Below are 1,147,179 nucleotides of genomic sequence, written 5' to 3'. Positions count from 1 at the left end.
CTGGTGCAGTTGAAGGACCATCATGATACCCTTCAACAGCTTTCCGCCAGCGCCTCTGACACTCCATCAGCCAGGAAATCCTCTAGACTGGGGTTCCGGAAGCCTTTCTACAAGCAGAGGAAATATTATCCTCCTGCCTCCCGAACAAGACCGGCATGCGCGCACCCACTACCACCAGAGCCGGTGCAAGGGGATTAAGTGCCCTAGGCACCTTCTGCTTTGCGCCCGCCCCTCCTCGTCTCACTGTCCCCACTCAGTCGTGCTGCCTCCCCTATTAGGGGGCGCACTAGGCCCAGGCCTAGTTTGCCTAGTGTTTCCACCAGCCCTGACTACCACCCAAATTATTGTACTGCCATTGGACCAGGGAAGAACCGTGATGAAATCCATGGCTATGTGGTACCATGGGCCCTCTGGTCTGGCAATGGGATTTATTTATTTATTTGAGTTTTTCTATACCGGCATTCACGGGGATTCGTATCATGTCGGTTTACATAAAACAGGGGGGTGATCAATACATTATAAACGTGCATAAATATAACATGAGTATACATTTTATACAATTACAAATTATAACAAGTTATAAAAGGGATGGGCTTGAGATGGCTTGGTGGCTGTGCAGTTAGGGCATAATTCAATGTAATGACAGAAGTTTTGCATCACTTGGGGCCACCAGTAGTGACAAAGTAATTCCAAGGTTTTTTGCTGCCTGGGTGGCCAGCTAGGCAGGAGTCATGTGCCCAATGAAGAACTCTAGTTGCTTAGGGACCACCGTCTTCCGGGGAGGTACTGGGATCTGGGACGCTACCAAGATCTGTGAAGTATCAATAATGTGATGGGGTAGTTCTTGTGTGTTTTATGTTTCAAAAGACCAGGAGAGGGCATCCGCACATCTGTTCTTCTTCACCAAGCAATACTTCTCAAAGTCAAAGTGGTTAAAGAACATCTGGCCTGTCAAAGATTTAACCACTGTGCTTGCTTGGATCGGTATATATTGTAACTGGGTGAGAGGCTCCTTCTAGCAGGTGATTCCATTCTTTTAGGACAAGCTTTATGGTTAGAAGCTCCCTGTCACCAAATGTATAGTTCTTCTCCAGTGGTGAGAATTTATTTGAAATAAAAGGAATGAGCGTCCCATTGTCATTGTGCTGTGAGAGGATGGAACCTACTCTGAGTGGACATGTTTACCTCCACAATGAAGGGTTTTCGAGGGTTGGCATGCTTTAACCATGAGGAGGAATAGCCTAGTGGTTAGAGCAGTGGACTATGAACCAGAAGACCAGGGTTCGAGTCCTGCTGTCGCTCCTTGTGACCTAGGGCAAATCACTTTACCCTCCATTGCCTCAGGTACAAAAACTTAGATTGTAAGCCCTCTGGGGATAGGGAAATACCTACAGTACCTGAATGTAAACCGGTGTGATATCTCAATTGAGATAAATAAATAGGTTCCAAGGAAGACCACCTTGACATTGTTAAAGGCTCGAATCACCTGTTCTGGCCAATTCTTTGTATCAGAGTCCTTAGTGAGAGATGTGGGATGTGCTGCTACAGTAATTGTGTATGAACTGCCAGTAGTAATTTGTGAAGCCAAGGAATCTTTGTAGAGCCTTAAGACCCACTGGCTGGGGCCAGACTTGTATAGCTTCTAGCTTTTCCAGGTCCATACGGAGACCATGATGCGAAATGATATATCCCAGAAAGGATAGTTCCAGCTGCTCAAATATACACTGTTCTAGTTTGGCGAATAGGTGTTTTTTTTCGGAGTCTCTGCATTACCATGTTTTTGTGCATCCGATGCTGGGGAAGAGATTGAGAAAAGAAGATAATGTCTAGATAGACAAGCACACAGGTCTGGAGAAAATGTCAAAATCTTGTTGACCAAATCTCTGTTGAAAGACTGGAGCCATCGCACAAGCCAAAAAGGCATCACTAAGTAATTGTAGTGGTCATCTCAAGTATTAAAGGCCATCTTCCACTCGTCGCCATCATGGATACAGATATGATTATAGGCATCTCTGAAGATACAACTTGGTAAATATCTTTGCACCTTACAAGCGGTCAAAGAGCTTTGATATCAGAGGTAAGACCATGGTCAGACCACAAACTCATAGAAACTAAACTACAACTAAACCCCATCTATCACGAACGACACAATCAAGTCAAACGCATCGAATTCAATAAACCCTGCTCCAGTGATGAACTAATGGAAGTCCTACCAAATAATTTAAAATCCTTAAACAAGACCGACACCAACTCCGCCCTGAATTCCTAGCCCACTATCACCTCAGAAATAGCAAAAAAGAAATGCCCAATCATCCAGAAAGTAATTAAACCAACCTCCAAGTACAAAGCCCCATGGTACACCCAAGGTCTCCAAAACATCAAAAACATCCTAAGATTAACAGAAAAAAATGGAGAAAACCCAACAAATCAACTAAAAGATAAATACAAAACCATTCTCTACCTATACAAAATGGACATCGACAAAGCCAAAAAAGATTTCTATGCAAGAAAGATACACAACTACCAATTCAACCCCAGAGAACTTTTCACATACATCAAAGAGCTCACACAACCTGACAACCCCCCCCCCCCCCCCCCCCCCCCCACCACCACCACCTACAGATAACCAAGTGATCACATGTGACAATTTTGCCAACTTCTTCTGGGACAAAATCCTCAACCTTACCACAAAAAACCCAAACACAGATGAAGAGATTGCAACCCCTTCAAGCAAACCTGATACCAGATGGTCACATTTCGAGAACACAGCCTCCACCGAAGTTGAATCCATCATCCAAAAAATGAATCCTGCTTCACATCCAATTGACTACCGCCCAATAAAAACACTAAAACTAGTCGCCGACATAATCTCTCTCTAGATGAGGGCATCTTCCCAGACAAAATCAACTGCGCCGTTATTAAACCAACACTCAAAAAACCTCAACTTGATCAATCCAACATCGCCAACTTTAGACCCATATCCAACCTCCCCTTCACAGCCAAAACACTAGAAAAAAATCGTCAATCAACTCTCAGACCATCTAGAAAACCACAAAATACTTTTCCCAGCACAACACAGATTGAGGACCACCCTCAGCACAGAAACTCTACTACTATCCCTCTCAGACACAATTCTCAAAGGCCTAGACAACGGCCAAAGATATGTCCTCATACATCTTGATATATCTGCAGCCTTTGATACCATCATCCATAACATCTTCCTGAACAGACTAAAAGAAATTGGACTGTGACACTACTATCAGCTGGTTCACATCATACCTATCTAACAGATCATACATAGTCAGAACCAACAACACAGAATCCAGACAAATACCCCTTCCACATTGCGTCCCGCAAGGATCCTCATTATCATCCATCCTCTTAAATATCTACTTCCTACCTCTATGCAAACTCCTATCTGGACTCGGACTATCATACTACATCTATGCTGATGATGTCCAAATTCTCCTCCCAATAAGAGACACCATGGCTAACACCCTAAAACTCTGGGGCACCCACCTCAAAACAATCCAACAATTACTAACACAAATGGCCCTCACCCTCAACCACAACAAAACTGAGATACTCTACATATGCAACAAAACTTCACCTATACTTGACCCCCTACTCAATAACTACATAACAAACAAAGAAATCATCCTCACTGCAAAAGATCTAGGAATCACACTAGACACCGAACTAAACCTCAAGAAGCACATCAACAATACAATAAAGGAAGGATTCTACAAACTCCAAGTCCTTAAGAAGAAGAAGCCTCTCCTACACACCCAGGACTACAGAACAGCATTACAAGCCCTCCTGTTCTCCAAACTAGACTATTGCAACGCAATCCTCCTAGGTCTACCAGCTTCCACCCTTAAACCACTTCACTCTCCAGTAGCAAAAGATCTGACCACATCATCCCAATTCTCAAAGAGCTGCACTGGTTATCGATCCACTACAGAATACAATACAAAACCTTATCCCTCATTCACAAAGTATTATATAGTAACAAAACAGAATGGATGAATGTCGCATTTTACTTCTAAAACCCACAAAGGAATCTACGCTCCACAAACACCGGTCTTCTCAGAATCCCCTCCCCAAAACTAACCCACCACAACTCAACCAGAGAATGTGCTTTTTCCATAGCCTGACTCCCCTATGGAACACCCTTCCCACCAACCTAAGACTTGAACCAAAGTCACAAACTTTCAAAAAGAAACTAAAAACATGGCTCTTCCAACAAGCATTCATGACATCATAAGAACAATCACCACTCAACTAACCTACACCCTCTCCTCCCCTTCCCCCCTTCCTCACCGACTAGCCCCTCCATTCCATTCAACAACCCATCTCCCCCCATAATATGCCCAGTCTCCCACCCTCCCCTTTCAATCCCACACTCTCCTACACTGATCCTATGTAACTCAATTAACACAGAATGCCAATCCTCCACCTACCTAAATGGACATAAGAGAATCCCTCCTCCCAGTGTTATTCTTTATCTGCTTTATTTGCTGGTTAAATTTTCTTTATATACCTTATCTGCCTGTTAAATTTCTCTCCCCCTGTTTTCCCCTCCCAGTTACCACACCCTGTTACAATGTATCCTTCTCAACTCGTTCTATGTAAACCGATGTGATAACATGCGTTGAATGTCTGTATATAAAAACAAATAAATAAATGTGATGGCATTTTGACCTCAATCTAGAAGAAATCTCTCAAGCAAGGAAGAGGGCTGAATGAATCCCCGCTCCAGATTGTCTTTGATGTATGCCAACATAGCTTTGGTTTCTGGAATGGATAGTGGATATACTTGGCCTCTGGGAGAAGCCTTGCCAGGTAGAAGGTTGATGGCTTAGACATATGACCTATGTGGTGATAGTGTCTTTGCCTTTTCTTGCTGAAAACTTCAGCAAAATTGGTGTACTGTGGAGGAAGTCCTGTAAGAGCTGGCATGGATGTTCAGGTGCTATACAGAGGAGGGGAAACCACAGGAAGGCACTGCCGTAGACAGAGGTCCCCAGTGAGAAATTTCAAGTGCCTGCTAGGCAATGGTGGGATTGTGCTTGATTAGCCATGACAGGCTAAGAATAATCAAGTTTACCACCCTCGGAAGAAAAAAAAAAGAAAGAAAGTTGTTCTTTATGCAGAGCTCCAATTTGCAGGGTTAAAGATGATGTCATTGTTAGGTGACCCAGGAGAGGCTCTCCATGTACCGAAGAAACCCTTACTGGGGGCTCCAGCTGGATCATAGGCAGGTTATATTGCCAAACCAAGGACTCATCTGTGAAATTGCCCATGGCTTCTGAATCTAGGAAAGCTTCAGCAATCACTTCTATGGTGTCTAACATGAGGCAAACGGGAACTATCATCTGAGGATAGACTGAAGAATAGCCTAGGAATACCTCTCCATGCAACTCTAGGCTCAGGAGTTTTCCGATTTTTCAGGGCATCGTGTAGCATAGTGCCCTTGGCTGGCACAATATAAGCAAAGCTTAAGCCATCAATGCCTGTTTCTTCTCTTTGGTCAGTCTGGCTCTTCCGAGCTGCATGGGGTCCTCGGGAATGGAAGCAGGCACAGGCTCTTTGACGGAAGCCATCAGTGGACATTGGAACTGGCTGCCAGTTTCAAATAACATCAGTATGCATTCTTCTCTCTGGTCAGCTCCAAAAACCAGACATCTGGTCTGATGGAGAGAGAGCAATGAGATCATCAAGGGTAGGTGGGATGTCCCTTCCAGAAAACTCATCTTTAATCCTGTTCGCTAAACCTTGCCAAAAAATGGTGACCAAACTCTTCATGCCATTGAAGTTCAGAGGCAAAGGTTTGGAACTGGATGGTGTAGTCGCCAACAGTTCTAGAGCTCTGCTTTAGGCGGAATAGTTTCACAGCTGCCGAGGAGGAGCATCCCGGCTCAAAGACACAGTGAAAGTGGAAACTCCTCCAGATTTCCCATGAGATTTGTTTCTCTCCTATAGAGGAGAGGCCAAGTCCAGACTGGCCAATGGGGAGAGGATGAATATTACCTTGTTCTGATCGGAGGGGAAGCTGGCTGCTTGGAGCTCAAAATGCATGAGGCATTGGTTGATTAAAAACCCCTGCAGATTTTAGGGTCTCAGTCATACCTGAGAGGAGAGGAGCCTGCTGCGGCATTGATCCAGGAGTATAAGGTGGTGTGGCACATACCTTTGCTGGAAGTCAAGCCTGCATGGTATCCATTCATAGAGAGAGACCTTGGAGTAGGCCCGCTCTCTGATTCAACTGTTCTTGCTGCTGTTGGACTCGATGGGCCAAACCTGTATGACCTGGGCTAAAGGCAAATCCAAGCTCATGGCCTCAGCAATCTGTCATGGACGGTGAGCCCTTTGGCTGTGGCATGGTTGACGCAGCCCAGCAGGCGAACACGCTATGCCCCCACTGACAGCAGCCAGACATGCTCATGTTGGGATGGGGTCTGAGATTCACCTATACCAACCCCTTCCCCCCACAGATTGAGCCCTTGGGTTCTGGGGCAGCAGGGCTTAGGCAATTGTCCCGACGAGAGCGGTCAAGTGGAGCCTGGAAGCAGACAAAGTTCAGGGCAGGCAGAGGTCAGACAGCGTCTGTATGTAGACCACGATCAAGGCAAATGGAGATCAAGCAAGCAGAAGTCAGGACAGGCAGAAATCAAGCGCCATCAGTATCCAAGCAGAGGTCAGAAACCAAGAGTCCATCAGAGAGAGAGAGAGTGAGTGAACAAGGGAGACTAGGCAAGATACAGTGGGAACACAGGCAAGACAGGGACTGTAACAAGACAAGGAGCAGAATAGAGACCTGGCAAGAAGAGAGTCAGGATTGGAGGCAAGTGTACTGCAGCAGTCACAAAAAGCAAACAGAATGTTAGGAATTATTAGGAAAGGAATGGTGAATAAAAAGGAAAATGTCATAATGCCTTTGTATCGCACCATGGTGAGATCGCACCTTAAGTAATGTGTACAGCTCTGGTTACCACATCTAAAAAAAGATATAGTTTGCCCTGGAGAAAGTACAGAGAAGGGCGACCAAAATGCTAAAGGGGATGGAACAGCTCCCCTATGAGGAAAGGCTGAAGAGGTTAGGACTGTTCAACTTGGAGAAGAGATGTCTGAGATGGGATATGATAGAGGTCTTTAAAATCATTAGAGGTTATTTACTCTTCTGGATATTAGAAGGACTAGGGGGCACTCCATGAAGTTAGCAGGTAGCACATTTAAAACTAATCGGAGAAAACATTTTTTCACTCAGTGCATAATTAAGCTCTGGAATTTGTTGCCAGAGGACGTCATTAGTGCAATTAGTATAACTGGGTTTAAAAAAGGTTTGGATAAGTTCTTGAGGAGACATAGGGTTTAGCCACTGCTATTACTGGCATCAGTAGCATGGGATCTACTTTGTGTTTGGGTACTTGCCAGGTACTTGTAGCCTGGACTGGCCACTGTTGGAAACAGGATGCTGGGCGTGATGGACCCTTGGACTGACCCAGTATGACAAATTTTTATGTTCTTATGAGCTGGGCTTGGAGACCAGACGAGGAGCTGATCTGATGGCAAGGCCTGGAGACCTGTTCTGCAGGCAGTGAAGCATAGCAGGAGGACCCGTTACTGAGGCAGCGTCTGGGAGTGCGGCTGGGGTTTAAATACCCAGCTGCACTGACTTAATGGGGGAGTACTGCTGCTGCTGTTCCTGCCACAGGGCCTTTTTAGTGTGACCAGTTGCGCATGCATCTAGGGGAATGGCCTCCAGTAGCGCTGGTGTCGGCGGGAGGAAATGCTGGCTTCATGCTCTTCGGTCCTGCTTGTGGCATCCCGGGGTGAGTGAGGCTGGTTGTGGGGCTGTCCTGCAATTGCATTTTCCTAGGTTGCGATTGGCCCAGCGTTACACATGGACTTTTCTGAAGTTGGATTGTTAAAACATAAGAACATATGACTTGCTATACTGGGTCAGACCAAAGGTCCATCAAGCCCAGTATCCTGTTTCCTACAGTGGCCAAGCCAGGTCACAAGTACCTGGCAGGATCCCAAGGGTTAGATAGATTCAGCTGCTTATCTCAAGATTAAATAGTGGATTTCTGCAACTCCACCTTAATAATGGTTAAAGGACTTTTCCTCCAGGAGCTTGTCCAAACCTTTTTTTAAACACAGCTACACTAATAGTTTTCACCACATCTTCTGGCACTGAATTCCAGAGCTTAATTATGCATTGAGTAAAAAAAAAAAAAAAAAAGTGTTCTCTTATTCATTTTAAATGTATTATCTAGCAATTTCATTGTGTCCCCTGGTCACTGTACTCTTTGAAAGAGTAAACAACTGATTAATGTTTACTCGTTCCATTCCACTCGTTATTTTATAGAACTCTATCATACCTCCCCTCAGCCGTCTCGACTCCAAGCTGAAAAATCCTAATCTCTTTAGCCTTTCTTTATAGGGGAATTGTTCCATCCCCTTTATCATTTTGGTTGCCCTTCTCTATACCTTTTCTAATTCTGCTATATCTTTTTTGAGATTGATGACCAGAACTGCGCACAATACTCAAGATGAGGTCGCACTGTGGAGTGATACAGAGGTATTATGATATTCTGTTTTATTCTCCATTCCTTTCCTTTTAATTCCTAGCATTCTTTTTGCTTTTTTGTCTGCTGCTGCACACAGAGCAGATTTCAACGTTATTGTGAAACAGCTCAGTTTAATATAGTGTTTTTCTTTTGAATGACCATGGAGAAATCTTTATTTTCTGGGCTCCAGCAAAAGCAGTGTTTGGGATAATGTGAATATATTGTTCTAGGTTCAACAGTTAATTAAACGTTCACGCACAACAGATGTTTGTAGAGAGCCAAGCCCTCTTGAGCTTCAAATTGCTCCCCATTGCCAGTGAGTCTGTCACTTTGACATTACAGGTGTTATTTTATTACAGTACTTGCCTGTAACCTGAGTTACTTGTATTTTTCTTAAATGACTAGACTAAGCAGTGAACATCTCGGCTTTGTTCTTTGGAGAACATTTCTTTGTATGCAGCAATACAAAGGTCATTTATTATTCTTTGGGGGCAGTAGGGTTAAACCCCTATTTACTAGTACCTGGTATATTCCATCTGTTGACACAAATTGAAATCTGTCTAGTATGTTTTTAGGACAGTTTAAAGGCCTTCATTTGCCTGTATTTTGTTCTGTAAATCATTTATCTCTTCTTTAAAAAAAAAAAGAAAAAGTGCCCTACCTTTTCCCTTGAGGCCTTCAGTCTTGCATGTGTTTGGTTCGTTTGGCAGACACCCAAGAATGATTGCTCTGTGACTCATAAGCCAGGGTAAAACATGCTCCTAACTACTCTGTTTATTGAGTAAGGCACTGTGTAGTTACATTTTTCTTTTCTTTGTGCTCTGTATCCTTATTTTTCATCTCTCGGTACACTGCTTAAAGAGAAAGGAGGTAAATAGCTTTCTTTCAGCAGCTCTTCAATATCTCTGTTTTGTGGCAGGTTGATACTGTGGGTCGAGCCATGTCACTTGAGACTCTTTGTTGTTGTTTTCTGTTGGATCAATACATTGAGCCCTTACAGTTGGCAGCTTGTGCAAGACCATCATACACTTCAGATAACTAGACTGAGTTGCGTTCGGCTGGAAGCATTTCTGATTTGGTAAGAATAAGGAGAATCCTCCACAGGCTTTGGTAGAAAATATAACTCATTACACATGTGTAAATAAAGTAAGCTGAGCTCCTCATTAGCACAAAAGCTCATTATAAAAAGCTTGTTATATGTCGTAAAATGGTTTATGAGCACAAACTATGTGTGTATTAATCTCTTACGTGCTGTATATGAGCACAGAGATTATGAACAGCAGATTTAACACTCTGAAAAAGATCTAACACAATGGACAAATGTGTGTTTTGTTTAAATACTATATACATAGTTGGTTAAATTGAAAAAGAACCAGATGGCCATTGAAGCCAACCCTCTTCTGTCTGCCTTAGGGCAATCTGTATGCAATAATCCAGACAAAAGTGATTAGAACAGTGTACATCTGCAGCAACTTCAAATACACCATGAAAACAAGTCCTGCCCTGAACCCAAATATGGCAATCATAGGTCCTTGTATTGACACCTTTCTATGAACTCCTGTTTGTATCATCATATCTGTCCGTCTCCTTTTTCTTTCCTCAAGAATTTGTGCATTTTTAATTTGACGTCATTTAGAGCCTTATTCAATAAAGATTTTTCCCGTAGCACGGTATGGGAGGAGAGTTGTTTTTTCCTAAATAAATTCCTTTGTATTATGGCCAAGATCAGTTCCATCAGCAAAATGATCTGACTGTAGTATCCTGTGAGTGAAGAGCTCCTATTTATGAAGGTGGTAAAATGTTTTCTGCTTAGCTTCAAGTAATACTCTCTTCTTTTCTTTGTTATTCTAAAAGTAAAAAGACCATTTGCAAAATACTACTAACGACATACAACATATTTGCACCATGTAATTAAAGTACTCTCAGTTACTGCTTTTCTCTGAGAAATAACCCCACCCTGTGTAATTTTCTGTTGTGCAAATATTAGGGATGTGAATCGTTTTTTGACGATTTAAAACAATCGTCAGCTATATTTTAAATCATCAAAAATCATTAGAGCCGCGATACAATAGCAATTCCCCCGATTTATCGTCAAAAAATCGTAAATTGGGGGACGGGGGAGGGCGGGAAAACCGGCACACCAAAACAACCCTAAAACCCACCCCGACCCTATAAAACAAATCCCCCACCCTCCCGAACCCCCCCAAAATGTTTTAAATTACCTGGGGTCCAGTGGGGGGGGGGGGGGTCCCGGCGCGATCCCCCGCTCTCAGGCCACGGCTGCGTTAATAGAAATGGCGCCGGTGGCACTTTGCCCTTACCATATGACAGGGCAAAAGTAGCGCCGGCGCCATTTTGAATATTGGCAATACGGCCCGAGTGCAGGAGGTCGCTCCCCGACCCCCGCTGGACTTTTGGCAAGTCTTGTGGGGGTCAGGAGGCCCCCCCAAGCTGGCCAAAAGTCCCTGGGGGTCCAGCGGGGGTCCAGGAGCGATCTCCTGCACTCGTGACGTCGGGTGACAGGAACCAAAATGGCGCCGGCGCTACCTTTGCCCTGTCATATGGTAAGGGCAAAGGGCCACCGGCGCCATTTCTATTAACGCAGCCATGGCCCGAGAGCGGGAGATCGCGCCAGGATCCCCCCACTGGACCCCAGGTAATTTAAAACATTTTGGGGGGGTTCGGGAGGGTGGGGGATTTGTTTTAAAGGGTCGGGGTGGGTTTTAGGGTTGTTTTGGTGTGCCGGTTTTCCCGCCCTCCCCCGATTTACGATTTTTTAACAAAAAAAACCATGACGATCAGATTTCCCTTCCCCCCCCCCCAGCCAAAATCGATCGTTAAGACGATCGATCACACGATTCACATCCCTAGTAAATATCTATTACCATAATTTTGTTAATTTTTCAAACAAGAAAATATGCTGGTCATTATGGGTAGGGAGATGCTGTAAATGCAGCATATGTCTTAGTACGCCAGTAGTATAAAATGATTCTTTATGTATTTCTAGTGAAATAACTACAGCTGTCGGTCTAAAATATTGTAGAATGTAATGCATTAGCTCTAAAAGAAGCTCAGCTATATTTGCTGATTTTTTTTTTTAGCAGTGGTTCTAGCTGAAGAGAGGCTTATGAGATCATACTGATGTCTGTGTCTCTCCCCCTTATTTCTTCGAAATGACTAGAGATGGGATTTCCAAACTTTGGAGAGCTGTGAGCATTTTGAATGGGATCAGTTCTTTGCATTTTCCTAGGTTGCAGAGCGATTAGAGGAGAGAGAGATTTCTAGGCAATAAATCTAGGCATCACCCATTCAGCTCTGCAGCTCAGCAAAACAGAGGGCTATGCAAACATTTCAGAAGGCTAGACAGGGAATACACAACTTTCTGTTCATGACAGAAATCCATCCAAGATAAACCAAGGCTATGTAGAATGTAGCACCTTCTACTGGTTTTGATACTGCCAATTACAATTCTGCAACTGAGGTCATTTGCATCCATAGCACTGTACAAGATTAAGTCCTATGTATGCAAAAACTCTACCTCAACAAACTTGTAATCAAGTATAATCATGGTTGTGAACTGAAGTCCCTTGGTTGCAGCAGAAAGTGGGTGTGGGCTTTGGACACTTTGGGGTCAGTTTTCAAAAGGTTTAATGTCAGGAGTTAACTGGTTAAACCAGTTCTTTTCAGATTTTCCCCCATCAACCAGCTAACCTCTAGATTCATCAAAATGCTGTAAATTTTGCATGAATAACGCCTTCGATTTAAAAAAAAAAAAAAAAAAGGGGGGGGGGGTGGCTTGGTTAGGGTAATTTGAGTTACCACGCTTCACATAGATATTTTTACTGAAATGCGCATTTTAAATTTATCGCGTGTGAGAGAGAGATCCTCTTTATAAGGCTCTCATATTAGTCATCTATTTATACCACTATAGGAGGGTCATCTAATAACTTGAGGTTTTGGTGGTGGTCTAGTGTTCGGGGGTCAGGTTTACATGCACAGTCAGATGTACGAACAGCCCAGTACACATCAGTAAACATTTGATGTGATTTGGAATGAGGAAAGGTACAAAAAGATGAGATTTTTACAATGTACTCTCGCCCTAGCTTTATGCACTCTCTACCTGGGTGCTATCAAGCCAGCAAATGTTCACTGATGTGTACTGTGCTGTTCGTACTTCTGACTGTGCATGTAAACTGGTCCCCGAACCCTAGACCATCACCAAAACCTCACCTCGAGTTACTAGATGACCCTCCTATAGTGGTATAAATAGATGACTGTGTGCCACCGCAGAGGCGCGCACTCTCTCTCTCTCTCTCTCTCATCCACTCCACTCCTCTCCCTGCCCGTAACGGGATTTGTGAAAAATCCCATTTCAGGCACAATTTATAGCTATCTCAGACACAATGCTAGGAAAAAAGGTGTAGTTATTTCCAGCGTTATATCCCACGACGGCATGCATGACACATGCATTGTGCTATCGCACACAGCGTTATCACTTCTCATTTTCATTTACTCTGTCCAAACTCCTCCCAAAATCTGCCCACTTGAATAAATTTTGGGAATTTGCATGTTCAGCGTTCAATGCGATAATAACGCCTGTGTTATGAAGTTATAGCGGGCGTTAGGGCTCTAACGCATTTTGATCAATGACCCTTAAATTTGCTTTTCTAAATTCACAAGCTTGCCAAACTTAACAGACAAAAGAGATGACTCCAGGCTTAAAGCTTATCCAATTAATACTATTTTTAGCACTAATCAGCTAAGTTCAGTTTGGCAACCTCAGCCCCACGAATAGGAGTAATCCTAAATCCAGCCAATCATATTTTTTCTGGTCAGGTTTAGACAGATTTTCAGCCAAAAAGTTAACTGGTTAAGTTTGTCTAAAAATATGGCTAAAAATAACTGGATAAAATTAGCCGGCTGTTTCTGCTACTCGGCAGCTCTTTAAAAACTGACCCCAAGTCCAAACATTTCTTTATGAAGAAGTATCCAAAAACAAACTAATATTAGAGTTGTTTTCACAATTCCTGTTGTAAAGCTAACCCTATAAATTAAAACATTAACCCCTAAATGAAATAAGTAACAGCAGACACAGACAACTCTGTTCCTGGAGTACCACAACCAGGTCTGGTTTTCGGGATATCCACAATAAATAAACATGAAGGGGTCCGATATTCAGCTATCCGGCTAACTAAACTGGTGAATATACCCAGCTCTCAAAGTTAGCCCGATAGGTATATCCGGCTAACGTTAGACCTGCCCTACAGCGCAGCCAAAGTTCATTGGTTAGGTTAACCAGCTAACTCCGCTCCTCCTGGAAATGCTTATTGCCCACCCCAATTATAACGAGCTATATTCTAGCTGGATAATTCATTATCCAGCAAGAATATAGTCCGGAAAGAGTTTTAAAATCTTGGCTTTTGAATATCTACCCCGAAGTTTATTTGCATGCGTTGCCTCCATTGTATGCAACTATATCTCATACGTTTTCATTGTGGATGTCCTGAAAACGAGATCTTTGTATAGCCATGGTCCTGAGCTGACCTTCCATGTTTTATAAAAACGGGCTGTCTTGGTAAAGTGTTCGTTTAATCCAGCCGCCAGGATGAGAAAGTGCAAGGTCCGTGCTGCTTGATGTTCTCTTGCAAATATTCCTGAGCCCAGGCACGAGGAATAACCACCTGAACATTGGCTGCTGCTGAACCTTAAATGGACCAAGACTACATAGGCCATCATTGTCCGCTGTTCTGTTGGGAAAAATGGAGTGTGTACAATAAACCTGTTACATTTAAGATTTGTGATTAGTAATAAAAGCTTGCAGCAGCATTATTATTATTATTATTTATTTCTTTTATATACCGACATTCAATCGAGATATCACATCGGTTTCCAGATAACTAAGAGAATAGGGCGATATCAGCCCTATTTTACATTATAACATGGTAACAAATATAACAATTATAACATATTATAACAGAAATACATGGAACAATAGGTTATAGAATATAACATATGTACATAAATGACTTGTTGATAAAAATAATTTAGGATTAAGGGTAGAAGGGAGGGGTGAGGGGAGGGTTGGGTGGGAGGAAGGTAGTGTCAGGGAGGGATGCATGGGGAATCAAGCATCAAGGAATAGCTGGATAAAAAGGATCTAGCAGAGATTATATACAGATTACCTTCTGCATCTGAATGATTTTACATTTCAAATATTTCATTTTTCCTAGACTGGTTTGATTTAAAAAAAAAAAAAAAAAAAAAAAATTCAGCTTCAGCAAGAGCTATTAAAGCATACTGTTCTCTTCAGCTGCAGCAGCTACCATTCTCTTTTACAGCAAATTTACAGTGATTGTAGAGTCTGCCTAAAATGCCGTATAGATTTTTAAAAAATCTTTAGCTCTAATGCTTTTGGTTTTGTTTTTTTTTTAAAGGGGTACATAGAAATTCTGCATATAAATTTCTAAACCATAGAGCCTCATAACTCAAAAATTAGATCCTTGAAAATGTTCTCTTAATGAAGACTATTTTATAGGTAATATTTTATTAAATGAAACATATTACAGCATGTACAAGTTACCAAAATTTAGAACACTGATTTAAATATTAGTTAATCATTTACAGAGCTAATTTAGAATTTTTATTGAAAAAACCAGAACTTGAAAGTCCAGTATTGCTTGTGTCTGTATGTTTGCCTCACCTATAAAAGTTCTGTGCATATCATTAACAAATTATTTTCTTCTTATGAAAAGTATAAAGTATCTTACCATGAGAGGCTGTAATTGTATAAATAACCTGTTTTAAATCAATCTCTATCACTTTACATATATAGATGTAGAAGAGGAATAGCCTAGTGGTTAGAGCAGTGGACTATGAACCAGGAGACCAGGGTTCGAGTCCTGCTGTCGCTCCTTGTGACCTTGGGCAAGTCACTGTACCCTCCATTGCCTCAGGTACAAAAAACCTTAGATTGTAAGCCCTCTGGGGATAGAGAAATACCTACAGTACCTGAATGTAAACCGGTGTGATATCTCAAATAATATAAATAGTAAAATGACAGTAAATAAAGACCAGTGGGCCTAGCTGAGAATCTTCCTCTCTGGTTTTCTACCACTTCAGGTAGATTAGCATATATCCTTACTTAAATCAAATGTTCCCCCCCCCCCCTTGTCTTTTTCTCAAGCTCTTAACCCTGTGCCTTCAACTGCTCCCTATTTGTCCCAAGCATGTCCAAATTCTGTTACTGTATTGGTCTCTACTACTGTGGTAGGCTATATCAGGCCTTGTCACCTTTCTCTTTGATTCTTACAAGACCAGTACGTAATCCAATACCCAGTCCCTCTTCCATGTTTTACCACCAAGTTTTGTAATCTTACTTGGATGTTTTTGGACAACAATCATTAGTCTTCCCTTGCTTATTTATATTTGTGTTTTAATAATGGCCTCTTCATGCAGCTTATCCTAGCCTACTTGTAAGCCTATTGCAACTGTACCACTGCTGTTTCTGATTATAACCATGATTGATCTGTGCAGATTATCCCAGTCTTGGAAGCCAGATGCAGTCATACTACCAACCTCTGGAAATCTTTTAACAGATTGTGCGTGGCCCATCTTGGTGGTCTGTGTATATTCCCAAGAGTCTGGAGGAAATTCTGAAATAAACTTCTGAGAGGCAGCTATTTGCAGTCACAGCTATATTCCACATATCCACATTCAAAATCTTTCAAATTCTATTCTGAAACATCAGATCATCCAGAATGGTACACAAGTCAAGTTTATGCCAGTCCTACTTTCTAGGGTCATTTAGCAATTATTTCCCAACAGTACCTTAAGCAAAAAACGGTAGGTTTTCCTACTCCTGAGTCCACAAAAGCCCTTTCTCTCTGGATTCCTCATCTGGTTCTCTTTTTTTCTCCTGCTTCTCTAATAATAGTTGGGGCTTAAGATTCAACTGTGTCTCCCCAGTCAGGCCCACCTGGTTGCTGGCTTTAACCTTGACTGCTTCTTTGCACAAGGTCTGCAGACTAAATTTCCCAGCAACCTATTGTTTCCTGTATCTGATTTTAGTATGTGTAAAGCCCCTGCTTTATCACAGAGCCATTCAACAAAAGAAAAGCAAAATGGGTCAAGCAATCTGTACCCGCTGGGAGGCAGATCTCCACAGTGGACTCACCCATAGTCCTGTTCCCATTAGGAGTATCAGAGCCATGTTTGTTTTGTAGATGAGTGAAAGAAGCAATGCCTCCCTCTCTGTTCAGTGGAGTCTGCTTGGGGTGGCCTTCCTGTGTACGGTTCCTTTTCTAGGGAATTCATTTCCTGCTTTCCCCTTGCCAGATGGCCTTGGAATCTGCTGTCTCCCTCTCTTTCAGAATTATTTATCTGCTAAGGGTCTCGTTCCGTTCCCAGGATCCACTTCTGCAGCTTGTAGTTTTTGGCCAAGATGGGTCGGAACTTGACACAGCAGCCATTTTAGCACTGCATGGGCATAGGGTTGCCAGCTGGTTCCAGGTTTTCAGAACAGGTTGATCCAGCCCTCGTTTTACCCCATTGCATGCTGGGTCTTATTCTGATTTCCCTATTGCATTCCCTAAGAAAAGCAAGATTACAAGTATCTGCATGCAGGGGAGTAAAACCAGGACTGGATCAACCTGTCCTGAAAATCTGGAGCCAGTTGGCAACTCTACATGACCATGAGGGAGAGTAGAGCCCTTCTACTCTCAGCACTGAGGTCCAAGTCTGTGAGGGGTGTTTCCTCAGTCGGCTACAGCCTAAGTGGGTCTGCTCCTCCTCCTTTGGCACACGCAGTTGTAGTGGCTCAAGAGGCATGGCATAGGGTGCTCCACTGAGGTATTTTACACTCTGGATACAGGCACAGTTCAGGGGAGAAAGGAAGGTATATCCTCGGAGAGAATAGCTTCCGTGATGTGCTCCTGGTTTTTTGGTAAATAAGTGGCTGAGCTAGTTAGGATAAGTATCATATACCTTGGGTCCTCAATTGGAGCCCCTGTACCCTCCAAATGGGATCCCCTGGCCTTGTCCTTTCGGTACTTCAGTGTTCATCCCATTTGCCCGTGGCAAGCAGTAGAACTCTTGAGTTCTTCGGTGGCAGCTTACAAGGATATCTTGAATCCTTTTTTCCTAGTCATTTTATATGTTTGGATTTTGCGGAGGGTTCATACATCCATTTATGGTCAATATCTGAAATTTTCCTTCCTGCTTCTTGGTCAGTGAAGGAATTCTGGTATAGAGTGAGTGTTCCCAGAAGCAAATTTTAAGGGTGGCTGCTCACTGACCAGGTTGTCCCTTATTTCCTCAGATACAAGATTTTGATTAGGTGCCTTGGTTTTGTTCAGTCGCTAAAAGGGCAACAATCCTGGTAGAGGGAGCAACTGCTCCTAAAGATTCTCAGGAATTCATGCTTGAGTAAGCCTTGTGGCCATTAGCATGATGCTGCTGTTATGACATGGACCCTTGGGCTGGCTAAGAGACGCTGAGGGAAGGCCCACAGCGGAGTCCATAGCGGGAAGCAGACCAAGACCAGGAGACCAACTGGAGCTTCACCACTGGAAGCCCGAGGTCCCCCCAGGTGGAGCCCTTGGGGACCCGGGCTGCTTGGACTTAGGTGCGGTCTCCTGGTGAAGCAAGGAACAAAGAGAGGTCCAGGTCGAGGCAGGTGGAAGTGAAGCTGAACTGGGAGTAGTCCAGTGGTCGTGGCAGGCGGCGGTGGTGCAAGACAAGGGTACGAACCAGCAGTCGGGGCAGGCGGCAGACCAGCAGAAACAGAGGCAAGCCAGGGATCAGGACGGGCAGCAGCCAAGCTGAAGTCAGGAACCAGGAAGACAAGCCAAGGAGGGAGCAGGAGCAGGAAGACTAGGACTGGAGCGGAACAGAAACAGGAACACCAAGGCAGGAACAAGCAGGACCAGGAACACTATGGCAGGAACAAGCAGGATGAGGATCACGAACAGCAACTAGCACACCAAGAGTGAGACCTGTTGCAAAGGCAAAGTGTGAAAGTTAGAGTGGGCCTATTTATAGGCCTGTGCTGGGCACATCATGTTGGGGGATGGGCCGAGGTTTCTTCCATGGCCCCTTTAAATTCCGGTCTTCGCATGCATGCGCCTAGAGGGGCAGAGTCAGAGACAGAGCTTGGCAGCGTCTCCCTCGTGGGCAGAACGCCGTAGGGAGGCCCCGTTGCGGCCCAACACGGGGAAGAGAAGTTGCCGGCGAGCTTCCAGCGTTGCGGGTAAGGGAGGGGGAGCTTGGTCACGGCTGTCTGTGGCCAGGTTTCCCAACAGCTGCTTATTGCCACATGTATCAGTCTGGTGGCAAGATCTGTTTTGCATCCAGCGCAGCATATTCAAGAAAAGGTCCTAGAAGATTTCTTTAGCTGATATTGGTTTGCAGACCCCAGTGAGAATCCACAGGAATGGGATCCTTTCAAAGAACCAAATAAGCATTTAGGGGCCCTATCTCTTTTCAGAGATAGACTGCTGCCTATCACATGCCTTTGGAAATGGGCCCAGATTGCCATAGTTCAGTGAATCTTTGAAGTATTATGATGCACCCTAGTGTCTCCCAATCATTTTTCAGGCTCCTTTTGGTTTTCTGTATCACTTTGTGGAAAGAGAGATGACATAGGAGTATCACTGAGATGGTTTCTCTGATTGGAAGACGTGATAATGATCCTAAAGGAACAAACACTACTTGATTATTATTCCCTTTCCTTGTGGGCCCATGGCAGAAGGATTCTCCTCTGGAAGTTTCTTATTTCAGAATAGAAACCTTCAGTTTTGATGATTGTGAATGCAGTCATTCAATGGCTCAGAAAGGATGCCAGCCTCTGACCAGGCAGAATCCAGTTTGAGGCTGCTCAGTGCACCCTCAATATAGAAGATTTCCTAATTTCCTTAAATCTGTTGGAGGACTGTCTACACATGCCAGTAAAGAAAATTTCTCAGTATATCCTTCAGTTTGTGATGCTGGGGAGGTGTTTCTCCTTTTCAGGCTTAGCCTTTTGGGATTTGGTACAGCCACTAGGATCTTTTTGAAGGATTCAGTGGATCTTACATCGTCTCAGATGCTGGATTGTTTGGGAGCATGGTTCAATACGAGAATAAACCATGTTCGATGATTAGAATTAAGAATTCAGAAGATGGGTCATCACCCATCTAATATCCGTCAAGTATCCAATTGTGTGGTCTTATCTTCAGCTTCTTGGTTCAGAGGTAGTAGTGTTGAACATGGTTTCCTGGGTGAGGATGCATATGGACCTCTTTAGAACATGTTGCTCTCCAGATGGAATCCCCAGTATCGGGGATATTCCATGAGTCTGCCAGTACTGGAATCTGTCAAGATATGCTTGCAGTGGTGGTTAGGTTGCAGTAACCTAGCACTAGGAGTGGTACTGATCTCCTTCATGGCTTATGGGCAGATCACATGCCCTCCAAGGGGGCAGACCCTGGTTTCAGTTTGGTGATGATTGCAAAGGATGCTTGTTTAACAACTTGGGGGGTACACTGTTTGAGTCAGGTGGCTCTGGGACAGTGGAGTTCTGCAGAGACAATACTCTATCAATCTGTTAGGAGCCGTAGCAATTTGGTGGATCATATGAAATTTGTGACTCTATAGTAGCATGTATAATTCAGGAGAACTCCTAAGGTCATTAGGGGTTTTTGGAGGTGATTATGTTTTGTTTGAGCAGAAAACAATTTAAAGGTTTTGCTGATGTCACAGCAGACAGTCGCCTTTTCCAGTGGTTTTTCTCAGCCGCAATACGGGCAGACTAATAGAATGGTCTCTGTCTCAAGTAGCCTTTGTTTTGAAGTATGGCCAGATGGTGAATTCTGATGATGGATCTTATAGCAGCATCAGGAATGCAGTATTGATGCTCTGAACCAGACCTTGCCAACAGGCAGACCTGTATACCTTTTACCCAAGGGCCATGACAGAGAAAGTACTTCAGAGGCACCTGTAGTATCCTAGTCTGGGATTCTGGTATATCTATATTGTCTATGGTGCCCTTGGTATGCAGATCACATACATTTGGGACACAGAAGACCCTTGAGGTTTCCCTCCCACAGGGATTTACTGTTGAAGGGTTCTACAGAAAGATGCAGTTCAATTTTCTCTTAAGCCCTTAAGAGGTCATGATTCATAAAGAAAGGCTATGTTCTCTAGTTGTCAAGGCTATTTTTTGAGTAGCTAGAAACTTTTCCACTTCGTTAGCATATATATGCATTTGGTGAATCTTTGGAGGATTGGTGCACTGGTAAACAAGATTCTCCTAGTTCAGTTTTGGTGCCTTTGATTTGGGATCTTTTCTGGAGGATCTTTCCTACATTTTGAATCTTTTCTTAGAGAATGCAGGTGGCAGCTCTGGTGTGCTACTGAGGATGTATTTTGGATTGTCCCTTGTCTTCTGCTCCAGAGATGTCATCTTATTTTTTGGAAGCAACTGATGTTGGCTCTGCTTTGGATTGCTTTTGGGACTTGAAGCTGGGTTGTCCTGTTACGCGTGCCATCCGCAGCAGACCCGTGGCACAGCCCCCTCACCTCTCTTCAGTATCTCCAGCACCTGGTCCCTCGTCCCTGATGGCGGTAGGCCGCCGGCTCCGTCCTTGGGCCACCCCTGGTGCCTCTGGCTCAGCTACAGACCCTGGTGTCTCCAGTCCAGCTACCACCTCTGCTGCTCCATGCCGGGCCTCTCCGCATGGCCCACAGAGAGATGCTGCTACTCGGCGCTGCGCCCCTCCCTAGGCACGCGCGCATCACTGAACCTTAAGTAGGGCCCGTGGTGGGAATCGAGCCGTGGCCCCGGATGATGACGTCAGCGGAGCACTGGTACTTAAACCCAGGCCCCGCTCCCTAGCTTTGCAACAGGTCTCCTCGCTGGTTGAGAACTCATTGCCTCCTGAGAGATTCGTCTCGTTCCTGTTCCTCGCTGACCCTGGCTCCTGATTCCTTTGCTCCTACTTTCCTGCTCTTCTACCCTTCTTCGGATTGCCTACATGGACTTCGACTCTGCTTTGCCTGACCACATCGTTGACTCTCTCCAAGCCCGGACCTCTGCATTGCCTGACTACGCTGCTGCCTCTCTCCAGGCCCAAACCTCTGCAGTGCCTGACTACTCCATTGCCTCTCGCCAGACCTGGACCTCTGCATTGCCTGACTACTCTGTTGACTCTCTCCAGACCCAGACCTCTGCATTGCCTGACTACGTTTAACTATCTTCGTGATCAGACTTCAGCCTTGTTTACCACTGCTTCCAAATTGCCGCCAGCCCTGACTCAAGCTTGTTCTATGACGCCTCTTCAGCCTACGTCCTGGACTTGGCCTATTCAGGCTTCAGCCTGCTTTTGCTTGGGCGCCCCCTGTCTGACTTTGTTCCTTTGGTGCCCGGGGCTCCGGGACACTACCTCTGGCTCCGGGACACTACCTCGTCCAGTACGAGGCTGTATCATCTCTTTCCAGCTGTCTCTGGGCTGACCTCGATCTCTCCATTGATGACATACGGAGGCCCACCTAAGTCCAGCTGGCCCCGGCACCCAAAGGCTCAACCCGCAGGGAATAGGGCTGGTACTGGTGAAGCGCCAGCTGGCCTCCGTCAACCCCACCTCGGCCCAAGGATCCACCTCCAGCGCAACATGTCCTCTGTGGAGACACTTTTTGTATCAATTAGGGACACTTCTCAAAAGCTGCTTACATTGACAACTGTGGACCCAGTGGCTATTATTTAGGGATTCTTCTTGCAGAGAATCCCTTTCCTTGTTGATTATGATGGACATAGTCAAGTCTCATATGTTTCCTTCATTTCTGTAGAAGGTGGTCACTGTGTTCCGATTGTCTGTTTTTAGCTAACATACAGAGTTGGATGAGTATAGGTTATTTCCTGAGATGTAGGGAAAGTTCTTTGAACTATTTCTAGGTCACCACTGCCGTAGGAAGTCTCGTCTCCTTTTGATATATAGTGGAGTGCGGAAAAGGCCCAAGCTTTTTCTTGGGCAGGACTTAGCCTGGTATCTCCCAGTTTAATTTTGATTGCATTTCCTTTCTAAGCATTTCTGTTTAGATGTCGGTTTCAGAGGGAAGGTCTCATTTATCTCTGAATCGTGGCATGCATTTTTTGGCAGTGTCCTGTCCTACTTAGTAGTTTGGGTATATCCCCTTTGTCTGAGCTGGTCTGACTGAATGAAGATGAAATTAGTTTTTATCATGGTTATTTCAAACTGGTCCAATGTCCTCCTTGTGCTGCCAAACTTGCATATCTCTTCAATTTTACTTTGGAGTGATATTGAAGAACTGCGATCTTCTGCTTCTGTGCAGGTGAATGGTTTTAGGTTGGTTTATACTTGCTATTTCTCCAACTTCCATTTTCTTTCTGGAAGTACACTGGTGATTTGGCAAAATAAAATGTGCTCCCAGGTGGCCATCTTTCAAACCCTGGGGCACAAGGGGGTAACTCTCCCAGGGTGGGGTATACTATCTCTGAGGGTGTAGGTTGGGGGCAGGCTTCCCTGCAGGGTCAAATTAGGCTGAAGGCATCCCACAACAAATGCAATAGCCACATCGCTCTTGTGATCCAAAAGCTAGAAAATGTATTTAAAAAACAGAAAAAAACTCACATGTAGCAATGGCGATAGAAATAAATAAATTACAGTCCACATTTAGTCCATTTCCTTTCCAAAATGTTCATGTTCACAAGTGTTTATGCCTTAGATTTTGTACTTGTACCTTACTAGGCTACTTCCAGAACTTAACAGGCTCCCGGTTCACTTCTGTACTCTCACACTTCCAGGTTACTCCCAGAACGCGGAGGGTAATGGTTCACCTCCCCACAGTCTCAGTATCACAGATTTCCTCAGGGCCCACTTTTGTGTAACACTTTCCCAAACACCTCTTCACACAGTCTCTCTTAAGAGACCCTGGAGGAATCTTGGGTAGAATTTTCCTCTCTGTCACAGAAGTCACACCAACTGCGCACTCACCTCAGAAGCATTCAAAATCCAGGCATTATACTCCAGGAGCTGTTCCAGGGACCTTGCACCTTGTTCTTTTGGGCCAATGTGGTGTCCTGAGCTCTATGCTTAAATAACCAGCTAGGACCTTTTCCCTTAGGTCCAGCCAGCCCCCCCCCCCCCCCCCCCCCAAAAAAAAACAAAACAAAACACAGTTCCTCTATATAAATTTCAAATCCAGACTCTTTTTCTCTTCCTTACACATACACTTCTGCTCAATGTCCTTTGTACCGGGAAAGCTGATAGTTTTCAAAAGCTTTACAATCCACATTTCATCTTTCTCCACAACTATAGTTCACACTGCTCACTCTGGCAGCACTTCTGAATGAAGCACTTGTTTTTCCATTCACACCTTGTTACTCCAAATGTTCACTAGGCGTCACTCTCTGGAGCTGTTTACCTCAAGGGGAGGTATCATGCTTTTCCATTTACTCCTAGGGCATAGCTCCTCCAGAGATCTCTTCCTTGAGCTCCTTCGTCAGCAACCAGCCCCTTGCGTAAGTCAAATATTCCCTTTTATAACCATTCTCACTAGCTGCCACTGCTCAAGCCCCTCAAAACAGTCATACTCCCACCTAGGGCCATCCCTTGAACCCTTCTCTGGAATTTTACCAGTATATCAAATATTATTCCCTTCCTAATTAATATATAGCTAATGGATTTTTATATCCAAAGTGCAGAATTTTACACTTTTTTGCCTTGAAGCTCGTTTTCCAATTCTGTGACCATTCTTCCAGTTTTTTTCAAGTCCCTTTCATTTTTTTTCACTCCTTGTAGCATGCCTTGTCTGTTAGAGATCCTGGTATCCTCTTCAGCAAGCATATATTTCCTTCAAGTTTTTCAGAAGCATCGTTGTAGATATTGTCTAAAAGATTAAAAGTATAATATTTGATATACTGGTAAAATTCCAAAGAAGTGGTGCAAGGGATGGTCCCAGGTGGGAGTATGATGGTTTTGAGTGGCTTGAGTAGTGGTAGCCAGTGCGAATGGTTATAAAAGGGAATATTTGACTTACGCAAGGGGCTGGTTGCTGATGAAGGAGCTCAACGAAGAGATCTCTGGAGGAGCTATGCCCTAGGAGTAAATGGAAAAGCATGATACCTATTACTAAGTACTGGTGAACCCCTTTCATAACTTTGCTTTCTGTTGTGTCCTTCGCTGGCCGAAGTCTCTGCTCCACCCACCTTACCTCGTTGGCGACTCCCTTCGGGGTCGATGGAAGGCTTGCTGTTGCAGTGTCTCCAGGCCGTCCTTGTCTGGCGTTCCAGGACTGGCTCAACGCTGCAAGCCGCCATGTTGACCAGATGCCTAAGGGCGCACGTGCACGGCCCGACTGATGTACCAGTGTTGGCGCGAACCTCAGGGGCGTCCCCCTGAGATGATGTCACCAGCTCCAGATATTTAAGGTCTCAGTTTTCGCTAACAAGACGAGTTAGCAAGGGGTTTGCTTCCTCCTGGTCGCTGCAGATGGGATTCGCTCTCCGCGACCCTAGCTACTCTGCCTCCTCGGACTTCACTAGAGGTATCCGCTCCTCGGGGGCCTCACTCTCTCTTTTTCTTTGCAGGTCGCAGTCTGGAACCGGTACTCGCTCCTCGAGGGCCCACGTCCCAGACTTGCTCCTGGATACAACTTCTGCTAAGAAGTCATCGCTGCTTACAACATTGTGAGTTTCCATCTATCTCTCAGAGTTTTCCCTGGAACCAGATACTCCCTCCTAGAGGGCCTAATGCAGGGGTCAGGAACCTTTTTGGCTGAGAGAGCCATAAACGCCATATATTTTAAAATGTAATTCCATGAGAGCCATACAATATGTTTAAAACTAAATACAAGTAAATGTGTGCATTTTATGTAAGATCACACTTTTAAAGTACAATAAGTCTCTGAAAATATTACACCAGGCCTTAAGACACCAATACATCTCCTATTAGGAAAACTGACCAAGTCAGGCTGCTACAGAGTCCTACACAGAAACTACACGCCAGCAGAAAACCTCACCTGAATCACGTGCTGACCCTCACCTAACATAGAATAAAGAGACTAAAACGCATAACTAGAAGCATGCAGAAAAAACTGAATTGGAAACTGCAACAAGCCAGAGTCTCTGTATGCAGTGTAACAAAGGAAAAAAGAAACATCACCCATCCTTATAAAAAATCAAGAAATATAAAATCATCAGCAGTAAAACTGTACTAACAAAAAGAACATATTTCGAAACAGCTGATGAGTGGAATATCCAATAATTAAAAACTCATATAAAAAATTTCCAGATACCAACAAAATATTTCAAAATAGCAGACACAAAGACCCAGTAATGAAAAATGATACAAAAATTTTTTTGCTCTGCATACCTGGGAACGTTTGATATCCAGGTGTCCTGAGATTGTTCTGAATTAGCAGGAGGAGAGGTGGTTTGCTTGGAACTTTCTCCTCTCTCAGTCACATACCAGCGCTCTCTCTCACACTGGCTCTCAATTACACACCTATACACACATGCTCTCAGTCACTCACACATGCTTTTTCTCTTTCACTTATATAGGCTCTTAATTACACATTTACACACATGCTGTCTATCTCTTCACGCTTACACACACAGGCTTTAAATCACATAAATACATGCTGTCTTTTTCTCTCACACACAGACTCTCATTCACATGCTTATAAACATGTCCTCTCTTTCTCTCATTTACACACAGGCTCTCAATCACATACTCCCTCACCTAAATCAGCTCTCAATCACACACAGACACACATGGTCTCTCTCTCTCATTTAAACACAGGCTCTCAATCACATACTCGCATGCTCCATCACCTAAACCAGCTCTCAATCACTCACAGACACACATGCTCTCTCTTACTTATACACACAGGCTCTTAATCATACATACACATGATTTCTCTCACGCACAAAGGATCTCAATCATACACACATACTCTTTCACACAAACAGGTTTTCAATCACAAACTTACACATACAGGTTCCCAATCGTAAACTTACATTCATGCTCTCTCTCACAGGCAGGCTCTCAATCACAGACATACTCTCTTTCACATATACAGGCTCTCAATCATTCACATACATGCAATCTCTCACACACACACACAGGATCTCAAACACACATGCTTGCTCGCTCATTCACTCTCTCTCTCCCCCACCCCGGGAACTCGCGGCAGCAGCAGCCTCCTCCCAACGCTAAACTCCTTCATTTTCAGCCCTCGCGGAGGAGGAGTCCCATCGGCTGCGGTTGAAGCTCTTCTTTATTTTCCTCCGAGCCGCGCTGCACAGTCTTTTCGTCGGACCGATGCTGACCACACTAACGTGGTCTCTTCTTCCCGCGCACGCACCCGATGCTCACCACTTCCTCTTCCGGGCCGCGGGGGAGGGGGGGGCGGGGGAAGACGAGAGCATGCTGGTGCCGCTGACTCCAGCTATTCTGCCGCGTTCCGCCCGGGCTGACAGCATTTTAAGCCTCGGCGGAGGAGGACCGGGGAGCAGCTGGGTCAGTGGGGGACTGGAAAGTGTGGCGACACACTGATTTAGATTTGTCTGCGAGCCAGATGCAGCCATCAAAAGAGCCATATCTGGCTCGCGAGCCATGGGTTCCCGACCCCTGGCCTAATGCATACCAACTCCTGGGCTGCCTTCAGAGACTATGGTGTGAGTGTTACCATCAAGGACTTGTTCCAGAACTCTGCATATACTGCCTACTCACTGTCTTAGTTTCTCTACAGCTCAGCCACCCTGGAATTGCTGTTCCAATACCTGAGGGACTACAGCCCAGCCGGGTGCTTCCAGCTCACTACTGCCACCTCTGGTGATTTACCATATTGTCTAATAAAAGAACTAGTGTGTGTCTGTCTCCTACACTAAGCCTGACCAGTGGTCCCTCTCGAGATTTCCCCTGAGGGCGTGGTCACCTGCCATTGGTCCAAGGATCTACCCACAACTACTCTAAATAATTACAGATTGCTAAATACCAGCTTTCTCTACAGAGCTTTGACATCAGAGAGCAATCTGATGTGTTCTCCATGCAGAGTTAGCAATCTCCTCACGGAGATCACAGCAGGTTCACGTTACTTTCACCAGTCTGGACTCCATTTGCCACCACTCTCTGTGTCCTGCTTAATCTTTTCCTCACCTAATTTATAATTTTCTGACTCCCATACCATCCAGCCACTTACCAGTTGTGTAAGTGGAAGAGGGTGGTAAGTCTTACTGAAGTCAGATAAGTAAAATCTACCACATCTTCCTAATCCACTACTTTTGTTATTCAAGTTTGTCTGGAAGGAGTTTCCCTTTGTGATTTTATTGTCTGATGTCCTGTACTATTTTTTTTTTCAGTAGTGCTTCCATAGTTTACACATCACTGATGTTAGACTAACAGGTCTTTGTCTGCCTGTTTCCTGCCCTCACTCTTGTATAGAGGGACCACATCCATTCCCTTCTAGGTCCTCTGAACCTCCCACCTTCTTCAAGGACAAGTTGAACAAGGCTCTGAGGGATATTGTTAGCACATCCTTAATCTCATTTAGTATCCTGGCGAGATAGAGAAAAAGTGATGTCTCTGCAGGAATGTCACAATTATGCAGTATCATCAGAGGTCAAGTTTCCTTTATAACAGTGCCACATTATAAAATGTGCAAAAGGATTTTTAAAACAGATAAAGAGCCTTATTCAAAATGGATTTTTTATTATTTGCTGCCTGTGGAAACATTTTTTGAATAAAGCCTGCTGTTTTCAAAATCACACAGTCTCCCTTGATGTGATTAGTGTTCATTTATAGTAATAATCTAAAATATAATATATTCTGCATTCATCCTCTTTTGAAGGTGACTGCAAACTATGCTTACCTTTCTTCTTCCTCCATGCTCTCTAAATTGTTGCAGAGCTTAAAAATACATCTATGGATACTAACAGAGCTTGTATATCTGAATAATAAAGCTGTTAATGCCTTACTTGTCAGAGCCTCCTTGCTTTTGTGTGACAATCTTAATACATACAATTTTATAGCACTACATTATGTTCAATGGTAATAAGTATTCAGGAATAAGTCCTTTTCCCAAAGAGTTTACAATCTAAGTAGATACCTGTAAAGACTCATTGCAAAATTCTCCATTCTGCGGGTGGTGCTGTGAACTGCTTGGACTATCTATCTAGTCCTCCAAGCCGCCCCTTGCTTCCCCTCGGTAGCTATCTTGTTTCCTGAATATCTTCTTAGTGTTTGGATAATTGCCAGGTTCTTGTGGCCTGGTTTGGCCTCTGTTAGAAACAGGATGCTGGGCTTGATGGACCCTTGGTCTGACCCAGCATGGCAATTTCTTAGGTTCTTAATAGACTTGTATTTATACTGAGGCAATCTCATCAGTCAGTTGCCAGAGCTTGGACATACTTTCCAGTCCACATAATCTGGCTCCATGCCTGCATCTGTCTTCAGCATCCCTGCCTGTTTAGCTCCTGGATTCCTGGTGTGCTCCAGTCCATCACTCTGATTCCAAGTTTCATTCTCCTTGCTGGTATCGGGGGCTACTTCCGTTTCTCATGTCTTGCTGGCTACCATTCCCTGAGAGGAAAGTGGTTGGCATAGGCAGAAGACACCCAGAGTTCCTGCTTTCACTCTTATTGGCCTGGATTTGCCTCTCCAGATATTAGGCTTCTCATTCCTGGGGAAACCCACAGCTAACAACCATCACATCAGATGTTGCCAATATTGACACCACTGAGCTGGCCATGTGTTTGGCAGCCCAGGGTAAGCTGGGAGACCTGAACCATTGGCTGGTAAGCCTGCAGAAGCACATTAATACACTTGCTCAAAACACTATCTGGGGCTTATGGATCACAGTCGCAGTAATGGCCGCCTCCTGTTCCTATACCCCTTGCAGCTGTGGAGTATATGTTTAAGGAGCCCCAGTAAGAAACTCCCCAGCACTTTTCCGGAGACCCATAAGCCTGCTGGTGCTTTTCAGTATTCTAGTCTTTACCTTGCAGGCCTCCCATTTTTCCTGTCCATAAGATGAGTGGCATTCATAATATTACTACTGATTGAGAATTTGGCCTGGACCTCCCCACTCTGTGGGAGGAAAAACAGGACCCCTTGATTTCAGATTGTGATGCTTTTATTGCAGTATTTTAAATCCATTTTTTTTATAGCCTAGGCCACTTGATTTGAGCTTCTGTCTCCCTTCTGTGTATGAAACGAGACTTAAGAACATAAGATTTGCCATACTGGGTCAGATCAAAGCTCCATCAAGCCCAGTATTCTGGTTCCAACTGTGGCTAATCCAGGTCACAAGGTCCTGGCAGGATCAATAGCTTCCATACTGCTTATCGCAGGGATAAGTAGTGGATTTCTCAAATTCACTTTAATAATGGTTTATGAACTTTTCTTCCAGGAATGTGTCCAAATCGTTTTTAAATCCAACTATGCTAACAGCTTTTACCACTTTCTCTGGCAATGAATTCCAGAGTTTTGTTTTATTTATTTGAATTATATTCCACTTTTTTCAAGCACTTCAAAAAGTAAAAAAAAAAAAGAACATAAATTGTCATACTGGGTCAGACCAAGGGCATCAAGCCCAGCAAACTGTTTTCAACAGTGGTCAGTCCAGGCTACAAGTACCTGGCAAGTACACAGACACTAAGTAGTTCCCATGCTTCTGATGCCAGTAATAGCAGGGGCTATTCCCTAAGTCAACTTGGTTAATAGCAGTTAATGGACTTTTCCTCCAAGAACTTATCCAAACCTTTTTTAGTGTAGCTTAACTGACAACATTCTCTGGCAATAAATTCCAGAGCTTAATTGTGCGTTGAGTAAAAAATTATTTTCTCTGATTAGTTTTAAATGTACCACTTGTTAACTTCATGGAGTACCCCCTAGTCCTTCTATTATCCAAAAGAGTAAATAACCAATTCACATGTATTATCCACTATGATGCCTAGATCTTTTTCCTGGGTGGTAGCTCCTAATATGGAACCTAACATAATGTAACTACAGCATGGGTTATTTTTACCTATATGCATCACTTTGCACTTGTCCACATTAAATTTCATCTGCCATTTGGATGCCCAATCTTACAGTCTCACAAGGTCCTCCTACAATTTATCAGAATCAGCTTGAGATTTAACTACTCTGAATAATTTTGTATCATCCGCAAATGTGATTACCGCACTTGTCAAATTCAGTTCCAGATAATTTATAAATATTGAAAAGCACCGGTCCAAGTACAGATCCCTGAGGCACTCCACTGTTTACCCTTTTCCACTGAGAAAATTGACCATTTAATCCTACTCTCTGTTTCCTGTCTTTTAACCAGTTTGCAATCCATGAAAGGACATCGCCTCCTATCCCATGACGTTTTAGTTTTCTTAGAAGCCTCTCATTAGGGACTTTGTCAAACACCTTCTGAAAATCCAAATACTTTATCCACGTTTACTAAACCCTTCAAAAAAATGTTTAATGGAACACAGCATGGGTAAATCCATGCTGATTGTGTTCCATTAAACCACGTCTTTCTATATGTTCTGTGATTTTGATCTTTAGAATAGTTTCCACTATTTTTCCTGGCACTGAAGTCAGGCTCACTGGTCTATAGTTTCCCAGATCGCCCCTGGACCCATTTTTAAATATTGGGGTTTCATTGGCCACCCTCTAGTCTTCAGGTACAATGGATGATTTTAATGATAAGTTACAAATTTTAACTAATAGATCTGAGATTTCATTTTGTAGTTCCTTTAGAACCCATATCATCCCGTCCAAGAGATTTGCTACTCTTTAGTTTGTCAATCTGGACTACTACATCTTCCAGGTTCACAGTGATTTGGTTCAGTTTACCTGACTCATCACCCCTGAAAATCATTTCCGGAACTGGTAACTCCCCAACATCCTCATTAGTAAACACAGAAGCAAAGAATTCATTTAGAGCCAATTTTCAAAGTCTTACGTGCGCTGGGCCTAAAGCCCCGGGACGCGTCTAAGTCCCGGGGCTTCGAAAAATGGGTGGAGCAAGAGGCCTCCAGCGCAGCAGCCATTTGCCTCTGTGTTGGAGGATTGTGAGCTGGCAGGCTGACGGCAAGCGAAAGAGGTAAAACAAAGGTCGGGTGGGAGGGTTAGGAGCAGCTTGTGAGGGAACGGGGGAAGGCCGTGGGCATCGGCGCACGCAAGATGCACTAGTGTGCACCCCCTTGTGTGCGCCGACCCCCAATTTTAAAACTCGCGTGCACCTGCGTGCACATGTTATAAAATCAGGCGTCCATGTGCACGCGCCAGGTAGCACGAGCACATGGATGCCCGCGCGTAAGTATTAAAATCTACCCCTTAGTCTTTCTGCAATGGCCGTATCTTCCCTAAGAACCCCTTTAACTCCCCGGTCATCTAACGGTTCAACTGACACCCTCACAGGTTTCTTGCTTCAGATATATTTTAAGACGTTTTTATTATGAGTTTTTGCCTCTATGGCCAATTTCATTTCAAATTCTCACTTAGCCTGCCTTATCAATGTTTTACATTTAACTTGACATTGCTTATACTTTTTCTTGTTTCTTCAGATGGATCCTTCTTTCAATTTTTTAAGGATTTTTTTTTGCCAAAATAGCCTCTTTCACCTCACCTTTTAACTATGCCCGTAATCGTTCTGCCTTCCTTCCATCTTTCTTAACGCATGGAATACAGCTGAACTGTGTTTCTCAGATTGTATTTTTAAAAAATGTCCATGCCTGTTGTACACTTAAACTGAAAGATGCACTGCAAAAGTTTTTTTCTATTTTCCTCATGTTATCAAAGTTTCCCTTTTGAGAATTTTGTGTTAGATCTGTAGATTTGCATATTGTCCCCTTCCAGTCATTAGTTCCAATTTGGAAATGTCATGATCACTATTGCCAAGCAGCCCCACCACTGTTACCTCTGTCACCAAATCCTGCATTCCACTAAGAATTAAATCTAAAATAGGTCCCTTTCTGTTTGGTTCCTGAACCAATTGCTCCATAAGAACATAAGAAAATGCCATACTGGGTCAGACCAAGGGTCCATGAAGCCCAGCATCCTGTTTCCAACAGTGGTCAATCCAGGCCACAAGAACCTGGCAAGTACCCAAAAACTAAGTCTATTCCATGTTACTGTTGCTAGTAATAGCAGTGGCTATTTTCTAAGTCAATTAATAGCAGGTAATGGACTTCTCCTCCAAGAACTTATCCAATCCTTTTTTAAACACAGCTATACCAACTGCACTAACCACATCCTCTGGCAACAAATTCCAGAGTTTAATTGTGCGTTGAGTGAAAAAGAACTTTCTCCGATTAATGTTAAATGTGCCACATGCTAATTTCATGGAGTGCCCCCTAGTCTTTCTATTATCCGAAAGAGTAAATAACCGATTCACATCTACCCGTTCTAGACATCTCATGATTTTAAACACCTCTATCATATACCCCCTCAGCCGTCTCTTCTCCAAGCTGAAAAGTCCTAACCTCTTTAGTCTTTCCTCATAGGGGAGCTGTTCCATTCCGCTTATCATTTGGTAGCCCTTCTCTGTACCTTCTCCATCGCAATTATATCTTTTTTTCAGATGTGGTGACCAGAATTGTACACAGTATTCAAGGTGCGGTCTCACCATGGAGCGATACAGAGGCATTATGACATTTTCCGTTTTATTCACCATTCCCTTTCTAATAATTCCCAACATTCTGTTTGCTTTTTTGACTGCTGCAGCACACTGAACAGACTATTTCAATGTGTTATCCACTATGATGCCTAGATCTCTTTCTTGGGTAGTAGCACCTAATATGGAACCTAACATTGTGTAACTATAGCATGGGTTATTTTTCCCTATATGCATCACCTTGCACTTATCCACATTAAATTTCATCTTCCATTTCGATGCCCAATTTTCCAGTCTCACAAGGTCTTCCTGCAATTTATCACAATCTGCTTGAGATTTAACTACTCTGAACAATTTTGTATCTTCTGCAAATTTGATTACCACACTCATCGTATTTCTTTCCAGATCATTTACAAATATATTGAAAAGTAAGGGTCCCAATACAGATCCCTGAGGCACTCCACTGCCCACTCCCTTCCACTGAGAAAATTGTCCATTTAATCCTACTCTCTGTTTCCTGTCTTTTAGCCAGTTTGTAATCCACGAAAGGACATCGCCATGACTTTTTACTTTTCCTAGAAGCCTCTCATGAGGAACTTTGTCAAATGCCTTCTGAAAATCCAAGTACACTACATCTACCGGTTCACCTTTATGCACATGTTTATTAATTCCTTCAAAAAAGTGAAGCAGATTTGTGAGGCAAGACTTGCCTTGGGTAAAGCCATGCTGACTTTTTGTTCCATTAAACCATGTCTTTCTATATGTTCTGTGGTTTTGATGTTTAGAACACTTTCCACTATTTTTCCTGGCACTGAAGTCAGGTTAACTGGTCTGTAGTTTCCTGGATCGCTCCTGGAGCTCTTTTTAAATATTGGGGTTACAATAGCTATCCTCCAGTCTTCAGGTACAATGGATGATTTTAATGATAGATTACAAATTTTTATTAATAGGTCTGAAATTTCATTTTTTAGTTCCTTCAGAACTCTGGGGTGTATATCATCCGGTCCAGGTGATTTACTACTCTTCAGTTTGTCAATCAGGTCTACCACATGAAAACCTTCTCCAGTTATGGGTACCTTCCCAACATTCTTTTCAGTAAACACCGAAGAAAAGAAATCATTTAATCTTTCCACGATGGCCTTATCTTCTCTAAGTGCCCCTTTAACCCCTCCATCATCTAACGGTCCAACTGACTCCCTCACCTGCTTCGGGTATATTTTTAAAAAGTTTTTACTGTGAGTTTTTGCCTCTACAGCCAACTTCTTTTCAAATTCTCTCTTAGCCTGTCTTATCAATGTCTTACATTTAACTTGCCAACGTTTATGCTTTATCCTATTTTCTTCTGTTGGATCCTTCTTCCAGTTTTTGAATGAAGATCTTTTGGCTAAAATAGCTTCTTTCACCTCCCCTTTTAACCATGCCGGTAATCATTTTGCCTTCTTTCCACCTTTCTTAATGTGTGGAATACATCTGGATTGTGCTTCTAGGGTGGTATTTTTTAACAATGACCACGCCTCTTGCACACTTTTTACTTTTGTAGCTGCTCCTTTCAGTTTTTTTTCTATTTTTCTCATTTTATCAAAGTTTCCCTTTTGAAAGTTTAGCTCGAGAGCCGTGTATTTGCTTACTGCCCCCATTCCAGTAGAGTATTTATTATTTATTTATTTATTTATAGATTTTTCTATACCGGGGTACATAAGTAACATCACCTCGGTTTACATTCAAACACTAGTAGTCCACTAAAGATTAATTCTTTAGTGGCCTTCCTCCAGTTATTGAGTCAAATGTGATCATATAGTGATGCTGTGTGGCCCCAACACAATTAACTCATGTACTAAATCATGCATGCCTGAGGATATCTAAGTCCCCCTCTTGTTAGTTAATCTACCAGCTATTCTGGGCAGCAGTAATTTACTTCATCTATAAACTTTACCTCCCTTAACATGTCCTGAAGTGACATTTACCCCGTCAATACTGGGGTAATTGAAATCACCCATTATTACTGTGTTGCTAATTTGTTAGCTTCCCTACTTTCTGTTAGCATTTGATCATCTGTTTATTCTGGGGTAGTATGCTCTGGTATGGAGTTCTGCACTATTGTGGCAGAGACAGGCTGGAATAATGAGACCCTTATTGTGGCCTTCTGTAATGGATTAGCGAATCAGATCAAGGATAAGTTGACCTGCCGGCAGCTGCCTTTAGAGCTGGATCATTTGATCTTCTTCAGGTCCATATTCAAAAGCATTTAGCTGGCAATTCAGAATTTACAGTCTATATTGTCAACCCTAATACAAATCAATGACCCTATTAACTTTCCAACAACACTTATTTATCTTCTAAAAAGATATGATTCTAAGCTTCATTGTTTTTGCTGCTATTGGGGATTATCCCCATTTCTCATACTGGGCCGGGCACCAGAATCTAAGGGCTCAATCCGAGGGGGAAGTGGTCAGCAGGGCCGCCGTGTCCACTACATGAACTTCGGCGGTCACCTAGGGTGCGCCAAAGAGCAGCCACATGGTGCCGCAAGCGGGGCCTATCCCGCTCTCGGCAAAAAGAAATAGAGACTGTGCTTCTCAGGACCGTGAGCATGGCTGCTCACGGCCCTGAGCAGCACACAGTCGGCACTGAAATAGGTGTGGGGGGTTGGGAGGTGGAGGGGCGGCAGCGCAAGGGTCACCTAGGGTGCCTAATATCCTTGCACCTGCCCTGGTGGCCAGCATAGGTGGAAGATGCCCACAGTTCCTGCTTTCACTGTCATCAGCTTGGCTTTGCCTCTCTAGCTATTAGGCTGCTCATTGCTGGGGTAACCTACAGATGACAACCGTCACAGTACATGAAGCAATGGGAGATAGTGACTTGCTCCAAGGTACCAAGGAGTGTCAGTGAGAGAAGTGGGATTTCAACCCTGTCATTCCTGATTCTCGGTGCATTGCTCTAACCACTAGGCTATGTATCCTTTCTAACCTGAAATAAGAATGCTTTTTTTTTTTATAGTATTTGTGGTGAAATAATCAATAGGTAGAAAAGAACCTATGTTATCTCAAAAGCTTATACAAAATCACCGCTGCAGAATTCAGTGTTGGTCCAATAAAGTACATCCTATCCTGCAGAGCATCGTTGTTGAAAGAAAAATACCACATACTGTTTTTGTAAAGACTTGTGAACTTTTACATTATAATACTTTAGATTTTGAAAACAAGTTCTCTGTAAAAGGCTTACTTAGGGCTTGATTTGTCAGAATTCAGATTTGTACAAAATACGTGCAGGGATATTTAGGATCAACAATAAACATAAAAATTTGCTTTCAGTGAGGAAAAACAGAGCTAAAAGGATGCTGCTGAAGTTGTGAATATTATATAAAGGGTTTAGGCAGCCCTGCTGCTCTTGGTGGTAGAGTATGTTATTTGTCTTATATTGTTGCCTTCTTGACTTATTATTCCTTTCTGGATGAGTGTCCTCCTTGAATAATAATAGTGAGGTCCATAGTCAGCTGCTGCGCAGCTGTGCGAGATAGCCAGATATACTGTATGTATCTGGCTCACTAGCACTTTGTATTCTGTAGTGCATCTGCACCGCTAAATGTACCCAGCTATCTTAAAGTGCATCCACTGGTCTCCAATGTATGCAAATTATCTCTTGCATATTGATTACAAAAATTTTGAAAACCAGACCAGTTAGGTGTGCCTCCAGGATAGGGCTGAGAACTGTTGGATGCTGGAGAAGCCCTGAAGTACATTGTAGGAATTTGGCAGAATGGCTCCAAAATATATTACATCTTATTTACAAAACCTTATTTTTCAAGGTTTTGTAAATAAGGTGTAAACCATTTTAAAGTAATATCAGCAAGACCACTAGAGAGAGAAAGAGATATTACCATTATGTCATCTGATGGCGGACTTGGGGATTAAACACTACACCTATGCTGACGATAATCAATTTCTGATTCCTATTAAAGACTCAATTGAAAACGGTATCTATGTATATCTCCATTATAAAACAACTCCTAACGCATATGAGATTAGTTTTCAATATACAAAAACAGAAATTATTTTATTGAACCGAAGATTAACAATTACCAACCTTCCAACTTTCAAAATCGATAACCTAGAAACAGAAATTTAATTGGTGTCACATGCCATGACTTAGGTTTTATAATTGATAGTGATTTAAATTAAAAAAAACACATTACCATGAAAATAAGAGATTATAAACTCTTACATGTTTAAAACCTCTGTTATGGTTTAGTGGTGTTTGGGTGGATTCCTAGGTACTGTGGCAGATGACCATGCTCACGGGGAGGAGCCTTGTGGGGAGCCACAGTACTGCGCTAGACTCGGGACTCACAAACAGTTAGATCTTTTATTATACAGCTTGTCGTATACCACCAGAGGTGGCAGTAGTGAGGTGATCCAGAGGTAGCAGTCCAGGGACCCTCGGCAGAGGGGCCCTGTCTCACCAACTTGGTATAGGGAGATTCCAGTGTAGGTTTCCCAGCACGGCAAAGCTGTGGGTGAGATAGAATGAGATTACTCACTAGATAGTAGCTGTAAGGTTGGCGATTCCACCAGGCTGAAGTAGATGGTAACAGGCACCGATGCAGGGAGAGCAGGCCCTCGAGTAGCGAGTACCTGATCCCAGTAAGGCACCTGAAAGGAAAGCATAGGGCCCCCGAGGAGCAGGTACCCAGGTTAGAGAATACCCCAAAGGGAAAGGTAGAGCTTCCAGCAGCAGCAGGAAGCAGCAGAGTAGCGTAGACCGGACGAATCCAATCCTTGCTAACTCAACGAGCTAGCAAACAAGCGTAGGCTAAATACCTGGATGGCGTGACGTCACTTGAGGGGAACGCCCCCGAGCTTCGCGCCATAGCTGGAATAAAGACGTGGGTAGCGCATGCGCATGCACCCTAGGAGGCACATGGTGGGAGGCAACGCCATAGCCGTTCCGGGGCCGCCGGAGAGGGCAGCTTGCAGACACAGTGGTAGCCATTTTCTCAAGGTAAACGGGAGGAGCCGAGAACAAGGTGAGGCATACGAGGCGAAGCCGTCTGAGACCGAAGGACGCAACAACCTCTCAACTCAAGAAGATTTGTGGACCGTTCTTCAATCATTGATTTTTTTTTTCCACATATTGACTACTGCAATTCTTTACTACTTGAGCTTCCAAATAACACTTTATGTCCCTCCAAATAATGCAGTATGTGGCTGCGAGAGTCCTAACTGGAACTAGAAAATTTGAACACACATCTATTTTAATTTCCTTACATTGGCTACCAGTTAAATATTGTATAGATTTTAAAGTAATTTGCCTACTACATAAATCCATATATGAAGATGGAAAAGAATGGCTAAATGCAGCAATATGTTTTTACACTCCTCAGCGAAATTTATGCTCATCAAGCAAAGGTCTACTGACTATTCCATCAATTCAAACTGCACATTTGAGCAAGGTGAGAGCAAGAACATTTTCAATTGCAGGGCCCAAACTATGGAATACCATGCCATCTGCATTACGATTACAGGCAACCTTTAATAGCTTCAAGAAGGATTTAAAAACATGGCTATTTACAAAGGCTTATCAGGATACAGGAAAATAACTTTTAGGCAGTGGAGGATTTTTGTTTATTTTATTTCTTTAATTTCCTAATACTTTGAGTGATACTGTATTATTATTATTATGATTTTGTCTCTGATTAGTTTTTTAGTTTCATAATTTAATTTTACTATAATTTGTTTTTCATTTTATAGATTTAAATGTAATTAGGATTTTCTTTCATATTTTATGTCTGTAAACTGTTGAGATGGACTACTGAATGATGATATATAAAACCTGAAAGTAAGTAAATAAATAAATGTGTGGTTTTGATAATCATTCCAACTGTGCAATATGAATATTGTGTGATTAGAAACGGCTTTAGTATAAAAATTTTGCATTAGGTGGTATATAAAAAATGTTTAAATAAGTAAACGGTTATGGAATGGCAAATGATTATTAGGAAAATTCTGCCAAATTTCATGTGATCATGATAAAATCTCCATGTAACTCCAGAAATGTACCCATTTACTTCCAGAACTGTGCCCTCTGGGCTTTATCCACAGATGTTTATGGGGCTGAATGAAAAATTTCAGGACCAATTGGCAACAGTGGGGATGGAAGAGTGGTCACTTAGGAGAGAGTGTGTGGTTTGGTGTGTGGGGGGGGTGTCTTTCTAGATCCTCTCATCTCCTTACACACATCCTCACTTCTCAGTCAGCAAATCAACATTTGCAGAAGCAGCAGCCAGGCAAAAATACCTCATCGTGGGGCCCACGAGCAGATCTGCTTCCTCCTGCATGGGTTTCCCATTACGACACATACCTGTGAGAAGGATGAGCCTGTTGCAGGGCCTTTGTGTGTGTGCCAGCTCATAGGTCCTGCACTGACTTTTTTTTTTTTTTCTTGCTGCAGGTTCAGGTTTAACAACAGGTCAGGATGGTGGTGTGGTGCCTTCTGATTTGTCACCATAGGCAGTTGCCTATTTTACCTATGCCAAAATCCTGGCCTGGATGTTTAGTTGAACAGGATGCCTGTAGGGTTTTGATGCACATAAAATACCCTGTGTGCCTGAACATTTGTGTCTGGATCAGGATTACAGGACTTTACCTCTAGGCACAAAAGGATAGGTAGCCCTAAATGAATAGGGCTTTATGCTGGCAACTTAGTCACCTGAAACAATAAAACCTGCACAGTCTGTGTCTGAATGTTTGTACAAAATATATGGTGAGTCCTCTGGGCCTGGAAAGTTCTCTGCTCCTCTCTACAGTGTAGTCTTGATGGTTTGTCTCTTTTCCAACCGAAAGTTGTCTGGCTTTGAATCTTGCTTGGGGCAAGTGGGTTGGACTAGCCGTACACACAAACCAGAGAAGAGGACAAGCTTTGTCTTGAACACGTAGCTAATACATTTACCAAGTACAAACAGCTTCCATTACTTTGGATTAACTCGTTGGTCTAGAATTACTGCAATCTGCCATTTTATGAAAAAACAGCTCGGGTTAATGCATGGTTTTCATTATCCACTGGAGTGTGTGTGTGTGTGTTTCTCCCATCTGCTTCGAATTCACGGAGAGTGGGCTGGGTGGAGAGAGATACCTGAATCACTGTCTTCTGAGTTATATAGATATGTTGTGGACTGAATCTGAGCAGCATGCCTTGCTGGCAAAGCTCAGACCCATTTTTCTTTTTTTTATTCTCCCAATGAATTATTTGCAGGCACACAGCATTTGCATTTTGGTTTAGATTTTGATGTTCTGAGTAGGTTAAGCTTGGAAAAGCCGGTGCCAACTGATGTCCATGATCTCCGGATAGTATTTAGGCAAGCTGGGAATTGAGGAGGAGCTCTGTGATCTACTCTACAGCTCATAAAAAAAAAAGCCACTGAAGGCCAAGGGGTCAGGATATGAAGTTGAAAGAAGGGAGGCTCAGTGAAAATGGGAGGAAATACCGTACATCTCCACTCAGAAAGTAGTCAGTACCTGGCGATGACCTACCAGCAGAGATGATGGAGTTCAGGTATACTTGGGATAAATGCAGAGGACTGAGGGAGCTCTGGATGACTAGTGATGGAGTAGAGTCTGAAGTGAAACACTAGTCAGGGGCAAATATGTCCAAAAGGTTCTTATCTGCAGTCAACTAGTATGGGGCCAATTTCCAGAGGGTTTAGGTGCCTAACTTGGCTTATTTGAAATGTACTAGGATTGAGCAACTTTTTTCACTAAGCACCTAAAAAATGGGAGGGGACAGGTCAGATGAATCAGGCGCTTAGTACTGATTTTTCCATGTCAGGTGCCTAACATAGATGTCTAAATATAGCACCCCAAACATAGGTAAAATTCCAGTTGAACTTAGGCCCTTAAGTTTTGAGCTGAAAATTTTCCTAACTTTTTAGAGGCCAGGATTTTTTTTTTTTATGAAGCTCGGCCTCAATGTCACTAAATGTTCTTAAAAAATGGCTTTCTGAATGTTCTTTTGGTTTTGTTGAGGTAAATATTTACCAAGGTTTTTTTCCAAAGTTTGTTTTGAAATCTCTTATCCACTACATATCGGGTATACCGGTTGCTTCTGATAACTAGTTATGTTGCTTGGTTTCTTTTTTTCAGTTGTAACAGACACAATGCAGAGCACCACAAGCACCATACCGCCATTCCTATAAGAATGTGGAAGTGGCAGTGTTACGCACTGCCTTGCACAGGGACCTGGGTTTGATTCTGATCTCAGGTCTTTGTTCTCCCGGTTCGGCTGAGGCTGGGGGATGCTGCAAAGGCAACGTTCATAGCCCCTTGGTTGGGGGAGGGAGACCATCATTGTGCAATGGATTTAGGGCCTAAAATTTGCAGGGTTCCAAAAGGAGCCTTGGTGCATGGCCTCTGGCCAAGGACACCTGCTGCAATGACTAGACTAAGTGGGGAAGGAGATATAAAATAGGGAGAAAATCCCTAGCTGGTTGTGAATGAAGTCTCATGGCGTTATCTAAGTTCCAGTTGAGCTAAACTTATAAAGGAGGAAATGGCCAGCTTAAATAAAAATAAAGAATTGGAATGAAATTTTAAGACCTAAAGCAAGCTTATTGGCTATTTATGATACCTGATTGGCACTTTTAGGAAAAAAGTTATTAATTTATGTTATGCAATAGTGTTTTGGGAAAGCTGTTCTCCCTTCTTGGGCTCATCCAAGGTGGAGGGGCCTGCACAAGAAAGAAATCCATTCCTGGCACATGGTGTTAACATTTGTGCAAAACTAACTTAAGAAAATATTTTAGTTCCCTCAAGCATTGTGGTGAAGCTGACACTTGCCAGCTGCGTTTGTCTGCTATTTCCATACCCTGTAATATTTTGAAAGAAAAGTAGCCTTTTGTGGGACAAAGAAGTATAGAAGAATTTTATTGGTAGCATAATCTGTGGCGGTGTTTTCCAAACCTGTCCTACTAACTCCACAGCCTGACAAATGTTCAGGATAAACTTGCATATACTGGTTCTCCAAGGTTTGCAAATATCTCATGTATGTTCATTGTGGATATCCTGAGAACCTGACTGGTTGTGGGGTTACTAGGATAGGGTTGGAAAGTGTGCTTACTATGTCAAATCAAATTTCAGCCCCATTCAGCTCTTTTTTTTATCTGAGGTTTTTTAATAGATTAAAGCCTATTTTAGCTAAAGCAGACTTAATAAATGGTCTCTGCCTTAGTTTTTTGCATTTAGACTATCAGAATAGTTTATATCTAGGCAAGTCAGCTACCTCTTTAGAGAGATTGCAATCACTGTAAAAACACAGCAGCTAAACTGGACTTTGGTAGGTCTAAGTTTAAGCATGTGACCTTGTTACTGAGGGACTATTTAAGGCTATCAATTGGTGTTAGAATCAAGTTTAAGATACTTTGCTTAACTTTTAAATCTTTGTATAGAAGATTACCTTAACACTTAGCAAATCTGGTATTTAACAAACATATTAGAGTCCTCCAGTGGTCTCAAAAAGACCACGAAGAATTCCCTACTCTCTGAACTGTGACTTGAACAGACCAGACATTTTATATTCTGTTATCATGTACCTTCATTATGGAAACACAGTTCCTTAGATGCTAGATTGCAAATGAATTATGAGAAAGTCAGAAAGAGAATTAAAGCATGGCTTTTTAATCAAATGTTTTAGATGGGCTGAAAATCTTTAACAAAGAGTGGCAGAGCAGGCCATTAGACTGATGAGTCCTTGGTTTTGCCTGTGTATTTTCTTGGGATTGAATTTTTTATGTTATGTATATATTGATTTGTTTGTTATAGCACTGCTTATTAACATTTGTTTCTTTGAATTGCAAACCACTGTGGTTTGTCTGGAATGGCAGTATATTAAATCCTTAATAAACATTATACCTCTGTGTGCAAAAACATTGTGTAAATATGGCATTTGCACAAAGCATTTTATTTGTTAACTCTTTTCCTTAAACATTACTGTTAAATACTTCACTGACAAGATGAAGAAAGGCTAACTCTGGAAGGCTTGTCCCAGATACGTTCAGGCCGATATAGTAAAGTGTGCGGGAGAATGGGCACTCAGTGTTGCGTGCCTGCTTTCCTCATGTGTACCCAGCCACCTCTGCTGGGCGCGCAATACCATATTTAAAATGAGGGATTGTGCTAAAAAGGAGGCGCTAGGGACAACAGCATGCCCCTAGCGCCTCCTTACCAGTGGAGGCCCAGGAGAGGTGGCTGTTAGATCGTTTGGAAAAGAGATCCTCAATTTAAGAGCAACTGTTTTCCTAACCTGTGCACAGCCACAGGTTAGGAAAATGGACACTCATGAAACTGAGCATCCGTTTTCCTAACCTGACCCACAGGCTTTTTTTTTTTTTAACTTTTGGTTCCTCTCATAATATTGCCACTATATTTTTTTTTCTGTATCTGTATTTTTTTTTCTGTATCTCGGGCAAATAGCCTCATCAACATGCATTTGCGTGTGATGAGCACTGTTAGTGTCAGGGGGTTGGATGCGCGTTTTGTATCGGCCTGATTGTTAGTTCAATAAAAAAGGTATCACCTACAATTTGTTTGTTGACAAACGTGTTTAAACGTGATGTAACTAAACAAACGTGTTTAAACGTGATGTAACTAAACATACTCTGCTCTTACTTTACTTATCCTATGCAGTCCTATGACAGAAATATTTTAAAAGCAAGCCAAGCAGTTTACTTAACCTACAAACAATTTTTAAACGTGAATTCAATTTTCATACTAAATACGATTATTTAAAATCAATAGCTGCATTAAGGAGAGTGAGCGGATGGCTATGACTTTGAATACTTGCTCTAGCCTCCTTCAAGAGCGGATTGCTGTCTGCCAGCTGCTGGGATTCACCCAGACGTCCTCCTCGGCTTGTAGTAGCCTGCTGAGCATGTGACGTAATCGCTTCTATTATTCTAATTTATGATGATCTCAACGGCTTATTCTGGCCAATGGGGCGGCGCTGCTTTCACCACCTGCTAGGAAGAGAATTCCATCATTCTTCACATTCTTCCTCTGGCAAACAGGCACTTTCCGGGAGGATTTTTTTTTTTACAGCCCTGGGAGCCGGGAGCAGCGTCTGCTCTGCTCCCGCTTCAGCCTGATTGTGTGAAATTCCGGTAAGGCTGAAAACATTATAAACTGGATCTAGGGGAGAAGTTGGTAGGGGAATCTCGCACGCTGAGGAGCAGAAGTTAACGATTACGCCTATTCCGTGCACTCTCCGGAGTAGGAAAGCACCGTGGCATTACACATCGGTAAGTCCGGGTCTGGCGAGAAGTGCTGGCAAAGAGCGCATTGTCCTAGCTGCAAATCAGGTGACAGAAGATGAGACCCGGTCGGCTTTGCAGCTGTGAATTCAGTCACCAGATTACTGGGCAACATGTCGCAGGGAAATTATAATTTAACAATGTGCGTGCAAGTATAAGTGACAAAGAGGACACTAGGAATGATTGTTTGTTTCTGGAGGATAATATTTGCTGTGGGGCAGCTACTTTCACGCTGACGAGCTGCATTCTTGTTTTGTGTTTAATGATATAATAATATACGAGGGAGTTTTGATAGTTGCAGGAAGGCATCGGTCGTATTTATCTTTCTTGGCGTTTTATGGTTGCATGCTGTTTTATGGAAGAGTTCTATGTTTACATGAGAGCACTAACCGCGTTATTCCCCCCCCCGGTTTGGTATCTGTAAACGGGCGCCGGTTCTTCTGGAGTTTGGGATAGTACCGTATGAGAACGCCGACTGAAAATGCACGGGCGGCTTCCCTTTTTACCTTGAGCTTTTGGTAGCGGGGGTGCCGCCGGCCAGGAAAGAGTTACAAGCCGGAATCCGAAGCGAAAGGAGGGGAGGGCAGAACATCCCCCCCCCCTCTGTGTCACGCTGCAACAGAGTTGAGGGGGAGGGGAGGAAAAGGAGGCCCCCCCCCTCCTTCTCTCCCAGCGTAGTTCCCCTGGTGTCGCTCGCGTAAAGCGCGGCTGGAGGCTGTTAGCGCGCGGGGCTTTTGTTGCCTTTCCCGGGTTGGTTTCCCGGCGTCTAGTTTGGGGCTTTGTTTTGTTTACAGCTGCACGCGCGGAGGGGGCGAGAAGAAGTGAAACAAAAGGAAAGTTGCAGCCCTCTGCTGCTGTTCCCACGGCTTGGGGAGGTGGGGAGAGAAAGAGGGAAGGCGTCTCTGCCCCTGGCAGGCCTCGGACTTTGGGGGCGGGGAAAGAAAGGAAGCGGAGCCAGCCCGCCTCGGCGTCATCCTCCTCCCGCACCCACAAAGGCAAAGCAGCACCCCCAGCGCGCGCGCGCGCCGGGCCAGGATAGCGGGGTGGGTTTTTCTTTTCTGTTTGCTTACCCGAAGACCAACTGGACTTTGACAGAGCTGTTCCCGGCTGGTGCGGAGGAGGAGCTGGGGAGACCCTGGTCCGGCCCCCAGGAGTGGAGCAGGTGGGTCCCCTGGCATCCGAAGCCTCGCTAGGAGGAGCCGGGATAGTCGGGAGCTCTGTACATGGTCAGCCCCACCACTAGAAAACCTGAGAAGTTCTACTTCTGCCACATTCTTAGTGTGAAACTGTGCATTGAGGAGTGACATTGTAATTCTTATAGTGGGTCCCCAAACTTTTTTTTTTTCCAGAGCTCTTGAGTAGGACTTATGTCTGTTATAAGTACCAAATAGAAAAATAATGGAAACAGCCGAATAGGATGTATCTGATGCTATAAATTACACTCTTTATTTTACCAAGAAATTGGAAAATGACTTAGGATATCATGCTGATTACAGTAAGTGCTTGCAGAAAAGATGCTTTTTGGAAAGACTAGGACTAAAGAACCTTCTTGAAGGGATATAGCATGTTAAGAATGTTCTGTAGTGTACTGGGTGAAATCCAAACATACTTTTTTCCCCCCCTCTAATGTTTTCATGGTCTCAGAGGCTGTGCTAGTGGAGTTTTGGCGGCTGACTGCATTCTGCTCATAGGCATTCCTGGAATGTAAAATGTGGGATATGGAGTAATAGAGCATTGTAGTAGCACATAGCTGCACTGTGTTTTGTTATTGCAAAATTCGAATCAGGACAGGCGTGTAAGTGCAGGAAATTGCGTACTATGGGGAACATTTTTGGAAAACACGTGCATCATTTTAGTGTGGGAACTTTAAAAAAGCTAACATGTCCAGATCTTTTTCTAAACTTAAGTTTTTGGCAGGGTTCTTCCCACCCCCCAACAAGTTGACTTAAATTACATGTTTGAAATGGAAAGGTCCTATGTATCTCATGTTAATGCTCTTCAATAATGTGCCTTTTCCAAAAATTCTTACTAACTAGAGTCCTAAGGATTTAAATCCAAACTAGAAAACTGAAAGGGGGGGGGACGACAGCCAGTCAAGCTCCTCCCATGTCTCACTGCCAGTTTTTTACTTTACATTTACAGTTAGTCATTCTCTCTTACATACATTCTTTGCATAAATCATAGTATAATTATTAATTTGTTTGTACAGTGCTGCATATGTCTTCAAGAGCTATAGAAGTGTGTAGTAGTAGCAGCAACAGCAGCAGCAATTTCCAGACCAATTAAATGCTTGATACTTGAAAACCAGCCAGTGGTATAAAAAAGAAAGACAAAAACTAATGGAAATGTCAGTACTAAGTGATTATTCTGTACTGTGCATGGAGAAAGAGAAGATAATCAAGTACCAAGAGATGCAATCAAAGACCAAGAAAATCTGGCCTAAAGATACAAAAACAATCCTGTTTGGGCACCACTCACCTGATTTAAAACAACTTTTAAGCTCACCTCAGTATGTTGCCTATATATATATCGCCTTAAGCTTCAGAAAGAAGCTGTTTGGCACAATGCAGGTGTTAACAAGAGCACTAGCAATGCATTTCAGAGATCATACCCAACATACTATAGCCAGCGTTAAGAGAGGGTCATTCTTGTCATTGCAAGACATACCCAATATAAATCCTGTACCTCCAGTTCTCTAAATATATACTTTGTGATTACCAAACCCCCTGCTTCCAACTAGGGATGCACATTTGTTGTTTTATTAAAGCCATTTGTTTCATTCGTTTTGGCAGTTGTGCACATATCTCGCAAATGGCCTGTATGCGCATAGGCGCCTACCCGAATGTGCGAGCACAATCAGTTTTGTGCGCGCACCTTCCGAGCAGGAGATATACGCACATGGCCGATTCGAATGGCCCAACGACAAAACACACACACACACACGTTCCCCTACACCTCACCATACAAAAAAATGCTGATGTCATCTAAATAAGAAACACAATTTTCCTTCACTACCAGGCACATTATGAAATAATACAAAATCCTGGGGAAATAAATACTCTGCATATATGTAAGAAACCTGCCGTACTATAACAGCACTAACTCGCCAGTCTCCGAAAGCAATAACTCTATGACTAGGCAGCACTGTAAATATCACACTAGGCCTTAGAACACCAATACATCTCCTGTTGGGAAAACACAATGACAAGACTGCTACAAATCCATACACAGAAACTACTTGCTAGCAGAATACCTTGGTCACACATGTAAAATGACTCTCAACAAATACAAAATAAGTGATCACAAATTAAAAACAAAAAGCCAGACAAAAATTAGAATGGTAACCTCAAGAAGTCAGGCTCTGCATGCAATGCAACACTGGAGCACTAGAAACAAATACATTTCCTCCTAGACTAAGATGGGCCCCAGTCATTGTTCTTGTGGGGAGTAAGGGTTGTTATGTTACATTACACCCCCCTCACCCTACCCCACCGCACAAGAAAAATGATTGTCTCTGCAGATCCCACTGAATAGGGTATGTTGGGGCTGCTGAGACTCTGTTGTTTCTCTTGTGGGAGCTGGATAGGGGTGGGGTTAGGAGGGAGAGAGAGCAACATGAGGAGTGGGAGCAGGGAGAAGAGAGCAAGAGGAAGGGGTGGGAGCATGGAGGAGAGGAGGGGGTGAGGCAACAGGGATGGAGGTTAAATGTGGGGTGCCGAAGGGAGAAAAAGGGATTGAGGAGAGAGATAGGGAGAGATCAAGATGGAGTGGGGATAGGGTGAAAGGTGGGATGCTGAAAGACGAGAGTGATGGAGGATAAAGGTGTCTTGCTGAAGAGGAGGGCCTTAAAGAGAGGTCTGGGGGCCAGGAAGCAAGGTCTGCTGCAAAGAAATACAATGAAGGTTTGTGGCCTATCAAGCCTTTGTTGTTTTCTTGGGAGGGGGATAGGGATATAGGGGGGGTAGTGACAGGAGGGGGAGAAGGAGCATGAGGATGGGGTGAGAGCAGAGGAAAGGAGAAGGAGAGAGAGAAGGAGCCAAAGTGAGAGGAGGGGTAATCGGGTGGGTCAAGGGTGGAGAGAGATGGGAAGAGGCTGAAGAGAGAAAAGGTGGATGGGGAGAGGAGCGGGCTGGGAGCAGAGGAGAGGCTTGACTCTCAAGAAAAACAGCAAAGGATTGGTGGCACCAATATAATTCCCTCCACCTCCTAATAAAAATGATGACCAGGCCTCTCTTCTCGGCCTTCTCTTTCTTCCTGCCCCCAGCCCCGCTCCCTCTAGTATCCCACCTCTCTTCCCTCCTGCCCCTACCCTCTCCATTTCCATCTGCTTGTTCTCCTCCCCTTCCCCATCCTCTCCGCTCAGCCTTCTTCTCTCTCCAGCCTTGTTCTCTCACCCTCATTCGCTCCCTCCCTCCCATAATCTCCTCTTTACTCTGATCCCCCACTCACTTCCTTCACTTCCATCCTCTCCAATCCTCAACTCTTTTACTCCCAGTTCATTCTCTCTCTCTCTTTCTCTCTCTCCAATTCCCAGTTCAGTCCCTCCCTCTTCTCTGCCCCATCCCCTGTTTGGCCCTTCCTCTTTCCCAGTCACCAGTAGATTCACTCCCTTCCTACACCCCTCTTGCGATCGCCAAGTCACTCAGTTCCCCCCCCCCCTTCCCATAATCACAGAGTAACTCTGTGCTTTTCGGATCTCTTCATTCACCCTCTCATTCAGGATGGCCAGCCTTGCAGCCCCTCCCCTGCTGGGAGCCAAGACTAGCTCTTTTGAATCAAGGGGGGGGGGGTGCGGGGGGGTTAGAGAAGAAGGAAGTGAGGAAGTGCTGGAATGCTGGCTGTCTGCTCCTCCAGTTTATATGAATGAGGGGATCTGGGATGTGCAATTGCACCGTGCACACTGCCACCAATGATCTTCTTCCAGGGCAGATGGGTGGGAGAGGAGTAAAGTACAAAATGCCTTCCCACTGTCACCAATAAATTATTTTTAGAAGGTCCCTGGTCTTCCAAAAGCAGAACCCTTTTCTTTTTTTTTTTTTGGAGAGGGGTCATGGCCCCTGTGGCCCCCCCCCCAGTCTGTTTGACATCTATGGCATTTAACCTTTTATACGGAAAGATAGGCATTCAGGTTTCTGGAAGATATAAATGTTCTAAAAATGTTTTGCATATTAAGGGTCACAATATGAGGCTAGTTGAGATATTCTCTGGAGTAATATGAGGAGGTGTTTCTTCACTGAAAAGGTAGTGGATGTGTTCTGCAGCCTTTCAGACATGGTGGAGGCAAAAATGATATTAACATTCAATTTCAGAAAATAACCTGACAAGCACTGACAACCTTTTTGTTGTAGGAAAGTTTTAAAGTAGTGCTGGAAATATCTAGGTCCTGTGCAGACAGAACGTACTCCTGGGGGGAATTCTGCACAAAATAATAAATTCTGTGCACAGTATTATTTAAAAAATTTGCATACTTTAATGTAAAACAATTCAAATCACTGCATAATTTAAAATGCAAAAGAGAACAGTTACTCAAAAATGCAGAATGTAATGTTTTTTTGCAGAATTACCCACGCGCAAGTTATAAAATCGGGCGTACATGTGTGCGCACCAGGTAGCGCGTGCACATGTACACCGCGCGTGCTCCTTTTATAATCTACCCCTATGAGTGTGTTAACAAAAAACACTAAATGGAAGCAAAAAATGGTTCTCTTTGCTTGGTAAACCAGAACTTACAGGTGAAATGCACATCTTTTTTTATGGTTATGTTATAATCCTAGTGTATTTTATTTTATAGGGTTTTTAGATGTTTGTAATTTTATTTTTGTCATGTTCAAATACACTTTTATTCTCTGTAAGAAGGCAGGAAATACATGCACTTTGGATTTTCTAGCACTTTTCATGGTTTACCTATCAAAATATCCTGGACCTCATCAGATGATTGTTTTCAGTAATCTAACTTATAGGACCATGATGGACTCTCAAACCTCCAGCAACCCCTCTTGCAAACACACACACAAATTTCAAGCCCATTGGAGCAGTTTAGCATGGAAATGATCTTGCCTCTGAATGGACAGAGAGATTGAATCACTGCTGTAACATTTTTGTATCTCATGATTAAAAGCGCTAAAAAAATGGGCTTTATATTGGTTCATAATGTGCCAACCTAAAGCGTTTCATTTGTTCACATTTATCGCTTTTACCTCAGCTCAAAGCAAATTTACATAATCGATAAAGCCCAAACTGGTCAGTACATACAAAATATATGATACAGTAACAAAAAAAACGTATCCTCATCTGCCTTCCACCCTGACAAAAGCTTTCAGTTCATAAATCTATCAGTACTCGTCCACCTACCAGGCGGGCTCAAGAGGTAGGTGCAGAAGTTCCTGTTTTATAAGAAATATTCACATTAACTTATTCATGCAGTTTTACACCTAATTAACTAGCACCATTGATATCAGACTTGCCCACTGTCTGCAATTTTTGGATGGGAGGTCTGGGTGAAGTGCTAAGAGGGTCTAAGTGAACCGGAGATGGACTGGGTGAACTAGCAGAGGTGTTGTCAAACTGATGATTTTAAATACGTATGCAGCAAAATATTTTTATACGCACACACATTATAAAATACTTGGTTACATGCACATGTTCTGTATTTTATGCACCTAAAATATACGTTACTATGTTTTTAAAATAGGAAACCTAAGTGCTTTCATTGCAGTGGAAATATAAGTGCATTCTGAAACTTATGTGCATACTTTTGGAGCATAAGTGCCTGATATTTTATAAATGGTGCAGCTCCCTCTACATAATATATAAAATACTAGGATAAATCTCTGTGCATCCATTTATACGCGCACATGAAGTAGTGGGAATAGGTTTGAAAATTGTCCTCCTTGTATTACAGCTTTAATTATCAGTGTTTACAGTATGTATTCTGATGAAGTAACTTTTGAAAAATGTTCCTTATGGTGTCATGAATACAAATGCACATTTTGAAGCTCAGACAAACAGAATGGCAAAACGGCTACCTCCATAACACATCAGAGACTAAGTATGAGTTAGCAAAGGTCACATGACAAATTTCAGAGAACAGTTCTGTAGAAGGTGATGTTATTAACGTGCCGCGGTATATAAAAAATCACTAAATAAATAACTATGTTTTCACACTTTCAGACTTGGTTGAAAAGCACTAATTGAGGTGATTTCAATCTGTTTGTCTGTCTGGGAGCAAGATAAATTCTATGAAAATTCACCAGTTGGATTCAGACTTGGGAGGTGAAGCATGAGCATGGCACCTACCCTTTTGAAAATTATCTTGATCTAAATAAGGGTGAAATAGTTTTTAATAGGGGTCAAGGATCAAAGTTAAAGTTCTCCAAATCAGCATATAAGCTGTTTTTAATTTCCTCCCTTGTTTTTTTTTGTAATTCAGCATTTCTGTTGTTAAAAATTCAGTTGTAAAACTTGAGAAATTAGCAGGCCTCTGTGTGTGACATGGATGGAAAAAAATCCCATGTGCAAATTTTTTTCCTGGCTCCTGCTCACTGGGTTTGAGGAGAGTCATTGCTGCTGGGCCCAAGCAGAGTCATTCCCACCCCCACTAGACCTGGACCTGATGAAAACAGTCTTCAGGCCTGTGAACAGACGCTGTCTCCTCTGGGCCTGGGGCTGAGGAGACCAGAGGGAAGACACTGGAGGTGAGGAAATGCTGCTAGGGAGGAAGGAAAGAGCAAAGGGTTAAAAATATGGGGATAAAAAGAATCATATTTATTCCCCCCCCCCCCCAAAAAAAAAAAACAAAACCAAAAACCAAACAAAAAAAAACCTGACAAAAGAATGAGCAATATAAAAATAACAAAAATGGACAATAAAAGGAAAAATTGGGAAATTTCCCTCTTTCCTACAAATTCTGGGCTGGTGCCTGTTTGCTTAAATATTTGTCTACTCTTTCTGTGAAGGTGCAGGATGGTTGGGAGGTACAAGACTGATGCATCGAAAAACCAGTTCATGCCAACTGATGCATGCACATTACATCACTGACTGATGTAACCCGGCAACTGAATTAGGAAATGTCGGTGTCTTCAGTTTCCCTTTGTAGGTGGAATGAACGATGAAGTTTTGTTTGCTGAAAAAAAAAGGATGATGCGTCAGTCTTGATAATTTAAGATTATTATTCTACATGCATCCCACCCATTCTGTTTTCTCTGCTGGTTCTTAGAGCTGGAGTTTCTCATAATCTTTTTCTGCTTTATAGTTTTGCCTTGCTATTGTGATCGTCCACTGCTTGCAGAGTGCTCACAGCAACGCTGTTTCTCCCCAACATTCTGTTAGGTAACATATATTAAAGAGAGACTGCATCAGATCCCCTTTAATAAAAAGACAAAAAATTGTGTATAACTTGATTATTGTTGGTTTGTGGTGGAATCACTGTTGGGGAGTTTTCTAGTTAAATTAAGGGCAATTTGATTGCAGCTTTGTTGACTGATCATTACAGGGTGTTGATTATATTTTTTATTATTATTATTATTTTTTTTTTTTTGCCTGTGCTTTTATCTAGTAGTGTATGCCAGGGGTCCTCATTTGGCTTATCTGAGGTGCAACATATTTCTGTTCTGCCTTTCCAGGGTAATGTCAAGGGGGTTACAGCAATTCAGGTACAAGTCCCTTCCCCAAAGATCTTACAATCTGAATGGATACTTTAGGCAACAGGAGATAAAGTGACTTGCCCAACGTCTGTGGAAGAAGTGGAATTTGAATTCAATCTTTAACTACTAGGTCACTCTCTCTTCTCATGACCAGCAGGGGACAATATAGTAGCGGCTGCCATATTTGCATCCCTCCCTCACTGAGACTGAGTGCACCAGCTTCAACTGCTCGCCTTAGGGCAGTATAACCCATTTAGGCAGGAGAGCCAAACCCAGATTCCCTATACTACTATGGATAGTGCTATGGCCTATGCCTGCAGGGCTGACCCACTCTATCTATTTTTTTTTTTTTATAGCTATACAAGTCTTGAGAGAGGCTGCAGGGAAGACTGGTAGAAAAGACAGCAGTAGCTGCAAACAATTTGACAAAAAATATCTTGTGCTAGACTGACTTGATTCTTTAAACCTTTTTTTTTTTTTTCTTTCTCCAGAGCCACAGACTGGGAGAATGCCTTAAATAAAAGGGATACTGATTCATTATTTTTTAAATTTGCCCTAGTAGTTTTCCTCTTGCACCTTCGTGCTTCCATCTCAGTCAGTCAGAATCAGGACTGGGATCCTAATGCCATGAGTCTTCAATCACAACTATCTGGAGATATTTTGTGTTATATTATATCCCCTTCCGACTTTTATGTTTAGTCCAGTCATTGCGGTTTTAGGGCAAGGGGCCATGCACCAGTGCTTCTACCAAAACCCTTTAATCATGAGTCTGGAATCGTCACCCTTAGGCAATGACCATGGCTCTTTCTCTCATCTCCCCCCACCCATCGCCTCCCCAGGTTGACCTGGGAATTGAACCAGGAGCTTTCCACATGGCATACAGCCCTTAGCACCTGAGATATCAGGCTGTTCTGGTATCCCTTTCATTTCAAGATGTGTTTACTAATCATCTGCACTGCTGGTGTAGCAAGCCGCTGCCACTAAGCGATACCCGATGAGAATAATGTGGACGTTTATCTGTTGAACAACAAACAAGAAAATGACTAAGATGATATTCTGCTTCCTTATACTCAAATGAACTGTGCCAGTGAAATCATCTCGGCGAAAGCAGGAATTATGTAACCTCTGCCTGTTTTACAAGTGACACATTAATAACATTTAATTTACCCAAGTAAATTGACCTGACTGAAAATTTCGCACACTGACTGGATAAACGTTTGTGTAAGATTCCATAGCATTCATGCTTCTAGCCAGGTTAAAAAGAATATTCCTGGGGGAGTATGCATTGTAGGTTGGGGAGAGGAAAGTAATGCACATACATTTTTGATTTGCAAATGCATGTGCATACTTTTTTGTGTTAGCTAATTTTTTTTGAAAATTACCTGCAAGGTAGTTTTACAGATCTTACAGATGAGCAGCCTATTCAGATTCCCCCCCTTAAAATCTTTATCTTTATTCAGGTGCTGTCTTTGCTACTACGGTTGACAACTATGGTGCACCAGTTCTCCTTGTGCTCAACTTTCCTTGTGGTGTCTTTTTTTTTTTCTTATGCATGTTTCCAGATCTTGGCATTGCTGAGATGAAGATGGGAATATTTTATACAATTTGGCAGGCATTAGAAACTAGTGATGTGGAACTTTTCTACCTATTTTTTTCCAGTACAGTAGTTGATATGAAAGATCTATTGATTTTTATGGCTTTCCATTGCTCTTCAGAGCATGTTGAATCTGTAACTTGCCAAAATTGATAACTGAACCTTTAACACTTTCCCAACTTCCCCTGCAGTTTCTGCTGAAAGGTGTGACGATCAGGAAGTTCCTGGATTGTTTGTTTATTTATTTAAAAACTTGTATTACCGCAAATCAAAATTCCTAAGCCTTTTCTCTGTTCAGTATATTCAAGTTGAGTTCTAGAGCAAAGTATCGATAATTTTAATTGAAATGACTGAACCTTGTGATTTGAACTGAAAAGCCACGAATATCGTACAAAAAAAAGGCCCAATCCAAGCCTAAGAAGGCTGCTGAATGAAAAAAAGCTCCAAACGCCAGGGCTCTGCTTTAATTTGTAAGTGCCGAGACTTTGGCAACTGACGAGCCCAGTTTGGCATTGTGAATTGAGATTCAGCCCCTGATGCAGAGCTTTCGAAACATGGTGCCATGTTGGGCTGACACAGAAGTATAAGTACTTCACAGAATCGCAAGCACCAAAACGGGAAATAGCTGATTTTTTTTCTTTATTATTTATGAGCATTTGAAATTAAAAAAAAAAAAAATTAAAAAAAATTCACACTGGCACTGAAGATTGTGTGTGACCGATAAAGTGTAAGAAATGTTGCAATGACAAAGTAACTGCTTGATAATATGAAGGTCCCTCTTACAAATTTGTGCTTTGAAAATTAGAATGTTACAATTGTATATTTTTTTTTTTGTGAAAAATGCCATGAATATCTACAGACCATACACCTCCCAATTCTTTTCGCCAGGCAAATCTGTAGTTTTACATAGGCTTCAAGGTATATCTTTGCAAATTATGTACTGTAATTTTGATATTAGATCCTTTTGTGAATCTGTATTTTAAGTCATATGTCCTGTTAACATCTGTCATCTTAAGGAAGAAGGCCATTTGACAGAATGCAAATTAGTCTGAATTATCCAATTCATATTATGTCTGTCATATCTTTCCATAGTTGTCCCAGAGTATGTAAGCCTAATTTTTCCTACTTTAGACCAGTCTTAGATGTTTGACCTGGCAAGAACCAAGTTTTTAATGAGCACAAATTCTGAGGTGGTTCTATTTTTTTTTTTTTTTAATCTGTCCTAAAGTTTCAAAGTGAGATCTACAGTAAATCTGCTTTTATATTTCTTCTAGGGTTGTGGGTGGAATGGAGACACCATTGGATGTTTTGTCGAGAGCGGCATCTTTAGTACATGCTGATGATGAGAAACGTAAGTTTTTTGCAAAAAAAAACAGGGGTGAACTAAAATCAGCCAGCTTGACACAGGCTGTATATGTTGGGGCACTGCGATGAATATCTGTTGGTTGAAATTGGTGGTGCAGAGTTTGTTTTTTTTGGAGCTTCACTGGTCCTGAAAACTACTGTGCTCTTTGCAAATTGATGGATGCAAATTTTATTGGACCATCATAATTGTTCAAAAATGATAATATGCATCTGCTTTTCATGCCTTTTCAGTTATGATCAGTAATAGTTATCTTAGCTGGTAAAGAATGTGGTTAAATTGATTTGTTTTCAAACTGTCTTTCTGTGAAAGGCATGAGATGTGAATTTACTTACATGTAGAATACATAATTTATATTACATATGTATGCATTTTGTTAGACTGGTAATACCTCAGCTTTCTACTGTGGTTTTTTTTTTTTTATGTTTCTGAATATGTTGGCAGTCTTTTCATTATGTCTGTATACGCTGTGCAAATCTTTATTATGGTAAGGCATGTAAACTCTTTTCACTGTTCAGTTTATTTATTAGAATATTGTAATGTCAGTTCTCTTCACAATATAAAATGTCCGTCTCAGAGTCATCCAAAAACAAATGTATGCAGAAGTAGATGCAGTGTTTCAAATTGTGACTCCAAGGAAATTTTGCGATTTATGGTCTGGTAAACCCAAGCACATGCTTATTGATTGTGATTTACAAAGAGAGAGAGAGAGATGGGAGGAACATGTTAAGGTTGTCTTGTGATGGACTAGGGGAGAGGCAAAGCTTTATCTTGCTGCAGATTTAATGTCTGGAATATGCATGATCACTTATAAGCAACTGCAAATATTGATAACAAAGCTTCTATTCTCACTATTTTCTGGACAACATGTCCTGAGGAGGCAGCAACTTTTGGGCAAGCAGTTCTATGCAGCTTTTTCACCCAGTAGCCCTGGTGGGCCAGGTTGCCTTTAACTAATTACTCTGCTCTACAGTCCTCAACATAGGCTTCATTACAGGTTATGGCTAACTTATGCCTACTTGTTGATGGAGAAAGCAAGTTTGCTTACCTGTAAAAGGGTTCTTGTTAGATAACGAGCATAATTTAACCATGCGTAATATCTGCCTGCCTCCCTGGAGAGTAGATTCCCTTCACTAAAAATTAAGATCTGGATGAGAATGAAGGGCCCATGAGGTGATCTGCATGTGGGAGCTCCTGTGTACAGGTCAGTGAAGTCCTTTTTACTGAGCTCTGAGAGCTGGGTCCGTGTTGGCGACATTGGATGATGTCACCCATGTGTTATCGCTAATTCATCCTACTGTCTACCGAGAGCCTTGTTTCTGGGTAAGCAAACTTGCTTTACCTCCCCATAACTAAGAAGCTTTATTGTTTGGTCATATTTTCCTTCCTCCAGTAAGTCTGAGTTGAGAATTTTTTTTTTTTTCCATTTTCAGTACTGAGCTTTTGTGTGTGAGTGTGTGTGTGTGTATATAATGTGTTCAGATGGCACACCCATCTGTTGCAACCATTAGTGCTCCACCTCTCAAATCACAGGGAAGCAAGAGGAGAGAGACCCAGGAGAAAAGCGCAGCTACTGTATCTTGTTTCGTGTGCATAACACAAAGTGAAAACTTGTTAGGGTCTTTATTTCATATAATATAGTGGTTAAGGGGGAAAACCCCCAATATGTTCTGCTGTAAGTATTGGAGCAATAATGCTATTATTTGCCAATTGCTGTTGCCAGTGTAATGTTTATTTAATTTGGTAATAAGCAGTGTAATGCACAAACGTTGCGCAAGGTCTCACTTGCTGGATTAAGCAAAACAACTCTGCTCATGCAGCACTGCAGCTTTTCAAGGTCAATTTTTGTAAGAATTCTGCGTTTCGAGGTCCTTGCACCCTTTAGTGGCCATGCTTGTTACAGAATTCAGAGTGTGAATCTCTTCCTGGGGAACGGTATCTGCATAAATAGGAATGGAAAACTTCCTGCCATCCAAAAATTTGAGACCGCTGCTGGCTCGAGCACAGAAGCTGTTGCCGGTGAAGTGGGCATGGGCTTGGGTCCGAGGAGCTGCTTCGGCCTACAGCTGCTCCCTCTCTGCACAGAAGAATGGTGTGGTGGGGGGAGAGAAGCCAAAGACCCTTAACCCCCCCCCCCCCCGGCGCACCGAGCCTGTTTGCATAGGCTCGGCGACGCGCGCAAGCCCGGGACACGCATATGTCCTGGGGCTTTCGAAAATGGGTGGATTTGGGGGCATGATGGCGGTCCAGGGGCGGGGCCGGGGGTGCGGGGCCGGGGGCGATCCCAAGTCCTCCGGCACAACGGGCAGCCGGCCGGCACGCGCAAGTTACGCCTGCCAGAGGGTTCACTGATCATCAGCCCCTGTCCTTTTGGGTAAATCTTAAAAGGCACGTGCGTGCGCCCATAAATGCACGTATTGCAGTGCGAGCAAAAATACGCCTCATTTTATAAAGTATGTACATAGCATAAAAATACTGTAGCCACGTGCACTTCTACAGCCTTTGTACGCATATCTTGCGCACTCGGGAGGGAGGGAGAGAGAGAGAGACTCTGTATACAGTCAGTCTAATACTCTATATATGTACCAATCTAGAGGGGCACTTTGAATCGGAGTGGGGGGGATGGTGTTACAGACACATTCAGAGGTATTCATAGTAAAATTTACTTCATTAAAGAATTATAGCCCTTATAAGTGACGAAAAGGAGTAGATTTGTACACTGCATTCTTGTTAGAATATAATTCTTTACTGATGTCAATTTTATTATGAATACCTCTGAATGTGTCTGTAACAACGCCCACCCTGATTCAAAATGCCGCTCTAGAGTGGTACATATATATAGAGAGAGTATTGGACTGAGAGTCTCGCTCTCTCTCTCTCGCGCGCTCGCTGTCTCGCGCTCTCTCTCTCTCACCAAGCGTAAAATTTGTGATTATGTGCCTCAGTGTGGGACACACCCATGACCTTGCCCTATTCAGCTTCCTTATTCTGGGCGCACGTACATGCGTGTACACGCGCCTGTCTTGGCTTCTTCAGATTCGTGCGCAGCCCACATACACGTGAGCAACGCTTTTTTTTTTTTTAAATCTACCTCTGTGTCTAGGCAGTGACTAAGACCTCCCCAAAAGAGCAAGGTTTAAACACAGTCCCTTCTCAAAAGTAAATATCTTCTGGCCATCCAACGTTTCATGTTGCAAATGTGGTGCTTGCCACGTTTATGGGGGTGAATGGGCTCACTGGTCTTCAGCCGTGGAACGAGAATCCCATAAGGGTTCCTGCAAAAAGTTTTTCTTACTGCAACAAAGAACAGAGAGAACCTCTGACATGGATTGCACAGAGTAGGTCCTCTTCAAAAAGTAAAAGCCTAATGAGGCAGGGAGGCTTCACCGGGAGGGAGAAACCAGACATCTGTACTGCTGTGTGTCTGACCAGAACTAACCACACTCTGAATCACAAAATGGTTGGGTTGTAAAGGCAAAAGCAACCAATCCCAGCTCTCCATGGTAGGAGGAGGCTGAGGGGGATGGAAGCCTCATGAGAGTTAAAATATCTGACTAGGACCTGGGGACATCTAGAGGCAGACTGGAGGGTCTCTGCACACTGGACAAAATACAAAATAAAAAATCCCAAAATAACCAAAATAAAAGAAAGAAGGTTACAAAGAACTTACTTCTTGGTCTCCTAAATTTTGGCTGATATTCAATGTTTTTTTTTCTAAATATTTTTCTACCCTTTCATGTAGAGGGTAATTTTTCAAATTTTATTTATGCATTTCTGCGAGTAAAAACAGTGCTTTACCTGGAGAAATAGCCTATTACAAAATTTACCTATTTGACATGTGGGTCAACTTGCACGTATAAGTTTCTCTGTAGTGAACAGAGGCATTCCCGGTTGCGGAGTGAGAGAAGGGTTTGCACTTACATGTATGTTTCTGCATTTTCAAAAGTATGTGTCTAAATCTCTTTGGAAAACTTCTGTTCACATATTAGCAGGTGTAAATGTGTACTGGTGGTTTTGTGTATATTTTTCACTTTGAAAATTAGTGTAACTTGCATCCATATTTGATTATAACTTTATGTGGGCTTTTGCAAATTTACCCCGTTAGGGATAATCATTATCATAGTTTTTCCAGTCTAGATTGTGTAGTTCACACAGTGAAGCTCAGTTTAGTTTCTGTAAGCTGCTGATCTTTAAAATTTGGGAGTATATGTAACTTATGGGCAGAACGGATTCTCGAGCTGACACCCAGGGGCACATAGAAGAAAAGAGAATGGACTCTTTCTGCACACAACTCCTCTTTAACCTTTTGGACTCTCACGGATAGCATTTATGTTCTGAGTTCCAGGATAATAGTTTTTATACTCATTTCTTTACAATACAAAGTGAAATTGGAATATCGGGAAGTGGAAATTTGCTGAGAACAACCAACTCAGTTTTATAGATGTTTAGCATCAACTTATTATGTAATAACCAGAGATTTATTGTAAGCATAGAGAAACCATTTTAATGGTCTCAAACCATCCGGATAAGTTTTGAACCAAAAAATGAATGTTGTCATGGTAACTATGATTAACGCTGAGATAAGCAAAACGTTTTTGCAAATAGAAGGTAAGTAAATATTAAACAGAGTTGCTGACAGTGTGGAGCCTTCACATTATATCAGCTAGATCACGCATTTCCAATTCTAACCTATTAAGTCCTATTTGTCAGAAAAGAAACAAACACGTTATAAACACCGGACACACTAAGTGATTTTAACCTGATCAAGGGTGTCAAAGACTGTGGGAAATTCTAAACAAAACTAAAATGTATTCAGTGCTGCCATCAAAGTCCCTGATCATGGTATCCAAACTGGACAAGAGCAAGGTCTCAGTACTATGCATTTTCTTAAATCCAAATTGTAAATGATCCATAATAGCATAATTGCCAGTAAAGTCTATTGATTGTCCATGTACCACATTCTCAATGATCTTGGCTAGATAGGGCAGCATGGAAATGGGACTATAATTCGACATAAGAGGATCAGTAGATTATTATTATTATTATTATTATTTTAATGGCAGTTGCATGATATGTACGTTTTGCTCTCTGTAGCAATCATCCTGCCTTATGTATATCTGCAAATATTTCAGGGCAACTCCCTGAAATAATAAATTGCAGTAATTTATTTATTTATCCAGTCTACTAATCAAAAGTACATGAATAATAGTCTTCAGATCTTTCCTGTTCAAAAGAAACTCCATAGATGCCTAATCTGTCTCAAATAGAAAAAATGAAGTACAAGCCACAGTTGAAATATTGTCATGCATTGACAGTTTAGAGTTCAGTTGGACACCCAAACTAGAGACTACGCCTTTTAGGAGGAGATCCAGTTCACTAATTGCGGGACTCACTGTCAACACCTTATTTGCCCTATTTACCCACAGAATCTCACATTTTCAAGGGTTTAATTTCAATAACCAGTTTACAATAACTTCCAAAAAACTATTCACGTGCATGATCACTATCTTCTGGTCTGCAGGTTTATGCATCACTAGTTGATTATCGTCAACAAACATAATACACTGGAGGCTACTCTGTTGCATTGAATCAGCCAGAGGGGATCAAAAGAAGTGGAGACAAAATGGACTCCTGTGGCATTTCACTGGAGATGTTTCCCTAATGTGACTGGGTGTCACCGCACTGCACTGTACTGTCTGAGAGCAATCAATTAATAATGACACCAGCCATTTCAATGCCATACCACCTATGCCAATGTTGACAGTCTAACAACTGACATTGATTTGTGTGTCAAAGGCTGCCGATTATCAAGTAAAATGATCAATGAATCGCCACTTTTGTTTAGCTGTAAACAAATGCTGTCAGTCAAAGCGAGCTACAAATTTTCAGTACAGTTTCCTTGCCGAAATCCAGACTGGCAGTGATAGAATGCCCCTACTTTTTTCAGATGGAGAAAGTGGTCTTTTATTAATGAACGGTAAAATAGACCTAGGTCAATAAATTTTAAAGATTTATCAGGATCGAGCGTGGGCTTTTTCAGTGTTGGGCAAATCAGAGCTTCTTCTAGACCACATCGCAATATGCCCTAGAACAGCCTAGCATTTACAAGGCAAAGTAGGAAGGGCCAAAACCCCAGATCTTAATTCCATAAATGCTTAGAAGGAACGGGGTCTAAATCACAGTAGGTAGGCCTCAGCTTGTTCAATAACTTGATCCATTCCATTGCATTAAAACTCTGAAATTCCTTTAGACTTTTTTCTTCCCCAGAGGAAGTAGTGGAAGCTTATGCCTAGACTGATGGACAGGTCTAGGAAAAGGATGTATTTCCAAAAATGGAAAAATTGGGTCAGAGACCAGTTTTCTGTGTGACTTCTTGGTAGGGTTCAGCAGTCTGAACTGGCTGTGCTATGGGGATATGAACCAGATCAAAAGTCCTACTGCTTCTAAGCAATACTGAGGAGTACACTGCCAACATACTATGGTGCGATTGTGTGTGTGTCAGGGAGGGGAACTGAATTCCTCAATGGATTAAATATTCTATTTTTTTTTTGGCCAATTTTGATTACTTGTCCCAAAGAACTGGGGGTGAATGGAGAAGTCTTGCATCAGTCGAAACAAATGCAGAAAAGATAATCTGTCTTCTAAGCCTTAACTGCATATCTATATACAATTGGACATCTCTCTGAAAGGTTGCACTGCCAAGTCAGGCTCCAGTAACATATTCAGACTCTGGCTAACTTGTTTCCCACAAAGAAGAGGGCATGCATATTAAGATTTCTATTGGTATATGTATCTTTTGGAAGGTGTATCATGTTAAGTTGTAGCAGGAGGGGGCGAATAGATCTATTCTATGGGCTTTGCTGGATACTTTTGACCCATATTGGCCATTGTCGGATGCTTGTGATCCAGATTGGCGTGTTTTATGTTAAGTAAACTAAACAGATCTAAATGAGGGAAATAGGGAACAGCATAAGCACTGGTAAGTCGGATTTAAACAAGTAATTAAGCAGGCTAAGAAGCTTGAAAAGAAGCTTGCCATGGAGGTAAAATCAAGTAGTAAAAAATGTTTTCAAGTACATTCAGAGGAAAAAGCCTGCAAGGGAGTAAGTCGAGCCAGTAGTTGACTGTGGGGTAAAAGGGGTGGTTAGGGAGGAGAAGGAGTCTGTTGCTGGAGGCCGCAGTCAAGGCAATTTAACATAGTGGGGTTCAAAAGAGGTTTGGACATGTTCCTGAAGGAAAAGTCCATATAGACCTGGGGAAAGCCGGCGCTTATCCCTGGGAGTGAGATAGAGGAAATAGATCTACTATTGGGTTTCTGCCTAGCTGCTTGTGACCCAGACTGGCCAGTGTCAGACAGAATGATGGGCTTGATGGGCCCAGCATGGCACTTCTTAAGCTTTTCAAATTTTTGTAAACTAAAAGGACATGAAAAGTGCAGGATATTGAAAATAAGTACTGTTGGAAGAAAAAAAACATGTGAGAAGAAAGGTATAATCTGTTCAGTTCATCTTATAATTTGTGTTTGCCTTGGATGAAAGATATTATTTGTGCCTTCTCATGTGATGCTGATGCTTTAATGTGGAATTAACTGAATGTAAAATTAAGGCTTTGGTATTTAAGCAATTAGGGAAGGTGGGTATTGTATGCTGTGAAAACTGTGATATGCGCTCGTAGGCTGTGATTGGTGCTTCAAGCATGACCTTCATAATTGTATAAGGATGATAAAAATTAAATGCATCCCCATATGTTTTTCTCTTGTTCTTCACCTACTGCCAGGAAAAGTAGGTAACCTGAGCTTCCCAAACAATCTTGAGCAAATTTCTTTTAATGACATTCCTTTCAGTATGCCTGCAGCAAATAAACACTCCTATGTGTTTGAAAGGTTCTTCTGTATTTTGTTTTGGTTTTAACTAACATTTCTATAAAAGCAGATCCCAGTCCTGTTCTTCAAGTTCTTTTTATTTTGTGTTGAAAGCAGTTGGACTGGTTAGCCAGGGGCATTATGAATTAATACATTGATGTGCAAAAAAAAAAGTGGATGTTAAAGGAAATGTTTAGTATTAGTACCTTAACCTGTCATACGTCTTTGGACAATGTATTTAGTTGGGAAAGCAGTTTATAAATCATTTAAAATTATACTACAAAAAAAAGATAGCCTTTGGACTTTTGTCATATGTAAATCTCATTTCATTTTTAAATTGTTACAACATAACGCTGTCACATAATCAGCAAAAGCACAAATACATTTTGTGCAGTCCTCTACTGATCCATCTAAAGCAGGGGTCAGGAACCTTTTTGGCTGAGAGAGCCATAAACGCCACATATTTTAAAATGTAATTCCATGAGAGCCATACAATATGTTTAAAACTAAATACAAGTAAATGTGTGCATTTTATGTAAGATCACACTTTTAAAGTACAATAAGTCTCTGAAAATATTACACCAGGCCTTAAGACACCAATACATCTCCTATTAGGAAAACTGACCAAGTCAGGCTGCTATAGAGTCCTACACAGAAACTACACGCCAGCAGAAAACCTCACCTGAATCACGTGCTGTCCCTCACCTAACATAGAATAAAGAGACCAAAACGCATAACAAGAAGCATGCAAAAAAAACTGAATTGGAAACTGCAACAAGCCAGAGTCTCTGTATGCAGTGTAACAAAGGAAAAAAGAAACATCACCCATCCTTATAAAACAAATCAAGAAATATAAAATCATCAGCAGTAAAACTGTACTAACAAAAAGAACATATTTCGAAACAGCTGATGAGTGGAATATCCAATAATTAAAAACTCATATAAAACATTTCCAGATACCAACAAAATATTTCAAAATAGCAGACACAAAGACCCAGTAATGAAAAATAAGGATACAAAAATTTTTTTGCTCTGCATACCTGGGAACGTTTGATATCCAGGTGTCCTGAGATTGTTCTGAATTAGCAGGAGGAGGGGTGGTTTGCTTGGAACTTTCTCCTCTCTCAGTCACATACCAGCGCTCTCTCTCACACTGGCTCTCAATGACACACCTATACACACATGCTCTCAGTACTCACATATACCCATGTTTTTTCTCTCTCACTTAGATAGGCTCTTAATTACGCATTTACACACATGCTATCTTTTCACGCTTACACACACACAGGCTTTCAATCACATAAATACATGCTGTCTTTTTCTCTCACACACAGACTCTCATTCACATGCTTACAAACATGTCCTCTCTTTCTCTCATTTATACACAGGCTCTCAATCACATACTCACATGCTCCCTCACCTAAATCAGCTCTCAATCACACACAGACACACATGGTCTCTCTCTCTCATTTAAACACAGGCTCTCAATCACATACTCACATGCTCCATCACCTAAACCAGCTCTGTCACACACAGACACACATGATCTCTCTCTTACTTATACACACAGGCTCTTAATCATACATACACATGATTTCTCTCACACACAAAGGATCTCAATCATACACACATACTCTTTCACACAAACAGGTTTTCAATCACAAACTTACACATACAGGTTCCCAATGGTAAACTTACATTCATGCTCGCTCTCTCTCTCTCTCTCTCACAGGCAGGCTCTCAATCATTCACATACATGCATCTCTCTCATATACACACACACACACACACACACACACACACGGCCCCCCCCCCCCCCCCCCGCGGCCCGGGAGAGGAAGTGGAGAGTATCGGGTGCCTGCGCGGCAAGAAGAGGCCACGCTAGTGCGCTCGGCATTGGCCCGAAGAAAAGAAGACTGCAGCGCTGCTCGGAGGAAAATGAAGAGGTTCAACCGTGGCCGACGGGACTCCGCCTCCGCGAGGGCTGAAAATGAAGAGGTTAGCGTTGGGAGGAGGCTGCTGCTGCCGTGAGTTCCCGGGGTGGGGGTGGGGGAGAGAGAGAGTGAATGAGCGAGCAAGCTGTGTTTGCTCGCTCATTCACTCTCTCCCCCACCCCGGGAACTTGCGGCAACAGCGGCCTCCTCCCAACGCTAACCTCTTCATTTTCAGCCCTCGCGGAGGCGGCGTCCCATCGGCCGCGGTTGAACTTCTTCATTTTCCTCCGAGCCGCGCTGCAGTCTTCTTTTCTTCGGGCCGATGCCGAGCGCACCAGCGTGGCCTCTTCTTGCCGCGCAGGCACCCGATACTCTCCACTTCCTCTTCCGGGCCGCGGGGGGGGGGAAGAAGAGAGCACGCCGGTGCCGCTGACTCCAGCTGTCCTGCCGCGTTCCGCCCGGGCTGACAGCATTTTAAGCCCGGGCGGAGGAGGACCGGGGAGCAGCTGGGTCAGCGGGAAAGTGTGGCGACTGTCTGCGAGCCAGATGCAACCCTGAAAAGAGCCATATCTGGCTCGCGAGCCATGTGTTCCCGACCCCTGATCTAAAGTCATTGTCAGTAGAACAAGATATTATCCTTGGTCTTGAACTAGGGCCTGCTGTTGTCCTTGTATATAGAACCACAGGCTGGCTCAGAGACCTAGTTAGAGGGCAGATAACTTGTATGGCCCTGCCCCTGAGGATCCAGATTGGTTCTCAGGGGATTCAAAAGGAGAGCTGGAACACCTAGAAGGTGTTCTCAGCATTTAGAAGGCTAGGAGGCCATAGGAAGTTTTGGGATCCGTGAGCTATTCGCCTGATGTGTATTACTGTTATACCTTGATGTACTTTGTCTGCAAGTAGAAGTTTGTCTCTACTTGTGTTGGGTGCTGACTCCGAAGAAGATCTACTGTGAAATGATCTGAACTGAATACCTGGATTTGGAAGTAAACCTTATCCAATTGTGAGTTAAGTTACCTGTTAAATTTTACATAAGTCAGGAACTGTTATTTTGTCACTGTTTCTAAATAAAATCATTATTGAGTCACAATATCTGTGTACGTATTCTGCAGGGGCCGTCATCCATATTAGGTTCCATATTAGGAGTTACCAGCTAGGAAAAGGATCTGGGCATCATAGTAGAAAATACTTTGGAATCTTTAGCTCAGTGTGTGGCAGTGGTTGAAAAATCAAACAATGTTTAGGAATTATTAGGAAAGGATTGGAGAATGTCATAATGCCTCTGCATCATAACATAAGGCCACACCTGGAATACTGTGTGCAGTTCTGGCCACTACATTGCAAAAAAGATAAGATCTGCACAATAGTCTCAAAATGTTTTAGTAACTGGGCTATTTCATGGTGAGAATATGGGTCTTGATGTTCTTGGTGAATGCAGGGGGTTTTATGTATTTGTGTTATCTCTTATAATGTAATTTTATTTCATGGATTTGTTTGTTTCTTTTGTACTATTTTATTGGCATATATTTTATTGCTTCATCTGTTCTATTTCTTAGACTATGTGGATATTATTTAATTGTTTTTTGTATTTGGTGTATTTATTATTAAGGATATATACTATGTAACTTGCCTAGTATACTGGATAGGCAGGTTATAAATATTTTAAATAAATTTTAAATGGGGAAGAATTCCAGCACCTAATTAAAATCTACTTGCTGTTCAGTCATCTGTTACATCATCCAGCAGTTCTAGTTGTGTTGAATCTAGAAACAAAACACTTATTCCTAAGGTCTGCTATTAAAGAAAGAAAAAATAGTTCAGTCTAGCTCTACATTGAGCTCTTTGTAGACAATAGTTTGATTTGTAAATCCACTTTTGTTACAGAAATATCTGGTCAGAGTTACTACCTTGAGGAGAGGGAGAAACTTAATGTACTACTATGTACTTTAAATCTTCCAATAAATGTCCCTTAGAAGAGAGAGAAAAGCAGCTGGGGGTTGGGGTGGGGATAGCAGAGCTGTAGCCAGGTAATTTGGCGTCTGTGGCCAAGTGAAATACTGCATCCTAACTCACTAGGAAAACAGTAGAATCCAAGCTGCTATAGACCCCTACATAGTTCTTCCATTAGTGTGTAGTTTCTCATTTCACTCAAATATATGAAACATAGACCCTCAAATACAGAATAAAGAGACTATACAATATAAATAGAAATTTACAGACAAAAACTGAACAGGAAACTGCAACAAGCCAAATTCTGTATGCACTGCAACAATGTAAAAACAAACTTTACCATTTCACATAAAACAAAATTAGTAAAACCATACCAATAAAAAAATAATTCAAAACAATTAATGAATAGAATAACATTAAATAATTAAAAATGCTATAAAAATCTTCCAAACATCAATAAAGTATTTCAAAACAGATACATTAGGATACATTCGTCGATCGATGAACAAAAGCCTCCTTAAAATACCTCATGTAAGATCCACTCATCTGAAGGCAACTCGTGAGAGAGCTATTTCCCTCGCCAGCCCTGCCCTTTGGAATGCATTACCAAGTGAAATAAGAACGCAACTTGATATCAAAACCTTTAAAAAAAAAAAAAGGTTTGAAAACCTGGATGTTCACAAGAGCCTATGCAAATGATCTCATCCATCACACAAGAACTCCACACAAACTTCCACCAAGAAAAGTCCACATCCTCAAAGAAACATAAACACGTCTAAGACAACGCAAGAAAACACTGAGAAAACACAAAGATAAGTCCACTGCCTCAGAGAAACATAAAGCATCAAAGACAACCCAAGAATCTACAAGTCAATACACATAGCCACATCCAGTGGGCTAGCACAACTGCTTAAACTATACAACAACCATGATGCAAACTCTATCGTTAGAGAAACAATGTTAGATCATATTTTTAATACGACTCAACTTTTATCTAATGTAATTCTTATGAACCGTTATGATGGCGAACCAGCTTTTGTTTAACTAATGTAACTATTGTGAACCATTATGATGGCGAAACCGAATGATGATATACAAAACATAATAAATAAATAAATACATCAAATAACCCCCAACAATTTAAATTCCCTGTTATCCATACCTTGGAACTTTTTATTTCCAGATGCCCTGAAATTGCCATGGATTAGCAGGCAGAGAGAGTAACTGGGGTAATTGTACGCACACATGCTCTCTCTCACTCACTTCCTCCTTGAGTTAGCAGGCAGCAGTAGTCTCCTTCAACCCCCGTGGCCAAAGGAATAACTTCCGGCCATGGGGCACTGGACTACTTCCGGTAGGGCACACTCCTTAGTAAATGGAAAAGCAGCACGGCCCCACCAGAATCAGCAGGGGTAGACAGGACTGGCAATAAAGATTTCACCAAATGATCTTTCACATTTTTATCTTTTGCAAGCATACAGTGGGGGCTTGCCTTAATTTTAATAAAATGTGCACTCATTTTTTTACAGAAGAATACATTTTTTTTCTCTTTCTAGAAACTGCAGGAAGTTTTAAATCCAGGAGCGAAAGATGCGCTAATTCAAAACTATACAAGCAAACTGACCTGGCAGCACTTAGTACTTTATTTGTTTTACATTTGCCTTTTGACTTTAATCTGGCTCTTAGTTGTTTATTGGACAAAGCTCCTAACCTTGAAGCATCCCACAAAATAAACAAACTTGTTCCCTTTTTGTTTCTGTGATTGAATTTGAAACACCCGTACATTTACTTGAAATCATTATTCCATTTATATTAGCTGTTATAATGTGATGTCTGGCTTTTATTTAGTATAAATTTTGTTTGCATTTAATTGTGATTATTTTTTATGATTATTTTATTTGATAGATTTTGAACATCGCTTTGGGTGGCTAGTTCCTGGCTGTGGAGGCAATTTATAAGTGTTTTAAGTAAATATGTTTGGATATTTAGATTCCCAGGATTATGATTGTTTTATAAAACAAGTCAGAGTCATATTTTGTTCCACAATCACACTTTACTCAATAGTAGCTCAACTTTTAGAACAACTTGTTTGCTCTACTCATTGTTTGCTGTATAAGTAACATCTCATTCTTTAAACGTAACACACGGGCTGTTGTACTTCTTCAGTAACTCCTGTTTTAAATCTTTTTTGACATGCAAACCATCCCTTGCTGCTATTTATTTTTTTTTTTATTTGCTGAGTAAATCTGGCTGACCTTTCTGCCATGGAAATGATGAATTGATGGAGGAGAGAGCGGAGGCAGGGCATAAGTGGTCTGGGGAGATTATAGTTGCAAACATTACTACAGATACTATGACCATCTTAACTTATTTTGTTTGCTTGAGAAAACAAACACTACCCACTTAGATTTCACTTTTGGAATAAATTGTTAGGTCAGCTAGATAGGTAAACCTGGATTTTCTTATTGTATTTGACTGAAAAGCCTCATGGGTTTTCTATGTAAACATTGCTACTTGCAGTGTTTAGGATCGCTCTCTTGATTGTAGATGCAAAGGTACTAATTATGGTTCCTGTTCATCTTCTGTGCATTATTCCAGTAAAAAGAGAGAAATTGGTGATGGCACATTTGCCATGTAGAAGGCTTGGGTTCAATTCCCAATCTAGGACTTTACTCATTGGGCTGGCTGGAGCTGCTGCAGAAGCACAGACCTTGGTAGAAGGCAGTGCTAACCATCTCTCTCAACAGAGCTACCTTGTGGTCAGATTCAACATGGGCATTGCTGTGTTCCAAAGGGAGCAGCAGTCTGTGGCCCCTGGCCAAGGACTGTCACTGCGATGCGGGATGCAAAATTTTGTGAAAGAAAGTAATGGATAGTTGTGAATGAAGTTTCATGGTGCTGGTAGCCCAAAAATAGGTGGGTTCCAATTTGAACTTGAAGCCCAAAGCAGATGGAAGAAAGGGCTGGGCTAAAAAAAAATATTAACTGTTGGAGCTTCTATGGTTCTGCAGTTTTGCGATTTTATTTTTGATAGGAGGTACAAGGACTCTATTCACAATTCACAGGAAACATGATCCCAAGTATATTTTCTCATTTGCATGCTAAAATGTGCATAGTTGGAAAGCATTTATTTCACACACAAGACCTTTTTGTTGTGCAAGAAATTTCGTCTTTGTCAAGGAATTTGCTAATAGTTTGTGCTAAAGCTATAGCATCATGAAGGGTTATTGCATCACTTTTTGACTTGTCAGATAACTTGTTTCCATCTAACAGCAGAAATGCTTCATCTGTTGAACATCTTTTTGATGTTTTGCAAATTCAGTACAAACTAATCTGGAATATAGCGTTGTGTTTAAACATTCTCTCTCTTCGTAAACATTTGTTCCTGGAAGAAAAAGAAAATAAGAGAACGAATAACCTTGAGTAGTATCCTGGAAAGAATCAAGAGAATCCATTGTAGACCTTACGGAAACATCAGACACGGTGCGTATACAAGTGTGTAGATGGGCTTTACACATTTTTATAGAGCATGAGGTAGGAGAGCAAAATGAAAAGCATCACTGATGAATAGCCTAGAAACCAGTGGTTCTCGACCCTTTTTTTTTTTTTTTTTATCGGGACACACCTGAGAGATGACGCTCACATGCGTGACATGCTGAACACATGACCATCATGGGATTAAATATAAGCATATGCTCTGCATCCACAGGAATTCCCCTGTTTCCTAACAATGGATGCAGAGCAGAACTAAGACATTTCCCTGTTCAACTCACTATACAAAAAAGATATTCTGATTCTGTTGTCATCTTAATAACAGCATCACAAACTCCCTCTACTACCAGGTGTATTGTAAAGTAATACAAACAAACCCCACTCTGTACTTCTATCAAACCTGCCATACCTCAGCAGCACTAACTCCAAGAAACGAAACAATAGCTCTACCCATGAAAAGGCAGCAGTTCACCACCAGTGCACTATAATATTGAGAAAATACAACAAATAAGGCTGATACAAACCTCTAAAGTACCTCATCTCAGTCACATTCACACAGAATGCAGACAGACCTACATTCATCAAATATAGAATAAAAAACCGAAAATTACAAATGTGTAAACAAAATCTGGACTGGGAACCCCAAAACCACTTTCTGCATGCAGTGCAAAACTGGAGACTAGAAACAGAAATATATTTCCTCCTACACTAAGCAAAGTTCAGAGAAAAGAAATGCATATTCTCAAAACTGACATAGTATGGCCCTTGTACTCCATCACTCCCCTCCATGCCCCCATCACCCCTCCCTTCTCCCAACTACTCAGTCATCCTTTCACATGCTCATATCCCTGTCCAACATTCCCGACACCCCCTACCTCACATCCTCTTCCCTGTGCTCCCTCTTTCCCCTGCTCAACTTTCTGCCCTTCCTTCTCCCCTTCCCTACCCAGAATACCTCTGACCACCTCTTTCCACTTCCCTCTCTCTTCCCTGCCCAATAGCCCCAACCCCTCCACCTCACCCTACCCAGTATCACTAACCTCCTTTTCTCCACCCTTCCTAACAAGCAGACTCCTGACTATCTATATTCCCATGATTTCCTGCCCAGTACATTTCTCCCTCCTCCTGGCTTCCAGCAGCAGAAAAGAGTTCAGTCCAATCCAGAGTCTCCTTCCCTCTTTATCAGCAGCAGATGAGAGCAAGAAACATTGAAGAGAGGAAGATGATAAGGCTGCAGCAGCAGATCTATATTTATTTATTTTATTTATTTATTTAATTTTTATATACCAATGTTTCATGAGAACATATCAAATCTAAGCCCGCACATTTCTCCCTTATGCTCCTGCTTTCACATCCAGGCCACGGTGGGATGACGAGAGCATCAGCAACCTCACTGCCAGGCCAGGCAGAGGAAGATAAAGCTGGTGTCCTGCTGGGCCTTTTTGAACAGGAGTTGGGTGATGTTGTGCTCTGATCTGGGTGAAGGAGGAAGGAACAACTTCCCATTGGTCAGGAACAGGAGAAGGAAGCAAGTGCAGCTTCCTGTCATACCCAATAAAAGAGAAGTCAGCCAACTTCTGCCCAGACTGATGAGGAAAGATCAATATTCTGCTGGCTCTGCGACACACCTCCCGGGACTTGGCGACCCATTAGTGTGTCTCGATACACCTGTTGAGAACCACTGCTCCAAACTGATCAATTCATCCTAGGTGTGTCTTATGCAGTCAACAGTGAGTTTTTGTGGTTTTGGTGCTGCTGGCTGATGTATTTCTTCCATGTGTCTGCTCTGCCACTCCCTTTTTTTTTAATGGTAGGAATTTGTTTTCTGCCAAAATGATCGGAATAAAAATAGCTGCTCTATTTTTTTTTCTATGTCCAAGCAGCGAACTTGTAGTTATGGAGCCTGTAGTGGCTGCACATCTTCCCCCATACTTAAGACTGTGGAAGAACATAACATCTGGACTGCATGGTGTGAAGTATGCAAGCTCTATGCTGAGTACCCCTTCTGCCTTCCCCACTCCTCCCCTCAGAAAAGGGCCCTCTTATATTTTATTCTTTTAACAAAGGTTGAAGGGGGCACATAAGAATTGCCATACCGGGTTAGACCCAGGGTCTATCAAGCTCAGCATCCTGTTTCCAACAGTGGCCAATCCAGGCCATAAGAACCTGGCAAGTACCCAAAAACTAAGTCTATTCCATGTTACCATTGCTAATGGCAGTGGCTATTCTCTAAGTGAACTTAATTCCAGGTAATGGACTTCTCCTCCAAGAACTTATCCAATCCTTTTTTAAGCACAGCTACACTAACTGCACTGACCACATCCTCTGGCAACAAATTCCAGAGTTTAATTGTGTGTTGAGTAAAAAAGAACTTTCTCCGATTAGTTTAGTTTTAAATGTGCCCCATGCTAACTTCATGGAGTGCCCCCTAGTCTTTCTATTATCTGAAAGAGTAAATAACCGATTCACATCTACCCGTTCCAGACCTCTCATGATTTTAAACACCTCTATCATATCCCCCCTCAGCCGTCTCTTCTTCAAGCTGAAAAGTCCTAACCTCTTTAATCTTTCCTCATAGGGGAGCTGTTCCATTCCCCTTATCATTTTGGTAGCCCTTCTCTGTACCTTCTCCATCACAATTATATCTTTTTTGAGATGCGGCGACCAGAATTGTACACAATATTCAAGGTGTGGTCTCACCATGGTGCGATAGAGAGGCATTATGACAGGTCACCAAACAATAGATTCTATTCTACTAATGCTAGGGATAAGTAGCAGCTTTCCCCAAGTCTACCTGATTAATAACAGTTTATGGAAAATAAGATATGCTATACTGGGTCAGACCAAGGGTCCATCAAGCCCAGTATCCTGTTTCTAGCAGTGGCCGATCTAAGTCACAAGTACCTGGCAAGTACCCAAACATTAAATAGATCTCATGCTACTATTGCTTTCTGATTAAAATCAGTTTATGGATTTTTCCTCTAGGAACTTATCCAAACTTTTTAAAACCCAGTTACACTAACTGCTGTAACCACATCCTGTGGCAATGAATTTCAGAGCTTAACTATGCGCTGAGTGAGAGAGATTTTTTTTTTTCAATTTTTTTTAAATGAGTTATTTGCTAACTTCATGGAGTACCCCCTCCCTAGTCCTTCTATTATCTGAGAGAGTAAATAACCAATTTACTTTAATCTGTTCAAGTCCTTTCATGATTTTGTAGACCTCTATCATATCTCTCTTTAGTCATCTCTTCTCCAAACTGACTTCTCCTCCAGGAACTAGTTCAAACATTTTTTAAACCCAGCTATGCTAACTGCATTTTATCATATCTTTCAGCAATAAATTCCAGAGCTCAATTTTCCTTTCAGTGAAAAATTAATTTTCTCTGATTTGTTTTTAATGTGCTACTTTCTAACTTCACGGCCTGTTCCCTAGCCTTTGTAATTTTTGAAAGCATAAATAACCAGTTCGCAATTACTCGTTCTGTTCCACTCATGATTTTACAGACCTCTATCATATCCCCGCCCCTCAGCTGTCTCTTCTTCAAGCTGAACAGCATTAACCTCTTTAGCCTTTCTTCCTAGCCGTTCCATGCCTTTTATCATTTTAGTCTACCTTCTCTGTACCTTTTTTAGTTCAACTCTATCTTTTTTAAGATGTGTCGACCAGAATTGCACACTATACTCTACTCTACATGCAGTCTTACCATGGAGCGATACAGAGGTTAATGATAGCCATTCCTTTTCTAATAATTACTAGCATTCAGTCTGCTTTTTTGAGCCCTGCCGCCCACTGAGCTGAGGATTTCAAATCTCTTGTGCTCAGGTCCGCTTTCATGTCAGGCCATCATTGTTTTGAAGACATAATCACTACTACAGCGCTGTGTACAAACATAAATAGTTTCTTAGTTTTGGTGAGCAGGAGGTATAATAATTTCAGAATAGTGAGTTTAAATTCTCGGGGTCACCCAGTGAGTAGAGGGGAGTCCAGCTTGGGGTCTCCATGTTTTTGACTTGCGCTCTGATCACTCCATTTCTTGCCAGCCTGTTTCATCCTGCTGACTGGTTGGAGTGGTTTATACTATGGGAGAGAAAATTAAAACCCAAACAAATTAAAACCGGTTCGGTAGCAGGAAGTTTAATAGCAGATGACACCCAGATTGTAGTTTACAGAAAACCAAATAAGCATTTTCAGTTAGTTTTTGTTCCTGAGCCCTCCTTTTGATGTTGCTGCTTAAGAGATTACTGTCCTTTGATCCGGGTGAATAACTTTAATTCTAGAGTGATCAGACCATGTCCTGAAAATGTAATCTCAGTCCCTGCAGGCTGCACGAAATAGTTACATCTGGTGAACAAGGTTCTGAGAGTGCCGCTGCCACTACTGTTTATCATTTCTGTAGCGCTATCTGATGTACACGGAGCTGTATAGCTACACATAGGACTAAATCCCTCGCACCCACCCTGGCAGCGTTTCTTCTTGTTTTAATGTTGTGAATACAGGGCAGTGGGGCTGTTTGCCACCACTGCTGCAGGAGTACGGTGCAATTTTTATATCCTGACAAAACTTACATGTACCTGTTTGGAGAAACAGTGGGCTTTTTGCTAGAGTTGGTGCTGTGAACTTGCTGTCCTTTCTGGCCCCCCAACCCTGTCCTGGTAAAAACCCAACACTGCAACCCGATCCACATGATCACAACTAGTAAATCCAGTTGTAAACAAATCTTTTAGTGCTCCATGCAGATGTCTCCTGGTGTGTATGTGCTTGGAATCTGAGCTTCTCCAGTTTAGGCTACTTGCCACCTTAATGTCGTCTTGGCAAATAAACCGCTTCTGAGATTTTTAGGTTTTATCAGTCTCGTACATTGGTGCCGATGCAATACAGTGCGTTCAGCTGAGCGCACTGTATAACTCGCAGTCGGACACAGTTTAAGTAGGCGCTAATCCACCCCCTAATGCAATAGGGGGATTAGCGCCCATTTAATGCGTGTCCGATGCGGAGTGAATGCGATAGAGCTCCTCACATGCAAATGCTTGTGAATGAGGCTACTACTCATTCACTCCGCATTAAAAAAAAAAAAAGTGTGCATCTGGAGCAGGCATTAATAGCTGAGCGTATGTAAAAGAAATACAGAAAAGCAGAAAAAACTGCTTTTCTGTAAAGTAGGAAAAAAAAAATCCTCGGCAGAATGCCGAGTTAGGAAGACCAATGCCGGTAAATTCGGCCTCTGTTTTCAAAACCGGCCGTCTGCCAGTAATGAAAACAGCTCTCCGTTTTCATTACTGGCAGACGGCAGATTATGAACAAGGCCGAGTTTACCGGCTTTGGTTTTCGTAACCAGCAGCCGCCACAGGTTCGTGTTAGCAAGGAGGTGCTAGGGGCGTGCAAGCTAAATTTTAGTTTGTGCCTGCAAAAAAAAAAAAAAATCTTCAGTGCTTTCCCATCTGAAATAAAAGAGCTGTTCAATAGGGGGATTTCAGCTTCCTCCCGAAGGTCTGCCTATCCCTCTGCACATCACAGATCCCCTTCCTCTCCAACTCAAATAATCCCCCACCCCAGTCCTTCAGAATGTTGTTTTCTCATTCTGGAGTGTCCCAATCTTCACTGGCAGGAGGCACATGAGAGCCTTCCTGCTGCTACTGCTGCAGACACCCTAATGATGGGGCTTAGTGATGCTTCACTGTTATCATGTGACAGTGGTGAAGCTCTGCTAGGTGGCATCATTTGAAAGGCTGCAAGGGCGCTGGCAGTAGGGCTTTTGGGAAAGCTCTGGTATGGCAAGGTAGTTTCTAGAGAGGGTAAGTTGGGGGCTCTGTCTTCATGGCAGGGGGAGATCAGGGCCTCGGAGGGCATCCTTGCTGTGGGTGGGAGGTTGACCTGGACAAGGGTAGCAGGGGAGGGTGGAGGCAGGGCAATGAAATTCCCCTGTTTTGAACCACTTTTTCAGTTCGTGCTGTTCACCTGGGGCATATGCATATGATAGTGCGCACACAGAAAATATAGCACCTGCTCTAAGTAGGCCTTGCATTTTCATTTTAGGCCTTAGCAAGCACGTGCAAAATATATACTAACATAGTATATGATAGCAGGTAAAGACCAAAAAGGTCCATCTGCTCTGCCCAGTAAGGTGTCTGATATACTACCCTACATGTGCACTATTTTGGCCTGATAGCTTCTCTTTTTATCTTTTTTTTTTTTTTTTTTTTGTTTCCAGCTCAAACACAACCATTTCTGGGAATTTGGTGGCATTGGTTTTCTCCTATTTAGTCCTAAGGCTGGGAGCCATGCAGCAGGGCAGCTTCTGGAATCTTATTAATGACCACAACTCCTCCCATGCCACTGTAAACACCATCTCTGCAGAATCCTTGGCTCTGGCCAACCTGGAGTATAGAAGTCCTGATCTGGGAATTGAAACTAGGAACCTTCCACAAGGAAATGCACAGCACTTGCCACTGAGACACCAAGCTAGCCTGTCCATGTTATTATTTTTGCATATGATCACTGAAACCTGATTTACATAAGACATTTGTTTTAATTTACATGCATGTTTGCTGATTTTAGCACGCAGCTGCTATCACATTAGGTCAGTGGTTTAGTTTGCTTGCTAATTGTGTACGTCAAACCAGTGTTTCTCAAACCAGTCCTCTGGCCACACCTAGCCAGTCAAAGTTTCAGGATATTAAAGAATATGCTTGAGATAAATTTGCATGCATTGCCTTCATTGATGACAGGAAAAAGACTATATGGTCTGTTTAGTATGCTCATCCACACCAACTAATTCAGCTTGGCAAGTTGAAATGCTGCCTGGGGGTTGTGATATACAAAAATATAGTGCTTGCACCTTCAAAGAGAATGCACCTTTTTAAATTAAAATATTTCTTCATAGCTAAGTACTTGGCGCACACTAGTAACTTGGATCTTTCTTCACATCCCCAGGAAACATTTCAACTGAGCAAGACTTCTCAGTCCTGCTTCAAGCCCATTGCCTTCTCAGCCTTAAAGAAGGGATGAACGAGTTTTACAAGAAAATGGATACAGTTTGCATCCTTCTGTCTTAACACAATAATAGTCATATTGGTTCTAGAATCCTCATTCGGAAATCTTTGTCTGTAATACTCTAGCATGATTCTAGTGGGAGGAGTGGCCAAAGATTTTAAAGCCGCATGTTGTCATGCTTGCGTGTTGGACCTCTGCCATGGCCCATTAAACACAATAGCAACTGTAAGCATGCTAGTGCCACACCTGTCTGTACCATAAAACTGACACCTGCATGCCTGAAACAAAGGGTGTCCTCCTAGTAATGGAGCTGCTTGCAAACGGGGGCGGGGGAAACTCTTTTTTTTTTTTTTTTTTATCAGTATAACAATTATAGCTAGCTCCTCTCCCGAGCAAGTTAACAAAAATGATTGTCATGATCTGAATGATTCTATAGAAACTTGGTGATTACCCTTTTACCCTTTTTTTGTGTTGGTAATCTTGAGCCAGTGACCTGTGACTTTTTGGTAGAAGTGGATAATTGAGAGCAAGATCTGAAACTCAAGGATAGATGATGAATTTACAGCTGACCCCTGAAACAGGTCTACACCACACAATACATTGAGGGCAATTTCCAAGTGATTTACGCAGGTGAAAAGCGTGTTGCCCATGTAAATTGGCTGTCTGAAAATTGCCCACTTTTAAGGGCCATTGTAATAAGTTGCACATATGGGGGTAGATTTTAAAAGGCTGCGCGCGTGTCCATTTGTGTGTACTACCCGGCACGTGCACGTGGACGCCCAATTTTATAACAGGTGCGCGCATGTTATAAAATTGGGGGTCAGTGCGTGCAAGGGGGTGAATAATTGTGCATCTTGCGCTTGCCAACGCCCGCGGCCTGGGAGGTAACTTCCCAACCCCCTAACCTTAACCTCCCGTCCCCTAGCCCTATCCTAAACATCCTCCCCGACCTTTATTTTACCTGTTGCGCCTGCCGGCATGCAATCCTCCAACACAACGGTAAATGACCGCTGTGCCAGAGGCCTCTGGCCTCACCCTTTTTTCGAAGCCCCAGGACATACGCGCGTCGCCGGGCCTTTCTAAAACCACTCCAGATGTAACAGTTTTCTGTACACAAAATAATAAGATATGTTTGGTATCTGGCTAACTTAGATAGCCGAATATCTTTGAATGTTGGGCACAGTGGTTTTAGTTGTCAATTTCTATTCCCCTTAAATGCTCTTTGACCAGACATTCAGGCAGATGCAATAAAGCGCATTTAAAAAATGTGTTCAGTCTGGGCGCCCGTTTTGTGTGGTTTTTTTTACCATGTGCACATTCACCTCTATTAGGTGCTCGATGCAATAGGCAAATGAGCCACTGCACTAAAAAGTACGCACTAGGGATAAATTGAGCGTCCCTAGCTCCTCCTCTGCATCGGATGCCCAGGAGAAGTGGCTGTGAGTGGGTTAGGAAAACAAACGCTCAATTTTATGAGCATCCATTTTATTAACCTGTGCACAGCCAAGGGTTAGGGAAATGGATGCTTGTAAATTGAGCGTCTGTTTTCCTAACCTGACTGCTATGAAGACTTTTTTTTTTTTTTTTTTTTAATGTTGCTTTCTGTGGTTCCTCTGACTTAAATCATGACGATATTAAGTCGAACCGCACACGGCTATTTTTTTACATTGGGAGTAATAGCTAATAGCCTTGTCAACATTGGCATTTACATGTAATGAGTGCTATTAGCTTTGCGCTGGTTTGGACACTCATTTCGGATGTGCCGATCCCCTTATTGCATCAGGGATTATGGTCATGTGTCCAAATCACATGTCCAACTGCGTGTTAACCTGTGCACTAGCCTGAGTGCATGACATTGCATTGGCCTGATTATCAGGCCAATGCAGTAAAGAGCGCTCAGGCCGAGTGCACCATTAGCCCCCATTTGGACGTGCCTTTTCAACGCGCTATTTTTACCCCTTTTACAGTAAGGGGTAATAGCGTGTGGAGAACGCGCGTCCAACCCCCCAGAAAATAATAGCGCCCGCAACATGCAAATGCATGTTGATGAGCCTATTAGTTAGTCCCACGCGATACAGAAAGTAAAATGTGCAACCAAGCCGCACATTTTACTTTCAGAAATTAACTCCTGCCGGCACAGGGAAAGTGTACAGAAAAGCAGAAAAAAACTGCTTTTCTATACACCCTTGACTTAAAATCATAGCGATATTAAGTCGGAGGCCCCAAAGATAAAAAAATCAAAAATCAAAAAAAAAAATCTGCCCACGGGTTGGAAAACAGATGCTCAGTTTTGCCGGGGTCTGTTTTCCAAACCCGTGGCTGTCAGCAGGTTCGACAAATGATGCCGTTAAAATTAAGCGTCGGCTGTCAAACCCGCTGACAGCCGCCGCTTCTGTCAAAAAGGAGGCGCTAGGGATGTGCTAGTGTCCCTAGCGCCTAATTTGCATACCTGGGCTTCCTGAATCGCGCGCCCAGGAGAGTGGCCTGGGCGCGCATCAGGAGAACGGGCGCTCGCCGACTCTCCCACGAAGTTTTCTGTATCGGCCCGCATGTGGTTTGGTTTTTATTGAGGAGCTGATAGTATACTGTTTATGACCCCCAAGACTTGGGAGCCACAAAGCACTTAAAAGACTTCAGTGCAGTTCTTGCACCATCTTTGGGTCTGATCCTGTAAGATCTGAGAAGTTTAGCGGAAGGTTAGTCCTGACCGGTGCTTGGATGGTGGGGTGGGAGTGCTGAAAAAACAATTTTTGATCATTTGGTATATGTGCTCTAGGCTAGTAACAGAACCAGTGTCCCAGTATGGTATCAGGGGTACTGAGCTGCTCGGTGTGCACTTTCAGATGAGATGTTCACCCAAGGATGTGGCTCTTCAGTAGACATTAAAATATTTTTCACAAGGGTGTAACTAATTTCCAATATAAGTTTTAAAGTCTAAATCTGGATTGCTGACATTTCTCCTTGTAGAAATAGCTTTATTAACCTTGGAAAGATTGTGCCTTTTGGATATTTGTTTATTACTGGGATTAGATACAATTGCTATACAGATACATTAATAATAATAAAAGTACAGATCAGAATGCCAGTGGTTTTTGTGTTCTTTTTGACAAGGTGCCAAAATAACTTTGTAAATTCTAAGTTGTCATTGCAATGCTGTGCCAGTCCCTGTTGGGACTGAGGATGTTCCCAGCTGCAAAAGCATTCCTGCTCCGGAGGAGTTTCTCCTGTGGCAAAATGAACACCAACCCCAGTGAAAACCCTAGGGATGAAGCAGTCCTGGAGATCTGGCTGCCCAGCATAAATCATACTTCCCACTGACGAGAAGCTGTGGCAGAGCTACATGATCTCCCTCATGCCTGGCATGCCACATCTTCCTATATGGGAAGAGATGATGAATTTGAAAAGAATAAAAGGTCTGAGGGACCCGCCCCTCCCCCAACATCATCGCTCACGGAACTGATCCGTTAAAAGTGCCAAGCCAGCAGGCGCCACGCGCCGAAGGGGCGCGACAAAGGGGCATTCCCCTTTGTGCACCCCTTCGTGCATCCCCTAGTTTTAAATATTCCCCTTGTTATCTTTTATCCCTTGTTAACAATTTCTTCTTTATAATTGTTTTACATTTCTGACAAAGGTAATGTATGCTTTTTAGTATAATTTGTTGATCTATGTAACGCTCACAGGCGAAGTTATGTTTTATTGTAAACCGGTGTGATTTGTATTTTATACAGGAATGTCGGTATATAAAAGTTAAAAAATAAAATATGCAGGAACTGAAAAACTAAAAATGACTAGGCAGACTGTGCTAATCTCATGCATTCTGAGATTACAGCAGACTCAGATTTTGAAAATGATTGTGGTGCTGGCATGCAGGAATGAGCTGGGTAAATCAGGGAAGGCTTTGTGGTATGTATTATCTCTTGCAGACCCCTGGAATAGAACATTAATTTTTATATCATATAGTTTGACTTCTGAAATCAAATCATTCCATTGTCTCTTATGTTATGTATAAACTGGACCTAATAAGTTCTACATTTTTGAATGCAGTGGAAACCCAGTATATGCTAATTTATCTCATGCACAGTCATTGTGAACATCTTGTGTGGGGGTCACACATACTTTCTAGATTTGTTTCTACCTTGATTCATATATTTGAAGGGTTTTTTTTGTTTGTTTTTTACAATCTAGAATTTATTCTTCTTCCAGTACGTTTTGCCAGTAAACTAGGCTTCTGGCTTGGGTTTATTTGATTTAAATTGCTGGTCAGGAAGCTTTGAGTTCATTCATGGCTTTAATTTATATCCTGGTCTTTTCACAGACTCAGAGCAGCTTACATAAAATTACAAAAGCATGTTTAAAAACAAAAATTTAAACTCACTTTCAAATGCAATATTATTTCCCTTGTTCCAAAATTTACCCCAATATCAATGTCCTTATCCTCAGCCCCATTCTCACACAGAGGATACCAAACCAAACAGCCCCATCTCGGAGTTTGGGGCAAAACAGAACTTTCGATCTAGGAATAAAGGCCTCCTCAAACTCCCTCATTCAAGAATCACTCAACTAAACAAACACGGGAGAGAGCCATATCCATCGCCAGCCCCAAACTATGGAACTCTATACCAAGTGGAATAAGAACTCAACCAAGCTTGAAAATGTTCAAAAAAGATCTAAAAACCTGGCTGTTCACAAAAGCCTACTCAAATTCACTCAATCAACCAACATACAAAGCAAACACGCAACCCAACAACATAAAAAATGATACATCCCCAGCTAAGTAAGAAACCTTACACATCTTTGCAGCAGAAATAATTTGATGCGCAAGTGATAACAAATAGATGTAACTAACCTACACCACAAGATAAGTTTATATGATGAGGATGATGTTTCAGTCTGTTGCATGTTTCTGTAAACCGTTCTGATGGTGAAACCGAATGACGGTATACAAAACACATAAAATAAAATAAATAAATAAAACACTTGCATGCCTTCTCAAACAAACAAGACCCACCACAAGTGCCTTCTGATGGAAGGGTTGAGGCACATCCCACCTACATTATCACCAGCAGTCCTGTGTCCCTCTACAGTGTTTCATCTTCATCCCATAAAAGCAAAAGTCTTAAATACATCTGATTGCAACAGCTAATTGGATGCCTTGAGTGACTGCCTAAAGACAGCACCCTTAAGTCACTGCCTGTTGCCAGCTGCATGCAACTTCTGCACACACAGTAATGAGAGCAGAAAAGGACCAAATGGTCCATCCAGTCTGCCCTCAAGCTTCTTGTGGCAGCAGCTGCCGCTCCGAGCAGTTATTCGATGAGCCTTCTTGAAAATTCAGACGGTGCTGACATTGTTTTGCTTATGGACTTGGCCTTAGAAGCAGTCCTGTTTTTGTTTTGGTTTTTTTTTTTTTCACACTTATGTCTGGGTATCTGTACCCCTGACCGTAAAAAGGCGGGGCCCGTGTTTTGGTTGTCATCTGAATCCAATTCCTCTTCCACCCCCACTTCTACCCGAAGGAGAGCGAGAGAAGAGATGCTGCAGGCTTGACCTGATCCGGACGGCATCCTCAAAAGTCTCTGCTGAAAAGAATCCACAGCAACTCCCCTTTCCCAGCCCAGTTATAATCCTGTTCCCTTACGATATCGCTGGGCTTTAATGTATCTTAAATAAAATTTATCAAAATGTAGCTTTACTTTCTTAAAAATTGCATCTTAACTACCGTAAATTATATTTAGAAAAGCTGGATTTTTTTTGTTCTTTTGGCCTTTCTGCTTTTTTTTGCTCAACTGACAGACCTGATAATCGATTTTAAAATAACACCTTTTGTGAGAAGCAGAGCAAAAGTTGAGTTGGAAGTTATTTCAAAAGGTGGAATAAGAAGTACATCTGTGTGCAATAGTTCATTATGTCTGTGAGTTAGTTGTGATATTGATCATAAAGCTGTCTATCTGGGCTGAGCTGTGGCCGTTACCTATCTGCAGCACTGCTGTATTATATCTCTTGACAGACTTCTAGACCGTTGTATATGTATTTATTTTTTTTTTTCTGCTGGAGAGGAACTCTGGCTGTTCCTTCACAATCGGGCACTGCTGTACGTTATAGTACGGTGGTCTGGTTCGTGTCTTTCGCAGCCTTCTGTAAATGCTATCATACTTAAGTTTTTTCTCTCTAAGATGCTCTCCCCGTCTATTTTTCTTGCCTTGCCGGGGAGGATTTTTTTTTTTTTTTTTGCATTGAAAGAGGTTGCTAAAAGCAGCTTAAACTAGGGTAAAGGTTTCAGAATGATAATCCCATTCATAATGCTGGAAGCAGTGGGTATCGTTTCTGATAGTGCACTGTTTGTTACAGTTCTACAATAATTTACCCTTTATGAAGAAAGCCACAAAGGAGGCTTTGTAGAATAGCTAGCAATAACTTGGCTCTCTCCGTTACCTTAGTGAGAAACATGCCTTTTTTTTTTGACAGGGAGGGTCTACCTCTGAAGGAATATGGCACGAGGAGCTCCACCAATCTTTTGTTCATATTAGACCCCAAGCTTTCATTCTTTTTCAGTCGCCACTTATGTGAATCGTACAAACACTGAACAAAAATAGTTAATCTGTATCTTCAGTGAGGAGGGGCAGGGAACAGTGCAGTAGTGAAGGATCCACAGCAAATAACTGCTAATGCTCTTTCCTTCCACACCCTTCCTCAGCGGAGGAGGCAGCGTAGGGTTTGTGTGTGAAGAAACCAGATCTGAGAGAGGTTTTGTGGAGTTTGATTGCACAGTCCTACAGCCATTCTTCATCTTTTTATTCTATTGTGGGGTTTCCCGCCCTTCTTTTCAGGGACTATCATTGTTGAGTTAGGATTATATTACTGGTCCTAGAACATTGCCAGAGCAGGACAAGATTTAGCAACTGTGATTGTATCTTGTTCATGGAGGATTTATGTTTATTTTTAAATCTGCTAGACTGTGGCAGTTGTGGAAAAATAAAACTACATAGGGATAAATCTCAAAGCCTTGACTTTTTTAGATTTTAGTTAATGCATGTAAATCAGCCCTGTGAGGGTAAATCAGCCCCCCTGAAGGAATGAATACTTTCAAAATGCGCGCAGGCTTGGCTGTATGAACGTGAGATGCTCTGTGGGAGGCGTTTGTAAGATGTGGGTTCACGTGTGCACTTTACCTTGAAAAAAAGGTATGTGCATGAATGGAATGCTGTTAATGAGACCAACTTTACACATCTATTTTGCAGTTTGTAAAGGTTCGCAGATTTGTTTATGCGCATAACTTGGGTTGTTTTTTTTTTTTTTCTTTCAAATTTCGATTTAGTCGGCTTGTGTTTTGACAACCGACTTTGTGCGTGGGCTTAAAAGTTCGTATGAAGCTGCAGTTAGGCATGCTATTGAAAATTTACCCCGGTATGGTGAGGTAGAGCAGAGGAAAACGAAGATTCTATTAAACGTCTTAACAGTTAGTACCAAGGGGGTACTCTTTGAGTGTATTGGATCAGCCCAGCACTGTAGGGCTTTTCTCTCATTATGCTTGCTTCCCTTCCCTCTGAGGCATGGTTCTTGACTTCTTTCTGCCAATTTTCTCACTTTTTAAAAATCTTTTTATTTTATAAACACGTGGAACATCAGAATTGCATAATATACAATATACACACACGAGAAGGAGAAAGATTCCCAGGCATAGCAAATAAGGACAAAATAAAAAGATGTGAGCAAACATAAGCGACAATTAACCAGTCCAACCATCTATACCTGCAGTCTTCGTCAAGTTCAGTAGGGGCCCCAAACCTGTCCATATCCCTCCACATGATTGTTAGGAGGTTTTTTTTCAATCATGCTGTTTGTCAGCTCAGCCTTTCAATAATCCATATGCGGCGTTGTTTGCAAAAGAATGCTACAGTGATGCTAGTCATATGTAATAAATAAGAAACCAGCCGCCTGACTCTAACAAGGTGTTGGCATCCCATCGTCCCAAGACACAAGTGAGACAAATTTAAAGATATGACCCTTCAGTGGCTTCTATTTCTGTATCCACATTTGCCCAACACTTGCGCACAATAGGATATTCCTTCCACGTGTAAATAGGATGCATCAGACCCACATCCCAGCCAACAAAGTGGATCTGAATCTTTAAATTTAGAGAAATAGAATGGGTATCTGTAGGTGCTGTATAGAAGCTTGAACATATAATTCTTTGTTTTTATTCCAGATAACTTTTGAATAGAACACCAAAAAGAATACTAATCATCCAGATTTCAGGGAAAGATCACTGTTTCATGAATCTCATCACGTAAATAACAAAAGTTGTGAAATAATTTTGCCTAGAAATCTTTTATAAAGGATCTTTTCAAGGCCATTTCCCCCCTCCCCCCCCCCTCAACGTAAATGTCCCCTGTACTTCGAAATACATCCCCATGTAACTGCAAATGTAAGAAATGAGTGTGAGACAAGATTCCACATTCTTCCACATAGGATTTTAAAATGTTGCCCCTCCATATCTAATTTAGACATTTCAGCCACGTTTCCTCCCACCCCCTCTAAAGTAGTTACCAAGAACTGTGGATTTTTCTAAAGTGGGGTGGGGGGGGGGGATGGGAGAAAAATCTCATTAAGACAGTTCTTAGTAATTTGACCAAATGTTTAAGAGTGAGATAAAATTAGACTCTTCCTATTAATTCTGGTATCACCGATCCTGATGGATAACACAATAACAAAGCCAAACCATGCCCCTGAGTCTGCAATTCCTCCAAAGCCCACAAGAGTATGACAAAGAATCGCTACTTAACCACCCCCTGACCCTCACCAATTTCGTAAAAATATAAATCAAATATGTCAGAAATATCAAGACCGCCAGAGTTTTCCGGCAGCTGTAAAGTAGATAGTTTAATACAAGGAGTCTTGCCCTTCCATGTAAAAGAAATAATAAGAGAAGCAAAAATCCCAAGGGTATGTTACAGGATAGGTATTGAAACAAGTAAAGAAGACATGGCAACATCCATCATCTTCACCAAATACAATATCCCTAAGAATGATAAAGGAAGGGGTGTCTATCTGGTGAAGTCTGATGTCAATTTCTGAATAGTCTCAGCAAAATTTAGTGTATGACTCAGCCAGATTGGCTGAAATGTTTTATATCCAAATATTTAATAAAGGAATTTTTCACCTGAAAACCCCTGTTATGATTGGGAAGCTTAAATTTTGGTCCAATACCCATAGCTATAGATTTGATGTGATTAATTAAATAACTCGGTTATGATTATACATTTTTAGAAGGTGAAGTAAAGCCAGTATAGATTTATCTGTTTTAGTTAAGATAATATCATCTGCATGTAAAGCTATTTTTTCATATGAATTACAAAATGGAACCCTAATATATCAACTGACTCTCTCTCTAATCTTTTGTGTAACGGGTTCCAGTGCAAAATTAAATAGCAAAGTGTCTAGGTCCCCTTTGAATAACAAATGCATCAGAGTGCCAACCATTTACAATAATTCATCTCTGAATTTGAGTAGAAAACTCAAGTGCATGCTGTAAATTTGTTGGGTGAAATCAAAGTGTTTGAATACAGCAAATATAGAGGGTCATTTATCAAATCATGTTGGGGCATTATCGCAGGCATTAGGGCCCTAACGCCATAACACATGTGATTAAATACCGCATCGCAAATTGCATATGCACCTTTTTCATTTGTATTCAAGTGGAAGGAGTTTGGGAGGAGTAAATGGAAATGAGGGTCAGTTAGCATGGTGTGCAATAGAGTAGCGCGCAGCAAAGCAGGTTTTAATGCCGGAAATAACTATACCTTTTTCCTGTGCATTGTGCCTACATTAACTGTGCGTTACAGGCTGAAAACGTTTTTATCGCGAATTGCAGTTTGGGAAGGGGGGGGGGGGGAAGAGAGAGAGAGCCTCTGCAGAAGTTCACTTATATCTGAAATGTTTAATACCACTGTAAAGAGCGGGCATTATGAACTTGGGGGTGATTTGGGTTTTGGGGGGGGCAGTTTTACAAGCATAGTCATAGGTATGAACAGCATAGTTACCATCAGTGCAGATTTCATGTGATTTGGAGTGATGAAAGGTGAAAGAAGAGTAGATTTGTTCCAATACAATATAAACTTGCCATGCTGATTCATAATTTATTTCACATCACCTCCCCAAGGATTAGCAGTATCCTCAAATTATATTTGCTGACTAGAAATCTTCGCTCAGCCTCTCAAGCACTAGTGGAAATCCCATCCCTATGTGCAGCCAGATTGTCCATCACCCATGAGCAAGCCTTTTCCCTCACCGATCCTGTATTCTGGAACTTCCTGCAGCAACATATACGTTCGCAAAAAGATATAAAAATGTTTGAAACAGCTCTTAATACATATCTATTCACTGCCACTTCCCCCAAACCTCCGCAGAAAACTAACTCCAACTAACCCGCCCCTAGCCATCAGTTGCCAAGATAACCCCCTCTCTCCTTCTAGGATACGGCCAAACTCCTTTAGTACACATAATCGCAGCTTTCAGTATTGTGGAAATCTTTGCAGAAATTGTTGATGAATGTTATTGGTATTCATCTAGTATGCTTATTTTCACTTTTTATGTATGTACCATTGTTACCTGCCCCGAACTCTGGAGGGTGCGGGATTAGAAATACATTTTAAGTGTGGCATTGTTTAAAGCAAAATTTTTCAAGAAAGTCGGAGCGAGCGTCCTTCGCAGCCTATTCACACGGTGGCCATCTTGGACTCTCCTTCGGGAGGCGATAGCTACATCTTCATCGCTGATCCCAGAAGCTGGTCAGCCACGGATCGAGAACTTTTTCGCCGCCGAGGTAGCAGGAAAACCGCCGGTAGAAGCAGCCGCTACAAGCCTTGATTTGGGGCGGATGTCGGACTCGTTGGCTGAAGAGGTCACCCTTAGTCCCGGCGCTCCAATAACCCCCCCTCCCCGGTTCCGTCCGAAGCTGTGCTTGCGGGGGTGAGTATGCCTAACTTACAAGTACTGCCTGGAACTTTTGAAATTGGAAAAACTTTGCAAGGTAACTTACCCCAAGCCAGCAAAGACGATGAGGAAAATGCTATCAGGGAGATAGTGAGTGGGGAAACTACAGGAGGGGGAGAAAACGCCCAGAGGCCTCTTTTGGGAACATACACTCCTGCTGAACTGCCAAAGACGATAACTTTGGAGTCGTTGTGGCATGCGATAAAGGGCCTGGAGAAAGCAGTAATTGATTTGACAAATATTACTCTACAGTCTAACAACAAGATTGAAAATGGAGAAAAACCTAGTGGAACATACTAACACTCTGCAAGAAATGGATCAACATATGGGAAAAATGGAAAAGGCACAATTCGAGATCATGAGAGTTGAGAACATAAGTGTGAAGAAATTAGAAAATTCTTATCCAGGTTTATGTTGACCTTTAAATTTATATTATGAAATTTGTAAAATATTGCATAATAAGAAATCTTCAGCTTAATATATGATTGGTCAGTTAAGATATTTTCCCCTATCATTTCTGGGGAAGTGCAAGAGGAGTATGTGTGATGATGATCATGATCTTTTTGTACTTGAGTCCTTATTGTTATCCTAAGACAGCTATAGAAGTGCTCATAGTGGTGAGGACCTTATGAAAGAGCAGTGGCTGAGAATAAATTCCTATAGAAGGAATCCTGTAGCAGTGAGCTTGTTTGTTAATGAGTGGAGAATACCTTTTGGTTCAGTTTATTATTGGAATTCATAAAAAAAGAAATTGTCGTGCAATCTGATTTTCTTTCCGAACGTGAAAAAATCTGATTGACTACTTTGACTGGGTGGCCAAGGAATTAGTGCACAAGAAAGTTGGAATATGGAATCTGTAGTAGTAATTTTGGTTAGAAACTGTTTGTATAATAGGTGAGAGAATGGTAAATGGATTTTACTCAGAGGAGGGTTGAAACCGATTATGGTACCACATGCATCACTCCTTGGGCCAATTCTGTCTACTTTGCATTGCATAGGGAATGAATAGGAAGGTATGACTTTGAGGTTGACACTAATATCTGCACCATGGAGGGAGGGGTGGAAAGTAGTTATTTAGAAAAGTGTATGGCGTGATTGACTGTATTAGCTGAGATTTAATGCAGAAAATATTTTTAGTCATGCATTTCTGGTGCAAAATCTAGAGAAGAGCAGTACATGATGGGGTTTGAGGTACTACCATTCAAACAGGAGAGAGATCTGGCCATGATCTGTTGACCACAAAGTTTCTTAACTATCTGAAATAGCAATAGGAAAAAATAGTGGGACATTGGGGTGTGTAGGGAAAGTATATAGCCAGCAGAAAAATGGTGGCGATGACCCTATGCAAATTATTTGGAGGGTTCATTTAAAGGAAAAAAATCTGAAATCTATTTTTCACATAACATTAAAGAAATTTAAACATAATTAAAAAATACAAACTGGAGTCTCTGTCCTGGCTTTTTTTCACATCATAACATGGAGGCTGCATTTCCGGAGGTAGAGAGAGGGTAAAGGCAGTCCAGGGAAGGACTACAAAGATGTTGCAGATCTGAGTATATCAATATGCATACCCAGAGAGAGAGAGAGAATGTGTGTGTGTGTGGGGATATGTTAGACAGTCACATATTTCAAGGGTGTGAATGTACAAGAGGCAAACATTTTTTTTTCCTCTTGATACAAGGCTGGAAGAGAGCAGATTTAAAAGAAACATGAGATATTTCCTTAGAGTGCGTTGGATATAACGGCATGACCTAAAGGATGGTAGAGGCAAGTGTTCTCAGGAATGAAAAACGTCATTTGACAGGTACAAAGAGCCCTGAGCAACAGAAGGTGACAAAGCAGCAGTTCAAGCAGGGTCTGTGATAATGTAATAGGTAGAGCAAACGGGCAGATCACATGGGCCTTACATTCTTTATCTGCTGTTTGTTGAATGAATTGGAGAACATAGTAAAAAACCAGCTGACTTGGTCATGTGTAGGCAACAAGATACTGTAGTAGTTCACTGGAACAAATTTGTGTTTTCTGGATTTCCAAAAATGCAGCTGTGTAAATATCGGCTCCTGGAGAGCAGGTTTAGTTAATACAGTCTCACAGCAGCATACAGATTATGGATGTTGGCTAGTGTGACAATATTTACTTTTTTTTTTTCTTAATGATATGTATATGCTATACTCTATTTCTAATGTTGTTTGTTACCCCAGAGGAGTTGCTGTCGTCATTAAAAGAATTACAGGAAATATTGAAGTGCAAGGATTTACTTTGAGCTGTATCTGTTTGTTGTTTGATATGCTATATATATAAACATTGGGATGTGTGGTTCAATTATTTTTTTGTTTCTTTAAAAATAGATGCTTTTGGATTTTAAGCCCATGTCTTGAGTATCTTAATGTCCGATATGGTAGGGAGTGCATTTCATCTGCCATCAAGGATCGATAAGAGTGCAGTAGTGTAAATTCTGCTGGTATTTTTGGGTATGCACATAGGTATATGTAATAAAATTTCATTCAGCAATGGCACTAGAAATAAAAAAAAATAAATTAAAAAATACAGTACAGAGAACAGTTTTCAAAGAGATTTAGCCAGGTAATGAAGTATTAGGGATATGCAGCGGGAAAATATTTGTTTGTGTTTTTGGTTCATTTTATTATTTTTTTTTTGTTTCATTTTTGTTTTAGTGTTCCATAAAAAACAAAATTAGTATGCAGTAAAAGCACAAAAAAATCCCTTCTAAACATTTATCCAGCTAAGTTTCCATGAGTGAAATTGTCACCATCACAGTGGGTAAAAAGTATGTTTGTGATCTCAAAGTACAGTAATTTAGCCCAATTAAAAAAGAAGCGCTGCTGGGCGCATAATTAGGTCGGGGGAGAAAACGATGTGTTGAATTTTTCAAATCTTTGTGCTGTGTTTTAAGAACATAAGAAAATGCCATACTGGGTCAGACCAAGGGTCCATCAAGCCCAGCATCCTGTTTCCAACAGTGGCCAATCCAGGCCATAAGAACCTGGCAAGTACCCAAAAACTAAGTCTATTCCATGTTACTGTTGCTAATGGCAGTGGCTATTCTCTAAGTGAACTTAATTCCAGGTAATGGACTTCTCCTCCAAGAACTTATCCAATCCTTTTTTAAACACAGCTACACTAATTGCACTAACCACATCCTCTGGCAACAAATTCCAGAGTTTAATTGTGCGTTGAGTAAAAAAGAACTTTCTCCGATTAGTTTTAAATGTGCCCCATGCTAACTTCATGGAGTGCCCCCTAGTCTTTCTATTATCCAAAAGAGTAAATAACCGATTCACATTTACCCGTTCTAGACCTCTCATGATTTTAAACATCTCTATCATATCCCCCCTCAGTCGTCTCTTCTCCAAGCTGAAAAGTCCTAACCTCTTTAGTCTTTCCTCATAGGGGAGCTGTTCCATTCCCCTTATCATTTTGGTAGACCTTCTCCTCCTCTTCTACAAGCAGAAATAGGCACAGAGTATGCAAGTACATTTTGTACCTGTGCACTGTGTAGGCATTTTGAAAGGGAAGCTACTTTGGTAGTTCCTCCTTAATTTTTTTTAACGACTGGTCTGTGGGTACAGAAGTAACTGCATACTTTGCAGCAAGGTAGGCTACTGACAGCTGTCCCCTTGCATATGACCTTATTCTAAATGTCCATAAAGATTAGTGACCATTGGAGGCTTCAGACTGGTGCCAGATGTTTGACTTCTGCCTCATTGGTCTATAAACATGTAATCTTGTAAACTATAACCAGCCACTTGTAACAGATTAATTTGGAGAAGTACTCAAGTAATTTAGGTGACAGATTTACTATTTAAGCAATTAGGTATGCAATGAATTATGATAAAACAGTATATTCATGTTCCAGCTGTGGATAATGAGCATGTTTCTGGTAAAAGATTTCCTGAACCTTATTGGAACCAGTAACCCTGACCATATTAGGGATGCAATCTTGTAGAAGCCTTGTACATCTCTAGCCTCTCCTGCTGAATGTTCAGATACGGAATATAATCAAGCTTGTAAGCAACTATGACTTCCATGAACAGAAGACTTGCCATACTGGGTTAGACCAAAGGTCTACAAGCCTAGTATCCTGTTTCCAACAGTGGTCAATCCAGGTCACAAGTACCTGGCAGTGTCCCAAGGGTTAGATTCAATGTTGCTTATCTTAGAGATAAGCAGTGGATTTTTGCAACTCTACCTTAGTAATGGTTTATGGACTCATCCACATTTTTTTTTTTTAAACGTAGCTACTCAAATAGCTTGGAGTTGGCACATCTAGAGGCAGAGGATTGACGGATGCCAATAATATTTCCCACCAGCATGTAGAAGGGAGTCAAGAACCAGATAACAAAGAGCACGGATGAGATATGAGCATGGTCTGTGTGGGAGCGCAGGCATAGACAGGAGTAAGGGGCTCTCCATGTCAAGCATTCCAGGTGCAGTCTAGGATGAAAGGTTGAACCCCCATCAGGCTGAATGCCTCCTACAGTGTTCAAAATGGTGGGTGGTTGACGGAGCCAAAGATGTGTGCATCAAAGAGAAATTATTTCTCAATATGAGAGAGATTCTTGTTTAGTCTGCATTTCATTGCTGTGTATAACCTCACTACCTGTATCAGCTATGATTAAATGATGGGAAATGGTGAAGGGCCCTTTAAATTCCTTTGTGGTCATGCACAGGGCTTTCGAGATACTACTGTTTTGTTGGGCCAGTGTCTGCCAGTCGGGCAACAAGTTAAACCGGAGTCCTAGTCTTGGCGCAAGGCATGCTTTTATTTCTACAGCTGTCTCTCTCCCTAGAGTGTCTGAACACAGAGGATGTACTCTGGTAAGTGAACTTTCCTTTTTCAGTGGGTTTTGTTTTTTTTTTTTTAGTTTTAACTGAGTTTTCTAAAATTCCTGCATGTGAGGGGGGGATGGAGGTGGGTGCAAATACGGGACATATCCTCTATGGGTGTTGTATTGTTTTGTGTAGATGTTGGGGTGCCGGGCAAATGCAAGGTAAGCAGAGAGATAGGGGGTAATTTTGTAACACACACACACACACACACACACACACACACATTTATTTACACTTGCTAAGCTGAGCAAATAGTTTTTCTGAGAAGACAATCATGCATACTTTTGTATGGGCAGACTCCTCTCCAGGAATGCACCTTTACACTGTGGGTACAAGTATGTGCACAGACCCTACATATGTACTTCTTTGTGTGTCTATGGCAAACAGTTTTCTAAAAAGCCATTTCCGTGGATAAAGAGCTGTTTTTCCTGTGGAAATGACTTTGAAAATGACCCCCTTCTCCCGGGAGAAAGTTGAAGACTGGCCAGAAAGGTGCAAAATATGTGGGTACTTTTTTTTTTTTTTTACCTAAGGAAAAGCACCTGCAGATATTTTGTACCTGCTGATTTGTGCGAGTACTTAACCTGCAAAAAGTGCATGCATGCTTCTGTAAATTTAAACATATGCGCTTAATTTTACCCACAGTAAGGGAAGGCGTTCCAAGGGGCGGGGTTTGCAACTTAGGGCATAGCGGGCCTATAAGCATTGGATGGATAATTTTGTAAATGGTCATTTTTACAGGTAAAGTACTGTTTTTTACCTGTGGAAATCATTTTTAAAATTGCCCTGTAAACATGTGAGGATAATTTTAAAAAGCCATTTTGGTGTGTAAAATGGTGCTTGACGTGCAGAAATGGACTTTTACAAAATTGCCTGCTTTATACAGGGGTAAATGTTTGTTTGCGTGTAGGGCCTCTATGCGCATACTCTTTACCCACAGTGTGGGAAGATTTTGAATTTGTGTGCATTACTTTTTTTGAATTTTCAAGTATGCATTCCTTTTTTTATTTATTTATTTATTTTTTTTAAACCCTCTACCTGTAAAAAAAAAAAAATAGCAGGGAGTAAATTTGTGCAGGTATTTTTCTTGGGGTAATTTTCCTGGAGTAATTTTCACTTTGAAAATTGATGCAAAATTGGCAGGTGATTGCAGCAATCCGTACAGTTACAAAATTACCCTCTTAATGGTTGTACGCTAACGTTTTGTATTCACTTTTGTGTTTTGGAGATAATTTGGGAGCAACTCAGACCTGATTTTTTGAGGCACCCTCCCTTCTATTTCCCAGGAAGAGGATCACCCCAACATGACCCAAGGGTACTCCAGTACCTGGAGGAGGGCCAAAACAGATAACTTGTTTTATCAGGGCAGTGAGTATTCATTTTTATGCTATTCATATACTTTCATGACTGTGTGTATAGTTCAAAGAATGAATTCATGTATATGTTGGAGTTTACTGCCCTTTTGGTATTGATGTCTATCCTTTCATTCATAACCATTGTTGATTTCAGACTTTTTTTTTTCCTCGTTTTGTGCAGGGAGGAGGAGAAAGAAGAGCAGGGACCTCCTAATTTTTCTCAAAGTTGTGCCCATGGATTCTGAGATGAGCCCCAGCCCATGTCCACCCCATGACCCAGATAGGAGCCAACTGGAAAGTACACATCTTCTTTTTTTTTTTTTTTGTCACCATCCCTCTGCTTTCATCGCTCCAAATGACAGAAAATCTTCAGTGGTGTCAACTTTGCTATTCGTACCTCTGACTGTGTAAAACTGCCCCCTCAAACCTACCCCACCCAGAGTTAAAAGTGCCGCTTCTTACAGTGGTTGTAAATAGAAAAGTTACAAATTTGCAGCTCAATACTGTAAAGTGCGGCCGCAGTTACCCTGCTCCTAACCTGCTTTCTACTCACTTTCCGGTCGCGTTAACCCTTCCTGCGATACACAATCCCCTTTAACCGATTCTTACTGCCTCTTTAAATCCCCGGGTAACCCCTTCCGCACGCGGCATGTATATCAGATGTAAACGAGCGAATTAGCTATTCCCTCCCATACAGTAACGCGCGCCCCGACTATCGCTATTTTACCCTGCATTTTGCCCCGCGTTTAGCCTGCTAACTTACCGCCTACCCCTACCCCTGCGTTAGAGGCAAGGGTTAAGGGTAGACGGCAAACTTTCCCACAAAAGAAAACCTAAAAACCTAAAATGGGTATAAATACCTTGGATGTCACTTTCCGAATCCCCCATCTCCGGGCGGGCGTGCGGTCATCAAGGCGGGAGCCGGCGGGCATGCGTTCATCCAGGCAGAGGGAGCCGGCGGCGAAAGCGGCCTCCAGCAGCCCCCGCCGGCAGTAAATGAATGCACGCCTGTGTACGCCCGTGCAATTTCGGTGCTCAAGGCAGGGCATTAGAGAACGCCGACGTCACATGCCGTGTTGTAAAACGTCGTGACGTCACGCCTTGAGCGCCGAAATTGCACGGGCGTACACAGGCGTGCATTCATTCACTGCCGGCGGGGGCTGCTGGAGGCAGCTTTCGCCGCCGGCTCCCTCTGCCTGGATGAACGTGCGCCCGCCGGCTCCCGCCTCGATGACAGCACGCCCGCCCGCTCCCGCCTCGATGAACTCGCTCCTGCCTCGAATGCGCGCCCGCCGGCTCCCGCCAGTAAGTTTACTTTTTTTTACACTTTATTCCCTTTTGTTTTAATTTTCGCCCTGCGCCTTGCTTCGGGAGGGGGGGAACCATCCACTTCCTGGTACCTGTCATTTCAAATGTCAGTTGAAATGACATTTGAAATGACAGGTACCAGCACACCCAGGATACTGTATAGGCACTATATTAAGCGCCTATACAGTAAAATGGGTTGTGCGGGCTTAACGCTTCGCCTATCGCTTCGCAGACGCGGCTTGCATTTGCAAGCAATTTAAATAGAGTATCGAGCGGTATGTGAGCAGGACTGTGCATGCGGCGAACGAGGGTGCGCCCGGCACTGCCGCACTCTTTCTAACGCGGTCTTACTGTATCGACCTGCAAGTCTCTACAGTGTCTTGGGCTTTTACTCTGTCTCTCGCTCTCTTTGCTCACTCTCCCTCTCTTCCCCCCTCTCCCCCCATCCCCGCCTGTCCGAACAGACAAGCACAACACAACACATGTTGCGCTATTTACTGCTTGCGTGAAATGATAAATGACCCAGTTAGTTTGCAAAGTTTATCCAGCATTTGAAAATAGGGAAAGAATGTTAGCAAATTTTTTAGTGTTATTTAGTAGTGTAAATGAAGCAACGTTATTTTGCTAGTTTTTAAAAAAAAAAAATTTTTACCCAACTAAAATCCTGTTTAAAATGTTAAAATCTTGAAGCTGGATCTCCTGTGGCACTGGGCCATAGGGATGTCCTCTTAATAAAGTTTATACAATGAAGAACTTAACTTAAAAAAATTGTCTGTATTGTAAGTTAGTGGGCACTGTGTGGCATGAAAAAACATGTAAAAAAATCTCTCCTAGTATTTGCTAAACTTATTGTAAACCACAAAAAGTCAACAGACATTAGACTAGGTGGAAATTGAACAAAATGATTTAATTACATTAACATTTTTTTGTTCCCACAGTTAAATGAAATAAAGGAATGATTAACTTTTTAGATGGGAAAGATGTTTTGATTGTGGAATGTTCTGCATTCAAATTACTTTGATGTTTTACTTAAAACATCACACGGCTTAGACAACTGCAGTACATCACAACACACCTGCATCATGGGGTAATGGCAAGATAAAGCGTGCTTGGTACGATCTAATACTTAGCTATCAAATGACTGTCGGACAACTGGCTGCTTCCACAGCCTGTGGGTGTATGTGGGCTCATGGCCCTGCTTCTCCTATTCTATGGAGACCTAAAGTTGGTCTTTCAGCCTTCCAAGGTACCCTAGGTAAAATGGCTGTGGTAATTTGGTGATAATTCTGTGGTACACCACAAAAGCCATCTGGTCAAAAATGCTATGCAAGTACAACAGCTTTAGTATCATTTTTAACTAATGTGGCTGAATACATGCGTTCTTAAATAAGAAAATTGAAAAGTTACTTATTTTTACCTCCAAGGGCTTGAGTCACCAAAATTTTTCTGGCCTATATGCATTTGTCAGGACCTGAAGAAAGATATTTGGAGCATGCAAGAGGAGGAACCACTACAGACGCTCCCTTAATGTCTCAGTTCTGCCTGTAAGTGCTGATTCATCCAAAGGCACACACCTTTTATTTGCCTCCGGCACTCCTCAGACTCCTACTCAAGGCTGGCTTACGTCTAGGCCAGAGAACTGCCGCACCCACCCAAATGCTCAGATTCTTGATCCTCTGGCCCAATGGAGCTGGTGAATCTATGGGATCAGTGTCCACTGCTCCCGGGGATGGTTAGGATCTGTCTCTTGCTTTGCAGCGAAACTTATTTTCTATTATAAGATTGCATTTCTCCTTCGTCCCAAAGAGGTTTTTTTTATCTGTATTTCTCGATAAGAGGACTCTTACTGGGCAGGGGAGGGGGGGGGGGGGACGTATGTATGGCTAATTAGGGGGAAATCCTTGGTGTGTTCTGTAAGAAAGCTCATGGTTCCCGAGAGGGAGATTGCCAGAGGACCATTGTTTCAGTGGCCTGGTAGACGGCACTATTGTCGGAGCAAAACTTCAGATGATCCTAGATGCTTTACATTTAACAGTGGTATAGCTTGAAAACATGATACTGATTTTTCATGAGACTGCATGCAACCTTATCAAAAGGACTCCAGTAGAAAGAGAAATTTGATTTCAGTTTAGAGGGAGGAACTGAAACTTTCTCTCGGCGAGCGCCCACTCTCCCGACGCGTGCACAGGCCAGTGTCCTGGGCGCGCGATTCAGTATCGGCCCGTATGCAAATGAGGGCCCGGAGTAAAAGGAGGCGCTAGGGACACTAGCGCGTCCCTAGCGCCTCCTTTTTGACAGAAGCTGCGGTTGTCAGCGGGTTTGACAGCCGACACTCAATTTTACCGGCGTCTGTTCTCGAACCCGCTGACAGCCAACGGTTTCGGAAAACGGACGCCGGCAAAATTGAGCATCCGTCTTCCAACCCGCGGGCAGATTTTTTCTGCTTTTCTGTACACTTTCCTGGTGCTGGCCGAAATTAACTCCTGCCTTTGGCAGGTGTTAATTTCTGAAAGTAAAATGTGTGGCTTCGCTGCACATTTTACTTTCTGTATCGTGTGGGAGTGACTAATAGGCCCATCAACATGCATTTGCATGTTGCGGGCGCTATTAGTTTCGGGGGGTTGGCCGTGCGTTTTCCACGCGCTATTACCCCTTACTGTATAAGGGGTAAAAATAGCGCATGGAAAACGCGCGTCCAACCGGGGGCTAACGGCGCACTTTACTGCATCGGCCCGCCTGTTAGAATCTCAGCAGTGAGGCATGGATAAACTCTGTGGGTGCTATAAATCTTTACCCCTGTAAAAAGAAAAAAAAAGAAATCAATTTTGAATATTGCTTCCCTACCCACTGCGGACAAAAGAACAGTGTGTGTACTTTACCCACTTGGGGAAAAAAGGAGCAGAAAATTAATGCATTTGAAGATTACATTTGAACTTTGCGTGTACTTTCATGTGCATGTCTTACACCTTCATTTCACATTTTCAAAGTGAAGCGCTGCTGCAGGCTCCCTGCACAGTTTCATTACTGCCCTGCATGGGGGTAATTTTGTAAGTTTGCATAAACTAGATGGCAAATATATGCATAAGTTATACCAATTTTCAAACAGAAAGTACACTGCATACTTCCCCTTTTGAAAATTATCCCTTTCAAACTATGGTGTAAAATTTGAAAGGGCCGCGCCGATTTTATAACATGCACGTGCCCACTGGCACATGCAAGAGGGAGTAATTTCTTTAACAGCGCGTGGCAATGTGATTGGGCCATCCCCTGTTCTCTCCCAGTCCTCTCCAATTAAGGAGCGAACTAGGAGGGAACTTCCCTTACCCATTACCTATCCTTTCTCCCTTTTCATTCTCGTCCCTGACCTCTAAATCCGACCTACCTACCCTGTTTTTTTTTGTTTTTGAAATTACCTGCAACTCCTGAACCAAAGTAAGTTCCACCTGCTTGCTGGCTGCCTGCCGATGTGTACTTCACACCCAAACCCCGCTCCAGGCCTGCCTCTTTAAAAAAAACAAACAAACAAAACCCAAAAAACAGCCCACAGCACTTCCACGCGTACCTGGAGATATACGCGTGGCTGGGCCACTTTGAAAATGCGCTCAGCACGCGCGTGACCCAGCCACATGCATATCTCCCGGGATTTGTGTGCACCAGCGTTTTAAAATTCCTCCGTATGTGCACACCTGCTAAATTGTGGACAGAAATTTTTGGGAAATTTTATATGCATACTTTCGAAAATACAAAATGTTAATGAAAATACAAAAGTATGCCCATAAGTACAAACAGAACCCTTCCTTCGGGAATGCTTTCACTTGGGCCGAGTAAATTTGTATGCAAACATGACACATACACGTAAGTTTACCCACCTGTCAGGCAGGCAATTTTGTCAAAGGGCCATTTCTGTGCGTAAAATGCTGCTTCAGTGCTAGTGTTCTGGAAGTGTGCGTGTGGTTTTTTTTTATTGTTTGTTTGTAATGAGACAGTATGTTACTGTTAATGCAATGTGATGAATACTAAAAGGTGAATTTTAAAAGCTCAACATGCGTATTAATTAGGGGATGCACAAATATGTTGGGCTCTTGCTCGCTGAGCGGATTTTAAAACCCGCCAAGATACGTGTGTATCTCCCGCAAAGTGCACATTTCAAAAGTTTTCAAAAAGGGGTGGTGCGTTGGCAGTTTGGGGCGTGAACCTGAGATGTGTGCGCAAATACACGATCTGTAAAGTTATGCCAAGGTTCCCTGCCCATAACTTTACTTCTGCTGTGGATGATGTGTAAGTTTAAAAAAATAAAAATAGACAGATCTGTGGGGTTTTAAGGGTAGGGGCTAACTGGGGGGAGTGAAGGCACTCCTGATTTGCGCGGTAGAAGTGGCATTTGTGCACCCTTGTGCGCACGCCCTCTTAAAATTTGGTGCATGTGTGTGGGCAGCCAGGCTATTTCATAACATGCGTGCAAAATAACCGTGTCCCTGGATGCGGGCCGATGCATGTGCGCCCGCGCGCCAGTTTGAAAGTTACCGTCTCTGGCATTAGTAAACAGTAGAGTAAAGTGAAAAAGAATTCATAACACCTATGGTATGTGAAAACTCCCTTGCTGCTAGCAAGGCTATGAACACTGCAGTTACGGAAAATAGATTTAGAGTTCTGCCTCCAGGAGGATAATAGTGAAAAGGAATGTTGTATTTATACAGTTTTATAGCTGTCAAGTCTCATAGATAATAGAAGTGAGTTACCATTGCTTAAGCATGGGGTGTCTTTGTATGACTGTATTTGTTATCGTGTACATTTTGCTCATGTTGTCTGAAAGCTGTTTTAACAGGTAGCTGGTTCTCTATTGAGTTGTTCAGTTTACGTTTTATTGGCCAAGGTCAGTTGTAGTACTTTAGTGGCATTCAGGCTCTTTGCTTCAGGTAGACATCAAATTGTAGATTGAGCTAATTTCTATTTTGTGTAGTTTTGGAAATATGTTTTGATTCTTTTGTGGGAATTTATTTTGCTGTTTTATGTCGGTGGTATTTTCTTTAAGTGAATTTATTGTTGCTGTAGAATCTGTAATCTTACATAGTGATGTTTTATAACATTGCTGCTTTATAAACTGTAGTTGGGAATACAATAAGATTCTGTGACAGATGCAACATCAAAATAGTTATTTGAAGGTTTTGGATAAATTAGTGCAGTTCCACACAATTGGCATGAATTTGATTTATATTTAGCTGTTTGACACAGGTGAGCAGAGCTTTGAAAGAAAAGCTGTAAGAATATTCATGTGAAATGTTAAATCAAAACCCCTAGCGTGTTCCATAAAATCTGGAGCCCTGTTATTTAATACATATATAATTTGTCATTTAATATAGGGGATTAAAATTTTAAAGTGGGTTTAATTCATGACTTTGATCATTAGAAATGATCAACTTTAAATAAAAAAAAGAATGATCATGAGAAGAAATAGTTTACAAAATTGTATTTTTTAATATTGTACAAAGTTTAATATGAACTGATAAAAGTCTGAAGAGTTCTCCAGAGTTATCTATTTTGATGTGATTCTTTATAGTTACCCAAACCTATTTTCTTCAGGACCAATATGGTTAGTAGAACACTCATGAAATACATAAAAAAAAAATATATATATATATATATAAGAATGTACAGATTGCTGACAAGACTTGTGCATCTCTGTTACTAGGTCCAGTTACTGAGTCAAGATTTTCTGCAGCCAGATGCAGAGAGAGAAATACGCATGCAGGGCCGGTGGAAGCACTAGGCGAACTAGGCGATCACCTAGGGTGCCTAGCATTAGGGGGCGCCGAGCCGCTGGTGGCCGACAAGAAGGCTCAATCGGCCGCTGAAGATCGGCAGGGCGTGGTGGACCTCATGTCACCACGGCCCGAAAAAAAAGGTCGCGTCCAAGCCTGCAAGTACTCCTCCTCCTCCCTACCCCCGCAGCCCCAGAAGAAAAATGTTGCCGGAGCCGTGTGGTCAGGAAGGAGGAGGAGCATCAGCCGCGTGCCGGAAGGAGGAGGAGCATCAGCCATGTGCAGAAGAGGAGCAGCGCTTACGGCCCGCCGTGAATCCCACATTGCGGGTGGCCCGAGAAGACCAGGGCCGCTGCAGAGCCCATCCTGTGGCGACCCATGAAGAGGAGGCCCAGAGGTGAGAGAGAGGCTGAGGGCCTGTAGAGTGTGTATGTGTGCGTGCATGAGATGAGTTAAGAGATTGTGTGTGGGAGTGAGGACCTGAATGTTTGCAGAGACAGCATGTGAGAGCCTCTGTGTGTGTGAGTCAGACAAGCATGTACCAGTGAGAGCCTGTGTGTATGAATGATTGTATGAGAGAGAGCATGTGACAGTGAGAGCCTGTGCTTGAGCAAGATAGGATGTGGGAGTGAGAGTGAGTCTGGGTGTGTGAGAGTCAGACAGCATGTGCCAGTGAGAGACTGTGTGTATGAATGATTGTATGAGAGAAAGCATGTGAAAATGAGAACCTGACTGTGTGTTTGAGGGAAGAAGACAGATGGAAAGAAAAGAAATAGAAAAAAAGACAATATAAAAGGAATTGGCAAAAAAAATAAGAAAGGAAAGGTGGAAAAAAAAAATCCTGTGACCAACCGATAAGAAAACTAAGATCAGACAGCAAAGTAAAAAAAAAAAAATTACTTTTTACTGATTGGCACATGTAATCTTTGGGAATGTGCAAGAGTAGCACTTTCTCTATGCGGATCTCACAATGTAGGAGATCAGCATGGAGGAAGTGGAAGCCCACGGGGCCTGCACAGAGGAGGCAGCAGAATGGGCTTCAGTGCCAGTAAAAGCAATCAGCGCCTCCCCAATAGCCACGCAGCAGCAGTGACAGTGGCAGCAGAGGAATGAGAGAGGCTCTGAGGTTGCTGGCAAAAGAAAGAGAGGGGGTCTGCCTTTAGTGTGTGCATGTGTATGAATGGGACTCTGCCTGGGGGTGTATGTGTGTGAATGCATGGGTGCCTGCCTGAGGGTGTGTCTGTGTATGAGAATGAATGGGTGTCTTCCTGGGGTTTGAATGTGTGAGAATAGGTGCCTGCCTGTGTGTGGTGCATGTGTGTGTGAAAATGAATGGGAGCCTGCCTGGGGGTCAGTGTGAGAATGGGTGTGTGTGTTTGTGTGTATGTGAGGGAGCCAGAGAGTGAGAGCATGAGAGTGTATGAGACAATCCAGGGGAGTAAGAGTTTGTGTGGGTGGGTGTGTCTGTGTGTGTTGGGGGAGAGAGTGTCTTACACCCTGAGAGTATATCAGTCTCTGAGAGCGAGAGGTTATGGTGGGTATAAGAGCATGAATGTGTATATATGTGACAGTGTATGTGTGAGAGAGAATGGACATGTGAGTATGTGTGAGAGAGAGAGGATAACCTCCTAATCCTCGACAATATCAGGGTGACTGGAAATCAAGAGCTCTCATGGACAGCAGGGGCTTTTTAAAATCCTTATTAGTTTTAATTATTGGGTGTTATTTGCTATATGTGCTGTTTTGAAATATTTTATTGGTGTTTGGGAAATTGTAAAAAATGATATGATTTTAATTAATAGAAATTCTTTTTATCAGTAGTTTTAAAATATTATTTTATTAGTATGGTTTTACTATTATAACTGATGCTTTATGTTTCTTGATTTTATTGTTTTATGAGGAATGTTGGTTCTGTTTTTCCATTATTAATACACAGAGTCTGGCTTCTTGGGGTTTCCATTTCAGTTTTTTCTAATTTGTGCTCCTTTATTTTGTATTCTGTATTTGGTGAGGGTCTGTCTCTGCTCTGTGAGTGTGACCATGATGAGAGATTCTGCTAGCATAGGGATCTATAGCAATCTGGTTTGTTTTGTTTCCTCAGTAGGTGGTGTATCGGTATTCTAGGACCCAGTGTAATATTTACCCTTGCTTATTCACAGGTAGGGTTATTGTTTGAGTCCTTGGTGTCATTACTGTTTTGTTACGATGGGATTGCAGTATAGATTTTGAGTGCCTTTTTTGCGGGGTTTTCTGTTAGTTCACAATGTGCCTGGCAGTGGAAGGTGTTTGTGCTGCTGTTACTGTGAGGTGACACCAGAATTTGAAAATATCTTTTAGTATGATGAGCTGTAAGGGAAACATCCAAGCTCCATTGTTTTGGGGAATTTCAGTGGATGCACAGAGTTACAGAACTGGAGGTGCAGAATTTATATTGACAGTCTGTCCTTTCCTATGTATTCCAGACTTCACGCTCATAGCCACATAGAATTAGTTGAATGAGGCTATCAAATAATTTTATAGTGTGAAATTGGCCAGCTTTTTAAAATTTCACAGAAGACCTTTAGGATTTTTTTATTAACACTTTTTTTTATAACCAATTTTAAAGCAGGATCCATGCTATAGAGGTGGGTGAGATGAAGAAATGTCATTTTGGCTCCCCCCCCCCCCCAAATTCTTCTGTCTAGAGATGCCACAGATTTTCTGTGACCTTGAGCATTAGTACAAGAAGGATTACGGGGAGGGGGGGGATGCTGGAGAGGCACACACATGCATTAGCCCCCGGGCACTGGAGACCCTTGGTGCGCCACTGGGTGCGAGCCATATGGGGCCGCAAGCGATGGCAAAGAGGAGTGGAGATTTGGCGGGCCGCGAGCAGTGCCCAACCTGCTCGTGACCCAGAAAACCACAGAGTCAGCGGGCGTGATCGAGAATGAGGTAGGAATCGGGGCCAAGACCGGGGGTGGGGGCGCAAGGGAGAAGGCTCGCCTAGGGCGCCTAATCCCCTTGCACCGGCCCTGGAAATACTGGTGTCACATTATTCACCCTGTTTTAGTTTAAGCAGAGGAGTACAAAATTGGTGATATGAACCCTAAAAGCTGCTAATGTTGCTAATTCCACGGGGGCAGGCAGGAGCAAAATATAGTTGTCCAGAATCTGATTCTTTATTTGTGGGTATAATCTATCAAGAAATCATAAATGTAATATCAGAGCATCCCGGAACTAGTCACAAACTATTAATTGAATAGGCAATACCAGGTATTTATAAAATTACATACAATTGCAAATCTAAAGGCTTGACTGTAGAGCCCAAAGAGTTCAAATGCTCTCTTTTTTTTTTTTGTATGTCTTTGTTTGCTGAGAAATCTGGCCATATGGGTGGGTTTTTGTGTCCAGGCCTGTGCTCAGCTTACTGAAGTGTGTGGAAAGTTGGTGGAGCACAGCTGTCGCCAGAAAAGAGAAACCGCTCCCCTCCCCCCCTCATCCCCACATGTTTACAGGCCCTTTTCCCCATGGCAGGTCATGAGGTTTGCAGTATCAATATCGGACAGATTTCATAGACAGCTGCTGTCTTTTTTTTTTTTCTTTCTACTTAAGAGAAATTACCAGTAAATAATAGTTCAACAACTGAGGAAGGTTCCTAATATTCAGCTTGTGTGTGTGTTTGGTTTTTTTTTTTTTTAATAAATCTGTATGCTGAGTTCTAGTTGTCATATTTTGGTCTGGAGAAAACTGTAATATCTGTAGGTCGAGATACTTTTTATTGTACTGGCAAAAAGAAGCAACAAAATTAAAAAGATGTTTTGAATGAACTTTTGAGGTCAGGTAGGTTCCCTCTTCAGATGTGCCCAGAATTATGGATTTGTCTCTGGAGTGCCTGGTCTTTGTAAAGCTTTGTAAAAAAGGATGGTAACTTAACACACTCTCCTTCTAAAATTCCCCTTGCATTAGCTTTTTAGCAGTTGTGAGCATAATTGAAAGGTGTGTGTTTTTGGGGTTTTTTTTTTTTTAAACATAAAATCTGGGATGTGCTCTGTACCAAACATATTGCTGGATCTCTAGGGCAGAGTATACTTGTTTTTCACTACCCTGTCGGAGTCTGATGTGCTCAAAGTGGAGCTCGGATAATCTGCAGCAGATGTTTTTATCATTACACCATAAAGAAACTGCGGCCTAGCTCAGTGTAAACCGGGACATATATGTGCGTGGCGGGCTGTGTATGTTTTTAAAGGCCTGCGGCCACGCATGCATCTCCCGGTACACGCCAAAGACTGGCTAGAAGAAAAGGGCAGGCCAGGAGTGGGTCGTGGGCAGGGAAGGACAGCGCCATTAAGGCACTGTCTGCGCACGCCAGGAACACCAGACACGTGCAACTTACTGCTGCTCCTGAGAGCAGGTAAGTTGTAGAACAGAAAAAAATGTTAGGAGGGTTTTAGGGGTCAGGGAGGATAGAGGGAAAAGGCAGGCGCAGGGTAGGTAGAGAGTTTAGGAATTCCCTTCCAGTCCGCTTGTTTATTGGAGTGGACCTGGAGGGAACTGGGGAAAGGCCCTATCGCATCGCCGCGCACATGTAGTAAAATCCCCCCCCCCCCCCGCGCGTGAGCCAATATAAAATCGGGTGCGCATGTGCGTGCGGATAGTGGATTTTATAATATGTGCACATCGATGGCGCGCATTTTATAAAATCAGCGCGTTCGTGTGCACACGCCAGTTTTAAAATCTACCCTTAAATATACAGAAGCCTTCCAGCAGTAGAGAGGGATACTTGAAGGTCTTTATAATTTATGGAAGCTCCTCTAAATTGGTCAACTTTTGTCATCGTGAACCTGAGGAAACTGGAGTACTGGTGTGGTGATCCTCCTCAGCTAGGCTTGTGTTTAACCTTTAAGCGAAATTTTGTTACATACTAAAATTCTGCAAAAAATCTCCGCTAAAAATGATTGTGATAATAAGCATTAGAAGATACTGAATGCCTTAAAATTATTTTCTTTTTCTCTCTACAAATTTTGGTGAAGTAATTTTGTCTTTCCAAAATAAAAATATTTCCATGTTTGGATTCAAGAAATATTTCTTGACTATCAGAACTTACACTATAAGGGATGAATTTTTGAGGCCATTTGTGCACATAAAATGTGTTTTTATGTGCAGAAATGGCTTGTTTAGAAAATTTGTAGGTCTTTGTATATAAAAAAAATTATGCATATAATTCTATATTCTCATGTACTTTTGTGCATGCAAACAAGAGGTTTTCTGGGGATTAGAGCTGAGTCAGTTGGTTTCATTCTGTATACATTTGTTTTTAATTTTAAATAAAATGTGTCTAAATCCACATGTACCAGCTAGGCCATGCCAGGAACAGGTGTAACTTTGTATAAGGGAGCTTTTAAATCTTTTATTTCAAAAATGTTCAAAATGAAAGTATGCGTATACTTTCGCTTTGAAAATTTGTGGAAAGTCTGCTGGTAAAAGGTATCCACAGACTTCCCATCTCTGAAAATTACCCTCCCTGTATACCAGGAGGGGTGGCCAACTCCAGTCCTTGAAAGTCAAAAAGCAGGCCCAATTTTCAGGATATCCACAATGAATATGCCCAAGATAGATTTAGCATGCACTGCCTCCATTTTATGCACATCTATTTCATGCATTTTCATTGTGGGTATCCTGAAAACCAGGCCTGTTTGTGGCTCTCGAGGGCTGGAGTTGGCCATCCCTACTATCTATACACTGCTTGACAGTGCTGGGAAAATGGTACATTTTGAAAAGCTCCTAAAAGACACCTTTTTGTTATTCCATTGTTAAATGTTGCCCCTTAATTTATGCCATGTTTCATTTTGATTTTCTTTTTCTTTTCAGTATTTTTATGAAAATTAAATTCCCCATGGTGGCACCGACCAGGCTGTCTGCGTGCTGTACACATTCCTGAATATGATGGCCAAGTAGCTAGGATGCAGAGATTTTTCTTTGATTCTTAGGCTTTTTTTTCACCCGTTATTCTTTCTAAACCCTTCCTGGATTAGTCAGGGAAATTGCTGCAAGAGGTGTGGAACGCATGCTGTCGTGGTTGTTTGCCAAGCGCTGGCCAGTAATAACTTTGTTCTTCTTTTCTTCTGGGGATGTATAGTGTTCTTTTTTTTTTTGTCCTCTGTGACAATGGGCGGCATTTTAGTCTATTCTTATTCGGATGAAATGCAGTGGCTTTCTCTACTTCCCTTTCCCTACCACTGTAAGAAATCCTGTCTGTTTTTGTAGAAGAAATATTGTAAGTTACTTTTTTTTTTTTTTTTCTTAAAGCAGTATAGACTGGTTTTTCATTACAGCATATGGTACTATCAGAGTAATCTAATCTTTCACTTGCAGACAAAAATTAAACTGTATATAGTGCTTATCCATCTTATTGTAACAAATTCCTTTATAACAAGCACTTCTAAAAAGTTTGAAGCCTTGGATGCCAAAGAAATTCTTTCTGCTTATTGCTACATTTAAATTGTTACAGCTAATTGCTTTTATAGTAAATCATGCTTATTGGTTTCCAGCCTGTTTATTACCAAGAGGAAATGCAGTTTAGTAACCATGTAGAGAGAGCTAATTTAGTGGTAAGGCTGCAGTGTGCCATGCAGAAGTCCTAGTTTCAACTGATGAGGCAGCCTGGCTTCTGCTGTTTTAGGGCAGCTGTGGGCTGGGGATGCTGCGGAAGCCGCGTTCACAGCCACCAGATTGAATGGATGGGGGAGTAGGGAGGGGAGAGTCTCCAGATGTTGCGCGGTGATGACCGTTAGTGAGCAGACTCTTGTGTGCATTCCAGATTTTGGAGGGAGCCGCAATCCGTGACCTTGCTTCTCCTTTCCGTGCTGACTGAGGACTGTTGTTGTGATGCCTGGCGCTGGCCGGGAAGGAGGAGAGTTTTATTTTGTTGAAAACAAAGGGGGTTTGGGGGGGGGGGGGAGGGGGGAAGCTGCAGCTAGTTGCAAATCAAGACTGCTGGTGCTGTTGTCCCAGCAGAGGCCATTTCGGATCGAGATGGTACCCTGAAAGAGCAGGAAGAAATTAGTGTCCCCCCAAAAAATGTCTCATGGAGACTGAGTTACCCTGGTAAGGAATCCTGGCATGAGCAGATACATAGTTTTCCTCCTCCTCCTCCTCGTTTGTATCATTTATTTATTTAACAGTTTTTTATACCGACCTTCATAGTAAATAACCATATCGGATCGGTTTACATTTAACAAAGGAAAAACTGGGGTAACAATTCTGGTAAACAAAAGATAACAAACGAAAGGAATAAGTCAAAGTTACAATCAACAAGGAATGGAAAACTTGGAGGCTTAAACAAGCTGGAAGAAAGATAAAGGCAGAAGAATATAGAGAGATACAACTGAGTAACGGGTTAAGGCTGAGTGCTTTAACCTGGAAATGCCAGTGTCCGTTGTTCAAGAAGCTGAGTGCCAAAAAACCTAGTAGGCGGTGAGGCTCAAACTAGTGGTTGTCTGGTGGGTCAGGGAAGGCTTGGTGAAAGAGCCACGTCTTGAGTCTTTTTCTGAAAGTTAAGAGGCAGGGTTCATGGGGTTCATGGGGGTAGGCAACAATATATCTGTTTCGGCTTGATGAAAGACAGTCCATCTTTTCCTAAGTCTGCCCGGTTCTGGTTCTGCCCCCCCATTAGCTCTTTCAGATTCCATTGTTGTGTCCGTTGTTTAATAACATTTGACTTTCTCGTTCATGGAATATTATATTTAGTTCCTTTCTTACATTTTCAGTGCTAGTCCTATCCCATTTTCTACATCCTTCAATGAATCCTAATTTCATTTCTGCTAACATCTTTATTATGTATAATCTGGGTTTTAGACCCACAGAAAGACTAAAGAGGTTAGGACTTTTCAGCCTGGAGAAGAGGCGGCTGAGGGGGGATATGATAGAGATGTTTAAAATCATGAGAGGTCTAGAACGGGTAGATGTGAATCGGTTATTTACTCTTTCGGATAATAGAAAGACTAGGGGCACTCCATGAAGTTAGCATGGGGCACATTTAAAACTAATCAGAGAAAGTTCTTTTTTTACTCAACGCACAATTAAACGCTGGAATTTGTTGCCAGAGAATGTGGTTCGTGCAGTTAGTATAGCTGTGTTTAAAAAAGGATTGGATAAGTTCTTGGAGGAGAAGTCCATTACCTGCTATTAAGTTCACTTAGAGAATAGCCACTGCCATTAGCAATGGTTACATGGAATAGACTTAGTTTTTTGGATACTTGCCAGGTTCTTATGGCCTGGATTGGCCACTGTTGGAAACAGGATGCTGGGCTTGATGGACCCTTGGTCTGACCCAGTATGGCATTTTCTTATGTTCTTAGAAAAGCCTGTTTTGTCATAACTTCATAAAATTTAAGTTTTTGTTTCTCTTCTAATTCTCTCCTTTCGTGGTCGGTCAGTGGTGTCACAAATAAGCAGCTTTTTGCTAATAAGTAAATATTTATTCTAATCATATTTGATTTCTTGCCTTATAATTCAGGAATCCCAAGGCAGGGTGCAAAGTAAAAATATAGTAAATGCAGTTTGCAAATTGCAGTATCATAGAATTCAAACTAAAAACAACCACACAATGTTGTTTGTAAAAGAATTAAATCAGATTTAAAAAAAAAAATCTTCTAAAATGTTGAAATCTTTGCAAATGGCACTTTCACTAAAACGCCAAATACTGTGCATTATTTGCAATAGTGTACACTATTTGGATGGTTTAGCATGCAAACCTTTATTCTAATAGCTAATGAGCTGTTGCAGTCTGAGCCAGGTTTAGTAACAGGGAATGTAGGTATGTGCCTCGGGTACCCCATTCTGAAGGTGTTCTAAATCTGTGACTCCCCCTGCTGCTCTTTGATTTCTGAGGTGGGGGAGGGGCGGGGACTGTCCTGTCTCGTCCCAGCCCTCTGCCTGTGGGAGCCATAATTTTAAAGCCAATCTTTGCAAACCAGCTTATTACGTAACTATTGGTGCAATTTTTCTACCAGGCTGGTTTGCCTAGTAGGTGGCAGCAGAACAACTTGTGCTGTTCTTCAAATCGGGCACGCGGTTTTTCATGCATTAGCGCATACTCCTTTGTATGTCCATGGAAAAAGTTACCCACACAAAAGAAGATGCAACTGTCAGCAGGTACTTTCTACCTGTGGTAAGTTTCAAAGTGAAAGCAAGCACCATGTTTTTGATTTGAGAACTGGTGCAAAGAGTGGGGATAAAAAAAATATCTGTGGACTTTGTCCCATTGTGGACAGTTTGAAGATTGTCTCCATTGGTAGCTGCCAAAGCATTGGGATAGTTATGTACCTATTTCTTCCTCTCCCGCCACCAAAAGAAAATAATACAAAGTAACAGTAAGCTTTCATTCTCATTTTAGCAAGTCAAGTTGTTGAAATTCCTCTTTATGTGCATATCTCCCTAAAATATGGTGCTGTAAGGCAGTGGTCCCCCAACCCTGTCCTGGGGGCCCACCAGCCAGTTGGGTTTTCAGGATATCCACAATGAATATGCATGAGAGAAAATGTGCATGTTATGGAGGCAGTGCATGCAAATTTTCTCTCATGCATATTCATTGCGGTTATGCTGAAAACCCGACTGGCCTGGTGGGCCCCCAGGACAGGGTTGGGGACCACTGCTGTAAGGAAAATAGTGTTGTTAAATCTTTCTTTTTTTTTTTTTCCCCTTGTGTCCTTGATATGAGACTTTGTATACACCAAGGGAACGCTGGTTTCCCCCTGGCAGAGTATCAGCAGCTGCCTAACTTGTTGGAGCTGTTTGCCTAGGGGGTCCCCTACGGTGTAACTTTACTTCTGCTATATACGGCGTTTAAGTAATAAAATAACAAAAACTAGGCTAGTCAGCGGGGTTTTAAGGGTTGGGGCTAATAGGGTAAAAGGGAGGCAAGTTAGCTAGGGGGTTTAGGAAGTCCTCTCCTTTACTGGGGCGAACTGGGAATGAAATGGGGAAACAGGTAATTGTGTCAGCGTGCGAATCTGCTGAAATCCCACCCACTTATGTGATTGAGGCAGCATTTGCGCGCACAAGCGCATCAATATAAAGTCGTTCACACATGCATGTACATATAGCCGATTTTATAACTAGCACACGTATACGTGCATATACATGCGTATGTGATAAAATTGCCGCGCACATGTCTGCATGCGTGCAGGTCTTAAGATTAATCTCAAATTCTGTACAAGGACATGCATGTGAATGTAGCGTGTAGATTTAATATATTATGACAGTGCCTTTCATACCGGCGCATGTCAGCCTGTGCCCAGGGACGCGGCTATTTTATAACATGCGCTTGTACATGTGTGCATGTTATAAAATAGCCTGGCTGTGCGCAAGTCTGCACCAAATATCATGTGGGCATATACATGGGCACGCAAATCCCACTTCTACTACATAAGTCAGGAGATTTTAAAAGGCACACAAGCAACATTACCAGTTTACCAGTTTGTCCACCAGTTCATCCAGTTAACAGCTAGGTCGTCCAGAGCTCCCTGGATTGATAGCCTGCACTACCCCCAGTTACCCCAGATCCTTTAAACTCTTCCGAAGTGGCTCGATCTCTAATTTATTTTAACTTACATGCCATCCATAGCAGAAGTAAAGTTACATGGTAGGGGACCTCAGTGTGCGCCAGGGCACATAAGTATGTATGTGCGAGCATCTCTTGACCAGGCCCTGCCCAGACAATGCCCCCTCCCTTTTTGAAAAGTTTTGAGATGTGTGTGCTGCGAGAGATACTCGCATATCCAGGCACCTTTTAAAACTTTTCTCGCTGCTTGCAAGCCCAACTTATTCATGCATCCCCTAATTAATGTGCGTGCCAGGCTTTTAAAATTCACCTTTAAGTGAACAATTATCTGATGATCTCCATATTTATCCTGAAAATTGGATTATATATCATGGAAAGTGTTTGCTTCTATTGTTCAGGACTAACCCAGATATTATAAGCTTCAAAAGTGGATTATGTGAGGGATTTCAAAATTTGAAGCCATATTTTTTCTGCTGCTTAAAGGACTTGCAGTAGCCATATTGCGAAATGACAATGGAAAGGTATCCAAGGAACTGGGGGAATCTGACTCGTTTTAATTAAAAACTCCCTAGCCTAAAATTTTATCTCCGTAGCATTCCATAATGTGAATTACAGCCCCAGGTCCATCTTTACAAATGTAACAGCTACCAGAAGTGCAGTTGGTTTGCTATATTTTAAGAAGAGTGTTGAAATCAAAATTAGGGAAGGCAAATACCAGTAGAGATGTACATTTGTTTTAAATGAATTAGAGAATTTCAGCGAAATTGTCAAATTTCTCACGGTTCAGGAATGCTCATAAATGACATTTTTCTGACATTTTGGAAAAATTCATATTTCATATTAGTGCTTGCTAACTTTAAAATGTTAGTGCACACTGGCTATGGTTAGTGCACACTAACACACAATTTGGGAACCACGAAAAAAACCAAACCCCGAATCGTGGAAAAAAACGAAATTACCCGTGGGGGACTTGAACCGAACCATGAAATGAAAAAAACCCGAAACACATCTCTAAACAACAGTAACCAGTTCACATGGAACTACCAGATCTTTTTTCCCAGGATATTTAATATAGGGTCCCTTTTGTTTTGTTAAAGGTTTAAGTGGTTAAACTGGCTTTTAACTACATAAATTGAACCTGTTAAAAATCACACCCCATGCCCACCTCCCCAGTCTGGCTACAATCTCTCCAGATGAAAAAGGGGCTGGGGTGGAATTTTCAAGGCTAGCTGGTTGGCATGATGAGCAGCGCTGACTGGCTAACAGGGTCATTCTTTATTCAGTGATCTGCCGGTATCACGTGCGCTATTATTCTAATTAGGGGAAGGGGAGGAGTGTGGGTGGGGTTCGGGTGGAATTATCTCCCGGCATCGCTGTGGGCGATAATGTTTTTCACAATATCGCCGGCAGCACCGCAGGAAATTACTACACCTTTTCTCGTGGCACTATGGGGGCGATAGTGTGCGGCGTGTGAAACCGCACTGCTGCAATGCGGCCGGCTGCCCACTATCGCACCCCCTGCCCCTTTTTTTCTAGGGGTAAATTTGCTTTATGTGCAGCTGCAGAAATAAGTTTTGTGCGGGTTAGATGTAACTGGATATTCAGCTGCAACTTCAGCCAGTTAGCGCAGTCTGAAAATCCAGACAAAGTTAACTGATTAAAAATAATTGGCTAACTTCATAACTCGGTGGCTCTGTGAAAATCTACCCCAATGTAAACTCTTGAGCTTTATATAAGTATAAAAGCTCTCAATTGAAAAAGTGCATAGTAAATTGCTGAGGGGACTACAAATGTAACATTTCCAGAAATTTTGGAGCCATGGGAGAAAGCTTTTCCTTCCCATCACACTATTCTCTGTGTTTTGTTTTTTAAACAAAATAGTAATTTGTGAAAAATATGCAATTTTTTTTTTTTTTTAAACAGGGAGTAAACAGACTAGTTTACTCCCTGACAAGCTGTAGAATTTATTATGGGTTTAATTTGGTAGAATTAGATTTATCGTAGTCTGTTTTCAACATTGTAGATTATGAAGTTCTAATCTATTGACCAGAGTTGGGCTCAGAAGATGGTTTAGCTCTTTTATGGCTAGGTGATGTTCAGGGAACATACATCATAACACTGGCTTATTATTTGTGGGGTTCCCCATTGATCTATACTATCACCCATCCTATTTAACATCTATTTGGCTCCTTTGAGGAAAATCGTCAAAGTTTGGGTTAACTTTTACATGATATCCAGGTCACAATTCCATTGGGGGAAAAAACCCTTTTGCAGCCACTGAGACTTTATAAAGGTGTCTTAAAGACATCTCAGAATAGGTGAAGTGTACTAACAGAGTAAGTCCTCAAAGACTTGATATGTGGGTAAGAAAACCTTCAATGCTAGGTACTGTTCACTAATAGTTTAAGAATGAGGTTTGGAATTTAGGGTCCAGGATTACTCCTTTCTTGAAAATGGATAAACAAATACTTAGTCTCTAAAATGGCTTTTACAAATTATCCACCTGATTGAGTGCCCGCTCCCTTAATGCACTCTGATCCACCTGTCCGGGGCGCCCACTGCAAAATGCAAATGGGCTGCCGTGGTAAAAAAGGAGGCATTAGGGAAAATTGTGCACCCCTAGCGCCTCCTCAGCAGTGGGCACCCAGGAGAGGTGGCTGTCAGTGGGTTAGGAAAACGGATGCTGAATTTACGAGCACAGGCACAGATTAGGAGAATGGATGCTTGTTAATTGAGCATCCCTTTTCCTAACCTGACTGCTGACACCTTTAATTTTTTCTGTACAATTTTTGGGCTCCTCCAAAATTAACACCTGCTCGGGAAAGGTGTTAATTTTGCCGAGTAAAATGTGTTGTGACCGCTGAAATCCAGAAGTGGATCCTTGGGCCGACCGACGCAGGAGGACGGTCGGGAGGCAGAACACCCACTGGAAGATGCGAACTTCACCTGGAAACCCGCGACCCCCCCAGAGGAGCTGTGGGAGCCCGGGTCGCTAGGACTTAGGAGTCTTCGCCCTGGAAGCCCGAGGTCCCCCCAGGAGGAGCCCGTAGGGACCCGGACCGCTGGGACTTAGGAGAAGGATCTGGAGAACCCCAGAAGTGAAGATACGAACCGGAGTCGAGGCTGGCGGCAGGCAGGCAGAAGTGGAGTCACGGACCGGAGTCGAGGCTGGCGGCAGGCAGGCAGAAGTGGAGTCACGGACCAGGATCGAGGCAGGCGGCAGGCAGAGAACGGAGGTCAGACAGGCAGAAGTCGGAAGTCAAGCAGGCAGGCGGAATCCAATGAACCAAGCAGGCAGGCAGGCAGGAGTCAGAAGTCAAGCAGGCAGGCAGGCAGACAAAATCCAGAAACGAACAGGCAGAAGTCAGGAACCAGGCGAGCAGGAACGGCAACTAGATACTCGGGTGAGTGACCACGTTGCAAGGCAAAGTAGAGAGCGCAGGAGCTTGTTTAAATCCCCCGCCGGCGTCTGACGTCAGTCGGGGGCGGATCAGCACATCCGGGTGCTGACGCCTCAAAAAGTCGGCCCTCACGCGCGCGCGTTCCCCTGCAGAGGGGAGGAGTCTTCGGCAACGTCCCCCTCGTGGAGACGCCGCTACCACGCGGCTCGGGAGGCCCAGGATCCGGCGTTTTCGCGGCGCTGGGGAGCAGGTAAGGGCCCGGTCACTAAGCCAGTGACCGGGATCGTAACAAAAATGTGTGCATTGAGTGCATATTTTTTTTTTTTGGCATCGGGGAGAATAGGTAATAGCCTCATCGACATGCATTTACATGTCCTGAGCGCTATTACCTATGCATGTGATTGGACACGTGTTTTGGAGGCGCTAACCCCCGTTTCGCATCGGGGGTTATGGACACGCGTTGAGCTAAACACTGCAGCCAGCGCATGGTGCTGCGTTGACCTGAAAATGGAAGAAAAGCCTTAAAGGTAAATTTTAAGACCCATGTGCGAGCGTCCATGTGCGCAGGGTTCCTGACATGTATGTTATAAAATCCACTAACCATGCGGACTGGGGGGGAAATTCCTAAACCCCCTACCTAACCTGCCTCTCTTTTCCCTTATTAACCCCCGACCCCATAAACCCTGATGCCTACTTTTGTTTTTTTTTATAATTGTGTGCGCCGCAGATCCGACATTCCTGGCACGCGCTTCAGCGAGACAGTGCCTTAATGATGTTGCCCTATCCAGACCCTGCCTCCGGCCTGCATATTTTTCGGGAGCCCTTTCTTCTTCGTGTACCGGAAGATATGCGTGTGGCTATAGGCGTTTGAAAATCCTTGCATCACACTTGTGGTTTCTCCCAGATTTCACGTGTGCAGGGCTTTTAAAATTAGCCCTATAATGAATTTGGCTTTGTGTTTGGTTAGGCAACTGCGGTTGTATGTTGATGCTAGTGATATAAAGAGAATTTTGCAAGATGTATTCATTTTGCATCTTGGTTACTACAACTCCCTGACAAGCTGTAGAATTTATTATGGGTTTAATTTGTTTTACTGTAAACTGCTTAGATGATATTGTATTGAATAGCAGCTAATCAAATTTAAATTGATTTGAAAAAAATATAAATGGTTCAAAATTGTACAGCAAAAGTATCGTTTGGGCAAAGAGAAGTGATAGCTCCACACCAATATGCAGGGAGTTCCATTGGCTCCTGGCTAGACACTGCTCCCTATTTAAGATTTTAGGATTAGTATTTTGATGATTAAGATATTCTGGTCTGCAGTATTTAACGGAACATCTAGTCTGGTATGTTCCTTTGCAGACACTAACAACGCACAAAGCAATCCTTTTGCTTGCCAGCACAATCTGTCTGCTGTCTGAAGGGCACAAGGAAGTGGGCTTTTTCTTGTTTAGGACCATATCTTTGAAATAATAGCCCCACAGAAGGCCTGCCAGGAGCTGGATTATGACTTTTCAGACAGCTGATAAAAGTGCGACTTCTTATTTTCATGTTTGCTGATTTTTGAATCTTAATTAAGGGACTACTGATGACTTTGGATATTGGTCACCCAGACAGTTTATTGCTTTCATTCCTATATATGACATTTGATTGAGATGTTCATTAGATAACTATTTCATTTTTCGTTTTAGTGAATTTTGACACATTGTAGCTTTCATTTGAGTTTATTGTGTATGTTTGTATTTTATTTTGATTGTTTTGTACCTTCTCTATGCTGCATTGAGCTATTGTAATTGTGACCTATAAATGAAAAAAATAAAATTCTCAAATGTAAATTTTACATTTATGTATAATATAGCATATAAAATAGTAATATTTGGTATTTGTATGGATAAAGTAGTGTAGTTGTCTTTTTAGTCTATTTGAATGCATGGAAATAAAGGTCAGCTAACAAAATAAAATATAAGATAGCTTTTGAGAGTTACTTTCCTTATCAGGTCAAAACAAACTTTGCAGAAGATGGTTGAGTATACAAGTGACTCATAGATTACCTGGCAATAGGAAGAGGGGTTGATGTATTAGCAAAGTGATGAAGTAACAAAGAGGCAAACAGATTATGGGCCCAATGCAGTATGATGGAAGCAATTAAAAAAAAATACAGCTCACATTTTCTTAACTTGCTTGCTAAAAAGTTGGGTTATTTATCAAAACGTGTTATGGCGTGAACACGTGATAATGCATTAACACATGAGTTAATGCACGGCGCAAATGCAAATTTTTTGGAGGGGCGGGGTCAGGGAAGAGTTTGGGTGGGATTTAGTAAAAGGGCAATATCGCACGGTGCGATAGCTTGCATTATGCTATCGCACAGTTTTAACACCGGAAATAACTGCACCTTTTTTCCTGGCGATAGGCTTTGCAATATGCCCGAAATGGCCATAATGCAATTCTTGAAAAAGTTTTGGAATTGCATTTTGGCCATTTCTAGGCTTGGAAAGGGAGAAGGGGAGACTGGAGTGGAGTAGAGAAAAGAGTGAGCGCCTATGGGGACGGCCTCTGTGTGCAACTGTTTTATATCTCTATAGGAGGGCCATCTAATAGGTCGAGGTGAGGTGTTGGTGGTGTTTTAGGGTTTAGAGGCCAGTGAGAAGTACGAACAGCACAGTACACCTTGGTGAATATTTGACATCATTTGGAGTGAGGAAAGTCTCACAAAGATGAAATTTTGTACTATGTTATCTCACCCTAGCATGATGGTACCCTGTTATACAGTCCATCAAGCTAGGGTGAGAGAATGCATTTTAATGAATCTAGAGGTAAATTAGTTAATTTCCTGTTGCAGTAAGTTAAGGGATGAATTTTCAAAACATTATAGGCCTGATTTTAAAAGGGCAGCACATGTAAAAAAGCTGGGGTTTCATGCGTGGCTGAGTCTTGTGTGTGCTGCGTGCATTTTAGAATGGACCCAGTCATGCGCATAACCCTGTTTCGCGCAAAAGGGGCTGGCTGGGGGCATGGTCTGGGAGGGTTGGGGGTAGGCCAGGACAGCGCGTGCCGGCTTAATTGGAGCGGACTGGGAAGGAACTGGGCAAAGGCCTCATCGGATCGCCGCGCGTACTTTTGAAAACTCCCCCCCGCGTGCGCAGATGTTAAAATCTGGTGCACATGTATGTGCGGACATTGCATTTTATAACATGTATGCGTTATAAAATTCATGTCCATGTGCACATGCCAGGAACCGCACGCATGTGGATGCACACGCGCTAGTTTTAAAACCTTCCTTTTTTGCATAAGTTGTATTTACTTGTGTGCCATATTTTATAAAAATAAAAAGTACGCATGTATTTTCACTTTCTCGTGCACATACGCATGTACAGGGGCATTCTGGAGTGGGGCAAACACTTTCATGCGCAAGCTGCTATTTTAAAAGACACATGCATACATTTATCAACTTAGTCGTGTATATTTAAGCGCACAACGTTTAGGGGATAACAGTTGTATGCACAAAACATATCTTGGGAAAAAAAGTTATGCTCTTAAAAGTTTGGTGCAGGAAATGAGTACCAAGCATAAAGTTTGTGCTCATACGTTGTGTGCACAAAGCCTGCATAAATCATATTTTATTTAAATATGTCCTGAGTACAAGGCCCCGGCACCACAAACTCCATGTTCAGGCCCATATACTAAAACTAGCTCCAGAAATATTACTCCGTGACTAGAAGGTAAATTTCCAGGGTTAAGAGAACCTAAATTCAACCTGCACACCTCTCTGCACCGGAGAGTAACAGCTAATGCTGTAACATGTGGTTTGCATGGAAGAGCATTAAGCTGTGCATGCATTTTTGCTCTGGCTCGGTCGTATGGTTTTTAAGCTACATTGGGAGTAAGGTTTTATGCATAAATATATGCACAGAGGCATGTGACGATATGTGTGCATAGTCTATTGTATCTTTATTACACCGAGACCTGTGTCTGGTAGCGAGTTGCAAAGTCCATGTTTCTGTTTTAAGTGCCTTTGAGAATGATAATCAAAGCATTACCCGTGGAAATAGGCTTTTTGATCACCGCTCCCCATGTGTTCAAATAAAAGTGTGTGTGTGTTTCTCAACAATGCCCACTTTTATTTGCTAAAGGCCCACACACGTAAAAAGCAGGGTTATGCGTGCGGCCAGGCCTTGCGCACGCTGCACGGCCTGGCCATACATGTAACCCCTGTTATGTGCAGAAGTGCTGGGCCAACAAAAAGGGGTGGGGGCCAGCCGGGACAGTGGCCATTAGGCCCTGTCCTGGAGAAGCGTGCGCCGGCAGCCAGCCTGCGTGCGGAAGATACTTCTGCTCGGGAGGAGCAGTGAGAATTAAAATTTAAAAAAAAAAAAAAAATAGTGGGGAAAGCTAGGGTAGGTTTAAGGGCTGGGGGGAAGAGGGAGGAAGGTTAGGGTTAGGAAAGTTCCCTCCCAGTCCGCTCCTTAATTGGAGCGGACTGGGAGGGAACTGGGCAAAGGCCTGATTGTGTTACTGCATGTACTTTTGAAATTTCTCTACCCCCCCCCCCCCCCCGCACGCACGAGTCACGGTCCGCTTGACCATGTGTGCGTGGACGTTAAAATCTGTCGGGCATGTGTGCGCAGATATCGCATTTTATAACACGCGCATGCGCTCGTTTTAAAATCTACCTTATACTGTGGAGGGCAGGGATGAAACAATGTGCATGGTTTTTAATTATGTGAAAGTACCTGCAGAGAAAGCAGATGCAAATCTCTGCGGATAATTTTGTAGTTGGGCAATGATCAAATCAAAAACTACTGGTTCAAACCCCACTAGAAAAAATACCTTAGTTTGCACCAGCACAAGGTGCTTTAAATTATTGTCCCTTGTTTATTTAAAATATTGGCATATACCATGCTAGGCAAATCACAATTCTTTAAAACATGATTATATAACATTTTGTTTTAAAATGTCTGCCCATTTCAGTTTTGAATGTCTTATGTTCTTGGTTCTGAATTTCCCTCTTAATATCAGGATATTAAAAGGGAAGTTTAGAAACATCCAAGAACCTAAGACATTCAAAATTAAAATGAACAAAACAAACAAACATACAAGGGTTTAACAGAGACCTGGACTCTCTGACTCCCTGCCAGACATAATTCTGCTGTTTCACTGTCACCTCCCTATCATTCTAACACCTCCTCCCCCTTCACACTACCATAGTAATGTAATCTGTGCTTCACTGAATACTCTGACCTCATTCTCTGCCTTTGCTCATTTTGTTTTGATGTGGAGGAAGGGAGTGTACCTCCTGAGAGCTAGTCAAGAAATATCTTTATATTAGACAAACAATGTATCACCTTTTTTTTTTTTCTTTGACCATTTTTTCCATGGTATACATATGAAATTTTAAAGAACAATACATTAGTCATTTTTTTTTGTTGTTTTTGCAAATAATTACAAATCTTTACAACTAAAGAGGTAAATTTTAAAAGCGTTGCTCGCGCAAAAATGTCCACATATGTATGCGGATGGTGCACGAGCAACGCGGATTTTTAAAAGGTTGCAAATTATGCACATATGTACCCGTGTGTGAAAAAATAAGGAGGCGGAAAAATGGTGGGGCATGGATGTTCCAGGGCAGGGCTAACACATGCACAGCTCCATATTTTAAAATCAAAAATCACAGTGTGCGTAGGCTAGATATCCACATAATTTTTACTGCTGCTCCTGATTAGGAGCAAGTCTGTAATCTCGAGTTTTAGCGTTTTATAGGACAGGGTGATGGGTCCGAGTTAACTGGCCGGCGTGCAGAATGAAGAACCAGAGGGCTTTGAAAGACCTCGATATTAACTGGATAAACTGGTGGACTAATTGGAAAATATAGAATGTTCCTTGCGTGAGCTTGTTTTAAAATCGGTTTACATACGCACGTAAAAACAGACAAAGTCTTATGGAAGCCACACGCGCTAGCTTTGCTCGAGTAACTTCTTAAAATTAGGAGCATATTTGCACGCGACTGTGCGCATAATTTAAAATTACAGTGTATCTTCGCTTGCATGCCAATTCGCACATGTATGTGCTCGCGCTAGTTTTAAAATTACCATCAAAATATTTGTGTTAATTTTCTAATTGCAAAAAAATGAACTACAAGTTGCTGCAACTGAAAATACTTAAATACATCTAATTTTTTTTCAGTTCATGAAGAAGGGAAAAAATGTCAACACTGTAGCAAACCAAAAGGAAGTTTTTTATTATCTAGATAAAAGCTTCCTCCATTTATTTTATTTATTTATTTTTAATTTTTATATACCGAAGTTCATGCGGTCAGAATTCTCCAGAAACAGATTAAATGCGCATTTTTAGAAAAATAGTACAAATGGAAAAAAGACTGGCGAGAAACGCTAGCTTCTCCTAGGACAAGCAGGATGATAGTCCTCACATGTGGGTGACATCATCCAATGGAGCCCTTTGACCAGCACACTGAGCATGTCCAGCATGCCACTTATCCATGTTTCCATGCGAGGTCCCCCTTCAGTCTCTTCTTTTCCGCGGTGCAGTTGCCTCATGGTTTGTGGAGCTCCACTCTTTTCTTGTGTTTTGCTGAAATGTTTAGTATTTTCCTGTTTCCTTTGTCTGGTCTCCCTTCACAGTCAGTGCCTCCTCTGCGTGGTAGGTTAAAGTTAATGTTTTTTGCTTCTTTGTGGTCGATTCCCAACACCTCGCCTCTGTGACCACCGGACATTGACTACATGCCGGGTAACTTTTTATGGCGTCCGGTTTTCGTTGGTGCCCCCAGTGCCCACAGACCATGTCCATCACGGATCCACATGAGGTTTGTATCCTCTGTCTGGGGGCCTTGCACGACGTCTATGGGTGTTGTCTGTGTGATCAGATAACCCCCAAAGGCCATCGTGCACGACTTGATAAGATGGAGAAACTTTTCGGTTCTTCCAAGTCTTCTCCCTCCACACCCGTGTCAGAGTAGTTGACACCAAGAGGTCATGGGGAGCCCCTTGATATGCTCCCTCTCGCTACTCCTCTCTCCACTTATTCAAAGGAGCGTGGAGACAGTGACTGATCCTCCATGATCTCACCGAGGTCTCAAACATCCGAGATCCTCCGCCTCCTCGGCATTGTGGGAAATCCCGCAAGCATTGATACCAATCGCTGTCTACACGGTTCCGGTGCAGTCCTGCAGCCTCCGGTCCTCTCAATGCCAGGGGAACAGTTGATTCCTGTGGTGCCCTCAAGGCTTCAGAAACAATCAGAGCCCAGGGCTGATACATCCCACAGGCCTTGCCTGTGTCACGTGGGTCCTAGTGAGGAGGAAGGGCCTTACGACCCATGGGGGGATGACTCTACGCAGTCTTCCTCCAACTATTAGGACATTTCCCTCTCAGAGCCTTCCCCGCCTGAGGAAAAACATCTGTCTCCCCCCGAGCATCTGTCCTTTGCAGAGTTTGTAAGGGCCATAGCTAAGGCTATCCCCTTCCAACTGCTCACGGAGGAGGATGCACGAAACAAGATGCTGGAAGTACTCCAGTTGACGAAGCGCCTAAGGAGATCGTGGCGGTTCCCATCCATGACATCTTCAAGGACCTCCCCCTTTGGATCTCGAACCACCCAATCTCTATCTCCCCTATCAATAGGAAGGCGGATGCCACCTGTTTGGTGTGCAGCAAGCCGTGGGGTTCTAGAAGTGGCACCTCCCCCATCAAGCAGTAGTTGTAGAGTCTGTCCTCAAGAAAGCCAGGTGCTCCTGTACTCACACCTCTGCCCTTCTGGGGCATGAATATAGGGAGCTTGATGCCTTGGGCTGCAGGGTCTTTCAGGGCGCTATGCTTATCGCCTGGATTGCCACCTACCAGTTGTACATGACTCAGTGTAACCGGAACCTTTGGAATTCAGGTCAGGATCTTGCAGAGACCCCACCGCAGCAGCAGCAGGAGGCACTCTCCACTTGTCCTGCAGGGCTTCGAGGCTGGCAAACGCGAGGTGTGATCCACCTATGACGTTTTTGAAACTGCAGCTCATGTAGCTACTGTGTGCATTGGCGCCCATAGGATGGCTTGGCTCAAGGCTTCTGATCTCCATTCAACTGTGCAGGAGAAACTAGCTGACCTCCCCTGCACAGGTGCCAATCTCTTTGGGGATAAGGTCCAAGATGCGGTGGCCCAGTTGAAGGACCACCACTACACCCTTCAACAGCTCTCCGCTAGCATTTCTGACGCCCCTTCCTCTGCCAGGAAATGTTCCAGGCACAGTTCCAGGAAGCCCTTTTACAGGCAGAGGAAATATTACCCTCCGGCCTCCCTAGCTTGCACGCCACAAATTAGCTCTCGGGGCCACCATTGCAAAAAGCAAACACCCAGACCTCAGCCAGCACTCCTGCAAGCCCGAGCTACAGGGTTTTGACTGACAGTGAGGGAGTACAAATCAGCCACGCATACTCCTGACACCGGATACCCCGGTGGGAGTCAGACTCCTCAGCTTAGCCCATCTCTGGGAGGAGATCACCTTGGACTGATGGGTCCTTACCATACAATCAGCCCGATCCAGTAAAGTCCGTGGGAGAGCGGACTAACGCCCGCTCTCCCGGCGCGCGCACCGGCCCCTCGCCGGTGTGAGCGATCCAGTATTTAAATGAAGCGACGCGGTGCAAACGAGGAAAAGGAGGCGCTAGGGACACTAGCGCGTCCCTAGCGCCTCCTTTTGGCCTGGAGCGGCGGCTGTCAGCGGGTTTGACAGCCGACGCTCAATTTTGCCGGCGTCGGTTCTCGAGCCCGCTGACAGCCACGGGCTCGGAAACCCGGCCGCCGGCAAAATTGAGCGTCCGGTTTTCGGCCCGACAGCCGCGGGCCGAATTCAAAATTTTTTTTTTTTTTTTTTTTTTTACTTTTGGGGACCTCCGACTTAATATCGCTATGATATTAAGTCGGAGGGTGCACAGAAAAGCAGTTTTTACTGCTTTTCTGTGCACTTCCCTGGCGCTGGAAGAAATTAGCGCCGACCTTTGGGCGGCGCTAATTTCTTAGAGTAAAATGTGCGGCTTGGCTGCACATTTTACTTACTGGATCGCTCGGGAATACCTAATAGGGCCATCAACATGCATTTGCATGTTGAGGGCGCTATTAGGTGCCGCGGGTGGGCCGCGTGTTTTCCTCCCCTTACTGAATAAGGGGTAAGGGGTAAGGGAAAACACGCGTCCAGAGCAGGGTGACAGTGCGCTCCGACGGAGCACACTTTACTGGATCGACCTGTTTGTCAGAGGTACCGACTCAACTTCAGCTGGCTCCCAAGGACTTCTCCCCTATGTCTATTGTGGGTTTTGTCTGCCCAGCAGGACATAATTTGGACAGAACTCTCCGCCCTTCTCAGAGCAGGAGCGGTGGAGCCCATTTCATACCCTGAGGTTTCTATTCAAGGTATTTCCTTAAACCCAAGAGGAGCGAGGACTTGTGCCCGATTCTCGATCTCAGGGTGTTGAACAAGTTTCTCGTAAGAGAAAATTTCAAGATTGTCTCACTGGGTACGCCGATACCTCTCCTCAGAGAGGAGACTGGCTCTGCTCCCTCAATCTCAACGAGGCTTACGCTCACAAAACCATCTTTCCTGGCCACAGAAAATACCTGTTTAGTGGTGGGAAAGGCGCAATACCAGTACAACGTGTTGCCTTTCGGGCTGACTTCCGCCCCTCGAGTCTTCACCAAATGTCTAGCAGTAGTGGCTGCGTACCTCAGGAGTCGTGCAGTTCACGACTTCCTGAGCTGGACGACTGGTTGGTCAAGATCGATTCCCACGAGGGGGGCCCTGTGTGCTCTGACCCTAACAGTGCGAATGTTGCAATCCTTGGGGTTCGTGAGCTGGTCGCTCTAGTCACGTGGTCTGCCGAGCGCGGCAGTGACAGAGCCGCGCTCGGAAGACCACATGGTATCTCCTGGGCCGACCTGGACAGCGAATCCCCTGGGCCGGTCATCATCGGGAATCCGCCCCTGCGCCCGCCTCCCCATGGAGTTGGGTTCTCCTACCAATTTGTTGTTGGTTTTTTTGCTCGTATTTTTCTGAGTTACGAGACTGAAGGAGGACCTCGCGTGGACGTGCAGATAGTGGCATGCTGAGTATGCTCAAGTGTGCTGGTCAAAGCTTCTAGAAACTTTGACAAATATTTTCCATGCCGGGCTCCATCAGATGATGTCCCCCACATGTGAGGATTAAAACTAACATCCTGTCCTAGGAGAACACCTGTTACAGGTAATCAACTGTGCTTTCTCAGAGAGTTGAAAGTGGTTTGGTTTGAGGGCTGCCATGTCACAAAATGTGTTACACACAAATTACTTTTGTCCCACTGTGGCAGTTGGTCAAATAGTTATTGAAGGTTTTTAGAACAAAAAAAGTGTAAAAATTGTTTTAGCAAAGGAGAAAGTAGGATGAGTGTAGAGGTACACAAGAACACCTCTTTCAATCTGCTTTCGGCTGTTAAGCTCCAAACCATTTATTTATTTATTTATTTTAAACTGCGCAGTATAGTAAGGACTAGAGGTTCTTAATCTGGATTGTTCTGTTATAACTGTAGCCAAAGTTTGCCACTTAAAACCAATATCATGTCATTTGTGCAATGAAATATATCCTCCAATACAGTGGTTCTCAACAGGTGTGTCACAGAGCCAGCAGAAAATTGATCTTTCCTCATCAGTCTGGGCAGGAGTTGGCTGACTTCTTTTATTGGGTATGACAGGAAGTGGCTCTTGCTTCCTTCTCCTCTTCCTGGCCAGTGGGAGGATGTTCCCTCTTCCTTCACCCAGATCAGAGCTAGATATCACCAATTGCTGTTCATATATGCCTGGCAGGAACCAACTTTATCTTCCTCGGCCTGGCAGTGAGGCTACTGATGCTTTCTTCACCCCATGGGGCCTGGATGTGAAAACAGGAGCACAAGGGAGAAATATGCGTGCTGTATAGATCTGCTGCTGCAGCCTTGTCATCTTCCTCTCCTCAGTGCTTCTTACCCTCATCTGCTGCTGACCAAAGAGCGACGGAGACTCTGGATTGGACTGAAGTCTTTTCTGCTGGCTGGGAGCCAGGAGGAGGGGGAATTATACTGGGCAGGAAGGCCTGGGAAGAGAGGGAGTCGGGAGTCTGTTGAATAGGAAGGGGTGGGGAAAGGAAACTGGGGTTGCTGGGTAGGGAGAGGTGGAGGAGGGAGGGGTTGGGAGCTGCTGGGCAGGGAAGAGAGAGAGAGTGTGGGGTTGCTGGGTTGAGGGAGAGGGGAGCGGGGGGGAGGGTGCTGAGCAGGAAGGGATAGGAAAAAAAGTGGTCAGAGGTATTCTGGGTAGGGAAGGGGAGAAGGAAGGGCGGCAGAGTTGAGCAGGGGGGAGAGGGAGCACGGGGAAGAGGATGTGAGGTAGGGGGTGTCTGGAATGTTGGACAGGGATATGAGCATGTGAAAGGATGACTGAGTAGTTGGGAGAAGTGAGGGGTGATGGGGGCATGGAGGGGAGTGACTGGGTACAAGGGCCATACTATGTCAGTTTTGAGAATACGCATTTCCTCTTTCTTTGAACTTTGCTTAGTAGAGGAGGAAAATCAGGAAATATATTTTTGTTTCCAGTTTTGCACTGCATGCAGAAGAAGGTCTTGCAATTTCTACTCCAGATTTTGTTTCTGCATTTGTGATTTGTGGCCTTTTATTCTATATTTGGTGAAGGCAGGTCTGTCTGCATTCTGTGTGTGACTGAGATGAGGTACTTTACTAACATGTAGGGATTTGTATCAGCTTTATTTGTTGTATTTTCTCAATATTATAATACACTGGTGGTGAACTGCTGCCTTTTCATGGGTAGGACTATTGCTGTTTCATTTCTTGGAGTTAGTGCTGCTGAGGTATGGCAGGTTTGATAGACGTATAGAGTAGGATTTGTTTGTATTATTTTACAGTACACCTGGTAGTAGAGGGAGTTTGTGATGCTGTTATTAAGATGACACCAGAATCAGAATATTTTTTTTGTATGGTGAGTTGTACAGGGAAATGTCTTAGTTCTGCTCTGCACCCATAGTTAGGAAGCAGGGGATTCCTGTGGATGCACAGCATATGCTTATATTTAATCCCATGATGGTCATGTGTTCAGCGTGTCACGCATGTCAGCGTCATCTCTCAGGTGTGTCCTGGTAGAAAGGTTGAGAGCCACTGCTTTCATATACATAGTATCACAGGTTTCTTTATGTAATTGGCCACAGTTTCTGAAATTTATGAATAGTTTTCATTTCTGAACCTTCATTTTTATGTTTGTGGCTTTCTAAATACTGAGGGCCTGATACTCAGCGCCACTTAGCCAGATAAGTTTGGACTTACCCAACTAAGTAGCAGCATTTGAATATTAAACAGAGGTCAACAGCTGCGACTTATCGGATAACAAATTATCCGGCTAAATAATTCTGGGGTAAATTTTTAAAGGGCTGCACGAGCATCCGTGTACACGCGGTTCCTGGCGCATACACATGGACGCATCGATTTTGTATCTGCGCGCGTACAGGGGGGTGGGAATTTTTTAAAGCACTCGCGGTGATGCGATCGGGCCTTTGCCCGGTTCTCTCCCAGTCTGCTCCTTTATTAGAGTGGACTGGGGAGGGAACTTCCCCTACCTAACCTTCCACCCCGACCCATAAACCCACCCTGAGTAACCTTTTATTTATTTATTTTTTTGATTCACAGCTTACCTGCTCCTCCAACGAGAAGTAAGCTGTACGCGCCGGCTGGCTTCTGGCGCGCACTGTCCTGGCCCACTCTTGTTTATTCGAGCCGGTCTTCGGCGTGTACACGGAAATACGCGCATGTCTGGGGCCCTATAAAAAAAAAAAATCCTCACGGTGCCCGCACGGCTTGGCCAAGTGCATATCTTCATGTTTTTATACATGCTGGCGTTTTAAAATCTAGCCGTATCGGTCTAAGGGTTGAGTGGAATGGGGGCATTCTGGGGTGTGGCTACTTAGCTGGATAAGTGGTGATATTTGGACTGTACAATAGGTCTAAATTTTGCCGGATAAACTTATTTGGCAAAGTCCGACTTATTCTAGTGTAGGGACTAGACTATCCTGGCTAACTTTCTTTGCTGGATAAGCTCTGTATCTGGACTTCTGAAGGTTTGCACTTGTGTGTTTGTTTTATTTCTTGATTTGAAGCTGGAGATGCTGCAGAGGGCAGTGCGCGCAGCTCGTGGTTGCGGATGGAGGGAGTCTTGATTCTCATTAAAGGTGACACCGGGTGACTGGATTTGAGGGCCTTGGCCTCAGGACAGTTTCTGTAATGACTGGACTAGGCACGGGGGGGGGGGGGGGGGGTGTGTCTATTGAAATAGGGGTGGGGCAGTGATCATAAATCAGAAAATCCTCTCTCTGTGTGCTGTTTTCCAGCCCCGCCCTAAACATGCCCTTAGGAATGCCTCCCCTCAATCCGACTAAATGTACGAGTTAGTGTAGCTGGGTTCAAAAAAGGTTTGGATAAGTTCTTGGAGGAGAAGTCCATTAACGGCTATTAATCAAGTTTACTTAGGGAATAGCCACTGCTATTAATTGCATCAGTAGCATGGGATCTTCTTAGTGTTATGGGTAATTGCCAGGTTCTTGTGGCCTGGTTTTGGCCTCTGTTGGAAACAGGATGCTGGGCTTGATGGACCTTTGGTCTGACCCAGCATGGCAATTTCTTATGTTCCATGGTGCATTTACATTTTAGCAGGATTGAGTAAGAGAAGTATTCAGATAGCCTGTTTAGCAGAGTAAATTGCTTTAAAAATTGTCCTCTGGTACTAGATCAGTTAACAGCATGTTTGGCTACACCTAATAAAACAATTCATCACTGACATTGTTTATTTGAGCTGGCTGATTCCATAATACTGCCGACTTTTTCAGTAGTAAAGAACCTAGTGATAAGACTAGCTTCATCAGGACTTTACAGGAACAATACCGAACAAACCTGATGAATTTCCTGAGTAAGTGAATGATTAAATAGGTAATTGGTCATGTATTTTCCACTGAAATATGATATTGCAGCCATGTAGACCTACCTAGTATATGCATTATGAACATACTCTGACACTGCAAAAAATTTACATTTTGTTTCTTACCTAATTTTTAGTAGCTTGTGATGCCCTTTATTTGGCGAGCATAATAATCATAAGAACTTGTAGTGCACGTACGTTTTTGAGACCATGCAGGTCCCTCCTTCAGGTGTAACTAAAATGCTGAAGGAAGGGAGTAGGAGTCTATGTGGACAGGCGTGAAAAATTCCTGGGTGAAAAACTGCCGCCTGGCCCAGGCCAGAATGCGAGAGGAGCCAGAAGGAACTGCCGTGGTTATGGGTCTGCTTCCTGCCCTGCTCAGAGAGAATCAAAGCAAGCAAAAAAAAAAAAAAAAGCCAAACAAAAAATGAGGTTTAAAAAAAAAAATGACAAGACTAAAAAGCAAGTCAGTCAAAAATATGAGCAAAATAGAAAATTAAGATTTGAAATACAGATAAACAAGTGTAAAAAGAAAAGAATAAGTTTATACCCTGGCTCATAAAGCACCACCATCCCTGCCCACCCCATCCCCCCCAAAAAAACCCCTTTTCATTGGCACTCAGGTTTTCTAAATGTTTTTCCACCCCTGTGAGCAGTTTCAAAAGCTTGTATGTACCACATCATCTGTTGACTATTCTTATGTAGATTCAATTGAAGGCCTTGTATGCTAGTCACATTCCAGTGTATTTCCAGGGGCAGTATGATTACAAGAGTTAAGTACATCTTTTTCCCAGTATCATACAAATGCAGGTCTGGTTTAGAGTAGGACTGAAGTCCACAATGAAAAACAGTGAAAGTGACACCTGTGAACTGTTGCATTTTGGGATGAGAAATTAGAGGCAGGGAAGGCGAAGTCCTAGCCCTGCTGTAAATAACACGGCTACAAGCCAGGCTTGGCTCCTACAGTGAGGTGGGCTGTGCTTTGTTTGGGGTGGGGTGGGGAAGGTTGAATGAGTAGAGTTTTGCTCTCACCGTTTCCCCTCATAGGAATTCAAACGCTGGTGGGTTAGTTCCCGTGGGATGTTTTCACTCCAGGTGGAGTTTCAGCAATTTTTGCTTAACTTTTTTTTTTTTTTTTTTAGTCTCCTGCCTCTTTCCTTCCTTCTCCCCTCGCTCTGCTGTTGGCTTTGTTATTCCTGCCCTCCCTCCCTTGTTTATCTGTGTAGTTGGTGTTTTGTTGCAATGTCACAGTTGTGGGCAGCCCAAGCCCTGGTTAATTATTTATAAAGTGGTTCAGTTCATATGTCGAGTGATGGAAATTGATGGTGTTGTACTTTTATGTTGGAGAGGGAGTAGGGGGCATTGTCCAAGGCAAGTGTGGGATGTCCTGTTGGGTCGTGGCAGTGAGGTTTCAGTGCAAGGCGGTGATTTGCCACTTCGGCCTGGTTGAGGTGTTGGATGCCCCGAGGTAGGGGGGGAAGGGGTTCAGGAGGTGGTTAGTATACAGAGGACTGGTGGGTAATTTTTAATATTGTGTTCTCAGCTTGGATCATGTGTTTGTTTTTTGCCAGGCAATAAACTGTGGTTTTATTTAAAATCATACCGTGATGGTCTGTTTGGCTTTTGGGGATGGGAGCATGGAGAGGAAGCCAAGGATGTCCCTAAGTGCCATATTAATGAATTATGCTTTTGGGAGTGTGGTATAAAGAGCATACGTTTATTAGGATAATTTTGCATAACAAAATAGTTCTGAAAAACCACTTCCTGGATCATGTTTTTACCCCTTGCTGTTGACCCAGTTTCCTCACCAGTATCCAATGTAGTAATTCCAGTTGACTTTATTTTCTGCCATTCATCCCCTTCAAAGTGGATTACATTCAGGTACTGTAGGTATTTCCTAATACCTGCTTCTAATAAATACACATTAATGTTGAAGGATTCAATTAGAGATGGAATTAAAAAAAAAAAAAATTCTGTCCAGTTGGAAGGCAAGCCTGACTTGCACAATAGAGCACAGCAATGTGCAGAAGTTGTTTCTGTCATGGAAGTTTCTGCTTTATATAGAATGTAATTGTGATCACATTAAAGTGTAACTTCCAGAAGAATAGTTGTGACTATGCCAAGGATCCACAGCCACTGTGACCCAGGAGGGTAGCCAGCTGTCACCAGGTAGCACAGAAGATAAGGGGTAGTGGAAGGAAGGAAAGAATTACAGTGATATGCAGAAGGATGGGAAAGGAAAGAGGCTGAAGGGAAGAGAGCAGGTGAGGAATGGGGAGCAAAAAGCTGGTTGGACAGAGTAACAAAAAAAAAAAAAAAAAGCCAAAAAAAGAAAAAAATGAGCTTGAAAGCAAACAACTTGTAAATTCCAGGTTTTGCAGATTTCGCGTGAATTTATCCAATTTGGTTTGTGACCCTCTTTTTAAAAAGTTCACACATCTGTGCGTAATACTGTACTGACCATACTAGGATACTATTGCTGTTTCAGGTTAGGAGTCCAGTAATTACTGGTGCAGCGGGACTGTGTAGATCAGCAGGTGAAATTTTCTTATGTGTTGAGACTTGACGGCAGTAAAAAGAGCAGGTTTTACAGAACATGGCGTGATCTGTAGATGTATGTCTCTGTGTATATCAGCATTTGCTCTGGCCCTTTAGCACTTCTTACATTTTTCTATTTTGAAGACTGATTTTCATATATGGAAATTAGTATGAAAACTTCCTCTTCTCTGTTGTATTTGTCTAGTCCTGCATATTTTACAGATTTTCGTAAGAATTATGGTTAAATAATTTGGCTATGTGTAGTGCTGTGCAAAGCTGCAGTTAGATGTGGCATTCATTTCCTTAGTTATGCCGAGTAGATGCTGAAAGCATATGGTACTGTTACACAGGTGATGAATTCACTGTTAATGCAGTAAATGATGGCGTGAAAAAAAGACCAAAATGGCTCATCCAGGCTGGCTCAGAAAAGTATTTAGGGTTGTAACTGCTGCGCCATGCAAGTTACCCCATGCCTTTCTTGGAAGCAGTAGCGTGGGCCTGGGTGGGCCGTGGTCCACCCACTTTGGGCTCAGGCCTACCCAATCAGCATTGCCCGTCTGCCCAAAAAGATAGGTCTTATCACAGGGCCACAGTGGAGACGCTGGGTGTGCACATCCAGGGAAGTGACAGCCAAGCGAAGGAGTAAGACCGGGAGGGCCGCTGGTGGACCCCTTTCCCACCGGTGGCCAAGAGGAGGAGGAGGCCCGGTCGCCAGGAATTGGAGCAAGCCCACAAGGCTGCCAAAAGACCCCATCCCACTGGCAGCCAAGAAGAGGAAGAGGCCCATGTGGCCGACGGAGGACTCCATCCCACTGGCAGTCGAGAAGAGGAGCAGGACCAGGAGGCCGGCGGTCATAGAAAAAAAAACCAAAACCCTCACCGGAAGGAGCCCAGTCTCCTGCTCCTCCACGTATGCCGGCCCTGTGGCTTTCAGAACATGTGTGGCTAATAAGTGCTGTATTCTGAGCTCGTGTATCGTGAGATCAGCGTAGAGGTTGTGCTAGCCCCGCGAGTTTTGAATACTGTGGGTAGGCACATAAGGAGCAGCAGCAACAGAACATCAGGAGCAAACGGAGGGCAGGCACCCCTTTTGCTTCCGATGAGGAGCCTGCCAGTGTTTTGTGTGTGTGTATTCATTTATTATATCATGAGAATGGAATCTGAGCTTCAATATGGATTTTTTTCTGGAGCTGATGAATAGTAGCAATAGGGACCTTGCTGCAAAAGAAATGTCCAATCTGAAGAAAAGTTGTAAATATAATCTTGAATGAGTGATGAAAAGAAACTAAGGGACCTGATCTCATCAAAAAAGAGGAAAAATTAACAATTACATATCCATATTACAAAACAGAGGCATGTGATTCATAATTTTTGTTGTCTGTTGATGTGATTAGGTGGTTTGTTTTTTTTTTTGATCAATGACAGATAATGCAAGAGTCATTATCCAACTTTGTCCACTGACTTTCTGATGAATTAACCCTGATCTTTTGCCTTCTCCTGTCTCTCTGCAGTGATTGAGTAAAAAACAAAAAGTAAAAAATGTGATTTTTAAACTGTAAACAATAGTTGTGATCTGGGAGAAACAGAGCAAGAAAACAGGCCACATAAATGTCCATATTACATAGTGACTTTTAGCCTGGGAAGGAGCCTGTTGCTGATGCTGCACAGAGATGCTTATCAGTCACCCCCTGGGATCAAGAATAGCAGCAGCGCTGTTGAAAGCTCCATCTCCACCATGCCATCCCTATGAGAACAGAGGTCATGTACCATCTGTTTATTGCAAGAACACGCAGCTTGAGATCTAACTGTCTTGTATGCAAGCTAAAAGTAACTGTTTTTAAAGACTTTTTTTTTTTTTTAAACACAAACTGGAGTAAAACAAAACTCCAACTTCTCCCCCTAGTTTCATTCAGTAGCCCTTCTGCTCCTTGACTGCTTTTCCACCTGACAACCCTTCTTGCATACATTATGCCTATGAATATTTTAATTGTAGACACACCTTGGTCTCGTCTAGATGGCCCGAGCTCCCTACCCTTGCATTTAATCAACTAGAAGGGATACACCATTCCTTACAGCATGTCCCCCTGAAGTTGGCTGGATGGTATAATCTCATTCCAGAAAGGGGGGTGAGTTTAGGATATAGTTGAGGTAGTATAGAATTGATTTGGATGAAGGAAGATGTGTTTTGTGTGCTCTCCAAAAGGGGCATTCATCAAATTGTTATGACGTTAACGTAGGTGAGTCATACTATCGCATGTTGTGAATGCAAATTTTTGGAAGGGACAGGATTAGAGAGGGGTTTGGGCAGGATTAATGAAAATGAGGGGCAATATCGTACCATGCAATAGCATATCGCATGCTGTTAACGCTGGAAATAACTACACCTTTTTTCCTGGCATTAAGCTGTGTGATATGCCTGAAATGGCCATAACGCAATTTGCGATAAATTTTGCAAACTGCATTTCGGCCATTTCTGGGCTGGGGAGGGAGAGAGGAGTAGAGAGAGAGCAAGCCTCTAAGGAGGCCTTCACAGTATTCAACTATTTATATGACTATAGGAGGGCCAGCTAATAGCTCGAGGTGAGGTGTTGGAGGTGGTTTAGGGTTTAAGGGCCAGTTTTACATGCAGAGTGAGACATACGAACTGCACAGTACAACCACGGTGAAGATTTGACGTCATTTGGAGTGAGTATGTTCTCTTGCCCTAGCTTGATGGACTCCTGGGTATCAACAAGCTAGACCGAGATAATATAGAAGGAAGACACCTGGAGACCCCTAAAATGGAGTTTTCGACCCCAGGATACAGAACCAGGGACAGGCTGGAGATCGGGACATGCACCGTGGACCTAAGGTACTGTGGGAGCCATGGACCGTACTCGCTGCTAGGACACTCCAACCACGTTGGGATACTTATTCTCACCCAATAGAGGATACAAAAATCTCAACTCCCTACACTGAGGGACACTTACACAGAAAAAAAACCTTCTAGAATCCTGTACTCTAAAGCGATCACTAAACCTGATGTAATTGGACCATAAGTTACTAATGCACATTGATTGCCTTACTACAGTTCACAGTAAAATATTTGAACACCCAACCTTGCCTGGTCTATTCAGACACCTGCCTCGAAGACCTATGGTAATGCACACAGAGAAGGTTTCCAGTGCCTGGGCACAGAAAATAAGCTACCCCACAAAGAAAAGAATCCACTCCTTGGAGATAGAGTTGGGGAAAAGGCAGAGGAACTAGCCTAGTTTAACAAAATTATTTTATGGCCCTTTGGAATCAAACCTATCCCCTGAAAAGGGGTTACATAATCATATTGTATAATGTACGAGAATGAGCTGTGAGCATCCATTTTTTTCTGCCTAGCAACTATTTAACACAAAACAGCCAAGTCTTGACATCTTTATTCCATCTCTGACCCAGGTAATACTTAGTAGCTTAGAATTTGCAGGCACATGTGATGACCTTAATGTAGGTTTTAACCCACATTTTAGTTTAGTGTTTTGTTTTGTTTTTTTCAACACAAAAAACCCTGTTAAATACCAGGGTTAAGTTTGCATAGAGAAATATGCATTAAAATGCACACTGAGGTTAGTGTGCCGCCTTACATTGGCCTCTAAAAGCAGCAAATCTGTGTGGCTTGCTTTCTGTAAGCCATAGCACAAAACATGCTGACTTTTTTTTTTTTTTTTTTTTTTTTACAGGAGTCTTTTTACAGCTCAGATTTTCCCTAATTCCATACTCTTGTATAGTTAAATGATTAAATGCAGGAAACTTCTTAAATGAACAATACACTGGGAGAGAAGGATAAACAAATGTGAGCAAAGGTTGCTGCATTTTTATTATTATTTTTTTTTTAATATATAAACGGAGTTCAACATTGGCTGGCTTACAGTTTTAATACAATAGCAGTGGTTCTTAAGCAGGTGAAACTGGTTTTCCCTGGTTCAACAATTTTTTATTTTTGAACAGACTGGATTGGTCGGTAGTATTGGCAAATAAACTGCAGGTTTCATAAGCTTGTTACCTGAAAGGATTCAGAAACTGTATGTTCATGTTGTGGGTGTTATATCTTATGATGGAGCGTGTAAACACTTACGTAACTATAGTTGGTGCATTGGCAAAGACTGCTGTCTAGAGCACAGCAATGTTTGGTTATAATTTATGGTGCATTTAACAAGTTTTAAATGCACCATACTGGGTCATATGTGATGTGATAAGTTTACTGTATGTGTGTGCATACGTATACGTTTCGTTGTGTGGGAGGACTGCTCTGTGTCTGGTGGTGAGGTAAGACACTTCACGCTGTTACTCTCCCTCTTTCATCTGGTGCATGAACTAGCTGGAGAAACTGTCCCCACCCTGCCCTGCAGATTGTTTGTAGGGCTACACGCTATAGCATTTTGCTTTGGCATGGGAACAGAAAGGCCTACGAGTGCGCTGAAGCTGGTACTTGCTCTCTTGTTTCACAGAAAATGTGACTGTGACGTACCTGCCTGGGGAAACATTTGAGCTTGAATGGTTTTTTTCTCATTTGCACATACATTGTTTTCGGTTATCTCTTTCCTACATATCCCAGTCTAAAGGGCAAAATAAAAGGTTTAAAATAGAGCCTAGAAACCAAATGGATTCTCACACAGGAAATGTTAATAGAGGAATAAAAGGCAGCCTCTTCCGTTAGCCCATGTTTATAGTGAATTCCATGAAAAAGGGTGCAGTATGGTTTATAGAACCCGCACCAGAGCGTTGATTTACTGATTAACATACATGCTTTAGCCTTTTTGGTTTTTTTAACAGATGACTGGGGCCACAGAGTCTTGTTTCGCTCCTGTTAGCACCGGCTATCAGGCCGATTCAGTACGGTACGCTCATCTTTTTTTTTGTTTTTCTTGTAATAAACATTGATAAGTTTACTTTAAAAGCCACAAAATAAAAACCAAAATGAAGATTCCTACTAATGCTTAAATCCAAACCATCACCTTGCAGCAACAAGGAGACATCAGTGGTGGCTTTTAAGCATCTAGGACGCCCTTTCTGAGAACGTGTAGTCAAGCATGCCTTTCTTTCCTTGCTATATCACGAGACCTGGATGGATGGCTGTGCCCCACTTTATGCAGTGTGCAGCATTCTTCCCCTCCTCAACTTCCTACTTTGAGTCCTTCCAGCCTCTGTCCTATCCCCAAGCTGAGTACCATAGGGAACATGCACTTGAGCATTGGATGTGACTCACTGAGTGCTGGGAGCCGCAGGAGTGGAGGAGATATGTTAGAGACACGTAAATACCTCCAAGGCTTCCATGCACAAGAGGCAGGCCTCTTTCAATAGAAAGGGGGTTTTCCTTGAAACATGGGACCATATCGGATATTTACCTTTGTAAGCTTCTGTGGATATTAAAACGGATGTTTACCTCTGCAAGTTTCTGTGGACTAATAAAATACCTTTTTTTTTTTTTAAACAAAGAACTTAAAGCAGATAAGTCTTTTTTTTTTCTTTTGCTTTTTTTCATAGATTGGTTTAATGCTTATGAAAATATATAAAAATAAAATTACGTGATTCACAGAAATTAAGCCTATGATTATATAGCAGATTAGGGAACTGAAAGCTTCATATTATGAAGACACTATATTAGTTGGAAGCTTCTTTATAATCATTCTCTGTACTTTGTTACATTTGAAAAAAAATATTTTGGGATGGCTTGTGTTGACCTTGTCTTTTAATATTTTATTAGCGTCATTGCAGTGGAATGGACTTTTCAAACAAGTGGCACATTTTTCAAAACTCTTGAAATCTGGTTAAGAAATAGTTCTACTGGCAATGTCTATCCATACACACTGCTGTTTATAGATATTGTTCATACCAGTGAGTTCAACAAGACAATAAAAGGCCTGTCCCATGGGTTGGCAACCTCTAGCATGCATGGCACGTGAAGACCTTCCTCCTCGCATGCTGTTCCTTCTCAAATGCACCCCATTGATAATTTTCTAAATTAGTACAAGCAGCTCATAAATCTCACAATACATGAGGATAGCACAGCTGGCCTGTGAGTTTTGAAAATGTTTGTGATACTGCCATTTAAGACTGAGCAGTGTGCCAGGTAGGATGGAATGTGGCAGCTAGAGCTTTTTGGAAACATCCCTCTCACCCTACTCACAGCTGGATCTTTTTGATGTTGCTAGTTTTATGGCATTTGGTCAAAAAGGTTTCTGATCTCTGGGCTATATAACAAGAGTACTGTGTAAAATTACTAAACTTCAAAAGAAAAAAATAAAATATATAAAATGTCCAATTAAAAATACAACTATATTAGGACTAGTATTAAAGAATTCAGACAGATGGATGTAAGTTTCCTTAAATTGTATTTATGATTTGAACTGAGTGATTTTTTCAGTAAGGTATATTTTCAGCATACATATTAAGAGCTATGATTCATTGGTGGCAGTTTTTGGAACATCAAGAAGAATGGTCTAACAGAGAACATTCTAAACATTATTTTTTTTCCTTCTAAATATAGCAGACCGATATTTTGCAGATTCATTATTGGAATGTTTGCTATGTCCGCAAAAACTATGGCATCTGATGTGGCGAATTGTAGGAAGCGTTAACTAGAATTGTCTGCAAACTTCTCATCCAAAACCCATCTTTGTGGAATTTTTTTAAGGGAGAATATCTGTTTTGGTTTTTTTTCCCAGCTGGAAAAGTTTATTAAGGAACTGATGGAAAATTAGAAGAAAAAAAAATGTGGTAATGTAGAAGCGTTCAAGATATAGATGTTAAATATCTAGCTTTCAAATTAAAGAAACAAAATACTTGTTCTTTCAGAACCACATCAAGCATACAACAGATTCAACGACGCTTCAAATGTAGAGCAGGAATAATTCTTTCAAGGAAAGCTTGGATATAATACAAGTGACTCCATCAGATTAGCTGGCAATGGAGAGGGAGGCTATAAAGATTTCATCGTATTTCTTTCCCTGATATGGAACACATAGGACATGTGATAATTCTGTCACATACCAAATTACTCTTTCAAGGCTTTTAGAATTGCAGAGGGCAAACAGAAAATAGCTCTGCTCAAGAAAGAAGTCCATCATATGTTAAGCATTCAAACTATCATCTCATTGTCTCAGACAGAAGTTTTAAGGGATTTATTCTGGCTTTTTTTTAATTGTATCTAGTACATCATGAGGATATTGTACAGTTCTTGATCTTAAAAATCTTAAGGAGTCATGCAGTATTATCCTTGAAGGTATTTGATACCCAATTTAGTAAACCCTGTGGTATTTTTCCAGTGGTAAAATGCTGCAGGGAAAAATACCCAAAATAACACGCAATAGTGGCCCCTTCACTTGGGGCCTCCATCATGTTAAGGGACCAGATTGGCCCAAAAGTTGCCCCTCAGCATGTGGAAAGCCATGTCCCAACCACCCACTGCTTCTTGAGGCATCCCAAAAATCTCAAAAATAATAATTAAAAAATCAACATTAAGTGGCAATGAGCCCACGCTCCTTCCCTAATCCCACTTTATGCAAAATTAGATCTAGTCCAGCCTCTAAAGGACTCCTGTGCATCATAAACTAAACCTTCCTTCACCCCACCACCCCAATAGCCATATCAGCCAATCTCTGGTGACTAGTGGGGCTGGCCACCTCCTAGGCTCCAGGTTGTGTGTCATCCAGAAAAAATGGCACCATTTGGCACTTAACCTCTATTGCTTCTGTTACGTGATTCGGGCATAAGTAGTTGAGTGCTGTGTGGCAAAATGCCGTCCATAGTATCCATTTTTCAAAGTTTTATATGTGAAGTAATACCCTTTTAATTGCTTTCTTCAGCTCCAAGATTGTTTTTCAAAGTGCTATGGATCTTAATTGCAGTTTTTTGACAGTGGGATTGTCATGTTGATACCTATTTGCTAAGCACAAAATCCTTTCAAGAGGCTATTGCTGCCTGAAATAGCCATAATTTTCTTAGAGGAATAGAGATGGATTGTTAATTAGAACAAGCATTCCATCACACCTTCTTAAAATATTATTCTAGGAGCAAGATTTTAGACAGAGGTTCATGAATGTTTTCTAAAGGAAAGGTAGTAAATATTTTTATTTTATTTAATTTTAATTGTGATATATATTTTTAACTTTGTATTTTATTATATTGTTTAATTTTTTGTACACCACTTTGAGTGGTCTTTTATGGCCTGTAAAGTGGTATAAATAAAAAGCTTGTAAATAAATGATAGAGATGTTAAACAGCCTTTATTTTTATTTTTTATCAAGTATCCAGCATGCAATTTCTTTTTAATTTTTTGTAAATCTTTTATTGAAATCACAGAGAATCAATGGAATGACTTGACCATAGCTAATAAATACAATGCAATTCTAATAGAGTAATTCTAGACCTCAAACTGCATAACAATATAAAAAGAAAATACTCTTCTCTGTTACTCTTAGTTTATTTTTGAACCTCCTCGCAGGGAGGAATCTGCAACACTGCACCCTCAAATAGAACCCACTCCCACAGTCATATTACAAACACACACACACTCACTCACAGCTGTTTCCTTAAAAAAACAACTATTATACTAAAACAATTTGGTGATTTTTTTTTTTACCCATAAGGTAAAATACCCTTGCATCATGATAAGCTGGTTACTGTGCTGCATAGACTGTCGCCTCAACAACCCCATTTGTGCCATTTGAAATACCATGTCGTTCCATGTTGCCACTCTGGGTAAAACATCACATTTCCAATGAAACAATATTTGCTTTTTGCTAAAACAATGGCCACACATAGAAACCCCCCCCCCCCTCGGGGCAGATGCAGGCCCCTATCCATTACATGCAGGTAGAAGAGTGATCCGGACCGCAGAACTTCACATGCCAAAACTCTGTCCTGGATCTGCCTCCAGTATCTATACAATTTAACAGATCTCGTAAACATATGGCCTGAGAATTTCCACTTGTGCATAAGTCTGAGTCCCAGAGATGCATGGCTATACCCAGGGCTCTGATTATATATACCCCATGGAGGAATTTAAACTGAATTTCTTGCAAAGAGGCTGAGAAAAGGTGCTTATACATCTAAAAAAATGCCAACTTCAAATCATCTTCTTCCACCAAGACCCCCAGATCCTAACTTAATTTCCCAGCTAGATGGGCCAAATGAGGCTCTGGAAATTTATTTTTCAGGTGGTTAACTCAAATTGTTATTTTATTAAATTTCGGAATGGTTTCTTGATTATCCGACAGGGACACTAGACTCTGGTCCCCCTTGCACAGTTGAAGGCAATAATGCTGTCCCTGCAGGTAGACAAAAAAAATTGCTTGTTCAAGATCTCCCAGTCCTCCAAGTGTTGGGAAGAGTAAATGGACAAAGACTCAGCATCCACCCACTGTGATAGATTACGGAATCCTTTGTCAACCCATTCCCTAAAAATCCCACAATCTTGCCCCAGCAGAAAGTCAGTTAGCCACTAGCATCAAGAAAGGAGATATAATACTAATTTTCCACTGCATCCAGGCCTTTCGTGTTGCCTGAAGCTGAAAAGGCAGACGTAGAATTGAGTCCAATTCAGTCCTTGGCATATGCAACAGGTAAAGGGTGATAAGGGGAAAACCAGTCTTTCATTAAGCCCTCTACATTCAATTTATTATGATTAGACACCCAGTCTTGAATATAATAAAGCAAACAAGCAATGTTGTAAACCCGCAAATCTGGTAGAGCTACACCCCTTTTTTGTTTTCCTAGTCTTAATGTATCAAACTTGATACGTGCCAGAATGTGTCCCCTCAGTACAGCCTTAGCCGCGTTCCTATATGTGATATCATCAGTGTCCGGTGTCTTATTAAATTTCGCATTTTCTTCTCCATTTCTTTTTTTTAGGAAAATTACAAAATTTTTGTCCTCATACAATCATGGGGACAAGTTCCATCTTCTTGATTGTCCCATCCCCAAAAGCTGCCTAATGGCATGATCTGAGAAAGGAACATTTTCAATAATACTATAGTCCAATCTAGAAAACAGGGTTTCTGTAATCAAAATGTAGTCCAATCTAGTGTAGACATTATGCACATTTGAATAGTGAATAATCCCTCATCATCATATGGGCTATATGCCAGGAGTTAATCAGTTGTAATTCCTTGAATAAAAACCAGGATACCGATGTTGGCTTGATTTTTCCTCAGGATTTTAATAGGCTTACAATCTATCCTAGGGTTGTCGGTAATGTTGAAATCGCCACCATTAATTAAAACATAATCATCCCACTCCATAAGTCTAGAAACTAGTTAAGAAAAAAAAAGCATGTGGGAGTATTTATTAGGTGCATACACACTCTCAAGCTATACTTTAAGGCCTTGTAATACTCTTTGAACAATAACATAGCGCCCCCTCAGGGTCAGAAACTACTTCCTCCATGGCAAATGATAGCTGTTTGCTAATCAGCACAGCAACACCCCTTTGATTAGTTGTAAAAGAGAAGTAGAAGGAGTCACCCAATCCTTCTTTTTTTCAGCTTTTAGTGCTCCAAATCATTTAAATGTCTCCTGCAAAAGAGCCGCATTCACCTTTTTTCTTTTGAATTCCGATGCCAGTAGAGAGGGAAAAAATGTTGAGCTCAGCCCCGCAATATTGAGGGACCCCACAATAATACTAGACATTGGAATTTTAATGAAGAGCCATTCTTGATACATATAACCACAATTGAAAGAGAGATCCCCCAGCCTAGATCTCCCCCCCCCCCCCTTCAACTCCCCAAACTATCGCATAGATAATCATCACAACCCAATAAGGATAACTAAACCTTGGAATCAGCCACACACTCACACTCACACACAAGGTTCCTATTCCCTTCAGCAAACATTGCATCCCTACAACGCTCAGGCCCAGAGTCCAGACTGGCCCTTTTCTTCAATAGGTAGTCCCCTTCTTGTGTCATATAGTCTGGTTCTAAAACAAGGACCTTGGGGCTCTAAATCACCATGAGAATATGATGAAAATTGAAAACCTGCATATCTTATCAAAATCTTATCAGTCACACATAAATGCATAGGGAAAAAAAGAAAAAAGGCCACTGTGAGAATGAGGCCCACAAAAAAGGTTAAAATGCTGTGAGCCTCTTTTCACAACTCCAGCCTTCAAATTACACAGCAATTAGCCAAGAGCAACAAAAATAAGACTCTTCTTCCCAAAAGAAAGTTCCAGCTAGTAAACTCTGGTAAAGGGAAAAAAAAAATCCATAAGGATCCGAGGAAGCATAGCTTTACCAGAGGAGAACGGTGTCAAACAAATCTGATTAATTTTTTTGATTGGGTGACCAGACAATAAGTCCTAGATGGGATGTATTTTTATTTCAGCAAGGCTTTTAATACTATCTTGCATAAGAAACTCAAAAATTTTGCAATCTGGAGGTGAGGCCCAAGGTGGTGGACTGGATTAGAAACTGGTTGTTTAATCTGGGCCTGTAAGAGAGTGTAGAATTCACCCCCATATCTATCTGGGACCGGAGTCTTGCATAGCGCAGCTTATTGGTTTTTTACCTGCTTTTTTTTTTTTCAGTAAATAATTTTAGAAACTGGTTGAGTGGTGGTGGTAAATGGAGTTTACTTTGAGAAAGAAAGGTAATAATTGGAGAGCTTTAGGGATCAATCCTGGGGCCTATTGCAGAGGGGTTAATAGCAAAACTGTGTGTTTTTGTAGATCATTCTAAGACCTTCAACAAAGTAGACACCCCTGAGAAGGTACAGAGAATGAAAAGCAATCTAAGGAAGCTTGAGGAGTGGTAGAGTGCTTGGCAACTAAGTTTCAGTGTAAAAATAATGCAGGGTCAGTGCTTGATGGGGTTCAGAAATCCAAGTGAGCACTATATGATGGGATGAGATCCTGAAGCCTATCAGGTAGAACAGAGATTTCTGGCAATCATATCTAGTGATTTTCAAGCTGGCAAAACAATGTGACAAAATGGCGGTCAGGGTCAGAGGAATGCTGTGTTGCATAAGAAGAAGTATAACTGGAAAAAAAAAGAATTGATAATGGGAATCCGTGCCAGGCATGTTTGTTTCAGATTCTGTAGGCCATAGTTCAAAAAGATATGGACCAAAAGTTCAGTAAGGAGCTACCAAAATGGTGCAATTCCAAAAGTCCTATGAGAAGAGATTTGGGTATCTAAATATGGATACCCAAAAGGAAAGATTGGTGGGGGATTATGATATTTATACCCTTGTAGTATTTGAATGACTAAGACACAAGAAATAAACCTTTCGTGGTGGAAAGGAAGTTTTAGGACAAGATATGAAGCTTCAAGCAGGTAGACTCAGGAGTAACATCAAAATTTCTTCATAGAAGGAATGGTTGATGCAACCTTCCAGGGAGATGTTGGCGGCAAAGATCAGTAATGAAATTCAAGACAGCAAGAGATAAGCAGAGGATTCCCTACTGGTGAAGTGAAAAGAAAGTCAGAGATAACCTGGGAGTCTGTGGCATGCACCAGAAAATAAAGTGGACAGGTTACATGAGTCTTGTAGTGCTTATCTGACATCACATTTTGTTTGCCTCTCTCACACAAAAAGGGGTTGAATTAGCCCAAGGTTTTTTGTCTATTACCATGTGTCCACTACATGTGCACACGTTTTTCGATGTATCTTTCTTACAAAAAGGCTAATAAACATCCAGCAAATTTTATCATTCAGGGTACCAGACCAGTGTCTGCACTTCTTATAGAGAAGGTGCATGCTTCTGTAAAAGGGGTGTGCAAAATAGCAGTTTACACTTCCATTCATATTTTCACAAAGTATTACTGGGCAGTAATCAAAGCATTGTGCATGGGAAAATGCAGTTTACCCATGCAAAATTGCATTCTGGTTATTACCCATCCCTCCCTCTTCCCCCCCCCCCCCCGGGCCCCCTCTGTGCAGATGCTGTGAATAGCAGGAATATTCCACCCATAGAAAAAAGGGGTGGAGGTGGTTCAGGAAGCAAAGTGCGCATATGGAGATCACATTTAAAAAAATTTTTTATTTTTTTTTTTAACTAGGCACAACTAGGTAGGTAATGCTGTGGGTAACACCCGCTGTTATCACTCTGGAGGCCAGCTGACCATACACCAGGCTCCTCAGAAATATATCCCTCCTGCTGCATTTGAGAAAAGCTGCAGATCTCTGCTTGAGATGGGGGGGTGGCCTTGAGCCAAGCTTTTGTCTCAAGCCCCCAGCAGACAGGGAAGCCCTCCACCGTGAGGAGCTTATTGTCTGCCGGGTTCCCCCCTCCTCCCCCACCCACTTCTCTTGTGCAACTAGATGGCCAGGGGATGGAGGAGGGACGGATGGCAGCAGGAGCAGCGAGAGGCGGTGACTAAGACTGTGCTGGGGAGCAAAGCCACCATGTGGCTGGGGGTGGCTGGAGATCCGGAGGCCTGATCTGGCAGCACACAGAGAGAACGTTGGGAAGAGGGGAGGAGGTGTTGAAGTCAGTAAGGAAATGCACCCAGACTGCTGAGTCTTCCCGCATCGACCTTCTAATCTGAACACGGCAGTGATCACGTAGCATCCCTTGATTGTGAGCATCAGACGTTGTAGGAACATGTGACCCATAGGGTATAACACTTGCCGCAAATGCCAGGCAGCTGATCAGGGACTGCCTTTGCTTCAGTATGATCTTGCTGTACCCCACCAGCAGGGACAGTTGGGTAAATTTCTCTTTCAGTAACCTTGACAGCATATGTTCTGAGTCTAGCTAGATATTTAGAAAGACAGTACTCATGGACAAGGGCTAGGGTCTTATCTTCAGGTAACTGAACCCCAAATTCCCTTTCCAACTGAAAAAGCTCAACACAGATGGGAAGTATTGCCAAGGTGACAAATAGGAAGTCATCTGGGTAATGCACTACACTGTCCACTCCTGCCCTGCTCATAACCACCCAATGAAGGAATGAATGAATTGAACATTTCAGAGAATGTGCACTAGATAGAATAACCCATTGGCATGCATTTGTCATGATAGTATGCCCCTTCAAAGCAGAAGCCGAAGATAGGGAAACTCTGGGAGGTGCTCAGGGAGCAGACTGAAAGCCAAGTCAGTATGCACTTTGGTCATGAGTGTTCGTTGGCTGCACTGCTTTTCCAGGAGCAGAACACCGTTGCGTTATTAGTAATGCACTGAACCTTCTGGTGGAGCCACCCTCCGAGCATGCTAAGCTGTAATATCAACCTGTATTCCCAGGCTCCTACTTTATGACCACAGTCAATTTCCTGGAAGGGATGAGCCTGGAAAAGGTCTAGCTGGAGCTGTTTCACAAAGTTGTTCCTAATGAGGCAGATGGCTGAGCAGGAGTTGGGGAGATCCAGTCTTTTTGGTGGGCCCAGGTGGGATCCTAAAATGGTCCCTAAACCAGCCAGAAACCTTGCAGCTCTCTGCTTACCTGGGTATTCTGAAAGCCAATAAGGTAGGGACTCGAGGGTCAGGCAGACGCCCTCCCACACGGTATAATGACTAAACTTATCTCTAGGACCATGATGCCCATTTTGGTAATAGGAATCATGGCAACAGCTATCGTCGTCCTGATATGTGAGCGGTGAATGCAAGCCACCAGGACTGATTGTGGTATTGCCTGTATCTGTACTGTTTCTTTTGGATGGTATTGATAAGTTCTCTGCTTCCTATAATACAGGGAATCCCAGAGACTCCTCTGATGTATTGGAACTGGTCCCCCTGAGCTTTTTGGCTCTTGTTGGCAAACGCTGAAGAACCTACCCCCTCTGTCCTGAGTCCACACCTTCCCTGCAACTAGGGAGTAGCTTCTGTGTCTTCCGCCTTTGCAGAGCTGCTCCTCTTGCACGTGACCAAGACCTCTGCCCCTTTCCAGCTGGTGACGAGGGGAGGCGGAGGGCTCCAGTGCTGATGGGACAGATGTTGATGCCATAATATCTCTCAGGGAGGTCGTGCCCTCCTCTTCAATATCAGCTTCACAACCACTCACGTTGTCCCTGCTGCTGGGTTTAGGGTCACTGCCTCCCTGCTGCACCATGGGCTTTCTGCTGCTGACTGGGTCACTGTGTTTATCTTTCTGAGGCTGACCCCTCCCCCAGCTGATCCTGTGCCTCAGGAACTCCAGCAGTGGCCTTCTGGACCTGTTCACACTTCTCCCCCTGCCACCAGCTCCCCCCTCTTTGCTCCAAGGGCAAAACCCTAGCTCTTCCTTATTGTCAAAGCATCTGGACCCCCCCTGAAAGCTAGTAGTGCCTACTTGCTCTGCAGGGACCAGGTTGGGACACTCGTATTTTCCCACCATCTTAACAGGACAGCCGAGCATGAATGATGACTGCTGGGGCATTTGCTAGGTTTCGGTTGTGGCGCAGTGGGGTTCAAGTGGTAGTCACATGCCAAGATAGACTGGTGCTGCTGGCTTGTATAGCTGGCTGCCAAGGGAAGAGGAAGGCCTAGAAGGCAACTCAAGAAGCACTGCTTTACTTGTATGATATAGATACATATAACTTTCTTTTGTGCCAAGCGGGAAGATTAAAGAAGGGCAATCTGTTCTGCTACTGGCCCTTTAAATTGGTGCCAGTAATGAGCCGCTCCAGTAGCAAAGCAGAGTGGGACTAGAAGCAAAGCAAAGCAGCTCAATACACTGGAGACAGTGATACAAAAGAGAAGGGGGAAACAGGCTCCCCTCCTCTTTATCCCATGTGCATACACCCTCACCCTTTTTTGGCAAGCAAGCAGTCGTTTTGCTCAGCGGCTGGCTGCCCCATGAGTTCACTGCTATGGGCCACAAAGCATGCAGGACAAAACCCCAGAAGTCTGGCCACACAGCTCTGCTCGCCACACAGCTTGGAGGGGTTGGGAGCTTCCACTGCCACAATTAAGTGGCCTGGCCTTCAGTGACCAATGTCCTGCTTTTCTCCTCTCAGACAACTGGAGGGCACTGGATTGAGGATCTCCCCACCTGCACCAGTGAATTATGATCTTTCTCTGCCCCTGCCTCCCGTCACGTGGGGGTGGGGGGTGGTTAGGTCAGGCTGGCTTGGAAGTGTCTGTGGGGGGGGGGGGGGGAAGAGGAGGAGGGGGTCTGGTTGCCTTGCTAACAGTGGCACCCTGCACACTTTGTGGCAGGGGTGGGATGTCAGGCGTATCAGTGACCCATTAAGTTTTCTATTGGGCTTATTTGCATACGAGTCCTAGTCAAAAACTTATGCACGTGAAATCATAACATTTGCATGAAATCTGGTGCACTTTTGTGTTAGGTGCAAAAATATTCAGTTCTGTAATGTTAATGTCTTCAGTGGGCCTCATCTGTAATCGAGCTCAGTTGCCCAGAAGTCCTTGTAATAGTGATGCACTTTGTGTAACAGTGCAAGATGTTATGGTAAATGCATTATGCTTACAAGGACTTTTGGGCAGTTAAGGTCGGTCACAAAACATGCCATCAAGAAAAGTAACAAGATGGAATATTTTTCACTTAACACTAAGGTGTTCTTAAAGCTTATTTTCATCAATTTTGAAATTAATTATAGAAACAATGATATATAACATTAAAAGGTTTTTTTTTAAAAATGATAAATTTTGCGTTAGTATTCCTGCATGACTATAATTTATTGCCCTGACAAATCAAAATCTTGGTGCTAATCAAGTCACCCTCCCCCCCCCCCCCCGGGTAATTTATGGTAATTCAGTCCTGTAGATTTTAGTGTAAAAAAATGGAGAAAGTCATGCGAAGCATAATGAATGTCTTAGCAATATCTGGAATTTATCATGTTTCTGAGCCTAAACTTAGAAACTGTTGTGCTGCCTACAGTGAAAGAAAGTCGCTGCTGTGGACAGTGTGAAGCCTTGGTCGAGCCTCTGAGCCTTTCCATTATAATAATCCCTGACTTTTAAAATTTTTTTTTTTTGTTAGCCCTAATAATAAAGAGTCGCGGATGCGATGACTTAGTACGCAGTTCGGTCAGCACACATTACCGAAATGTCAGAGGTGTAGGTTTTAATTGCTCATGGGACTTCAAGTACCCTACAGTGGGAACAAAAAAGCTACTGTAAGTATAAAAAGATAATTGTTTTAAAGCAAGAGCATTTGTGGTCCTAGTTGCTGAATTTTCTGCTGGTTACACAGAGAACGCCCTTTTGTGACCTCAAGCACATTTTAGTGCTGTGCCGTAATCAAATAGTCGTCCTTTTGTTTTCATTAATTTCTCCTTTTAAATTTTTTTTTTTTTTTTTTGGGTTAAGAATTTTCATATTTTCACCTTGTCTGGATATGTGCCACTCCTTTCTTCTTTAAATGACATCTTCTGTTTGAAGTGGCATTTCATATCGTGCCAAGCACAATACCACTTTTATTGTATTTTTTTTTTTATTCCATCTTGGTGCTGTTTCTGTATTGTCTGTACCTCTAACCTTTCACACTAAAAGCACAAATTTATTTTTTTGTAAGCTGGTTTTTCCGTGCCAGCTGAGGAGCCGTCGCAGGTATTGGGGCTGCCAGTGCTAACACAAGGAGACGAGATTTGCGCATCGTTTACTTTTCCTCCCTTTCTCACAAAACGACAAAGGGAACACATTATAGCGTTACAAAAGGCCGCAGTTTATTATGTAATGAAACATATAACCCGAGCCCGAACAACAAATTAACATGAAATGCAATCATCAGCGACCCCCGCCCCCCCCCCCCCCCCCCCCCCCCCCCATCCGAATGCCACTACGCCCCAGTGGCATACAGAACTAAACAGTCCACCAGTATTTCTTACCGCACTGCATCCCAGCGAGGATAAGGCTATAGCCTGAGCAGCAACCCCCACTGCTCACCAGCCGGCTTGTGTAGTAGCCCCCCCCCCCCCCCAACTACACAAGTTTCCCTCCCCCCCTCCAGTTGCCTCCCCTTAACATCACAAATATTAACAATTGACAATTTGGGGCTCAGGTTTCCACCTCCAAACTGTGACATAACACCTACACGATATCAATTAATCTCAGAACATACGACAGGGAGGGAGGGAAAAAATTGCTGCCCGCCGCCTGTCCCCACCGCAGAAAGACACTGAAAACCGAGCTCATGCAAAGGAAGAAACCCTGTGCTGCCCTCATGGACCGATTTTAACCATGCAGCATTTCAAAAAATGTTTATAAATGCTGCAACGGTCCCTGAGGCGCAGCACCCCTGCCCCCCTCCCCCATCCCCGCCACGAAAATGCCATGCACGACGCACATCCTGTCCCCATGTTAATGTTGGCGGTGGGGGGGGGGGGGGGGAAACAACGACGACTGGGCCTCCCCTCCCTCCAGCCTTTAACTTATTGCTTTGGAAACAGTAGCGTCTTTGATCCATGGCAAAGCTGGTTTTTGTTTCTGTTTATGTAAGGAAGTAGACATTTTAGTAGTAGAACTGGGTATCTCACAGTTGACATGAAACCATAAAAATGTTTGCTTTGATAAGATAAAACCATTATTTCTTAAGACATTATCTGTATACCACTATTCTAGCTGAGTTTTGCTTGGCAAGAACTCATGTTAAATACACTGTGTATTATCGGAGTTTAATTTATGATGGTATTCTGGTAGGCACAGGGTATATGGTATTCGTTTTCTACTATTTAGTCATCCAATGCAGCCTTTTTGATTAGATAATTTTATTTCAGGTGGTAAATACAATTTTTAACTTATATGTAATGTTAAATCTAAAGGATGCATTTTGTTTACAATGCTTTTTAGTAAGGAAAGCAGTGTACAACTGTATTTTTTTCTCATTGCTTTTGCCTTTACGGAACTGGTATCAGGTTGGGGTAGCGGTAGGGATGAGAAGAGGCACAATGGAATGCTATTATCCATGTTTTATTCAAATGTTAGTTTTTATTTTTGACAATGCAGATCAGTTTTATGATGATTTATCTGAATTTTGTCGATGTTCTGTACAGTTTTTCATTTTCAAAGCTATTCACAGTACATGGTCACAGTCTTAACTGCAAAATTCAGAGGCACACATTGTAGGTATCCTGTGAGTGAAAACATTCATGTTGTATGGTAAAAGCCAGAGTCAGCCGACTTCTGGTGAGCTGGCTAACTGAGAGGTCGCACGTCTGTGGGCTCTGGGTGGATCTCGTCAAATTGGCAACATTTTTATAGTCTCCAGGATCAAACTTGGCTCTCTTGTTCCTGCTTAACTTACCTACTTTATCCCTCTTGAGGCCGATGGGATGTCAATGAAGTCATTGCGTTCCACAAAAGACAAAATCAGATCCGAGGCACCCAAGATAGCAGCTGAAATGGAAATGGCAATATTGGACTTAAAGACAAGCTTATCTGTGAAATCTCAAACAGTGTCAGCCTCGCTTGCAGATGATTTAAGTAAACTTCAAGCGACTGTGGAAGAAATGAGAGAGAGCCTAGCGAAGTACACAACTTGCTTATCTGAAGTAGAGGGCAATGTCCTCACACAGGAAATGGTGAAGGATCAATTCATCCAGCCATCTTGCTGTACTACAAAAGGAAAATATCAATGATCAGGAGAATCGTAGTAGACGCTGCGTCTTATTGGTTTCCAGAATTGGTAAAAACTTCTGATTTATTGCAACTGATTCAAGTGTGGCTTCCGGAGGCTTTTAGGCCTGTCGTTGGAAACCGAACCAGTTACTGTGGCATGAGTACATAGACTGGGGATATTTCATGAATCCAGAAATAAGCCTAGACCAGCGATAGCCCGTTTTATTCAAGTATGTGACAAACAATAAAAATAATGCTCCCTTACAGAAAAATGAAAGTTTTAGAATTTGACGGTGCCAGAATTTTACTCTTCAATGACTCTTCAGTAAAGGTAACGGCTGCCCGAAAGGCCTTAGCCTCAGCTTGCTCGGAGCTTCATGGAAGGGGAATAAACATTTCACTGTTATTTACTGCTTGCCTTTGGGTGATACATGATAGTAAACAACTGGTCTTAAATACCAAAGAGGAAACAGACACCTTTATGAAAACGCTGACTGCTTAACTGAGCCTGGTCTCTGCAATGGCACAATTACTATTTGATGTGAAGTGATGAAGAAAATGTTGTTGTTCTGTGTTCATATCGTAACAAAGCAAGCTAACATGCAGCTGTGAAAGCTAGATTTTTCTGTATCTACAGAGATGTTTGTTCATACTTTACATGCCATGGATGAGGGAGAATTTTTTTTTTCTACTGCTGAGGATAAGTATCTCTGGTGCTTTTTTATTTTCTTTTTTTCACAAGTTATGTGAAGCCACTAAGTTACAGTTAGCTGAGAATTTACAATAAAGTCTGCTATAAATCTAGTCAACCCAACATATATGTTTTCAAGGTTGGCAGGATAACTGAATTTAATTATTCCTTTTTTGATGGGATATTTTGCTTTCTGTAAATTCCCGTGTGACTGAAGGAAACTGACACTTGTTTCAGGATTATTGAGGCTATTGCTCTACGGCATGAAGCGTGAACATTGGGTTTTGGCTCAAACTTAGCAGTGATTGCTAAAGATTTTTTTCTGGCCCGGAGATTTATGTTTTTACTCTTATATATGGTATGAATGTGAATGAAAGAAGAGGAAGGATATGCACTCTTTATTTCAGGAAAATGGGTATTGATCACTACGTTGTTAAAGAGGAATGGCTAGACCTAGTTATTGTTGGGGTGCCTATAATTATATATAACATCCGGGTGCCTAGGCTGGGGGGCAGCTGGGTCCTTATTACATTTTATATCCAACATGGTGTAGTGATGGCTGATATAAAAATGGTTTCATTAGTTGTTGATGGAATACATTCCCCTATTAAGAGAGAGAAATGTATTTCTATGTTTAAACGTGAATGAGCAGGTATTGTATATTTGCAAGAAATGCAAAGAGAGACTGGGTAGGACAATGTCATTATTCTTCTTATACCAGCAGGCGATGTGGAGTGGCTATACTAATCCATAGAGATCTTCCATTTGAAGTGGAAAAGAAAATATTTGACAAAGTAGGTTGTTTTGTAATTTTGGCTGGTAATTTATTTCATAGAAGATATTTACTATCTAATATTTATGCCCTAACATATATAGTCATTGATTTTATTTTTGTAGATTTAGTGACTCAATTTGGCCAATTGAATGGATATCAAATAGTAATGGTTCCATGTGTTGGGCTTCAAAAATTTCTAAGAGTCATATCAAACTTATTTTCATAGCATTATTGCGATATTGTAGCAGGCGCAGAGAGTGGGCCATGTGGCCTTTAACTTCTGTAATATTCCATGTTTACATGAACATGTTTCTAAAATACAATATTTAAAAAAAAATGTGCTGACCAAGAATATCTGCCTTGAGATAATAATATATCTTATTTTCAGCTAGTTTCGGGAAGAGCTAAGGCACAGGACATGCCTCAAGTCAACAGTAGTGGTACAGGGGGGTCATGAACCCACACCCCAGAACTTCTCCTGGTCACCGAACACATTTCCCCATGTATCTGTGTATGCAGGTTTCTTGCATTTAAACTGCTAGACACCACATAATGAGAATCCAGAATTATTATGAACTGTATTGATGATGATGTAAGTTTTCACCAAAGTGCAATAGTATTGTGTGTTTAAAATGATTTTTTTTCACCCAGCCTACCCTCATTGTATGTTGAAGCAGTTTTTTTTAATTTTTTTTTTTTAACAGTGGTTTTCATCCTTTCTCTCTGACCATTCAGAACAGGTGCAGACTGGTAATGGTACTTCAGCTTGTCACTCCATCTTCACTGATGTCCCTTAGAATTCAGCCTTGTCAACCATGTTATATGGCAACTATTTGTAAATTGCTGGCTGCACTCTGTGTGAGATACTGGTTGTAAGCTGATGATATTCAGTTTTTCATTCCAGTCCGTCCCTTGAGGGCCGAGACATCAGAGATGATTTCCATCTGCATTTCTGTAATTAGAAAGTGGCTAATTCGCAACAAGCTGCTACTCAATCTTTCTAAGAGTGAGATAATCATTCTGTAGTGCCCTGGTATTTATTGGTTGAGTTCCCTTCACTTCTACTGTTTGTGTTGAGAATACTGATATTCCCGTTGTCTCCCAGATAAAAAGCCTCGGTGTTACGTTAGATTCTAATTTGACACTCCAAAACGATATTAAATCTATTGTTAAAGCTGGTTTTTTTTGTTTGTTTTTTAAACTTTGCTTGCTTAGAGGCCTAAATCCACTTTTAGATGCCTATGATTTTAGATCTGTGGTTTAGGCAAGGATACTTCCATTACTTGGATTACTGTAAGGCTTTGTATATCGGACAACAAGCATATGCCTTAAAGTTCTGCAGTTATTACAAAATGATGCTGTGCTCGGCTGATCTACAGGAAAAAAAATGAGATCATATAACATCTGTACTGTGATGCTCTTTGGCTGCCAGTAAAGTACCGCGTAAAAATTAAGATTGCACTATTGGTTCATAAGCTACTGGGGATCGATTCACTTCCTTGTATAAATTGCACGTTGATACTCGCACCCTCTCTCTATTCATTACATCATAGTTTGCTGGAAGTTCCTTCAATGTGTCAGGTACGGCTTACAGTGCTCTGGAACTCACTGCCAGAAAACCTTTTTTTATAGATGTACAAAGGCTTTTAAGGCTACGCTGAAGACATTTCTTTTCAGCAAGCATTTGGCTGATGTAGTAAGCTCTGTCTGTGTTTTATGATATTTTTCCCAGATTATTTTTTTTAAGAGAACTGTTTTACTTACTATTTTCAGTGTAATTATTTGTTTCAAGTTTTCTTTTAGGTCTTTTTGATAATTTTTATTTCTATCATTTTTTATTGTATTTATTTGTTTTATGTTTTTATGATTGACTGTTTTGTTCATTGCCTAGGGCTTTGAAATAGGCAATTCTTAAATGCAAATAAACACAAACATATGTGTGTGGCTTTGGATTTTAAATTGTTTACTTTTCCAAACCTGTACTTGTGTGATTTTACAGTTCATGTACAGTATATAGGTTTCTGCTCTAGAGAGAGCTTACAATCTAAGGGCCTGATTCACTAAGGCATTTCTTCCATTCTGTGCCTATGGGAAAATGCCTTGATGAATCAGGCCCTAAGTTGGTACCTGGGCCAATGGAGAGCAAAGTGGTTTTCCCAAGATCACAAGGAGCATCTGTGGAAGGAACTGGGTTTGAACCTTGGCTTCTCTGGTTCTCATCCTGCAGTTCCAACTATTGGGCTGTTTTCTCTACACTGTACTGCAGAGCATGTCTGTTACATTTCTTACTCTGTGTTCTGGTTGGTAATTTGGTTTTTGGGGTTCATGAGAATGTGGGACTGAACTGATAGTACTTGCCTGAGCCAGGCACAAGTGGGGCAGTTACAGAGAGAGATTCCTGAAACAGCTCATCAATCTTGTGCAGTATTGCCAGGGTAAAGGTTTCTTCACTGCACAGGCAGTTGTATCAACTGTTTTATGATAGTTTTACCTACTAGAGGAATGAGTTTTTTGAATAAAGTTGAGAATAGGGCCATACCACTTGAAGAGTGGATCTGAACACAGAATTTCAGAACTGGATCACAATGACAATAATAAAAAAAAAAGTTACTTGATCCTTTTCTGCAAAACTCAGAAACTGTTCCTTAGATATGTGAATTCATTACTTAGAAGGAATGTTTATTCATTTCTGAGTTTGGAGTACCCCACTTGATTTTGCATTTGACTGTGCAGTATTTAAATGGATAATTTATATTTTCCTGATAGCATAAATGGTGCGTATGTATCCTTTCTTAATCTGTCTCTGCCAGAGTACCTTTTCTCCAAGGACAAGGAGTCCTCCACATGGGTGATATCATCTGATGGAGCCTATCACGGACCTTTATCTCAAAGAATCTAGAGCTTTCAGCATGCTCTATTGAGCATGTGCAGCTGTAACCATCTCCCTGTGTTTCAGGCAGAGTCCCTCAGTCCTTTTTTTTTTCCCACAGAGGCATGTGGTAGTGGATTCAGCTTTGCTGTCCTCACAACTAAGCCTGTGACAATTCTGGAGCTGAAATCAGCTGTTTTGTTTTTTTTCAGGCAGAGCTTTGGTGTTTTTACTTTTCCCTTACTTCCCTTGAGTAATTTAGGTCTAATTTATTTTTCTCTCTCTTTCTAGCACCTCTCTATTGGCCACATGGTGGGTCTGGTGCACTATACTGCACCTGTAGCATATTCCTTTGTCCTCTCCTTAACTTGTCTGGTTTTGCCTTTGTCAGGGGCCTGTTCAGACTATCAGTGTGCAGTCTGTGTAGTCCTAGGTCTTGGGGTCTTGCCAGAGTTTCTACCCATGCAGGAGTTCCAAAATATTTTGTATGACTGCTGGGCATCGATGGAGGCTCAGACTATGGAGGAATTCAGGGCCAGATGTTACTGTGGGGAGGAAAGTTCATCCTCCCCACACTCCAGGGAACTAGTCTCCTTGGCTGGTGCCTTGGTGATGTGGCCACTCTTCCTGCATGTCAGATTGATCTGACAATGCATCTCCTTCAGAGAGAGGTTGAGCATGAGACTGGGCGCTAAGCTTCACTGACAGATGTACTATCAGTGCCATGCCCAGAATCGGTTGCCTGCACACGTGTGCCAGAGCAAATGGCCTCAGGAGCACGTCACACGCCAGGGGCACCATTGAGTGCCGTTGACGCCATTGAGCGCTGTGGACACCACAGCGGTGTCATGCACCATGGATGCCAATTTGCATCCTGGATCAAGGGCCATAGATGCCATCGTGCACCATCAATGCCATTGAGTGTCATGGAGGACATCATGCGCCAGGAGTGCCATTGACAGCATTGAGAGTCATGAAGGCCGTCATATGCCGTGAGCGCCATGGGCATATCAGACATCATTGGTGCCATCGACACTTTCGATGCTATCGAGTGTCATGGTGCCATCAATCACCAGGGTATGGCGGTTTTGAGTGCCATCGGGTGCCATGGGCACCATCTGCCAGCGAGCACCACAGACACTATCATGTACCGTGGGCACCACTGAATCCATCAATGTCATTGAGCGGCATTGATGCCGCCAAACATCGTGGCAGGGTGGCCATCAGGCCATTGATGCCATGGGTGCCATCGATGCCTTTGGGTCCAGTACTGTGTGTGTCGTCCAGCGCCGTCAGAGGTGCTGTCAACAGAGGGTGCCATTGAGCATGAAAGATGCCATTGAAGGGCATGGTGTCTTTAGCACCATGGATGCCATGGAATGCAGTGTCCATCAAGCCCCATGAATGCCAGCGAGGACCATGGGGTACTTGACATCAGGCACCAATGCCTGTGGCCATAGTCAGGTGCCATGGATCCCATCCAGCGGCATTGGCATTTTGAATTTTATCAGCTGCCACTGGCACCATCACCTATTGTGTGCATAAAATACCATCTTAGCATTCAGCACCTGGGCTTCATGGGGCGCCATTAAGCTCCTGGGTTGCTGCCATGCACTATGTCCTCTATTAAGCACTATGGTTGCCATTTAGCGCTATGGTTGCCATTGCGTGCCAGTTGCACGATTGATGCCGGGGGCACCTTCCACATTGATTGCCATGGGTGCCCTCTCCGTTGGGTGGGTAGGTATCACGGATGATGTCGACACAATCAAGCATGGGAGGAACCATGGGGCACCACTGATGAAGGGCGATACAGTCTGCGCTTTTGCCTTTGCTTGCTGCCATATTGCACTGACTGTGGGGTTACCCAAAAGCTACCGTCACTTTCAGCACTATAGAGTGCCGAAAGTGCCATGTGTGGTGGCACTATCACATTGCCGCAAGATATCAGTCCTCACAATACCTTCCCGCCTCCCCTGGGAGTTGGATTTTTTTTCCATGTATTTGCTATATCAAGGACAGGGAGGGGTCTACAGCTGCACATGCTCAGTGCTCTCAATTCTTTGAGACCAAAGTTCCCTTCCCATCAGGTGATGTCACCCATGTGTGAGGCCTGACATCCTGCTATCCTTGGAGAACACCTGTTACAGGTAAGCAAATCTGCTTTGCATGCACCATAAATATGAAATAAATACAGCACTTGGAGTTGCATACATATGTGTGTACACACTTGATTCTATGACATCACTGCTGATGTAACAATTCTAGAGATGAAAATGTGTTTGCATGTAGCGTTAAGTATATCGTCCTTACATGAAACTGTGCGGTTCAGCAGATACTGCATATATTAATGCAGGCCTTGGAGCTAGGATCCAGCCCAAAATTTTAAGAGCCTACAACTGTGAGATCCCTCATTCCCACAAAGTTCAAGGTGGAGGAGGGGCAAATTTACCTCTACCATGGTCTGTCGCACCTCCTACTGCACATTGTGCAATCAGTGGCTCTCCCTGACTGCTTCTTTGCCTTATCGATGGCTGTGGCCCTGGTGTCCCATCAGTATCCATCTCTGTCTCCCCTCCCTACCCCGCATCCTGACCCACCTTTCTCATATTCCCCACTCCAGTCCCAATCTTTCCCCATGGAGGAAATCTGAAAGGTTGTGATGTGAAGTTCTCTCCACTCATTCATATCTCGCTGTTGTTTGGACAGGGATGACCAACATGACAGCAAGTGTGGCCAGCCTGACCTCTGGAATTTGTTTGAGGTGTAGTTGTTTTGTTCCAGGCTGATATACACATATAAAAAAGACCTGTTGCCAATAAAAATATTGTTGTGGTTGTGCCCATTGGTACTGTTTGTTGTCCCCCTTTTTTTTGTTGGGGGCCGCCTGTACGAGGACTGCCATCCTGCTTGTTCTCAGAGAAAGCAGAGTTGCTTACCTATAACAGGTGTTCTCTGAGGACAAGCAGGATGTCGGTCCTCACGAGACCCACCCATCTCCCTGTGGAGTTGGGTCTCCACTTCTTGGTTTTGTGTTTTTTTTTTTGCTGTTTTTTTTTGCTGTATTATTACATTGAAGGGACCCAATGAGTCTCAGTCAGTTCTAGAAACTGACATAAGTTTTCTGTTGCCGGACTCCATTGGATGATGTCATCCATGTGCGTGGGCTTACATCCTGCTGTCCTTGGAGAACACCTGTTACATGTAAACAATTCTGCTATCCATACTGCCTGTTAATTACCAAACTCATGTTGTAGCTAGGAAGCAAAGGCATAGATGATTGTTCTCAGAAAGGAGCTCCTACACATTTACTGATTTCTTTTGTTACAGCGCGGTACTGAGATCAGAGCATCAGGCAGTGATGTCTTTTTGGCAGTACACCTAATCAGATTTAAAGGCACACATGTGTGCCACGGCATGTTGATGGGGAAACACTGTAGTAAACTATGCAAAGTTTGGAGTAGCGGAGGCTTTTTTAAAAATTTGCACTGTTGCATTTTAGCTTGAAAACAGTTGAAATTGTGTGGTTTTTTTGGGTTTTTTTTTTTTTTTAAATCAAGCTTAACATTCTTGTCTGTGTCCAAGGGAGATTAACCATATTGGATGTCCAGACTGAAATAGAATTGAAGTTTGTTGCATAAGTAGTAAAGTGTGTTTTGCATTTTTTTGTGCAAAACAAAAATAAAATAATTAAGATAATAGAATAGTAGTCCATCAAATATTTAAACAAAAGTTGACTGAATTTTTGTGTGTCACACATCTACTGGGAACAGCCCCAAATTGTTAAAAACATTAAAGCTATGGGCCATGAAGCCCCATCAATCACATTGAAAACCTAATAAAATCTTCTGGCATAATCCATACTGAAAAATAAATAAGCTTCCACACAAAGTATCAAAACCCAAACAAAACTGTTATAATTGAGCAAACTGCAAAGTGAGTTATGCTTCTCTCCTGAGAGATCAGAAGGGGCAATAAATGAGTGAGGCACTAATTTCCAGTTCATGCTTTAGAAGTCACATGTCCTGCTAGCATAATAGGCTGATGTTTACTACCAAACGTCTTGTCAGAATGTTGAAATAAGTCCTGGTATTGTGTAATCGTTTTATCCAAGAGCTTTTAGAACACACAGCAGCAATTGAATCTGTCTATTCTAAAATGTGTGATAACACAGTGAGATGCATGGACTTGTATTACTTTACTTGATATTTACTGCCACCTAGCAGTATCCTGAGAGAATGCTTCAGTTTCTGAACAGAAGTAGTGTGTTTGCTAGGCTAGTTCACTTTAAAGCCGATGCAGTCACCTGTGCGTTAAAACTGTGCACTGAAATTCAGCGCAGTTTCACAGATTAAAATTGTTTTTAACTCCTTATGCAGCATCATGAGTTTAAAAAAAAAAAAAGTGTGCATACTGGAAAATGTGCACAGTCCGAACGTTACTTTAATGTGCACTGTTACTTTAAGAGCAGGGGGAGGTATGGCAGGAAAAAAACTCTGGCCTGCCTGATGTATGGCTGGGTGGGGAGGAAGCGAGAATTGCAGAAATAACAAACAGGAGATGGTGGAGGTGGGTCCCTGAGAGGGGAGAGAGATTTATTTATATTTATATTCCACTTTTTTTCAGCGCTTCAAAGTTGATTACATTCAGGTACTGTAGGTATTTCCCTCTCCCCAAAGGGTTTACAATCTAAGGGCTGGATTTTCTAACACCGCAGGGATTTGTGAATCCCGCGGTGGCGGGGGGGGGGGGGGCCTGCGAAAGCCGGCAGCCAGCGCACCACCACGGTGTTATCGCTGCCGGCTTTTGCACCCAATAGCGCCACCGTGAAAGGTGCTGCTATTGGGTGTGCTACTGGCAGCGATAACGGGTCCTACCTTTTTCGCTGTCAGCGAAGTCGTCACGGAGTCTGCCCCGACTCCTCCCGTTCCGGTGCGGACTCCGCCCTGATTTAGCTATCGCACATGAAAAGGGACTTTTCGCAAGCGATCCCTTTAGAAAATGACCCCCTAAGTTTGTACCTGATATAAAAAAAAAAATATATATATATTTTGCAACGTGCCAGATACTAGAGGTCTGAGAAGGTTGCTGTGAGGCAGTTTTTATTTGGGGGGGGGGGGGGTGGAAGACAAAAAAATAAAAATCCTAAAAAGTAGCAACAGGAAGTTTGCGTGCTCCCGAGGCCTCTCCCACTCCTCTTTCCACTTCTCCCATACGTGCTAGAAACTTTACTCCACCTCTGACCTGGAGTAAAATGTCCAGTGCTAAAACCTGAGCTAAGCCCTCACACCTCTCTGCATTGGGGGTACTGCTTAATGCCCTCATTTGAATGGGATTTCCCTGCACTTGAATGTGCATTGAAGTGCAGGTGAAACTGTGTGTTCAGTTGAGTGCACTTTATTGCATCAACCGGTCGGGTAGAAATAAAAACAAGTTGTGGGTGATACTTTTTTTTTTATTTTAGTGTCTTGACCTTGAAGAAGGAAAATAGTTCTCAAAAGCAGGCTAAAAAAGTATTAAACCGGAGTGAAGGCAACTCTGCTATACCTCGGTATATAAAAAACGCTAAATAAATAAAAATAAAATAAATAAATATTATTCGTCCAATTAAAAGATGCAGTTTACAGCTTGTTCATTAATTTTTTATGTTAACTGGAGAATTTTATTTTAAATATTTTCAGCGTTTATAGAACACTTACGATGCACATGGCCTTAGAAGAAAGTTTCACGATTGAAACAAAGTGGTAGAAAAAACTATGCATTTGGTTGGTTTAGGCCAACGTGAAAAGATGGGTTTGAGGTTCTTCTATTTCAGAGCAGGAAGGGAAGAAGCACCCTGAATGTCCAAAGGGAGATGGCACCAAAGAAACCCGGAAGGGAGGCAGGTTTGGTAAAGGTCCTTGGTACCTCAGCCTCACTTTTCCTCATCATTAACTGAAGCAAGGAGGATGAAGGCAGCTTCCAGTTGGCCTTGAATTCCAAGAGTAAAAGGCTTAGCCTGACTGAAAAAAAAAAAAAAAAAAAGATCCAAACCTCTAAATCTCGTACCATAATCCAAAACTTAATTTTAATTTAAATGTTTTGCAATTTTGGGGTAGGGCAGGCAGGGAAACAAAGCCTAACCCCACCCCCTTTATGAGTCTATATATTGTGATGAACTTCACCTTTTTCACATAATCATTTTTCTGTTTATGATCAGGTAGAGATTATTTTAGGGGAGTAAGAAGAGGACTGCGCTTGGGGATGGGGAGTGGGGAACCTCTCTTTTCTTCCACTTGCGTAAGTGTGGTAAATCGCCTAGCTCAGTCCTTCAGTCATTCACTTTATTGGTGTTGCCCGATCTTCTTTGTCCTCGGCCCTCACAGTGTAGGTGGGCTTTTACCTTGGATGACCTGCATCCTTAAACAGCATTACTGCACAGGCCTGGCCTTCAGGGCCTATTTTTGCTCTTCCAGCAGAAGTGGCCTGGAAAGATCAGGCATATATACAGATCCTTCACTGTTTCTTGCCCTTGTGCTGGTATTAGGAGGCACTTGTGTAATTTCATTGTTTCTCAGAACAGTGTGAGTTTTGAGGGGTTTTTTTTTTTTTTTTTGGTGGAGCTGATTTATACGAACTAATATTGTATGGGCTGAGAGCTCAGCTCAGCATTTTTTTTTTTTTTTTAATACAAAACGTTGCCTCCAGTCTTCATTTATCCTTTATATGCAGAAGCAAGCATTTTCAGAAGTAAACGTAGCTTTCTCTAGTGGCGAAGTAACATAGTAAATGATGGCAGTAAAAGATCCAAGAGGTCCATCCAGTCTGCCCAGCAAGCTTTATTTATTTATTCTTTTAATTTATTTTTTTTTATTCTTATTCTGTTAATGTAGTAACTGCCGCTCCCTGCCTGTTACCTCAATGCAGTTTCATCCTTACCTTCATTTCTAGTCTTTAGCAACTAGGGATCCTCTGTGTTTATTCCAAGCTCTTTTGAATTCCTTTATAGTTCTCCTGGTCCAAATAGGTAAGATGAGGGCATTCCATGCATCCACTGCTCTTTCTGCGAAGAAATATTTCCCGACATAATTCCTGAGTCCTACCCCCTTGGAGCTTCATATCCCCTAGTTCTGCAGCTTTCTTTCCATTGGAAAAGGCTCGATCCAACTTGAATCATTTATACCCTTCAAGCATTTAAATATCTGTAGTGGTGATCATTTTGGTTGGCATGACAAAGGAAAATGTTTTCGTTGCTGAAATTACCACGCAGCAATGCAGCACATCCTATCTCTTTTTTTTTTTTCCTTGACTTTTTCTCTATTTCTCTGCCTGCACTATTCACTTTCTTTTCTGGTTCCCTCTGGCTGTCTGGTTCAGGCAGCCTGTCTCCTGCTATAATTCAGGCTGTATCTTTCCTCATGCTTCTTACTGCTCCTGCCTCTTTGTCTCACATACTTTTTCTCTACTAAGCTGTGCTCCGTGACTTCAGCGTTTCATGTTTTCACATGCTGGAAATGGTTGCTTTTAGTAATCCTCTTCAGCTGTGTATGGCTGACCGCGAGCAGAGGAAGATGAAGATACCACTTACCAGCATTGTGGGAGAATGGGGACTTAGAGCGTGCACTGTGAGTTGTTGGATTACATGGGTGCTAGCAACATCAGCAAAGTAAAGAGAAAGTTTAAGTGTGCAAGACAGTACTAGTACTCCAAGTGGTTTGCAAGCCAACAAATTATTTACTAGAACCAAGGAAACAGGTCTGTTACAAGGAAGAAACATTGATACTAAAGAGCCTGATGTAATAAACCACGCTGATCCTGCTGCAGGATTTTATTTCTATTTTAGCTCTGGTTATTCAGCACAAACCTATCCCTGGTATATAACGGGTTTTCGTGCTGAAAATACCCATGCTAAAAATCCCATGGTATGACTAGTATGTGTTCATGCAAACCCCGTGTAAGTGAAGACATTAACCATTACCTAGCAGTGCGGGGAGACATTTCAGTGCATGTTTTATAATATAGGAAATTTAACCTGACTTGGCATCTATTTACCACCAATCACACCACAGGTCTGCTTGGGTCACGTTTATCAACCAGTAGGGAACATTGCAGCTTTTTCAAACTTAGCACTGTTTTTACTGCTGTTTTTACTATGGTTTTCTGTATTTCAGATTTAACTCTGGTTTTAGCATGCCTTTTGGACTTACCATGGATTTTTTTTTTTTTACTTTGGGTCAATATGCATGCTATTAGTGTGCTGCATTGCATGGGGCTGCATGCTTTTAATGTGTATGGTAAGTAAAACTAGTGTGAAAATTATACTCCTGTGTTTGGGCGGGTTTTATTACATCAGCCCCAAAGTTTGCTAAAGTCAAAGTAATAGCACTATCCCTGTGTTGCCACTAAAGGGTGCCATTGTTCTAAAAATGCCACATCAACTGGATTTTCATGCTGATTAGCAAAATGTTTTTTTAATTTTAAGGAGGCAAAACTGCATTCTGTAAATTAAATACATTTTGGTGTCGGCAGGTGATTATAAATGGAGAGGACAGAAAATTAATTCCATACATGGGGAAAATGTGAGTTTGTGAAGGTGTTTTTTTTTCTTTTCCATGCACCCTAGAACTTAGTGGATTGTGATGAATTGCAGGAGGACCTTGTGAGTCCGGAAGATTGGGCTTCCAAATGGAAGATAAAATTGGACAAGTGCAAAGTGATGCATAAAGGGAAAAAAATAACCTTTTCTGTAGTTATACAATGTTAGGTTCTTTCTTAGGAGTTACTACCCAGGAAAGAGATGTAGGCATCATAATGGATAGTACATTGAAATCGTCGACTCAGTGTGCTGTGGTGATCAAAAAAGCAAACAATGTTAAGAATTATTAGGAAGGGAATGGCAAATAAAACGGAGGATGTCATAATGCGTCTGTATTGCTCCATGGTGAGACCGCACCTTGAATACTGTGTGCATTTCTGGTCACCGCATCTCAGAAAGGATATAGCCACACTAGAGAGAGTGCAGAGAGGGGTGACCAAAATGATAAGGGGCATGGACCGGCTGCTGTATGAGGAAGGCTAAATAAGTTAGGGCTGTTTAGTTTAGAGAAGAGACGACAGAGGAAGATATGATAAAAGTCTACAAAATCATGAACAAGTTAATGTAAATCAGTGAGCACTCCATGAAGTTAGCAAGTAGTTCATTTAAAACAAATCAAAGAAAATTATTTTTCACTCAGCGTACAGTTAAGCTCTGGAATTCATTGCCAGAGGATGTGGTTACAGCAGTTAGTATAACTGGATTTAAAAAAGGTTTGGATAAGTTCCTAGAGGAAAAATCCATAAACTGCTATTACAGAAATTAATAAGCAGTAGTAGTTGTGATTTATCTAATGTTTAGGTACTTGCCATGTACTTGTGACTTGGATTGGCCATTATTGGAAACAGGATATTGGGCTTGATGGACCCTTGGTCTGACCCAGTATGGCATGTTCTTATGTGCTTATGTTAGTGAAACAGGTTTGCTGCTAGTATTAGCCAAACTGGTTATTTCGCATTGGTTTTAGATTTGGATTTTAGATTTAATTACTTGCCTTTTCCAAATCTGAGCTCAAGGCAAATTACAGTTCGGGTACAGTAGTTACATCCCTGCCCAAGAGGGCTTACAATCTAACAGGCCGATACAGTAAACGGCGCAGGAGAGCGGACGAGCGCCCGCTCTCCCGGTGCGTGCACAGGCCACTCTTCCTGTGCGCACGATTCAGAAAAATAATTTATTCAAATTAGGGCTCGGCCCGCGGTAAAAAGAGGCGCTAGGGACACTAGTGGTCCCTAGCGCCTCTTTTTGGACAGGAGCGGCAACTGTCACCGGGTTTGACAGCCGACGCTCAATTTTGCCGGCGTTGGTTCTCAAACCCGCTGATAGCCACGGGTTTGGAAACCGGATGCCGGCAAAATTGAGCATCCGGTTTTCAAGCCGCGGGCCGATTTTTAAATTATTTTTTTTTTTATTATTTTTAAACTTTTGGGACCTCTGACTTAATATCGCCAGAAAGGCCTATCCTGAAACCAACCAAACCTAGACACTTCTACCCAGTCCTACCCACCCCCACCTTTATAGCCTCCTAGTCTCCCTCCCTACCACCCCGCCCGCCTTTCCCTCCCTAAGGCAATACCTCTCCACCTCCCGCTGCCTGCCCTCCCTTTTTTATCGTTCTGCAATTTTATAAAGTATTTCAATGAAACTGAAGTAATTAATATTATTTTAGATGTAACTATTGTAAATAGATCCTTCTGTAAATAAGTTCCTTCTATTGTTTTCACGGTTGCTCTTTATTCTCTATTTCATGCTACCTATCTTTCCCTCTCTTCTCCTGTCTCCATTACCCCCCTCCTCTTTCTGGCCTGCTCCCATCCCCGGCCCCCTGTTCATTGTAATTCCTCCTTTAATTGAGTTACTTGTAAACCGGCGTGATGTGCCATACGAACGTCGGTATATTAAAAACTGTTAAATAAATAAATAAATAAATATTGTTGGAGGGTATACAGAAAAGCAGTTTTTACTGCTTTTCTGTGCACTTTCCCAGTGCCGAGAGAAATTAACGCCTACCTTTGGGTAGGCGCTAATTTCTGAAAGTAGAATGTGCGGCTTGGCTGCACATGTTACTTTCTGTATCGCGCGGGAATAGCTAAAAGGGCCATCAACATGCATTTGCATGTTGCGGGCGCTATTAGTTTTGGGGGGGTTGGACGCGCGTTTTCGATGCGCTATTACCCCTTACTGAATAAGGGGTAAAGCTAGCGCGTCGAAAACGCACGTCGAAACGCGGGTTAACAGTGCGTCGGAGCGCACTGTACTGTATCGGCCTGTAAGCCATGGTATTTTTCCCCCAAGGATAAATACTGCAGGAGTCTCAAAGACATAGTAAATAACCCTGCTGCTTTGTGACTTCCGTGTTATTTTTTTCCCACGGTAAAATACCTTGAGGAAAGATATCACTGTGGTAAATGTTCTCTTTATAACACATGGTTTAAAAGAGCCAACAGTTCCCCTATGAAAATAACCAAAACCCCCGGGTGTCTGCATAGACTCCCATCTAACTTTCTCCCACCGTCCTTGAAGGCAGCATAGTTCAGAAATTAAAAAAAAGGTTTAAAAATCGGCACTAGGCGCTTTCCCTGCCTCCGCCTACAACTTAACCTTCAATCAAAAAATCCTGCCCCAGGAGGCCAGGACTCCCACGCCTCGAACCCGCCTCCTTACTTACAAATGAATCCCTTGTGGTCTAGAGGGGGGCCTGGATCATCCCCTAGGCTTCTGGCCCGTTGGCTGCCATTTCACATGACAGGATTGAAGGACTAGCTGGTGCCACTTTGAAAAATGGCTGCCGGCCCTGAGTCTAGGGGCATTCCGGGCCCCGACTGGACTAGCAGGGACTCGTTTATGAATAAGGAGTGTCTAGGGGCAGTGTTCTGATCTCTAGGTGATGGGGTTTTTGATTAAAGGGTAGGGGTTGGAGCAGAGCATGGCACCAACTTTTGGACTGCCTCCAAAGGAGAAGTGGGAGTGGGACAAGGGATTTGGGGAGACTCCCTGGGAGTGTGGGCTGCTTTTGGAGGGGTGGGGGGGTTTCTCGGAGCCATCGACCCCTTTGAAGACAGGGCCCCGGGAGCATCAGAACATGCGTTAATGTCCTGATGCTCCTGGTGGAAGTTAGCTACAGCTCTTGCCTAAGGTCAGAAAGAGTATCTGTGGAGGAAGCAGGACTTGGACCCTGTCTTCCCTGGTTCTCAGCCTGCTGCTCTAATCATGTTGGATCACATAACTTGATAAATTGTTCACAGCAATGCAGGGAATTTCTGTTTCCTCAGAAGAGAGTTGGGAGGGAGAAAAGAGTGCTCAGAAATGGTGAATGAACTTTCCAAAATTCAATTTTCCTCATTCTAATGAAGAATCCAAGATGTGGTGGTAATTTTTTTTTTTTTTTTTTTTTTTTTTTAATAAGAATTTGGGGGAGCAGAGGGTCAGTACAATTGAAAGCCTAAACCACTTTCCCACAACTCCTGTCTGGCTCCCATGTGGGCAAGCTCTGCTGTGGTGTTTTAGTGATGTGGACAGGTCTGGAGTCAGGCATGGGCAACATAGGCAATTGCCTAGAGTGCCAAATTTTGATGGTGCTCAATACCCAGGCCAAAGAGGAGTGCATCTGTGCCAAGGGAGGAACCTGCGCTAGCGATCCCCTTCAGAAGGGCTCTTTGGGACTCTGGAATAGAATGGAGATTCAGAGACTGCACCCACTATCTGATCTCCAGGGTCTCCCACCCCCTACGCTCCAATCCTGCCTATGGTCACCCACATCCTAAATCTGGCCCTGGACGTGGGCCTGAAGGTTGGAAGGTTTGCCTGACTTCACCACTGAACCCTTAAGATACGGGCCAGTTTCTCTTCTTCCCCTTCCACCTCCCTTAGCCTTTTTAATACAGAAAGCTGTGCATTTCTGCTCTAATCATGACTTTTTTTTTTTTTACAGTGATGCAGTTTTATACATCCTAACATTTTGTTTCTGTCTGACTTCCTACATGAGACTTTTCGAGCTCGCTCCCTATTCCTTGTTTTTCTCTGGCATTTTCAGAGGCTTGCCCCTTTCTATTTAAAAGTGAAAACAAAAATCATTGACTTATTTACAGATATATTTATGCACTTTTCTTAGTAATACTGCTAGAAATGTAGCAAGGTAGAATAAAAGTGAAAATCATTTATCCTCTTAAATGTATTCCTAGTGTCTAAAACTCTTGACGTGTGTAATAAATCCATGTCAGGGACTGGTTGGGAACTGTAGCCTGGTAGCACTTTTTAAGTGTGTGTAAAATTACAGTAAGCTCCTTTTATATAAGAACACGATTGAGAATAGCTAGATTGTTCTTATGTTCTTAGACTGTGTTAGTGGGTTGTTCTAACCATTCTAGTGTCTAATTGTCTTATCTGTGAGGAACAAACCTGGCCTGCCATTATCCATGTCAAAACAGCTGATTTTGTTTTAGGTTGTCTGCAAGATAAAGGACTTCAAAGCAGTTGCATGAATAAAGAGCTAACTTGGATCCCAGGGAGAGACTTGTATAGCATCAAAGGAATCCCAGTTCCTAAGCTGTGTTCTCCTCCCATTCTCTTTGAGGCTATGATGGACATTTTCTTAATCAAAGAGAGAGAGTTTGTTTGTGAGTGTGGGGGGGAGGGGGGTGCACCCGGGAGGAAGAGAGGGAGGTATTCTAAGTAAATGTTCTTTCTGTGTGGAGAAACGTGTTTTTGTTTCATATTATTAGTTCTTTAAGACCCCTTGCTCTTAAGTCTGAATATTCAGTATAATGCTGAACATATTTTAAAGTCCTTTGTAAGAACAGCTAGTGTTTGCTCTTGTTCTATTTCTTAACTTATTTATTTCAAGTATTTATTACTCGCTCCCCTACAGAAGCACTTGGAGCAGGAGTCAAGTAAGCTGGATGAAGAGTTGAGATCAGGTTTAGTAGTTAGGGTTGCCAACTTTTCCACAGACCAGGACTGGACACACAGGGACCAGGGTGGGGGGGGGGGGGTGCGACCCCTCCCCTCATTTGCATAAATAAAATCAAGAAATATAAATCGTAAGAATGAAACCATACTAATAAAAAGAAAAACCATTTCAACACAGTTGATGAACAGATTATCCAGTTGGTAAATTTTAAAAAGTTTTTAAACAGCAATAACATTTTTCAAAATATCAGACATATCAATTACAACCCAATAATTAAAACTAATGATTAAGAATTCTCCACTCCCCATACCTTTTGAATTCTAGAGACTATCAGGCCGATGCAGTAAAGTGTGCTCAGGACGAGCACACTGTTAGCCCCCATTTGGACGCGCGTTTTCGCACTATTTTTACCCCTTATACAGTAAGGGGTAAATGTGCGTGGAAAACGCGCATCCAACCCCCCCCGAAACTAATAGCGCCCATAATATGCAAATGCATGTTGTTGAACCTATTAGTCCTGCGCGATATAGAAAGTAAAATGTCCAGCCAAGCCGCACATTTTAATTTCGGCCGGCACCGAGAAAGTGTACTGAAAATCAGAAAAAACTGCTTTTCTGTACACCCTCTGACTTAATATCATAGCGATATTAAGTCGGAGGCCCCAAAGATTAAAAAAAAAAAAAAATCTGCCCGTGGGTTGGAAAACGGATGCTCAATTTTGCCGGCGTCCGTTTTCCGAACCCGTGGCTGTCAGCGGGTTCGACAGTCGATGCCGGTAACATTAAGCGTTGGTTGTCAAACCCGCTGACAGCCTCCTTTTTTCCACGGGCCCTAATTTGCATACCTGGGCTCCCTGAATCCCTCGCCCAGGTGAGTGGGCGCTCGCCGGCTCTCCCGCAAAGTTTTCTGTATCGGCCCGTATGTGATTGTGGATAGACAGTGTGCATGGATCTCTCGCTCGATCGCACTCTCTCTCGCTCGCTCATACATGTCAGGGTTTTAGGATCGCCACAATGAATATGCATGAAATCTGCATGCAGTAGACCTCACGCCTGTTCATTGCGGTCATCCTAAAAACCTGACTGGATTGCAGCTCTTGAGGATAAAGTTTGGAGAACTCTGCTGTAACACACATTCGTTCTCATGCACATGATAGGGCCAGATTAAGGAATGGGAATGCTCACACACATACTTACTGAGACTCACACTTGCACACATACATTCTGGCACACATATGTGCATATGCAGGCTGACAGGCTAGGGAGGGTTGACTTGCTCCTGATGGGAAGGGTGAGGGGTAGGTTGTATTCCGAGTAGGGGTTGGAATTGCTCGTGTGTGTGTGCGCACCTATAAATTACAGCCTGGGGAGAGAAGAAGATGGCAGGAAGGGCATCGGTTTCTCAAGGGGTGTGTGTGTGTGCGTGTGTTCCTTGAGATGGGGAATGTTTCTGGAATAACTGGGATGTTGTAGTATTGGCCCTTGGCAAAATGAGGGGGCAAAGTAAATGCTGCTAGTAGGGAGGTGTATGGCAGAAAGGACACCCAGAGGGATGCAGGGAAGGAAGGGGATGGAAAGAGGAGCCAGGATAGACAACCATCCAGAAGGCCAGGCCTGAGGTGGTACCACCAGTGTGCCTCATCTGGGCAAAAGTAAGGTGGTGGTGGAAAAAGGGGGAGAGAGAGGGCTGAAAGGTGGTGGGCAAGAGAGGTGTGAGGGCTGGTAGCAGGGGGAAATGGCTGCTGGCAGGTGAGAAGGGGCTGAGGGAAAAGGACAGGAAGTGGGTTGAGTGCAAGAGGCAGTGGGGCTAGGAGATAGAAGAAGAGGATGGGGAGAGAGGAGGAGGTGGGTGGGGCAAGAAAAGTCCTCCCCCCCCCCCCAACACCTTCTTCCTCCTTTAGCAAAATCCTCTTCTCCACCCCCATTGCGCTTGCCCCATTCTCCTGCTGTCGTCCCCATTCAGTCCCCCATTCTCTTTCTGCCTCTTTCCCCCTCTTCAGCCTCCCTCCTACTTCCCCTATTTTATCTTCACCTCACTCCCTCTCAAGTCCTCGTGCTCTCTCTCTAATGCCCCCAACCTGCCCTACTCGTTGCTCCTGCTTTGCTCCCCAGACACCAGCTGTGTCCTATTCTGCCACTATCTTCCATAACTCTGCTCACTGTCCTGGTGGTTGCGAGTCCAGCTTGGATTGAAGACAGTGGTGCTGAGCTGGACAGCAGGCAGCAAGTCCCGACCTGGCCCCCCCACGTGTCCTGGTGGGTCCTGGCTTGCAGGTCTGGATTGGAGACAGGTGCACCATGCGGTGGTGCTGAGCCGGATAGCGGCAGACCCCCCACCTGTTAATGTCAGCAGGTCCTGCCGAGTCCTACACGTGCAACAGCGGCAAAACTGAAGCAGCAGTTCCCGTGGTGCACAGTGTGCATGCAGGGACGCAGCAAGAATCTGAGAAGACTGAGACTTACCAGCAGCAGCAGCACAGGCAAAAAGGGCAAAAATGTGGGTTTTTTTTTAACATGCAGGGGAAATTGCAGGGGATGTAGCTTCCGTTGCAAGTACTTTGCAGGCAGGGGGAGGATCAAAGCTCGCCTTATCAATCATTCACTTGCAGCGGCTCTCTAATTGGGCCAGGCAAGGCTGTGGCCCCTGTGGACTACCCCTTTCCGATGCACATACCCTATAGGCTGTGAGCCTGAGTGTGTGCAAGAAACCTCTTTTGATTCCTGCATGTGTCCAGCCAGTCGATTGGTACAGCAGCCAGAAGCAAAAGGTAATCTGATTGGTCCCCAGCCTGGCCACCATTTTCTAACTCTGCTGCCTGCCTTCACCGGACACTGTACAACTGAGGGGAAAAGCAGACTGTCCGGTTCAAAACCGGCAGTTGGTCTCCCTAGTATTAGTTAGTGGTGGTTGCTTGCGACTTCTTGAAACAGAGTGAGGCTTTGGGTTTTGATGTAGGTTCATCTTGTGTCAAGGTGTTTGAATCATTTAGGTCTGAATTTAATCTTCTGGAAGTTGTTGACCGTGACATGCAAGGTTTTTACATTCTTCATTTAAGAGTAGCAGTTGGCTATGCTAACCAACACTTTGGAGGAGATAGCTGTAAATTCTATATATTTCCTTTGTACAGTTCTGCTTTGCTGATTAGTAATGAGTAGTAAGTTTTTTTTTCATGCTCTGCGTTAGCATTTCTATCTGTCTGGAGCCAGTTTCTTTTTAGATGCCTTCTTTCTTGCTTTAGGGTAAGGTGTGCAGCTTGCTTGTGAACCAGGTCAGAGACTTGTTTTTGGCACGCAGAGTTTCTTTGGAGCTAGTTTATATAGGAGCCTTGATGTTTGAGTTCTGAGCAAGTTTTGGTTACAGTGACGCATTAGTCATGATGTGGAAGTTCTCTACGAGCAGGTCAAGAGTTACATTATTGATGCTGTGGCTTTTTTTTTTTTTTTTAATAGGTGGAACCTGTCAGTGGTATTTCTATAGGCATCTGAGGGTCAGGGTTACTAGAAAGTGGTCTGACCAGGATGGTGGATTGTGTGTGTTGTCTTTGTTGTGTATGTCCAGGATGAACCCAAGGGCAAGCATTCCTTCAATGAAATCTCTGGCTGGCTCACAAATGGGATCATCAGCATGGTGGTTAAAGTTTCCAAGGACAACTAGAGGGCTATCAATCAGGAGACCAGGGTTCGAGTCCTGCTGTCGCTCCTTGTGACCTTGGGCAAGTCCCTTTACCCTCCATTGCCTTAGGTACATACTTAGATTGTAACCCCTCTGGGGATAGGGAAATACCTACAGTACCTGAATGTAATCCACTTTGAAGCGCTGAAAAAAGTGCAAAAAGCAGAATATAAATCTAAATAAATAAATAAATAACGCTGTTGAGGTTAGTTCTAATAGTTCAGATGGACTGTCATTATTTCTGTTGGTTGACCAGTATATGTAGAAAGACAAACTTCTCACCATCCAATACTGTTAGACAGTATTCACAACTGGGTACTTGGGGGATAATGATCTTAATTGGTAGGTGTCACAGGAAAAAGTACCACTCCATCAATATGCCTTGTGGTCCTTGGAAAAGAATTGAAAAACCAGGAGAACATAATTGGACAGTGGAAGGATAATTAGTGTTTGGGTAATTGCCAGGTTCTGGTGGCCTGGTTTGGCCTCTGTTGGAAACAGGATGCTGGGCTTGATGGACCCTTGGTCTGACCCAGCATGGCAATTTCTTATGTTCTTATGCTGCTTCATCGGTTATGAGTTCTTAAATGGTGGATGTTTTGTTTTTAATTGGTCTGGTGTTGAGTGGAAGCGATTCAGTAGTTGGACTGAGTTCTCTGGGGTGCTAGCATATCTTGGGTGACAGTTCTGGGACTATAGGTTGGAGATCTGGTGTCTGCCTCAAGAGTCAAGGATTCTGAAGGCTACCATCTTCTGTTTTCCTAGCCGAGTTTAGTAGGTTTAGTATCCGCGAAGCATGTTTGTAGTTTGTCAGGTGAAGGATGCTAGAACTGGCAGCCAGGTATAGAGAAAATAGGTGGCAGAGTATTGTTATGGTGGAAATAACCAGATCTAGGTGGGGCGGTTGGGTAGTTATTGGCAGGGGACAGCCTAGCTTGCGGCAGGTAAATGCTTAGTTGTATTTCCTTGTTGTCCTGTGGTTCATTCTGTCTGTATAGTGCGTTCCTCAGTTGCATATGAAGGAGCAGGGCATGCCTCCTTCATCACTCGCTGCCTCTTGCCGTGACTCTTTCTGTGCTGGTGGCTCCGGCTGCCGAGGATATCGTCTATCATAGTCAGCCCTAGGGAAGTGGGGAGGAAACAAGCTGGTCAGACGTCTGCAGGGAGGTGCATGGAGGACTGGGCAGACTATGCTGCTGTCCTCCTGTCTCTTCAACTGCCAGGTAGTCATGTCCATGTTTTCTGGATTAGGAGGTTCAGTAGAATTGTTTTGATAATTTGGGAAAACATATTCTGACATGGCATTCTCAGCTGTAACAAACCCACGAATGCAGGTACTCCTAGATACTGTTCCCACACATCCTGTCCCCAATTCTGATAGCCAGGTAGACCCTAGAGGAAGGAGGGTTTTGCACATCAGGCCTGTAAACCTGGTGACTGACCTGTCCCTATTTTATCTATTGGGTGTTATCTGTACCCCCTTAATCTGTTGGAAATGTTAGCAAAGTAAAGAATTTAAAAAATGTGCCAAAACTGCCTTTACTGGTTAGGCAGTGTAATCTGCTCCCTTGCTTCTTCAGCAGGAAGGTATAAAAAACACAAATGCAAATTAAGTAAAAGGTTCGGATTGCTTTGGGTGGGAAGATGATGCCTTTTGAGGTGGGTTTGACCTTTTTTTCATAGTCCACCTCATTAATTCCTTTTCCCAATTCGGTATTTCTTTAGGCCTCTTCCTGTTTCAGTGATTAATCTTTGTCCTGTATGTTTATGTTGACTAGAATATAAACTCTATGAAGCAAGGATTTGTGTGTACTTGTACTGCACTGCTTATGTCTTTGTAGCACTGTACAAATAAGTAGTAATTGAAAATGAATATCCCTTGTGTGGGTATGTTTGTATTCTGCTTCTCTGAAATATTACCTTGAGAGAGGGCTTGGTTTGCTCAAAACAGTTTGTAAGGAAAACTTTTTTTTTCTCTGGGGAAAAGCAATGTGGTTGCTGTTAATCCACTTAGATGCAGAGAAATAGATTAACTTGTAGAGGTTCGTATTCAAAAGTATTTAGCCAGCTAAATGAATATTTGGGCACACATCTGTCTAAATTCTAGCCTGCTAATAAGTGAGGTGGCTAGAATTTACTCAGACAAGTTAGGGGCATTCCGGAGGCAAAACTGGGAGGAGTTGAGTTAGCTGGCTCTCTCCGCCATTCAGCGCTAGCCGGACAAGTCTGGTCAGGCCAAAGAGCTGTCCTAAAGTTATCCAGCTATATCCGCTGCACAGCTGAATATGCCTCCAGAGTTAGTCGGATAGGTTTATCTGGCTAACTTTGCTATCTGGACTGTGCCTGAATATGGACTCCAAGATGTTTTATTACATACATAGACTATAATCAAGTCTGTTTCATTTCAATTATATAAAAATAAAATGTCAGCACAAGCTAGTTTAAGAGTGCACTTTTGCCAGGTTAATCTCAGTTATAGGACTTTCACTGCAGTGCATGGAATAGATTGGGCAGGGAGAGGAGAAATATTAAAAAAAAAAAAACCAAAACCCAGAGGAAAAACCCCAGGAATTTGCAAATGAAAGTTCATGGCATCATAGTCCCAAGCTGGAGCAGGTTCTGACTGAGCTGGAAGCCCAGAGGAGGAGGAAGTAACTGGACAAGGAAAAAAAAAAAAACCAAATAAAAAATAAACACGGTGAGCTGGGATGTAACAGCTTGTTTACAGGAGCGTTCTTTGATCACATGCCATGTTCACCGCAGGTGAAGGGTCTGTGAGATTAACCTAAAACAAGGCTGTGGCAATGTGCATTTTCCACTGCCACAAAGTACAGTTGGACATGCGTTTCCCAATTCATCTGAGCAACTATGCTGTGTGTCTTCTCTCTCTCTCAGGCTTTACCCTAAATGTATATATATATATAGCAAGCGATCCAGTCAAAGACATCAAGTGTTAACATATATAAAACTGAAATTTCTTCTCTCAGAGACATGTAAATAAAGGTTGACAGAAAAAAAACCCATAAACTGACACCTTTTTATTGAACTTCATTTCTTGAGTACCTTTTGGAATAAACACCCTTTCCTGAGGTTGGAAGAGAATGAGCAAAATAACATTTCGCCAGAAGAATAAGCATCATAAAATACATTATGAAGGTCGTGTGAAGGGTAAAATGTATTAAGTTAGTCCATTACAAAAGGTTATCAACTTATATTATTTTTTGTTCTTTAATTAACCCATCTCCCAATTTTTTTTTTTTAAAAAGCTGATCTCTAGATAGAACACTGGGACATAATAGGTTAATGCAAGTACTACATTTATAGCACAACCCAAAGGTTCCAGGTGATGCAGGATTTAAAAAAAATATATTGACTTCACATCTGACACATTGCTTTGCAGTTGAAGGAATCGCAGATCTGAGGTAAAGATGTTCCTTTTTGCATCTGTATAAACATCTAAAAGATCTATAGGATCCAGAACCGAATTGCAGCAAAGCAAACCACATCCTGGCATATGAGCAACTGCAAAAATATTCCTCAGTTCCTGTCCTCTAGACTGGGCCTTAGACAGGGGCCTTGCCAAGTCAGAAATGTTGCAGGCTGACATGTTTACCTCCAGCTTCCTGCGAGGATCTGGAAGGTTATAAGTGACTGTTACAGTATATATAGTGAGCAGGTGTCTGTATACTGAACTCTTGCTGTAAGGCTCTGTGGCGACACAGCTGATGGGTGTTCCCTTCTTCCTTCCAGCTGCTTCAGTATATAAGGAGGAGCCCTGATTCAGAGAGATTTTCAGTCTCATAGGATACTTTCCACCAGAACCTCAGAATCAGCTGGTACAAGCGTTTCTCTATCATTTGGGCTCCGGGGAATGGGGACACAATAAATGAAACAGATTGGCACTGTGTTGCTCATTTGCCATGCCCTTTGTTTAAGTAGTGCTTGCATCCAAACACAACTCAATTGAGTGGCCTCTAGTCAGGAGAAGCAGGAGAGCTGAGATCAAGTCCTGCTTCTGATACTTGCTGTGCCCTTCTATAAGTTTTTGTATTTGATTTATAATCTGCCTTTTCCAGAAGTTCAAAGTTGGAAAATACAACAAAACACATCCTTTACAGTAACCCTTCCACAAGTACATACCATTTCTCCACGTATAACCCTATGTCCCTATGGCTCATGCTCTTTGGGCAAGGTATTCATTATAATGTGTGGCACCATAAAAATGCTAAAATAAATAAAATAACTGTTTTATGGTCAAACTGCATCACAAGCATACATGCCGTCACCTTCTGAGATTGATAGGTGTGCACAATGCAAGATGATTTCAGATGGGGGAGAAGGAGCAGAATTCTATAATGGACCAATTGGGGTCCTGCGACAGGAGGTAAACTGAGCCAGAGGGAGCTAACTTGGTGCCACACAGGGTCATGCAGGGGGTCATTGGCAAAGCTAGGATTCGGAACATTGACCTCCTGTTTTGGCTTCACTGTATATCGCCAGAAAAGCATGCATAGCATAAATGTTTAATTGCTCTTAAATTATGAACATGAAACAGATGTATTTTTCTGTAATTTAAATCTTACGTAGTGTATGTATAGCAACAAATGAATTCTTCACATGTGAACACTTAAATATTTGTGGTGATTATAAGGGGAGATATGATGGATATTTAAATACCTACAAGGATTCCATGCTGTAGAGGCGGGCCTCTTTCAGTGGAGAGGAGGTTCTAGAACAAGGTATTTTGGGATTCGGGTGAAAGGAGTAATGTAAGGAAGTCTTTCTTTACAAAGAGGGTAGTAGATGTATAGAAAAGCAGCCTCTTTGTGGAGGTGGTAGAGACAAGGACTGTAACAGAATTCAAGAAAGCATGGGATAAACACGGAGGATCTTTGAGGGATTGATAAGGATTGCAAAGCTGAATAAGTTGGTGTGGTTAGGCAAACTAGATAGGCCACATGGTCTTTTTTTTTTTTCTGCCATTATGTTTCTAAATGTAAATGGAGATGTGTAAGTAAAGGTGGGAAAGCTTGTAGTTGAATTATTTCAGAAAAGTAGGAAAAAAATGGAATCATGAAATCTGTTATATATTTATGTATAGATGCATATAGTGTGTGTCTGTGTGTGATAGACTTGACTTTTTAGACTCCTCCCTAGAGTTAGAGACCTCTTTCAAGTCAGCGTGCCTCCAAATAGTAGCAATAGTAAATGACGGCAGATAAAGACCAAAAAGGTTCATCTAGTCTGCTCAGCATGGGTTTGTTTTCCTCACATCATGACAAGAATGAACCTTGCTCCTAAACCAGGACAAATTGGGTACGAGCTCAATCTTTCAGATTTACTGCTAGTGTCCTTGTGTCAGCGAGCTGCCTCCTGGAGACCATAAGACGTCTTATATGCAAGCAACATTTTGAGGTGAGCTTGGAAGTCCTTTTTAATTGGGCTGCTGGCACCCAAAATAATTGGGACGATTTCTGTACCTTTCTGCCACATTTTCCAGGTCTCTGATTTGCATGGCCCTTGATCTTTGTCTCTGTGGGTAGTACAGAATAGTCACTTGGAACTGACGCTTCTATAAGCCTGTGTTTGTGTTTTTTTTCTGTCACAGTGTTTTTTTTTTTTTGTTAAGGCAGTGTTGTTTCCTGCCGGGGGCAGCTCTAACTTGGCACCTTCTATGCAGCCTTCTCTCCGCCCACTGCTGCCTTTTTTTTTTTTTTCTTTCAAACCCTCAATACGTTTGGAGGCTGATCTTGTGCAGAAAATATCTCTGACATTTGAGGACCTCCAGGGATCTACTGAGCATGCCCAGTGCTCTCTGCCTGCTAGAAAGAGGAAGCTACTTTACATAGGAGTCATACCAGGCATAGCCTGCATGTCAGTGCAGTTAACTTGCAGCCGGGCTGTGAGGAGCGCTACCCTACTCTTTGTGCTAAGGTTTTCTTTTGCCCCTCCTGTACAGTCATTTTTGAAAGCTGTTTTTACATTCTAAGAGGGGAGATAAACATTTTTTACTCTGTTCCCAGGTCCGGAGCCCTGAGTGGGCTTTTTTGTCTCTTTAAACTTTTTTTTTTTCTCCACTCTCCCTACATACGTTTGTTTTGGCAGTGGGAAGGCTGGGCCTTCAAGCCTGGGAAGTTTTAGAGAAAGCCGGGAGCTAGTCGGCAGCATTTGCCCGTTTTCCGCTTGCTGTTCCTGGAGAGAAAGCAAAGAAGCTGGTCTTTTTCTGCTAACCTGATAAATGCTATTCATGAAGATGGACCTGTTGAACTACCAGTACTTGGACAAGATGAATAACAATATTGGCATTCTATGCTTCGAAGGTAAACATGGCAAAGCTTTGAAAGTTGGTTACCCTTTTTTTTTTTCTTTTGCTGTTTGTAACATTGATCAAATGCGTACAGATTTGCACCCTTGCTGTATTTTTACTCTCTCTTTCTGTCTTTGGAGATTTAGTATTAATTTTATGTATCTTTAACAAATGGTTAAAACATTTAGCAGTTAATTTTTTATGCAATAACTTTTTTTCTGAATGAATACTTTTACAAAGCGGAATAAAGTTTTCTGAGTATTGCTCAGACTTTTTTTTAATGTTTTGTGTGCTTGGATTACATATATTTTTTGTGTTGATAAAAATGAGAACATTTTTTTATGTTATGTGTATAGAAACAGATTACATATAAAATGTGTTCCTGTATTTTATTCCATATTTTAAAAACAGCACAAAAATAGTTAATCCATATAGATAAACCTATTGAGTTAGATACGTGCTTGGCCAGGGGCATTTCTGTATTGTCAGCTTGTGTGTGTTTTTGTGCAACAAAGAATTGTGTTGCCCAGTTTTGGTGACTGGAAGGGCACCCGACATAAGACAAGAGCGCACAGACTGGTCCTTTGTTTGGCTTCTCATTTCCTCAGCAGCTGTACGAGTCCTGACATTGAGAAATGTCCTCCCATACTTTCGTCCCTTGTGGAAATAATTTCAGTGTCAAAAAGCTAACTTTTTTTTTTTTTTCCTTTTCTTTGCTGAAGTAGCTGGATAGCGCTTCTTCTTTCTTTTTTTTTTTTTTTAATTGGCTAGCTAATGTGGATGTGCATTTCCTCCTGGAAGTTACCTAGTGTGCGTGCACACGGGACAGTAAAGTAGGGGCAAATAGACTATCTCAGCTTTTTATCTACGTGCAGTCTGCAGCCGCCAGAATGGCCTAGTTTGAGTGGAAAGAAAAGCAACCCTGAGCTAATTTAGCTTGGCAGTAGGACTTTTTTTTTTTTTGTAACCGCAAGCAAACAGGGCAGAAATCTCTTCTCCGATTCTGCAGTAACCCCCCCCCCCCCCCTTATTTTGGATATACTTTCAGGAACGAACTTCATTGCAAGAAACTAGCATCAAGGGGCATGGAGGCAGAATAGTGGCGGTAGATTTGTGGTTTTGTCACAAATGCTTAAACGTTTATTTCTGCAGGGAAGCAGGACGCACTTCCAGGCTGTATGACCCTGCTGAGAAACTTGTCTGTGCTGAGCGGGAAAGTGTATAGAGAAAATGGCTTCTCCTTTTCCTGAGAGCCCAGGAACCAGCTTCGCCTTAACTTTGTTGAGCCTGCTGTAGAAAACAACTGTTTGGAGTACAGCACCTTTCTATTATACTGGACTCCTGGTGCCGAAGAATGGCATGCAGGATTGAATCATTTTCTGCTTTCATCCCTCTCTCTTTTTGCCGCAGTTAAAGACTTGTGTAAACTTGTCACGAACACTACAGGCAAGAATGAAGAAGGAATACTTTTTGCTAGGTTGCGATTTATTTTTTGGAACAGTGTTTCACGCTATCTTTTATCATGTCTAATGCTGGTTCCTAATTGTAAACATTACAACAGTTTGGCGTTCTGCTTGCACAGTGCATTTTTATGATTCTTCCCACCAACACAAAGGAAAAAGTTTTCTCAGTGACTTTTTATTGGTTAATTCCGTGGTGTTTATTGCATAATATTTGTGGGAGTCACTGAAGCTGCTCCCTCCCATCCTCCCTCCTACAGTTTTAATTTTGCAGAAGTGACTCATTCCCACACTGTTTTGAAAATAGAAAAGCAGTCTGAATCCCAGTTTAAGGAACAATTATATTATGGCTTTTGTTTAGTTTTAAACATCTGTTGCTGTTTTATTGATTATGGATGTTAACATTTTGTTTTTAACACCAAAATAAACACACAAGAAATGAGGAAGACAAAGCCAGGTTTTAACAGTGTTTACAAGAAGGTGTTTATTCCAGAGTGGTTGTAAATGAATGAGCAAGGATCACATCTGCATCTGGGGCTTTTGGAACAGTGTTTCAAGTTGGGGGTCATATCTTTCACAGGATTACATTTCTTCAAGAGAATTAACACAACTGCGCTACTTTTTTTTTTTTTTTTAGTTGAAAATGCACAGAGACTGAGTTTTTTTCCCATTCTCTCCTCCCCCCACTCCATTTGGAGCCTATCATTTGCGGCAATGTGCAGATTGAAAACAGAGTCGCAGTACTGAGCAGTGGGCTTTACTGAGGAAAGGTACTTGAACTGAAAACATGTGCATGCTTATCCAGCACCATAGCATGGATGTGGTGTAACTTTAGTACAAGAAAGATTGCACCGCCTGCCTCTCAAGCAGAATCCCAGTGTACTTTATATTTATAGTTAACGGCACTTCTGAAACCTGAACCCAGGGTGGACATCCTGCCAGCATATTTCTGGTATGCTGAAAAGGGGGCAGGAATTTTTATACCTCCTTGTTTGTGGCAGGGTGTGCACACTTAACTGAAGTAAGATACACAGATTTAAGGTAACTTGCCAGAATCATAGACCTAGAAACAACAGACTAGCATAAGGCCTGTCCAGACTGCCCATTTTTCTTCCCTGTTTTATACTTGTCCCACTCTTCTTGAACTATGGCTTTACTCTCACTTCCTCACAGCTAAACTTCTTCTCTGCCTATCTCAAACTTTGATACTGGTTTGTGTCTGCCATTTTCACAGGACACTGTTCCATGCATCCACCACCCTTTCTATGAAGAAATATTCCTTATGTTACTCTTCAGGTCCTCAGTCAATCCTCTTTTCAACCTTATCCCAAGATCTCTTGTGTTACGCTTTTTAATGCAAAGAAAATTCTATCTTATGTATGAAGTGGTAAAGCAATGATTCTTGCTAATGCTCCACTTTTTCTTCTACTTGTTCTGTGTGCTAAGCACTGTGCCATCCCTTGCACATCCATTGTAGAAGACATAGTAGTTCTAGGTTTTTTTTTTGTTTGTGTTTTTTTTTAATTGGATGGCTCTGAATCTCACCACCTAATTTAACAGAAATAAAGGTTAAATAAAAACATTTTTTTTTATTGGACTAACTTAATATATTTCTGGGCTAGTTTTTGAGAGCTCATTTGAATTCTGTCTAAAGAAGAGTATTAGTTCTTGAAAGCTAGTCAAGCAGTGTATTAAGTTAGTCCAATAAAAAGGTATCACTTTTTTGTTTTGTTTTAAGTGTTAACTGTTATTTCTGTGCATTTAAGTGGACTAATTCGACAGTCAAACTACTTGATCTGGTTGATTTAATATCAGGATTCCAAAGTCATTGCTTTCCTCCATGTCTCAACTGTAGTATGGAGTTCTAGTAGCTGTTTATAGATTCTGGAGTAAACTGGGTTCTTTACAGTCTAGAAAACCTTTTATTGGAGTAACACAAGAATTACTTGAGATTGAATGAGGTATATATGAGTGTTTGAGACTACATAGATCCTTTTTTTTTTTAGATATTTATGGTCTGCAACTTGATATGGTATGTGTGTGTTTAAATCTAGACTTTTTTTAAATTTTATTTACTTTCAAGTTGCAGTAAAAATCAACAGATAAAGAATATTGCCAGAAGAGCAACTTTTCAGATCATATGCCTGCCTGCTCATTCTGTCAAGCTTCATCCCATTTGTTTGGCGTAGATTCCACTGTTGAATAATCCAGTGGAAAGCAACACATTTGTTTAATTTTCCACATGTCCAACAAGCCAAATGTAAGGCTTCTATTTTGAATTGTAAAGTTAATTTTTCCTATTAATGTGCATGAGTGGTCACCAGATTGAGTTGCTGTCCTATATTCACTTTCTGCATAGACCAGTCATGAACGTGATTTTTAAACATCACAAGCTTTTGATCACTGCAAGTGGTTCTGTTTAACAGCAAGATAATAGTGGTCGGGGCATACCAGAGTAGGTGCATTTAGGACTGTGGTCCAGATGCTTTGTGTGTCTTGTAAATGTGCCACTAATTTATGAAGGTGAGACTGCTAGTGCCAGCAATTGTGTCTTTAATAAAAGATGGAAAGTATCTGGGTTTGCTGTTTCTTTCTTCCTGTAATGTAGTTGAATGATAAAAAGAGTTCTTGGTTCATGAATTTCCTAATGGACGCAGTCGACCAGGCTCAGTGTACAATACAGGCTTTCTTCCATCTGCCTGATAATGGGCATTTGGAAATGGAAATTTGCAGGTTTGTAAACTTAGTGGTTGGACTTGACTTTAAGCTATTGCCTTGATTATGAAGTGAAGTCTGTGAATTTGGCTTGGAGACCTCCTTTATTATTGTTACTATTTTTAGCCACTGTATGGATATTCTAATTCATAACTGCGGAGATGTAAATTGTAATCATTTTCATAAAGAAGATGGAGGTAGGTGGCCCATCCTTGACTCTTGTAGGATAATTCCTCATCACAGGAATAACAGGTAGATTTATTAAAAACAAAACAGGCCACCTTTGTTCTGCTAGTTGGCCTACATTTTATGATTATTATTTTTATTCTTCAATTGCTGTTCTAATCTGTGGTGGAGTACTAACAGAGGGAGTTGTTGACTCAAAATCTTGATACTGGTACTTAATTTGAGCTAAATGAATTATCTCCTTTGTTACATTTCCTTGCTGGTTGATGATAAGCTGACAGTTTAATGGACTGGGACTGCAGCTTTATTGTTTTGTCTCTAATGAGCTCACAGACCTCAGGAAACCCATAAGAGATCCGGGACCTCACCCAGGTGAAAAGGCCATGGTGCAGAACTACTCTGTACCAGCCTACATTTCCTGATGCTCAGTGTCAAATGACAGCTCTTGATCTGGGGGTGTATTCTGAGTTGGAACATCTGCAAGTTGTTTTGCTGTGGAAACTAATTTTTTCTTGGATTCAGGGTCGTGATTTATTTATTTTTTTAAAATCAGAAATGTATTAGGAGGGGCTGAGATGAAGGTATTAAAGAAACAGGTAATGCAGAGTTCTGTGATGGTGCAAGGGTCTTTTTTTTCCAGCTCAGGGCACCTAGAAATGGTAGAGGCTTAACACAAGAAAGAGATGCCATTCCCAAGTGGAAAGTTATTTCACTTTTGCTCTTTATTACAGAAGTCTGCTCATGTGACTTTATGTTGGAAAGCAGATTCCTGTTTCTTCCCCCTCTCGTCTCCTGTTTTTTTTTGTGGCACAGTACTACTGTTCTCGGACTTGGACTTTAAGAGTGGAAAGGTGTACAGAAATGTAATACAACACAAAGAGCAACCTTGGGGCATGTTATGAAACGAGAAGTGTTCAAAATGGCTTCAGTTTTGCTGATTGATTCAGCTTAGAAAGACAATGGGATCCAGATTTATAAAAGAGCATAACGTATTTCCTGTTTTATCTGGTACATCTTCCATTGGACTTGAAGTTAGTTTATTTTAATTAGTTTGCTGGCTTCCTGTAACTGTGGTGCCTACTTGGACAGAATAATCAGCTTTTATGGCTGCTGCGTATTATCTTTTTTTTTCAGCAGTGCAGGACAGAAAGCGGGTTTAGGAGATCTGGCATAAATAAGCAGAGCCAAGATGGAGATTTAACAAAGCATTTGTTCTTCAAACACTGCACTTTGTTATGAACCGAATGAAATGTGGTAAAGGGCAAGGTCTTAATCTGCTTATATTTCAGGCTGCTCTAGCTTTGTTACGTCAGCTTCCATTAACCTTGCAGAAATGATTTTGTCTGTATGCATCCATAGTAACTTTCTGCATGAATTCTCTGTTTGAAGACTTGTTCTTTTGATTTGCTAGGATCTGAAGATCTTGAGGAACTGTTTTTCAGAACAGTAGGAGTATCCCTGCATAGTACCTGTGTTTGAGTCAAGCAAATACAAGCCATTTGGGGTTGACCCGTGCAAGACATCCAGTTATGGTTTTGCAAACTGTGTGCACCTTGAAATTTTGGAGTAGTTGATAGTCTGTGGAGAAAGGGATGCCCAAGATGGATGATAGGTATCTGCATTCTGTTAATGTGTTTAGATGATGCGGTATTTACCTACAGATCCACAAGCATCTCAAGCAAGAATTTGCCCTTCATTGGTAAGATCAAAAAAGATTCTATATTTGCAAGTTTAGTGTGATCCTACAAATGAAAACAAGTTAATTCTAATGGCATGTTAAGCACATATGTGGTTTGAGTCCTCATTGCAGTTCTTTTATATCCTTGATTATGAAGCAATAATGTCACCATACTTGGTGCCAAAATTAAATTTACAACATCAACAACCAACCATCAAGGAAACTCCCTGATTCGTGGTAATGTGCGGTTGCTATATCTGAGGGAACCCTTTGTGATACAGCAAGTGGGATGATGACAGCAAGAGTGGCAATTGTCATTTCCCTTTATGCAATGCTAAAAAGTAAATAAATGATCAGGAAAGTAAAAACCAGAGTTTCAACAGCAGCATTAATTGGACTCAGGAAATGTCTGGTCGGCCTGCCCTGGCATCTCTGGCACCCTCTGAGCCTTTTCCTCAATGGCTGGTCAAGGTGGAGCCATCAGTTGCTTGTGCTTGGTGACTCAGGACACTCTGCTTTTTGTGGAAGCTCTATGAATTCTGTGACTTGTCACCAGGTTTTTCTCTTTCCTGGTATGTGATTTAAAAAAAAAAAAAAAATTCTTGTTAATGGACCAAAGAATTGGCTGTGTCCTCTTTCCTCACCCAACTACTCTCATGTGTATTTACCCCTCGATTTGTCAAAATGTTATAAATATAGCAGAAATAGTGCCCAAGATTAAAACAAATAAAAAAAGGGGGGGGGGGGGCGTGGTTAGGCTTAATTCCCTGCTTCCGCATCGCAGAGGTAATTTCAGGCAAGAGAGAGAGAGCGCGCCTCTGTAGAGAATGGTATGTCACACTACCATTTATACTGTAAGAGGGCCACTTTTTACTCGGAGTGGGCTTTGTGGCGTGGTTTTGCATACACAGTAGGAGGTGTGAACAACAAAGTACCCATCACTTGAAGCTAGGTAGAGAGTGTATTGCACAAATCAACTCCTCTTGTACTTTCATCAATTGAAATGGCAGAAAATCTTTGCTGTTCGCTACTGGGTATGTAACACCCCCCCCCCCCACACACACACACAAAAGCCCACTCCGAGTTAAAAGTGCCGGCTCTCTCCGAATGGCATGTGTGATTTAAAAAAACCAAAAAAACCTGCATTGCTGTGAGTTACTCTATTGCATTTGACGTTAGGAGCTGCTCATTATCATTAACTCTACCCAAACTCCTCCCACTTGCATACCAAATGTTACATTTGCATACTAATGCGAATTGCGTTATTTAATGCTAAATGACCGTTAGTTTGTAGGTGCTACTGTATTTAAGACCATGCAGGAAAGAGTGCAGTTGGCTTTTATGTTTTGCACAGAACAATCTATGCAAGATTTCATAATTACATTGTTTCAGTTACCTAAAATTGTACACTGCAAATACTGGACGCAGAGCATCATATGGGAAGAGGACTGAATTGGCACAAGTTTGGAACTTGTGTGCGGTACCTCCATCCTCAAGACCTCACTTCTTGTGGTTCGTTTCTCACGAATATTGATTTCCCACACCCAGCTCCTGCTTTGTAGCAGTGTTTTATCTAGGTGTGATGGGGAATGTTAAACGGTAAGCACTTTTGTTCCAATTTATGGAATTTGAATAAGATGGTGCATTTTTAGTGAGCAAGAGATGCTGTATTTTGATTCTGAGGAAAACAATAATTTGAGATGGAGAGAATGACAGAAGAATAAAGAGGAAACATTGGAAGAAGTCAAATTTCCACAGATTCTGTCACAATCCTTTGCATCCTTTTGCCTAATTAAAAATCATACCTTATTTTTCAATAGGTGCTTTGTTTTCCAAATTTCTAGTGCATTTTTGTTCTAGGGTTTCAAGTACAAGTATTTAAAATGTTTTATACTGCCATTAAGTTCACCCAAAACAGTGTACATAGTTTTGAAAGCATACATCATACATAGATCATCATACTACAAACATAAGCATATATGAAATAACATAATAAAATATAAAGCATAGATCAATCCCATTCAAAGCAAACTGAAAGAATCCTAGTCAGATCTTAATAAACTCCCAATAAAGTCATAAATAGACCAGCGTCAAACCAGAAACTTTCATATCTAGATCTCAACCAAGATTCAGGTTGGTAAAAATAAATTCTGTTCTAGCCTCATCTCCAAGGGGAAAACTATTCCAGAAAGAAGGAACCACTTGAGAGATATTCAACTGAGGAATAGAACGTTCACTATTCCCGAAGAGAAAGTATAATCAGTAACCTTGACTAGAGCAGAGCTGATGCCTTGGGGTATACCATTGAAACTTTTCTCTGAGATAAAGAGGTCTATTGCCTCTCATCACTTGGAAAATTAAAGATAACAATTTAAACATAATCCAGGAATGGATAAGCAATCAGTGCAAAGATTTTAATATTGGTGTCATTCTGATGCATTCAGGACAGTAACATACTACTGTCAGTACAATATTTTTGACACATAGGCTGTTACAGAAATCAAAATGTATATGGACAACTGTCCGACATGATTTAAGGTCTAAAAATGAGCAGAATCTTTTTACTAACCTTAACTTACAAAAAAAACACTTTTTACCATTTCTGAAACACAAACTTCCCAATTAAAACCATCATCTATCTTCACCCCCAGACTTTTTAACCACTGTTGAAGCCTGCAGTATACTTTATTCTATATTTATATAGAAAGATTACATCTCCGGGTCCCTGTTTCCTATTAGCAATATTTGAGTCTTCTGGTAATTTAATATCAATTTAGTTTTTAACACCAATAAGACACTACTGCTAGGTCCTCTTGCAATTATGTGAGTCTACCCCCTATCTCCACTCCATGGCACTAAGATCTGAATAGCATCCACATAAATATAACCTCTTTCTGGTTTCTAAAAGTTTTGCTTAAAAGTTGCATAAGAATATCGAAAAGAAGTGGACAAAAGCAAACCTAGGGGCAAATTAAAAGTTATAGAAATGTTAACTCCAGCATTAACAACTGATCTTTCTGAAAGAAATGACTCAATCCATAAAAACACCATGCCACCCAGACTAGTAATCTAAATCTGTCTAACAAAATAACTTTTGATTGGTAAATCACTGAAGATAGATCAAGGCATATCAATGGCATTGGCACCCCTTCATTCATCTTTTGTAATATATTATTGCATACCTAACTTGGAGTGAGTGTTATGTCCTGCAAAAAACGTTTGCCTGGAAGGATGAAAAATTGATTCCTCCAGAAAATTGGAAATCTGTTGGGTCTCCACTGTTTCTATTAATTTTGCTAAAATAAAAAAAAAAGGGAATATTTACTATTGGACAGTAATATGAACAGAAAGATTTGTTTAAACTATCACGTTTCCTAATGGTGTAATAGTAGGTTTGTGCACTTCTGTAATAGAAGATGAAATTATTTCCAGACAATATTTTAAATATATCAGCAGGACAGGGATCTAAACCTCAAATTTCTGATAAGATTAATCTTAAAATAAAAAAAGAGGGTAAGGAAAACTCTTCCAAGTTATACTTCATCTTTTTATTCTGATCTTCCATTTCTCCCATATTACCAATATTTTTCTTCAAACTTTTTTTTTTATATTTCACTTATTTGATCTGAAATACAAAGCTAGTTCCTCACAATTGGGAAGTATATCCTTATTTTTAAAACCTACTCTATCAACCCATTAACTGTACAACATACTTTTCTGCTGCCATTGACTCTACAGAAAAGTCTTCTTTCCTCTAGGGGTTTCCATATAATAATGGCTAGCCTAAATCCTCCAGCAAGCTCTACTCTTTCCAGGTATTTTACCTGATATTTCTGCACCAGGAGACTTGGTAGTAAACCAAAAAATGTTATGTGGCAACTTTTGTCTGTGTATTCCATGGAGTAATGTCATCTAAGATATCCACCACTTTCTTGTTCCATTCATTTATTAAAACATCCACACAACCTCTTGGTCCTCTCTCAACAGCATGCCTGAAAACCTTCATCAGTTACTTCCTATTAACTATTTTGTGAGTTTGATGTTCATGCATCTAATTCAGAAGTAAAAGCAAAAAACACTCATTATTTTTTTTTATATACAGACATTCGATCTCAATTGAGATATCACACCGGTTTACATTCAGGTACTGTAGGTATTTCTCTATCCCCAGAGGGCTTACAATCTAAGTTTTGTACCTGAGGCAATGGAGGGTAAAGTGACTTGCCCAAGGTCACAAGGAGCGACAGCAGGACTTGAACCCTGGTCTCCTGGTTCATAGTCCACTGCTCTAACCACTTGGGAACCCCTACAATCTAAACTTTACATCTCTAATCATTGATCGAGAACTAAAAGCTAAATCTAAACTATGTTCCCCTCTGTATGTACGGAAATTTAACTTGCTGAACCAAGTTGTCATCCTGCAATGACAATATAACACTCTTGAGTGACAGGTCAGGTTTCATCATTATTCACAAGTTAAAAACACTAAGCAGAACTAAATGATATATTTTCTATATCATCATATAACTTCTGTACCTCAGGTTTCCTGTTCAAGTATAAAATTACATAGAGAAACTGATTTGTGTAAAAATAAATAAATAAAAATCTCGCAGCTGACTTCTAAAGAACTGTGCAGGGTTAATGACTGTTGGGGCTGAGAATCCAACACTCCAACTCTGGCTTGGCATATCAGAAGATCCGTCTCTTCTGGCTGAGAATAGGAAGAGCAACAATGACACATCAACCAGGGTCAGAGACCTGCATTGCTTATTAGCTGGCATGTAAAATAAATTTAAAAAATGGCCTTTTATGTTTACACTTTTTTAAGACCTACTTCAATATCTTGAGGATAGTTTAACAAAAAAAAAAAAAATTCTTGTGGGTTTAAACTGGAGGTATACATTTTAGGCACAAATACTGCCTTTAAAGCAGTGGTGTCTCCTACATGCATTAGAAATCCAAGTTTGCCATGGTTAGAATATCCGTACTGCAGTAGAACTTACTGGGATGTGTTTTTCTAAAGGGATGCTGAGGAAAATTCCTGTTAAATTAACTAGAAGCAGAGAAACTGGGTAGGAAACCTGTTTTTTCTTTTTTTTTTTTTTCATGCCCTGATCCATGAGTTGGTAGCCTCCTTAGAAGATGGGACTGCTTTGAATCAGGGCCTTTGTTAAGAGCAGGGTGAATCAGCCCTGGTTTTACTCTCATTGCATACAGGGAGATGTAGCCCTCTCTTCTTAGAGAACAGGTTCTATTACGTTCATAATTTTCAGTTGGAGGAAAACCAGGACTGGTTCTGCCCATCCCACTTCTTCTACATCTGTATGGTCAGCCTAATAATATGTTAATGAGCAATTTGCTGTAATGATGCAGTAGTTGGACTTTTTCTTTTTGAATTATTCAGTTGGCAGTTAAATCATTACAATCTCTCCCTTTTCTGTGTTTCATTCTTCTGGTTAAATATCTGAGACACTCATTTTGAGAAGTTTTGGTGCTTCCTACCATTATGAATCAAATTAAATTGAGGCACAGCTGTGCTAATCCCTTTCAGAGCCTCATGCAGGCATCCTACGGATGTAAAATCCGTGAAAATCTGTTTAAAAATTGAGGGGAGGGGTGTGGCCATAAAAGGTGCTCATTTTTTATTCCAAAATTAAAAAGTAGTAAGAAAATGTTGTAAGAAAAACAATAGTAAAGGAAACGTGGGAATAGAGAGAGCTGCAAGGAGATGAATCAACAGAGCCAAGGAAGAGGAAAGGTGGTAATTTGGGCAGGTCAGTTAGCACGTGCCGGCGCATGCACGTTATAAAATCCGATGGCCACGCGCACATGCGCACCGGATTTTAAAATCTGGTGCGCATATGTGGGCAGCCCACGACTTGCGCACGCAGCGGGGGAATGTTCAAATTCTACTCAGCAACACAATCTGCCATTTTTCCAGTTCCCTCTTAGTCCATTCCAATTAAGGAACAGACTTGGAGAGAACTTCCCTAACCCCTGCCTACCTACCCTATTTTTTTTGTTCTGTAACTTACCTGCTCTGATGAGCAGAAGAAAGTTACGCACGCTTCCCTGGGGCAGCGTCAAATGGTATTGTTCCAGCCCGCCCCGTCCTACCCAGACCCCACCTCCCTGGCTGCCCCTCTGGAGAGGCCCGGCACTTCGGCGCATAATGGAGGTTACACGCCAGGCCCTTCCAAAAATGTGTGTGGTGCGCTCAAGGCCAGGCCACGCGCATAACCCCCATTCTTTACGTGCATGTCCCTTTTTAAAATCAGGCTGATAATGAGTAAGAAATGTAAGTTCTTAGCATAAGGTGTTTAAAAAAAAAAAAAGAATTGATACTGTTCTAGGTCATGTGAAACTAAGCAAAGTTTGGGGTTTTTTACACTTAATACAGTTTTCTGTACCTTCAAGGTTCCGTTTATTGTGCAGCACTAATAATTGACTGTCATGTCATTTTACATAGTTTGTTTTTCTGCATTGGTTTTTATTTTATGAGTGTTACTACATTGTACCCTTACCTCTGCGACATTTTATTTTGTTTACTTTCCAGATGAGAAATTAAATGCTGCAGTTTTTAATATTACAGTCTGTTTAAAATATTGTCGCTATGGGTATACAGTGATTTCTCATTTCTTTTTTCACAGATTTTTTTCACTTTAAATCTTCTCGAAAAAATGTCCATATCTGCACTTTATTCTTCAGGATAAGCAAAGATTACCACTTACAACTTTATAAATAAATTGCTGAGTTAACTGTATAAGGTGGAATCTGACAATTGCATGTTCCTCTTGGGGACATGAAAACAGCATCCTGTTCTAGTACCCTGTAAGATCACAAAATAATGTTTTTGTTATGTCTGCACATTATGGGTCTGATTTTCAAAAGCATTTATGCACTTAAAGCTGGGTTTTACATGTGTAAATTCATGTTACCCATGGAAGTGGGCTTTTGAAAATTGCTACAATATATGCCATTGAATTGTTCATAGGATTTACCCATATTAGTGCACTTCACACACAAATGGCTTTTGAAAATTGCTACAAAACTCACCTGTACTTGAGGTATTATATTCCCAGTTAGAAATAGTTCATCTAAACATGATTTCTTTTTTTTTTTTTTTTTTTTTTAAGAAGGGTCATATTTTGTAGTAATATACTCCAAACAGGATTTGTGCTTCAGTTTAAGAGTGCTCTGGATAAATCGTTTGCCAAAGTTATAAAACACAAATGTGAGGGTTTTTTTGTCCAGTCATGTGTGTCCATTTTTTTTAGGGGAGGGTATGGAGTAGGAGTTTTCTCCTGTACCTCTGGGCTTCCACGTCAGTTGGAAATGGATCTGGGATCCAGCACTATATTCACAAATACCTACCAATTTTCTTTTCTTTTATTTTATATTCCCTCTCAGCTCACTCAACCCAGTCATTGCAGTGATAGCTCACGGCTGGTGGGGCCATGCATAGGAGCCCCCAGTGTCACTGTTGCACGACGAATGGAACTTCCTTTTCCCAGGGGCAGTGAGAGCACTGTCTTTACAGCATCCTCAGCCCTGGCCAGCCTGAGGGACCGGAAATCGAGCCAGGTCCTCTGTATGGCGGTGCACAGCACTGTCACTGAGCCACTGGAATTACCATTTCCTGTCTTTTTTTGTTGTTGTTTTTAAAGGTTTTCTTACAAGTCTGCTTGTGGAAAAGCACTGATATCTTGATGGCATTTTAAATTGGTGTCCTTCATTTTATCCACAGAACTGGTATATGACTGGTAGTGTTGTAAGCTGCCCTGTATTGCCTTGCTAGTGTGCTCTGATGCTTTTTTGAGACTTGAAAGGCTTAGCAAGGCTGAGAGGGCAAGCTCTCTGCTTAGATTTCTAGCAAGGTAGCAATGCTAGCTTGTGATTGTGTTTTGTTTTGGTTTATTTTTGTAGTGATGTGGACACTTGTACTTTAGGAACTGGACCAGATCTTTTTGTGTACATCCACAAATGGCTTTCCGTGGTTAGTGACTTTTGATAATAATTCTGTAGCTGCAGAGTATGAATAAAAAGAGGTCAATTTTAAAATGAGCATAATGGCGCACGAGTGAGGATATGCTAGAATCTTTAATTGTGCATGCACATATGCGCATATGTTTTAAAATGCATCAACTGCGCGTAAGTAGCCCTTAATTTTAAGAGGTTACTTGAGCACAGCTAGTGCATGTGTGTCTTCAATAGGACCATTTCGACATTTACACACATATGTCTGTAAATTTTAAAACCTGCTCACACGAGGCATATTCCCGGTTTTCTAATTAGTCCACCAGTTTGTCAAGTTAATACTGAGATCTTTCAGACCCCTCTGGTTCATCATCCTGCATGTTGCTCATTTGACTCAGACCCTCACCCTGTCCTTTGACTCAGACCCTCACCCTGTCACTTCCTCCTCAGGAGCAGCAGTAGTTACGCGGATATCTAGTGTACGTAGGTTGCGGATTTCATTTTTAAAATTCAGAGTTGCGCATGGTAAGTCTTGGCCCTGCCCTGGAATGCCCAGGCCCCGCCCCTCTCCCGCCCCCTCATTCCTCGCACGTGCATGGGTGCACACGCTTGTGTTTTTTGGCTTTTAAAAAATCCGCACTGCTTGTGCGCGGCCCATATATTCTCGCATATGTGACCATTTTTTGTGCGAGCAATACATTTCGAATTGACCTGTGAGGTTATACATTCTGGCTGCCAGTGGGTGTGTGTTTGTTAAAATGAAGCTTTATGCTCTGTTTGGGACTTTCCAGTGTTCCCTGTATTTGAGTTAAATAACTTTTAGTCCCTGATTGGGTTTGGATTGAAAAGCTCTGTTTCATTTCACTTTTCCATTCCCCTGGATAAATAGGGAAATGTCCCTCAGTAGTTGTGAACGAAGGCTGTCATGTTGCCAGGATGCCCCTAGCACTAGTCCCAACTGAACTGGAAGGAAAAAAGATCTACCTGGTCAAAATAAATAAATAAATAAATAAATGGAGCGGTGGTACTAGCTCAGTAGGGTACTTTTTTTTTTTTTTCCTTTATATCAATGCAAGGGTGGCAAAGCAAGCAAGTTTAACTGGGGAGGAAAAAGTGCAGGCTGCTTCTACCTGTGATTAGTTGAGCAGCTGCCAAAGTTTTGGTGAATGCACAGCTTTGCCTGCATTTGAACGCTCAATTTTGTGAGCGTAAACTTTACCGCCAGTGCAGCATGGAGTTTTAAGCTCACAAAATGAGCATTCTAAAACGGGAGTTCTGCTTAGCGCCCTTGTATGAGATTTCCATGCAAATTGGGGGCATTAAGCATTACTCCCTGATGCAGAGAGGAGCTTTGGCCCAGTGCTGGAATCCTAACTCCAGGGTCAGAGATGGTTTAAGTTTCCAGCGCCGCTGTGCTGGCACTTAAAACCTGTAAAATAAATAAAGAAATAAAAAAGTCAAATACACTTAGTGGATAAGTACTGACTTCTCTGGTTATCTGGCAGCAGCAAACCTCGCCAGATAACCGGATAAGTCAGTACATATCCAGCTATGTGGTGGCGGCTGCCACTGCACAATCTCCCTCCCTGAGTTTAAATGTTTAAAGGCAACCAAGTTTGTTTTTTTTTTTAAACTCCCAATGCATTACATTACTATTAGCTTGCTGCATCGGGAGTTTAAAAACAATGTAATCTAAGCGTTAAAACCGGGCACTGAAATCCAGCTGCATTGGTCTGCAAGAGAGTGAGAGCCAGGGCCCAATGCTATCCCAGAAATTTCAAGTGTCATTGCTGCAGGCCAGGATGAGCAGCGGCCGTTGGGAGCCTCAAATCTCTCTCGCCAGTCCAGTGGAGATGGAGAAGAGAAGGGTCTGCTGCAGCCCTCGAGCTGTAAACTACATTGTTGCACATCAGGAGGAAAGCAGGATGATCATAGCAGTGAGAAGCATTTCCCACCACTGCCATATGCTCTGCCACTCCCTGACTAACCAGACAGAACGAACAAGAGAGAAGAGCTACACAAAAAAAAATGGCTGAGAGGAAGAAAGGAGAAAAGAGGACTGGATTAGATAGTATGAGGGAAAAGGAATGAAGGAAGAAAAGGATAAGGCGGGAGGGATGAACCCATGATTAACCTGGTTAGGAGGAGTGGGTATGTATGCTGGCTTACTAGAGGGGGGGAGGGAAGGAAAGGACCCCAGGAATCGTGCTGGATCAGAGGTAGGAAGAGACAACTGCCAGGAATCAAGAGGGGAGGGATAGAGTACCACCATGTTCCAGGAAGGAGGGAGGGACAGATAGTCACCAAGGATCAAGGAGGAGAGAAGAATGAGATGACAGACAAAAGTTATTTAGGGGGCCCACGGACATGGCCATCTCATAAGCTGCCTTCCATTGGATAAACAGGCTAAGAAGGGGTCAGTTTTTTTTCAGGGAAGATAATTTTCAAAGCCTTTTATGTTTCAAACTTTTTATTCATTTTCACAATAACATCTCATTACAATCAGAAGGAGATGTGAGGGGGCGACCTCTCTGTGCATCCACTCCACCAACAAAAGTGACAAACCATAGTAAACCAAGTCAACACCCAACTTTTTAATGCATTTGCATGACTGTTAATCTACTGCCATAAAGAGGGGAAAACAGTGGGTGTGATTATAGCAAATTTGGTCTGTAGAATGGGACCAAAAAAAAAAAAAAAGTACGAGTTTAGGCACTCTTGGAATTTAGAAGAAACTTACAAAATAGAAAGATTTCTTTTCTGGCGTTTGTCTACTGCTCATTCAACTACAATGAAATCGAAGCCACACATTCATCCTGAAAATTAAATTATGAGAGACAAGGTAGAAAAAAAAAAGTTGAATTAGAGAATCAGTTGTTCTGAAAAACAGACATGACAGACATTGAACTGAAGTAAATCCTGTTCATTGAAAACCTTCAGTTCTGTTGACACTTCCATCCTAACAGATTAGAAAAAAAAAAGTTAGGAAAATAAAAAGCCTTTAGGTCTGAGTCAAAAAGCATGATCTACAATTCTGTATCCCTCTGACAAAATCATATGAAAAAACATCGCTAACCTCTGAATATATTATTAAAAGAAAAACTAGCTCAATGGAAACTCTCGATGAACCCCCAATAAAACTGAAATAATTTGGTTAAGCCGCAACCCACAAAAAGCTGTACCCCCAGGTATAGATCTTGGGGTCCAAATTGATGAAAGTTTAACAATGAAAGCCCACATAAGCAAACTCATTAGATCTGGTTTCCACAGGCTGCAGATTTTGAGGCGATTGAAACCTCTACTAAGCACAATCGGATTTCAGAACAGTTTTACCATCTCTTTATTTTCTCAAACCTCGATTACTGTAATTCATTATTTCTAAGTCTTCCATGTAGTCACTTAAAACCCCTGCAACTATTGCAAAACGCAGCTGCCAGACTATTTGTCTGGAGCAAGAAAAATCGACCACATCACCCCCAATTCTGTTAGCTCTACATTGGCTTTCAGTACAATCAAGAATACAGTATAAAGTTTTCTAACTTTAATAATAACATTAACCTGAACAACGACGATCTACTAGGAATAATATTTAAACCTCGCATCTCCTCCCCCCCCCCCCTTCCGTGAACTCTATGATCACAGAACAAAGGCCCTCCTAGAAATCCAAAAGTTAAGACTCTCTTTTAACATTAACTAGAGATAGGGTGATCTCAATTGCTGGCCCTAAACTTTGGAATTCCATGCCTGAAGATCTTTGAACATTAACAGGTAAAAAGAAATTCAAAAGCGAGCCTTCTCCTGACTGAAACATCCAGTTCCCCTATATCATTTCTTTTACAATAACACCCTCCTCCCCCTTGCTAACGCTAACTCTGTTCCTCTGTTGGAAGTAATACAATGGTAGACTTCTGTTTCTATGAATGTCTTATCCACATTGTGACACCCATTTTATTTATGAATGGTTTTTCCTGTAAACCGCTATGAACTAGTGATTCTCACATGGAATGACGGTCTATAAAACATTTAAATAAATGTACAATAAGGAAACCTTTTGCAGCTTGATGAATACAGCGCTGCAGCTGTTGCATTTAATATCTCAAGAGCTCTCATAGTGGCCTACCTAATGCCTTGTGATTGGTGGCACTGTAACACACTTTCCTGCTGCTGATACATGTCCTAACAAATAATCTCCTGCATCAAGGTCCTTTTTAAAATAGCAAAATGACATCTTCATAACAGAGGATGAACAGTCAACACTAAATTAATTGTTTTGGCTCTGGAACAAATATTTATTGTAGATAAAATATCCGAAAAGGATTTTAAAAAAAATGTGATTTACAAGGTCAGATTCCTTTTTTTAGATGCCCTTTTTGGAGTGACATCTGGTATGCATTCATTTCTTTTTAACTGTCAGCCTGCATGTTGTGGCATCTTACTCCTCGTGTGGTTGGTTTGCATTTAGTCACATGGCGCCAGCTGGGAGAATGCTGACGTGAGGTTTCTCCTGCTGAAGGGCTTGGGCTAAAACTGCAGGCAGTTCTGGATACCAGACTTGCATTCTTTAGCGAGAGAACGCCACGCGGGAAGGAAGGGAGAGCCCATCGCTTAAACTAAAGCCAGTTCTGCAGGAGCTTTCCACTCTTCTCTGAGTTCAAAATATCCACTACATGTGTTTGAAGTACTCTCTGCAGACTCTGGATTTCTGTGTGTCTGACCCTGAACTCTGCCCTGAACGTTAACTGTCAATGTGTGTACTGTCCAAAGGAGCCTCATTGCCCAATTGGTTGGTTAATATGAGAATAAACTACTTCAGAAATGTACATGATTACTCTTTGCTGTGAAGGAATAAGAAAAATAATTTTACTAAAAAAAAAAAAAAAAGTTTTGAATTGTCTGGTGGAAAACCAGGCTGGATGAGTGCAGCTTTAATTAGGGTCAGTGCTGTCCATACACATGAATTAGATTTACAGGAATGCTGCATCGACCTAGCCAATGCACATCAAAGATTTTTAAAGCTTAAAATTTTGACCAAATTTGTTTTATCAACTCTTCAGTATTCTTGAAAATTCAGATTTATTGATCATTTTTTCTCATGATGCTACATTTCCAACCGCTGAAACTACTGGATAGCTCTCGCTACAGAAATAGAAGCGAAGGAAAAATTATTTCTTCTATTCCATATCATTTAAAATTCACATAATAGCTAATTGCCAAACTTGCAAACTATCGAACTAAAAAAAGAAATGACCCCCCAATGTGTTTTGCTTTCACTTCTTCCTGGAGTAGAAGGGATGTCAGAACCCTTTACCTTTTTGGTTCCTTGACTTTTAAGGTTTTTGTCAATTACCCAGCATGTGAATTCTAAAAGATTTTGAATAAAATTCTTTAAAAAAAAAAAAAGTTTTACCTCTGCGGAAACTTGTTCCTGAGCAAGTGTCTTTGGTGACTTTTCAGTTGTCTTGTCTTTTTGGAGAGCATCACTATGCCGGTTATGTTGGCTGTTAAGTTTTTACAGAAATAAAGGTCATGTGAGGCAGTGCCCTTAGTGTTCCCCCTATTTACCTGTGCAGGATCAGGCTAGATGCTTGGTCCACCTTAAATCCACTAAGGAGAATATGCTCTATTGGCAGAATCCTGCGGGGCAGGTGGGGCTCAGAGGTGGGGAATAAGAGCTGAGATCCAGGTGGGAAAAAGCAGACCAGGCCTGAGGTCTCTGGGAGTAAGGCAGCTCCAGTATGCAATACTCTCCAAACCTTGAGCTGAGACAAAGCAACACACTGTAAGAGTACCCTGTCTGAGGAGAAGACAAAGTCTATGGTTGTGCATGTGCTAAGTTATAATAAAGTTACTGTTTTAAAAAGGCTGGAGTCAGTCTAGTTTGACTCCAGGTCTGTGGGAATCGTCGCTCGTTCCCACATATGGTGTCATGCGTGGGATATTTCTAAGCTTTGCAAAGAAAAAAACCCAGTCTCTAAGAAAGTGTCTATGTGGAGTGCAGAGAGTTGTGAAGATGTCCTATGGTTCTAAATGCTGTACAGAACCCAGGGGGCTTGTGCTCTAAAACTACAGAGCACAGAGAATGCAGGAGTGCACAGTGGTTTGTGAAAGGGTATGGCGAAGCTGCACTGAAGAAAAAAAACCCCTCAAAGTTAAAAGTTTTTTCAGGTAGAGAAGAAACTGTGGGTGGGCCTGGTTTCAGGGACAGCTAGGAAGTTTTAGGGTTGAACTGGCTAAAGGGAGAAGCCTTGTTGGGAGACCGACAGGGATTTGACAGTGAACAAGTTATCGCTGATCAGGCATGTTTTGGTTTTTTTTTTTAAACTTTTTTGCCTTGAAAAGTGAATCACTCGTGCAGCAGGGCTGTGCTGAGCAGGGCATGGCCCTGGAAAGGCAGCCTAAGTTGACTGAGAGTGCTGTGTGGGTCCCTGTTTCACACCTGGCTGCACACCTGCAATGCTAGGTGTGCACACCTGCTGCACACCTGCAATGCTAGGTGTGCAGCCAGAAAGAAAACCAGGAATGGAATTGCTAGCGTACAGCATCACCAGAATGCAGCAGCCAGAGAGTTTGACGGAGCCCTTGATCCAGATTCCCCAGGAGGGAGATAAAAGTTTACAAGAGCCTGGCAAGGAGTCAGCAGACCTGGCCTGTCATCAACTTCTTTGTGGAGAGGACCTCATAGCCTTGTCAAGAAGTCGTGACAAAGAGGCTCCAGAAGGGGGCACTACAGAATGGCACAGCTGGTCGCTCAACTACAAGAAATTTCAGCAGAGATGATCCAATGGGAGGAGGACTGAAAGCAAGTTACCAGAGAGAATGCTAGGCTAGTGAGTGAGCTGAGAAAAACTACTAGCTTGCCAGAAGCAAGGCTGAAGATTGGTGCTACAGGAGGACATGGTGAAGACCCTATAGGTGCCCAAACACTACCGGGAGTCCAGGAATAGCTCCCATGAGAAGCTCAGAGAATGGGGCTGTGAAGAATCCGGAGAGAGGGGTCATAGATAACCCTGAGGAGAGCAACACAGACTGCGCAGGAGGAGGCAGTAACGAGAAGCTGGATGTCTGCCCTACAGGTGGCCTAGATGAAGACACTCTAGGGTGCCCAAACACTACCAGGAGCTTCAAAACAACTCCTATAAGAAGCCTAGAGAGACTGCATGGATGTGCTAGCTGTGGAAGACCTTGCAAAGGACGTGCCAGTCGTGTAAGCCTTGGCAGTTCTCCTTTGATGTCGACTGCATGGATGCACCGCATCATTCAACTGCACAAGATTTTTTTTAAAAAATGTGTCCTGATGCTTCTGATCAGGGCATGTAACTCCGTATTTTTTTATTTTTTTTTTAAAGTTAAGGTAGGCGGTCCAGAATAAAAACCTTGGTGGACTGATTCGGCCTATGGGGCATAGTTTGGGAAGTAAGGCATTAAAGTAAGATACATATTAAGCCACTTGCAGTACATTTAGGCCCATTCCTTGAAAATTTGTATGTTTGCTAACTGGATCAAGTTGTGCCAATGTCTATTTGATATATATATGGTTTTGTGTTGTGTTTATGCATGTAACTCTATGAACGCTTTTTTGAATATGTGGAATATAAATTCTGGAAAATAAAAATAAACAAATTGTATCTGCTTATTTGAAAATAGTCACCATAGTTGACAAAGGTATGCTCTGGAATGAAACACTTTCTTAAACCTGTGTGCATATATTTATATTTGTTGGTATAAATCCAAAACAGGACAGAAACTGCATGTTCCATTCTGTTCTGAAGGAAGAGAGGGGTACATTCAGCATACTTGAAGAATAAGGAAAAGTACAACTGCAGCTGAAGCTTGTCTTGGTGTCTGCAGCCCTGTTTGCCATGGATTTAGTCATTCAGGTTTCTTACATTAGCGCAAGATAAATAGAAATTCATTCAGAGCGCATAGGGAGGTTATAAGGGGGCGAAAAATTGCGTTTTCCGTATCCTCTTGCTAGACTGCTGGAGACAGAGGGCACATCTTTTTCTCCATTGTGATGTCATGTCTAGGTACAAGGGAGGTGTGGCCACAGGTAGTTGCCATTATTCCTCTGTCGCCAACATATTGCAAAAAGTGAAAACAAATTTCTTCACTGTTCCTAGAGCCTTTGTGTGGCCACAGCATGAATGGCTCCTGGAGTAACTGTCCTTTGGGACTACTCTTCTCCCCCCCACCAGTAGTAGCCGGCTCCCCCACACACACAGAAAAAGCCCATGAAGAAAGTCCTATTGCCTGCCACGTGGTGAGCTCCCTTGGGCTTGATCCCTGTACTCCTAAGGGTTTGGTAGAGCTGCCTTGGTAGGAAGTTCCCATTTCTTTATGGGATTTGGGAGCCAAAAAAGCATCAGTAGGATGGGAAATTGGACACCTCCCCCTTCTTTTAGCTGGCCTAGATCAAAGAAGAGAGATCTGAAGAAAAAAGTGAGAAAGAGGACTGTCATTACTTCAGAGGTATGGCTGGCTGCAGAATTGCCCCTGGAAGTGGTGAGGGATGGTATCAGCCTTGGAGGGAGGGGGAAATGCCAGGCAGCTTTGCAGAGTTCCTCTGAGTGGCAGCATACGGACAGGGAGGTAGAGGCTTGTGGTGAGGGAGGTATTGTGTTGTGCAAAGAGAGCTCCCATGGTGGCTGACTCCCTCTGCCTTGGCAGCAATAGGGATATGGAGCAGCAAGATGAGGTAGCTCAAAGTATGCCTGGGTAAATAGTTGGAAGATCAGCAGCACTCACTGGGTTCACAGCATATGGTCAGAATGATCTTGCACATGACATTCTTTGTTTTGGTCTTTGCTCTGTAGTAACCCCAGTAGGAAAAATGAGGGATTGGAGCTAAACCTGGGGCAGACATAGTCCCTCAGAACTCACAGAGTGTGATCTCTTTTGGACTACCCTCCCCCCCCCCCCCCCCCCCGAAGTCTTCTCACAGTTAGTTGTGTGTCTATTAGGCCTTCTGGGCCATGCAAGGACTATAAGGGAGCCCCTCCTGGTTCTACCTGAACGCTATCATGGTCTAGAGAATGTAGGTCTTTCACAAAGGAAATTACGGTGGCCTCAGGAAATTTGGTATCGCCAGCTTAAACTCTCACTCAGGATTCTAGGGTGATCTTTCAGGTCTAGAGTCAGGCCATTCTGTACCTGCATACTCTCCAGAAGAAGGAGAATGCTCTTCCAGTAAAGAGGAAGGATCCTCAGGGGTCCACCTCTTTTTCATAGAAGAACCCATCAGCCTTATTTGCTAATGTGATGATCACACATTAAGAGATCAGACATCAAAGGGGGAGACCAGAAGAAGAGGGATCTGACCTTATAGGACATCAGGAAGCATCAGAGAGCCTTTCCTTTGCACTCAGCCTAAAAAAGGCATGGTGCTGACAGAATGGCATTTTCCTCAGAGGGGACTAAAGAGGGTAGAAAATTATGGGCAAAATCTACCCCCCTACCCTTAGAGGAAAAAACACTCTATTGAGGATCCCCAAGATAGATGCCTTGTTGTCAGCAGTTAGCTGCAAGACAGCCATGTTGGCCAAAAATGGAATAGTGTTGAATGACCCTCAAAACAGAAATATTGAGGTGGTTTGAAACAAACATTCTGAACAGATGCCAGAGTCCCACAGGCTTCTATTTGCCGGCAAATGGTGGTTGCTGGGTACAACAGCTACCAGAATTGGAGTGTATAGCAGGATATCTCCCTGGCAGATAGGATCTTATCAGGATGGCCTCTTGAGTGATAGTTTTGGGGTTGGTGGCAAGAAGGCTGTTATGGCTTTGTAATCTGGCTACAGATGCTACATCCAAAACCCACTTTGCAAATTGCCCTTTAAAGGGGGATCTACTCTTTGGAGAAGAAATGGAAATTCTACTAAAGAGCTGGGAGAGTCTTAGGCCTCAAATTCCTTGAGGATAAACCATAAGCAGGTGCCTTGAGAGTCAAGGCATGAGTGCCTTATAGGGTGTCCGAATTTCAAAGCAGGCAGGCATGTGCCTCAGAAAACAAGATGAAGTGCCAGACCTTTCAAGGAGCAAAAGATCCAGGAGTAATACCTCCACAGCTGTGAGCTGTAGTCTCCAATCCCAGTTTTGCACAGCGAGTGCTTTCCAGGATGATACCCATAGATGGATGCCTGCAGCAGATCTATGTGAAGTGGGCTTGCATCATGTCAGACCAATGGGTGTGGGACATCAGCTCCAGGGTGTACTCTCTTTGAATGATCACAACAGCCCTATAGGCCTTTAGGACCTCTCCATGTTCATCTCTAAGTAAAGGGAGACGATAAAAGTCATTCTGGCAAAGCTACAAGAGCTCTGAGTCATTGTCACAGTCCCCATTGGCACTTGGGTGTACCCCATCTATTTTGTGGTCCCAAAGGATGGCTTCTCTCGGCCAAGTGTTGGACCTCAAAGACGCTAATAAGTGCCTGAGGATTCCTCCTTTTCTGATAGAGATGCTTCAGTGATCATGTCTGTAATGAAACAGGAGTCCTAACATATCTCAATCTGGCAGAAACATATTGTTACTTTCTAATATAACAATTATAATATAACAATATAATAATTATAACAATAACAATTATAATATAACAATATAATAATATACTCCGGTATATAAAAGCCTTTAAATAAATAAATAAATAAATAAAATGGGATTCCTTCTAAGATCTGTTTCACCTATGTGTTTTAGGCAAGCATTTTCAGTTTCAGGCCCTGTCCTTTTGGTTTTGCAACTGCCCCAAGAACCTTCACCAAGGTAATGGTGGTGGTGGCTGCAGCACTATGCAAACGGGGTATATTGGTCCATCCCTATCTAGATGACTGGATTATCAGGGCCAGGTCCCTCCAAGAGAGCAAACAGGCCTCCGTGGCAGTCCTCCAACTCATGGAACAGCTGGGATGAGTAGTAAGCTAGACAAAACAGCCTTTATCCTATCCAGTCCCTAAAATTTCTAGGGTTGTTCTTCAACACAAGAGAAGGCTGAGTGACCCTTACGTCATAGAGATTAGGAAGCAGATCTCAGAGGTGCAGAGCTCGTAGATCTAAGTGGCACACAAAGTTTGGAATTACCATCATCACCTAGGACTGTTGACAGCCACACTAGGCCTAATTCCAGGGGCCAGAGCCCACAATTGCTCCCTATAATGGGCTCTCCTAACCTTGTATTCCCCAGACTTGAGAAACTGAATTTTACTTCCCCCTAAAGAAGCAGTAAGAAACAGCTAGGCACAATGGACAAATTTTGCCCCCAAGATTACCATAACCGCAGATGCCAGCAGATACGGCTGGGGAGCCCATTGCCAGGGTTAGATGGCTCTGGGGCAGTGGGAAAAGAATGAAGGGATATAGTCAAACAAGTTAGAAATAATAGCCATTGGTCAAGCACTGCTCGAGAGAAAGAAGATCGCTCATAATGTTTGTTTGTATTATTTTAATTTGAGTATTAGCTTGTACATTGCCTAGTGATGCAGATTAGGTGACTGATACATTTTAATAAAGATGTAATCCTTGCAGATAATGCTGCAGAGTAGCATAGGTGAACAAACAAGAAGGTACCCGCAGCCAGACGTATCAACTGAGGCTGCTATGATAAGCAATTGGACAGGGTTTCAAAACCGGGATTTTTAGCAACAGTCCACATTGCGAGGTTAGACAATATCCAGGCCATTGTCTAATCATCCTGATGGCATCTCAGGGGATTTCTGAGATGGACAGTTTCATTAGCTGGTAGAAAGAACCAGGATCAAGTAGGATAGATGCTGTAGCAAGTATCTGGTTGGAGGATATCTTTGTTTCCATCCTGGCCCCCTTATAAGGAGAACACTGAAAAGAACAAAGGATCATTCATCCTTGATAATCTTGGTAGCTTCGTATTGGCCAAGGAAATCATGGTATGTGGTCCTGATAAGGCTGCTAGTGGGGACCCCATTCAATCCTTCAGGGATATGTTGCTGGTTTCAGCAGGGTCCAATCCTGATTGGGGGAGGAGGGGGCCTGGCTCCATTTTGTCTTATGGCCTGGCCCATGAAAGAGCACAGCTATGCAGGAAGAGTTATTCCTCCATAGTCACTACAACCATGCTGAAGTCATGAGAAGTATCTACTTCATTAGCCTATATTCGCATTTGGCATCTATTCAAATTATTCTCCTATTCTCTCACAATCTCTCCTTAGAAGATAGATGTCACATGCATTTTAGATTTCAGCAGGGTCTGGATCAAGGATTAGTCCTTAACTCATTGAAGGTTCAAGTAGCAGCCATATCCTTCTACAGAAGGTTAGTCAGGGGCTCACACCTGCACATCTGGATGTTGTCCATTCTCTTTGAGGGGGACAAAGCGTATTGGACCCTTTTTTAGGCAGTGCTATTGTACTGGGATCTCATTTTGATCATTAAGGTTTTGACAGATCCTCCTTGTGCCAATAAGACAAACTTTCCTGAAGGTTCTTTCCTCAAAGGCGACCTTTATGGTAGCTATCTGGCTAGGTGAATCTCAGAAGCACAAGCCTTATCCTGCAAGGATCTTGACCTGACCTTCACTTTGGACTCAGTCACCTGCTGGCCAGGCCCTTTTGCTTTTTTTGTAATTGAAAATTTGTATTGGATGTCAAAAAGTAAATACACAAGAACATGAGAAAAAAGACATATAATAGCAACATCCCCTCTTTCCAGAAGTCTCGCCCCCCACCAAGTCCCAAAGTACTAGCATACAATACATTCAAAGATAACCAAACAAAATTTCAGAAAAGGAAAATATCAGCGAGTATCTGCAGGCATAGATAAACACAAAGAAAAAATGCAAAAACAAAATATGTCATGCAGCATTCCAGCATCACCATTGTTAACAAAAAATAACAGAAGGTCTAAAGCCTCTAGTGATGTGTAAACCCCACCACATGACATACAGTCCTCATGTCTTTTCAAAAGATGGTAACTGATTATGGCGAACAGCTGGAAGGTATGCCAACTGGTTGTGGCTATGTAGTCTATTTAACACCACCTTAAATAGTGGGTACTTCTGGTCATCTCCGATAAGTTGCAATTTCGCAACACATTGCGAGAAACACCTGAAGGCATAGTTTCTGGCTATATTTATCCATGCCTTCCACAGATATATTACTTAAGGTCTGTTGGGCATCAAACACCTTCCCCACACCTAATAATTTGGAGACCCAATCTGTAATGTGCCCCCAAAGGATAGAAACCTCTATACAGCCCCACCAAATAAGAAAAAGAGTTCCATGTTCCTCACAGGATCTCCAGAAAGTGTCAGCTACAGTAGTATACCTGCAGTGTAAACTGGAGTCAAATACCAATGGAGCAAGAGCTTAAAGCAATTTTCTTGTAGCCTAGGTGAAATAGAGCATTTGCTCGCAAAAGAAGAGGCTAAGTCCCTATCACTCTGGCTTCAGGATTCCTCCAAATTCTTTTCCCAAGCCTGCATATGTGGAGAATGTTCATCATTCAGTCCATTAAGAAGGCTATAAATTTTAGATATCAATCCCTTCATCTTATCAACCTGATCACAATAGTTTTCAAATAGCGATTTACCTGAAGCCAAAGATAAAAGGATTTTTTGAGAGGAAGTGAAATGCCTCAATTGAGCATAGCTCAAAAATTCTCAGGGCCCCAACTCATAAATGTCCATTATATCTTGAAAAGACATTAGGGCCCTTATGATACCAGTTGCTCCAAACGAGCAATGCCTCAGGTCTTCCACACCGCAAAAGTTCCCATTGAGAGGCAAATCGGAAATGTCACATTGTGAAATAAATGTGAAAGAAAAAAGTGATCCCTCTTGCCAACCAGTTTAGTTTTCCACTGGGACCATACACCCATAGTGTTTTGCAGTGTAAAAGGGAAGCACAAAGTAGGACACCAGGATGATCTAGGTTGCCAAGGCAGGGCCGAAAGGGGCAACATTCCCAGCAAAGTCTGCTCAAGAGCCACCCATGTTTTACAGAGGTTATCTGATAAATATCTAACAGAGCTCAGTTGGGAAGCTGCAAAATAGGACAAATTAGGGACCCCCAATCCACCCCTCGTTTTAGGCTGAAACATAACCAAGTGAGAGATCCTCGGTGGCCGGCGTTGCCAAATAAAATAAAATTTCTTCTGCCAGGATCATAACATGGCAGCAGTTACAAAAATCGGTAAAGAAATAAAGAGATACAAAAAGCGAGGAAGAATATTCATTTTAATAATGGCTATCCTTCCTAGCCAAGAAAAACAATCTCTATGCCAAATTTCCAAGTCCTTATCAACTTTCTTAACTAGCGTGATATAATTCAACTCAAACAAATCTTGTACAAATGGATCAGTAGGCACCCCCAGATATTTATTGGTGCTTTTAGCCCATTTAAAGGGGAACCTAAGTTTAAGATTTCTGACACTAGAGTCATCCAAGTTGACATTCAGAATTTCAGACTTATCAAAATTGACCTTAAAGCCTGAGACTCCACTAAATTGATCCAGCTCCTCGATGCCTTCTAGCAAAATGTTGAGGTGAGATAAGGTAAACAAAATATCATCAGCAAATAAGGATAACTTAAAATGCAAATCCCCCCCTCTAACCCCCTCTATCCCAGAACATTGGTGCACCTTAATGGCAAAGGGTTCCAGAAATAAAGCAAAAAGAAGTGGAGAAAGAGGGTAACCTTGTCTCGTTCCTCGCTCTACAGTAAAAGTTTCCCCATACCACCTATTCACTTTAACACAAGCATTCGGGGTCTCATATAACTACCTGACCCAGTGCAAAAAATAGGATCCAAAATGTATTTGCTTCAGCATTTTAAATTAAAAAAAAAAAAAAAAAAAAAGACCAGTGCACCATATCGAACGCTTTTTCAGCGTTGATAGTGAGCAAGACCTATAGAATACGGTCTTTTTGAACTCACCGGAGGAGATCTACAATTTTGTGAACATTGTCTGTGGCTATGCGTCCAGGTATAAAGCCAGCTTGGTTATTATGAACCAGACCCAGCATGACCCAGTTTAACCGTTCTGCTAAAATTCTGGCCAATATTTTAAAGTCCAAATTAATGAGAGATATAGGTAGATATGAGCTGTATAAGGAAGGATCCCTGCCTGACTTAGCAATAACCATTATGCCTGCAACATTGGAATTAGGTGGAAAAGACCTACCATTCCTAATGTGATTAAACATCTCCATCAGAGGGGCTGCTAGAATATGGGAATACATTTTATAGTAACCACTAGATAATCCATCAAGGTCAGGAGATTTGACCATTTTAAGAGATTTAATCACCTGTAGAACCTCCACAGAGCTAATGGGACTATGTAAAATACTGCTGCTGTTTGTAAGAGATGAAAGGGAGAGAAATTGAGGATAAATAGCTGTCCTCATCTGCTATGGTAGTATCCCTACCATAGAGTTGAGAGTAGAACATGAAAAAGCATTTTCTGATATCTGGTGATGTTGTGAATATCTCACCCTGTGGATTTTTTATTTTGGCTACAGACCCTTGAGATTGGAGAGCCTTCAGCTGTCGAGCTAAATAGCGACCAACTGTATTCTCCCCCCTTCAAAATATGCTTGTTTAGTTTTTAGTTTAGTTTATTAGCATTTCTATACAGTCACATCTGCAAGGCCTTCACAATGGTTTACAAATTAAGATGTCAATTCAAGTGGTGAGCTATTGTGTCTGCATCTAAAGTGTGGAGTTCCTCTCATGCATGAGACAGCTTGTGGAATACAGACATAGACTGGGTTTGCTTATGTAGGCGACAAAGCTTATGAATTTTGTCTAAAAGGCCATTCCACGCAATTTCCCATTCTTTCCTATGATAACTAGCAAAGGATATAATAATACCCCTTGCCACAGCTTTAGAGCATTCCCAAATCATCCCTAGGTTGACAGAAGAGGTAATGTGCACCAAAAAATACTCTTGAAGTTGAGCCTCAAGGGATTTACAGAACAAATAATCTGTCAATAAACTTTCATTCAAGCGCCAAAATTGAGCACCAGGATCAACAACATGTAACCGGATTTCAACCCAAACGGTCGCATGGTCAGACCACGTGTTATTGCCGATCCTGGCTCCCACCACACTATTTTGTAATAGCATATCAACCAAAAAATAATCGATTCGGGAATATGACCCATGGGGGGAGGAGTAAAAACTAGGATGAAGGATAGTGCTACCTCTAGATGTCCACTAGATTCCAGTGAGTCATCCGGGACACAAGCATTTTCCACAGGCTCTGGGATGAGTTAGAGATCTGGTGAGAATTGCCAATCTCTAGATTTCTATTGAAAGTAAAATTTCCTCCCAATATCAGGAGCCCCTGTATATGATCCAGTAGTATTTTTTGTAAGGAGTGTAAGAAGCAATGCTGATCAGAGTTAGGCGCATAAAGGTTAATGGTAAAAATGTCTCGACCTACCCATAATTTAATCACTAACTTCCTTGAGGATCAGCACACTGAAATAAAAGGTTGTGGGTTAAATGGCTGGAGATGAAGACTCCCACGCCTGCATATTTTGCCCCTTTATTACTTGCTGCGTAACATCTATGTGGAAAGTCTTTAAAAGCTAAAATATGTTCATGCCTTTTCCTCAAATGGGTCTCTTGGTTTAAGACTATGGAGGTTTTATAATGAGATAATTCCAGATATAACAGTCTGCGTTTTCTATAGGAGTTGATTCCCTTGACATTTAGGGAGAAAATATGAACAGCCATTAAAAAGAAAGGTACACCACACCCCTGCAATAATCACCCGCAAATCCCAAGTGGGAAAGCAAACGCTGAAATAAAAATGTATTACCCCTTCAAATGTATGAAAGCTGTGCTAGGGAAAATCCTCCTCCCACCAAACACGATCTGCATCACCCATTCTGCAGATCTTTCCTCCTCAGAGGGGCCTAAACAACCAATGGAGATGAACCCCAGCCTGAATCCCACTGAAACCACAAACATAGAAACAAAATATTCCATCTTGAAAGCATTCAGTGAAACAGACCCTTAAGTCTGAATGCATGAAAAAGCAATTACAATGTATAAATCCCACATTGTATACTGCTAAACAAAACAGTATAGCTTATGAGAGAGCACTAGTCCTCGGGAGCTATTATATGTCTCAGCCCTGCTCAGAAGCTGCAGAATGTGAATCCTCAGAATGGCAATGCAGTCTCCTGCCTCCTTTTCTGGCCCTGTGTCATCTCGGAAAAGCATCTGATTTTGGCGCGCCCACCGCCATTTTAGGTATCTCAAAAGTTACTGGGATATTTGCCTGCTTAAAGGCCTCCACAGCTTCCGCAGCAGTTTTAATTCTAAATGAGGTACCTTTGATCATAAAGTACAAACCAAAGGGGAAAGTCCAACGATAGCGAATATTTGCAGAATATAGAGTATTGGTCACCTCTTTCAGTTCATAACACTTATGGATAGTCGAGGGAGCAAGATTGTTGAAAATAGTGAGGGTGTTCCCTTCCCATAACTAGTCATTCTTCTTCCTGGCTGACTCATATAGAGAAATGTTTTTAGAGCATAGCTGTGCAGACAAAAGATAATGTCTCTAATGTGATTATCAGTTTTAGGGCCTGCAAATTTAATATCCGACACTGAATAAGCGGCAGCAGGAACTCCACAACTACCCTCAGATAATAACATCTCACATACATTTGTAGCTACAGCCGTACAGTCCGCGTAATCCAGAGTCTCCGGCACTCCATGGAGTCTTAAATTACACCGCCTCGAGTGGTTCTCTGAATCCTCCAGCTTGTCTGCCAGTAGTGCGTTTTCCGTATTTAGGATTTTGTACTACTCTGTTAGAGTTTTGAGAGAGTCCCCATGGTTTTCAACCCTAATGTCTAGATCATCTACTCGGAAGCTGAGGGCAGCCAAATCATCTCTTACATCCGATATTGAAGATGGTAATTCTGTTTAATACTGCTTCATATTGGATCTAAGCTCTATAAACCACCCTCTTAATTCTTCTCTTGAGGGCAAATCAACAGGTCCGCCACTACATGGAGTGCTGTGTGACTCAGGCTCCAACTCAGGACCCTCATGCTCTGTCGAGGCCTGGCTGCCATCTTCTCCCAGTCTCGGGAGCAAATTTACTAAAAAAGAACTGTTTTAAGTCTTTTTCACTCAACGTACAATTAAGCTCTGGAATTTGTTGCCAGAGGATGTGGTTAGTGCAGTTAATGTAGCTGGGATCAAAAAAGGTTTGGATAAGTTCTTGGAGGAGAAACCCATTAACTGCTATTAATCAAGTTTACATGGGGAATAGCCACTGCTATTAATTGCATTAGTAGCATGGGATCTTCTTGATGTTTGGGTACTTGCCAAGTTCTTGTGGTTTGGTTTGGCCTCTGTTGGAAACAAGATGCTGGGCTTGATGGACCCATGGTCTGATCCAGCATGCCAGTTTATGTTTTTGTCTGTTTTCGTCTAATAGCCATCCTGAGGTTACAGCAAGCCCAGACAAGGTTTAGAAAGCCCAAAACGTTCAGATTGCTATATTAATCGATGGAATCAAGATTTGAAGGGTCAGGAGATCGGCATTCAGATGTTCATCTCGGTGGCAACAATGCCACCCAGCCAGACCCTTTCTATCCATCTAAAATGTCTCTATACCACCTAAATTCAGTAGTTCCAATTCTGGCCTTTAGAAGCTGCAAGTCATTGAAGAAGAACCTGGAGCTGCATCTATTAGATATCTGCACCCTGCTAAGATATCTAAAGGTTGCAAACTCCTTCCACAAGATGGATAGGCTGTTTGTATTACATGGAGTGCTGCAGAAGTTAGAAGCCTCTAAGCTTATAATAGTCAGGTAGACCAAAGAAACAATTTTTTTGGCAGACATCCTTAAGGGAAAGCAAATACCAGCACCGACCTGGGCCTCCTTACATTTATTCATCAAATATAAACTGGATGAACTGGCCAAGCTAGACACAGCCTTTGGGGCAGGTGTCCTTGGCACTGCACTCTCTTCTTTCCTCCCAGAAAAGTATTAGCTCTGGTACTTATTTATTTATTTTTAATTTTTTTATATACCGATGTTCCTGTATAATATACATATCACACCGGTTTACAAGGAACTAAAACTGTCGCCCCAGGGGCGGAATACATTGGAACAAATAACAATGAAGAACTTACAGATAAATAAAAGAAATACGACGAGTGAGATAGTCAAATTTGCAGATGACACAAAATTGTTCAGAGTAGTTAAATCACAAGCAGATTGTGATAAATTGCAGGAAGACCTTGTGAGACTGGAAAATTGGGCATCCAAATGGCAGATGAAATTTAATGTGGATAAGTGCAAGGTGATGCATATAGGGAAAAATAACCCATGCTATAATTACACGATGTTGGGTTCCATATTAGGTGCTACAACCCAAGAAAGAGATCTAGGTGTCATAGTGGATAACACATTGAAATCGTCGGTTCAGTGTGCTGCGGCAGTCAAAAAAGCAAACAGAATGTTGGGAATTATTAGAAAAGGAATGATGAATAAAACGGAAAATGTCATAATGCCTCTGTATCGCTCCATGGTGAGACCGCACCTTGAATACTGTGTACAATTCTGGTCGCCGCATCTCAAAAAAGATATAATTGCGATGGAGAAGGTACAGAGAAGGGCTACCAAAATGATAAGGGGAATGGAACAACTCCCCTATGAGGAAAGACTAAAGAAGTTAGGACTTTTCAGCTTGGAGAAGAGACGACTGAGGGGGGATATGATAGAGGTGTTTAAAATCATGAGAGGTCTAGAACGGGTAGATGTGAATCGGTTATTTACTCTTTCGGATAGTAGAAAGACTAGGGGACACTCCATGAAGTTAGCATGGGGCACATTTAAAACTAATCGGAGAAAGTTCTTTTTTACTCAACGCACAATTAAACTCTGGAATTTGTTGCCAGAGAATGTGATTCGTGCAGTTAGTATAGCTGTGTTTAAAAAAGGATTGGATAAGTTCTTGGAGGAGAAGTCCATTATCTGCTATTAAGTTCACTTAGAGAATAGCCACTGCCATTAGCAATGGTTACATGGAATAGACTTAGTTTTTGGGTACTTGCCAGGTTCTTATGGCCTGGATTGGCCACTGTTGGAAACAGGATGCTGGGCTTGATGGACCCTTGGTCTGACCCAGTATGGCATTTTCTTATGTTCTTATGTTCTTAACTGAAATATGGTACTACTCTGAAACATATGTACAGGGAAGTACATATGTACGTCCTATTAATATTATCTGGTCCAGCAGGAGGGTAAGGAAGGTGAAATTTTATCTTACCTGATAATTTTCTTTCCTTGAGTTCTGCAAAAGCAGTCTGGTTCCCACCCAGAAATACGATGCTGCCAAGTCAACTCCACCGCCTGTCCCATGAGGAGGATAGAATATCCAGATTTCATCCCTTCCTTTCAAAAAATAATAAATAAATGGGATGATAAAACAGGATTTAAAAAGAGAGAGCTGACATAAATACAGATTATGCCTTATTAGTTGGCATATAGTTGCTTAGTGAATATACCAGGGGGTATCTCTCAGAGCACACCCTGAGTGTGGTATTTCTTTTCCAACTACAAATTGGTATAGGATAGTTGCCCCTTTCTGGCTCTGGGAGAAGGTTTCTGGCAACTTCCTGTAGCCACATCTGCCTTGTACATAGATGTGACGTCATGAGGGAGAAAAAGAAGGTATCTTCTGTTTCCGGTAGCTGTGGAGGAGGGAAATCCCATATTGACTGGTCTAGCAGGTAAGATAAAATTTCACCTTCCCTTTATTAATTGAGCTCTTGAGAGCTGCTTCAGAAGAAAATCATTGTGTAAAGATGGAATAGGGAGACTGGAATAAGATGTTTTAATTTTTTAGCAAACCAATTTGAAATGCACTTCAGTCACTGCGTAGGAATTCACCATTCGGTTTTATATCGTAATCTCTGTGGATTTTGAAACGTTCAGCATATACAGAGCCTGTATTAGATTTTATGCAATGGCCTTGCAGCCCTCGTGCACCACAGTCCCCTACTAGACATAATCATTGGACAGTTCTTTGTGTATGATGTCCCGTGTTAATTCTAATAGAGTATATAAACATAATAAATTAACAAGAGATGTCCAATTTGTGAAGATACCTATTTTCTCTTTAAATAGGCGAGTTGTGTGGACTGATCTTGTGCTATTTTGGGTGAAAGTATTATATAAAATAAGTCTGATTGGGCTGAAGAATTGATTTGTGCTTTGGAAATCACATTTTATATTTGTTTTGTAGGTCATTAAATGGCATTTTGTGTGCAGTGTAAAGGTCTCTCTTCACTTCAGCCCATGAAAGTCTGCTTTTAGCTTCTGATCTAAGCAGTCCTTACTACTGTAACCTTACCCCCTTCTCTAGCATACTTTTGAAGTGGAAGGGCAGGCCTTTTGCTTTGATCATTACTCTTTAATGACATGCTGTCCTTTTGATCATCTCTGCTTTCTTTCATCTTAGGTTTCACACTGTCATTTACCTTGGTGGTAGAGAAAACCCAGTTAAAAAAAAAATATGATTTTGGCAAGTAACAAGTAATCTAAGCTCCATATCGAATCTCGGCATAATGCCAGATAGTCTGTAAATCATGATAACTTTTTAATTGGTTTATTTTATTTTATTTTTTTTTTTGGATGCTGCAGTTCATAAAGACAGGTCATTGTGACCTTTCTGACGTGCTATGGCATTAAGTTTCTGATCAGCATCCACCTTGCCACAACATGTGATCAAATAAATGCATATTGAAAATATAAAAATCACTCTTTCATTATTTCTTCTTCAGAATGATCTAGGTCCAGTGGTATTTTGTTACACTCTCTATCATACAAAAAAAAAGAGCATAAACAGGGGAGACATTTGTGTTTTACCTTTTCGACAATAGTGTTTTTTTATTTCTCTTAAGAAAGTAGTCATTGAGAAGTTGATATTCAAAGAAAATAAAAGGGCCTGACCTAGGGTGCCATCTCTGAAAATCAGCAAAATTTCAGCCAAAGTTATGAACCTAAGTTTTAGTCAAAAGGCTTTAGCTGTAACTTTAGTGTCTAAAATGGGGGCACCTAATTTTAGGCCTGCTGTTCACTCACCTAAATGTAGGCGCTTTAGTTAGACACCTAGTGCTGGATATCTACACCGAATGCCTGTTTCTTTTCCTGCCCTTTCCCAGCCCACATTTTAGGCACCTAAATTTCATCACTCAGTGCTAGTCAGCTTTCAGAGGGCCAAAGTTAGGTCCCTAAGCCAGGGCTCCCCAAACTGGGGGTCTGGACCCAAAATGGGGTCATAAAACCTTCAACTGATGTCATAAGTGCCTCAAATGGAAATACTGTTAAGGCACCAGTAGCAGCATTTGTAGTGGACATCACTGTTAAGGCCTGTAAACCTCTTTGATTTGTGATATGGAAAGGCAATATATTAAATACAATAAACTAAACTAAGCCTTGCAGTGATACTGCCTTTGCATGAGTTTCTCTGGTAATAGGAATCCCTGCATGAGGAGGGATTGGGGCTAGTGCAACACTTGTGAGATTGCACTAGCTCACAGGCCCCAGGTTGATGTTTCATTACTAATGCCGCTGCTTGCAAATCGCCATCTAGCTTGGGACCAGCCTTGAGGGGAGGGGGAAGGAAGGGCTGAGTGTGCATGGGCTGGTGGAGATTGCCCATGGGGTTGATGTGGAGGAAGAAAGAGAGAGAGGGAAATGATAGAAGATTGACTGGGGGATTTAAGAAAGGCGTTGGAGGTGAAAGGGGATCAGTTGGGAGATGTGAGAGAGAGGGTTGGAGGGAAGACAGAGGATGGGGATGAGAGGCAGGAGGGAGGGGATGACAGAGGATCAGTTGGGAGTTATAAGAAGAGCATGAAGGTGAGAGAGAGAGAGATCAGCTGGGGGCATGAAAAAAGGGCTGGAGGGGTAAGAGAGAGGGGCTGGGGAAGGAAGAGGGCATCAGCTGGAGGTGCAGAGGGAGATGGTTTTTGCTGGAGAGGAGGTTCCTGGAAGGGATGGTGATTGAGAGAGGATAGACAGGAGAGGGTGGAGGTTGAGAGAGGAGGTCAGTTGGACTGCAGGGAAGGTGAGAGTGGAATGAGACTCTGCACCCCTGCTAATTTATTCTGGTCTTCCTCTGGGATGATTGTACATTTTCAGGTGCTAAAATGGGATCACACAGGCTAAACGCTTGGGAAGCCCAGCTCTAAATCCTTTGGAAAGGAGCTTCTTAGAGATACAACTCATGCAGAATTGGCTTTTTTTCCTTTCATTTTTAAAGAAAATCTAATTAATTGCAAAGAAACCTTTTTTCCTTAGGCTGGCTGGTGCTAAGGATGCAGCAGAGGCAGTGTTTACTAAAGTCCCAAGGTTGAGAGTCTCTCCACCAGTGTGCAGTGGCGATACCCAATGATTAGACACTGGCTACTTACTTACTGTCAGAGGAGACTGCAGTCTGTGGCACCTGGCCAAAGGATTGTCATTGCAATAGTTTGGCTAGTTAGGAAGGGAGGAGTGAAAATAGGGGAGAAAAGCCCCAGGTAGTTGAGTGACGGTTTATGGGACTGCCGTCCCAGTAGAAGCTGGTTGCGGTTGAACTACTGGTGGCTCGGAGGTGAGAGCAAGTTGATACGTGTGGACATGCTAAACCGAAGCTGAATTTGAATCTGTCGTTTCCCCTATGAGGAACCACAGAAAACAGGATTTTTTTTTTTTGTTAGCCCTCGAGTGGGACATAATTCTGCTTTCTGTGTTTCCTCCTATTTAGTATCGCTAGGATACTAATAGGAGAAATTTTAGAAAGCAGGGGTTCTTGTTTTTGTGTTTTTTTTGTTTTTTCATCAGCCCTTCAGCGCCGCATGCTTTAACGTCTGCTCCCGGTCAGGCATTAAATTTGCCAAGGCTGCGCGGCAATTTTTTGCATCTGTGGGAAATAGCTAATAGCACTCATCACACACAAATTCATGTTAACGAGGCTATTAGCTATGTGCTGGTTTGAAGTGCGTTTTGGGCACACTAATCACTTTATTGCCTGAGGGGTTTTGGATGTGCGCACTATATTGCATCGGCCTGAAGTGACTGCAAAAGCTAGGCTGCATAGGGAAAGGAATAGTCAGCAGAAAAAGGGAGGCAATATTGCCCCTCTATAGGTTCCTGGTGAGACCTCATTTGGAATACTGTGTGCAGTTCTGGAGAGACCGCACCTTTAAAAGAATATAAACCGGTTGCAGTCAGTCCAGGAGGGGGTAGTAAAATGGTCATTGATCTTCATTCTAAATCTTTTATGGGACAGACTTAAAGGTCTAAAAATGATTACCCTAGAGCAGGGGGTGCTCAAACCTTGGGAACCCCAGCCAGTCGGGTTTTCAGGATATCTCTAATGAATATGCATGAGATTTATTTGGATGCACTACCTCCTGTGTATATAAATACTTGTCATGCATATTCCTAGGGATAACCTGAAAACCCGACTGGCTTTGGGGAGGCCTGAGGGGACCGGTTTGAGCATCCCTACTTTAGAGGAAAAGCAAGATATGGGAGATAATATTTAAATACCTCCAAGGTTTCCGTGCACAGGAGGTGAGTCTCTTTCAAAGGAAAGGAGGCTCTGTAATGAGAGGTCATGCAATTAGGGTGAAAAGGGGTAGACTCTGGAGTAATCCAAGGAAATATATTTTTAGAGAGGGTGTTGGATGTATAGTATAGCCTCCTTGTGGAGGTGGTGGAGCAAAACCAGTATCTGATTTCAAGAAAGCATGGGATAAACATAGGGGATCTCTGAGAGAGTGATAGGAATTATCAGATGAATTAGTTGGTGTGGGTAGGCAGACTAGATAGGCCATACAGTATTTTTCTGCCATCACATTTCTTTGTTTCTATATTTCTAAGTGTGAAAAAAACAGAAGGAAGCAACCAGGCCAAGATCTTATTTTTAAAGTTGCTCTTGGATTCAGTGTCACAAAGCTGTCTTATTTTGGCAAGTTATAAGGTGTCGTAATAAAGACTAAAGTATGTCTAAATGTATTTTGGAAGGGAGTCCACTTTAAAAGATCATTAGGTGCTTTTAATGTAGACTATCAATTGGTAATGCAAAACCAGGTATATTTATCATAACTCGTACTTCAACAAAATACGTCACATCTGTTTCTCAATACAGGATTTGTGGTAGTTCACCATGTATTGTGATTTAGGGACTAACACACTAGTAGCTGGATGGTTAAATGTTGTTGGATTGTGGGAATGCGACCAGTTGCTGGTACTTTGAGATTTTTTTTATACTTTGGGAGGGAGAAGCTAGGTTGTGTTACTTGGAGGAAGGGATTTTACTCTTATTTTTGTTCTTGGGTCTTTCCTTAAGAGATCTTCATTCTTATTTGGGTTGGTATATTTGAGTAGTTTTGTTTGGTGGGAAATATGTGTATGTGTGTGTATACATATATATATATGTATGTGTGTGTATATGTGTATGTATGTATATATATATATATATATATATATATATATATGTATGTATATATGTGTGTATATTGTTTCAGGATACATTTTTTACTGCTATTTTGTATGCTTTTTATAGTGTTGATATGGATGTATATAGGGCCTGTGGGATGTTTGTGTTTTATTCTTTTGTTATCCACTTTGAGGATTTTCTGCTGGAAAAGCAGGTTTTAAATTTTCAATTTAATTACATTTTATATCCCCTCCCAGTTTATTTTATCCAGTCATTGCGCCTGTGGTGCTCATCCTTCTGGAATCCTGCAGTCATGGGCCATACATTCAGCCACTAGGTGTCCTTGCATGATGACTGTGATTCCTCTCCTTCATGGACTGTAAATACTGCCTCTTCAGCATCCTAAGCCTCAGCTAATTTGAGGAGTAGAAGACCTGAAGCAGGAATCAATCCTAGTTCCCTTCCCAAGGCAGTACAGAGCACTGCCACTGAGCCCCTGGCCTGGCAGTGCTTTTGTTCTTATTCTAATGTATGTCTGCGTGATGATCGATGCCTGTATGAAGTTCTGTTAAGAATCTGCAATGCAATACTTCAGATTACTTAGATTAAGAGTGATAGGAAGATTACAGTGTACAGTTACAAAATATTTTACAAAGAATATGATGGTATAAAAACGTTACAAAGGCCAGATTTTTCCTACCTACTGTGATACTCATCGATTTTTGTTACCCACCTTCCCAAATAAAAGTTCAATTCAAGACTACCATTCTTCGAACCCTAGATGACTTTTACCCTGATTGCTTGATTTTCTGCTTGTCTCAACTGATATCTCTTCCAGAGTTAAACTCTGAGCAGAAGGGGAATCTTAATTATTTTGCTTGTTTTAATTTCAGCTTATTCAGCAGGAAGCAATTTTTTTATTTTAATTGCAATAGCACCACTGATGTAAATTGGGCAGAGTTGGGTACATTATGCATCTGGGTCTTCAGCCTCTAGCATTTGTGCCATGTGGTAGTACGGGAATACATTTCACCCAGCATTCTGGGTATGAGCTTTCCTCTAATCCAGCCCAAAATGCCAACATCTCTTAATGAGATGTTGCTGTTTTTTGGCACTCTGCCAAAAAGATCCCTATTCTGTAACTGTCCACCATAATGTAATACTTTGGGGGAAAAGAGGTCAACATTTTCTTTTTAAAGAAAATTAATAAAGAATGTTGGTTTGTTCTGTTTGTCTGGTCCTTCAGATTATTTCTCATCCCAGTTTTTATACGAGCTCAACAGGGTCAAAATGGAGAGCAAAGAGACAAAGGTAAGGCGTAGGTAGGAATCTGTATTCTCTAGGTGTATGCACAGTTGGAGAGCTAGCTTTTATGATTGCTTTCCCGTACTTAGATCCATCACAGCTAAGAAAGCAGCTGTACTAGCAACGGTTCTTTGTTTTTTGTTTTTTTTAAGTTGAGACTGATTTCCTGCCAAAACAGTGGCAAGTTCCTGCATGCATGGGACAAACTCAATGGGACCTTAGTAACTGGGAAAGGAAGGGAGAAGACCACAGAATGGAGCTAGACCTGTAACAGCACTGTAGGCAGGCACAAATGGGCAGACTTGATGGACCCAGTGGTCCCTATCTGCTGACATCCTCTGTGCATCTAGACAAAAGACAAAACAGAAGTGGCAAGTTATGGCAACCACTGCTGTTCCTATATCCGTTTTTTATTTTATTTTTATTTATTTTTAACATTTTTGAAGTGGTCATGAAATTGGGTATCTGTAGTGTCATGCAGTGGGTGTTTAGTGCTCTTCTCTTTTTCCCTCATGGGTGTCCTCTCATGAATAGTATTTTATATCACCATAACATTAAAAGGTAATTTCAGGGCACTTGCAGAAGCTCTTCTGGCATGACTATGCAGCCAGCAGCACAAGTCCTTCTCCTTCATGATGGGGAGTGTACATGAGAGAGAGCGCATCTTGTGATAACCTAGTCCCTGAGCAGCACTGGATTGCCCAGATCTGCATAATGAATTGGCCTGGGAGTCTGAGGCAAATATTATCAAACATATGTTGGCTCAGAGAAATATTTACAGAAGTTGAAAGAGTCAGCAAAACAATATTTGTAAGTCTAGTGCGTTTAAAATTATTTTTTAAAAAGTATTTGCAGTACATTCATGCTGCGAAATCTGGTCATTAACATAATTGTTTTGTATTCAAGTAGAATTTAAAGAGTCGGGTTATGGAGAATTTCCTTCTGACAAGTTAGGGGCTTCTGGCCCATATAAGAACATAAGAAATGTCATACTGGGTGAGACCAAAGGTCCATCAACCCCAGCATCCTCTGACAGCGGCCAATGCAGGTCACAGGCATATGGCAATATCCCAAATAGTTCCAGCCCTTTTTGCTCATAAGCAGGGATAAGCAGTGGCTTTCCTAAGTCTACATGGCTAATAGTGGTTCTTCCAGGAACTTATCTAAACTCTTATTAAATCCAGCTATACTAACTGCTTTCACCACATCCTCTGGCAAAAAAATTCCACAATTTAATCATATACCAAGTTATAAAATATTTTCTCCGATTTGTTTCAAATGTGCTACCTATCAGCTTCATGGAGTATCCCCTAGTCCTGGTGCTATTTTAAAAGGTAAATGATTCACTCTTTGCCTGTTGTACCCCACTCAAGATTTTATAGACCTTTATCATATCTCTTCACCAGGCTAAAGATCCGTAACCTGTATAGCCTTTCCTCACTGGGGAGCCATTCCATCCCCTTTATCATTTTAGTCTTCCTTCTCTGTACCTATTCTAATTCATGTTGTTGTTTTTGAGATTGGACAACCAGAACTCACATAGTACTCAAGGCATAGTCGTATCATGGATTGATACAGAGGCATTATGATATCCTCTGGTTTCATTTCCTAATAATGCTTAATATTTGTTTGACTTTTTAACCATTGCTGTGTACTGGGCTGAGGGTTTCAAAGTATTATTCACAATGATTCCAAGACCCTTTTCCTGGGTGGTGGTGAATAATATGGAACCCAGCATTGTGTGCTTCCTGTTTGGATTATTTTTCACTGTGTCACTTTGCACTTGCCCAGTCTTGCAAAATCCTCTTGCAATTTCTCACCATCTGTTCCTGATCTAATAACTGAATAATTTTGTGTTATCTGCATATTTGGTCACTTTACTCTTCACTTCATTTTCCAGATAATAAATATATTAAAAACACCAGTCTCAGTACAGATCCATGTGGCACATCACTATTTAATCTTTCTCTGTTGAGAGAAATGACCATTCAGTCCTCCATGATTTCCTACCCTTTAGTTAGTTGCCAGTCTACAATTGGACAGTGCCTCCTATTCCATGAATTTTAATTTTTCTGATGAGCTTCTCATCTCTCATGAGGGATTTAGTCAAAAGCCTTTTGGAAATCCAAATACACTATATCAACATTTAGGTTTAGATATTTAAGAAGCACTGAAAAATTTTTTTGGGTCAATGCAATATTGGGCACTGAGCTCAGCGCACCGCTAAATACGCAGTTGTAAGTGCATTTTTGGAAACGCTAGTCATACGCCCAATGTAACATTGGGATTAGCGCATCCATACCAGCGTATAGCTAATAGTGCTTATCACATGCAAATGCCATGTTGATAAGGCTATTAGCTAGTGCCCCTGATTTAAAAAAAAAAAAAATGTGCAGCCGACGTGCACATCTTAACACTCCAAAATTAACGCCGGCCCAGAGCTGGTGTTAAGCTTTGAGGTACCCCAAGCCATGCTCAGAAGAGCAAAAAATAGGTTGGGTTTCTTTTTGTGGTTTCTCCTACTTAATATTGTTGCGATACTAAGGAGAGGGAACCACAGAAAGCTGCAACAACAAAAAAAACCCCAAAAAACTTGACAGCGGTCAGGTTAGGAAAAGGGAAGCTCAATTTACAAGTACTCATTTTCCTAACCTGTGGCTGTGTATGGCTAAGGAAAATAGATGCTCAGAAAATTGAGTGTCTGTTTTCCTTACCTGCAAACACAGCCACTTCTCCTGGGCGCTCGATGGTATGGACGCGCAAATTATCCATTGCACGTCCCTTTTAGTGCGCCAGCTCATTAGAATATGAGATCGAGCGCCAAAGAGAGGGAATGTGCGCACGTTCAAAAAAACGTATATCCAGGTTGGATGCACGTTTTTTGCGCACATGATATTACATCGGCCCCTTTGAATTTTTGCCTCTCCGGCAAGCTAATTTTCAAAATTGTTTTTGCTTGCCTTATTGATGTTTTACATTTAGCTTGCAGTGCTTATGTTTTTTTCATTTTTATTTTTTTTTCATTTGAATCCATCTTCCATTTTATGAAACATGTTCTTTTGGCTTTAATAGTCTTTTTCACCTCACTACTTAACCATGTTGGCAGTTGTTTAGTCTTCTTTCTACCTTTTTTAATGCATGGAATACATTTAATGGGGGCTTCCAAGATGGTGTTTTAAATGGTATCCATGCCACATGCAAACTTTTAACCTTTGCAACCACTTTTTTAGGTTTTTATGTCAAAATTTCTTGATTTTATCATACATAGCCTCCTTGTTTAAAGTTAAATGCTACCACAGTAGTTTTCCTTAATGTCTTCCCTTCAGTGATTATGTTAAACTTGATTGCATTATATCACTATTGCCAGTTGGCTCCGGCACTGTTACCTCTTGCACCAGATCCTGTGTTGGAGCGAGGATTAGTCCTATATGGGAGAGTTGCTGAAAAATAGATTTTGGCAGTTAGTTAACATAACATCTGGTTTACAATGAAGATCTTTTGCTTTTCCTGAAAATTAGAACATTTTTCTTGGTTGCAAATGTCAGTGTAACATAGAAAATGTGTGTGTTGGGGGGGAGGGGTCGGGGTAGATATTTTTTTCTTATATGCTTGTTTGGCCTGGCTGCAGCCGCTATCTCCTTGGCTTCCAGCTGATTTGGAACCAGGCTGTGTTGGACTGTGGGGCCCTGGACCTTCATTTGCAGCTACCTGTGATTGTTTTTCATTTATATCCCCTTACAAATCATTTAGCCCAGTCATTGAAGCTATAGTGCTCAACCAGAAGGCTACGCATCAGGGCTTCATCCAGAACCCTGCCATTGTGGGTGCTAAGTCCAGCCAGGTAAATGTGGATTGTACAGAGCATTAAGTTGGCACTTTTTGAAAATCATAAAATAACATTTTGTGTGAAAGAATGCTATTAGGGACTGGACTAATTATTTACCATTCCTTTGACGCTGTCTGTCTTGTAATGCTAAAGCTACATTTCCTTTGACCTGAATCACTTTGCACAGGTTTGAACTATGTATAATAGCACCCTCTTAAGATCCATTAAGGGCTAAGCTCTGAAGTTCCAAGGTTTTGTTGATCCATTTTGCATTGCATTGATAGCCACAACTGTCCGAATGTGTGAACTCAATGTTGATTAGTTATGCTACTGTGGTTAGGGGTCTGCTGAGTTGTCATGGCTGGCTTTTCCATTTAAATATTCATTTCACAGTTGTATACAAATATGGAGTGCATTAAATAAAATACATGTGTTATATCATTTTAGAGCACAGCATTGTATTTGGCGTGGATATGCTACTCTTCACAGTTGATGATTTTCAGGAGTGGACTGTACTTTGTCCATTCTGATTGAATAAACAATGTACAGTTTGAGTCACAATCTCTCCTCCTATATTACTCTAACTTTTGCTTCTTAATGAAAAGACAGTCACCTTTCTTGATGACATGATAAAATAACTACACAGAACTTTTAAACTGAAAGGCGAACATCCAGTTTGTTTAAAAATTGATTTGGCTAGTATTTTAAGCTGCCTTTCCATCTAATTTTTTATCATTTCAAAAAGGCACACAATTATTTCTATCAACATCTATCAATGCAAAACCATCTTAGTAGTCACAACTGTTTTCTGCAGCAGCTTAGGGGCACATTCTGTAGCATGGGTTAGAAAATTGTGCAGTAAAGTTTCAGGAATTCTGTGGAATATTTACATAAATATGAATCATTTTGCATATTAGACAAAGTACATCACTTTAACACAAAAATGAGTCATTTTCCAACTTTGGTTGTGCATCTGTATAAGCTCTGGAATTCGTTGCTAGAGGATATAGTGAAAGCTTGTTAGTGTAGTTGCATTTAAGAAAGGTTTGGACAAGTTCCTGGAGGAAAGGTCCATTAACCATTATTAAGGTGGAGTTGCAGAAATCCACTTCTTATCCCTGGGATAAGCAGCATGGTATCTTTCTACCCCTTGGGATCCTGCCAGGCACTTATCACCTGGATTGGCCACTTTTGGAAACAGGATACTGGACTTTGATGGTCCTTTGGTCTGACTCCGTATGGCAAGTCTTATAGTCTTATCATATTTCATTTTGTTCTTTTTGGGGCTTTATAGGTGGGAGATCTCAGGTGTTGCTGTGGGAGGTGGAGAAGAACAGGCGGTACTGGGGATAGGGGTTGGTAGGGTGAGTTTTAGGGCTGTGTGCCTGCGGGGACAACATCACAACTTCAGAAAGACAGCTCCTGCCTCCCAGTTTTTCAGATCTCCCTTGGCCGCACAGGGTGCTACTGGGACAAAGGCCCATCCTTAAGGGGGAAGAGAGGGAGAGGCAGTCTTGGGGGATAGCAGGAACAGAGGAAGGGGAGTTCTGGGATTAGAAGGTGGGTGGAGTGGGGGAGAAAATCCAGGATTGGTGGGGAGGGAGGGTGTTCCTCCACTGACTCTGGTCCTTTTTCTCTCTCACATGTTCACACACAAATACATACATGCACACACAATTGATCAGCTCTCCTCTCTTCCTCCGCCCCTTTGCAGTCAATTTCTTTCTCATCCTTCCTGACTGATCCACCTTGCCACTTCCATCCCCTCCTGATCCCTCTTGCCATTAGTTTGAGCTGATTGGGGAGGGGAGAAAGAGGAGGAGATTAGTAGTGCTTTTGGCCATGCCCTATTCTGTCGCCTGGAGAAAGTCGGGCTTTCAGCTGCACGGGATTCCTTAGTGCTGCTGAAGGTTCAAAGAGCAGCTCAGGCCCTGAACCGCAAAGGAAAGGACTGTGATGTGGTATGAGGTCCCATCGCTGTTGTCCTGTCAGCTCCAGTCAGCAACAGTGGGCAGGCACACATGGGAGAGGGAAGGGGGAAGATTGGCATAAAGGAAACAAGGATGAAAGAGGGCAAATGTCACCGGGAACAGGAGGTGGAGAGGTCTCCTGTGATTCCACAAGTACTGGCCAATTCCATTGCATGAGTCAGATTTTGTGGTCCCTGCTGCATTGGCATGGGAACCACAGGCCCAGGTTGCAATAGATGTCCACATTGCAATGTGTTTTACCAGCTAATGACACAAATGGGTTATTTCTGTTCAGGGGATGTAGGCTTCAAGAGGTTTTGCAGGATATATTGTGCCGAGTTCACTACTGCTGTTGTGTGTTTACGGAAACTTAAAGCACACTTTTCCTCTTTACTTTGTAATCATATATTTAGAATATAGTAATGGTATCCTGAATGTATAATTTGCTTTACTAAAAGGAACACTGTTTTTGTGGCCTAATTTGATTTTTTTTTTTTTTTTTTAACACCTGTCATTAGGTTGTTCTCTAATTAGGTCACAGTTGGTCACCTTGATGTTTCTACATTGGGTGTGCATTATACTTATAGTTGTAAACAACTTTGTGATGTTTAGCTAATTAGAACACTTGACTACCCGAATATTGCAAGACTTCTAAGTGGGAAGATTTTCAGACTTCTCTTAGGAGTACCAAAACTACAACCCCCATGCAATGGGGCAAAACCAGGACTGACACTGCCTGTTTGGATCGACTGGATGAGGTGGCAGTCCTATCTTGTTTTATTCAAAATTAGAGATCGTGCAAGATTGAGCCGGTTGAGTGTTCTGGGTAGGTAAAACATCATAAAGGTGTTTGCGAGTATGATTATAAGCCATTTAGTGGAATGGTGTGCTTTTCAGAGTAAATGTTCCGAATCTTGCAAATATTACATGAATAGTCGTGTAAATGAGAACTTTTACAGGATGGCAAGATGGTACCGTGAAGGCTGAGCAGATTTCTACAGCCTCGTATTTTAGTTGTTCTTTTCAATAAGTACTTTAGGAATATCTTATGTGCCTGATGATTTGTCCATCTGTGAAGTTTTTATCTATGCGTGCACAGGAGCTTGCGTGCAAAGGAACTTGCACACTCAACTTTCTTGGCAGTTGAAAGCGGTGGACCAAGGTATTTAAACAAATGAGCAACAACAGGAAGAACAGGGTGAGGAACAACATGGCTGGCAGGGCTTCCCAGACACCATCAGTGGAAGAGGGAGCAGAGCAGTTGGAGAGGTCACCCAGACTGTCCAAGCAGAGTGAGTAATGTGGCAGTCAGAAGTTAGACCATGAGAAGTATAGAGACCCAAGTGATGACTGGAGCAGGTGGAATCTTTGACCCAGATCAGGTTCCCAAAGGGAAAAGAATGCTGGGATGGATGGGGGGAGGGGGAGTGAGTACAGAAACAGAGTGACATGGTTGGGGAGAGAGAACTAGAGACAATGGAGAGGGGTATGGGAAAAAGAGAGGGGGCGGAGAATGGGGAGCCAAAGATATATAACGAGTGTATTTCTTTCCTGGAGATTAAGTGCTGGAGGAAAAGAATGCCTATTGGAGGTTTTGTGTACTCCATGGAGTACACGTTCCCTATCTTGTTAAAATTCTTCCAGTGTTCTCCTAAATATACATTTCTGTTCTTAAGAGATTGGTAAATATTCCAAATCTCAATGCTTTATGGGAGCGGAGGAGGAGGATGCTACTTTTAAAAAGAAATACACAACTAAATAAGGCTGTGAGTGCCCCAGGACATTTTTGTCCACTCCATATAGCAACGTACCCAGACCCGAATTTAGGAACAGGCAACATAGGCAGTTACCTAGGGCGCCAGTATGTGGGTTGAAGAGGAGGGGCCACTCCCATTATCTATTTCAAAAGGATGCTACTATGGTACTCTGGGGGAAGGAGGGCACATCACCAGTGCTCCCTCAACGTTTTGAAAGACTGCGTGCAAAAAATGTTCTTTTTGTACAACTTTTTAGAAGCCAAGTTCATTATTTAGGCACTACAAATCATGACAATGCAAATATCGGCATTTCTTGTGCATGCTATGTTTTACTCTGTGCATGGGGTTCATGACCTGAGTGCACGCACCCAGCTTAGAGACAACAGTGCATATCGCCCTCTTTTCAGCCTCCAGGAAGTTATAATACTCTACTCTCCAACAATGCCTATGGGTGCCAGAATCTTAAATCTGGCCCTGAACATACCATAGCTTATTAGAAGCAGATTTAGGAAATCTTTTATGTTGTTTCCTGCTCTTGAATGGTTCAAACTTGAGAGCATTCCACAAGTATCGCAAGTTGTTTGTAGGGGAGGCTATAACAAGACCAGTTATCTATACCAGTCAGTCTCCTGGCAAGCTTGCTAGCTTTACTTGGAGCAACTCTTCATTGCAATATCTAAAGTGATGGCACAACAGTCTGACAGATTGAGGCAAAATGCTATCTATATAAATTGTTTGGGAGTAGGTAGTCATTGTATGAATAAGTAAAATTCAGATATATGGCCAATGCAGTTTTTCTGTAGGAAAACTGGGCCTTATAAGATCATCTCTGTGTGTCTCTGTCCCCACCCTGCAATAACCTTTGAAGCTGTTCATCAGGTTTCCAGATTTCTGCCACAGATAACAGCATCCAGAGACACCAGCGCCCACACATTGTATGCCCAGAACACTGCAACATTTAGAATGTTTTTTTTCTTTTTCTTTCCTGTAGGGAATCGGATCAATTCATTTTTCTTGAAATCTCAGGGAGGTCGGAGCAAATTTTGATATCATTGAGCATTTAAAAAGCGCTTTCTTTCATGTCTAGTTTCCTATAAGGAAAAACAATCTGTAATATTTAATTATGCAAACGGATGTTTGTCAGTTGTGTGCAGATTTCTTGCATCAAAGAAGGAAACTAGACAGAATGAAAAACCTCCTTGGATTTTTTTTTTAACCATAGCTTATTTTTTTATTTTTTTATCAACTCTATCCTAAAAACACTCATCCTCTGATGTGTTTCAGTTGGAGATAAAAAGGATCACAATTATTAATTCATTCTTGTATAGTAAGTACTATATGTTGTCATCTTTTAGCATTAAGGCCTAGATTCATCAAAATGCAATGAATTTTGCATGAATAATGCCTGCTTTAATAGGGTAAGTTTTCATTTATCACTGAGAAATGCCCAGGCAGGCACTTCCTTGTTTTGGCCTGCTGTGAGAGAGAGAGAAAAAGATTCTTGATAAAGCTCTTATAGAGATCAACTATTTATACCCTCTAGGAAGGTCATCTAGTAACTCGAGGCGAGGTTTTGGTGGTGGACTAGGGTTTTGGGGCCAGTTTTACAGGCACAGTCAGACGTGTAAACAGCACAGTACACATCTGTGAAGATTTGATGTGATTTGGAATGAGGAAAGATACATAAAGATGAGATTTCTACAGTGTTCTCTCATCCTAGTTTGATGCATCTCTACCTGGGTACTATCAAGGTAGGGCAAGAGAACATTGTAGAAATCTCATCTTTATGTATCTTTCCCAATTACAAATCGCAACAAATCTTCACTGATGTGTACTGTGCTCTTCGTATGTCTGTGCATGTAAAACTGGCTCCCAAACCCTAGTCCACCACCAAAACCTTATCTCAAGTTATTAGATGACCTTCCTATAGTGGTATAAATAGTTGACTACTGTGTGCCATCACAGAGGCTGGCTCGCTCTCTCCACTCCACTCCCTCTCCCTGCCCAAAAATGCTCGAAACGGAATTTGCAATAAATATCGCAAATTCCGTTTCGGCCATATCGCACAGGTTAACTCCAGGAAAAAAGGTGTAGTTATTTCTGGTGTTAAAAACATACGATAACGCGCGTTATGCTATTGAACGCAGCGTTGATGCCCTTCGTTTTCATAAACCCTGCCCAAACTCCTCCCCTTTGAATAAATTAAAAAATTTGCATTCGTATCTCACGATGCAATAAATAGCACATGCATTACGGCATTATCGTGGGCGTTAGGGCCCTATGGAGGGTTGGCATTGGGCCACAGGCCCAAAAGGCATTTTTTCTTTGCTTTACAGTGCCAGTTAACCGGATATCTTTTGATATCCATCCACACAAGGCCAGATAATTTTAAAACTTAACCAGTTATATTCAAACATAGCCGATTATTTTATTTAATTTATTTATTTAAGTTTTTTATATACCGGCATTCAAGACAGCAGTCACATCATGCTGGTTCACATAAAAACAGGAGTGCATAATAAACTTCAAACTAGTGTATTTGTTTATTTTTAAAGTTTATATACCACCCGTCAACATTTCTGGGTGGTTTACAGTATTTTTAAATGGCTGCATGTTTTTAAATGTATATTGCTACATGTACTTTGATAACTTTAGTCAAGCATATTCAGTGGGACCTTTATCCTGCTGACTATCCGGGGCAAGTTAACTGGCTGACTTTAGCCAGATACTGTAACTTGCCCATTCTCTGTCTTACTGAATAGGGATCTTAATGTATTTTCTGGCAGCTAGAAATTCTGTCTCTGACTTGGCTCCTGACTTATATCTTTAAATGAGGTGGTATTGCATGTTAGTCTGGAAATTCGTAATCTGCAGGGGGCGGGCGGGGTTAAATTTGATCCTACTTTGTCCCTGATGCCAAAATGAAATAGGTCTGTTAGGCCACATTTGGGAAACTGCGGTTATTGTCACAATTGAAGCCATTTTTTAGCTACCTCTGATCTAGTGGCTGTGATACAGGTTTTGGTGGTTTCAAAACTGGATTATTCTAGCGCACAGAAGTCCATTTATAAACTATAGCATATGCAAAACATGGCTGTGAAGGTTTTAGCAAATGCTAGGTTTCAGGATCATATTTCTCCTGCTTTAGAAAAACTGCATTGGTTACCCATTTCATTTAGGGTACAACTTAAAGGTACTATCACTTGCTTTCCACTGTATCCATGGTCTGGCTCCTCTATACTTAGGAGATTGCTTGCTAAAATCTTCTCAGGAGTCCTTATTATATATTTCACCTTTGTCAGAAGCAAACTTTTTGGGAACTGGAGAAAGGGCTTTCTCTGCCATTCTTCCCCGTCTTTGGAATTCGCTACCAGAAGATCATCTTTGCTGTCAGAATTTGAGCGATTTGTAAGCAAGGTTTGAAAGCATGACTTTTTAAGAAATATTTTGGGCAGTGATTGGAGTCTTTTAGGTCTGGTCTAATGGTATGTCTGGTTCTATTTGAATTGATCACATGGCAATTTTTGTTTTATTTGTTTAGATTTAGCTCATATCTTTTCATTGGTAGCTCAAGATGAGTTATATTAGGTGTAGTATTTCTCCTAGGACAAGCAGGATGCTAGTCCTCACACATGAGTGACATCATCAGATAGAGCCCAGCACAGAAAATTTTTGTCAAAGTTTCTAGAACTTTGACTAGGCACACTGAGCATGCCCAGCATGCCACTATCCATGTGTCCACGCAGGGTCCCTCTTCAGTCTTTTTTTTTTTTTTTCCACGGAGCTTTCGTCTCGTGGATGTGGAGCTCGTGCTGTTTTTGGATTGGAAAACTGCCACAGTCACGTATTTTTTCTTGCTTTGTCACGCCAGGTCCCTCGATCTTCCCTGGCATTAGCTAGTGGGTGTCACGGTAAGTTTATGTGTTCCTTGCAGTCTATTTTTGATGGTGCCGTCCCCCAATGGCTGCTGGCCATTGACCGCGCACCAGTTAATTTTTCTTATGGCATCTTCAGGCTTCCGCCGATGCCCCCAAACTATGTCCTTTACAGACCCCCTGAGGTCTGTATTTTGTGCCTGGGATCGTCGCATGATGTCCGGGGATGTGCATTCTGTGCCCAGATGACTCCCAAGGGTCGCCATCCGTGCCTCAATAAAATGGAGAAGTTGTTGGGCCCCTGGAAGTCTGAGCCCTCGACCTCTGAGTCGGGGGCATCGACACCTTGGGGAACTGCAGTATCTGTGCTCCACCATTTGGGTTCTGGAGACTTTTTGGGTTTCCTGGTCAATTACCTGAAGTCTCAACTTGTGCCGTCCCTGCAGCTGGATTTCTTTGGTGCCAGGTTTGACACAGCTCAGGCACTCGCCTTAGTGTCTCTGGCGACAACGAGCTCTCAAAGTTGCCATGTTTCAATGCGTCATATGCTGCCGTTGTTGGGTCACTTTGTGGTGACTATCCATGCCACCCCTTTCGCTTAGCTGCACATGCGCAGGGCACAGTGGATGCTGCAGTCCCAGTGGCATCAGGCCACCCAGGGTCTTCGGGTGTGCGTCCAGATCACCCCTCCACTCCAGGAGTCCTTATTGTGGTGGGAGACCCTGTCCAACTTGGAGGTTGGGGTCCCTTTTAAGTTCCCCTGCTCAAATTATCCTCACCACGGATGCTTCCCACCTGGGATGGGGAACCCATGTTGCAGGTCTGCACACCCAGGGGTCGGCAGTCCATACAGGAGGAGCTGTGTCAGATAAACTTCCTGGTGCTCAGAGTGATTTGGTACGTTTTGTGGGCATTTCAGGACACCTGGCTAACAAGATGGTCCTGTTCAGACCAACAATCAGGTGGCAATGTTGTACCTATACAAGCAGGAAGGCACAAGTCTTCCTCTCTCAAGAAGCAGTCCAGATTTGTTCGTAGGCTCTGTCCCAGGGCATCCTGCTCTGCGCCATGTACTTGCTGGGGACCGATAATATGGTAGCGGACAGCCTGAGTTGTTCCTTCCGCCCCCACAAATGATCCCTGAAGCAGAAGGTTGCAAATTGGATCTTCATTCTCTGGGGAACCCAGGACATGGATCTTTTTGCTTCCCCCTACAACAAGAAGGTACATGAGTTCTGCTCCCTGCTCAGAGAGAACGGCAAGCTAGCGTCAGATGCCTTTGCCCGCCATTGAGGAAACGGCCTCCTGTATGCATACCCTCCGCTTCCACTGGTGTCAGAGACTCTCCTGAAGCTCCAGCAGGACTGGGGAACCATGATTCTCATCACCCCCTATTGGCCACAGCAGATCTGGTTCCCTCTTCTGCAGGATCCGATCAGTCTGGGGACTTCCCCGGACCTCATCACGCAGGATTGGGGAAGATTGTGTCATCCCAAGCTCCAGGCCTTGACCCTCGTGGCTTGGATGTTGAAAAGATGATTTTACAGGCCCTGGACCTCTCAGCAGATATATCTTGAGTCCTGGTGGAGTCCAGAAAGCCTTCCACTGGGAAGTCCTACTGCATGAAATGGAAGAGGTTCTCTGCTTGGTGTGAGCGCCAAGTTGTAGACCCATTCTGCTCCACCTTGAAGCTTCTGGACTACCTTCTAAACCTTGGAGGCTGGCCTGAAGACCAACTCTGTCAGAGTTCATCTCAGTGCTATTGGGGTCTACTACCATGGGGTGGATGGGTCGCCCATCTCTGTGCAGCCTATTGTGGGGCACTTTATGCGAGACGCTTCAGCTAAAGCCTCCCCACTGACTCCTGGGACCTCAATGTGATCTTCGCCCATCTTATAAGGCTCTGAGCCCCTGCGCTCCTGTGCCCTGAAGTATCTGTTCTGGAAGGTCCTCTTCTTGTTAGAGGTCAACTCTGTGTCAGCGAACTTCAAGCTTTGGTGTCGTACCCACCTTATACAAAGTTCTTTCACAATAGGGTGGTTCTGCGTATGCACTCTAAATTCCTGATGAAGATGGTGAAGGAATTTCATCTGAACCATTCCATCGTCCTGCCCACCTTTTTTCCTAGGCCGCATTCGCACCAGAGCAAACGGGCCCTGCACTGTCCAGATTGCAAGAGAGCCTTAGCCTTGGAGTGGATGACAGGCCACAGGCAGTTTATGCAACTCTTTGTCTCCTTTGACAGAAACAGATTGGGAGTTGCTGTTACTAAGCAGACTCTGTCCAACTGGCGTGTAGATTGCATTTCTTTCTGCTATACGCAGGTGGGATTACAGGTTGGAGGCCATATCAAGGGTCATTCTGTCAGCGCCATGGCAAGTTTGGTGGCCCACTTGCGAGCGATCCCCGTAGTGAGATCTGCAAGGCTGCGACCTAGAGTTCCCTCCACACCTTCGCCTCACACTACTGTTTGGACAAAGATGGCCGACGTGACAGCAATTTCGGTTAGTCTGTCCTCCGCAATCTCTTTCAGATTTGAATCCCAACTCTTCAAGCCTTGGGCCCTTGTTCGGTTTCAGGCTGTCTCCCCCTGTTGCAACAGTACTAGATTTTTGTGCCAGTTGGCACCTGGTTAAGTGTTGTTTGTCCCATATTGTTCGGAGCAACCTGTAGCTAGGGATTCACCCATCTGAGGACTGCCATCCTGCTTGTCCTAGAAGAAAGCAGAGTTGCTTACCTGTAACAGGTTTTCTCTTAGGACAGGAGGATGTTAGTCATCACGAAACCTGCCTGCCACCCTGAGGAGTTGGGTTTTATTTTTCGTGAATTCTATATTATGTGACTGAAGAGGGGACCTTGCATGGTCGCGTGGATAGTGGCATGCTAGGTATGCTCAGTGTGCCTAGTCAAAGTTCTAGAAACTTTGACAAAAGTTTTCCATGCTTGGCTGCATCTGATGATGTCATTCATGTGTGAGGACTAACATCCTGCTTTCCTAGATCACCTGTTACAGGTAAGCAACTCTGCTTTTCCCATTCTCCAGAATGCTTACAATGTAAGGGGCCAATGTACTAAAGGTTTTCTCTAATTCTTTATCTATGAGAAAAATGTTTAGTAAAAGAGCCCTTTTTGTTCCTGAGGCAATGGAGGATGAAGTGACTTTGCCCAAGGTCAGGAAGATTTGAACCCTGGCTTCCTTGGTTCTCAGTTCTAACCACTAGGCTATTCCTCCACTTATTTTTATTGTGTGTTGAATGTTTTTAAATATTGTATATTGCCTTAGGAGCAAATTTTATTGTAATATATATGTGCCAAAATAAATACGAGTGCGAGAGCTCTGATTTTATTTGATGATGTGATATGTATGGATCACATTGGTATACTTACAAGAAAGAACAGATGTTAATGCTGTTTAAAAAAAAGAAAGAAGTGTATTGGGCTTGTAGTACAGTATAGCAGTCCCAAGCATCATGAAACTGATTTTGGTTTCCTGTCCCATAATTATCATTCCATGGTTTGTTTTACTGAACTCACTGATAAATTGCCTGATATTTTTAAGAAAAATCTTTTTATTAGTTTAACAATGCATACATACAACCCAACCAACTATAAAATTTAATTTGGTTATAAAAAGTGACAGTTAAAAGTTAACAGTTCGTATAGCGACGGTCCAGCATATTATTTTTAATTAGTTATATCTTTTTACTGATTTACACCCATTTTCTGCTTTTTCAATAATATTTTACTGGGTATTTAGTTCTAAGACATAGACAAAGTAGTTATGCCATACTGAAGTTGAAGCAATTCTTAAATGTAAAACTCATTCCAGAAACAGGATAGATCATGTCAGATTATTGCGCCATGACTGCCTCACGTAAATAAGGCTTAGTGGTATTTTTAAAGAATATTGTTATATTTCTTTCTCTGCTGCTTCATTACTGTCTTTTTTTTTTTCTTTTTGTATGTGTGTATACTGTACTTGATAAAGTTGTTAGAAATAAAAGGCAGGAGAAACTTGAAAACCAATTAAAGGGAAATAACCCACCATCAAAGCAGACTAGTCTGGAAGCGGCTTGCAGTTCCAGGCCTGGAACTGTTCCTAGCTCCTATTTGTTGTGTGTGCAAGCACATATTGGTTAAAATTTATAATTGTCCTCATTTTAAACAGATCTTGTTTTCGTCCATTTATCCTGATTTCAGTCTGGTTTTTATGTTTGGATGAGAAACTCAGAAAAATTCCCATTTTCCTTTTTAAATAAAAGTTGAAAACAGTGAGCTCCACCTATTTCTTAATGGTTGATCTTGAGCAAATAGGATTGTAAGCATTTTGGGATGTTGCAGCTGTGCGAATTACTTGGTACTGTATAGTAATTCATGAACAATATGTATGAAAACTGTATACAGACAGTGGGGAATCTATGTGTGTATTTTACTCCGAAGTAAAAGTAACAGCACCTGTTTCATTATATAGTGTGTGCAATCAATACACAAAAGCTGCATAGTAGACACTGAATTATTGAACAAAACTTTGTGGTGTTAGCTGTCATGCACAAATATTGCTTTGTTAGCACTTTTCAGCCAGGGTTAAACGCACTATAGCAATCGCTCCTTAAATGAGAACTCTGTCTTTGTTGCACTAGTTTAAAAGTTTTTCACTTTTTTTTTTCAACCAGCAGTTTTCTCTTGCTCCTTTGACTTCTAGTTCATTCAGAACAGGCCTTTCTTTAGCTATAGTGATATGAACCTTCATTCACAACTATCCAGGAGTTCCATCTTCCTACTGCCATCGCAGCAACAGTCCATGGCTAGGGCCCACAAACCATGGCTCCCTTCAGAATCTGGCTAATGTGGACCTTCTGTCTCTCTCACCATTGTGCGCTAGCTGATACTCTCCTTCCCCCACCAGGGGCTGTGAATGCTGCCCTTATAGCAACCCCAGTCCTGGACAGCCTGGGGAGTCAGAAGCTGGGTTCCAAGGAATCCAGGCCGGGTCCTCTGCATGGTAATGCACAGTACTTGTCACTTAAGCCATTGAGCTGGCCTTTAAAAATTGAAATTCTTAATTCCCTGCAGTAAGTGACTGTAACTGTTGGTACGGAAGCATGAATGTAGTCCTGTTTTGCAAGCTGTAGAGCTGTCAGGCTTGTACTTGAATTACTGATACAGTGTGTTGCATTGTTATTTTATTATGTTGTCTAATAGCTTTAATAAAAGTTCACTGGCATGAATAAATGGAACTGTTTGTACCACCAGTACTGTTATTCACTGTAGCTTCTTCGAGAACAAATAAAAGCATTATGTAGAACCTGCAATGAATATGTATTAGCTGTTTATGCTTTTTATATATAGATATAACTATGTATATAATACAAGACATGAGCCTTTTACAGTAATGAATTCTGGTGGTTTGGTATGGGATTGGGAAATTACACAACATGCCGTTGTTCTGTGTCTTTTTATAATTTTTTTTTTTTTGTTCCAAATTGCTGATCTCAGTCTGGTTGCCATAGAGTGTGGTTGGACTCAGCCAGACTCTGAGACAAATCAGTCAGTTAAACAGAGCATTTTATTTGCTAGGCTGAGCTGTGGTTTTTGTTCTCTGATTGAAATTCAAAGAAGAAAAGGCTGGAAACCAGTAAATCATTTTAGTGCAACAGTTGCCAGCCTAGTATGACTTAAAAGGGCACAACATGGATTTAACACTATTGGACATCTCCTATTCTTTATAACATACATTTATCCCAATAAGCTATTACTCATTATTGGCAGTTCTTGTGATGAGCAGTCTTCTTGCTCTATTTATCTTTTGCCCACTGTTATTTTCTGGTTTTTTTTACCATCCATATCATCATAAAAATTGTTTCATTCTTAAATTTGAATTAGTTTTAAATACCGTATTTTCCAGAGTATAAGTAACTTTTTTTTCCTGGCATTCCCGTCACTGCGTCTTATACACCGATGTGACTAATATGTGGGGCTTTCAGTGTCAGCATGTCTCTCGCTCTCTCTCTCTCCCCCCCCCCCCCCCCCCCCCCCCTTACTGACGGAGCCGTGCCACTTGCTCCTCAGTGGCCTCACCAACAGCCGCTCGCATACCACACAGCCTGCAAACATTCGGCACTCTCCTAGAACATCTCCCACTTACATACGGAATGCTCAGCACTCACCTAATACACCTCATTCTCTCTGTCTGTTGCTGTGATCACCTGCATCTTATCTAATGATGCAATTTATCTACTGAATTTTTCATGAAAACGGCTGTTGAGAGAAGGGTGCGACTTACACACCGGAAAATACAGTATATGATTAAGTGCATGTGCGTTAAGTACATCTAGCAGGAACATAATATTTGCATTGGATCAGGAGCAGTCAACATAGATCACTGTGTATTTTTCTGCAAGAATCAGGTGACTCAATAGAAGCATGATAGGAATGCATTATAGTCTGCTGTATAGCTTTCTTTTGAAAAAAAAAAAACAGTACTTGATATGAACGTTAAAAAGTTTGGAAGAGAAGCTAGTAAACTAATTACCATTCATTTCATTGAAGAGAACTGTATTAATGCTAAGATACAATATGTGTTTAAGAGGTAAGAACATAAGAAATTGCCATACTACGTCAGACAAAGGGTCCATCAAGCCCAGTATCCTGTTTCCAACAGTGACCAATCCAGGCTACAAGTTCCTGGCAAGAACCCAAAAACTAAGTATATCCCACACTACTGATGCTAGTAATAGCAGTGGCTATTTTCTAAGTCAATTCAATTAATAGCAGGTAATGGACTCCTCCAAACCTTTTTTTAAAACCAGGTACACTAACTGCACTAACCACATCCCCTGGCAACAAATTCCAGAGTTTAATTGTGCCTTGAATGAAAAAGAATTTTCTCCGATTAGTCTTAAATGTGCTATATGCTAACTTCATGGAGTGCCAACTAGTCCTTTTATTATCCGAAAGAGTAAATAATTGATTCACATTTACCTATTCTAGACCTCTCATGATTTTAAAGACCTCTAATCAAATCCCCCCTCAGCCATCTCTTCTCTAATCTGAACAGCTCTAACCTCTTTAGTCTTTCCTCATAGAGGAGCAGTTCCATCCTCTTTATCATTTTGGTTGCCCTTCTCTGTACATTCTCCATCGCAACTATATCTTTCTTGAGATGCAACGACAGAATTGTTCACAGTATTCAAGATGCAGTCTCACCATGAAGCGATAGAGGCATTATGACATCCTCCATTTTATTCTCCATTCCTTTCTTAATAATTCCTAACATTGTTTGCTTTTTTGAATGCCCCAGCACACTGAGCTGACAATTTCAAAGTATTATCCACTATGACATCTAGATTTGTTTCCTGGGCGGTAGCTCCCAATATAGAACCTAACATTCGGGCTGAATTCAGTATGGTGCGCTCTATTCAAATGAGGGCCCACGGTAATAAGGAGGCGCTAGGGACACTAGCTTGTCTCTAGCACCTCCTTATTGACAGAAGCGGCGGCTGTCAGTGGGTTTGACAGCCGAAGCTTAATTTTACCGTTGTCGGTTGTCTAACCCGTTGACCGGCACGGGTTCGGAAAACGGATGCCGACAAAATTGAGCGTCTGTCTTCCAACCCGCAGGCTGATTTTTTTTTTTAATTTTTTTAAATTTTTTTAAATTTTTGGGGCCTCCGACTTAATTCGCTATGATATTAAGTCGGAGGGTGTAGAGAAAAGCAATTTTTTCTGCTTTTCTGTACATTTGCCTGTTGCCGGCAGGAGTTTATTTATTTATTTAACACTTTTCTATACCGACCTTCATGAAAAATTTCATATCAGATCGGTTTACATGTAACAAAGGGTATAACTTAAACAAGAACAATTCACTAGAAGCGGAAGTTACATATAACAAGGGTAGATAACTTGGGGGCTAGGCTAGTAAGAGGTAAAGGACAGGGTAACTGAAGAGAACTGGAAAAGGCAATGAAACAAACGAAACGGTGGCTTAATTATAATGTCTAAACATGGCGGGGCGTTAGCCGGTAAAGCAGAGTCCTGTCCGGTTGACAATGGCTTAGAAAGTTAGGGGAAGGCCTGGAGGAAGAGCCAGGTCTTATGTTTTTTTCGAAAAGTTCGAGGGCAAATTTATGAGAGTAAAATGTGCGGCTTGGCTGCACATTTTACTTTCTGGATCGTGCAAGACTAATAGGCTCATCAACATGCATTTGCATGTTATGGGCGCTATTAGCTTTGGGGGGGTTGGCTGCGCTGTCAGCAGGTTTGACAACTGATGCTGGTAAAATTAAGCGTCGGCTGTCAAACCCGCTGACAGCCACCACTTCTGTCAATAAGGAGGTGCTAGGGATGCGCTAGTGTCCCTAGCGCCGCCTCATTACCGTGGGCCCTCATTTGAATAGAAAATCACGTGCCCAGGAGAGTGGCCTTGGGCGCGCGTCGGGAGAGCGGGTGCTCGCATCGGAGCCCCAGCTCTCCTGCGCATTTTACTGTATTGGCCCGATTTGAGTAGCTACAGCATGGGTTATTTTTCCTTATATGCTTCACCTTCTACTTATCCACATTAATTTTCATCTGTCATTTGGATGCCCAATTTTCCAGTCTCACAAGGTCCTCCTGTAATTTAACACAATTTGCTTGTGATTTAACTACAGTAAATAATTTTGTATCATATGCAGATTTGATTACCTCACTCATTGTATTTTTCCAGATCATTTATAAATATATTGAAAAGTAAGGGTCCCCATACAGATCCCTGAGGCACTCCATTGTCCACTCCCTTCCACTGAGAAAATTGTCCATTTAATCCTATTCTGTTCCCTGTCTTTTAGCCAATTTGCAATCCATGAAAGGATATCGATCGCCTCCTATCCCATGACTTTTTACTTTTCGTAGAAGCCTCTCATGAGGAACTTTGTCAAACGCCTTCTGAAAATCCAAGTACACTACATCTACTGGTTCACCTTTATCCACATGTTTATTAACTCCTTCAAAAAAGTGAAGCAGATTTGTGAGGCAAGACTTGCCTTGGGTAAAACCATGCTGACTTTGTTCCATTAGACCATGGCTTTCTATATGTTCTGTGATTTTGATGTTTAGAACACTTTCCACTATTTTTCCTGGCTAACTGGTCTGTAGTTTCCCTGTAGTTTCCCTCCAGCTATCCTCCAGTCTTCAGGTACAATGGATGATTTTAATGATAGGTTACAAATTTTAACCAATAGATCTGAAATTTCATTTTGAGTTCCTTCAGAACCCTGGGGTGTATACCATCTGGTCCAGGTGTAAAAATGTTATTTTCTGCATGTTTGCATTTGTTTGTTTTTTCTACTCTACCCTTATTTATGAGGCTTTTGTTTTCCTGTACCTTGGATCAAGAGGTTACAGTTTCCCTTGTTTCTTTAGGCCATGGTGATCTTAGTCCCTCTTGATTCTCTTCTCATCTTTGATTAAAACTTTTGAGTTCTGTCCTGTTTTTCTCTCATCAGACTATGCCCATGTGCTGCTCCTAACTTCCTGTAATATTTTCTTTCTGTTATTTCTAGTTCTTCTGTAATATTTATGCATAACTTTTCTTTCCCTTCTTGTGCTCCTGTCTTTTCATCACAGATTCTCTTCATGGAATTAAGTTCCTAACATTTGATTTTTCTCCTATGTAAGGTTCAACTTTATATTGGATTTATACAGATGTTGAATGATTTTTTGACACATCAGAAGATTCATAAAATAGGCTCCTGACGAAGCACAGCAGCAAAACTTTGGTCATTGTTGAGCCTGCTAAACTATTTGGGCCGCATTTTAAAAGGGTTTCGCGCATAAGGTACACACGTAACCCTTTTTAAACCCCCCTGCGTGCGCCGAGCCGATTTTGCATAGGGGGGGGTGGGGAAGGGAGGGGAAGGTGCGGAGGGGTGGAGGGAACAGGCAGTGCACGCAGGGCTCGGCACGCGTAAGTTGCACAAATGTGACCCCCCCTTGCATGCGCCGACCCCGGATTTGATAAGATACGCGCGGCTACGCGTGTATCTTATCAAATCCGGCGTACTTTTGTTCGCGCGCGCAGAATTATAAAATCTATCCCTTTGTGTCTTGAACTGTTTTTTGCAATATCTTCGCTTTCCATTTTTGAGATCGTTAAACGTTTGATACGATATCATCATTTCCAATTTTGAAAATATTTTTTCACAGTAATGCACCGCAAATGATTGATTAGACCGAGCGATATCATTTTCCATATAGAGATACGCTGTCTGGCTTGCTGATGCGGTCCATTACAAATAATTATTTATAAATATACAAAGTATAAATATAAATAAAAATAAATAAAAATTAACAAAGCCAAAGAAACTAGTAGTTATAAGCATATGGCTAGGCAAACCGTTGAGTAATTCACTCCTATCAGCAGCCCATATTACGGGAGTCAAGAACATTTAAGCTGACTTTCTCAGCAGGAGCAGGCTGGTCCCTGGGGAATGGGAGCTCAGCCGAGAAGCTTTTCCAATGATAGAAAGCTGATGGGGGCAGCTGGCAGTAGACTTCATGGCCTCACTGAAGAATGTCCGGGTAGATTTTTCTGTAGATGGTATAGATGCCCTAATAATATCGTAGCTGAAAGAAACCCTTACTTATTTTTGCCTTGGCCTTTCATAGGAAGAATTCATCTATCCCTAACAATTCTGGTAGCCCAGGACTGGCCAAGAAGGCCTTGGTATGTAGACTTGATAAGGCTGATATCAGGAACTCTGTTAAATCTCCCAGGGGAACATGGATTGCTTTGGCAAGGCCCAGTCTTGATGTAGGACCCATTTCCATTCTGTCTTGTGGCCTGGCCCTTGAGAGGGCATAGCTTTGTAGGAAAGGATACTCCCCTGAAGTCATTTCGATCATGCTGAAGATGTGAAAAGTATCTTTCTTACTAGGCTGCATTCACATATGTTGCATATTTGAAGATTACTGCTATTCACACTCTTTGTCCCTCTGGAAAGTAGACTTTATCCAAATAGATTTAGACTAAGAACTATCCCTTGACTCCTTAAAAGTGTATGTAGTAGCCATATCTTGTCACAGGGGCCAAATTAAGGGCTTGCAAGTAGCCACACTTTCAGACATTGGCTGGTTCCTTAAGGGGGCAAAATGTATCAGACCTCCTTTTAAACTGATTCTTCCACATTGGGATCTTAACCTGGTGCTTCAGGTTAAAACAGGTATCATTAAAGGATCTCTCCTTGAAGGCAGCCCTTTTGGTAGCCATCTGCTCGGCTAGACTGATGTCAGCGTTACAGGTCCTGTCCTGCAGGGACCTGTACCTAACATTTACAGCAGAGTCGGTCACCTTCCAACTGGTCACCTCGTTTTCGCCTAAAGTGATGTCAATCCACATAAATCAGATAGTATCACTTCCGGCCTTTAGGGGAAGTAAGGCGTGAGAGGCCGGAAGCGATGTTCAGCAAATACTGCTAAAGTATCTGAAGGTCATGAATCCCTTTGATGGATCAGCTAATCTTTTTACATGGGGGACCAGGGAACGGAGAAATGGCTTCCATTAGCTAGGTGTGATAAAGAGGCAATCTCAGCAGATATTCTCAAGGGAAAGCAGGTACTGATGGGGCTCTGGGCGCATTCAACCAGAGCACAGGCGATGACATGGGTGGAGATTTCTTCAGCTGCCCCAAAAGACATTTGAAGGGCAGCCACCTAGTCCTCCTTGAATTAATTTACTGAGATACAGGCTGGAGGAATTGGCAAAGTCTGACACAAACTTTGGGGCAGGCGTCCTTAGGACGACACTCTTTCTTCCACCTGAGGGAATAACAGCTCTGGTATTTCCCATAAGTAAGGATTGGTCTGTCAGGAAGGTAAAATGTATTTATTTAAAAATCTTGCATCCTCCAGTTCAGTTTGTTGCGGGTAGCACACAGATATACATAAAATAAACATACAAAATCAGCAGTTATACTAATATAAATAATAAAGCATTTCTAATAAGTCAATTAAATGCTCTTCTGAACAACACAGTTTTTAAACCTTTTCTAAAATCTCTCAGGTTATTCACTTGTCTTAAATCTTGCAGCAGCTCATTCCATATTTGTGGAGCAGCATAAGACAAGGACCTCCTACATATCCATTGCGAGCGATAGTCCCAGGAAGAGGGAATTTTCAATAACCCCACTCCTTACCTGATAATTTCCTTTTCTTGAGTCCTGCTAGACCAGTCCAGATAACCACCCTGGAAGAGGGTGCAACTAGATGTTAATACCGTGGTCAGTCTACATGCTACCTTCCATTGCTGTCTGTTCTATTCATTAAGAAGGACAACATTGCTAGACTCGCTCAAAAGAAAAAAAAAAAAAAAAGATTACAAGGACAATCGACAAAAAAAAAGAATATAAAGGAAAAATTGATACAAAGTGCTCAAATGTTATTTGGAGAAGATTGGGGATGCCTCTCTGTCACAGTCTTTTTTTTTTTTTTTTTTTTAAACACCTCAATTTGTTGTAGGGTAGTTCTTGCTTTGTTGGAAGATTACTGGCAGCTGCCTGAAGCCACTCCCCCCTGTGACATCACAAGGTAGGAAAAAAGTGTGCGCACGCTCTGTCTTCAGCAGCTGTGGAGGAGGGACTTCCCTTAAATAGACAGTCTAGCAGGATTTGATGTAAGGAATAAACTTTCACCTTTTGATACACCATTTCAGAGGGTAAGGGCTGGAGTTGGGGGAGGGGGAGAAGAGGTATTCCTGGGGAACCTTGGCTGAAGCGGATTTGGTGGGTGGGAGTAGGAATTGGATTTTTATTTTCTAATTTGGTGGTTAGTGGCTGGTGGGGAGTGCATACACTCTTGGAGTGCTTAACCAAACACCTTTCAGTCTGCCTGCCTTAAGTGCATTGAGGGTAATTTTCAAACCACACAACTCCATATGCATGCGTATATGGCTGCACAGAGATCGACTACAATGTTTTATAATCTGCATGTATCAGATATGCACAGATTATAAAATACACATAATGTGTATTGCCTAACATATATGTGTGTGTTTCCTTGTATGTGAATATCTGGAATACATTGAAAGCATGTACGTTTGCTACCATTTTAAAAACATATTCATGTATATTTTAGATGCAAAAAAATTGACGTGCTCATATAAAACCCTGCTTTATGCACAGAAGTTGGTATATTTTAAAATGTGCGTGCATAATTGAAATCACCAGTTTGCCAATACCTCCTCCAGTTCACCCAGTCTTTGTTCAGATCATTGAGACCCTCCTAGTACTTAACTCTGAACGCCCCCCAGTTCACCCAGACTTCCCGCCCAAGCAATAGTAGTCAATAGATGAGTCAAATATCAATTACATAGACAATTAAATTGTAAACTTGTGCAAATAAGTTGTCAAATGTATGCACGTAATTCTCTTTCATAAAATAGCAACTTGTGCGTGTACCTCTTGGCCCTGCCTCTGGAATGCCCCTAGACCCCCCTCCCCCCTTTTTTTTTGTGTGCATAGAACCACATTTATACTTTTGATGTTTCTAAATTAGCATGTACACGAGTACAAGCTACTTACGTGCATGTATGCTAATTTACAGATGTAAATATTTTGAAATTTCACCCCATTATATATAATGATATATGCATATGTGTGAATGTGTGTGTGTATATATATATATATCTATATAATGGATAGATATAGATATTTTTCAATGGAAACTTACAATTTATTTTTGTAGCAAAGGATTTTGTAATGAAATCACACTGACATACTGTAGGCCACTATATATTTGCTTGTTATATTTAGCTGACAGCTCTGGCATAGCATTTATTTTAACTGGTAAACATTCAGGAGGCTTTTTAAGGTAGTACTCACTTCCTCTCCCCTCCCCTCCAACAAAACATTTGTCATGCATGTATAAAAAATACTTCTATAAATCACGTACACTCTTGGCGGAATGGAAATCAGTAGTATCCCTAGCAGAAAGAAAATACCTTGCCCTCTCAAGAATCAGATAACTACAGTGAAGTTGAATAGACCCTAAATTTAAACCAGTGATCTATTTACACACATGAGCTTTGCAGCTGGTATGTAGGCACTAAATCCTTAAAGCACTGAATGAAATGGAGCAAAAATGCTTAACATTTTTGTGTAATGGTGGTGTGGTTGTCTGGTGTTATAATTCTGTTGTAGCAGATAGTGATTTTTTTTTTTTTAAGTTGTCATGGTGGTAGCATTATCACATGAATGTTACATCACCGAAAGTCACTACCTTAAACTTATAGCAATAAACTTGTTCCGTCTTAAATCATACCTTCATCACAAACCTCTGAACATATTAAATTACTAAAAACTGTCTCTTCAGTAATAAAACATGCCCTTTTCACAAGTTAGAATAAGTCTATAGTCTGTATTCACTATTGATCCTCAGGTCTTGTACCTAACTGTGTATTATGACGTCTGTTCATGGGAAAAGGGTGATTTATTAAATCGACCTTATCATTTCTGGACTCTGATTTGCACTGCCATATAAAGGATGAAACAGGCCCTAATTGTTTTGTAATGGTTCCTACAAGTTATGCTTTCTTTACAGTTTTAAGGAGAGTGGCTGCTGCGCTGTACTTGAATGCATAGAAATAAAGATCAACAAAAAAAAAAAAGAATATTCTTATTGGACTAATTTAAGACATCTCTTGACTAACTTTTGGGAATTAATACTCTTAATTAGGTCAGTATAAACTGACAAGCTGATACAGTAATCTGTGCATTAAAACTGTGAGCTGAAATCCAGTACACTGAGCGGAGCGGCAGTAGCCACAGAGGCATTCAAACACTGCACGGAGCGGCAGTAGCCACAGAGGCATTCACGGAGCGGGATGCCAGTGGCCAGTAGTTGGTGTTCCACCTTCACGGAGCGGAAGGATGGAGGGCTGCTATTTCCAAAAAAAAAAACCAAAAAAATAAAAACAGGGGTGGGTAAGAGTATGGGGCAAGGGGGTGGCCTGCTTGTTGCAGCGGTCGCTACCCCTAATTGAGCTGGATGTCACTTGGATGCAGATACAGAACTGCTCTCTAAATTGGGCGGAGGGGAATTAGGGCTGGAGGGTACTGGAAGCCAATAGTAACAAGTGGGAGAGAGAAAAAGGGAAAAAAAAATGGATAAAGTGCGTAGCTTGCTGGGCAGACTGGATGGGCCGTTTGGTCTTCTTCTGCCGTCATTTCTATGTTTCTATGTTTCTATATGTTAATGCACAGATTAGAATTTTTTTTAAACTCCTGATGCAGTTAGCTAATGCTATGCTGATGTATCGGGAATAAAAATGTGCGTATGATGAGGGGGAAGGGGGCGTGAGTGAGCACTGCCACCGGAGTCTCCAGTGTAACAGCCCTGTGGTTCCTGCAAGAAACGTTTCCAAACTCTCTCTCACTCCCCCTCTCTCTCTCCCTCCCCCCTCTCTCTCTCTCCCCTTGATGTGCCAGTGCTAGAAACCCGGCTCCATCTCTGACTAGGAGTCAAGTTCCCAGCGCTAAGAGAACCTGGTTTAGGCCCTGCGCACCTCTCTGCATTGGAGAGTACTACTTAATGCCCTCGCTTGCATGGGATTTCCATGCGTGGCTGCTAGGCAGTACTCATATTTTTGAATGTACATCCTGTGAGTGTAAAACTCCTTGCTGCTTCTGTCTGTGAGCAGGTAAAGGCCAAGGACAGTGTGGCCTAAATATATATGTAAGCGACTCAGATTACGTTACTATGATGGTATGAAAGAGGAAGGGGGGGGGGGGAAGGGGTGAAAATGAGCAGAATGGGGTGATAGGGTTATTATATTTGGTAATTGCTGAGGAAAACCTCTCCCGGTTGAGTCTTTTTTTTTTTTTTTTTTTTTTTTTATGTTTCTTTAGAAATGTCTGGTCGTATTAATATTGAATGTCTTATGTTTTTGAATTTCCCTTTTAGTGTCCTGATCATAAGGTTATTCATTTATTGGTCTGGTCCCAAATATTCCCCCCTGTGGAGGCTTGCCTTGCTGTTTGTTTTCTTTGTAGGTTTATTTTTTGTCTTTTAACTTTTGGCCTCCTTTGCAGATATATCTACCCTTATGACTCTTTCTGTGTTGAATAATATATACTAAATAAGATGGAAGAGGAACATGAATACAGTTCCCTTGTGTTGAATGTCTTACCCTTTGGATAACTGAGTCCTGTGATAGCTGCTGGCATAGCTTTCAGCAACACCCCTTAGTGCCTCCCCTCTTCTCGCCCCACTGCTGTAGTGTATTCTGTGAATCACTTGCATATTCTTGTAATAATATTCTCCTTTTGTTTTGACCTAATGTAGAATAGTTTCTGAAACCTATTAAAAAGCCATTTAAAAGGCATTATCTTTTTTTGTTGTTGTTGTTCTTTATTTACAAATTATGAGACATTTTATTTGGCACGTGTATTCTTTATTCTGAAATATAAATAATCTATGTGGCTTTTAGTTCATGGGCTACAAGGAAAAAGATGACAAATCGGGGCCCTTGCAAATGTTATAGTGTATAAAGTAATACTTGCATTGTGCCAAAGAAATCCTCCTCCTGGGGTCCATAGGGTGTAATATGTCCAGGCACTGTATCAAGATGTGAGTCTGCAAGTTCTCTTTCATCAGGCCAGTGGCGCCCAATACACTTGGGGCTATTTTTGTATTTTTCTGTCACATGTTATGATCTCTGACTGCGTTTATTGATTATTCTCTCTCTCCATATGTTCCACAGAATAGCCACTTGGATCATATGACTATTCTGTGGAATATTATGGAAACTTCTATTTGCAGTGCTATTTTTTGGTTTTCTCCTTTAACACTGTCTGGTTTTCTTGCATCAAAGCTTTTTATCAGTTGGAATGGGAATGCCCCAGGTGACCGCATCTTCTTTCTATACTTCTATACTTCTTTCACGGTCATGATCCCAATGTTTTTCCGGTACAGTGATGTTATAGTGTCCACACAATTTCCAGTGGATGAGTGGTGCCACCTTATTGGGCTGTTGTGTATACAGACCTTTTGACACCAGCACATCACACCCAGCAACGAGATGTGTAACTGTTTCAGATGATGCTTTACAAAATCAGCATTTCCCTATTTTACTGTCTGGTTTTTTTTTTCTGTGCAGGTTATGAAGCATCTTATACATAGTTTACTGTCCTCTGCTGCAATTATCAATCCCATCTTTGTTTACCTCTCCTTAACTATTCCTGTGTCAGTATTTGATCTAGGTATAATTGTTGACATAACTAAAACTCTATTTATGCTTTTGCCAGTTGTTGTTCCTTGTTTGCTGTTCTGATTCTTTAAAGGTTTTCTTTTGGGTTTTTTTGCAAATTTTATTGGCTCTTTCCCAGTGAGGGAAGAGACCTATATTTTTGAGTCTTGATTTCCTATAGAGATGATTTAAAAAAATCCCCAGGTAAATCCTAGTGTTGAGGTCACCACAATGGAGGAGTGAATCCAACTAGAATGTTTTGCTAGGTAAAAACTAATGCTCTCCTACTCTTCTAGATTTCCACATCAGTAACTCCAGCAATAACAGTTTTTAGTGAAGGTCATAGCTTCTTTAAGTCCTTGTTTTGTATCGTATGGCTACCGAGATGGACATTGCAAATGCAGGTCATTGTAGCCAATTTGTGGATGTAATTCTTTTTTTTTTTTAGAACAGGAGAATTAAGGTGAGATTTATTTACTTGCAGGTCACACAGAATATTATGGTCCAATAAAGTTTATCCACATCGTAAAAATAGTTGTATCAAAGATACAGGTGGCAAGTGCTGTGGAAGGTCTCTGTTTGATTCCCGGCAGGTCTTCTGCTCCCTGAGTGGCTGGGGATGCTGCAGAGGGGAAGAAATCCATGGTTATTGCTTTAGGGTGACCCCTGTTTACCAGATCCAGGGCCTATGATTGCAGAGTTCTGGAAGAAATCCTGGTGCATGGCCCCTAGCCCAGGACTGCCACTGCAATGACCAGACTAGGAAGGTTGATGGTGAATGGAATATAAAACAGGGGAAAGAATCCCCAGGTAATTGTGAATTAAAGGCTCACGGCACCAGATCCCAGACCTGGTTTCGAATGAGCTGGAACTAAAAAGGAGCAAGAGGAAACTACCAGGCCAAAAATAAAATTATTAGTACAAGGCAGACAGCATAATAGAGTGCAAAACTATTAAAACCCTTCCCCTCTCAAAATCTCTTCACAGAAAATAGTAACTCAAGTGTGTATATTAGATGTGAATAAAATATTATAGCATCAGAACATCTGTTATATTGGCAGGTAAGAAATTAGTCCTGCATGAGGCTGTGCTTTCTGTATTTGGAAAGCACTTTGCATGTGGCTAAACCTATAGGTACAGTAGCAGTTTGTTTGCAAACTATGCTCTGAATGTTTATGCTACATAACCTTTGCTCAATTCTTCTTTGAGTCTCCTTTCTTACCATGTATCTAATTCTGTGGGGTTCCCTAATGACACTCCAGGGCTGCGAATGGGTAGGGTTTTCAGGCTATCCCTAATGAATATGCATCATATTTACATGTGTAATCACTTAATTGTATGCACACGTCTCATGCATGTTCATTAGCCATAGCCTGAAAACCCAGCCCATTTTGTGTTACTCAAGGGCCATCTGTGAACATCACTGGTGGAGTGGACTAAAAAAGTTTATAAAATGTGATTTTTCTTTAATTTGCTTCCCCTCTTTTCTTTGAAAGAAAAGTCAACTGTTTGTATTTAAATGTTGGTTGTCTCTTTAAAAAAAAAAAAAAAGTGAAACACTTGGGAACCAAAATCTGCCATGTGACATTTTTTACAGGTATTGTTGCATAAGGTTTCAATGGAAAAATTTTTCAGAAATAATACTTGATGATTTCTGAGTCCAGAAGAAAGGGGAGCCAATATATAGAAAATTGCCCAACTTGTGCACGATTACCTTACATAGGGGGCCGTAAATGGGTATAAATTACGCAGATAAAATATACACACGTATATTTTTAAAGCTGGACATAAAAACATGCGAGTATAGCAGTTGTACGCTATGTAGCTGGATAAATGCTGATTTATCCGGCTAAGTTGAAAGCAGCACTTAGCTGAACAGGCTGGAACTTATCCAGATAAGTGGTGACATTTATGCAGACAAGTTCCAAATAATACGGCTAAATAGCAGCAAAGCCACTACTTAGCCAGCTAACAGGGTAATTCGTTATTCTGCGATAAGGTCCTACTGGATGTGATACCGGCCGCATCGCGGCGGTATTATTCTAATTAGGGGAATGGGAGGAATGTGGGCAGGGTTTGGGCGGAGTTATCTCCCCGCAGCGCTGCAGGCAATAATGTTTTTTTCATTATCGCCGGCAGCACCATGGGAAATAAGTACACCTTTCCCCATGGTGCTATGGATTTGATAGTGTGCGGCATAGCCGTACCGCCATGATGTGGCTGGCTGCCCAATATCGCTCCACCCACCCTTTTTTTTTCCCGTGCCTCATCATTCTGCTCTAAATATTAATCTAGAGGTAAGTAAAATAACCAGATAGGTCTAAAAAGCTCTGCTTATCCAGCTATCTGATGTAGCAGGATAAGGACAGCTTTAAGATTTCTCCGGTACTGCTACTACTTAGCCAGATAAATTGGCACTTATCTGAATGAGTACCGCTACCTAGCTGAATAGGACGAAACTTATCCGGATAAGTGCAATATGTATTTGTGCAGTTTGGGTTTTTTTTAATATGTACATGCAGGGTGCATTTGCACGTATTTTATAACTTGTGTATATCATATACACGCTGGTTATAAAATACAGGAGTACATTTTCATATGCCCATGTACATGTGCATATGGGTGCGCTAAATTATTCTCCCTGTGATCAGTTAGAGTAACACTGGAAGTACATTTTTAAAGATAGTTGCATTCTGATCTCTTTGCCGCAGATGGCTGCTATGCAGCTTGGCCTATATATAGGATGGTATACATGGAAACTACTTTTAATCGCACATGATGGATGGTTGAATGGATCTACAGTGAGAGCTGCAAGGGAAGGAGTAAGGATTAAATACTTGTAGGGAAAATTAAAGTAGGCAAAAAGTGATTCTGCAGTGCAGCCTTCTAGTGCATTTAACACTTTTTATTTTCTGTGAATTTCATTATACCATCTTTTTACCCATAGGTGAAGCAGCTCTAAGAAGTGAACCTAGAATGCAGTCCCTTCCGGTATCACCTGTCCTAACCAACCATCGGACAGGCCCTCCTCCTATCAGCCCCAGTAAGAGGAAGTTCAGCATGGACCAAGGGGATGATGAACTAGACTGTGAAAATGAGCATGTCTCGAAAATGAGTCGAATGTTCCCACCACATCTGTAAGTTGTTTTTTTTTTTAATGCATTTACTGTTGAACAGAATATTTGTTTGAATTTTTATATTCATTCTTAACAAAATCTATTGCAGCTTGCTTTAACAAATAAGTATTAAAAAAAACCAAGGGGACCAATTCATGCATTTGATACCGGCCACATATTGGGTATTTAACTAGAAAATATTGGATACTGGAACCTGTTCAAGTGAATAAATACCTGAGGCCCAGCCACATGAAGTTCATCTTGGTTAAAATTAGCAGCAGTAGTGTATTAAATATATTTTATAGCCATCTAGGCAGAAATATTTCATATCTGGTCAACTGACAAGTTTTTGAAGATGTGAATGTGAATAGTAGTGTTGCCTCAGGGCTTAAATCCTGTTCATGTCTGTGCGCTCACTTCTCATCAGGTTTCAACTTGTGGAATCCATAGACAGAGAGGATGCAGTTAAGTACAGAAACTATGAAACATAAGCTGCAGAGTGTGGCTAAAGGCCTGGCCTTTCGTGTCTGCAAGTTCCACAGTTGTGAGGATAAAGCCATGAATTATTCTGTTAATTCTTTGTCAGCATATGTTTGTACCCTTTTATAAAAGTTAAGTGAAAATATAGACCTGGGCATCAACCACTATCCTTTCCGTGTCTCCCTGAAAAAAAAAAAAAGAAAAGAGAGAAATATTAGCACGTCACATATTTCCTAGGTCAGGAAACATCAAGCCAGTTGCCCTGAAGTCTGCTCTGACAACTGGCCAGGCTGCAGTTGCTGTTGGACATTATTTATATGACCCTACTTAGACCCTGGAAGCACTTTTATGGCAAGAGGTGGGATGTGAAATTTTCCATAAAGGTATTTAAAAAAACAAAACAAAACCAAATGAAAACACCATCACAAGTTACCAAGATCCCATGCTGCATGAGTTTCCCCTGCCTCGGAATGCTGCTCCAGTTGGCGTAAAGTTGGCCCTAAGAATTCCTATCATTCCTGCCTGGAGGAAGTGATTGGAGAGCTGCTACAGTTAGAGGTAGTTTGATAGCAGCACGCTGTTCCCTGCTGCCTCAGCTATAGCAGCCCTTGGCATTCCACACATTCCTCTCTGCTTTGGACTCTCTTGTGTTCAGTCATAAGACAGGGATTGTGCTATTTATCCTCAAATAAATCACCCTGGTGTTAGTCACAGACTGGGCCTCCAGCACTGGAATTTGTTACAAATCTGGAATCCAGAACAGTAAGTGCTCACAAACTGGCACTGGCATTCATGCACTTTACACAGCTATGGATTTTCTTCTCCCAGCTGCTTATGGCATCGGTAGTCCTAAACAGAATCATGTTTCTGTAGTACAGAGGATACTTTATTTTTAGTATAAAACCATTAACACACTTGAAAAGGTAGCTGAATAGTAAAATTTGAAATTTGTGAATAAATACTCCCTCAAGGAATCATCTCTTGTTACTGTTCCATTTCCTCACTTCTCAATCTTCATACCAAATTCAAAGGTAGTAGTTAAGTCAGGAAGAGCTGCTAGGATTGATAAGGACTCTTGTAACTGGCTTTGTTCTAAGTTGGAGAACTTGAATTACAGCACAGTGTTGCTAAATTATAGGTGACAGAGAGGAGGCTAGTAGAGGAGAATGGCCGAAGCCAAACTAGATGCCCATTATGAGGATAATTTGGTAACAGCCTGCATAAGAAAGTCAGCAAATACATGTTTCCCTGAATTTCAAAGCAAACTTGCGCATTTTAAGTTCAGTTTAAAAATTTCCACTAAACTTACCTGCACACAATTACACCTGCTATTGTATGTGCAGAATGTTTTTGGTAAAATCTACATGCATGTTTTTGAAAATGCAGAAGCATGCTTCTAAGTGTAAATCCCTCCCCAGCTTTGTCACCAGGAACACCTCCAGTCACTCTATTTTTATTTATTTTATTTAGATTTATAATCCTCTTTTCGCACTTTTTTTTTTTTCAGCACTTCATAGGTACTGTAGGTATTTCCCTATCCACAGAGGGCTTACACTCTTTGTACCTGAGGCAGTAAAGTGACTTGCCCAAGGCCACAAGGAGCAACAGTGGGGCTCGAACCGTGGTCTCCTGGTTTGTAACCCACTGCTCTAACCACTAGGCCACTCCTCCACATATTTATTTACCCAGCACAGTAGAGACAGAACGAGGACAGCAAAATCTGCCTTGGATGAGGAGCAATATCCTACAAACAGTCAAGCATCTATAACTGGCAACTAGCATATATCTTTAGAATTGTAGACTGGAATGAGCTGGGCACACTGGATGAGTCAATTGGTCTTTATCTACTATGCATCAATTGGCCATCATTTAATATGTTACACCCTGATAAACGTTTTGTGTTATGACCGAAAAGGTGGCATGTAGATGGATAAATTAATTTTCTTTCCAGTAAAATGCGCTTGATTCTGTTTTGCTGTCCTAGATGACTAGTGGAGTTTTTCAGCTGTAGATCTGTGTACCCCTGGAATAATCTAACAACACTTGAATATGTTGGGGGTAACTTTCAGATGGATGTAAAGTCTGTGAGACTTTATCAACAAAGTTTGCACTAATTTTCATAGGGAAAGTACACATGGGAAAACTATCAGCACAGATTACATCTGCTAATGTATGCAGATTGTTTTTTCAGAGAAATTTTCATGCATGCTTGTTCCTTGAATATTAAGCAGGCAGTTTTATATGAGGCCTTTTATGTGGGGAAAAAAACATTTTTACCTTCATGAATACCTTTGAAAATTACCCTCATCGTGAGCTTTGGTAATATCATATGTATCACTTTATTATTCACAAACCATAAAAGCATGGTACTAGAAGTGCTAAAAATTCATGAGTAGTTTGTGTTCTTCAAAACACTGTGCTGTGGGGAAAACCAAGTGTAGTTTGCATAGTTAAAACAAAAAACAGTTTTTGCCTTTCCCACTCACAGTGACAAATGAAAAATAAAACTGCATTTTGGTCTTGTTACTCTCTCAAAGGAAAAAATAATTGGCAAGCCCTGATCCTATTTTGATATTATATGTTCAGGTATGAACTGTGTTGTATTATGAAAATGAATCCTGTGTCATGCTGTTTAAGTATTATCGAAGGCTCAGTTTACAAAATAAGCTCCGGATTCTACACCAGTCCCACGCTTCTTTTTGAAGTGAATTGACTGTGATAGTTTTATAGAGTAATGTAATTTTCTTATTTAGAGCAAGCTTTGCAAACTCGCAGACATTTCAAATGTTTCTACAGTCCCCAAACATTTTATAATAGTAAAACTTGAAGTTCTTGAATTGTTTTCTTCCCTTTCTTCTAAAGGAATTTGATGCAGCTTTTATTTTCAAGGCAGCTTTTTTTTTTTCCTTTTTTTAAAAATTAGCTCCTCTGATTTTAACATAAGTGAACAATAGAATCTAACTAAGATAATCTGGAGGCAAGGAGTATTAATCAGAAGTATGAATACTGTTTTCTTTGGTGGAGAACCTCGGCAGTATTGTGTGGTAGATTTCCAGGTATCAAAACAAACAACATTTCTTTTTTTTTTTTTTTTTTAAGATGCATTTGGTGCCAATTGTATCTTACCTCGCTTCTGAAAGCTGAGATAGTGTTGAACTCTCCCCGCTCATAGGCAAGAGGCCAGGGAAGAGAACAAAATGCAGCAATGCTGTCGGAGCTGCCTGGAACATCCAGAACTCTGCTCTACTTGCTTATTTTATTTAAAACCTTCATTAATCGCCTCCCTGGCCAGGAGCTGGCTGCTCAAAGCAATGTAACAAATTGTAGTGCATTCAAAATAACAATCTTAAAAAATACAATTAAATACAAACATAAAATTTAGACTACATAAAAAAAAGCCTACACTTGACAACAACTGATATAAATGGAATGATTATTTCAAATGGGTATAGTGCACACTTTTGGCTATGACATTTTTGAAGTGCTGATTTATAGCCTACTTAGTCTATTCTGCTTTTTAGTCTATTAAATCTATCCTGAAAATGCCTCAGATTGGTAATCTGGTAGCTGCAACTTTTTAATTTGATTTTAAATTGTTTTTTGTATGAGCATGAATTATACTGGATTGATATTTTGGGGAAACCAGATGTAACACTTTTTACAAAGGTATATCCTAGAAAATCCACGAGGTGAAACCTGTGGGAGGGAGAGGAGATTGTTTTTTGCATTTTCTTTTCTCAAGACTAAGTAATGATGTGACTGAACTGTACAACTTGAATGCATTAACAGTAACTTTAAATAGGTGCGTGGGCACACGTATGTGCGTTTGCTGGCCCATACTCAGGGACATGACTACTTTGTGACATATATACATGTTATAAAACAGCCTAAACGTGTGCACATGTGCATGCAATTTTAAGTGGACGCGTGCCTGTGCGCACAAATGCCACTTTTATCGTATGAGTGGAGGGATTTTAATAGATGCGTGCCAATGCCATTATCAGTTTTCCCAGTTCGTTCCCAGTTCGCCCAGGTAAGGGATAAGACTTCCAAGCCCCCCTAGTTTAATAGCCTCCCTTCTCCCCTGTTATCACCGACCCTTAAAACCCCACCGATCTATCCGTTTATCTTTATTTTATTACTTACATGCCCTCTATAGCAGAAATAAAGTTATGCAGCAGAGGAACCCGGCACGCGCCTGAAATCCAGGAATGCTCATGCCCCACACTTTTTTTTTTTGGAACTTTTCATTTGTGCACACAGCGGGACGTATGTGTATACTCGGGCAGTTTTTAAAATCCACTTGGTGTGTGCCAGCCCAACATATTCATGTATCTTCCAGTTTTGGCGCATGCCGGCCTTTTAAAATTCACCTGATTGTGTTTGTGCTTAAAGCTACAGAGCATGCCATTAATGTTGTGTTTAACTGAACACAGTCAATAGTTTGGTCTGAGATCAGAGATATAATATATATTAGAATCATCTACCAGTTGTAGGGATTATGGACACACAAAGCTTCTAAGTCTTTTTGTAGTTTCACTAAGGTGATTTGATACAGTGGACTTTCTTGGGAAGCGTTGAACCAGTAATTTTCATTGGGTAATAAGACTTTTATAGCCAGTGTTTATACTACCTTCTGATCCACAAGATCATCAAGGCAGTTTACACCTTTAACATATACAATTCATGGTATAACAAATATAAAACCAAACATAAACCAAGCAGGAGCATCTTCTAATCACAATGGTCAGTTCTTTGGATTTGGAAACCCCGGTTTAGAATAAATCTTATAAATAGAATCTGCAAACTGTCCAATTGTATTTCTGTAGCCTCTTGTCCATCTCCTTATAAGTGGTCTGTCTCTGTGTCTAACAGGGGTGGCCGACTCTGGTCTTCAAGAGCCACAAACAGGTCTGGTTTTCAGAATATCCACAGTGAATATGCTTGAGAAAGATTTGCAGGCAGTCTCCACTGTATGCAAATATATCTCACGCATATAGTCGTCATGGCTATCCTGAAAACCAGACTTGTTTGTGGCTCTTGAGAACCGGAGTTGGCCACCCCTGGTTTATAATATGTCATCTTCACTCCTTGCCAGCTGTAACCAAGATAGGTAGAGACACATTGAGGAATACTACTGAGAGAGATTTGGGTAGTAGAGATTAGAGTAGTTCTTTCTTAGAACATATTTGTGTCAAGAAAATTGACTTGGCTTTTGGCCACTGACATTGATGTATAATGTGACAGTGGTTTTCCATTGTAACTCATCACACCTCCCCTCCCTCTTCCAACATCTGGATCTCCATTGAGTAGGATATCATTAAGCACTAGGGAAAAAAACCCCAAAATGTTTACAGGAAAGAGAGCAAGACACACGGCATGTTAAAGGGAGAGAGAGAGAGACCGCAGTATCTGGCAAGGTGGCATAATTGTTGGAGTCTGGAATTGTAACATTAGGAAATCAAGTACTGTTTAACCATGCTTTGTGTCTGATTAAGAATGTTCCTTAAACTCCTTTGCTCAGACTTGGATAGTAAGCTCTCTAGAACTAAAACCTTTACTTGTGTGATTTATAGATCACTATCGTGTAGTAAACGGAACATGAAGAAGAGAGAAGTGAAGATGCAGAGACTGGACTGAGTGAGATTGGCAATAAGACTTTTGTACCCCAGTCCTCATTGGCAATCCCTACTTACCTTACGTGTACCATTTTAGAAATGCTGCATGCTCAGGACCCTTTGCAAGTTGTTCTGGGTAGTTAGGTGCTATCAGCGATGATCCTTTTTTTTTTTTTTTTTGTCAAAACTGTTTTTATTGCGTATAACAAACCAGAAAAAAAACAAGGGTCACATAGATAACAGTTCATAAACAGCAACACTGAATATAACTTTTCTCAACCCAAACAGCCACCATAGTACTCAATTTTAGTTTTTAGGTAGTAAGAACATACCCCCCCCCCCCCTCGCCACACCACCCTGCCTCCCACTCCCCCCTCCCAGTACTACCACCACCCCCCATTTTTTAATCCTCTTGTTACCCTCTCTCCTATAGCTTATGTAAACGATAGATCATATGAGATATGCCCCGCTGGGGTAAGTAACAAAAGGACCTCTGCACACAGTCCGTGAATCAAAGACTAAAGGCATTTAAAATTAGGCTCCGTGGTCGGTGTGAAAGTGCTTGAATCAAATGTGTAGAAATTTTCGACAATGAAGAGGGGATGCTGGTGCCAACTGCGCCTCCATCTGCATTAGATCATGTAATTGATTGCTCCAGGTCCAATAGGAAGGAGGATCTCCAGAACGCCACTGCATAAGGATCACTTTTTTCCCCACACAAAAAGGCCTTACGTAGGAACATCCGAGCCCCCCACTTACGAACATACAGAGGCGGAAGGAGTCCAAAAAGTACCATTTGGGGTCCCAAAGGTAAAGTAATGTGCAACAAACCAGGCAAATATTGCAATATGCGCCACCACAAGCGCCGTCCATCTTTAGTTGAAATTCAAAGTTAACAAAACAAGTAAGTGGGAGTTAACCCCCCCCCACAGGCTCTGATTGGTGACAGACACAGCTGCGGTTGGGCATCGGTCAGCTTCCTCTTTCCTGTGCTACTGAGGACACCACGGAAGGAAAAGGACAGCATAATGCTGGAAGCTGGGGCTGACCATGGCCGTGCTTGACGGTCAGCTGCTTTCAGATGCAGTGGGTTACAATTTACACTGTACGCAGATTTTCACTGTATGCTGAGAAATGACCTGACTTAAGGGGCACCTCAGCAGATTTATCTTCTCTATAGCACCTTGAATTTGAATTTTTTTTTTCATATTTCATTTTATGAACTCTGAAGCTATCATAATCGTTACCTTTTATTCAAAGTAAATTTTTCTACTTTCAGAGTCTGCACATTTATAGGGTATTTTGGCACCATTTGCTTAGTGTTCAGCAGCTTAACATTTCATTGTTTTCTCAATACTAGATCTTAAAGTATTACTTTCCCATAATGTTTTTTTTCAAAGGTCATGCTACTCATATTGTGTCGCATTATAGAGCAGTGCTTCTCAACTAGTGTGCCTTGGGAGCGTCCTTCCTGTGCTGCAGTGCTGGCAGCCACCACATGACCCCCACCACCCCCGGTTCCTGGCAACTGGCCAGCACTGAGGAAGATAGAATAGGAGGGGCAGGAGCAGGGAGCCTGCAGAGCAGCAGTGAATGGCAGCCACTGCTACCTGCTTAGCCCCTACCCCACCAGCTGCCATTTTACAGGGTTTTCTCTCTCTCTCTTATGTGCTGTTTTTATTTAGTGGACACTACCCCAGGCCCTAGATGTCTGTTCTACAGGAAATTGTGACTCAGCTGACAGCAGAAGGGAGGAGGAAATCATTCAGGGCTCCAGTTAGGCGAGAATGATTTGTGTTGAGGGTAGGGGGATGGTTAAATGCTAATAGGGGGATGAAGGGAGTAGGGGGTGAATGTTAGGTGAGATGAAGAGGGCTATGAATTCTTGGGGAAGGGAGGTCAAAGGATATTGACACAAAGTTGGGCACCATTACTTCTGTCACCCAAAGGTGGGTAGAGGATAGGAAGGAAAAGTCAGACCATATCAGTGGAGGAAGGTGCACCGGCTGGAGCATATCAGTGATCATAGGGGAAATGTGAAAGAGGATTTTAAAGCTAGGCTATGGGGCAGCGATGGAGAGAAGGAAGGGTAGAGAGGGGAGGATTGGGTATGAGGGAAAGGACAAGAAAAGGGGGAAGAGAGGACCAGTGATTGAGAGAGAGAGAGAACCAGTGACTGAGAGAGATGACCTAGTATAGGGGAAGGGAGAAAAGACCCTAGACAAAGGGCAGGATGATAGAGAGGGAAAAAAGTATCCAGGATGGAGACAGAGAGAGGATCAGGTATAGGAAAGAGGGAGGTAGAGAAATGACTCAGGAATAGGGCAAAAGAAGGGACAGGGAATAGAAGAAGAGATCTGGGAATGGAGGTGGAGGCACAGAGAAAGAGAGAGAAGCCCAGGTATCGGAGAGATCGAGAACATTGGATGAGGGAGATAATCAGGTATTGTGTGGATAGAGAGGGAGAAAAGACCTATGAAGGGGGGGGGGGGAGGGGGGAGAGAGAAAGAGGACCTTGGATTGTGGGTGGTGAGGTGGAAGAGGAATCCTGGAAGACAGAAGAGGAGGAAGGGATATGAGAATTAGAAGAGAGAGGAGGAGGAGGAGGAATGGATAAAACAGGCAGAAAGAGGAAGAACTGGAAAAGAGATGCAGATGAAAAGAATTAAAGGAGAGAATCGAGAAAGCAGAAAGATTGAGAGAAGAGACTATTAAAATCACTCTTGAATGAAAGAGACAAGAAAGGAGGACACCAGAGAGGGAAAATAAAACAAACAAAAAAGGAACAGAGAACAGACCAGAGAATGAGAAGAGACACATTGAGTGTGAGAAAAAAAATTGGAAGCTGCTATTGCTTGATAGAGAATATTAACTCACCAATGTAAAAAATCCTGGGACCCAGTTCAGTCCTGGATGAGTCTCCAATATAGGGGTTTGAGATTTTGTAGACTATTTTGACTTTTACTGGTGTAAGTTTATTCTATTGTATGCAAGACATACCCGCCAGCACTGAGGGCCTGATTTTCAAAAGCATTTACGTGAGTGAAATAGGGTTTTATGCTTATAAATGCACTTTACTCATGTAAGTGGGATTTTTAAAATGTCTGCAATACATGCCACTGAATTGTCCATAGGATGTATCCTGCAAGTGCACTTTTTACACATAAATGGCTTTTGAAAATTGCTGCAATAGTGTGTTACAACTCCTCTGCAAGTGACTCCTTTGAAAATTCACCAGTGAGTTTTTAAGTATTGGTCTTAGAAATATTTTGTTGTACCAAAACTTAAAGAATGTGTGTGAGGTATATTTTGATTATACAATTTTACAATTTTCCATGGGGCCAGCCTTCCTCACTCGCTATTAGCACTACAGAGGGAGCAAGTGTCCCAGGGTACAACTTACCTGTGTGTGTGTGTGTGTGTGCTACCTCTTCTGGCTTCAGTCTGAATGCATAGGGCCCTATAATTTTGCAGGTCCTGCCTGTCCGGATGTCAGATCGAAGGTGGCAGAATGAGGCAAACACAGATGATAAAAAAAAAAAAAAAGTTGCTCTCCTCTTGTCAGCGAGAGACACAGAGGGGGTTTAGATTCGTGCAAAATGTAGTTCAGTGTGCCATGGGGATTGAGCAAACTTGAGTGTGCCGCGAATAAAAAAAAAAAAAAAAAAAAGTTGAGAAGCACGGTTATAGAACACCCGTGAGAACCTGCTGGGATGGCTATTAACTTTGTTTAATAAAGGAAAAACAATTTTTTTTTCTCAGGGCGAGCTGGTGTAAGTTATGGCATGTGCTTTTTTTGTGGCACGGTTTGTGGCATGATTTTAAACCATGTCTTGAGTGTTGTGACCGAATAACTCCTAATGAAGTGCGAGTCTGACCTGTGTTGTGTGGGATTCTTGTTTGTCAGGCTGGAGCCATTTTCTCGTTTTCACAGTTCAGCTGAAAACAAAGGGCCTCCTTATCCTTGCAGGGAGCTGAGCTCTTAAGAGCTGACATCAGCCTTTTCCCAGCAGGCAGCATTTCTGCATTAAGAGTCCTCCTGGAGAGAGCAGAGGATCTTTTATACCTTCTCCCTCCCTCTCCTGCATTTGTTTTGCCAGAGGGGGGGGGGGGGGGGGGGAAAGCAGGATGGAAGGGCAGCAAAAATACAGCAGACAAAACTCTTGAATATTTTTCTCTAAATCTTGGGGAAAATGCTAATAAGCAGTTCCATGTTAATATATATATATGTCTGATAGCAGCTATGGATTTCTTCAAGAAACGAGGGAAGGACGTAGGACCCTGCCTTGGGAAGTAATTTGCTGTATGTAGTGTTTAGCAGAAGGACTGTATTACGCACGCAGTAAGATAGAAACCAAGAATATAAGGACCATTTTAGTCTGCCCCAATATCGTTCCGGTTACAATGCCATATGATCTCAGTTCAGTACTAGTTTTCCCTGCCCATCCTGTCTAAGGATCCTTTGTGCTTAGCCCAGACAATACTTGAATTCTGTTACTGTGTTTGCGTCTTCCTCCTCCTCTGGGAGGTTTTCCCCTGTATCTACCACCCAAGATCTATTTTTGTCACTGCTTCAAAAAGCAAAACCCTAGGGCAGGAGGAGGAGGAGGAAGATTTTTTTTTTGAAAGTATAGGGCATATGGATTTCTTTTTCACTTTACCAATAGTTTCTTCTGGACGAGATTTAATACCTTTCCTTCAGCTTCTGGCGCATTTAATTTTCTTTTTGTTTTTCTTCTTCCGTCACAGCTGAATTAACTTAAGTTTGCAGGATTAGCCTCCAGCACTGCTGAGGAACGCTGCAAAACACCCCCAGTGCCTTTGCCTTGTGGCAGCAGTGTGCAGCTGTTCAGCACAAGTCAGAGGATTAGACCTGTGTCTGGTGCGTTCTTTTGTGATTTTACAGTTTATCATAATAAAATACCCAGTGCACAATTTTAAGAATAAAGTAACGGTGCACCGATAAAAAAAAAAAAAAAAAAAATTAAAACGCAGGTTGTGCTATAGCTAAGGATTTTCATTTTTGGGTTTTTTTTGTTTTGTTTTTTTTTTTAATTTTCCTATCAGGGTTTAATATCACAAGAACAAAACCAGGATAAAAGCAGTGAAAAAACATGATTCATTATTTTTCTGGGTAAATATAGGAGTTTATTTTGGTGGACAGGACAATAAAACAATATTGAGTGGATTCTCCTGCTCACTCAGCAGCATCCCTATCTCTACCCCTCATCCCCTGCCTAGCATGTACCTCTCTCTCCCTCCTCCCCCTCCCCCGCCCCCCCCATTGTAACAGCATTCCTCCAGGCTTCTCTCTCCTTCAACAGCATGCTTACCGAGGCTCCTGCACCTCTGGTTTTCTGCAAGGGCAGGAAGTCTGCCAGGAGGTGTTTCTAGTGAGCATGGCCTGCTTCAAATGCTGCATTGGTAGCACCAAGCAGCAGGCACTTTGGCTGCCTGAAGGGAGGGAGAGACAGGACTTGAAACACCACAGCAGTGGCATTAGTTGGGTGAGTGTTTAAACTGAAAACGAAGGACCCTAGCTATAGCATAATATTCCCATGGTCACAACTTGTAGGGGGGGAGGGGAAGGGTAGGTATCATCACCCGTACTTAGAAGGCTGAAATCATCTTTTTTAACCTAATGACAGAATTGGGTGCGTGTTCTGTCCAAGATACCAGCAATAGTGGTTTTGTAGAATTATCATAAGAACATAAGGTAGGTTCATCAAGCCCAGTATCCTGTTTCTAACAGTTGCCAATCCAAGTCACAAGTACCTAGTAAGTACCCAAACATTACATAAATCTCAAGCTACTATTGCTTATTAATTAATAACAGTTTATGGATTTTTCCTCTAGGAACCTTATTCAAACCTTTTTTAAACCCTACACTAACTGCCATAACCACATCGCCTGGCAATGAATTCCAGAGCTTAACTATGTGCTGAATGAAAATAGATTTCTTCAATTTGTTTTAAATGAGCTACCTACTAACTTCATGGAATTCCCCCTAGTCCTTCTATTATCTGAGAGAGTAAATAACCGATTTACATTAACCTGTTCAAGTCCTTTCATGATTTTGTAGACCTCTGTCATATCCTCCTCCGTCATCTCTTCTACAAACTGAACAGCCCTAACCTCTTTAGCCTTTCCTCATAGGGGAAGCATTCCATACCCCTTATTTTGGTCACCCTTCTCTGCACTTCGGTGCAATTAGATATAATTGAGATGTAGCAACCAGAATTGCACACAGTGTTCAAGGTGTGGTGTCACCATGGAGCGATACAGAGGCATCACGGTATCCACTGTTTTATTTGCCATTCCCTTCCTAATAATTCCTAATATTGTTTGCTTTTTTGACTGCCCCAGCACTCTGAGCTGACTATTTCAATGTATTATCCACTATCGCACCTAAATCGCTTTCCTGAGTGGTAACTTCTAAAATAGAATCTAACACTGTGTAACTACAGCAAGGATTATTTTCCCTATATGCATCACCTTGCACTTGCCCACATTAAATTTTATCTGCCATTTGGAAGCCCAATCTTCCAGTCTCACAAGGTCCTCCTACAATTTATCACAATCCACTTCATATTTAACCAATCTGCATAATTTTGTGACATCTGCAAATTTCATCACCTACTTGTCATACCCCTTTCCAGTTCATGTATAAATATATTAAAAAGTCCAAGTCCAAGTATAGATCCCTGAGGCACTCCACTGTTTACCTTTTTCCACTGTACCATTTAATCCTACTCTCTGTTTCCTGTCTTTTAACAAGTTTGCAATCCACAAAAGGACGTCGCCTCCTATCCCATGACTTTTTAGCTTTCCTGGAAGCATCTCATGAGGGACTTTGTCGAGCGCCTTCTGAAAATCCAATTACACCAAATCTACTGGTTCACCTTTGTCCACATGGTTATTCACCCGTGTCCCGTTATTTCATGTCTATCTATATGTTCTGTGATTTTGGTTTCTTTAGAATAGTTTTCACGATTTTTCCCAGCACAGAAGTTAGGCTCACCGGTTTATAGTTTCCAAAATCACCCCTGGAGCCTTTTTTAAATATCTGGGTTAACCTTGACCACCTTCCGGTCTTCAGGTACAATAGACAATTTTAATGATAGGTTACAAATGAATAGTAATAGATTTGAAATTTCATTTTTTGAGTTTTTGGGTGTATACCATCTGATCCAGGTGATTTGCTACTCTTCAGTTTGTCAGTCTGGCCTACTACAACTTCCAAGTTCATCGTGATTTGGTTCAGTTCATTTGAATCGTCACCCTTGAAAACCATGTCTAGAATGGGTATCTCCCCAACATCGTCTTCAGTAAACACTGAAGCAAAGAATTTGTTTAGACTTTCTGCAATGGCCTTATCTTCCCTAAGTGCCCCTTTAACCCCTCAGTCATCTAACGGTCCAGCTGACTCCCTCGCAGGCTTTCTGCTTTGGATATATTTTAAAAAGTCTCTATTATGAGTTTTTGCCTCTATGGCCAACATCTTTTCAGATTCTCTCTTAGCCTGTCTTATCAATGTCTTACATTTAACTTGCTAATGCTTATGCTTTATCCAATTTTCTTCTTCCCCTTTTTGAAAGAAGATCTTTTGGCTAAAATAGTCTCTCTCACCTCACTTTTCAGCCATGCTGGCAATCATTTGACCTTCCTTAATGCTGGAATGTATCTGGACTGCACTTCTAAGATGGTATTTTTTAACAATGTCCACGTCTGTTGCACACTCTTAACCTTTGCAGATGCACCTTTCAGTTATTTTTTTTGTTTTGTTTTTTTTAACTATTTTTCTTATTTTATCAAAGTTTTGTCCAAGATTAACTCTTTGAAATGAAACCATGTAACTCCTAAGCAGTTCATGAAGTTATAGTCAGTATATTACGTCCATGTGTCAAACCAAATTTTTAGTTTCCAGCGACTGTCAGACTTTTCTCCTGGTGTGTTGTGCCACCTTTCCTATTCCTTTATTTGTGTGAAGGCCTTTTTTTTTTTTCACTGAAGTACTTCATTTTATCCTTGTTCTTTGTACCTGGTTAAAATAAGCACAAGAAGAGAATCTGTGCGAATACTAGAAAAATATGCCCAATTGTACACCTCAGGCATGAAATTGAACCTTTTTTTTATTTAATGGTTTCCCCAGATGTTTCCTACAGTTTTATAGATGCAACATTTACTAGAAAGCTGCACTCATGGGAACTGGAATGTTGTGGATACGGTTGCTATCGACAGTGACTATAAGAATCGGGGTTTGGAATAAAAGTTAACTTATAACTTGAGTAAGCATACCCAAAACTGCAGCACTGGACAATTCCTTTCTTTTTCTCATCTAACTTGTCCTCAAAATGTGCATTGAATTTAACTCCTGTCTAAGCAGGAGCCTATTAAAATGTTATATAGCATTCAGTATTGCTGAAAGTTTAAAGTTACAGGGAAAAACTATGTGCACTGATATCCATGTCTGCCTATGAGATAAGCAGGAAAAACATTTTTTTAAATTTTATTTAGCTCATTTATAAACCACCAATACCAATGTACATAACAGCTTACACAATCAAATAAAAACAAACATTCAACATGAAAAAGAATCACAAACAATACTCAGGATGCAGCCACTCAGCCTACAATAATGCTCCTCCACATATCAGAAAAAATGCTTTCCTAAAGAAAATTGTCTAACATACTCTTGAATGTCTTTGTATAAATGAAATGTACACATATACATATGCAATAGCTTTAGAAAGTCTACACCTCCTTCCAGAATGTTCGTGTTTTGTTGCCTTATAGCCTGGAAGTAAAATGTATTAAACCTGTGTTCCAAAAGGGGTTAGAGACAGGTTTGGGTTGGAATAACATGAGCTGGAGAGGGCGGGTTTGGTTTATAAGGCTCGCTTGTAGATGGGTGACTCAGTGTGGAATGGGAGGGGATGGTTATTTGGATTAGCATATTGATGGGGGAGGGAAGGGATTTTTCTAATGGTGCGATTAAAAATGTCAGTGAACGTTAAAGGGTTGAATTCCCCCTTAAGGAGAAACTTTTTGGTGAAGGAATCGAAGAACCTGAAAGCCAATGTGATCTTTTGTCAAGAGACATATTTAAAAGGGCATGGTATGAACGACTGATACAGATGGGAGCCTACCCAATACAATATTTTGCCCCAGCTACAAAAAATAAATATGGGGGGATGGGGATTCTGTTCTCTAAACAGTTAGTGGTAGATGTGAAGGCGGTTATTAGGGATACGAGTGGGAGATTTCTAATCTTAAAAGCTTCAATGTCAATGTATATGCCCCTAATGTTTCCCAGCGGGATGTTTTCTCCTCCTTATCAAAAACACTTACTGATTGGGCTGAAGGACCACCTGATAATTGGGGGAGACATTAATATATTGATACCCTATTAGGAAAGACTAAAGAAATTAGGGTTGTTCAGTTTGGAGGGGGGATAAAATAGAAGTCTACAAAATCATGAAAGGACTTGAATATGTTAATATAAATTGGTTATTTACTCTCTCAGATAATAGAAGGGAAAAGGGGGCACGCCATGAAGTTAGCAAGTAGCTCATTTAAAACAAATAAAAGAAAATTATTTTTCACTCAGCGCATAGTTAAGCTCTGAAATTCCTTGCCAGAGGATGTGACTACAGCAGTTAGTATAACTGGGTTTAAAAAAGGTTTGGATAAGTTCCTAGAGGATAAATCCTTAAACTGCTATGATGGTATTTAATAAACAATAGTAGCTTGTGATCTATCTAATGTTTGGGTACTTGCCAGGTACTTGTGACTTGGATTGGCCACTGTTGGAAACAGGATACTGGGCTTGATGGACCCTTGGTCTGACCCAGTATGGCATATCTTATGTTCCCTTTTTTGAACAATTCTGGTGGTGTGAGTGTGGTATCTAAGGTTCAGAAGGACAAGCTAAAATCTCTACTCACGGATTGGAACCTGATAGATATTTGGAAGTTACAGAATCTGACAGAGAAATATTATTCTTTCTATTACAAGGAGCATTCCTCATACTCGAGGATAGATTTCCTTTTACTAGTGGGTCACACGTTAGGATCTGGGATTGGCAACATAACCTGATCCAATCATGCCCTGATTTGGACAGAGTTACAGCTAGGGAAAGATTGTGCGGGCAAAAAGTACTGGAGACTGAATGAGGATTTATTGTCCTGCAAGTCATTTATAGCAGATATTGAGTCTGATATCAAAGAGTACTTGGCTATTAATAACAATGGAGATGTAACACTGGCTATATTATGGGAATGTATGAAGGCAGTATTGAGGGGAAAATTTATTTGTAGATCAGCATTCTTGAAGAAAGAGAGGCAAACTGCAGGTTGGGTAATTGCCAGGTTCTTGTGGCCTGGTTTTGGCCTCTGTTGGAAACAGGATGCTGGGCTTGATGGACCCTTGGTCTGACCCAGCATGGCAATCTCTTATGTTCTTATGAATTAATGCAAAAAAATAGCTAAGCTGGAGCTCAGTCACAAGAAACTTAAAGATAACTCTACTTTGACTCTGCTCGAATCGGTGAAACAGGAACTGCGAAATCAGTTTAGTGGAGATAACTCTGCAGATGGATAGGGTTAAGCAAAAATATTTCGAATTCGGAAATAAGGCAGGGAAAATCTTGGCTAGAAGTTTGAAAATCTGGACTATGCAAAATCAAATTTTGAAAATAAAATCCAAAAAGAGGAAGTATCTATATGAGTCATCTGATATCCCAAAGATTCGCCCATTTTTTGGGGGATCTATATGTGATTTACACTCATATTGAAGATGCTCATATAAATGCCTTTCTGATCTGGAGAAGTTGGGGATCTTTTGAATAGAAAGATTGAAGCAGAAGAGGTATCTATGGTAATTTCAGATCTTAAGTCTGGTAAAGCTCCGGGTCTTGATGGGCTGTCTTCCAAATTCTACAAGATTTTTAAATCAGTAATTATCGGCACCCTGATTGAGATGTTTATTTTTTTGCAGGAAAAGGGGGAGGTAGCTTTGGGAGCTAATGTGGCTGGTATCACGGTATTACTGAAAGGAAGGTGAAACCCCACACTCTACAGTTCATACAGACCATTTCCCTAATTAACTTGGACCTAAAATTATGGAAAAAGTACTGGCCTTATGCTTAGGCAGTGTGGCACCACTACTAATTCATGGAGATCAATCTAGTTTTGTACCTGGCAGACTAGCCGCTGATAGCATGTGGACGGTTGCAAATTTAATGTGGTGGACTAAGCGCCAAAATATCCCTTTGGTCTTATTAGCAATAGATGCTGAAAAGGCATTTGACAGGGTACAAGGGCCTTTTCTTTTTCAAGTATTCCAGAAAATGGGGTCAGGGTATTATTTTGTGAATTGAGTTCAAGTGCTATGTCATCATCCCCGGGCTAGAATTCAGGTCAATTGTGGGTACTCGGAGCTGTTTACAGTGCAAAATGGGACTGGGCAGGGCTGTCCCTCTCGCCGTTATTGTTCGCGCTCTCTCTGGAACCTTTAGCAGTTAAGATCAGGCAGAATTTGCTTATTAAAGGAGTGTCAATTGGGGCGCAATGTTATAAAATGACCTTGTTCGTTGATGACCTGTTATTTACACTAACAAATCTGGAAATTTCCCTTCATGCTGTATTAGAAGAATTGAAGGGATTTGGTACTGTCTCGAATTTTAAAGTAAATGAAGGTGTCTAAAATCCTGAATATTAATTTGACCTCAGAGAGGGTTTATATTTTATCCACCCAGCTGCCCTTTCAGTGTACTAAAGAAAGTACCTTGGGGTTCGTTTCTGTTCCAACGAAGCACGCATGTTTGATTTAAATTACAAGCCACTAGTATTAGAAATATTTAGAGATATGGACAGGTGGAGGAGGTTGAGCTTGAGGTCGTGGCTGGGTAGGATTCACACAAAATTAATGTTTTGCCCAGATTTTATTTTTTTCAAACCTTGCCATTACAGGTTCCAGAAATAGTTTTACAAGACTGGGAGAGGAGGATTTTTGTATTTATCTGGAGGAAAAGGCCACCAGGAGTGTCTCAAAAAGTTCTTTTTCAGCCCAAAGGTCGGGGTGGATTAGGTGTCCCCAGGCTGGACTATTATCACACTGCTGCTCACTTACGTGCAGTTTTGGAATGGCACTACGTACATATAAAGAATATTCGGATAGATATAGAAACAGAGATAGCTGGGGTTATCGCTTTAGATAGTTTATGGTCTCAAGAGTGTCCGAAAGAGATACTGGGAAGATTATCTCCATACTCCAAAGCAACCTTGGATATTTGGTTTAAATTTTGAAAGCAGTTAGTGAGAGATAAGTAGTACTGGTTTAGGTCTTCTTTTCTCAGTCATAAGGATTTTTCACCTGGTACCTTCCAACATCTTGGTGACAAGATGGGATAATATGGGCTTAACTAGGTTAAGCCCATATTATCCCATCACTCTGTTTGAGGCCTATTGTGATAGAGCTGATGGGATCGCTAAAGCAATATAAAAAATGTACACCCTTTTACTGGGAGTTCTGGTGTTTAAACCGAGCCATTTATCTGCTTGGGAGAAAGATTTAGGTGAAATGTTGTAAGAGGATGCCTGGGACATATGTTTTCATCTGAGGCGGAAGAGTTCAGGTGCCGCAAACATTTTGGAGAATGGATATAAATTTCTTCATATCCATCCAAGTTACATGGGAAATACCTCGCCGTTTCTGATTTATGCTGGCACGACTGTGGAGAGAGGGGTGATTTTATCCACATATGGTGGCGCTGTCCTAAAGTGGCACGATATTGGGATGATGTCCGTATCTTAATTACTGAGATCACAGGGCATGCAGTGAGAAAGGACTCTAAAGTGTTTTTGCTTGCTATGGAGATGGGGGAATTGGAGGAGGCTACGAGGCATTTGCTTCTGAGCATTATAGTGGCAACCAGATGTGAATTAGCTGCCTGGTTGCATAAGAAGGAGGTATCATCCAAAGATCATGTAGGTATTTGTTTGCTGAGAGTGTTCTGGATGGGAAAACTTGCAGCTATATCGATGAGTTACCAAAATTTGAGAGAACCTGGGCACCTATTTGGCATGGAAGTAACTAGGGAAGACGGGAGATATATAGTTTATAGATGTTAAAGAAGTGTGCCAATACTACATAGCCATATTTTTAGCCATACCTGCATGGGTTATATCAGGGGGGAGGATTGGAGTGGGTTGGAGGAATGGGTTAAAGGTAATTAGAGGGGGATTGTAGGGGAAGTCTGTTAGTGACTTATAGGTCTGATAACAATATATGGTTTATATATGTTGGGCTGCGTTTATGTGGTTGATCATGGCTCTTATGTGTCTTGCTATTGGATGTGGCCTTGGTTGTTTGTCTATTACCTACAAATTTCAATAAACATTAAATTTAAAAAAACCAAAATTCTGTTTCATGTGTTCATACATTCTATCCGCAACTGCTAAAAAAGTATATTCCAGAATTCCTTAGAAAATAAGTAGAAATAAAAATATGGAATGGCTTAGTTGGATGTGTCCCCACCCCCTTTGATTACGCTAGAGCTTTAAGTATTTAGGATTGCTACAGAAGTATAATTGCTTTGAAAAGCACACATCAAGAGAATTGACCCCACCTGTGTTAAATTGTGCTAATTCATATAATAGGATAAATTCAGCAGTTTTATTGTTTTTTCTTCTGGGCATCAAGAAGATGTCAACCATGGGCAATAAGAAACTGTCAAAAGAACTTTGGGACAAAGTTGTGGAAAAGCACAGGATGGGTATAAAATTAAAAAAAAAAAGATGAAATCTTGACTATCCCTCAGAGCACGGGCAAGATGATTATTAAAAAGTGGAAGGTTTATGGCACCACTAAGACTGCTTAAATTGGGCCATCCCTTCAAGCTGGATGACTGATCAGGGAGATAGCCATGGCAACTTTGAAAGAGCTATGGGTTTCCATGGCCAAGACTAGTGAAAGTGTACATCTGATACCTATATTCCAAGTGCTTCATAAATCTGGCCTATATGCTAGGGTGGCAAGAAGAAAGCCATTGCTCAAGGAAACCCACCTTGAATCCCTTTTGAAATAACACTCTGGATACTGTAGCCATGTGGCGAAAAGCTTTGTAGTCTGACAAAACTAAAATAGAACTTTTAGACCTGAATGCAAAGTGTTACGTTTGGCACAAACCCAACACAGCACATCACCCAGAAAATACCATTCCAACTGTGAAGATGGTGGCAATAGTATGTTATGGGGATATTTCTCATCAGCAGGGATTGGGGCACTTGTCAGGCTGGAACGGAGAAGTTCCCTGAGGAAAACCTTCTGCCCTCTGCAAGAAAGCAGAATCTGGGATGGAAGTTCAACTTTTAGCATGACAATAACCAGAATCAGAAAATCAGAGTTACACTGAAGTGGCAAAGGAACAAAAAAGTAAATGTTCTTGAGGTGCCCAGTCAGAGACCCAACCTCAGTTCAATTGAAAATCTATGCCATGCCTTGGATTGCTGTCCGTCAATGCTCCCCACAGCTTGTAAAGCAGAATGGTCTAATATTGACAAGTCTAGTGCGCAGAGTTGGGGAAGACCTATCACAATAGATTCATAAGAACATAAGAAAATGCCATACTGGGTCAGACCAAGGGTCCATCAAGCCCAGCATCCTGTTTCCAACAGTGGCCAATCCAGGCCAGGCTTTAATTGCTGCCAAAGCTGCTTCCACCAAATTGACTTGGGGGGGAGGGGGAGGGTGGAGACTTATCCAGCTGAATTTTAATTGTGATTTTTGGAATTGTATATATTTTGTCCTCAATTAGATAATATTTAATAGACACAAAAAGCAACCTGGTTAGATCAGTACAGTCACCGTAAAAAGATTCAAAAAGGAAAAAAGTGATGCACTATATAATTTATCAGTTCCTCTTAAACTGATTTTTTTGTATGAAAATTATTTTATTATATCAAAATCTAAAAACACATTGAAGAGAAAAAGTACCCTATATTAATTAAACACAGGTAGAGACATACATCTAACACAATATAACACAAACATAATACACCTAAACCACCCGACAGTCACATAACCCACAATCTAATAAATCTTCAGGAAATGTCCAGTAGATTCAGTGATTGTCCTTTTTTATTGTAGCTAGGTACAGACTGGGATGATGGTGGTGTATTGTTAAAGAAATCCCCTGAGGACATGGCAGGATTATAACACTATTGTTTTTATATGTTCACTGTTCCTCCTCACCTGTGGATAGTTGTTGCCAGCAGTTGGGTTGATAAATGAATTTGGAGCATGATCTGAAAAGTATTATGAGATAATATATGAATGGATGGTTGGTGAGCATTTCAAGGTTATGGGACAATTCTCTGGACAATCGTGCACATGCTCCTTTACAGCCATGCAGCACTACACTGAGCGCTAGGTGAAGGAAGATTGCTGGGACTGCTGTCCAGAAGATTTTAACAGAGGGCATGGGGGAGTTGACAGAAGAGCACTCAGATAACTTGACATATTTCAGTTAGCCGGCATAGACTATTCCACATTATGCCGAAAAATGGGACTTTGTCATATATTTCAGGAAAATATTTCTTGTGTACTAACTAATAATGACCAGAGGGGCAGCCTTTTCTGGTAAGAAATGTTGGATTCAAGATTAAACTATGGGCCCATAACCCACTGGGCATCAGGCAGGAAATATTTCACTTTCAAGTCTTAGTACTATAGTTTGCTTAAATATAAAGACAAAATCATGTAAGCCGGATGTTTTTCAGAAGAGAAAATGGGTTGTTGTAGGTACCAGATGTTTCTGGACCACTCTGACTGATCAGATGGTGAGGTTTCCCCTCTCCCCACCCCTCCAGTATTCCAGGTTAAATCCAGCAAGATTCATAATTATTGTTTTCAAAGTTTGAAATTATTTCTTTAAAGCCTTGCCCACTGCAAGAGGATAAATGTGTAAAAACAAGCCATTTCTGGTAGTCTTTTCTGTATATTACTGGAAGCAATACAGAGCTTGTGACATGCCTTATCTAGTTAACTTTCCAAAACATAAAAATCCAGTTTTTTTTTTGTTTTGGTTTTTTTTTTTTTTGTAACAATGCCATGAATGGATTTTTTTTAGTTTTGTTTTTTTTCTTCTCAAAAGTCATGTGCATTCCTGGTAGTTTCTTCTTTGGTGTGCCCTGTCTTCCTTCTATGGTTACTGTCTGGGTTTTTTTTTTATTTTTTGGTTTTTAACACAAACTAAAGCTTAGATGTTATCACAGATTGAAAGCCTTGTCTGATGCAATCAATTGATTTTGCTTAAACAGAGAAATAGTTGTTTCCAGTAATGGCACTAAAATATTGTTTGTTCCTTCAAAACATAGTTATGGTGATGCATTTAATGTTTGTGCAGAAACAGGGTTCCACAGAAATGGGTTGCAGTTTCTGAAACTTTTTTTTTTTTCTTCCAAGAATGAGAGGGGACATATCCTTAAACATACTGGTAAACTATATAATGTAGCACTCAAAAAAGGACTTTTATTTTGACGAGGCTTTTGCCTGCCCAGTTTTTTGTGCAGGAGGATTGCTTGCCAAGTTTGTGAGGCCCAGAGCTTTCTTGCTGGGCTGTCTTCATGGTCTTTGGCAATGATTAAATTGAGGTTAGTACAGAAAAAAAAAAATAAACCCTTTCATTTTATTCCCTTATCCTTGCTTTTTCAAACCAGATGGCAACCCCATATTTTCAGCTGCAATTAATTTGAGCTATGAAGCAGTGAGTGCTGTACTGAGGTAGAAGCAATTAGTTCAGAAGGGAGACAGCACTGACTTTGCTCCCAACTGCAATATGTACTGGATTTCAGATTCTAGCTGCAAACTAATATTTCTGTTCTGAGTGACAGAAAGGCTGGGAAAATAAGTGCAGCATATAACTTACTGCTGGGTATTATAGCCAGAATCCTAATGAGTTAATGTGCACTGTGCAGTTGTTTTCTGTAATTTGCATTCTGTTATGCGGAGTCTTAGGTGGTGACCTCTTACAATATTTGTGAGGTAACCAGTAGGCAGAGCTGAAACCTTGGCAATTGGCGTTACAAGTTTCAAACTTCTGCTACTTCAACACCTTTTTCTGTCTGTCATCATGGTGCAATATGTGTGCATGCATTTTTTTAATGCGTAAAGTTCTTATGCTGTCTTGCAGAGGCAGTAGAATATGGTTCAAGTTCTGCATTAGGGCCAAAAGTATGCCTTCCCTTTAAAAATAAATAAATAAACAAAGCTGTTCAGTTCCCAGACTTCATCCGAAGGGAGTATGTTGGTTTACTATTTATCATTAGAGAAAATTACAAGACGAATGAAAGAACGTAGCCACAACTAATGGCTAAATATCCTGACCTCAAGTTGTTTGGGAACTCCCCTTCCTGGGCCTGTTCCCACCCACATGTGAATATTTCACCCTTTTTAATTCTGAGGTTTGGAATAATTTATATGTTCTGACTGCAGTGCAATTTAAAGGCCATGTCCCTGAGTTTTAGAATTCTAACTATTTTATCCTTGAATCTGATTCAAGCATGTACGGAATCTGCATGCCTGTTGCATTCACTTGCTGTGTATGTTGGACGTACCTACGTTTGCTTCACTTTGCACACTGAGGGTCTTGACGTTTTACAGCTGTCGCACAGTATTTCAGAATAGTTTCTTCTGTCTAGATTACAGACCAGAAGTTTAGTTTTCGCTGCCCATGTGACTTAGCTCACTGCAGTGAAGAAAGTGCTGTTGCTATAGTTTACGCCTCCTGTTGTATATTTGCATTCACAGATGGGCAGAATCCTAAGACAGCTGGGTAGGTGTGTGCGCTAGTTGGGATGGCATTGTTGTCCCAGTAAGAGCATTTGCTGTGCTGACTTTACTTCATTTCAGCAGAGGCACTTACTAATTTAAAATGGTAGACCTAGGCCAGTCACCAAGGAGATCAGAAGGGACTTGCTTGATACTGTTGCCTAAATTGGCTTGAAAAAAAAGAATGTGCATGATTATGGCATTTATATAGTATATTGAGATACACAGAACAATGGCTGTTAATATTTATTTTATTTTTATTCTGCTTTTTGGCACTTGAAAGCAGATTACATTCAAGTACTGTAGGTGACAAAGCCTAAACCCAGGAAATCTGTTTTTTAGTTAGCTTGTATAGAATAGTAACGTTTTAAGCTAATAGCTCTGTTATTTGTCATTTTGATGATATTAGTAATCTAAAAATAAATAAAAATAGGAACTATTTAGATATCAATTCAATTACAAACTACCCCATTGGGTTGGCCTAGTGGTTCTGTGCAGCACTGCCATGTATAGGACCTGAGGTCAATGCCTGTGCCAGGCTTCTGCTTCATGGGCTGGTTGGGGTAGCAGATATTTGTATTTTATTTATATTCTGCTTTTCAGGCACTTCAAAGTGGATTACATGCAGCGGAGTTGGCATTCACAACTCTATGCGGAGGGAGTCCATCACACAACAGCATCACTCAGTGGGCCAGAGTTGGGGGGAGGGGGGGCTGTGATCTCAGGACTCTTGGAGGAGCTCTGGTGCATAGCCCCTTGTTCAGGACTGTTGTGACCATGAATGGACTACTTGAGTTGGCAGAGGATTATAAAACTGGGGAAAAATTTCAGATGTCATGAAGGAAGACTCATGGTGCCAGATCTCAGCCCCAGTTTCAGTTGAGCTGGAAGCAGAAAGGAGTAGGGGAAAATAATGGCCATAAAAAAAGAACCAAACAAAGATATCTACAAGTCTTGGTAATAAATTGTTAGCAAATGAGAATCAGTAGAAAATATTGTCTATATATGGTGTGTGGGACCGCCACTAATTCAACCTAATATGTAAAGGCTGAGTTGAATTAGGTCCACTTCTGATTTTTGTACTTTTTTATAAACCTCAAGTAAAATAACTTTTTAGAAAATCAGTTCCGTTTCTTAAGTGTCCAGAAAGCACACGGGAGCTGAAAAATCAATATAGGCTTCCCCTATAAGGTTTCACTTTACAAGATAAGTAAATTGTCGATATACGGATTCTATATTGGTTTGGCATTTTATAGTCTCTGAATTTGTGGTCACAATCCTTGGGCTACTTTTCTGATATCCATAAAAAAAAAAAAATCCATCACACTTATTAAATAAATAGATATGTATATGGCAGTTGATCTGAATTTGATCCATTTAGGGAAAGGACTGTGAATACTAGAGACAAGTCCCTGACCATTATCCACAAAACCTTTCCATCTGTGCCCCTTACCCTCTCCCCCTGGAATTTTCTGCATATTTATAACCTTGTATATCGTACTCAATGATAAAAGAGAAAGTTATTTTTAGTTTTTTGTACAAAGTTTTTACCCCCTTTCATAATTTCTACCCTACCTATCAGTTCTTTTTATGTTGTTATATATAATCATATAATGTTTTATTTTGCTCATATTTTACACCATTTGCTTTAACTATGATATGTTACTCTGTTTCTTTGTATTCTGTTTCATTGTATTTTCCTCCTTTCAGTTCAGTGTAAGCTGGCATGATGTGCCTTACGAATGTCGGCATAGAAAAAGCTTATAAATAAATAGATCACACAAGACGCTGCAAATGCTGCTCAACATAGTAAGAAGAAAATGGGGTTCCCTCTTTATGCTAACTCAGGCCGATGCAATAAAATGTGCGCAAAAACGTGCATCCAGACTGGACACGTGGTTTTTGAACACCTGCACAATCACCTCTCCTGGGCACTCGATGCAATAAGCATACGAGTCGCTGTGCTAAAAAGGATGTGCTAGGGATAAATTGTGCGTCTCTATCGTGTCCATGGCATCGGGCGCTCAGGAGATGTGGCTGTGCACTGGTTAGGAAAAAGGATGCTCAGTGGGCATCCATTTTCCTAACCTGACCACCGGCAAGATTTTTTTTTTCATGCTGCTTCCTCTGGAATCACAGAAAAGCAGTATTTTGGGCTTTTTTTTTTTTTGTAGCTTTATGGAGCGTTTTTCAGAGTGCGAAAAGACTTAACACCAGCCCTGGGGCTAGTGTTAAGTTTTCTGTGTTAAAACATGCTTGTCTGGCATAAAGTGACTTTTTTGCATCGGGGGGGGGGGGGGGGAGGCAATAGCTAATACCTTATCTACATGCATTTACATGTGATGAGCGCTATTAGCTATGCGCAGGTTTGGACATGTATGTTGGTCGTGTTGATCCCCTTTTTGCATCGGGTGTTACCCTAGCACGTCCAAGCACTTGTTAACTGTGCGCTAGGCTCAGTGCACAATTTTGCATCAGCCGGAATGTGAATTAAATGATAGCATGCTAGTGAGTGTAGGAGAGAGAGAGCAAAGCAGGTTAATGCTGACAAAATCAATACCTAGCAACTTAAAAAAGGTCCTACAAGACTGGCATGCATCATAAGTAACAGACCGGCGCACCTTTGTACACCGTTGTTGACTGCATGGAGGGTATTATAGCTGGGTTTATATCCAGATACCGTTTGACTAATAAAGAAGAAACTTAATAAACAGAAAAATGTTGCATTGTGGATCACTTTGGTATGTGAGCAAAAATGGTCTTTGTGACAAATTAATAAAATATGGTTTAGCCCATAATTAAAAACAGATCTGATAATCTAAGTGTATTTTTAAATGAGCATGAGATAATAGAAATGGATATTATTGTTTGAGTTGACTAGAGCTAAGAGGAAAACATTAAAGGTAAAGAGGACGTGAATAGAGAGAGAACCAAATCACTTTTTTGTTTTTTTGCCATCTGAGATAGCACGGGAATAAAACTAGTCTGCCCATTGGTTTGTGTCGTTTTACTGAATTTTATGTACAGAATTTTTCAACAGTTACTTGTAGAGATCTTCAGCCTAGATTCATCATTCCGCTATAAATATAGCGGAATGATTGCCTGCGGGGAAAAAAGGGGGTGGGAGGCAATGGCAGGTGTCCACATCGTGGCAGTGCATTTTCGCCCGCCGTGTTTGAGGCCGCGCTGCACACGATCATCCCCATAATGCCAGTAGTAAAGCTGTAGGTATTTCCAGAGCTACTGCCGGCGATAATGTCTGAAACATTATAGCCCGCAGTACTACCGGCACTTCATTGTTCCAAACCCAGCCCAACCTCCTCCCTTTTTTATTTAAATTTGGAATTTAAATATTCAATACGTGATGCGGTAATTATCATGTGCGTTACCGATAAGGCCCTATCGCGATTTGATGAATGACCCGGTTCAAGAGGTATTCTTTTTTTTTCTGTTTCTTTTTATTATTTATTTATTTATGTTTTTACTATACCGATTTTCAAGACACAGGTTTTATCATACCGGTTCACATCGAACATGGGGAAAACCAGCGAGATATGAGAAAGTTACAATAAACAAGGGTGATGAATTCAGGACAATTAAGATAGTAGAATAGCTTAACATAGGACTGAAACAGTGTTAACAATGAAATAAATCAATAACTTAGAGTGAGTACGGATATTGCAATCAATCAAATCTTAAGCGAGTTATTAAATCGAATAACATGGCGTGGAGAAAGAATTTAAATCCAAACTGAAGGGAATGGTGAAAAAGGGAGGGAGGGGATCGAGACAAGTGGTCAAGGGCGATCGAGGAACAGAGGCAGGTAGTGATCATTATTACAGGATTACAGCATGAAAACCGCAGGAATAATGAAAGGTTCTTGATATCTTAATGGATTACAGCATGAATACCGCAGGAATAAAGAAGGTTCTTGATATATTAATGGATCAGAGTGGTTCTGGCCGGGTTCAGGAATGATGACTGCTTTACGAGACAGTATATGAGGCTAGACATATCAATGGAAGGCTTGTTCGAAAAGCCAGGTTTTAAGTTTCTTTCTAAAGGTAAATGGGCATTGTTCCTGGTGAAGCTCTGGTGGTAGTGAATTCCATTGAGTGGGTCCAGCTGTGGAGAATGCACTTTTCCGTATGGAAAGATGAAGCGTGGATTTAGAAGGTGGGGCGTGAAGGGACCCTTTGTAGGCCGTTCTGATCGGTCTAATGGAGGTTGAGCGGAATTTTGAGTTGGAGTGTGGATTGACAATGGATGGTTTTGATATGTCTAGCCAGTGTAGATTTTTGAGGATGTGCGAGATGTGGTCTCTTCGTCTAGAATTGGTTAGGATCCTCGCAGCGGCGTTCTGGAGCCATCTGTAAAGGTTTAGTAGTGGAAATAGGAAGGCCTAGGAGCAATGAGTTGCAGTAATTGATTTTTGAGAAAAGGATGGCTTGAAGGACTGTGTGGTAGTCCTGGAAGTGGAGGAGGGGTCTAAGCTGTTTCAGAACATGCAGCTTATAGAAGCATTCTTTTGTGGTGGTGTTTATGAATTTTTTGAAATTCATACAGGTATCTAATATGGCACCGAGATCTCTCACATGGGTCACTGATGGTGTATTAAGGGTGCTGGAGGGGAGGTTGCAGTCATTAGGAGAGATGACGAGGAGTTCCGTTTTGGCTGTGTTGAGGACTAGGTTGAGGCTAGAGAGGAGAAGTTTGATGGAGTGAAGGCAGCTGTTCCAGAAATCGAGGGTTTTGGTGATGGGGTTTGATATGGGGATCAAGATCTGCACGTCGTCTGCGTAAATGAAGTGTGTCAAGTTTAGACTTGAGAGGAGCTGGCAGAGGGGTAGCAGATAAATGTTAAATATGTAAATGACTCAAAAAATCTTTAAAAAGTTTTTTTTTTTTTTAAAGTATCTGAAATAAAATTAGAAAAACAGGCTAGCAACATCTAATTTAATGACAAAAAAAATCACAAATAGCTAATTATTTGCTGTTTTTAGCAGCTAAGATTATATTACGTTAGAAGCACAGCAATGGTGTTTATTCATCTAGTTTCCTTCACTCTAAAAATCTGAGTTATTTTTAATCTTCCATGCTTTAAATGATTCTCACCAAAACAGCATTCCACTCCTAGTAGGTAGAACTCATATTATTCAGGAGTTGATTTATTCTCATCTAATTGACTTTGTTCTGTACGTTTCCAGAAATTGAGCCAGGGCTAAGCACTATTTATGATTGTACTTTATTTAATTTGAATTAAAATGACCAAGCATGAATCTACATAGGTAGGTAGTCTGTGTATTTTATCTTGTTTTATTCCATGTTTTAGTTCTCAGAGAACTTGTTCTATGTTTGTCCATCATGTCTACTGACTCTGAAATGTTATTTATAAAAATAAACAAGTGTATTGTGTCTCCAGACTCAACATGACTTCCAAGTTTTTAAGAGTTTCTTGTACAGTAATTGCTTCATCAGATTATCTCTGGGAATGGTTTGCAACAATATAATAGCATCATCTGGAGTTGGCTTTCTTACTGCAGCAATTTCACAAGGCATTGGATCTGTTCTTTGGGATTTACCAGGTACTTCCTGATGAGGCAGATTTGGTCTGACCCAGGCCCAGCATGGCACATCTTATGTACTGCTACAGAAATCACATAAGTAAAAATAATCAGTTATCTTAAACGATGACTCGGCTGGAAACGGCGAAGAAACTATTATGGTATTTATTTAAAAAAAAAAAAAAAAGAAAAAGATGAACGTTTTGCAGGGGAATAAAGTAGATGGTAATGGTTATAAATCAGTGGCCTTGAAACTGTCCCAGGATTTATGCAGATACTTTATACATTTAATTATCCAGGCTGGGATATTTCATTGATGCTAATTACTCCAGTACATCTCTAAAGGCATAGTAATCAAACTGCTGTTTATAATGCTTTTGCTGTGATTGAAATGATTTAAAAAAAAAAAAATATTCAGTTTTAATTAAGCGAATGAAAAAGTCTATATCTGTAAAAAGCTTCAAGCTTAATGCAGTGTAGTCATTGTCATGGCTGAGTTACATGCGGTTTACATAGCAGAAAGACACATGCAAAGTTACCCAGGAGCAAGGTTTTGCAGCCTAAATGTTGCCTGCACTAGTTTGCTTCAAATCACTTACAGCAGTTATGCTTACAGTTCCCTTTTTGATTTGGAAAAATAGTATTTGTTGACAAAAAGAAGTATTTTAGGAATGTTTGTCCTATCTAGTGGTTGCAAAACTTCTTGAGCATCATTTTGAAATCCAGCCATGAACAGGACCTGCTATTTCAAGTAATTGAACCGTTGTAACTGATAAGGATTCTCCTTCCACTCCCCCCTACTTCGCTTAGCATTTAGCTAGTCAGCAAATGGTCATCCCAGAGAGGTGTTCATTGATTATGCTGGCTTGTGTAGACATTAAAATAAAGGTCAATGTAAAAGTTGCAGACCTGACAAAGAAAGCAACGCTAGCCAGAAATGTGTTAGGTTAGTTCACTGAAATAATACTTCCTATAAATTGTTTTCTGACTCTAATAAAATGAAAGGTTAACAGTTTACAATAATGTCAAATAAAAAAGAAAGCACCTAAACAAAGAAAAATGGTATGCTTGTTTAGTCTCAACTATCTGTTGGCCGTTAGCACCAATTAGTAACGGAATTGAGGATGTTCTCTTGAACTTACAAATAAACATTGCACGGGTTTTTTTGTTGTTGTTTTTTTTTTTTTTTAAATCTATGCATGTGAAGGGAGGAGGAGTCTGGGTTTTTGGATGAGAATCTGTATTGACCAATGCTCTGTCCTGGTTGTGCACCATTAATATTTTTTTCATTGCAGAAACTAGCTTTCTTTTTCAAAGCAAGTTAAGCTTTTGTGATTTCCCATCTTCAAAGATGCAGTAAATCTCTTTGAATCCAGTTTTATGAAACGGCATGCTATTAAGGCTGCTTTTTCTTCTTTAACATTTGACAGTCATGTCCGTCTGTAACAGTAAACCTGGTAGCAGGCTAATGAGGTGGACAACACCAAAGGCAATAAAAGAGCATGTTCTTAGCTATGTCAGATCAGCTTAAATCAAAGGGCTTATGCATTGCTTTTAATTAAGGGAAACTTACTTGGAAGCAGTATGAAGCAGACTTTCATCTAAGAGTCAGGATGTGTGTGGTTTTGGTACAGCATCCATCTACACACAGGAGGCTGGGTAAGCACTGGAGCCATGGTTATGATTCACCGGGGAGAAACATGGAAAACAATGTCTGTGCTCAAGCAGTGGCAAAAAGGAAAATGAAGAGAACATTTGAGCAGTGTATTCTGTTACCAAAATAAACATATAGAAACTGTCTTCTCTTTTCCCCATACTGGTTTATTAGCCCTTTCCAACCCTGAAATTGTTACCCCTATTTAGCAGTCTTTACAAAAATGGCATGAAAAATTAGTCTCTTAGTTGCATTTTTGTGTATGTTATGTTAAATACAGAATTTAATCATATTTTTTTTTTTTTTTGATGGTGGGCAGGGTTTAGGAGGGTCAGATCTTTTATATCTACTCCCAGTGACAGTCCTTAGCCGGGACCGTGCAGAACCCCCTGGCATCTGCTAATGTGGACTTTTAAGTCTGGCCATTGGGTTTTGCCATTTTGGGATGGCTGCCCACGGTCCCCTGAAAGCTGACCGTGTTCTAAGTTCTGGCTGTGCTGCCAGCCGCCTCCCTGGTTTAAAATGCATGGGGTGGGAAGGTTCTGTGGGCATCCGGAAAACCAGACCTCGTGGCCCGGCATCGAGAACCCCTGCTTTTGAAGTGCACGACCTGGGTATTAAGTATCAGGTAGTTAGTGTAGGTTGGTTGGTGGGGTAGGCTCCATTCAAATACAGCCCCTCCCCTCTGCGGGGTCTGGAATGGCCATCCCCTTGGCGATGCTTTATAACGGTGCTCTGGCTAGAGCTTGGGAGACGGTCCTTTTTTGGTTTGCACAAGTTAAGGAGGTAGATAGGAGTTTATCCTTTGTTGTTTTACAGGCCCAGTCAGAGGAGCCAAGCAAGCCCTGTTTGGTGGCCCTAACCAGGTTCGAAAGGCTTTTTCTTTCTAGTCCACTCCCTGACTGGTTTGGATTTTTTCCCTCTGGGTACATGTTTTGGAATTTACTATTTTTTAGTGGTAGGAGCCTGTATACCACCTGAGCCCAGGTGACGGGGGAACCCTGTGTCTGGGGGCTGTGCAGGTTCTAGGGAAGACCTATCCCTGAAGGGGGTGGTGACCTGCAGCAAGAATATACTTCCCGTGTTCTCGGTTTTGGAAGATTTGGTTTCAAGATTCAGGAGGAAGTTGTGACTGCCCTTCCTTCCTGACTGAAGCACAGAGACGTGCTTCAGGGGATCCCTCCTATCAGGGGTCACAATCGAACAAAGAGAGAAAAGGGGACTGCATCAGAAACAAAGAAATCGGAAACTCAACTAACTGCGCATAAAGGCAAAGCCTAACATCCTTGAAGACACCCATCCGGTGCTTCTAAATCCCTGGGGGGGGGGGGGGGGAGGAGAGAATTTCTCTGTGTGCAGCTGTATAATTTTGGTCAGATGGAAGGGGGTGTTCTGTCCATTCAAAGCATACCCTGCCCACCTGGGGACTCTACTTTTTCCCAAGCCTGGAGGGTAGAAGTGCCCCTGGTTCTGCCACTAGACATTCCTGCACAGATTGAGGAGGAAATTGTAAACAAGCATTTCGTGTCGTGCTGTGGATTAAATTGCTCTGCCATCCTTCACACCTTTTCAACAGTAAAGATTTTATTTCGACAAGAACACAGTGGTTCCAATGACTTTATTTGGCACATCCAGCACACATGGGGGCCATACTAATACCCCTTCTCCCAGAGACAGGAACAGGGGTTGTCACCCTTAACATTTGGGCCTTGGGAGTAATTTCCCCTCCTCACTTGACAAAGGAAAGGAAGAGTCAGGGTTCAGTTTAGCCTGGGAAGGTTCCAGCCCCAAAGAATAAAAACAAATACTTTATTGGCCCTATCAGGTAGCAATCCGCACCTGGGGATGGGGTTACACAAGTGTGAGAAACAAGGGAATAATTATTACATATTTATAACTCCAGCCATTGCAATGCTGGATCCTTGCATCTATTTTCTGCTAATTTTGCCTCAATTTAGTAAATAAGATTTTTATTTTTCTTTTGTTGGATTGTTTTATGTATTTTGTATATGTTCATTTCTTGAAATGGATTTTGTGTGTTTTATGTTATTTCATTGCTTTCATTATCTGCTTAGGACAATATTCTTTGCTACAAGTGGACTAGAAATTTTAAATAAAAATAGTCATACATAGAAACATTAAAGGTGAATTTTAAAAGCCAGGTGCACGTCAAAATCGGGAGATGGTCGTGTAGCGTATGCATATGTCCACCTGATTTTATAAGCCACCCACATGCACGCACAAGTCCCGATGCACGAATATCTCATATCTAGGAATATGGGTGGGGCACGGGCGTTCTGGGTCAGGGCCAAGAGATGTACGCACAAGTACATACGTCCCTGGGAGTGCGCCCAGGTGTATACGACCATGAAGTTACTTCTGCTATTTCCAGGCATCTCGGAGGTACTTGAGGGGTCTGGCTTAACTGTGGGGATTGCAGACTGAAGAACTGGGGGTGGGGGGTTTGGAAGATCTAGTTGCAGACTGCACAAACTGGTGGACGAGCTGGTGAAACTGGTCATGGCGTGGACGTGCGTCTGTTATAAAATTCCCTCACTTGCTGTTCAAAGCCGACATTAAACGGCTGTGCATGCACACGTGTAAAATTAGGAGCAGATATACGCGCGACAGGGCTGTTTTATAAGCGTGCAGTATGTAAAATTGCTGCGTATCTAGCCACATGCCCATGTACACATGTATAGGTGTGCCCGTTTGAAAGTTTCCTTCTCTATGATGTGTTCTCACGAAGCAAGGGAAGAGAGTAATGGATTAGTAGATAATGTTTTTGCAAACCTATGGTGGAAAATTTGAATGCCTTTCTTTTTCTTTAAAATTCATACTTTGAATGGGATGTTTGTGTAAATGCTGTTGATATCTTTCTTTGTGGCAGCAGAGGACCAAATACTTTCTTGGTTTGGTCTAAGATGTTTTTTTTGTTATCCCACTAAATCCATGTTTAGCCTGAACACTGACCACGCTTATAGCAGTGGAAAATTACAGGTGACAAAAGAAATGTTACTGCAAGTGCTGTTTTGGTTTTGTCTTGTGAAAATCTTTTGCACCTGCACAGATGCGTTACACTAATGTAACATTTCCTCAGGTCCAGGCAGCTGCTTGGCTAAGGCTGACTGAGACGTTTTAAGACTAGCCCTGTATTAACCCTTTTCCTGCTGTTCTATTTCAGACCTCTGTAATCTGTATGTTGTTTTCACAATGCTTGTAAGGAGTGGGTACTCATCTCTACAGTACTTAGCAGTCTAGTTATCAAATAGGGATCTTTGCATTTGAGTTTCCAACTATGGCTGTAAATAGAGGACTATTGCAGAGCCAATAGAGTAGTTCCTCTAATGGTAGATCTCTAGCAGCCTAGTGCAGCGTTTCCCAACTTGCTTATGCCCAAGGCACACCTTGTTGTCAATGGTGTTGGCACACAAACCTCCACAGAGCAGGCAGTGTGGACATGAAGGGGACTCTCATGGCCTAAAGAAGTGCTAGGGAAGCACGGAAAGCCCCGCCAGTTTCTCTTCCTAATTTTAAAACATAGGGGAGGAGCAGGAGCCAAAATACACATGAAGCTGTCACAATGCATCAGTTCCTGCCAGAGAAAGGGGGAAGTCATTAAGGTGTGGGCAGCTGGCTCGGTTACCTTGGCTACCACATGTGGCTGCCAGAGCTGCTCTACTGCTGCTGCCCCCAACATTCGGACCAAGTCACATCCAGTGCTCAGTGCATACCTTCTCCCCATTTTACTCAGCCTGGGGGTTAAGAGAGAGAGAGAGAGGGTTGAAAACCTGGAAGATGAGAAGGTGCTGTGAGCATTTTGTGTGCTGTACAAAGTGGATCCCAGCTGTCCGTGTTCTGCATGTTGTCCATTAATTGCCTCTCTTCAGGGGCTCATGCTGTAGCTGGGAAGAAGAGGCATGCATAACTAGGCATGTTCTCAGAATGGAGTTCCTATCTGATTAGGAGCCACCGCTGGTGTCTTTTTGCTGCCAGGTGCTAAGCGAAGAGGCCCAGGTGCTGGTCTGGATCTGAGCATCATGCAGTGGTCATTTTTCTGTGGCTCACCTAATAAGGGGCCCGATTTACTAAGTCTTTTCTCCCATTCTGTGTCTATGGGCAAAATGCTTAGTAAATGAGGTCCTAGATCTGAAAGCATACCAATGATCCATGGCACGCTTGTTGGAAACACCAGACTAGTTACTTCCTCCCCAATAAATTCATCATCACCCGACCAAAGGCAACCTCATTATAAGGAGCTATCATCACACATGCTCGTCATGTAAATATTGTTTAACCATTTAATATTCTATATTCCTAGTGTAGGCTAAACCTGATGAATGATAAAAATAACACCCATTTACAGTTTCATATCTTACCAGAATTAAGAATAAAAGGATCCAAGGTGCCTTTAGATTTACTATGGGGAAAAATAGGTTCATTCATTAATTTCCATTAATAATTTCACCACTTTAACTGAAAGCAGCTAAGAGCTTAGAGGTCCATATTCAAAAGCGTGTAGCAGGCTAATTTAACCAGCTAAATTCTAGCCAGCTAATAATTAGCTAGGTGGCTAGAATCTAGCCAGATAAGTTAGGGGCATTCTTGGGGCATAACTAGGAGGAGCTGTTAGCTGGCTAAGTTAAACACCTAGCCCTGATATTCTTAGTTAGCTGGATGACTTAGCTGACTGGTTGGGCCAAAGAGCTGTCCTAAAGTTAGCAGGGTATATTCAATAGTGTGGCTAATAAATTGCCCAAAGAATATTAATGTACATAGCTTTACAGCATTACAATGTAGCTTTTAGTTGGACCCCTATTATATTTTAAGGGAATCCAGGGATCCATTGAATTAGGGGGGAGAGGGATGTTTTATGTACATGGTTGTTAATCCAGTCCTCAGGACACACCCAGCCAGTTGAGTCTTCAGGATATCCACAATGAATATATATATGAGATTTGTGTGCACTACCTCCATTCTATGCAAATCTATCTCTATTTATTGTGGATATCCTGAAATCCAGACTGGCTAGGTGTGTCCTGAAGACTGGATTGAGAACCACTGTCTTATGCAATTGAAGTTCACCAGTACCTCACAAGTAAAGGCTTACTAATGGAATAGACCAGTCCAAACGACAGAAGTTTTTTTTTCCTTAACTGTGAGCTTGGTACTTCCATGGTACACAAGCATATTCCACTGAAAATGTTCTCTCAGGAGAGATATGCAGCTAGGTATAAAGCTTGTTAAATAAAATACTTTCCTGAGGAACAACATAATGGAAATGGATGCTTTCAGAAATAAAAACATAATAGCCAGAGTAAAGAATAAGTGAAGTTGCTGATAATACAGAATAATAGGAGGCTATTTAAGACATAATAGTCCAGATATACCAAGCTTTTTGTCCCATGGACCCAAAATTGGGAAAACCCTTTTGTATATATGGCTCAATGTCAGCTAATGGTAGTGAACAGACAATTTTGTATATGAGCGGTTGTTGATTAGTTTGTCATTCCAGAAATAATTATATAGCTCTTAAATATTTCTGCTGTTGCAGTTCTAAAATTTCATCTCCTAGTGCTCCCCTTTTTCTGAATTTCCTGAAATTAGTGTGTGGTAATATGTCTTAGAGTTCAGTTTATTTTGCACAGTGTAATACATTGGTGAAGTTTTCTATCTTTGCTCTTATTGCTTCTTCTCTCGTATTACATCCTATGCCCTTCCCCATGACCTCTTTTCATTGGGTAAGCTGATTTTATCTCTGTCCTTTTCCTCTCTCACCAACTCCTGACTTGGTGCTTTTATAGTGCTACACTCTTCTCCTGAGCTGGTGTGTTTTGCCCCCTTCTTTGGCCATATTTCCTGAGCCATTGCAGAAAACCTCATGGACTAAGGTGTTCAAGAATTTGTTAAAGACCTTTCTATTTCAGGTGACCTCCGATCAACCTGGCACTTAATGCCTGTTGTAATCTTAGTTTGTTAGTTATGTTTAAGCATTTATGTACTACTTGTTTTTGTTGATTTTTATGACTGTTCTTATGTTAAATGCTTTGAACACTGCCTAAGCAGTCTACATATTTTTAAAATAAATATTCAAGTCCCACCTAAAATTCTAATTGCTTGAGATTGCTTTTAAATCTTAAAAGCTGGCTTTTCCTAATCGGCAGCCTTATTCATGTTAACAATGTTTACTTTAATAAATACATTTTCTGAAACTTTTTTCCTCTTGTCTTTGTGTCTTGAACATATAGTCCCTTCTTCATGGAGTTTACAGTCTCTTATGTGTATCTGTACAGTGTTGGGGACATTGTCATCCTACAGAAAATATGATGATGATTAGTAGTAACTATGCTGTTGTACAGTATATCCTGTAGCTAGGAATGAGATTGCTAATTGTTTTTATAAAGCAGAGTATTTGATGTAAATTGATAACTGGCGAGCACCCCATACAATATATACAGAAATGTGAATGGTGTACAGATTTTGATGATCTTATTTTACAAAGATATATCAGTACAGTTGTATATTTTATTTTCCACAGAAATAAAACTGCTAATGGGGATTACCGAAAGGAACTCAGAGACAGAAGCCGCAGTCCAATAGAAAGGGCTGTAGCGCCAACTGTGAGCCTTCACGTCAATCACATCTATTCCTCTATCCCAAGCCGGACCATGGATCAACCTCTAGCACTGACCAAAAACAGCATGGATGCAACCAGAACAGTCGGCATCACACCATTAGCTTCAGTGGAAAGGCAGCAGGTTTGTTGACTTCTCATAACTTAAGAGAAAACAATGAAAAATGTTAAAGAAAATACAGTAAATTTAAAAACTATGTCTTAATTGAATTCTTATTGGCTTAGTATCAAACTTGTGGTTAACTTTCAGCATGGATTTTGTGTCATGTGGGACAAGATATTGGATCAGTAGTATACTGATTCTGACTGTACCTCTACTTTTGTTTTGTACATGGACAAAATGAATTTATCTCCACCAATCTAGCAGCAGCTAGAAAAATCCTCCTGTGTAAACCGTTATTCTCCATAACAGTTTTTGTAAATGCTGATGCAAAATCCAGTATTTTGATATTTTGTGTCCATGTTTCCTTTGTTGTTCAATTGACCAGTTCACTGTTTATTTTTAGCTTTGATTTTAAAATTAGTGTTCTTGTGCCTCATTAATCCAGAAATCACAAGGAAACAGAAATCAGTGTAATTCTGATTACATAGTACGTACAGTGCATTCAAAAGGTATTCAGACCCCTTGACTTTTTCCACATTTTGTTACGTTTACAGCTTTATTCTAAAATGGATAATATGCATTTTTCCCTCCTCAGTCTACACACAATACTCCATAAAAACAAAATCAGGTTTGTAGAAATTTGTGCAAATTAATAAAAAAACCCCCAAAAAAACCCAAAACTGAAATATCACACTTACATAAGTATTCAGACTCTGTGTTATGACATTCAAAGTTGAGCTCAGGTGCATCCTGTTTCCATTGATCATCCTTGAGATGCGTCTCCAACATGATTAGAGTCCACCTGTGACAAATTCAATTGATTGGAGATGAATTGGAAAGGCACACACCTGTCTATATACGTTCTCACAGTTGACAGTGCATGTCAGAGCAAAATCAAAGCCATGAAGTCAAAGGAATTGTCTGTAGACCTCCGGGACAGGATTGTGTCGAGACACAGATCTAGGGAAGGGTACAATAAAATTGCTGTAGCATTGAAGGTCCTGAATGACACAGTCATTTCCATCATTCTTAAATGGAAGAAGTTTGGAACCACCATGACTCTTCCTAGAGCTGGCTGCCAGCCCAAACTGACTAATCGGGGGAGAAGGGCTTGGTCAGGGAAGTGACCAAGAACCCAATGGTCATTCTGACAGAACTCCAGAGTTCCGCTCTGGAGATGGGAGAACCTTCCAGAAGGACAACCATCTCTGCAGCATTCCACCAATCAGACCTTTATGGTAGAGTGGCCAGACAGAAGCCACTCTTTAGTAAAAGGCAAATGACAGCCTGCTTGGAGTTTGCCAAAAGGCACTTAAATGACTCTCAGAGCATGAGAAACAAGATTCTCTGGTTTGATGAAACCAAGATTGATTTCTTTTTGGCCTGAATGCCAAGCGTCATGTCTGGAGAAAACCAGGCACTGTTCATTACCTAACAAAAACCATTCCTGTGGTGGCAGCATATTGCAATGGAGATGTTTTTCAGCTGCAGGACCTGGAAGATTAGTCAGGATCAAGGGAAAGATGATTGGAGCAAAGTACAGAAATGTCCTTGATGAAAACCTGATCCAGAGGGCTCTGGAACTCAGTCTGAAGCTACGATTCACATTCCACTAGAGCAATGATCCTAAGCACACAGCCAAGACAGCACAGGAGTGGCTTTGGGGCAAGTCTGTGAATGTCCTTGAATGGCCCAGCAGAGCCTGGATTTGAACCCGGTTGAACATCTCTGGAGAGACCTGAAAACAGCTGTGCATCCAATGCTCCCCATCCAACCTGATAGAGCTTGAGATGATGTGCAGAGAAGAATGGGAGAAAATACCCAAATTCAGGTGTGCCAAGATTGTAGCATCACACCCAAGAAGACTTGAGGCTGTAATCGCTGCCTCAACAAAGTATTGAGTAAAGGGTCTGAATACTTAGAGTACATAAATGAAATATTTCAGTTTTTTTTATTAATTTCCACAAACTTGATTTTGCTTTGTTAATATGGGGTATTGTGTGTAGATTGAGGAGGGGAAAAATTGCAAATTATCCATTTAGAATAAGGCTATAACATAACAAAATGAAAAAGTGAAGGGGCGGAATGCTTTTTGAATGCACTGTATTTAAAGTGGAAAGGTAGACCATAAAAACTAAATGTAAAGAGGAGTAAATGTCCCTCTAATCCATCTTCTAATTACCTAAAAGTTAAGCTTTCTCTGCATAATAATTCAGAGAAATGTGAAAGAGAAACCCACCCACCAATATATATATATATATATATATATTTATTTATTTTTTTTTTTTTTTGTCAATCTTTATTTATTGGGTTTATAGTGTACAGGAAATATAACACCACACATTTGGCCAATCTTAATGACCATACAAATAAATATAGCTAGAAACAAATATTTTCCCCCTTTTCCCTTTATCCCTCTTCCTCCACCCCTCCCCCACTTCCTACAATGCCGATTAAGCAGCAAGCATCAAAGTGTGGATCCATAACATTGCAAGCACCCTCAAGAAATCCTAATTGCCTGACAAGTTCACCTTTTCATAGTGTATCAGAGATCTCACAAACTATATCCCATTTGGAGAGCAGCCAACAAGAGTAAGAGCATACGTTTTATACATTACAAATATTTCATGTAAAACAAGTATGAAATACATAAATAAAACCTAGACATAAGATATAGAACTACAAAGATCTGTGTTTCCCATTCCAGGTTATAAGCTATAGACGGAATTTCTAATTTCTGATGTCAATGCAGAAATAATGTTGGAAATTTGGCAAGACTAACTTCTATTTTTTTTTCTGTTTGAGTTCTTGCTGTCAAATATTCAAAAGTTAATAGCTTAAACATTTTGGATTTCCATAACCTTATGGGAGGACTGGTGTCCATCAGCCAATGACTCAAAATGGTTTGTTTACCTATTAAACTAACTTTGGGGGTCATTGTCCAAAGGTATCGCACTTTATTACAGTAGCATACAACAATTCACAAACTTCAGAAGTAATGTTTATTTGCAGCTTTCCTGTTAAATTAAAGTACTTACAACTTGTTGGTGAGCTTTCTCCACTACTTCAAATAATTGAGATTTCCTTTCATACCATACCCTGAGCTTCACAGGATATTGTAAGGTAAACTTAATTTGCTGCTGCATGAGAGATGCAGATATCGGATTGAACTCCTGGTGATTTGCTGAGACAAGAAGAGAGTAATCTTGAAATAACTGTATTGAAGTATCCTGATATTTCAATTCTTTTCCTTTTCTAAATGTTTTCATCACCATTTGTTTGTGAGCAAAATTAAGCAGCTTCGCCAGCGTTATTCGTGGCCTGGACTCTCTCTCTCGCCTACTGCCAAGGCATGCGTTCGCTCGATTTTTAGTTCTTGCCGCAACTCCGAGATATTTAGAGCCTCCAGTATCCATTTCTCCAAACTTTTTTCAGCTTGGCTTCAGCTACATCCTCCGGTAGCCAATTATTCTTATGTTATTCCTTCATGATCGTTTTTCTAACTCATCAATTTTCCCTTATTGTAAATGTAATTGTTCCTCAAGCTTACATATTTTATTTTTATGCGATACCAGCTTGTCCTCTACCACTACAATCCTGCCCTCCGTTATCCATTCTAGAGCTGAACTCCGTGATGGTCGTTTTTAAATCAGTTATTTGGTCAGAAATGGAGGACAACTTCTCATTTAGAGATGATACCACCACTTTTGTCAGCTCTATAATAATTTCCTTAGAGGGGCCTGTATTAGCCGAATTTCCTGCTGCAGCAGCAATTTTTCCCTTCTACCCCACCAATTTTTTTTTTCTCTGTCTTTTTTTGCCCCTTTAATGGGTATAATGTTAGGCAATTTTTACATAAATTGGTCTATAGACATGTACATGCTTACCTTTTTGATTATGTTGTGCTTCCAGACCATTTAAGAGCAATGAAGCTGCTGATTTGAAGGGAGGACAGCTTGAGCCTTGAGAAGTGTGTCTTCCCCGGCTCACCACATCACGTGACCTCTGCCATATCAACCATTTCCTATAACACAGTGAAAAAGTCAAGCATGACAATTAGCTTAAGTCCTCAAATCAACACTTCTGTAAAGTCCAACTGCAGCATTATACTTGCTCATTTCTTTTTCCTGCAAAATCTTGTCTAATTTTCTTTTGAAATCATTTAGTATTGTAGCCATGAATTTCTCCACTGGTAAAAATTCCATAATTTGATCCCTCTTTGAGTAGGGAATTCCTTCCCTTGAAATTGATAATACTCCATTTTGTTGTTGTTCTAGATAAAGAATTCACAGTTGATATCCTTGCAAGCTTCATTTATCTATTGGTACAGTGTAATTAAATTCACCTTCCATTATTTTTTCCTTAAGGGAAAATAGCCCCACTTTAGATGCCATTCAACAAATATAAACTCTTATATTCCCTTAATTAGCTTAGCATTTACATTTTTTTCTAACATTTTCATATAATTTTTGAGGATGGATGTTTATACTTGACCTCTATGCTCTAAAGGTGAGTTGACGGAGGCCTTGTATAATAGAAGATAGTTATTTCATTCTTCCATGTTACATTTGATAGACATAAACCTGCTTCAGGCTTTGCCAAGGCTTTGTACCTTCACTCTTAGTGGATCAGTTAATTTACCCAGATTTTTCTCCAGTTAATGTGTTAAATACTGCTTTCAGTCAGAATATGTTGCACCTGCTTATTCTTGTCCCTAAGTGCATTTTCTCTGCACTTGCTTATATTAAACCTCATCTGCCACTTCTCTGCCCATTTGCCCCTAGAATAATTATTTTCTTCTATAAAATGTTTCATAATGTATTTTCAGTGTGATAGCTGGGTGTAGTCTGTAAAACAAAATGGAAGTTTTGCTACTTATTTATTCCTATAGAACACTGATAAAAATTGCACAGCCACAGACCAAGCACTCACCCCTGAAGGGGACCCCCTTTTGAAAGTCCCAGATCTATGCTATCTGGTTCCAGACTTCCTTGTTAAGAACATAAGAAAATGCCATACTGGGTCAGACCAAGGGTCCATCAAGCCCAGCATCCTGTTTCCAACAGTGGCCAATCCAGGCCATAAGAACCTGGCAAGTACCCAAAAACTAAGTCTATTCCATGTTACCATTGCTAATGGCAGTGGCTATTCTCTACGTGAACTTAATAGCAGGTAATGGACTTCTCCTCCAAGAACTTATCCAATCCTTTTTTAAACGCAGCTATACTAACTGCACTAACCACATCCTCTGGCAACAAATTCCAGAGTTTAATTGTGCGTTGAGTAAAAAAGAACTTTCTCCGATTAGTTTTAAATGTGCCCCATGCTAACTTCATGGAGTGCCCCCTAGTCTTTCTACTATCCGAAAGAGTAAATTTATTTATTTATTTATTATTTATTTTAAGTTTTTCTATACCGGCATTCGCGATGAGTATCGCATCATGTCGGTTTACAATTAACAAGTGAAGAGGTAACAAGAGGTCATAAATAACAATAAATAACAAAAATTAAAAAAGGTAGTAGTAAATAACAATATACAAGTGAAAGTTAAGGGTTGCAGTTACAATAAAACAGGGTAGTAATAACTTGGAACAGAGAAAAGAAGCTGGGGTTTTTAACTAGATACATATGATACATATATGCATATCAATGCATTTGAGGTAATAACGAATTGCCCTAATGCTGTGGAGTTAATTTCTATGTTAAGGTAAAGTCAGAGTGATTAGTCAAAGACTGATTAAGGTTCAGTTTAGGTTAGGAAATGCTTTCATAAAAAGCCATGTTTTGAGTCTTTTCCTGAAAGTGGGGAGGCAGGGTTCCTGTCGCAAATCTGGTGGGATGGAGTTCCACAGTGACGGTCCTGCGGTGGAGAAAGCCCTGTCTCTGGCTGTTATGTGTCGCATAGTTTTGGAATGTGGTATTTGTAAGGATTCTTTGTAGGACTCTCTGATTGGTCTATTTGAAGTAAATATTTTGAGAGGAATTTGAAGGTTGAGCTGAGAGTGTTGATGTATGGTTTTGTAAATAATGGTAATGGACTTATAAATAATTCTGTAGTGAATTGGCAGCCAATGTAAGTCTTTGAGAATTGGTGATATGTGATCTCTTCTCCGGGAGTTTGTTAATATTCTTGCAGCCGTGTTTTGAACCATCTGAAGGGGTTTAGTGTGAGAAGAGGGAAGACCTAATAGTAAGGAGTTGCAGTAATCTAGTTTCGCGAATATTATTGATTGAAGAATTGATCTATAGTCTTGAAAGTGAAACAGTGGTCTTATTCTTTTTAAGACTTGGAGTTTATAGAAACAGTCCTTAGTGGTTTGATTTATGAATGATTTAAGGTTTAGCTTATTATCAAAGATAGCTCCTAGGTTTCTTACTTGTGGGGTTTGTAAATTCGGTGGAGGATTTGTGTCTGTATTACTGTTTTCGGTGGAAATTAGGAGGAGTTCGCTTTTTGAAGAGTTTAGTATTAGATTTAGGTTGGAGAGGAGTCCATCAATTTTTTGAAGACAAGATTCCCAGAATTCAAGAGTTTTAGAATAGGATTCTTTGATGGGGATGACTATCTGGACGTCATCTGCATATAGATAGTGTTTAAGGTTTAATTTGTTTAGAAGTTGGCAAAGAGGGAGCAGGTAGATATTAAAGAGCGTTGGTGAGAGGGAGGAGCCCTGCGGAACTCCTGAAGAGGAAGCATAGTGCTGAGATTCTTTGTTGTGTAGTTTAACTTTGTATTTTCTGTTTCCTAAGTACGATTTGAACCATGATAGAGCTGTTCCTGTTATTCCAATATTTGCTAGTTGAATTAGTAAGATGGAGTGGTTAACCGTATCAAAGGCAGCTGAGAGGTCCAGGAAGATTAGCAAGTATGCTTGACCTTTATCCAGGCCCATGATAAGGTAGTCAGTCAGGGAGATTAGTAGTGATTCTGTACTTAAGGATTTCCTGAAACCATATTGGGTCGGGAACAGAATTTTATGTTCTTCGAGGTAGTCTGATAGTCTGGAGTTAACCAATTTTTCCATTACCTTGGCTATGAACGGGAGATTTGATATAGGACGGAAATTGGTGGGATCATTGGAGTTTAAGTTGGGTTTTTTTAAGAGCGGTTTGATGGATGCAATTTTCAGGTCGTCAGGATAGATTCCTTGTGCTAGTGAACAGTTAATGATGTCTGTCAGAGCGGTAGAGATGGTGTCTGGTATTAGCAGGAGAAGTTTGGATGGGATGTAGTCTGATGGGTGTGATGAGGGTTTCATTTTCTTCAATGCAGCGAGTATCTCTGATATTGAGAATAGTTCGAAGGATTATAGAGAAGTGTCTTTGTTGTGATGTAAGTATAGGTTTGATGGATCTGAAGTATTGGGTCTCAGCTGTGTTATCAGGTTGGAGATTTTATTGCTAAAGTAGAGGGCCAGTTCCTCAGCTTTTTCTTGTGCTAGGTTTGCTGGGATGTCAGGAGTAATGGTTTGTGTTAAGTTAGATACATAAGCAAATAGGGCTTTGGAATCGAAATAATGTGGTGGATCTTCTGTGCAAAGAAGTCCCTTTTAGTTTTTAATGTGGCGTTTTTGTATTGGTGTAGAGCGAGTTTGTAAGCGGAGAGGGAGGTTGGTGTTGGTGATTTCCGCCATTTGCTTTCCTTCTGTCTGAGTGTGTGTTTGCGTTTTTGAAGTTCTTCGTTAAACCAAGGTTGTTTTTTGGAAGTGTTCTGTTTGAGTTTTTTTGTTGCCAGTGGACAGAGTTTGTTTGCTGCTGTTTCTGTTATCTTGTTCCAAGAGTGAAGGGCTGCGTTGGCTGAGGTGATGTCTATTAGTGGGAGTTCTGGGACCAGATGATTGTGTAATTCCTCTGATGTGCAGGATTTCCTGTATATAAATTCTGGAGGTGGGACGCATTTTTTGCTTGTTTGTTCCAACGAAAAGGCAGAAGATATTAAAGTATGGTCTGACCAGGGGACTGGTTGGCATGTAGGTGGCGTTGAGTGTGATATGTTTGAGTTAACAAATATAAGGTCCAGGGTGTGGCCTGCTCTATGGGTAGGTTTGTTTATGATTTGTTTGAAGCCTAATGCCGACATGGCGGTTAGGAAAGCTTCGCAATTGGTAGAGCGAATGGGGTCGTCGACATGTAAGTTAAAATCGCCCAGTATTATGGTTGGACGATCCAGATTTAAGTGAGTTGCTATTAATTCTAGTATGGGTGATGCATTGGATTCCAGCAGGCCTGGGGGGGCGTAGATTAGAAGAATTTGCAGATGGTCTGATTTGAATAGTCCTGTTTCAATTTTTGAGGGTGAACTAATTGGGAATTGGGTAATTTTTAGATTTTTTTTGGCTGCTAGGAGGATACCTCCTCCCCTTTTTTTCTTTCTGGGAATGGAGAAAATATCGTAGCTTTGAATTGGAAGTTGGTTTATTAGTGCTGTATCCGTTTGTTTAAGCCATGTTTCCGTGATAGCGCAGAGGTCGGGATTATTGTCCAGGAGAATGTCATTAAGTATTAGTGTTTTCTTGGAGAGAGATTGAGCGTTGAATAGTATCAGAGAGAAAAGAGCTAAGCCTAAAGTTTGGGTAAATGGGGAAATCATGATGGGGATAAGGGATTTGTAAGTGGGTGGGCGTGAGATCAAGGAATGTTTTCCTGTGAGATAGGTCCTGTGATGGAGGATTGGAATTGGGAGGCCCATGTGAATAGTGTTCAGATTGTAGCTGGTGAGGTTAGTTTGTTTTTTTTTTTTGTTTTTTTTTTTTTTTTAATGAAGCGTAATAAGACTTGCTTTCTGGAGAGATGTGTGGGGTTTGATGATGGTTTGAGAGCTATTAGAGTAGTAGAATTGGTTTAATAGTAGAGAGGGATTTGATGAGTGGCTGCTGGATGAGAGGATGCTGGATGAGTGGCTGCTGGAAGAAGAATTGGATGAGTGGCTGCTGGATGAAAGGAAGCTGGAAGAAGAATTGGATGAGTGGCTGCTGGATGAGAGGATGCTGGATGAGTGGCTGCTGGAAGAAGAATTGGATGAGTGGCTGCTGGATGAGTGGCTGCTGGAAGAAGAATTGGATGAGTGGCTGCTGGATGAGTGGCTGCTGGAAGAAGAATTGGATGAGTGGCTGCTGGATGAGTGGCTGCTGGATGAAGAATTGGATGAGTGGTTGCTTGATGAGTGGCTGCTGGATGAGTGGCTGCTGGAAGAAGAATTGGATGAGTGGCTGCTGGATGAGTGGCTGCTGGATGAAGAATTGGATGAGTGGTTGCTTGATGAGTGGCTGCTGGATGAGTGGCTGCTGGAAGAAGAATTGGATGAGTGGCTGCTGGATGAAAGGATGCTGGAAGAAGAATTGGATGAGTGGCTGCTGGATGAGTGGCTGCTGGATGAGAGGATGCTGGATGAGTGGCTGCTGGAAGAAGAATTGGATGAGTGGCTGCTGGATGAGTGGCTGCTGGAAGAAGAATTGGATGAGTGGCTGCTGGATGAGTGGCTGCTGGAAGAAGAATTGGATGAGTGGCTGCTGGATGAGTGGCTGCTGGATGAAGAATTGGATGAGTGGTTGCTTGATGAGTGGTTGCTTGATGAGTGGCTGCTGGATGAGTGGCTGCTGGAAGAAGAATTGGATGAGTGGCTGCTTGATGAGTGGCTGCTGGATGAGTGGCTGCTGGAAGAAGAATTGGATGAGTGGCTGCTTGATGAGTGGCTGCTGGATGAGTGGCTGCTGGAAGAAGAATTGGATGAGTGGTTGCTAGATGCTGAAAGGATGCGTGCGTGCTGGAGGCTGCAGTGCAGATTGCTAGATAAGGAAATCCGAGATAGCTAGGGTTAAGAGTGCAAAATGCTTGGTATTCTAATACGTAGGCTGTAGTGTGTCCGTTGCCTTTGGAGGTGTTTTCTTGACTTTATAGTATTCTAAAGGGATCCAGAGGTGGAGGTGTAAATAGTCCCCGTTTGGAAGGGAAACGGGTAAAGGGTCCTGGCTCTGGGACGCTCCAAGGGGCGCGCTAAGGGGCAGGCCCCTTAGAACGCGCTCCTTCGGACGCGCGACGCCCGACGCGCGACGCCGGAGGTAGTCGCCGCAATTTAAAGTCCTGTTTGCCGCCCTCTGATTGGCCTAGTGCCTCTCAGGGGGCGCGGCTGACTCACCGTGTGCGCGCTGCTCTACAGTCGGAGCGGGTTCCTTTCGGTTTTGTTTTTCTTTTTCTTTTTTTATCTTTGTTGTTGCCTCCTCTCCACGGCTCGCGGTGTAAGCGAGCGGGCTCTAGCCCCGATTGGGCCTGGGGAGCCCCGACAGAGGAGGATGTGCGAGGGGGACAGTGCTGGAGTCCGGCGGAGGTAAGAGGGCCGCCGGAGGGAGTCGCCGCAATTTAAAGTCCTGTTTGCCGCCCTCTGATTGGCCTAGTGCCTCTCAGGGGGCGCGGCTGACTCACCGTGTGCGCGCTGCTCTACAGTCGGAGCGGGTTCCTTTCGGTTTTGTTTTTCTTTTTCTTTTTTTATCTTTGTTGTTGCCTCCTCTGCACGGCTCGCGGTGTAAGCGAGCGGGCTCTAGCTCCGATTGGGCCTGGGGAGCCCCGACAGAGGAGGATGTGCGAGGGGGACAGTGCTGGAGTCCGGCGGAGGTAAGACCTCCGCCGGACTCTGTCGGGGCTCCCCAGGCCCCTCGCACAAAGATGTAAATAACCAATTACATCTACCCATGCTAGACCTCTCATGATTTTAAACATCTCTATCATATCCCCCTTCAGCTGTCTCTTCTCCCAGCTGAAAAGTCCTAACTTCTTTAGTCTTTCCTCAAAGGGGAGCTGTTCCATTCCCCTTATCATTTTGGTAGCCCTTCTCTGTACTTTCTCCATCGCAATTATATCTTTTTTGAGATGCGGCGACCAGAATTGTACACAGTATTCAAGGTGCGGTCTCAACATGGAGCGATACAGAGGCATTATGACATTTTCCGTTTTATTCACCATTCCCTTTCTAATAATTCCCAACATTCTGTTTGCTTTTTTGACTGCTGCAGCACACTGAACTGACGATTTTAATGTGTTATCCACTATGACGTCTAGATCTCTTTCTTGGGTTGTAGCACCTAATATGGAACCCAACATTGTGTAATTATAGCATGGGTTATTTTTCCCTATATGCATCACCTTGCACTTATCCACATTAAATTTCATCTGCCATTTGGATGCCCAATTTTCCAGTCTCACAAGGTCTTCCTGCAATTTATCACAATCTGCTTGTGATTTAACTACTCTGAACAATTTTGTGTCATCTGCAAATTTGATTATTTCACTTGTCATATTTCTTTCCAGATCATTTATAAATATATTGAAAAGTAAGGGTCCCAATACAGATCCCTGAGGCACTCCACTGTCCACTCCCTTCCACTGAGAAAATTGTCCATTTAATCCTACTCTCGGTTTCCTGTCTTTTAGCCAGTTTGCAGTCCACGAAAGGACATCTCCACCTATCCCATGACTTTTTACTTTTCCTAGAAGTCTCTCATGAGGAACTTTGTCAAATGCCTTCTGAAAATCCAAATATACTACTTCTACCGGTTCACCTTTATCCACATGTTTATTTACTCCTTCAAAAAAGTGAAGCAGATTTGTGAGGCAAGACTTGCCTTGGGTAAAGCCATGCTGACTTTGTTCCATTAAACCATGTCTTTCTATATGTTCTGTGATTTTGATGTTTAGAACACTTTCCACTATTTTTCCTGGCACTGAAGTCAGGCTAACCGGTCTGTAGTTTCCCGGATCACCCTTGGAGCCCTTTTTAAATATTGGGGTTAAATTTGCTATCCTCCAGTCTTCAGGTACAATGGATGATTTTAATGATAGGTTACAAATTTTTACTAATAGGTCTGAAATTTCATTTTTTAGTTCCTTCAGAACTCTGGGGTGTATACCATCCGGTCCAGGTGATTTACTACTCTTCAGTTTGTCAATCAGGTCTATCACATCTTCTAGGTTCACCGTGATTTGATTCGGTCCATCTGAATCATTACCCATGAAAACCTTCTCCATTACGGGTACCTCCCCAACATCCTCTTCATTAAACACCAAAGCAAAGAAATCATTTAATCTTTCTGTGATGGCCTTATCTTCTCTAAGTGCCCCTTTAACCCCTCGATCATCTAACGGTCCAACTGACTCCCTCACAGGCTTTCTGCTTCGGATATATTTAAAAAAGTTTTTACTGTGAGTTTTTGCCTCTACAGCCAACTTCTTTTCAAATTCTCTCTTAGCCTGTCTTATCAATGTCTTACATTTAACTTGCCAATGTTTATGCTTTATCCTATTTTCTTCTGTTGGATCCTTCTTCCAATTTTTGAATGAAGATCTTTTGGCTAAAATAGCTTCTTTCACCTCCCATTTAAACCATGCCAGTAATCGCTTTGCCTTCTTTCCACCTTTCTTAATGTGTGGAATACATCTGGACTGTTCTTCTAGAATGGTATTTTTTAACAATGACCACGCCTCTTGGACATTTTTTACTTTTGTAGCTGCTCCTTTCAGTTTTTTTCTAACAATTTTCTCATTTTATCAGTTTCCCTTTTGAAAGTTTAGCACGAGAGCCTTGGATTTGCACACTGTTCCTCTTCCAGTCATTAAATCAAATTTTATCATATTATGATCACTATTGCCAAGCGGCCCCACCACTGTTACCTCTCTCACCAAGTCCTGTGCTCCACTGAGAATTAGATCTAAAATTGCTCCCTCTCTCGTTGGTTTCTGAACCAATTGCTCCATAAAGCTGTCATTTATTCCATCCAGGAACGTTATCTCTCTAGAGTGTCCCAATGATACATTTACCCAGTCTATATTGGGGTAATTGAAGTCTCCCATTATTACTGCACTACCAATTTGGTTAGCTTCCCTAATTTCTCTTAGCATTTCACTGTCCGTCTCACCATCTTGACCAGGTGGACGGTAGTATACTCCTATCACTATAGTCTTCCCCAACACACAAGGGATTTCTACCCATAAAGATTCAATTTTGTATTTAGTCTAATGCCATCCTGGACATAAAGCGCCACACCTCCTCCCGGGTGCTGCTCTCTGTCATTGTGATATAATTTGTACCCCGGTATAGCACTGTCCCATTGGTTATCCTCTTTCCACCATGTCTCTGAGATGCCAATTAAGTCTATGTCATCATTCACTGCTATACATTCTTATTCTCCCATCTTACTACTTAGACTTCTGGCATTAGCATACAAACATTTCAAAGTTTGTTTTTTGTTTGTATTTTCATTCTGCTTTTTAATTGATAGGGATAATTTAGAATTTTTTAGCTCAGGTGAGTTTTTAGTTACAGACACTTGGACTATTTTTCTAATTATTGGAACTTCACTGTCGGGATGCCCTAATTCTAATGCATCATTAGTGTCCTTTGAAGATACCTCTCTCCGAACCATGCACCGCTGAGCGACTGTCAGTTTTCCCCTTTGTTCTAGTTTAAAAGCTGCTCTATCTCCTTTTTAAATGTTAGCGCCAGCAGTCTGGTTCCACCCTGGTTAAGGTGGAACCCATCCCTTCGGAAGAGACTCCCCCTTCCCCAAAAGGTTCCCCGGTTCCTAACAAAACTGAATCCCTCTTCCTTGCACCATCGTCTCATCCACGCATTGAGACTCCGGAGCTCTGCCTGCCTCTTTTAGAGCCAGAGAGGGCCAAGTTTCGACAGAGGGCAGCCTTTAGTGCATGTGTAGTTTATACAGATGTAGAAATCTTGCTTCATTTTCTGGGTAGCACTTAAGCCATTGTGTGAATGAAATGACATATTTATGGAACTACCTTTTTTGCGTTTAGCTAAAATTTCAAATGCAAAATTAATAGGGACTTTGGTTTTCAGTTTTTATTTTATTTTCCCATGGAATTTCAATGTTATAACAAAAAAAAAATTTGTGGAAAAATGATTTAAGTAAAAAATAAGTGGAAAAGTCATTTTTCCACAGATTTGATTGTTATTTTTCATGGGAATTTTAATGCTATAACAAACACTGAAAGTGAAGGTCCCTAAGAATGTAGTAGGATTCCAGTTTTTGTGTCTAATAGCTTCATAAAATGTGATTGCTAGTTGCTTTTAGAACTAGAGAGCAACCTGTACCAGGTTGCTCTCTAGTTCTCCAGGGAATTGCTCCACTGGAGCAGTGGTTTCTTTGTATTTTGGTTTTGTCCATACCGGATTCTGACTTTTCCTTGCAGAACCGTCCATCAGTAATTACTTGTGCCTCTGCAAGCAATCGCAACTGTAACCTCTCTCACTGCCCTGTTGCGCACAGTGGCTGTGTTTCAGCCATGCCAGCCACTTATAGAAGGCCATCTAGCAGTAAGTGTAATTATTCCATTTCTTATTTTAACGCATCATTTCAGCAACCACCAATGGGCAATTAATGCTACAAGTTGGGGGTAGGAGGAATATAACTTTTCTACTAAAACATGAAACTCAAACTATGAAATTTAGAAGCTGTTTTCCTTCATCCATGCCAGGACTTTCTGTGGTCCTGTACCAGGTTGCTCTCTAGTTTTCCAGGGAATTGCTCCAGGTTACTTGGCAGGACTCAGAAAGGGGCTATAGCATTACCTGGGTGGGGAAGAAAGAAGCATGTGATAAATACAGGGGATCTCAGCGGGAGTAATGGGAATTGTAAAGCTAACAAAATTGGACGGATGGACAGACTAGATGGGCCACATGTTTCTATGCTTCATATGCTACTTTGTAAATGCTAAGGAATACTTTCGTAATTCAGTTTATTTTGTGCAAATTTATAGCACACTACGGTCTGAATTTGCTCCATCTCCATTTTTTTTTTTTGGGGGGGGGGGGCAGCTTTTCTTTTTATATCTGTATAATATATTGCCACATGTGCCTGTTGCTAAACTGATTACTCAGAATGCTTTAAGTAAATCATTTTTGTTGGGTAAACAGTTGGCAGATGTCTAAACAGTGTATATTGAGGGATAATGCATTCATTATTTTAATCATTCCTTTCTAAATGAAGGTATTCTGGGAAAAATAAATGACTCTTGATTGCATGGAGTGCAGGTATCATTGTGTCTACTGCTGGGTACAAAGTGAATGAGCCCAGCAACTGAAGAGAAGGAATTCCAGTCCAGTTTACTGGCAAATTGCTCTCTGTAATTCATGTTTCTTGCTTGGGTGCACAGTAGGCTTTGACATTAAGGGGGTAATATTCAAAGCCGTTTCTGTGCTTGAATGGCTTGTTATAAACTTTCCTGGTGTTTGAGTATCTTGATTTCATGAATACTATTATGCACATAAACATGCATTTCAAGTGGTGTTGGAATCTACATATATACTTTTTATTTTTTAAAAAAGGTGCCTAAATTAAACTTACAAATTATGTCCTCCCTGCAAAGAGCAGGTGTAACTTTGTATGGGTCAATTTGTGTGCATTATTTCTGATCAATTTATGTGCATAGGTTTGCTTTGAAAATAAGTTTAACTAGTGAAGATTGTATTAAAATTACCCACCTTAAGAACATAAAGGACACATTTTAAGGAAAACAAAATCACTTTTCTTTTGAAGTTATTTTCCTGTTTCTCTCTTACCATTTAGGTTCCACTGCGTGTGATCCAGTCGTGGAAGAGCATTTTCGCAGAAGTCTTGGCAAGAATTATAAGGAGCCAGAGCCCGTGACAAACTCTGTGTCCATCACTGGATCAGTCGATGACCACTTTGCTAAGGCACTTGGGGATACATGGCTTCAGATCAAAGCAGCAAAGGATGGAGTGTCCAGCAGTCCTGAGTCTGCCTCCAGAAGGGGTCAAACCTCTCCTTCCTCCCACATGGTCAATCATAATCACTCCCCTTCTGTAGTCTCCTAAAAAAAGAAAAGAAAAGTGAGGCTCAGGAAAGCCTCCGTCAGTAAAGAATTGAATTTGCATGGTTTGACTGAGCTTTGAACAGTGCTTAAAAAAAAAATAGTGTTGGAGGGAGAGTAGTTTTTCAGAACAGCACACTTTTTTGGTGTCCTTGCCTGGCACTTGTTAAAGGGTGCCTTTAAACAAGATAGCAGGAACTATTTCTTATTGGTTGTAATGTAGCATCTTAACTTCCTGTTTCAGATACCAAAGAAACCTCTGATGCAAATCTGCCGCCCCCTTGTCAAACAGTAGAAACGCTCACTTAATCACAGAAAGCCATTGCTACAGTTGGTTGACCCAAAATGCTTTTTGCTTTCCTAGCTTCTTGAGACTAGAATTTGTGTGGTTTGCTTCCATTGCTTTTTTTTTTTTTTTTTTTTTTTTTAATCGAGTAATTTTGGATGTATATACTTGAAAAGAACTGTCATGTCTGATTTGCACTATTGGGAGAGAATTAAAGTTGCCTGGCGACTTTATGCAAGATGCTAAATATTCTGAGAGCAAACTGCTGAAAAAAAGGGGGGTTTTAAAGAATGACATTTCTATCAGTTTAAAAAGGTAAAAACAGCTTTGGAAGGGGAAGTCTCATACAGGTTATAGGTCTTTCTCTCTAGATTTCAGGTGCTTGATGCTTGCAATTAGACTGCATAATTTTCAGACCACGGGCATTTTCATTTTTCTACACGCTGCAGTTTGTTAGGATAGAGCAGAGGTTGGAAGGGGGTCAATAGTGCTTAAAGATGCATGTTTTATTGAAAAAAGAAAATAGCTGGTATCTATTAATGTATAGACAATAAGGAACATAATACTTATTAGCTTCTCCTTGGAATTAGTTTATTTTTGTCAATATCAGTCCTAGATATACGTACTGCTGGTACAGTTGTACTCTATTTGTATCTGATATTCACTTTAGTAGCAGCCAGCGACAGAGGGCAGCCTCCGGACAGGCATCAAATGAAGCAGTTTATTACAATAATGCGTGGTGTAGGATGCTATAGCTTTGTGCATGACTGAATAACCATTTACTGTTGCACCACTGCCCTGCTTTAATAGGAATTTGCTTCCTAAAACTCAGTCTCTGTATATCGAGACTAATGAGGTAAAGAAAGTACTACCTGTCAATATCTTGGCTGAACACCAGATTGTTGCAAGTTTATGTACTATGATCTTTTTTTTTTTTTTTTTTATAAACTTACTCATAACCCTGTGCCAAGAGAAGCTTACATTCCTCCACTAAAATACTTTAGACAGGTATGAATGCATATATTATCATTTGCTATATTAATAGCTACTAACTAGAAATTAGATAAGAAGCAGGCATACGAATCAGTTGTGTTTAGTACGAAAGAGCTTCTTGTCCTATACCTTGTCCTTAAAAAATGCATGCGCAACACCCATACATTCCAACACCCCAGTATAAATAGGGTTCTTTCTGCTGGGTTATTTGTAGGAGCCTTTGTTTGTGTTTATATTTTATTTTTCCTGGGAGTTTCAATGTTTTATAACAAAATTCAGTGGAAAAATGACTGCTTTAACCAACTAGAAAAATTGGTGTGAAAGTCATTTTTCCACTGATTTTTTTTTTCTTTCATAACATTGAAATTCCCAGGAAAAATAAAATTGAAAACAAAGGTCCCTCGTTATTTGGCAAGACTGGTTCAAGATAGGAAATCATTATTATTACTAATTGGAAGATGGCAAGACGTGATGTATTGTGGACTGCACTACAGTATTGGGTCCATTGTGGCTTTTGTTCTTATCTCTTTTTGTTTAGCAATTTTAATTTGGAAAAAGGTGCAGGGTAGAAAGAAAAAGATCAGATCAGTGGGTGTTTTGCAGTAGTAGGCAGCTATAATAAAAGCCCCATTATCTGACACCCAACAGAAAACTCAACTAACTGGTATCTAGCAGCAGGGCTATTTTATTTTTAGCTTTTACTGCTGCCAAGGTTTCAGCAGAATGCTACTGTAAACAGCAATAAGGAGTACGGTAGCTTTGCTTTGCTCTGCTCTGTCCACTCCTGCATCTTCCCCTCTCCTCTTGTTCCCTGCAAGGGATAGGAGGGGCAAGGTTGGATTAAAGAGCAGAGTAGCTTTTCTCTGCTCTGCTCAGTCTGCTCCAGCATCACCCCCTCTCCTCCTGCTCCCTGCAGGCTACTGCCGGAAGCAGGGTGTTGTCAGATAACCAGGCATGGACTGTTTCCTATGCATGTAGGATAATGGAGCTTTTGCTGTACTGAACAAAAATTAAATAAGTAACACAATTCTCCCATCCCACCCACCAAGTTTCACACATTTCACTACCTTTTTACTGGGTAGTCAACATGTCTGTGCTTTGGCATGCAGTACCATACTCTCTGTAGGAAAATCATTAAAATAACATTTTTTTATAGAAGTAACTTTAAGACCATCGTTACGCTGTGCGTAAAGAGTGTACAGAGAAATTTGTAGGTATTTTTTTGAGGAACAATTAATTTGTTAATGATGTGTAGCTATTTAATTTTTCCCTTTTCTTTTATTGTAATCATTCTTTTTTTTTTTTTTGAGAAAAAAGTTGATCTTTTTTTTGTTGTAGATTCGTCTGTAATACAGTAAAAGTGCAGGAACACAGTTATTCTATGAGAACACTGCATTAGCATTAATAGCCACTAGTGTGTTATTGCTACAGGCTACTGAGCGTTGTAACAGTAAAATACTAATACTGTAGATGAACTCTGAAGAAATTTGACTCCTGACTACATTTCTGTGTAAACACAAATTCCCGTTTACTTGTCTGAGATGGGTAAATTAAGGCAGTAATATTTTCATGTAGCATTGTGTGATGCTCAACTCTTCTAAAACAGGTGTGTATGTATATGTCTATATCTATACACAAACACACGCACCTCTTCATGTAGTACTGCTTGAAAGCCTAATAGCTCTGTGCTCCTTAAAGAAAAACAAGCAGCCATAGAGGCGTAGAGCTGTCTGGCATACCAGTTTGAGATTGCTCTAAGCTTTTGACTCCTGTAGTTGTGGGTGTTCCTAACTAGCAGGATGGTTCACACAGGAGGAGGCAAAGTGGTGTCCCCGTAATGCCACTGCAGCTGCCTAACCGTGGTCTCATGGTACAGAGCGATAAGGTCTTCAAACAGTCCTGTTTTAAAAAGGTATATAAACTGCTTTTATAGGACTTGGCCATTACCACATGTCCAGTAATACAATTAAAAAAATAAAATGGTTGCCATGAAAGTGCTCAAATGTTTCATGAAAGCCTGGAGTGGGGAGGGAAGGGTAACAAGCATTTCAATGGAAAAGAACAAAAACCCATTTATAAAGAACAGTGAAGTTTCTTCACAGAGTAAAGTGATCTACAGTGCTGTTTTAAATGTTTTCCATGTTTGTAAATCTGTAATATACCATTCTTTTGTGGCCTCGTTTCACCTGGAGAAAAAAAGGTTTGGCAGGCCATCTCTTTTTTTTTTGTACTTAAAAGTAGCCTTAAAGAACAATAAAGTGCTCTTAAACCACAAGATTTTGTCAATTTCTTTGTCCTATGTAAGGAAAAAAACATGATGGAAAAAGATGGTTACTTCTGAACAGCATCCACTTTAACCTGGCCTTGGAGAGCAGTCCGAGAAAGCCTACACTGCTTTAATGGTCTTAAATCTCACTTTGAGCAATATTTTCCAAGTAGTGTCTCCTATGCAGTCACAAAACTAGCCTTTTTTTATTTTCTGAAAGAGAATACAGTATTGAAATATCAATTCCCTGTTTTAAAACACCTGTGTGTGTTTGCAGTAGTGGTTGGGAGCAGGCAAAACAAGCAGTTAGAGACAGTTCAAACTTTCACAGCCAATGTGTGTGTGTCTCTCTAAATCAGGTTGGATAGTTTTGGGTTTTTCTGCCTTCTATTTTGCTTACGCATGGGAGACAAAGGGCCAAGTGAAACTGCAGCAGTTGGTATGTAACTCTAGACACCTCTATAAGTGGGGGATCTTGTATGTTCTACTACCCAGGATGGTGGTGGTCAGCGTGAGAATTCAAAGAAAATCTGCCGTGGAGAAAGAGAGATCTTGCAGTCTGTCGCACTCTGTGAATGGCAGCTGGGAGGTCTCTTTATCAGTTTGGACATAACTGGGCTGACTGGATAGGAGAGATACTGTGATCATCTGTTATATACATGTAGGCACCTATAAACAGTGACATGCATTATTTACCTGATACTCAAAGAGGGCCTTTTCCCATAATGTGCCCATCAAAAAAAAATATATTAATTGAATAAGACCCATGGCTTTATTTGCTGCAAGAACCACATGCTCATGAATATAAGACTTGAGCCATCTGGTGAAAGGATCTGAAAATATCTGATAAGTATTCTTACCTGTTCTTAATTTGTCAATATTCTGCATGTTAGTTTGGAGTATTTCTGTACCTTATCATGATGTTTTGTTTTTTCTTTAGCTTCTTGCTCTTCTTTGCATTTCTATTTACTTGTGCAGTTTCCAGGATTTTCTTTTTTCCACGATTAATAGTGCTAGATTCGGAAATTTTATAAAATGTATTAAAATAAGAGTGTAAGAACAACCCTATCCTCTGCCCATTATTCACACAAAGCTTCACAAGAATTAAGTAGCAGTGCTTTAACAAGTTGATTGGTTCTTTTTCCCACTGTCCTGGTACTGTTTCTTTCCCAATATTTGCATGCCTACATCTGAAATGCAAATAATATATGACCTGTTATATAAGGAATGTCGATGTTAAGACCAAATGTACCGTCATACGATGCTAATAAGAAATTTAGCTATCGTGTCTGTGAGCCAATTGATTTGGACTTCAAAAATCATTAGGTACCTCGGTCTAACATAGCTCTGTGTTACTTAATGTCCACTTCCACTTTGAAAAATCATTTCGTCAAAGCCGGCCAAAATAAAGCCTTTGAAATCACTTATCTTATATTGTGCTAAAGTCGATCTTGTACAGCCGTACAAGATGATTTGCATATATTTTCAATTCATTAATGATTTTGTAATGTTTTGTGAATGGTTTCTCAAAAGAAAAATAGTAATTATGCTTACTGTAAACAGCCGTGGCTGTACAAGATCGACTTTAGCACAATATAAGATAAGTGATTTCAAAGGCTTTATTTTGGCCGGCTTTGACGAAATGATTTTTCAAAGTGGAAGTGGACATTAAGTAACACAGAGCTATGTTAGACCGAGGTACCTAATGATTTTTGAAGTCCAAATCAATTGGCTCACAGACACGATAGCTAAATTTCTTATTAGCATCGTATGACGGTACATTTGGTCTTAACATCGACATTCCTTATATAACAGGTCATATATTATTTGGATTTGGTTACATGTTATATCGTATTGGGTCTTTTCTACAGTACCTCTGAAATGCTACAGCCGACTATTCTTTGAAGTTCTGTTTCTAATTATCTTTATTTTTGGGTGTTAAATTAGTTGTATTGTTTGTTCTTTTGCCAGTGATACTCATTTGAATATATATAGGCTACAAAAGCATATCCTCAGGACCCAGAGAACAATGTAAAGATCATCTTACCTACTATCAACAGACCTCTTTTATATGCAGCACTGTGTTGATTTGATTTGTAAATATTATTTTCTCAGATGTCTAGGGTGATGCATCAACTGGTGTAAGTTACAGTGGGAATGACCGGATAGCTCAAGCTGTTTTTGTCGTGGGGCTGGACCATTTCCATAATATGCAAATGGTTCCTACAATGACTTCCATGTGAAAAAGTTACCAAGCAATTGCTAGCTTTTTTTGCAAAGAAAAACAAGACCCCCGCTAAATTTTATGGGAAATTGCCTATTTGCATGGTTTTCTACAAAAATTTAATATATGCAACATCACTAATGAGCTGATTTGCATATATTTTCAATTCATTAGTGATTTTGTAATGTTTTGTGAATGGTTTCTCAAAAGAAAAATAGTAATTATGCTTACTGTAAACAGTTTTTGCCATAGACCACAGTATGAATTAACTATTAGCCCAAATTCTCTTGTCAGCTATAATAAAACCTATCCTAAAAAAGACCAACCTTGACCCAAATGCACTATCAAATTACCGCCCAATTTCAAACCTTTCCTTCATTGCCAAAATAATAGAAAAAGTAGTTCACTCACAACTTGATGAATACCTTGAATCAAACAATATATTATCTCCAAACTAATATGGTTTTAGAAAAAACCTCAATACCGAGATGCTCCTTCTTTCATTAAATGATACCATATTAAGAGGTTTTGACAATGAAAAACAATACTTACTTGTATTACTTGACCTCTCTGCAGCATTTGACACTATAAATCATCAAATACTTCTAGATCGATTATCAGAAATTGGTCTAGCTGGCAATACTCTACAATGGTTCACATCATTTCTTAACAACAGGAGCTACCAAGTCTCATTCAATAATAACGTATCAAAGAAAATTGACCTCAAAACTAGAGTACCACAAGGATCTGCATTATCTGTCACTCTCTTTAATATTTACCTTTTACCAATCTGCCAACTACTAGATGATCTCAAATAATATGCAGATGATATACAACTTCTTATTCCTATAAAAAAAATCCATTGATGAAACATACAAAGATACTTCCATGATTCTTGATGCACTAAAACAACTCCTTTCAAATTTAAAACTAATAATCAATATTGATACTGAATTAATTATCATGAACAAAAAACCCAACTTAATTCCACACCTCAATTCACCACTAACAATCAAATCAACTTTATTTCCCCTGTCAATCACGCCAGAAATCTTGGAATTATCATGGATAGGAACCTATACTACAATATACACATAACTAAAATCAAAGAAGGATATCGTAAGCTCCTAGTTCTCAGACGTTTAAAACCTTTTTAAAATTCAATGGACTTCAGAACAGTCTTGCAACTTATAATTTTCTCAACAATAGACTATTGTAATTCTCTTCTGATTGGCCTTCCATCAACAAGCATCAAACCTCTGCAGGTTCTTCAGAATTCAGCAACAAGAATTTTAACAGGAACAAAAAAATATGTTCACATCACCCCAATACTAATGTCGCTTCATTGGCTTCCTATTAAATCTCGAATAGATTATAAGATCCTGATCATCACTCACAAATTAATACATGCTGATCATCATAAACATACTGGTTTAAAAATCACTCCACAAATTACCAGAACAAATCTTCGATCTAACAACACGTCTTGTCTAAAAATGTCTCCCATTAAAGATGCTCGACTATCAACTACTAGAAACAGAGGGGTAGATTTTATAAATTTCTGCGCGCACGTACTTTTGTTTGTGCACCAGGCGCGAACAAAAGTACGCTGGATTTTATAAGATACGTGCGTAGCCGCGCAAATCTTATAAAATCCGGGGTCGGCGCGCGCAAGGGGGTGCACATTTGTGCAACCTGCGCGCGCGCCACCTGTTCCCTCCGAGGCCGCTCCGAAATCGGAGCGGCCTCGGAGGGAACTTTCTTTCCACCCCCCCCCACCCCGCACCTTCCCCTACCTAACCCAACCCCCTGGCCCTATCTAAACCCCCCCCCCTACCTTTGGCAGATTTACGCCTGCGGGCGCGTCATCACCCGACCCGGGGGCTGGTCCGGAGGCCTCGACCACGCCCCCGAAATGCCTCATCACTCACGGCACGCCCCTCCATGCAAGCCCCGGGACTTACGCGCATCCCGGGGCTTGCACGCGCTGCCGAGCCTATGCAAAATAGGCTCGGCGCGCGCAGGGGGGTTTGGGGTAGGTTTTCGGGGGGTACGCGCGTACCCCTTTGAAAATCTACCCCAGAGCATTCTCCATTGCTTCCCCCCAAAAATGGAACTCTCTACTGCCTTATTTAAGAACTCAATCTAACATAAAAAAGTTCAAGAAGGACCTAAAAACTTTCCTCTTCGATACAGTCTACATCAATGATCATCCTTAACAATCCATCTACAATCAATTCAACCATTCAAACCCAAACAAGAAAAAAACAGTAACTACAACTAGCAACCCAAGTATTACAATTTCAGAAATTTAATATGAAGCCCTCCTTTAAGATGAATTAATACTATTTTTGTTACTTTCCTTTTTACATCTTTCCCTTCTCCCCCTCTTTCACCCCACCATCCTCCTCTACCTATCATTTCACTATTGTTATTGTTTTCTTCTTTTGCAACTATGTATAATTTATCTGGTTGTTGTTTTGATTCTGTAAACAGTTGTGATGGCTAAACCGAATGACGGTATATAAAAATGAATAAATAAATAAATAAACTATGACATGAGAGCTGTCATCTGATGGCATTGAGAGGACCCTTCTCTCTTAGCTCAAGGGCTTTTGCTCTACTGAGTGCATGAGGGAGTTCCCACATATGCACTGCCTCAGAAGGCCCTTAGTTGATTGCAGAGCTGAGCTTTTTAGCTAGGTAGTCAACTCTCCAGGGAAATGAGTGGATATTAAGCATGGCTATTTCATCGTGCTGTCTTCAGAGAACCCTGTTTACAGTAAGCAAACTTGCTTTCTCCATTGACTAGCAAGACTGAGTTAGCTATGACACATGGGGAGTCCCAAGCTGAGGGTTGCAATGGAGTATTTACTGAAAGCAACTAGGACCCTCTGTGGAGAGTGGACTACTGGGTGAACAGACTGCACAAATTTATTACTTCTTGATAGATTGTCCAGATGTGAAGGTATGAACTCATGACCAAGTTACAGTACTTTCAATAGGCACAACTCACAAATGATCCACTAGGGTAGCCATGGTTCTTACTTGATAAGCCTTGACAAAGGCTCTGAGCTGGAGGCCAGCCAGAGCATACCAATGTGCAGTAGTCTGCTAGCAAGTTGGACAACGTGTGCTTGGCAACTGCTATTCCTAGTCTGTTAGGATAATAAGAGATGAAAAGTTGTGAAGCCTGATGATGTTTGAGCTCTCTACAGATAATATTTCAAGGTCCTTTTGCAGTCCAGTGAATGGGCTTTCTCCCCACTTATGTGCATGAGCTCTTGGAAAGAACTTGTGCAAAACAATGGCTAGATTCAGATGAAACTACCTATGGTAGAAACTTTGGGTGAGTGCAGAGCATCACTCTATGGTAAAACTGCATGTATAGTAAGTAATGAACCAATGCCTGAAGCTCACTGACATTTCTAGCCAATGTAATGGCAATTAGGAGCACTTTTCTAAGTGAGAAACTTTAAGGAAGTAGACTCAAAACAGTTCATAAGGCAGTTTCATTAGTTGTGCTAGTACAACATTGAGATCCCATGGCACCAGTGGCTTGACAACTGCCACAGGCCTTTCAAGAAATTCAACACTAAAAGATTTATGGATATCTGTTAGAGATGTGCAACGTTAAGCCCGATTGGTTCGGGCTTTGTTTCCGGGTCCCCGTGGGAAATTTAATTTTTCCTGCGGTTCTTTTTTTTTTTTTTTTTTTTGTGGGTCCTGATTTTCGTTTTAGTGCACGCTAACCATAGTTAGTGTGCATTAACTTTAAAATGTTAGTGCACGCTAACTCCCAATAGTGCACACTAACACGAAGTACGAATTTTTCTAAAATTTTGGAAAAATTCCGTTCGTTTTTTGGTGCCCATGAACCATTATGAATTAAGACAATTTTGTTGAAATTGTCTAATTCATGAAAAATGAATGCACACCTCTAATATCGGTTTACTATGTACTTGAAAATCGTAAGCCACTGAGATGCACTTTGACTGATGATATACTGAGACCCAAGGAGGAGGGAGAAAGAGTATTGAAACAACTATTTTGGCTCACAAGCAAACAGGGTTTAGGGAGCTTATTTGACATCAAGATGAAAATCAGTTTCATTTTAAACTGTAAGTTCTAGTTGAAGGCTTCCTGGTGGAAATCATAATATCCTCAACTTCCTTGGACAGAGACAGTGATGAGACTAGTAAGTACTCAACAACCATGCTGCTAGGCATTTTGTGAAGACCCTTGGGGTGGCCGGTGAGAGGCCAAGTGGGAAGATCTTGTATTAGTAGTGATAGGAATCCTCTACAAAATGGAGGTATTTCCAATGGGACTGATGGAGGTTATGTGAGCATACATATTTTGTAGATCCAGACTGCATATCCAGTCTCCTGTTTGAATGAAGGGTAGGATGGTATGGAGCTTTAAACTCTAATAAGGGGGAAAGCCAGCAGTCACTTAGCAGTGCATGGTTTGGAGGAATGTATCTTTGAAGGATACTAATGGAACAGAAAGCCCATGTGCCTATAAGTAAAGAATCACCTAAGCTAAAAAATTCCAAATTATCCATATCAACTGAAAAAGGTTGTTAATGCAAATGTCTGTTTGCCAGAAGTCTAAGGTAAGATGGGAGAGTTGGTGTATAGCGGTGATGATGAGAGAGATTTAATTGGCAACTCAGAGACATGGTGGAAGGAGGATAATCAATGGCATAGTGCTATACCAGGGTACAAATTATACCGCAATAATAGGGAGCTTCAACTTGGTGGGGGTGTAGCACTTTACCTCAGAGAGGGTATAGAGTCTGACAGGATAAAGATAATACAAGAGACTAAATGCTCAGTAGAATCTATATGGGTAGATATCCCATATATTTATTTATTTATTTATTTATTTAAAACATTTCTATACCGGCCTTCATGAATGGGATTCATATCAGGCCGGTTTACATGGAACAGGGGAAACCAGAAGTAAAAATAAAACCAAGTAAACATAAATAAGAAAGGTCGAAAAATCAAAGTTACAATAAACAGGGGTATTGAATATGTTGGGTAAGAGTATAGTGATAGGAGTATACTACCATTCACCTAGTCAAAATGGTCAGACAGATGATGAAATGCTAAGAGAGATCAGGAAATATATACGAACCAATTTAGCAGTGCAGTAATAATGGGAGATTTCAATTACCCCAATATTGACTGCTCAATGTAACATCAGGATATGCTAGAGATATAAAATTCATGGATGGAATAAATGACTGCTTCATGGAGCAATTGGTTCAGGAACCAATGGGAGAGGAAGCTATTAGATTTAATTTTTAGTGAAACACAGGATTTGGTGAGAGGTTACGGTGGTGGGGCCACTTGGCAATAGTGATCATAACATGATCAAATTTGAACTAATGACTGGAAGGGGGACAATAGTAAATCTTCAGCTCTAACACTAAACTTTCAAAAGGGGAACTTTGATAAAATAAGGAAAATAGAAAAAAACTGAAAGGTGTAGCTGCAAAGGTTAAAAGTGTACAACAGGCATGGACATTGTTTAAAAGTACAATCTTAGAAGTGCAGTCCAGATGTATTCCATGCATTAAGAAAGGTGGGAGGAAGACAAAAGGATTACCGGCATGGTTAAAAGGTGAGGTGAAAGAGGCTATTTTAGCCAAAAAAAATCCTTCAAAAATTGGAAGAAGAATCCATCTGAAGAAAATAGGAAAAAGCATAAGCATTGTCAAGTTAAGTGTAAAAAATTGAGAAGGCGCAGGCTAAGAGAAAATTTGAAATGAAGTTGGCTGTAGATGCAAAAACTTATAATAAAAACTTTAAAAAATATATACGAAGCAAGAAACCGGTGAGGGAGTTGGTTAAACTATTACATGACCAAGGGGTTAAAGGGGCTTTTAGGGAAAATATGGCTATTGCAGAAAGTCTAAATTAATTCTTTGCTTCTGTGTTTACTAATTAAGATGTTGGAGAGATACTGGTTCTGGAGATGGTTTTCAAGGGTGATGATTCAGATGAACTGAACCAAATCACTGTGAACCTGGAAGATGTAGTAGGCCAGATTGACAAACTAAAGAGTAGCAAATCACCTGGACTGGATGGTATGCTTGCCAGGGTTCTGAAGGAACTAAAAAATATGTAACCTATATTTAAAATCATCCAGTGTATCTGAAGACTAGAGGGTGGACAATGTAACCCCAATATTTAAAAAGGGCTCCAGGGGCAATCCAAGAAACTAGGCCAGTGAGCCTGACTTCAGGGCCAGGAAAAATAGTGAAAACTATTCTAAAGATCAAAATCACATAACATATAGAAAGACATAGTTTAATGGAACACAGCATGGATTTACCCAAGGCAAGTTTTGCCTCACAAATCTGCTTCATGTTTTTGAAGGGGTTAATAAATGTGGATAAAGGTGAGCCAGTAGATGAAATGTATTTGAATTTTCAGAAGCATTTGACAAGTCCCTTATGAGAGGCTTCTATGGAAACTAAAAAGTCATGGGATAGGAGGTGATGTCCTTTCGTGGACTACAAACTGGTTAAAAGACAGGAAACAGACAGTAGGATTAAATAGTCAATTTTCTCAGTGGAAAAGTGTAAACAGTGGACTGCCTCAGGGATTTGTACTTGGACCGGTGCTTTTCAATATATTTATAAATGATCTGGAAAGGAATAATATGAGTGAGGTAATCAAATTTGCATATGATACAAAAGAGTAGCTAAATCACAAGTGGATTGTGATAAATTGCAGGAGGACCTTGTGAGACTGGAAATTTGGACATCCACATGGCAGATGAAACTTAATGTGGACAACTGCAAGGTGATGCATATAGGGAAAAATAATTTATCCTGTAATGACATTATGTTAGGTTCCATATTAGGAGCTACCACCCAGGAAAAAAATCTAGGCATCATCGTAGATAATACATTGAAATTATCAGTTCAGTGTGCTGCAGGAGTCAAAAAAAGCAAACAGAATGTTATGAATTATTAGGAAGGGAATGGTGAATAAAATGGAAAATGTCATAATGCCTCTATATCGCTCCATGGTGAGACCTCACCTTGAGTACTGTGTACAATTCTGGTCACTGCATCACAAAAAGATATAGTTACGATGGAGAAGATACAGAGAAGGGTGATCAAAATGATAAAGGGGATGGAACAGCTCCAATATGAGAATAGGCTAAAGAGGTTAGGGCTGTTCAGCTTGGAGAAGAGACGGCTGAGGGGGGATATGATAGAGGTCTTTAAAATCATGAGAGGTCTAGAACAGGTAAATGTGAATCGGTTATTTACTCTTTCGGATAATAGGAGGACTAGGGGGCACTCCATGAAGTTAGCAAGTAGCACATTTAAAACTAACCGGAGAAAATTATTTTTCACTCAATGCACAATTAAGCTCTGTAATTTCTTGTCAGAGGATGTGGTTAGTGCAGTTAGTGTAGCTGGTTTTAAAAAAGGTTTGGATAAGTTCTTGGAGAAGTCCATTAACTGATATTAATCAAGTTGTCTAAGAGAATAGCTACTGCTATTACTGGCATCAGTAGCATGGGATCTACTTAGAGTTTTGGTACTTGCCAGGTACTTGTAGCCTGGATTGGCTACTGTTGGAAACAGGATGTTGGGCTTGATGGACCCTTGGTCTGACCCAGTATGGCAATTTCTTATTTTAAATGTCTCTAGTAACAGGACATTTGTTTAGTCTTCATAAATCCAGGATGGTCTCAATCCCCTGACTTCTTGGGGATAAGGAAATATAAAAGTAGAACTCCTGCCAAGTTCTTTGGGAGGAACAGGTTTTATCACCTGCTGGCTGAGAAGCACTGTACCTCAAGATAGAGCTGGGTTGAGTATGACGGATCTGGATTGAAGGCTGAAAAATGGTGCAACGCTGGAGGATGGGAGAAGCATAAACCCTAACCAGATCCCCACAATTTTGAGGACACAACAGTCCTTTGTGATTATCCACCACTTTTGCAGGAAAAGATGAATCCTCCCCCCTACTGAAGTGGTTGAGGGTTTAGTCCTGTTAAAATCTAGGTGCAGGCTTAGTCTGAGTTGCTCATGCATCTTTGCTGATGTCCATGAGCCATAAGTTTTTATTGTGGAAGCACAGATTGTGCACAATACTGTTGAAAATGGCGGAAGGGGCCTTTCTGGATGGAAGAGTGTTTAAAAGATAAGTGGGAGCACTGAGAGGAGAGGATCACCTTGCTGGTGGCTGAAAGGAATCAGTAAGTTTTTGCTTGGGACATTGTCTTTTTTAAAAGTATTGGGGCAAAGTTAACTATTTGGGAATATTATTTAGTGTGTTTGTCCTTTTAATAGTCAGTAAGGCAGCGAATAAACAAGTTAGACTGTATTTTTAAATAGTAAGGCAGCTAGTAAGCAGAACTGAGTGTTTGTACTAAAAAAAAAAAAGTAGCCAGAAGTTAGAAATAAGCTAGGAGCAGTGTATACCTAAGTAAAAAGGTTGAAAAGTTCAGTTCAGTTCAGTTAATCACCTTGGAAAGGTGTTGAGGTAGTGTGATTTTGTTTGATTAGGTACCAACATTTGTTAATCAAGAGAGCAGTGAGTCACTCTGGCTGGCTAACTGAAGTTAGATTGTTTGGATTTCCCAACCCTTCTACCCCTCACCCCTAGCTCATCCTTTAATTTATAGGCAGGTGCCACTTTCACAAAAAAAACCCCAAAAACTTTATTGAGAGTTTGATCAGTCCCTTGTAGGCCACTACTATACATATAATGAATTCACTAATACATTTAAAGGACGTTAATTAGATACATTCCTACTCCCATAGCAACCTAAAACTTAACTAGGAACTGAACAAAACTGAGATTAAGGCAGCAGCCCAGCAGCAAGAGGGGGGCTTCCAAGTCTTTTGCATCAAGTGTCACATGTATGATTTTTTACTCGCCGGTGAGAAGTTGTACATGTGCATGCGATGCAAAGAGCTCCTGGCTCTAAGAGAAAGAGTCCAATCTCTGGAGGCTAGAGTGGCAGACCTGGAGCTGCTGAGACAGACAGAGAGGTATATAGATGAGACCTGGGACATAGTAGTCCAGTCCCAACTTCAGACTGGCAGCCCTGGGGCTGCCTTGGAGGAAGAAGATCTCATGATTGGAAAGCATCAACCAGGTGTAGCAGGAAAGGATCCTGTAGCAAGGACCTGCTCTCCAGGTGATGCATTGTCCTTTCGCACCAAGGATATCTCCCCAAGGCCTACTGCCCAGGAGGGAAGGGTTAGGTCGGCCGTCATAGTTGGTGATTCGATTATTAGGAATGTAGATAGCTGGGTGGGTGGTGGGCGTGAGGATCGCCTGGTAACATGCCTACCTCGTGCGAAGGTGGCAGACCTCACGCGTCACCTAGATTGGATTTTAGACAGTGCTGGGGAGGAGCCAGCTGTCGTGGTTCATATGGGCATGAATGACATAGGAAAATGTGGGAGAGAGGTTCTGGAAGCCAAACTTAGGCTCTTAGGTAGAAAGCTTAAATCCAGAACCTCCAGGGTAGCATTCTATGAAATGCTCCCTGTTCCACGTGCAGGTCACCAGAGGCAGGCAGGCAGAGCTCCAGAGTCTCAATGCGTGGATGAGACAATGGTGCAAGGAAGAGGGATTCAGTTTTGTTAGGAACTGGGGAACCTTTTGGGGAAGGGGGAGTCTCTTCCGAAGGGATGGGCTCCAGCTTAACCAGGGTGGAACCAGATTGCTGGTGCTAACCTTTAAAAAGGAGATAGAGCAGCTTTTAAACTAGAACAAAGGGGAAAGCCGACAGTCGCTCAGCAGCGCATAGTTTGGAGAGAGGTATCTTCAAAGGATACTAATGATGCATTAGAATTAGGGCATCCCGACAGTGAGGTTCCAATAATAAGAAAAGTAGTACAAGTGCCTGTAACTAAAAACTCACCTGAGCTAAAAAATTCTAACTTATCCCTATCAATTAAAAAGCAGAATGAAAATACAAACAAAAAACAAACTTTGAAATGTTTGTATGCTAATGCCAGAAGTCTAAGAAGTAAGATGGGAGAATTAGAATGTATAGCAGTGAATGATGACATAGACTTAACTGGCATCTCAGAGACATGGTGGAAAGAGGATAACCAATGGGACAGTGCTATACCAGGGTACAAATTATATCGCAATGACAGAGAGGAGCACCCGGGAGGCGGTGTGGCGCTTTATGTCTGGGATGACAGAGTCCAACAGGATAAACATCCTGCATGAGACTAAATGCACAATTGAATCTTTATGGGTAGAAATCCCATGTATGTCGCGGAAGACTATAGTGATAGGAGTATACTACCGTCCACCTGGCCAAGATGGTGAGACTGACAGTGAAATGCTAAGAGAATTTAGGGAAGCTAACCAAATTGGTAGTGGGGTAATAATGGGAGACTTCAATTGCCCCAATATTGACTGGGTAGATGTTTCATCAGGACATGCTAGAGAGATAAAGTTCCTGGATGGAATAAATGATAGCTTTATGGAGCAATTGGTTCAGGAACCGACGAGAGGGGGAGCAATTTTAGATCTAATTCTCAGTGGAGCACAGGATTTGGTGAGAGAGGTAACAGTGGTGGGGCCTATCTATGAAAAGGCAAAACTGCAAATATTACACCATCCCTAAAACACCACTCCACCTCCTATTAGGAGAACATAACAAGCCAGACTGCTATAGATCCCTATGCCACAACTACATACTGGCAGAACACAGGCCCTCACCAAATATTGAATAAAGAAACCAAAAGTATAAATAGAAACATGCAGACAAAAACTGAACTGGAAACCACAATAAGCCAGACTCTCTATTATGCAGTGCTGCAATAGAAAAACAGAAATGTCATGATGCCTCAAACACCAAACAATAAAATCAAGAAATATAAATTATTCATAACAGTAAAACCATATTTAGTTTTAATTTGATGCTTCCATTTGGATGTTTTAAATGTTATCTTCATTTTATGTAATTTTATTTGTTGTACTCCATTTAGTACAGTGGGTCTTTTATAGGCAGATAGAAAATTATTTTAAATAAATACTAATAAAAAGAATATTTCAAATAGTTGATGAATAGTACATCCAATCACTAAATCATATATATATATTTTTATTTCCCAAACAGCAATAACATTTTTCAAAATAGCAGATATATCAAATAACACCCATTGAAACTAATAAGGATTTAAAAATCATCCATTCTCCTTACCCCGAGATCGTTGTAGATTAGTGGGGAGGTGGTGGTGATGTACAAACTTGCTCTTCTCTTTCTCTCACTCACATACACTTGCTTTCTCACACCTACACACTCACAAGTTCACATATACACACTGACAGATACATTTGCTTGCTCACTGGCACTCACACATATACACAATGGCACTCGTGCACTCACAGGCATACTCACAGAAATACACTTGCTCACATACGTGCTCATTGACACTCACACACACTTGTTCACAGATGCATATGCTCATTCACTCACTGTCTCTCACAGACCCATAGAGATAATAAGTAAACAAGTTTTTACTTACATTGGTAGCTAGGGCAATCCAGGCAGGATCCCCAGGAAAATGGGTAGGTTTCCAGTTAATGCTTCAGGAGGTCTTGCAGACTGCAAGGCCCCCATACGCTTTATTTTTTTAAATTTTTCTGCACCCCCTTGGGTGAACAGGACAGCAGCAGGAGCTTTTGAGGCAGCAGCAGGAAGTATGTCTCCCACCTACAGGCAGATGCAATATCGTCTGCTCAGCCTAGCGCTTCAATTAACTCAGGGTTGGATGCGGGTTTTTGGACGCGCTAGGCTAAACCCAAAGCAAAAAGAAGGGGATTAGTGTGTTCAAAATGCGCTTCACTAATCCCATGCAAATGTCATGTAGATAAGGTTATTAGCTTTTGCCTTGATGCAAAAAAAAAAAAAAAAGTGAGCCTGACGTGTATGTTTTAATATGCAAAAATGAATGCCAGCTCGGAGCTGGTGTTAAGTCTTGCTGCACGTCAAGGGCTCATCAAAAAAACAAATTTATTTATGGTTCCTCCTACACAGGAAGCTGCCAGCCGCTTCTCTTCCTGATGTGGCTTCATCAACACCACTGCCCACCCCCAGTGCCAAGCTAGAGGCCAGGGCCACCCCGCTACTTCCCTGATAGGCAGTCAGGAAAAAGATTGTATTGGCCCGATATCATTCACCAGGATCTTCTGGGGAAACAACCCCCTGTAGGGAATGGGTAAGCCAGATGCCTTCCTGGATTGCCGGGCCGTGGGAGCGATCACAGTACCTAACCACCTGCCCGTGCGATTTAATTTTACCCAGCATGAGTGGCAGTGTGTTGGGAAGTGTTGCATGCTGGCAGCCCTGGTCGTGCCCCACTGTTCCAATCAGCTGTCAAAAAAACGAGCACTCAGTTTGGACGCATGTTTTTTGCGCACGTCTTATTGCATTGGTCTGCTAGAGAGGAACAGTAGATGTAAGGAGAGGCAGCCAGCCTGGTTTTTTTTTTTTTTTTCTATTTTTGATTATTGACATTAATAAACAGTACAATAAGTCAAATTTTTGTACAAGTGTTCCAATTAAGCAACAGACCTTATAATACGTATGCATCTTTCCAGCCGGGTTTTTGCAAGCCGGAAAAGATATCATGGAACAAATCAGGAACAAAACCTAGATCTGAACATTCCCCACCCCACCCCAACCAGGACATCAGATATAAACAATATGGTGTTTTCGAAAACAAGGAAGAATCAGGCTTCAAAATATGTTTACATAATCAGGTTTAGCATATAGACAGATCATTAAGAATTAAACTCCGTGCTGAAGGAGATAAAGAAAAAAGATTTGTCTCCTTTAACAAAAAGCCTTCGAGGGCGATACCATTCCACTTTAGATATGTACTTATCCAACAAACAAGTCTGATGAATAGGATTACGCAATTGTGTCAAGGTGGGGGGATCAGCAGTCAACCACTTCTGCAGTATACATTTCTTGGCTAATAAGAGCACAAGACGGAACCACCAGCGAGTGGTTGGCTTTGTAAAAAATATACCTCGGCTATCATCCCAGAGAAAGACATTAACATGAAAGGCGAATTTAAGGGTACACATCTGCTGAAGATATCTATGCACTTTCCCCCCAAATAATCTAAGAGTAGGACAAGACCAAAATTGATGACCAAGTGTGCTACAGGCGGTCCCACATTTGGGACAGCATCCAGAGCCTCCCCTCCCCAATTTGCTTGCCTGTGCAGAGGCCATGTAAAATCTATGTAAAAATTTAAATTGAAGCTCCAACAAAGGAGTAGGTACCGATAAAGATTGTGCTCTAGAAAACATTTGCCGATAATATGGCGTAGTTAAAGATAGTCCCAGTTCCCTATTCCAGCCAGCTACCACTTTATCCCAATTAGGTAACGCACGGGAGCTATCCAGCAGTTTGAACCAAAAAGAGAGCCTATGGCGAGTAGGGTCAGTCATATCCAAATAATCCGACAAAAATTCCCAAGCGTGGTGATGAGGGTCCGGCAACTGCAAAGTAGCAATGTAATGTTGGACCTGCAGGTATGTGTAAAAATGATTTTTCGGTAGACCATAAAGATCTTGTAATATGGTAAAAGAAAAGACCATATTAGAATCATCCACCATTTGCCAAACAGACTTAATACCCCTCTCATACCAAGTCTCAAAAAGTCGATTGCGCAAGCCCGGGGGAAAATCCAAGTTACCTAGAAGGGGAAGAAAATGAGTAGCTCCACGTGAAAATTGGAAACGTTGACAGGCCCACTTCCAAGCAACATAGACAGGTCTGATTAACACACTAGTGCAGCCAGCCTGTTTTATGCTGGTGCAGTTGGTGTGAGTTGGGGGAGGGATGTTTAAAGGAGAATGTCGAGGGAGCTTGTGCTGCCAAAGAGAAAATTAAGTAGGATCCAGCAGGGAAGCTGTTGAGGGGCTCTAGTGTTGGTTGCGGCGGCTCTGCAGGCATGGCGACATTTTGATCAACAGCAACCTCCTAACTAGCCCCTCAGATTGAGTCTGGGTCTCCTTAAGGGCTGTGGAGTGCTTTGAAGGGGAGGGGGGAAAGAGCAGCATGAAGGTGGGTAGCTTATGCAGGCAGTGATCTTCCCCCTTCTCAGCAGCTGGCACAGGCGAAAGTTGTAAATTTATTTATTTAGCAACTTTTAATATACCGACATTCATAGGACACATCACGCTGGTTTACAAATAACTACAAATAAATAAATTTACAACTTCTGTCCAAGCAGGCTTTTGAGGAGGAGGATTCTAGGTTGCTGGCACTTTAAATGTGATGCAGGAGCCTTGGGACCCACATTTGGATCCCTGGGCTCCTGCCTCACATTTACCGCATTTCCAAAACATGGTGTTTTATAGCGGCTTTTGCAGTTGGCCCTGATAAAATATTTACAGCAAATTGACTATTATTGATCACCTTAGCATGCATTTGCTTTATTAATGCATACAAATTGCATGCACAGGTCATTTAAATAGGGGAGGGTACCAGGGCAAGGACACGCATAATATCGTGCTCTCGCCCTAGCTTGATGGACTCTCTACCGAAGGTACTATCAAGCTAGGGCAAGAGAACATTGAAGTAATCTCATCTTAGTCTGACTTTCCTCACTCCAAATCACGTCAAATCTTCACTGAGGTCTATTGCGCTGTTCATACATCTCACTCTCTATGTAAAACTGGCCCCAAAACCCCAGACCACCACCAAATCCTCACCCCTCTTATAGTGATTTAAATAGTTGACTACTATGAAAGCCTTATAGTCTTTTTCTCTCTCTCCCTCCCCCCCTTCCCCTGTAAGGAAATGCCTGTCTGGGCCCTTTGCGATTGCAGGGTGCAAAAACTTTAATGCACGTTGCAATAAACTACCACTGCCAAGCACTTAGATAGCGTGTGGTGCGGTAACTGTAAAATTAATATAGCCATGCTCCTTTTCCTTATTGCAGGCATTCATGTAGCTTACTAAAATGTTACCTAGATATATTCTGCAGTGCTGCTACACTGCTGAATATCCCGGCTCACTTAGCTGGATATGTTAGTTTGGCTAACTGCCCTAGCTGCCTAGCTTTTGAACATGGACCTTAAGATTAACAGATGGACTCAGACCAAATTTACAGCAAGAACTCCCTTCCTTCCCATCCCCACTATGTTTGTGATTATATATTGAAGTTAAAATGCTACATTTGCATTGCACAGGTACACTATGCTATGGTGAGAAACTTGTCTTCTTTCATTATCATTAATTCCCATTTTGTTTTTGACCTGCCAGTTTGCTCATGCTTCTATGAGCTTCCAGCTGACACAGAATCATGGCTAGGATCTGATGCCATGTGCCTTCATTTACAAGTACTTGGAGATTATACCCCTATGTTATATCCCTTCCCAACGTCCTTAGGCCAGTTATTACAGTGCCAGTCCTTGTCTGGTGGCTACTTTCAGACCCCTGCAATCATGGGCCCTATAGTTGGCTGCTAGGTTTCATCATTATGTGATAACAAGGACTTCCATAGCCCTGGGGAGCTGAAAACGTGAGCTGGGAATCAAACTCAGCTCCCCCCATGGTGGTGAGCAGTGCTACTACTGAGACACCAGACTAGCCCATTAATCACCATTTTCCGTCACAGACTAGACAATGAGGTCATTCATATCATTTCTTGAAATGATTAAGCCAGTAACAGAATAGTCTTTATTGGCAAAGTATGTTTCCAGTCATTGTCTGATGCAATAGGATTACATTACAGCATCTGACTACAACTCAGACTCACCTTAGCATTTGATATTTTTAACAGAATTCCAACACTGGATGTCTGTAAGGCCTGTATCTAAAAGTATGAAGTAATTTTGGATTTGTGGTGCAGGAAAACAGCATTCAAGCCTCAAGTTCATAAAACCTACAGGGAACTGATGCATTCAGGGTGGGAATAGGGCCAGTGCAAAGTTCTTAAGCAACCTAGGTAAACCAATTTTATACTTCCTATCCCTCCCAGAACAATCCTGTAAAAATACAATGGGACATAGAGAAGACCATTTTTCAGAAGTATTTATACAGGCAGATGTCAAATTACCTTGGTAGAAAGGCTTTTTGAAAATTGCCCAACCTATGCATGTTTCATAGGGAAAATATGCGTGTATGTCCAATTATGTGTTTTTATAGGATTATTTTAATAAAGAGTAGGGTCTGCCTGTCATGCTAAAGCAGCACTAACTCCTAGAACCCAAACAACAACAACCCTACCCTATGAAAATAGAGCAGTGAAAATATTACACCAGAACCTAAAACAGCATTATTATTCTTCTCACGAGGGAAAAGGAGTAGCCTATTTATTTATTTATTACTTCTTGATGTTACACAATTACATATGTATCAAAACAAGGAACAATAAATTATAATGCAATTAAGTACATATTATACTGCACTTTTCTCTCTCCTCTCAAACACCTCTAATAACCTCCTATCTCTCATCCTCTTAAGCACAACATAATGTTTAAATCAATAAGATTGAGAAGCAAAGAAACTGGGGTTCAAATCTCTTGGAGATTTGGGAAAGTTGCCTAATTGCCCTATATCTCAGATACCAACTTAGACTGTAAGCTATCAAGGGAAGAGACTTAAAGTACCTGATTTCTAAAAATGCTCTAAGATGCCTTGAGCATTATTTAGAAAGGCAGGCTAAAAATCCAAACGTGTGATTAGTAAACAGAATTCCTATTGGTAAAACAAAAGTTGGACTAAACAGAAACTACATAGACTCATCATACTTCATGTTGGTCAACACACAGAACATAGAAAACCCTCACCAAATACAGAATAAGTGACCACCAATTATAAACAGAACTATGCAGACAAAAATAGAAATCTTGTTCAATTCAGGTTCACCCTTTTCTTACTTGTCCATTCAGGACATGAGGGAAGGGGAAACAGGATGGGAGAGATTGAAGGAGGGAACAGAGTAGTGACTTTGCTCTGCTCTGTTCATTCTAGCATTAGTCTCCTTTCCTCCTGCTCCCTGCATACTGCTTGGAAGAGGAGAAATTGAAGCAGAAAGCAGAGGGCTGCTCTCTACTGCCTAATAACATGCTTATACATAGCAAAGCCTCTAGTGCCGCCTCCAAAATAGTTTCCCTATAAGTGATCACCTAGACTGCCTAATGGAAGAGCTGGTTGTGGACAGGAGGAGAGGGTTGGGCGAAGATGACAGATAGTCACTGCCTGGATGATATTTCTTTTTACGCATGGCACTGAAGAGCAAAAATTTCCTTTGAAGAGAGGAGGCTTCACTTGACCAAAAAGAGGACCTGATATCAATTCAACCAAGGGGAAAAAAAAAATAATTCTAGCTTATGTATATGTGTTACGAATTGTTTCTTTTATATCCCCAAACCACTGTGACTTTGAAGGATTTTAGCAAAAAATGGATATGACGGTATATAAAATCTTTTACATAAATAAACTGTATACCCAACAAGGCAACATGACAAGTACAGTATCATTAAAACAGTTTGGCTGGCATGTTAGTCCACTTAAATTTACAGAACTAAAGGTTAACCAAATATCTATGTAGTGATATCTTTTTATTGGACTAATTTAATATTGGTATAAGGACAGAGCTAGGGTTATAGGTGTTTTCGATCTAGATTCACAGAACCAAGTCCAAAATCTCTAAAAGCATGATTCAGTCATTTTGTCTGTTGGCCAACATAATTATTAACACAGTTGAGTTATATTCATGTAATGGATACACTTTTCATAATAGTGCACAAGAGTGGAACTAGCATGGCAGTGAGACTGTATATTTATCTTTCATCACTGGACATCCCTACTCCTAAGATAGGCCATATCTAGGGACTTTCATTGTCAGTTTTCATTTATTACTGCAAACAGAAATGAGAGAAAATTAGAAATGATGTCTTTTTTTCTCTATTGATTTTCTCCATTTTTTATTCATTCATTTCATTTAGGTATAATAAATTCTGATACATGCCAGGGAAAAGTAAAGTAAAAACTGAAAATGAAGGTCCCTAGCCATATGGTCTTTTTCTGCCATCAGGTTTCTATGGGGGAGACAAGACTTTCTTTTTCCAATATGTTAGTGATAGAAGGCTGATGAGGAAAAAGCAAAATCGCTTAACAGTTATTTCTGTTCAGTGTTCACTGTGGACCAGGAGCAGGCCCATATAAAACAAACACAAATAAGATTGGAACTGAGGTAAACCTTCATAGATTTTCAGAAAAGTGTGTTTGTGAGCAGCTAACTAAACTCAAAGTGCATAAGGCGATAAGGCTGGATGGAATGCATCTGAAGATACTAAGGAAACTTAGAAAAGTTCTGGCAATCTACTGACCAAACCTTTCAAATGCTTCTTTACAGTCCAGAGTAGTTCTGGATGCCTGGAGATGGGTGGATGTGGTTTTTATTTATAAAAGTGGAAGTAAGGAGGAGGCTTAGGTGTACAGGCTGGTTAGTCTGACCTCTGTGGTGAGTAAATGAATTGGAATTACTGCTAAAACAGAAGATTGTGCAATTTCTGGAAACCAATGGATTGCAAGATCTGAAGTAGTATGGTTTTAGCACAGCTAGATTTCGTCACACATATATGATCAATTTCTTTGACTGGATTAGACAGTTGGATCACAGGAGAACATTAGATATAGTGTATTTGGACTTCAGTAAGGTCTGTCACACAGTTCTGCTTAGATGATGTTAAATAAATTGAGTGCCCTTGATATGGGCCCTAGAGTGACTGACTGAGCTAGAAACTAGTAGAGTGGGAGAAGTGGTAAATGGAGGGCACTCTGAGGAAGAGGGTGTTACTAGCAATATGCCTCAGATTGGTTCTTTTCAATATTTTAATCAGTGACATTGCGGAAGGATTGATCAGGAAAGATTTGTCTTTTTGCCAGTGATACAAAAATCTGCAACAGGGTAGTCAGCAAGAAGGCGTGCAAATAGCTTGAGGGATGGTCTAGGATCTGGCAGCTATGATTTAATGCTAAAAATGCAGTTATATATTTAGGATGCAAAAGCTCAAGAGAGGTACAGTATTGGGGTCAAAATCTTCTAAGTAGGATGGAATAGTGGGATTTCAAGGTAATTGTATCTAATTATCTTAAGGTGGCCAAACAGGTGGAGAAAGTGATAGCAAAAGCCAGGAAGGTGCTTGACTGCATAGTTGTCAGAATGGGGTGGGCCATGGCCCCACCAAAATCTGATCCTTCCTACAGAATTACTGCAGAAGATCTGGGGTCAGAGGTTGAGAAGGCAGCAGCTGTTCAGTCACAGAACAAGGAAAGGAATCATGTATGTGCTACATCTGCCACCTCTGCAGTTCTGGGTCTTGACTACATGGGGACTCTACAGCTGTATAGTTCAAAGCAGCAGTCAGACCAGGCAGCAGAAGAGGAGGATGTGGTAGAGGCATCACCAGTCACCTCCTCCTGATGCTGATCCTGGGGGGTGAGGGGAGAGTGAGAGGGCAGGATGGGTGAGAAAAAAGGACTGTGGGGGCAGGGAGAGCAAAAGAGAGACTGATGGAAGTGGGCAGGGGGACAGAGGGAGAGGGTGGAGCTTGGTTGGCATGGCCCTCTCAACCAAAAAGGCATTTTGCAGCCCCTGCTTGGCTGTATAGGGAGAGCAGAAAAAGGTGCTGTACGGGTCCCTAGGGTGACCTAATTTGGAATACTGTGTATGATTCTGGAGACTGCACCTTCAAAAAGATATAAACCGGTTCGAGTCGGTACAGAGCATGGTATTAAAATGGTCTGTGATCTTTGTTCTAAAGCATATGGGGGCAGGCAAGATCTGTAAATTACTTTACCCAAGGAGAAAGGCAAGATAGGGAAGATATTGTGGAGCATTTAAATACCTAAAAAATTTCCAAGCACTGGAGGTGAGTTTTTTTTAAAGAAAAGGAGGTTCTAGAATGAATGAAGGGTTATGGGATGTGGGTGAAAAGGGGTGTAGATTCAGGAGAAATCTTAGAAATATTTATTTACAGAGAGGGTAATGGATGCATGGAACAGTCTCCCAAGTGGAGGAGAAAAAAACAGTATCTGAATTCAAGAAAACTTGAGATTAACACAAGGGATTTCTGAAGGAGTGATTGGAATTGTAAAGCTAAATTAGTTGGGCAGACTAGATAGGCCACACGGTATTTTTCTGCCATTATATTTCTATGTTTCACAGTTTAAAAGATTGTCAGAGTAGGTACCTGACAGTCCTGTTTAGGGGTGCAGGGACCTGCCTGCTACAGGACACTTCCAGCACCTCCCACTTTACTTCGCGATCCTAAGTTCAAGAAAAAGACAATGTGTTCTCCTCAGAAATAGACTTTTATTTATTGATTTGGCAGGATTTAGCATTTAGAAGATTACAATTCCTGTCTCTAACATCCTGGCCACTAAGCACCAATTTACCCTAAGAAAGTTATGTCCCATGGGTGGTTTCAAATATGCCTGCTTAATATATTAATATTTATGGCTAACTTACTTACCCCTGGTCCCAGCTTCAGGCGATCTCCCTGTTTACCTCTGAAGCAGGCTCCAGCTGGAGAGCTGGAGAAGGTGGGCGGGGGAGGAGACTTGCTTCTGGTCTGGCATTGGCAGAGCTGCCGGCTGTCTCCTGGCCACACACCTTAGTCTTCTCCTTCCTCGATAGCAGGGGAACGGGGCTACTTTGGGTCTGCTCTTTCTTTCAGGGTCACTCCCCTCTCCTTATTTGCCCACCCCTGTCGTATACTTTTCAGATGATAAATATGCATAAGCTCATGCATAATCACATGGTGGGTGGAGGGTCTTTGCCACATTGCAGGTCTTTTCCCCCTCCCCATTTCTTCCGGGGGTGGGGGGTGTCCTACCACATCTTGGACCGAGACCATATGCCAAGCTGTTATGCCAGTATCAGTGTTTTCTCTGGCCAGACTGCCCCCCTTTCTTCCAAGGGTGGGGGTCTTCTGACCTCTGGCCTCCCTTGGCAGGTCCATGACTCCTGTTTATAAGCATAATTGTTGCATTGTTCCTCTGCCTTGGTTTTATTTACACAGGAGCATACAAACAGGCAGATCTTGATAGCATCCTTCAGTTTAAAGTTCTCATCTGGGCAAAATATTTTTTTTGTCTTAGCTGTGACAGTGTTTTGACCTGTCAGCACACTGGTCTGCATATTTCTTTGGCTATTATGATTCATATTTGGTGCTTTCAGTGGTAAAACATGGTATATCTCCATACACTGTACTGTTTTGGCACTAGGGGACAAAAATAACTTACTTTACCGAAATGCTGCATTGTGTTACAATGCTCAATTATACTTTTATGAATAAATTTAAGAGGGCTGTCAACAATTCTCACCACTTTAGATGCTCCTTCTAGTAAGTTCAGATATCTTTTTTTAAAAAACACTATCCATTTTCCTGTATATAGGCGGAAGCAAAGAAAACCATAAAAGATATCTTTTACAAAATAAAACCTCACTCTTCTCCTTAGTTTTATTATGTCATGGTTATGCCTTGAAATATGAAGCCTTCCTGTCCAATTGTTACTTCAAATATGAGGGGAAAAATGTGTTAAACATGCATTTGGCACAGTGGTGGATTGGAAATTCCCGGACCAAATGAACCCTTCCGAAATGTAGAATCCCAAGTTACTGCAAATAAATCAGTCAGATTACACTTACCATTAAAGAGTGCATCAATTATTTCTAACCTTTTAAGGAAGCTGCTGCTGCAGTGTGAGATTTATCTAGCAGTTTTATACTGCTCCTGGACCAGCCAACCACCGTCTCAGGAAATGGGAAATAAATAAACCCAATTACTGTGAGACAATAATGAAAAAGTGTAACACTACCTTATCATTAACAATGTTATCTGTGCATAGAGAAAATTCCTTATCTGTCAAAACTGCTGATTCATGATTTATTTATTTATACATTTTTTATATACTGACCTTCCTCAAAGATATCAAGTTGGTTAACAGTGCAACAAATCATCTCAATTAACAATGCAATAAAATGGCATAAAACAATAACATTAATACATAAAACCATTAAATGTTTCATATTTCTCCAATTTAAATACTAAAATGAACAATTATTCCATTCAACATAAGTCCCTTTCTCAAGGTTTAGTTCCTAACCAGTTAAAATTGGCAATACTGAAACCATTACTAAAGAAACCAAATGCTTGCCCATCAGACCCAGCTAATTTTAGACCCATCGCAAACTTACCACTTATCGCCAAAGTGATGGAAAAAATTGTCAACAAGCAACTGTCAGATTATTTGGAAGATCATAACATTCTATCCCCAGCTCAATATGGATTCCGAAAACGCCTAAACACCGAATCGCTCTTACTATCTCTCACTGACACAATCCTTGTTAATCTGGAGAATAAACAATCTTACCTGCTCATTCTTCTGGATCTTTCCGCTGCATTTGATACGGTAAAACACTCTACTCTAATAGACCAACTAGCAAACATAGGGATCAAAGGCACAGCCCTTAGATGGTTCCATTCCTTCTTAAGCAACAGATTTTACAAAGTAAGGATAAACAACAAAGAATCGCATCCAATCCTGACAGAACAAGGAGTCCCACAAGGATCATCACTTTCACCCACTCTCTTCAATATCTACCTCCTCCCTCTCTGCCATCTACTCTCAAACCTTAAGCTTACCCATTACCTCTATGCAGACGACATACAAATACTCCTTCCGATCACAGAATCCCTTCAAAAAACCATCACGTACTGGAACGAATGCCTACAGCCCATCAAAAACCTACTCTCAAGCCTCAACTTAGTATTGAATGCTAATAAAACCGAAATGCTCATTGTCTCCCAGGATCCACACACAATCTCTTCCAGCCTCTCTCTACCAAACACAAACAACTCATTCTCATCTGACGTCAGAGACCTTGGAGCATGGCTTGATAATCATCTAAACCTAAAAAAGTTTGTAAACAATACCACAAAGGACTGCTTTTACAAACTGCAAGTCCTCAAAAAACTTAAACCCCTCCTTCACTTCTCCGACTTCAGGCTAGTACTGCAATCCATCATTCTTTCTAAGCTCGACTACAGCAACTCCCTGCTTCTAGGTATACCCGCCAACACTATCAAACCATTACAGATGGTTCAGAATTCAGCGGCTAGAATTCTAACTAGCACTAATAAAAAAGATCATATCACCCCAATCCTTCGGAACTTACATTGGCTCCCCATTAAACAAAGGATACTCTATAAGGTACTCACTATCATACACAAAGCGACAAACAAACTAGCCCCCATCACATTAAGCTCTGAACTCCAACCGCACACTTCCTCCAGACCAATCAGAAGCGCATACAGAGGAACACTGCATGCTCCGCAATTAAAATCATCATTGAGCAAACGAGCGCTATCCTAAGCAGGCCCACACCAGTGGAACACGCTTCCCCCAGATCTTAGACTAGAACCCAGCCATCAAGAATTCAAAAAAAGACTGAAGACTTTTCTCTTCCAACAAGCTTTCCCAGACTCTTAATCTTACTGTGACTGACAGACTTCCTAATTACTAGGTATCCCTTATTATGGACACTGTATCAAATACTACTATTAAGAATCTGCAACTGGACAATTATCTTGGAGCTCAAAAATTCACTTTATTTCATATATTTGTTTGGCATTGCTTATTTTTATATTTATTGCTACGTTAAATAGTTATACTTCTTATATATAAAATATTATATTTCTTTATTTATTTCCAGTTAAACTATTATCACTTTATTTAGTATTATGTTAAATTGTCAACCAGTTATACTGTTCCATATGTTCTACGGTTCCATGTAAAGCTCCGCTCTCTGTTGAGCAGTTCTTCGTTTTATGTAAACCGGAGTGATTTGTAGTCCCTACAAGAACTTCGGTATATAAAAATTAAAAATAAATAAATAAATAAATAAATAAATAAGTAAGTCCCTCAACCCAGCACTAAGGTAACTTCTTGAGCCTAAAATTCCTAAAACCTCGGTAAATAATTAATTGCTTAAATGTATATATATAATTTCCTATCCCGAGAATATGGTAACTACTAACCTGAAATCCCTAATCTAGGCCACAAAGTGCTATTTCCTATACTCGCTCATATTCTTAAAATTATTAATTCCCACAACTAATCTTAAATCAAAATTATAAGGCAGTCCTCTTCTAAGATTAATCCAACTGATTTTGAAGGGGGTCAGTTGCTGGTACCATTTGTTTCATTAAACGCCTGTTCAAATAACCAGGTCTTTATCAATTTTTGGAATCTCTGTATGCTAGGTTCTGTTCTGATCTCAAGAGGCAAAGAATTCCAGATTTTCAGACCGGCTAGGGATAATGTCCTTTCTCTGACTGTGCTCAAATGTGCTATTTTCGGTGATGGTATCATCAACAACACTTTCTCCAGAGATCTTAAGTTTCGTACTGGCATATGGATACGGAGGGAGGCATTTAGGCATTCAGTGTTTTTGCCATAGACTGTTTTATGAATTAACAGTAGACATTTGTATTGGATTCTCAACTGAATTGGTAACCAATGTAAGTCTCTTGAAACGGGAAATATGATATTTCTTCGTATTGGTCAATGAGAGTGCCACCACATTTTGCAGTAGCTGCAGAGGACGGACAGTTGAATTTGGTACTCCCAATAATAAGGCAATACAATAGTCAAGTTTGGGTGAAATATGTGCCTGCATGATGGTATGAAAGTCCTTTATATGTAAAAAAGGTTTCAATTTTCTTAATATTTGTAGTTTATAAAAGCCATCTTTAGTTATGGCTTTTATTGATGCTTTCATATTCAGCTCTGAGTCGAGAATAGGGCCTAGGTCTCTTACTTCATATTTAATATTATAAGACGGCATAAGTGACTTTATTTCTGATTCTATCTGTTATTTTATTACACACATACAACATTTTTGTTTTTGATGAAGGGAACTGTCAAGCAATACACTGATGTAGTGTATCTTCTTTGTGTTGGTTTAGCAACTAACAGGACCATTTACCCTGCTAAAAAGTAAGAATAAACCACCCTCCCACTCAACAGTCAAGATTTTCTTTTTCTTTTTTTTTTTTTTTTTTCATATTTCAAACCTGAGGGGTGTGTTCTGAAACCCAGCATGGGAAATGGACATCTGACTAACAGAGTGAATTCATAATGCCAGGTATTGTACACAAATACATTTTAGTGGCCTGCATTAACACATGACACCATATTATTTAAGAAGTGCCCAGGAGACCCCCATCCCTGAAACTAAGATGAGCCTAGGAGACCTCCTTTAATTTCCCTGAAAGAAAAAAGATGGCTTCAGGCTCTTCAAGTTGCCACCAAGTTTTCACTGGCAGGAAAGAGCCAGTTTTTCTCCTACCAGTCACAGTGCCACATTGAAAATGCTGCTGTTGACACTGATACATGTACCAAACACCAGCTCCCTCTGCTGGTAAAGATTTCAGGACAATTTAGGAGGCCATGAACGGAGGTCTGCAGGGGTGATGGATGTAAAAACATAGAAATGATGGCAGAAAAAGACCAATCGGCCCATCTAGTCTGCCCAGCAAGCTCCCACACTTATTTTCCCATACTTATCTGTTTCATCAACCACCAAGTTCAGGGTCCTTGTTGGTAACTGTTTGATTCAAAAGAAGCCTTGCCTTCCTCTTTGGATGTGAGAGAAGGAGGTTTGGCCTTCCCCAGGAGAGAGGGGAAGGTTTCTTCATGCTAACTGACCTGTTCACTTTGGACGGGGTTAGCATGGGGAAAACTGATTTGTTGAGTATGGTAGCATTACCATAGCCTGGCTGTCTTTAACATGGCGATATTTAATGCTGCAGCATTTTGCATATCATTTTCACAGATCGGGTGGTAAAAACTGGCAAATAACTCTTGCTGGTTAGTAAACAGACCTTTTAATTTACAATGTCAAAAGTATTAGCGCACTTTCTTGTTCACATCGAGTAGATGGGAAGGGGATGAGGGAGCTGTTGGAGGAATTTATTTTCTGGACATTGGTGGAGCTAGTCAGATATCGCTGATGTTCAATGCTAGCAGGCTAAGTTCAGGTTCCCAGTACGAGTGGCTTAAATCTGGGCTGCCTTATTTTGGCAACCTAGATTTAAGCTCATTTTCAGCTGAAAACCTAGTCACCTGGGTCTGGCTGAAAATTAATTAACCTCATTTAACCACTTAAGATCTGGAAGAGCTGCCAGGTACTCAGTTGTGGGCCGAAAATCAGCCAAAATTGTCTATTGAAAAAAACAGGAAATTCAAATAAAGCTTGACAGAGCTGTCATTCCCTTTCCATATTCTGAGTCACAGATTCTGAAGAATGGGCAACATATTAAGAACCACCACGTAAAGTGGTGTGTGAGAGCACACCAAATAGTTAATAAGTACAAAACCAAATAGGTTAAGAAAAAAATTGCATTTATTTTAAGTATATTTAGTACAGAATTTACCATAAGCATCAGAGTACTTTTTAAAATTCTATTTGTACAACTCTTTATCACAGCAAGCAATTCTTAACATTTTAAACTTCATAAAAAAATAGGTTGTTTAGTAAAAGGAATAAAACAATTCAGAAAAGCTGACTTGCAGAGCAATAAAAAAAATGAACAGATTAAAATGTGATGTTAACCTTGGCCTTTTTACATATGCTGTTGTCTTCCTGTGAACTAAAAGCCCCTTTCCCGTGAATGCATTCACTTTGGAGCCACCTCCTAATCATTGGCATGTTTCCATTGGCTGAGCAATTCCTAATCTGCTCCTCTATATCCATTTCTGCAAGAAAGAACCAATCATCTACTACTGTTTCACTCTGTTATACAAACACCTTCTTTGGATTTCAGCTGAATTTGTTTACCCATCTGTAATTTCTAAAGCATGTTGACATAGTACAAAACTCCATCATAGAATAATATATCAAACTATCACGGGGTGTTCAAAGCACTCGAAATGCTCAAATGGCTGACACATCCCTATCTGGTTTCCCTTTGTTTCCTTTTGCTGCATGCAGTGAAATGGGAAGCAGGGAAGCCATTTTTATGATAAAAAAAACAAAACAAAACCCCAAACATATTATAAAAGAACCAGAAAAAAACTCATTTAGATCAGAGGTTCCCAATCCTGTCCTGGAGGACCCTCAGCCAGTCAGGTTTTCAGGACCACTTATTTATGTATTTCACAAGAAGCTAATAGGTCTCTCACAACTTTCGGGTAGCAGAGCATTTTGCCTGGGCATGCTCAATTTGCAGCCTTCTCACCCAGCCTTGTGCTAGTTAACACTTTTATAATATACAATATAAGGTACCTTCAAGCAAGACATTATTCTGGATATTATCAGGGAAGTTTTAGCATATATCTATGATGTGAATCAGCATAGAAGCATCCTGACTTACACATATAGCAGTGCAAGTTGTCAAGTATGAGTAGTGCTCTCGCCACATGTGCAGAGGCATCGCTTGCTTCCCCTTGTGTTATAATATTCATATAGAACAGATCAAGTAATGAATGACAGTGGTTCATTTAGGCCTGATTTTCAAAAGCATTTACACGTGTAAATACACAAGTAGGCTTTTGAAAATTTCTATAATATATGCCATTGAATTATCCATAGGATTTACCCATATAAGTGCATTTTGGGCCGGATTTTAAAAGGGTTACGTGCATAAGGTACGCGCGTAACCCTTTTAAAATGCCCCTGCACGTGCCGAGCCTATTTTGCATAGGCTTCCGGCGCGCGCAAAGCCCCGGGACGCGTGTAAGTCCTGGGGCTTTCCTGGGGGGGGGCGTGTCACGATCCGCGCGTCATCGGGGGGCGTGTTGGGGAAGTGATGTGGCCAGCGCGTCATCCGGGGGCGGCGCCGCGGGCGTGGTTTAAGCCCGGGGGCATTCTGGGGGCGTGGCCGCGGCCTCCGGACCAGCCCCCGACTGGAACATGGTGCGTGGCAGCCGACCCGGCACACGCAAAGTTACGCCTGCCTCGAGCAGGCGTAACTCTCGCAACAGAGGTGGGGGGGGGGGGGGGTTAGGTAGGGGAAGGGAGTGGAAGGTGGGGGGAGGCGGAAGGAAAGTTCCCTCCGAGGCCGCTCCGATTTTATAAGATACGCGCGTATCTTATAAAATCCAGCGTACTTTTGTTTGCGCCTGGTGCGCGAACAAAAGTACACGCGCGCATAGATTTATAAAATCTACCCCTTTATGCGGTAAATAGCTTTTTAAAATTGCTACGACAGTATGTTACATTTACACACATAACTCCATTTAAAAATTACTCCCCCAAGGGCCTGATTTTAAAAACCATTTACACACTTAAAATTAGGTTTTTACATGTGTAAATGCACTTTACTCATGTAAGTGGACTTTTGAAAATTGCTACACTATATGCCATTGAATTGTCCATAGGATATTCACATGTAAATGTCTTTTTAAAATTACTATGATAGTACGTTATATTTACACGTGTAACTCCTTTTAAAACTATTGCCTATGTTTCTTTCTAACTCATGGGAGTATGATCGTGAACAGAGGGACCTCAATATTTAATAAACTGATGAAATTGCAATTTGTATGACATTTCTACATTGTCCAATGTTCAGGTGGGTTTGCAGTTGTTTTAGTGTTATCGTGTTTTTTATTACCTTTCACAATGATATCTTTGTCTTATCGAGCAATCCTATACCACAATCCTTACGTCATGCTCAAAATCATTCAGAACAATGATTCTTTATTCAGAAGAACATATAATGAAGCATATGAACTAGTGAATCAAAGCATTATCATATAATGAAAATGAATCATGGCATTTATTCACATGGCCGTGGGCAGGGAAAGTCAATCCAAGTGTCCAAAGAACGTTACAGGGGTAATTTTCAGATGGGTGTAAAATCTTCAGCTACATTTTACCTGCAGACTTTGCACTAATTTTCAAAGCGAAAAGGTGTGTGTACTTTTGCTGTGAAAATTACCCCAGGGAAACTACTTTGCACACATTTACATCTGCTAATGTGGGGAAATTTATGTGCATATTTATCGAAATTGTGCATAAATGCTAATCCCACGCAACTCCGCCCTTGGAACGCCTGTGCGTATTTTTACCAACCCCACCCTCGGAATGAACGCCTGTGCGTATTTTTACCAACCCTGCCCTCGGAATGAACGCCTGTGCATATTTTTACCAACTCTGCCCTCAGAACGAACGCCTGTGCGTATTTTTAGCATCCCTGCCCTCTGAATGAACGCATGTGCGTAATTTTACCAACCCCGCTCTCAGAACACCTGTGCGTAGTTTTACCCTCATATTGAATGGGGGTAAAGCACTGTTTTGCCCCTTATAAACACTTTTGAAAAATTACTCTCTGCATGATAAAAAGGAAGGGTAGCAATGACCACATTTCTTGAAAAGTTTCCAAACACAGAGTTGAGATTACCTGCTGCTGATAAAAAGAATTGAGAGTGCAAAATTAAAAAAAAGCTTGGTCTGTTGGGGAAAGCACAGCAACAAAGAACATTTTGGTGGGTTTCCATTTAATGTGGTACAGAAGAGAATTTGTCTTTGATCTTCCTCTAAAAAGTGGAGATGAGACTTGGATGGTATAGCACAAATGGTGTGGTCAACAGAACTCTAATGATGATCAAAACAAAAGAAGCTTAATTAGCCGGTCAGGTGGGAATGAAGATTAACATATAGAGCCCATTATTCAGGCAGGCCAAAATCTTGGGCATTGTTACGAAGGCCACATGTTTGTTTTCCAGTGCAATAACAGTAACTACTAGGTTGTACTACTACTATGTCTTCATTTAAAAACCACACGGAAAATAGCCTCAATTTGTGTCTTACCTATAATTCAATATTGGTTAAAAAGAAATGAACGAATGGGCCAAGGTAAACTTTTGCTGCCAGAAAACACTCCATGCACAGAGGCAATTCAAATCCCAGAAAAGGCTGAATCCACTAATTTGGTGTTTCTCTGGCTCATAAGTCCCTCATATGTGGAAGATACTCAAGAGTAATAAAGATTTGAATAATGTGAACAATTCTGCAGTCGTATGGTATGAGGCCTTGGGGGAAAAGGACATGTCAAAATTTCACATCCACACAAGATTTAAAGCAAATAATTCTACCGCAGAGAGGGGAGGAAAAATGATATTGTGCTAAATTTGCTAAGCTATGCTAACACTCTGCTACTCATACAGTTCAATGTGGAAACTTGGTCTTGGGTTTTCTTTCTGCTTTTACTGGAGCATCTTTGGAATAGCTTATCCTGAAAGCAAGTGCTTTCCATCACTGGAAAACTCTGCTCCTCATTTCTATTCTAGAGGCACATGGTTCTCAGGATACTAGTGTTGTAGGTCATGTTTTGATTTAGATTACAAAGGAGAGATGGTGCAGTAGTTAAAGGGTTAGCCCAGCTACTTATCCAAACTGCAAGAAGGCAGTAAAACAAACCAGGTAATCCAGTAATGTTTACTGCAGAAAAATGTTAATCTATAAGATGAATTTCTTTATTCTGCCAGTCACAAAACAAGCTACGGAAATAGCTGTGGTATATTTTCAGGTAGTCGTTACTATACTCTCAAGCCAAGAGGTACTGCAGTTAGCATACAAACCAGATAACAGCAGACCTGACTTCTGTTTGAGGAATATTAATTCTTATTGCTCCCCTAGATGAAATAACTGAGAACAGCAGTAGGGCAGAAAAGATGATTGATGATTGATTTTTTACACACAGAGTTATTTGACTACATTTTTAGAACTATCTATAACAAAACAAATATATTCTGAAAGAAGCAAAGACAAAGCTTCCAGATTTTCTTGTTATATGTGGTATTTAGAAATTCCAATCAATCACGTTTAATTATCTAATGAAATGTCATTACCTCACTTGTATACATGGAAAGTAATTTGACTTTTACTAGCAGTTCACAGATTTTGCTGCACATACAAAGAGCGGATGGGGATGCATTAAGAAAAATAAGAGAATGCTTCTGAGGAATGGATGCTGGCACCAGGGATGATAAAAAGCTAGGAAATGGTTGGCACAGTAGAAGTAAGGAATTTGTGGAGTGAACAGTGCTTGCTGGTTTGCGTACAAAGATTTGTACAAAGCATGCAAACTTATACCTCTGCTCAATCCCTAGTGCGCCATTCTACAACTGAAGCATAGCAATTGCATTTCTAATGAAATATGTTGCTATAAAAGCACAGGGAAAATATCTAATCACCTCGCATATAAGGGTGTTAATGGTGGGACTGTCGCTTAACATGTGGAAAATACCCAACATTACTTCTCTGTCTTTAGTGACTAAAGTAGTAGTGATAGCAAACCATTAGACAATTTGGTTTGCTGTTAAAACAAACTAAATTATTCAGATCTTCCTCTCTCATTCTGATTCTTAGGAATTTAAGTAAACTAGGTTGCTGTGTTGTTGATCCTTATTAGATCCCAATTAGGCCTCACAAGGACCTGTGCAAAGCATTAATATAGCACGGACAACTGAAAAGTGTCCCTAGGAAGCAGAATTTTAGAAACAGGGGTGTGCTTATAATAAAAAGGGGTGCACATTTTTAAAAAAGTGTGAAAGTATTAAAAGCTGAGTCAGTAAAAAAAAAAAATTAAAAAAAAAAATAAAAATAAAAATATATATATACCCCGAACCAAACCTATAGGGAGCTTAGCTAAAGTCAATAGGTAACATGATTTTTTATGAACCTACCTAGTACTGCTGCTTTAATTGCTGCAAATACAGTCTGTCAATTAGGCCTCAAGATATACAACCTCAAGCAAGGTCTCCCCTGCCCAGAGAAAGTTTCTGTTTTTTCTAGAGCTCGCACCAAGAAAATATGCAGTACCTGAATCTGTTCAGGAGTACTAACTGATGCTTGTGATTTATTTATCTATTTAGCTGTCTCTTTACTTGTTTAGAATATAAATTGAATGATGAAATGATTCAATCCTGAACCACTTTGAATACTGGGTGAATATTGTATTACAAACAGCAGTAACAATATTACATTGAACAATGCGTTTGTTCATCATTCATGTCTTCTGAGTGCCTATAGATACTTGATTGGTATATAATATGTAAAGTACACTTTCTTCTTGATACACTATATACAAACAAGTTTTTTTTTTTAACTATCCAGATGTATAACTATCCTATTCTTAAAAATGTTTTTTTAGGGTACTTTAATTGCCCTCAATAGCTACTGAAGATCTTTATTATCCTTACCGTAACCAATATGCAATTTAAATGGCATTTCCCTTCATTGGCATCAAAGTTTGCCCCCTAGTTCATACTATTGCATTTTATCCCCAAAACATGCTAAATTTCTAGAGACTCCTCTTTGATACAGTACTTCCACAGTATGATTATCTTTCTCTTAAAAGCTCTTTCTTCCTGAATTTTCTTCAAGGAAGAACCTGCTGACTGTTTCTGTAGGATCGGCGTATCTCATTATCTCATTCTCCCTTCCATAGCAAGAGAATTCATAGCAAATTTCTGTTGTATAATACACCAAAGAGGACAAGACATGACATGCTGGTCTGTTGATAGGTAAACTAAATTTTAGCATAAAGCCAAATGCATCATAAAATTGTCCACATAATACAGTTCACCTGTGATTTGTGTAATATTTAACCATCAAAAATTGAGACAAGAATACAGATGAAAGTATTATTGGAATACAATTAAAGAGGTTACAAGAATAGAAACAAAAAAAATTCTTACCTAGAAAGAATCTGATTTCTAAGTATAATGTCATATTCAAAATGCATATATTGATTTTGGCTTTATATACAGAACAGAAAAAAGTGTAAGCAATTGTGAATGAACTGGTTTTCATAAACCAGAGCCATGCAGCTTTGTTCATATTCTCTTCTCTTCAATTTCAGATGGTTTCATCATCACTCATGTCCCAGATCTGAAAAAAAATATATAATTACTTCATCTTTCTCAAATTCTTATCTTACAATAATCCAAATTTATTTTTGAAATGCTATACCTATAAAATATTCATTGAACAAATTAGCGTGACATTTGTTGCAATTGCTTAGTACTAACATGTGGAAGTTGGCTGTATTCCTCAATAGCTAAAACCATCTTGGAGACCTGTACGAATAATTTGATAAGACCTTGGTTATACATCATACATTACTTATGTGCTCTATCGATAGCTGGATCTTAAGTATTAATAAACTGGGCCAATCGTACATTAAGGAACTAACACACTAAAGACATGGACGGATCACAGCTTGAAGACTTGACTGGGTTAAAAGCAGACTGACCCAGTAATCCAGAGGATCGTTTTCAAAGCCGTTCCATGGGTAACAGGCGGATCAGTCGAGCAAACTGCCCTTCCCCCAATCTGTCTAACACTGTGCAAGTTGTTCTGTGGGTCAGTTTTAGCTGCTTTTAGAGGCAGCATTCCTGGGTGTGAGTTTATATCAGGGGATGCACAGTTTGCTTCTTCAGCTCTATGCATGTTAGTCTCGGCAGAAAACGTACCCGAACAAAATGCAAGAGCAAATCTCTGCTGGCACTTGGTACTCATGACAAGTTTCAAAGTAAAAAAAATACCTATGGACTTTGCCTTTGAAAACTGGTGCAAAAATGAACATAAGAACATAAAAATATGCCATACTGGGTCAGACCAAGGGTCCATCAAGCCCAGCATCCTATTTCCAACAATGACCAATCCAGCCCATAAGAACCTGGCAAGTACCCAAAAACTAAGTCTATTCCATGTAACCGTTGCTAATGGCAATGGCTATTCTCTAGGTGAACTTAATAGCAGGTAATGGACTTCTCCTCCAAGAACTTATCCAATCCTTTTTGAAACACCGCTATACTAACTGCACTAACCACATCCTCTGGCAACAAATTCCAGAGTTTAATTGTGCATTGATTAAAAAAACCTTTCTCCGATTAGTTTTAAATGTGCCCCATGCTAACTTCATAGAGTGCCCCCTAGTCTTTCTATTATCCGAAAGAGTAAATAACCTATTCACATCTACCCGTTCTAGACCTCTCATGATTTTAAACACCTCTATCATATCCCAGGGACTTTATACTAAAGTGAACAGTGCAGAATTTGCCCTTCTGAAGACCCAAGACCGAAGTTATGAACAAACTGTGGAAGTAATTAAAATCCCGGATGACCTGCTGACTCTTCAGGCAGGGTCTGTGACTGTGGTTCGGATGCCAATAGGGGTTGGAGGAATAGGCAGGGAGGCAGAAAATGGATACTAGTCGAGCTTTTACTTTTGTTGACAGATAATAGTGCATAAGGTTATAAAAAGAGCTAAGAACAGGGTAAGAAACCCATGCCTAGTAACCCCCACCCCCAGTCTAAAGTTCCCGAGCTTTTAATGATTGCACACTTGCTCTTGAACAAACACTGTGTGTGGCTTCCATTTTCCCCTTATTGCAGTGATGGATGTTACAATTTGCTTTTCTCTTAGCACCTTACTGGGTATCATTCTGCTGCCCTACCTTCATAATTGTAATTACTGATGCAGGTTGGTGGCTATGCAGAATCAAAATTGTAGCTCTTGACATTATTGGCATGTGACTACCTCTTTCATTTTTTAACCACTTTACTGACAGCAATACAGTAAACGTATGAAATGCAGAACACAGAATAGGTCTCTGGTTTAATTTGCCCTCTGTCTGTAGCCATGCAGAGTGCTAGAGACCTCTGTGACTTTCTGGTCATACTTTATGAATGGCTTCTCTCTTGTTTTATTTCTTTGACTTAAACTGCTGCAGGTCTGATTACAGAGGGAATATATTTCATATCCAGGTGTAAAGAAGAAAACCAATGTCTGTGAAAGGCACATTTGTTAAGCATTGGCTGGCCCAATTGCTGCTTTGCAAAGATTGTCTGCTGTATTTGTGCACATGCTTTAAAACTTTGTAAGATACTTTTTTTCATGCTAATTGTAAAACAAAAGACAGATCTAAATTTGAATGGGTTGCTTGCCACTGTTTCACTAGGATTAGAAGAAACTTTGAGGCTGCACTGGCTTAATCTGAAGACCTGAATAAATCATAGAACACCTTCTTGAAGATGTAACTGACCCATAAACCAAGGTTCAAGGATAGTTTCATATCTCATTTTGCATCCAACACAGATTAGTAATTTCAGAATGTTTGCACTTAATGCATTCTTTGAACGATAAGGGATTAATTTGATTGTTTAAATAAAAATGCAAGTGATGGTTATTAATTGATGTATTTCTTATTAATATTTCTCCCATTTATTACTTATTACTATTTAATGTTATGTGTCTTATTGGTTTTTAAGGTTTGATAGATTGCTATTTGTGAGATGCTGATAATATTTCCCCTGGTGCAGCTTGTCTGACATAGCATCCTAGTGGGGTATAAAATAAGTCATCCCTTATATAATGATTTTGGTTTTTAGAATGATAAGCTTTAATTAAACGGGGCCGACTCGCCTCGTGCGGGGAGGGCCCCCCCCTTAACATGGCGTCTGCCGAGGGGGGGACCCCCCCCACCACCCTACCGTGTGTCCGGGGGCGATCTCCGCGGCGGCGCACGATGCCCCGCAGGCGGGGAGCAGCGGACGTCATCGCGTTGGTGACGCGCCGGCGCGGCCGCGCGCGTCATCGACGCGATGACGTCGACACGGGGTCGCTCGGGAGGCCCCGGGGGCCTTTTAAACAGCGGCGAGCGCGGGCCTCGGCCTTTTTTCATTGCCCGCGCTCGCAGGTTCCACCGCTGCATTGTCGGGAGGGCAGCGCGCACGAGGCCCGAACGAGAGAGAGAGCGGAGGACGTCCGGGAGCGCGGACGGAAGAGGCAGGCATTGGGGCGGACGCCTCAGGAGGACAAGAGGGCCGCAACATCAAAAAAAAAAAAAAAAAAAAAAAAAAACAGTTCCATTACTGGAACTGCCCCCCTTTCTGCGGCCCGGCGCCGGGACCGACGGCGATTCGGTGAGGCATCGGAAGAGGCAGGCGGGAGCCAGCAGCAGCCTCCGGGCACCACACAGGGAGCATCGGGGCAGCCGGAGCCCGATTGACCGTGCGGTGAGTCACCAGAAGGGCGGACAAAGAGGCCGGGAGGAGGAGCAGGCACCTGGTGGCAGGCAGTGAGCCAGTAAGCGAGGGGAAGACGAACGGCGGCGAATTCAGAAGAATTCCACCCTCGTGGCAGCTCATCCCAGCGCCAGGAGAAGCACAAAAGCAGCAGAGGCTCAGAGGAGGGCTGCAGCAGCGCTGGGAAGAATTTAAAGACACAGCCTACAGCAGCGCTGGGGAGAAGCTAAAGACACAAGTCTGCAGCAGCGCTGGGAAGAATTTAAAGACACAGCCGACAGCAGCGCTGGGAAGAATTTAAAGACACAGCGACAGGGATAAAGGAGGCAGGCAGGACTCACAGCACAGCCGAGCACGGAAACGCGCTGACTGGAGAGCAGGGCAACGTGAGCTGACTGCAGGAGCAGTAGAGGAAGCCCCAGCGCTCCCCCCCCATCGTTGCTGAAGTGACAAACCGTGAGTAGACAATTGTAAGCTGTTGAATAAAGAAAGAGAACGGTTCTGTGTGTCGATTGTGAGCATGCCGGGGAAAGGACCAGTGAGAACACGGGGGGGAGCAAGGAACACGAGGGGTGAAGAGCCACGGAAGGGACCGGCCGATCCTGCTCCAGGAAAGGGAGAGGGAGGACGTGAGGCCGGGAGGAGGCGAGGACCGATGACTAGAAGCTACAAGGGGGCACGGCCGGCGGAGAAGGCCCATCAGGCGCAGGCAAAGAAGAGCGGAAGGGGGCGACAGCAGACGCAACCAGCCCCAGGTGAACAAGGCAGCCACGGACCGGCGGGCACGCGGCCCGACCCGGGACAAGGAGGCCCACTACAGTGGGGATGGCCCATGTGGCCTACGACAGGAATGGGAATCGTGACACCCTCGGGAGCATCCGGCCCACCACCAGAGGCATCGTTACAAGGTGGATCGGGAGGAAATCAGCAAGGTCCCCAGGCATGGACGACATCAATGGCTAACCCTTACCAGCACATGTACCCACCATGGTGGCAGGTGCCTCCGCCATGGTACAATCAGGCGGCCGGGAGCACGATGGCCTCACAGGACAGGGTAGTGGGAGCCCAAAAGGCTTCGGAGTTCACACAAGTGTGAGAGGGACCGAGCGAATCGGGACAGCAGCGCGAGAAACGAACCGCGGAGAGCGAGACTCGCAGAGGCAAGGTCCCACCACGGACTGAGAGTCGAGACAGCGAGACGAGCTCCGGGGAGGACAACGTGACACAAGTGCGGCGAGGTGCAGCGGACGCGGTGGTCGGAGCGGCGGCACCCAGCGGGCGACACAGTGGAGAACGAGTCAAGGAGGGAGCGGCAAATAGGAAGGGTAATAAGAAAAGGAGGAGGGTCAGCGAATCCTCCACTGACTCGTCAGAGGACGACTCCGAAGGGAGCGAAGGGGAAACAGTGCAAGTAGCGGCGGGCAGGTGCACAGGAGCAGGCATGACAGCTGTGACGGCACTGCCGCCCTTACCGGAATTGTGGGAAAGCGTTCCGAGGGCGCTGCGCAGCAAAATAAGGAAAAGAGAATACATAGATATATTCTCAATATTGGAGGGTAGGAAGGGTGCGGTAGAGAGAAGGAAGAAGGGAAAGAAGGAGGGAAAAAAGGTGGGCGAAGCCAAAGTGGCAAAAAACATAGTTAATTGGGCCAGAGCATTCTTGAGAATGGTTAGCATAACGGGAAGGGCGGATCCGTCGCAGTATGCGCCCATGCTTAGCTATGTGGACGCAATACTTGAAGGTTATAAGGAGTATCAAGGATGGTGCTGGTTGAATTACGACGAGCATTTTAGGGATAAAATGGAGGACAACCAGGGCATGTCATGGGGATCGCAGGACGTAGGCCTATGGTTACGTCAAATGACCAGCAAAGTCCTTGACACGAGTGGTGCACACGGGAGCGGAAAGGCGTCTAACGGGACACCAACGCCGGGGAGTAATTCCTGGGGGGAAAGCGGGAATAGCAAGGACAAAGTGTGTTGGAGATACAACAAGGCAGGCTGCACCTTCCCCGAATGCAAGTTTAGACATATATGCTCCATGTGCTCCGCACCGCACCCGGCCAGCAAGTGCGTTAAAAAAGGGCACTGGACGCCTAGCACTAGCGGAGGTGGAGGAAGACAATAGCGCCCTCGGAAGGGCACCATCACCGATACACCTGGCGAACATGTTGGGATGGCTGGCAGACTACCCTAAACGAGAAGAGGCTGCCAGGCTTAGAGAGGGTTTCAGGCACGGTTTTAGGATACCATTTCAAGGAAAGATTAGGAGCGCGAGATTAGGTAATGCAGTATCTGTAGGGAGACACGAGGATATAGTACAACTGAAGGTCCTCAGAGAAATAGAATTGGGAAGGATGGCGGGTCCATTCGAGGACCCACCTTTCCGGGACATGATGGTCTCACCCTTGGCAGTAGTGCCTAAGAAAGAGCAAGGGGAGTTCAGGCTTATTCAGAATCTGTCGTATCCCCGGGGCGAGTCCGTCAATGATCATTTACCGGACGAGGATTGCAGGGTTCAGTATGCATCTTTCGATGCAGCGATCGCATTGGTAAGGCAATGCGGACAAGGGGCTCTAATGGCTAAGGCCGACATAAAGTCCGCTTTCAGATTGCTCCCCGTGCATCCCGACAGCTTCCCGCTCCTAGGTTTTAAATTCAAAGGTCGATACTACTTCGACAAGTGTATGCCCATGGGGTGTTCGATATCTTGCGCTTGTTTCGAGATGTTTAGCACATTCCTACATTGGGCACTACAAAAAAGGACGGGGAACAGCAACGTGGTCCATTATTTGGACGATTTCTTGTTTGTGGGACCGGCCAATAGGGCCACCTGTGCACAGACGTTAGCCGGATTTCAGGAAATGGCCCGAGAATTTGGTGTCCCTTTGGCACAAGAAAAGACTGAAGGTCCAGCTACCATTTTATCTTTCTTAGGTATAGAGATAGATACGTTGACAATGACGTCGAGACTGCCGTTAGAGAAAGTAGGTAAGCTGCGGGACTTGCTTAGAAAGACAATGACAGCTAGAAAGGTCACTTTAACAGCGATGCAATCCTTGATAGGAAGCCTCAATTTCGCAACTCGGGTAATACCCATGGGGAGGGCTTTCTTAAGACGATTGGCAGTAGCAACGAAAGGGGTGAAGAGACCGTACCATCACATTAGGATATCGAGACCAGTAAGGGCGGAAATTGTAACGTGGTTACAATTTTTGGATAAGTTCAATGGAGTGGCAATGTGGCAGGAGGAGACCATGTCCAACAGGGACTTAGACATTTTCACGGACGCCTCGGGAGGATGGGGATTCGGGGCGTATTGCCAGGGTTCATGGTGTGCGGCACCATGGCCGCAGGCATGGAGGGACGAAGGCTTGGTGAAGAATATTACCTTCCTCGAGCTTTTTCCAATTTTGGTAACAATCACTGTTTGGGCCCATAGGTTGCAGAACAAGCGGATAGTTTTTTGGTGCGACAATATGGCAGTAGTAACAGTGCTGAACAAACAGGCGGCTCACTGTCCGCGGGTGGCGGGACTGTTGAGGGAAGTGGTTCTGCAGAGCCTGCGGTTGAACATGACCATAAGGGCGAAGCACGTGCCGGGCACACGGAATCAGGTGGCGGATGCATTATCACGGGCTAAGTGGGCTCTCTTTCGCCAACAGGTGCCAGAGGCAGAGGCGGAGGGAGTCCCAATGCCGGAGCATCTATGGCAAATTGGAACAAGGTCCAGCAGGGATTGCTAAGGGCGTCGGTTGCCCCGGCAACGTGGAAAGCCTACTGCCGCGGTTATGCTAAGGTGCAGGAGTTCATAGGGGGTCAGGGTAGTGCAACAAGGGCGGTGGAGGCCAACCAGATAGTCCGGTTCATATCATGGGCAAAAGAGACAGGAATGTCCAGAGGAGCAACGATCAACCACCTGGCCGGTTTCGCCTTCTTTGCCAAGGCGCAAGGTCTGGGCGACCCTTTCAGCTTCTTCATAGTCAAGAAGATGCTGGCGGGGTGGGCGAGGGAGGTAGCTTGGGAAGGCGATAAAAGACGACCCATCACGCACGAGTTATTGGTCAGATTGTGGGACGCGGTACAGCAGGTCTGCACTGACCCATTTGAGGTGGGATTGTTCAGGGCAGCCTTTTGCATAGCATTTTTTGCGGCATTAAGGGTGAGCGAGTTGGTGGCATCATCCAAAAACGACAAGGGCCGTAACGGGTTATTGTACGGCAACGTACGGGTGCAGGACCGGCTAATGAGAATTCGGGTACATAAATCAAAGACAGACCAAAAGGCTAAAGGGGTGGAAATCATATTGGCAGCAGGGGGGTTGCTGGTAACTTGCCCGGTGCGGAACTTAGAGAGCTATCTGCGAGTACGACCTGCAGGCGGGGTGCACTTGCTGGTGCATAGAGACGGTGTTCCGCTGACGCGGTACCAGTTTGCAGCGGTGTTGCGCTTGGCTTTAGCGAAGATAGGGTTGGACCCGAAAGAGTACGGAACACATTCCTTCCGGATCGGGGTAGCGACTAGCGTGGCGCAAGCGGGTATGCCAATGGACGTCATACGTAAGATCGGTCGTTGGCAATCAGCAGTGGCTAAGCGCTACGTCAGGCCGGGGTTCGCGCAAATGGGTAACTAATGCATTTAATTTCCCCGCAGATCCACGGAGCTTGAGGAGAATAGCGTGGTTAATAGGACATTCATTCGTGAGATGGGCGGCCAAAAGGGCGCAGGAGAGACCTTACGGTGTACACTTGGGGCTGGCTCCGGAAGGAGTCACCCTGAAATGGATGGGAAGGTCAGGAATGAAATGGGAACACCTGCTGTCGGATCTGCGGCACAAAATATCCACGTCCCGGCAACCAGAGGCTATAGTTATTCATCTCGGGGGCAACGACCTGGGGTCCCAGACGGCCAAACAACTGATAGAGACGATTAAAAGAGACCTAGATGCAATTAAGGAGTTGGCACCGGGAACTGCCATTATCTGGTCAGATATTATACCCAGGATTAAATGGCAGAGTAGCAAGCTGTGGGGCAGGGGCAGGAAGAAGATCAATAGACAGGTCGGGGTATGGGCCCAGCAGAGGGGCATTCATCAAATTAGGCATCAATGGGCAGACGAGCCTTGCGCTGGCCTGTATAGGCCGGACCAGGTTCATTTGTCCGACATTGGTTACGATCTATTTAACAACGCCATACAGGAAACTCTTGAGCGGGTGCTCTGCAAGGTTCGGCCGCAGCATTAAAGGGGGGAGCCTGGGACAAGTGGGGCACTATCCCAGTCTGGTGGCGGGGGTACCCGAGTCGGTAGGTAAAGAGGGACCTCGAGGACTCGGTCAGGAGGGACCGGAAGTCCTCGGGAAAAGAAAGTGCGGGTATTCAGGCGTGGGCGGCCTGGAGGAATGGTCCCCTGGCTTGGTCACGGCGGGGGGCCGGTAAGATGGTGGCGGCCTGGCTTAAACGGCGGACGCTGGTTTTGATGCCCGGAACGCACTGGGGTTGAGAGCACCGACGGCTCGGGTACTGGTAATGTAATTATGTTGATTCATGTTAATTAATGTTAATAAATGCTGCGGCCTTTTGTTTCACCAAAGACGGAGTGCGGTGTGATATGTGGGGCATTAGGGAGAGGAGATTTTGGGGAGGGGGAGTGCGGGGGGCGGCCACGGGAGTGCAGACTGCCAATGTTAAACGGGGCCGACTCGCCTCGTGCGGGGAGGGCCCCCCCCTTAACATGGCGTCTGCCGAGGGGGGGACCCCCCCCACCACCCTACCGTGTGTCCGGGGGCGATCTCCGCGGCGGCGCACGATGCCCCGCAGGCGGGGAGCAGCGGACGTCATCGCGTTGGTGACGCGCCGGCGTGGCCGCGCGCGTCATCGACGCGATGACGTCGACACGGGGTCGCTCGGGAGGCCCCGGGGGCCTTTTAAACAGCGGCGAGCGCGGGCCTCGGCCTTTTTTCATTGCCCGCGCTCGCAGGTTCCCCACCCACCCACCCAGAGGAATAAAAGGATGCTGCAAGGTGGCGGAGTCAGTCGGAGACAAGGGGAGAAATGGACAAGGTACATTTTGACAATAAAGGGAGGACTTGTCGCAGCAAGGCGGGGGTACCCGAGTCGGTAGGTAAAGAGGGACCTCGAGGACTCGGTCAGGAGGGACCGGAAGTCCTCGGGAAAAGAAAGTGCGGGTATTCAGGCGTGGGCGGCCTGGAGGAATGGTCCCCTGGCTTGGTCACGGCGGGGGGCCGGTAAGATGGTGGCGGCCTGGCTTAAACGGCGGACGCTGGTTTTGATGCCCGGAACGCACTGGGGTTGAGAGCACCGACGGCTCGGGTACTGGTAATGTAATTATGTTGATTCATGTTAATTAATGTTAATAAATGCTGCGGCCTTTTGTTTCACCAAAGACGGAGTGCGGTGTGATATGTGGGGCATTAGGGAGAGGAGATTTTGGGGAGGGGGAGTGCGGGGGGCGGCCACGGGAGTGCAGACTGCCAATGTTAATGAATTATTTGTTAAACTGCTCAAGAACTTTTAATGCCACCCTGTTTTCTCTTAGGTTTCAGTGGAGGTATAGATTTTATATGCTTCTCTTTTTTGTTAAAAGGAGGCATATTCCCAGAGCTGTGTTTAGATTGGAGGAGACAAACCATGCAAGTTCATGTAACTTCCAAAAGTATATGAGCTACCTAACTCTACCTTTGCAGCCTGCACAGTGTGTGGTTTCTCTTTGAAAATTTGATGTAAGTATGCACAGAAGATGTTGGAAAACCTCAGTAAAAGTTCATGCATACTTTGTAACTAAGGGAATCATTTTGTAACACTGTTTATAAAAAGTCATCAAATGCACGCATAAATTACACTAATTTTCAAAGTGAACTTATATGTATAAATTTACTTTGCAAATTATTCTATCAAATCTACCTACACAAGTTACACTTCCTAAATTGCATCACAAATCTTTTATGAAAATTTGCAGACACATAGCCTGATTTTCAAAAGCATTTACTTAAAACTGCACTTTACCCGTGCAAGTGGGCTTTAGAAAATTGCTACATGCCATTTAATTGCCAATAGGTTTATCTGCATTAAGCACACAACACGGGTAAATGGGCTTTTGAAAATTGCTGTGATAGTTTGTTGATTTACATGCACAATTCCTATGAAAATTCAGCTGAGTCTTTTTAAAATTCATATGTATGCATGTAAGCCCAAACCCCTACCCAGGAATGCCTCTGCTCAGTTTGGTAAAAACATATGTGTGAATAGGATATAAGTTTACATAAGCATACAAGTTCAAAAGCGTATCAAGCGGGCAATTTGGTAGAAGGCCACATCTATGCATAAAACACTGTTTTGACCACATAAGCCCTTTGAAAATTACATTACAATAAATCTAGGCAAATGAATTGCAGTTTTAGGTTCCTAGAAGTCAATATTCAAAAGCCATTTAGATGGATATCACACAAATTATCCGTCTAAATGACAAATGTGGCATATTCGGCCACTTATCCAGCTAAATTATAGCCAAATAACTACTTAGCAGTCTATATTTTAGCTGGATAAAAAAGGGTATTCTGGGAATGAGTTGAGTTATCCAGCTAATTTAGCTGAATATCGCATGTATCCAGCTCCATTAGCAGGATAACTGTAGACCTATTTCCTTGTGTGGCTGGATAAATTGCTGCTTATCCGGATATCTTTAAAAGGTATCCAGGTAAGTAGAGTCAGGACACAGGGCCCTGTGGCCCGATTTCCTCCCATCTCCCATCATCAAATTACAAAGAGGCCATAGTGGCCTTGCAATCCCCACCCCACATCACCTGCTATATGTATCAAATTTACTTTTTTTTCTGCGGATACCCCCTCCCCCCGCGGATTTGTAAGAATTCTGACAGGCCCTCATCTTCCCACCCCTCTACCATCTTGATAACCCGGCTGCCGCACCCCTATCCCCCATCCCCCCAACCCCGTAAAAACTCCACTGGGAGCAGGGTGCGAACGTATCCGCTCCCCGACGACGTCCAGCACAGCCTCTGTCAAAACTGCACAGGAGGTGTAACCTACACACAGAGTTTACATTTCCAGCACTAGAAGTAAGTACCCTTCTAGCACTGGAAGCGTAAACTGAGTGTAGGTTAGACTTGTAACACAGCTGTGAGAGACGATGTGCTGGACATCACTGGGATTGGGTAAGCTTGGACCCCGCTCCCAGTAGGACTTTTATGGGTTCGGGGGATGGGGGGGAGTGCGGCAGCAAGATTATCAAGATAGTGGGGGGCTGGAGGCCTGCCAGAATTCTTACAAATTTAGGGGTGGAGTTTGGGGTGAAAGTCCGCAGCAGGAAAGGTAAATCTGATATATATAGGAGGAGATTTGGTTTAGGGATTGCAAGACCATTATGGCCTCTTTTTAATTTGATGATTGGGGGTGGGAGGAAATTGTGCTACAGGGCCCTGTACTTCCCTTTTTTTCTTTTTACTATCCTGGTGCTACTTACTCAGATATTTTTTTAAGATATCTGGATAAGCAGCAAGTTATTTGGCCACACAAGGCCGGATAACTTAGAAACCTAACCGGCTATTTTCAAACATTCCGGCTCATTTAGCAAAATGCAATAAGGCCCTAACGCATGAGATAAATATCGCAACATGTGTTAGTATGCAAATTTAACATTTTGTTTGCAAGTGAGAGGAGCTGGGGAGGAATTAATGGAAATGAGCGTCTGCTAGTGCAGAATGCGATAGAGTAACGCACACTAACGCAAGATTTAACGTCAGAAATAACTACACCTTTTTTCTGTGTGTTAGCCTTGCGTTATCAGGGAAAATGTTTTTATCAGACGGGGAGGGGGAGGGAGAGAGAGATTGCTTTGTATTAATCAACTCTTCTTGTTGATGCAAATGATAGAAATTCATCAGTCATATCAAATTTGCAGTTAATGCCTCTGACTGGTATGTTAAATCACTTCCCCCAAACCCTCCCTGAGTTGAAAGTGTACCCTCTTACAGTGGTATATATCTAAAAAAACAAATAATGTGCAATGCAATAATGGGCCATGCGTTGTGATATTTATCTATGCAATATGGTAAATCTACATTTTTCATAACCACGCTCTTTATTTAAATCACGGGCACTATTTCCACTGGGCCAGATTTTCAAAGGGGTACGCGCGTAAGATACGCGCGTATACCCCCCGAAAACCTGGCCTAAACTCCCCCTGCGTACGCCGAGCCTATGTTGAGTAGGCTCGGCAGCACGCGCAAGCCCTGGGACGAGTGTAAGTCCCGGGGCTTTCCTGGGGGGGGGGGCGTGTCACGGCCGGCGCATCATTGGGGGCGTTCCAGGGGCGTGGGCACGGACTCCGGACCATCCCCCAGACTGGACCTTGACGCGCCGGGAGCCGGCAACGCGCGCAAGTTACGCCTGCTTTGAGCAGGCGTAACTTGTACAACAAAGGTAGGGGGGGTTTAGATAGGGCCGGGGGGGGGGGGGTGGGTTAGGTAGGGGAAGGTGGGGGGAGGCTGAAGGAAAGTTCCCTCCGAGGCCGCTCCGATTTCGGAGCGGCCTCGGAGGGAACGGAGGCAGGCTGCGTGGCTTAGCGTGTGCAGGCTGCCAATTTTGGGCAGCGTTGCGCGCGCCGACCCCGGATTTTAATGGATACGCGCGAATCTATTGAAATCCTGTGTACTCTTGTTTGCGCCTGGTGCGCGAACAAAAGTACGCGTGTGAGCAAATTTATAAAATTTACCCCAATATAGCATTTTGATAAATCTAGGGGTCAGCTGGTTAGGTTTTTAAGTTATCTAGCTACATGTAGTCGGACAATTTTAAGTAGGTATTTTCAGCCGGATATTTATCCAACTAAATATACAGAACAAGTTATCTGGCTATCTTTAGCTGGATAACTTCTCAGCTAAACAGTCTGTTGACTATTGGCCTCTGAAATTTTAGATTAATTTTTAGCTAAAAGCTTAGGGCCTGATTTTAAAAAACATTTATTCGAGTAAAACAGAGATTTACTCGAGTAAGAGATTATCAAATGCTATAAACTTAGTTTTTGGTTACTTGCCAGGTTCTTATGGCCTGGATTGGCCACTGTTGGAAACAGGATGCTGGGCTTGATGGATCCTTGGTCTGACCCAGTATGGCATGTTCTTATGTTCTTAAGAGGGCTTTTGAAAATTGCTACAATAGTAGTTACATTAATGTGCGTAACTCCTTTCGAAAATTACCCCCTTAGTCTTCTAAGTTTGGAAAGAGCTATTTTTGAATATCAGCTTCTTTGCTCTTATAATGTACGCAGTGCAATAGTTACTTATAGGGCTGTGTGTAAAACATTACTCTGACGAAGGCCCTATTTAAATTGCTGATCTATCTTTTCCCACAATTTTGTTTGCTATTTAGCCACTATTTGAAATTTATTCTTTAATTTACGTAGGGCCCTAACTATGACCATCATCCCCTCTTATAAGGTCAATGCCTTAAAACTCTTACAAGAGTTTTGATCTTGAACTCTAGATGCTGGGAAAGAAAAACAAACATCTCTCTCTTTCTCTTTTTTTTCTTTATATAAACAGTCTGTCTCTGCACACCAGAAGGCAAGAGTGATCAGAAAGTAAATATCAAATTAGCAGCAACTACTACAAGTCACATTTCAGCATTTATTGAACAAGCTGAGCCCTCCAGCATAATCCAATGGTTTGGCTCTCTTCACAATGGCCCTGATAAATCAATATGTTGGCTTATTCTCATGTCCTTGTCAAGTTCAGTAAATGCTGAAATATGGAACAAGTTGCAGGTTGCTGCTAATTTGATTTTTCCTATCAGGCATTTCAAAACAAATTCTGAGAGAAAACCACAAGCATACAACACCCAAAAATATCAAGGTCACTTGAAATATTTTATGTATTTAAAAATATTTATTTTTATACCGCTGCTCCGTAAACCGTAGCGGTTTACAAATATGCCATACATAATAAAAATATATGGTTTTCATAAATATTACTGGAAATCATAGGAAAAGTAAACTGGTTTCAAATGTCTTTTCTGCCCCAACCATCTCTGCAAAACTGCACTTAAAGGTGCAATCTAGATATCAACATCATCAGGACAATTTTTGCATAAGATATCCTTGGCATAGCTTATTTTTGTTTGGTTTCTCTGTCATAGACCTAAAAAAAGGGAAAAAAAAATCTATCAGGAACAGTGCTCTAAGAAACCAAGCAGCTGAAGGCAAAGGCATTAGAGGCTGCAGAGCCTGTGACGTGCATTTACTCAGCTAGGAAAATGACTCTTTTTGGAGTCCTTTTTGTTTTTATATAAGCACATCTGGGTGAAACAGCTGAGGTGTAAGTCAGTGGTTCCTAACCTTTTTTTGAGCCATGGACCCCTTTGAGAATCTGATGAAAGCTATGCACCCCTCAGCAGTAAAAAGTCCAAGCACTTATCAACAATTTTTTTTGTGTCTGGGTTCACAGATCCCGTGAAGCCCACCCATGGGCCAACAGGTTAGAAACTTCTAGTGTAAGTAAAGATAGAGGAGGTCACAAAATAAGCAAATTATGAATTAAGTGAACATTGTTCCCACATATCTAAAGAGATTGCTTAACTACACATGCAATCAAGAAGTACCTGCTTTATATTTAAGTACAAATTATAGTTCTTAAGTTTCAAATGCAAACTGAATCTATTCAATACACCAGACACATTCAGTCTATTTTTCCCTTTAAGTGGCAAAGTATTTTTTTTCCTGCAGAACAGGAAAGGTTCACAGTAAATTTGTTCACTGTTCATTCACCTCTCAGACACCAGCTCAAAATAAGCTCCTATAAATAGAATATTCAACATACCTATATTAAAAAAGATAAGTGCTTTCATCTCCTTCCTGAGATAGCACCTCCAGAATCTTTCAGAAGTGATATCAGATTATAATTTTGGTAATTTGTAGCCACTGGCAAGTCTGGATTATGTGACTAAAAAGTATAGATAGGGCTTTTTTTGGGATTTTCATTATTATTGAAAGAACATATAGTATTACTATTTTTCTTTATTTTTTCATGCGTTTGAAGGTGAAGAATACCGGCTACAGAAAGTTTACCCCTCTTCCAAAATGTTCACCTTTTTTTTTGCCTTATGGTAAACGAGAAGTTAAATTAAAACAGATTTTTGGCATATACAGTTTTCTTTATGTTGCCCCTTTTTCCTCATTTGTATATATGTTTAGTTGTTTACTTACCTCAGGACTTTTTCACCGCCCTGCCTCCCCCCCCCCCCCACCAGTTTAAAAAACCTCCTCAACAGGGTTGCCCGTCTTTTCTGGAAGACACTTCACCCCTTCTTCAATAGGTGGACATAGCATCTGCTCTGCAGTCCCTGGCTGCCATCCCATGGCCGAAAAGCTCTTGTCAACACCATGTATGCAACCATTCATTCATCTTCAGAAAGCAAGCTTCTCTGCCTTGGCCTTTATCAGCAACTGGGAGAACTGACGAGAAAATTACCTGCATCATTCATACCAATATAGGTGAGCAGCATCAGATAGCAGTCAAAAGGTTGGATGATTCTCGGAAATCTCTCCATGATGCCTCGGATCTTGGCACCTGGCAGACAGCCCACCTCCTAGAACTGCATGTCTGCTCGGCAAATGGATGCCTTTGTGCCCCTCGGAAAAGTGTCACTAACCGTAACTTATCTTTCTCTTCCTACACATAGTGGTTGCTGATAATGCAACTTCGGGGCGCTTATGTTTTGGTTCCTCCTTATCCTGGGACAGAGCTGGGACCAGCTTTTTCTGTGCTTGGGGCAGATATTCAGAATTATGCCTCTCCCCCCAAAACACACTTTTTGAGATCACTTTAGATGTGAACAATGTGGTTTATCATACATGTCACATGACACAGTAAGCCTATAATAGCAATATAAGTAGTATAATGTAACAGTAATGAGTTAATATTCTAAAAAAAATTACAGGGGAAAAGAAGAAAAGCAGTATTGTTTATTTCTTTCAAAAAATGTATATCTACAAAATTCAGTCCAGAGAAAGGCTACCAAAATGGTGTTGGGCCTGCATCTAAAGCCATACGAGATGAGAATAAAGGGCCTAACTGTGCATACCTAGGGAAGTGTTTTCCAACCCTTTCCTGGAGATACACCTACCCAGTCGAGTTTTCAGGATTTCCACAATGAATATGCATGAGAGATTTGCATACACTGGGACTCCAATACATGCACATCCATCTCCTGCATTCTCATTAAGAACATCTTGAAAACCAGACTGGTTAAGTGTGCCCCAGGAGATGGTTGGAAAACACTGCCCTAGATGAAAGGAGAGTCAGAAGGGATATGATAGAGACAATGAAATACCTTAAAGGTATTAATAATATACAAGAAACAAATCTTTTCCAATGGAATGGAAACAGTCATGATCTGAAGCCCCAAGAGGGCAGACTCGGGAATGTCAGGAAAGGGTGGCAGATACCTGGAATGCCCTTCAAGAAGAAATGATGGAGACAAAAAACGGTAACAGAATTTAAAAAGGCATGGGATAAACACAGTGGCAAAAGGATGGTAATGAAGCACTGAGGTAACCTGCATTATGCTTCCAGAAGGCATGGGGATATATGTAATGGAAGTCAAACCCTAAACACTTTACTGGTCAGACTAGATAGGCCATTTCGGTCTTAATCTGCCATCATTTACTATGTTACATCGGCAGGGGTGGCAGCTCCACCCCAGCATCCTCCTCTTTTTCTTACCTCCTGCCTAGTATCTCTCCTCTTACTCTCTTTTCCTGCCTAGTATTTGTTTTGTTAGATTTTTATGTTGCCCCTCTATACACATGCTCCAGACAAATTATAACAGCAAATCATTACATCATGAAAAACATTATAAAATAAAAGCAATTAACAGTTATATTAAAGTGCATTTTATAATACTAAATGTTATTAGAGCAATAAAAGCAATGACAGCCACAAATAAAACTGATCAAGTATCCACCCCTCTCTCTTCCCCTCCTGGCCAGCATCCCTTCTCTCCCTCCCCAATGCCCCTAACTCTCATCCCCCCCCCCCCCCCCCGTGAAGCATACCTCTCCCCTGGAAAGCATTACCTCTCTCTCTCTTCCCCACCCCTTTGCCAGCATCCATCTCCTTCTCTCCATCCACCTCTGCCCCGCATCCATCTCCCTCTCTCTCCCTCCCCCCACCAAAAGAATCCCTCTCTCCCTCCCCCACTCCATAGCCAGTATCCCTTCCTCTTTCCAGATCCTCTTGCCTACTTTCTCTCACCGCCTCCCTCCTGATCAGCATCCATCTCTTTCTTTCTGCCCATTCCATGGCCAGCATTCCCCCTCCCTTTTGTCATGCAGTCCACACCATGTCTGGTACCTGCCACTCTGTCCAGCTTCCCCTCTCACCCCAATCAGTATGGCCTATCCTCCTCAACCTTTCCCTCTTAAGCCCAGCAACATGAGTTCCAGGTCTCTCCCTTCCTATTGGGTGGTATAGATGTCAGGTGACAGGTTGGCTCCCTCTTCCTCCTCCTAGGCAGCATTTGGTCAGATTGTTGGCCTCTGTGCTGTGGCACAGCTGTAAGCTCACTAGGACCCCGGCAGTAAAAACAGCCCAGTATGAATGGCATGCTGTTGTGACCCTGTGCGTACTGCAAGCAACAAATCAGCACAGTGGCATCTCCAGAACTGATTTTTTGGCGGGGCCTGAGATTAATAAGGGTGGGCCTAGGCATATAGAAAGGCCCAGCAAGTTTCTCATAGCAGCATCTTCCGTGCCATGCAGGTTATCCCCATGTTATCAGTCAGGGCTGCTTGACGTGCTTTGCTTGTGAACTTGAGCCGTAGAAGCAGTCCTGTGTTTTTTCCTTAATGTCTCTGCATCAGTACCCCAGACTATAAAAATAGCAATGGCTCATGTTGGTTGTCTCTGAATGCAGTCACATGCATGTTATAAAATCTGGGGTCGGCGCGCGCAAGGGGGTGCACACTTGTGCACCTTGCGCGCGCCGAGCCCTAGGTGAGCTCCGATGGCTGTTCCCTCCGAGGCCGCTCCGATTTTGGAGCGGCCTCTGAGAGAATTTTCCTTCCACCCCCCCCTCCACCTTCCCCTCCCTTCCCCTACCTAGCCTCCCAGCCCTATCTACCTCCCCCTGACCTTTGTTGGCGAAGTTGCGCCTGCCTCCGGGCAGGCGTAGGTTGCGCACGCCGGCATGACCACTGTGCCAGAGGCCTTGGTCCCGCTCCGTCCACTCCCCGGCCATTTTTTCAAGCCCCGGGACATACGCGCTTCTCGGGGCTTGCATGCGTCGCCGGGCCTATGTAAAATAGGCTCGGTGCGTGCAGGAGTGGGTTTTCGGGGTTACACGCGTAACCCTTTGAAAATCTGCCCCATTGTTTTTAACAATGAAATCAAACCAGTACAAAGCAGCAACATTAGAAATTATTTTAACATATTTCAAACAAATTGCCATTCATCTATGGCAGTAGTTCCCAAACCTGTCCTGAATGATCACCAGTGAGTCAAATTTTCAGGATATCTGAAATGAATATTCAATAGAGAGATTTTCATGCACTGCCTCTATTGCATGCACATTTATCTCATACATATTTATTGTGGATATCCTGAAAAGATGACTGGCTGGGGGTGTTCCAGGATAGATTTAGGAACCATTGATCTATAACATACATAAATTACATAACAGCTATTCATTAAAGATAGGGCTTAGTATCACTTTTGAATTGTAAAGGAAGAGGCTGCAAAGATTTTGCAACTTGGGAATTGTAGAAACACCTCTACTTGTATATAATCAATGTAAATAAAACATTTATCTTTCTCTTGGCCTTCAGTGGGCTAGGGAAACTGCAGACGCAGTGTTCACAGCCTGCAGAAGAGGGAAGGAAGAGAAATCCAATCATCTCACCTACTGGCTGGGTAACAGCACGCTTCTGTCAGACTCTGGCAGGAACTTCACGGTTCATGCTTCTAAGTTAGAAGGCTGGCTTTCTGATCCTCTCCTGGAAGCACTCCTCTTCAGGATTGCACAATAAATATGCATGAGATAGATTTGTACACCCTGGGACTCCAATGTATGCAAATCTCATGCATATTCATTATGGATATCCTGAAAACCCAACTGGTTAGTTGTGCCTCAAGGAAAGAGTTGAGAAACAGTGCTCTAGACAGAAGGGGGTAAAAATAAGGGGAAAATACTGGGAAACTACAAAAGAAAGCTCATGGCATTGTAGCCCCACTAGAAGTTGGTTTTAACTGAGCTAGAAACTCAATGGAGCAGATGGAAGTTGTCAGGCCAAAATAAAACAAAACAAAAAAAAAAACAACAATAAAGTAGCCTCACAGTGTTTTTGAAGAAGAGGCCATTGCCTGGCCATGTGTCAAGACCCTGCTAGGAGAAAAGAAAACAAAACAAAAAAGCTAACCAGTGGGTTACCAGGAGGAGTTGGAACGTGGCAAGCTTCTTTGTAGTATACATAGAGAGAGTCGAGATAGCAGTAAGGCCTCCTCGTTCTGCAGAAGTGACCTGAGAAAGCTCACTCACCCTATATCCTGCTGAAATAGGGATAGATGTTGCAGCTGGGCAGAAAGGGAGTTCATCTCCGTGGTGGTCAGCAGAGGGCCGACAGTGATGAATCTGAAAAATGGGGCTAATTGCCTGACTCAAGCAACTCAATAAGGGCTGCTAGAATTAATGGCAAAATATACAGGATTAATGGTTAGAGATCCCAGCTGAAAAACAGGCAAGCTCATGGCTGAATCTGTCTGGCAGGTTATGAGAATAGGGCAACAAGCAACCGCAGCTGACTGGCAGGCTGCAAGTAAGCTAGTGAATAGAAATCCTAGTGGAAATGCAGGCACTCACAGAACTGGAGCTCTTGGTAGGCTATGCATTCCTCACGTTGACCAGATCTGTCTATCATGTAGACCGCAGCTGGATTGGTGATAATTAGCTGCCATGTGAGGAGTTGATAGGGACATGCGAAAAGTGAAATTAAAGAAATGTGCAATTATGACAATGGGACAGTAAAAATTGTTTTACTGAACCTGAAAAGGAGGGCTAATAGGATGCAAAATATGCAGGGGAAGATAGGATCAGGAAGAGATGTTTAGGGACCTTTGGTGCACAGGATCCCCCCTTTTCAGGTGCTTCAAAGCAGATTACGTTCAGGTACGGTTTGTATTTCCCTGTCCGCCGAGAGCTCACAATCTAAGTTTATACCTGAGGCAATAGAGGGAGAAGTGACTTGCCCAAGGTCACAAGGAGTGGCACTGGGATTTGAATCCTGGTTTCCAGCCCACTGCTCTAACCACTAGACTACTCCTAGTGTGTGCGTATATTATGCTACACAACCTCTTGGAAATTAATCACCAATCATATTCAATATTATGTTTAGGCTTATGTTCCTTTGCACTATCATTGCCTACTACTGCAAGAATACTGCAATATCGGGCATGGTAGTGTAAGGTTACAAACATTTGTGGCCATCTGATCAGTGTATGGCAAACAGCATGCTTATACTTATTATCTGGTTTCTAGTTGCATTTCTTATTAACATTAAGAACATAGTATAACCTGAATGAACTTTGCAATTTGCTAGTAATGTATCACCAGTAGAAGTCAATATGTTGTCAATTCTTTAGTTATCATGTTAAACTCATTGGCATTGTCTACAGAATAACTAAATATAATTTGTTATCACTCAATAAGGGAATTTAGAATGACTATTTAGAACAAAGGATGAGATGTAATAGTTATATTCGTAATTAGGCTTAATTATAAATTTCAGGTGAAGACACTGCCAACTCACTGTTAAACACACAATCACAGTGCAACTGATTGCCAAACAAGTCTTGGCTAGTTGTCCTTTTTGCTGATAACATGTTTTCAGCTCATCTGCTGTCAGTTCCCTGACTGTAATGAAATCTTTACTGCAGTTAACATTAAACTGAATCATAAAACAAATGATATAATATATATAATATCCTTGCTAATGCCAGAAGACCACATCCCATTAATTAAGATAAAACAAATACAAGTTTAATGATGATTTCCCACTTATTACTAAGGAGCTGGCACATTCTACAGTTACACCACTGTAATGTATAACTAATCTCTTGCTTAAAACCCAAATTGTTACCAGAGAAATCAGATCCTATGAATTATATGTAGACTGAGTACTTTGGGGGCAAGTTTTTAAGACCCTCTGGAGTTTCCCCTCTAAATTCTGGGAGCCAGCTGATGCAGCAAGAACTTCCTTACTTGTGGAATTAACACCTGTTTTACACTGCTTAGTTACCTGAGTAAAATCAAAGGAAAATTGTTCTCATTTAGGGCTCCCATAGTATTTTTTGTAAATGGTTTTGTTGTCATGCTCAGCCATTGAATTACCATAAAGATAGGTACATATGCTATACACAATGTAGTGGATGTTAGTGATACAATACTTTTGAGAGGATGGACACTAATTCTTAGTACTGATGTACACAGAAATATAGTACCACAGAAGATCAGCGAATTAGCTAGCAACTAGTATCCTATAGCCAGGACTGCAAGGGATTTGGTTGGAAGAGTTGACAGGCCAAGTCAGAACCAACAGGCTTTAAACTCCTCCAGCCAGGAAGCAATGGCTATGCAAAATCCTTACTTTTCTGGGTTAGCAGGACAGCCACTTTATTTATTACTTGGATTTATTAATTGCTTTTTCAAACATGGAATTCACTTAAAGTGGGTTATAGTTTGTTTCCACTGATCTTCTCCAAATTTGAAGGAGGTGATTTATGACGCTTCAATATTTTACTGCAGGAGGGGTAAAATATTGTGGCAGGTTCCTGGTGATAAAACTCCACATTTACATTTACAGTTATTGAGATTTATAAATAGACTAACACTAAAATAGGCCTAGGCAATGTACAAGGGTACAAGCATAAAATAATAAATCATAATAAAATACATAAATAGTTAAAAGAACTATATACAAGGCATACAAAATATAGATAAAACAAACTAAAAACACAAAATAAAATTAAAAACAAAAATAATAAAAACATAAAATTTGAGAGATTTTCAGAAGCTCTTCATCGAGATACATTGGAAAGGAGCTCCAAAGAGTGGGACTGGCTACTGAGAAGGAGCACTCACGAGTCATATGTAGTTGTGCAAATCTCGGAGATGGAATATTCAAAAGCCCATGCTGAGAGGAGTGTAAAGTTCTTGATGGTGCTGCACTTGGGGGTGGACCTTTGGTCCTGGAACAGTGCGGGGACTGCCCCAGGAGGCGGAGCATGGAAGGAGACAGAGGCGGTGTAGAGCTTCACCACTGGAAGCCCGATGTCCCCCCGGGAGGAGCCCGTAGGGACTCGGGCCACTTGGACTTAGGTGAGCCTCGCAGGGTCTCCTGGGAGAATGGAAGTCCGGTGTGCCCACTGAGACTAGGGGAGCGCTATCGGGTTCGAGACTGGAGACAGGTTGAAGCAGAGAGAACCAGTATAGTGATGGTGATGACAAGGCTAGGGACAGAGCCAGAATCAATGGACAAGGTCAGGCAGGCAAAGGTCAGAATCCAGAGGTCAGTCCGAGGAGTGGTCAACGAAGCTAGGGTCAGGAGCCGGAGGTCAGACGAGGTCAAGGAACAGGCTGAGGTCTTTGGCAGTAAGTCAGTCCAGGGGTAAGATCAGGGAGACGGACGTAGGCACAAGCAGGATAGGAAGCAGGAACAAGCAGGAACAGAAGGATCCTGGAACGAGACTAGGGTCAAGCAAGCAAGATACACGAACAAGGGCAATCTCAAGGACAAACCGACCCGATTGCCAAGGCAAGGAAGTTAGGCAGGAACTTCCTTTTAATAGGAACTCAATCAGGGTGCACTGCGGAACTAGGTCCCGAACTGGAGCCTACATCAGAGCGGCTAGACCTCGAGCGTACCTAGGGGCGTGGCCCGGGATGCTGAGGACGCCGAGGCTCGGCGTGAGGCCTGGTGCCCAGCCGTAGGCCCGGCGACTGCCACCGCGGGACGCCGGGGCCTAGCTGGACTAGCGAGGGCTGCGAGGGAGACTGAACTGGGACCCGCTGTGGAACCCTGAAGGTGAGCGATCCCGTGCGCGGGATGGCCACAGGCGGGGCACGTAACAGATGCTTGATAAAATTTTAGAATATCATTTGCCCATGGACAACCTTAGTCATAAATCAGCTTGAAAATTGTCATGCTTAATTTATATTTTATTCTCTTGCCGACCGGGAGCCAGTGCAAATCAATCAATATTAGGGTAATGTGATCAAAATGCCTTAAGCCAGAGTCCAATCAAGCAGAGGAATTCAGTAATAACTGGAATGGTAGAAGTGTGGTAAGAGGCAGGCTGAGATATAGACTACTGCAGTAGTCAATAAAGGCATGGGGCTGCCATCATATTAAAGGGCCTCACAGCCCGAACCTCCTCCCTGAAAGTGTCACAAACCCCCGGAGGGGGAGTGTATCTATCAAGACCCCCGCCCATGCCTGCCACCTGCCGAGACAGCATAAACCCTCAAAATAAAAAATGTTGTGCCCAAAGTTATGCAGCAGCAATGCCCCGCCCTTCTTCACAAATCCCTCCTCTTTGTTATCTTTCCCCTTTGGCCCAACAAATTACCCCCATCTTCAAAACCCCCTCTGCATCTGCTTCCCAAAATATACATAATTCCTGGTGGCTAGTGGGACCCCTCTCCCTCCTTACATATAAAATAGTCTGGTGGTCTAGGGGGACCTTCTGGACCCCTTCTCCCTACCCAACTACACCCCTCTCCCTATCTAAAAGAAGGGTCAATGATGATATAGAGTCAGACTGGAGAGCCCCCTACTCTGGGCTGGTCGGGTCCACCTTCCAAAATGGCGTCAACTGGCCTGGAGTACGGGTATATTAGAATATTAGCTTACAAACAGGTCATTTATAGCTTCATATTACAAATGTACAGACAAATTTGAATAGCAACAAACTCATAAAACAATTCAACAACATAAGGAACCAAAAAATGTGTACTGGGATCAATATTAAATCATACATGCAGCTGCAAGCAGAAGAAAACTGTGAGGTGTGACACATCTTTAAAAGTTCTTTATTAAAGCTGAAATCAAAGGAAATGGAAAATATTCCCCCAATGTGCGTTTTGCAAAAATGCTTCCTCTGAGAATCTAGGAACATCTGCTTTATTATTCTTCCACCTGGAAAAAGAAATGAGTAGGTTCATCATCACCACATGCATCTATTTTTCATTAGGGATGTGCACACATTGAGGATAACTCTCAAATGCTTGTAGTGGAATGTATGCGCGTATATGGTCACGCATAATTTTACCTTATTATTTTATAATCCGCACATATGATATACGCACATATTAAAAAATACGCATATCTTTACCCTGCAACATACACGCATATGTATGCGTACGCATGAATACATGGAGTGCAATGAAACTACGTATATCAAATGCACTGAACGTACGTACTTATCCTTCTTATTTAAAAAATATACGTGCATATATTTTACGTGAAAAAGTAAAGTAGGGCTTATAAGTCCTGATTTATACACACAAGTCGGTATATTTTAAATAATGCGCACGTCAAAGAAATTACCAGTTTTACTAATTAGTCCACCAGTTTGTCCAGTCCTCCTCCAGGTGATCAAGACCCTCCTGGTTCTTCAGCCTGAATGCCACCTAATTCACTCAAATTTCCCTATAAACATGTTTAATATCACCCTCGCTAGATAATTAGCAGGTATAAAAATATGCAAATAAGTTGGCAAATGTTCACGCTTATAAGATCGCACCTTATGCATGTAAGTGCTGGCCCCACCCAAGAACACCCTCTACATCGCTACTTTTTTATGTGCATATATATGCATGTGAAAGTGAAAATATGCATATATTTTCAATTTTTATAAAATACAATAGAGGTTACTTACAAGCATATATGCAAATGTTTACTCATGTAAAGTTTTGAAAATTTAACCCTAATTATTTTAATCTTCATTTTATTTTTAACATTTTTAGGGTTTAGATTTTTTTTTAGTTTTTGGGAAACAGTGCGTACTATTTCCCAAAATGGAAAAAAGTGACAGAATTTGTTTTTAAAAATGTTTTGGTTCATTTGAAATGAAACAAAAATGGACTCATTCATCCCATTTTACACTTTCTTTTCAAATAAAATACACATCCCTATTTATCATAAGCACTCATTTTACACTAATATTACTAAAGCATGGCACAAGAATTCACTTTGCACCGCAGTAATAAATATAAATATGAAATGCTGTTAGAAATGGAACAATAACTTGAACATCTATACCATAAATTCAAGTGTATTGCTTTGTTCTAGACTGAGATCCAAGTGCATGACATACATAGTGTGTGTCGTCAGTAATGGCTAATGTATACATTAGGTAGCATTTGTACATATCTTAAGATGAGGCTATCACACATTGAATATAATTTCTAGGTTAAGAGCCTTTCCAAGGCACTGAAATAGCTCTCAGTGAATGGATAACTAAACAACCTGGGAATGAAATGCTGATTAACTGCTTGGTATGAATAGCATACACCTACCACTTCTGAATATATAAAGCAGAGTGATCCAAAGGCAAGGAGCTGCTTTCGTTTCTTCTTTGCAATGACATATGCTGGAAATAATACTGAATGACTCTTGTGCATTCACTACCAGCTCTTCATTGAATACAATTTCTTTCAATGTTTTTTTAATTTCTTGTTTTATATTTTTTTAACCAATAACTAGCAAGTGTATGTGTGAAGCATGAAAATTCAGTTTTCATGGAATTTATCTATATGGCGATATAATCTCTTAAAAAAACATCTGGCTCATTAGAATGAGAAAAGATATGTTCTGGTAGTCCCGATTGGTATTAAAACTTTCACTGAGGCAAAAATGGCTAGTGAAACTCTGTTTTATATGCTAATGCTGTGCATTTCCAGCTTTCAAATACAAGGATTATCAACACTTTTGCCCGAATTTTCGAAGGGCCGAACGTGCAAATACCAGGGATTATGTGCATGGCTGGGCCCTGCGCGCACTGAGCCCATTTTAGAAAGGGCCTGGCCACATGCATAACCCCCGATATGCGCAGAAGTACCAAGCCAATGAAAAGGAGCAGGCTGGGGGTGGGGGTCTGGGCAGGGCCAACCAGGACAGCAGCCATTAGGCCCTGTCCTGGGGAAGCGCGTGCTGAAGTTACTTCTGCTCTGAAGGAGCAGTAAGTATAAAAACAAAACAAAAAAATAGCCTAGATAAGTAGGGGTTAGGGGTTGGGGAGAGGGAAAAAGGTAGGAAGGTTAGGTAGGGGTATAGGAAAGTTCCCTCTCAGTCCGCTCCTTAACTGGATGCACTGCCTCCATTGTATGCAAATTTATCTCATACATATGCATATTGTGGATATCCTGAAAACCAGGCATGTTTGTGGCTCTTGAGGACTGGAGTTGGCCACTTTTGCTCTAAAACTTTTAATAGTGGGCTTGGGGTTAAAAAGCTCTATTACTCCAAGTTGGAAATGCAGTTTGAGGCGCGGTACCGGGCCAGTGCACAGTCGCCGCTGATAACCTGGCACCGCATCTGGAGTGAAGGAGTAAGGGGGGATCGCAGCCCTCAACTCTTGCGTCGACGCTGTGCGATGACGTTGCTGACATCACTCCCGTGGCGCGGACATGTGTGGCTGCATGCCACGAAGCCGGCTGCAGGAAGGGAGGAACGGCAGAGGATGTCCTGATGACAGGGAGCGCTCCCTGTCATTCTTAAGCATACCAGCTGTCAGTATTTTACTTATGAATTCCTGGTGGCGTGCCCTCCCTATGCAGCCCGAGGCGAAACACGGGACCGTGTCGGGGGACGCCGTTAAGTTATATGCTTCATAAACCAGTGGAGTTGCCCGATTGAACTAATAAAAACATTTTCTGATTTTTGAACACTGTGCGAGTGCCTTGTCAGGATTGAAAGACGCATCTGCACTTTTCGTTTTCTGCGATATAGCTTCAAGTGCAGTTTCTGCTCTCCTTTGTGCTCTTGGTCTTAGATTTCAATTATCCCAATATTGACTGGGTAAATGTAACATCAGGACTTGCTAGAGACATAAAGTTCCTGGATGTAATAAAGAACTGCTTCATGGAGCAATTGGTTCAGGAACCAACAAGAGAGGGAGCTATTTTAGATTTAATTCTTAGTGGAACGCAGGATTTGGTGAGAGAGGTAATGGTGGTGGGGCCACTTGGCAACAGTGATCATAACATGATCAAATTTAAACTAATAACTGGAAGGGGCACAATAAGTAAATCTGCAGCTCAAACACTAAACTTTCAAAAGGGAAACTTTGATAAAATGAGGAAAATAGTTAGAAAAAAACTGAAAGGTGCACCTGCAAAGGTTAAAAGTGTTCAACAGGCTTGGACATTGTTTAAAAATACAATCATAGAGGCGCAGTCCATATGTATTCCACACATTAAGAAAGGTGGAAGGAAGGCAAAACGATTACCATCATGGTTAAAAAGTGAGGTGAAAGAGGCTATTTTAGCTAAAAAAGCATCCTTCAAAAATTGGAAGAAGGATCCATCTGAAGAAAATAGGATAAAACATAAGCATTGTCAAGTTAAGTGTAAAACATTGATAAGACAGGCAAAGAGAGAATTTGAAATGAAGTTGGCCATAGAGGCAAAATCTCATAATAAAAACTTTAAAAAATATATTCGAAGCAAGAAACCGTGGGATTAGATAGAATCCAAAAATTTTTATCACCTGAGTTATCAGTGATTCATAGTTTTCAAGAATTAAAAGATACATATGGGATAGATTCCAAGGATTTTTATGGTTATCTTTAAGCGAGACATTTTATCCACACCATATTGACCATCCGACAGGAGGTCCAACAATTTGGTGCATTACAGAATTTTTTCTCCACTATTGGGCGTAAGCCTAATTCGTGTGATACCTTTGCCAAGGTTCTGGTGGGTATACCTAATAATACTGCTGTGCTTACCATTCAGGCCAAGTGGGAAAAACAGGCGAATACACTGCCAACTCAGGCAGAAGTCATGGAGATATTGAAAGGATGTTACACCATATCGGAAAATGTTAATTTAAAGGAAGTGGGATTTAAAGTGTTGCACTGCATGTATATGTCCCGTTCTTGGATGTTCGCGGCCAAACTTTGTGATTTGGATATGTGCTTAAAATGTTAAAGCGCAAAAGGAACCTTTTACCACTGCCTTTGGGACTGTGTTGTGCTACGCCAATATTGGAGTGACATTTTAATGGAGTTGGGGGGTATGATGGGCACACAAATCCCAAGAGAGCCAAGGGTATGTTTATTTCGTCTGTTCAGCGGTGACTGGAATATACTTAAAGAGACAGAGCAACTTTTTCTCCGCAAAGCCTTACTCATTGGAGTACAAACTATTATGGCGAGCTGGATCTCGAAGGATAAACCGCAGAAGGATCATTGGAGAAAACGATTGTTTGCACTCTTGCAATTTTAATACATGTCGGCAGCCAGTAAACCTCTGAAAGTACAACGCCTCTGTGCAGAGACAGGGCAGAGCTATTGGAACACCCTTCCACAGTCCAAGAAGGATCTACTCCTGCAAAACTCAGATAGCCAATATATCACTTCTTCCCGAACGGCATAATTGGCTTGCTATGGAGATGAACACCTTGCTAGCAAAGCATTAGGAGGGGGACAAAACAATGAAACAACAAAAGAAAAACAAAGAGAAAAAGCAAAAATATTGTACCAGAGATTGTTGTTCATGGTAGAGGAAAAGTTGATTTTTCTCTGTTGAGTTCAAGTGTAAAGTGTGTACTTTCTTGAAAACGTTAATAAAGAAATGATAAAAAGAAAAAAAAAAAGGTTTGGATAAGTTCCTAGAGGGAAAATCCACAAACTGCTATTAATTAATAATCAATAGTAGCTTGAGATTTATTTAATGTTTGGGTATTTGCCAGGTACTTGTGACTTGCATTGGCCAAGGGCTTCATGGACCCTTGGTCTGACCCAGTATGGCATATCTTAGGAAGACAATCACAACAATATCGGCTCTCAAACTACATGCATTCCAAGTACCTCAGTTTGTAAACAATACTTCAAATAATTGGTACACTTGGTATTCTTTAAGACATTTATAATATCGCTACCATATATTTGTAGGACCTTTCCTCACAGAGTCAGAGCATTTTCCAGACTCCCTCTCATGGTAATTGGTCCGTTTTGCTTTGTATTTTTTCAAGTATTTTTTGCACACATTTTTTTAAAAACTCTTTTTTTCATTATTCATTTTTCATTTTTATCTCACACAACTTTCCTACCAACTCAATCCCATGTTTTGAAGATCAGTCACTTTTCAAAGATTCGTGCATTCATGTGCAGATAAGTACTGTTCATGAATGCACGAATATTTGAAAAGTGACTGATCTTCAAAACATGGGATTGAGTTGGTAGGAAAGTTGTGTGAGATAAAAATGAAAAATGAATAATGAAAAAAAGAGTTTTTAAAAAAATGTGTGCAAAAAATACTTGAAAAAATACAAAGCAAAACGGACCAATTACCATGAGAGGGAGTCTGGAAAATGCTCTGACTCTGTGAGGAAAGGTCCTACAAATATATGGTAGCGATATTATAAATGTCTTAAAGAATACCAAGTGTACCAATTATTTGAAGTATTATATCTTAGGAAGACTCCATCTTTGCATTGTTCAGGCCTGCACTTTGGTTCAGTCTGTGTGTAAGACTGCAGGCTCATCTGTGCACATCCTTTTGGGTGACTGGCTTCTTCCCTACAGGCTAAAAGTATGCAGCTGAAGATAAATCTCAGGACAGTCTTTCTCCTGGCCAGTAAAGGCATTTTGTTGCCCAGGTATACCTTCTGGGATAAGGGGCAGGTGTGCAAAGAAAAATAGAAAAGAATGAATAAAAAACAGTTGACGCAAGTAAAATAAATAATATAAAGATGTGTGTGTATTTTTTTGGACAGGGAACATGTGCTTTACTCCCTCTTTGCAGATTAAAGGTGTCTGCTGCCCCCTACTTGGCCCCACATGATAGGGGAATATTCTGCTCTGCTTCCAATATGTGACTCCTACTTCCAGCTGCCTTTGCTCTGCTTCCTGCAACAGACACAAGTGACCATCCCAGCTTATAAAACACCTGTAGTTATTTAAAAATTATGATGAACTAAAGTTAATCAAAAGGACATACTGCTATGATTTTGTATGACTCGGGGATTCTTATTATTCTAAATATTCAGTAACTGCCATATGGGTTTGCTACAAGATGGTCCTCTCTTTGCTATAGAATTCCTTCAACACTGTGCAACTAGGGAAAACCATACAAGATCATACTATAAGAAGGTACTTCTCCAGGTAGTCTGGCCTCCATGTACAGCTTTATTTGTGTACTGACAATACTGGTATACAGATCTTTTGGGTCCTTTCCCACATTTATTTAAGGTATTTATAGCCCACACTAATCTCATGATTCAAGGTGGGGTATAGAATCAAAAACATAAATTTTTCATCAAAAGCAATTATGTAAAATTAGATAAAAACATTCATTTTCTTAGGGCTCTCTCATTCTGTCTTTCTGCTATTTCCAACTGGATGGTATGTCATAACCTACAACTTATTTTATTTTCTCACTTCATCATCTCTTCTGCTTCTCTCCCATCCAATCTGATCATCACCCTGCTCTTTAATGTCTACATTTCTATTTCTATTTGCAAGCACAAAGTTACTTCTTATTCTTCCTTCCTCCCATTAGACTTGAATTAAACAGGGCATCCCACTGTGAACAGGATGTGGTTTTAATATAAATACCAACAAATGAGTAAAATACAATCACATATCTCTGCCAAACCCACATAAACAATGTGTTTAACTAAAGAAAAAAATGCCCCAGATAAAATATTCGTATATTAAGAAACTCATACTGAAACATGGCCTCTTCGGTGCTAATCTTTTCATTTACTGAACATGTTGCAACCTTCTCCTCGAAGGAAAAGCTTCAAAGTTCAATTATTTGTTTAGAAATGGGCAAATTATAGGCAGCGGAGAACTGCAAACCACAGCTAACATGTTTTCTTGTTTAATATAGCATATATAAACAGCAGCAGCTGCTACAACAGTAACAGCTGACAGCCCGATTCGAGAAAAGACAAAAAGTCTTGCGCAGATGTGGTGTGGTGCGATGCGATTTTGTCAGCCTTTCTACAAAAGCTGGAATGTGTGCAGTTCCAACAAGCTAAAATATTATGCAGATGTAACCTGGATTACAGACAAAGGGTTAGGTAACTCCATGCATGACCTTCCTGTGCACAGAAGAACTGATCCCAAGATCAACAGCTGAGGTTTACAGCCACTTAAAAGCCAAAACTATGGGGAAGAGAGAGAAGAGAAAGGCAGCAATTCACTGCAGCAGAATGGAAATCAATGAGCCTGACTATAATGCAGGTGTGATAATGTTGTATTTTTACAATTTTTACGTGATAATTCCTGCAGTGTACAGTACAATAAAGTATGGGATGAATGCAGTTCTTTTATGTCACTGTCATAGACTTTGCAGGCCACTCCCAGGCTGGTAAACACTGGTCATCCCTGCAGTCAAAGGAACTGACATACACATTCCTCTCCTTATTCTATAGTTAGGGACTTTTGTTTTCAGTGTTTCTTTTATCTTTCCTGGGAATTTCAATGTTATAACAAAAAAAAAAAAAATTCAGTGGAAAAATGACTTTTCCATTGATTTTTCTCATGTTTGTTATAACAAAGTCATTTTTCCACTGACTTTTTTGTTATAACAATGACATTCCCAGGGAAAATAAAAACTGAAAACTAAGGTCCCTATCTTCTATCATCATGATGTTACAGCAAAGCCCAATTGAATGCATACCATGAAACCATTCTATTAAAGAATCAGTTCCTTTAACAGGCTTTATTATATCATACAATATATTTACTTTTGTATATTACAATTTTACCTCTTTACAGTTTTCTTTTCAAGGTTTTCTGTTGAGTGCATGCAAGATTTATCCTTCTGAGAGGTATTAAGAGTTCTACTATGCCTAATATATTTGTTTTAATATGCTATAGGGTAGAATTCTAGTAGATGTACTGGTACCTAGGACAAAACTAGAGTCTTTTTGCTTGTGATACTTTTTTAAAAAACTAACAAAAAATATAGTAGACAAACTTTCAAGACCTCACAAGCCCCTTTTTTTAGACAGGACATCTTTTATGCTGTACCAAGTGTTCACTGATTATTAAATAAGAAAATATTATTTGATTCATTACTTTCTCTAGTCATATTTTATTTAATGTATTTTTCCAGTTCAAAAACATACTCTACAAATGTGTCTTGGCTACCATATGTTCTCCTCCCCTTGCTCTACATGTTGGCTTTGATATGAACTTTGCTGAAGCTCCACATAACTTGCAACAGAAAATGAGTCGGGAATGATCTGCTGCAGTTCATAGCACCACACCTGCATCCCATTAACAAAGGAGAGTTGAGTTGTCCAACTTGCTCAGCTGGATTGCAAGAATAGTTGATTCAGCTTTAATCAACAGAGATGACTCAGTAACTATGAAATACTTAATTAAGACTCACTTTTCTCTGGATTTTTTAAATATGGGAATCAATCCAATGGGAACAAAATAATATTTAAGAAGCTTTGTGACCAACTGCCAAAGCGCATACCCTTTTCTTTAAAAGGCAATAAATACTTCCAGCTACAACAAAGTCTGTGTAAAACATATGTTGGCATTATAGTGCAATCTATAGGTTTTAATGTTTTTCAAATAAATGTGCTGATCCTTTTGGGCAGGGAATAGATGAGGTTACATCAGCTTCACCACCTTCTTCAATATCAAGCACAACAGCTACTGCCATTCTTCTAGAAGCCTCTTCCTCCATTTTTGCCTACACACAGAAAGGCCTTTTTTGTTCTTCTACACAAAATCAATGACTGTAATGTCCTCACTGATTTCATACATTAGAAAAGTATATAGATGTATGAAATGTCTATAATAGTATAAAAGCAGAAAATTGTTGCTCAGACACGATTGGCCGAGTAACCAGGATTCACAGTATTATCATCACAACAGCAGGCATAGACAAGTAAAAGGCACTTCCAAATACATTATGTTGCGCTGGTGTTGGACCCTTGGCCCGAGGTAGGTGGAGCTGACTAGGAGACGGAGGCTAACTAGAGCTTTGCCAATACCAGCCCTCATTCCCCACAGATGGAGCCCTTGGGTGCCGGGGCCGACTGGTCTTAGGCGGGCCTCCGTATGACGATTCCCAGTAGTAGAGGTGCAAGGGTTGCCGGGAACCAGCAAGGTATCAAAGGACCGACGTAGGTCCGGACGAGGCAGGGATCCAGAGACCCGGGCACCAACAGGAACAGGGCGGAGACATGGGGCACCCAAGTAATAGAGGCCGAAGCCAAGAGGCCAAGTCCAAGTAGATATCAAAGGGATAGTCAAGGCAAGCTGAGGTCAGGGCAAGCGGCTGAGCAAGACAAGGTACTGAAATGGAGCAAAGCAAGGGTCAAAGCCAGAGTATCAGTCCAGAGTGTAGTCCAACGAAACAAAGGTCAAAACCAGAGAAGCAATCCTGAGCGTGGTCCAACATAGCAAGGGTCAAAACCAAAGAATCAGTCCAGTGAAACAAGGAAGGGACCAAGGTACGAGACAGGAGCAGGAACCAGGAACGAAGTCAGGATCAGGAACCAGGTAACGAGCACACGATCAAACCAAGGCAAGGAACCAGTGGCAGAGCCCTGCTTTATATACCAGGGCCCGATGATGTCATCATCTCGGGCTGCGGCCTAGTTTCCCGCCACGGTCCCTTTAAAGGAATGGGAGATGTGCGCACGTAAGCCAGGGCCCACAGGAGGCCGGATGGCGTCTCCCCGCGGCCCACGCGGGGAGACCTGCTGGGAACCAAGGAGGTCCGCAGAGGACCCGTAGGCAGCTGCCACAGCTGCCCACAGCTGCCCACAGCCGCGAACGAGGATGGTCTGGGTCTGGGAGCAGCGCTGCAAGGGTGAGTAGGCCCGGTCGTGGGCCTACTGCAGACGGGGCACGTAACACAATCACTAATATCCTTGTTCTCACTTGATATTGTTTTAATGTTTGTATATCCTTTTGAACAAATTTACTTCTAATAAAAGGTAAAATGTTTAAAAAGTGAATTAAAAATTAGAATAAAAAAGAATGCTTGATTTTTGTTTAAAATTATATATACAACTATGTCATCTAACAAATATTTTAAAGAAAAATTTAAATACAATGGACCTGAATTTATTCTGCCTATGTCTTTTTTTGAATAGCCCACATTGTTTGCATATGCATGTGAGCCATTTTAGCCTATTTACATTTCAAACACCTTTCAAAGAGAGAACCACCAGTGTGGTTTCCCTTTGAAAATTAACCAGATACAAAGTTCACATGCTATGCACCTATTTGTGCGGGCAGCTGTATAGGACAAAATATTACATGGTGGGGTACATTTTAAGAAACAGCGCGCGCGCGAACAAGAGTACGCTGGATTTTATATTTGTGCGCCCTGCGCGCGCTGCCCGTTCCCTCCGCCTCTCCCCACCTTCCCCTCCCTAATCCACCCCCCCCGGCCCTATCTAACCCCACCTACCTTTATTCTAAAAGTTACGCCTGCCTCCGGCAAGCGTAGCTGGCGCGCCATCTCCTGACCCAGGGGCTGTTCTGGAGGCCTCAGCCGCGCCCCGGAATGCCCCCGGGCCAGCAACACGCCCCCAGGAATGCCCCGATCGTCGTGTCGCCCACCTGACACGCCCCCCTAGCGAAGCCCTGGGAATTACGCGCATCCCAGGGCTTGCGCGTGCCACCGAGTCTATGCAAAATAGGCTTGGCACGCGCAGGGGGATTTTAAAAGGGTTACGCACGTACCTTATGTGAAAATTGAACGTAAGTGTGCTGTTTTATTCCCCAACAAAATTGTACGCCCACAGAAACTCTTCTTTTTAACCTTGCTAAATGTGTGCATTCTTTTAACTGCACAGAGAAGAGCAATTTTCAGACAAGTAAATTCACCTGGATAAATTGCTTTTTATCTGCTAATTGGCTTTGAAAATTTCTCTCTTAGGGGGTCATTTTCAAACAGCCCACATAAGAAAGTTGGCAAAAATGTACAAAAGTTTCATTTGTTTTCAAAGTGGATTTGCTCACATAAGTCCACTTTGAAAATTATCCTACCAAATCTACCCGTAAAAAGATACACCTTCTAAAACATCCACAGAAATTTTCTGTGAAAATTTACATGTATACTATTTAAAATCTCAAAGTATGCACATAATGCAAACCTTTCCTCAATTTTATACCCAGGAATGCCTCTGCTCAATCTGGATCAATTAATGCATGAACATGATACATGCACGAGTTTACCCATATTTAGGGTGGGTAATTTTGTTTTATCCACAAAAGCCCCTTTGAAAATTACCCTCCGAGGAAGTAATTTTTAAAGACTTGCGCAGGGATTGTGTGCATAACATTGGAATTTGTGCACTTATGTAGCTTCTGCGCATGGCAAAGTTTTAGAAGGCTTTAATACGGCTTTTAGAAGGCTTTAATAAGGTACAGAAAACAATGTTTGCTATGGAATGAAAAGTTCAAGTCAAGATGTTATTATATGAAGTTGAAGAGTGAGAGAATGAATAGGAATGGGTGAAAATATCACTGACAAGGTGGAGACCTGGAACAGGCTTACAACAGAGGTTACAGGAGCCAAAACAATAGCATAATTCAAGTTTACATAGGGAGGACACAAAGGGATCTTGGTGATCCCTCCTTCCTTTGGAGTCTGAGAATATCTTCCTCTTGTGCCTACACCCTACTGCCCTAAATAGACAGGATACTAACAGGTGAATTTTAAAAGCCCTATGCACACCAAAGCCAGGAAATTTGTGTGTGTTTTAGCACAGCGCTCTGTGTGGATTTTAGGAGGTGAAATTTCGACGAAATTGTCTAATTTGTCATGATTTGGGAGCGCTCAAAAACAAAAGGAATTTTTCCAAAATTTCAGAAAAATTCATAGTTAACCATAGTTAGCGTGCACTAACTTTAAAATGTTAGTGCGCACTAACATGAAATTTGGGAACCACAAAAGAAAAATCCCGAATTGCAGAAAAAAATGAAATTTCCCAAGGGGGACCCAGAGGGGCAGATTTTCAAAGGGGTACGCGCGTAACCTCCGAAAATCTGCCCCTTCCACCTCCTGCGCGCGCCGAGCCTATGTTGCATAGGTTCGGTGGAACGCGCAAGTCCCGGGACGCGCGTAAGTCCCGGGGATTTCCTGGGGGGAGGGGGCCTGTTGGGGGGCGTGTCGCGGCCGGCACGTCATTGGGGCGCGTGGCCGCGGCCTCCGGACCAGCCCCCGGACCGGAACATGGCGTGCCGGCAGCCAGCCCGCAGGCGTAACTTTTGAAATAAAGGTAGGGGGGAATTAGTTAGGGCCGGGTTAGTTAGGGGAAGGAAAGGGAAGGTGGGGGGCGCCGGAAAGAAAGTTCCCTCCGAGGGCGCTCCGATTTCGGAGCGGCCTCGGAGGAAACGGAGGCAGGCTGCGCGGCTCAGTGCACGCAGGTTGCCGATTTTGCGCAGCCTTGTGCGCGCCGAACACAGATTTTGAAAGATACGCACGGCTACGCACCTATTAAAATCTGGCGTACTCTTGTTTGTGCCGGGTAGGCGAACAAAAGTACGCGCGCACGTACTTTTAAAAAATCTGCCCCATAGTGAACGAACCGAAAAAAAAAAAAAAAGATACACATCTCTAGCACATACTTCGTAATTCACCCCTTGGGTTTCAGGAGGGGAGGCATGGACAGACACGTGGCAACATACAGTATATGTCCTAGAATTTCTGAATGGAGGCAATAACATGTCGAACTGTCAACCTACAAATATTCTCCAGTGGTTTTCAGAGGGGCTGAGCCATCTCTGCAATAGTATGACAATAGATGTGACTATTCATGAATGACAATTGCATATCTTGGTACCAATCTGCATTTTCCTCTTTTAGCTTGCTATTTCAAAAGCAATTTGCAGTGATTATTATGGCTTCCCTGTATCTCCTCTCCTCTCCTCCAGGATATACATATTTAGATCCTTCAACCTCTCCTAGCTCTTCTAAAACAGACCCCAAACCATTTTGGTCACCTTCCACTGGACTGATTCCAGACTGTCTCTATCCTTTTGAGATACAGTCTTTGTAAATCCATTTGAAAATTGTCTCTATTATGAGCTACCAAAAGTTCTGATAAGATATGGGATTTTGTTCTATATGATCAAAACTTAGTAAATACTGGAAACTTACCAGCTTTACTATATTCACAACAAAGTTATAATAAAATACCATGTTGTTTAATAAAGCATTGAAACAAATTACATGTGTCAACTTTTTCATATTTTGGAATATATTATGCTTTTGATAGTTGCTTTCCATTAAGATGTCTGTAATGATAAATTCAAATTTAAAATTCAAATTTAAAATTAGTTCTTAAGGACTCTGGTATTTACAATTAATCACAGGATTACTTGATTAGCTGAATTTTCTATTTAAATTATATTGCTCTGAAAAAATTAATAAATACTCAAACTTATGTCAATAAAACACATGATAAACTCAATTGACTATTTGGATATGTAGCATATTTGGGCCTGCTGCAGCGACAGGAATAGTTCAGGAATACAATAAGATTGGACCAAATCAATCATGGTGCAGGTATTTATTTACAGAAAAAGGATAAAAGAATCAAAATAGTAGCTCAGCTTGCGTCAAGCACAACCAGCAGGTAAATGTCCATTGTCTGATTGTATCATGAGGTCCTACCAGTTCTCTAGGCCTGGGCTCTTTTGGCAGGCTTAAGGGAACCACCCTTCATCAGGAATCCCTTGGGGCCTTCTGCCTTAAGGAGATCTGGGTTAAAAGCCTGAACTGGGTTGCTGAAGGTAGAATGAGGGAGTTGTTGGTATGCTCCGCCACATACCCTCTCCCCCTCAGCTCAGCCATGTCCAGTCGAGCGTCCAGACATGCCCGAGGCACATCCTAGCTCTGTCTCAAGTGCCTCCCCCCTCCAGCTATATTATCCTCAACACCTAAAAGTTGTCTCCATAAGGTTGCAAAATGGGGATAATCTTGACCCAGGACTACTGGATATGGAAGTTCAGAGAGGACAGCCGCTTCTAACACAGCTTGTCCTGCGGCAGTCATCAAAAAGACATGGGAAGTTGAACACTTTTGTTCGTCCCCATTTATACATGTTACTGTCTTTATTTTCTTATTGTTAATATGTCCTTAAAATAGTAAGTCCTGGAGAATGAGCGTTTTGCTACAGCTGGAATCTACCAAAGCCTGGGTAGAGCTCCCTCCAATTCCTCCTGGATTATAAAGTCCTTAAGTCAAGCACATGGGTCATGATGCTCTGCTACCTTGTGTTCGAACTCCAGGACCTCAAACCAAGGATATTCTTCCTTTGAATTAGTTTCTGTTTTACAGAAAGCACCTCCCTATAGGGTTGGGTGGATTTCTGCCCCACCTGCTTCATTTAAAGATTCTTCAGTTTCCAGCTGCCTATATGGACTGTGGTTTTTTTTCATGCCCAATTTCTGCATAGAGGGCCCAAAAGGAGAGGATCTGCAATACCCCATTTCTAGGTTGTTCCCGCCTCTCTGGATTCCCATTTTTTCCCCATGTTGTGTATCATCTCTGCTTCAGAGTGTTATTTTTAAGTATTTGTACTTCTTCCTCGGGCATTGCCTGGCTCACCAGGGTAATGTCCATAGGTTTGCTTCAGCCACACCAATAATCCCTTGCCAAGTGTCCTTTCTGTCAACAGTCAAAATATGTGGATGAGATTGGCATCTGGAACTCGGGTACAGAGACCAAGCTCCCTATCTCGGAGGTTCATTGCTGAGATCCTCTATCTTCTGTACCATGTCAGGGCATTGTTATGTGTTGTCTCTCCAAGCTCCTTATGCCAGCAAGTATTGACTGCCTGCTGGAAGGCTTCTGCTACTTCCAGGATTCTCTCCAGGGTGAGCCTGGTGTGTCAGCAGACCCAATTCCACATGGGCCTGTCTAGACCGTCTTGGAACTGCTCCAGGAGTATTTGATGAGCCATTTTCAGTCCTCTGGCTGGAGTCACTTTCACCCAGCGTCTTTCAAATGATAAAAGAGGTTTCTGGAGCTCTTCCCAGGCTATAGGGCCACCAGTTGGAACTGCTGCTGACAGTATTCTGGGGAGTAACCCGTTCTCTGTAGTATAGTAGACTTCACGTCCTCATAGGAAGCCCTCCCATCTGGATTCACGGCCTGGAATGCCACTTGACGTTTGCCAGTAAGCAAATTAGCCAAGTAAGTTGTCCAGCTGGTCTTGGCCAGGCTGAGAGGGTGGGCAGTCCATTCAAAGTTCTTTAGAAAGACCTCCAGGTCTCTCCTCCCTTCACTTTAAACAGGATATGTGAAGGTGAAGGTATCTGAGGTATTCTGGATATAGCTGACTGCAGGACCTCAGCTAGCTGAGTTAAGACTGCACCTTGTTGCATTAATTGGTCTTGTAGCTGCTGCTTTTGATCTATTTGTGTTTGTGCGTTGTTTTGTAGTTGTTGCTATTCTGTGGCCAAGACCTGTATTACCTGCTCCATTTTACCTTTTTGGGGCCAGTTCACACGAATCAGAAAAAACAAAAAATACCTGCTGGCCTGTCCTGCCCTAACTTACTACTTGCCCCCTGAACGCTCAGGCGGGAATAGCCTCCTTGGCCTGCTGTATTATAAATTGAAGTCAGACGGCCTCAGGAAAAAAAAACTCTGCAAGCATTTTTTTTTCCTTCTTCTTGGAGGCTGTGGGTTTTTACTTGTGCTTCCCGCTTAAGCAAAAAAAAAAAATCCCTGAACTGCCACAACATGTAACATATTTGGGTCTGCTGTGGTCACACAAATAGTTCAGGAATACAATAAGAATGAACCAAATTAATTATGGTGCAGGAATTTATTTACAGTGTTTCAAAGATACATGAATCAAAATAGTAGCTCACCTTGCAACAGGCACAACTAACAGTTAAATGTTCACTGAGTGTATCGTGAGATTGTACCAGCTCCCTGGGGCCTCTTCAAGCTCTCTAGGCCAGGGCTCGGGAACCTCCCTTCACCCAGAATCCCTTGCTGCCTTCTGCCTTAAGGAGACCTGGGTTAAAAGCCTGAACTGGGCTCCTTAAGGTAGAATGAGGGAGTTGTTAGAAACTCTGTCACAGGATACTTATTAACAGCAGGGCAGCCTTTTGTAATATCGAACATCGTAGAACAGATTGGGTTGTAGTCAGACTCAAACCAAAACAAGTGAACTCATTGCAGGGAAAATGTAAAATATCAAAGGACTCTTCCATGAAGTTTGTAGGTGTAAATTTTAATGCAGAAAAGCAAATCTCTTTCAGCCAGAGCTCACCTAAATTACATTTTTAGCAACATAAGAAAAAAATGATCGGGGAAAAGGGAATGAGAAAGGGGGGGGGGGGGGGGGGGGGGGGGTTGTCAAACATTTCCAGATATGTGATTAATGCAGGTGAAGAATTTGGCAGAATTAGGTAGAAAAGTTTATTTCAAAAGGAAAAAGCTTTGCATCTTTTAAGATTTCTTTTGCTATAGAGCCACTTATAAGAATAATAACAAAATAGGAGATTGGGAGGCTGACTTGAAATGTGCCTGGAGGCTACAAACACTTGGCTTTGCTTCAACTCAAGATGGCATAGCTTATAATAAACTACAATTCACATAACGTCATCTGTTGTTTTCATGAAAGATGCCCGACACAATGGAAGCGTTTCCTACTGTGGAACGGTTTACATATAATTGCAAGCTGGAGAGACTATTATAATGAAACAAAACAAACCAAACCTCAGGGAACAGTATAGCATAAAATGAAATGATTCCAACAGTACCTACATCAAGAACAGAGTTTGAGTTTGCAGTATGGCACTTAACTATAATTAACTCTAAATACAGAAAAGTATTTACGCAAATACTGTGGTCTTTATGAAAAGAGGGCCGGGGGCGGACACAATGACTGTTTGAAAACATTTTTTTTTTTAAGTGTAAAAATACAACTTTTATAACAATACACAAAAGCATTTGGGGGTAAGGAGGGTAGCATGAAAAATCTGTTTAAAGCAGCATTTCTCTAAATCTATCACAGCCAAAGGAATAAGAAAGTTAAGTGAGCATTTTAGGAAAATTCTCAATGGTAGCCGTACCATGAGCCAAAGATGATGTTTGAATATTATTCTTAACTCATTTTGTACTACCTGATGGAGAAAATGTAACTTTTGAAATCTGGTCTCAGATCTTTTAAGTTAGTCCAGTTCAAGATGTTACCTATAATACATACATAGAAATAAAGGCCAACACACTTAAGTGGAGTAACATACGGCCTTGTTTACTAAACATTTTTCCCATAGACACAAAATGGGAGAAAAACCTTTAATAAATAAGTCCCATAGTGACCATAGTCTTTATAATTAAAAATACCTTGTTTCACAATAGTTTCAGATACGGCCTTATTCGCCTACATATGAGTAACCTCCACCTCCTGATTCCCCCCCACCCCCAGCTGCTTCTATTGCATTCATAAGAGACAACTCTGTGGCACCAATATTCACAAAGAAGATTTTTATTGAATAGATATGGCCACCGTATAGGTCAATGCATACAACTCAATTGCATACAATTCAACTACTAAACACCATTAATAATTACTAACATTCTCAATTGCCAGGGTGACCACACCCTCGCCTACTATGCCACGCCAAATGCTCTCTATGATCAAGCAAAAGCAATATAATGTTGTTGGAAGAGCAGGGCCATTGAACGCCTCGCTCCAATTTACAAAATGCTCCATAGTATCATGCTACAGCAATGTAGCAACACTGGGTGGAAGCAGGGCTGTCGCAGACTTGCTCCTTAGGTTATCCTACAATTTGATCCTTGATCAGTCACAAACAGGCCGATTCAGTACAGTGTGCTCCACGTTTTTGACGCGCTACCTTTACCCCTTATTCAGTAAGGGGTAATAGCGTGTCGAAAATGCGCGTCCAACCCCCCCCCCCCCGAAACTAATGGCGCCCGCAACATGCAAATGCATGTTGATGGCCCTATTAGTTATTCCCGCGCAATACAGAAAGTAAAATGTGCAGCCAAGCCGCACATTTTACTTTTGGAAATTAGTGCCTACCCAAAGGTAGGCGGTAATTTCTGCCGGCACAGGGAAAGTGCATCCTCCAACTTAAAATTATGGCAATATTAAGTCAGAGGTCCCAAAAGTTAAAAAAAAAAAAATAAAAATAAATTTAAAATCGGCCCGTGGGTTGAAAACCGGACGCTCAATTTTGCCGGCGTCTGGTTTCCGAACCCGTTGCTGTCAGCGGGTTTGAGAACCGACGCCGGCAAAATTGAGCGTCGGCTGTCAAACTCGCTGACAGCCACTGCTCCTGTCCAAAAAAGGCGCTAGGGATGCACTAGTGTCCCTAGCGCCTCTTTTTACTGTGGGCCCTAATTTGAATAATTTAATTTACTGAATCGCGCGCACAGGAGAGTGGCCTGAGCTCTCCCGTGATTTTTACTGAATTGGCCTGAAAGTTCTCTGTGATGCAGCCAGGTCCTGTGACAATTCTATTACTTAAACCAGGGCTTCCCAAACCTGTCCTGGGACCACACAACCAGTTGGGTTGTCAGGATAACATGTCTATAAATGAGATAAATTTGTGCATATGAAGAGTCTCCAATACATGCAGATTTATCCAATACATAGTCATTGTGAGTATCCTGAAAACCTAACTGGTTGTGAGGTCTCCAGGACAAATTTGTGCCACAAATCTCTAACAATATACAATAAGGCCAGTAAGGTAAGACTTCAACTGGACCTGGCATTTCTTTTCTTTGTGGAAAAGTTTGTCTTGCAAGTATTTAACAACTGCAGTGTACAGAATGATTTACCTTATGTTTACTAGAACTTCAGATTGGGGTAGATTTTTAAAGAAGCGTTCCTTCCCTTTTTTGTACCCAGAGACTCAGGTAAGATGGAGGGAGGTTGAGGGTGGGAGGGATGGATGGGAAGCCCTAGTTTTTTTTAAAGACTGAGGTCAGATTTAACTGATGAAAGGAGTGGAGCTGGCTGCTAGCTTTTAGTGCACACTATATGCCAACAGTGTACACTGAAAAGTTTTAGTGTCTTTATTTCCCAAAGCAAGAACAAAAAATGAAAATAAAACAAAAAAGTTAAACAGAAAATGCTTGCCTGCATATCCATAGAAATTATTCACTTCTAATGTTCAAACTCTAGTAACAGCAGCGCAATATAGCCACACGTGTCATGTAACCTGGCCCCTGTGCCTCATAAGACGAACTTCTCAAGTTTTTTAGAAAAAGCTTTGCGCATGCACAGCAGATCTGCATTATGCCAGATCATCTGCCAGCTGGAGTAGCAAACATAGTAGCAAAAGAGAAGAACTCCCAAAAGGGAAGAAGTGTGAGTTTTGTGACAGCACTGGTATGCTAAAAGAGAACAAACATTATAGATTAGTAAATTTACTTTCTCCAACAGCTAGTGGCCTCAGTGGAGGCACACAAGTAGGCCTAGCTAGCTAAGGTTGTCTTCAAATAGGAAAATGGAAAAGAGGACAAAAATAAATGCCTATGGCTAAGAAATAATATACTATTTGTTTGCCAGAAAATCCTCTATATTGTAAATGTTTTTTCAATATCTATGGAACAGAGCACAGGAAAACAATCTTGGAAAGCAATAGATTTGAATTCTAGAAGGTTGAGAGTTGGGCTTTATCCTAGGGAAAAACCTTTGCAGCACCTTGTTCAAAGCCATATTATGTATTGTATGCTATATTGGTACTCCAAGCAGAGCTACCCAGATGGGCGGATAGTAAAATGTATAAATAAAGAAGTCAGCCAAATCTCGAATGCCAGTAAGAGACAGTATCAGATCAATAATTCATGGTGAATATATGGACAACTTTATATTGGAGATTGACCTCATGTTGGCAACCAGCATTGCCATCACCAGAAGAGCAATGATTTTTGAAGGAAAAGTGATTAAGAAAATGTAATAAACTAAACTCAGACATACCCTCTAAGCCAAATTCTGCATGTGAATTACAGTAAGAAATGCAAAGTGCTAGCAAATTGGAGATGGTGCATTTTTCTACAGAATTCCAAGGTTTTTTGGTGCCAGAAGAAACATACAGCTTGATGGATTTTCCATGGGCTTTAATTTGCTCTAAATAGAAGGTTAAAGCTCTCTTGCATTCAAAATTATGAAATGTCACTTCTCTTTTATAAGTGTGAGAAAAAATGTTGCAAGGATAACAAACTGACTGATGTAGCAGTCCACCACTACCTTAGGCAAAAACCTCAAGATATGTGCAAACCATCACTATATTATTACAGACTTCTAGTGCATGGTGGATAAATCACCAAGGCTTGGAGCTCACTGTGTCAGCAGGCTGAAGTAACCACTATTAGAAATATGGACTTCCAGGTCAGGTACTTAAGCTTACATAAAGCTGAGGGCATTTTGCATCCTAAAATCAAAAGGATGAGTTGTAAACAGATAATGCTATGCTTACTGTGATTACAGAACATGCATTCTGCATTGTTATTTTAGGACAGGTCACTAATCTGTAGAGCAGGGGTAGGCAAATCTGGATCTATAGTGCCATAGGAAGGTCTTGTTTTTAGGATATCCACAATAAATAGCAATGAGATATATTTTCATACATTGCCTCCACTGTATGTAAATATATCTCATGCATATTCATTATAGATATCCTGACAACCAGATGTTTGTGGCATTTGAAGACTGGAGGTGTTTACCCTTGCTGTAGAACATGAGGTTTGCAAATGTGAAAGCAATCAACAAAGATAAAAGAGTAATCCGAACGCAAATCTCTTACCTTCCTAAGCTATCAAGAACTAATTGATTTAATAAATAAAAGATAAGTACATTCTTGCTTTACATGTGGTAAAAAGTTAAATACTTTTTTATTTCTGATATTAGCCAATGGCAAGGCAGAGTTCACCGGGAATAGAAGTGCATGCATTCAATTACAGCAGTATCTCCTATAAAAATTATATTGTATATGGTTCCATTGCACTAAAACTGTCCCAGCAAAAATGTGAACAGACAAGCCAAAGACAATTTCTTAAGGTATTTAATGAAAACATTAGACAAACAATCCATATAGAAGGTAAGCTGTTTCATACATAATTCAAAGAAAACATGACTCCTGACACAAGTCATGTTTTGCTAAGTCTTTTAAAAGGGGGTAGTTGCATACATCTGGAAATAAAGGAAATCCAAGTTATAATTAATAGATAGACAAGAGAAAATACATCAAATAAAATTAAACACATTGTATAAAGATCAAAATTCACAGTTAAGCTTATAGTTAAAACTTGTAGATAAAATCACAGCAACACAAGTATAGCCTTTAAGTAAGACAGAGCAACGGAATGGCTATGAGTCAAGCAGCATTTAAGGACAAAGAAACGCAGCTCCAACACCAAATGATAACATTCTTGTCAATGCAAGACTAAAGGATCCTCAAGGCAAGTATGTCGGATACGGCTTCAATGTGCATAAATCCAGGATTTGATGAGTCAGTGTTTCACCAACATAAAGAGAAAGAAGCTGGTTTGAGGAACCAGGTTAGTAAAAAACCAAGCAGGAAAAAGTTAAAGCGCACACATGTCAAAGATCACACAGTCTATGTCCTGGATTAGGAAAGCTCAGTTGAGGAATTGAAGATATGTCTAGAGGCATCTCAAAGGATACCAAAATATCACATAAGTTCTGCCTGCAATGGAATGCAAAGTGAGGAGTCGAGCAAAAAAAACAGAATGAGGAGCCAAGTCTGTCCAATGACATCTGATAATAGCACAAACCTGATGAGCTCGATCTGATTAAGGAAAGACACAAGTAAGCTTATCTGTATTATTGTAGGTAGAACAACGGTAGAAACAACAGAATGCAACTGATAATAGAAAACAAACCCATTTGAGGGCAGTCTTGACCACATGACATGGATAGTTACACTGTAAGAAATTATTTGCAATGCCCTGGGCTTGTGCAATAAAGTCCCTATGAGAAGGGCATAGACACAGCAATCTAAAAAAAATTCCCACTGGAATATTAGTCCTAAATGATCTGGAATGATGGCTATAACAAAGTATTTTTATCAGTCAGTTTATTGAAAATTGAAGTAACACAATTCCCATCTTGGACAGAAACTGATAAATCTAGGAAGGAAACCTGAGAGCCATGTAGAAAATGAGAAAACTTTAAATGGGATCACAGGAATTAGCCAATCAAGAAATATGAAAAATTGCACATCAGTTCCAGAACCTACCAGAAAAAATATTTATTTACTGAACATGATTTCTATTCCACTAATCTACAAGTTTTAGTGGATTACAACAAGATACTCATAATAGTGACAGATAAACAATTTAACAACTAGCACAAACAAACAGAGTCAAGCATCAAAAACATTATCTATCATTGCTTCCATTACTCTACAATCTTCTTGTAAATATTGTATATCTTAGCGGGCCAGAGTTTGGAAGGCAAGGGAGAACAGGTGGGTCTTTAAAAGCATTTTGAACCAGAATACATCAGTTTCTGCTCTTAACCCCTTGGATAGCTCAATGTCATCAATGTAATGTCTCAAGTAATAATGAAAGACCAAAAAGGGGAAGAGTATAAGCAGCAGGACTCAAAAGTTGAAACATATAAAGTGGCAATATTAGGGGCCATGGTGACTCCCTTTGCTGTATCTTGAGCCTGCTGAAAAAATTTGCCTTGAAAAGAAACGAAATTAAGAGCAATATGGGTAATAAAAAATGGTAGGAGACCTGAGTACCTGAAGGACGTGAATCAAGAGTCATTTGAACCTGTGTAATAGCTTTATTTTGAAGGATATTTGAATACAAAGCCTTTAAAGCAGATTTTATTTTTTTTAATTTATTGTTTATTGAGTTATAACATTAACAAAAATGATATAATCTATGAATTCCAGAAATAATTACAATATTCCATTTACAAAATATCTCTAAACTGTTATTTAGCCCACATCTAGGAGGAGATGGAGAGTTCCGGTCTACTTATCCTTTAACAGCCTTTCACCTTTACAATTCTAATTATTTTGAGATTTATCCCTAATAAAACGTTCCAAGTGTGAGGGGTCTAGAAAAACAAACTTATTACTTTGATCCGTTATCTGGCACTTACAGGGAAATTTAAGGAAAAAACTTGCCCCATTTCAAGGGCTTGTTGTTTAAAAGAAAGAAAATGTTTTCTCCGTGCTTGTGTTGCACGAGACACATCTGGAAAAACCTGTATCTTTTGGCCATAAAACGTAAGATCTTTATATTGGAAATATTTTGTAAAGAACAAGTCTTTTTTCCTGTTTCAAGGAAAAAGAAACTAACAAGGTCCCTCTAGTAAATATGTTGTCCATGGAGTCTTCTAAAACAGTAGATACCCCAGGACATTCAAACATATCTATACCCCCCTCTTGTACTTGGAGCGTTGGTTTTTTTTTGGCAGGTAATACATTTTAGAAATGATTGGGATTTTTTCATTTTCAAAAGACAATATTTCAACAACATTTTTTTTTAAAGTTCAATAGATGACATTAATCTTGAAATTGGAAAATTCAATAGTCGTAAGTTAAATGATCTTAATTCATTTTCTAATGATTCTGAGTATGCAAGATCAAATTATCTTTAATAAAAGAAATGTTAGTAGCCTGTAATACATTTACTTGTGGGTTTAGTACTGCAACAGTTTGCTCTACTCTATTAGTCCTACTATCTAAATCCTCAAATTTAGCTCTGGCTTCAGTAGTAAAACTATGTGCTTGAGATACAAGTCTAGACAGCTTTTTGTCAATTTTTGCTGATAGCCTCCATACATTCACTGAAGTTATATTTTCAGGTTTCACATCACCTTCCTCACCTTCATTACTTAAATCAGGTATTATTGATGGACAGGGGACCAAGGCATTGCTCCCTGTTGCCCCTTCTCCCAACATAATTGATCTCGCCTGAATTTTCCCCTCTGTTGCCTTCCCTTTTCCATTAAGGATTGGGGCAGCTAAACAGAAGGATTTACATCTTTAACCAAATCACTCCTATTAACAATTTCTAAATGTGGTTGTTTAGGGGGCTGTGTGGACCTGGGACTTAAGGAAACCCCTAACTGGGAGTTCCCTTCTACCTCGTCCCTAACATTGGACTCACCCATATAAATTATGTGGGAGTCCATGGGTCCTATTCTTCTTGACAATGGGGTAGCTGGAGAGCAGGTCCAGGTTTTAGATTTATGTTTTCTACCCATAATAATTTTTTTACCCAAGGGCGCGCCCCTTTGGCGCACTGCTTCAGCTGCACGCTGCAGGGCCCTTACTTTTATGCTGTCCCGGGCTCCTGCTGATGACGTCACAGGGGGGCCGTCCTTCCAGCCCGGACCTTCCCTCCCTCGGCCAGGAGTCTGTTCTTTTTCCTTTCTCAATGCTCCCGAGGGCAGTTACTGGATTTGAGGGTTCCCAAACATGTAGACTTCACTCTCCTCTCTTCAGTCTATCGTGCCGCAAGACCCTTACTTTTATGCTGTCCCGGGGCTCCTGCTGATGATGTCACAGGGGGGCCGTCCTTCCAGCCCGGACCTTCCCTGCCTCAGCCAGGAGTCTGTTCTTTTTCCTTTCTCAACGCTCCTGAGGGCAGTTACTGGATTTGAGGATTCCCAAACACGTAGACTTCACTCTCCTCTCTTCCTTTAAGGTAGATTTTAAAAGCGCCATGAGCATGCCCATAAACACACATATCTTGCCGCGCAGTGTCTGCGGTGTACAAATCAACTCCTTTTCATCACTTTTAAGGACAAAAAGACACCACCGTAACCCCAACCCACCTCCTCAAAACGCACACCGAAATAAAGTGCCCCCTGGCAATGGTCCATATATAAAGTATCAGGCTGAGTCCTATAAAGAGTCTCTCTCTCTCTTGATGTTCACCAGACTCCTGCACCTAACAAGGAGCAGTAGCAAAGTGGCGCGCGGAACACATGTGTGCCAGCTGAGGAAAATTAGATGCTACGTGCATCAGTACTGGCTCTGCCTCTGGAATGCCCTGCCTTTTTTCCGCCCACTTTTTCTGGGTGTGCATAAATTGATGTACGTGGGCCCTTCCTGGCTATTTAAAATTTATATAGCTCCAGTGCAGCCCACTTACGCGTGTATCTGGCTGTTTTTGCACGTGCAAGGCTTTTTAAATCTGCCTTTTAATATCCAAGGTAGCTAAAAAAAAAATAAAAATTGGCATATCAGGTAAGTTTATAGTATCTAGTAGAGAAATCATATGGCCTGAGTCCTGGGCATAGGATTGTGCTTTACAATTGGTTGGAGAAATCTATCAACAAAGATAGATAATGGTTCTAAGATGGAGAATCAGTTTGCCTCAAGGGTTCGTCAGTGATTAATGTATTTTTGAAATACATAAAAGATCAGAGTTGATTGGAGGGGGTTTCAACTAGAAAATTAGTTTCTCGAGCCACGAGGAAACCAATACAGACCATGCTATACAAAGATAGAAATCAAATTTTTCAAAAAGCAAGTATCTGATAACTGGTGCAAGACCCCTTCAATACTGCAAGTCTTATCTAAGATGACAATAATGCCTCACTTCCAGTGGGGCAATTTTTTAGACTGTGGTGGCTATGCTGTTTCATCAGCACTTTATTTAATAAACCCAAGGCATGGCAACTAACTTCTTGCAGCATGGCTATCTGTGACATGTTGTCAAGACTGCTTATAAACAGGCTCTTTTTATCCATCATGATTTGTTGTTTCTATAACAACACAGAGAGACTTATTTGTGTCCTTCCTTAGTCAGGACATCAGATTTATGCTATCAGCAGAAACCATTGAATAGTCTCCTCATTCCGTTTTTCACTATGCCCTTTGCTTTGCTTTCCACTGCGAGCAGAAATTATGTGATTTTTTGGTATCCTCTGAGATGTCTCTGGACATATCTTCTGTCCCTCAACCAAAGGTTCCTAATCCAAGACATAGATTGTGTGGCCATTGTCGTATGTGCGTTTTGAGTTTTTCCTGCTCAGTTTTTACTCACTCAGTCTTTCAAACCAACTTCCCCATTTGGTTTTTCTTGGATTGCAGTAAGGCAGGAGTATTCTATGTCATTCTATCTCCCTGCCCTTCTCTTTCTGTTGTAAAACATTGCAGCTGATCAAAACCAGGATTATGAACATCGCAGCAGTATCTGACATGACCACCTTAAGAACCCTTTGGTCTCGCATTGGCAGAAATGCTATCATTTGATATTGGAACTGCATTTCTTTGTTATTGAATGCTGCTCGCCTCACAGCCATGGGGGAAATTTTACCCTGCACTTGCTCCTACGCAAACAGCATTACATTTTTTTTTATTTTAAATAGTTTGAATTCTTATGGTCTCAATCATGAGATTGACTGGTCTTTACGTTTTTTATTTTCTGTTACTTCTGTATTTGTTGATTTGCTCCCTTTTGTTATTTTTGTTTATACTTTCTTTCATTTCTTCCTTATTGGCTATAGCACTTACACTTGTTATACGCCACTATGCATTTTTATTGGTCTGCTACCCTGAGAACTCCATTGGATATTATTAGTCATGTGGACTTTTTCACGTTTTTCATGCCACTCCATTGCTCTGTGTTAAAGGCTACACTTATGTTCCTTGAGCTTATCTACAAGTTTAACTATAAGCTTAACTGTGAGTTTTAGCTCTTATACACTCAGGGCTGGTGTTTCCATTAGACAAACTAGGTGGTTACCTAGAGCACCAAAATTTTGGGGGTGGCAAAATCCTTCCAGCACAAGGCCCAGAGAGGTACTGTGCCTGATCCAATACTGCCACAGAAGGGAATGCAGTGCTGGAGTCACAAAAGGAGGGATCATTGTGCATGAGCTACACCAATAGGTAAGTCAGGGGAGAGGTGGCTGCATGACTGAAGGTTTGCCTACACTGACAAATTCTCTTGCACCAGCCCTGTATGCAATGTGTCTTTTTCTATTTTGATATCATATGTTCTCTTTGGCCTTGCCTATCTATTGACTATGATTTTTTTTAAATTATAGATATCTACTGCTATTCCCTTGCAACAGTTTTAGCGAAATACAGTTTGTGTTGTTTTCTTTCAATTTTTTGAGAAGTGATTTGCCTTCCATATGGATTGTTTGACTGTCTAATTTTTTATTAAATACTTTAAGGAATTGTCTACAGCTTGCCCATTCACATTTTTGCTGGGATGGCATTAATTGTTTTTACCTTCTCTCCTTTTGATATATTTACTTGTGGGTTGATTTTTTGGATATCTATACTATTTTTTTGTACATTGTTCTGACATAAACAGAGAACTTATACAACACAATAAAGAGTTTTACTATGTCTATTATACTTTCCTATTCATACTTTACATAAATGTTCATTACAAAAAGAACTGAAATCAGTTTTTTGTTTTACAATGCTCATTAAGAGAATCAAAATCATATCTATCTAAAACAATTTCCTGTCAGTGTTCTTGTTTTGAACTGCTGTTTCCTTTCTTTCATGTGGAATATCCTTTTCTCAACTTCCTTTAGGGAGATCTTTACGTCTGAATGTGTTGCCTTTTGGAAAAATCTGATGTTATGAATATCCATATCCGTCAACTATTCATAAAAAGATATTGTCATAGTTGGACCTATGAGAAAGTGGTTAATTACATGCAAAAGATGCTCTCTGTAGACAGCGGATCAACAGTGACACATGTGGGTGTTGTCATCGTTATTTGGCACAAATTGGATGTTTCCAGAATTTTTCATGAATTCTTGAAACACATGTCTGAACATATGTGGTAGTTCCTGTATTCCTACAATCTCATAGCATGCCTCAGTTCTGCCATTAAGCTAATCAGCTCAACTCCAGAAGGAAGGAAGAGAGAGTATTTTGACTGGCAATCTGTTCTCTTCAAAGAACACCTGGTTACAGGTAAGCAACTTCATTCTCTTTGAAGAAAAGTGGATCACCCATCACATATGTAGGATTCCTTAGCTAAGTGATGTCTTCAAATAAAAAAGGAAACCAACAACTTAACTGCAACAATAGGTGGTAAATTTGCTTTTGGTGGATTAGACCTCCCTTTTTCTTTTTTTTTGAAGACAACATTGAATCAAAACAATGAGCAGTGGGGACGCTGGAATTATAATCTAACCCTAAAAAAAAACCCCCTATGAATAGACTGCCCAAACTTGTTGTAAAGTCAGGAGTGAGTGTGTAGGAGAAATGGGGCATGAATGGGATATTGCAGTCTTCCAAATCTCTTTTATAGAGGCTAACATGAGATGGGCCATCAATGCAGCCATGGCCTTGACATGCTCTTCTAAGATCAAACAGGTTTGAGCATAAGTGAAGATTATGTAATTTGCTATCCAACTGGATAATGTTCATTTTGTCACTTCAATCAGAGGTTTATTGGGACAAATTTCTATGGTCTTTCTAAGGCCTCTCCAGAAAGAAGGCAAGGACTCTCTTGCAATCCAAGGTATCAGGGCTTGTTTCTCTTTATTGGAATGTGGACTTCTGAAAATTGTTGGAAGGAGAATTGTCTGATTAAGGTGGAAACCTATTAAAACCTTAGGCAAAAAATTAGGATATATGCCCTGCACAACCCTGTTGTGATGAAGTTTAATATGAGATGGATATATTTATTTAACTCACACCTTTTCATTGATAGCTTAAGGCAAGTTATATTCAGGCACTGTAAGACTTGGAGTTCACCAATTTTGCAGGCAGAAGTGACTGCCACCTACAAAGTGACTTATTAGGTAAAGTACTTTAGCTCACAGGAGGCCAGAGACTCACAGTTGGCTTTCATCAGCTGTGTTAAAACCATACTGATGTCTCATAATGTTATAGGTGGCTAGATGGGAAGCTTCAAATGAAACAAGCTTTGCATAAATCTTACTACAAACAATTGTGCAAAAAAACAGGTCTACCTTCTAGAAGATGGTAGTTTGTGCCAAATACACTTAAGTGTACCCAGAGGATTGAGTCCAAACTCTGAAATATGCAGAAGGTATTCAAGCAATTGTTGTATGGGACAGGAAAAAAAAGATCTACTGCCTTTCTGTCACATCAGCATTAAGTCTTTTTTATTTTTAATCATATAAACTTATATTTAATTCCTTTCTAGATGAAATAAGTCCTTGAGTTAGTATAATCAGTGAGACAATAGCAGCATATTATGTACCTCTCAACATTTAAGCTGTGTGGACATGAGACTGGGGTGAAATAACATACCTTGGTTTTGTGTATCAGAACTGGAAAAAGGTCCAACTTGATTGGCTCCCTTGGCCAAGAAAGACCAGTTAAAATCATAGTTCCTCAATCTCTTCTCAGTTTTATTTAGGTTTTTCCTCCTAATGTACTGGAAGATACGCATATGGAAGAGTCCCTTTCCACCAATGAAAGGAAAAGGAGCTCAACACTAGTCTGCTTTCTGACCACTTTCTGGAGCAAAATGCTAGCATCTTCCTGTTCTGACCTGTTGCAAACAGATCTAGGAAGTTCCTCACCCCAAAAAGATGCTGTTCATTACACTATGACTCATGGATTACTTGTGAGGGTCCAACTGGTGACTCTGTATGTCTGCTGGAGTGTTTTCCAAACCTACCAAAGTTGTCCCATGTGAGAGGGCTCAATTCCATAGTCTGACAGTTTCTCAAAACATGAGGAGAGAGCAATTTCCTCCCTGCTTATTGATGTAGAACATGGCTACTTGACTGTCAGTCTGAATCAGATCAATGTGATAGAAAAACAGAAACAGCAGCAGAAAAGGACCAAATGGTCCATCTAAGAACATAAGAAAATGCCATACTGGGTCAGACCAAGGGTCCATCAAGCCCAGCATCCTGTTTCCAACTGGGTCAATCCAGGCCATAAGAACCTGGCAAGTACCCAAAAACTAAGTCTATTCCATCTAGTCTGCCTAACAAGTTTATGGTAGTATCTGCTTCACCATGCAGGTTACCCCCATTCATATCAGTTTCCCAGACCATAAACATCAGGGATCTAATTGGTCGCTGTTTGAATCCAATTTCCTGTTACCCTCATGATTATCATTTTCCCAGACCGAAAAAGTCAGGACCCTCGTTGGTTGCTGTTTGAATCCAGTTCCCCCATTAGCCTTTGCCATTGAAGCAGAGAGCAATGTTGGAGTTGCATCAAAGTATCAGGCTTATTGATTAAGGGTAGTAACTGCCGAATCAGCAAATTACCCCATGCTCATTTGTATCCCCAGACTGTAAAAGTCAGGGCCCTCGTTGGTTGCTGTTTGAATACAATTCTCCTTTTCTCCCTGTCATTGAAGCAGAGAGCCATGGTGGAGTTGCATCAACAGTATGAAGGCTTATTGGTTAAAGGTAGTAATCGTTGCACCAGTAAGTTACCCCCATGCATTCTTTTCTTCATTTCCATCCTCTATCTTTTAGGGATCCACAGTGTTTGTCCCATGCTCCTTTGAATTCTTTCACTGTTTTTGTCTTCACCACCTCCTCCAGAAGGGCATTTCAGGCATCCAACACCCTCTCCATTAAGAAATATTTCCTGACATTGGTTTTGAGTTTCATTTTGTGACCCCTAGTTCTACTGATTTCTTTCCAACGGAAAAGGTTTGTCAAATGTGCTTCATTAAAACCTTTCTGGTAGCTGAAGGTATGTACCATATCTCCCCTGCACCTCCTCTCTTCCAGGGTATACAAATTCAGATTCTGTCTCTGTCCTTTTTGAGAGATGGTCTCTAGAACTGAACACAATACTCCAGGTGAGGCCTCACCAAGGACTTGTACAAGGGCATTATCATCTTCTTTTTCTTACTGGTTAGTCCTCTCTCTATGCAGTCCAGCATTCACCTGGCTTTAGCTATCACCTTGTCACATTGCTTTGCCATCTTCAGATCACTAGACACTATCACCCCAAGTTCCCTCTCTTGCTCCATGCACAACAGCCCTTCAGCCCCATCACATACATCTCCTTTGGATTACCACACCCCAGATGCATGACTCTACACTTCTTGGCATTGAATCCCAGATGCCATGTCTTCGACCATCGACCAAGTTTCCTTAATCACATCTCATTCTCTCTACTCCTTCTGGCATGACCACTCTGTTGCAAACCTTAGTATCATCTGCAAATAGACAAACTTTACCTTCTATCCCTTCTGCAATGTTGCTCACAAAGATATTGAACAAAACCGGTCTCAACATCGATCCTTGTGGCACTCCGCTTATCACCATTCTCTCTTCAGAGTAGGTTCTATTTACCATCACATGCTGCCTTCTGTCAACCAGTTTTTAATCCACTCCAACACCTTTGCGCTTACTCCCAAGCTTCTCATTTTATTCATAAGTCTCCTGTGCGGGACAGTATGGAAAGCTTTGCTGAAATCCAATTAGATCACATCGAGTGCTCTTCCTCGATCCAATTCTTTAGTCACCCAATCAAAAAAATCAATCAGATTTGTCTGGTGAAATCATGCTGCCTCGGTTGAGCAACCCACTGGATTGTAGACCGTTCACTATCCTTTTCTTCAGCAGAATCTCCATTAATTTTCCTACCACTGGAGTGAGGCTAACCGGCCTGTGGTTTCCAGCCTCTTCTCTGCTCCCACTCTTGTGAAGCGGGACCACCACTACTTTTCTCCAATATTGCGGCACCACTCCCATTTCCAGAGATCTATTGAACAGGTCTTGCAGCGTACCACTAGCACATCTCTAAGCTCCTTTAGTATCCTGGGATGAATCTTATCAGGCCCCCATGGCTTTGTCCACTTTCAGATATCCTAGCTCTTCCCATAAACTCTCTTCTGTAAATGGAATTTCGTCTATTCCACCATCCTCCAATGTCTTGTTAAGTGATGGTCCCTCTCCAGGGTCTTCTTTAGTGAACACAGAACTGAAGTAATTGTTTAAAATTTCTCTCTTTTCTTATATCTCTCTCCACACATTTATCCGTGTCACCTTTTAATTTCACCTTATCACTTTGGAGCTTTCTCCTTTCTCTGATGTATCTGAAAAATGATTTATCCCCACTCTTTACCTCTTCCGCCTGACTTGTTGCTTTCTTGATTGATTTCGTTTCCCTCAGTTTCACCAGATATTCTTTGTCTTCCTCTTTTTGGGATCCTTTATTTTTCTTGAATGCTGTTCTTTTTACTTTTATTTTATCAGCTACCTCTTTTGAGAACCAGATCGGTTTCTTATTTCTCTTGCTTTGGTTAACTTTTCTAACATATAGATTAGTTGCCTTAGTAATTGCTGCTTCTAGTTTGGACCACTGTTGTTTCACCTCTCTCATTTTCTTCCAGTCTTCAAGTTCTGCCTTCAGATACTTCCCCATTTCCACAAAGTCTGTATTTTTGTGACTTTTTGTATTTTGACTATTGTGTTGTGACTATTTTGTGTATTTTGTGTGACTTCACCAGATCCTATTTGCAATATAAAACCATATTGTTTAATGATCACTGGTGCTGAGGTGGGCACCCACCCAGACATTAGAGACATTATCCCCATTCGTGAGCACTAGGTAAAGTATAACTCCCTCCCTCATGGGTTTACATCACCATTTGTTTGAACAGAGCCCCTTGTCTGGGCAACAAAATTCCAGACCTGTAAGCCCTAATGGTGGAGGTGGACTTGGACATTGTTGCTGTTATGGAGACATGGTTCACAGATTCTCATGATTGGAATATGGCCATACAGACTATAACATGTTAAGGAAGGACAGAAAAGGGGGAGGAGTAGCTCTTTATGTAAAAAAAAATATCCAAGCAACTGAACTGCAAGGAAGATGGGGTAGAGAAGAAACATTATGGGCTGTCCTAAAAAAAGATGATGGTGCATCCATTTTTACTTGAGTGGTTTACAGGCCTCTGACTCAAACAGAAGAACTTGACAGAGATCTGGTTGAAGACATCCAAAAGATGGGAAAGAAGGGAGAAGTGTTGGAGATTTTAATCTGCCCGACATAGACTGGAGTATCTCTTCTGCAAAATCTACCAGAAGACTTGGACGATAGCTCAGCTGACTTTCATAGTCAATTACTAGCAGAATTTGGTCACTTTCGGAAAAGGGGACTAACTATAGCCAGCTAATTTAAAGACTGCTGTTTGGCCCTACTTGACTTAGGGGGTCATTTATCAAAATGCGATAAGGCGTTTTCGCATGCATTAAGGGCTTACCGCATGCGAAAATGTGTTTAACGCATGCGATTGCACCATATCGCATGGTGCGATGCAAATTCAGAAAATAGGAGGAGTTAGGGGCGGAGAGTGGGCTGGGTTAGCCTGTCTGCGAAGAGCTATTGCACAGCTGTAACGCCGATTTTAACTACACCTCTTTGAATTGCGTTAGGCTGTGCGATAGCTGCCGTGACCATGCGGTAAGGTTTCATCGTCCTTTGCGATGTCTCCTGTAAGACCTATTTCAGGTGAATTGAAGGGTCCAGAGCCCTGGGAGAGAGAGAGAGAGAGAGAGAGAGAGAGAGGGAGAGAGGGAGAGAAAGAGAGAGAGACTGACCATAATGACATGGCCCATAGGTAGGTATTTGTATCCCTATGGTAGGCCCACCTAGTAACTCGAGGTGGGGATTAGGTAAGAGTGTAGGGGGTTAGGGGCCACTTTGACATTGTACATGACATCTACAAACAGAACAGTGGTCTCATGAAGATTTGATGACCTTCGGAGTGAGGAAACTCACTCCAAGATGAGATTTGGGCAAGGTTCTCTCAACCTAGATTGATGGACTCTCTACCTGGGTAACATCAAGCTAGGTTGAGAGAACCTTGCCCAAATCTCATCTTGGAGTGAGTTTCCTCACTCCGAAAGCCATCAAACCTTCACAAGAGACCACTGTTCTGTTCGTAGGTGTCACGTAGAATGTCAAAGTGGCCCCTGACCCCCTACACTCTTACCAAATCCCCACCTCGAGTTACTAGGTGGGCCTACCATAGGGATACAAATACCTACCTATGGGCCATGTCATTATGGCCAGGCGCTCTCTCTCTCTCTCGACCATTAACAATGGTCCTCCAGTGGTTGAATGCAGGAAATACAACAGGTCAGCACTTATCGCAGAATCTGAAAAGGGTATCGCAATTTGCGCTAACTTAGCTCTTCGCACAGGTAATTAGCGCAAATTGTGATAAATGCTATATTAGCATAAAACACACCCCTTTTGCTATCGCATGCGGTACTTACTGCATTTTGATAAATCCAGGCCTTAGCCAGCTAAGTCATCTAGCTAACTCCGAATAGTTAGCCAGTTAATGTAGCCAGCTAACTCAACTCCATCCAGTTATGCCCAAGAACATCCCTAACTTATCTGGCTAAATTATAGCCATTTAACTTATTAACCAGCTAGAATTTAGGGAGATATATGCCCAAATATTGTATCTGGCTAAATGCTTTTGAATATGGACCTCCATGTGAAAAAATTCAGAAGGCCAAATCAAAGGAATATATTTTGCTGGAAAAAATCTCCTAGAGTAGATAAAACCTGGCTGAGAGGCCTGAAGGGGTCATGGCATAACAGAAACTACCAAAAAATGATAGAACTTAAAAAAAAGTTTCAAAATATCCTAAGGAACTAGAAGGGATGAAAGAGCAGGAGGCTGATAGCTGAAAAACAGCTGAAAAGGAACAAAATTATTCTATCAAGAAACCAGTTAGCAAGAAAATCACTGCTGAGTAAGCAATGTCTGTTTCACGATGCAGAAAAAAACTGAACTGAGGTATGTTGTGGGACTGTGACGGCTACTGATCATAGGCATGTTTCCAAGAATTTCTGGAAAGATCTGGAAACTTTTGAGTGGCAATGACATCACTTATGTGTAATGCATTTTCCACTTGGCTTCAGACATAGAAAACATTTAGAAAATTTTGGGGACCTGCTGGGTGCTTACGACCTGGACTAGCCACTGTCTGAGAGAGAACGCTGAGCTTGAAATACAAAAGAAAAAAAGCAGCAGATTTACCCAACCTAAAGTCCACATAGTGGGGAGGGAATGAAGAAAATAATAATAATAAGCAAATATTTATCAAATTCAGTGCTGCAATAACCAATTTAAATTGGTTAATTTAAATGCCCCACTACCTAAGTTACTCAGCACTATTGGTTTTATCTAACAAAAAAGTCTCTAAATGGGCAGGATCAATAAAAATAAACTTATTTTCTTGGTAACTCACCAGACATTTACAAAGGTGTTTTAAATAGAAGGTAGCCCCTATATCTATAACTTGCTGCTTTTACTGGAAGAAAAGCTTCCTTCTAAGCTGAGTTTTTCTTGCAACATCAGGGAAGATTCAAATGGATTGACCACAAAACACTAATTTTATACCTAAAGTATTTCCTAAATACTAGATCTCTGTCAGAGTCAGAAGAAAATATAACTAATAGCGTAGCCCTAGACTCAATAGGGTCCTATGAATCTTGTAATTAAGCTGATAGATTAGGGCTAGCATTAGGCTCAAGTATATTAACATTTCCATTCAGATCACTTACTGAAATCTTATCTGGCAAATAATAATATTTAGATAATACAACATCTTTCTGAGGGGCAAAATGGAGAACAAAATGGGGTAGATTTTATAACATGCACGCGTGGCCTATATGTGCGTGCGCTACCCGGCGCACGCATGTTATCAAATCCGGGGTCAGCGCACACAAAGGGGTGCCCAATTGTGCACCTCGCGTGCGCCGAGCCCGCTCTGAGCTGCACTGCCTTCTCCAGTTCCCTCCCAGGCCACTCCAAAATCGGAAAAGACTCGGAGAGAACTTCCCTACCCCCTCACCCCACTTTCCCTTCCCTTCCCCCCTACCTTTGTTGATTTCTTTTTTTTGTTTTAAAACTTACTTCAGCCCTGGGGCTGAAATAAGTTGCGCGCGCTGGCCGACTGCCGGCACGTGATCCTTGGCCCAGCGGCCGTGCGGAGGCCACGCCCGCCACGACCTCCCCGCCCCCTCCCACCCCTGGACTGCCCCATTTGCAGGGATATCAAAGCAAAACTGTAGCCTCCAAAGCCAAAACTTCATGATGCATTACAAGAAACAACATTTTTCTCTCCTTATTAGATTGTACAACATCTGGATATATCCAAATCCTCTTCCCATACAACAGGAACTAGGTTTTATGAAAATAAGGCTTCAAGATCATATTTAAGTCTTGTTGAAACACAAAAGTAACCAGAAGAGTCTCTCTTTCTTCTATCTCTGCAACAGAACTTTCTAGCAGGGTGAAGACACCCAAGGGACTATCCGGAATCACAGGCCCAAGTGAGGGTACAGTAATTCTAATTCTTCGAGATGATAAAAAATAGATTTTACGAATAGGGGGACGATCTTGAGATGCTGAATCCAAATTCTCAATGAAATATTTCTTTGAAGTATCCCTAACAGATATGAGAGGCCTTTTTAGGAAAGACAAAAATCGCAGATTCAGATGCCTTGCATAATTTTTAAGTTGTTCAATTATTTTATGAACCAAATTTTTATCTTTAATCAAGGTAGCAGCAACGTTCTAAATATCTTGCACTTTGTTTTTCCTTAAATTCTTAGAAGTTTTGAGATTGACCCTCATGCAAATCAGAAACAGTTTTGACTAGAAGCCATATATGAGCAGCACATTTCGATATGGCACTGTCTACCTGCACCAGTACTGACCATAGTGAGTCCAAGGAGATTTCTGCAGGTCTGGTCCAGAGGCTTGCTTAGGAGTCCTAAGGTATTGTCTCTAGACTGGCTGGTTTATGGTATACTATCTACTGGCAGTGGAAAACCCAAGGCTGGTGGAAACAAGCCACAACACTCTTCTCCAGCAGCATCCCCTCCCGCGGAAAAACAGTTGAGTCATCGACTTGCAACTGCACCGGCGTCCTGCTGACAGGGATTCCCAGCTGCCTCAGAGGCAGGCATATAGGGGGATTCAAAGAAACATCCAGCAGCTTAGGCGCTCCCTCTGCCATGCCCACAATGGAACTCTCACCCTTCTTTAGACGACCTACTCATGATGAAATCCAATGTGCATTGACCGGGTAAGACCAGGGATTAAGAGAGGAATTGTCTTGGATCTGCATTTACCTGGCATAATCGGGTTAGGAAACCAAGAAATCAGAACTGAAGAAATCCAGGGCAGAGCTCAGAGAGCTTAAGACATTGCTATTTTGGCTCCTCCCCCAAGCAGGCTGAATATATTAATTTATAATTACTGAAATGTATTTGTATTTGATTATATATTTTGTATCATCATCATCCTTTATTTTTTACATGTTTTTCCAATAATAAGGTTCGGAGGCCAACTTATCAACTTACATAGAACAAAGTAGGAGTATATAAGAGCAAAGGGGAAACCAAAACAAAAAATAACAACACAGTCCTATTGGTAAGGAGCCTGTGATCTATGTTCTAGGGCCAAAGGCCTCCAGAAACAGCCAGGTTTTCAATTTTTTCCAGAAAGATAGGAAGTCTGGTGCTAGACTGATGTCCAATGGCAAAAGTTCCAGATGGAAGGGACAGAGCCAGAGAAAGATTTTTCCTTGTGCTAGCAAGCAGTATTTCCTTGTGGGTGGGTACTACCAGGCGGTTGTTGGTTAATGTGTGAAGAAAGTGAGCTGGTGATCCCTTGGTGGACCAGAAAAGCAGTATATAAAAAGCTAGATTAGATTAGAACAGGAACCCTTTCAGATTATAATAGATTTCCTTTCTATGTATCTGATATGAGATGGCACAGGTGTCTTATCCCTCCAGTGATGAAACTAACTAAGAATTACTGCAGAAAGTCATGGATGCCAAGACATTTCATTATCTGATGGAAAAACAGAACTGAAAAGCAGCAAAAAGTCAGCATAATATACAACTAAATGATTCATTGCCATTAAACAATGTCTTCACACGTTGCTACTTCCTGATGCAGTGTTCCCAAGAATTATACAGAGGGAATTTAAATGTGTTTTCTGAATCAAGTCTTTCAGATTGTTATATCGTTTTGGCCTTAAGTCATATATTAGAAATTATATAACTCATTCTTTCCAAAATTAAATGTTAAATCTCTGTGGTTTGATTGCCTGTAGCAACATGTCAAGATGCTCATGGCTACAGAAATAAAAAGAACAGGATCTGCATTTAGTACCAGACAAGTGAGAACAGAAACCTTTCTGTTTAATTAAAGTACATCCTAGTCTCATATTGCCCCGTCTTTCTTTACCTACTCTCTATCAGCAGGATTTAGTAAGTATTGTTTTGGCAGTAATTACAGATCAAGTCCAGCATACTTATTCAAACATCATAATGTGATTTTGTTTTCAGGACAGACATCTAAAAAGCCTTTGTTGTATGATCAGTGCCAGTGTAACCCGAGCACTTCCTTTATAGTATGTGAAAGGAAATCAGCACTATGGGACAATACTGTAAGAAAAGCCCTTCCTTTTACTTTTGCTGAAATATTTGTCATAGGACATTTTTAAAATGATTCGGACGGCAATATAATCACAATTTCATTTATAACTGATTTTCTTTGAAGACTGTATTCTTATGGTGAACACTGATGGGTCACATGACTCAGTTTCACACCACACAGTAGACTGCTTCTAGAACTTTCTTGAACTCAGAATGTATCTGAATGCATCAAGTGTCAGTAGGGCATCAAGTATCAGTAGGTGGTATTGCTCTAATGCAGGGACGGCCAGATTTCATATCAATCATTGTGCCAAAACCCACACTTGTACTGTAAAATCCATTTCAAACACATCCAAAACAGCACTTAAGATACAGCAGTACTCTAAGGCACATAACACATCACAATGTCAAATTATTTAAAAAAATAACATTGCTCAGCCATACATTGTATTGTATTTTCTGACTCGTTTATGAAACTTTGCTCTTTTTGTTTCTTTAATGATCTTTACTTTTTCAGTGTGCCCTCCCCATAGCTATCACTTTTCTGTTTCCTTTTTCCTTTATTCATTTCACCTCTTTGTATTTTAACTACCAAGATTATGACATAAAATCTAAAAAATCTCCACTCTAGGCAATTTAATAATCTCTAAGAAAATTTTATTAGATCCAAAATGAATGATAATTTCAGTATTTATTTTTTATTAAAATTAGATAATATATTATTGATGTTTCTTATGCATCTGTAGGCATTTTCTAAATAATTGTGCACTATATTTTGGTTATATAGCAGTACTTAACATATGATAGTAGATCATAACTGCAATGAGTTCCTTCAGGAGTGAATAGGAGAGGGTTAGGGTGTTTTTTCAGCTAAGGATTTGGGTAGGAATATTATTTGGGTATTAGCACTCCTAATGCCATTTGAGGAGTAATGAGGGGGTAGTTATGGGTTTCTGCTGTGTTTGTCATTGCATTTACATTCAATTGAACTTATTGTATTTTGATGATGATGTGAGCCACACTGAGCCCTTTTAGTAGGGCGATATATATATATATATATATCTTGAAATGAAATGAAGACCCATCTAGTCAATTTTCCTTCCTTGTTACAATACCATAGACAACTTGGTCTCCAGCTGTGACTTCACTTCCTTGCAACCAATGTTCCTCTGTGCTCATCCCAGGCTTTCTTAAATTCTGATACTTTTTGCTACCATCACTTCAGTGAGAGGCTAATTCATGCATCCCCTTCTGTGATGAAACACTTCTTTTCAATACTCTTTACTTCATGGCACACATCATGGCCCATTGTTCTTGAATCCCTTTTCAGTGAAAAAAGCTTGCCTCCAGTGTTTTATTTATAAAGTAGTTTTATAAGTATTTGAACATTTCTATTACATCTGCCTCACCCTCCTCTAGAATATATATCTTTAGATCATTAAGTCTCATGTCATAGGATGTATGCAGACTGTGTACCAATTTGGTAACACTCCTCTAGACCACCTCTATTCTACCAAGCCATGTAACACATAACTCACTGCCTGATCCATAACATGAAAGCGATATCACAGAGATAAAGGAGTATTTCATTCAAATTCATTCCTGATGCCACTGTATGGCTCAACTATCTACATGTAAAACTATAGATACTGTAGCTACATTTAATCATATGAAACAAGACAACTAAATTCTTAAGGGGATGTGATCTATAGAATCAAGTACAGCACTCCAGATGAGCTCTCATCAAAGATCTGCATGCAGCCATTATCACTTCCTTTTTCAGGTCCCAGTGCTAGAATAAAATTAAAATGTTTGCATATTTAAATGTTTTATTATTGGAATACTGGAATATTCTATGTACTAGTTCTGTACTAAAACCAGATTCAATATTACTGCAAAAATGCAGGTAAAGTGGACCTCTCATGCTCAAGGTGGCTTATTTACTAATCAGGTAAAATTATGCCCTTGACTAGACAGGAATTTTTTTTATACCTAAGCAGCCCATGATCTAGCTTGCTTTGAAGAAAGCACCTACTGCTAATAAAGACACATTCATTTTGTACCAGCTGCAGTGGAAACAGTAGAGCAGTCAATGACACTGGAATCAGGCCCATGCCATACAATAGGATGGATTACAATTTTGCTGCACAAAAAGGATGCACCTATAACATGATCCAGTAGAAAATATAAAATATTGTAATTAAACACAGCAATGAGGTTTACAAGTTCTCTGTCTGCTTATCTAGGAGATGCAGTTTCACAGAGAAAAAAGCAACTACAATCTGTAATGTTTGTTTCGCTATCAGTTCCAACCTTGATACTAAGATTTCTTATCCCATTAGATTTTTCAAGTGCTAATCTCTTTGCACTTCTCTAGATAACACTGATTCTTAAGCCACTTAACAGTATGAATCTTAATTTTCCAGAAATGTAAATAATCTCTCTGTGTGAAGAACAGTTCCCAAGCTCTCACAACTTTAAAACAGTTTGGTGCAATGCAGAAATTTTGCAAAATGGAAATTTAAAACTGAAGCTGTACTCAGATGTTGTGCAACACCTCAGGACCAGCAAACTTGCCAGAAAGCTGTAAAACTTTAAACGCATATAAAGTAAATGTGAAAAAATAAAAAAGGGCTGTTTTTCTTTTTCTTTCAGGAGTTGACTTTCTAAGACTGCCACTGAAAGTTCTGCAATGATGATACTTTGGTCCACAGCTACTTTGACTAACAGGATTATTTCATTCACAAACTGCATACCACAGATCCCTTATGAGTCAAAATTACAACCAAATTCTGCACCACAGCCAGGAAGCATAATCTGTTGTGTTTATTCTATGCTTTATCTTTTTTGTTGAGTAAATATTGAGTTTAGGTTAGTTATGCATATTTATCATTTCATTTTTACCTTTTTAAACTCTGCATGCTGCCCTGGAGCAGTTTTTTTTTACTGCTATTATTTAATGGAATTAATTTGTACATTAATTTTTTTAAATGACGGATATCCACTGAGCAACATTTATTTTTTGGTGAAATTAAATGAATCTAATCAAATCAATTCAGTTTGGAAACTAAATTACTTGCCCATCCCTAATTATAATTTTCTCTAGTAGAGTTTCTCTTCTTTTTAAATGAAAATGTAGACTAGTCAAACAGTCCCCAAAGTGTTATCCTTATCTACTTTCCTGTTCAATGGCCTTTATTCACACATAGGTTACACAAAGGGCACAGTACACTTCTTTGTTCAGAATTCTACTTTTATCTTCCTGAGCTGTAAAAGCTTTACTGACTCCCCAGCTGTCTCCTGATAAGTTACTACTGTGCAGTTATGCAGTACTCAAGTCTCAGCTCCTGGGAAGTGACTCAGTTCTACTGGGGCAGACCATTCTACTTGATAAGAAGATTGGTTTCATCTCAGCAGAGCAGAACACTGATAAGGGGTATCCACTCATGGCCTGAAAGCCCTTACAATTCTCTTTTGAATGAAGTTTTGGATTTACTTTTAGGAGGCATCTACTGTATAATCAAAGACTATCCTAAAATGGCTGAGCAACTTTTAAGGGCTTGATAAAACAATGTCACAATTGCCAACCATGTAGACGTATGTATCCCATCACAATGACTTTGAATGCTAAAACTAAAATATATTGTATTTATGCAAAGTGGTGGTCATGTTAGTCTACTTGAATATGTAGAAATAAGGGTCCATAACCTCATACTTAGCTGACCCAGTGTAACTGTGCTGTTTCTCAACTGACATGATGAAGGGACATGGCTCTCAAAAGCTATTCCCACATGTACTGAAAATTGTTACCTACATCTTGTTTGTTGAGCCTTGCTTCTTGTATTTTACTAAAATTTCTAGTAGAAATAACCACTGACAAAACAGGCATATGCCAACACAATCCACAGTTTGACTACAATGTCTCTGAATTCTTGTCTTAATTTATTCCATCTTAAGGGTAATTTTCAGAGCCATTTCCACGGCTAAAACACAGGCAGATGCAATAAGCTGAAATCCAGCTCACAGTTTCTTAAATGCACAGATTAAACTTTTTTTTAACTCCTGATGCAGTAAGCTAATGATATGCTAATGCATCAGGAGTTAAAAAGTGCATTTGATGAGTTAAAAAGTGTGTTCAGCAGGGGGTTAATGCACATTTTAACTCGGGAGGGGAGAGGGGTGAGGGAGCTGCTACTGGAACAGTCAGGCTGATAATAGCTCCACAGCCCAGCACTGTACATGCTATGGGACAGGTAATAGACAAATAAATAAATAAATAAATAAATAAATGTTTTCTGTCAGGTTGGCCAGATAGCTGGATAAGTCCATATTTATCTGGCTAAGTGGCGACTGCTGTTGTCACTTAGCTGGATAAGTATGGTATCTATCTGGCTATCTGGCTGTGGTTAGCAGATACCATTTATACAAATAAGGCTGAACTTATCCAGTTAAGTGGCCGTGCTGCCACTTACCTGGTTAAGTCAGTACATATCCTGGTATATGGGAGCAGCTAACCACGGTCAGACACCTGGATAAGTTCATACGTATCCAGCTATCTAGCCAGTCTCAAGAAAAACTATTTTTTTTGCCTATCCATCGCCATAGAGAACACTGAATACTTTACCTCTGACCCAGGTATAACGTTTCCAGTATTAAAAAAATGTGGGGTAGATTTTATAACATGCACGTGCAGCCTACATGTGTGCACGCTACCTGGGGCGCGCACATACATGCCCAATTTTATAGCATGCACGCGCAGGCGCGTCCATGTTATAACATCCAGGGTCAGCGCGCACAAGGGGGTGCACAATTATGCATCTTGCACGCGCCCAGCCGCGCTGCCTTCCTCCGTTCCCTTCCTCCTAGCCTGACCTTCCCACACCTTCCCCTAACCTCCCCCCCCCCCTTAGCCCTACTCTAACCCCCACCAAAATTTCATTTTTGAGTTCCTTCAGACCCATAGACTTTTCTCCAATATGGGCAGTTATAAAAATTACCCCCTTAATGAATATAACAACACTCTCTAGGATTTGTGTTAAACACTTTAATAAACCATGCTCTAGATGTTTGAATACATTTTTATATCCCTCACTCCTTGCAATATGGCTGCTTTTTCTTATCGGCAAAAGGGGAAGCTTCCTTGTATCCCCTGCATAACAGTGGGCCCATGATGCAGAGTCCCTAATGTAATATTTTAAAAAGAGGCAGATGTAATGTAAGTCAGATTGACAGATCTCATGTCAATGCATTTGACATCAATAAAAAGAGGGGGCCCTCATCTACAAACATTTATTCAGGAACCTGTAAGTGCAATTGATTACATATGGATAAACTAGATATAAAATGTAATATTATTAACTTAATAAACAGAAAAAAGATCTGCTGTTTCTAACTGTGGTATTTGTAGCAATAATGAAATATTATGATGGCAATTATGATTTGTTCACACTGCAACATGATTTCATAAAGTGGGAGGTAGGACTTCCAGGTACGTGATGTCTACGTGAATATTTCTAAGATATGTATAAGGGTTGAAATGACTAGGAATTAAAATATATTTTTATCCTGAATTAGCTGCATTCCATGGCTGTAGTACAGTGTAAATAAAGAGAGGGGTGAACTGAATCTCATACACAACTCTTTAACTGTGGCTGCTTTAAAGTTCTTAAAAAATCTTGTTGCAACATGTCAATGAAGGATTAATGAAAGCCTGAAGTTCCATGTGACTTGCTTAGGACTAAATTGATGACTTGTATAATCATCTGCATAGAATGTTTTTACTGAAGTTTTCTGTGGGTGCATAAGCTTTGCTCTCGCAATGCAATTTTACTGTTGTACACCTCTTTATGATAGATTGTAAAGCAACTGGAGAAATGATTACCATCAGTCACTTCACTGTTTTGAAAGTGTGCTAATCATTTCAGGAAACTCCACTCTTTCTCCTTCCTCCTGGTAACCAACCAATAGCAGATTTTCTTTCTTTGACATATTAAAAATATATATGCACTATAAGCCTTACAAGAAATGGTTGAGCAGAAGCAGAAAAGATTTATTATTCTGATGTAGATGATCTCTGGGCCTGGAAAGAAGTGATAACTAAATTTTAATTTTAATTAAATGGGTAACAACACAACACAGTGTGCCACACTATTTTTCTCTATTGCTAGATAACATACTTTATAATATTGTTTTTCAAGTACATATCATTTACTGTTCTAGCAATAGTTCTATGAACAAAGAAAGCATAATTTTTTTGCACAGACTGTAAAATAAATGCTAGACAATATTGCCAGCATAGAACAGCAAAGCTTTTGCCACAAATTGTAGTACATTCTGGTTTGAATTACTACTAACCCAGTAATTAAATTACTGAAATTTCACAAGATATACTAAAGTCCAAGCAACAATAGTGGGGTGGTGCTTCCTGCAGTTGGGCGAGTCCTACTGCGAGAAGGAACAGCAACATGCACCACCTCATTTTACTGCTAAATCTCACAGCTGAGTCCCCAGAGAGCAACTCGAAGCACAGAAAGGAAACAATGACTAATGTCTTTTTAGGCGTAGCCCATATGATATTAAAGCAACATTTTCCTACACGACACATTTCTCGTCGGAGGCTTACTTAATCACTGTGCATTTTTATTTTGGGAAACCTGAAGATGAACAAAAGTTATACACAAATGCAAAATCTTTGTTTTAACCTGCTTTGGGCTTGAAAATATAAAGGCATGACATCAAGTTTAAGCAAATGTAAAATAAATAAGAAGTGTCACGCTGAGTCAAATCAAAGTACATCGAGCCCAGCATCCTGTCTCTGACAATGGCCAGTCTGGGTCACAAGTACCCAGCAGATTCCAAATAGTTGATCTATTTCATTCTCAGGGATAAACACCAGCTTTCCCAAGACTACCTGGCTAATAACTGTTTATGGCCTTTTCCTTCTGGAACTTGTCCAAACTTCTTTTGATCCCCACTATGTTATTTGCCTTCACCTTTTGGTAACAGATTTCCACAGCCTGATTGTGCAAATAAGTCCAGAGTCAGAACAAAAATCATTTTTGTAGTATAACATACAGTAAATATAAGTAATTATGCACTGTGTCTGCCTCCAGTCTTCTTCCTCCTTTGCCATTACTTCCTTCTGTGTCTGTTCCAAGGAAGTTTGAATTCTATTATGGTTTTCACTGCTACCTCTGCTGGTGGTGATTCTAGGCATCCATAAGTCTCTCAGTAAAGAAGCAATAACCTGCAGGCTATGAACTTTGTACAGATATCTGGGACATATCTTTAGCTAAAGCAATGTAGATGGGAATAACCTGGTAAAATGAGTGGGCAAATTAATTCTTATTTGCCTTCATCTACTCTGTTACTATGAATTTCTTCTCAGCCTTGATCCCTTAAATTTCATGTGGTAGCTCCTTGTCCTTGAGCTCCTTCTATGGAAAATGCTAACTGTACATTTTGGGAGCGTGCCAGCTAGGAAAATTGAATATGGACAAATCCAAGGGACCGAATGAGGTACATTCCAAGAGAGTACAAGAACTCAAGAGATGTCCTGGCAGGTCCACTAAATGATCTGTTCAAAAGATCCCTGGAAACGTGAGTGATGCCGCAAGTCTGGAGAAGAGCGGTTGTGGCCCTGCTTCATAAGAGTGGTAGCAGAGAGGAGGCTAGAAACTACAGGCCGGTTAGCCTCACTTCAGTGGTGGGAAAATTAATGGAGATGCTGCTGAAAGAAAGGATACTGAACTATCTATAATCCGGTAAGTTGCTGGACCCGAAGCAGTATGGATTCACCAAGGGAAGGTCCTGCCAGACAAATCTGATTGATTTTTTTGATTGGGTGACTAGAGAATTGGATCAAGGAAGAGCACTCTATGTCATCTATTTGAATTTCCGCAAAGCTTTTGATACCGTTCCACATAGGAGGCTTGTGAACAAACTGAGAAGTTTCAGAGTGAGCGCCAAGGTGGTGAAGTGGATTACAAATTGGTTGACTGATAGGAGACAGCATGTAATGGTAAATGGAACCTACTCTGAAGAGAGAGCTGTATTAAGTGGAGTGCCACAGGGATTGGATTTGGGACCAGTTCTGTTCAATATTTTTGTGAGCAACATTACAGAAGGGATTGAAGGTAAAGTTTGTCTATTTGCGGATGATACCAAGATCTACAACAGAGTGGACATGCCTGACGGAATAGGGAGAATGAAAAGTGATTTATGAAAGATTGAAGAGTGGTTGAAGATTTAACAGCTAGGATTCAATCTCAAGAAATGCAGAGTCATTTATCTGGGATGCGGTAATCCAAAGAGCAGTATGAGATAAGGGGAAGGCTGATGTGTACTGACCAAGAGTGAGATCTTGGGGTGATAGTTTCTAGTGATCTGAAAATGGTGATGCAATGTGACAAGGCGATTGCTAAAGCCAGAAGAATGCTGACCTGCATAGAGAGAGGAATAACCAGCAAGAAATAGGAGGTGGTGATGCCCTTGTACAGGCCCTTGGTGAGGCCTCACCTGGAGTATTATGTTCAGTTCTGGAGCCTTTATCTCAAAAGGGATAGAGACAGGATGGAGGTGGTCCAGAGAAGGGCTGCCAAAATGGTGTGGGGTCAGTATCAGAAAACCTATGGGTAGAGACCGAAGGATATGAATATGTATACCCTGGAAGAGAGGAGGTGCAGGGGTGATATGATACAGATCTTCTGATACCTAAAAGGTTTTAATGATTTGTAAATGTCAAACCTTTTCCGTTGGAAAGAAATCAGTAGAACTAGGGGTCATGAAATGCAACTCTAAAGAGGACGCCTCAGAACCAGTGTCAGAATGTCAGAGAGGGTAGTGGATGCCTAGAATGCCCTTCTGGAGGAGGTGGTGAAAACCAAAACAGAGAAAGAATTCAAAAGGGCATGGGATAAATACTGTGGATCCCTAAAGGCTAAAGAATGGAAATGAAGAGTGCATGGAGTAACTTGATGGTGTGGCGGTTATTAATCTTAACCAATAAGCCTTGTTACTGTTGATCAATTCCATCATTGCTCTCTGCTTCAATGGCAGGGGGAAAAAGGGAATTGGATTCATTCAGCAACTGAGGGCCCTGACTTTTACGGTCTGGGAAAACAAGTATTGGGGTAACTTGCCGATGTGACGGTTACTACCCCTAACCATTAAGACTAATACTTTGATGCAACTCAAACATTGCTCAGCAGTGCATGGTTCGGAGAAATGTATCCTTGAAGGATACTAATGAAACAGGAGAGTTAGGGCATCAGAACAGAGAGGTTCCATTAAATGCAAACATAGTTCATATACCTATATGTAAAAAATCACCAAAGCAAATGATTTCCGAATTATCCCAAACAACTGAAAAGCAGGTTGTTAAAACAAGCAAAAAACACACTTTGAAATGTCTGTATGCCAATGCCAGAAGTCTAAGTAGTAAGATGGGAGAGTTAGAGTGTATAGCAGCAAATGATGAGATTGACATAATTGGCATCACAGAGACTTGGTGGAAGGAGGATAACCAATGGGACAGTGCTATATCAGGGTACAAATTATATTGCAATGATAGGGAGGATCAACTTGGTGGGGGTGTGGCACTTTATGTCCGGGAGGGTATAGAGTCCAACAGGATAAAGATCATACAAGAGACTAAATGCTCAGTAGAATCTATATGGGTAGAAATCCCATGTGTGTTGGGTAAGAGTATAGTGATAGGAGTATACTACCGTCCACCTGGACAAAATGGTCAGACAGATGATGAAATGCTAAGAGAAATCAGGGAAGCAAACCAATTTGGCAGTGCAATAATAATGGGAGATTTCAATTACCGCAATATTGATTGGGTAAATGTAACATCAGGACTTGCTAGAGACATAAAGTTCCTGGATGTAATAAATGATTGCTTCATGGAGCAATTGGTTCAGGAACCAACAAGAGAGGGAGCTATTTTAGATTTAATTCTTAGTGGAACGCAAGATTTGGTGAGAGAAGTAACGGTGGTGGGGCCACTTGGCAACAGTGATCATAACATGATCAAATTTAAACTAATAACTGGAAGGGGGACAATAAGTAAATCTGCAGCTCTAACACTAAATTTTAAAAAGGGAAACTTTGATAAAATGAGAAAAATAGTTAGAAAAAACTGAAAGGTGCAGCTGCAAAGGTTAAAAGTGTTCAACAGGCATGGACATTGTTTAAAAATACAATCCTAGAGGCGCAGTCCATATGTATTCCGTGCATTAAGAAAGGTGGAAGGAAGGCAAAACGATTACCGTCATGGTTAAAAGGTGAGGTGAAAGAGGCTATTTTAGCCAAAAAAACATCCTTCAAAAATTGGAAGAAGGATCCATCTAAAGAAAATAGGATAAAACATAAGCATTGTCAAGCTAAGTGTAAAACATTGATAAGACAGGCGAAGAGAGAATTTGAAATGAAATTGGCCACAGAGGCAAAAACTCATAATAAAAACTTTTTTAAATATATCCAAAGCAAGAAACCTGTGAGGGAGTCGGATGGACCATTAGATGACAGAGGGGTTAAAGGGGCTCTTAGGGAAGATAAGGCCATTGCAGAAAGACTAAATGAATTCTTTGCCTCCGTGTTTACTAATGAGGATGTTGGGGAGATACCAGTTCCGGAGATGGTTTTCAGGGGTGATGAGTCAGATGAACTGAACGAAATCACTGTGAACCTGGAAGATGTAGTAGGCCAGATTGACAAACTAAAGAGTAGCAAATCACCTGGACCGGATGGTATGCATCCTAGGGTTCCGAAGGAACTCAAAAATGAAATTCCTGATCTATTAGTTAAAATTTGTAACCTATCATTAAAATCATCCATTGTACCTGAAGACTGTAGGGTGGCCAATGTAACCCCAATATTTAAAAAAGGCTCCAGGGGCGATCCGGGTAACTATAGACCAGTGAGTCTGACTTCAGTGCCGGGAAAAATAGTGGAAACTATTCTCAAGAACAAAATTGTAAAGCATATAGAAAGACATGATTTAATGGAACATAGTCAACATGGATTACCCAAGGGAAGTCTTGCCTAACAAATCTGCTTCATTTTTTGAAGGGGTTAATAAACATGTGGATAAAGGTGAACCGGTAGATGTAGTGTATTTGGATTTTCAGAAGGCGTTTGACAAAGTCCCTCATGAGAGGCTTCTACGAAAACTAAAAAGTCATGGGATAGGAGGCGATGTCCTTTCGTGGATTACAAGCTGGTTAAAAGACAGGAAACAGAGAGTAGGATTAAATGGTCAATTTTCTCAGTGGAAAAGGGTAAACAGTGGAGTGCCTCAGGGATCTGTACTTGGACCAGTGCTTTTCAATATATATATAAATGATCCGGAAAGGAATACAACGAGTGAGGTTATCAAATTTGCAGATGATACAAAATTATTCAGAGTAGTTAAATCACAAGCAGACTGTGATACATTGCAGGAGGATCTTGCAAGACTTGAAGATTGGGCATCCAAATGGCAGATGAAATTTAATGTGGACAAGTGCAAGGTGTTGCATATAGTAAAAAATAACCCTTGCTGTAGTTACACGATGTTAGGTTCCATATTAGGAGCTACCACCCAGGAAAAAGATCTAGGCATCATAGTGGATAATTCTTTAAAATTGTCAGCTCAGTGTGCTGCAGCAGTCAAAAAAGCAAATAGAATGTTAGGAATTATTAGGAAAGGAATGGTTAATAGAACGGAAAATGTCATAATGCCTCTGTATCGCTCCATGGTGAGACCGCACCTTGAATACTGTGTACAATTCTGGTCGCCGCATCTCAAAAAAGATATAGTTGCGATGGAGAAGGTACAGAGAAGGGCAACCAAAATGATAAAGGGGATGGAACAGCTTCCCTATGAGGAAAGGCTGAAGAGGTTAGGGCTGTTCAGCTTGGAGAAGAGATGGCTGAGGGGGGATATGATAGAGGTCTTTAAGATCATGAGAGGTCTTGAACGAGTAGATGTGACTCGGTTATTTTCACTTTCGAATAATAGAAGGACTAGGGGGCATTCCATGAAGTTAGCAAGTAGCACATTTAAGACTAATCGGAGAAAATTCTTTTTCACTCAACGCACAATAAAGCTCTGGAATTTGTTGCCAGAGGATGTGGTTAGTGCAATTAGTGTAGCTGGGTTCAAAAAAGGTTTGGATAAGAATAAAGACAGAAAATGAACCATCAATCTTGGTCAATCAGTTGTAAGTTCATTCTGGTTCTCACTGGAACTTATGGCTGAAGTAGCTGTTTAAATTTCCATTAACCAAAGTTTTCCTGGTCTTTGGTTTAGGCCCTTGAACTCAGGTTGCAAGTTACTATCTTACAATAGGGATAGGGATTATATTACTTAAGTGGAATTGTAATCAATGAAAAGTTTAGAATTCATAATTGGACAAACAGAATGCTATCCTCTGACTATTAAAGATACATTATTTGTTATAATTATAGAGGTTCATATTCAAAGGGGTTTATTCAATTAGCTTTTGAGTTAGTTGGATAAACCCTGAGTTTTGAATATCTGGCCCGTTTAGCTGGATACATTTTATTTAGATAAGACATTAACTGGATAAAATTTATCTGGATAAACTGAGATGTTCTGGGGGTGGAGTTGTTAGCCAAATATCTTACTGGTTAAATCTGATATTAAGAATTAGTCAAGTAAATTATTCGGATTAGTCTGGACATGCCACAGAATAGAATTAAAGTTATCCAGGAAAATGTATCTGCATAACTTGAATCTTAATTGGCTGTAGTCAAATGATATGCAAGTTTACGTGCTGAAAACCAAGTTAAAAAAAAAAATCAGTTGAGAGCCTGCAAGCCTGATCCCTCAACCCACCCCCTTCCCCCAATGCTTGAAAGTAATTTTGGGCATTGCACTCAATCTCCTTTTCTCTCCCAAGCCTCCCAAAAGATAGTGATAAAGTTGCAGCCAGGAGCTATCACAAATCCCCCCCCCCCCACACACACACTTTCATAACATATATCTTCTTCTGGGCCCTCTCCTTAACCCCCACCCTCTCCCTTCCCTTTCATTCCGCAAGCCCAATTTGTATCATTCCACCCCCATCCAGCGCGAGGGCTGCTGGTATCATAGCATACATGTACCTTTCCTGGAAAGTTCTAGTGTTGCTTTGATAGCAATGCTAGTAGTGTAAGCTACTGACAAAGCAATGCTGGAAGATGCAGGGAATATACCATGATCCAGGCAGCTTTTGGAGATTTCAGGGGTGCCTGGTGGAGCAGGAGAGTTCAGATTAGAGTTGTGGAGGGAGCCTGGAAAAAGATATATGTTATGACAACAGAAAAAGGTTTGGTTCTTGACTGAAACTTTATCTCTATCTTTTGGGAGACTTGCGGGGAAGGGGGAAATCTGGCATAATGCCTGAAATTACTTGGCATTGGCAAGGAAGAGGTTGAGGGAATCGGGCCTGCAAGCCTGCAACCATTTTTTTAAAATTTGGTTTTCATCATTTCTTTTATTTAAAAGGATTTATAACCTACATGCTCCACAACATTTCAATATAGCTGGTTAAAGATAAACTTATCTGGGTCTACATACCCGGACAGTTTAAACCTAACCAATATAAGGGGTCATGGGATGAGTGAAAGGGGGTAGACTCAGGAATAAGCTAAGGAAATATTTCTATTACAAAGAGTGTAGCAGATGCATGGAACAGCCTCCCTGTGGAGGTGCTGAAGCAAGGACAGTATCTGAATTCAAGAATGCATGGGATAACACAGAGGATCTCTGAGGGAGTGGATGGGATCATAAAGCTGAACAGTTGGTGTGGATTGGCAGACTAGATAGGCCGTAATGGTCTTTTTCTGCCATCATTTTCCTATGTTTCTATATTCAAACATAGCCAGTTAGTTTTCAAAGTTATTTAGGGAACATTACCCAGATAAAGTTATCTGTACATTTCAGTTTATCCCGCTGAATATCTCAGATAACATATCCAGCTAACATTAGCTGGATAAATTGTCGGCTCTCTGCTTTTATGAACATTGGCCTCATCAGGACTACTGATTAAATGGGGACATCAACTATGGTCATAGCTGCTGGCGGTTACACTGAAATTAATATTTCCAGTTGATGCCCAATATTTATATGTAGTCAGCAATGGGAGGACAATTTCTAAAGCTTTTTTACATGGCCAAACAACTATTTACTCATGTAAAAAGCCCCACTGAAAACTGACTCTCCCTACCTCTGTAGGTTAAAGTGCACATGCCAGTTAGCATGGGTTCTTTTACCTGCTGGCAAAAAGGGGTAGAGTAGCCACAGAGAGAGCTGATGTGAGGAAAGGTATATTGCATTCATTCATTTATAAAACTGCCCATCTAAAGAGTGCTCTGGGCTAGAACAATACATACAATATAAGTATAAATACAAATAAAACCAGCAACAAAAAATCAAAATCAATAATCAATAAAAAATAACTGACAAAAATAAAGAACAAAATAAAAAGCTGACAAAATAAAGATAAAATTAATCTACATATTAAATTAAAGCATTACAGACTCCATCTAATCCTACCATATTAAGCAAGTGGGGCTTTCATTTTGAAAACCATGTGCCAATTTTTGGCACATCTATTTGGACTGGCTTCAAAGCAGGTATATATGTATGTGGCAAAATGTGAGTGCCATTCCCACATCTGACTGCATTTTTAAAGAGAAACCCCATGCAGGGATAACATCCCCATGGGTCTGCAAGCCTTCTGGCCAGTCTAAAAATTTTCCTATAAATATAATACATTCAGACTATGAAGTCACACATATGATTCCTATCCTTATCTATTAGTGAGAAAAAAAATAATTTTTACTTTTACTCAGCAGTAATAATTCTCCCAAATTTATTTCCCAAATAGATACTGGCATATCTGATTTTCCTTATTAGTAATACAATCAATTCAATTGCTGTATAAGTGATTTTTTTTTTTTACAATATATATATATATATATATATATATATATATTGTATAGCCTGAACAATGTCAAGAATAAATTCATAAATCACATGAACCTATATAAATTTATTCTCATGTAAACTATGGATTGCTACAGTATACCAGCTGCTCCTTAAATTAAACCAGTGGTTCCTAAACTTGTCCTATTGACCCCCAGATCCAGTTTACAAATAGCCACAAAGAATATCCATGATATATATTTTCATACATTAGGAGCCAGTATATGTAAAGTTATCTCATACATATTCATTGTAGGCATCCTGAAACCTGACTGGCTACAATAAGATAGGTTTGAGAGAACAGAACTAAACTATAGACTCGTCATTCAGCAGCTGAATTTCTGCATTTGAGGCTGTTTGCATTTTGGTTTATTACTGTTTGTTTATTCACCTTGACCCTTCCTAAAACTCAGTTTGCAATATGGTTTTAATAATATGTACTGTTTTTCATCTAGCAGAATGTCTTTTACTGCAATGTTAACAAGATCAAAAACAGCCAAACAAAAGGCATACTGTAGTCAAGGAAGACAATGGACAGGCATCATTATTATGAAGTTCTTTGGGAAGCAAAACTCAATAAAAACACATTTTAATAGCCTGACATGTAATTATAGTCGAAGTATGACATATGAAACCCAAATACTAAACTCACTGATAAAATAATATTAAAAAAACATTTCAAAACCAACTACCATATGGACTTCCTTGTCAAACACCAAGAATCATTCCATTCTTTAAGATGAATTTTAAAAACCAGGCACGTGCGAAAACTGGGAGATACACACACAAGTCGGGCTCATGCGCACTGAGCGGATTTTCAAAAGCCACCTGGATATGTGCAAACTTGTCACTGTGTGCATAAATGAAAAGCAAAACAAGGGGTGGAGCATGGGCATTCCTGGATTCAAACTTCAAGTTTGCACATAAATACTTATGCGCACTGGCACACGCCGGAGTTCCCTGCCACGTAACTTCACTTCTGCTACGGATGATGTATAAGTTGTAAAACAAAAAATTCTAGGCAGATCAGAATAGTTTTAAAGGTCGGGTTCTAACAGGGGAGAAGGGAAGCTATTAAACTAGGAGGGTTTGGAAGTCCTATCCCTTACCTGTATGAACTAGGAATGAACTGGGAAAACTGGTAATGGCGTCAGCTTGCGTGTCTTTTAAAATCCCCACACTTATGCGGTAGAAGCGGCATTTTCATGCATAGGGGTCGATTTTAAAACCCGCGCGTGTGTCCATGTGCGTGCACATGTTATAAAATATGATTCCCGTACGCGTAAGCATGTTGGATTTTAATGTCCGTGCGGGGGGATGGACTCTTCCGCACACAACGGAGGGGGGGGATTTTACAAAACAATGCGTGGCAACAAGAATAGGGTTTTCCTTGTTCCCTCCCAGTCCACTCCAATTAAGGAACAGACTGGGAGGGAACTTCCCTATCCATCTAACTACCTTTCCTACCTTTTTCCCTCTCCTCTCCTCTCCTTCCCAACCCCTAACCCCTACATATTAGAATTTTTTTTGTTTTATAACTTACTCGCTCCTTTGGAGCAGAAGTAAGTTACGTAACCAGGACAGGGCCTGATGGCGGCTGTCCCGGCTGGCTCCCACCCCGCCCAGACCACTGCCCCTTTGAGACAGGCTGGCACCTCTGCGCGTACCAGGGGATATGCATGCTCGGGGCGTGCATGGCCCAGCCATGCGCATATCTCCTGATTTTAGTGTGCGCAGCACTTTGAAAATGTGGGTGATAGGCATGTGCCCGCTAAAAATAGTGTGCATATGTGCACGCAGCCAGGCTATTTTATAATGTGCGCATATATACACACATATATTATAAAATGGCCAGATCTCTGGGTGCAGGCAGCAAACGTGCGCACATGTGTGCCAGTTTAAAAGTTTCTGTCTTTTTTTTTTTTTTTTAGTAAATTACGGTCCTGTGAAGACACTTACGGTAGGTTTGTTGCTATTTAGCATTTTAAAATCAAATCAAGAAGAAGAAATTAATCTTTCCATGGATCAGCACCCATTACCCCAGGAATAGAGATTTTGTGGATAATCATTTATTGTTCTCCCTCTGTTCTAACAATAGGTTTAATATTTCTGCCATACAATAGGTGTCCATCAAAGTACAAGATTTAAGAGTATGAAAGAAAAACCCACAAATAAGACTTTTGAAATTTGATCAAGTATCAGCTGTACAGGTTAGCTGTAAAAACATGGGTTTAAACAAAGAACTTTAGAAGAAAATCACATTTGGAAGAAAAATAATTTTATAAAAAGTGATTAACACACAATGGGACTGATTTACTAAGCTTTTTTCCCCATAGACACAGAATGAGAGAAAAGTCTTTATCAGGTAATACAGCAAAGATGTGCTAGAAATTGCTACCATGGCAACACTCTGCTAAAACAATACTAAGTTCTGGGGTTCACTTGATGGGTCATTGGTGGCATAGCATGCTACTATTCAAGAGATCTGGATTCGATTCTCAACTAATGAGCCCAGCTTGTGCTCTTTAGGTCAACTATGACTAGGGTTGCTGCTGAGGCAGCTTTCATAAGCTTTTTGTTGACAGGGAGCCTTTAGTATTGCATCACAATAACAGGGCCAGACTCAAAATATATATGTGTACTGGCTACCGAGGTTATGTGGCCTGTGGTCCCTAGTTAAGGCAGATTATGCACTAATGGAGGTGGTGGTGGTCATGGGGGGGGGGGGGGGGGGGGCAGGAAGGAGCTGGATGCTGCATGCCAATTGTCAGTATAGAAAAAATATATTAATTTATATGTGGTGGCCCCTAGAACCATTGCAACAGCATGCACCATGACAGTACACATCCCTTCCAGTTTCTCTTCAGTGCAGAGTGGTTGGGCTAGAAATGAGATGTCAAGCAGCCTGAATTTTTGACAGCATGCAGCCATGTGGGGCTGAAGAGTATTGGTGACCCGCTTAGGCCAGTAGATGGAGAGAAGCATGTAGCAGTAAAGTGGGTGAGGGGAGTACAATTTTTCTGGTGGCTGAAGAGGATCAGTAAGTATTGCTTGCTGGATAATATAGGGACTTGGAAATTTGGGGAGAAGTGAAATTGTGGGGTAAATTAATTTTTACTGTGTGGGCCTTGATTAATAGCTCGGAAAAGTTAGGTAATTTCATTCAGTTTGTGGATAAGAGCATAAGAATTGTCATACTGTATCAGACCAAGGGTCCATCAAGCCAAGAATCCTGTTTCCAACAGTGTCCAATCCAAGTTACAATTACCTGGCAAGTGCCACTGTTCAAGATGCGATCTCACCATGGAGTTATACAGAGACATTATGACATCCATCGTTTATTTGCCACAACAACCTGAGCCGACAATTTCAATGTATTATCTACTATGATTCCTAAATCTCTTTCCTAGGTGGTAACTCCTAAGATAGAACCTTACATCGTGTAACTACAGCATGGGTTATTTTTCCCTATATGCATCACTTTGCACTTGTCCATATTCATTTACCATTTGGAAACCCAGTCGTGCAAGGTCATTCTGCAATTTATCAAAATCCGTTTGAGATTTAACTACTCTTTTAGTGGCCTCCCATCTTGTTTCATGTAAACCGGTACGATGTGTAAACGGATATCAGTATATAAAAATGTTAAAATAAATAAATAAATAAACATTAGGACATGCCAGGGGAGTAAAGATTCTAGATTCCTCTGACCCTGTCCTCACTCAATTCCTCAGCAATTTTTCCACTGCAGTCATCCACTCCCATCTGTCACATCCTCAATCTATCACTCTCCACTGCTACTGTTCCTGCTGCCTGCAAACATGCTGTAACCATACCACTCCTTAAAAAACCCTCACTGGATCCTACCTGTCCTGCCAACTATTGTCCTATCTCCCTTTTTCCTCCAAACTACTTGAATGTGCTATTCACTGCTGCTGCCTTGACTTTTTTTTTTACATCTCAATCCATTCTTGATCTACTCCAGTCTGGTTTTCGCCCTCTACATTCAACTGAAACAGCCTTTGCCAACATTTTCAGTAACCTGTTAAAGGCTAAAACCAAAGGTCTTTACTCTGCCCTGATCTTCCTTGACCTATCTGCAGCTTTAGACACTGTTGATCACCACCTACTCCTTGATACTCTGTCCTCATTTGGATTTCGGAATTCTGGCCTACCTTGGTTCTCTTCTTACTCTCCCATTGCACTTCTAGCGTTTACTTTGGTGGTTCACCTCTACTGCTATTCCACTATGAATTAGTGCGCCTCAGGGTTCTGTCCTAGGCACTCTTCTCGTCTTCCTATATACTAATTGCCTTGGTACTCTTCCTTTCATGTCTTTCAATACCATTTTTATGCTGATGACGCCCAGATTTACCTTTCTACATTAGAAAGTTCACCAGAAATCCAGTCCCGGATCTCAGCCTGCTTGTCTGACACTGCTGCCTGGATGTCCCACCACTATCAAACTCAGTATGGCCAAGACAGAACTCCTTATCTTCCCACCAAAGCTCACCTCCCCTCTTCTTCCTTTCTCTATTTTTGTTGATAACTCTGTCATCTTCCTGGTTCCCTCAGCCCAAAATTCATCTTCGACTCCTCTCTTGCCTTCTTTATACATATTCAAAACTCTGCTAAAACATGCCATTTCTTTCTCTATATCACCACCAAAATCTATTCTTTCCTTTCTGAACACACTACCAGAGCCCTTATCTACTCTCTCATCTCCTCCCACTTAGACTATTGCAACCTGCTCCTCACAGGTCTCCCGGCAAACCATTTCTCCACTACAATCTATCCTAAATTCAGCTACATGACTTTTCTTTCACCAAAGTTGCTCACTCACAAAACCCATCTTCTGAAGACACTGCATTGGCTCCCTATCCGCTCCCACAAATAGTTCAAGCTCCACTTTCTCACCTTTAAATGCCTTCACTCTTCAGAACCTCACTATCTCTCCTCTCTTATCTCTCTTTACAACCCTCCTCATGCACTCAACTCATCATACACTCCTGTGTCCTTCTCCTTTACCACCAATTCCCGACTCCAGGCTTTCCACCTGGCTGCACCAGGTCTTCCTGAACTGGTGTGTCATGCTCCCTCTCTCACTATATTTAAATCCCATCTATAGACCCACCTTTTTGAGGCTGCTTTTAAATCTGATAGTTTGCTTTTAGCCTCATTAACTTTCTTTTGTTTTTTTAACCATTGTCTTACTTTAAAGCTTTCCCCAAGTCTCTTGTCCAGTATGTTTGTCTTATTAGATTGAAAGTTCTATTGAGCAGGGACTGTCTTTTTTTGTGTGTTGTTTATACAGCACTGTGTATGTCGTGTGGTGCTATAGAAATGTTAAGTAGTAGAAGTAGTTGATAAAAAATGACTGGAATAGTTGGTCTGGGAACTGATGACATAGGGAGCCATTTTAGACTTACTTCTTAGTGGAATGCAGGATTTGGTGCAAGAGGCACTTGGTGGTGGGGCCGCTCGGCTACGGTGATCATAGTATAGTCACATTAAAAAAAAAGTAGAAGGAAGAAAAAATGATTGCTGGCATGGTTAAAAGATGAGGCAAAAGAGGCTATTTTAGCCAAAAGAACTTCTTTCAAAAATTAGAAAAAAGATCCATCAGAAGCCTTGGGTTAGAGCTGTTGCTGCATTCACTAGGCAAGATGGGAAAGGGAAATGGTTACAACTGGGCAAAACAACTAGGTAGATGCACATGAAGGCTCAATGTACCAAAGCTCCAGTAAAGATGGTTCATTTGAGGTGAAAACTCAAAGGAACAGGAGGAAACCTGTCAGCTTCCTCCTTGCCCTCTCCCGCCTTCTGAAATAAAATATAGTTCTTATATAGTGTCCCAATTCAAAGAATTTTATCAGCAATGGGACAGATTCAACCCATGAAAATGAGAACCAGTATATTATGCAAACCCAAATGTGTGACTGATCCTATAGCTTGGTAGAAGCACTGCAACACAAATACCAAATTGAGGTCAGCAGAATATGGGTGCAACATGGTGGCAATCTGCTCATTCCAAAGTAAAAAACCAAAACCAAAACCAGGCCAACATAATTAATATTCTCACCAGGATAGCACATTTCAAATAAAGCAGTTTCTTATTGTATGTAAACCACTTTGGGTCCCGTATTTTTAAGGAAAGAAGGCATATATAGGCCTAAAATGAATAAAAACAGAAACAGTATATAAAGGAGGGAATTTGCAAAGAATTATGTGGGGGCCATGCATATAAAAACAATATACATGAGCAGAAGTAGCATGTACACTTGCATAGGCAATTTTATAAGTCTTGAGAGCACATGCATACTTGCAGTATTGTGCATAAAATGAACAGGAGGGAAAAAGGGCAGTTTAGGAGCATTCTGGGCTGGGGTGCAGAAGTATACACACAAATTGCCATTGATAATCGGTATATGTGCATATATTACTGAACTTGTCCAAACACTTATTTATTTATTTATTTGAAGATTCTTGTATACCGTCGTTCATAATATACATCACAATGGTTGACATGTTACAAAATCATAAAATCATACTAAAATATCTAAAAAGTACAATAAAATGAGAGAAAATAAAATTGTTAATCAATTATTAATAAAATTAACTGGTTCACGCAATTGAAATCAATTTTGTTTTTGTCTGCAGTTTTTTGATGGGAATTTAGGGTGAAGTGCTAGAGTATCTAGGTGAAATGGTGAAGATCTGGAGGAAGTATTGGCAAACTGGTGATTTCAAGTATGCATGCAAATATTTTCAGAAGCAGCATATGAACATACTTTATAAAAAAAAAAAAAAACAACCTACCACCGCCTTTAATTCTGGGTTACTGTGCGAAAACTGTTCATTATTTAGCAGGAAAAATATACATGCGTAATTTGTAAAATGGTTAGAGAATGTATGCATGTTCCTGCATTACAAATATACATGTGTAAGGACAAATGCGCATACTTTTGGGGCAGAAATATGCAGTATTTTATAAACTGTATGACTCCTGCCACACAGTTTATAAAATTCTGGCATAAATCTCCACGGGCCACTTATGTGCACAAATGGTGCACCACAGACAGTTTTGAACGTTGGGTTGAAAAGATATATCTTTCTATGAACTGTTACTTTATTCTCTCATTTAATAATCACTTATTTTTCCTCGTTGGGTATTACTCTATGGGGTAAATTTTAAAAGCCAGCGTGCGTAAATCCAGATGGATTTACGCGCGCAGGGGACTTGCGCGCCGGCGCGCCTATGTTGCATAGGCCGCCGGCGCGCGCAAAGCCCCGGGACACACGTAAGTCCCAGGGCTTTGCTTGGGGGGCGTTCGGGGGCGGCGTGGCGTTCCGGGGGCAGGGCCGGGGTGTGGTGCCGCTCGGGGGCGTTCCGGGGGCGTGGCCGAGGCATCCGAAGCAGCCTCCGGGCCGGGGAATGGTGCGCTAGCAGCCAGCAGGCGTAACCTTTTCAACAAAGGTAGGGGGGGGGTATTTAGTTAGGGATCGGGAGTGGGCTAGATAGGGAAAGGGAGGGGAAGCCGGGGGGGGGGGGGGGCTGGAAAAAAAGTTCCCTTCAAGGCCGCTCCGATTTCGGAGCGGCCTTGAAGGGAACGGGGAAAGCCATCGGGGCTCCCCTCGGGCTCGGCATGCGCAAGGTGCACATGTGTGCACCCCTTGCGCGCGTCGACCCTGGATTTTATAACATGTGTGCGGCAGCGCGCGCATGTTATAAAATTGGGTGTAGATTTGTTCGCGCTGGGTTGCGCGAACAAATCTATGCCCGCGCGTATGTTTTAAGATCTGCCCCTATGTTTTTTTTTCTTCTAGAGTCAGGCTTTAGTAGTATCAATTTTTTTTTTTTTATGGTATAAAATGGCGCAGGCAGACATACTCATTTAGCTGACTATATAGATTTCCAGCCTTATCATTTTGAAAGGATTTTATTCTCCCATGCAGTAAAACAGCACTGGGTCACTCACTGTTTTGTGTCTAACAAAGAGATGCTTTGTAAGATTTGTTCTTAGTATTTTTTGTTATCTTTTGCTTTGGTATTACAATGTGTATCCATTTACCGTTTAGAAATGAGCAAGAACAATTCACTTGTAGTTCAGAGGGTTTGATATCTTCCAAATTGCTCATTGGAGCATTTTATGTTATGCAACGAGAGCTGTAAAACAAACTACAAAGCCATATTGCCATGCAACAAGCGATACATAAATTATCTACATTATAAAATCACTTGCATCATAAAAGACAACCATGTTTTGTTCAGATAAATCCCAGTGCAGGAGCCATGCAACACAAACTCCGAGTTCAGCCCTATATAACAACACTAGCCCCAGAAACTTTATTTCTTCTCCAACCAGAAGTTAAATTTCCAGCATTAAGAAAACTTGAATTAAGCTTATGCACCTGTCTATACTGGGAAGTAACAACTAATGACTTGATTAAAATGGGATTTGCATGGAGGAGTGCTAATTTGTGTACACATTTTTAATTATGTTTGAGCTTGCATTTTTCTGTGCTAAACTCATTGTTAAATCTGGAGTAAAGTGGTATGCAGAAAAATTATGCACACAACTGAGCATCAACAGTTGCGCACAGCCGAGTGCACCTTATTACAGCACAGCCTAAGTGAACTGGTTTTCTAATGGAAATTGCCCATTACACTTTTTTATTTATAAATCACTTTTCTATAAAAAAAAAAACCCAAACGATATACAGCCATGAAAATACCGAACAGGGGTGGCCAACTCTGGTCCTCAAGAGTCACAAACAGGCCTCGGTTTCAGAATATCCACAATGAAGAAGCATGAGAAAGCTTTGTATACAATGGAGGCAATGCATGAAAATCTTTCACATGCATATTTATTGCGAATACCCTGAAAACCAAATGTTTGAGGCACCTGAGTACTGGAGATGGCCACTTCTGCAGTAGAATCCTTAAAATAATAACACAATAGACATATATTATATAAACATAGTAAAAGAATACAAGCAACACAATCATAACCCGCACAACCATGACTGTCCGTCACCTGGGAGGTAAGAGGTGGGAGGACGCAGTAACACACATTCACATATACAAACTACTTTGTAACCAGAAGTGGGATGAAATTGTTCACAACTTTATTACAATAAACAGTGTTAGCAAGCTTTGTACCGAGCCATAACATAGGTAAGCTATCCGAGGGTTCTCCACTGTGCAGTAGGCATGTCACCTCTGGTCCTGGGTCTGCCGCAACCAAGGAAGACCCTTCACCACCCAGGAGGAAATCACAGGGTCGAGGCAGGCAGCAAACAACAGTATCCAGTATTCAGTCCAAGGGTCGAGGCAGGCAGCAAACAACAGTATCCAGTAACAATTCAAGGTTCAAAGCAGGCAGCAGACAGCAGAATCCGGTAACAAACCAAGGGGTCGAGGCCAGGAGACAATCCAGAAGGAAGGGAGCAGGGCAGAAACGGAGAGGAACAGGAACCAGGACAAGAAGCAAAAACGCAGTCAGCAGCTTCAGGAAACCTGTTGCAGAAGCAAGGTTGGAGAGCAGGGACTAGGATTAAATAGTCCCTGCTGGATGACATGAGGAAGGAATTGCAGGAACTTTTCCCACCGTGTTCCTTTAAGAGCAGACATGGGGTGCGTGCGCCTAGGTCACAGCCAGCCTGGGAGGATTGGAGGCATTGCCGACGGGTCTGGAGAATTGTGGTGGTGTCTCCCCGCCACTGCAAGAGAGGATGGCTCAGCTCCAGGGTCCCGCTGGGTAAGCGAGGCCGGCCACGTGTTGCTGCGTCCAGCAAACGTAACAGTCACCTTCAGGCCGATACAGTACAGTGCGCTCTGACAGAGCGCACTCTTAACCTGTCATTGGACGCGCGTTTTCCCTTACCCCTTATTCAGTAAGGGGTGGAAAACGCGCGTCCAACCCGCCGAACCTAATAGCGCCCTCAACAGGCAAATGCATGTTGATGGCCCTATTAGGTATGCCCGCGTGATTCAGAAAGTAAAATGTGCAGCCAAGCCTTACATTTTACTTTCAGAAATTAGCACCTACCCAAAGTTAGACGCTAATTTCTTCCGGCACCAGGAAAGTGCACAGAAAAGCAGTAAAAACTGCTTTTCTGTGCACCCTCCGACTTAATATCATGGCGATATTAAGTCGGAGGTCCCGAAGGGTAAAAAAAGTAAAAAAAAAAAGAAAAAGACCCGGCGACTCTCGGGTCGAAAACTGGATGGTCAATTTTGCCGGCATCCGGTTTCTGAGCCCGTAGCTGTCAGCAGGCTCGAGAACCGACGCCGGCAAAATTTAGCGTCGGCTGTCAAACCCACTGACAGCCGCCGCTCCGGGCCAAAAGGAGGCGCTAGGGACACGCCCTTTTGCCCGTTTCTACTGCCGGACCTAATTTAAATATTGCATCGCCCGCATAGGCGAGTGGCCTGTGCATGCGCCGGGAGAGCGGGTGTTCGCCCGCTCTCCCGCGGACATTACTGAATCGGCCTGCTTGTGGGCCAGGTGAATGCCTTGGATCAATTCAAACAGTTTCTGTGTTTTGTTGGTTGGGAGCCTGGACATCATTTGAATGGTGTCAAGCTCAATGCCGAGGAAAGAAGCACCTCAGATGGCGGTTCCAGCTCGTCCGCTGCCAGCGGAACGCCAAAATCTTTGGCTGTGCTTTGAAAGCCATCGATTAGATCATGACACGCTTCTGAGCCACAAGGTCCAATGAACAGAAAATCATCCAAGTAGTGGACAATTCCTGTCAAGCCCTTGCGCCGGGACAATTCCCAATGTAGGAAGGTGCTGAATGTCTCGAAGAGCACACATGAAACCGAGAACCCCCATGGGCATGCATTTATCAAAGTAGTAAGCACTTTTGAAGCAAAACCCTAGTAAAGAGAAATTGTCTGGATGCACCGGCAAGAGCTTGAAAGCAGAGTCTATGTCAACCTTTCCCATGAGAGCCCCTTCTCCACAATCCCTGAGGAGGTCAAGTGCACTGTTAAAGGAAGCAAATTGGACCGTGCATGCCTCCCATGGGAAGAAATCATTCACAGCCCGGCCCGCTGGGTAGGAGAGATTGTGTATCAATCTGAATTTACCCTGCTCCTTCTTAGGCACCACCACTAGAGGTGACAGGATCATCTTGACAAACGGCAGGAGGTGGAAGGGGCCTGCTGCCCTGGCTAGACTAATTTCCTCCCTCACCTTCTCTCTCACTACGTCAGTGAACCTGGTTGCAGCGTTCGCATTTGCGTGTCGGCGAGTTTTTAAATCCCTCCTTGAAACCCTGGTGTAATGTAAAGGCTGCATGTCTATTGGGATAGAGGCTAAGACCTGACGCCAATCACTACCAGCTGACTGGGGTCGGGGCTCGTGTGTGTAAGGGCTACTTGCCCTCACCACTTGGGGCTTTCTTGGTACACGTGGTGGCGGGGTGACTAGCTGCGCAGGTGGAGCAGATGTGCTAGTATTTGCAATCCTGCATTGTGCAACCCCCTTTGTTGTACCGCCAGCAGGCTTCAGCCGTGAGGCCAGCTGCCCACCTCCGCCCCTGGGAGCCTCCCTGGGCATGAAAGGAGTGATTGTTCACTTGTGTTTCTGAATTGCATGCTGTCATGTGTGTCAGCCACAACTCAACATCTTGTGCATCCCATGACATGGATGGTATATCAGCCATCCTTTCTCTGAATTGCTCATCACAATTCAACTTAGCAAATCCCTCATAGGTGGACTGGGCACTCACAATAGTGTCTAAATAAGATCACAAAGCTAAGTTCTGCGAAGGATTGGCTCGGCCGACTATTGATGCTAGGCGTGCAAAGGATTACACCCAGTTGTTAATGTTCCTCGCGATCCGCTTGGGGCCCTGAAGGAGCTTCATGCCATTTGCGATCCTTGTGTGACCCTTCTGCCTTCCTATGCACTTCTAAGCAGGCTAAACATATCAACATACTGGGGATGGCATATGCGACGCTGGAGTGAACATGGAATGCCCTGCCGCAATAGTTTTGTTGTGTTTTGCTCCAGAAAGCTAGCGTTAGTGGCAATGGTGCTTCGTGAGCCCTCTGCTACTGATGACCCCCGGGAACTAGCGGAAGATGCTGGTGAGGAACTCCGGCTGCCCAAGGGAGTGGCAGAAGTGCCCCTACTCATCCTCTTATGCCTCCTTTCACTTCTGTCATATTCCAGAGAGAGCTGGGCCTTATTGGCTTCTGCCAGGGGTTGGGGCACCCTTTCCACCCCTGGCGGTTGCTCAGGGTATTCCCCAGCCCCTTGTGCTCCGACCCCACTGGACTCACCTGCGACAGTTGGCGGCGCCTCAGGTTTCACACTGGGGGGGCGTGGTCCAGACTCTCATCTGTGGCACTCTGCAGGTCCAGCCAGTTTGGGGTACTGGAGCACACAAGTGCAGCGTATACCGGAGCAGAGAGTGGGGGGGGGGGGGGGGAACCGACGTCACAGGCTTTTGCAGTTCCGGCACGCTGGTGCCCTTGGGCTGCAGGGCATGTGGCACAGCTGGAGTTCCATTGGCTAGTACCAGGAGGAATACCTGGTTGCCAATGCGGTTAGGCCCCAAGGTAAAAACTTGGAGGCCCTGGATATGGCCAGGCAGGCCATGGCAGAGGGACCGCCTCCATGACTCTTCATCCTGTGCCTGTGTACTGTACAGGAACGCAGTGAAGCTGGGCGGCTGGGCTGCCTTGGCTGCAAACCACACTTTTCCTGGAGGAGTAAAACCACCTGGGTAACTGGCTGCTTGCCCCGCTCCCCAGCACACCGGCTGAAAAGCATGTGGGGGCAGGGGGGTGCAACCCCCAAGCGTCCAGTCCCCTGCGCCACACTGCCATTTGCTGGGTTGCTGGTGTTTGGCACCGGGTCCCTGGAGGGGGGGGGCTGGGTTCTCCATCTGGCTCTTCCCCGGGATGCCCTGCGTTTCTCCGTTCCTGCGCTGCCTCCCGGGGCTTTCCGGCCAGCGGAGCACCTGGAGATTCCTCCCCAGGTAATACTGGGTTCTCCAGGTCCTCCCTGTGGGGCCGGATGGCGAATCAAAGCTCTAGCCCTGCGACCATAACCCCATGCCATGGCAGAGCTAAGGAGCTGTCCGCCTTAAAGCACCCCGGGGAGAGCCGATATGGACCCATCTACCCACTATCCCCCAAGGAACGAATCTCGTCAAGTTCTGGCCGCAGGATAGCTGGATCTCCTCCTCCGTTCCAGTTGAGGCAGATCTGACCCTTGCTCAGTTCTCAGGCTGTTGTACAACCACCAGGTTACCACCCTTATACTGCCTGAGCACTTCCTTTTTTTTTTTAATCCGAATGCCCAAATTGTTTTGGCAGCAGTGGTTTTCTCTAGTGAGGCAGCCACACGGAAGACAGGAAGCAAAGGGGACCAGGGCACTGCACCTCAATCAGATCCCCCCCTTCCTTGAGTGGCTGCCCCCTCCCCATGGGATGGCCCAGGGCCAGAATTGCCCAATGAACCATCCCATAATTGCCCATGCCCCCCCCCCCCGACTGAGCCCCATGCCAGGAACCCCTCCGCCCCCCACCCCCGGTAGCCTGAGGGTTCCGCAGCTGGGACCAGGCATGCTCACATCGGCGGGGGGAAGCTGCCATTGGTGCTCTGGCCACGCTCCACCCCACAGTACGTCGCGTCTTTAATGCACTAACAAAATATATATTAAACAGACATACTAAAAAAGCCAACAAACAAAATAAAAACAAACATTTACACAAAGTGCATAAATTGTGTTTTATGTGCAGAGGAATGATTTGTGCACAGATTGTGTTTTATGTGCATAAAACATGTTCTGTGAACACAACTTATAGGAATACAACTTAGTGCTCCTAAGTCATGTTTTGTGCATGTACCTTTTATGAAATAACTCATGTTTTATACACACAACAACGTACAAGGTGAATTTTAAAAGTCCAATACGTGCATCAAATAGGGGATGCACGAATATGCTGGGTTAGTGTGCACTGAATGGTTTTAAAAAAACGCCGGGATATGCGCATACATACCACTGTGCGCACAAATAAAAAGTTTCCAAAAGGGGGCATTGCATGGGCATGGTCTGGACAGGCCATGGGCATTCCAGGATTGTACCATGAAATATGTGAATACAAACTTATGTGCACCAGCACGTGCAAGGGTCCCCTGCCATGCAACTTTAGTTCTGTTATAAATGAGCTGTAAGTAATAAACAAAAAAAAACAATATAGATCAGCGGGGATTTAAGGGTTATGGCTAACAGGGGAGAAAGGAGGGGGGTTTGGAAGTCCTATCCCTTAACAGGGCAAACTGGGAATGAACTCGGAAAACTATTAATGGTGTTGGTATGCGTCCTTTTGAAAAGTTCCCCACTTACGTGGTAGAAGCGGGATTTGCACGCATATGCACGTATCTACTTAAAATTGAGGGCACATGTATGTGTAGCAAGGCTATTTTATGACGTATGCACGTATACATGTATATGCTATAAAATGGCCGTGTCCCTGGGTGCGAGCTGATGAATGCGCACATATGTGCACTCGCGTGCCACTGTGAAAGTTACCGTCTATGGGTATAACATATTTTATTCCCACTAAGTATATTTTTATGTGAACATTTATGGGTCAGTGTGTTTTTCTAAACTCCTGATGCATCAGCCTACCATTAGGCTGATGCATCAGGAGTTTAGAAAAACCCTTTCTCGCCTATATTCGTCTCCCGCTTTCCCCATCCCCCCCATCCTGCGCCATTACCCCTCTCCCTTCCTCCTGCTTGTCCCTACCCCTCCCTTCACTCCCCCTTCCTCCACCTCAGCCGCCTGTCAATTGCTACGCCCCAATGAATTCTTCTCCACCATTCAAATACACTCCCCCTCATAGACGTTTTACTATCAATTCAATTTATTGTTTTTTCTTACCACACATAGATTTTATTGTCAAGCTCTCCCTCATTCTAAAACCCCACAGTGGTTATACTGCTACATGTAATTCGTGACATTAACCTCTCATTACTATGTTTCAATGGCAGAATGTTATATTCCTATTTTATAAATGTATCTCTTTTATTTTTTACCACAAGTTATAATTGTACCTCCAATGTTAGAAATGTCCTCCAAGTTTTAAATGTATCACTTTTATTTTTATTACAAATTAACTTGTTATAATGCAAAGAATAAGCAGTTCATGCCTTATTTGTTATGTTTGATGCAAACCGATGCGATATTTCGATCGAATGTCGGTATATAAAAGCAAACAAACAAATAAATAAATAAATTAGCTTACTGCTTTAGGAGTCAACGCTTGCAAATGAGTAAAGAAAATGTGCGCTGATGTTCAGCTGTCTTATTACATCAGGGCCATAATTATCTAGAGAAAAGCATGACTTTTTAACCCAGCAGTTTTTCTCATGCTTCTTGGAGTTTGCAGCTCAATTGCAATTGATCTTTAGTTTAGTTGAGTTTATTTATTTAATACTTTTCTGATACCATGTAAGAACAAGACAGGGGTGTTCGATGACTGCATACAAAATTAAATAATATAAAACAAGACAAGACAACATAAAACAACAAAACTGCTTAGACAGATCTTTTAATCTAAAATAGGAATAAGATGAATTTCCATAATTTACAATAGCAGCAATACCTGGTAAAGGCTATGAATCCTTGTTACCTAATGAAAGGATTTTCAGAAGAACCACGTCTTTGTACCTTTCCTAAATTTCTCGTAGTTAGATTAATGACACACACATAGAGGCAAAGCATTCCATATTAAGGGGGCCTGACAAGTGAAACAAGACTTCTAGTTGACTCTAACCTAAGTCACTTCCACAGATCAGCTTGAGAAGAATGGAGAGCTCCGGTTGGTATATATGGTGTTCCAGGGTGTAGTAAAGTTATCTGGCTAACACAGCTAATTTTGAACTGTATGGGGTAGATTTTATAATTTTGAGCGAGCGTGTACTTTTGTTCGCGCACTAGGCGTGAACAAAAGTACGCTGGATTTTATAAGATACGTGCGTAGCCGCACATATCTTATAAAATCAGGGGTCGGCGTGCGCAAGGGGGTGCACATTTGTGCAACTTGCGCGCCTTTACTGTAATGGCACCATTACTTTGGAATAAGTTACTGGTTTTTATTAGAGCAGAGTTGAATTTACAAAAGTTTCAGAAACTGGTAAAGAGTTTTTTACTCCCAGATCTTGATGGTCCAAAAGAAGATTAATTAGGTAAGAGTGATGGGACAGGATTTTGGTTTAGGATTTTTTGAATTAGCAGACTGGGTAGGAGAAATTGCAATGGCAGAAAGCATGGCAAGAGGTGGTTGGTATATATTTTTGTATGCTATGTGTAGATTGTGCTATTTTGTTTAATTGTATTTTACTATTTTACCATTTACTATTATTATTATGATGTTTATTTTTGTAAACCACCCTGGTGGCTTTGGCTGATTTGTGTGGCATAAATTTTTTTTAAGTAAATAAATAAATAAATGTGAGCCAGCTGATACAGTGTATCTGAATTTTCAGAAAGTGTTTGACAAAGTACCTCATGAGAGATTCTTGAGGAAATTAAAAAGTCATGGGATAGGAGGCATCAGCCCTAAAAGCTATGGGATACACCCAAATTTTATCTAGCCCTACCCATCAAGCCGGCCATACCTTAGACCTGATATTCATTAATGACATCATCAACGCCAATCTCCCCGCCTGCTACCCTGTACCCTGGTCAGATCACCACCTGATTCATACCACCCTCACCCTCCAACTAAACGCTTCACCCAAAATCTCCGATGGTAAAACTATACAGGTTCGCAAACCATGCTCTAAAGATGACCTTACCAATGCTCTCAATAAGGAACTGCACAACCTTGACTTATCAGACACTAACACTGCAATCACATCATGGAACTCACTCAGCAATACTATTGCCAACGAAATATGCCCTCTACGCTCAAAGAAAATCAAGCACCCCAACACAACATAAAAACCTTGGTATACTCCGGAACTAAAAATGCTTAAATGCACCCTTAGAAAACTAGAGAAAGACTGGCGTAATGACCCCTCTCCCACACGACACAATACATACACAGCAACCTTAAGCAAATACCTTGAGCTTACCCACAATACAAAAAAGGACTACCATGCAAAAAGAATTCACGATTTGCAGTATAATTCAAATGCGCTCTTTACATATGTAGCTGAATTGACAAAAATCAACACTACATCCAGCCCAAACTAGGCTGGATGTAGTGTACTAGGACCGCAGTTTTTTTTTTAACATATTCATAAATGTTCTAGATAGGGTAATGTTGAGCGAGGTGATCAAATTTGCTGATGATACAAAATTATTCAAAGTTGTTAAATGACTAGAAGATTGTGAGAAATTGCAAGAGGACCTTGCAAGACTGGGAGAGAGGGCATCCAAATGGCAGATGACATTTAAAGGTGAACTTTAAAAGCCATGCATGCGTCAAAATTGGGAGATTTGCATCCATGTAGTGCTTACACATGCCCATCATATTTTAAAAGCTGCCTACGTGTGTGTGCACATCTCACTCAGATTCAAAAAGGGGTGTGGTGTGGGCCGGAGCATGAGTATTCCGGGGCGGGGCTAAGAAATGTGCACACAAATACCTACATATCTGGGCACACACCCATGTCTATTGACTTTACTTCTGCTATGGAGGAGGTGTAAGTTTAAAAAAAAAAAAAAAGCCATAACTGACGGGTGTAAAGGGTCTGGAGTAACTGGGAGGAGTGCAAGCTATTAAACCAGGGGGGTTTGGAGACCTAGCTCTACATTGGGTGAAATGGTGGATGAACTGGAGAAAATGGATATGGCATGGACACGCGCTGGTGATAAAATTCTCCCTTGCATGGCTCATACCCAGATGTGCGTGGCTGTGCTCGTCTAGTTGCAAAACTACACACGCCCAGGCTATTTTTATAATATATACGCATATGTTATAAAATAGCCACGTCACTGGGTGAGGGACGATGCACATGCATCACTGTGTGCCCGCGCAAACCTTTGAAAGTTATCATCACTCTAAATACTATTTTAATTGTATTAAACATTAAGTGGCAGATTTTCAAAGGGATCCGCGCTTAAGATACGTGCGTAACCCCCGAAAAGCTGCCCCTTCTACCCCCTGCGCGCGCCAAGCCTATCTTGCATAGGCACGGCAGCGCATGCAAGCCCCGGGCAGCGGCAGCGCGCGCATGTTATAAAATCGGGAGTAGATTTGTTCACGCCGGGTTTACATACTTAAAACTGGGTTTTATATGTATAAATGTACTTTTTGCATGTAAGTGGACTTTTGAAAATTGCTACAGTATATGCCATTGAATTGTCCATAGGTTTTATACATGTAAGTGTACTTTAAGAGACAGTAACTTTCATACTGGTGCGTGGGCGCACATGTGCGTGTGTTCGTCGGCCTTCGCCCAGGCATGCAGCCATTTTATAACATATGCACATATATGCGCGCATGTTATAAAATAGGCTGAGTGCGTGCACATGTGTAATGAATTTTGTGGACGCGCGCCTGTGCGCACAAATCCTGCTTCTACCACATAAGTAAGGGGATTTTAAAAGGGACATGTGCCAACACCATTGCCACTTTTCCCAGCGTGTTCTTAGTTAGCCCAGTTAAGGAACAGGTTTTCCAAAACCCCCTAGTTTAATAGCCTTTCTTCCCCCCTGTTAGCTCTGACCCTTAAAATCCCGCTGATCTACCTAGATTTTTTCATTTTATCACTTGTATGTTATCCATAGCAGAATTAAAGTTACACAGCTGGAGATGCCGGCATGCATCAGATCGCATAAATATTTAGGTGCAAATTTCAGGTTAAAATCCTGGAAAGCCCATGACCTGCTCCCGCCCCTTTGCGAGTGCAGCAAACAATATCCGCATATCCGGGCGGCATTTAAAATCCGCTTGGCGCGCATCAGTCCAACTTATTTGCACATCACCTAATTGATGTGCGCAATGGGCTTTTAAATTTATCTTTAAGCGCATACATGGGCTTTTGAAAATTGCTATGAAAGTATATTACATTTCCACATGTAAATCCTTTGAAAATTATCTCCCCTGAGGGCAATTTTCAAAGCAATTTACCCTGGCAAATTGGCCTGACTGAAAATTGTACTCCTCAGAATTGCTAAAATTATTTGCAGGCTTCCATTGCAGTAAAAAATTTAGCCAGATTACCAATGAGCTAAAGAGCTATCCCCTTATATGTTTTTTTGTGTTTTTTTTGTAATAAAAATACAGGTTCAGCGTTCTAAAAGAAGGAATTTATTTATTTATTTAAGCTTAATATTCTGTTATATTATTGATGCCACAAAGCTTAAATAAATAAATAAATAAAGCAGCAGTTAATATAGCTGTGTTTAAAAAGGATTGGATAAGTTCTTGGAGGAGAAGTCCATTACCTGCTATTAAGTTCACTTAGAGAATAGCCACTGCCATTAGCAATGGTTACATGGAATAGACTTAGTTTTTGGGTACTTGCCAGGTTCTTATGGGCTGGATTGGCCACTGTTGGAAACAGGATGCTGGGCTTGATGGACCCTTGGTCTGACCCAGTATGGCATTTTCTTATGTTCTTATGTTTCTTATGTTCCTTCTTTTAAGATGCTGGATATTTCTAAATTAATTTGTATTTTCTTGTTGGCAATTTGTTATGCCACCATAACTAGGAAACCTGTATTTTTTATTTAAAAAAAAAACCAAACAACCAAACATATAAGGGGACAGCTCTTTAGCTCATTGGTTTTACCAGTTCATCCCCAGCTCACCCAGTTAAGAAATAGGTCCTCCAATCCCCCCCTAGTTTAATAGCCTTCATTCTCCCTAGTTATCCCCGACCCTTTAAACTCCAGAGATCTATTTTCCTTTCTTTTCTTTTTTACTTATATGGCAGGGGGCCTCAGCGTGCACCCGATCGCATAAGTATTTCAATAGACATCTCAGGTTCACACCCTGCCCCTTTTTGAAAACTTCTGAGATGTGCGTGCTGCAGGAGATATGTGTGTATCTTGGCAGCTTTTAAAATCTGCTCGGCGCGCATCAGCCCAACATATTCTCGCATTCCCTAATTAATGTGCATGACGGGCTTTTAAAATCCACCTTTAAAGAATGTACTGCATGTGAGTGCTTACTGCAGCAAATTTCTGTTGCTATAAATACCGGATTCAGGAAAAGGTTGATTTAAAAAAAAAACAACAAAAAACAAAAAAAAACCCCCCGCAGTCGTCCATGGGCGCGCAATTCCCAGCATACGCTTATGGCTGCGCCGATTTTATAACATGTGTTGGCGCGCATGTTATAAAATATGATGCTTGCACGCACATGCGCACCTGATTTTGTATCGGCGCGTGCATGTGTGCCTGGGTTGCGACTCACGCTCGCGGGGGGGGGGGGGGGGGGGGGTGGGGGGTGAATTTTTAAAAGTACGCATGGCAACGCGATTGGGCCTTTGCCCAGTTCTCTCCCAGTCCACTCCAATTAAGGAGTGGACTGGGAGAGAACCCTACCTAGCCCTCCTTCCTTTTCCCCAACCCCTACCCCCTACCTAGCTAGCTATCTTTTTTTGTTGTTTTGTTTTTAAACTTACCTGCTCCTTCGGAGCAAAGGTAAGTTAAGGCACACCTAATGGCCGCTGTCCTGGCCAGTCCCTGTCCCACCCCTCCCAGACCACGCCTCCTGGCCCATCCCTTTCAGACAAGCTGGCACTTCTGCACGTACTGGGGGATACGCGCGTGGCCAGGTCATTTTGCCTGGTTTTAGCATGTGCAGTGCTTTGAAAATTTACCCTTTAATGCTTTCCAGGTGCCAGAAGCACATACAAATCAATTCTCACAATACTTAATTTTACACAAGAATATATTTCACAGATTTCAGGTAATAATATAAAGTACACAGAATAGACTGAGGAAGCCTACAGCACACGGGGAGGGTAATATTAAAACGAGCATGTATGCACCCATATATACATGTATATGGGTGCGCGGCAACCTATGCTGAAATCTTATATCCTGCGCGCAAGGACACACACACACACACACACGTTATTTATTTAAAACAATTATTTGCTGCTCAATCCAAAGTTCTTGGCAGCTTCCAAAAACAATCATATAATCATTCAGAATAACATAGTGGACAAAATTTCAAAAATAAAATAGACAATGTTATAAAATAGGCCTTGCACATGCACGCGTGCTCCTAATTTTAAACATTGATGTGATTAGCTGGGAATAATTGGCATTTACATGCACAAGTGAGTACATTTTGAAACATGCGTATGTGAAGGAAATGACCAGTTTAACCAGTTTGTCCACTCTATATCTAGGTCATCAAGATTCCCCCTGGTTCTTCAGCCTGCAAACCCCCCCCCCCTTCCCAGTTTAACTAGACCCCCTCAAGCACTTCATATGTGGGCAAAAATAGTTTTATTCATACCTTCAGAGATGAACTGGATGCGTGCCGCATTTGTTGTGCTACATTCGTGCATATCTCTTGGCCCCTGCCGCCATTCCACCCCCCCTTTTTTTTTTTTTAACCTGATGCAAGATATTCGTGCATCGATATTTGTAGCATGTTTAGAAAATCGGATGGCGCGCGCATCTCTTTTAAAATTCACCTTCAAACAGACCAGGCTGCAACATACATGAACATGAAGTGGTAAAAACAATACTACCAGAGGCTCCTCCACTCTTCTTCTAAGGTAAAAACATAAAAATGTATTTACTGAGTTCTTTCCCCCCCCCCCCCCCCCATCATGTACTTGTTTCAGACAGCACAGCAACCCAGGATGACCAGAAATTGTTTCTCAGATATCCCACAGTGCTGAATTTGGCAAGTAATTACTACAAAGATATAGCCTAAGTTAAATCAACCTATAATTTTCCACTAGAAGAGGCAGCCAAACCGATGATTATTTTAATTTAGCTAATAAGGATAGATTTTTAGAAACAGAAGTGGATAACTGTCTTAAGTTCTACAGATGATGTGTCTAAGGAAATTGGAGCACAGATACTGTGAAAGCTCTGCATGGAGGCAAGGCAGCAGGTGAAGCAAATTCAAACTACAAGCGGATACCTGTAGTGCTAGCTCTAGTCTAATTTATCACATCAGATGTTTGTAAGTACCAGATGTTTTATTAAAACTTGCTTTGTGCTCAGCCATGAAATTGACCTATGCTGCAATTAAGTTGAACTTGTTATAGCAGAATATAGCATGGCCTAATGCAGTACTCCCTTTCTGCTTTCAAACATAACATATTAATGTTGATATGGCCATCTTACAATCAGATATGCTTATTGTCTGAAAAAAAAAAAAAATCCAAAAGCTGGTAAGACGTAGAGCACAGTAAGCCAGGTCCAAATGTAGATGTAGGCAACTACCTCTGGCACCAAATTCCTGCAGGCGCCAGAGCGTTGCAGCCACTGACATGTCTAAATCTGAGCCTGGTGCCGCAGAGCCGCATCTCTCCTCCAGCAGCCCTGGCTCCAGGTTGCAACCTAAACTAAAAATTAAGAAAATTCAGTGCACGGCCTTCTGCCATCTTACAATCAGATATGCCTATTGTATACTGGTTTCCATGGTAACAGGAGGCCCGTATGAGAGAAGCGGCAGGGTACCACAGGGTTCATCAGTTTCTGAGGGATACTGAACGCCCTGTGCTGAATATTCAATTGCTGCTATGACCTGGAGCTGGCGCTGCTGAAGAAGAGAAGCGGCATCGCGACTTGGAGGTAAGGAGAAAAGGGGGACAATGCTGAGAGGAGGATGGGGGCAGAAGGGATCGTCCCAGCTCCCCCTACTGACTATGGGTATACGCCACCTTAATCTGGCCCTGAAACAAGCAAGATATTTAATCACAGCACTAACAGCATGCCTCCATAAAACAAAATCATGTTCACATTCAGTTTTTCAAGGACTGTACATTAAATGCTGCATTCTCTCTTGAAATCATTCTAAGGGAAATTTTCAACAATCCATGTAAGTCAGAAAATACATGTTTACGTATGCGCACACAAAGTTACACCTGCATTTTATAAACCATGTGGCAAGAGTTGCAGTTTATAAAACACCATATACAGGGCCAGATTTTAGTACTTACAGCTCCCGCTGCACAATTTCTAAAATACCATATAGTTCTGCTTTGAAAGTATGCAAATCTTTTTCAGTACGTGCAAATATTTCCAATGCAAGAAAGCACCTACTTTCTCTACAGATTTTATAGACTTACATGTATATAATTTAAGAGCAAAAAAAAAAAAAATTAACCTACATGTAATTAACCTTGATTTATGAGGCAGGTATTTTATGAAGTATAAGCATATACCATTTTGAAAATACTTGCATGTGTTCTTGCTGATACCTCCACCAGTTCACCCAATCTGTCTCCAGTTCACCTACACTCTCTAGCGATTCGCCCTGAGACTCCACCTGTTCATCCAGGCCTCCCACCCAAAAATTACAGACAAGAGAAGTCCAATTTCATGCGCGTGAAAAATGTATGAATAAGTTGAATAATTTATACACACACATCTCTTATAAAATAGCAATTATCGTGCGGACTTCTTGACCCTGCCCTGGAATACCCCTAGTTTCCCCCTTTTACGCACCAATAAAACGTGCATGCAATACTATACATATGCGCATACTTTTGATATTTATAAAATAGCATGTACATGAATGATGCTATTTATGTGAGTATATATATTTTTCTGTGCGGAACCCCTTTGAAAACATACTCATAAGTAATTAAATTATGCACATATATACTATATTGGGTGATAGTGGTTGTTTTATAAGAGATGTGTGTGTATAAATTATTAAACTTATTCATACATTTTTCACACGCATGAAACTGGACTTCTCTTAAATTTCCACAAACCCATGTCCCACTGAATTGTGCCATGGATTTCTCCAGGAAAAAGGAAACTGAAGAAAGCATTCCTTTCCATTAGACTTTCAACTCAAAAGCACACAATTCCTCTAGGGGGTCTCCTATCTCACATAGACACAGGAAACAACCATTGAAGCAGCCTCACATTAGGACGTGTCGCATAGATGGGATGTTCCTCTCTCCTCAAGGACTGTAACTTTGAAATGGGCTCATGGGTGCACATATTATGCATGTGTGTCGACGAGCTTCCAGATATGTGGCAATTTTATAACGTGCGCATATCCGCATGCATGTTATAAAATAGCCTCGGTGCATCTATATGTGCACTAATTTTAAGCTGCCCAGCAGCAGAAGTCAGCTTACGGATGCACAAGTGAGGGTGTTTTGTAAGACACGTGTCCAGCTGATGACCAGTTTCACCAGCTCGTACACCAGTTCAGCTAGGTCCTCCAAACCCCCCTGGTTTGTTAGCCTGCACTCCCCCCAGTTAATCAAGAACCCTCAAACACTTCCTAGATGCCTGGAATGTTTTTTTTATTGAGACCTACACCTCCTGTATAGCAAGTAAATTTACGTGGCACTGGACATGGATGCGTCCAGGTGAGAAGTTGCTTGTAAATACATCTCTTAGTCATGCCCTGGAACGTCCATGCCCTGCAAATCCCAGCCCCTTTTTTGTCCAATGGGAGATAACGGTGCCTCAGCACTTGGGTGCAGATTTTGCATTCTTATAAAATTAGGTGGACACGGGGAAATGTTAGATGCGTGCCCATCTCCTGAGATCAGCGCATGTCCGGTTTTGGAAATTCACTTTTACATGCATAGCTTTTCTACAAGTTTACATTCATAGGGATTCAAATGTGGCCGTACATGGACATAAAAAACAACTTCAAAATTGAAGCTTTTGTTTGACAAACAGCACTTTAGTATCTATAAAGGAGCAGCATCTACATGAAAACAAAACAGGGTCACAGGCGGCCGATATAATATTGCAGTTAGTTGTAATATTAAAAGTTTGAGGACATAAATCAAACTTTAGCAATTTCCCAAAGTCCAATCATGAATTGCAGCAGGAAAGACAACAAGTTTGAAACTTAGGGAAACTGGCAATGAAGGCATTCTAGAGAACAAATAGAATGATGAATATAGTGATTATAGGCATTCTTTAAGAATTTGTAACCCCCCCCCCCCAAAAAAAAAGCCCGATAGACTAAGAGACACTATAAAGGAACTATCATCATTCATTTACCATTCTTACTACTGTCCTAGCTGTTGACAAGTTTTATGTTTTTCTTTTTTTTACTGAACTTCTGTGATTTTATTGATATCAATTTATATTCTTATTAGGGTTTGCATTTTGTAAGAATTATTTTGCAAGCATTGGAGTCCAATGGAGGCCTTGAGTTCCAGTAAACTAATGTTGACAACATAGCAGTTCAAATCTTTTTAAAACTGCTAAAAATGCTGTGCTGCTAGCAGCTTGGAGCATCCACCAGCAGGGCCGGATTTAAGGATAGGCGAGAGAAGCTTGAGTCTAGGACAACAAAATTCGGAAGATGGCCAAAAACTGGAACTCCCTCTTCTGCTCTCTCTTTTCCAGGGGGGAAGGAAAGAAGGAATCAGGTCCTCTGCCGATTGGCACCATCATCTTAAATTTGGCCCTGCACAGCAGGGTCCATTGCTTGCAAAATAATAATTCCCCTCAAAAATCATAAGCTTTACAATACATCACTAACAAAAAAACCCCACAACATTTCTGAATTGGTTTCATTGCGGAGGAGTGATGCCAAGGGTGGAGGAAGGCATCATTACAGCATCTCCACACCTCTGTGGTGGCTTTCAGAAGGAGGCCCTTACATAACTGCCTAAAACAAGATTCCATGATGCGATCAACTTTCATTTAAACAGGCCAGCAGGGTGTGGAGGGTGTGGAAAGTTGCAGAGCAACTTACCACACCCACAGGAGGTGAGTAACATCCTTCAGGAAATTAGGTTAGTCCATGAGTGATGTCCAATTAAAGGAGAACATGAACTGGCATTTTCTTTCATTAGTGTTTTACCCTTCTTTATCCCACCCAACAAGATTTCTACGGCATACCTGGTAAAATGGAGACATTTTTCTTCTATTTATGTTACCTTTGCAAAATAAAACAGGTACGTCCATTTTGTAGCTGGCAAGATCATGAACAGCAGCTTTTCATGTAATTTCTATTTATTACATGAATAAACAAGAAAAGGCATAAGGTGATACACAGGCTACAAAATAATTACTTTTATAGAATTAAAATGAAGGCAATTTTAAGATGTTTAATACCCTAGGAAAAAAGAACAACATAAAAAACATTCATACATTGTGAGAATAACTGGCTGAACAACACATCCATAACTACAAAAAAATTAAAATTCTTTAAATTAAGAAAAGATGTTCTAAAGCATTTTGGTTCAGACAATACTACTTCTAGTCTACAGTATTTTTGTTCAGAAAATACTACTTCTAATTCTGAACTTTTAAGATAAAATTAAACACAAGAGCAGAATGCCTAGGAAGGCTAGCTGATTTAGCCAAAATTATATCTTTAGATGGGCTAAAATGCTGGTTAAGAAAGATAGATTCCAAAACATTATTTTTTTATGCATTAGAGAACTAATTCTGAAATCAAAGCACTACAGGAAAATGAAACATGATAAAATGTACATATTTTTATATAGAAATGTACAAATCATATCTAGAAGGTAATGCTGAAAGACGCTTCTACTAGTAAAATAGCATTTTACGTGCAGAAATGGGCTCTTTGACAATTGCTCACCCTCTCTTCATGTAAAATTACGCATGCAGTGCCAGCACATGCATACTTTGTATGCGTAGAGAGAGAGGAGGTGTTTCAGCAGGCCAAGTTAGCACTTATATGCATTGGATAAAAGTACCCACATTAATAGCAGGTGCAGGTCTGATTGTGTAATTTTTCCAAATCAATTTTCAAAGGGTTAAGTTTTCCATTTAAAAACTGACCAAGTCTGCAGGTAAAACGTACCCATCAAGCTGAAAGCCCCTAAACAAGCAGGGACAGCCCAACAGACAGACACACAAAAAAAAGGTAAAACATACAAATAAGCCTTTATTTAAAAAAAAAAAAAAAAAAGTCAGAAAATATAGAAAAATGTAGAAACCCTTCCAAAGTCATTATGCCAGATAACAGAAAGAAAGAATTTCAAATGTGAACTAAAAACTTGGCTCTTTAGAACAGCATTCGATTTAACATAAAATACCAATATACTGGAAACATCAATTTCAATACAAGAGATAATGGTAGTGAAGTGAGCAATAATGAACGATGTAACGTGTATACTTAGATAACTTGCTACAGAATTAGAAGGAACCCTCAACAAATCTCTCTCTCCATTTCTTGGGACTCAAGAATTTATTACAGAAATTATTTCTGGTTTGTTTTATGGTAGGCATGATAATCATGCCATGTCTGGCAAACAAAATAAAAATTAATTTCAAATAGTACAATCAAATTTAATTTAATGACTGGGAGGACATTAAGGGGCTGATTTTCAAAAAAAGCTGAGCTTCTAAATTTAGGATTCTCAGTTAGGGTCCTAAGTTAGGAACCTACTTCCAGCCAAACTTAAGTGCCTAAGTTTTCAGCTGAAAATTCACATACATTTAGGAACCTAAAAGCTAGACTCCTAAATTTAGGCCTGCTATTTAATTGACTAGATTTAGGGTCTTAAATTAGGTGCCTAGTTTTGAAAATCACTGTTAAGCTCCTAACTTTGTTTCCCTACTATAACTTCACACCCGTAGCCACCCACTTTTTAGGCTCCTAAATTTTGGGCCTGAATGAAACTAGGAGCCTAAATTTAGGCACTCAGCCCTAGTAAATTTTCAAGAGGGACAATTTAGTAGCCTAATTCCAAAAGTTAGAAGCCTAAACCATTTGAAATTGACTCCTAAGTAAATCTACAGCTCTAGCATTAAACTTTCAAAAGGGAGACTTTGATAAAAAGAGGAAAATAGAAAAAAACTGAGGCATGGTCATTGTTTAAAAATATCTTAAAAGCCCATTCCAAATATAATCCATACATTAAAAAAGTGGAAGGCAGGCCAAATGACTGCTGGCATGGTTAAAAGGTGAGGTGAAAGAGGCTATTTTAGCCAAAAGAACTTATTTCAAAAATTGGAAAAAGGATCAATCTGAGGAAAATAGGAAAAAACATCAGTATTGGCAAGTTAGATAAAAAACATTAATAATATAAATATAATAATAATTAATAACAGAGAATTTGAAAAGAAGCTGGCTTTAGAGGCAAAAATTCATAATAAAAACTTTTTAAAATATATTCGAAGTAGGAAGCCTGTAAGGGAGTCAGTTGGACCCTTAGAAGATCAAGAGGTTAAAGGGAGCACTTAGGGAAGATAAGGCCATCATGGAAAGACTGAATGAATTCTTTGCTTCAATGTTTACCAAAGAGGATGTTGGGGAGATATCTGTGTAGAAACTGTATTCAATGATGATGATTCAGAAGAACTGATACAAATCATTGTGAACCTGGAAAACGTAATAAGACAGATTGACAAACTAAAGAGTAGCAAATCATCAGGACTAGATGGTATACACCCGAGAGTTCTGAAAGAACTAAAAAATGAAACTGAAAATCTGTTACTAGAAATCTGTAACCTAACGATGGGATTGACAGTTGTGCTTGAAGACTGGAGGGTGGCCAATGTAAACCCGATCTTTTAAAAAGGCTCAAGGGGTGATCCAGGAAACTACAGACCAGTGAGTTCGACTTCAGTGCTCGGACAAATTGTGGAAACTATTCTAAAGAACAAAATCACAAAACATAGAAAGGTATGGCTTAATGGGACACAGCCTGCATGGATTTACACACCAATCTGCTACATATTTTTTGAAGAGGATAATAAACATGTGGATGGGGACCCACGGTGAAAGGGAAGTGAATGCAGGCATTGGATGTGCCTTTCTCCTCCTTTCTTCTGCCGGCGCTGAACCAAAATGTTATCTGAGGGACTGCAGCCTATTTAAACAGCCTAAGGTTGAGAGAACATTGCACAAATCTCATCTTTGTGTGAGTTTCCTACTCCGAAGGACATCAAATCTTCACAAGAGAGCACTGTTCTGTTTGTACATCTCATTTTGAATGTCAAAGTGGCCCCTAACTCCTACACTAATACCTAAACCTCACCTCGTGTTACTAGGTGGGCCTCCTATAGAGAAATAAATACCTACCTAGGATGAGGGCATAATGGCTAGGCGCTCTCGCTCTCTCTCTCCTTCTCTCCCTATGGTTGTAGAAGGGCCCTGACTGCTAGGCTTAGACCTACTAAACATGGTCCCCCCAGTGGTTGTATGTAGGAAATACAACAATTCTGGCACATCGCAATTTGCGGTAACTTAGCGCTTCGCATAGGTATTAGCACAAATTGCGATAAACTGCCTATTACCATAAAACACGCCCCTTTTCCTATTGCATGCGATATTTAGTGCATTTTGATAAATCCAGGCCAAAGTTAGTAAGCAGCATATTCAAAACAAATTGAAGAAAATTCTTTTTCACTCAATACACAATTAATCTCTGGAATTCATTACAGGAGGATGTGGTTAAGGCAGTTAGCACAGCTGGGTTTCAAAAATATTTGGACAAGTTCCTGGAGGAGAAATCAACAAACTGATATTAACCAACTAGACTTAAGAAATAGCCACCTCTTATCACTGTGGGATTGCAGCATGGGATCTATTTACTGTTTGAGATCTTGCCAGGTACTTTTGACCTGGATTGGCCTCTGTTGAAACAGGATACCACACTTGATGGACCCTCGGTTTGACCCAGTATGGCAAATTCTTAAGTTCTTAAACAATAAGAAGGAATATTTTTAGCCTTTTGGTTAATAAAACATATATGCTGATTAATTCTTCAATTTCTCATGCAGTAACAAATAATGGCAGCAGAAAAACACCAACATGCCCAACCAGTCTGCCCGGCAAGGTATATATTTATAGAGTTGCCATGGTTAATTTCTTTTGAAATTATCAACTGTTCAAGTGAGCATCCTAGACAGCTTCCCACCCTCAGTTATGGGCATAACCCAGCAATGCCAGATTTCTTTCTGGTACACTGGCATTATGTCCTTTGTGTGGCTCTGGCGACTCACCTCAAGACAGCTTTGGGTCTGCCTTCTTAGTAAAGCAGGTACAGCTTGGCTACCTTCCTGTTTGGAGTTATTACCCTGGACAGGAACAATAAGACAGCAAGTTTCCCTTTCCTTGTGCCCTGTTTTAAGGAGGGTCAGAGATATTCTGTTCTTTTAAGCTGGTCTGGTAATTTTTGGGACATAGACTCCCTTACATACCTAGAAAGAAAATTTGCATTTTTATTGTCCTTGCCAGGAAGATATTTTATCATGAAGGCATATGGTTGTAAGGCTAAAATCCTCATTATCTAGGTACTAGTTTCTTTATTTTTCCTTAACCATTTAAAAGCAGTGGTCCCCAACATGGTCCTAAAGGAGCCTTTTTCTCTCTCTCTCACCACTCTGGTTTTGTCACCTCCTGCTTGGACTACTTCAACATTCTGTTCACAGCTTTGCTGCTGAACTGTCTTCTCTGCTATATTCTATCCAAAATTCATTTGCTCAACTTATCTTCCTCCTGTGTTGTTATGACCATGTTACCCACTCTTCTCACAGCTCTACCCTGGCTCCCTATTTGCTTCTGCATTTGGTTCAAACTGTATCTTCTTACCTACAACTGCATTCACTTTGGAATTGCATGCTACCTCTCAACTCCCCCTATGTTTCTCCTGGTGACCTCTGTTCATTGGGCAGGCTGCTCCTATTTGTGCCCTTTTCCTCCACTGCTAACTACATGTTTTCTATTCTGCAGCACCATGTGATTGGAACAGTTTGTATTTTTTGCTACATCTCTTGACATTCGTATTCTATTCCTGCTAAAAGGTTCACCTCTGAGATTGCAGACTCTTTACAATCTTAGGGGCGGATTTTCAGCGCCCTGCTCGCCTAAATCCGCCCAAAACCGGGCGGATTTAGGCGAGCAGGGCCCTGCGCGCCGGTAAGCCTATTTTACATAGGCCTACCGGCGCGCGCAGACCCCGGGACTCGCGTACGTCCCGGGGTTTTCGGAGGGGGGCGTGTCGGGGGCGTGTCGGGGGGCGGGCCCGGTCGACGCGGCGTTTCGGGGGCGTGTCGGCCGCGTTTTGGGGGCGGGTACGGGGCGTGGCTACGGCCCGGGGGCGTGGCCGCGCCCTCCGTACCCGCCCCCAGGTCGCGGCCCGGCGCGCAGCAGGCCCGCTGGCGCGCGGGGATTTACGTCTCCCTCCGGGAGGCGTAAATCCCCCGACAACGGTAAGGGGGGGTGTAGACAGGGCCGGGTGGGTGGGTTAGGTAGGGGAAGGGAGGGTAAGGTGAGGGGAGGGCAAAGGAAAGTTCCCTCCGAGGCCGCTCCGATTTCGGAGCGGCCTTGGAGGGAACGGGGGGAGGCAGCGCGGCTCGGCGCACGCAGGCTATACAAAATCGATAGCCTTGCGCGCGCCGATCCAGGATTTTAGTGGATACGCGCGGCTCCGCGCGTATCTACTAAAATCCAGCGTACTTTTGCTTGAGTCTGATGCGCAAGCAAAAGTAGGCTGTTCGCGCGCCTCTTAAAATCTACCCCTTAATGCTGTAATTCTTAAGTGATTACTTAAGTAATAAATGTTACATAGTAGTAGTTTATAGGAATATTCACAATAACAATGCATAAGATAGATCTGCATGCACTGCCTCCATTGTATGCAAATCTATCTTAAGTATATTCATTGTAGATATCTGGTTAGGGGCTCATCTAGGACTGAGTTGGGGCTATTAAATTTAAGGGATTGGTGGTCTGACACTAGGATAAATATTAGGTAATATTTTAGTGACTTTATGAGCCAGTTAAAGGTCAGGGCATATTATTCAATACCTTCGCTCCTGAGGTAACAGTTTCTTCTTCTTACATCAGTATTCCTTCACATTTGGAAGCATCCATCGTGGACCATGAAGAGTTTTCTAAAGTCTGGGTTACACAAGAAGTGTTTGGAGCAGAAGTCTGCCTTAAGATCATGGAAGGCTTGTTATCCTGTGGGGTTCCACTGAATCCTCTGTGATGAGTATTTCTGTAGAAATGTCATTAGGAGTTTGTTTCAGGTTGCACAATTTAACATAAACAGGTAGAAATACCCAATAAGGCCAAGGAATGTCTTGCTCTTGGTCTAACGCATCAGGATATTCATTTCACATAGCATCTTGCATCTTTCATTGGCCAAACACGCATTTCTTTCAGTTTTTGGTGAGGTTATCTTAGTGCAAGGTGCCCAAGAGAACTTGGAGGTGTGGTAAGTAGAATTTTTTTTTTTTTATCTTCAGTTTCTCTCATTACAGTTGCTAGCACTGCATTGTAGATAGTGTTAGTCTGTGTATAAGTGCATATCTGGTATGGTAAACTATTATTTGCTAAAACATTCTCATTCTAGTCCCAGTGCTATAGTTATTTCCATATTTTCTTGTCAGATGTTTTGCAGTACTAATTGTTTTATTACAATCCTTTTAAAACTTCTTGCCTGTATTTGGTTCTTTTTATTACATAGACTATGATAGATAAGGGCTGTAAGACCCATCTGGTCTGGTCCGTTTACCTCCTGTTACAGTACCAGTGATCACAGTTATTTGATGTAGAAGTTTTATGGATAACAAAGATATGCCACTTCTTGCGACCTTGGGCAAGTCATTTTATCCTTCACTGCCTCAGGTACAAGACATATATTGTAAGCCCTCTAGGGGTAAGGAAATACCTACAGTACCTGAATGTAATCTGTTTTGAAGTGCGGAAGCGGAATATAAATCAGTTAAGTAAACAACAGAAAGTGGTTGTTCCAGTTTTTGCTAAAGATAACCACGTTGGCAAGGTAAGAGTATCATGTAACAGCAGTGTTTCAGTAGGACAAGGATAGGGAAGAATGGTCCTGGAGTATTACAAACAGGTCTGGTTTTCAGGATACCCACAATGAATATGCATGAAATATATTTGCATGCAGTCTCTAAATGTATGCATTTATATGCATATTCACCGTGGATGTCCTGAAAACCAGACCTGTTTTTGACATTTCAGGACTGGAGTTGCCTACCCTAGAATGAGACACTAAAACATGGCAAATGCCCCATACAATCCAAAAGGCATGAGAGTGAAATAGAAGAGCTTGTATTTTTTTTTTTTTTAATATTTAGTTTACAAGATATACACATACCCTATTGCCCCGATTTGTTCTTGGAACTCAGATACTGCAATTGATGGGAACCTTTCTAGAAATACATTTCTACTATTAGCCTTCGGCTACACTAATATGTTTTTAACACATTTTTAACATATTAAGCTAGCTTATGGAATAATTTTGAGCCAATGTAAAGTCTATGAGCACTTTTTACCTGCAGATTTTATACTAATTTTCAAAGTGAAAGTACATGCAAAAGCAAAAGTACATTTGCTTTAAAAATTATATCGCGAAAACTACATGCATATAATTACACCTATTTGGTACACATAGTTTTGCAGAGAGAATTTATGTTCATAACTTTTTAAAATTAAAAAGTATGTGCATAAGTCTCAACCCTGTCCAGACTCTACCTACTGGATGCCTCTCTCCTATCAGCATAAAAGTATATGCATACAATTTGTATATATATAATTTTATACACATATTGGGGCGGATTTTGAAACGGTTACGCGCGTAAATCCTCAGGATTTACGCGCGTAACCGCTCCTGCACTCGCCGAGCCTATTTTGCATAGGCCCAGCGACGCATGCATATGTCCCAGGGCTTTGTGAAAGGGGAGGGGTGGGGCGGTGCAGGGGCGGGGCCGTGCCGGGGGATCGAGTGCTGGCAGCCGGCCGGTTCGCGCAAATTACACCTGCCAGAGGCAGGTGTAACTTACAAAATAAAGGTGGGAGGGGTTTAGGTAGGGCTGGGGGGCAGGCTAGATAGGGGAAGCGAGGGGAAGGTGTGTGTGTGTGTGTGGGGGGGGGGGGGGGCCCGAAGGAAAGTTCCCTCTGAAGCCGCTCTGATTTCGAAGCGGCCTTGGAGGGAATGGGGAAAGCCATCGGGGCTTCCCTAGGGCTCGGCGCATGCAAGGTGCACTAGTGTGCACCCCCTTGTGCGCGCCGACCCCGGATTTTATAACATGCGTGCAGCTGCGCGCGCATGTTAGAAAATCGGGCGTACATTTCTACGCGCCGGGTAGCGCGCACAAATGTACCTCGTGCGCGTATGTTTAAAAATCCGGCACATTGGTTGCATAAATTCCTAAAGAGCCATTTCTTCCGGCAAAGCATTCCTTTACCTGAAGAGGTCCGTCTGAAAATTACATTTTTAACTGTTTGGCTATTTTATTTCTCATTTCTTTTACTTCACTACTTTTAATGGTATTATTTTTTAATTAATTAGTATTAGTATTTTATATTTGTTATTTTCTATATTTATTTAGGGAATAATTTTAAAAATTATGCAAACAGATGCAAAGTCTTTGAGTACTTTTACCCAAGGATTTCACACCAGTTCTCAAAGAGAAAATATAAGTATTTTTCCCTTTGAAATCTGTCAAAGAAAAAAGTAGCTGCAGAGATAGGTACCTGCTTTTTCTGCTGGCACTTCTTCTGATCAAAACTATGTGCATTATTGCCTCCCTTAGCCTAACTCTGTCTTGGAAATTAGGGGTGTGCATTCGGTCCCTACGTATTGGCAATCCGCAACGGATGTGGCCATATTCGTTGTATTCGTGTCGTGATTCCCCACGAATCTTCGCTGAATTATTCGGCCGCCTAAAGAAACCAATTTAAACAAAGCCCCCACCCTCCTGACCCCCCCCCCAAGACTTACCAAAACTCCCTGGTGGTCCAGCGGGGGGTCCAGGAGCCATCTCCTGCACTCATACCCTCAGTGCTGGTTTCAAAATGACGCCGATAGCTTTTGACCAACTATATCACAGGGGCTACCAGTGCCATTGGTCAGCCCCTCTCACATGGCCATCGGCGCCATCTTGTGCTCCTACCATGTGACAGGGGCTGACCAATGGCACCGGTAGCTCCTGTGACATAGTATGGGCAAAGGCTATCGGTGCCATTTTGAGTACTGGCATCCGACGGCTGTAGTGCAAGAGGTCGCTCCCAGACCCCTGCTGGACTTTTGTCAAGTCTTGTGGGGGTCAGGAGGGTCCCCCAAGACTTTCCAAAAGTCCCTGGTGGTCCAGCGGGGGTCCGGGAGTGACCTCTTGCCCTCGGACCGTCGGCTGCCAGTAATCAAAATGGCGCCGATAGCCTTTGCCCATACTATGTAACAGGGGCTACCAGTGCCATTGGTCAGCCCCTGTCACATGGTAGGAGCACAAGATGGCACCGATGGCCAAGTGACAGGGGCTGACCAATGGCACCGGTAGCCCCTGTGACATAGTAGGTCAAAGGCTATCGGCGCCATTTTGAAACCAGCACCAAGGGTGTGAGTGCAGGGGATGACTCTTGGACCCCCCCGCTGGACCACCAGGAAGTTTTGGTAAGTCTTGGGGGGGGGGGTCAGGAGGGTGGGGGGTTGTAGTTAATTTAATTTCAGCGGGGGAACGAATCAAAATGGACGTATTAACGAATCGGGGCGCCATACGGCCGAATGCAACGTATCCGCCCCCGACGAATCCGAATCCCGAATGCAACGTATGGCATCCCTCTGCACATCCCTATTGGGAATGCCTCTATGAAAATGCAGATTTTTAGCTACATGTAGGATGATCAAATTTATAATAGGCTTTTAAAATATTTTTTACCTCATTTTACTGAAAGACTTGCTATACAGCTGAAGAATCCACATAGATATAAAAATAAAGAAACACGTTCCATTAGAGCTTAAGATTCATAATAGCTTGTGTAGCCCCAAACACTACATAAACCCCATCCTTCTAATGCTCAATATCCTTAATCTTTTATTAGACATCAAACATATAGCCCTTCCCCTGAGAAGAATGGAAATATAGTTAATAACAGACAAGTCTGTCTACCCAGAAAACTCCCGTACATCTAACATACATACAATGATCATATGGGCCTTTTACCTGGGTAAATAGCTTTTAAAAATAGCCCTCTTAGTATTTACAATTTTTTAGTTCTTATTATTATTTCATTAAATATTTCATCTTATTTTTACATATTGTCAGAAAATTTTCTGCTTCATGTCTGTGTTCTGCCATTCAACTATCATCTTTCAAGAAGATCTAAATTAACTTTAATTTATTAAATATGATATTGCTTTTCATACAATATGTCAAAGCAATGCACAGTTAAAACATGAAACACTGAAATAAGTTGAGGGTTTACTGGTTTGTACAGTATTTTAAAATGGATGAATAGGATATCTGTGAGCAAGTTTGTGATGGGTTTCGATGAGGGTATGCTAGGGTTTTGAGAGGGTAGGACATGGGGTAGGTTTGAGATGGGGTGGGATATGTGAGGTGGTATTGGGATGTTAGTTGTTTTATGTTCAGTTTTTGATTATAATTTGAGAAGGGATGTTTGTTTGTTTAACTGATTTTAGATTATATTGAACCACGCCTTGAAATGCCTTTTAGCAGGAAAGCTTGAAAGAAATAAGTATTATTATTCAAGAACTGCTGCAACAGCAGATTGTAGGATTTTACATGATGCAGATATTATTGAAGTTATATGAGTAGAATTTGCTCATATCACAACAGGAGTACATTAGGATGCCCGTTCTGTAGGCAATCAGCTTCATTTTTAAAGGTGAATTTTAAAACCAGTGCGCAGAAGCACATGTGCGCACATTTGTCGGCCCGTGCCCAGGGATGCACCCATTTTATAACATACGCACATATACGTGTGCATGTTTCGAAATAGCCTGAACGCATTCGCATGTGAGTGCAATTTTAAGTGGATGCGGGCTTCTGCATGCAAATACCACTTCTACGGTGTAAGTGGGGGAAATTTAAAAGACAAGTGCGCCAATGTCATTGCCTGTTTTCCCAGTTCATTCACAGTTAAAGAATAGAACTTCTAAACTCCCCTAGTTTATTAGCCCTCCTTCTTCCATTAGCCCCACGTCTTAAAACCCAGCTGATCTGTTTAGTTTTTTTTTGTTTTATGACTTACACGTCATCTATAGCAGAAGTAAAGTTAGGCGGCAGGAAACCCGGTGCACGCCTGTGCATGTAAGTATTTACGCTCAGATTTCACTGTAAGAATATATAAGAACATGCCATACTGGGTCAGACCAAGGGTCCATCAAGCCCAGCATCCTGTTTCCAACAGTGGCCAATCCAGGCCATAAGAACCTGGCAAGTACCCAAAAACTAAGTCTATTCCATGTAACCATTGCTAATGGCAGTGGCTATTCTCTAAGTGAACTTAATAGCAGGTAATGGACTTCTCCTCCAAGAACTTATCCAATCCTTTTTTAAACACAGCTATACTAACTGCACAAACCACATCCTCTGGCAACAAATTCCAGAGTTTAATTGTGCGTTGAGTGAAAAAGAACTTTCTCCAATTAGTTTTAAATGTGCCACATGCTAACTTCATGGAGTGCCCCCTAGTCTTTCTATTATCCGAAAGAGTAAAAAACCGATTCACATCTACCCGTTCTAGACCTCTCATGATTTTAAACACCTCTATCATATCCCCCCTCAGCCATCTCTTCTCCAAGCTGAAAAGTCCTAACCTCTTTAGTCTTTCCTCATAGGGGAGCTGTTCCATGCCCTTTATCATTTTGGTTGCCCTTCTCTATACCTTCTCCATCGCAATTATATCTTTTTTGAGATGCGGCGATCAGAATTGTACACAGTATTGAAGGTGCAGAGTCACCATGGAGCGATACAGAGGCAGTATGATATTTTCCGTTTTATTCACCATTCCCTTTCTAATAATTCCCAACATTCTGTTTGCTTTTTTGACTGCCGCAGCACACTGAACCGACGATTTCAATGTGTTATCCACTATGACGCCTAGATCTTTCTTGGGTAGTAGCACCTAATATGGAACCTAACATTGTGTAACTATAGCATAGGTTATTTTTCCCTATATGCATCACCTTGCACTTGTCCACATTAAATTTCATCTGCCAATTTGATGCACAATTTTCCAGTCTCACAAGGTCTTCCTGCAATTTATCACAATCTGCTTGTGATTTAACTACTCTGAACAATTTTGTATCATCTGCAAATATGATTACCTCACTCGTGGTATTTCTTTCCACATCGTTTATAAATATATTGAAAAGTAAGGGTCCCAATACAGATCCCTGAAGCACTACACTGCCCACTCCCTAACACTGAGAAAATTGTCCATTTAATCCTACTCTGTTTCTGTCTTTTAGCCAGTTTGTAATCCACGAAAGGACATTGCCACCTATCCCATGACTTTTTATTTTTCCTAGAAGCCTCTCATGAGGAACTTTGTCAAATGCCTTCTGAAAATCCAAGTACACTACATCTACAGATTCACATTTATCCACATGTTTATTAACTCCTTCAAAAAAGTGAAGCAGATTTGTGAGGCAAGACTTGCCTTGGGTAAAGCCATGCTGACTTTGTTCCATTAAACCATGTCTTTCTATATGTTCTGTGATTTTGATGTTTAGAATACTTTCTACTATCTTTCCTGGCTCTGACGTTAGGCTAACCGGTCTGTAGCCGCGCGTATCTGTTAAAATCCGGGATCGGCATGCGCAAGGCTGAGCAAAATCGGCAGCCTGCGCACACCGAGCTGCACAGCTGGCCTCCATTCGCTCCGCCTCCCCCACCTCCCCCCACCTCCCCCCACCTTCCCCTACCTAACCCCCCCCCAGCCCTATCTAACCCCCCCTAATTTTATTCCAGAAGTTATGCCTGCTCGAGGTAGGCGCGCCATGTTCCGGTCCGGGGGCTGGTCTGGAGGCCGCTGCCACACCCTCCAGAATGCCCCTGGGCTGGAACCACGCCCACAGCCCCGCCCCAGATGATGTGCCACCGCGACACGCCCCTGACACCCCTCCCCCCAGGAAAGCCCCGGGACCTACACGCGTCCTGGGGCTTGTGCGCGCCGCCGAGCCTATGCAAGATAGGCTCGGCGTGCGCAGGGGGGGGTTGGGGTAGGTTTTCGGGGGTTACACACGTAACCCTTTGAAAATCTACCCCTATGTATATACAGAGCATCAAATTTCAGGTTTATTTCATAGTTATTGATTATCTAGTCCTGAGACTCAAGGTGATGTAATACAATGGGTAAATGTGAACTGGTTATTATTCTTTCAAATAATATAAAACTTAGGGGACATTCCATGAGGTTAGTAAATAGCAAGTTTAAAATAAATTGGAGAAAATTGTCACTCAATGCACCATTAAGCTCTGGAATTCATTGCCAGAGAGTGTGGTAAAGGCAGCTAGCGTAGCTGGGTTTAAAAAAGGTTTGGACAAGTCTTTAATCTGTTAACAAGATAGATTTATCCCCGGGGATTAGCAGCATACTGGCTTGATGGAACCTCAATCTAACCCCCATATGGCAATTCTTATATTCTTATGTATAGTAAACTATTTAAAATAGATGATATATCACAGAATTACATAGAAACTATAAAATTAATGCAAAACATGGCATTAAAGTACATTTATTTACAACCTCCAGAAACCCAAAAACCAAAAATTGAATATATTAACTGGAAAACAATCTGAAACCTATAAACCAATTTAGATACTAAAGAAAGGTCTTTACTTCCTTTTATCTAAAATAACACAAGAAGGGAAGGAAAGGGGACCCTGAAATCCAAACCAAGTTGGGAAGAGATAACAGTAAAAAGATCACTGCCAAACAATATTTTTATGCACTTCAGTCTCAAGTTAAATAAATCAATAACTGGTCTTGTTCATTGAATAAATTACTTATTTCTTTCCACTTATTTGACTTACAGCATTTCCAAGTCTAATATCAAGCTTCATGATTAAAATTAACTTATTTTTAATTAAAAAAAAATGATAAACAAAATAGGCTTTTGCTACATTTTATCTGCACTTTTTTCCTTTTTTATTATGATCACCAGGTTGGTCTGCTGTTTCTCTAGTTGCTGAGTAACAACTATTACACCCAGCTATTGTCCCCACTAAGGCAGACCATTCAGCTAGCAGAATTCAGATTAAATCAATCTCTTTGCTATTTTTAACTCTGTGATTATAATCACCTGGATATTCCTACTGGTTATCTGGCTGTTAGTGACAATCTTGTTTAACACCCAGAAGCTATATTGCCTGATTAATAGAGACATTTTAGCCAACAGCTCAAAAAGCATAAATTATTATTATTCCAGATTCAATGAAACAGACAGATTCAACTTTGGCAATAGTATACAATTGATTATCCATTTTAATATTATTTCAGGGCACCATTAATATACAGAAACTTCGGTACATATGTAGAAGGGTAGAAAGATATAAGATAAATAAAATGGACAAGATTTACAGGTTGTCAGACAGCAAACAGACACTGATATACAAGATTGTGCAGTTAGTCTAAAGGGCTTAAAATCTGTGGTGGTAATATTCAGCCTAGGTTGACTTGCATAATTGGCTGGAGAAACTTATCTGGCTAACTTTGGGTGGGATAGTCATGGCACAGCCGCACCGTTGAATCCAACTGTCTTAAAGTTATCCAGATAAGTTATCTAGCTAACTCTGAAGATTGGATTTAGATGGATAACGTAGCCGGCTAATTTAACTCCACCCCTGAATGTCCCTATATTAGTCAGCTAAATTGTAGTCATATAACTCACTATTCGGCTCAAATTTAGGGGGTCATTTATCAAAATGTGCTAAGGCTTTTTCACATGCGTTAAGGGCAACCTAGCTTGATGTTACCCAGGTAGAGAGTCCATCAAGCTAGGTTGAGAGAACATTGCCCAAATTTCATCTTGGAGTGAGCTTCCTCACTCCGAGGGTCATCAAATGTTCACAAGAGACCACTGTTCTGTTCGTACATCTAACATTGAATGTCAAATGGGCCCCTAACCCCCTACACTGATAGCTAACCCTCACCTTGAGGTAACTAGGTGGGCCTACCATAGGGATACAAATACCTATCTAGGGAGATGACCTTATGGCCAGGCGCTCTCTCTCTCTCTGAAATATTTAAAAGTTGGCATTCAGCCAGCTAACTCAAGCTAACTGGCTAAATGCCACTGAATATGGACCCTTCCCTTTTCACATTAAAAACAAGACTTTTATAAGACAATAACGTATTTAATCTTCAGGCATTAGTCACTTGCTAATCACCCTTATGGGCAATGATTTTTCACTAGAAGGTTATTGTCAAAATACTTCTTAAAAAAGTGAAGATAAACTTCTTCAAACAGTGAAAGCAAGACCAATAAATAATTAGAATGCCCAAAGGATGAGGACATTATTACCCCATGAATCAATTTTCACCATGAAGTGCCATCATTTTCAGTTATATAATAAATGAAAATATATGCCAGTTCAACACTAAGAGGGTAATTTTATAATAACCTCTGAAATTGTGTGTGGAAACAATCTGGCTCCAGAGTACCTCTCCTAGCTCTTGACCCCAATCATCCCTTTTAGAAAACTCTGTTCCTCACAAATGGCTCTTATCTCCGCCCTCTCTTGACCACTGTAAAACTGTCCAGCACAAGACAGAAAGCCTTTAGCTGCTTCACTCCCAAACTCTGAAATGAAATTCCAAGCCCATTCGCCTTGAATCACGCCTTCACTTAGAGAAGATAAAGCCATCGCAGAAAGATTAAATGATTTCTTTGCTTTGGTGTTTACTGAAGAGGATGTTGGGGAGGTACCCGTAATGGAGAAGGTTTTCATGGGTAATGACTCAGATGGACTGAATCAAATCACGGTGAACCTAGAAGATGTGGTAGGCCTGATTGACAAACTGAAGAGTAGTAAATCACCTGGACCGGTTGGTATACACCCCAGAGTTCTGAAGGAACTAAAAAATGAAATTTCAGACCTATTAGTAAAAATTTGTAACCTATCATTAAAATCATCCATTGTACCTGAAGACTGGAGGATAGCAAATATAACCCCAATATTTAAAAAGGGCTCCAGGAGCGATCCGGGAAACTACAGACCGGTTAGCCTGACTTCAGTGCCAGGAAAAATAGTGGAAAGTGTTCTAAACATCATTCACAGAACATATAGAAAGACATGATTTAATGGAACAAAGTAAGCATGGCTTTACCCAGGGCAACCGGTAGATGTAGTATACTTGGATTTTAAGAAGGCGTTTGACAAAGTTCCTCATGAGAGGCTTCTAGGAAAAGTAAAAAGTCATGGGATAGGTGGTGATGTCCTTTCGTGGATTGCAAACTGGCTAAAAGACAGGAAACAGAGAGTAGGATTAAATGGACAATTTTCTCAGTGGAAGAGTGGACAGTGGAGTGCCTCAGTGATCTGTATTGGGACCCTTACTTTTCAATATATTTATAAATGATCTGGAAAGAAATATGACGAGTGAGATAATCAAATTTGCAGATGACACAAAATTGTTCAGAGTAGTTAAATCACAAGCAGATTGTGATAAATTGCAGGAAGACCTCGTGAGACTGGAAAATTGGGCATCCAAATGGCAGATGAAATTTAATGTGGATAAGTGCAAGGTGATGCATATAGGGAAAAATAACCCATGCTATAATTACACAATGTTGGGTTCCACATTAGGTGCTACAACCCAAAAAAGATCTAGGCGTCATAGTGGATAACACATTGAAATCGTCGGTTCAGTGTGCTGCGGAAGTCAAAAAAGCAAACAGAATGTTGGGAATTATTAGAAAGGGAATGGTGAATAAAACGGAAAATGTCATAATGCCTCTGTATCGCTCCATGGTGAGACCGCACCTTGAATACTGTGTACAATTCTGGTTGCCGCATCTCAAAAAAGATATAATTGCGATGGAGAAGGTACAGAGAAGGGCTACCAAAATGATAAGGGGAATGGAACAGCTCCCCTATGAGGAAAGACTAAAGAGGTTAGGACTTTTCAGCTTGGAGAAGAGACGGCTGAGGGGGGATATGATAGAGATGTTTAAAATTATGAGAGGTCTAGAACGGGTAGATGTGACTCGGTTATTTACACTTTCGAATAATAAAAGGACTAGAGGGCATTCCATGAAGTTAGCAAGTAGCACATTTAAGACTAATTGGAGAAAATTCTTTTTCACTCAACGCACATTAAAGTTCTGGAATTTGTTGCCAAAGGATGTGGTTAGTGCAGTTAGTGTAGCTGGGTTCAAAAAAGGTTTGGATAAGTTCTTGGAGGAGAAGTCCATTAATGGCTATTAATCACTTTTACTTAGGGAATAGCCACTGCTATTAATTGCATCAGTATTTATTTATTTGTTTATTTATTTTTTAACTTTTATATACCAAAGTTCCTGTATAGGCTACATATCGCACCGGTTTACATAGAATCTGAACAGTTGCCATGGGGCGGATACATGGAACAGGAAATGCATGAAATATAATAAATTATAAAAGTAATAGTAATATGAACAAGAACATGAAATACAATAAGATAAAATTTTGAAATAGTAATAAGAACAAAATTGTGAGATAGCAAATGAGAACCTACAGCTATAAATTATTTCAGTTTTCAAATTCACATACACTTTTTGATACGCGCGTAATTGCGGGACAACTGGAATGAGTGATGGAAAATGGGTGGAACAGCCCCTATCTAGGGGGACAGTTAGGAGGAATACATAATAGTACATTAGGCGAGTCTGACTTACTGGTTTGTTAAGAAACGGACTAAGAGACTTCTAAGCTATCAGTAGCATGGGATCTTCTTAGTATTTGGGTAATTGCCAGGTTCTTGTGGCCTTGTTTTGGCCTCTATTGGAAACAGGATGCTGGGCTTGATGGACCCTTGGTCTGACCCAGCATGGCAATTTCTTATGTTCTTATGTACGTCTCTTTAAGTGATTTTATTTTAAAACCAGTAAAGTGATTCATTAATATTAATAAATAAAATATATTTGCATACAATGGAGGCAGTGCATGCAATTTGCATGTTGCAAATCTATGTCATGTATATTCATTGTGGAGATCCTGAAAACCTGACAGACTAGGTGTGTGCTGAGGACTGGATTGAGAACCACTGGTCCATATAGATGACATGTATCAGGCTGTGTGAGATAATCTAGAATACACTGGAGCTCTTTGCCGCTCTCTCTTTTTCATTTTCTAGTAAAACCCTTTCTCCTTCCCCCGTTGCACTTGAGGATCTTTAAGTGAAAGTAGTGTAGGCCAGGTTAAAAAATGTTTACTCATCCATCCCTAAGCTAGAAAATTTAGTTACTGAAAACTGGCACAGATCACTTTTGACTAGACAAGAATGTTTCAAACATCTCTTCCTTGTGCCAGTCTTAATTGATATTTCTCTATTCTAGTCACAATGCATATCATCTTTGAAAAAGTGTTCCAGAAATTAATCTGTAAATTCACCAAAGTATGACTCTTACAGGCTTTCCACGTGTCACAACTAGGGTTTGTCCATCTATCAACAGACAGGATGCTTCATCAAAAGTACCGTATTTCCACGCATATAACCCGCGGGTAATGTGCGTTTTTACCTACCCCGCATGCCCCCCGCGGGGTATAAACGTGGGCGGGTTATCCAGAAAAAATTTTACAGCAGCGGTTAACATCTCTCTCCCCCCGCCCCGGCGCTTCACGCTGTATATCCCTCCGCCCACTCCGCCGCGGGCATTGACTCGGCTACACGTGGACAAACTTTCCGACCAATAAAGTTTCCCGACTCTGAATAGAAGCGAAGGAGGAAACAAAACAAAGCGTCAAGGAGAGCGCGCATCTGATAGGCTGCAGCTGAGAGGAGTCCGTCCTATCCCTGCGCCCGGCCGCTTCCTGATTGGTCAGGAAGGAACGAGGGGACAACGAGAGAGGAGGGTCAAACTCCCTCGGGAAGCAAAGCGCCGGCGATGTGAGAGGGAGCGGCTCGCACCCCGGGGCAGGCCATGAAAATGCTGGGCATGTACGTACCGGAGCGCTTCTCGCTGAAGGCGTCCAGCGTGCAGGACGGCATGGGGCTGTACACGGCGCGCAGAGTGCGCAAGGTCAGTGTGCCGGCGGCCCCGCCCCCTCGGACAAGCGCCCTGTCTGCCCGCGGGTTATATGAGGAGGCGGGGTATATTAAAGGTTTCTTACATAAATTTTGAAAACCTGCGGGTTATGTGTGTGGGCGGGTTATATACGTGGGCGGGTTATTGTCGTGGAAATACGGTAATCTCTGGTGGACATGCCACACCCTCTGTCAACACATCTGCCAGAATTGCTATGTTGCCTGTATTTAGGTTACCAAGGGAAACTGGCACAATCATGAGCTCATGTTGTAATATTGTGTGTGGATCCACCTTCATGCTAGCTTGGCATGTAGCGATTAGGTGTTGAAGTCTATTTCAGTTTTCCTTTTCAATTTCATTAAGAAATTGAAAGAGAGCTTGAGTGACTAAGCACAATGGAGCAGATTTTAAAACCTGCGCGTGGGCGCAGATTTGTTTGCGCAACCCGGCGCGAACAAATCTATGCCTGATTTTATAACATGCGCGCGCAGCCGGGTGCATGTTATAAAATCCAGGGTCAGCACGCGCAAGGGGGTGCACAATTGTGCAACTTGCGCACGCCGAGCCACGCAGCCTGCCTCCATTCCCTCTGAGGCCGCCTTACGCCTTATGCCTCCTTACGCCCCCCCCCCCGCACCTTCCCCTGCCTTACCCACCCCCCAGCCCTACCTAGAACCCCCCTTACCTTTGTTGAAGAAGTTACGCGCGCCGGCCGATGGCCGGCCCGCAATCCCGGACACAACGGCAAATGGCTGTTGTGCCTGGAGGCTCAGGCCACGCCCCACCCCGGACTACCCATACCCCTTTTTGCAAGCCCCGGGACATACGCGTGACCTGGGGCTTGTGCGTCGCCGAGCCTATGCAAGATAGGCTCAGTGCGCGCAGGGGCAGCTTTTCGGGGGTTACGCGCGTAACCCTTTGAAAATCTGCCCCAATGTACTTTTGTTGAAGAGAGGCTGCCACATGTAGAACTCTTTGAACAATTTTATTCAGCATACTCTTATAGGAGGTAAATTTAAAACAAGTTACACATGTAAATAGCAATTTTAAAAAGCATGCAAAGTGCACTTACTCATGAATATCCTATGGACAATTCAGTGGCATATATTGCAGCAATTTTAAAAAGACCACTTATATGGGCATATATCCAATTGTAATATTTTCTGGATCCGCTATCATGTGTTTTTGGTTAAAAGATGTCCAGATTTCTTTTATCTGTTCTTTCTACACTTTTCTTTTCTCTATACGTCTTCATTAATGATCTGATCTCCTCCCCATAGCTTTTAGAATCAGTACAACTTTTATGCTGATGATACCCAGATCTACCTCTCTACACCAGAAATTTCAGCCTGCTTGTGTGATATTGTCACCTGGATGTCCCACCACCACCTTAAAATGACCAGGACATAACGTCTTGTTTTCTCTCCCAAACTCTAAGAACATAAGAACATAAGAAATTGCCAGGCTGGGTCAGACCATGGGTCCATCAAGCCCAGCATCCTATTTCCAACAGTGGTCAAACCAGGCCACAAGAACCTGGCAATTACCCAAACACTAAGAAGATCCCATGCTACTGATGCAATTAATAACAGTGGCTATTCCCTAAGTATTCTCATCCTCCTTGGGATCATCTTTGATGCCGTGCTCTCCTTCTCTATGTACATCAACAGCACTGCTAAAGCATGTTGTTTCTACCTCTATATCATTGCCAAAATCTGTCCCTTCCTTTCTGATCATGCTATCAAAATGCTCATTCACTCTCATCACTTTCCACTTAGACTACTGCAATTTGCTTTTCACAGGCCTCCCATTAAATCATCTGTAACCCCCATCTCTGGGTGATAACTAAACATCAATAGGGCCATAAAATAATTCCTTCCCTCTGCTACCCCCCCCCCCCCCCCCCGCCACAAGTAAAAGAATTTGGTCATCGGGTAAGGGGCTTGTGAGAGAGCTAATGCAAGTGGAGGCAGCCCCACTTGCTAATGAATTTCTCCTTCAAGGCCCTTAGTGGTAGGGGTGATACACTATAGCTCTTCCCTGGAAGAGTGCTGTAGGTGCTAATAACATGCAGGAGACTCTGATGGAGTGTCCAAAATTAAACTTTACTGAAAAGGCTTTTTTTTTGTCAAAGTAATGACACAGATCATAGTGATGGCCTTTACAATTCACAGTCCTTCCTCCATCTGTGAAAGGGTCTCTTTCTACCATGACAAGGGAAACACCCTCCAGGGCTTGGATAAATGAGGCTCCCAAGTGGACAAGGGTATCCTTGTTTGGGCAGAACATCCCCTCCACGCTGGTCAGAAAAAAAAGATAACAGTTTCTGTACAGAGTCCCAGTTTTCTCTTTCCGTAAGGGTGAAGACTCCAAGTGGGGGGTTCCTCACAATTATTTCAGGTTTGAAATAGCAATGTTTGAAATGTGATCTTACTCACATTTCTCCAGATGTAACTCTCATTCACTCTCCAGATCCCTAGATGGAAGAGGTCCACTCAAGAACATACAGCTCTCAGATGTTCTTCCTTTAAGGTGGGAAGGGGGCAGCCTCCTGGATCTTCTAACCAAAAAATCTTTTCCCAAAAACTGGGTCCAAAACTCACCAGAAAGTTCTTGCACTGGATCATCATCATACCTCTGTCCTCCAGGAGAGTACACAGGGGCAGATCTTCCCTATTCTTGGCACCCAGGGAAAAGTTTCCCTATGACCTTTCTCCAGGGAACACCCAGGGGTTTCATAACACGCAGGGGGTTGAAAAATCCCAAATCAACCTGGGATGCAAACCCTACCAGCCAGTGAGTGGATGGGAAGAGCAGCTCCCCAACCTCCTTCAAAGACACCAGGCTGGAGTGCCTGAGCCCCAAAGGTAGACTCAAAAATCCAAAAAAGGTAAAATCTCCATTTCCTCCTCAAACTTCCAAAATCAGGCTGCACTGCCTCAAGCTCTCAGCGAGAGAGCTGCTTTTATAGTACAAGCCCAGCACCCCTGAAAAGAAGGCTCTGTGTTGAATTGTGCCTCTGCTTAACTACTAGCCTGTACTGTTCTAGCTACAAGTGTTAACTAGGGCTTCTTAGTAATAAACCCCAAAGAGTCATTACACATCTTTCTCCACTGTAATCTATTCAAAATTCAGCTGGATGACTTTTCTTCCTTCAGAATCGCTAAGACCATTTAAACCCTCTTCTAAAACTGCTATATCAACTTCCTGTCTACTTCTGCTTACAATTCAAGTTTCTCTTACTTGCCTATATATGCATTTGCTCTGCAACTCATTACCTATTTTCTTTTCGCTCTTCCTACTCCTTTCTTCATAAACTCCGTTCATTGAACAAGTACCTCATCTCCTCCACTGCCAACTACTGACTTTGCACTTTCCTGCACTGTATCCCAGAAATAGACTTCCTGAGTCCATGTTTCATGCTCCCAATCTGTCCATATTCAAATCCAGTTTAAAAACTCATCTTCCAGAGCTGCTTTTGAATCCTAACCACTGCTCTATAATTAGCACACACCACATAGACTAATTTGTCATGCATGTTTGTCTTGACTATAAGCTCCATAAAGCAGGTACTGTCTCTCACGTGTATTTGTACATGGTTGAGTATGTCTAGCAGCATTTCAGAAATGATAAATTGTAGTGATAGTAGCACATTGCTGTGCACATATAGGGGTTACTTCTATAACAGGCCACACAAATTTGTGGGCTATTATGCACCCAAGTTATATCAGTTTTCAAAGCACACAATTATACCTGCTATTTGGTGTGCATAGTTTTGCTGAGAGAATTTACGTGCATATGTTATATAGTAAAAAAGTATGTGCTTATGTCCCAACCCATGCCCAGACTCTAGCCCTTCAAATGCCTCCCTCCATGCGTGTAAAAGTATGCAGTGTGTAAGAACATAATTTTATGCATACATCATAGTACAATTTTCTGAAGGGCTATTTCTGCAGGTAATGCAAAAGTCCCTTTGAAAATTACCTTCATAAAGGCCATGTATGAAGCTGGAGCTTAAAATGCACACATGGGGTAATTCTTTTGTTTCTCAAATCATTCAGCTTTCTGAACTGTGCCTCACAGCTACCTTTATTATTTTATTCCTCTAACTTGATTTCTTACCTTTCTAGCATAGCCTTTTCAAGGTGAGTTACAATGCAAAAAAGAACAAAATACTACAAAAGTCGTTATTCATACAAACATCCAAATAAATAAAAAATCAGATGGAAAAAAATAGACCTACAGTCAAAAACCAGTCTAACCAGTAGCCAACATCCATCAATTCTGACTGATTTATACACAACAGATCAACCCACTCAATGTCCACAATGTTGACAGGGAGGATAGATTGCAGTTCTGGAACATTCAAAATAACAGTGACACAATATTCTTCAGTAGAATCTTCAGTAGCAGTTTGCCATGCTGCGTACTGTGTGGCAGGGAAAGTGATTTCACTATCAAGTACTAATCATTGATAACTATGTTATGTGTGCTAAGAAGTGTACAAATTATCCCTGTACCAGATTAGGTGGGATTACTATACAACTTATATTGTCCATACTCTTCAGTGTTGACTCTGGTTAATTTTCAGAATGTGCCTGTAGCAAACAATATGACCAGCACAAGGAAATATCTCCACAAATCATTTTGATCTCATAGCTTGGTGCAGAATTGATCCAAGGTCAAAAAGTTTTGGAGTCATTTGCTTCCCCCCCATTCATTCTATAGATAATGTCCTATGCAAAACTAAGCACCCTCAAGGTTACGTAACGGGTGTTTTAGTGTGCCCTTAGGCCTCAGTCCGACCCCAGACGGATCCAGGACCGAACTGAGGGTTGACAGCGTGTTCCAGCATGGCGTGAATACAGTCTTACCCTCTGCCGGGCCTGCAAGCTCCCAGCGCCAACAACAAGATGATGTTGGCAGGGGAACTGTCCTCCGACCATTCCGAGCCCTTTCAGACCTGCCGCTTGGGTCGGCATTGAGCAGCAGGCCAACCTGAGGAAGAGGGCAGACGGAGGCCTTGACATGAAGACATGACACCAGGGTTGTTGAAGACATGACACCAGGGCTGTTGAAGACATCACGGACCAGGGTCGATGCGACGGCATCTCGGACCAGAAGCTGGGCAGGAAGACATTGGCACTGTCTCTCAGGGCGCCCTACTCAGCCCATCTTCACGGGCGGACCCAATGGGCTGGTCGCGGACCACCCTGTCCCACTGCGCGCCCTACACAGCCCGAGGAGGCTGGTCACGGACCAGGCGGAGAGCGGGACGAGCGCAGGGAAAAATCCAGCCGAGGCAGAACTTCGATGACGGAGCCATATGTCATCCGGAGCTCCACAAAGGCTGGCAGGACAAGATGGCTAAGGAGCACAGGAACAAATTCCACCTGCAGGCCACTCCAACTCGGGAAAGACGTCACCCGAGGGACCAAGGCCTGACAGGACCAGAAGGCTCAGGAGCACTGAAGACACAGGAGCAAGACACCAAGGAACCTGGGACATCAGGAAGCGGAAGATCAAGACGAGACACCAGGATACCTGGACAGGGACCTCAAGCAATGAAGACATGACATGACATGACGACGAGACGATGAGGAGCTCCACGAAGAAGACCTGACGGAGCTCTGGCAGGCAGGAGCCTCCAGAGTGAAGTAACTCCAATGCAAGGCAAGGAACAATGACAAGACCAGCCCTTTTATAGGGCTGAACAGGAAATCAGTCCATAGGTGGGGCCCAGGGCATATCCGGCCGTGGGCCCTTTAAATATTGAAGAGAGGCGTGGCTGCGCGCCTAGGAGGAAGGAAGCAGGGCTGTGTAGGACCGTGGAAGGACAAAGAAGTCCGCGGCTCCGGCCGCGGTGAAGACCAGGGCTGGATGGGCGGCTTCCGGGCCACGAAGATAACTGAGGCCACGGCTCCAGCCGCGTGGGAGGGCCCGACTTCGGAGGCTCCGAGCCGCATAAGCGAGGTGAGCAGGGGGTTAGCTCTGCGGGCAGGGTTCATAACACTCAATCTTTCAAAACATTTGTCTTCATTTAACTCCTGCTCCTCAGTATCAGTAACAGATGTTAATAAACAATACTGAGATAAACCTGGACTGATGATTATAGCATGGAACCATTACTACCAAAAGTTGTGGTTGGTTCATTTTATGAGGGTACATAAGAAAGACTTTAGTGAGGCATATAAGTCATTTAAGATTTTTTCAATAGAAGGGTTATTTTTTTGTTTGTCCTCAGTATTTGTTGCCAGAGGTATTTAAAAGTTATCAGGAGACAAAAGAAATGTGTTAAGACTAGGCAGGACATACTCTACCGCTGCCTCTTTTATATGATGGATAAGTTAGTAAATCTAATCATAATTTTAATGCGATATGGATAATAAAGAGAAACATCTTTATCTTGTGACAAAGATAAAAATAGGACTGGATAAATCATCAAACATCTGATTGTGCACTGTCCATTGAAAAAATGGAATATTGTTGAATGTTATTAATACAAGGATTGTTTCTTGTTTCCTCTAATTTGATTATGCAGTACCATGAAGTCACAGAATTTTTTGATACAGGATGACAATTATACTTTGACTGTATACAAAAAGGTGGTATAAAAATGTCAATCAATAAATACATAAATGATGATTGCATGGATTTCTCTGTTAGCAAGTTCTTTGCAGTACATCCAAACACTTTCGAGTACAAAAACATGACCTTTTCCTGCAGAGTTCTTCAATTCCTAACCAAGCCAAATCATAGCGAAATAGATGAAAACTTTGGATTTTGCCATTTCTCAAAAAAATTTCTTTATGAACTGTCAGCCTACCCGTTTTTCTCTTTTAAGCATGATCTTCACAAATTAGCTAGGAATCTTGATTACTCCCAACTTAGTCATTTATTTGGAATTTAAAACTGCATCTTATGCTTTAATTGATTCAAGTCACTCTCTATTGTGGAGTGCCTCCCGATGCAGTCTTTACGAAACAAGACCCATGTCAAGGAACCATTGACACCTTTACATGAGTGCCTTGGCTAGATGTTGACACACTAGACATTTAGCTTGTTTATCCTACAATAAACCTTGTCTGAACTTTATGGACACTGTTGAACCTTTATGAACTTCCTTCTTTGCTGATTTACTTCTTGATGGTTAGACTATTTGCCTGTCTTTGTTTGTCTGCTCAACAACAACAAGCAAGAGAGGTTCAAATGCCTCCTAGGGAAGTAACTGCACCAGAGCCAGAGCTGCAAGCCCCACCAGTGGTGTGCGATGGCGCATGTCAGGGCTTGCCATGCAGGAGGGTACACAGGCAGTACAGGGACAGTATTTTTCATCCCTGCATCACATAGCTGGGAATGCCAGAGAACCATGTGGTTATGAGGTCTCACTTAAGCTCTCAGGCTATCATGGAATTATATCAAGAAATCAGAGGGGAGCAGGATCTAGCCACAAAAAGGTCCCACGCTATCCCAGGCCTCACCAAACTATTGTGCACCCTGCATTTTATAGTATCTAGCTCACTCCAAACAACAGTCAGGGTCATTGAGGTAATGTCCCAGACGTCTTTTTCACAATGTCTGAGCCAGGTCATAACAGCTGTATGTAGCCGCATTAATTGTTACATAAGATTCCCTCATGAAAGACTGGACTTGCTGGACTTGAAGAAAGGTTTTTATGCCATAGCAAGCTTTTCAAATATTCTGGGAGTTACTGACAGCAGTCACATAGCCATCATCCCACCTGGTCGCAGGGAGGAGATCTACCACAACAAAAAGCTCTTCCACTCCATCAATGTGCAAGTGATCTCTAATGCTTAACTGCACATCCTTGATGTAGTTGCCAGGTACCTGGGAGCTGCACACGATTCCTTTATACTTAGGCAATGTGGCCTGTTTGAACAATTTGAAGATGGTCGTTACAATGACGGTTGACTCATAGATAAGAGCGGTGCTTCTATCATCCCTCTACAGGTATGTGTTTACAGTAAAAGGCAGTGACAAGGGGGGCTGTCATGGATGTGACTGCATCAGTTATATGACAAGTAGCTTGCATAGATCAACAAGTTGCATAGTTAGATCAACAAGCCAGGCTTCTCTCTCCATGCTGTAGAGGCCTGCTAAACTTATGTATTCATACAAAGCTAATATTATGTAACCATACATAGCACTTTCCACTAAGGTCAGTGTGTGACCCAGAACTACAAACTAAGGGGGTCATTCTCTAACGCTATCGCACGCAAAAAGTCCCTTTTCGCGTGTGATAGCTAGCTTGGGGCGGAGTCGGCTCTGGAAGAGGAGGAGTCAGGGCAGCACTGGGGCCAACGCTGCGGACACATCGCTGGCGGAGAAAGGTAAAATTCCTTACCGCCACCAGTTTTGCGCCGAATAACTACACCTTTTATGTCGTAGTTATTCGGCGCGAAAGCCGGCAGCGATCGCACTGCAGAGGTGCAATCACTGCCAGCTATTGCAGGACTGCCCCCCACTTCACCCCCCATTACCGTCGGATTCTCTAAGGTCTGTGTCCTTAGAGAATCCAGGCCTAACTTGTCATCTTAAAACAATAGCAGTTCTAATCCTCTCTCTTGGAGCTACTGAAATGTCACTTGTCTTCCCAAACCTTTTTGGGTGCACAGTGCAGGGACTCCCAGATCAGGGTTGCCTTGTTAGTGCTCTGTCAGCCCGCAGCTAATGGTGCCCATATCGGTATCCTGTCTGCAGTGCTTCTGCTCTGACAGTCATGATGTTAGCCACAGTTTGTCTTCACCATCACAGGGGTACACGGGTTCAATGCAAGGTGTGGGATGTGTCATTTGGGCCAATCCTATTCAGTGCATCATGTCTGACAAACACATTTCTAGAGGACATATTGCAGAACAACCAGAGACATGAACAATCATACCACAAGGTTGATATGTTTTTGCAATGACATGTGGGAGCTGAGATGTATAGCGTCAGTGTTATTGGAGTACTAGAACCGGGTAGAGACCACTTGCTTGTGAGTGACTTGTACACATTCTTATGCATTCCTGATGCATTTTTCCATTCATGAAGAACTGACGCACCATAAAGTATTATAGCATACATATAGGGTTGCAGTAAAAGATGGCATGGACTTATGGTTTGGAAATAGTTTTTTATGGCTCACGTCAAGCTATAGCTTAGCTTCTAGTGTCTTATAGCATACTGTGATTTGGCAGTGAGATAAAGTCATGGAGGTGTGACTGACACAACCGTTCTCTCTTTGCCGCAGGAGATTCGGGATATGGGTACAGGACCTGACTTCTCAAACCTGTCACTATTTCTTCCAGCAGAGACGAGGTACAATGAGGCCTTATGTTCTACCCGCTGTGTCAGTGAACGCGCCTTCAGAATTCTAAAAAGTAGATTTCTCTATTTAGACAAAATGGGGAGAGGTATAATGTATGCCCCACCCAAAGTAGCAGAGATAGTGCTTGTCTGCTGTGTATTTCATAATCTGGCTATACATTATGCATCCCATTAGACTTTGTTCCAGATTTACCTCAGGAACCCTTATGTCCCCCAGAAGAAGCCGGGGGTAGGGGGGAACCACATGGGCTGGCATCCAGCTTTGGCAAAGTGTTATACAACTCTACTTTGCCCATTCGTCGTCATCTAGTCCTTCCACTTGCATGGAAGACAGCACAGGAAAGTGGTTTTAGCTGGTCACATCTGTATCTTTCTTTTACTTACTGGTCCTCTGTCTGGGTCAGTGTATAACAGAAACCACTTCAGCCTTGTTAGGCAACATCACAATCATAGAGCTATAGGTGCATAAGAACATAAGAAATGCCATACTGATTCAGGCCAAGGGTCCATCAAACCCAGCATCCTGTTTTCAACAGTGGCTAATCCAAGTCTCAAGTACCTGGCAAATACCCAGACATTAAATAGATCTCAAGCTACTATTCCTTAATGATAAATAGCAGTTTATGGATTTTTCCCTCTAGGAACTTATCCAAACCTTTTTTAAACCCAGTCACACTATCTGCCGTAACCACATCCTCTGGCAATGAATTCCAGAGCTTAACTAATCGCTGAGTGAAAAAGAAGTTTCTTCACATACCAATACATTTCCCACTCAGCTGCCAAATTGCCTCATAAGTATGTACATCTCTGCCTGTGTGACACAGTGGTTAAGCTACATTGTGGAAGTTGTCAAGATGTGGCTACATAGTGCCAACTACAAGCAGATATCAACCCAACCAGCAAAGTGACACTGGATATATGAGCTCTTATGCTGCCAATGTTTACAACTCCATCTCGGCGGAATGAATAAACAGTGTCAGGCCAAGGTGGAATGTTAGGTTACAAATGTATGAGGCCATTTTCTCCCTGCCTAAACATTATCATACCTGTAGCATCATTGCTACAGAGTAGAAGCATAGGATTGCTTGTGGCTAAAGACTGTGTGGGAAAATTGGGTACACACAGAGTGAATACTCTGGTATATGCAGTGGTATGATAAGGAAGAAAACTATGAGCCCTACATCGCACCCAGAGACAGATATAGACAGAGGGTAACATAGCACCTCACTCCCCCAGGCACACACAGACCTACACATCTGTTAGGATATTGTTGTTTACAGACTTCCTCCAGCACTTTGCTAATGTACTGAGGCCCATATTTGCTGTTCGAGGCCTGTTCATCAACAATCATCAAGAATGTCTATGTCAAGCTTGACCATACCTGCTAATGAGGTCGTCAAGGTAATTACTACTCACACAACACTGTCTACACCAGGCAGCCTGACATACATCTGTTGGAAGCATATATGCTCCCTGAGTCTTCTTTGTTACAGGCACAGGCAGCTTCAAGCCTCAGGTGCCCTCAGAGGTATCATATGTTTCTACAAAACATATGATACCTCTGGGAGCAGTTTAGCTATACAATTTGCACAGTAGAAGGCTTCAGAAAGAGATTTGTTATTGGCTCATGAGGTCATCAGCTGACAGCACCTTATCTTGCCTTAATGCTATACATAGAGGTGATGATTGAGAGTCTATCAGCACACCTGCCTTGGTCTTCATATCCACAAAGTGTAAAATGGACAAGCATCACAGGAAACACATCCCATAGAACAGCATCTCTGCTATGTTGTCTACAAGTCATGGCGGCATGCAAATAAGCAAGAGCCTCAAACCTGAAAAGACCTAAAAGGTCATGCCTTTGCTTGGAAAATGACCGTTCTGATAGCATGACTCCCCTGGAATCCTCAGCCTATATGCTTTAAGGGTGGCCACATATAGGATAAGGACTGTAACTGCTACCAGCAATAAGAACAAACAAAATAGTCTGCAGATTTTCTGTGTACTTACATAAAGCAGGACAATATGACCAGCCCTGAGCTAGACACATAAAGGGCCTTGATGCACCCTGACATCCCAAAATTTCCAATGTCTACCTGTGACATATCAGGGTAGGTTAATAACTTCTAACATAGCTTTGCCTTGTGTTCAATGAGGTGAACCTTTTGTTCTATCATATATGTGTGCTGTTATTGTCATCACTAAACTATGATCTATACATTTCAGAGGTGACTTTCTATACCATGTGAAGGCATAACACCATCCTATTCCCAATCCAACTTTCAGATAGATAAGCATCCTTTAATAGCCTCCCTGTGCAGTTATCATAACCAACATGACAGACCAAGGTCCAAGGCCCTCACTATCTGTACATGAGAGTTGTCTGTTTGCTTATATAGATGTAGCAGGGCCCAGCTGTGTATGGTCCTGTGAGAAGTTAGGGATAACCACCATATTGGACATGTGCTTCCCAAAAAGTTCTAAGTGAAGGCCTGCTGTGTGAGCACCCTCATGTCAGCACTGCCTCAGAAACTAATTAGGCAGTGCCGACACCTGTCTTTTTTCCTGGCCCATGTGAGGCTATGTATCCAATGTTTATGTGGATATTTTCAGATGCACACGGATGTCAGCTAAGGAATCTTGCTGTAACATGTAGCGTGTGTGATTGATGATTGTAGCTGTCAACTTGTAGCTTCCGGCTGTGCCTTTAAGCAGCTGAGCTACTTGTGATACATTTAACTTATACAGTACTTGGCTCTATGTCATAGGCCCTGCTGGAGTTCCATCATATCTATGCAACTATCTTGCCAATATGTGAGGGCTAAGATAGGGTCAAAGGCATGGCTGAGACTAACAAGAAGGCGCAAGTATGCCAAGCTATATACACTGTTTTGGCAGTCCTGCATGAATGCTATGGCGCTATGTGATTCTTTTTAACTGACAATCAATATGAATTCATCAGGATAGACACATCTCTTTGTTGTTAGGTTTATTTGGTGTCTACTTTGTCTACACAAATGTTAGGTTCTATCTTAGGCGTTATCACCCAGGAAAGAGATCTAGGTGTCATAGTGGATAATACATTGAAATTGTCAGCTCAGGATACTGTGGCGGTCAAAAAAGCAAACAGAATGTTAGGAATTATTAGGAAGGGAATGGAAAATAAAACAGTGGATGTCATAATGCCTCTGATTCGCTACTTGGTGAGACTGTACCTGGAATACTGTGTGCGTTCTGGTCACCACATCTCAAAAAAGATATATACTGGATATATACTGGAGAAAGTGCAGAGATATATACTGGATATATACTGGAGAAAGTGCAGAGATGGGCGACCAAAAGTGCAGAGATGGGCGACCAAAATGATAAGTGGCATGTAATGGCTCCCCTATGAGGAAAGACTAAAGAGGTTAGGACTGTTCAGTTTGGAAAAGAGATGACTGAGGCTGAGTGGAGAAAGACTGTGCCACATACTTACCCCCTATGAGCCTAAGGCCCCAGAGATTTGTACTCCTCCCTGTTGGCCGGACCACAGCTTCCCAGGTTCTAGCTACTGCAGAGAATTTATGAGAAGAGTGAAAAGTCTAGGATAGTAGTGTGCCATGGGTCTGTGTGAACCCTGCATTAGGGGGTTAACTCAAGAGGTGGTTACATAAGTAATAGTAGACAGTCTGGCTGGTGAATTATTCATGGTCAGGGAAATCAAATTCTCACAGCTGATGACAGTGCCTCTGGCTTGGCTATGTTCTAAATGATGAGCTAGAATCAATTGCCTGCAAGTCCTGCTAGGCTGCATGACTACTCCAAGCCCTGCCTGCTTCTCTCCTTTTCTGCCTGCTGCTGCCATTCACACTGCTCATCTGATTAAACTTAAAATGTATGCTTTTTTTCTCTCCACTTGAAATACCATCCCAGTCAGAATGTCTGCATGGGTAACTCAAGATCTCTTCAAGTTGAAGACTGGAAAAGAAGTCTTCCCCCAAAATGTAATCCATCAGTTCTTCTGCTAGAACAGTTTCCTAAATTAGAGGTAACTAAGTTCCCTTTGCCAATGCCCCTCTTCTGCAGCTTGAGCATATTATCTTCATATCATGTCTGAGCTCCATCAGCCCTTTTGGGCAAGATGTTCAAACTGCAGTCTGGCTTCCTCTGTGCTAATTAATTCCACTCAGCTCAAGGTTTGCCTTTTACAAACAAGCAAAACTTGTCACTTCGGCTCCAACTATAACATTTTCCAGTATGCTCTCCTCTAAGCAACATGATTTAGATTATCTGTCCTAACCTATCATACAGTTACATGAAGATATGTTTGATTGCTATTGCCCTCCAAACCAGAAAAAAGATTAGACACATGCAAGTCTTATGTCGATAGAGATGAAAGCCTCATGAAACTCCAAAGGCAAAGCCATGCATAATAAGAACTGCCATACATTATTACTATTACCGAGTAAAGCTACTAATTTCTTTTAATAATAATAAAAAATAAAAACACTGATTGTGAATAACTGTGCAGACAGCTGATATTTGTGTGCTATCAGAATGCCCTGACAACATTTTTGCATTTGATGAGTTCTCTCAAATTGGGTTTCATTCTATTCCTCATGAAATACAACTTTGGTGTTTTTGTCATCTGCCTTTGTAGAATACACTATTATCCCTCAACACAGCATTCTGGAGGAACAAAGTAGTCATCATTTTATTTCCAGTAGACTGTTAACAATGAGATCATTTTTTTAGGCAGTATAGTTTCCAAATGATTGCTGAAGGTGACACAGAGTCTTACGTCTATAGTCACCCTGCACGCCTTTCCTGCCTGTTTACTTCTCAGACAACTGAACATGTGCACATTGTATAATATTGGATTATCTTCTAAATATTACTTGAGTTTAAAAATGTACACTAATAGATTAGCATGAAGTTCCCCACCAAAGTAATATATAATTATTTACATTTATTGCTTATAAGCTAAATAATTTTACAAAGAAGTTGAGGGGGTGGTTAAGGGGGAGGTCGGACTGATTGCTCACTTTAATTAAAAGAATAGGCTTTAAACTGATCAGTCTTCTTAACAAGCACAAATCTTTTCCCTTCAGTGTTTTGTCCACCATGTGCCAAGATGTTACTTCCCATACATGAAAAGAAAATTGGCAGCGGATGTGTATGAAACAAACTGTTGGCACAAGCAATAAAACAGCCGACCATGAAAAAGATTAGATTCACAAGAAATGTATTTTACTTTATCCAAAATCAACAAACTAAAGGGGGACAAAAAAAAATCTGTATATATACAGTATATACACAAACACATACACACATATATTCTCATTTTCATCTATTCTAAACAGAAAGTCAACGATTTAATGTCCAGATAAAAATGAAACATGAAAGCATTTTGGTATAAGTTAAGTAACTGTAATACAGCACTTACCTGAGTCTAAATTCTAATTGAGATAGAGCATTCTAATATTTTATATCTTAGCCTGGATATATACTGATAAGGTAATGCCCAAATTTATCTCGTAATTAGGTACCTGTGCATTATATATATATATATATATATGCTATGTTAAAATTACTAAGTTATACTAAAATGCTTTCATATTTCATTTTTATCTGTACATAATGGGAGCAATTTTCAAAACTGGGGTCTAATATAAGGCAGGAAAAGAGTAAACTCAGGAGTAATGTAAGGAAGCATTTAGTCACAAACAGGGTAGAGGCTGCACAGAGCATTGTTTCAATGGAAGTTATGAGGCAAAAATGAAAGGAGCCGAGAAACTAAGGGCTGCTATCACTTAGCCTCCATGCTATAGAGCCCCCTAACCCCTTACAGTTTAGCATGGGTGAAAGCCCACTTTAAATCAGTCATTTGTGTGCACGCTAAAAATTAGCAATAATAAGCACAGAAAATATGCAAATAGAGTGATAATGAGCTCTTTAGCTAAATTTACTGAGGGTAGCAGGCCCTGGCTAAGGGCTAGATTTTCCTATGTCGCAGGGCTCCCTGAATCGTGTGCCAATGGGGGGGCGGGGGGGTGGGGGAAGAGCGGGGTGGGCCTGCGAAAAACGGCAGCGATCGCACCTCTGCGGTGCGATCACTGCCAGCTTTCGCACCCAATAGCGCCATCATAAAAGGTGGTGCTACTGGGAGCGAAAGAGGCAGCGAAAAGGGTTCTTACCTTTTCGCTGTCCGCGATGTCCTCGTGACATCCGCCCCAGTGCCGTCCCGACTCCTCCTGTTCCGGTCTTGATGCCGCCCCCATTTAGTGATCGCACGCGAAAAGGGACTTTTTGCGAGTGAAAAGTCCCTTTTCGCGTGCGATCGCTTTGGAAAATAACCCCCTAAGTTAGCCAGCTAACTTCAGATCTGCTGCTGAACAGATCTAACGTTATCCAGCCTAGTGTGGCCAGATATCTTGCTACTTATCTGGATATTTTTAAAAGATTATCTGGGTAAGTAACACTGGGAAAGTTAGAAGAAAAATGGAAGTACAGGGCCCTGTGGCTTGATTTCCTCCCACCCTCATCATCAACTTTCACAGAGGCCTTAGCAACCTTGCACCCCTCACCCCACATCACCTCCTATACTGATAAAATTAACCTTTGCCCACTGCAAACCTTCCCTCCATCCCCCCACTTATTCTGCAATGATGCAGTCAGGCACTCCCACCCCCATCATCTTCACCAAATGGCCACAATAACCCCCACTCTCCACGGACCCTCCCCCCTCCTTCAAACCCTTAAAAGCCCTACTGGGCAGGGTCCAAACTTATCTGCTCCCGGCGACATCCAATGCAGCCTCTGTCAAAGCTGCACTGGAAGCATAACTATACTCAGTTAATGCATCCAGCATTAGTTGATGATAGGGGTGGGAGGAAATCGGGCCATAATTTTCAATCTTTTCTCTAACTCTCCCAGCGCTACTTACCCGGATATCTCTGAAAGATATCTGAAATATAGCCAGTTAGGTTTGTAAGTTATCCGGCTACATGTATATGAATATACAGAACAAGTTATCCAGCTATCTTTAACTGGATAACTTCTCAATTATCAGTAAAGGATAAGAGATCCAAGGTCATAAAGAACACTTTGCCAATTGTTAAGCATGGGGATGGATCTGTTGTGCTCTGGCGCTGTGTGACAGCCTGTGGCACAGAAAATATTGTGTGGGTAGAAGAAAGAATGGATTCAACTAAATATCAATATATCCTGCTAATGTCCCACAATCAATGAAGAAACTGAAGAAGAAAAGAGGTTGGATATTTCAGGAAGACAACATCCAAAGCATACTTGAAAAATCAACCATGAAGTACATGCAGGAAAGAAAGATGAAGGTTTTGGAACTGCTTTCATAATCTCTAGACTTGAATATTATTGAAATTCTTGAGGAAGATCTCAAACATATAGTGCATGCAGGGAGATCTTAGAATATTTCTGAGCTAGAAGAGTTCTGCAAGAAAAAGTGGAAAAAAAATTCCAAAAACAAGAATAGAAAAACTCTTAGCTGGCTACAGGAAACATTCGGAAGCTGTTATTTCTGCCAAAGATAAATTTCTAGCTGAAAGGGTGCACAAACTTTTGCATGTATCATATTTACTATTTTCTTATTTTAGATCAGTAAAAAATAAAAATAAATAGTATTTAATGCACTCAAATTTGCAGAAAGATGTTATATTTAACTTTGTGCCTCACAGAGGTCACATCAACTTCTATTCATTTAGAGATTCACTGAAATATACAAATTTGACTCTGGGTGCATAAACATTTGCTTACAACTGTATACGGCACAAGTATGTGCATGTGTGTATAAACACACACACATATACTTCAGCCAGATTGACCACAGCTTTCTCAACACTGAAATAAAAATACTTCTAAAGATCTTGGCAGGTACAAACATGTTTCATTTTAATTACACCATTGAATTGCTGCCATAATTGATTGCTAGTTTCAGGGGATAATTATAATCAAGTGGTCATTGTGAAAAATCATTTAATGGTTGCTATCCTAAAAAGCTGCAATAAAGAAAGCTTTAATGATGGAAACTGGAAAGCTACCAAAATGTTAACGTAGTATGTTTTAAAATAAAGAAAGGCATAATCTGTATTTAAGGTTAAGAAAATCCCTTAAGCTAGACTGTCAAACTAGAACAGAGTACAATAATGTTTTGAACACAATATTAATGCACGAATGAAAGAAAAATAAAAATCTTTGTCCAATTTTTTCCATGAAAACAAGAATGAATTTTAGCAAGATGTTTGTCATCTTTGAGTTTGAGAAAAATGTAAAAAACAAACATTTCGATTGAAATGTATGGTAAAAATGATTTCAGATACAACTGGCTGTGCAATGTAAACATCAATAGTCAACTAATATCCTGTCATACTTATTACATTTAAGCAAATACATTTGGAGTTAAAATTACAAAGTATTGTTTTATTTACCAGAAAAGAAAAATAAATTCTGTTCAATATGAAGCTGCACATGAAACATTCCATGATCTCAGCGTCCATAAACAGTAGTTAGTATAAAAAAAACCCCAAAATAAAACTGCATAAAATGCAGATCAGTTGGCAGCTTCTTCTTCTACTTAGCCAAATAAAATTTGGCAAGCATACTGATACAGTGCTTTGAAGTTCTTAGAATATGCAGCATATTTCTGTGAACTGGTACAAATTGATCCTGGCCAAGTGAATAACTGTAGCACACTAAAATTCAAACTTTCCTTTCTTTAGGGGATCTACTCATCAGGGCCATGTGTCTAATACAATCTGTGCAGTACTAGTTCTTTTCTCAATACAGTGAAACTCATTAAGATATCCATAGCTTTTAGAATTAACATTTGCATAGCCATTTTTGTAGCCAAGCTAATCTAAAAAAAAATGCTTGATTCGCGCTATTTTTTTGGATTTAGTTAAATTTATATTTTACACAGAAGACAAACATAAGTTTTATAAAAGGACTAGAGATACAGGCATGAAATTCTGGCAGTCAACACCTGTTTACTTAATGAAGAAGAATAGATATGAGCGTGCTCATTTCAGCCTGCTAAGTGAAACTATAACAAAGCTTTATTGTCGTTTTATTTCCATTATACCATATTTGCCAGTGGTGACCCATTGTTCAAAGAACAGTTGGAAATACACAGCAAATAAGCTAGCTGGAGGCAAGAAGCCCTTATTAAATTTTGTATTATATATAGCACAGTTAATGCCTGTACATTTGCCATAAATGTATTAACTTATTTATTATTACACCCAATCATTTAAAACTACAATATTTTAATGTCAACTGAATGGCTTATATAGTACTGTGTGGTTTAAAAAAAACCAGCAAAATAACTTTCATTTTTCTCTGCATGCTCCTATTTAAATGCCTCTGGGCTTCTTCTGCCTCTATCATAACCTCTCTATTGAGATATTCTAACTTCCCTGTTATGCCAGTATCCTTTGAAGATACTTCACTTTGAACCATGTGCTCCTGAGTGACTATTAGCTCTTCTTTTACTATATCATTTAATTAATTTTATGTTTAAATGTTTATTGTAAAAGTAAAACGAGTGTAACAAGCAGAAGCCGAGATGTGTGGACTCATGAATTTTTCTTTTTGTTGATAAAACTACTTTATAGATTATAAACTTGCATGTTACCACAAGCTACAGAATAGCAATATAATTTTTTTTTCATATATTTTCTAACCACAACAAATCTACAAAAATTTCTCCTCCCACTGGCATATCATAACTATTACTTTTTTCTTAATGGATATTTTACACATCTGCTAATTCAGTCTATAATCATATTATTGTCTTTTCAATGACTTAACCAGATGATTCAAAACCACCAGTGACAATCTCCCATACATCTACCCAAAGTGGAAGAATTGCAACTGGGCAGACTGCATGAACTACCGTATTTTCCGGCGTATAAGACGAGTTTTTAACCCCTGAAAATCTTCTCAAAAGTCGGGGGTCATCTTATACGCCGGGTATCGTCTTATAGGGCATATACCGTAGTTGTCGCCGGTAATCCAAAGTTACAGCATCTGTTGAATTCCCCGCGCCCTCGCTCCTCGAGTCACTCCCCCGAATGCTGTAAAAGCAAGCCCCTTTTGCCCAGCAACGGCCAATCGGGGAGCAAGGGAGCGCAGAATGAACTTTTTTACTGCATCTGGTGAGGGGAGGGAGTGACTCGAGGAGCGAAGGTGCACTGCCTGATTGGTCGGTGCTGGGCAAAAGGTTGCCCAGCACCGACCAATCAGGCAGTGCACCTTCGCTCATCGAGTCACTCCCTTCCCTCACCGGATGCTGTAAAAATGGTTTGTTTGTTTTTTAAGTGTGAATAGTCAAGCATTTATTTTCAATCATTCCAGTGATTAAAGCTAAAGAAAAGTCTACACTGCAGCAAAGTTCAGAATTTAGCACCTTAGAAGAAAAAATTTGCTTCGGTTTCAGAGCTTTAAGACACAGTAACTTGGCAATACCAGTGGTGTGACAACTAAGGGACAAGAAGGTGAAATGAACAGTTCATCTGGTTCAGGTAATCTGGCTTCACATTTTAAGATTGGTATGAAAAGAAAGATGCTTGCTACTTACATGAGTGTTTAAGATATGTACCGGTAGTTGAAGATATGAAATTGAAAACAATGAGTAAGATGCAATTTCATTTTCTACAAAAACCCCCCCAAAAGTTCATTCTCCGCTCCCTCGCTCCCCGATTGGCCGGTGCTGGGCAAAAGGGGCTTGCTTCGGCAAGCCCCTTTTGCCCAACACCGACCAATCGGGCAGTGCGCCTTCGCTCCTCGAGTCACTCCCTCCCCTCACCGGATGCAGTAAAAAAGTTCATTCTGCACTCCCTCGCTCCCCGATTGGCCAGTGCTGGGCAAAAGGGGCTTGCCGAAGCAAGCCCCTTTTGCCCAGCACTGGCCAATCGGGCAGCGCGCCCTCACTCCTCGAGTCACTCCCTCCTGCTGTAAATGTTGGAATGCGTTGGAAGAGAGGTAGTCTTATACGGCAAGTATATCCCAAACTCTATATTTTAACTGGAAAAGTTGGGGGTCGTCTTATACGCCGGAAAATACGGTAATTAGATCTTTTTCTGCTGTCATTTACTATGTTACTGTGTTCACTTGATACTGCCTACTGCACACTTCAAAGATGTCAACAGTCATTTTATTTCAAACCTTCTATTGAATGAATCTTAGAGATTCAACCAATCAGAAGATGAGCATAGCGCTCATGACAACATGACTGTCAACCACCAGTACACAACAAAACAAGATATTCATTAAAGATCCCATGCAACTGAATCCTAACATTGATAGCCACATAATATTAACTCTCCAAAGAAATGAATGCATTTCAGAGCTAGCAAATACAAGTCTTGATTCAGGGGTGTTGTTAACACTGGGCATACAGGAACCGTGCCCTGAGTGCAAAGAGAAATGCCCCAATTCTCAGCTACACATCTGAGGGTGAGAGCAGCATGAGCAATTGAGTCAATATACTGCTGCGGCAGCAAGCAAATTTAAAACACTCCCACTCCAAAGATTATTTTCTTTTGTTTTACTTCCTAGTTCCGCACCACCTCTGTCGCTGCAAGGCCAATAGAAGGGCTGAGAGCAGCAGGGGCAGGCCATAGGCAGAGGCAGTTCAGGTAGGGGGTAAGTCAGAGGGGGCCGAATAAATTGTCTTTGCCCTGCAGAAAGGCAGAAGGATTTTTAGGCCAATCTGGCCAGAGGAGGAGGGACTGGGCGGTGTCGAAGGAGAGAGTGGTGAATGCCTGGAATGCCCTTCTGGCGGAGGTAGTGAAGATGAAAACAGTGAAGGAATTCAAAGGGTAATGGGATAAACACTGTAGATCCCTAAAGGCTAGAGGATGGAAATGAAGAATAGAGTGCATGGGGTAACTTGCTGGTGTGGCAGTTGCTACCCTTAACAAACAAGGCTTGATACTATTAATGCAACTCCATCATTGTTCTCTGCTTCAACAGCAATGGAAAAAGGGAAATTAGATTCAGACAGGAACCAATAAGGGCCCTGAATGTTAGGGTTTTGGGAGCAAACAACCACGTGGTCATTTGCTGATGTGGCTATTACCACACTTAACCAATAAGTCTGATACTTTTGATGCAACTCTTACATTGCTCTCTGCTTCCACGGCAAGGGTAAAGGGAAACTGGATTCAAACAGCATTCAATGAGTGCCCTGACTTTTACGGACAGGGAAACTGATAAGCATGGGGGTAATCTGTACAGTGTGGCAGATATTAGCATAAGCTTGCTGGGCAGACTGGATGGATCATTTGGTGCTTTTCTGCCAACATTTCTATATTTCTTTTTTTTAATTTGTTTATTGAAATTAAAAAAAAAACCATACACAGAGAATCCACTTTGTTTCAGAAACATGATACATGCAAAACACAAATAAAATTAAAGAAACATTCCAATTACAATAATTCACTGTATCTATTTAGACCACAACCAGTGGGAGAGGTCATCCAAATAAGAAGAAATAAAAGTAATCCTACAGAGGAAAGACTTAGCTTACTAAGGCTCCAAATTATTTATTTGACGTCGCCTAATTTTCATTCCTTCCAAGTGATAACATTTTCTTAGCATCAACAAAGATCTTGAGATCCTCGGGTGAGAAGAAAACAAAGTTATCTCTATTATATTTGACCATACGCTTACACGGGTATCTTAGAAAGAACGTATCCCCTATGGCTAGAGTATCCTGGCGTAATGCTCTTTCTTGCAAGACCTTAGCTAAGTCAGGAAATATCCTTTCAGAATGTCCCATAAAAGGTACAGTGGATTTACTAAAATATTTCTTCATTACTGAACTTCACTATCAGAGAAAAACGATACCAATAGTGTAGCTCATTCTATCACTTCATAACTCGATGATTCAAGATATTCCGTCAAATTCGCCATGTCAACAGCAGGTGGTTGAATTTGAGAACCTGGGCGGGATGGTAGAAAATAAACTTTATCAAAGGGGGAGTTGTATCAGAAGAAAACTCCAAGACTTCAAGAAAATACCTCTCAAGGGTTAACCGTGGTAACTCTCCCAAAATCCTTGGAATGTTCAGCAGCCGAAGATTTAAATGTCTCAGTCTGTTCTCTATAAATTCAATGAGCTACTGTTTTGAATTAAAGTTTATTTATTTATTTGAAGCTTTTTTTTTTTTTTCTGTACTCTGGGAAAAATAGTGGAAACTATTCTCAAGATCAAAATCGTAGAGCATATAGAAAGACATGATTTAATGGGACACAGTCAACATGGATTTACCCAAGGGAAGTCTTTCCTAACAAATCTGCTTCATTTTTTGAAGGTGTTAATAAACAAGTGGATAAAGGTGAACCGGTAGATGTAGTGTATTTGGATTTTCAGAAGGCGTTTGACAAAGTCCCTCATGAGAGGCTTCTACGAAAACTAAAAAGTCATGGGATAGGAGGCGATGTCCTTTCATGGATTACAAACTGAGAGTAGGATTAAATGGTCAATTTTCTCAGTGCAAAAGGGTAAACAGTGGAGAGCCTCAGGGATCTGTATTTGGACCGGTGCTTTTCAATATATATATATAAATGACCTGGAAAGGAATACGACGAGTGAGGTTATCAAATTTGCGGATGATACAAAATTATTCAGAGTACTTAAATCACAAGCAGACTGTGATACATTACAGGAGGACCTTGCAAGACTGGAAGATTGGGCATCCAAATGGCAGATGAAATTTAATGTGGACAAGTACAAGGTGTTGCATATAGGGAAAAATAACCCTTGCTATAGTTACACGATGTTAGGTTCCATATTAGGTCGGGTGGGTTTTTTGTTTATCGGCTAGGGCGCAGCAGATAAACAAAACCGCGATCGGGCCCGATGCAAAAAAACCCACATGTGAATCAGAACGGGAATCCGAACAGATTCTCATTCTGATTCACATCTCTAAAAAATATGGCCCTTGCCTTCCTGGCCACATGGCAACTGAGCAGCACTGCAGAGGGGAAGGACTGGAGCAGGAATCACCACAATAGAACAGAGTGGAGAAGAGCCATTCTGCTCCAGTCTCATCTCCCTTTCCCTCCTGACCTTAAAGTACTGCTGATTACTACAGAAACAGAAGGGAGGAGCTGAGGAAGAGATCAGTGTTTTCTCTGTTTATCCCTGGCCTACTACTCACCCCACGTCTCCACCCCACCGCTCTCTGCAATCAATAACATTGGAGGACAGGAGTGGGTGAAATTAAAGCTGCTCATACCACATTCATTCATATAATACAACACAATATTACCTATTGCACATATCCCTAATACATTAAAATACATACATTTTTACTGTTATTGCATATATATAGCTAATTTCTCTCTAAAATTCTCCACCCAAATACAGTTTCATCAGTTTCAACGGTTGCATCGCCACTTTAACTTATAGTATCTACATGGGGTTCCAAGTCAATACTACTTTTATTTGGCTTTTCCACAGTTCACCTAACTCTCTCCAAATCTCCCCACGGTCCCTTCGATTGAAATAAGATATCACACCAAACCCTCTAATAATTTTAAGACAAATTTCCAAGCCAACTCAACTGCCTCATGTCACCAAAATGCCGCGGTGGCAATGCACCGTTGAAACTGATGAAACTGTATTTGGGTGGAGAATTTTAGAGAGAGAATATTCATTGATCAAAAACCGCATCTGTTAATAGCTAAAAAGGAGGCTATAGGAGATATTTAAAAGTGAAAGAGGATAATGAAGAGTGTTGATTTGCATAAGCAATAGCTGGGAGTTTGGAAGAAGTATCAAGAGAAAATCTTGGGAGTTTTGAGGAGAATAGTATTAAGAGAAAAATTTGTTTTTTGGGAATTGGGAGTTGTAATTAGTTGGAAACTGTTGTATAATGGCTGGACAACAGAATTAGCTATATATATGCAATATATTAATGCAATAACATGCAATGCAAAAACAGCTATATATATGCAATAACAGTAAAAAAGGTGAATATGGCTTTACCCAGGGCAAGTCTTGCCTCAGAAATCTGCTTCACTTTTTGAAGGAGTTAATAAACATGTGGATAAAGGTGAAACCGGTAGATATAGTATACTTGGATTTTCAGAAGGCGTTTGACAAAGTTCCTCATGAGAGGCTTCTAGGAAAGTAAAAAGTCATGGGAAGGTGGCGATTGTCCTTTCGTGGATTGCAAACTGGCTAAAAGACAGAAACAAAGAGTAGGATTAAATGGACAATTTTCTCAGTGGAAGGGAGTGGACAGTGGAGTGCCTCAGGGATCTGTATTGGGACCCTTACTTTTCAATATATTTATAAATGATCTGGAAAGAAATACGACGAGTGAGATAATCAAATTTGCAGATGACACAAAATTGTTCAGAGTAGTTAAATCACAAGCAGATTGTGATAAATTGCAGGAAGACCTTGTGAGACTAGAAAATTGGGCATCCAAATGGCAGATGAAATTTAATGTGGATAAGTGCAAGGTGATGCATATAGGGAAAAATAACCCATGCTATAATTACACAATGTTGGGTTCCGTATTAGGTGCTACAACCTTTCTTTCTTTCTTTCTTGATCTCCCCCTCCCCTTTCACGCCCCATCCTAATCCTAATTCATTCTTTATGCAATTGAATGTCCATTCATCAAGAAACATAATTAACTTAACTGCTATTGCATTAGACCTGTTTACTCCCTTAGATATACTTGACTGTATTCATAAGAGTTGATGTTATAATTTGTTGCATTGTTGTCTGTTTTATCAGTTAATTTGTTGAACTGTAAAGCGATTGCTAAGTTTTTGTTATCTGTAAACCGAGGTGATGTGCTCCATGTGCCCCGGTATATAAAAACTTTTAAATAAATAAATAAATAGTGGATAACACATTGAAATCGTCGGTTCAGTGTGCTGCGGCAGTCAAAAAAGCAAACAGAATGTTGGGAATTATTAGAAAGGGAATGGTGAATAAACGGAAAATGTCATAATGCCTCTGTATCGCTCCATGGTGAGACCGCACCTTGAATACTGTGTACAATTCTGGTCGCCGCATCTCAAAAAAGATATAATTGCGATGGAGAAGGTACAGAGAAGGGCTACCAAAATGATAAGGGGAATGGAACAGCTCCCCTATGAGGAAAGACTGAAGAGGTTAGGACTTTTCAGCTTGGAGAAGAGACGACTGAGGGGGGATCTGATAGAGGTGTTTAAAATCATGAGAGGTCTAGAACGGGTAGATGTGAATCGGTTATTTACTCTTTCGGATAGTAGAAAGAACTAGGGGGCACTCCATGAAGTTAGCATGGGGCACATTTAAAACTAATCGGAGAAAGTTCTTTTTTACTCAACGCACAATTAAACTCTGGAATTTGTTGCCAGAGGATGTGGTTAGTGCAGTTAGTATAGCTGAGTTTAAAAAAGGATTGGATAAGTTCTTGGAGGAGAAGTCCATTACCTGCTATTAAGTTCACTTAAAGAATAGCCACTGCCATTAGCAATGGTAACATGGAATAGACTTAGTTTTTGGGTACTTGCCAGGTTCTTATGGCCTGGATTGGCCACTGTTGGAAACAGGATGCTGGGCTTGATGGACCCTTGGTCTGACCCAGTATGGCATTTTCTTATGTTCTTATGTATGTATTTTAATGTATTAGGGATATGTGCAATAGGTAATATTGTGTTGTGTTATATGAATGAATGTGGTAAGAGTGGATAATGTTATATATCTTTTAAAGCATTATGTGTATGTAATAAAAGTAAATAAATATTGATGAAAATAGATACAGGTATATATTGTATATTTATTCATGCATGAATAATACCTGTAAATTACCCATATGTTGTAATTTATACTTGAAATTAAAGCTGACAAGACAGCTCCCTGTTCCAGCTCTTCCCATCCTGTCCAAACCCCCACACCACCTGCTACCTGGAGTAGAGGGCTCTTCTCTGTCTGCTGTCTGGAGGGGAAGTACTGGCATGTATATAGTCCCAGCCTCAACCGCTCAATCTGTCCACATGACTTAGCATTCAACTGACAGCAGAGAAGAGGAGGGGTCTCCCAAAGCTCCAGTCAGGCCAGAATAATTTGAGGCAAGAGAAGGGGTGAATGCTGAAAGGGGATGAGAGGAGAAGGGAGTGAATGTAGTTGATGAATACTTGGGGGAGTAGTGAATGAAGTGAATGCTTGAAGGAGAATGGTACAAGAGGGGGGGGGGGGGTGAATGTTTCTAAGAGCAGTGACATGAAAATGGGTGAATGTTGCAAGAGTGGGGAGACCAGCACAAGGAGGAGCTTATGCTGTGGAGAAAAAGAGATGAATATTGTTTCCCTCCCTATTTTCCTGGCTAACGATGAAATTGGACCAACACCTTATTCCTCTCTAACCGGCTAATTTTAAAAAGAACGTGTGTGCATCCATAAACACGCATATTGGCATGCGAGTAGAGATACGCTGTAATTTTATATCATGTGTGCAATACGTGTGTATCATTTAAATATCCTCCTTCCACGCGTATGTGCATGTGATCTTAAGAGGTGACTGGAGAAAATGTAATGCATGTATTGCCACCAGGGTTTTTATGTGTGTATGCTCACATACAAGGAAAACCAGTTTTTTCATGTCCTTATAAGGGGAGGGGAGAGAGGGAGAGCGCACTGTAAAAGAGACAATATGATACTCTATATATCACCACTATAAGAGGGGCATTTTCAGCTCAGGGTGGGTTATCTACTCTCTCAGATAATAGAAGGACTAGGGAGCACCCCATGAAGTTAGCAAGTAGCTCATTTAAAAGAAATCAGAGAAAATTATTTTTTCCCTCAACAAATAATTAAGCTCTGGAAATTCATTGCCAGAGGATGTGGTTACAAGCAGTGTAACTAGGTTTAAAAAAGGTTTGGATAAGTCCTTATGATTCAACTCACCCTGATCTGAAAGTGCCCCACCAACAGTGGTAGATATATTGAGTGTCATATTGTCTCTCACCCCCCCCCCCCCCCTTCCCGAGTATATATGGTAGTTCAGCAGCCTTCGACACCACCCTCTGGTTCTTCATACTGTAAACCACCCACTTGACTCTGAACCCTCATGCTGTGCTGAAATCCCTAAAACTTGAGATCTCCAGACTTGTTCCTCATCAGGACTAGTAGTAAAGTTATGTGGATAACACACTGGCATATGCCATGGTCAGCTTTTCTAAAATTCGGAGTTACAACACGCGTAAGCCTTGGCCCCGCCCCAGAAAAGCCCATGCCCCACATCTTTTATACTCCTTGTTCTTGACACGTGCACAAGTATGTATGCTTGTACTTCGCAGCTTCTTAAAATTTGCAATCTTTGGGGCAGATTTTAAATACTTGCGCTCGCGTGTACTTTTGTTCGCGCAGCAGTACGCTGGATTTTATAAGATACGCGCGTATCTTATAAAATCCGGGGTCGGCGCGCATTGCCTGTTCCCTCCGAGGCTGCTCCGATTTCGGAGCGTCCTCGGAGGGAACTTTCCTTCACCCTCCCCCCACCTTCCCCTCCCTTCCCCTACCTAACCCATCCCCCCGGCCCTATCTAAACCCCCCCTTACCTTTGTCGGCAAAGTTACGCCTGCTTTAGGCAGGCGTAACTTTGCGCGCGTCGGCCGGCAGCCCCGCTCTGTCCTCCGGTCCCTGGGGCTGGTCCGGAGGCCTCGACCACGCCCCCGGGCCCGCCCCCGAAACGCCACGGCATGCACCCGAAACGCTGCGGCGTTTCGGGAACGCCCCAGACATGCCCCCTCCCTCCCCTTTTCGAAAGCCCCTGGGACTTACGCGCGCTGGCGGCCTATGCAAAATTGGCGCGCGGGGGCCCTGCGTGCGTAAATCCAGAAGGATTTACGCTCGCGGGCCTTTTAAAATCCGTCCCTTTGTGTGTGGTCCACACACATGTGTATAGGGCTGTTTTTGCGTGAGCAACACTTTTAAAAATCTAGGTCCATGCTGCCAGATATTCTGCAGAACGTGAGGGTCAAGAGTGTGGGTTGAGAAAATAGAGGGAGAGAGAAACAGAGAGAGAGACAGACGGCTGGAATAAGATGTTGTATGACAGCCATGTGAGGGAATTGGAGGTGGTTTGAGAGAGCTAGGGATGGGGATAGAAGGGAGTCATAAAAAAAAGGGAAAGTCAGTGGAAGGGTATGAGAAACCAGGGAGGGAGGTTATGTGTGCAAAAGACAGCAGTGGTGAATGGAGGGAGGGTGAAAAAACAGAAATAGCATCATGATGAGGCAAAGGTGGTGATGAGGAGGATGTATGTGCGAGAGATCCAGAGGGGGTGAAAAAAAGAAAGGAGGGCGAGGATTGGTAACAATATTAGGTACGTGAAGTTAGGAGGGAGAGAGAGAGAGCGAGAGGGAGTGAAGTGGAAGGGGGAGGGGTACAGTCAGAAGAGGTAATGGGACAAAGGGGAAAATGGAAGCTAAATGTGTGACTGAGTTGAGGAATGAGAGAGCTAGGAATGGTGATTGGAGAGGGAAGGATAAGAGACACACATGCAAGGGGAGGGTGAATGCTTCTTCTGGGGAGAATGACATGAAAAGAGGTGAATTTTAGGGAGAGGAGATGGGTGTGAGAACCAGAAGAGGTAATGATGAGGATATATGAGCGAAAGTAACTGGAGTGGGAGGGATCGTAGGGAGAGAGTAAGAGGTGATGGGCAGGGGAGATATTGGTGGTAGACATAGGCAGGCCAATGCCAATATCGGGTACTCAGGTCAGTGCGCTGCTTAACGTGTGTTTTGGATGCGCTAAATTTACAACCCGATGTAATACGGGATTAACGCGTCCACAACGAGTGTCCAAATCGAGTGCGAAGCTAATAGCGCTCATCACATGCAAATTCCATGTAGATGAGGCTATTAGCCTATACCCCTGCAAATGCCAAAAATTGCTGCGCAACCAAGGTGCCCATTTTAATGCGCCAAATTTAACAAGTTGCCCGGGAGCAGGCATTAACACTGCCGTGCTCAAGGGCTCACGAAAAAAAAATGCTTTCTGTTGTTCTTCTAATAGTATCCTCGCGATACAGAAGGAGGAACTAAAAAAGTCGGGCACTAAATATTAATTTATTCACTCCTTCATTTACTGTCACGTCAGTGAAAAGGACCAATCAGGAACACCCCTGCTGGGGGGGGTGGGGGGGGACGGACCTCTGGCCAGGCTGTTGTGGAGGCACAACCACTCCCCTGGGCACCCGATGCAGAGTGCTAGGGAGGCACAAATTATCCATTGCGCGCCCCTTTTATTGCAGCAGATCATTTGCCTATTGCATCGAGCACCCAGAGAGGTGGATATGCGCACATTCAAAAACTGTGCGTCCTTTTTACGTCATGATATTGCATCAGCCTGTGGGTGAGGAGAGATGGATAGAGTAGCACATGGGATGGGGAGGGAGGTGTTAATGCTGGAACCACTGAGTCCCAGTTATTGTTCCTTCTCAAAGCACCTCTGCATTTATCCTAAAAGGGGTCTAATCAGCTTCACCCCTCTAAGAAAATGGACGATGTATGAATGTACTACCACCTGCAGACCCTTGATTGGTTCTCTGGATCAGGATATAGCTGCTACCTGTACTTTCAGGGAACTAAGATATAAAACATTATCCAGACCCTCCTTGGATGAAATTTAGGATGCACGTAATGGGCTAGATTTTAAAAGCCCTGTGTGCTGGCACGCCTATTTTGCATAGGCTGCCGGCGAGCGCAAAGCCACGGGACGCGTGTAAGTCCCGGGGCTTCGTAAAGGAGGCGGGAGGGGGCGTGTCTGGGGGGGCGTGTCGGCAGTCCAGGGGCATGGAGATGGTTCGGGGGCAGACGGGGGGGGGGCGGTCCCGAGTCCCCCGGCACTGCTGCCTGTGCCGGGGGATGCTGATGCGGCGCGGGCAAGTTACGCCTGCTTTAAGCAGGCGTAACTTGCACAACAAAAGGTAGGGGGGGGATTTAGGTAGGGCTGGGGTAGATAGGGGAAGGGAGGGGAAGGTGGGGGGACTCGGAGGGAACGGAGGCAGGCTGCGCAACTCGGCGTGCGCAGGCTGCCGATTTTGCGCAGCCTTGCGCGCACAGACACCAGATTTTATAAGATACACGCAGCTACGCATGTATCTTATAAAATACGGCGTACTTTTGTTGGCGCCGCTTGTGCCAACAAAAGTACGCGCACGCGTACTGTTTTAAGATCTACCTCTTTGTCTACTTTCTAGAGGGAGAGCATGCAAATTCAACAGAAATTCTCAAACAAGCACCAGATGCAGATATAAGCTAGAGAAGTAGAGGTTTTCATGTTTTTAGCATGGTCAAAATAACTATGAGGGAATAGCACTTCCTATGAGGTGTGTCCTATCAAGGTCCATGCCATAAGACAGAATGGAGATGGGCCCACTATTGGGACTGAACTCTGCATTAACAGGCCATGCCCCTTGGGAAGATGTACTGGATTTCCTGCCAGTAGTCTTATCAAGTGCACATTCCATGATCTCCTTGGCCAATCCGGAGGTATCTAGATTATCATGGATGGATGATCTTCTATTCTCTTCAGTGTTCTCCCTATCAGGAGCCAGGGTGGAGACATGTATAGGAGTATGTCTTTTGTCCATGGTCTTATCACAGCATCTATTTTGCTGGTGTCTGGCTCTTTCTGCCAGTTGAAAAACATGTCTTTGCATTCGCTTGGATTGCCATTAAATCCATTGTCTGTTGTCCCCTTTGGCATATTATTAGCTGAAAAGCCTGTCGGTTGAGCTCTCATTCCCCGCCTGTTTCTGCTGAGGATGTTGGCTTCAGCATTCTTGGCTCCCACGATGTGGAATGGCGATAGGAGACACAAATTTAATTCTGCTCACCTGCATGGCCTGGCTTCTTTGGTTACTAATGTCTTACTGCAGGTGCCTCCTTATTTGTTCACATATGCTACCTCTGTGGCATTGTTTGAAAGGATTCTGACCAGCCTCCTTTATCAAGAGCAAAAAGAAGAGTAGTACCCGCCTGATGGCTCACTTCTAATCTGTTTATTGACAATGCTGCTTTCCTCCTTGACTATTGCCTCTGAGCCACTTCTCCCTGGCAATGGGGTCCTCAGCCATGTCTTCTGGTGTCCATGGTTATGGTGATCTAGGGTCTAGGTCCATTGTATTGTATTTTTGTCATTGTTTTGTAATATATATGTTTATGTTTTTAAAATTTCATAAGATAGTTTTATATAAAAGCATTCCAATGAACTGATCAAATAAAACTAGTAAATATATCATCACTGGGATGGTGATTTTAAAACTAGCGCGTGGGCGACCATACACGTGCATATGGTCGCACAAATGGACATGCGCTGGAATTTTAAATCATGCATGCACAGTTGCACATTTATGATTTAAAATATGCCTGCTGTGCATAAATGTGATCCTACTTTTAAGCTGTACTTGAGCAAATGTACTTCACATATCTTCCTTTGGATTTTGTTGGCTTTAACGCGCACAGGTAAGCAGATTTTAAAACATGCTTGCACGAAGGACAGTCCCGGTTATACCAAGTAGTCCACCAGTTTTTGCCCAGTCTATCTCGAGGTCATCCGGCTCCTCTGGTTCTTCAACCTGCACTCCCCCCACTTGACCCAGACATCTCACCCATTCATGTTAGGCCTAAAAAGAGATTTCTGCAGACTTACACCTCATCAGGGGCAGCAGTAAATATGCGCGGCTAACAAGCTGCCATGCATTGTGGCTTCTAGTTTTAAAGTAAGGCCCCACCTTGGAATGCCCATGCCATGCCCCTTTTACACCCCCTTTTAATTTTTAGCTTGCTCATGTGCATATAGGAACATCATTATTGGCTTTTAAAATCTGCATTGCACACACGTGGCCCCACATGCTCGTGTATATGGGCCTTTTAGTATGAGCAACACTTTTAAAATTCAGCCAATAGTTCAGTTACATTTAGAGCAGCCTACTGATGTTCCTGATCAATATTCAGCCCTTGACTCTTCTCTCCTAAAAAATAAGCGTTAATAATCAAGGGAAGGTTTTCTGGTGTTATCAACAAAATTTCAGTAAAATAATTCCTTAACTGCTCTTTGGGGGAAATCAATTTGCATCTAGGAAAATTAACTACTCTTGTTTGGATAACAAATAGAGTTTTCTAAATTCTCCATTTTCCTAGTTAGCATAGTTTCCCCCTTTATTATATTACTTTGTACATTCTTTATTTGATTAATTTCTTCCTCAACCTTCACCAACGTTACTCCATTACTAGTAACCAACGGATTTATGCTCAATAAAGCATTTTGCATTTCTTTATATTTCCATTTAAGTTAACAATATTCTTTTATAAGGATGTCATAGTTTGCCACAACATTTCTAAAGAAATCTGTTTAGGGCCTCAGACTTTGCATTTGGAGTGGATGATAGAGTCATAAATTTTTCTAGTTCTTGTCTAACATTGTTCTCCAAAGGAGAGGAGTAGTCCTTTCTTCCAAGCGAATCAGATCTCCCGTCGGTTTCTCCCGATTTTTTTCCTGCTCTCTGCTCCCCTAGATGTATTGTGGGGTCATATCCTCCGACCACTTTGGGCCTTGCTCCTTCAAGAACCTCCTCAGACGGGCTCAGCTCAAAAATCGCAGTCCGAATATTGGGCGAGCGTGGTTCATTGATAGCCGCATTGCTCTTTGGGGGAGCAGGAATTGTTGGGGCCCCGGGACTGAGACTGACATCGCCCAACAGTGTAGATGCTTGCTCCTTGCCTAAAACTGGAACCGGGCTCTCCGGGGTCAAATTTTCTGTTAAGGGGTAATACCCTGATAACTTTGTTTGTACAGGGGGTAGGCCTTGCAGGGATTGAGGCTTCCTGCCTGACTTTCCCTTTACGTTTTGTGTGAGGCATAATAACAAAAATAATAAGAACCCAAACAGGTAGAGGGCTTACTCACGCTTCTGTAATTAGTCCAGTATAATGTTAAGGAGATCCGTGGTATTCCAATTGAAAGGAGAAAAGGGGGGGGGGGGGGGACTTGCCTTCCCGCCTTCGCCGGCCTAAGCTGGACCAAGCCGGACGCCCCTTACGGAGCGTGTGCTTAGGCAGCATGCGCCGACGGAGGTGGTGCGCTGCCAGCCGCTTGTTTTAAGCCGCTGGTGCTCCCCGCTGACATCACTGGTTCACCGGCAAGCCTCCTTCTGGGTCTCAGAGCCGGGACTCGCAGATATTCCGGGGTTTAGATGTTACAGCCATTTCTTCCAAGTGAGAGCGGGGTTGGGTCTCTCACCTCACTCCTTCAACAGCTCCCAATGTTTTCATCCGCCAGCCGCTTGTTTTAAGCCGCTGGCGCTCTCCGCTGATGTCACTGGTTCACAGGCACGCCTCCTGGGTCTCAGAGCCGGGACCCGCAGATATTCCGGAGTTTAGATGTTACAGCCGTTCCTTCCAATTGAGAGCGGGTTTGGGTCTCTCACCTCACTCCTTCAACTAATAGAAACTTCATACAGTGCTCAGGTAGAGAGTAGAGGTACCCTTTTGGTAAAATTTTCTCTTTCAACAGATAGAGATAAGATTTTAAAACTTTTTATATTACATAGGTCCTCTCTCTATCTAGGTCAAAAGATATGGGTTTACCCAGATGTAGCCAAGGAGACTCAATCTAGGAGAAAGAAGTTCATAATATTGGCAAACCTAGCTAGAACTTATGGTATCCATGTTATTATAAGGTTCCCTTGCAAGTGTATTATGCGAGTGGGGGGAGTAAAGTATATTTATTATGAGCCTGAACATTTAGAAAAATTCTTAGAAGAGCATAGAACCCCCAAATGAAGAGATAGTTGCCCTAAACAAAAAATAATAGTTGGTTAAAAAAATAAATAAAGTCTGTTAAATTTCTGTAATTGAAATGTTTTTTTTCTAATTTTATGTGTACCTTGCTTGTTGAGCTCCCAATATTGGTTTAGTAACTGGTAAACAAGCAAAATGTTATGAATGACTATTATAAAAAAAATCATGTATGAATCTTGTTTTCCTAAAAAAAACCTCTCAATGTTTGTTGTTGAGATTTATATAAATGCTTTGATTTATTCTGTAAATTAAACTTATAAATAAAGAATTAAAAAAAAAATTCAGCCTATAATGAGAGTTCCTGGGTTATCAGATAGATTCAGGTCATCATGGATATCTCACATGGCCCCAGTGCAACCACAGATTTGTTATTCTTAATGATTTCCCTTAACTCAGAACCATGAATCGGTAGCTTTGATAGATCTGTTTAAATTTTAAATGGTTTTGCATTCAAATTAATGTGCATAATTTAATATTGGCCCTTACTGACTTAGTTGTTTTGGTTTCCTAGTGAGAGTACAGAGGGTAGCATAGCTAGATGACAGGATCTTGTTTTATTTCTAATGTATTTTTATTTTCTATTGAATCTCTATAAATTGTATTGTATGTATTTGAATTTGTTTGAATTGTATTTATGAATTATTTATCAACTTTGTAAGCTACCTTCGGTAATCTTTTTTTGTCCAAAAAGGTATAAACATGTAAGAGAAGACATTTATACATTTTGGAAAATTCCCCAACCCTGATTGATAGTGTTGCTGGGCAGTTCAGTAAATTATTGTTGTTCTCACAATAAAGATTATATGTAATCATCTGAATAACTCTAGCTATTGAACATTCTGTTTCAGCAATCCTTACAAATCCTCCACCTAGCACTTCCCACCCCTACTGTACAACAGCATTGTAAATGTACTGCAGCAAAAAGGAAAATCACTGTAACAAAAAAACTGAGTCAAGGGTTACTTTCGGCTAACTAACACTGTAGCAACAGTGATTTCCCTTTTTTATAACAATAATTAAAAACATGAGATAATAAGTCAAACATTTTTCTATGATTACTAAATGCCTCAGGTGATGCTAAAGGTCACATTCCTTTAGTAATTGGAGATATAGACTCTTTTACTTGCATTCACTAGCCTACCTTTCTTATTTATGACACAGCTAAAGATTAATACAGAAGTTTGAGGCTGCAAAATTATAAACAATGCCAATATTTTTGTGTGAAAATGAGACTGGTGCATTAAAAGGACAGTAGCGTCATGAGTATGACATCACTAGCCAGACTGTTCCCTGTCAGTGTTCTACAAATATTACATAATCTCAACAAACATACTAATCATAATAATAATGTGACTCAGTGTTGACTGTGATCAATGCATACAAAATAGGCACTTTATTGTAAAAATACAGCTATATAATTGAAAAATGAGAAAACATGACATTAATATATATATATATATATATATATATATATATATATATATATATATATATATATATATATTATTATCAATAAAGTAAATATCCAATATGGCCATATTTCAGTGAAAAACATGCATCAGGGATATGTTCTCCCAAAACTCTCACAAAGAAAAAACAAAACAAAAACCAAAAGAAATATAATGGAGGAAGAACCCTCATAAAATCAATTAGCTGATAGAAATAAGAAACTTGGTTGTGGTTTGCATTCATCAACATTTGCAACAGTAGATGTCTTTGTTCAAATCCTTTCACATTAACATTTGTGCTTTTGTTTTTAACCATATACTACTTCATTTCATACCATTTGTAGCTGGAATGATTAAAAAAACCAATGAAACTCTGTTTTTGGTTTTTTTTAACTTGTACTATTACAATTCAATCAGTATGCACTAAATGAAAAATTTTAATAAATGTAGAAAACTAACAAAATCAAATTAAAAAAAGGGTAGAAAACCAAAACAAAATGAAAGTTTTATCAATGTATACCCCTACTACTTAATAACGCAACATATGTTTCCAAGCCTCAGCACTGTCAACCAAAGCTATTTTTTAATGTAATATATAATGCGCCTAATTTTAAAAAGCATTTACATGTGTAAAAGTAGGTTTTACGCAAGTAAATGCATTTTACTCAAGTGGGCTTCTGAAAATTGCTACAATATATGCCATTGAATTGTTCATAGGATTTGCTCACATAAGTGCACTTTGCACGTGTAAATGACTTTTGAAAATTTCTATGACAGCAGTTACATTTACATGTGTAAATCCTTTTGAAAATTCACCTGTTTATATATTGTGATGGGTATTGTATTCCCCTGATCAATAAAATGCAGGCTGTAAGAAAAACCTGGGAAGGAGATCCAGTGATAAAAGAGGACAGAATAGGAATCAGACTCCAACTCCCATAAGGCACAGGGGTTCTGGAGGGGGAGGAAGTGCCCAGGCTTTAACCTCATCAGGGGGAGAAGAGACCTTCATGTGTTGGGAGAAAGGTGAAAGCTTGTCAGAAGGTGTGGCGTGGCAGGGCAGGAACAGGACAGAGGTCTATCAGAACCAGGAAAAGAGATAGAGGAGATGGAGGTGGAGGTGGATGAGCAGCTCCCTCAGGACAAGCCTGAGCTGATGGGCCTGGGAAACCAATGGTGGAGAACCCTTCCTGGAGAGGATATACTCGGGAAGTGAACACTGCCGTGGGAGGATGTAGTTGCAGCCATAGGGAAAGAGGAAGTATAAACCCCAGCTGCAGACTATGGTGGGAGCTGGCAGTAGGGCCTGGTTCCCCTAGAACCAGGCCCATAGAACACACATCAGTCTTAGGCTGTGGAGGAAGCAAATGTTGGAAGCCTGTATGAGGAAAGAGTTGTTTTGGAACTGATGTTTTTAAAGTTAGGCAAGAGATACTTTAAACTACCAGGACAACCACAGTCTATGTTTGCTTAATCCAGCTCACCAACTAGGGTGAGAGAACCCGAATCCATAGCTGCAACACTCTGGAAGGAACAGGGTAAAAGTAGGAAATAGAAACTGGAGTGCTGGCCTGGGGAGCCACCAAGGAGCAAACCTGGGGAAGCTGCAAGGAGGAGTTGAGCAGCGGGACCAACTTAACCCCCAGAGACTTAATCAGCATTTCAGTTTCTTATTTAACTAGAGAATCCCAGCCAGATTGTGACTGGGAGAGTGGCCGGTGACATGGACCAGCAACAATAATTATTTGAATGTATGTGTTATGTTTTCTGTTCAACTGTACAGCTGTATTTTTATAATGAAGTGGTGTCTGACTCCTCGCAATTTGAGATTTTGAAATTTGTATTTTGTTTGTTTTGTCATTGTTGTAGTTAGATCTCCTCTTTTTTCTATATCAATGCATAGAAAATCATTAAAACATTTTTAAAGGTATCAGGAAGGCAAATGGACTGTGGACCTCGGATTTACCATTCTCCCATCCTCAAACTAAATCAATTCTTCTCTCCCCTACCCCACAGACCTCAATGCTATAGCACCCGCAGTGCTATTATCTCAAGACATCATGTTCAGAGACTGTGCAAGTCCATCATCCTATGTTCAGAGACATCACAGTGTTCCTGCCCCCCACCCTGGGCTTCCACATGGGAAGTGAGCAAAGGGTCGCAGGCTGACTCAGTCCCATTGCATGCAGCCTTGTTATATCAGGTCTGTCGAATCTCTGAGGTTGAAGGGTGGAGAGAAAGAATCCAAGAATCAGCTGGAGGAAAGGGGTGCAATTCAAATTGGTTTCAAAGTCAGCGGGAGATTATGATTGGTGGTGGTGGTAGTGGTGGGGGGGGGGGGGGGGGGGGGTGCGTCCGGGGAGCAGGAACATTAGCAAGTCCAGAATTTTGCCACCCTAAGCACAGGCCTCATAGGCCTGTGCACAAATCCAGGGCTAACTGAGGTAGGAAGGGAGAAGGGATGGTGAGGTGGGCTGTGAGTGACTGTTATGAGATTTTACCACTGTTACTTGAAATGTGAACATGACTTATAAGTCCTGTCTGAACATGGTGCAATTTCCAAACCCTAGCACTTATCCAGAATCTGACAATTAAGTCAGAGTTTGATGTCAAGTGCTTGGAAAAGGGGAAGTATTGCACTGAGGTAGGGAAAGTATCCACTGCTAATTTCTTTTTTAAAAGTGTTATTTGCTTAACCTGGTTTACTGTAGGCTACACAGTTCAATAAAGAGATGGCTTTAGATTTTGAATTTAATAACTTGCCTTTCCAAATAAGAGCTCAAGGTGAGTTACAAATTTAGGTACAGTAGGTAAGTCCCTGCTACAGAGGTTTTACCATCTAAGGTTCTGATTCACTAAGATTGTAACCTTCAAAGGAAAAGTCACTGGGGATCTTATTAGATCCCAATGTTTCCATGGCAGAATTAAAGGCCCTGCAGCCCAACATGGCTTCCCCCACAAGTATAGAAAAAGTCACTGGGGGTCTTATTAGGCCCTCCTGCCCACTCTGGGGCTGCCAATCGAGGTGGCCCCACAAAACCAAAAAGTTAAATAAAAGATTAAAGGTGCTGACCCTGCACCTTGGCCAACCCTCTCTTCATGCACTCAACCCCCCCGTAGACCCCCTTTTCATATAAATAATAGGCCATTAGTGGACCCCCCCCAACTCTTTAAAAATTATATTGGTGAGTTATTGGCTCCCTTACTCCAGACCCTCAGGCCTTCCCCATACCCCATTACTTTAAAATCATCAGCTCTAGCCGTGCACCTGGTCATCACCATTTTCCACAAAGGCAAGGTCTGGTGGGCACCATTTTGGAAAATAGTGCCGACTGGGCCCAGGGATAGGGGGTGCCCCTGGCCCTCCAAATTAACACCAATGATGATTTTAAGGTAATGGGGGCATGGGAGTCCAAGGGGGGCCACTAGCACACCAACATATGTTTTGAAGATCTGTGGGGAAGAAGGCTACTACTGGCCTATTATTTATTTGGAAAAGGGGGCCGGAGGGTGAGGGGCTCACTCTTTGGGGGCATCTAAGCTCATAAGGAGGGGATAGGGCCTGGAGGGGGTCATTGTAGGGCTGCCTCAATTGGCAGCCCAGGTTGGGCAGGAGGGTCTAAATAAGACCCCCAGTGACTTTTTCTATACTTGTGGAGGAAGCCATGTTGGGCCGCAGGGCCTTTAATTCTACCATGGAAGCACTGGGACCTGCTTTAGGGTCTTGGTGCTCCCATGGTAAAAAATTTTGGGAAAAGAAATTGTTAAAATAATGTGGCTGACAAATTTCTAAGTCAGCCACGTTATTTTATTTACCTAGGATTAAGTATGCATGAGCTACCTGGCATGGATTTGAAACATTCATGAATGCAAATGCCATGCAAAGCAGCTCATTGTGAGAGGGGTATGTTTCTGGCCCTTTTTAACGTGCATTAGAGGCCCTATTGTAGCTTGATAAATCTTCCTCTTAGCTGGATAAGTGCCGATATTCGGACCTACCCGATTAAGCTAACCGGATAAATTAGATCTGCCACTCAGCAGATTTAACTTAGCCAGATATAACTTCCCTGGCTAAGTAGTGCTAAATATGGGGATATTCAATAGCACAGTTTTATTCAGCTAACTTATAGGATCATTTATCAAAATGCGTTATGGCGTTAACACGTTCGATAATGCCATAACGCATGTGAAAAACACTGTAGTGCATGGCGCGAATGCAAATTTTTGAGGGGGCAGGATCGGGGGAGGTGTTTGGGTGGGTTTTAGTTAAATTAGGGGCCATACCAAGCCGTGCGATAGCATAACACATGCTATCGCACGGTTTTAACGCCAGAAATAACTACACCTTTTCCCCTGGTGTTAAGCTGTGCAATATGGCCATAACGCAATTTGCGATACATTTTTGGAATTGCATTTTGGCCATTTCTGGGCTTGGGGAGGGAGGGGAGAGGGGGAGGGGGAAGAGGGTGAAGGAGTGGTGTGTAGAGAGAGAGAGAGAGAGAGAGAGAGCCTCTGGGGAGAGCCTCACAGTGTGCACCTATTTATATCTTATAGGAGGGCTACCTGATAGGTCGAGGTGAGCTGTTAGTGGTGGTTTAGGGTTTAGGGGCCAGTTTCGCATGTAAAGTGAAATATATGAGCAGCACAGTACACCTTGGTGAAGATTTGATGTTATTTGGAAGTCATCAAGCTAGGGTGAGAGAACATAGTAGAAATGTAATCTTTGTGAGACTTTCCTCACTCCAAATGACGTCAAATCTTCACCAAGATGTACTGTGCTGCTTGTACATCTCACTCTACATGCGAAACTGGCCCCTAAACCACCACTAACCCTTCACCTCAACCTATCAGGTGGCCCTCCCATAGAGATATAAATACTTAACTACTATGAGGGCCTTGTAGATAGGTGTGATCCCTCTTCACCCCCTCCCCACTTAGCGCAGGATATGAAAAATAAGGATTATCACAGTCAATGTATTATTAACTTTTTTTGATGAATGATGGGGGTTACTTAGCCATTTTCTTTTCAGTATTGATCTCCAGGTTGTTTCATTTAGTTTGTTACAGATGGGCCTGCCTATTCCTGATCTCCTTCCAGTCTGATAGAGAAATGAAAATGCTGTCCCAATATCAGGTCTATTCTTCTGTCATTTTCTCCGTCTCTTTTTTCTTCCCAACGCTCACTCTCCCCTCTTCTCCAGTCCCCATTGCACTGCCCCAAAATTATTTGTCAAAAGACACAGTTGTTTTGATTAGGAGTACTACCCTTACTGCTGTAGGGAAGAATCAGCACTGATACCATATTTTTTCTAAACTGTTCTTGATGTAGAAAATAAATTAAAATTGATTTTACTCAGAAATGAGAAAATGGACAGTTGTTTCAATCTCTTGTTTCTTCTGCTTCTTTCCATCTCACCAGGCTCCTGGCCATGAATTAGATGTTTTTTCACTGACAACCTATTGATGGTTCAAGGGCACGATGAAAAGGATAAGTGAACAGAGAAGACGACTAACAGCTTTCAGCCAGTGCAGTTAAATCAACTTCAATGCTGTTTATTTCTAAATCAGACTTGCTGTAGTTAAAAAGAAAAAAAAAAACTGTCCTAGTGGATTGCCTGCATTAAAATAGCCTCACTAATCACACAAAATTGTAAATTTTCCTTGTGAAGGAGCAGATCAGCTGTAAAATGATTGCATATATTTGAAAATGCAATTTATTGCAATGCAATTGTCTCTCTCTCAGAGCCTATTTCACAATAATTACTTGAGGAAGGGCCGTGTATGTCCTGTCCACCCAACAACTTTTTTATGTTGCTGAGTCTTTATGACTTGCAGGCTCTTCCTTTCAAGCGAGTTTATCAGGGGGTAATCATTATAGCTAAATAAACTGAATGTAGTAGGACAGGTATACATAAGCAACCACATATATGTAATGCCTATTAAAAGAACTGAAGAGACAATGGTAAATTTCCATTCAGACAGTACTGATCATCCCAACTTTATAGCCATAGCATTTCAGGAAAAAAAAAAAAAAAATATATATATATATATATATAGCTACTAGAGAAAATAGTAAACAATTTTAGTGTTCACAAGACAGATAATGAAGACAAAGACAGAGAAGAAACAAATGAAATGTTGAAATGTCATTTATTATTGAAGTATTTGGATCATCCTGAATTGTGATATTTTTATTTAAGTTTTAGCTTACAGGAAGACTGGTTTATATTTTGTGTTATGATGTTTTATACAAGTTGTAAACCACCAAGAACAGGGTCTAGAAATTGATGGCATATAATTACTGTAAATAAATAAATATTTTCATTAGTGGGTAAAATGAAGCACTGAGTTGTAACATAATTGAGTCAAGAGTCATAGTCACAGCAGAAACAGAAATTTTGACTCTCATCCACAAGTAAAATCCAAAAGACCACTGCAAAATTGAACAGAATTTATGCAGTATAATGTATTATTAATGTGACAGCATCTTCAACCTGTTTAAAATTGAGCTTTCCTTTATTTACACTAAAATAGCTGAGTGGCTACACAGAAAACTGCTCAATATCTTACAGCAACAGCACCCGTTGCAGTCAGTATTACACAGAGTAGCAAAAATCAATAATTCCTGTAAACAGCTAGCAAGGTCTTCATAACCCACAGATCTATCTCCTCATATAAATTACTATTCTGATGCCGCTAAAAATCTGTCTCTGCAATGCCAACAGCCTTGGTACTACAGTGCTCCCTTGCATGTTTGTATTATTACTTAATGGTCCATATTTAAACATGAAATTCAAGTACTCATATCACTCCATCTCTGCCAGACTTGCTCATTACAACACACTTCCATACTAAATATAAATACAGCAGGGCTTTCTGACCTTCTATAGAACATGCAAGAAAGCATACAAATCTATTTCTCTGGTACTTACTTTTCTTTGATTAATCATTTCCTGTTGCAGAAGTTAACCCAATCAGATTGCTCATAATATTGTCTTACAATAAAGTATAGCATTTAAACTTTGTTATGATGGTATAAACACTGATGAACTATGAGTAACAAGGAAGGATTGCTTCTAATGCCCAGGACTATCCTCTCCTATGCAACATAACTACAAAGAAGGAAAAGTTATGCTTTTGTAAGAGAATTTGTTTTTTCTGTTTTTATACTTTTATCCCCAAGCATGTGATATATACTTATTTTAGCTAAAACTTCTGGGCAGAGATTACTATTTATTTATGTTATGTATTTATTTATTTAAAACATTTATATGCCGCATTATCTCAAATTCTAAATGGCTTACATAGGAACATTCATAAAATGTAAAGGACATACTTTAACAATATAATCAAAGGTTCATGTCCAGAAACAGGTAGCATTGCCCACCCACAGTAATGAAAAACAACTTATTAGCTTTCACTGCATCAGACAAAATGCCTTCTTGAATAAAATGATTTAAGTTATCATTAAAAAAAAAAAAAAAAGGAAACAACAAATATCACAAAATGAGATCTTACAGATTCACCTGAAAACAAATTAAGTGGACTGTATATAACGATATCATTCTCATGTCCAAATTTGTGTATCAAGGGCTTTAATCATTAGTTATAAGTAGTCACAAACCACAAGAAAAATAACTCTCAAATCATGGCAAAGGTTCACTTTTTTTTTAAACAATACTTTTCCTGCAGTTTGTGAGTTTCCCTTTAAAAATGGTGCCTTGCCACAACACTCAGGGCTCTGCAGCCACACCATAAGAAGCCTCATGCATGATATGAGGATCTTTACTGATTTCCATAGAAAATATTGCAATGACATGTTTGGATGTATCCTGTAGTGATTTAAGTGAATTATAGTAAATATTTTAAAATGTTACAGAAAGTTGAAATTCAGCTTGATAGATCTGACAAGAACTGCTTGGGACATGCATATGATTGGATATGTCAATAAGTTTCTCAATCACCTCTGAAGAGCTGATTTTTGAAACACTGAGATTTGTATGGACTATTGCATTCAGTTATGAGAAGTTGTTCCAGACAGATAATTTCCTGTGCTTCTTAACAACTGGATTCTTTACAGTTAAGTAATAAAAAAAAACAAACACATGACTAACAAATCTCTAAGAAGATAATTTTATTTGCATTTTTGGAAAAAAATGTTATAAAAGAACATATTGACAATTGCCTATTTATAACCAACAATTAAACCCCTTGATGCAGAAATTTGGACATAAGTCAAAAAAGTGATAAATGCAATCCAATGGTGGGAAAATCATTTGTATTCAAGAATGGTTTCAACTTCCGAAGCATACATAGTTTGTGAAAAGAGCTCCTGACAACTGATTTTATATGAGACTTATAGATTAAAGAGCAGTCAAAGATCACTCCCAGATTATGAACCTCGTTTACAATTAGAGGGCCTGATTCATCAAGGTATTTTTCCATAGGAACAGAACGGGAGAAAAGACGGGGGTAGATTTTCCACTTGTGCGTGCCGCATCCATGTGCGCGAGCTTCCCGGCACGCACACATGGACACACCAGTTTTCTACCATGTACACGCTTGCTCATGCACGGTGAAAAATCCGTGGGCCGCATGCACATGTGCGCTGGATTTTATAATCTGTATGCATATGTGCGGGTGGCATGCGCAAGGAGAGGGAGTTTTTGCAATTTCCGCGCGGCGACACATTCCGGCCTTCCCTAGTTCCCTCCCAATTAAGGAGCGGACTGGGAGGGAACTTCCCTACCTAACCTCCCTTTACCTCTCCTCTCCTCCCCACCCCCTAAACCCTACCTTTTTCTTTTTTACTTCTTTGATTTGCAACTAACTTCAGCTCCCAAGCTGAAGTTGAGCGCACCGGCCGGCTGCTGGCGCGTGAGTCTCCAGGATAGTGAACAATGGTGCTGTCCCGGCCCGCCCCCTGCCCCGCCCAGAACATTCCCCCGGCCTGTCCCTTCCAGGAAGCCTGGCATTTGTGTACGTACCGACCTTTACGTGTGTGGCCAGGCCTCTTGGAAAACTCAAACGGCACGCGCAAGGCCCAGCCAAGCGCATAAAGGCTAGATTTTATGCGCTTGGGCAGTTTAAAATCCACTTTTTAGTGAATAAAGTCCAGAATTTGGGGTTCTTTGAATTGCAACTTTTTGGGAAACCGTGAAGAAGAAAATCTGCTCATCATGATCTTAGTTTTTCCTAGGTTAAAAACCAATTTGTTGTAAAATAGTGAACTATGAATTGCCTTCATATAAATTGTAATTAGTCCCAAGGTTGTTTTCACATCCGATGTTATTGGGAAGAAAAACTGAATATCAGCAACATATATTCTGTAGTACAACCCAGGCTAGCATGACAATGCAGTGAGAAATTGGAGAAATCCCTTGTATTATTTGAGGATTTCTCTACATAACCATGTTACACAACAAATATGGAAAGCATAATAGCTCTCTGTGCTTTCAGCACAACATTGCAAAAAGCAAATTTCAAAATGTTTTCCTTATGAATGTAAATATGTTCCAGATATCAGATGGGCTAGTCTAATACTTAGGTAGTATTTTTCTATATTTTTATTTGATTTGATCAATTGACTTTCTCTTTAACAAATCAAGGTGATGTACAGTTTAAAGACATACCTGTGTCTGTGACTTGGCAGCACTCACATCTCTGGCACTTTGAGGAAGTAAGGGGTAAGTGATGACTTAATGTTGTGCTCAATACAGCAAGATCATTCAGGGGAGCTATGTATAGAATGCAGAGCTAAATAACTCTAGGTTAGAGTTAAGCAGAGGCAGCTGCAAGGGTAGATGAGTGGAGGGTAGAGCTATATGCATGCCAGTGTGTGGGTGAGAGGTTGAGTACTGTAGGCTGTCCTGAAAGGGGCTAAAATCTGGGAGGCCATGGTCCTTAGCATGTATTACAAAAAGACACCCACAGAATATAAATTTAAAATAAACTATTTTTTGTAAGTAGAATTTTAAATATTCAAACTTTAAAACTATTTACAAATTTAAAAAAGGGGGGAATGGGTGGTTAAAAACTAGGGAGCAAACTATTTTCATATAGAAATAAGGACCAATTCCAGATCCTGATTTCTGTTTTTGGGATAGCCAGGGCTGGGGATACTTTTGGGAATGGGAGGCTCAAGTCATCATAGAACAGCAACACCTAGTGACCAGATTCAAGGTGCATGCATACAAGATTCCAGCAGGAGCTACAGTCCTGGCTGAGCTCTGTTGGGCTAGGTGGGAGGATGGGTAATACAAATGTCACTAGGGCTAGTGAAAACCGGTTGCGATTAAGCTGGCAGTTTAAAGGAGCTGGAGGAAACTTCCAGGCCAAAAAATATGCGCCTCAAGCCATAATCCTTATATTAACATTTCTGAAAGCTAGAGAAATGAAAACATAGCAAAATGAAGGACACAATGGGGCCAATATTGAAAAAAAGATGAGCTCCTAAATTTAGGCCCCTAAGTTAGGCCCTATTTTCAGCTGGACTTGGGAGCCTTTCAGCTGAAACGTCCTATAAAACTTAGGATCCTAAATTCAGGCCTGCTATTCATTTACCTAGATTGAGGCCCCTAAATTAGGTGACTAGTTCTGAAAATCATTGTAAAAATTATTTTGTTTCCCCTGTCCTAACTTTTCCCTGTATCTACCCATTTTAGGTTCCTAAATGTAGATGCCAATGCATCTAAATTTACGAGCTCAACCCTAGTAAAATTTAAAAAGAGTCAAAAGTTAGGAACCTAAAATCTTTGAAAATTGGCCCATTGTGCTTGATTTACTAAGATTTTTGTTCTGAATTCACACAAAAAACTGTTTACTAGCTGTTCCATCTAAAGTTAGAGCTGCCATATCTTGCCATGAAAATGAATACATAATCTGTTTATAAAAAAAGCCTGACAAATATCTAAAATTTGTTTCCTTTCTTCCCAACTTCTATTACAGTTCCAAACCTACATCCAATCAAGTATATTTGCAAGAAATGTAAAACAAATAAAAAAGAAGTACTGCCATCAGTCAATGACTAAAAATTTTTTCTAAAGAAATCTAGAGCTATGATTGAATTTAACTGGCAGTCAATTATATAATGATAATTATTTGAACTTCCAATATGGAGCATGTGGTAGAAAATGGACCTCTAGTGTAATTATGCAGTCATAGTATTTCAGAAACATGAATGCTTGGTGCTTAGAAAGCATGTTAATTTGCTGAAACTGGGATGGGAACCCTATCATTTTTTTTACTGTAATCACTACTGACCTAAGAAACAGGAAAGTAAGAGCACATCAGTAGACAAATAAAAAGTCTAACAGTCCTGGATTATGGTCCAATAATATCTGTATCCTTTTCAATAGAAGAAATGATCTTAATTGGTGATGAAAATATAGGGATATGAAAACTAATATTTTGCTGATCAATTTGTATAAAAAATGTTGCGATTTTGGGGCCTTTTTGCCCTACGCAAGATTATTATGCATCAATGAGTTGCAGGGGTGGATTGACCTATCAGAGGATCAGGCATCTGGTGGGCCAGCTATTCTGGACACACGGTTTCTTTTCCTCAATTTCTGCTCACATCACTCAATCACAACAAAAGAAAAGAAGAGGAGCTGCAGTAGCCTGAAGAAATGTTTGATGAGGCATGGCGGTGGCGGAGCCTATCCCATCATGGGCCTAAGATAGGCTGGCAGAGCTGTGGCAGAGCCTATCCTGCTGCAGCCTGAAGAAAAGCCTGTAGGGCTATGTGGAGCTCCTGTACCTGAGGAGTAGCTGGGTCAGAAGAAAAAAGCATCTGCAGTGAGGAGCAGCATGGCTGCAGGACTACCAGAAGCAATGGTCTCCTATCACCTCCACTCCAGCAGTGAGGAGCAGTGCACCCATCCTGCAGCGGCCAAAGACAAGTTCCAGATGAAAAGGGGATGCCTGAGAGCATATGTGAGTGTGTGTACAACAGCATGCATATGTGGTGATGGCCTGCAGGTGTATGAGTGCAAGAGAGAGAGCCTACATGTGTATGAGAGGAAAGAGCCTGCATGTTCATGTGAGAACCTGCGTGTGTATGAGTAACAGAGCTTGCATGTGTGCATTAGAGAGCATGTGCATGTAAGAGCCTACATGTGTATATGAGAGAGCGCGAGCCTGCATGCTCATATGAATCTGCATGTGTATGAGAGATAGAGCGCAAGAGCAAGAGAGCATGCATGTGTGAGAAAGAGAAAGCCCGCATGTGTATGTGAGAGGCTGCATATGTATGAAGGGGAGAGAAAGAGGAGAGAGAGAGGCTAGAGTTTCTGAGGCTCTCCTTTTCCAATCTACAATCATCTGTGTGACTGGAAATCAAAAGATCTGAGGTCTAGAGAACTGGAGAGTTTTTAATTCTATTATTTTAAATTTTGGGGTGTTATTTCAAGTGTCTGCTGTTTGAAATATTTTATTGGTGTTTGTGAAATATTAGAACACATTTATGTGAGTTTTTAAAATTTTGGATTTTATTGGCTGTTTTGACATTTATTCTTTTTATTAGTATGGCTTTAAAATTATGACTGATGTTTTATAACTTTTGATTTTATTGCTTGATGTTTTGTGAGGAACGTTATTGCTTTTTTTTTTCCATTGTTGCATTATAAAATACTGTTGGGCTTGTGATTTCCAGAGCATATGTGTGAGTGACAGCGAGTAAGCCAGTGAGCATGTGTGTGAGCAAAACAGAACAAGTGAGCCAATGAGCATACAGTATGGTGTGAGCAACAGGACTATTTAGGTCGTTGGCATGTGTGTCAGCATAAGAGAGTAAGTGAGCATGTGTGTGAGCAAAAGTGAGTCAGTGAACCTGTGTGTGAGTCAGTGAGCATGTGTATGAGAGAGAGAGTGTGGCACAGTGAGCATGTGTATGAGAGACAAAATAAGGGAGTTTGTGTGAGAATGAACATGTTTGTTAGAAAGTGTGTATATATGAGAAAGAAGAGAAAGTTTGTGCAAACCTCCCACCCCTGTCTAATCCATGACAATCTCAGGGTGACTGGAATCTAAAGTTCTTAAATATGGAGAATGGGGGAAGGGAGAGAGGGAGTTTAGCCTTAGTTTTAATTATTGGGTGTCATGGTTTCCAGTTCAGTTTTTTGTCTGCATTTTTCTATTTATACTTTATTGTGTCTATATTCTGTATTTGGTAAGGGCCTATCTGTGTTCTGCCTGTGTGATTTAATTGAGGTATTCTGCCAGGCATTTATAACAGCTTGGCTGGTTCTGTTTTCCTAATAACAGGTATTGTGGAGTTTTTAGGGCCTGATGCAATATTTGCTGTGTTGCCTTTTCATAGGTAGGGTTGTTACTGTTTGAATGCTGGCAGTTAGTGCTATTTTCGAATGGGAGGTTTACTATATTGTAATTCAGTTTACTCAAAGCTTTCTGAGAGCCCGGCCTATACCCAACATGCTTTACTTTACTTTACAACAGGACTAATATCCTATGCTACAGATGTCTTTTTTTTCAGAGGTTTCTGGTTGGTACCACAACAGTGCATTTAAATAATATACATATTGTGATATTTTTACCTTAGAAGATTGTACTTTGAATGCTCTTTCTCATGTAAAACCTGTCACTATAAATGCATAATTTTAAATTGTGTGTGGGGAGGGCATGGCCTGGGGTGTATGCAAGGCTGTAAGGTTTGCCCATGGGACCTAATACTCTTGCACCAGCCATGGCTGCAGTAACTCCACAAAAGAAAGCAGGATTCCATCTAGAGCTGTGCTGCTTTGGGTAAGTGGCTCTCCCCAGTCTCGGTCAGAGCTTAATTTTCTCTTTTTATAAGCCCCGGGGAACAGTATGGATCACTTCTGGTCCCCTCTCCCCTGAACAGGAAGGTAGAACCATTAAAGCAGCAGACTGTACAGCACACAGTCAATGAGGAATGCACTGGAGTGGTAGAAAGGAGGCAGAGAAGTGGAGGCAAGCTACAGGCTCCAGGGTTGAAAACCGGACGCTCAATTTTGCCGGCATCCGGTTTCCGAATGTCAAAAAAGAGGTGCTAGGGACACTAGCACTTACCGCGGGCCCTAATTTAAATAAATTAACTTACTGAATCGTGCACACAGGAGAGCGGGCACTCGCCCGCTCTTCCACGATTTTTACTGTATTGGCCTGTAGGGGAGTATCCATTCATAGCCCTCCCACTGGTAGAGCTGTAATGGATACCCTTGGTCCTGAGGTTTTATAGGAGAGCTCTGCAAGAGGCTCGGGGTAGGGGTGGGGATGTGGGGGGGCAGTATAATTTGGAAGTCAGAGAGAAAGCAGGTATTTTCCTAATTTGGATTTTGGGCCTACCTGGAGCCTCAGAAACACTCCGAGACCCCTCCAGGATAAACCAAAGGAGCTCTGCTGCTACACTCTCCCCAAAAGTTGCAGAATGGCTGCTCTAGGACTTATTTTTGGGATTTTGAACTTTTATTTAGAAGAGCTCTGCTGGAGGCCTGGGCCTTTCCAAAGCCAGGGATTGGGGAACCCTGAGCTGAAGACGCCCAATGTTTAGGGAAGACCTGCCCAATAAAGCTGGTGACGTTGCAGTGGATTCCTGCAGTTATCTAATTTGGGGAAGAAGTTTTGTTTCCAACGTATGGGAGGAAGTGTTTTCTGCCCTTCTTCCTGCCCCTCAAGGAGACTGGGAAATCCTGCAGTCTGCCAAGGATTCCTACCATGGGAGTCCCTTCAGAAGATTAATCAACTAATTGTGAGTAAAGATGGACTGGCATCTACCAAAGCCCTGAGGGATATAGACATTAAAACTCTGTGCCAAGATAGATTTTTGAGCCATCGGGAGGGGTTTCCCGACCATCCAAGGGGGGCCTAGCACTGCACAATCTAATCCAGAAGTGTAGATAGATTCCTAGCCTAATAAAGACTAATGAGGAGAAAAGGTCTGTAATTCTAAGAGAAACTGCAGAGACTGTGGTGTGTGATTTACCATATTTCATTGTGCCATTCAACAAAACTATATCAGTAAAGCATTATTTTGAACACTGCCTTCGTGGTCTGAGTGTGGGTTTGTTTGGCACACAACACACAGCTAACAGCAGAATGAGGGAGCTCCATCACAGCTCACTACTCACCCCGTACCAGGACCGGAGAGGACTCCTTTCCACCCCTAGTCCACCTTGGGATGGGAGGAGAAGTAAAAGCTAGCCAGAGTCCCTTCCCCGAGTAACTTACAAATAACTTTATGTTCAATCTTTTTTATTAACATTTAAAAAAAAACCAAAAACAATAAAAGCAAAAGGTAACATATGATGCATAATGTGCTCTGTCATATATCACACGTCAATGTACAATCAAATACATCAGAACTTTCAAACCTCCCCGTCCCCACAGATCCCCTACATTTTCCCCTCCCTCCCCCCCTGCTGAGAAGGCAAATATCACTGAATAAAATTAGTACTAATAAGCTAAATCATTAAGAACGTGACTTATCACTTTATGTGGTAAAGTTGCTATGTAAGACATTCAGACAGATAATGTCTTTTTCTTGTTCAATATTGAGGAATGATTGCATGAACAAGTCTCCATATTTAAAAGGCTGAGAATTTTATTGTTCCGATGCTCCTCAGGTTGTTGCCAAACTCGTGTCACTGTTGTGACTGCTAAAGACTTTATTAATCCAAAGTTTGTTTCAGAGTACCCGCAAATGTCTCTGGGAAGATTTCAAATAATGCCATTTGTGGTGAAAATAAAATTTCAAGATCCTGAACAGGAGTGACAAAATGAAAAACCTTTTTCTAAAATGATTGGACTAAGCTGCAGTTCCAAAGAGAATGGCCCAAATGTGCCACCTCTGCCTTGCACTTTAGACACTTGTCAGAATTGCAATCTTCACCATATGCACTGGCATTGAGAAACAAAGCCACTAAAATACCTTCTATCAGAGGAGGAAGGGAGAGAGGAGGCAGACCTGCTTTTCCTGCCCTGGAGCCTTACCGGGGGGGTAGAGGAGGAGTCCTGCCCCGAAGGAGTCTCAGCGCGGTCGCCTGTAGCCTGACGTCATCCAGGAGGGACGTGGGGGCTTAGGGTCGCCCCTCCTGCGCTGTTTCCTTCAAGGAAGAAGGGAGAGAGGAGGCAGACCTGCTTTTCCTGCCATCTGGAGCCTTATTGGGGGATAGGGGAGGAGTCCTGCCCTGACAGAGTCTCAGCGCGGTTGCCTGCAACCTGACATCATCCAGGAGGGACGGTAAGGGCTTAAAACCACCCCTCCTGCGGTGCGCAGCTGACGCTGGTGCGCGGCTTTGGTGAACTTTTAACATCGGAGATCTTCAGATACAAAAATTGGCATGTAAATGAAATTTCCTCTTACTCCCTCTCCCAAGAATCCTCCGTTAATAGGGAGCTGGTTGATATTGATATCTACTAAACAGAACTGTTTAAAGTACCCGGGTGGTCAATCCCTCTGGACTTTTTCATATTTTTCCTGTAACTAATGCCACATACTAAGAGGAAAGGGCGACTGAGAGGTGAGATCCCTTACTCACCTATAATCGACCATGTCAGCTACAGATCCCCGCGTTCTTTACAGGTACTGGAACAATAACTCCGGAGTGCATGGCCGCTGGGGAGTTGGTGGAAGAGCGTAAATCACTCCCCCAGGCCCCAGAAGTCACTTAGCCCCGGATCTCTGAGTAAGCCTTCCAACCCTGGGGAAATCGGAATACCTTCGCCAGTAATGGCAGAAGCTGCAGGAATTTCACAAGTGGCCCGGCTCAGAAGCAACAGTGCCACAGGAGAACAAGAACTAAGAGAATCCAGTGAGGGACAACTACTGGGTGAATTAAGTTTAAGTGGTAGGGAGAGCTCTGCAATGACCTCTACACCAGTATTACAGAAAACTGCAGACTTAATGACATCACAAAGGACAGAGTGGAGGGGGGAAACTGCAGTGGTGGGGGGAGATGAGCAGCTTAAAAGCTCTTACTGTATGTACAATAACTGATAAACCTAGTAATATAACTTTAGATGGTATATGGTCAATTTTAAAACCTATTGAAAGTTCTATCAAGATGCTGTCACAAGTTACACTTGAAACTAAAAACCAAATTATGTCTAATAATCAATTAATTACGGGTTTCAATGTTAAAACAGAGGAATTGGATAAAAGAATTTCTTTGCTTGAGAAAAAACAAGTAAAACTGATTGAGTCTGAGATAATTGCCTCTAAAAGGCTTGAATCTATTGAAAATTCATTAAAAACCCATAATTTAAGGTTACTTAATTTCCCTGTAATAAAAACAGTTTCCCCTTTAAATTTATTTAGGACATACATGCAACAAGTCTTAAAAATCCCTGAAGCGGTAAAAGCTCATTATTTACATCAGGCTAATCAGAGGGAAGAGCAAAATATTTCCTTAAATCTAACAGATATATTAGAGCGATCTGTTGATATAGAAATTGTCCAAAGAAAGCCATTGCTGATTACCTTCGAATTTTATCAGATAAGAATCATGTACTTCGGTTATTTTTTAGAAACAGACAAGCAAGATACTATGGTTTTCCTTTATGGATTTACCCAGATGTAGTAAAAATTACTCAACAATGTCGTAAAGAAGTTTTGTCTATGAGAGTAGATGTAATTAAATTGGGAGCCCGTTTTACACTGAAATATCCTTGTAAGGCTTGTATGAGCTACATGAATAATAATTATATTTTTCAGGAACCTGTACAATTGAGAGAGTTTTAGGCAGCCCCCCCCCCCCCCCCCCCCCCAAGTTACCACATCAGTACCGGAGTAGATAGAGTAAAAGTTCCTAGTACTGTTTAGCACTATCAAGACATGCTTGCTGTAATTGTTTACTATATATGAAACGCTTTAATTATCCTTCTCCTTATTATCTTATATTAATGCTGCCTAATGACATGTAATAGATATTATGGGGCAGATTTTAAAACCTGCGTGCGGGCGCAGATTTGTTCGCGCAACCAGGCACGAACAAATCTACGCCCGATTTTACAACATGTGCGCGCAGCCACATGCATGTTATAAAATCCAGGGTTGGTGCGCGCAAGGGGGTGCACAATTGTACAACTTGCGTGCGCCAAGCCGCGCAGCCTGCCTCCATTCCCTCCGAGGCCGCTCTGAAATCGGAGCGGCCTCGGAGGGAACTTTCCTTCCGCCCCCCCCCCCCCCCCCGCATCTTCCCATCCCTTCCCCTACCTAACCCGCCCCCCAGCCCTACCTAGAACCCCCCTTACCTTTGTTAAAGAAGTTACGCTCGCCGGCCGATGGCCAGTCTGCGATCCTGGGCACAGCGGCAAATGGCCGCTGTGCTTGGAGGCTCAGGCCACGCCCTGCCCCGGACCGCCCACGCCCCGCCCCTTTTTGCAAGCCCCGGGACATACGCACGTCCTGGAGCTTGTGCACGCCTCCGAGCCTATGCAAGATAGGCTTGGCGTGCGCAGGGGCAGGCAGGGGCAACTTTTCGGGGGTTACGCGCGTAACCCTTTGAAAATCTGCCCCTGTGTGTAAATATTATTTCTTTTTTTTTATATTTCTTTGTTAGGCATCAAATTTGCTGTAAAAGAATGTAACTTCTTGGTATAATTTTCAAAAAGTTGGAAAATAAAGAATTAAAAAAAACAAACCCTTATATCGCATTTCCCACATCAGGACAAAAGATACAATAAAAGTCGAGAATGGAAAGGTACTTTGCAGTTCATATTGCCATTTAGACCAAGCCTCATTCAGAGACCAGGATTTATATTTAGTTTCCAAGGACTTAAAGAAAAAAGACACAGAATGAAATTTAGGATCCTCAAAGTTAAACCATTCTGAAAGAAATTGCCAGTTCGGGTCCTGCCAATTCATGACCTTGAGAGACTGGAGATAATGCCAGACCTGATAGTAAAAAAATAAATCTGTAGAAGATATGTTATATTGAGTGCATATTTTTGAGAAAGACAGCAGAGACCCATGAGCATCCAACAAGATATATCAGCCCTTTTAGTTCCCAGTTCTTAAAATGTGACACTCCCACACCCGGAGAGAAATCCCCAGTTCCTCGAATAGGAAGGAAATGAGATAAACAGTGAGACAAAGATGCCCACATTATGAGTCATTTCCAAGTTCTGTGAAGAGGAGAAATGAGTAGCATAGATTTTACACAGTGAGAGATGGAGGAATATCTATTTTTTTATTTATTTAGATTTTTTATATTCCGGTTTTTGCACTTTTTTCAGCACTTCAAAGTGGATTACATTCAGGTACTGTAGGTACTGAAGGTAGCCTGAAGTACAAAACTGTAGGTAGCCTGAAGTACAAAATAAAGTCAGAAGTGAGACCAATTGTGCCTCCAAAGCAATATCAGAGTAGAAAGTAGTATTCTTAAGCCAATCCTCAAATTAATGTACCTCAAATTAATGGTATGATTATAGACCCGCAGATCAGGTAATCCAAACCCTCCCCTTGAAATGGGTTTCATCAATACTCTCAAAGCTAATTTAGGTTTCTTCCCATTCCAAAGAAACTTACCAAGCATCCCTTGAAACCTGGTAAGGGTTGAACTCTGCAAAGATATCAGGAGAACACCCAGTACATATAACCAACGGGGACGAATAGCCATTTAAATTAAATGAACAAGTCCCATGAGAGACGGTGGTAATTGTAATCAAGAGAAACCGAAGACTCAGTCTTCTCTTGTAATTTTGAAATATTCATGATATATAAAGTAGATATATCTTTAGGGAGCTAAATTCCCAAATATTTTATTTGAGTCCCTGCCCATTTCAAAGGAAATTCCTTGCCCCAATCTGCAATACTCCAGGGCCCAATCGCCACAGCCTCCAATTTGTCCAGATTCAGTTTAAAACCAGGCAAAGGCCCATATTTTTCAAGTTCCTTTAAAGCTTTATGTAAAGATTTAACGGGGTTCATAATATGTATTAATAGATCATCGGCAAATGCTGCCACCTTAAATATGGTAACCCAACTTTTATTCCATGTATACCATCAGAGGAGTTCAGGATCTGCAATAAAGGATCCAAAGAAAGAACAAAAAGTAAAGGGGACAAAGGGTATCCTTGTCTAGTTCCCTGTACAATATGAAATCTTTGGAGAATTCCCCATTCACTAATATTGCAGCCTGAGGTTGTGAGTATAGCATTGTATGGAAAGAAATAAACTGACCCTGGAACCCATATGCCTTAACAGCCTCAAACAAAAACATCCAGGGTACTCTATCAAATGCCTTTTCGGCATCAAAGCTAACTAAAAGAGAGTTCAGTTTCCGTTTAAGAGAAAAATCCAAAGAAGCCAGGACACTTCGAACACTTCGAATCGCCTGTCTTCCTCTAACAAATCCCACCCGAACAGACAAAATCAATTTGGGTAAGACAGAGGACAAGCGATCTGCCATGGGTTTAGCCAATAATTTGATACCACAGTTTAAGAGTGATATAGATTGATAAGAGCTTGGGAAAGTAGGATCCCATCCTGGTTTAGGTAGGACTACTACAGTACTTTTGTTAGTGGACCAACTGGAAAATGTGGGGTCCACTAAAGTTTCAAACAGTTGGCCTAGAGGCAAGCAAATCTGGTCAGATAAAATCTTATAGAATTTGTTAGACAGTCCATCTCGGCCAGGCGATTTACAAAGAGCAGAGGCTCTAATTGCCATGACCACTTCAGAAAGCGTGATTGGGGCATTTTACAAATAACTTTATGTCCCCCTCCATACCCGACTTGAACCTTAAGGAGGGGGTTACATTTAGAATTAATAAAATTTTTGGACCTTGCGTGAATGAATATAATTTATGTGCTGAAGCACTATTCTTCCTTATAGTGCAATTTGAGCATATATGTCCTTTCAAGTTGATCCCAGAAGATTTTCTGTGGACAAGAAGCCTCATTCTGGTACCCTAATACTGTTCTGCAAGGATTTTCATTATCAGCTTCCTTATTTAATATTTATTTGAAACCAATTTCAAAATTACTTTCTGGCTTAGAATTACATTACTCCATGATGATATTCGGTTTTTCTTCCGGTTCACTCTGACAAATACTGCTTTGGGGGTTTTTTTTTATCTGTTTATCTGAATGCAGTCAAAAGATGGCTATTCCATAATAAACTGAGCCTTAATATTTCCGAGACTGAGATTATCAGGATGAGCCGTTGTCCATGTCCAGCTTTTCCTTCCGTTTTCCAATTTGAAGGGACTGCTATTCATCAAAGTCAATAAAGTCAAGAACATGGGTGTAATGTTAGATGCTGAACTTTCCTTCAAACTTCAAATCAAAGACACAATGAAAAAAAGCTTAAACTCCGTATATTGAGAAAAATTGTGGGGGTTGGTACAGGCATTCAAAGGTTTAGTACTCGCGTTGTCTTTTAGTTTGTGATTTTAGAACCATCCTTCAGGCACTTGGTCTGGACTAATGCAACTCATTTTATCTAGGTCTCCTCTACTATACCATTAAAGCACTGCAAGTGGTCCAGAATTCTGCTGATCAAATTTCACCCGGAATATCACGATATTGTGGTTTGCTGTTTAGAGGACTTCACCAGTACGGAATCTAATGTACTTAAAAATACTATGTACTATGGTGGGCGGGCTTGGGAGGGGGGTGGGGACAGGGTGGGAGCGGGAAGGGTTAAGGGAAAGGGCCCTCATGGGGAGTAATTGAAATGTGAAGTTGCAGTTATGCTGTTATGTTGTTATGTGCTTTAATAATAATAAAAATTGTTTAACATAAGCATATTTCACTAGTTCTCTATTCTTTACACTGGCTTTCTGTCGCTTGGAGAGTGCAGGTTGTGATGCTAGTGTATAAAGTCTTCAGTAATGAGGTTCCTTTATATGTCAGCTCACTCTTAAAAATATATTGCCTTTCAAGGGCACTTTGATCAGCAGATAAATTACTCTTGGTTATTCCTAACCCTCAGTTAATCAAGATTAATGCATCTTGTCACAGGATGTTGCTATAATGACACCAGCACTGTGGAATAAATTACCGGAGGCTTTGAGGAAGGAAACTTGTGTGAAATCTTTTAGCTCAAAGTATTTCTTTTTACTGAGGCCTTCAGGTTGATGAAAATGTTTTTTCCCTGGCTTAATATATATTACTCAGTGCAGTGTATAATTTATTACTTTTAAGTTGTTATTATCTTTTATATGTTTTTATTGTTTTTACTTTTTTAACCTTTGATATCGTTAGTCTTTGTACTGCATTCAACTTATATCATGGATGTTCCTTTGTAAGCAGCTTAGGATCTTGGATTTAGCAAGGTAGAAATGTTCAAAAATAAATAAATAAAACACTATATTTTTGGTATCCCTTTTAATATTTATAAATGTATACCATTCCCAGACCAACCACTGAAAAGCTTAAATGCAAAAACCAGATATAATGATAAAGGAAAAAACCACAAGAACAACATTGCTCATAGAAGTGATATGCAAAAAGAGACAGAAGGTCTTCAATTACCCAAGAGATGCAATCAGAGACCAAGAAAATGTGATATAAAGATAACAGAAATAATTCTCACTGGCAACACTGGCCTGATTAAAAAGAACTTCTAAATGCATCTCAATATGTTGCCTGTATATACTGTATATTATATCATACAAGTTCCAGAAGGAAGCTCTGTTTGATACAATGCAAGTATTAAGAAGAGCACTAATAATCAATTTGAGAGCCAACATACCCTGGCTTAAAAGTGAGGTTCATTCTTGTCATGGTATATACAAGACAAATCCAATATAATCCCTGCACCACAAGTTTCGCAACTATATACTCTGTATCCACAGAACCCCTTCCCCACAACAATGGTTGCAGAGCAGAGCTAGAATATTTCCCTGTACAAATCACCAAAGAAAAAATTTTAAAATTCTGGTGTCATCTCAGTAACAGCAAAACAAACTCCCACTGCTACCAGGCACATTGTAAAATATTACAAAATCCTAAAACATACCTCAATCAGCACATATGTATTAAATCTACCATACCATACCAACACTAATTCTCAGGACTCAAACAGCAACAACCCTATCTATGAAAAGGCAGCACTGCAAACATATTAATAACCCTAAAACACTCAAATATCCTACTAGGAAAATGCATAAGCAGAACTGCTACAGATGAGTGGAGAAGAAGCCTAGTAAAGGGGTGAGCAAACGTTTTGAGCCACTGCTTACATCTTTCCATCCATGCAATTAGTTGGGTCCTTCCCCCAAGTTGTTACATCAAATAGCAAATGTTGCTTACCTGTAACAGGTGTTCTCACAGGACAGCAGGATGTTAGTCCTCACATATGGGTGACATCATCAGGATGGAGCCCAATCACGGAAAACTTCTGTCAAAGTTTCCAGAACTTTGACTGGCCCCTACTGGGCATGCCCAGCATAGCACTAACCCTGCAGCCAGCAGGATTCCCCCTTCAGTCTTATTTGATAGCTACAGGCAGTGCCGAAAAAATAAAACAACAAAACGTTACGAACCCAACACCGCGGGGCGGCGGGCGGGTTTCGTGAAGACTAACATCCTGCTGACCTGTGAGAACACCTGTTACAGGTAAGCAACATTTGCTTTCTCACAGGACAAGCAGGATGATAGTCCTCACATATGGGTGAGTACCGAGCTGAGGATGTCTGAACCTGCACCAAATGTACCCAACGGCATGCAACAGGCACAACAACTGGGGTGGAATTTGGTAGAGGGCATCCTGAATCTCACCGGGCAGGCGGAAGGGTGTTGGTACGTCACGTTGGAAATAGGTTACGCAGGACAGATTGGCTGAAGATGGAATCTTGTCTTCCGGCTTTGTCTAGGCAATAGTGGGCTGAGAAACTGTGGAGAGAACTCCAGGTGGCAGCCCTGCAAATGTCAGGAAGCGGCACCGATCGTAGGTGTGCTACTGAAGTCGCCATGGCCCTCACAGAGTGCTTTAACACGGTCTTGAAAAGGAATGCCCGCTTGCTGATAGCAAAAGGATATGCAGTCCGCCAACCAGGAGGAGAGAGTCTGCTTACCCACAGATTGTTCTAGTTTGTTGGGATGGAAAGAGACGAATAACTGAGTGCTCTTCCTGTGGGCAACTGTACAGTCTAGGTAGAATGCTAGAGCCCGTTTACAGACAAGGGTATGCAGAGCCTGTTCTCCTGGGTTGGAGTGGGGCCTGGGAAAGAAGATAGGTAGTATGATGGATTGATTAATGTGAAACTCTGAAACTACCTTAGGCAAAAACTTAGGGTGAGTGCGGAGTACCGCCCGGTCCTGCAGGAGTTTAGTGTAAGGTGGATAGGTAACTAGGGCCTATAACTCACTAACCCTGCGAGCTGAAGTGATAGCCAAAAGGAAAATCACTTTCCATGTGAGATATTTTAGGTCACAGGAGTGAAGAGGTTTGAAGGGTGGTTTCATGAGCCGCCCGAGAACCAGATTAAAGGTCCCAAGAAGGGGCTGGAGGATGTAAAGGTGGCTTGATATGGAGCAAGCCTTTAAGAAAACGTGTTACGAAGGGTTGTACCGATATAGGGACATCCCCGACACTTTTATGGAAGGCGGCTACCGCACTGACATGCATTCTGATGGAAGAGGTTTTTAGACCCGATTCCGATAAATGCCAGATAGTCCAAAAACCTTGGGATTGGACAGGAAAAGGGACTGCGAAGAACACCATGATGTGTACCTTTTCCATTTATAGGAATACGATTTTCTTGTGGAAGGCTTTCGTGAAGCAATCAGGACACGAGAAACCGAATCTGAAAGGTTAAGTTTTTGAAGGATTAACCTTTCAACATCCATGCCGTCAGGGACAAGGCCTAAAGATTGGGATGGCGTAGACATCCGTCGTTCTGAGTGATCAGAAGCGGGTGCGTTCCCAAGGAAATGTGCCTGCGGACGGAGAGATCCTGGAGTCTGGGAAATCACACTTGGCGTGGCCAGTGAGGTGCTATCAGGATCATGGTTCCCTTGTCCTGATGGAGCTTCACGAGAGTCTTTGAGAGAAGAGGAAGTGGAGGGAATGCATAAAGCAGACCGTCTGCCCACGAGAGGGAGAATGCATCTCTGGGGTGAGAGCGCTCGCTCCAAATGAGGGAGCAGTAATTGTCCACCTTGTGGTTCTGAGGGGACGCAAAGAGGTCTATTTGGGAATGACCCCATTGCTGAAAGAGAGAGGTCGCTACAGAGGGATTGAGAGACCACTCGTGCGGTTGGAAGACACGACTCAGTTTGTCTGCCAAAACATTGTGCACCCCCGGCAAATAGGTGGCCTTGAGGTACATCAAGTGGGAGAGCGCTTCTGCCCAAATCTGTGCAGCTTCCTGACACAGAAGGAAGGAGCCTGTGCCTCCCTGCTTGTTGATGTACCACATGGCCACCTGGTTGTCCGTCTGAATCAGGATGACGTGATTTGATAGGCAATCCTGAAAAGCTTTGAGAGCATATCGAATTGCTCGAAGCTCCAGGAAATTTATCTGGTGTTTGGCTTCCTCTGGAGACCAAAAACCTTGTGACTGCAGATCGTTTTCATGAGCTCCCCAGCCGAGGTTGGAAGCGTCGGTGGTGAGAATGAGTTGAGGATCTGGCAGGTGAAAAGGTAGTCCCTGGAGGAGATTGTTCTGATCTTTCCACCAGGCGAGAGACAGACGGAGTGCGTCGGTGATGTGGACAATGGTTGATAGAGGCTGAGTCGCTTGAATCCATTGTGACCTCAGAGTCCAATGCATGACTCTCATGGCCAGGTGGGCCATTGGTGTGAGATGGACTGAGGATGCCATGTGTCCGAGAAGGACAAGGAATTGTCGAGCTGTTGCTGTATACTGAGACTGCAACTAATGAGCAAGGGACACGAGGGTTTGCACTCGTTGTTGAGGTAGAAAGGCTTTTGCCTGTAAGGTGTCCAAGTCTGCCCCAATGAACGATAAGGTTTGAGATGGGACTAAATAGGATTTCTCGTAATTGACGAGAAATCCTTGAGAGATTAGAGTGTGTTGGGTCAAATCCAGGGACGACCGAGCGGCTTGCTGGGTTGGGGCCCTGATTAACCAGTCGTCTAAATAGGGGTAGTTGTGAACACCACCTTTCCTGAGAAAAGCTGCGACAACTACGAGACATTTGGTAAAGACTCGTGGAGCCGATGCTAGGCCGAATGGAAGCACCCGGTATTGATAGTGCCTTGGGCCTAATAAAAACCGGAGGTACTTGCGATAAGCTGGAGCTATCCCAATGTGGGTGTATGCGTCCTGGAGGTCCAGAGAGCAGAGCCAGTCTCCTCTTTGTAGAAGAGGTAGAAGCAAGCCCAAGGTTACCATTTTGAACTTTTCCCGCTGGATGTACTTGAGGGCACGTAGGTCCAGAATTGGACAAAGCCCACCGGATTTTTTGGGGATCAAAAAGTACCGGGAATAGAACCGTTGTTGGGAAAGAGGAACGGGTTCTATTGCTCTTAACTGGAGAAGAAGGGAAACCTCCTGCTCCAGAAGGACAGAGTGGTCGGTTACTCTCCACGCTTGTAGAGGTGGGGAGTCCGGTGGAACAGCAAGAAAATTCAGATGGTAACCCTGAGCAATGATTGCCAGCACCCATTGGTCGGTTGTGATTGATTGCCATATTCCATGAAAGTGGCATAATCGGCCTCCCACTGGTATGCTTGGCAGAGGGATCAGGCTGCTGCTCTCCAAGTGAAAGTCAAAAACCTGAAGCAGGCCCCGGCTGGGGAGCTGCTTGTGGCTTTTGCTTCCAGGGCTGGCGAGGCTGAGATTTTTGATAAGGCCTCGTAGCTCGGGACCTTGTTGGTGGGGGATAGTACTTCCTTGGATGGAAGAATGACTTCTTGGAGTCCTTCTTGAAGGGCTGTCTAGAAGGGAAGTCAGAAGGTATCGATGAGAGCTGTTTGAGGGTCTCATGATGGTCCTTTAACTCAGCCACTATTTGCTGAATCTGTTCACCGAATAGATTATTTCCTATACAGGGCAGGTCAGAGAGCCTGTCTTGTACTTCTGGCTGAAGGTCAGAAGACTTGAGCTAGGCCCAGCGTCTTGCCGAAATGGCAGTTGCAGACACTCTAGTGGAGGTGTCGAAGATATCGTAAGCTGTTCGTATCTCATGCTTCCCTGCCTCAAAGCCCTTGTTGACAAGGGTTTGAAGATGTTCTTGAAATTGGTCAGGCAGGGTTTCAGAGAAGTCCTGTATTTGCTTGAAAATGACCCTATTGTATTGGGTCATGTACAGCTGGGTAAGAAGCAATCCTGGAGATGAGCATGGCCCCTTGGAACACTCGTCGACCAATATTGTCTAGGAACTTGTGCTCCTTGACAGGAGGGGTAGAGGAGTGTGGCTTCATCCTTTTCGCTTTCTTTTGAGCTGATTCTACCACAACTGAGTGGTGGTCAAGCTTTATTTATTTATATATTTAAATAAAAAAATACATAAGCTGAGATTTTTTAAAGCCCAGGGCTGACTGTACTAGATAAGTAGTGTCAGCTTTTCTGTGTACTGGAGCAATGGATCCAGGATTTTCCCAGTTCTTTTTGAGGAGGTCAAGGAGAACTTGATGAATGGGAATAGAAGTGATCACTTTAGGGGCATCCAGGAATTGGAGAAGCTCCAACATCTGGTGCCTATCATCTTGCTCCGTCTGAAGCTGAAAAGGGACCAATTCCGACATTTCCTTCACAAAATTAATGAAAGAGAGGTCCTCTGGAGGAGAACGCTTTCTACTTTCAGTAGGAGAAGGAGGTAAAGGTAAATCATCGGTGTCTGTGGAAGTATCATCACCCCAGGTGTCATAAGGATCAGCAGGCTGACCTGAAGGACGAGAAGGGGGTTGGATACCCGAAGGGCTCGGCTGAGGCTCCGAAAAAATCGAAGGAATCGCCGGGGGCACCGCGGACGCCCTGGGGGGCATCGGTGCCGGCATCGATGGCGCCGATGTGCGTATCACTCCCGATGAATGAATCGGTGGCGAGGGATGACATGGCATCGATGGCTGAGGCAATACCCCCGAAGGAGGAATGCGGAACGGAGTTTCTCCTCCCGATGAAGCAGTCATGGGGGAGTGCAGCGGAGCCATCGGAGACCCGGGAATCACAGGTGGAAGGGCAGTCATGAGCGCCTCCATCTGGGATAGCAGCGGTGCCAGCGCTGCTGGAATTGGGTCAATGACCGGTTCCACTCTCGGTGCCAGAGAGACCTGGAGTCGCTGCATCACCTTGTCGATGGTCTCCTGGACCAGCCGGTCCAGTTCTTCCCGGAGACCTGGGGCAATCAGCTCCGGTTCCGTGACGGGCTGAGGCACAGTCGGAGGGACCACCTTTACAGGCGGAATCGCGACTCCCAAACCCCGATCGGGTGAGGGTGGCCTCAATGTCCTGGTCACAGGAGTGGTTGGTGCTGCTCCTGGACGGGGCTTCTTCGATGGTGGCTCGGACGGTGGCGAGGTCGGTGATTTCGCTCCCTCGACAGTCCGAGACTTATGATGCCGATGGCGATGCTTCTCCCTACGATCTCCTCGATTCTGAGGGGGAGAAACGGGAGTCGATGGCCACGAAGACGTCGATGGCGGGCGGTCACCGGACGGTTGTCGATGGTGGTGCGACTTTGACGGTGCCGGTTCCGATGACGTCGATGCGATGGACGGCGTCGGGGTGTGAGCACGGAAAAGGAGTCCCATCTTCTCCATTCTGGCTTTGCGACCTTTTGGTGTCATGAGGGCACATTTGGTGCAAGTCAGGACATCATGCTCACGGCCTAAACACATTACACAGACTCTATGAGGGTCTGTGATAGACATGGTGCGAGTACAGTCCGGGCACCGACGGAAACCCGACGCCATGGCCATAGAAAAATCGAGCCATGGTACGGTTGATGGCCAATAGGCCGCGAGAGCCAAACTAGACGGTAATCGACGAAAAAAACGGTGAAAAACTTACCGGACTACCGCAGCTTGAGAAAGTTAGAGGAGGGACCCCTGTGGGGCGAAGTAATTTTAATTAAGTCCGTGAGGAAAATTCCTGTCAGGAACCTCTTCAGAGCTCCTAAACCGCGAGGCTACTGCTGCGCGGAAAAAAGAAGACTGAAGGGGGTCCCCTGCTGGTTGCAGGGTTAGTGCCATGCTGGGTATGCCCAGTAGGGGCCAGTCAAAGTTCTGGAAACTTTGACAGAAGTTTTCCGTGATTGGGCTCCATCCTGATGATGTCACCCATATGTGAGGACTACCATCCTGCTTGTCCTGTGAGAAATTTATATACACCCACACATATATATATGATACAAACACACACCCACAGACACATGAAGAGTATCTTGGATTCCTGGCCTGGTGTCAGAATCTCTCACAACACATCAGTTGTAGAATTGTTTGCCAAGTAGCAGGCAATCACACTGCCAGCCAGCAGCTCATTGGCCCAGTTTGGATTCTTTGCAAAGTACTGAAAGGAGCAAACCAATAAACACACACACAAATACTCAGATATATCACACCACATGCAGACAAGCATACACAACACTCAGATAGAGACAGACACACATGGACACACCAGGCACAACAAATCAAAAAAGACAAACAAAATGAGAGATAGAGATATCATACCCAGACAGAGGCAAAGAGATAGTCACAGACACCCCATACCTAGAGGCAAACACACAGGCACAGAAAGACCATACCAGGACACAGGGATAGAGAGAGACAGATATACCACACCCATCTACATAGACATCCCACAACCAGATAGACACATGTGCATCACACCCAGACAGACCACAAAAAACAAAACAAAACAGAGAGACACAGGCAAACAGGCCCAAAGAGACACACCACACCACTTTACACTGAGAAATAGACATACTACAACAGATAGACCAACTATAGGTCACATCGGAGACAAAGAAATCACACCCAATCAAAGAAACAGACAGATACAGACAGAGGAAGATACACAACTCTGCATCCAGAGTAACATAGTAACACAGTATTGATGGCAGAAATAGACCAAAGGTCCATCTAGTCTGGCCAGCAAATTTCCTATGGTAGCAACTGCCACTCCATGCAAGTTAACCCCATGTTTCTGTTAAGGATAGTAACTACCACTCTATGCAGTTTATCCCCAAGCCTTACATATTAACAAAGCAACACTTTTACTGGGTGAGGAGGTGTCTTGAAAATTCAGACAATGCTGCTTGACATACTTTGCTTTTGAACTTGGCCATAGAAGCAGTCCTGCTCTTTTTCCCTTATATCTGCATATTAGTACCCCAGACCGTAAAAGTTGGGACCCATTTTGGTTGTCTTCTGAATCCAATTTCCTTTTTCCCCACATGCCGTCAAAGTGGAGAGTGACGTCAAAGCAGAGAACAGTTGTGTCAAAAGCATCAAGGCTTATTTTTTAAGGGTAGGAATCCCCATGTATATTGTTAAGGGTAATAACTGCCACAGAGCAGGTTACTCCCATGCACCCTTTTCTTCATTTCCGTCCTTCAGCCTTTACAGATCCATAGTATTTATCACATTCCCTTTGAATTCTTTGACTGGTTTTGTGTTCACCACCTCCTCCGGAAGGGCATTCCAGGCATCCACCACCCTTTACATGAAGACATTTTTCCTGACATTTGTTCTGAGTCGTCCCTCCTGGAGTTTCATTTCATGACCCCCTATTTCTACGGTTTTCTTTCCAACAGAAAAAGTTTGAAGTTTGTGCATTATTAAAAACTTTCAGGTATCTGAAGGTCTGTATCATATCTCCTCTGCACCTCTTCTCTTCCAGGGTATGCATATGCAGATCATTCAACCTCTCCTCATAAGCCTTCCGGTATAGACCGCATACCATCCTGGTCGTTGTTCTTTGGACCGCCTCTATCCTGTCTCTATCCTTTTTGAGATAAGGGGCTCCAGTACTGAACGCAGTACTCCAGGTGAGGCTTCATCAAGGATATGTACAAAGGCATCACCATTTACTTTTTCTTACTGTTATTCCTCTCTATGCAGCCCAGCATTCTTCTAGCTTTATCTATCACCACCTTTGCCACCTTCAGATTGCCAGACACTATAACCCCAAGGTCCTTCTCCCATGTGCACATTCATATTTCACCGCCCATCACATACAGCTCTTTTGGATTACCTCACCTCAGATGCATAACTCTGTACTTCTTGGTAATGTATGCCAGACACATTGAGAGACAGGTACACTACACCACAATCAGACAAACACAGACACCCTTTAACCAGAGACACACACACCATTTCTAAACACATTGCATTCAGACACAGAGACAGAGAGAGAGACAGGCAAACAGATTACCACACTGCACAGCAGACAAGCATAGAGATAAATATTCCACACCTATACAGAGTCAAAGAGACACACACCGCACCACCATACACATAAATAGATCACTCCACACTACACACATGCACACCATTCACTTTCTCCTTCTGTCCTCTCTTCCTAGAGCAAACAATCACAGCAGCATGTTTTATCTGTTGCTGAGAACTCAGATGAAATACAGGAGAACCAAAATAATAAAAATAAATAAAATAAAAAGACCGGCCAAGCATGCAGGTATGCCTTAAATTTTCCTCATCACCTTCGTATTGGGCATGGCACAACCATTTCCATAAAATGATGCTCATGGACGAAATGGCGTCGCGGACTGCACTTAAACATCAGCGGCGTTTCCGGCAGACGTGGAATCCCTACATTCAGTCGCTTTCAGCGAAATCCAGGAATTTACTCTTAAAGAACTTTAGCTGAGGACAGATACTCTGAGTGATTGTATAAGGACTGCTGTATTGTCTCCTCATAGTTCAGTACTGTGTTCACCCAAGCTTGGGGTGCCAGGGATGGGGGTTGGGGGGAGGGAGTGGGAAAGGCTGTGCGGGGGGGGGGGGGGGGTGTTTGTGAATGTTTCAGGGCATTGAAAGTATTAAAATAACTGCACATCTATTGTTATGGCATATCCGTTCACTGAGGTACATCCATCGAATGTTTCCATGACATAATGGTTTCACTTTTTGTATCTCTATTTGTACTTAATAAAAAAGTTAAATAATAAATAAATAAATAAACAAACAAACAAATATAACACAGCCTTTGTCCTCTGGGAACCAAAAAAAAAAATTCCTCATCTCCACATCCTGCCTTTCAGACTCTCTGGCCCCCTGTAGCGGTGCTTTGAAAGGTTCTTCTTCTATAAGGCAAGACTAGTTAAGTAGAAAACCATTACTGCACTGTGGAATTATACTGATCAGACTTGTAAAAACTATTCAATGTTGTTGACATGCCAGAATATGCTAAAATGCTAGAATGTATGCTAAAAGTATATCACGTTCAGTCTTAAGTAAATTGAGCCTTGGTCTCAATTTACAAGAAATGACATGATTTACAAGAATCTCAGTCCCATTAACATATATGTGATAAAATTATAATACCAACCAAGATAAATGTTATGCAAACTGACAAACTAGCTCATTAGCCTATAAATTGTGGTGATAATTTAATTAATCGAATGTGTCAACAATGATCTCTGAGACTCTTCTGGTAATCTCGCACTCATATGGAATATTCCTTACTTATCTAAAGATCTTTCTTTAAGCTTCCGGTAATAAATGTTCATTTTGTAGTCCACAACTGTTTCTGGCACTCCAGATGGGACATAGAGTGTGTAGAGGAGGCAATAAAGTTCTTGTTTTGTGAGTAAAGACTTGTCCTTTGCCTTGCTTCCTTGGATAGGAAGCCTCTTATTTTGCCCTTCCCCCATGTGTAGGACCCCCATTTGATTTGGGCATAATTTTTCAACATATCAGCAGGTAAGAAACATTGGTTTAGGTTTTGTTTAAGTTGTGCTTATTTTGCTTACATAGCTGATTTCCTTTGGTGCTCAGGGATCCATTGTTATTTTTAAGTAATCAGCAGTACAATCCACCTTGGGGGTACAGGGGCTGGCTCTCTCTGGGTAGTTCAGGAGAGCATTTAACTGGGCGAGTCTAGGTATAATGACATCTTGTTGTGCAAGATCTCAAATTAATTGTACTAGTGGGTTTTCATGTGTAGGGGAATAAGTAACAGTTTTTAATTTAAGGTTTTTTGTATTGCTTTTTTTTTTCTTATGTGGCATTTACTGTGTCTGTTGAGTGCATGACAATGTTCAAAAAGGGAAAAAGCTCTGAAGAAGGTAAAAGGGAGATAAAAAAAAGGAGGCACCAATCTGTTTCTTAATAAGGATTTAAACAGACACAGACACAAGACATCAAGTTTCCACAGCAGGAATTCAGGAAGTCTCAGAAGTGATCCCAAACCAGTTTTATTGTTTCCATTTCCTTCCTTTGTATCACTAACCCTGCCTCTGCAAGTCTGTCTCTCCTCTCTCTTCATTCCCAGACCTGAGAATTATCAGGCACCGACACCATACACAAGAACAAAATTACATTAGCTCCACTACAATTAACATTGCATTCAATACTCGGTGCCCAGGATTCTGAATTATAGATTCTCTGAATTATAGATTAATTTGACTTACCAGTCAAAATGCCTATTTCTAATTACAAAATGTTCAATCCATTCCATGTTTTCTAGTAACACAGTTTCTCTTTCTAGGCTCCAAACTTTTTCTGAAATATTTTGCATTATTTCTTGTATTTCTCTGCAATAATATTACTTTCTTTCTTAATGTGAAAATATTTCTACTTTTGAGATATTGTTATTTGAAGTAAAAAAGCATGTGAAAATGTATTAGAGTACATTTGAGTGGTCAGAAGGTTGTTTATTTGCATGTTTTCTCTAACAGACTAAGAAGCAGAAGAACTGGGAAGTGACTTTTATTCCTGTATTACTTGGTTGAAAGAATGGGGAGTGTTTACACTTATGGTGAGAAATTCCTATATTTCTTTAATTCTGTAACCTTTTCTGTGCTTAGTAGGAAAGAAAGCAAACTTTTTTTTTCATATTATGCCTCTATCTCAAATTTTTTACTAGCTTATGTATCTATAAACAATGAAAAGAAACTTCAAAATTATGCATATAGAAAATAAAGTCCATAAAAAGCTATATATTTTACCTGTCATAGAAACCAAAATCAGATTTGATTTGAAACAGCCTTTAAAATAGATCAGACAAGTGTCATTGCTCTCTCTCTTACAAAATTAGCATTTCTCACATTAAAAAGGTTTGACCTTCAATATTTTCCTATCTGCAACACAATTATTTAGCTTACGAAAATAAAAACATGTGAACAGTCTATTTATACAGAAAGCAGATTTTTTTTTTGAAAAATTTTAAATATCTTGATACGTGTAACCATCTCAGAGGCACAGAAACATTTGTTTGCAAAATTAATTTTGAGATCTAGCATCTTTCAAAATTGCTTTTCTTATAAGGTTCGTCCTTCTTGACCAGGTAATTATTTTCCCTTAAAAAACAGTGTGATGCAGATAAGTGATTCATATGAAAATCTGAGACCATTTTTGACAAAAATAAGGAACAGTATGCAGCTGTATTGCCCCTGGAATCACCCATAAAAATGATTCCTGGCAAGACAAGGCCTGCAGTTCAGATGCTCTATACACAGAACAAATTGCCATAAGAAACACCATTTTCAAGGTGAGTAACCTCAAGGAAAGGCTATGCATCGGTCGAAAAGAGGGGCACGTGAAAAAATCCAAAACTAGATTAAGACTCCACAAAGGCAGAGTAACCACAAGGTAGGACGAAGATGCTTCACTCCTTTTAAAAAACGAGCCACATCTGGATGAGCCGACAAGGGTCCACCATTTACCTGACCTCGGAAACAGGCAAGAGCTGCCACCTGTACCTTTAATGAATTCAGGGCCAATCCTTTACTCGATCCATCCTGCAAATATTCCAAAATGAGCAGGATCTTAACTGAACAAGGAAGAATCCCTCGATCTTCACATCGAGCCTCAAACACTTGCCAAAATCACACATAGGCTAAGGAATTAGAGAACTTTCTCTTTCGTAGCAAGGTGCTAATCACTGCAGTAGAATATCCAACCAGACCCTCTCAAGGGCCATGACAAAATTGATTCAGATCTTTGTGAGGAACAGGCCCTGCTGTAGCTGATCACTGTGAGCTGGAAACTGGAGGGGAGAGTCCACCAGGAATTTTCACAATCTGTATGCCATGGTCTCCTGACCCAATCTAGTGCCACCAGAAGCACCATCCCCATCATTCTGCTCCACATGGGCTATGGAGAAAGGCATACAACCGCTTGCCCTCTGGCCACTCTTGCACGAGGGCATCAATGCCTACGGACTTTTGATCTCTCATGCGAATAAAGAAGCGAGGAGCCTTTGCATTGCGAGAAATCGCCAGCAGGTCCAGAAACGGAAGGCCCCAGCGATCCACTATGAGCTGGAATGCCTCGTTTAACAATTCCCATTCTCCTGGATCCAGACTGTCTGCTGAGAAAGTCAGTTCTTACATTGTCTTTTCCTACAATGTGAGAGGCTGAGATATCCTGAAGATGCACTTCTGCCCATTCCATAAGTTGGGTTATTTCCTGTGATTCTTGCTGGCTCTTGCTTCCTCCCAGTCGATTAATGTAAAACACTGTTGCATTGTACAACATTATCTGGATTGCTTGACCCTGCAATCGGTCGCAGAATCACAAGTATGTCAACTGGACAGCACTGGCTTCCAGTCGATTGATGCTCCAGAGAGACTCTTCTGTACTCTAGCGCCCTTGCATTGTCAGCTCCTGACACATTGTCAGCTCCTGACAGTGAGCCCCCCAACCCTGGAGGCTCACATCTGTCATGAATACTAGCCAGTGCAGTGATATCACAGAAACCCCCTTTCTTAGATAATCTGCTTGTAACCACCACTGCAGGTATATGCAGATCTCCATAAGTAGGTGAAGCCGAATCAAAAAGTCCTGAGACTGTGGGCTCCAACGAGACAGCAGAGTGAGCTGAAGAGCACGCTTATCTGTAGATAAGATCACACCGGACGTATTGTGTTCATCAATAGATGCATCTGAGCCATCAACTTCTGAATACAGCTCTCTGGCAGGAACACCTGCTCTGCTTCATGTCAAACCGAGATACTCTAGTGACTGTGATAGCTGAAGATTGCTCTTGGTCAAGTTCACCAACCAAACTAGCTTCTGCAACAAGATTACCTTGCATGGGACCCAAAGGCTCTTTTTCAGACTTTTGGCCTCAATCAGCCAGTCGCCTAAGTACAGGACCACCAGAATCCAATCCTTTCTCAACTCTGCAACCACAACCATCATAACCTTGGAAAACATTCTGGGCACAGTGGCCAAACCAAAAAGACAGTGTTCAAAACTGATGATGCCCCAAAACCGCGAAACACAGAATTGTTGATGCTGTAGCTGGATGGGAATATGAAGGTATGTCTCAGTCAAGTCCAGAGACATCAGAAACTCCCCCGACTGTACTGCCATTATTACTGAGCACAAGGTTTCCAGGAGAAAATGAGTCACCTGCAAATGACGGTTCACGATCTTGAGATCTAGTATGGGGTGAAAAAAGCCCTCCTTCTTTGGCATCACAAAATAAATGGAATATCAGCCCTTATTTCTTGAGATGTTGGCACTGGAAACACAGCCTGCAGGCTGTCTTGACAACATACAATCCACTGCCTGTCTGTTCTATGGAGAATTGTAGAGACACACCATGAAACGTCCTGAGGAATACTGCAAAACTCCAATGCATAGCCATCTCTTATCACCTCCAGAACCCACTGGTCTGATGTGATCTCAAGCCACCTCCAATAAAAAAAAGAGAGAAGACCCCCTATCTCCTGTTCTCGGGGTAGTTTGACACACCATTATTGGAAGGCTCAGGGGGGCTCCACTACCGAACCTGCACCCCAATTGGGCTGCCTGGGACAAAAGGAATGAGCCCTACCCAAAATTTGAGCCCTCTAAAAGGCTGCTCTTTTGAAGGGTCGAAAATGTTTGAATTCCCTAGTACAACCTCTCATGCTGAAGGAGCATGACACTTGTTTCTTATCCTCTGGCAACCGAGGAACCTGGGATTCACCCTACTTATTGACCATTTTCTCCAGCTTGCTTCCAAACAAGAGCGAGCCTTTAAACGGCAATGTCATAAGATTAGACTTCGAGGTTTATCAGCCAACTAATTTCTCAGGCATAGCTGATACCTGACCATCATTCCGAAACCACCCCTTTGGCCAAAGTGCAGCCCAAATTTCAGTCTGCATCTGCCAAAAAGGTAGCTGCTGGTTCCATCACTGCCCTGGAATTCACACCAGATTCATTGACCTCCTGAGAGAAGTAAACAAGAATGAGCCACCAGGGATCAACAAGAAGCTATCTGGAAATTCATTGCCATTGCTTCAAAAGCCTGTTTAAGGATGGCCTCAATTCACCTATTTTGTGCATCCTTCAAGGCCACTCACCCTTCTATGGAGAGAGTCGCCTGCTTGGTAATGGCACACATAAGCTCATCCACTTACGGAAAGTGCAATTGCTTTCTCGCAGCTGGATCCAGGGGTTACAGTCCTCCCAAGACTCGTTCCCCTTTAAAATTAGCTTCCAGGGCGCCCCATTCAAGATCAATCAACATAATAGGGGAGAAACATGAGCCTTTATGCAAAGAAATCAAAATGGGATCTTTCTTTGGCTCAGACATGGATTCAGCCCCAGTACTCCTAGCATCTTCAATGTCTGGGAAATCAGAGCCAGTAACTCATCTCTATGAAAGAACCGCAACATAGTTCTATACGGTTCCAATCCCAGAGGAATCTCCCCATCCTCCAAGGAATAAGGATTGGCTTCATAATCCGTGCCATCTGGGTCCCTATCGGGGAGACCCGCAGCAAATCTAGGCGTACTACGACACTTACCCACAGCACCAGGCGTCCAGAAATCCACCGCCTGCAATCCTGATCTATTAAGATTGGCTTCGTCTGAAGAAGACTGCAGTCATTGAGAAAATTCTAGCCAAGAAAAGGCAGAGGGATCCATGCCAAAACCAGGGGGCATTTGTCCTGTGCCCACTGAACTACGTTCCCCCGCTGACGAACCAGTTAGGGGAGCTCCAAGATCAGGTGACACCTCTGGCAGCTCTTCTTCCATTCCCACATCAGGCTGGGAAGAGCCAGGCTTAGTAAAATGAGATGAAGGCAATTCTCCCTGAGCCTCCAAAGAGTGCTGACACAAGCTAGAGGGAATGCCAAGCTGGGATACCTGAATATGGCAAGCCGCACAAAGGGTAAGATGCTTAGGCTTCTTTGCTAAAGGCACCATCAAGCTGTCAGTACGCTCTAAGAGGCATCTGATAAGAATGCGCCCAGCTGCATCTGTGCTGCAAAAAGTAGGTGCCCAAAATGTAGGCGCTCAACACTGCCTCGAGAAGCACACAAACCTGAACTCCTACCCAGCCGCATGTACACACTGTCCACTTGTGCATGCATGAGAATGTCCAGATAGGCGCCCCTAGTCGCACAACTAGGACACAAACCAGGCGCACAAGCACGAACCAATGTACCTGAAGAAGGCAGTCTTATGCGTAGGAATAACCCATGAAAAACACTGCCGTGGTGAACAAGACAAGCCTCAGAGCAGGGCCTAGCCAAAAGGCTTCTCATCCCAACAGGCTGCCCATGTCCCCTAAGCTCCCCCCGGAGGCAGGAATGAATATTAGATCAGTGCGCCATGGAGACTGGAGGGGAGAGGAATCCCTACTTAACTCCCCTTCTTTTCTCTCTTTTTTAAAATAAATTACTCTTTACCTGAGCTCAGCCTGTCCTGGCTGAGTACATGGTCGGTCTCCGGTTTCAGGGGCAGAGGGCAAGGACTTTCACCACTGCGCTTGGCGTCCTGCAGCTGCTTGTGTTTCAGGATTTTTTTTTTTTTTTTTACAGCTAAGCCCATGCCGGCTAAAAAAACAGCTTCTGGACTAAGGCACTCATCTGAGGGAGGAATCCAAAGTTATCACCTCAGGAATTCTCAACTGAGGGAGGGACCATAAGGTACCACAGGAGAGCGGGGCGAATAAATCTCCTTTGAAACTTTTTAAGCAATCCCCAGTAGGGAGATGCATGTCCGCTATCTGTTGGAGATGGATGATACTGGTGGGCTGTCAATACAGGGGTATTTATATCATGATGTCAGCTTTGCTCCGTCTCCAACTATTGGTCTGGGTGCATAACCCACTGGTTTTGGATCCATGCTAAGAAACCTGTATCATTTTGAAAAAAAAAACCCCAACATACGAGTCTTTATCTTTGGTAACAAGGCTGAAATTATTATACATACTAGCATTTCATAAAAAATGATTTATAGATATAACATCAACATTCATCAATATGCAAATTATACTATACTGTATATTTATTTTAGATATTTTACAAAGGTTACCACTTGTAATGCAGCAAGATCCTTAATGATTTTTGAGGACTGGCCAGATTTATTAACTCTGGGTTTATGCAGGCCAAGGGTGAGATAAAATGAAGACGTCTTGCAAGGGAAGGGGGGTGGGTTAGGAACTGTTGGAGGCAGGGAGATGATCTTATGAAAAAGGGTACCTGGACAGAGTCTACCAGTGCACTTGGTATGTTCTATGCAATGATGTGGTGTTTGTTATATCTTTTGAAAAATTAATAAAAATGATGTAAATATAAACATAACATTTATCTATTTTTCTAAGATTGAAAATAAACTTAACGAGGTCAATATACAAAAGCCATTTAGATGATAACTGAAAAGTTATCCATCTAAATGGGCAAACGGCAATATTAAATGCCGTATGTGGCTAAACTCTAGCCGCACGAGTTATTGGCTAGAATTTAGCTGCAGAGGGTCGGGGGTGTTCTGGTGGCAAATGGGCGGAGTTTCAGGGAGGAGTGGAGCTAGCTATTTATAAGGCTAACTCTGGTCATGCCGGTGAACTGTCCTAAAGTTAGCCACAGAAATATATATGGCTAACTTTAATAAACCCTGCTATTTAGCCAGATAGGTTTATCCAGCTAACTAGCCAAGCCACTCAGAGGCTGGATATTGGTCCTTACATTACTAATTTATTGCTAAAAGAATACTCATTTTTCTCTTTGGAACTGGCTAAATTCCAGTCAGCTTAAAAACTCTTATTTGACATAAAACTCTTCAAAAGTGACAATATTTAATTTTAATTTGATCATTTATTGAAGCTCTGGACATTTCTATGCAGATTTGCTTTTGCCACTATTTTATTTTACCTACCGTGATCATCCTTTTTCCTATATAAGATCATTTTGAACTGTTTCTTATAATGTATGATTACCTATTGCCACCCCAGAGACTCCTCTTCACCTTCCCCCTCCAACAAGCCAGCCAGCTTGTCTACCTCCCCCTCCCACCAGCAAGCCAGCCAGCCTGCCTGCCTCCCTCCTCCCCCCTAGCAAGCCAGCCAGCCAACTTGCCTATCTCTACCCTTCCCCCAGCAAGCCAGTGAGCCAGCCTGCCTACCTCCACTCTCCCCCTAGGAAGCCAACTAGCCAGCTTGCCTGACTTCACCCTCTTCCCCCGCACAAGCCAGCCAGCCAGCCTGCCTGCCTCCCTCCATCCTTCCCCCCACCAAGCCAATCCCCTCATACCTTGCTCTACTGCCAGCCTTTTAGCCTGGTCCACAGAACAGATTATGCTGTTCTCGCAATCTCAGTCTTGTGTGATCAGCATGATAGTACAGCCAGCCACATGGTGCTGACATCAGCTGTTGTAGAGATAGGAGCTGCAGAAAAGTAGTCAGGCCAAGATTCTTGTGGCCCATCTCATTCTGTGGCCTTTGGTAGTGGTAATCAACATGTGTCCCTGAATGAGCCACTGTGACATTTCTAGTGCCTTTGGAGCTACAGGCTTCCTCTGTAAGTCTGGTGTCCGCTTTCTCTATCCTCATGAAACACTGTTTATATGGCTGCCACTAAGTTCCTTCTATCAGTCTCAAAATTACAGTGTCAGCTTATGAGAATATGACCACCCTTTGCTCTCAGCAATAGTTCCTTAAGTGATGGCAGTACTTGTGCAGTCTTTAAACTCCAAAATCTCGTAGCTGAAATCCAGGTACCAAACTAGCACTGCTGAATTCACTCCAACCCTCCTCCCACAATGGCAGTTTATCTTAGGGCAATGCTTGCAAACTGACAATCTTTAAATTCCACAATCTTGTAGCAGAGATCAAGGTACCAAACTAGCACTGCTGAACTCACTGTACCTCACCTCTAATCTATCTTCATGTTCATGACAATGACTGCCCTCTGAAGTAACCATAGGTACTTTGCTTCCGTCAGTCTTTGCCAGTTCCTCTGCTTTCATAGGCCCCACATTTGACAGATCTACTCTGGCTTCTTCCTTCAGCTCTGAACTTCCACAGTTTATCTCACCTAGGAGCCTGTCATGCTGTGAGTTCCAAGCCTACCCCTCATCCCATGATCCCAGGTGGGTTAGAGGAAACCTGGGAAATGTAGTCCTGGGTAGTCTTTTTCCTAATCTAATCTCCCTAAGCTTTGGCTGGGCTCTTTTGAATACTTTTAGTGTTCTGTCTTGCTGAGTATGGACTGGGAAACTCTTCTGCCCCTCTCCATAATTATACCGGCAAATTAAAAAAAAACACAGGGGATTGTGGTAGCAAAACAAGGCTACCCCTCTGGAAATAAACAAATACTTGTTGCATTTGGCCAGTTGCAGGTCTATCCTGCAACTGGCTGCTCTTACCTCCAGCCCTGGGTCACAGAGGCCTACTGACGCTGAGGCTAGGCCCTGGTTGAAGATGCAGCTGCCTACACACAGGCCAGAAGCGTCACACTAGCAATGACGCTCAGCTGAGCAGGGCATTCCAAGGCATGCATGACTTGGGCACCCTTAAAGGGCCTGAGGCGGGAAATCATTTGCGGCACTGCTGGATGACGTCACAGGCCTGTTCCTATATAAGGCCTGCTCTGCCCTGCCTCGGAAGCCTCGACAATAGATCGAACTCCTCAGAGTAGCTGTTTGCCATGACATTCATGGTTCTTGGTCCTGCTTTTGTTCCAGTGCTTTGTCTTCATGTTTCTGATCCCTTCCTGCTTCTTCGGAGTTCCTGTGTTCTCGGCTGGTGGGCCCTCATCTGTTTTTGTTGTCTTCCTGCTGTTCTGCATTGCCTTCCTTTCCTGGATTGACTCCTTGGCTTGACCTCAGCTTGGACCCCTGGCTTAACTTTGGACCTCTTCTCAACCATGTTTGATTTCTGCCTGCCTTGTGACCTCTGCTTGCTTCTCGTCTTGCTGAACGCTGCCTACCCTTGGCTTGCTTTCATCTCTGCTGTCTGCCTCAACCACTGCTTGGACTGACTTTGTTCTCTTCCCGCTAGCCAACCATCTCTTCTGCAATGGATACATCTCTGCACAAGGGCCCGAGCCTAAGTCCAGCCGGCCCCAGAACCCAAGGGCTCAACCTAAGGGGAACAAAGGCTGGTATTAGTGAAGTTCCTGTTGGGACTCTGCTCCAGCCAGCTCCTGCCAATGGTGAGGATCTGTAGGGCTCCTCCCTGTGGGTAGCGCCAACCTCACCTCGGTCCAAGGGTCCACTTCTGCAAAAATACTGAGTCTCAAGGAACCACAACCCATTGGCACAATCTTTGAACACTAAAATGCAAGTTCTCGTGGCATTCTCTCCTGTTCAGTTTTAAAAATACTTGTGGTAAAAGAACTATAATGAGAGCTCTACATAACTACCATATATATATATATATATATATATATATATATATATATATATATAGCAGTCACTGTATACTATATAATGAGATATGAATGCTCTACTTAATCATGCTTCATCCTGTGGAACCCAAAATAATCTAAACAGCAATTCTAAGATTCAGATTATCATTATTTAACTCCAGCAACATAATTTCTGGGTAACTCATTAAGTATCTTTCCTTATATTGACATAACCAGTATTTAGTCTACAGACGTTAAACAAGTTATTCCAATATCCTGGGTTGGTGGGTACTGCCTAGCTATTTTCTGCTGCAAATTGCTTAAAACTTAAATTATTTTTAAAACATTAGAAGCAGCTACTAACTTTTTAACTTCATTTATATGCCAAGAGGTAATATAACAAGTGATGATTTGAATAATTATTAAAGCACAAGTAGAGACTGCTAAACTTTTCAAAATATTTAGTATCATAACATGTAAGCTGGTTTCAAGAAATAGACACTATTAAATAACTTGTTTTATATACTGTAAATTATTGAAAAATAAAGCAATGGATTCCTCAATTACAGGTCGATACTGTAAGACCGCGGGAGAGCGGACGAACGCCCGCTCTCCCGGCGCGCGCACCGGCCCTTCGCCGGTGCGGGCGATTCAGTATTTAAATGAGGTGACGCGGGAAAAACGGGGAAAAGGAGGCGCTAGGGACACGAGCGCGTCCCTAGCGCCTCCTTTTTGACAGGAGCGGCGGCTGTCAGCGGGTTTGACAGCCGACGCTCAATTTTGCCGGCGTCTGTTCTCGAGCCCGCTGACAGCCACGGGCTCGGAAACCGGACGCCGGCAAAATTGAGCGTCCGGTTTTCGGCCCGACAGCCGCGGGCCGAATTCAAATTTTTTTTTTTTTTTTTACTTTTTTTTTACTTTTGGGGACCTCCGACTTAATATCGCCATGATATTAAGTCGGAGAGTGCACAGAAAAGCAGTTTTTACTGCTTTTCTGTGCACTTTCCTGGCGCCGGAAGAAATTAGCGCCGACCTTTGGGTCGGCGCTAATTTCTTAGAGTAAAATGTGCGGCTTGGCTGCACATTTTACTTACTGGATCCCGCGCGCATACCTAATAGGGCCATCAACATGCATTTGCATGTTGAGGGCGCTATTAGGTGCTGCGGGTGGGCCGCGTGTTTTCCTCCCCTTACTGAATAAGGGATAAGGGAAAACACACGTCCAGAGCAGGCTGACAGTGCACTCCGACGGAGCACACTTTACTGTATCGACCTGTTAATGAGGTAAACATGTAGAAGGGATTATATAAAACAAGATACAGATTTAGATTGGTTATATAGGTAGCCATTCATTTCCAATGGACAGTCATGGCCAAGACTAGCCAACTATGTAAACAACTTCCCTGAAATAGAAAACCATAAAAGGAAAAATAAATATTCCCCTAAATACTGCAACAAATTACAAAAGAAAACAAGAATTAAATCTAGAAAAAACAGATTAAAATCTATAGGAAACTCTGTTGTATGTACTGACTGATATTTCACAAAGTTCATAAAAGAGACATTTCTCACATCCTTTGATGTAGGAAAACGGACTTTTACAAAGGCAAAATTCCCCAAGGCAGTGTTTTTGATCTATAAAAGGTTATGAATCATGGTAAGAAGAAATTATATGCATTACTTAGTGTGCAGAATAATTTTGATTTATCAAACGACAAACCTATAATATGAGGAATAATACTCTTTACAGAAATAGTATATAGCCACTTTCTTCTACAGAAAATGTCACATTTTCTGACATGGGTTGCAGAAAAGAAGGACTATAATAATGACTGCTAGAAATGTAATGGCAAAACTGTGAAACCATGAAAGAGTCCTTCAATAAATGTAGTGGGTTCACAAATAAGAAACAGTAGTTCAAAGGTATTCATGTCCTCATCAGTTGTAAGTTGATCCAAACTGGCAGTCTAGCATAAAACCTCGAGATAGTGATGTTGGACTTAAACAAGATATGAACTATGTTCTGCCAATACCCACCCATAAAATCACAGTGTGTTTTAAGATTTCACAACTGCTGCTTTCAATCAAATTAGGGTTGACAGAGACATGGATCTTTCGGGGCTGCTGACTGATACATTAACACCACTATATAGGGCCAGCTATACTAAGCATTTCTCCCATGGTCACAAAATAGGAGAAACCTCAGGGAACATATAGCTTCAAGAATTTTAAAATAACTTTTCCTAGACCTTCAAAACTGGTTCACCAGCAAAAACACAGCTTAGAAATGCTGTTTTTAACATCAAAGACTGAGGTCACAAAATTAAAATTCTTACAATCTGTTTCTTCTGGGTGTTATATACCACATCCACAATCATATATAAATTTAACAAAGAGAAAGCAAAATTAGAATCTGCATTTGGAATCTATTTCACAGTAATAAAGCTACCTTCATTCAAGCAAATCATTCTTTTTATAAAATATACATATTTAACACAATACTATCAAAAATATATTTTCTGTGTAGTATATTTTTATAATTAAGAACATAAGAACATAAAAACATGCCATACTGGGTCAGACCAAGGGTCCATCAAGCCCATCATCCTGTTTCCAACAGTGGCCAATCCAGGGCATAAGAACCTGGCAAGTACCCAAAAACTAAGTCTATTCCATGTTACCGTTGCTAGTAATAGCGGTGGTTATTATCTAAGACAACTTAACTAATTAATTCTTGCAGCTTTGTCTGGCTGTTACCACACACACTGGGCCGGATTTTAAAAGGGTTACGCACTTAAGTTAAGTGCGTAACCCTTAAAACCCCCCCCTGCGCGTGCCGAGCCTATTTTGTATAGGCTCGGCGGCGCGCGCAAGCCCCTGGGACACGCAGAAGTCCCGGGGCTTTGCTAGGGGGGCGTGTAGGGGGACGTGTCAGGGGGCGGTGCAATGTTCGGGGCGTTGTGCCGGCCCGGGGGCATGACCGAGGCCTCCGGACCAGCCCCCGGGTCAGGTGATGGCGCGGCAGCGGGCCATCGGCGCAGGCGTAACTTGTGCGATAAAGGTAGGGGGGGTTTAGATAGGGCTGGGGGGGGTGGGTTAGGTAGGGGAAGGTGCGGGGGGGGGGGTGGGTGGAAGGAAAGTTCCCTCCGAGGCTGCTCCGATTTCAGAGCGGCCTCGGAGGAAACGGGCAGCGCGCGCAACGTGCGTATCTTATAAAATCCGGCGTACTGTTTTTTAAAATGTACCCCACTGTTTAGTAAGTTTGAAACCCCCCCCCCCCCCCCACAGTTTATAAGGTACAAAGTTACACTCAAAATGGTTATGGACTATAGCAAGATATATTAAACTTGTACAATCCTCATATAACTCTCTGTAATGTGGTTATACATATGCAGGGTTTACTTAAAAATTAAATATGCATTGAGATGGAACTGAAAAAAATGCTTGAAGTACACTAAACTGCAGAAGAGAGATGTATGCCTATATTAAACCAACATCATTAGACGCTCACTCAACAGTTTTCTGGATGCAGAGTTTCTTAAAAATTCACAACACCTTTGGGAAAGGCAACAACAGCAAGTGTTTATAGAAATCTACATCTGGCAATAATTTGTTCTCTAGCAACCTACGTTTTTTCTCTCAGTTTTTATTTTTTCAAATGAGTCAAAGGATCTTCTGGGGCTCATTTACCCAGCAACTGTTCATTTGCACTCAGATATGCACTGTATAATTTTTGTTTTTTGAAAAACCTAGAATTATCAAACAGTTTTGATGCACTAATTTCTTTATCATCACATAATATGACTTAAGCAAGTCACCTCCTTAGACCCTTTCCATTACTGAAATGAAAGTTTATTTGGCTGAACATAGATCATGATCCCAGCAATTCACAATTAAAATCGAATATTAGGTTTTAAAATGGCACAGTGCAGTGAATATCCAAATAATGATTTTGTTATTTTATTTCACCAAACATCCAACAGCTTTCTAACAGGGTCATTCATCAAACCGCGATGTGGCCTTATCGGGCGTGTTAGGGTCTTATCGCTACTGATAATCCCCTACCACACATGATACCAGCCGCAACGCGGTGATACAATTCAAATTAGGAGAAGGGGAGGAGTGTGGGTGGGGGTTTGAGTAGGGTTATGTCCCGGCAGCACGCATTATCATCGGCAGCACTGCAGGAAATAACTTCACCTTTTCATGAGGCGCTATGGGTGTGAAAGTGTGTGGGCCGCCCGCCCGCAACCATAGCAGGCGAAAACACACCATCGCGATGTGGCCAGCTGCACATTTTCACTCCCCTGGCCCCCCCCCCCTTTTTTTTTTTTTTTTACCAAGGGCCATCATTCCGCTGTACTCATCGCGGAGTGATGAATCCAGGGGTAAGTGCAGTAGTAACAGAAATTCAATTTTTCTATAAAAAAAAGAACACATGTATAGACTCTAATTTTAGTTTTCAGCTAATGGCACATATAAGATTTGACAATTCTAAGACCAGTCTACCAACAGAGCACAGCGGAAGAACTTATAATTGTAAGGGGTTGTATTTCTTTGGGAATTTCTGTCACTTCTCTCTGACTTGTGATGTGAATGGTGTGCAGTGTCACATGGGGCACAGCAGACAGGCCGATACAGCAAGTTGGATTTCTTATTTCTTTGACTTCTTGTATTCATTTGAATTAAACCAATAAAAAATGTGTAATTTAAAAATATTGTTTGATTGTATGGGATTATTAGTTCAACAGAAGTTATTTGACAATCTAAGATACTATACTACTTTGGAAAGTCTTAGAGAATGAATAGAAGAATGAGATTTTAATTTGACGTCAGGTTATGACAACATATGAAAAGACCTTTTATACTGTATGCTGCCTGCTTCGCATGTGCTCATCTTGAACCAATACTATTAGTCCTTCACATCCATGAGTGATAAACTTCTTCCAATTAAAAGAAATAGAAAATAGAATTTTCTATTTCTTTGGCGAGGGACCAAACTCGACAGTAATCGACGGAAAATGGTCAAGAACTTACCGGAGTACCGAGGCCTGAGAAAAGTTAGAGGAGGGACCCCTGTGGGGCAAAATAATTTTAAATAAGTCCGTGAGGAAAATTCCTGTCAGGAATCTCTTCAGAGTTCCTAAACTGCTAGGCTACTGCTGCGTGAAAAAAAGAAGTCTGAAGGGGGACCCCTGCTGGCTGCAGGGTTAGTGCCATGCTGGGCATGTCCAGTAGGGGCCAGTCAAGGTTCTGGAAACTTTGACAGAAGTTTTCCGTGATTGGGCTCCATCCTGATGATGTCACCCATATGTGAGGACTACCATCCTGCTTGTCCTGTGAGAACAATATGTTTGCCACACAAAATACAGCCTTGAGACAACGCAGATGCATGGCTTCAAAATGGAAAAACTGAACAACATGCTGATGGCCATGTTTAAACTGGATCCACACAAATATTTAATTTTTTTCCTGCCAATTCCTTAAATCATGAAAATGAAGACTAGGGATTTACTTGGCTTAGGAAGTGTATGCCTCATTTAAACTTGCCCAAAAATGTATTTATTTAAAAATATTCATATGCTGCCTTCATACAAAACATGTTCAAAGCGGATCACAATTAAAACACACATAAATAAATACATTTAACAACTAAAATAAAAATATCACAAAAGAAGACATACTTCTCATACAATTAGTAAGGAGTCTAACTCTGAAAAGTATGTGCAAAAAGTAAGTCTTTAAGGCTTTTTAAAAAATGTTTTGGAACAGGTTAATGTCCAAGGTTGCTCAGGCAAAGAATTTCATGTTTGAGGACCAATGACAGAAAATGTTCTCTTCCTAGAGATATCAAGATGCACTCATTTTGGGGATGGAAACCCCAATGAATTTTTATTTGTAAATACATGGCTAATCAACTTTAAAACCTCTACGGATCCATATTTAGTTGCAAAGTGGCTAATTTAACAAGGATATTCAATGGTGCAGCTATGCTGCTAAATATACCCAGCTATCTTAAACTTAGCCAAATAAGTATATCTGGCTAACTTTCGGACAGTCCTATGGCACTACCAGAGTTAGCCATATAGGTTAAGTAGCTAACTCCGACTATCCCATTATCACTTCATTCTATTTCATTTCATAGTACCACTGAGCAATACATCCTCAAGTGACATTCAGGCAAGATGCTTAATTTGGTGACATATCTCAAAGCAGCATTCATTTTGTCTTTATCAGCATCTTCCTGCAAACTGAAATATTGATCTTAGTGTACAGGGTTAAAACTTTTTCAATAGTACAAACCATATTTTAACTTATGATTTGCACTCAAAGTACAGCTAAAAGCTATGCTAATTGCAAAAAAATAGCCACCAGCAGAAGTGCAGGAGAATTTCAAATACATCCTGAAGAAGACTTTAAACAAGAGTCATCTAATACTAACTTCACGACCACAGACAATAAAAAGCTTGCTTTGCCTTTAGCACATGAGAGCGACATTATTCTCATGTGATATGATTTCATTGGAATAGCAACTCAATGTCAAACAAAGTAAATAACAAAATTAACACATGTTTCTACTGGGTCTTTTGAAATTATACTAAACTTTCTGGCTTCTGCTACTGCCATCTGGTTTTAATTTGGTTACTGTGGAACAATTTTTTTGACATCAGTTAAGATGTTTTATGTATAGTTTCATCAAGAGTCTCTGATGACAAATATGGGTTTGCAAGCCAATGGAAGCTGTGGGAAACTCCCATATCAGCACTTATGTTCTTGTTTCCACTGGAGACAGAACACTCTGGGATATACCGATGCTTGTTTTTGGATCTTATTTTCATTTATGAGGAAAATTTCCTTACATTTGTGCCGTTACTCCGAGCCTAAATTGGCTCAGTTTTCCATGTAAGAATTTTTTTATTTTGGTGTGGGGGAAGATCAAGGGAAATGAGGGAACGAGTCCTCAATATAATTACCAGGGTATTCTCTCTTTACCATACAAATGGGGGAAGGTCAGAAGGACTGCAAGAATATAGCAGAGTTGCTTACTTGTAACAGATGTTCTCCTACGACAGGATGTTACTCCTCAGAGATGGGTGACATCTTCAGATGCAGCCCGGCATAGGAACCTTTGACCGGCACACTGAGCATGCCATTATCCGCATGTCCACACGGGGTCCCTCTTCAGTCTTGTAATAAAGAATTCACGAGTGAAAAAAAACAAACAAAATGCAGGAAAAGCAGGTTTCCTGAGGACTAACATCCTGCTGTCCTAGGAGAACACCAGTTACAGGTAAGCATCTCTGCTTTCTCCTAGGACAAGCAGGAAGATAGTCCTCACAGTTGGGCGAATATCAAGCTACAGGCTGCTCCCAGATGCAATAACGACCAAAAGCCCCTAACTGGGTGTCAACGGGCACAATAATATATGGTGCTGTTGGTAACAGAGGGAGGCAGCCTGAACCTAACTAGGCAAAGAGAGTTGGGTTCAAGGCTGGAAGAGATTGCAAAGGACAGATTGGCTGAAGCTACTGTTGTGCCGACCATCCTTGTCCAAGCAGTAGCGGGCAGCGAATGTGGATAAGGAACTCCACGTCGCAGCCCTGCAGATTTCGGCAATGAAACCACTTGCAAGTGGGCAACTGACGCCAGCATAGCCCTCAAGAATGAGCCTTGACACGGCCTCCAAGCTGAAGGCCCGTTTGCACATAGCAGAAGAAAATACAATCTGCTAGCTAATGAACAGTTTGCTTGCCCACTGCGACTCCCAACCTATTCTTGTCGAAAGATATGAAGAGCCGTGTGGACAGCCAGTGGCCTGCTATGCATTCCAGATAAAAAGGCCCTTTTGCGATCCAAAGTGTGCAGAACCTGTTTGCCCTGGTATGAGTAAGGCCGCAGAAAAAAGGTGGGCAGAATGATTGACTAATTGAGATGAAAATTAGTCGTCACCTTAGGCAGGAACTTGGAATGCGTACGCAAAACCACCCTATCATGAAAGAATGTTGTATAGGGTAGATATATAACCAAAGCCTGAAGCTCAGTAACCCTACAAGCTGAAGTGTCCGCCACCAGGAAAAGAAACTTCCAGGTGAGGAACTTCAGATTGCAGGAACGCTTAGGCTCGAAAGGATCTCACATCAGCTGTGCTATATCACGTTGAGGTCCCAGGACACAACAGGAGGCTGGAGGGAGGGTTTCAGTTGAAGCAGACTCCGCATAAAGCACCCCACTATGGGCTGCACAGCAACACCCTGATGGTAAGCACTGATGGCACTCAGGTGTATCCTGACCGAGGTGGTTTTTAACTCAGCCTCTCAGAGGTGCCACAGATATTCCAGTAACTTTGGAGTGGGACAGGCAAAGGGATTGAAGCCATGCCCCTTGCATTTAGCTCCATTTTAGCTGGTAAGACTTCCTGGTGGAAGGCTTCGTGGAAGCTACCAATACCTGAGACACATCGTCAGAGAGGTCCAGGGGCTGCAGGACTAAGCACTCAACATTCAGGCCATCAATGCTAATGATCGGAGGTTTGGATGATGCAGCCTGTCCTGATCCTATGTGACCACATCGGGTGAGGTCCCCAGATGGATGGGCTCCCTGACTAACAGGTCCCAAAGGAGCAGGAACCAGACCTGTTTGGGTCAGTACAGAGCCACAATAATCACGGTCCCACGGTTCTCTGGAGCTTCAAGAGAATCTTCATGACCGCGGCAGAGAAGGATACACGTACAGGAGACCTGTGCCCCAATGTTGGGCAAAGGCTTCCGAGGATGGAAGTCTGTCGGTCCTGAATAGGGAGCAGAATGTGCTCACCTTGCAGTTGAAGGGGGAAGCAAAGTGATCTACATCCGGAGTTCCCTACTGGTGGAAGTTCCGGGCCACCACTGCTGAATCCAGCGACCACTCATGTGGCCAGAATGCACGACACACACGGTCTACCACCACATTATCTGCTCCAGCTAGGTACATTGCCCTCAGGAGCATGCCCTGCGACAGAGTCATGGACCAAATCTGCACCACCTCTTGACAGAGGAGGAATGAACCATTGCCTTCCTGCTTGTTGATATACCACATTGCTACCTGATTGTCTGTCCTGATCAGGACTGCCTTGTGGGACAAGTGGTCTCAAAATGCCCAAAGGGCATAATTAATCCATGAAGCTCCAGGAAGTTGATCTGACAGAGATTCGTGAGCCATCCACCGACCTTGCACATGGACGTCGTCTACATGTGCCTCCCCAACCGAGGGGGATGCATCAGTGGTAAGCACCATCTAAGATGGGCAGCCTGAAAAAGAATGCCTTGCTCCAGGTTGGATATATTCTCCCACCAGGACAGGGAGACCTGGAGAGGCGGCATGATGTAGACATGCACCTCAAGGTCCTGGGAAGCCTGCTGCTACTGCGACCGCAAGGTCCATTGCACCCTGCGCAAGCACAGGCAGGCCAACAGAGTGACATGGACAGACACAGTCATGTGATCCAAAAGACAAAGCAGCAGACGAGCGATGGCCGTGGACCAAGCTCACCAGTGAGGACAGGACAAATGCCCGATTGCGGGGCAGAAATGCCTTGGGCTGAACTGAGTCCAATCTGGAACCTATGAAGTCCAGGTAGGACGAGGGGCAGAGGTGGGACTTGGGGTAATTAATGACAAACCCCAGAGATTGCAGCATCTGGATGGTCAAATGCAAGGAGCGAAGCACACCCTACTGACAGGCACTTTTGACCAGCCAGTCATCAAAGTAGGAAAGACATGCACCCCATGACACTGGAGGTGTGCCCCCACCACTGCCAGGTACTTGGTAAAGACCCGAGGTGATGACGCAAGGCCGAATGGTAACTCCCTATACTGAAAGTGATCCTTTCCCACCACAAAGAGAAGATACTTCCTGTGACCTGGGAAGATCTCAATGTGAGTTTAGGTATCTTTCAGGTTGTGGGAGCAGAGCCAGTCTCCTCTTCTAAGGAGCGGGATCAGGGTGCCCAAATAGACCATCCTGAACTTCTCTCTTTGAAGGAATTTGTTCAAGGCTCACATATCAAGAATAGGGCATAGGCTCCCAGTTCTCTTTGGTCTTTGGAAATATCGAGAGTAGAACCCTCAGCCCTGTTGGTGAGGGGGAACGGGTTCTATTGCTTCTGCCATTAGAAGGGTGGAGAGCTCTGTCAAAAGTATTTCCAGAGGAGCGCACAAAACCCACGATGGACATGGAGGAAAGTCTGCAAGAACGTCCCTGAAATTCAGCCGGTACCCTCCGCGAATGATTGTGAGGACCCACTGGTCCAAAATAATGAGGGGCCAGTGGTCAGCAAAACAGAGCAGCCTGCCCCCGACCAGAGGGCAGGAAGCCAAGGGTACAGCAAACTGACTCGCTAAGGTCCCTTGGGGGCTAGCGTGGATGGCCCCCTGTCCAAGCTCCTTGGTTTGAACACAGAGGGCATCAATGACCCCAAGGGTAGTGGCGGTACCGATGGCACCGAGATCCATGATGGCCCAGGAACAGGATCGGGAAACTCTGGCCGCAGGACAAGAGGTCCTGAAGGACTGATGAAACAAGAGGGTAGGTTGTCTAAGAACGCCATCAGGGCAACAAAGTGGATAGACACCGTGTAGTCCAAAAAAGAACTTTTAATTGAGTGGAGACAAAATATTCAAACAAACGCGTTTGTTTGAATATTTTGTCTCCACTCAATTAAAAGTTCTTTTTTGGACTACACGGTGTCTATCCACTTTGTTGCCCCCCCAAGAGGTCCTGAAGACACCGATGGCCGCAGCAAGTCCTCCTTCTCGAGGACCCAATAATGGGAATCGTTCCAGAGGAGAGCATCGGTGGCTGTAGGGGACCAGATTGTCTTCTGGGCACTGGCTGTGTCGGAAGGACACCTAACAGGACATCCAGACACTTTAGCAGGGGTGCCAAGTGAGACGGCTCCAGCTCTGGAATCAGCATGGGGGCCAGTGCTTGATGTAGCTCGATACCCCGCAGGGCTCAGAGCACCGCCATCTGAACCCTGCGGTCCAACTCCTTCCGAAGGTCTGGTGAAGTTAGGACAGATGGAGGAGGAGGAAGCGGCGTCACTGGAGCCCTGAGGACGCTTGATGCCCAGCACTGAAATCAGTAGTGAACGCCTAGGACTCTTGGGTCTGATAGAGGACAATGCCTCTTACCCATGTGGTCGCTTCAGTGGCGGCACTGTGGCCGCTGATGCCGCACTGGTTCCAGAGCTGTGTGCTGATGGCGACCGGTGGCGATGTTTACAGGACTTTTCGCGGTGCTCGGCCCAGTTTTTCCCCGGCACCAAGGAGGCTGAAATGCCAGATATCTTAGAGTGCAACTATACCGGTGATGGCCTATCACCAGCTCCTCTCTCTCTAGAAGGGCCCGCTGGGTGCATGGAAAGGGATGGCATATCTAGCAGCTCCCCTCAGCCCCTAGGCGTCGACGACTCTGATGCTGGATTAGATGGAGCAGACCTTTTGAGCCCAAAAGGTTTCTCCATTTTATCCAGCTTGGCACGATGGCCTTTGTGGGTCATCTGATCACACAGATGACACCCGCGGACATCGTGCAATGCCCCCAGGCAGAGGTTACAAACCTCATTCAGATCAATAATTGACATGGTCCACAGGCACTGGGGGCAGCGTCAAAAATCGGATGACGCCATGAAAAACAGCTGGCGAGCAGTCGATAGCCGTCGGCCACCGAGGAGGGCATGCCAGGAATTGACCACAATGAAGGGAAAAGCAAAAAACCTACCATGCCACTGGACAGGGCACAGTCTGAAGAGGGTCCCGGTGCTGACAAGCTGAAAAACCAGGAAAAAGAATTTTGAGAAACTCTAAAGAGCAGAGCTCCACCACCGCGAAGCAATTACTTCATAGAAAAGAAACTGAAGCAGGACCCCTCGTGGACATGCGGATAGTGGCATGATAGGCATGCTCAGTGTGCCAGTCAAAGTTTCTAGAAACTTGGACAAAGGTTTTCTGTGCCGGGCTCCATCTGATGATGTCACCCATCTATGAGGACTACCATCCTGCTTGTCCTAGGAGAAGAAATGGATCTATTTCAAGGTTTGATTCTGGTTAGTTCTGCTCTACATCAACTGAAGCTTTAATTTCAGTGCCAATTCAAGAATCTTCCTAACAGAGGTCTAGAACGGGTAGATGTGAATCGGTTATTTACTCTTTCGGATAATAGAAAGACTAGGGGGCACTCCATGAAGTTAGCATGGGGCACATTTAAAACTAATCGGAGAAAGTTCTTTTTTACTCAACGCACAATTAAACTCTGGAATTTGTTGCCAGAGGATGTGGTTAGTGCAGTTAGTATAGCTGTGTTTAAAAAAGGATTGGATAAGTTCTTGGAGGAGAAGTCCATTACCTGCTATTAAGTTCACTTAGAGAATAGCCACTGCCATTAGCAATGGTAACATGGAATAGACTTAGTTTTTGGGTAATTGCCAGGTTCTTATGGCCTGGATTGGCCACTGTTGGAAACAGGATGCTGGGCTTGATGGACCCTTGGTCTGACCCAGTATGGCATTTTCTTATGTTCTTATTCTATATGGCCCTGATAATAAAAATAAAAGGGATTGTGCATATATTCTGGGGTAGTACCATGACCAAATTCTTTGTTAGAGTTGTAAAGATTTCTAAAAGCATTAACATTAATGGTCCTGGACATTTTTTCACTATTCTTTTTTCATCAAGTGATTACAGAAATACATACTTAAGCTTTCTTTAGTTGGCTAACGATGCCCTTTTTGCTATTGGCACATCCAGTTTTCATCTGTGGACAGGTTTATTGTATATTTTATAATGATGAGCATGAATATACAACATCTAGGGGCTGGCTGGATAGCTCGGTGGCATGGCTATCCACTGACATGCAAAAGACACAGGTTTGATTCCTGAATCCAGCTTCTGTTCCTCATTGGCAAGATGGGATGATCATTACAGCCTGCCTGAAGTGTATCCTTGTGTCAGGTTTTGAAAGGAAATTAGGTTCATGCTTTCCAGCCAGAAGATTGTGGCTGCAATAGTTGGTCTAGACATAGGGAGGGAGATAGAATAAAAACTGGGAAAACCCTACTACTACAAATATACTTAGCATTTCTATAGTGCTATTAAGTGCACACAATGCTGTATGGATACACATAGGAGACCATCCCTAAGTGCACACAATGCTGTATGGATACACATAGGAGACCATCCCTATGGTGCTTACAATCTAGATAAGACAAATAAGAGGCTTCAGGAAATGTAATTATAGTAAACATGGTTACAATCAATAAGACTATGATCAGGGAGAGACAGGATTTAAGATTTAAAAGCAACCTAAAAAAAGTGGGTTGTATAGATTTGAATTTTGGATTTAATTACTCATCTTTCCAAATCCTTGCTCAAGACAAACTGTAATTCAGGAACAGTAGATGGGTCCCTCTCCCAGAAAGCTTCCAATCTAAGCTGGTACATGAGGCAATGAAAGATAAAGTGGCTTGCAAAAAGTCACAAAGAGCATTAGCAGGATTTGAACTCTAGCTTACCTGGTTCTCAGCCTGCTGCTCTAACCATTAGCTCAGTCCTCTACTCCAAGGTGGACTTCAGTATGGCCAGTGAGGAAGTATGATGCACCAACCCAGAAAATCTACTCCAGGCACTCAGTGCACCAAGATAGAAAGTGAGGAGTCAGGCTTGGTGATAGTGGCGAAGGGCATAGATAACAGGCAGCTAGCTTCATGAACAAAGGACATAAGAAAGGTAGTGGGAAAAATAAGAGGTTACATAATGAGGAGCTGCAGAGGCTAGCCACATGTAAGTAAGTAGGAGATGCTTGAATCTGGGGACAATTTTCAGTAGTCCACCTAGGTACAAAATCTGTTGGTAGTTATGTATCTGTTCAATGCTGCTCCCCGAAGGGGAGGAGTAGCAATTGATAATACTCCGTAGGCGGAGTTATCAATCTGTAGTGGGATGGTTCCCCACAAAGAGACAGTATGTTGTGGTGCAGTTCTTGTAGTGGGGGAAGAGCACCCAATGTAAGTTGGTGAATCCCTGGGCCGATGGCAGATGACAGCGCCCCCAGGAGGATACTCTGAGAGGGACCACCGGCTAGGCTGGAGTATGGAGACAAACACAGATAGTTCTTTATTAGACAGGAAGTAGAACCACCAGAGGTGGCAGTAGTGAGTTAATGTTCCCGGCAGGGCTGAAGTCCCTCAGAAACTGGAACTGTGATCTTTGGGTTGATGAGCTGTAGAGAGAGACTATAGATAGTGAGTAGACAGGGTATGCTGGATAAATAACCAGTAGTAGATGATACACTCACAATAGTAGATATCTTATAATGGCTTCAGTGCAACAGAGAGTCTTCAGTATATTCAGGAACAAGAGCCATAGGTGAGTATGGGTTCCTATATGCAGTCTGGAATAAGAACACAATATCGGTGTATGAGATGGCTTCTGTAATAGAAGAGAGTCTTTGAAGGGTTTTAGGAACATAGGCCCTCGTGGAGCGAGTACCGGTTCCTATCTGCAATCTGCAATAATAACTCACGATCTCCGTACCTGCGATAACGTCTTAGACAGAAGGGAGTCTTCAGAGATTAGGAACATAGGCCCTCGTGAAGCGAGTACCGATTCCTATCAGTAATAGAACTCACAGTGTTCACGTCTGCGATCGCTTCCAGGCAGTAAGGATTCTTTTGAGCATTCAGGGACGTAGGCCCTCGAGGAGCGAGTACCGGATCCCGTCTTAGTAGTCTGAAATCAAGAGAGAGAGCAGAGCCTCCGAGGAGCGGGTATCCCTAGGTAGTTCAAGGAGGCAGAGTAACTTGGGCGAATTGTATCCAAGGGAGAATGATTCGAGTCCTTGCTAACTCGATTCATAGTAGCAAACAAAGACCTTTTAAGTTGGAAGTGGATGACGTCACTACGGAGGGATGCCCCTGAGGTTTGCACCCTAGCCGGTACAAACTCTGGAGCGTGCGCCCTTACGTTATCAGGAACATGGCAGATCTGCAGCGTCAGGCCAGCCCGGGGATTCCGGGGAGAGGCGGCAAGGAGACGCCGCGGTAGCAAGCCATCCATCAGGCCCGGAGGGAGTCGCCACAGTGGCACAGAGGGTGGAGCGAGGGTAAGAAACAGGCACGAACGCAACAGTATCTACAGACCCGATAGCAATTTTCAAAGTTAACTTGGCGAATATATTTCTCACATACATGGATACACAGAAGTCTTCACAGACCTTGCACCTCCTTTTCTATGTATGGAGGAAATGGGGAAAAAAGTACATGTTCAGAATGGCATTTTATAATCTGTACAGACCATTTTCCTCCTTTTCTCCACCTGCAGAAAAAGCATGTGCAAAGTTTGCACCACAACAGCAAATTTTTAACAGATAAACTACGTGCATAATTTACTTTCAAAATTGCCAACTGGGTCGAATGGTATAAAACTTGGCTATCTAGATTTAGGCTTGCCTTTTGTGTGTTGCCATCTTCTTCCCTCATTCCCCCATGAAAGTGACAGCTCTTCTGGGGTTGTGCCTTTTTTTGACTACCTGCCTAGTAAGACGATAAATTTTCACTTAAGTAGACCTAGCCATTTAGCTTCTTCAGTTAATGGGCTCACTATATAATTTGAAAACTGACTTCAGAGAAAACAGATAGCACAAATTTCCCCCACAGAAATTAGCTAGTAGCCCCTTCATATTTTGGTATCCTGAGAAATTATCATCCAGACGAGTTCAGACTGAATCCATAAGGATCTCAGAGTTTGGAATGTGTTGTCCCAAAATAGCCTAGACTAAGAAAACTCTCTCACCCATCTTATCTTGACTAACAATATGTTCTTGAAAGCATGTGTAATCAAGAAAGCAATTAAGCTTATAATACTGCTGTAATAATGCTTAAATAAAGTAATGCCCATCTACAATAGGTCTGAGAAATATTGATGTTTGTCCTCAAAATGGATGATTAAACAGCAACAACAAAACACTTGTCTTTGAAGAACTTGGCTTTTATTATTCCTGATATTTTAGAGATTTTCAAGAAGCCTATGAAAATATCTTGGATAGAGTATTACATGGGAAAACAAGAACATATATAATTTATTACCACCAAATTTTCCAAGATCTAGTGAGATAGTAAAACAATGATTCATTACATAAATCCTTCACCATGGGAGAAACTTGGAATGCTTAGTAAACTAAAATACAAAACATAAGGGTATTAATACTGTGGTAGGTAAAACAAAATAACAAAATAAAATCATTTTACAATATATGCTGCTCCTGTGGGAATTCTGCAAAACTGTTCAATGTAGAATTTGGCACTGTGTGCTGGATACAGTGAGGACAGCAGTTAGCAGCCTGCACAAGCTGGAAGAATGTCTGTGGCTGCATCACTGATCCGCACAGGCTGAAAAGAAGTGTCTGTGGTTGTACATTGGCCTGTGTGGGCCACGATGGAGAAGCCATATACATTTGATTCAGTTCTCAGAATTGGTGTCTTCAAGTGAAGGACAGGAGTGGCTTCTCTCACCCTCGTATTGCTAGGTTGGTTGTGGTTGCCTGGTTACTACTTGTCAGTCATTGTTACTGGACTTTAGAAGTAATTTATTTCAAAACAATGCTTTATACTTGCTGAAATATTCAAAGTTATTGTGAATGTACCATCGTGTAAGTAGTAATGTGCATCAGCCCACGTGAGCTGAAAGGAAAAGGCGGTGACGATGGTGACTGCATCAATTCACATGAGCCAGGACTGAGGCTGGTGAACATGAGCTGGAAAAGTGGAGGAGGATCAAGCATGGGGCAGGGAAACAGGAGAGTGGAGGGATCTGGCCTGGGGGTGGGGTGGGGGGAGAGAGAAATCAGAGGCTTTGGGCCTGGAGAAAGGAGAGGGAAAAATGTGTAGAGTGTCAAACCTAGGAAAAGAAGGAGATAGAGAATATACAGGAGTTAAGCATTGAGGAGGGAGTAAAAGAGTAGAAGTGTCAGGCTTGGGCTTGGTGAAGGAGGTAGGGAGAAACAGCAAGGAGGGGTTGGACCTAAGGGATGGAGAGAGGGAGCAAAGTGTTGGGACTGGGGAGGGAATAGAGGGAGGAAGCTCTGGGCCTGTGGGACAGACAGAAAGAACAGAGAGGTTGGTCCTAGGGGAGAGACAGAGGGACAGAGAGAGCAGAGGGGTAGAATCTATGGGAGGGAGGGAGAAAGCAAGCAGAGGGTAAGACCTGGAGGGGAGTGGGGGGGGGAAGATTGGCAAGGACAGTCTTATGATAGATATATATATATATATATATGTTTAAAATTCTGCACCTTTGATTAATAGTTATCTAGCATAATGCATCTTAAATTAAATCACTCAATGTCTGTGATTTATTTTGTGTTATTTTGAGAAACAAAATATGCAGAATTTTAAAATACTGTGTGCAGATTTTTGTTTGGTACAAAATTCCCCCAAGAGTAATATGCAACTTAGTTTTATTCAAGCAGCATGTTTAAACTACATTTAGTACCAAAAGAATGTTTTCAATTTTCATGACTCACATCTTTCTTATCTCTTTTGCTTGTTAGTTTTACAAACTGGAAATAAGTCACAGTAACATTTTTCATACAGTATATACATTATGGAGATACCTTTCAAAGTAGTTGTGTGTGTAAAAGTAACATACTATTGTAGCAATTTTCAGAAGCCTATTTATGTGATAAGGGACTGATTTTAAAAGGCATTTACATGCTTAAAACTAGGTTTTACACGTGTAAATGTACTTTACTAGTGTAAATGGGATTTTTGAAAATTGTTACACTATATGCCATTGAATTGTCTATAGGATATTCATATGTAAGCACATAAATGGCTTTTGAAAATTGCTATGATAGTATGTTACATTTACACGCATAACTCCTTTGAAAATTCATGCGTTAAAGTGTATTTACACGTGTAAAACCTATTAACAATTCAATGGCATATATTGTAGCAAATTTCAAAAGCCCACTTACGCACTTTGGGGCAGATTTTAAAAAAGTACGCGCGCGCGTACTTTTGTACGTGCACCCGGCACAAACAAGAGTACGCCGGATTTTAATAGATATGCACGTAGCCGCGCATATCTTTTAAAATCCGGGGTTGGTGCATGCAAGGCTGCGCAAAATCGGCAGCCTGCGTGTGCCGAGCTGCGCAGCCTGCCTCCGTTCCCTCCGAGGCCGCTCCGAAATCGGATTTGGTATGAGCTTTCTAAAATAGCAGTCTTCCTTTTACAGTAAAGGAGCCAGAGACATGCACTATACTAAACAGGAAATAAAAACATAATCTGAGTATATCCTGAAGTGAGACAACAAATGCTGCTAATGACGCCACTAGCAGTAAAAAGAAAAAAATAGCTGCCTGACATATGTACATTAATGGGGTAATTTTGAAACTGTCCAAATTTGTGTCAAGTCTGCAGTTTACACCATATTTTTTGAACTCTTTATTTATAAAACTGGCAGACAAAAAGTACAGCATGATGAAGAAGTACGTTCCTAATGAAAAATCTAACAGAAAAATAATCTACCTCCCCCAAAAATAGAAAATAAAAAAATTGGCATCGTCAATTAAAAAAATGCACAGTTAGTGATGCTGAATTAATATGAAAATACATAATCATTGTACAAAATATGCATAACAAGATAAGGAATTTGTTTCCTTTCTGCTTAAAAGGCAGTGTGGTATATGAATGTTCCAGGTCTCATGCCCTCAACTATGCATATTTTTTACAATGATTTATGAATTTTCATATTTATTTCAACATCACTAACTGTGTTATTTCTATTTATGTAAATAGTGGTACAGGTACACCTTCAACATATTATATATACATCGAGTGGTTATCATTGTCATAACCGAAAGCCACACATGTCATACATATCATAACAGACGACAACCATGGAAAACCACACAATCAGGTATCCATATAAGCCCAATATTTGCCCCCAGATTTTATCATACATAGCAATGTTCTTCTGCAGGGTAAAAGTCAATTTTTCTATTAGTGCAATATCATGTACCTCCTTATACCAATAAAATATTGGTGGTGCAGACTTCCAATAAGTCGCAATTGTAAATCAATTAAATGGCCACAGTTTGCACTGATAAATGTGAATTGTTGCATCATCCCAGAGCCACAAGAGAAATAATGCCATCAAGAGCCTCATCCGCTATCCCTGGATGTCATTAACTTTAGATGCAATCTTATCCCAAAAAGCTTTCAGAAGGGCATAGGACTACCAAGAATGAATGTATGGAACCCTCTTCCCCACATCCCCTGCAACAAAGTCTAGATAACAGTGGGGAAAACATAGCAAAACAAATAGGGGATACCTATATATCCTTTGCATGTTTACACATAAGCTCCATATTTCGATTACAATGGATACATTATGTACCTTTTTCCAAATTCTCATCCAATTTATTAAATGTAGCCCCAGGTCTTCGTTACTGTGGGCTATTAATGCAGTTAAAGGCTCTTATTCCTCATATGACAAGATAATAGCTCAATAAAGGGGAGATATTATCTTACATTCTTTTTCTGCCAATACCACCACCAGTTCCACTCTAGAAAGCACTCTCCTTACCCAGGATATCCCTTCTGCCTTGGAAAGGTGTGCTCCGATCCTGTTATAAATCTCCCTAGACCCCTTCCTCAAGTCAAACTCTTTCCTTAGAGACTCAAATGAGAGCCAACCTTTTGTCCCACAACTGTCTTTGAAACCTTAGTCCTGCATTTCAACAGTCTTCCACCTCCGGATGAAATTTAGCAATTGATACACTGGGATTGTCTTTCAACAATATAAATGGTGAAAGGGGTTCCACAGGAAAAGCTATCTTGTTACAGAGTGTTATGCCTTGACTGTATGCGTGATAATGGGGCAAGATCACAATACATGAGCCTATGCGGAAGGAGGAGTCAACAACAACAATGGCAGGATGACCCCCTCGGACACTCCAGACTCCAAAGAAAGCCACAGCTGGCCATAGTCCCTACTTAGGGGCAACAAGTTGAAAATTAGAAGCCAAAATGTCCAATTTTTTGGATTCTTTATTATAGAAACAAGTGTCTTTAGATAAGCTTCTAAATTTCAACTTGTTACCTCCACGGCTTGGTTAGATAGCCTTCCTTGTTGCTTTATCAATCCATAGTCCCTACTTAGCCATGCTTTCAAACAAGCTAGTCTGAAGTCCCAATAGCCAAATAAGGATTCAGTTATCAAGCTACAATATTTTATCGTGGGAAGGATGAAATATTATGGGCTGATGTTCCTATGATATCTCACCCCTCCTTGACAAAATATTGTAGCAAATTTGTGGCAATTCTTTTTTTATTGAAATTTCAATTATTTAACAGAACATAATGTTCAGAGAAAACAGATGTATCCAATATTCGTACATAAGGTGATAATATTTCTTTAAACACAGTAATTATATACTTATCTGATAGTTATAAGTAATGGGAAAGTCCAAGATACTATAAGCAGAATTAATAAGAAATATTATACACTAATAATAAACATTCGCCATATAAAGTATATCACATGATTTAACCCTCTAATTACCGAAACCCTGAGGCATCCTCAGGAATGTGAATTTAAGTATACATGTAGTTGTTCAGGTTAAAAAAAAAATGTATCTGGTATCTTGATAAATTACAATACATTTACAAGGAAAACGTAAAATAAATTTTGCCCCCCCTAGACACAACTTCAGACCTAATCTGTAAAAATTTTCGCCTTTTATCTTGAGTAACTTTAGTTACATCTGGATAAACCGAGACTCTATGACCATGAAAACAACGATCTTGATTAAGTAAGAAAAATCTTAATACTGCATCTCTCTCCGTAATAAACACAAATGATACTAAGGTTTCCCTTATATCAATAACTGTCTTTAAAGTCAAGTAAAGCAGAAACTTTCAATGATGATACTTCTTTTTCTCCTTGTTGTTGTTTTGTAGTTCCTTTCTTTCTTTGTATCTAGGTATGTAGTAAATCTTGGAGATAGCAGGTATCCCCTCTTCAGGAAAATTCAAAATGTCCTTTAAATAACTTTTGAACATATCTCTTGGGGATACTGCTTTCATCCTAGGAAAATTTATTATTCTCAAATTTGCTCTTCTATTTTCATTTTCCAATCTCTCCATTCCATTAAAGCAGATTGTCTCCGATTTAATAAGATTGTACTGCACTCTCTCACATTTTTCCACTTTTTGTTGGATCTCTTTAACTGAATTTTCTAGTGCTAGTATCTTGGAATCTATTTTTTTGGTGTTTTGTAAATTGTCTTTCAACATTCCAGTCAGAGCTTTTATAGAAATGTCCATTGATACTAAAACATTCCAAATAATATCTAAAGTTATTGCTTGGGGTTTAAACAATGGTAAAATTACAAATAATGGGTCAGATTTTCAAAGGGATATGCGCGTAACCCCCGAAAAGCTGCCCCTTCCAACCCCTGCACGCCGAGCCTATGTTGCATAGGTTCAGTGGCGCGCACAAGCCCCGGCACGTGCGTAAGTCCCAGGGCTTTCCTGGGGGGCATGTCACGACCGGCGCGTCATTGGGGGCGTTCCAGGGGTGGGGCCATGGGCCAGGTTCCAGCCCAGGGGTGTTCTGGGGGCTTGGACACGGCCTTTGGACCAGCCCCTGGACTGGAACATGGCGCGCTAGCGTGCGCAAGTTACGCCTGCCTCAGGCAGGCGTAACTTTTGAAATAAAGGTGGGGGGAAATTAGTTAGGGCTGGGGGGTGGGTTAGTTAGGGGAAGGAAAGGGAAAGTGAGGGGCACTGGAAAGAAAGTTCCCTCCGAGGTCGCTCTGATTTCGGAGCGGTCTCGGAGGGACGGAGGCAGGCTGCGCGGCTCGGCGCGTGCAGGCTGCTGATTTTGCGCAGCCTTGCGCGCGCTGACCCCGGATTTTAAAAGATACGCGCAGCTCCCATCTTGTCACCAACTTATCACCAACGTTGGCCAGCAGTTTCATTTACCAAAGTTTCCTCAGGACGAAACTCACTGTGCAGACTTATTCAATATTCAAAACGTGAAGCGGTCCTCCTAATATACATGGTTAACATTAACCCAACCCCACTCCCTCCCTTGATACAATGAGAAAGGGGAGCGGGTGAGTAAGCCTTTCTTAGGTTCATCAGGAAAACAGCCTCCAGATCAATTGATCCACCAGTTGCAAGTTAGGCCATGGTCCATTCCAGGAGAAGTAATGACTGATGTTACTGGGCAACCTGCCTTATACAAATGACTGCCAGTCCTCTGGGCCATTGCAAAACAGAACGGGTTAGCCCAACTAACAGGCAGATCCCAGCCATGTCTTGTTAGCTTTGGTCCTCCTTCCAATTAATCCCCTTCCAAACTCATATACCTCTGCTCCTTATGCTGCAACAAAACATACCAAATATATATAAACAAAGAAAACACATAAAACAAATCATACCATTTCAGCTACACAGCCACACACAATGCATATATTGTCACTTCAACCTGACTGAACAGTCACAGATACCTATACTGATCCAATTATATGCAGGTGTCCCAGTCATTGTTACATATGGGAGGATGGGAAGATAAAGCTGTCATGCAGTAGTATGAGAGGCTACTTAAAAGAGTAAAACAGCTATTTGGAATTTAACACCCTGTATGTAGATAAAAGTACATGCCTTGTTCCATAGCACACATACTTTTAGCCACATTCTTATTTCTTATTAATTTATTTAGCATGTTTTATATACCGCAGTATCCAAGGCATGGTCGGTGCTCCTGCGATGGAGTTAGATAGGGGGAGGCAACAACGTGCATAGTTTTGGCTGGCAAAATAATCCACAGAAAAAGCAGAAGCCAACTGCAACGGGTAGTTTTTCCTCAGGCAGTTTTCAAAGGGAAAGTGCATGTGTGCTCTCTCTCTTTGTAAAGTGATGCAAAATCCATGGGCAAAAGTACCCATGAACTTTTAACCTGCCTGCACAGTTTTGAAAATGTACTCTAAAAGCATAAAAATTTCTCAGGCATGAACTTATGTCTGTGAATGAACAAACTGTAAAATAAAGTTCAGTTTTAATAAATGGGTTTCAGGAGAAGCACAATCTACTAACATTTAGTTCACATTACAAAAATATTATATTTTTCTGCTTAACTCCATATTTGAAAACTCATTGTCTTTCAAGAATCTGGATTTGTTTTAAAACATGAATGAACGTCAGAGTATAACTAGGAGGAAGGAAAGTAAGTGGCTCTATTCAATAGCTTCTTTGTTGCAGCCAGAAGGCATATTATTTTGGTTTAATATTTTCTTCCAAATATGTGCCTTGTATGCTTTGGACTGCACTTAAGAGGTCTTGATAGGCTATTGTTTAGATCAATATATTTTTAAGATGCAGCATGAAATACTTTCTAGCTTCATTTCTCAAAGACATTTTGATTTTTAAGAAATTAAACTGCAGCCACAAAAACAGGCAAGATGGCACAACTCCATGAAGTAAACAGCAAAGGCTTGAGGTATTGTACAGCAATGTTATTATGCAATGGAAGAAAAAGGAATCTGAATGCAGGACTGCCGGCACTCAGAATGCAAAGTCACTATAAAAATGTTCTCTTTGACATATGTGGATTTGAGTTTGCATCATAAAACCTTATAAGATTTGTTAAACTGTCAGTATGGCATAGAGAAAAGAAATACTGTTGGCACTGAGGAAAATTAGAATGCATAAATAGACAAAAACCTTTTACTGATACAGACAATCTTTTGTAAGAGGCAAAAGAAACACCTTAGCTGGGACCGCAACAAAGGTTGGCATATAAGAACATCTTTTTCAATTAACAGTACATAGAAATGAGTTTAAAATTGTGAACGTTCTTTCTAAATTAGTATCACTTTTATTGTATCAAGTAAATCAAATTATTGAGTGACTATTGTATAATTTTTGCTGGACTTAAAGCTTAGGGCAACAAGAACATTTCAAATCAACAAGAGGTTTTCAAATTTAGTTTATTTGGCTTCTTAAAAGTCAAATGTTCCTGTGAGATGCAATATGCCCTCTATCTGTAATAACTAGCATCTTCTCCAACACAGGAAGAGAGCCTTCTTTTATAATTAAAACATACAGTATTGCCGAAACTTCCAGAAAGGTGTAACCGCCCACAAACACATGATGCTGTTGTCATGACAATCTATCCTGTATAGGAAATGCTTGTGATGACACCCCCCATTCAATTGTAAAAATCATACTATACTAGTCTTTCCTGAACCATCCTCCCATCATAAAAGTTCCTGTGTCACTCTGGCTTTGATGCAATGTATTCTTCTTGTCTTCTTTTGTTGTGTAAACAAATCGCAGTCTGGGTCTTGAATAGAAGCTAGACTTGAATTCCACTTCTTGGCACCAGGATTCATTCAAAACTGTCACCTCACAGGATCTTCTTTTTCAACTAGTTTCTGTTAGTTGAAATATGCATCTGCAAGACAACAGCTTGCATCTTGGACTCAGTTTCTCTGTATTGTGAAGCAAATGTGCCATTAAATAGGCCTCTCTCCTGTTGTTGCCAGCAAATCTGTCTCAGAGCTTTTCTGCAAGTCATGCTCAGAAAAGCACTCAAAGTTCATTCACCTTTGACAGGCTACAATACAGCAGAGGCATCTGGGAATTCTTGGTTGTCTGCTCGGCCTATTCTTCACTATCTAACCACCATTTAAATCTTTGCTAGTATCACAAACTACATCCAAATTCTGAGTATGCCATAAATCATTGGAGAGAGACATGAAGCAGAATTTTAAGAACGGTTGACATGCCTACTTTTATTCCATAAACACGAAAGAAATAGTTAAGAGCATGTAGGAGAATAAACCAAAGAGCACATACAGTGGGAAGAACAGAGCTAAGAAACATGCAAGTATATTGGAAACTGTGGGAGCTACTGCTGTTTTAAATGCAGTTTTGAAGAACTGGTCCAAGGAGGATAAAATGGCCATGAAGGAGGCTGAAAGATGTCTACTTGACGAATATGGAATTCTCATGCTGCTCCCCTTTTTCATGTATTTTTAACATTTAAGGCTTCACTTGGAAATCACGCATTCCAGTATGCTTATATGTTCTAGTGTCACATAGAATTCACAACAATTAGGAATATTTCATTTCAATGATTATTGAAAAGTTAAAGGTGAATTTCAAGAGCTTTGCACATAAAAATAAGCACTGACATGCATAAAGGGCCTGATTTTGAAAATAACGAACATACTTAAAATAGGGTTTTACACGTGAAAAGGCACTTTATCCGTGCAAGTGGGCTTTTGAAAATTACTACAATATATGCCATTGAATTGTTCATAGGATATTCATATTTAAGTGCACTTTATGCAAATAAATGTCTTTTTTAAATTGCTATGATATTATGTTACATTTACATGTGTAACTCCTTTTTAAATTACCTAATAGCACACATTCACATAAGTGCTATTTTATAAACTTCAAACATACATGTGTAAGTATAATGCGTGAATAAATTTGCTTGTATAAAAAGGGACGGGCTGGGGCATTCCAGGATAGGGCCAACATTTACGCATATAAGGTTCTATTTTAAAATCTGCAAACGCGACACATATACAGCTGTTACCTGCACATATTTAGACCTGCTAATTATCTGGTGTATGTCAGAATAGAATTCTTTATAGCCAAATACTGACTGGGTGAGGGGTCTGGGTAAACTGGGGGGTGGGTGTCAAGCTGAAGAACCAGGAGGGTCCGATAACCTAGAGACAGACAGATGGCTGCCACACCGTGAGCACCGAAACAAGATGGCTGCCACACCGTGAGCACCGAAAGCAACTCGGCTCCGTGGTGAACGTTTAGTAGCCCTTCTAATATTTTCTATTTCCTTGAATAATATTTCTGCATTGATGCCTCACACTAAAAGGAAGGCGCAAATTCGTGAAAATCTTACCTCGACTCCAACTCGCCAACCACGGATCGAAGAAGCTTTTGGAAATATGCTCCAGAGGCCGGAGGGAGGGGCCGCTGGCGTAGATGGTGGAGAGCGGTCGCCAGACGCCATGGCCGAGGAGACATCCCTCAGCCCCGGCGCACCGACAGTACCAGCCTTGCAATACAAGCCCTCTGAAATTGAGGGACCGGAACAACAGCCTTCGCTAATGCCTCCGATATCATCAGCCTTAACGGCATGCGAAACCCCGAGAAGAGACGGAATACAGCTGTCGTCTTCGGTGAGCCTGATGAGTTCAGGCTCCAAGGGTAAGCAAAACGAGGCTCAGCATTTGGTAGCAGGCGAGGCTGGCCCCTTGGAGAAGGGAGGAAAAGAGACTGAGGTACGTGTAATTTTGAATCCGGTGTTGGAAACTCCTGATAAGATCACCCTAGAAGAGGTCTGGAAGGTGCTAAAGAATATGAATAGTGCCATTAATGATTTAACTAATGCTGTAAAACAGAATTTGGAAAACACACATAGGCTGGACAGTAAGATTCAATTGGTGGAAAGTTCAGTGAAAAAGGCAGAGACTGAAATAAATAAAGTAAAGGAGGTTCAAGTTAACTTGATCAAATCTGAGAATATGATGTTGAAAAAGATGGATGCAATAGAAAATTATTTAAGAAGAAACAATTTAAGACTCCTTAATTTCCCCAGAACCAGATGGATGACATCTAAAGATTTGCTCAAGAGTTATTTTACAAATATTCTGGGCCTCTCAGAGATATTATTATCATCGACCTCTAAAATATTCTACTTACCGGGAAGAAGGGAAGAAGGAGGAAAAAATTCACAAAAATTGGATAATCATAATATTTCCCCTAATAATCTCACCGAAATATTGGAAAAATCATTTGAATGTAAAATAGATTCCAGAGCTACATTGATGGTGACTTTTGTACAACAGTCAGATAGAGACAATATTCTAAGGCTCTCCTTTCGTAAGCAGTCTCTGCTATTCTATGGACAACAAATAAGGGTATTCCCAGATATAACTAAGAAAACGCAGGAGAAAAGAAAAAGCTTTCTAACGATGAAGGGTGAAGTTATTTCTCGGGGAGCCAAATTTTATTTAAGGTTCCCCTGTAGATGTATTTTGGTTTTTCATAATGATAGATATATTTTTTCCGAGCCGGAACAATTGTGTGTTTACTTAGACTCACACTCCTGATTATCCCAAGTGGTGTCGTTATTGTAATCTGGAGCATACACGGTGATACAGTTAAATAGACTGATAAGATATTTCCTTTATCCGCTCAATATGTGTTTCCCCCCCCATATTGCCTTTAATATAATTGGATGTTTTTTTCTTTGGGAATGTAATTCTGAAGGGTAAATACCTGTCTTTTTCTTCCTTTTTTCTGTGAGAATGTTTTCAATGTAATTTGAATTGAAATTTCAATAAAAATAAAATTAAAAAAAAAAAAAATTACCCCCTCCCTTTGGATCCTATCAGAAAGTTGTATGCTCTTGTCGTTGCTCCCTGATGGGTTCTACTGAGGCAGACAAGCATATTGTACCAAGAAGAAAATCCCAAAACCAAAGACCAATTACCTTTTAATATGAAATAATTTTGTTCTATTTCAGGTGTATAGTGCTAAAATATAGCACTATATACCTCTGAGGAGCATTTCAGCTTAACTAATTTCTTTTTCAACAAAAATAAATTTGCCTTTTAAGACTTCTACATACAGTACGGCTCATCTTGTCGTCCTGTCAAATTATTTACTTGCTACATCCTTTATTCATTGTCTCTCTGGACTTTGACTTTAAAGGCTGACATTATGTTAAAATTAAAATGGAAACTTGCTAACCTTTGTTCACAACCATTGTGCAAAGCAAAAGAGTTAAGCACATTGAAACAGGATTGATCTATCAAGCAGGAGAGGTATCACTTCAAAACACGATTGATCTACCATGTTTGGTCAATTCCTGTTGAATCTCTGTTGCCTTTTCTTTGCATATTTGATGTTGGACCCTGATTATAAACAAATACACATTCAATATGTTCTATCTTAGTGCTAAAACAAACTTTTTCATTATAAAGGCTAAACACAGTCAAACAGTTAAAAGGAATGCAAGTAATATGGATAATAAGAGTTTCAGAAAATATTAAATTCCTATTTTTCAAAGTGATCTCTTTGAATATTACCCTCATTGTATATTAAACAGGCTACACCGGCTAATGTTTGAGGGTTCTTTCTACCAAGACTTTAGCCAGAATTTTCCAGGCAGATCCAAGAACATAAATCTGCTTAGAAAATTTGTGGGTGTGCGTAAAATTCCAAGCAGCTTACATGCACAGTTACACCTGCTTGAGAGCAGGTATAACTTTGTGCATGTGGATTTAAATGCATACATTCAAAAATGTTATTATTATTTTATTTAAATTCTTTTACTATACCGATACTCAAGACGCGGTCTTATCGTACTGGTTTACAATAGAACAGGGGAAACCAATTAACAACTATATAGAAGGTAAAAGTTACATCAAACAGGGAGCGAAAAAAAATTGAAAGTATGCATGTAAATCCAGATCCCATCTTTCCCCCTCGCCCCCACCTCCAGAATGCCTATTTAGTATGCACATAAAACTATATGTGAAATTGTGTTCTGTGCTGTTACCCATCAGGGCCACTTTCAAACAGCCACTTAATGTGCATGAAACTGGGCTTTTACGTGCTTAAGTACCTTTGAAAATTATCTCCAATATCTTATATTTTCAAGACCAATAAATTCAGCCTTTTATTTCTTCCACCTAAGTTTCCAAAGTGATGATTAGTAAAATGCTGTTTCCAGCTGGATGAACCTTGGACTCATTAGTTGAAAATCCTCAAATAAATCAAACTATAAAATAAAAGATCTATTTCATAACTTTGATTAAAACAGATCAATATCATGTAAGCCTCAAAGAGAGATGCTGAGTAGATTTAAATAACTGCTCAGTCTCCTTAGGAGGTTAATGCTGAGGCATGCCATAACAGAAAGAAAAACAAGCGATGAAATCAGGCCAAACCCAGAGACCAAATATACACGAAGCAAGATGCTTCTTGCAGATACATGTTTTCTATTTCTTTCTCCCTTTCAGCAATTGCATAGTATATAGCTTTAGGTATCTAACAAAGGAAGAGAGATTACTTGGTATTTAGAAAAATGATAATTTAAACAAAACAAATAATAGTGCTTGCAAAGTCATATTTGGTCCTTTGTGGAAAAAAAAACCTAAATGTAGCAAAGTAAAAATGAAAATGCCAACAGAATAATCAAACTAAAAAAATTAGAAAACAATGCAAATTACATTTTTTTGCAGTTTATTATACTTTTAATTGAATCAACATGAGCTTTCTCCAAAACTGATGCTGCGCATAAGTTACTGAACCTAAGTACAACCGTGTTTCATATCTCAATGCAGTCATACAACACTCCCTTCTTATCCTCATTGGAAGCTGATCTTTATCTCCTATCTTTGCTAAACATTAAACCGAGTAGCAATTGATCAAGTGGGTATATTACCATGCATGCCCAAAATCTTGCATAGAAATCTCTGGATTCCCTGACAACACATGGAATCAGGTTATGCAAGTCACAAATGTGCCTCCATTGATGCTTTTGGTCTTCAAAGAACATTGCTTTCTTCTTTAGTAGCACTTCAAACCCACAAAGACCCAAACAGTTAGCTAGCTACTTGATGTCATCAGCTTTTCGGCAGACCAAAAGGGCACAAGGAGAAAGAAGGAAGTCTTGACGTTTTTTAAAATAAGGTATTTTATTGTCTGTGTGTACATAACCCTTTATTTTGTGAAATGCAGTCATAGGTAGCATGCGGGGCATTTAAGCATACATCTTGCTGCACTGTTAATCATGGCCATCATATACTTTGCCTTAGACTGCACACATGTTACGTGATTGATTTCTTCTGTGTGGCTGCAGTTTATAATTATTGGTCTTATATAGTCCAAATAAACAGATTTTTAAAAATAATTTTGAATATGCAAGTAAAAGAATACTTATCTGGAAGAATGTGTACCAATCCAGGAAATGGTAGTATACTATTAGAGTAGCAGAGAGCAATAATTGTGACAATCCCCGACACTGACTCAGCATTTTGAAATCTCTATTTCTGCAGCAGGGATGGGACTGGTTGCTCAAACTGACAAATGTCCTCTATGTTAGAACTGCTTAATAAAAATAAAGAGTCCTTTACTAGAATCGGCTGATCTCACAATTAAATTGGTATAACTTCTAGTTAATAATTAGCTGACTTCATATTCCTGTACAACCTCCCTGCTCGTTAATAAAAAACTTTAAATCAGCAGGAGAGAAGCCTAAGTGCTACTGAGCACTGTGATCTCTTTGTTGTGCCGGCCTTGTTGGATACATTGGATTCACTCATTTTTTACCTTTTGTTTTACACTATGTCATAAGTAGCATTTAATTTTTTTTGAGCTGACTGCATCAAAAATACTTTTTAAATTTGTAATATATATTCTATTTCAATTTAAAATGGCATAGAGATTGTTGCTTATATTGTTAAGTTAAAGAGAGGAACTAATTGCTTTCAGTTAATGGCATCCTTTTTTTCTCTCTCTCAATTTCTCACCATTACTCTATTATTTCATTCCGTCTTTCTCCTTGGCTTGATATTTTCATGTTGACTTTTGTTTGCTAGTTTGCTTTCTTGTTGTGACTTTTTCATTTTTAATTTTGTTCTCTCATTTTGTACAGGAGCTCCAAATATCTTTTTAGAGGCAGGGAAGTAGTCAAAGGTCTAAAGGATGAAACAAAAATAGCACTCAAAGCATTATATATTAAAAAAGTCAGCAGGAGCAGACATCCCAGAGCAACTAATAGAGACAAAAGGAAAACGTTAAGCCAAAGATGCTTAAAATAATTTAATACAAGACACTGAAATATGGAAAACTGCCAAATAGAGATGAGTAACAGTTAACCCTTTGCAAAAGAATTTGCTTTATTGCACATAATTAAAAAAAAAAAAAATTACCGGTTGTATCCAAGAAATTGAGCATCATCAATTGTCTATATCAAAGAAGAGAAATCATGGCAATAGAACAAGAACAGAAAGTTTTAAGTTTTTATTGCTATTTGAAAGAAACTCTCTAATCATAGGAAAAAGGCCACAAGATTTTTCAATCCAAAGCAATTAACAATGTATGACAAAAAAATGTTATGGCAACTTGGGAGTCATAAGACAAAATAGGAGAGAAACTGAAAACATATTTGTTTAAAACTGACTTCAATCATCCTACTTAGATTTTTCGATTAGATATTTTATTCCTTTGTGCCAGCAGTCATGATGATGATATGATAATTTTACCATATGTGATTTGTTTGCTTTACGATATCATGTGACTCATTTTATGTATGTAAATTGTATCCCACTCTGAACTATGGAGGGGTGGGCAAAAAAAACATTAAATAAATAAACCATAATGTTAAAGCCTAATTTCAACTGGTGATTGACTTCATCCGAAATCATAACATTTCAAATTAATTTCACATGAAGATATACATTTTGGATCACAGATTTTAAAGTGATTTACAAATTGTGTTGCATTACGACAAAACATGCAGGTTAACAGAGTTGGCCACAGATAAAGTATATGATCAGGAAGGATGCTACTTTCAAATAAGGACACATTATCAGAAGTTTCAGATAAAATAAATTGTATATCATAATATCAAGAAATGTTAATATCTTTGATGAACTTGTAGCTTGTCAAAAAGCTAGAAAAGGGTCACTTTAAAAAGCACATTAGTAGTATAAGTACATCATCCATCAAATTGACAGGTGAAATAAGCATGACATCAGTCAATCAACATTCACTTCTGATCTAATCCCTGCCAAAGCTGCCCATGACACTGCTACTCCCGTAGAAAAGAATAGGTGTAGCTCCACCCATTCCCTGCTCTAAGCCACATCCCTCCCATTCAAACCACACCCCGAGCCCACTCCAAACTATGCCCATGACTACCCATTATTCTCTCGCTCCCACAGAAGTGGAATAGTTCTTCTCATGCCCACCCCAAAACCATAACCCTCTCCTGCTCCAAACCACACCCCAGTCCACTTCAAACCACAACAGCTATGATGTCATCAAGAATGGCCCTTGGCCATCATGTGATGACACCATCGTAAATTAAACTCAACCCTGCCCCCAAAATATGGCCTCCTACAATGTTATTGGAAATAGCCCTGATGCTTTTGATGACAACAGAATTAATGGATCCTGTCCACTTTTTTATGACATTATCCAAAGTCCAAACAGCTGCTACTGGGCTGGTGACAGAGCTGGAACAGCGTTCCTGACACCAGAATTCAAAATTACTATCTGTGATGCAGCAGGAAGCTCTCTCTTTCATTCTGTGCATAGCGACAAAGATAAATCTCCCTTCCCTCCTCCCCTCAGAAGGCTACAGTGTGATATCACATATTAATAGTGAAATTTGAGATCTTATAGTATACAAAAAGAATTATTAATAGCAGAGGGTGGTAGTGGTGGTGGTGGAAGGGGCACTAGAAACTAAGGCAAGCAAAAAGTGAATAAAACAAGCCTTGAGTTTTTTTAAAATACTGAACATTGTATTTTACAAATATGTGCATAGCACCTACACAGCGTTAAAATAATGTTTAAATTTGAACTAACAACTATGTCAAGTGTGTTTTAAAGATCTATGGAAGGTTTTTACCTTTATCACAGTTAAAAACGAGGAGAGGCCACATTTTGGGAAGATAAAATGTATAGCAAGCGATGCTTATTGGTTTATTGCTCAGGTTGTGTAAAATGGAGGCTGCAACAGCCATTTCATGAAACTAGGGCAGGACTTCCTACAGCCAGTCAGGTTTTCAGGATATCCACAATGAAGATGCATGAGATAAATTTGCTTAGTTCATGAAATGGCTGTTGCATCCTCCATTTTATTCAGCCTGAGCATGGTCACAAATGAGGCTTAATAAACCCATAAGCATCACTTGCTATACATGTTTGTGAGGGTATGCCCTTTGTCTTCCCAAAATTTGGCCTATCCTTGTTTTTAACCGTGATAAAGATAAACACCTACCATAGATCTGTGTCTTCATCGTATGCAAATTTATCTCAAGCATATTCATTGTGGATATCCTGAAAACCCAACTGGTTGTGGGGTCCTCAGGACAGGTTTGGGAAGCCATGAAGTAGGGGAATGAACAGTGTAATGACTTAGGTGTGACAGACATATGGACTCAAAATCTGTGAATGAGTAATCTAATCAGGGAAAAACAATGGATAATATGATGTGTTTGGAGGAAAACAAAGAGTCTGGGAACTAACTTTACCATAAGGACTAATATAGGTACAACTGATATCCATCACATGACAAAATGGGCAGCCAGTTTTGTGATGTAATAAACAACACTTCTGAGGATTGCGGTGGGTTACACCCCTGCAGGGAATAAAGGTACATCCTGTGGCCAGAAAAGGTCACCAGTCTACAGATTTTAAGGTCTGAAGAGGCTGAAACAGGAGTGGATTTTTCAAACAATGAGAGGTAAAGGCAAAGTTTATAAAAAAGATGTCACTTACTAAACAGAGGCAAAGAAAAAAACATACGTTTTAAAACTATTGTAAAAGGAAATGTGTGACCATCTGTGGGGGTTTTTTTTTCGGGTTTTTTTTAAATATTAGACCAAGAAAAAGTTTCTGCATCTAAGCTCAGATACACCATAGGGCACAGACTAGCATCCACCATGTAGCGAGACCTCAAAAGAAAAAACTAATAGGCCATGCAGCTTTTCTTGAGAAGAAATCATGCAAAGGTAAGTAAATATTTTTATAGCTATATGAGCAAACTTCCAAATAATTCTCAGGTATGTAAATGAAAAATATATCATAGGGTGGTTTTTTTTTCACATCAGAACAAGAACCAAATACATCAACAAATTCTGAGCAGCCACCTTACAAGAAACCAAAAGATAAGCAACATAATATTTTTTCTGTTGTAGTTTTAAGGAGATTACGTTCCTCAAACACTGGACTTCTTCATTACCAAAATATAGATTGGTTTAACACTGCATTACAATTTCAAACACCAAAAAGGAGATTATGTTCCTTAAACACTGGACTTCTTCAAGCCCCCTCTCCAAAATCCATAAATCTTAACACGTCAGGGAACACGCCCTCTCTATGGCGAGATCCATATTATGGCACAAACTACCAATCGAGCTAAGAATGGAACCTGTAACACAAACCTTAAAAAAAACAAAAAAAAAACCCCACCTTAAGACATGGCTTTTCCAAAAAGAATTCCTCTAAACCTGACTATCACTGCAACATCCACCATCTCCAATGTTGTAAACCCAGTCTCTAACTTATTCTCTAAATACATAGTTACATAATGATATTAACACTGTTTATACTGTTACTAAGTTATTCTGTATAGTTACATAAGAACGTTTATACGGTTACTAAGTTATTCTGTAAAAAATAAGACGCCTATGCCTTATTTTGTCCCAATCATTTGCTGTAAACTGATGTGATATCTCGGATCGAATGTTGGTATAGAAAAATAAATAAATAAATAGTTTTACAAGGTTGCAAATTAATTTTTAAAACTATCATAAAAGGAAAACTGTATGACCATCTGTGAAATGCTTCTGTACTAGAACCGGAAACCCCAGCAAATACAGACCAGCATCCTCTAGGTAGTGAGACCTCTAAAAAGCTTAAAGGCCATGCGGCTTTTGAGAGTAAATCAACCAAAGTAAACATTTTTAGGAGCAAACTTCTAAATAGTTCTCAAGTATGTCAATGAAAAATATAGTATTATGTGTTTTTTTTCATATCAGACCAAGAACCGAATAAATACATCAACAAAATCTGAACAAAAGCTTTTCAAGTATTTTTTTTTAGTATTTATTTACATTTAATTACCTACGGCCAAAGTTTTAGGTGATACAGAATTTAAAACAGAAACCAAAAGTTACGCAACAAAGTAAGCATTTTTTCTGCTATAGTTTACAAGGATAAAAAGTCTATTTTTTAAAACTAATCTGAAAGAAAATGTGTGACCAAGAATGTTTTTTTTGTTTGTTTTTTAAATATTAGACCAAGAAAATATTAGAGCAATACAACCATCCACAAAGAATTCTTATAAAGGAAAATACAGCAAAAGCTTCAAAGACAGGGAACCTACACACACTGACACAGCAGAGAAAGCTTAGGAAAGCATGTGATGTGATAGTTGTACTGATAACTGTGTTTCAGAGGGGCTGATAAATAACTGAATATTAGAGCTCTCTGAAAATGCACCTTGCAGAATCTGAACTGGTAAATTTGGGCAGTTTGAGAGAATATGAAACTGTGAATTACAGAAATTTAATTATGTGTTTTATTCAGAGGAATATCGTTTTATTAATAAGGAGAGAATAATCTCATTCAGAGATGTACAAGATGCCATGTGACAAGGCGTAAGGAGGAGACACCAAACAGGGAGATCCAGTCCTAAGTAAAAGGTTTGACGTTTTTGTGGATTTGTCACCATTCCCTGAGGAAGGATTTTCATCCAAAACGGGGCCATTTTGGGTTTAGTCATCGCGGTGAGAGATATCTATTTAAAATTCTATGGACATGCAGATCGAACTTTTTAATAAAGGTTAACCACAATGGAAGCATAAAAGTTTGGAGTCTTTTTGAACATTTTTTGTAGGTTAAAAATATTTATATTAGCAAAATAAAATGTGTTTAATGGATTGTCATGACATAAAATATGGTTTTAGGTGGTTGGGTGAACGTGGATAATTATAGTAGTTGTCCACAGTATGCTGGATGTTACTGTAATTGGACCCTTTATGAAACTACCACCTTCCATCACATATTATATTTTGTTTTGATAGCCTGTTTTTTGTCCACACTGTTTAAGTGTTAGGGTGTATTTCTTGTATATTATTATATTGTCACTCTACTATGGAGTTTTTCTAGACAGATGTGACAAGGCAAACAGCAGGACCTGCAGTGAAACTTTGCTGCTTATCTCATCAAGAACTTGCTGTGGGAGAGGCATGGGTAGAATTATGGGCATTGCTTGGAGTGGGCAGGGCTGTGATTTGGGTGGGAAGAGGGATGACTTGGAGACAGGGAACGAATAGGGCTACATCCATTCATTTATATAGGAGTGGGAGGGATATGGACAGAGTTGTGGGTGTGGCTCAGACTGGAAGTGAATGCTGACTGGCTGTCATCCTTACCTCATCTGTCAATTAGTTTGACAGATAGTGTACACATTATACTACTTATGTTATTTTATAGTTAAGAGAATTTATAGTGGGATAATGCATAATTATTTTATATTTATTAAAATATGATTTCTATTCATCAAAGCAGCTTATATAACAAAACAGTCCATCATACCTCGTTAATCAACATAACAAAAACACTGCCTCAATATACATCAATATCAAAACAAAAAAACCTCTACTTCCCTACCTAACAAGACAATCAGGGAAGCTCCACAATAAATAAGAAGAAAAACTGAAATGTCCACCCAGATACAAATAAATAAGCATGGTATAAACACTGGAGAAGACTTGGATGAGCCATGTCATGTTCTTTTTGTGGAAAAGCAGATAATATTTTTTATTCTGCAGCTCAAAAGGAATAGAATTCCACAGCATGGTGCAAAGCAACAGAATGTGCTTTCTCTAGTTAAGTACAAATTGGTAAAAGTCAATTAACAGTTGAAACGAGAGCATAGCAAACCCCTGACTCCATCCCATTACTATGACACATATGAATCAATAACATGAGAACGAAGGCTTGAATTAGGGTTAGATAGTATGACGGCAACTTTCAAACAGGTGAGAGGGTGCACATATGCCCGCGTTCATCGGCCTGCACCCAAGGACGTGGCCATTTTATCATATATATGCGTATATGCATGCATGTTATAAAACAGCATGACCATGCACAATTTTAAGTGGATGTGTGCCTATGCACGAAAATGCCACTTCTAACTTGTAAATGGAAGAATTTGAAAACACACTCATGCCGACACCATTACCTAAATTATAATGTGAGTTCAGCCTTTGCTGAGCACACACTTTAATTTGGCTTTGTGTGCACATTTCTGTTTGTGCACATTTTTAACTTCTAATTTATTAACAAACCATGTGCTTACTGCAGCAGGCGTTAAAAGTTTTTTAGCATTCGCTTTAAGAAACTGCACTGAATATCAGCACACAGTTTTAATTGCCTGCCTATTACATCAGCCCATATGCATTTTATTTTTCGATCCCACTTAAACCACTGCCACAGTAATGCCTCCCCTAAATGTGGCTAAAAGTAATACATATTTTAGCCAACCTGAGGAAGGGCAATTTTCATACAGTCAGTTTACACTTACCCACAAAAATAGCTTTGAAAATTGTTCTCTGTGTAGAGACACCCTGATCTCTACCAGATGACCCTATCTTAGTTAACAGCTAGGAATGACATACCATTCCCCAAGGCACCTCCCCTTGAGGTTTGCCTAGGTGGTAGATTCCTGTTCTGGTAAGGGAGGGTGAGCCTAGGAGTAGTGAGGGCAGTGTGGTTTTGGTTTTAAAGAAAGAGGAAGTGTTTTCTGTGTGCTCTCTGAGTTAGGCCCCAACCTAGCATTGAGAAGGAGAGATACAACCCTGCCAGTGCTTTGTTCTAAAGGCTGGAGGGAAGAAGGACCCAAGAAGAGTTTTTATTTTCTACTTTAGTATACTTTTGGGACTGTACAGACCTGTACTTTCTGGAAGTCAGAAATCCCCTCTCAGGAGTGCAGAAGGAATCTGCTTACCTTTTCCATCCAGCTAGGAGGGGTTTGCAAAGACCACCAAGAGAGTCCTTTTTGATTTAACTTATACCATCTACTGGGAAGGATTTTTTCTGCCCCCTCCCTTTGCTCAGGACTGGAAGTTAAGATCTGCTTCCAGAGTAGGCCTTTCCCCAGAAAGATCCCATGAGATTCACATTTCATAGAAGAAAAGAGGAACCTCGGGAGACCCCCAATCAGAGTCCTCCATCCTGGGATGCAGGATCACAGCCAGGTTGGAATTTGGGACAACCAATGTGGACCTCAGGTACTTTGGGCACCAGGGACCTTACACACAGCTAGGACACCACGGCCACATTAGGATACCCATTCTTCCCAAATGAAGGGAACCAATATCTCAACTCTCCACACTGAGGGACACTTACACAGGCGAAGAACTGTAAACCTCCTGGTACTCTAAAGTTTCTATTTATTTATTTATTTAACACATTTATATACCGTTTTACCAATGCATGATTGAACAAAGCGGTTTACAATAATAATAACAAAAAACCAAAAATTTAAAATAAAGAACTAAAAATAAAACATGACGAATAAATTAAAATAAAAAATAAAGTTAGATTAAGAAATACGTTTAACATAATGATCAATAACAATGAAAATATTCTATGATAGAACAAGGCAAACTTTAACTACTATCTTACAAATAAGAGATAGAAAGAAAAACATGAACAAATAAAAATTAAATACCCTAACTAGTTGTAACAGCAATTAAACCTGGATGAAAAATGGGACTTTAATTTTTCTACACATCTTGATTGCATTATTACAATTTGCAGTAAAATATTATTTGAACACCCTGCATGTGAGTCACGACTGGTCTGTTCAGGTACCTGCACTCAAGAGCTATGGAAACACACACACAGAAGATCACTAATGCCTGGGCCAAGAAGGTTAGCCTTCACCCCCACAGAAAGGATCCACCTCTTGTGATCAGAAAAGCTGAGGAAAAGGCAGAGCAGCTAGCCATATTGTATATATTTTATGTGCCCTGGGAAATAGAATATAGTGAAAAACTAGGCCTAAGTATATAAATAAATTTCAATAGTCCTTAACATATTAATTTAAAATATACTTTTATTCACATCATATACACAATATCATATAAACAGAGTTTAAATACAAATTTCAAGCATATATCATATATACAGTTTCTCAAATATTTTTACACAAATATATTCCAAGCTTTACTTACATTCATAAATCTCACCCATAAAAACATTCATACACATACCTGAAGTACTGCCACATACATCATATAAAAAAATCAAACCATATTTCAGAATATAAAAAATACATTCATGCAATGTATTCTCAAGAAAACAAGCTTCTATAAGTATTTCTCTTAACATAAAAGGACCCAATAATTTGAAATGATCTAAACAATCCCAAATATCAGCTAGAAATTATATCATTTCAAACATCTAAAAAGCATCCAACTTTCAAGAAAAGATATCACTGTTTCAATCCTAGGGGCTTTCAACATCCAACAGAAAATTAGATTTCACTCCCAGTCCCAATGTAAGTGAAGCTTGGAATATACTTATGAGTAAAAATATTTGAGAAGCTGTATATATGATATACACTTGTTAATTTGTATTTAAACTCTGCTTAAATGAGTGTATATATGATGTGTATTATTGAAATTAATTAATATACTTACCCCTAGTTTTTCACTAAATTCTATGTTTTTGGGGAAGTTATTGCTGGTTTATCCAGTGTGTGGTTTCTCTACCTTGGGAAAGACAGATATTCCTGGAAAAAGGGTTACATCTGTCTCCTTTCAGTTCACATACAAATTCATTTTACAAATGTATTTCAGTTAACCATGTCTAATTTTTATGTTTATCAATCACATTCAACGGCTCTTATACATACAATGTACTCCAGGCACCAATATATAAACCATAAAACAAACTGCTGCTGTGTCTGGTTTCTCTCTAAATTCTTTTAGTCCAGCTATCATACCATAAAGGACTATATAAATTTTGTAGGACCACTACTCGTAGGGTCGAGGTATTTTACCAGACTCTCTTACGGTTTTTCAGGTCCATTTTACTTTGTAAATATTTTTGTGAGTTTTTTAGTAATTTCTCTGAAAATGGGGGCCATCGCCCCTGTGGACATTGTGACATGTGTGCTCTTTCTTGGGTGATCAGTGGTGTGTGCCACACATCAACATGACAGTGAGGCTTAGAACCTTGACAACATGTGAATCCGAGGGTGTCATATATGTAATCCAATGCTCGTGTGGGTTGATCTACGTGGGGAGAACGAAGAGACGAATTCGGGTTCGATTAATAGAACATAGAAGTTGTTTGAATACTTCAAAAATGACAGCCCCATTAGTACAACATTGTGTACAGCATGAACATGTTTTTTCCGATTTGCGATGGTTGGTTGTGGAGAAAATTGCCCCGAATTGTAGGGGGGGAGATATCCAACATCGCTTAAATAGAAGAGAATATCATTGGATTTTCACACTGCAATCGATGGACCCGCATGGGTTAAACGAAAAAATAAACTGGTATTCCCTAATTTAAAGGAGTCATGTAAATACACAATTGGGGGTTTTTCAAGTAGTCAGATATCCGGAATTTAAATATTGCATACAATTACAGCGGTCGGTGAAGCCCGATGCGATAGAAGATTATTTCTTGTTTTCAGAATTTAGAAACGACGTGATGGAGGGCTATAACCTGTAGAGGTAGTCAAGAAAATTTGATCTAATCGAAGATAGAGATTCGTTCGGCAGTGAGCGGTGACACTATTCTAAAGAGGACGTGACAGAAGACTAGAGTCCTTGGAGGTATTCACAGAAATACGACCTGTTTGAAGACAAAGGTCGTCTTTTTGACAGCTGACATCATTTCCGGGTGTGCGTTAAAGAACGATTGTCAGGCATCCAATAAGAAGGAAATACGTATGGACCCAACTTGATGGAGAACTTATACTGAGAAGCTTAAGGTAAAGGAAGTTACGAACTAACCCGACCTGATTGAGGACTGGCTACATTTATCGGGATAGATGTTGTAGGTAGGAACTTCCGGTTTTAGCTCTTGAAAAGGCATCTAATGATGGGCTGTGGTTCAAAGAGAAGCGAGTTCAAACAGGACTCGCACCTACATTCCTGGATGAAGACAGCTTTCTGAAAAAATACGTTTGTGATGATTGCCCTGGAAATGTCACGGAACAAATATGGAAATCTTTACCCCTGAAGCAGGACCTTGAGTGCAGGGGTCCGAAACGCGATCGTGTTGGGCTGCGCAGATGAGTATTCACTGCTAAAATTACGTTCATGGGATTGAAAAAGTGACTGTGTTTATTACATTGTTAGTACATTGACTTTCATCTTAGGTGTAATTATTGGGAGCTTTCATCAGTGAAAAATATATTGAAAAATTATTAAGCAAAAATTATCAAGTAAAAAATTACTAAAAAACTCACAAAAATATTTACAAAGTAAAATGGACCTGAAACCGTAAGAGAGTCTGGTAAAATACCTCGACCCTACGAGTAGTGGTCCTACAAAATTTATATAGTCCTTTATGGTATGATAGCTGGACTAAAAGAATTTAGAGAGAAACCAGACACAGCAGCAGTTTGTTATATAATTTTTATGTTTCACAAGAAAAGGAAAACATAGAAATATAGAAATACACAAAAATACTGTAATGTACTCACTATGAAAATGAAGAAAGCCAGTGCCTTTGGTAAATGTTGCCAGTTGCTTTACATGCTTACATTTTCAAGGTTTACCATCTCTGACTTTTATTCTATGTTATTTTTAAAGTTTAAACAGAAGACCAAAAGCTAACTACTCAGCATTTTCCCATCAAAATCATCAAGAGACACTTTACATTAGTATCAAGAGTCAAGCCATTTATACAGGCAATACAATTTTAATAATCACTTTTGCAACTCAATTTCTGAAAAATCATAAAAAGGAGCTGACTATCCCCACATAAGGGTGGGAAGGCCACAACGGGGGTTGGTGTTCTGTCTCCAGATCATAGGGTTGTGTTTCAGGGAGAGAAGGCTGAGGCTTGAGGGATGGACTGGCAATCTCAAATATAAGTGTGGGCTGGCCTGCCCACCAGCCTCCTTTTGGTGTTTTTTCATCCACCCATGGACAGCTTGCAGGCAAGTTTGGGTACAGCGTGGTGGGGTAGAAGGATGCTGAACAGTCGTAGCACAGACCAGAGGGGCTGCCCATGACCAAGGGCACACAGTAAATATTGTGTTTATAATTGATTGGATAAGGAACACCAAGTAATCTGTCTCCCTGTTCCAACATTGCATAGGTGGGTGAAAACTGAGACGGGTTGTTTGTCAAGTCTTCAGCTTTGATGGTTAAGACTGGCCTGTTTGTCACTCAAAAATTTCAGATTCATAAGTAATTCTTGCTCTTTTACAGACAAGGATGTTGTCATACTGCAGAGGAAGTTTTACCCAATAATCAAGGAATGAATTACAGAATAACTTAAGGGGACAAGTCTTTGATGGCCTTGCAAACTAGACAAGTAGAATGTGTAAAGGGGGTTGGCTTTTATGGCCTACCCTCTAGTAGCATGATGCTCTAGTCACTCCCACCATAGCTTCCTGCAGCATGCTACATCCTAGGGCTTGGTTGAAACCACCTACACTTCCTGATGCCCTTTTATAGGCTTTGCAGCCAGCACTTCCTGTGGGCACTGACTGATGATGTCACCTCAGTTCCAGTATATAAGGAAGCTCAATACTACCACCCAGAGCCTCAGCAACAGGTCTCCTGCCGTGCTCCTGCCTGTAGTGCTAGTTGCTTCGTGTCCCTGCATTATTCTTGTCCTGTCATGTTCCAGTACTTCTGCCTTGTTGTGTGTCAGCCTTCCTGGCCAGTCTTGCCTTCCTGTCTCACCTGTACCTCCCTGGTTTTCGTCTCCTTGGTTTTGATTTTCAGTTGCTGACATCAAACCGGACACTCTGTGCCATGTTATGGTGAGGGCATGGTCACCTTATAGGTATTCAAGAAGTTAGAGGGCATATTTGTTATTTCAATGATTTATTTTGTTGTATGCCATTAACCTATGCTGTGGCCATATATATCCAATAAAATCTTCTCTTTATCAAATAGCATGTAAGAAAGATTTTTTTCACAGTTCAGAGGGAAAATTGGGGGACTAGGGTTGGGGGAGAAAGTTGGGTAATAAATAGGCTGGGGGTTGAAGGGCAAGTTGCACCTGTAACAGTTGAGTACTTCTATACCACAACACAGATATCATACTTTTAAAATTACAAATAGCTGAACCATAAATCAGAATACAATTCAAATAATTCAAGGTATCCACCTGGTTCATTTTAACTAAGACAATGGAGGGTTGTATTTCTGTTTTCTTACAACCAATCCAGTAGTAAAACCATGTCTTCATCTCTAAACAATACAGAATTTGAATCACCAAACCTAAACCCAAATAATGGAACAAACTGTTACAGAGCTAATGACATCAGAATAACAGTTTATATTTTTTGTGAGGAAGGGTTAGGGTAATGTCACATACATACTGATATCCGAGGAAAAGATGAGAGGTTTTTCTTACCTCAGCTGCTTGAGTTTCCTGGTGCAACAAAGTAAGCCCAGTCAAGTCTTCCAGAAAGGAATGCGAAGAGTTGAACACTTTTGCCAGAAACTGAAATCCCTCTAGCTCATACTGCTCAAGAACCTACAATATTGAAAAATAAGGTTGCTATTTAAAAGCAATAATATTTGTGATTTTAATAGCATTATTAGTGTACACAGTGCTGTACAAGCTAATTCATATCTTTTCCATAAAGTGCTTACAGTGAAAGTTTGTGCACAGAAAGGATGAGAATTGCTTATAATCAGACTTGGGATAGTGAGAAAAAGATTTAACACTAGGGTCTCCCAATTCACAGCTCTCTCTTCTGCTCATTACACTATACTGTTAGCCTCTGTTATTAATTTCAATATTTTAATATATTGTAAACATTTTGGATTAACAAGCAAATTGTCAAATTATAGCTCAAGATATGAAGTCAGAGTTATAAATAATTATAAGGAAAGGCACACAGTTCGCTTAACCAGGAGGCAGGATCCAGGTCCTGCTTCTGGTATCTGTCAATGAATAACACAGTAGATGACAAATGTCTGCCTGTTTGTCCTTGCCTGCATTACTCTAGCTGAGAATATTTTCCAACTGCTAGCTGTACAAGCTTGACCTTTTTCACTGTTCTAGCTATGACTATTACTCTTAACTTACCTTCACCCCTCACCTGCTGCACTACGGATATTGCACAGCTGACATCACTTCTCTCTAGCTGGAACATGTAGCCAAGTCAGTCTGCAGCTCAAGCTAGGAAATTTGCCATCTCACCCAACTATATCTAAGAATATATCAAAGCCTTGCTTCTGCTTCATATTGGTTGACCTTGACGTCTCTTCTTGGGAGCCTGATACAGATGTGCAAGATGTTTTTTTTGCCACCCCCCACCACACTGTTCCATGTCATTGGCCATATAGGTTTCAATAATTAGTCCAACACCCAGGCTCTCCCACCCTTTTCTTTTACCTATCATTCCTCCACCAGCCCTTTGTATCAGTTCCAAGCCTACTTCAATTCTGTCAGTTGTGGTTATTTCTCTCAGTAAAAATTTTTTTTTCCTCATATTTTCCTGAGCTTTCTTCCTTCATCTTCATATCATGATCTGTTTTCTTTGAAACTTATTTTCTTACAGAAAATAAAGCAGCTCTGATCGAGCCCCACCCCCCACACTGAGAACTGAAGGCAACCATATTTTTTTCTATCAACACTTGGGGAAGGAAGATGATACCTTCTGGTATTTAATGAAATAAAATGCAGGCAGAATGAAATGGTAACATGTCAGAACATCAGTTTGAGATTTATGATCCTAAATGATGATTGAAATCTGTTCTGGACAGGCATTCACTTGAACTACCGGTATTTATCTTTCCCAATGTGAGGGAAAGAATAAAATCCTGTAACTCACTCTATAATATGCTAGTTGTGTGCTAGGTATTATAAGGATACTTTTCAAAAGCATTTAGCCATGTAAATAGGCTTTATGAAAATTACGCTAGGCTTTGTGTGTGTAAAAGTACATGTGGAAGCAATGTTGACTGCACTTTCATGCATTATGCAAAGAGGATTTTTCCAGGGTGGAGTTGAGGTGGGGAAATAATTTACATGTGTACTGTTGATTTTCAAACATATGTACATAAATATTCATATAGACATTTATACCTGTTTTCTAGCAGTGTACATGTGTGTGTATAACAAGTTAAGGTATGTGCACTCCTGATAATTTTTAAAATGTACTTATGTATGCATATCCACTTTGAAAATTAAGGCCCTTATGTAATTACCCTCCCTATATATATAAAAATAAAATACATATGAATATATTAAAAAAAAACTTTAATTGCATATATCATTTTAATTATAATGTAGTCTAGGTAGAAGTATATCTATACCTCAAATCCTACTTTTCCTGTTAATTTTAAACATTGTTTTATTTTGTTTTATTAATTATTTTGTCTGAATTCAGTTTCTGTATTAATTTATTATTGTTTTCTGTTTATTTGTATTTTTGATCTACTACTATGAATGTGATTTTTATTCTGCACTGCTTTAATTGTAGAAAAGCAGTTGAACAAATTAATAAACTAAACTGTACTTAAAAGTAACACAGATGTCCAATTTTAAAATAGTGGAAAAGCATTACTTTAAAAAACAACAGAAAAGTTATATACAAAATATTTCAGATTTTGTAACAGGAGGGTTTGCCAATATTCTGACTGATATGAATCACAATTCAGGGTTGGCACTTGAACATTCATAGAATTTATGACTGGAGCTATTTGCATCATAATTTTTTCTTTTGTACCAAGGATATGGAAGGATAGATTGGCAGTAGAGAAGAGGTGAATGTTTCAAACAAGCTGTTCATTCTTACAAGTAACTCCTTTTAGTACTAGCTGAAAGAACAATTCTACAGAATTCCAATACAGATACATCTTTGCATGCTAGGTTTTTGAAGACCATAATTATGCATTATAGAGAAAGGAATACCTATCTCAACTTCAGATTTCATTGTAGAGTTGAACTGGCAAATGCAAGATTGAATTTGCGTTTCAAAACACGTTTGAGAATTTGCACAACTGAAGTTACGTGGTATTGTATCAAGGATCCTGAGGAAAACAGTGTTATCTTGGATCTTTGTAGGATTTATGTAAGGTTTGTTGGGTTATAATGTTGGAGCTGATATAATGTCTTTGATCACATAGCTACAAGTTCACAATGACAAATTTAAAAGTAAAGGATATGGAATTTATAGATAGTTAAAAAACATATATATTCATAAATTAAACATTTTTCTGAGATATTTTCAGGTTATTGCCAGCAATGATTATGCTAAATGTTTCCTCCTGCAACAGAACTAAATTTTGGACTGAGCTGGCTTTTCTACCTGTCTTGTGAATAGTAGCGGATGTGGCTTTTTTTTTTTTTAACTGATTATAAACATATCAATCCTTCAGTAACAGATTTCACAATAATATTTATCCTATTTTCCAAACCTTTCTGGTACCCTACCTCCCACTTTCCAGGGAATGAATTAAATTATCAAAGATGGAATATTCATTCCCTTTTGGTTGCAATTTTCTTACTATCAATACTCTCCTACAAAAATTTTGGAATCTTTACAGGATGTGAAATTCTTTAGTGGACCAACAGAAAAAATGTTGTACAGAAGCTTTTGAGATCTGAATTTATCCCAAGGCCGATAGAGCTACTAAAGCTCTGCATTACACAAATATTGGAAATCTTGTATTCTCTGGTACTCCATTACTTTCCTCCAGTTGCAAGGTGTTACCTTATCACATTTTCTGCAAGCTTTTCAGTATCTCCAGCAATTAAAATCTGCTCATTTTTTCTTATTCATACTAGTCTAATATCTGAAGGACACCTGCAGATGACTTGTATTGTGAGAATTCCCATCTCACAACATTCTCTAGATATAAAAAGCTCCATTCCTGCAGCCCTACATGAACATTTGAAGAAGGGGGCCTGTATTTCTCAAAAGTTCATGTACTACAATATCTTTTGGTGGTCCTTTCAAAGGAGTCGTAACCTATTGAGACTTTGACTGCTGCAATTAAATGAAGGTTTGTGTTTTTCTTGGCTAGCAGGAGATAATGCTGTGGTCAAAATCTTCCCTGTGAAAAGTGAGCTACAGCACCATAAGCAGTCTCTAAAAAGTAGTTACTATAACTTCAAAATGGCAAAGGATGAAACTCGGTTCTGAAAGTCAGGTATCTGCTTGGCATTACACGCACCTTGTATACCCAGGGTGGCCAACTCTGGTCCTCAAGAGCCTCAAAGAGGTTTGGTTTTCAGCCTATCCACAATGAACATACATGGGTAGATTTGTATAGAATGGAGACAGTGCATATAAATCTATTTCATGCATATTTATTATGGGGTAGATCTTAAAAAAATATGCGATCGCGTACTTTTGTTTGCGCACCAGGCGCGAACAAAAGTACGCTGGATTTTATAAGATACGCGCGTAGCCGCGCGTATCTTATAAAATCCGGGGTCGGCGCGCGCAAGGGGGTGCACATTTGTGCAACCTGCGTGCGCCGAGCCCAGCGCGCGCTGCCTGTTCCCTCCGCCCTCCCCCCACCTTCCCCTCCCTTCCCCTACCTAACCCACCTCCCCGGTCCTATCTAAATCCCCCCCCTACCTTTGTGCGCGCCGGCCGGCAGACCCGCTCCATGTTCCGGTCCCGGGGGCTAGTCCGGAGGCCTCGACCACGCCCCCGGGCTGGTGCCACGCCCTCGGGCCCGCCCCCGAAACGCCGCGGCACCCCCCCCTCCCTGCCCCTTTTCCAAAGCCCCGGGACTTATGCACAGCCCGGGGCTTTACGCGCTCCGGCGGCCTAATGTGGACCAGTGCAAAGTGATGCATGAAGGGAATAGCAACCTAAATTATAGCTACACAAAGCAAAGTTCTACATTGAAGGTCACCACCCAGGATAAGGATCTAGGCGTCATTGTGGATAATATATTGAAATCCTCTGATCGGTGTGCAATAACAGACAAGAAAGCAAATAGAATGCAAGGAATTATTAGGAAAGGAATAGAAAATAAAACAGAAAATATCATAATACATCTATATCGCGCCAAGGTGCAATCACTCGATTATTGTGTGCAGTTCTGGTCATGGCATCTCAAAAATATATAGCAGAATTAGAAAAAAATACGGAGGAGGGTGACCATGATGATAAAGGGGATGGATCGATTCCCCTATGAGGAAAGGCTAAAGAAGTTAGGGTTCTTCAGCTGGAGAAGAGATGGCTAAGGGGAGATATGATAAAGGTCTATAAAGTGATGAGTGGAGTGGAACATATAAATGCAAATCAGATGTTTACACTTTCAAAAAGTACAAAGACTAGGGGACATGCAATGAAATTACTAGGTAACACATTTAAGGCAATCAGGAGAAGATGTTTTTTTACTTAACAAATAATTAAATTCAGGAATTTGTTGCCGGAAGATGTGGTAAAAGCTGGGTTTAAAAAAGGCTTATGCAAGTTCCTGGAAGAAAAGTTCATAAACCATTATTAAGTTGGACTTGGGGAAATCCACTGCTTATCCCTGGGATAAGCAGAATGGAATCTATTGATCTTTTGGGATCCCGCCAGATACTTGTGACCTGGATTGGCCACTGTTGGAAACAGGATACTGGACTTGATGGACCTTTGGTCTGACCCAGTATGGCAAATCTTGTTCTTAAAAATATGGTCTCCCAGAGGAAATGGAACCCATAGAGCAGGTTGGAGGGAACAAGCCAGTATAAAAAACACACTTACATCTGCTGTAGTAGGACTAAAGTTAGTTTAATCACAAGAATCACTTAGAGATAGAGCCATCCACAAACTGACAGTGGAACTTCACATACAGTAACTGACATATGATCACACCATTTTTATCTTATGTAAATTCCTTAAAATATGTAGCCCTATTCCGGTGGTTGAGCCTAGAAGGCAGGGATACACAGGATCCCAGAGCTAACTCTTTTCTCTCTGTCTCACAACCTTGGGGTGCCATATTTTTTCCGACAGAAGGGAGGAATTCTCTTCCAAAGCTTTAAAAAATAGATTACTTGTCACCTGCGGTCCAATCCTATGGCGGCGGTGCCAGCAATTTAAAGATCAAATTCAGTGAGGGGCCTGCAGCGGGCTGCTTCAAGCTCAAATCCCTGCCCCTCCCTCCTCCCACACAGAGTTCCTGTTACTATGGAAACCAAAGTGAGAGGCGGGGCCTTGAGCATGCAACAGCTGGCTATAAGCCCCTGTGCTGAATTTCATCTTTAAGTTGCTGTTACCACTGCTGAGGGATTGGAAGGTTCCACTGTAGGTAAGAGGCTCAGAAGCAGCAGCAACGCTCCAGAGCCTATCAAAATTTGGCACTGGAAGCAGTTGCTTATGTTGCCTATGCTTAGATCCGGGCCTGATTATTGCTAATTCATGCTCACTTGTCAACTAAGAAAATAAAGTATCTTCTCGCATTTGCAGCATTTTTTCACAAGCACTACATTTGCTTGAAAAGAAAATAAACACAAACACTTCACTTTAGGTGGATCCCCCACATTACAGCTATTCATGGTGCAATGTGGGGGGGGGGGGGGGTCCATCTGGATGGTGCTAGCACTAATTTATAACTATACTATTATAACTACAACACCCCAAAATTTATTCTAACCCATAAAGGTAAGAATAAGGGGGTAGCTAAAGTAGAGAAGCATTCAAAAAGTGCAATAACTACCTTCCACAAGAAAACCAAAATGGCCTCAGTTATTTTGTTTAACTTCTTACCAAATTATTTAAAAACAAACTGGAGTTACAACTAGTGTGGTATATACTGTACATTTATGGACAATTAAACATTTTCCAATAGTTTTTCTTAAATTCAAAAAAGAAAACTAAATTAGGAAGCAATAAATGATACATTTCTGAAAACTGCAGCTCTAAACATGCAGTACGACCAAACATGCAATACAACCAAATTAAAATATTAGCAGAACTACAATGTAACCATGGGTAAAGTAAAATGACACAAATACTCTATTCACTTGGGGGCTACTATTCAAAAAGCCACTGAGCAGCTAAGATACAGTATCTGGCTGTCTTTAGGATAGTTTGGTTCTGACTGACATTTTTTCCTAAATAGTTGATTGGTTGCTGAGAAATCAAAATTCAATGGTGCAGTGAGCAGAAAGATGGCCAGTTAAAGTTAACCCAGGTAACTTAACCGCTCAATGGGCTTTTGAATATCGGAAAAAATGCCTAGCATCCCCAGTAGGTGCCAACTTCCCACCCCATCCCCTACTTTAAGAAAAGGTTGGCCAATTCCCCACCTCCCAAACCCTCAAAAGTAGCACACTGGGCTGAATATTAGGTGGCAGGGTGTTTTTTCTAGAGGTACGCATGGTACTTAGCACCAGCACATTTTTTGTTGGCTGTCTGCTGAAATTTCCTTCATTCTTGCCCTCCAATGTAAACCTAAGGTCCCAGTGCCTCTTTCTCCAGTCTGTCATATCTGAGATGACCTAAATGAGTGCAGTGCAGTCCTACCCTTCCGATCCTCCTTTTCATCCCCCACCTGAGCTGGCAGCAGAAGCAGTTTAATCACATATCATCTTCTGTTGCCACAGAGTCAGTCTTGTGGTATGTATATGTGGAGGAAGATTGCCTGGCCACGCCAAATTCAGAATGGTGCCATCTTATCTGACACTGCACAAAGTCACATGTGCATGTCATTTTGAAAATCAGTGCTAAGTGGCTAAGTCTGCACTCCCAACCATGTCTTCTGGCCTGCCTCTTTCTGATTTCTAAATTTAGTCACTCAGCCCCTGCTACCAAAATTAAGAATAAGAACATAAGAATTGCCATATTGAGTCAGACCAAGGATCCATCAAGCCCAGAATTATGTTTCCAACAGTGGCCAATCCAGGATACACGTATCTGGAAGGCTCCCAAATCTGTAGATAGATCCCATGCTTCTAATACACCAGAATAAGCAGTGAATTTCCCCATGTTTATTTGGTTAATAACAGTTTATGGACTTCTCCAAATCTCTCTTAAACCCAGCTATACTATTCGCCTTTACCACATCCTCTGGTAAAGAATTCCAGAGTTTAATTATGCGCTGAGTGAAAAAGAATTTTCTCTGATTTATTTTAAATGTGCTACTTACTAACTTCATGGCATGTCCCCTAGTTTTTCTATTTTTTGAAAGAGTAAATAACCGATTCACATTTACCCATTCTATTCTACTCATGATTGTATAAACCTCTAAAATAACACCCCTTAGCAGTCTTTTCTGCAAACTGAATAGCCCTAACTTCTTTAGCCTTTCTTCATAGGGGAATCATTTCATTTTCTTTATATTTTTCCAGTTCAACTATATCTTTTTTGAGATATGGCAACCAGAACTGCACACAATAGTCTAGGTGCGGTTGCACTATGGAGTGATACAGAGGTATTATGACATTCACAGTTTCATTCTTCAATCCTTTCCAAATTAGTCCTAACATTCTGTTTGCTTTTTTGACTGCCGCCGCACGCTGAGCTGAGGATTTCAAAGTATTGTCCATCATGACACCCAGATCCTTTACCTGAGTATTAACTCCTAATATATATCCTAACATCATGTAAGTAGAATGTGGATTACTTTTCCTCATCTTCATCACTTTATACTTGTCCACAGTTAGACTCTTTAAAACCGACCACACATTATTTTTTAGCTGTTTTGGAGGCTCATAACATCAAGGGGACAATTTTCATACTACCTGCGGGGACAGTAACTTTTAAACAGTCTTGCAGACACATGAATGTGTGTATGCCAGCTTGCGCCAATGGACGTGGCTATTTTATAACATCTGTGCGTGTATGCACACATGATATAAAATAGACTGGAGGCACTTACATGTGCACAATGTTATATGGATGCGCACATGTGTATGCAAATGCCACCTCTACCATGTAAGTGGGGAGATTTTAGTAGACACGCGTGCTGATGCAATTGCCAGTTTCCCCAGTTCGTTCCTAGTTCGCCCAGGTAAAGGATAGGACTTCATAACCCCCTTAGTTAACTAGCCTACCTTTAACCCTGTTAGCCCCAACCCTTAAACTCCGCTAACCTCTTTAGTTTTTTTTTGTTTCAGGACTTATGTGCCATCCATAGCAGAAGTAAAGTTACATGGGAGGGACCCTGGAACGTGCTTGTACTAGTAAATACTTATGCACATATTTCATTGAGAAATCAAGGAATGCCCATGCCTCACCCCTTTTTTGCCCAAAACCTTTGTGCACATACCAGGAGATACAGGCATACTTGCACACTTTTTAAAATCCACGCAGCGCATACTGGCCCAACTTTCTGTGCACATCTTCTGGCTTGGGCACACATAGGATTTTAAAAATTCATCTTATAGCTACTAAGTCTTACCTGTAGTTTTTACATCAGTTTTCAATTTTGAAAGAAAGCATGTGCTTTCACTGTGAAAATCTCCTAAGGAAAAAGTACCTGCAGAGACTTACACCTGTTTTATTCTTTGGTTATTTTTTCCAACTAAAATGTGTAGCTTTCAAAATCCAAAACTATCAGGCCGATACAGTAAAAATCGTGGCGCGCGCACAGGCCACTCTCATGTGCATGCGATTCAGTAAATTAATTTATTTAAATTAGGGCCAGCAGTAAAAATAGGCGCTAGGGACACTAGCGCATCCCTAGTGCCTCTTTTTTGACAGGAGCAGCAGCTGTCAGCAGGTTTGACAGCCGATGCTCAATTTTGCCAGCGTCGTTTCTCAAACCCGCTGACAGCCACGGGTTCAGAAACCGGACGCCGGCAAAATTGAGTGTCCAGTTTTCAACCCGCAAGCCGCGGGCTGATTTCAAATTTATTTATTTTATTTTATTTTTAACTTTTTTTTTTTTTTTTTTTAACTTTCAGGTCCTCCGACTTAAATATCGCCATGATATTAAGTTGGAGGTTGCGCAGAAAAGCAGTTTTTAGTGCTTTTCTGTGCACTTTCCCGGTGCCGAGAGAAATTAACGCCTACCCAAAGGTAGGCGTTAATTACTGAAAGTAAAATGTGCGGCTTGGCTGCATGTTTTACTTTCTGAATCGTGCGGCATAACTAATAGGGCCATCAACATGCATTTGCATGTTGCGGGCGCTATTAGTTTCTGGGGGGTTGGACGCCCGTTTTCGATGCGCTATTACCCCTTACTGAATAAGGGGTAAATCAAGCGCATCAAAAACGCGCGTCCAAATGCAGGTTAACAGTGTGCTCCGCTGGAGCGCACTGTACTGTATCAGTCCGTATAAGCATTATTTTCACTTCACAAGTAAATCTCACCCCAGAATACCTCCACTACAATGCAGGTAGAAGTAGAAGTACACACCTTATGGAACTATGCATGCACTTTTATCCACATACATTGCAGACAGGAGATTTTCAAAGCATGCATTTGTATGGGTAAAATGATATTTTACCCAAAGAAATTACTTTGAAAATTGCCATCTAATTGTATAGGATTGCATACTGCAATTATTACTGATTTCTTCCTAATCATATTTCTATTGAAATAAAGCTATTGCATCTGATCCATATTTACCAGCAATATTCCCATAACAAAGAAAGAGTGAAAAAAACAAACTAAGCATCAGTCTTTGAGAATTAAATTTTATAAAGGAGGAGACAGAATGAAAAATACCTATGAATTTGTACTACTTAACAGTTGCCTATGAATTTTACAAGGTCAGTTTATGTCACTGGGAAAAAATGGATTCTGCTGATAGTACTTCTTGAAAATGCTTTATCTGCAAAAAAACTTTAAAATATTTTAAGTCACAACATATACTGTACTTCTGCTTTAATATTAGAAAAAAAATGTTTTCTTAACTATATGGGGAACAGTGATAATTTTCCTATGATGTGGCCCAAGAGATATCAGAGATGAAATATTTATTGGATCACATTGCAATAGCTAGCATGAGCACCCAGGACTCTAGACCATGATGTAAAATATAAAGAAACTAGGAGACCACATGATATCATAATGGCTGTACATCTGTTATGCATTTAACAACAGGCTCAATCCATCCAGATTTCATTTACCTAATATGTCTCCAAAATTTAGCTCATTTTCAGTTATTAACAAACAGGAATACAGTTGAGACCTAATAAGTTTAGTCTATTTCAAATGTTGCTTTACTGCAATTATATTTTAAATAGAAAGCAACACATTACTAACACTGTTTTCACCTTATACATAAATTGGACCTAAATTCTAATAATTATGGTTAGCATACTCATTTGCTGAATCAGGCCAAAAGCAAAAAGGATTTTTTGGGTAAGTGCAAGAAGCCACTTACCTGGGTAAGTTGGCAGTTGCCTGCTATTATATTGCCGATTGGGACGGGCGGTGCAAAATCATTTTTGCCTGATGGCTGGTTGAGTATTCTGCTGCATTCAAACTTGTACCTAGAGACACTAAGCATGGGACAAAAGAACGCGGCTAACAGCCCTTTAGGTGCAATGGTGACCCCAACTTCAAGGGACTGCCATCTCCATAAAGGGCCAGCTGCTTAAATAGGTGCCGGCAAAAATAAGAAGTTGAGCAGGGGTCAGGGCTGACACTCCCCCCCCCCCCCCCAGCTCAACCTAGGGCCACAACTCAAGACGGCCCCAACCCCCAAAAGTTTAAAAAATAGATTACATGCTATGTGCTGGGACGGGACCTCACTACAACCCTGACTTGGCAAAAATTCAGTCCCGTCCCCCCCCCCACCCTAATAGTGTAAAAAACTCATTGGGAGTAAAGTGCCTCCATCTTCCCACAAAGTCTTAAAAAAATCATTGGGGTTCAGTAGACCGCCTCCCCCACAATTAATAAAAGAAAAATTATTAGAGTTCAGTGGGAACCCCCCACCTCAACCTCCCGCAACCCCAAGTACCTCCTGACCCTTTAAAAGGTGAGGAAGCTCCTGCGATGGGGTCCAGGGATTCTTCCTACCCAGACCAGTTGAGCACCATTTTTCAAAATGGCACCGATCTGACCATGCCCCTTTCAGTCACATGATAGAGGCAAGGTCAGGTCAGTACCATTTTGAAAAAAAAGACTAGGGGGGGTTTCCGGGCCCCATCATGGGAGTCTCTTCATCTTTTGAAGGTTCGGGGATATAAGAGGAAAGTCAAGGGTGGTGGTTCATCATTGAACCCTAATGATTTTCTCTTCTATATGTTGGGGGGAGGGATCCCACAGAACCCCAATGATTTTTTAAAGATCTTTGGGGGGCACTATACCTCCAACAAATGTTTTATACTATTGAAATATGGTGGTGACAGAATTTTTTTCAACAGGTTTGGGGGGGGGGGGGGGGGCTGTCACCACGCATGGCACATAATCTTTTTTTTTTTTAATTTTTAAGGGGGTTAGGGCAGCCTCAAGTGGCAGCCCTAGGTTGAGCCAAGGGTCCGGCTAAACTCATTTTTACCAGCAATTTTATTATTATTTTTTTTTTTAAGAGCATAGGCTCTTTAAATATAACATGGAGCCTCAGAACCCGTGTTAGGGTCCTGGGACTCATGCGTTATATTTACAGATTCCCCAGGAGATGTTATTTTAATGTGGCTGATCACTTTCTCAGTCATCCGAGATAAAATATTTACATCAAATTGCCTATTAATGACCTGCTTTGCTTGCATTTGCATTATTCATGCTTGGTAGGAGAAGAGGGGGAGGGGGCCCTATCACCATTGTAATTGTCTAAGATAGAATCAGGTTTGTCCTGCACCCATTAAAAAATAGAGGGGTGGGGGTTATATTTTCTAGTGGTTGCCTTTCCTACTTCTCACCCAGGCTTCCTGGGCAAAAGGGGCAGCTGGATTATTGATATGAGATTCTGACAGTTCACCCAGTGATTGGATGGGCATATCGATAGGGGAGGGGGGAAGGATTGAATGGATTTGATATCAGTTGCAGGGATATTAGAAGTGGTGATACACTGACACTTTGCACTGTTGGTAGGCTTTGGCTGGTAACTGAGCTGGGGTTTCCTGCTTTCTGGGTCAGCTGTATGTACTGCTGTTCCTGCAAGGGAGAGTGTATTGGTCATCGCAAAGTGCATGGGCACCCCTACATGGAGACCAGTAATAAGTGCATAGAATCTGCGTGGAACAGTTGCAGCCCTTAGCTGAAGGCATGGATGTAACTGAGCAGCAGCTGTAACCTTAATCAAAGAAGTAACCTTCCCAAACCACTTAATGGGCAGATGGCAGGGATCATTTGGTCTCCCTCTGCCATCATTTATTAGGGCACTTTTTTTTTACTATGTTCCTTGGTCCATGGCTCTGGGCCATGGTTTACCCTTGCAAAGAGTGGTTAACTGAGTTGGAAGGCAATATATTTAAAAAAAAGTCATAGGGTTGTTGCATACACTTGATGTGGCTCCTATTTTCAAAGTCCTGGGGGAGAGGGAGAGAACTGTTAGGTCAATTAAATACATAAATAAGTGACTAAGTAATAATTATAGAGCCTTATTCAGTGATTAGGTAGGCAGTATTCCCACTGCAGCAGTAGAGTTGCCCAATACTTGAACATAAGAATATGCCATATTGCGTCAGACCGAAGGTCCATCGAGCCAGCATCTGGTTTCCAACAGTGGCCAACCTAGGATACACGTACCTGCCAAGTACCTAAACATAAAATAGATCCCATGCTACTAATTCCGGTAATAAGTGGTGGCTATTTCCTAAGTCAACTTGCCAAATAGCAGTTTATGGATTCATTTATTTATTTATTTAGTTTTTATACCATCATTCGGTGTAGCCATCATAACGGTTTACAAGATTCAAACAGAATACAGATAATTAAACATAGTTGATCATTGCAAAAATAAACAGTGGGAGGGATGAAGGGAAGGGGGAGAGGACAGTGGGGAAAAGGAAGAAATGGAAAGAAAGGAGGATGGTAACGGTATTGGGATTTATTCATTTTTGATGTGGACTCTTAGTGTTGTTTCTTATAAGTTCATATTGGTATGATTATGGTTGATGCCGGTTGTTTTTGTTTCTTTCTTGCATGGGTTTAGTTGGTGGTATTGATTGTAGTTAGATTGTTGATTTAACTGATCGTTAATGTAGACTTTGTGGAAAAGCAAAGTTTTTAGATCTTTCTTGAATGTTTTGATGTTAGTTTGTGTTCTCAAATAAGGTGGTAGGGAGTTCAATCTTTTTGGGCAGGCGATGGAGAATGCTCTATTTCTTGTGGTTGATAGGTGGGCATCTCTGGTGGGAGGAATTGTTAGACGAGATGTGTTATTTGATCGAAGATTCCTGTGAGTATTTTGTGGAGTGATATTTAAACCTGTTTGTTTCCTCCAGGAATTTGTCCAAGCCTTTTTTAAACCCAGATAAGCTAACAGCCTTAACCACATCCTCTGGCAAAGAATTCCAGAGTTTAATTATGTTGTGACAAGTCCCTCAGTCTACCTTAAGGAGCCTGGCTCAGAGTTTTAATCCAATCCTCTTTAAGGCAGAATGCTGCAAGGGATTCTGTGTGAAGGGAGGTTCCCTTCACCCTACTACAGGAACCCAGCTCTAGAAAGCTTGAGGAGCCCCCAGGGAGCTGGTAGGTCCCCCTGGTATACCCGCACAGAGTATGTTTATCTGACAGTTGTGCCTAATGCAGGGTGAGCTACTATTTTGTTTTCTGTAATTGTGAAGCACTGTAAATAAATACTTGCAGCAGAACTGGACTAGTCAAGTCTTGTTGTGTTCTTGGGCTACTCCCAAGGCCGCAGTAGGCCTGGATATGCTACATGTGTTGAGTGAAAAAGAATTTTCTTTGTTTTAAATGTGCTACTTTCTAACTTCATGGTGTGCTCCATAGACATTGTTTTATCTGAAAAGGTAAACAACCGATTTCCATTAACCTATTTTATTTCTCTCTTGATTTTATAGACCTCCATCATATCCCCCCTCCTCAACTGTCTCTTCTCTAAACTTTAGAGAAGAGCCTTTCTTTAGCCATTCCTTATCGGGGAGCCATTCCATTCATTTCATCATTTTGGTCGCCCTTCTCTGTACATTCTCCAGTGCATCAATATCTTTTTTGAGATGCGATAACCAGAAATGAAACACAGTACTCAAGGTGTGGTCTCACCATGGAATGATACAGAGGCATTATGACATGCTCTGTTTTATGTACCATCAAATCCTGTAACACCTGTGCGCAACAAATGCCCCCAGTCGGTCAACCTTGGGGTTTACTGTAACCACTTCCAGCTCCCGAGGAACCGTGGACCCACCTGTCTAGAGATTTCATTGTGGATTTGCCTCCATCTAAGGGTCATACCGTGATATGGGTAACCATAGGTCGATTTTCAAAAATGGCCCATTTCGTCTCTCTACCGGGCCTACCATCTGCTCCAGACCTGGCACGCCTATTCTTCCATCACATCTTCAGATTACATGGCCTACCCAAGGACATTGTCTCCAATAGAGGTCCACAATTTGTTGCTAGATATTGGTGCGCTCTTTGCCGAAAATTCGGTATCAACATCAGGCTAACAACTGCTTATCTCCCCCAAGCCAACGGACAAGCCGAGCACATGAATCACTCTTTAAAGGCCTTCCTGTGCGCTTACATCAATGACCGCCAAGACAATTGGTCTGAACTTCTCCCTTGGGCAGAGTTTTCTCACATCTCCCACAGCTACAGGCTCTTCACCGTTCTCCATCGTCTATGGAAAGCAACCACAACCACCACTGCCCATACCTTTGTCTGTACCATCCCCTGCGGCACAAGCTACTGTGGATGCCCTCAAAGCTTTATGGGAACAGACGAATTTTCGCATACATCTAGCCGCTTCCCGGGCCAAGAGAACTGCTGACAGTTACCAGTGCTCGGCTCCTGAATTCCTTCCTGGCCATAAAGTCTGGTTAAGTACTCGGTATATCCGACTCAGAATACCTTCTCAAAGGTTCGCTCCAAGGTACATCGGACCTTTTACAGTCACCTGACGCATCGGACCACTTACATACCAGCTTCGGCTGCCTCCTATGCTGGGAATACATAATACGTTTCACGTATTGCTATTAAAACCTGTGGTCTTGTCCTGGCCTTCCCAAAAGGCTCCGGGAACCACCTCCATTGATGGATGAGACTGATACGACCTACAAGGTACATGAAGCCTTCGACGTCCACCGGTGGGAATATCTCCTTTCTTGGGAAAATTCATGGGAACCAGCTCAAAACATCCTGGACAAAACCCTCCTCCTGAACTTTTATTGTGCCCATCTGGGCAAACCCTGACCTCCAAGGGGGGGATACTGTTATGCGTGCCATCCGCAGCAGACCCGCGGCATGGCCCCCTCACCTTTCTACAGTGACTCCAGCTCCTGGTTCCTCCTCACTGGCGGTGGTGGGCCGTCATCTCCGTCCTTGAGCCTCCCCCGGAGCCTCCGGCCCTGCTGTAGTCCCTGGCGTTCCTGGTCCTGCCACCTCTTCTCGTTGGGCCTCTCCGCGTGGCCCGCGGAGAGACGCTGCTACTCATGCCGTGCCCCTCCCTAGGTGTGCGTGCATCATTGATGTTTAAGTAGGGTCCGCGGCTGGAACCTAGCTGCGGCCCCAGATGATGACGTCAACTCAGCTACAGTATTTAAGCTTAGGCTCCACTCCTTAGCGTTGCCTTTTCAACGGGTTTCCTCGCTGGTCGAGTACTCGTTGCCTCCTAGAGTTTCATCTCATCTCTGTGTTCCTGTTCCTCATTGTTCCTGGTTACTGTCTCGTTCCATTCCTCGGATTGCCTACTTGGACTTTGACTTTGCTTTGCATGACCACGCCATTGACTCTCTCCAAGCCCGGTCCTCTGCTTCACCTGAGTACGCCATTGACTCTCTCCAAGCCCGGAACTCTGCTTCACCTGACCACGCCATTGACTCTCTCCAAGCCCAGACCTCTGCTTTGTCTGACTACGCTATTGCCTATCTCCAGACCCAGACCTCTGCTTCGCCTGACTACGCTATTGCCTATCTCCAGACCCAGACTTCTGCTTCGCTTGACTAAGCTTGACTATCTCCGTGATCAGACCTCAGCCTTGCTTGCCACTGCCTTCGGATTTCCACCAGCCCTGACTCAAGCCTGTTCTTTGACGCCTCTCCAGCTTACCCCCTGGAAGTGGTTTATTCAGGCTTCGGCCTACTTTTGCTCGAGCGCCCCTTGTCTGCCTCCGTTCCATTGGCGCCTAGTTTCCAGGACACAACCCTGTCTGGGGTAAGACTGTACAATCTCTCATCTGCTGTCTCTGGGCTGAACCAATCCTTGCTTCGACTACATACAGAGACCCACCTAAGTCCTGCCGGACCCAGCACCCAAAGGTTCAACCCGCGGGGAATGAGGGCTGGTATAGGTGAAGCTCCAGCAGCCTCTGTCTATCAGCCCACGCCGCCTGCCGACGGTGGGGACCCGTAGGTCCCTACCTACGGGTTGCATCAACCCCACCTTGGCCCAAGGGTCCACCTCCGATGCAACATTTTAATTTTCTTATAAGCCTCTCATGGGTGACATTGTCAAGCACCTTCTGAAAATCCAAATACACCACATCTATTGGCTCACCTTTATCCCATTGTTTCTGAACCTCTTCAAAAACATGCAGTAGATTTATGAGGCAAGACTTCCCTTGGGTAAATCCATGTTGACTGTGTTCCATTAAACTATATGTTCTATGATTTTGTTTTTAAAATAGTTCCATAACTTTTTCCCAGTACTGGTCAGGTTCACCTGTCTACAGTTTCCCAGATCACCCCTTGAACCTTTTTTAAACGTTGGGGTTATATTGGCCACCTTCCAGTCTTCAGATACAATGGTCGATTTTAATGATAGGTTACAAATTACTAATAAGAGATCTGAAGTTTCATTTTTTAGTTCTTTCAGAACCCTGGGTGTATACTATCTGGTCCAAGTGATTTGATACTCTTCATTTTGTCAATCTGGCCTACTACATCTTCCAGGTTCACTGTGATTCGGTTCAGTTCAACTGAATCATCACCTTTGAAAACCATCTGCGTAATGGATATCTCCCCAACATCTTTATTAGTAAACACTGAAGCAAAGAATTCATTTAGTCTTTCCATGATGGCCTTATCTTCCCTGTCCCTTTAACCCTTTCATTATCTAATGGTCCAAACAATTTCCTCAAGGCTTCCTGTTTTGAATATATTTTTAAAAAGTTTTTATTATGAGTTTTTGCCTCTATAACCAACATATTTTCAAATTTTCTCTTAGCAGTGTTTTATATTTAACTTGCCAAAGCTTTTGCTTTTTCCTGTTTTCTTCAGATGGACCCTTCCAATTTTTGAAGGAAGTTTTTTTTTTTGGCTAAAATAGCCTCTTTCACTTCACCTTTTAACTAAGCTGGTAGGCGTTTGGCCTTCCTTCCACTTTTCTAAATGTGTGGAATATATTTGGACTGCGCTTCTAAGATGGTATTTTTAAACAATGTCCATGCCTGTTGTACACTCTTAACCTTTGTAGCTGTACCTTTCAGGTTCATGTCAGGAACAAAAGGTTTATTTTCAGGGAATTTCAAAGAAAATAGCAAAACCAAACAGTAGCTCACCTCACTTTTAAAATTCCAAAACAGTTCAGACATATTTGGTATGGCATACTAATGGCTCGAAGCAGCTCCCCAGAGCCTCCCTAACCCTTTTGGGCCATGATCCTTTATACTGTTAGGTAAGTATCCTCCCAGGACTCAGAAGCCTTTGAAGCCCTGTGCTTTATGGAAGATTGGGGCAGATGGTTTGAGGGAGTCATTTGTATACGCCCTCAGCTCACCCCAACTCAGGTAAATGCATGCCTTTGTCAGGGACCCCTCTCTTGACAGAAAATCAGCATTGACGTTCTACTTCCCAGGCTAATGATGAATTTTGTAACTGAAAGGCTGCAAGGCCAGGAACCACCTCATCATCCTGGAGTTGGTCTCTCTGTTCCAGTTTATCCATGTAAGCGGTTGGTGTTCTGTCATCAGGGTTAACTGTTGTCCCAAGAGGTAATATCATAATGATCTAAGGGCCCATTTTACTGCTAAGCCTCTTTCTCCACTGTGGAGTACTTTTTCTCCCACGGCAGGAGCTTCCGACTTACACAGGCCACTGGTTATTCTTGGCCATCCTTCGTTTGGCTGAGGACCACTCCCACTCCTACCTCTGAGGCATCTGTCTGAATGATGGACTTATTAGGACCAGGTTGGAGCAGATCGCTTCTTTCAGCTCCCGGAAGGCTTTCTCTGTCTTGGCCAAACATTGGACTTTTTCCAGTCATTTATTTTAGTAAGAGCCTCGTAAGTGGCTCTGTCTTCTCAGAGTAGTTAGGTATAAACCATCTAGAGTAGCCTGTCAGGCCTAAGAACACCCTTACATTCCATTTGATTTGTGGGACCGATACCTTGGTAATCGCCTCAGTCTTCCTGGACTAAAGGTGGACTTGACTCTTCCCCAAAGTATAGCCCAGATATAGGACTTCTTATCCTCCCAACATCAGCCCAACCTTCCTCAGAGTGGATAGTATAGCTTGAAGTTGGCTCAGGTGTGACCTCCAATCTGGGCTGCAGATCACTATGTCATACAGGTATGTGGCGGCATAACCCTGGTGCAGGAAGAGCATATGGTTGACCAAGCGCTGGAATGATGTGGGGGCACCATTGAGGCCAAATGGGAATAACATAAACCTGAAGAGTCCTGCAGGTGTTGAGAAGGCTGTCTTCTTTGCTTTTGGTGTGAGGGGTACTTGCCAGTAGGAGGATTCAGGGTTGAGATGAACTGAGCTGATCCCAGGTGCTCGATCACCTCATCCACCCTAGGCACTGAGTATGTGTTCAGTTTGGATACTCCGTTGACTTTTTTAAAGTCTATATATCCGGCTTCGGAACTAGGACTATAGGCAAAGACTAGTCGCTAGTAGATTCTTCTATGACTTCGAGCTGGAGCATCTCTTTCACCTCTGTTTCAATGATTCAGCACCTGGCTTCTGGGATTCAGGATGTTTGTTGACATATGTCCACCCCAGGTGGGGTAATGATATCATGCTGAACCAAATGAGTATGGCCTGGTAAGCTTAAGAAGATTTCTCTATTCTGCTCAAGCAGCTGCTTTAAGTCAACTATCTGGGATGTTGATAGCTCTTCTCCAAACGGCACCTGGGTGTGGTCCATCTCAGGTCCAAAGCTCTGGGCCGAATTTCCGTTGTGCCAATCCACACTCTTAAGGAATTCATTTCTTTAAGTAAGTTGATATGGTAAATCTGATTTTTCTTTCTCTTATTTGGTTGGGCTATTTTGTAGTCCACTGGGCCGTTTTTTCCCAAGACCTCATAGGGCTCTTGCCAATGGGCGAGCAACTTCCTGAAGAGGGTAAGAGAACCAGAATCCAGGTCTCTGGGCTGGAAGGTCCTCTGAACTGTGGGATGGTTGTAAGCAGGGTTTGAGTGGTCTGAGCCTTCTCTAAGCACAAGTGGGATGCCACCCTGGTTTTCTTTAGTCACTCGTACCCATATAACATAGTCCATGAGATTTTGTCCAGGGATTTCTTCATCCTCCCATGTCCTTCAAGCCACATCTAATACACCTCTTAGTCTTCTATCATATAACTCAAAAGGTGAGAAACCCGTTGAACTCTGGGGCACTTCGCGGACTGCAAATAGCACACAGGGTAGTAGCAAGTCCCAATTTTTGCCATCTTCATCTACGAACTTCCGCAACATTTGCTTATGTGTTCTATTAAAGCGTTCCATGAGGCCCATAGCCATCCTTTCTAAAGGGCTTCAATTATGGGCATCGGAATGAGAGGTACCACCCGAACACTGGCAGATTTAGTGAGTTGGGAGGTAAGGCAGGACTGGCAATAGCAATGGAACTGTTTATATAGCCCCGGCCAATAGAATTGGGACAAAATTTTCTCTTGTGTATTTTCTTCGCCCAGGTAACCCCCTAGCAGGTGACTATGTGCTAGTTGCATGACTTTCTGATGACAGAGAAACTCCTAGTCCCCAAGTCCTATCAGTTCTCCCTTCACACTCCCTTTTACAACTGAGTATAACAAGTCTCTTTTCACTATGAAACTTGCCAGGTTCTTATGGACTGGATTGGCCACTGTTGGAGACAGAATGCTGGGCTTGTTGGACACTTGGTCTGACCCAGTATGGCATGTTCTTATGATAATCTGACACAGTTGCCAGAGCTCCCGGATCCACCTTACTGTCTACCCTCTGTAGGTGCTCCCTAGCCCACTTAAGACTTGTCCTCTCTCTGGGTCCATTTAAAATCACCTGGTTTAATCTCCTTTTCCAGTTAATGGGGTCGGGCATGAGATTCGAGTTGGCTGGCAATTCTTCCTCTGTCTCTGAGGTAGAGGCCTCTTCTGGTCTCTTGGTCAGCTGCAAAACTATACTTGTCCTATCCCCATTGTCTCTGAGATTTTAGCATTTTTGAGAGTTTAGGGAACAAGTCCATAACCTCTATGGGGAAGAGTTCCGGGAATGGTACCTCCTCCTTGTTGGTGGTGGGTGTCTCCATCATATGCAGGGTCTAAAGATTGAAGTTTGGACAATCTTGCCCAATTAGGACAAGGTAAGGGAGCCATGGCAGAACCCCCTATTTTATCTTGGCTGATAGGTGCCTTTAACTCCATTTGGCAAGTTGGATATTGTCTGTGGTCGTCATGTGTGCAGGTCAATAGTACCACATTTTCATAATTAATTTGGACCCATTTCATCAACTCATGTTGAATGAGGATCTTTACACTTTCTAAATCTAACAGGGTCTGTATAGGAATGCCATCTATTTCTACACAAATTGCAAAAATGCCATTCTCTTGCCGGGGAATGTCCGCAAAATGACAATAATGTGGAGCACAGCATTAATGTCCATAGTATCTTCTTCACAGTGTGCACAGTCCTGGGCAAAATGGCTGCTTTCTCCACAAGCAAAACATGGGGGACTTCCCAAGTTAGGCACCGGAGTTGTGATTCTCATTCAGGTCGGCTCTTCTGATGACTAGAGCCTCTGAATCTTAGGATCTCATTGGTCTCTATGCCTGTCTCATACCTTCTCAGGGAAGTGCAGTGCCTCTCGCATAGAGTGAGCCTGGAGGAAGCCTCAGCCACTTCTAAGGTTTTCTCTAATGTCAGATTCGGTTGTTGGTACCCCCATTACCACATAGCCTGTCCAAGATCATCTAGGAATTGCTCCAAGAGAATTGTCTTGGTGACCTCCTCACCAGTCTTTCCCTGTGGATGTAGCCTCTTCCATGCGACATCACGAAGTCTATGGAAAAGGTTTCTTGGATTCTCCCCAGGCTGCAGGGAGCCGAACCGAAAGCATTGTCGATAGGTCTCTAGGGTAAGTGGCACTTCTCTGAAGAATGGTGCTCTTAAATTCCTGTTTTGCAGCTGTGCCATCTGGGTTCACAGTCTAGAAAGCAGCTTAACAGTTTTCAGTTGGTAAGCTCCCTAGATAGGTGTACCTGCATATTCCCATCCAGCTAAAGCATCTGGTCAATCTAGCAGATGCTTTAGCCGGATGGGAATATGCAGGTACACCTTGGACAAATCCAGAGATATCAGAAACTCTTCCAACTGTACAGCCATTGTCACTGAGCTCAAGGTTTCCATGCAGAAACGAGTCACACGCAAATGACGGTTGACCCCCCTTGAGATCCAGGATGGGGCACCATGAAATAAATGGAATAGCGGCCCATATTTTCTTGAGACATGGGCATTGGAACCACAGCCTGCAGACTGAGGATTCTTAAAGTACACTACATTGCCTGTCTCTTCTGCAGAGAGTTACAGGGAGACATATCCCTGCAAACTCCAGTGCATAGTCTTCTTGTATCACCTCCAGAACCCACTGGTCTGACATGATTTCAACCCACCTCCGATAAAAGATAGAGAGGTGAGCCCCTATCTGCTGTTCCCAGGGGTGGGTTGGCATGCCTTCATGGGAGGCTCGGGGGGGTGCTCCACTACCCGAACCTGTGCCCCGCCTGGGCTGAAAAGGCTGAGATCTACCCAAAGTTCGAGCCCTCTGAAAAGCCTCTCCTTTGTAGGGTCGAAAACGTTTCGATCCCCTAGTATGACCTCTCATGCTGAAAGTGTGTGGTGTCTGTTTCTTATCCTCTAGCAACCAAAGAACCTGGGACTCACCCCACTTATTGGCCATTTTCTCCAGCTTGCTCCCAAACAAGATTGAGCCTTTAAAAAGCAGCTTCGTAAGATTAGACTTGGAGGTTGCATTGGCCGACCAATTTCTCAGCCATAGCTGGCACCTGGCTGCTATTACCGAAGCCACCCCTCTGGCTGAAGTGCGGACCAAATTGCAGCCAAAACTGCAATTGACCTGGCATTCACACCAGATTCATCAACCTCCTGAGAAAGAAGCAAACAAAAGCAAGCCACCACGGAACAACAAGAAGCTATCTGCAATTTCATTGCCATTGCTTCAAAGGCCTGCTTAAGGATGGCCTCAATTCTCCTATCCTGACCATCCTTCAATGCTGCTCCCCCTTCTATGGGAATTGTTGTCTACTTGGTAACAGCACACGCAAGCACATCCACTTTCAGAAAGTGCAATTGCTCTCGAGCAGCAAGGTCCAGGAGTACAGTCCTTCAAAGACTTGTCCTCCTTTGAAATTAGCTTCTGGGGCGCCCCACTCAAGATCAATTAATTATTGAATGGCCTCCATAATAGGGAAGAAACATGAGGCTTTATGCAAAGAAATCAAGATGGGATCTTTCTTTGGCTCAGACATGTATTCAGCCCCAGGTACTTCCAAAATCTTCAATGTCTGGGAAATCAGAGCTGGTAACTCATCTCCATGAAAGAACCACAACATAGTTCTATACGGCTCCAATCCCAGAGGAATTTCCCCATCCTCCAGGGAGTAAGGATTGGCTTCATCATCTGTGCCTTCTGGGTCCCTATCGGGAAAACCAGCAGCCGATCTAGGTGTACCCCGCTGCTTGCCCGCAGCACCAGGCATGCCAGATTTTACTGCCATTATTTACAGCAGAGCTTCTCAATTGCTATGCCCAGTACTCTAGTGTGCCGCCAGAAAGTTCCTCCTGTGCTGCAATAGTCTCCCTTCCTCCCAACTCCCCTTAGGGCCGGCACATAAAGAAAGGAGCATGCTCAGAAGCACCTGCTGCACAAGGCGGGAGACACACGTAAAGAAGAGTGACCTTTCCCAATGGAAATGAAGCTGTAGAACCAGGGGTCATAATCTGAAACTCCTGGCAGGTAGACAGGACAATGTCAGGAAATATTTCTTCAGGGAGAGGGTGGTGAATGCATGGTATGCCGCCTACCCAGAAAAAGTGGTGAAGACAAGAATGGTAACAGAATTCAATAGAACATGAGATAAACACAAAGGATCTCCAATGGCTAGAGCATGGTAATCTTTGTTAACTTTAGATGTAACATATCTAAATGGGGGTAACCTACATGGAGCAGCAGTTACTACTCTTAACAGAAGGCACAAGGCTAACCCGCATAGAGAGGCAGTTACTACCTTAAACAACTTGCTGGACAGACTGGATGGATCATTGGGTCTTTGTCTGCCAAGAAAGACTATGTTACCATACAGTATTTTATTTATAACAAGATATTATTTCTATACCAAGGGATCAATTCCCTCCTGGTCATTTTGGTTTCCAAACAGCAAATATCTATTTTGCTGAATAGCATCTTTTGTAAAAGGATCTTAGCCGGACATCTGTGATGTGGACAAAAAAATATTTGGAACAGCTCAAGCTACCACAAACACTCCATCCATGCCCACTGCCCCACCCATGGACTAACCTACAAGGGATTATTCAGCCACATATCTGGGCCATTTGTATTCACCTCAGAAAAGTCCTCAATGCTGTTTATTCCTGTTCATGACAGGATAACCTGTAGAAGGTTTCTTACTGCTCCCACATCTCCCATTCTAAAAGGTGGGAGCTATTTTGTCACTTTTTTCATTTTTTTTCTCTCATAGTCAATTAGACAACCCTAGGTGAAAAAAGCCATACCATTATAGTGACAACTGTGTTGTGAGGAAGTATGAAAAATATTACCGTATTCTAAGAAAGCACTGTGAAAAATTCACAGACAAAATAAAGATGAAATGTAATTGGATTTGACATTTTAAAGTATTTATATCAGTATTGCAAAGAAGAAGGAAGAGACATATTGTGGAGCTAAATTAAACAGGAGGGCTAGCCAAGTAAATGAATGTTGTATTTCTACTGTAAGAAAATACGTGTACCTAATGAAGCAACCTTTTCAGCACAAATGTAATTCAATATTCTAACCACAGGAAAAGTGATCTCTATGGGAATAGTGCAGCTGCTAAAATCTGAGTTGGTTTGTATTAAATCATCACGTGTGTTTATGTAAAACAGGACTCTTAAAAATGACCACAAAGAGGAAATCAGTTTGTTAACAAAAAAGATTCTGCACTTGGACTTTGTTTTAATGCTTATTACCACTCACATGAGAGGTGAAGTGGTAACCATGCCAATGTATTTAAAGATCTATGGAGTCCCTCAGCAAGGCTTCACAATGTTTGTCCTTGGGTACAGAGATGCACAATCTGGAAATGTTTGGAAACAATCCAGATAAAGCAAAATTGTTTACCTATAACAGGTATTTTCTGAAGACACCAGGATAGTCAGCCACTTACATGGGTGACATCATCCAGTGGTGCTGACACAAAATCATCTCCCATAGAATGCTGAAAAAGTTTGGAATGGCTTTTCCAGGCAAGCACATGATTTCCTGTGCACATGCCACTTCATGGACCCTCTTTCAGCCTAATATAATAGCTAACAATAACAATTTGATAAGGGTAGGAGAGTGGGAACGTGTGACTGATTATCCTGTTGTCCTCAGAGAACACCTGTTATAGATAAGCAACCTGCTTTCTCCCAGGACAAGCTAGATGAATCATTAGCTCAAGTGGGAATCACTAGCTAAGGGTTATCTTAAATAAAAAAAATTTAAAAAAAAAGGAAAAATAACAAGGACCAGACCCACCAACAGGTGCATATTTTGGAAGCAAAATCCTTTTGTGCTTTGTTTATTTTTTTTATGAAAACAGCAAAAAAAATAAAAAAGGAACCTATTGGGAATGAAGTTGGATTCTTCTCCTCAACTACCATTCAGCACAGATTGACCAAACCTGTCATGCCAAGAGTCGGTGCCTAAAGAGTAATGGAAGTAAATGTGTGGCCTGAATGAGATTGCAATCGAAGCCACACTGAGAAAACGCAGAGCTTAATTACTGATGACAAAAAGAAAGAAAACTAACAGGCTAAGGCAACAACTGGGCAGATGCAGAAATAAAAAAAGGAACGACTGAGGAGGCTAAAAGAGATTTTCTCTCACAGAAGAAAAGAAACATTCAATGTTTCTCGCAGACAAAAAAAAGGAGCGAGGGGGCCATTGTGCAGTGGCAGATGAGCAGGAAATCCCACATAAGAACACAAGATTTGCCATACTGGGTCAGACCAAAGGTCCATCAAGCCCAGTATCCTGTTTCCAACAGTGGCGAATCCAAGTCACAAGTTCCTGGCAGTGGATTTCCCCAAGTCTACCTTAATAAAAGATTGAAAACAAAGAGTAGGTCTAAATAGTCAATTTTCTCAGTGGAGAAAGGTAAATAGTGTAGTGCCCAAGGGATCTGTACTGGGACCACTGCTTTTTAACATATTTATAAATGACTTATAGATAGGAACAACGAGGGACCAAATTTTCTGATGTTACAAAATTATTCAAAGTTTTCAAATCACAAGAAGATTGTGAAAAATTGCAAGAGGACCTTGCAAAAGTGGGAGACTGGGCATCCAAATAGAAAATGATATTTAATGTGAACAAGTGTAAAGTGATACATATAGGGAAGCATAACCCAAATTATAGCTATACAATGCAAGGTTCCACATTGGGAGTCACCACCCAGGAAAAGGATCTAGGCATCATCGTGGATAATCTGTTGAAGTCCCCTGTTCAATGTGCAGCAGCATCCAGGAAAGCAAATAGAATGCTAGAATTATTAGAAACAGGAAGGAGAATAAAACAGAGAATATCAAAATGACTTTGTATCGCTCCATGGTGTGACCACACCTTGAGTATTGTGTGTAGTTCTGGTCACTGCATCTCAAAAAAGCTATAGCAGAATTACAAAAGGCACAGAGAAGGATGACCAAAATGATAAAGGGGATGGAACGATTCCCCTGTAAGAAATGGCTAAAGAGATTAGGCCTCTTCAGCTTGGAGAAGAGATGGCTGAGGGAAATATGACAGAAGTTTATAAAATAATGAGTGGAGCAGAATCCGTAAATGTGAATCAGTTGCTTACACTTTCAAAAGTACAAAGACTAGGGGGACACAATAAAGTTACTAGGTAATACATTTAAGAGAAATAGGAGAAAATATTTTTTATACTCAATGCACAACTGGACTCTGGAATTTGGACAACCTCCTAGAAGAACCTCCTAGAAGAAAAGTCCATAAAACCATTAATAAGTTCTCAATCCACAATAGAACATTGCTTCTTATCCCATTACTTTTTGACTTCCTCAAGAGTCTCTCATGAGGTATTTTGTCATATGCTTTCTAAAAATCCATATTCATTATATCAACTGGCTCACTTTTATCCACGTTTATTCATATCTTCAAAAAATATAGCAGATCGGTAAGAAAAAACTTCCCTTCGCTAAATGCAAATTGGCTTTGTCCCATTAACTATGACTACCTATATGTTTAGTAATTCTGTTCTTTAAAGCAGTTTCAACCATATTTATTGGCACTTACATCAGGCACAGTGGTCTGTAGTTTTCTGCAAAATCCCTGGAGCCCTTTTTAAAAACTGGCGTTACAATGGCCATCCTACTATCTTCAGGTACCATACCTGATTTTAATGATAGTTTACAGATTACTAATAGTAGGTTCACAATTTCATTTTTAAGTTCTTTCCACATTCTGAGATGTATACCATCTGGTCCAGGTGATTTGCTACTCTTCAGTTTGTCAATTTGCCCTATTACTGTTACGCATGCTGCCCGCGGCAGACCTGCGGCGCGGCCCTCTCACCTTCTTGTACAGACTCCAGCTCCTGGTTCCTCTTCACTGGTGGCGGTGGGCCGCCAGCTCCGATCTTGGGTCGTCTCTGGTGCCTCCGGCTCTGCCATGGTCCCCAGTGTTGCCAGCCAAGATGTCCCTGTGCTTCAGGCCTCTCTGCGTGGCCCGCGGAGAGATGCTGCCATCGGCGCTGTGCCCCTCCATAGGCACACGCGCGCATCACTGATTCTTTTAAAGGACCCACAGCGGGAACCTGGCCATGGCCCCGGATGCTGACGTCAGACTCCTCAGCGTATATAAGCTCAGGTCTCGTGCCATAGCATTGCCTTTACAACAGGTCTCCTCGTAATCCGAGTACTTGTTGCTGATAGAGAATCGTCTCTATGTTGTGTTCCTGTCTCCTGTGGTTCCCAGTTCCAGTCTTCCTTGATCCTGCCCTGTCTGTGTTAGACTGACTTGCTGGATTTCAACTCAGCCTTGTTTGACTACTCTTCGGCCTATCTCCAACCCCGGATCTTTGCTACGTTTGTCCACTCTTCAGCCTATCTCCAACCCCGGAACTTTGCTACTTTTGTCCACTCTTCAGCCTATCTCCAACCCCGGACCTTTCTACATTTAACTACTCTTCAGCCTATCTCCAACCCCAGACCTTTGCTATGCCACGCCTGCCTTCTCCGTGCCCTGACCATTGCCTTGATCGATTACGCTACAGATTACTCCATGTCCAGAGTTTTTCATTACTTGCCACGACCTTTGCTTGCCACCAGCCCTGATTCCAGCCTGTCAGTGACGCCTCCTCCAGCCTACTTCCTGGACGTGGACGTGGACTTACAAGGCTTCACCTATTCCATTGGTGCCTGAGTTCCTCTACCGAACCCAGTCCAGGGTAGGACTACGCCACCTATCGACTGTTGTCTCTGGGCTGAATCGCTTACTTCATGAACCAACCTCGAGGCCCACCCAAGTCCTGCCGGCCCCAGCACCCAAAGACTCAACCCGCGGTGAACAAGGGCGGGTATAGGTGAAGCTCCAGGGCCCTCTATCTTCAGCCCGCTCCACCTGCTGAAGGTGGGGACCCGTAGGTCCCTACCTAAGAGTTGTGTCAACCCCACCTCAGCCCAAGGGTCCACCTCCGACGCAACAGGTTGCAAAGGCCATGGACTCATTGGAGCTGCATGCCCTCCAGGCTGTAACTGACTTGGTATCCAAGGTACAAGAACAGCAGCAATTCTTGGAGGCACTGGCTGCCTCCATTGGATGCCTTCATACCCGGCTTAACGATCGTCCTAACGAGTCTGTTTCTACCTCGGCTCCTCCTCATGCACAGTCACTTCCTTCGATGCCTCGAGCCTGGTTGGCACTTCCAGTGCCCCCGCACTTCAATGGCGACTCTAGACTCTGCAGAGGGTTTATAAACCAAGTTCTACAGCTTTCAGTGTTCCAGGATGAGTTGACTAAAGTCACCTTTATCATAAGAAATTGCCATGCTGGGTCAGACCAAGGATCCTTCAAGCCCAGCATCCTGTTTCCAACAGAGACCAAACCGGGCCATAAGGTTGGAGGGATTTGTCAGCAATCTTACTGCCAGACAGGAAGCAGATTTGGAAACTCGGTGCACGTTTCCTTTTTGCTTTTTATTGGCTCCACTTTCTGAGAGCATATGTTGCTACCCCATACTTTCCACATGGTCATTCTGTTAGTTGTAAGCCAAGATTCCTCCATGTTCCTCCTGCAATATTTATGTTTCATTTTCCATCGTTCAGATTGCCATCATGTTGGAGCACAATATATAAAATAATCAAAATACGAATTCAGCTTGTATCCTTTCCCGCCTTGAAGGGAAGGCACTGGCCTGGGCTTCTCCCCAGTGGGATCGCTCGAATGCTTTGCTGAAAGAACTGGCTCAATTTGTGGCTGTATTCAGACGAACTTCTGATGATCCTGGGCAACATGCTGTGGCAAGCACCAGCTTACTACACCTTCGACAAGGTCAAAGAAGTCTCTTTGATTATACCATTGAGTTTCGGACTTTGGCTACTGAGCTCGCTTGGCAGGAAGACTGCCTCTGAGCTATCTACCTGGATGGACTCTCCCCTCAGTTGAAAGATGAGCTGGCTGCATGGGAGCTCCCTTCCTCTTTGGAGGACCTTATAGACTTGGCAGGCTGAATTGACCATCATCTTCAAGAGCGTCACCAGGAGAGTCGGATGCCCAAAAAACCTACGTGGGTTCACTTCCGTTCACAACCCATTTCCAACCCTGCTTTCAGCAGTGATACCAGAGTGGTCAGGACGGAAGAGCCTATGCAGTTGGGTCATGGGCGGCAGACACCGGAAGAGCGCCTCCGGCGGAGACAAATCGGTCTGTATCTGTATTGCGGAGCAGCTGGCCACCAGCTACAGACTTGCCCTATCCATCCGGGAAACTCCTTGGCCCGAATTCAGTAGGGGTCCTGAACTTGGGTGCGACTTCTCTGGCCCCTCAGTTATCTGCACCAGTTACTCTGATCTGGGACTCTTGATCCTTCCTGGTTCTTGCTCTGGTAGACTCCGGAGCAGGAGGTCATTTTATTCTCAAGGATCTTGTTCAGCTTTTGGGTATAAAGACCCTTTCACTTGACACATCACTATGCATTGCTTCTATCTATGGAGAGCCGTTACCCGGCCAAATTTCCTTGACTACAGAACCCGTCCAGTTACGCACTTGGGCTTTACATACCGAGAAACTTGAATTACTAGTACTGGAGAAATCCATCCATCCCATAGTGCTTGGACTCCCCTGGCTACAGAAGCATTCGCCCCAATTCAACTGGGGTTCATTGCAACTGGTGGAGTGGGGTCCCACCTGCCATCAGTCCTGTCTTCAGAAAGTAACACCACCTCCTGTGGTCCCTCTGGCTACTACGTCCTCTAGCATACCTGCTCCATATGCAGCCTTTGAGGACATGTTCTCTAAATAAAAGGCCAATCTCCTTCCGCCTCCCTGAAGGTTTGATTGTCCAATCAACCTCCTTCCAGGAACCTCGCCTCCTCGTAGTCACACCTACTCTGTCTCTGCCTGAGCAAACGCAATGACGGAATATATCCAGGAAAATCTTGCGAAGGGATTCATTCGCCCGTCCACGTCTCCCGCTGGGGCGGGATTCTTTTTTGTGACCAAGGATGGGTCACTTAGGCTGTATATTGACTACCGCGGCCTCAACACCATCACTCGTAAGGATAAATATCCCTTGCCATTAATATCTGAATTATTTGACCGCCTCCAGGGTGCCTCCATATTTATGAAGCTGGATCTACATGGGGCGTATAACCTGGTAAGAATTTGTCCCGAATACATCTGGAAAACAGCCTTTAACACCCGGGACGGGCACTACGAATACTTGGTGATGCCCTTTGGCCTCTGTAATGCACCAGCAGTATTCCAACGATGAACGAAGTCTTCAGAGACCTACTTGTACACCAAAGTAGTGGCCTATCTGGACGATATCCTCGTCTTTTCCAAAGACCTTGACACTCGTCGTGCCGACGTATGAATCGTCTTCTAGCGTCTCCATGAAAACCATCTGTTTGCGAAATTGGACAAATGCCTGTTTGAGAAATCCAGTTTACTTTTTCTCGGCTATATAATGTCTCGGCAGGGCTTCTCTATGGATCCAGTCAAACTAAAGGGAGTCAGAGATTGGCCACAACCTGTGGGCCTCAAAGCGCTCCACAGCTTCTTGGGATTCTTCAACTACTATTGTCTCTTCATCCCACACTATTCTACCTTGGCTGCTCCATTTACAGCCTTGACCCGTAAAGGCCAAGACATGCAAAATTGGCCCCCTGAACCCTTTAACACCTTCCATCGTCTGAATGAAGCCTTCCAGAAGGGGTCCTGTCTGCACCATCCTGACTCGAACCGCCCATTTCTAGTTGAAGTTTATGCCTCCGCCATTGAGGCTGGGGCGGTGTTAAGTCAACGCACTGCCTCTGGTACCGTAGTTCCTTGTTCCTTCTATTCCCGAAAATTTTCATCTGCAGAGCAAAATTACAGCATCAGGGATTGTGAGCTGCTCACCATAAAATTGGCTCTTGAAGAGTGGCGCCCGTGGCTAGAGGGCACACAACACAAATTCACTGTGTTCACTGATCATAAGAATCTGGAACATTTAAGTCAAGCACAACGTCTCAATGCCCGTCAGGCTCAATGGGCCTTGTTCTTCTCCAGATTAGACTTCGAACTTTATCGCCCAGCCAATAAAAACCTCCGGGCAGATACCCTATCACGATCTTTTGAGCCTGAAGACACTCCGGAAGAACCAACACACACTTAATCACACACTTAATCATGACCCTGTTAAATAAGTCAATCCACCATTATGTATAGTATACATATGATAGTTAAATTTCTCGCTAAATGTTTACAGTTCTTAATACCTCTCTAAATATTCTATAGTTCACTACTTCTTCCAAACTTTGTAATCCCACAATGCCTCTAATTTGTATGCCACTGTTTTTGATCACAAAGTGTATCTTATTTACGTTCGTTCAGTGCACCTGTTAGCTGTTCTATGTACTATTGGTTCTCTTGTAAACCGTTGTGAAGGCCAGTTCCAAACAACGGTATATAAAAACACCTAAATAAATAAATAAATAAATAAATAAAAATAAATAAATAAATAATTGACCCAACTTGTATTTGCTTATCTGCCTCTCATCCAGTTCCAGCTGGGAAGACTGTCGTGCCCCCATGACTCCAAGAAAGAGTTCTCCAATGGGTGCACAATTCCAAATTCGCTGGTCACCCAGGACGATCACGAACCGTGGCACTGCTCCAGTGGTTCTTCTGGTGGCCTACCATGGTCTTCGACGTGAAAGCATACATCAAATCCTGTAATGTATGTGCACAGCAAAAACCCCTGGTAGGACAACCTTGGGGTCTCTTACAACCACTTCCAGCACCCGAAGAACTTATCTACGGATTTCATCGTGGACCTGCCGCCTTCTAAGGATCACACTGTAATATGGGTCACCATGGACCATTTTTCAAAGATTGCCCATTTTGTACCACTACCAGGCCTACTATCTGCTCCAGAGCTAGCACGATTATTCTTCCACCATATCTTCAGACTGCACAGCTTACCCACAGACACTGTTTCAGAATGAGGTCCTCAATTTGTTGCCAGGTACTGGTGCTCCCTTTACTGGAAGTTCGGCATTAACATCAGCCTCACGACCGCCTAATCATCCCCAAGCCAACGGGCAAGCTGAGCGGATGAATCGCTCCTTGAAGGCCTTTCCGTGCACTTACATCAATGACCAACAAGATAACTGGTAAGACCTCTTATCCTGGGCGGAGTTTTCTCACAACTCCCACATTGCCACTGCTACTGGAACATCTCCATTTTCAGTCTATGGGAAATAGCCACGACCACCACTGCCCATACCTCTATCTGTGCCATCCGCTGCAGTACAGGCTACTACGGATGCCCATAAAACATTATGGGAGCAGACAAATCTCCGCTTGCGTCAGGCCTCTTCCCGGATCAAGAGAACTGCTGACAGTCGACGTCACTCGGCTCCTGAATTTCTCCCTGGCCAGAAAGTCTGGTTAAGTACTCAATATATCTGACTCCGAATTCCATCTCAGAGATTCACTCCTAGATAATCGGTCCCTTTGCTGTTACCCGACGCATCAGACCTGTTACTTATCAGCTGCGGCTGTCTCCTACGCTGGAAATATTTAATACATTCCATGTATCACTCTTGAAACCTGTGATTTTATCTTGGCCTGCCCGGAAAGCACCTGAGCCACCTCCTTTGGTGGCAGAAACCGATTAACGTATAAGGTCCATGAAGACTTAGACGTCCCCCGTAGGGCCCGCCGGTGGGAATACCTCCTTTCCTGGGTGGGATATGGACCTGAAGAGAATTCATGGGAACCAGCTCAAAATATCCTGGACAAGACTCTCCTTTTACCCCCAATCATGCAATGGTCAAAAGTGACTGGCTTGCAAGATTTTTTAGCAAAATGTACCTGAAAAAGATTTATGAGATTTTGCTTCTGAGAGGAAGCTTCTTTTCAAATTCTCTTTGCTTTCCTTATCAAAATTTTAAATCTAACTTGACAGTGCTTATGCTGTTTCCTGTTCCGTCATTCAGATCCATTTTCCACTTTTTGAAAGCTGTTCTTTTGGCTAGAATAGCTTCTCTCACCTCACCTTTTAACGATGCCGACAGTCATTTAGTCTTCCTTCCACATTTCTATTTGTTCTTCTGATGCTAGACTATAAGAATTTGGTAAGTTTCAGAAATTAGAATAGCAATTTCTCATGTAATCTTTGAATTTTGACTCTTACAAATTGTATTAAATGACTTTCTTCATCAATATTCCTGGCCACATAGAATGGATAGGGATACAAAAGACGCACTTTATGGTCCTGGAACTTACTCCTGCTTTGTTGAGCTTATAGATCCAAAGGGCCTGCACAACGTTAGTAAAGGAGTCATGAGTCTTCATTACTAGTTGTCCAAAGGTTTTTTCCCCTCCTTTCTCCCTCCTATTCAGCCACTTTATTTATTTATTTATTTAACATTTTTATATACCGAAATTCATGTAGCAATGTTATATATCATTTCGGTTTACATTATAACGTTAAAAACGCGCATGAAAGAGTGCGATTACATCGAACAGGTAGATGAAACTTGGATCAAGAAACTTGGGAAAAAATAAAATAAAAATAAGATAAAATACTATATCAAAAGTCCTCTGGTTGAGAGCTATAAACCTCTTGACTTGGCATGTGTATAACTCTAGAACCTGCTTGCAGGTGTCATTGTTGCATAATGACAGGGATTCCCTCCCTCCCAGAGGCCGTGAACAATGCCTTTGCAGCCTCTTCAGCTGGCACGAAGAACAAGAACTAGATCCAGGAATCAAACCAGGGTCTTCTGACATAAGACATACAATAGAAAAACAATGTATAACAATTCCTGCAGTGGAAATTTGATTATGCCTAATTATGAATCAAACCTCTAGCTCTCAGTACTGAGACATCCCTATTAAAGATTTGCTCAGGTTTACACTGCATGGCCCCACAAATATTGCCAGGGAGAAATTTCAAAGGTCAAATATGGGAAAACAATTTAAGAACAGGCCTCACACACATTAGTGAACTACACAAGTTTTCTGGCAAGAAACTCAAAGATTCAGCTGTTGCCAATCAGCTGTTGCCAAGAGGTGGCCCAGCAACACTGGCTTCAAAACGAAACAACATATATTTGTAATGCAATCACGGTAAAACAGAAAAAAATAATACAACTATTTTCCATACTGAATTTCAATATATTTAATGTAAATCTTCACTTGCAGTGCATAGGCATAGTCATAGACAGTTTAATATTTGTTAAACCATTCAATGTGGCTCACAGAAAAGCACAAAATAAAGAAGTTATGGAAAAAAAACCCATACATTTTGCCTGAGGCCATTTTCCACAAAAAAACCCACAAGAAGGATACTAACATTTTCCCAAGATATTTTTGAAATACTCCCAAATGTGCCAAATAGATACTTTTTCCAACACTGACAGCAGAAACTGCATTTCATAGGCACACAAAATAAAGTGGAAGACAAAGACCATATAGTCCATCTAGTCAGATTCACATTCTTTTCTCCACCTATGTTCCTTATGTTTTTATAGGAGTTTTCACTCTGAGACATGTTTGTTTTTTTCTGTTTGAAAGTATTCTTTTCTTTCTGTTGTCTAGTGAGCACCTACTTTAGTGCTCATTTTTTTCTGAATGCAGCCACATTCGCCAGCTTAGGGCTGGGCTGGAAAGATAAGTATATAGCAGTAAGCAGTTCCATCCGTGACCTGCACTATTTCTGGATCTCACAGGTTCAAAGCTGGGCGAGCACTGGTTCCTAGCTCAAACTATAGATTCGTGCCCAAGTCTGAATGCATGCACAATCAGTTAATTAGGTCATTTCAATATAAGACTCTAAGCAATTATTTATTTGCAACCATTTTTTCCCCATACTTTCTACCACTGAAGGTAGGATACAGAACTCCATACAGAAGTCATCTACTAGATAAGGGAGCCCTGACCGACGTGCCGCAAATGCGCAGTAGAGAGCAGTCTTATACCTAGCCATTACTGCCCCCTCACCCCCTTCCCATCCCCAGACCTCCCTTTAAACATTGTTTTAACTCTTTTGTAAAACCTCCTCCCCCTGCTTCCAAATCTCTGTTCAATCTCCCCTGTTTTTACTCTTTTGTAATTCCCTACACTCCATGCTCCTTCGCATTTATAAATAGTTCATTTTACTCGCATATATCAAGAGTTCTCTGTAAAGCATTTATAAGCTAAGTTCATGTTTAATGTAAACCGATGTGATACTCACAGTGAATGTCATTATATAAAAACTTTTAAATAAATAAATAAAATAAATAAATAAAGACAGTTTAAAAATGTTTTTTTGATGCCGTGGATTTACAAACATATCTGTTCAGTGCATTACTTAGAGTTTATGGCAGACTATTTCACACAAAGACTATATATACAATATTTTTTCATTTTTTGGTGTGCAGCATACACTGTTTTTTAATTGCTGGAAAAAAGTTTTCAAAAAAATAGTATCTCATTAGAAGGAATGGCAGTTTATGATTATAGAGATAACAGCCCTGATCACCTGGAGAGTATCAATGTACAGCCTGGTATGAAACTACCACCCCTTTTCTATATTAAGATTTTTGCTAAATTTTCAATAATGTAATGAATTGTTTGTATATTGAATTTGGTCCATTTTGTTAATATTTAAAGAGGGTGTTTTTTGGATTTAATTGTTTCCACAGTCCATTAAAGCAGAAAATTCTGATTCAAATTTGCTATCTGGGGACTTGGAAAATTAATACACATAGCTTCAGATTTGACCTTGAAACCATCCCCCCTTCTATATGTTTTCCAGGTTGCACCCCTTGTTTGGAATGCTCTGCCAGTGAGTATTAGCGATGTGGAGGGATGCAGTCTTTTTCACCAGCACCTCAAAATTGGTCCATTCAGCAATTTGAACAATTGCACATTTTGGGGAATATGGCCTCTATTCTTGTTGAACATAGAGGTTGAAAATTGTTTGATATGCTTTAAATTGGAATAGGAGGCATGTAGAATACCTCATGCTGTTTGGTTGTTTGGTACATTAGCACTTTATAGATTACTGTGGTTTTATCAAATAGGGTTATTGTAATTATGCCATTTTTCCAATGGCCATGGCCATTATATGAACTGGCCATTGGGGGTTTTTTGTCTATTATTTCAGTGACCAGATCTATTACTTGCAGGATTAGTCACTATGATTTAGCCATGAATAATTTAGTAATTATATTTATCATATGATATGGTTAGTATATTTATGATGTGCTCGACATTTTTCTGCTTTGTTATAGATTTACAGTTTTAGATATAAGACTTTTATGGCTGCTTTTATTTTGTTATCAATCATGAATTTATTGTCAGCTAAGAGCTCTGTTATGGATTTGTGTACTCTATAATTATTATTTGTGTTTTATTGTGGATTTTATATATGTTATTTTACGATTATGTTAATTCACCTTGAAATATCTATTATGACTATTATGGAACACAAATGCCTGACTTAAATTAAATTAAAGCCATTACCTGAATGAAGAGCAATTTGCCAAAGTAAAAAGGCTTGGCTGAAAATTGCCCTCTTCTGCCAGACTAAAAATGCACGCATACCATTAGGAAGATGAAAGAGCGGCCTTGGAGGGAACGGGGAAAGCCATCGGGGCTCCCCTCATGCTCGGCGCGTGCAAGGTGCACGAGTGCATCCCCTTGTGTGCGCCGACCCTGGATTTTATGTTATAAAATTGGGTGTAGATTTGTTCACGACGGGTTGCGCGAACAAATCTATGCCAGCGCATGTTTTAAAATCTGCCCCTATGAGCGTAAGCCACGTGCTTAACCCCTGAAAAGCTGCCCCTGCGCGCGCCGAGCCTATCTTGCATAGGCTTGGCGGTGTGCACAAACCCCGGGATGTGCGTATGTCTCGGGGCTTTCAGAAATGGGCGGTCCGGGGGCGTGCCGGAGGTTTGCGCACCGGCAGCCCGCAGGCATAACTTTTGAAACAAAGGGAGGCAGGGGGATTTCGTTAGGGCTGGGGGTGGGTTAGATAGGGGAAGGGAGGGGAATGTGGGGGGGTGGGAGCGGTTGAAAAGTTCCCTCCGAGGCCGCTCCGATTTCAGAGTGGCCTCAAAGGGAATGGAGGCAACCTGTGCAGCTCGGCGCGCACAAGTTGCACAATTGTGCACCCCCTTGCGCGCGCCGACCCTGGATTTCATAACATGTGCGCGGCAGCGCGCGCATGCTTTAAAATTGGGCGTAGATTTGTTTGCGCCGGGTTGTGCGAAGAAATCTGTGCCTGCGCGCAGGTTTTAAAATCTGCCCCATTATTTATAGAACCAATAGTTACAGCTGAGCAAAACAAATGAATAAAACAAGGTATAGTTAAAGGTAATGAAGTTGCATTTTAATTAAAGAAACAACAAGCAATTATTTTATTTTATTTAGGATGATTCATAAACTGCTTTCCAGGCTAAAATAAGTTGTCCAAAGCAGTGTACAGCAATAAAATAAATCAATCCCATCAGCAATAATACAATACAGCTCAGTTAACCTTTACAAAATCCTTAATTCTCATCAGTAAGCATTAACCAGGTCTTCAATTTTTCTGAAATTTCAGTAAATCATGTTCCTCTCTAATCTCAAGTGGGAGCCCATTCCACAATTTATTACCATGAAGAAAGCTCTATTCTGGAGCCTGACATGATGAAACACCTTAACAAATTGCAATTATAACTGAGATTGATGCATTTGGAACACTATACTGAGGCACAGATTTCATGTCACCAATTGGATGGAAAATACTCAATACAGATAACTGGAACCTCCAAATAACAAGGAAATTTCCTCTAAATGGTTTCTCTCTAAAGAGGCATCAACCATACTTACAAATAAATTTATAACCTAACATTATGTTCACAGAATTCTTGGGTGAAGCAAACCTTATACAGCTACTCTCAGCATATACTACAAATGGTACATGTCTAGGGATCTTCATTTTCAGTTTTTATTTTTTTTTTAATTTTCTGGGAATGTATCAGAATAAAAAACAGGAGAAAAATCAATGGAAAAATGAGTCCCATTTTTCTCTGTAAATATTGGTGAAACAAATCTAGGACAATAAAGTAAGTATATTCTCCTACTCACCAACTCAACAGCATCCCTATCTCTACCTCCATCTCCTGCCTAGCATGTCCCTTTCTCTCACCAAAACCCCAATGAGAATCTCTCTCTTTCATCCATCCCCCATTGCAACAGCATTCATCCTTAATAGTGGAGGCTGGTGGTTTCTCTTAGCTCCTTTGGCAGTATGCTTGCTGAGGCTCCTGTGCTGTGCAGCACTGTACTTCTTTTTTGCAGGGAAAGGGAGCCTGCCGGGAACTACTTCTGGTGGGTGTGGTATGCTTCAAAAGCTGCATTGGTGGCACAAAGCAGCAAGTACTTTGGCTGTTTAGGGAGAGGGGGAGATGGGACTTGAAACACCATTTCTGCGGCTCTGGAGGGCTAGCATTTTTGCTGGGGGGGGGGGGGGGGAAGGACTTGAAACGCTGCAGGTGCTTTGGCCCGCACTCTTTCAAGCAGTTAATGGGAGGCCTTGAGACGCTGCCTCTGAAGCTCTGGAGCTGCTTTTTAATCAGTTTAAAATTAGGGTGAAAATCAGTTTAAGCCAATAGTTACTTTTGGAAAAATCCAGGAATTTATGGATAAATATTGGTTTAAACTGAAAATGAAAGACCCTATATGTGTCTAATTCAGAATGTTTATTAAGGACATTCCTTTAAGAAAGACAGTTGCTGCTGGTTATGACCATATCATTTGCATGTATTATTTCTTAATATAACTATTAATAGTAACAATACTGAGGATAAAAGTACGCAATTATTTCAAAGCCCCTAATATACAGAATTGCTTCTATAATAAGGCATCAATTAGATTCACCAGCTCGATCAACACAAATCTATGTTGGGTTCATATTTAATCAAATTATTTCATCTGGGAATGAAATATCAGGATTTATGCTTCAATTAAAGACTATGTTTTGAAATGACACATCGAAAACATTTAATTTTCAGCCGTGGAATTATACCTGTGATAAGATGTTTGAGTTTTACATTCTGAAACTCAAAATTCTTATCACAGGTGCATTTATGTTAGCAGCTTTTTAATTTTTTTTAGGAAGATTTGAATAAAGGTTATTTTTATACGATATATGATTCTAAATTATATACATAGATTTAATGAAGAGCAACTCATACATATATATATATGATACCATACTAATTACCGTATTTTTCGCTCCATAAGACACACCTGACCATAAGAGGGGGAAAATAAAAAAAAAAATGGTGTGCTAAACCAGCTACTGGCCCCAACTGGACCATCAGGGGCTTTTGGAAAGTCTTGGGGGGGTCAGGAGGGTGGGGGGGTGTAGTTAATAAATGTATTTTTTTATATTCGTTCCATAAGACGCACAGACATTTTCCCCCCACTTTTGGGGAAAAAAAGTGTGTCTTCTGGAGCAAAAAATACGGTAGTTAGGAATCTGAATGTAATATAGTTTTTGTATTGTATGATGATAACTTTCAAACAGGCGCACATATACATGTGTATATGAGTGTGTGGCCAGATGTGCAGCAATTTTAATCCTGCGAACACATACTCGTGCAGGTTATAAAATAGCCCCGGTTCGCTTAACTGTGCACCTAATTTTAAGCTGGTATACGTACAGCTGTGTAAGTTGGCTTTCGGTTGCGCAAGTGAAGGAATTTTATGACAGATGCACGTCCAGGCCATGTCAGTTTCACCAGTTCATCCACCTGTTTGCCTAGTCTAGAGCTAGGTCCTCCAAATCCTGGGCGTCTGTGCATTTTATGGAGCGTCCATTTCCGGCATTAAAATTAGGGTTGTGCAATGGACGGCCAGCGCCATCTTAAAAAATGGCGTGGGCCATCCATTACTCTACCATGTGACAGAAGCCGACCAATGGCATTGGTAGCCCCTGTCACATGGTAAGGGCAAAGGGCCATCGGCGCCATTTTGATTACTGGCAGCCGAATGCCCAAGGTTTAAGGTTTATTTGTACTTGTATACCGTTGTCTCGGCGTAGCCTTCACAGCGGTTAACATAATAATTAAATACAATAAAAGAAAATTACAAACAATAATAATAATATGAGATAAAATTTAACAAGTGAAAATAAAAGATATCCTAATAAAATAATGTCAGAAGCCATAAATATTAAACCAATAAATACTAAAAGACCTAAAACATGCTTTCAGTATTAAGTTAATAAAAAGTCAAAGCCACGTATGATTGTACAGTTACATGGATACCTATTTTTTATCTTCATTATACGCCGCATGGAATAGCCAAGTTTTAAGTTCTGCTTTAAACTTAGTTTTTTCCTGCTGCATTCTTAGTTGCATTGGTAGTGAGTTCCATAGCTTTGATCCTGCGATGGACAGTGCCCTTTCTCGAATCTGACTAAGGTGTGCTGATTTAATAGAAGGAATTGATAAGAGACCTTTGTTAGCGGATCTGAGGTCTCTTTGTGGTACATGCAATCGCAAAGCGGCATTAAGCCATTCTGTTCTTTCTCCATAAATTATGGTATGTATTATACATGCCGCCTTATATTGTATTCTGAAGTGCACAGGCAACCAGTGTAAAGTCATCAAGGTTGGTGTAATGTGCTCAAACTTCCTTTTTCCTGTTAAGATCCGAGCTGCGGCATTCTGAAAAACCTGCAAAGGCCTAATCATAGACTGAGGCAAACCAAGAATTAATGCATTACAGTACTCAAGATTAGCAAACAGCAAAGCTTGAAGTACTGATTTAAAATCAGAAAATTCCAACAGTGGTTTCAATCTTCTCAACGTTAATAGTTTAAAATAGCCATCTCTTAACTTTATCGCAATATGTTTTCTCATATTTAACTCAGTATCAATTATCACACCGAGATCTCTTGCAAAAGATGCAGGAATCAATTTGGTGTTCTCAAACTGAAATGGTGGAATAACAGCTTGGGAATGTTTTCTTTCTAACAATATAATTTCTGTTTTATCTGTATTGAGGATTAATTTCATTTGTGATAGTAATTTTTTTATGGCATCTAAATAAATAGTTATTAATTTATAAGTAAAATCAAAATCTTGTTCAATAGGTACTAAAAACTGAATATCATCAGCATACACATAAAATTTCAATCCCAGTCCAGTTAAAAGATGACAAAAGGGGGAGATCGCTCCCGGGACCCCAACTGGACCATCAGGGGCTTTTGGAAAGTCTTGGGTGGGGTCAGGAGGGTGGGGTAGTTAATAAATGTATTTTTTTATATTCGCTCCATAAGGTGCACAGACATTTTCCCCCCACTTTTGGGGAAAAAAAGTGTGTCTTCTGGAGCAAAAAATACGGTAGTTAGGAATCTGAATGTAATATAGTTTTTGTATTGTATGATGATAACTTTCAAACAGGCGCACATATACATGTGTATATGGATGTGTGGCCAGATGTGCAGCAATTTTAATCCTGCGAACACATACGCGTGCAGGTTATAAAATAGCCCCGGTTCGCTTAACTGTGCACCTAATTTTAAGCTGGTATACGTACAGCTGTGTAAGTTGGCTTTCGGTCACGCAAGTGAAGGAATTTTATGACAGATGCACGTCCAGGCCATGTCAGTTTCACCCGTTCATCCACCAGTTTGCCCAGTCTAGAGCTAGGTCCTCCAAACCCCCCTGGCTCTTTAGCCTGTATTTCCCCCAGTTAACTCAGATACTTCAAACACTTCATAGATGCCTGGAAATAGTTTTATAAAGACTTGCACCTCCTCCAAAGCAGAAGTAAATTATCACTAAAATATACCTGGGTGCACACCCAGAGGCATAGCTACTTGGGCGCATATCTCTTGGCCCCACCCTGGAAAGACCATGCCCCACTAATATGCTTACCCTTTTTTTCCACTGATACGAGATATTCATGCATCAATAATTGTACATGCATTAATTGTATTAATTGTATTAATTAATACATGCAATAATTGTACATCAGTCTTCCTCAATCATCATCCAGCATTCAACACCGATCTCACGCAACATCTACCACAAGCACTCGTAAGATGGAGAAACCACCTAACCTTCAACTCCACAACTGTCACAAGCACCTAATTAACATCCCACTTATGAAAAATAACAATAACTTACTCTGCCTCACCTTTCTTCTCATTAATGCACAATCATTAACCAAAAAATTCATGCTAATATCTGACATACTACAAGAAAAAAACCCTGACTTCATCGCCATAACAGAATCCTGGTTCAAAAATACCGATCAAGTCATTTTGAACCAACTTGACAACAATGCCTATGACACTTTCTCAATCCCTCACAATTACCGAAGAGGAGGCGGCCTTCTCCTACTTATCAAAAAACATTTCTCAATGAAAATGATCCCACATAACCTCCCAAAACAATTCGAAGTTGCACTCTTCGACTCACCAAATCTACAAATCTGCCTTTTCTATTGCCCACCCAAGCTTCTCGATAGTAACATCTCTCCGCTGCTCGAGTTCCTTATTACCTACATTAATTTGAAAAAACCTGCAATCATTCTTGGTGACTTCAACCTTCATATAGATGTCATCCCAAGATCTCTAAATTGCCAAACCCTCATTGACATGCTTTCAAGCTTAAACTGCTGCCTTCAAGTACATGACCCCACTCACAAAGCAGGTCATACATTAGACCTAATCTTCACTAATAACTACTTCTCCAATACCACAATTCTCCATAGTCCAGTTCCATGGTCTGACCACCATCTTCTACTATGCAAGACTCAAATAAATTTCAACAATCCAACCTACACTAAGGATACACAAAATGTCTTCAAATATCGACCACCATTTCAATCTGATCTTCTCCTACAAGAACTGGGTCACCAGCTTTCTAATCTCGACCTTTCTAACATAAATAACGCCATCCAATCCTGGTTTCATATTACTGAAGAAACTGCTAACAACATTAACCCAGAAAAAATCAAACGTTTAAGGAACAAAAAAGAACACCAAAACCCCTGGTATAACACCACTCTTAAAAATATGAAAATGGCTCTCAGGAAAATCGAAAAAGAGTGGCAAAAAAAAACAAACAGCCATTATTACAGCAGAAATACCGCACTCATCTAGCTGCCTACAAAAAAACCATCCAGAACACAAAACGTGATTACTACAGTAAAAAAATAAATAACGCTACCAACAAAGCTAAATCACTGTTCAACATAGTAAACAACCTCATCGTCGAAAACAACAATCCCACTACCTCTGAAACAATAAATTTAAGCCAAGACTTAGCCATCTTCTTTAAGAACAAAATTTCAAAAATCACGGATGCCTTCAACTCCACATCAATCATAGAAAAGCAATCTTTATCAAACATAAGTCCCTGGCTTGAATTCAATCCTATCTCCAACTTGGAAACAGAGAAAATGTTGAAAAAAATAAACCCTGCGCGCCATGACATGGACACCATTCCAACCCGAGCTTTAAAGGAAATCGCTCATCCCTTAGCCCCAACAATAGCAGCAATCATCAACAAATCTCTTACTGAGGGCGAGCTTCCTATCAAACTAAAAATCGCTACAATCACACCACTTCTGAAGAAAAAAAACCTCAACCCAAAAGATTTAAACAACTACCGCCCAATTTCAAACCTTCCCCTTTTTGCTAAATTGACAGAAAAGGCGGTTCTGAAACAACTAAACGAACACCTGGACGACCATAAAATTCTATTTCCCACACAACACGGTTTTAGAAAAAACCTCAGTACTGAAACCCTACTACTCAATCTTTCGGACACCTTATTAAGAGACTTCGATAACAAACTAGATCACCTTCTGATCCTCCTCGATTTGTCAGCAGCCTTTGACACTGTGGACCACAAAAGGCTTATTCTTAGCCTGGAATCCATCGGGCTCGCTGGAAAAACCCTCAACTGGTTTTCCTCTTTCCTTAAAAACAGATTTTTCAAAGTTTCCTACAACAACTTTTCATCTGAGGCCATCCCTCTAGATACTGGAGTTCCTCAAGGGTCGGCTTTATCACCTATTCTCTTTAATATCTACCTTCTTCCTTTATGCCATCTTTTAACAAGCCTTAACATCATTTTCTACATGTATGCTGATGACATACAACTTCTCATTCCCATTACTTCGTCTTTAGAAGAAACAATGTCAAAAGCAGCCTCACACCTGAAAGCAATACAAAATTTGCTGAACAATTTAGAATTATGCTTAAATATGAGCAAAACAGAATGTATATTAATTACAAGAAAAAACTTTGGTATAACTTCCACTCCACCCTTCCAATTTGACAACATTCAAATTCAACTCAAAGACAACGTTAAAGACCTGGGTTTCTGGCTAGATAATGAGCTAAATCTTAAAAAGCACATCACAACAAAAACAAGAGAAGGCTTTTACAAAATTCAAATACTCAAACACCTAAAACCGCTGCTTCATCCCCAGGATTTCAGAACCGTTCTTCAAGCCCTCATCTTTTCCAGTTTGGACTACTGCAACTCCCTTCTGATAGGCCTCCCTAATTCAACATTAAGACCTCTGCAGTTACTCAAAAACGCAGCTGCCAGAGTCCTGTCTGGTAAAAGAAAATCAGACCATATATCCCCAGTACTTTACAACTTACAATGGCTACCAGTTAAAAAAAGAATAGAGTACAAAGTATTCACAATCCTACACAAATCAATTCACAAAGCTGACTACTCTGCCCTGGACAATATTATACATCTACACAAATCCTCACGTACAACAAGATCTACATATAAAGTTCAGCTGGATGTCCCTTCTTTACCTCAAGCCAAATTATCCTCCACTAGAAATAGAGCCATCTCTATCGTCGGCCCAAAATTATGGAACGCACTACCGCAACACCTCAATTCGCAAGAAAACTTTAAATCTTTTAAAAAAGATCTTAAAGATTGGCTACTCTCACAGTCTTACAATGGCTGCTCACCCAATGACAACTGAACATAATCTTTTTCATATCCACCTTCACGTTCCTTTTTATGCCAGCAATCCCCCTCCTTCTGTCTTTCGTCCTGTCTTGCAGAAACCTTTTCTCTTTAACGGTTTCAACCGTCTACTTCAAGTGCTGCTTACACTCATAACTATTGTTCAATGTATTGTTCAATGTATTTATTGACTTTTTAAGTTAATGTTCTGATTCATTCTCTGTCACACTGTTATGAATTTAAATGTAACTGGTTTGTTATAATGTAAACCGGAGTGAAGGCTATGTCAGCTGTACCTCGGTATATAAACAAATGCTAAATAAATAAATAAATGCATGTGGGCGGCTTATAAAATTGGGTGTACACATGCATGCTCTAGATATGCCCACATCTCCTGATTTTGGCAAACCTCCCCCCCCCCACCACTTTTAAAATGTACTTTTATATGTTTTGGGATCTATTGTGAGTGTAGACTTTTGAATGCTTCCTTTTTTTTTTGATCTCCTGAAAAAAAATTAATTGCATGACAATAAACAAACTATAAAGTAAAACAACTTACTTTGGGAGAGCAGGCAGTGCACTTATCAAATGCCAGACTTACAGGCAGAACATTATCGAACCTTGACAAAAAACCTCGAATCTGCAAAGTATTGGTAAAATCATATAAAATTACATTAGTCAATTTACTTCCAAAATGCATTATCAAAATGCAACACCTAATGCTATAGTATGAATGGATGCCAAATCTGCATATGTAATATAACAACCAAATAATTTCAAAGTTTATTACTGTCTAAAACTTAGAAGCTGTATATTGCTTTCATTTTCCTACAGAAATACAAAAACTATTCAAATGTAACACTGCAAAAATATATAAATGGGTACAGCACCACCTAGAGTGCAATAGCTATACCACATCAAGTTTTTATTAGTCGACTATTCAAATTATAAACAAGAAAATATGCATAGTAGGAACTATCTATATACTATACATATTTTACTAATTTATGTCTTTACACCAATAAAAATCCATATTTAGTAAAGACTTTTCAAATATCATATGATTATTTCATAGTCTATATAAAACATGCACATCTTTAAAAGAAGATTGTACCCACCATATTGGTGAAATACAAACTTTCCTGAAATTCACTTGAACTTATGGGTACTACTTCATTCATCAGCATATCAAAAATTGCATTATACACATTGATTTTGATTGATCTATCATACAACATAACCCAACCAGATGGCTGTCTGCAAAGTTTCAGAGGAACTGCAGGGAAGCTGTTTCAAGAATTTGAAAAGAAACACAATAAAAAGAAATAAAAGAATAGCAACCATAGGTGCTGAAATGTATACTTTACTTCAGTCATCCTAGCCCAAACAGCAGGTTGTAAACAAAGGAAAAGGGGGACCCCACAGCATGATAACCATGATAACCATGCTATAAGAAAGCTAACAATGTATTTGGGTATATATGATACCTTCGTTAGACTGCGGAATATGAATGATGCTAGTTTTAGAGATGACTATAGACTATTCCCTAAGCAGGGTCCTGTGACCAAGCACCAATAGTCCCAAAAACTTGCATCTTAAAACATTGTTAGTCTTACAAGGGTTTTCATTTAACAAATTTTATTTTGGCGTCACATGGTACTCCCTTTTTCTAAATCACCACCAACCAGGTGTTTATCTAAATGTCCACTATAGACGTTCAACACTCGGTTACCACAGGTTTAGAAATAGAGTGATTTTCAAGTAATATTTCTAATAAAAATTGAAAAAAATAGTAACTTGAAAAAAATTGTTGCGGGAAGGGCTGATAGTTTCATACAATTTTTCACACTGTTGTCATCAAGGTAAACAGAGTTATGTGATAATGAACTTCTATAGTGGGCATTTAGATAAACACCTGGCTGGTGGTGATTCTGGTTAACTGGTTTATTACATTTTGGCATCACTCCCTTTCTCTAAGCATTAAGAAAAATTGTCTATTGGAACCAAAGAGAACATTTCTATGAAGATTTTTTTTTTATTTTCCAGAGGTTTGGATATTGTGAATAATAAAAAAAACAAATTCTGAAAGGATTAGATTATACCCATACAAAACACAGAGGGGTAGATTTTTTAAGTTATGCGTGGGCATAGATTTGTTCGCGCAACCCGGCGCAAACAAATCTACGCCCGATTTTATAACATGCGTGCGCTGCCACGCGCATGTTATAAAATCCAGGGTCGGCGCGCACAGGGGGGTGCACAATTGTTAAACCTGCGAGCGCCGAGCCGTGCAGCCTGCCTCCGTTCCCTCTGAGGCCGTTCTGAAATCGGAGCGGCTTTGGAGGGAACTTTTTTCCGCCCCCCCCCCCACCTTCCCCTCCCTTCCCCTACCTAACCCACCCCCCAGCCCTAACTAAATCCCCCCCTACATTTGTTCAGAAAGTTACGCTTGCCTGAGGCAGGCGAGCGCCAGCTGGCTGCCGGCTCGCCATTTCCCGGCCCGGGGGCTGGTTCGGAGTCCTTGGCCACGCCCCCGGAACAACCCAGGGCAGCATCACGCCCATGGCCCCGCCCCCGGAATGCCCCCGAATACCGCGCCGCCCGCAACACACATCCTGGGGCTTTGCGCACGCTGGCGGCCTATGCAACATAGTCCAGAGCTTAACTATGCGCTGAGTAAAAAAATATTTTCTTAACGTATCACCTAGTAGCTTCATTGTGTGTCCCCTAATCTTTGAAAGAGTAAATAGCTAATTAATGTTTAATCATTCCACTCCACTTATTGATTTATAGACCTCTATTTCTCCCCTCCGTTGTCTCTTCTCAAAGCTGAAGAGTCTTAATCTCTTTAGTCTTTCCTTTTAGGGGAATCATTCCATCCCCTTTATCATTTTGGTGGCTCTTCTCTGAACCTTTTCTAATTCTGCTATATCTTTTTTGAGATGTGGTGACCAGAACTACTCACAATATTCAATATGAGGTTGTACTATGGAGTGATACAGAGGTATTATGATATTCTCTGTTTTATTCTCCATTCCTTTCCTAATAATTCCTACCATTCTAATTGGTTTCTTGGCTGCTGCTGCACATTGAGCAGAAGATTTCAATGTGTTGTCAACGATGATGCCTAGAACCTTTTCCTAAATGGTGACTCCTAATGTGGAAACCTTGCATTGTGTAGCTATAATTTGGGTTACTCTTCCCTAAGTGCATCATTTTGCACTTGTCCACATTAAATTTAATTTGCCAATTGCATGCCCAGTCTCCCAGTTTTGCAAGGTCCTCTTGTGATTTAGCTATTATGAATAATTTTGTATCATCGACAAATTTGATCACTTCACTCGTTCCCATTTCCAGGTTGTTTATAAATAAATAAAAAAAGCAGTGCCCCAGAACAGATCCCTGGGGCACTCTACTATTCACTTTTCTCCATTGAGAAAAGTAATCATTTAGCCCTACTCTCTGTTTTCTATCTTTTTTACCAGTTCCCAATCCACATAGGACACTGCCTCATATTCCCCTGTCTTTTTACTTTCCGAAGAAGTCTCTCATGAGGGACTTTGACAAATGCTTTCTGGGAATCCAGAAACACTATATCAACTGGCTCACCTTTATACATGTTTATTTATGCCCTCCAAAAAAAAATGTAGCAAATTGGTTAGGCAAGTCTTCCCTTGGCTATATACATGATGGCTTTGCCCCATTAAAATATGGGGCAAAGCCATCATGGTGCCCTATTTAAAAATTGGCATTACAGTGGCATCTCTCCAGTCTTCAGGTACCATAAACTATTTTAATGATAGTTGACAAATTACTAATAGAAGGTCCACAATTTCATTTTCCAGTTCTTTCAACACGCTGGGATGTCTACCATCTGGTCCAGGTGATTTGCTACTCTTTAGTTTGTCTATTTGCCCTAGTACATCTTCCATGTTCACTGAGATTTGTTTCATTTCTGCTGAATCATCACCTTTGAATATCATTTCTGGCATGGATATCTCTCTTACATCTTCCTCAGTGAAGGCCGAAGCAAATAATTAATTTAGTCTCTCTGCTATGGCTTTATCATCCCTAAGTTCCCCTTTTACCCTTTGTTTATCTAATGGTCCAATTGACACCCTCACAGGCTTTTTTACTTCGAATGTACCTGAAAAAGGTTTTATTATGCGTTATTGTTTCCATGGCAAGCTTCATTTCAAATTCTGTTTTTGCCTTCCTTATGAATGCTTGGTATATAACTTGCCAGTGCTCATGCTGTTTCCTGTTTTCTTCATTTGGATTCCTTTCCCATTTCTTGAAAGATGTTCTTTTAATTATTTATTTGATTTGATTTCTATACCTCTTATCAAAAATCCTAATGGATTACATTTTAATAGCCTCTCTCACTTCACCTTTTAACCATGCTGGTAGTTGTTTAGTTTTCCTTCCACCTTTTCTAATGCATGGAATACATCTGGTCTGGACTTCCAAGATGGTATTTTTAAACAATGTTCATGCCTGATGTAAACGCTTAACCTTTGCAGCAGCTCCTTTCAATTTTTTTCCTTTTTCCTCATTTTATCATGTAGTGATCACCATTGCCAAGTGGCTCCAACACTGTTACCTCTCGAACCAAATCCTGTGTTCCACTAAAGACTAGATCTAAAATAGATTCCCCTCTAGTTTGTTCTTGTACCATCTGCTCCATGAAGCAGACATTTATTTTATCTACAAACTTTATCTCTCTAGCATGTCTTGATGTGACATTCACCCAAACCCTACACTACCCCACCCACTCTGTCAACCAGCCCCCCCTTTAGCCATCACCAAAAGCAGTTTACTCTGTCAGAAACACCATACAAAACAACCAAAATTTAATCATTTTTCTAAACAAAAATAATCCCTTTGACAACAATACTCCCTAGGAATTTTATTCAACAGGGACTTAGCTATCACTGAAAATACTCTTCCCCTAATTCTTTGTAAATGGGTTTCCTTCATCAAAAGCATACACAGTAAATCCTGTGAGGACTGCAATGCCTGAGATGGCATATAACCAGATAATCATGCCTGCAGATATTCAGAACTTAGCCCATCCAACCCACTACCACATCCAATCTCTTATTCAATTTATCTAAATCAGCCCATCAATTCTGTTACAGGTTAAAAGATCTGAATGACATCTGCAAACATATGGAATCTTAACCCCACTGAACAGATAATACCACATAAAACTGTTATATATAAGTTGAACAAGTCTTACTATTTAGTCCATTTATTTATCGGAGGGAGGGAGTCAGGCCATGGAGGACCAGGGTTTCCATCTGGCTAGCTGTGCTGTTCTTGTGGCTGCTATGAACCAGGGAGCAGGCGGGCAGATTATTAAGGGGGAGAAGCGGGGAAGAGATTCAGCAACTGCCTTCCTTCTGAACATTTAAATATTTAGAGGTAGATTTTCAAAATTCATTTAGACAGATAACTCACAAGTTATCCATTTAAATGAGTCATACAGCATATTGATCCTCTTATCTGGCTAAATTGTAACAGGATATAAAAGGGGTATTTTGGGGGAGTTCTGGAGAGGGGTCCCATTATCCGGCTAACTTAGCCAAATACTGGGTATATCCAGCTAAGTTAGCTGCATAACTTGGAAGCAAGTCTAAAGTTATCTGGCCTCGTGTGGCCAGATAACTAGCTACTTACATGCATATCTTAAAAGATATGTGGGTAAGTAGCACACCTAAAAAAAAAAATCAAAGCATCAAGTTGAGGACCTCCCAGCCCGATGTCCATCTCCTCACCACAATTCTGTAAGCCACCCTCCCCCTGCTTACCCAGAAACTTGGCCCCTAACCTAAGTAATGCTGGAAGCAGCCGGGATCGCATAGAACAACGATCCCAGCAGACAAGGGCACTGCTTTTCAAGGTAACGGGTGGATGGGTTTCTTGTGGGCGGGGGGCGGGGAAGTGGATGTTTGTGGGGGGAGCAGAAGAGGTAGTATTAAAATTTCTTTAGTGGGGAGGGAAGGGAGAAACCTGAAGGCCCAGGCCATCATAACTTTAAATGTTATTTTGTACTTAGGGGCCAGGTTTCTGGGTAAGTAGTGGGGAGGGGGGTTTAGAGAAATGTGATAGGGAGGTGGGCATCAGGCCGGGAGGCCCTCAGCTTGATGCTTTGCTCTTGTTTCTAAAGACTGTGTCCTTACCTGCAGATTTCCCTTTCTTGCCAGATCTTCTAAGACAGCCTTGTGCTTCTATTTAGTTGCTCCTGTGGATCCCATGAACACCTCTTGGAGCTTCCAGACTGACCCTGGCTCACTCAGACTATCGTTAATAAATGTTCTAGCCTGGATTGTTACTACAGAGCCTGGACCCTTGAATAAACCTAGACCCATAGATTGCATATTCTGGACCCAGGACTCGGAACCCAAACCTGCAAGCAGGCTATGAAAGGAAACCGACAATAAATGGGCCAAATAGTCTTTATCTACAAACATTCACTATGTTACTATTTGACCCATTTCAGTAAGTTGCTTTTCTGTAAGACAAACTGGAAATAACTCTTAAAGCTCTAACTGGTAATAAATACTAAGTGGCAAAGTTTACATTCTAGAAAAGCTCTGGATAGGCTGAATCATGCACTAGCTGATTTAGGGTTTTTATTTATGTAAATCACAGTGTGTGTAGCCTTCTATTTATTTCAGGACAGGTCTCCTAAGATAACATTTCAGTAGCTCAAAAATGCTTAAATTGCTCATTTGAAAACATTCAAGTTGGTTGAATCTGACACTTATATCAACTTTTTACAGCCAAGCTTCTTTAAATTGCATGCACATAAGCAAACTAGTCATTAAAGAAAACATAATAAGCTACTATGGGTTTTTAAAAGCATCAATAAAAATAAGAATTTAAGTGGTTTGTCTCTTAGGAAACCAAATTGCTCTTTTTTCTGGCAGATAATAAATAGTACACTGCAGTCATCCTCTCTGTTTTTCCTTAAGCATGGCTCCATTATTCTTCAGTATGCCACAAGTCAGTGTTTTATTCATGGATTTACACAAACCTACTATTTACCATTTCTTTCTTTGCCATTGTCACTTCGCTTTCAGCAATTCAGCACTTACATTGTAAGTAAATGGACAAAAATGGCAGAATATGCCGGTGAGATTACTTTTCAATTATGATGCAAGCAAAAACAGACAGTTCCCTAGGATCCTTCATCCTTTTATATAAATGACTGAATGCTAAGAAATACATTATTCGGTGGGTCCATGACACTTTTTGGCTCAAATAATAACTCCCCACCCCCGCACCCTCCATTATCAGGTATATATAGGGCACCCAACCGGCAATGTATGTGTGTACTTTTGAGGTAATTAAAAATCTATTATTGTTGTGTTGACATGTTTGGTAGCCCATTACAATCTATTTCCCCATTCTGGTTAGGTGGATGGTAGTTAATGCCCCTCCCCCCCCCCCCGCCCCCCATCATATATGGAACTTCTAACCATAGAAATTCCTGCAAGATTTGTGCCCTATTTATAATGCCATCCCATCACCAGTTCAATCTGCTCCATTATTTTAATAAATTTTGTACCTTGGGATCATTGATTGTTCTTTTTTCACCAAGTCTCTGAGATGCCCATTATGTTAGTATCTTTATTTAAATACTGTAATTATCTCATCTTATTTTTTTAGACTTCTGGCATTTGCATACTGACACCTAAATGTATCCTTTTTATTCTTTTTCATAACCTATTTAACATCAGTTGATGGAAGTTGGGAATCAGCTTTTTCCACATCTGCACCGACAGGCCACACTGATTTTCCCTTTCTGATAGTATCGTTTATGGATACCCTGCACTAAACTATGCTCTCTTGAGTGAATGCTGGCTTTCCCTCATGATCTAGTTTAAAAGGTACTCTATCCCCTTTTTAATTGTTAGTGCCAGCAGTTGGGTCCATTTTGGTTAACTTGGAGCCCATCCCACTGGAATAGGCTCCCCCATTTCTAAAAAGCTCCCCAATGCCTAATGAATCTGAAGGATTCTTCCCTGTACCATTCCCACATTGAAACTGTAGCTCAGTTTGCCTCTGGGGTCCTGAACATGGCACTGGTAGCACTTCCAAGAATGCTACCCTGGAAACTCTGGATTTTAGTTCCCTACCTAGCACCTTTTTATGTCATCTGTGTCTACAAGAACCGTGACAGATGACTCCTCCCCAGCACTCTGTCCTATCTAGGCAGTATGTGAGGTCTGCTACCCTTGCAGGCAAGGCAAGTTATGGCTGCCATCCATCCAGCTATATGCCTAAAAACCAAATTGCCAATAATAACGACAGTTCTGTCTCTACCATACCATATATAAAGCCCTGAAGAGGCACATCGGTGCCAGAGGATAAAAAAGGTCCCAGCTACAGGATCACTTTTGACCAATGATGCCTTCTTTCTTGGTGATCTTACTCCTCACTAAGGAGGCACAGGAGCAGCCAGAGTAGAGATAAGACCACTCTACTATGTCCCTGAAGGTCTCCTCTATATAGCTCTCTGTGGGGCCGATGCAATATTTTTGTGCAGAAAGCAGGCGCTATACAGTCAGCACCTGCTTTCTTAACGTGCCCCCAGGCACCCCTTCTGGGGGCGTCATGCAATATTTAAATTAGGGGTCACGTTAGCAAGGAGGCACTAGGGACGCTTGCGCGCCCCTAGCGCCTACATGCTAACGAGAGCCTGATTGGCATCGGCTGTCCGCCAGATAGAAAAACCAACGCCGAGTTTATCGTGTCAGTTTTCCTATACGCCGCACAGCCAGGGGTTCAGGAAACAGACGCTTGTCAATTGAGAGTCTGTTTCCTGCACCTGACTGCTGGCGGTTTTTTTTTATTTAAACTTTTTATTTTTAAGTTAATTTTGTTTAGTTTTAATTCCTATTTAATATAGCAACTATTAAGTAGGAGGCAGTACAGAAAAGCAATTTTTCCTACTTTTCTGTACTAGTTTAAGGAGCGCTCAGCAATTAACGCCTGCTCCGGGCAGGCGTTAATTTCTGATTGTAAAAATGTGCGTCCTGGATGCACATTTTTTCTTGCATCTGGAGTGAATAATTAATAGGCTCATTCACATGCATTTGCAGGTGATTAGCTCTATTAGTTTCACTCCGCATTGGATGCACGTTGTAGAGGCGCTAATCCCCTTATTGCATATGAGTATTAGTTAGTGCCTCCACAACCCGCGTCCAACAGTGGGTTATACAGTCTCAGTTCCTGGTGACCATGCTCCTCCAAGGCAGTAAAAGGGCTGCCACTGAGGAGATGGGACCGCTCTATTATGTCTCTATATACCTCTATGTCTGCATCAGCTCCTCCAGGTTGGCCACTCTAGCTTCCAAAGACCATATTTGTTCTCTGAATGCTAGGAGATCTTTGTACAAGGTGCTCACATATAAATTCTCCCCAAGTGGAAGACAGTCATACATGCGGCACTGTGCAAGTAACTGGATAGCCCCCATCCCACTGCTGGACTGCTTCCTTCATATTTATTTTTACTCTCAGAAACTGAAAATTTCTAAGCAATAAAAACAAAGCTGAACTGGAGTTCTGTCTAAACTCGGAATACACAAGAGTTCTAGTAAACTTTCAGAGGGCAAGGGGAATTTATACACAGGTATGAGTATATGCCAAAGAGGATCCTTACAGAAAAGGAAAACCTACCCACACATTATAAAATTTGGGGAAAAAATATATGCTAGGGTGGGTTGGAGTTGGGTGGGTAGGAACAACAATCTGTTTAGAAAAGATAGGGTTGGCAGAAAAGGGGGAGAAGTAACTCTATGTCAAACATAATATCAAAGTGTCAAATGCAGAGCGCTTGGGATAAAGGGGAGGCACTGTGGGCTGTATTGGAGAGAAGTCTGTAGTTTTTTGTAAACCGACATGATGTGTCCTACGAATGCCGGTATAAAAAAGTTTTAAAATAAATAAATAAATAAATAAAATAAGTCTGTAGACCACCCCAACTCAAGGAGAGGGACTAAATAGAGATATGACTGAAATTCATGCAAAAGGTGGGCAAGAAAAGGGAGCTGGTGCTGTTAGGAAATTATCTGTCAAATGTTAATTGGAGTATCCTGTCAGCACATTCATTTAGAAGTAAAGAGATTCTGAATGCCCTTCAAGGGGCTAGCCTCAACCAAATCATAATGGAACCCACGAGGGAAGGGGAAATACTGTTACAAACAGTGACAGTGTTTCTAATGTCTGGATAACTGCACTTTTTAGCATCTGTGACCACCAGCTGGTATGGTTTGATATTACCACTAAAGTGGAAAGGAGTCATGCAAAGTTAAATGTTCTCAATTTTAAAATATTGACTTTTGTACAATGAGGAACAAACCGAGACTCTGACAGGATGGGAGGTGGTAGGAGAAGTGAAAGAACAGTAGGCTAAACTAAAAGAAGCTATACCAAGGGCAACAGATTTTTATGTCAGGAAAGTTAATAAAAGCAAGTGGAAAAGAAAACCAGTAGGGTTTTCCAAAAAGGTAGATGAGAAAGTAAGAGCTAAAAGGTTTGCATTAAAAAAAACAAACAACAAAGTATCCCCAAAAAAAGAACACAGGAAAGAATATCTAGTTAAGCTAAAACGCTGAAAAAGAAGTCATGATGGCCAAAGCATGAATGGAAGAAAAGATAGCAAAAGAAGTAAAAGGAGGTGACAAAACTTTCTTTGGACATATCAGTGAAAGAAGGAAAGCCAGAGGTGGTACTGTAAGACTGAGGAGATGAGAAGCAATGTGTGGAAAGAGATGAAGAAAAAGCAGAAATGATAAATAAATACTTATGTTCAGTTTTCACTGAAGAAGGGGTTGGAGGACTCTTGATAGTTGCCAAGGGCACATGTGAAAGCAGGATAGATACAACCCTATATATGGAGGAGAGTGGGTTGGTTTGGCTGCTGAGGCAGCGAAGCAACAATCTGAAGAGAAAAAAAATGAATGAGAAGAAAAATGTTTTTGAGAGAATGAGAATCCGATCATGCTGTTGCTTGGACAAAAAAGACTGAAGAAGCACCGAGGCAACACCTGTATGGGAACTCCCATACATGCTTAGGAGAGCTGAGTCTGTTTGGTGCCATCAGATGACATTACTCACATATCATGGCAAATTTAGACTATTTTATTTTATTTATTTAAAAGTATTTATATACCGCTTTTTAAAATAAAATTTTATCAAAACGGTTTACAACATGTTAAAATAAAGTAAAAATAAAATATAACTAAAATAAACTTAAAATACATAAATTTAACTAAATAGCTAGATAAATATTAGCTAAAACAAATTATTAAATAACAAAATAATAATAATGGTAACATGCCATGGGTAAAGAGTAGGGAGGGTAAAAGGGATGGAGGGGGGGAGGGGGGTAGCAACTTATCGAATTGTAATGTCCTAGAAAGAACACAGATGGGATGATGGAAAAACATGCATAACTCCTTTGAAAATTCACCTGTTAGACCCCCACCTTCCTCAGCACATCTCTAAGAAGCACAAGATGGAGTAAGGAGTGAAGGTGTGAGAGTATGGGTGAGAAGAGTGGGGAGAGAAGAGAATATGGATCAGTAGATTGGATAGGAAGGGGAAAGACTGCAAAGTAGAGGGAGAGATCCAGAAGTAGAGAGGCTGCATGCGTGGGACCTCTATGACATTCTCATATCCCAAAACACACACTCTTTCCCTCTACCTCCCAACACACTCTTCCTTTGTTGCATTAGTTCACCGATGTCAACTCTCCTCTATGTAAACTCAAACCCTTCAACATCTTCTTTTACCTCTTGAAGAACATGATAAAAGGCCACAAATTGTGCTATGCAGGTTTCATAGCCATTGAACCCCCCTCTAGTTCTCACCCCCCCACCCTCCCTCCCCCCTGTACCCCCCTGTACCCCCCATTGTTCAACCTCTTAGCCTCATCTCCCTACCCCCCCCACAAGTCGCTCCTTGTATAAGTCCTCTGTAAATACTGTAATTCAAGCTTTCATTATTCGATGTAAGCTAAGTTTGTGTGTTCATTTTATTCTTTTGCAGTTACCTGTTATATGACTAGTTCCCTGTAAAGCGCTACTATGCCAAGTTCATGTTCTATGTAAACCGATGTGATACTCTGAGTGTATGTCGGTATATAAATATTTCTTCCTTCAAAAACGTTCTGACTTCTTGGTCCATCAGCTGAATAAGGGAGCTACATTTGGGTGACAAGTAGGTGTAAAAATACTGTATGTCACCAATGTTTTGACAGCCAGATAAGCGGAATAGTTGTTCAGCAGCAGCAGCAGCAGCATCCTGAAATTTTCAGGTCGCCCAACTTGCTGGAATGCTTTCTTTTGGCCATAAAAAGGATACATTTATAATAGTGCATATTCATTACCTGGCAAATAAGTGCTTAAGTTACATCGATTTTCAAAGTGGACTGATGCACATAAGTCCGCTTTGAGAATTAACCCAGTAAAACTACACACACACAATTACAATATTTTTCGCTCTATAAGATGCACCTGACCATAAGACACACCTAGAATTCAGAGGGGGAAAATGAAAAAAAAAAATGGTGTGCTAAACCGGCCCTGTTCCCGGGGGACTGTGCATCTTATGGAGCAAATCAGGGGAGTGCATAAAATTGTTTTTTGTCCCCATTTCATTTTCGGGTCCGGGGAAGGCCATTTCGGTCCACTCCCCAGATCAGAAAACTTTTATCGTTCTCTTTCTGAAAAAAACAAACAAAAAAACCCCCCCATCCCAACCCTTTAAATTTAATTAACTACAACCCCCCACCCTCCTGCCAAAAGTCCCTGGTGGTCCAGCGGGGGTCCGGGAGCAATCTCCTGCACTTGGGCCGTCGGCTGCCAGTAATCAAAATGGCGCCGACGGCCCTTTGCCCTTAGTATGTCACAGGGGCTGACCAATGGCACCGGTAGCCCCTGTGACATAGTAAGGGCAAAGGGCCATCGGCGCCATTTTGATTACTGGCAGCCGACGGCCCACGAGCAGGAGATCGCTCCCGGACGCCCGCTGGACCACCAGGGACTTTTGGCAGGTCTTGGGGGGGGGGGGGGGGGTCAGGAGGCTGGGGGGTTGTAGTTAGTTTTGTTTTTGTTTTTAATATTCGCTCCATAAGATGCACAGACATTTTCCCCCCACTTTTGGGGGAAAAAAAGTGCATCTTATGGAGTGAAAAATACAGTACATCTGCTATTTGGTGCATTTAGGTTTGCTAAGAGAATTTATGTGCATACTTTTAAAAAATTAAAAATAAGAATATGTCCCAATCCCACAATGCACCTTCCTTATGCATGTAAACGTAAATGCAAACAGTGTGTATGGTGTAATTTTATGCATGTATTAGTTGCACAATTCTCTAAAGAGTCATTTCTATGAGTAAAGCATTACTTTACCCACAGAAGTCCCTTTAAAGAATTGCCCTCCCTATGGTTATTAAGCCAAACACTGGTGATTCATGCCCACTTGTAGGACCAGTAAATAACAGGAAATATCTTCACCTTCTCAAAAGCTCGTGGATGGGCACTTTTACCAATAATTAGCACTTGTCTGTGCCAGCTGCATTGCAACACATCTTGACATTCAGCATTTCCTTTACCCCACATGCGGCTATCCCATCGCTGTAAGTAAGGGTGTTGCTTAGCAAACATCTCCAGAACAATCTTGTTCTGGCTGCATTGCAGAGACATTCTGCAATTAAGTTATTAACATGCAGTAGCTGAGCAAAGCCTTTGACATACTTCTGTGCAGCCTCATGATCTGCACACAGTTTTTTTCTCAGTGGTTCAGAGATGACAAATGCCATGGTGACACTTACAGTCACATTCACTTTGAATCTTCATTTGTATATGGAAAAAAACTTGACATTCTCCATTAACTCAGACCCTGATACAGGAACACCTTCACTGCAACAATGGCAGAACCACTCACATAGCAAACCGTGAGGGCCTCGTAATGTTTTCTATTTAACCATTCTCATTACAGAATCATTCTCGGCATAAAAATTTAGAATCTTGTCTTTCTATACTCTTAAATAGTAATTACTGTTCGCTTAACAGTGTATTTTGGCTGGAGATTAGTAATCATTTGGCCCATGATTAAATTTTTTAAGCAGCTCCACTTTCTGCAGAATGGATAGTGCATACATCTTCCTTTTCACACCTGGACTAAAATTTCAAAATTTTGTGCTTAAGGGTTTGCTCCTTTTTCTGCAAGGTTCACCATTGCCACCAATGTTAGAAACAAGAGAGGAGCAAGGATGCTGATCTGCTTTGGCTGCATTTGCATAAGAGCAGCCTGCAATAAATTCAGGTCCTTTGGGCCCTTTTCTGAAAGGCTCTCCACTGCTAGAAACACTGTGAAAAATAAAGAAATGCTGCTAATCTGCTGTGGCTGCCGCAGCTGCAGAGTTGATAATGAGGCTGAGGCACTGGATTATGACATCTGTATAGTGCTCAAATTCCACATAACGTTTTTACGGATAAAAGATCACAGTCTTGGGGCTATGAATTTTTCCAGATAATGAGCTTTTACATTTAATAGATCTTTGGATAAATGGTGCTCTATTGTACCAATCAAGTGTTAAACATTTTGGATTCTGCTTTGAAAATGTTGACTGCAGCCTGCAGGTGAGCCTTTTGTGGTGCTGTAATGTGTTGATTGGTGGAAGAGTTTTCCCACTTTTCAAAAATCCAAGTTAAAAAATAAAAACCCCTACAAAAAACCTCTCTTTGTCATAACAAAAAATACCATCACTGTACTGTTCAATATTTCAAATGTACACAAAGCAAGAAATTATATGAATCCTGCAACAATTAAACCTTTAAGTTCTGCCGCTTTTGAAACTTTTAACAACTACCCTATATTCCTGAACAGTACTATAGATTACCTCACATGGAACACAATCCAGTTGGTTCTTCATTACGCGCTTTGTAACTTTTGCAAAAGGCAGCCGCCCAGTTAATGGAGAAATTACTTACCTGATAATTTAGTTTTCCTTAGTGTAGACAGATGGACTCAGGACCAATGGGTATAGTGTGCTCCTGATAGCAGTTGGAGATGGAGTCAGATTTCAATCTGATGTCAGCACTACATATACTCGTGCAGGAAGCTCTGCTCTTCAGTATTCTTCTCGAAAAGCAATAGTGGATATGTGTGTGTTTGGATAACTTGATTAACTTGGTTAACTTGATTAACTTGAACTAGTTGACGTGAATTGAAGCTGGAGTCTGAGAAACGCTGACATCCGGTAACTATGGGTGTCTTAACTAGGGGTAAGTCTGGCTTACCCGTGCTTATCTTGCTCTCGGGGATTGTCACCTGAGGTTTCCCTACGTTGAGGCAGCCGTGGGCGGGATACTGAGTCCATCTGTCTACACTAAGGAAAACGAAATTATCAGGTAAGTATTTTCTCCATTTCCTAGCGTGTAGCAGATGGACTCAGGACCAATGGGATGTACAAAAGCTACTCCCGAACTGGGTGGGAGACTGCCCGTGGGCCTACTTAGTACTGCCCTTGCAAATGATGTGTCCTCCTGGGCCTGAACATCCAGGCAGTAGAACCTTGAAAAGGTGTGAATGGAGGACCATGTCGCCGACCGACAGATGTTGGTGGGTGACAGCATCTTGGTTTCTGCCCAGGACACTGCCTGGGCCCTTGTGGAATCACCACTGCCTGGGCCCTTGTGGAATGGGCCTTGACTTGTAGAGGTGGAGGCTTGCCTGCCTCTACGTAGGCCGCCTTGATTACTTCTTTGATCCAGCAGGCTATGGTTGCCCATGAGGCTGCTTCCCCTTGTTTCTTCCCGCTGTGAAGGACGAATAGGTGGTCCGTCTTTCGTACGGATTCCGATCTTTCCAGGTAGTAGACTAGGAGTCTGCCGATGTTAAGGTGGCGTAGGCGGCGTGAGTCTTCCAAGTCCTTATGCTCGTCTGGAGATGGCAGCGAGATGGTTTGGTTTAGATGGAAATGAGAAATCACCTTTGGAAGGAAGGAGGGGACAGTGCGTAGCTGTATGGATCCCAGTATGAGTCTGAGGAACGTTCCCGACAGGATAGTGCTTGAAGTTCGGAGATGCGAAGGGCTGAACATATTGCCACTAGGAATGCAGTCTTCAAGGTCAGGAGCCTTAGGGACAGACCGCGTGTAGGTCTGAAGGAAGTTCCCGCTAGGAAGTCTAGTACTAGATTTAGATTCCTTAGGGGTACCGGCCACTTTAGTGGTGGTCGGATTTGCATCAGGAAGCGGGAGATGTCTGGATGGGAAGATAGACTGATGCCATCCACTTTGGCTCTGAAGCAGGCCAGCATGGCCAGTTGAACGTTGATGGAGTTGAGAGACAACCCCGTCTTCAGGCCGTCCTGCAGGAATTCCAGGATCATGGAAATTTTGACTGTCCGCGGAAGGATGTCCCGGTCTTCACATCAGGCTTCAAATATTCTCCTTATTCGTATGTAAGTTAAAGGTGTGGAAAACTTGCGTGCTCGGAGCAAGGTGTCAATTACTGCCCTCGAGTATCCGCTCTTCTTCAGGCGAGTCCTCTCAATGGCCAGACCGTAAGAGAATTGAGTTGGGTCTTCATGGAGGATCGGTCCTTGCTGGAGCAGGTCTCTGTGTGGAGGTAGGCACAGGGGATTCCCCGCCAGAAGTCTTCGCATGTCCACGTACCACGGCCTTCTTGGCCAATCCGGGGCCACTAGGAGTACTAGCCGCCTGTGCTGTTCTATCTTGCGGATGATCCCGCCCAGTAGTGGCCATGGAGGAAAGGCATACAGCAGATCTTCCTGTGGCCAGGTTTGGATGAGAGCATCGATCCCCTGGGATTGAGGGTCTCGTCTGCGACTGAAGAAGTTGGGAACTTGGGCATTGGACCGGATTACCAGAAAATCCATGGCTGGGGTTCCCCAGTGATCTATTATCAACTGGAAGACTGTGGTTGACAGCCTCCATTCTCCTGGGTCTAGACTTTCTCTGCTGAGGTAATCCGCAATGACATTGTCTTTTCCCGCGATGTGGATGGCCGAGATCCCTTGCAGGTTTGCTTCTACCCACGTCAATAGGGGTCTATTTCCAGGGACACCTGTTGGCTTCTGGTTTCTCCCTGGTGGTAGATGTAGGCCATTGTTGTGGCGTTGTCTGACATGACTCTGACAGCTTCTCCTCGGAGTCTGTGACTGAATCGTAGGCAGGCTAGTCTGACTGCCCGGGCTTCCAGTCGGTTGATGTTCCATCCCGACTCTTCCTTGTCCCATTGCATCTGGGCAGTCAGTTCCTGACAGTGAGCTCCCCACCCTTGTAGGCTCGCATCCGTGGTGAGCAAGATCCAGGTCGATGGGGATAGCCTCACTCCCTTGCTCAGATGGTCTTGTAGCCACCATAGAAGCTGTATCCATACCTCCGCCGGCAATTGGAGGCGGACGGTGTAGTCCTGGGACATCGGGTTCCATCGTGACAGTAGGGAATGTTGCATTGGTCGCATGTGGGCCCTTGCCCATGGTACAACTTCTAGGGTTGATGTCATGAATCCGAGGACTTGGAGGTAATCTCATACCGTGGGGCAAACGCCGTTCAACAGTTTTCTCAACTGGTCCATCAATTTCCTTCTCCTTGTAGGGGGAAGAATGACCTTGTCCTGTTGGGTGTCGAACCGGGCTCCCAGGTATTCCCGAGATTGGGAGGGCTGCAGACAGCTATTGGTTGCATTGACGACCCATCCGAGGTTCTCCAGTAGATTCTTGACTCTGGTGGTCGTCTGATGACTTTCCTCTGGAGATTTTGCCCTGATCAGCCAATCGTCCAGATATGGGTGTACATGGATTCCTTCTTTCCTCAGTGTCGCCGCCACTACAACCATGATTTTGGTGAATGTCCACGGGGCTGTAGCTAGCCCAAAGGGTAGCACTCAGAACTGGTAGTGATGGTCCAGGATCGTGAAGCGTAGGAAGTGCTGATGATCGTGATGGACCGGGATGTGCAGACAGGCTTCGGACAGATCCAGGGAGGTTAGAAATTCTCCCAGCTGTACCACCCTTATGACCGAGCATAGGATTTCTATGCAGAAGTGTGGAACCCTCAGGTAGCGGTTGACCGACTTGAGGTCCAGGATGGGCTGGTACGTTCCCCTCTTTCTTGGGGACGATAAAATAGATGGAATAGTGTCCAGTATTTCGTTGGTGCGAGGGCACCGGTGCTATAGCCTTTAAGGCAAGCAATTTGGTCAGTGTGGTTTCCACTGCCGTTCTCTTGGAGGGGGAGTGGCAAGGAGATTTCACAAATTTGTCTGGAGGGATGCTGTGGAAGTCCAGAAAGTATCCCTCTCGAATGATGGTTAGGACCCACTTGTCTGACGTTATCTCAACCCATCTTTGGTAGAATAGGGCAAGCCTGCCTCCTATGGCTTCTTCCTGTGGATAGGTCTGTTGATTCTCATTGTGGGGTGTGGCTGGGGCCTGGACCTGAGCCGACTCCCCTCTTGTTGTGTTTGTTCCGAAAGGACTGGCCCCTGCCTGCGGGGCGAGGTACTTGGTATGTATTCTTATACGGTCTAAAATGCTGTGATCCTCTGCCCTTGGATGTTCAGGGAGAGGGGCGTTGGCTTTTGTTCTTGTCCTCCGGTAACAGAGGTACTGGAGATTTGCCCTATTTGTCGGCTAACTTCTCCAGCTCGCTTCCGAACAGGAGGGTTCCTTTAAATGGCATTCTCATGAGTTTCATCTTGGAAGTCGCGTCGGCTGACCAGCTTCAGAGCCAGAGTTGCCTTCTGGCTGCCACAATGGATGAGACGCCCCTGGCTGAGGTGCGCACCAGGTCGGAAGTTGCATCCGTGAGGAAGGATATTGCTGGTTCTAATGCTTCGACGGGAGTGGTGGTGTTCCTGGCCAGTGACAAGCACGCGCGTGTCACCACGGCAGAGCAGGCAGCGATCTGCAGTGACATAGCTGCTGCATCAAATGACTGTTTAAGGATGGATTCCTGACGTCTGTCTTGGGTATCCTTGAGTGCCGCTCCTCCTTCGACTGGAATGGTGGTGCGCGCTTTGTGACAGCGCAGACCATGGCGTCCACTTTGGGAACCACCAGAAGTTCTTTGGCTGAGGGTTCCAGTGGATATAGGGCTTCTAGGGCCCGTCCTCCCTTGAAACCGGGCTCTGGAGCATTCCATTCCAGGTCAATCAGTTGTTGTTTGGCTTGCAGCAATGGGAAATGGCGTGAGGCCTAACGGAGCCCGACCAGAAGAGTGTTCATCTTTGGCTCTGCTGTGACACTTGTGCCTGGGATGGCCAGCTCCTTCAGGCTCAGGGACACTAGGTATGGTAGCTCATCTTTGGAGAAGAAACGCATCATGGTTTGTATGGTTCCATTCCTGGAGGGATTTCCCCTTCCTCCAGGGACTCCTGATCTTCCTCTGAGGTGTCCATGTCCCCTAAGGTTAGGCTTTTGTCCGAGGGAGGCACATCTCTGGGAGGCCGAGAAGGGCCTGGGAGGTTTGTGTCCTCTGGTGGGGGCTGTGGCTGTGTCACCGGTGGCGCTGATTGCGCCTGGATGAAGGTTTGCAAACCTTTAAAGAATTCCACCCAGGAAAAGGTTCCTGGGTCTATATTGAACCCAGTGGTGTTCCCCGAGGGCCCCGTCTGGAGGGCCAAGCTAGGGATAGAGAGGTCCGGGATACTATCGGTGGATCCGGATTCCTGTACTGGCTGGGGGGAACCTTGCCCTGGTTCTCCCAGAGCTGTCTCGCACTGTAGGCACAGGGCAGTAGCCTCTTCATGCTGCACATCTCTTATGTGGCAGGCCGGGCAGAGGGCTTGTGCTTTGGCTTTCTTGGCCGGTGGTGCCATGGTTTGTGCACGTAGGGGCGTTCAAACCCAGTCTGTGCGTTTATATGCGCATGCCGGGAGGCTTAGATATGTTCTCCGGGTGCACTGAGGGTGTGTGTGCAAGCTGCGAAGGTATGCATGCAGGCCGGTATGTGCGCTTATGGAGATGTGTGCGCAGTCGAACCTGTGCACCCAGCACCCTTGTGCACCTCGCTATGTGCACAGCACCTATGCGCACGTCACTGTGCGCACAAGTATGTTATGCGCCCGGCTCACTGCTGTGCGCACGGCTCAGTTAGGCGGACAGTACGGCGATCAAGGGGGAGAAATGGCGCCGGCGACCACGTGAGCAAGATGGCGACCCCCCCCAAAGGGTCTCCACGTGGGACGACCCTCGAACCGGATTGGGGTCTAGTCCGCCAGGGCTGATCAACCCAATGGGACAGACGTCGGCTGGCGATCTGTACAGTTATCCAAGCCTCGGAGACCGGAGACTTAAGAAAGTTTTCTACCTTACCTTGTCTCGGCGTTTCCCGGTCTGGTGCCGGGCGGTCTCTGGCTGCGGGGGGAGAGAGAATTTACCTTCACCACTGTGCTCGGTCTTGCACCCGATGCCTCTCAGCCACTCCCATTCCTGGGGGCTAAGTCCACACCGGGAACCGGCTACCTGACCGAGGCTTACCTCTGAGGGATCTTGGAAATCACCTCAGGAATTCTCGACTGAGTGAGGGACCCTTAGGTATCACCGCAGGAGAGCGTGGCTCGTCTTTAGAGGTAAGATTATTTCTTGTTTGGAATTTTCTTACGCTGTGCAAGCATGTGTATAGTCCCGAACTGCTAAGGAGACGGAGAAATACTGAACAGCAGAGCTTTCTACACGGGTATAGGGTATATGTAGTGCTGACGTCAGATTGAAATCTGACTCCTTCTCCAACTGCTATCAGGAGCACACTATACCCATTGGTCCTGAGTCCATCTGCTACACACTAGGAAATTTTGGGTTTCCCTATGAGAGATCACATTTCTCTGATTCTGTTTCTTCTGCACTGGCTGCCAATTGAATCACAAGTGATGTATAAAATTGCAATGCTGGTACGCAAACATCTGGTGCTTGATTCAATTCCATGGGTAAAGAGCTTGCTATGGATATACAATCCATCACAGGCTCTATGGTCCTCACAATGAGACCTGCTTGACGTTCCAACTTTTCGGCATGTACCACCTGTCCAAGACATGCAAGTGAGCTTTCTCTGTGACAGCCCCCACTATGTGGAATTTGTTGCTGCAGGAGCTGTGTTTAACAATTTAAATTACAGCAGAACTCCTTCACCTTTTCAAATTGCACCCAAAGGATACAAAAAAATGACAGGAGAAATATTGTGCAGTTTAGATTTAAAGGGTGGCAATTACTTCATTGACTGAAACATACAGAATATTCTACAATCAAATTATTTCTGGATAGCTGTAAGATGCAGAAAAGCACAGTCTTATTACAATTCAGTACTTTCACAGTATATTGTGACATTTGTATTGCACTGTAAACAGGTTCATGATGCCAACATTACCTGTTTTTCCGATAAGAAAAAAAAATCTTTTAAAACTGTGCTGCTGTTGGCATTGACCCCAAATTCATTTTTTAGGTCTCTATTCATATGTAGCCCTCCCCAATTAGTAGAGTATTTGAGGCAGCTTTTGAAAACCTAATCTGCGCTAGGATACTGCACACTCCTTGCTCTGCTTTTTTAAACAGATTGTTCTTGGTCAAAAATTTAATTATTGTTGATTCATCGAAATAATGCAAGTAAAACATGTGCGCTGAGCCAGAATACATTATCTTTACTCACACACTAAAAAAAAAAAATTAACACCTGATGCAGTAAGAAAATGAATCGAAGTTTAAAAAAACATGCTAACCTGAAAATATATGCCCAAAGTCACACTTAGCATGCATAAACATGATTTATTTGCATACACCATCAGCACATCTCCCAGCCCCTATGGATCTCTGGAAGCAATCCATAGTCAGGAGGAAATGAGAGGTGTGGGCTGAGGATTCCTTCCTCCCTATAATAAGCACTTTCCAGATCCCCAAAAGTTCTAATTTCCTGGAGGACCTTTTTAAAGCTGTGTGGTGAGAGCTGCACAGAAAGGTCTGAGCAATTGAAACAATATGCCTGTGGGACAGGTTAGAGAAAGCTTTGCAGCAATGAGGAGCCAGTGAAATTTGAGACTTTACAACCTTTGACCTAAGATATAGCAAAACTCCCTCCACACTTTCACAGCCTCATTGTGTAGAGCTGTCTAGACAACGTCTATAGGGAGGTGCCCCCGGGTAACATGTAGGCTAGTAGTCAATATATTACTTAATAACAAAAGGGACTTTGTTACAGCATAATATGACTTCAATTACAATAGTGCACTTTTTTTTTTTTAGTATTTTGTTCCAATGTGGTGTAAGCAAAATATACAGTATATTAAACAGACATGCTATAATGAGTTGCCGTCTATGGCTCCAATGTTATAAGGTGCACTGGACCTTGTGCATAGTTTTATCCATAAATGTGTGCACATTTTTTCTGTGCAGACTGTACTGTCCATGCAGCAAGAAGTTTCACACAAAAAATATATGCACAAATCAGTGTAAAACTGTGCTCCCAAATTAGTACTTTTCCATCTAAATCCCATGAAAGCTTTAGATTTTACTGTCCGATGAGGAGAGGTGCGTAGGTGTGGCACAGCCCCCGTTAGTTAGCTGGATAGCTATATAAATAGGGGCCAATATTCAGCTCTGCGGCTGAATATTGGCCCCTATTTGTGTGCAGAAATCATGTTTTATGTGCAGAAATCGTATTTCATGCACACCAAAAGATGTCTCCTGTGCACATTTTTGGGTAAGTGCACTTTTTTTTTAAGCTCCTGAAACAGCACCATACCATTAGCTTACTAAATTAGGAGTTAACTCAATTTTTACCATGTGCATAAAGAAAATGAGAACTAAATTTTAAGTCACATATTTTTTACTCATATTTTATACATTAGACCCTGAGATTGTTCTCCAATAATGTACACTTCACCTTAATAGGAAGCAGATAGAGACTAAAAGCATTTACCTGGAGCTCTTTATTATAATTTCCAGGCTATGACAGTTCTGTTTTTTTATAATCCAGATTATTTTCTTTTCTTAATTCATCTAGTTCTGTATACTTTATTATGACTTTCTCCAGCACTGAGTTTATACAAAATGCACAATAGTGTATGGCTAAGGCAAACCACTTGGTGGCAGTAATATGAAATGCCATAAGGAATATAACAGTATTCTTTTCCTCGGTCAGCCAACTATGAAATTTTAAAAATGTTACAGCACCGTGTAACATTTCTGTGCTATCTTCTTTGACTCCATTACAAAATGAAGTACCTGTCTGATGGTCATCTGGTGTCCTTGCTATGGATTTAGAGACTTCAGGTAAAAACTGTTCTTTTCTGAAGCACATTAGTCACTGTTACCTGTTTTTCAGTACTTACCAAGTAGGATTGAATAGCCAGTCTCCCCCTCCTGCTATCATGTCACATGTCATGCATGATTTGTACTACTTTTTGAAATCTGTATAGCACTTTAGCTTAATAGTAAATAATATTGATAGCTAATGTTTAAAATAAATGAATGTCAAATGAAATCTTTTATTAAAAACAAGGCTAGGAGTAAATTTCTTTATCTTGATTTATCATTTCTTGCATACTAAGAAATGCTCAACAACATACTGGTAATCTTTCCACATGGCCAGAAAACACACTTGTATAATGCTCCAAAAGTCTTGGGCAAGCTCTCCCACATGGAAGCATAACACCTTAAACATTGTGGGGTAGATTTTAAAAGAAGCGCGCGCGGCGTACATGAGCACGCGCTATCCGGCGCGCACACATGTACGCCCGGTTTTATAACATGCGCGTGCATGTTATAAAATCGGGAGTCGGCGCACGCAAGTTCTAAAAACAACTCAAACCTCTCCTACACTTCCATGATTTCAGGACAGTCCTCCAAACCATGTTTTTTGCCAAGATAGACTACTATAACGCCCTCCTCCTGGGTCTCCCCATTTCCACCACCAAACCGCTCCAGATGCTCCAGAACGCGGCAGCCAGAATCCTAACACCAACTGCAGAGATCATATCACACCCATCCTCAAGAACCTACATTGGCTTCCAATAAGTTACAGAATCTTACACAAGTCCCTCACCATAATCCACAAAACTATCTACAATCAGCTCCAGCTCGACCTTCAGATCCCATTCAGACTCCACACTTCTACAAGACCCATCAGAGAAGCATACGTCCCCAAAACCAAAGCCACACTTCATACAGCCACTAGAGAATGGGCACTCTCAACAGCGGGACCTGCTATTTGGAATACCTTGCCCCCTGACCTCAGACTGGAACCCTGCCTGTTAACTTTTCGGAAAAAACTCAAGACCTGGCTGTTCCTACAAGCCTTCCCTTAACCATTCCGAACCATGGATATATGCCACACAGCCATATCTCATAGAAACATAGAAACATAGAAATGACGGCAGAAGAAGACCAAATGGCCCATCTAGTCTGCCCAGCAAGCTTCACACATATTTTCTCTCATACTTATCTGTTTCTCTTAGCTCTTGGTTCTATTTCCCTTCCATCCCCACCTTTAATGTAGAGAGCAGTGATGGAGCTGCATCCAAGTGAAATATCTAGCTTGATTAGTTTGGGGGGTAGTAGCCGCCGCAATAAGCAAGCTGCACCCATGCTTATTTGTTTTACCCAGACTATGTTATTAGCCCTTATTGGTTGTTTTTCTTCTCCCCTGCCGTTGAAGCAGGGAGCTATGCTGGATATGCGTGACGTATAAGTCTTCTCCCATGCCGTTGAAGCAGAGAGCCATGCTGGATGTGCATCGAAAGTGAAGTATCAGGCCCATTTGGTTTGGGGTAGTAACCGCCGTAACAAGCCAGCTACTCCCCGCTTTGTGAGTGTGAACCCTCTTTTCTTCTCCCCTGCCGTTGAATCAGAGAACTATGCTGTATATGCATTGAAAATGAAGTATCAGGCTTATTTGATTTGGGGTAGTAACCGCCGTAACAAGCCAGCTACTCCCCTCTTTGTGAGTGTGAATCCTTTTTTCCACATTTCCTCTTGCTGTTGAAGCTTAGAGCGATGTTGGAGTCAAGCCTGTGTATGTTTATTTAATAAGGGTATTGACTCCAGGCAGTAGCCATCATTCTGGCGAGTCACCCACTCTTCATTGGCAGCCTCTTGACTTTATGGATCCACAGTGTTTATCCCACGCCCCTTTGAAGTCCTTCACAGTTCTGGTCTTCACCACATCCTCCGGAAGGGCATTCCAGGCATCCACCACCCTCTCCGTGAAGAAATACTTCCTGACATTGGTTCTGAATCTTCCTCCCTGGAGCTTCAAATCGTGACCCCTGGTTCTGCTGATTTTTTTCCTTAGGAAAAGGTTTGTCGTTGTCTTTTGATCATTAACACCTTTCAAGTATCTGAAAGTCTGTATCATATCACCTCTGCTCCTCCTTTCCTCCAGGGTGTACATATTTAGATTCTTCAATCTCTCCTCGTACGTCATCCGATGAAGATCCTCCACCTTCCTGGTCACCCTTCTCTGTACCGCCTCCATCTTGTCTTTGTCTTTTTGAAGGTACGGTCTCCAGAACTGAACACAGTACTCCAGGTGAGGCCTCACCAAGGACCTGTACAAGGGAATAATCACTTCCCTTTTCTTACTCGATATTCCTCTCTCTATGCAGCCCAGCATTCTTCTGGCTTTAGCTATCGCCTTGTCGCATTGTTTCGCCGACTTCAGATCATTAGACACCATCACCCCAAGGTCCCTCTCCTGCTCCGTGCATATCAGCCTTTCCCCCCCCATTAAATACAGTTCATTTGGATTTCCACTCCCCATATGCATGACTTTGCACTTCTTGGCATTGAATCTCAGCTGCCATATCTTCGACCACTCTTCCAGTTTCCTTAGATCCCGTCTCATTCTCTCCACTCCTTCCGGCGTGTCCACTCTGTTGCAGATCTTAGTGTCATCCGCAAAAAGACAAACCTTACCTTCTATCCCGTCTGCAATGTCGCTCACAAGATATTGAACAGGACCGGTCCCCAACACCGATCCTTGCGGTACACCACTTAAAACCGCTCTCTCTTCAGAGAAGGTTCCATTTACCATCACACATTGTCTTCTGTCCGTCAACCAATTTGCAATCCAGGTCACCACCTCGGCACTCACTCCCAAGCTTCTCGTTTTTATTCACCAGTCTCCTGTGCGGAACCGTATCAAAAGCTTTGCTGAAATCCAAGTATATGATATCGAGCGCTCTTCCTCTATCCAATTCCTTGGTTACCCAGTCAAAAAAGTCAATCAGATTTGTCTGACAGGATCTTCCTCTGGTGAATCCATGCTGCCTCTGGTCCATCAATTCTCCGGACTGTAGATAGTTCACTATTCTCTCTTTCAACAGTGACTCCATTACTTTTCCCACCACTGAAGTGAGGCTAACCGGTCTGTAGTTACCAGCCTCCTCTCTGTTCCCACTCTTGTGAAGCGGGACCACCACCGCTCTTCTCCAATCACTCGGCACCACTCCCGTTTCTAGGGATCTATTGAACAGGTCGCACAGCGGTCCCGCCAGCACATCTCTGAGCTCCCTCAATATCCTTGGATGAATCCCATCAGGCCCCATGGCTTTGTCCACTTTCAGATTCTTTAGCTCTTCCCATACATTATCTACTGTAAATGGATTTTCCTCTGTTCCGCTTCCCTCCAGTTTCTTGTTGTGTAGAGATGGTCCTTCTCCAGGGTCTTCTTTAGTGAACACAGAGCTGAAGTATTCGTTTAATATTTCTGCCATTTCTTCGTCTCCCTCCACACATTGATCATTTCCACCTTTCAATTTCACTATACCACTTTGGACCTTTCTCTTTTCGCTGATGTATCTGAAAAATGTTTTGTCACCATATTTTATCTCCTTGGCAATTCTCTCTTCTGCTTGACTTTTTGCCAACTTGATTAATTTCTTTGTCTCCCTCAGTTGATACAAATATTCTTCTTTGTGCTCCTTCCTTTGGGATCTTTTGTATTTCTTGTATGCAGTTCTTTTAGCTTTAATTTTGTCAGCCACCTCCTTTGAGAACCAGATAGGTTTCATTTTTCTTTTGCTTTTCTTTACATTTCTAACATATAGAGCAGTTGCCTTGGCAATTGCTCCTTTTAGATTGGTCCACTGTTGATCCACATCTCTCATTTTCCCATCCATTTAGTTCTTCCTCTAGGTACTTCCCCATTTCCTCAAAGTCTGTGTTTTTGAACTGTAAAACTCTGGTCTTTGTGCTCCTTTTCCATATTCTTTTAGTGATATTAAACCATACCGTTTGATGATCACTGGTGCTGAGGTGGGCGCCCACCTTGACATCAGAGACGATTTCTCCATTATTGAGCACTAAGTCGAGAATAGTTCCTTCTCTCGTGGGTTCCAATACCATTTGTTTGAACAAAGATACTTGCATGGCATCCAGTATTGCTCTACTGTTTTTAGATTCTGCAGATGGGATTTTCCAGTCTACATCTGGCATATTAAAGTCACCAATGATCACCACTTCCCCTTTCTTACCTATCTTATGGATGTCTTCAACCAGATCTCTGTCCAGCTCTTCCTTTTGGTTTGGAGGCCTGTAAACCACTCCAATATAAATGGATGCTCCATCATCTGTTTTTAGGTCTACCCATAGTGCTTCTTCCTTGCCCCAACTTCCTTGCAGCTCAGATGCTTGGATATTATTTCTGACATAAAGAGCCACACCTCCCCCTTTTCTATCCACTCTGTCCTTCCTTAACAAATTATAGCCTGGTATTGCCGTATCCCAATCATGAGATTCTGTGAACCATGTCTCTGTGATAGCAACGATGTCCAGTTCTGCCTCTGTCATTAGGGCCTGCAGATCTGGGATTTTATTTCCCAAACTATGAGCATTTGTAGTCATAGCTTTCCAGGTACTCTCTTTACGGTTATTGCTTTTCCTGTACTCCTTATGAGACTTTAGTTGAGATTTGTTATTCACTTTACTTGTTCCTTTTGCAGTTGTGCCATTGATGACAGAGTTATCCATCTCAATGTTTTTCTCTAGAATTTCTTCAGTTAATATAGGGAGGGCTTTATGTTCTTGTTGCATTTGATACTGTGTGTGTCTCCTTGTTACAGGTCTAATTCTACCAGAGCCCACTGTGATCCTGTTTTTTAATGATTTACTTGATGAACTGATTGAGTGGGGGGGTGTACTTGTTGGCTTCCCATCTGTCAAGAATGGGTGACTGTGGGACACATGTGTTATCCTACCTGAGTCTACTGTATTTCTTTTTCTTGACTCCTGGTTATTCTTTGGTGTTGGGGAATTATTTTCTGAGTAATGCAATATGGGTGTAATTCTTTTAATTGAAGCTAATTGAGCTTTAACCTCAGTCAGCTCCGTTTTCAAAGAAGAGAGCTGTGCACAGATCGGGCAAGCTCCAAGTCTCCAGATGCTTTCCCTCAGAATAAAGGCTCTACAACAGTTGCATTGGATAGTTCTCATATTGGTTAAGTTTTGGATTGGTATGTCCTTAGCTGTTAACTTACTAATTGATCTTGTTGCTAATGCTAATTTGGACAGTCTATATTAGTAATCTAATCCCAGGGGTGGGTGGGTAGAGGGGTACGGTGGGAGGGAAACAGTTGAACCTGGGACAAGCAGGACACTTTCTGGAACTTTATTAGTCCTTTAGCTATTAAAGGACCCCCTCAGCACTTCTGTGCCAATATTAACCAGATTATTAAAGAACAGCTATACAATAATAGAAAAGCAGGTATACTGGATCTTAAAAATAACAGTTTGCAAGCAACAGTTACAATTATTGTATAATAACAGACCTAGAGAAAGGTATAAAACACAGAAGTTCTACTGCTCAGAGAGCCCAGATTTTAGTGCAGCACAAAGCAATTAGAAGAATAGTGAAAGAAAACAAGCAGGGTTTTTTTTTTGGTTTTTTTCTTTTTTCCCTCAGAAGAGCACCCCAGAAATTTAAGAGTCTTTTATCCCCCAGAAGAAATTTATATATATGTAGCTAGGAATCCCCCATTTACCGTTTGTTAAGTTTTGTTTTGTTTTTTTTTTATCTCTCCTTAGCATTCTGCTTCTTCAGATCCCAAGTTCTCTCACCTTGTTTATTGTAACTTTGCTTATGGTTCAATGGTAATATTAATGTTACAACCCCTGTTCCTTGTAAACCGATATGATATGATTCGTATCATGAATGTCGGTATAGAAAAGAGTTAAATAAATAAATAAAATAAATACATTTCTGCTTGGGGGTAACCTGCATGGAGTGGCAGTTACTATGACCCTAAAAAACTTGCTGAGCAGACTTGATGGATCCTTTTGGTCTTTGCCATCATTTACTATATTACTGTGTTAGATACACAATTGCTGAGTTCCATATTAGAAATCATCACCCATGAAAAATATTTTGGTGTCATTGTGAACAATATGTTGAAATCCTTAGCTCAGGCAGTCAAAAAAGCAAATAGAATGTTAGGAATTATTTGGAATGGAGAACAAAATTGAGAATATCATAATGCTTTTGTATAGATCTATGGTACGACTGTACCTTGTATACTGTTTGCCCCATAACAGAACTAGAAAAGGTACAGAGAAGGGTAACAAAAATGATAAAGGGAATGAAATGTCTCTCTTAAGAAGAAAAGCTAAATAAGTTAGAGCTCTTCAGCTTGGAGAAGAGATGAGTGAGAGGGGATATGATAGAGGTTTATGACATCATGAGTAGGGTAGAACTGATAAATAGTACAGATAGTACAAAGACTAAAGGACATGACTTGAAACTAATGGGTAGCAGACAAAAAAAAAATAGGAGAAAATATTTTTTAACTCAAAGCACAATTAAGTTAAGGAATTTGTTGCTGGGGGATGCTGTCAAGGCATCTAGCATAGTTGAGTTTATAAAGGGTTTGGACATGTTCCTGGAAGAAAAGTCTATAAACAAATTTTAGTCAGATACACTAGGCAAAGCCAGCACGTATCCCTGAGAGTTGGACAACAAGAAATAGATCTACTCTTTAGGATCTGTTGGGTAGTTCCTAAAGATCTGGATTGGCCATTGTTGGAAACAGGATGCTGGGCTTGATGGACTCTTGGTCTGACCCAGCATGGCACTTCTTATGTTCTTATGACTACCAAAAATAAAAATTCAATATTAACAATATAAAAGTACTTACAAGCCAATGCATCACCAGCTCTGCTTGTGTTACTACTTACTTACCTGATGAGGCACAAGTCCTAGAGAGGTGGGAGGCTCATTCATTCTGTCATCACTGCTACTGGCAACTGCATAACCCCTGCAAAATCAAATGTCAGATCACAAACCTTCACTCTGAAACAATGTGTGCTCTTTATTTGATCTCTTAAGAGAAGATTCTAAGGATAAATCTTTACTTATAAGCAATTCATATGGCTTCCAGGAATTGTGAACACAGGGTGAGGGCTATATCACATGAAATAAACAAGAAATCATTGCGGTGAAAGTTGAGCAATGTGGACAGTGAAGGAATCAAAAGCTTTATTCCCCTACAGAAGATGCCATTTATTGCAAAGTCTGAGGCTAAAGCAACATTTCAATAAATCTGATTAAAACTGTAGCTACGTTCAAATGTTCTACCAGAACTATACAGTACTAGTGTCCATACCACAATATACCATAATGGGAAAATGGGTTTTAATTTTCCTTTATAACTTTTCTTCAGTTACACACTAAATTCTTAATTCTACCATCACTAGAAGATTTTTTCTCTTCCTGCTAGCTATATCATAGTCCTAGATTTCTATACAGTACTAGCTCTGTGACATAACATGAAAAATCATAAAAATGAGGAACATTTTACAAAGAAAAACTGTTTATAAAAGATGCCTCTTCCAGTATGTACTATATACAAACTACAAGAAACAGGGCAAAACTGGGTGGAAAATTAGGTTTTACCACTAATTGTTACTAAGCCTTCATCCAGGTACAAAATAAAAAATGTTAATAGTAAAAGTAATCCCAGAACTGATTCCTATATCACCTTTCTGAGTGCCTCCATCCAGTGAATATCTAGGATTTAAGCTATTTCGGAACCAGCAGACTGCTGGGGTGAGAGGTTGGAGCTTTGCCCCTGAGCCAATTGGTGGCTATATGAAAAGGAAGCCAAGCAAGCAGAAAGGACTTGGTTGCTCTCCCACGCCCAAACCTGCAATCCAGCCTCTGAGGATCCAGAATGGTCCTCAGGGATTCAAAAGAGTTGCCAGAATGCCTGGAAGGCATTGCTGGCAGCTTCAGGGCCATGAACGGGGACAAGGATCCTGCAAGTGAAGATCTGTAACCCTGATTGAACCTATGTATTCGAACCTGAGCATCTGTGTAGAAGTAACTTGGAATTATATTTTTTTATTTTATTTTTATAAATGTTAAATATTTAACACAAGTTAAACTTACATGGAAAAAAAGACATCATGTTAAGCATACAATATTTAGAAAATGTAAAAAGAAAAAACAAAACCTAACATATGTCACTTGAGTCCACAAACTTGAGAAATCCACTAAGGTCCCAAGCTAAACAAAAAAGGAAAATAAAATAAACAGAAAGAAGAACGCAAGAAGGAAGGCAGAATATAATTAACAATGCAGCACTACAAATGGCAACACAACCCCAGACACACCGTTAGAGAAAAAGACTGAATGTAAACATATTCTCTAAGGGGTAGATTTTAAAAAGCATTTACTCGAGCAAAACTGGTTTTGCTCGAGTAAATACACTTTACTCAAGTAAGTGGGCTTTTCAAAATTGCTACAATATATGCCATTGAATTGTCCATAGGATTTACACAAGTAAGTGCACTTTACTCGAGTAAATAGCTTTTGAAAATTGCTACGATAGTATGTCACATTTACATGCGTAACTCCTTTGAAAATGACCCCCTAAATCTACTATAGCACAACAAGTTATTTCATGGTGATACTCATATAGTGATGCGAATGATTCATATGATGAAAATATCAGTGGTCACTAAAATTGACTTAACAGTATCTGAGATTATAATCATCAATCACCCAAGATAAACCATTTTTAAAAAAGAAATTGTATTATGCACTTAAAACGTAGCTTTGTATAGTAGGGTGGTATACTGATTTCCTGTCAGCCCAACACTGGTGCAGTGTTTTGAGTGTAAGGCTCTGCTTCAGGAGAATGTTGGAGACAATATGACCACTGAAGCCATCTAATTGCTGGGCCTTACTGGGGGGTACCTGGAACAGACTAGAATATACTGGGGAGTGTGAACGTACCTGGAACATTCTGGTCCATACAGGGGTGGTAACTGGGGCAGACTGGGCCATACTGGGCAGTGTAGAGAGCATATCTGGGACAAACTGGGCTATACTGTATCTGGGCTATACTGGCCCATACGGTAGAGAGGGGGTAACTGGAATAGACTGGGCCATACTGGGGGTTGGGAGTCAGTGGTGGAGAATCTATTTTCAAAATGACTCTTATGGGCTTACAGATACCCATTGCCCAACAGTTGAGGAGGGAGAGATAACAGAGGAGGAGGAGGAGGAGATACTCCTTACAGAGAGTATACAGGACTAGAGCACAGTTTTCGGATCAGAGGAGCAAGTCATGTGTAGGTTCAGATTCAACAAGGAAACCATACTGTACCAATGCCAGCAGTTAGAGCAGCACCTGCACCCTTCCATCCACAGGGGACACCCCTTACCAGTCACTACTGTCCTGGAAGTTTTAGCCACTGGCACTTTCCTGACATTTCTAGGAGTCATGACTGGAATAAGCCAGTCTGCCACCTCCATATGTATTGAGCAGATCCTGGTTGTGTTTCTCAGGAAAACACATCACTGTAATGGTAGTGAACCCTTGTGCTGTGGCGATCCTGCTAGGCTCATACAGACAGCCGGCAGATGCACTCTAGACTGAGACAGAGCTGGACCTTCACCTATACCAGCCCCATTCCCCAGAGGTTGAGCTTTTGGGTTTCAGGGGCCAGCAGGGCTTAGGTGACAGTCCTAAAGGGCGGTCAGGAAGAGGGAGTCCAGAGCCATTCTGATTATCAGGGTAGGCAGCAATCAGACAGTTACCAGGTTAAGGCTGAGGGTCAGGGAAGACAGTGAGCAAGGCATAGTCGAGGTCCAAGGCTGAGGTCAGTGGCAGGCGGCAGGTAGTCCGGGTCCGTAACAGAGGTCAATACTAGGCAGGCAAGAGAAGGACCGGAATGATGTATGGCTGGAGACAGGACAAGGCAAGGCAAACTGGAAGAGGCAAGGCAGAGCTGGCTGGATGAGGGAAGGCAGGCTGGACATGGCAAGACAGGATCAGGAACAAGGTTGGAGAGAGGCAAGAGCAGGAAAAGCAATACGCACTGCTAAAGAAGCAGAAGGACCTGTTGCTGAGGCAAGGAAAAGCTATGAAGCTGGGTTTAAAAAGGCAAATTGTGACATCATCCATTGGTGCCACAGAGCCTTTAAAGTGTGCATGCCTATGAAGGATGCAGCGTGATGAAGCTGATGTCAGTGATCTGGCCACACAGGGGCTCTGGTAAGGAGCTGGGTAAGTGCGGCTTAGTCGCAAGGCTATCCTGAAGTTGGCCAAATGTTACAACCACTATATTTATTTATCTATATATTTTTTTTTTTCATATATGTTTATTAAGATTTTAACATAAACACTCAAACATGGTGGAAATAACCAGAGGTGGTCACAAAACAACAATATAGGCAATGCTTAACCATTACAACAGAGTCTGCCTAGAATAATACAAAGTAGGTCTAGCTGGAAAGCATCCTGACAATGTTGACAACTGGAAGAAGTAAGTGGTTTCTGTAACCAGTACTATATAATATGAAATCCCCCATCCCACCTCCCTCCCTGAACCCCCATTCCCCCAATTCTTCTCCCCCCCCCCCACCTGCCGAGGATAGTAAACTAAAAGATAGCAAGAACCAATAAGTAAATAAATGCAACTTCGCATTCGTCCAGTATTATGGTCTAGCGTGAATGGTAGGGTTTAAGTAGATAAACAAGGGTTCCCAAATATCCGTGATGACCTTGAACTTCTTGAAGGAGGTGTTCTGGGCTGTAGCATATTCAAGGCTGCACAAGTGGATCATTCTGGAAAACCAGGCGTCCACCGAAGGTAGTTTATCGGAGAGCCAGTGTAATAAAATCATTTTTTTCCCCAGTAAGCCTGCTCTGTGTAAGTAGTACATGGAAGGAAGTGGGGGATCCCAATTCAACGCTGCAGGAGAACCGAAAAGCCAAAGGTTGGGATCTACTGGCAATGTTTGGCCCAGGATCTGTGAACATAGATGGGCTAGTTCAGTCCAAAAAACAAGAATGCATGGACATTCCCAAAAGCTATGAACATAAGTGCCTTCGTGTGTCCGACACTTGGGACATAGAGCCGCATCAGTCAAAATGAATCTTATTGGCTTTCGATGGAGAAATAAAAAACTGCCAAAGAAAATTTATAATGCGTTTCTTGTAATAACACATTGTCACTTATATGTCTGGTCATTCCGAAAAGCTGTTGGAAGTCTTCAAATAGTAGAGTGAATGTCGGCCAGTGTGTCCATTTGCAATAGAGTTGTTGGATTGGAGCATCGGTGCCCAGCTGTGTAAGAACTGAGTAATACCATGTAATGTTCATTTTCTGGGTGGGGCACTCTGGGAAGAGCTCTCTAAGTTTACGAAAAGATGGTGTAAACGAAAAGAGATCTCGTCGTCTGCTGATATAATGCTGAATTTGAAGAAAAGCAAAGTAGTTGTCAGCGGACAATCCAAAGGGACTCTGCAGGTCGGGAAAGGAACAGAGTTGTGAGGAGGTATCATCAAAAAGTTGGTAAATAAAACGCAACCCCTGCCGGTACCAACCTTGAAAGTGGGAGGCCTGAACCCCCGGCCCAAATTCTGGGTTGTGAACTATGGTGAGGAAGGCCGTCAGACGAGAAGGCAATTCAAGAAGCTTAAGTAGATGACTCCACACCTTACGACAGGTTTGCATCAGAAGACTCAGCTTGAGATCTTTGGATAAATGGTTGGTATCGAGTTGTAAGTAAGGATTTAGTCCTGTAATGTTGTACCAAGCAGTTAGCATGTGGCAGGGGACGTATGTTGAGGTGGAGAATAACATATCCCTAACCAACCGAAGATTACAAGCCAAGTTGTACCAAAAAAGATTCGGACATCCCAACCCACCCTTCTCAACTGGTCTGTATAAGTTTGTCATTGATATGCGAGGTTTTTTCGCTCTCCAGAGGAAGGTGCGCAGTGCCTTATTGATGCAAGTCATATCTAATTTAGTTATCCAAAGGGGAATCATCTGGAGGACATACAGCCATTTTGGTAAGATTATCATTTTAAAAAGCTGAATCCTGCCTTTGAGGGACAGCGGCAGAGCTTGCCATCTTTCGAGTGTTGCCGAGGTTTGTGCAATGAGGGGTTTTATATTAACGCTGTATAGTTCATCGATGTTGATTGGGATCCGAATCCCCAAATATTTAAGTGCAGCCTCAACCCAACGGAGGGGGAAGGGGCCCGGCCAAGCTGAGCGGACTGTGCCTATTACATCGACGACTTCTGACTTTTCGTGATTGATTTTTAGGCCGGCAAAGGTGCCAAACACTTCCTGTAGCCGCAACACTTCTGGTAAAGATATTTCCGGATTTAGAATAAAGATCAGGATGTCATCCGCAAAGGCCGCGACCTTAAATGGATGTTCAGGTCCTCCATAGCCCATAATCAGAGGGTTCGCCGCTATCTTTCGTAGAAGAGGATCTATGGCCAGTATGTATAGAAGGGGGGAAAGCGGACATCCTTGACGTACTCCTCTACAGATGGGCACGTCTTTTGATACAAAGCCATTAGCTACAACCCTGGAGACCGGAGAGCTATACAAGAGCGCGATGTACTTCAAAAAGGCCCCCTCAAATCCCAACGCACGTAGGGCAAAAAACATGTACTTCCAAGAGACACGGTCAAAGGCCTTTTCAGAATCAAATCCAATGGATCTTCATAGCCGTTATAAGTTTGAGCATATTAGCGTTTCCCGTGCGTCCTTTTACAAAGCCCACTTGGTGATGGGAAATGACGAGAGGTAGCAATATGTTGAGACGGTCCGCTAGAACTTTAGCCAGTAGTTTAAGGTCGCAGTTTAAAAGAGATATTGGACGATAAGATCCCGGTAGCAGAGGATCTTTCCCCGGTTTAGGTAATATGATAATATGGGCAAGATTGAAGTGAGGCGGAAAGAGATCCCTATGCAGGCCATCTCGGTAGAAGGAGGTTAACGTATCTGTTAGTTGCTTACACAGTATTTTATAAAAGTCATAGGAAAGGCCATCTGGCCCGGGAGATTTCCCTGATTGAACGGCTGCTATTGCATTGGAAACTTCAATAGGTTGGATAGGTCGGTTTAGAAATTCTAATTGTGAAGAAGAAAGACGAGGGAGGGAAAGGTCTTGAAAAAACTCCTTTTCCGCCGATCTATTTTCATGTTGCTCAGCAGCATATAATTGAGTATAAAAGTCTCTGAATACGTCACAGACATCAGCCTTTTTTGTAACTAATTTGCCTTTAGCATCTTTCATTTGGGAAATGAACATTTTTGGACGCTCAGTCCGCACTAAATTAGCTAGTAACCGTCCAGCCTTGTTACCAAATTGGAATAGTTTTTGGTCCCCTCTATCCAATTGCTGCTGCGCTCTAGAATGCAATAAAGTATTTAGTTGGTTCAACGTGTTGTAGTACTCCTTCTTCGAATGGCCGGGAGTGGAAATCATGGAAGTTTTGTGAAGACGGAGGTGCTGTTCCAATAATAGTATTTTGGCATTTAATTGTTTACGCAGGGAGTGTGTGTAGGAAATTATTTCCCCGCGAAGCACAGCTTTAGAGGTTTCCCACAAAAGTTGGGGGTTATCAGTGTGTTGTTGGTTATGTAGAAGAAACTCATCCCATTTAGCCTGCAAGAATGTTTGAAATTGAGTGTGGTGTTTCAGATGGGTTGGGAAGCGCCACATCCGAGGCCCATCTTTGCTATGGGCAGTATGTATCTGCATTGTGACTGGGGAGTGGTCGGATATGACCTGCGTTCCTATGGTGGCCGAACCAATGCGGTTAAAACTGCTGTGAGAGACCAGGATATAATCGATACGTGATAGTGAGGCATGTGCCCAGGATACATGTGTATAATCTTTCTCTGTTGGGTGCAGCACCCTCCATATGTCTACCAGACCTAACCGGGAGCAGAGGTATGCAATGCCTTTTAACTTTTTGGGTGGTGTTTTTAATACTGGTGGGCTGCGATCAATGCTAGCATCGTGAACACAATTAAAGTCTCCCATGAGTAATACAGTGCCTTGCATGTGAGTGAGCAACAACCGTTCCAGATGTTCAAAAAAACTATGTCTATACTCATTAGGGGCATAAACGTTACATATGGTAACCAAAGTGTCGTTCCATAGTCCCGTTATCAAAACATAACGGCCCTCTGAGTCAATGATGTGATTATTTACCTTAAAGTTGAGGTTTTTATGGATTAACACCGCTACTCCTCCTTTCTTCCCCTGCGCCGCTGAGAAGATACAGCTCCCCACCCAGTCTCTACGCAATTTTGCACTCTCTAGGGCCGAGAGATGCGTTTCCTGGAGACAAGCTATGTCTGTCTGCAGATGTTTTAAATGATTAAGGATTTTCTTTCGTTTGATGGGCGATCCCTATACCATTCACATTCCATGATAATAGTTTATCCATTGTCCAGAGTGAGTCGGAACATCTGGGACCCAAGTCCCTGGTAGCAATGCCAATCGAAGAGCAGAGAGACTCCCAGCCTAGCCTCTCCACTTCCCTTCTGAAAAAATTTGTTAACTCTGAGTAATAGATTAAGTAAATATAGATTACCTCGGCAGGCCCCCCCCCTCCCCCATACCCCCCTCCCTACCCAACCCCCCTTCCCAACCACAATCATCAACCAAAACCACCGGTACGGTGGTAAGAAGATCACGTGTTGCATGTGACCGGGTGTCCCACTCCCACCATTTTAAATACAGTAATACCATAACTATAACATATGCATCAACACTCTTCAATGAAAAGTTACTGTCTAAGCAGAGAGGAGAGAAGGAGAATCATAGAAAACATAACAGTTAGGAGAGTCTCCATCACAAAGAGGTAAAACTTTCACGCTGACTTTTGAAATAACTACCCTCCATATTGCCTCTACAGTCCTGGAAGCCTGAAACAACGGTCAGGATCTAGAGAGGAAATTAAGTTAATACTCAGATGTAGGATCCATCTGTCAAAGTATTCTGTTCATGGAACCTCCCAAGGCTGGTTTCTGGTACAACAACAGAAAAGTTCCCCATAATAAAGCAAACGATCAGAAGAGTCTGGGCTCTATTACCCTGTCTGAAGTCATCAGAGGATTCAAATGCGTAGTCTTGTGTGTAGGTCATGTTCTTAATTTAAGAAAGCGGCTTAGACCCATCTCTCTGGATTCTCCTCTCTGGGGTATCAATCAGCATTTGATTATGCAAAGAACCGTGGGTTAGAACTGGATTCAATCGACATATAGCCGTGCCAGCAGTCGTCTCTGTAGGCCCTCAGGGCTGCTGGAGGTGCTTCTTAGCCCCCATCCGGGGTGTCAAAAATGTAGGTTTTATCGGCACTCCATATTTTTAATTTCGCCGGGTAAAGTAAGGAGAATCGTACCTGGCGATTGTAGAGCTCCGTGCAAATCATGGAAAATGCTTTCCTCTGTTCAGAAACCCGGAGGGAGTAGTCTTGAAAAACCCTGATTTTTGCTCCGTTGTACGCTACTTCCTTTTTTGCACGGTATGCTTGCCAAATATCTTGCTTGTGGCGGTAGTTTAAGAGCTTAGCTATCACTATGCGTGGGCGAGTAGCAACATCCTTCCGTGGCCCAAGGCGGTGGGCCCGTTCAACCACGAGGCTGTCTTGCAGTGCACAGCTCACTTTCTGCTATACTTTCGGGGAATCCCAAAAACCGCAAATTAGCCCTGCGATCCCTATTCTCAAGGTCGTCCAATTTTTGTTCAAGGGCCTTGATTTTCGCGTCATGCGCCGTGAGGGTCGTAGGGGTCGCTAAGCAATCATCTTCTAATGTCGACAGACGGCCTTCTACCAGCTCCAATCGGGGGGTAAGTTCAGTGAGAGCCGAACACACCTCCGTTAGTCGTTCCTCTATCCCGGCGATTTTTTCTCCAAATTTTTCGTCGAGAGCAGCTTTAACTGTCTCTTTGATATCAGCCAGCGTTATGTTGGTATGTGTGCTGTCCTCTGTCGGCTCGGGCCCCGCCGCCATTTTGGGATCAGCGCTTCGCAGTTTTTCTTTATCTTTTTTAGTGCCCTTTGCAGCCATAGCCGAAGGCGATTTCTGCATATATCAGACGATGGACATATGCTCTCGTCCCTCAAGGAATTTGGTTAAGTCCTGTTGTTATTTAGAGCAGATGATGCGCGATTGTGGGAGCGGACACCCGGAGCTCAGGGAGAAAGCCTCTTCCTGGCTCACCACATCACGTGATCTCTCATCTATATGTTTTCCAAAACTAGAACAGAATGTTTAACAGTCTAAAATCAAACAGTACTTTCCCTTGGAGCAGACAGTAACAGCAACAAATCTGATTTCTACAACATTTCACGCTTACCACTGTCTTGAGCGCTATCAATTGCACTCATGGTTCCTATAAGAGCTCCAGGGAAACTTTGGAAAAATGAGAAAAATTGTTAGAAAAAAACTGAAAGGAGCAGCTACAAAGGAAAAAAGTGTGCAAGAGGAGTGGTCATTGTTAAAAAATACCATCCTAGAAGCACAGTCCAGATGTATTCCACACATTAAAAAAGGTAGAAAGAAGGCAAAACGATTACCGGCATGGTTAAAAGGGGAGGTAAAAGAAGCTATTTTAGCCAAAAGATCTTCATTCAAAAATTGGAAGAAGGATCCAACAGAAGAAAATAGGATAATGCATAAGCATTGGCAAGTTAAATGTAAGACATTGATAAGACAAGCTAAGAGAGAATTTGAAAAGAAGTTGGCCGTAGAGGCAAAAACTCTCAGTAAAAATTGTTTAAAATATATCCGAAGCAGAAATCCTGGAGGGCTCCCCTCCTTCCAGACATAGTGCAAGTAGGAAGATAAGCACCAGGAGAAAAGCTTTTATACCCACACACAGGCGTAAATGGTATGTATTTGCATATCTGAGGAAAGACTAAAGAGGTTAGGACTTTTCAGCTTGGAGAAGAGATGGCTGAGGGGGGATATGATAGAGGTGTTTAAAATCATGAGAGGTCTAGAACGGGTAGATGTGAATCGGTTATTTATGCTTTCGGATAACAGAAAGACTAGGGGGCACTCCATGAAGTTAGCATATGGCAATTTTAAAACTAATCGGAGAAAGTTCTTTTTCACTCAACGCACAATTAAACTCTGGAATTTGTTGCCAGAGGATGTGGCAGGTTCCCAGAGGCAGGCAGAGCTCCAGAGTTTCAATGCGTGGATGAGACGATGGTGCAGGGAAGAAGGATTCAGCTTTATTAGGAACTGGGGAAACGTTTGGGGAAAGGGGAGACTTTTCCGAAAGGATGGGCTCCACCTTAACCAGAGTGGAACCAAGCTGCTGGCACTAACTTTCAAAAAGGAGATAAAGCAGCTTTTAAACTAGAACAAGGGGGAAAGCAGACAGTCACTCAGCAGTGCATGGTTCGGAGAAATGTATCCTTGAAGGATACTAATGAAACAGGAAAGTTAATGCATCCTAACAGAGAGGTTCCTTTAAAAGTTAATACAAACAAAAAAAACACACTTTGAAATGTCTATATGCCAATGCCAGAAGTCTAAGAAATAAGATGGGAGAGTTGGAGTGAATAGCAGCAAATGATGAGATTGACATAACTGGCATCACGGAGACTTGGTAGAAGGAGGATAACCAATGGGACAGTGCTATATCAGGGTACAAATTATATCGCAATGATAGGGAAGATCAACTTGGTGGGAGTGTGGCACTTTATGTCCAGGAGGGTATAGAGTATAGATCATACAAGAGACTAAATGCTCAGTAGAATCTATATGGGTAGAAATCCCATGTGTGTTGGGTAAGAGTATAATGATAGGAGTATACTACCGTCCACCTGGACAAAATGGTCAGACAGATGATGAAATGCTTAGAGAAATCAGGGAAGCTAACCAATTTGGCAGTGCAATAATAATGGGAGATTTCAATTACCGAAAACAGAAGAAGCAGGAGCCTTGCACATCTGCAAGTAATAGAGGACACTGGTGCAAGATAGATTGTATCACCACCAAAAATTCCAAATAACTTTTTATTCCAATTCAAGGTAGAACCGGGTAGGTAAATGTTCAAGCGGCAACTCCATAAATTGTATAACACACAATTTTACAGCGATCCCCCGACACGGATCGTGTTTCGCTCGGCTGCATCGGGGGGGACCAGCACACACATTTCAATCTAGAACATAAACAAATAATATAGTCATAATATGGTGGTGAAAAGATGGCCAAACAAATTCTGGAGATAGTACACATACCTTCTCAAACGTTCAATGGAGCGCGGACGCCTTCAATACTGACAACCATTTAAGGTGAAAAAGGGCGCGAAAGCAGACAGTCTCGCGAGAACTGTCAAAGTGGAACATGACAGTCTCGCGAGAACTGTCAAAGTTAAAATTTAAACATGACAGCAAAGTGCAAGACTCAGTTAAACAGATACCAATCAATATCCTTATTTAATCCTTTGGGGGAAACAGTGTCCAGAATAAAGATCCACTTCTGTTCCCTCCGACCCAGTACCTCGGGATAGTTGCCACCCCTGATGGGACGGCGAATCACCTCGAGGACCGAGAAGGAGAGGTCGGAAATGGAGTGGCCGCGTTCCAGCCAATGTGTCAACAGGGGTTCGTCCGCTCTGCCCAGACGAATGTTCGAAAAGTGCTCGATCATGCGAGTCTTGAGCATGCGGGTAGTCTTGCCGACATACAGCAGGGGGCAGGGACATTTAATTACATAAACTACTCCTTTCGTGACACAGTCAGAGTCAGTCCGAATTTTAAATACACGGCCCGTGGAGGGATGAACAAATTCCGTGGATAGCTCAGTGTGGCAACACATGCTGCAGTGTCCACAAGGTTTGTGTGTAGCATGCATAGAGGATGTAAAATCAACCGTAGCAAAGGTTGTATCTGTGGACAAAGCCGCGTGTACAAGCCTGTCACGTAGATTTTTGCCCCGCCGAAAAGTGAAGCGGAGGGGACTGTGCAGCAGCTCAGAAAGTGAAAGCGCCGTCCAATGACGGCGAATCATGTTAGCAATGGTATTCCCCAAAATGGAGAATGGTAGAATACAATTGTTTGCAGTATCGTCTGGCTTGGTGGAGGGTAGAAATAACCAGTCCCTATGGGTATACAGTGCCCTTTTAAAAGCTCTCTTAATCACCATAGGGGGGTAGCCGCGTTCCAAAAAACGGGTTGTCAAACCCTGTGCCTGTGTCAAAAATTCATACCGGGATGAACAAAGGCGGCGAAGCCGCAAAAACTGTCCGGTGGGAATATTGTTTTTTAAGGGGCGGGGGTGGCAGCTATGATATTGAAGAAGGGTGTTACGGTCGGTATCTTTTCTGAACAGTGTGGTCTGAAAACTGTCCCCTGCCACCGAGATCAAGACATCCAGAAAAGGAATAACTGAAGCATGTAAACAGAAGTTGAATTGAATGTGTGAATGACATGAGTTGAGCCAATCTAGGAACATGTAAAATTGGGGCTCAGTGCCCTTCCAAATCAAGAACACGTCATCTATATAACGTCGCCATTCATGAATAAAGCCAAACCATTCCGAAGAATATAGAAAATCCCGAGGTACTGGGTCGGAGGGAACAGAAGTGGATCTTTATTCTGGACACTGTTTCCTCCAAAGGATTAAATAAGGATATTGATTGGTATCTGTTTAACTGAGTCTTGCACTTTGCTGTCATGTTTAAATTTTAACTTTGACAGTTCTCGCGAGACTGTCATGTTCCACTTTGACAGTTCTCGCGAGACTGTCTGCTTTCGCGCCCTTTTTCACCTTAAATGGTTGTCAGTATTGAAGGCGTCCGCGCTCCATTGAATGTTTGAGAAGGTATGTGTACTATCTCCAGAATTTGTTTGGCCATCTTTTCACCACCATATTATGACTATATTATTTGTTTATGTTCTAGATTGAAATGTGTGTGCTGGTCCCCCCCGATGCAGCCGAGCGAAACACGGTCCGTGTCGGGGGATCGCTGTAAAATTGTGTGTTATACAATTTATGGAGTTGCCGCTTGAACATTTACCTACCCGGTTCTACCTTGAATTGGAATAAAAAGTTATTTGGAATTTTTGGTGGTGATACAATCTATCTTGCACCAGATTTCAATTACCCCAATATTGACTGGGTAAATGAAACATCAGGACTTGCTAGAGACATAAAGTTCCTGGATGTAATAAATGACTGCTTCATGTAGCAATTGGTTCAGGAACCAACAAGAGAGGGAGCTATTTTAGATTTAATTCTTAGTGGAACACAGAATTTGGTGAGAGAGGTAACGGTGGTGGGGCCACTTGGCAACAGTGATCATAACATGATCAAATTTAAACTGATAACTGGAAGGGGGACAATAAGTAAATCTGCAGCTCTAACACTAAACTTTCAAAAGGGAAACTTTGATAAAATGAGGAAAATAGTTAGAAAAAACACTGAAAGGTGCAGCTGCAAAGGTTAAAAATGTTCAACAGGCATGGACATTGTTTAAAAATACCATCCTAGAAGCACAGTCCAGATGTATTCCACACATTAAAAAAGGTGTAAAGAAGGCAAAACAATTACCGGCATGGTTAATAGGGGAGGTAAAAGAAGCTATTTTAGCCAAAAAATCTTCATTCAAAAACTGGAAGAAGGATCCAACAGAAGAAAATAGGATAATGCATAAGCATTGGCAAGTTAAATGTAAGACATTGATAAGACAAGCTAAGAGAGAATTTGAAAAGAAGTTGGCCGTAGAGGCAAAAACTCACAGTAAAAACTTTTTTAAATATATCCGAAGCAGAAATCCTGTGAGGGAGTCAGTTAGACTGTTAGATGATAGAGGAGTTAAAAGGGCACTTAGAGAAGATAAGGCCATCGCGGAAAAATTAAATGATTTCTTGCTTCGGTGTTTACTAAAGAGTATGTTGGGAAGATACCCGTTCCGGAGAAGGTTTTCATGGGTAATGATTCAGATGGACATGAACAAAATCACGGTGAACCTAGAAGATGTGGTAGGCCTGATTGACAAACTGAAGAGTAGAAAATCACCTGGACCAGATGGTATACACCCCAGAGCTCTGAAGGAACTAAAAAATGAAATTTCAGGCCTAATAGTAAAAATGTGTAACCTATAATTAAAATCATCCATTGTACCTGAAGACTGGAGGATAGCTAATGTAACCCCAATATTTAAAAAGGGCTCCAGGGGCGATCCGGGAAACTTCAGACCGGTTAGCCTGAATTCAGTGCCAGGAAAAACAGTGGAAAGTGTTCTAAATATCAAAATCACAGAACATATAGAAAGACATGGTTTAATGGTACAAAGTCAGCATGGCTTTACACAAGGCAAGTCTTGCCTCACAAATCTGCTTCACTTTTTTTTTTGAAGGAGTTAATAAACATGTGGATAAAAGTGAACCGGTAGATGTAGTGTACTTGGATTTTCAGAAGGTGTTTGACAAAGTTCCTCAGGAGAGGCTTCTAGGAAAAGTAAAAAGTCATGGTATAGGTGGCGATGTCCTTTCGTGGATTACCAACTGGCTAAAAGACAGGAATAAGAGAGTAGGATTAAATGGACAGTTTTCTCAGTGGAAGGGAGTGGACAGTGGAGTGCCTCAGGGATCTGTATTGGGACCCTTATTTTGCAATATATTTATAAATGATCTGGAAAGAAATACGACGAGTGAGGTAATCAAATTTGCAGATGATACAAAATTGTTCATAGTTAAATCACAAGCACATTGTGATAAATTGCAGGAAGACTTTGTGAGACTGGAAAACTGGGCATCAAAATGGCAGATGAAATTTAATGTGGATAAGTGCAAGGTGATGCATATAGGGAAAAATAACCCATGCTATAGTTACACAATGTTAGGTTCCAAATTAGGTGCTACCACCCAAGAAAGAGATCTAGGCGTCATAGTGGATATCACATTGAAATTGTCTGTTCAGTGTGCTGCGGATGTCAAAAAAGCAAACAGAATGTTGGGAATTATTAGAAAAGGAATGGTGAATAAAACAGACAATGTCATAATGCCTCTGTATTGCTCCATGGTGAGACCGCACCTTGAATACTGTATACAATTCTGGTCGCCGCATCTCAAAAAAGATATAATTGCGATGGAGAAGGTACAGAAAAGGGCGACAAAAATGGTAAGGGGAATACAACAGCTCCCCTATGAGGAAAGACTAAAGAGGTTAGGACTTTTCAGCTTGGAGAAGAGAAGGCTGAGGGGGGATATGATTGAGGTGTTTAAAATCATGGGAGGTCTAGAAAGGGTAGATGTGAATCGATTATTTACGCTTTCAGATAATAGAAAGACTAGGGGGCACTCCATGAAGTTAGCATGTGGCACATTTAAAACTAATCGGAGAAAGTTCTTTTTCACTCAACGCACAATTAAACTCTGGAATTTGTTGCCAGAGGATGTGGTTAGTGCCAGTTAGTATAGCTGTGTTTAAAAAAAAAAAGACTGGATAAGTTCTTAGAGGAGAAATCTATTACCTGTTATTAATTAAGTTGACTTAGAAAATAGCCACTGCTATTACTATAAACAGTAATATGAAATAGACTTAGTTTTTGGGTACTTGCCAGGTTCTTAAGGCCTGGATTGGCCACTGTTGGAAACAGGATGCTGGGCTTGATGGACCCTTGGTCTGACCCAGTATGGCATGTTCTTATGTTCTTATGACAAGGCCACCTACCACAAACTTAAGGGTTTCCCACTCCCTATATATGCAGCTGGTCTGCAATGCCAAGGCAATTATCATGGATGTCGTGGCCAGGTTTTTTGGATCCAGTAATAATGACTACATCCTCTCACAGTTAGGAATTCATGATCACTTATAGGAAGGGCACATCACGGAGGGCTGGCTTCTAGATAGGAATGCACTTATTACTACCACCACCACCACACAGCAATTTACCTTTTCATTTTGTCTCCCTCATATCTTGGTATACAGTACTGATCCAGGAGAACTGCTCCAACCTTACCCAAGGAACTATCCTGCTGCCCACTACTAAAGGATATCTAATTCTACTTTTCCCTGTGATCTCCCCTAGAGGTGACAGAGGATATCTATTCAAAACCTGGCTCATGATCCCACTAGCTAACTCGCAGACTGCTGCAGATATTTACTACAGGGTGCACTGCCAGATCAGGGCAGTCACTGAAAGAGCATTAGCCTACTGAAAACACAATTCTGCTACCTGAACACATCTGGGGGCTGCCTTCTCTACAAACCCACTAAGGTCTGTAAGACCTTTGTAACCTTCTGCATTCTTCATAATCTTGCCAAAAACCAAAGCCTGCCTCCAACAAAGGGAAAAGAAAATCATCTGGATGAAGAAGAGGAGGAGGAGGCACACAAACAGAGTCAGGAGGAATTGCAGGAGATATATTACCAGAGTCATCAGCAGGCTAAACTGGAATGGAGCACTCTGATACAAAGACATTTCAGAAGATGAAAGCAAATTTATTTATATGAGTGCTTGGTGTAGTAAAAGTTATATACAGTCAACCCTTTCTTGGCCACCCTCTGTTTCTGGAGTGATATTCCAATGCCTTGGGCTGTTCCAATCTCATGCTCCTTGACAGCGGTGTCTGATCACAAATGATGCTGCCCACGAAGGGCCTGAAAACTGGGGGCAATGGCACAGGCTTATAGCTGCTGGAGGGGCCTGGAAGTCTGTGCTGCTCCATGGAGGGAATGTGAGGCTGCAGAGGTAGCCTGGGAGCAGGGGTGTAGCCTCTCCTCTTCAGCCACCGCACTAGCAGAGGACAACACTATCACGAAAGAGGGTGATTATCCCACTTATGCCCTCGGAGTGAGGGTAACCTCTATCTGTGGTGGTGGCAGTATTGCTAGAGGTGTTTCATGTTTAGACATTCATTTTCCAGCTATCTGTAAGTAAAGTATTTTATTTTCTAAAACTGCACAGGTATGCAGAGTTTCTTTCTGGAGAGATTGACTAGTGGGCAGGAAGAGTCTCAGTGAGTAAAAAAACATTATGACCACAAAATACTCTCCTTTTCCCCCACTGTGCAGGAACCCCAAGAGATCATGAGGCCTTACAAGGTCCATAGTCCTCACAGTGTGCCCATATGCCCAAGACCTTAATTGGATGTAGGCCACTTATATAAATACATAGTACTTTACTTTATTACATGCAAACACTTTATATGCCTTTCCTGTATAAACTGCTCATCCTGATGGCCTTCAGGACGTGAGGTGTCCAGATCTTCCACACCTCTCGTAACTGCCTGTGAAATGATGCTGAATGACATCCATTCTGCTGCAGACAAGGTGATCTGACTTGCAGCCCCTTCATCTCTCATCCTGGCCTGCTTCTGCTTCACTTAGCAAACAAGGTCTTGAAACTTGTGACTCAGGTCTTTCACACTTCGGTTACTGTAGACCATCAACTTGAGCCTTTAGACATATCTTCTTCCACATCCTCTCTTTCCTGTATGAGCTCACTCTCCTGAATTCCAGCCCATACAGGATATTCTAGACTTTCATCACCTCATGAACAAAAAGGTCCATCTCCCTTTGCAGGAAGCTGGGTTTCTCCAGGAGGGCTCCCCTCTTTCCAGACATAGTGCAAGTAGGTTGATAAGCACCAGGAGAAAAGCTTTTATACCCACACACAGGCATAAATGGTATGTATTTACATATGAAGTTAGCATGTGGCACATTTAAAACTAATCGGAGAAAGTTCTTTTTCACTCAACGCACAATTAAACTCTGGAATTTGTTGCCAGAGGATGTGGTTAGTGCAGTTAGTATAGCTGTGTTTAAAAAAGGATTGGTTAAGTTCTTGGAGGAGAAGTCCATTACCTGCTATTAACTGACTTAGAAAATAACCACTGCTATTACTAGCAACGGTAACATGGAATAGACTTAGTTTTTGGGTACTTGACAGGTTCTTATGGCCTGGATTGGCCACTGTTGTAAACAGGATGCTGGGCTTGATGGACCCTTGGTCTGACCCAGTATGACATGTTCTTATGTTCTTATATAAAGGGGTGGGATTTAAGCAAGTAATATTTATACATGAAAATGATTAAAATTGATAACAAATGTATGCATGTTTATTATATTTTGCATAAAGTCCATGTCATGTAATGGTGTATATGTACATTTCCCACTAAGATGTGTGCAGAGTTAGTCTATAAATGGCATAGCAGCAGGATCCTTCTCATCATGGACTTTCAATGCAGGTCCAGTGTGTATCACTATAGCTTTTGGTGTGGATAAGACTTAGACTGGCTCTGATGACATGGAGCCTGCTGCTATCCCATCTCCAGAAGGAATATCTTGTGTATTAAGAAAGCAAGACGTATAAATTGTGAAAAATTAACACAAGGGCAAGAGTCTTTATATAGACTTTATGGATACAAATGCTAATCCAATAATTATGAAGTTCAAAAGGTATTTCTTATTCATGTATTATTAAAAATGTATGATATACATAAATTCTTACTTCCTAAACAAGTGAACCGTATGTTTATAGATCACCTGACATTCTCATGATGGCAAAACAGAGCCAGAGATTCCACTTCTAATCATTATATACAAAAACACTTTTGAAGTTTATGTTTCCAGCGCTGCTATGTCAGAGCAGTGCTAGAGGTGCCAGGAGCGAGGCTGGGATGAGAAGGGACAGGGGGGACTGGGGGAAGGGGTAGGTGCTAGAATTCTTCATTGTGGGTGGGTGGGGGTAAGTTGGGGAGGCAGACGTTGGGGTGTTTCACAATCGGGACCAGGGCCCATGCATACAATGTCAGGCACTTTGTTAAGCTTTAAAAAGGTTAAGAGAGAGCGGCATGGGGAAAGGAGACTATGGCCTGACAAGGCTTTAGTATCATGCTTTTGGAGGGGTTGGGAGGGGATTGGTCATCCTATAGTCTGAACTTTATTTTGTTGGGTAATGACAGCACTACTTAGCCAGATATCTGGTCACACAAGGCCAGTAACAAGAACTTAACCAGCTATATTCAAGTACAGCCGGTTAGGTTTTTATTATCCAGCTATATGTACCCAGATAACCTTAGGCTGGTTATATTCATTACATTTATATTTATTTATTTATTTATTTATTTATTTAGGGTTTTTATATACCAACTTTCTTGATACAGATCAAATCAACTCTGTTTACATAGAACAATAGCTCATTAACAATAACAAGTCAAAACCTCAATTAGAGGAGTCAGAGTGGGAGCAGAAAGTAAAAAGTTACATTGTAACAAGGGTGAGCAACTGGGAATTGGAAGTGAAGAGTAAGAAAAACCAAGGTAGGGAGGTATAAACAGAGAGAAGGGGCTTGAAGCCAACCTCTAGAGATTAACTCTAGCATTATAACATGATTATGCGACACTCTGCTAGTTTATGTAGTAACATGAGATAACTGAAAAACAGCTGATCGGATACTATATTGGCAGAAATAGTCTAGGGGCAGGGAAAGGCTCGACCGAACAGCCAAGTTTTGAGTTTCTTTTTAAAAGTTATGAGGCAGGGGCCTGCTGTTAAGTGTTGGCCTATAAGTGTTGGCCTATAAGTGTTAAGCGATTAACACATTTATTAAAATGTGTTAATCGTTTAACACTTATAGGCCAACACAATGTACAACACAACATACATAATTAAAATAATTATCCCGCTGAAAATATGGGACAAGTTATCCAGCTAACTTTAACCAAATAACTTGTCCACTAACCGGCCTACTGAATATGGAGCTCTAGGTTTCTAAAATTATCAGTACAGCAGTATCACATTACATTAGGTCTCATAAATATCAGAGGGACATAGCTTGGGGGCCACTTCAGCACTCAAGAGGAAGGGGAAGAGCCCCATTGGGGCTCATGTTAATCCCAGTGACTAGCGCAAAAACTTTATTACCCTTAAGGACATAAGAACTTGCCATACTGGGTCAGACCACGGGTCCATCAAGGCCAGTATCCTGTTTCCAACAGTGGCTAATCCAGGTCACAAGTACCTGGCAACTCTCAAACAATAAATGAATCCTCTGCTGAGGAATAGTTACATTTTTGTGTTATTGGGTGGGATAATGCAAACCATGTGTGTTTAAAGTGATTTGTAGCAATGCCATGTTATATTAATGAGTTGCTTTGCATGAATTTGCATGTGATACAGTTTAGCAGTATTTTTCCCGTGTCTGGTGATTATTTTTGTGTTAATGGTAATAGAAGTACATATAATGCCAGTAACACTATTTAGTAAATAAACAGAGCCCTATTTAATCCTTTAATTTATGATAACTATTGGCCTCTGTCATGAGAAATAAAAAGTATGAATGCTATCTTTTTGTAAGTAAAAGGAAATACAGATTTTGAATGTGAAGGTGTATACTGTTACCTGCTCTAAAAAGATGATTTACTTCAAAATGTAATCATTATAACCACATCTGTATATTATTTTATTATTTTCAGAGCCCAGACAGATTTCAAATGAAGGCAGCATTAAACGATTCAAAAGCTAAAGAAGCAGCCGTCCATGACATGGGAACAGTAGAAGTCTATAATGCAACAATATGTCATATGGCGAGCCTCTGCCACTATGGCAGCCAAAAAGGAATTTATTTTTTACCTTCTCCTGGCTTACCCTTCAGGATGCTGTAATACTGAAACCATCAGCTCTACTGCAAGGGCTCCGGCGATCATGGCTAACCCTGGTCGGCTCACTGTGCACTGCTGATCCAAAGTACGATCTCTGGTTGACTAAAAAAAAGCAAAAAACTTGAGACATGTACTACATGTCCAATTTTTTTTGTTTGAATGGGGGTTAATTAATGTGAGACATTTAGTTGCTTACTGAACATCATGTTGCCATATTCTGGAGTACTGCTAAATGAGGAATCTCACCAGGAAAAAATACATTCACAGTTTTCTCCAGAATTTAGATTTGCTATCCAAGAATACAGCTCTCTCCCATACTTTTTTTATGACCAGGAACTGTCTCTTATTAGCACCTAGAACGAGAGCAATCTTTCTTTCTTATCCTCATTACCAAAAAATATTGTGGGGATGCCATCATCACAATTTTACTTTGATCTGTATTTTCAGAAAATAGTTGAGACCACATGTGTAACTCTATAAAATCCCTCTCATATACCCCTTTCAACTTTAACTGTATCAGAAGATGCAACATTTAGAACACAAATGTGAAACTGAACTACTATTGTTTCATGAAACCCTGTGCTGCATGAGAAATATACCGTTTCTTCATAATGTTTATCAGAAACATAAGCACAATATATATTAACAGTTGCACAAAATAAAAAAAAAACAAACACAAGCTTTATATCACTTTTATATTATAAATGCACATTAATTTTTCTCCTGTGATAATTATAATATAAAACCGATGAAAAACTTACCTGATAACTTCCTTTCCTTGAGTCCTGCTGGACCAGTCTTTACACTCGGGATTTCTCCACTCCTCAGCTGCTGGGGACAGAGGACACACCTCCTTCATGACCTCATCACTAGTTATAAAGGAAGAATGGCTCTAGGCCCTTGCCAATAGCCTTTTGCAAAAGCAACTGGACCCTTGCCAATAGCCTTGCTATTGCTTTTGCAAAAGGCTATTGGCCCTTGCCAATAGCCTTTTGCAAAAGCAACTGGACAAAGACCCATAGCCCCTCCCCACCAGAAATACTTTGAGTGTATCTGGATCTCTCAAAGCTAGCATCCCCCTAATTGAGGATGTGGAGCGAGGGAGAGAGTCTGGCTTAACTACGTCTGTGATGGCAGCTCGTGCATTCCTGGATGGGTCCTGGACTGGTCTAGCAGGTGTCAAGGAAAGGAAATTATCAGGTAAGATCAAATTTCACTTTCCTTTCACTCCTGCTGCACCAGTTATTACACTCGAGAGTTACCAAAGCTGCAGTTAAGCTGGGTGGGAGGAGGACAGGGCTGCCTTAAGTAGCCCAACTCCACAGGCCACATCTGCTTTCGCTGGCACATCTAATCTGTAATATTTAAAGAAGGAATGCAGGGACAAGTAAGAGGCAGCCTTACAGATTTCACCTGGTGAGACCGAAGAAATTTCTACTCAAGAAGTTGCTTGCTCCCTTATGGAATACATATGAAGTGCCGCCAGAGCTTGCCTACCATTGAGTAAATAGGCTGAAGAAATTGCTTTTTTACTCGACTTAGCTAGTGTGGCCTTGGAGGCTGATTCTCCCTCCCAAGGACCTGCAAACAACATGAACATTCTGTCTGTCTTTCTGAAGAGGTTGGTCACCTTCATGTATCTTAGGAGAATGTGGCATACATCCAAAAGATGCAACCTTTCCTCCTCACCCTGATATTCCCTTTCTACAAAGGCTGGGAGAGATACCACCTAGTTTAAGTGGAAGGGAGACACAATCTTGGAGAGGAAAGATGGTACCAGCTGGAAGATGACAGAGTGTAGAGAAAACACTAACTAGGAGTCTCTACACGAGAAAATCTGCAGGTTTGAGATTCACTAAGCTAATAGCTACCAGAAAGATGGTCTTAATTGAAGGGTCCTTAGTAGATGCATGTTTTATTTGTTCAAAGGTAGTACACACTAGGGCTCTGGGGACCAGACTGAGATCCCACTGAGGGATGACAGACCAAAAGGGGGGCCATGAATGCATCACTCCCTTCAAGAAGCATACTATATTTATTTATTTATTTATTTATTTATTTAACAGCTTTTAATATACCGGTGTTCGTGAGGCACATCACGCCGGTTTACAATAAAACTTGAGAAAGGAGGAAAATTACAAAAAACAGGGAGCGGGTGAGGGAGCAGATGAGAAAGGGGGGCGGGAGTGAGGGGGATAGATAGAGGAGGAAGGGATAGCAGTTGAGAAAGTAGAGGAGAGTAACCATAATTGTGGAGGAGATATTTACAGGAGGAGATATTTACAGCAGGACTGCAGAGGTGTGATAATTTAAAGCAGGTTATACATTATAACTTATTTACAGTAAGATACAATTAACTTATGGCAAGCTAATTCAAGTACGTAAATGAAGATCCTGAGACAATATAATGAGTGAATAAGCTCATAGAGACCTCATATTTGGATGCCAGCAGGCTAAGCTAATATAAGCTTTTAATAGCATTCAATTATATTTTAATCATTGGTCTCAGTGGGCTGGATGTAAGGGGCGCTTTACCAAAAAAGCTGCCCTTTTATGCACATTGAGCCTGGAAGTACTTGTAAAATGGATTGCTCACATGCTTAAATCCGAAGGTGTACTTATCTTGCCTTGTCTGTCAATGAGCCTTGAAATGATGTTGAAAAAGTGGTCAACTCCGACGTTGCCCCTAATAAGCTAATTCAAGTAGCATGCTGGTGAGAGATCCATAGGAGGATACAGGAATTGGGGTGGGTGGGGGGAGGCGGGGGGGGGGGGGTCTAGGGGGTTGGTTTCAGAGGGGGGGGATTGTCTACGGGGGGTTGGTTTCAGGGTAGGCTTGTCTGAAGAGCCAGGTCTTGATGCCTTTTTTGAAATTGGGCAGGGAGGGTTCAAGACGGAGGTGTGTGGGGAGGGAGTTCCAGAGGGCAGGTCCTGCGATGGTGAAAGCTCTTTCCCTGGTGGTGGAGAGGTGTGCTGTCTTGAGGGGGGGTGTGCAGCTATTTGAGAACCCCTGATGCAGCCCCTATAGCAGGTTAAAAGTGCAACCTGTACCTTCAGAGGACTTAAGGCCAAGTACTTGACCAGGCCCTTCTGCAAAGAGTCTAAAATTCATCAAGGGGTAGAATTTCAAAGGGATATGCGCGTGCCCCCCCGAAAACCTACCCCAAACCCCCCCTGTGCGCGCCGAGCCTATTTTGCATAGGCTCGGCGGCGCGCGCAAGCCCCGGGATGCGCGTAAGTCCCGGGGCTTGCAAAAAGGGGTGGTCAGGGGCGTGGCCAGGGGGCGCGGTTTGGTATCGGGGGCGTGTGGGCGGTCCGGGGGCGTGGCCAAGTGCCCTGACACAGCGGCCTGTGTCAGGGCCTCCATGCCGGCGCGCGTAAGTGACTTTTCCGATAAAGGTAGGGGGGGTAGAAAGAAAGTTCCCTCTGAGGCCGCTCCAATTTCGGAGTGGCCTCGGAGGAAACGGGCAGTGTGCGCAAGTTGGCCTCGGAGGGAACGGGCAAGTTGGCCTCGGAAGGAACAGGCAGTGAACGGGCAGTGTGCGCAAGTTGCACAAATGTGCACCCCCTTGCGCGCGCTGACCCCAGACTTTATAAGCTACACGCGTATCTTATAAAATATGGTGTACTTTTGTTCGCGCCGGTGGCGCGAACAAAAGTACACACGTGCGTATGTTTTTAAAATCTACCTCCAAATGTCCGAGGAAATTTTCTGTTCCCAATAGAAGCCTTCCAATAGGCACCACACTTGAATATAGGCTAATGACGTTGAGTTTTTATATGTCCTTAACATGGTCACTACCATAGCAGGTTAGCCACTAACACAGCAGGGTAGCAGCCCCTCCTTCACAGGTGCACCCTTTCAGGATCATGCTATAAGAAAAAATGGAGACAGGTCTTCATTGGTATTGAGCCATGCCACAACAGCCAATGCTCCCTGGGGAGCTACAGAGGAGTTCCTGCGAGGAGCCTTATTAGATCTGCATACCATGACCTTCTTGGTCAATCTGAGACTATCAGAATCACCACTCTGTCCTCTTTAATACCCTGCCTATGAAGAGAAAGGGTAGTTAGACATACAAAGTCTTCCACTTGGCCAAAACTAAATCAGAGCATCTATTCCACTGGGTCCTTCTTCTGTCTGGTAGCTGAAAAACATATTGGCTTTGGAATTCACTCAGGTTGCCATCAGGTCTATTTATGGGGGACCCCATTGTTAAACTATCATATGGAAGGATTCCTGGCTGAGCTCCCACTACCCTGGGTCAAGTCTGTTTCTGCTAAGAAAGTCTATTTGGATATTTTCTCTTCCTGCAACATGAGATGTTGATAAAAGCACCAGGTTTCTCCCTGTCTACCTGAATAGCATGCTTGTTTCCTCTGCAAGTCTTGGACTGCAAGTGCCCCCTTGTTTGTTCACATATGCCACTGCTGTGGCATTGTCAGAGAGGACCCTGACTGCCTTCCTTTTTATTATTGGGAGGAAGGGCTGCAGTGCTAGCCTAATGGCCCTTTCTCTACTCTGTTTAATGACCATGATGCCTCCTCCTTTGTCCAATGCCCCTGCTTCAGAGTATACTCCTCAACTGAGTATGCTGGCATTCATGGTTATCATCATCCAATTGGGAGGTTCTAAATCTACCCTCCCCCCCTCCAGAGGTTGGAGGGGTCCCTCCACAATCCTGAACCCCTTTTCATCACCTGGAATATTTGGAGGTAATGACTGTAGTTCTGGGAGGCAAGGGATCAGTGCTGTAATAGGAAAAAGTATAAACATTATCAAGTTAAATGTAAAACATTGATAAAACAGACTAAGAATTTGAAATGAAGTTGGCCAAAGAGGCAAAAACTCATAATAAAAACTTTTAAAAATATATCGAAAGCAGGAAACCTATAAGGGAGTTGGTTGAACCATTAGATGATTGAGGAGGTTAAAGGGGCTCTCAGGAAAGATATGGCCATCGCAAAAAGACTAAATAAATTCTTTGCTTCCATGTTTACTAATGAAGATGTTGGGAAGCAAACAGGTTCTGGAGATGGTTTTCAAGGGTGATGATTCAGATAAACAATCAAATCACGGTGAACCTGGAAGATATAGTAAGCCAGATTGACCAACTAAAGAATAGTAAATCCCCTGGATCAGATGGTATACACTCCAGTTTTCTGAAAGAATTCAAAAATGAAATTTCATATCTATTAGTAAAAATATGTAACCTATCATTAAAATCATCCATTGTACCTGAAGACTGGAGAGTGGCCAGTGTAACGCCAATATTTATAAAGGGCTCCAGGGGTGATCCAGGAAACAATAGACTGGTGGGCCTGAATTCAGTGCCAGGAAAAATAGTGGAAATGATTTTAAAGAACAAAATCACAGAACATATAGAAAGACATGGTTTAATGGAATACAGCCTGCATGGACTTACCCAAGGGAAGTCTTGCCATACAGATCTGTTACATTTTCTTGAAGGGGGTTAATAAACATGTGGATAAAAGTGAAGCAGTAGTTGTAATGTATCTGGATTTTCAGAAGGCGTTTGACAAAGTCCCTCATGAAATGCTTCTAAGAAAACTAAAAAGTCATGGGATAGGAAATGATGCCCTTTCGTGAACTGCAAACTAGTAAAAAGACAGGAGACAGTAGGATTAAATGGTCAGTTTTCTCATAAGAACGTAACATAAGAAATGCCATACTAGGTCAGAGCAAGAGTCCATCAATCCCAGTATCCTGTTTCCAACAGTGGCTAATCCAAGTCACAGGTACCTTGCAGGTACCCAAACATTAGATAGATCACAAGCTACTATTGCTTATTAATTACCGTAATAGCAGTTTATGGATTTGTTCTATAGGAACTTATCTAAACCCTTTTTAAACCCAGTTACATTAACTGCTGTAACCACATCCTCTGGCAATGAATTCCATAGCTTAACTATGAGCTGAGTGAAATGATTTGTTTTATATGAGCTACTTGCTAACTTCATGGAGTGCCCCTGGTCCTTCTATTATCTGAGAGAGTAAATAACCGATTTACATTAACTTGTTCAAGTCCTTTCATGATTTTGTAGACTAATATCATATCCCTCCTCAGTCATCTCTTCTCCAAATTGAACAGCCCTAAATTCTTTAGCCTTTCTTCTTAGGGCAGCTGTTCCATGCCCCTTATCATTTTGGTCGCCCTTCTCTGCACTTTCTCCAGTGCAGCTATATCCTTTTTGAGATGCAGTGACCAAAAATGCATACAGTATTCAAGGTATTGTCTCACCATAGAGCGATACAGAGGCATCATGACATCCTCCGTTTTATTTTCCATTCCCTTCCTAATAATTCCTAACATTCTCTTTGCTTTTTGATCGCCACAGCACACTAGGCTATTTCAATGTATTATCCACTATGATGCCCAGGTCTCTTTCCTGGGTGGTAACTCCTAAGATAGAACCTAACATTATGTAAAGGAAAAACAAAAGGAGATAGATGCCAAATGTCTTTTGCAAGTATTTATTCTGGTGAAGACGTATTAAAAACTGCCCGACTCAGGCCGAGTTTCGCCACTCCTAAAGTGGCTGCCTCAGGGGCTAAAATCAAATCATGAAAATTAATAAAACAAAACATGAAAATTAATAAAACAAATTAAAAATAATTAGAATAATAAACAACTTCAATCATTTAAACTGAACATACATATACAGACATGTTAAAACATAAACATTAAAATAGTGACATAAAACAGAAACCAAAAAAGAGCAATCATGCAAGTTCAACTTTCATTTATTTGAATTATGGTTAAAATTTCCTATTTCTGTAGTTTAATACCATGGTTCCATACAGTTTATATGCTGAAATTGATTATTCTGTCTTTTTATAAATGTTTTAAGATTTTATTTAAATTGTTTTAAGGTTTTACATTTACCTATACATTTTCATTTAATTTTATTCTGGTAATTAATTTATATTAAAAAAATATATTTTTTTGAAGTTTTTCATAAAATAAGTCGACCCTTCAGCCTCAGTTTGGACCACCATTTCTTTTATTAGTTGATGTACATGAATATCTCCATAAAGCATCCGCAGTGTTAGATTTAATTTTTCAAGTTTTAGATGTAAAGAACACGACCAATCTGGTAGCACACATACACATTTTACACTTTTTGTAACAGATACCATTAATCTATTTTGAATCCCATTACAACATTAAAGATGTACACATCCACAATGTTGAATGGTTTGCTTGCTTCCTAATTACTGAAGTGGTATCCATATGATTATATGTACATCCCTCACAACAATCTTTTCCTTGTCTCCACAATTAAAATCACATGAATTCAGTCATTTTGGTTTTCATTTTCAACCCAAAAAAATTATTTCAGACTCTTAGACATGTTCTACCACTTTTCAAGTTTCAGAGCAAATACACAGAGGCAGTTTCATATATATCTCTGATGAATGCATCACGTTCCCATTGTAAGCACTGCAGCACTGATAGCATTGGCTATTATAGTCAAGTTTAGTTTATTCATTATATTAAAAATGGGCATAGCCGTAATGGCTTGTGAAATAAACTTTTCATACATATCCTAAGCCTCTAGTATAATATGGGGTAGATTTTAAAAAAGTGTGCCTTCGCGTACTTTTGTTGGCGCACCAGGCGCAAACAAAAGTACGCTGGATTTTAGTAGATACGCGCGTAGCCACGCGTATCTGCTAAAATCCAGGATCGGCGCGCGCAAGGCTGCCAATTTTGTGCAGCCGGCGCGCGCTGAGCCGCGCAGCCTGCCTCCGTTCCCTCCAAGGCCGCTCTGAAATCGGAGCAGCCTCGGAGGGAACTCACTTTCGCCCTCCCCTCACCTTCCCCTCCCTTCACCTTCCCCTCCCTTCCTCTATCTAACCCACCCCCCCGGCCCTATCTAAACCCCCCCTACCTTTGTCGGGGGATTTACGCCTCCTGGAGGGAGAAGTAAATCCCCGCGCGCCAGCGGGATGCTAGCACGCCGAGACGCAACCTGGGGGCGGTTCGGGAGGGCACGGCCACGCCCCTGGACCGCCCCGGGCCGAAACCACGCCCCCGGGCCCGCCCCCGAAATGCCACGTTCCGCCCCAAAACGCCGCGCCGATTGGCCCCGCCCCCGACACACCCCCCTCGAAAAACCCCGGGACTTACGCGAGTCCCGGGGCTCTGCGCGCGCCGGCAGGCCTATGGAAAATAGGCGCGCCGGCGCGCAAGGCCCTGCTCACGTAAATCCAGGCGGATTTACGCGAGCAGGGCTCTTAAAATCTGCCCCTATAAGTTTTAAGCTTTATAAATAATTTTATAATTTTATATCTTCACGAGTAGCAACAATTGGAGAACATGTAGTAGCATTGCTTGTCTAGCTTTATTGCATATTAAGTACATTATGGAATTTATAGAGCTACATGGTTGTTTTTATAATCTATTCTCCTTTCCTTAAACAACACATGTACCCCTTTCCTTTTTGAAACAAACGCTCGTTCATATTGACGCGATTTAGATATGCCCCCTCAATGACTGACAGTTCTTTTGACGCCAAAATGTCCCTTTAAATACGATTCAAAAATAGTGTGCATACATTTGCCTGAACGAGTGGAGACTAAACATCTGGTTGTGGAGAGCATGGTAAATTTAATTACATTTTTTGGTGTAACCTTCACTTGCAGTACTTTTAAATGCCTTCAATAATAGTTTTGTCGGCATGGTGCAGAGCAGGCGGTTTAATAGTAGAGATGCAAGCATAGCAAATTTTTAAACATGCCGTTGACAAATTTAATTTTAAGATCTATCGAGTCTAAGGAAGTACCCAACATTTATATTCTTTTCATGCCAGATGCCACTGTGAGAGCATAGGCTACAAATTTAAATCACTTATATCCTATAGATCTGTCTCCCTTAGCGCTTTTGAGACTTGTCGGCACGGCGCAGAGTAGGAGATTTAACAGTAGAGACGTAAGCATAAACATGCCATTGACAACTTTAATCATAATTTGTATCAAGTCTAAGAAAGTTTCCAACATTTTTATTCTTTTTAAGCCAGACACCTTTGTGAGAGCAGAGGCTACATAGTTACCCACTAAGGAAACAAGATTGTGTGATACATTGTACATAACTTAAGGTTTGTGCCTCCAAATACTTATATTCAATATTCTCTTTTCGTCTGAATATATTTTTTCTACATTGTATGGAAGAAAGTACCTACTTCTATTGCAATTACATTAGATTAAACTGAACAATAATCACACACAAAAAATTTGTCACTTTGATGCACCTCTGCCACTCCTCTGAATGAGATTCATTTTTTCATTTTATCATTGTTACACCCTTAGGTATAAAAAGTGTATAATAGATGTCACTATGCCAGCATTTTGCAGATCAGCCCAGTTATTTTTGTTTATTAAATCTATGTCTATTTTGTAATGTACGATAATATTTTCATAGATACATTCCCACTGCGGATGTCTCTCAAATGATATTGCGTCATCCAAGTTCGATAAACCTGTTTATTGTAAGACATTCTCATGTCATAGTTATTGTTGTAATGTAAACCGACTTGATTGGTAACTCTGTTACCGGAATATCGGTATAAAAAAGTGCTAAATAAATAAATAAATAAACGTGCACTTTTTGAATGGTTCTCGGTTCAAATGTGTGTTTGAGGTAACAACTATTAATATTTAAATAAGTATGGGACATTAGAGATTGATGAATCTGAATATTAATACAGTTTTGAATTTTTAAAACTTTTTTAAAGTAATTTCTTTTATGTTTCATTAAATTTCATAGTTTTTATAGTTTTTTTTAATATGGTCGACTTTTTACAGAGAGAGGTAAATTTTAACCTTAATTCAAATAATTGAATGTTGATGTTGCATGATTGCTCTTTTTGGTTTTTGTTTTATGTCACTATTTTAATGTTTATCTTTTAACATTTTCATAGATAACCCCCCCCCCTTCCCCTTCTCCTGGATCGTTCCTGCCACAGTTCGATTTAACATAGCAGGCCATTGTCTAAGCTAGTATCATACATCGATTGTTACTTACTTTTCTCTTGTTAGAATTATGTTATGTTAAACTAATATCTTTCACTCTTAATTCTCCCGTACTGTAAATCCCTGTTCATTGTAACTTTATCTTCTATTTAATTGATTACCCCTGGTTACGCTGTAAACCGGTATGATAAGACCTTAGTCTTGAGCATCAGTATATTAAAATAATTTAATTAAATAAATGAATAAATAACATGCCTGTATATGTATGTTCAGTTTAAATGATTGAAGTTGTTTATTATTCTAATTATTTTTAGATTTGTTTTATTAATTTTCATGTTTTGTGATTTAATTTTAGCCCCTGAGGCAGCCACTTTAGGCGTGGCGAAACTCGGCCTGAGTCGGGCAGTTTTTAACACGTCTCCACCAGAATAAATACTTGCAAAAGACATTTGGCATCTATCTCCTTTTGTTTTTCCTCACGGCTTTTATAGATCGGCTAACATTATGTAAATACAGCAAGAGTTGTTTTACCCTATACGTATCACTTTGCGCTTGTCCACGTTAAATTTCACCTGCCATTTGGAAGCCCAATCTTCCAGTCTCGCACGGTCTTCCTGCAATTCATGACAATCCGCTTGAGATTTAACTACTCTGCATAATTTTGTGTCATCACAAATTTGATCACCTCACTTGTCATACCCCTTTCAAGATCATTAATAAATATATTAAAAAGCATCTATAAAATCATGAGATAACTAGAATGGATGAATGTGATCGGCTATTTACTCTTTCAGAAATTTATTTATTTATTTTTATTTATTTATTTTATAACTTTTCTATACCGATGTTCCTGTAAAATATACATATCACAACGGTTTACAATGAAACGACAACGTTCGCTCAGGGCGATACAGAGAACAGAGGTGGTTATTAACAGTAAAACGAGTCATAACATCACATAAACCTTATTAGACTAGGATTAGAATTAGGACTAGGGGGAGCACTCCATAAAGTTAGCAAGTAGCACATTTAAAACAAATTGGAGAAAATTATTTTTCATTCAACGCACGATTAATCTCTGGTATTTATTTCCAGAGAATGTGGTTAGAGCAGTTAGTGTAGCTGGGTTTAAAAAATGTATGGATAAGTTTCTGAAGAAGTCCATAAACTGCTATTAATCAAGTAGACTTAGGGGCAGATTTTAAAACCTGCGCACGGGCGCAGATTTGTTCGCGCAACCCGATGCGAACAAATCTATGCCCGATTTTATAACATGCGCGTGCAGCCGTGGGCATGGTATAAAATCCAGGGTCGGCGCACGCAAGGGGGTGCACAATTGTGCAACTTGCGCACACACCGAGCCTCGCAGCCTGCCTCCGGAACGGAAACTTTCCTTCCACCCCCGCACCTTCCCCTCCCTTCCCGTACCTAGCCCACCCCCCAGCCCTACCTAGAATCCCCCCTTACCTTTGTTGAAGAAGTTACGTGCGCCGGCCGACGGCCAGCCCGCGATCCCAGGCCCCGCCCCTTTTTGCAAGCCCCGGGACATATGCGCGTCCCGGGGCTTGCGCGCGCCGTCGAGCCTATGCAAGATAGGCTCAGCGCAGCGCAGGGGGAGGCAGGGGTAGGTTTTCGGGGGTTGCGCGCGTATCTTACACGTGCAACCCTTTGGAAATCTACCCTTTAAGGAATAGCCACTGCTATTACTGACATTAATAGCATGGGTACTTGCCAGGTACTTGTAACATGGATTGGCCACTCTTGGAAACAGGATGCCGAGCTTGATGGACCCTCAGTCTGACCCAATATGGCAATTTCTTATGTTCTTAATGAGCACACATCCGCTTTGGCCCATGGGACTAAGTCTCGAGTGGATGCCATCAAACCTACCAGCTGAAGGTAGTCCCAAACCTTGGGTGCCCTTTTGGAGCAGAATGATTGCATGTAATATATCTTCTTGGCGAGCCTCTTGGGGGGAGGGGGAAAGAGTCACCCTCCCATCCATCATATTGAAGAGCGCACCCAAGAACTCCAGGGACTGAAATGACTCTACGTTGCTCTTTGCATAATTTACCACCCAACCTAGTTTTTTCTAGAAGATGAACCACTGTGGCTGATGTTCTCCTGGGCGAATTTGGCCCTGATGAGCCATTTGTCTAAATAAGGGTGAACTATTATCCCCTGTTTGCACAAAGCAGCTGCCACAACCATCTTGACCTTGGTAAAGGTCCTTCAGGTGGTCACAAGCTCAAAAAGTAGCACCTGGAAATGGAAGTGTTTGCCTAAAACACAGAAATACAGACTTTGCTGGGATCTCCAAATAGGTATAAGGAGATAGGCTTATACCAAGTCCAGTAAAGAAAGAAACTCTCCTTTTCTTACCGCCGCCATGACGAAGAGTCTCCATTCTGAAGTGGGGTACTTGCAGACATGTGTTGATTACTTTTTATTCTAGGATGGGAAAAAAAGGTGGTGTCCTTTTTTTGGAACTACAGAATAAATTGAGTATGTATGTCTCTAGTCCCTGTTTCCTGGGACAGAATGGGAATTATGGCGTGTAGGAACGCTTACTGCTTTTCTCATGGCTTGAGCTGTGCAGGGGGAAACCATAAAGGCACTTAGGACTGGAATAAGGCATTTTGGTGCATAACCCCTTTGTATTATATACAGGACCCACTGGCATGTAGTAATCTAGGTTCATTCTGTATAATACTGCAAAAGGCGTCCACCCACCGGTACTATCACCGGAGGAACCTGCTGAATATCACTGTTGTGAGGTTGCCCTTGTATTTTCTGGCCCTTTGAAAGGAATGGGCTTTATTTAAAGAGGAGTGTGGTGTGGATCACCTGGCAGACCTACCCTTATGCTGATCTCGAAGATGCTGTGCCTAAGGCCCCACAACCTGAGAGGACTCTATCCTCCAGGAGCCTTTTCGGCTTGGTTTCCCCTAGATCTTTCATTAGTTTCTCCAGGTCTTCCCCAAACAGCAACAGGGGCCCGATTCTAATACTCTTGGGTACATATCTTCCACAAAGAAGAAAAATTTCTAACACAAATAAAATTGGCTAATTTGATCAAGAAATGTTTTTAAATGCACATTATCTCTCTCTGGGAGATACACACCAATGAGTATGTTTGGATCAAATGCAAAGTGTCTACTGAACAAAAGTTAAGGGGAAAAATATCAGAAAATGTTCATCATTATCAGGAAATGTATTGCAGAAAAATTCAATACCTGTAATAGGTGTTTTCCAGGGACAGCTGGATATGTAGTCCTCACATACAAGCCGATACTGTAAGGTGCCTTCAGCTGAGCGCACTGCTTAACCCACTGATGCACATCCACTACCCCTTATACAGTAAGGGGTAGATTTTAAAAGAAGCGCGATCAGCCTACTTTTGCTTGCGCATCAGACTCAAGCAAAAGTACGCTGGATTTTAGTAGATACGCGCGGAGCCGCGCGTATCCACTAAAATCCTGGATCGGCGCGCGCAAGGCTATCGATTTTGTATAGCCTGCGCGCGCCGAGCCGCGCTGCCTCCCCCCGTTCCCTCCAAGGCCGCTCCGAAATCGGAGCGGCCTCGGAGGGAACTTTCCTTTGCCCTCCCCTCACCTTACCCTCCCTTCCCCCTACCTAACCCACCCACCCGGCCCTGTCTACACCCCCCCCTTACCTTTGTCGGGGGATTACGCCTCCCGGAGGGAGACGTAAATCCCCGCGCGCCAGCGGGCCTGCTGCGCGCCGGGCCGCGACCTGGGGGCAGGTACGGAGGGCGCGGCCACGCCCCCGGGCCGTAGCCACGCCCCGTACCCGCCCCCAAAACGCTGCCGACACGCCCCCGCAACGCCGCGCGCTCCGGCCCCGCCCCCCGACACGCCCCCCTCCGAGAACCCCGGGACGTACGCGAGTCCCGGGGCTCTGCGCGCGCCGGGAGGCCTATGTAAAATAGGCTTCCCGGCGCGCAGGGCCCTGCTCGCGTAAATCCGCCCGGTTTTGGGCGGATTTACGCGAGCAGGGCTCTGAAAATCCGCCCCTAAGGGTTTTAGCGCATTGAAATGCACGATCAAACCACCCAAACTAATAGCACTCATCACATGCAAATGCATGTTGATGAGGCTGTCATTCTCCCGGGATACTAAAAAGAAATGTGCGGCCAAGCACACTCAGAAATTAGTGCCTGCAGCCTGAAAAAGTGTATAGAAAAGTGATATTAAGTTGGAGGAACCAAAAGGTAAAAAAAAAACAACAAAAAAACCCCATTTTTTTTAAATGTGCCGACATTGGTGTAAGAGAATGAATCCTCACAAAAGACCAGAAGAGAAATTGCCCCAACATCTCCATGCTCAGTTCTTCACTCCAACCCCTCGCTACTTGTTCAAATTCTGTTCTCTTTTGCAAGTTATGGAAAGTTTTATACCAATAAGAGACAGAATAGTGGGCAGGGTCTTCTAAATCAAATATTTCTAACATTATCTCTCGTCGCTCTCCTTCCAGGACCTTATGGTTTAATGACTGCAAGTAGTGTCTTAATTGAAAGTATGAAAATCCATGCGACAGAGAGAGGTCAAACTGCCGGCAGATAGAGTAGGATAATATTGTCCCCTCATCTGTCAGAGCATGTTTTATAACAAATAATCCCTTTTTTCACCATTCTTTAAACATTCGGGATTATGAGCCAGGAACAAAATCATTCCCCACTATAGGCAAAAAGTGAGATACATGATAGTTCACCTTTGCCCTCCTATAGCACCACTGCCAGGTTCCTATTACTGGAACTATAAGGACACTCTGTTGAAGATGTTTCGGCAAGGCCAAGCATGACCTATGCAGAATATATCGTAAATCCTTAGGCATCAGCAATCTTCTCTCCATTTCCATTGGAGTGAAAAATGTCCCCATAATCCACATATACAAAGTTTATGTCTCCATTCAAATAAAGCTCATACTGGGACTATCTTTCGGCGTCTACAATACTGTATATGCTATTGAATTGCAATAGGTTTTACATGTTTATAGACTTTCAATGCGAAAATGGGCTTTTGAAAATTGCTACAATAGTACGTTACATTTACACGCGTAACTCCTTTAAATTACCTCCTACGTATTTTAATATAGGCTACCAAACTAATCATCTTCAAATTGTCAGATCATCAGAATTGCTTTGCTCAAATTAATTCCAAATGTGCAAATCATAGAAACGGTTATCAGATATTTTATTCTACCATCTCAACAACAAAAGTGAAAAATATTTTTCAAATGCTAATAAAAGCCAAAGGAAAGAATTTTCTAAGACTGTAATGTTTTCAAAACCCAACAAACAGAGGTGAACAGTAAATGCAACTTACATCCCCTGGTGCCACAACATCATTACAGAAGTAACAGCCAAGTTTATATCCAGGAATATTGGAGAAGAGCGATGAACTCAAGAGATCAGCAGTGCTAGAGACAGTAGAGGCAAATGAATCACTGGACTCCTCCCGTTTCAGCTTAAGTCCATGTCTCATTACTACAAATGTGTCAAATCCCAAGGCAGCATTGATAACCAGCTATATAAAAAAGAAAAAAAAAAAGACATGTAGCTACTTGGAAGCATGACACAAGTATATTTTTCAGTTTGGAGGAGAAAATATGAACAGGTGTTTATTTATCCACTGAAATAAGGCCTGAATCAGAGCTACAGTGGTTCAAACTAATGTCAATTGGTGTTTTTAAATTAGTTCATTTTTCTTTTTCTTGTCCATCTTAACTTAGATTGAGAGTTCTTTACCCAGGGACTTTTAGACCTCTTGTACGTTTTGTACTATTTAGATTTTGTTTTGTATTCACTTGCAACAGTGTATTATAGTTACTACATATGGTAGCTGGAAAAGACATGATGGAGCCGAGGTATTCTTGGGGGCAGAGAAGGGTCAAAGAAGGAACTCACATACACACTTGGGGCTTTTTAAAGTATGCACATAAATATACATGCAGAAAGTGAAACCTGCTTCAAGCAGGGTCTAATTTTCTGCACGTATGTCGGTGCACAAACAGGGACAACCTGAAAATGTTGAAAGCATACGCATATGACATAGTACACCAGAGAAAACCTCAGAATACCTTAAAGGACCAGTTTCAGCTGTCGGATCTCAGTCCACCTTAAGGCAAGGCAATCTGGGTAGTGTGGCTCCCTGAGGACGAATAAAGCTTAGGCTCAGTGGACAGCAGACAGAGGACCTGGGAGAAGAGGAGAAGGCAGCTCCTATAAAGATAACTCACCTATTGTTGTAAGTCTGAGAAGTAGTGCTGAGGTAAGCAGCTTCTGTTACTCATTTGACTGTAACTAATAAAGTTTGTATAAAAAGCAGCGGGAGTCCTCCAGTTGGCCACAGACTGCTTGTTCTTTGCCACTGTGAAGTCCACTTTAAAAATTCATGCTAAACTCTACAGGTACAAACTACCTGCAGACTTTACCATTATGTAGGCAATTTGAAAGTTTTTCTTTTTGTGACTAGCCAAGTATGTGGCTGGGCCACCCACAAAAAAAGACTGTAATGGACAAACATTTAAATGCCAGCAAAGGACGAGACGATGGAAAGTGCAATCTGCCAGACAGACCTAGTTGATAATACTTTTGCAATCTCTTCACTTTTTTGCAACTAGAAATTCTCTATACTTTTCTCATGTGTTGAATAGGGCATGTAATAAACACAGAGAATCTTTAGTTACAAAAACATAACATGACAGCCTTTTTTGTGAGGAGCCCTGCCCCTTTCTCAGGCTAGTCATAAAAGCAGGGGGCCTCCCCCTAGATGTAAGTTACTAGCCAGTGGGCCCATGCTAGTTTTAACCCTCCCAAATATACAAAAAAAAAAAAAAAAAAAAGCTTTCACAGGGCACTGGCAAGACAGGGGAGACAGAAAGAGGAACTGAATGACAGAGAGAGGTGACACAAGAGATACATGGCCATTTTAAAAAATCTCCTACCCACAAGATCCTGCATTCTTGGTAGGATACAATAAAACATACACAGTAACATCAACCATTCATGATTACACAATAAAATACAGGCTTCTGAAATGCGCTTGGGCAATTAAAAAATAAATCCATTTTCATTTATTCAAGTAAATTTATTTCCCAGCAATAGGCTCCCAGAGGACAAATGTTTTTCTTGTCATTGACACTGTTAATGTAATCAAAGACTACTGTAGGCCTTCAGAAACTTGAGGCTGAATAGCAATCCGAGTCTTAAAAGCATTTCAGAGTTGACCAATTGTTTTGCATACAGAGCTCATGTCTGTGAGTTTTGAGGCAGTAGCAGACTATGTGATGCTGCCATTGCAGTGCCAACATGACAGGGGAGTCATGGGGGAGAATGGTCAGAAGGTGGTGCCTGCTGAGTCAGGAAAGCCAGATTCCTCTCCTTGGACCTCCCCCTTGCATGTTCCCTTCTGTCTTCAGCCATATCCTCTGACACTACTCTTTGAAGATCCTTACTAACACAAGACAGAGAGGTCCATATTCAGAGGCATTAGCCAGATATCCAGCTAAATGAATATCTGGGCAGTTATCCAGCTAAATTTTAGCTGAATATCTTATTATCTGGCTAATATTTAGCCAAATAATTTCAGGATATTCTACAACATTTTGGGATGGAGTTAGTTGGATAACGTAACTGGCTAAGTCTGGTCACACCAAAGAGCTGTCCTAAAGTTAGCCAAATAAAGTTATACATTTAACTTTACGATGCTGGCCATATTCAATTGTGTGGCTGCACTATTGACTATATCTCCAAAGTTAGCCAGATAAGTTTATCTGGAATTCAGTAGCTCTGTTATTTCTTCCCTCTGTGCTGATAAACAAGTCCCACATACCAGTGTTAGTTGTATACCCCTTGAAGTCTGCAGGAGAAAGTAAGAGGAAAAAAGAACTGAGCACACTGAGCTTTTATCGTGGTCTCAGTATGTAATATGCTCACACAATTTAACCAATTCATTTAAAGGTATACATGCCTAAGAATAGCATGAGCACGCTATTTCTAACATTTTTTTTTACTGTGAGCTCACTAAATCTTCTCTCATCGCTTTATAAGGGCTTTTTTAACATGTTCATTATATTATTTTGAGAGCCCATGCAAAAATTGGTTTTGCATGTGTTTTATTGCATAGGCCACAACATAAGCATATTTGACAATCCACCTGAAATACACAGAAACATAGAAACACGACAGCAGAAAAAGACCATATGGCCTATGTAGTCAGCCCATCTGCCCAACTAAGTACAAATTTTTACCTGTTAATTTTCTTTTCATAAATCTGCTACACCAGTCCAAGTCAGTCCATACAAGCAGGTTTTGTTCGCTACCAGCAGATGGAGGCAGAGCATACTGAATTCTTCTGCAGCATCACTGCCACTACTTATAGGTAGTGCAGCCCAGAAAAATCCAGTATTCTACTAACAATACACTGCAAAAATGTATTTATTTGATGTATATTCTGCCTTTAAGTCACTTCAAAACAGATTATATTCAGGTAATGTAGACATTCAGAAGCTATTGCAAAAAAACCAGAACAATAAACTTCCAACATTACAGGGGAGAAACCCTAATATAATTGAATCACTGCCCACAAACTGAAGTCAAGTAACCATAAAAAAAACAACACAGGACAGGAAGAGGACTACTCCTGGCTGAATAAGACTCATTCCAATAAAATGTATATATGAGACAGAAAATCAGCGAAACATAAGTCTACTATCTACTACTAAGGCATCCCAACTTCCCGGAAGGGTCCTGGACTGGTGTTACTATGGAAAGGAAATTAACAGATTAAAATGTCTTCTTCCATTTCATCCTGTTACACCAGTCCAGGTTAGTCCATACCAGCAGGAAGTATCAAAGCCCCACTAACTAGGGAGGGAGAAAGTAAGGGCCACCCTGAGAATTCAAGCTCCAAAGGCTATGTCCTCTTTTGTCAGAACATCAAATCTTCGAAAATGCTTCAAAAAGGAATACAAGGATGACCATGCCGCTGCCCTGCGTATGTCAGCTTGAGTGACCACAACTGCCTTCGCTCAAGATGAAGATTGCACTCTAGTAGAAAGTGCCCAAACAAACTCTGGTGCATGCCATCCATTGAGCAAATAAGCTGAATAAATGGCTTCCTTTTCTATCTAGCCAAAGTCGTTCTGGAGGCTGCCTTCCTCTTACGCAACCCCTCCTGAACAACACATTCTATTGTATTTTATTGTATTTTTAACATTATGTCTGCTTTTTATTATGAATGTTAATTTTGTAAGCCACATAGGACTTTGGATATCACAACATATAAATATTTTAAATAAATAAATAAGCACATAAAACGATCTGTTTTCTGAAAGGAATTTGTCTTAAGGTACTTGATGACAGCTTGATGGATGTCCAGGAACCACAAATACCTATTAGTGCCTCTATACTGCTCCTTAGAAAATGCTGGATCATTGAGTGACTGATTAATATGGAAATCTGATGAGACCTTTTATAAAAAGGAAAGTACAAGGCCTAAATCTCCGAAATATGACTAGACAATCTTCAAAGAAACATCCTTAAGCGAAGCTCGAAGAGAAGTGAAACCAGAGACTCAAAGGAAGGTGAAACCAAGGCCATCAGGAGCAAACTGAGATCCCACTCCCTGCAATGGCTGAAAAAATAAGGAACCTTTACATTTTTGTGGATCACCATAAGAAGCACGCCCCACTTGAGAACCACAATGTGAAAGGCTTCCCTGCTTTGTTCCCATTCTTCAGGCTCCAAAAGGTTCCTGTTTAATCAATTTGGACATTGTTTTGCCCCGCAATGTGAGCCACTGACAAAAGCTGTAGATGTTGCTCCATCCAACAAAATAACAGGTCTGTCTGCTCTGACATTCCCATTGCGCCTGGTGCCACCCAGTCTGTTTACATATGCGACCACTGTGGAATTGTTGGATAGCATTCTGACAGCTTTCCCTCAGAGCAAGGGAAGGAACTGACAAAGGACAATACTAATCTGTCTGGTTTCTAGCCTGAAGATAGACTAGATTGCCTCCCCCAATGTCCAAAGCCCCTAGGCAACATGGTCCTGACAATGAGCCTCCCCCCCCCCCTTCCGCCAAACAGACAGACTCACATCCATCATAACCAGGACCCAGGTTGGGATTGCCTGGCTGAACCCTTGCAACAGATTCTAAGGAATGACCACCAGAGAAGAGTGTCCTTTACAGATGAAGAAAGAGAATGATGGGCCTCATAATCCTGAATCTGCGATGACCACAGAGACAAAAGAATGGGGTGAAGGAGCAGCCTAGTAGTTAGAGCAGTGGGCTATGAATCAGGAAAACCACAGTTTAAATCCCATTGCCACCCTTTGTGAACTTGAGCAAGTCACTTTACCCTCCTTAACCTCAGGTACAAACTTTGGGCCGAAATTTTAAAAGCATTGCTCATGCTAAAAGGCCCATATACATGAGAATGTGGGCCATGTGTGAGTGATGCTTATTTTAAAAGCTGTTAATTACATGTACGAGTTTAAAAAAGGAGAAGAAGGGCGGGGCATGGGTATTCTGGGGTGTGGCCAACAGTTACACATGTAAATCCATACTTTAAAACCAGAGGCTGTAGCTGAAAGCAGCTTCTTAGCCGCATATATATACTACTGCTCTTGATGAAGTTTAAGTCTGCAGAAATCACTTTTGAGGCCTAACATGACAGGGTGAGGGTTCCATTTCAACTGGGAGGAACGCAAGCTGAAGAACCAGAGGGGTCTCAATGACCTCAAAATAGACAGGGCAAACTGGTGGACTACTTGGTAAAATTGGAATTGTCCTTTGCACAAGCATGTTTTAAAATCCACTTATCTGCACACGTTAAAGCTGACAAAGTCCCAAGGAATATAGGCAAAGTACATTTGCTCAAGTAACGGTTTAAAATTAGGCGCATACTTATGCGCGACAAGTTTATGTTAAATTATACGCATGCAACTGCATGCATGATTTAAAATTCCAGCGTATGTCCTCTTACACCACCATATGCATATGTATGAGCGAGCATGCACTTTTTTTTAATGTTACTATCCCTGAATGTAAACCGCTTTGAAGTGCAAAAAGCAGAATATAAATAAAATAAATGAACAGGCCTCAGGTGAGTTCTGGCCCATGGGAATAGATCCAGAGATGCCGCCATGGACCAGAGTAGCTACAAGTAATCCCATGCCTTTGGGGCTGCCAGGGCAGAAATCTTCCTGACCTGAGAGATCAGCTTGTTCACTCTTTCTGATGTCAAGCATATTTGACCCTCCTGTGCATTGAAGCACACTCCTAGATATTCCAGGGATTGTGAAGGAACAAACTTGTTCTTTGCATAACTGATCACCCAGCCCAAGCTTCTAAGAACCCTAGACAACTCTGTTGGAAGCCTGAATCCCCTCTTGGTACAATTTGGCCCTGACCAACCAATCATCCAAGTAAGAACATGAGACTTGCCATACTGGGTCAGACCAAAGATCCATCAAGCCCAGTATCCTGTATCCAACAGTAACCAATCAGGTAATAAATACCTGGCAGAATCCCAAGAGGTAGACAGATTCCATGCTGCTTATCCCAGAGTCAAGCAGGGGAGTTTACCAAGTCCACCTTAATAATTGTTTATGGATTTTTCCTCCAGGAACTTGTCCAAACCTTTTTAAATACAGCTATGCTAATAGTTTCACCACATCCTCTGGCAATGGATTCCAAAGCTTAATTATGCATTGAGTTAAAACAATTTTCACATATTAGTTTTAAATGTATCACCTAATAATTCCATTGTGTGTCCCCTAGTCTATGTACTCTTTGAAAGAGTAAATAACCAATTAACGTTTACTCATTCCACTCCACTTATTATTTTACAGATCTATATCATATCTCCTTCAAGCTGAAGAGACCTAATCTCTTTAGTCTTTCTTCATAGGGAATCATTCCATATCCTTTATCATTTTGGGTGCCCTTCTCTGTACATTTTCTAATTCTGCTAAATTTTTTTTTAGGAATGGTGACCAGAACTGCACACAATACTAAAGATGAGACTGCACCATGGAGCGATACTGAGGCATTATGATATTCTCTGTTTTATTCTCCATTCCTTTGCTAATAATTCCTAGTATTCTATTTGCTTTCTTGGCTGCTGCTGCTCACTAATCAGAAGATTTCAAAGTATTATCAACGATGATGCCTAGATCCTTTTCCTAAATGGTGACTCCTAGTGTGGAAACCTTGCATTGTGTAGCTATAATTTGGGTTACTCTTCCCTAAGTGCATCACTTTGCACTTGTCCATATTAAATTTCATTTGCCATTTCCATGTCCAGTCTCCCAGTTTTGTAAGATCCTCTTGTGATGTAACAACTTTGAATAATTGTGTCATTGGCAAATTTGATTGCCTCATTTGATCCCATATTGGGTCATTTATAAATATATTAAAAAGCAATGCTCCCAGAACAGATTCCTAGGGCACTCCACTATTCACCTTTCTCCACTGACAAAATTTACCATTTAGCCCTACTCTCTATTTTCTATCTTTTAACCAGTTCCCAGTCCACAATAAGACACTGCCTCCTATCTCATGACTTTTTAGTTTCCTAAGAAATCTCTCATGAGGGACTTTGTCAAATGCTTTCTGAAAATCTAAATAAACTATATCAACTGGTTCACCTTTATCCACGTTTATTTATGGCCATCCTTTCAGAAACCCCCCCTCCCCCACTTCCCCAATATGATGCCCAGTTTCTAACAAACCTAAAACTGTTTCCCTGCATCATTGTCTCAGCCATGCATTGAGACTCTGGAGCCCTCCACGTGGAACAGGGAGTATTTCTCAGAATGCTACCCTAGAGGTTCTGGATTTCAGATTTCTAATTAAAATCCTAAATTTGGCTTTCAGAACTTCCCTTCTGCACTTTCCTATGTCATTGGTACTCATATGTACCTATAGCTCTTCCCCAGCACTATCTAAAATCCTATCTATGTGATACGTGAGCTTCACCACCTTCGCATCAGGCAGACAAGTTACCAAATGATCCTCAAGTCCACCAGCCACTCAGCTATCTACCTTCCTAATAATCAAATCACCAACTACAACAGCCGTCCTAACCCTTCCCTCCTAGGCACATGCCCCTAGAGACATATCCTCACCTTGAGAGCAGATCCTAGCTACAGGATTGCTTCCTGCCTCACCAAGGTGATGCTCTCCATCCTGGTGACCTTTCTCCTCCAAGGTGGAACAGGAGCTGCCCAAGAGGAAGTAGGACTGCTCTACTATGTCTCTGGAGATCTCCCTTAGCTCCTCCAGGTCTGCCATTTTAACCTCCAGAGACTGGACTCATTCTCTGAGGGCTAGGAACTCTATGCAGCTAGTGCACACATACAACCTCTTGCCAGTTGGGAGATAATCATACATGTGGCACTCAGTGAAAAAATATTGAAAACCTCCCTCTTGCTTCTGGACTACTGTCTGCTTCTTAATTTTGTTGATTTATTATTGTGTTAAAATTTCTTAGGGAGTAGGGATGTAAAGTTAATCTAAAGTACTTTTAGTTTTTTGATTTATTTTGTCTGTCAATGACTCTCAAAACTACAATTATTCTACTTACATCTACCTAGTTACCCATCTTATTGATGCTTGTTTTGAATTACATTCCCTTCTGTAAAAATTCTTTAAGTAAATTTATAGTAAGGAGTTTTGAGTTACATGCGCTTCCAGTCCTCTTCGGTTGCAAGGGGTGCAGGGCCTCTGGAAGCTGGGGCTGTGGAGCCACAAGCCTGGATTCCTTGCGGTGACTTCTGGAGTCCTCTCCCGGGGGCTGCTGAGTAAGGTATGCATCTCAGCCTTCCAGTCCTCTTCTGCTGCTGCTCCCCCTTCCGATCCACCAAAAGTACCAAATGAAGTGTTTCCATCCGAAAGTGGAAACCCAAAATCATTGTTAACTCCCTTAAAGACAAGAATGGGCTTGAAGGACCCATCCCTATTGGGGACCACAAAACCGACTGACTATCAGACAAGTCTTGTTTGGACAGGGATACCAGCACTACAGCCCTCAACAACTGAAGTCTGAGCAGAGTTTTGCATACCGCCTTTTGTTGCATGGCCAAAGCACAAGGAAAAACCATAATGGTATCAGAAAGGGGAACGATGAATTCCAAGGATGATTTCCAATACCCACTGGTCTGAAGTTGTTGTTATTATTTTATTCTTATAATGTCAATCTGGTAGGACAATCTTGGCGGTTCACAATAATTTAAAATACAGGTATATAATAACAAATAAACAGCACACATAATCTACATTAAAAATCATACTTAAAATACAAAATTAAAATAAACTTAGTTATTATAATATTGTCCTACTGTCTTTTCCTATCTATGGAAACATGACGCCGAGTAGCATGGTTAATGTAACTTCACTGTTATGATGTTCTTCTGTTAACCTAACTCTGTCTGTGCAAAAACAGTGCCGGATAGCCATGTTTTTAATGCCTTTTTTAAGATCGTATCCAAGTTTACTCCTGGTAACCCCCCCCCCCCAAAAAAAAAAACAAACAAACCACAGGCAACCACTTACCAGAAAACTCATGGACCTGCCACCCTTCATTGAGAAGACTGCCCGGCTCCTGAAGAGGCAGCTGCATCTGGCTTAGGCTTTTGGAAGCCTCAAAAAGAGTAACCCCTGCCTTTTGCATTCTGTGAACTTTGGAAGGAGTAAAATCCATAAAACTTCCCTAGTTTATATCACCTAAACCAGCCTCTCTCAACCAGGGTTCTGTGGAACCCTGGGGTTACTTAAGAGGTCACCAGGAGTTCCATGAGAAATCATGACTGAAAAAAAAAATATTGTGTTTTTGAACTTTGTGCTCCATCCTGCCATTCACAGAAAAGCAATGAACATTTTGCTGCAGTTTTCAGCTTCTTCTTGTTTAACAAGCATGAAGAGCAAGAACAAAATTCGTCTCATTTCAGTTGAAGATGAAATCCGTGAGAGCTTATCTCACGTTTGACACAGAATTAAGTATTTGTGCAGCAATGAACAAGCACAGTGTCACAGATGTGAGCCCTTGAGCTGTGGCGTGGCTGACGTGACCTACTAGGCCCACGCCAACAGCAGGTGGACTCACTCTTACTAGGACTGGAGCTGGAGCTTCATCTATACCAGCCTTGCTCCCCGCAAGTTGAGCCCTTGGGTTCCAGGGGCTGGCAGGTCTTAGATGAAAGTCCCGTAAGAAGCAGTCTGATGAAGTCTCAGGGCTAGCAGCAAGCAAACAATATCCAGGTCCATGCAAAGGCTGGGGAAGATAGCAAGCAAACAATATCCAGGTCCAGGCCAAGATCAAGGCAGACAGTGAACAAACAGTATCTGGGTCCGGACTAAGGTCAGGGCAGGCAGCAAGCAAGCAGGTCGAGGTCCAAGCTATGGTCAGAGCATGTGGCAGTCAGAAGAGTAGACAGTATCCGTAGCAGAGGTCAGAACCAGGAAATCGAGCGCAGACGGACAGGCAAGACAAGACAAGGCACGGCAAGGCACAGGGGAGCAAGACATAGGCAGGGCAGACAAGGCAAGGTAACAGAAAGGCAGGGCAAAGCAGATAACAATGAGGCAAGGCAGGAAATGTAACAAAGAGGCAGGACAATGCAAAAAGGCACAAAGACAAGGTTGTAACACAGGAGGACCTTTTGCTGAGGCTCTGGGCTGTAGTCTCAGCAATGCTCAAATAGGGATTATTACATCTACAACTTACTGATCATGCTAATGTACTATGAACTGTAGAAATAATAATTTTTATGCAGGGGCTCCTGGAGACCCAAAAATTATTTCAAAGGTTCCTGCATGGTAAAAATATTGAAAATGGATGGCCTAGAATCTTTAGACTGTCCGTGATCCCTACCAGACCTAAAAAAGGATTGGCAGTCAAAAAAGCAAACAGAATGTTGGGAATTATTAGAAAGGGAATGGTGAATAAAACGGAAAATATCATAATGCCTCTGTATCGCTCCATGATGAGACCGCACCTTGAATACTGTGTACAATTCTGGTCGCCGCATCTCAAAAAAGATATAATTGCGATGGAGAAGGTACAGAGAAGGGCAACCAAAATGGTAAGGGGAATGGAACATCTCCCCTATGAGGAAAGACTAAAGAGGTTAGGACTTTTCAGCTTGGAGAAGGGACGGCTGAGGGGGGATATGATAGAGGTGTTTAAAATCATGCGATGTCTAGAACGGGTAGATGTGAATCGGTTATTTACTCTTTCGGATAATAGAAAGACTAGGGGACACTCCATGAAGTTAGCATGTGGCACATATAAAACTAATCGGAGAAAGTTCTTTTTTTACTCAACGCACAATTAAACTCTGGAATTTGTTGCCAGAGGATGTGGTTAGTGCAGTTAGTATAGCTGTGTTTAAAAAAGGACTGGATAAGTTCTTGGAGGAGAAGTCCATTACCTGCTATTAAGTTCACTTACAGAATAGCCACTGCCATTAGCAACAGTAACATGGAATAGACTTAGTTTTTGGGTACTTGCCAGGTTCTTATGGCCTGGATTGGCCACTGTTGGAGACAGGATGCTGGGCTTGATGGACCCTTGGTCTGACCCAGTATGGCATTTTCTTATGTTCTTAAACTCTCTCTGTCCCTATAACGTTGGCCAGTCACAGGGCTGTCCTGCGACAGACAGCACTCAGTGGGCAGCTGATGCGGCAAAGACACCTCCATACCCACCCCAATGGGTTCCCTCTTGGCACGTGTGTGGAATAGCAGCTTATGAAGTCCCCGTGGCGGGAAACCTGGCTGCCAGCACTCAGCAATGATGTCACACAGATGGGTATAAAAGGCTCAGCTATGCTCCATAGGTTTCCCTCAGCAACAGGTCTCCCTGCTCGGATACAATGCGTTTTGCTCCTGCATTGGTTCCTGATCCTGCTTTGGTTTCTGTCTGCCTTGGCCAGTTTGTCTTGCTCAGTCCAGACTGTTCTGTCCCTGTCTTCCCTTCATCCGAGTCCTTGTTCAGTTTATTTGCCACCGACTTCTGCTTTGGACCTGGATCTCTCTCTTCACTATTGTCTGCCCTGACCTCAGCTATAAACTCTGTCTATGCCCCGCTGACCGTCTTCCTTGATATCTCTCTCTCTCTTATATATATATACACATACATATATATATATATACACATACATATATATATATATACACATATATATATATACACACACACACGCCCTGTGGGACCCTTGCGTGTCCTGCCAGCCTCTTGAACTACCTGCAGAGAACAGGGCTGGTATAGGTGAAGCTCCAGTCTAGACCCTGTCCAGGGCACATTCGCCAGCTGCTGGCATGGGCCTAGTAGGTTCATCTACTAAGCTGTGTCAACCATGCCATAGCTCAAGGGTCCACTGTCATTAAAGGTTGCTGAGGCCATGGACTTGGTCGACTCATCCCTAGCTCAGGCCATCTCCAGATTGGCACTACAGGTGAAACAAGACCAGTCCAAATTCCTGTTGGTCGCCTCCAAACATAAGCCCAGCAGTTTAGCCAGGTGACCGGTTCACTTCAGGGCCTTGCTCAATACTTGGACACTATGCAGACCCAGCTACCAACACCAGTGACTGTTCCATGGGTCCTCCTCCAGCCATGCCCGTCACTGTTCTAGAGCTCATGCCATAGCTTTGGTCTCCTACCAAATATCTTGATGACCCAAAGAGTGCAAAGGATTTATAAATCAGTGTAAGATACACTTTGAACTTCAGGTGGCTCATTTTTCCTCGGATTGTGGCTCACATCCTCTCCTTGCTGGGTGGCCCTGTGCTATCATGGGCGGCTCCTCTTTGGAAACATGATGACCCTCCTCGGGAACCTTGATAACTTTCTTCAACAATTCCAACAATTCAACATAATCGATGAACCAGGGAGTGCTTCATCCACAGCCAGAGACCTATTACAAATCCATAAGGGTACTTGCACCATGGATAGTTACACGATACATTTTCACATCCTGGCATCCAAGCTCCACTGGGATGATGATAGCTTAATGGCCATCTTTTGGCAGGGATTGGCAGGACAAATCAAAAACTAGTTGGCAGGTCGAGATTCCACCCATACTGAAGGTGCTATTGCCCTAGCCATCCGAATAGATTTGAGATTTCAGAAACTAGCTCAGGAAAAAGGAGTATCTTGCTAACATGCTCACTTAACCACAGAATTCCAGGACTCCATGCTTTCATCCTTGCACCCAGTGACACCAGTCATCCCCGAAAAACTCGAGCAGTTAGGTCAATCCCAGCTTTTAAACAAAGAGAAGTAAAGATGGAGACAACATAATCTCTGTATTATACAATATAGGGGCATTACACCAGCCACTACCCGAGAAAACAAAAAAGTCCTCCAACCTAAGCTTGGGTTGGAGAGGTTATCTTTGAACAACCCACTGGCCCTCTGCAGCTAGTGGTACACGTTTACCTCACTTTCGGGGAGACCACCTTTCAAACCAAATCTTTACTAGATTCAGGAATAAGTGGCAATTTTATACAGGACCCGTTAGTTATCAACTTAACTGGCCCACCACTATGTTAATGGAAGCCTGCACCATCTCCTCCTCAGTCTATGGTGAGCCGCTGCCCAGCCGCTTGACCATCGTTACCCTGCCCATCACCATGCAGACTATCCTATATCAGGAAATTATCAAATTCTATGTATTTCCCAGAGAAATCCATCCTTTCATTCCTGGGTTGCCCTAATTCTGCCTCCATCAACCTTATATATATATATATATATTGGGGTACATTCCAAATCACCCACTGGGGCCCCCTCATGCTAGGAACATTGCTTCTCTCTTATGCTCTGCCCCAGTCTCATTGGCCCAGACAATCCGGCGTGACCTGTAAGACTTGCCATTCCAGTATGCAGTTATCACCAACAAATGCCGCAAGTATCTGCCCAAGACTGTGCTACCTCAAACTGGATGATCACCCATGTAATCTGATCCCAGAGGAGATGCCTCCTAGGGGCAGGGCTCAACCAATGTTCCCAGAGGAGACAGAAGCCATTCAGATATCTAAGGTTATTCAATCGAAACTTCTGCTAGATTACTGTCTCTTCCATCTGGACTCCTCATCCTTCGCTTTGGAGGCAGAAACCACTCCTTTTGGGGTGAAGGATGTCCTTGCTCAACAGAAGAATCGAGGGTCTCAAGTACCATGCTGTCATCGCTACAAAAGATTGACTTGGGCAGCAGAGAACCAATGGGCTAATTCTCTTCTGCACTCTTCCAAAATCAAAGACTCCTTGGAGTCCCTCTTAAACCAGCGTCCAGTCGCCAACCTTCCCAGAAGTTGAAAATATTCCATCAATGCTTCCCCTAGAATCCAAAGCCAAGAAGCCTGGGAGGGATCTTAAGAGAGGAGGTACTGTAATGTTTGGCTGGTCGTGGGGCTGTCTCACGACCAGCCACACTCACAGGGCTATCAATGCAGGAAAAACGCTTTCATGCCATGCCTCAGCAAGTTTCTACTAGGCATGCGGCGCCTTATGACATCCCCGCAGTGAGAAACCCAGGTGCCGGCATTCAGCGATGAAGTCACGTGGCTAGATAAAAAAAGACCTAGCCAAATTCCACAGGATTGCCTCTGCAACAGGTCTCCCTGTTCACATGCAGTACACGTTGCTCCTGCGTTGGTTCCTGATCCTGTTTTGGTTCATGGCTGCCTTACCCAGCCTGCTCTGTCCCTGGCTTCCCTTCATCCCGGTTCTTCTTCAGTCTATTTCCCACGGACTTCGGCTTTGGCCCTAGAACTCTCTCTGCTTGGCTGCATGCTACTGACGTAGTCTTGGACCTGGATTTCCCTCTTGCCTGCCGCCTACCCTGACCTCAACTACAAACTGTCTACGCCCCATTGGCCGCCTGATTCGACCTCTGGCTAACTCCCTGTTAATTCTATCACCAGAGCCTGTCCAGACATTGGCCTTTCCCTGGACTTTCTCTCTCTTACGCCCTGTGGAACCATTGCCTAAGTCCTGATGGTCACTGGAAACCAAAGACTCAACCCGAAGGAAATGGGGCTAATATAGGTGAAGCTCCAGTCTAGATCCTGTCCAGGGCACATTTGCCAGCTGCCGGCATGGGCCTAGTAGGTTTGCTTAATGGGCTGCGTCAACCACGCCACAGCACAAAGATCCACTATACTTACACTCCCACATGCAAACACGAACACACTCTCTCCCCTCACATACATTCTTACACATGCTTTCTCTCTCCCCCACTTGCAATCACACATATGCTCGCGATCTCTCCCCCATGCAATCACACACACACACTTTCTCTCTCCCCCCATGCAATCACTCACGCTCTCTCTCCCCCATGCAATCACACGTTCTCTCTCTCCCCCATGCAATCACACGCTCTCTCTCTCCCCCATGCAATCACACACACTCTCTCCCCCCCATGCAATCGCACACATGCTTTCTCCCACATGAAATCACAAACATGCTTTCTCTCTCATCCACATGCAATCACACACATGCTCTCTCTCTTACAGGCAATCAAAGCCATCCTCTGACATGTAATCTCACACACACACACATACACATGCTCTCTCTCTCTCCCTCCCCCACATGCATTCACACACACACTCCCAACACACACACACGGTGTCCCAGGCAGACACCTACCCACCCATGCCGGCTCACAACACATAAACATGCTCACACATACACTCTCTGGGCCTGTGCCTGGGATTCTTCTTCAGCCACCAGCAGGATGGGGACTACTGGCAGTCCTCCCTTTCTCTCTTTTCAGCGGATGCGGGATGGGCTCCGTGCTGGCCTGCTGGGCCTCTTCAGCCACCAGCAAGATGAGGCTCTGTCTAGGCCTCCCAGTGGCCTTCCTTGCCTGTGTATTCTTAGCCTTGTCCTTGTTTTGTCTGGTTCTCTCAGTACCTTCTTTGTCTATGTGTTCCTTGTCCTGCCCCTGTCGTGCTGCGGCCTCCCTGGGGCATTTCTTGCCTTTCTGTTCCTTACTTGGTTACTTATCCCATCGAAGCCTCCCAGTGGCCTTCTATGCTTGTGTGTTCTCAGCCTTGTTCTTGCATTGTCTGGGCTTTCCTGTGGTCCTTCCTACTGTAGAGTGATGAAGGAGTAATTGATTCTTGTGTTTGTTTGCTGCATTGAAACTGCAAATACTGAAAATGACTGTTTAATAACAAAAAAGGCTAAAGATACGATTGAAGTTTTTGCATTTGTTTAAATGTAAGACAATGGATTAGTAATCTGCGGATGACTGATGAGAATCTGAACAGCAGGCAATGCACTGACTTAAACTGAAAAGAAATGCAGACAGGTAACTGTAGTAAAAATACTACAGATGGATATTTGTTGCTGCAAAATAGCGATGGCTGTATATGGCCAGCATGGCAGTATATGGCCAGCCTTGCTATTCATATAGGAGATGTTGTATATGAAGTCCTTTTATGAGAAAGAATTTGAACGTACATCCAATCAGAAAGACATTTTTTCAATTGTATTCTCAAGGCATCTAAAAGTTATAAAAAGGCACTGCTGAACTTATATCATTGGAGACAGAGATCGAAGGAAGAAGACATCTCTGCATATTCAGTCTGTCTCTCCACTTATATTCCTAAAGCCCCTCATTTGGCCCATCAGAATGATTCAGTGTCAAAGCAGAGATAGAAGACAGGAATTTAGAATTGCATCACATTACCTCTGTTTTCCTTTAAAAATCCCTAGACAATATTTTGAGAGAAACTGCTTATACAGTATATATTATATAAACTGTAATTAATAATAAGAAGGCTTGTTTACTTCTTGTCATCATCAGATTTGTTTAGCAAGACATTAACTGATATCCAAAACAATGATAATTTTTCTAAATTTTCATAATCAGAATAAAACTAAATTTTTATGTACCAAGTTAGAAGTGGCTTCTTTTATTGTTAATTCCCTGCTATACTACCAGTGTATTTCTTCCTTGCCCCTGTCACGTGCTAGCCCTTTCTATGGCCCCTTGTCTGTGTGGTTCCCTAGTACTGTCTTGGCTGTTCCATGCCTTGTCTAGCCCCTTGTTTGTCTGTGGTCCTATGCTGCCCTATGCTGACCTGTCTGTCTCTGTTTTCAGTGTGTCCAGGGCACCTTGCCTTCTGCTGCCAGCCAATCCTGTGGGTACCCAATCCCTGAACTTGTGCACCATCTGCCATTATACCTGCCAGCCACCAGCACCAGAAAGCCCAACCCGAAGAGAAGACCTCATATCTGACCTGCCTGGGGGTATCATTAAATCTGCCAACCTGACCGTGATACTTTGTTGCCTCCCACTCAACCAGTTTCTAACCTAATAGTCAGTCACTAGGGCCCATAGCAAGGGTACTAAATTTATGTATATTGCCTATGCAGGACAATGTCAAAGGCCTTACTAAAATCCAAATACACTAAATCTGGCGCTCTCCCTTGATCCAATTGTCTGGTCACTCAGTCAAAGAAATTGATCAGATTTGTCTGACAAGATCTACTTCTGGTAAAACAATGCTACCTCAGATCTTGCAATCCATTGGATTCCAGAAACTGCACTACTCTCTGTTTCAGTAGTGATTCAATTAATTTGCTCATCATAGAAGTCAGACTATCTGGTCTGAAGTTCTGTCTTCTCCTTTCTTCCACTTTTATGAATAGGAATCACATCCATCTGTCTCCAGTCCTCCAGAACTACTTCCAACTCAAAAGAAGCATTGAAAAGCTCAGCCAGGAGAGCTGCCAGAACTTCGCTAGGTTCCTTTAGTACCCACAGATTGTATCCCACCTGGCCCCACTGCTCTACCTATATTGTTTAATAAGTGCATAAAAAACACATTTAATATTAATGTGCATGTACCTTCCTCTGGCTGGCCGCAATGACAGCAGGAAGCCATCGACTTTCTCTGGTGTCCATCAACAGGAAAATAACATCATGAGCAGCAATAAGACTTTCCAGTTGTTCCACATCTTTTTGAGCTTGCTCCATGGTAGCTTCAGAAAAATTCACTGGGTGACCCGGCATTGGGATACTCATATTTAATCCATTAGCATTCTAAGGGAGGGAAAAAAGAACATAAAATTAAAATGAAACAAAAGCAATATATAGACGTGCTACATGAAACCCGAGGAATAGCAGCTTTTAGGGTATTTGGAGGTCATTTTAGAAAATTGTATTTTAGAAACTGAAAATAATATAATTAATTGAACCTGAGCATTTTGTCAGTATACCATGAAGGTCTCTGCCCTGCCTGTAAGGAGGTTTGTGTGTTGGTATTAAAGTCCTGCTGCCAACTTAAACTTAAAATGACCAAGATGGAACTTTCTGTTTCCTCCCCTCCCCCTCCCCACTCCCAACTCACTTCCCGTTTCCTTCTTTTCTTGTTTCTATGGATGGCACTCTCACCCTCCCATTTTTCTTGGCCCACAACTTTGATACCTCTCTCTCCTTCTCTATGCACATTCAAAACACTGCTAGAGTGTATTGGTTCTCTCTATATATCACCGCTGATATCCATCTTTTCCCGATTCTAAGCATGCTACCAAAATGCTCATCCATTCACTTATCACTTCCCGCCTCGACTATTACTCTCTGTGCCTCCTGCTGAACAGTCTTTTCTTCTCTGTATTCAATTCAAAATTCAGCTGCCGACTTATCTGTCTTCAGTATAGCTATGACGAAGTAACACCTCTTCTCAAGTCACTAGACTGGCTCCCTGCCCAGTTCCGCATACAGTTCAAGCTTCTCTTACTCATCTATAAATGCATTCACATTACCTAAGTTCTCTTCTTTCTCTCTACACCTTTGGTTATTAACTTCATTCATCCAGCAAGTCGCTCTTATCTGTGCCCTTCCCCTCCACCACCAACTCCCAACTCTGCACTTTCTACCTTCCTGTGCTATATGCCTGAAATAGACATCTTGAGTTCATGCATCATTCTCCCTCTCTAACTGTATTCAAATCCAGTTTAAAAATTCACCTTTTTAAAGCTGTTTTTTAAATCCTAGGTATTTCTTAATAAATACACTTCCCGCAGACTCTTATTTGTCATGTATATCCATACAGCAGGGACTCTCTCATGTGTATCTGTACAATGTTGCATATGTTTAACAATACTTTAGAAATGATAAATAGTTGTATGAAAATATCATCCCTGGTGATAAATGTTCTCATGCAACAGAGAGATCAGTGGCTGATCTCCATCAGAAATTATCTGCTCATAGTAATCCTTTTCTGATATACACACAGGTATAGCACAGTATTAACAGAACATAAAGCTAAGGATGTACTCATTCCGTACTGGATGTCAGATAGTTAGTCAACATCATTAGGCAATAACAGCCTTATTGCCAGACATCATCAATTACAGAGTTAACATATCCCCATTGTCATATGCCTTCATTTGTCTGCACATGAAAATCAAGATATCCCCAACTTTAACATGCCACAATCTCTCTGTGCCTGAGAATTAAAATATCCCCACTTTTACATGCCATGATGATCTCTCTGTGTAAAATAAAATTTGGTCCAGTACATCAAGCAAATTAAACATGGAAAACATAAAGCAGCTTCAAAGTAACAAGAGGGTGTCACTTTTATACTACAATTTATCACTAGAGGGCACTTTTAAAGAACTAGTGTAAATGGCTAGAGAGAAAAGAGATTGAAAGAGCAGCTTGGACAGAACAGCGCTTCAATTGGGGGTAAGATCAGAGCTTCAAAAGATGAAAACGGAGTCTTTTACATTAAAGGAACATTAACACAGACTTTTTTTTTTTTTTAAAGAATATTACTGTGAGTGAATGCTGCAATCACTTTGCTTAGGAGGCTGTGATTTTGGAAACATCTTTTTTGGGAAATCAGTTTTTTTAATATATTTTTGAAAGTGCCAATGTGATAGTGGCATGTTAAATTTAGCACAGCTGTGTATGCTAAACATGTAAATACTGTGGTAATAAGTTCAAGAGCCAGGAGTCATATGATGTGGTGACCTCAGCAGGACATTCTGCCTCTGGAGTGCTGGATGCCATTCCCCAAATAACCTGCAATTTGGCTATTTTGTGGCCTATAGCTGATCAGAATTACTGGCTATTGGTCTGTAAAAGTATATGGACAGGTGTGTTTTCAGGTAATCTGCTGGAATGTACAATAAACTGAAGAGAAAAGATAAGGAGATGCTAAGATGGCTGTCACCGAACTCACTTCCGCTGTGCTATGGCCCTGAACAGTAAGTTTGACTGCATATCCGAAAATATTGCTGATGTTAAAAGCATGCTTACTGATATCAGGACTTGTTTAGATATTGCAGTAGGTCACATTAGTGCTACAAAAGAATATATTAAACTGTTAAAAGAAAAATTTTAATCCTTAGAAAAATTTAATGCAGACAAAGAGAAAATCGACAATCTGGAAAACAGGTCGAGATGCAGTAATCTGCATCTTGATCTGTTATGGATCAGAATCTTTTGAATCTTCTGGAAATGTGGCTGTTAAATGACTTAGGCTTCTTAAACTACCAAAGGAAAGTTATTTTTGAGTGCATTCACCATCTGGGTGGCAGGCTAACAAGGCCGAGGGTAGTAATCACAAAACTACTGAACTATGTCCATAAAGTGTCTAATACTGCAATTTACAAGAAGCGGGATCTCCAGTATCAAAACCAGCAAGTAATGATATTCCAGGACTTTTCCAACAGAGTGATGTTAAACAGAAGGAGTTCATGTCTATCTGCTCAGAAATGGTCAAAAGGCAGATCAAGTTTGTGTTGCAATTTCCTGCCAAACTACTAATCTGGTATAATAATATTGCTCATGTTTATGAACATGAGTAATATTATTGCTCATGTTTAAACATGAAGGCGCCGCTCACGTTGAGGAGTTGATATGCGAAAATAAGAAATTCAAGTGCTTTCTGACTGAGGATCCATTGTACGGAGATAACAAACTTTTTTCGTGGCCCCTGAAGCAGGCAGATTACTGCCGAAACATGGCCAGTGTCGGGCAAGCGGAGTCGGACCCATGAATAGCGGTAGCAATCTAGCAACTAAAAGCTAAGTTAATTCTTTATAAAAGATAATAAGTGAATGGTGGGTCGTACCGCACATCAGGAGAACAGAAGCACACAGTTTTAAAGAAAATTTGCAAAATTGAAAAAGAAAAAAGGAAAAAGAAAATTGTTTATCAAGAATATTAAAGAATAAAACATGGGAGCTATCTCAATGGGCCAGATAAAAAAAGTGGCTGGTCCATTGATAGCAACCGCACACAAACCACACATCAAGGGGTTTCCTTGACTTTTGGAAGTTGCAGACATGTTTATGAAACAGCAGTACCAACCAAATCTTTTCTCAGTAAACTGCAGAATGACATATGTTGACACTTGATTGGGCACATAAGAGTTCTGAATGCAGCATAACCTCACTCAAGGTGAACACAAGTTTAACTTTACTCAGACTTTGAGATGTCTGTTTGAAAACTGCTTGGAACAAGTCCTTTGCCTGGCTAGTTTGGCAAGTCTTTAGATTTGATTTGGCCAGCACAGTTTGCTGCTAATCTCACAGTTCCTGATTTCCATTGGCTTTCTTGGTTGATATTACAGTTTGGTCGCACAGATGAAATTTAATGAACATTTTCTCTTATTTATATACCTTTGACACAGCAGAAGTTTTACTTGATTTCCATTGTCAGTGCACTCTAATATTCACATCAGCAAATGTGGGCACTGGAAGGGGCATATTAAAAGACTTTCATTTCTGGCTGTAGCTTGCAAAAAATTGTAAGATCTGCTGTTTGTACGTTTGGTTCCAGTTTATTCCCATTGAGTTGGGGGTAGAGAGTACTTGATTATGGTCTGGCTGGGGTCAAGTACTAGCATTTGATTATACTTTGAGTTTCAACTTTGAGGGATGACACCCGAACATATTTACTGGCTCCTGTTCTCCATTTGATTGGAGGTTGCTATGATTTCATTATTGGGATTTTTGGTGGTGGTTTTGTTCAGTTGGGAAGGATTGGTTGGGCTAGGGATTTTGGAGAGAAAATGAATATCGGGTGATTGATGTATTGAATGAGGAAACATCAAAAAACTAGAAGCAAATTAATGTATGGCTATGGTGTTTGTTGTCCATATGGTCCGCTACTTGAAGTGGGATACCGTGCTCACGGAGAAATTACTGCTTACCTGATAATTTCCTTTCCTCTAATGCAGCGGTTCTCAACCGGTGTGTCGCGACACACTAGTGTGTTGCGTGCTCCCGGTCTCTCCCGCTGCTCTTTCTTCCCTGCTGCCGTTGCCGCCGGGCTATCAACACGTTCAAGCCCAGTGGGAACGGCAGCAGTGCTAAAAAAAAGCTGTGGCACTTGTGGCTGGGGCCTTTTCTTCTTCCCGTGCCTGCATCCCCCCCCCCCGGACCCGGAACAGGAAGTGATACGCGGTGCGCGGGAAGGAGAAAGAGCAGTGCCGCGTGACAAAGTAGCAGCACCGGCTGCAGCAGCGGCCCCCGAGCAATCGAAGCAGACGGTAATCGGGAAAGGAGAGAGCAGCATGAGCCTCCTGTGGCCGATGGGATTCTTTCTTGGCTTGCGGGGGCAGGAGCAGGAGGCTGCTGCAACTACCATTTGTGCTCGGGGAGGGGAGGGGCGGGGAAGAGGAAGTGAGTGAGAGAAAGAAGCAGCCAGCCTGCGTGTGATTGAGAGCATGTGTGTGAGTGAGAGAAACTGGTCAGAGAGCTGATGTGTGTGTATATGTGAGAGACAATGAAAGTGACTGCTCAAGGAGATGACTGATGTGTATGTGAGAGTGTGAGACATTAGTCAGGGAGGTGAATGATGTGTGAGTGTGAGAGAGAGAAAAAGCATTGAAGTGAGAAATCTGGGTATGTGAGAAAGCATGGGCGTAAGAAGCCTGCTGTTGGGGGGGGGGGGGGTGGATGTGTGAGAGAGAGAGCATGGGAGTGGGAAGCCTGTGTGTGTGTGCATGCATGAGAGCGAGAGACTGGTTGGTAAGGTGACGGTGTGTATGAATATGAGAGAAAGAATGTGATTCAGGGAATGAGAAGCCTGTGCAGTGGAGAGCGAGCATGGAAATGAGAGAGAGACTGGTGTGTGTATGTATGTGTGTGTAACAGAGAGAAAGTGATTATAGGAATGAGAAGCCTGTGCATGTGAAGAGAGTGAGCATGGGAGTGAGAAACCTGGGTGTGTGTGAGACACAGCATTTGAGGGAGAAGCCTGTATATGTAAGACAGAACATGGAAGTGGAAAGCCTGTGTGTGTATGCATGAGAGAGATCAGGTGACTGGTGTGTGTGTGTGTGTGTGTGTGAGAAAGAAAGTGATTATGGGAATGAGAAACCTGTGCATGTGAAGAGTGAGCATGGGAGTGAGAAACCTGGGTGTGTGTGAGACACAGCATGGGAGTGAGAAGCCTATATATCTGAAAAAACATGGGAGTGGGAAGCCTATGTGTGTGTATGCATGAGAGAGATCAGGTAACTGGTGTGTGTGTGTGTGTGCGAGAGAGAGAGAAAGAAAGTGATTATGGGAATGAGAAGCCTGTGCATGTGGAGAGAACAAGCATGGGAGTGAGAGACTGGTGAGTGTGTGTGAGACAAAGCATGGGAGTGAGAAACCTGGGTGTGTGTGAGACAAAGCATGGGAGTGAGAAGCCTATATATCTGAAAGAGAACATGGGAGTGGGAAGCCTGTGTGTGTGTATGCATGAGAGAGATCAGGTGACTGGTGTGTGTGTTTGTGTATGTGTGTGAGAGAAAGAAAGTGATTATGGGAATGAGAAGCCTGTGCATGTGGAGAGAACAAGCATGGGAGTGAGAGACTGGTGAGTGTGTGTGAGACAGAGAAAGTGATTATGAGAGTGAAAAGCCCGTATATGTAAGTAGAACACAGGAGTGGGAAGCCTGTGTGTGTGCATGGCATGAGAGAAACTGTTCAGGAAGGTGACTGGTGTGTGTGTCAAAGACTGTTTGGGAGATGATTGGTGTGTGAGAGACAGAAACTGGTCATGGGGGCATGACTGGTATGGTGTGTGTGTGTGAGAGACATGGGCATTAAGGAAGAGGACCATGAGTATAGAGCTTAGCTTCTACTGCTGCTTCTGCTGTGTGCTACGGCCTGCATGGAAAAGGAGTAGGAGAGCTGCTGGAGGGGGTAAGTAAAGGTGGCTTTTTAAGTTTATTTTTCTTGATTGCCTGCCATTTTAATTATTTAATATTATGTGATGTGTCTGCTTTTTTTGAAATATTTTATTGGTGTTTGGAGAATTTTTAATAGTTTTTATGAGTTTTTAATTGTTGGATGTCATTCTGTTCATAGCTGTTTAGAAACATTTATTCTGCTTATTAGTATAGTTTTACAATTATTTCTGTGTGGGGATCTATAGCTGCTTGCTAGTTCCTAATAAGAGGTGTATTGGTTTTTAGGGCCTGATTTAATATTTGTAGTGTTGCCTTTTCATAGATAGGGTTGCTCCTGTTTGAGTGTATTCCATAATACAGGTGAAACTGTGTGCGGATTAGTTTATGTGCATTACTACAGATCCTGAGAGTATGTTAGGTCAGTTCTGTGTCTCTTACCGAGATGAGATATTTTACTAGCATGTAAGAGTTTTATCAGTCTTATTTGTTGTGTTTTCTCAAGAGGACATGCATTGGTGGTAAACTGCTGTCTTTTCATAAGTAGGGCTATTGAGCCTGGAAGTAGAAGGCGTTTGAGTTGCTGTTACTGAGATGACACCAGAACCAGAATATCTTTTTTGTAGGGTGAGTTGTATGGGGAATGTCATAATTCTGCTTTACATCCATTATTGTGGGTCAGGGGGGTTCACGTGGATGCAAACTGTACTTTTACATCTAGCCCCGTGACGATCATGGGTCAGTGTGTCACGCATGTGAGAACCATCTGTCAGGTGTGTCCCGACAGAAAAAAGGTTGAGAACCACTGCTCTAATGAGGGCAGGCCAATCCTCACCAGTGGGTTATGCACCTCTACCAGCAGATGGAAATGGAGTAAAAGCTGGTTTCATAGATATACAGCCCTGCCTAGACATCATCCCGCTAGTATTCTCTGAAAAAGCAAAACTGTGAACAAACGGATTATATTTGACAATGATTATTAACATTCAATCACTGATGCTTTCAATCAATAGAGGACACTCAGTGCAGACAAAGGAATAAACTCATTCACTAAACTGAGGGCCTGGTTAAGTCACTTACCAGTCTTCCAACGAATAGCAGAAACACTTTGCAATGTTTGCAACAAAAAGCAAATCAAAGGTTAAAAATCTGCAACTGGGTCAGATATTGGCCTGCCCTCATTAGAGGAAAGGAAAATTATCAGGTAAGTAGTAATTTCTCCTTCCTCGGCATTCAAGCAGGCCAATCCCCACCAGTGAGGATGTACCAAAGCTATTCCTGAACTAGGTGGGAAGCTGCCCGCGGTCCAGACAATACCGTCCACGCGAACGTGACATTCTACCATCCCGACCAACTAAGCGGTAATGCTCGGACAAAGAGAGGACAGATGACCACTTCACCGCTCAGCAAGTCTCAATAGGAGACAACAATCAATTGCTGCCCATGATACTGCCTGAGCCCTTGTGGAACGTGGTCTAGTCTGATTTGACAAGGGAATCTCGGCATCCACATAGATGGCCAAGATGACTTCCTCAATCCAATGAGCTATAGTTGCCCTTACCACTGGCTCAACCTGGTTACTGAATTTTACACAATATACCCGTATTTCCACATTAAATGTATTTAAATACTTTATTACAATATTCATTAAAAAACATACATAACATACCCTAAATTACCATTCACCCTCTCATTCATTCATCTAAGCAACATGTAATAAATACACCCTAAAACCTCTCCTTAACATCATATATGTTTCAACCTGGTTACTGCCACCATGGAGCATAAACACGCGAATACACTTCCAGGCAGACTTAGTAACCTCTAAATATCTCAACCAATGATACTTGACTCCAAAACCAGTTTCAACCAATGAAAGCACAGTCTGAAACTGTGCTGCCCCGGAAGTCTGCATAGAAAAAGCTCACAGCTAGAAGAAGAAACTTACAGCTCAGAAACCCAATGTGCTGAACTGATTGCCACTAGGAAAAAGACTGTCTACAAGGAAAGCAATCACAAGGAGAGGCCACACAACAGACAAAAAGGTAGACCTGCAAAAAATGCAGGCCCAGATTAAGGTCCCCTCGAGGAATCAAAAAACACAAGGGAGGAGTAAAGCGTAGCCATTCACCACACAAAAGGGTTCTACATCACAGTTGTGAGCCTTGTGCTGTGGTGCTGTTGGTGCAGCCTAGTAAATGAACCCACTAGGCCCACGCTGACAGCTGGCAGACATGCCCTAGGCTGGGAGCGAGCTGGACCTTCACATCTATATCAGCCCTGATCCCCGCAGGTTGAGCCCTTGCATTCCAGGGGCCAGCAGGACTTAGGCGACTGTCCCTTAGGACGAACAGAGTCTGGCTAGGGACAAGGTCAGGGCCAGCAGCAATCAAGATATAGTCGAGGTCTGTAGCAGAGATCAATACCAGGAGATCAGGCAGATAAGGCACTGGGACGAGGCAAGGCAGGCTGGAGAAGGCAGGGCAGGATGGATGGCCAGAGCAGGCTGGATGAGGCAAAACTGGATGGAAAAGGCAAAACTGAATGGACAGGCTGGATGAGGCAAAGCAGGCAGGAACAAGAACAAGGCTGGAACAGGAACAGGAGCAGGATTCGGAACAGCACACACACTGTAAGGCTGCGGAGAACTGTTGCTGAGGCATTGATTAATTGCGTAGCTAGGGTTTAAAAACCCAGCTGCGTGACATTATCACTGAGGGTCAGATTCTGGGTTTCATGCTGTAAGGCCTAAATAAGGCATGTACACACGCACCTAAAGAGAGCAGTGATGGTGGCAGCAGCGCTCCAATGGCAGCATGGAAGCCATGAAGTGTCATGTTAGTGTCCTGCGGGTAAGTACAGCCAGTCAAACATTACAGTAACCCCCCTTCTAAGCCTCCTCCCCAGGCCTCTAGGATTAGGCCTCTGGGAGAAGAGTCAGTAGGATTCTTCAACCATCTGAGGGACTTGAAGGCTTGATGCAGGTTTAAGAGGAGGTTAAGAGAAGTCTTTGGTTTTGGAAAACGGTGAAAGGGCATCAGCTCATTGGTCCTTTTCTGCAAACCTTTTGAGAAACGTGAAGGCTTGGCACATGAACCCCTTGGCTGTTTTGAGTGAGGACAGCCCCTACCTCAATGCAGTGGCTACTACCTACAAGATGAGGGGCTTTGAAAAATCTGGGCGGTAAGGATAAGAATCACATGAGAGTTCTGGTTTGAGAGATTTAGATGACTACATGGCTTCGGTCTCTGATGTCGACAATAACTGGGCCCTGCCCCAAAGGGGTATCTTCCTTGGGAGTGAATCACAAGGACAGTAACCAGAGTTGTGAGACAGCAGGGTCTTAGGCTATTGTTTGCTGCATACGTTGGTAACAGCTGTGTACTGAAATGGCCGAGCTTGCAGGTCAGGCTTGTCTGGGTCACAGTGACCAATGGCAGGATCCAGGAGGAACACTGCTTCCTGGAAGGAAGGGCCCCAAATAGGCTATTTAAAATGTACCCCAATTTACAACAGGATGATGAAGCCAGATCCAGGGCAACCTGAGAAAGACAGCATTAATTGCTCTGGGTAACATATAGAAAACTACACTTTTATGATGGAGATTGGATTGCATAGTGAGAGGCAAGGTGACCATAGTCACGGAGTCAGGCACAGGCTCACCACAGACTGAAGAAATGGTGAGGGTATGGCCAGCATAGTCAAGGACAGGTTATACTGACAGACCAATGATTCTTCGATAAAGTTACCACCCACTCCAGAGTCTAGCAACATCTCAGTTTAAATGATGGTCTCCCCAAAGGTAAGACAAATGGGAATTACCAGCTGCAGAGAGGAGACAGGGTGACCCAGGATCGCCTTCCCGATTAAACTTTAGTTTGGAGGTTTTCCTGACTTCATAGGGCAGTAGCTAGGAAATGCCACTGTGCTGCATAGTAGAGACAGAAGTTATGCTGCCTTTATCTTGGCTTTCCTTCATTCGAGAGCCGAGATTGACCCAACTGCATGGGTTTTTCAGGGATGACTACCATCACGGGATCCGAGGAGGACAGCAGAGAGTGCTGGAAATCTGAAGACAAGTGGCCAGGTCATTAGGATACTTTTTTCCTCCTGAGCCAGTTCCTGGAACCTCAAATCCACTAGGATGGCCAGGGAAATTATCCCTTCCAGTATGGATGGGATTTCTTGTCCTGCAAGTTCATTTTTTAGTCAGCCTAACAATCCTTGCCAGAAAATGGCTATCTGACTATCCTCTCCCCAGTGGAGTTCGGAAGTCAGGGTGCAAAAGTGTATCACATACTCATCAATGGTGCGAGTACCCTGCTGAATTGACAATAATTCCATAGCAATGGATGAGACATGGCCCAGCTCGTCAAACAACAAATGAAACAGCTGTAAAAAGCTGTCCACGTTCTGCAAGAGTGGGTCATCTCATTCCCACAATGGAGAAGCCCAGGCAAGGGCTGGACCATCCAGCAAGGACAGCACATAAGTCACCTTCGTGCGGGCCAATGGGAAGTGGGCCGGCTGAAGTTCAAAATGCATATTGCATAAATTGAAAAGGCCCCTGCATTCCTTAGGGTTAGCGCTATACCTGGGAGGAGGAAGATACTGTAGAGGTCCAGAGACATAGACATGCATGGTGGTAGAGGATGCCACAGAGGCTGGTGCTGGTAGTTGGATTTCTAAAGCATCTAAGTTACATGGGTCAGAAGTTCCTGTTGCTGCCAAACTCACCGGGCCAATCCAGGTATGGCCTGAATGGAGGATGGAAGTTGAGACATGGCAGCGGCGGGTTGAACCGAAGCAGGTATCCATCACCTTGCCTTCTACCACTCAGCTAGATAACTCTGATCCCCACAAAAGATCCTTCTATCTCGACTTCCGCCAAACTGAACTACACAGCCTTCAGCTGTTATGCTCCCAAGATCTGAAATAAGGTTCCTTTACCCATCTGCCAGGAACTAAACTATCTTGCTTTCTAAAAAAAATGTCAAGACAAGGCTATACAACAGGACTTTTTCCACATTTGGTCCTTATGCCATACAATGGCATTTAGTGTTAACTTCATTAGCCATATACCTGTCTAAATCTTAATTTCTGTAATCCACTTTGAGACCAAACCTGGCATATCAGTGCTAAAGTCTGCATTTGTCATGACACTAAAAATTACTTGCAATATGCTTCTGCGTGAAACTCGATATAAAATCATATATAGAATGTACATTTCTCAACATCAAGCATACAGAGCGGGTTTTTCTAATTCTGACATATGTATGAAATGTAGGGGAGAGTCAGCGCACTTGGGTCACTCCCTTTGGAGTTGTCCGATAATTCAAATTTTTTGGAAAAAGGTTTATCGTTCTGCTAACATGGTTGTGGGATTTAAAATACCTTTTTCATCGTTGGTGGCACTTTTTGGAATCTTTCCTAACTCTTTTAAAAGGAATAAGAGCTCGATTCTCTGGATTACAAAAGTCTTTTTGTTGGCTTGTAAAGCTATATTAACAACCTGGATGAAATCGGAGGGACCTTCTATATTATACTGGCGTTCTTCTATAATAAATCTATTAACCTTGGAAACTCTGACTAATACTAATCTGCCAATCAAGACTAGAAGAGCAATAAATGCAATTTGGCTACCCTTCATACTAACATTACCACATGACTCGAAAAGTCTTTTTCTTAATCGAATAGATATCTGACATATAATCCTTAACGTACTTTACTAAGCTTTTTTTTTGTTTGGAATTAGATAAATTTAAGATCCCCATTGGTGCGGGGGGGGGGGGATGGGGGAGGAAGGGAGGGGTGGGATGGAGGGAAGGTTTGGGGAGGAGGGATAAGAGTTAAATGGACTAGGGGTAGAAAGAGTGAACATAAGAGTTTTACAAAAAACTTGTTGTATGTAGTCAGTTATACAATTTGTGATGTTCATGGTTATATGGTTTTGGTTTTTTTTTGTTTTTTGTTTTTTTTTTTTAATAAAAACAGATTTACCATAAAATGTTTACAAATAAATTCTTGTATTTGTTAATTAATAAAGTTTGATTTGTGCGTCCCTAGCACTCTGCATTGGGCATCAAGGAGAGTGGCTGTGCAGCCTGGCCAGAGCTCCCTCCCTCCACCTCCCCCGGCAGAACTGTTCCTGATTGGTCCTTTTCACTGAGAGTGTCAGTGAAAGGACCAATTCCCTTTCAGGACAGCCTGCTTTCTGTGGTTTCACCTAGTGGTTTGCAATCATGCCCTTGCGCGCGGCATGATTCTGCTGTCTGTAATTCCTCCTATTCAGTATTACGACAATACTAATCAGAGGCACCACAGGAAGCAAGATTTTCTGGGGGGGGGGGGGGGTTTATAAGTCCTTCGGCGCAACAGGCGTTAAATTTGCTGTGCTAAAATAGGTGCTTTGGCCGTGCAGCAATTTTTGGTATTGCATGGTAATAGCTAATAGCCTCATCTACACGGAATTTTCATGTGAAGAGCGCTATTAGCTTCGCACTCGACTGGACATGCCTTTTGGACGTGCTAATCCCCATACTGCATCAGGTGTAAGTCCACCGCATGTTAAGCGGCACGTTGACCCGAGTGCCGATATTGATTTGGCCTGGTTTGTGTCTAAATGAGCTTTCAGAACTTCATTCCCAGTGTTTAGCCTGTAACGGAGGGAAATGGAGTAGAAGGAGTGAGGCTTGAATAAACAGAGTAGAGGCGAGGTTGTTTGCTCCATAGACAGGGAGCAGGAGGAAAGTGGGTGAGGCTGGAATGGACTGCAAAGCAAAGAATTTCATTTTTTGTTTGCCAATTTCTACTTCTAATATGTAATCCCTTAGTTCAGTGTTTTCCAACATTCTCCTGAAGGTACACCTAGCCGGTCAGGTTTATATGATTGCCAAAATAAATTTACATGAGATAGATTTGCATAGACTGGGTCTCCATTGTATGAAAATCTATCTCGTGCATATTCACTATAGATATCCTCAAAACCAGAATGGTTAGGCATGCCTCCAGGAGAGGACTGGGAAACACTGCCTTATATTATTTTTTTTGCTCATAAGGATTCCTCATTTTTTTTATATTTAACAGCATGACTGAAGGGAAGTAGTTTGCTAACATGTAGTTTCTGTGTAGGGATCTGTAGTAGCCCAATTTGTTCTGTTTTTGCAATAGGTTGTGTACTGCACTGTATTTTTTGCAGGGTGTTTTTTGTTACATCATAGAGTACCCAGAAATAAGATAAGATGGTCCTCGTCTTCAATTAAACTGCACCTATCCCACCTTTGAGACAATGTTTTCCCTCTTTCTCCCCATATGTTATTTGTCTTGGTTGCCTTGACAAGACTGTAAGGCTCCTTGGAGCAGGGACTGTCTCTTATATGTATTTGTGCTATATACACATTGTAGTGCTATATAAATATTAAAAAGTAGTATTAGTAGTGTTGGTGTTCTAGGGCCTGATGTAATATTTACAGTATTGCTTTTGCATAAGTAGGGTTATTGCTGAGTTTCGGGAATTAGTGCTCTTTTGGTGTGGCAGGTTCTCTATAGAAGTTCTTGGCAACTTTTTTTTTACACAGTCTTGTATTACTTCACAAAATGTCTGGAAGGAGTTTGTGTCACTGTTATTGAAGTGACGACAGACTATGATTTTTTTGTATAAGAGGAAACAGAGTTCGACTGAGACAGCCATTTTACAGCCTGGTCTGATGGTCACTATCTACTGTCATTTTCTGCTTCCAAAATACATGATTATATATGCTGGCTAGTTATTTACATTTAATCAGTTCACTGAGTTTGGATCATGGAAAAACATAACTGCACAAAGATACCACCCGCTGAATTAAATCCAATTTTTCACAGCACCACACGGAATTTCTAACAAGCTTTCACTTTGCATGTCAAGGAAAAATGAACAAGTCTGAGCCCTTGTTTAGGGAGCTGTTATAAACAGGAAATCGTAAAATTATATTTGACAACACTGGTCTACCTCATCTCAGCTTAATCCACTTAATGTGATGGTTTATTTTGATAATCACCTGGCAATTAAATATAGGCAGGCTTGTGCCACTACATATTTCCATACTTGATGTTATAAACATTGATATTAATCGTTACTGACAAAACTCTACCAGTATGCTTCAATTTTCATTATTTATATAGTAGAAATGCGTGCTATAATTTCAAACTTCTTCTTAAACTATCCCCCAATCCTCCCCTGTCATTAATCCAGAAAAGAGAAAGAATCCCCCTGCCTGCTAAATATCAATCCCACTTTTCAACCAAAAACAAGATGTGCTCCAATAAAACATTTGGGTATGATAACATCTTATTGGTATGAAATAATTATTGTCAACACTAGCATGTCACTAGAAATTTCTAAAGTTTGTTAAAATAGATTTGTCAAACAAGTCAGCTTGGTGATGAGACATGGGGGTAGGGACTGGCTGTTGGATTAATTGTTGGAACTTGTATGCTTACCTAACCAGCATGGTAGAGAACCCATGAGGAAGAAATCATAGCGCCTGATTTACTAAGGCTTTCCCCCATTCTGCTTCTATGGTAATATATATCAGTAAATTTCCTTAAATTGACTTGGATGAGGAGTAATATGACAGAAGCAGTCAAATCTCTATGACTGGCAACTGGGATATACCTTTAACAAAGTGGGTCGGGATAACTGGGCAAATGGACCACTAATTTATTTATTTGTTAAAAAATTATGCATTGCTTATCGACATTTCTAAACAATTTACAATAAAACATTCACAATTCAATATAGACATGTGGACATGATCTTTATATCTGCCATCGTCTACTATGTTATGACAGGGCAAAAGGATATCAGAATTCATGAAAGGATGAAATCAGCGGGGCTTTTTTTTCCTGGCGGTATGCATCAGTACTGCACCTTTTTAGCCAGCTGTCTGATTAAATCTCCTCCCATCCTCAGCCCCCTCATTGTAAACCTGCTGCTCCTCCTGCCATCCTTGGGAGGGGAGAGGTTTGAGAAGGATGATTGGAAGGGTTAAGTAGCAGAGTGCAATTGCTGGTGTCTGGACACATGGCTGGCTTCAGTTGTTGTGCAGTTCATGGTCAGAATCAGGCTGGAGTGAAACAAGCGAAAGATATGATAATGTTGGGGGGGATGGGCAAGGGGGAGCCCCTACTCTCTGGTTATGAAAGGTGCACTGGGGTGAAGGACAGCGAGTGCCAGGTCTAACCCCCCTTCGCCCTCATGAATGATGAGTGGGGTAGACAAAGTACATTTTTTTTCCTGTGGTAAGATTCAGATTCCCAGGGAACCAAGATGTGTGTACTGCGGGTAGGGAGCGGAGCCAAGCAGAGCTGCCAGAATCCTGCCTAAAAGCAGCTCTATTTCCCTCCAAAACCTAGTTAATTCCATAGCTATAAAGATCATCAGCTGTCCTCCCTCACCCAGACGACATTGCTAATAATGTTTTTAGAGAATGGAATATGTCAGTGTTGAGAATGTGCATCTTTTCAAATTTTTTAGTTGGACAGTACACAAAGAAGTTCATTTCTATTTCTCTTTCTCCAGTATTACACTGTTCACAGAGCCTGGCTTCTTGGTTTCCACTTTAGATTTTGTCTGTTTCTAATATATGGTCCCTTATTCTGTACTTAACAACAGTCGATCCATGTTCTGAATTTGTGTAGGTTTTGTGTAGGGATTCAAAGCAGTCCAGATTATTTTTCCAGTAGGAGGTATTTTGGCGTTATAAGGACCAGTGTAATAATTTCAATGCTGCCTTTTCACAGGCTTTGTGGCTTGTTGCATGGATGAGGCTTATGTTAGGACAGGATCCTGGGTGGTTGCCCTTACTGCATCCACCCCAATCTCAAGGATGCTTCTACATCTGAGTACCAGCATATTTTTTTCTTGGAAAAAAAGCATTAGGAATAAGAACACAGCAGTCTTACTGATGATGAAGCAAGGATAAAAATGGCAGTCAAGTAGAGTCTGCAGTATAGAAGTAGGAAGGGAAAATGGGGACTCTAGAATGAGAATAACCTTTGTCTCCACCCCCCCCCCCCCCCCAGCACTCCACTGCATTATCTCACTAATATAATTTTTGTACCATTTTGAGGGCCATTCAATTTGGAATTTAACAGTACTTACATTTTACTTACATATTAGTGACAAGGAACATTATTGCCAAATAGTCAGAAACCCTACTTTCATTGGTCTTTTTGTCATGTTCACAGTGAAGAAAATTTTCTGGGCAATCAAAGAATGTGGGGAATCGTGGGATGGTGCCTATTTTTGGAATATGATTTTAGCTGAAAATGTTATCCTATTTTTGAGTGATCCGGAAAATGTTTTGTTAGTAGGCAAAGCAACTTTCGTCTATGATAAGGCACCATGCATGCAAGCCAACGTTACGCAACAGCTGCTTAAAGAAAATGGCATTTTAAGCTGCTGGTGCGTTCGGAGGTGGAAAGGGGTTTTCCTTGTGCGGGGGTGCCTTATAAAGGGCTACGGTCTCCAATGGGCATCTGTTCCCTAATCCTTGCAGCTTCCCTCCCCCTTTTCCAGCTCCCCCCTCTTGCTTCACGTCACCTACCGGTCCCTGCTTTTGCTCTCTCCCCTTCTCTTTCCCCTTCTAGGCTAGTACCTGACTAATCCCTATTGTTTTGCACTAGCCTCTAGTCGGCTGCCCCGCACATGCTGTGCCCTGCCCAGGACAAGGGTCCCTTTAGCAGGGAACTTTATTAAGGCTGAGACGGTGAGTTTAATGTTGAAGGAAAGTGGTCAGGGACATTATTCCACCGAAACTTTGTGTTGAAATTTGGAACTGGTCTTATTAAATTTGGAAAATGATACTTATTAAAAAATGTGTTGTGTTCATACTCTGCTCATTTTAAAGCCATTCTGCAAGCTAACGGTGGGCACACCAACTATTAATTATATGTTGTTTAATTCCATTTTGAATGATGGTGCTGATGGTTTCCACACTCTGCAGACAGAATAAAAAAAAAAAAGACTCAGTGGGGGTGAGAAGAGAGGCAAGGCAAAATAAAAGAACAGAAGTGCATGAAATAAAAGGGAAGGGGAAGAGTGAGTATGTAAGATGGTAGGGATGGATGAGTACGTAAGATGGGTGGCAAGGGAAGGGTCTGAGTGAGAAAGGGGGCAGGGAAGGGAATATGTGTGAGGAAGTGAGTGAGAAGAAAGGGGAGGGAAGTGGGAGTGTGTGAGAAAGGAGGGGAGGGAAGTGGGGGTGAGAGAGAGGAGGTGGAGGGGAGAGAAGAGGTGCAAGTGAGAGGGGAGGAAAGGAAAGATGAGGGAAGGGAAGAATGGAAGAGTGAATAGAGAGAAAGGGAGATAAGAAGGAAGAGGTGTGGAGAAGGGTGAGAGGAGAAGGAAGGGAAGGGAGCTAACTGAGAAAGTAGGGAAGATAAGAGGGAGAGTAAGTGAGAGCAGAGAAAAGGAAAAGGGTGTGAGTAAGATGGAAAAGGGGAGTAGGAGGAAAAGAAGGGAAAGGGTGGGATGTAGAAAGGGAGCAAGAAAGTATGTGAGGTATGAGTGGGAGAGTGTACAGTGCCACCTAGGGCACCACAGTTTGGGGGTAGCACAGCCATGGCAGGACTGTAACGATTGTGCCTCCTTGTTCTTCTTGCAATTCCCTAAGGAGTATAAGTGAGTCCTCTTGGAAGGGGTCCCAGAAATAACATGCCTCGAGGAGAACTAGAACTTAGAACTTCTGTTGGACTCATATAAAATAAACTGTAAGGACACTAAGCAAAGAGCATAGTGGGTATTGATTAAAATTGGGGACTTTTAAGGGTATCCCTAGCGAGAAGGGAAAGTGGAGATCCTGTAGCCCTTACCCTGAGATTACTGGGTGAAAGGTCTAGAGAATTCCATAGAAAACATATAAAGCTGAAGGTAATGTCAGATGCCAAAGGGCTTGCTTGGTTTTGGCCCCATAATGGGAGAGATAATTCACCTCCCTCAAAAGCTATCCTGGTTGGGTACAAAGCCTTGACCCGACAGGTCCAAGCTGAGGGAGAGGATATATGAAGGAGCATCCCTAAAAACCCTCCTTAACCACTACAGGACCAGACATCTAGTATGGTCCACCTTAAAAGCCAGAGAGAAAAGTAGCTCTGTGGGCAGGTCCCCTAAGAGCAGGAATAAGGGCTTAGTCCCAGAGGGGAACAGACAGGTCCTGTGTCTCCAGAAGGCAGCTCCTGACACATCTCTGTTCTGAAGGTAAATGCTGAATTTGAATGTTGCTGAAAGTAAGTTGTTTGTGTTGAACCATTTGCTTGTGAAGAATAAAGTTTTATGTAAGAAGACCAGTCCAGAGAGTCTCTATCCTCTGGGACGTTATAGACCACTTATACTATCCCACACACCTTAAGATTATCCCCCAGATCCAAAAGCATGACCTTTCCTTTTTTAGGACATTATAAATAAATAATTTGGGCCGGATTTTTAAACCTGCGCACACAAATGTATGCCCGATTTTATAACATGCGCGTGCAGCCGCGCGCATGTTATAAAATCTGGGGTCGGCGCGCGCAAGGGGGTGCACACTAGTGCACCTTGCGCATGCCAAGCCTTAAGGGAGCCCCGATGGCTTTCCCCGTTCCCTCCGAGGCCGCTCCGAAATCGGAGCGGCCTTGGAGGAAACTTTCCTTCGCCCCCCCACACCTTCCCCTATCTAACCTGCCCCCAGCCCTACCTAAATCCCCCCCTACCTTTACTTTGTAAATTACGCCTGCCTCTGGCAGGAGTAACTTGCGCATGCCGGCCAGCTGCCGGCGCGCGATCCCCTGGCATGGCCGCTGTGCCGGAGGCCTCGATCTCACCCCCGCCCCACCCCTTTCACAAAGCCCCAGGACATACGTGCGTCCTGGGGCTTTGCGTGCGTCGCCGGGCCTATGCAAAATAGGCCCGACGCGTGTAACCATTTTAAAATCCGCCCCTTTTGTTTTCATTACATTTTAGCTGCCAGATTCTAGACCATTCATAAGCTTCATAAGATTCCTCCTCATGTTTTCCACCTTCCAGGGTTTCTACCCTGCTGCAGATTTTGGTATCATCTGCAAAAAGACAAACCTTTCTAGATAGCCCTTCCACAATTTCTGGGACACCAGGGTTCGAGTCCCAATGTCGATCCTTATGACCTTGGGCAAGTCACTTTAGCCTCCACTGTCTCATTTACAAACTTACAGGCTGATACAGTACAGTGCGCTCTGACGGAGCGCACTGTTAACCCACGATTGGACGCGCGTTTTCGACACGCTAGCTTTACTAAGGGGTAATAGCATCGAAAGCGCGCGTCCAACCCCCCCAAACCTAATAGCGTCCGCAACATGCAAATGCATGTTAATGGCCCTATTAGGTATTCCCGCGCGATACAGTAAGTAAAATGTGCAGCCAAGCCACACATTTTATTTTAAGAAATTAGCGCCTACCCAAAGGTAGGCGTTAATTTCTGCCGGCGCCGCTTTTCTGTGCACTCTCCGACTTAATATCATGGCAATTTTGCCGGCCACCAAATTCTGGTGGCCGGCAAAATTGAGCGTCGGCTGTCAAACTCGCTGACAGCCGCCGCTCCTGTCCAAAAAGAGGCCCTAGTGTCCCTAGCGCCTCTTTTTGCCACGGACCCTAATTTAAATAAATTAATTTACTGTATCGCGCGTACAGGAGAGTGTCCTGTGCGCACGCCGAGAGAACAGGCACTCGCCCGCTCTCCCTCGATTTTTACTGTATCGGCCCGTTAGATTGTAAGCCCTCTGGGGATGGGGAAATACCTACACTACCTGAATGTAATCTGCTTTGAAGCGCTGAATAAAGTGCAAAAAGCGGAATATAAAAAAAAAAACAAATTTCACTTATGAAAATTTTGAACTGAACTGGACCAAGGAAAAATCCCTGCGGCACACCACTGATAACCCCCACCCTTTCCTCATAGTGAACTCCATTTACTACTACCTTCTGTCACCTCCCAATCAATCAGTTTCTGGATGGTTAGATAGATAAACCTTGGAGGAGAAATTAAAAAAAAAAAAAATCAATCACTGAATCATTCTTCAGGGCAAAAAGTGTCTCACCGAACTCCTCCTTCATATGATTCCCCAAATTCTGGTGGTCTCAATAATTAAAAAATTGAGTCCAATAACATGTGATCTCAGCTTTTTGTGAATAATCATTAGTATGGAGATGGTGATTAGACTGCTTATGGTTTCTGAATGCCCCACCTTGTTTTTGATTTGTTATTGATGGGTTGTTTTAACTGGTAGCTTTTGCCTTTATCTTATAAAACACCATCTATATTACCATTCATTTAGGAGTTTTTTTGTAGGCATGACACTAAACAGTTCTAGCTATATCATTTGGTGGGTATTTTTTTGGTTTTGGTTTTTTTTTTAAATATCACTAATATTGAATACCTTTTTAATGCCCACTTTTGTTTCATATCAGAATTGCCCTGATTCAGCTTTATAGTAAAGCTGACCATGTCAGCAATTGACAACTGAGTATTTTACTAACAGCATCTGCTTTTCTGAAATAATACATTGATTTCTAGAATGCTCGCAGATCAACTGATTTATAGACACGTTTTCGGTATGACACTATTTAAGTTAAAAAGTTTATGTATTCTTTACATTGGGCTCTATTCTAAGGTCTTCTCCTCCTTTGAGATACCTTCCTTGAGACATATTTTTCATAACTACCTGGACATTTATCATATACACATGTTAGGAGTATATTTATGTCACTGTATTTTTATTTTTAAGAAGTTTTTCAAGTGAGGTTGTTTAGAATTTCCTATCAGGTTTTGCGCATGTCCCCTATAATTTTTTTTATTAAATGATAGATTTTGATCCCTGCCATCCTTTGTGCACAGGTGTTCTTGCTATCCATTGCAGGATTAGATGAGATGCCCATAAATGATCTACAACTGTGTTTTTGGCTGTTTGGAAAATTCCTGCACAAAGACAGGCAATCTTTAGTCTCTGGAATGATTCAGAATAATTGTTCCTTTTGTATAGTAGGTATGGTTATTCACTTTAGGCCGGATTTTAAAAGGCCCACACGTGCAAAAATCGGGCTTTACGCGCATGGCAGGGCTTGGCATAAACTGCGTGCATTTTCAAAAGAGCCCAACCAGGCGCTTAAGTCTCGATATGCGCACAAATGCCGGGTCCTGAAAAAGGGGCAGGCCGGGGGCGTGGTCTGGGCAGAGAGGAGCAGTAAGTAATAAAACAAAAAAAACAAAAACCTGTTGATAGGAAGGGTTTAGGTGGTGGGGAGGAGAGGGGAAGAGGGAGGGAGCTTCCCTACCCCCCTATCTAAACTCCCTCCCTCTTCCCCTCTCCTCCCCACCACCTAAACCCTTCCTATCAACAGGTTTTTGTTGTTTTGTGTTATTACTTACTGCTCCCCTGGAGCTGGGAGGGAACTGGGGGAGGCTCGATTGCGTCGCCGCGCGTAGTTAGTAAAAATTCATCGCCCTGCGTGTGCAGCCTTCCAATTTTATATCAATCACATGCTGGCGCACATGTTATAAAATCGGTGCGCCCATGTGTGAGTGCCGGGAACTGCACGCACATGGATGTGCACGCGCTTCTTTTAAAATCTACCCCTTAATTTCACTTAAAAGTTGGCTTCCAAAATTAGCACAGAGAGAAATGAAATTATACATCAGACATACTAATTCACATCTCCATATATTATTCCACAGATCTACACATATCGAGTAGTTAAGACAGTCTCACAGCTTTGCTTGTATTTGTGTTACTTGTTTAGAGTTTGTTTATAGGTCTAACAAAAACGCAATCACATAGCATACAAAGGAGACTTAGTTCTGCTTGAGATTTATCATTTTGTACAATCAGTCCTTAGTAATTGAGAATTGATTCCCCTGTTGCCACAAAATTGCTCTTAGAATTATGCCTGCAATTTTTAATCGATTAGCTGGATTTCACTCATCATACTGAATCAGCTCATTTGGGATTGTTCCAGGATCTCCTCAGTATCAATCTGTTATGAACTTCAGCTTGATGTCTCAGTACTAGTGTGCTTTATCTGCAAATCTCTCATCTATGTTTGGCAGTTTTCTGCTTCAGTGTCTGTTCTCTTTGCAGTTTCTAATAGTGAGAAAGTAGTAGGAAATCACAGAATAAACTGAAGAGCACTTTTGCTTTTATTTTGCATGAAAGTTTATGATGGAAACTCACATTCAACTTTCTCCCACATTTACAGCATCCACAGTAGCTATGATCACTCTGGGGCTGGCTTTGCTGAATCCTTTAAAGATAATGTGGTTGCAATTATTAGCGCAAGCCTTCTTGTCAACCTTGTTAAAGTAATAAATGTCTAGTCTTTGAGAGTGTGCTCAAAGAACGCACACCATCAATATTTACTGAAATACAGGTCTTAATTTAACTCATCTTTCCAGTATTAGGCTTCTCACATTTCCATAGAAACATAGAACATGATGCCAGATAAAGAACATATGACCCATAAAGCCTGCTCATTTACCTCCCCTGCTGAGCTTTAAAGTGACTTTCTCTCCGTTAGAGATTCCCTGGGCTTGTCCATGTTTTCTTGAATACTGAAATCTGTTCTCTCCTCCACCACATCCACAGGGAGTCTGTTCCATGTGTCACCAATTTTTTGTAAAGAAATATTTCCTTAGATTACTACTCAATCTATCCTTATTCAACCTCATTGCATGACCCCTGATCCTATAGTGTCTTTTCTGTTGAAAGAGGCCTGCTTCCTATACATTTATTCCTTGGAGGTATTTAAATGTCTTTGTCATATCTCCCCTTTCCCTACTTTCTTCCAGGGTACACATGATTAGATCCTTGCTTTACGATGATGAAGACCATTGACTATTTTAGTAGCTACCTTCCACATAGACTAAGGGCCTCATTTTCTAAAGTATCGCAGGCCTGCGATACTTTAGAAAATTGTGCTAATGGGGGGCGGGGTGGGGGTCGACCCAGGGGGGCAGTCCTGTGCTAGCCGGCAGCGATTGCACCGCCGCGGTGCGATCGCTGCTGGTTTCGCACCCAATAGCGCCACCATAGAAGGTGTAGTTATTGGGCGCGAAATAGGACGCTAAAAGGCCCTTACCTTTTCGCTGGCGGCGCTGTCTTCGCGGAGTCGGCCCCGGTGACGCCCCGACTCCTCCTCTTCCAGGGCCGACTCCGCCCCGATTTAGGTAGCGCAGGCGTGCACTACCTTCGCAAGCTATCGCAGGCTTGCACTGTTAGCGCAAGCCTGCGATAGCCTTAGAAAATAAGGCCCTTAGTTTGGAACACGCACTATCATGGTCCTCTTTTACTTTTGGTTTATGCACAGAGATTCTCCACTTGGACATGTTATTTTTTTTATAATCACAGATATGGCACTTTTGAACAATTAAAAATGTGAACTCTTATGGTTTCCTGTACACAAGTATAACATTTCCATGAGCATTACTGGCCAATCAGGAAGTGTGGCTTAAAAATTAAAAAAATATCTTGTCTCTCTGGCTACCATTACCTCTTCTGCAAGCCTCCTCTATCTCCCAGCATCTGTCTTGTACACTTTCAGTTTGCACATAAATATTATTGTATGAGTGGTTTACCACAAAGTCACAGGACTGGCACCTTTAGATTATGGTTAATGGGCACCTTTTCTTTTTATAATGACTGATTTGATAGTTCCCGCCTAAAAGAACATTTTCTGTTTCTTGGATCACTAATGCAGGTATGCGCTGCTATTCATGGTTCCCCACATTATACTGTCTCACTTGTTTATCATTCTGGTGCGATTTTCATCATCTGCCCCAAGCTATCCCATTTGTGTTTCATCCAGCAGGACACCCATTCTTGCTGGTGCCTCTGAACTCGTCTGGTGTTCTTTTCCCACCATTTGATCTGGCACCTGCACTAATTTTCATGCTAATATTTCTTCACCAGGAATATCATAGGGACTGTCGAAATAAATCTACTAAACATCTCTGGATGTTAAGTATCTTTTTAATTTTATTTTCTGTAAATTTTCATTCCTATAACTTGTGATATATTTTAGAGAAGAGGGAGCCTCAGATTTATGCTTCTATTTTAGGTTTGTAGCTCTCTAGAAAACTCCCCCCCCCCCCATCTTTTATTTTAATTCTTAGAGATGGAATTTGATTTTGTGTCTTTACATTACATTTTTTATGTATATGCCAACCTCCTTCACAATGGATCCAGTGCATTTTACAGAATAGCACAATCAAACAATATATAAAAATACAATAACATATTCAAACCTCAGCAAAATATAAAAAGCAAAAAACTATACTCTCACCCCATCACCCTCTCATAAGCAGCAGGAACAACTAAACCTAACCATTTCTAAAATCAACCTCAAAAAACAATTCTATCCCACTAAGTCACCTCATCATTAAAATTGTGCACATTGTTTTCCATTGCTTTCTCATGTGGTTTTTGGTCTGTGTAAATTTTGGAAATTAATACAAATATAAGTGAAAAAGATAAAAAAAATAGAAAAGAAAAAAAAATCTGGACATTTGTGATTCACTGGAAGCATATACTAATCAAAACACTAAAAAGTCTATTAAAATGCTGAGTTTTCTTAATGTTCTTATAAAGCACCAAAATCATTGTTTTCAAGTGCTAATAAACAAGTCAAAATATATTTGAATATTAAAGAGCAAAATCATTAACTATTTCAAGAATAACACAAATGTCTGTCTCTATGTTTACATAATTAAAAAAGCAACCATAAATTAGAAAAGTGAAAACTGCCTCCAGCCAATCAAAGGTAGGGATTATTCTGGAGTGGGAAAGAAAGCAGGAAAAGAAAATATGTATGCCTTCTGGCACTGTTAATGTACCATACTCCAAATGAAAGATATTTCTGTGGTAGGCCTTATCCATAATCTGAACATAACTAGTGTCACAGTCAGATAGTTACCAACCAGTAACTGACAGAAAAAAAAAATAGTTACACCGTACTACTCGCACAAGAAACATCAAAAGCAAACTTTTGAATGTGAACACATAATATGCTAGCTGCATTTGAAGGATAACTGTATTCTAGATCAAAAGTTAAAACCAAATAGAGAGATTTGGCATTAAAAAAAGAATATATACATATACATATTTTTATATATATATATATATATATAATATATATATATATATATATATATATATATATACACACACATTTTTTTTTTAACTTAACCTTGACCTCCTTAGAGTCCAAGTTATATGTACCCATTATTAAATTAAATACTGTGAATACTTATTCAAGTCTCCCTTACAATCAGGAAACGAGAGTCTGATCAAGCTTTATTTAACCCTAGGTACAACTCTGTTTTCATACCAAACACTATCTAGTAGTTGCTATAGTGCAATTGTATATTTCGGAAGGAATAATTAGCAGCCACAGAAGTGCAAGGTCCACAGGTACTTTTGTACAGTGGACTGTATAAGTTAATTTTCAAAAGGGGAAAGAAACTGCCTGGGCACATGTATTCAAAGTATCTGCATACTTTGCAGCTCCTGTTTCAACAGGTGGGAGATCAGAGGCAGTACAAAGCGTGTACATTTGAAAATCAAATGTAAATGATTCATTTTATACCCCAAACTAAATACACTGCTGGGCATGCTTCTTTTTACTATCACTAAAAATATGTATTTTGTGAAAGACTGCATGCTCTAATGGGTCAATTTTCACCTAGGACAATCTGCCTGAGTAAATCACTCTGAAAATTGTCCTCATCGAGTCCAAGCACAAAAATCAGGCTTCTCAATTTTGTTCATTTTACAAATACTCTACATTATTAGCAACTATAAAATTATTGCTCCATGACCCCTTTTTCAAATGAATGATTGGGTTGTGTCTGAAATGAAAACAGATAGAAGACTATCTATCTTGCCTTCAGCACTCCATGTATTTCATTTTAAAGTTTGAGTCCTCACTGAAGCAGAAGTAGCCCATGTCTAACATGTGCCTTTACAATCTTCCATCAAATCACACACTGTGTACTTATGTTCAGCACCAATATTCTACAACATCTCTGCAATACGATGACTATTTCTGAAGATGGAAAGCTTGGAAATTACAGCAATTTTCACCAGACTGATGCACAGACTAGTCTGCTTCAGATAAAGTAATGATAGCACTATAGCAGTCTTAATAATTTAAAATTACAACATATCATGCCAAAAATCAGTCTCTCTTTCTTCTTATAGCAATTATTATTTTTATATACTGCACACAAATTATTCTAATTGGCAAATCAACAATCCTGACAGATTTGATAGGGCTGGCATAATATATGTAAGATATGAATAAAATTTAAAATGGGGTTTCTCAACTCTAGTTCTGTAGGGCCACCAATAGGTCTCTTTATCAGGATATCCACAATGAATCTTCATCAGATATATATGTACATATTTAGTCTAAGAACAAGAATATCGCAGTAGATAGGTTGTGTTAGAAGCTGAATTAGCTCAGATGAACATAGAAAAAAAGCACCCAGATGTGAATAACTCTAAACTGCCAGTACTATTTCTTAACAAGCAAGTTCTGAATACAAAGAGAAATGAAAATACAAATGAAAAAACATACTTTAAAATAACTGTAAGCAAATTCTGGTAGTCTGAAAAGTAAGACTGGTGAGGTAGAATGTATGACATTTCAGAGAAGGAGGATAACCAATGGGACTCTATGATACCAGTGTATAAATTATATCGATGTATAGGGCAGATCAAATTGATGGCAGGGTGCCACTATATGTAAAACATTTTGTAGAGTCAAACATGATAAAAATCCTGCAGGAAATAAAATTTTTATGCTCAATAAGACCTGTCAACTTAATTGTTTAAGTCTTTTTCTTTTCTTTCCTTTATCTTTTGGTCATCAATGTTACAACGTTATTGTTAAATTTTGAACTTATGTACCCTGTTCCAAGTTTCATAACCTTGTTCTATGTAATGCCTTTTGGCAATTTTCATGTTCTGTTTCAATGTAAACCGATGTGATCTTTATTTCATATAGGAACACCGGTATATAAAAATCTAAAAATAAATAAATAAATAAATAAATAAAATGCAATCTGTAATCCTTATGAATAGAAATTCAATTTGTGACAAGTAAGAGTATAGTAATGGGTGTACACTACCAGCCACCTGGCCAAAATGAAGAAAAAGATTGTGAAATGCTAGCTGAAATGAAAGCAAATAAATCTGGGAACACAATAATAATGGGAGATTTCAATTACTCAAGTACTGCCTGGAACAATGTATCATTGGGACATGCTAGAGAGGTTAAGGGGTAGATTTTAAAAACATAAGCGTGTGCGTCCATGTGCGTGCTACCCGGTGTGAGCACATGGACACGTGATTTTATAACTTGCGTGTGCCAGTGTGCGCGCATGTTATAAAATCCAGGGTGGCACGCACAAGGGGGGGGGGGGGGGTAGAAATTTGCAAGTTTCATGCGGCGATGCATCACGGTCTTCCCCAGTTCCCTCCCACCTACCCTAACCTCCTTCCCCACCTCCTAAATGGTACGTACCTTCGGGGGGGGGGGGGGTGTTTTTTTAAGTTGCTGCTCCTCTGGAGCAGAAACAACTTGCGCGTGCTGGCTGACTGCCCACGCGCTTCCCTGGCACAGCGGTAAATGGCCGCTGTACCAGCGTCTCCAGCCCTGCCCCCTGGACCGTCCCTTTACTTCGGCCCAACTCTTGTGCGTGTAGCGAGAGTTACACGTGCAGCTAGGCCCCTTTTAAAATGCGCGCAAGGCTCGACCATGCACATAACCATTTTTTTAAGCATGCCGGCCATTTAAAAATCGGGCCATAAGTTTGTATATGCCATAAATGACTGCTTCATGGACCAGCTGATCCTAGAACTGACGAGAGAGGCAGCTACTAGATCTAGACCTCAATGGAATACACGACCTGGTGCAAGGGATTACTGTGGTGAGGCTTCTAAACAATAGCGATCATAATGTAATCAAATTTGACATAATCACTGGAGGGACGAAATTAAGTAAAACTACTATAGTAGCATATAATTTAAAAAAAGGGAGACTATGCTAAAATAAGGAAATTAGTTTAAAAAAATTAAATAAAAGCAGCAGTTGCAAGGGTTAAAAGTTTGCATGAGATGTGGACACTGTTTAAAAATAGCATCTTGGACACCCAAATAAAATGCATTCATATATTAAAAAAAGGTTAAAGGAAGAACAAATGAATGTCAGTGTGGTTTAATGGTGAAGTAAAGGAGACAGTGAAAGCTAAAAGGGAATCATTCAAAAAATGGAAAACAAACCTACATGATGAAAATAGGCAAAAGCTGGATGTAAAACAGTAGTTAGACAGGCCAAGAAAGAATTTGAGAAAAAGCTTGCCAGTGAGGCAAAAACTAATAATACATCTTTTTCATGTACGTCTGAAGCAAAAGCTTGTGAGGGAGTCGAATAGGTCACTAAATAATAGAGGGGTAAAAGGAGTGCTCAGGGGGGTAAGGAAATAACAGGAAAAAATGGATTAATTCTTTACCTCGGTCTTTACTGAGAAGGATGTTGGGAACATAACCACACCTTAAATATTCTTTAATGGTGGGCATTCTGAGCAACTAAAACAAATATCTGTGACAATGGAGGATATAATAGATCAGATTGACAAATCACCAGGACTGAGTGGCATCTACCCCAGAGTTCTAGAAGAACTAAAACATGAAATTCCTAACCTGTTACTAGCAACCTGTAACATTTCATTTAAAACAGCCATGATTCCTAAATACTGCGAAGTGGTCAATGTGACACAGATTTAAAAAACAAAAAAAAAAAGAAAAGTATTCCAGGGGTGATACAGGAAACTATAGATCGGTAAACCTGACATTGGTGCCAGGCAAAATGATAGAAGCCATTCTTAAAAACAAAATCACTGGGGGAAGGGGGGGCTCAGAAGAGCTCGCGCAGGATTGAGAAGAACACGGGAGCCAAGAATATATGAAGGTTTACAAGTTACAACATTGAAGAATGGATGGTGTTCTCGGATGACGTTTGCAGATACTGAAGGAAGGAAATCCCCTGAGGCAGGACTCTGTCCGAAACGCGATCGTGTCGGGATGTTAACCAAGATTGGATGAGTATTATTTTCCTCTCGTATCTCATGACATTGTGCCAGAGGCAGGAATGAATAAGGCAATGCCTTATTGAGACCATAGAGATAAGAATTTTAATATATGAACAAAAACTAAACAAAAAAGGAGTTGTAATAAAATTAAGGTGACCCTGTACCATAAAAGAGTCTGCGTTGAAACACAGACCCTTAGAGTAAGGGGCCCACATAAATACTAGGCTAAAGTATTAAACTATATTAGATTAAGATTTACCAGTTGAACCACTAATTTTTGAGTTGTTATATTCATTGCCATGGATTTTATAATTATTAAGATATGTTTACCACTTTTTATGTATGTATTTTTGAAATCCGCCGAGAGTTGTAGTTTGGCAGAATATAAATTTTATAAATAAATAAATAACTTTTCACTCGGTGCACTATCAAGCTGTTTGAAATCTGTTGCCAGAGGACATGATCAAGGCAACTAGCACAGTGGGGTTTAAAAGAGATTTGGACAAGTTCCTGGAGGAAAAGTCCATAACACATTATTAGCCAGATAGATTAAAGAGAGCTATTGCTAACCCTGGAATTGACTAACAGGAATTAGTCCTACTTTATGGGATCTGCCAGGTACTTGCGACCTGCATCGGTGTCAGGGTCATGGGATTTGAACCTGTGATCCTGGGATTTCTAGGCCTTGCTGCTGCAGACTTGTGGAGGCTGCTGATTCCCAAGAGTTCTAGTATATTTGTCTTATTTCCTGGGAGAGTCAGACATGCTCCTGCAGCTGTCTGACTAGACCAGCATTAAAGTGTGCCTCTTATTTACAGCAGTATATAAGGCATGCTCAGAGGACAGACAGTGCTGGTTCAGCAGCCATCTTGGCATCTGCCCCGCAGAAGTGCTACTGGTTTGTTTCCTGATATCTACACCTTGCCTTGTCTATGTATCCAAGCCTTGTTGCACTGAAGTATTGTGTTCAAATATTTCTGCACTTGTATTTATGTACTGCCCCTCCTGCACATAAAGCTTCCTGCTTTACAGTTCAGTCTCCAGTGTCCTGCTTGTGTTTAGATCCAGAGTTCCTGTTCCAGGTGTTTCTCCTGGTGATTTTCCAGTTCCTGACCTTGCAACCATGTCTCCACTATGCCTCTCCAATTAAGCACCTTCCCTTCGGGGCAGCCTTGATCGCCAAGCTCAGACACCCGTGACAACTGGCTAGTGTCAGAGACAAGATGCTGGGCTTGATGGACCTTGGTCTTACCCTCATAACAATTCTTACTTACCCTGAAAACCATACTTATTTGTGAGCACCAAGAACTGGAGATGGGAACCTCTTCTTTAAACAGCTGAAAAGTGATATCATGCAGGACATAATACTAAAAATTGCCTACCTTTCATCCCAAAAAATAGTATACAGTATTTTTGTACAAAGTAGAATCCCCCACCCTCTATGATCAACAGAGAAACCAGGATAACCTATAAATCACAATTATATAGTCTGAGAACCACAGATAGTACACAGATTTAAGCCGAGTTATTTGCTTTTAGCTATGGATTAAATACAAAAAACTATAAGCTCTCTAGTACAAGATTTATATACTTCATAGCAAAGGTATACTACACCCTAATTTTGTCATGGAAGGATTAAAAGACAAGTTTTAACACACCTGATCTTTCAATATCTTTTTAAACAAACATGTATCTTGACTTGTAAAATAGGAGGTCACCAGAGGAAAAATGTGCATACTTGTATTTGTCCCTATCAGTAAGTCTTGAGAAAATACCATTTTATTCAAAAGATCATCATGCTCTATAACAGTGGTTCTCAACCTTTTTTCTGTTGGGACACACCTGACAGATGGTTCTCACATGCGTGATACACTGAACACATGACCATCATAGGGCTAAATGTAAAAATACAATTTGCACCCACAATTATGGATGTAAATTGCACCCACAATTATGGATGTAAAGCAGAATTATGACATTCCCTGTACAACTCACTGTACAAAAATGATATTCTGGTTCTAGTGTTATCTCAGTAACAGAAACACAAACTCCTACTACCAGGCTCAATAGCCCTACTTATGAAAATATAGCAGTTTTTCACAAATGCATGTCCTCTTGAGAAAATACAACAAATAAGACTGATACAAATGCTAACATACTAGTAAAATACCTCACCTCGGTCACATACACAGAACCGACCTAACATACTCCCAGGATCTGCAGTAATGCACATAAACTAATCTGCACACAGTTACACCTGTATTATGGGATGCACTCAAAACAGTAACAACTCTACCTATGAAAAGGCAACATTACAAATATTAAATCAGGCCCTAAACACTAATACACCTCCTATTAGGAAAACAGAACTAGCCAAGCTGCTATGGATCACAATACAGAAATAATTGTATAACTATACTAATAAGCAGAATAAATGTTTCACAACAACTATGAACAGGAAAATATCCAACAATTAAAAACTCATAAAAATTATTTAAAATTCTCCAAACATCAATAAAATATTTCAAAACAGCAGACATATCACATAATATTCAGTAATTAAAATGGCAGTCAATCAAGAAAAATAAAGTTAAAAAACCACCTTTACTAACCCCCTCCAGCAGCTCTCCTACTCCTCTTCCATGCAGGCAAGTAGCAAACACCAGATGCAGTAGTGCCTGAAGCTCTGTACTCATGGTCCTCTTCCTTAGGGCCCACGACTAGTCTCTCTCACACACACATACCAGTCACACCCCCATGACCAGTTTCTGTCTTTCACACACCAATCATCTCCCAACCAGTCTTTCACTTACACACACACACACCAGTCAAGTTCCTGAACAGTCTCTCTCTCTCATGCACATACACACACACACACACACACACACAGGCTTCCCACTTCCATGTTCTATCTTACATATACAGGCTTCTCACTCCCATGCTGTGTCTCACACACACCCAGGTTTCTCACTCCTATGCTAGCTCTCTCCACATGCACAGGCTTCTCATTCCCATAATCACTTTCTCTCTCTCTCTCTCTCACACACACACACTCCAGTCATCTCCCTGACCAGTCACTTTCATTGTCTCTCCTATATACACACACACATCACCTCTCTGACCAGTTTCTCTCAATCACACACATTCTCTCTCTCACACACTTACATAGAAGATCTCAATCAAATGCTCTCACTTACACACAGGCTCTCAATCACAGTTACACATACACACTCTCAATCACACATACATTCTCTCACTTACAGACAGGCTGGCTGTCTCTCTCTCACTTCCTGCCCCCCCCCCAGCACAAATGGTAGCTGCAACAGCCTCCTCTTCTAGCCCCCGCAGGCCAAGAAAGAATCATCCCATCGGCCATGGGAGGCTAATTCTGCTGTCTCCTGTGCCGATTTCTGGCTGCTTCTGATTTTGCTCCGGGCCCACGCTACTGCTCGGGGCTGATGCTGCTGCCGCTACATTTTCATGCAGCATGGCTCTTTCTTCTTCCTGCGCACCCCACTGCACATCACTTCCTATTCCGGGTTAGGGGGCAGGTCCGGGAAGAAGAAAAGGCCCAGCCACAGTTGCCCCCGGCTGGGCCTTTTCTTCACTAACACTGCTGCCGTTCCCATCTGGGCTTGAACATGCTGATAGCCCAGGTGGCAACAGCAGCAGTGGAAAACTGTCCCTCTCTTGCTCGGTGAAGGAAAAGGAGGGAAGAGCAGCGGGAGACCGGTAGCACGCGACACTCCTGCCGCTGCTTGGCGATACACTGGTGTGTCGCGACACACTGGTTGAGAATCGCTGCTCTATAATAATCTGCAAGAAGGAATAGATCAAGACTAGCCACTGAATGCCCATTCAGGCAAAACATGCAGGCCACATATGGCATGTTTCACAGAAGTTGAAGATTTTATTGCCTGAACACTAAAAGGTAGAGTTTAAAAGCCTTGCACGTACAAAAACGGCCATTTATACGTGCAAGTGGCCCAAGCGGGAGCTGCGTGAATTTTAGATAGCCAGAAAGAGCATGCATATTTTGCTAATGCTCCTTGTTAGGCACAGGAGAACACTGAGAGAGACATACTATAAGGCTCAGTCTGATACTCTATATATGGACCATAGTAAGTGGGTACTTTGATTCGGTATGAGTTTTTGGGAGGTAGGTTGTGGTTGGGGGGAGGGGGGGGTGTTGAGGTATCCACTGTAAAATTGATCTCATTAAAGAATTTCTGGCCTTATAAGTAATGAAAAGGAGTTGATTTGTACATAGAGTATCAGATTGAACCCTATAAAGAAGTGTTCTCTCTCTCCCTCCCCTCCCCGTGATGCTCTCCTGATTCCTGCGCCTAATAAGGCGCAGCAAGATAGGAGCATTTATGGGCGTGCACGTGGCCCTTTAAAAAACTACCTTTAAGGTCTTAGTCAGGATTACGCTTTGTATGTGTTCCAGGCTAGCTTTTATTTCATAATTCTATGCTACTGCATCACTTCTCAAGCCAGGAGTTATTATTGCAGACTGTAATAATTCAGATTTAGTAAGAGAGACTGTACAAGTTACAATAATTTATCTGTACACAGCAATGAGTCAGGAACTCTAGATTTAACTGGTACAGCATTAACCATATCACTAATATAGTTTGAGTTTAACTGATTATTTACTCCTTGGATTTAAAGTGTGAAAATTACCAGTATGGCTCTTTTACCACATACTGAACACAACACATGGAGAAATTAATAATGACCTGATAATTTAATTTTCCCTAGTGTAGACAGATGGACTCAGGACCACTGGGTAATGCTCCTCTGCCAGTATTTATTTATTTATAGATTTTTCTATACCGGCATTCGAGATTAGGAACCCCATCATGCCGGTTTACAAATAACAAGAGGGTGTGCACAAAAACAGAACATAAACAAGTGCAAAGAAATAAAAGTTACATTACAACAGGGTCATAAAACTGGGGAGAGAATTAGAGTAAGATAGTTGAGTAGTAAAGATGAATTATTTACATTAATAATTTACATAATATTGTGTAGTGTCTTATAAGATAAGTGTCTTATAAGTAGATGGAGACAGAGCAAGCTGACATCACAGTGACCTCAGCCAGCCAGTATTTTCTTCAAAAGCAACTGTGGACAGAATAGCAAAAAACATAATTAGAAATAGTCAACCATTACTGTACTCAACCAACAAGAAACTCTGAACTCAAGCAATGAATGCATATACCCCATTTAAGGGACTGAATAAACACTTACCAGTAATCCTCTGAAACACATAGCCCCATAGGAGGACATTGATACAAACATTCGGCAGTCGAGGGCGGGAAGCTGAGTCCATCTGTCTACACTAAGGAAAACAAAATGATCAGGTAAGTAGCAATTTCTCTTTTCCTAGCGTGTAGACAGATGGACTCAGGACCAGTGGGATGTACCAAAGCTACTCCCGAATAGGGTGGGAAGCTGCCTGTAGTCCAGTCAACACAGTACATGCAAAGGCTGTGTTCTCCTGGGCCAGCACATCTAGACGATAAAACCTGCAAAAAGTGTGTAAGGAGGACCACGTTGCAGCTCAGCAAATGTCGACAGGAGACAACAATCTAACTTCCACTCATAATACTGCCTAAACAATAATAGAATGTGCCCTAACCTGAGTAGGCAATGGCTTATCAGCATCCACATACGCGGCCATGACTACCTCCTTAATCAAGCGAGCTATTGTAGCCTGTAAAGTGGAATCGCCCTGCTTCCTGCCACCATGAAGGTGATCCATCTTTCAGAAAGGTTTAGAAACCGCCAGATACCGCATGACATGTTTCTTGACATCCAAGGGATGCAACAGGCAATATTCCTCTGCATCTCTCTCCTTATCCAAGAACGGCAAGGAAATGGACTGATATAAGTGAAAATCCGAGACCACCTTAGGCAAGAAGGAGTACAGAGTTGTATCCCTCCTGGAGTCACCCGAAGGAACAACTCCTGGCAAGACAAGGCCTGCAGCTCAGAAATTCAATATGCAGACATACCATCACCAGGAACACAGTTTTCAAGGTCAACAACTGCAAGGAAAGGCTATGCAGTGGTCAAAATGTAGGGCCTGCGAAGGTTAAGACTTCACAAAGGAACCGGTAACTGCAAGAGAGGCCAAAGATGCTTCACCCGCTTCAAAAAATGGGCTACATCAGGATGAGATAAGGATTCAGTATTCACCTGGCCCCTGAAACAGGCAAGAGCCGCAGCCTGTACCTTCAGGGAATTAAGGGCCAAGCCTTTATTTAACCCATACTGCAAAAATTCCAAAATAAGTGGGATTTTAACTGAACGAGGAAGAACACCTAGATCCTCACACCAGGCCTCAAACAATCTCCAAACCTGCACATAGGCTAAGGAGGTGGAGAACTTTCGAGCACGGAGCAAGGTGGCAATCACCGCAGAAGAATATCCACGATTCAACAGGCAAGCCCTCTCAAGGGCCAAACCATAAGACAAAACAGAGAGTCAGATCTTCGTGAAGTACAGGTCCCTGCTATAACAAATTCTTGTGCGGCGGAAGACGAAGGGGGGTCTCCACAGATCTGCATACCATGGTTATATGGATCAATCCGGTGCCACTAGGAGCACCATCCCCCTGTGGCCCTCGATCTTGCAGACTTTTCTGCCCAACATGGGCCATGGAGGAAAGACATATAGCAGCTTGTCTTCTGGCCAAACCTGCACAAGAGCATCGATGCCCAGGGACCACGGATCTCTCCTGCGACTGAAGAATCGAGGAACTTTCGCATTGCGAGATATTGCCAGCAGGTCTAAGAACGGAAGGCCCCAATGATCACTATCAGCTGAAACGCCTCGTCCAACAACACTCATTCTCCTGGGTCCAGACTCTCCCTACTGAGAAAGTCTGCTCTTACGTTGTCTTTTCCTGCAATGTGAGAAGCCGAGATCACCTGAAGATGTCCTTCCGCCCATCCCATAAGTTGGTCTATTTCCTGTGACCTTGCTGGCTCTTGGTTCCTCCCTGCATTGTCCTACATCACCCAGACCCACTTGACCTTGCAGTCTGTCACTGAACTGCAAGCATGCTAACCGGATCACCCGGGCTTCCAGGCAATTGATGCTCCAGAGGGACTCTTCAGCATTCCAGTGTCCTTGTGCCGTTAGCACCAGACTGTGCGCGCCCCACCCCTGGAGACTCGCATCTGTCATGAGTACCAACCAGGTCAGGAAGGTCAAGGAAATACCCTTTCTCAGATGATACTCCTGCAACCATCACTGGAGGTGAGAGCAGATTTTCATTGGCAAGTGAAGCGGAACCGAATAGTCCTGTGAGTTCCAACAAAACAGCAGGGAGCGCTAAAGAGGACATATATGTGCCCTCGCCCACGGAACCACTTTCAAGGTTGCTGCCATCAAACTGAGTACCTGTGGATAGGACCACACTGTTGGGCGTATACTGTTCACCAAAAGACGCACTTGTGACATCAACTTCTGAATCTGAGCTTCTGTAAGAAAACTTTGGCCTGCCTCGTGTTGAACAGAACACTCAAGATACTCCAACAAATGAGAAGACTGAAGACTGCTCTTGGCCAGGTTCACCACCCAACCAAGCTCCTGCAACCAGGAGATCATCTTGCAGGTCACCAGATGGCTCTCTTCCAGAGGCTTGGCTCGAACCAGCCAGTTGTCCAAATACGTGTACTAGGATTCCATCATTCCTTAACTCTGGCGCTACTACCACCATAACCTTGGAAAAGGTTCTGGAAGAGGTGGCTAGACTAAAAGGCAACACCCAAAACTGATAATGGCACCCCAGCACCGCAAAACACAGAAAATGTTGGTGCTCCAATCAGATGGGAATATGAAGATGGGCCTTGGACAGATCCAGGGTGGTCAGAAATTCCAATTGCACAGCCGTTATCATTGAGTGCAAGGTTTCCATATGAAAATGAGTCACCCGCAAATGATGGTTGACTCCCTTGAGATCTGGGATGGGAAGAAAGGAGTCCTCCTTCTTGGGCACAACAAAATAAATGGAACATCTCCCCATAATTTCTTGAGATGTAGGTGCTGGAACCACAGCTCTCAGCCTGAGGAACCTTAATAGTGTAGATTCCACTGCCTGCTTCTTCTATGGGGAGTGGCAAGAAGACACCATAAAATGTTCTGAAGAATACTGTGAAACTCCAGTACATATCCTTCTCATATCACCTCCAGGACCCACTGATCCAATGTGAACTCAACCCACCTCAGATAAAAGAGAGAGAGGTGGCCCCCTGTACCTCTAAAACACAGAAAATCAGTAACCCCTGAACCATTCTGCAACTCTGAACTAACCAGTCCTGCACTGCAGTTTCTGCTGACATGCAGCTTCCTAGTATAATTTTTTTCTATATTCTTAAAAAGAATACTTTTTTTTTCTCCTTCCTTCGAAACACCTGCAGTTATTAGAACTGGGAAAACAGCCAGCACTTTGTTAATTTAAGAAACAGAGAATGACCTTCGTGATTGATGTATTCTAGCATGGCAAAGTTCCCAGAGTTTGTGTCTTAATTAACATCAAACTCTAGATAAATGATGTCTTTTGACTTTCTGTAATTAGTATAGACATATGCTTATTCCAAAAAGTATTTCACATATTTAATCATTAGGAGTTTTAGATGCTCAATGCCTATGGTACTTTGACATTTCTTTATCTGTACTCAGGTGTTCTTCTGTCAATTAGATAGATAGATGATACCAGATCAAGGCACACAGGTGTCTCAATGAAGCACATCTGATGTAAAGATCAAAGACTTTTTATAGCTAAATTTTACTGGGCATATAATCGGACTTATATATGTAATTGCATAAGTAATTAGAACACATGAGGCCAGATATCTCTGAGATACTTTAACTTAATTTGTATTGAAATAAATTAGTATAAGCCATAAAAGTTCAGTAAGAGAAAGGGTTTATATACCTGTGACATCCAGACACTTGAGGCTGCTATCCTATCTAGAGTATGGCATGCCCAAGACCCTGGCTGATTTAACTTGTATTTGGTAAGAAACCATCTTACATCTTTTATTTTCCTGTATCTATGATAAGATTTGATCAATTAAATACTTTCCTCATGTAAAATAAAAATCATTCTTTCTTGAGAAAATATCTCTGACTGAATTATTGAGTGTCTCTGATCTCATAAATAATTAACTGAGCACAAACGCATCAACTCTTAGAAGCACTTTTTGGTTAACTTTATGTGACATGCAGGTCGATACAGTTATGACGCATATCCAGCATAGCTCCCTGCTTCAACGGCAGGGGAGAAGAAAAACAACCAATAAGGGCTGAATGGCATGGTCTGGGTGGGGCAGGTGAGCATGGGTGTGGCTTGCTTGTTGCGGCAGTTACTACCCCTAATTAATCAGGCTTGATGTTTCGCCCGGATGCAGCTCCATCGCTGCTCCCTGCATTGGTGGCGGGGGTGGAAGGGAAATAGAACCAAAGAGCTAAGAGAAATAGATAAGTATGAGAAGGAGGTGTGTGGGGCTTGCTGGGCAGACTGGATGGGCCGTTTGGTCTTCTTCTGCCGTCATTTCTATGTTTCTATGTTAGAAAGAGTGCGGCAGTGCAGGGCGCACCCTCGTTCCCCGCACGCACAGTTCTCTTCACATATCGCTCGATACTCTATTCAAATTGCTTGCAAATGCAAGCCGCGTCTGCGAAGTGTTAGGCGAAGCGTTAGGCCCGCATAACCCATTTTACTGTATAGGCGCTTAATACAGCGCCTATACAGTATCCTGGGTGCGCTGGTACCTGTCATTTCAAATGACATTTGAAATGACAGGTACCAGGAAGTGGATGGTTTCCCCCCTCCCGAAGCAAGGCGGGAGGGGGGAAACCATCAAAACTAAAACAACCAAAACTAAAACAAAAGTTGTTTATATATATATATATATATATATATATACATATATTATACCTAGATGTCACTTTCCGAATCCCCCATCTCCACGCGCGTTTATCCAGGCGGCGGCGGGAGGCGGCAGGCGGGTGGGCGCCTGTTCATCCAGGCGGAGAGAGCAGGCGGCGAAAGCGGCCTCCAGCAGCCCCCGCCGGCAGTGAATGAATGCACGCCTGTTTACGCCCGTGCAATTTCGGCGCTCAAGGCGTGACGTCATAACGCTTGTCGTCACGGCATGTGACTGCCTTGAGCGCCGAAATTGCATGGGCGTAAACAGGCGTGCATTCATTCACTGCCGGCGGGGGCTGCTGGAGGCCGCTTTCGCCGCCGGCTCCCTCCGCCTGGATGAACGCACGCCCACCCGCCCACCGCCTCCCACCGCTGCCTGAATGAACGGGCGCCCACCCGCCGGCTCCCGCCACCGCCTGAATGGACAGACACCCACCCGCCTGCCGGCTCCCGCTGCCGCCTGGATCAAACGCGTGCCCACCCGCCCACTAGCTCCCGCCACCGCCTGGATGAACGGGCGCCCACCCGCCTGCCGCCTCGATGAACGGACGCCCACCCGCCCGCCGGCTCCCACCGCCGCCTGAATGGACAGACGCCCACCCGCTTGCCGGCACCCACCGCCACCTGGATCGAACGCGCGCCCACCCGCCCGCCGGTGCCCGCCGCCTGGATCGAACGCGCGCCCGCCCGCCGGTGCCCGCCGCCGCCTGGATCGAACGCGCGCCCACCCGCCCCCGCCCCCGCCGCGATGATATATATATATAACAACTTTAGCATTTTATGAGAACTGTAATTTTTTTGTAAGCCGCTGTCAGCTCCCATACGGAACATGCGGGATGAAATAATTTTTTAAGCAAATAACTAATGCAATCGGAGTTCTGTGCAGCATCGTTCATGCAAAAAGAAGGGCTGAATGCAGTTTGAAAGCGGGTTAGTATATATGGAAGTCGTCCATGGTGCAGGACTAACACCAGGTAGAGGGTAGGCGGTAAACTAACAGGTTAAGGACACGGCAAAATAGCGGGTTACAAAGGAGATAATCGGAGCGCGCGTCACAGTATCGGAGGGAATAGCTAATTCCTTCATTAAATAGCTAATTCGTTCATTTACATATGATATACATGCTGGGTGCGGAAAGGGTTATGCGTCGGTTTCAAGAAGCGCTAAGGACGCGTGAAACTGGAGACTGTATCGCAGGATTGCTTTACACGTCCCAATTGTGCGCCCACAGTGAGTTGCAGACGGGGAATCTCCAACCGCACTTTACAGTATAGACCTGAAGGTGTTCTAAGGTCAAGAGGATAACCTTTAAGGGAACCCCTTACTAAATTCCTTCTTACTTAGAATTGCCTATCAGAGCAGAAATGAGACACCCCTATCTCTTGTTCCTGAGGGTGGGTTGGCAAACCTTTATTGCGAGATTAAGGAGCCGCTGCCCGAGCCTGCTCCTCGCTTGGGCTGTCTAGAACGAAAGGACAGAGACCTGCTGAAATACCAAGTCCTCGGAAAGATCAACCCTCTGTAGGGACGAAACTGCTTGAAACCTCTGGGATGACCCCTCATACCAAAAGGGCACTGCAACTGATTCTTATCCTCCAGCAATCGGTGAACCAGAGATTCACCCCACTTACTAGCCAAATTCTCCAACTCGCTCCCAAACAAGAGCAATCCTGTAAAAGGCATCTTCGTAAGATTAGCTTTGGAGGTTGCATCAGCTGACCAATTCCACAGCCACAGTTGCGGGCCTGGTTGCTGTCACTGAAGCCATTCCTCTAGTCGAGGTACGGAGCAAATTGTAGCCTGCATCTGCTAAAAAGGCAGCGGCAGGCTCCATTACTGCTCTAGAACTCACTCCAGAATCATCAACTTCCTGAGAGAGAAGCAGACAAGATCGAGTCACCAGGGCACAACAAGAAGCTATCTGTAGGGTCATTGCCACTGCCTCAAAGACTTGCTTAAGGATGGCCTCAATACTCCTATCATGAACATTCTTCAAGGCCGCTCCTCCCTCCACAGGGATAGTTTGCTTGGAGATGGCACAGACAAGCGCATCCACTTTCAGAAAACGCAAACGCTCTCTCTCTGCAGGATCCCGGGGGTACAGGCCTTACAGTGTCCGTCCCCCTTTAAAATTTGCCTCCAGAGTGTCCTATTCAAGATCAATCAATTCTTGAATGGCTTCTATAACAGGGTAAAAACAAGAGGCATTACGCAAAGAAAGCAAAATGGGATTCTTCTTTGGTTCAGACAAGGAATCTGCTCCAGGTACACCCAGCATCTTTAAGGTCTGCGAAATCAGGGCCGGTAGTTCATTTCTATGAAAGAACCGCAACATGGTCCGATACGGTTCCAGCCCTGGAGTAATTTCCCCATCTTCCAGGAAGTCAGGATCTGCCTCATCATCAGTGCCATCCAGGGTCCCATCGGGAATACCCGTAGCTAACTGAGCTGTGCTTTGGCGCCTAAACAAAGAACTGGAAGAGGGAGGGGCCACCAGCTAAGGATCCAACCTAACAGGATTGGTCAAGGCCGAAACTGCACCTGAAGAAAAGATTTCAATCCTTGAAAAAAATTCTACCCAAGAAATGGCAGAAGGATCCAGGCCAAACCCAGAAGCAGGACCCACCAAGCTACCTTCTTCTGCGAAGGAACCAGTTAAAAAAGGCCCAAGGTCTGGTGTACTGTCAGACAAATCCTTAGCCAAACCATCATCAGGCTGGGAGGACCCACGCTTAGTAAATTCAGAAGACAACAATTCACCCTGAGCCTCTAAACAGTGCAGACACATGTTAAAGGGCACTCCAAGCTGAGATGCTCGAATATGACAAGCAACACAGAGAGAAAGGTGCTTAGGTTTCTTGCTCACCAGCACCATAAATAGGAAAATTAATTCTTACCTGTTAATTTTTGTTCCTGTAGTACCACGGATCAGTCCAGACCATGGGTTGAACCTCCTGTCCAGCAGATGGAGACAGACCAAAACTGAAAAGGGTATCATCAGGACAGAGCCTACCCTGCAGCCCTTCAGTATAACTATTGTCAAAGCAGTAAAGGTATAAGATCAAGCAAGTAACAGCTTAACTATTAACATTGTGAAAACAATTAAACAATAGAACAATTGAATGAACTGTGTGACTAAGCGCTCTTGCATGACTACCCCAGATCATCGTGAAAGAGGCTTCCGGTGCCTGTGATGAGAATCCAAGAAAGCCATGCAAAGACACAAAATATTCCTATAAGAAGGGATAGAACAGTGAATAATTCGAGCGGACCGAATACGGGAGGGCGTCTCGACTGATCCGTGGTATTACAGGAACGAAAATTAACAGGTAAGAACTAATTTTCCTTTCCCTGTACGTACCCGGATCAGTCCAGATCATGGGATGTACCAAAGCTTCCCTACAAAGGGTGGGACCGAGACAGTCCCGCTCAAAGTACCTGCCAACCGAAGGAACCAAACACTGGCGCCTGAATGTCAAGGCGGTAATGACGAGCAAAGGTATGCAGGGATTTCCACGTAGCTGCCCTGCATATTTCCTGAGGAAAGACCGCTTGGCTCTCCACCCAAGAAGTAGCTTGCGAATGCAAAGAATGAGCTTTCAAGCCCTCAGGGACCGCCCGGCCTTTACAGATATAGGCTGAAGAAATCGCCTCCTTTAACCACCGAGCGATCGTAGTCTTAGAAGCTTGGTCGCCCTTCCTTGGGCCACTCCACAGAACAAAAAGATGATCCGAGACCCGAAAGTCATTGGTAACCTAGAGGTAACGTAGTAGCATGCGTTTAACATCCAGATGACGAAAATCACTGCCTCCGGGCCCCGCTGTATCCTCAGAAGAAAAGGTGGGGAGTTCCACTGACTGATTGACGTGAAAGGAGGAAACTACCTTCGGCAAGAAAGAAGGTACGGTTTTGAGAGAGATGACCAAATCCGAAAAACGCAGAAAAGGATCTCTGTAAGACAGAGCTTGAAGCTCAGACACCCTCCTAGCGAAGCAAATGGCAACCAGAAAAACAGTCTTAAGCGTCAAGTCCTTAAGAGTAGCCCGATGAAGAGGTTCGAAAGGAGCTGCACAGAGAACCCGAAGAACCAAACTGAGGTTCCACAAAAGACAAGTGGCCCGACGGGCGGCTTTAGGTGCTTAGCACCCCTAAGAAAACGACTGACGTTTTGGTGAGAGGCCACCGCATGGCCCTCAATGGTACCCAGTAGGGAACCGAGAGCAGAGACCTGAACGCGCAACAAGCCGACGGAAAGGCCCTTGGAGAGGCCCTACTGAAGGAAAGTGAGAACCATAGAGACCGACGGCGAACGAGCCGAGATACCCAATTCCGCGCAGGCAGTCTCAAAAACTTTCCAGATGCGGACATAAGCCAGGGAAGTAGACTGCTTACGAGCCCAAAGCAGAGTAGAGATAACCTCTGCCTTGTACCCCTTTCGCTTTAAACGGCGCCGTTCAAAAGCCTGGCCTAGACAAAAGTGATCCGCCTGGTCGAAAAATACGGGACCCTGCCGAAGTAGCTGGGGGAAGACGGTCAAAGCGAAGGGGACCGTCCGTCACCAGATTTACCAGATCCGCGAACCACGGCCTGTGAGGCCACTCGGGGGCCATGAGAACAACTGGTCCCCGGCGCAGCTCTATTCTCCTGAGAATTTTTCCGATGAGGGGCCAAGGTGGAAACACGTAGAGGAGAATGTCGGGCTGCCAAGGGAGGGCCAACGCATCCACTCCCTCCGCGCAATGCTCCCTCCAGCAGCTGAAGAATCTGGGAGCCTTGGCGTTGGCTAACGTCGCCATCAGATCCAGGTGAAGAGGACCCCACCTGCGAAAAATCAGATCCTTTGCCTCTTCAGACAACTCCCACTCGCCGGGATTGAGACGCTGTCGGCTGAGGAAGTTGGCTTGAACATTCTCCTTGCCTGTTATGTGGGAGGCCGCTAGATGATCCAAGTGTCTCTCCGCCCAGGCGAAGAGCTTGCTGGCTTCCAGCACCACCAGGCGACTTCGGGTGCCCCCCTGACGATTGATGTAGGCCACCGTGGTGGAATTGTCCGAGAGAACACGTACCGCTTTGCGGTGGATTAGTGGAAGAAAGACCTTGAGAGCCAGGCGCATCACACAGGCTTCCAAACGATTGATATGCCAACGGGACTGGACTGGGGACCAGTGTCCTTGAGTCATTTGTGATTGACAGACCGCCCCCCACCCGGAGAGACTGGCGTCCGTCGTGACTATTACCCATGAGAGAGTCAGAAGGGGCATCCCCTTCAGGAGATACAGTGGTGGCTGTCGCTGGTGCATGTGTGCAATGGTAGAGTCGGAGAGAGGTAGGACCTCCTGGAATTGTTCGGACACCTGGTGCCAGCAGGACAATAACACTTTCTGTAATGGACGCATATGCGCAAAAGCCCAGGGGACCAGATCGATAGTGGAGGCCATGGTCCCCAGCACCTGCAGGTAATCCCATGCCGTGGGAAGCGGCAGGGAAATAAAGCTGCGCACTTGATTGGTGAGTTTGAGCGCCTGAGCATCCGGAAGAAATACTTTTCCCACCCGGGTATCGACGCGAGCTCCCAGAAATTCCAGAACCTGGGAGGGCTGAAGAATGCTTTTGGAAAAGTTAATTATCCAGCCGAGCAAAGTGAGGAGAGCAAGAACCCAGTCGACTGCTTGACCGCAAAGAGCAGATGACTTGGCCCGCACAAGCCAGTCGTCCAGATAAGGGTGGACTAGGATTCCTTCTCGGCGGAGAGCAGCCACCACTACTACCATGATCTTGGTAAAGGTGCGGGGAGCGGTGGCAAGGCCGAAGGGAAGTGCCCGGAATTGGAAGTGCTGATCCAGGATATGGAATCGGAGATACTTCTGATGCTCTGGTCGAATCGGGATGTGAAGGTAAGCCTCTGTTAAGTCGAGAGAGGCTAGGAATTCTCCTGGACGGACCGCCGCTATCACCGCCCTCAGGGTTTCCATTCGGAAATGGGGTACCCTGAGGGCTAGGTTGATTCGCTTGAGGTCCAGGATTGGCCGGAAGGCGTCCTTTTTGGGCACGCCGAAGTAAATAGAATACTGGCCGGTGCCTTGTTCCTGCCCCGGTACCGGAATTATCGCCCCGAGCTCCTGGAGCCTGGCTAAGGTTTGGCAGACACCACAGGTCTCTTGAGCCGACCGCAAGGAGAGACTAGATGAAGATCCAGCAGGTCCCGGGCAAATTCTATCACCTCAAGGACCCATTGATCGGACGTAATTTTGGCCCACTCCTCTCAAAACAGAGAAAGACGCCCGCCTAAGTTTCGTGCGGAGGAATGGACCGGCCGGATCTCATTGTGGAGCGGACTTGATGGCCGGGTGTTGCTGGCTACATCTCGGAAGGCACGACGGCGCTGAAAGGAATGAGACCAGGACTGGGACCTGGAGGTATCATCCCTTGGGAAGGAACCGCGCCTCCGGATGTTGTACCGACGCTGTCCCCGGAAGCGGGAACGCGTCGGGAAGAAAGACTTAGACTGTTTAGGATGGTCTTCCAGCAGCTTATGGACTTTATTTTCACCCAAAGATTTAATAAGCTGTTCCAGGTCCTCTCCGAAAAGCAACTTACCCTTAAAGGGGAGCGTTCCCAGCTGAGCCTTGGACGAGGAATCTGCAGACCAGTTGCGCAGCCAAAGGAGGCATCTGGCCGAAACAGCGGAAACCATTGCCTTGGCCTGTATGTGGAGCAAGTCATACAGGGCATCCGCGCCATAAGCAATAGCGCCCTCCAAACGTTCCGCCCGCTCTGCCTCCGCAGGTGGGAGGTCTTGGGTGCCAAGTAATTGTTGGACCCACCTAAGGCTCACTCACTGCATGAGACTGCTGCAGATTGTCGCCTGAACCCCTAAAGCTAACACCTCAAAAATGCGCTTGAGAAAAAATTTGAGCTTGCGGTCTTGAACATCCTTCAAAGCCGTAGCGCCTACCACTGGAATTGTGGTATGCTTGGTGACCGCAGAGACGGAAGAATCCACCTTGGGAATCTTCAGCATATCCAAGCAATCTTCGGGAAGTGGGTAGAGCTTATCCATAGCTCTCCCGACTCAGAGAGCCATCTCTGGAGCTTCCCATTCCCGTAGGAGAAGCAACCTATGCATAGGATGGAATGGAAATGTACGCGGGAGCGCCCTAAGTCCTGCCAGGACTGGGTCCACGTTAGGTGGCATCGCAGCCATCACTGTATCCTCCGGAGGAGCATCAATCCCAAATTCCTGCAGAATGAAAAGGATGAGGGGCTCCAGCTCCTCCCACTGAAAAAGGCGGAGTATGCGGGGATCATCGCCCTCGAGCGGGGGGGGGCCTGCGCCAAAAAATCCTCATCCAGATCCTGAAGGGGGTCGGCGGAAGGTTGTGGGGGATCCACAGGGAGGGGGGCCCCCGGGACCACCCGCACCCAGACGGGGCCCTGTGAATCCGGAACCGTGACAGGTAGCGGAGTGGGCATCCGAGGAATCTTCAGGGGGGGGGAACTAGTGGGAGGTCCTCCTCCTCTTGTAGGCCAGCCAAGTATGATTTGTGTAGCAGGAGCACAAAATCAGAAGAAAATCGGGCCCAAACTGATTTTCCCGGGGGGGAGGGGGAGGGGGGTCCGGGGCATCCCCCTGAGAGCGCACTGGGCTCAAATCGGGTGGGGTAAAACGGTCAGATCCTGCTCCTCTGCTCCCTGAGAAGCAGAATCAGCATCAGGAGAGATTCCCAAAATGGCCACCGTTCCCGCAGTTTGTCAGCTCGGAAACGGCCTGGCCATGCATCGGGGAGCACGTCCCTGGGCTAAAGTTTTTTGTGTTACCGAGGAGGGGTCCTCCCCACCCAACAGGCATCTGGAGCACACCCATCTTGGGAGAGCCGAGAGGCCGGCTCTCCACACGCAAGACAAAAATTTGAACGTGGCATAAAAAAGCAGCTCAGCCGCAAAGCAGAGAGAAAAACAGCTGAGCAGGGAGTCCCCAAGGAGAAGTGCAGGAGTTCGAACTCCGCTCTCTCCCTAATAGGCAACCAGAGCCAAACAACCTTTGAGAGTAGGGAATAGGTTCTATTGCCTTGGATTGGAGAAGGAGGGAGACCTCTTGATCCAGATGGATGGAGTGATTGGATGTTCTCCACGTCGGTAGAGGTGGGGAGTCCGGTGGCACGGAGAGAAAGTTCAGATGGTAACCCTGAGCAATTATCACCAGTACCTGTTGGTCTGAGGTGATTAAGTGCCATATGTTGTGAAAGTGGCACAATCGACCTCCCACTGGTATATGAGGCAATGGAAGCTGGCTACTTCTCTCTAGGTGGAAGTCAAAAACCTGAAGCAGGCCCTGGCTGAGGAGCTGCTTGCGGTTTTTGTTTATGTGTTTGACGAGACTGTGCTTTTTGAAAAGGTCTCGTGGCACAGGATCTGGCTGATGGCGGGTAGGACTTCTTCAGGCGGAAGAATGACTTTTTAGAGTCCTTTCTGAAGGGCTGTTTAGAAGAATAGTCAGAAGGCATCAGAGAGAGCTGTCTTAGGGTCTCATGATGGTCCTTAAGTTCCGCCACCGTCCATTGAATCTGTTCGCCAAACAGATTATCTCCTACACAGGGCAGGTCAGATAACCTGTCTTGTACCTCAGGGCGAAGGTCAGAAGACTTAAGCCAGGCCCACCTTCTCACCGAAATAGCAGCTGCAAATACCCTTTTTGTAGCAGTATCAAAGATATCATAAGAAGATCTGATCTCATGCTTGCCTGCCTCAAAACCCTTGTTTATTAGGGTTTGGAGCTGATCTTGAAATTGCTAAGGCAGGGAGTCTGTCAAGTCTTGTATCTGCTTAAAAATGACCCTGTTATATTGGGTCATATAGAGTTGGTAAGCAGCAATTCGGGAGATGAGCATTGATCCTTGGTAGACTCGGCGGCCAATGGCATCTAGAAACTTCTGTTCCTTGTCAGGGGGAAAAGAAGTTTGAGATTTTGGCCTCTTTGCTCTCTTCTGTGCTGATTCTACCACTATAGATTGGTGATCCAATTGTGGTTTCTAAAAGCCCGGAGCTGACTGCACCAACTATGTAGTGTCAGCTTTCCTGTGGACTGGAGCAATGGAGCCAGGATGTTCCCAGTTCTTCTTTAGGAGACCCAGAAGAACCTGGTGGATAGGGATGGAGGTTATTACTTTGGGGGCATCCAGGAATTGGAGCAACTCCATCATCTGATGCCTATCATCCTGCTCAGTCTGTAATTGGAAGGGAACCAATTCAGACATTTCCTTCACAAAATTTATAAAGGAAAGGTCCTCTGGAGGAGAATGCTTTCTACTTTCAGTGGGTGAAGGTGGTGAAGGCAAATCATCAGTGTCTGGTGAGGAATCATCATTCCAGGTATCATAGGGATCAGCCCCTGCCCCTCTAGGATGTAGAGGGTGACGGGATGGTGGGATACCTGAAGGTCCTGATCTAGGCTCCGAAGGAATCGAAGGAATAATTGGAGGCACCGATGAAGGCATCAAAGGCACCGGCGCAGGCATCAAGGGCATCGATGGATGACTCTGTGGTGCCGACGGGTGTATTGGCACAGATGGTTGGATCGGTGGCGATGGACGTATCGTTATCGATGGCTGAGGCAGAACTCCCGAAGGAGGAATGTGAAATGGTGTTTCTCCTCCCAAGGACAAGGGAGGGCACCTGTGCCATCGGTGACCCAGGGACCATCGGTGGAAAAGCGGCAATGAGCGCTTCCATCCTGGAGAGCAGCGGTGCCAATGCTGCTGGAATCGGGTCAGTGATCGGTTCCACAATCGGTACCGGTGTCAGTGCTGGAGGAACCTGAAGTCATTGCATCGCCTTGAGGATGGCCTCCTGAACCATCCGGTCCAGTTCTTCTCGGAGACGTGGAGCAAGCAGCCCCCAGCTCTGGAACAGAAGAAGGAGGCAGAGGCATAGCCAGAGGGACCACTGTTAAAGGCGGAGTCACGGCTCCCAATGCCCTTTCGGGGGAGGGTTGCCTCGGTGACCCGGTCGCCGAAAAGGTCGGTGCCTTTTCTGGACGGGGTTTCTTCGACGGCGACTTGGACAATGGCGAGGTCAATGATTTCGCTCCCTCGATGGTCCGAGACTTTCTATGCCGATGTTTGTCTCTACAATCCCCTCGGTCCTGAGGGGGAGTAGAGGGTGTCGTAGGCAGAGATGTCGTCGATGCCGGACGGTCACTGGCCGGTGGTCGGTGCTGGCGCGAAGTTGACGGTGCCGGTTCTGACGACGTCGATGCAATGGACAGAGTCAGGTTTTGAGCACGGAAGTGATGTTCCATCTTCTCCATTCTGGCCTTGCGACCTTTTGGTCAAGACATCGTGCTCTCTTCCAAGACACATTACACAGACTTTATGGGGGTGTGATGGACATGGTGCAATTACAGTCCAGGCACCGACGGAACCCCGACGTTATGGCCATGGAAAAAAATTGAGCCGTGGAACGGTCGACAGCCAGAAGGCCGCGAGGGCCAAACTCGATGGTAATCGACGGAAACAAGGGTAAAAACTTATCGGAGTACTGCGGCTTGAAAAAGTTAGAGGGACCCCTGTGGGGCAATTTAACTTTTAGTAATTCCGTGAGGAAAATTCCTGTCAGGAATCTCTGCAGAGCTCCTTAACCGTAAGGCTACTGCTGTGCGGAAAAAAGAAGACTGAAGGGGGACCCCTGCTGGCTGCAGGGTAGTGCCATGCTGAGCATGCCCAGTAGAGGCCAGTCAAAGTTCTGGAAATTATGACAGAAGTTTTCCATGATTGGGCTCCATCCTGTGAGGTCACCCTTATGTGAAGACTACCATCCTGCTTTTCCTGTGAGAATAATGTGTACCAGACCAAGGCACACCTCTAAGGGACCATGGAAACCACCTCAGGAATTCTCAACTGGGGGAGGGACCATCTGTTATCACCACAGGAGAGTAGGTCCTTTTTTTTTTTTTTTTTTTCATTTTCCTTCCAAAATCTAAAGTAATCCCCACAGGGAGATACACGTCCACCATCTGCTGGAGACGGCAAATACTGGTAGGCTGAGGTCACTGCAGGAGTGTATATATACTGTGATATCAGCTTGCTCCATATCCATCTGCTGGCAGAAGAGCAAAACCCACTGGTCCTGAGTCCATCTGTCTACACACTAGGAAAATTCTAATTTACTTAAAAGCACATATATTAAGAACAGCTGTGAAATCTGAATGAATATCATGCACCCTTAAAGAAAACTGATATAATCAAATAACATGCTCAACAATATCAGAGTATTACAGAAAGTCATTAGACTTATGACATAATTGGTTCCTGAAAACCAAAACTTAAGTCAAAAAATTTTTTTAAGTCAAAACTAATTGACCCATAAGAACACTGTTATAAATGGGGGAATGGTTCCAGAACCAAGGCCCAATACCCTATATTTTCACCAAAATAACCTGGAATTTATTAATACATAGTACTGTGAAAAGCACATTTTAAAGCATTACATTTTGTTTATCTGAAGAGGAGAGTCCCAAGGTATGCCTACAGGACACTGCACTATCATCATTCTGAGGAGAGGAAGTCCCTGGCATTCTTTCTGCTGACATCATTTCATTGTGCTCCACTGCCATCAAAGTACCAACGCACATCTGCTGGGAGATTTTAGGATATCTTAAAGCTGAAACAAACATTGTAAGTTAAATGGGTGCCAGTTTAGAACCACTGTAATTTGAATAGTTTTAACTTGAAACAGCATAAGTTGAGGACTGCCTGTATTACAGTAGTAATCCGTTTTGAGTATTGCCCATGTGATACACAATGAACATGACAGTGTGTCCTATGAATAGCTCCTATAGGTCACTGTGAAATATGGTTTGTTGTGGTAGTCACTAATCATAGTATACAAATCAATACATCCTTCACTGTCTAGAATGAATTATCTATGCAGCAAGACTGCTTTTTTATAAAGGCCAAAAAGCTGTAATCCTTTAGCAATCTGGATACACAAGTTATATTTTACTTTTTTATTTTTTCTGAATTTCACACCTGTTCAGGAAACTTGGAACTACTATTTTACTTGCAAAAATTACTATCTTCAAGAGTACTTCTAAAAGCTTAACCACAAATTCATTGCTCAAATTAGTGTCAACAATTCTAAACAAACTAAAAAATTCTGTACAATGCCATGTAAACACGTATAACCACACAAATGGCTCTGGAAATTGTTTTTTGTAATGGCGACCTTATACCAAAGCGGCAACAAAGAATAGCTGTCAAATTAGAACAAGGCCATAGTCCCCCCTTTGACCTTAGCAGCCAGAATTAGAAGCTTTCTTAAACAAATTACAGAACCATCCAAACATAATAGCTCTCACTTCCTACAATGAAGACTGTGTTGTGTCCTTCCCACTGTGCTTTTCATTCGAACCTATAAAACTTGAATTTTCTCTGATTAACAAGAGCACGATGAGTCACCATTTTTAGAATGGTTGAGAAATCTGAAGAAAGAGAGGCTGTCTATTATGCTAGACCTTTACCCCATGAGGCTTTCAATTAAAAAAACAAAACTGCCACAATTTTCTACAAATTATGGCATCACATTTTCATTGTTACTTTTGTTTTAACTTAACACTCTGAAAGACAAGGATCCCTTGTGGCTTCAATGCCTCTCTAATTTTACACCTGTTCCTATTTTTGAAGAAGGTGTTTACTCACACCTTTTTGTCAGGTTTTACTTACCACTCCAGGGAATATTTTTTGAAGTCTATCTGCTGCTGCAAGGGCCTTAGATTTCCCTCCACTGAGACAGTCTTCAAACTCATACAGAGGCTGGCGGACAGGGTTAGAATAAGAGATTTTTGCATTGTCCACAAATGTGATATGCCTGACTCCCCAGCCCTAGAGAAAAGAAACAAATCTTCTTTTCATTTTTTAACTACTAAGTCTAAATGGTCATATTTAATCTGTTAAACAAAAGCAGCTTTCCATTTACAGGACATTTAACATAAGATAATTCCCTCAAAAAGACAGGAAATGCATTATTTCTGATAATGTAATTCAATACAGTGTACTGTATTTATTTAGAGATAGATATTACTCATTGATATTGCATCTGAAGTTAAAGCTATGCTGCATATCAAAGCATGGTTTTGTTTATATTGTGAATGTGTATTCAAAACTGTAATACTGTTCTGCATGCAGGGCAAACACATGATTCATTTTGCACAGCAAACTTAAGACAGTGATTATACAGACTACCCTGAGGAAGCACTATGCTATTTACTATGCAATGGACAATCTTCCTATTCAATAAATTCATTAAAAGTCATATACATAAGGAATGTAATTTTATAACTTCCCACATAGCAGTAAACTCTGCATGTAGCTTGTACATGAAGACTTTATCAAGGATATTCAAAGCAAATTTATGCATATAAGTTCACTTTGAAAATCTTTCCTTAATTGACTGGGTATGCACAGAATAGTCCATGCACAAACTTATACCTGCTCTAGGCAGGGAAGAACTTGTATATGGTAGTTTACACATATTCTTTCGAAAATAAGAACGATTATGCATAGGTCATATCATAGTCCCAACTTCCAATACAACTCTACCCTCCAAAACACCAACCCCCAGTACACACAAAAGTACACACATACTTTTATGCACACTGGACTCCAGTTGTAAGCGCATAAGACAGGGTTTTATGTGCATAAGTTGCTCTGAAAATCAAGCCCTAACTGTATTTTGCATCTATCCTGGGACATGTGGCTCATAATTGATACAAGCATTTTTTTTCCATTTGTTCAGATAGCAGTGCAAAATTCAAAAGTTCATCAAACAAAATGTAAAACAAATGCGCCAATGTATAGCAGGAAATAAATTCAGAGAGAAGACTCAGAAGTCACAGGGTGAGGTAAGCGCTGGGAACCATGGAGGCAGATTATTATAATCACTCCATGGCAGGCAGAGTAGTACTGTAAACTGTGGTTATGCATGCCAACCTGTTTAGAACACAGATTCATGGGACAAATGACCAAAGACTGTTATTTGTAGAACAAAAGAAATGTGATGTATTGAGTGTCTGTATAATTTGGGTTTCTCTCTAGAGTAATATATGCACTTACCATTAACGTTCTGGCCACATTACAACCCAATGTACCAGCTCCTAGCAGAAGACACTTAGTTGACACAACCTTTTCCAAGTCCAGAGTAGGAACCAGCCGCCAGCGCATCAATTTAAGATTAAGGTCCACTGATGACTCTGCTAGTCTACAGGAAGCAGTTAAAAAAAAACAAAAAACAAAATAATTGATGGTCTATGCATGGCCTGATGCACTAGTTTTAAAAAACATGCTGCTTAATTATCATTACAAACATTGTAGTATAGAGATATAATAAAAGTAGTAGTCCTGAAAAAATGCCAGTTGGGGTGGGTTTTTTTTTTTTTTATTGGACCAACATATGTTATTCATTGATGATGATAATATGTGTATCTTGGGAACTTATGTATAAGATCAGAGATGGTAAAAATGTGAAAGGGGGACCTATATGCTAGCCAAAGCTCAAGAACATCAATATCTAATTATAAAAGAGGACGGCTGAGCCTGCATCACCAGTATACAAAATGAGCTCCACCTCTATATTCTCCAGCTCAGAGATATTGGTGGCAGTGGATTGGGAGAATAGAACTGAATGAAGATCGAGGAGGAGGGGGGAACCAGGAGAAGTAAGTGATGAACTGGGGATGGGAGGGAGTGAACCAGGAAAGTGAGGGATCTGTGGGATGGGGGAGTGAGTGAATCAGGGTGATTTTGGGGTAATGAAATAGAGTAAGTGAAGGGTTTCGAAAGGGGATGGAAATGATGGAAAGGGGCTCATAAGAGTGTTGCGTTCATCGGTCGCAGATGGCTGCGACCGCTCTGCCTTACCTCTTTATCTCCCCTTTCGCTCTCTTTAGGCAAGATGGCTGCCTCCGGTGCAGAGTGCCGAGGGCCTCAGCGTTTCCAAACCAGGTGAGAAGATACCATCACTGTCCCAATATTATAAGGCCTTGGTCAAATCCTCTAAGGCGGTTGACCTACAGGGTCTGGTGGAGCGATGGAATAGGGATGGGCTGGTCGTGCTGACACTGCATACCCTTAGAACTTGCTTCCGGACCATATCTTCTATGGTACAGGGCATGTACTATCGGGAGATGCAATTTAAGTTTCTCTATCAGGCAAATGTGACTGAACAAGTTGCCTATCACTCCCGGATTGCTCTTTTGGACACTTGTGTCCGCTGTGGTGGAGCGGTAGGCACACTCTCCCATGCGTTCTGGGCCTGTCCCCCAGTGAGGAGGTTTTGGGGTCGTATTGCTCAATTTCTTATGCATTTACTGGATTACACGCTACCTATAACACCCATGGTTTTTTTGTTTGGTTGTCTGCCCAAACTTCCTGTAAAGAGACGCTGGATGGGACTGTTTATCTTAAAAGCATGCTTGGTGGGAAAAAAGGTAATACTGACGCAGTGGCGCAGCAAGGACCCTCCGCTGTTCTGGACTTGGAGGAACCACCTGCATCACCTAATGCGTATGGAAGACATGGATTCCCGACTCACGCCACACAGGCGTCGACGATTCTTGGAGATTTGGGACGCTTACTTGCAGATGCTGCCACATCACTCCAGGAGTTTAATTCTCAATGATTGATTTGGATCTACCTATGAATAGTAGCCAATCTGACCTGTCTCGACTGGACTGCTGGCTTGTTGCGGGGGGGGAGGGGGGGGGAGGGAATTCTTAAAGTACAGTATGCAAGATTGTATAATGTTCTTGAGGCAGTGCGGGTGCAGGGTACGCCCCACACTGCCAACTTTGTTTGTATTTTGTTTGAAAAAATAAAACGTTTATACATACTAAAGACCTCTATCATATCCCCCCTCAGCTGTCTCTTCTCCAAGCTGAACAGCCCTAACCTCTTCAGCTTTTCCTCATAGGGGAGCTGTTCCATCCCCTTTATCATTTTAGTTGCCCTTCTCTGTACCTTCTCCATCGCAACTATATCTTTTTTGAGATGCAGCGACCAGAATTGTACACAGTATTCAAGGTGCAGTCTCACCATGGAGCGATATAGAGGCATTATGACATTTTCCGTTCTATTAACCATTCCCTTCCTAATAATTCCTAACATTTGGTTTGCTTTTTTGACTGCTGCAGCACACTGAGCTGACGATTTTAAAGTATTATCCACTATGATGCTAGATCTATTTCCTGGGTGGTACCTCCTAATACGGAACCTAACATTGTGTAACTACAGCAAAGGTTATTTTTCCCTATATGCAACACCTTGCAATTGTCCACATTAAATTTCACCGGCCATTTGGATGCCCAATCTTCCAGTCTTGCAAGGTCCTCTTGTAATGTATCACAGTCTGCTTGTAATTTAACTACTCTGAATAATTTTGTATCATCCGCAAATTTGATAACCTCACTCATCGTATTCCTTTCCAGATCATTTATATATATATTGAAAAGCACCGATCCAAGTATAGATCCCTCAGGCAGTCCACTGTTTACCCTTTTCCACTGAGAAAATTGACCATTTAATCCTACTCTCTGTTTCCTGTCTTTTAACCAGTTTGTAATCCACGAAAGGACATCGCCTCCTATCCCATGACTTTCTAGTTTTCGTAGAAGCCTCTCATGAGGGACTTTGTCAGACACCTTCTGAAAATCCAAATACACTACAACTACCGGTTCACCTTTATCCACATGTTTATTAACCCCTTCAAAAAAATGAAGTAGATTTGTTAGGCAAGACTTCCCTTGGGTAAATCCATGTTGACTGTGTTCCATTACATCATGTCTTTGTATATGCTATACGATTTTGATCTTGAGAACAGTTTCCACTATTTTTCCTGGCACTGAAGTCAGGCTCACTGGTCTATAGTTACCCGGATCGCTCCTGGAGCCTTTTTTAAATATTGGGGTTACATTGGCCACCCTCCAGTCTTCAGGTACAATGGATGATTTTAATGATAGGTTACAAATTTTAACTAATAGATCAGAAATTTCATTTTTTAGTTCCTTCAGTACCCTAGGATGGATATCATCTGGTCCAGGTGATTTGCTACTCTTTAGTTTGTCAATCTGGCCTACTACATCTTCCAGGTTCACAGTGATTTCGTTCAGTTCGTCTGACTCATCACCCCTGAAAACCATCTCCGGAACTAGTATCTCCCCAACATCCTCATTAGTAATCACGGAAGCAAAGAATTCATTTAGTCTTTCTGCAATGGCCTTATCTTCCCTAAGAGCCCCTTTAACCCCTCGGTCATCTAATGGTCCAACCGACTCCCTCACAGGTTTCTTGCTTTGGATATATTTTAAAAAGTTTTTATTATGAGTTTTTTACTCTATGGCCAACTTCATTTCAAATTCTCTCTTTCGCCTGTCTTATCAATGTTTTACACTTAACTTGGCAATGCTTATATTTTATCCTATTTTCTTCAGATGGATCCTTCTTCCAATTTTTGAAGGATTTTTTTTGGCTAAAATAGCCTCTTTCACCTCACCTTTTAACCATGACGGTAATCGTTTTGCCTTCCTTCCACCTTTCTTAATGCGTGGAATACATATGGACTCTGCCTCTAGGATTGTATTTTTAAACAATGTCCAAGCCTGTTGAACACATTTAACCTTTGCAGCTGCACCTTTCAGTTTTTTTCTATTTTCCCCATTTTAGCAAAGTTTCCCTTTTGAAGGTTTAGTGTTAGAGCTGCAGATTTACTTATTGTTCCCCTTCCAGTTATTAGTTTAAATTTGATCATGTTATGATCACTGTTGCCAAGTGGCCCCACCACCGTTACACTCTGTCACCAAATCCTGCGTTCCACTAAGAATTAAATCTAAAATAGCTCCCTCTCTTGTTGGTTCCTAAACCAATTGCTCCATGAAGCAATCATTTATTACATCCAGGAACTTTATGTCTCTAGCAAGTCCTGATGTAACATTTACCCAGTCAATATTGGGGTAATTGAAATCTCCCATTATTATTGCACTGCCAAATTGGTTTGCTTCCCTGATTTCTCTTAACATTTCATCATCTGTCTGACCATTTTGTACAGGTGGACGGTAGTTTACTCCTATCACTATACTCTTACCCAACACACATGGGATTTCTACCCATATAGATTCTACTGAGCATTTAGTCTCTTGTATGATCTTTATCCTGTTGGACTCTATACCCTCCCGGACATAAAGTGCCACACCCCCACCAAGTTGATCCTCCCTATCATTGCGATATAATTTGTACCCTGATATAGCACTGTCCCATTGGTTATCCTCCTTCCACCAAGTCTCTATGATGCCAATTATGGCAATCTCATCATTTGCTGCTATACACTAACTCTCCCATCTTACTTCTTAGACTTCTGGCATTGGCATACAGACATTTCAAAGTGTGTTTTTTGTTTGTTTTAACAACCTGCTTTTCAGTTGTTTGGGATAATTCGGAAATCATTAGCTTTGGTGATTTTTTACATATAGGAATATGGACTATGTTTGCTTTTAATGGAATCTCTCTGATGGGATGCCCTAACTTTCCTGTTTCATTAGTATCCTTCAAGGATACATTTCTCCGAACCATGCACTGCTGAGTGTCGGCTTTCCTCCTTGTTCTAGTTTAAAAGCTGCTCTAACTCCTTTTTGAAAGTTAGTGCCAGCAGCTTAGTTCCACTCTGGTTAAGGTGAAGCCCATCCTTTCAGAAAAGTCTCCCCTTTCCCCAAAAGTTTCCCCAGTTCTTTACAAAGCTGAATCCCTCTTCCCTGCACCATCGTCTCATCCATGCATTGAAACTGGAGCTCTGCCTGCCTCTGGGGACCTGCACGTGGAACAGGAAGCATTTCAGAGAATGTTACCCTGGAGGTTCTGGATTTCATTTTCCTACCTAAAATCCTAAATTTGGCTTCCAGAATTTCTCTCCCACATTTTTCTATGTCGTTAGTGCCCACATGTACCACGACAGCTGGCTCCTCCCCAGCATTGTCTATAATCCTATCTAGGTGACGTGTGAGGTCTGCCACCTTCACACCAGGCAGGCAAGTTACCAGGCGGTCCTCACGTCCACCAGCCACCCTGCACCACGGACCTTCGGTCCCACCATTAAGACGCCTTCATTCTGTGAGTACCTCTACGATCCGGCGCTCCAACTCCACCAACCAGCCACAGCGTTACCCGCACTGCGGGCTCCCACCTATCGTGAACATCTAGGTGAGACTATACTTCTGAGCCTGGTGAACATACCGGCACTTCGTGGATCAGTGCCTTACCTTCCTGCTTTCACCATCTATCTACAGCAGTACAATAAAGACTCTATCCATACTGTGTCTGCTATCTGTGTCAGGCTATCACAGTGGTTCCCCACGGGGCTCCTACCCATGGGCAGAGTCATCTCCATTGAGACCAAGGCTCCACAATGCCACAAACACAACAAAGAGAACCAGGATGACAGAGTTTCATGGGGAAAACCAGGGTGAATGTGGCTATTGGGTGGGAAGAGGAAGTGAAAGAGGGAGAGTGATCATGAAGGAGTGAGTGAATCAAGGAAAGTAGGGCATGAAATAGTGAATTGGGGATGGGGGCAGTGAACCGGGGTAAATGAAGGATTCGTGGGGTGGGGGCAGGAAGTGAACCAGGGTAAATAAGGGGGTTTAGAGGGGGGGGGGAGGAAACCTTATTGATTTAGGGGTTTGTGGGGGAACAAACATGAGTAAGGGGATCAGGTAAGGAGAGGAAGTGAAAGAAATAGAGGGAAGAGATCAAAGAGGCTTTGTAAGGGGGGAAAGAGAGGATTGGAGTGTGATTCTCCTACCACACATCTCAATAATTGCACTTAACTTCACAGTATTCCCTGTGCTTGGTCGGGTGTACTACTAGTCTTTATACAATTCTTATTTTAGGTAAGGAATTCATTACAAACATTAATCAGCTAAAAGGCCAATATTCAATTGACCTGTTAAATTGATCCAAATATTTAGCCTGAATGGGCTGAATATCCAGTCTGAAGATAGCCAGCCAAAATTGTCCAGTTTACTTTAGGCCCACTATTGGCCAACCAGGCGATTCTAGAAGGCCAGCATTAAATATCAGCACCGACCAGTCAAAGTTTAAATACACCCTAGGAACACTCCCCAACATCACCTCTTTTGGTTCAGTTTAATTTTGTGTGGGCTGTGATCTACCCAGACAAAATTTAGCTGGTCAACAGGAGCAATTTCAAACAGGAAGATTTATCTGGCTAACTCCCAGATCCTTTGAATATCAACTTCTTAAGCTTTTAATGTCAGCAACATTTTAGGATGAATGACCTAAATAGCTTCAAACATAGTTTTGATTCAGTAAGAAATATGCTACTGACCAATTAAAAAAACAAACCACAAACACAAGGACCAGCTCAGCAGTTGCCATGAGGAAGGCACCCAATTCGAACCCCCGGTCAGGTCTTCTGCTTCCTAGTTTGACCTGGGATGTAGATGTTTCAGATGCAGTATTCACAGCCCCCACTGGGAGAGAATACTGGCCATTGCTTAAAGGTAACACCTAGTGGCCAGTTTCAGGGCTTATTATTGCAGTGCTGGAAGGAGCCCCCTTTGTATAAGCCCAGGACCATCAGAGTAATATAAATTGGGAGAGGAAATAAAACAGGGAGAAAAAAATCCATGGGTAGCTGTAAACGAAGGTTCATAGTGCCAGATCCCAGACCTAGCTCTGACTGAGCTGGAAGTACAAAGCAGCAGGAGGAAAATGCCAGGTCAAAAAAAACAAAACACTAAAGGTCTTCAAGTCTAGTCCACCTTGGTTACATTATTCACACCTCATATAGTGGAGTTGTTTACTTGTTACATGCATTCTCTAAGAACAGCAGGATGTCAGTCCTCACACATGGGTGACATCATCCAACTATGGAAACTATGTGAAAGTTTCTAGAACTGACATAGATTCACTGAGCATGCATTATGCCATGCAGGGTCCCTTCAGTCTAATTACACTGGCAAAATAAGCAAATGAATAAATTAACCCTTGAAGTGGAGACCCAGCTCCACGAGAAGGCGGGTGGATCTCATTAGGACTGACATCTCTGCTGTCCTTGGGAATACTTGTTTCAGGTAAGCAACTCTGCTTTCTCAGAGGACAAGCAAGATGGCAGTCTTCACACATGTGTGAATCCCTAGCTACAGGCCACATAGCACAACAATAACATTTTGTTGGTAACGAGGGGGAGGGACAGCCTGAACAAAAAAATCAATGGACCCTAGGCGGGAACAAGTTCCAAACCTGCTGTTGTGTGAGGACTATCCCTGTCCAAACAGTAGTGTAATGTGAATGAGTAAATGGAAGTCCACATCACAGCCTTGCAGATCTCCTCCATGGGGACCGATTGCAAGTGTGCCACCGACTCTGCCATGGTTCGGACAGAATAAGTTTTGCCATGGCCCACAAGATTCAATTCCACCTGCGCATAACAGAAGGAGATGCAATCTGCTAGCCAATTGGATAATGTATGGTTGGCAACTGCAATTCCCAGCTTGCCTGATCAAAGGAAACAAAAAAGTGAACTTTCTATAGGCTTCAGTCTGCTCTAGATAGAAGACTAAGGCTCTCTTGCAGTCCAGGGCTTGTTCACATTGGTTAGCATGAGGTCACGGGAAAAATGCTGTAAGGACGATAGACTGGTTAAGATGGAATTCCAACATCACCTTAGCCAGAATGGGTTCGCAAGAGTACCCTATTTTAGAAAAACAAAGTCACTAAGGCCTGAAGCTCTCTGATGCTGAAGTGACTGCCACCAAAATACGATCTTTCATCAGCTGAGTCAAGACCAAATTGAGGTCCCATGACTCAGCAGGAGGTCTTATGGGAGGCTTCAAATGGAGCAGATCCCACATGAAGCATACACCTAAAGGCTATACAGAGATGGGCTTACCTTCTACATGATGATGATATGCACCAATCGCACTAAAATGGACCTTACCGAGTTGGTCTTAAGACCAGCAATGGAGAGATGTAAGAAAGTAGTCAAGCAATTTTGTGGTGAGCAGGAAAAAGGTCTGGGACCTTCTTCTCACACCATGCAGCAAATCTTCTCCACTTCAGTCCATAGGAATTCCTAGTGGAAGGCTTTTGGGAAGTAAGAGGATCCAAGGCACATCCTTGGACAGATCAAATGATTGCAGAATCAGCCTCTCAACATCCAAGTAGTGAGTGTTAGGGCTTGGAGGTTGAGATGCCACACCCTGTATCCTGGGGGAATTCTGCGCCACACAAACGTTAAATTCTGCACAGAAAAAACATCATATTCTGCAACATTCTGCAAACTTTATATTGGTCAAAATAACACAATTTATATGAACGTCTTTAAGTAATTACATTTTAACTACAGAAAAATTATTACTTAGAGATGCAGAATTTTAAATATTTTTGAGTAGAATTTCCCTAGAAATTCACTGTAAGAGTATCCCTTCCACTCACTCTCCCCTACTCCCCTGGCCACTTTGCCCTCTCAGGCCCAAACTCTCGTCCTGCCAGTACCTCCCCTCCACCTCTAGGATCAACCCCTTCCACTCTATGCCAGTCCCAGAGTTTGAACCCTTTCTCACTACTGCCCCTCACTCAGGGTCCCTCTGTCCCTTCCTCTCTCACACATAGGCTCCCTTCTCTCTAGTACACATACACACACGCTCATACAGGCTCCCTCACTCTCTCGCACACACACACATCCCCTCATACAGAGTCCCTCTCTCTCACACATACATCCCTCACACAGGCTACCTATGTCTCTCTCTCATGCACCCCTTCACACAGGCTGTCTCACACATACTCAATCTCTTCATACAGGCTAGCACTCTCACATACAAATGATTCCTTTTTCATACACATCAGCTCCCAATCTCTCTCACAAATACACACTTCCTTCACAATCTCCTCATATAGGCTCCCTCTCTCTGGCACCCACACTCAAGCATTTCCCCCCCCCCCCCCCCCCCCCGGCTCTCTCACACCCTCCTGCTCACACCCCCTGCCGCTCTCTCTCTCACACCCTTCCCCCCTGATCTCACATCTTCCCTCCTCTCCTCTCTCTCACCCCTTCATCTTCGCGCACTCTGTTCGCGGCATGCCGGGGTCTCCTCTGCCATTTTCTGTGCAGAATTCGGCAATTCTGCGCAGGGGGAATTCTGCGCTCCGCAGTAGCACAGAATTCCCCCAGGACTAATCCTGCCTTGATCCTGAGAGATGAGAGTTGGGGAAGTCCCTTATATAATCAATTTCTGACAAGACATCTCCTGGAGAAGTGGAAACCAAATCTGTCTTGGACAACTGAGGGCTATGAGGATCATAGTCTCTTTATCCTCTTTGAACTTCAGTAAAGTCTTCCATATCAGTGGAACTGGAGAATATGCATACTGCAGCCCCTGGCCCCACAGAAGGGCAAAGGCATCCGAGGCTAGCTTACCACATGCACTGTTCCAGATAGCAGTGAATAGGTCCACCACCAGATTCCCCCAGAGTTGGAAGATCTAATTCCCTACCCCCTGGTCTAGGGACCATTCGTTGGGTCTGAAAGACTGACTGAGACTATCTGCTACCCCATTTTCCAGTCTGGCAAAGTATATGGACCTGAATACCATTGCATGAGTAAGAACCGAGGTCCACAACTGGCCCACCTCATGTACAGGAGGTAAGATCCTATACCTCCCTGTTGTTGATGTAAAACATTGCCACTTCATTGTCAGTCCAGACCAGTATATAACTTTGTTGGAAAAGTCGATCTCTGAAAGCCAATAGCGCATACCAGATCGCCCAGAACTCCAGGAAGTTTATCTGGTATTGACGTTTCTGGGCAGACCAAGAGCCCTAAATGCGCAGCCTATCCACATGAGCCCCCCCCCTCCAACACTAGCTGATGTATTCATGGTTAGAAACATTTGTACCGGAGGAATTTGGAAGGGAATTCCTTGGACTAGATTGGAATTGACCTGCCATTAGGATACAGAATCACAGTTACAGAGTGACTAGGATGCAATTCCTGAAATACTGAATGTCCTAAAGCCACTGGGACCTCCACTGAGCTCTTTGCATGAATAGGCATGCCATGGAAGTGACATGAACTAATGCAGCCATGTGGCCCAACAACCTCAACATGTGGCCAAGTTGATTTCTGCTGTATCTTGGATCTCTGCCGCAATGGCTATCAGAGTGACAGCCCATTGCTGTGTCAGGAAGGCCTTGGCCTGAGTCATGTCTAGCAGAGTAACAATAAATTCCAAATGAAGTGACAAGCTGAGATGAGATTTTGGGTAGTTGATGACAAATTCTAGTGACTCCAGCACCTGAATGGTCCTGCGCACTGACTCCCTGGCGGTCTTGACCAACCAATCGTCAAAATAGGAAAACATGCACCCCCTACTCTGTAAAGATGCACCACCACCATGGCCAGGCATTTGGTAAAGATGCGTGGGGTTGACACAAGCCCAAATAGCAGAAACATGATACTAGAGGTGCAAGTTTCCCATCAAGAATCTTTCAATGACTGAGAAAAACCTTGATATGGGTCTAGGTGTCCTTTAGATCGAGAGCATAGCCAGTCCCCTTTCTACAGAAAAGGGATCAAACTGCCTAGGGAAATCATCTAGAACTTTTCCTTTTTTAGAAATTTGTTCAAGGTCCTCAGGTCTAGGATGGGACAATGTCTTCCGGTTTTCTTTGAAATCAGGATGTACCCATCCCCCTTTGATGGACTGGGCTTAACCACTCTGGCCATTAAGAGGGAGAGCAGCTCTGAAAATAGTACCTACTGAAGAACTAAAAGTCCTTAAGATGGGCTCAGGTGGGTAATTTAGAGGGACATCCAATAGATCATTTTGTACCCTCTATGAACAACATGGAGGACTCACTGGTCTGAGGTTACAATTGGACCTCCCCCAACCAGAAGGCCCTCTGGCACAGGTACCGGGATCTTGACCAAGCTCTCCATGATCCATTCAAAAACCCAGTCCCAGGAGTTGCTGGGATGCTGTCTGGGGCTTAGGCATCCTCTGCTTCCTGGGGTGGTTGTATAGGGCCTGCTCATACATGACAGAGATGGTAGAAGATAGTGTCTCCTTATGCGGAAGAAAGACTTCCTCTGCCCAGATCTCGAGTACCACCTAGAAGAGGAAGTTGGGTCCAGAGTAGCCATGGAAAACTGCTGGAGTGTCAATCAATGATCATGAATCTGTGCTACAGCATCCTTTATTCGATCTCTGAAGAGATTCTCTCCAGTGCACAACACATCAGAGAGTCACTCCTGCACTTTTGGATGGAGATCTGAGGCTCACAGCCAGGCGAGTCTATGGGCCACGATCCCTATGGCAGAGTCTCTCGAAAACATCATAGGTTGAATGGACCCAATGTTTTCCATACTCCAGACCCTTAGTCATCAATAACTGGAGGGTGTCTTACTGCTTCTGAGGAAGTTCCAAGGCCACCTCCTGCACGTGCTTCAGATTATTCCACATATACTAGCTCAAAAAGAGCTGGAAGGCCATTATGTAGGCAATAAGCATAGCTCCGTGAAAGGTTTTCCTCCCAAAAGTATCCATGACCCTAGGATCCCTCCCAGGGGATACCGAGAAATGGGTCCTAGAACACTTGGCCTTTTTGAGAGCGGATTCGACAACCAGCGATTGATGTGGTAGCTGACACTTTTCTTATCCACAAGCCTTTTGGATGCAGTATACTTAGTCTGCCTTCCTGTTATCGGGAACCACTGGAGTGGGTTCTCCACATCCTCAACAGCTGAAGGATTTGTGAACTGGGATTGCCATGATCTACTTAGGAGGCTCCACATACTGGAGGATACCAAGAATCTTGTACTTGGTATCCTCCTCTGTCTCCAAATTAAATGGGAAAGGCTCCACCAACATCTTAATAAAGCCTGCAAAATGTCCCTCGGGAGGGGACTTCCTACTGCCAAGTAAAGGAGAGGGTTCAGAAGGCACACCATCCGATGCCTTGTCATTTGAATCACTGTTGGAGCCTCCATATCCCCAGGAATATTCAGATTCCTCCCTACTTCAACCAATCGGGGCAGGGATCCCTGGGCACTCGATCCTCGACCACTGGTAAGAAGACCAGAGCAGCTGACCAGTGGGATCTGGACCTCAATTCCTCCTGTTCCCTCAAAGGAGCTTCCTCCTCTGAGGAATCTGGGATGCCCATCAAGACAGCTGTCACAGACTTTGATGATCTTCTGGGCATTGGCACTGTCATGGGAACTGAACCAGTGCCAGTGTAGCACCGATGAGCACCTGCAAGGAGTGCACTGGCTCGAGGAAGGACAGTGCTGTCCTTGGTACTATCAGTTCTTCTGCACCAAGACCATGCAGCACCTTTCTTCTCGAATATCATCAATGCTAACACCAACTAGGTGGTAGGAGGACTAGCTACGTCCTCATCATAACAGAGAAGAGGATCAGTGGCGTAAATTTACACCAGAACCGGTAGAGACCATGGCAAATCCCCGGGTTGCTTGGAGGATGAGCTCTCATCAACACAGAATCGCTTCAGAGATTTCTCGGCCAAAGGCAGACTGACCCCATGCTCGGCACCATGCATTGACAGAGATGGGTGCCAATGTTTCTTTGGATCCCCTCTATGCTTGGCATGGGTCTTCCCCAGTGCCGAATTCGAAAAGAAAGAACTCAATACTTTCTTTGAACAGGAGGAGCTGAATGATGTGCAAACTCTGGAGTTCCTATCAGCTATCAACACTAAGAGAACCAATGCCCCCCCCCACCCCAATCCTAATAATCTGAATGTCCATTGCTGCGGCTCCATGGTCCTTCGATGTCGATGACTCTGATGCCAATCCAATTCCCAAAGAGACTGTCCATAATCTCCAGATGAGACTGTGTTCTTCGGGGAGTCATCTGGGTGCATTTGCAGAAACACCAGACGTCATGCGATGGCCCCCAAGCAGATGACACATCTATCATGGGAATCTATGATAGACATGGTCTCGATCATAGGGGGCATCTCTGGAACCCAGATATGTCAGTTCGAAATAAAAGGGATGTTAATCAAACTATATGGCAGCTACCTATGGATAGACAGTGGGCACCTGTGGTATTGCCACCCAGGATGAAACGAATGTGAAAGGAAACTTGTAAAAAATTAATGAAAAAAAAAACCCCATAACCACCAGGCTCTGTGGAAAAAGAAAAACTGAAAGGACTCGAATGACCACATGGCATAATACATGCTCGATCAAAGTTATAGAAACTTTGACGTGTTTTCCTTGCTGGTCTCCATCAGATGATGGACTGCCATCCTGCTTGTCTTCAGAAAAGGCCAGATGCTTATACTAGAATCAAGCATTGTGAATTTTATTAAGTTAAAAAGGAGAATAAATATTTCATAAACAGAGTCCAAAGGTGTTAATCTTTTGTAAATGTGCTAAAAATAAACAAATAATAATTGACACAAAAGAAACTATCTAAAATAATAATCATTATCATAATACATACTTTTGTACTGGTCAGTAAACGCCTGCCATGGTAACAAATTAGATACTTTTTTCACATGCAGGATTTAGCCAGAATTTTCAAAGAGAATTTATGAGCATAAATCCGCTTTGAAAATTGGTGGGTGTGCATGTAACTGGTACTGAGATGCAAGTGCAACTTTGTGAATGTATACTTACCAGCATACTCTTGAAAACTCAAAGTATGGATAAAGTTCTGTCCCCAAATGCCATCCCTAGGAACACCTCTTTGTAGTGTGCATAAAAGTATTCATGAAATTACTTGCACATACTTTTACATGCATAAAATCCCGACAGTTTTCTAAAGGCCATTTATATATTAATAAAACCGGGGGTTATGTGCATATATCCTTTTGAAAATTATCCCCTAAAGACATTTTATGCATTTAAAATTGTATCTTTTTTATATATTATGAAAATAGTCTAAGAAGATCTATTTTCCATCCTCTAAGGGTAAAAATCTGTTAAATACAAAAGGATGTAAAATGTTGTGCATAAATACAAACTTATGTTGAACAGTATTAGCCCAAATATATTTTTTTGCAGCATAAAAAAATATCATGGATCTGAATTTATGCAGATATTTGGTCATTTACATCACTCAGGAATTTTATAGAATAGACACTTATTAATACAATTTTAAAAAGCAAATCGATCTAATTCTCATAATGGCATAAAAAATACATAATTCATAAAGCAAAACAAAGTTCAAGGCAGCATTTTTCCCATGAATATTTTTCATGACTTAGATGACTGAGGGCAGTTAGCTTACTTTGCTATGGCTTTAGATTTCACAACAGCTCTCAAGCATGTAGATATTCTCATCTTCTGTTGTTTCTTGCTGTTTAATGAAATACTGCCATACTTTCACTGATGAAAATATTAATAAAATAAAAAATTGCTCCATTAAGAGGAATGCTCATCAGGAAAATTGGCCTATAATATCAACTTCTAGTATAATTTACAAAACTGCTATTAAAATTTCTTGACCAGACTGTAGGTCATAGCCAAGGCACATAAAATAACTATCTTTCTATTTAGGCCCATACCCTATTGGCTATCCAAATCTCTAACAATCTTTACATACCTAGTAAAAATGCAATGGTTATGCTTCTCCTTTCAGCCTAAACCATGGTCAAGATTAACAATTATTTCTCAAAGCTGGTGATCATTATTATTTGAGGATGCAGTCATAAGTATCGTTGTTTATTAAATCTGTTGATATGGTATTGTTTAATGAGCAATTGTATTTACTAGCCTTTGAACTAGAGGATAATTTTATAACAGCCCACATCTAGAAAGCACATACAGACATCAGCCAGAATTTTCAAAGCGAACTTGTACAGGAAAGTCTGCTTTGAAAATTAGCAGGTTTACATGAGACCATATGTACACACATTTACGCCTGCTTGGGAGCAGGTGTAAATGTGCCCCTGTATATTTTCACATATACTTCAAGCGCATAAATGGTTTCCCTATCCAGCTCTGCCTCCGGAATGCCTCTTTCAGGTCTGTGTAAAACTATGTACATACGTACATCTCCTGGAGCAATTTTTAAAAAGTGAATTTACATTCATAAAACCGCATTTTTGCATTTGTAAATACTTTTGAAAATTAAGTCCATTCTGTTTAGCCTCACTGAAAATATTAAAAAATATTTATTAATAGGTTAACATCACAAACCTTTTAGGGTCCATACATTCACTGAGATTTACCATTCTGGGACCCATCCCTCCCTTTTGGTTCTTCTCCCACCCAACAGCTTTTGGGCAATCTACATATTAAACACAGACAAAAAAAAGCATTTCTAAATAAAGTGAATAATGACATTAGTGTAATAAAACAAATCTTATAACCAATAAATTCAAGATGAAGGTTAAACTACAGAAATCAAAAACGCAACCTGAAAAGTAAAAACTCCAGAAATGCAATTAAAAAAAAAAGTTCAATTGAAACAAGTGGAATAGTCAGTCCAATTTGTTAGCTCTAACTGAAGCACAGAGCAAAATGATTGCCTTTTGTATTTTATTGAGACAAAATTAAAGAATCCAGGAAACAGAAAGAAAAAAGATCTGTTCTCAGACAAGACAAATATAAATAATGAACCGTGTTATCCCATTTTTCATTCTTCTCTTTTGCCTTTGAGAAAATACACTGTTAGGATGAAATCATTGGGAATATCTGCAAGCAAATAAACTCCTTAATATTTTGATGATCTCTCAGTAAAGAACATTTTCAGTCAATTCAAGTTGTCCCTGGTGGGTGCTTCAGTTAAGGTTAACAAAACGCATTATTGTACTAGCCTGGAAGAGCTTGCCATTTCCGATAAGAAATGTTCAAATATGAAATCTCTTAAAAATGTAAGTAGAATTACTCAGGGTATACCAGGCTTATATGATGTTTTATACTGTGAAATGTAAGGAGTTTACAGTAATGCAAAGAAAGGCAGTCTAATAGTGTACGAGGGGCATAGTTTTCAAACAGGACACTTCAAGAAATGAGAGATTTTCTTCTACACCCCTCGAAATTTTTGGGCTTCTTCTCATTTCCAAATCAGAAAATCCTGTTCCTTTCCCTCTAACATCTCTAAATATAAAATGCTTAATCTAAAGTTTTGTGACATCAAAGGAAACCCTCAATGAAGAGTTAACCCGACATTCTGTAATTTTTCCTTATTTTGCAATTCAAGTATGCATATTTCTAGACAGGGCATCGAGCCACAAATATTAGAAAAAATATGTTATGCATTTTTTCACGTAATCATATAAGTAGAAATTCAAGTTTATTATAGAAGTCTTGTTGGTCATGATACAAATGACTTCTTATGAAGTCTGTGACTTACTGGGTGTAGAGAACCTAAAGGATCTCTACCTGCCATTGAACCATTTAATATGGAGAGTGGGAACATAGATAGATTAGAGTGGGCTTGTAGCACCTCAGGGAGAGTGAAAATGGTATGCTCCCATGCATTATATATCTCTGCCACTAATTTTCTGTGTGGAATTATGAATTGAGCCTTTGTGGGGCAGCATGCTATTGTGCTGTTCCCTTTTGGTTATTCTTCCAGTGAGATCTGTTTCATCATGATTTTAGAATCCTTTATGTTTCTGAGGAGAAAGTTTTTTCCACCCTTCCTACCTCTGTTTTTTGATTTCCCTTTTTGAATAATCATTTTTCCTTTGGGACTCAGGCATTGTAGCGTCAGAGGAGATGGCGACTTTCACAGAGAAAGGCCCAAAGGACCATCTGGAGGACCTCAAGGAGGTATGGAGTCCCATTCATTCCCCGGGAGGAGGAGTATGGAACAAGGAGGTATACAAGAGGACCCACTTAGTGGACCACAATCATCTCTAGGAGAAAGAAAAGTCTCGTCTGATACTGTAAAAGGGAAGAGAGGAGAATATGGAGTAACAGGACTGAGAGGTATAAATGAGGACTTTGATACTTACACCTGAGTTGGGATTTGTTCATTCCTGTTACATGTCTACCAGCCGCGGCAGACCGCGGTCCGGCCCCCCTCACCTCTCTCAGTTGAGTCCAGTGCCTGGTTCCTCATCTCTGGTGGCAGGGGGCCGCCGGCTCTGTCTTTGGGCTGCCCCCGGTGCCTCCGGCTCAGCTACTGATCCCTGTGCTCCTGCTCCGCGTTGGGCCTCTCCACGTGGCCCGCGGAGAGACACTGCCGTCCAGCGCCGGGCATCACTGAGACTTATGAAAGTCCCGCGACGGGACTTAGCCACGGCCCCAAATGATGATGTCAACGGAACTCTGGTACTTTCACACGGGCTCCGCTTCCTAGGATTGCCTTTGCAACAGGTCTCCATGTTTGTCGTTGTACTCGTTGCCTCCTGGTGATCCTCCCTGCGTTCCTGGTTTCTGTTCTCCATTTCCCCGTTCCAGTTCTCCTTGTTCCTTCATTCCTGATTCCTTCTACCTTTGGACTGCTTCTTCGGACACGACCTCTGCTTTGCCTGACCATGTCGCTGACTCTCTCCAAGCCCGGACCTCCGCTTTGCCTGACCACGTCATTGCCTCTCTCCAAGCCCAGATCTCTGAATTTTTTTTTTTGGTTTGTGGTTCGGTTCGGGTCCCCCGCAGGAAATATTTCGTTTTTCTGTGGTTCAGGATTTTTTCCCCATAGTTCCCAAATTTCGAGTTAGTGCGCGCACAAAATACATTTCTGAGCACTCCCGAACCATGACGAATTAAACAATTTCATTGAAATTATCTAATTGGTTTAAAACGAATGCACATCTTATCCAGGACACCTTAGGCCTGTTATTTATCCAGACAGAGTTGCCAGATTAACTTTGTCTAGCTAGTCATGAATATTAGAACGCCTGAACAAACATAAGAACATAAGAAAATGCCATACTGGGTCAGACCAAGGGTCCATCAAGCCCAGCATCCTGTTTCCAACAGTGGCCAATCCAGGCCACAAGAACCTGGCAAGCACCCAAAAACCAAGTCCATTCCATGTAACCCATTGCTAATGGCAGTGGCTATTCTCTAAGTGAACTTAATAGCAGGTAATGGACTTCTCCTCCAAGAACTTAACCAATTCTTTTTTAAACACAGCTACACTAACTGCACGAACCACATTCTCTGGCAACAAATTCCAGAGTTTAATTGTGCGTTGAGTAAAAAAGAACTTTCTCCGATTAGTTTTAAATGTGCCCCATGCTAACTTCATGGAGTGCCCCCTAGTCTTTCTACTATCCGAAAGAGTAAATAACCGATTCACATCTACCCGTTCTAGACCTCTCATGATTTTAAACACCTCTATCATATCCCCCCCTCAGTCGTCTCTTCTCCAAGCTGAAAAGTCCTAACCTCTTTAGTCTTTCCTCATAGGGGAGTGGTTCCATTCCCCCTTATCATTTTGGTAGCCCTTCTCTGTACCTTCTCCATCGCAATTATATCTTTTTTGAGATGCGGCGACCAGAATTGTACACAGTATTCAAGGTTGCGGTCTCACCATGGAGCGATACAGAGGCATTATGACATTTTTCCGTTTTTATTCATCATTCCTTTTCTCATAATTCCCAACATTCTGTTTGCTTTTTTGACTGCCGCAAGCACACTGCACCGACGATTTCAATGTGTTATCCACTATGACACCTAGATCTCTTTTCTTGGGTTGTAGCACCTAATATGGAACCCAACACTGTGTAATTATAGCATGGGTTATTTTTTCCCTATATGCATCACCTTGCACTTATCCACATTAAATTTCATCTGCCATTTGGATGCCCAATTTTCCAGTCTCACAAGGTCTTCCTGCGATTTATCACAATCTGCTTGTGATTAACTACTCTGAACAATTTTGTTGTCATCTGCAAATTTGATTATCTCACTCGTCGTATTTCTTTCCAGATCATTTATAAATAAACTACACCCCGGGAACATTTCCGGTGCTGCCTTTTTTTTGTCCTGGTAAATTTTGTCTGGGCAACAATTTGCCTAGACACAATATAGCAGGTGAGCAGGTAGGGAGAGGGAGGGGGGAGGAAGGGGTAACATTTCAAACGTCGGGATTTGTCCAACTGTAAAAGTTAGCCAGGACTTTTGAATATGAACTGCCTATGGAAAAAGTCATAATGAATGAATTCAACATACCCATACATAAACCAGTGATACCTGCTATGACCAACACATAATTCTATGAAAAATGTTTATCGATAATAAGTTGGGTACCCTCTACTTAAGACCAGTGAAATATACTTAATGAACTATAGAATAAGTCTGATGATTAACAAATCACTCCACCTTATACTCTTATTACATAATACCAGAAACACTCAATGCAATTACAGACTTATTATGTATTGTGGAGGATACATTATGCATAACAGCCACTGGAACAGAACCCCTTATTTTTTTCATAGATGTACATACATAATTCTATGTATTATTTAATCTCGCAAAAGCCTTACTTATCATGTACAATACCAACCGGGTCACTTCTGATTGTCTAATTAGTAAAAGATCACACTTATTGAGGACCTTAAATTACTGAAATTGAAAACCTCATTACAGCACATTAAGAGCCAGGATTCACAGAACTGGCAAAAGTAGGGCAGCAAAAAAAAATAAAAGGCAAAAAGCCTTTAAATCATTTGGCTTGCACAACTTTGAAATAGGTATTAAAACCTTGAGAAAATATAGCACAGAAAAAGTAATGCAAACAAAAATGTATGATAAAACACTATGGGGCGGATTTTAAATGCCCTGCGCACATAAATCCGGCCGGATTTACACGCGCAGGGCCCTCGCGCACCTATTTTGCATAGGCCGCCAGCACGCGCAGAGCCCCGGGACGTGCGTAAGTCCCGGGGCTTTCTAAAAAGGGGCGGGGAGGGGGCAATGTCGGGGGCGTTCCCGAAATGATGTGGCGTTTCGGGGGCGTGCCATGGCGTTTCGGGGGCGTGGCGCCGGCCCGGGGGCGTGGCGCCGGCCCGGGGGCATGGTTGAGGCCTCCGGACCAGCCCCGGGTCGGGTGACTGCGCGCCAGCAGCCCGCTGGCGTGCACAGATTTACGTCTGCTTTTAGCAGGCGTAAATCTGCCAACAAAGGTAAGGGGGGGTTTAGATAGGGCCGGGGGGGGGGTTAGGTAGGGGAAGGGAGGGGAAAGTGGGGGGAGGGTGAAGGAAAGTTCCCTCCGAGGCCGCTCCGAAATCGGAGCGGCCTCGGAGGGAACAGGCAGCGCACGCTGGCCTCAGCGCACGCAGGTTGCACAAATGTGCACCCCCTTGTGCGCGCCGACCCCAGATTTTATAAGATACACGCGGCTACACGCGTATCTTATAAAATCCAGCGTACTTTTGTTCGCGCCTGGTGCGCGAACAAAAGTACGTGATCGCGCAATTTTTTAAAATCTACCCCTATGTGAATTATATTTAAATCTTTATATTGTGAAAGTCCTAACTTACATTCCACACAAGTTGTGGCCTTTTCATAAGCATATGCTTGTGAAATTGTGTTAGATTTTGTTCTTGGGTCTCTCCCGACAGTGTTTGCATGAAATACGGCCCGTGTCGGGGGACTTCCATATCCAGATTTATGAAGCCTAACGATATGGGCTTTCCATTAAGAAGTAATAAATGTTTCCAAAACTTTGAAGACCTTTTGGAGAATGTGATCTTTTACCAGTCCTTTTTATTACCTACTTATGACCGTGTTTGCTCTGGTTGTTCTACCTCTATTACTCACCTTTTCTTCCTTACCATAATTTTCATGAAATTAAAGAACTTGGAAAAAGATTTGCTATTTCAATGTTATGCAGCTATAATGACTTTCAGAAACTTTTTGCATCTTTCTCTTTTATTTTGGCTCAGCAGTTTCCACTTGCTCCTTTGTGCTTCCAGCTTAATTAGAATTGGCCTGGAAGATGATGCCATTTATTCTGATATTTTACCCATCCTATCAAAGAACATCCAGAATGGGTTATAATATAAATTCATAATAATCACATACAACAGGGGTGGCCAACTCCAGTCCTCGAGAGCCACAAACAAGCCAGGTTTTCAAGATATCCACAATGGAGGCAGTGCATGCAAATCTATCTCATGCACATTCATTAAGGATATCCTGAGAACCTGGCCTGTTTGTGGCTCTCAAGGACTGGAGTTGGCATCCCTGATATACAACAAACACTAATCCACTATCATAATGACTACTCTTTCTACCCCCACCCCCCCTTCCACATCCACCACCTCCACCACTTCCTTCCGCAGAAAATAAATAGGTCCTCAGCCCGTGACTGAAATGCTTCACATTAGATACCTGGCATAACTCCACTGGCAAAGCATTCCGTATCCATTGTACTACACAAGAAAATACAAGGGTACAAGTCTTAGCATGCTTAAAGGATCGCAACAATTGAAGTTCCAAATACTCAGCCAACTGGGAATACAATATGCAACTAAGATGGTATGCTTGCAGACATCCAACCAGATAACCCATGCCAATTCCATTGTGTACTTTAAATGCCAGGACTAGAACTTTAAAAGTAACCTGCTGTGTGATAGGTAACCAGTGCAGCTTTCTAAGAACAGGAGAAATGTGAACTCTGGGCTCCCCCTCCCATTGCCACAGCATCCTCAGACTGCCCAAGAAGCAGATGCTGGGGTCAAGAATCAAGCCCAGGTCTTCTATATGGAAGTTTATAGTACTGCCATTAGCCTGCCCTGTTTTTTATTTTTGGGTGAGTGTAAGAGTGCCACTATTCTTGCCTAATTTTTAAAGCTAGTCCTAACAGTGTATTAGCAGTAAAATGTATAGCAATATCATTTAGAACACACTCTGGAATGTTATTTTGAATATAAAAGGTTTAAAATTAAAAAAAAAATATGGATAGCATATGATATCAGGTTTTCATTTTCAATCACCATTTTCTTCATGCAAACTAACTCCTCAGAGATAGGATTATAAAAGCTTCTGTATTCATTTATTTTTAGTCTGTTACTCTTGTACACATTATTCATTCAATGTCATTTTCTTGTTTTTGTTTTTTTACAAACACCTTACAGAATTGTGTACATTGATAGAGCTTTATGTATAGACAATAATTAGCATTATGTTCTCATTCTGCTGAGATGTAACATTACTTCTGTACACAATAATGCAAATTACTACCATCAAAGATGCACAATAATGGGCAAACTTACATAACCATTTTATTGCCTTTCTTTTTAAATAACTACATCGATCAATGGAAAACAACAAGAAAAAAAACAAACTCTCTCCTCTGTTTCTTAATGGAATTAAAAATAAAGCTGCTTAATTGTAACAGGTATTTTCTAAAAAGAGCAGTTCACCAATCACAACACGAGCGTTGTCACCCTGACAACACTGACACAGAATGTGATTTCCAGAGCTTTCCAAGAAATTCCTAGATCTTTACTGAGCATGCATGGCAATTCCCATATACCCATGGTCATGTAGCAAACCTCAGCTCTGTCAGGTGTGGGTGGGGGGAGGAGGGTGCTGCAGTGGTCACGTTTGAAAAACATGTACTGTAAGTGCAATCTGCTATCCAATTAGACAGGGTTTTCTTGGACACAGCAATCTCAGCCTATTTGGGGCAAAAAGAAACAAAAAGCTTGGTACACATTCTAAGGTCTTTTGTCAACACCAGGCAGAAGATGATGACTTTCTTGCAATACAAAATGTTAAAGATTGGAACACTTTTATTGGCAAGTGATCCTGTGAAAAATGTTAGAAGAGTGAATTGAGACATGTAATGATGAGGTGAGAGCTAAAAAAAAAAAAAAAAAAAAAAAAGGGGGTAGTAACTCAGTTAACATCTAGCTTTCACATTAAACTCTGGGAGAGTGCAAGCAGAGCATGCAAAAAAAAAACATGGAGTCCCAAAATAGCTTTAAAAATCCCTGAGACTACATTTCCCAGGTGCCCTAGTTCCAGCCAGTGATTGTGGGACTCTGAACAAGAAGCAGCAAGCTAGGGGAGGGCTCAATGCAGGATTTCTAGCAGCCACCTACGTGACATATGGGGCTCCATTGCAAGTAGGAGAAGAAGCAGAGCTCTGGGAACAAGCGGAGCCCATGGAAGTAGAGCAAGCAGCAGAAACAGAAGAAACTCCAGAACACGTGGATACCTCAGACTGAAAAGGAATTAAGGACAAAATAATCTTAAAGAAACTGAAACCTGGATTTTGGATGTGTCTGAACGTCAAACTTTTTGCGCTGCTAAAAAACTGATTTTTAAATCCTGCTACAAAAGGCATTATTTTGGCAGCAGTGTATTGAACATTTAAGTGGCCCTAATGTTTCAGTAATTAACCAAGCCTGAAGAAAAGAAAAATCTATCACTGGTAGTGCTGAAGATTTTTGAATCCTGCTACAAAAGGTGTTATTTAAAAAGTACTTATTGCCCATGTCCTTCACCATTCGGGGTGGGTTTACAAATGGTACAATCATAATAAAACAATATCAAACAAAAACATATAAATCTTTTATAATCAATACAAAGCCTGGATATTGAAGCCTGAATAAGAAATCAAATCGGGGAAAAGATATGGTGAGTAGAACAGAAAAATAGCAAAATAATTTAAGATTCACATAGATCTTTGAAAGCTAGATTAAATAGATAATGCTTTAACATGAATATTCATTGCATTTTTTTTACCACGTTCAACTTATGTAGTTTATGTCCCTTGCAATAAAATCTATGTGGGCAAGACTCAACGAGTTACTTTTAAGCACAGTTTTTGAGTCTTTTAGATGTTTTGTCATCGATCACATTCCTCCAAATTCAAGAGGGAGCAATCATGAACATTTGTTGTTCCGATGAGAGCAGAAATGAATCTTCGAGTTCAATTCAGTGGAACCCTTAGATTAAACATAAATGTAGAATGTTTTTCACTTATATGAAGTGTTTTCCCATTGCTGCATTTTGTTACAAAATATGACAGTATTATTTTTGACTGTACACAATAGAATTAAAACATTCTATCCTTATTAGTCACCAGAGAACACGTGATCTTTGGAAACCATACATAAGGTGAGCTTTCCCAGGTTCGTGAGTACAACATAACAATTTTATCAGGTGTAGGTTGCCAGCTGAGAAAATAAAGAACATGCATTGAGTAAGTTTTGATGTTTGTTTTTAAATTAAAAGTTTGCTATTTTTGTAAATACTTAACGTATTTCTTCTTTTTTAGAAGGAAACAGCATAAATATAATATTTAAGGCAGCATAATATGGTAGATGGGAGATGCTGCAATGAAAGTGATTTTACACATACAAAGAAGCCGTGATGCATAACAGAGAAATATCGGCCACATGGGCATTTTTTTTGTAAGAACTAGTGTTTTTGGAGAAAGTACTAGTGCAAGAACATATGAATGTGATTTATTCCTTTACTGAGTCTACGTTATTATTCAACATTGCTGCATAAGATAATGAGACTCTTAAAAATGTTTTTACTTATCTATCACATAAAGAGTACTGTTACTGAATTTAAAAACTGAATGAAATTTAATCAAAATGGATGCTTTTGACCTATGTTTGAAAGATCCACTGACACTGTAGCGGTTAAGCTCTGAGGTCTTTTCTGGATTACATTAAATATTTCTTTAAAAAGAAGTTACATTTTGAGGTGGACTGCATTTTGTATAAGGGACAATTTTGTAGCAGCCCAGATAAATTAGACAGCAACATTAGTTACACCATGTAAAGGAGTGTCTATCAACAGTTCTGGCAGGGAAACCTCTGCCCGGGGGAGAGTCCTCTGAACCTCTTATCAACTAAAAAATGTAGATTAGAAGTGGCTTCAGCCTGAAGGAAAAACTGGCATGGAAGAGGCCAACTTCATACTTCTGGAGCAGTTTGTAGAGGGTTTGCACCCACCCATTAGACAGTGGGTGCACCAGCATTCAAAGCTTATGCTCAAATCCACCTTAGAAGTAACTAATGCCTTCCATCAAGCCCAGTCAGTGCCGGAGCACCCCATGGGGCAAGAAATACGGTCACTGTATCCTAAAGTCCACAGTGGGGAAACAAAGCTTCTAGAGAAAGGACAGCCACAGGGTCTCAATCCACAGGCATGCATGCATGCTTCCCATTGATATCTCGGAACTGAAGTAGTAGTCACAGATTTAAACCTAACGGAGTCTCTCAGTTGTAATCTTGTTGATGTTTCATGCCCTGGACTTAGTAATTTTGTGGTACCAATTGAGCTGGAGGAAATCACCAAATAAGCCCTGGTAGACTCCGGAAGTGTAAAGACTCTTGTCCGGAGAGATCTACTCATGAGATTACCAACAGTTTACAAGAAGACAGTAACCCTTGCCTGTATATATGGTGACCAGCAACAGTAGCCGACCATCAGGTTGTAATGACAACACCGGCTGGACAAGCCAGTATAGAGGTTGGATTACTTCTGGGACTCCCATATCCTGTTCTGGGATGTGATTTTCCACAGTTTGACACTCTCTGAGGCTAGTTTACAACTAGTCTGACTAGCTCAGATTGTAATGAAACATCTTGCCAGGAGGTTTTACCGTTCGGAGATATGAACTTATACATCAGGGATCCTAAGATGTCTAAACCAGGATGGCAATGCCAGAGGAGGAAACAGTTCCAGTATTTAGAGACTGTGATAGATAGGGTTCTATCTGGTTAAAGGAGGTTCCCAAAACACTTTATGATTCCGTAGTTCTGTCAGAAGGAGGCAAGAAGAATAACTGGGAAAGTTATAGGAGGGAAAGAAGAGATAAAGCACGAAACAGTCAAGGGAAATCCAGAAGACAGTAAAGCTGGTAGAGGCAAGTGTGCCACCTGGGAAGGTCAAGCTGATGGGGAAGGTTAAAAGAGTGTATATCAAGACCCCCTTAAAAGACCAAGACCAGGCATTTAAGACCACTTTTAAGACAGCTAGGAAGGGAATTCTGGTCCCAGGGAGTTTTCCTGAACAGAGGAATAAAGAGTGTAGGCCCAGGAGGGAACAAGAGGCCCTGGAGACGAGGTGAAGGCAGCTCCTACTACACTACAATAACTTTTGAATTAGAACTGCAGGTAAGTAGACTTTTTCTGTTATTGTTTTGCTGCACTGCAAATAAAGCTGATTCTTTGAAGAAAAGCTGGAGTCCAGACTATTCTGTGTGCGGCATCCTTATAAATCCAAAAACCGCTCATACATTATCAAACACTAGTATTCAAAGGTAAAGTATGCATGTTTTTTATCTTTTGAAAATTATTGTATCAAAACTATCTGCACACAATTATGCCTACTAAAATTGTGTACACAAATTTTGGGGGAAATTTTACACACATGCTTGTGAAAATGCAAAGGTATGCACATAAGTGCAAACCCCTCCCTACCTCCACCCTCAGACTGCCTCAGTCCAGATAAATTTATGTGCAAACATGAAGTTCACATATTTGGGAAGCAATTTTGTAACAGGTCATTTCTGCATGTAAAACACTACTTGCAGAAGTGCCTTTGAAAATTTTACTCCTTTTGAATATTCATAGTGATGATGCAGGCCAATTGAGATAACAATGTATTGGAGGTGATGTTCCCCTACTACAAATCTGAGATACTTTCTATAATTGGGATTTACTATACATTTGTATATTTCCTTCAAATCTAGAGATCATAGCTAGCCTCCCTTGTTTATGAGGGATATTAATTTGCCTAGGGAAAAAAATCTTGAACCTCTGCATCAAGTACTTGTTCAAGGTCCTTGGTTCTAGGATGCAACAATATCCTCCAGGCTTTTTTGGAGACCAAGAAATGCCTGGAATAAAATCCACACTCCTTCCTGCAGTAGTACAGGCTCAACCACTCTGGCCTCCAACAAGGAAGAGAATTCTAACCTTAACAAGTCCTAGTGTCTATTGAGGCTCAAAATTCTCTTTGGTCAATGAGCAGGAGCGAAATTCGATAAGCAAAATCTCTAGCCTTTTCAAATTACCCAAAGGATATCTGGGTAAGTAGCACATCTTAGATAAAAAAAACTAAGTCACAGACCTCCCAGCCTGATTCCCACCCCTCCCCCACCACCATCACATGTATCTATCTTCCCCCTTCTCCCTCAGTTGTCCCACAACTTAGCAACTTTAAAACTTTAAGACTATCACCTCTGGCTTTGGTCTCTTCCCTCCCCGCTAAAAAATTTTTAAATGTCCCTCCTCTGCCTCCATCCCCCCCCCCTCCCAGTCATCCCCCTCCCTCACCCCTGGCTAATATCCTTCCACTCACCCGTTACCTTCAAAAATGGACTATGGACCCTCTTCTCTGTTCCAAGACTGTTGTTCTCAGCGATCCTGGCCGCTTCTAGTGTTACTTAGGTTATTACCTACGTAACACTTCCAGCATTACGTAAGTAATAACGCTCCTGATGGCCCTTGGTGACATCTTAATGTAGATGCTGCAACTGACAACATTATGATCCTCACCAAGATATCTGTAGCAGATTCTATTAATATATGTGATGGACATCTTCTGTCTGCAGTTTGGGAAAAGTTTGAGGCCAGTGTCATTGTTTTTCTGACCTCATCAGAAAGACTGCAAAATCTAAAGAAAAAAATTCCCAACAAAAATAAGATGACCAAAGAGATAAAAAGTATCAACCAGGATGTCTGCCAAAAGCTGTTAAGGAAAATGGGCCTTTGACTAGAGCAATAAAAAAGTAAAGAACTTAAAAGGGCATTGAGGAACCTAATTGAAAACTACTGGTAAAACATAAACACTAAGGTGCACAGTTAAGAAGCAGCCATTCAGAAAAAAGCATTCGACTTCCACCACAGAAAAGATGAATTGAGGTATGTTATGTGACCGCGGGTATGTGGGAACTGCCATGTATGGTCAGTAGAAATCTTATCAATTTCCTAGAAAGCTCTGGAAATTGCATTCCATGTTGGCACTATCAGACTGATATCACATGTGTGTGCGATTGATGTGAACAACTTGCATTCAATGAAAATGGTCTTTCACAAAGAATTTTCTCATCTAAATAATTCAAATGGCCTAAAGTAGCATTAGCATTAGTGAAAAGATAAGGGTCTGATTTTAATTTCATTCCTCTAGACCAGGGGTTCTCAACCCAGTCCTTGGGACACAGCTAGCCAGTCAGGTTTTCAGGATATTCACAATAAATATGTATGAGAAAGATTTGCATACAATGGAGACTGTGCATATTTATTGTGGATATCCTGAAAATCTGACTGGCTAGATGTATTTTGAGGACTAGGTTGAGAACCCTGCTCTAGACTTTATGAAAGAGGTAACATGTTAAATTCTGTTTAATGGAAATTAAGATCATTCCAGTCCTTCAGAGGATTACCTGGACCCAATGACATCTGTGGAAGTGCAATTTCAAAGATGATACTGTGTTTTATATCTCTCACACCTTGCATAGTCCTGTCTCTCAAGCAGAGCACTTCAATTGATAGTAGATGATTACGCCTGTCATTACAAAGAGCAATATAATTGTAAATTGACCTAGATTACTAGAAAAGCAGAAAGATGAAATTAAGCAGGCATTCTACTTTAATAACCTCTAATATTATACAGACTTTAATTCAAAATGTATGTGTTCATGTTACTGCTTTGAAACAAGGTGGTTGATAATCTGAAATAAGCATTTCATTATAGTTTAATGAGTCGTTAGCAAGTAGATGAAATTCTACAAAACTTTACGACATGGAATGGAGTCACTAAAGCATTTTCATCAAAAGGTACAACTGAATTATATATGGGTGATGTTATCCAGCAGCACCAAACGGATCTCTCTCTCAGTAGCATGTGTGGGAATTCACATTCAGGCATTATCTCGTGAAACCCTTTCAGTCTTTTTTCATCCAAGCATCAGAACAGACCTGAATCTATTATTTTCTATGAATATCTTGGAACTTTTTCTTTAAAATTGTCTCACTGCTTCAGCAGCCACCAAACAGTACTTTTCCATGCTACCAAAACTAAGAACATTTTTACTTCACTATGTCTGGTAAGAAGAAACTCAAGGTAAGTAGGTTCAAGGACTGTATTTGTGGAAAGAGAACGTACATTACTGATGGCCATAACCTCCTCCTGGGTCAGATCACACGCAAGCCAACTGTTATCATTGTGGATGGATGTCCTCATGTACACAAAGATCAAGGGTCTGGAAAATGGAAGAACTGTGTAAAGTGTCTCAGAAGTCACAGCTGGTAGTCCTCCCAGATGCAACTTCATCTGCTTCCACAGGAACTGAATTGAGCAGGAGCTACACAAAAGTATCTCCCTCATCGGCAGAACAGACCGAATCCTTAGGGTTAAATAAGCAAACGAATGCATCAAAGAAGAAAAGGCGCAGCTCTGAGAAGCCTCTGAATCAGCCAGCACGCATAAAGCACCAAGCACCATTAACGCATAGTACATCAGCACCATCAACATACAAGCCTCTGGTGGTGTCGAAGCAAAAGTCTATAATGCCGTTGATACTTAAGTCCAAGGGACCATCAAAGCATAGGACATTAAGCCCCAGAATATGAAGTGCATTGGTCCTCATTACCTTTACCATCAGGATAGACTGCTCCATCATCGATACATATGCAACTATGCTCTGGCCTACACAGAATTTTGACAGGGGCATAGGGGAATAGCCTATGCCTACTCCATCAATTACCAGAGCCCTTCTATCAACAAGTTTATTGGAACAAGGATTATGCTCTCTGGTACAAATTTAATTTCCCTCCAAATTTTACAGAGCCCAGAAGATGTGCAGGATTCTATTCTGGTACCAGAAGAGGACATTCCACGCCCACTCCAAGATAAAAGACCTGTCAGCCCATTGACCAGATAGCGGAGTTGGTGAAAGATTTCTTTACCTTTGTAGTGGCTAAGGATAAGAAGGGAACCTTCTAACCTCTCATTTTCAGAATGTTAGATTTACTCCTATGACAAGCAGTCCCAGTATCCTTAATTTGGATGGATACCCCCAACTACAGCATTCATTTGTAGCAGAGTCCAGCTAGTGAAAGGATGTCCACCAAGAGTATACCGTTCAGATGTGACCATCTTCATCATACCAATGATATAGAAAGGTGCAGGAGGGAGATTCTGGAGGTTAAAGCCAGAACTTTCAAGGCTGCATTCTCAAAAATGCTTCCTGGTCCACATACAGGACCCCAAAAGAAGATTGAGCTCAAGAGTTTCAATGCATGGATGAGATGATCGTGCTAGGAAGAGGGTTTTCAGTTTCTTAGGAAATGGCGAAGGGAGAGCCTATTCTGATAGGATGGGTTCTATCTTAACCATAGCGACTGCTGGCACTAACCTTCAAAAAGGAGGTAGAACAACATGTGGCAGTCCAGCTCCTCTCCTCGGGACAGAAACAGCAGTCATCTACAAGGCACCCTTACTATATTTTTTAAAAGACCATATTACCAGAGACATTTCCCTTCCAGGAATTCCAACAATGCCGCATGCCGTCTCTACTTCTGCAACAGCAACAACTTCTGATTTGCACTCAGAGTGAATGCGATCAACCAAAAGCAACACAGCAAGTCCAAACAAAGCCTGAACCAAGTTTTTGACCAGTTTTCAAATCCATCAAAATCCTCAATGATGACGAGAATCCAACACTATCTAAAAGGAGTGGTGCAAGATCACCAAGGATCGCCAGGTCCTCAAAATTTTGGAGTCTGGATAACACTTGCATTTCTCCTGGCTTCCCTTGCTTCTTCATTGCTCAGTCTTTGATCTGCATCTTTCTCACTCGACATAATTATGCATGGAGATGGGGTCACTCTGAACAGTGGGCAATAGAATCAGTTCCTTCCCATCACCACTGTCAGGGGTTCTACTCCTGCTATTTACTTATCCTCAAGAAATCTGGGGTACTGTCATCTATCCTGGATTTAGGAAGCCTGAAAAAAATGAATTGCTGCCATGCAATCCTGCCCTTTATCCACAGGGGTAGTGGATGTGTGCTCTGGATCTATAGGATGCTTACGCTCATATTTCCATTCATTCATTCCACTGGCATTACCTATGCTTCATGGTGGGCTGTTCCCATCCCTTTCGGCCTCTCAGCAGCACTAAGGATCTTCACGTGTCTGGCATCCAAGTCTTCCCTTACCTGGGCAACTGGCTTGTGACATCAAGCTCCAAGGAAGGTATGCCAATCTCTCTGCAAAAATCAATACAATTTCAAGAAATCAAATATGATTACTGCCCAGAGAATCAAATTCATTGAAGAGAGGACAGATTCTCAACAGAAGAGAGCTTTTGTCCTGTCAGATCGGACAAATACGCTCAAATCCCTGGTATTCAAACCATTGAATATGGATCAGTCAATGGCCAAAGAAATTCTAGCCATTCTGGGCTACATGGTGGCTGCCATTCATGTAATTCCACTAACCCGCTTTCACATGTGATTCCTGCAGTGGGGTGTCCATCCCAAAAGGGAACCAGCTAATCTGGTGACCAAAGTGAGCACTTCACAAGAAATGAAACTGGATCTACATTGGTAGCTAGATCCCTACATCCTTCAGGAGGGATCTCCTCTCCATTTACTTCCTCACCAAGTTACATTGATGACGGATGCCTCCATAAAAGTTTGGGGTGTCCACAAGGGGCCCTTTTGAACTCAAAGAACATGGGAATTCATAGAAAAATCAATTCCAATTCCTAGAATTGAGAGAGATTGGATACACTCTAACAACATTCACTTGCTTCCTCCATGGAAGAGTATTTTCATTCAAACCACAACCAAGTTGCCATATTCTTTGTGAACAAGCAAAGGAACACAAAGATCATGGACTCTGTATCGAAAAGTGATATATGAGAACAGGCAAGCAAACGTCAAGCTGTCCTGCAAGAGACCTATCTTCCAGGGATCTCCAACATGTTAGTAGATCACCTCAGCAAAGTTTTTTGTCTACACAAATGGTCTCTGCAGCAGTCAACAGACAGACTCTTCAATCTCTGGGGACTTCCAGCAATCAAACCTATTTGTGTCAAAGCAAAACAGAAAACTAGAAACATTTTGCTCCATTTTTCTCAGGGAGCTCAGATCAGCTCAGGATGCTTTTCTGCTCTATTGGAATACAGATCTGATTTTCATTTTTCCACCAATTACATTGATAGGTAGAATGGTTCAAAAAGTGCTCAAAGACTGGGTCTGTCTGATCCTCATGGCTCCAGCATGGCCTAGACAAGTTTGGAATGTGTATCTGGTACAGCTATCTAGCAGTCCACCAATCTCTCTTGGGTTGGATCCATCTTTGTTAACTCAAGAAGAGGAAAGGCTATTTCATCCAAACCTTCCCTCCCTCAACTTGACTGCCTGGATGTTGAGCGTTCAGTAATCACTGAATTGTCCTTACCCAAGGAAAAAGAAGACATAATAGTGTCTGCCAGGAAATCATCAACTAAGAGAACCTAAAGATTTAAATGAAAATGGTTCTCTACATGGTGTCAGCAAAGTTCCTTGAATTTGTTCGCATAAGAACCCAAAGATTTAGCAACTTGTTTACTCTGTTTCTGCTTCAAGACTGGCACTGAGATGAGCTCCATCAATAAGGGGTAGATTTTATAATTTTGCGCGAGCACGTACTTTTGTTCGCGCCTGGTGCGCGAACAAAAGTACGCTGAATTTTATAAGATACGCGCGTAGCCGTGCATATCTTATAAAATCTGGGGTCGGCGCGCGCAAAGGGGTGCACATTTGTGCAACCTGCTCGCGCAGAGCCCAGCGCGCGCTGCCTGTTCCCTCCGCTTTCCCCTCCCTTCCCCTACCTAACCCACCCCCCCGGCCCTATCTAAACCCCCCCCCTTACCTTTGTTGCACGATTTACGCCTGCTAAAAGCAGACGTAAATCTGCGCGCGCCATCACCCGACCCGGGGGCTGGTCCAGAGGCCTCGACCACGCCCCCGGGCCGGCGCCACGCCCCCGGGCCCGCCCCCGAAATGCCGCGTCATTCCGCAATGCCCCCCGACATGCCCCTTTTACGAAGCCCCGGGACTTACGCGCGTCCCGGGGCTCTGCGCGCGCCGGCGGCCTATGCAAAATAGGCGCGCCGGAGCGAGGGCCCTGTGTACATAAATCCGGCCGGATTTACGCGCGCAGGGCATTTAAAATCCGCCCCTAAGTGCTTATCTCAGTGCCATAGCAACTTACCATGCTTGAGGGTAAGCTAATCTCCATTCATCCATTACTTTCAAAGTTCATGAAAGGTTTATAGCTCTGATGAAACCACCATTGGAGTCAGCTTTTCTAAAGTTTCTAACATGGAAAGTAATACTCCTTCTTGCAGTAACATCAGGCAGAAGAGTCGGCAAGCTTCAGGCTTATATGTAATTCTTCCACAACAGGGTGTTGCCACACACCCATCCCGAGTTTCTACCAAATGCAGAATCAGTTTTCTATATTAATCAAGCCATCATTTTACTTATGTTCTTCCAGAGGCCACATTAACAGGAAGATGGGAAAGCCCTTCTTTGACTGTAAAAGAGCCTTGGCTTTCCACAAAATAAGGACTCAGCCATATTGTCAGGTTTCCAATTATTCATCTCTTACAATCCTAAAAGACTGGGCATTGCAGTGGCCAAATGCACACTGTCCAACTGGCTAGCAAACTGCATTATGCACTGCTATACACTAGTAAGCCTACAAATTACATACACCATCAAGGCTCAAAGTGAGAGCCATGGCTACATAAGTGGCTCATCTGAAAGCTGTACCACTTAAAGACATCTGCAAAGCTTCAACATGGTCATCAATACACACCTTTGTATCCCATTACTGTCTAGATAATTTCTCCAAGAGTGAGAGTAAATTCGGACAAGGTTTTGCAGAAGTCTACTCTCCACAGTGAGCTCTGGGTTGCTAATTAAGTAAAAATTCCACTGTAACCCTCAACTTGGAACTCCCCACATGTAATGACTAATTAAACTCTGCTTATTAATGGAAAAAAGCAAGTTTGCTTTCTATAAAACAGGTGTTTTCCATATGGATAAATTAGCCATACTAAATACCTGCTCCACTACCTTGCTAGAATTAGCTCTCAAATCAACTGAGGAGGCTCATGAAGCAATGCACAAGCGAGAATACCCAAACATGCTAAGTAGAGCAAAAGTTCTACTAGCTAATAGAGACAGGTCCGTTCGGTGCTGCTGGATGACTGTCACCCACATGTAATTCTAATTCATCCTATCTACAGAAAACACTTTATGGTAAGCAAACTGATTTAGGATATATCAAATGGAACCTGCATTTTTCTTCTGTAGATGGAGGTTTATGTCGACATATCACTTGTAAAAATAATGCTTTCGCACTAGAAAACTATGACTTAGTCAATCAAATTTAACTTTTTACAGTGTGTACTCTTCCTCTATGCAGGTAATACATCCCAAACCACATAGTTAAAGAATGCCAAAACTATGCTGCCAAAAAACTCTGGGGTAACCTATTCAAAGATACGGCTTGGGAGAAGGCTATTTCAGTGTGTTTGAATAGCCCTTGGGGCTTTGTCAGATCCATCACTGTAGTTTAGCATCACCAAGACACTGCTGCAACCAGGCCATCCCTCCAAAGTCAGTAGTTGTGGGAAAAGGAAACTGCTGCTGGTGGTCACCATGAGACCTTAGATTATTTTAAAAGAACTACAGAGATCTCTGGCTGAGACTGAGGAAAATGTTAACTGTTCAACAATTTCAAGATTACTCCACAAATATGGTTTGTATGGGAGGGCAGTAAGAAGGAAGTCACTGCTAAAGAAAAACCATATAATCAGTCACATAATGTTTGCAAAGAAACACTTCGGAGAAAAACTGCACGCATGTGGGAGAAGGTTTGTAATATGATTATTACTATTATTTTTATATAACGACATTCAATTTGACATATCACATCGGTTTACAGGGAACTTAAAGGTGCTGGAAAATGTTAATGTTTCCTATAGTTTTTACAGATAAACATGTAATTAGCTTGAGAGAACAAAAATGTTAACAAGAAATTAAAAGGATAGCATATAAACATGGAATTAACTTTAGCTGAAATAAACATGTTAACAGAAAAACTAAAAGGTGTGAGCGGGGGCTTAACTGGGATTAACCGGGAATAAGGTCATTTGTCATTATAAGAATTATCATAGGGTTTCCAGAAGGGTGTAATCATAGCTTTTTGTGGGTAGGCAATAAGTTCTTTCTCACGGTGCCTGTGATAGATAGGTGGTTTTGGTCGGTGTCATTGTTATTGCTGAAAAGGCTTTTGAAAGAGCCATGTTTTAGGTTTTTCTTAAATGTTTGGGTTGTTGGTTCTGTTCTTAGCTCCATTGGAAGCTTGTTCCATAGTGCTTGTCCTGCCAGAGATAGTGCACGTTCCCATACTGACTTCAAGTGTGCCACTTTTGGGGAAGGGATTGGAAGAAGTCCAGTGTTTGCGGAGCGGAGGTTCCTCTGGGGGATGTGAAAGTTTATGGAAGCATTCAGCCAGTTGGACTTGTCATTGTGGAGAATTTTGTGTACGAGGGTTAATGCTTTGTATTGAATTCTATATGGAATGGGCAGCCAGTGTAGTTCTTTAAGGACGGGTGTGATGTGATCTGATCGTTTGCTGCTTGTAAGAGCTCTGCGGCAGCATTTTGCAGTAGCTGGATTGGTCTTAGGGTGGCTACCGGGAGTCCCAGTAGAGGGGCATTGCAGTAGTCTAGTTTTGAGAAAAGTAGTGCTTGAAGTACCGTTCGTGGATAGTCGTGGGGGTATAGAAGCGGTTTGAGTCTTCTTAGATCCTGGCGTTTGTAGTATCCTTCCCTTATCATGGTGTTAATGTGTATTTTAAGGTTTAGTTCACTGAGACCAAAGTAGAATAGTTTGCTTTCGATGCTAAGCGAGATGTGTGGCGTTTAAACAACCACAGCACATCAGTCTAACACAATTCCTACTGTAAAGCAAAGTGGTGAAGGCATTATGTTGTGAGGATGCCTTTGCCAGCAGCAGGGGCAAGAAGATTTCTAAAGATAACATGAAGTTTGGATGGTGCAACTCTTTTTCTACTTTGCAAAGTACATAGAAACATGATGGCAGAAAAAGATCATATGGCCTACCTAGTCTGCCCATCCACACCAACTATTCATCTTACCACTCTCTCAAATACTCTGTGTTTATCCCTTGCTTTTTTTGAATTCAGATACTGTCTTTACATCCAGCACTTCTACAAGTATCCACTACCCTCTCTGTAAAGAAATATTTTCTTAGATTACTACTGAGTCTCCCCCTTTTACCCTCACTCTAGAAACTCCTTTGAAGAGGCCCATATCCTCTACATGGAAACCATGGATATCTCCCTTATCCCACCTTTCCTCTAAGGTATATATGTACAGGCAGATGCTGGAGGAAAACCTGTTCCAGTCTGCGATGGACATTGGACTGGAGAGAAAATTCACCTTTAGCAGGACAATGATCATAAGCACAAAGCAAAAGAAACAATAGACTGGTTTTAGCAAGAAGAAATTGAATGTCCTTAAGTGGCCCAGTCAAAGCTCAGACCTGAATTCAATATAAATCTGTGGGCAAGACTTGAAGACTGCAGTCTACAGATGATTCCCAATCAACATGAAAAAAACTTGTGCTCTTATGTCAAATGGAATAGGCAAACTCTGCCGCCATTCCACTGTGCAAATTTGCTAGACACTTATCCTAAATGACTCATGGCTGTTATTCCTGCAAAAATGGGCTTCCAACAAATATTGAGCCAAGGGTGAGAAGACTTATGCAATCACAGGTAAATTTTAAAAGGAGCATGCGAGAGCCCATAAACACGCATATTGGGCACGCAAGCAAAAATACAACTAATTTTATTTTGTGCGTGCAAGTACACGCATAGCATTTAAAATATCCCTACCATGCGTATGTGTGGAGCCTTTATGTATGTACTCACATGTAAAAGATAGAGAGACTCCGTTATAGAAACAATCAGACAATTTTATATGTATCCCACTGTAAGAGGGGCACTTTTCAATTCAGGGTGGTTTTTTTTTTTAGGTAGGGGTGATCTTAAAAAAGTCTACTGATCCTTGTGCCATAGGCAGACCAATGTAACACCGCCCCCCCCAAACCCACCTGAGTTGAAAGTGCCCCTCTTACAGTGGTTTTGTACAGTGTGTCAGATTGTCTCTCTAACAGAGGCTCACTCTCTTGCCAGACTTGCACCATATGAGGACCAGTAGTAACGCTATGTAGATAACATGGCGCACATTGCTAGGTTCAGCCTTGCAAAATTTGGAGGTTACGCATGTACATCTTGGCCCCACCCTGGAATGCCCATGCCACACCCTTTTTCTACTTCCTTATTCTTGATGCATGCCGAGGTATGTATGCACCTACTATCCCGGCTTCTTAAAATTCATGTTGCTCATGCATGACCCACATATGCACGTATGGGGCCATTTTTGCACGAGCAGCACTTTTAAAATTTACCCGTCAATTTTTATTTTATTCTTAATTACTTTTTGGAATATTTCTACAATTGTTCTTTCATGAAAAAAGTGTAGAGTATATTGAGTTGCACTTTTTAGACAGCAGAATATGAAAAATGTACAAGGGTGTGAAGGCTTTTACAAGGCACTGTAATAATATATCAGTCTCACCAGGATTCATATTAGAAGTACTGATTACTAGTGGGCTAACATACCTCCTCTAAGGTTTTAAAAGGCTGCACGTTCTACAAATTTTCATCAGGAAAACAAAGAGAGAAATCAACTATAATTTCCAGAAACAAAAGTTTTGATAAACAGCCTGTTTTAATATATATTTTTCACCAGAAAGATAAAGATAAAATAAATACCATTTGTAGGCTGCCAAAACTAGTAAATTACGCAAAGGCCATCCTGGATAATGGCTTAAAGTGCATGGGTCATAAACTCCAATGGTTACCTAAAAACAAAACAAAAGCACTTAATAATTATCAATTTACATCATATTTGGAAAACTACAATACTTCTTTACCAATACAAGCAAATAGGCCTGTGATTTGAAAATACAGCACAGTAAGCCCAGCTCCTTCCCAAGAAACACACATGTCCAAGGATCAATAAAATCTGTATTTACTCATGTTTCACTATAAATGCTTGGAAAATTAATTAACTGAAAGAGTTCCCCTTTTTATTATTTATAAGAAAATGAAAGTCTGAGATGATTTGTTAGGATCAGCACTGTTAATGGTGAATTCATTTAGGTTCTACCTCCACAGCAGCATGGTTTCAGGATCGGCCCAGTAACGTTGCTATGGTGTTCAGTAGGAGTTGATCTCCAGTGGAAAAGAAACCTTCCTCAGGGATGAAAATCAAGACAACGGTACCTTTGAGAGTTTTCCCAAAGAATGTTTATTCCACTCTGCCGACCTCTAAAAGTGTGTGAAGGACCAAGGGAAATGAGTGAAGGCAGACTACAAACAGCAAGAGTTCTACTACCCTAAAGCATCTTCCTTTTTTCCCTTGCCTTCTTTCAATCCCCTTCAGAATCACACTTTTGAATTGTGTGGTAGTGCAAACTCTTCCGGCTTAACAATGATTAGATAAGTCTAGGTTATTATGGGCAGTTCAAGCATCCATTAAAAAAAAAATACAAAAATTCTATGGAAAGCATTCATTTGTGGGATTCCTCCATAAAAAAGAAAAAGGTTTTGTAGCAATATAGAGCAGGTTTATAGATCGACTAACTAGAAAAGCCAGATAAGTTATTCACTGCTCTTTTTCTGATATTAATTAGAAAAACATTGGCTGGCCCCAAGTAGCAGAGATGTACATTACTGAAGGATGAATGGTTGTCTGAACGGTTGTCATAGTGTGTTGTAGTGCTAGATGTTTTTGCTCTGGTTTATTATTAAAACAAAATTATTGGCATGTTTAGGAACATAAATGTTTTGTATCAAAAGATCCTTATGAAAAAAAACAAACACACACATCGGCATTGTTTTTTGATTGTTAAAAATGTTTTCCTGAATTGACTGTAATTCAGTTTTATGCCAATAAAAATTGTTACTTAAAAAAATAATTCTAACCCAGTACACATTCTGAGATTTACAGCCTGATATTCAGTGGTACAGAGAGAAGCAAGTTTAACTCCATAACTTCATTTGGGTAACTTTAACCAGATATCCATCAGCATGTACACAGATAAAGCTGTCGCTGAATATACCCAAAGTTAAGTGTGTCCTTCACCCCAACCAGACTTGTCCAGTTATCTTTAGCTGGACAGCAATGAATATCAGCGCTATCTAGCTAAAGTTTCACCGTACCCTCAGGACACCTCTAACTCTGGCTCCTCTTATGCGGGTATATTTTTAAAAACATGGAGGATAACTTTACAACCACACATGTCAGAATATGCATGAATATAAAGCTGTGTGCAGATTAATGATTGTATTTTATAACTCACACGTATTATAAAATATATGTATTTTCACATTCCGCAATATACAATCATAGGTATGCTTATACATGAATACATTAAACGCCCTGAAAACAAGCAATTCAATGCATTGAATTCACTTACTTTTTCTACCTATTTTAAAATATATGTGCGTATATTTTACGAGTCAAATTAATGTAGAACTTGCATAAATCAGGATTTACATGCTTAAACATATGCGCTTAATTGAAATTACTAGTTTTACTAATTACTCTACCAGTTCATCCAGTCCTTCTCTATCTCATTGAGATTTTCCAGGTCCTTTAGCCTAAATGCCCCACAGTTTACCCAGACTTCCCATGTGACCAATAGTGCACAATAAACATGTTTAATATTGCTTACGCAAGATAATTAGCAAATGTAAAACTATGTGAGTATTTATTTATTTATTTAAAGGTATTTATATACCGTTTTTTAAAATAAAATTTTATCAAAACAGTTTACAACATGTTAAAAATAAAATATAACTAAAATAAACTTAAATACATAAATTTGACTAAATAGCTAGATGATAACTAGCTAAAAACAAATTATTAATTAAAATTAAAATAAAATAAAGGTAGCATGCCTTGAGCAAGGAGGGCAGGGAGGGTAAAAAAGGGGGAACGAGAGGGGACGAATCGTAATATCCTTAAGAACACTGATGGGAAGATAGGGGAAGGGAGAAGTTAAAGTGACATGTAACTGATGAGAGAAATTTGGGAGATGAAGTTTCATTTATGATCAGGGGGTTGCTTAGTGGAAGTATTAAATGCTTGTTGAAAGAGGAATGTTTTTAGAGCTTTTTTGAAATGATGAGGATTTGATATTAAGCGAAGAGGGTTGGGTAGTGAGTTTCCAGAGTGATGGTCCCGCTACTGAAAAAGCTCTTTTCCTGGTGATGTCTAATCTGGCCTGTCGTGGTGATGGAATGTCTAAGAGATTTTGGAGTAAGTGATCTTAAGTGTCGGGTGGGTTTGTAAATACGGAGTAAGGTGCAAAGCCAGGTGGATGAGGAATTATTAATTAGACTGTGAGTAGTTGGCAAATCTACGTTTGTGTCTTTTAAAATAGCAACTTATGTGCATCAATGTTGGCCCAGCCCTGGAATGCCTTAATAGCCTCCTTTACTCATGTATATGCGCGTGTGAAAGCGAAAATACACGTGTATATTTGATGTCCATGAGTAGATGTTATGTACACATATATATGCTCACTGTTATGCAGGTAACCTTTTGAAAATTCCTCTCAAATATTTGTCCGGTAACTCCCGAAGTTTTATTTATTTATTTATTTAAAAACTTTTATATACCGGTATTAGTATGCATACATCATACCGGTTTACAATGTAACTTTAAAGGTAGAAATTACAATGAACAGGGAGGGCGAACAAGGAGGAGTATACAAAGAGCAGGAGGTGGAGGAATTAAAGCAATAAATAAAAACTGCAACGGACTATTTACAGGAATATACAAGGCGTAGGCAAGATACTTGCAGAAGTCGGTGTACTTAATCAGGGTAGGCTTGTCGGAAGAGCCATGTTTTAAGTTTTTTTCTGAACTTGGCGTAACATGGCTCTAGCCTGAGAGTGGTAGGGAGGGCGTTCCATTGTTTAGGGCCTGCAATGGATAGTGCACGGTCCCTAGTAGAGGAGAAGGTGGGCTTTTTTTCAAAGGGGGAATGGAGAGGGTGCCTTTGTTGACAGTGCGAGTGGGTCGTTCAGTGCGTATAGGACGAAAGGGTTCATCCAACCAATTGGAATTGTGCGAGTGGATGGACTTGTGCACTATGGTTAGAATTTTGAAGAGAATTCGGGATGCGATGGGGAGCCAGTGGAGTTCTTTGAGTATTGGGGTAATGTGATCAGCTTTCCTTGAGTTGGTGATGACCCTGGCGATGGCATTCTGGAGCATTTGTAAGGGCTTGGTGGTGGAGGAGGGTAGGCCAAGGAAGAGGGCATTACAGTAGTCCAGCTTTGAGGAAAGGGTGGCTTGGACGACGGTGCGGAAGTCATGATAGTGGAGGAGGGGTCTGAGTTTCTTCAGGATGTGAAGCTTGAAGAAACCTTCTTTGAGGATGGAGTTGATCTGTTTTTTGAGATGAGTTGTTGATCTATGATAACCCCAAGGTCTCTTACTGTGGGTTGGGGTGTTATGACGTTGAAAGCTGGATCGTTGGAGATCGGTGGTTGGGAGGGAGGTGAGGAGAGATAAGGAGCAGCTCTGTTTTGGAGGAGTTTAGAGCGAGGTGGATGTTGGTGAGGAAGTCATTGATGTTGGCAAGACATGTGTTCCAGAAGGCAAGGGCATCTGAGAGAGAGTTGTGAATGGGGATGACGATTTGAACGTCATCTGCATAGAGGTAGAATTTGAGGCCGAGGTCTGTGAGGAGCTGACATAGAGGTGTGAGATTAAATGTTGAAAAGGGTGGAGGAGAGGGAGGAGCCTTGTGGGACAACCTTGAGACAAGGGATAGAGTGTGGAGTTGGCGTTTTCCCTATCTTGACGGAGAACTTTCTGTTAGATAAGTAGGATTTAAACCATAGTAGGGCTAGGCCTGAGATGCCTATTTCGGATAGCCGGTTGATGAGGAGGTTATGGTTGATGGTATCAAAGGCAGCTGAGATGTCGAGTAGGGCGAGGAGGGTAACAGTTGCCTCGGTCCATGCCTATGAGTAAGTGGTCCGTGAGGGAGAGCAGGAGGGTTTCTGTATTGAGGTATTTACGGAAGCCGTATTGGGCTGGATGCAGAATGTTGTTGCTTTCTAGATATTCTGTAAGTTGGATGTTTACAATCTTTTCCATAATTTTGGATAGGAAGGGCAGGTTAGAGATAGGGCGGAAGTTAGCGGGGTCTTTAGGGTCTAGTGTTGGTTTTTTTAGGAGGGGGCTTGACAATAGCTTGTTTAAGAGCATCTGGGACAGAGCCTGAAGAGAGGGAGGAGTTTATGATGTCTGCGATGGGTTTTGGATATAGTGTTCGGGATGGAGAGGAGGGATTTTGTGGGAATGGTGTCTGAAGGGTGGGAAGCTGGTTTGAGTTTTTCTGAGAATAGATTCCACTTCTTTAGCGGAAGTCATGTCAAGGGTTTGGAGGGTGGGTGAAGTGGGGGAAGGTTGGAGGGAGGGGAAGGGGAGGTGGATGGAGAAGGGTGTTGAAATCTGCGGAGGATGTTGGTGATTTTTGTGAGGAAATACTGGGCGATTTCTTCGCTCTTAGTGGAGGCATCATTCTCAGGGATAGTGGGCTGAGAGGATTTGGTGAGGTTGGCAACATAATTGAAAAGGGCTTTCGGGTTGTACATGTATTGGTGGATCTTAGCTGAAAAGTAGTCTCTTTTTGTTTTGAGGGTGGTTATTCTATATTGGTGAAGGGTAGTTTTGAAACTTGAGGCGAGTTGGGGTGAGGGGGCTTTACGCCAGTTTCTCTCACGCTTCTTTTGAATATCCAACCTCTTAACAGTTTTCACTTCCACAGGAAAAGAAAAACCACAGGTCACAGTATGACATGGAAAACAGTTACGGGAGTTAAGAAAACAGAACAAGCTCAATAAAGTGGAAACTTTATGTTAAACTACCAAAAAGGCACAATGCAATAATTGTATTGCAATTCAATTGCCATTAAATTATCACCATCATTTATTTGTTTACGGTTTTCTGCAAAAGAGTTCAAAGTGTGTTACAACAGACTAATGTTGCCATATAATATTTGCATGTATAGTAGTTTGGTAATGCTAGCTGCTTACAGTACATAATTTGTGATCAATATACTCAAAGTGATGGCTAAGGTTATAATTACATAACAAGTAAAGGGAGGGTGTTTACTAGCAAAGTTAAACAGCTATACATTCATAGTTGGATATTCTTTTTACAGAACAGGTAGTGGGGGCTTTGTTTTATTACAGCAGTGGAGTAACAAATGTTTTTCAGGTGAGAGCAAAAGTATTTATTTTATATGTAAGAATACTAATCAGGAGAGTTGAGTCTGCTAGACAAACATTGAATCCAGATTTTGGTAGAGGGGAATACATGGGTGCCACTATAGCAGGTTTTGAGTTTGGGGAGGGAAAGTCATCCATAGACAAGATGTTGGATATTGAAAATGGGAAGAATTTGGGTGATCCTGAGGTGTACCTGGGTCAAGTGCAATAGTTGTTAGCAGGGCTTTTTAGGCAATTGCTCTCTGAAGGTGCCTGGTAAGGTGCAGTGCTTGTTTCAGTTTGAAGATCCAGAAAACAGACAGACATTCTTGAAGAGAACAGATTGTTTTATTTGTCAGAACATCATTCAATCATTTGACCCTTATCGGAATTGTCACCAAAAACAGACCACCAAGAAATGCATTACTGATCTTCTAGAATGAAGTCTGGAATGCCAAGTCACTGTGGTAGCCTGAGAGATACAGTTTCTTTCTTAAAAGATTTCAATTACTTGCTGTCTAGATTTTATTATGTAATCAATTCCTCCTGCTCAAATTTCAGATGAACTAGTAATTTGTTTAATGTGCCAATTTTCTAAGTCTCTACTGCTTTCTCGGTCACCCAGAGAATTACCCTTCTATTGTATACAAATTTAGTTTGGGTGTTGGAATAAAGGCCCTGTTCACTAAGCATTTTTCCCTTAGACACAAAATAGGAGCAAACCTTCAGTAGACAGGCCCCAAAATCTGCTAAACAGTGAGCCATATCATCTAATAAACTACTATGATCAGCAAGCATAGCAGATAGCCAACACAGAGGAAAGCAGCAAATAAAGCCCCCAAAACAGGATAAGATCATAGACCAAAAACCCCAACTATTCTCTTCAGCTTTTTCAGATCAATAATTATTGTCTAATTAGGATTTGGGTTATTCCAAGAAAGGTGGACTCTAAATAGAAAAATAAAACTACAGAGGAAAAAGATGAGAGTCAAGACAAGAGTATTCTTAGAGTTGAATTCTGAAAGGAGGATAGTTGTAGATCCATCCAGGGTGAGGCCGAGGCACAGAGACCCTGAAAAAGGGAGAAGACAAGCAGCAAGGGTATGGAAGCCAAAGTAGACGAGATGGACAGGAAGGGGGGAAACTGAGGGGGCAGAAGCTGGACCTGTAGGATGAAGAGTTCACCAGCCCTCAAAAGCCAAATCTGATGATCCAGGAGGACCAGAAGCTGACAAATAACAGGCATAACCAGGACTTCACTTCTCTCTCCTCTGCCCTTTTACATAACTCCTCAGGGAATCAACAGGCCACAGCTTTATTTAACAGAATAAACAACCAGCCCGAGTGCTCATAACAATAAACAGATGGACATCCGCCACAAGCCAGCAAGATAACTCATCTGCAGGCCATCCAGTCTACTACCCCTTATTAGGCAACATCCTGCCACCTAACATCCAGCCCCTACCACCAACCAGCAAGGAGCTATGCCCAGAACAACCATTCGCCAGATGAGTATTGCCCTGACCAGTTAATGCCCAAACTGGCTACTCTATCAGTTCACCATATTACATTAACGAGGCTCGGGCAGCCCGCCCAATCCAAAGCTGCGACAGCAAACAACCAGCAACCATATTCCAGAAACCATAAACATAAGGGTGAGAGGGAGGGATGCTGCTCTGACCGGAACCCTCGAGGCAGGCTGAAACCCCGCATCCTCACTTCACTTTAAATACCCCCTCCCTCTTCCCGATACACCCTGCGACCTCCAGCCAATGGGGCAAAACCACACCAGCAGTATTGTTCAAAAACTGAATACTGCCACAAACCCATCCCCTTTCACTCAACCCCCTCACCTCCCCTCCCCCCCCGCCTTCCAACTTCGAACCACCGTAGTTCGCCTGGCATGCCCGTTATATTGGGCAGCCAGGGACTGCGGCCTGTCCGCCCAGCCATAACAGGCGTAACCAGGACTTCAATTCTCTCTCCTCCACCCTTTTACAATAACCCCCTCACAATAAAGACAAGCACACTAAGAAATGGGAATAAACCGGCCACAGCTTTATTTAACAGAATAAAAAACCAGCCCAAAGCATCATAACAATAAACAGATGGTTATCTGCCACAAGCCAGCAAGATAACTCATCTGCAGGCCACCCGGCCTACCCCTTATTAGGCAGCATCCCGCCACCAATCAGCAAGGAGCTATGCCCAGAACAACCGTTCGCCAGATGGGTATTGCCCTGACCAGTTAATGCCCAAACTGGCTACTCCATCAGGCCACATTACATTAACTAGGCTCGGGCAGCTCACCATGGGCACAGGAAGGAGAACCTATCCCACACACCCCCAAAGATGCAGCCGAAGATCCTCAAGGCCTCCTGTACAGCACTGTTAAATAGATCCTTGCCAACAAACGACAGATGAAGCCCATCAGGTCGAAAACACATAGAAACATAGAAATGACGGCAGAAGAAGACCAAACAGCCCATCCAGTCTGCCCAGCAAGCTACACACTTTATCCTTTTTTTTTCCCTTTTTCTCTCTCCCACCTGTTACTATTGGCTTCCAGTACCCTCCAGCCCTAATTCCCCTCCACCTCACCACCAATGTAGAGAGCAGCGCCAGATCTGCATCCAAGTGAACATCCAGCTCAATTAGGGATAGCAACCACTGCAACAAGCAGGCCACACCTCTGCCCCATACTCTTACCCACCCCTGGGGTTTTGTTTTTTTTTGGAGATGGCAACATCCAATCTGCTGATTAACCTTAGCTCTACAATGCCCCCCAAATACGTTGCTCCATCTACACAAGTCTTGGAATAATGTCTGACCAGCATATTAACAAATCCGGCTACCAGATCATCAATATGGTAAGATCCTTCCTCACCATACTAATAAACTGGTGACCAGATATTTTCCCCCCAGTCATTGCCCCCCAAATGCACCACCACAACATCTAGATGAAGTCTGCAACTCAGCCGATGTGCTGCAACAGTTTGGTCAGTCACATCCCTCGCCATCCCAACCAGTGGATGGTCAGATAGTGTACTGCCAAGCCTATATGTGGACCATATGGCTGCTAACAAGCATGTCTGTGTGCCCATACAACAAAGGACTGCCCTACGATCCACACCTGTCGACCATAGGGCCTGATATCTAAAAAAAAAAACCAAAACCAAAAAACAAACAGTTAGTACTGCTCACAAATATCCCCAACTGCAGGTCTTATATATGTCCGAAAGGCCATGGACTTCCATCTTCCGATCCGCTGAATCACCTCCCCTGATAGACCAGACCCTGTGGCAGACATGGCCACCCCAATTCGAAATGAATGAGTCCCAAAACTAGTCACCTCCAAGCCCACAAGTGAGTACAGCCCTAAGAACTATTTCAAATTGTTACCTGGTTAGCGGCAGCAGGTTCTTGTGTACCACAAAATGACAACCCCCAATAGGATGCTTGGATAGATCATGGAGCACATTGGCAACCGGACAGGTGTGAAACCTCTTTTCCTGCCTGATCAGTTTTCGATCTTGGAATAACCAATTTAACATCACTTCCAACCTGCACGTGGTTGAATTGTAGGCCCATATTCTCAGCCCCCTGGCTAGCCCAAGCCACCAGCTCACCAATGCCAAATGCTCCAAAAAAAGGCAAAAACAAATGCTATGTGAAATAAACTGACTTCATAGGAGGAAGAACACACAACAGCTGCATCCCACAATGCCAGCAATATTACATGCGTGATAGGCCGTCTGCAGTCCTGCACCACTTCCATTCCCTTACCATCCCAACAATAATTTTTGCACCAGAAAATGTCCCATCAGGTAGCCCCAACCATGAGCCCTCAAAAAAAAAAAAGAGAATTTGGACAGCTGCCGTGTGACAGCTGCCTTAGAACTTCCCAGTCTATGTGTTTCTTCAATGAACTGCAACAACAATACATCTGATACCGGCCCCCAACACAGGCCTCATAAAGAGAAAATCCACCACTTTTGCAGCTCCACTTAAATACCCCACCCAGGTGGATGAAGCTAACGATGCATGCAGCAACTGCCATGCTTCTGGGAACCGAACCTCCAAAGGAAACTTGGAATGGTAGCTCCGCAAAGATTCGCAGCGGGGACAAGTGTCCGGAACACTGACCACTTGAAACCAGAAAGAGAATTGGCAATATTGTTAAAGACACCTGGAACATACCACACCCAAGCAGTGACATTTAACCTCATACAGAGCAATACAAATTCCCGCATCAGCTCAGACACGAAAAGGCACTTTGCTGCACATCTGTTAATTACCTCGACCACACCACATTTATCACACCAGAATACTATTCTACAATCCCATAATGGAGTTCCTCATAAGTGCAACACAATCACAATAGGCAACAACAAGGAAAGCTATATTCCGAGTAACCCCAAGCTGCACCCAATTGTCCAGCGAGGGGGCGCACACCAAGATCCCTGAAAATAAACTCCAAACTCTTTTCTCCCAGATGCATTCAAAAAAATTCCAAATCCTGACTGGACATCAGCTCCTTTTGCCACATACAAACTCCATTAAATTCTTCTAAAAAGGTCTGCCATACCACCAGATCCTCCTTCATGCCCCTGTATATTCTAATAAGGTGATTAGGCTTTTATACCCTGCCATCACCGCAGACAATCTCCTCAAAAACACCCTCCCCATCAGTATAACTCTATATGCAAAGTTTAAACTGCCCACCAAGGGACTACAGTTGCTGCAAAGTTAACTTTTTGCAAACATTAGCCCCTTCAACCATTTCTTTCAGCTTATCCACTTTGTCCTTACGCAACCTGGACACCATGCCGATCGAGTCCAATTCAATACCCAAAAATATCAAGGTGCCTCAAGACCCTTCCGTCTATTTTGCAGCGATCGGTATACCGAAGTAATCCACCACCTTCAAAAAGCACTGCATGATATCCCCACATGCACTAGATCCCTTAGGTCCAATAAACAAAAAATCATCCAAATAATGCACTATATACTGGGTACCTCCAGATACTTGCTCCACCACCCAGTGCACAAAAGAACTAAACAGTTCAAAATATGCACAACAGATAGAACAGCCCATGGGTAGACATTTATCAAAATACAACTTTCCCAGAAACTGAAAACACAATAAAAGAAAACTGTCCGGATGAATTGGCAACAAATAGAAAGCAGACTCAGTATCCACTTTTGCCATCAAAGCCCCTTCCCCATATCGCACCACCATTTGCACTGCAGAATCAAAACAATGCACAAGACACCGTGCACAACTCCTTAGGCACAAAATTGTTAACCGAGCTACCTGCGGGAAAAGACAAGTTATGGATAAGCCGAAACCGCCCAACTCCTTTTTCGAAACCATCGCCAAAGGAGACAAAATCATTCTCTCAAAGGGAAGCTCCCTGAAACCAATCCGGGGCCTGACTGGTCCCTTTCCCGAGGAATCATGGGTCCTCCCAAGGCCCCAAACACCCCACACAAGGCATCGCTTTGTGCTCCCGTGACCCCACAGGCCCTGACCCAGGCCTCCATCCTACACCAAACTCCCCACCACGTCCCACTCCTCCCAAGCCATCAGCTTGCCGGACCTTGCCCCATTGAGCCCCATACTCCAAAACCCCTCCCAGGGATACGGCATTACTGTGCTGAGGATTCTCATCCCCATGAGTGCCGCTCCTCGCAGAAACTGACCACGTTCCCGTCGCTTCAACCATCTCGACGCCAACTCCCGGACTCACCCCCATGAGACCAGGCAGCTCCCCCTCTACACACAATAGACTCCACAGCATGCGCCCCGGGGACTCCTCAGCCCAGCTACTCGAACGCAAGCATAGGTAGAACCCCTCCCGGGGCTCTTACTCCGCCCGCCCGCCCCCCCCTCCCCCGGGAAAGCATGTGCCCAGAAGCACCGGCAACATTCGCCAAACCTGAATGCGCTCCCCCCGCAGGCCGCATACACGCACTGCCAGCCATCGGCATCAGGCCAGGAAGGTCCGTAGACCAGATCTGACCACCTGCCCTCTCTCCACCCACAGCCCGAAGGACCCTCCCTGTCAGACTCATGTTTGCTGACCGCGACCTCTATTTCCCCTTCCATACTGAATGGCAGGTAAAAAATTCCGAAAAATTTCCAACGCACCCATTGCTTTACACTCGCGATGCCGCTCAGACCGGACTCCTTGAGGCAGGCTGAAACCCTGCAGCCTCTCTTCACCTTAAATACCCCCTCCCCTCCCCTTCTCAATACATCCCACAACCTCCAACCAATGGGGCGAAGCCATGCCGCCAGTATTGTTCAAAAACTGAATAACTCCGCAAAACCCACCCCCCTTCATCCAACCCCCTCACCTCCCCCCCTTTCCAGCGTCGAACCGAAGTTCTCCTGGCACGCCCGTTATATTGGGCAGCCAGGTACTGCGGCCTGTCCACCCTGCCAGGAAACTGTCACACCCAAAAGGGTAACAAACAAGTTGTAGAACCTTCAACACCATCACAACTAAGCTGTCAAATAGCAAGAATGTCAAATACCACTCTCCTGTATAGCGATTCAAAGACTAATTGTTCTGGACATTTATTTTAAACCCAAACTTTCCTTTGAGTTAGCTTTGGGTTATGACAAAGCACAAAACTACACTTGAAATGACTCAAAATTATATCACACCAAAGATTTATAGCAATCACACGTATTACTGATAATATGTAACTTCAGACGCACAGGTATTTTAAGGACCTGAGATATGTTTATGTATACCGACAAGATATGTACATTATTGGTATAGTTTGAGAATGTTGGCCTATTTTATGCAAGCTGTCCAAATTGTGATACAGATCCTGAGTGAGTTGAATCAGAAGGAAATATATTTAAAATACAATACAGATTTTTATATATGGCTGCATCATATTTATTTCATTCATCTTCTGAAGCAATTCACTCTGGTTATGATGCAGACTCATATACCAAAGAAAGGATGATGAAACAAATAAAATGTTCTAGCGCTTCCCCCTGTGAAAGCAGTGGAGTAGCCAGCATACTTGGTCCTTATAAAACTTTTTATTTTGGATTTTAACCTCGGCATCAAATGAAAAAAAAACCAAAAAACCCTCTAATGATAAGACCTTAAGAGATAATACATAGGCTATCTATAACTAGCCTACCTATATACTGTCCATTCAAGTATTTTCTTACAGAGCAAGTTAATTGAAGAAAATAAGTGCAATTCAGTACTATAACAAAAAAGATCAAAAAACAGGTTGCAGCATTAAAGGTTATAATCACAGATATATGGCAATCTAGAAAAGAATGGTACAACCTCCTCACCCCCCCTCCCACCCCCCACCTTTATTTTCAAAGTTGCACCTCAGTGTAACGATTATGCTGTTTGAAAGGAAAATGCACTTCATTATATTTAATTACAATAGCGGTAATGGGTTGGGTGTTTTATTGCTGTTATGGAAGCCAATGGCTTACTCTAAGATGAATTCAAGGCTGCTGAAATAAATAGTATTGCTTTACTATGCAACCTAGCTGCCTGTTTCTAATTTTTTTTTTATATCAAAGTATTGAGCAGATTGGTATGAAACAGATGCCACAGAGCTTGGAAGGCACAATAGTAGCAGTGTTTTCCGCTTGTGAGCTCTACTGCAGTACAAAAAATTATATTTCTGTTATGCTTCCTCAGACTCAATTCAAAACAAAGAATAGCCACTATGGTCTGATCTGCTATCTGTCACTGCTATGCAAAGCGGCATGTCAACTTACCTAACTAAAAATCTTGTGATTAAACTGATAGACATGTGACATTATCATGCAGTATCTTTTGGGAAATTATCTTGTCTTTTGACTTTTAATATAACAGGAAAAACTAATCCCAGGGAATTCTGTTGCTCTCACTAGGATGTGCAAAAAAACCTTGTTCTCTGTGAACTGCTTCTAACAAGGCCAAGCTGGGAATTAAACATTATTCGGGAGCAAAAGGAACCCGAAGACTTCAACTCACAATTCCATTATTATCATTTCACAGAAATGGTTTTCGTATGGCCCACAATATTTTATTTTTTCTTTTTACTCTTTCTCTCTTTGCAAGAATAGCCCCTTACCTTCTCACTTTGATCTTTCAAGACCTCATTAAATTTCTTAAGTGGAGACAATGAGATTGAATCTTCGGTATACTTGATTAAAAAGTAATGGAGTGCTGTGGTACCTTCTTTTTGGCAAAGATTATCATATGCTACCTGCAATCCTTGAATCTGAAAAATAAAAACGTAAAGATGCTCAGAATTAGCCCAACTGAAACACATTAAAGAAACTAGCATTTTCTTAACTGAAAATTAATACTAATTTCCATTAGCCTATCAGTAACATGATCTCAAATGAAAGGGTCCATGATGATGGTAAGTAGAAGAGCCCTGGTAGAAGACCTGACTAAAAGGAAAATGAGATTTGTTTGTCGTGTACTCAAACTTTACTAATATAGTACTTGAGAACATGAAAGAGAGCAAAAGAGAAAGAGGTGAGTAATAGTCAAGGGGGGTGCTAAGTGTTACCAGCAAAAATGTCTGTTAATCCTCTTCCCTGTAAACTTGTATGATGGACCCTATGGTTCTGTCACTATTAAGCCCTGGGTGAAATTTAATATCAGCCATCTAGTTAGTGATGCATAATTAGGGGAGGATTCATTCATGTGCAGCCCTCCCTTTGAAGAGTCTGGAATGGATGTCCTACTTCAGAGGTTTTATAGGATCTCTCTGCTTAGAGTTCTGGGGGGGCAGTATAATTTGCAGTTCTCCGTTGTATTTTGGGCCTACCTGGGGACCTGGGCTCCATCCTGCCTGGGATCTTTCAGGATGGGTTGAGGGCTCCACTGCTGTACTCTTCTCCCAAGGGGCAGAGTGTTGTCCAGGGAATATTTTGGATTTTGGACTTATGTGGTAGAAGCTTTGCTGGATACTTAGACTTTTCCATGACTCTGGGAATGGAGAACCTCTGTGTTTGAGACGCCCAGGGATAGGGAAGACCTGCCCTCTGAGGTGGTGACTCGCTGCAAGGGGTAACTCTGGTGTTATTTCCTTTTTAGGGAATAGAAAAAATTATTTTATGAAGATCTGGAAGTGTTTTTCTGTCTCTCCCGCATGGGCAGGGAGGAGGAGGACAGGGGCAGATTGGCCTATCGGAGGATCGGGTTTCCCCCAGTGGGCTGGTCACTCCCAACACATTTTTTTAAAAAAGGATTCCCACCAAAGAAAATGAGAAGGGTTGCTGCAGCCCAAAAAAAAGATCTACAAAGTCGCAGTAGAACCGATGAGGCCGCGCTTGAAGTGAGGCCTGTGGGCTGCATCACAGCTCATTCTGCTGTGCCTGAAGAGCCCATCCTGCCGCGGCGTGAAGAGAGATCTGCGGGGCTGCTGAAGAGGACCTGTGTGCAGGGCCGGTGCGCCACCAGTCTGGGGGTGGCAATCGTATGACTTCTCCTTCTTCCTGTCCACATGGCCCGGAAGAGGAAGTGGTGGGTCCGTGTGGGCGGGGGGAAGAAGAGGCCATGCAGGAAAAAGAAGATTGCTGGCCGTTACAGGCATTGGCTCCAAGTTCGCGCAGCGTCCAAGAAGCAGCAGTAACACCTCTCCTGCCTCAGCCTCCACACAAGTGCATTCCCCGGGCTGTCGCAGTAAGAGGCATCAAGGGCCAGAGGAAAATCAACAAACGTCACCTCCCTCCCCGCAGAAAACAGAGCAGCATCAGCCCCCACGGCCTCAAGAAAAATGAAAAGGTCCTCTGCCATGGGGGCTGAAAGAGGAGGCTGCTGCTGTACTTCTACTGGGGAGGGGGGAGGAAGTGAATGAATGAGTGAGAGCATGTGTGTGTATGTCTCTGTGAGGGCATGTGTGGGTGAAAGAGCATATATGTCTGTGAGAGCATGTGCATGTGTTTGTGCATGTGTGTGTGTGAGAGCATGCATGACTGCGTATGACTGCATGTCTGAGACAGCATGTCTGTGTGTGTGTGTGTGTGTGTGTGTCTGTGAGCATGTCTCTGTGTGTGTTGCTGTGTCTGAGAGCATGTTTGTGTCTGTGTATGTGAGAGCATGTTCTATGATTGAGCATGTGTGTTTATATGAGAGAGAGAGATTGGGAGGAACACCCCTCACCTCTCCCCTGCTAATCCACAACAATCTCAGGGCAATCTGGAAATCAAAAGATTCTAGGTATGAACAACCAGGGATTTTTTTATCCTTTTTAAGTTTTTAAGTATTGCATAGCGTTTGAAATATTTTATTGGTCTAGAAAATGTATATGAGTTTTCAATTATTAGATGATGTTCTATTTGTCAGCTGTTTTGACAATATTCTTTTTATTAGTATGGTTTTACTTCTATTGATCCTTTATATTTACTGATTTTGATGTTTTTCAGGTATTGTAATATTCTGTTTTTTCCATTGTTGCACTGCATAATAGTCTGACCTGCTGGCGGTTAACAGTTCAATTTTTGTCTGAATGTTTGTAATAAATACTTTATGGTTACTTTTTTCTGAATTTTTGTGAGGGGTCTGTTGTATTTTGCATCTGTGACTGAGTTGACGTATTCTGCTAGTGTGGAGGTTTCTGTGTAGGGATCTGTAGCAGCTTGGCTTTTTCTGTTTTCCTCATAGGAGGCAGCAGAACGGGCTTCAGTGCCAGCAGCAGCAATCAGCACCTCCCCAAATATCCACCTGACAGCAGTAGCAGAGGAATGAGAGAGGCTCTGAGGTTGCTTCAAAAGAAAGAGAGGGGGGTCTGCCTTCAGTGTGTGCAAGTGTATGAATAGGAGTCTGCCTGGGGGTGTATATGTGTGAATGTATGGGTGTCTGCCTGAGGCTGTATCTGTGTATGGGAACAAATGGGTGTCTTCCTGGGGTCTGTATGTGTGAGAATAGGTGCCTGCCTGTGTGTGGTGTATGTGTGTGTGAGAATAAATTGGTGCCTGCCTGCCTGGGGATCTGTGTTTGTGTGTGTGAGAATGAATGTGTGCATGCCTGGGGGGTGGGGAGGGAGCGGTGTGAGAATGAATGGGAGCTGCCTGGGGGTCAGTGTGGGTGTAACATTATGTAATCCACAAAAATGTATGTATATATTTAAGGAAACATACATAAATTGTCGAAATACATTTTGTTCGTTTAACCTTTAACCTCTGGTTTGCTAGTAGACTGAATTACTGTGTCATGAAATTATGTTTGTCTAAAAAATGTGTCACCAACATGAAAAGTTTGGAAAGCTCTGTTTTATAGGGTAGAAGCACCATTAGAGACCATGTGAGAAGAGACAGCAATAGATGTGAGCTTCTGGGAGTAGTCTAGCAGTATAGCTTTTATCAAACTTGTTTTGATAAAAGATATACCCTTCAGCCAATCAGTGTTTAATGCTGGGTAAAGCCCCACCAGATTCTTCTTCCCAGCCAATCAATATTTGCTTCTGGTCGAAGCCCTGCCCCTTGCCCCTCCTTTCTCCACCCCTTTGACATCTCATGACATCCATCTTAGCCATACTACAACACATCCCTTTCTGCCCCTTTTTGGTGACACAGACTGGAACCAGAAATATGCTTTTCAAGATAGCAGCAGCTGCCTGGGGACAGGAAAGATGGCGGCTGTCATATAGGGGCCATGCACGAGCAGTAAAACCAAAACAAAACATGTTTTACCCGAGATGCCATGGACCATGTGGAGACAGCTTTGTTGGATGGCATCACAGGCCATGATATCACCCAGAGGATAATCAGTCAACGGCTCTTTTTGTTTACTGAGATGAACCATGTGGAAGCAGCCATGTTTTTAATAATGACATCACCTCTGAGCATACACAGTAACTTCCTAATAGTTTCGCATATGCCCAGTAGTTTTAAAAAATAAAAGAATGGGTTTTGTAAAACAGCTAATCTTAGACCATAAAAAATTCCTTCTTCATTTCCTAAGTATCTCCCTGTTTTTGCAGCCTCTGCTTCCCTGTACTCATGGACAGAACTGCAAAAACCTGTCCAAACCTTTTTTTAAACCCAGCTATGTTAACTGTGTTTATCACATCCTCCGACAATGAATTCCAGAGCCCAATTGCACATTGTGTGAAAAAATTTTCTCTGATTTGTTTTTAATGTTCTATTTTAATGTGCATTTAATGGCTATTCAGACAAGCATTTTATTAAGTCCACAGAAGGTTCCTGTATTTTCCGCAATTTATTGCTGTTGTCAATTTTGATTTCAGTGTATATTTATTGCTATGATTGTTATTTTTAGGTACGTCGCCCAGGATATGGACAATAAATAAATTCAATTAAAAGATAAAGATAAAAAGAAACTTACTAACTTCATGGAGTGTTCCTTAGTTTTTGTATTATTTGAAAGAGTAAATAACTGACTTATATTTACCTGTTCTATTTCACTCATAATTTTATAGGCTTCTATTATATCCCTCATAAACACCCCCCCCCCCCCCCTCCCAGCCATCTCTTCTCTAAGCTGAACAGCCCTAACCTCGTTTGCTTTTTTTCATAGGGCTGTTCCATCCCCTTTAGCATTTTGGTCGCCCTTCCCTTTATCTCTTCCAGTTCAGGTACATCTTCTTTGAATTGCAGTGACCAGAATTGCACACAGTATTCTACCCACTTCAATGGAAAAGAAGAGCAGTTAGAGTACAGGGTACCCCAACTATCTAAAGCGTTCGTTTATCCAAGTTGAGCTTAAAAACCCGAAAAGCTTCAGCAGTGTGCAAAATTCTTCAACACTACTGGGAGAATTCCTTTGCCCTAGTAATCAGCAGCAAAATATCATCAGCAAATAATAGGGTCTTCAAAGCGCAACATCCCACAAAAAGTCCCCACCACCTGCTCATCACCCTCCAGCTTATGAATCAAAAGTTCCAATGTTTAAAATAAACAGGAAGGGGAGAAAGATGGCAGCCCTGCCTGGTACCTCTCTCGAAGATCAAATTATTCACAAAAGTAGATATTTATACTAACTCTGGAACGAGCATTAGAATACAGAACACTTAGATAATTAAAAATGTGTCCAGTGAATCCACATTTCTGCAGGACATATCTAAGAAAAGACCAGGAAATCTTATGAAGGCCTTTTCAGCGATACAAACCCACAATGACTAGATCCTGAATAAGGCGCCTGTGACAAGTTTCTAGGGTCTGACCCAGCATGGCATTTCTTATGTTCTTAATTAATTAATTAATGCGCTTAAAATTTCAGGTTACAAAAAGTGTCTCAGTTTTGGTTGCTGGTAAAGCAGAGAGAAAAAATGTAAGGTTCAATGAATCTTTCAGGAGAAAAAAAAACAATGCTTTGAATATTCCTTTTGTTCTTTGAATGCATAACATCAGTGAGAGAAATTAGATTTAACATGTATTGCCAGGGTGATATTTAAAATCTTTCAGAAAAAAAATGTTTGAATACATAAATTGTCAAAATAATAAGTAAAAAATTAGTTTTTTTCTGCTTCAAAGGAAAAAAGTTGTTTCAAAATATACAGAAAATCTGATTAGACTAAAATTCTGCAATATGCTTACTTACAATTAAAGAAGAAATACTCCTTTTGTTTTTTGGCATGGTAATAAAGAAGGAGGGTGGGGGCTTTGACTCCTGAGAACAAACTACAGGGTCTAGCATCATCTGTTTTTATCTGTCTCGTTGTGCTGACTACGAGCAAGAAAAAAAAGAGAGATTAATAGGCTGAAATTCTACACCTATACTTACTACTAAGTAAAATAACTGGGTATTTGGAAACGAAAATAAATCTCAACATTTCTTATTCTACTAAGATTGGCAGTATGAATCTCTTTAAAAAAAGGATTACATTGCATTTCTGTCTACTAGTACAAGGAAGCAGGAAGATGCTTAGGAAATAAAGGACAATTTTACAGACTATAAGTAGCTGTTATACAAAACCCTATTCTTTAGTTTTTTTAAAAAACCACTGGGTATATGTGAACTACTAGAAGTTAATTGGGCATGCTCAGAGCAATGCCATTCATTAAAAATCCTAGGTATAAAGAACTAATGTCATCAGCATACAAATTATAATTAACCCCTACTCTTGAAGAATGCTGCCATATACTATCAATCTTGGTTTCACATTTCTCCCTATTTTCATTGTGCAGATGTTACGTGTCCCGGCCGTGCAAGGCCCACGCCCTGGCCTACTCACCCCAGGAGCTCAGCTGCCAGCTCCGGTTCACCTTCACTCACGGCGGTGGGCAGCCACCTCCATCCCAGAGCGCCTGCAGCCACCTCTTCCACTTCTGACTCCTGTGCAGTTCCTCCTGGCGCCCAGCGGTCCTCCCCACGTGGCCGCAGAGTGATGCCGCCACCCTCCTTCCTCCGGGCTCCGGCTTAGCACGCGCGCAACTTGCAATCTTTTAAAGGGGCCACAGCGGGAAAGTAGCCTGCAGCCCCCAGATGATGATATCACTGGGCCTCTGTATAAAAGGCAGGGCCCAGCCACTTGTTCCCTGCCTTGGCAACATAAGAACATGCCATACTGGGGGTCAGACCAAGGGTCCATCAAGCCCAGCATCCTGTTTCCAAACAGTGGCCAATCCAGGCCATAAGAACTTGATGAGTACCCAAAAACTAAGTCTATTCCATGTTACCACTGCTAGTAATAGCAGTCGCTATTTTCTAAATCAACTTAATTAATAGCAGGTAATGGACTTCTCCTCCAAGAACTTATCCAATCCTTTTTTAAAACACAAGCTATACTAACTGCATTAACCACATCCTCTGGCAACAAATTCCAGAGTTTAATTGTGCGTTGACTGAAAAAGAACTTTCTCCAATTAGACCCATTCACCATCTTTCAACTGGCCAATGCAATATTAAGAACATAAGAACTTTAAATGTGTCACATGCTAACTCATGGAGTGCACCCTAGTCTTTCTATTATCCAAAAGAGTAAATTAGCTGATTCACATCTACCCGTTCTAGACCTCTCATGATTTTAAACACCTCTATCATATCCCCCCAGTCATCTCTTCTCCAAGCTGAAAAGTCCTAACCTCTTTAGTTTTCCTCACAGGGGAGCTGTTCCATTCCCCTTATTTTGGTAGCCTTCTCTGTACCTTCTCCATCGCATTTATATCTTTTTGAGATGCGGCGGCCAGAATTGTACACAGTATTCAAGGTGCGGTCTCACCATGGAGCGATAACCGAGGCATTATGACCACTTTGGGGGTAAATTTTCAAAGGAGTTACGTGCAATAAATGTAACTACTATTGTAGCAATTTTCAAAAAGCCATTTACTCACGTAAAGTGCACTTATGCGAATAAATCCTATGGACGATTCTATGGCATATATTGTAGCAATTTTCAAAAGCCCCACTTACTCGAGTAAAGTGCATTTACATGCGTAAAACCCAGATTTACGCATGTAAATGCTTTTTAAAATCAGACCCTTTCTGTTTTATTCACCATTCCCTTTCTAATAATTCCCAACATTCTGTTTTACTTTTTTGACTGCCGCAGCACACTGAACCGACGATTTCAATGTGTTATCACTAGGATGCCTAGATCTCTTTCTTGGGTGGTAGCACCTAATATGGAACCTAACATTGTATAACTATAGCATGGGTTATTTTCCCTATATGCATCACCTTGCATTTATCCACATTAAATTTCATCTGCCATTTCGATGCCCAATTTTCCTGTCTCACAAGGTCTTCCTGCAATTTATCACAATCTGCTTGTGATTTAACTACTCTGAAACAATTTTGTATCATCTGCAAATTTGATTACCTCCACTCGTCGTATTTCTTTCCAGATCATTTATAAATATATGGAAAAGTAAGGGTCCCAATACAAATCCCTGAGGCACTCCACTGCCCACTCCCTTCCACTGAGAAAATTGTCCATTTAATCCTACTCTCTGTTTCCTGTCTTTTAGCCAGTTTGTAATCCCACGAAAGGACATCGCCACCTATCCCATGACTTTTTTACTTTTCCTAGAAACCTCTCATGAGGAAACTTTGTCAAATGCCTTCTGAAAATCCAAGTACACTACATCTACCGGTTCACCTTTATCCACATGTTTATAACTCCTTCAAAAAAGTGGAAGCAGATTTGTGAGGCAAGACTTGCCTTGGGTAAAGCCATGCTGACTTTGTTCCATTAAAACCATGTCTTTCTATATGTTCTGTGATTTTGATGTTTAGAACACTTTCCACTATTTTTCCTGGCACTGAAATCAGGCTAACCGGTCTGTAGTTTCCCGGATCGCCCCTGTAGCCCTTTTAAATATTGGGGTTACATTAGCTATCCTCCAGTCTTCAGGTTACAAGTGGATGATTTTAAATGTTAGGTTACAAATTTTTACTAATAGGTCTGAAATTTCATTTTTTAGTTCCTTCAGAACACTGGGGTGTATACCATCTGGTCCAGGTGATTTACTATTCTTCAATTTGTCAATCAGGTCTACCACATCTTCTAGGTTCACCGTGATTTGGTTCAGTCCATTTGAATCATTACCCATGAAAACCTTCTCCAATACGGGTACCTCCCCAACATCCTCTTCAGTAAACACCAAAGCAAAAAAATCATTTAATCTTTCTGTGCTGGTCTTATCTTCTCTAAGTGCCCCTTTAACCCCTCAATCATCTAACGGTCCAACTGACACCCTCACAGGCTTTCTGCTTCGGGATATATTTTTTTTAAGTTTTTAGTGTGAGTTTTTGCCTATATGGCCAACTTCTTTTCAAATTGTCTCTTAGCCTGTCTTATCAATGTCTTACATTTAACTTGCCAATGCTTAAGCATTATCCTATTTTCTTCTGTTGGATCCTTCTTCCAATTTTTGAATGAAGATCTTTTGGCTAAAATAGCTTCTTTCACTTCCCCTTTTAACCATGCCGGTAATAGTTTTGCCTTCTTTCCACCTTTTTTAATGTGTGGAATAGATCTGGACTGTGCTTCTAGGATGATTTTTTTTTTTTTTTTAACAATGACCACGCCTCTTGCACACTTTTTACCTTTGTAGCTGCTCCTTTCAGTTTTTTCTAAACAATTTTCTCATTTGTATCAAAGTTTCCTTTTTGAAAATTTAGCACAAGAGCCATGGATTTGCTTACTGTCCCCTTCCATTCATTAATTTAAACTTGTTCATATTATGATCACTATTGCCAAGCGGCCCCACCACCGTTACCTCTCTCACCAAATCCTGTGCTCCAGTGAGAATTAGAATCTAAAATTGCTCCCTCTCGTCGGTTCCTGAACCAATTGCTCCATAAAAATGTCATTTATTCCATCTAGGAACTTTATATCTCTAGCATGTACCAATGATCAATTAACCCAATATTGACTGGGTAAATGTAAGTCTCCCATTATTACTGCACTACCAATTTGGTTAGCTCCCTAATTTCTCTTAGCATTTTCACTGTCAGTCTTACCATCTTGACCAGGTCCCCACGATTACTCGTGTACTAGTTGCTTGTTCCTGGTTCTTGTTCCTTGGACTGATTCTCTGGTATTGCCCCCTGCATCGCCTGGCCTACGCTTGGACTGATTCTCTGGTATTGACCTCCGCATCGTCTGGACCATGTCTGATCTATCTACTAGCTCTGAACTCTGCTCTGCTCCTGGTACTGTGCCTTCCTGCCATCTGCCTGACTCCAGTATGCCTTAGACTCTCCTTGTCTCCTATGGACCTAGCCTCCCAGCCTATCTTTACCTGGACGCCCCCTGTCCTCCTTTATTCCTGTTGGCATCTGGGTGTTTGGAACCCTGCCTCGTCCGGACTGTCCTCAGCCTTCCAATACCTCTCCTGGTTTCTGGCGTACCCTTGTCTACACCAACTGAGAGTCATCTCACGGAGGCCCGCCTAAGTCCAGCTGGCCCCGGCACCCGAGGGCTCAATCTAAGGGGAACGTGGGCTGGTATTGGTGAAGCTCCAGTCAGCCTCTATCTTCTAGCCTGCTCCGCCACCCAACGGTGGGGTCCCGTATGGCTTGCCCTGCGGGTAGCACCAACCCCACCTCGGGCCAAGGGTCCACCATCAGTGCAACAGCAGAAACAGATTATATTACAGAGCTGGAAAAATGCCTGAACCTGGTGAATCAACTGCCCAGTAAAATTAGTTTGCAAAAACTGCAAGATTCTCCAATAAACTCAAGGTAGAATATAGTTCCATCCAAAAGAGGGAAGCATCTGGGTAGAAGAAAACAATTCCATCTATCCTCTGGATACTGAAACAGGAAGTGATACGCTTGTGTCCTCCTCCTGGCTAGGCTTGAGGAACATTTGGGTATTACTGAAGATGTGGTGAGAGGGAATTTGGAAGGACTGTTGGCCCCCATGATTTACTTTTGTTTCATGTGGGTGGGAGGAGCATCCAGGAGGATGTCCACTGCACTGATAATGTTTTTTTGGGAAGATAGGAGGGAGGAATGGCACACTGTTACACTCCTCACCTATGATACAAAGCAAATCTGGTTGTTCCCAGGGCCCGGAACAGAACTTTCCTGCAAACTCTGGACTTCCTTTATAGGTCCTCTAGATGACACTTCCTGTGGCACTGGCTGATGACATCACATCCTCCAGAAGTATATATGGAAGTCCTTTGCAACCAGCCAGCACCTCAACAACAGGTCTCCTTGTGTCCCAGTGCATGTTGCTAGTCTCCTTGTTCTCGCTTTGTCTTTGCCTTGTCCTTTCCTCGTCTTGCCTTGTTTGTGGCCTTGCCTTGCCTGTCTGGCTCTGTTTCCTCTTCCCTCAGCTTTGACTTCTTGGTTTCTGACCTTGGCTTGGATTTCAACCCTGCTTCATCTCGCCACCTGCCCTGATCATTGGCCTGCCTCTCACCTCTGCTGTCTGATGCCTACCCCAATCCTTTGCCTAGACTCAGACTCTCTGTTCTCCTGGATCACCCTAGGGACCCATCTAAGACCTGCCGGCTGCCAGAATTGAAGGGCTCAACCTGCAGGGCAGGTGGCTGGCACAGGCGAACAGCCAGGTCCCATCTAAGGGCTTCTCCTCCAGCTATCAGGCAGTGTCCAAGCACACCACAGCACAAAGGGTCCCAGTCAGCGTTACAAGGTGTAGTTATCTTTGGCTTCTGGAGGGATAGGAGGGAACTTAAACTGGCTAATCATTTAGATTTAGGTTGATTTTCATCTAAAAATTTAGCCACCAGATTTGGCTGATAATCAGCTTAATTTAGTGGTGAAAATTTGACTGGCTAAGTTAGGTGCTCAGCCATTTTTGAAAACTGGTCTCTGTATTGATTTATCACTCAGAAGACAATTATGCACATAAATTGGAGTCTAAAAATTGTCCTCCCTCAATATGGCTTAAAGTACTTGCAATGTTCCACAACACACAAACATTTAGCCACATTTAAACGTGGCATTCCAGAGGCATTTTGGGCAGAATGAAAACCACAGGGCCCAATTTATAAAGCATTTACACACTTAAAATTGGGTTTTACACGGGTAAATGTACTTTATTTGTGTAAATGGGCTTTTGAAAATTGCTACAATATATGCCACTGAATTGTCCACGGGATATTCATGGGTAAGTGTACTTTACGTGCGTAAATGGCTTTTTTAAAATTGCTACAATAGTATGTTACATTTGCACATGTAACTCCTTTGAAAATTAGCTGTATAATGCATGTAGATTGTAGTTTCATGTTTACGCTCATTCTTTCCAAAGAAAAGCTACCCGCACAAATGACACATGCAAATACTAAAGTGAAAGAATGTGTGTGTTTTCTCTGAAAATTAGTGCAAAGTTCACAGATAAAAAGGACCCACAGACTTTTCTTAATTTTAAGCTTGTGTGTGCACAGCAAGGTAAATTGGGTTTGAGCCACATGAGGGAATTTTATAAAGGCGCGTATCCATGCCGTGACCAGTTTCACCAGTTCATCTCCCAGTTCACACAGACTAGAGCTATTTCCTCCAAACCTCCCTGGTTCATTGGCCTGCATTTCCCCCAGTTCCAGCAGAACCTTTAAACCCCTCACAAATTAAACCCTCTTGTTTGATATAATGTTCGATTGTTCGATGTAATTTCCAACTTTGGTTTTATGTAAACCGACGTGATATGTACCAGTACATGAACATCGGTATATAAAAGCTTTTAAATAAATAAAATGCCTAGAATTAGTTTTATTAAGACTTACACCTCCTCCACAGCAGAAGTAAAGTTATGCATTACTGGACCTGGACGTGTGCCTAGGCATGTAGGTACTTGTGTACTCTTAGCCCCGCCCTGGAACACCCATGCCCAGCCCACACCACATTTACATTCCACCCCTTTTCTGTCCGATGTGAGATATTCCCGCATCAGGATTTGTGTGCGCGCATATGGGCAGCTTTTAAAATCGAGTGGATGTGCACATGTCCTAGATGCATACACACATCCCAATTTGGAACGCTTTTAAAAATTCACCTTAAAATATCCCATGAAGGGGCTCTCATCAGCTTTGCTAGTCTCTGTAACCAAAGACTCCAGGGAGCCCTTCCAGCACATCACTGATCTATTTGTAGGTGCAAAGAAACCTAAAATGTCTTTGTTTTTCAGATAGTACAGCTACAAAACTGATACTTTACTTGAAGCTTAATAAAACATCCTGGGTGTCTGGCTATATTTTTTCATCTTACTCTTGGATATTCTTTGTGAGATTTCATCTTCTGCCCCACATGCTGAGACTCTCTGTTGCATTCCAATCCACAGGTTATGCATTATTATTCTAAAGAGTCAAGCTATTACCGGTATATTTCTGAACTAGAAAGATGAAAAACTTTCAAAACATACTAATATTTATGACAAATGTGAAAATGTATGTTTAGGTATATTTTTTGACAGTTTCAAAAATCCATTTCAAAAAAGCAAGGAGGAACTCATTTTGAACTTTGATGATGGTCCTAAAAAAGGCACCATACACAGAAGGACCACACCTCACATTCATGCATCTGTTGGTGCAATTCCCATCAAAAAAGAAGCGCAAATAGGGCCAGATTTAAGATTTGGAGCCCACAAACAGCACCATAGGGCAAAGGGCAAGGTACCACCATAGAAGCTTGATCAGCAGGGATATCACCACCAGAGATTGCAAATCAGGGGAGAGCTGTTTTGCTAGAATGCCACAGTGGTCTTCTCTGAAAACGGCCATAAAATAAATGGAAGAAGGCAACCTGTTAGGCCTGGACATTGGAACCTTCAAATTTGGCATCCTAAGCAATTGCCTATGTCTAAATCCAGGACTGAGCCCAGGAATCCAATGAAAGAAAATGCATTTAAGACAAGAAGTTCCATCCAGAATTCAAGAATCCTACTTTCTGGGATACTCGCATGCAGACAACTGTGTTCTGTGGATCTGGAAAAAAAAACTCACTCCTGTTAGAGTCTTCATATCCACCTGACGACCAGAAATGTTTGTGTTGATATGACACCAAACAGAAGTTATTAGGGGAACACAAACACAGTGATCTTATAAGCCTTGTCTTTCTCTGGAAGGCAGACTAAAACAGAAAAGAATATAAGTTTGTATATCACTCACAGACTGTGGGCCTTATTTATTAAGACTTTTCTTCCATTCTGTAACTAAGGGTAAAATGCTTAATAAATGAGGTCCTTTGCATGCCAAATAAAATAAATGTCAGATTTCTTTTTATTGCTATTTCCCATATTTCATCACTCTGGTTGATAGTCTTCTAAATCATGCATACCTCCACCGAGAACAGATCTTATTGTCTTCTTGGATACTGTGGACACTGGATGCCTTTCATGAAGTCATTTTGTACAATGAACACTATTTTAATACAGGAAAAAGCAATCATTCCTGTCACTGGAAGGCGCATGAAATTAAAACAGTATATATTTTGGTTTTTGAAGCCTCTCTTTTCTCAGAAAGCAGCCAAGTTATCAGTATTTTAGGTCATAGTTACATAAATAGCTACACTAAAACCGTGTCTCCACTGTTCTCTTTTGCTGTGATGGGCATTTTTATATTCCTTTCTCCAGTTCTATGCAGTGGCATTTCCCCATAACAGTTAAGTTTAATCTTAGTCTTTTTTTTGAGTATACTACTCATTTTGATGATCTGAATAAGGCCTGCATCTCTAGTTTGACTGCTGAAAGAAGAGAGATTTCCTTACCAAGGGCAAACAATTTTGACACCAAATACGTGGCTACGGGAGAACACAGAAAATTAACACACATAACATGGTTCATTTTACTAAAATGAACTAGTAAAAATAAACATGGAGCTCCTATTAACACTCTTTCAATTCCTTCTCTGTAGCTTGTCAAGGTAAAGACACGACATGGAATCCTCTGCAATAGCACCCAGTCAGTGGATTTACCTCTTTCATATTTGTCAAAAATCAAACCACCACTGACAGATGGTAAGACATAAAGAAGAGATATTTAATAGCTGATGTTTCAATCTCACAATATAGATTTTTCTCAGGGCACCAAGCCTTGCTCTTATTTTTGACAATGTTACAGTTTACAAATGTGATTGTTACACTGTTCAGACAAGTGTCTGTATTATTAGTGTTTGCTTGCCTCTGTCAAGCCACGGAGGAGAAGATAAGAGAGAAGTTCCCAGCCTCCTGACAGAACAAGCCCAAAGACCAATTAATTTAACTGCCACTCCAATTTCAGCAATACTGATCTGGTTTTTTTTTTGTGTGTTTTTTTTTTTGTTTTTTTTTTTATCAGATTGGGAATTGTCTTCTTTTCCAATCAGTCTCTCAACCACCTACTCATGAAAAAATGCATATTAGTCCTGAGTAGTAAGCACTACCGCTTTAATCTAAACCTTGTGAATTCTGATTTCAGAAATGACGTCAGTATGAGACTTCTATGATGAAAGACCAATAAAAATGATGCAACAACATATACAATGTTGGTATGTGTTTTTTCGTCTGCATCACTCTTGCACCTTTCTTTATATTAACATCCAGAAAACAGCGATGGAGGGGGGGTGGGGGGGGGGGGGGGGGGGGACAGAAACGTAATGAAAAGGAGAAGATTTTCTTCTCATATCAACAAAATGAATAACTGCACCAGAAATGAATTCTGTAATCCACCAGGTTCTGGTTTAATTTTGAGACTATTCCTCACATTGTTGTGCCAGCCCCTTAGAAGTAGTTTAAAAGAAGCCAAAGGATCAAAGAGATACGGCTCACTTTTCAAACAGTTAGAAATATGGAGGTCCATATTCATCCAGCTGTGCTAGTTAGTCAGATAAACCTTTCCAGCTAACTAGTGCTGTATATGCAGCGGTGCAGTGGCAGCACTGAATATTCTTGGCTATCTTAAATTTAGCCAGATAAGTTAAGTCAGCCTACTTTAGGACAGCCCTGAGGTCCGACCAGAGTTGGCCTGATAATACAGCCAGTTCATTTGTCCAGCCAACTCAACTCCACCGCAATCCGCCTATTCCCAGCCCGAGTCACCCAGCTAAAAACTTATCCAAATAAGTAGCACCTACTGACCATAGCCAAAATATTCAGTGGTGCCACTTAGCTGGATAAGTAGTACATATCCCGCTAGTTCTGTTTTGAATATCGGCCTCCCAGATCATTTGATTTTAAAGTTATACTGATATGATAGAGCAAAGAAACAAGGAGGGAAAACTAGACTAAAACAAATAGAGATCTCCTACTAGATAATGTAGTTAAATGTTATTATAGACAATGAAATATAGATTGACAGCAGATGAAGAATGCAAGTCATCTAGCCTGTCTATTCGCCTTACTTTCAGAAATACCTCAGAACCAACCATATCTCTTACTTTTACATTGCTAAGATCTTCTGCACTTGTCTCATGCTTTCTTGAAATACAATACAATTTGTCTACACCATCTCCACTGAGAGGCTATCCCAAGCATTCAATTATTTATGCTAAATTTAGCCGTCTCTAGTTTGACATCATTACCTTATTTTTCTAGAACATGCCACAAAAAATGTTTGCCCTTGTGTACTGATTATACCGTTAAGGTATTTGAATATGTCTATCATAACACTTCCCCCCATCCTCTCCTTCTTTCTAGGGTAAACATACTATACTGAGGTTAAAATGTCTCTCTTAGTTTTTGGAGCAATCGTACAGTTTTGAAGCTCACGTCTGAATTGCCTCTACTCTAGATCTATCTGGCAAAGCAGCAGCCAGATGGGAACACAATATTCCAGATGAGGTTTCACCAATGATTTTTACAGAAATGTTACAAACCACCTTTTTTTTCTGCTGGATATTCCTCTATATATACACCCCATTGTTTTGTCACATTTTGGAAATCCAGGTAAGAACCCCCAGATCCCTTTTCTGGCTGGTGATCACTAGCATCTTGCCTATCATCATCTATTGCTCTCCTGCAATTATGGGTTTCAAATGCATAACAGTAATTTTTTTAATTAGATCTTAGTTGACACATTCAATCACTCCTCAAGCATTCTTAAATATCTCATTTTTTTCCCCACACCTCCAAATCAGCAGTCCTGTTACAGATTTTAGTAACATTTTCACAAAGACAGATCTAACCTTGCAGCCCTTCTTCAATATCACTTATGAATGCATTGAAAAGAGCAAGCCCAGGATTGATCCCTGTATGTTCCTTGGTGCAACATTCAGAATCTTCCCAGTTAGAAAAATGAGATATACAAATGCAGAATGTTACACTTAGGGGGTAATTTTCAAAAGTATTTCTATGCTTAAAACTGGGTTTCATGCATGTAAATGAACTTTATGTGCATAAAAGGGCTTTTGAATTTGCTAACTGCTATTGAATTGTCAATATGTTTTATGAACGCAAGTACACTTTAAAAACATTAATGGGCTTTTGAAAATTGCTACGATATAAGCTATATTTTACATATGTAAATCCTTTGAAATCACCCGTTCACCACAGTGAAGCTTCTCAAGTCCTGCAAGACTACTGCTAGAAGAATTAAAATTTTGCAAATCACAGAAGACATATGGACTACCTGGTTCAGCACACAATTCAGTTTCTATTGCATATCTTTTTCATATATTCATCTCTAAACCAGTATTGATATATATTTAAGAGAGAAAACTCAAGAATACACTGTCAATTTTTAGGGAAAATAGTTTACCCCGCAGAATAATGTCATATCATCTACTTCTGACATGACAATCATTTCTACAAGTGACTATAAACTCCATAGTTTCAAAATAAAATACAGAAAACAGCAAGAAAAGATATAGTGAGATTTATGTAACTGAAAAGAGATTGTGATTTTATTTTTTTTATTTAAAGATCATGTTATGTTTACGACATGATTGTAGGTCCTAATCGCAAAAAGGCCAATATTTAGGAAGCCATGTTCAAATAAGGTTGTCCGGTTAACTATATCCAGACATAGAGCCCGAAAAATCTGAGTGGTAAACTTTAGGCCTGATATTCGGCCAAGTAGATGCCCTGAATAACTTTGAACATCCAATGTCGAACATCAGTGCTGGCTGGCCAAAGTATAACTGTGCCCCAGTCTTTCTGTCTGGCTAAATTTTAAGTGGAGGGAGTAGGGGGCAGAAATTCAAACAGCAAGGTTTGTCTGGCTAACTCCAAAGGTTAATTGGAAAAAACATTTTCAATATTAAATACACATTTGTTTTGTGTGTATTCTTCTCTACATTATTTATAGCTTGCACAATGTACACTCAGCACATACACACAAGAGAAAGGGCTCACTGTAAAACAAACTTCAGCCAAGCGGTATCAGAAAATGTGAGAGGCCTTCTTTTTTTGAGACCGCCGGTCTGCCACGATTCAGTCTGACAAATTTCTTGACCTCTGAGACAGGCACAAGACAGTGTCAAATCTTTTGCTGCTGTGTATTTAGGAAGGACATGCTCCTCTCATCATGAGATAAGTATTCCATGGATCTAATTGTATTTGAGAAATTTGAGACCTTTTTGTCCATTTAATTGCTCACATTTATAATTAGAACTGTTTGATGCTTTATTAGTCCCCAAGTGGTAGACGATTTGGAGATTTGTGCGGTATGAGTAGGTCTAAACCCCACTGTGTGGCATAAGACATCAGACTTTACCTCCAGCACTTCACATTTTCTGACGCGCTTGGACGAAGATGGTTTTCCAGCGAGCTCCTTTCCTCTTGTACATGCGTTTTGTAATTTGAATTGGCTATTTGTGGTGGTGGGTTTTGTTTCTTTTTTTTTAATGCAATATATACAAACATTTCTATAATAAACTGTCAACCTAGGGCAATAAGATGTAGAGTGAAACACACAAGTACCTGACTGGCAGAAAATTTCTCTCCAAGACTGACCGGCTGCTGAATTACTGGTACACCTTCAGGAAGGCATAGTGCAGGGTAGCAAAACCAATAATAGAAACGATATTTCTTTAAATCCTGGAGAAAATGAAACAACTGCATATTACATGAGACAATGCAACAGAAGAACAGGCAAGGGTTGTCAGATGAGCTAAACTGAGTTTTTCAGGTTGCCATCACCCAATGGCATTGGTGACATAGAAGAAATTGATCAGGTGAGAGGCATATGGCCTTATGGGTCTAAACAGTGTGCCATTCATATAGAGCACAGCCTGGATCTCAACACAGCAGCATAATTGGGTTGTATTACATGGCAGGCTGCCACAGCAATATCAATGGAAACCATAAGAAACTGGTACAAAATTGTATTTTTCAAAATTTGAAGTGTATGAAACATTGTTTCATATTAACATAGTAACAGTAATGACGGCAGAAAAAAGACCAAATGGCCCATCCAGTCTGCCCAGCAAGTTTTTTTATGATAGTAACTGCCGTTCTGTGCAGGTTACCTCATGCCATCTTTTAAGGGTAATAACTGTTGCTCCGTGCCAGTTATCCCCAAGCCTTATGTTAAGGGTAGTAATATTTACATTCAAAACCAAGCAACTGTCAAACCCATAATTAAATTAGTGCTAGCAACATCTTGATAAATCAAACAGTGCTGCTTGAACATAGTGTGCTTTTGGTCTTGGCCGTAGAAGCAGTCCTGTGCTTATTCCTTAACGATTGCGAATTAGTACCCCAAACCATAAAAATCAGGGCCTAGTGTTGGCTGTCTCTGAATCCAGTTCCTTTCCCCCATCACCCCCCGCCGTCAAAGTGAAGAACGATGATGCCTTCTGTTAACTACCGCTCAGTGCAGGCCACCCCCCAAGCCTATGTTCTTTTTGACACTGCCCATCAGCTTCACTGCCGCTCAGTCTGGGCTTCTGGGAGCCACGAGCCTTCTTTCACAGGCCTTTGCAGTGATGGTCCTCAGCTGAGAAACATCGACTGCAGTTCCCTGTGAAGCCCAAAAAAAAAAAAAAAAAAAGAGTGCTTTATTCCCCTACGGGCGGATTTTAAAAGCCCTGCTCGCGTAAATCCGCCCGGATTTATGCGAGCAGGGCCTTGCGTGCCAGCGCACCTATTTTGCGTAGGCCACCGGCGCGCGCAGAGCCCTGGGACGCGCGTAGGTCCCAGGGTTTTCTGAAGGGGGCGTTTCGGGGGCGGGCCTGGGGGCGTGGTTTCGGCCTGGGGCGTTCCGGGGGCGTGGCCTCGCCCTCCGGAACCATCCCTGGGTCGGGTCTCAGCGCGCCAGCAGCCCGCTGGCGCGCGTAGATTTACATCTCCCTCCGGGAGGCGTAAATCCATGGATAAAGGTAGGGGGGGGGATTAGGTAGGGGAAGGGAGGGGAAGGGGAGGGGAGGGCGAAAGAAACTTCCCTCCGAGGCCGCTCCGATTTCGGAGCGGCCTCGGAGGGAATGGAGGCAGGCTGCGCAGCTCGGCGCACGCAGGCTGCGCAGCTCGGCGCACGCCGGCTGCCCAAAATTGGCAGCCTTGCGCGCGCCGATCCAGGATTTTATAAGATACGCGCGTATCTTATAAAATCCAGTGTACTTTTGTTTGCGCCTGGTGCACCAAAAGTACGCGAACGCGCTTTTTTTTAAAAATCTACCCCTACTGCATGACACATTAGAACAAGATTGAACACTCAATAATTTCAAGCAGTCTGATTATCTTACAGTAAATGATTGTAAATAGATAAATTTCAACCATTAGAATTATGCCTCAGACAGCACACATAACTTACTATGCTGTTATGTCTGGCTCATAGCAAATTTCAATCACTTGGTCTTATGTATTATTTTTTTTTTAGTAATTTTCTACTATTGCATACAAAAAATGGAATTCTCGGAGAAACACAGTTATTGGACTTAAAATATGTTTGACAAAAAGTAATCTTGTCCTAATGTGTCACTAGCATGTCACTTGAAATTTGCCTCATATAATTCTAATGCATGACAGCCGGAAGCTGTGACTATTGCCTATGCAGTATCCCCAGTCTCAGCCAACCTGAAAAAAAGGAGCCAGGTCCTGAACTGAACTAGTGTATCTTGCATAGGGCCACACAGTACTGCTACTAGGCCAACCAGCCAATGTTTTTTTTTTTTAGCCTCTCCAGGCATCCACCAATTCAACATATACTGTACATAGCCTAACTATTTTTTTTTTTTATAGAGTCATTCTGCGTTATTGTCATTGGCTTTGATGGGATCCTGGCTGAAAAAAAAGATTTGGGGAATTCTAAATTGAGGCAATAAATTATAATCAATATCATAGTGTACCAAGCACAGTGCTGTAATTGATCCAGCAGAAATCTGTGATATATTTCATTGAATCAACTTAAGAATTATCCAAAGTCAAGGATGTACATGGATTTTCCGGACCTCATATGGCCTTTCCAAACCTGAAGAAGAGATTCATCAACTAGAAAACCTCATCTCATCCCTATTTTCAGATAATTCTCTTGTTGATTGATTGGGCATGGTGTATCCACCCCCAAAAAGCAAGGCTATGAATAAATATCTGGTATGCATAACACCCAGGCCCTTTTGCTGACCCAAGTATCCTTGAAGAGCTCAGATAAAATATACCAGTGAGTGATAATAATAAATGCGTTTAAGATCCCTATCTACTCATTCCGTAAAAGTAATTTGTCTGAAATTTAATGGCTAGACAATTAATTGTTTAGGACTCTGTTAGATTAAACACATAAAAAATGGCATTATTTAATCCATGCAATGACAGCTTCAATAAATCAAAAGACAAGGATGCATTTTCCACACTAGCTAAAAACCATGGTTAAATAGGAAACAAGATTTCCTTTAACATGAATTTATTTCTTAAAGATAGTTACATTAGAAAAAAAAAAGAATGGTACAAACAGCAGATGAGTTGCCAGCTCTCCCTGTTTAGGAGGGAGACTTAATTCATCACAAATGATGTATATGAATGTATTATTTTCCCATTTTATTTACAATCATTGCTAATTACTGAAGATGGGCTGGGAGCAGTATTCTCTAAGAGGAATGGCTTAACAGACTTTGCATGCCTGATAAATCTTCATCCACCTAGGATCTTTACCAATTGAACATCCAAACCAGACAGTCAAACTGGCCAGTTCATTCTTTATGTGAGTGCAGTACATTCTGTAAGAAAAGAATTCTGTCTGGATGAAATTCAAAGTAATTTTCATTATAGTATAAACTTAGGTTGAATAATGCATAGGCTAAATAAACAAGTTCTTTCAGACTGATGTAATAAAGCTGGAGTTAAAACCCACATTAATTTTTACATTGGATTTTCTTTTACTCATGTGCTAAAAAAGCAAATTAACACAGGAGCAGTAAACTAATGGCATGCAAATGGACGCGAGTTAAAAAAAAGTGCACTAAATGGAAAAAGCTTACTAAAAACATGAGTACTGCATAAAGGTGTGGTAAAAAAACAGGCATATACCGAGGCAGGTGCTGGAAACTGCTACAATGTGCCTTAATGGTGGCGAAAAAAGCCTTGCACAAGAAATTGTGACCAAGTTAGGATGCACAGCACCGAAGTGCATACTGCTCACCTATAGTCACCTGCCACAGAGAGCTTACACTTACGGGTAGATTTTATAAATTTGCGCGAACAAAAGTACGCTGGATTTTATAAGATACGCGCGTAGCTGCGTGTATCTTATAAAATCCGGGGTTGGCGTGTGCAAGGGGGTGCACATTTGTGCAACTTGCGTGCGCCGAGCATCAGCAGACAGGATGGTATAGTCCAGAATTTTCACTTCTGTCTCAAGGCTGATCATGCCAATAGTCCTAGGTTTGAGGAAAAGCAAGCCAGGGCAGCCTGATACTCTCATTCCCTCCTCTCGTCTTCTTCAATATGGCGTCTTCTTTCTCTCCTCTTTGTTCTTCAGCTTCTGCTGCTCCAATTCTTGCGTTTACCCGCAAGCAAAATGAGAAGGAGCCCATAAATCATGCTGGCACACAGAGACACTATCACTCTGGGTACAGCAATAGAATAACATGGCCACCAGAAATGTGAGTTAACTTCTATTCCACCTCAGCACAAGGAGCTACATTTCCAGCATAAAGAAAATGTGCCTTAAGCAGTCGGACCTTTAATGCGCTTGTCTGCTGTGCTGGGTAAAAGCTAATACATTCATTGACATGGGTATTTGCATATAACTGTGCTAATTCAAAGATGGGTTTTAACCCATGTTTCAGGGTGGATTTTTTTCCACCCAAACCCTCCCCCCCCCTATAAAATACCAGGGTTAAGTTAGCACTGAAAAATCCGCATTAAAACGCAGGTTAAAACACACACCAAGGTCAGCGCACTTCATTACATCAGCCTGTTTATCAGCCTGTTTATCACTTATCTCAATTCCCTCCTTTCTCTTCCACTTCTAGTGATTCCGTATCTCATTTAGCACAAACTTTCCCAAAACATTAGAATAATTTTCAGTTATGATAAAGTATATTGTTCACCCTTCTCCTCCGGATGAGCAAAAAAATAAGCAAATGTCTGTCCTGACACAACTAGAATGAGCACAAAAATATGCATTACTCAGAACATAAGGTCAAAAAGTTTCAGTGTGATGCAAAAGAAGAAATTTGTTTACCCTCATGGATCGGACCTGAATCATTAAGGTTGAACTTTCTGTAATGTTTCTTTTAGTGTGTTTAAATATTGTTAAAAGCACAGTAAATGCTGTCATAAAAACCTAACAGCAAGAACATGGCCAAAGCAGTCCTCTGAGGCCTACAACCAGACATGGTTTTCAAGAGAAATAAAATATGCAGATCAGTCTGATATCGTTGCATAGAAATTAGCACACTGTGTGGGTACTTTTTGATGGGATAGTTGTCCAACCAAGCATGCACGCTTAAGTTCACTTTGCAAACTGATGTAACTTATGGATGTTTGCTGACTTTATTATATAGGCCTACTCACATCCCACCAAGACCATGTACCTCGCCCCGCAGACGCAGCCCGAGGAGGCTGCCGCCACCACCCTCCTCCACAGCAATCCGATGCAGACGCACCTTCCCCATGGGATCCCTTAGGCGCGCCCTGACCTTTAAAGGAGCCGCAGCAGGAAACTCACCCGCGGCCCCATCTGATGACTTCAGCAGAAGGCCCTATATAAGAGCAGCTCAGCCCTCCCAGAATCGCCTCAGCAATGGCTCAGCTCCAAGTGGGTAGTGAGTTGCTCCTGCTTCAGTTTCTGCTTCAGCTTCAGTTCCTGATCCAGCTCCTGCTCCAGCTCTCCTTCTGCTCCTCAGGCTTGACTTCGGCTTGTCTCCTGGATTCCCCTGTTTGCTACCTGACCTGTCTTCAGCTTGTCTCCTGGATTCTCCTGCCTGCTGCCAGCCCTGACCTCGGCTAGTCTCCTGGATTCCTCTGCTCGCTGCCTGCCCCGACTCTGGCATGTCAGACTCTGCTTTCGTCCAACGTTCGCCTGGAACCTTCGCATGAAGACCCTCACCTAAGTCCAGCCGGCCCCGGCACCCAAGAGCTCAACCCGCGGGGAATGAGGGCTGGTAGTGGTAAAGGTCCGGTAGGGTTTCCACATCATCCCGGGCCGCCTGCCAACAGCGGGGACCCCCTGTAGGTAGCGTCAACCCCATTGCAACAGTTACAAAATTACCCTCTTATAGCTACACTGGTGAAAGAAAAGTGGAGGCTAATTTTGGACAAAATGTTACATCAAATAAAGAAAAATGTCAAAACTTATTTGGTCAGCATCCCATTCAGATGGCATCTACAAAAATTTGGTCTACATAAACAAACTGTTTAATATTTGAATAGCAGCACTCATTTCTTTATTTTGCAACTTAAGAACATAAGAAAATGCCATACTGGGTCAGACCAAGGGTCCATCAAGCCCAGCATCCTGTTTCCAACAGTGGCCAATCCAGGCCATAAGAACCTGGCAAGTACCCAAAAACTAAGTCTATTCCATGTTACCATTTCTAATGGCAGTGGCTATTCTCTACGTGAACTTAATAGCAGGTAATGGACTTCTCCAAGAACTTATCCAATCCTTTTTTAAACACAGCTATACTAACTGCACTAACCACATCCTCTGGCAACAAATTCCAGAGTTTAATTGTGCGTTGAGTAAAAAAGAACTTTCTCCGATTAGTTTTAAATGTGCCCCATGCTAACTTCATGGAGTGCCCCCTAGTCTTTCTACTATCCGAAAGAGTAAATAACCGATTCACATCTACCCGTTCTAGACCTCTCATGATTTTAAACATCTCTATCATATCCCCCTTCAGCCGTCTCTTCTCCAAGCTGAAAAGTCCTAACCTCTTTAGTCTTTCCTCATAGGGCAGCTGTTCCATTCCCCTTATCATTCTGGTAGCCCTTCTCTGTACCTTCTCCATCGCAATTATATCTTTTTTGAGATGCGGCGACCAGAATTGTACACAGTATTCAGCGGTCTCACCGTGGAGCAATACAGAGGCATTATGACTTATTTCTACTTAAGTTAAGAGGAACCATCTCATGATTATGGTATTACACTAACTCTTTTAACACTTCACTTTAACACCATGTGCTTCAGTTTACCCCATTGAACAGGGAGAATGACTAGCCTAGTGGTTACAGCAATGAGCTGAGAACCAGGAAAGCCAAATCCTGTTATATAGATAATCTGAGCAACGTCAGGCACTTTTCACTAGTGTGCCATGGGAGGGAAAGAGATTCCCCCACAAACATCCCTCCTTGTTCTCACTCGATGCCTCTATGAAGAACTTATGGCTCCACTGCTGCAGCCTTGTCTTCTCTGCGGCATCTGTCTTGCAGATTCTTCATATCATCTGAGACCATGCAGTGGAACATTTCATCACAATCATGGCATTTGACTAGAACTTGTGGGATGGGCCTTTATTTACAACAGTTGCATTTACTGTGCATTGTGGAACAATGTTTAAAAAAAACTTGTCCTCGGTGAACTTTTGGTTTTAAAATACATTTTGTCTAAATAGGGAATATTCTTTGGAAATGCCTGTATGTGTGTTGGTGTTTCTCCTCTCTAGTCTCTTCTCTCTTATAGTACACCATAACAACATTTCCTGCTCAAACAGCCCCATCCCTTCCATCAGTAACTCCCAAAGCTGAGATCATGACACAGCATGTAAACTAAAAAAGAAAAAACATGGTCTAAGGCAACTGTTAAATTTTCGGCCTTAGCAAGCATGTGCTAAACAGTTCATGGAGAAGCACCTACCACACTATTTAACACACCATTGCTAAAGTCTCATTTGCATCTAATGTTCTTTCATTTGCATGCACATACATGCTAAAGTTCTCAGCCCCATTTAGCTTGCAACACTGAGCATTAGAACAGGCCCCTAGAAATGCAAAGATTTAGTGACTTCATCTAACATACTGCTAAAGATTCAGAGTAGAAATAAAACGTTTCCCAATAAATAAATGGCTTGGGAGAGAGGGGGGTTCTTTTACTAGGGAGAGCCTAATTTGTTTTGTTTGAATTATGTTGAAGTAACTTTTCCTTGCTACTTGTTTTACTTTAATGCTTTATTCTCTGGTGTATAACAGAACTTTCTCTCTTTCAAGAATATCCAAAATGGGACAATTCTTGCTGCTCTACAAGAAACCAGAACATACCCTAAGGTAATTATTATAAATGTCAACAAGATACATTTTACAGAACCCACTATTAAACAGAGCTGGAACAGTATAGTGACATCGTGTTTACTTACCGCAAAAGTCAGCAAGAGGAACTTGTTAAGAAGCACGGGATTTTCAAGCGCAGCCTCGGATTTTATCGCATCCCATATCTATGAATGACAAGAAGCACAGGAAAAAACCCTGAGAGCTGGCTACAGTTCTTCAATAGAGGCAGGCATCTCAGTATACCTCAGGCAGTGGATTCATATACAGTAAGGTAAAAGACACAAGGTGGGTGTTATCGCTCAAGACTTTCTTTCAAGCTCCTCTCTCATTTGCCGGTCCTTGCAGCAATTTACAGTAAACCCATTTATCTCCCATGTCACGTCAATGTTAAATGAGGTTTGCAGCTACAATGCCTTCTGTCTAACACCAAATCCCAATTTCTTTCTCCAACAATTTGAAGTGACATCCTTATCATCATTAAGAAAATAGGCAGTGCCCCCAAATCTAGGTTGAAATCTAATGAAAACAGATGTTGAACCTCAAGAGATTGAGAAGGTGATGTTGACAGATATGGGGAAAGGGGTGGAATTAAAGAGGAGCATTTTGTGTTGCTCTTCATGTATCCCAGTATATTTAAGCATTATTTGGAGTAGCCATCTAGTGGTTAGAGCTGCAGGCTACGAACCAGGGAAATCAGGGATCAAATGCCACTGTGACCTTGGGCAAGTTACTTTACCCTCCATTGATACAAACGTAGGCATGGATTTATCAAAATGCACTAAATATCGCATGCAATAGGAAAAGGGGCGTGTTTATGGTATTAGGCTGTTTATCGCAAAGTGCGCTATCTTAGAGCTTCGTATAGGTATTACCACAGAGTGCGATAACTTTTTCGCACTTTGCGTTAAGTACCACAATTGTTTCAATTCCTACCCACAGGGAGGGGTGGGGAAGAGAGAGAGAGAAATAGAAAGAGACAGAGAGACAGAGAAAGAGAGAGACACTAGCTATAAGGCCCTCATACCAGGTACTTATTTATACCTCTATAGGAGGTCCACCTAGCTACTCGAGGTGAGGTTTAGGTAATAGTGTAGGGGTTAGAGGGCCCCTTTGACATGCAGAGTGAGACGTACGAAAAGAGCAGTACACTCTTGTGAAGGTTTGATGTCTTTCGGAGTTAGGAAACTCACCCAAAGATGAGATTTGTGCAATGTTACCTGTGTAACATCAACCTGGCTTGATGTTACACAGGTAGAGGTACTAAAAACGCTATTTGCAAAAACATTGCAAATTGCGATAAAGCCATATCGCACAGCTTAACACAAATGAAAAAGGTGTAGTTAAAATCCGAAGCCAGCCCTCTTGGCCAGAAATCCCGCCCCAAACTCCTCCCCCTTTCCTAATTTGCATCGCACCATGCGTTACGGTGTTTTCACATGCATTAAAGGTGCTTTTCGCATGCGAAAACTCCTTAACGCATGCGAAAACGCCATATAGCACTTTGATAAATGATTCCCTTAGATTATGAGTCCACTAGGGACAGGGCCATAGCTACAGTACTTCGATCTGATCTGCTTTACCAAGAAAGCATAAAATAAATATCAAATCCAATTAAATACTTTTTTATTGAACCAACTTAATACATCTGTGACTAACTCTCACGCGTTATGCTCCATTATGTCATTATTTTCCTCTCCCACTGAAACCCAGCTAGGTATCTGTGCAATGATTCACAGTACTGAGGTTTTTATCATTCTAATCCACCTTTATATCATTTCCTATCCTACATAGAAACATAGAAACATAGAAATGACGGCAGAAGAAGACCGAATGGCCCATCCAGTCTGCCCAGCAAGCCTCACACATTTTCTCTCTCATTCTTATCTGTTTCTCTTAGCTCCTTGTTCTATTCCCCTTCCACCCCCACCATTAATGTAGAGAGCAGTGATGGAGCTGCATCCAAGTGAAATATCTAGCTTGATTAGTTAGGGGTAGTAGGGGCAGTAACCGCCGCGATAAGCAAGCTACACCCATGCTTATTTGTTTTACCTAGACTATGTTGTACAGCCCTTGTTGGTTTTTTTTTTTTTTTTTCTCCCCTGCCGTTGAAGCAGAGAGCCATGCTGGATATGCATTGAAAGTGAAGTATCAGGCACATTTGGTTTGGGATAGTAACCGCCGTAACAAGCCAGCTACTCCTCGCTTTGTGATTGCGAATCCTTTTTTTTTCTTCACCCCTGTCGTTGAAGCTATGCAGGATATGCGTGAAGCATCAGTTTTTTTGTTTTTGTTTTTGGTTTGTTTTTTTTCCCCTGCCGTTGAAGCAGAGAGCTATGCTGGAAATGCGTGATGTATCAGTCTTTCTCCCATGCCGATGAAGCAGAGAACCATGCTGGATATGCATGGAAAGTGAAGTATCAGGCACATTTGGTTTGGGGTAGTAACCGCCGTAACAAGCCAGCTACTCTCCGCTTTTTGAGTGCGAACCCTTTTTCTTCTCCCTTGCCGTTGTAGCAGAGAGCTCTGCTGGATGTGTGAAGTATCAGTTATTCTTCTCCCCTGTCATTGAAGCAGAGAGCTATGCTGTATATGCATTGAAAGTGAAGTATCAGGCATATTTGGTTTGGGGTAGTAACCGCCGTAACAAGCCAGCTACTCCCCTCTTTGTGAGTGCAAATCCTTTTGCACAAACTTTACAACAAAAAGGTTTGACATACCCTGCCAGCACTGTAAAGATTTTAATAATTTAATATTTATTAAAGAAACCAGCAAAAAGTTTGAAAGTTGTCCTGAAAACAATTACTATTTTCCATTTCTCTGCTGAGTGCGCGAATTATTAAGAACACTGAATTCCAGCATAATCTCACTTGTTTTTGGCAATGATATGTAGTTACTTAACATATATACTCTCTGGATATTTACTTTCAGCCTGTGCTAATGGAAGTGTGAGAATAGCTGCACCCATGCCTGAGTTATGTACATTATTTTATTATCTACATCTAAATTTGTTGAACTTTATTTCTGGTGGGAAAGAAATGCAGTCTGATACCACAGGAGCTCAAAAGAAGTACAGAAAAAGAAGAACTATTTTATTAAGAAGGTGTAGTTTCTGTAATGAATTTTTATATTTCACCTCATTTGCTGCTTTTTCTAAAAGTGCTTTCTTATCACATGATTTGAAGGATTCCAAAGTATTGGTGTTATATACAGTTCCCACAGCTGGACAACAGCGTACTGGAGTTGAAGCATTCCTAAAGAAAAGACAAATGTAGTTTCACAATTTGGGCGTGAGACTTTGGCAAAAGGTTAACGTCAATTGACTGAGAAAGACTCCCATATCATTAAATGTTAGTAGCAATCTCGTGCTGTACTTTTACCCTAAAAACTACATGTCCAACAACAATGATGGTATCCTCTTCTAGTGGATGACTGGGAGAACATTAAGTAAATCTATAACTCTAGCATTAAACTTTCAAAAGGGAGACTTTGATAAAATGAGGAAAACAGAAAAATAACTGAATGGTAACTTTTAATCAGGCATGCAGGCGCACATGTGCACAGGATTGCCAGCTTGACTTTATAACATACACACGTATATGCATGCATGTCATAAGATAGCCTGGACGCGCATACATATGCTTGCAGTTTTAAATGGACTCACATGTGCACACAAATTCCACTTCTACCACGTAAGTGGGGGATTTTATAAGGGATGTGCACAGACACCATTCACCATTTTCCCAGTTCGCTCCCAGTTCATCCAGTTTAGGGATAGGAGTTGCAACTCCCCCCAATTTAATAAACACGCTTCCCCCGTTAGCCCAGACCCTTAAAACTCCACTGCCTTGCCTATATTTTATGTTTTACTACTTACACGCCATCCATAGCAGAAGTAAACACAGCAGGGGATCCCGGTGTGTGCAAGAACACGTAAATATTTACAGGTACATCTCTTGGCCAGGCCCCGACATGCCTACACTCCACCCAGACCATGCCCACGCTCCGCCCCTTTTTAGAAACTTTTTACTTATAAGCGCAGCTGGAGATACTCGCATCCTTGGGCAATTTTTAAATCTGCTCAGTGTGCACCGGCCCAACTTCTGTGCATATCTCCCGGTCTTGGTGTGCGCAGAGCTTTTAAAATTCACCTTGTTTACATCAGTTGTGGTCATAGTTTAAAAATACCATCTTAGAAGTTCAGTCCAGATATATTCCACTCATTCAAAAAAAGAAGGCCAAAAGACTGCTGGCATGGTTAAAAGCCAAGATGAAAGAGACTATTTTAACCAAAAGACCTTCTTTTAAAAACTGGAAAACATATCCATCTGAGGAAAATAGGAAAACACATAATCACTGGTAAGTTAGATGTAAAACATTGATCAGGCAGGCTATAAGTGAATTTGAAAAGAAACTGGCTGTAGAGACAAAAACTGATAATAAACACTTTTTAAATAAATCTGAAGTAGGAAGCCTGTAAGAGTGTCATTAGGACAATTAGATGATCGAGGGGTTAAAGGGGCACAGAGAAGATAAGGCCATCTCGAAAAGACTAAATTAATTCTTTACTTCAGTGTTTATTGAAGAGGCTGTTGGTGAGATACCTGTGCCAGAAACTATTTTTAATGGTGATGATTCAGAAGAAGTGATACAAATCACTTTGAAGATGGAAGATGTAATCAGACAGATTGACAAATTAAAGAATAGCAAATCGTCTGGACCAGATAGCATACAGCCCAGAGTTTTGAAAGAACTCAAAAATTAAATTGCAGATCTGTTATAGGTAATTTGAAACCTATAGTTGGGATCATCCACCATGCCTGAAGACTGGAGGTTGGCCAATGTAACCTCTATCTTTAAAAAGGGCTCCAGGGATGATCCAGGAAACCATAGACCGGTGAGTCTGACTTCAGTGCCAGGAAAAATCATGGAAACTATTCTACAGAAGAAAATCACATAATATATAGAATGACATGGTTTAATGAGAAATAGCCAGAATGGGAATCTTGCCTCACCAATCTACTACATGTTTTTGAAGGGAGTTAATAAACATGTGGAAAATGGTGAGCCAGTGGATGTAGTGCATTTGGATTTTCAGAAAACATTTGACAATGTGCCCCATGAGAGTCTCCTGAGAAAATGTAAAAGTCACAGGATAGGAGGCAATGTCCTATTATGGAATGCAAACTGGTTAAAAGATAGGAAGCAGAGAGTAGGTCTAAATGGTCAGTTTTCTCAGTGGAGAAGGGTAAACAGTGGAGTGCCTCAGGGATCTATACTGAGACCGGTGCTTTTTAATATATTTATAAATGATCTGCAAAAAAGAACAATGAGTGAAGGGATCAAATTTGCAGATGATACAAAATTATTCCAAGTTATTAAATCACAAATGAACTGTAAAAAATTGCAGGGGGATCTTGAGAGACTGGAAATTTAAATGGCAGATGTTAACACATTATGTTCCAAATTTTTTCAGATGCTATCTTCTTAAGTAGGACACTGGGACATATTGGGTTAATGTGGACAACTGCAAAATGATGCACATGGGGACAGGTAGTATACAATATAGTTACATGATGTTAGGTTCCATACTAGGAATTACCACCCAGGAAAAGGATCTGGACATCATAATAGACAATATTTTGAAATCCTTGGTTCAGTGTGTGACGGCGGTCAAAAAAGAAAAAAAAAGGATGCTAGGAATTTGTTGCGACCGTCGCTGCTCAACGTCTTCACTCCACCCTCTTTACCTCTGTGGCGACTCCCTCCAGGTCTGAAGGACGGCTGGCTGCCGCGGCGTCTCCCTGCCGTCTCCCTCCGGTGTCCCCGGACCGGCTCGACGCTGCAGATCCGCCATGTTGCCTGAAGCCTAGGGCGCGCGCTCTGAGTGAAGTACCAGCAAGGGCGCGAACCTCTGGGGCGTCCCCCTGAGATGATGTCATCCGCTTCCGATATTTAAAGGTCTCTGATATCGCTAACAAGCTGAGTTAGCAAGAGGGAGGGGAATCCTACTTAAGCTACTCTGCCTCCTCGGACTTCCAGAGGTACCCGCTCCTCGGGGGCCTCACTCTCTTTTGCTTTTCAGGTTACAGACAGGAACCGGTACTCGCTCCTCGAGGGCCCTCGTTCCTGACTATCTGCTGATTCTCTTCTGCCTGGAAGCCATCACTGTCTACATCACTGTGAGTTACCATCGCTCTCTCAGAGCTTTCCCTGGAAACAGGTACTCGCTCCTCGAGGGCCTATCCTCCTGAGCTCCCCAATATGTGAGTGTTGTCACCTAAGTTCTGTTCTTGAACTCTGCATACCCTGCCTACTCACTGTCTACAGTTTCTCTACAGCTCAGCAATCCAGGGATCGCTGTTCCAATATCTGAGGGACTTCAGCCCTGCCGGGCACTTCAGCTCACTACTGCCACCTCTGGTGGTTTCAAAAACCTGTTAATTAAAGAACTAGTGTGTGTGTCTCCATACTTCAAGCCTAGCCGGTGGTCCCTCTCGGGATCTTTCCCCGGGGGCGTGGTCATCTGCCAACGGCCCAAGGATCCACCCACTCCTATCCGATTGCTCCTGCCATCAGCATAGCGGATTATAACAGATTGCTACTACGCATGCGGAACACTAACAGATTGCTAAACTCCACATACGGACATATCAGATTGCTAACTCTCTAGCAGTCTTCCAACACCAAAGCTAACAGAATTATTAGGAAAGAAATGTAGAATAAAACGGCAAATATCATAATGTCTCTGTATTGTTTATTTTATTTAGGCATTTTATATACTGTCATTCCAGAAGAAGATCACAATGGTTTACTAAAGTAACATTCATATTATAGGTCAACAAATATCAACACATGTTAACTAGATTGTTAAAATAGCAATTCGTGATAAAGTTCCTTTTAAATAACCTTCACGAGGTAGTCAGTGAGTTGTCTTAATACTCTTTACGTCTCTTAATAATTTTAGCTCGTTCATCAAACATTATCTATGTAATTTTCTGCAAGATGTTATGTTATGTTAGGCGTTTGAAGTTCTTTCTTTCTGTAATCAGATATGACTACTCGGGTAAAGAGTTCCACAACTTGGGGCCCGCTATAGAAAACATTCGGTCTCTTATTTGCATTAGGTGAGTGTTCTGCGGTGTAGGTATAGTTAATAGTCCTTTGTTTTGTGATCTTACTGTTCGTTGTGATGTGTAAGGTTGGAGAGTCACGCCTAATAAGCATGAGTTTCTGTCATGGATTATGTTGAAAATTAGTGTTAGTACTTTATAGTGGATTCTTAATTGTACTGGGAGCCAGTGTAGATCTATCAGCAATGGGGTGATGTGGTCAAATTTCCTCGTCCCTAGTAATAGTCTTGCTGAGGCATTTTGTAGTAGCTGTAATGGTTTTAATAGTCCTGAAAGTAAGCCTAATAATAGGGAGTTGCAGTAATCTATGTTTGAAAATATTAGTGTTACATGGTGAGGCCGCACTTAAGAGTACCTTGTGCAGTTCTGATTGCCATCATCTCAAAAAAGTTATAGTTGCATTGGAAAAAGGTACAGAGAAGGGCAAAAAATGATAAACGGGTGGAATGGCTCTCCTACGAGGAAAGGCTGAAGAGGCTGGGTCTATTCAGCTTGGAGAAGAAATGTCTGAGGGGGATATGATAGAGGTCTATAAAATCATGAGTGGAATAGAAGGGGTAAATGTAAATCGGTTATTTACTCTTTCAAAAACTACAAAGACTAACCAGCACATTCAAAACAAATCGGAGAAAATTATTTTTTCTCAACATACTGGAATTCATTTGTGGAAGATATGTTTAAAGCAATTAGTATAGGTGGGTTTAAAAAAGGTTTGGACAAATTCCTGTGGGAAAAGTAAATAAACTGTTATTAAACAAGTACATTTAAGAAATAGCCACTACTTATCACTCTGTGACAGCAGCATGGGATCTATTTATCATTTGTGATCTTGCCAGGTACTTTTAACCTGGATTGGCCACTGTTGGAAATAGCTTACTGGACTTGAAGGACCCTCGGTCTGACCCAATATTGCAAGTTCTTATGTTTTAATCTTTTCCCTCTTACTCCAAGCTAGTAAAATGACCTTTCCAGGATGGTCGGCGATCCTCTAGTACTCTTCTCATTGCTGGCCATAGTGAGAATACATACAGGAGGCTGTCCTGTGGCCACTGCTGCACCAATGTTTCTATAGTCATTGTTTGTGTTTCTATACTCAGGAGTAATCTTAGGAAATAATTTTTTTTTACAGAGAGGGTGATGGATGCGTGGAACAGCTTCCCAGTGGAGGTGGAGACAAAAACCGTATCCAAAATCAAGAAAGCATGGGATAAATACAGGGAATATCAAAGGAAATGATGGGAATTATAATGCTAAATTAATTGGATAGATTAGCAGACTAGATGGGCCAAAATGTCTTTTTCTGCAGTCATGTTTCTATGTTTCAATGCATCTAGCCCTCTAGATCCAGGTTACCTTCTCTGACTGAAAAAATCTTTTGCCTTATTATTCCTGTGAGTAGCCATCAGATCCCACTGAGGGCAACCCCATCCAACTATTGAATGCTTCCTTGATTAGTTCCCATTTTCCTGGGTCTAATGTCTGTTGGCTCAAATAATCCGTGTGTATATTGTCTGTTCCCACTATATGAGCTGCTGAAAGGTCTTGCAGATGTGCTTTTGCATAGATCATTAATTGATCCATTTCTCTTGCTATCTGTGGACATCTGGTCCCTCCTTGCCTATTCATATAAGCTACCAACGGCATTGTCAGAAAGTATTCTGACTTTTTTCCCTTTTATCTGCGGAAGAAAGTTGATTAAGACCAACTTGATGGCCCTGATCTCCAGGCAGCTTATTGGCCACGATGTCTCCATCCTGGACCAGAGCCCTTGCGCTACCTGACTGGCAGAGAGCTCTCCATCCAGTCATGCTTGCATCTATCATTACCATAACCCAATCTGGGGGCTCTAGGCTAATCCCCTTCATCTAGGTTGACCTGCTATGATGGGAAATGTTGCTTTGAAGCCTTGACTCTGTGGCGACAGGGCATTAGTCACCGTAGGCAAACATTACAGCCTTGCACTCCCCTCCCCAGGACCACCCTCCCCACACAATTAAAATGCAGGTATTTATGACAGTTTTTATATGGACTAGGACATTCAAAGTTCAACTGGACCACACTTCCTCTTCCACATGCTCAATCACACACACAGACACATACAAGGTCAATCACACGCACACATGCTCTCTTCCACATATATTGATCCTCTCACATATGCTCAATCACATGCACATACTCCCTATATTACTTCGCTAACTCTCCCTCTGGAAGCAGAAAGAAGCTGCTGCTGCCTTTGATTAGCACCCAGCTGACAGGAAGAATCCTTAGGGTACAGGGTCCCAGAATGCTCTGCCATACGATTTCTTCCACTGTAGAGTCGTCTCTGCTCTGCCTAGGCTCCTCCAATTTGTGCCTGCACCTCAGATATTCCTCCACTTCCTGCTCTTCTTGGCCAATGCTGCTCTAGAGCTGCCTCCTTTTGACTCACACAGCCAACGCTGCTACTGCTCTTCTTGACTCCACTGTGGACACTGCTCTGGGGCCTTCTCATTTTGGCCTGCATGGACAAAACTGCTCCATCTCCTGCTGTTCTAGGACCTCCTCCTTTCAACCGTGCAGACCACGTGGCAGCCTGCTCCTTCCAGCAACAGCATCTATTTCCCATCCATGTCAGGAAAGGAGATGTCGAGGCTGCTACTGCAGCCCTAGAACTGAGACGCTCTAGGTAGCTGCCTAGTGCTTCCACCAGATCTGTGGAGACCATCTCTACAGGAAGACCCCTTGCAGCGTCACACATATGGGTCCTTGCACATGGCACTACCTCTCTGGATGCCACCATCAAGCCTAGCACTGTAAATAAGATCAAGCTCATGGTGATTTTTTAGCCAGGAATTTCACTTGTTCCTGCAGCTTGCGGATCCTTTAGGTTGTCAAGAACACTCTCACTATGCTCATCTTGAACCTTGCCCCAGGTAGAAGAGTGATTGAGATGGCTGTAACTGACCTTTGTCTTTGTTTACTACCCCACTTAGACTTTCCAATACTTGCAAGACTCGCTGAGTTAACTGAAGATTTTCTTGAAAAGACTTGGCCCTGATTAGCCAATCATCTAGGTAAGGGTGTAATAGAATACCTTTCTTGCAGAGGAAGACCACAATTACTTTGATGATTGTTCATGACCCGAAGAGCAGAACATGAACTGATAATGTCTACCTCGAAACATATGAACCTTTTGTGTTCTTCCCTGACGGTGATTTGGAGCTATGCCTCAAATAAATCTAGGAATGACAAGAACTTTCCTTTTCTCAGTGATAACAACTGACCTCAGGGTTTCCATCCAAAAATGTAGCACCTCGAGCAAGGCTGGTGCAAGAGTATTAGGCACCCTAGGTGAACTTTCTGCCTTGTGCCTTCCCCCAAGTCCAGGCCCTGGCCTCCCCAGAACAAACATATAAGTAAAAATTACGCAACAATAAAATGAAGAAACATAGAAATGATGGCAGAAAAGGATCAAATGATCCACCCAGTCTGCCCAGCAAGCTTATGCCAGTATCTGCTGCTCTGTGCAAGTTACCCCCATGCTTATCAGTTTACCAGACCATAAAAGTCAGGGCCCTCGGATGCTGTTTGAATCAAATTTCTCTTAACTGTTGCCGTGAAAGCAGACAGCAATGTTGGAGTTGCTTCAGAAATATCAGGCTTAGTGATTAAGGGTAGTAAGCACCACAGCAGCTAGTTACTTCCATGTTTATTTGTTCCCTAAACCATAAAAGTTGGCCCTTGTTGCTGTTGAAGCAAAGAGCAATGATGGAGTTACATTAAGCCTAGATAACTGTTATTTGTTAAGGGTAGCAACTGCCACACCAGCAAGTTACCCCCAGTTACCTCCATGCACTCTTTTCTTTATTTCTAACCTCTAGCCTTTAGGGATCTACAGTGTTTATCCCATGCCCCTTTGAATTCCTTGAGTATTTTCGTCTTCACCACATCTTCCGGATGGGCATTTCAGGCATTCCCCACCCTCTCTATGAAGAAATATTTCCTAACATTGGTTCTGAGTTGTCCTCCCTGGTTTCATTTCATGACCCCTAGTTCTATAATAAAGCCATACTAGTAAAAGGAATATTTCAAAATAGCAGACAAATAGAGTGACAGCCAATAATTAAAAACTAAAAAAAAGTTCCAGTTCCAAAACAAAAATTGAAAAACAGCACATACATCAAATATTAAAATAAGAACATAAGAACATAAGATATGCCATACTGGGTCAGACTAAGAGTACATCAAGCCCAGTATCCTATCTCCAACAGTGGCCAATCTAAGTCACAAGTACCTGGCAAGTACCCAAACATTAGACAGATCACAAGCTATTATTGCTTATTAATTACCATCATAGCAGTTTATGGAGTTATCCTCAAGGAATGATTAAAACTAACAAAACTACCTGGGGACTTATAATTTCCAGATGCTCTGAGATTGTCATGGATTAGCTGATGGGATGGGGAGCAGGGGTTGCTATGCACAAACTTTCACCTTTCTCTCATATACATACATATAATTATACACATTTGTTCCATCTCACACACAAAGGCACATTCTATTAGACACACACAGACACACATGCTCTCTCACTCTCTCTCCCTCACAAAGACATGCCCTTATTCACTCAGACAGGCCCCTTCTCTCACACACACACTTAGGTTTCTTGTCTTATTCACACATGTACCCTTACACAGGCTCCCTCCCTCTAACATCATTACTCTCTCGTTCACACACAATCCCTGTCACTCACAAGCACACACTCATAAAAGCTCCCTCTCTTCTCACTCACATACACATTCCCTCATAAAGGCTCCCTCTCTCTCACACACACACCTTCCCTCTATCTCTCATACACCCCTTCATATAGATACTCTCTGTCTCTTACACACACATACACACACCCCCCGTCACACAGGTTTCCTCTCTCACACACACACACTCTCTCATTCCCTCACACAGGCTCCCTCTCCATCTCGTATACACATACACACACACACACACACACACACACACGCCGCTCGCGGCCCACCAAGTCTAGTTCTCTCGGCTGCAAGCAGGATGGATGCTGCTTGTGGTTCCCAAGTCTTCTCTCAGCTGCGAACGGGATGGGCTCTGCTCGCAGCCCCACACGGCTGCCCTTTGCTGCCTCCTACCAGTTGCTACCCTAGGAGACCGCCTAGGTTGTCAAATGGGCACACCAGCCCTGACCTCAAGGAATGGCTGACCCCCTTTAAATCCAAAATGAATTAAAACATTTCCTCCTTTTTCGGGACCATGAATAAATGGAACAACTGGCTCTTCCATTCTAGGACTGACACCACTGCTTCCAGCTGAAGTGTCTGTTTATTTTTGCTTGAATGGCCATCTTCCTTACTGAGGAGTTGCAAGGGGATGAGACGAATGCTTCTGGTATAGGCGTGCTCAGTTTGAGGGCATATCCTTGCCAACTGCTTTCTAATATCTATTGGTCCTCTATGATGCGGATCTATTCCTCATAGTACCGTTTTAACCACCCACCTACTGGCAGGAGGGAGGAGTAGTCACTGGATCTATTCCCCCAAAATGGCTGTTCCTTACCAAGTAGTCTTGTCCTTTATATATTATATTACCTGACATCTCTCAGATAATTTCTAAGGAAGCTTCCTCTAATAGTGCCCATGGACCTGTCCTCTGGGAACTTCTGGGCCTTCTATTCCTCTAAATTGTTAACCAGTTTTTCTAGCTCTTCCCCAAAGAGCTGGCAACTTTTCAAAGGTAGCTTACTTAATCTGGTCTTGAATGCAGAGCCTACTAACCAGTTTCTCAACTGAAACAGATATCTAATTTAGATGTTCTAAATAGATCATGTAAGGTATCGGCTGACTCCAAATGGGCTATCTCCTCGCTATCTATTTACAATACCTCCTTCTCCATCTTGGAAAGAGAATGTTGAATCTTTGCTCAGGTTACACAGACCCCACATACCACCGCTTGAAGCGACAGGTTGGCTAGCTCAAATGATTTCTTGAGCAGGGATTCCATCTTTCAGTCTTGAGGATCATTCAGTACTATACCTCCCTCAACCAGAATAATAGTCTTTCAACATGACTGCAGCTACTGAGGCATCCACCTTTGGCATTCTAGTTAAGCATTCCTTCTTATTCTGTTGGAGCAGATACAAAGCTTCCATAAGCTTTTTAAACTTTAGCATTAAATATGAGTTGTCTCACTCACCCCCAATCATATCCTGGATAGCCGGATGTATGGGAAATGCCTGGTAGATTTCCTTATCCCTGCCAGGATAGGATCCCCTTTGTGTGTCAAATCTTTGGGCTGCTCTTTGGTCAGCTTCAAAGTCTGTGAGATTCTTGCAATGAGGGCTCTTAGCTCTAAATAAACTCATGACTGAATCCTCCCCCAGCCAAAGAGGTCAGCTCCCTTCCTCTGCTTCCTCCCGAGTCCAACTCAGCTCTCCCTTTTTCTCCCAAGTCATTGTGGGCATGCAGGGTCAGCAATGACTCCCTTATTGGAGACTCCTGCCCTGATGCCAGACAGAATCTCTTCAGCCACAGGTCATGTTACAAAGATGGCTTCATGGGAAGATCCCTTCCCTTTTGCTACCTTTCATTTCACAATAAGCCTCGTGCCTAATAAGCACAAACTTCACAAAGAATTTATGCCTCCCTAGTGTCCAAGAGCACCTTTTGGCTTTTGCGCCTCCCACAGGTCTGCACACAATAATTCGGATGCAGCTGATGAGTGCCAAGATCTTGCTGCGGCCATATTCCCAGATAGCAACAAAGTGGAAAACATGACCACCATACTCGCGTGGGGCTCTGATGCTGACTGTTACACCACCACTTCCTCCGCGGCACCAATTTACAGCTCTCTTCTGTGGGCCTCGTCAACATCACAGACCTTGCAGAAAGAGCAAGCTATGTTAGGCCAGGGGTTCTCAACCCAGTCATCACTACACACCTAGCCAGTCAGATTTTCAGGATATCCACAATGAATATGTATGAAATAGATTTGTCGACAATGGAGGCCGTGCATGCAAATCTGTCTCGTGCATTATTCCTGTGCTAGGCTGCCACGTGCACTGCACCTGCTGAATTTCCTCTCCCTTTCCGCACTTGTTTCTAGTTGGGGGAGCCAGCAGGAAACCTGCAGGAGAAGCTGAGGTAAGACTGAGTCTATGCTACAGGCCTGGAGACTCAGCTCCGCTCACCACAGTCCTACTGTGTTTTTAACTTTATTGAAATTAGAAGGCTTTACTATTTTACTGTCTTCTTAAAGGTAGGAACTGTTGGGGTCTGAAGAGAACCTGTTGCCCCAGGGAAGAATTGTCATCCATATTTCCCAGATTCAGCCCTGGCTACTACTGGGGAAATCAGCCTGCCATAGGCTGGCTGATTTCCCCAGCAGAGAATCTCTGACAACTTCCCCTGCCCTATCAGACTGTATAAGAAAAAAGGTTGTCAGTGCAAAGTTTTAGCTCTCTGCCTCCATTTGCAAGTAACATAGAAATGACGGCAGAAGACGACAAAAAGGCCCATCCAGTCTGCCCAGCAAGTTTCGCACCTTTTTTTTTTTCTCATACTTATCTGTTACTCTTGGCTCTTAGTAACCTTTTGGTTCTATTTCCCTTCCACCCCCATCATTAATGTAGAGAGCAGTGTTGGAGCTGCATCCAAGTGAAATATCTAGCTTAATTAGTTAGGGGTAGTAACCACCGCAATAAGCAAGCTACACCCATGCTTATTTGTTTACCCAGACTATGTAATTCAGTCCTTGTTGGTTGTCTGTATATAGATCCACTTTTTTCATTCCCCCTGCCGTTGAAGCAGAGAGTTATGCTGGATATGTATTGAAAGTGAAGTAGGAAGGACAAATCCCACAAGTCTGGACTGGTTTGGCAGAATGATAAGAAAAAGCAGATTTAGAGGACAGGCCTAGAGCCAGGTGTGAGAAAGGGCCCATCAAGAAATGAAGGCTAAAATTGTGAGAGGGGGAAAAAAAGAGAAGACTAACTTTAATGTGAAGATGGATAAGGAATCAGTAGAAACAAATTTTAAAACTATGTCATTTAAATAAAGCAAAAATACTCACATATCAAAGGCACTAAATTCCAAAGTTAAACGAGTTGGTAGACCAGCAGGATCACCTACACCATAAAAAAAAAAAAAATTTAAATAGCAGAATATACTCAGAATCTGACATCTTTGAATAATATTTGCTTCTTACCATTATAGTAATATCCTCTGATATCTTTTGGGGTCTCATCCAACCGGTACTCATTGAGTTTCTTCTGTGTAAGCTGGTGCCAGAAACCTGCATCCAGGGCACTAACAAAAGGAGCAAATTGAAGCTTTGCATTTCCAGCTTCTGGTGACATACTCATTTTACTGGTTCCAGATGCCATTATTGTATATGCAATACTGTAAAAAACAAAATCAAGCACATTGTTATGAAAACAGTCAATAGAACAAACTGTCACTTGGACTGACCACCTTTACTACTATGCTGTCTAAAACAAAAATACTAAACCGTGACAAACATACAAATTACCTTAATTGGTTAAAGTGTTTCAGGAAGAAAGTACACTCAAGCAATTTATTTTCATATGCACTACTTACAAATGTACTTCTCCAGAGCAGCACCTTAAATGTTTATAGTGACTCCATTTTATTACTGTCCTTATACCATCACTTCTCTCTTTGCATCACTATATACCTTCTGGATTTTATTTACATGCTAATGAAAAAATTTAATATGGACAAGTGCAAGGTGTTGCATATAGGGAAAAATAACCCTTGCTGTAGTTACATGATGTAAGGTTCCATATTAGGAGCTACCACCCAGGAAAAAGATCTAGGTATCATAGTGGATAATACTTTAAAATCGTTGGCTCAGTATGCTGCAGCAATCAAAAAAGCAAACAGAATGTTAAGAATTATTAGGAAGGGAATGGTTAATAAAATGGAAAATGTCATAATGCCTCTATATCGCTCCATGATGAGACCACACCTGGAATACTGTGTACAATTCTGGTCGCCACATCTCAAAAGAGATATAGTTGTGATGGAGAAGGTACAAAGAAGGGCAACCAAAATGATAAAGGGAATGGAACAGCTCCCCTATGAGGAAAGGCTGAAGAGATTAGGGCTGTTCAGCTTGGAGAAGAGACAGCTGAGGGGGGATATGATAGAGATCTTTAAGATCATGAGAGGTCTTGAATGAGTAGATGTGAATCGGTTATTTACACTTTCGAATAATAGAAGGACTAGGGGGCATTCCATGAAGTTAGCAAGTAGCACATTTAAGACTAATCTGAGAAAATTCTTTTTCACTCAATGCACAATAAAGCTCTGGAATTTGTTGCCAGAAGATGTGGTTAGTGCAGTTAGTGTTGCTGGGTTCAAAAAAGGTTTGGATAAGTTCTTGGAGGAGAAGTCCATTAATGGAGAAATTACTTACCTGATAATTTCGTTTTCCTTAGTGTAGACAGATGGACTCAGGACCAACGGGTATAGTGTACTCCTGCTAGCAGTTGGAGACGGATCAGATTTCAATCTGACATCAGCCCCTAGTACATATACCCCTGCAGGAAGTGCAGCTCTTCAGTATTCTCCTCAAAAAGCATTGTGGATATACGTGTGACTGACTGATTAACTTACTAATTTGATTAACTTGAATAACTTCATAACTTAGTTAAACGTTAAAACTTGATTAACTTGAACTGGTTGACTGACTATAGCTGGAGACCACCAGTGTACTCAACCGGAAAGCGTCGACACCCGGCAGGGTGGATGCCCTAGGTAAGTGAAAACGTGGCTTACCCTTGAATCATTTGAAAGCCATGCGTAACGGCAGCCAAGGGTGGTATGCTGAGTCCATCTGTCTACACCAAGGAAAACGAAATTATCAGGTAAGTAATTTCTCCATTTCCTAGCGTGTAGCAGATGGACTCAGGACCCGAACCGGGTGAGAGGCTGCCCGTGGCCCACTTAGAATTGTCCTTGCAAATGCAGTGTCCTCCCGAGCCTGAACATCCAGACGGTAGAATCTGGAGAAGGTATGGATGGAGGACCATGTCGCTGCCCTGCAGATCTCGGCGGGTGACAGCATTCTGGTTTCTGCCCAGGATACTGCCTGGGCTCTGGTAGAATGGGCCTTGACCTGTATAGGTGGTGGCTTGCCAGCTTCTATGTAGGCCACCTTGATGACTTCCTTGATCCAGCGGGCAATGGTTGCCCGCGAGGCCACTTCCCCTTGTCTCTTTCCGCTGTGAAGGACAAAAAGGTGGTCTGTTTTTCGTACGTGTTCCGACATTTCCAGGTATCTGGATAGGAGTCTGCCGATATTGAGGTGGCGTCGACTACGGGCTTCTTCCGAATTCTTCAAGCCATCCATCATTGGTAGCGAGATGGTCTGGTTAAGGTGGAAGTGTGAGACCACTTTGGGGAAGAAGGAGGGAACCGTGCGTAGTTGGATGGCTCCCGGGGTTAACCTGAGGAATGGCTTACGGCAAGACAGTGCTTGTAGTTCCGAGATGTGGCGGGCTGAACAAACTGCCAGCAAGAACACCGTCTCTAAGGTTAACAGGCAGAGGGACAGTCCTCGGAGGGGTCTGAAGGCGGTTCCCGCTAGGAAATCCAAAACGAGACTGAGATTCCACAGAGGTACTGGCCACTTTAGTGGTGGACGAATGTGTTTGACTCCTTTTAGGAAGTGTGACTCGTCCGAGTGAGAGGCTATGGTGTCGCCCTCGCTCTTGGAGCCGTAGCATCAGGGGGTCTATTTCTAGGGACACTTGTTGACTTCTGGTTCCCCCCTGTCGGTTGATGTAGGCCACTGTTGTGGCATTGTCTGACATTACTCTGACCGCTTTGTCTCGAAGTAGTCTGACTGCCCGCACTTCTAGGCGATTGATGTTCCATCCCGCCTCTTCTGCGTTCCACTGCCCTTGGGCGGTTAACTCCTCGCAGTGTGCTCCCTATCCTCGTAGACTGGCATCTGTGGTGAGTAGGGTCCAGGTTGGAGAGGATAGTCTTGATCCTCGGCTCATGTGGTTGGCCTGCAGCCACCACCATAGCTGGTTCCGGACTCTGCCCGGGAGCGATAGACGTACGGTGTAGTTCTGGGACCATGTGCTCCACTGTGATAGAAGTGAGCTCTGTAGGGGCCTCATGTGGGCTCGCATGAGTGTGGATGCCATCAGCCCGAGGACTTGCAGGTAATCACATGCTGTGGGACGAGGATCGTTCAGCAAGGTATGTAGCCGATTCCACAGTTTTAATCTCCTTGTGGGAGTCAGGCTGACCTTGTCTTCTTTGGTGTCAAATCGGACTCCTAGGTACTCCAGCGACTGTGAGGGCTGTAGGAAACTTTTGTTTGTGTTGACCACCCATCCTAGGCTCTCCAGTAGGGTTATGACTCTGCTGGTTGCTTGGTGGTTTTCCTCCAGTGACTTTGCCCTGATCAGCCAGTCGTCTAGGTAAGGGTGGACAAGGATTCCTTCCTTCCTCAGTGTTGCCGCCACCACTACTATTACCTTGGTGAACGTCCGGGGTGCTGTGGCTAACCCGAAAGGTAGTGCCCGGAACTGGTAGTGACGGTTCAGGACTTTGAAGCATAGGTAGCGCTGGTGTTCCTGATGAATTGGGATGTGTAGGTAGGCCTCCGAAAGATCCAGGGATGTGGGAAACTCTCCCGGTTGTATTGCCCTTATTACGGATCTCAGGGATCCCATGCGGAAGCGGGGAATCCTCAGGTGGCAGTTGACCAACTTGAGGTCCAGGATGGGCCTGAATGTTCCCTCTTTCTTGGGGACGATAAAATAGATGGAATAATGTCCAGAATTTATTTCTTGCGGAGGCACTGGGTTATGGCCTCAAGGGCCAGTAGTCTGGACAGTGTAGCTTCCACTGCCGCCCTCTTGAAGAGGTTGTGGCAGGGGGACTCCACGAACTTGTCCGGAGGGGTACGAAGAAAATCCAGGTAGTACCCCTCTCGAATGATGGCTAGGACCCACTTGTCCGAAGTTATCTCGACCCATCTGCGGTAGAATAGGGCTAGTCTGCCCCCTATGGACGGGTCGGCTGAATCTCATTGTGGGGCCTGTACCCGAGCTGGTGCCCCTCTTGTTGTGCTTGTTCCGAAAGGACTGGTTCCTGCTCGTAGGGCGGGGCACTTGATAGTTGTTCCTGTAAGGATTGAAGCACTGTGAACTTCTGCCCCTGGAGGGCCTGGGGAAGGGTCGCTGGTTTCTCTTCGTTTTATCCTCCGGCAGGCACGGCACTGGAGACTCGCCCCATTTGTCGGCTACTTTCTCTAGTTCGCTGCCAAACAGGAGGGATCCTTTGAAGGGCATCCTTGTGAGGCGCATTTTAGAAGATGCGTCGGCCAACCAGCTTTGGAGCCAGAGTTGCCTTCTGGCCGCCACCGCAGATGACACTCCTCTGGCCGCTGTACGCACTAGGTCAGAGGCAGCGTCCGCGAGGAATGATACTACTGGTTCCATGTCTTCTCCCGGGGTGTTGTTCCTGGTTTGGGATAAGCAGGCACATGTCACCACCGTGTAGCAGGCCGCAATTTGTAGAGACATAGCGGCTACGTCAAATGACTGTTTGAGGATGGATTCCAGACGCCGGTCGTGTGCATCCTTGAGCGCTGCTCCTCCCTCTACTGGGATAGTGGTGCGCTTAGAGACCGCGCAGACCATGGCATCAACTCTTGGGCATGCAAGAAGATCTTTGGTCGCCGGGTCCAGGGGGTACATGGCTGCCAAAGCTCGTCCCCCTTTGAATGTGGACTCCCGGGCATTCCATTCCAGGTCAATCAGCTGTTGTGCCGCTTGTAACAGAGGGAAATGGCGAGAGGTCTGACGAAGACCTTCCAGCAGGGAGTTCGGTTTAGGTTCCCCCGAAGTACCTGGGCCCGGGATAGCGAGCTCCGTCAGACATTGGGTGACCAGGTCCAGGAGCTTGTCCTTTGTGAAGAAGCGTGAATCCCCTTGAAGAACTCCACCCATGAGATCGACGCTGGATCTAAGCTGAGGGGCACTGGTTCCCTGGGGGTCCCCGTCTGTGGGGAGGTCTCACTGGGATCTGCTAGATCCGGGGTACTCCCTGAGGAGCTAGTACTCGACCCTGGTGGGACTGGCCCTGAACTGGATCTCCCAGGGCCTCCTCACACTGCGTGCAAAGGGTGGTCTCCTCGCTTTGTGCGGCTCTGATGTGACATGCTGGGCAGAGACCTTGAGCCTTTATCCCTGTTTCTGGTGATGCCATGGCTGTCAGCGCGTAAACTCTTATGCGCTCCAGTGCACTTAAGAAGAGCGTGTGAGTTGTGCGCGCAGCTGTGTGTCCAGTCATATATATGCGTCCAGTTCTGTGCGTGCAACTTATGCGCACAAGGTTTTATGTTCATGTAAGTCTATGCGCACAGGTGCTTTGTGCACCTAGCTCGGTTTGTGCGCTTGGGTCGAACGGCGCAGCGAATAGGGCCAAGATGGCGACGGCGAGCACGCGGGCAATATGGCGACCCCCTCGGAGGGTCTCCACATGGGTAGACCCTTGGAAATAGCCGGGGCCTGGCCCTGCTAGGGCGGATCAACCCGGTGGCACTGGTCCCGGCCGGTGACCTGTGCTCTTCCTCGATCCTCGGAGACCGGATTCAAGCAGAAGATTTCTACCTTACCTTGTCTTCGGCGCTTCCCGGTTTCGTCCCGGGCGGTCTCCGGCTGCGGGGGGAAAGGGCAAATACCTTCACTGCCGTACTCGAGGGTGCACCCGCTGCCTCTCGGCCGCGCCCGAGGATCAGGGGCTAGGTCCTCGCCGTGATTCTGCCGCTGGACCGAGGCTTACCTCCGAGGGACCACGGAAATCACCTCGGGAATCTCAACCGGGAGAGGGACCCGAGGGTATCACCGCAGGAGAGCGGGGCTCGTCTTCAGGTAGGTTTCTTCTTTAAAATTTGGTTTTCTTCTTTGAATTTGGTTCTAACGCTGTGAGAGCGTGCAGATAGTCCCTAACTGCTATGGAGACGGAAAATACTGAAGAGCTGCACTTCCTGCAGGGGTATATATATACTAGGGGCTGACATCAGATTGAAATCTGATCCGTCTCCAACTGCTAGCAGGAGTACACTATACCCATTGGTCCTGAGTCCATCTGCTACACGCTAGGAAACGGCTATTAATGAAATTTACTTAGGGAATAGCCACTGCTATTAATTGTATCAGTGGCATGGGATCTTCTTAGTGTTTGGCCTCTGTTGGAAACAGGATGCTGGGCTTGATGGACCCTTGGTCTGACCCAGCATGGCAATTTCCCTCACAATGGAATGCTCTCCCTCCAGACCTCCAACAAGATCCATGTCCTCTATCTTTCAAAAAAAACCTCAAAACATGGCTCTTCAAACTAGCATTCCCAGAATGATGACTTCTGTTCACTTCATAGACCAACATGACCTTCGCTTTGTTCCATGTCTTACTCCTTAACCTTCCTAAGTCCGCTGCAAGAGCGGACTTGCAAGTAGTTTCATTAAGTATTTATCTTAATTTAATCTTGTTAATCCTAGACATATTAGCATGTTATCAACTTCCGTCTGGTTGTATTTATTTATTTAATTATCAACTAAGTTGCATACTGTTATGTTTTGCAATGGGCAAGTTTTTAGCTCCAGTTTCCTATGCATTTACTTGTTTCTCACATTGTTCCATGTAACGCTCCTATGCGAAGTTTTTTTGTTCATTGTAAACCGGTGTGATTTGTAGTTTCTACAGGAATGCCGGTATATAAAAAAGCAAAATAAATAAATAAATTTCTTGTGTTCTTATGACAGCACCGTTGCCAGGAACATAGCATCTCAGGCAACAGTTACAGACCATGTCCTCTCTCCTCCTCCTTGCTAGTTGCATGGCTTCCGTGGCCCACCCTCTTGATGAGGCAGGCAAGGTCACTATTAGCTAGCAAAGGGGCTGATATAATAAGCTCAGTTTTAAAACTATTCATTGAAATTCAGTACAGTTTCTTAATGCACATCCTAAACATTTTTAACTCCTGATGTATTAAGCTAATAGTATGCTAATGTATTAGGAGTTAAAAAATGCACATACACCCAAAAATGTGTGTAAAGAAAATGTTTAGCGCACATAAAAATTTATGAGCAGAAAACATGCTTTCGGTGCATAAAATCCCAATGACAGGTCCCAGCACTAGAACTCCAGCTTCCACCTATATACTACCATTAGACCTGGAGACTTAACTCCATTTTGGACTAGGTCTTAAGTTTCCAGCACTAAAAAACACAAGGTAAGCCAGCTCACCTTCTGCATTGGGGGGGGGGGGGGGGGGGGGGGGGGGAGAGAAATAACTGTCATCATTAGCAATGTTTATAAGAGGGTACTAATCCGTCCACACATTGTTATCCACAAAACTACTTACTGCATTAGCAGTAATGTTTGAGGTTAACTGCAGATTAAACTATGCCGAGCGTACCTTTTTACATCGGAGACTCAGGGAGTAGACAGGCATTACCAGAAGCAGAAGAGGATATGGAAGGGGAATTGGGCCGTGCACAGTTCACCCCTCTCACTTCCATTCTCTGGTGACCTACTGGCTTGGTGCCCAGCTTGCCCATCTATATCCAAAGCCTTGACTGAAGAAAGCAGTACTTAAATTTGGGAACATTCAGCGTTCACTACCAAATAAACCCCACTTCAAAAACTAAAGTTCAATAGCACTTATAAAGTTATCATCAGTCCTTTTTATTTTTTAGCAGCAAAATGTTAATTTTTACACTTTGTCCTATGGGCCCTTTTCATCAATATACTTCCATGCCAAATTGATACTCCATTATAGTATAAAATATTTCAAATACTGACATATACTGTATGTGTTACAAAGTAAGATTTGTTCCCCTTGGGATTCACTTTTCCACAACCTTAAAAAACGACAACATTCACCTACTATATTAATACTCTGTGCTACTTGCCTTACATGCATTCTTTTTTCTTGGGAAAGTTAATAGACTATACAAGCAATAAGTAATAGTGGCATTCAGGCGTGTAAACTGAAAAAGCAAAAACTGCAGTTGTAAGTTCTTCGTGCAACAATTAGTTTCCGGTCAGGGTATAAAATTCTACCATATGACAGGCTTCAGTCCTTGCACGTCTGAAAGTGCCTAATGCATGACGACAATCTTTTTTGGCGCCTTACCCGCTACTCGACGGGGACACTCCCTCAATCCCCACCACTAACACCACTGCTGCCAGAGGGAACAATCCCGCCTACGGAGCACACTCACCTGTTTCTCTGTTTACTTCCTGCTTTGCTGCCGGCTTTGGGCGCTCTCTGATGATGTCACTAATTTACAAGCCTTGGCGTCCAGGAAGCGCGCGGGAGAGTCAGGGCTTGGAGCTTTATGGTTTTTAGAGTGTTGCCAACCTCGCTTATTTACCGCGAGATTGGGCTTCTTTTCCTAGTCATTCGCGGGTTTTTTTTTACCGATTCGCTGGTTGCTTTTAATTGGGCAATTTTTTCTGCCAGTCGCGTTTTTTTGGGCTTGTTGGGCGGGACTTGTGCTCTGATGTTACAGTGATTGGCTGCTGCTGCTATGAAGCCTGTCCATAGCAGGCACACCCTATCCCTATATTGCAGCAGTAAGCCAATCAGAGTAGGATTCAAATAGTGAGCTGCAAGCCTTGTTGATGCATATCTCACGAGCACATTTTTGTTGGCAGACCTGGAACGGGAAGGTCAGCAGCACAGCATTGGAGGGCAACAGCAAAGGAATCTTCAGACTGTGCAGCTACAGCCAGGTATCAGGAGGGGAGGAATGAGGTGGGGGGGGGGGCAGAGATGTGCTTGGAGGAGGGGGTGGGGAGAGGGGAATGAATGAGTGAGTGAGTGTGTGGGGGCCAGAGATGTGCTTGGAGAGGGGAATGAGTGAGTGAGTGAGTGAGTGTGTGTGTGGGGGCCAGAGATGTGCTTGGAGAGGGGAATGAGTGAGTGAGTGAGTGTGTGGGGGGCCAGAGATGTGCTTGGAGAGGGGAATGAGTGAGTGAGTGAGTGAGTGTGTGGGGGCCAGAGATGTGCTTGGAGAGGGGAATGAGTGAGTGAGTGAGTGTGTGGGGGCCAGAGATGTGCTTGGAGAGGGGAATGAGTGAGTGAGTGTGTGGGGGGCCAGAGATGTGCTTGGAGAGGGGAATGAGTGAGTGAGTGAGTGTGTGGGGGCCAGAGATGTGCTTGGAGAGGGGAATGAGTGAGTGAGTGAGTGTGTGGGGGCCAGAGATGTGCTTGGAGAGGGGAATGAGTGAGTGAGTGAGTGTGTGGGGGCCAGAGATGTGCTTGGAGAGGGGAATGAGTGAGTGAGTGAGTGTGTGGGGGCCAGAGATGTGCTTGGAGAGGGGAATGAGTGAGTGAGTGAGTGTGTGGGGGCCAGAGATGTGCTTGGAGAGGGGAATGAGTGAGTGAGTGAGTGTGTGGGGGCCAGAGATGTGCTTGGAGAGGGGAATGAGTGAGTGAGTGAGTGTGTGGGGGGCCAGAGATGTGCTTGGAGAGGGGAATGAGTGAGTGAGTGAGTGTGTGGGGGCCAGAGATGTGCTTGGAGAGGGGAATGAGTGAGTGAGTGAGTGTGTGGGGGCCAGAGATGTGCTTGGAGAGGGGAGTGAGTGAGTGAGTGAGTGTGTGGGGGCCAGAGATGTGCTTGGAGAGGGGAATGAGTGAGTGAGTGAGTGTGTGGGGGCCAGAGATGTGCTTGGAGAGGGGAATGAGTGAGTGAGTGAGTGTGTGGGGGCCAGAGATGTGCTTGGAGAGGGGAATGAGTGAGTGAGTGTGTGGGGGGCCAGAGATGTGCTTGGAGAGGGGAATGAGTGAGTGAGTGTGTGGGGGCCAGAGATGTGCTTGGAGAGGGGAATGAGTGAGTGAGTGAGTGTGTGGGGGCCAGAGATGTGCTTGGAGAGGGGAATGAGTGAGTGAGTGAGTGTGTGGGGGCCAGAGATGTGCTTGGAGAGGGGAATGAGTGAGTGAGTGAGTGTGTGGGGGCCAGAGATGTGCTTGGAGAGGGGAATGAGTGAGTGAGTGAGTGTGTGGGGGCCAGAGATGTGCTTGGAGAGGGGAATGAGTGAGTGAGTGTGTGGGGGCCAGAGATGTGCTTGGAGAGGGGAATGAGTGAGTGAGTGTGTGGGGGCCAGAGATGTGCTTGGAGAGGGGAATGAGTGAGTGAGTGAGTGTGTGGGGGGCCAGAGATGTGCTTGGAGAGGGGAATGAGTGAGTGAGTGAGTGTGTGGGGGCCAGAGATGTGCTTGGAGAGGGGAATGAGTGAGTGTGTGGGGGCCAGAGATGTGCTTGGAGAGGGGAATGAGTGAGTGAGTGTGTGGGGGCCAGAGATGTGCTTGGAGAGGGGAATGAGTGAGTGAGTGAGTGTGTGGGGGCCAGAGATGTGCTTGGAGAGGGGAATGAGTGAGTGAGTGAGTGTGTGGGGGGCAGAGATGTGCTTGGAGAGGGGAATGAGTGAGTGAGTGAGTGTGTGGGGGCCAGAGATGTGCTTGGAGAGGGGAATGAGTGAGTGAGTGAGTGTGTGGGGGCCAGAGATGTGCTTGGAGAGGGGAATGAGTGAGTGAGTGAGTGTGTGGGGGCCAGAGATGTGCTTGGAGAGGGGAATGAGTGAGTGAGTGAGTGTGTGGGGGGCCAGAGATGTGCTTGGAGAGGGGAGTGAGTGAGTGTGTGGGGGCCAGAGATGTGCTTGGAGAGGGGAATGAGTGAGTGAGTGAGTGTGTGGGGGCCAGAGATGTGCTTGGAGAGGGGAATGAGTGAGTGAGTGTGTGGGGGCCAGAGATGTGCTTGGAGAGGGGAATGAGTGAGTGAGTGAGTGTGTGGGGGCCAGAGATGTGCTTGGAGAGGGGAATGAGTGAGTGAGTGAGTGTGTGGGGGCCAGAGATGTGCTTGGAGAGGGGAATGAGTGAGTGAGTGAGTGTGTGGGGGCCAGAGATGTGCTTGGAGAGGGGAATGAGTGAGTGAGTGAGTGTGTGGGGGGCCAGAGATGTGCTTGGAGAGGGGAATGAGTGAGTGAGTGAGTGTGTGGGGGCCAGAGATGTGCTTGGAGAGGGGAATGAGTGAGTGAGTGAGTGTGTGGGGGCCAGAGATGTGCTTGGAGAGGGGAATGAGTGAGTGAGTGAGTGTGTGGGGGCCAGAGATGTGCTTGGAGAGGGGAATGAGTGAGTGAGTGTGTGGGGGCCAGAGATGTGCTTGGAGAGGGGAATGAGTGAGTGAGTGAGTGTGTGGGGGCCAGAGATGTGCTTGGAGAGGGGAATGAGTGAGTGAGTGAGTGTGTGGGGGCCAGAGATGTGCTTGGAGAGGGGAATGAGTGAGTGAGTGAGTGTGTGGGGGCCAGAGATGTGCTTGGAGAGGGGAATGAGTGAGTGAGTGTGTGGGGGCCAGAGATGTGCTTGGAGAGGGGAATGAGTGAGTGAGTGAGTGTGTGGGGGCCAGAGATGTGCTTGGAGAGGGGAATGAGTGAGTGAGTGAGTGTGTGGGGGGCCAGAGATGTGCTTGGAGAGGGGAATGAGTGAGTGAGTGAGTGTGTGGGGGCCAGAGATGTGCTTGGAGAGGGGAATGAGTGAGTGAGTGAGTGAGTGTGTGGGGGCCAGAGATGTGCTTGGAGAGGGGAATGAGTGAGTGTGGGGGGGCCAGAGATGTGCTTGGAGAGGGGAATGAGTGAGTGAGTGTGGGGGCCAGAGATGTGCTTGGAGGAGGGGGGAGTGAGTGTGGGGGGGCCAGAGATGTGCTTGGAGGAGGGGGGAATGAGTGAGTGTGGGGGGGGGGGCAGAGATGTGCTTGGAGGAGGGGGGAATGAGTGAGTGGGGGGGGGGCAGAGATGTTCTTGGAGGAGGGGGGGGGAATGAGTGAGTGGGGGGGGGGGCAGAGATGTGCTTGGAGGAGGGGGGGGGAGAGGTGAGTGAGTGTGTGGGGGCCCTGGTCCAGAGATGTGCTTAGAGGGGGGAATGAGCATGAGGGAATTGAAGACGTGTTCGTAGGGGGTGGGAGAAGGGAATGAATGTGTGGGGGCCAGGGATGTGCTCAGAGGAGGAAATGAGTGTGAGGGGCTGGTATCTTTTATTTCCTAGCGTGTAGCAGATGGACTCAGGACCAATGGGTATAGTGTACTCCTGTTAGCAGTTGGAGACGGATCAGATTTCAATCTGACGTCAGCCCCTAGTACATATACCCCTGCAGGAAGTGCAGCTCCTCAGTATTTTCCGTCTCCAAAGCAGTTAGGGACTATCTGCACGCTCTCTGAGCATTAGAACCAAACTTCAAGGAAAAACCCAAATCTACGAAGAAAAGTTTACCTGAAGACTAGCCCCGCTCTCCTGCGGTGATACCCTCGGGTCCCTCCTCCAGTTGAGATTCCCGAGATGATTTCCGTGGTCCCTCGGAGGTGAGCCTCGGTCCGGTGGCCGAATCGCGGCAGGGACTTAGCCCCCGATTTTGGGCGCGGCTGAGAGGCAGCAGGTGCATTCTTCGAGCGCGGCGGTGAAGGTATTTGCCCTCTCCCCCTGCAGCCGGAGACCACCCGGGACGAAACCGGGAAGCGCCAAAGACAAGGTAAGGTAGAAATCTTCTATGTAAACGGTCTCCAAGGATCGAAGAAGAGCACAGGCTGCCGATCGGAGCCAGTGCCACCGGGTTGATCCGCCCTAGCAGGGCTAGGCCCCAGCTGTTCCCGAGGGTCTACCCACGTGGAGACCCTCCGAGGAGGTCGCCATATTGCCCGCATGGTCGCCGTCGCCATCTTGATCCGCCTCGCCGTTCAACTGGAGCGCACAAATTGAGCTAGGCGCACAAGTCCCTTGTGCACATAAACTTAGGCGCACATAATACCTCACGCGCATAAGTTGCGCGCACGGAACAAGGCGCATATCTGCGGCTAGGCGCACATCTCAGCGCACATCTGAGGCGCACTGGAGCGCACAAGAGCTCACGCGGCCACAGTCATGGCACCTCCAGAGTCGGGCATAAAAGCCTCTGCCCAGCATGCCACGTCAGAGCCGCACAGAGCGAGGAGGCCGATGCCCTGTGCGCACAGTGTGAGGAGGCCCTGGGAGATCCAGGCCAGGGCCGTTCCCAGCCAGGGAAGAAGCAGGCAGTGGAGTGAACATTGTCAAGGCTCCTCAGTCTGAGGACTGTGGTCCCAGTACCCACGTCTCAAGAAAATTCAGGCCGATATTCTATTTTGTTGTGCCCAAGAAGGAGGGCTCCTTTCACCCCAACCTAGATCTCAAAGGGATCAACTGTCTTTGCGAGTGATTCATTTTCGCATGGAAACATTACAGTCAGTGATATTGGCAGTGCAGTTGGGGGAATTTTTGATCTTCCTGGATCTGTCCGAGGCATAACTCCATATACCCATCCGATTGGAACACCAGCGATATCATTCCTAGCGGACGCTGCCTCCGACCTAGTGCGCACAGCGGCCAGAGGAGTGTCCTCTGCAGTGGCTGCCAGGAGACAACTCTGGCTCCGAAGCTGGTCGGCCAACGCATCTTCCAAAACGCACCTCACAAGGACGCCCTTCAAAGGATCCCTCCTGTTCGGCAGCGAACTAGAGAAACTGGCCGACAAATGGGGCGAGTCCCCATTGCCGCGACTGCCGGAAGATAAGACAAAGAGAAATCAGAGTTCCTTCCCCAGGTCCTCCAGGGGCAGATGTTCGCAGCGTTTCAATCCTTACAGGAACAACTATCAAGTGCCCCGCCCTACGGCAGGAACCAGTCCTTTCGGACCAAGCACAACAAGAGGGGAGCCAGCTCTGGTACAGGCCTCAGCCGCACCCCACAATGAGATTCAACCGACCCATCCAAGGGAAGAAGCCATAGGGGGCAGATTAGCCCTATTCTACCACAGATGGGTAGAGATAACCTCGGACAAGTGGGTCCTCGCCATCATTCGGGAGGGGTACTACCTGGATTTCCTACAAACCCCTCCGGACAAGTACGTGCAGTCCCTCTGCCACGACCCCTCCAAGAGGGCGGCGGTGGAAGCTACACTGTCCAGGCAACTGGCACTCGAGGTCATAACCCCAGTACCTCCACAGGAAGTAAATACTGGCCATTATTCCATTCATTTTATTGTTCCCAAGAAAGAGGGAACATTCAGGCCCATCCTGTATCTCAAGTCTGTCAACCGCCACTTCAGGATCCCTTGCTTCCACATGGAAACCCTACAATCCGTTATAAGGGCGATACAACCAGGAGAGTTTCTCTCATCCCTGGATCTTTCGGAGGCCTATCTGCACATCCCCATTCATCAGGAACATCAGCGCTACCTACGCTTCAAAGTCCTGAACCGTCACTACCAGTTCCGGGCACTACCCTTCGGGTTAGCCACAGCACCCTGCACGTTCACCAAGGTAATAGTGGTGGTGGCGGCAACACTGACAGCTCGATACAGTAACATTCATTTGAAGATTTCTCATCTGTAACGAGCTCGCTGCGCACAATTCGGACGCGTAAGGCAAACCAGCGATACAGTCTCCAGTTTCGCGCGTCCGTAGCGCTTCTTAAAACAGACGTGTATCCCTTCCCCACCCGGCATGTAAATGAACGAATTAGCTGTATAATGAAGGAATTAGCTATTCCCCTCCGATACCGTAACGCGCGCTCAGGTTATCTCATTAGTAACGCACTTTTTGCCGCGGCCGTAACGTCTTAGTTTACCGCCTCCCCCTAGTAGGAGTTAGGACTGTGAGTCTAGTAACAAATCAATCGACACCGCTTAAGACACTCAAAAACAATTAAAAAAAAAAAAAAAGCGATACAGAGATGATCGAGAAAATGTAATGATGTGGGACACATAAAACCTGTCAGAAAAAAAAATAAAAATTTTTAAATACCTGTCGGAGGGCCGCGTGGGTTCAGGCGGCGGCGGGAGCCGGGTGGTCGCGTGTTAAATCTAGGCCGCGGGCGGGTGGGCGCCTGTTCCAGGTGGCAGCGGCGGCGGGGGGACACGCGTTAGTTCGAGACGGTCGGTGGGCGGCGGGTGGTCGCGTGTTAAATCTAGGCCGGGTCCTCACAGGCGCGCATTCATTCACTGCCGGTGGGGGCTGCCTCTCGGCAGCCCCCACCGGCAGTGAATGAATGCGCGCCTGTGCGACCCCTGCGATTCGGCGCTCAAGGCAGTCACATGCCGTGACGTCACGGCATGTGACTGCCTTGAGCGCCGACCCCTGCGTGTTAAATCTAGGCCGGGTCCGCACAGGCGCGCATTCATTCACTGCCGGTGGGGGCTGCCTCTCGGCAGCCCCCACCGGCAGTGAATGAATGCGCGCCTGTGCGGACCCGGCCTAGATTTAACACGCGACCACCCGCCGCCCACCGACCGTCTCGAACTAACGCGTGTCCCCCCGCCGCCGCTGCCACCTGGAACAGGCGCCCACCCGCCCGCGGCCTAGATTTAACACGCGACCACCCGGCTCCCGCCGCCGCCTGAACCCACGCGGCCCTCCGACAGGTATTTAAAATTTATTTTTTTTTTGAACACTCAGGTTTTTACATATTTTGGTATTTTTTTTTTTTCACTTCATGGTGCCTGTCATTTCAAATGTCATTTGAAATGACATTTGAAATGACAGGTACCAGCGCACCCTGGTTACTGTATAGGCGCTGTATTAAGCGCCTATACAGTAAAATGGGTTACGCGGGCATAACCCTTCCCTACCGCTTTAAAGCCGCGGCATGCATTTGCATGCGATTAGAGGAGAGTATCGGGGAGTTAGTGAAGAGAACTGTGCGCGCGGGGAGGAAGGGTGCGCCTGACACTACCGCACTGTTTCTACCGCGGCCTTACTGGATCGACCTGTGAGGAAGGAAGGAATCCTTGTTCATCCCTACCTGGACGATTGGCTGATCAGAGCAAAGTCACCGGAGGAAAGCCGCCAAGCAGCCAGCAGAGTCAGAACTCTACTGGAAAGCCTAGGATGGGTAGTCAACACAAACAAAAGCTCCCTACAGCCCTCACAGTCGCTGGAGTACCTAGGAGTCCGATTCGACACCAAAGAGGACAAGGTCAGCCTGACCCCCACAAGGAGATCAAAATTGTGGAACCGGCTACAAACCTTGCTGGACGATCCTCATCCCACAGCATGGGATTACCTGCAAGTCCTCGGGCTGATGGCATCCACACTGGAAGTTGTGCCATGGGCGCGAGCCCACATGAGACCCCTACAGCGCTCACTCCTATCACGGTGGAGCCCACGGTACCAGAACTACACCGTACGTCTATCACTCTCAGGCAGCGTTCAGACCCAGCTACGGTGGTGGCTGCAGGCCAACCACATGAGCCGGGGATCAAGTATCTCCTCCCCAACCTGGACTCTACTCACCACAGATGCCAGTCTATGAGGATGGGGAGCACACTGCGAGGAGCTAACCACCCAAGGGCAGTGGAACGCAGAAGAGGCAGGATGGAACATCAACCGCCTAGAAGCGCGAGCATTCAGACTAGCCTGCATGCGGTTCGCCCACAGACTTCGAAACAAAGCGGTCAGAGTAAAGTCTGACAACGCCACGACAGTGGCCTACATCAACCGGCAAGGGGGAACTAGAAGCCAACAGGTGTCCCTAGAAATAGACCCCCTGATGGCGTGGGCGGAAGCAAACCTCCAGGAGATCTCCGCCGTCCACATCGCCGGGAGAGACAACATCACGGCAGACTTCCTCAGCAGGGAAAGTCTAGACCCAGGAGAATGGAGGCTGTCACCCACAGCCTTCAAGATAATAGTGGATCGGTGGGGGACACCGGACATGGACCTTCTGGCAAGCAGATCCAACGCCCAAGTATCCAGATACTTCAGCCGCAGGAGGGAACCACAGTCCCAAGGGATTGATGCCCTGGCCCCCGGGGACCCTACTATATGCCTTCCCACCGTGGCCCCTACTGGGCGCAATCATTCACAAGATACACCTACACAAGGGACTAGTTCTTCTGGTGGCTCCAGACTGCGTACCAGGGTCTTCTTGGCCAGACATGAGAAGACTGCTGGCAGGGAACCCCCTACCCCTGCCCCCACACAGGGACCTGCTACAACAAGGTCTGATCCTCCACGAGGACCCAGCTCAATTCTCTCTTACAGTCTGGCCATTGAGAGGGCTCGCCTGAGAGAGAACGGGTACTCGGGGGCGGTAATCGACACCCTCCTACGAGCACGCAAGTTCTCCACATCTCTAACATACATAAGGATCTAGAGAGTATTTGAAGCCTTGTGCGAAGACCACAACATCAAACCACACTCATGCACTGTTCCCGTGATCCTGGAATTCTTACAGAACAGACTACAGAAGGGCCTGTCCCTCAACTCCATCAAGGTACAGGTGGCGGCCCTGTCATGCTACGGCTCCAAGAGCGACAGCATAGCCTCTCACCCGGACGTGTCCGCTTCCTGAAAGGAGTCACACATTCGCCCACCACTAAAGTGGCCAGTACCTCTGGAATCTCAATCTCGTTTTGGACTTCCTAGCGGGAACCGCCTTCAGACCCCTACGAGGCCTGTCCCTTCACCTGTTAACCTTGAAGACTGTGTTTCTGCTGGCGGTGTGTTCAGCCCGCCGCATATTGGAACTACAAGCACTGTCCTGCCGTGAGCCGTTCCTCAGGCTCACCCCGGGGTCCATCCAACTATGCACGGTCCCCTCCTTCCTCCCCAAAGTGGTCTCACACTTCCACCTTAACCAGACCATCTCGCTACCAACGACAGATGCCTGGAAGAATTCGGAAGAAGCCCGTAGTCTCCGCCACCTCAATATCGGCAGACTCCTATCCAGATACCTGGCATTGTCCGAGCCCGTACGAAAAACGGACCACCTTTTCGTCCTTCACAGCGGAAAGAAACAAGGGGAAGCGGCCTCACAGGCAACCATTGCCCGCTGGATCAAGGAAGTCATAAAGGTGGCCTACATAGAAGCTGACAAGCCACCACCTCTACAGGTCAAGGCCCATTCTACCAGAGCCCAGGCAGTATCATGGGCAGAAACTAGAATGCTGTCACCTGCCGAGATCTGCAGGGCAGCGACATGGTCCTCCATCCATACCTTCTCCAGATTCTACCATCTGGATGTTCAGGCTCGGGAGGACACAGCACTTGCAAGGGCAATACTAAGTGGGTCACGGACAGCCTCCCACCCGGATCGGGAGTAGCTTTTATACATCCCATTGGTCCTGAGTCCATCTGCTACACACTAGGAAATGGAGAAATTACTTACCTGATAATTTTGTTTTCCTTAGTGTAGACAGATGGACTCGGCTGCCGTCACGCAGGGCCTCCAAATGTTCAAGGGTAAGCCATGTTTTTTCATTTACCTAGGGCATCCACCCTGCCGGGTGTCGACGCTTTCCGGTTGAGTACACTGGCGGTCTCCAGCTATAGTCAATCAACCAGTTCAAGTTAATCAAATTTTAACGTTTATCCAAGTTAACCAAATTATTAAGTTTAATCAATTGGTCGGTCAGTCAGTCACACATATATCCACAATGCTTTTCGAGGAGAATACTGAAGAGCTGCACTTCCTGCAGGGGTATATGTACTAGGGACTGACGTCAGATTGAAATCTGATCTGTCTCCAACTGCTAGCAGGAGCACACTATACCCATTGGTCCTGAGTCCATTTGTCTACACTAAGGAAAACAAAATTATCAGGTAAGTAATTTCTCCAATATGTGTAGTTTTTAAAATGTCTGTCTGGGTACACATTAAACGTATTAAAAAATTGTTACATATTTACTATTTGGTTAATAAAAATATTTTAAATTTTGCTGAGGCACTTCTCTTCTTTATGGTTTTATCATATCTCCCCATACCCCCTTTCCTCTAGGGCAGCGGTTCTCAACCGGTGTGGCGAGACATACCAGTGTGTCGCCAAGCACATGCAGGTGTGTCGGCACACTTCCCAGTCCTCCACTGGCCCAGCTGCTCCCCCTGCCCCAGAGAAATGAGAACTATTCCTCTGCTCAGGCTTGAAATGCTGATAGCCCAGGCGGAATGTGGCAGGAGACCTGGAGTCAGCAGCACTCTCAGCATGGTCTCTTTTTCCAACCCCCCCCACTACCACCACCACCACCGCAGCCCGGAAGAGGAAGTGTGAGCAGTGACCACACACATGGGAAGAAGAGACCATGCTAAAGTTCAAATGCTACCGCATCAGCCTGAAGCAGAAAAGCAGTGCAGCCTGGAGCAACATCAGCCCCCGCGGCCGATGGGACTCCTTTCTCAAGGCCGTGAGGGTTGGAAAAGGAGGAGGCTGTTGCCGCTAGTTGTTCGGTGGAGTGAGTGAGTGAGAAGATTTTTGAGATCATGTGAAAGAGAGCGTGTGTGTGTGTGTGATTGAGATCCTTTGTGTGTGAGACAGCATGTATGTAAGTGTGTGATTGAGAACCTGCATGTGTGTGTATATATGATTAAGAGCCTCTGTGTGTAAGTGTGTGGTTGAGAGCCTATGTAAGTGAGAGAGGGAGAGCATGTGTGTGATTGAGAGCCCCTTCCCCCCCCCCCCCCCCCCCCCCCCCCCCCAATACACAACAATCTCAGGGCACTGGAAATCAAATGTTTCCAGGTATGGAGAGCAGAGCATTTTTTTTTAATTCTTATTTTTAATTATTGAGTCTTTGTGTTTGCTGTTTTGAAATATTTTATTGTCTGGAAATTTTTTATATGTTTTTAATTATTGGATATTCGATTCATCAGCTGTTTTGAAATAATCTGTTCTTTTTGTTAGGTTAAGAACATAAGAAATTGCCTTGCTGGGTCAGACCAAGGGTCCATCAAGCCCAGCATCCTGTTTCCAACAGAGGCCAAAACCAAGCCACAAGAACCTGGCAATTACCCAAACACTAAGAAGATCCCATGCTACTGATGCAATTAATAGCAGTGGCTATTCCCTAAGTAAAATTGATTAATAGCCATTAATGGACTTCTCCAAGAACTTATCCAAACCTTTTTTGAACCCAGCTACACTAACTGCACTAACCACATCCTCTGGCAACAAATTCCAGAGCTTTATTGTGCGTTGAGTGAAAAAGAATTTTCTCTGATTAGTCTTAAATGTGCTACTTGCTAACTTCATGGAATGCCCCCTAGTCCTTCTATTATTCGAAAGTGAAAATAACCGAGTAACATCTACTCGTTCAAGACCTCTATCGTATCCCCCCTCAGCCGTCTCTTCTCCAAGCTGAACAGCCCTAATCTCTTCAGCCTATCCTCATAGGGAAGCTGTTCCATCCCCTTTATTATTTTGGTTGCCCTTCTCTGTACCTTCTCCATCGCAACTATATCTTTTTTGAGATGCGGCGACCAGAATTGTACACAGTATTCAAGGTGTGGTCTCACCATGGAGCGATATAGAGGCATTATGACATTTTCCGTTCTATTAACCATTCCCTTCCTAATAATAATTCCTAACATTTTATTTGCTTTTTTGACTGCTGCAGCACACTGAGCTGACGATTTTAAAGTATTATCCACTATGATGCCTAGATCTTTTTCCTGGGTGGTAGCTCCTAATATGGAACCTAACATCGTGTAACTACAGCAACGGTTATTTTTCCCTATATGCAACACCTTGCACTTGTCCACATTAAATTTCATCTGCCATTTGGATGCCCAATCTTCAAGTCTTGCAAGGTTTTACTGCTATTGATTTTGTAATTGTTGATTTGTTTTATGAGGACTGGTGAAGTTTCTCTTTTTCCTTTGTTACACTGCATACAGTCCCTCTGGCTTTCCAGTTCAGTTTTGGTCTGCATATTTCTATTTATGCTTTATGGTCTCTTTCTTCTTTGTTAGATGAGGGTCTGCACATGTGACTGAGGTGAGGTATTCTGCTGGCGTGTAGTTTCTGTGTAGGGCTGTATAGCAGCCTCGCTTATTCTGTTTTCCTAATAGGAGTATTGGAGTTTTAAGGCCTGGTGTAATATTTTCAGTGTTGCTTTTTCTTAGTTAAGGTGGTTACTGTTTGAGTGCTGGAAGTTGGTGCTTTTCTAGTTTACTATTTATGTAATTTCTATTCAAAAAGAGTACTTATCTTTCCCTTGTGTATTCTTAACAATAAAAAAGGCCCAGTATTACTTTTATTTTTGCCGAGGATTGTTATGAGCAGGGTGTCACACATGTGAGCATTGTCCGTCAGGTGTGTCACAATGGGGAAATGGTTGAGCTCCACTGCTTTAGGGTATACATGTTTAGATCTTTAACTCTGTCCCCATATGCTTTATGGTGAAGACCACTTTCTGGACCAATTCATCTGGTTTGTATCCTTTTGAAGCTGCAGTCTCCAGAATTCTATACTGTCTTCCAAATGACGGCTCATTGGGGACTTATACAGAGACAATATCACCTCATTTTTCTGCTGAATATTCCTCTCCTTATCCACCCAAACATCTTTTTGGCTTTTGAATTTGCAATATCAACATGTTTGGCCATCCTTGAGGTCACTGGATACAGTCACCCCCAGATCCCATTTGTGCAACCCAAATGCATGACTACCTTTTGTTAGTAGCCAGACTTTGGACCGTTCCTCAGACTTCATGAGAGAGAATGAAAGCTATTCAAAAAAGGACTACTAAAATAAGACACGGCTTTCAGCATACGGAAGTCATGGGGTAATCTGCACGAAGTGGCAGATACTATTCATAACAGAAGGCATGGGGGTAATCTGTATGGAGCGGCAGTTACTACCCTTACATTAAAACATTAGAGCAGCAGGCTACAACCCAGGGAAACCAGCGTTCAAATCCCGCTGTCGCTCCTTGTGACCTTGGGCAAGTCACTTTACTCTCCATTGCCTCAGGTACAAAATTAGATTGTAAGCTCTGTGGGAATAGGGAAATACCTCTAGTCTAGTACCTGAATGTAATACGCTTTGAAGTGCCGAAAAGTGGAATATAAAAATCTAAATAAATAGAAAATTAAAACAAAAAAAGCTTGCTAAACAGACTGGACGGACTACTTGGGTCTTTTTCTGCTGACATTTACTATATTATATTAGGAGAGCTTAAGACACTCAAAATGTCCTCGCTGTAAGAAAAAAGGGGGCTATAAGAGAAAAATGTAAATATTTGCAAGCTTTCAGTAAAGTATGGGAAAGTAAAATTTGCCATACAAAGGAAATTGAAGGGAAGGTATCATGATCTGAAGTTGCAGGGAGGACGATTCAAAAGAAATATGAAAAAGTGCTGCTTTAATAAGAAGGTGGTGAGTGCCTGGAATAGCTTAATGTCAGAGATAATGGCATCCAAAACGATAACAGAATTTAAACCTGCTTGGGAGAAACACAAAGGTCAGTGCTAAGGACATGGGGGAGAGGTAACAGAAGAAATGAAGGAGAGCGCTTGAATGCTCAATCATATGGAACTTGGGATAAAGAAGGAAGAATCCAAACCAAAGGGAAGATGTAGTTGCTGGGAAATGGCCCTAAGAATTTGGGATTTGGAGGCTTAGGCTATTGTGGGAGGGGAGCAGGGAGGGAGCCTGCTCTGGGGAATTCTGAACTCTTGGCTCCTGTAACATCTCTGATATAGGAGTTTGAAAGTATGTGAGCCAGTGGACTGGGTGGCTAATTCCGATTACGCTGAGCTTTGTTTTTATTATTGTTAAGTCCTCTTGGGGTGCTTCTGTAAGAACATGCCATACTGGGTCAGACCAAGGGTCCATCAAGCCCAGCATCCTGTTTCCAACAGAGGTCAAACCAGGCCATAAGAACCTGGCAATTACCCAAAAACTGTCTATTCCATGTTAACATTGCTAGTAATAGCAGTGGCTATTTTCTAAGTCAACTTAATTAATAGCAGGTAATGGACTTCTCCTCCAAGAACTTATCCAATCCTTTTTCAAACACAGCTACACTAACTGCACTAACCACATCATCTGGCAACAAATTCCAGAGTTTAATTGTGTGTTGAGTGAAAAAGAACTTTCTCTGATTAGTTTTAAATGTGCCACATGCTAACTTCATGAGTGCCCCCTAGTCTTTCTGTTATCTGAAAGAGTAAATAACCGATTCACATTTACCCGTTCTAGACCTCTCATGATTTTTAAACACCTCTATCATATCCCCCCTCAGCAGTCTCTTCTCCAAGCTGAAAAGTCCTAACCTCTTTAGTCTTTCCTCATAGGGGCTCTGTTCCATCCCCTTAATCATTTTGGTTGCCCTTCTCTGTACCTTCTCCATCGCAACTATATCTTTTTTGAGATGCGGCGACCAGAATTGTACACAGTATTCAAGGTGCAGTCTCACCGTGGAGCGATACAGAGGCATTGGCATTTTCCGTTTTATTCACCATTCCCTTTCTAATAATTCCCAACATTCTGTTTGCTTTTTTGACTGCCGCAGCACACTGAGCCGACGATTTCAATGTGTTATCCACTATGACGGCTAGATCTTTCTTGGGTGGTAGCACCTAATATGGAACCTAATATTGTGTAACTATAGCATGGGTTATTTTTCCCTATATGCATCACCTTGCACTTATCCATATTAAATTTCATCTGCCATTTTGATGCCCAATTTTCCAGTCTCACAAGGTCTTCCTGCAATTTATCACAATCTGCTTGTGCTTTAACTACTCTGAACAATTTTGTATCATCTGCAAATTTGATTACCTCACTCGTCGTTCTTTCCAGATCATTTATAAATATATTGAAAAGTAAGGGTCCCAATACAGATCCCTGAGGCACTCCACTGCCCACTCCCTTCCACTGAGAAAATTGTCCTTTAATCCTACTCTCTGTTTCCTGTCTTTTAGCCAGTTTTTAATCCATGAAAGGACATTGCCACCTATCCCATGACTTTTTACTTTTCCTAGAAGCCTCTCATGAAGAACTTTGTCAGACGCCTTCTGAAAATCCAAGTACACTACATCTACAGGTTCACCTTTATCTACATGTTTAACTCCTTCAAAAAAGTGAAGCAGATTTGTGAGGCAAGACTTGCCCTGGGTAAAGCCATGCTGCCTTTGTTCCATTAAACCGTGTCTTTCTATATGTTCTGTGATTTTGATGTTTAGAACACTTTGATATTTTTAGCTTGCTGCTGGTTCGCCCACATGCACCACTTTGGGCAGTTTATTATTAACCGGGAAAGCAGTCAATAAGTATGTTTAAATAAATACATAAATAAGGCTTCCAGGAAGATTGGGGTAATCTGCCCAGAGCAGCCATGGTTACAACCCTAACATGAGTGGTTTGTTATTTATTTAAACAATTTATACCAGTGGAAATGGAGGCCAGCACTGTAATGAAATTTAAACATGCTTGGCCTAGATATAGAAGGCAATGGTAGGAACAGGATTGAGTGGTCAGGTTAAAAGCATGGGAGTAGCTGGTGTTGCTTTAAATATGGAAATTTATCTGCTCATCTGTTCAAAATGGTAGAGAACCAGCGAGGAACAGCATGGGGCAGACTGGGCCAATTAATATTTATCTGCCATCATTTTCTCTGTTTTTTTCTCTACCATGGCTGAGGGCACCTTAGACCTTGTTCTCTCAATAGAGACTAAGCACCAAATAAACACAAGGGGACAGAAAATGTTTTTCATATTCTGAAGCTTTGTTTATTTACTCAAAGGTAATACTCTTTCCTTAGTAACAAAGAAAATAGATTATGAATTACAAAGCTCACATTAAACCATTCAGTATCTGTACATATACAAAAATAAAATAACTTAGATTCAGAATTGGCATCAATTGACTGATAACTTGTCTTACAATCAGTATATTTCTCTGTGCTGTACAGAAGAGGTAAGCTTTGAATCCCAGTAAATATACTGACCAGAGAACCCTGCTATGAAAAGTCTACATGTCACAAAGTGCTAGTTTTATGCATAAACATTGACAGAAAACCTTATTTGGGCTGCTTGAAAAATAATGTGCTATAGCTGGGCCACTAGCCAGTTCTACATTATTCAGCCTTCTCCTTTTCCACAACATATGTCTGACCTAACTTTATTACATTTTCTATATTTGTTCCCAGTTTCTATGCATTTTGTTTTTCAACTTTTTATTTTTGCTGCCATATTCCTTTTTTTAGAATGTTCATGGTATGGATCCAGGTCTCGCGTCCTTACCACATCCTTCATTATTCTGGTGTGGCTTCCTGTAGAATCTCCTTAAATTTAGTCCAAGGTAATTGTAAAATTTGTATCCCTCTTAGTGCATTGTTACACTTGATGGTAAGGTACATGGAATTTGCTGCTCCTATTGCCTCTTCCAAACACATGTTTTAGCCCAACAAGAAAAACTACAGATTCCTTGCTCCAAAGATATGGATGAATTTGCATTTTGGCAGGCAGCATACATCTCCCATACAAGAAAGCAGACATGCACAGTGGAAAAGATAAACTGGCCAACTTTCCACTCTGCAGCAGTTATGTGCTGGCAGCTAAAGTGTGAATCAGAGCCATACAGTGGAAAACCTCCAAAATGTCTGACCAATTTCCTTAAGAATTAGCCCTCTGTAAATTCAACATATAGGTTAACATTTTATGATTTTACAGCCAAAATCTTTAAGCAATAAACATCTTCACCTTTGGTTTTAAAGTACCTGAATAGTATTGTCACCATAGTACTCTCAGTAATGGTATAATTAGAGAGGGGCCAATCCAAAATTTAGATCAAGTTTTATTTGTGGACCTCCTGACTATTAATCTGTAATTCATGTGTGCAGAGCGGGGGTTTGGGTGGGGGGGGGGACGACAAGGGAGTTTGATCCTATGCTGTGAGTCATGATTTGGTGAATCATTTTCAGAAGATTTTGCACAACATATATACTGAACAGCAGATGTTATGGACAAATAGCAGCAAAACATATATCAAACAGAAATCTCGTCAACTTCAATGAGCATGGTGGAAACATAAGATAGAAGGCAACCTTCATATCTGCAAAAAACATGAAAAAAAAATAAAAAGCAGCTATTAGATAGACATCTAGAACCATCCAGATAAACTCTTCAAACTAGTACAAAAGCTCTCCAAATAAGAATCCCAAAACTACTACTTCCACTACAGGGGATCACACAGTGGAGGACTTTGCAAAATTCTTCATGGATAAAATCCAAGCTATACACTCCTTTGATGCTTCTCTCTGCACCTCCCTCACAGGATCACCTCAGCTCCCTTCAAATAGTATTCCACTGTCTGACTTCAGAACCATCACTTTGTAAGAGATGGATAAAATCCTACAAAGATTAGCCAGATCAAGAGTTTTTTAGACCCAATTTCACTCAGATTCATCTATAATATAAAATAAGACCTAACTCCATGGCTATCCAGTATAATTAACATCATTTTATCTCCAGGTTGCTTACCTAGCTTATTTGAAAATGTGATTTATCAAACCTATCTGGAAGAAACCAGGCTCTGATCTCAAAATAATTGATCACTATCACCCAGTCTCCAGCTTCCCCCTTCTATCCAAACTAGTAGAAAAAGTAGTATACTTCCAACTCCTTGACTTCCTTAAAAAGGGCAACATTTTGTACCCAAACCAATCCAGCTTTAGGAAAGGCCATGGAACTGAATCCATCCTATTGGTCCTCACCAATAGTATGCATCTAAATGCAGATCAAGGGGGTGATGCCATTCTAGTACTATTAGATTGTTCTGCCACCTTTCATACAGTTGAGCACAGACTCCTGATTCAGCACTTAGGAAACATTGTCATTTAAGGCACTGCCCTTAAATGGTTTGAATCATTTCTATCTAATACAGGGATAGTGAACTCCAGTCTTCGAGGGCTGCAAACAGGCCAGGTTTTCAGGATATCCACAATGAATATGCATGAGAAAGATCTGCATGCACTGCCTCCATTGGATGCAAATCTTTCTCATGCATGCTCATTGTGGATATCCTGAAAACCTGGCCTGTTTGCAGCACTCGAGGACTGGAGTTCGCCATCCCTGATCTAATAGAACACAATCTGTCCCAGAGACCAAGTTATCCACTCCTAGGGATCTCACTTGTGGAGGACCACAGGGTTCTGTTCTCTCTCTGATTCTCTTTAATATTTACATTTGTCCAATCTGCAATTCGGTCTTTCATCATTGAATACCACATATTCACAGATGACATCCAACTTTATGTCAAAGTAGGATTTGACCAAGCCCCTTCCATTTCTAATCTCAATAACTGTTTTACTGCAGTAGCCCATTGGTTCAGTAACCACAAATTTAAACTAAACTCCCTCTAAATCAGGACTCCTCTGGCTAAGCCACCAAGGTCATTCCCTGCTATCTTTATCTTCTGTCAGAAACCCCCCCTTCATCCCAAGGAATCAGTTTGAAGCCTCGGGGTTCAATTTGCGCAAAATCTCATGATGGAGTTCCTCATCGCAAAAGTAGTAAGAGCCTCCTTTATGTACTTATGCCGATCCACCAACTATGCAACTCTTGACCAACACAACCTAGTTACCATAATTCATGCACTAATCACTGTCATGTCTCAGTACAGTATGAAACCCTTCCAACTCTTGCAAAATACTGCAGCAAGAATCCCGGCAGGGGTGAAAGTAACAGACCATATACAGCCTATTCTATACAAATTGCACTGGCTCCTGATATAATCCAGACTTCATCTTTAAATGTGTTCCAGTCTCTGTCCCTTCTTCTTGCCGTCTACACCCCCACAAGAGAACTCTGATCTTCCCAGTAGGCCCTTCTCTCCTTCCCCCCCCCCCCTTCAACTTCTGCAAACCTAGTCTGCTTAAGACTGTGTGCTTTCAGCTGTTATGCACCCAAAATCTGGAACAAGGTACCAAACCCCTTTTGTCTGGAACCGTTTTACCTCACTTTCCGGAAAAAAAAGAGAAGGTAATGCTATTCAACCAGGGCCCCCCCCCCCAAGTCATTAGTAAAGAACAACATCCACTATGTCTAGACACTGAACCAATGATTACTGCACATGACCCTATAACTGTTATTGCTAAGGTATATGTTAGTCTACTCTTTCATTTGTAATCTGCTTTAGGCCATTCTTGGAAAAAGGCAGAATATCAAATGTTTGCAAATAAATAAAAGCCTGATTTACTAAGGCTTTTCTCCCATTCTATGTCTATGGGGAAAATGTTTAGCAACTGAGGCCCTAAAGTAGATATGTGGAGAACACAAGACTCTTCCTGAGGGGGTGAAAGGACAGGGAATTCTTGCTACATTTACTGCTAAGCAGAATAGTACTAGAAATCGCCAGTAGGTGATTTCTAGCACTAAAGGAGTATCCGCACCTTCATACATGGTGATTTTAACACTAAAATATGTATCTGACAAAGTGTCACCTCACCTAGCCTCCTACTTCCCTCCTCAGCTTTCCTCCTTTTCTCCTTCTCTGGCTCCCTGAGGTCTGCTTGTACTGCTCTTCCTTGTTTGCTCAGGACCCTGACGTCCTCCATCTACACCTTTGTCCTTCTCCCTTCCTTGCCTTGCACTCCTCTATCTTCTTCCCACTTCCAAACTGAGGAAATATGAACACCATTTTTTTTTATATGAGTTCTTAGATTCCAGAGAATCCCAGGACTTTGTCATATATCAGAGTTCAGGTTCAACACTTGGAGATTCCAGGTCAAATCTAGAATGTTTCTAAGTATGGGGATTTCAATCATTCAGGAACTGTGAACCATAATTTTAATTCTATGGAAAGTGAGCTGCTAACCACTTACCTGGGGGTCCCTGATTAATTTTTTTTTTTGGGGGGGGAGAGGGAGGGAGGTTTGGGTGATTCCACTCAATGAATCACTAATCCTGGTTGAAAGGTTGAGCTAGCTCATTTGTAAATATAATGCAATCTATAGAAAATGCATGTGTGATGTTTTTATTGTTTTATAACTAGTGTATAGGTTCTACAGTTATTAATTTCAATTCCATTGTTAACTTACTGTTGAAGAATGGCTTGCCCCAAGCAGACCTATACATACATACGTTTTCTCTCATCATGGTTCACTTTTTCATTGCTTAACAGAAAGACTAATCTAGAATCTTGATATTTAACACTGAATTTTCAATCAAGGTTACACATATATTCTTCTAAAACATAAGCAGGGAATCTGGGTACCTTAAGAGTTCAAGCAGAAAGCTGATAAACCTGAAATTTGTCAGCTTGTGAGACTTGAATACCATCTGCATGTGTGTCACCTTGAACAAGTTAATTAACTTCCCTTTAAAGTTCTCTAACTAAGGAGGTAATTTTGAAAGGAGTTGTATGGTTAAACTTAACATACTAAGAATAAGAACATAAGAACATGCCATACTGTGTCAGACCAAGGGTCCATCAAGCCCAGCATCCTGCCTCCAACAGTGGCCAATCCAGGCCATAAGAACCTGGCAAGTTTAGCAATTTTAAAAAGCCATTTACTCGAGTAAGTAAAGTGCACTTACATGAGTAAATCCTATGGACAATTCAATGGCATATATTGTAGCAATTTTCAAAAGCCTACATACTTGAGTAAAGTGCATTTACATCTGTAGTAAATGCTTTTTAAAAACAGGCCCTAAGTGCTTATCTTCATAATTTCCAGCATCAGGATATTTCAACTCTCATCTGCCAGGTCTCTGTACAGAGCTATTTTAGAAATAATAAATACAGGGAATTAATATTAGTGGTAAGATAGTAAAGGTAGTTACTTAAGCACTTTATCTTTGAGGGCTTGAGTTCAGATACCACCAATAATTCATATAGAATGAATTTCAACCTAACTTCTGTAAACACATACACACTTTATAAGCATGACCCAACTTGGCACAAATGGCTTCTTGCCCAAGAAAAGTCATGTGACAGGACACAGGTTGGGGCTGAAATAGAGATGGGCACAATAATGTGGCACAAGTGGGTTGTAATCCACGGTTTAGATATATGATGACAAAAAAAAAAGACCATCTGGTCCATCTTGTCGGCCCTTCCACACAACTGCTCAGCTCTACAATCCTTATCACTCTCTCATCGATCCCCTGTGCTTGTTTATTGAATTCAGATAGGGATAGATTTTCAAATGTGCGCGCACACAGACATACTGATTTTCTAACATGTGCGTGCCGGCGCATGCCTGTTAGAAAATCCATGCGCCACACACACACATGCACGCCGGATTTTATAATCCATGCGTGTATGTGTGGGCGGCATGCGCGGGGAGGGGGTAGACTAACACAATTTCCGCACAGCGACGCATCCTGGCCTTCCCCAGTTCCCTACCCCTTTACTCATACTCCCTCCCTCTTCTCCTTCTCCTTCTCCTTCCCCTCCCCTAAACCCTGTTGCCTACCTTTTTTCTTTTTATCTTATTGCTTACTGCTCCGTTGGAGCAGAAGCAACCTGCATGCGCCGGCCAACTGCCGGTAAGCACTTCCCTGGCACAACGACAAATGCCCAGTCATGCGCGTCACAGGAGTTACGCGCATGACTGGGTCCCTTTCAGAATGCATGCAGTGTACGCAAGGCCCGGCCAAGTGCATAACCCCCGTTTTTTACGCACGTAGCCATTTAAAAATTTGGGCGATATTTCCTTGTCTCCTTTGCTGGGAGGCTGTTCTATACATCCGCCACCCTTTTTGTAAAGAAATGATTCCTTAAATTGCTCCTCAGTCTATCCCCCTTTCACCCTCATCCTATGACCCCCTCATTCCAGAGTTTCCTTCCATTGAAAAAGGCCCATCTCCTGTGCAATCATTGAATCCCGTTGAATCATTAAAATCCCATCCATAAACATATTTGCATCTAATATTTTGCAATGAAAATTTGTAAATGTGCTGGAAGCCATCTGGTTTTCCTACTAGTGTGACTAGGGCAAGATTTATGTTTGATATATAGTGTCATAAAACCCCAAAGAGAAAAACAGGGACTGAAGAAGACCTCAATCCAGCTATGTACTCAGGAAAGTAGGTCCACAAAACCTTTTTTATCTCTCTTTCTCTGTGGCCTGGGAGAAAAAGTGGCCTAGTGGTTAGAGTAATGGGCTGCAAACCAGAGAAGCCAGGGTTCGAATCCTGCTTTTCCCACTGCCACTACTTGTGACCTTGGATAGGTCACTTTACTTCCCATTGCCTCAGGTACCCACTTAGACTGTAACTTCTGTGGGGAAGAGACTTACGGAACCTGAATATTTACCATTATTGTACAGCACTGTGTATGTCCAGTAGTGGTATAGAAATAAGTATTATTAATCTGTATGGACACCAGCATGCTGCAATTAGCTGTGCTTCTTAAAACTTCAGAGATGAAGGGATTAAGAAAAGAAACAGGATTTACTCAAGAGTTGTTGGCACCACTGTAATATACATCACATTTTCCCATCACAGATGTCTCTTGTCCCTCCGTCCTGAATTCTCCCATCAGAAAGAATAACCGGCCCCTTGGCAGTACATGAAGCTGACCATTTTGGACGCCATACAGAATGCACCAGGTCCTTTTGAGCAGCACGAGAAATATAATGCCATTTACTCACACAAAGCTAGCTGTTGCTGAAAGCAGTACTTCACAAATGCTGTGATGATTAAACTTTGCCTGTATCACACTTAAATTTGGCCCTTTAGACTCTCATTTTTCAGGGTCACTTAAGAAAAAGAACATTTTTCCTTAGCTCCACTAATCTTAATGAGGGATATGCTAAGAGTGACAGTTTAGAACAATGAAAACAAACTGTGTTTATGTAACCTAATGACAACCTGAAGTTCATGCAATGTAAACATTTATTTCCTCACATTTCATATTTCAGTGTCGCCCATTAGGAAGCTTGGCTCGGGAGTTCAACAGGAAAATGTGACAAATGGGCTCTGAAGTAAGTCACAGAGTCCATATTTAAAAGCATTTAACTGGGTATTTCAGAAGTTAGCTACTAAATTAATATTTGGGCACATATCTAGCTAAATTCTAGCTGGCTATTAAGTTAGGCAGCTAGAAAGTACCCAGATAAGTTAGGGGTGTTCCAGGGGCATAACTGGAAGGAGTTGCATTAGCTGGCTAAATTAACCTGCTACCTCAGATATTCAGAGTTAGCCAGATGACTTGGCCGGTAAGTCTGGTTGGGCCAAAGAGCTGTCCTAAAACAGCCTGCTATATTCAGTAGTGCAGCTGTTTTATTGAATATGTCTCCAAAGTTAGCTGGATAAGTCACTCCTTATCCATCATGCCTGTTCCTCCTCAAGATACTAAGTACTGCATATGACATAATTTAGAATTTATCTGGTAAGAGCTTATTTACCAGCTAACAGTCCCCCATCGGTCAGCACATTACAAGAAAGGGTAACTTCCTGCCACTTGAGGTGTGCATTCTAAATTGAAGGTGAAGCCATGTAACAGATCAGGGATAAATATCTGCTGGTAAGACCTGAGAGTGAAGAATTATTTCTAAAGATATACACACACACACATATATATAATACATAAAACTGTATTTAAAAAAATATTATGCACTTCTGCTGTGTGTTGTTTGCATGATGAAACTAGGTCACACAAATTACGCATTGTATTAAAACACTCATGTAATGCAGTACTTGTACTATCAGCCAAGCAGTTAGAGAACGTGTTCACTTCCAACTACACTCTCTTTCTGCTTCAATTTCTCAGAGTGCTCTAATAATTTCTATTCAACAGTATGGAATATTCATGCAATCCAGCAACTGAAAACAACCTGTAATGTATCATATTATACTGACAAAGCAAAAAATAAAAAAAAGTGCTATTTTATCAAATCAAATCAGTACATGGTTAAAGGAACACCATTCAGGTTGAGAAAAAGGGATTTTTGAGAATCGCCAACATTCATTTACGTTTGTGATGTGACTATGAAGATTTGAGAATTAAATAACTTCTGATTCCTTATCCTTACCAGACCAAGTCAGACGGATGTGTTTTTCTTCCTTATCAGTAGATGGAGACAGAAAATAAAAGCTTTGCTGAAAACAGCTGTGCCACCTGTAGCCTTTCAGTATTTTTCTGTCTCCAGCAGATGAAGAGGTTGACTTGAATATAGTGGCAGTCACAGATACATGGTTCACAGAGAGCCATGACTGGGTTATAGTTATACCAGGTATAGTCTCTTCAGAAAGGATAGGGTAGGAAGAAGGAGAGGGGGGAGTAGTAAAGCAGAAGAGCTACACGGTTTATGAGGAAAGGAGGAGGCACTTTGGGTTAATCTGGAAAGAGGGAATGGAACATCCATTTATACTGGTGTCATATACAGACCTCTTATGTAAGTATTGAAGACATTCACAAAATTTCTATGAAAGGGAAAATGCTATTGCCAGATTATTTCAATCTGTTAGATGTTGATTGGGACCCACCTCTGGTTGCCTTATAGTCTACTAAGTCAAATAAGTGCTCATCCATTTCTTTCTGATCTTGTGAAAATCTAAAACCATCTCATGTTCTGCTTTGCTATTCCAGCTCCTTGGCTCAAGTCTGCTGTTTGTACTAAATGTTTCTTTATAAGGACTGAACATCATTTTCATGATGAAATATAATTTATCCTGTGTAATATATTCTGGAGTCTGTGTCCAAGTTTCTTGCTTCATGCAATTAATTATTGGGTCTGTTGGAGCCACAGCACTCATTTTACTGGGTGCCAGGACAGTGGTTTTCTGGATATCCGTGATGAATATGCATATCATATATTTGCATGCAAATACCTCTAATGTATGCAAATATATCTCATGCATATTTGGTAGGGTTTTTTTCTGCAAGGCATCTGTTTAAGATGAATACTTCAAACTCCATGTTTTTATTATTGTTCCTACAGGTTTTTATGTTAGATGTTCTCTGTTACATGTAATGCTTTCAAGCAAGTTTAATTGTTCAATGTAAACCGATTTGACTTGCATCTAATGCAAGAAGACCGGTATATAAAAAACCAAAATAAATACAATAAATAGGGATATCCTGAGACCTGACTGGCTAGGTGATGCCTGAAGACTGACTGGAGCATCACTGTGCTAGGAAGAGCAGACTACTAGTATTTAGCAGAAAGACCTTTCTAAGGACTGAACATTGTCTGGGAATTAGGAATAAATGTCTTGTTTCACATATAGGTCGTACTAGTAGACAGTAAAACCATAAAGCCAAACCTTTTGACTAATCAGGAATCTAAATTCAGGGCATCAACAATGCATAAACTATTGCTGAACTACCACTGCTATTGTCACAATCCTTTATTCTACTAATTTTGATTTATATGGTGCTGATTCTTTATACAGAAATGTATAAAGTAAACATACATTAATATAGGGGTAAAGTAGATTTACACATATATTAATTGGTGCTGTACAACAGCCATCTCTCTTGGCATATACTAGTTTCTTAGAAAAGAAACATTTTAATCTCATGGATCTCTTAAGATATTTATTTTTTAAGCTGTCTGTTGATGTTCAACTGGGAAATTATACAAATAAGATTCATAAATGAAAGTGCAAAAATCAGTAAAGAACTGTACTTCCATGAGGTATATATTCAAATAAGCTTATCCTGCTACCTTTGCAGGGATATTCAGCAGCACCTTAATGTTATCTGGTTATGTTAGCCAGGTAATGCTGAAAATCGGCATTTATTCAGCTAACTTAGCCAAACAGCCGACTCTACCCCCAATGCCCCTTCCCCACCCCAAGCTAGCCTAATAATAATGTTTAGCCACATAAACAGTTACCAGATATCATGGGGCTGATCAGCAATTTGGGATTTTTCAAATCTCGCCATTTATCTGGCTAAGTCCAAATTTAGTGAGACAAATGGCCCTGGATATCGGCCTCTATGTGTGAGGCAATAAAGATACTATAAAAATGTATTTGTTAAACTCATTGACAGTGATTTGATATGGGTTGAATTTTACTAGGAAGCTATCTTTAGCCACTCAAAAAGTGGGTGATGCTGGGAACCAGGTAGAGGAAGTTGCTAGTGCTAATTTTCAGAACTAGTTAGCTAAGGCCTAGATTCATCATTTTGCTATAAAATTGCGAAAAATAGCACCCACAATAAAAAAGCTGAGAGAGAGAGAGACTCTATAAGGCTCTTATATAAGTAAACTATTTATGCTATTGTAAGAGGGGCAACTAGTAACTTGGGGTGAGGTTTTGGTGGTGGCCTAGGTTTTGGGGGGCAGTCAGAGGTACAAAGAGCACAATAGACATCAGTGAAGATTTTATGTGATTTGAATTGATGAAAGGTACACAAAGATAAGATTTGTACATTGTACTCTCGACCTAGCTTGATAGCAGCTAGCTTGATAACAGCTAGGTAGAGAGTGCATCAAGCTAGGTCGAGAGTACATTGTACAAATCCCATCTTTTTATACCTTTCATCACTCCAAATCACATATAATCTTCATTGATATCTACTAAGCTGTTCATACCTCTGACTGTATGTAAAATTGCCCCCCCAAAACCTAGCCTACCACCAAAACCTCACCCCCGAGGTCAGAATGGCCCCTCTTAAGTGGTATAAAAGGTTTCCTAATATGTGTGCCTCCCCAGAGGTTCTTTCCCCTCTCCCTGCTCAAAACGGGATTTGTGATAAACATCACAAATCCCATTTTGGGCATAATGCACACCATAATGCCAGGAGAAAAGGTGTAGTTATTTCCGGCGTTAAATCCCATGATAGCATGCGTTACGCTATCACACACAACATTAAGCAGCCCTTATTTCCATAACTCCATCCAAACTCCTCCCATTTGACTACATTTTTAAATTTGCATACGCATCTCACGATGCATTATCGCATGCTTTATGGAGTTATCACAGGAGTTAGTGCCCTAACGCCTGCAATAAGGTACTAACACAATTTGATGAATGACCCCCTAAATTACCTGACCAAACCTGGGTGCGTCTACTGCAGGCTTAATTCTAGCCTGCTGGAGTTAAGCTATTTTCAGCCTTAGCTTTTTTAGTAAGGTTGCAACTGAAAAACAGGTTTAAGATTGCTGTCTAATATATAGCCAACTGACTTAAGTGCTCTGATATTTGCTGAACATAATTCCCTATATTTATAGGTATAGAATATAAGAGATGGCCCTATCCAACAAAGTGTGGTAAGGAGCTTTGGGAACCTGCAAATATTTGCTGTCATGAAGGCTTTTGATGCTGACTACAGTCAGCTGTGACTTTCTCAGGGATGCCTGACCCATTTCAACAAATATGACTATACTTAATGCTGCTTTCCTTCCCTTAAAAGCCCCATAACTGGGACTCTAAATTTGAATGAGTTATTTTTTCTCACCCTACAAAAATAAGCTTTCACTTAAGCATACCGTGAAAACCGATTACTATTATGTGGTTCATCTCTTATACTGAAAATCAATATTGCCTGGAAATCCCACAAAGTAAATATAAAAGCAAAATAAAGCTTGATAAAGAATTTTTTAAATGAAACAATTCTTATATTGTGGTGTCAAATAATGTTCAGTGATCGCTATAGTAATAACCTACCGTATAAGCACTTGATATAATCTTCCACCTACTAAGTTTTTGTAGATTTATGACTTATATAACAGTGGTCAATAAAAAGTTCAAAAAACAAAGCCACTTCAGGAGTTATCTATGCCATTAAACATCCCTGCCAGTTGTTATATATAGGCAAGACGTCATGCTCGCTTTGTGTACGAATGGTAGAACATCAACGTTGATTTAATAGACAATGTACAGACACTATCCTAGTGACATGTTTATTAAAAGGGACATATCTTTGAAGATGTTATTTTTACAACAATTGATACTATATGGAGAAAGCAGTATGGAAGAGATTATATCCATTTAGTTTGCTGCATGAATAACATTGGATTTTTTTCATTGAATACAATATCTCGTTTTGATTGAATAATGAGTTAAATCTTACAGTTTTTCTATAGGAGATTGGTGTGAATTCTGATATCATATAGTATTTGTTATTAAGCTGAATGCCACAATGCATAGTTTCTGTTACGGCTATGGCTGCTGTGCAACCGCCTCACCACCAGGGGTTCCTCTAGAGCTGGCTCTCCTGACAGGCCCAGTCTATCTCCCTTCTCCTCTCTATGTTCTGGGCTTTCCCTAATAACCCTGCCTGACAGTTCCCTCAGGGCTTCGGCATCGAGCTCGCCTGGGCTCCCTGCTCTAGCCTTCCTTCCTTGCTTGCTGTGCGTGTGGTCCTTTGACCTTGCTTTGCCTAGCCTTGCGTGGCCTTTGGGCCTTCTGTCTTGCCTTGCCTTGCCTTGCGCGGCCTTCGGGCCTTTTACCTTGTCTTGTCTTGCCTTGCCTTGCGTGGCCTTCAGGCCTTCTACCTTGTCCTGTCTTGCCTTGCCTTGCGCGGCCTTCGGGCCTTCTACCTTGTCTTGTCTTGCCTTGCCTTGCGTGGCCTTCGGGCCTTCTACCTTGTCCTGTCTTGCCTTGCCTTGCGTGGCCTTCGGGCCTTCTGTCTTGCCTTGCCTTGCGTGGCCTTCGGGCCTTCTGTCTTGCCTTGCCTTGCGCGGCCTTCGGGCCTTCTACCTTGTCTTGTCTTGCCTTGCCTTGCGCGGCCTTCGGGCCTTCTACCTTGTGCTGTGTATGGTCTTCGGACCTTCTGCCCTGCCCTGCCTTGCTTACTGTGCGTGCGGTCCTACGGGCCCTCTGCTCTACTGTCTGTGTGTGTTTGGCCTACGGGCTCTGCCCTGCTTACTGTGTGTGGCCTACGGGCCTTCTGTGTGGGTGTGGCCTACGGGCCTTCTGACCTGCCTTGCCCCGCTTACGGTGTGTGGCCTACGGGCCTTCTGTGTGGGTGTGGCCTACGGGCCTTCTGACCTGCCTTGCCCCGCTTACGGTGTGTGGCCTACGGGCCTTCTGTGCGTGTGTGGCCTACGGGCTTTCTGACCTGCCTTGCCCCGCTTACGGTGTGTGGCCTACGGGCCTTCTGTGTGTGTGTGGCCTACGGGCCTTCTGACCTGCCTTGCCCCGCTTACGGTGTGTGGCCTACGGGCCTTCTGTGTGTGTGTGGCCTACGGGCCTTCTGACCTGCCTTGCCCCGCTTACGGTGTGTGGCCTACGGGCCTTCTGACCTGCCTTGCCCCGCTTACGGTGTCTGGCCTACGGGCCTTCTGTGTGTGTGTGGCCTACGGGCCTTCTGACCTGCCTTGCTCTGCCTCCTGCCCTGACCCAGCCTGAACCTAGACACTGCTATCTGCCGCCTGCCCTGACCCAGCCTGAACCTAGACACTGCTATCTGCCGCCTGCCCTGACCCAGCCTAGACCCAGACACTGCTACTTGCTGTCTGCCCTGACCCAGCCGGGCCCCAGACACGGTTTCCATCCATCCCTGTCTCTCTCCACCTGGAGCCACCCTTTTGGGTGGTGTTCACTACCCCTGAACTCAGCCCAAGCGTAACAGTTTCATTGATCTGCGAAATGTCCAATCACTAAGCAGATTGATTTGTCCATTTCGTTATAAATTATGTCTTCTACATGTGTTTTGTTACCAGAAATTAATGTTTGGAGAGGCCATGTCTTGCCTGTTATGAATTTGTGTTCCTGCAAAATGAACTTTGGAACTTAGGACATGGTTGAATGGTTACCCCTGAAGTAGTCCAGCATGTTTTGGCAAAATTCTAGCATCAGGTTTGGTTAATTGTTGGACTTCATGTTTTTGAACTGGAAGAAAGTTGTATGACTTATGCCCACGTTTTTTGGAATTAAGAAGGATGCTTGGAACACTGGGAAGTATCAAATATAAGATAAGTTTGCAGCTTTGTTTTTGGGTTTTATTGACCACAGTTATATGTCAAAAATCTAAAAAAATCTTAATAGGTGGATGATTATATCAAAGTACTTACATGCTAGGTTGATACTATAGCGATCACTTAGCACTATTTATATGAGACCACAATATAAGAATTGTTTTGTTTAAAAAAAAGTTCTTTATCCCTCTTGTTTTTTGCTTCCATTTCTTATATTGTACATGTATGGCTAAATAGGTCAACATAACCAGTTGATTACCAGTTGTAGTGGGACATGTGGCCTCAAATGTTGACATGTTTCAAAATATTGATCCAAATTATTGTAGAAAATTTGTTGGCCACCTTGCCTTATTATTTATTATTTTTATTATTATTAGACTCAATTTCGGTGTCCACTTGAGAAAATATAAAACAAAAAAAACAAAACCTTACATTTGTCACCTAAAACTAAACACAGGCCTGATGCTTACATAAACTTTTTTGGTGGACTGCTTGTCCCTTGTTTTGTGTGCTCACTTTACAAAGCAACCTTTTTTCTCTTGATAGTGAGCTATTGTGTCATGTCTCTGATACCTGATTCCTGTTCAGCCAAGGCTCTACATGTTTTTTATCAGTTTAGCAAACTCTGAGTAAAGGGAAATCCCCAACATATAATGTAAACATATAGGGGGTTAAGTCATTAGAGTTCAAAATCCCTTCATTGCAGCCTTCCCTTAAAAGCCCCATAACTGGGACTAAATTTGAATGAGTTCAAGCTTGATCCAGTCTCCACTTTACACTGTACAGCTCCCTTATCATTTACATCTAAACATGTTGTTCCCATATTCAGACCTGTATGTTACAATTTTCCAAACTCTGTGCTCCATTATTCCTTTTCACTTTGAAAATAGAAAGTATTAGTTTGAACATCCCAGGCCCTCTTCTCTTTTCTTTACCAAAGCAAAACCTTCTGTGCATATTATGAGTGGATGTGAAAGATCTTTTTAAAAGTCTTCTTGAAGTTCTCATTGCACAGAGGGTAGATCAATGGATTCAAAGTAGAGTTGACATAGCCAAGCCAGATGGTAAACATATGGAAGTTATGGTTGCAGCAATCCTGGCAGAAGGCGATCACCATAAAGAACACAAAGTACGGAATCCAGCACAGCATAAAAGCTGCCATGATGAAACCCAGCTGCTTAGCAGCCTTCCTTTCCCTGTTCAGGTGAAGCCCCTGCATATTCTGCTTGGAGTGGGTACGTAATCTGTCCCAGGTGTACCTCAGGTAACTTAAACTTGCTGAGCCCCTTGCTCCAGATTTTTCATTGGCTGCTTGATCGGAATTCACTTTGCAGGAGCCAATCTCTGCAAATGTGTGTTCATCAGAAGTATCAGTCAGCTCCTGGTTTTGTGAGAAGGGCTCTTGTTCTTTTATGTTCCCATGTCTTACATCCACGTAATTCCTCCTAACTTTACCGACACATGGCTGAGCCTGCACAATGGTGAGAGGGAAGCAACGCAGCTTCACCACCTCTCTGTCATATCCCTGGACCTGAGGAGTTTGCTGAAAGTCATTCAACTGTAATGATTTCTCCATGCCTTTTGTCTGAGTGTAAGTACCATGCTGTATAGCACTGCAGGGGTCTAGAAAATGTGCAGCAGAAATCTCTGGGTTTCCATCTTTATCTTGTGTTTTCAAGCAAATCTTTTGCAGCTTCTCATTCCGCATTATCCTGTTATTGAAAGATTGAAATGACCCATTGAGTTCTCGATGCTGGTAATGTTCTCTCACGGCTTTGTATATTTTTGAGTAGAACCATAGCATTAATAAGGAAGGAATGTAGAAGTTCACAGTGGCTGTCAGAACTTTAAACCAGGTGACCTTGTGAAACTCTGTTTCACATGTACGTTCAGGCACTTCTCTGATCCCACCATTTGCAAAGACATGCCAGCCTAGAATAGGGATGATCCACATGGATGAAAGCAGCCAAGCTCCGGAAATCATTACAGATGCTCTAGTTTTAGTTCGGTACTTTAGATACTGTAGTGGCTGCTGAACTGAGCGGTAACGGTCTAGACACAGTATGAAAAGACTGAAGATGGAGGCTGTACTAGCAACATAATCCATTGAGAGCCAAAATAGGCAGACAGGTCTTCCCAGAATCCACTCATTGGAAAGCAGATAAGCGATGTTCAGTGGCATGACAGCAGCACCCACAATGAAGTCAGCTACAGACAAGCTGACAATGTACAAGTTGCCCACTGTGTGAAGCTTGCGCTCTGTCTTTACAGCATACAGGACCAAGATGTTCATGATGATGGTGATCAGAGATAAACTGCCTAGGACTAGGCCGAGTGTAGCAGAATGAACTTCTGTTGAGTTTGCTGGTATGGTTTGGTTTGTGTTCCACATTTTTCATGCCAAGTTTTTTAAGCTAAGGTGTTATCAGATACTGTAAGTGAATTGTTATAAGCAGTCCAAAAGGGCAGCAGTAGATTACTTTCTTCCTGCTATTTCTTTAAGTTAATCTGTAGAGGAGAAACAAATATGTTTGGATAATTAATGAAGTGACTCAAAAGGAGACATCAGATAGTGCATGATTTTAGCATGCTCTACATTAGGGGTAGGCAACTCTAGTCCTGGAGTGCCACAAACATCTCTGATTTTCAGGATGTCTACAATGAAGATGCATGAGATATATTTGTATGCAGTACCTCCATTGCATGCAAATATTACTCCTGGGTGATTTCTGCGCAAAAAGTTTTAAATTCTGCACCCAAAAATTTCAAATTCTGCACACAAAAACAAAATTCTGCATACTTTATATTGGTCACAATATATATGACAGTCTTTCCATAATTAATTTAAAATGTAATACAGACAAAAGTTATTACTTAAAGAGTTTTAAATATTTTGAGCAGAATTTCCCTAGAAGTTCTCTGAAAGAGTGTCTCTTTCACTCTTTATCCCTACTTCCCTGGCCAGTCTCCTTTCACTTTGCCCTCTCAGGCCCCAACTCTTCCACCTGTCACTATGTCTCCCCTCCACCTCTAGGCTCAATCCCTTCCACTCTATCTCCACTCCCAGAGTTTGACCCCTCTCTCAGTACTGCCCCTCACATAGGATTCCTCTGTTCCACTCTTTCTCTCTCTCTCACACACGCACATATATGGGATCCCTCTCTCTCTTGTCACCCACCCACACAGGCTCCTTTTATCTCTCATGCATACATCCTCACACAGATTACCTTAGTCTTTCACACACACCCCTGCACACTGGCTCCCTCTCTCGCTCACACACACACATCCCTTCATACAAGCTCTCTTTCTTACACATACACACACCCTCACACATGCTCCCTCTCTCACAAACAGTAAATATTGCTCTGTTTTTTCTCTCCCCTCTTCCAGTTCCAAGTTAATTTTTCCCTGTTTTATTGTAACTTTCTCACATCCTTTTTCTGATTCCCTGTATTTAAAAGTTCAAGGTTCTTATTGAGAATATTGTTTATTACGCTACGTTATGCTCTCACACTTTGTTAATTGTAAACCGGGTTGATGTGATGCCTGTCATGAAACTTGGTATAACAAAAACATTAAATAAATAAATAAATAAATAAATAAATATACACACAATCCCTTTTTCATACACACCAGCTCCCAAACTCTCATATATATACATACTCCTTCACGATCTCCTCATATAGACTCCCTCTCTCTGGCAACCACACCCACCCATCCTTACACATGCTCTCTCTCTCACCCCCCAGGCTTGCAGTCTTACACACACAGACTCACTCTCACCGGGGCCTCTCCCTCTTCACTGCGAGCAAGATGGACTCCACTCGTTGCATGACTGGGCCTGCTTCATCTTCGTTATGTTCAGGACGGGCTTTGTTCACGGCACGCCGGGGCCTGCTCCTTTTTCACCACAAATGGGACGGCCTCCCCTCATGACACGCCAAGGCCTGCTTCATCTTTGCCATGAGCATGATGGCTTCCATTCATAGCACGCCAGGGCCTGTTCCATTTTTGTCGCAAGTAGAAGTCATCCCGCTTGCAGTAAAGATGAAGCAGGCCCAGACGTACCGTGAGTGGGATGGCCTCCACTCATGGCAAACTGGGGCCCGCTGAATTCTGAGCAGAATCTGTGTGGCTGCACAGGAGGGGAATTCTGAACTCTGCAGTAGTGCAGAATTCCCCCAGAAGTAAAATATATCTCATGCATATTCATTGTGAATGCCTTGAAAACCAGACTTGTTTGTGGCACTCCAGTACCGGAGTTGCCTACCCCTACTTTACATGATAAATATATAGAATGCATATTATTAATACAAGAGTAATTTCTTTGTCTCAGAAATGATTGTAGATAATTAGGAGAGAAGGTTTATGAAGTACTACAAATGAACCAGGATTAACTGCTGGCCTCCAAATAAGTAACTGTGCCTCCAGATGGATGAATGAACAGACACAACAAACCACCACAAAAGCACTGTTCAGACATGCTGAAAACTGCTAAAAAGCTATAAATTTGGAAAACATTTGAGGCTGTGCATTATAGCTACCCTAAGTAAACTACCAGGAAGGAGGAATGTCTTCCAAGGAGAACAAAATGAAAAAAGTGTATACTTATTTGTTCTTTTATTTTGAAATATAGTAGCACCTCATAATCCATAATGCAAAATTATGCATTCCCATTTACTGCAACTTTTTTAAATATCACAAATATAATCATACTGAAATATATGGTAAATAGTAATCAAAGCAAATCAATATCCACCAAACATTTAGTGAGAGACAGCAGAGTTGCTTATCTGTAACAGGTGTTCTCCTAGGACAGCAGGATGTTAGTCCTCACACATGGGTGACATCATCAGATGGAGTCCGACATGGAAAACTTCTATCACAGTTTCTAGAACTTTGACTGGCACACTGAGCATGCCCAGCATGCCATTTTCTGTGTGGCCATGTGGGGTCCCCCTTCAGTCTCAGAATTACAAAAATAAAATAACAAACTGAAAATGAAACCCAACTCCGTGGGGTGGCGGGTGGGTTTCGTGAGGACTAACATCCTGCCATCCTAGGAGAACACCTGTTACAGGTAAGCAACTCTGCTTTCTCCTAGGACAAGCAGGATGGTAGTCCTCACATATTGGTGAATACCTAGCTCCAGGCTGTGTCTGAACAGAGTGTACCAACAGACACCAAACAGGTGCCAACGGGTACAACAACATAGGTGCTGTTGGTAATGGAAGAAGATAGCCTGAACCTGAAAAACAGGGCCCCCAGGCAGAAGAGTTGGGTTTAATCTCGAAAAAAGTTATGGAGGCATTTTGTCCGAAGCTACTATCCTGGCGGCCTTCTCTGTCCAAGCAATAGTGGGCTGCGAATGTATGGAGAGAACTTCATGTTGCAGCCCTGCAAATCTCTGTCACAGGGACAGCTCGCAAATTAGCCATGGCCTGGACGGAGTAAGCCTTAACATGGCCCTCAAGCTGCAATCCTGCTTGTGCATAGCAGAGTGAGATGCAGTCCGCTAGCCAGGTAGACAGGGTGTGCTTGGTCACAGCCACTCCCATTCTGGTCTTATCCACCGAGATGAAGAGTTGTGTGGACTGTCAATGGCCTGCCATCCTCTCAAGGTAGAATGCCAAGGCCCTCTTACAATCCAATGTATGCAAGGCCTGTTCACCTGGGTGCAAATGAAGTCTCCGGAAGAAGGTGGGTAGGATGATAGACTAGTTCAGATGGAAGTCTGATACCACCTTAGGCAGGAATTAGGGTAAGTACAGAGAACCACCCTATCATGGAAGAACTTTGTATAAGGTGGGTATGTCACAATGCTTGAAGTTCATTGACCCAACGCACCGAGGTGACCGCAACCAAGAATATGACCTTTCAGGTCAAACATTTTAGGTCACACGTGCGCATACAATCAAAGGGGTCCTTAATGAGGTGAGCCAAGACCACACTGAGGTCCCAGAATACAGGCGGAGGATGCAGAAGGGGCTTCATCTGAAGCAGACCACACATGAACCGCACAACCGAGGGTTGTACTGAGATGGGCATACCATTCACTCCATGATGATATGCCCCAATGTTGCTGAGATGCACTCTGACCAAGTTGGGCTTTAAATCAGCTTCCGACAGGTGCAATATATAGTCCAAGAGCTTTGGGGTGGAGCAGGTAAACAGATCCAACCTGTGAGCAGCTCACACAGCAAACCTCCTCCAGGCTGTATGACTTTCTACTCGAAGGCTTCCTGAAGGTAACCAGAACTCGAGAAACATCGTCAGACAATGCCAGGGGCTGCAAGACTAACCTTTCAACATCCATACTGTCAGAGACACCTTGAGGTTTGGATGGTGCAGCCTGATCCTGTGAGACTAAGGTCAGGAAGGTGCCCAGACTGGATGGTGCAGCCTGATCCTGTGAGACTAAGGTCAGGAAGGTGCCCAGACTGGATGGTGCAGCCCTGATCCTGTGAGACTAAGGTCAGGAAGGTGCCCAGACTGATCGGGTTCCAGACCAAGATGTCCTACAGGACAATAGGGGGTATGAGGATCATGGTTTCCCGGTCCTGCCAGAGCTTCAGGAGCGTCATCACCAGCGGAAGTGGAGGATATGTGTACAGAAGTCCCTTGCCCCACTGGGGCACTGAGCTTCCTGAGCCAAACTCAGGTCCTGGTTGCGGGGCCCTTCCATGTGGGCACCCCACCCCAGTGTGACTGCATTGGTGGTGAGGACAACCTAGAAGGAAGGGGACTGAAAAATAACCCCTTGTTCCAGATTGGCTAAGTCCTCCCACCAGGACAAGGAAATCTGGAGTGGCAGAGTGACACATATCTGGGAGGCTTGCCAGCACTTGTCACCACTGGGACCGCAGGGTCCACTGTGCCTGGTGTATATGCAGGCGGGCAAAGGGTGTGACATGGAACGTGACCACCATGTGACCCAGAAGGCAGAGCATGAGATGGGCAATGACCCGTTGGCTCTGGCACACCAAGCCCACCAAGACTGCCAGGGTGAGCGCTTGGTCGCGAAGAAGATAGGCCTTGCCCTCTGCCGTGTCCAGCTGGGTGCCGATAAAACCCAGGCACAGTGATGGAGTCAGATGGGACTTTGGGTAGTTGATGAAAAACCCGAGAGACTCCAACTCCTGAATGGTTAAGCGGAGGGATCGTAGTTCTTCCTCCTGGGAACTGCTTTTGACTAACCAGTCATCCAAGTAAGGGAACACCTGTGCCCCTAGATGCAGCAGGTGTGCTGCCTCCGGTGCTAGGCATTTGGTGAAGACGCGAGGCCAAATGACAGTACCCTGTACTGAAAAAGTCTGGTGCCCACCAGGAAGCGGAGATATCTGCAGTGACTGTGGGAGATCTTGATGTGCACGTACGCGTCCTTGAGATCAAGAGAGCAAAGCCAGTCCCCCCTCTGCAAAAGAGGAATCAGAGTGCCCAGGGAGACCATCTTGAACTTCTCCTGTTTGAGAAAACGATTCAGAGCTTGGAGGTCTAAGATGGGATGGAGTCTTCCGGTCCTCTTGGGGATCAGGAAATAATGAGCCTGCTATCACGGAGGATCTGGCTCGACCACCCTGGCCTGAATGAGGGTGGAGAGCTCAGATAACAGTATTTCCTGATGGGGAGACTGACCCCAAGAGGGGCATGGGGGAGCATCCCCAGGTGTACTCAAGAAATTTAAACAATAACCTTGGCGAACGATGGACAGGACCCACCTATCTGATGTGATCGCTAACCAGCAATCCGAAAAGAGGCACAGGCAGCCTCCCACTGGTGGATCCGGTGCCAAGGGCATGGTGACTGGACATGTCTCTCGCTGCCAGTCAAAACCCCATAGCGGGGCTCGGCTGAGGCGCTGGCTCGTGGCTACTTAGAGCAGCCTTTAGAGGACACACGCTGAGAACGCTCACAGAAAGCGGGGTAGTAATATTTCCGCTGATGGTAGAAGGACCTATGTGTCCCTTGCCTCGCCAACCTTCTGGCCGAGGAGGGAGGGTCCAAGGTACTAGCTGAAGGATGCTGGAGGTTCTCATGATGATCCTTTAGCTGAGCCACAGCATCTCGGACCTTATCCCCAAAAAGGTTATCCCCCGTACAGATTTTCCTGGTGTTGTGCTCAGGCTTGTGAACCCTTGGGCCGATGGAAGGATGGTATACCTTAGGAGGAAGATCCGTAGGTTCTCCCGTCGGGTGGCGAGGTAGGAACAGAAGACATGACCAGCTGACCCTCAGCACTGGAGACAGAGGCGACCGTGGAGGCAGATGAAGAGTCGTGACGACGAGGAAAGGAACTGTGTCTTTGCCACTGGAAGCCCGTGGTCCCCCCAGGAGGAGCCCGTAGGGACCCGGACCGCTGGGACTTAGGTGGACCTTTGAAAGGTCAAGAAGTTGAGCGTTCGGTGAAAGGGCTGACTGGAGCTTCACCCTTGGAAGCCCGCAGTCCCCCTGGGAGGAGCCCGTAGGGACCCAGGCCGCTGGGACTTAGGTGGGCCCTTGGAGACGATGGTCAAGAAGAAGTCCAAGGTCAAGTGCCAGAGAGTCATCACTTACCAGTCCGAGGTCACACACCAGAGAATCACCGCTTGCTAATCCGAAGTCAGGAACCAGGAACACTAAGACAAGACAGGAACAAGGATCCGATGTAGAAGAACTCACCGAAGCAAGCAGACCTGACTAACCCAAAACTTGTTAAGTCAAAGAATGAGCAGAGGAAGCCTCCTTTTATACTTCCTCTGCTCTGGCTCATTGAAGACAGCTGGAAGTAGTTAAAGGGATCAGGTCCCTTTAAATCTTTTCCCGGGAGGGATGGTCGTGGTGGCAGAGAGAAGAATGTGTGATGGCTCGATGATGAACTGTGGTTCATCAGAATTCTCCGTAGACTCAAAGACACATGATAGGGCGTCGGCCTTGATATTCTTCCCGGCAGGTCTGTAACGGAGGATGAAGTTAAATCGTGCCTGCCGTGGGTTGAGTTGTTGTGTCTGATGCAGGTACTCTAGGTTTTTATGGTCTGTGTAGACCGTAAACTGGTGTTGTGCCCCCTCTAGCCAAGGGCACCACTCTTCTAAGGCTACCTTTATAGCTAAGAGCTCCTTGTCGCCTATGGTGTAGTTCCGTTCTGCCGGAGAGAACTGGCGTGAGAGGAAGGCACACAGGCGTAGCTTATGACTTTCGGAAGTCTGGCTCAGAACGGCGCCTACACCTTCTGAGGATGCATCCACCTCGATGACAAATGGTCGCTGCAGATCCAGATGCTGAAGGCACGGTTGTTGCAGGAACGCTTCCTTGAGGCGATGAAAGGCGGCCTCTGCTCCCAGAGGCCAATTCTTGGGGTCCGCGCCTTTCCGGGTCAGGGCTGTCATCAGGGCAACGATGGATGCATAGTGAGGAATAAAAGATCGATAGTAGTTTGCAAAACCCAAAAACCTTTGGAGTGCCTTTAGTCCTGACGGCTGCGGCCATTCCCGAATGGCTTTCAGCTTCTGGGGGTCCATATGGAATCCCTCACTGGAGTCTATGAACCCGAGGAAGGGAAGGGACTCCCCCAGGAAGGGAGTGCCTCAAAAAGGCTCTGAGGCGTTCTCTGAGGCGTTGCAGGACTTGGACTACGTGCTGACGGTGAACGGTCAGAGTGTCTGAGAATATTAGAATGTCGTCCAAGTATACGACCACGCACTGATACAAGAGATCGCGGAGTATCTCATTCATGGTGTTCTGGAACCCCGCTGGAGCATTACAGAGCCCGAACGGCATCACTAAATACTCATAGTGGCCGTCTCGGGTTTTGAAGGCCATCTTCCATTCATCACCTTCTTTGATGCAGATCAGGTTGTAGGCCCTTGGAGATCCAACTTGGAGAAGATCCTCGCACCTTGCAGCCGTTCGAAGAGCTCAGAGATGAGGGGCAAGGGGTAACGGTCCTTGACCGTTATGGCATTCAGGCCCCGGTAGTCTATGCAAGGGCGAAGACTTCCGTCCTTCTTTCCGATGAAGAAGAACCCAGCCCCTGCTGGGGACCTTGACTTCCGAATGAAGCCCCTCTCCAGGTTCTCTTTGATGTACTCTGTCATGGCCTGCATCTCTGCAGGTGAGAGGGCATAGGTGCGCCCCCGAGGAGGCTCAGTGCCAGGGAGGAGGTTGATGGCACAATCAAACGATCGATGAGGTGGAAGTATCTCGGCTTTTTGTTTTGATAACACATCCACGTACGAGGCATAGGGGGCCGGCAGGCCTGGAAGACTGGTGGAGGCAATGGAACACGAGATTGGGAACACTGTTTGGAGGCAATTGCCATGACAATTCGGCCCCCAGCGAGATAGTTGCAGGGTTTTCCAGTCGAACTGGGGAGTGTGCTCCTGGAGCCAGGGAAGGTCCAGCATGACCGGATGTATGGAGTACTCCAAAACATAGAATGGCATCTGTTCTTGATGAAGGACCCCAGCCCTCAGCTGGACAGGAATCATGGTGTGTGTCACACATTCCGGAAGAGGCTTCCCTTGGATCGAGGAGATGACCAAGGGAACTGGAAGACTAACTTGTGGGATCTTTAAGTGTTCCACCAGGCTTTTCATAATGAAATTGCTGCCGGCGCCGGAGTCCACCAGGACTAAAGTGTGGAACTCCCCATTCGCCAAGGTTAACGCCACTGGCAGCGTTAGTGGAATTGCAGGTGAAGTATGGCCCAGGAAGAGACCTCCTTCCAGTCCTAGGCCTGAGAGTTTCCCGACCGCGTCGGGCATGCGGCTATCTGATGGCCTGCTGCTCCGCAGTAAAAACAAAGTCCCTCCTTCATTCGCCACCGGCACTCCTGTGGAGAGACTCTCCCATGGCCCAACTCCATGGGCTCCTCGGCAGGTGCTCAAAGGACTCCAGATGCGCCCCTGGGGGAAGGTGAGGGCATTCTCGCTGCCTTTACTTCTGGAAGGCGAAACCGCATACGACGATCCACTCGATTGGCTAATTCTATAATGCCATTGAGATCCGGAAGTTCCTTCACTGCTAGTTCATTCTCCCGTCAGGTGGCGAGGTAGGAACATAAGACGTGACCAGCTGACCCTCGGCACTGGATACAGAGGCGACCGTGGAGGCAGACGAAGAGTTGTGACGTCGAGGAAAGGAACTGTGTCTTCGCCACTGGAAGCCCGCGGTCCCCCCAGGAAGAGCCTTGGGATCGCTGGGACTTAGGTGGACCTTTGAGAGGTCAAGAAGTCGAGTGTTCAGTGCAAGGGCTGACTGGAGCTTCACCCCTGGAAGCCCACGGTCCCCCCGGGAGGAGCCTGTAGGGATCCGGGCCACTGAGACTTAGGTGGGCCCTTGGAGATGATGGTCAAGAAGAAGTCCAAGGTCAAGTGCCAGAGGGTCGTCGCTTACCAGTCCGAGGTCACACACCAGAGAATCACCGCTTGCCAATCCGAAGTCAGGAACCAGGAGCACCAAGACAAGACAGGAACAAGGATCCGATGTAGAAGAACTCACCGAAGCAAGCAGACTTGACTAACCCAAAAGTTGCCAAGTCAAGGAATGAGCAGAGGAAGCCTCCTTTTATACTTCCTCTGCTCTGGCTCATTGAAGACAGCTGGAAGTAGTTAAAGGGATCAGGTCCCTTTAAATCTAGTGAGGAGGTGCGGCCTCACGCCTAAGATGGCGGCGGCCATCTTGGATTCTGGTCACGGGGGAGAAGCTGTAGATGCCACGCAGGAGGAGCAGGGACGGCTCCCAGCCCTGTGGTCACACTGGGGGCCCACGCCGATGCGCAGGAGCAATGGCACCGGACCATGTCTCCTCACCTGGTGCTTGCGGTGGCGGGTCGCCATTGCGGTCAGGTAGGGGGGCGCGCCCATGGCCATCCGTGGGCGCGGAACACAACACCTGGACCTCCAGCTTGAGATTCGAAGCTCTGAGCCAGGCCATCCTGTGAGCTCCGATACCCACTGCAGCCACGCGAACTGAAGCCTCAAAAATGTTGTACATGAAATGCACCTTGTGCTTACCACACTCGAAGCCTTGCTGGACCAGTGCCCGGAATACTTCCTGCTGCTGTTAAGGGAGGCATTCCACCAATTCCTAAACCTTCTTCCAGAAGTTCTGGGAATGTTGGGCCATATATAACTGGTAGGAGGCGATATGGGCTAGTAACATTGTCCCCTGGAATACCTTCCTACCCAGTGCATCCCATTCCCCAGGTTCCTGACCAGAAGGTGTGAAAGCATGGGTCCAGGACTACGTCATCTTTTTGAGGACGGATTCCACTACCATCAACTGATGGGGGAGCTGGCGCCGCTCAAACCCGAGGGACTTCTGAATGAGGCAGACTATGTCAGCCTTCCTGTTAACCTAAGTCACGGACACAGGCTGTTCCCAAATGCACAGGAGCAACTCCTTGAAGATCTCATGCATGGGAACAGCTACCATCTCTTTTGGTGCATCCACAAAGTGGAGCACCTCCAGCATGTGGTGCCTAGCATCCTCTTCTGTCAGGAGCTGGAAAGGGATAGACTCCGCCATGGTGTGGACAAAACCAGCAAAGGTCAAGTCCTCTGGAGAAGACCGGCACCATTCCTCTGGGGGGGATGGCTCCGAGAGAATATCCTCGGAGACATTGGAGGAGGATTCAGATGTATCATCCCCCCACAGGTCGTATGGGACTTCCTCCTCACTGAAATCCCCCAGAGAGGTCAGTGGGGGACCTGTGCTGACTGCCTGTGGAATGGGCTCCTGAAGCATCGAGGGCATCGACAGCACCGAGGCCCCAGAAGGACCCGGTGCCAGAGCCGGAAGTAGCGGCATAGACGCCAGAGGCCCTGATGGCCTGGAAGCGTCGAGCCTTCCTCCTCGGAGAAACCAGCAATAGGTATAGACTCCAAGGGAGGAGGCAATGATGGTCATCAGGGGACGGAGGAATCCCCGAGCCCCAGCTGCATTAGGAGGATGCCCAGTAGCACATCGAAGCACTCCTGCAGCAGTGCTAGGATTGAGGGAGTGGGCTGCAGCAATCCTGGAGGCACTGACTGGTCCTGCGATTTGATACCCCTGAGGGCTCAGAGCACTACCAATTGAATCCTATGATCCAGCTCCTCCTTGAATGCCACCGTGGATATGGCGGGTGGAGGAGGAGCAGGTACCACCGGATCGTGCTTGAAATGAGGGGGATCAGGCCCCGCACAGACATGGGTATCAGTGGGGAGTGCCTTGGACTCTTGGGTATGCCCAAGGGCGAGGCTTGGTGTCTGCTCGGCTGATTTGGGGGCAACATGACCGATGCCAGTGCCTTCCCAGAACTGGTGCCATGCATCGACGGTGACCGGTGATGGTGCTTCCTCGATCTCCCCCAGCGCTCGGCCCGGTCTTTCCCCGGTGCCAAGAAGGGTGAGGAATCTGACATCCTGGAGCGCGAGGACACTGACAGCTGTCCATCTCCGATACCTCTCTCTGGAGGGGGAGCCCGAGTGGGAGTGGACACCAATGGTTCAGTGTCCATGGGTTCCCCTCAACCCTGCGGCATTGATGTGCCTGATGCTGGCATGGACGGTCCCGACTTCTTGGAGCTAAAAAGCTTTTCCATTTTATCTAACCATGCCTGCGACCTTTAGGGGTCATCTGGTTGCAAACTCGGCAACCCCGTACATCATGCATTGCCCCCAGGCAAAGAATACAGACTTCATACGGATCAGTCAAAGACATGGTCCACAGGCACTGGGCCATCGTTGAAACCCGGAGGAGGCCATGCCTTGAGCCTGAAAATAGATGGTGCAGGGCGGGCACAGATGCCATAAAACCCCCGGAACCGACTGCAAAGAAAGTAGAAACTTACCGCACCGCCCTACTGACTAGGGGGGGGGAACCAGGAAGTGGGGACTTCCATGCAAAAGCGGTGAAAAAAACGCAAGAAAACAAAAAGAGAACTCTGAGAAAAGAGGAGAGCTCTACCACCATGAGGCAACTGTACCGTGGAAAGAAAGACACAAGGGGGACCCCACGTGGCCTCGCGGATAGTGGCATGCTGGGCATGTTCAGTGTCCCAGTCAAAGTTCTAGAAACATTGACAGAGGTTTTCCGTGCTGGGCTCCATCTGATGATGTCACCCATGTGTGAGGACTACCATCCTGCTTGTCCTAGGAGAATGTAAATGCTATCATCAACATATCCCTCACACTTTATCTGAAATGTTCTTATTATAATGACTTCCAGTTTAAAAACACACCACCATATTTTGAGAGATGAAGATGCTGGCATGCCTTCAAAGTGGAAGAGTGTCAGGACTATTCACCTGAAGAAGAACCAGTGTTCAAAACACGGACCCATGTCTGGAATGTTGCAAATCTTGCCATTGCAAATAATGGACAGATTCATATGCAACACTTACTAATACTGGGCCCATTTTCATTTCATTTATGATTTATATACCATCCAATCAAACTACCGCCTGCCCAGGATGGTGTATGGCACACAAGTTTAAAATTACAAAATCCAATATTAAAACAATGAGTTAAAACAAGATTAAAAAATTAAACAAGCCACACTCCCCCCCCCCCCCCCCCCCCCCCCCCCCCCGCATTCTGACACAAATTCCAAGCACTGCCAAAGGAGGTGTCTAATCCATACTACCTCCCTGTGGCCTAAAATATACTTGCATCATTCAACCGTATATATTGGTCCCCTTGCAACAGCCAAATTTTTCCTATTTCCTAAATGTCAAAAAATTAAATCCTACCCTGATGTCCAGAGAGACTGAATTCCATATCTCCGGGTCTGCTTGTGAAATGAGGTCTTGCATATCATTGACCTTTTAGGAACTTGCAACATTCACCCTGAGAGAAAAAAGAAAGTATACCATGCAGTTAACCTTTGTAAATAATCTGGTTCTGGCCCCCTCAAAGCCTAAAACAACAAAATCATATGTTTAAAGTCTACTGTCTCCCTCAGTGATATCTATGTAATAAAGGAGCTACACTATCTCTACTGGGCAGGACATAGATGATTCTAGTAGTGATATTCTGCATTACCTGTAGCCAATGAATACTCTTCTTAATGGCATCACAGATGCCTACAATGTCAATTGAAATATGACAAACTTAACAAAGGATGAAACTTCTGGAGTTGCTTACATTTAAAGAACACCCATAGAACCGCTCCAGAAATATGAGATTCCAGGTTGAACAAAGAATAAACAGTACTCCTAGGTCTTTAACCTTAGCCCAAATATCTCTTATCATTTTACCTATTGCTATCATAATGAGCTTTATTTTTAGCCAGTGAATGTCATAAGAACATAAGAAATTGCCATGCTGGGTCAGACCAAGGGTCCATCAAGCCCAGCATCCTGTTTCCAACAGAGGCCAAAACCAGGCCACAAGAACCTGGCAGTTACCCAAACACTAAGAAGATCCCATGCTACTGATGCAATTAATAGCAGTGGTTATTCCCTAAGTAAACTTGATTAATAGCCGTTGATGGACTTCTCCTCCAAGAACTTATCCAAACCTTTTTTGTAGGGGTGTGCATTCGTTTTGAACGCATATGTAAAACGCAACTTATATTTTTAAAAGAGAAAAAAAAGGTTTGATGCGCAACACATCGCGACTTCCAACTTATTCAACATAGCTATGTTGAATACGTTGAACCTAAATAAACAATTAAACCCCCCCACCTTCCTGACCCCCCCAAGACTTACCAAAACTCCCTGGTGGTCCAGCGGGGAGTCAGGAAGCCATCCCTGCATTCCTTTGCGATTTCCTCACGGCGCCGATAGCCTGTGTCACAGGGGCTGCCCGTGCCATTGGTCAGCCCCTGTCACATGGTCATGGCGCCATCTTGTGCTTCTACTTCGTGACAGGTAGGTCATGTGGCAGGAGGTCGCTCCGGGACCCCCGCTGGACCGAACCGGAACTTTTGGCCAGCCGATGTCACGTGCTCCTCTGTGCTCCGCTCCCGGAACCCCCCCCCCCCAAGCTGGGGGGGGTCAGGAGGCCCCCAGGAGGCCCCCCCAAGCTGGCCAAAAGTTCCAGTTCGGTCCAGCGGGGGTCCCGGCGCGGAGGAGCACGTGACGTCGGCGTCACGTGCTCCTCCGCGCCTCCGCTCCCAGACCCCCGCTGGACCGAACCAGAACTTTTGGCCAGCTTGGGGGGGTCAGGAGGTCCCCCCAAGCTGGCCAAAAGTTCCGGTTCGGTCCAGCGGGGGTCCCGGAGCGACCTCCTGCCACATGACCTACCTGTCACGTGGTAGAAGCACAAGATGGCGCCGTGACCATGTGACAGGGGCTGACCAATGGCACGGGCAGCCCCTGTGACACAGGCTATCGGCGCCATGAGGAAATCGCAAAGGAGTGCAGGGATGGCTTCCTGACTCCCCGCTGGACCACCAGGGAGTTTTGGTAAGTCTTGGGGGGGGGGGATTAAGGAGGGTGGGGGGTTAAATTTTTATTTAGGGAACCGGGAAACGTATGGACAGATCCACAACTTATGGATTTCTCCATACTTCCATATTGAACGGAATCGACCCTCACCTTCAACGTATCAACGTTTCAACGAAAACCTTTTGCCTGCACATCCCTACTTTTTTGAACCCAGCTACACTAACTGCACTAACCACATCCTCTGGCAACAAATTCAAATGTTTTAGCTCCAGTAGTATGACTTAGACATTGGGAAAGCTGTGGCACTTTGATGCCACTGACAAAGAGTAGAGAAAAAAAAAGAGCAAATAGAAATCAGAAAGTGACAAAAGGCACAGACTTTACAGATCCTTTCACCTCTGAATTACCTGTTAAAATCCAGCTCTGGTTAGTAATAACTAAAGGAATCAAAAAGCTAGTTGGAGACTTATGAAAAATAAGCTGGTTGTCTGTCTCTGTGGATGTGTCCCCATCATTAAAAACACTTCATCGTGATTTGACAGCCTTGCTGACAATCCCAGCAGAAAGATTTATAGACTGAAGAAAAATGAAGTATGGCTTACCCTCTCACCCTTACAGGTGGTCTCTCCAGGGCATAGATGAGGCACACTGGCAAGGCAGTGTGAGGAAATTCGTACTGATGAGATCCAAAATGTATTTGTTCTGTGGCTACCTGGAAGATTTCTGTTCCCAGTGCTGTCAGTCCAGAACCTTTCAGGAGCTCTACAATTTAAGAGAAAAACCAAAGTGTAACTTGAAAGAATTCTCTAAATGAGTGTCTATCTGCAAAAAGGGAGTCATGACCTTTTCTTTCCTTTGTATGCCTTTGAAATTGGTGCAGTCATTTTTACATATTAAAAGATCTTCCATTTCTCAGAAGAAAGCTGCTAAATGCATCTTGCATACTGAAGAAAATGGAATTATTATCCTTGGGTAGGAAAAGAACCTCTTTATAAATAGTAACTGAGCCAAGATACAAGTGGATTATATAATATTTCATAAATCTGGAGAGGATATTTGAATGTGATAGAAGGAAAAGGAAGAGCTGTTGCCCTTTCAATTGTGAAAATTCCTCCTTCAATTATAGTTAAGCAGGGTTCAGTAAAGTAGAGGGCGATATTTTCCACACAGAACAGAATTCAAGGACAAGAGGTCATGATGTGAAGTTGGGAGGGAAGAAGGCTCGGAGGAACACAATTCTTCTTTACTGAGAAGGAGGTAGCTGCCTACTCATAGAGACAGTAGCAACCCAAACTGTCACAAATTAGGCAGATGAGGGACAAAGAGAGAATGCAGTGGTAAGGGCAAGTGGAAAAGTAAGAAGTAAGAAGAAAAAGGGGAAGAGGGAAGGCAGCTGGGTGTTGGACTAGTTATAGAACTCTATGTGCTCAATTGCATGGAACATTCAAAGGCTTCTTGGAGAGGAAAAGGAAGAAGCCCTGACGTTTTAAGTATTCTGATTATATCCTTTGGATTTCTCTTGCTGGTTTTTACCTGCCTAGCTTTTTTTTTCTCCATGTTGTGCTGGTTCTTACTTGCCTAGTTTTTTTTTTAATTATTATTATTATATATATATATATTTTCTCTTTTTTTTTTTTTTTTTGTTCAATTTATTCTGTCGTGACTTGATAGAAACTGCTACTCGGAAATTACACTTTAGGGATTTTTTTCAGTCCCACCAACCCCATGTCCTTTTTCTCTTATATGTATGTATTTCTTTAATCTTGTTGTGGGCAGGCTTTCCTTGCCTGTAAAGATTTTCACTGGGGTAAAGTCACACCTGTGCATAAGTTTTCTTTTGCTCTGCAACTGGATAATTTTCAAAAGGATTTACACGCATAAAACCCGATTTGTGTGTATAAATCACCATTTGAAAATCAACTGGGGATCAATGCATGTAAAATTATGCCTGTAAATTGATTATGGGGCAGATTTTTAAAATTACACGTGGGGGGTACATTTGTGCGCGGTACCTGGCACACACAAATGAACACCCGATTTTATAACATGCGCGTGCTGCCGCGAGCATGTTATAAAATCCGGGGTCGGCGCGCACAAGGGGGTGTACACATGTGCACCTTGCACGCGCCGAGCCCTAGGAGAGGCCCGATGGCTTTCCCCGTTCCCTCCAAGGCCGCTCCGAAATCGGCCTTGGAGGGAACGGGGGGAACGGAGGGAACTTTTTTTTGTTCACCCCCACTTTTCCCTCCCTTCCCCTATCTAACCCACCCCCCATCCCTACCTAAATCCCCCCAACCTTATTTTGTTGAATTACGCCTGCCTCTGGCAGGCATAACTTGCTCCACGCCCCCGCCCACGCCCACGCCCTGCCCATTTTTGCAAGCCCTGGGACATACGCGTATCCCGGGGCTTGTGGGCGCCACCGAGCCTATGCAAAATAGTCTTGGCGCGCAGGGGTGGTTTTTAAGGGTTACGCGCGTAACCGGGGATGTGCTTGGGGAGGGGGGAAGGAGCATGTGGGGGGCCGGGGATGTGCTTGGGGAGGGGGAAGGAGCATGTGGGGGGGCCGGGGCTGTGCTTGGGGAGGGGGAAAGGAGCGTGTGGGGGGGGCCGGGGATATGCTTGGGGAGGGGAGAAGGAGCGTATGGAGGGCAGGGGAAGGAGCGTGTGGTGGGAGGGGGATGGGGATGAGCCTGTGGGGGGCTGGGGATGTGTTTGGAGGGGGAGGTGGGGGGTTTGAGTGTGTGGGGCTGGTGCTGTTTAATTTGTTCTACACCACTTGATTTAATCTTTTTTTTTTCTCTCATTTCTTCTCCCTGCAGTAGACCACCTCTGTAATCTGTCCATACCTACTGTTTCAGTCATTGGCTGCTACGCTACTAAATGGTTTTGATCTACTATGGCTAAAGTAAGGAACTGGGCTAAGTACTGTAATAAGTACTGCAAAGTGTGGGAAGAGGAATGTGAACTAAAAGCATAAGAACATAAGAACATAAGAAATTGCCATGCTGGGTCAGACCAAGGATCCATCAAGCCCAGCATCCTGTTTCCAACAGAGGCCAAAACCAGGCCACAAGAACCTGGCAATTACCCAAACACTAAGAAGATCCCATGCTACTGATGCAATTAATAGCAGTGGTTATTCCCTAAGTATAATTGATTAATAGCCATTAATGGACTTCTCCTCCAAGAACTTATCCAAACCTTTTTTGAACCCAGCTACACTAACTGCACTAACCACATCCTCTGGCAACAAATTCCAGAACTTTATTGTGCGTTGAGTGAAAAAGAATTTTCTCTGATTAGTCTTAAATGTGTTACTTGCTAACTTCATGGAATGCCCCCTAGTCCTTCTATTATTCGAAAGTGTAAATAACCGAGTCACATCTACTCGTTCAAGACCTCTCATGATCTTAAAGACCTCTATCATATCCTCCCTCAGCCGTCTCTTCTCCAAGCTGAACAGCCCTAACCTCTTCAGCCTTTCCTCATAGGGGAGCTGTTCCATCCCCTTTATCATTTTGGTTGCCCTTCTCTGTACCTTCTCAATCACAACTATATCTTTTTTGAAATGCGGCGACCAGAATTGTACACAGTATTCAATGTGCGGTCTCACCATGGAGCGATACAGAGGCATTATGACATTTTCCGTTCTATTAACCATTCCCTTCCTAATAATTCCTAACATTCGGTTTGCTTTTTTGACTGCTACAGCACACTGAGCCGACGATTTTAAAGTATCATCCACTATGATGCCTAGATCTTTTTCCTGGGTGGTAGCTCCTAATATGGAACCTAACATCGTGTAACTACAGCAAGGGTTATTTTTCCCTATATGCAACACCTTGCACTTGTCCACATTAAATTTCATCTGCCATTTGGATGCCCAATTTTCCAGTCTTGCAAGGTCCTCCTGTAATGTATCACAGTCTGCTTGTGATTTAATTACTCTGAATAATTTTGTATCATCCGCAAATTTGATAACCTCACTCGTCGTATTCCTTTCCAGATCATTTATATATATATTGAAAAGCACCGGTCCAAGTACAGATCCCTGAGGCACTCCACTGTTTACCCTTTTCCACTGAGAAAATTGACCATTTAATCCTACTCTTTGTTTCCTGTCTTTTAACCAGTTTGTAATCCACGAGGACATCGCCTCCTATCCCATGACTTTTTAGTTTTCGTAGAAGCCTCTCATGAGGGACTTTGTCAAACGCCTTCTGAAAATCCAAATACACTACATCTACCGGTTCACCTTTATCCACATGTTTATTAATCCCTTCAAAAAAATGAAGCAGATTTGTTAGGCAAGACTTCCCTTGGATAAATCCATGTTGACTGTGTCCCATTAAATCATGTCTTTCTATATGCTCTATGATTTTGATCTTGAGAATAGTTTCCACTATTTTTCCCGGCACTGAAGTCAGGCTCACTGGTCTATAGTTACCCGGATCGCCCCAGATCCTTTTTTAAATATCGGGGTTACATTGGCCACCCTCCAGTCTTCAGGTACAATGGATGATTTTAATGATAGGTTACAAATTTTAACTAATAGATCAGAAATTTCATTTTTGAGTTCCTTCAGAACCCTAGGATGCATACCATCTGGTCCAGGAGATTTGCTACTCTTTAGTTTGTCAATCTGGCCTACTACATCTTCCAGGTTCACAGTGATTTCGTTCAGTTCGTCTGACTCAACACCACTGAAACCATCTCCGGAACTGGTATCTCCCCAACATCCTCATTAGTAAACAAGGAGGCAAAGAATTCATTTAGTCTTTCTGCAATGGCCTTATCTTCCCTAAGAGTCTGCTGTCAGCAATGAGAGGAGGGCGGAAGGAGCGTGAGGGGATTGAATTTTCAATCTCACGTGTTTTGGACTTTTTTTGGGCTTGTTTTTTTGGAAAAAAGTGCTTGTTCTGTCATGAAAACCTGGCAACCCTGGAAAGCATGCAAGTTCTTTTTTCCCATAGGCTTTGCACTGCTTCTTAATAGGAAAACATATGCATGCATATATACATAATTTCCCTTTGAAATTTGTCATGGTACTTGCATCCACTTTTTCTGCAGGAACTTATTTCATGGAAAATAATGCACATAGATTTGAAAGTGCAATCTACACATTTTAGTTTCCTCTCCGGCCTAGGCACACTCTCTTGGAATACCTCCTCACAATGCGGCTAAAAAAATGTGCGTAGGGCAACAGCACATATGCTTTTAGCTAGGTTGAGGAAGAGCTGTTTTAAGTTGGAAGATTTATGCAGGAACAACATATTTTACCTATGTAAAGGACTTTGAAAACTGTTCTTTTCGTTACTGCTATAGAGTCTTCCTCAGTGTCAGGCATAGCCCAGGTATTTGGTGCTTTCACAATCTGGAGCCCTAGACATTTGCTTATATTGCCTATTCCTAAATCTGGGTCTGAGTAGTCTCTTATATATATATCTGTAGCACTGTACTGATGCACATAAGAGACAGCTCTTATTGGATTGTGTCCCTAACTGATTATTGGAATTGCTTGATTTGTTTTTCCACCATCTTTACCAAAGCCTACAAGAAATTCTGTAAGAGAACAGATATGCTGCAGTGGTAGATCTTCACTTGCACTGATCTCGTCTTTGCCCTGCTTTGTATTTTAATGCAAAATGTATTTCAGGCTTAAGGTGAGCAGGAGAAGAATGAGTGCATAGTACCTATATTTCTACACTGCTGCTGGGTACAGATGTTCAAGATATCTCTCTCCCCCAGATGCCTAGCAGCTGTCATTTGCTGCAAAAGAAAACATTGGCTAATGTTTGCCCTGGACATGTAGGCAAAATGTATAAAATAAGATTTTTTTTTATATTTAAATGGTTTTTATTGGTAACCAGTATAAAAAACAGAATGTCACATTATGCACATCTGAATACAGATTAACATTCCAAATAGGCAAAGCACAGATAGCATAAAATGAAAAGTAGTAAACATGATGAATATGCAACAACAACTGGTACCATTTTATGTTTCTGTTATGATGACCCCCCCCCAAAAAACCGGACCAATGGATATCTTGAGGTAAAAGGTTTAGCAAAAAAAATAAATTAAGTGTGAATATGGAAAAGTGTATTGAGTGTGAACATGGAAAGATGGAGAGATCTAACAAAGTTCGAGCGGTAGAGGCATAGTGAACTGTAAGGAGGCATTCTTCTCCAGAGTCTGCCAGAAATAAAGCTGGGGTATCATGAGAATAAAAGCAGCCAGCAAACGGTCCCAGTGTCAAGAGAGGTGCTCGCCTAAAGACTCCAGCAACCACACATAGATTACGCCGTCAGGTCACCCTGGGCCGCCAGCCAAGTGCAATAAGGCTCCCAGGTTTTCTGAAAGGCTAGGATGCAGTCTTGGTGTAAGGCCGTAAGCTTATTCAGCTGGTAATAGGAGTATAAGCATTGTAAAATATTTGCTAAGGCAGGTGCGTTTTCCTACTTCCAGTGCAGCGCAATCTCCGCTCTTGTTGCAATAAAGACTTGTAAAACCAATTGCTGTGTAGTGTGTGTAATTTCTGGTAGCGGTAATCCCAGCAGTGCGTGCCAAGGTTCGACTTTGATTGTGGTATGGAGAATCTGGGCCACCCACTCAAATACCTCCTGCCAACATTTGGTAACCTTGGGGCATTGCCACCAGATATGGTAATAAGAACCCTTGGCCTCACAGCCTCTCCAACAGGTATCAGGTAAGTCTGGTGCAAATTTGTGAAGGGCGACCGCTGTGTAGTGCCAGCGCTAAATCAGTTTATAGCAGTTTTCTTGGAGTCCCGCTGATATGGAGCACTTATGAGCGGCAGAGTAAATCTGTTCCCAGTCTTTATCTTCCAAGGATATTTGAAGGTCCTTTTCCCATAAGGTCCAATGTCGCAATGGGCCCAGTTTTCGGCCATTCATGAGAGCATATATCTTTGATATCACCCCCCTCAGGGAGGAAGCATTTTTGCAAAATGTTTCAAAAAGTGTACCTTTTGATCTTATGGTGCCCTCTTGAATCCTCTTGAGTGTAAAATGATACACCTTAGCATATAGAAGAAAATCAAATATTGTCAAGAGCATGTGCTTTACATAAGTTTTCTTTAGAAACCATAGCATCTTGTTGGTATATATATGACCAAATTTACATATACCAGCTTGTAACCAACGCTGATGGACCATGGAGCAGTCTCGAAGAGCACCACCACATTAGTAAATAAATGGGTCATCATAGAGAATTGCTCCGGACCCACCAATACCGATCTCCACAGTCTCCATACCCGCAGGGTAGATTGCAAAGCAAATGCAATGGATAGGTTCTCCCCTCTTGACGATTAGGGCTGCCAAGGGAGTGCATCTATTGGGAAACGACCTAAATATGCCTGCTCCAACTTGACCCATTGCGGGACATCCCTGATGCTGTGAAGAGCTACCAGGGCTCTCAGTTGTGCTGCGCTATACTATCACAAAAGATTTGGCACCTGTAAACCCCCCCATAATTTAGTCTGAAACAGGGTAGCCCTGGCTATCCTAGGGGGACGGCGCCTCCAAATGAAATGACCCAACAATTGTTGCCATTTTCTAAGCAAATTAGAAGGGAGGTAGATAGGAATTGTGGTGAAAAAAATATAAAAAACGAGGGAGAACATTCATCATAATAATAGCCAACTGGCCTAACCATGAGTGGGTATGTTCCAACCATTTATCCAAATTTTCCCAGATTTTATCAATAAGGGGCCGATAATTTAAGTCATACAGTGAGTTAGTGTGCGGGCCCAGCCTAACCCCCAAGTATTTAAGAGATGTGAGTGTCCATTTGAAAGGGAACCGTTGCTGTAATACTGTGACTACTGGAGGGGATAAGGTTAAGTTAAGTATTTCTGACTTATCGAAGTTAATTTTCATTCCAGACCGTGCAGTAAAGTTGCCTAACTCGTTCATAACTTCCTGGAGTGAACGCCCAGGATCAGTAAGGGTAAACATAACAGCATCGGCAAAGAGGAATATCTTAAATTGGGCAGCCCCCTTGGAAACTCCACGAATAGCCTCGTTGCCTCTAATGCGGATTGCAAACGGCTCCAAAAAGATAGTTAACAGAAGGGGGGAGAGTGGGCACCCCTGTCTAGTACCCCTCTGGATTTAAAACTGAGGTCCATAGCTCCCATTAACCTTGACTCTGGCAGCTAGGTGAGCATATATTTTGTGAATCCAAGCAATAAAAGAGTGTCCAAAATCTATTGCATACAGTGTTTGACAAAGAAATTCTCAGTGAACTAGATCGAATGCCTTTTCGGCATCCAAGGCAAGAAGTATAGCTGGGAGGCCTTCCTGGTGCACTATGTCTATAATGTCTACAATCCGGCGGACATTATCCGCTGCTAGTCGCCCCGGAACAAATCCCACTTGATCATTATGTATAATCCCTGGTAAGACCCTGTTTAACCGGGCAGCCAAAACCCTGGCTAAGATCTTCAAGTCAATATTAATTAATGATATCGGCCTATATGAGCTGCATTGAGTGGGGTCCCGTCCTCGCTTAGCGAGCACTGTTATGCCCACAGTGTTAGCATCCGAGGTAAAATCTGAGCCCTCTAAGAGGGAGTTAAACGTTTGGGTCAGAGGGCCAACCAAGGAGAGGGCAAATTTATGGTAGTATATACCCGTGAAACCATCCATCCCTGGCGCCTTTCCGGGTTTTAACTTTTTGATAGCTGCCAACACTTCCTGCTGAGAAATGGGTTTGTCGAGGACCTCTTTTTGCAAAGGGGTAATCTGAGGCAAAGTAGTATTCGCTGAGTAGTCACAGATGTCAGCAAGGGGTATGGAAGCATCACGGGAGTATAGTTGTGAATAAAAGTCAGTAAAGGACTGGCAGATTTCCTCTGATAAAGTAACCACCTGGCCTTGGGTGTTTACTATCTTAGCAACTACTGTTTGTCCCTGGGCTGCTCTTAATTATCTGGCCATAAACTTGCTTGCCTTGTTTCTCCCTTCGAAGTACTGCTGTTTAAGGAGGATAAGATAATGGCTAATAGCCGTATCTTCTACCGATCTGAGTTGGGCCTGCACTTCTAATATTTTCTGGTAAAGCTTCTCTGATTGGGAACTACTATGCCTCCGGGTTAGGTCAGTGAGTTCCAAGAGTAGCTGTGTCCTTTGAGCATCCCTTTCTCTGTTGCAATATGCTGCTCGGGCTATGCAAGAACCTCGAATCACTGCCTTGGAACATTCCCATACTGTCAAGGGTGACATGCCTTCAGTTTGGTTGTCACTAAAGAAATCCGTAAGCTGTTTAGTTAAGGCTGCAGAAAAAGAAGGGTCCTTGAGGAGACTATCATTAAGCCTCCACGTGCGAAGACCACCTCCAGAGTCTCCCATGTTACAAACCACCCATACAGGGGCATGGTCAGACCATGTGATGTTATCAATATCGGTTTTCTGTACTCTGGGTTGCTTGGTGGAGGAAGTGAAAATATAATCGATGTGGGTATACGTAGAGTGGGGGCATGAGTAAAACGTATATGAGTGGGAGTGTTCGTGTCTGGATCGCCATATGTCTACCAAACCCCATTTTTCCATAACTCCACGCCAAGCACGTCTGGCAGCCAGATGCGATTGCGTACCGGAGCTGGAGTCCCTAGTTGGGTCCATTACAAAATTAAAGTCACCGCCCACTATCACCTCACCTCCGCGTGTTGCTGCAATAAATTATGCAAGTGGTTTATGAAAGACACCTGGTGGTGGTTAGGAAAATACACATTAAGGGTAAAAGTCCATTTATCTATTTTGATTTTGTTAAGTATAAATCTGCCGCTGGGATCAGTCACCACAGAAACCTGCTCGTGTACAAATGAAGAAGAAAACAGGATACCAACCCCAGCATACTTATGTTCTGTTGTGCTGGCAGCCCACAGGGAGATGGGAAAGTTTGTGAAAGCTAATAATCGCTCATGGTGCTTTCTGACATGTGTTTCCTGAATAAAACCTATCCCAGCTGCCTGCCTATGGAGTTCCCTCTTAAAAAGCTCCGCTTCTGGGGAGAATTGAGGCCCTTTACATTGAGGGACAACAATTTAGATGTCATAAGTGTACAATGGTGCGGTCCCCACAGCCATCTGTCCTCCCCATATGGTAGGCATCCAAAAAACCTCCAACCCTCTACTGCGATCCTCCATTTTAGGATACAAACTCCTAACTTCCCATGTGTCCCGTAAGTAGTGATACCCATGTGGTATCCTTATATCCCTTATATCCTGCCTTATCCCAAGTCCCACTATAGGATACCTGACTCCTAAGGGCCTGTGGCCTCCCGTGCAGAGGCATAAGCATGTTAACGCCCCCCCCCCCCCCCACGGGCTTATTTGGTATACCATTGATATTAAGTAGGAAGTAAAAGCCCCCGTCGGCTTTGGCACGCTACAGTAAAGCACCATATGAGCCTCAGAATATGAATAAACAGATCAACCATAAACAATCATCCCCAGATCCAAACATGACATTTTAACCACCATTCATCAGTCCAAGAACTATGAATGAGTCTCTCCTTTAGCAGTGAAAAAGGTGAGAGGCACCTCTCCTTCAACCTTGATCAGGATTTTGTGATCCGGTTCCCTCCAGTTGGCGGCGAAGCCTCTTGCCGCCTTTCCCGACCCTCTGCCGGGAGCTGAGTCTCTGGGTGAAACAGGGTCTGCCATTTTAGAGAGTGAGAAGGAGATTGGCAATTGGGCCTTAAGAAAGGCTGCTTTCGCCTCTTCAATGGAGACAATCTGGTGTGTGGACCCCTGGTATTGGAAAGACAGGCCGAAGGGGTATGTCCAACGATACCGAATGTCACGTTCCCTCAAAGCAGCAGTCACCTCTCGCAATTCATATTTCTTTTTAAGCGTGATTGGCGCTAAGTCCTGAAATAAAGATATATGACAGTTTTGCCAAGTAATGGACTTCATTTGCTGTGCCTCAGCTAGGATGCGTTCCTTTAGTGGATAGCTGGTGAAACACAGGACGATATCCCTAGGCTTTTGATCTCTGCATGGCCCCAAAGCTCTATGGGCGTGTTCAAAGCTCACTGCTGGGGTGGCCTCCACGCCACCCAAGGGGTCCTCCCCTACCTTGGTCAGGATAAAAGTGCAGATTTGAGTCACAACCTGCTTCACATCTGCAAAGTCGGGGGCTTCCGGAACCCCCCGGATTCTCAAATTGTTCCTTCTGCCTCGATTTTAAAGTCCTCGATTTTTTCACGCAGCGCCTTTAAATCAGCTGTAGCCGCTTCCTGTCATGACACCAGGGTATTGATCGCGTCCCCATGCCCGTCAATGCGATTTTCCACCTCATCCACGCGATTGCCCATGGTTGCCAAATCGTCTTTAAGATCTGCCACAGACGCCATTATGTCAGCTTTATACTGTTTCAGGTCAGCTCTCAGTTCAATGAACCAGCGTCGTGCTTCATCTCGAGTGAGTAGGGAGGCTGAAGGCCCTGGTTCGGGGTCCATTGAATCGTGCACGCTTTCCTCAGACTCGCCTGTGTCAGCGGGCTCCGGGTCCCAGCAGTCGTCGCCGTCTTGTCCCAAGTCGGTAGAATTTTTCCCATAGGAAAACTGGCAGAGATCAGTCGGTTTCCGTTTGCTGGTCATTGCGGTGATCTGGATTAGGTAGCTGTGATTCACAGAGTTTGTTGCACCGAAAAATTAGGGTTATTTTAGCGGTTTTTTAGGCCCGGGAGGAGCGGAGCTAAGCCGACGTGCGTCCTCTCACATTGGATGCTAACAGCGCCCCCCTTTATAAAATAAGATTTTAGTATCACTGGGTGTTGCAGAAAATAGGCATTTGGTGGAGGTCTGTGGGTTTTTTTTTTCACTCTGAAGATCAGAAAAAGCTAATTCACTGTACAGGCAAATACAGTGAGGCCTTCGCATAATATTGTTCTGTTTCCCTGAGGATGGTATCGTGTATCCCAAGATTAACAAGAGATGGCCAGTTCATCTTTTCTGGGGTGCCTTTATGTATATGTTTGAAATGTTATAATTCTAAAGCACATTCAAATGATTAAATGTCAAACATTTTTAGCTATGCATAAGAAGTATACCTCCAGTGGCAAACATCACCGTGACCAATGAGACTTCTGTACTTCTCATGAGAATTTGCTCAGTGATGGCTAGCGAACATCTGTTCAGTTTACTGGTGAAGTTAAATGCAAAGAGATCATGAAACTTAGTATGTGTTTGATCTGTAACTAAGGTCAGCAGAAAGCAGGCAAGCCACTACAAGAACACACCCTGAAATTTCTAATCTGCTTTCTCTGACATACAAAATCAGAGCTGCCAAGTTATCCAGATCAGGAAAGGACATTTTTTTAGCCCATCCCAGTTCATTGGCTTCTACCATTTGAAATCAGCACTGCATGAATCACAAAGCACCAAGATAGGGTTGTCAGAAATCCAAGACATCTTTAAAAAAAAATCTCTGAACTGGATCATTTGGCATCACTGCAAAATAAAATGCTAGTAGGCACAATGCAGAAGAAACATTTCCCTTATGAACTGCCTCCAGAATCTCTGGCTCTTTGCCTCACTCACTGCTTGCAGCTATGACTATAGACTCTATCCCCTCTTTGCAGCCCCAAGAGAAAAGACAGTTCCAGCAGTGATTCGGATCTGTGCTCCTCTCAGTGCCCATGGCTTCAGCTTCTTTCACTCTGGTTCTGGGAGAAGCACTGTTAGCATTGCTGCTTCCACATCTCCTGTTCGCTCTGCCTGGGGCTATACCTTCAGAGCTAGCTTTTGGTATAGGTAATATAGGCAACTGCCTCTGGGAGCAAATTCTGAAGGCATGGCCATGCCATGCCATGATCTGGGCCTGCTGCAGGCTGTGATGTTCAGCCAGCACCTACAGCAGTAGTAACAGAAGAAAAATGTCAGTGTAGGGCCTGTAAGCCTGTGCACTGTGTAAGCCCCCCCCCCCCATTGTTACTTTTTTGTAACTATGTATAATTTATCTGTTTTTGTTTGACTTTGTAAACCGTTATGATGGCTGAACCGAATGACGGTATATAAAAATGAATGAAAATGAATGAATACTTCTAGGCCCTGCAGTAGCTCTGCCTCTAACTTGCATTTTCATGATACAGGAAGTCCGTGTAGGAAGAGGGTGAAGAAACCTGCACCCAGAGGAGGGTGCCCATACAAGGTCAAAGGAGAACCAAGGAGTGGCAGAATGCAGTTATTCCAAGGAGAGTCTGTAGCGGTAACAGAAGATCCCTCCATTTCTCTTAAGGAAGCAAGGAGGACCACAAGGGACTTGGGAGCTCTAAGTACTACATTTTTTTTGTATGAGGCTTTGAGGGACTATAAATCCTGATTTATAAATGCTGACTTTTATATTGTTTTCTGGAACTGGAATCTTTGGTTACCTTTTTGGAACAGTAATCTGCTTTCTTATTGGTACAACAGTTTTTGGTATGAGAACTGTTATGGGAGTGACGCTATCATAGATCCTTGGGCCTTGGAGATGGTGACTTCCCCCACCTCCTTCCCCACCCTCTCCCTCAAACTGTAAGAACTTGGACTGCAATACGTTTGTAGGGACCCACCTACAAACAGGGAAGACCCTAAGAAGGGGTTATATTGATTTTCCTAGAGTTGTCAGGTAAGCTGCTTAAACATTGTGCCTACCCTTGCTGCTCTGTGGTGTTTGCTGATCACTGTGGGCCGTGAGCAGAAGCAGAGAAATCTGCACAATGTTTCATAGAAGCTGTTGCTCTCCCTCCTGGCTTCCAGGTGCTTGGGGAATGGGTGATAAATGAAGTAAACGTTTTCTGTGTCTCCTCATCATGACAAACAGTACAGAACTAGCCTCTGGCAAGAGAATGATAGATAGGGGACAGGACCGAAAAACGTACATGCGTGTGTCATAAAGTGAGGTGGAAGTGAGAGAGATTAGGAATGGGATGAGAAATTAGAGGTTTGATGACCCTGGGAGTGAGGGTGGGTAGAGGGAGGAGGTATGACAGAAGCTGAGCGAAGGAGTTTAATAAGGAAGCATGAGAATGGAGGAAATGAATGAGGCAAGGTGAAGCGAGGGGAAGAAACAAATGACAGAGAGCAGCACCTATGTAGCAAATTAACCATTCCCTAAGGGCATTAACTCTCAAGGCTCGAACAGCAACAACCCTATCTATGAAAAGGCAACATTGCAAAGATTATACCAGACACTAGGACTCCAAGACATCTCCTTATTGGAAAGCAGGAGATGCTAGACTGTAATAGATTCCTGAACAGAAAATACACACTAGAACAATCCCTCATCTAAGTCACACAGAACACAGACAGACCCTCACCAAATACAGGCTACCTGCCCACAAATTAAAAATAGAAATGTGTTGACAAAAGTTAAAATGGAGAAACTATATACTCTGTATAGAGTAAAACATAGGAGGAATAGAAACAGAAATACATTTCCTCCTGTACCGTGCAAAGCAAATAAAAAGATGACAGAGAAAATAAGGCTTCTTACAATAGGATAAACAGGACATGCTGTTTATGTATATTTCTTCAGGAAACCAAAGAAACAAGAAAAATGTCTCATCTTGCTACCAGGCCAGAAATGCAATATAACCAGATACAGTACTGAACACCGCCAGAGCCATGTACATTGTCTTCTTTATTGCTCTTTTGTATTGTATTGTGATGTTTTCCTTTTATTATTTTTGTATTACTTTGGCAATGCATGTAGAACTTGTCATGTGAATAAAGCTTCTTGAATCTGAAATGGAGAGGGAACGTGAAAGAGGACTGATTAAGGGAAGAATGAAAGATGGGAAAGAAATACAGAAAGAGAGAGAGAGAGAGAGGAGGGGGAATATGAAAAGTGTCAAGGAAGAGATACTCAATAAGCATTGGCTCTTACTCACTCAATATGACTTGGGATACTCAGTCCCACCCCCACCCCTGCAAATACAGAATCCTAGCTCTGCCCCTGCTGTGTCTCCTTCAGTAACCAAAGCTACTCTGAGAGGAGCAGCACCAGTACCAATCCTCTCTGTCTGCCTTCTCCTCTGACAGCAGGTATGAACTGTAGGGATGTGAATCGTTTTAGGACGATTAAAATTATCGTCCGATAATTTTAATATCGTCTTAAACCGTTATGGAACACAATACAATACAGATTCTAACGATTTATCGTTATAAATCGTTAGAATCGTGAGCCGGCACACTAAAACCCCCTAAAACCCACCCCCGACCCTTTAAATTAAATCCCCCACCCTCCCGAACCCCCCCAAATAACTTAAATAACCTGCGGGTCCAGCGGCGGTCCGGAACGGCAGCGGTCCGGAACGGGCTCCTGCTCCTGCATCTTGTCGTCTTCGGCCGGCGCCATTTTCCAAAATGGCGCCGAAAAATGGCGGCGGCCATAGACGAAAAAGATTGGACGGCAGGAGGTCCTTCCGGACCCCCGCTGGACTTTTGGCAAGTCTCGTGGGGGTCAGGAGGCCCCCCACAAGCTGGCCAAAAGTTCCTGGAGGTCCAGCGGGGGTCAGGGAGCGATTTCCCGCCGCGAATCATTTTCGTACGGAAAATGGCGCCGGCAGGAGATCGACTGCAGGAGGTCGTTCAGCGAGGGTTCCGGCGCCTCGCTGAACGACCTCCTGCAGTCGATCTCCTGCCGGCGCCATTTTCCGTACGAAAACGATTCGCGGCGGGAAATCGCTCCCTGACCCCCGCTGGACCTCCAGGAACTTTTGGCCAGCTTGTGGGGGGCCTCCTGACCCCCACGAGACTTGCCAAAAGTCCAGCGGGGGTCCGGAAGGACCTCCTGCCGTCCAATCTTTTTCGTCTATGGCCGCCGCCATTTTTCGACGCCATTTTGGAAAATGGCGCCGGCCGAAGACGACAAGATGCAGGAGCAGGAGCCCGTTCCGGACCGCTGCCGTTCCGGACCGCCGCTGGACCCGCAGGTTATTTAAGTTATTTGGGGGTGGGGGATTTAATTTAAAGGGTCGGGGGTGGGTTTTAGGGGGTTTTAATGTGCCGGTTTTTCGATTTTTCGATTTTTTAACGATTTTCACGATTTTTCACGATATTTTACCCCCCCCAAACGGCAACAATACGATTCCCTCCCCCTCCCAGCCGAAATCGATCGTTAAGACGATCGAGGACACGATTCACATCCCTAATGAACTGAGCCCCGAGAAAAGTAATGCCAGTGAGGATCGCTGCTGCTTTCCTCCCTTTCTGCCAGCAAGTATGAAGTAAGCCCTCCCTGAGTAAGCATCACCGCTGCCTGCCTTCTTATCTGCCAGCGGACATGAACTGAGCTCCGACACGAACAGTGGCAGTAAGAATCATTGCTATTTGAAGCTCCCTGAACCTCTGGGAATAGTCATGATAGCAAGAGTCACAAAATTACAGCAGCATTATGTAATCTGTTGGGACTATACTGATAATGATGTCACAAATGACTTGGCACATATTACATGAGCTAATCATATATGTAATACAGTTCCAAACATGGGCCTTGATTTATCAAAATGCACTAAATATTGCATGTGATAGAAAAAGGGGTGTGTTTTATGGTAATAGGCAGTTTTTTGCAATTTGTGCTAATACCTATGCAAAGTGCTAAGTTACAGCAAATTGTGATAACGTTTTTGCACTTTAAGATAAGTGCCAGAATTGTGGTATGTCCTACATACAACCACTAGGGGGACCATGTTTACTATCAGGGCCACTGAGGGGAGAGAGAGAGAAACACCTAGCCTTAGTACCTGAACACTAGTTAGGTATTTATATCTCTATGGGAGGCCCACCTAGTAACTCGAGGTGAGGTCTAGGTATTAGTGTAGGGGTTAGGGGCCGCTTTGACATTCAAAGTGAAATGTACGAAGAGAACAGTGCTCTCTTGTGAAGATTTGATGACCTCGGAGTGAGTGGAGTTTCCTCACTCCGAGGTCATCAAATCTTCACAAGAGAGCACTGTTCTCTTCGTACATTTCACTTTGAATGTCAAAGTGGCCCCTAACCCCTACACTAATACCTAGACCTCAGCTCAAGTTACTAGGTGGGCCTCCCATAGAGATATAAATACCTAACTAGTGTTAGACCATTACAGGCTTCTCTCTCTCTCTCTCTCTCTCTCTCTCTCTCTCTCTCTCTCTCTCACACACACACATAGCTAGGCAGAAGCTTCAAAACCACTCAAATAGGCATTTGAGAACACAATGCAATAAAGCCTCAACACTACTGAAGTTAAAGCCATGCAATAGGGCTTCAGTAAGCCCACCCCTCCTCTTTTTCAGATTTGCATCAGACCATACGTTAAGGGGTTTTCACATGTGTTAAAGGTGCTTAACACATACAAAAACACCTTATAGCATTTTGATAAATGACCATAATGGTTAGCATCTGAGGTTTAGAGAAAATATAGGGGAGCAACTTAAAACAATCTCAAAAATAATAAATGAGTAGTCAATATCTAAACTAACAGATGGTGAATATTACCATGTTCTTTTAGTATTTTGGAATATTTCAGAGTACACAGAAGGTACAGAAAGTACTTTTATTTATTACTGTACAGTAAGTGCATGCCTTAGAAAGGCTGTCATAATGAAAAAAGTTTAATAAACACATTTAACACTATATTCTCAGCATGTAGTTCAATATAAACATCAAATGAATTTTAGAATAAGACTTCTTACCTTGATGCAATTCCTTCTTTAAAGGAATGCTAGGAATCTGGGGTAGTTTCAAGTCAAAAGGAAACACGGCAAGAGATCTGATTCTTGCCGGTCCAACCAGCTGATTCAGTGAAGAAAACCTCATTCCCATTTCAGCTGGAAGACGGTGGATTCCTGCCCTTGAAGAGAGAGAGATCTGTGGAACACATGGAGTGCTGCACCGTCAAAATATGCCAGAAAAAGCTGCCCAGCTTCCTTAGCTTGTCAGAGTGAAAAAAACATCTCTACAACATCTGGCAGGAAAAGGGAAGTAGATTTCTAAACACCGGGCAATATCTTTTAATTGCGCAAGTGTGTATGTATGTGTGCATGCATATTTACACAGATTCTGCAAGACGCAAGGTCATGCCCTGGATTTATGATCTAAGAAGTGATCACGGTGCACAGGGGGGAAGAAAACATGTAGCTTAGCATGTTCTCATTCTACCAGTCACTTTACTATCTACAAACTGTGCTCCGCCCACTCAGGAGTGCAACAAAACCCTTCCTGCTTAAACTTTGCACTCTCAAACAACCTGGCTGAGCTTAGCTGTGGTATGAGAGGGCTTAGTTTTCTTAGCTTGCTTCTTTTTTTTTTTTGGCTGAGGTCGTCTCTTGGTAGATCTAATTCCTGATTTCATTTTATTAATTCTACTTTATAATAACAATATCTCTTATAATAACAATATCTCTTATGTATGTTGGACAGTTAGTGTACATGGTGCTTTACAAGACAATTCATAACAAACCATTATGACTGTTACCAGAATATCGGTGTACAAAATTTTAATATAAATAAATAGATTATAGTGTCCCTGCCTGAAGGAGTTTGACCAATGGGAGGTTAAATGATCTTCCTAAAGTCTTGTGGAAGCAATTGATAGAAATAGTGTCATAGGTTTGCCCTGTGAACACTACATATAGGACAAAGCCAGCCCATATTTGCTAGCTTTACATTATTGAGGGAACATTAGATGTGCAACTTTTGTTAGATAGCAAATTTACCAACTAGTGCTGCTTACCTGCTTTAAAAGCAGTCCAGATCTAAACTCAACTGTTTCAGTGAATTGTGCATACTCTGAAGGTCATATGTGTAATTTTTAAAAATGCATTTGCACTCCATCTTGGCATGTCTGAGTTCCATGGATCAAGGGGGAAGAGGCTTAAAACAAAATGGGCACACTCACTAGCTGTCAAGGGCTGTTTTTGGACTTGCAACTTTATGTCCTATTGCTTCTGTTTAGTTAAATATAACTAGTGGGTAGTTTGTTATTCTACTAGTGGGCAGAATGTTATTTAGTTCAGAAATGTTTTTGAGCATCCACCCTAGAAATCTCTGTAAGTACTAGAAAGCGTACATCATTGGGATCTTGGCTGGATGAAAGGTGCCGTGCAGATCCAAATTCTGATTTTATTGTGGAGCCATGAGGTTTCCACTGGCCGTCGTTCCCATCGCCCTCCTCCCCACACCCAGACACACATAACATCTCTCCTGATCTCCTAGTCTAATCCCATCTAAACCTTGTGCAACATAAAAAAGTACTTGCTGCACTTGGAACGCTATTCAAGCTGTGTTCACTGAACTGCTTTCTTGAACCAATTTTTTTTTTGTTTCTACTGATACTAAGGTTGTCTTATTAGGGTGCTAGCTTCACAGGCAAGTAGACTAATAAATATTTGCCCTGCTAATTTTGCACATTTTAGCCTACTATGGCTATGAGTATCCTTATAAATCCAAATGGCACTCCTGAGCAACCAGGGAAAGTGCTATGAACTATTGGCCTCCCCTGTCCTATCCGAATGCTAAGAGATTCCTTTCTCTCCTTGCCTCAGGAAGAGGTCACAGTACAGAGATAGAATGGAACAGAGCAATGTTTTTGAAGAGTAGCACTTTGGTACAGTCACTCCATTGAAAAATGAGCAAGAAGGAAAAATTGCTGTCTGTAATTGGATCAACAGGAAACCACTGGAAGCTCTCCAGCTCCATTCAAATGATAATCAAGTACAGCCCACTCAACAAAGATTCACTTTAAATGATCTCTGCAGAATCGTGTTATAGGCAATTCTGTATAATTTTTGTAATCTACAGTAAGTGCAGAACAGTCCTTAGGTTCTTAGATTCAAACTTGTGACTGTGTCACTGCAGTGAGAAGTTTTTAGGCTGAGGGAATTTAGGTTGGGATGAAATACTTTTCTGTATTTGGCTGTGAAGATCTTATGGTGACTTTGTTAGATGGAAAATAGGTTTATCTTGAGAAACTACGGTAGCTTCTATTGTGCAGCAATACCCATCCATTCTATATCATCAACATACAATTTACACTCAAATTCACTCAAATTATTTCTGGCCTTTGGAGGGAGAATGTTGAAATAGAAACCTGCATAGCAAGTGTTGTAAAAAGCAGGTATTTGGAACAAATTTGCCAAAAATGGAAGCTATTTGTCATGGTCTGAAGAAAGCTATTCAGAGCATGCAGAAGGAAAAACTACCCCAGACTGTTTTTAATGCTCTCTTCTGAGCCTACAGACATGTCTTTAAAGATCCAGTCAATCAAATATCTCTGAACCTTTTATTAATCTCTGGCAGCCCTCAGACCTATCTATATTTATATTTACTGCTGTTCAAGGCTGCTGTAAGTTTGGGTTGGAAGGCTACGGCAGCTGCTTACAACCTGCAGAAGCAATTCTGACATTTAGGAGGCAATAATCAAACTTACCCACAGTGAGACAACCCCTTACAGGGTTTGCTGCAATTTTCAAACCAAACTATACTTCACGAGTCATTTTGCTTTGATTGTTACCTCTCTTTGCACTTGGTTTTTTGTGTGGCTATCTTTTCACGGCAAACTTATGTGGAAATATTTTATTATTCAAAGCTATCTTGCCCTGGGAAAACCTCCGAAGACACACAAGTAAAAGTAGCCACATTGCTGACATAGGGTAGGCAATAATCAGAAATGGCTTTGATTATGCTCTCCTTGTCTCCAAAGGGACAGAGACAGGATGGAGGCAGTACAGAGAAGGTCGACCAAAAAGGTGGAGGGTCTTCATCAAATGACTTATGAGGGGAGATTGAAAAATCTAAATATGTACACCCTGGAGGAAAGGAGGCGCAGAGGTGATATGATACAGACTTTCAGATAATTGAAAGGTTTTAATGATCCAAAGACAACGACAAACCTTTTCCGTTGCAAAAAAATCAGCAGAACCAGGGGTCACGATTTAAAACTCCAGGAAGGAAGACTCAGAACCAATGTCAGGAAGTATTTCTTCACGGAGAGGGTGGTGGATGCCTGGAACACCCTTCCGGAGGAAGTGGTGAAGACCAAAACTGTGAAGGATTTCAAAGAGGCGTGGGATAAACACTGTGGATCCATAAAGTATAGAGGATGTGAATGAAGTGAAGAGGCATGGGGGCGGCTTGCGGGAATGATGGCTACCACCTGGAGATTAATATCCTAATTAAATAAACATACACACGGTTAATGCGACTCCAACATTGCTCTATGCTTCAACGGCAAGAGGAAACGTGAAAAAAAAGGATTTGCATCCACAAAAAAGCAGGGGAGTAGCTTGCTTGATACGGCGGTTACTATCCCAAACCAAATTAGCCTGATATTTCACTTTCAGTGATATCCAGTATAGTTCTTTGCTTCAACGGCAGGTCGAATGAAGAAAAGATCTCTGCTTCAACAGCAAGGGGGAATGATGAAAAGATGATTTATACTCAGACAACAACCAACAAGGACTGAGTTGCACAGGCTGGATAAACATGTGTGGGAGTAGCTTGCTATGATGGCGGTTACTACCCCTAAACAATTAGCTAGGTAATTCCCTTAGATGCAACTCCATTACTGATACTTAACTTAGATGCAGCTCCAGCACTGCTAACTACATCGATAGTGGGGGTGGAAGGGAAATAGATTGATCGCAGGGGTGGAAGGGAAATAGATCGATGGCGGGGAGGAAGGGAAATAGAACAAAAAAGTCACTTACAAGGGACAAGAGAAACAGATAAGTATGGGAAAAAAAAAGTGAAAGCTTGCTGGGCAGACTGGATGGACCGTTTGGTCTTCTTCTGCCGTCATTTCTATGTTTCTATATATATGTTTTGTATGGGCTTGCCTGGTGGCTCATGTAAAGGATCCTGAATTTGATAGTTGGCTCAGGTCTTCCATGCCCTAGATCTGCTGGGGCTGGAGATGATCCTGGGGGAGGGAGTAATAGACTAGTAATCATGCAAGGACCTAATGACACTTAGTGGCTACATTTAGGTCCTATGACTGTAGGTGTCCTCACCACCTCTGCTCTCCCATCTGGAGCCACCCGAGTGCCATTGTTACCTACTTGCTTGACTAAGGAAGCTAGGGCTGTTCAGTCTGGAGAAGAGACAACTGAGGGGAGATATGATAGAGGTCTACAAAATCATGAAAGGACTTGAACAGGTTAATATAGATCGGTTATTTACTTTCTCAGATAATAGAAGGACTAAGGGGCACTCCATGAAGTTAGCTACTAGCTCATTTAAAACAAATCGAAGACAGTTCTTTTTCATTCAGAGCATAGTTAAGCTCTGGAATTCATTGCCAGAGAATGTGGTTATGGAAGTTAGTGATACTGGGTTTAAAAAAGGTTTGGATATGTTCCTAGAAGAAAAATCCATGAACTGCTATTAATTAAGAAGCAATAATATTTGGATACTTGCCAGGTTCTTGTGACTTTGATTGGTCACAGTTGAAAACAGAATACTGGGCTTGATGGACCTTTGTTCTAATCCAGTATGGCATATATTATGTTCTTATGTAACCAATTTTTTAAAACTACATAGCAGTATACACAACCCTTGATAGCAGAGTGATACCATGCATAGAAACAGTGCAAACTGTAAATGAAAAGGTAGTACTAGATTGGAGACAGAGTGAAAGTATAAGCGGAGTAGCCCAATGATTAGAGCAGCAGGTTGAGACTCAAGGAAGTCAGGGTTTGAATCCTGCTTCTCCAATGGATACTCCTTATGATCTTAGGTAAGTTATTTCACCCTCAATTGCCTCTGGTACAATTTAGATTGTGACTGTATATCCTCTGAGGCATGGAAATGGGTACTGTAACTCACTTCAAGCTCAGATTTGGAAAACACAAGTAATTAAATATAAAATCAAAATAAAAGACAGGGAGACATTATGCAGCCTTGTACACAGGTTGTTAGGCAACATAAAAGAGAACAAAGCACCTAGAGTGATTTAGAGGTGAAATGCTCTTTAGCCTTGCCCTAATATCTTGGGCCATTTGGTTCATCAACACTTTTTTTCAATGTCCTTTGAGATATTTTGAAATTGCCATTCAGAATAATACCCTAAGCATTCAACATGTAAAAGTTCCCATTCTATTTTACATGGATATCGGGCTGGTAGGACAAGATAGAGCAACCAGAAGCAAACTGGGATATTTTATGTACACATTATTATTTCCCCCCCCCCCCCCCATCAGAATGCTTTTAGACTGTTGCAAAAAAGGCACAAAGTGAAAGTGAAATGAACTGTTTCTGTGACCAGTGTTGAAACCATGTGGATTCACCACTGCATGTTATGATATATGTCTGTATGTAATGATATATGCATTGAATTTATTAAATCCTGATCTATAAATGATGGATTTTCTCCCACTATCTTTCCTTTGGAGGTGTAGGTGTAATTTGTGACTTTAGTAAACTTCTAACATTTGTAAGTTATCAGAAAACCAGGGCTATTGGCACCATGTCAGAAGTGAATCTTATCAAATGTAGAGATCACGGCACTCTCCAATTGTAGGAAACTTATTAAACTACAATGAACAAAACAAGTCTTTTTAAGAAAGAACAATAAAAACTGTGAGAACTGATATACAAATATTTGTTTTAGAGTAATTTCCTCTAGAAAATATCAAAAGTTTCTATTTCCTGCTGTGCCAATTTCTATGACAGGTGCTACGTTTATGCTGAATCCCCAATATGTCTATAGTATTTCTGTGCATCACATTCTGGATATTCCTGTTTGGCCAGCATACACATTGTTAATTGACTGCAAAAGTCCACATTGACACATAACTGATTTAAATAGCTGTTGTGGAAAGCAATGTTCAGGCACTGACCTTTAAATAAAAGCTTCTGTTTTGAAATGGATAAATATTGTTTATGCATCTGAAAGTGTTATATCCTTTCATCTGAGCCAGTATTATCATTTTGATTATTATATGAGTAAACTATAAAGAAAACTTTATGCAGAAATAAAGTTGCAAATTCAGATGCTTTTTCACAGGCATGTTATATATTTTTTTAAATTGTTGTGAGCCAGTGCCCCTAGTGTTCTCCTATTTACCTTTGCAGGACCAGGCTAGATGCCTGGTCCACCTTAAATTCCTTAAGGAGAGTATGCTTTATGGGCAGAATCCTGCAGGGCAGGTGGAGCTCAGAGGGTATAATCAGAGACTGGGGAATAAGAGCTAGGATCCAGGTGGGGATAAACAGACCATGTCCAGGTCTCCAGGAGGAAGGCAGCTCATGTAACATAACATTGTCAAAACACTGAGCTGAGGGAAGCAGTACTGAACTGTAAGTAGAGAGAATACATTTTTCCAAAGGGAAGATAGTCTACTGTTATGCATAGGTGAAGCTGTAATAAAGATATGCTGTTTTAAAAAAGGCTGGAGTTAGATTGGCTTTGATCCAGGCATGTGGAAATCACCACTCATTGCCACATATGCTGTCATGCATGGGATTTTTTCTAAAGCTTTGCACAGAAAAAAAAAACCCTAGCCTCCAAGAAAGTGTCTGGAGTATAGAAAGACTTGTGGCGAGAATCTGTGGTCCTAAACATAGTACAGAACACAGGGGGCCTGTGGCTCTAAAACAAAGTACAGAGCACAGGGGTGCACAGAGCACAGTAGCTTGTGAAAGGGTGTGGCTCAGAAGCTGCACTGAAAGGAAAAAAAACAAATGTAAAAGTTTCAGGGAAACAGGAAACTGTGAGTGGGCCTGGTTGCAGGGACAGCTAGGAAGTAGTAGGTTTATACCGGCTAACGAGAATAGCCTAGCCAGAGGTAGATAGGGAATTAAAAGTGATTTAGTTAATACTGGTTATGCAGATTTTTTTTCACTTTTTTTTTACTTGAATAAAAGAGGAAGGAACACTGTTGAAGCAGGGCTGTGCTGATCAGGGTATGGCCCTGGAAAAGCTGCCAGAGTGGGCTGTGATTGCGGTGAATGGAAACAGGTTTGGGCTCTCTTCCAGCAAGGAAGCCATTCTACATGGAAGGTGTTCAGCCATGAGAGAACCTGGAGTGGAGCAGTCAGGATACTGCAGCAACCAGTGAAGCAAAAGCAGCCAGAGGGCTAGAAGGAAAATACAGCATGTATTTCTGTGTAGTAGGAGTTCCCCAGTCCCAAGAGACTGGTCAGAGGGAGGACCTGAGGCTCGAGGTTTGGCAGCTAGAAAAGCCAGCCAGGATAATTGAGCAAGTGAACCCACTCCCAAGATTCCAGGCCAGGCAAGAGAGTGAATGCTTAGACTGGCAGGACTAGGTATACCAACACGTCATGGAGGACCTGGATGAGTGTTTGGCAGAGGGGTCTGGTCAGCTGACTGTGTTGTGGCAACAGTCTGAGATTGGTGCTACAAATGGTCCTGAGGAAGACACTATAGGGTGCCCAAATGCTACCAGAAGTCCAAAGACTGCACCCATGAGAAGCACAGAGAGGGGGCTATGAAGAACCCTGAGAGGGGGTCACAGAGAGCCCTGGGGAGGACGACACAGACTGCCCAGGAGGAGGGAGTTTTGTGAAGTTGGAAGTCAGACCCTGTAGGGTATCCAAACAGTACTGAGAATCTAAAGACAACTCCAGTGAGAGGCCCAGAAAGAGAGAGAGAGGGCATGGAAAGGCAAATGAGAGATACCATGAAGAGCCAGAGGGTGGTGCTGCAGAGGCCCCAGCAAGTGAGGCTGCAGAGGAGCCAGCAACTGGCATGGGCGAGTGGCCAGAGTGTACAGAGGAGGAAACTGTGGAAAACCAAAGAGAGGCATTGTGGAGAACCTGGAGAAAGAGTCCACGGAGAGCCCAGAGGATGGTGCTGTGGAGACTCCAGCAACAGGATACAGAGGAGCCAAGGAGGGGCTCTACATTGGAGATACCAGATGCCAAGAAGCGTGCGCAGCTGGTTATAGAGGGACCAACACTTGAGGTTCCCCAGTTGAGCTCCATCAGGGTGGAATTTGTACGTGGAGCCAGCAAAGGTCTCAGTGAAAGGACTGGGGATGTGCACTGTGTGAACAGCACACTGGGTGGTGGTCATGATGCTGTTCAGGATAACCCTAAGAGATGGGAGTTAGCATGTCACTGGGTCCCTGTTCCCAAGCATAGCCGGTGGGAAACCAGAGGAAGGGGAATGATATGTCTTGGACTCTCCTAGATGGGATCCAGGAGAGAATAGGAACACTTGGTTTAATGGGTCCAAGCTGAGGGGAAGAGTATGAGAGGCAGTGCCCCTAGTGTTCCCCTACTTACCTGTGCAGGACCAGGCTAGTCGCCTGGTCTACCTTAAATTCCTTAAGGAGAGTATGCTCTATGGGTGAGATCCTGCAGGGCAAGTGGGACTCAGAGGATATAACCAAAGACTAGGGAATAAGAGCTGGCATCCAGGTGGGGATAAGCAGACTATGCCCAGGTCTCCAGGAGGAAGGTAGTTCCTGTAATATAACACTGTCCAATCACTGAGCTGAGACAAAGCTGAATTGTGAGTACTGAGGGAAGCAGTACCGAACTGTAAGTAGATAGAGTACACTGTTCTGAAGGCAAGACAGGCTACTGATGTGCATGTGTGAAGCTGTAATAAAGATTGTTTGTTTTAAGAAAGGCTGGAGTCAGACTAGTTTTGTCTCCAGTCCTGTGGGAATCACTGCTCGTTCCCACAATTATATTTATGTCTTTTATCTCTTTCATTCCAATAAAAGACCTACTAGATCTTTTTTCAGTTGTGACCCCAGATATTAATCACATCTGAAGAAAGTAAAGGATTTTAAAATAATGATGCATTACTCACATCCTTGTCTCCCTACAATATAGGGTCTTACTAAGCATTTTTCCCATAGACAATGGGAGAAAACTCTTAGTAAATCAAGCCCACAGAAACATAACAGCACACAAAGACCATATGGCCTGTTTAGTCTGCCCAGACTGGATGGGCCGTTTGGTCTTCTTCGGCCGTCATTTCTATGTTTCTATGTTTCATCTTTACAATCCCTACCAGTAAGAGATCACCTGAAAGGTTTCAGAAGCTCCAAATAACTTATCTTAAGCCCTATGACTAGAGTTGAAGTCACCTATCATGGGCAAGCAGGGCTACTGTTATTTCATGGCCTGATTAACTATTAGGGCACTTCAAGAAAGGATTAATGAAAATAGAGAAAGGAGAGAGTGAGAACCTATGAATAAGTGAAATGTTCAATGTTAGATATACTGGGTTGCCCTGTACACCTTCTTGGCCAGATGTTCTAAGCATGTTCCCCATACACACAAAATTTGAGTGTTTGCAAAACATGAACCAATTTAGGATCGAGTAATGTCAGCTATCATAAAAATTCCCAACAGCACAGTTGTGGATCATCTGCTACTTGGGTCCTTAAGCTCTGTTTTGGCAGCAGGCCGGTGACTCCTGATGCAGTCATGTCATGGCCTCAGAGGGCTGACAGTCCTGTTTGAATGGGGTAAGGCTTGGGCTGAGTTTTCCCTCAGTGGGACCATGGTCTTATTTGCTTGGGGTGGGCTGGTGGTCTCTTGAGAGACCTTCTTCCCAGAATCCTATAGTCTATGAGGGCTCAGATACATAGATTGAATTTCCTTGTCAGGAATTCAATAATTCTATTCAAATCATTTGTGTAGGTGTATTCACTGAATGCTGTGTGGATTAATTGCAAGGGTTTGGACACATCATAGTTGTCTCAGTTAATGGGTGGTTTGGCATTACTTGCACGGCTATTGCTAGTAACTGGGGTGTCCATGCAGTACAGTCTACTTTCACTTGGCTTACCACCAAGAAGGGGATAGGCAATGATGTTGTCAAGCCTTGTGGCTCAGCACGTGAGAGCCTGTGGCTGGTGCCCAGTCATATGTGGGGACGATGCAGCCAGTTTTCTTCTGGGTTAGGCCACTGGATCCAGCTGACTAGCAGACCATGCAGCTGTTGGGGGTCAACTCCCCCATCAAAGAGTCATGACCCCATTGATTTGCAGGACATGGTTGGTGGGAAGGCCAGTGGAGAGGATAAGAAAGAGTGTTGTTGTTGGCCCCATCCTCTTCCTCCTGCCTCCTGTGCTAGGACTGCTGTAAATTTCCCACTCTTCCCCACCCTCTCTTGACTTGGCCTTCCGTGTACTATTATGTAAATAATAGATTCATGTGTTAGTTGACATGGATTGTTGGGGATAATTGCTTTTTGAAGTTGAGGGTAATTGTTTAAAGATACATGTATCTTTCTTGCAGCCTTGCCTTTTAGGGTGTCAATTGTTGCAGTTTGGGCAGGGTGTCTGAACCGGGTGGGGGAAAGGTGTTTCATAGGATTGAGTAATGTCAGCTATTGTAAAAGTTCCCATTAGCATGGCTGAAGTCATCTGCCAGTCTCTAGACTCTGGTGTGGCAGCAGACTGGTGATTCCCAGTGCAATTGTATTATAGCCCTAGGGGACTGAGAGTACTGCTTGAATGGGGAAGGCTGTCCAGTAAGACTCAGGCCAAGTTTTACCCTGCTAGGATCATAGTCTTGGGATGGGGCCAATGGGTCTAGAGACCCTTTCCTCAGTATCTATAGATTAGGAGGACTTGGTGTACACAGGTTAGATTCCCTTGTCAGAGATTCAATAAAGCTTTGGCCTTTATAATTCCAATTGAATTATTTGTGTAAGTATATTCATTGAGTGCTGTGTGGACTAATAGTAATTGCAAGGGCTTTGAGAAGTCACTTCTCATAGGCAAGTAAGGTTTTTGTTAATTCATGGACTCATTGACCGCAAAACTGTTAGAGCACTTCAAGAAAGGATTAATGAAAGTAAAGTGTCACAACTGAGGGTCCGGCTAGAGCTGAATAACCCCCTACAAGGGCAGCACAGGACCTCAAAGCAGGGCAGAGAGGATCTTCTGCCTGTACCAGCCACCTACCCTACAGGTTGAGTCCTTGGATTCTGGCAGCTGGTAGGACTTAGGCTGAGGCTGGAATCGAGGTGCAGGCTAGAACTTGGAGACACAGGCTGGAGACAAGGACTGGATACATAGGCATGGCAGGATTGGAGGGCATGTCTGGAGACAAGGGTTGGGCACATGTGGAGCTAGGCTATGCAGACTGGGACAAAGCAATGCACTGGCAGTATACAGAACAGATGCCAGGCACAGGGCTAAAACAGGCAAGGACAAGACTAGACAAGACAGTCAAGGATAGGACTGGAAACTCAAAGGCCCAAAAGTAGCGCTTCAGAAGGCCCGTAGGCCACTAAGCATAAGGCCCAGAAGCCTGACAGGGAGATACTAGGAGGCGGCAGGCAAGGCAGAGCTAGAAGGCCCAAAGACCATAGGATTAGTCAAGACAGAGCTGGAAAGCCCAGAGGCCACAGAAATAGGCAAGGCAGAGGTGAAAGACCTGGAGGCCACAGAGCAGAACAAGGTCAAGCAGGAAGCTGAGTAGACTCGATGACAAAGCCTCAGGTATTGCAAGAAGAACAGTTAAAGTTATGAGCCATGATCTCATGAAGACTATGGCTAGAGAGAGAGCAGATATAGGTCCATGAGGACCTCTAGTGGCAGGGAGGCTGCATAGCAGGCTGGATCCTAACATACAGAAAGGAGAGAGAGAGGCTGTGCATAAGTGATATGCTCAGTGTTAGATTTACTGGGATTGCCTTTTACAGCTTCTTGGCCAGATGTTCTAAGCACATTTCTTACGCACACAAAATTAGAGTGTTTGCAAAACATGAAGTGGGAATTAGTTTTCTAAGTACTACACTGGATGTTGTGTGCAATTATTTATACACAAGTGAAGCAAACACCAAGAAAATAATTACATTTTCCTTCGTTTTCAGACTTCTTTATCTGCACATGGAAATCTGTAAAATCCGATTAACTCTGTCTTACTATTAGAAATCTCAAACATGACTGCTTCTTTGTAAGCAAGCCCTTCCATGAATTACTCAATCATTCTGTTTATTCATTCTCAAATTGTCTTAATCTGCAAACCGTTGGGATTTTAGGAAAGGTTATCAGGCTCTCTGAAAAGTACAGATACAGCCCAACAAACAGCTAATAGCTCCTCAGGGAGCCTGACCTTCAAGATTTTTTTTCTAAATAACTGTTTAAAGCATTCTGGCTATTGCCATCATATTTGCCAATACAGGGAAATTATTTTATTTTTTAATATAAAACTGATACAGCCAAAAACTCTTGTGGAACCATTAAGATGAAAACCTTGATCATAATAAATTCATCTACCTTACTTTTCTGACCCATAAAGAACAGATCTGTTGGCTGCCTATAGGCTACTTTGGGATTTTCCTAATTTTTAAACAAATGTCACTAAGCAATATAATCATAATAAAGAAAACCAATGAGTAGCCCAATTAAAAAAAAAAGCTAGTTTATAGGAATGTGCAACCAAAATGTATTCATTTCATTTTTTTTCTTTTCTATTCATTTTTGGTTTTATTTTGTTTCCAGATTTTAGTATGTGCTAAATCATTTTAGCATGCACTGCCACTTAGCATGTATTAAATCATTTAGGGGGTCATTTTCCAAAGGCATCTAGATTGGGGCGGGTTCTGGGCGGCGTCTGCACCGGAAGGGGAGGAGTCGGGGCAGCACCAGGGCGGACTCCGCAAAGACATTACTGACGGCGAAAAGGTAAGGAGCCTTATCGCCGTCAGTAACGCGGCCAATAGCACCACCTTTCACGGTGGCGCTATTGGTTTGCGAAAGCTGGCAGCGATAGCACCGCGGTGATGCGATCGCTGCCGGCTTTCACATGCCCACCCCATTACAAGTGGATTTTCTAAGTTCTGCGAATGTAGAAAATCCAGGCCTTAGATGGCAATTTCCAAATCCATTTTCATGAGTAAAACATTTATTTATTATATACCAACATTCAATCTGAGATATCACATCGGTTTACATTCAGGTATTTCCCTAGCCCCACCAGAGGGCTTACAATCTAAGTTTTGTACCTGAGGCAATGGAGGGTAAAGTGACTTACACAAGGTCACAAGGAGTGACAGCAGGACTCAAACGCTGGTCTCCTGGTTTGTTGCCCACTGCTCTAACCACTAGACTATTCCTCCTCTATCCATGAAAATGGGGTCTTTGTATGTCAGAAAATGTATGCCCAATGTGCAACAACATATTTACTTTTACCTTCCTCACCCAAGGCAGGGTGAGATTGGGGGCAGAAAACAAAACATGTGTTTTTGTATTTTGAATAGGGATGTGAATCGGGCTTCGGACAATTGAAAATATCGTCGATATTTTCAAAATCGTCAGAAATCGGGGCTCCCCCAAAACGATAGGAAAACCCCACGATATTGATAATGGGGTTTCTCTTATCATTTTGGGGGAGGGCGGGAAAAAACGGCACACAAAAATAACCCCTAAACTCACCCCGACCCTTTAAAATTAACCCCTTAGCTTCTTCCACCCTCCCGACGCCCCCAAAATTTTTTTACAGGTACCTGGTGGTCCAGTGGGGGTCCCTGGAGCGATCTCCTACTCCCGGGAGCGATCTCCAGCTCCGGGCCGTCCTTCCGCTCCCGGGCCGTCGGCTGCCACTAATCAAAATGGCGCCGATGGCCCTTTGCCCTTACCATGTGACAGGGTATCCGTGCCATTGGCCAGCCCCTGTCACATGGTAGGAGCACTGGATGGCCGGTGCCATCTTTAAAAATGGCACGGGCATGGCCGGCGCCATCTTTAAAGATGGCGCTGGCCATCCAGTGCTCCTACCATGTGACAGGGGCCGGCCAATGGCACGGATACCCTGTCACATGGTAAGGGCAACGGGCCATCGGCGCCATTTTTATTAGTGGCAGCCGACGGCCCAAGAGCGGGAGATCGCTCCCGGCGCCCCCACTGGACCACCAGATAATTTTAAAACATTTTTGGGGGGGTCGGGAGGGTGAGGGAGGCTAAGGGGTCAGTTTTAAAGGGTCGGGGTGGGTTTTTTTTTATCGGGCCATCGGCGCCATTTTTATTAGTGGCAGCCGATGGCCCGAGAGCGGGCAATCGGTCCCGGGGCTTCCACTGGACCACCAGGTGATTTTAAAACATTTTGGGGGGGGGGGTTTGGGAGGGTGGGAGAAGGTAAGGGATTAGTTTTAAAGAGTCGGGGTGGGTTTAGGGGATGTTTTTGTGTGCCGGTTTTCCCACCCTCCCCCCAAATAACTCCCGTTAGTGGACACAAACCCGATTAACGATTTTTCACGATAAATCGGGGGAATTTCTATTGTATCGCACTCTAACGATTTTTGACGATTTAAAAAAATATCGGACGATATTTTAAATCGTCATGCTGCCTTACATGACCTTTGATTATCTCACAAACATATCATATAATAAAAGAGAACTAGTCAACCAACGCTTTAATCATATAAAATTTGCAATTACCTATAAAAATATAAAGAGAAGTTTAAAACAATCAGACAGAATTATGGTAGAAGGATAAGTAAGATTATCCAAGTGGTTTCTGTTGTGATTAGCAGATGTTGAAAAAAAAATAATTCTAAATAAATTTAGGTAACAGAAGATTTGCATGGCTATTGCTTTGCATGGCTTTTGTTTCTTCATGTGTCTCTGCCTTGTGCCATGATAATTTTACAATTATGAGCTATGCTTAAAGGTGATAAATTTTGTAGGGAAAGGCAATATTTCTGAAATTGATTACATAATGAAACTATAATTATTAAACTGCTCCATTTGGACTACGGATCCCATCATTCTGTGCAAGGCCAACATTTCTGCATGATGAAACTTCTGATGTTCTTTATTTTTGTGCTTTTCTCTGTATGCGAGTAAAGAGATGGTTGATTTGTACACTTTTCTTCCTTTCATTCTTTGACTAGTGGAAAAATGACCTGTGCACAGAATCCTGGACTTTGTCCTGTCCCTTCCCCCCTTCTAACACTCTGTCACCGCTCCATCTATCCTCTGGCCCTCTTAACCCCCCACTATAGGTGCATTATTCCAGCAGCACACATGGGCCTCTACCATCTCCAGCTGCCGATCCATCAATGGGATATGGGGCAATTCTGCTTCAGCAGGTCAGCACTGCGCGAGATCTGCAGGCCTGTTCCCACCCAGTGCCACTGAATGGTGGTTGTACTTCCAACCATGCATGCACAGTGGAGGCCACTGAAGCATACAAGATGCACACAAACTTTCTATTAATTTGGTGAAGATGACATGATCGGGAGTCATTTGAAGCAGTGTGATGATGTTATCACATCATACTTTTGGTGAATATTGGGTATTTTTGGTATGGTTATAGGTAAATGTATTGTTGCTCCTTATTATTTACTTTAACCTGAAGGATAATCCATGGAGGCCAAAATATGCCAGGTTTTAATTAGTCTTTTTATAAACTGGACTATGTATGTTTTTGTTCTTCATGTTATATTGTACAGTAGTTTTTGGCTCACCACAGCATGCATTTAACTACTATTACCTCATTATTGTATCCTACCCTACATACCGGTTTCTCATTCACTGTATTTTTACTAGTTAATAGAGCAGGCATGAAGAAATGCTAACAAATGATCATCTGCTAGACTCTTAAGATTAATAGGTAAAAAAACAACACAGTAATTAGTACTTACAACAGGTTCCTAAAGTTAGCCAATGTATAGCTCCGCTGCAGTTCCATAAATCCATGTAGAATTACAAAAGCATCTGAGGTTGTTCGTGCTGCCTCTCTTGACTGTCCCCCAACTCACTAATTTTTTTGTCTCCATTATTCCTTCAGAATGGAGTCTTGTCCAAAAAAAATAGTTTTGATTATATCTGGGTTGAAGATTTACAGTAAATCTTCCACTTGCAGAAAAAAAGAGTTGTATGCAGAAAATGCTCATCCCACTGTTATGAATCGGAGAGTGGACCCTTGTTCCGAGGTAGAGTCTGCACTGCCGAGAAGGAAGTTAACCCTCGTCGGTCTCTACCGTCAGATGGCAAGGCCTGTTGAAGACGTTGAGAGGACGGCTTCACCCTGGAAACTCGTGATCCCCCCAGGAGGAGCCCGTAGGGACACGGCCGCTGGGACTTAGGCAACTCCCTGAAGAATGAAGATGGTCTGGATGCAGGCGCCTCCTGCAGGTCGTGGGTTCCAGATGGCTGGCGCCTCCAGCAGGTCGTGAGAAGTCCGGGAGTATACGTAGAAGAATAGTCCCAATCCAGTCCAAGGGTCAAAGTCCAGAGGGAGGTCGAGAGCTTGTCTAGGAGCAGACGGGAGAATGGTCCGAAGCCAATCCAGGAGTAGAGAAGGAGAAGGGTCCAGAGCCAGTCCAAGTCGATACCAGAAATCACCACCGCCGGTCCGAGGGTCAGGAGCCAAAGAATCAGTCCAACAAGGAGAAGAGCAGGAGCGGAGCAAAGAGCGGATCCGGAACACCAAAACAGGAACGAAGCACAGAGCCTCAATACCAAGGCAAGGTCTGAGGAACAGACCTTGCCTTAAATACCAGGAAGAAGGGAGGAGCCTCCAGGAGGGAGCCACGACATTTCCTGTCGTGGCCCCTTTAAATCTAATCTTCAGCCGCGCGTGCGGCCCTAAGCAGCCAGGAAGAGGGAGGAGTCATCTCAGCCCCGTTGGGCTCCGCTGCTGGCCCGGGCAGCGGCCAAAGCCTCGGGAAGAACGTCGGAGGAGGCTCCCTGCTCCTGCAGGAGTTCTGGGCCCACCCGACATCGCGGGTGAGTACTTGGTCCCGGCCGAGGACTGCTGTGGCCGGCGGCCATGACGGTCGGCCCCGGTCGTGGTTTGCCGCAGCCGGCGGCCATAACACCCACTTTGCAAAGCAAAAAATAGTTGTATAGGCTCTCAGCAACCAGTGGAAAACAGTTTGAAAGCGAGTTGCTATCTCCCCAGACTGAAAATGTGTGGGTGGTGGATAGCAATAGCGTGCCTAAGGACCTATTTAAACCGCGAAAGAGGTTTAACATTGCATGATTTGCAGTTTCCACAAAACCATAATATAAGTACTAGGGCCTTACTAATCAGTTGTTTCCCACAATCTTGTCAATTTAGTCTGCTACTCAGTCACAACTATTTGTTGTTTATCCCTCAATTGAGGTAGGGCCCTAAATATGACTAAGTAATCAAGCTGAAAATATTTTCTATTTTCAAAATTTTATGTAACACTTGAATATATCATCCATGCAGCACAAAAGAGGCAGAGAAAAAAATCATTTTCTTTTCAGAAACGATGTTGCAATGACATTCATTCTATCTTACTTCAATATTCTATACAATAATAAAAGGTGGTATTTGTGGGATTTTACTGAAGTGAGACATTGCGTATGCCACTAATAACATCACCCTGGAAGAAAACAGCTGCTTTCATGTTATCTGCTGTAGGGCTGACTAAGCTTCTCTATATGTTATAACAGAGAGTTTTCTAGTAACGGAAATTCCAAAGGGAAGTGGTCCTAGGAATGACAGGAGATTAGATCAGTTCTATGTGAGTATTAATGTTCAAGTGCATTCCAGCAGAGAGGTCTGATTACTGAAAAGACCTTTTTTCTAGCTTCTTCTGATTTACATGTTTTTAAATGTAGGCACTCTATGAGTCATGAGGGGGGGGGGGGTTATTGAGAGAAGTCAAATGGGGAGCCTGGGGAGATACAGCTAAGGGCTGCACTTTATCTTGGGGTTTCCTTGGATTTGCAGTAGAGGGACGCCCTTTTCTGCTTGTCAGTCAGATCTAAGCCTTGGACATCAAGGAGAGGATTCTTCTGGTCAAGGCTTTCTCCCAGTTTGCTTGTTAAATTGACCTAATCCTGGCAGCCATGAACACTCACCCTGGAAGGCAATTACAGGTTCTCTAGACTCTGATTCAAAACTGTATTTCTGGTCCATTCGCAGATACTACAGTCAGTCTGCTTTCTTAATTAACTGTTCTGCCACTCTTACTACTCGGCTGGAGGTCATTAGTGCTATTGTTCTTTGATTTGGTTTTGATTTGGACCTATACTGTATGCTAAATTGTATTAGTGCTAGTACTGTTTGTCAAAGTTTGACCTATTCTTTTGTGCTAAGTTAAATTAAAATAATTCTGTATTGTTGGTCATGTTCAAGCATCTGCTCTGATACTGATTTGTTAAGCCATTCAAATTTATTATAATCTGCTTTGAGTCCGGTCCGGATAAAGAATATTGAAGGTTTGGAAATAAATAAATAAATATGGAAAGGATTTTGAGGGGATTTGGAAATATCAAGGGAATCCTGTGTTTTGAACTTAACTTAAACAGCAAAAGGAACATTCTAAGTCAAACTGGGTAATCAAATTTCTGACACCTTCCTAGTTGATACAGTTGTCCCTCAAGGTTCAGCTCTCTCAGCCACACTATGTAACATCTATTTGTTGCCTATATGCACATTTCTAGCAGATCTAGGAATCAACTTTTTCCTATATGGAGACGACATACAATTTTACATCCCTTTCGTCAAAACATTTGAAAAAACTCCGTCGTCTCTGTCAATATACATGAAGGTCATACAACAAAAACATTCTCAACTGAAACTAACTCTAAACCCTAAAAAAACTGAAATTGCATGGTTAGAGAGATAATACGATAATCAAACTGCCAACCCTAGACCTAGGAATTATTATTACTCCCTCAGATCAAGTTCAAAACCTGGGAATGCAGATCGATGAGAACTTCACTATGAAAAATCACATAAGCAAACTAATCAAAACAGGATACGCCAAGCTGAGAATATTACATCGCCTGAAACCACTGCTAACAACACAGGACTTCCACACTGTCTTACAATTGCTAATATTCTCGAATCTGGACTACTGTAACTCCCTATACTAGGCTACCATTAGGGCTTGTAAAACCACTACAGTTACTGCAAAATGCCTCCGCTAGACTCTTATTAGGAACAAGAAAATTCACTAATAGCACTGCACTGGCTTCCTATACAATCCAGAATTCATTATATTCTCAAATTTTCAATATCATCAACAACATTAACCCTTGTTTATTAGGAGTGACACTTCAACTCTACAATCCACAGAGAGCCCTAAGATAAAAAAAAATAAAGGACTCCTAATGGTTCCTTCTACTCGGAACACACACTACTCCTGGGGGAATTCTGCCCAAAAAAACCTAAAAATTCTGCACACAAAAACTGAAAATTCTGCAAACTTTATATTGGTCAAAATAACACAATTTACATGACAGTTTTTAAATTATTACAGAAAAAAGTTGTTACTTAAAGTTGCAGAATTTTAAATATTTTGAGCAGAATATCTATAGAAATTCACTGTAAGAGTGTCCCTTCCACTCACTCTCCCTACTCCCCTGGCCAGTTTGCCCTTTCAGGCCCCAACTCCTCCACCTGCCAATATCTCGCCCCTCCACCTCTAGGCTCAACCCTTTCCACTCTATTGCCAGTCCCAGACTTTGACCCTGTTCTCAGTACTGCCCCTCACACAGGCTCCCTCTGTCCCTCCCTCTCTCTAATACACATACACACACCCTCATACAGGCTCCCTCACATACACAATCCCTTCACACAGGCTAGCACCCTCACATACACACAATCCCTTTTTCATACACACGAGCTCCGAATCTCTCACACACACACACACACTCCTTCACAATCTTCTCATATAGGCTCCCTCTCTCTGAAACCCACACTCAAGCATCCCCCCCAGCCCCACTCTTTTACCTCCCATGCTCTCTTTCACCCTCCTGCGCTGTCACCCTCCCCTCCCCTCATATAGGCTCCCTCTCTCTGAAACCCACACTCAAGCATCCACCCTGTTAGAAATGAGCGGTGTTTGGGTGGATCCTTGGGTACTGTGGCAGATGACCATGCCCATGGGGAGGAGCCCCGTGAGGAGCCACAGTACTAAGCTAGACTCAGACGCACACAGTTAGTTCTTTATTAAACAGCTTTGAAGAGTACCACCAGAGGAGGCAGTAGTGAGGCAGTCTGGTAGTTGCAGTCTCAGGGACCTCGGCAGAGGGAGCCCTTCTCATCCGGTTGGTAATGGGAGGTTCCGAAGCAGGTTTCCCAGCAAGGTAGTACTGTGGATGAGATAGACTGAGAGTTAGAGTACTCACTAGGTGTTTGCTGTAGATAGGCGATTCTACCAGGTTGTAGAAGTAAGTGCAGGCACCGAGGCAGGGAGAGCAGGCCCTCGAGGAGCGAGTACCTGTTCCCTATAAGGCACCTGAAATAAAGCAGAGGGCCCCCAAGGAGCGGGTACCCAGGTTTACAGTTACCCCGAAGGACAGAGAGAGAGAGGTTCCAGTGGCAGCACGGAAGCGGCAGAGTAGCGTAGACAGGAACGGAATGTATCTGGAATCAAGTCCTTGCTAACTCAATGAGCTAGCAAAATAGTAGATGTTATATACCTGGATGGCATAACGTCAGTAAGGGGGAACGCCCCCGAGGTTCGCGTCAAAGGTTGCATAAAGACGTGGGTGACGCGCGCGCACACCCTAGTTAGTGCCTGGGAAGCAGTACCATAGCTGTTCTAGGGACGCCGGAGAGGTTGGCTTGTAGACGAGGCGGTAGCCATCTTTCCTAGGTAAGCGGGAGGAGCCATGAATAAGGTGAGGCAAACAGGGCAAAGCCGTCTAGCACCGACGGACGCAACACCCCCTCCCACCCTCTCTTACCTCCCATGCTCTCTCTCACACCCTCCTGCTCTCTCTCACCTTCCCCACCCCCCTTCGCCAACCATGCTCTCTCTCTCACACCCTCCTGCTCTCTGTCACCCTCCCCTCTCTCACTTTCACATTCTCTCTCATTGGCATGCAGTGGGACGTGCTCCGATCGCAGCGAAGATGAAGGCTTGGGTGCGCCATTCGCAGCCTTCATCTTCGCTGTGAATGGAGCGTGTCCCGTGCGCTGTGGGACGTGCTCCGTTCACAGCATGCCAGGGTCTCTTCTGCTATTTTCTGCCATGCTGAGATGCCCCCACTCTCGCGATGGCCGCTGTCCGTGCACTTACGGTTTTGGAGGGAGGAAATCGGCGAGGCGACGGTGAGAATCTGCGGGAAGGGCGACGAGGGAGGAAATCTGTGAGGTGAGAGAGGAAATCTGCGGGAAGGGGGAATTCTACGCAAATTCTGCATTCCGCAGTAGCGCAGAATTCCCCCAGGAGTAACATACCTTACACAAATAAGAAACCGTATGTCTTCCATAGCAGGCCCCAAGTTGTGGAACTCTTTACCAGAATCTCTACGTCAGATAACAGAAAGAGTTTCAAGAAACTGAAAACGTGGCTCCTTAGAAAAGCATACAACTTAACATAATATACCAATATGCTAATAATACCAGCATCAATACCAAAGATAATGTTAGTGTAGAGAGCAATAAGTAAATGCACAATGTAAAGTGATTTGTAAGTAGAATTAGAATCTATATTTTGAGTTGTGTTGACCTAAAAATGTACAGATATGAACTAGATTATATCCTCACTATTATGATGATCTAGAATTTTTATGAATATGAACTATAACAAAAAATTGATTGTGATTTTAGCCTAGAATGTTAATATACAATGGGGTAGATTTTCAAATAGCGCAATTTGGCGTACTTTTGTTGGCGCATCAGGCGCAAACAAAAGTATGCTGGATTTTAGTAGATACGCGCGTAGCCGCGCGTATCCGCTAAAATCCGGGATCGGCGCGCGCAAGGCTATCGATTCCGTATAGCCGGCGCGCACCGAGCCGCGCACAAGGCTATCGATTCCGTATAGCCGGCGCGCTCCGAGCCGCGCAGCCTACCTCCGTTCCCTCCGAGGCCGCTCCGAAATCGGAGCGGCCTCGGAGGGAACTTTCTTTTGCCCTCCCCTCACCTTCCCCTCCCTTCCCCTACCTAACCCACCCGCCCGGCCCTGTCTAAACCCCCCCCTTACCTTTGTCAGGGGATTTACGCCTCCCGGAGGGAGACGTAAATCCCCGCGCGCCAGCGGGCCGCTAGCGCGCCGGGACGCGACCTGGGGGCGGGTCAGGAGGGCGCGGCCACGCCCCCGGACCGCCCTGGGCCGTAACCACGCCCCCAGGCCCGCCCCGGAAACGCTACGTCCCGCCCTGAAAATGCTGCGTGGATCGGGCCCGCCCCCTCGACATGCCCCCGACACGCCCCCCTTGGAAAACCCCGGGACTTACGCGAGTCCCGGGGTCTGCGCACGCCGGTAGGCCTATTGAACATAGGCGCACCGGCGAGCAGGACTCTGAAAATCCACCCCAATATGTGATTGTAGACCAAGAATGGGAATGGTGATATTGTAAACTGTTTGTTACCTCGCGGCGTCCCCGGGTAGTGGGGCCGGCGCCGACGATGAGCGCCGACTTCCGGCAACGGTGCGAGCCGCGCGCTAACTCCGCCCATTGATTACATCGGACCTCCGTCTGGAAGTCATCAGGGTTGCGCACCAAAATTTAAGTATTTAAAGAGCCGAGACCAGCAGAGCAGTGCCTCAGCTATAGGCTGACTGTGCTGGTGTTCAGTGACGTTTGCTTCTCTTTTCTGCCTGCCTAAGACTTGGACTGGATTCGGACTTTGCCTGCCTGCCTTCTGACCTGGTTTGTTCCTTGGACCCTGTTGCCTGCTGCCTGCCAAGACTCGGACTGGATTTGGACTTTGCCTGCCTGCTGCCTGCCTTCTGACCTGGTTTGTCCCCTGGACTCTGTTTGCCTGCTGTCTGCCAGGACTTGGACTAGATTCGGACTCTGCCTGCCTGCCGCCTGCATTCTGACCCGGTTTGTTCCTTGGACCCTGTTTGCCTGCCGCCTGCCAAGACTCGGACTGGATTTGGACTTTGCCTGCCTGCCGCCTGTCTTCTGACCTGGTTTGTTCCCTGGACTCTGTTTGCCTACTGCCTGCCAAGACTTGGACTGCATTCGGACTCTGCCGCCTGCCTTCTGAACTGGGTCGTACCCGGAACTTCCTGCTTACTGCCTGCTTCTGACCTGGACTTTAGTGGCACCTCTCCGACCGCCACCGCTGTGATGCAGAGCTGTGCTGAGAGTTCCGGCAGATGGACACAAGGATACTCTACTACTTGGCTAGGTAAGACTGAGAGTTATTGGATTCACATTTCACGATTGTAACACTGTTGTGATCTTCATTTGGAACGACGGTACATAAAATGCCAACGGGGGGGGGCTAAATTTCTTTTACGATTTCCATGTCGTTGTATAATTCTATATCAAAATATGAGGTATGTGTTTAATCAACCTGATCAACTTCGTTCATACCTTGAATCCTAATCCTAGATTTATTTATTTTATTTATTTATTTATCTATTTATTTATTTATTTAAAGTTTTTCTATACCGACATTCATGATACGATCATATCATGCCGGTTTACAGATAACAGGGGGTGTGAAAAAGAGAAACAGAACATTGAACATGTGTATAGAAAAACGTAAAAGTTACATTACAACAAGGTATATCTAACTTGGGGAGGAAAGATAGATGAGCTGAGCAGTTTTAATATTAATTATTTACATTATATTGAAGTGTCTTAAAGAAATTATTGAAATTAGACTATACTTTAATTGGGATCTGGGAAGGCTTGCTTAAAGAGCCATGTCTTAAGTCTCTTTCTAAAAGTTAGCAGGCAAGGTTCTTGTCTTAGATCAGTGGGAAGAGAATTCCATATCGAGGGGCTGGCTGTGGAGAAGGCCCGGTCTCTAAAAGTTAGATGGCGAGTGGATTTGGTTTGGGGAACGATTAAAGATCCTTTGTAGGCTTCTCTGATGGGTTTGGTGGAGAATAGTGATGGATTGCTTTATAGATGATGGTGATGGACTTGTGGATGACTCTGAAGTGTATTGGCAGCCAATGTAGGTTTTTGAGAATGGGGGAGATGTGATCTCTTCTCCTGGAGTTTGTCAGGATTCTCGCGGCCGAGTTCTGGAGCATCTGAAGAGGTTTCAAAGAAGTGGAAGGAAGACCAAGCAAGATAGAATTGCAGTAGTCTATCTTAGAGAAGATTACTGCTTGAAGGACCATTCTGAAGTCCTGTATATGAAGGAGAGGTTTGATTCTTTTCAGGATCTGGAGTTTATAGAAGCCGTCTTTAGTCGTTTGTTTAATGAAGGGTTTTAAGTTAAGATGGTTGTCTATTGTTACTCCTAAGTCCCTTGTTTGAGTTGTGGGTTGGTTGGATGGTGGGCAAAAAGTGAAGTTACTATTTTCTGGGGAGATGAGGAGGAGTTCTGTTTTATTTTTGTTTAGTATCAGGTTTAAACTGGCGAGAAGGAGGTTGATCTCCTTCTCGTCCTCCCAAAATTCCAGAGTTTTTATAATGGACTCTTTGATGGGTATCAAGATTTGTACATCGTCTGCATATATGAAGTGCCTTAGTTTCAAGCGGGTTAGGAGTTGGCAGAGCGGGAGGAGGTATATGTTGAAAAGCGTGGGGGATAGGGAGGAACCCTGTGGAACTCCTGAGGATGAGGTGTATCGGAGGGATTCTTTATTGTGGATTTTCACCTTGTAGCCTCTGTTGTTGAGGAATGTTTTGAACCAGGAAAGTACTGTTCCAGTTATTCCTAAATCTGACAGTTGGTTGAGGAGGATGGCATGGTTAACGGTGTCTAAAGCAGCGGACAGGTCTAGGAGAATAAGTAGGAAGGATTTGCCTTTGTCAAGCCCCATGATGATGTGGTCTGTCAGAGATAAGAGAGGAGTTTCCGTGCTTAATGTTTTACGGAAACCATATTGTGAGGGGGATAGTATATTGTGGTCTTCGATATAATTAGATAGTTGCGTATTGACAATCTTTTCCATGATTTTGGCTATGAATGGAAGATTGGAAATCGGGCGGTAGTTGTTGGGATCCTTTGGGTCTAGATTGGCTTTCTTAAGAAGCGGTTTGAGAGAGGCTTGTTTAAGGTCGTCTGGATAGAGTCCACATGAAAATGAGCAGTTGATGATGTCGGCCAGTGTTTTGGAGATGGTGTCTGGTATTAGCATGAGAAATTTTGTAGGGATTTGGTCAAGATGATGGGAGGAAGGTTTCATTTTTTTAGAAGCAAATTGATTTCTGAGGCAGAGGTTGGTTCGAATGATTCGAAGGAGATTCCTTTGTTTAATAGCTGAAGTGAATTTGTAGGGGGGGAGGTGTTAGGGGGCAATTGTATTTGAAGGTTGGAGATTTTGGCTTGGAAAAAAAGAGCCAGTTCATCAGCTTTAGTTTGTGCTTGGTCAATGGGTATGTCTGGTGCGTTGGTTTGTGTCAGGTTAGATACATAGGTGAAAAGAGCTTTTGCGTCGAATACAAGGTTGTGGATTTTGTGTGCATAATAGTCCCTTTTGGATCTTAAGGTGGAGTTCCTGTAGTGATGGAGGGCTTGTTTGTAGGCCGATAGCGTGGTGGAGCATATTAAAATTTGATTGCAGGGGGCCTTACGCCATCTATTTTCTTTTTGCCTTAGGCTATGTTTGAGTTTGCGAAGTTCGTTGGTGAACCATGGTTGTTTTTTTGAGGAGTTGGGGTTAAGATTTTTTGTTGAAAGAGGACAAAGTTTATTAGCTACTGCCTCTGTAATATTGTTCCAAGAAAGGATGGCTGAGTTAGGGTCCGAGAGGTCTATACGTGGGAGTTCCATAACCAGTTGGATGCTGAGGTCATTGGAAGAGCAGGGTCTTCTGTAAGAGAATGCTGGTTGCGAAGGGAGCGCTTTCCCGATTTCTGTGAGAGTGAAGGTGGCTGTGATTAGTGAATGATCTGACCACGGGACCTGGGTACATATGGGGGGGAAGCGTGTTTGATTCCAGAGTTTACGAAGATGAGGTCCAGAGTGTGGCCGGCGTTGTGGGTGGGCTTGTTGACTATTTGTTTAAGGCCCATGGCTGATAGGGCGGTGAGGAAAGCTTCGCAGTTGGTAGTGCGATTGGGCTTGTCGACGTGCAGATTGAAATCTCCTAAGATTAGTGCCGGGGATTCCAGGTTCAGGTGTGAAGCAATTATCTCTATGATAGGGGAGGGATCTGATTTGATTTGAGGAGGCCCGGTGGGGCGTATATGAGGTGGACCTGGAGTTGGGCTGTTTTGAAAAGTCCTATTTCAAGTTTAGAGTCAGACTTTACTGTAAGTTGGGAGAATCTCAGATCTTTTTTAGCTGCCAGAAGGATGCCACCTCCCCTTTTTTTAAGGCAAGGAAGGGAGAAGAAGTCGTAGAGGTGGGTGGGAAGTTGATTTATTATTGCTATATCCGTCGGCTTGAGCCATGTTTCTGTTATGGCACAGATGTCCGGGTTCGAGTCTAGAAGATAGTCATTGAGAATTAGTGATTTTTTGGAGAGTGATTGTGCATTAAATAAAGTTAGAGAGAATAGTGTTAGACCTAGTAGTTGGGTAAGGGGTGAGATTGTAATTGGAATGAGGGTCTTGAGGTTGCGGGATCGGTGTAGCAAGTTTGTTTTTCCTGTGAAGAAGGGATTGTGTTGAAGAATGGGAATCGGACCAGTCGGAGTCATTCTGGACTCTTGCCTGAGAGGAGGTGGTGAACTGGATGAGAGTTAGGGAGAGAAAGATGCTGGTGTGACTGATTGTAGGATCGCACTGGAGGAGTGTAGGGCAAGCTCAAGGCGTGTTGCGGTGGGTGCTGAGATGGATGAATTGCTAGATGGAAGATTGCTGGATGGCTGGTATGATGGTATGGTGCTAGAATGTATGACTGCTGGGTAGACGATTGCTGGATCAAGTTGATTGTAGGATGGTCTATTGTTGATTGTAAGGATGGTTCAAGATTGCTGGGTCGAGATGAATTGATCGAATGATCGGTGAATGATCGAATGAATTCGGTGAATGATCGGTGATCGGTGAATGATCGAATAAATGATCGGTGATTGAATGAATGATGGGTGATCGGTGAATGATCAAATGAATTGATCGAATGATCGGTGAATCGAGATTCACCTTAGTAATTAAATTGGGGAAATAGTTAAATATGGTTCTGACACAAATGTTGGTGATAAATTTCTTTGTGTTCTGCTCTTTTTGTTTATCCTCCAGACTCTATAATTTCTTATAATTGAATTTCCAAGATTGTCACAGAATGTATGTGTAAACAATATTAGAAATTTTGTGTTTTCTTTTTAATAATATGGTGGATTATGCATCATATCTCCCCTGCACCTCCTCTCCTCCAGGGTATACATATTTAGGTCCTTCAACCTTTCCTCATAAGTCATTTCATGGAGACCCCCCACAATTTTTGTCGCCCTTCTCTGGACCGCCTCTATCCTGTCTCTTTCCCTTTTGAGATACGGTCTCCATAACTGAACACAATACTCCAGGTGAAGCCTCACCAAGGATGTGTAGAAGGGGACTATCACTTTCTTACTGGTTATTCCTCTCTCTGTGCAACCCAGCATTCTTCTGTCTTTAGCTATTGCCTTGTCACATAGCTTTGCTGTCTTCAGATCACTAGATACTATCACCCCGAGGTTCCTCTCTTATTCCGAGCACAACAGCCCTTCACCCCATCACATACAGCTCTTTTGGATTACCACATCCCAGATACATGACTCTGCACTTCTTGGCATTGAATTCCAGCTGCCATATCTTCGACCACAGAAAGCAGCAACATGAAAAAAAATGTCTTGATGGAGGCCAGCTTAGGAAAATGGTCACTCAATTTACCAGTGTCCGTTTTCCTAACTCATGGCTGTGCGTATAGTCACATCTCCTGTGCGCCTGCTGCCAAAGACATGCTAGGGCTGCTCAATTGATCCCTAGCATGTCCTTTTTAGGGCGGCACCTTATTACCATACTGCATTGGGTGCCCAGGAGATGAGGCTGTGTGTGTGTGTGTTAAAAAAATTGGTGCCCAGTTTGGACGCACGTTTTTACGCTTGGCTTATTGCATCAGCTACTAAAAGACTTGGTGGTGCCCATGTGATGCCAAGGAAGGGGCATCTACACTTGATGGAAATACCTTTTATGAGATTTGTTTAAGGATCAGGACATTCATGAGAATATTTTGTAATGCCATTCTGTTTATGTTCTTCTGTGCACTGCCTTGTAGCTTAATGGGAAGAGGAGATTTCTAAATGTCAAAAATAAATGTGATGTTAGTTTAATCATGCCTTTTTGCAGGTTAATCCACACTCAATGCATGTTACAATGGGCCTAATAAAAATAAAATAAATAAAATAAATGTGTCACTTCCCATATTACTTACAATAGCTGCTGACAATTCTAAATTTAAAGATTGCTTTTCAAAAATGTTTTCCTATGTAGACAGATATGGCAGAGTGAAATAATAAGGAGATGAATATGAGCAATCAGGCTCAGATCGGGTTCCTCTACTCGCTCAGAAAGGGGAGCTGCTCCTTTAACTCTGTTGTAGAGTCCCTAGCTTGGAACCAGAAAGTTGCAGATTTAAATAAATACTGAGATCCCCTGTTGAAAAAATAGGTTGTGGTACTGCTGAATGCACAGCAAGCATGGGAGAAGCTACTTTACAGAAACAGAACATTTTCTGGTCTGATCTTCAAAAAAACTTGAACAGAACACAGCCTGCCCTTAGCCTCTGTTTGCCACAATAAATGTGATGCAGATACTTTCATTTTATCAAAATGATTAATAAAGTGCTAAAGAGTTCCATGAAGAGTGGACAGTGAATGAAAGCTTTCAGGAGGCTATTGTTGCTAGGGCAACCACATCACTGGTAGTCACATGAGATTAAAGCATCTACTCCCTCCCTCACCAAACCTGAAGAAACAAGCTTCTAAAATGCAGAATTAAGACAGGATCCTTGTGGGGATATACAGATACAAGTATGCAGAGGAACACAGTATCCATGATGTGTTGGCAAGGAGATTATAAATATAGATCAATAAAATCAGGGACATTGTTATTTTAGTTGTGATTTATCTGCATCATATTTATTTGTGATCTCAGGATCATGATCACCAAAACTCTACCAATGGTCCAAGTCCCTAGATTTTGGGTGGGTGTTGAGGTTGTGTGGCTCTGTGACAATTATTTTATTATATTTTATCTCTCTCTACACCCCTCCTCGTGCACTCTGCTCATCAGACAAGTCATTCCTGGCTTTTCCGCCAAGCCTTCTCAGATACCCATGACACACAATAGTCGACAGAACTTCCTTTAGGAGCAATGGATTTCCATTTTACCCCTAAGACCAGAATAAGAGCCTCCTGACTGCTCTGTTTATACTAATAATGTCTCCGCTATCTCTAGCCTTTCCTTCCTTCCAGCAGTCTATGCCTCCAAGTTTAATTTCCCTGTTAAATGTAACTTTGCTTTTTCATGTTCAACCTTTTGTTTTTGGTTACTGTTCTTGGTTCAGTTCCCCTATTCGATGTGAACCGACCTGATATGGTCTCTACCATGAAGGTAGGTATAGAAAAGTGTTAAATAAATAAATTCCTATATGTGCCCTTCCCCTCTACCACCAATTCCCGACTCCGTGCTTTCCACCTGGTTGTGCCATGTACTTAGTATAGTCTTCCTGAACTGATACATCATACTCCCTCTCTCGCTGTGTTTAAATCCCATCTTTTTGAAGCTGCTTTTAAATCTTATGCCTGGTTATGTGCTTTTAGCCTCATTAACTAACTTTCTTTTCTTTTTTAACTATTGTCTTGCTTATGAAATGTCCCAAGTCTCTTGTCCTGTATGTTTGCCTTATTAGATTGTAAGTTCTAGTGAGCAGGGACTGTCTTTTCTGTGTGTTTGTACAGTGCTATGTCTGTTGTATAGCACTATAGAAATGCCAAGTAGAAGTAGTAGTAGTAGTCGTAGTAGAAGTAGAAATAGTACATATAATAAAAGCGATAAGGTTCCAGGTCTAATTTTACACCTCATGTTAACTTTTGTAACAACTCATGCTAACTCCTGTGACCCGAAATGGAGTATCACAAAATTGTTGATGCTATTGAGAAAAGCCAAGATCAATATATTTCCTGAAATTGTTAAAAAATGTCTATAGCTCCTATGTGTGGCAGACATTGCAAGGCCTGTTTTACCAAAACAACAAGAGACGCATCCATTCATGAAGCCAAAACATATCCTTAGTGAAAAGTTACAGTGACTCTGTCCAGAGTATATGTAATGTGACCCAGGATTGACAGGAATGACATCATCTGTGACTGTTAGAGAAACTCTGCTAAAAAGGTACAAGACATGAAACAAGACAGAGAAACTTCAGAAGAGCCATCATCATTACTATTATGAAGCAAGCAAGCAATTGGTGCAGATTGATCACCTGACCTCTCCACCCATCTAATCTACAAGAAGCAGTTTGGCCAACCGTCAGTAAGTCCTAATGTATTGCTTGCAAGAATAATAAGTAGCAGATTCTTGCTTTCTGTTCACATATCCTATCTCTAAAGATCCCTAGTAAAGACAAAATATCTATATTTCTGTATAATCATATGCTATAATCTGATTATTGCTGTAATTTGTAGTATTTGTATTTCTTATAATAAAATATTAGTTTATTTAGGTGACAGTGTTCACCAAGAAATATTTAGATTCATATGCAAGTCTGATTGCATTTTCTGCCACTGTTACCACCCAGAGCTAATTCCCTTCACAAAAATTGGTAACATGGGGTTTGTGATCCTGATCTAGAATTGTGATATTCCTGCCCAACTCTGCTTTTTCCATTTTGTGTCTGTGAGAAGAAACTTGGTTCACCTCTGTCATTTAATTTCACATCTTGGAATTGGTTTGTTGCACAAAGTCAAATTGATTTGTGTGCGTATGTGTGTTATGAATGTGACTGAGGAATAGGACTATGGAAATTCAGGGAAAGAGAAATGAACTGCATTGTTTGTGTCCTACTGTGATGCAGTACGACCTGGCCCGGGGCAGAAACAGCTGAGACACAGCCGAGCAGAAGCTAGTGGTACCAAACTTAGCCACCGGAGGGCGCTGAGGAAGGTAGCAAAGACTACACTTCCCAGGTTCCCCGAACCAACACCTGACCCCTGGCTGGAGCCTGAGCAGGAACAGGTGGAGGAAATTGGGACTGATCCCTATGATTCAGCAGAATCTATGGAGGCTGAGGAAGAGGACGTGCCCCCGTGGTGGACCTGGCCACAAAAGCCCGGCTCCTCAGAGTCTCTAGAGGAGGAGATGGAGGTAAGCTGGGGAGAGGAAAGCTCCAGCTGTTCCTCTATGGAGGTGGAATAACCAGGAGGTTGGGGGATGGTAAATCCTGTATTGCTGTATGGATGTATGAGACAGGCGGGAAGGGAATTGTGTTTTAAAGGCTGTGTACCCTGGGGCTTGTAAGGACAACCCCGCATTAATATAAGGCTGCAGCCGCTGAGCTACAGCACCACATTAAACTCCTTATTGATTAAGATCCTTTTTCTGTGTACTGCTTGGGAGTGCCAGGACTGGGCCTGGCACTCTGACTAGAGGCTGTGAGGAGTCCATAGCAGCGCTATGCTTGAGCTGTGCAAGGGGACAAGACGTGTCATAGGAGCGAAGCCAGAGGCCTGAAGCCCAGCAAAGCCCCACAGCATGCTGAGCGGAGGGACCTGATCGTGACACCTACTCATTAAGAAGTAAAATTTCAAAGGGGTTTTGCATGTAAAAATAGCATGTCCATGGGTAAGTAACAAGTGCACACAGATGTGCTATTTTATAAACGTTGAGAGTATGCAGACATTTTTCATTTCGCACATACATTTTACCAGTGAAAAAATTAACTGAGCCAACTTTAGTGAGTCATAATTTTAAAAAAATTACAGTTTGCTGCCAGATTGGATTGTCGTTCCTGATCCAGTTCATAATTAAGGGTAAACAGAGTAAGGGATGAGAGTGAAAGAAATTGCAGCACTTCATTGGCACAGACCCTTAGACTAGGCATTATGGATGAATGCTTTGTTGTATAATATATACTGCATGTTTTGGAGAATCCCACTATAGCTAAAGTTTCCTTAATCCTAGGTACATTAATAGAGATAAAGACAGATTGCATTATATAAAGAGTTTGTCTCCCTCTAAAAACAATCTAGACCTACAAATACATCTAACAGATAAAGGCCTAACTCAGATATGACTTTTAAAGATATGTTTAGCACGTCATCAGCGTAAGTGTTCTTTGTCCACCTTAAACACACTCCTGTCCTGATCCTTTGTGCTTAGAGCAAAGCTCCGGATGTTCTTTCTTGATTAGATAATCATCATCCAATTATTTACTCTAACTGTCTGTAATCAGTGTAGTAACGATCATATTCCATCCTATATAAAAGGAACCAAATGTATAGAAGTGCAGTTTTATCTAGTAAATTGAACAGATGTTTCGGAAAAATAACAGCGACCACACAAACCTACAACCTGACAGATTAAAAAAAAAACCAACCAAAAATAAAGTGCATTTTATCAGCAGAGGATTTATTAACATGCTTTATTGGTGTTAATTGCACCTGACTATGTTGCTGCTAACCCAACAGGTTCACTCTAGCAAGCAAATGGCATTCCCCCCCTGCCCTGTTCACGCTGCAGATTAAAATGGTGCCAGCTGACCTGATTCTCTCCTTTGCTCTACATATGCAGGGAGGGAATAGGGATCTCTCCTGCTCCAGAGAGGCTTTTCCTGCATTGGATAGGGTAAGGCAGGGTGGGAGTCTTTGGTGCAGGGAACCCCTTGTACCAGCTCAGGGGGGGGTGGGGAAGGTGGTAGGGAGATCAGCCCGTGCCCATTGTTGGCTGCAGTAAAAATATGTTACTTAGCAAATTCCATGTTAAAGGTGCTGTACTAATGTAAGTTAAAAAAAAAAAAAAAAGAAGGTGAATTTTTTTAAAAGCCCAACGCGAGCATCAAACAGGGGATGTGTGAATATGTCGGTTTGGCTTACGCCAAATGGATTTTAAAAGCTGCCCGTGTATGCGCATATCTCCACTGCATGCACAAATACAAAGTTTGTGAAAAAGGGCAGGGCAAGGGAGTGTTGGGGCCTAGCCAAATAAAGGGGCGGATTTTAAGAGCCCTGCTCGCCTAAATCCGCCCAAATCCGGGCGGATTTAGGCGAGCAGGGCCCTGTGCGCCGGTGAGCCTATTTTACATAGGCCTACCGGCGCGCGCAGAGCCCCGGGACTCGCGTAAGTCCCGGGGTTTTCGGAGGGGGGCATGTCGGGGGCGGGACCGAGCGCAGCGCCGTTTTGGGGGCGTGTCGGGAGTGTTTCGGGGGCGGTCCGGGGGCGTGGCCGCGCCCTCCGGACCCGCCCCCAGGTCGCGTCCCGGCGCGCTAGCGGCCCGCTGGTGCGTGGGGATTTACGCCTCCCGGAGGGAGGCGTAAATCCCCCGACAAAGGTAAGGATGGGGTTTAGACAGGGCCGGGCGGGTGGGTTAGGTAGGGGAAGGGAGGGGAAGGTGAGGGGAGGGCAAAAGAAAGTTCCCTCCGAGGCCGCTCCGATTTCGGAGCGGCCTCGGAGGGAACGGGGGTAGGCTGCGCGGCTCGGCGCGCGCCAGCTATACGTAATTGATAGCCTTGCGCGCGCCGATCCAGGATTTTAGCGGATACGCGCGGCTCCGCGCGTATCTACTAAAATCCCGCGTACTTTTGCTTGCGCCTGATGCGCCAGCAAAAGTACGCCTATTCGCGCGGTCTGAAAATCTACCTCAATGAGTGTGTAAATACTTTCGCGTACAGATGTGCGCCGGGGTCCCCTGCCACGTAACTTTACTTCTGCTATGGATGGCAAGTAAGCCATAAAACAAAAAAAATCTAAACATATCACCGGGGTTTTAAAGGTCAGGACTAACAGGGGAAGGTGGGCTATTAAACAGGGACGTTTGGAAATCCTATCCCTTAACTGGGAGAACTGGTAATGAACTGGGTAAATGGGCAATGACGGCATGTGTGTCTTTTAAAATTCCTCCACTTATGCGGTAGAAGCGGGATTTGTGCAGACAAGCATGCGTCCACTTAAAATTGAGCACACATGTGCATAGTCAGGCTATTGTATAACATGCACACATATATGCGCATATGTAATAAAATAGTTGCATCCATGGGTGCAAGCTGGCAAATGTGTCCAAAGGTGTACCTACATGACGCTTTGAAAGTTACCGTCAAACAGGGTCATTTATTAACTTGCATTATGGCGATTTCGCATGTGTTAAGGTGTTTTCGCATGCGAAAAGCACTATAACGCCTGGTGCGATACAAATGTTTAAAAGGGGAAGGATTTGGGAGAAGTTGGGGCAGGAATTTTGTAAAAGTGGGCTGACTTCGCAAAGCCATAACACATGATATTGCACAGTTTTAACGCCAAACTAACTAAGAGAGAGAAAGAGAAAGAGAGAGAGAGAGAGAGAGAACCTCTGGAGTTGACACCATAGTAAGCAGCTATTTATGCTACTATAGGATGCCCAACTAGTAACTGGAGGTGAGGTTTAGGTAGGTAGTAGTGTAGGGGTTAGGGGCCACTTTTACATGCAGAATGAGACGTACGAACAGAACAGTGTACTCTTGTGAAGATTTGATGTCCTTCGGAGTGAGGAAACTCACACAGCGATGAGATTTGTACAATGTTCTCTCAACCTAGCTTGATGTTACCCAGGTAGAGAGTCCATCAAGGTTGAGTATAGGTAGGAGATGGTTCAGCCCAGAGAAAGCAGCCAGCAGGTGGCATGGTCCTATCCTGTACAGGATGTGGAACAGGAACTCAAGCACCAAGGGAAAGAACTGAAGGTGCCTGAGCAAAGGAAGGCCAAAGCCTTAATAGTTTGCATCCAGAGGATAGGGACAGAGGCGTCACTGTCAAGGTTGAATGGAAGCTAGCGGCACTTGGAAGGTGTAGCAAGCAATGTGGAACTCTGGACTCAATAAGCAATTGTGGCTTGAGATTTATTTAATATTTGGGTACTTGCCAGGTACTTGTGACTTGGATTGGCCACTGTTGGAGACAAGATACTGGGCTTCATGGACCCTTGGTCTGACCCAGAATGGCATATTTTATGTTCTTATGTTCTTATGTTTTTGGTTTCTGTTGTTGCCATTCTTCTTCTTATCACAATGTCATTTCTTTACACAGATATAAGGTACTACTCTTTTATGTCCCTTCCGATGCAGCCCTTCTGCCAAACACAGGCCGTGCTGGGGTTTCTAAACTACTGTTCAAGTTATTCTTCTTTTTGAATATACAGATTTTGTACTACTCATAGTCATCTCTGAACTCTGGAATAGTTCATATATGTTATATATTCCTCTTCTTAACCTGCATTAGTTTGGTAAATCATGTAGTAAAGCCCTTTGTATTGCCTGAGTTAAAAAAGGGATTGTGCGTCCCGGCCGCATTGGCACCGCGGCCGGATCTGGTCACCTTGTGCTTCCTTCGACCAGCTCCGGGCACCCTCCCTTGCTGCCGCAGCCAGTTCATGGTGTCCTCGGGCTCTTCCCTCACCATCCTCCTCACAGGCCTCACAGCGGAGCTCCCATCGGGGCTCTGCATCGTCAGCGGTTGACATGCAGTCCTTTAAAGGGCCCAAGATGGGAAAACCCGCAGGGCGCCTCCTGATGACGTCATGTATCATTGCTACTTAAGGCGAGGCCCTGTCCCCAGGACCTCCCCTTGGCAATCAGGTCGACACCGTTGGTGTACTAGTTTGCCCTCGTGTTCCAGTGTCTCCTGTTCCAGCGTCTCCTGTTCCAGCGTCTCTGTGTTCCTGTGTCTTCCGTTCCCAGTGGCTCTGTGTGTTCCTGTATTCTTCTCAGGTAGTACCTCTTCGGACTGACCTTTGGTACTGACCACTGCCTGTCTGCCCATTCTCTTGCCTGCCACCTGGAACTGACCACTGCCTGCCTGACCATTCTCTTATCTGCCACCTGGAACCGACCCTCACTTGCCTTGACTACATCTGGACTGATTCTGGTATTGACCCCTGCTTTGGCTGACTTCTCCTGAACTGATACTCTGGCACTGACCCTTGCGCTTCACTCGGACACTCTCTTCTGGCCTACTGTGACCACTAGACCAACTTGCTTGGAAACCGTGGCTTCCACTTGGCTAGACCCACAGGTGCTGCCTGCCTTGCCCGGAGAACCTTCCTGAACTGTTGCCTCCTTGAGGTCTCCAGAGCTTCCAGTTCGGGACTAGCCCATCCACTCTGCATCAGCCGTGCACCCTTGCTCCTGGTGGGCACACTCCTCCGCTACCTCTCTGGGAGACCACCAGAGGCCCACCTAAGTTCAGGCGGTCTGGGTACCCAAGGGCTCAACCTGCGGAAACTCCGGACTGTTAATGGTAAAGCTCCAGTTAGCCTCTGTCTCCTTGTGTGCTCTGCCTCCTGGTGGCAGGCGCTCTATGGGTCCAACCAGAGGGCCGTACCAATCCTGCACCAGGACAAGGGTCCACCTCCACCGCAACAGGCAGGCGAATTCACGTTGCCATGCTGGTTTTAATGATAGCTAGTATATAGAGCCCTTAGTAAAATCTTGGATAGGACTTTGTAAATTGTTACTGACTGGTCTCCCTTCTTCCTGTCTATCATTTCAGTTGGTCCAGAATGTTACTGCTGATTTGATTATTTTTACAAGTTAACTCATATTACATCCAGTTTTCACACCCTTTTCTGCCAAGTATCCAGTATGCAACAGATTTTTTTCTCATTTTATTAAGTGACTTGGATAAAAGTGATCTGAGAAATGACATAATAGTAATAATTATTTGAATCTCACCAATTTTGAATAACCAGCAATTCCATTAACCTCTAGGAAATTATCTAACTTAGTTTTACAAATATTAAATCAAGTGGCTAGAATGGTCTATGTTGTCAGTATATTCTATAATTTGATCACGTTAAGCATAATGAACAATTTCATTTGATCTTAAACCTCCTTCCTTCTAATCTTAATGAGCGATAGCCTTGTCCTGTTTACCTAACCTTATCATATCATGATTTTTATGCATCTCCTTATGTCAGATATTGATTTTCTGCTGTTATGGAAAAACAATATTTGATTCAATATTTAGCCCTGGTTTGTTAAAAATTACTTTCACAGCAATTATGAAATCCCTTTCAGCTGAGATAGTTTATAAAATATATACAATATTCTTGAGTTGTTTAATAGTACATATAATAGTCAGCTTTCGTGATTTACTAAACTTTTTTCCTATAGACACGGAATAGGAGAAAAGCCTTAGTAAATGACCCCCTATCTGGGAGATACATGTGCCTGGGCAAGTTATGAATGATAATCCATATTTTTACACTTCGGGGCCTATGAACTAGAATTCACTTTAAAAATGTTTAGATGTAAATGAGAGAGCTTTCAAGATGGCGTCCTGAAGAGATGCGTCAGCAAGAGGCTCCCGATTTTTCCCTTCTAACTTTTTTCAGCATGCCACATACCAAGTGGAAAGCCCGGGTCCGGTGTGTAGAAAGTTCCTCCACTCTGACGGAAGCATCTCAGCCCCAGATAGGCAGCTTTTTTGCGATGCTTCCCCCACCAACATTGGGAGATTGAGTCGCAGTGGGGTTAGCCGAGGAGCGAGGGCTTTCCCCACCGACCGAAATATCTTTGAGCCCCGGATCACCGAGGAGACCAACGCCACCGGGCCGTAGTGAAGGATAGAGGCAGCAGGATACCAATAGCTCCTCTGGGGATTTCAGAGGTAAGGCAGAATCGGTAGTCCGAGTGAAAACATCTTTAGGACTTACCACCTTAGAGCAAGCTAACACAGACCCCAGTGGAGGTAAAGAAGGCTTGGGGCTGGAGTTCGCCACAATGCTTGGCTCGTCGGGTGCTGGCAATGGCGTTGGTGAAGCAGCAAGTGGGGGAAGGGAGGCTGAGAACCAAGAAATTAGCAAGGTTTTTTCTATGCTTCCTAAAGAGGAAATAACTCTTTCTACGATTTGGGTAGCCCTTCAATCCCTTGAAAAGGCTATACCGGGGTTAACAAGAGAGGTGAGAGATGTTAAGAGTCAAGTGAAACAAAATGCAACTGAACTGGTTATTCAAAAAGCTAAAATGGAAAAAATAGAAGATCGGATTGTTGCCGTAGAGAAAATTCAGTCAAACCTGGTGCAGAGTGAATCTGAGACGAATAAGAGACTGGAAAAGATAGAAAACAGTCTAAAGGCTCATAAATTGAGATTCATAAACTTTCCAGTGTTTAGAAATATACCTCCTGTGGAATTGTTTAAATTGTATGTCTCCCAGGTTTTAAAGATATCTGAAGAAATTAAGCCTGTTATTACAAAGGCGTACTATCTGTACCCTGGTGAAGCAAATCAAGGTAACTTGGAAGATTTATCATTACCTGACCTATCTGCTTTACTTGAGTCCTCTCAGGAGATGGTAGTTACTCAATGGAGGCCAGTATTAGTTTCGCATTTTTAATGGATAAGAACAATGTCTTTAAGCAGTTTTTCCGGAATAACCAAGTATTATTTTTCGATCAGAAGATATGGTGTTACCCGGACTTGGTAAAACAAACACAATTGAGGAGAAAATCATTTCTTAATATGAGGGAGGAAGTTCTTCAAAAAGGAGCAACCTTTAAATTACAATTTCCTTGTAAATTCTGTGTTTCTCTTGGTGAGCAGAGATATGTATTTCTAGATCCATTACAGTTAAGATCATTCTTGGATACTCATGCCAACCCCATTTAAACTTGCTGCTCTGGTATATATGTAGTAATAAGGTGGAGGATAAATTCAGGATGTTTAAAGATATTTGTTAATATTTCTGATATGATTTATCGCTCCTTTTTTCCATAGCTCTCCCATATTTCCTTTATTTATATTAAGTACAGAAATTTCAAAAAGTTAAATGGAAATGTAATTGTATTTATTCACTATTTCATACTATACTTAAAGAGATTTCTTAAACAAGTGGATGCTTGCATTATGTTTGAGAAGCAATAAATAAAATATTAAAAAAAATGTTTATAGCTGCTTGTTGGTAAAAATGAAATGAGTGATGCTGTAATGTCAGTAAATGGAGGATGCACTAAATTTAGCCGGTAGATGAAAAAAAATAGCACCCATAGCATATGAACTCAGGAATGGTAACTTAAAATGAGTGCGCAGGCACCCACATACATATGTATATGGGCGTGCGGCCAGATGCGCTGAAATTTTATATTGTGTGCGCAATTACGTGCACATGTTATAAAAGAGGCCAAGTGCATGTATGTGTGCTCCTAATTTTAAGAGTGCACGTGCATATCGGGGCAATATCGGCTTTGAGATGCACAAGCGAGGGACATTTATAGCAGGCATGTGTCCAATGACCAGTTTCCCCAGTTTGTCCACCAATTTGCCCAGTCTATAGCTAGGACTTCAAGACCTACATAAGAACATGCCATACTGGGTCAGACCAAGGGTCCATCAAGCCCAGCATCCTGTCTCCAACAGTGGCCAATCCAGGCCATAAGAACCTGGCAAGAACCCAATAACTAAGTCTATCCCTTGTTACTGTTGCTAGTAATAGCAATGGCTATTTTCTAAGTCAACCTAATTAATAGCAGGTAATGGACTTCTCCTCCAAGAACTTATCCAATCCTTTTTTAAACACAGCTATACTAACTGCACTAACCATATCCCCTGGCAACAAATTCCAGAGTTTAATTGTGCGTTGAGTGAAAATGAACTTTCTCCGATTAGACCATTCACCATCTTTCAACCTGGCCAATGCAATATTAAGAACATAAGAAATTTTAAATGTGCCACATGCTAACTTCATGGAGTGCCCCCTAGTCTTTCTACTATCTGAAAGAATAAATAACCGATTCACATCTACCCATTCTAGACCTCTCATGATTTTAAACACCTCTATCATATATCCCCCCCCTCCTCTCCAAGCTGAAAGTCCTAACCTCTTTAGTCTTTCCTCACAGGGGAGCTGTTCCATTCCCCTTATTTTGGTAGCCCTTCTCTGTACATTCTCCATCGCAATTATATCTTTTTTGAGATGCGGCGACCAGAATTGTACACAGTATTCAAAGTGAGGTCTCACCATGGAGCGATACAGAGGCATTATGACATTTTCCATTTTATTCACCATTCCCTTTCTAATAATTCCCAACATTCTGTTTGCTTTTTTGATCGCCGCAGCACACTGAACCAACGATTTCAATGTGTTATCCACTATGATGCCTAGATCTCTTTCTTGGGTGGTAGCTCCTAATATGGAACCTGACATTGTATAACTGTAGTATGGGTTATTTTTCCCTATATGTATTACCTTATCCACATTAAATTTCATCTGCCATTTGGATGCCCAATTTTCCAGTCTCACAAGGTCTTACTGCAATTTATCACAATCCGCTTGTGATTTAACTACTCTGAATAATTTTGTAACATCTGCAAATTTGATTATTTCACTCGTCGTATTCCCTTCCAGATCATTTATAAATATATTGAAAAGTAAGGGTCCCAATACAGATCCCTGAAGCACTCCACTGCCCACTCCCTTCCACTGAGAAAATTGTCCATTTAATCCTACTCTCTGTTTCCTGTCTTTTAGCCAGTTTGTAATCCACGAAAGGACATCGCCACCTATCCCATGACTTTTTACTTTTCCTAGAAGCCTCTCATGAGGAACTTTGTCAAACACCTTCTGAAAATCCAAATACACTACATCTACTGGTTCACCTTTATCTACATGTTTATTAACTCCTTCAAAAAAGTGAAGCAGATTTGTGAGGTAAGACTTGCCTTGGGTAAAGTCTTGCTGACTTTGTTCCATTAAACCATGTCTTTCTATATGTTCTGTGATTTTGATCTTTAGAACACTTTCCACTATTTTTCCTGGCACTGAACTCAGGCTAACTGGTCTTTAGTTTCCCAGATCGCTCCTGGAGTCTTTTTTAAATATTGGGGTTACATTAGTCACCCTCCATTCTTCAGGTACTGTGGATGATTTTAATGATAGGTTACAAATTTTTACAAATATATCTGAAATTTCATTTTTGAGTTCCTTCAGAACCCTGGGGTGTATATCATCCGGTCCAGGTGATTTACTACTCTTCAGTTTGCCAATCAGGCCTACCACATCTTCTAGGTTCACCGTGATTTGGTTAAGTCCATCTGAATCATTACCCATGAAAACCTTCTCCGGAACTGGTATCTCCCCAACATCCTCTTCAGTAAACACCGAAGCAAAGAAATCATTTAATCTTTCCACAATGGCCTTATCTTCTCTAAGTGCCCCTTTAACCCCTCGATCATCTAACGGTCCAATTGACTCCCTCACAGGCTTTCTGCTTCGGATATATTTTAAAAAGTTTCTACTGTGAGTTTTTGCCTCTACAGCCAACTTCTTTTCAAATTTTCTCTTAGCCTGTCTTATCTTACATTTAACTTGCCAACGCTTATGCTTTATCCTATTTTCTTCTGTTGGATCTTTCTTCCAATTTTTGAATGAAGATCTTTTGGCTAAAATAGCTTCTTTCACCTCACCTTTTAACCATGCCAGTAATCATTTTGCCTTCCTTCCTGTTGCGACCATCACTGCTCGATGCCCTCACTCCGCCCTTTTTACCTCTGTGGCGACTTCCTCCGGGTCTGAAGGACGTCTGGCTGCCGCGGTGTCTCCATGCTGTCTCCCTCCGGTGTCCCTGGACCGGCTCAATGTTGCAGATTTGCCATGTTGCCTGAAGACTTAGGGTGCGCGTGCGCTCTGATTGATGTACCAGCAAGGGTGCAAACCTCAGGGGCATCCCCCTGAGATGACGTCATCCGCTTCCAATATTTAAAGGTGTCTGTTATCGCTAACAAACTGAGTTAGCAAGGATAAGGATTCATTTCGGCTATCCAAGCTACTCTGCCTCCTCAGACTTACCAGAGGTACCCGCTCCTCGGGGGCCTCGCTCTTTTCTTTACTTTCAGATTACAGATAGGAACCGGTACTCGCTCCTCGAGGGCCCATGTTCCTAGACACTCTGAAGATCTACTGCCTGGAAGCTATCGCTGCTACAAACAATTGTGAGTTACCATCGCTCTCTCAGAGCATTCCCTGGAACCAGGTACTCGCTCCTTGAGGGCCTAAACCTTTCTAGCTCCTGAACTTCCTTGAGACCTTATGTGAGTTTTGTCATCTAGTTCTGTTCATGAACTTTGCCTACTCTGCCTACTCACTTTCTACAGTTTCTCAACAGCTCAGCCATCCTGGGATCGCTGTTCCAGTACCTGAGGGACTACAGCCCTGCCGGGCATATCAGCTCACTACTGCCACCTCTGGTGGTTTCAAAAACCTGTTTAATAAAAGAACTAATGTGTGTCTGTCTCCATACTCAAGCCTAGCCGGTGGTCCCTCTCGGGATATCCTCCCGGGGGCGTGGTCATCTGCCATCAGCCCAGGGATCCACCCACTACTATATCAGATTCATTACAGATTGCTACTCTTTAGCAAGACGATATCTGAGACACTACATGACTGCTGACTCCTCCTTCCTTAGGAGCCAATAACATCAGATTGCTACTCCGCAGTTCAAATAACAGCAGATTAATAACAGATGTTAACTCCTCACGGAGAATAATAACACTTCCACCTTTCTTAATGTGTGGAATACATCTGGATTGTGCTTCTAGGATGATATTTTTTAACAATGACCACGCCTCTTGCATACTTTTTACCTTTGTAGCTGCTCCTTTCAGTTTTTTCTATTTTTCTCATTTTAGCAAAGTTTCCCTTTTGAAAGTTTAGCACGAGAGCCATTGATTTGCTTACTGTCCCCCTTCCAGTCATAAATTCAAATTTGATCATATTATGATCACTATTGCCAAGCTGCCCCACCACCATTATCTCTCTCACCAAATCCTGTGCTCCACGAGAATTAGATCTAAAATTGCTCCCTCTCTTGTCGGTTCCTGAACCAATTGCTCCATAAAACTTTATCTCTCTAGCATGTCCCGATGATACATTTACCCAATCAATATTGGGGTAATTGAAATCTCTCATTATTACCAATTTGGTTAGCTTCCCTAATTTCTCTTAGCATTTCACTGTCTGTCTCACCATCTTGCAACAACAAATCAGGAAATGCAGTAGAATTTAATGAGTCCCAAACAACATCAGAGTTGTTGTGAAATTAACTTTTTATTGGCGGCAACTCCATTGCTTTGAAAAGGCACAATTTTAAACAGATCCTGGTTTCCAAACCAGGACAGGATTTATCTTTTCTGAAAATTGGAGCAGTTGGCAACCACCATGACGTGGTTAAGGCTGGTAGGGAAGCTCGCGCACCTAAGAAACCCCACGGGTAAGATGGCGGTCAGAAGCTTCCACGCTGCTCGGATAGGCCTAGGAATGGAGGCCAGAGGGCCGGTGGTAGCTGGCCGGAGCCAAGGTTGTGAAAAAGGAGGTGAGCAATGGCGGCCGCAGCCGTCTGTGGCCGCAGAGCGTAACATAGAGGCTGTTTTCGAGGTGAACATTTTATTTAATGCTTATTGAATTTTCAAACAAAGTCCATACAGATAGAGTCTGGATGTAAATTTTCAAAGGAAAATGTAAATGTAACATGCCATTGGAGCAATTTTCAAAAGTTTATTTACCCACGTTAAGTGCACTTTGACGGTAAATTTAAAACAGGCATATGGGTGCCCGTGTACACATGTATATGGATGCATGGCCAGATGCGCTGAAATTTTATATCGGTGCACGCAAGTACACACGCATGTTATAAAATAGGCCGGGCACGTGCATATGTGCTCCTAATTTTAAGAGTGAACGCACACAGCAGGGAAATGTCAGCTTTGAGGTGCACAAGTGAGGGAATTTTATAACAGGTGCGCCTCCAGGCCATGACCAGTTTCCCCAGTTCGTCCATCAGTTTGCCCAGTCTATAGCTAGGTCCTCAAGACCCCCCTGGTTCTTTAGCCTGCACTCCCCCCAGTTAACCTAGGTCCCTCAAGCACTTCAGATGCCTGGAAATAGTTTTATTTAGACTTATACTTCACCCATAGCAGAAGTAAAGTTGCACTGATTATACCTGGATGCACACCTAAGCCCATAGCTACTAAGTGCACATATCTCGTGGCCCTGCCCCAGAATGCCTATGCCCCACCCACATTCCACCCCTTTTTTCCTAATGCGAGATGCTCGCGCATTAGTACTCGTGTATCTGAGGGCAACTTTTAAAATCGGGTGGACACACACACGTGTGAGATGTGCACTTATTTGCCGGGCTTGGACTGCGTCTGGCTTTTAAAATTCACCTTTTAATGCGGGTAAAACCTATTGACAATTCAAGAGCATATTGTCATAACAGGAGCAGAAATGGCTCCAGATTAGTGCTTACACAAGGGTTTTATACAGCAGGTCTGCCGTGCTTCTAGGCCTATGAGTCTTTGTGGGATTATGTACTCTTCTGTCCCTGACACACTGTTTACACTGAAGATCTTCCCAGTCCTCTCTCAGTCATCTGGAAAAAATATGTATGCTGGATTCTGTCAAAAGGGTTGGCACAAACCATAACTCCTAAAAAGTATTTCTGAGAGAATAAGGAACCCAAGCTGACAGTGTCTCAGGAAATATATCAGATCAAGAGCTGCTGCACAGAACGTGCAAGCTTTGATTGATTAGTTTGCTTCTCTTCATTTTTTTTTTAGCTGAGGAAACAACTGATATTGAGGGGGATTATGCATCAAAAATCATGATTAAAAAGTTTTAGCGTGTGAATCATTAAAAATTGAACACATAAGCTCAGACATGTAATGTTCAACAGACTACATTTTAGCATTTAGGGATTTAAAAATCACCACAATAACATGTGCACACTATTAGCATACACACTAACACTTAAAAGCATTGTATAATGCATATATGTTCTAACAACATGTGATCTCTTCACATATTAGTGCATACATGCTAAGCATGCTCATTTGTTCTCTTCCCTTTTAGCTCTGCTTAGTCCTTCAAAACTATTTAAAACTAAGCCCAACACATGATGCTGCATTTGGGTGCTGAGTTAGAGAAGCAGGAAAGTTATTGGATACCAGAAAGGGAGGTGAGACAACAACAATCAGATCTATATTAGATGCCTTGGAAGCAGCAGAAAGTGGTTGGAGGAGGAGGAAAACAATGAAGTTACCAGAGACATGTCCATGACCAGGCCAATGGATGTATTGTTTCACACTACAGGAGAAAAATACATTTCTAGAGCAGATGTTTGAAAACTTTACGGTGCTCTTTGTCAGAGATTGTTTTAGAAAAGCCCTGCAGGTTAGGGATGTGCAGCCAAAATGTTTTCGTTGCATTCGCGATACGTATTTGTGGGGGGGTCAATTCCGTTTCATGCGGAAGTATGGAGAATTCCATAAGTTGTCGATCTGTCAATACGTTACTAAGGCGAGTTAAATTCCTGTCCCAGCTAAAATTAAAATTAAAATTAACTACAACCCCCCACCCTCCTGACCCCCCCAAGACTTACCAAAACTCCCTGGTGGTCCAGCGGGGGGTCCGGGAACTCACACACCCTAGGTGCTGGTTTTTCATCATGGCGCCGATAGCCTTTGTCACAGGGGCTACCGGTGCCATTGGTCAGCCCATATGTGTGACATAGTGAGGGCAAAGGCGATTGGCGTCATTTTGAGATGCAATCGCCTTTGCCCTTTGTGTCTCAAAATGGCGCCGATCGCCTTTGCCCTCACTATGTCACATCCCTGTACTTTACAAGTATTCAGGTTACTTGAAAATTCCCCCCCTTCCCCCCTCATAAAATCGACATGTGGAGGGCAATTGCTGAAGTGATTTACCTTAGTAAGATGCATTTCACCTCCCATAAATTGGCTGTCTGAAAATGTTCTAGCCTGCATGTGGGTAAAGTTATGTGTGCGGGTCTACCCACATTTAACAAACATTCCCAGGGAGGAGCTAGAGCGAAGATGGCCTTAACACACGCACTTTTCTATTTTCAAAAGTCTGCATGCTCTTTTCAGCTGAAAATATACCCACAGAAAGAGGAGGTGCAAATCTCTTCAGGTACTTTTCCTGTAGGTAGTTTTCAATAGTATTAGGAACTGGGAAACATTCTGGTAGAAAAGGAATCTATTCTGACAAGATGGGCTCCACCTTAACCAAAATGGAACCAAGCTGCTGGTGCTAACTTTTAAAAAGGAGGTAGAGCAGCTTTTATAAACTAAACTATGGGTGAAAGCTGCCAGTTGCTCAGAAGTGCATGGTTCGGAGGGAAGTTTCTTCAAAGGATACTTGTAAAACAGGGAAGTTAAAATATCTCAGTAGAGAGGCTGTGGTTAAGGCTGAAGTAGCCTAGATGAATATAGACAAAGACCATACAGATGTGACTGGCTCTGCATTGCCTATATCATTTGCTAATAAGCAGGTTGTTTATAGAAAGAGAAAATATAAATAAAAACCAATTTAAAATGTAAATGCAAATGTTGAAGTCTGAATAGTAACAGTGGTGAGCTAGAATGTATCTTGACAATGTATTACTTAATCAACTTTAAAGAAGGGGTGGAGGAGTAAACTAGTTAGAGCAGTGGGCTGAAAACCAGGGAAGCTAGGGTTCAAATCTTGCTGGCACTCCTTGTGACCTTGGGCAAGTCATTTCAAGCTCCATTGCCTAAGGCGCAAATTTAGGGGGTCATTCATCAAATTGCCTGTGGGCGTTAGGGCCCTAACGCCTGCGATAATGCAGGCGATAAATATCACATTGTGAAATGCTTATTTGAAAATGTTATTCAAGTGGGAGGAGTAAATGGAAATGAAGGCTGTTTAAAATTGCCAAACAGGAGAGAGAGGGAGAGGGATTTACTTTGTGGAGGTCCAGTGATTTGTGAATTTTTTATATCACTATAGAGGGGGCATTATGAACACGGGGTGAGGTTTATGTGGTAAGTTGGGTTTTGCGGGGGGGGGGGCAGTTTTACATGCACAGTCATACATATGAACAGCACAGTTAAAATGGTAACTGTGTGGTTCATATGAAGGACTGTGCATGTAAAATAGCTCCTCAGAACCCATCCCACAAACCTCACCCTGAATTACAAGTACCCCCTCTTACTGAGGTATAAATAGTTAACTATTTTATGAGGGTCTCTCTCTCTCTCTCCCCAGCAATAAAAGCCTGCCTGGGCACTTCTTATCTTGCGATGTGAAAACATCACACATGGGCAAAATGATGAATCTAGGCCTTAGATTGCAAGCCCTCTGGGATTAGGGATGTACCTGAATGTAATCCATTTTTAAATGCCTGACAGGCAGAATAAAAAAAATCAAATAAGGGGATTTAAAGGAGACCAGGCATCTAGCCTGGTCCTGCACAAACTCTCAGGGTACCAGTAGAGGCCTATTCTCACACAGGGACACAGCTGGGAGCAGAGAGGCCATTAGACAACCCTAAGAGATAACCATTAGTTCTTCCCCACTCAAGATGCTCCTGGACTCCAAGTTTCCTCTCTATCCTTTGAAGGCTTGAGGGATCTGACCCTGAACCTCAGCCACCATCCTTGGAGAAGAGCTAAGGAGGATAGAAAGATGAACAAAGAACATACTGGTCATTTTTTTTTATATCAGTTGTAGCTCCAAAAATGTTTCCATGGAAAGACATATGGGAAGCATAATGAATTTCAGGGTGGGCAAGTGCCAAGTGCCTTTCCTGTCAACCAACAAAAGTGGTCTAGCCAGACTGAGGGGCAGATGGGGGGCAGGCTTCTCATCTGGGGGGCAGGCTTCTCATCTGGGGGGCTTGCCTCTCTCTGCCCAGCCCCACTCTGGAACTGCCCTTACCTTATATAGACTTCAATTTCAGGACCAAGACACCTCCCACTGGGGAGTGTCTACAAACACCATATATACTCTGTTTCTGACATCACTATTAAGAGTTTGCAAAGACTCACAGATAATTAGTTAGGGACACTTTTTGAGACATGCTTACAGAAGATACACAGTAACAGGAACAGCCTGTTTGTGATAAGCCATTTGCAGTTGGGACTGCATTCATAACATAAGATCATAAGAAGTGCCATGCTGGGTGAGACCAAGGTCCATTGAGCACAGCATTCTGTTTCTGACAGTGGCCAATCCAGGTCACAAGTCCTTGCAGATCCCTAATAGTTGATCTATATCTTGTATCTTTCTACCACGGATAAACACTGGCTTTCCCAAGTCTACCTGGTTAATAACTGTTTATGTACTTTTCCTTCAGGAAATTGTCCAAAAGTTTTTTGAACCCCACTATTTTAATTGTCTTGACTATGTCCTCCAGCAACAGACTCCACAGCTTGATTGTGCACCGAGTGAAAAAATGCTTCCTACAATTTGTTTTAAATCTACTGGTTGCTAGTTTCCCTAGCCCTAGTGTTGTTTGACAGGGTAAATAACCAATTCCTATTTATTCATTCCACCCCACTCATGATATTATATAAATTTCAATCATATCCCCTCTCAGTTGTCCCTTTTCCAAGCTAAAGAGCCCTAATCTCTCCATAAGGGAGCTTTTGCATTCCCTTTATAGTTTTTGTTATCCGTCTCTGTAACTTTTCTATGTCTGCTTTATCTTTTTTGGGATGGGTGACCAGAACTGCACACAGTACTCAAGGTGCAGTCGTGCCATGGATCCATGCAAAGACATTATGATATTCTTGGTCTGTTCCTTTCAAATATTGTTTTCATTTTTGACCACCACTGCACACTGAGCCAAAGAATTCAAGGAGTTGTCCACAGGACTCCAAGGTTCTTTTCTTGGGTGGTGACCCCTAACATGGAACCCAGAATCGTGTACTTGTAGTTGGGATTATTTCTCCCTACGTGCATTACTTTGCACTTGTCCACATTAAATTATATCTGCTATTTAGAAGGCCAGTCTCCTAGTCTCTCAAGTTCCTTCTGCACAATCCGCTGCTTTTTTAATGACTCAAAGAATTTTGTATGATCTTCAAATCTGGTCACCGCATTCATTGTTCCTTTCACCAAATCATTTATGAATATGTTAAACAGCATAAGTCCCAATGCCAACTTCTGGGGCACTCCACTAATGACCTTGCTCCATTTGAAAAGCTGACCATTTAGTTCTAGTTTCTGTTTCCTGTCTTTTATCTAGTTAGCGATCTACAATAGGACAATGCCTCTGATCCAATTACCTCACAATTTCATGAGGAGCCTCTCATGAGGGATTTTGTCAAATCCTTCTAAAAATCTAAATACAATATATTAACTGACTCATATTTATCTGCATGTTTATTTTCACCCTAAAAAAAATTGGAAAGGCAAGCGATTTCCCTTTGCAAAAACCATGACCTCTGTATTTATTATTTCCTCCGTCTTCTTGCTTTGACCAAGAATTGGCTTTCCCCTGTGAACTCTGCTTCTGTTGCTGCTCTCTGTCATGTAGGTTATTTTTCCCACACACCACACTCAGAAGGCCATGATAGTTGTGCTATTCTCCTCCTTCTACAGATTTCAATCCCTTCTTCCAATTCAAACCCACTCCTTTTCTTCATTTGAAGCCTACTTCATCCTTTTTTTCACCACATTTTTCCCTAGTAGATGTCACAACATCTATCTGTACTCCTCCTCCTTTCTTGCTGATCTGGTTCCTGGCTTTCCTTCTTCTTGGAACCATATTCCCCTTACCTTATTCTTGAGGATTTTAACTTCCATACTGATAAACCCCCCTCTGACTATTTTGTCTCAAAGTTCATTGCCTTAATCTCCTTTACCTCATGGCCACTGATTTGACCAAGTTCTTTCTTCCAACTGCACTCTATCAGGCCACCTCTGTTCTTCCCCTCTCTGACCATCATCTAATTAGTTTCACACTGAATCACCTATCTCTGCAGTCTCATCCAATCACCATCAACACCTTAAAGAATATCCAGGCTATTACATAGGTGTATCTAGCTAATGGAACTAGATGCTCAGCAGCTGAATATGGACCCTTGAGTAATTAATATTGTTGGGTTATGGGAGACAATGCCACTAGTTTTCTCCTATAAACCTGTGCAGGACCAGATTAGATGCTTGGTCCACCTTAAACCCATAAAGGGAGAATGATCTGCTGGCCAGGAGAAACTCAGATTATGTGACCAGTTAGTAGGGGAAAAAGAATGTAAGCCCAGGTGGTATAAAGAGTCTCCGTCCCTATAGGAGTAGAAGCTCCTGAAACACTCTAGGAAGCATATTGTAAAGAAGACTGTAAAGGTAGGCTGTAATTGTGAAGTTGAGTTTGCTGTTTGAATTAATCAAAAGAAATAGTAAAGGAAAAGGCTGGAGTCAGTGTCCTAACTGCTCCAGCCCAGGCAATTTTGTTCGGCTATTCCTCACATATGGTATCATTCATGGAATTTTTTTGTCTAGACCTGGTACTGAGAAAAGCCCAAAGCCTCCAGAAGGAAGGAAGAAAAGTTGTGTGTGCATAGCCTGCCAGACGTTTGAAGGCAAGCACTGCTGTAGTGTGCACCAGAGCACAGAGAAGAGAAAGATTGTTGGGAAGGAAGAAAGGTTTGTTTGCTGTAGTGCCTACCAGATGCAACTGAAGGCAAAAGAGTGTGGCTCACAGAGCACACTGAAGCCAAGCAGTGCTGTTAGCGCTGCAGAGCACAGACAGAGGGGAAAAAAAAAGAGCACAGTGAAACTGCCTTTAAAGCAGAAAGCAGTCGGTGGGGCCTGGAAAAATAGGTTTAGATTTTCTGTCCAAAGTGAGGGCCTGTATAAAATGTACAGTAAGAGCCAGTGAGGCAGGTTTTTGCTTTACCTTTTTTTTCCTTTTTGAAGAAAAAAAAATTGTAGCAGAGGGAGAGAAAACAATAAGCCCATAGTTGTGCACTGGGATAAAACAGAGCATGGTTCATCTTCAGACTAAAGATGGACCACAGATCCTATTAAGCTCAGGCACAGGGCTGGGCCCTAATAAGCTCAGGCTCTAAAGAGAGAGAGAAAAAAGAGAGAGCAGCACCAGAATGCAGCAGTCTGGAAGTTGACTGAGGGAAGTCTGCAAGCATTAATGCGGGTCCTCATAGAAGGCCAGAAGCAGCTGCAGGAGGGAGAAAGACAATCTCAGGAGAACTTCATTCCAGCTTTCCTGTGCTGGGTATCAAAAGAAGTTGGAAGCACACTGTGCATATTTTGCTTCCTGCGCAAAGGGGAGCTTACATGTTCTGGGAGCTGAGAAACCCACGGCAGAGCACCCAGTGGGAAATGGGTTCATATCAGGGAGCCTAGAAAGTGACAACCTGGCTCATACCAAAGGATACCCTGAGGGGAAGAGCCAACAACAAAGAAGGCAGCTGAGCAGGAGTAGTGCCAAGGGCTAGATCCTGTAAAAACTGTGTTGGTGGAGCTTCATGGCTGTATCAGAAAGCAGCAATCCAGAATTCCTAGAAGGGGGTGGCATAGAGTGGTCTGTGGGATGCAATGCCAACTGACCTAGCACGGATACAGCAGGGACACCAGATGGAGTCGCTGCCGCTGAGACCCTGGAGGGAGTTACCGCCATGACCCTAGAGGAAGGCACAGGGAAGACTCCAGCGGGAGGCACTGTGGAGATCACAGAAGATGAAACTGCAGAGACCCAGAGGGAGGCCTTGTGGACAATCCAAAAGAGGGAAGTGCAGGGACCCCAGAGGGAGACATTGGGGGATCATAGCAGAGGAGACCATGGGAGCTCAGAGGGTGGTACTGTGAAGACCCCAGCAACTGGGGATACAGAGGAGCCAAGGAGTGGCTCTACAATGGAGATACTAGACACCAGGAAACACTCACAGCAGGTAACAGAGGAACCAGTACTTGATGTCCTCCAGTTAGCCCAAGAAGCTCCTTCATGGAATTTGAACCCGGAGCCAGGAAAGGACTCGATAATAAGACTAGGGGGTGCACACTGAGAGAACGGCACACTTGGTGGTGGTGGTAGTGCTGTTTAGAATAATCCTAGTAGGAGGAGGCTGAGCTTGATCCTAAAACCCCAGGCCCAAACCTACAGGCCTATACAGTAAAGTGCACCTGGGCTAGCTTGCCATTTTACGCGATTTGGAAACATGTTTTTGATGCATGTGCACTACCCCTTACAGTGTTTAGCGCATCAAAAATGTGTATCCGACCCTCCTGGAAACTAGTAGCGCTCATCACATGCAAATGCATGTTGATGAGGCTATTAGTTATTCGCCCGGGATATTGAAAAAAATTGTGTGTCCAATCTGCACATTTTATGCTAAAAAATTAGCACCTGCCCAAGGGCAGGCGTTAATTTCTGAGCAGCCAGAAAAAGTGTACAGATAATCAGAAAATACTGCTTTTCTGTACAATCTCCAACTTAGCGGTAATATCCTAGCGATATTAAGTTGGAGGAACCAAAAATGTAAAAAAAATTAAATAAATTTAAATAATTTTTTAAAATTGTGCCAGCACGTCAGGTTAGGAAATGTATGCTCAATTTTACGAGTTTCCGTTTTCCTAACCCTTGGCTGTTAGCGGGTTTAGAAAACGGATGCTAGTAAAATTGAGTGTCCGTTTTTGAAACCCGCTGACAGCCACCTCTCCTGGGCCAAGGAGGTGCTAGGGGTGTGTAATTGCCCCAGTGCCTCCTTTTAGCGTGACCCCTCATTTGCATTATGTATCGCGCACCCAGGAGAGGGGCCAATGCGCATGTTCAAAAAGCAGGCACTGAAGCGGACACTTTTTTTTTAGTGTGTCCATATTGTATCGGCCTGTTAGTAGGTGGAAGGCCAGATGAGGGGTAGTGATGATGTGAAGTACTTTCCTGGTTAAAATCCAGGGTGAGTAAGGACCCTTGGCCCAATGGGTCCAAGCTGAGGGGAGGGGTATGTGTGACAGTGACCCGAGATTTCCCCTAAAAACCTATGCAGGACCAGGCTAGATGCCTGTCTACTAAAGGGATTCTCTAGTGATTCTTCCTCTACTAATATTCTGCTATTGGTTAGTGTGCCTCAAGGCTCAGTCCTGGGCCTTCTTCTCCTTTCTTTCTATAATTTTTCCCCTTTCTGCTCTGGTTGTCTTCCACAACTTTACTGACAGGCACTACTTTTATTCTGATGACTCGTAGATCTACCTCTCTGCATCAGGAATTTCACAGTCCCAAATTTCAACCTGATTGTCTGACATCACCACCTGGATGACCCATTGCCAACTTAAACTTAACATAGGTAAGACAGAACTCCTTGTCTTTACCCCCAAATCTGCTGCCTCTCTTCTCTCTTTTCCTGTTTCTGTGGTTGGTGCTCTCACCCTTCTAGTTCATTCTGCCCATAATCTTGGGGTTATCTTTGATGTCTTTCTCTCCTTCTCTATATACCTTCAAAACATTGATAAATCATGTTGTTTATTCCTTGATAATATCACTAAAATCCATCTCTCCCTTTCTGAGCATGCTATCAAAATGCTCACCCACTCTTTTATTGAATCCCACTTAGACTACTCTATTGCAATTATTCAAAATTTGGCTGCATGACATGTTCCTTCAACATTACTATGACCATGTAACCCCTTTTCTTAAGTCACTACATTGGCTCTCCATTTGTATTCTCATACAGTTCAAGCTCTTCTTACTTGCCTACAAACACATTCACTCTGCAGCTCCTCATTATCTATCATTTTCTATCTCTCTGCTTCCTAATTTTGTTCATCAGGCATTCTCTTCTACCACCATGCTTTCCATCTTGATGGGTCATATTGCTGGAACAGACTTCCTGAGTTGGTGCATCATACTTACTCTCTGGATATATTCAAATCCAATCTAAAAAACACCTTTCTGAGGTCTCTTTAAAACTCTAACCACTTCTTTATAATTAATATGCTTCCCATATACTCTTGTTTGTCATGTATGTTTGTCTTGACTAGAATGAAAGTTCCATAGAGTAGGGATTGTCTTTATGTGTTTCTGTATAGCACTACATATTTATTTATTGACATTTGATATTCCTTTTTTACCAAAGCAGATTACAATAAGTTAAGTTTAAAGTAGGTTACAATAGTATTAGATCAACAAACAATATTGGTTGCGTATATATTTAAAGACAGATTCATAGTTAGGTTATTTTGCTGCTATAGAAATAGGAATACATCTGTAGTAACTAAGTTGTTGGCAGGAGTAATGCTTTTGAAATTATAAATAGTAATAGTAGTGTCTAAGAAAATATGCAAACATACCTACAGTATGGGGGTGATGGGTGGGGTAGATGATGCTGAGGAAGGGGAGAGGGGATTCCTACACAGTATACCAAGGCCATAAACACTAAACAAATGTGGTTTTCAGAGGAACCAAATATACAAATCAATTCTTTCTGGCCAAAATACAAGCAGAAAAAGCTCATGACTTGCCATTTTGGATAACCTAAGAAGCATACCTGATGGTAGCCCTTAAGGACTGAAATTGAAGGAGTCCTGCTGTAAAAAGTAGATATTCGGGGAAGCTGTTCCTTCGCTTCTTTCAGCTAAATCCACACAGTGCAGAGTATTGTGATGGACATCACAATCATGGAAAAGGTAAGGGCAAAATCTGTTAGTTATTGCCTTTATCTCACATAACATTTTCAACAATTGCATCCCTGAAGCCCTGGATACAGAAACAATCTTCCCAGTCTTCAAAAACTGCTGGAGCATGGGAGGCTGTATATAATAATTAACTGGCTAGGTGTTCGTTATGTTTATGTTTTAATTTTTGTAATATACGTTTATTAGATTATATAACTATGTACCCCACCTAGATTGGCAGACAATGCGGGTTATAAATTCTTTTAACATACATAAATATATGGAGATACATCCCTCAGTAACCAAGGCCCATGCATTACATTAATAATTTATAAAATCTTCTGACTTTTTATTCAATTTTTTAAGAACTCTTGTCTGTGGCATCTAAAAGTTCTGCATAATCCCACTAGTTATCGGTCACTGCTATGACTGCCATAGTTTGAGGTATTATTCATCAGTTTCCTCTGGTGCATGATGCTTCAATTGAGGGACAATGGAAGCTGTGGATGACAGCCAGCCAAGCCCCTCGGAGCTGAAAGCTGCTGCATACCAGCCTTTTATGAGCAGCCTGAGTCACTAAACTTCTTTTTTCCCATTGAAACAGAATGAGGGAAAAGTCTTAGTAAGTGGGACTCATAGCAGTAGATATTTAGTGCCACTTAGCCAGTTAAGTTCCGACTTATCTGGCTAAGTGGCGACATTTAAAACCTGCCTGTGTTCTGAGGCCACCACATAGCCATATACCGTAACTAATTATCCAGCTGAGTGGTGGGCGGGATGGGGGCATAGCTGGGAGGAGCTACTTATCCAGCTAAGTTAGCGATATTGAGACTTATTCGGCTAAGTTAGCTGGATAAGTTAGACATGCTATTAAGCAAGTGTAAAGTTAGCCAGAGAACTCATCCAGTTAACTTGAAAGTTGTCTGGGTATTCAGCCACAGGACTGTGCTGCTGAGGATCCCAGCTAAGCCAGCCGGAATTTACCTAGCCATCTAGGCTTTGAATATGCAACTCTCAGAGGCCAATATTGAAAGTCATTTAGACAGATAACTTAGAAGCTATCCAGCTAAATGCCTAGTTTTCAATATTCCCATTTCTTAACTGGCTAAGGTGTTCTGGTGCAGGGACGAGTTAGCTGGGTAACTTATCCAGCTAACTTAGAAGAATACGTTTTTTGGCTTATTGTAGCTGTGCCCTAGAGCAGGACAAGTTATTCGTGCCTCATGTGGCCCGAATAACTTTAGACTTAACTGACTAAACTCAAAAGAATATATCCAGTTAAGTTGTCATGCTGCACAAAAAAAAAGTCCCCCTGATGGTCTGAAACACAGATACCCCTCACCCAATATCTAAAACATGGCTCCTATTGGGCTGAAACTTCTCCATCCCCTGAAACCCCTCTGAGATCAGTTTAAAAATTAAAGTGTTAGGGGTTTGCAGGGACCCTCTGGTTCAACATAATTTTTAAGTAGTGTCCCTTGTCTTCTTCCCTCCCTCCCATCTATCTCCCCCATTCCAAACCTAACCTTCCCACTCTTCTGGTACCTTTCCAAACATCCAGCATTGCTGCCACAGCAACACAGACAGCACCAGGATTGTGGTACGAGCATACTGCAATCCCAGCAGAAGAGAAAGTTTTGGATATTCATCGGGACCTTTATTCCTCTGAATATCCAGAATAACTCATCCATCTAAACTTAGCTGGATAAATTATCAATTCTATGTTTTCAGAGAATTTTATAATTTAATATTATGCACATCTAGACTCAGGGTCCTTATTAATATAAAAGATTTCTAACCATTGACTTAAGTTAAATGGAGCACTTCCATATGGTATATACTATCCTTGTAGCCTTTTATAATTTGCTTCTATCCCAAATTGTTTTTGACATGTTTGTGTGCTCCTAGATCTTTTAGGGCATGCTACTGTTGCCAAATATTCTCTGGCATGGTCACGTACTTCTTTTATTTCCATCTTCTCATGTCCACTGAGCAAGAGTAACAATAAATCTTTAAACCCAATCTGGGTTTTTCAGGTGAGCAGATTGACTTTCCTAGCCTGACAGATGATTCCACTTAAATGCTCAATGAAGCCTGCCAAGCATGCCAAAGTTTATTTTTAAGTTGTTGTTTGTCTCTCCTTGTCATTATGTGTGTCTCCCTGTCTTAATCTGTTTTCTGCTGTCTCTGTCTCACTTGTCTTAATCTCTATTTTTCTCTCTGCTTGGCCACTCTTTCTTTATCCCCTAGCAGTGGTATTACCTTTCACTCCCTTTCCCTTGTCTGTTTTCTGCTCCCCTTGCTTCTCTCATATCTCTCTCATCTCCCTCCCACCTGACCCCTGTTTCTCATTATCCGGTCTCTTTTTTTTGTCAATTTAAATTTTTTTTAACAGGAATAAAATGCAGTAACTGTTGCGGAGCATGCCCTCAGGCCCTGTTAGGAGCTCAGAGGTGTGGTCCCATCTAATGTAGGATGTGAGCCCTTGGGCCGCGGCATGGCTCAGGGAGGAGCCCCAAGACACACCGCAGGAGGTGAGCTGATACGAGCATGGGTGGAGCAGGAGCGACGTTGGAGCGAAAACAAGGCAAGGATTATCCGGAACAGGAACTAAGCAGGCTCAGACCTCCACTAGACCTACACGTACCAATGAGATCCAGCAACGCAATGCTGATCTCGAGAGTAGCCCTCTGGCCACTCGATATCCCTTCTGGACCCGTTGCTAGGGAACGACGAGTGCATGAGGCTAGACGGAGACTAAGGGCAGGACATGAAGACTTGGACAAAGACTCAGGATAGTCGGTGGATTCAGACGTAGACTTGGATACTCAGGAGACTCAGACGAAGACTTAGATAATCAAACAAGGACTCAGGATACTTAGAAGGCTCAGAGGACTCAGACAAGGATTCAGGATTCTCAGGAGTCTCGGACAAGGATTCAAGATACTCAGAAGACTTGGACAAGGATTCAGGTTGCTCGGAAGTTTCAGGCAAGGATTCAACAGTCAGGCGAAAGTACTGGGTGAGAACTGCATCATAGCATGCCCTACCCAGCCGCCAATGGCTGGTCACGGACTACGCTGAACGCAAAGCAGACTCCAGACGAGGACGTGGAACTTGAGACTGGAACATGACGAAGATTCAGTAGAGGCCTGCACGGGGCATGCCCTATACAGCTGCCTGTGGCTGGTCAAGGACCACGCTGGAGGGGAGCAGGTTCTGGCAGGGTCTTAGGCATGGATGGATGCAGACACAAGGGAACTCTGTAGACCGGGAACAAGATACTCAGGAACAAGGCTTTAAAACAGAAGTCTCCCGGAGGCTTGTGCTGCAGATGAGAAGAAGGCCTTGTACCACGAGGCGCCATACCCCATGGGCTGGTCATGTTTCACGACATGGCACGCCAAGAGAGGTGGACAGACGAGGGACCTGGGAACTGGATGAAGAGCTGAAGATGAGACAGAAGGAGTTGAGAAAGGAACATTGGACATCAGGAACAAGGAACATGGCACTTCAGGACACAGGACATCTGGACATGGAACATGAGGAACTGAAGACAGGCGACGAGGGAGCTCCGATGAGGGATGAGACCAGGAACATCAAGGAGACAAGGTTCAGGAACACAAAGAACATGGAACGAAGATCCATCAAGGCAAAGGAGACCACGGAAGACCTGGATCGGAAGGAAGAACACAGACACTGTGCAAACCCGATCCGAAGGCCCTGAAGAATGGCAGCAAGGCCCTTTTATAGGGCTGAAGCAGGAACAGGTCGATGATGTCATTGAGGGCCGCGGTGCATTTCCTGCCGCTGGCCCTTTAAATGCCGAGGTGAGGCACGTGCCCGCACCTATGGGGAAGCCAGGAAGAAGACTGCACGTCGGCGGAGTCCCTGCCGTGTGGAGAGCCCGGGGAGAAGCGGCTCCCTGCTGCGAAAACAGAAGAAGAGGCAGGCACTGGCAAGGGCAGCCTCCCTGCCATCCGAGGACCCTGGCAGCAGCTCCAGCTGCAAAAAGGAAGCAATGAGCAGCTCAGTCCTGCAGCACGGAGCAGGAGTCAGCTGCGGCCTCTGGGCTGCAGAGGACGGCGGCGGCAGCAGTAGTCTGCCGTGAAGACTAGAAGAAAGGTAGGGAGACTGCCTGCGCCTGTCGTGGGCAGGCTCACAACAGTAACAAATATAACCCATATAACAAATGCTAGAGCCCAAATCCAAGGGGGTTTATGGTTATGGCTCGGATTATTGGCCCAAATGGCCACAGCTCTAAAATTGACCCTGTTTAAACTAACCATTCCCTGCTGGCTACATTCCTTTCATGTGATCAAAGTAATAAATGTTTCCATTTTATAAATTGTACACATTGGCTCCAAAAGCGTGAGGATCATCTGGAGTGATGACTTCTGCTTACAAGAGCAAAAAACTGGCTTAGACTCAGTGTGGAAAAGTTCAGTTGATGCATCCTTGCAATCATTTTAATTCACTACTTGTAGACAGCAGAAAGACCAAATGCAACCCTTCAAAGTTCACAACAAATAGCTTTTTTTGTGTTTCAAGTATGCTAACTGCACAAGGAAACAATTGGCAGATCATACTGGTTTTATTGGACTTTAAAGAGTTCTGCTCTCTTATGCACCTCCCAACAAAGTTTTCTTTCCTCTCTTTCACTCCCCATCATAAATGAATTAAACTGTCAGGCTTATCAGAGTTTGAACACATGAAGTCAGAAGTCCAGAATTCCACATAGTACTCATAGAACATAAGAACTGCCATATTGGGTGAGACTAAGGGTCCATTAAGCCAATATCCTGTTTCCAATAGTGGCCAATCCAGGTCACAAGTATCAGACAGGATTCCAAATAGCAGATGCATTCCATGCTGTTTGTGCTCAGGGATAAGCAGTGGCTTTCCCTACGTCCACCTGGTTAATAACAGTTTATGAATTTTTTCTCCAGGAACTTATCCACACCTTTTCACTAACTGGCTTTACCACATCTCTGGCAATTAATTAGAGAGCTTAAAAGTTCATTGAGTGAAAACATATTGGGGCAGATTTTCAAAGCCCTACGTGCGTAAATCCAGGAGGATTTACGTGCGTAGGGGGGTTACACGTGCCGGGCCTATTTTCAAAAGGCCTGGCGGCGCGCGTAAAGCCCCGGGATGCGCGTATGTCCCAGGGCTTTTCTGAATGGGCGGGCAAGGGGCGGGCAGGGGGCAGAGCATACGGTCCGGGGGCGTGGTGTGGCGGTCCGGGGGTGTGGCCGAGGACTCCGGCACAGCGGCCGGGGGATCGTGTGCGGCACAGCACTCGGTTGGCTCACGCAACTTATGCCTGCCTCTGGTAGGCGTAACTTCTGAAACAAAGGTATGGGGTTGTTTTTTTTCAGGCTGGGGTCGGGACAGGTAGGGGAAGAGAGGGGAAGAGAGGGGAAGGTGAGTGAAGGCTCGGCGCGCGCAAGGTGCACTAATGTGCACCCCCTTGCGCGCGCCAACCCCTGATTTTATAACATGCGCGCGGCTGCGTGCACATGTTATAAAATTGGGCGTACATTTGTGCGTGCCGGGTACACATTGGCTCCAAAATCTGCCCCATTGTTTCCAATTTGTTTTAAATGTGCTAATTAGTAACTTCATATTTCTTTATTTTTTGAAAGAGTAAACAACTGATTTGCATTTATTTGTTCCACTCAACCCATGACTTTATAGACTTCTATCATATCTCATCTCAGCCTTCTCTTTTCCAAACTGAAGAGCCCTAACATCTTTAGCCTTTCATCATAGGGGAGCCATTCCATCCCCTTTATCATTTTATTCACCCTTCTCTGTAGCTTTTTTAGTTCTACTATGTCTTTTTAAGATGCTGTGATCAGAATTTTGTACAGTACTCTTGGTGCAGTCACACAATAGAGCAATATAGAGGCATTATAATATATTCTCTGTTTAATTCTCCATTACCTTCCTAATAATTCCTGACATTCAGTCTGCTTTCATGACCGCTGCCTCACACTGAGCAAAGGATTTCAACATATTATCCAGGACAGACTGTTTTCCTGGTTGGTGGCTCCTAATATGGAACCTAACTGTGTAATTACAGTTTGGATTATTTTTTCCTATGTGCATCACTTTGCATTTGTCCACATTAAATTTCAACTACCATTAGGATGTCAGGCTCCCAGTCTTGGAAGGTCCTCCTGCAATTTCTGCAATCCACTTGAGATTTAATAACTTTGAATAATGTTCTGTCATTTGCAAATATGATCACCTCACTCATTTTTCCCTTTTCCATATCATTTATAAAAGTGTTAAAAAGCACCAGTTCCAGTACACATCTCTGGGGCACTCCACTCAAGGGTGGCTGAACCATGGCTCAAGGAAGATTTATTTTAATCCCAGTTCATTTTCTATTCCTTTCTGAATAAATGCTAACATTCCATTTGTTTTTTGGCTGCCACCACACATCGAGCTGAAGATTTCAATGTGGTGTCCGCAATGAGCCCAAGGTCCATTTCCTGGCATATATATATACCCGGCATTGTGTATATATATAGTTAGGATTATTTTTCCCTATGTGCATTATTTTGCACTCTTGCACCTTAAATTTCAACTGCCATTTATCTCCCAGTTCCCCAGTACTCACAATGGGGTAGATTTTTAAAAAAAGCGCGTTTGCGTACTTTTGTTTGCGCACCAGGCGCAAACAAAAGTACGCTGGATTTTATAAGATACGCGCGTAGCCGCGCATATCTTCTAAAATCCTGGATCGGTGCGCGCAAGGCTGCCGATTTTGGGCAGCCGGCGCGCGCCGAGCCACGCAACCTGTCACCGTTCCCTCCGAGGCCGCTCCGAAATCGGAGCGGCCTCGGAGGGAACTTTCTTTCGCTCTCCCCTCACCTTCCCCTCCCTTCCCCTACCTAACCCACCCCCCCGGCCCTATCTAAACCCCCCCCTACCTTTATCTATGGATTTACGCCTCCCGGAGGGAGACGTAAATCCACGCGCGCCAGCGGGCTGCTGGCGCGCCGAGACTCGACCCGGGGGCGGTTCCGGAGGGCGCGGCCACGCCCCCGAAACGCCCCGGGCCGAAACCACGACCCCGGCCCCGCCCCCGAAACACTGCGTCATCGGGTCCCGCCCCCCTCAACACGCCCCCGACACGCCCCCTTCAAAAAACCCCGGGACCTACGCGCGTCCCGGGGCTCTGCGCGCGCCGGCAGCCTATGGAAAATAGGCGCGCCGGCGCGCAAGGCCCTGCTCGCGTAAATCCGGGCGGATTTACGCGAGCAGGGCTTTTAAAATCCGCCCGAATCAGTGGAGCTGTCATAGGATCCCCTACAGAAGTCCTCAGCTGGGATTAGAATGATGTTGTTTATGATGTCATATCTGTGTTAATAAAGTGCTACTATGACATGTCTCTAATGGCTCATCAGACAATTGGATTTGCTTGATTTCAAAATTCCAAATGTATAGTAATTTTCATGGAACTGAATTATGTGTTTTATATGCTAAGCCAAACTTTCTTTGTTGCTAAATTAAAATAAAGATTGTCTCTGGCACTGACTGTGGATACTATTCCAAAACACAAATATTCTAATCTTCTGTGATTCTCCTTTCATCTCGAGGCAGTGAGGAAGCAGGATTAATTAAGAAATGCCAAAGCCTAGCAATAAACATAGTTTCTAGTTTAGTTGAATATGAGCTTGCAAGACATTTTTCTTATTCTGTATGACAACCATTGTTTTGCCAATTTTTTTTTCTGGATTTTCAATTCATTGTTTGATTTTTTTCAGGTTCATAGTTTGTGCTCGCCTCATATGGTATATGAAATGTTATGTTTTCCTGTTTTGCCTGTCCTGACCTATATTGAATAATATCTCTCTCTGTAACAGATGCTACTCTTAATAGTTGTAACATATTATATGCTGAAAATGATATTGCTTCCCTGTATCATTCAGGAGAAGTTCTTCTGCATCTGAATGTAGTTTGATGCATGTAAAATACTCCACACATTCTAAATAGTTTAGCTTTTCAGTTTCTAAGTATGGGAACAAAGTGAATGTGTAATTAAATGGTTTGTTCACATTTCATATTTTTCTTAGTATTTTGTGTGTTCTTTGTGATTTGCAAAAAGCCAATATGACCTACACAAGAGGTTGGTGGTAGAAAAAGAAATACAGTTCTTCAACATGCATTGTGATGAAGAGTCAGTGTCCTCATCACTTTTTTCCCCTAAACAACATAGAAAAACACTAAGGCTGATATTTAGTGCAAATTATCCAGGTAATTGATGTATTTTAAATATTCAACCGTGGTCAGTGGCTGCCACTTAGCCAGAAAAATACTTATCCGTCTAACTTCTGGATAGATAGATATATTCAGCAGCATGCCCACACTGCTGAATATATGGGCAAGTTAGCCAGATAGGTTATCTGGCTAACTTGCCGAACCACACATTGGCTGAATATGGAGCTCTGAGAAGCTACTTTCAAGGAGAATGCCCCTTTAAGGATTCACCTGGGTATTTTAAACTACTGGTAGACACTAGAATTCTCAGAAGAACTAGGGAGTGGAGCTGGATCAGCTGATATGGGATAAGCAGGCTGGGGTGAAGTAGTGCAGCTCCCAGCTGTATGAGAAACTTAGGGCTGGATTTTAAAAAGGTTACGCGTGCACCGGGCCTATTTTAAAAAGGCCCGATGACGCGCGTAAAGCCCCAGGACGTATGTAAGTCCCGGGGCTTTACTAAAGGGGCGGTCCAGGGGTGGGGCATGGGTGGGGCCAGAGGCCTGCAACACAGCGGCCATTGCCTCTGTGTCGAGGGATGGTGTGCCGGAAGCCTGCCAGCGCGCTCAACTTGTGCCTGCCCAGAGGCAGGTGCGAAAGATAAAATAAAGGTCAGGGGGGTTAGAGTAGGGCTGGGGGGGCAAAGGTTAGGGGAAGGGGTGGGAAGGTCAGGCTAGGGGGAGGGAACGGGGAAGGCAGCACGGCTCAGCATGCGTAAGGTGCACAATTGTGCAACCCCTTTCACGTGCCGATCCCAGATTTTAAAACATGCGCATGTTATAAAATTGGGCGTACATGTGTGCGCGCTGGGTAGCGAGCGCACATGTAGGCCAAACATGCTTCTTTTAAAATATACCCCTTAATGAATAACTGAAGTGGGAGGAGACTTATCTCTGAGTAGAAGAAGGAATGGAGACAGATCAGGTAAATGAGTAAGAGAGTATGGAAATAGATTTGTCAGATGATTCATCTCAGAGGATCTTGGAGGACAAGGATTATATTGAGGTACTTGCTGTCTTGCAATACTAAATAAAGAAGAGAATTTTCCGGGTAGCTTTGAAATAAATGGATCTTGTAGCACAACCACTGGTGGAAGGTTAATAGCCAGAAAGGCAGTTCAGGCAACTGGGTGGGATGGGGCGGGGGGGTGGGGGGGTTGGTATTTATTAGCGTATTTGTTATAGAAGTTGAAAAGCTGCAGTATAGAGACCTGATGATAAAAAATTGTTTCTCTTGGGTATAAGAGTACTTTTAACATAGCATGGACTTGCTATTCTGCCTGAAGCCGAGAGAGAATATTTTTCTAAGATGTGTCTTTACTCAGTTTGGCAGCACTCTCTGTTGGATTTTATGGTGAGAAAGTGGGCGCTGGATCGCTCTTTGAAAAAGAACTATAATTTGTAACTGTACAAATTGACTTTGGACTTGGATACTGCATGATTAACCTCCCTATAGAAATACAAGCTGTGTTAAACAGATTTTGATTAACCACCCGTGGAAAAATCCATAAGGAATCTTCCCCTATGACAGCATTTAAGAAGTAAGATACAAACAAATCCCTTAACAGCTGAAAAACAGAAAGAAACTCGTAATTGGCACCAGATATTGCTAGACAAAAAGATTTCCATACAACTTAGTTTATAACTACCTCTAAACCAACCTATGGACCTGAACCTTCAGCCTACCAGTTTACCCAGATTTGATAAATCCCTGCTTTGCCAATTTATTCTGAAGACGTGGATCCTGTCGTCTGACCATGTAAAATATGGTCAGACTAAGAACAGGTGATCATACAAGGAGATTATTCCAGTTTTGATTTGTTCCACTGGCTGGCCATGGTACTAGAATGCTAGTAGAGCCCTTTGAATAATATCACTTAATAAAATACCAAACCCTGGACTGCCAGGCCTTTGAGGGAAGACAGATCTAAGCAGTGTCTTGTGGTGACACATAGTATCCGTTCCAAGGGCAGCCCTGGAAGGAACTGTGGTCTGATCTTCTGCATGTGGAAATTTTAGCAGCTGACTGTGACAGGAAAGAAAAATAAGAAAAATACCAGAATGCACCTGATGTGCCTTATATGAGATGGAATAAAGAGGCCTTGCAGGTGAGGATAAACAGGGAAAAGCAAAAAAAAAAAAATATTAACAGAAAATCATCATTGGTGATGTTAATTACATAGATTTACCTCTGACTTCTGGGCAAGGGGGATTACAATGGGAAAATATTCAGGTTCAGGGCCGGTGCATCCGTTAGCAAACTTGGAGGCCACCTAGAGTGCCAAAATTTGAGGGGGGGGGGAGGGAAATCCTGTCAGCACAAGGCTTAGAGGGGAGCTGTGCCACAGCTAATACCACCAAAAAAGGGAGAACTGCCCCGAGCAGTTGTGCGAGAGGTAAGTTGGGGAGGGGCGAGCATGACCGACGGTTTGCCTAGGGCGTCAAATACTCTTGCACCGGCCCTGTTCGGTTTTTACCAAATACTGCTACTCTCATAAAAGAATCCATTGAGGACTGGCAAACAAATACAGATATTCAGCACGGCTCCAAAAGAAAGTTTGTGGCATGCGGCAGGCATAGTCTCCATAGATGCTCCATTAACATCCTCTACACTGCTTAATTGGACTACAAGGGTTTTTCTTCCTCCACAACTACATGGTTTTTTTTCACCTTCTGAAGTTCTTAACCCAAATATATTTATTACAACTCGGGGCAGAAGACAGTCCAGTTCTAGGCTTCCTTAAACCATGACACTTCAGAAGCGCATTTATGCCAGTAGGTTATAGTTTAACCAAATGAGGCATATGCATTTGGTTATTTTTATGAAATATACAAAAATATAGAAACACTTTTTTCAAAATAAAGGGTAGTTTGGTTTGATTAAAATGTCTCATTTGGTTAAATTATAACCTGTTGGCATCAGTGAAACTCTGAGGTAATTTCCTCTTTAAAATAAAAAAAGTATGAGATTGGTTCATGTTCACAAGCATTGATTTGCAAAGATTTCCAGTGAAGATTGTTTTGTTTTACATTTTATTCTTTTCTTTCTTTGCAATAATTTTGTATTCTGCCTACTACCAGGACCTGTTCTCTGCACTTCCCAATTGGTTTGATTTATCAGTCATATGATGTGCCACCCTATGCACAAACTGCATGCAAAAGGGAGCTGCATCTCTAGCATACAACTGAAACCACACATTTACAGTGGGCATTCAGTGTGTAAAAGCAAGGCCACTGCTACACACAAATAAATCATCACAAGTGAATTCTTACCACACCAGCATGTCTGATACAGAACATGAAAACATACTTTCTGCCACAGAAAGTGGATAACAAGGGACATGAAAAGCTAATACTCATGAATTAGCTTCCACAATCTATCACCGCTTAATTTCTGATCTCTCATAGCCTTCCAGGTCCTCTATAAGACATAGGGGCAGCTAGTAGTCCACAAACTTGTGCACTAGCAGGCCGATACAGTACAGTGCACTCTGGCAAAGCGCACTGTTAACCCGCGTTTGGACGTGCGTTTTTGACTCGCTAGCTTTACCCCTTATTCAGTAAGAGGTAATAGCGCGTCGAGAATGCGCATCCAACCTCCCCGAAACTAATAGCGCCCGCAACATGCAAATGCATATTGATGGCCCTATTAGTTATTCTTGCACGATTCAGTAAGTAAAATATGCAGCCAAGCTGCACATTTTACTTTCAGAAATTAGCGCCTACCCAAAGATAGGCGTTAATTTCTGCCGGCGCCGGGGAAGTGTACAGAAAAGTAGTATAAATTGGCGATATTAAGTTGGAGGTCCCAAAAGTTAAAAATAATTAAAAATTAAAAAAAAAATTTTTAAATCGGCTCGCGGGTTGAAAACCGGATGCTCAATTTTGCTGGCGTCCGCTTTCCGAACCCAGCGGGTTTGAGAACCGACGCCGGCAAAATTGAGTGTCGGCTGTCAAACTCGCTGACAGCCGCGGGCCCTAATTTGAATAATTTCATTTACTGAATCGCGCGCACAGGAGAAAGGCTGTCAGGTAGTGGTGGTTGAGTAGGCCATTGTAGTGGCATGTGACATTGTAGATCTCAGCCAGACAATGACCAGCAGCAATTAATGCCTGAAGATTTATATCTGGCAATGTGTCAGAGACATTTAAAGGCCTGATTGTTTGTATCTGCATTACTTACCTTGCAGAGCATGACCACCATGTCTGTATGCAATACATACAGTGGGCTCTGATTTCACATAGACCATTGCAGGACCCAGGGATCTTGCAGACTACATTCATTACCCATATCAGGAAGATGAACCATATAAGAATCCTTTCTTACCTTCTCGTTTCTCAGCTCTGGGCAGGGAAACTATATATTGTCAATCAAATGCTCTCGTTTTGTCCCTTTTATAAAGACTGTTGATTATTGTTAAAAAAAAAAAAAAAAGAGCACAGGATGTCTTTTAGCTATGGCAAGGGAGTACAAACAAACTTGGAGATAGTCCTGCCTCAATTCCCTCCATGTACGCACATTACTTGTGGGAGTCTGAGGTAAGAACAAGGACAAGTTGATTAAGTATTTCCCATTTCACTTTATCCAAAAACATTTCCAACTTCACAGCAATTCATTTTTTCAATTTCAAATTGTATGCTTCTTTTCCTTTTTTCAATTTCTATGAGGAACAGGCATTAGGTCAGACTGAAGTAAAATATTTTATTTTTCACTTCTTTGATCTATGGAAACTCCCCAAGCTATTATGTACACTCATGAAATTTCATGAGCAAAGAAAAACTATTAGTCTTCCTTTAATGAGAACTTCAGCAAAACTTTTCAGTTGGCTAAAGAATAGCTCAGGTCTGTGGTATAAGAAAATACCAATTTCTTGGATAAGATGAGCTTTGCTCCTATACTATTATATCTCTAAAAATACAGAGAGGGATGTACTTTTGTCGCAAATTAAAAACCATTTTGTAGACTGTTCTGTGTACCTTGAGAATCTGAACTGAGAAGATTCAGCAGGCTACTGAGGACCAATGTCTGATTAAATCACCGATTAATTTGTTACTGTGTAATTACCACCTACCGCAGAAGAAACCAACAGTGTCATTGTCTTAGCTGTTGGTTCCCTGATTAAAGTACATTGTACAGAGTGATGCAACTGATTTCCTTCCAAGTATTACAATAATTTATGCTTTTGGTAATGTTGAAGACATTGCATTACTGGATGAATGGGAAATTGTTGTTTAATAGCAAGAACACCGACTGTGAAGGTCTGGCAAAGAACAGCACTAGAAATGAATATATAATTATCCAATAAAGTTGTTTGAGTATTTATGCAGCAACAGTAAGGACATGAAGAGGTCCATATCAGAAGCATTTATCCAGATAACTTAAGAGCTAGATTTATCAAATTGCTATAAATATCATGGAAATAGTGCCTGCAATAAAAAAACAGGTGTGCGCACGCTGAGTAATCCAATGCACAGTTGCCATCAGTGAAGATTTTATGTGATTTGGAGTGATGAAATGTAAAAGAAGAGTAGATTTGTACAAAGTTAATCTTCACTGATGGCAATTGTGCTGTTCATACCTATGACTGTGCATGTAAAACTGCCCCCCAAAACCTACCCCACCCCCCAAACTCACCCCGAGTTCATAATGCCCCCTCTTACAGTGGTATAAAAAGTAAACTTCTATATGAACTTCCACAGAGGCTCTCTCTCCCCCCCCCCACCCGAACCAGCATTTGCAATAAAACCCGTTTCGGCCGTAACGCAGGTATAACGCACAGAAAGAAAGGTGTAGTTATTCCTGGTGTTAAAACCTGTGTTGTTGTGCGTTACTCTATTGCACGCCATGTTAACTGACCCTCACTTCCATTTACTTCTCTCACTCAAATACTAATATTAAATTTGCATATGCATTTTGTGATGCGGTATTTATCACACGCATTATGGCATTATCGCAGGCTTTAGGTCCCTAATGTGTGTGATAAGGCCCTAACGCAATTTGATAAATGACCCTGTAAGTTTGCTTGTCCCATAGACCTGTCCTAAATTTAGCCAGATAGCTGGGTGCATTCAGCATAGCTAACTTAGGGGTCGATTTACTAATGCCGCAAGGCATAGTGAATCCCGCAGTAACCGGGGGGGAACGGGGGCGGTCCTGCGATAGCCGCACCTCCGTGGTGCAATCGCTACCGTCGTCACACCAAATAACTACACCATAAAAGGTGTAGTTATTCGGCGTGAAACTGACAGCGATAAACAAGCATACCTTTCGCTATTGGCGAAGTCTTCACAGCATCAGTCCCGGTGCCGCTCCGACTCTTCCTCTTCCGGGGCTGATGCCGCCCCGACTCCGCCCCCATCTTGGTATCGCACGCGATAAGGGACTTTTCGCGTGTGAAACGTCTCTTATTGCGTACGATCTGCTTGGTAAATGACCCCCTCAGCTGGATAAGTTTATCCAATTAACTTGTTGAGCTGCACAGCGGCTGAGTATTGACCGCTAAACATCCAACCTTGATTATATTCAGCACTCTCCTAAGGGCCTGATGCAATAAAGTGTACTAAGCTGTGCACAAAGTTTTAGCCACAAATTTTCACACATTTTTTCTGCATAAACCTTTCTCTTGATGCAGCAAGGAGGTCTGACTGCAAAGAATGTGCACACAAACCTGCTTAAAACTGTGCATACAAATTTGCAGTCCTCCATTTACATCTCATGGGGCCAATGCAATAAAAGTGCATAGAAAGCGGGCGCTGAACAGTCAGCGCCCACTTTCTTAATGCGCCCCAGGCGCCCCCAAGAGGGGCACCATGCAATATTTAAATTAGGGGGTTGCGTTAGCAAGGAGGGGCTAGGGGCACACAAGCTCCAGGCAAGTGTTAATTGCTGAGTGCTAAATGTGCAGCCTAGACGCAGCCTAGGCGCTAATCCCCTTATTGCATTAGGGGATTCACTAGCACCTATTCAACCCGTGTCCGACTGCGGGTTATACAGTGCGCTCAGCTGAGTGCACTGTATTGCATCAGCCCCTATGTTCATGAAGGCATTAGCTATTAGTACCTGATGCACAAGGGCTTGCCTCCTGGTCAGAGCTGGAGCAAAGTTACAAAACTCAGGTTATTAGTCTATGGGACTAAACCCATAAAAGGCAATATGGAGGTAATTTTAATAGTATATTATAATATACTATTATATTATAGTATATTATAATATACTATAATATAATAGTATATTATTTAATTCATAATATACTATTGAAGCAATTTTCAAAACCTATTTATGTAAATAAAGTGCACTTATGTGAGTAAATCATATTGACAATTCAATGGCATTTATTGTAGCATTTTTCAAAAACCCACTTACATAGGTAAAGTGCATTTAGAAGTGTAAAACCCATTTTTAAGCATGTAAATGCTTTTTACAATCAGGCATGTGTACAAATCAAGTTTTCTGGGCATAAAGTTATGCATTTTAAGCTGCACTGAAATTCGGCACACAGTATCTTAACACACACACACACACACAAATATTTAATGCCTGATGCAGTAAATCAACAGTAGGCTAATATATCAGGAGTTAAAAAACTCACAAATGTGCAGAGAAGACAAGTTTAGCATGCATAAAATATAATTTATGTGCGTGAAGCATGTTTTCTGCACATAAAACATTTTATGTGCACAAAGGGGCAGATTTTCAAAGGCTACGCGTGTAACATATGCGCGTAACCCAAAGAAATCTGCCCCTGCATGCGCCGAGCCTATTTTGCATAGGCTTGGCAGCGTGCACAAGCCCCGGGACGCGCGTATGTCCTGGGGCTTTGAAAAAGGGGCAGAAAGGGGGCATGTCCTGGGCGTGATGGCAATCCGGGGGCGTGTCCGGGGTCAGGGGGCTGTCCGGGGGTGGGTCTGGGGGGGGGGGCATGACAGCAGTCCGGGGGCGTGTCCCGAACCCTCCTCGATTCCGACTGTGCCGGCTGGCTGCCAGCGCGCGCAAGATACACCTGCCTCCGGCAGGCGTAAGACATAAAATAAGGTAAGGGGGGGGATTTAGGTAGGGCTGGGGGGGTGGGTTAGATAAGGGAAGGTGAGGGAGGGCCGGAAAAAAAGTTCCCTCCAAGTCCGCTCCGATTTCGGAGCGGCCTTGGAGGGAACGGGGAAAGCCATCGGGGCTCCCCTCGGGCTCAGCGTGCGCAAGGTACACATGTGTGCACCCCCTTGCGCGTGCCGAGCCTGGATTTTATAAAATGTGCGTGGCAGCGCTCGCATGTTATAGAATTGGGCATAGATTTGTTTGCGCCTGGTTGCGCGAACAAATCTACGCCCGAGCATATGTTTTAAAATCTGCCCCAAAGTGTCCTCTGGGCATGCTTTTTTACACACAAAACACAATAAGGAGGCTATTTTCAAAAGATTTAACACACATAAATGGATGTTAAATACATAAGTGTGCTTTTGAAAATTGTTACTTTTATTCGTGCAACTCCTTTGAAAATTCACTCATGTATGTGGAAGAAAAAGAATTAGTGAATAAAGTATTTTCTCTTAATATAAAACATGATTATATGAACCCTTAAGGAAATAATTTTGTCATGTCAAATTTTTGTAAAAATGTAGAAACAACCTCTCCTTCCCCCTGCATATCCCCTCCACCCCCCAAAAAAGTACCTAGTAATGCATGACAGTTATTCCTCATGTATTTCAATATTACAATGTTGGTAAACGAAGTAGATTTCTAAGTAATAATTCCTGATGGCATGTATTGCCAATTAGGGGGTCATTTTGTAACTGCTTGCAGAAATTCAAGATCAGCTACCCATATACTTTTATACTAGTTTTCAAAAAGTATGCCTGTGCTTTCCCTTTGAAAATTATCCCATAAAAATTACTTGCACAAATTTACACCTGCTAGTTGGTGCAGACAATTTTTCCAAGAAAAATTATGTGCATATACTTTTGAAAAAAGTGCAACCCCCTTCCCGACACTGCCCCCTGGAATGCCTCTTCAAAGTGAATACATATAGACCTATTTGTGTACTTTCCTCTGCATATTAGGTGGGCAATTTTGTAATATCCCATTTCTGTAGATAAAGTGCTGTTTTACCTATGGAAATGGCTTTGAAAATTACCCTCTTTATGTTCTACCTGCAGAGGTTGGCCTTCACCCTAGATATTGCCATAACAAGCATGTGTGTACTTCTCTTTGAAAACTGTCCATGGTTGCAAGGGACTATGAACTTTATTTCCTGCTTTTTCTCTGGGCAGATCCTTGCTGGAAAACAGCATGCATAGATTGGAATAAAGGAGTAGCCTAGTGCAGAGGTAGGCAACTCCGATCCTTGAGTGTTACCTTCAGGGCAATGAATATGCATGAATATGCTGCCACAGTATGCAACTATATCTCATGCATAATCTTTGGGGATATCCTGAAACCCAGACCTGTTTGTGGCATTTGAGGTCCAGAGTTGCCTACTCCAGGCCTGGTGATTAGACTAGCAGGTTGAAGACCAGGGAAACAGAGGCATTATAACAGACACCGTTTTATTTGCCATTCCTTTCCTTATAATTCCTAACATTCTGTTTGTTTTTTCTGACTGCCACAGCATACTGAGCTGATTATTTCAATGTATTATCCACTATGACGCCTAAATCTATTTCCTGGGTAGTAACTCCTAAGATAGAACTTAACATTGTTTAACTACATTGATGCTTCTTGTGACTTTAGGCACTCATTTGTCATTTTATTCTCTAATACTCCCTGGGAACCAGGAAAAATATCTAGTGTACCTGAATTTAATATGCCTTGAGCTGCCAATAAAAAGGCATGAGCTAAATATAAATACATTTGAGAATTCTATGTATATATGCTGTTTTCCAATTCCGCTCTAAACACATCCCCTGTTCTGTCCTTGTTGCATATAGTTAGACAGATAGCTAAAGTCTGTTTTCAACTTTACATATGCAGACTGATCTGCTTCATAACTTCCAAACATTTCTTATTGAACTGAATAAACAAACTTAATGTAAGATGAAATAGAATTAAGAATAACTATACAGAATCTCTGAACTTTTACAGCTGTGTTTAGTTTTTCTTAGAATACTTCAGCTGAACACAGGGTAAAAAAGCAATGCTTTCTTTAGTATGGGATCTCCAACAGTCAGTAGTTGAAACATCAACCCAGATCCTTTGTCTGAAATGGAGATATATCTGCCAAAGAAAAATACCTTCCCCATGATGCCCTGGGGTCAATAGGGGTGATCAACTCGGAAAAAAGATTACATCCTGAGTTTGGAAATGAAATGAAGGGAATATCCACTTAGAAGAAAGTGGTGGATGGCCCACAGACCAGATCTCATGATCTTTTGGATCAAAGGTTACATGTTCATTTACATGTGTTTGCAATGTAACCAACAAATGGTAGCAATCTCTTTCAGAAATAGTTGGGGTCAGCAGTTTTGTTCCTGGAGAATCATAAAAAGATCTTGTTTTTGTGATATCCACAATGAATAGTAATCAGAAATATCTGCATATATTCAGATATTCAGATATGAATATATGGGGAGAACAATTTTCAAAGCCATTACCCATGTCTGACAATTGTCCTCACTCGACCTAGATAAAATTCTGTACAGAGTTGCATAGCATGCATACTTTTAGCTGCATTCAGAGGAGGCAATCTACGGGGTGAATTCTTATATATAGTATAGCTTTTTATATGTTGCAACCCTGTGTCCTGTGGTTGTATTGACTACTTCAGTTCTGATTTTTCTTCATGATATGTATCTTTAAAAAGTACAAAGCACTTTCTATATATTTTATTTAATGCTGCAAGGCATTTTAGGGAACAAATATGCTATGCCCCACCCATTTTCCAAGTGCCCTAAGAAAGGTGGGACCAGTTCAGGAAAGTAAGAATGCTGGTGTCCAGGGCCCTGACCTTGATTAACTGGACCACCATAGAGGCTTGGCTTGCCAATTACCAGGGGTTACAGATAGCAGAAAGACTGTTGGCTAGTTTTTGGTATGGCTTCAGAATCCCTTACAGTGATGCACCTAACAGTTCACATCCTCCGAACTCCGGATCGGCTAACTGCCTTGTGGTCATTGTCAGAGTAAAGATGAAGAAAGGGAAATCTAGCTTGGTCATATTTACAGCCCGTGCAGCTCCAGCCCTTCACTAACATAATTGTTTCCCCTCTGGCAGTGATTCCAAAAAAGGAGCCAGGCAAGTACAAGTTGATTCACAACCTCTTATCCTGAAGGCTCCTCAATAAATGTGTTCATCCCTCAGGAGGAGTGCACGGTGTACTACGCCTCCTTTGATAGCACTCTGAAATTGTTGAGGAACTGTAGCTGTGATGCCCTCATGGCAAAGGCAAACATTGTAGACCTGTTGCCCATCCACCCCGACTGCTTCGCTCTAATGGAGTTTCACTTTGAGGGATCTTATTATTTTGATATTAGCATTAGAGGTAGTGCAGGTTGAATTGTGCTTATTCAAAATTTATATAACTTTGTTGTAGCGGGTGTCTGAGCCTCAGGGTCTGTGGCCTGTATGTGACAGACAGCTGTCAGTACAGCAAGGCTGGGTGGTCACAGGCTTGAGCAACTAAGGGGCAAGACCTTGCAATCCATAGCAGGCCTTGGAAAGTGACCATGGGTGTGACCAGATCAGGGTATGCTTGTGCAGGACTCCACCCCATCCCAGTGATGTTGGAGGAAGGGGTATTAGGAAGGTAAGGCAGTAATTGTTCTTGTTAATAAAGCTTGGCCACTTATATGTGGACAAGTGCAAGGTGTTGCATATAGGGAAAAATAACCCTTGCTGTAGTTACACGATGTTAGGTTCCATATTAGGAGCTACCACCCAGGAAAAAGATCTAGGCATCATAGTGGATAATACTTTAAAATCGTCAGCTCAGTGTGCTGTAGCAGTCAAAAAAGCAAACAGAATGTTAGGAATTATTAGGAAGGGAATGTTTAATAGAACGGAAAATGTCATAATGCTTCTGTATCGCTCCATGGTGAGACCGCACCTTGAATACTGTGTACAATTCTCGTCGCCGCATCTCAAAAAAGATATAGTTGCGATGGAGAAGGTACAGAGAAGGGCAACCAAAATGATAAAGGGGATGGAACAGCTCCCCTATGAGGAAAGGCTGAAGAGGTTAGGGCTGTTCAGCTTGGAGAAGAGACGGCTGAGGGGGGATATGATAGAGGTCTTTAAAATCATGAGAGGTCTTGAACGAGTAGATGTGACTCAGTTATTTACACTTTCGAATAATAGAAGGACTAGGGGGCATTCCATGAAGTTAGCAAGTAGCACATTTAAGACTAATCGAAGAAAATTGGGGAGTGTTGGGGAGGTACCCGTAATGGAGAAGGTTTTCATGGGTAATGATTCAGATGGACTGAATCAAATCACGGTGAATCTAGAAGATGTGGTAGGCCTGATTGACAAACTGAAGAGTAGTAAATCACCTGGACCGGATGGTATACACCCCAGAGTTCTGAAGGAACTAAAAAATGAAATTTCAGACCTATTAGTAAAAATTTGTAACTTATCATTAAAATCATCCATTGTACCTGAAGACTGGAGGATAGCAAATGTAACCCCAATATTTAAAAAGGGCTCCAGGGGCGATCCGGGAAACTACAGACCGGTTAGCCTGACTTCAGTGCCAGGAAAAATAGTGGAAAGTGTTCTAAACATCAAAATCACAGAACATATAGAAAGACATGGTTTAATGGAACAAAGTCAACATGGCTTTACCCAGGGCAAGTCTTGCCTCACAAATCTGCTTCACTTTTTTGAAGGAGTTAATAAACATGTGGATAAAGGTGAACCGGTAGATATAGTATACTTGGATTTTCAGAAGGCGTTTGACAAAGTTCCTCATGAGAGGCTTCTAGGAAAAGTAAAAAGTCATGGGATAGGTGGCGATGTCCTTTCGTGGATTGCAAACTGGCTAAAAGACAGGAAACAGAGAGTAGGATTGAATGGGCAATTTTCTGAGTGGACAGTGGAGTGCCTCAGGGATCTGTATTGGGACCCTTACTGTTCAATATATTTATAAATGATCTGGAAAGAAATACGACGAGTGAGATAATCAAATTTGCAGATGACACAAAATTGTTCAGAGTAGTTAAATCACAAGCAGATTGTGATAAATTGCAGGAAGACCTTGTGAGACTGGAAAATTGGGCATCCAAATGGCAGATGAAATTTAATGTGGATAAGTGCAAGGTGATGCATATAGGGAAAAATAACCCATGCTATAATTACACAATGTTGGGTTCCATATTAGGTGCTACAACCCAAGAAAGAGATCTAGGTGTCATAGTGGATAACACATTGAAATCGTCGGTGCAGTGTGCTGCGGCAGTCAAAAAAGCAAACAGAATGTTGGGAATTATTAGAAAAGGAATGATGAATAAAACGGAAAATGTCATAATGCCTCTGTATCGCTCCATGGTGAGACCGCACCTTGAATACTGTGTACAATTCTGGTCGCCGCATCTCAAAAAATATATAATTGCGACGGAGAAGGTACAGAGAAGGGCTACCAAAATGATAAGGGGAATGGAACAACTCCCCTATGAGGAAAGACTAAAGAGGTTAGGACTTTTCAGCTTGGAGAAGAGACGACTGAGGGGGGATATGATAGAGGTGTTTAAAATCATGAGAGGTCTAGAACGGGTAGATGTGAATCGGTTATTTACTCTTTCGGATAGTAGAAAGACTAGGGGGCACTCCATGAAGTTAGCATGGGGCACATTTAAAACTAATCGGAGAAAGTTCTTTTTTACTCAACGCACAATTAAACTCTGGAATTTGTTGCCAGAGAATGTGGTTCGTGCAGTTAGTATAGCTGTGTTTAAAAAAGGATTGGATAAGTTCTTGGAGGAGAAGTCCATTACCTGCTATTAAGTTCACTTAGAGAACAGCCACTGCCATTAGCAATGGTTACATGGAATAGACTTAGTTTTTGGGTACTTGCCAGGTTCTTATGGCCTGGATTGGCCACTGTTGGAAACAGGATGCTGGGCTTGATGGACCCTTGGTCTGACCCAGTATGGCATTTTCTTATGTTCTTATGTTCTTATTATGTTCCACAAATGGTTCAATATTCTTGATTCCAATCTGCAGTTCTCTTTAGATTATGGACATCATGCTATGTCTTTTTTGGACATTGACAGGCCGATACAGAAAGAAGCGCGGGAGAGCCGGCGAGCGCCAGCTCTCCCGACGCGTGCACAGGCCAGTGTCTTGGGCTCGCGATTCAGTATCGGCCCACATGCAAATGAGGGCCCGCGGTAAAAGGAGGCGTTGGGGCACTAGGGCGTCCCTAGCGCCTCCTTTTTGACAGGAGCGGCGGCTGTTAGCGGGTTTGACAGCTGATGCTCAATTTTTACCGGCATCGGTTCTCGAACCCGATGACAGCCACGGGTTCGGAAAACTGATGCCGGCTAAATTGAGCATCTGTCTTCCAACCCACAGGCCATGGGCAGATTTTTAAATTTTTTTTTAAATTAAAATTTTTTTTAATTTTTGGGGCCTCCGACAATATCGCTATGATATTAAGTCAGAGGGTGTACAGAAAAGCAGTTTTTTCTGCTTTTCTGTACACTTTCCTGGTGCCAGCCGAAATTAAAATGTGCGGCTTCACTGCACATTTTGCTTTCTGTATCGCACGGGAATGACTAATAGGCCCATCAACATACATCAACATGCTATTAGTTTCGGGGGGGGGGGGGGGGGGGGGGTTGGTCGCGCATTTTCAACGCGCTATTAAGGGGTAATAGCGCGTTGAAAAATCACGGCCAAACGCAGGCTAACAGTGCATCGGCCCGTATGTCAGAAGGAGTTAGTCAAACATCTATTTATTATAAACCAATAGAATGAAATATTTTGATAGCTTTCTTCCATGCAGATTACATGAGGGACTTCCCATTAATCAGTTTCTCAGAATTAGAAGTTGTGTTCTGATTTAGGTGATTTCAAGTAGCTAGCATGTGATCTGATACACAGATTTTTGCATTATGGATATTTCCCTGGTGTTATCAAGAAGGCTTATAGACAGGCTTTATATTCCAAAAGGGAACTGTTATTGGATTATCGATAGCCACTTAAGGAGACATGTCCTGTGTGTACATTAGATTAAGATATATTAATACAGGCTCTGCCATTGCTGCAGTTATACATAGACACTGGAATATTTTAGATTTATACCATCAAGAATCACCAATTATAGTCTATTCTAGGGGGAGGAATCTCTGAGAATATGTGGTAAGTTTAGTATTTCCACCTATCACTGGCAAGTTCTGTTTGGTCAGTGGTCACCAATCATGCGGTTCATACTCCTTTTACATACAGAAGTAAATGGAATTGATGTGGGTTCATCCATCCAGAGAGGACACATTTACCATACAATACAAACTATTTATTTAAACATGTGGTATACATGATTACTTGTCCATGTTCCATGATATATGTTAGATGCACTAAACGTATGATCAAAACCAGACTTCGGAACATGGAAGTTGCATTGCAATGGGTAAAATACAGGCACCGATGTTTGATCATTGTATTTCTAAACCACATGCATTTCAAGTTGGGAAATAGTGTGCTTTAGATCAGATTTTTTTTCTCATTAGCCTGGTTCCACTTTAGAAGTGGAACTTAAATCATAGAAAATAATATTGGATTTTTATTCTGCAGGTGCTTCAAACAAAGGGGTTAAGCTGCGAAATTGAGTGGTATCCTTTATAGATTTATTTTTTTCATTTTCATATGAATATGTCATCAGTGGGGTACAAGTCAAAATGTACTCATTAATGACAAATTCCTATTTATTTAAGTGTCCTCATTTCCCCCCACCCTCCTGGATCCTTCTTAACACATACGTGGTGTCAAGACAGGATTGATCCCCAGTTTTCTTGCCCCAATAGTGTCATATTCCAAAATGGTGTTCGCTGACCCAAATCTCGCACCAAAATGGCACCAGCCTCAGGTCAGGTGTACTTCAAAATGGCGCTGGTCTCAGGTCAGCCAGCCCCCATTTTGGAATAGAGCACTGTCAGGGCAGGAGTGATTGGGGATCGCTCCTGCTTTTTTTCTGACACCAAAGATGAGATAAGAAGAGTCTGGAGGGTGGGTTGGGGGGATAACGAGAGGACGCAGAGGCTTTTATTTTAGTATAAGGTACAGATTTTGGTTTTGGTGCATGCTGTCAATGTGAACTAAAACTAAATGAAAATGAGAAAAATCATTTAATTTCATGTATTTACATTTATATTACACTTTAAAACCTGCTGGGGTGATGTGTAACATACAAAATCAATATATTTCCTGATCATAATAAAGCAAGTTTATAATCTCAAGAAACACCACCAATGAAATAAAACAGAACCAAAAGGGATCCACCCCCACTCCTAGTATTTTGCTAGTCCAGAAGTGCTGACAGTAGTCACCACAAGGGTACTCATTGCATCTCGCTTTTTTCTTTTTTGATCCTTGGTTCTAATATATTTCTCAGAACTGTCAGATATTAAAAGGAGTCCCAGTTAGCAGAAACCAGATGTCTTTCCCTCTTGTCTTTCCTGAGAAATAATAAGCAATGATGCTATTTAAAGTGTCCAAAGCAGTGATCAAAGTACATCATGTTTCTTTTGACTTAGAACTCAAGAGTGTAATCATCGTCTGTGCATATTTACAAGTGAACCATCTCTGCAATGCTCCTATACTGCATAACAGTTTGTCAGGCCATTCATTATTGGAAGATTATACTTTGTCCCTCTTCACTTTACTTTCACTGTTAATTCCAAACTATCATTTAAATCATTTCCTCAGAAAGAAAAAATGATTAATGTGTATTGAATCTGTACAGGTGATTTCGGCATTATTTTCTTTCGAAAAGAGCAAATCTGGACCCTGAAGGGGATTAACTGTCAGAATCTGAAATGGAGCAAAGCTGTGTCCAGAAGTAGAGTAGCAAGCTGTAAGCGTCTAAAAAAATGATACTCTGCTTTTCTGTTTGACAATATCATTGAAACGATAGAGACATGCCAAGCACAAATCCATATTTCACCTTCAGTCAAAACAAAAAGCATCAAACCTGTTTGGAGTAAAAGCATGCAATCATAGGAAATCATGCTGGAAGAAACCTCAAGAGGTCATCTGGTACATCTCACAGTCTTCAGGCAAGATTCAATGTGCCTACAAGATCCCAGAGAACTGATTCTTTAACCTGCTTAAAAAAAAACATAAAAAAAAGCAACCCTTCAGTGCTGAAGATTTTATCACCTTCCCAAGTAATTTATTCTCATGATGGATTTCCCTCAAGGTCTGAAAGTTCTATTTAATGTAAATCTCCCCTGCTGCAATGTAAGGTCATTACTTCTTGTCCTTAAAGTAGATGCTACAGTAGTTTCCTAGTGATTAGAATTCTCTGATAACTAGGGGAGGGGGGTGGGAATTGCTTGGCAGTACCTGTAGAGGAAGTCTGGATTTTTCAAGTTCTCTTTTTCCCTCCTTTCTGTATGTGCTTCATAGCCTTTGGTGTATTTGAAAATACTGTAAAATTATTACAAAAATCTAACGAGCAAAGATAAGCAGAACTAAAGATTTTAGATCATTTTGTGTTTTAGATAAAATTCTTAGCCTGATCAAGATAGATTTTGTTCACAAGGGAATGAATGTCCTATGAGCATGTAAAGCCCAAGCAGCTACTAAGCTTGACAGGGTCACAACTTACTGTGAGACCTGCTATGTATTTGCATCAGTTTCTAAGGTTTCCTAGAAATATGAAAACTGATGGCAGATGAAGATTGCCAGGCACATTTGGCTGCCCATTTTCCTATCTGGAGCTCTGTCACAAAACCCTACTTGATTTCTGGCTTTTCTACTGCTAAGGATCCCTTGTGCTTGTCCCGCACCTTCTTGAATTCCAGAACTGTTTTTATCCCTACCACTTCCATTGGTAAAATTATTTCCTTGTTTTACCCCCAGATTTGTGCAATACAACCTATAGTTTACTAGTGTGTTCAGACATCTTTAGCTCATTTTGCATTAACTGGATGAAGGGATTTATTGTGCTGGTGGACCTTTGGAACAAGGGGGATTTGATGCTGCCTGTTGGAAGGTCCCCACCGTCGGTAGGTAAGGCTGGTGAAAGCAGAGGTCCAGCTGGAGCTTCACCAACACCAGCCCACATTTCCCTTAGGTTGAGCCCTCGGGTACCAGTACCATCCTACATTTCCCTTAGGTTGAGCCCTCGGGTAACAGGGCTGGCTGATATTAGGTAGGGCCTCTGTGGAGGTGGAAGTCCAGGAAGTTGGAGTGTTGCAGGCAGCATGCCAGAGGGTCAGTTGCGGAACACCCAGGGGTTTGAGAAGAGAACGAAGTGGTGATAGAGGCCGAGGTCAGGCAGCGACGCTCAAGATTGGAGTCCGGCAAAAGTCGAGGCAGGCATCGAGAAGCGAAGGTCGATGTCCAGTCCAGTATCAAGCCAAGATCAGCCCAAAGGAAAGGAAGGAAGAAGGTGAGAAGCACGGAAGGCAGGAACAAACTCAGGAACTCCGGCAAACCATTCCTCCAGAAGGAGAAGACCTATTGCCAAGGTAAAGGCTGAAGGCAGGGACCAGCCTTAAATAGTCTCAGGGCAATGATATCATCAGCAAGGGCCGCGGGACTTTTCCCGCCATGGGCCCTTTAAATTCTGAAGAGAGGCACGTGCACGTGCCTAGGAGGTCAGGTGGAGGAGCAGGACATCAGCGGCATTCCCCAGCTGTGAAGAAGGACAGCGATGGTGTCGGTGGGACCCAGAGCTGCATGGGAGCAGCAGCGGCTCAACGGTGGTAGCAGCACTCAGGGTGGCAAAGATAAGGGGCAGCGGCGGCAGCTCCCAGCAGTTATGAGGGAGCCTGGGATTGACTCGGCCACAGCAGTATGACATTGGTTGAATAAGGCCGTCCACAGGGTTCTGTGGATGGCAGACTTAACAGGATTATAATTCAGGAAAGCTAGCCACACAAGTATTAAATTAGTCAAATAAAAATGGCATCACCTACATTTTGAAAAGTAAAGGAAGGATACGCTAAACTTATGGTCCTCAGAAGACTCAAACCACTCCTAACAACTGCTAACTTTCGATCAGTGCTACAAGCGTTGATATTTGCAAGCACTGATTATTGTAATGCACTTCTACTAGGCCTACCATACACCTCACTAAGACCACTGCAAGTTTTGCAAAACGCAGCAGCAAGAGTTTTAACCGGCAAAAACAAAAGAGAACATATCACGGAAACACTGGTTGAACTACACTGGCTTCCGATCGAACAAAGAATCCATTACAAAACATTGTGCACCATACATAAATTAATACATAAAGAAAACGCAGACTGGTTAAATACAGCCCTCCGAGTACACGTCCCTAACAGAAACCTAAGGTCAGCAAACAAAGCCCTCCTGACTATACCATCAGTCAAAACAGCAAGACTAACACAAGTAAGAGAGAAGGCACTATCATTGGCAGGACCCATACTATGGAACTCCATGCCCTTGGATTTAAGACTACAAAGAGACAGCAAAACCTTTAGAAAAGGTTTGAAAACCTGGCTATTTAAACAAGCCTTCCAGAAAGAGAAGGGAGAATAGAAGCCAGGGATGGGCAAAGCACGAACAATTAAACAACCATACATACTGCAGAAATTCACTAAGTGTGTAGTTTTTAAGATATAGCACACCATAACAAATGGATAAGTTACATTTGTAAAATTAGCTCCGTAATTAAAACTGAGAAGGAAAGACATGGACATGATTAATCACATTTAACAACTAACACTGATAACAAACTATGTTACCGAACCTTATGACACCTATGTAAACGGACAAATTGTAGTATCATTACTTTTATGTGCCTTAATGTAAACCGTTGTGACAGTCCCCATCAAATGACGGTATAGAAAAGATTTAAAATAAAATAAAAATTGTATTTATTTATTTGAGTTCAGGCATTTCAAAGCGAATTACATTCAGGTATTCTGTGAATTTGTTGACATTTCCACACATCTATGTGGATTAATATAGTAACCACATTATTTTATCCTCCAGCCTCAGATCCTGTTACCTTGTTCTAGAATTTCCTTTTTATTGAAAGATGATTGCCCTTGAACATAATTTTAACGTCTTGAGGTAAATGTGAATGCTTCTTTCATATCTCCCTTCTCTTTATGCAGAGTATACATTTGAAAATCCTTACACCTCACCACCTAGGATCTAAAATGCATACACATCACCAGTTTTGTACCTGTCCTCTTTCCTCTGTCCATACCCCACCGGAGATGGGCCTGAAAAAGTGGACAATATGCCAGATGAGGTGTCAACAATAATTTGTACAGAAATATCACTGTTTTTTTGGTTATATCTCTTCTTGTATGGTTTAGGTGTGCACAGAAGTTTTCCACTACCTTGCCACATTGTTTAGCAATTTTGAGGTCATCAGATCTGCTCCTGGGTGGTCATCAGTATCTCAATATCATTAAGTACTAGACAAGGACTCTATATTTGTGGAGGTTAAGTATCAAATCCCTTTCCCTGGATAAGTGGCTGTCTAAAAACTGTTCTCACTCATTCCAGCTAAAGCATGTATAGGCTTCCACAGCCTGTGTACTTTCAACTGGGTAGTGGAGAGGCAGTTGCAGGAGTGTGTTTTTGGTGTGATCACTATATAATGCACGTAGATTACATTTTCATATTTACGGGTGTTTTCCATATACATTTTACCCGCAGAAAAGGCAGACGCAAAAGTCTATTGGTATTTTGTACCTGTGCCAGATTTCAAAGGAAAAATTCACAGAAGTTTTCTTTTTGAAAATTAGGTGCAAGCCAGAAACAAAGAACCTGTGGACTTCGCACCTAAGTAGAGAGTTTGAAAATTGCCTCCCTTAATCTTCACAAATATGTGTAGTTTTGGTTTGATTCTGCATAATTTTGCCTAGGCTAAAAATGTGTTCACTCTGATAGCGACTCATTCTAATCAATAAAAACTTTTCCATTGAGTGCTTGAAATCCACAGTGGTACTATGTACAACTATGTACAACTGGGTCATAATTAAAAAAAAAAAAAAAAAGTTACTAGATTGGGGCTTTCCATTCCAGCTGCAATAGGGGAAAGGAAGCAAGTTCAGAAAAGTTCCAAGTCTTGGTTAAAAGGTTCCACATCATAGAAACACATCATTGATATAACTGAGCCTTTTAATGTCAATTTGTGGCTTATATGGTGAGTGACTCTGTTTTGCCAATAACCTATTATGAGGGAAGACCAATAGACTTCTGTAGTTACTCCTACCTTCCTTTGAGTTATCTGGGCAAAAGGGTGCGGTGTCAGACGGCCCCTGTGCTCTCTGGATGCCTGTGTGCACACGCTGTACCAGCAGGACGCATGCCAGTCACAGAGAGGTGAGAAAGCAAAGTAAGCCTCACATCTATCCTCAGACACTAATGCAGAGCCCCTGAAAATGTGCAGAAGCAACAAAAGCTTTTGGAAACAAACCCAGACACTTGTTCACAGCATTTGAGTGCTTGTAGGGGAAAGTTCAGTTATAAGTGGAGGCGATCTGCAAGACACTCTAAGATGATCACAGAGTCTGGTTCTCTGGCTTTGGCACTGTTTGGGCTCACCTTAAGTTCCCTTGCCAACTCGCATAACAGCCGTACATCACTGATTTGGTCTCCCTAACACACGCTTGGCAATGCTTTTACTTCTCCCAAGTTTCAGACATGCTACTTCAGTCATTTTTGGGTGCAGTACACCCTCGCTTGTTTTTCCACCTCTCTTCGTACTTCCCCACTACCTCTTACCTCCTGAACTTTATATGCGCTCTTATCTCATCTTTGCACAAGCTCTCAAACACACACATATCGGCTGCACTTTTACACAATGGCCCTTCCCAAGTCCCCTGAATTTCAGGACTGCAGTTTTTTTTTTTTTGCTATACCGTGGTTTATTTCTTTAGCTCTTAAGAGGAGTGCCTGACTTAAAGATATATCTTGCAAGAATACAGTTTTATTTTATGCCAAATGAGTTACAACATTTCATAGCGCGTGTCAGTGGGGAATCAGGTAAAATAATGGGGTTTGCAAATAGGAAGCAGGGTTATCAGAGTGACAGTCCTGTAAAAAAAATGGTAATGAAAACTCCTCTTAGGGCCTTTTCCTAACTCATTATTCATACAAAACAAATCCAAGTATTCTGTTCCTAATAGAGAGGAGGGAAGGAATCAGAGAACTGCAGACATGGAGAGGAATTGCAATCTACTAGGCTGTTTGCAGAAAACTCTTTCATGGTGTGTAAGCCTGAAAAAATAAGATTTGTACAAAAAAAAGCAATTTATAGCAGTCTGCAAGTCATTGTCTCTGGTGCCCTTGCTTTTATTGAAGGTATTTGAATAAGACTTTCACCATCACCTTTCTCTTTCTGCTCATTTCTGCAGTCATTCTGAAAGTCAGTTTCACATCACAAGTTCTTGATTGTGGTGCTGTATTAAGGTATGTAAAAAATAAAATAAAATAGTTGGGAAGAGGACATATTCTATGAAGATAATGGAAGTTTTTAACTGAGATGTGAACATTCAGGACTGCTTCAGTATTTCCCTCAATGTGCTACTAATGCTGGATGTCTGTCTTTACCACTCTTCACATGACATTCTCTCTATGGCACTTGTTTTGTACTGTGACTTTACCAAAGCTAACCCAACACACTAATTACACTTATTTGGCTCCTGCCACAAATAATAATAATAATAATAATAATAATAATAATAATAACAATTTAAAAAAAGCTGTGAAAGTTCTGATTTTGCAGTTTTTTTTCCCTTCAGATTCTATTTGTTAAAAGTGTTAGTGCCCATGATAGAGGGTCTGTCACTACAACAATTATCCAGCAATATGAGAAGCTATCATGTTTGCTTTGGGCCATTAATAATCTCCAAAGATAAAGTGGAAAATGTCCATATAAATTTAGTCAGATGTCATATAAAGTGCCATAAATCCACCATATCAAATAGCATATCAATCCACTGAAGTTTAATCATCCATCTTAAAAATAGTCCATGAAGGTATTTTTATTCATTAATTTCTTTAAATTTAAATTTTTTTTAGCAGTACAATAATAATAATTGTTCTTCAATAATTCCACAGTGTCACAGAATCAAACAATATACACTGACCCAAATAATCTAGTGTAATCACTTCCAATCATGTAGAAAATAAAAATGATAGAATATCTCTGAAAGGATGACAAATAACTTGGCATATGAAAGCTGATACACCAGTTTCAAAGGAAATACTGATGTTGATGTTTTGATCAACTCAAACATTGCTTGCTTCAGGGAAATGGTCTTCTACACAACTTTCATAAAACTATGGCAAACATAGGCCTGGATTTATCAAAATGCACTAAATATCGCATGCAATAGGAAAAGGGGTATGTTTTATGGTAATAGGCAGTTTATTGCAATTTGTGCTAATACCTATGGGGCAAATCTTAAAACTTACACAAGGGTGCAGATTTGTTTGTGCAACCTGGTGTGAACAAATCTACACCTGATTTTATAACATGCACATGTTATAAAATCCAGGGTCAGCATGTGCCTAGCCAAGCAGCCTGCCTCTTTTCCCTCTGATTTTGGAGTGAACTTTTTTTTGCCCCCCCGTATTGCCAATATTCAAAATGGCGCTGGCGATACCTTTGCCGGCACCATTTTGCCCTCACTATGTTGACATAGTGAGGGCAAAGGTAGCGCCGGCGCCATTTTGAATATTGGCAAATCGGCCCGAGTGCAGAAGGTCGCTCCCGGACCCCCGCTAGACTTTTGGCAAGTCTTGTGAGGGTCAGGAGGCCCCCCCAAGCTGGCCAAAAGTCCCTGGGGGTCCAGCGGGGGTCCGGGAGCGATCTCCTGCATTCGTGACGTCGGGTCACAGGAACCAAAATGGCGCCGGCGCTACCTTTGCCCTGTCATATGGTAAGGGCAAAGGGCCACTGGCGCCATTTCTCTTAACGCAGCCGTGGCCCGAGAGTGGGAGATCACGCCGGGACCCCCCCACTGGACCCCAGGTAATTTAAAACATTTTGGGGGGTTTCGGGAGGGTGGGGGATTTCTTTTAAAGGGTAGGGGTGGGTTTTAGGGTTGTTTTGGTGTGCCGGTTTTCCCGCCCTCCCCCCTCCCCCGATTTACGATTTTTGACGATAAATCGGGGGAATTGTTATTGTATCGCGGCTCAAACGATTTTTGACGATTTAAAATATATCTGACGATTGTTTTAAATTGTCAAAAAACAATTCACATCCCTAATATTATCTATTGCCTAAAATTCACAAGCCTGTGATCAATCTTCTGAGTCACCTATAATTTCTTTAAAGGGTTTCTTGTTGGAACCCTTATCCATTTTGATAGACTTTAAAGACCTTTTATGGCCCTGGACCCATCTTTCGAAAGGCACTCAACAGACGTAATAGTGTGTTTACAGGATTTAAGCTTGTATCCAATGGAATATATGCCTGTCACAATAGACATCACGACCACAACAATAAAGGCTAATGAACCACAATTTTATAACCCAAATCTGCACACCATAAGTGAAAGAGATTTTTTTTTCTCATTTAGTAGACCTCATACATGGGCATAATTATGAATGCTAGATAGTATGAGCGCATATGCACCAATTAATTTCATCATAGGTCTTAAATGAATTTTCTTTGCTTCGTGAAAACAGTCCAATTTTGGAAATAGTGAAAATCAATAGTGAAGCTCAATGGTCAAAATCAAGTTCATAACATGCCATTGCATATATTTTCTTCTGTAATTACAGGTATTCTTGCCAGCAGGTCGGCAAGAAAAACTGCTTACAACAATGAATTTCGGCCCCTTGATGAAGGCATCGCTGAAACACGGTCCGTGTCGGGCTTTGATATTCTGAGCCTCCTTTACAATGGAAAACGGCGTTTCTTCGTGCAATATAAGTTAAGTAAATATCTGTAACTACAGAAGAATATATATGGAATGGCACATTATGAATTTGATTTTGACCATTGAGCTTCACTATTGATTTTCACTATTTCCAAAATTGGACTGTTTTCACGAAGCAAAGAAAATTCATTTAAGACCTATGATTAAATTGATTGGTGCATATACGCTCATGCTATCTAGCATTCATAATTTATGCCCATGTATGAGGTCTACTAAATGAGAAAAAAAACATCTCTTTCACTTATGGTGGTCATTTTGAGACGGCTGATACCAGCTCCTGAATATTTTGAGAGACAATAGACATCACATCATTATACAGTATTGTCCCTTAGGATGAAGCCATTCAGATAATCTCAACCACCTTGGATCATTAGGGCAAAGAAGAACATATTTCTACTTCATTATTAGTTGATCTGACTTTGGCACTGAAAACTTTTTATTTTTATTTTAGATGGAGAGTTTTTCTTTCAAATTCAGGGGACTACTATGGAAACTGCAATGGCTTCCTGATGTAGCCAACCTTTACATTGCCTATTTTGAGGAAGTATAGCTTTCTACTTGTCCTTTCAAATCACAGATATTGGTCTGGTGCCATTACATTGATGCGGTTCCTTGACTAGGCAAGTCTTCTCTCAAACCCCCACCTTTCGCAGTCGCTTGACCGACATCATCCATCGGCGCCACGGGAAGAAGAGAGGAACCAGTCAATCTCAGGGCCTGAGGAGGTTGAAGGTTCAGAGGGCTTAATGTTACTTCCTCTAGTGACTCCCTCATTCCCTCGAGGGTCTCCACAATGGGGATTTCACCCCCCTTTTCACAGGCCAGAGTAGTTCATAAGGCTGTAATCAATCTCTGTGTAGAGGGCATGGCTGCTTTGGTGGGGTAAGAGCGCACCTTACCCTTTCTTTTAGCTGGCATCTTTACAAGAAATTGTAATGTCAGAGAGAACGTTCCTCCGAGCTAGCTTACGCCGCCATCTTGTCCCCCCTGGACCAGTGCTTTTTAATATATTTATAAATGATCTGGAAAGGGGTACGAAGAGTGAGGTGATCAAATTTGCAGATGACACAAAATTAGGCAGAGGAGTTAAATCTCAAATGAAAATCCAAGTACACTACATCTACCGGTTCACCTTTATCCACATGTTTATTAACCCCTTCAAAAGAATGTAGATTTGAGAGGCAAGACTTCTCTTGGGTAAATCCATGCTAGGCAGAGTAGTTAAATCTCAAATGAAAATCCAAGTATACTACATCTACCGGTTCACCTTTATCCACATGTTTATTAACCCCTTCAAAAAAATGTAGGAGATTTGAGAGGCAAGACTTCTCTTGGGTAAATCCATGCTGGCTGTGTCCCATCAAACCAATTCTATCTAAATGTTCTGTGATTTTGATCTTTAGAATAGTTTCCACGAATTTTCCCAGCACTGAAGTCAGGCTCACTGGTTCCCTGGAAACTATTTTATGAATGTGGGAAAAACATTCTGCTGAATATGCCAGCTTAGTTATCTGGCAACATATAACCTGATGACAAAAAAACTAACCGGCTTACAGGGTAATTCATCAAAATGTGTTCTGGCGTTAACCACCGCGATATTTATCCCAATGTGTGGCACAAATGTAAATTTTTCAAATTTATTCAAAAGGGTGGGGTTGGGGAGGGGTTTGGGTGGGATCAATGAAAATGAGGAGCATTATTGCATGCTTTTAATGCAGGAAATAACTACCTTTTTCCTGGTGTTAAGCTGTGTGATACGAAGTTAGCATGTGATATGAAGTTAGCATATGGCACATTTAAAACTAATCTGAGAAAGTTCTTCTTCACTCAACGCACAATTAAACTCTGGAATTTGGTGCCAGAGGACATGGTTACTTCAGTTAGTATAGCTGTGTTTAAAAAAGGATTGGATAAGTTCTTGGAGGAGAAGTCCATTACCTGCTATTAATTAAGTTGACTTAGAAAATAGCCACTGCTATTACTGGCATCAGTAGCATGGGATAGACTTAGTGTTTGGGTACTTGCCAGGTTCTTATGGCCTGGATTGGCCACTGTTGGAAACAGGATGCTGGGCTTGATGGACCCTTGGTCTGACCCAGTATGGCATGTTCTTATGTTCTTATGTGATGAATTACAGGAGGACCTTGTGAGACTGGAAGATTGGGCTTCCAAATGGCAGATGAAATTTAATGTGGACAAATTCAAAGTGATGCATATAAGGAAAAATAACCCTTGTAGTTACACAATGTTAGGTTCTATCTTAGTAGTTACCACCCAGGAAATAGATCTAGGCGTCATAGTAGATATAATACATTGAAACTGTTGAATCAGTGTGTTGTGATGATCAAAAAAGCAAACAGAATGTTAGGAATTATTAGGAAGGGAATGGAAAATAAACAGAGGATGTCATAATGCCTCTTTCACTCCATGGTGAGACCGCACCTTGAATACTGTGTGCAGTTCTGGTCACCACATCTCAAAAAGGATACAGCTGCATTGGAGAAAGTGCAGAGAAGGGCGACCAAAATGATATGGGGCATGGAACGTCTGCCCTATGAGGAAAGGCTAAAGAATTTAGGGCTGTTCAGTTTGGAGAAGAGACGACTGAGGGGGGATATGATAGAAGTCTACAAAATCATGAAAGAACTTGAATAAGTTAATATAAATCGGTTATTTACTCTCTCACATAATAGAAGGACCAAGGGGTACTCCATGAAGTTAGCAGGTAGCTCATTTAAAACAAATTGAAGACTGTTCTTTTTCACTCAGAGCATAGTTAAACTCTGGGATTCATTGACAGAGGATATGGTTTCAGCAGTTAGTGCTACTGGGTTTAAAAAAAGTTTGGATAAGTTCTTAGAGGTTAATTTCATAAACTTCTATTATGGTAATTAATAAGCAATAGTAGCTTATGATTTATCTAATGTTTGGGTACTTGCCAGGTACTTGTGACTTGGATTGGCCACTGTTGGACACAGGATCCTGGGCTTGATGGACTCTTGGTCTGACCCAGTATGGCATTTCTTATGTTCTTATGATCAGATTAGGTATGTTGGAGCAGGGGAGATATAAGTAAAACATTTCCAGGTGTTTGGAAATGAAGATTCATTAGATTCCAGACCAGGTTTTGATTGAGCTAGAAGTACAAAGGAGCAAGAGAAAACTGCCATGTTAAAAAAAAAAACAACCCTTTGGCAAATATGTACCGCAAGATTTTGCCCCTGTTTTACTTGCAGGCAAAGTCTGCAAAAGGATTTGAAAATCAGATACCTGTATATTCTGAATTTTACCTTCTGCCTGGGGACCTCCCCTTTTCCCCGTGGCTAAATCTAGTCACCTTGTGAAACTTGGAAGATAATTTTAGCTGCTGAGGGTAGAGGGTGGGGGCGTGGGATATTTTCAGACCTCATAATTACTCAGGTAAATCCCTTTAGACCTGTGCTGAGACTTGGGGCTTAGGACTCAGCTGTTTAAGTCAGGTATTTTTATGACCGCTTGTGGGACTAATTCTGTTTTGACATGAGCTTAATAATCTTGTGTTTACAAGACTTAGTAAACAAGTCTGTAGAGGTCTCTACTGGGAATATCTGTCTGGCTAGTGTGTTTCCTCTGAGTCTTAAGGACATAGCCAGTCAGTTGTTGCTTTCTGTTGTTGAATCATATAGTTTGATAGTGTTCAAGAAATACAAGAATAATTGGGTGAATGCAATACATCCTTATGGCATCGCATTAATGTGAATACGATTACCTGTCAATATTGCCACTGGTGCTATAGGAGAGATTTTGTGATTGTGCAAATGAATATTAGTTCTAATTGCCTGAGATAGCAGCATTATTGTATTTGACAATTATTGTAATTTTGTTTGAAGTTTAGAGAAAACAATGCAATTATTCTTTTGTTTTACTGAAATAATCAGAGTTCAATTAGATTTGATAGCAGATAAGCACTGTTCAGTGCTGTACATCTCTAATAATACAGCACATGTATACAGTAGTATATGAGAGCAGTTACTAAAGAACTGAACATTTATGTGTAAGAATGTCAGTATCTTTTAATGCATAAAATAAACAATACATAGTAATACAGAAGATGACAGCAAAGAAAAGCCAATTGGCTCTAGGGTTGCCAACTGGCTTCAGATTTTCAGGACAGGTTGATCCAGTCCTGGCTTTACCCCATTACATGCTGGGACTTATTCTGATTTCCCTACTGCATTCCCTAAGAAAAGCAAGACTATAAATACCTGCATGCAGGGGAGTAATAACAGGACTGGATCAACCTGTCCTGAAAATCTGAAGCCAGTTGGCAACTCTAATTGGCCATCCATTCTACCCAGTTATTTTGGTCCACATTGCTAAGGATGTAACCCAGCCACCAGCTGAAAAAAGCTTGACTACAGAATATCACTCCTGTTTTTGTTGTCATCTTTACTAGCTTTCTACCATCTTGGGTAGATGAGCATACCAGTTCCCAGTCTTAGTTCAACACTCAGTCCTATTTCCCTGAGTGAGGTTTGTAATATTTTAAATAGGTACCAAACCTGAACACAGGGCCAGTGCAAGAGCATTTGGTACCCTCGGCAAACTTTCAGTCATGCACCCCTCCCCAACTTAACCATTGGCAGCAGCTCTAGCACAGCACTGCCTTCTATGGCAGCACTGGCTCCAGCACAGTGCTGTCTTCTTTGGCAGTATTGGTTTTGGCACAGAACCCCGCTGCATCTCGTGCTGTCAGGATTTTGCTGCCCCCAAAATTGTGGCATTCTAGGTGACTGCCTAGTTTGCCTAATAGAAGCACTGGCCCTGTGTGAATATCCTGTTGCCTAGGTCACTATGGTCTTTCTGGACAGTATATGGCTACCACCAACTTAATGGCATCAACTCAGTTGGTTTCTAGAGAGCTATAGCCTGCTGGTTCCAACCCTGTGACCTGTGGTGATACTATGCCTGTCTTGTATTTTCCTTATCACCTTGCTGGCCTCCACCAACCTGCTGGCATTGACCTGGTTGGTTTCTAGAAGATTTTAGCCTACTAGTTCCTATCTGGCTATTGTATGATGAGGTGTCAATAGATTGTATTTCCTTTAACTGCCTCTTTCTTTATTCCTTTGTCACTGTAACCCCTGCCCCTCCCCGTGGGGTGCATTGAATTTAGGGGGTCACAAAGATCCCCAGGCTGCTTTTCTATGTCCTGGAACTCTCCTCCCTTTTCTCGTACATGCCTCTCAAAAACCCTTGGAGACACTGGGGTTCATCTGGTCACGGGGTAGGGGGAGGTTCTACCTCCTGATCCCCTGGTACAGAAGTGGATACAGTCGTCAGAATTTACACTCATCCTACTCTTTCTTATCACTAGTCAGTTGTATGCGCAGGTAGAAAATCTTCTACAGGGGATGTAGGCTAAAAAAAACTACAGAATCAGAGAATGGCATTGAAATGAAAATGTACTTAAAGTCAGAAAAGTAAGATTTGAGATAGCATGGCAAAAATTAAAAATAGCATCTGAAAAATTATGATAAAAAAGGTCACAATAGTAATACATCCCCAGGCCTTCTCCTCTGTCATATTTATTTTATTTATTTATTTTAATTTTTTCTATACCGGCAATCGTGATAACATCACATCAAGCCGGTTTACAATAAACAATGGGGTAATAACCGGAACCAAGAACAAATATGTAATATACATATTATAAATGCAGTTACAATAAACAAGGAAACATGCAACTGGGAGTAAGAAGAAGAAAAGATAGTAACTTTAACATGGTGTATAAACCTGTAGAAGGTAAAGTTTAAAAAAAAAAAAAAAAAAAAAAAAAAAAATTTATTGTATAATTTACAATGAGTTGTTCAGTTCAAAAATGCAGTTTTTAATAATAAAGAAGAAATCATAAGTAATGAAGATACTGGGTGTTTATAAAGTTTAGAAGAAGATTATCAGGATGGTTATAAAAGAAAATTGTTGCTTGGAATTTGAAAATCAGAGAGAATTATTTTTAGTCTGAGTCTGGGAAGGCTTGTTTGAAAAGCCATGTTTTGAGTCTTTTTCTGAATGTCAATAAGCAGGGTTCTTGTCTAAGGTGTAAAGGTAGTGTAAATAAGTGAAAAACTACTTGCATTCTGTATGCCTGGTTGAAAGAAATCCCAGAAATGTTGCAGTGGTTAAAAACAGGGAAAGACAGGCTAAAAGAGCCAGCCTGTGTTTTTATCTCATCCATGCCTTCTATGGTTCTGAAAGAACAGCAAAAAGCAGGCTTCAGCCATGTCAGAACAGAAAGGATTCAGCTCTTGTTATTACAGAGGAAGCAGGACTTACAGAAAAACAAACTACAACAAAGGGAGTGCACTGAGAAAGTTGCAGTTGTACCTTTTGAATTAGCCGGTCTGCAGAGAAGGGAAAAAGAAAGTGACATCAGCACAGATCTCCAGTAATGTAAATCACTCTGAGAAAACCAGAGCAAAAGTATTGAAACCAGTGCCAGACTAGATGTGAGCAAGCATTGAGCAATCCCTTCATATAATTTTTATTTCAAAACATAGCTTTAAAAAAGATTTAGAAAAAGTTGGATGGTGTTTCGAAGAAAGCAATTGGAGACAATACAAATCTATGAGAGATCAAGGAGCTGCACCTTTCAGCTAGCACCACAAGGTTCCGCATGTTAATAGTTCCCCTGTGACAGACTAATTTGCATGGCCGATGATGTTAGCTGCAAGAAAGCCTTATGCTTAGTAGTTTTTGTAAAAAGGCTGTGGAAGAATCAAGGAGCTATGAATTGACTGTGTTTCTTAAAAGTTTAGTACTGTGTTTAACAAAAGTTCTACGTGGATGATATTAATTGTCAGACTTCTGCCATCTTAGGGGGTTATAAAGGAGTTTAATAAGAAGTGTTTAAGAATATATTAGCACTATGTGAAGAACTATTTTCTGTCTTGTGACCTCATCCAGGGCAGCAATCCTCCTTGTGGAAAAAAAAGCCATGTGCAAAAAGAGACTGGTCTTGTGCAGAGGCAGGAGCTTACAGCTGGAGCTCTGCCTTGGAATCAGGGAAAAAGGAGAAACCCTGTTTGTTTGAGATAGAAACAATGGGAACAGAGAGAAAGAATCTATCATTGTTAAATCCTGAGCAAATCAAAGGGTGGAGGAGATTATGAAAATAAGAAAATTCAGTCAAGGTAAGGAAGAAATACAGCAAAGTTAAAAAATAATTAAATGAACAGGAATGTGGAATTTACCTATTCTATTCAGGAGTGATTTATAGAAACATAGAAATGACGGCAGAAGTCCAAACGGCCCATCCAGTCTGACCAGCAAGTTTTGCACTTTTTTTTCTCATTCTTATCTGTTACTCTTGGCTCTTAGTAACCTTTTCATTCTATTTCCCTTCCACCCCCACCATTAATGTAGAGAGCAGTGTTGGAACTGCCTCTAAGTGAAATATCTAGCTTAATTAGTTAGGGGTAGTAACCGCCGCAATAAGCAAGCTATACCCATGCTTATTTGTTTACCCAGACTAAATAATTCAGACCTTGTTGGTTGTTGTGTGTATATAGATCTACTTTTCTTCATTCCCCCTGCCGTTGAAGCAGAGAGTTATGCTGGATATGCATTGAAAGTGAAGTATCTGACTTTCTCCCCTGCCGCTGAAGCAGAGAGTTATGCTGAATATGTGTGAAGTATCAGTCTATCTCCCCTGCCTGGCTTCCCCCACTCCTCAGGCTAGCTCTGTGCCTTCCAGGAACTCTACCTGCTGGCTCCCCACTCCTCGGAGTTGCCTCTGAGATGCCCTCGCCACTTGGGAGACCTATCTCTGTGTTTTCCCGCTTCTCGGGGCAGTGCCTATGTTTTACTCCAGACTGTCTGTGCTTCCCCTCCTTGGGTCAATGCCTACGTTCTATTCCAGAGACTGACTGTGCTTCCCCGCTCCTTGGGGCAGTGCCTACGTTCAACGCCGGTGATAGCCGGCACTCCCCTGCTTCTCGGGGTTATCTACAGCATTACTTGGAGACCCAACTTGGGCTTCCCCACTCCGCGGGGTAGCCTAATTCATCGCATCAGTACCTCCTTCTCCACGCAGCTCTGCCTCTTGGGGTTGTCTCTGTAGTATACCTCCTGCGCTCCTTGCCTTGTGCTTCGCGCTCCTCGGGCCTGCCTAGCACCACCCTCTTGGAGGTCTCCGCCCAGGTACTGCTCTCCAGCCTACCAGCTTACTTTGGAGTCCCTCATTGCTGTCTCTCTCACCCCGCTCCTCGGGACCATCCCACAGATTCTCTCCCAGAGCTCCTGCTGTATCAGACCTCGCCTCCCAGTGGTGTGGACCTGTGGGACTCTTCCCCACAGGTGGTAACATCTCTCACCGCAGGCCAAGGACCCATGAAACCCACAAACCATAACAATAATGTTTTTCTTACTCCCTGCTTCCCCTCCCAACCTCTGAGAGCTCCGCTGGGTGGGATTTCTCATTTCTTTTAAATTACCCATTTGGGAAGAGGGCAATGTGTGGAACCTCTTTAGTTGCAATTCAAATCTAGTACCATCGACTTACCCACCACCACTCAGAAACTCGAACCTCAAAGGTGGAAGAGAGTCACCATTTCTACCAGTTGCAGCTAAGAGGCACTATAGTAGGAAAATCTTTAAGACTCAACCCTTCAAGATACCAGGTGTTTGCCCTTTTCTCAGGAACTCTTAAAATGTCCAAAAAGTCAACAATTTATTTATTTATTTAGTAAATTTTCTATACCTTCGTTAAGTTATTTACTAACACAACGGTTTTCATCATGGCACATAAAATAGCATTAAATATCTAAGATGAATAAAAAATTATAAAAGTGCCCACAATTTAAAATCCGGTTACAAAATATAATATCATAAAAGTCTATTTGATATATTTCATTGTTTGCTGTTGTTTTTTTTTGAGAGCCAAAAGTAATCTTCCAATTCTTCCAAAAACTCCTCTCAAACATTACTCCACTGTCAACCCATTTGATTCCCTGGTGGATAGTACCCAAGGGAATCACATTGAACCTCTAGATCAATGACCCTAATCACATGCTCAGAGGGAAATATATATTCCTGAGCCACCCCTCACAAAAAGAATTTAGCAGGGGGAGGAATCTAAAAATGCAAAATCCCTTAAGATGCAGGAAAACAGGGCAATCTAAAGTAGACAAGTTTACATCACCTTTCTCTTTGCATCTGCTCTCATGGAAGTGAAGTGCAGGTTATGTGCAATACTGCAAGCTCTTAACTATGTTCATACCGCTGTCCTGTGTCCTCTATATCTGTCCCAACCATGTTTGAATTGTGTCATAGTACTGGTTTTTACCACCTCTGCTGGTTGTTTTTATCCCAGACATCTACAAACATCTCAGTAAAGAAATATTTTCTCAGGACCTTTCTGCTCCAACTTAATATTATGACCTCTAGGCCTTGAAATATCAAATAATACTGTGTATTTTAAACAGTACTATATAACATTCAAAAAGGCATGGGATAAACACAAAGGATCTCTAGGATGGTAATAAAGCACTGGAATAACATGCACAGAGCTACGGTTACAACCGTAAATAGAAAGCACGGAGGTAACCTGCACAGAGCAGCAGTTATTACCCAAAAAAAACTATGCTGGGCATATTGGATAGGCCAGTTGTGTTTTTTTCTGCCATTATTCACTATGGACCAAATTTTAAAAGCATTGCTTGTGCTAAAATGCCCATATATGGAAGTACGTGGGCTGCACGTGAGCATAGCAGGTTGTCAAAGCTGCTAATTATGCATATTTATGCACGTGCATGAGCAAAAAAAAGGGAAGCAGAAAAGGGGCAGGGCATGGGTATTTCAAGGCGGAGCCAGCAGTTATGCATGTAGCTCCATATTTTAAAACCGGAGGCCGCAGCACGAGGCAGCTTGTTAGCCGCGTAACTTTATTGTTGCTCCTGATGAGGAGCAAGTCTGCAGAAATCTCTATTAGGACTTACACAGCAGGGTGAGGGGTTCAGGTCAAGTGAGGGGGCATGCAGGATGAATAACCAGAGCGGTCTGGATGATTTCGAGATTGACTAGGCAAACTGGTGGACTAAATAGAAAAACTGGGAAGGTTTCTCATGCGAGCATATTTTATGTGCATTACAGCTGGCAAAGTCCTAAGGAAGATATGCAAAGTTATGTTTGCTCGAGTAACGGCTTTCAAATTAGGAGCACACTTACATGCGATAGGCAAATTTTAAATCATACACGCACAAGTGCCCACATGATTTAAAATTCTAGTGTATCTTCGCTCACGTGCCCCTATGCACATATATGGGCATACATGCGCCTGTTTTAAAATTAGCCTGTTTGTTACTATAAAAACACTTTAGTGCTTAAAACGTATAGCTCAGTGATAACAATGTATGAGCTCAGTGGCTCAGCCCTGGACATTTATAATCCTGTGGTAGATATGACTAGCAGCATTAAAATTCAATAAATCAGTACTGAATATCTAAAATCCAGCACTAATGAGCTTTAAGAATGGTAAAGAGATAATAAAGCAGAATGCTGTAGATCAATAGACCAAATCCTTGAAATCTGCATCTACTGCATGAGATCTATACATAACCCAATATGGATATTTGTTCCAGTGTAGCAAATGTTTAGGTAATTTTTTAAATCAGCACATTGCTTGCAGACTTGTGAGTACTTTGAATCTGCAGGCCTGCATTAACATTTTCAAAATTAAACTCCCCGTGGAGCTTCTCTTTGAAAATTCAGTGCTGGCTAGCATCACGGATACTTTTATACCTGCAGATTACAATTGATTTCAGAATGAAATCCCCTCATATTTGCTTGCTCCACCTTCCTCCCCGCCCTCCCCCCCCCCCAGGCCCTGCTAAGTAGTTAAAAGTACCTGCATTGTAAAACAGCATGAGGGAGGGAAGTTTTCAACCATATGAAAATTTATTTCTTAGGCTGTTATTTGCACAGACTTACTTGGGGGTTGTAAGAATAAGTAGCCTCTGTGCGCAGTACGGGATAGATTTTAAAACGTGTGCGTGGGTGTTCATGTGCGCGTGCTACCTGGCGCGCACACATGTACGTCTGATTTTATAACATACGCGCGCAGGTGCGCAGATGTTATAAAATCGGGGATCGGCACGTGGAAGGGGGTGCACAACTGTGCACCTTGCGTGCGCCGAGCCCGCGCCGAGTCACGCTGCCTTCCCCCCGTTCCCTCCCAGGCCGCTCCAAAATCGGAGCGGCCTCGGAGGCAACTTCCCTAATCCCCACCCCACCTTCCTTCCCTTACCTCCCCCGCCCTTTTCCCCCCTACCTTTTTCTTTTTTTTTGTCTTCTGTTTCAAAACTTGCTTCAGCCCTGGGGCTGAAGCAAGTTGTGCGCGCCGGCCGACTGCCAGCGCGCGATCCCCGGCACAGCATTAAATGGCTGCTGTGTCCGAGGCCTCTGACCCCGCCCCTTTAGTAAAGCCCCGGGGCTTTAGGCCCGGCGCACGTATGACCTGTTACGCACATAACCTTTTGAAAATCTGGCCCAATCTGAATTTTCAGAAGGGCGGCGATATATGCGTACTGTCCCTGCCATGCAAAAAAACATGTGCACAGATAGAAGGCATTTCAAGGACATTTTGAGGATGTGCCATGGTGTGGTTTAGAAATACGTGCACATTTACAGATTTTATAAACATACATCACCAAAACATGTGCATTTGCTATTACACCTGCTAATCAAGTCACTGATATTAAATTTGACTTTTCTTTTGTCTGCAATTTTTCGAGTGGAGGTTCTGGAGCAAGTAATAGATGGTGTGGGTGAATGGCTGGAGGATTTGCATGAGCAAGTGAAGGTTTGGGTCAGCTGGTGGCAGGTGTTGGTGAACTGGGGCTTGGAAGTGCATGCACAAGTAAATTATTTTTGTAAGCGATATATGCATATGCATCAGCCAGCTTTAAAAAAAATACCTACTTCCGTACATAGACTGAGGGTTATTATGTGCATGTTACAATTATTTAGCACATAAAAAACATGTATATATTTTTTATAAGATAGTTGTATAAACTATATGGATCCCTGCATTAAAAAAAAAAAAGAGTGTGAACTGAAATATTTGTGCGGTGCACTGTTTTCAGAGCAGTGATGCGTGACATTTTATAAACAGCGGCTCCAGCCGCACAGTTTATAAAATAGAGATGTAACTTTAGCAGCACTTTCTTATGTTTGTATTGCTGTGTTGTGCAGTAAGCCAGTGAGCGGACAAATTATCTGGCTGCAGTTGGCTAAATAACTTATCCCGGATACTCAGTGGGATAAAAATCCCACAGAATATCCCCGATTAAAGTTATCTAGCTCCCTGTATCCAAATAACTTTAACCTAACCTGATATCTTTTGAATATCTCTGGTTAGATTTAAAGTTAACTAGCCTTCTGTGGTCGGATAACTTTAGTATTAACCGGTTATATTTAAAAGCATATAGCTGGTTATATGGAGCTGCAGAATTAAAAAAAAAGAAGGTTGAGGGGCCTAATGACCCTATCAGTTAGCCCTCCACCCAAGCTCGAAATGAAGGACCCAGCCTGCAGCTTCCCACACAACTCCTGAAACATTTATTTACTTATTTATATGAATCATAGTTGGCCTTCACCTTCCCCCCCTCCTCAGGCCCACTTTCCAGTCCTGTCTAAATTCAACTAAAATGTGCTTTCCTAGGCCCCCCCCCCCTTCCCTTCCACCCTTTCCCAGTCCCTTTCCTTTCCCAACTCTAAACTTCCCTTCCTCCCAGTATCTTCCTCCTAGGATTGGAGTGGAGGTACAGGTGGGGGTGATGGGAGGGGGAGGGGCCCAGGAAGGAAAAATGTAATTCAGTTTAGACAGGTTTGGGGAAGGAGGAGGGTGTAGGCCAGCACAAATCATATAAATACAAAAATACATCATTAAATAAGTTTGAGTAGTTTTGGGGGGAACACAGGCTCAGTCCTGAATTTCCAGCTTGGTTGTGGCGGGGTAAGTGACCCATGATCTTCTTTTTTTTTTTTATCCTGTAGCTCTACTTAACTGGTTATATTCTTTTGAATATAGCTGATTAAGGACAAAATTATTCAGGAACACTTTACTAGATAACTTTAGACATCTACATAAGAACATACGATATGCCATACTAGGTTAGGTCAAGACCAAGTCCAGTATCTGGTGCTCAACAATGGCCAACCAAGTTACAAGTACCTGGGAAGTACCCAAACATTAAATGAACAGATCCCAAGCTACTAATCCTTATTGATTAATACCAGTTTATAGACTTCTACTCTAGGAACCATTTTTAAACCCAGCTACACTAACTACCATAACCACATCTTCTGGCAATGAATTCCAGAGCTTAATTATGTGTTGAATGAAAAACAATTTTCTCCGATTTGTTTTAAATGAGCTACTTGCTAACTTCATGGAGTGCTCCCTAGACCTTGTGTTATCCAAAAGAGTAAATAACCAATTCACATTTACCCATTCCTTTCATGATTTTGTAGACCTCTATCATATCTCCTCTTAGCTGTCTCTTCTCCAAGCTGAACAGCCCTAACCTCTTTAGCCTTTCCTGATAGGGGAGCCATTCCATCCCCTTTATCATTTTGGTCACCCTTCTCTGTACTTTCTTCAGTGCAACTATATCTTTTGTGAGATGTGGTGACCAGAAATGCACACAATATTCTCAGTGGGAGCACTGAGAGGAGAGGATCACGTTGCTGGTGGCTGGAAAGAAAATCAATAAGTAATGCTTGGAGAAATTTTTAAAACTTAAAAGTATTGGGGAAAAGTAAACTATTGATGTATATTATTTAGTGTGTTTCTGTGTTTTGATTTAAATAGGTAGTCAAAAAGTCAGGCAACAAACAGAAGTTTGTATGTTTTGTTTTAAATAGGTAGTCAGAAAAGCAAGCAAGTTCGTGTGGTTTGTTTTAGGTAGTCAGAAAGGCAAGTAACAAACAGAAGTTTGTGTGTTTGTATTTCCCAACCCTCCCTCCCGCCCCCACCCACTCCTAGCTCATCCTTTAATTTGTAGGCAGGTGTCACTTTCTCACTTAAAAAAAAAAATCAGCCTTTTAACATAAACTCAGAAATTCCCCACATCTTATCAAGAATTTGATCATTCCTTTGTAAGTCACTACCAGATATATAGTGACTACACTAATAGATTTAAAGGAACCTAATTGTACACATTCCTACACCCTTAGCAACCTAAAACTTAACTAGGAACTGAACAAATTTAAGATGAAGGCAGCAGTCCAGCAGCAAGAGGGGGGCCTCCCAGTCTTTTGCATCGAGTGTCACATGTATGATTTTTATCTGCCGGTGAGAAATTGTACATGTGCATCCGATGCAAAGAGCTCCTGTCTCTCAGAGAATGAGTCCGATCTCTGAGGATAGAGTGGGAGACCTGGAGAAGCTGAGGCAGACAGAGAGGTACATAGTAGCCAAGCCCCAACTTCAGTCTTTGCTGTCCTGTAGTGCATTCTGCAGGTCAGAAATGCAAACTTAAAAGCACGCGAACAAAGAGGACAGGGAGAAAAGTAAATAAGCCATTGAGCTGAATAGTGTCCCATGCTCATTGCTTCTCCACGTGGGAAAGGAACCAGTTTGGAGACAGATTGAAGAGAGACTTTGAGAGGACATGAAGCATAACAGTGTAGCTTCAGCTAGTAAGAAAAAAAAGTAATTTGTCAGGGAACAAAAAGAATAGTTTGACCAGGAAAAAAACCTTTATTCCTTGGCAGATGTGGGTACAGCTCTACTAGAAAAAGAGAGCCTTTGAAGAGAAGGGTAAGCAAAAGAAGAAGTTTGTGTGGAAGGAGTTTATTAAAAAGTTAGTTATCAGCAGAGACATGCAGAAAATATTAATCTGCTGTAGTTAAAAGTTTGAGTAAAGTAAACCTTGAATTTAATGTTTAATTGTGAATTGGGACAATAGAATGAAGAATTTGCTCAGTCAGAGGCTGGTATTAAAACCTGAAACTCTAAAAGCTAACTGGGTCACAGTTTCAAATACTAGTTCAGCACTAAGTACCCTGGCAGAATGAACTGCTGGTATAAAGGGAAGTTCTAAGACTCTACTTGGAGAAGAAAATTAAGGAAGATTTCTCTGCTAACTAAAGCCCTTCTCTGTTAGAGCTGTATGCTAGTAAGATTGATATACATATAATTAGAGAAAGAACAGTAAATTTAAGTAATTCATAAAAATTAGAGGACACTTTTTATTGCTCATTTTTTTTATTAGCTAGTACATAGCTCAGGCCAATGGTTCCAGTGAATGAGGCATACACATACATACAGGGGCAGATTTTCAAAGGGTTACGCACTTAAGATACGCTCGTAACCCCCGAAAAGCTGCCCCTTCCACCCCCTGCGCGCGCCATCCTATCTTGCATAGGCTTGGCGGCGAGCGAAAGTCCCAGGGCTTTCCTGGGGGGCATGTCGGGGCGTATCGGGGGGGGGGGGGGGGCGTGTCGTGGCTGGCGCATCATTGGGGAGCGTTACGGGGGCGGGACCGCGGGCATGGTTCTGGCCCATGGGAGTTCCGGGGGCGTGGCCGTGGCCTCTGGACCAGCTCCTGGACCGGAACATGGTGCGCCGGCAACCGGTCGGCGCGCGCAAGTTACGCCTGCCTTGGGCAGGCGTAACTTGTAAAATAAAGGTGGGGGGAATTAGTTAGGGCTGGGGGGGTGGGTTAGATAGGGGAAGGGAGGGGAAGGTGGGGGGGGCCGGGAGGGAATGGAGGATGGCTGCGCGGCTCGGCATAGATAATGAAATATCGTCTAGCAACGACCATCATAATAGCAATATGAACTTATAATTAACAACACTAGAAGACCATCCTGAATATGTTTAAATACCAATACTGTTACCACTATCCTTTTCCCTTCTTTTCCTTATGCTCCCTTTTTCACCACCAACCTCTCCCCGATCCCTTCTTCTTTTCCACTATTAATTTATGCATCAATGTTTTTAATGGTTTATTCTGTTTGATTTTTGTAAACCATTATGATGGCTGAACCGAATGACGGTATATAAAACTAAATAAATACATAAATGCAAAGAAGAAGTGTTCTTTTATGTGTGACTGCCATTGGAAGAAAAGTGAGAGAGAGATGTTATTCTTTGGCCCCCACAATAGTTCAAAAGCTCTCCCTTTCCTGTTCTGTCCATAGGGGTTATATGTAGGTATAAGTAGACTTTACCCCTAGCTACACAGTTATAAAATTACCTTCTCTATGTCCAGCTGTTTCTACACAATACAAAACAAAGATAATCAGGTATTGCATGCTGGGAAGGAACAGCTAATTAAAAAAATAAATCAAACAGCATTTATCTTTGTAAACTGAACTGGACAAATAAAGGCTTACTTTATCTGCCTGTAAAACAAACCTAATCCTGATTTTGGGAAACAATCTTTCTGCTCATGGTCTCTGTCTCTTCTGTCCTTAGGAAATCCTCTCCTATGTGTTTCTGGGAAAGAAAGGCAAGCTAACTTCCTTGGCTGCTTTCTATAAGCAAGAAACAGTACCTGTTCCTGACTCCCAGTAAGTTCTTTGTCAACCTGTTCCAATGTATTCTGCCCCTGAGGCGACAGTTCAGTTCCATGTAAACCGGTGCGATATGTATTGTATACAGGAACATCGGTATATAAAAATTAAAAATAAATAAATGAGTGAAGACAGCTGGGCCCTTTCCACAAACAGCAAAACCCTTCTCTTGTCAGATTCCTGGGTAGGGTTTAGTCACCCCCATCAGACCATGGAGCATATGAATATTAAAAGGAATGTTTAGAGTGTCTGTGTAACGATTTGTAATTTGGCTGAATCTGAAAGTTAATGCACTTTATTCTGATGAGTAATTGAATCTAGCAAACTGTTTTTTCTTCTTCTCTATTCTGGTAGCCCACTCGCTTCTCAGGGACTTATGCTTGAATCATCCTATTTAACACTGTTTAATAAAGTCTACAGTACAGCAACTATGGAATTTCCCCTTTTTTGCCTCAGACATAAGCTCAGTCTCAGTAGTGAATCATCAGGTTGAGTGTTATAGATGTTGTTCATTTAGGTTGCTGAGAATGGAGGTTACAGAAACATTTTAAAATTGACTTCTCGTAAAAGGAGGTCAGGAGGATTTTGACAGCATCATAGTATCGTAGTATATATAATGGCAGAGAAAAACCCAAAGGTCCATCCAGTTTGACAAGTAAGTTGGTTAGGCTAGTGACTGCCATTCCATGCAGGTTACCCCCATGCCTTTCTCTTAAGGGTAATAACTGTCACTATGTGCAGGTTGCCTCCATTCAGAAATGTTACAATATATTCTTGATTTTCTTCAACCCAGTTGTGGAGGGGACCACAAGGGTATCAGATTCCCACTCTGGGCCACAAAATGGTTGCCTGCCATACCTGCTGAGGCACCCATCCCCTGCAGGTGTTCAGAAAGTAGCTGCTTGATGAGGACCGAGTATCATGGTCAGTTCAGTGGATGATTTTTCCCACAGCTGGATTCAAAATGGCAAATCCGGTGGTGGGGAAAAGTGTAGAGAATATGACTATTTAGTTTGTCACTGGCTCCCCACTCTACCATCTTTTATACAGCCATGCTTTCCACCTTTCAACATCCGTTAGCGCAGCAATACATTGGGCAATAAGGGTGACCAAGAGGGTGGAAGAGCCCACATATTCACAGAATAGTGGGGTGAGGATGACAACATCAAGGACACAGAGAAAATAATGTGGAATGTTATGTGAGTGTTGCACTCGCTTGCGGGACAGGGGCCCGCGAGCGGCTTCACTCACCTCTCTGGGCGCTGGATTTACACGCATAGGACTTTTAAAAATCCGGCCCACACTTAATTCTCAAGTCAAGGAAAATCTGGAGTTTTGATGCAACTCGGTCTAATGGTGGCATTTAATACTGTGCAACATGCACATTCATTGCATGTTGGCCCAGGTTGGTTTGGGAGGCTTTGTTCTGATTTGGCTCAAATCGGACTTGTCTGATCGGCAACAGTGTGTTCAAATAAGGGAGAAATATTCATCATGGAAAGAAATAAAAACAGGTGTCTTAATATGGATCAGCCTTATTCTCTTTCTTGTTCAATTTGTATTTGCAATTGCTCTGCACTGTTTTTAAGAAATTGGGACTTTATTTTATTTAATCAGACATCCAATTTTATATTCCCAGTGTTAATGGAGTTTTTCCTACTGTGCTTTTTCAGCAATGTGTAATGGATATTAATAGATTGCCAACTATTTAGTTGTTAATGTTGCTAAGGCCTCTATTGTGGATAGGTAAAACACCTTCTGATCCCATACTGTTATATATTTTATTGGAATTAAGTAGCAAATAATTGCTGAAGCATGGAATTTGGGTATAATTACTGATCCAAGTTGATGTTGTTACCCCAAATTAGACAAGCACTAAAACAAGCATTTTATAGATTAAAAATGCTGATGCCTTTAAAATTATTGTCAATATCAACTTTATTGAGATCGGTCCTATAATCGCTACTATTTGGACAAACTGATTATTGCAATAGTCTTTATAATGGTCTTCCAAAGAAACATTTGCATGTTTTACAGCTATTGTAACATGCAGCAACCAGAATCTTGTCTGGAGCCAATCAGCTAGATCATATTTCCCTAGTGTTACCAAGACTGCATTGGCTGCCTGTCAAATGGAGAGCTGCTCAATTTAAGATATTTGTAATTGTTATTAAGTTATTAAATACAGAAACCCCATATGCCTTAGTGAAATATTCTCCTTTACAGGCTTTATATCTGCAACACTGCAAATTGCAGACTCCATATATGATGACATTTATTAATTTGGCTTTCTTTGTGGAATGCCTTACCTGCAGAATTGAGTAACATTAAGGATATTAAGATGTTTAGGAAGCAGGCATTCTGTTTTAATGTTGCTTTTATTTTATAGATTTTATTATTATATGTATGTTTTTTATGAATTGTTTTAAATTTGATGTTTTGTGTTGTTTAATCTAAATTATGGATGGTTGTCATGTACGCTGCACCAAACAATGTGGAGGTTGTGCAATAGAAAAAACACTAAATAACTAAGATGGTAACTTTCAAAGAGGTGCGTGGGTACATACGTGTGCACATTTGTCGACCTGCGCCTTAGGATGCAGCTATTTTATAACATACATGCATATACAAGTATGTGCGCATTTTATAAAATTGCCTGGCCATGCACACGTGCACCTAATTTTAAGTGGACGCGAACCTGTGTGTGCAAAAGCCGCTTCTACTGCATGTGGGGAAATTTTAAAAGGGATGTGCGCCCCCTAAAACTAGACCATTCCCAGTTTGCCCAGTTAAAAGAGAGGTCTTCCAAACCCCCTCTAGTTTAATAGCTCTTTCCCCCCAGTTAGCCCTGACCTTTAAAACCCTGCTGATGTCCCTAGTTTTCTTTACTTTATCACTTACATGTCATCCATAGCAGAAGTAAAGTTATACGGCAGAGGACCTTGGCACATGTTGGATAATGCAAGTATTTATGCACAAATTTCTGGTTCAAGTATTGAAATGCTCATGTACCGCCCTTGCCCTGCCCAGATCATACCCATACCCTGCCCCTTTTTTAAAAGTTCCAAGATAAGCGTGCGCGCAGTAGCATTTACATGTGTATCCAGGCAGCTTTTAAAATCTGCTTGGTGCGCGCAAGCCCAACATATTTGGATATCTTCTAATTTGGGCGCTTATTGGGCTTTTAAAATTCATCCTTTAAATGTATATGTTTATTAAAAATGTATATATCGCCTGATGCTCAAGGCCCTAGGTGATTTACAAAGAACACACATAAAAAAACACATAAAACCAAAAACAATATGATAAAATACAATAAGACAAAGTGAGATACAAAAACCAGCTAAAAACATTCATCACTTAAAAACATCAAAAATAGAAGAGACAAGATAGCCGCTGCCCAGTGAACACGCCGAGGAGCTTTCTCTTCTGAGATCCTAAATTTCCTTACATTTACCTTGAAAAAATGCCTCATACAAAGAGGAAGGCTAAGATAAGGGAGAATATAATTTATTCTCCCTTATCGGAAGAACATCAGCCTCGGATAGACAGCTTCTTTGCGGCCCCACCGTTGACGCCGCTGGAACGAGCAGCCACTGCAACGGCTGAAGTAGAGCGGTCCTCTGGGTTGCTGGCTGAAGGGATATCACTCAGTCTAGGCGCACCTACCATGCCGTCTCCAGCTTTTGATTCCCTGTTGGATGGTGTGATGGCCCTTTTCGGTGGGGCTGACCAGAGGGATGAAACACAGCGGGAAGATCTGGGGCTGAGGAGCCCTGAAGTAGAAGGGGCGCAGTCCTCAGCTGTGTTGCCTGAGAGCCCAGGCCGGGCCTCAGGGGTGGTCAGTTCATCGGATCCTGCTGGAACTAGACCCGGCGTGTCAGCCTTCATGAGAGCAGGAGAAAGCGCCCTGAAGGTAGGCTCTGTTCATAATTCACCCCTGACTAAACCTTCGGTGGTAACTATGGACTCATTGTGGACTCCTCTGGTCTCTCTAGAATCAGCTATTTCAGTTCTAACAAATATCACGTTGGACATTAAATGATGCATTCCAATTATGAAGGAGACTGTTAATTCTCTGGATAAAAGAGTGGGGCAACAAGAAACTTGGATAACAACAATAGAGAACCTTCAGCAAGACTTGGTAAAGTCAGAATTAATAAATACAAAGAAGTTTGAGAACATTGAAAATATTTTGAAAAGTTTAAATCTTCAGATACTTAATTTCCCATATGTAAAATTGATACCTCCTATTGATTTATTCAAATCATACTTAAGATTTTAGGATTCTCACCTGATAATATGCCTGTAATTCCAAAGATTTATTACCTCTTTAAAGATCAACAGAGTCGAGAACCTTTAACAGATCAACAATTGCCTCAGCAAACTATGAATGTGTCAGATATTTTGGATATATCTTTAGATACTATGGTAACAGATCGTGCCACATTATTGGTATCATTTACTTTTACCTCTGATAGAAATGCTGTATTAAGATTTTTCTTGTGAAAACGATCTGCATTGTTATATGGCCAAAAAATGTGGATTTACCCTGATCTAGCAAGGGCCACACAGTTAAGGTGTTGTATTGCATGGAAATACTGCTTTGTTTATACTTGTCTCTCCCACATTTCCTTGATTTTTGGAGAATTCATGTGTATTTTTTGTTTCTGAACCAAGATATCTTCTGATTATTGTTGAAAATGATAAAAAAAAAAATAAATTAACCCCCCCCCATCAAAAATAGAAAATATAAAAATAAAAACCACTCTCTTCCTCCAACACATCTAGAAGAATTAACCCATAGGCCAATTTAAATATATCTCTTTAAAGAAGACAAATTGTTTTGGATTATCAACCTCAGATCAGTCAGTAAAGTATTCCATAATTTGAGTGTAGGTATCCTGTTAGACCCCTACTATATTTTAACAGGGTTATATCATTTGGTATGGGGAGAGACAGTTTAGTGATTTAAAGGTGAATTTAAAAAGTCCAGTGCAGGCATCAGTTAGGGGATGCATGCACAAGTCAGGCTTATGTGTGTTGACCAAATTTTTAAAGCACTAATTGTAATGAGAAAGGCAACTTGCAGACCTCCCGGAGGGGTAGAAAGCCCTGCTGTAGTAAAAAGATGCCAAACAATCTCAAGGTGGAACAGCAGGGGGTGCTTAGATACCATAGAAAAACTATGATACCCAGGGTTCCAGAGCAGCAGTGGAAAGCTCGAGCCCAGGATGAGGCTGAAGGGGTTGCTGAAGGTGATTGGGATGAATTAGATTCAGCTGAGTCCATGCTGTGGGAAGAAGAGGGTGGGTCCCTGAGTGCAGAGGAATATGAAGAGAGCTGTTCGTCTGACACAGAGGTGGAGGAGATGGACCGGGAGTCACCCACTGAAGAGTCTTCTTTGTCCAGCATGGAGATTGAGTAAGTGTGGAAGGAAGGAAAAAAGGAATTGAGGGAAGACCTGCAAGGTGAAATTGTTTGTCTCACCTGGTCTCCAGTAAAGCACTAACTAAAGAGAGTGCTGGCTAGTGAATGTGGTAGAGGGAAACCATTACTCAGAGCACAGCTATAGGGGAGAAGGGGTGAGTTGTGCTGAATCCCCAATCCAAATGTTTAAAGGCAGGATAAAAGCTTGAAGACAGACATTTGGATACGGGTGTTTTGGGTGCAGTTTTTCTCTTGTTGGACATTGGAGAAAGGATTACTGCACAGCCTAGAGACAGAGGAATGATCACGGACTACTATTGAACAGTTCTTTGTTATTGTTGTTTTTTTTTCTTTTTGTGATAACCCTCTCCCTGAGGGGCTGGTATTTCACACCTGAGGAGGAGAAGCCTGGAAAAGGGGACTGGCCAGAATGACAAGCAGTGACAGGAACCTTAGCCTGTTTTGAAAGGCTTGCAAGTTTCCCCCACCCGAGAGAAGCCCTAGCTATTGGGACTGCAACAGACTCTGGTGGACACAGTGGTGCTATTGTGATTGGAGAGCACATAAGGCGCCAGAGGAGGAAATTGTGTACAGCCGTGGATTCAACAGGAGGAGGTCCTGACATAAAATGCACATGCATCTCTTGTTGCATGCACATCTCATTTGGATTCATAAAGGAGGATGGTCTGGGAGGGATGTGGGCATTTTGCGGCGTGGACAAGAGATGTGCACGTAAATACTTACGCACTCATGTCCAGTGCCACATAACTTTACTTCTGTTATGGAGGAGGTGTAAGTTACAATAAAAACCAGAAACAGCCAGCTCTGAGGGGTTTAAAGGGTATGGGATAATCGGGTCCTCTGTCATGTAGCTTTACTTCTGCTATGAATGACATATAAGTAATAAAATAAAAGGATCAAGCCATTTCTGAGGGGTTTAAAGGGTTCAAGGTAACTCGGGGGGTGGGGGAATGTGGGCTATCCAAGGGTGGGGGACCTAGTTGTGAACTGGTAAACTGGGAATGGCGTGGGCATGCGTCCCTTTTAAAATTCCCCAACTTACACGATAGAAGTGGGATTTGCGTGTCCATGCATGCACTCACTTAAATTTGGCACTTATGTGTTTGTGACCAGGCTATTTTATAGCATGCATGCGTATAAAATAGCCACGTGACTGGGTGCGGGCCGAGGCATATGCGCAAATGTGTGCCTGCTCACCGGTTTGAAAGTTATATACCTAAGTACATCTTTAATACTTCAAACTACCATGGGAAGGAAGCACAATGAGAGGGAAGAGATCAAATAACTAAAAGAATTATATCAATTGGATTTAACATCTGCGATGAAGAAAGACTATAAGAAATCACAAACTTACTAAAACCACTTGTAATAACTAGAAAATGAAATACACAACTGTAAAGACTTTACATTATCATTTGCACCTTATCAGTAAAAGAGAAATGTTAAGAATATAAGAATTGCCTTACTGGGTCAGACCAAGGGTCCATCAAGCCCAGTATCCTGTTTCCAACAGTGGCCAGTCCAAGTCACAAGTACCTGGCAAGTACCCAAACATCACATAAATCTCAAGCTACTATTGCTTATTCATTAATAGCAGTTTATGGATTTTTCCTCTGGGAACTTATCCAAACCTTTTTTAAACCCAGTTACACTAACTGCTGTAATAACATCCTCTGGCAATGAATTCCAGAGCTTAACTATGTGCCGAGTGAAATAATTTTCTTCAATTTGTCTTAAATGAGCTACTTGCTAACTTCATGGATTGCCCCGTAGTCCTTCTACTATCTGAGAGAATAAATAACCGATTTACATTAACTTTTTCAAGTTCTCACCTTGTGATTCCTTGAGTAGTGCCTTCATTGTTTCTAGGCTATGATTTATCATGGCTGTTTGCAAAAGATGTAACAAGTGGGAAACATTAAGAGCAATGAAATGATTTTGAAAGGAAACGCCCTCCCCTTGCAGGAAACTCTGGAACATGCATTTAATGGCATAATGACAGTTTTCCCACTTAAAATAGAAATTTGAAATATGGCCTTAGGAACTGTTATCTGGATTCTACTATTACAGGGGTTACATGGGGTTACATGAGAAGAGACAGCTGAGGGGGGATATGATAGAGATGTTTAAAATCATGAGAGGTCTAGAACGGGTAGATGTGAATCAGTTATTTACTCTTTCAGATAGTAGAAAGACTAGGGGGCACTCCATGAAGTTAGCATGGGGCACATTTAAAACTAATCGGAGAAAGTTCTTTTTTACTCAACGCACAATTAAACTCTGGAATTTGTTGCCAGAGGATGTGGTTAGTGCAGTTAGTATAGCTGTGTAAAAAGGATTGGATAAGTTCTTGGAGGAGAAGTCCATTACCTGCTATTAAGTTCACTTAGAAAATAGCCACTGCCATTAGCAATGGTTACATGGAATAGACTCAGTTTTTGGGTACTTGCCAGGTTCTTATGGCCTGGATTGGCCACTGTTGGAAACAGGATGCTGGGCTTGATGGACCCTTGCTCTGACCCAGTATGGCATTTTCTTATGTTTTAACAAAATTTCCTGCCCAATGTTAGGTAAACTTTCAAAGGGGCATGCTGGCGTCCATGTGTGTGCAGTTCCCGGCGTGCACACATGGACGTGCTGTTTTTATAACGTACACATGTCGACGTGCACGTTTATAAAATTGGCTACCTGCATGCACATGTGCGCCCGATTTTATATCAGCGCACACATGCGTATGTGGGTGCTGACTCACCCGTAAAAAAAGGGGGGGGGGGTTAATTAGAGGTGCGTGGCAAAGCGATTGAGCCTTCCCCAGTTCCCTCCCAGTCCCTAACCCCCTAACTACCCTTCCTTTTTCCCCTCTCCACCTCGACCCCTAATCCCCCTAACTCACCTAAATTTTTTTTATTTTACAACTTACCTGCTTTCACGAGCAGAAGTAAGATCTGCGCTCCAGCAGCTGGCTGGCACGCACTTCACCGAGTCAGTGCCTAATGTGCTGTCCTGGCCAGCCCCTGCTCTGCCCCCACCCTGCCCAGACCTCGCCGTGGCCCTCCCCTTTTTACAAACCTAGCATTTCTGTGCGTACTGTCAGATATGTGCTTTGCCAGGCTGCTTGGAAAATGTGCGGAGCGCGCATGCGGCCTGGCCATGCACATATCTCCCAGTATTGGCATGTGCCAGGTTTTAAAATGTATGTCATGTGTGAATTTGGCATATTGTGTTAGGTAGTAAAGGGACAGTCTTGTGAAAGTCACTTTGATGTATCATGTGAAGGGTTAATTTAGTCACTTATGAGAGAGAAAATACAGTTATGATTTGTTTATAATGAGTTACGGTTATTACATGCAGCTTTCTGCTTTAGGTTCATTGAGCAACTTATTTGTGTGACAGCTTTCAGCCCTCTTAGTGTGATCATAGAAACATAGAAACTTAGAAATGACAGCAGAAAAGAACAAAATTGTCCATCCAGTCTGCCCAGCAAGCTCATGGTAGTATCTGCTGCGCTGTGTAGGTTACCCCCATGCTTGTGAGTTTTCCAGAGTATAAAAGTCAGGGCCCTTGATGGTTGCTGTTTGAATCCAATTCCCCCTTTCCCCCTGCCACTGAAGCAGAGAACCATGATGGAGTTGCATCAAGAGTATGAAGGCTTATTGGTTAAGGGTAGTAACTGCCACACCAGCAAGTTACCCCCATGCACTCTTTTCCTCATTTCCATACTCTAGCCTTTAGGGATCCACAGTTTTTATCCCATGCCCCTTTCAATTCTTTCGCAGTTTTCATCTTCACCACCTCCTCTGGAAGGGCATTCCAGGCATCCACCACCTTCTCTGTGAAGAAATATTCCTGAAGTTGGTTCTGAGTTGTCCTTCCTGCTGTTTCATTTCGGATCCCCTAGTTCTATTGATTTCTTTCCATTGGAAAAGGTTTGTCAAATGTGCATCACTAAAACCTTTCAGGTATCTGAAAGTCTGAATCATATCTTCCCTGCACCTCCTCTCTTCCAGGGTATACATATTCAGATCCTCCATAGGTCTTCCAATCCAGACCCCACACCATTTTGGTCACTCTTCTCTGGACTGCCTCCATCCTTACTTTGTCCCTCTTGAGATATGGACTCCAGAATTGAACACAATACTCCCAGTGAGGCCTCACCAAGGACCTGTTCAATGGAATTATCACCTCCTTTTTATTACTGGTTATTCCTTTTTCTATGGAGCCCAGCATTCTTCTGGCTTTAGCTATCACCTTGTCATATTGCTTTGCCATCTTCAGATCTCCAGACACTATTACCCCAAGATCCCTCTCTTGGTCCGTGTACATCAATATTTCACCCTCCATCACATACACCTCTTTTGGATTACGCACCCCAGATGCATGACTCTGCACTTCTTGTCATTAAATCCCAGCTGCCAAATCTTCAACCACTCTTCCAGCTTTATTAGATCCCTTTTCATTCTCTCTTCTCCTTCAGGCATGTCCACTCTATTGCAGTATGATCCACAAATGGACAAATTTTTACCTTCTATCCCTTCCGCATTATCACCCACAAAGATATTGAACAGAACTGGTCCCAAAACCAAACCCTGAAGCACTCCACTTAACATGGTTTTCTCTTCAGAGTAGGTTCCATTTACCATTACAGTCTGTCTCCTATCAGTCAACCAGTTTGTAATCCATGTCACCATCTTGGCACTCACTCCCAAGCTTCTCATTTTATTCACAAGCCTCCTGTGTGGGACCTTATCAAAAGCTTTGATGAAATCCAAGTAGATCACATTGAGCGCTCTTCCTCAATCTAATTCTCTAGTCACCCAAACAAAATAATCAAATTTTTCTGACAGGAGCTTCCTCTGGTGAATCCATGCTGCCTTGGGTCCAACAATCCACCAGATTGTAGATAGTTCACTATCCTTTCCTTCAGTAGCGTATCCATCAATTTTTCCTCCACCTAGGGAAGGCTAACTGGTCTGTAGTTTCTGGCCTCCCCCCCCCCCCTGAAGGTAGGTAACATTTAGGGGGTGGGGAAGAGAGGGGAAGGGAGGTTAGGGTAGGTGGTAGGGAAGGAACTGGGGAAGGCTGCGATGTATCGCCGTGCAAAACTTGCCAAATTCTACCCCCCTTTGCGCATGCTGCCCCCAATTTAATAATATGCACGCACCGGAGCGCTCATGTTATAAAATCGCACATCCATGTGCAAGTGCCGGGTAGTGCGCGCACATGGAGGCGCACACATATTTTTGTAAATTCTACCCCACATTGGGCAGGAAATTATGTTAAAGACAAATTTTGCATGTAAAACAGTGTTTTACCTATCAAAGTCCCCTTGAAAATTACACTTATTTTGTACATAATAGTAATACTGCATATGCAATTTTATTTGTGATGTTAATGTATGCTGCGGCCATGCTTATCCATATATAAAAGAGATTACTTTTGAATCACGTGTTTGCTTGAGTCTTTGGAGGAAGAGGGATCATAAAAAGGATGGGGATGCTGATGTACATCTGACTGTGTTGAGAAATCATGTATGCTTGTTAGAAAAACATGGAAATCATGAAGCTATATTTTTCAAGGGGAAATCCAGATAAATTACATTAAACAAGTTGCAACCTGATTCAGACTCCAAATCATTAACACAGTTGCTCACTGAAGACATGATTATTTAAATAAAAGTTGAATTTATGCTAATGTTGCAATCACTCTGTTTGCTTAGTGACATTATATAGCAATCATGAAAACATCTACTGTATCAGATTAGACTCTTTTTTTTTTTTTTTCTTTTTTTCCCCGTCCTATTCACGGTACTCAGAAATGAGTTCAAGAAGTTAGACTCTTAAGCATGAACCTGCGAGTCAGGAGAGACAATTTGCATCTTTGCAAGCAAACTCATTCAGTGATTTTCTTGAACCTTATGTCTTCTTGTGCCTCAACGAGCTCAACTAAAATTAGGCAATATACTAATAATGCAATTCTTCCCTCTCTTTAGGAAGCTCTTATTTACTGTAGTCAAGGTATTAGCATTACTAATTGGGCCACTTAGCCTCTGAGGTGGCTTTATGCAAGTTTCTGGCAGTGCTAATTCATCCATTTGTGAGTCTGTTACCCAAGTATGATTCATCTATGCAAAATAAGTGTTTTGAATGGTTGTGATTAAGGTATATAATTGACTTATGCCTTGCCTTCATTATAAGGTACTGTTATTTATTCTTGAGGATATAATTGCTTGTTCTAAATGATAAAGTTTCCAATGTGCATTAGAGAAATTACACACTAGTTTTTTTTTATATATAAAACTCTTAATATTGTATACTATGTTCTGTAGACACAGATTTCCTGTTAAATTTGAAAAAAGGAAAAATGTTTGAAATTTTGAATAAGCAATGTACATTCAAGCAAATGTCAAATATGCTAGAGAGCTTGAAGGGGATTTTTTTTTTTCAATTTTGTGCTGAAGGTTCAGAAATTTGTCTTTGGAAAATCTGAAGCAGATTTCAGACCGTTTGGGCTCAGGTCAGATTTTTTTCTGACCAGCTCTAGCCAAGCTGCAATTTGCCTGGTTCAGTTTGACCTCAGATAAGTTCTTGTTCTCAGCAGGCCACTGAGGTTGTGAAATGATTATGAAGCACTGAAATCAGGAGACAATATTTATCATATTATGAGGACCATGCACTAATGGGCGTTGATGTGTATTTATTTATTTAATATCTTTTATATACCGACGAACGTTGGGAACATCTCGTCGGTTTACAGAGAACAGAACTTAGCAACAGGCTTTACAATTATTATTTGTATATTATTGTATATGTATGTTTATGTAACTGCTGATTTCTCAACAGTAATGCTAACATGCATGCAAACAAGGGCATAATAATTCATTCTTGGCTAAATCAGGGTTAAATTCATGTGATCCAAATGTGCCATTTTCTCATTATGTGCCTCCATCAGGGGTCCCCTTCTTGGGGCATACTCATTTCTATCTGTGATGATCGGCTTGTTACTTCCATCTTCACTGATAGACATACCCTGTGCTCCTAGGTATTGCCTGTGGCACTTAGGGGGACTTATGGAACCCAATATCCTTGTGGGAAATTCAAAGAGACTGCAGTGCTGTGCTGCAAAGAGAGCATCAAAGGATGTGAGTACTGATATGAACGTGTTTGAAGAGGAACTAAGACATTTATGACTGTAAGAATCTGATTATTACCTGGAAGAAGCATTATTAGAGGAAAGGGAAATGTGGAAGTATGTCTATTTTTGCCGCTTATCTCTTCTGTGTGATTCATTCTTATGTTATTTTTAAATTATTGTGCCATTGACTACTGGTAATGCCAGAAAATTAAATGTTATTGCTTCTTGAAAATGCCCTTTGCATGATGCATACATTATTACTTGATATCAAGGTGTGGGTTTGAAGTATGAGTCTGCCAATCAAAGGATGAGAAGATTGAAGGATTTGTTACTAGAGGTATACAGTTAGGTGGTCACAGAGGGGAAAGGGAGGAATTGGTACTTTTCTCTGTTCAGCATGAGAAAATACAGCCCTTGCCTCTGGGCCAGGTCCACTACATCATTTGCTTGACCATTTTTGCAAATGTTGAACCCCCTAGTAAAGGGTTACAAAATGTAAAAAACAGCAAGCATTACCAATTGATATGCGAGTTAATTACTGCTTCTTTAATACTAATGCATGCATTCTTCAAGATCTTCCATCATTATTTCTTTGTTTTATTATTGAGGAGTGCTATTAATACACAATTGTAGATTATATTTCACATACAATAAAACAAAATACAATAGGATGTACAAATTCTTTGACACTTAATATGGTCATGTATATCTTCAAATATATATAGTGGGCCAGATTTTAAAACTTATGCGCGGGCATAGATTTGTGTGCGCAACCCGGTGCAACCTGGCGTGCACAAATCTACGCCCAATTTTATAACATGCGCACGCAGCCGCGCGCATGTTATAAAATCCGGGGTCGGCACGCACAAGGGGGTGCACACTCGTGCGCGCCGAGCCCTAGGGGAGCCCCGATGGCTTTCCCCGTTCCCTCCGAGTCCGCTCCGAAATCGGAGCGGCCTTGGAGGGAACCTTTTTTTCGGTTCCCACCCCCCAGTCGTACCTAAATTCCCCCCACCTTATTTTATTTCTTGGGCAGGCGTATCTTGCGCATGCTGGCCGGCGAACCTCCGGCACAGCCGCAACGAAGGAGGCCTTGGGACCGCCCCCAGACCCGCTGCCACGCTCCCAGACCCGCCCCCTTTCCGCCCCTTTTTCGAAGTCCCGGGACATACCTGCATCCCGGGGCTTGTGCTCGCCACCAAGCCTAAGCAAAATAGGCTCGACGCGCGCAGGGGCAGATTTTCAAAGGCTACATGCGTAACATTATTAATATGGTTTATATCTATATTTACTGCTTATTTTGTTTGATTGTTTAATAGAAGTGAACAGTTTCTCCTTCAGACTTGAATTAATTCCCAGTCTAGCTACTCTTATCCAGTGATATTGTAGCTTGATGATAGAATCAGTAAAATATATAGATTTCTTTTTTTCATGTGGCAAAATAAAAAATGAATAAATAACAAAGACCTGAGCCTTATAACTATGGGTTGAGACACTGATCAAGGGAGCCCTAGACAAGAGGAAGTACAATACAGTACAGCTTGAATATTTGTCGTCTGCACTCATGTAATATTTTGGATGAACATACTGGTGTCCTTCACAATAAGAGGCACATAGATTATGTTCCTTCTAAATTTATATGTCTTGATACTTTAACTGATGATTTCTGTCTTCTGGCTATTTTGAGATGGTGTTTCAGTACCACACTTTACATTTTATTTCTTTCATCATCGGATGGATGATCATTTGCATTTTAGTCCAATGCAACTTTTTTTTTTCTTTTACTAGTAGCAGTGCTAAGCAAGAAAATATTACTTTATTTCTCTAACGATAGATTCAACTGATTAATATAGGGAGGAGGACTGCTTGGGAGAGTAGATAACCTTTTCTGTATTAAAGGAATAATAATTTGTACCTTTGCAGCTCCTCCTATGTATTGGCCTAGGGAAAGACCAATTTTACTATTTCCAGTATATACATTCTGTGTAAATAGGAGTTGTGCACAGGTAGGAAAAATATGAATTAGGCACTCAGCAGTAATCATGATGGATGACAAAATATGCATAATGGCTTTATTTTAAGTCTCAAAACTCATAGTGGCTTCTTTAGTGACTGGAATAAATACTATCCACTACAAGAACCCATGCAAACAATAGGCAAACTGCACTCATTAAAAGCATGCATGCTGCATGCATGAATTTCTGTAGAGGGTATCACAGGTTGTCATGTTCAGCTCTTCCAATAAAAAAAATGCATTAGAGAATCCAGCTGTAGTCTTCCTAGAGCACTAAAAGAGCTGGCACCTTCTTTTAATGACAAATCAAGGATGGGATCTTAAGTTAGCACACAGTACAATGATATGCTTTTTAAACTTTCTTGTAATTGAAATGGTAGCAGATTTACAAAGCTGATATTCATGCATGAATAAAGAGATTATATGTAAAATGAATTAGTAAGCAAATACAAAAGATGCAATCAAGTGCTAATAATTACACAAACTGTTAAATGCAATATATCCTGACTTTCTGTTTTACAGAGAAATTAGCAAAGAGAACACGAAACTTCAGATACAACTGAGAGTTCACGGGAAAGTTAAATTCATTGGAGATGGAAACAATAAAGAGGGAGAAGATGGTGTTCGGAGAATCACTAAATTTACCAAGGAAAGACAAATCTTGAGGAAGCAGACTGTATTAAAAGTAAAGTTATAACAAAAAGTGAACTTATGAGGTTTAACAAATAACTGGAGAAGGTGGTGGTGGGGGGTTGCAATTTTCAAACTATATATATATATAGCAGTGTAAAGTCTGCAGGTACTTTTTATGCATAGACGTGATGCCAATTTTTAAAGGGAAAACTTTACATTTAAAGGTAAAGAAACGACAAATAAAGCTTTCCCTTTGACTTGGAAAAAAGTATGTGCACAGACGTGTACCTGCTCTTTGTGCACATACTTTTTCTGTGATAACATTCACGTGTACTTTTGAAACTTCTAAAGTGCTTGCATAAATGCTAAGTTCTTCTCAGGCCTGCCCCTGGGAACACCTTGCCTATCTTTATTTATTGATTGATTGATTGCATTTATATTCTGTCATTCTGTGACCAATCACAACGGTTTACAAGAAAAATAAGAGAATAAAAATATCAAAATCAATAAAATCATGAAATTACATTAAAATAAGATAACATACAAAAACCCTTTAGCAAAATAGCTATAAAACAATTTAGTACATTTCCTAAATAAAAGAAAAAAGGCTTCCATCATTCTTACATTAAACTAATTTTGATGTCACCTAGTTCAAGTTAAATCAGTGATCTCATACGATTGTTTAAACAGCCAGGTTTTCAAATTTTTCTTATAATCTGAAAAGTCTGTTTGTAATCTTACAGGGCCTTATCATTAGGGCCTTATCATGCACGTTAATGCCATAATGTGCGCGATAAATACTGCATCACTGTATTTGAGTCGGGGGAATAAATGGAAATGAGGGTTGGTTAATGTGGTGGTGCGTTATAGACTAACACTCAGCAATGCCATAAATAACTACACCTTTCGTCTGTGTTTTATTGGTGGAAATAGTTTTTATCACAAATGAGAGAGACCCTCTGTAGAAACTCACATACAAGTTAACATTATACCATTGTAAGGGGGGCATTATGAACTCAGGTGAGGTTTGGGGGTGGGGTAGGTTTTGGGGGAGCAGTTTTACATGCACAGTCATAGGTACGAACAGCACAGTTGCCATCAGTGAAGATTTACTGTCATTTGGAGTGATGAAAGTTAAAAGAAGAGTAGATTTGTATAATGTTTTCTCTACCTAGCTTGATACACTCTCTACCTAGCTGCAATCAAGCTATGTAGAGAGTACATTGTACAAATCTACTCTTCTTTTACCTTTCATCACTCCAAATCACACAAAGTCTTCACTGAATGCAACTATGCTGTTCGTACCTATGACTATGTATGTAAAACTTCCCCTCAAAACCTACACCACCCCAAACCTCACCCCAAGTTATTAGTGCCCCCTCTTAAAGTGGTATAAATAGTCAACTTATAGGTAAATCTCTACAGAGGTTCTCTCTCTCTCTCTCTCCCTCCCTCTCACTCTCTCTCTCTCTCATGCCATTCACAATAAAAACCTTTTCAGTAGGTAACACACCTGTGTGCAATGTGAACATTACATAGGGTGCAATAAATGTAATGCATGTTGTGGAAAATGTAGTAACAGGAAAATGACCCTAAGCATGCCCCCTCTTTTTTTTAATCATGGGTGCTATTTCCGCAGTATTTATAGCAATTTGATAAATCTAGGTCTTAGTTCACAGGGTAAAGAGTTCCATAGTTTGGGTCTTGCAATTGATACAGCTCTTTCTCTTACCTTGCTTAAATGTGCAGTTCAAACCGAAGGAATATTTAAAAGACCTTTATTTGCAGATTTAAAATTTCATTGTGGGGTGTAAAGGTGCAGAGAGGCGTTCAATCATTCTGTTTTTTCATTATCGATGAATTTATGTAATTTGCACAGCACTTTGAAATAAATTTGAATTTTACAGGTGACCAATGTAGAGCAATCTGATCAAATTTTCTTCTGCCCGTCAGGGCCCTGGCTGAAGCATTTTGTAATAACTGTAATGGTCTTATTGTGCTTGCAGGCAAACCAAATAAGAGAGCATTACAGTAATCTAGATTGGAAAATATCATTGTTTGAAGTACTGAGCGAAAATCTTCCTAATTAAGATATGTAATTTTTTGTAGCAATCTCTAATTTTGTGACTGATATGCTTCTTCATATTGAGATCACCATCAATTATTATACCCAGATCACGTCCTTGATTAGTCAATTCTATTTGCATAGAATCTGTTTTTAGATAAATTGGCATTTTTTATGATAATTTTCTGTTTAACAGTATAATCTCGTTTTTTTTGATGGTTTAAAATCAGTTTCATGTGAATCAATAATTGCTGGATTGTTGATATATAAACCTCTTCCAGCTTCAAGGTATTTTCTATAGGAACTAAGAATTGCATGTCATCTGTGTATGTATATTAGATAATGCCTAATCCTGATGATAATTTGCATAATGGTAGCATATAAATGTTGAAAAGAATTGCATATAAGAATGACCCTTGTGGTACCCCTGAGTCCATATTGATTTTTTTTTTTAATAAGAAATTTCCAATCTTCACCTGAAAGGAACAATCTTTTAGATATGAGGTAAATCACTGAAGGGTTTTACCACTGAGTCCAATTTTAGATAACCTATGAATCAAAATGATGTGATCCAAGGTTTCAAATGCAGCAGACAGATCAAGAAAGATTATTAAATATGATTGGCCTGTATCAAATCCACTCAAAACAGTGTCTGTTAATGCTAATATTTATTTATTTTATTTATTTACTGATTTTATATACCGTCATTCGGTGTAGCCATCACAATGGTTTGCAACAGTAATAAAAAATACAATAAAGTAAAATCGCAATAAAACAAAATGGTTTACAGTAGTAGTAAAAATACAATAATGTAAAATCTCAATAAAACAAAATACATTAAAATTATGTGTGTATCTGTGTGTAGAGAATGTGTGAGTCATAGCCTGAGTGTGTGAGTGGGCCAGAGTATATGAGAGTGAGAGCTTGTGTGTGTGTGCGTGTAGAGAATGTGAGAGTGAGAGCTTGGGGGCGAGAGCATATGAGAGTGAGAGTTTGTGTGTGTGAGGGAGTGTTTGAGAGAAAGTATGAGTCTGTGTGTGTGTGTGTGTGTGTGTGTATATGTGAGGGCAGAAGGGAAGAAGACAGTAGGAGAAGAAACAATATGAGAAGAGAGACCCTAAAAAGGAATTAGGAAATGACCAGCAAGGGAAAAGTGGGATAAAAGAGACTGGGGTCAACTGATTAGAAAAATACAAAGATCAGACAACAAAGGTAAAAATAAAAAAACATATATATTTTTAGATCTTAGCAATTTGAATATGCCATCTTTGGAAATGTGCATTTCTTATATTTTTGTATTTTGCTCTTTCTTCAGTATTCCACTGTTCAAGGTCTAGTTTCTCAGGCTTTCTATTCTGGTTTTGTCTGCATGTGTCTGTTTCTAATTTGTAGACTCTTATTTCTGTATTAGATAACAGTCGTTCTCTGTTTTTGCCTGTGTGGGACTGAAGTGCAGTATTTTTGCTAGCATATAGTTTCTTTGTAGTAGTCCAGCTTGTTCTGTTACTCCAGTAGGCGATGTTTCAATATTCTAGGGCCTGGTGTAGTATTTGCATTACTGATTTTTAATAAGGTTACTGTTATTTGAGTCCTGAGAGTCAGTGCTGTGACTGTATGGTATGGCAAGCAACCAAAAATATGTGGGGTCTGTATCAGAAGAACTATGAGGACAGACTGAAATATCTGAATATGTATACCCTGGATGACAGGAGGTACAGGGGAGATATGATACAGACCTTCAGATACCTGAAATGTTTTAATAATGCACAATCATCAAACCTTTTCCGATGGTAAGAAATCAGTAGAACTAGGGATCACGAAATGAAACTTCAGGGAGGACAACTCACAACCAACATCAGGAATATTTCTTCACAGAGAAGGTAGTGGATGCCTGAAATGCCCTTCTGAAGGAGGTGGTGAAGATGAAAACTGTAAAAGAATTCAAAGGGGCATAGGATAAAAACTTGGATTCCTAAAACTAGAGAATAGAAATGAAGAAAAGAGTGCATAGGGGTAGCGTACTGTTGTGGTGGTTACTACCCGTAACCAATAAGCCTACATACTGTTAATGCAACTCCATCAGTGCTCTCTACTTCAACGGCAGGGGAAAAAGGGAATGGGGTTCAGACAGTAACCAATGAGGGCCCTGATGTTTAGGGTCTGGGAAAACAAATATGGGGGTAACTTGTGGTGCGGCAGTTACTACCCTTAACCAATAAGACTACATACTGTTAACTCAATTCCATCATTGCTCTCTGCTTCAACGGCAAAGAGTTACAGGGAATTGGATTCAGATAGTAACCAATGAGGGCCCTGACTTTTACGGTCTGGGAAACTGATAAGCATGGGAATTTTCTGTATGGTGTGGGGCAGATACTACCATAAGCCTGCTGGGCAGCTGGATGGACCATTTGGTTCTTTTCTGCCTTCATTTCTATGTTTCATTTCTATGTCTCTTTTTTTGCAGGAGTTTGTTACTTCACAAAGGGGCCAATTTTAAAAGTTACGTGCGCGCAAAATGTACCCCCAATTTTATAACATACGCATGTTATAAAATCCAGGGGTTGGTGCGCGCAAGGGGGTGCACACTTGTGCACCTTGCGTGCGCCGAGCCCTAGGGGAGGCCCGATGGCTTTCCCCATTCCCTCCAAGGTCGCTCCAAAATCGGAGTGGCCTTGGAGGGAATGGGAGTGGCCTTGGAGGAAACACTTTTTTCGGTCCCCACCCACCCCCCCAGCCCTATCTAAATCCCCCCCCCCACCTTATTTTGTCGAATTATGCCTGCCTCTGGCAGGCGTAACTTGCACACGCCAGCCGGCTGCCGGGGCGCCATGCCCCGGCGCAGGTCGCTGTGCCGGAGCACTCGGCCCCGCCCTCAGACTGCCACTGTGACCCCGGCCATGCCCCAAGCCTGCCCCTTTTTCGAAGCCCCGGGACATACGAGCATCCCGGGGCTTGTGCGCGCCACCGAGCCTATGCAACATAGGCTTGGCGAGCGCAGGGGTAGGTTTTCAGAGTTACGCACATATCTTACACGTGTAACCCTTTCAAAATCTACCCCAAAATGTTTAGTAGTGAAGGGACATTTTTTTGGGGAGGTGACACCAGAATTTGAATATTTTTTTTTTCATGTTGGGTGCAATGTGAATTGTCCTAGCTCTGCTATGCACCTGTTCTGATGATTACTGCTATTTTATTGTAATTATGATGATTTCTGGCTTTGTGCAAAGAGGATTCATGAAAGAATACATTGATTTTTGTTTTATTACATGGCTGGTTGAATCTGTTTGTTTTCTTTGCTTTTTGCATGATATACTTGTGCATTTATAAACTGCAATAAATATAAATTAAATTAATACAGATTAATAAGAATTTTTAATGCTGGTAAGTGCTTGAAATAATTGAAGTAAAATGTTTTAAAGTTTCATGCATGATGCATAATGGCTGTTGCAAACTACTTAAAAAGCCATTGTAGGATGCAGTATATGGCATTATTTATCAATAAGAATACAACTAGTAGGTCTCAGACCTTCATGTCTACAACTCACCCATGTTAACCTTGTGTCCACCCAAAAAATCTGTTCTGGCTATGCCACTGACTTGTATTTAATGCAAGAAAAAATGTACAAAGTGCTACATTATTATTATTGAAGAACTGATTCATCAAAGTTGTATGTTGGAACACCTGCAAGGAATCCTGATTATTTATTGACACATTACAATTAAAAGACACAGTCAATGCCTTGGGCTTTGGAGGTTAATCCTTTCTCTTATTGGAGAATCCACACCAAGGTTGGAACTGAGTGAATATGGGACTCAGCCTTGATATTAAGTATTGAGCATGAGCCCCTTACCCTTAGGGCAGGTCATCTGATTCTAGCACTAGGAAAAATAGGTTTTCAGTTTTCGGTAACCAGCTTGAATGAAATTAGTAGTGACTGATAGTCATTTTATTAAAAAACTGTCTTCTATAAAAAAAAAGTGTTGGATAGGAATAAGTATGCCCACAGGAAAACAGCAGGGACAACACTAGGGCTGCCTATCAATGTATTTTTAAAATTTAATTATTTTGGCTTGATAGTGGGATTCCAGCTAAAATGGAACTGACTAGGGCTGGCTGCAGTGCCATGAACCTTCATTCACAGCTACCAGGTTTTTTGTACTCCATTTTTACCTCTCTTCCACTTCTGAATCCAATCATTGCATTCACAGTCCTGTTGGCAGTTTCCTCCAGAATTTGGTATGCACGTTCCCTAAGTTTGACCATTAGGTGTCACCACTATACAATAGTTGGTACTCCTCTTTGCCTCTGCAGTATCCGCACCCTGGTCAGCTTGATCAGAAGCCAGACTCAAGAACTGGCTACTGATCAATGGCATGACAGCGTAGAGCACAACATGTATATTTGCAAAAGGGACACGTCTTTTACCAAATACATGCATAATGATGACACTGCCAGTCATTCTGTATTCAGCAACGGAGCTTTATGTGGGATAATGGGCCACAGCATAGTTACATAATGCAAAGCAACATAACAATGTAATTCAGCTTGCATTTGCTAACAATATTACAGCCATATCTTAAGCAAACTCTTAGAAGACCCAGCACAGAGCAAATAGTAATATTCTTACAACAGCCAACGTTATTACATATGCTTGATTCAGCCATTGAAGCTGTTGCCCTACATACATGTAAGCACTGTAAGCATTGAATCCCACCTTGGATCGACAATCCCTTGCTGTCAAAGAAGAGGATAGATCGCAATTACATTAACATCCCCTCCCGCTGTTGAAGCGGAAAGATGCTGCTGTGAAGGCAGCTTCTCCATTTGCCAACTAACCTAATGCATTTGTGGGGGTCATATCTGTATGATGTGAATCTCTATGCAGAGTCAGCTAACTGTACTGGGCACATTCCTGCACCTACGCTGTGACAAGGTGGTCCCTTTGCCTTGACTTTCACCTGTAGGTCCCAATCTGAGTGGGTGGGCAGGTAGAACAGGGACAGCTGGAAGAAAAGGGAGGTTCAGGCACTGGGCTAAAACTGCCTTGAGGAACCTGAAACCTACCCTGTTTTTCCCTTTCTGTTCCTACCTCCTCCTATGCTACCTACTGCTTTACCCTCCTCCCCCCCCCCTCCCTACCTTGTCATCCCCTCAGATACTTCATCTCCCTGTCCCACCTCCAATACCTTTCCTCATCCCCATCCCCTCCCCTTGCTTGCTTGTGCTCTTTTCCTTATTAATTCTCTGCCCTGCTCTCTTTATCGTGGAGATGCATATACAGCATTGCTCTCTGCTTCAACGGCAGGGGGAAATGTTGAAAACAGGATTTACATTCAGACAACATCCAACAAGGCATCGATCTGTGCAATCTGGGTAAACAAGCATCAGGGTAACTTGCTTGATGCGGCGGTTTCTACCCTTAACCATTAAGCCTTATGCTCACCTTTGATGCAACTCCAACATTACTCTCTGCATCAATGACAGGGGATGGCAGGAAATTTGAATCAAACAGTTACCAACAAGGGCCCTTGAACTTGGTGGTTGATGAAATAGATAAGTATGGGAAAATAAGTGTGGGAGCTTGTTGGGCAGACTAGATGGGCCGATTGGTATTTTTCTGCCTTTATTTCAATGTTTCTATGAGATACAGGGTCTTTGTACTGAATTATCATGATGCTCCCCACAAATATCATTGATGTGGGAAAATGGTCACTCAGGTTATAATGTCTGTAGGATTTGAAGAGTAATAGAGTAATAAAGAAATTCAGCATCTCAAGACTCATATAGAGCCAAAACTAGAAAGCAGTAACCACTAAAATGTAGCACCAGAGTTGTTATTCTGATGTGGAATCCACAATAGTTTGATAGACTAATGCTTTGGTGAGAATGCCTTGGGGATGTTGTAGCATTTCCACAACAAAGATCATTGTTTCTGGGTAAAGTTCTTGTTTGCTGTCATTATATGGGGGCATATTTTTGCAATGACTCCTTCAAGGCCTTATCTACGGCGTTCATAATGTGAAGCTATAGACTAACGAACTGGGTTCTTGCCAGGTTCTTATGGCCTGGATTGGCCACTGTTGGAAACAGGATGCTGGGTTTGATGGACCCTTGGTCTGACCCAGTATGGCATTTTCTTATGTTCTTATGCATGACAGAAATTTACTTTTTACTTTTCTGTAGGTGAAAGTTCCCATTGGTGTACGTTCTGCAGGCATTTTCCTTGCTACGTGGGTTACGAGTTTCATCAAAGATAATTTTTCTGATCAGAATGTATGTTTTTTTTTCTTTTTTTTGTAGTATGTTGCTTTGACAAGGTTGAGTAAGAAACTCCCTGTTCAATGTGTTTGTATTTTTCTATCCCTACCCAATAGGCTTCAAAGCCCTTAAGATTCAATGGCAGAACAAAGGGGCCTGAAGTTGTCCAGCAGATGTGAAGGCGCATAGATTTTATGGACTATCATAAGTAAGGAGACTTAACACCAATCACACTGTACAACTGTATTTATTGAAAGAACATTCTTCTGCAAAAGATAATGTCAGTACAGGATTAAAGTTATACAGCAGTGCATGACTGCCATCACCTGAAAGGAAAAAAAAAAAGGAATTTCCTTATAAAGTGTTTATCAAACCCAATATCACTACCAGATTAAGATTTTCTAAAACTATGTAACCCCGCCCCGGGCAGGATGGTTCCCATAGACTGAACCTAGGGGCACAAAGAAAGAGAGCTGGACCCTATCTGTAACCTGTTCTCCAATGATACTTTTCACCACTGTGCTCCCTGTGGTAGAAGTGAAACTTTAAGACCATTTTCCAATATCAATGTACACAGCCCTTTTCCAGTCCTTGTAAACAATGTGTGAGAATGGTCGAGCAAAGCTTCTGGGCTGGAGCCGCAAACCAAGCTGACTCTAGCCTTTTCTAATGCAATATTTGCTTTCTTTCATATACTCAACAACAACATAATACTGGAATGCCTACCTTAGCAATATTCAGTTTACCACAGGGTTGTAGACTGTCTTTCCTCTGGACAGTATACCTCTCCTTCTGGTTTGGTCAGAATAGATTTACAGGAGTTGCCTCTCCTGGAGACATAGGGGCCTCCTGATCTCAGCTGGGCTCACAAACCTATCCTTCCCCAGTTGGTCCCACCCTCAGGACTTTCCCTGCCCAGCAGGGTCCTCCGCACAGAGCTCTTTCCCTCTGTGGAAATTTCACTGGACCATGTATCCAGCCTGGTTCTGCACAGGTTTAAAGGGGAAAATAGGGGCACTCTGTCATACAGCACTGATAATCACAGTACACAGTAGCAAGAATCACACAGAGAAGCAATTTAGTTTCCAACTTCTTTACTGATAGTTGATTAAATGACTGAAGAATATTTACAACACTCAGATCAGATTTCAAATAAAGTCATTGAACAATAAGGCAGAAGAATAATTAATAAATTTGTGACCTGGTATTTTTCTAGTGAAGCCTTTGATTATCTATGGAAGCCATTCCTTAACACTTGATCTCCTTCTTTTGCTTGCTACTCAGATTGAAGATAGTTCAATCCTCCTTCCACTCCCAAATTTATCACACATCTTCTCCCCACTGGAGAATGGTTAGAATAAAGTTCCAGGTATTTATCAGAACATAAGTCCCAGTTCTCAAACCTTTCCTGGAGTCTTCTTAATTAAATCTCCTTATGACATTACAGTGAGCACTCTCCTCACCTGTAAACACAGTTCTTCAATACTTTCTGATCCTTCCCTCTAGGAATGGACTGGGATCCATATCTTCTCTGATGAAACCTACACTCCTTAGGCTGTTCTTAGGTGAAAGATGCCTCTTCTCTCAATAGATTGGAAACTGATTCTCTGGTACCGAGGGCATTCAGTTCTAGCTGGAACACAAATAAATTTTGACTCAAAAGGGGAAAAAACAAGAAACAGGGGGGAAAAACTTCCTTGACTCAAAAATGAGGAGAGAGTTACTCAAGAAGGTTGACTCCTCTGCATTGGGTCACAAACAGGTCTATCCCCTGGAGGGATAGAGAGAGGCAAGGAGATGACAGCGGAAACATACCAACACATATGAACACTTAAAAAAAATAAATGCCTTTATTTAAATAAGGAAAATGTATTTCCAAACTCTAGGTAACCAGAGGACGAAGATCTTTGCTGTCATAATATTGTTTGTGTATCCAAAGACCACCATGGGCATTCAGAGACTTAAGGCTGAACAACAGTCTGCAAATAAAAAGCTTCTATGAACTAAGCAATTATTTTATTTTGCATGCACAGCTTTCTTAGGTGAACTACGTGGAGATAGCAAACAGCCTCGTGCAGCCATTGCAGTGACTAAAATACATAGAGGGGGAAATGGTCAGATGCTGGTACTGTTCTGCGTCAGAGCAGCAAGATTTCTCCTTGGGTCACCTCCTTCCAGGTGTTGCATTGTAGTAAATAATTTGCCTGTTTACCCTGACTTTCAAATGCCAATTAATATGCACTAAAAATGTAGTTAAAACAGCTTGTTGAGGTAAAAATAACACAAAAATATCTACCATCTTCAAAAATATCTATCATAGTAGTTTAGTATCCTAAAGGGCTAGCCTATCTATTGACGACATTATCTACAAGGTATATGAATCATTGTTTAATCAGACTAAATAATGAATTACAATTGTAATGTTAATACTAGTAGAAAATCACTATTCCAGTTCCTCAGGTTATATAATTTCATTTCATTTTACATTTATATTTGTATGTAATCCACTCAGAATGACATTGTTAAATTAGAGGAATATAAATATTCTCAATAAATAAATAATATGCTTTTTTTTCACAGAGAACTCAGAAAAGTTTATATCAATATAAGTAACATTTTGATCATCAGTGATAAAATACCTCCCAAACATATGTAGCCGGTATTCACCAAGGGGTACATTTTAAGAAGCTGCGCGCGCGCGAACAAAAGTATGTTGGATTTTATAAGATACGTGCGTAGCCGCGCATATCTTATAAAATCCGGGGTCGGCGCGTGCAAAGGGGTGCACATTTGTGCACCTTGTGCGCGCCGAGCCCTGCGCGCTCTGCCCGTTCCCTCCGAGGCCGCTCCGAAATCGGAGCGGCCTCGGAGGGAACTTTCCTTCCACCCACCCGCACCTTCCCCTCCCTTCCCCTACCTAATCCACCCCCCTGGCCCTATCTAAACCCTCCCCTACCTTTATTCTAAAAGTTACATCTGCCTCTGGCAAGCATAACTAGCGCGCCAGCAGGCTGCTGGCGCACCATCTACCGATCCAGGGGCTGTTCTGGAGGCCTCAGCCGTGCCCCCGGAATGCCCCCGGGCCGGCACCACTCCCACGACACTCCTCCGACATGCCCCCCCTAGCGAAGCCCCGGGACTTACGTGCGTCCCAGGGCTTGCGCGCGCCGCTGAGCCTATGCAAAATAGGCTCGGCGCGCGCAGGGGGGTTTTAAAAGGGTTACGCGTGTACCTTATGCGCGTAACCCTTTTAAAATCTGGCCCCAAATGTATTCTACTCAGGACAGAGGTGTTATTTTCCTTAGGGAGAAAAAATTATCTTCAAGACCGTACTGTAGGGGGAAACACCCTCTGTTATACCTGTCCCTCCTACTTTTATAGATTTCACAGTCATTCAAATTATGTTTTCAAGGACTTTCACTTTACTCAAAGATTGAGATATTGATAGTATTTACAGATGGAGTCGTTAACGCTAACCACCACAGCTACTATTATTATTATTTGCTTCCCAATTAGTGGCTGTATTTGCATGGTTCTACCAGGCATACACAATGCTGTACCAAAACACGTAAGAGACAGGTCCTCATCCTGTGTATCTTGCGTGTCTGTTCTAGGCGGGCATGCAAGATACACAGACAAAAACAAATAAGATGATTTGAGTTAAAACAGTGAGGTCATCATTGAGAAGAATGAAACCAGTTTGGTTACACGTGGGATTAATTGAGGAAGAGGTAACTTTAATTAAATAAAGCTGCAAGAGTGAGATCTCTTGAAAAATCTATATAAGAAACAGTGGCATAGCCAGAACTGATTTTTTGGGGAGCTCAAGGTTAACACGGGTGGGCAGTAGACATACAGGTCTGAGCCCTACTAATTGTACCCTTATCCATAAATAATGGTTTAGAGTGCACCTGATAAAAATCTTCTAAGTCCAACAGCTGTTATACTTCATGAGTGAAACTTTAAAATATTTTAATTTAATTATTTCAAGCACTTACCGACATTAAAAATTCCTTATTAACCTGTATTAATTTTCTATTTTTTGCAGATTATAAATACACAAGAATATCATGTAAAAAGCAAAGACAATAAACAGATCCAATCAATCAAGTAAAAAACCAAATATCAATGTTTTCTTTTATGAATCCTACTGTTGTGTTCCGCGCCCGCGGCCGTCCGCGAGCGTGGCCCCCTAGCTCGTGTCCTGACCGGGCCGGCAACAGCATCAGGTCTGATGGCCCTGCATCCGAGCCTGGCGCCTCCGTGCGTCGGCACGGGTCTCCGGGCGAGCTGCCGGCTCCGGAGCTGTCCTGCTCCTCCCTTGCGGTCACCTGCTGCTATCCTCCGTGGCCCGGATCCAAGATGGCTGCCGCCATCTTAGGCGCAAGGCCGCGCCCCTTCACCAGAATTAGAGGGACCTCGTTCCTTTAATTGTCCTCAGCTGATTCCTATCCTCAGGGCCAGAGGAAGTATAAAAGGAGACTTCCTCTGACCATTCCTTGACTTGGCAACGTCTCCTGTGAGTGTTGTTTGAGTCTGCTTGCTTCGATGAGTTCCAGCATCTTGACTCCTTGTTCCAGTTCCGTCTTGATATTCCTGGTTCCTGACTTCGACTTGGCTAGCAGTGATTCCTGGTATTGACTTCGGATCGTCTAGCGGTGATTCCTGGTATTGACTTCGGATTGGCAAGCGGTGATTCTCTGGTGTGTGACTTCAGACCGGCAAGTGGTGATCCCTCGGTGTGTGACCTTGGTCTGGTAAGCGACGACCATCTGGCACTTGACCTCGGACTTCTTCTGACCCTCATCTCCAAGTGCCCACCTAAGTCCCAGCGGTCCGGGTCCCTACAGGCTCCTCCTGGGGGGAACGCGGACTTCCAGCGGTGAAGACACACCTCCGTTCCTTGACGTCACGACTCTTGCTCCACCTTCAGTCACTCCTGCCTACAGTGCCGAGGGTCAGCTTGTCACATCTTCTGTTTCTGCCTCGCCTCCTGATGGGAGAGCCTACGGATCTTCCGCCAAGGTATACCATCCTCCCGTCGGCCCAAGGGTGCACTAGCCTGAGCATAACACATTTAGAAAGGCAGAGATGAAATCTTTTAGGTATTACCAATACCAGCTGTATAAGTATGGAAATCGTGCCAGCAAACTGCTAGCACATTTAGTGCAACCTCAGGATCATGGGAGGGCAATTGTGGGTATCCGAGATCGGCAGGGTCGCCATCGAACGGCCCAAAGTGATATTTCTGCTAGGTTTCTCAAATTTTATCAGCAACTTTATGCGGAAAAGCCTCAGGATCCAATGGCTACCGAGGCCTTGTTCCAAACACTTCCATGGCCGCGGTTGGCTCCAGACCAATTAAGGACCCTCAATGTTCCCATTAACGAACAGGAAGTGCATACAGCCATACATAAGTTAAAATTGGGCACGGCAGCGGGCCAGGATGGCCTGGGCTCTGAGTTTTATAAAATTCTAAAATTTTCGTTGCTGACTCTCCTCCATAAATTTTACAATGAAATGTTAAACCTTAACTCATTGTCTGCTGCCTTAAACCACTTGGTCATAGTAGTTCTGCCAAAGCCTGGCAAGGACCCATTGGAAGTGGGCTCTTACAGACCCATATCTTTACTAAACATTGATATTAAATTGTTGGCAGCTATCTTGGCGGAGCGGTTGAGTGGCCTTCTTCCCACTATTATTCATGGAGATCAGACAGGGTTTGTTCGGGGCTGTCAGGGGGTACGCAACGTGTGGTGACTGATTGCGTCTCTTAGTTACAATCCAGGGGAGGAGGCAGTGATCCTTAGCCTAGACGCTGAAAAGGCGTTTGACTCCCTTTCGTGGGAGTATTTATTTTATGTGATGCGCCAGTATGGGATCTCGGGGACATTTCTGCAGTGGCTCGAAATATTATATAGTAACCCTAGTGCTAGTATTTTGGTGAATGGAATCCCGACTTCTCCTTTTACTCTGCATTGCGGAGTTCGACAGGGGTGTCCTCTTTCTCCATTGCTTTTTATAATGGCTCTTGAACCCATAGCTGTTCGACTACGCGGGGATCGTAGGGTATGTGGTATTAGTCTTAACAACCATCCTCTTAAGTTGGCAATGTTTGCCGATGACATTTTGCTTTTTGTGAGCAGACCCCGTACCAGCATACCTGTAATTATTGATCTGTTTGGCCACTTTCAGAGGGTGGCGGGCCTAAAAATTAATTTTGCAAAGTCAGAAGCCTTAGCTTTGGAACCTCAGCTGCAGCATACGTGGAATGTCCCTTTTCCTCTTAGGTGGGCCGCCGGCAAGCTCAAATATCTTTGAATATGGATTCCTAGAGATTTGAGGACCTTATATGATGTCAATGTTCATGCTGTTTTGGATAAAATACAGACACAACTGGCTGCTTGGGGCCCCCTGCCATTGTCACTGTTTGGTCAATGTGCATTAATCAAAATGGTAATTGCTCCTAAAGTACTCTACGTCCTGCTGGTTGAAGGCAGCGGATATTAGACGACTCTATGCTGCTATTCAAAAATTATTGTGGAGAGGGAAGAGGATGCGCCTTACCTATTGTAATGAGAAGAGCAGACCGCAGCCATCCTGGAGGTGTAGAAAGCCGAACATGAGTAAAAAGAAGACAATCTCAGGGTTGAACAGCAGGGGGCACATAGGTACCATAGAAAAACTACAATACCCTGGATTCCAGAGCAGCAGAAGAATGTCCAGGAGGAGGCTGAGGCAACAGCTGAAGCTGATAGGGGTGAATCAGATTCAGCTGAGTCCATGCTGTGGGAGGAAGAGGGTGTGTCCCAGGGTGAAAGAGAATATGAAGAGAGCTGCTCCTCTGACAGGGAGGAAGAGATGGACTGGGAGTTACCAACAGAGGACTCTTCTTTATCCAGCATGGAAACAGAGTAAGTGTTGGAGGAAAGAAAGAGGGAATAGAAGATAGACTTACAGGGGGAAGATTGTTTTTTTTTTCTCCCTGTTTATTACAAGGCACTATCTAAGGAGAGTGCTGGCTGTTTGTGGTAGAGGCAGACCGTTACCTGTAGCACAACTATAGGGGAGAAGGGGTGAGTTATGCTGAATCCCCAAACAGGACGGTACAGGCATGATGAGAGCCTGACAGCAGACATATTTGATATTACGGTGTTTTGGTTGCAGTTCTGTTTTCCTGTTTGAACTTAGGGAAGTATTACTGCAAGGCATTAAGAAAGAGAAATGGACTTGAACTGATATTGAACTCTGTTGTTTTTTTTTTTTTTTTTGATAACCATTTTTCCTGGTTTGCTGGTATCCCTACCTGGGGGAACCTTGAAATGGGATTTGCTAGTGTGGCAAGCCACGGCACGGACCCAGGCCTGTATTGAAAGGCCTGCAAATAACCCCACAAGAGAGGAGCGATAGCTACCTGGACTACAACAGGCTTCCGCTGTTTCAGCACTGCTACCTGGATTAAAGTGCATACAAAGCTCTCGTGGAGGAAATTGATCTCAGCTGCGGATCAAGCAGGAGGAGGTCACAGCACTATGCAACGTTAACTTGTCCCAGGGAGCAGGGGGGGGGGGGGGGCTATGGTTTGCCAGATTTTCGGCTTTATAATGCCACTTGCCAGCTCCATTTCGTGGGGGAGTGGATTACTGATACTTATCAATACTGTGAGCCTGGACTCTTAACTCGAATGGCTGCCCCCTGGTCGCCATTTAGCCTTATTCAAACAAGTGAGAGCGTGCGATGAGCGCTAACTTTTCCCAAAATACTGCTTTATCCCTGTATGCGGGCCTGGTGGTGGCTGCGCTTGCGGGGAGACAGGCCGGGATTAGTCTCCATGTTGATGCCATTGTTGGGAAATGTGAATTTTGTGCCGGGGAGGGATTGTAGTGCATTGTTTCAATTTTGGGCTTGTAAGGGCATAGTCTATGCTTGTCATCTTTATGACCATGATGCACATGTATTATTAGACTTTGCTGCTCTGAGTGCTACTTATTAGTTCCCTAACAAACATTTTTTTGCCTACTTGCAAGTGCGACATTACTTGTCATCTCTGCAGTGGACATCGGAGACTCGAGCGGCGGAATCAGCATTTGCAACTAAGTTGTTTGATACAGCTCTTCTTAAGAACACGATCTCTGGATGGGCCAAACTAGGACGGACTCTGCAAGCAGATAGTCGTCTAGAGTATTTGGCAGCTAAATGGTCTAACGAGCTCAACATGCCACTTTCTCCTAAGTATATGGAACAGTGTTTTATGGCGCTACATCGGCAGATCAAAGACATTGGACTTTGTGAAGTTCAATTTAAAATATTACATCGCATTTATTGCACTGATGTTCGTCGCTTCCAGATGGGGTGTATGGACTCTCCTCTCTGTATAAAATGCAGAGCAGTCGAGGGTACGCTTCTACACCTTCTATTTCGCTGTCCTACTTTGACTGCTTTTTGGGGATCAGTATCGGATGTTATCTTACAATGCACAGCTGTCTCGGTACCTGTAACAGGGCAGTTTTTGTTGTCCAGCCCACAGGCCTGCTCTGCTGAGATCAATCGTGCGAAAGACAAATTTAGTAGAGTGGCTGTCCTTTTGGCCTGTCGCACCATACTTTCCAACTGGGCAGTTCTGGATGTGTCTCTGTCTATTTTAGCCTGGTTCCAAAGACTGGTTTTTCCTCTCCAACTTGAACATCTGGACTGTGTATTGGGCAAATGTAAACCTGATAAAAGATAGCAAGCATATTGGCAAGCCTGTATTGGTTTGCTGCCAACGACTGTTCAAGAAGGGTTACGAGCTAGTGGATATGATTCTGGTTGGATACAACCCGTGGTCACTGGGGGGGGGGAGCCTGGGGCGGTATGAATGGTGTGTGGTTTGAATGGTAAGGAATGGTTTTGGGGTGTTGGATGATATTGAGGGTATGGACGGGGGAACTGTGATATACAAATAAAAGAATTGGGAATGAGCCGCGGCTGATGTTCGGTGGCTGATACTATGTACTCATTATCTTTGGTTTGTACTAGTTTCTATATGTACTGTTTATACCTGCAGTGCGGGTTTTACTGTTTGTCGCTGTTTCTTCTCAATAAAGAAAAAATTATTTTGGAAAAAAAAAAAAGAAAGGCAGAGATGATAACTACAATAAAATAGCAATAATCATAATAATCACACAAGTGAGTGCAGAGCAGAACTAGGACAGTTCACATTACAACCTAACATGCAAAAATTATATATATATATATATTCAAATTCTGGTGTCACCTCAGCAAAACAAAATCCTTCCACTGCTAAACACTTTGGGCCTGATTCATTAAGCATTTTTACCATAGACACAGAATGGGGGAAAAGCCTTAATGAATCAAGCCCTTTGTAAAATAACACAAACCCTTGCAAAAAAAGAAAAGACCCCTTGCCATACCATACAATCAAGGTACTCTCAGGAATCAAATAGCACAATTATTTATGAAAAGGCAGCAATACAAATATTACACCAGACCCTAGAACACTAATACACCACCTACTAGGCACACGGCTGGATTTTAAATGCCCTGCACGTGTAAATCCGGCCGGATTTACGTGCGCAGGGCCCTCGCGCGCCTATTTTGCATAGGCCGCCGGTGCGCACAGAGCCCCGGGATGCGCATAAGTCCCGGGGCTTTGTAAAAGGGGCGTGTCGGGGGCGTGTCCTAAAATGACACGGTGTTGCGGGGGCGGGCCCAGGTGCGTGGTGCTGGCCTGGGGGCGTGGTCGAAGCCTCCGGACCAGCCACCGGGTCGGGTGATGATGCGCCAGCAGCCTGCTAGCACGCACAGATTTATGTCTGCTTTTAGCAGGCGTAAATCGTGCAACAAAGGTAAGGGGGGGGGGTTTAGATATGGCCAGGGGGGTGGGTTAGGTAGAGGAAGGTGGGGGGGGAGGGCGAAGGAAAGTTCCCTCCGAGGCCGCTCCGAAATCGGAGGGAACAGGCAGCACCCGCTGGGCTCAGCGCGCGCAGGTTGCACAAATGTGCACCCCCTTGCGCGCGCCGACCCCGGATTTTATAAGATACGCACGCATGTTATAAAATCCGGGGTCGGCGTGCGCAAGGGGGTGCACAATTGTGCAGTTTGCGCGCGCTGAGCCCACTCCGAGTCGCGCTGCCTTCTCCCGTTCCCTCCCAGGCCACTCCAAAATTGGAGCGGCCTCGGAGGGAACTTCCCTACCCCCCCACCCCACCTTCCCTTCCCTTTCCCTACCTCCCCTGCCCTTTCCTCCCTACCTTTGTTGATTTCTTTTTATTGTTTTAAAACTTTTCAGCCCTGGGGCTGAAGTAAGTTGCGCGATCCCCAGCCCAGCAGCTGTGTGGAGGCCTCTTGCCACGCCCCTGCCCCGGACTGCCCCACCCCACCTCCTCCCTGCCCCTTTTATAAAGCCCTGGGATTTACATGCGTCGCCAGGCCTTTTAAAAATAAGCCCGGCGCACTTAACCTTTTGAAAATCCGGCCCTATATTTTTTTTAAAAGTTAATAACCGGTTTACATCTACCCATTCTATTCCACTCATGATTTTATAGACCTCTATCAAATCCCCTCTCTGACATCTCCAAGTTGAACAGACCAAACGTCTTTAGCCTTTCCTTTTAGGGAAGCTGTTCCATCCGTTTTATCATTTTAGTCTCCCTTCTCTACATCTTTTCCAATGAAACTATACCTTTTTTGAGATACGGTGGCCAGAAATGCACACAGTACTCTACGACGGTCATTTTCAAAAGATTTTACACACTTAAAACTGGGTTTTACATGTGTAAATGTACTTCACACTAGGGATGTGAATCGTGTGATCGATCGTCTTAACGATCGATTTTGGCTGGGGGGGAGGGAAATCTGATCGTCATGGTTTTTTTTTTTTTAAATCGTAAATCGGGGGAGGGCGGGAAAACCGGCACACCAAAACAACCCTGAAACCCACCCCGACCCTTTAAAACAAATCCCCCACCCTCCCGAACCCCCCCAAAATGTTTTAAATTACCTGGGGTCCAGTGGGGGGGGGGGGTCCCAGCGCGATCTCCCGCTCTCGGACCACGGCTGCGTTAATTGAAATGGCGCCGGTGGCCCTTTGCCCTTACCATATGACAGGGCAAAGGTAGCGCCGGCGCCATTTTGGTTCCTGTCACCCGACGTCACGAGTGCAGGAGATCGCTCCCGGACCCCGCTGGACCCCCAGGGACTTTTGGCCAGCTGGGGGGCCTCCTGACCCCCACAAGACTTGCCAAAGTCCAGCGGGGGTCTGGGAGCGACCTCCTGCACTCGCGCCGTATTGCAATATTCAAAATGGCGCTGGCGCCACTAGGCCTCACTGGCAAAAGTAGCGCCGGCGCCATTTTGAATATTGGCAATATGGCGCGAGTGCAGGAGGTCGCTCCCGGACCCCCGCTGGACTTTTGGCAAGTCTTGTGGGGGTCAGGAGGCTCCCCCAAGCTAGCCAAAAGTCCTTGGGGGTCCAGCGGGGGTCCGGGAGCGATCTCCTGCACTCGTGACGTCGGGTGACAGGAACCAAAATGGCGCCGGCGCTACCTTTGTCCTGACATATGGTAAGGGCAAAGGGCCACCGGCGCCATTTCTATTAACGCAGCCGTGGCCCGAGAGCGGGAGATCGCGGGAGATCATGCCGGGACCCCCCCCACTGGACCCCAGGTAATTTAAAACATTTTGGGGGGGTTCGGGAGGGTGGGGGATTTGTTTTAAAGGGTCGGGGTGGGTTTTAGGGTTGTTTTGGGTGTGCCGGTTTTCACGCCCTCCCCCTCCCCCGATTTACGATTTTTTGACGATAAATCGGGGGAATTGCTATTGTATCGTGGCTCTAATGATTTTTGACGATTTAAAATATATCTGACGATTGTTTTAAATCATCAAAAAACAATTCACATCCCTACTTCACACGTGTAAATGGGCTTTTGAAAATTGATACACTAAATGCCATTGAATTGTTAATAGGTCATACATGTGTAAGTGCACTTTATGCTCGTAAATGGCTGTTGAAAATTGCTATGATAGTATGTTACATTTACTTGTGTAACTTCTTTGAAAATTACCTCCTTAGTACAGCCTCACCTTGGAGTGATAAAGGGGTATTATGACATTTGTCCTTTTGTGCTCCATTCCTTTCCTAATAATTCCTAACATGTTATTTCCTTTTTTGACCACTGCCACACACTGAACAGAGGATTTCAAAGTATTTTCCACTATGACACCAGGTCCTTTCCTTGAATATAACTCCTAATATGGGACCTAATATCTCTCTTCTCGTACATACAGGCTCTCTCTCTCTCACAAACACTCACATGCACACACACACACACACACACACACACACACACGCTCGCGCTCTTACTCACATGCTTTCCCTCACACGTTCTCTCTCACAAACGCACAGGTTCTTGCTCTCAGGTTCCCCCCCCCCCCCCCCACACACACACAGGCCCCCATGCTCTCTCTCTCACACACACCCACACCCACACCCACACACATGAAAGATGAATCTCACATTCAACCCTCAATGCCCCTGTCCTGGCAGTTTCACAATCACCCCTCACTGCCTTCCCATCCTCAGCAGTCTTTTAGTCATTCTCACTGCTAATGTTCCTGCTCCTTCCCTTGCTCCCTTCCCTCTCACTCACTCCCTTTCCTTCTTTCATGCATCGTTGCGCGCATGTTATAAAATACGATTCCCGTTTGCACATGCGCCTGCCTTTTATATTGGCACACACATATGTGCGAGCTGGTCGTGTCTTGTGTGTGCAAGGGGGGAGGGGGTTAGTTAAAAACATGCGGCGATGCGATCAGGCCTGCACCAGTTCCCTCCCAGTCCACTCCAATTAAGGAGCAAACTGGGAGGGAACTTTCCTATCCCCCTACCTTACCTTCCTCCCTTTTCTCCTCTCCTCCCTGACCCGTAAACCTACCCTAACTAACCTCTTTTTTTTTTTTTCAAACTTACCAGCCTCTTGGAGCAGCAGTAAGTTCTGCTCACTGGCTGGGACAGGGCCTAATAGCTGCTGACCCGGTGCCCCTGCCCTGCCCAGACCCCGCCCTGGCCCGCCCCTTTCACAAAGCCCGGCAGTTCCGCGCGTAAACGCGTGTGGCCTGGCTGTTGTGAAAATGTGCTCGGCGCGCGCACAGCCTGACCACCCGCATACCTCCCAGTATTAAAATTTGGCCTTTACTGAGCATCTGGTTCCAAACCAGTAGGAATGCCTTGCTGTTTATGACACAGCACTTCCCTGTGATGTCCTGCTCAGGAAGATAGGTCAATGGTTTGACACAACTGAGCCATTCATTCATTACAAATCTCAAGTTTCTAATTTTTCTCCCAAAACAGCATGACTGCTGATGGCCTAGAGATATTTGTACCCATGTGAAAGATACTCACTATGGATGTGCATTTGTTTGAAATGAAACAGGAAATTTTAATGTCCATTTCATTTCAATTCCTTTTTAAAATGAAATGAAAAAAAAAAAAATCAACATTTTTTTTTCCTTTCATTTAAAAAAGGTATACCTCCCTCTCAAGCCCCACCCCCAACTCCTGAGTTCTCCTCCCAATTCCACCATCTCCCCCAAACCCACTTACCATGTTTATGTTTTTCAATAGGCAGAAGCAGTCTGTGGTTGATCCTGCCTGTTGCGGTCCCAGTCGCGGCAGCCGTGCCTGGACCCTTACCTCCTTGGTCCCGGCTCGTCTCCGAGGGTCTGCGGCCTGTTTCGCGGCATCCCCGCGGGGGGGACGCCGCCGAGAAGCCCTGCCTGGATGCCTTCTCCCTAGGCGCACGCTCAACCCGCGCTTATGAAGGTCGTTTCCCGCCATTGGAAGCTCCGCCCTATCGATGACGTCAGACGCCATGGCCTATGTAAGGCCGCCGCGGAGCCCAGGACTTGGCCTTGCAACGGGGTTCCTTGCGGTCCTCTGTTGCTCCGTGCCCCGGAGTGCGCTATTGCGTTAGCGACTCCGTTCCTGCCTGAGACTTGTTTCGCTCCGTGCCCAAGTCTTGCTCTTGTCTGGCTTGCTTGCAGTAACCTGTTCTGCTTCAGTTCCAGCTTGGTTCCAGGTTCCAGTAGCCAGTCCTGCTTCAGCTCCTGTCTGGTTCCAGTAGCCAGTCCTGCTTCAGTTCCTGTTTGGTTCCAGTAGCCAGTCTTGCTTCAGTTCCTGTCTGGTTCCAGTAGCCAGTCCTGCTTCAGTTCCTACTTGCTTCTGTCCCAGCCTGCTTCAGTTCCTGCCTGACTCCTGATCCCTGCCTGCCCGCTCCAGCTCCAGCTTCCGTGATCTCTTAAATCCCAGCGGCTGGGATCCTACTGGCTCCTCCCGGGGGAGTACCGGCTTCCAGGGTGAATCACCTAAGTCCCAGTGGCTGGACTCCTACGGGTTCCTCCCGGAGGAGTACCAGCTTCCAGGGTGAAGCTCACGTCCATCTCCTGCCTGGTATCCGCCTCCTGACCTGTCACTCACCAGAGACTATAGTACACCTCTCCCCAGTCTCTCAAAGGTCGGCCCAAGGGTCCACTAAACAGTTCACTCACAACACTGCCTGTGGTACTATGATTTAAAATGGTGTTGCTAGACTGAGGCTGGCACCATTTTTAATTTCCGCCATGGTTATAACACTAACATCAAAATGAGCATGCTGGGACAGATATATAGAACAGTGCTGGAATCAGGGTTGAGAGGTTAGAGAGAAGACATGGAGGGAACTGGTGTTGTTTTAAGTATGGGAATTTATAGGTTATTCTACCCAGAGAGGGAAGGATCCTAGCTGACACTAACAGGAGCTGTGTGCATCAAGAGCTCTTTGACTTCCCACTGTTTCTTATTTTTCTTATTTCTTGCCTCTTTTTTTTTTTTGTCAGTGGTGAAGAGGAAAGGGAAAATCTGCTGTCCCTGTTCTTCCTTTGCTAGTGGGACTGATAGATTCCTTTGTTGTGCATTTTCCATCAAGTTCCAGGGAGCAGAGGTCATTGGAGATTTCAGGGGGTGGGGGGTGAGGAGGAGACAGGAGAAGTGATGTCCTCAACTCTCCCCGACCGGTGTCGCTCAGGCCTGAGACACAGAAGCCTCCAATGGATCACGTGGAAGACTGTCTGCCTTTGCATGCTCTGCTGTCCCTGCTGCTAGATGATGATATCACTGGGAAGTCGGTATTTGCAGGGAGAACTGCAGGGGAGGAGCTTATAGGTGGGGCTTCCAGTGTTCTGGATAGAACCTCTGGCAAGGGATAAGCTGGGGAGGACCAACACATTGTAGGCAGTCTAAGCACATCACAGAATTTCTTGCAAGGTTTTCAGTTGGAGAGGCCTCATGAGTTTACCTTGGAAGAAATTTGGAACTTGATCTTTGGGCTTGGTAAGTCTCCAACTGCCCTCATTTCCTTAGCTATGGATAACACTCTGGCTTTGGTTAATTTTCAAGTAACTCAAGTGGAAGAAATTAGCAAGTGGGTGGAGGCTGTGGAAAATTGGACTGAGAAGCTTATGGGGGTTCAAGAAGCTCTTATTAAGGATAATTTTTACCTGTTTTTGAAAGGAGAGAATTTGGAGAACTTGATCAAACAACGCAATTTGAAGTTTATAAACTTTTCCTAAGATTCAATCTGTGTCATTCTGAGAAACGTTTTAGTAGAAATTCTCAAAGTTCTTGTTCAGTCAATAACCCCAGTTTTAGGAGTCTTTTATGTTCGGCTACATAAGAAAAAAGACACTGAAGATGTGCAGAAAGAACTATCTTTAATATTTGATGAAGCTTGAACCGTACAGTCCTTCTGGAAACGTTTGATTGAGAAGCTGGTTATTCCAGTAACTTTGATTGCATCAGTGGTTCTTGACCCAGATAGAGATTGGCTATTAAGAATTTTTAAAAGCATCAGGAAGAGCAGCTCTTGAAGATGACAATTAGAATCTTCCCAGATGTGTCTAAAGTCATACAGAAGAGGCAAAGACAATTCTTGCTGTTAAGACCTGGATTTCTTCAGTTATTTGTTTTGAAGTTTCCTTACAAATATTTTAATGTCTCATACTTTTGAGTGATAAGGCTAGACCTTCTCTGTGCAATATTTCATCTATATGACCAATTTGTGTTCTTACATTTCAATTGTCTTTCCTTTGGTTATTGTATTATATAAATTACTTCTCAGGGTTCTGGAACTGACTTCTCCAATTATGGTGGACTATATACTTGAGATCTAAATTACAAGAGAGAGAGAGAGAGAGAGAGGGAGAGAGACTCTTTAGAGAACAATATGTTACTCTACTATTTATACCATTATAAAAGGGGGCACTTTTAACTCAGAGTGGGGTTTGGTGGGTGGGGTAGGTTTGGGTGATTTTACATACACAGTAGGAAGTATGAACAGCAAAGTTGACATCTCTGAAGATTTTCTGTCATTTCAATTGAAGAAAGTTACAAGAGGAGTTGATTTGTACAACGCACTCTCTACCTAGCTTCAAACTGGGAAGAGAGTGCATTGTACAAACCATCTCCTCTTGTACCTTTCATCAATTGTACTGACTATATGGCTAACTATTTCGCTGGATAAGTGACATATCTACTATTAACAAAGTCACTGCTATAGGACTGCAAATTTTTCTGAAAAAAATGAAATCTTCTTCTTTCTTTTAAGTTCGTCAGGAAGCACGATCTGGATCTACTTCCTTTCTTAGCTGATATTGTAAATTCTAGTCTGGAGCTTGGAGTCTTACCTCAAGAATTGAAAACCGTGATAGTTAGGTCTATCCTTAAGAAACAGCACCTGGATCCAGATCTTCCTGAGAATTATTGACTGATCTCTAAACTGCCTACATTGTCCAAGATCATTGAGAAGGTAATGCACTCTCAATTATCTAATTTTTTTGTACGCTACTTCTGTGTTGCATCTTAAACAATTGCGTTACAGGAAAGGCCACAGTTCTGAAACAGCCCTCACAGCTTTAAATAATGAGATTATCCTACATTTGGATAAGGGAAAAATAGTTTTACTGGTTTGTCTAGACATGAGCTCCACATTTGATATTGTTGATCAACAGTTATGGCTTGACTGCCTTCACAACATTGGTATTTGAAGACAATCTCTTAATTAGTTTAAATCTTTCTTGATTTCCAGATCATATTCTGTAACTTGGAACTCATCATCCTCTATTGCCAGTTTTACTAGCTATGGTATATCTCAGGGTTCTATACTTTCTCTTATTCTGTTCAAACGTTTTCTAGCATCTTTGGCCACCTTGATTCAAAGTCTGGCTTTCTCTGAGTATTTCTGTGCTAATGACATTCAGATTTTAACCAGCTGTGATCATGAGTCCACTATTTCTCTTACCAAATTCAAAAACTGAGTGACTTGGCCAATTGGCTAATTTTTTCCAAACTTAAAGCCAATCTAGATAAATCTGAAGCTATGTGGTTCTCTAGAGAAGACAAAATTTAAGACAGTTTCCATTCCTCATTATGTCTGGTAGTTCTATCCAAGTTAAAAATGTCATCACTACTTTGGGCATTCAGATTGACTCGTCTCTTTCTTTTTTAAATCACATTTCACATTTATTATGGAGTTCTTACTTCATTTTGTATTTCATTTGTTGTCTTAAGCCTTTTCTTGACTCATCATATATTAAGTCCTTAACTCATCTCATTTTATCATGACTGGATTACTTTAATGCCCTTTTTCATGGTTTGACATCTGTTCAAGTGAGGAGATTACAAATGACACACAATACTGCAGCCAAACTAATTTTTGGAAAAAAGAACTATGATCCCATAACCCATTTATTATATAATCTACCTTGGCTTCCAATATCACTTAGAAAGCAATTTAAAATAGAATGCCCTGTGCTGGGAAACTCCGTTGTACCTTTCTAACCTGATCATTCCTTACAAAGCAAGTCATTTATTGCACATAGAAATACTCAGGAAGACAAATGAGCAGATTGAAAGGATCAATCTGTTGTCATTTACTATGTTAGTATGTATTACAATTATGCTTCCTATATTGGAATGAATAAATTAGCAAAGCCTACAAGAAATATCTTGATATTACATTGGTAGTTGCAAAGAACTGTGCCATCTTTTGTTTGTACTTTTAATCAATATCTGAATCACAGAGAAGAGATTAGTTGTCCTCGGAGAAGAGAGAAAACACACACACAAGCATATAGAAAAGGACTACCCATTAGACAAGTTTAGGGACCTGTGTAGTAAAGTTTTTCTTCCATTTTGTGTTTATGGGGATGTGCTTAGTACATGGAGTCCCTTAGTTTCTTTTTATAGACTTTCTGGAAGAACATAGTGATGACTAAGAACTAATTTTATTGTCACTGAATATTTTTGCTTATATTGTGTTGTTTGATTTGTAGTTTTGATGTATTGTAAGCTGTTTAGGGCAGTTCCTTGGATTTGAAAAGGCAGGATAATATGTAAATAAAAAACTAGAAATAGATCTTTATTGACAATGCATTTTGGTGACAGATAACAAGGTGGACTAATGATATTTTACTTAAATAAAAAACATTTTCTTGAATTTATGACAAGTTCATATGATAAAAGAGTGTGGGGGGGGGGGGGGCGGGGTGGAGGAATGTCTACAAAGATGATGGTGATTAGTTCATCTGCACTGAGAAAAAGCTGGACAGTAATGGGGTTACATTTCAGGAAGAGAGAATTAAATTAGACCTTGGGAAGTCTAAGAGAGTCTAGTGATTTTCTGATGTCTTTTTTTATGAATCTGAGATTTGTTTTGAGGGCATTTTTCAAAACATATTACAGAGGTGAATACATGTGCAGTCTCTATGCAGGTAAAAGTACGCATACTGGGTTGGATTTTATAAATTTACGCGTGCGCGTACTTTTGTTTGCGCACCAGGCGCGAACAAAAGTACGCTGGATTTTATAAGATACACGCGTAGCCGCGTGTATCTTATAAAATCCAGGGTCAGCGCGTGCAAGGGGGTGCACATTTGTGCAATTGCGTGCGCCGAGCCCTGCGAGCGCTGCCCGTTCCCTTCCCCTGTCTAACCCACCCCCCGGCCCTATCTAGAACCCCCCCCTACCTTTATCGGAAAAGTTACTACTGCCTCCGGGCAGTAGTAACTTTCGCGCGCCGGTGCGGCAGGCCCCGACACAGGCTGCTGTGTCGGGGCACTCGGCCACGGCCCCGGACCGCCCACAAGCCCCCCGGACATGCCCCCAATCCCAAACCACACCCCCTGGCCACGCCCTCGACTGCCCCTTTTTGCAAGCCCCGGGACTTACGCGCATCCCGGGGCTTCTGCGCGCCGCCGAGCCTATGCAAAATAGGCTCGGTGCTCGCAGGGGGGGGGTTTGGGGTAGGTTTTCGGGGGGTACACGCATATCTTACGCGCGTACCCCTTTGAAAATCTACCCCACTTTCATAGTGTACTTTTATCTGTGAGGGAAAGGGGGCATTTTGTGTCTGTGTGTCTGTGGGGGGGGGGGGGGAGGAGGAAGGGAGGGAGGAGAGGTCAGGGGTGTAAAAGAATGCATAGAGATCTGATTTTCAGATCTCCGTGTACACTTTTTCCTGTGGACCTGACCTGCACAAATAGCAAGTGCAAAGTCCATGGGTACTTTTGTACCCATAAACTTTGCAAGCGGAATTTTTCAAAAGGAAGCTCCATGGCAAGTTCCCCTATGAAAATGAACTTGCAGGCCTATGGTTTAAGTACCCACAGGCTTACAAGCCCTGGGAGGAAATGAAAATTGCCCCCTTCATGTGTCTGGTTGCCAAGGGACAGCAGAGTTTGTGACCTGCTCTCTGGTTGATCTCACCACAGCTTAGAAGGTACCCAGGGTTCTGGAAGCAAATTAGGACTGCGGAACATAGCTATTGATACACTACAGCAGAATGAGAAATTGTAAACAAAAATAATTTAATAATAATTTAAATAATATGTTTTAATAATATTTCTTTGCTCAAGCATTCAAACTTTTAGTGCTGAAGAAGTTGTACCATGGTTTTAAGTTTTTACATAATTAGTGCAATGCATCAGGTCTTCATATTTGCTTGTTTATTATTTTGATGTATGTTAATGTATTTTAAAATTTGTTGTATAAATTTAGTAATATTTTGATTTTGTAATTAGGTTCTATAGTTTATACATTTTTTCGATTGTTCATTACCTTGAGCCTTGGGTAGGCAATTCATTAAATTTAAATACATAATACATTTTACTGCTGCAAAACATTTTTGGACCAATATAGACAAATGCCTTTAGCAGACAGAATGTCAGTATTTTTCATAAATCCCTACTGATTCAACAGTGGGAGCCCAATACACAAGTGGCAGCAAAGTACAGAGCATGATCTTCATACCACAGGTGATTTGTAAACATTTAAGCAATGAAAAATGGTGCTAAATAAGTTAGCCTCATCCTTCAGTTGCTCTCTAGAAAACAATGAGCAGAGCTAAAAGCAGGCCATCTTGCCTTTGCACTGAATTATAAAACAGCAAGTTTTTGTACTTTATAATTACAGAATTAACCACCCAGAGATGTCAGATAGTTATTGTATGTACTGGGATTAATGCACTATAGTTCTGTAAACAAGCATTCTCAGTTAAAGCACACAAGGGAAAAATAGAATTGAGATGTTTACAAAAGCCACAAACCAGAGTTTATATTCTAACAGACTTACAGAAGCAGATTAATGACAGAATGGCTGAACAGACTTTGGCTTTGCTAAACCTTTCAGCCCTTGCTATATCAGTATTGTGCGTTATTTAGAAGAGAGAAAATTTCAACATCCTTTGACACAAAAGCCTACTTCTATGAGGATGACGTCCACTTCATGTTATCAATGGACCTGGATCCACAAACAAGTATAATTAAGCTAACCAAGTGCCTTACAGCCATTCAAGAATGGACAAAAAAACAGCAAACTCTACCTGAATCCCAACAATATGGATATTCTTTGGATACAAAACATACATAGAGAAGTTCCTCACCTGAAAATCCCTTTCGGAACCTATCAGCTCCCATTAATGACCCTGGTCCTACTGGTCTTGGAACTTACCATACCACCACAATTCAAGGCAATAGTATAGAGCTGGCACTTTCAATTACAAAAAACTTATAAAAAACCTCACAATGGTTCATTCTATGGTAACCACACAGCTGGACACCTGCAGCACACTTTGTAAGGGTCTAACTGATAAGGCCCTCCACAAACTCCAGATAATGCAAAACTCAACTGCATGACTGATAGCAAGATGCAAACCATGCAACCACGTCACACCCATGCTACACTGGTTAACAGTACCATACAGAATGAAATTCAAAACTCTGACACTGATGTTCAGGCCTTCAAGCGGAGACAGGTCTGCTAACGTGAGTAAAAGATTATCCTTATACATATCTTCCAGACCACTAAGATCCTCACTCGGATCTTTAATGTCAGTTCTGTGGCAAGGAAATCAAAAGAGCAAACATCAGCAACACATCCTTCTTGGGAGTAGCACCTGTCCTCTAGAATACCATTCTAGAAGAGCTCCGACAATACTATTTATATATCAGGAGCAAATAAAAGTCTAAAGCCTGTTAAGCTTTCAATGCCCAACCCAGAACTCAAAGATGCTAATATGATTTTGAAACTACATGGTATCAGCCCAAATGCTGTAAACATACTGCTCCAAATTAATATTTTTGCTACTTGATTAAGTTCTGAATTAGCTACTAATTTGCCTGCCATGTTGTTAGCAAAGTTTAATCAATGGATGCTGATCCATCAAACAGGCCGATACAGTACAGTGCGCTCTGGCATATGGACGCGCGTTTTCGACACGCTAGCTTTACCCCTTATTCAGTAAGGGGTAATAGCGCGTCGAAAACGCATGTCCAACCCCCCCCCCCCCCGAAACTAATAGCGCCTGCAACATGCAAATGCATGTTGATGGCCCTATTAGTCATTCCCCGCGCGATACAGTAAGTAAAATGTGCAGCCAAGCCGCACATTTTACTTTAATAAATTAGCACCTACCCAAAGGTAGGCGTTAACTTCTGCCGGCGCCAGGGAAGTGCACAGAAAACTGCTTTTCTGTGCACCCCTGACTTAATATCAGGGCGATATTAAGTCAGAGGTCCAAAAGTTAAAAAAAGTTAAAAAAAATTAAAAAATTAAAAATCAGCCCGTGGCTCTCGGGTTGAAAACTGGACACTCAATTTTGCCGGGGTCCAGTTTCCGAACCCATGGCTGTCAGCGGGCTCGAGAACCGACGCCGGCAAAATTGAGCGTCGGCTGTCAAACCCGCTGACAGCCGCCACTCCTGTCCAAAAAGAGGCACTAGGGACAGTCAACTGAAGGATATGATCCAGCAAAAGTAGACAAAAACAATCCGTAATGAATTTTCCAAGTGTCCCTTTGGCCTTCCTGACTATTCCAGTACAAATGGGCTCTTCCTTTACCCTTACAGATTCTTCCTTGAGATCTATCATTTCTGCTGCCTCTCAGTTTGGCTCTCCTCTCTTCTCCTAGGACTGGTTACCCTCTAGAGTTGTGCATGGAAAATAATAAGTTCATTTTGTTTTTTTAGTTTCATAGGGTGTTTTGGCTTTTATTCATTTGGGTTTTGGTTTATTGAATGTTTCTTTTGGTTTGTTTACTTGCCTCACTAAATTAAGCATTAAAATCCCCTGAAAGAACAAACAAAAAGAAATGGCTTTGCCAACCCTCCCGGACCATGTTTACCTCTTCCATGGTGGTTTCTGATGTAGAATGGAACAGGAACAATACCCAGTTACACCTGCCCCACTGGCTCTGGGTTTGAAAATGCTACTGGTCAACCCCTGAGGCTGGCATCATTTTGTTTTACAGCCATACAGCCTCAGGGCTGGCCAGCAGCATTTTCAAACCAGCAGGCAGGAGTGACTGGGGATTGCTTCTACCCCTTTCTGCCTCAGACGTCTTTGGAAAGAACAGGCTTGGATGGGGGTGGGGATGGAGAGGCTGAGGGGAAGGCGGGTATGTGGAGGGAAATTTTACATCTGTTAGTTTTTTGGTTTTTTTTGCTTTTTTGAAATGAAAAACAACTGAAAAATAAACTCAGTTTTGTTTCTTTTCTTTTTGTCCTTACTTTTTATTCATTTCTTCCTCCATCTGTCCCACTCACCCTCTTCCCTCCTTCCACCCCTCTCCTGAACATTCCATCCTCCCCATTCCATCATTCCCTGTCCCTTTCTCACTCTTCCTTACCTCGCATTTCCCTCCTTCACCCCTATCCCTAGCTCCAGTGGGGTCACATTCCTAACCCTCCATCCCCGAGATGCAGTCTCCTGCACTTCCCATCCCATAACCTGCAGCCTGTGTGATGCCATGAGGAACTTTCATCACAAATGGAGCTGGACGATTGGAAGGCACCAAGCCAGCAGGTGCTAATGAAGGGGAGGGCTACCCACCAGTGCTGAACACCTTGTAACATCCGATGTTTGCTAAACAAACGTCGGTATACAAAACTTTTAAATAAATAAATAAATAAATAAATAAGGTAAAAAAAAGACAAAAAAATTTGAAAAAAACCTACCTTTGAAGCTGAGAGGAGAATGCTGTGGGGAAAGCTATGATTGAGAGACCCGCCCCCTCCCCTGACGTCATCACAAACGAAGCTGGACCGTTGAAAGGCACCAAGCCAGCAGGCGCCGCGCACCGTGTGTCGTGTGCCAAAGGGGGCGCAACAAAGGGGCACTCCCCTTTGTGTACCCCTTCATGCAACCCTTAATGTTAACCTTTCCCATGTTTTTATCTCCCTTGTTAACAATTTCCATGTTTATTATTGTTCAATGTATTGACAAAGGAAACGCTTGATTTCCTGCATTTTTTGTAGGAATGTAAACCGATGTGATGTGTAAAATCGAACACCGATACATAAAAAATAAATAAATAAATAAATAGTAAGAAACAGTAAGACGTAATTCCATACTTGTAGTAATACTGTGCACGTAGTAATAGTATGAGCAGTTACTGTAAGCACTGCCTGGTACATGAGGACCCTGCAATAGATGGGGAGAGAAAGGTGGGGTGGCCAGGGTGAGGGGCAGAAGAGAGAGCTGTACTGCAGCCATGAGCAAAAGGAAAGCAGTGAAGTATATGGAAGAGAGCGCTGCCAGAGGGATGGAGCACAGTGTGGTTTGGTAGAGAGCATGTGGCAGCTAGGGAAGGGGTGCATGACAGTAGCGATGAGATTGAAAACATTATTTGTTTTGTGCCATTCTGCCATTGTTTTTGTCATTTTGTTGGTGGTGTTGTCCTGATGTTTTGTTTTTCTCGTTTGTTTTATCTGCCTACTGCTGTCAGAAAAAGAGCCTGTCAGGTCAGGTCAGGGCTGCCTGCCTCCTACCTTCTGCCTCCCACCCAATCTGTAAAAATAACCATACAGCTCTGGGCTTCCCATCAGCTCTGCCCTCCCTAATCCCCTTTCTAGAATGCCCCCTAAATAACCCACACTGAGCCAGCAGCAGGATTCCCTCTTACCAAGTCCAGCCTGGTGTCAGCATTGATCTCAGAATGCTACACCATATATGTTAGCTAAGGTAAAGAAAGCTAGGGTAGCATTTTACATTGCTGTCTTACCACTTCAATTTTATTGCAAAATAGAAATTAGCGAACATAAATATTTTTCACAGATTTTTTAATAAAATTGAAAATCCTTGTTTTGCTTCTTTCTGTTCACTGCAGTTTTTCTGCATGTCTCCAGTACTATGTTACAGTGATTGATAACACGTCTAATTTGTCTTGAATGACATTAGAAAGAGAGAACTATGACCACAGAAAAAGACCATATGGCCTCTCTAGTCCATCCACACCAATTATTCATCTGTAAAATCCCTACCACTCCCTCAGAGATCCTTTCAAGTGTATTTTAAAACACACTCAATTTTATATGATGTGTGCAAATATACACATTTCATGTAAAAGAGAAAGAGAGAGGGAGAGAGAGAGACAATCAACATTCTATATATCTCCCACTGTAAGCGGGGCACTTTCAATTCAGGGTGAGTTTCTTTTTTTTTTTGGGGGGGGGGGGCATTGTGTTACAAGAGTCTACAGACTCTTGCACCCTAGGCAATCTAATGTAACACAGCCCTCCCCCCCCAAAAAAAAACAAACCTCACCCAGAGTTGAAAGTGCCCCTCTTGTAGTGGGAGATATATAGAGTGTCAGATTTGCTCTCGCTCTCATTCAGGATTCCTCTGGCCCAAAGCCATCAGGACCAGTATTAAATTTATTGCCATGGTCAAATTCAGGGCTTATGTGTGAAAGTCTTGGCCCCACCCATTTTTGTCTCCTTATTCTTTACGCAAATACTTCCCAGCTTCTTTTAAAATTTGCATTGCTTGCATGCAGCCCACATATGCTTGTATGAGGCCATTTTTGTATGAGCAATGCATTTAAAATATACCTATTTGGGTTTATCCCATGCTTTTTTGAATTCAGATATTGTCCTCGTCTCCACAGGGAGGCTGTTCTATGCATCCAAAGCCATCTCTGAAAGAAATATTTTATTATTTTTTTGTATTTATTTTAAAAGGTTTATAGTCTGCATGCTCCTTAGATTACCCACTTCATCCTCATCACATAACTCCTTAGTCCAGAGCCTTCTTTCTATTGAAAGAGGCCAGCCTCCTCTGCATAGAATCCTTGGAAGTATTCAGTGCCCTCTGGAATAAAAGGCGCCAGTACTCCATGCAGGATGCATATTTTTTTTGAGGGACCATAGGGCAAATCAAGCAGGTAGAGGAAAAAGGTGCCAGAACTCAGTGCTTGCAAGTACTGAAAAAAGCCCCGAAGCTATTAAAATGTATCTTGCTTATCCCACATTTCCTCTAGGGTATACATGTTTGGCTCTAACTCTGAATGAAGACCTCTCAACATTTTATTAGCTACCATATAATGTTTCCTGGTCCAATACACTCTCTCTGGTATCTTATATGTCTCAATTCTGTAGAAAAATGGTTAGTACATAATAGATTAAAATTATATATCTCCAAGACTGAAATAATGTTACTATCATGCATCACAAATCCATCAAACACTGTTCCAGCAGCCGTAAATTTTGAAGATTCTACTATGCTTATAGTGCACAAAGCCGGAAACTTGGACGTAAACAGACTCATCTCTAGCTGTACAACATTGTATCTCATCAGTAGTAAAGTCTTTATTCTATAAAATACAGCTGTTAAAAACATCAAATCATTGCTCGAATTGCTCTCCAGTTCCTAATTCTAACAAAAATTGATTATTGTAATTCAATTTACTTGGCAATTTCTGCTAATGTGTTATGACTTTTTCAGCTAATTCAGAAGTCTGCTGCCCAACACTCAAATGAGGGAAGATATCACTCCTCTGCTTTCAGTTTTGCATTGGCTGCCAATATCATTTGGAATGCAGTATAAAATTTAAATGGTAATTTTCAATTTGTTAAATAATGACCTCAAACTTGACTATAAACTACTGTGACAGTTCCGCTCTGCAAACAAGAACTTGTTGGATGTTCGAACACCAAAGATGGCTAGATTGGATATAACAAGGAACCAAGCATTCTCAGTGGCTGGCCCAAAATTGTAGAACTTGCTGCCAGACACATTACAAAACATCACTAATGTGAAGGTATGTAAAAGGGACCTTAAGACTTATTTATTTAAACAGGCCTTCAGTAGTTTACAGGTAAAGAGCAAATTAACTTAGATATGATAATGCCTAAATAGTTATTTAAACTTCCCTGACAATAACAATTCAAATAACTAGCTATCAATATACTTGTTAGTTATGCTCAATTTGTCAGGAAGTCACACATAGGAATTTATTATCTATAGGCAGTTATTGCCTTGTATTCACAGAATAAGTGTACTTGGTATTTTTATAGTTTTAATTATTATGTATGTATTTTGTGAACTGCTTTGTGTGCTATTGTAGACTGCAGTATATAAAATATTTAAACAAATATAAACAAATAAAAAAATAAATAACTGGTTTATATCCAGTTTCTTTTTAAACTCTTTATATTTGCAAAAATTATAACCACCAAGAAATCATTTGTAAGGAAAAAGGATGGAATACAGAACATTCTCTTCGGCCCTCCTCGGCCTCTTTTTTTTTTTTCTGTTCCTTCTCCCATCCCATTACCTATTTTTTGTAATTTCCATCTGCTTTTAGTTCTTATGTAAACCGGTATGATGTTTCCCCACTAATGTCAGTATATAAAATCTTTAAATAAATAAATAAATAAATAATAAAACATACCAAACAAATCAAAAATCCAAATGACAGAAATTATAAATCTTGGTCATTCAATCTAGTCCCTAGTACAAGGTGGATAACCACACATCCAAAGACCTAATGACAGGTCTAAGAGAAAAAAGTTATCAAGAAAAAAAAAAGAACAAAGACCTGACAACATAGTGTTACTACCTGTCAAAGGAGTCTAAAGAAACAATTCACAACAGGGAATTATGAATTCCACTGCGGAAGGTATTAGGGTGGGAGAAGCTGGGACCTTATCATGCAAAACAATTGTTAATTGAGTTGAGTTAAAGAATGCATGCTTCACATTCTGGTAATTAATAATACACTTGAAAGAAATTTTAAGGAAAACCGCTCTAATCTGCAAAATTCTAGGTTTCATATTAAGAAACTGATATCTTTTCTTTTGTGTGGCTTTAGCCACATCCGAAAACAATGTGTATTTTCATATTTTCAAACAGCAAGTCTTTATTTCTAAATAAAAGTCTTAGTACTCTAGATCTATCAGGTACCGACATGAAGTTGACAGCCAAACTTGCAGGCACAGAGAGAGCCCCAGAAGACTCCTAAAAAGCAGACAAGTCAAAAGTATCTGATATAGGTGAAAGTTTCAACTTATCATCTGATAAGTTTAGCAATATGTTTAGCTGGTGGTAGGTAAAATGCTTTAAATATAGGGGATAAAGCATTAGATGGTATTTTAAAAAACTGAAAAAAAATATTTCTTAAACATTTCAATCAAGGAAATTTTATCCACTTCTGGAAAAGTTAATCAGATGCAAATTCCTTTGCTATACCTCATTTTCAAAGGGAGTTACCGCGCGTGATAAATTCGCAAATCGTGCTAACAGCCGTTAATGCGATTGCAAATTTGTAATTCAGGGTGCAGCTCCTATCGCGGCTAATAGCTACAACCCTTTCATTTGCGTTACATACTGTGCTAGAGGGCAGTAAAGGTATATCGCAGTGCATGATATTTCCTGACAGCCTATGAGAGAGAGAGAGAGAGAGAGAGAGAGAGAGAGAGAGAGAGAGAGAGAGAGAGAGAGAGAGAGAGAGAGAGAGAGAGAGAGAGAGAGAGAGAGAGAGAGCACCTTGCTATAATGTCTATGCCCTAGACAGGTATTTGTATCCCTATGAGAGGCCCACCTAGTAACTCGAGGTGGGGATTAGGTAAGAATGTAGGGGGTTGGGGCCACTTTCACATTCCACGTGAGACGTACGAACAGAACAGTGGTCTCTTGTGAAGATTTGATGGCCTTTGGAGTACGGAAACTCACTCCAAGATGAGATTTGGGCAATGTTCTCTCAACCTAGCTTGATGGACACTCTACCTGGGCAACAACAAGCTAGTTTGAGAGAACATTGCCAAATCTCATCTTGGAGTCAGTTGTTGAGGTGAACTTGTGGTGGATGGGTAAGTGACTACCAGACTCTGGGGGATATTTGTGTATTTTAGGGGTGCTGAATTTCAGGCTATGGGCCGCTTAACATGATGAAAGCCCCAGCCAAAATGGGCTGCCATTATACATATAGGCTCCTCCTTTTTGCCTTGCAATTTTTGTCACACATTTCTCCAAAGATAAAAAAATCACATGGTGAGACTGAACATAAGAACACAAGAAGTTGCCTTACTGGGTCAGATCAAGGGTCCATCAAGCCCAGCATCTCGTCTCCAACAGTGGCCAATCTAGGTTACAAGTACCTGGCAAGTACCCAAACATTAAACAGATCCCATGCTACTGATGCCGGTAATAAGCAATAGCTATTCCTTAAGTCAACTTGATTTATAGCAGTTTATGGACTTCTCCCCCAGGAACTTATCCAAACCTTTTTTAAACCCATATACACTGACTACCTTAACCACATCCTCTGGCAATGAATTCCAGAGCTTAATTGTGCATTGAATTAAAAAGAATTTTCTCCAATTTGTTTTAAATGTGCTACTTGCTAACTTCATGGAGAACTCCTTAGTCCTTGAACTATCTGAAAGAATAAACAACTGATTCACATTTACCCGTTCAAATCCTTTCATGATTTTATAGACCTCTATCATATCCCCCTTCAGTTGTCTCGTCCTCAAGCTGCTGTGATATTTTGTCAAAGAGGGGAAAAATATTATGGAAACACACCCCGGTGATATTTGGCTCCTCCCATGATAAAATATTGCAGCTTAGTAAATGATCCTCTAAAGTTTGCTAAGTGATTTTTGTCAGGTAAGAGACTATTCTGAAAATATCAATTTTTTAAAATAATCTTTTTGTCATGTTTTATTTTTGTAAGTGATTGCTTTCTTGTATTAATTATTTGTTATATTGATTTTAGTTTGTGTTGTACTTTATATTTTGTATTTATTGTGTAAGTATTTTAACTACTGTTTTCTGCCTAGAGCAATATTTTTTTGAACTGGTGGGCTAAAAACTGAAGCAAAGTAAAGACTTCTTGAGACATTGTCCCATCCCTTATCATAAGCAAAGCTAGATTCCCTCTCATGTGTCTTACACAGCTGCAAAATTCTTGCCTTCATGACAGCGATTTCTCATTGTCTCATAGTACTTCTACAAATGCATCCTGTCCTAACATCTATTGCATAGTGTGTCCAGCTTTCCTACACACATCCAACTTGGCTTAAATTTAAGGCACTGGAGGTTGTTTTGTTTTTTTTTTTTCTGCACAAGGATGTGGAAGAAATGTAGTCAGTCTGATTAACCTATTTGGTGCTTTTTGTCTGCAAATCTCACCTCTGTAGGAGAGTGACACATTAGCAGACAGAAGTTCAATGAGCTTAATAACAGATTGATTATTTGCAAAATATGATAGATTGTTAAGATATTAGTATATTTTTGTGCAAAGAAAAGTAGTGCAAGAGCTCACCTCTCACCATTTTGAAATTTGTCATCAGTGGGGCAGGAAGCAATGATGTTCTTTCTCTCTTGCCTCCATCTTTTTGTCCAGGAATTAATATGGGATAGGTGGAGAGGGCATCTGGCAAGGGGCAGGAGGGAGGACTGGGCGGTGGGGGAAATTGGGGCATGCTGTCTCCTTACTTCAGTTGGGGAGATGGGAAAAATTGGTGCATGCAGACCCTTACATCTGTCAGGGGGTGAAGGGAGGTTGGGCTTGGAGGACTCTTGATCTAGTAGTTGGCTGGTGCAAAGAGAGGGGCAAGGATCCAAGCTTGATGAGGGTTGGTGGGAGGTTCCAAGAGCATTGCATTTCCCCCAGTGTTAATTGTTAGCCTACTGACTTTATGGACATGCTAACATTGAACATGGTAACTAATATGTGAAGGAGAATGTGCCACTCGATTTTCCAAGGGCCTACTAAACCCACATTTGCATACGGCACTCCATTTACAGGAGCACACTAAATGACCTTAGCACATATGCTTACCTTTATGTTTATAGGAGATCCTCTGAATTAGCACTTGAATGATAATGAGCTTCATTCTTGCAAAATCTCGGCACCTCAATAGTTTTTAGATGTATGTACAGTTGCTATCTCCTTGTACTTTTGTCTTATTGTACTGTAAAAAACTGTACAGTTCTTTTGAGTTTTCAGATATGAGCTTAAATAAACCCCCTTGAATAACTGGTATCAAGAGGATAAATCATTTGAATCCAAATTCTGTGCTTCTCATCTGGATTGTTTTACTTTGCCAATGAAGAAAATAGAATATTTTAGGGTTACATTTCTGCCTACAGCAACACTGCAGACCTTATTTTGAAATTATCTTAATGAATCCTTTCCTCTTCTCTGTTCTTTCCACTATATGTACTTGATCTCTTTTTTTTTTTTATATCCATCTGCTGTCTACAGCATTTGTTCTGCATTTTTTTTCATTGTGTTGCAGAACAGTGATACTGCACCCTCTCTCACTGCTAGGGCAGGTTTAATCAGGAGGTGCAGTGCAACAGGCTGACCGTCAGCAGGAGAAGGAAAAGGGATGAATCTGGATAACTGGGGCACTTCTCTCCCCCCCCATAAAAATTGTTTTGACAAAGAGATGAGGGCATCAGTATTTACTCCTATCTTGCTGAAAACAAGGTTAAAATAGTTTTATCTATAACGTTAAAAAAAAGTCCTTCACTGATCAAAATCTTTTTCAATTAGAGCACAGAACTGTAAAGACTGGAGATCATATTCCAAAGTTTCTTTCTCAGGACAAAGATTACCACTTTTTCAACAAAATAGCTACCATTTATCCTATTCAGTGGCCATAGATTTAGATTGTCCTCTGTCCCTCATATTCCAGCCCTCATGTTTCACCGAGGCCTGTGCTCAGTAATGGGCTGATACAGTAAAAAACGCGGGAGAGCGGGCGAGCACCCGCTCTCCCGGCGCGTGAGCGAGCACCCGCTCTCCCGGCGTGCGCACAGGACACTCTCCTGTGTGCGCGATACAGTAAATAAATTTATTTAAATTAGGACGGTGGTAAAAAGAGGCGCTAGGGACATTAGCGTGTCCCTAGCGCCTCTTTTCAGACAGGAGCAGCGGCTGTCAGCGGGTTTGACAGCCGACGCTCAATTTTGCCGGCGTTGGTTCTCAAGCCCGATGACAGCCACGGGTTCGGAAACCAGATGCCGGCAAAATTGAGCATCCGGTTTTCAAGCCGTGGGCCTATTTCAAAATCTATTTTTTTTTTTACTTTTTTAAACTTTCAGGACCTCCGAGTTAATATCACCATATTAAGTCGGAGAGTGCACAGAAAAGCAGTTTTTACTGCTTTTCTGAGCACTTTCCCGGTGCCCAGAGAAATTAGCGCCTACCTTTGGGTAGGTGCTAATTTCTGAAAGTAAAATGTGTGGCTTGGCTGCACATTTTACTTACTGAATCGCACGGAAATACCTAATAGGGCCATCAACATGCATTTGCATGTTGCGAGCGCTATTAGGTTCGGGGGGGGGTTGGACGCGCATTTTGGACGCGCTATTACCCCTTACTGAATAAGGGGTGAAGCTAGCACATCGAAAATGCACGTCCACTTGCCGGCTAACGGAGCGCACTGTACTGTATCGTCCTGCATTCCCCTTCCTACTGCTTCCCTTTGTCTGTCCTGCTCACTCACTGCTAAACCTTTTCTCTTGCTCTTGCTAAGCTCAGCATTTCCCTTTCCTTTCCCTGAGGCCACACTTCTGTACAGGGGCAATCTACCAGTCTGCATAAAACTCACCGTCTCCTCTTTGATCTACTGCCATGCTGTTCCTGTGACTGCCCCCCCCCCCGAACTATTATATAATACCCACTTCTTTTGTAGGTTTTTGGGGATGGGGAGCTTTCTTTCCTAGTGTATATATATATATACAGCTTATGTTACTCATTCAATTTATGCCTATATTGAGTAAGTAAGCCATATTTACAGTAGTTTTTCTATACTGTCATTAAAAGACTTTAAGAAAGCATGAGGAAAGCACAGAGGATTCCTAGTTGCATAGCTAAAGATCAACTGGGGCCACAGTTATTTCTTTAAAATGTTTATATCCCGCAAAATCTAAAATCCATAGCGGCTTACATAAATAACATTCATAATAAAAATGCATCCCTAAAAGCAAAAGTAAAAAGTAAAACAAAAGTTGCAAACAAAAAACATAATATAGAATACAATAAACGAGACGCTACCATAGGTTTAAATAGGAATATAAATCAATATCACAGCTGCTTAAAAAGAAGGCATACTACCGATGCCTGAAAACCTGTGCAGTTTACTGTAATTATTACTTCACATATCAAGGAAAAGTATCTTGTTCTAAAATACTGCAAAAAAGAGAGTTCTAATTGAATTTAAATGCTGCAGAGAACAAGAAAGTCTTCAACTGATTCCTGACTAGTTTTTACACAACTTTCTTTCCTTATTGGTTCTGAAAGCTTATTCCATTCAACAGGTGCCATAGTTAAAAACATTTTCTCACAGGATTCATGCAACCCTGTAAGCCTGGGATTAAGGATATCCAGCAAGCACTTGTCAGCAGAGTGTAAAGCTCTAGAAGGATGCTAGATCTTCAAGACAGAGCTGATGCAGAGAACATGGTTACTCAACGATTTATGAATGACTGCTGGCCGTCATTCCTGAATTAGCTTTTCTGGGGGAAGCAGTAGGGGATAGAGCTGGCATACAAAGAGGCTGCAGAAAGCCTTTTGTGGTTTTATGCTTTATAGTAAACAAAAGACATGGATAAAGGTGATACAGTTACATGCCAAGATACAGCAACCAGGAAACCAGCATCAAAAGTACTTAAAAGATGCAGAAAACAAAGCTGCACACCTCTCTCTCTCTTTTCAGCAGGAAGATAGAGAAGGGGCACACAATCCTGACTGTGCTGTTACATTCCTATTCCATTATTAAAGCACACATCACCTATACTGACAGGAACCTAAATGGACACAAATAAATAGCAAAAAAGCAGATCATTAACCTCTCTGGCCATCATCGAAATGCTATTTAGAACGAAATAAGCTGTGCCTTCCCCAAGCACATCCAAGACTGAAATATGAAAATGGCACACTTGGGCAAGGTTTAATAGGAACACAATTTTCAAAATTCAGATATCTGTGTTTCTATTAGTTATTATATTACTAGATGTTATTAATAGAGTGATTCTGTTTTGCACCTTACATATGTCTCGTTGTTCGTCTCCCTGCTTCACAAACTTCCTTGCTTCTTAATTTTTGAATGCCTTTTTTTTTTTTTTTTTTTTAGATGAATACTAATTTTCAATCACTAGCCAAGCTAGTCATTCCCAGCCACTTTTGTCCAAAGTGCTATTGCAAGTGAGGAAACACAATTCCATTTCAATCTGAGCACACTCTTTTCTTCATGCTTTTGCTCCCTTCTTGTCAATCATTTTTATTTTATTTTATTTTTTTTTTTATCATTCTTATCTTAAGTCAAGGCCCACTTAAGAAATGTAACAAAGTTTCCATGACTAAAGAAGCAAAATTCACTTTTATTTTTGTTCTCTCTCTTTTTTTGCAGAGGATTTAAGAAGTTTTGTTTTAAAGTAATAAACACACCCAGGAGATAAACTTTGGCTTTCTAAATTTAATTGCCAGTGCTGTTAGTGCTGCTGAAGTTACAAATCCCCTACCTTCAAGCTGGCCCTAGACCGAGGTCCGGAGTGGTCTTGGGAAATCCTCAGATCGGAAGCTCTCTCCATGAACAATGAAAGAGATTAGATTTGCTCATGCTCCTTTTCTTTCTTTTTTTTTTTTTCCCCGTAGCTTTTCAAGGGATTATTTAAGCAAATTTTAACACCGGGGTGGCAAAAGCAGACATTTCCCCCAGATTCTCTCTGTGGGGCTTTTCCCCTGGAGCCCGCTTTCTGCCCGCTGGATTCTCTTTCCCTCTGTCTCTGTCAGTGATGCTTTGCCCTCAGAGGCAGGCTGAGTGATCGCTCCCCCTTCCTCTCAGACTGTGTGCTTGTCACTTAGTGAAATCTTTCTGCATGGAGATTGGCTTCCCCCTGGACTCTCTGCCTCTCGTGCTATCAGTGAGGGAAGAAGCCTTTCTAGACAGCAGAAAAGAGCTGTTCAAATCACGTTATCGCTATTGTCCTTTTTTTAAATAAATTAGTGTCCTTCTGAATTAGCTTTCACGTTGTTCCTTCCTTCCTTTCATCCCTCTGAAACAGGCTTCTCACCTTTTCCTGATGTGTAAAACTTTTATCTACAAAAAACGTGAGCGGCATCCATTCCCTCTTTCTCACCCACAGTTTGCAAAGAAAACCTTCTTGAACGGCAACAAGCTGTTTTATCTTTATTTCTCGCTCTCCCTCTCTGCTGGACTTTGCTGCAGCTCTGGCACGCCTGCTCATTATGATTTCTTTTCCTAAATATCAGCTCATAGATATTATTTTCTCAGGAAAAAGTTGCATTCCCTAAGAACCATACATTTATTTATTTGTTTGTTTGTTTATTTATTTATTTATTTATGTATTATTTTTATATACCGACATTCGATCTGAGATATCACATCGGCTTACATTCAGGTACTGTAGGTAGATAACTTCTTTGATTTGTAGTTTGATGTGTAAATAATGCTTCCACTGTCAAAATCTGATCAACTCATACCATGCAGGAGGTAAGGAAGAAAAACTTGATTTCTTTAGGTGACAAGTAGTGCCTCCTCCCCTCCCCACAACTTGGCCATAAACCACAATTTAGCAAACTATATCCCAACATAAAGGTTTAGTCCATCATATTAGAGCCCTGCTACAACCTCTGCAGCCAGAGCATAACACAACGCTAGGCTGGCTGCTGTAGAGCATTGCACGGACCTGCAGGTTGACCACCCCAGTTCTCCTCCCACATAGACTCAAACCTGGAAAGATTATCTCTCACAGACAACCCCCTTCCCATGGTCATAAATATTATCTCACCCTAGTAGCCCTCACCTTGTTGTCAGGAGCTACCTCTCCTATAGCAGTGGTAGCCAGTCTAGTTCTCCAGGACATGCAAATCTTTCTATGAATACACATTTTGCAGGGTAGGCGCAAGGCTGTTAGGTACCCTAGGAGAAGGAGGGGCACAGCTATGAGGGAGGCCTGGGTGCCTATGCCACTTCAGATTTGTCTCAGACCCTATTTCCTAGCAGCAGGATCGTGTCACATCTGAGTCGGCTTTTAAAGATGAGGCAGTTAGAGGACCAGGAGGCACTGGAATCACTGCCAGTCCATGATCCCCTGCACCTTTAAAAAGGTTATCTAGAACAAGGAAACAACACTGCCCTTGAGCTAGTCCTGAAAAAGATTTGAGTATATTTAAATGCTTAATAGGTTAAATGCTTAATAGGTTAAAGCACCTATTAAGCATTTAACCGTACACTCTACGGTAACACTTTATATTTCTCCTGCCTTATCTTCCTTCCAGCTTGTCGCAAGCTTCCAAGTTCTCTTTCCCTGTTGATTGTAACTTTGACTTATTCCCTCTTATTGTTTAGCTCTCGTTTACTTGAATTGTTACTCCAGTTATTCCCTGTTAAATGTAAACCGATCCGATATGGTTATTACTATGAAGGTCGGTATAAAAAACTGTTAAATAAATAAATAAATAAATATATCAAAGTCTTTCTGTTTATTTTTGGCAGATAACTATTCCCCCTCCTCTAAGCACCTTAAAAGTTCAAGAATGCCTGACATGGTTGGAAACCTATTGCCATAATAGCTGTACAGAAGCCTGTCAGATTAACACTTGTATAAAGTAGGTGCCATAAGCACAGAGGGATAGTGAGAGCAGCCAGGGCAAGGAGAGTGAAAAAAACCCAGAAGATACAGAAAATAACGAGTATTGTATCTACTACCATGAAGACCCACATAGGATAGGGTAAGGGATGGGGTTGAAATGGGGGACTAGCACAGTGCCCCCCATATTAACTTTGAGCTCCCACCCCCAAAATTCAGTTCCGGTTATGGCCCCGAGACAAACCTTCAGCCTTGAAACTCCTACACCCCATCCCCTTAACTTTCAGGCCTATAGGCCACCCTCCATCCTAGAATTTGATCATTAAACTTAATAATCAAGATGACCCCCATCCCAGAACACTCCTGTAAAAACACATAATAGGAAATAGGGAGGACAATTTCACAATAAATTTATGCCAGCATAAATACTGATTTACCCAGGTAAAAGAGGATTACAAAAATGTGCCCACCCTAAAAGCGCTTAAAAGTGTGCACAGTTCAAAAGGAAAGGAAAGTGTGCTCATACTTTGAAAATTGTTGCAAAGCCCATGGGTAAAGGTGCCATGGACTTTGCACCAAACGGTACAGGCTTTAACATCCTCCCTTTCTTTTAAATATTAAAATTTGTTCCATAAATATGTTTCAGAACTCATGTCACAGTGACTGATGAATGTGTCATCTATCAGTTTTGAAAGTAGACTGCAAAAAAAAAACCCAAAAAAACAATCAAGAAATATGTAAAATATATTAATTATCCATATTGCATCAGATGAAGGTAGTCTCTAAAATGGCTGGCTGACCTGAAATATGATATTTTCCCTTACTAATTAACATATATGCAATTTTAAATTTGTCTCCATGGTAACCGTGATACAAATTGCCTCCGTTAACAAGCATGCTGTGAAGTAAGGCAAACCCTGAAAAAAAGCATTCAGAACCTATATTGCAAATTTGCCATAGCAAAACAGCACTAACTCCCAGGACTTAAACAGCAACAGCCCAACCAATGAAAAGGCAGTAATGCAAATATTACACCAGGCCGTAGAGTAGTATCACTATTCTTCCTAGCAGGGAAAATGAATGGTCTAGTGGTTAGAGCAATCAGCTGAAAACCAGGGAAACCACAGTTTAAATCCCACTTCTTCACTGTCATATCTTGGGCCAGTTGCTTTATCTTCCAGTGCCTCAAGTACATACTTAAAAGTGAAACTTCTAAAGTCACACACATAAATGTTAGCAGTTACATGGGTAAAATAGCACATGCACTAGTATATGCTATTTTAGAAACCTCAACATACACACATAAATCAGGGACTCTGAGTAAAAAAGGGGCGGGCCAGGAGCATTCCAGGGTGGGCCAACATTTATATGAGTAACGGGTCAATTTCAAAAACGTAACTTGCGCAAAAATGACCACATACACGTGATGTGAGCTGTGCGTGAGGCGCGCATATTTTTAAAAGAGTAAAGTACGCGGGTACATATGTGTGCTTGTGTAATATAACGCGCGTACAAAAGGGGTGTAAAAGGGGCGGGGTAGGGGGCGTGGTCTGGGCATAACCATACGAACATGCGTAATGACGCACTTTAAATCTGACTTATGCGCTGACATGTGTGCAATTATGCACACGAACTTGCTTCTAGGGTTTTATGAGCACGGCGCCCATGAGACTTTCGATTCACCTCTTGTCATTTGTCAGGCCACCTGTCGCCAAGGGGAAGCAGGAACTGCCAGTAGGGAGGGGGTGTTGGACTTCCAATGCTGACTGTGACCCATTGGGGACTTTAGAGGGGGAGCAGCAGTGACATCTTTAGAGGGGTTAGAGGCAGTAAGACACACTTTCCTAGCCAAATGACTCTAATAACTGCATGGGTACTCATGGCTTTAAGGCACAGTAAAGAGAAAGAGGAGGAGCAGGAGGAAGAGGTATCCCTTACACAGAGTTTACAGGACATGGACTCAGTTTTTAGATCTGTCAGAGGAGGAAGTCATGCGAAGGTTCAGGTTTAATAAGGAAATCATACAGTAACTGTGCTAGCAGTTAGAGGAAGACCTAGAACCCACCACCTATAGGGGCCCTGCCCTGCCAGCACATCTCAGGATTACCACTGCCCTAGCCTTTTTTTTTTTTTTTTTTACTACTGGCACCTTCCAAACTCCTCTGGGTGGGGACACAGCTGGCATAAGTATATCTCCAAGCTAGTATATTTCCTTCCCTTGGAGCAGACAGCATCAAGAACAAATCATGCATGAGTTCTATCAGGTGGCATATTTTCCCTCTGTCCTGGGGGCAATCGATTACACACACATCCCTGTAAGGGCACCAATGGGAAACGAGCCCACCTACCACAACCACAAGGGATTCCATTCCCTCAATATGCAGGTGCTCTGTGATACTAAGGGACTCATCCCAAGTTCCCTGGCTCCATTCACGATATTTACATCCTCTCGCAGTCCGGAATTCATGACTGCTTCCAGGAAGGAGACATCATGGGGGGGGGGGGGGGGGCTGGCTACTAGGTAAGAAACAATCCATTGATATCAACATATCACAACCAGCCTCCTCTGTGGGTGTCCCACATCTCTATGTGGGCTACCTGTCTTGGAGGAGAGCTCCGACCTAGCCTAAACTCCTAATGTACACTACAACCAGAATTCATGCATAATAGCTTTCTGTGGTTTCTCTCTTGCAGGTGACAGTGGCTATCCCCTAAAAACTTAGCTCATGATCCCTGTGGCCACCCCACAGAGTGCATTGGAGGTGCGATACAACAGGGCCCAATGGATGACCAGATCAGTCACAGAGAGAACCTCTGGCTTACTTAAAACCCGCTTCCGCTATGTAGACAGATCAGAGGGATGCCTCCTCTTCAACCCACCTAAAGTTGGTCAGATATTCCTAGCCTGCTGTATGCCACATAACTTGGCCAAAACCAGACGCATGCCTCCTCTAGAGGGACTAGATGAGAATAGAGATGATGAGGAGGAGGAACAAGAGCTCACTCAAGAGGAATTGCAAGTGATGCTTCGCCACAGCCAAAGACAGGCTATAGAGGATAGGAATGCTGATACAAAGATATTTTTGTAGGTGAAAGTGCTTTATTTGTGGACACATGTGGGCAAAAGTAAAAGTGCTGTACATAATGCTCAGTGTGTCTTGGGTTGTCACTTTCCAGATCTTGGACTATGGGGGTAGTGAGTGGGTACTGGGCACACTGTATCTTGTGCTACACCTCAGTGGTGGGCCTGCAGAGGGTGCAGCACCAGCCTCCTCAGACACGTGGCTGCAGGTGGGAATGACTGGTTGTGGAGGTCCTGTTGGTGGTGCAGGTGTTGCCTGTTCTGACAAGGCGGCAATCTTGGCAGCATCTCTCTCCAGCAAGTGGACTTCCCTGCCAGTTCTTGCAGGATGCCCCTCAGCTCATCCCTTAGGCCCTCTCCCTTTCTTTCTATGACGCCCTGCAGGCTCTGGAGTTGGGACTGTACTGCACCCACCTCCTTGATGATGCGAGCATTTAGCTCGATGAGGAGGCACTCTGCAGGTCTGGCCTCCACCTGGGGGTGTTCTGCACGCTCTTCCTCCTCTTCAGCTTGCCTATCTTCCTCCCTGAGCTCCTCCTCCATCACATCCTGCAGCTCTTCAGGTAGGTTGGCACAAGGTTGTGGCTGCTCCTCACCCATGGATGGGCTGAGGGGTACATCTGCCTCCTCCTCTGATGACGATGTTGTGGGTAGCTGCCGTATGCGGTGTCTTGGTCCACATGGCCCTGGCTGTGTGTCATGTTGGTTCCCTGCATAGTAAACATGGTACATATGTTGAAGTTTCACATCATTGGTTTGTAATTGTGTAAAGAATATCTATGTTCACAATCCATGCAGGTCCTCTACTTCCCTTTCTGACCCTCCTGATACTCGCGTTAAAATAATAATAATAGTGTACCGCTTCCAAACATATAATTTCTGTTATTACAGGCTTTTACTCAGCCTGCCTAGCAGCTGATGTCACAAATTATCTGCACATAGTCTAGAAAATGGTTACTTATTACCTCTAGGTCTGGTGCACTGTAAGCTCTTCTATATCATTTAGGTCATATGGTGGAATAGCAAAACTGGCAAAGAAGTTTCCATTTCATAGGGTCTGGAAGCAAGAGAACAGTATATAGCACTAGGGCATGTTTAATTATAAACCTTTTCCCATGTACCAGTCTCATACAAAAAAGGCAAGCTCTCTATGTCCAGACCACAGGTCTAACTGTAATATCATGGCACTTACAGCTTACATGTAGTTTTTAGTGGACTGCCCTAATCTCCAGACCAGAGGCTCTGGAGCCAAGGCCGGATGCATGCTCATCTCTGTGGGCACTGGTGGTCTACATCATAATAATAGAAGGATCAGGTATGCTCACACTAGCTATATGCCATGTACATACGCTAGCACTAGGTATCTTATATACATTACTCACCATGCTGCTGTTCAGAGTGTGAGGTGTCCAGGTTTCCCACCCCGTTCACAGATGGTGGAGAGCACCAGCCGCTCTGCTGCATTGAATGTCACACAGGAGTCTGTGCCATCTGCCTCCCTCTGGGCCAGCTTCCTTTTGACAAGAGTCTCACCATTTGTGGCACAGCTCCCCATGCTCCTGTTGTTTTTGAAAACAGCATTACGTTTTTCCCTGATCCGCTCCCATATCTTCTCCCGCTGGTATGAGCATATAGTCTTGGACTTCTCGCCATATGGAACAATATAAGCCTTCATCACTTCCTTGACAAGGAGGTCAACCTCCCTGGGCAGGAAATTAGGCTTACATAGGGGTGCAGGCTGGCCCTGAGACATGGAGGCACTAAGAAAGAAGGGCCACACTCCCTCCTTTTATGGTAGCAAAGGCACGTAGCGCGCGTACCAGTACGTGCACAGAAATGTAAATCACGTGCAGAGTTGAGCTTAAGTGGGCGAGTCTTACACATATAGAACTTACGTGCATATCTAATTAAAGTTGATAGCATTGTTATGTGCTTCAATTAGCACACAGGTAAACTGGTTAGAGTTACACGCGTTACTAATTTTGAGTATGCTATACTGGAAAGGCATCTATTATTCTGAGTGATTGTTAAACAGCTGCAGTTCACATCAACAACCAGGTGTGAGGCTAGTTATCAGGATTACTTTCAGTCTGGTCAGTCTGCTAGACCTTCCCATTAACCATATATGGAAGAGGGAGCGGTGCAGTGCGTGATTGCCTTCTGCTGGGAGCTTAGGTGTTTGATGAAATTATAAACACATGAGCCTGCATTTTCTACTTTTCCAAAAGCTGTGGGCTAGACACAGGTAGGTATTACAGAGCTACTGTGTTTGGTGGCCTTGGAAGAGATGTCCTTAGGTCATCCCTTAGATGATTAGCATGGGTTTACACTTGTGAGCATGGAGAGGACTAGGTAAGGAATAGCTCATAATTAACATAGGTTTTTAGGACAGGTAGACATAGCATAATAAGTGTTCATGAACTGACCTCTACCCTTGCTTTTATCTTACAGCTAAGGTACATGGGGGATAGAATGATGGTAATGCTAGGACACTATTGTTCACACTCTTTACATGTTACATGAGTAGGTAGGAGTGGTAGGAGAGGAGCGGCAGGGTGATGGAAATGTAAGAGAAGAGAAAGGAGCTTTCTCTCTTCATAAGGCCTGGTCTTCTCTGCACTGGTTTGTGAGAGCCTCCATCTTCTTTCGCCTTCCCCCATACCCTGAATTACTATGTTCGTCCTTTTACTTTGATTTACGTGGACAACATTCAGAAAGGCAGCAAGGCCAGGGGTGGGAGCCAGAGAAGATGGAAGATAGCACAGCCAGGAGTGCATAAAGCAGTGGGACATAGCACCATTCAGGAACTCTACTGTTTCAGACCACTACTAAATCCCTCATTTTGTGTGTGTATGCTGTGTTGTGCAGTGTAAGCCACATTATGACCCCTTCCTGTTCTTCTTCCAGCTGTACAGGGTGAGTGCAAGGGGGAAAGGGGATGAAGATTTGAGAGCTTAGAGAGGAACAGCCTTGCAGGTTGGCTTCTTAAGCCTGCTAAGAGGTAGTGGAACAGCAGTACTGATCATTTGCCCACTAAATAGGCCCTAGTTGCCACTAAAGAAAGGATAGCAACACATGCACACCTGGTCTCTTGGCAGATGCTTCTCCCTCCCTCCTGAACTCCACCACTGCCTGTCCTACCGTCTTACTTCACTCGTGTTCACTGTACATGAGTAGCTCTATTCCACATTTGAAGTGGTGGCAAGCTTTCTAGGTCTCTGGGGTATGCAGAAATATGTTAATGAAGATTGCAATACTAATGTATTTAAAAGTAAATTTTCATAGGCACCATTTCATAGGCACCATTTGATGCTGACCTGGGGAAGTGCGTGCCAGCACTTATGTAGTTGTTATGCGCGCCGCCCGCGACCATCCTGTGCATGGGACCGCTCACCTGAATAGTTCCTCAGTGGATCCCGGGACGACCTCCCTCACGGTAGTTGCTAGCCCAGCTAGGCCCCGGAGTCTCGTGGCGGTGGTCGCCGGGCCTTCCACTGCACGCCAGGCCTCACACCGAGGTTCGGCATCTCTTACCATGCTAGCCACGCCTGGACACTTGTAGGGCCGAGGGCGAGTCTTGGTTCCACGGCACATCCTGATTGATCTAACAATATAAGGAATTTCCTGTCTCCACTTCCTTGCTTGGCAATCGGGTCAGCTTGTATGCTAGATTGTCTCTGCGCTTGTTCCTAGTCTCGTTCCAGGATCCTTCTGTTCCAGTTCTGTTCCTGACTTGTTCTTGCATCCTCATTCCTGAATCCTGCCTGTTCCTGTGTTCGTCTGTCTGTCTTCCCAGGTAGTACCCTCGGACTGACTTTCTGGTACTGACCTCGGCTTGCTCCTGACCTGCCTGCCACCTGTCTACGACCTCAGCTTCCTCCTAACCTGCCTGCCTGCCTGTCGCCTGTCTACGACCTCAGCTAGTTCCTGACTTGCCTGTCTGTCTGCCACCTGCCTCAAGACCTCAGCCTGCTTCTGACCTTCCCACCTGTCTGCTGCCTGCCTCAAGATCTCAGCCTGCTCCAGACCTGCTCGCCTGACTGCCGCCTGCCTCAAGACCTCTGACTTCGTCTGACCTCCAGTATCTGACCCTTGCTTCATTGACAACTCCTCGGACTGACTTATGGACATTGACCTTTCACCTGCCTGACCTCGTCTCCAAATTCTGGCTCTGTTCCTCGCCTTGTCATCACCAACTCTGTTCTGGTTCTCCCTCCTCCAGCTCGAACCCAACCACGCTCCTGTGTCTGTGGGCATGCCGGACTTCCATTCTCCAAGGAGACCCTGCGAGGCCCACTTAAGTCCGGGATCCTCCCAGGGGGACCTCGGGCTTCCAGTGGTGAAGCTCTTCCTAGCCTCTGCCTCCTCCAGTGCTCTGCCCCCTGGGGGCAGTTACCTCCTGTTCCCTTTCAGGAGCCATTCCATCCCTGCCCCAGGACAAGGGTCCACCCCTGAGCGCAACAGGTTGCCAAGGCCATGGACTTGGCGGTCTCCTACCTCTAGGGCCCTACCAGGACTGGCCACCATGGTAAAGCAACATCATCAAACTTTAGAGACGCTGGCCTCTTCGGTAGAAGAACTGCATTCTCAATTACAAGATACAGCAATGGCCAATCCGGAGGGCCTCTCGGCCACTATGCTTCCCAAAGCAACTTTGGCACTTCCTGCACCCCCCCCAGGTACAATGGGGATCCATGCTCCTGTCGTGGCTTCCTTAATCAGTGCTTTATGCAGTTCGCACTGCAACCCTCATTGTTTTTGAAGGAGATTACCAAAGTCATCTTCATTCTGTCCCGGTTGGATGGAAAGGTCCTGGCATGGGCCTCTCCCTTATGGGAATGTTCTGACCCCATCCTTTCCAAGTTATCTGACTTCATTACTCTGTTCAAGCAGACCTTCGGAGACCCAGTCATAGTTTACTCCACCTCCGTCAAGGGTCAAGAACCCTCTCGGAATATACAGTGGAGTTTTGGACTTTGGCCACAGAGCTTGGGTGGCAAGAAGATTGTCTGCAAGCCATCTTCCTAGATGGACTCTCTAGTGCTCTAAAGGACAAGCTCGCTGTCCATGAGACTCCCATGTCTCTAGAGGACCTGATCTCTCTTGCCGATAGGTTTGATCATCGCCTCTGGCAAAGATGCCTAGAAGTAAAGGCTCCACGCCTTCCTGCCGCATGCCCCACAAGTGCATCCTGCTCTCCAGTGAAGACCCCGGTGTTACCATCTTCCTCCACCATGGAACCCATGGAGGTGAATCGTGGGTGATTATCCCTGACTGAAAATCTCCGTCGGAGAAAGGAGGGGCTTTGCCTTTACTGTGGCACTTCTGGACATCATCTGCAGTGTTGCCCCGTCCGTCCGGGAAACTGCAACGCCTGAGCCCGGCAGGGGTCCCGAACTTGGGTGCGACTGTTTCTGGCCCTCAACTCTTGCTTCCAGTAACCTTGGGCATTAAGGCCCACACCTTTGCGACCACTGCTCTCATCGATACCAGAGCGAGGCTTAGCTTCATTACAGACGACATCGTCAAACTTCTGAAAATACCTCTTCAAACCCTCGAGGTGAGTCTTTGTATCACCTCCATCCAGGGGGAACATCTTCCAGGTTTCATCACTCACTAGACAGTGGCAATCCATCTCACTGTAGGTATGCTTCATCAGGAAGAAACATCCTTCTACGTCCTAAAACGCTCTACTCATCCGGTGATCCTGGGGCTTCCCGACCCCAGACGAATCCAGGGCCGAGCCGAGGATTGACGGCATGCTCCAGCATGGCTGAACATGGTCTTACCCTCTGCCAGGCCTGCAAGTTCCCAGAGCCAACACAAGTGATGTTGGTAGGGGAACGGTCCTCCGACTGTTCCGAGCCCTTTTGGACCTGCTGCTCGATCGGCATTGGAGCAGCAGGCCTGGCCTGAGGTTGAGGGCATACGGAGGCCTTGACACGTAGACAGGACTATGACTGATGCGACGGCATCTCGGACAAGACTGGGCTGATGCAACGGCATCACAAGCATGACGAGGATCTTGATCCAAACAAGACAAGACATAAGGCAGGAGAACATTGGCACTGTCTCTCAGGGCTCCCTAAACAGCTCACCTTCACGGGCGGACCCAATGGGCTGGTCACGTACCACCCTGTCCCACTGCTGGGAATGGGACGAGCGCAGGGCAGACCTAGGCAAGGAGGAACTCCAATGACGAAGCCGGTGTCATCCGAAGCTTCCCCCAAGGCTGGCGGGAACAGACGCTCCAGGGCGCAGGGACAGATCCCACCTGTTGGCCATTCCTAGGCCCAACAGGTCAGAAGGCCCGGAGCTCATGACGAAGACGCAGGGAAGAACATCCTGGCAGGCAGACACAATAGGATGAGGAAGATCATGGCAGAACATCAGGACATGGTCAGGGACCTCAAGCAAGACATCAAGACTTAGTACGAAGGCAGACGAGACGAGGAGCTCCACGAAGAACAGAAGACCTTACAAGGCTCTGGCAGGCGAGAGCCTCCAGAGAGAACACACGCTGATGCAAGGCAAAGACAGACTGAAGTTGAAGTCCTTTTATAGGGCTGCAGACCAGCGACTCCCTGAGAGGAGTTTGGCAGGCCCACACCTAGCTGGCCCTATAACTACGGAGAAGTGCTGCGGGCCGGCCCCTAGGGAAGGGCGTGGCTCAAACCAGGAAGTCCATGCAAGCACATGCAGCCTTAGGCAGGCCCCATGGACATTGAGGCCTCCCAGGCCCTGGAGCAAATCCTAGACAGTTCGCAGGCGAGGCCCTGGCTTGGAGCGAAGGAAGACAACAAAAGGGATGCCACAAAGAAGCCTTTTTCAATTCTTTATTGGAGGAGACGTAAAAAACTGCCCGCTTCTTTGTGGCTTCTTTGTGGCATCCCTTTTGTTGTCTTCCTTCGGTTCTACTGGATCGCCTACCTTGCTGTTTCTTGGGTCCGTCCCTGGCTTGGAGCGGCCTCCAGGAAGAGGTAAGGAGCCTCCCATAGCCCAGCTACAGGAGGGTTCATAACAATTAATGCACACATTAACGCGTTATTGCATGTGTTAACGCCATAACGCATTTTGATGAATGATGCGGTTAGTTTGAAAAAAAATGTGTCTCTTGTAATTATCCTGGTTCATATTGACTTTCTCCTTAAATCTTGACATTAAAAATACTGGCTGAACTATAGTCTGTAAAAATGTATGAAACTAATGAGAATCTAATAAGGAAAATTTGAATCACCATTTGTTTTTCTTAGTTTGAGAATTCTCTTAGAGTTTTTCTCAGGATTATTTGCAGCAGTGTCCAGGAGATTGATTTTTAATTCCTGCAGACTCTAGATAATCCTGGAAATGGGAAGGTGAAGGGGTGTGTGTATGTGTGTGTGTGTGTGTGTGGGGGGGGGGGGTTTGATAACTCTTTCAGTTATTTTTCCTTCGGCATCCTAGTCTGTTTCTTTATTCTGTCCCTCTCCTCTTTAATGTTTATTGCTTTCTCTATAATCCAAACTATCTTTCACTTCTCTCTCTCTCTTCTTCCTCAATGCTTTATTCTCTTACTTGGTATCAGCCTCTTTCCCCCTTTCTCCAAGTCTGTCTCTCCTTCTCTCACCCAAGATCCTCTGAATCCTCTCCCCCCATTATATTCCTCTGTGAGAATTACTTCCCCAGTAATTTAAGCTTCTTTCCATACAGTGAGGATGTACAAATCTATGAGGGACTGTAAAGTATACCAAAGAAATAACAATTACAGATTCATGAATGACAACGGGTAATATTTGCTTACTTTGCAAGCATATAGTATGAGACAAACAGGTTTCATGGACCTTGACAGAATTACAGGATTAATCTTTACATAAGGATGAACTGTTCCCAAGTCATCTCTCTAGTGCATTAGATGTAAACAGGCTTTTTGAATGTGTCAGGCATTAGATATCTTCTTTTCTACCATTCTTTTTTTTAGAGAAACATATCCCTTATGACTGATGCAAGATAAAGTTTGCTTTGAGCTTATGGCTGAGCTCTCTTTGCATATCTGAAAACAGACTGCATGGAGAGAAAATATAATTAAGCATCACACTTCTTTTGCAGGATCTCTCTTTAACTCTTTGCTTAGTGACAGAGAGCAACTCTGCAATGCATTTACTATGCCATTACATTTTTTCACTACTTGATCTTCATGTCATAATACAATGAAGAAGATTATGGGGATGCTGCTTATCATTTGTGACACCAACACAGCATTGAGACCATCAGCATAGCTTAATTGAAGTGTCTGACCAAACCCATTCTGACTATTAAGGTATCCTTTATCATTATAATTTTCAGTACATGCTTTGCTTAAGAATTTTTCATTTTGGAGAGGGGAGAGGGTGGTGCAAGATGACCTCTACCTGCTAGCAGCTTGGCATTTGAGTTTCAGCGCTCTGGCTAATTATACCTTTTCTTTTTATACTATTTTGAAAAATATTTTGCTATGGTTAAAAGAAAGGAAAAGATTTACACTTGCCCTTTAAATCCTCTAATGTCTTTCGTCTTTTTCTCTCTCTCCTTCCCTCCTGCCTCCCTCTCCTCCCTAGTGCCTTCCTCTTATTTCCTCCTGTGTATCTGTCTCCTTTGCTCCTCTTCTGTCTCTTCCTTCCCTTCCCTCCTCTATGTATGCCTCCTTCCCTCATGACCCTCACCCTGCTGTGCCTCTCCCCTTCACTGTGAACTTCGTTCCTTCCATACCCCTTTGTTTCTCTTTCCTCCCTTGCTTCTCATGTGTCTATTTTCCTTTCCCTCCCATTTTCTCTGTGTCCCCTCTCTCCCCTCTCCCCCCTCTCCCCATCCTGTGACTCTGACTGTCTCTTTCTCTACCTTCCCCCTCCTCTGTTCTTGTATCCCTTGGTTGGCTCACTGCAGCCCCTCTCTTGGATCTTGGTCCAGCATTCAGTGAAGGAGGGGGAAGGATCCAGAGGCCATTGAAATCTGTGGTGCCACTGCAAAATGAGGGCTGTGATGTGCCCCGCCTCCTCTCCACATCCCATCCAATCACAACAATTGAGTGGTTAAATTTGAGGCCCAAAGCAAAATACTGAATGATTATGTTGGCAAAATAGCTGTTGTGGGGAGTCAGGTATCAACTCTACAGGTTTCCAAGGCAACAGTGATAAAAGACAATCAGATTCTTTCCATTAAGATTAAGGAATTAGAAAAATGTAATAAGGAAAATTAATTTACACTTTATTAATTTGCTGCAATCAAGGTTTATTACTCCATTGGAAATATTAAAAAAAAATATAGACATTTTGAAGGTAGCACCAGAATCATTACTGTTTACATCTAAAGTATATTATTTGCTTTCTTTTAAGTGGAAGGGATAGTCCAGCCAAAGGAGGTAATGATACCCTTACAACTAGGGACAGCCTGGAAGAGGAAGTTACTTTTTTATGAAATGCTATTGATAATCTTTGACTTGGACCCAGAGACTCAACATTAATTTATTTTTTTTAATAGGGATTCCCTCTTAAGTCAAAAAGTTACAATATTTCTAGGTTTCTTTTGACTGATTCAGTTTCGGAGGTATTTCTTCCAACCTTGTCATTGTACTATATCTGTTGGTACAGTGTTACGATTCTGCCATGGCAGCCTCTCACCTCTTTTTTTTCCTCTCTTTTCCCGCAGCTTGGGGGCTGCCGATGCCTTCTCAGCATGGCTGGAGCTGCTCCAGGGCTGCACTGTGGCCAGGAGGCTGTCAACGGCGTTTCTACTTGACTTGGAGGCTGCCGACTTTTTACAGCTGCAATGCGGCAGGTTCCGCCGACCCTCCCCATGTGGTCTGGAGACTGCCGACCTTCCTACACTACCTGGCGGCAGGGAGCCGCCCGGGTGCTGCCCTTGCGGCCAGGAGGCCATCGATAGCATTACTATGCGGCCCTGAGGCCGCCGACGTTATCTGTCCTCTCCGTGAGGAGGGTCCTTCCTCTTCGGTCTTGCCTGCGGCATGGAGCCGCCCTCAGTGTCCTCTCTGTGGCTTAGGAACCGCCGACAGCGCTGGGCCTGGGTTGCGGCCTAGCATCGCTTCTGCTCTGCATCCAGTGGCAGGGACACATGCTCTCCAAGGTCCTGCCCACTTCTTCCTTAGGTGTGGGGCCGCACCTCCTCTCTATTCTTAAAGGGCCAGTGTGGGAGTGGTCCTCCTTTGATGTCATCGTGGGAGCCTCCTCTTCAGCCCTATAAAAAGGGCCTGTCTTCATTGGTTCATTGCCTTCACAAGGAGCCAGTCCTCCTTAGGACTTCTCTTCATCCTGCTTCTCGTTGGAAGTCTGTTCCATGTTGGAATTCCATGTCTTCGTCTTTGTCTTCATTCTCGTCAAGGTCTCTTGTCAGATCCTGTGTCTTGTCCATCCAGATCCTAATGTTACTGATGCTCCTGATGTTTGTCCTTCAGAGTCCCTGAAGTCCTGATATCCTACTCTCTGGATGTCTTCACGTCCTAATCTTCTTTTATTCAGATGTCCTTTGCCTCGGCAGTATAAGCCTCCAGAAGATTCCAGCTTTTAATCCACTGATCGTCAGGTTCCACACTCCGGGTTCGCTCGAGCTCTGTGCCAAGCCTTTTACTCCGAGTCCCTGGGATCTTGAGGTTCTTCTCCTTTTCCTGTATCCTGTCCGGGTCTTCGGAGCCACTTGCATTTGCCTTGCCCACATGAATGAACTCTGCATAACCTGTACCATAGCAGCGTGGTCCGTGCCTTGCCTTGACTGGCTGTGGAGGGCGCACCTCGGTGCAGACCTCATCGGAGTCTTCGTTGTGGAATCTCCAAGTAACCTGAGTGGGAAACCACCAGCGTGGTCCGTGACCTGCCTTGATTGGCTGTGTAGGGCACGTGGTGTGGCAGTACCTATTCAGAACTCTTGACTTGTGACTCCGTCTGAGTCCTTCAAGTGCCTTGGAATACCGTCTCAGTTCTTCAAGTAACTTGAGTTCCGTCTCACCATTCAAGTAATCCTGAACCTTCAAGTAACTTGTGACTTCGTCTGAGTCCTCTATGTATCTTGAATCTTTGGGCTCATCCTTCAAGTATCCTGACTCTTCGTGTGAAACCCTCACGTATCCTGAGTCTTCGTCTGATGTCGTCACCCTTCAGCTTCTGTCCGTCCTGTCGCATTTGCTGTTCTGTTCGGCAGGTCCAAAAGGGCTATCGAGTGGCCAGAGACCAATATTGCATTGCTGGGTCTCTTTGATGCGATCAGGTTTGGCAGAGGCCAGGGTTCTACATCTTCAGCCTGTGCTTGGACACTCCTCGCCTGCCTTGGCGCTTCCTGGAGCTCCTCTGTGGTCGTGTCGTGGCTGAAGGGTACACAAACTCTCAGAAATGGGACCGCCTCCAGTGTTCCCACAATGTATAGAATTTGCATACACATGTATAATTAAGTATAAAAGAAATTGTTCTGTATTTCTACATTCATTTCAACTTGAATTGGTCCTTTAGGATAAATATTTATAAAATTATGTAATGTTTTGTAAAAATTGTACCTTTTTTATACCGGCCCTGGATTTTATAACATGTGCGCGGGCATAGATTTGTTCACGCCGGGTTGTGCAAATAAATCTATGCCCATGCATAAGTTTTAAAATCTGGCCCTAAGAGATCTGGAAAGAGATTGTACTGGATAAAACAATTAAATTGTTAGCTCAGTGTGCTTTGGTGGTCAAAAAAGCAAACAGGAATTATTAGGAAGTGAATGGTGAATAAAATGGTCAATGTCATAATGCCTCTGTATCACTCCATGGTGAGACTGCACCTTGAATACTGTGTGCAGTTCTGATTGCTGCATCTCAAAAAAGATATAGTTGCACTGGAGAAAGTACAGAGAAGGGCGACCAAAATGATAAAGGGGATGGAATGGCTCCCCTATGAAGAAAGGCTAAAGAGGTTAGGACTGTTTAGCTTAGAGAAGAGATGACAGAAGGGGGATATGACAGAGGTCTACAAGATCATGAAAGGACTTGAATGGGTAAATGTGAATCAGTTATTTAATCTTTCAGATAATACAGGGTTAGCAAGGAGCTCATTCAAAACAAATCAGAGAAAATTCTTTTTCATGTAACACATAATTAAGCTCGGGAATTCATTGCCAGAGGATGTGGTTACAGCAGTTAGTCTAGCTGGGTTTAAAAAAGGTTTGGATAAGTTGCTAGTAGGGATGTGAATCGTTTTTTGACGATTTAAAATATCGTCCGATATATTTTAAATCGTCAAAAATCGTTAGAGCCGCGATACAATAACAATTCCCCCAATTTATCGTCAAAAAATCGTAAATCGGGGGAAGGGGGAGGGGAAGGGGGAGGGCGGGAAAACCGGCACACTAAAACAACCCTAAAACCCACCCCGACCCTTTAAAATAAATCCCCCACCCTCCCGAACCCCCCAAAATGCCTTAAATTACCTGGGGTCCAGAGGAAGGGTCCCGGTGTGATCTTTTACTCTCGGACCTCCGTGCGTTGTAGAAATGGTGCCGGCATTTTGCGCAAAATGGCGCCGGCCGTACGGCAACACGATTCGACTGCAGGAGGTCGTTCCGGACCCCCGCTGGACTTTTGGCAAGTCTTGGGGGGGTCAGGAGGCCCCCCCAAGCTGGCCAAAAGTCCCTGGGGGTCCAGCGGGGGTCCGGGAGCGATCTCCTACGCTCCTGCCATCGGGGGACAAAAAAACAAAATGGCGCCGGCGCTACCTTTGCTCTGTCATATGACAGGGCAAAGGTAGCGCCGGCGCCATTTCTACAACACACGGAGGTCTGAGAGTAAAAGATCACACCGGGACCCTTCCTCTGGACCCCAGGTAATTTAAGGCATTTTGTGGGGGTTCGGGAGGGTGGGGGATTTATTTTAAAGGGTCGGGGTGGGTTTTAGGGATGTTTTAGTGTGCCGGTTTTCGATTTACACGATTTACATGATTTACACGATATTTAAAAAACCCAAACTGCGACGATCCGATTCCCTCCCCCTCCCAGCCGAAATCGATCGTTAAGACGATCGATCACACGATTCACATCTCTAGTTGCTAGAGCAGAAGTCCATATAATGCTATTAATCAATAAGGATTAGTAGCTTGGGATTATTCATTTAGGGGTAGATTTTATAAATTTGCGCGATTGCGTACTTTTGTTCGCGCACCAGGCGCGAACAAAAGTACGCTGGATTTTATAAGGTACGCGTGTAGCCGCGCGTATCTTATCGGCACGCGCGTATCTTATCGGCACGCGCAGGGGGAGGCAGGGGTAGGTTTTCGGGGGTTGCACACATATCTTACGTGCACAAGCCTTTGAAAACCTACCCCGTATTGTAAGTGATATTTTTACTTCAGAAGACTGTACTTTGAATGCCCTTTTTCATGTATAATCTGTTTTTATAGATAAATAATTTATTTTATTTTGCGTGGAGAGTGCCTGATTAGGGATGGGGGTGGGGTGTATGGTTTTCAATGGCACTTAATATCCTTGCACAGGCCCTGATCTGCCTTCATATTCTGTAGTCCTGATATTCAGAGATATTTATCTGGCTAAGATTGGACTTAACCTGACAAATAGTGGGATTTGAAAATTCTCAGAGGCTGACCACCTTCAAGTTATCAGGCTAAGAAGTTAGCCAAAAAAACCCCCAAACTTAACTAGATAACTTGGAGGCATTCTGGCATCCTTTCTGGGTGGAGATATGTTAGCCAGATAAATTATCCAGTTAATGATGATATTCAGAATTTGCCAGAAAACCTATCTAGCTAACTCTGGTTGTGCCATAGAGCAGACAAAATTAGCTGGATAAACTTATCTGGCTAAATTTAATATAGTCGGGTATATTCAGTGATGTAGTTGCACCACTGAATATCTGGCAATGTTAGACATATAAGTTTATCCAGCTAATGTTGCTGGCTGAAAATAGAGGCCTATGTCTTTCTTCATGTTTTCTTATCCAGCTAAAAGCTTTATTCCATAGTTGCCCATTTATGTACAATTGCATTACATTTCCCAGAAATAATTTTAATATTGTATGCAATGTGACATTGGTCTCGCTGCTGACAGTTAATTTGCTCCTGCGAATACATGGTTATTTATATTTTATTGTTTGACATTTTAATGATGTATGCATATTATCTTTAAAACCCTTGTTTCTGTAAAGCCTGTTGCTGTCAAATGTTTTACTGTTTTTTAAACTGTTACATGTAAAGCCTGTTGCTAATTTATTGTTTCACTGTAAACCGAGGTGATGTATGTCTATACGTACCGCGGTATAAAAGAATCTATAAATAAATAAATAAATAAATAATATGTTCTCATGGAGCAGTGACAGCATAAATACAGAAAACAGCGAAGTAACAGCTTCTGATGTGAGTCTTATTTTTGCTTTCATACTATTTTCTTCTCTTTTTGCTTTAGCCAAAGAGATAGGAAGAACTAGAGGTTGGATTAAGGAGTAGGGAAAACTCTAAAATGCTTTTAAATAGTCATCATGTCATACTGACCGCTATTTTCAACATTTTTTTATATTAGATCATATTGGGAATTAGCATTAGAATTAGTTTAAGCTAATGAAAAATTATTACATGATACAGTTGTTATATTGCAAGATAAAACTGTAAATCATATTAGTAGCTTTTAAATTTCATTTTCAAACAGCAGAGTATTGTGATCTGAGAGAATGCCATTGAAATCACATCACTTATGGAAATACTGCCCATGCTACTTAAGGATTTTTGTGAGTTTTTGCCAGATCCTCAAAGTTTTTGCCAATCCTCAAAGAACTTCACTGGTTACCTATCCAACAGCACATACAGTATAAAACCCTCACAATAATACACAAATCCCTACTCAACACAGATACAAACTGGCCCCATAGCACCTTCTCATTTCGCAACACAAACAGACCTATCCGTTCACGCTACCAAGCAACCTTAAAGCAACCTCACCCAGACTCACCCACTACAATGCCACCAGGGAACGCGCCCTATCCATTGCCAGCCCCACACTCTGGAATTCTATGCCCGCTGACATACGCCAAGAACACTGCCTGAACAAATTTAAACAAAAACTAAAAACTTGGCTGTTCACACAAGCATACTCATGATCTCAAGGACACCACACTGCAGCCTATTACACTACCCTGCATCCTATAACACCCCACTCCCTGCCTTCTCAATAACCTACGCCCCCTTCACATACCTTAATACCTCACCACACAGTAGCTCTCCTCACGGAGAATACTAAACTCCATCTTACCCTAGCTTATCCTACTGAAAACGGTCCAGTCCACACTCCCAATGATATTATGACATTATCTATACCAGTTACTTTAAATATATTAGTACATTATTATTATATTATTTAGTAGAGATGTGAATCGGAACCAGAATCGGTTCGGATTCCGGTTCCGATTCACATGTGGGTTTTTTTGCATCAGGCCCGACCGCGGATTTGTTTATCGGCTGCGCCCGAGCCGATAAACAAAAAACCCACCCCGACCTTTAAAACTAACCCCTTAGCTTCCCCCACCCTCCCGACCCCCCCAAAAACTTTTTACAGGTACCCGGTGGTCTAGTGGGGGTCCCGGGAGCGATCTCCCGCTCCAGGCTGTCTTCCCGCTCCCGGGCCGTTGGCTGCCACTAATCAAAATGGCGCCGATGGCCCTTTGCCCTTACCATGTGACAGGGTATCTGTGCCACATATATCGTTTTGGGGGAGCCCCCGATTTCTGACGATTTTGAAAATATCGATGATATTTTCAATCGTCCGAAGCCCGATTCACATCCCTATTATTTAACAATCCCCATTGGTCAAATTATAAACCTGCTACTACTGCACAAAGCTAATATATTCTGTTTAGCTGTTTTTGTTAAACTTAAACTGTTATTATAATTACTCTGTAAAAAGCTGTTATATGGGTTACACTGTAAAGCTATGTTGCTGACTCCATGTTGACTGTAAACCAATATGATGTGCAACAACGAATATCGGTATAGAAAAACCTTAAATAAAATAAATAAATAAAGATGTTATCATCATGCCTCTAAAGTTTTAGAATTTTACTATTGGGTTCTTGTTTATTTTTGCCTGGAATCATATTTTAGAAGCATCAGAGAGATTCTGTATTTAGTTGATAAATGGCTGCATAAAGCAAACAAATGCTGTTTTATTATAGGGGTGTGCACAGTTCTGTTTATTTCGTTTCATTGTGGGGGTAGTTCTGGTCAAATTTTGTTTTGTTGTGCCTTTCTCTTCCATTTTTGCTTTAAGTTTTATTTGTTTCAGGAAATAGTGCACACTATTTCCCAAAATGAATTACCCCCCAAAATTTCAGATGTTTTGATATCACCAGGGATTCATTTGATGTAAAATGAACCAAACCAAAAAAGGGCTCTTTTGATTCATATTCCTTATTTGTCTAAAATGAATGCAGATTCCTATCTTATTAATAGCTCAGTACTCATGAAGAAAGCCCAATCTTTCCTTTTGACAGAGAGTACAGCATGCTAAGTGAAATTGTAAACCCCCCACCTATAGGAAGGGGCCAGCTAAATAGCTTCATCTCTCAGCTGTGTGGTTTATAATAAAGGGCATGTTTACCATACCCGTTTTCCATTGAGAAAATTGACCATTTAATCCTACTCTCTGTTTCCTGTCTTTTAACCAGTTTGTAATCCATGAAAGGACATCGCCTCCTACCCCATGACTTTTTAGTTTTCTTAGAAGCCTCTCATGAGGGACTTTGTCAAACGCCTTCTGAAAATCCAAATACACTACATCTACCTGTTCACTTTTATCCACATGTTTATTAACCCCTTCAAAAAATGAAGCAGATTTGTTAGGCAAGACTCCTTGGGTAAATCCATGTTGACTGTGTTCCATGAGTCACTTGTTTCAAGTGTTTTAGTAGAAACGGTGATCAACTTGCCTCATGGAGAAACTACTACTTAACATTTCTATAGAGCTTCAAGACATACACAACGCTGTACAATCATACAAAAAGACAGTCCCTGCTCAATATAACTTACAATTTAATATGACAAACATACAAGACAAGAGACTTGGGAAATTTCATAAAGCAAGACAATGGTTAAAAAGAAAAGAAAGATAGTTAACAAAGACTAAAAGCAATGGCAAGAGAGGGAGCATGACACACTAGTTCAGGAAGACTATTCCAGGCACATGGCACAGCCAGGTGGAAAGCACGGAGTTGGAAATTGGTGGTAGAGGAAAAAGGTACAGACAGGCATGACTTGTGCAATGAGCAGAGTGAGGAGGGATGTGTAAAGAGAAATGAGAGAGGAGAGTTAGTGAGGTGCTGCAAAGTGAAGGCATTTGTAGGTAAGAAAGAGGTTTGAACTGTATGCGGGAGCGGATAGGGAGCCAAACCAGTGACTTCAGAAGAAGGGTTATGTGAGTGTAGGGACTTTGGCAAAGATAAATCATGCAGCTGAGAACTCAATACTAATTTTGTGAATCTTGTCATGCAAGTAGTCAGCCATAGTCTGGGCAGAGAGTGACAGGAAGGAAAGAGTCGAGGGAAGCTTGAGGAGGGAATTGAGTGTTGCAAAGAGATGGTGAGTGCTGGATGTAAACGAGTTTGTCAGATGGATATAGTAGTCATGTTTGGCACGTGCAATAGTATACTGGAAAGTGGTCAGCATCAATTTGAAGTGTATGAAGTTTGCACGAGCATGGGATTTTAGCCAGAGATGTTCTCCAGAGTGGGCGCAGGAATATAGGTACTGAATTCTAGGGATAAGCCAAGGCAGGAATTTAGTGCTCTTTACTAGGGATATGAATCATTTTTTGACGATTTAAAATATCGTCCAATATTTTTTAAATCGTCATTAATCGTTAAAGAGTGCGATACAATAGAAATTCCACCGATTTATCATGAAAAAATCGTTAATCGGGTTAGTGCACACTAACGGGAGTTGGGACACAACCTAAAAACCCACCCTGCCCCTTTAAAACCGCTCCCTTAGCCTCCACCACCCTCCCGACCCCCCCAAAAATGTTTTAAAATTACCTGGTGGTCCAGCGGGGGTCCCAGGAGCGTTCTCTCGTGCTCAGGCTGTCGGCCGATAAACAAAAAACCCACCCTGACCCTTTAAAACTGCTTCTTTAGCCTCCACCACCCTCCCGACCCCCCAAAAACATTTTAAAATTACCTGGTGGTCCAGTGGGCCCTGGGAGCGATCTCCTGCTCTCGGGCCATCGGCTGCCACTAATAAAAATGGCGCCGATAGCCCTTTACCCTTACCATGTGACAGAGTAACTGTGCCATTGGCCGGCCCCTGTCACGGTAGGAGCACTGGACGGCCGGCGCCATCTTGGTCCTACTCTAGCAAAAAGGCCAACCGATAGCTCACCCTCGATGGGACTGTTCAGCCTGGAGTGTTTCTATTCAGCTGTGCAGGGAATAAAGTCCAAAAGACAGCAGAAACTCTCACCAAGACGTATTCTCCCTCTATGGTAAATAAAATCAGGACACATCTTCCAAAATTCATTGCAACTAAATTATCCGAATACTATTAGAGGATAACATTCAAAGAATTCTGTGTGACCCCAAATATGCACATATATGTGTGTGTTAATTATAAGGGATAGATTTGCAGAAGCCATTTTGATGGAACATGGGTTAATTTAGTCCCTTATGAGAGAGAAATACAGTTATGTGGATTCACAGTTAAAGGCTGCTGTTGCATATGAGTTCCCTATGTCTCTGTGAAAACTTTCTGTGTCAGGCAGCCCCTCCCCCCTTCTAGTCTGATAAGGAAGCAAGCTGGAAACTTCAAGGATACAGACAGAGAAACACAGAATACAAAATATTGGGCAGATTCCCACACACATATATAACAGCACACAGTACTCCTGGGGGAATTCTGCACTGCTGTGGAACGCAGAATTTGTGCAGAATTCCCCCCTCCCTCTGCGCAGAATTGCCAAATTCTGCGCAGAAAATAGCAGAGGAGACCCCAGCATGCCGCGAACGGAGCGCGTCCCGTGGCACACGCTCCGTTTGCGGCGAAGATGAAGGCCACCACTTGACAGAGGTTACTGCCAAACAGGAAAAACAGATTTTGCATCACTTGCTGGAAGCAGAGGCTATGTAAGGTGTGCACAAAGGAGTGGACAGTGGATTTCTTTGTGGCCCACCAAACACAACAGGAGCTGCATGATTGAGGGTCCCTAACCATTCTTTTATGTTTATAAGAAAGCATGCACTAACCATTCACAGTCAGAGGAAAGATTGCTCAGGAAAGTGATTTACGGTTAGCACTTATCTGTATTATAGCTATTGTGTTCATTATTATCACTGCTGTTCTCTCTCTCTGGTGAGCTAAGCAGTAGTCTCTTGAAGTCTGCAAAATAAGTTAAGGCTTCAATTTTGCAGTGTCCTCTGTGCAGTTCAGCCTTGTGAGTGTTTCTCACTTCCACCATCTTGCTAACGGAACCACCGGTGTACCCCTTGCCTCGGGCCACTACCGCGCTCAACCCAGGTACCTTTCTATACTATGGAGTAAATACTAGGGATGTGAATCGTGTGAGCGATCGTCTTAACGATCGATTTTGGCTAAGGGGGGGGAATCTGATCGTCATGTTTTTTTTGGTTAAAAAATCGTTTTATCGGGGGAGGGGGGAGGGCGGGAAAACCGGCACAACAAAACAACCCTAAAACCCACCCCGACCCTTTAAAACAAATCCCCCACCATCCCGAACCCCCCCCCCAAATGTTTTAAATTACCTGGGGTCCAGTGGGGGGTCCCGGCGCGATCTCCCGCTCTCTGGCCACGGCTGCGTTAATAGAAATGGCGCCGGTGGCCCTTTGCCCTTACCATATGACAGGGCAAATGTAGCGCCGGCGCCATTTTGGTTCCTGGCACCCGACGTCCCGAGTGCAGGAGATCGCTCCCGGACCCCCGCTGGACCCCCAGGGACTTTTGGCCAGCTTGGGGGGGCCTCCTGACCCCCACAAGACTTGCCAAAAGTCCAGCGGGGGTCCGGGAGTGACCTCCTGCACGTGGGCCGTATTGCCAATATTCAAAATGGCGCCGGCGCTACCTTTGCCCTCACTATGTCATATGGGCCGACATCGCCCGTATGACATAGTGAGGGCAAAGGTAGCACCGGACCCCAGGTAATTTAAAACATTTTGGGGGGGTTCGGGAGTGTGGGGGATTTGTTTTAAAGGGTCGGGGTGGGTTTTAGGGTTGTTTTGGTGTGCCGGTTTTCCCGCCCTCCCCCCTCCCCCTTCCCCTGATTTACGATTTTTTGACGATAAATCGGGGGAATTGCTATTGTATCGCGGCTCTAACGATTTTTGACGATTTAAAATATATCTGATGATTGTTTTAAATCGTCAAAAAACGATTCACATCCCTAGTAAATACCATCATCTACTTCGCTCTGCTGATCTCCTGCACCTCTCTGAACTACTACTCGCTGATCCTCGGCATGCCCTGCGCTGTGGGCCACTACCGGAGCTACCCTGAGGGGTGTCATCAAGAGAGGAGTTTCCTGGCGTACTCCGCTCTGCGGGCCACTACCATCATTGAGCAGCCTTACTACTCCGGACTGTGTCTTCTCTTCACACTGTGGGTGCCACCCACGATTCCATATAATAAAGTCTTTCACATCTTTGTCCATCTCTGCTGAGGCTCCTCCCTGTGGGTGGAACCAGCTCTCACTACAATCCAGGGTCCACAACCACACCAGATTATAACAAGCAGATTTGACAAGGAGAGCTTTGGCCCAAGTTCCTCAATGCTATGAGATATTGTCTGACCAATAATCTTCCACAATAAGAAGAACAGCAACTGGAGAGCCTGCTGCAGCTGAAACTGAAGGCTAGCAATGATGCTTTGATTCATGTCAATGGTGCCCTGCCAAATTATTTTTTAATTTTATTACTTTTGTTTTCTACAATTAAAAAGGATGAAGCCTTGTAATTGAAAAATCATGTTTTAAAAATCATGTTCTTTTCAACAATATTCAGAGTTTGTGTAGTGAAAATAATTGAAAGCAAGCAGAGGATGTTTATCCTGAAACAGATGTACACTGTGAGTTTCAGTTCATTGCAATATCATCTTTTACTATATATTTTGAAAATCCTTTGAAAACTAATGTTCTCTTTAACAGAGTATTGGAGGAAATCTTAAAACATAATAGGGCTGATTCACTAAAGGTCGCTCACAGCATGCATGTTAACCCAATTTAATGTGCATGATAATTAGCATCCTGTTCACAGGGAGAATAATTTTCAAAGTCATTTTGGTGAATAAAACAGTGCCTGTGTCATGTGTAACCAATTCTGACACCTAATAAAAAGACAAAGCAGTGGGTGTGGAGACAAAAACATTGCAAAGCACCAATCCAGCAGGAAAACAAATGTTAAAACCCCAAAGCATAGATGCAGAGCAAGCAGGGTTGGCATGACCCACTGTGCAAACTACATTTGCATAGGGAAGCAGCAACAAGGAAGCAACATCGTACAGCTGAGTCTGCCCCTGGAATCTAAGCAGTATAGAAACTGGCTTATCCTTTCCACATTCCACTACACCCCTCCCCTGCTATCAGGTATGGTGTTAAACATAGCAAAAGCTTCCTGTGCTGTGAGGTATGAGGCACAAGATCTATAGGATTCATGTGACTCATCCCATGAGATTGGACCTACACAGCACAGGAAATTAAGCATTGTTCCTTCTACTGAGCGATGAGACCAGGCTGAACTGGAGAATGAGGGCAGAGAGGATTAGGGGAATTTGGGAGGGAATGTGTGAGAGCTTTTGGGTGAAGGAATGCAAGGAAACTTTTCAGGGGAAGGAGAATAACATGGAGAGACCCTTCTAGGGGTGGGATGAGGATGTAGAGATATCCTTCCTAGTTTGGAAGGGGAATGTGGGAAAAATGTTTTGGAGGTCAAGGGGAGGGGTTATGGGGAGAGCATTCTAGGGATCGAGGACAGCAAAGATTTAATCTGGGATGGGATGGATAGAAAGAGAGAATGGAGAAGAGAAAAGAACCTATGATGGAGGATCAGGGCCTGAAGGAAAGAAGACTGGGGAAGGGTCCATGGAGAATGGAAACTGAGAGAAAAATTACCTTAGCTAGGGAGTAATTTGAGGGAGGAGGAATGAGGATAAAGGGAGAGGGAAATGATACTTGGTTATTGAGTGGAGGGAGAGGGAGAAAGGACCCATGATGAGTGAGGTGAGCATTGATAAAAGACCAGGAATGGAACTGATAGAGGACTCTAGATTTGATGGGTGGTGGTGGTGTGTGTGTGTCTGTGGGTGTCTGTGGGTGTAGGGTATCCAGCAAGATAATATGGGGAAAGGGGAGTATATGAAAAAGAGGAGAGAAAGGAGGAGGAATGGGGAAAGGCAAGCAGGCAAGAAGAATCTGAAGAGAAGAATGGAGCGAAGGAGAAAAGAGCAGAAAGAAGAGAATATATTAAATATCGACTTTGAAATAAAAAGACAAAGAAGGGAGAGAACTTGAACTGAGAAAAGGACATGAAAGAGAGAAAGAGGGAGAAAAGGAAAAGAAAGAATAGAGCATTAAAAAACAAAACATGCTTAGCAGAGAATATAAGCCAGAAGCAGTAACAATTGGAAAATATGTTGTTGTCTGAGAGACAATATTAATACAATCAGTTTAAAAAATCATGGGATTTAGTCCAAATCTCTGACATGGACATGTCTAGCATATAAAATTTAAATGTTGATAACAGCTGGAATTTGTTGACTGATTTGATTTTTTTTTTCTGATACATAATTAATTCTATTGTATACAGGACATACCCACCAGCTCTGAGGCTTTTCTATTAGTTTGAAATATCTTGTGGTGACAAAATCAAAAGTGTGTGCTTTTAGGTATATTTTGAGATCAGATTGCTACAATTTTTCCAAGTACAACCCAGACAGCAATCCCTTCACCCCCAAGTGAACTGCTTGATCACTTCTGGCACTACTGTGAGCAAGTGTCCTAGATTCACCCACTAGAAATCTGGCAACATTATTCTAACTGGAAACCTTCTGTTCATAAGAACATAAGAACATAAGAAATTGCATGCTGGGTCAGACCAAGGGTCCATCCAGCCCAGCATCCTGTTTCCAACAGAGGCCAAACCAGGCCACAAGAACCTGGCAATTATCCAAACACTTAGAAGATCCCATGCTACTGATGCAATTAATAGCAGTGGTTATTCCCTAAGTAAACTTGATTAAAAGCCGTTAATGGACTTCTCCTCCAAGAACTTATCCAAACCTTTTTTGTACCCAGCTATACTAACTGCACTAACCACATCCTCTGGCAACAAATTCCAGAGCTTAATTGTGCGTTGAGTGAAAAAGAATTTTCTCTGATTAGTCTTAAATGTGCTACTTGCTAACTTCTTGGAATGCCCCCTAGTCCTTCTGTTATTCGAAAGTGTAAATAACCGAGTCACATCTACTCGTTTAAGACATCTCATGATCTTAAAGACCTCTATCATAACCCCCCTCAGCCGTCTCTTCTCCAAGCTGAACAGCCCTAATCTCTTCAGCCTTTCCTCATAGGGGAGCTGTTCCATCCCCTTTATCATTTTGGTTGCCCTTCTCTGTACCTTTTCCATCGCAACTATATCTTTTTTGAGATGCGGCGACCAGAATTGTACACAGTATTCAAGGTGTGGTCTTACCATGGAGCGATATAGAGGCATTATGACATTTTCCAGTTTATTAACCATTCCCTTCTTAATAATTCCTAACATTCTGTTTGCTTTTTTGACTGCTGCAGCACACTGAGCTAACGATTTTAAAGTATTATCCACTATGATGCCTAGATCTATTTCCTGGGTGATAGCTCCTAATATGGAACCTAACATTGTGTAACTAAAGCAAGGGTTATTTTTCCCTTTATGCAACACCTTGCACTTGTCCACATTAAATTTCATCTGCCATTTGGATGCCCAATCTTCTAGTCTTGCAAGGTCCTCCTGTAATGTATCACAGTCTGCTTGTGATTTAACTACTCAGAATAATTTTGTATCATCTGCAAATTTGATAACGTCACTCGTCGTATACCTTTCCAGATCATTTATATAATTGAAAAGCACTGGTCCAAGTACAGATCCCTGAGGCACTCCACTGTTTACCCTTTTCCACTGAGAAAATTGACCATTGAGTCCTACTCTCTGTATTTCTTGTCTTTTAACCAGTTTGTAATCCATGAAAGGACATCACCTCCTATCACATGACTTTTTAGTTTTTGTAGAAACCTCTCATGAAAGACTTTGTCAAACGCCTTCTGAAAATCCAAATACACTACATCTACCGGTTCACCTATATCCACATGTTTATTAACACCTTCAAAAAAGTGAAGCAGATTTTTTAGGCAAGACTTCCCTTGGGTAAATCCGTGTTGACTGTGTTCGATTAAATCATGTCTTTCTATATGCTCTACGATTTTGATCTTGAGAATAGTTTCCACTATTTTTCCCGGCACTGAAGTTAGGCTCACTGGTCTATAGAGACTTGTAATTATTATTGGGAATGTGGTGGCCACACATGTGATTACTGATGCAAAAGTAAGGGATCATGTATCCCATAAGTTAAAGGAATTGCATTGGTTGCCAATAAAGTTTGAACACAGTTTAAAATTCTTGCTCTAGTGTACAAGGGGGCTGATAGTCAGCCCCTGAGCAGCTAGTTAAGCCAGATGTACTTATCCGGCTAACTTAAGCAGGATAGTCAAGGCGTGGCAGCTCTGCTGGATATACCTGGCTATCTTATAAGTTAGCCAAACAGATATATCTGGCTAACTTTAGACCTGCCCTACAGTTAGGCTAACTCTGCTCCTCCCCAGAATGCCTCCTGCCCACCTTAGGAATGCCCCAACCTATCTGGCTAAATTCTAGACTGATAAAGAGTTATCCGACTAGAATTTAGCTGCATAAGTCATGTAAAATAGCGGCTAAGTCATTTAACATAGAAACATATAAATGACAGCAGAAAAAGACCAATCGGCCCATCCAGTCTGCCCAGCAAGCTCCCACACTTATTTTCCTATACTTATCTGTTTCACCGACCATCAAGTTCAGGGACCTTGTTGGTAACTGTTTGATTCAAACTTCCTGCCACCCCTTCCATTGATGCAGAGAGTAATGTTGGAGTTGCATCAACGGTGAGCATAAGGCTTAATAGTTAAGGGTAGTAACCGCAGCATCAAGCAAGTTACCCCGATGCTTGTTTACCCAGAATGCCAACTTAATAGGAAGTTAACTTCATAGGAAAGTTACTTATTTTAACAAAATATGCGTTCTAAAAAGGGAGTACTACTTAGTCCTCTCACATGGAAATCCCGTGCAAATGAAGGCATTAAGCAGTACTTCTGAATGCAGAGAGGTGCATTGCCCAAAAGTGGTCTCTCTTAGGGGCGTCAGCCTGAAAACCCGCTCCTGCGTGCGCCAAACCTATTTTGCATAGGCCAGGTGACGCACGCAAGCCCCAGGATGCGCGTAAGTCCCGGGGCTTGAAAAAATGGGCGGGGCGTGGGCAGGGCGTGGGCAGGACAGGGCGGTCCGGAGGTGGGGTGTGGGCATGGCCAGAGGCCTCTCCACTGCCGCTGGGCCCGGGGATTTAGGTAGGGCTGGGGGGCGGGTTAGATAAGGGAAGGGAGGGGAAGGTGGGGGGGGGGGGGGTTAGAAGGAAAGTTCCCTCCAAGGCCTCTTCGATTTCAGAGCGGCCTCAGAGGGAATGGGGAAAGCCATTGGGGCTCCCCTAGGGCTCGGCGTGCACCCCCTTGTGCGCCGCGTGCACCCCCTTGTGCGCGCTGACCCCAGATTTTATAACATGCGCGTGGCTGCGTGCGCATGTTATAAAATCGGGCGTAGATTTGTGCGCGCTGGGTTGTACGCACAAATCTATACCCGCGCGTAGGTACGAATATCTGGCCCTTAATGCTGGAAACTCCGGGGACAGAGATGGTTAATAGGGATGTGCAATTGTTTTTCCCAAATTAGGCAATGCCAACGAAATTACCTAATTCAGAATGGTTCGAGAGAACCTAAAAACGATTTAATTTTTTACAAAATTTCAGAAGAGAATTCATTTTTGAGTTAGCGCGCGCTAACAGGAGTTAACGGGCGCTAACCCGAAAATCAGGGCCCCCGAAAGAAAACCCCCAAACTGCGGGAAAAACAAAATTCCCGTGGGGGCCCCCGAAATGAAGCCCAACACATTTTTACCCGAGGCGCGTCTCTAATGGTTAAGTCTCCAGTGCTATTTAAAACCCTCTAAAATGCACAAAAAGTAAAAAAAACCTCAGAAGTCTGGACTTATCAGGCGTACTGCTGCCATCTATCCAGATAACCCCATATTATGGAAAAATGCTAAACAGATTAGGATTCTTTAGCTTGAAAAAGAGCCGACTGACATTTATAACATCATGAATGAGATAGAATGGGTAAATGGGGAACGGTTATTTACCCTTTCAAACAGCACTGGGACTAGGGGATACTCCAAGAAACTGGCAACCTGCAAATTTAAAACAAACTGTAGGAAGTGTTTTTTTCACTCAGTGAACAATCAAGCTATGGAATCTGTTGCAGTTCAAAAGAAGATTGGACAAGTTCCTGAAGGAAATGTCTTTTTTGGTGGATTTGACAGTGTCTGAGGGTCCATAAAACAATGTATTTCTGGGGCTAACTCTTCTGCCCTTCCCCAAATCTTCTAGTCCTTTCTGTGTGTGTGTGTGCGGTGGTGGGGGTGGGGGGGGCGGGGAGGATGTCCTTCTAGGCTCAGACAGTGTACTGAAATCCCTTTCCCTTGTGTGCTACTAAACTCCTTTAGGTGATGCTGCGCTGCAGTGATGCTATTCTGAAGGGACCAGACAAAACACAATATACAGTGTTCAAAGTAGGTTTACTGTGATTCTTCAGAATAAATAAATATCCAGTCAGGTAGATAAACTGTCCAGCTTACATTGGGGTGTACACTGTTTACTGTGTGCCTCAGAATAGGTATCTTTTATCTCATGCTCCTGGGTGAAGCTTATCACTGTTGAACGAAGCAGATAAACTGTCCCAGTAGGGCAGGGAAATCCTGAGGGACTCCACTTTATCCAGGAAAAATCCTACCTGAGGTCCAAAAGTCCTTCTTTCCCCAGCCTGTGTCCTGTGTCCCAAGGGTGGAGATCCAGTTGTGGGTTTCCAAAGTTCCTGACTCCTCTCCTCTCTTTGATGGAGCTTCCTTGAGGAAAGGTTCACAGAACAATGAAACCAAGCTCTTACAGTCCAGCTTCAGTGTAAGGAGGGGTGACAGTGAACCTCCTCACAAACAAAAAAGGGAACACACTTGTCAAGACTCAAAAATCCCTCTAAGGTGAAACACAGTCACTGCCACCCCTTCATGTACAGGGAGAAAGACCCACACTTCTTCTGCTGCCTGGGCCTCCAGATCTGGAGCATGTTCCTCAACAGGATGGGAGCAGGGCTCACCACCAGTAAAATCCAAAAGTTGCTAATTTCCAACAAAAGTCTCTTCTACAAAACGAGAGGCAGATCCTCACAAGCGGGGAGCGCACTTACAGGGATCTCCTCTTTACAAAAAAAAATGCCATTAGATTGGTAAAGCCCTAACTCAGACAGGGAAACCAAATACAGATCTCCACTTCTCAAAAGCTAAACCAAAATGACCACACTTACTTCTCACCTAGCTCCCCTTCTGGACTGGGACTAAACTATCACAGTAATCCTCAAAGGGAGAAGCTGTGGGGATGGTTTCTCCCTCCTCAATCTAACTAAAGGGCAGGAGTCTAGGACCATCTGGTGGATTATCTAGACTCTAGGTCCATAACCAATTATTAGAAGATAAGACATTGGATAGCCCACACTTATCCCTGGGAGTGCAATATAAGGAATAGATCAACTATTGGGGATCTGATGGGTACTTGTGACCCAGACTGGCAGCTATTGGAATCATAATGCTGAGCATGATGGACCGTTGTCTGACCCAGCATGGCACTTTTAATGTTTTTATGAAACAAATTTATTTATTTAGTGTTTTTTATTATACCGGCATTCATGACAGGTGTCACATCATGCCGGTTTACAATTAACAGGGTGTGAGATATACAGAGAACTAAAAAATTATAACAAGTGCATGGTTAGAAAATTGCAGTTACATTAAAACAGGGTAGAGCACAACTGGGAGCTGAAGGGAGAGAAGAAGAAGGAGATGAACTGAAGGCAGATTATTTACAATAATGCAAAATTAATAACAGTGAGGTAGATTTGATGTAGTGATGGAGATTGTTAACAAAGAGTTTGTAATGACTGAATAAGTGACTGGAAGGAAAGGATCAGTTGAGGTCTGGATACGCTTTTTTAAAAAGCCATGTTTTCAGCCTTTTCCTAAATGTTGGTAGACATGGTTCCTGTCGCAGGTCAGATGGGATGGAGTTCCATAGTGGTGGTCCTGCTGTTGAGAAAGCTCTGTCTTTGAGGGATTTGTGTTGGAAGGTTTTTGCGTGAGGAACATGAAGGGATTCTTTATAAGACTCTCTAATGGGTCTGGAGGAGGTATGTTTTTTGAAAGGAATTTGTAAGTTGAGCGGAGCGTGGTTATGGATGACTTTGTAAATGGTGGTGACGGCCTTGTACATGATTCTGTAGTATATTGGCAGCCAATGAAGTTCTTTGAGAATTGGGGAGATGTGGTCAATTCTCCTAGAGTTAGTCAGAATTCTGGCTGCTGTATTCTGAACCATCTGTAGCGGTTTGGTATGGGTTGCAGGGAGACCTAATAAAATGGAGTTACAATAATCTATCTTAGAGAAGATTATTGCTTGTAAGATTGTTCTGAAGTCCAAAAACTCTGAAAACAAATTTTTTTTCTAAAAAAAGGTAAAAAAAAGAATGATCAAAACAAAAAAAAAAAAGAAAAAAGGTTGCACATCCCTAATACATTTGTTCTCGGATCATGGCAAATATATTCATTAGAGGGCAAGTTTATAGCAGCTCATATTAGAAATTTGGCAAATAACACTTATAAGTTATACCAATTTTCACTTTGAATTTACATGTGTAAGTTTGCTTTAAAAATTATCCCATCAAAAGTACCCTCATACCCTCATACAATTAAACATATTAATTTGTGCATAGGGCATTTTCATGAAAATTTACTGGTATACTTTCAGAAATCTAAAAGTATGCATGTAAGACCAAACTCCTCCCCAGTTCTGCCCCTGAGAATGCTTCCAGTCAATTTGGATAACTTTATACATCTACAAGGCATACATACGTATGTTTACCTGCATATTGGTAGGGCAATTTTATAAGAAGCAATTTCAGAGGATAAAGCACTATTTTATCTGTGGAAATGCCTTTGAAAATTGACCTCCTTCTGTAATAAACAACATTCATTTTCTTTTATAATGAATCATTTGTAATCAACTGAATTGAACAAAATGTGGAATATTTTTCTTTTGAGTACTACAGATGTGTGTTACATAATTACACCATAAAATGATATTATGAAATTTAACATGACTGCATCAACATGTTCATTAAGGGTTTTCTTCAGCCAAAAATTGGTGTTCTACATGCCAAATTACAGATCAGTAGTTGTTGTAAGCCTACTTAAAAAATGCCTTTGAAGCTCCAGTGTGAAAGCCAAAATCCCGCATTCCCTTTCCTGGCCATACATAACAAAAGGGCATTAGTGACAGTGAGACAGATTTATTTATTTATTTATTTTTGTATACTGAGGTTCAACTAGTATTATCACACTGGTTTACAGCTTAACAATGAAATCTATTGAAATAGCTTTCGTATTTTGCATTGAAACATTGTAACATGATTAGCTTTGTAACATGGGTAAACATTGTGACATGAGTAATTATGTAACAAGAGTAACTTTGTGAAAAGAGTAATTTGTAACAAAAGTACTTTGTAGCAATGGTAACTTTGTAATCAGAGATAACATGTGGATTGTGGAGAGATTTAAGGAGCATTATGTCTTAGAGTGGAAGGGGTGCAGGCTTTAAAAGTTTTGTATCGTTTGCAATAACATAATTTGAAAAGTTGGCAATATAAATTATGGTGGGAGTAGTAAGGACTTGTAGTTCATCACAGGCATAGTGAAGTTGACACTGAAGTAGTGAGATCCTTAAAAGTTACACACAGATGTGGCAGGGTAACTTGATTTGCATTGGGTTGACTATGATGGGATTCTACTGTGGGGTGTGGGAGGGGAGAATTGTGTGTTGATTGAGGGGGGGGGGGGGGTTCATTTTAGTGTAGTTGGTGGTGAGTGATGTGTCGATGTGTGATATGCTTTTTTGAAGAGCCAAGTTTTGAGGTTCTTTTTGAATGATTGGGTTGTGGGGTCGAGTCTGAGCTGAAGTGGTACTCTGTTCCAGAGTGTTGGTCCTGCAACTGTGAGGGATTGCGCCCTTGTTGACGTTTGGTGGAGCAGAGGGTTCTCTGAGTGGTTTGGAAGTGGAGGGCAGGGCTCAGCCAGTCAAATTTTTCAGTGTATAGTGTTTTGTGGATGAGTGTTAGGACTTTGTATTGAATCCAGTGTGGGATGGGCAGCCAATGTAGGTTTTTGAGGATTGGTGAGATGTGTTCAGTTCTTTTGCTGTTTGAGATTGATCTTGCCGCTGCGTTTTGTAGTAGTTGTAGTGGTCTTAGAGAGTTGGATGGGAGGCCCAGGAGTAGGGCGTTGCAATAATCGAGTTTGGAAAATGGAGTTTAGTCTTAGAGTTCCTTTAATTTCAGTGCATGAGGGAGGCAGGCTGACTGATGTTGATTGGACTTTTCATCACTGAGCAGGTTAGAAATATGTAAATTTTAATTCAATGAATTGAAGGCTCAAAGCCCACAAATGATGATACAAACAGAAGGAAAGAGTGAGCATTTGGGTCTCAGTGCATTTGGGAAGCATGCACGGAGGGGAACGTTCTCTCGTGCTCAGGCTGTCGGCCGATAAACAAAAAACCCATCCCGTCCCTTTAAAACCGCTCCCTTAGCCTCCACAACCCTCCCGACCCCCCCCCCCCCAAAAAAAAATGTTTTAAAATTACCTGGTGGTCCAGTGGGCTCCGGGAGCGATCTCCCGCTCTCGGGCCATCGGCTGCCACTAATAAAAATGGCGCCGATGGCCCTTACCATGAGACAGGGTAACCGTGCCATTGGCCGGCCCCTGTCACATGGTAGGAGCACTGGACGGCCGGTTCCATTTTTAAAGATGGCGCCGGCCATCCACTAGATGGCCCGGGCCATTTTTAAAGATGGTGCTGGCCATCCAGTGCTCCTACCATGTGATAGGGGCCGGCCAATGGCACGGTTACCCTGTCACTTGGTAAGGGCAAAGGGCCATCGGCACCATTTTTATTAGTGGCAGCCGATGGCCCGAGAGCGGGAGATCGCTCCCGGGGCCCACTGGACCATCAGGTAATTTTAAAACATTTTTTGGGGGGGTTGGGAGGGTGGTGGAGGCTAAGGGAGTGGTTTTAAAGGGTCAGGGTGGATTTTTTGTTTATCGGCCAACAGCCCGAGCGTGAGAGAATGCTCCCGGGACCCCCGCTGGACCACCAGGTAATTTTAAAACATTTGGGGGGGGGGGGGGTTGGGAGGGTGGTGGAGGCTAAGGGAGCGGTTTTAAAGGGTTGGGGTTGGCTTTTTGTTTATTGGATCAGGCGCAGCCGATAAAAAAAAAAACCCGATCGGGCTGGACAAAAAAAATGCATGATTTGAATCAGAACCGGAACCAAACTGATTCCGGTTCCGATTCACATCTCTAGTTTCCAACAGTGGCCAATTCAAGCTACAAGTACCTGGCAAGATAAAATTGCAAACTACTATTGCTTATTATTAACCATAATAGCAGTTTATGGATTTATCCTTGAGGAACTTATCCAAACCTTTTTTAAACCTAGTTGCACTAACTGCCATAACCACCTCCTCTGGCAATGAATTCCAGAGCTTAACTATGCGCTGAGTGAAAAAGACAGTCCATTCAGTCTACCCAGTAAACTTAGGGTAGTATCTGCTGCGCTGTACAGGTCACCTCCATGCTTATCAGTTTACCAAACCGCAACAATCAAGGCCCTTGTTTATTGCTGTCTGAGTCCAATTTCCCTTTATTTCTTGCACTTGAATCAGAGAGCAATGTTGGAGTTGCATCCAAAGTATTAGGCTTATTGTTTAAGGGTTGTAACAGCCACATCAGCAAGTTACCCCCATGCTTATTTATTTCCCCAGACCATGAAAGTCAGGGTCCTTGTTGGTTGCTACCTGAATCCAATTCCCATTTTCCTCTTTTCCCCTTGCTGTTGAAGCAGAGAGCAATGTTGGAGTTGCATCAGCAATATAAAGGTGTGTTGGTTAAGGGTAGTAACCGCCGTTCCAGCAAGTTACCACCATGCATTGTATTCTTCATTGCTATCCTCTAGCTTTTAGGGATCCACAGTGTTTATCCCATGTCCCTTTGAATTCTTTCACTGTTTTTGTCTTCACCACCTCCTCCGGAAGGGCATTCCAGGCATCCACCATCTTCTCCATGTTGTACTTTGGACATTGAAGCATGGGCCCTTGGTCACTGTAAGAGATGACTCCTCCCACAGGGCGGGATCCTTTTGGGACTTGCAGCGATAGGCTAGCTCTAGACAGAGATGGACACAGAGATATATCTTTATTGTATTGCAACGTAGATGGTAACCCAAGGATCGGGTGAGGATCTCAGCTAGGAGAGGAGAGCCAGATGATACTGTTCCATCTGTATGTAGCAGAGTAGAATGGCAGTTCCACAGCCTCACCAGACCCATGGTGCAGGGTGCTCTGGAGTCTATGGAGAGAGAGAGATGAGACACAGCAAAGACAGAATTGATGCAGCAGTACTCACTCTGATGCTGGTAGTAGCAGTAGGAGAGAGCCCCGAGGAGCGGAGGTCTCAGATGAACAAGGCCCCGAGGAGTGGGTACCTAGGTGTCCTTGTTGGTAGCAGATAACCCAGAGGGTAGAGAAGAGTGAGGCAAGGCCCCCGAGGAGTGGGTGCCTTAGGCATCCTGGAAGAGCATACACAGAGTGGGAACATCTGGTAGTGAGGAGAGATCAGCATGGAGGATTCCTTGCTAACTCATAGCTGGATTTGTGAATTGGGTTTAAATTTCCTGAGCTTGTGACGTCATGCAGTGGGGATGCACCGAGGTTCCCACCATGATGCACGTAAAGGATGGGGCTGAGCGGTGCGCGTGCCCTAGGTAATCCCGGGAGAAAGATGGTGAACGCAATTGCCCATGCCAGACTGGAGACACCAGAGGGGTCGGCGTAGAGAGGCGGAGGCAGCCAATTTCCCAAGATGAACGGAATTAGGCAGAAGAAAGGTAAGCAACAGAGGGCGCAGCCTTCTGTGACTGATGGGCACAACAGTACCCCCTTCCAAGGGCTTCCCCCAGGGGGTTTCGACTTACGAGGATGAAACTGATGGAAGCGACGGAGCATGTCTTTATCCAGAATATTGGCCATGGGCTCCCAGGAATTCTCCTCCAGTCCGTATCCTGTCCAAGAGATAAGGTACTACCATCTTTTACCTCTTTTGTGTACATCCAGGATATCAACCGTATATGCAATATCTTCTTTTGCATCAAGTGGCGTGGGTTCCGGAGCTTTGCTGGAGAATTCAGACAGTATGAGGAGTTTCAGTAGGGCCACATGAAAGGCATTATGAATTTTCATGGATGGCGGTAGCTTCAGACTGTAAGTCAAGTTCCCAAGGCGTCGGAGGACAGCAAAAGGTCCGACGTACCGCGGAGCAAAACATGCTGATGGCAGCTTTAAGCAGAGGAGCTTTGTACTAAGCCATACTTTATCCCCAGGCTAAAATTGAGGAGCCTTCCTGTGATGAGGATCGTAAGTCTTCTTGGCTCTTTCCCCCACCTTGAGGAGTAGTTCTTTAGGCTGTTTCCACAATTGTTGCAATTCCATTGCGGTGGCTTGAGCTGCTGGAGATGTCATGGAGAGTGGTAGAGGTAATGGAGGTAATGGTTGGCGGCCATACATCACTTGAAAGGGTGTTGATCCCGTGGCAGCAGCTGGATGTAAGTTTAGGGTGAATTCGGCCCAAGGAAGTAATTCTGCCCAGTCACTTTGTCTGGTATTCACATATGAGCGTAAGAATTGTTTTAGTATCTGATTCATTTGCTCTGTTTGGCCATTGGACTGCGGGTGATAGGCCAAGGTCAGATCCAACGCAATGTCGAACTTCAGACACAGAGCTCTCCAGACGTTTGCGGTAAACTGGACACCTCTATCAGACAGAATGTGTTTGGGCATGCCGTGAAGGCGAAAGATGTGCTTCACAAATAATTTAGCCAGTTCTGCAGCAGATGGTAATCCTGGCAGGGCTACAAAATGTACCATTTTTGAAAACCGATCGACAGTCACCCAGATCATATTGTTTCCGGCAGAAGGGGGTAAGTCTACCACGAAGTAGGTTGCGATGTGTGTCCAAGTTTCTTCTGGTACAGGCAGAGATTAGAGAAGACCCCAGGGATGTCTGGCAGGTGGGTTTTGTCTAGCGCAGGTGGCGCAGGAAGCCACATAGGCTTGAACATCAGTCTTCATGGTAGGCCACCAATAGAAACGTTGGAACATGGCCAATGTACGTTCTTGCCCGGGATGGCCAGCCAGACGGGAATCATGTGCCCACTTTAGTAATTTCTTCCTCATTCCTAGTGGCACCACTGTCTTCCCAGTGGGGACTGTGTGCATGGCCGCTAAGACCACTTTCTCCAGACTGATGATATGACGAGGTTCATCGGGTACGTCCACCGTAGAGAAGGCATGCGAAAGAGTGTCTTTTCTGACATTATTCTCAGCAGGACGATATTTCAATAACCGATATAGTGAACCTTTCCCTCGTGGAAGGAAAATACCTGGAATGTTTAAAGTCAGCAATAATTAAACCCCTAATAAAAAAGAACAACCTAGACTCAGAAAAATTACTAAACTATTGACCCATATCCAACTTACCTTTCATTGCCAAAATCATAGAAAAAAATCGTCCACTCTCAGCTCTATGAATACCTAGAAAGGAACAACATACTACACCCTTCACAATTTGGCTTCAGAAGAAACCTAAGCACAGAAACACTACTCCTCTCATTAAATGACACCATACTCAGAGGATTCGACAATGGCCAAAGCTATTTGCTGATCCTCCTGGATTTATCAGCTGCATTCGATACAGTAAACCACACAGTCCTTCTCGACAGACTGAAATAGGAGCTACCGGTAAAACTCTACAATGGTTCTCATGAGGGATGTGAATTGGTACCGGACTCATTTCTGATATCGGGTTCGGGTAAAAACCGCGGGAAATCTTTGTTCCCACGATTCTTACCCATTTTAATCGGCTGTGTCATGCCAAAAAAAAAAACCCCCGACCCTTTAAATTTAATTCTTTCGCATCCCCCACCCTCCTGACCAGTGCCAATGGCATGGATACCCTGTCACATGCTAAGGGCAAAGGGCCATTAGCGCCATTTTGATTAGTGGCAGCCGATGGCCCGAGAGCGGAAGATGGCTCCCAGGACCACCGCTGGACCACCAGGTACTTAAAAAATTTTTTTGGGGGGGTCGGGAGGATGGGGGATGCGAAAGAATTAAATTTAAAGGGTCAGGGTGGGTTTGGGTTTTATTTTTAAGTGCCCTTTCTTTCCGCCCCCCCCCCCAAAACGATAAGAGAACCCCACAAAAAATTTCGGGGGTTTTCCTATTGGGTTCAGGGGCCTCCCAAATTCTGACGAGTTAGAAAATATCTTCCGATATTTTCAATCTTCAGAAAAATGATTCACATCCCTAGTTCTCATCCTACCTAGCACACAGAAGCTTCCAAGTAATATTCAACAGCACCCTCTCGAAGAAAGTAAACCTCAGCACAGGAGTCCCATGAGGATCAGCACTATCTGCAACATTCTTCAACATTTACCTCCTTCCAATATGTCATTTGCTAGATCGCCTTGGTCTGACACATTTCCTATACGCAGATGACATTCAAATACTAATCCCATTACACAACACCTTGGAAGAAATTTACAAAAAAACAGCCATGTATCTCGAAGAAATTAAACAATTGCTAACTCATCTAAAACTCATAATAAACATAGACAAAACAGAAATAATCATCCTAGACAGGAAAAACAGCAACACAACCGCACCACCATTCAACATGGAGAACCCAAAAACATCAATATCGCCAGTCACGCATGCTAGAAATCTTGGAATCAGCATTGACAATGAACTATCTTTCAGGATCCACATCACTAACAAAATAAAGGAAGGATACCACAAATTACTAACCCTAAGATGACTCAAACCCTTCCTTTCTCAAGACGACTTCAGAACAGTTCTACAACTACTCATCTTCTCCAACCTTGACTACTGCAACTCCTTACTATTCAGTCTACCTCTCGTCACAATTCGTCCACTCCAAATTCTACAGAACACAGCCGCTATAATACTAACAGAAAGAAAAAAACATGAACATACACTCCTTCCCTCATAACGCTGCACTGGCTCCCAATTAAATATTGAATAGACTACAAAATACTATCAATACTACACAAAATAATCCTAGGATAGCTCCCCTATGAGGAAAGACTAAAGAGGTTAGGACTTTTCAGCTTGGAGAAGAGACGGCTGAGGGGGGATATGATAGAGGTGTTTAAAATCATGAGAGGTCTAGAATGGGTAGATGTGAATCAGTTATTTCCTCTTTCAGATAATAGAAAGACTAGGGGGCACTCCATGAAGTTCGCTTGTGGCACATTTAAAACTAATCGGAGAAAGTTATTTTTTACTTTTTTACTCAACGCACAATTAAACTATGGAATTTGTTGCCAGAGGATGTGGTTAGTGCAGTTAGTATAGCTGTATTTAAAAAAGGATTGGATAAGTTCTTGGAGGAGAAGTCCATTACCTGCTATTAATTAAGCTGATTTAGAAAATAGCCACTGCTATTACTAGCAACAGTAACATGGCATAGACTTAGTTTTTGGGTACTTGCCAGGTTCTTATGGCCTGGATTGGCCACTGTTGGAAACAGGATGCTGGGCTTGATGGATCCTTGGTCTGACCCAGTATGGCATGCTCTTATGATCTTATGTTCTTATTTAACTCCATGGCCCAAAATGAGACCTACGCTCAACCAACAAAGGTCTCCTAAAACTTCCTCCTGCACAAACCAGAAACCACGCAACTCACCACAACTCGAGAAAGAGCCATATCCATTGGAAGCCCCAAGCTATGGAACTCCTTTCCAATCAAAATAAGAACACAACCCAACCAAAAAACCTTCAAGAAGGAACTAAGAATCTGGCTATTCACCAAATGCTGCTTAGATACACAATGACAACCATACATCCAGTTACGCAACCATCAAACCAAAAGAAACAAGTACACATTAGCTTCTCCAAGCAAATTTATATCTATTGACTCTCCCAACTATAAGAAGCATGATAACTAGCTCAACCATACCTTTACTGTAACCTTTCACAGAACATATTGTACTAACTAAATGCTGTAATTGTATACTGTAATTTGAATCTTAACATATTGATTTGCTAACCATAAGAACATAAGAACATGCCATACTGGGTCAGACCAAGGGGACCAGACCCAGACGCCAGCCCCGGATGCCAGACTGTGTCCGGGGCTGGGTGTCATGGCTGCTGGCCGCGACGGGCCGCGACCAGGGTCGGGCTGGCGGCCGCTGCAATGCTAAACCTTACCCGAGGGGTCGAGCGGTCCCAAGATGCCTGCTGTGGCAGGCAGCCTCTCCTGTATCTGTCTTCATGGCCACGATCGCTGCTAGCCTGGCCGCATGGTTCCCTCAGCCAGGCTGACTCCTCCCCCTCTGCCTCTGCCTATACTAAGAGCCATGCACGTGGCTGAAGAGGAAATTTAAAGGAGCCATGACAGGAAATTGTCATGGCTCCTCCTGAGACTCCTCCCTCGACTTCCTGCATTTAAGGCAAGGTCTGATCCTCAGACCTTGCCTTGGTATCAAGGTTCCTGGCTGAGTTTGGCTCAGAGCTTCTTGTTCCTGGTTCTTCGTCCCACTCTGCTTCCCTGCTCTGTGGATTGACTCTTGGCTTCTGATCTCTGGACTGGCATTCGTCTTTTCTCTGGCTTGATCCTGGTACGGCTTGCGACCCTTCTCCTGACTTCTCCTGGACTGGCTTCGGACCCTTCTGTTTTGACCTTGGCCTGGACTTCAACCCTTCTTGTGTACCGAACCCTTGGACCGGCTTTGGACTACTCTGTGACTCCGTCCTCAAGACTACTACGACCTGCTAGAGGCGCCAGCCATCTGGAACCCGCAACCTGCAGGAGGCGCCTGCATCCAGACCTTTCTTCAATCTTCAAGGGAGTCTCCTAAGTCCCAGCGGCCGGGTCCCTACGGGCTTCTCCTGGGGGGATCTCAAGCTTCCAGGGCGAAGTCTTCGTTCTACAGCTACAGCATTCGGCCTCGCCCTTCGACGGTAGAGACCTAAGGGGATTATTTCCTTTTAGGTAGCGCTGGCTCTACCTTGGAATGGGGGTCCACCTTCCGATTCATAACAGTATTGCGTGGGATGGACCATGGTCAATCTTACTTTCTTGTTCTAGATTTATCCGCGGTTTTTGATACCGTTAATCATCAGATTTTATTACAGAGACTAGCAGAAATTGGCTTATCTGATATGATGCTTAAATGTTTAATTCTTTTTTATCCAATCGTTTTTATCAAGTCCAAATCAATAACACATGCTCCGATAAATATGAATTGAACACAGGTGTGCCACAGAGTTCATCACTGTTGGCATCACTGTTTAACATCTACATGTTGCCACTGTGTCACCTGCATTCACAATTAAGCATGATTCATTTTTTATACACTGACAACATTCAGTTTTTAGTCCCAATTGATGACCCTGTGGAAAAAGCTGGCAAACTTTAGTCATTGTATCTGAAAGTTATAAAGCAAGTGTTTTCACAAATGAGATTTATATTGAATGTTGAGAACACAGAAATCATACTGCTTGAAAGGAAAATATCTCCAAGAAATAGTAATCAGATCATGTTAGAGGACAATGCCATTCTCAAATTTGCAGATAATATCAGGGATCTGGGAGTAATTCTAGACTCAGATTTCAGCTTTAAAAAAACATGTTACATCAAAAGTAAAAGAAGGATATGCAAAGCTATAATTTTACGACGACTGAAACCTTTACTTCAGCCAAACGACTTTCGTACAGTCTTACAGTCACTACTATTTGGTAGTTTGGATTATTGTAACTCATTGTTATTAGGATTACCTGCTTCTACTATCCGACCTTTACAGGTAGTTCAGAATGTGGCAGCACACATTTTGATTGGGAAAAGGAAAAACGATCATATTACACCAACCTTAATTCATTTGCACTGGTTACCAAGAGAACACAGAGTCAAATTTAAATCTTTCTGTACTTTACATAAGTTGATTTATGGAGACTAAGACTGGCTGAACGCGGCTATTAAATTACACGTCCCTCAGAGAAATCTATGTTCCACTAATAAAGGGTTACTAACGATACCTTCAGTTCAATCAGCTCGTTTAAATCAAGTGAGAGATAGAGCCCTTGCATTGGCAGGCCCGATTATATGGAATATGCTCCCGGTAGAAATCAGATTGGAGGTGAATTTTAAACAGTTCAAGAAAGGTTTAAAAACATTGCTTTTTAAAGAGGCATACTCCAATCAGTCCTGAAGTCTGTTTTTATGCTCTATTTTACTGTTTTATGTATTAACGATCTGATTTTGGCTGCTTTAGATTATAAGGATTTGAGAGTTGATATAGTAGTTCATTTAATGTTTTATTTTTACTGTTTTATGCATTAATGTGCTGACTTTCGGTTTTAGGTCATAAGGATTTTTAGAATAGCTTATTCTAGGAGAAAGGAGGAGTGAACAGGAGTTTTGATGTATTTTAGGATCATTTATGAAATGTCACTATTAGTTTCATTTTTAAGTTTTACATTGTTTTATGTTTTACTGTTTATAAATGTATTTGTTGTTGTAAACCGTTGCAATGGAATCCGAGTGACGGTATATAAGATCCAATAAATACATACATAAATAAATAAATATTTCATTGATGATTTTATCCCAGGAGTCAAAAGATGAGGAGGCATTATTGTGATCAAACTCGGTTATTTTTCTTCTAGTGTTTCAGTTTCTATCTTTTTCTGTAGGTGAAGGATTGATTGTTATTTGAGTTACGGTAGTTTGTTGCGTGGTGAGGGAGTTATTTCACCTGTAATTAGGGTAATATTTTGTGAGAAGAATTGATTATGCAGTTATTTCGATTGGTGAAAAATAGGTCAAGGATGTGTCCTGCTTTATGGGTGAGGTTGGATACGAATTGTGACCAATCCATGGCTTCCATAGTGTTTAGAAAGATTTTGCATATTACAGATTTAGGTATGCTGTCTGCATGTAGGTTAAAGTCTCTTATGATTAGAGTTGTTTCTGGAGCTGGAAACAATTTAGTGACGATTTAAATTAGAGGTGAGCAGTCTTTTTGGAGTGTTCCGGATGGGCTATAGATCAAAACAATATTTAGGAGTGGAGATTTTAGTATAGCAACCTCACTGGGTAGGTTTATTTCTACTTTGCAGGGTTTACGTTTAAGTTCTTTTTGGCAAATTATTAAGAGACTGTGTCTGGGGAAGTGAAAGATGTCATAGGTTGGTTTTTAAATTTGATTTAAGAGGACATTATCACTGACTTTGTTTCTGTAATGCAGAATATAGTGGGATTTAGTTCTGCTAGTAGGTTATTTATGAATGGGATTTTTTTTTTATAGCAATTGTGCATTTAGTACTAGGAGAGTGAATATTAGGCTGGAGGAAGTTACAGGAGAAGAATTGTTACTTATCTTGGAATAGACTAGGTTTTAGCTCTCTATTTGCTTGTGTTTTGAGTTACTCTGGTAAATACTTCTGTCCTAGAGGCTTTCCCAATAGAAATATATATTAGGGATGTGAATCGTGTCCTCGATCGTCTTAACGATCGATTTCGGCTGGGAGGGGGAGGGAATCGTATTGTTGCCGTTTGGGGGGGTAAAATATCGTGAAAAATCGTTAAAAATCGTTAAAAATCGAAAAATCGAAAAACCGGCACATTAAAACCCCCTAAAACCCACCCCCGACCCTTTAAATTAAATCCCCCACCCTCCCGAACCCCCCCCCAAATAACTTAAATAACCTGCGGGTCCAGCGGCGGTCCAGAATGGCAGCGGTCCGGAACGGGCTCCTGCTCCTGAATCTTGTCGTCTTCAGCCGGCGCCATTTTCCAAAATGGCGCCGAAAAATGGCGGCGGCCATAGACGAAAAAGATTGGACGGCAGGAGGTCCTTCCGGACCCCCGCTGGACTTTTGGCAAGTCTCGTGGGGGTCAGGAGGCCCCCCACAAGCTGGCCAAAAGTTCCTGGAGGTCCAGCGGGGGTCAGGGAGCGATTTCCCGCCGCGAATCGTTTTCGTACGGAAAATGGCGCCGGCCATACG

General features: G+C 42.4%; 4 protein-coding genes and 1 long non-coding RNA gene across 15 annotated transcripts; 3 read left to right on the top strand and 2 right to left on the bottom strand.

Annotated features, from left to right (window-relative positions):
- The first annotated feature begins 44,220 nt into the window (after positions 1-44,220).
- Positions 44,221-310,092, top strand: VGLL4 (vestigial like family member 4). Of its 4 annotated transcripts, none has more exons than XM_029600776.1 (6): positions 44,221-44,466; positions 55,989-56,065; positions 252,651-252,840; positions 290,506-290,725; positions 304,904-305,027; positions 306,280-310,092. In XM_029600776.1, the coding sequence occupies exons 2-6, from the start codon at positions 56,002-56,004 to the stop codon at positions 306,546-306,548; spliced, it is 867 nt and encodes a 288-aa protein (XP_029456636.1). In that variant the 5' UTR covers positions 44,221-44,466; positions 55,989-56,001; the 3' UTR covers positions 306,549-310,092. The 4 variants fall into 4 exon arrangements, with proteins under 4 accessions (XP_029456636.1, XP_029456639.1, XP_029456637.1 ...); XM_029600779.1 differs by having other exon boundaries at positions 44,229-44,328; XM_029600777.1 differs by lacking the exon at positions 44,221-44,466 and adding an exon at positions 44,677-45,640.
- Positions 310,093-340,705: 30,613 nt separating this feature from the next.
- ATG7 (autophagy related 7) lies at positions 340,706-873,757 on the bottom strand. 2 transcript variants are annotated; one of them, XM_029600773.1, is made up of 19 exons: positions 873,585-873,757; positions 865,518-865,711; positions 865,383-865,437; positions 853,316-853,433; positions 850,269-850,346; positions 842,458-842,574; positions 824,306-824,455; positions 810,671-810,759; positions 801,184-801,305; positions 788,058-788,148; positions 772,934-773,078; positions 771,545-771,703; positions 719,452-719,646; positions 701,904-702,104; positions 686,545-686,660; positions 665,840-665,915; positions 636,188-636,268; positions 589,847-589,969; positions 340,706-345,266 (listed from the first exon to the last, which is right to left on the bottom strand). In XM_029600773.1, exons 2-19 carry the CDS (start codon positions 865,693-865,695, stop codon positions 345,234-345,236), a joined length of 2,127 nt encoding a protein of 708 aa, XP_029456633.1. In that variant the 5' UTR covers positions 865,696-865,711; positions 873,585-873,757; the 3' UTR covers positions 340,706-345,233. The 2 variants fall into 2 exon arrangements, with proteins under 2 accessions (XP_029456633.1, XP_029456634.1); XM_029600774.1 differs by lacking the exon at positions 873,585-873,757 and adding an exon at positions 873,497-873,580.
- Positions 873,758-904,211: 30,454 nt separating this feature from the next.
- HRH1 (histamine receptor H1) lies at positions 904,212-938,367 on the bottom strand. The gene is made up of 4 exons (XM_029597598.1): positions 938,014-938,367; positions 920,926-921,085; positions 918,683-918,779; positions 904,212-906,477 (listed from the first exon to the last, which is right to left on the bottom strand). Exon 4 carries the CDS (start codon positions 906,359-906,361, stop codon positions 904,928-904,930), a length of 1,434 nt encoding a protein of 477 aa, XP_029453458.1. The 5' UTR covers positions 906,362-906,477; positions 918,683-918,779; positions 920,926-921,085; positions 938,014-938,367; the 3' UTR covers positions 904,212-904,927.
- Positions 938,368-1,025,845: 87,478 nt separating this feature from the next.
- LOC115091008 lies at positions 1,025,846-1,092,910 on the top strand. 7 transcript variants are annotated; one of them, XR_003856572.1, is made up of 6 exons: positions 1,025,846-1,025,959; positions 1,042,432-1,042,526; positions 1,055,019-1,055,118; positions 1,057,648-1,057,810; positions 1,082,726-1,082,926; positions 1,089,333-1,090,701. It is a non-coding gene; the product is annotated as an uncharacterized LOC115091008 (long non-coding RNA). The 7 variants fall into 7 exon arrangements; XR_003856570.1 differs by lacking the exon at positions 1,025,846-1,025,959 and adding an exon at positions 1,031,801-1,033,138; XR_003856573.1 differs by lacking the exon at positions 1,055,019-1,055,118.
- Positions 1,072,842-1,075,203, top strand: LOC115091006. Its single transcript, XM_029600771.1, has 2 exons — positions 1,072,842-1,072,999; positions 1,074,113-1,075,203. Exons 1-2 carry the CDS (start codon positions 1,072,912-1,072,914, stop codon positions 1,074,811-1,074,813), a joined length of 789 nt encoding a protein of 262 aa, XP_029456631.1. The 5' UTR covers positions 1,072,842-1,072,911; the 3' UTR covers positions 1,074,814-1,075,203.
- Positions 1,092,911-1,147,179: the final 54,269 nt, after the last annotated feature.

The sequence above is a fragment of the Rhinatrema bivittatum genome, chromosome 4 (genome assembly GCF_901001135.1).
Source record: "Rhinatrema bivittatum chromosome 4, aRhiBiv1.1, whole genome shotgun sequence".
NCBI lineage: Eukaryota > Metazoa > Chordata > Amphibia > Gymnophiona > Rhinatrematidae > Rhinatrema > Rhinatrema bivittatum.
Note: the sequence above shows the minus strand (reverse complement) of the source record. Positions and strands in the feature narration are given on the sequence as shown.

Excerpts from the sequence above, each read along its gene's own strand:
- ATG7 (XM_029600773.1), bottom strand. The coding sequence starts at position 865,695 with ATGGCATCTGGAACCAGTAAAATGAGTATGTCACCAGAAGCTGGAAAT. Across the intron at positions 788,149-801,183 it reads ACAGATGTCATTGGGTCCAG|ATTGCCCAAAAGCTGTTGGG; the intron begins GTAATCCTCTGA and ends TTTAATATGTAG. Across the intron at positions 719,647-771,544 it reads AAAAAATATTCCCTGGAGTG|AATGCTAATGGATTAAATAT; the intron begins GTAAGTAAAACC and ends TCCCTCCCTTAG.
- VGLL4 (XM_029600775.1), top strand. The coding sequence starts at position 180,230 with ATGCTATTCATGAAGATGGACCTGTTGAACTACCAGTACTTGGACAAG. Across the intron at positions 252,841-290,505 it reads CGAATGTTCCCACCACATCT|AAATAAAACTGCTAATGGGG; the intron begins GTAAGTTGTTTT and ends TATTTTCCACAG. Across the intron at positions 305,028-306,279 it reads TTATAGAAGGCCATCTAGCA|GTTCCACTGCGTGTGATCCA; the intron begins GTAAGTGTAATT and ends CTTACCATTTAG.
- LOC115091006 (XM_029600771.1), top strand. The coding sequence starts at position 1,072,912 with ATGAAGAGAGCTGCTCCTCTGACAGGGAGGAAGAGATGGACTGGGAGT. Across the intron at positions 1,073,000-1,074,112 it reads TTATCCAGCATGGAAACAGA|TGCGACATTACTTGTCATCT; the intron begins GTAAGTGTTGGA and ends CCTACTTGCAAG.
- HRH1 (XM_029597598.1), bottom strand. The coding sequence starts at position 906,361 with ATGTGGAACACAAACCAAACCATACCAGCAAACTCAACAGAAGTTCAT.